Source organism: Balaenoptera acutorostrata, chromosome 7 (assembly GCF_949987535.1).
Source record: "Balaenoptera acutorostrata chromosome 7, mBalAcu1.1, whole genome shotgun sequence".
Classification (NCBI taxonomy): Eukaryota; Metazoa; Chordata; class Mammalia; order Artiodactyla; family Balaenopteridae; genus Balaenoptera; species Balaenoptera acutorostrata.
Genome location: NC_080070.1, coordinates 97,354,147 through 98,426,254, shown reverse-complemented (window position 1 = coordinate 98,426,254; position 1,072,108 = coordinate 97,354,147). Strand labels below are relative to the sequence as shown.

General features: G+C 38.5%; 9 protein-coding genes and 1 pseudogene across 19 annotated transcripts; 5 read left to right on the top strand and 5 right to left on the bottom strand.

The window, feature by feature from the left end:
• Positions 1-91,649: 91,649 nt before the first annotated feature.
• LOC102999084 (transcriptional enhancer factor TEF-4-like) lies at positions 91,650-92,973 on the bottom strand (annotated as a pseudogene).
• Positions 92,974-104,605: 11,632 nt separating this feature from the next.
• On the top strand, positions 104,606-634,390 carry RELN (reelin). 3 transcript variants are annotated; one of them, XM_057550216.1, is made up of 66 exons: positions 104,606-105,125; positions 185,402-185,512; positions 261,438-261,573; positions 329,110-329,180; positions 362,794-362,826; positions 365,511-365,589; positions 380,810-380,906; positions 386,244-386,295; positions 408,404-408,500; positions 411,214-411,454; positions 430,231-430,376; positions 451,147-451,298; positions 457,422-457,534; positions 458,858-459,066; positions 459,825-459,953; positions 460,664-460,773; positions 464,348-464,414; positions 472,726-472,959; positions 473,628-473,789; positions 478,155-478,391; positions 510,571-510,763; positions 511,506-511,618; positions 517,181-517,318; positions 518,186-518,372; positions 525,226-525,431; positions 528,053-528,224; positions 528,699-528,899; positions 533,686-533,918; positions 541,760-541,917; positions 543,133-543,340; positions 545,026-545,102; positions 550,619-550,777; positions 550,964-551,152; positions 551,692-551,965; positions 554,527-554,667; positions 554,774-554,951; positions 558,823-558,907; positions 559,719-559,901; positions 562,136-562,307; positions 562,409-562,511; positions 565,818-566,047; positions 571,090-571,310; positions 572,923-573,070; positions 575,336-575,594; positions 576,452-576,701; positions 580,572-580,740; positions 595,526-595,666; positions 596,907-597,084; positions 598,508-598,701; positions 602,509-602,765; positions 606,035-606,189; positions 607,227-607,441; positions 609,730-609,907; positions 610,574-610,749; positions 610,898-611,004; positions 612,092-612,334; positions 612,977-613,152; positions 616,595-616,668; positions 617,492-617,653; positions 618,394-618,551; positions 620,583-620,802; positions 622,606-622,803; positions 623,473-623,571; positions 624,207-624,290; positions 628,045-628,180; positions 633,276-633,361. In XM_057550216.1, exons 1-65 carry the CDS (start codon positions 104,900-104,902, stop codon positions 628,172-628,174), a joined length of 10,494 nt encoding a protein of 3,497 aa, XP_057406199.1. In that variant the 5' UTR covers positions 104,606-104,899; the 3' UTR covers positions 628,175-628,180; positions 633,276-633,361. The 3 variants fall into 3 exon arrangements, with proteins under 3 accessions (XP_057406199.1, XP_057406200.1, XP_007177374.2); XM_057550217.1 differs by lacking the exon at positions 624,207-624,290; XM_007177312.2 differs by lacking the exons at positions 624,207-624,290; positions 628,045-628,180 and having other exon boundaries at positions 104,607-105,125; positions 633,276-634,390.
• Positions 634,391-660,998: 26,608 nt separating this feature from the next.
• Positions 660,999-690,521, top strand: SLC26A5 (solute carrier family 26 member 5). 2 transcript variants are annotated; one of them, XM_007177314.2, is made up of 18 exons: positions 660,999-661,150; positions 662,885-663,024; positions 666,594-666,704; positions 667,787-667,953; positions 668,509-668,673; positions 670,613-670,765; positions 673,313-673,395; positions 678,031-678,178; positions 679,217-679,330; positions 680,122-680,199; positions 680,881-680,976; positions 681,217-681,323; positions 685,011-685,080; positions 686,501-686,593; positions 687,340-687,447; positions 688,061-688,261; positions 688,873-688,927; positions 690,155-690,521. In XM_007177314.2, the coding sequence occupies exons 1-18, from the start codon at positions 660,999-661,001 to the stop codon at positions 690,337-690,339; spliced, it is 2,226 nt and encodes a 741-aa protein (XP_007177376.2). In that variant the 3' UTR covers positions 690,340-690,521. The 2 variants fall into 2 exon arrangements, with proteins under 2 accessions (XP_007177376.2, XP_007177377.2); XM_007177315.2 differs by lacking the exon at positions 680,881-680,976.
• Positions 690,522-695,896: 5,375 nt separating this feature from the next.
• Positions 695,897-709,558, bottom strand: PSMC2 (proteasome 26S subunit, ATPase 2). Its single transcript, XM_007177316.3, has 12 exons — positions 709,399-709,558; positions 707,646-707,683; positions 706,998-707,079; positions 706,186-706,285; positions 700,994-701,125; positions 700,514-700,586; positions 700,039-700,134; positions 699,199-699,363; positions 698,229-698,316; positions 696,435-696,637; positions 696,242-696,338; positions 695,897-696,155 (listed from the first exon to the last, which is right to left on the bottom strand). The coding sequence occupies exons 1-12, from the start codon at positions 709,466-709,468 to the stop codon at positions 695,998-696,000; spliced, it is 1,302 nt and encodes a 433-aa protein (XP_007177378.1). The 5' UTR covers positions 709,469-709,558; the 3' UTR covers positions 695,897-695,997.
• Positions 709,559-712,270: 2,712 nt separating this feature from the next.
• On the top strand, positions 712,271-739,570 carry DNAJC2 (DnaJ heat shock protein family (Hsp40) member C2). Of its 2 annotated transcripts, none has more exons than XM_007177319.3 (17): positions 712,271-712,508; positions 714,364-714,554; positions 717,410-717,485; positions 725,006-725,104; positions 726,169-726,310; positions 727,796-727,876; positions 728,752-728,817; positions 729,324-729,415; positions 729,494-729,615; positions 730,334-730,483; positions 733,499-733,587; positions 733,662-733,731; positions 735,177-735,361; positions 736,133-736,233; positions 736,359-736,466; positions 739,020-739,174; positions 739,436-739,570. In XM_007177319.3, exons 1-17 carry the CDS (start codon positions 712,445-712,447, stop codon positions 739,508-739,510), a joined length of 1,866 nt encoding a protein of 621 aa, XP_007177381.2. In that variant the 5' UTR covers positions 712,271-712,444; the 3' UTR covers positions 739,511-739,570. The 2 variants fall into 2 exon arrangements, with proteins under 2 accessions (XP_007177381.2, XP_007177380.1); XM_007177318.2 differs by having other exon boundaries at positions 712,282-712,508; positions 714,453-714,554.
• Positions 739,171-755,477, bottom strand: PMPCB (peptidase, mitochondrial processing subunit beta). The gene is made up of 13 exons (XM_007177317.3): positions 755,350-755,477; positions 754,160-754,300; positions 753,349-753,435; positions 752,848-752,977; positions 747,326-747,524; positions 746,845-746,924; positions 744,155-744,267; positions 743,105-743,248; positions 741,422-741,582; positions 740,362-740,447; positions 740,189-740,277; positions 739,939-740,014; positions 739,171-739,849 (listed from the first exon to the last, which is right to left on the bottom strand). The coding sequence occupies exons 1-13, from the start codon at positions 755,452-755,454 to the stop codon at positions 739,785-739,787; spliced, it is 1,476 nt and encodes a 491-aa protein (XP_007177379.2). The 5' UTR covers positions 755,455-755,477; the 3' UTR covers positions 739,171-739,784.
• Positions 755,140-845,835, top strand: NAPEPLD (N-acyl phosphatidylethanolamine phospholipase D). Of its 6 annotated transcripts, XM_057549808.1 has the most exons (6): positions 755,140-755,699; positions 760,397-760,531; positions 825,231-825,537; positions 834,863-835,509; positions 839,272-839,386; positions 844,428-845,835. In XM_057549808.1, exons 3-6 carry the CDS (start codon positions 825,247-825,249, stop codon positions 844,554-844,556), a joined length of 1,182 nt encoding a protein of 393 aa, XP_057405791.1. In that variant the 5' UTR covers positions 755,140-755,699; positions 760,397-760,531; positions 825,231-825,246; the 3' UTR covers positions 844,557-845,835. The 6 variants fall into 6 exon arrangements, with proteins under 6 accessions (XP_057405791.1, XP_057405790.1, XP_057405786.1 ...); XM_057549807.1 differs by lacking the exon at positions 760,397-760,531; XM_057549803.1 differs by lacking the exons at positions 755,140-755,699; positions 760,397-760,531 and adding an exon at positions 805,335-805,773.
• Positions 845,836-848,558: 2,723 nt separating this feature from the next.
• Positions 848,559-879,604, bottom strand: ARMC10 (armadillo repeat containing 10). Its single transcript, XM_028167701.2, has 6 exons — positions 879,117-879,604; positions 861,649-861,797; positions 858,889-859,023; positions 855,568-855,744; positions 849,955-850,026; positions 848,559-849,031 (listed from the first exon to the last, which is right to left on the bottom strand). The coding sequence occupies exons 1-6, from the start codon at positions 879,253-879,255 to the stop codon at positions 848,780-848,782; spliced, it is 924 nt and encodes a 307-aa protein (XP_028023502.2). The 5' UTR covers positions 879,256-879,604; the 3' UTR covers positions 848,559-848,779.
• A 138-nt stretch (positions 879,605-879,742) lies between these two features.
• On the top strand, positions 879,743-1,067,612 carry FBXL13 (F-box and leucine rich repeat protein 13). Its single transcript, XM_007187164.3, has 21 exons — positions 879,743-879,817; positions 896,608-896,711; positions 899,221-899,311; positions 906,384-906,451; positions 907,925-908,079; positions 909,305-909,414; positions 911,669-911,836; positions 946,419-946,514; positions 948,966-949,098; positions 971,113-971,165; positions 974,359-974,459; positions 986,439-986,568; positions 1,013,424-1,013,522; positions 1,014,420-1,014,537; positions 1,014,629-1,014,791; positions 1,020,098-1,020,217; positions 1,021,100-1,021,226; positions 1,042,924-1,043,007; positions 1,054,599-1,054,733; positions 1,059,646-1,059,809; positions 1,067,426-1,067,612. Exons 1-21 carry the CDS (start codon positions 879,743-879,745, stop codon positions 1,067,610-1,067,612), a joined length of 2,481 nt encoding a protein of 826 aa, XP_007187226.3.
• Positions 937,789-986,716, bottom strand: LRRC17 (leucine rich repeat containing 17). 2 transcript variants are annotated; one of them, XR_009008852.1, is made up of 5 exons: positions 986,509-986,716; positions 966,899-967,803; positions 958,625-958,780; positions 952,597-955,284; positions 937,789-937,928 (listed from the first exon to the last, which is right to left on the bottom strand). XR_009008852.1 is itself a non-coding variant. In XM_057550078.1 (4 exons), exons 2-4 carry the CDS (start codon positions 967,665-967,667, stop codon positions 954,887-954,889), a joined length of 1,323 nt encoding a protein of 440 aa, XP_057406061.1. In that variant the 5' UTR covers positions 967,668-967,803; positions 986,509-986,716; the 3' UTR covers positions 950,368-954,886. The 2 variants fall into 2 exon arrangements, 1 of the variants encoding a protein (XP_057406061.1); XM_057550078.1 differs by lacking the exon at positions 937,789-937,928 and having other exon boundaries at positions 950,368-955,284.
• Positions 1,067,613-1,072,108: the final 4,496 nt, after the last annotated feature.

Sequence of the window (1,072,108 nt, the reverse complement as noted above, 5' to 3'; positions counted from 1 at the left end):
TCTGTGTATCATTCAAGTAGAAGGCAGTTTGAGTAGCTGATTCAAGGAAGAGTAATGCCACTTCGGGGATTTTCAGCCCCTCATAGTTTGCTATAAAGTGGCAGGTCTGCTGTGCAGCTTTCTTGGATAGCCTGGGACCAATCTGCGTTTTGAGGGAAGAACTCTGGAATATGAGGGGGGACAGAGATTGTCAAATAGGGACCTGGGGAAGACAGAAAGGAGGCAAGGTTTCCTGTATGTGACTCTCCCTGCCTTCTCACTGCTGGCCACCTGTCCCCCGCCCAGCACCTTGCTTATCTCATACTGCCCCACACTGTGCCACCAGCCCTATGTATGGCTTCCCTGCAAAACACCTTGTAACCAGATTTTCCCTGCCTCTGACTGGGCCTTGAGAACTTTATGTTTTGTAATTTACTTACTAATGGCTTGCTAAATGACTCACTAACTAACTTGATTAATTTACTTAAACGAAGACTAACAGAGCTTAATGTGGATATTAGCATTTTAATAAGGGTCATCTGCAAATGAATTTTCTAACTGGAAGATACAAATCTCCAATTAGAGGAGGGAATCTAATGATGAGAATGATGCTGGCTGGTGGGCCAGATATTTCTGTTAAGAGAGGAGGTGCCTAAATTATATTAAGCATCTATTCTACCTAGATCTAAAAATGATTTAGGTGGTAGAAGAACAAAGTTACCAGGCTGTGGGATTTTAGATTTTTTATACGTGGTTGATCCTCCATTTTAAAAATGTCTTCTTTCCATTACCATGACTCATATACATAGTAAGGTGGAGACCTTATTCCCCCTCTTATTTTCAAGTCAGTTTCAATCCCTGAATCAGTCTTCATTGCTGAAACAGTTCCTTTTCAGTAACTCTGGAAGGGATTCTGATCCAACAAGTCTCTTTTCATTAAGCCCTAAAAAGTCAAAAAGGAGTCAAGTCTCTAGGGCAGCAGTTAAGAGCTGGGGCTCTTGAGTCAGACTTCCTTTGTCAAATACCAGCTGTATCTCTAGGAGCTGTGTGATGTTAGATAAATTATTGAATCTCTCTGTGTCTCTTGTTTTCTCGCCTATACAATGGAAAGTAGAACTTCCCTCATGCAGCTGTTTAGAGAATTAATAAATAAGTTGATATATTTAAGGTGGTAGATCTCAACTGGAGGCAGTTTTGCCCGCCAGAGAATATTTAGCAATTTCTGGAGACATTTCTGGTTGTCACAACTGGGTGTGGGGTAGGGGAGGGTAGAGACCTAGGATGCTCCTAACCATCCTAAATGCATGTCCCACAACAGAATTATCTGGTCCAAAGTATCAGTAGTGCCAAGGTTGAGAAACCCCGGTCTAAGTAAGGTACTTGCCACTTTGTAAGTGCTCAATAAATGTTAGCTATTACTATTATCATGAAATATTTATGACCTCAAAGGGAGTTAAGTGACAGAATGTGACAACATTCCAACTAAATAGAGAAGAGGAAGAGGTACTCTTACCTAATCCTATCTAGGAAACTTACTTCTTGTTAAAAATTTTTGAATTATTCAAATGGACGCAATACCTTGGATTTTTATTTTTAGAATTGAAGGATTTTATACTGGGTTCTAATTCACATGTAGGTTTCATTACTTATTTTTCAGGATCTTGTTGAATAGTCAAAAGCATGAACTGAGAATGATCAATCAGAGAGCAGGTGACTGAGGAGTTACATTGTTTGCCCTCAAGGTGTGATGGCTGTACAATTAGTGGTATACCTCCGACGGATTTAGTTAACCAACAACTGTTTAATGTAATTAAGGTGGTCTGGAGCAAGGAAAGCTCAGCATAAGAAGAAGCCTCCTTTGTTACTCCAAGGTATGCCCTACTCTGCTTGTACTATGCAAAGAAAAGAAAAGTAATGGACCAAGTCGAGGAATAATGCATCCCTTATCGCATTAAGTACTCAGAGAGTCTCTAAAATAGTAGAGGAAATGCCACAACTGCCCATGTATGCGACCAGGGCTGTAATAGCATCCTCTACTTTTACCTGAAGTCTCACACTATTGAGTACCATAGTTGCATCTCATGCGTTTTTCCATGAGCAGAGACTTAGATTGGAGGTAATTAACCAGAGGTTGATATTATTCAGCTTCATCCCCTACATTTTGAAAGCTTCATCTCCTGCAAAGTGTGACTGTATCATATGTAAAATAGTTTAGATAATTTTGTATGTAATTTCAGTCTGCTGACACAATTTGCTTTCAGAAATGCTTAGTAGAACTCAAAGAAATCTTTCCTATCAAGATATCAACGTTTCACTCAAATTTGATGTTAAATGCCCTCAATGCACAGTTAGTGTTCATTTTCCAGCAGTGACACATTCATGAAGCACAGTTTGAGAAGTAGAAATTTGGTAGAGCAGAGAAGATTATAATCAATTCATTCATTTAACTGCATGTTGATGCACAATAATGATGGGATTTTAGGAGGCATTCAGCTGTTTGAGTAAATAGTGGTAGCTTTGGCATGAGAAAAGAGTCTGGATTTTAGAGGCAGTAGAGATTTGCTTGGGGTTTTGGATAAACCATAATCCATTTCATTGGTCTTTGAGGAAGTTGAGAGTCCTATTTAATGAGAGTTCCCATAAAATAATTCAGTATTCATCAAAAAAAAAAATACTAAGTACCATCTACGTGTCAGGCGTTGTGTTGGGTGTAGGAGTAGGAGGTACAGCAATGGACAAAGGAGACAGATTTCCGTCCTGGACAACAGGTGCTTTCAGCATTGGGAGAGCCGTTCCTCGAAATAGGAAATCCCGAGGGAGCGACTATGTCTGTAGGATGAAGAGGATCATGAGTTCAATTTTGAACATGTGCCGTTGAGGTGCTTATCCAAGTGGAGTGTGAAGTGTGTAGCTGGATCTAGTTAGAGATCAGAGTTACTGCCAAGCATTAACGTAGGGGTCACCAGAATAGAGGTGAAAACTGTTCTTGACATAGTGAGGGAGAAACCATCTTGAAATGAATTAAGAAGGTGGTCATAACTCTTGCTCATCAACTCACCACAGAACTGCAGGTTAATTTTATTTTTTCAAATAAGAGTTCTCCACTATTCATATAAACCCCATCCCTTTCCGTATAAGAAGTGGCAGTAAGAGACCTGGGCTAAGTCCCATTTAGTATTTGGTCCCAAAAGGAAAAACCAAACCCACTTAGCGTCTTAGTTCTGTGGAGAATGTTAGATCCAAACACATGATTTCATCACTTTGGACCAACTTTCATAATAATAGAGGCATTGCACTGGCTTATGTGTGCCCTAGAATTTCTGAAACCACTTTAGGTTCACTTTCTCTGGGAAGGAACATTCAGCCATCCTAGTTCATGGGATTCATCCAGCTGGAAATGAAGAGAGCCTTAGAGGAACAGAGATGCACTAACCCCGTAAGCATCCATGAGAAAGGATGCTGGAATAGAAACCCCTGCTGTTTTCTACATCAGTCTTTTTTTAATTGAAAAATATTGACTAACTAAAGCCTAGTCATCGAGAGGATGGAAAGACGTGGGAAAGAGCCACATGGCTTGAGGAGGGATAAAACAGGCAGCTGCTACAAATGCCTCTGAGTGTAAAAACATAATTAAGCTGAAGTGACCTACAGAGAAAAATAAGTAGATCTAAAAAATCAATTTTTTAAAATTGTGATATTGTAACTGAAAGTTATGTGGGAGAAATAAAACATGTACCAATAAAAAGAAATTTTCTTAGATTACTAGAGTAGGAGAGCTAACTCCCCAGCTTAGGTAAGAATAAAACTTTGGAAATGTTGAACAGAAGAGGACACTGCTCACAGCTCCCTGCAGCCTGGGCTGGTCGCCTGATTTCTTTATGATAAAAGTTCTGGGTTAAACTGTAAAAAAAAAAGCAGAAGGTGAAAAGAGCCCCACCCCTGTTTAAAGAGAAAACAATTTAGAACTTGTTTTTTATAATGCTGTTATACATAATTTAAAAATCTGTTTTTAATTATTATAAAAGGAACACATGTTTACTGTGGAAATTTGGGGCAATCATGAAGAAGTAAAAATCACCAGTTAACAACATTCAGAGATAGCCTCTGTAAGTAAAAGTTTTGGTATATTTACTTTAGTTACTATATTGTTCTGGTAGTTTAAAGAAAAGGGGTAATTGTGTCTTTTATATTGAGAAAGAAAGGACAGATCAGGTGAAGATTAATGATTCTCATAGCAGCCTGTGAAACATGACTGGTAGGACTTAAGTTTGGTATTTCATCAAAAATGTTTAGAGTGACAACAGTTTTTTTTTTTTTTTTGTAAATCACTTACATCCAAGTATATAAAATGTGAAACCACATCAACATAATGAAAAGCAATATATTTTAAAGCTATAACATCAAAAACCAACTCTCATATGTGTGGCCAATACATCTCTTTCAGTAGAATTGCTTATTTAAAATGCTTGTCATGATAATAAAATGGGAGAAAGAACAAAAGAAGCACCAAAGTGAGGGCAGAGAGGCAAAAGTTGAAGTATGGAAGGAGGAGGGCAGTGAAGTAGATGCTAATTTGTGGAAATACAAATCAAAAATGGTGTGGAAACAGGACGTTTCCTTATCTATATCTGGATGACAAAGCAAAAAGAGCAATCATTTATTTTGATCATGAATCTGCAGTTTGAGCAGAGCTTGGCTCAATGTGGTATCCCTTGGGTCAACTTGAGAGGGGAGTTGAATCACATGAAAGCTGGTTTCCTCACCCTTGTCTGGAGGCTGACACTGGCTAATGGCTCCTACCTGGAATACCTACACATGGTCTCATGTGCTCTCTCCACTTCATGGAATGGTGACGAGGTTCCGAAAGTCAGCATGCCAAGAGAAACTAGCAGATGCTGCATGGCCTTTTCTAATCAAGCCTCAGAAGTTTCATAGCATCACTTTTGCAGTATTGCGATTAAGGCAGTGATTAAGTCCTCCTTTTATTTAAAGGGAAGGGAATTATTATACCCACCTCTTGATAGAAGGAGTGTCACAGAATTTGCAAGCATGCTTTAAATCACCACACAGAGCATAATAGGCTGAAAATAAAAATATGGAATGCAGATGGAATATATTTTATGTCCTTTAAAAATTTGAGTTAGTGTGACAAACTGTTTCTTATACACATGCCCTCATCAAACATCTCTTCTCCATTCCTCCAAAGCACAGGAGCTCTGGCTGCAAGGGGGCCAATATGGTTGGAGTACAGGAAGCAAAGGCAACCTTGGTAGGAGATGGAATCAGAGGGGTAATGGGTGCCAGGTCATGTGTAGCCTTGCAGGGCATTGAAGGACTTTGGTTCTTTTTTTAATAGGTTGTAAATATTTTATTGCATTTGCATATTTTAACTGTTTCTTTTTAAAAAATTTTTATTGGAGTATAGTTGATCTACAATGTTGTGTTAGTTTCTGCTGTACAGCAGTGTGTATCAGTTATACATATACATACAAGCGACTGACAAGGGATTAATCTCCAAAATATACAAACAGCTCATTCAGCTCAATATGAAAAAAAACAAACAACCCAATCATAAAATGGGCAGAGGATCTAAATAGACATTTCTCCAAAGAAGACATACAGATGGCCAAAAAGCACATGAAAAGATGCTCAACATTACTAATTATTAGAGAAATCCAAATCAAAATTACAATGAGGTATCACCTCACACCAGTCAGAGTGTCCATCATCAAAAAGTCTACAAACAATACATGCTGGAGAGGGTGTGGAGAAGAGGGAACCCTCCTATACTGTTGGTGGAAATGTAAATTCCACCAATATGTGAAAATCTAAAAAAATGGTACAAATGAACTTATTTACAAGATAGAAATAGAGTCACAGATGTAGAAAACAGACTTATGGTTACCAGGGGGGAAAGCGGGGGTGGGAGGAGGGATTAAATTGAGAGGCTGGGATTGACACATACACACTACTATATATAAAATAGATAACGAATAAGGACCTACTGTATAGCACAGTATTATCTACTGTAATACACAGCTCTTCTCAATACTCTGTAATGACCTATATGGGAAAAAGAATCTAAAATAGAGTGGATATAGGACCTTGGTTCTTATTCTTTGTGAGATGGGGAGAGTTTTGAGTCATGATCTGGTTTAGATTTTTTTTGAAAAGGATTACTGGAACCTATATTGAGAATAGAGTGGAAGCAAGAAAAGTAGAAGGCTATTAAAAAATCTAAGTGAGAGATAATGGTGGCTGGTAGAGGTGGTGAGATGTTGCCAGATTTAGGATATAATTTAAAAGAAATGTCTGCATGATTTGCTGATTAATTGGGTGTCAGTTTTGAAAGAAAGAGTCAAGAATGATTTCAGGGTTTTTAACGTGAACATGTGGAAACGTGTAGGGGAGATAAGATCAGGAGTTCACATGTGGACATGGTAAGTTGGAGATTTCTGTTAGGTATCAAATTGGAAATGTCAAGGAGGCAGTTAGATAAATCTGGAGTTCAGGGTAGAAGCCCAGGCTGGAGATACAAATTCAGGGGTTGTCAGTATCTAAATGGGAATGTGTAAGGGAAATGTGTACATGAAGGAATTATGGCCAGCTCTTCTGAGTCAGAAAACTACCTTCTCACTGAGCTTCTGCCTAGGAGTGTTCAGAGCCCCTCTAGAAGGTAAACCCCCTCCCTGGGGAGTAGCTTCTAAACTGTAAGGAACCTTCAGTTATTTGTTTCCATAGGAAGAAGGGATTCATGATAAAAGTGAAATTTTCTTTTTTCATATACTGAAATTGCAAATACTAAATTACTAACTTTAATACTAAAATTTCAAAAAATCTTTGCAACATTAAAAAGAAAAATGACAGGTAATTGCAATCATTGTTGCTTTTGTTGTGGTCATCCATGTACAATGCTTGGTGTCAGTCTATCTATCTCTTGTAAAAATAAAATACAGTGTGTGCGTGTGGAAAAAAAAAAAAAAAAAAAAAAGAAAAATGACAGGAATGGAGTGAGTGGGTCATAGATTTAGATATAGCAATTTATGCGATGCCCAGCCAAGACAAAATGACCTGTAAATACTGAGTTCACAGGTTGAATATGTTAATTAATTTCCAAAATCCATTCTTTTAGAGCTGTTCTTACTACTAGGAATTTGCATTCTTTCTATTTCAGAAGTAAAAATTAATTAAAAGATAATATGCTGAATTTCATCATTAAAATAAAGGTTCCTTCTAAGTATATCTAAGTGTGTGATATTTGGTAGCTTTTTTTTTTTTCTTGGCAATATCCATCTGTCTTTTGTTGTGTTTTTTTTACCCTAATCATGATAAGTCCACCACTGAATCCTGCTCAGTAGAGGACATGTTTGGAGTTGTGGCTCCAGATGCTGGATTGGTTTGCACTGACTCTCTTTTAATCCCCGTCATAAACAATTCATTAGTAAGAAAGTCGTAGGAGGCAGAAGAGAGTAAAACTGACAGGCCTATCTAATGACTAAAACTATAAATATGGGTCCGTCATTACATTACAATAAATAAGAACTCGCTGAGTAAGGAAGATGAGGAAAAAAGCTCAAGGGTTTACTGGACACATATTGCCATTTGAGATGGAAATTTGTTTTTCTTTTCCTCTTTCACTTTTCACTGTTAAAACTATGTGATTGTAATGGTGATAATTACCAGGTGAACATTTATGTGCTTGACACTGTAATAGACAACTCATATACATTATCTCTAATACTTACATAGTGTGTATGAAAAAATGTATTCACTCAACAGCTGACACTAGAATGCCTCTTAGGGAAGAAATTTGAGGAGTAGACGATGAGAAAGCTGTGAAGTGGCAGATGAGACCCTGATAGTCCTTGGAAGAAGTGGTTAAAGGAACAGAAAAAAATCTGTCTATTGCTAGGGAAAGATCAGCAAAATTGATACCTCTGGTCACGCTAATCAAGAAAAAAGAACACACACATTACTGTATGATAGAAAGAATGTAATCACTGAAAGAGAATATTCTGAATGCCCATGAATTTGATTAATTAAATGAACTGGACAAATTCCTTGTAAAACACAGCCAACCAAAACTTATTCAAGAAGAATTAGATAACCTGAATAGCCATATTCTTCATTAAAGAATTCTAATAATTAAAGGATAAATAATACTTATTCTACACAAACTCAGAAAATAGAAGAGGAACACTTTTCGACTTATTTTACAAGGCCAGCGTTACCCTGATACCAAAACCAGACAAAGATAGGACAAGAAACTTGCAGACCAATATCCCTCATTAAGATAGACACAAAAATCCTCAGCAAATTATTACTGAATCAAAGCCAGCAACTGTATAAAAGTATCAATAATAATACATTATGACCAAGTGGAGTTTTCTCAGGATTGTGATTTAGCACTCAGAAATCAATCAATATAATTCACCATGTCAATAGACTAAAGAAGAAAACCACATGATTAATTTAATGCAGAAAATCATTTGATAAGATCCACTTATGATTTTAAAAAAAACCTCCATGCAAATGAGGAATTAAAGAGAGCTCTCTCATTGATAGGGCAGTGATGGCCACTGAGCAGAGGAGAAGTCCTGGCTCACACCTGCCTCTGGCCTTAGCCCCTCTATCTCCAGTACCCCCTCCTACCAAGGTGATAGCTGCCTGCACATCCTGGGGAAAGATGCGACTCGTGTTCACATCAGATCCAGCTTCTCCCGCAAAGTAACTGGGCACACGCAGACTGTATAGGGTCACTCCCACACAAGGACACTCCTTCAAGACTACAATAGATAACTGTTTCACCTAATTTCATAGAGACAGAGAAAGTTAAGCAAAATGAGAAGACAGAGGAATTTGTTTCAATTGACAGAGCAAGAGAAAACCCCTGAAAAAACAACTAATGAAACAGAAATGAACAATTTACCAGATAAAGAGTTCAAAGTATTAGTAATAAGACTGCTAACGAAATGAGGGAGAATAGATGAACACAGTGAGAATTTTAACAAGGAACTAGAAAATATAAAAAAACAGCTGAAGAATACAATAACTAACATTAAAAACACATTAGAAGGAATTAATGGCACATTAGATGGTACAGAAGAATGTGTGAGTGATCTGGAAAATAGAATAATGGAAATCAGAACAGAAAAAAAGAAAAACAACAGGAAAAATGAGAACAGTTGAAGGGATCTCTGGGCAACATCAAGCGTACTAACATTTGCATCATTGGGGTCCCAGAAGGGAAAGAGAGAGAGGAAGGGTTTGACTATATATTCGATGAATTTATTGCTGAAAGCTTCCCAGACCTAAAGAAGGAAACACATCTAGGTACAGGAAACACAGAGGGTCCCAAACAAAATGAACCCAGACTCAAACCAAGACATAATTAAAATGGTGAAAGTTAAAAATAAAGGGAGAATTCTAAAGGCAGCAAGAGAAAAGTAAAGAGTCTCCATAAGGCTATCAGCTGATTTCTCTGCAGAAACCTTGAAGGGCAGAAGGGAGTGACATGATATATTCAAAGTCCTGAAAGGGAAAAACCTAAGACACTCTACCCAGCAAGATTATCATTTAGAATTAAAAGAGAGATAAGAAACTTCTTAGGTAAGCAAAAACAAATAGTTAATCAATACAAAACCTACGCTAAAAGAAATGTTAAAGGGTTTTCTCTAAGTGGAAAAGAAGTAAGAATCTACAGGAAAGGGAAAATCCCACTTAGGCAAATATATAATAAGGACTGAGGATCAGCCACCTCAATAAGGCAGTATGGAGATCGAAAGACAAAAAATTACAAAAGCAACTACAATTAAACATTTAAGGGATAAAACTAAAGATGTATAATATGACATCAAAACCACAAAGTGTAGGGGAGGGGAGTAAAAAATGTAGATCTTTTAGAATGTGTTTGAACTTAAATATTTGATTACCAGTTTAAAACAAGTAAATACAGGTTAACATATATGAATCCCATGGTAACCACAAATGGAAAACTAAAAAGAAGGGAACACAAGCATACTACTAAAGAAAATCATCAAACCACAAGGAAAGGAACAAAAAGAAGAAGAAATGAATGGAGAAGAACTATAAAAGTAACCAGAAAACAAGTAATAAAATGGCAGTAAGTACACGTCTATCAATAATTACTTTAAATGTCAATGAACTAAATGCTCCAATCAAAAGACATAGGATGGCTGATTGGATTTAAAAAAAAAAATAAGACCCATCTATAATATATGTCGCCTACAAGAGACTGGTAGAGTGAAAGGGGATGGAAAAAGATATTTCATGTAAACAGAAATGACAAGAAAGCAGGGGTAGCAAAGTCATATCAGCTTAAAGTATACTTTAAAACAAAGGTTATAATGAAAGAAAAAAAGGGCATTATATAATGATAAAGGGATTAATACAAGGGAAGGATATTATACTTGTTGACGTATATGCTCCTAATACAGGAGCACCTAAATATATAAAGCAAATACAGACAAAGTGAGATATTGATAATAATACAGTAACAGTAGGGGACTTTAACACCCCACTGATATCAATGGATGGATCACATAGACAGAAAATTAATAAGGCAATGGTACCCTTAAATGACACAATAGCCCAGTTGGACTTAAGAGATATCTGCAGGCATTTCATCTAAAAACATCAGAATACACATCTTTTCAAATGCACATGTATGTTCTCCAGGATAGATCACATGCTGAGCCACAAAACAAGTCTCAACAAATTTAAGAGGATAAAAATTATATCAAGCAGTTTTTCCAACTACAGTGGTATGAAACTAGAAATCAATTACAGAAAGAAAAAAGGGAAAAGAACAAAAACATGGAGACTAAACAACATGCTACTTCGAAACAAATGGGTCAATGCAGATATCAAAGAAGTCAGAATATACCTTGAGACAAATGAAAATGGAACTAAAACTCTCCAAAACCCATTGCATGTAGCAAAAGCAGTTCTAATAGGGAAATTTATAGTAATACAAGCCTTCCTCAAGAAATAAGAAAAATCTGAAATGAACAACCTAACCCACAACCTAAAGGAATTAGAAAAAGGACAGATAAAGCCCAAAGTCAGCAGAAGGGAGGAAGCAATAAAGATCAGAGAGGAAAGAAATACAATAGAGGAAAAAAAAAAAAGAAAGAAAATGGAAAAGATCAGTGAAACCAGTCTGGCTTTTCTAAAAGATAAAATTGATAAACGTTTAGCCAGGCTCACCAATAAGAAAAGAGAGGACCCAAATAAGAAATTAAAGTGGAGCAATAACAACCAATACTACAGAGATGAAAAAAAATCATAAGAGCATACTACAAGTAGTTGTATGCCAACAAGTTGGACAACCTAGAAGAAATGGACAAATTTCTAGAAACATAACAACCTACGAGGACTGAATCCATTAAAAACAGACAATTTGAACAGACCAAATTTGTAATTTAAAAACAAAAACAAAAACTCCCAGCAAACAGAAGTCCAAGATCAGCCACCTTCACAGAAGAATTCTACCAAACATAACGGAGAACTAATACCTATCCTCCTCAAACTATGCTAAAAAATTGAAAAGGATTGGACACTCCTAAATTCATTCTATGAGGTCACCATTACCCTGATACCAAAATCAGACTAAGACACTACAATTCCAGTCCTAGGTGATATGCTCAAAACTTCTGAGTGTATTTGCCCACCAAAAGATGTGTATAAGAATGTTCATAGTGGCTTTATTCATAATAGTCAAAACTGAAAATGACCAAATATTCATCAATAGGAGAAAGAATTTAAAAATTGTATGTTCTTAGAACCCACAACAGCATGGATAAATCTCATAGACATTATGTTGAGTGAAATAAACCAGAAACAGAAAAAACTAATTCATGGTCATCTGAAGAGTGGTTACCTCCAAATGTGGTGGTTATCATGTTAACTGAAAGAGGATATGATAGAACTTTCTGGAGTGATGGAAATATTCTGTATCTTGATCCAGGTGGTGGTGGTTACACTGGTGTATAGAAAAATTCAATTGAGCTGTACACTACAGAGTTATGCGGTTTATGCACTTCACTATTATGTTTTTATTTTTACCTCAAAAAGAAAAAAACCCCTCAAATCTAGCAATGATTCTTTGTTCTAGACCATAAGTAATCTCCATGAGTCAAAGAGTATCACTGGCTCAGTGGTAAAAATAAAACAATAGAATAGAACAGAATAAAATAAAGTAGAAGTGAAAAAAATTTAATATAAAAGCAAAAATTAAAAAGAGGGAAAAGAAAACGCTAGGTTTAAATTTGCCACTTCTAAAAACCCTGCTATACTTTCAGTAAATCCGCAGGGAGGTACGTGAGGAAACCAAAGCTTTGGAGGGATTAAGAGGTATTTCCAAGGCACAGCTAATCAAGTTGCAGAGCCATGTCTCAAACCCAAGCCATAGTGTACCGTTATACCATGGCTACAATTTTAGTGAGGCTAGGTTGGTCAGTATATCTTCAATACTGTGTTCTCTAGCAACTGCATATGTCACAGGTTGTATCCTTGAGATAAACCTTGAAATCCTAGTTAATGGGACTGCAGACACCACAGCCATCAATTTCAGGGTCTCTTAGTTTATCTTTGCCAAATGCAGAGTCAGCATATTTGCATTACATTATATTCTAAGGGGCCTCAAAATGTTTGTGGTGAGGAGCTAGTCTGTTTCTCATTTGAAGCTTTGCTCTTGATTACTCTCTCAGTGGGGGAGTACAATCCAGAAAGTTCATGTACGGGGAAGGGGCGAGTGTGCTGACAGGTTTAAGCCAGGCATGTCTTCTTTCCCGTTGGAAATACTTAGGTCATGGTGAGGGGCCTCTGCTGAAGCTAGTGACCCCACAGTCAATCTCAGCTAGGTTTTCAGTCTTCTAATAAGTCATGAGCAGCCAGTGGGGACCCTGTGGGGTTCAGTTGTCAAGGGAATCTGACTGATTGAAATGCTGAGAGTGAAAGGAAGAAAATGTGTTGAGCATAATATACTACTTTAAAAATCTATGATTTGGGGGGCTTCCCTGGTGGCGCAGTGGTTGAGAATCTGCCTGCCGATGCAGGGGACACGGGTTCGAGCCCTGGTCTGGGAGGATCCCACATACCACGGAGCGGCTGGGCCCATGAGCCACAGCTACTGAGCCTGCGCATCTGGAGCCTGTGCTCTGCAACTAGAGAGGCCGCAATAGTGAGAGGCCCGCACACCACGATGAAGAGTGGCCCCCGCTTGCCACAACTAGAGAAAGCCCTCGCACAGAAACGAAGACCCAACACAAGCCATAAATAAATAAATAAATAAAGCATGACACAAATTAAGGGAAAAAAAAAAAATCTATGGCTTGGGACTTCCCTGATGGCACAGTGGTTAAGAATCCGTGGGCCAATGCAGGGGACATGGGTTCGAGCCCTGGTCCAGGAAGATCCCACATGCTGTGGAGCAACTAAGCCTGTGCGCCACAACTACTGAGCCTGCGCTCTAAAGCCTGCGAGCCACAACTACTGAGCCCGCGTGCCATAACTACTGAAGCCCGCGTGCCTAGAGCCTGTGTTTCACAACAAGAGAAGCCACCACAATGAAGAGTAGCCCCTGCTCGCCACAACTAGAGAAAGCCCCTGCACAGCAATGAAGACCCAACGCAGCCAAAAAAAAAAAAAAAAAAATCTATGACTTGTAATGCTGAGACAATGTAATGGATTTATTAAGAACACAGCAAGGGTTTGAAAATTATTTCTTGAACATCCTAGCCTTGTATCTGTAGATTCACAAACTTAATGAATAAGAAAAATTGTTAGCTGTCTATATTTTTTTAAAGAATCATCTGAAATAAAGCCTTTCCCAAACTAGTTATTATAAATTAATACATCAAAAGTATATTGATTAAAATATTAATCCCATAGAAGGGCAATTCAGTAGCAGCATACTGAAGGTTGAGAAGTGCTCAGTGGAGGCTGGGGCTTAGGTTAGGACTCATGTGTGAACTAGGTTTGTAAATGTTCTCTTTGGGATTAATGGTGCATTCATGACATTTGATAATTATTCTGGTTACAAATCAGTGTCAGCAGCAGTAAAATTAAATTATAAATGGACAGAAGAGAAATATTACAGGTGGAAAATAACTGATACAAGCAAATAACAACCAAATTCACATTAAAAACAAACAAACAAACAAAAAAAACAAAGATGGGAACATCCATCACAGAGTGTTTCTCCAGCTGGTGGAGTCACTTACTTAAAGGATCATCCAGCCATATCCTTGATGAATTCAGAGATGTCGCTTATAGACAGTATCTTTATAACCAGGTCTACTGAATATGTATTTGCTGAATTCAAGAAGCCCCAGGAAACTGTAATGCCAAAATATATGCTGGGTAGTGGAGAGCAGGTAATTGACTTTATCATCACATAGGGGAACCGTAGCTGTCCAAGTAGGTTATGCTTGGGGCTGGGGTGTGGGGCTCTGTATGGAGGACATGTAATTATTCCTGCTGATTCTGTGCCTTCAGAATTTTCCTATACATGTTCCCACATTAGGAGAAGTGGTGACTATATTTCTGGCTCATTGTTTGATGAAGGATTTTTTAAATGAGGATGCTTACTTAACAGTTGTTGTTTATGTCCACAGAAGCCTCAATGAGATATAGAATTAAGGTAACCAGTTTCGAGTGAGGAACTTGTTTGAAAAATCAGGGTAATATATCCAGCCTTGTTAGGTGACAAGGCCAGAGAACCATTTGACTTTATTAAATGATTTAGGACCTTGTCATCTATTACTTTGTATTGTTCAAGACTATTCTACCTCTGTGAGGCACTTTTAAGTTGCTGAGCATCTCTGGAGAAATTCCAAGCTAGAGGTAGATTTGGGAGTCATCAGTTTCTGGGTGACAGCTGAAGTCCTGACCATGGATGAAACCCTACAGAGAGGAATAGTGAAAAGAAAAGGAAGGCCCAGGTAGACACCAGAGAAATTTGGGTCATGGATGCCAATGAAGAGAATGTCCACTGGAAAGAATATAAACTGTCAAATCACAAAGACTGGAAAGGGGTAAAAGGCGGATTACAGTGGCTTGAAGGGTGCATCCCAGAGAAGAGACCCCACTAGTGTGCCTTTCTGAGTTGCCCATGAGTGCTGGTTCTAGATAGTACTTTGGTACTAGGCAATACACCTGGTAGTGGCTTCATCCATTCAACATAGCTGTACGGTGTCCACTACGAGCTAGGTAACGTGCTTAGCCTGGAGATGCAGCAGCAAATAAGACGGACTCGGACCCTGCACCCACAGGCGTATGCTCCAGCAGGAAGGAGGGCGACTGGACAGGCAATGCCAGTAGATTGTGACGGGGGTCAGGGAATTCTGGGAGCACATCAAGTCAGTGAGAGCCTCCTTAACCTGCACACAGCACCGTCGGGATACCAGCTCCTCTGCAGGAAGCTGCCTGCTCCCTGATGCCTCCAAAGGCTATGCTAGGAAGGTCCCACCTCTGCCCAGACTCAGGGCACACAGTTTGGAAACATTTCTGGGTTTATCAATGTATTAAGTGAAAACTATTCATTCTCAAGTGTAGGCTTTCCCTAAATAGGGCCTTCCTCCGTGAGCAAGCCTTGGTCTCGGTGGTGGTAGGGTGGGAGGTGTCTCTGCCCCTTTGGAGACAGTCAGAAGGACCTGGGAGGTTGGGCGAGCAGTGGGCATGCCTCGTTGCTCAGAGGACAATGGTGGAGTTCAAAGTAGTAGTCCTTGAAGTTGCCCTGGAGCTCACATGCCCTGGAGGGAGAGCCCTCTGACAGCTGAAGAGCAGATGGGATGTATTAGTTTCCTATCGCTGCTGTTAACAACCACAAGTTTAGTGGCTTAAAACAGCACAGATCTATTGTCTTACAGTTTTGGAGGTAAGAAGTCCATGGGTTTCACTGGGCTAAAATTCACCTGTTGGCAGACCTGAGTTCATCTGGAGGCTCTAGGGGAGAATCTGTTTCTTTGACTTTTCCAGGCTTTAGAAGCTCTCTGCATTCCTTGCTTTAGTACCTTCCTTCATCTTCAAAGCCAACAGCATAGCTTCTTCAAATCCCTCTCTGAATCTGACCTCCTCTTCTGTCATCACATTTCCTTCTCTGCCTCTCCTGCCTCCCCCTTTCCCTATGAACCCTTCTGAATACAGTGGGCCCACCCAGATAATCCAGGATAATTTCCCCATCTCCAGGTCCTTAAATCAGTCATGTCTGCAAAGCCCCTTTTGCCATGTAAGGTAACATATTAACAGGTGTTGGTGAATAGGATGTGGACACCTTTGCGGGGGGGCTGTTATTACGCCTAGCACCTGAGGATTCTTCTTTGCTAAGGGGAAAAGTAGCTAAATTCCCATTCACGGCTGTTCATCAAGCACCCACTTTGGCTAGGCACTCTGCAGAGGGGGATGGGACCAGGATGCCCACACCACGTTATGACCAAGGAAGGGGTCAAAGGGTTCAGGAGAGGGGAGGGTCACATCCACTTGGGGAGTCAGGGGAGGCCTTTTTTCACCTGGTTAGGGTAAATGCTGTGATAGAGGCACACAGAGTGAAGGAGTTGGAAGGTGATTCATCCAACTGGATGAACTAAAGGACAGTCCATTGTGTGGTGACAGCATACAGGGGAGGCGGTGGCATGTAGCCCAGACACTGCAGACCTGGTAAGATTTTAAGGCGAGGAAACAGCTGAGCAAAGTCTGGAAACAAGGAATGCTTTCTTCAGGAAGAGTGAAGGAGGGTCCAGTCGGCAAGGAAGTTCGCCGAACTGGAGTCTCACCACCCAGTTCACAGCAACTGTAGGGAGATAACTGCCCCCGGTTTGCGCGTACTGCATCATTTCTTACAGGCTGCCCACCCCCTTCCTCAGGTTAAGCTCTTCTCTTGCATCATTCTGCTTCCTCTCTTGGCCCCTTCAACTCTGTCTTCATTTCCCCTGTTATTCTCCCATTCTCAGTCCTCACTGGGCTATAGCTTTGTCTTCTAAACCTCAGGTTCCTAGAACACTTTAGTCCCTCAGGTGATTTCGCTTACAGGTCAGACATTCTTCATTCTGGGGAAGGGCTCAGCTCACTGCTAGCCCATGTTTGGTAAGAGGCCCCATTATTTATTACTTAATTAGCCCTTACGAAAGTGACAGTGCAGTGCTCCAAGTCCAACTTTTCCAAGGAGTTAGGTTTTCAAATGTGGTTATATCCATAGAATAAAAAAGAAATGATCATGAAAGTAAGGTGGGGAGGGATGACTACAAGAGAAAAAACTGGTTTTCAGGAATCTATATCATCTATAACTGTTCTGTCCAACATGGCAACCACTAACCACATGTGCCTATTTATATTTAAGTAATTGATAAAAGTAAAAATTCAGTTCCTCAGTTGCTCCAGCCACATTTAAAACTCTCAGTAGCCACCTGTGGCTAGCAACCATGTTATTGGACAGGGCATGTGTAGGGCATTTTCATCATTATATAAAGTTCTGTGGGACAGCACTGGTCTGTATCCATGCTCAAAACCCCCAACACCTTCTCGTAAAACCCAAAGCCTCTGTCAGGAACTATCACAGTGGTTTCCCAGGAGATGATACTGTCTACTGGGGGGCTTATGGGAAGTATGTGGAGGTGCTACTGGGATTTAGTGAGTGGGGCAGGAATGCCAGACATTATACGATGCTCAGAATAGTTTCCCACAATGCAAAAGTGTCCTGCATCCAGCAAGACCTTTGAAAGTCCTGAAATCTATTAGTTATGACTCAAGCCTAGATCCTAAGTCCATTTTACACATAAACACAAACTAATTTTTACAGGCTTTTGCCACACACCTAATTATCCAAGAATGCAATTGTTGCATACCTCAGGGAATGTTTGTACTTCGTTTTGTTCAGAACTCTTCAAGAGTACTTGCCGTTTCAGAAAATCTCTATACAGCCACATGATGCTCTTGAGTTGCCAGCACACTGGTATCAGTCCATTGTCACATTCACAGTGATTTGATGTACAGGTGCAAGGATCCTGTTAACTCATTATAGTTTCTGGTATGGCTGGGAAGGAATTATTTTATTGTAGGCCTTCTACTTCTTCCTGGAATTGGGGCATTATATTAATTTTTTAAAATTATTAGTGAAGGCTATATTATCCACAGGTTTTTATTACAAGAGAGTAAAAGGGCCATTTGAAGACATTTGTTATATGAAAGAGGCCTTTGTTTCGTAGACTCACGAACCCTCATGGGGCTCTACGAGTGATGGGCCTCTGGCTAACACTCTCACCTCCAGCCACTTTGGACTTGCACCCTCTGCTCCCACCACACCGCCCTCTTGCTCTTTCTCAAGCCCAGCAAACAGGCTCCTGCTTCAGCCCTTTGCACTCGCTGCCCCCATGGCCTGGAACACTTTTTCTCTAGTGGTCTCAGTCCCTCCCTTACTTAAGTCTCAGTTCAAACATCAGAGAGGCCTTCCCTGACCCTGTTGTGTGCAATGGCACCTCCACTTCATTCATCATCCACCTATCCTGTATCTGATGGTTCATTCACTGTCTGCCCCCGGCTCACTCATGGCAGCAGGGACTTTGTCATGTTCACCACTATACCCAGCACCGTGTTGGTGCTCGATATCCCCCTTGAAGGGAGGAAAGAAACTCGAATTCCTCAAGCAAAGTATTCAGGGCATTGAGAACTTATATAGCTTGAATGAATATTAGGATTTTTTGTAATTGAAGTGTAGTTGATTTGCAATATTATATTAGTTTCAGAATTTTGTTTTAAGGTGGGGAAACCATTTTCTAGAAATCTGAAATGTGTAAAAAATTACGACTTGTATCATTACTAACTTTCTTCTTCGTTAGACTAAACAACCCAATTTTTCAACTTGCTTGTTCTCCTTGGAATTTATCTCCAGTGATGCTGCAAAAAAAGCTTCCAGTTTTGATATGCTGGATCCCAAGAACAGTTTGACGGTTTTCTTACTGCTTATAACCTGCAGTTCCCTACAGAGGCCTCCTCTGCACTGCAGTCTCTGCCAGGCAGTTGTCACGGTATTAATTAAACTGGCAGAATAAAGGCATTGCATGTCATGTTCTGTGTTGAATGCCTTCATGTTATGGATGTATCTCCATGGAGAAATCTGGTACATAAACTGAAAACAAATGCCTGGTAAATTTACAGAAGCTCAATCAGGGTATTGTTAAGGAGAGAAATTGCTGCACACTGAAATGTGAACTCTGTTGCATGTATCAGATTTTTTAAATGTCTAGAAAAATATGAGTTTGCTACCTTTTTTATTTTCCAAATTATATTTCAACTTCATCCCCCAAAACACTTTTTCAGCAGTTTTAAAATGGTCACATCTTTTTAATAGATACAATTCTTAGTGTTACTGTATCCAGGCAATAGACTATTAACTGCTGTAAAATAAGAATTATACTGCCCCACTACATTCATAAATATGGATAAAATTTTTTATTTATTTTTAGATGTTCTCAAGTACCATATATACAAACTGTATTAAACATATTGCATTTTAAGAAATATGTTTTTAGTAACGGTGAGCATAATCAACTATAAAGTCAACTGAAAATGGTGGCCTTGCTGTTCCCCAACAGAAGAATAAAAGACTTTGGAAAGATAAGGCTTTATCACTATGTTCCAAAGATCAGCTCACTGGGCTTCTGTTAAACTAGAATGTGCAAGGATTCTATAGGAGGCTTCTGGAGGCCTTCCTTGGAGAGAGATTGTGGGCAAAGTTAGCAAAACACATAGGCCAACCTTGTTAACCTGAGGGCACAAGGGGAAAGGCATGCTGAGAGCCTCAGGAGGGCAGGAGAGTAGAGTGAACTCTGAAGCAGAGTCTAGTCCAGTGCTTCTCAAAGCATGTTTCTCCAGCTGTCCTTACTTGCCAACCATGGTGTAAGAATAGAAATTAAGAATAGGTGGTCAGGGAACTTCCCTGGTGGTGCAGTGGTTAAGAATCTGCCTGCCAATGCAGGGGACACAGGTTCGAGCCCTGATCCAGGAAGATCCCACATGCCGCGGAGCAACTAAGCCCATGTGCCACAACTACTGAAGCCCGTGCACCTAGAGCCCATGCTCTGTAACAAGAGAAGCCACTGCAAGGAGAAGCCTGCCCACCACAACGAAGAGTAGCCCCCGCTCACCACAACTAGAGAAAGCCCGCATGCAACAATGAAGACCCAAAGAAGACCCAACACAGCCAAAAATAAATTTAAAAAAAAGAATAGGTGCTCAGGATTTTGATAATTATATTTCCATTGAACATAATAGTAGTACATTATATTTTATTAATAATTTAATTATTCTTATATTTCTATTTTCTGTTTTTATTTTTCTTGTAATACTTTTTACTGTAATGTTTAAAAGTATTAGTCTACTGCAGATTGTATTTTTTTCTCTTAAAAAAAAAGATCCCCAGAAGTAGACTCACAGACACAGAAAACAAATTTATGGTTACCAAAGGGGAAAGGCAGGGGAGGGATAAATTAGGAGTTTGGGATTAAAATATGCACACTACTATATATAAAATAGATAACCAACAAGGACCTACTGTATAGCACAGGGAACTCTACTCAATATCCTGTAATAATCTGTAATAGAAAAGAATCTAAAAAAGAACATATATAAAACTGAATCACCTTGCTGTATACCTGAAACTAACACAACATTATAAATCAACTATATTTCAATAAAATTTTTTTTAATTAAAAAAAATTAAAAGGGTCCCTCACTGCAGATAATTTTAGATCCAGTGGTTGAAGTGAAATTGAACTGTGTAAATTAATCCATTGCCAAGGAGTGCACTCTTAGCAGAACTTCATTTAGAGCATAGAAGTACAGATTGTTCTCAGTTTTTGTATTCGATGCACAATTCCTGAAAAGTTTGAGGTGTCAGATGGGAGAGGTCAGATTATTTCTAAGGTATCTTCCTACCCTGGTTATGTGATTAATCGTTCATTTAACAAACATGCATTGTTAAATGTTCCAGGTGCTTAGAATACACTAGTGAATAAAATAACAAAAATAGAGTTTACATTCTGGTGGAAGGAGAAGAATAAACAATAAATATAATAAGCAAGCAAATTACACAAATGTAAAACAGTAAATCAGTGATAGAAATGCAAGTTAGGAGTGCCAGGGTTGGGGGGGGGATGGGTGTGACCATTTAGAATACTGTGGTAAGGGTAAGCCTCATTGAGAAGGCGATGTTTGAGTAAAAGTTTGAAGATGATGAGGGGTTAGTCATGTTGCTTTATGGGGGAAGAATGGCCCAGGCTGAGGGAAGAGCTAGTGCAAAGCCCCTGGGGTAGGGTAGCTGGGAGGATGGGTGAGGGAGCAGCAAGGAGGCCAGTGTACTAGAGCAGGCTGCTCCAGGGGAGGTGATTGGAGACGAGGCTGGAGAGGGAATGGAAACCTAGATCTCTGGGACAACTTTGGCTTTTACTCTGAGTGAAATAGGAAACTACAGAGCATAGGGCCAGGAGTGTAGGGGTGGCGGGCTTTAAAAGGGCCACTCAGTCCACTGTGTTTAGAATAGAGTGTGATAGGAGATCAGTTAGGAGGCTGTTCCCAGTGAGAGATGATGATGGCTTGGTGTAGGGTGGTAGCAAGAGAGGTGGTGAGAAGTCGGTAGAGTCTATATACTTTTATGGTGGAGCTAACAAGATTTCCTGAGCTATGGGGATGTAGCATATAAGAGAAAAAAGGAATCAGTTGTCTTGGTCTCATATCCTTTTTTCTACCATTATAACTTCAGAAATGTGCTTCCTCAGAGAAACTTTTCTCTTTTTTGTGTGTAAAAACTACACTGAAGAGCCATGAATTCAAACACTGGATTGTGGCCTCCTTCGGGATGGGCCTGTATCTTTTCCCATCTCTGACTCTATCATGAGACATGATTCCAGGTATAATACAGGCTATTAATAAGTGTTTTATGGCATAAAAATATTATGCTTTCATTTACACAGAGGATACATGTGTGTAATTCTCCCATACTTTCTTTGAGACAATAACAAATAATCCCAGCAAGCTATCATACCTTACCATCTATTAAATATGTATATCAATGTCTATATGACATTGATTCTTATTTGGTGGGTTTTACCTCCCAATGGCAGTTTAAGCAGTTTAAGCTGCTCTATGGGTTAAATTATTATTTCCAAGTTTTACTGGAATTCCCAGCTTGAAGAAGCACAAGAAGATAATTCTTTAGGAGTACCTCTTGTCCTTCAGGATCTGGACTCTGGTCACAGCTCACCGAGACCAGAAGATCCTCACACACATACTCTCTGTTGTGGAGGTAATGGAATGGTAGACATTTGGCATTTTGTAAGATTTGTTCATCGGAAATGCAAACCAAAGAGCTACATTTTTGGAGTTTCAGCCATGCCCCTTTTGAAATCTAACTTCAATCGGACCTGAAATCTAGCCCCTTCAAAAACTCTGCCTTTTAGCCTAGGGCCCTGACATCAGCATCCTCTGCTTTTAAAAACAGAATCCCATCCAGAAGAGGTAAAGACACAACTCTCTGGAGGAGCTTTGCCAGACCCTACACCAGGCCCTCCACATGCATAATCCAGCTGACTGCAGCCTTTCACCTTTGAGGCCTGCGTCACCATCCCAAACGACAGACTGGAGAACAGGCTTTGAGTTTAAGCAACTTGCCTAACGTCACCCAGCTAGTTGATGCAGCCAGGATTTAACTCAGATGGTTTGATCCAAAGCCCTTTTGATGTCCACCATTCCCACTACTCTGCCTCTTAACACAACATAACACTTGCCAAGTGATGGTCACATTCCTTCCTCTGAAACTCCAACATCCCCTTGTGGAAAACCCTGTGTAAAGAGGGACCAGGGTATCTCTTCCAATTTCTATAGTTTACCAACCCTGGGCATTCATCTTGTCTGGACTGAACTTCAGCCAGGTCATTTTTAGCCAAGTTTCCAATTTAGGCTGCCAGTGGGCAAAATACAAAAACCACCCTGTCAGAATCAAATGAAAAAGAAATACAGGCTGGGGATTCTTGGCATAATGTTGAAGCAGGTGGTCCAGGTCCCTTGCTGGTGTTTTAAATGGTCTCCTACTGACACAGAACAGGCAACATCCCTCTGGCAGGAGACACAAGAGCAGCAACCCCTCAGTAGACGAGCAATCACCACAAACCACCGTTTGGGTTTTCGGAGCGAAGGATGGATTTGCTGGAGCCAAAATGAAACAAAACTCTAACTGTGCCACCTCAGCACCTGAAATTGAATAGTGCTCGGTGATGGTACAAGGAGCACAATAAATATTAAATCAGCCAAACTGAATTCGCTTGACCACAGGAGTCAAAGTGGGAAACCAAAAAGAATTGATTGAAATGGTTCTGCTCCTCCCTTCCGTTCATCCTCCGCCTACATCCATCCTTCCCTTTATCTATCCTTGCCACCTGCTCAGTCCTCAGCCGCCAGCAGTGCTGTGAACACACTAACCCTAAGGAAGCCTGCGTGGGAAGGTGAGGGGGCAGAACCTGTGGGCCTCAAGAGCACCGAGGCTCCAATCTTGTGTCTCCTCTCAGCCCGGAAGCAAAGGTAAAGTCAGGAGAGAAAGATCCAGAGCAGATGTGGGCAAAGATCCTCCAGATTCTGGTGGGAGGGAGACCAAGAAAGAGGGAAGAAGGAGAGTTGAGAGGAGGCGAAAGTAGAGGAGGCCAGGGAGTGGGAAAACTAGGAAAGGGAGGAGGGATGGAATGAACTAAAAAGGCAGGGCCCCACCCAGAAACCACCAGGGAGGCCCTCAGAATAACTTGCCCAAATAACCACGACTGTGCCGCCCTACTCTGTCGTCCAGTCCCTAGATAATTTTAGAATTTAAAATCGGTATCAAGATGGATGTCTGAGAAGTCTTTCTAATCTACCTACTGAGCCCCTGTGGGACTGAAGCCCACCCGCCTGGAGCCCCCCTGTCTTCCTTCACAGACCCACTGGCAGTTACCCGCCTCCATCTGTGTGCAGGTCTGTCTTCCCCCATCCCCCAAAACGGAAAGGCTGTCAAGGGCAAGGACTGTCTCTAATAGGTCTTTTTTTTTTTTTAATTTAATTTAATTTAATTTTTTTATACAGCAGGTTCTTATTAGTTATCTATTTTATACATATTAGTGCATATATATGTCAATCCCAATCTCCCAATTCATCCCACCACCACAAATAGGTCTTTATAGTCCCTGCCCTTAATATGTTTCCTGCCTCATGGCAGGGACTTAATAAATAAAAAACCTAAGTACCATAAAACCAAATCATTGGGCAGACACTGACTATATCCTGTGTGACTGCATGTATAGAAACATCCAAAACAGGCAAAACTAATCTGGGGACAGGAGTCAGGATTATTTTTGAGTAAGGGTAACAATGGGAGGTGGTGTGAGGGGGCCTTTTAGGAGTGATGGTGTTCTATCACTTGAGTTGGGTAGTACTTCTTTTTAATATTATAAATCTGCTTTATTTAGCAATCATAGCGGGCAAAGAGCAGAGGAAACATCACAGGGATACAGACCCTGTACGTCACAGAACTAGCCATTTGTGCTTTCATGATCACTGTAAGGGAGGACCCAGCGCCTGTATGATGGGGAATTCCTAAGCCAGTGGAAAGCAAGGGGGAGTTGCCCCGTTGTGGCGTAGGACCCAGGCAGTGACCTTCCGATGGTGAGCAATGGAAGCTCAGGTGGAATAGGTGTTGGCAGAGAGGAGATGAGGGCTCTCAGCAACTTCAGTTCTAACTCAACGAGTAAAAGAAGTAGGAAGCAGGAGAGAAGAAGGAACTGGAGGAGAGGGCAATGCAGCTGAGAGGGGGCCTGAGACATTGTGGAACCAAGGCAAAGGCAGGGCTTCAGTGCTTATAGCTCTTCCTGCTGGAGGAGGAGTTGGGGGTGTATCTGATGGTGGAACTGCTGCCCCCGGCGGAACTGAGGCCACTTCCCATGGCAAGCTGAGTTGTACTTTTTTTGTGTTTCCACTGTGAAATTTAATAAGCTGTTCACTTACGATTTGTGCACTTTTCTGTATGTATATGTATGCTTCAATAAAAAGTTTACTAAAATTAAAAAAGAAAAATAAAAGAATTAGCTACTCCAGACAGAGAATCTATCAAAAGAAATTGAGGTGGGTGAGAGATTTCTAATTATACATGGAGCTGCTTCTCCCTTCTTTCTTCTGCTGAGTATGAATTAAAATAGCTTGCAAATTATGTGACAAGCCTCACTAGCACTTCCTAAACATAATTACTCAGTAGCATGTCTTATTTCACTGCTGATCAATCACTGATCCTTAACAGGTCAACAAAAAGAAATGCATCCATATGTATGTGCAAAGCACAATCTAATTAAGGACCTCCGTAGTCCCATGTTCTATATTATTGATTCCCAAAAATGTTGTTTCACTGGAGGCAAACAAGAAGCCTTTTCTGCATCAGTAAGGTTTCAGACACTGAAAAGTGAATTGTGCCTCTGATTAATTGACTTTAATAATAATACTTTTATTTATATAGAGACCTTGCCAAGGCATTCGGGGAGCTGTAAAGCAACCCATAATCCATGATTAAAGCATTACACAAGCAATATATAACATGCCTCCCTCCTAAAGTAAAACAAAGGGAAGAGATGGATGGGGCTGAGATATGAAGGTACAAGAGAGGGAACAGGCTGTAGATTCAGTGTGGAAAGGGTGATAGATGCTTCATTAGGGAAAGAGGGGAGTTTCCTGGGATTGGCGAAGGAGTGTAATTTAATAGAGTTGCATTGCAATAGTGGCCTATGGGGAGTCAGTCCGGGCCCCGCAGAGATGTGTGCACTTCCTCCACTCCAAGCCTGATGGAGAGAGCACAGATAATCATCACATCTTTCCTGTCAGCTACATCCTATCTATGAGCAAAGTTTTTCATAATGATCCAAACAGCAGACATTAAGGAAAAACATATAAATTATTCCTCACTTCTTGACATTGGCAAAAGATCTAGGTAATTTTCTTTTTATCAGGTCTTAGTGAAGTCCTGGGAAATATAAACATATGTGCAAGTGACTGTGAAGGTGCCCAAGTGTGAAAGTTCTGAGAGAACAACAGCAGGAACTGAGAATTAGGTGTGATCAGCTGGGGCTTCCTTCCTCTGCAGACCCGTCCCCAGTCCCACCTGCACGCCTTTCCCATGCCTGCACCCTGCCTGCCCCAGCCTCCATCTGCCCACATGACATCTCTCCTCACTGTAGCCCCTCGCTTGGTCTTTTCAGTTTTTTACTTTCTTTTATTGTGATTTGCAACCAATGCATGGACATTATTTTAAAATGTGCAAAGCAGAGAAAGATGTAAAGAAGTAGAAAAATATTATGCCTCGTCCAACCACCCAAAAGCAACTGCTTTTGAGATTTTCTAAAATATTAAATATTGTATTAATGTGTATGTGACATATTTGTGAGAATAACATCTCCATGGATATGTACCAAAGTGTTGTCGGTGGTTATTCTAGGTGGTGGAATGATGGTTGATTCTCAGTTTTATCTTTATACCTTTATATAATATTGGGGAAAAAAAAATATATGTAGGTATCTATTAGTTAAAATCAGGGAAAAACAATAAAGTAAAAAGAGTCAAGCAGGTTATTTCTCTGTTGAGCTTTGTCACCTGATATTAAATGTTATCTAGTCCATCTTTTTTAGATGGGATGATATAAAATATGACTTCCAAAAAGATGAGATGGCAGATGCTTAAACAACATTTTTGGACAGAAAGTTGGTGGTCTAGTTCTACTCCACTCTAGGTTACAAGTTTAATTTGTATTTAGTTTGGTCATATGAGTAATAAGAGAGTCACTGAAGGAAAAGTACAAATAATTAACAATAACCACAAGTGATGAGATGGAAGATTAAGAGTGACACAGCCCCACTAGTGAGGAGATATGTGCAGTTAAACAGAAAGGCCGAGATCACTAACGGGAATTTTTCGCTACCCAGGGCTGGGGCAGGGAATTCCCTATGGCTCAATTAATTCCACCTAGTCCCTGGGTAAATCAAATAAAATCTTTATCTTATGCTGGGTAGATACAGTGGCTAATATCTACCCAATAGACAACGACGTTGTCTGTAATGAAATAAAAAAGTTTTAAACCCCGCTTTTGTTTTGTGTTCTTATCTAGGTTGGCCACATAGTCCGGTGCCTTTGTTTGATGAAAGCTGAAAAGATGTTCTGGCAGGGAGGAAGGGGAGCCAGAGTTTACTGGGAATCCTTGGGCGATGAGTGATTGATTAGTGGGTGAGGAGTCAAGTGAGAGCTAGTGCCCTGGATTTAATAAAAGAGCTTCCATTATTCAGAGAATGCTAGAGAAGGATGGAGAGAGACTGCATGGAAGGCTGCCATGAGTCTGAGAAAAAAGCAACTTTCTGGAAAAGAAAGCAGACATTAGGGCAAAGAAGGCAACCGTATTCTACCCACCGAGCAAAAAATTTGACAGTAGGAAGGACAGAGGATAAAAAATTAGTCTAGAGGGAGGCAGATTGTAGAATGTTATATGAGTTTTGCTTTTGTGGGACTATTTCTCCTTCAATATTTGCCCTTCTCTTGATTGCTGATTACATAATCACCAATTTTATAGATTTTTATGTCCAAGATGAGAGATTTTTTTTAAAGTCTGCGACTGATGCTACATGATTGCTTAGTCTTATCTCTTGGCATGTTTGTATTTGCCCGCAGTATGTGGCATCTGAGACTATTACAGAAGAAAGAAAACAGGGAAGAATATAAGCCATCTCTGTTACTCAGAGTTGGGTAGCAGCTGAGTCAAAGCTGGGATTATCAGGTAACAAACTGAGGTTCGATTCTTGGATTACTTTGATGTGATAAGACTGTCTTTCTCTAAATAGTGTTTATCAAACTGAAGGTTGGAGTCCGTTACTGAATTGTGAAATCAGTTGGGTGGATTACTCAGCATTTTTACAGAATTAAAGAAATAGAATAGAAAATATCAGAATGCATTGCATGTAGTAAGGGCAAGTATTGTTTCATAAAACTTCTGTTGTTTCACGCACACACATGTACACACATACACATACTCCTGTGTGTGTACTGATTTTCAATGTAAAATGTATTTTTTATATGTGTCAGAGTAAAAAAATAGTTTCAAAGCTACTTTCATAGAGTACATTCTTTAATAATACCAAATTACAAGTTAAAAATATGGAAGCATTATAATCCCAATTCTTTGGAAAATTATATTTTATTGCAGTAATTTTCTGCAAGGATTTTGAAGCAAGGAGAGCCCAGGCTTGAGTTGTTTCAAACCAGACTAAACAAAGACATTCTCAGAAACTGCACCTAACTGGCAGGTTAAACCTTTCAGTAAAACTAGTGAGGGTGAATGTATCTTTGGGTGAGTGGGTATTTGACTTAACACATCACCTTTTGAAGCCCAAACACATTAAATCTACATATGTTCAACTTTTGGTAATTTAGGAGAATACATGGAGGCTAGTGGATCAGAGAATTAAAAATACCAGGTAAGAAAAATATCACTTGTATTTGCTTTGGAATATGCTACTTGAGTTTTCTTATTAGATTTACCTCACTATGTACATTTCCTGTTTAGTTGTATTAAGATGAATTTCCTTCTCTGAACATAGACTTTCTGACAGAAGGTAGGTAACTCAGAAGCAAACTGAGTGATTGAAAATTGTCACTTTGACATTAAAATTTGCCTCATATAATCCATGAAGAAGCTATCTTATATGAGATTTTGCAGCTGGCAAAATTCACAGTTATGACATATATATTTGAGTATTATTTCTTCTGTTACATAGTATTTGCCATAGAAAAAAAATTTTGATTTGTCTAATCAAGCTTAAGTCCTATTGAAGATGAATTTGTCTTAGAAGTACCAAAGCATTTTTATTATTAGGGAATTTTACACCTAAGTCTGTCTTGTTGTATAGTCAGCGGAGGGTGAATAGCATCCTACCTTGATATTCATGTGCACACCCACCTGAATTGATCCATACACTCCCCAGCCAGGTCCTTGCTACTTTTCCAGGATGTAACTCAGGAGCTTGGTGTAGAATGGGTCATCCGTGACCTGGATGTAAGAAAATAAATTATTTAAGTAATAATGTATTTTAATTTTATTTTAACATACTTTAAAAAATCAATTCCTGAAATTCCCCTGAAAAGGAAGCACTCAGTGAAGAGAAGGTGGGGTAAGTGATGAGGAGGCATTGAGGAAGATAAAGAGCTGTGAAAAAATCAATTGCACGAGTTTGGCACCAAACCTATAAGGGGAAGCATTTTTAAATCTTTTTCTTTGACAGTATTGCTAACTGAACTCCTAGGCAATCAGTCTTCTATGAAGTAGCATTTTAAGAGCTTATACCAACAGATTGAAATATGGTGGTTGCTTTTTGAATTTTCATTCTCTGAAAATTCATCTTTCAATCTGTTCCTCACTTAGTTGTTTGGAGTTATGTAGTACTCTCTTTAATAAGTAGCAATCAGATTCCTTCCAAAGAAAAAAAATCCCTTGCAAAATTATCTTTTTTTTTAAAAAAGTTGCTGATTAAAGAGCACTAGTTCTTGGTAAGAGTGCTGTAGATTACTCGGCAGCACACATCTTTATTCATGAACACCCTTTGAAATTCAGTTTTGCATGTATTTAATGTAATTTTTCTTCAAAATGAATGAAGTTATTTAAAAATGAGAATAAATACCCCGCATTTAGTCCTTTGAAACAATTAAAATAGTCAAAAGTGATTGTCCTTAAAAAGCCTCTTTGCTTGGAAAAGCATATTGGCTATCACTTTCTTTGTAAGTTTTAAAAATACTAAACACAATCTTTATCAAAACCATAGCTGTCTTTTTTGCAGAAATTGACAAGCTGATATTAAAATTCATATGGAAATGCAGGGAACCCAGAATAGCCAAAACAATCTTGAGAAAGAAGAGCAAAGTTGGAGGACACACACAACAATTTCAAAACTTACTACAAAGCTACAATAGTCAAGACTAGCATAAAATTAGCATATGTTTAGACAAATAGAGCAATGGAACAGAATTGAGAGTCCAAAAACAAACCCATACATTTATGGTCACCTAATTTTTGACAAGGGTGAAAGAGAATTCAATGGGGAAGAATAGTCTTTTCAACAAATAATGCTAGGACAACTGGATATCCATGTACAAAAAATGAAGTCATATCCCTACTTCACACCATACACAAATTTTAATTCAAAATTAGTCGTAGACCTAAATGTAAGAGCAAAAACTATGAAACTCTTAGAGGAAAACTTAGAGGTAAATCTTTGTGACCTTGGATTAGGCAATTGTTTCTTAGAAATAACACAAAAAAACAAGTAACAAAAGACAAAATAGATTGAACATCATCAAGAATGAGAACTTTTGTGCTTGAAAGGATAGCATCAAGAAAGTGAAAGTTCAACCACAGAATGGGAGAGAATATTTGCCGATCATATATCTGATAAAAGTTTGATATCCAGAATAAACATTTACAACTCAACAACAAAAGACAACTTAATTTTAAAATGAGCAAAGAATTTGAATAGACAGTGTTCCTAGAATCTATTTAAGTGGTCATAAGTACGTGAAAAGGTTCTCAGCATCATTGTTATTAGGTAAATGTACATCAAAACCACAATGAGATACCATTTCACACATGTTAGGATGGCTATGATAAAAAAGATGGACAGTCATAAGTGTTGATGATGAAGATGTGGAGAAACTGGAACCCTCATGTATTACAAGTGGGTACGTGAAATGGTTCAGCTGCTTTGGAAACAGTTTGGAAGTTTCTGAAAATATTAAACTTAGAGTTACCATATGTCCCAACAATTACATTCCTAGATATAGACTCAAAGGAAATGAAAGCATATGTCCACACAAAAATTTGTACATTAATGTTCATAGCAACATTACTCATAAAAGCCGAAAAGTAGAACCAACCCAAATGTCCAGTCAACTGACGAATGGATAAACAAGATGTATATCCTCACAATGGAGTTTTATTTTTCAGCTATGAATTATTCAGCTATGAAAAGAAATGGAGTGCTGATACATTCTACAACATGGATGAACCTTAAAATCATTGTGCTAAGTGAAAGAAGCCAGACATAAAGGCCACATATTGTATGGTTCTACTCACATGAAATGTCCAGAATAGGCAAATCCATAAAAACAGAAAGATGAATAGTTGGCAGGGCTGGAGGGAGGAGAGAAAGAAGAGTGACTGCTAATGGGTAAGGGATTTCCCTGAGAGGATGAAAATATTCTAGAATTAGATAGTGATAATGGTATATAATGATACCACTAAAAAGTACACTTTGAAAAGGTTAATTTTATGGTATGTGAATTATATCTTAATAAAAAAACAAAAAAATACATTTTATGGGACAACTGAGGAAATTTAGACATGGTCTATAAATATTAGACAATATTAGGGAAGAATTTCTAATTCTCTTAGGGTGAAAATGATATTATGGTTATAAAAGAAGAATATCATTATTTTAAGTTGACAAATTCTTAAATATTTAAGGATAAAATTTATGATGTTTGCAACTTATTTTCAAATGGTTCAACAAGAGAGAAATATTTTTATATATGTATAAATAAAGCAAAGTTAGCAAAACAATGGTTCAATCTAAGTGGGGGGCATCTGAGTATATACCCTACTCTTTTTCAACTTTACTTGAAATTTTTCGTGAAATAAAGTTGGGAAAAGAAGAAAAAAAAGTCCCTTAAAGTTTCATCATTTGTCATGTAGTAAATACTTTGTGGGTTGGTTTTTAGAAGCAAGAAGTAATTTATAAAATGCCATACAGAATTTAGTGATTTCTGTTTTAAAACTCTGCATTTTTAGAGATTGGAATGTCTGTCACCACTCAATTATGACAAATGCAAAATCCATTATTTTATGATAAGTCAATCGTCAACCGTCATTATTTTATTTTATAAATTTAAGACATGCTTTACTTTCCTATTAAAATTCTTTTTAGAAAAATTTCAGGGCTGCTCAGGCTTAGATGATAATAGCTAGCAACGATTATTTTGATGGCAAACTTTATTTTCCAAGCTGTGGGGAAAAAATTTTATCAGGACAGTCTTCAGAGAGTAAAAACAGAAACATTAGACTTAGCTAGAAATTCACAGCATGACATTCTTGAGAGAAACAGCACATAAATGAGTAGTAGACATTTTGTAAATAGGATTGATGAGCTGACTGAATCTGGAACTAGGAAAAGTAGAGACAGCTTAGGCAAAATATTGTATAGACAAATCCCACTTAAGACTGATAAAGCAGGGACTTCCCTGGTGGCGCAGTGGTTAAGAATCTGCCTGCCAATACAGGGAACATGGGTTCGAGCCCTGGTCCGGGAAGATCCCACATGCCGCAGAGCAACTAAGCCCTTGCACCACAACTACTGAGCCTGCGCTCTGGAGCCCACGAGCCACAACTACTGGGCCCAAGCACCACAACTACTGAACCCCAAGTGCCTAGAGCCCGTGCTCCACAACAAGAGAAGCCACTGCAATGAGAAGCCCGTGCACTGCAACGAAGAGTAGCCCCCGCTCTCCGCAATTAGAGAAAGCCCACGCACAGCAACAAAGACCCAATGCAGCCAAAAATAAATTAATTAATTTAAAAAATGTTATTAAAAAAAAAAAAGACTGATAAAGCAGCCCTCTTTATGCTCAGGCCCTGGGGGCCTGGTTATCCTGCACCCTCTCACCCTGCCAGGCCATCTACCCCTGACAGCCTCCTTCTGACCTTCCAACAGCAAAGTTTTCTGCTCTAGAGGGAAGCCTTGGACCTCTGTGGACACACTTATTGGTAAGACAAAGACAAGTTTTCAACCAAAGAGTTTTATCTCTTTCAAGAAGTAAGAAAGGCCTTACAGAGCAACATCTACAGCACCTGAATATGGAAACCTTTACTCCTTCATCCATTTACCCTCTCACTGGCAGGCTTTGCATATATGTACCATCAGAGCAAGAATCCCATTGATCTTGTTCACCTCTCTATGCCACCTGACATAAGGTAAGTGCTCGGTTAATATTGATTGAATAAATAAGTATTATCGAGTGCCAACTATGTACCATACCCTATGTCAGGTATTGGGGTTACTAGGATGAAGAAGACATGATCCTAGCACTTGAGGAACTTTCAAACTCTTAAGAGAAACAGCCATAAACAGATTATTATAATATTGCAAGTACAATGGAAGGGATACATATGAGGTATTATGAGATTACAGAGGTAGGTAGACTTAGGAAAACCTTGCATAGCTGCAATCCATAGTTACATTAGTAGTTTTAGTGACAGTGGGGGACTTGTTTCATTGAAGAACTGCCTCTATTCTAACAGTGTAATTGAAACCCAGAGGCCCATGTAACCAATGTCTACTCTCATTTGTACATATTGGGCAGTTACTAAGAAATAAAAACACCTGGAAATGACCTCTTCCCTGATGCCTTATGTCTGACATTACCTTTTGGTGAGGCTCGGATCTTTTCTGCAGGAAGTGCTCTCTGATCAATCTTGCTCAGATCCAACTTTCACATACATACTCTTTGCCTTTGTTTTACCAATTTGAAGTAACAGACATGTTGCTTTGAATTGCTGTTCCTTGTTTTGTGTGTCTATATGATTTTTCTTACTGGATTTTCAAAGGACGAGGGCAACCAGTTCTTCTATTTCTATTTAATTCCATTCTTCTTCCTTCACCACCTTCAAGTAGAACTTTGCCCAGAGCAGTTACTTCATTATGGCTGCTCAAACATGTTGGCTTATGATCTAACTGGTTGTTACCAAGTGCAACACAATGCCACCAGGGGCTCCCTTTCCCTTTTCACTTGGCTTGAGGCCTACTGTGATTTTCTCTTTATGGAAGAATTCTTCCCAATTACTCCTGTGGGGTGGCCAGGCCCCTCCCATTCCCCTTTGGTTCAGTGACTGAGTGACCCAGTGAGACACTGACATGGCAGTGCAAGACAGGACTTGGACAACACTGGGTGTGTTCTAAGCGCCTGTCCCTCATCGCTCCTTCCAGAGGTACATACTTATTCTTTATTTCCATTTCTAAAACATACAGCATAGGATCTGCAACTCATTCCCAATAAGATAATAAAGAATTGAAAAGATTTTAAATGTCTCTTCTCCTTAGATTAATTGCAATTCAATAACCTAGCAAAATGTGAAACTCCAACCATGGAATTTCAGATATTATACTGCAAGAGAAACAAGCATTTTCTGGCCATCTTGGTTTCCTCACCCATCTCAGTACCTTTCTTAAATCAAAAGCCATCATGCTCCCTAGGGGTCACTAGTTCACATCTAATGTTGGCACAGGTTGTTGCCTTCTTGGTGACAACTTGATATTTATGTGAAATGAAGTGGTAATTTCATTTCCTGTTCCTTGTACAAGGATGCCCAATGCACAAACTCCATCTAACAGGTTTCCACCAATATTTAGCGCTCTGTAGGAAACCAGACACCAGGGAGTGAATAGCCTGGAGGAGAAAGCCTCTCTCCCTTGAGTACTTCCTTTAACAAAAAGTGGACACGTCCTTCATCCTTCTGCAGGGGGTGCTAAGAGGAAGGGGTGGAAAACTTAATTTGCAACTTTCCAACCTCTACTGGGAATAAATTCGATAAGCATTGGGATTCACCAGAATCTGATTTGCTAATCTTGAGAAAGTCGTTTACATGTTTAACATGAATTTAGACGTACTCTTGCAAGGAGAACCAAGCAGCACAAGTGTTGTGCTTTTGATTTACAGCTTGAATAGTGAGACTCTGAATGTATTTCAGATGACGCGATCATATTCTATCAATACGGTGTGAACTCTGTGTAGATCATTTACTGACTTTCCTGATAATAAAACATCAGAATATGAACATTTCTTACTTTGGGAGCATAACAGAGAGACAGACACTGTATGTGGCTCTGTAGCTGTATAAGCCAAAATACTGATAGCAATCATCCATAAAAACTGGGGCCACTATAAAAGTTACTTTGGATTCAGGTAATAGAAGTATTTAAAGTCAGAGAACTGAAATCATAGGTTAGAAGTACCAAATGTCATGAATAGTTTTTGAAAGGTTCTATATGAGATACTGATTTTAAAAAAAACAAACCCATATCTCAGAATAGTTATTTAATAACAGTAACATGGACACTAATTCTTATGTTAATTTCTTCCAAATGATAATAATGCTCTACATACCTATAGTGTTTTACTCTATATAAGCCAACATGTCACAATGGTTAAGAATATTGACGTTGCTAATTACTAGCTGTGTGGCCTTGGATAAGGTTCTTAGCCTTTCTGTGTCTCAGTTTTTTCATATGTAAAATGGGAATAAGAGTAGCGCCTACCTCCTAAGATTGTCGAGGGCTGTGTTAAGACACTTACAGCACTTAAAACGGTGTCTGATACAGAGTAAGCCCTCCATAAATGTTAGCTCTTAGTACTATTTTCTTTTTCATAATCTACATTCATTTGTTAGTCACAATAAGCTTTGCAGTGTTAAAGTATGTTAGTGTGGTAGCCAGTGACAGAATCAGCTTAGGCAGAGAGGCAACTTACTTTGACTCATGGAACTCAAGGAAGGGTTGGACACCCAAAATTGTGGGAAGGTCTTCCAGCTCACTAATTTGTTCTTTAACTATAATCATTCTGTTGTTAAACCCATTTATTGTATTATTCTCCATCACAATATGTTCAATTACCTATTTTTCATAACTGCTTTCCTCTGCTTCATGTTTCTAATATTCCTCCTTATATCTCTGAATTTTATTCATTTAAAATCTTTGTCTGTTACATTAATTCTGCTTTTTTGGTGCAAGTTTTTCAGTATTTGTTTTCACTGTATAGTGTTTGTCTTTGTAAGATATCTCATTATTTGTTCCTTGGGATTATCAGCTAACTTTGTGTTCTGGAGGTCTTCTGTTCATCCCTCCAGATCCACTCACCATCTTTTCCCACCCTGCTCAGTATCCCTTAAGGCTGACCTATACAGACAACATCAACAGGTTCTCTGGCCTTCTGGCTTCCTCTTGGGTTCAGCCACTGGGAAGAACCATCAGGAGAATGGTGGGAGGGGAGAATGTGAGGTCAAGTGTATTTATTCTCTCACTTTGCTCCCTATGGTGTTGGCTGTGTCCTTGACTGAAGATCAGAATCCCAACTTTCTCCTTGTGATTCTAATATCTCTTAACTCCTTTCAGGTCTGTTGCTAGCACTATATGCTGCCTACATAACTATAAATAGCCTTAATATTAAAGTTTTCTCAAATTATCAGGTTGAATATGCCACCATTTTCCACTGGAACCCTGGCTTATATATTCAGCTAGTGGTGTCTACCTGGAGAGAAGGGCAAAAGCTTATTAGACCCTGGCTAGCATTTCCTCAAGTGAGTTAGAAGATGGGGAGTTCTATACCAAATGATTTTGGGAAAATGGCCCATGGTGAAGAGACCCTCGTGCTGAAATCCAGGATTAAGTCACCCTTGCATCATCCTTTCTACCCTGGGAGTTCAGTCCTTCTTCCCAGGAACTGCTTTTACCCAAGGATGCCATTGCTAAAGCTGTTGAGGGTGCTTTGAGGAAGGGCAGGTTGCTCAGGTGCTTGCCAGCTCATCTGCACTGAGACCTTATATTCTTTATCTCTGCAGCTTCCAGAGCTTCTAAGATATTATCTTAAGGGCTCTGTAGTTATGGTAGAGAAGGCAATGATCTCTGCTCAGGGAATGTTGGGAAGAGAAAAGAACACAACTAGAAAACTCCCTGCCAGCCTATCCCCATTTGGGGCTTTAGAGCATGCCTCATCATCTACGCCACCCTAGACCTAACCACCTTCTATTTCTCAAGAGTTTCTTATAGTTTTTATTTTGTTTTGTTTTGTTTTTTAGAGGTTTAGAGCCAGCTCCGAGCTCTTCTTCAGCTTCTCTTGAGTGTGGTTTGGGGAAGGGGATCATTGGTGGATTCCTTGGACCTGTAATTGAACATGGGTGCTCAAACAGATACCTATGTTTTGCTAGCACTGACATTTTGATTCATTAGGGCAATAATTATTTGCCCAAGGAAGCCTCTCAACTGCTATTGATTCATACGTAGGCTGATAATGAATAAGGTCAACCTTCAGAGGTCACCCAATCCATCTCCCTAGGAAAATCTGCACCCAACACTATCACAGAGGACAGATAGAAAATCTCTGCCCAAGTGCAGGAAGGTCTGGCCCTACCTTCTATGGTTATTATACTAACACTGTCCTGAATATTATAGTGGATGTTCTGATGTACCACCCAGGCCCCCATCAGAAATGAAGGCTTGTTACCCCAGCTGCTGAACGTGCTGTCAGCCCTTTGGGGGGATTGCCTTAGCTGAAGAGATAAGAGGAGATATTATGATGAGAAGATGCCGCTGCTGCTAAGCATAAGAGAGGAATCAGAGAACTATTAAAGTTTCTACCTTTGAGTAGCTCACAGCCTTGTTAGGAAGACAACTCATAGATAAAAAGAAGTATAATTGAGAATACAAAACAGTAGGTGATAAACCACAACAGCGAGCCAGGAAACAACTACAGTAATTTTGGAATTTGGAGGAATATGCATGAGGTCCTTTTGGACAAGGACCTAGTTATGGAAGAATCTGTATACGGGAGGGATTTGTAAAGAGTCTTGAGGCTGGATGAAGTTAGCTAGGATATATTGCAGATATGGTTGATCTAGAGATTTCTTAACTCTATCAGATAGTGTCTGTCCTATTTCAAATAAATTGATATGTATTGAGAGAATTCATCACCACAATAACCATGAGAACAGTCAAAAAATGGCTGAATTTTTCCCAAAAAAATGCCTACTCATGAGACAGGTACTATTATTGTTCCCAACTCCCCAATAAGAAAGTAAGGCACAGGATGGGTAAGTGACTTGCTCAAGATTACACAGCTAGTAGGTGGTTGTGTTGGGATCCAAGTCCAAGCAGTTTGAGCCAAAGCATGCATTTTCCTACCGTGTTTCCAAGGCTTTCCTCTGAGACACCAAAAGATGAGACTTGGATTGAAACTGTTTATGAAGTGATAGTTATGGATAAGCTACTATGGCTCTGGGAGGAGGAGCTTGTTTATCATTTTTCATCTTTTTTGCAAAAGCAATTTTTACAGCAGCTCGAGTTATATCATGAGTAAATGAAACAGGTGCTCATTAGACTTCCAGGCCGGTGTGTCTCTCACTTTGCAATTGCTGTAAGAGGTGAAGAAGATGAACAATCCTAAATGTTCATTACAGAAACCTGCATACCATTTCTATTCATGTGGAGTCGATTAACCTAAGTTTCTTTAAACTGAGTTTTATGAAACAGGCAAATGTTTTTGGGTGTGGAAGGGCAAAGGTGGTGTATCTTAAAAAAACCACAAAGAACAGAAACAGAAATAATAGAAAATTATCCCCTGCCCTTTCCTTTTATGGCAGTCTCTGATGCACATATGCACAGACTGCCTTATTGTTTTTAGTGAAAGTTAATAAAAGAGACTTTGTTTTGGAGATGGGACAATACCTTACCTGATGGCTGAACTACTTTGAGTTCAGCCTTTATGGCTTTATTGAACAGAGAATGTGTGGTACTGTGAGATGTCTGCACAGAACCCAGCCAGTCTGCACAGAGACAAATGGGCTTTTATAAACAAGGGGAGAGCTATGCATTGATTCAAGGGATTCCTGAAATTGCTGATTCCTTTTAATGACTCTTCTTTGATAAAGTGTCTGCTGCCATTCACCTGCAGGTAAACATGGGATCAAAGTTCTGATTCCCCCAGGATTAATCATTTTCTTCTTTATCTGTATCAAAGTTCTTTGATATGGCAAAACTTCCTTTTTCAGTTGAACCTACTGTATGTTTAGATTTCAATCAATAATAGTAAATATTGACTTGAAAGGTCATTGCTTACTTGAAGGAAAAGGGTTATCATTAGAAAAATTCCCATTTGCCAATTTTTTACTCTACTTCTTTCCATAAAAGAGGTAAACTTAAAAATCTTATTAGTCTGAGAAAAGAAAGTTTGGTCAAAATTCCTTCACCGTTTCACTTTATTTCAAAATATTTGGGGGAATTTTTCTGATTCTACATGGATTTTGTAGCACAGTTTTTACAAGCACAGTTTGAAATCACAAACACTTGAGCTGACTTGTGGTTGTACACCTTTTCATTGCCTAACATTGGGCAAGATAGCAACCTCATAAAAGGAGATCATGACAAGACCTACGTTTTATGGTGGTTTTGAGATTCAAAGGATATAATCAATATAAAGAATTTAGTTCAGTACCTGGCACATAAGTGCTCAATAAATATTAGCTATTAATGCTATTGTAATATTTAAAAACATATATGTGTATGCAAGTTATGGTGTGTGTGCTTGCATAATCTAAAAACTGCTACACATTACAGAATCCAGATGTAAGTGAGCTCAGCAATTTTCTTAAAAGAGCCATACATTTTATTTATTTATTTATTTATTAACACCTTTATTGGAGTATAATTGCTTTACAATGGTGTGTTAGTTTCTGTTGTATAACAAAGTGAACCAGCTATATGTATACCTATATCCCCATATCCCCACCCTCTTGCGTCTCCCTCCCACCCTCCCTATCCCACCCCTCTAGCTGGTCACAAAGCACCGAGCTGATCTCCCTGTGCTATGCAGCTGCTTCCCACTAGCTATCTATTTTACATTTGATAGTGTATATATATCAATGCTAATCTCTGACTTTGTCCCAGTTTACCCTTCCCCCTCCCCATGTCCTCAAGACCATTCTCTACATCTGGGTCTTTATTCCTGTCCTGCTCCTAGGTTCATCAGAACCATTTTTTTTTTTAGATTCCATATATATGTGCTAGCATATGGTATTTGTTTTTCTCTTTCTGACTTACTTCACTCTGTATGACAGACTCTAGATCCATCCACCTCACTACAAATAACTCAATTTTGTTTCTTTTTATGGCTGAGTAATATGCCATTGTATATATGTGCCACATCTTCTTCATCCATTCATCTGTCGATAGATACTTAGGTTGGTTCCATGTCCTGGCTATTGTAAATAGTGCTGCAATGAACATTGTGGTACATGACTCTTTCTGAATTATGGTTTTCTCAGGGTATATGCCCAGTAGTGGGATTGCTGGGTCATATATGGTAGTTCTGTTTTTAGTTTTTAAAGGAACCTCCATACTGTTCTCCATAGTGGCTGTATCAATTTACATTCCCACCAACAGTGCAAGAGGGTTCCCTCTTCTCCACACCCTTTCCAGCATTTATTGTTTGTAGATTTTTTGACGATGGCCATTCTGACCGGTGTGAGGTGATACCTTATTGTAATTTTGATTTGCATTTCTCTAATGATTAGTGATGTTGAGCATCCTTTCATGTGTTTGTTGGTGATCTGTATATCTTCTTTGGAGAAATGTCTGTTCAGGTCTTCTGCACATTTTTAGATTGTGTTGTTTGTTTTTTTGCTACTGAGCTGCATGACCTGCTTGTATATTTTTTGAGATTAGTCCTTTGTCAGTTGCTTCGTCTGCAAATATTTTCTCCCATTCGGAGGGTTGTCTTTTCATCTTGTTTATGGTTTCCTTTGCTGTGCAAAAGCTTTTACGTTTCATTAGGTCCCATTTGTTTATTTTTGTTTTTATTTCCATTTCTCTCAGAGGTGGGTCAAAAAGGATCTTGCTGTGATTTATGTCATAGAGTGTTCTGCCTATGTTTTCCTCTAAGAGTTTTATAGGGTCTGGCCTTACATGTAGGCCTTTAAACCATTTTGAGTTTATTTTTGTGTATGGTGTTAGGGAGTGTTCTAATTTCATTCTTTTACATGTAGCTGTCCAGTTTTCCCAGCACCACTTATTGAAGAGGCTGTCTTTTCTCCATTGTATATTCTTGCCTCCTTTATCAAAAATAAGGTGACCATATGTGTGTGGGTTTATCTCTGGGCTTTCTATCCTGTTCCTTTGATCTATATTTCTGTTTTTGTGCCAGTACCATACTATCTTGATTATTTTAGCTTTGTAATATAGTCTGAAGTCAGGGAGCCTGATTCCTCCAGCTCCGCTTTTCGTTCTCAAGATTGCTTTGGCTATTCGGGTTCTTTTGTGTTTCCATACAAATTGTGAAATTTTTTTGTTCTAGTTCTGTGAAAAATGCCATTGGTAGTTTGATAGGGATTACACTGAATCTGTGGGTTGCTTTGGGTAGTATAGTCATTTTCACAATGTTGATTCTTCCTATCCAAGAACATGGTATATCTCTCCACCTGGTTGTAACATCTTTAATTTCTTTCATCAGTGTCCTATAGTTTTCTGCATACAGGTCTTTTGTCTCCTAAGGTAGGTTTATTCCTAGGTATTTTATTCTTTTTGTTGCAGTGGTAAATGGGAGTGTTTCTTTAATTTCTCTTTCAGATTTTTCATCATTAGTGTACAAGAATGCAAGAGATTTCTGTGCATTAATTTTGTATCCTGCTACTTTACCAAATTCATTGATTAGCTCTAGTAGTTTTCTGGTAGCATCTTTAGGATTCTCTATGTATAGTATCATGTCATCTGCAAACAGTGACAGTTTTACTTCTTCTTTTCCAATTTGTATTCCTTTTATTTCTTTTTCTTCTCTGATTGCTGTGGCTAAAACTTCCAAAGCTATGTTGAATAACAGTGGTGAGAGTGGGCAACCTTGTCTTGTTCCTGATCTTAGAGGAAATGGTTTCAGTTTTTCACCATTGAGAATGATGTTGGCTGTGGGTTTGTCATATATGGCCTTTATTATGTTGAGGTGGGTTCCCTCTATGCCTGCTTTCTGGAGAGTTTTTATCATAAATAAGTGTTTGAATTTTGTCAAAGGCTTTTTCTGCATCTATTGAGATTATCATATGATTTTTATCCTTCAGTTTATTAATATGGTGTATCACGTTGATTGATTTGCATATGCTGAAGAATCCTTGCATTCCTGGGATAAACCCCACTTGATCATGGTGTATGATAAAAGATCAATACATTTAAAAAATCCTTGAACAGAGATGTCATTTGTAAAGGGATATCCAACATGATTTTAAAAAATTAAGCATACATGCCAACCAAGCTTGATTCTATACTTTAAATTGGTGAATATATTTTCACTTCAGAATTCAAATTCATAGGGTCAGAATGCCCAGTAGAGTTTAAATAACATACATATATATAAATACATACTAATTGAAATGATAATATATGCTAATTTTTAAATGCAACTAGTGTGTGTAAATGTGACCCTCAGTATTTCAAATAAGGATCCGTAGGCCTGTCAGTTAGTGACAATGGCCTTTTTCTCATCATAGACAACTGGGGAACTGCATTGTAGAATCACTTTTATATACTTTTTTTACAATGCAGATACCAGGGTCTCACCTTGAATCAGAATTTCCAGGAGTGGAATCCAAATATTTGCACTTCTATTACTGTGGTCCTGCTGTAAATAACTAGAAAACTGGGGAAAATATATGAAACTGTGGTTTTTAGACATTAGATAACAGGCCATTGCAAGACTGTTATCCATGGAAGGAGACAAACAAATGAGGTGAGCCCTTCAATTGCCCCAGCTTCCTTCCTGGAAGCTGTTTCCAGGGGGAACCCTAACAGAGCCTGACAGTTTCATTGTGGGGTTGTGGCAGGCTAAAATGGCATGGGATTTGTGGAGCAGAGTATCATAGAGGAGGAAGTTGTAAAGAGAAATCTCCAGAGATTAGCAGAGGGTTCCCTGACATCTCTGGCTAGGTACCAACTTATACATGTGTAAAATATATATATATACACACACACAATATATATATATATATTTGGGGGGCGGGTGACATTTTGCTCTGACATTATGTTTGTGAAGTTCATCATGATGTGTGGCAGTTGCACCTTAATTGTCATTGCTCCATGTTCTTTATTATTATATGATTAAAATACATGGTATTTATCATTTGATGGCTCATAGGACTTTGGTTTTTATGGTTCTTTCATTCTTAGCTCTTACAGATAATGGTGCTGTGAATATTCTCATATGTGTATTTTGGCTCATATATGCAAGCATTTTTCTTCAGTGTAAGCCTAGGAGAGGACTGGTTGGGTCATAAGATATGTATACATGTAATGCACATTTTCCCAGAATGATTGCACCAATTTCACTCCCCAGAGGGCATGAGAGTTCTAGTTGCTCCATAGTCTCACCAACACTGGATATTGTCAGTCTTTATAATTTTAGCCATTCTGGTGGGGATGTAGTGGTATCTCACTGGGGTTTTTATTTGCATATTTCTCGTTTAGTAATAAAATTGAGGACCTTTTCATATGCTTATTGGCCATCTGATTATCTTTCTGTAGGATTATCTATGTTTCTCTTATAGACTTATAGAAATTATTTTTACGTATTCTGGATTCAAGTCCCTTGTCTGTGATATGATTTTCAAACATCCTCTCCCACAAAGTGGAAGAGGTTTGCCTTTCACTCTCTTATTGGTACCTTTTACTTTAGGAACAGGAGTTCCTAAATTTAATTTATTCCGATTTATTTATCTTTTCTTCTATGGCTAGTGCTTTTTGTGTTCCATTTAGGAAATCTTTGCCAATCTCACGTCATGAAGATATACTCCTCTGTTTTTTTCTGGAGTTTTTTCCTGTCATGATCATGGGAGCAGTCAAATTTTATTTTCTGAATTTTATTTTCAGTTTTCTCTTTGATGTAGGTGTCCAATTACCCCAGCACCATTTGCTACAAGACCATCTTCTCCCTTCTTCTCTGCTGTGCCCCCTTTTACATAAGTCAAGTGTCATATGTGGGTGGGTCTTTTGCTGGATTTTGTTCTCTTCCAGTTCTCTACTAGTCTATCCTTGTGCCAGTACCACTATCTCAATTGTAACAGCTTTAGAACAAGTCTTGATATTCAGTAGTGTGGCTCCTCCCAACTCTGTTCTTTTTCTTCAAAAGTATTTCAGCTATTATTAGCTCTCCCTGTTTCCATATAGATTTTAGAACCCATTGGTCAGTTTCTACCTTTTCTTTCTTCCAGTTTTGAGATTTAATTGACATACAGCACTGTTTGAGTTTAAGATGTACAGCATAATGATTTGACTAGTATATATCATTAAATGATTACCACAATAAGTTTAGTGAACATCCATCATCTCATAGAGATACAATATAAAAGAAAAAGAAAACAATTTTTTTTCCTTGTGATGAGAACTTGTAGGATTTACTCTCTAAACAACTTTCATACATAACATACAGGAGTGTTAATTATATTTATTATGTTGTACATCACATCCCTAGTACTTATTTGTCTTATAACCGGGAGGTGGTACAAATATTTTGATTGCTTTCATCCAATTCCCCCTCCTCCCTCTCCATTTCCATATAGATTTTAGAACCAGTTGAACAGTTTCTACTTTTTGGTGTCAGTTGTAATGTGTTCTTGGAATTTTTTCATTTTACCTAAAATTTCAAATCTCTCGTCATAATCCTAATATCCTCATATTATCTTTTTTATTGTCAGAAGGACCAGTGATAATATCCCTTTTTCATTTCTATTATTGGTTATTTTTGCCTTCTCTCTTTTTTCATGGATTAGTCATGCCAGGGTATTGTCAATGTTCATAGTCTTTGCAAAGAATAATTTTTTGGCTTTGTTAATTTTTCTTTTATATTTATTTTCTTTTTAAATAATTTCTGCTTTTATAATTTCCCTGCTTTTACTTACTTTAGGTTTCATTTAATTTTTTTTTGCAACTTCTTGAGATGGATACTTAAATCACTGATTTTAAGACCCTTTGCTTGTCTAATATGTATGTTGACATTTATATATTTTACTGGAAGCACTGCTTTCATTTCATCACACAAACCTTGCTATGTACGATTTTCATTATCACTCAGTTCAAGTATTTTCTAATTTCCATTTTGATTACTTCTGGGTAACATGGGTTATTTAGAAGTATATTGTTGAAGTTCCAAACATATGGGAATTTTCTAGTTTTCTTCAGTGGTAGTGTTATTATGGATATCTAACTTATTTCCAGTGTAGTCAGAGAATATACTCTCTAATTTTAATCTTAAGAAATTTGTTAGAGTAGCTGATGAACTAGCATATGTCCAATTTAGATAAATGGTGCTGCAGTTGTTGGGTACACTCTTCTATGTATGACAGTTGCGTCAAGTGTATTAATCATCAAGTTCTTAATACCAGTTACTATTAATATGAGGATTTACCAGCTAAAGTGTCTCTTTCATTCTTTTTATTTCTCTGCTGAAATTCTCTGTTTTGTTCTTTTAGTTCTTTGAACATATTATTTTGAAGTTCATGTCTGATAACTGCATCAGACAAAATAATAAATATCTATCATATGTTTTATTATCTTGGCTTTTAGTTAAGTACTATCTTCTCAAATGCCGAAATATTTTTGATTGGGTGCCAGACACTGTATATTAAAAAAAAAAAATGGAGAGGAAGTTGAAGTTCTAGATAATGTTATCTTCCTTCAGTGAGAATTTTCTTTTACTTTTGGAATCTGGTCTTGAGCTAGGGCCTCCAGATCACCTTATAACCAGAAATTGAAATGGTTAGAAGTTGGATGTCAGTATCTGGCAGGGCTGTACTTCCAGTGTATATCCCTTTGGGGTCCCAACTCACCTCTATAAATAGATTCCTGCTCTATAGAAAGCCTTAAGCTTCAGTTTTTGCGCCCTAAACCTATGTCTGCTTAAAGTTCTGCTCAGCTTCTCATTTACTGCTTGTAAGAATGCCATGTCTCTTGAAAGGATAGTGGCACCAAATGCCAGACTCACCTCTTTGGGCTTCCTCCCTCTCCCTAAGATGTTTCCCCACACATTTTTACTGGCTTGGGGTGTGTGTGTGTGTGTTCCAGCTTTCCTAGTTCTCAGTGGGGAGTTTGGTCCAAACAACTAATTTTTGATGGCTAAAAAGTAGAACTCCTAGCCCAGAGAATTTTAAGCTAACAGAGCAATCTCATCTCATCTTATGTGTTAATTGGTTTAGTAAACACAGACCTATGTCTAGAATTCTCCTGGCAGATTTGTGAGCTTAAAAAAAAGAAAGATTGATTGTTGTTTTAAGCTAAGTTTTAGAGTGGCTTGCTATACAACTGTGGATAAATGACGCATATTTTGGTACTTGTACTTGATTTTGGTACTGCTGCCATAAGAAAACCCCAAAACATATCATCAGCTTTGGCATCTCATGGTTCATGGTAGCTGGAGGGGATACAAGGGGCATGTTAGTAAAAACCTAAAGGGGCTTGAAAAGAGCGTTAGCAGAAGTCTAAAACCCCCCAAGGAAACTTTCAGTAAGCGCTAAAGGAAAGAGAGTAAAAATAACTAGAAGCTGGAGAAAAGGGGGCCCTTTTCATTCGGTAGCTGAATGTGGAAAATGGAAAATATAATAAACTTGATGATGAGCGAAGAAATTTCCATGAAGAGCATGGATGGTTCTGCTTGGGTTTTTAGCTACCTATGGTGAAATGGGAGAGGAGAGATGAACCAAAAATGACTGTGGCAGGGAGAATTCTAAGACAGTCCCCCATGATCTCCACCTCCTGGTGTGGCACCCGTGATTAGGTTATATTATATGGCAGAAAGAATTTAACAGATGTGATTAAAGTTCCTAATCAGCTAACTCTGAGTTAATCAACGGAAGATTATCCTAGTAGGATTAACCTAACCAGGTGAGCCCTTAAAAGGGAGTGGTCCCTTTCTGTGAAGAGATTTGAAGTGTGAGAAGGCTCTGGAAGGGCCACACGGTAAGGACATGACAGTGTCCTCTAGGAGCTGAAAGCAGGAAGAAATAGAGACCTCAGTGACACAGTTCAAGGAAATGAATTCTGCCATCACCTCAAGGAGCTTGCCAGCAGATCCTTCTCTAGATAACAGCTGCCTGATTGTAGCCATGTGAGACCCAGAGCGGAGGACCCAGCTAAAATATGCTCTGAGATAATAAATCTGTGTTGTTTTAAGCTACTAAGTTTGTGATAATTTGTTGCACAGAAATAAAAAACTAATACAGCAATTGTTCAATTTCAAGGAAAATTGGAAGAAATATAAAGAAGCCAGGCCTTTTTAGATTTGAACAGAAAAGATGTCTTTTCTCAATCTGTTAAGATGGCAGACCACTCTCAAATTAAGAAACAGCTTCCAGGCAAAGATGAAATCTAGGATGGGCCATTAGGATCCTTTTATAAAACCTCAGAAGATGGGCTTCCCTGGTGGCGCAGTGGTTGAGAATCCGCCTGCCAATGCAGGGGACACGGGTTCGAGCCCTGGTCTGGGAAGATCCCACATGCCGCGGAGCAGCTGGGCCCGTGAGCCACAATTACTGAGCCTGCGCGTCTGGAGCCTGTGCTCCGCAACGAGAGAGGCCACGATAGTGAGAGGCCCGCGCACCGCGATGAAGAGTGGCCCCCGCTCGCCGCAACTAGAGAAAGCCCTCGCACAGAAACGGAGACCCAACACAGCCAAAAATAAATAAATAAATAAATAAATAAAGTAGCTATAAAATTAAAAAAAACAAAACAAAACCTCAGAAGACGTAAGATGGCGCCTCAGAGACTCTTTCAAATAGGCAAAAGTTTTTCCAAAGATCTTAAAGCATGCCTTACAGACTCTTGTTATGCAATGGGGCTTTTTAGAATCTTAAGGGATTGTCACACAGCAGCTTCGTAAGGACTCTAAGGTAGAAGAGAGCTTATCTTAAAGAGATTTGAGGTTGCGGCTTTCTTAAAAGTACTGAATTCATGGAGAACTCACAGAATATTTAAGAGAACTGTTCTGATGGAAGCACCATAAGCTTAAACTAAGAACCAAAAACAACAGAAAATCATTCCCAAGGAGCGGAACTGGGCTTCCACAAGAAATTAACATGTGCCTGCCTGTTTTCCAGAATTACTATGGACCGGTGACTATTGCATGCCTCTATTTCCCCACTTTTCCAGCTTTAGTCTTTGAATCAACTTCCTGCCTTCCAATTCTGTCTCCATGATGGTGGCAAGACAAAGCCAAAGCAGCTTATATCTTGCATTGAAGCCCATGGTCTCTGAAGGATCCATGCTGCTGTGAGGGTAAACAACTTTTGACACAAGCTTAGATCAGTTTTACGGCTCAGACATAAAGTCTGTGGGCTGCCACAGACTTCTCCAAACTAAAGAAGAGCAAGATTGTGGAGAAGGAGACTGACGAGCTGGCGCCTTGTTTTTTTACCTTCAGGATTCCCCATCCTTCTCATCATTAAGTACATATGTGAGAGCATGAGTACGTGTGCAAGCGTGTATGTATGCCTGTGTTCAAGTGTGTTTGGGTGTCTTTCCAAGATGACCTTCAAGCAACTCTCCCCTAACTTCTCCTCCCCAAACTGATACGTGCCCTTCTCTCTAATAGAAAAACTTCCTTTGCCCCTTTGTAACCAAATTTATACCCCTAGTTTAAAAGAAAAGAAAAAGAAACATATCTCTAGCTCTTTTGTTAAACACGGGGCTTATAAGAAAGGGAGATGCTCATATCAGATGTTGCCCAGGGCCTATTTTACTAACTATTCCCTCAACATATCATCTCCATGGGCCAGTCACTTAGTGACAACCCCTGGACATCCCAAATGTGGCCGCTGAACTCCCAGGCTGTCCTCATTAGCGTAGGTCCAGCCTCTGCACAGACGTAGAGAAAAAGCAAGCAAAAAAAAAAAAAAATCCATCACTCAGGCACATTTCTCTCAGAGACTCTTTGTAAAAGAAAACATGGGCTGACTGAATTGCATAATTCTCCCTCCGACAACCCCACCAGACAGTGTGGACTTTCTTAAAATGAAAAAGCTGAAGAAAAGAGTTGTCTAAAATGGACCACATGTGTTTTTTCCTTTCCTGAGGGAAAACCTGTTCGACTTTGGGTTTCACCACTCATAAATTATCAAGTTATTTCTCACTTATGGCATAAATATCAGTCTGGTTGGTATATGCACCTGCACGTCAGCTGAGACTGAACAGGTCTAAATTTGCAAAACATTAAATCAGTAAACATGTGTGAATGGGTAAACAGCATGATATCCTTAACTTAATAATGCCACGGCATTGCTGTTAATCATCTGTTTTGCCACTTCTGAAGTTTTTTTCCTTCTAATTTTATAGTGTTGCTAGAAGCCTAGATGGGTGAGGTCCTTCTATCAGAAGAAGAAAACAATGCACCTCAAAATAGGAAATGAGAAATATTCCCAAGGAGATGAAACCATAATATCCAAAGTGCTGCAACCATTGCAAGATGCTGTATTCATAAGGAAGAAATAATAACTACAGTGCATTTTCCTTATTGTTTAAACTAAGGAGAAACCCCAGAACAGACAGGGCTACCAGATGTCTCTCGGGAAAACACCAATCTTCCAGATGGCAAATGGAGGAAGATGCAGGAACAAATGAAAAAAAATAACATTTCTTCTCCCTTCTCTGTTCTAGGGCTCCCCCAAAACTTGTCTCTAAACCCACAAGAACAGATTGACAATCTCCTTACATTAAAAAATATCCTTCTGTAGAGAAGTACCCATCGCCACCATGGGCTCTACTTTTATGTTACTAAACAAATGCCATTACAGGCTACATTGGTGTATTTGAACTGCATTACTTACCAATGCCCAGAACTTTTTCCAAGGATAATGTACTAGAGGGAACCACTAGCAGATGAGAGATTTCATCTGGTGGAAGATATTAATGATGGCTACAAATTGGTGGGAACTATGGCCCTAAACAGTTCTGTGTAAATGCAAAGAAGGACAATAGTGTGGAAAGAACTGAGCTCCCAAGCAAAACCCAGAGGAACTCTAAACTTGGAGTTGGCAGGGGCAGGTGTGGGAGTGAGAAGGGAGATGGAAAACATGGCATTAACTGGGATTCTATGTAAATACATAGAGCAGACTTACCTGGCCTCTCTGTGCATTCACCTGATCAGCATACAGACCTACTCTCAACCACTTATTCTAGTTGTATTGATGACTTCTACTCCCTCTCTACCACCATTAACACACATAAACATAGCTCCTGGCAGCTTTTCTACTCCGGGGTGAAAATGAGCAAGAAAATATGCTAACATTTGCAACAGGAGAAAATCTGTATCTGCTACCTAAAAAAGAATAATCTAGTCCTTGTTTACATGTGAATGGACAATGAATCATATGAAGAAATCCAGAATCATGAAATCAAAAGTCCAAGATAAAGAGAATATCTGATCCCCAGGAAGTACAAGATAATTTAGGAAAGAGAAAAAAGAAAAGTAAAACTGAAGTTATATTTTCAAAGAGATTCAAAATGTATTTTAAAGAAAATGTGTATTTTTTAAAGTCACGAAATACCTCTCAAGGATTCATAAAAAATTAATAACAAGGTTGTCTCTAGGGCTGGGAACTGGTGAGAGAGAGCTTGTCACCATGCGTTTTTTAACATATTGAGTTTTGTCTCAGGAGCAAGTGTTACTATTTAAATTAATAAAATATAATAGATCCATAAATTAGAACAAAGTACTATAGAAAAGGAGCAATCAGAGTACATGAAGGCCCTCTTGGAAAGTAAAGACATTATTGATGAAATAATAAAAGAGTTGGGATAAAATAGTAAATATACAAAGAGACGGCAAATCTCACAAGTATGAGGTTCATGAAAGGAAAAAAGAGATATTATCAAAGAAATAATAGAAGAAAATTTCTCAGAGCTAAAAGGACATGAATCTTTGGATTGAAATTATCTTTTTCCTAATTCTTCTCTTCTGTTTTAAAAGATAACTGCAGAAAACTATGATTATAAAACTATGTTTATGGGCTCACACATGTAAAGATGTAATTTGTATGATAATAATAGACCAAGGGAGGAAAAAAGGGGTATATGTATATATTGGGGAAAAGGTTTTATATAATATTGAAATTAAGTTAGTATTAATCTGAACTAAATTATTTTAAATTAAGAGTGAATTTACTCACCAAATTCTGAGAAGGATGAATGAAATAAAGACCCATAAATAAACATATCATTGTGAAACTTCAGGACTTCAAGGATAGATAAAAGATCTTAAATACTTGCATGGAAGAAAAAGAAGTCATTATATAAAGGAATAAAAATCAAACTGGCATGAAGCAATGCCTTCAAAATTCTGAGAAAAATAATTTTCAACCTAGAATTCTACAACCCAGTCAAATGATCAATTAACAGTGATGGTAACATAAAGACAATTTTAGATCTACAAAGCCTCAGAAAATTTACATATAAAATATTCCTTCTAAAGAATTTTCTTCTGACAAAATAAGATAAAAAGTAATTCAAAAGGAGTTGTAGGATGCAAGAAATGGTGGCACTAATTCGGGTGCACAATAAAAAGAAATCCCAGGAGAAGAATTCTGTAGCAGGCCAGGAAAGCAATTGACCCAAATTAGAAGAGCAAGTCAGGGGGCTCCTACAAGAATGTATTTAAGTGGTAGCCAAAAGGGAACAGTGGTAACATTACCTATATCAGAGAAAATACCATCAACATCTTCTTTTCCTCTGATTGACTCACCTGACAAAACAGTGCAGGTTAAACTCCACACTCTGCCTAGGCTGTGTCTGCACATCAGCAGCTGTTCATGACTGGGGACACAATTGCAGCTGGGATGACTGGTCTTTAAGTACTGGACCCCAAATCTCACAGGTACCCTCAGCACAAACTACCAATGCTGTTATACTTAATTTCCAGTCCCTCTCTCCCATCTGACTATTTTACACTATATTCTTAGTCCCCAAACCTCATACAGCTGTTTCCCATTTCTAACTCTTAGCTGATAGCTACATTATTGATTTATTGGTACAGTAGACATATTGATCTATATGATTCTTTTCCTCATGACTGCAATTGATTAGATCAGTGTGGACACCTCCCTGACATGCACACACATATAAAACCCCATGTGGTCTGGAGAAGCAGAGAAAGAGAAAGGCGAGCAAGTTGAGGGATGTCAAGATAAGAGGTGGAGTGAATCCAGCTGGACTCATATTTCCTGTTTCCTGTTCCCTTTTAAGGTCCAATAGCTTTTCTGTCCTGAGTTCAATGAAATATCGCTGTATCTTCACGTAAAAACTCCATTCCCTCCCCACCCCCCTTTCTAGCTTGAGTTGGTTTCAGTTGACTAATACAGAGAATCTGAATACTTTATGGCCCATTTGGGACTTTGAAACTGTCTTCTAGACAACTTCCCTTAGTTCAGATGGTGAATTTTTGTCTTGGGTTGACATACAACTCCCCCCATGCCAAGTCCTGAACTGTGAGATAAAGGAGTCAAGCAAATGAAGATAAAAGTATTGGGTTTATTGCTGATTAATGTTGAGTTGGAGGATGTAACTTAGGTCTGTAACCAGAGAGAATTTCCTAATGCTGAACCCTAGAATTTGACCAACTTATCCATCCATCGCAGGTAGCCCAAGAAAATGGTGACCTCCCCTTGCAGGGGCAGAGCCTTTGCCACTAACTTACCTTGTGGCGCATTTTCTCTGCAGCCAGACAAACCCCAAGAGAAAGGAGGGGAAGGAGGGACTAAGCTGCAGAGCTGCAGAGCCACAGTCCCTGCTCCTAAAGTCAGATAAACAGATAAGAAATTCCTCCTTTCCTGGGGATGAAGAAGGGCTCAGAGAGTCCAGGTGTGCTTTGCAATGGATGTCTCTCCACAAAGACGGAAACCTATGGAGGGGGAAATACTTAGTCACATGTGTTCCCTCCCCCTACAGCCTAGTTGTGTCCTCCACGCACACAGAGTCAGGAATCCCCTTTTGTCTACTCTAACGCAGCAGTAAGGCTGTCATCATGGAAGAAGACACACAAAAATTCAGCAAATAATGGGAAAACATTTTGAGACATCTTTTAAAATAGAGATTTCTCCGTCTGGAGTAGGTTTAGGAAGTTGACATATATTTCTGACCAAGACGTCTTAGTCGTATTTCATGGAGTATGATTTCCTTTGATGAGTTACTGGCAGTATTCTTACTTACACGACAGTCTTTTACAACCCTTACATAAGCTACATTTGGGTTACCAAATGTAGCTTATGGCCAAGGTCTTCTTCCAAAAAATTGCTTCATTGTGCTTCACTCATTGTGGCTAAGGTAATGTGACAGATGCCTTCTGGAATAACAATGAGATTTCTCCATAAAAGTCATTCTTTATGGGCAGATAGCTCAGGATGGCAGCTCGTTAAAAGTTTGGGTGCCTCTGCCCTTCTTTTTTGGCCACCCCATCCATACTGCATTTGAAAGCAGACAGTTAATATGATGGTCCCAGCCCAAAACTATGGATCAAGGAAGTATTTGACATTAAAGCTCTTGCAGGGGAGATGGCGTACCGTAGTTTGGAAGCCCCTGGGACATGTAGCCCAGGGTACTGGAATTAGATGTTGTTCTTCAAGCCTACTAATATGACTGGAATAACTGGGCAGAATCTTCATTTTACATATCTCTCAATGTAATTAAGGTGTAAGTTGATCTTTAGAAAAAAGTACCCAAAGAACCTGTGATCAGCATAATTTTTAAAGGCAATACCATAGAACTAGAATAGTTGCAAGAACTCTTTAATTCCTTTGATAAGAGAAAAACTTCTTTCTTGATTTATGCCCAATTTGGCAGTGAAAATAAGATTTGTTCTCAGTGGTGAGAATTCTCAATGCCATCTATTTGTGGCTGTATTATTCAGAGTAATTAACTGCAACAGACAGCCTTGAAATCTCAGGGGTTTAACACAATAAAAGTTTATTTGTCACTCTCATCACAGCCCAGTGTTGGCCAGGGAGATCTCCATCTTCTATGACACCTGTGCATGTTCTTCAAGGTTGCTCCCACTGGGGAAGAGAGTGATGGAGAAGGCATACCAGCTCCTACATGCCTCTGCCTGGAAGGGACACATACAGAGCCCACTGGTCAATTTAATCATATGGCCCTAACCTAATTGCAGAGGGGGTTGGGAAACACATAATGAAAGTGTAGGCTGATCTTTATTTTTTTAGGTGTTTTTTTTTAATTTTTAAATTTTATACAGCAGGTCCTTATTAGTCATCAATTTTATACACATCGGTGTATACATGTCAATCCCAATCGCCCAATTCATCACACCACCCCCCCACCCCACCGCCGCTTTCCCCACTTGGTGTCCATACGTTTGTTCTCTACATCTGTATCTCAATTTCTGCCCTGCAAACCGGTTCACCTGTACCATTTTCCTAGGCTCCACATATATGTGTTAATATACGATACTTGTTTTTCTCTTTCTGACTTACTTCACTCTGTATGGCAGTCTCTAGATCCATCCATGTCTCTACAAATGACCCAATTTTGTTCCTTTTTATGGCTGAGTAATATTCCATTGTATATATGTACCACTTCTTCTTTATACATTCGTCTGTCAATGGGCATTTAGGCTGCTTCCATGGCCTGGCTATTGTAAATAGTGCTGCAGTGAACATTGGGGTGCATGTGTCTTTTTGAATTATGGTTTTCTGGAGGTATATGCCCAGTAGTGGGATTGCTGGGTCATATGGTAATTCTATTTTTAGTTTTTTAAGGAACCTCCATACTGTTCTCCATAGTGGCTGTATCAATTTACATTCCCACCAACAGTGCAAGCAGGTTACCTTTTCTCCACACCGTCTCCAGCATTTGTTGTTTGTAGATTTTTCTGATGATGCCCATTCTAACTGGTGTGAGGTGATACCTCATTGTAGTTTTGATTTGCATTTCTCTAATAATTAGTGATGTTGAGCAGCTTTTCATGTGCTTCTTGGCCACCTGTATATCTTCTTTGGAGAAATGTCTATTTAGGTCTTCTGCCCATTTTTAGATTGGGTTGTTTGTTTCTTTAATATTGAGCTGCATGAGCTGTTTATATATTTTGGAGATTGATCCTTTGTCCGTTGATTCGTTTGCAAATATTTTCCCCCATTCTGAGGGTTGTCTTTTCGTCTTGTTTATGGTTTCCTTTGCTGTGCAAAAGCTTTGAAGTTTCATTAGGTCCCATTTGTTTATTTTTGTTTTTATTTCCATTACTCTAGGAGGTGGATCAAAAAAGATCTTGCTGTGATTTATGTCATAGCGTGTTCTTCCTATGTTTCCCTCTAAGAGTTTTATAGTGTCTAGTCTTACATTTAGGCCTTTAAACCATTTTGAGTTTATTTTTGTGTATGGTGTTAGGGAGTGTTCTAATTTCATTCTTTTACATGTAGCTGTCCAGTTTTCCCAGCACCACTTATTGAAGAGACTGTCTTTTCTCCATTGTATATCCTTGCCTCCTTTGTCGTAGATTAGTTGACCATAGGTGCATGGGTTTATCTCTGGGCTTTCTATCTTGTTCCATTGATCTATGTTTCTGTTTTTGTGCCATATTTAATTAATTAATTAATTTGTTTGTTTGTTTGTTTTGGCTGTGCTGGGTCTTAGTTGTGGCATGCAGGATCTTTTAGTTGCAGCACGCAGACTTCTTAATTGCGGCATGCATGTGGCATCTAGTTCTCCGACCAGGGATTGATCAGATATTGTGGAGCATATATATATATATTTTTCCCTTTGCTAAACCTGTTAGTAAAAGCTTATTTTCATGGATAGGATATTTATTTGTAATAAGTCCTTTAATTTCTGAGACTCACTGGATAGCTCTCATATCAATTTTGCTTTAGTCAAAAGGGGTTGAGGGCTTCCCTTGTGGCACAGTGGTTAAGAATCCACCTGCTAATGCAGGGGACACGGGTTCAAGCCCTGGTCCAGAAAGATCCTACATGCTGCGGAGTGGCTAAGCCCGTGTTCCACAACTACTGAGCCTGTGCTCTGGAGCCCGTGTGCCACAGCTACTGAAGCCCGTGCGCCTAGAGCCTGTGCTCTGCAACAAGCCTGCGCACCACAGCAAGGAGTAGCCCCCACTCGATGCAACTAAAGAAAGCCCACGTGTAGCAAAGAGGACCCAACGCACCAAAAAATAAATAAGTAAATAAATATTTTTAAAAATTTAAGAAAAGGGGGGTTGGAAGGCCATTGATAATGCCTCTTAAAAGATGATCCTGCAACATTATCCAAGAAATCTTTAAGATTCCTGGGTGGAGACAGGTGGTGCCGCTCAGCAGTAAAATAATCAGTGAGCACCAGACCGTTGATCTTATATGTGGATCATAAATCTCCAGACAATGACTGATGGTGCTTGTGAACATTCCCCCACAAATTCATCAGATGTGTTTGTCATAATGCAGCCAGAGAAACGAGTGCCCCTATTATGGTAATTGTGAATTACACAGGCAATGGAAGCACAATACACTTGACCAAGTCACAGGGTTTGATTTGCTTTAAAGTAGAAGTGAGCCTCTCAACATAAGAATCCCAAGAAGTGGCTTGACATCAGATTGTTCAATTTGTTTTAGTCCTTATGTTTGAAGTTGGATTCATTTGCTTACCAGTAGTATCTGAAGGTGGATGTGTACTGAGGGTTGTTTTTCAATATTTTTAGGAAAGAATCTCCTCTCTGTTGTTATAAAAGACTTTGAGTTTGTTAAAAGTAAAGAGCAACAATAAATGAGCAGGCCTTCATTCAGCAAGACTGTTCACAGTTGTTCTAGAAACACTCTAGTCACCCCATCTTTGTTTTCTAAGAAACTCAAAGGGACCAAAATACTAGCAGTGAACCACTCTACTATATACATATTTAGAAACACATAGCTTGAGTGACTTTTATTCCATTTTATGTATGTTGTAGATAATTAAGTACAGTATTTTGAATCTTTTTGTTAAATGTTTTAATGGAAAAAAGCTGATGATTTCATGCTGGGATAGTTGAAGAGGGTTAGGGTACCATTAAATTCACATAGATTATCTGCAGGTCTAGGAATTGCTAATGTTTGACTTTGCCTATTACTTTCAGGGTTATCCTAGTTCATCACAAGTTCTAGCATAATGTGTCTTCTCATGAAGTCTATGCAAATGCTGCCTCTGAGGATGCGAACAAGGATAAGGATGTGTAGATGTTTAAGAAGTGATTTAGATAGAAGATAGCCATTTTGACTTGTTCTCTCCATTATTCTTTGTTAATGAGTGTAACTTGAAGGAGGTGAGGTTAGCCACAAATAACTGACAAAGCAAGACTGTTTACATGTATAATCTGTTACTTGTAAGGGAGGATAATACAGTGGTAAAACATGTTGGCTTGGAATCAAATTTCCTGTGTTCAAATTCCATCTCAGCCACCTACTAGCTATAAGACTTTGTATCTCAGAGCCTCAGTTTCTTCATCTGTAAAAAGAGGAAAATAATATTAGCTACCTTACAGTCTCATTATGGATAATGATATTGTGTTCATAAAGAATTTAGCATAATTTAGTAATTAAAATTAATGTTTTTGCATGTGCTAACATGAGAGAGCTTACCCAGGTGCTGTCCGAGGTCCTGAGGTGAGCTCTGAATCATGATTGTTATGACACAAGTGCAGAGTACATACAGTCTATCAAGTAGATGGCCTCCCATTCAGCAAGGCTGTATCTATGTAGGGCACCATTTTGACTAAATTGAAGGGGGACCACTGATAAACTACTTCACATAAACTGTAGGATGGGATTCAGTGCCACCAAATCAACTAGCCATTTAAGAAAACAGCTGTTTTGACTTGATTTGTCCCTCCCTTCAATGAATTATCTTATTGGCCAATTAATATCTCTGTGGACCACTTTAATTTTAAAAATAAAATACATATGCAAATTTATTCATTATGTGGGTTTGATGTATGAAAGGAAATTCATTATGAGAATCTGTTTAACCTTGTAGGTATCCAACCAACATGTTATGTTCATTTATTAACTTATTAACTTATGATTGGAATATAATGTCCAATGGGTTGGTAAGCTGTCATCTATTAAACTGTACTCTGTAATCAAATGTCTTCCTGACCTCATATTTTATATTATAGAACTTATTTTTTACTTCTTGTCTCCCTCTCTTATGAGAGAATAGTTGCTGCATAAGGGCAAGGTAGCGTCTTGTTTGCTTACCCCTATTTCTAGAGCCTGAAACTGTGCATGGCATATAAAAGATATGCCAACAATTTAGATAACCTAAATGAAATGGACAATTTCTTAGAAAGATAAATTATTGAGATTGACTCAAGAGTAAATAGAAAATCTGAGGAGATCTATGGCAAGTGAAGAGATTGAATTAGTAATTTTAAAACTTCCCACCAGGAAAATCCCAGGCCCAGATGGCTTCATTGGTCAGTTCTACCAAATGTTTAAAGAAGAATTAATACCAATCCTTCACACACTTCCTACAAATAGAAGAGGGGGCACACTTCTTAACTTATTCTGTGAGGTCAGTATTGTCCTGATAGGTAAATTACATGAATATCACAAGAAAACTACAGATCAATATCTCTTATGAATAAATATATATATACATATATATATATATGAGGATTTTACATATATATATATGTAAAACACTAGCAAACTAAATCCATATAAAAAGATAGTACAACATGACCAAGTGATATTTATCCCAGGAATGCAAGCTGGTTCAACATACAAAAATCAATTAATGTAATATACCATATTATAAAATAAAGGACAAAAACCACATGATCATTTCAACAGATGCAGAAAAAAATTTTGACAAATTCCACCACCTTTTCATGATAAACACACACAAACACACACAGACACACACACACACACACACACAGTAGAAGGGAACTTCCTCAACCTGATGAAAGTCATCTACGAAAAACCCACAGCTAACATCATACTTAACAGTGAAAGGCTGAAAGCTTTCCACCGTCCACAGAATGGGAGAAAATACTTGCAAATCATATATCTGGTAAGGGACTTGTATCCAGATTATATAAAGACAAATAATCCAATTAAAAGACGGGCAAAAAAAAAAAAAAAAAAAAGAAAAAAAAAAAAAGACGGGCAAAGGATATAAATAGACATTTCTCCTAAGAAAATATGCAAATGGCCAACAAACACATAAAATGATGCTCAACATCATAAGACATAAGGGAAATGCACATCAAAATCACAATAAGATACTACTATGAACCATTTAGGATGTCTATAGTCTAAACGATGGACAGCAAGAAGGTAAAATTGGAATCCCCACATATTGCTGTTAAGAATGTAAAATAGTGCAACAGTTTGGCAGTTTCTCAAAATATAAAGTTAACATATGACCCAGCATTTCTGCTCCTGGATATATACCCAAGAGAATTGAAAAGATATGTCTTGTACACAAATGTTCATAGCAGCAGTATTCATAACAGCCAAAAAGTGGAAACAAATGCCCGTCAATGGATGGATGGATAAACAAAATGTGTTATATCCACACAATGAAATATTATTCAGTCCTAAAAAGGAATGAAGTACTGATCCATGCTACCACATGGATGAACCTTGAAATTATTCTGCTAAGGAAAGAAGCCAGTAACAAAAGGCACATGTTGTATGATTCCATTATATAAAATGTCCAGAATATCCATAGAAACAGAAAGTATATTATAGTTGCAGGGGCTGGGGGTGGGGATAATAGGGAGTTACTGTTAGTGGGTACAGGGTTTCTTTTTGGGTGATGAAAATATTCTGAAATTAAATAATGGTGATGTTGCAGAACTCTGTGAATATACTAAACAGCACTGAATTGTGCATTTTAAAATGGTGAAATGCATGATATTTGAATTACATTTCAATAAAGCTGTTTTTAAACATATGAATGAAAAAGCACAGTTAATAGCCAAAAATACTTTATAAGGAATTCCATTCCTTACTTGCCTCTTACAACGAAAGCTGAAAGGAATACAAATATATAGTTCTCTATCCATTGCCCTTGCTCTGTACATCTGCTCTGCCACCTTTTCCTTTGAACTTTGCAAAGAAAAAAGTGTTCTTACTTTCTCTTACCACCTCAGTTCTCTCTAAGCCCTTCATTGTGTAAATAAACTTAGCATCTCTGACAGTGAGAAAGAACTCATCCTATTCACAAGACTGAAGGGGATGAGGAATAGCCTGGAAGTTACAGGATATTTTTCGTAGACTAGGGGAAGAAGGAAATCTGCACGTACTCCCACACAGAAACTTCTGTCCCATATGTGTTTGTATATGTAGAAATAGGACATAACATACATTTAACATTGCAGTAAAGCAAATTGTTTTGTAGTTAATGATGCACATTAAGGTAGGGATTCCTAAAGTGATATAATATTGTAGGAAGAATTATCTTTTCTCTTTATCCATCCCCCTATTTATGCCATCATGGCACCTGGTTCTTTCCAGTGCTTGAAGGGGGAATAGAAAGGAGCTATTTGTAATGTAACTGAAGGGAAGGAGACAGACACTAATGCATCATGCTGCGTGCAGGAGATATCCTAAAGGGAATTATCCTCTGGGAGGTGAGTTTTTTTGGGGGTTTTTTTTTGAATGTTTGCTAGGTGTTTTCACTCTTAGACCAGTTCAATTTGATATCTCTTCCTTCTTTCTGTTCACTCAATGGATTTGAAGCTCACTTTCTCCCCTAGGGTGTTAGAGGGACTTGACGGTACATAGAGTGCCTACAACCATCAGCAGTAGCAGAACATAAGATGAGGTCTGTCGTTTGGGGGTGATACTTTTGAGGGAGACAAGAGAAGGCACAGGGAGAGGGCCCCAGGGGAACACTTTCTGATAACTGAGGTCATCAGGAGAACCTGAGAGTCTAGTAAGGCCCTGTGTCTAAAAGTAGAAATCAGAGACAACACAAATAGGTGAAGAAAGTCAGTCATAAACCTTTGCCACCCCAAGGGCCTTAGGTGGGTTGGAATACTATATTACTTAACTGTGGTATAATAATAGATAACATTCATGGGACTTTGTACCTATATTTGATTGGTTGAAGGAGTAGGTAGGTCACTTTTACCATCACTCCCAGATTACCGCCAGCTCTTTGGCTCCTCCAGTCTGAGGGGCAGGAGGTGAAGAGAGCCACGAGTGGGACCACCCAACAGTCTCTTCCCTGATAAAGGACCTACTTTCTTGGTTTCAATTATATAAATTCACATCAGGGGGAAATTTAAATTTTCCTCTTTTGATTTTGTGTTGTACAGCTCATGGTTACACACATATAGTATCCACATATCGGGGGATCAGTTGTATGGGTTGCTTTGTCAGATGATTCTCGATTGCATTAGTAAACAAATACATTTGAGGTGACAATGAGAGTGATTTAAAATTAAGGGAAGGCAAAGGAATTGAATTCATAATTAATACCTTAACCAATAGGAAAAAGAAAAATATTCAGTAATTTTATAAAAATGACTGAATGCCAACTCTACTTGATAAGCATCCCAGAGAAACCTGCATAAGCTAGGAGTCCTAGAATCTGGCATGGTCCACTCCTCCTAATAGAATAAATCTCCAGAGATTTGTTGCAGCCATCTAGTGGGAATTATGTGCTAATGAGACCCACAATGAAAGAGATCTAAATTCCAGTCCAAATCAATAAATAAAACCACTGCCCTCACACCTCAGAATTTGCAAAATTTTTCATTCTCGAATTATTAAAGTGTGTCTAATCACCAGACTCACACCTATTTTTATGAGGTGGGCAAAATGACTCTTGTGCCAAATAATTTAGCATTATTGGCAGGGGCTGGGTTTCTTCCACTATTATTGTTTCAATGCCCAGGAAAATACTTTGTTTGAAGCATGTTGCAGGACAAATACATCTTTTGAGTGTCAGATTTCATATGCCTGCATCTTTTCCTAGTCCCTTACCTGTCATTATATGAAACTTTTATGACTACTTGCAGACAACGGCCAGAAACACAAAGGGAAGAAAAAGAGCATAGTTCAGTAAATAACAAATCAGCAATTTAAGCTTGGCTGAGAAATTCAGCTCCCAGGCCCCAGACTGCTGAAGAGGCTGGATTCAGGTGTAGTTGACACTGGTGAGTCATAGAGAGGAGCTTTAAGCACCCTTGTGTCCTATTGTTAGTGGAGTAAACCTTGCTTCAACTACTAACCAAACCAAAGAATCTCACATTGATTGCTTAATTTGCTTGCCTCTGTTTCTTGACCTGCAAAATGAATCTACCAACACTGCACTCTCCTTTGATACACAGTATTGCTGTAAAATATTGCTAATAAAAAGATTAGAAAAGCAGATGACAGTTATAAATTAAATAAATATAGATTAAATAAAGATGACACACTGCAGGCATAAAGAGGAGAACTTTGATTTCTCCATAACGACAATAGCCTACATTTATGGAGGGTTTTACTATGTGCCAGGAATTATTCTAAATACTTTACTTATTTAACCACTTGTTTAATCCTTTTAGAAACCCCATGAGTTCAGTATTTCATCTATAACATGCAGAGAATAATAATTCTACATTGTAAAATTGTTGGAACAATTCCAGGCATAGAAGAAATAATAAATGTTAGCTGTTATTATTTGGCTCACAATCTACTCTACTCTTTTTCACTCCTTGAAAATTCAGGCATTTGCTTTTCTCCAGTTTTCAGGCACTTTTCCCCTTATCCGTGACATCACAAAAGTCACACAGATTCTTTTAAACTTTTAGAGCTTGAAAGAATGGATGCATTTAACACAACAGGGCAAGCTTACTTGGTATCTGTTCTCCTCTTCCATCTTTCCATTCCCTTTTGCTGAGGTTTATGCCATATTTACCTTGATAATAGTCTTTTTTTTTTTTTTCACTTTTGCCTGGAAATTGTATTGTAATCTTTTTTAAATTGAAGTATAGTTATGTACAATATTATATAATTTACAGGTGTACAATTTAGTGATTCACAATTTTTAAGGGTTATACTCCATTTATAGTTATTATCAAATATTGGCTATATTCCCTGTGTTGTACAATGTATCCCTGTAGCTTATTTTATACACAATAGTTTGTACCTCTTAATCTCCTCCCCCATCTTGCCTCTCTCCCCTTCCCTCTCACCATTGGTAACCAGTAGTTTGTTCTCTATGTCTGTGAGTCTGCTTCTTTTTCATTTTATTCACTAGCTTGTAGCATTTTTCAGATTCCACGTGTAAGTGATATCATGCAGCAGCGGTACCCAACCCCTGGTCTGTGGCCTGTTAGGAACCGGGCCACACAGCAGGAGGTAAGTGGCGGACGAGCGAGCGAAACTTCATCTGCCGCTCCCCATCGCTTGCGTTACCACCTGAACCATCGCCCCCCTCCCCAGTCAGTGGAAAAAATTGTCTTCCATGAAACCAGTCCCTGGTGCCAAAAAGGTTGGGGACTTCTGTCATACAGTATTTGTCTTTCTCTCTCTGACTTATTTCACTTAGCATAATACCTGTCAAGTCCATCCATGTTGTTGCAAATGGCAAAATTTCGTTCTTTTTTATGGCTGAGTAATATTCCATTGTACATATACACCACATCTTCTTTATCCATTCATCTGTTGATGGACACATAGGTTGCTTCCACACCTTGGCAATTGTAAATAATGCTGCTATGAACATTGCATGTATCTTTTCGAATTAGTTTTTTTGTTTTTTTTGGATGCATACCAGGAATGGAATTGCTGGGTCATATGGTAGTTATATTTTTAGTTTTTTGAGAAACCTCCACACTGTTTTCCACGGTGGCTGCACCAATTCACATTCCCACCAACAGTGTATGAGGGTTGATGTTTGAATTATACATTTAAATTTACAAAGTAATTTTAAATGTGTTCTCTCCATACTGCAGAGTGGTCCTTGGAGTTGAGCTTTGGGGTAGTCTTTAGGCTTGTGTCCTAGCTCAGCATCTACTGCGTGTGTAATTTGAAGTGATTCACCAACCTCAGCCCAAATTTCCTCAGGTGTAACATGAAATTAATAAAAGTACATACCTTCTGGATTCATTTTTAAATGATATAATACATGCAAAGGATTTAGCATAGTCCCTAGCACAATAGAAAGTATACATAGTAAATGTTAGTGGAGATTGTTATTTGTAGTGATAATAGTGGTTGACTTTCCAACATCTGTACTACCCCATAGGGTTAGTCTGAGCTAGTCATAGTTATACACTTACCCTTACTGTAACTGACTGTATCTTTATTAACAGAAAAAGGGACAATATTCAATAATTTTATAAAAATGCCTAAATGCCAACTCTACTTGACAAACTCCCCAGGGAAACCTAGAATGCTGAGGGTCCATGAATCTGGCAAAGTCTACTCTTCTTAACAGAATAAATCTCCAGAAATCTGTTGAAGATATCTAGTGTGCATTGTGTCAATAAGACCCACAATTGGCATGTCACCCAATTCTAGACATAAGACAAGAGGGGAAGTCTGCTGGGGAGTTTCTGGGAGACTACTAAAAAAGAGCTGCAAGAAAGAGCTGGTGCCTCTTCTTCCTTTGGATATTGTCATGCCTGGATGTGATAATGGGGACAGCTGGAGCCGTCCTGCTGCCAGCCTGAAGATGAAGGCAGTGCGCAAAGGAGGGCACAGGGAGCTGGAACCCCAAGGTGCTGAGCTTGGAGATGCCCTACCTCTGAGCTCCTAGTTAGGTTTTCTTACTGCTTAAACTGTTCTGCATTGGAGTTTTCTCTCCCTTGCAGCCAAAAGCACTTTCTGATATAAAATGTTGATAATAATACTAATCAGCAGCCACATATGAGAAAGATGGATGAGGATTTGTATTTCTCTATAACAAACTTTCAAAGAGGCTCTACAAGTGAATTATTTAATCGAAGTATTCACAGAAGAGATAACCCAGTCCTTATAACCCATTTAAAGGTACCATATTCTAAGTTTATGTGGGGCAAATCGGTTTTCAGAATTTCTTGTGCTTTATATTTCAGCTGGATGTGCTGGAGGATGAGGTAGGAAAATACTGTGTTCCATGAGGTGTGGCTTGTAACTACTCTTGCCATCTTATGATAAAACTGGGGTTGTATAGTCACAGAACTCTACAAAGTAATGATAAACTAATGGTTTTCAGTCATCCCCTCGGTCTATTTTATTATCATTGCTTCCTTATGTTCATTTAAACATTGGCTTTTAATGGTAGATTGTCAAATAACCAACATATTTTTATCAAGTAATCTGTCTCTGTGCTGAGAACATTTTATCGACATGACCTGTGTTTGATCTTATGCTTAAACTGATTTTTTTCTGATCATCTGATAGCCAGCATTCCTTAGATCAGACAACCTTTTACTCTTTGTAGCCAGTACTGAGAGCTTCTCTGCCTAACTATTGTGATCATCCCTTTCCTAACTGTGTTGCTTCTCAAACTTTGGGGTGGTGCAAAATCTCCTTGAGGGCTTGTTAAAACAGGTTGCTGGCAAACTTTAGGTCTGGAACGGGGCACAAGAACTTGGCTCCACTCTCTTGTCCACAGTCTGACACCCTCCCCTCTGGTTAATTTTCCCCCTTTCTTCTCAGCCTATTTTGTATTTTCCTCTCTGTTCTTTTTCCCTCTTTATCTTTTCTCTCCCTCTTTTCCTGTATTTCTTTAGTTATCTGCACATAGGGTGGCAAGGTGAGAGTACAGGTGCTCACCGCCACAAGCAAGCTTCAGGTCTTTTTCAAGGTAAAGTGCTATATTTATTGTAGTAAAACTGTGTATTTCTTAACTATTGCACAGCTATATAACTGTGTATTTATTGTAGTAAAATTATGTATTTCTTAACTATTGCACATCTATAAAACTGTGCTACCATTTTTATTAGGTTTCTCTCTTTTTAAAAATATGCCACTGAAAAGGTTTTGTGTATTATACCCCAACGCACAGAGTGGTGATTTTTAGGAACACATGCATCATGTTATAGCAGAACTGACTATAATATCAATAACTGTCTCTTTCATAAAGCTAATTATTAAGTGAGTGAATATGTACAAAAGACTTAGGATAACACTTGGCTATAGTGAGTGGTAAATTAGCAGTGGCTATTTTTGCTCTAACAAAGAGAAGATTGAAGTAGACACTATTCTCCAAAGACCTTCCAGCTCCAGGATTTTGTGCATGCTAGAGTTTAGACTCCCTCATTATACATACGAGATGCGAGACTTGAGACCTGCTCAAGGTCAGACAACTAGTTAACGAGGAGATGAGAAAACACTGTTATCCAGTACCTTCTCTCCAAACCAGTGACCCACAGACTGAAGGCAATAATAGCTGAAAACTAGTTGAAAAATCATTAAGCATCTTGAAATTTCTAAAATACATATGAAAGTTTCCCGGGTATGGTAAACTGTGTCAGATGGAAGGAACTGGAAGGCTCTTTGCAGTTTGGGCTATGTAGAAAGTTATAGCTAGAAGGCAGTTGTGTAGCCTAGTCAAATTTTACTCTGAGTTGGAAGCTCCTTTCCATCTTGTGGCCTGAAATGAGAAAGGCATCCAAGGCATCCAGTCATTGGCAGATGAACACCTAAGGGGCAAAGGGTAATTTATTTTTCTCTCCCGCATGACATTATTATTATCTCTTCTATAACAATTCCCTTAACCCTCAATATTCAGAATGCTTATGCCAATAGGTGAAGGTTTTCTCCTTATTGCTTATGGTATACAGTGCATGCATAGCTAAGGAATATGTTTGCCTTTGTGATGACATAGCCTCAAGAGCCACTGTGACCTAAACTCACCCCAAACTCTTTTTAATCCCTCATTTTGTATTGGACCAAGAGTAAAACAATAGCATGTGAACCCTCCATACATTGTAACCATCATTGACACTTGGGTTATTATCCACTCTGTAAATGGTGTTGAGTTTTCATCTCATTGCATACTTCCTAGCTTGCCAGCTCTAGAAGGACACATGATTTTTAAAGATAGCTTCATGGGAATGATGGGTTATTTAATGGTAATCATTGTATCTCCTCTTCGGGGGAAGATGAGCCAATAAAAATAAGAACAGTCTGCTAAATTTGTGTTTTTATTTTCCAGGCTGGATTATATATAAAATAATAGCAAACTGTTTTTTTAAAAAGTATTTATTTATTTGGTTGTGCCAGGCCTTAATTGAGGCAGGCGGGCTCCTTAGTTGCAGCAGGTGGGCTCCTTAGTTGTGGCATGCGAACTCAGTTGCAGCATGCATGTGGGATCTAGTTCCCCGACCAGGGATCAAACCCGGGCCCCCTGCATTGGGAGCTCAGAGTCTTAACCACTGCACCACCAGGGAAGTCCCACAAACTGTTTTTGTTTTTGTTTTTGTTTTTGTTTTTAATTAATTAATTAATTAATTTTTGGCTGCATTATGTCTTCGTTGCTGCACGTGGGCTTTCTTTAGTTGTGTCAAGCGGGGGCTACTCTGCCTTGTGGTGCACGGGCTTCTCATTGTGGTGGCTTCTCTTGTTGCAGAGCACAGGCTCTAGGCACGTGGGCTTCAGTAGTTGCAGCACGCGGGCTCAGTAGTTGTGGCTCACGGGCTCTAGAGCACAGGCTCAGTAGCTGTGGCGCACAGGCTTAGTTGCTCCGTGGCATGTGGGATCGTTTCAGACCAGGGCTCGAACCCGAGTCCCCTGCATTGGCAGGCGGATTCTTAACCACTGCACCACCAGGGAAGCCCCCAAACTGTTTTTTTAGAGCAGTGGTTCTCAAAGTGTGATCCACAGACCCTGGAGTCCTCAAGGCCTTTTCAGCGACCTGCAAGGTCAAAACTAGTTTCAAAAAAATACTAGGATGGTCTTTGCCTTTTTTTGCAATGTTGATATTTGCTTTGATAATGCAAAAGCAAGCTGCTAGTACCTGAGCCTAAACCAAGGCAATGGTACCAAATTGCATGAGTACTCATCCTTCACCATTATGCACTTGCGGTTAAACAAATGAACAAACAAACTAGTCTCAGTTAAGAACATCCCTGATGAAGCAATAAAAATCATTAATTGTATGCTATCTCGATCTTTGAGAACATGCCTTTTTAACTTGTGTGACAAAACAGAAAGTGCTCATAAAGCACCAAAGTCCAACGATTGTCTCAAGGTAAAGCAATAGTGCAATCGTTTGATTTGTGAGCTGAACTAGCCACTTTTTTTCATGGAACACTATTTTAATGTGAAAGAACAACTGGCATGTAAAATATGGCTTTTTAGACTTCGCAAAAATGAACCAAGTAAACCTTGGTTCTAGGTTCTAACTTTAGATATTTATTGTCAATGATAAAATTCTAGTTTCCAAATGAAAATTAGGATTCTGGAACATTCATATCTGCCACTGTAAGCTTGGCAGCTTCTCAATACTTAATGACTTTTCTGACAATATTGGTGGTGATATTAATGAATATGATTTTTTAAAAATATGTGTAGTAAAATATGTCAAAATTTGGAAGATCTGCATAACTCTGTGAAGCAATTTTTTCCAAATGTTATTTTCCAAATAATATATAATGTTATAAAATCCAGAATAGGTAGAAGGATATTCAAAATACAAGTGAGACCAGTGGATTTTAATGTGAGAGAGTATGAAAAGTTCACCGATAGGGTTTCAGATTCCACATTGCAACCAACCCTTAAGAAACTTCCACCTGTTGAGTTTTGCTATAGTATCAAAGAAGAATATCCACAATTATATATAAAGGTTACTAAACTAGCCTATCCTTTTCTATCTAAGTATCTGTATGAGGCCAGATTTTCTTCATATACTTCAACCCAAAGCAACATATGGCAGCAGAATGAATGGACAAGCTGATAGGAGAATCCAGCTGCTTTCTATCTAAGCCAGTCTTAAAGATTTGCAAAAATGTAAAACTATGCCACTCTTCCCACTAATTTTTATTTTATTTTGGAAAATATTGTTATTTTTCATAACCAATGTATTTGTTAACATGTAATGGAATTATTATTTTTAAATGAATTTATATGTAAATATTTTTTAAACATCTCCATTCAAATTTCTAGTACAATACATGTTGATAGATTTGACCTACAAAAACAAAAGCTTTGGGGGAGTCTCAATATTTTTAAAAAGTTTAAGTGGTTCCTGACATCAAAGTTTGAGACTCACTGTCTTAGAGATTTGAACTAGATTTAAAGATACAGGTTTTGAAGTGTGGTCTGTGAACGACCAGCCTTAGGATTATTAAAAATAATATGTATAACAATGGATATTCCTTGAGCTCTTTCCCAGATTCCTGAAATGGACTCTTGCAGTATGGGAATGGGAAAATTTCCATGTCTGAAAAAATTTTCAGTCATTCTGTTGCACACACAGGACCCTGCACTGGTCAAAGGTTTTGGACTCCACGTCTGGATTGGCTACAACTTATTAAATGACCTTGGGTAATTCTGTTAGCTTCTTGGAACCTCTGTTTTTGACATAGTAAGTTGGACACATGGGCACACCATAATAAAAGCTTATTTACAGAGCCTCAGATAAAAGGATTTAAAAACAACCCACATGTTGGCATTTCTTAAATTACATGTGTCAAAATAAATGACTAAAGTACAGTATCCTTGACTTTGAAAAATAATTTTTAAAGTAGTCTTTTAAAAGACTTTTAAATGTAGTCTGCTGATCTATTATCCGTCAATTTAAAAAGCTCACAGTGGACATTCTTGTCGTTAGTGTGTATTAGCTGGCTCCTTAACCCAAAGTGCATTCCCAAAAACCAACACCTGAAAAGAGAGAGCAAAACAAAAACATAAAAAAGATAAATGTAGACTACCAAACAAATAAATAAGTAACAGCTATAAAACTCAGATGTAAAATGAATCTGAGGTGCCAAGGGGCCCTGAAAAATGAAAGGTTTTTTAAAATGAGGGATGATCCTCCCTGCCTGGGGGCTGCATAAGAAAAGAGACGTACAGTCCCTTTAATGTTCTGCTAAGCCCCAAAGTCCAAAGCTCCATTCCCTCAAACCCCCTGAAGGCAAGGGCTGGCCCAGAGTTTGTAAAGCACACTTGGAAGCAGTCCTTCAAAAGCTTTAAAAGTTAAAAGCAAAAACTTTAAACAATCTGTTGCTCAGACAAATATCCTTTCAAGGAGGTGCAGATATGGGCAGCCTATGTCCTCTCTGCCCTTTTCAGGAAATGGAGGGGCTGTCACTTCTGTTTCCTTCCCATACCAGATCTAAGCCACCCAGTAACTCCTGATAGAGACTCACCAAACATCTTTCCTTTGTGCTCCACACGCTGGTGCGTGATTTCAAGGCAAGGTATATTTTCCGAAACTTGTAGCCCCTTGATTTCCTACTCTGTTGACGTGGAATGTGTTTAATATTAATGGTTCACAGAGCTCAGCAACACTCCCAACAATTCTGTGAGGCAGGAACTATTATTATGTCTATTTATACATGAGGAAACTGAGGCATGGAGAGGTGAAGTAACTTCCTGAACACCACCGGCTAGTAAGTAGGTACATGGGATTCAGTCCTATGATTGTATGACTCCCCACTTGAGCTCTGAACAGCTGGTCTATTGTATTTCCTTACCCAAAGAACTGAGAGCAGAATAAACACCCTCAGGGCGGGGGTAGAGAGTGGGAGGGAGCCCCTCAGTCAAGCCTTTAAAGCCCAATAACAAATCTTCAGAGAACCATTTTAATATTTAATAAAATCCCCAGATTTTATTAAAAATTTCTCTGAATTAAACTTGATTGTTTTAATGTCTAGTTGAATTTGTTGCCCACTTCATTTGTGAATGGTAGAAAAGCTGCCAATCTCAGGACCATGGCAGCCAAAGGTTTCTGATACACAATCCCCCCCTTTATTTTATATTTTTCTGTGTCCATTGGTCAGGATTCAGGGCAAGATCATGGGTAGGGATTTTGTAGTATGGCCTGGACCTGCATGCAAACAATGTGGACCTTTGACTAATTCTACATTTATTTTTGGCTCCCCAGCACCAAAGTAAGTAGCTCTTGCAGACAATGTGAGCAACATACTTTCTTGCATTGGATCTGAGAAGAATGGAGGATTGTAAGAGGATGTGCATCTGAGGGGATCACATTTTTAGAATCCATCGTAGGAACTGTTGCTGGATGCTCTAGAATTATGGCCGTTCTGAGTTTTTCTATTTCCTCCTACTTTCCCAACCTCCAAGCTGAGACTGAAGCAATAGTTTTTAGCTACCCCCATTATTCTTTTTCTTTGTGTCCGCCCGTTCTTCCCCCAATGGGATCTTTTTTTATATCTTATACTTTTAACACTGACATTGGTTTTTAGTCCAAAACTTACTCATTTGGGAGTTACATGATTATTGACTTGAGTTGTACAGAGTGGATGTACTGCAAAAATCTAAAAAAAATAGTCAGCTTCTTTGCTCAAGGGAATGTCAACAGATAAGGGAAAGGGGGAAAAACAACTATGATATTCTAGAAAGCATGTATTAGTTTCTTGGATCTTTTTTCATTTTTTATTATTATTAAACTTCATTACAGTGGAAAGAAGGAATCTTCTGAGGGTTGCCAGTCTGAATTTATAGCACAATTGGACTACAGAACATGTTTTTTACTTACTCTCAGATCTTCAGAGTAAATTATCAAGGTTTGACTCATTGACATGGCTAAGGTGTGGAACAGCACGGTGTCTAAAATATTTGCGCAGTTGTAACTTAATTTATTTAATAAAATAAATAATATTTATAAGATGTTTTTTCATTCATCACTATGTTTGTCTTCACAGCAGTGCTGTTCAGGAGGCATCATTGATAACGCTCAGAGTGTTAAAGTACTTGTTTGGAGTCATGTAGCAAGAAAGCAGAGGAGCCAGGAGCTCTTTCCTTTCCAATAGTACTAATTTAAAATGTTAAATTTGCATTTAACAAACATGCTGTCATTCAACAAGCACTTACCATGCACATTTTAAATTAAATGACTAAAGAAGTTTTCTTGAAAGGCAAATAACAGAACCTCTGCCATGAAATTCCCTATTGAGAAAAACAAACCTGTAAACCAACCTCAGTTGTAACATATGCAATCAAAAGAGGATATGAGTTTAAAATGTGAGTTGAATGTGCATTTAAAGTTGAGAAGGAGAACTTGCTAATTCATGGAGTACTACACTGTAATGTGAATATTCACCCTCTAGTTTGTTTTCTTTGTCAGTTGACCTTAAACAATACTCGGTTTGTTTAGACTCTAAACGTTAGACTAAGATAATTTAGATTTTTAAACATCTTTCTTATACCATTAATGTATAAAAGAAAAAGGGAAATTCAACTCAATTCTTTTCCGGATTAGAACAAATTTCAAGTGGGTTGAGTACTAAGTACATGTTAAGAAAATTTGAATTTAGCTGTGTCCCTAAGGGAGAGAGGTCTGTGCAATATAACCCATGGGGCTATATAACAATATCCTTCAAATGTTACTTGGCCCAATCACTATCCTTGATAGCAGTGACAATCAACTCCTGACATTTTGTCTTCTATATTTTGGTTGGAAGCAGAATCATTTGACCAACTAAATAAGCATAGAACCTGGAGTTACTTTAGAATCCTATGCCTCACAGATTTGTGTGAGTAACCTGTACATTATTTCATCTAAATCTACATAATCAAGAATTTCATTCACACCCTGTCTGCTAGCTACCATGCTCCTCTTTTAGATTATTGGGGTACCCTCTCCCACGTCTTCCTCTAAGAGCCTGTGGTCAATTCTGAATGCTAAGATTCAGAGACAACATTAGGCAGTGGGAAAGCACAGGATTTGGAGCAAACAGATTTGACTAAAATTCTTCTGCCAATTACTAGCTGTGTGATCTTAATGTACTTAACATCTTTGATCCTCAGTTTTCTCACCCATAGAAAGAAGATGATAACTATAAAACTTTGCTAGGTTCTTGTGAGGATTAAACAAACAAATATATTAAGCACCCAACACAGTGTCTGGCACATTTTAGACAATGAACAAATATTAGTTTTATTTCTGTGTCCTCCATTAGGTTTCTCATTACCCAGTAACTCAGAATCTGAGGCGAGTTATCAGTGAACTAGTCCCATAGTCCTTTCTTTTTTCCTCCCATCCACTACTATCTTCCCAAATAGTCACCACCCTGCTCAGCATTCTTTCTTTGTCCGCTGTAGCCTGCTTATTGGGAAAACCTTCCCCCTCTATCTTGCCCTTCATTCATCTCCAGCTCAGAGTCCAACTCATCCAAGAGGTCTTCCTGATTAAATCAGAAGTTGATGTGTTTGTTAGCTTATCTTTGTAACATTTTTAACATTTGAGTTTAATGTTAATCATGCTGCTTTGTATAGAATACTTACATAGAAGTATCTTTTGCCTGTTCACTCATTCTATAGCATATAGCAGGGAAACGGTTGGTAGGAAAAATATGTTAATCAAATGCATAAACTGTTCTTACTAACAGTTTTCTGCGAGTGAAGTCAGAGGTGCAGAGAGGCTGTGTAATGCGATACTGATAAAAGGAACAAGTCATTATTCCTATGCATTCAACTCCAAGCAGCTGTGATTTTCACTGATGAAAACACCGGTTATGATTTACTGATAGCAAATGATATTGACTCTTAAAGAAAAACACCTCTCCAGGAGAAGTGTCCCTCACTACAGCATGGTAGAAATCCATTGAGAACTGAGCCACTACTGCCCCCAATAGTCTATCCAAGGTATATCAGGGCACCATACTAAATGTTTTGCCTTGACATTCTTAGGAAAAGGTTTTATTGCTAGCAGATCAGTTGTCTACCCAGCTTTGTGTTCCCACTTCCCCCTTCACAGTGGAACTCTGATTTTATGCAGGCATCCACAAAATGCAACTCATGTGACTTAAGGGAATGTGACCCAGCCCGGTCCCTAGATGGGCTTTAACTAGTGTAAAGCAATTGTGGTGATCTAATGTCTCTTACCTGAATTGGTTAAGTAACCTGGCTTAAGCAATCAGCTCGTGGCATTCTTTTGGTAATGGGACCTATGTTGGGCCAAGTCAGACTGAAAGGAAGTACTCTTATTGCATAATTGAGGGAGAAACTCTCATTTGCCCTCTGCTGGATATGAATGAGGAATCATGTACCCTTATTACTACTGGCGCCCATGCTCTGATCCCTGGGGAAACCTGTTTTAAGAAGTCCACACTGTGGAAGGCAAAGCAGTAAGGTGGAAAGAATATGGGGCCCAGACTTCTTTCAGCTTCTAAATCAGCTAACCCTCAAGCCCTACCTACACTGGACTTCTTATTATGTGAGATAATACATTTTATAATTGTTTAAGTCTGTTTGAAAGTATCCTAACTGTTAACAGTACTGGAAATGGAAACAAATGAAATAATAATCAATCTTTAAGGTTTTGTTGATCTCCAAGCTTAAGGACATTATATAAATATACATTCTTGGATGGCACAGTTCCAAAGAATATTCTCTCAGCCCGTCTGTGAATAGAGATAGATTGTGCCTTTTCAGGTTCAATTTCTTATTGGCCTTTTTAGCTTTCTATACAAGAGCTTCTTAAATACAGCCTATGGGTCTGTATTCAACCAGCAACATATGATTGCTGAATTCAGGTATTTGACATCTCTGAGTTCATTGCCATAAACTTCTTTCCCCAAAGCTGGCTTCCCTCTATTTAAAAATATATCCTCAAATCAAACCAGAGCATCATGGTTATTTTTATTGAGCTTCCCATTAGTGTGATGTCATCACTCTAACTTCAAGATCCTTATCTTCTTTTTGTAGAGTGCCAAAAGCATTATTATTTTAATTCCATACTGCCCTCTTTATATTGTCCCTCCCACGAGAAATAACTGTCTACTATGAAAATTAGTAATACATGAGCAATTTGTTTATTTTTAAAATTAAGAACATGGTCAGATATGTTTCTACAAAAACGATGTTTCCCAAAAGAGGGAACTTGAGAGTTATTTACAAGAATACTTAAATTTTGTGTTTTTATTTAAATGACATTCTAGAAAACAAATTAATATAAGCATATTTTGGATCATTTGTATCTTATAAGTGAAAACTGCCCCCAATAGAGTTGATGCCAAGTGGTAGTTCTTTTTTTTTTTTTTTTTTTAAATTTATTTATTTTTATTTTTGGCTGCGTTGGGTCTTTGTTGCTGCATGCAGGCTTTCTCTAGTTGAGGTGAGCGGGGCCTACTCTTCGTTGTGGTGTGCGGGCTTCTCATTGCGGTGGCTTCTCTTGTTGCAGAGCACAGGCTCTAGGCGCGTGGGCTTCAGTAGTTGTGGCACACGGGCTCAGTAGTTGTGGCTCGTGGGCTCTAGAGCACAGGCTCCGTAGTTGTGGCGCACGGGCTTACTTGCTCTGTGGCATGTGGGATCCTCCCAGACCAGGGCTCGAACCCGTGTCTCCTGTGTTGGCAGGCAGATTCTTAACCACTGAGCCACCGGAGAAGCCTCGAGTGGTAGTTCTTGAATTGTTGCCAGGAATGTTAAAAGAACACTGGTGTGCTTGATACATTGAGGATGTCTTCTCACCAAAGGAAGGACAAACAGTATTGCAGCAGGCCATATGAACTAGGTTTCTCAGTAGTCTAATTAGAGAAAAATGGAGGGAGAATTGAGTCATCAACTTGTAGCATGCCAACGTAAATGAACTTTCATCTTAGCACTCAGTTCCATATTACTATTACAAGCAGGATTCAGTTTCAAAGAACATTTATCATATAAAATTAAAGTTGTCAGCTGGCTTATTTTTGTAGTTTTGTTTATATTTAATCAAATTTGTTTCATATGGATGAAGATATAAAAACTTTAAAGCCCATAGCATTTTTACCTTAGTAACATCTCACTTTATCCCTTACTAGGTACATGATCTTGGGCAAGATTAAAAAACTTCTTTGTTCCTCGGTTTCCTGATCTATAAAAAAGGGGTAATAGTATTATTTACTTTACTAGATTTTATGAGAATTAAATCATTTAATATATATAATGAATTCAGAATTGTACCTGAAATTATAGTCAGCACTCTGAGTTAGATCTACTCTAACTGTTAACATGTATTTTTACTACTATTACAAATAAAATAATTTAAGCCAATGCTGAAGGTTCATTAGGACTTTTCCCTTTTATAAGAATATGCTAGATTTTGATGTCTTCCTTTTCTCAGTCACTGCTAGAGAGTTTAGCACCAAATCTGTGGCCCATGAATAGCAAGAGTGATGTTATTATAACATGTTTTCTTTGGCCTTATTTCTGGTTCCATTCATGCTCCCATACATATTTTCCTTTCTTCTTTGCTCAGACTTTTAATTTATGAGGCCTTGTTGCACTTTATGTGTCTTTTAAAACTATCTTAAGTCTGTTTGGAACTGAAGGTGTGGTACATAAAAATCAATAAAAATGCATATTCACTTTTAGACTGTGTGAAAGTAGGGCATTTAATAGACAATAAGGCTCACTGGGACATATTACCACATACAGGAAGGATCTCAGAACTCATTTCCTGGAGTGTGAGATATTTTCTCAGGAGTAGGAGTATAATATAATTGACCACAATTATCTTCTGTCTGTTGTATGAATGTTGCGAGTGTTTATTCCATTTCTGTAAAAAAAACTTATGTAGCGTATTTTTTTTTTCATATTTTTAACTCTTTCACAATGATTACATTTAGGAGTGCAATGTTTGTCTCTATTTTATTTAGATTTCTAAATTTTTGATGATTATTTCTCCTGAGAAGGAAATATAGGTATTCATGGTGAAAATGCTATGATTCAGTTCCAGAAGAACAGAGTATTATTTGTGATGACAGTTATGTAATTTCCCTTTCCTGATCTTTCTGCTCCATTTTCTGGGCCAGATTTCAACCTCAAACATTTTGAACTGAGATTAATGAATATCCTGTAAGAGATTTTTAGCTGCCTATTTGTATTTTTTAAGTGAGATGTGAAATAGCAATTCATCAGGTGTTGAAATTTGCTACTTATAGTCCTTGGGAAAAAAATACCTATCAGTGTATCAAGAAGTATTTTGCTCTTAAAGCAATTATCACTTTGTGTTGGGGGCTGAGATGAGAGAGAGAAAGGAAGTGATAACTTTACTTAAAAACGTCATCCATATCACAAGGACCATTATTCTCCAATTAAAATTCTCTACTCAACCTGACATTCAACTCTCATTTTACTTATTTTTTTCTTCAGTGGTATTTATTTGATGTGTAATTTATTAAGACAATGTAAAGAGGAAAATTGAACTTGAGGACTTACAAGTAATAACTAACTTTTAAGTGTTTCTTTGTGCTTCCCCACATCCAACCAGTTCAGATATTATAGCATGACTTATAAAAGTAATTGATTTTTTCTTTTATTAGTTATTGTAATTTCTGCCTGTTGGACTTACCCAGGAATAACAGCAGATTATTTATTCTCTCAGTATTGCCATCTATTCTTTATGTGATCAACATCTACCTCCTGCTGGTCACATAAAGTTAGCTACAGATGGCTTTTCACAGTGTTCTTGTAAAATGTAATCACCAGCTTTAGGTTTCCTTGAGACATGTAAACAAAAAATAATTTTGATACATAAGGATTTCTGGTTCTTTCCAATCTGTGAACCGACCTGGTACAAAAATGACGTGGTTGGGTGATATGAATAGTGTTAATGGTTGTATGTAATATGTTTACCAACCTCTTTTCTCCACATTTCATGGATTATTATTCTAATACTAAATGTTCCCCTCCCAGCTTCCTTGGAATCCTGACAGCAAAGCTTTTAAGTTCAAGAACACTTGAAAGGAGTTGTGAGTAGGTAGACCAAGTTAATGGGTCTGTATGGTATGTTTTGATGAGTTCTTCTCCTATTGGCCCTGGTGATCTATTTGAAATAGACTTATCCTTCCTAGATAAAAAGTTCTGAGTCATCCATTAAAATTTAAATATTCCTTTAAGGGTTACATTAAGCTACTTTCAATCACTGGAATTAGTTTATCAGATTTTTAAAAATGAATACATGCTCCTTGTTCAAAAAACAAATTCAAACAGTACAAAAGGGTACAAACAGAAAAGTTTCTTTCCCTTATGCATACTCAAATTTCACTTTTGGGTGTCTTCCAGAAATTTTCTTTGCGTATGTATTTAGTTTCCAATTAAATTTTTTCAAGTGGGACAATTCATATATTTAAAAGATAATAGTGTTTTCCTTTATACCCACCTCCTTTATTTCACTCCCAGGGGAAACATATTGACAGCCTTTCTCAATGCCCAGATAAAGCAAATACCTTATAATGTCTGATTTTTAAAAATAAGAAGATACTCTTTATATTATTTGGCAATTGTCTTCTCACATAACATTACTTGGACATCCCTAAAAAATAACAAATATAAATCTTACTTTTTTCTTTAAACAGCTACGCAAAATTACTTAGAATGGATATACCATAACTAATTGCAACTACGATGTTGTAATAAGTATTTTTATAGAGTACTTTTACATTCTCATGGGGTTTTTTTTTCTTTTTAAATTTTTATTGATTATAATTGATTTACCATGTTGTGTTAGTTTCAGGTGTACAGCAAAGTGATTCAATTATACATACATGTATATCTTTTTTTTTTTCAGATCCTTTTCCCTTATAGGTTATTACAAAATATTGAGTATAGTTTCCTGTGCTCTACAGTAGGTCCTCGTTGGTTAACTATTTTATATATAGTAGTATATATATGTTAATCCCAAACTCCTAATTTATCCCTCACCCCCCCCACCTTTGGTAACCATAAGTTTGTTTTCTATGTCTGTGGCTATATTTCTGTTTTGTATATAAGTTCATTTGTATCTCTTGTTTTTTTAGATTCCACATATAAGTGATATCACATGATATTTGTCTCTGTCTGACTTACTTCATTTAGTATGATCATCTCTAGGTCCATCCATGTTGCTGCAAATGGCATTATTTCATACTTTTTTTATGGCTGAGTAATATTCCATTATATAAATATACCACATTTTCTTTATCCATTCATCTATTCATGGACATTTAGGTTGCTTCCATGTCTTGGCTATTGAAATAGTGCTGCAGTGAACATAGGGGTGCATGTATCTTTTCGAATTATGGTTTTCTCCAGATATCTGCCCAAAAGTGGGATTGCTGGATTGTATAGTAGCTGTATTTTTAGTTTTTTTAAGGAACCTCCATACTCTTTTCCATAGTGGCTGCACCATATACATTGACATCAACAGTGTAGGAGGGTTCCTTTTCTCCACGCCCTCTCCAGCATTTATTATTTGTAGACTTTTTGATCATGGCCATTCTGACCAGTGTGAAGTGATACCTCATTGTAGTTTTGATTTGCATTTCTTTAATAATTAGTGATAAATAAATAAATAATATTTTATTTCTGTATATAGAATAAGATAGGGAAATAAGTTTGAATTTTTTTCCTAGACGACTAGCCTACTATATTTGCACTATATATATTAAATAAGCTCTACTTTCTGTTATGAATGGAATGCTACTTTTGTCATTTATCATTTATCTATACTTTGTGGCTTTTCTTTTACTTGCTATTTTATTACAGAAACATTATATTACATTTAATATCTGACAAGGCAAGTCCCATATCACAATTCTCTTTTTCAGAGTCTTCTTGGCTATTCTTGGATGCTTTCAATTGACCTTTAAAATGTTACTCAGCTCTAAAATATCTATATTTGAATTGAATTAAATTTACATATTAATTTTGGAAATATAAGATTTTATGATGTTAAAACTCCTCATTCAGGATCAGGGTATATCATTCAGTTTGTTCAGGTCTTGATTTATGTTCTTTAGTACAATTTTATATTTTTCTTCATGTATATTTTGTCATAATTAATGATCTCATAAATGATGTCTGTATCTGTTATTTTATGCTATGTTATTCTATTGGTTATTGCCAGTATAAAGAGAAACTAAGTGCTTTTGTATATTACCTCAAATCCATTCATTTTTTTATACTATTAACTTACTAAACTGGTTTCTTGGAGTTTCTATGTCTATAACCACATCCTTCAAAAAAGAATAATTTTTAAATTTTCCAATATTTATATGAATTATTGTTTTCTTATCTAATACATTAGCTCTAAAATGATGTTTAATTATGTTGATGTGGACATTATGCACTGTCCCTGATTTTAATAGAAATGGCTTTAGCATTTTACTGTTTAGTTTGATGTTGGCTTTTGGTTTGTGTCAGTCTCTATCATATTTCCTTCTACTTATTTTTTATATGGAGGTTTTAAAAATTAGGAATGGATGGTAAATTTTGATAAATCTCATTTTAGTATACTATTGTTACATTCATAAAAATATTCATTTTTATACTGAATTATCTTGAAAAAATATTGAACTATCCTTGCATGCCTAGAATAAACTCAAATTGTTGCTCTTTTCATTTAATGCTAGATTAGATTAATAATATTTTACTTAGAGTTCTTCATCTATGTTCATAAGCAAAACTGATTTATAAGTTTCTGGTTTGTGCTATCCACTGGGTTTTGTTAATAAGGCATTGCTATCTGCATAAAATGGAGATTAATGCATTTTTCTATGAGCTAAAGTACATTAAGTGACATGAATTATTAGTTTTTTAAGACTAAATATATCTGTATAACTACCTGGGTCTGTAGCTTTTCTTAAAGATATATTTTTAGCTATTTTTTATGATTACTGCTCTGTTTAGTTTTTCATTCTTTTTTTAGGCTAACTTTGGTTATTTATATCCTGGTGGAAAATTACCACATCCCCCCCTCGATTTTCAATTTTATTTCCATAGGGTTACACAGATTTCCCCCACAGTTTCCATAATCCTTCCATATCAGTGCTTAAATCTCTCTTTTTAAAGCATGTATATTTTGCTTTCAGTATTTTTTAAAAATTGGGTTTATCTTTTTTTTTTTTTCTTAAAGAATCTACTCTTTTTTCAGATTGCTTTTCAAAGAAGAGTTAATTGAAGTGGAAAAAGTAGGACACAGGCACACAGGCACACAGGCAGAGAGGAGAGTAACTCCAGAGAAAGGCCTGTGGTGGGAGGGGGGTAGGTGGTTCTCATCTCAATCTCACAATTTTTGTCCATAATTAGTACTTTAGGCATTAGATAAAGCTACTGCTTTCTAGCTATCAGATTGTAAGTAGTAGATTGGCACAGTGCTGAGATGGCAACTCGAATAGTTTGGAAGCTGCTACCTGCTTTTCTATGTTGAGGAAGATACTGAAACCATGTTTCTGACAGTAGATTTAGTTATTAGATTTAGGTCCAAGTTAATTTACTAGCTATGCTTGGCACATTGTAGGCAGTCAACCAATAATTGTTGGAATGAGTGAATCTCTGTTGAGTACTCTTAAACTCACCGAGCCTTGTCATCTCCATCTAGAGAATGGAATGGTAATACCAACCTCATGGGTTCAGTTTGAGGACTAAGTAAAATGAGTGCTTGTGTGTGCAAACGTTTTCTCAATCATAGAATGTTATGAAAATATAAAATTTATGGCCTGATACTATAGTACCAATGTTAGTAAAACTATGCTGTTGGATTGCTAAGTCATCTACTGAACACTTATTGTGTTTTTATTTCCCTGACCTTTGTTTAATAATTTAACATTCAATAATAAGCAACTTAGAAAATACAATTCAGCAGCAATGGACAGCTCATTGGAATTTGGGTGATCGTATAGCATTTGCCTGGTACATGGTAAGATGTGACCTCAGGGCTTTCTCCATCTCTGAACTTCAGCTTATATATAAATATATATTTAAATTTAGTAATTAGGTCAAACAGTATATTTGACCATAAAAAACACATGTTGTTTTAACATATTCTGCTCTCATATGAGGTCTTAAAATTTCATCTGCCAGGATAATTAGGAAAATTATTCTGATTATTGAATCTTTGAAATGTGATTTTCTCCTTCCCTAACTTCAGATTTCCTTGTTTGTATCTAATTTGGCTATGGGGAAAAAAAACCAAAAAAAAAAAAAAACCCACATCATTTTGGCTTCAAGCTCTCCAAAGAATACTGACCATCAGATGCCTAAGATGACTATAACAAAAGAAATGCCTCCAAGAAAATAAAATCATGCCCAGTTTTATCAGTAGTAAATACTGGGAGGTACAGTCACTAAGCCAGGACCTTCAAAATCTTTGAGGATTTACATGTGATTTCCTCTCTTAGAGAATCCGTCACACATGCTCACTTTAAATCTCAGTGAACCAGTTGCTTTATACAGAGATCAGGACAATAGTTGTCCCGAACGAGACCAGTCATGTACATCAAATATTAGCAAAACTCAAATGTGGTGGATAAAAGAAGCTCCATCCTACCTTTAGATGTTATAGTTTAGTCTAGGTTCCGTTTATATATGAGCAGGGAGCACAGTTGTACTGAAGGTCATTTTGAGGTCAACATTATTTTTCAAACAATAACACTTGTCACAGACCTCTCTTAAGTTGGCAATTGTTGTCATTTTCCCCTCTTTTTTTCTTTTCCTTTGACCTGGAAATCCCAGGGCAGGCCATTGATGACCTTTATCAGGCCACCCTAGAGTTAAAACCATGGCTCATTCTGAAATTCAGAAAAAGAGAGTTCAATGATTAACAGAGGCAGGAAGAAGAGCTGTGGGGAAGCCCATCACTGAGTTCCCAGAAAGTGCTGCTTGTTGACACACAAAGTTTAGGGCTTTAGTATCAGCAAGCAAAGCTGCTTGATCCCAATAACTCACCAGCCTGTGTCACCCTGTGCATGGATCACCTTATCCAAACAGGTCAGAGAATGTGGATCTCTTAAACAGAGGGGCATGTGGTGTCCTCCATGGGATGTCTGCTCCCTGGGCCTTCTGACCTCACCTCATGCGGAACCTCTGAACTGCTCATTCTTGGAGAAAATCCTCTCTCAGCCACTCTAAATGACTCTTGGAAGAACCAATTCTCACCCAGGGGAGGAGCTTCTGCAAAATAAAGCAGGGCGGCTAGACTATATTTTCATGAAAGTAAAGGAGAGTTAGGAAATCAACCCTTATATTGTATATAACACATTATGGTCAATCTAAAACATGGATAACTCTGGGAGTATTTCAGCATAATACCTGAGAACTACACATTATAAGAGCATAAATGTAGTCTTTTGCCAGCTCTCTCAGCCTGTGACACCCCAAAGATGTAAAATTAATCATACTGCACAGAAAAAACAGTTATAAGTTGTTGAATACCTTTGACTTTAATTCTACCTTTACTGAAAAAAAACGAGCAGCTTAGTGGTTTACATTATTGTGATTATTGTGTGTACCTTAAGTTCTAAACTCTTACAAAGTGAAAGGAGATTTTTCTCATCATCAGTATTTCAAAAACACTGCAGATAAAGACTATGTAGAATAAATATTTACAACTGAATTTAAAAACTTGTAAACCCACCTTGCAGGCAGTAGTTTGGTGAACCAACTAGGAGTTCTTCCAGAAAGGAGGAACAGTGTCTTGTTAAGAATCTCTTATTAACAATGTCATTAAAATTCTTATTAAAGAATTTAATATGAGCAAAGCCATTAACGAAATCTGTCTTAAAATTGAGAAATCTAACTTTAAGAGTTACAAAACCCATCACCATTAAGGCATGGTTGCACGCATTTGCTGCTCATGCTTCCCACGCCAGTGAAAAATAATAATAATGCTAATGATTTTAAAGCCTTCAATTTGGCCAAACTATCATATATATAATTCATAAAGTGCTAAAATAATATTTTAAAAATAATGATAACTACCATTTCTTTTAAATGAGCATATAACTTACAGTTAGTAGGCTTATTAAATTGGGTAAGAAGTATATTATTGGATTTCTGTTTGTGGGTTCTCATAAAAACAAACAAACAAACAAACAAAAAACCTCGCAAGTCCTCTAGAATAATCAGAACCACAAGGCTAGAAGTTCATGCAAAAGGACTGGGGGTTTTGTTAGAGATAATTGGTTATGATCCCCAAATCTAACGCTATGGTCACACCATTTGGACAATTCAATTATTTACACAATTAGCTGGATTTGAGCACCTTTAGTTTTGGGTCCAGATTCATTTACTTATCTTAATACTGAAGCTACAGCATTGGTCTTGTTATAAATACCTTGCCTCAAATTTTAATGTAAAATGTGTGATATTTAACACTTCCTGTATGAAGTATATAAATGATAGAGAATTTGGCCAAGGTAAGGCTTTAAAAATTATTATTATTATTACTTTTCACATTAGTGTCTTCAGCTTCAACAGCAACTTTGTCAAACCGTGTTTTAATAGTGACCAGTTTTATAACCCTTAAAATGTTACGATTTTCAATTATAAGGCAAGTTTGTCAATGGCCTTTCTCTCATTAAATCCTCTAATATCAATGAACAATGAAATGTCCATTGAACTATTAGGAAATAAGATATATTAGACTGGATTGTATAATGCTGAGAAGTTTGTCTCCAACAAAATTGTTAGACCTTCCCTGGTTTTGAGCAATATCTGCATTATAGTCATTAACTGAAAAATAAAGACAAAAATATGCCATTGTGTCCACTATGTGAAAAATAAAATCTCGTAATATCATAGGCATGGAAGTTGCTTATCATTTCACATTTAGTGCTTTGTTTGAAACTGACCCGTGACCCATTTGAGATCAAAGTTCATGTACTTGGCAAGTAATGGTGGCATTATTGTGTGTGTTTCTCTGACATGTGAAGTGCACAAAAAAGGAATTCATAAATTGTTTGGCATGAACAAGTCCCCTCGAATCCTGTAAGATTTTCTCAAATTCAAATGAGGATAAAGCATTAGAGAAATAAATTATTAAAGGTAGCTAGTTTTATTCTTTTTTTCCCCCTACCAAAAGGCTTGGGATTCCTAGTCCTTCAATATTTTTATTCTTTTCAGAGTGAATTTCATGGTCCAAGACCATGAGACTTAACAGAACTTTAGCAGTGGAATAGTACTGTATTTCAGCTATGTAATATGTTAAATAGGCTTTTATGTTTAGGCTTAAACCCGAACTATGATTTAGTATATTTGGGGGGAGGGTGCTAGGAGAGGGAGATAAATTCAGAATTGGAATGGAATGTTCACTGTAATCTGCACAAAGCCAGAAGTACTTCTGTGCACATCTGTGTGCCATGCATAGGCCAGGCCGGCGGGGAGGACCTCTGATACTTTACAGTATAAACTGGAAAGGGAGGTGTACCCCTGGAACAAGAGAAGACACTTAGTTGTATAGGATTCCTACCGCCTCCTCTCCAAGGTAGGGAATGAATCAAGGAGGGATGGGCGGCGTTTCCTGTCTCTCTTCAGCACCATCTTCCAAACTGAGATAGAATTTCTTATACAGCTTCTGAGTGGTGGCTCTTTGAGAGAAAACTAAGACAGGGGGAAGGGCTGTCTGTTCAGGCAGATATTCAAAGTTCAAAGTTTGTTGTTGGGGTCAGCATGGCTAGGAAGGGCACTATTTTTGGAATCCTAAGCCCTTGGTTTAACTCGCAGGTCTGTTACCACAAGTCGCTGGTCTTGGTTAATCAAGTTCTATTGGAACAAAGCCGTGTCCATTGGTCGCGTATTGCGTATGGCTGCTCTCACAATATGACTATATTGCTGAGTAGTTGCAAAAGAAACTGTATAGCTTGAAAAGCCAAAAATATTTACCATCTGGCCCTTTACACTAAATTTTGCTGACCCCTGATAGAGACCAAGTGTTAGGGCAGCAAACTGATTAAACTAATTGACACTAAGATGCAGATGACTAATATCTCTTCCATAACCACCCCCAGGAATATTAACCTATTAAAAATGTTTTCAAGACATAATTAATTGCAATTACATAAATAAAATCTCGGTGGGTACTTGACAGATACGTTTTAGTAGGTACACTTCTCAAGGCCTACCAGGAAGTGCCTACATCTTTACTTATTTGCTCATTTCTGTTTACTCTGCTTGTGTTGCCCTTTCCACTCCCACTGCTTGGACTTGGATAATTCCTACTTGTCCTTAAGACTTAGCCCAAGTCTCCCCTAAGACATTTATTCCCCACTGAAGCATTCCCAACACCTCTGTGATCCTTTTCCATTATTTTTCTTGCTGAACCTCAATTCTAAAAACCACAATGAAAATTATTCATTTTATCAAACTATTTATCACACTATATTTTAATTACCTGCCTGTATGTTTCCTCCATTAAACAACAAACTCCTTGAGAGCTTAGACTGTCTCTCTTCACTCTTATATCCCCAGGACTTACCATGTTACTTGGCATACAGTAGGTGAACAATATTTAATGAATCTGTATTTATTAATCTCCCTCAGTTTAACCCCTGAAAAGCAAAATTCTGGCTACCTATTTCCTTGGGAGGAATATTTATAAGTGGAGAATCTCCTTAGAAAATTCCCTTGAATACTGTGAAAAGAAATTGGGTAGATATTATCTATAATTGTATCCTCTCTGTTAGAGAAAACTTACATTATGAGCACTGCTAATAGCTGTTGAATTCTAAGATAATTTTTTGTGTGTGGTGAAAGTTGCCAACAAGGTCATGTGCTCAGAAAATATGGCTTATAGATTACAAGCCTAGGTGTGTCAAGGTTTTCTATATTGATATATAGAAAACACTGTTATTATTATTAAATTTTATGGAATATGAGACTCCTGGCCTCTATTTCACAATGGTCCAGATTTTTCTTGATCAAGTTAAAATTTACCTTACCACGAATGCTGCTTCTGAAAACCGGGACTGATCGGCACTTATCATTAAGCAGAAGAATCCATTCAGACATATTGTCAGACATGCTGTAGTTACTAGAGAAATACGTGACACCAGAATGAACCTCCACTGCCAGACAATGGAAGGCATTTCAGTTGATGCAGCGGGCATTTGTTGTTTGTTCTGCTTAGCTTTCACTTTCCCTTCTTTTGGTACATTTTCTTTTGGGGACCCACCCCTTTCTCTCCCATAGTGTGTGTGGTTTGGCGGGCCTGACTCTACCCACTCTGCTGACAGGGACCATCACAGTGACTGTTCAGGGACTGGCACACAACCCTAAGCCAATCCATGAGACGCAATCCTGTAATGATAAAGTACGTCTGAACGTGCCAAGGGCTACCATGTTGAGAGGGTCTGCCTGAGAGTGATACCTCCGCAGGAAAGAACAGAGCTGAGAGACAGAGGGTGAGCGGAGTCCTGGTAGCATTACTTAAAATGTGCGCAGAGCCGGAACTTCCTTTGGATGTTTCCGTTTTCTCAACCAATAATAGCTTTCTTTGGATTAAACAAATTTGAGTTGGGGTCTCCATTGCTTACAATCAAAAGGTTCTATCAGCTCTAATCAACAAATAATAGTGTAATGAAATTCAAATGTTATCTGGAAAAGATGTCTTGGGAAAGTCCTAGGAGCTCAAATAATAGAGTATATAAAGAGAAATAATATTAAACATCACTAAAAGCATTTTGAAGCTAGTTTCAAAAATTAAACAAATTCTTAACTGGGAATGATAGGTGAGAAAAAAGTTACTATATTTTCACTTTCCATTTTTGAATTTCACAATTTTGAGTATAGCAAAGTATTTCAGTCATATGTGGGGCATTAATATTTTGAATATTATAATTGATATTTAAGTAAAGGCTTTAATTTTTCTTCAATTACATGTTTTTAAAAGTTAATTCATTCTTTTAAAAATTGATTATGAAATATTTCATACAAATGGAAATACATTGGAAACATAAACATATAAAGTAATATAACCAGCACCTATGTACCTGTCACCCTAAGAAATATATCATTGCAAGTTGAAGCCCCCTTTTTCCCTCCCTGGACAAATCCCTCTCTTTCCCTCCTAGAGGTAATTACTATTCTGAATTTGTTGTCATTCCCATGCATTCCTTCATACTTTACCATATATGTATGAATGCCCAAACAACAAATAGTGTTATTTAGCAGGTAACTAAGCTTTACATAAGTGGTACAATAGTATATATTTTCTCCAGCTACTTTTTAAATTAGACATTATATTTATGAGATTCATTCATGTTGAAATAAGTATCTCTCCTTTTATTCATTTTCACTACAGTATATTATTGTATTTCAAGTTTTTAATAGGTTAAGGACGCAGTAGGGGGTGGAGGAAATCTATGAAATAGAATTTTCACCAACCTATAACTGAAATTTAGAATTCCTTCAATTATAAAGCAGGCAACCAACCATAGTAATATGTGACTAGATCACCATTAGAAATCACAGATATTTCCATATCACATTTATGCTTAATATAGAGACCTTGAAATATAGAGTAAGGCCATTAATTATTTTCTTACAATGCTTAACACTTTAAATTTGCATTGATATTTTTTCTACAAAGTGTTTTAATGACTAATACCTATCCAGTAATCCCCTGGGGAGGTATTTTCCCCATTTTACAGAGGAAGGTATTGGAGCTAAAGGGTTTGTGTGATTTATCCAGACACCCAAAGTGTGTATTTCATACACAAAGACACACACCGTATGTATACACACAGTGAGACAATCTATGTATTGCATTTAGGCTAGGCATACCTGGTCTTACTTTCCATTCTATCTTTTTTTTTTTTTTCCAGTTCGTAGTCACCTGAGTTTTTTGCTTTTATTGATTTTAGCGTCTAATATATAGTGTCAATTATTTTATTTTTTAAACTTTTAAACTTTTTTATTTTTTTAACATCTTTATTGGAGTATAATTGCTTCACAATGTTGTGCTAGATTCCGCTGCACAACAAAATGAATCACTATATGCATACATATATGCCCGTATCCCCTCCCTCTTGCATCTCCCTCCCACCCAGCCTATCCCACCCATTTAGGTGGTCACAGAGCACCGAGCTGATCACCCTGTGCTAGGCGTCTGCTTCCCACTAGCTATCTATTTTATATTTGGTAGTGTGTATACGTCAATGCTACTCTCTCACTTCGTCCCAGCTTACCCTTCCCCCTCCCCGTGTCCTCAAGTCCATTCGCTATGACCGCATCTTTATTCCTGTCCTGCCCCTAGGTTCAGAATAACTTTTTTTTTTTTTTTTTTTTTAGGTTCCATATATATGTGTTACCATACGGTATTTGTTTTTCTCTTTCTGAGTTACCTCACTCTGTATGACAGACTTTAGGTCCATCCACCTCACTACAAATAACTCAATTTTGTTTCTTTATATGGCTGAATACTTTTCCATTGTATATATGTACCACATCTTCTTTATCCATTTATCTGTTAATGGACACTTAGGTTGGTTCCATGTCCTGGCTATTGTAAATAGTGCTGCAATGAACATTGTGGTACATGACTCTTTTTGAATTATGGTTTTCTCAGGGTATATGCCCAGTAGTGGGATTGCTGGGTTGTATGGTAGTTCTATTTTTAGTTTTTTTAGGAACCTCCATACTGTTCTCCATAGTGGCTGTATCAATTTACATTCCCACCAACAGTGCAAGAGGGTTCCCTTTTTTCCACACCCTCTCCAGCATTTGCTGTTTGTAGATTTTTTGATGATGGCCATTCTGACTGGTGTGAGGTGATACCTCATGGTAGTTTTGATTTGCATTTCTCCAATGATTAGTGATGTTGAGCATCCTTTCATGTGTTTGTTGGCAATCTGTATATCTTCTTTGGAGAAATGTCTATTGAGGTCCTTTGCCCATTTTTGGATTGGGTTGTTTGTGTTTTTGATACTGAGCTGAATGAGCTGCTTGTAAATTTTGGAGATTAATCCTTTTTCAGTTGCTTCATTTGCAAATATTTTCTCCCGTTCTGAGGGTTGTCTTTTCATCTTGTTTATGGTTTCCTTTGCTGTGCAAAAGCTTTTAAGTTTCAGAAGGTCCCATTTGTTTATTTTTGGTTTTATTTCCATTTCTCTAGGAGGTGGGTCAAAAAGGATCTTGCTGTGATTTATGTCATAGAGTATTCTGCCTATGTTTTCCTCTAAGACTTTTATACTGTCTGGCCTTACATTTAGGTCTTTAATCCATTTTGAGTTTATTTTTGTGTATGGTGTTAGGAAGTATTCTAATTTCATTCTTTTACATGTAGCTGTCCAGTTTTCCCAGCACCACTTATTGAAGAGACTGGCTTTTCTCCATTGTATACTTTTGCCTCCTTTATCAAAGATAAATTGACCATATGTGCATGGGTTTATCTCTGGTCTTTCTATCCTGTTCCATTGATCTATATTTCTGTTTTTGTGCCAGTACCATAGTGTCTTGATTACTGTAGCTTTGTAGTATAGTCTGAAGTCAGGGAGCCTGATTCCTCCAGCTCCGCTTTTCTTTCTCAAGATTGCGCTGGCTATTCGGGGTCTTTTGTGTTTCCATGCAAATTGTGAAATTTTTTGTTCTAGTTCTGTGAAAAATGCCACTGGTAGCTTGATAGGGATTGCACTGAATCTGTAGATTGCTTTGGGTAGTATAGTCATTTTCACAATGTTGATTCTTCCAATCCAGGAACATGGTATATCTCTCCATCTGTTTGATTCATCTTTAATTTCTTTCAACAGTGTCTTATAGTTTTATGCATACAGGTTTTTTGTCTCCTTAGGCAGGTTTATTCCTAGGTATTTTATTCTTTTTGTTGCAGTGGTAAATGAGGGTGTTTCCTTAATTTCTCTTTCAGATTTTTCATCATTAGTGTATAGGAATGCAAGAGATTTCTGTGCATTAATTTTGTATCCTGCTTCCCTACCAAATTCATTGATGAGCTCTAGTAGTTTTCTGGTAGCATCTTTAGGATTCTCTATGTATAGTATCAGGTCATTTGCAAACAGTGACAGTTTTACTTCTTCTTTTCCAATATGGATTCCTTTTATTTCTTTTTCTTTTCTGATTGCTGTGGCTAAAACTTCCAAAACTATGTTGAATAATAGTGGTGAGAGTGGGCAACCTTGTCTTGTTCCTTATCTTAGAGGAAATGGTTTCAGTTTTTCACCATTGAGAACAATGTTGGCTGTGGGTTTGTCATATATGGCCTTTATTATGTTGAGGTAGGTTCCCTCTATGCCCACTTTCTGGAGAGGTTTTTTTTTTTTTTTTTTTGGTAAAATAGCTTTATCCTCTGTCAAAACACAAACCAACACACTTTGGGGGGAGGGGAGGAGAAGGAGGCAACACAGTCTAGCCCCATGGCTCATTTAGAAGAGGACATGAGATTTAAAAGCCTCACCCCACTGCTTGCCCAGCTGAGAAAAAGTCACGACCCTAACACCCACTTATAAATATCTCTTGTTATATTAAAAAAAAAAAGAAATTTCCAGGGCCCATCTGGCTCTACTCCTGAACAGAAAAGGTTAACCTTCAAAATTCAATATCAGGGTCCCGGGATGGGGCTGGTAAGGAGAGGCAGATTGGGAAGAAGGAGGTTGCTGAAAAACAGAGAGGGACAAGCCAATGTGTAACTGGGCCCCTCCAAAACATCCAAAACAGAGAAGGGGGAGGATGCCTGTCAGAGACAGAAACCAGTATTGTCCCAGGGGTTGTCTCACTCCTGTCCCCAGTGTCAAATGCTCTGGAGTGATCTGTCCTTTCAGACACCCCTGTGAGGTCCCAATATCAGGATCCATCCTTTCCTCTCAGTCCCAGCCCATTCAACTCACCACCGAGATTTTAAGGTCCTAAGAGGGAGCAGCCCCCCGCCCCAAGTAAGAAGCATGAGGAAAGCTGGAGGTCCTTCCTGGGAGGAGGGCATTCCGGGGGTGAGCCACGTCTGGGGCCCCCCTTCAGTCCCTGACCAGGCAGTAAATGTGGTGCTGGGCCCCCTGCTCACTGGTGGAGACCTCGAAGACATAGGCGGTGCAGAGCAGCAGTTCCTGGGTGTCTCTGTTTGTCACCACCTGGAGGATGGTGAAGTTCTCCAGGACACTGTTCATCATATAGTGCTCGGGCAGCTTCCGCAGCTTGTGCAGAAAATTCACCAGGTACTCACACATGGGTGAGCGCAGCAGGCGGTACATGAACCTCCTGTCCTCCAGCTGGGCACGCTCTGTCTTGGAGGAACAGGTGAGGGTCATGTGCTCCAGGCTTTCGTACTGGCTGCTTACTCCATAGAAGCCACCACTGCTACCGCCGGCCCCCACCTCCTCGCCACTGGGGCCCCAGTTCAGGTCCGCCCAGAACTTGACCAGGAAGAAGGCGTTGTGGGGGGGGCCCATGATCATACAGCTCCCGCAGACCACCCTTTTTCTCAGGGAGTTTGTCACAGATCTGCCGGATGTCCACACTCTCGGGGGGGGGGGCGCTCCGGGCCTGGGGCAGTGCTGGCTGATGTGTACAAACAGGTGCCTCTGGTAAGAATCAGCTGCATCCGGAGGTTCCACAAAGGCCGAGAACTCCACCAGCTGCAACCGAGCAGTGCCCAGAGCCCGAGCCTGCCAGGCTGGGGGTGATGGGGCAGGTGGGGGCAAAGCAGGAGGTGAGAGGGCTTGGGGGGGCTCATATCCTGGGAGGTCAGTAGATGGAGGAGTCAGTGACAAGGAGAACGGTGTCTGCGAGAATGGCTTCACATCTGGAACATTCCAGGGGGGCCCAGAAACCCCCGACCAAAACTGGAAAAGCTCTGGGGCCTGAGGACCGGCGGGACCAAGTTTGGCTTGCAGGGAAGGTGCTGAGATGAGCTGGGCTGAGGACGTGGTGTCCATTGTCTGGAAAGCCTTGTCCTTGGAAACCTAGTCCACATTCAGGGCCTTGAGCTTGGACTGGATTTCCCTCGATTTCCTTCGGGCCAAAACCTGGATATGACTAGAGACCTGTTTGCGAGTTCAAGTCTTCCCTGTTCTCAGCTTGATGTAGCGGGCAATCAGTTCATTCCGACCATACATCTTGCCTTCATCGGACAGGATGATTTTCTGCTAGCCACAGGGTGGGTAGATGGCCAGGGCCTCCTGGAAGCTCTGCTCGATGTCTGGACTCCAGACACCCTCTGCGTCTGGGAACCCGGCTCCCCCCGCCCCCTCACTGCCGCCAGTGCCCTCCTCGTTTCCTTCCTCACTTCCTGTCCAGCCACTGCCGTCGTCCAGGGGGACCCCAACCCAGGGTTCCCCCATCTGGGCCTCCCGGCCTGGGGCTGGGGAGCTGCTCTGGAGAGTTTTTATCATCAATGGGTGTTGAATTTTGTCAAAAGCTTTCTCTGCATCTATTGAGATTATCATATGGTTTTTATCCTTCAATTTCTTAATATGGTGTATCACATTGATTGATTTGCATATATTGAAGAATCCTTGCATTCCTGGGATAAACCCACTTGATCATGGTGTATGATCCTTTTAATGTGCTGCTGGATTCTGTCTGCTAGTATTTTGTTGAGGATTTTTGCATCTATGTTCATCAGTGATATTGGCCTGTAGTTTTCTTTTTCTTTTCTTGTGACATCTTTGTCTGGTTTTGGTATCAGGGTGATGGTGACCTCGTAGAATGAGTTTGGGAGTTTTCCTCCCTCTACTATGTTCTGGAAGAGTTTGAGAATGATAGGTGTTAGCTCTTCTCTAAATGTTTGATAGAATTCGCCTGTGAAAGCCATCTGGTCCTGGGCCTTTGTTTGCTGAAAGATTTTTAATCACAGTTTCATTTTAGTACTTGTGATTGGTCTGTTTATATTTTCTATTTCTTCCTGGTTCAGTCTCAGAAGGTTGTGCTTTTCTAAGAATTTGTCCATTTCTTCCAGGTTGTCCATTTTATTGGCATATAGTGGCTTGTAGTAATCTCTCATGATCCTTTGTATTTCTGCAGTGTCAGTGGTTACTTCTCCTTTTTCATTTCTAATTCTATTGATTTGAGTCTTCTCCCTTTTTCTCTTGATGAATCTGGCTAATGGTTTATTAATTTTGTTTATCTTCTCAAAGACCCAGCTTTTAGTTTTATTGATCTTTGCTATTGTTTCCTTCATTTCTTTATCATTAATTTCTGATCTGATCTTTATGATTTCTTTTCTTCTGCTAACTTTGGGGCTTTTTTGTTCTTCTTTCTCTAATTGCTTTAGGTGTAAGGTTAGGTTGTTTATTTGAGATGTTTCCTGTTTCTTGAGGTAGGAAAGATGTTTCCTGTTTCTTGAGGTATTGCTATAAACTTCCCTCTTAGAACTGCTTTTGCTGCATCCCATAAGTTTTGGGTCATCATGTTTTCATTGTCATTTGTTTCTAGGTATTTTTGGATTTCCTCTTTGATTTCTTCAGTGATTTCTTGGTTATTTAGTAGCATATTGTTTAGCCTCCATGTGTTTGTATTTTTTACAATTTTTTTGCTGTGATTGACATCTAGTCTCCTAGTGTTGTGGTCAGAAAAGATACTTGATACGATTTCAATTTTCTTAAATTTACCAAGGCTTGGTTTGTGACCCAAGATATGATCTATCCTGGAGAATGTTCCATGAGCAATTGAGAAGAAAGTGTATCCTGTTGTTTTTGGATGGAATGTCCTATAAATATCAATTAAGTTCATATTGTATAATATGTCATTTAAAGCTTATGTTTCCTTATTTATTTTCATTTTGGATGATCTGTCCATTGGTGAAAGTGGGGTGTTAAAGTCCCCTACTATTACTGTGTTACTGTCGATTTCCCCTTTTATGGCTGTTAGCATTTGCCTTATGTATTGAGGTGCTCATATATTGGGTGCATAAATATTTACAATTGTTATATCTTCTTCTTGGATTGATGCCTTGACCATTATGTAGTGTCCTTCTTTGTCTCTTGTAATAGTCTTTATTTTAAAGTCTATTTTGTCTGATATGAGCATTGCTACTCCAGCTTTCTTTTGATTTCCATTTGCATGTAATATCTTTTTCCATCCCCTCGCTTTCAGTCTGTATGTGTCCCTAGGTCTGAAGTGAGTCTCTTGTAGACAGCACATATATGGGTCTTGTTTTTATATCCATTCAGCCAGTCTGTGTCTTTTGGTTGGAGCATTTAATCCATTTACATTTAAGGTAATTATCGATATGTATGTTCTTATTACCATTTTCTAAATTGTTTTGGGTTTGTTTTTGTAGGTCTTTTCCCTCCTTTGTGTTTCCTGCCTAGAGAAGTTCCTTCATCATTTGTTGTAAAGCTGGTTTGGTGGTGCTGAATTCTCTTAACTTTTGCTTGTCTGTAAAGGTTTTAATTTCTCCGTCAAATCTGAATGAGATCCCTGCTGGGTAGTGTAATCTTGGTTGTAGGTTTTTCCCTTTCATCACTTTAAATATGTCCTGCCACTCCCTTCTGGCTTGCAGAGTTTCTGCTGAAGGATCAGCTGTTAACTTTATGGGGATTCCCTTGTATGTTATTTGTTGCTTTTCCCTTGCTGCTTTTAATATTTTTTCTTTGTATTTAATTTTTGATAGTTTGATTAATTTGTGTCTTGGAGTGTTTCTCTTTGGGTTTATCCTGTATGGGACTCTCTGTGCTTCCTGGACTTGATTGACTATTTCCTTTCCCATGTTTGGGAAGTTTTCCAGTGTAATCTCTTCAAATATTTTCTCAGACCCTTTCTTTTTCTCTTCTTCTTCTGGGACCCCTATAATTCAAATGTTGGTGAGTTTAATGTTGTCCCAGAGGTCTCTCAGACTGTCCTCAATTCTTTTCATTGTTTTTTCTTTATTCTGCTCCCTGGCAGTTATTCCCACCATTTTATTTTCCAGCTCACTTATCCGTTCTTCTGCCTCAGTTATTCTGCTATTGATTCCTTCTAGAGTATTTTTAATTTCAGTTATTGTGTTGTTCATCACTGTTTGTTTGCTCTTTAGTTCTTCTAGATCCTTGTTAAATGTTTCTTGTATTTTCTCCATTCTGTTTCCGAGATTTTGGATCATCTTTACTATCATTACTCTGAATTCTTTTTCAGGTAGTTTGCCTATTTCGTCTTCATTTATTTGATCTTGTAGGTTTTTACCTTGCTCCTATGTCTGTAACCTTCTTTTTGTCGTTTCATTTTTTTTTTTTTTGATGGGTGGGGCTGTATTTCTGTCTTATTTGTTGTTTGGCCTGAGGCATCCAGCATTGGAGTTCGCAGGCAGTTAGATACAGCCAGGTCTTGGTGCTGAGATTAGGGACTTCCTGGAGGCCTCACTTTGATTAATATTCCTTGGGGTCTGAGGTTCTCTGTTAGTCCAGCAGTTTGGACTCAGAGCTCCCACCGCAGGAGCTCAGGCCTGACCTCCGGGCTGGGAACCAAGAACCCACAAGCTACGTGGCATGGTAAAATAGAAGGAAAGAAAGAAAAAAAGGAGCAGTACATTATCAAAGAATAAAAAACAAAATTAAATTATAAAAATATAAAAAATGTATTAGGAAAAATAAAAATATAATGGAAACAACTGCAACAAGGTAAAGTAAAACCACAACAGAAAAAAGAAAAAAAAAAAAAGGAGGGGTGTGGGGGGAACAAGCCAAAAGGAGCAGAACAATAACAAAGTACAAAGAATAAAATAAAATTAGAAAAATAAAAGATTTATCAGGAAAGATAAAAATATAAATGAATCAACAACAATGAATCAACAAGGTAAAACAGAACCTCAACCTAAAAGAGGAAAAAAGAAAAAAAAAACGCTTTGGCTAGGGGGGGCAGAGTTTAGGCAGGGGTGGAACTTAGGCAGGGGCGGGGTTTAGGGTGGGGTGGGACCTAGGCAGGTGGGGGTTGACGTTCAAGCATGGGGCGGGGCCTCTTCTTAGGACCCAGTTGCTGGGGGTTCCTCCCATCCCCTTAGGTGTCTGTGGTCCCCCATCGGTGCCTGGTAGGTGCCCTAGTTTGCAGAGACATGAATTCTGCATTCTCCTAGTCCGCCATCTTGACTCCACCCTCAGGCCATTAATTTTTGACATTGTTAGTTGCTTATCTTGCTGCTATATCTAATTATTTAATGGGCTAATAAAAATACATATATAACTTTTTTAGTATGCTGATAATAACCATATTTCAATATAATTTGTTTCTTTGTAAACCTATATATTATATTTAAAGGCATTAAATTTTTGAAAACATTTTTCTAAGAAGAGGTCCGTAGGTTTCATCAAACTGCCAGAGAGGTCCTTCGCACAAACAAGGTTAAGAACATTTGCTCCCGAGCAACTCTACTCCTAGGCATCTACCCAGGAGATAGGAAAATGTATGTCCATACAAAGACTTGTATGTTAATGTTCAGAGCAGCATTGTTCATAATAGCCAAAGAGTGAATGGATCTATCCATACATTAGAATAATACTTTAGAATAAAAAGAACTAACTGCTGATACAGGCTACAACATGGATGAACTTCAAGAACAATGTGCTAAGTGAAGGAAGCCAGATCTAAAAGACTACAGATTTTATGATTTCATTTATACAGAATGTCCAGAAAAGGCAAATCTATATATACAAAGTAAATTAGTGGTTTCTTGGAGCTGGGGGTGAAGAAGATGGGATTAACTGCAAATGGGCATGAGGGATCTTTCTTGACATAATGGAAATGTTTTAAAATTGGATCATGATGATGTTGTATAACTCTGTAGATTTACTAAAAATCATTGAACTGTACATTTAAAATGGATAGCATTTATGGTATTTAAATTAAACCTCAATGAAGCTGTTAAAGAAAAGCAAGGACCTTTGCTCCATTGTATGATCAGATCATTTATTTATTATTCTATTAATGGATATTTAGGTGGTTTCCATTTTTTGGTTTTGCTATTAATATCAATATTGCTATGAGCATTCTTGTTTATTTATTTATTTTTATTTTTGGCTGCGTTGGCTCTTTCTCTAGTTGCTTCACGCGGACTTTCTCTAGTTGTGGTGAGCAGGGGCTATTCTTTGTTGCGGTGCAGGGGCTTCTCATTGCAGTGGCTTCTCTCGTTGTGGGGCACGGGCTCTAGGTGTGCGGGCTTCAGTAGTTGCAGCATGCGGGCTCAGTAGTTGCGGCACACGGGCTCTAGAGTGCATGCGCTTCAGTAGTTGCGGCACGTGGGTTTAGTTGCTCCACAGCATGTGGGATCTTCCCAGACCAGGGATCAAACCCATGTCCCCTGCACTGGCAGGCAGATTCTTAACCACTGTGCCACCAGGGAAGTCCCCTATGCATCTTTATCTGTTGTAATTCTTTGAAGCCTGACTTAAAGGAATGGGTTTTTTTCTTCCTAGAGACAAATTCAAATTTATTTCTTCTAGGGCCTGGAAGCAGTTTCAACCCAGGACCACCTTAAAATTTATTTTTGGCTTGAGGTTTTTGAAATAAAACAGATGTATGAATTTGGGCCACAAACTCTTGAGAACCAGATTGTGGTTTCACATTTTGGTGAGGGAATTGCCCTGACATCACTACTCTCCAATAAGATTGAGACAAATGAGGAAATTTTTTTTCTAGTTCACCTTACCATTGAGGGTCTAGCTATTTGAGGATGGGTCATAGCTTTATGCATGAATTTCCTATCACAGTGCTTCACAAACTGTCTGTGAGCCATCATAGGCAGGTACTTTTTTTTTTTTTATAAAATATAATCAAAATTACTTACAAGAAAAATGAAATATTGCTTGGATGTTACTGCACTATGAAATCCCTAGAAAAGTTTCCAAACACTCTCAATTTCTGTACACATCTCAACATGGACTGGCAACAGATAATTTGTAGACCGATCTGCAAACCCCACTTTGAGTAGCACTGTCTTATCATTCTTCCCACCTTGGGCAGGCCCTAAGCTTTATCTCCTGTTTCCACACCTCATTTGGCCATCAAAATGGAAGTTCAATGTCTGTTGAAATGGGAGATGTCACAGAGTCCTGGGTGGGTTGGATACTCATTAGCTTATCTCTGGATTCTTGCTTTCACTTCGTTTTCACCTCTAAAGATTTCTCTATATATCTCACTAGTTTGGCAATGTGTCAAAAGAGGTTCCCCCATGATCCAACACTCCCTTTCCTAACTGAAATGTATGCATATGTTTACCAGTAGACAGGCACAAGAGTATATTTAACCGCATTTTTCATAGTTGCCGCAATCTGAAAAGAGCCAACCGTTCCATTAACGATAAATGCATTGTGATAGCCCTCCCCCCATACGCTATGTAGTAATAAGAATGAACAAACTATTGATACATGCAACAGTGTGGATGATCCTTACAAACATGATGCTGAGCCAAAGAAGCCAGATATAAAATCGTATGTATTGTATAATTCCATTTAGATAAAGTTTTAAAACATGCAACACTAACCATCCTGAAGACATATTATGTCCCTGCCTAAAATCCCTGCCATGCCTTGGGGAAGACTGATGGCTCAGAGGGGTCATAGGCCCTTCTGCTCTTGTTCTCTGAATGCTACTCACTTGCCATGTTCCACTTGTGAAAATGCATTGAGCTCTACATTTAAGATTTGTTCACTATTTCCTGCAGATACTTCATTAAAAATTTACTTAATAAAAATATTTTAAAATATAATATAAATATACTAATATATAATGTATATAACTATAATAAATGAAAATATTTTAAAAATAGTTTATCCCACAGCAACAGTCACCAAGCTTCAAAAGACTGAAAGCTGGGCATCATTCATCTTCAGCCCTTCTCTCTCCCCCCAGCCCTATCCAGTCAGTAACCCAGTCTATCACCGAGTCCTGTAGTTGTCTTGTAAATACTTCCCAGTTCCATCCTCTTCTCTCCATCTCCTCTCCAGAACACCATCTCTCACCTGAGCTCCTTGCACCACATTTCTAATCCTCTCGCTGCATCTACTTTTACTGCTCTCCAGTCCATTCACCCCTCTGGAACCAAGATGACCTTACAAACAAACAAACCATGACCAGGGAATGTCCCTGCTCAAAATCCCTTCCATGCCTCACCATTGTTTTCAGGAAAAAGACCAAAATCCTCACTATGGTCGACAAGGCCCTGCCCAGTCTGGCCACTGTCCATGCTAGGGCAAGACCAGTCTCCCTGGATAATCTTTACTCCATCTGCACTGACGTTCTTTCAGGACTTGAATCTGCCACCTTCCTTTTCACATCGGCTTCTTCTTACATGTAGGTGCTCTGACCCGAAATGTTTTTCCCTCCTTCTCCCCACCACTTTTTACCAAAGTAACTACTCGGAGATCTTAGCTTTGACTCTTTTTCAGTTAAGCCTCCACTGTTCTCTTTTTTCTTGCCATCCTTAATTTTTAATTTAGTTTAATTTCAATTTAAATAGCTACTTGTGGTTAGGGCCTATCTAACGACCTAGTTCTAGAGGAACTAATTTAGGTTGGGGGGAGAGGCAGGTCAGGAAAGGGCAAGGGCAAAAACATGTAAATTGAGACTTGGAGGATGAATTGATAGCATCCAAGTGAGGAGTGAGGTGGGCGAGGGGAAGGCTGCGGGAGTGTGGTCAGGGCACAAGAAATGGGAGGGACATTCCTGAGAGAGGAAACAGCATGTGCAAATCCCCGGAAGTGGAGAAGCTTTAAAAAAGGGATTTTTGGTGTTGAATTGTTTTCTCTTTTAGAAATTTTATGGTATAATGCTTTTTTATTGACCCATGATTTAATTATTTAGTATTTTAATTTGGGGTACAGTAAGTAACTTGTTCTGGCAAGACATGCATATCAGAGCCAATCCTCAAATATCCCACCTTTCCAAGTGGTTTCATTCCCTAAAGACTTAGTTAACTGTTTTTTTTTTTTTTTTTTTTACTTAAGAGCCTCAGTTTCTTCAGATTGTACATCTTATGGGTAGTAGGTTTTATAAGTTTACTAACTGCTATCTAAAGAAGGGTTTTCTTTTGTTTGACCTTTTATTACCATTTTGGAGCCTATAGAGTTGACTGATTTCACCATCTCCATATTTATATTTATATACTTTTTTGATTTTATGTACTTTTTATTTGACTTTTACATAGTAAATAAGAGTAGAGATTCACTTTCTCATACACACCAAAACGTTTGATACTTTGACTCAAAAAATCAGTGAAGGCAGACAGTGAATGAATGCTTACAACTTTAAAATGTAATTTAACAGCTTTTTTGTGTTTCATTTAGAGTCATCATCTTCCAATGATTTGAAAGTTGTGGATCTCATAGTATATAATTTAATTTCCATTGTGTTAAAATTATTCAAATGCTGGTCAGTAATTTTTACTTATCAGCAAGAAATGAATTTATAGTCTGGATGCTTAAATGTAATTTTTTGGTAGACTAATTGCTTCTCCAAAGCTCTTTTAATTAAAAAGGGATCTTACCCCATTTTAAACTCCCTTTCCCACAGATTCACTCATTTTCACCCTGACATCACCTTCTATTTTTTTGCAGATTTTTTTGGATGTAAACCAAATTTTCTTGAAGAGTATGTCTCTATTTTTCCATTAGTTCAAAGGTTTGTAGATTTTGTGGACCAGACAAATATTCCTCAAGATGTTTATTATGGCTCACTAAACAGAAGTAAGATCTAAGGGTTAGCACAAGAGCTGGGAACTGGAAGTTTTGACTTGTAACCCAGTTTGCCACGTTATTGTGGGACTTAAAGTGAACTGCTCACTAGGAAGATGCTGTTCCCATGTTCAAGGTGATTCTATATCCATGTTGTGTAATTTTCCTTCATTTTAAAAAAGATTATTGGGCTTCCCTGGTGGCACAGTGGTTAAGAACCCGCCTGCCAATGCAGGGGACACAGGTTCGAGCCCTGGTCGAGGAAAATCCCACATGCCGCAGAGCAAATAAGCCCGTGCGCCACAACTACTGAAGCCTGCACTCTAGAGCCCACGAGCCACAACTGCTGAAGCCCGTGTGCCTAGAGCCCGTGCTCCTCAACAAGAGAAGCCACTGCAATGAGAAGCCCGCGCACCACAACGAAGAGCAGCCCCAGCTCGCCGCAACTAGAGAAAGCCCGCGCACAGCAACAAAGACCCAACGCAGCCAAAACTAAATAATAAATAAATTAATTTTAAAAATATATAAAAGATTATTAAAAAGTATTAATAATAATTAGTTGAACTGGATTCCCTGAAGAAGGTATCAGAGATGTGTGAACTTGGGCTTCTATTACTGTAAGGGCACAGGTATACATGCTAGTCCAAAGGACTGCTAAGTGGAGTGTACAAGCATTTACCCTCTTCTTAAGCAGCTCAGCACCACTCAGGGCATTATTTAAACAGTCTCTATGCCTGTTAATGAACAACCACAGGGCTGTAGTCACAGATTCGAGCCTGCGTAGTTCAGAGTATAAAAGTCACCCAAATGCACATAGCGAAGTCATGCTGTAAAAGTTAAGAAAGCACAAAAAAGGGGAAGATTGGAAAATAAACTTGGTCACATAAATTGAATGTCAAGAAAGCCATGGTGAGAGATTCACAAGAGAATATTTCTTACAGAGTGAAAAGAGGGGGACTTCCTGGGAACTGGGGACCTTCTGGGAATTAAGTGTAATTGTGACCTGGACCAAGTATCAGTGCTTTACTACTTTACTTTTCGGTTTATTTAAAGCAGCAACCTTGGGATCAAGCATGGCCAGATTTGATCCCAGGCTCCTCTTCTTATGGGGTGCCCTTGACAAATTATTTCACTTGTATGAATCTCAACTTTATCTTCTAAAAAATGAGGATAATTATACCTACTTCACAGGCCAATGTAAGAATTAAATGAGGTAATCCAACATTGGTTAAAGAATAATTCTCATCCCATCCCTCTAACAGCATCAATAGGCATTCATTCCTTACAGCGGTTTGCCATGGTTAAGTGCAGGGACTCTGGAGAGTGCAGCTCTCTCACAATTACAGCTGTGTGACCTTGGACACATTACTTGACCTCTCTGTGCTTCAGTTTCTTCGTATGTAAAATGTACTATTAACAGTAATTTCCCCATAGCGTTATGAGGATTAAAGGAGTTAATATATGTAAAGTACTTAGGACAGTACTCGGCATATAGTAAACATTTTAAAAGTGTTAGCTAAAAATGTTCAATCGTTTTGGATTCTTTCTAGAAGTGATTCATTTCGTCTTAGGTTTTAGTCACATAACGGGACAGGAAGAGGTGGTGACAGCCTTGCCAGCTGCAGGCGAGTGTCTTGTAATTGAGGCAACATCGCCTGCCTGCGGGGAAAAGGTGGTGGTGGTGGCTTCCCCTAGTCTAGCGAGGGTTGCCGTGGATGGTTGCAAGGCAGGTCCCGGTGACAGCCTTTGTAGCCAGCAGCCAGGCTGCCTCGCATCCAGCCTTTGTTACCGACCGTTTCCTCCCTTGTGAAATGGGGATCATTTTTGCCTCTCCGGGTGTTGTGAGGATTAAATGAGGTGACTTACCTACGGCCCAAAGCCTGCACCAGCACAGAGCTACAGCGGTAACGACTGTTACATCAAATATATACAACAGTTGAGCCCTGGGGGATTTTGAAGGGAGGGAAACCAGAAGGCAGCTAGAAGTGGCCCTTCTACCTGTCTGAACTCGGCCTGGGTAAGAGGAAAACCACCAGTCTCTTCCTTTTGCAACAAAGTGACTACAGAGGTCTCCCCTTGGAAAGACTCCCCTTGTCTTTTCGCACTCCCCCCCGTCCCCCTTCCCCGCCCCGTCCCCCCAATGCAGGCAAAGACATCATCCATTCCAATTTTATAATCTACTCATTTCTGTACGTGCGGGTTTATCTGGACTTGGTGGCAAGCCAAGGGTGGGTGGGGAGAGGCATTAAAACCTGGCAACCCCGCTCCCCCATCTCCGGATGCCGCAGGGCTCCTGCCAGCCGTCCTCGGTTAGAAACGTGCTTTTTATTTCTCTTCCCCGCAGCCTCCTGTGCAGCAGCTCATTACCACCCACCTCAGTCACCGCTGCCAGCATCTCCCCAGACGTTTTCCCCTCCCCCCATTTCAGGGACATTGGTCGTAGCTGACATTTAAAGGAAATAAACACCGATTTAAAAAATTACAACCATCTCTGCCTGAAGAACCCAGCAGCAATGAATAATAGAACAGTCCAGCGAAGAGCGCCTGTCGGGGCTCAGCTCCGCCAGCCCTTCCCGCCACACAATTCCCCACACCCGAGCAGCACAAATCACCATTTCCAGGCACCACTGGAGGCTGCCAATTCTACTTTCGCTTAATCTCATTTTAAATCCGACTACAGATGAGGCTCGGTCGCTGCGGCGAGGAGCCGGGCGGGGGCCAGCGGGAGAGACTCGAGGCCTGGGTGGGAAAGAAGCGCAGGGGCCCCTCGCGTTTCGGGGCCGCGGGCGGATCCCCGGAACAAGTGCGGGCCGCCGGGGGCTCCGAGGCGGGCGAGCCCCGAGGGGCGCGGGGCGCAGCCGGCGCAGACAAAGAAGCCGGCGCCCGCTCCCGTCCCCACCGCCCCTCTACTTCCCCCTCGCCTCCTCTCAGGAAAAAGGAGGGAAATCTGAGGGGCAAAAGAGCCTGTCCTCTCCTTTTGCTCCTCCGGACAGCTGGGCGGGAGGGTTTCTCTGTCTCTCTCTCTCTGAGGCGTTTAAGTCCCTCCCTGCAGATTCGCGTACCTCGTGGCCCCGAGCCCCCCTCCCCCAACCCGACCGACTCGCATCCCTCATCTGCCCTTCAGTGTGAGAACTGGGCTCAGGCGCCGGGCCTCGCGGAGGCGTGCGCCCTGCGCCGCGCGAGGTGCGGCGAGCGAGCCCGAGTGGGCGGGGGCCGGGCGGGCGCGCGCGGCGCGGCGCGCAGGGGCGGGGGAGCGGCCGGGACACGTGTGGCGGCGGCGGGGGCGATTCCGCGCCCCGGGCTTTAAGAAGGTGCGGAGTGGGCCGGGTGTTTTCCCAGGCCTGGCGGAGGGGCGTCGCGCACAGGCGGCGGCGGAGGCTGGGCGGCGCACCGCGGCAGCGGCCGACGCGCTCTCGGCGTCCGCAGCCTGGCCCCGCGCTCCCGCGGCCCAGAGAAACTTTGGGAGCTGCAGTCTCCCGCGGAACTTCTCGGCGGGGCTCCGCGCCCGAGCTCTCTCTGCTCCCTCTTCCACCTTCTCGCCGTCTCTCCACGCGGCTCCTTCGTCCCGGCGCCTCCAAAACTGAATGAGAGAGCGGCGCTCGGGGCGCGCGGCGGCGGCAGCGGCGGTATGGAGCGCAGTGGCTGGGCGCCGCGGACTTTGCTCCTGGCGCTGGTGCTGGGGACGACGCTGAGGGCGCGCGCCGCGGTGGGCTATTACCCCCGCTTTTCGCCCTTCTTTTTCCTGTGCACCCACCACGGGGAGCTGGAAGGGGATGGGGAGCAGGGCGAGGTGCTCATTTCCCTGCACATTGCGGGCCACCCCACCTACTACGTACCGGGACAAGAATACCATGGTAGGTACCACAGCATCTCCGCGCTCGCCGCCCAGCGCAGCTTTGTGTCCCTTTCCTTCTTCCAAGGGGCCGTTTAACCAAGAACCGTGACAACCCTTACCTCAGCATTACCTCTGAGGAGGGAGAGAAAACAAAGTTAGCGGGGGATAGAGTCGCGAGTTGGGATTTATTCCCCCCTCGCCCCCCCTCCCCCACTCCACACACTCCCCTCGCGCGTCTCCCCGTGAAGAGCCGGTTCTGGTGAGAAACGCCAGAGAATTCTTGAGGTCTTTCTTCCTCCCTCGTGGTTCTGGCACCTGACACGTGAATGAAAACGCGCATCTTGTTTCCTTAACCCGAGTGCTTGGATTCCAGACCTTTGTCCTGCTCCCGGTTCCCCCTGAAGGGCATCCGGGGGGTGCTGGGCTTTACGGACCGGCTGATGACAGCTTGACGCGCCCCGGTCAGCGGCCGCCCCGCGCCGTCGCCCGCCGGCCCGCCGCAAAGTTCTCGCTGCTCCCCAGCCAGGGGTCCCTCTCGTTTCCTTCAGTGTCAGACGACCCTCCTGACAGAGAGCGGCTGCTTCCAGCGCTCTGTTCTTTTAAAATGTCAGCAAAGGGTGCTTTTTTCTGAGTCCTCTCTTACTTGTAACCTGCTACTTGTTTTTAGAATGATCTCTGTGATGTTTCTTAACAACTGTGTCTTTAATCTGCACAGCTTTAATTTCCAGGTAGGGGCTGGAAGTTCCATATAATTTAAAGGTACCTTTTAAAAAAGGATCATTCTGGAGTCCTTCATCATAATGAAACATGATCGAAAAAGGACAGTTTAGCTGCAAGCAAGAGACTTTTCTGTAGTGCGTGCGTTTTTGATATTTGAAGCGAGTAAATCGTGTATGTGGGATAATAAGATATTGTCTATTTTCTATTATTTCCGCTGGAACTCCTGAATATTTCACTTCTATGGAGCTTTTAATTGGTGACAGGCACTGTTTAATTAGAATTTCAAGGCAAAAATACTGATACCCAACTATTGTCTAGTGATTTCCTGTTATAGTTTCCATCTCTTATAGGCTAACAGTTATTGGTATAGCAGGAGATAATCCACGGAGCAGCTGGCATTTCAGATAAACATGGATATAAAAATGATAAGAATCCTTAAATTTTCTATTTAGAAAGCCCTTCATATCTGCTTTAAAATGTTTAGCCTAAATAAATGCTTTCTAGAGACTGAAAGTAGTGCTTTTACAACTTTCTTGTGGCATGGTGTCAGCCTTGTCTGTAGAGCAGGAGTCTAATTCGGTTGGAATTTTAGACTTTGGAATATTAAATTTCTGTAACTGGTCCCTTCTTTTAAAATGCTTATTGTATTCTCTTTCCAAGAACAGTCTGGTGTTTCTCTGAGTTCATGAGAATCTTTTAAGGAGAAGGACCAGCCAATATGATGGCAACCCAGACCTCACCCAAAGACTGATTGATTGAGCTTGTCACTTAGTGTGACCTGTAGTAAAGGTGCTTGCCCGTTATTAGCTCTAAGTGAGAGTGGTAGGTAAGTGAGTCAAGGCTGGGCTAAAAGGTGTGATTGTCAGGTTGTGATGGAAGACCTGTGATAACACGTAGCCTTATTTTTTTTTTTCCTGTTTTCCATATCCTTTGTAAGGTGTCAGCATAGAAAACTTAAAAATACCAAAATATGACATAGCCTTTGCTTTTGCTATAAAGCTAGCAAATATAAGTCAGCCTAAGACTGACCATAATCACATCCTAAGTCAGAAAAGGAAAGAATGATAGAGAGTAAGCATACACTGTAATACTTCAAGTTGCATATTGTGTGGGAAAGTCTCAATTTCTACCTCTTCTATCACCAGAAAAGGTAGAGAAATTTTATTATGTAAGTTTAGGAAGATCGAATTATTATTATAAACTTTGAGAATGGTTATTGTTAAGATTTTAAATTCCTGTTACCTGTTTTGTCAAATATTTAGATTTTGAAACTGGCTGTAGCTATAGGCCTTCATAAGAGTTTTTCCTTGTAAAATTTTCTACGGGTAGAAGAAATGTTTAAAAATGAAATGGTGCTTACATGTGTCTCCTTTTCTTTTAGACTTTTGGAAATTAATGTTACAAATTAATTATGTAACATCTATTTAAGAATTGAGCTTTTGATAGGAAAACTTAACCTAATATACTTTGGGAGTTAGCTCATTTTATAGGAGACCGAAGTAGGAGGTTATTCAGCCAAAATTTTTTAAAACTAAGAAATATGTAAAATATTAGCTTGAGACTTTATTTGTAATCTTCCGAATCTCTAAAATGTAACACTTATGTCAGGAAAACTCAGTCTTATCTGTGATTTACATTGAAGTCAGCATTTGAGGGAATGGTTTCTGGGAGCAGCTGATGGCTGTTAACTTTTTTACCTAAAGGAATGCATTGAGATGTGCAGTGGTACCTAACACAGAACATGACTGTAGACCAGGCTGTGTCAACTGCCCTCTGAGACTTGTGTTGTGAGACAGAATATGAAATGGAGAGGCAAATGTCAGAGTTCAATATCATGGGTCTCTGTATGTGTCATATTTATTTAAAGATTTTTGTTGAAAATCTTTTGGAAAAAAAGCAACAAAAATATAATAACAAAAGAATTTGAAATTTGTGTATCTACAGCATTGTCAGATATTTCCAGTGTTAAGTAGTATATCCATCTGTTTGCAGTTTTGGCAACTCTGTAAACAGTGCATGGTTACTTTTGCTAGTTCTCGTCACTTGTTCACTTGGTACCTCTGTTGTCGTCTTCCTATAGCTTTTAAAATCTGTTGTCTATGACTTTCTTGAGATGACATCGTTGGTCACAATGAACTATGGTGTCTTTGCATGATGAGTACAATGCAGTTTAGAAGCTCAGCAATAAGAGGTGATACATATGTATATGTATATATATATCATGTTGAATTAGCAAAGTCTCAGGGTCAGAACATTTTTTTCCTAGAATTTCCCTTTTTTGCACAAATCCCAAAATATGGTCAATTTCCACAACATGGTTTCCAAGCCCTGTTTTTTTCTGTGGGGGGGCCAGAAAGTTGCAAATGATGGGAAAATAGGAAATGGAAACCCAGATGGTCCAGTCAGGTAGCCATTTCTCTTTCCCAGCCACACCTGGCTGTTCACTGCTCCTTCTCCTAAGGGCCGGGGCAGTATTGTGAAACATGCAAAGGTCGAGTTGATGTCTGCACCTTTCCTTTCCCCTGATAATCCCTCTTCCTCTCCCCCACTCAGGCTTTTGTTTAAAACTCCTCCCACAACCAATTTGTAGTGACTGTGACTTGTCAATGTTATATTCTCCCACAATCTTAATTACAACTATGGAAAGATGTTTTTCCCTTTTTGTTCAAAAGAATTTTGGCATCACTGAGCAGGCAGATAATATATTTTGAGATAGAAAGACTTTTAGATAACTCTGAAATCCTGTAATGAGGACCTGCCTGCTCACAAGATGGGCTTTATTCAGTCACCATCAAAAAGGAGAGGTCAGACATAAGAGAAAACTTAATCTATGAAAGCCAAGCATAAGTAAATGAGTCTGTGGAAAGTGCTTGAGCTTTGGTGAGACAATTTATCTGAATTTCTAAAAAGACGAGAATCCTCATTATTAAGGTGGCATAAGGTGGGGGAAACGTTCCATTACAGTGAAAAATACGCTCTAAAATATTGATTGAGAAAAAAAAATTGTCTTAAGCAGAACTGAATTGTTAATAAAGCATGGTGCTTTAAAAAGGAGATTTGATTGTATTTTGTAAATCCAGCATCACTATTGGTAGTTCTTTTGTGCTACATTTTCATTCTATTATTTAATCCTATTGTGGGGTGGGTGGGAAAATCAATTTCAACTGCTAAAACAGAATGTTTACCTAAAAGAGATATAATCAGGATTAAGTATTTATGGTATTTTGTTGTAAGAATTGCCAGTATTCCTATTATACATACATGTGTTCTGGAATCAACTGGTTGCTAATTAAAAATCACCGTTCAAAGGCAGTTGCAATATAATGACTTTTCAAGTATAAGACATAATTTTTGGTAATATACTCAGATTAAATTCCTTTCAAAGGAATGATTTTTTAAAAAATTTGAATTAAAGTTATCTGCTATTGCTAAGGTAACTGGCTTGTTGATCGGGTGAGTGGATATTTGTTTTTTATATGTCTCTGATTCTGGAATCAGCATATTTAAACTCAGAATCATTTGTCGAATGTAATTTATAAGTGAACTGCAGCTGTGTCCTGCTTGCATATGACTTTGAAAATTGAACATTTAAAGCATTTTTCTCTACTTGTCTTATATTTCATCTCACTCTCTACAATTTATTTCAAACATATTTTACTGATGTGGTTCAGATCATTTCTTAAGTCATATAAATATTGCTTTAATATATATTCCCTGTGTGAGTTTCAATTCCAGTCACACACTAAAAAAATCAGGTCTTTAGAATCATAATTGGAAACATCTAATTTAGGCAGGTATTCTTACTTCAGTCACAGCACTACATTACTAGAAATTATTTAATTAGAATGTTTTCCTCCAATTTTTATGAATCTTTATTTTAAACTATTATTTTTAATTTCATTAAAAATGTTAAAGAGTAAACTAAGAAAGTTGTATCATTGTAATCATACAAGTATATTTTTTACAGAACCATCTTATTCTAATAAATTTGTCTTTTCATCTTTAAAAGTGAGTGATAGATATTTTCACAAGATTTTAAAGTCAATACTATTGACTTTCAAATTTTTTCATAAATTAGTTTCATTCAAAAGACAATATCTAAAACCAATCTTTGATTTATTTTTTTCCCTCTCTGGAATTGGTCAACTCTATAGATGATCTGGGAACCTTACATTATCAGTTATTTAGGATATGTTACATATTAAGCCATAATTGTTCCTCCAATGACTTCAAATGACACTTTGACAGTTGTTTATTATGTCTTTAATCTTCACAAATAGTTGTTGATACATATATGTTTGAAATATATTTCAGATAACCTTTACATTAGACAAGCATAAATAAATTGAGGTACTGGTGCTTTTTGAACATTGGCATTTAAAAAAAAATCTTGTATATATTCTCACACAAAAATATAAAGTTCTTCCTTTTTTTTTTAAGTTCTTTCTTTTTTTAAAAGTTCTTTATGCCGTATAGAAATAGAAAAAAATGGATAGCCCTACACTCAGTGCATTTGGTTAGAATGGACAGGTTCACGTAGGGCTTTAAACTATGTCTGGGTAATGGCATAACACACATATGAAAAGGAAAATTCATTTATCTAAATATTTTGGCTTCAAGAATAATTTGGGTGATTAATCCACGTCACCCCTACCCCACTGATTTTAGAGTTATTTATTTATTTATTTATTTTTTTTTTTAAACATTTTCTCCTCCTTCTCTTTTTTTTTTTTTTTTTAATAGTATGGGACTTTTTTTTTTTTTTAATTATTTATTTATTTATTTATTTATTTTTGGCTGTGTTGGGTCTTCGTTTCTGTGCGTGGGCTTTCTCAAGTTGTGGCATGTGGGGGCCACTCTTCATCGCGGTGCGCGGGCCTCTCACTGTCGCGGCCTCTCTTGTTGAGGAGCACAAGCTCCAGACGCGCGGGCTCAGTAGTTGTGGCTCACGGGCCTAGTTGCTCCGTGGCATGTGGGATCTTCCCAGACCAGGGCTCGAACCCGTGTCCCCTGCATTGGCAGGCAGATTCTCAACCACTGCGCCACCAGGGAAGCCCGAGTTATTTATATTGAGTAAAATAACCAAACTGTATAATTTCAATCTTATCAACCTTAAACAAATAAGTATTAAAAACACATTTTCAGAACTTGGAATTGAATTTTCAAATATGAAGATTTCATAATGACTGTTCAAACACAAGAATGGTGTGTTTAAAAAAATATTCTTGGCTCTCAGGAAATTCCACATGAGGTAATCTCACTTAGGTGTCAGTTGTGTAGCTTAGAGAGTAATTTTCGCCACGGTCACCTGCCATGCCCATCTCATTGAAGGCAGAGCTTCTGAAGGGTTGAATGCTGTGCCTACAGGTTAACCAATTATTTTAGAGAAACACATGTGTGCTTCTCTAAAACTACACACATTTTTTCCTTCTTTATTCCATTTCCTGTAGGAGCTAAGTGTAGCAACTGGATTTGGGGGTGTGCGGAAGAGTCACTACACATGTACAGATGTTGATTTGAGGCTTAAGGCAGCTCTAATCCTTCAAAAAAACAAAGCTAAGGTAATTAGATAGCTTTTGAATGCCACAAAGAGATAGTTATAGGAACTCTGAGGTTCTGAAGTAAACACTGAAAACCCAGGTTATCTTTTAATGCTAATTTAGCTTTCCTTAGAAACATAAAACTTTGTTTGGAAACCAAAATAAATTAAATTTTATTGATTAAAGGATTCTTTGAAACTATAGGAGAACTCAGGAGTGTTTCGAGTAGCCCTGGTTATTGATGTACGCCGGTGTCCACATACCAAGTTACATGAAGGAGTGATAATAGTTTACCATTAAGTGCTACCCTCACCTCAGAATCGTCTCTCTCTGCCTTTCCTGCTCTGCCCCTCTCTCCTTACACCTGTATCTGACCTGCTTTCTCCCATGGCCCCTCTCTTCCTCCTAAATTTTCTCATTTTCCTTCTTCTTTTGCTCCTTTCCTCCATGTCACAGGACCTTGTCTTCCCTCTCCTCTTCCTTCCTCTTTTCTGCTTCACAACTTGATTCCTTTGCTCCTTCAATTCTTTCTCTTTTTCTTTTTCTTTCTTCTCTTCAGATTTCCTATCACTAGCTCTACCCCTTTTTTTCCCTCTAACTATAACATGAAAAATATTGGTGTATATATATATGTATATATTATATAATTAGTATATATTGTACTCATTGGATGTTTACAGTAATAAAAGTGGGTGAGTAGGCCTTTGTATTTCGCTCAAAAAATTAATGTTATCTTTCTGTGACATGCACGTGCCCTTTTTAAAAATCATGGGTTAGTTATTCCTGGTGGGAAAGTAGGCTCTTCTTCCTATACTGTAAAATCTCTTAGAAGAACTTTCAAGCCAGTAGCTGTTTAATTCTGAGTTAGCTACTGTCAGCTATGGGGTCAAACTGCCGAATCAGAAGTCTGTGCATGGAAGCACATATATACACCATGAGGAAGAATTGTAGAATTTAGAAAAATGCACACTGAATTAGCTTGAATCCAAAAGGCAGCTCAATTTTGAGATGTCTTCAATGCTTGAGTGCATAGAGACTCTTCCAGTAAATGGATGCGGGCTGTCTCTGTCATCACCACAGTCACCTCAAGTTATCTCCTTTACTTGATGGTCTCTTTGCCAAGACTCGTAACAGTTGCATAGCTATGAAATAGTGATGACACCTTTTTAGGTAGCTGGCATTTAACAGACAGGTCGAAAAGGGGGTGGGGGGACTTGGTATGAACACTAGATTGGGAGTCAAGAAGGGAGGTGTGTTGCTCTGGGGTAGGTTCCACAGTCTTTCTTCAATGACACCTATTTTACTGTTTTGTACCTGTGAATGCTAATGTCTATTCCAGCTCAAAAATTCAAAGATTCCTTGGCTGAGAGCTCAGACTTATACTAAAAAGAAAGTCTAGGGAGGCACAGTGATGTAGTGGGAAGAATTCGAGCTTTGGCAGCAGAGAGACCCATGCTTATATCCTTTCTCTGCCACTTATTAGTTGTGTGCTTTCAGCAAGTTACGTACCCTCTCCTAGCCTCAGTTTCCTCATTTCTAATGTAGAAATAATAGTATCCGTATTTGGGGGTTGCAATTATTAAATAAGGTAATGCATATATTAGATAGTAGTTATTATCATCTGGTACAGTCACCCAGCATTAGATAAGGATTTTTGAAGCATTGGATATACAGATAGGAGCTCTTTACCCATGCCTGTTCATTTTGTGCCTTGCCAACATGTGGCCCATTTCAAGGGAAATTCCAAACTGAGTATATTAAGGAGGGTCACAAAAGTAAAAAAAAAAAGTCACCTTGTCACCAAATATGTATGATCAGAAAGTGTTTCCCAGCCAAAATAGATATGACTTGCCTAGAATTAAACAGTTGATTAGTGTAGTTCTAGTCTAACCAAAATTTTATTAACTTAGCCAGTTCCCAAGTCAGACCTTCCTGTTCCTAAATTGAGTATGTTTCCTTAGTTGATGGCCATGATAACAACCAAACTTTGTGTATTTAGGTGGTAGTCTAGGAAAGATGCCAAGATAAGTAAATAACATCGGTTTAATATATTTTGTTAAATCCTACAATATATGTGTCTACAACCCCATGTAAAATAATTTTAAAATACAAAACTGTTTCAACAAAACTAGAAATGAGAGAAACTGATTTTGATAGTGAACCCAGAGTTCACCCCTCAGGGGCTGACTGAGGAAACTTAAATCCACACATGGTTAGGTGGTGAAGTAGAAGGCTAGTTCATTTACAATAAAACATATCCTTGTCAGGATAAAGGCGTTGGCTGACCAGTGTATTCTGTCCACGGTATCAAAGTTTATATGGGTGGGCAAATGACTCTTAGTAGGCTGTTTGGCAGCATGGAGTTAGATGATCTCAGTGGCAGATTCCACACCTAGGAAAGCTTCTCCATCTAATCCAAGTCAGCTGGGCTGGTTGGCATTTTCCCTAGATTGTACTGGAGGAACACTGTCCTCTTTCTGGATTCTATAATGCCTCATTATGTGGCATACGTTGCTCGTTGTCTACCCAGTGATTACTAAAATGCCCTTTCTTACTAACTGATTTTGAGAACAACTATGTGTCTAGTTAAAAATGCTTACCTCCAAGGCTCCCCTGCCATGTAATTTAGTGAGATGCAGTGGAAGTCTACCGGGTAGGGTCTTTAGAAAGATTATTTTTAAAATTAATAAAGATGATTTTTAAAAGGACTCAGCAAATACTTTTTGCTCTGCCCTTACCCATTTCTTCTAGGCAGGGTGTGGTACAACCATCTTGTGACCTTGAGGATAACGGTCCCATGTTAAGGATGGTGGACCAGGAGTTCTGAAGGAGCCTGAGTCTTTATTTATACCTTTGAGCGGCTGTATCAGCCCTGGAATACCTCTTCTGGACTTCTCATATCATAAGAAAAATCAGTTGGGTTCTTGTTATTTGCAGCTGAGTGCAATCCTAATCATTTCTTCTGAACACACAAATGACTCAGTTTACATTCTCTTTTAGGTCAGTCACAATTCTTGTATCAAGCTCTGAACTGCTCTGGTTCTCCCATAGAATTGCTTTTGGTCACCTTGATGGAACTCGAATATTTTCTAAGACAGTTTTGATAATATATTTTCAGAATATCCTTCAAGATGTGCTACTTATGCAGGTGGCAAAAATAGTGCATTTTACATTAACTTTTTAGTAATGTTTTGAGAAGGTAACCTGTGCCTGACCTCCAATTTCTGGAGTTTCTTATAACTGACAATTTATGCTAGTGAGTTTGTTGATGAACTTTGTTTCCTGTCAGTCCTATCTCTCTAAAATGCAGTATCACCATATGTAAATCCTGTTGACACTTAAAATACTTAGATGTGTGACATGGTTGTGAATGGGAGCTCTGCCCCAACCTTAACCTTGTTTGTTATGTCTGGCTCAGCCTCTAGGACCAAATCCAATAATGTCATTTCTTTTGCTTGCTGCATATCGACAGAGGAAACAGGCATCTCAGCCTTACCTTCAGGAACATGTAATCTTTTTGTTTAGGTCACCTTTGTTATGAATGTTGAAATATCCTATGATCATGGTTCCAGATCTTTTCTTACTTCCTTTTCTCATGTAAACACTTCCTGCATCCTCATCCTGCAAAAAAATGTTATAGGTCCAGTGATGGTGATGGAGGAATATAAGAAAATTAGTTGGTTTTAGGCATTTTTAGAAAAGTGGGTTCACATTCCCATTCCAAGCACTGATACTATCAACAATTTTTTTAGAAAGGTAACTCAAGAACTTAGGAATAAATTAATAACAACAACATTAACAATAGCAAACTCTAGAGTAGCACTTATTATGTGTCAGGTACTGATCTATATGCTTTACATATATTGATTCATGTAATTCTCACAACAACCTCATGAGGTAGGTAGTATTATCCTCCTTTTGTTTGTGGATGTAGAAACTAAGTCACAGAAAGGTATTTTGCCCGAGATCATAAAGCTGTCATGCAAGAGTGCTCCAGAATCCATATTGCTCCAGAATCCATACTTTTAACTGGTATGCATTTCTTTTTAGAAATGACAATTATTTCAAGAAAGGAATAGTAATAAGAAATAACAAAAGACATTTGAAGAAAGAGAACATAAGGAAAAGTAAAAGCTAATTTCGTTATTTAAAATAAAGATTGCAAAATCAAACCAGAAGGATGATATCCATGCCAAACTAGGCCAGAATTTTACAGTCCTAAATATTTCTTGACTAGATATCACCTTCCAGATGAAGCACAAAGCAAAGATATCATTTAGTATACTGTTGACCTAAAAGAGTTAACATGCTTTCAGAGTATCACCACAAATACAAATATAAGAAAGTGATTTGCAAATTTTGCTCAAATTTATTTTTAACATTTTGATGAATGTAATTTTAATGAAGATTTTCAAGTAAAGAGGAAATTTATTCTTTGACTCACTAATAGAACTTAAGAAGGACATGAATACAAGGGGAGAAGTATAATTTAAGCAGAGAGACATTTTAAAAGATTTTCATTGATGTTCATCTATTTGTAATGTATTTCTTTCTTTAGGAAATTCCTGTGAGTGTTATCTGTCAGCAGGTAGAGCCTGTGAAATTGAGTGATGGGGTACACGGTGAAACTCCTGGTGACAAGCCAGATCATCCTGCAGTGTCTGACCTCGCTCATCAGAGGTCTGTTCTCACAGTGATAGTGACACCAGTGGGATAATGTTTGTTTTGTACTCGCCTTTGTAGGGTTATTTTTCATATGTGGATCAGACTTATAAAAATCACTTTCTCTTGAGCTTATTTGAATGAGAAGAAAAGGGCTAAGCATCCTCTCCTGCCCTTGTTCCCAAATTAATTCACCTCCTGCCAAGGAGGGCAAAGGTCAGCCATAGGTTTTCTTGCAACCAGGTGAGGTGGCAACGTGAATTACGTTAGTAATACCAATGTTTCTTGATTTGTCACCGTTATAGTTTATCCCAGAGTTTGACATCAGATCTGAACTGAGAGCCACTGACCCCTGGTGGAAATAAAACAGAGGGTGGAGGACAGATTCAGGGTAGGAGCTTCCTGTATGGAACCCACGGAGGTTCTCAGCGGGCCTGAAGGAGGCCCATGCTTTCACTAGGAGAGAAAAATTTGCTTCATTGGACATTAACAAAAGGACAGTAGCCTTAAAAAGCTATCATCAAAAAGTGTAGAGAAGGTCCACATAGAGATCATTTCTTTCCTCAGGCGGGACACACCGGATCATCTCTCCCTTTAGTATTCGCCCGTGAGCTGTGCCTAGCTGTAGCTCTAATGGCAAATCTGTGAGCCTCCAGGGTGGTGTAGGAAGCCAAGAGGCTGCTTACGGGGTGATCTGACTTGATGCAGGTATTAAACTATTGAGACTATTTCTCTCAAATATGAGTGGTTTATTTCAGCCTTTTAACAGAAACTGTGAGGCACACACTTCAATTCCAAATAAATTGTGAAATATTTTAAACATATAGAAAAGTACAATAAATTAAAATTCAAAATTGGTATCACTAATGAGTACCCAAGGGATACCTATCTGTATTCATTGAAGTAAAATGCAGATGCTCTGGAGATCAAGCGCTTCACAGTTGTTAGAATAATACTCATTGATTTGACCCGCATTGCTGAATGATTTTTGCATGGCTTAGAAGAGATTGTCCTGTCCCATCTATGCCAGTGGTTCCCATGTGTTTCTACAACATAATGAAAAACACGGAGTCTCTGTAAGCATAAAAGAGTAGGATATCTTGAGTGAGGTACATGCTTGATTAGTCATCCTGTAGAAAAAACTGGTAAAAAAAAAAAGTCTATTACTTTGATTAAAGACAAATAAGTATTTCCAGTGAATGAAAAGAATGTTTCTCCTTAGAAAGATTTGTCAGTAAAAGAAAGATTTACAACCAGAATTGAGGATGGTTACTGGAATATTACCAAATAAAACAATTTCTTAAGCTTTTATTTTGCTTACGATAGCCTCTAAACCTTTATTTTTACTTACGTTGAGAAATGGACCCACTTGAAGATTTATGCGTTTTATTGTGAGCTACCACAGAGCTGTACAGTTTGGAGAGTGGCAGGTGTGCCAGGGTACCCTGGCTGCCAGCCACAGAAACCGGTTCTGGCTAACTTGGGCTAAAGGAATTCATTAATAGGAGGTGGGTTAACTTGCAGAATGGAAGGAAAATCCAAACACTAGATTTAGAAATGATGATAGTGTATCAAGGAGCAGGGAGTGGTCAACTGCTAAAGGAATCGTGGTGGTAAGAACCATGATTTTCTGACTTTTTAAAACTTTCTGGCTTTTTTTCTGATTTTCAGCTTTTCTGGCCCCAAAGTTTGGATGAATCCTCTCCAACTCCTTTCCTTTCTTGTGTCACTGAATTCTAATTCCTGGGACCACAAGTCTCATTGGCCGACCTGGGTGTGGCCATCCCATGAGATGGATGTTGAGGTCAGAGGAGTATCTCTCTCTGAAGGAAAATGGAGGTGTTGTTACCCCAAAGAAGGGAGAGTGGGTGTAAGGCAGACAGAAACAACAGATGAGTGCCACAATATTCACGGTATACATTTAAGGAAAAAAAGGTGTGAAATGACCTCTGGGATACCAAGGTATTGACAACACAGGCCATGTGGAGAAGCAGTGCTCTCTGGGGCACTATAGCACCCTTCATCAGATGTGAAGATTTTAGTGATGTTTTGGGGAGTGAGGGGCAGAGGGCAGAATTATCTTTTTGTTATGCATATCAATCCAACCTAACAGTGACTTATCATGCTTTTGTGTTTTTGTGAAAGTGTCTGATTCTCTTCTCAAAGCTGCACAGATTGCCTATCCTTGTACAAGACACCCATATTCACTGCGATGTGTATACTTTTCTCTTTACCTCAAACACCGAGGGATCTTAACACTCAGTGTGACCTGCAAGGGAATATCAAAGGTAAATTAGTGAGTACATGTCTCTGCATTCATGCATCACTGTAGACAAACCATCCCGATATTCACTAGGAAGATGTCAAAATGCTTCTCTCAGTCCTCCTTTGCTCTTTCTTCTTCTCCTCCTTGACTCTGTGGTGTCGGGGCACCCAGGGCTCTGTCCTTTCTCCTTTTCTCTTCTTCATCTGCCCTGTCTCCCTAGGGATGCCATCCATTCTGATGCCTTAAGTGCCAGTCTACATGTTGGTGACTCTCTTACAACTCCCTGAACTCCTCTGTCTTACTCTCCACTCAGCATCTCCACTTGGATGTCTATTGGCATCTCAAACTTAATATACCCACAAATGAGCTTCTTGTTTCCCTCACCCTGCCACCCCCATAGTAGCTCCTACTCGAGTCTCCTCAACTCCATTATTGCCAACTGAGTCCTTACCGTTGTTCAGTCCCCAGACCTTCTTTCCCTAGCATCCCACATCCGATCCATCCCTAAGTCCAGCTGGCTTTACGTTAAAACACACCCAGAATCTGCCATTGCCACCACCCTCTCTCACGTGGATTACAGCAGGCTCCTGATCACTTCTCCTGCTTCAATGCTTGTCACCTTCATTCTAGTCCTAACACAGCAGCTGGAGCGATTCGGTTAAAACCAACCCTCTGCTCCATACCTAGGACAACCATCCAATCCACCAAGTTGCCTGGAGCAGCTCTGCTCCGCCTCTGTTTTCCCAAAAATATTGCCTGAATTTGAACAATAAAATCTTCTGTAATTCTATCCATACTTTACGTTGCTCCCCTTCTCCTTAAGAAGAAGAGAAAGTACTTGGTGTGGCCTTTAAGGCCCTGAGCACCTGCCTCCTCTGTTACTTTTCTGACCTCATATCTTACTACTTTCCTCTTACTCTTCCACTGAAATCATCAAAAGAGGGCCTCTTTTTTGTTCTTCAGACACATGTGGGGCTCAGTCCCATCTCAGAACCTTTGCACTTTCTGTTCCCCTTTTTAGCATGCTGTTCCCCAGATAGCCCCATGCTCCCTCCCTTCCTGATTCAGGTGTGTCTTCAGATGTCCCCTTTTCAATGAGTTCTTCCCTGTCCACACTCTTAAAGCTTTGTCCTCTCTTCTCCCCAGTATTCCGTATCCCCATGGACTGCTTTGTTTTCCTTCATAGGTGTTATCATCATCTATATATTTTACTCTTTACCTTGTTTGCTTTCTGTGACCATCAGCATAATGCCTTTAAGTTCCACAAGGCAGGGATTTTTGTCTGTTTTGTTTGCTGCTCTATTTCCAGTGCCTAGGATAGTGCGTGGCACATAGCAGGCACTTTAAACATTGTGATTCAATGAATCAATGAGCAAAAAGAGCACTTGAGAATCCTGCCTAATCTCAGTTATGTTTAAAATTGTTATGTGAAAGTGATATTCCAAAATAATTAAAGCAATCGAGAAGATAATTTATAAAGATATATTTGTGAGTACAATTTGGCCTTTTGAATCCATGATAACAATGTTTAAAAAAATCTAAAAACCATGTTTCTACTTTCCCACCCTCCAAACTTACAAAATTCTCATGACTTTTGTGAGACTATGCAACTTTATTTATAGTAGTCTGTTGGATTGGCTTTGCTTTAACTATATGTTAGCATATCCAGAAAAGTTCTCATAGCAATTAGTGACTAGAATTATTAATAGAAACTATAATAGACTTGAAGCTCCTATTCCCAGAAGCTCCTCTGTGCTGTACCATAAATAAATTTGAAGCAATTTTGATGAATGGGTATATAGTTTGCATTTAAATTTTCATCTGAATGGGAATAAATAATGGGAAGAACAGAGACCGAAATAGCTTGGCTCCGTACTCAACAGATATGTACCAACGTTAGAGAAAACACACAGAAAAGGAAACAAAAGATTTCTCTTAAAAGATTTCATCTTTTAAGAGAAATCTATTTGGGCAGTGATGAATATATGAAGGGAACAGCAGCTGAGAATTCTGGCTCTTCATGACATTTTATTTACTGATACCTTGTAAGTTGACAGCATCAGAGGTTCCATACTTACGGATTTCAACAAGAACGTTTCCAGGAGTTGTGAGAACTGCTCCTCTTATAGATAAGATTGAAAACTCTTTTCCCCACTCTATTTCTAACATACATGGATACTTAAATTTATAAGCCTTTGAAATCAGAGGAGACTTAGCTCTTAGGGATTTGTGGTGGTGGACAGCACACAAGCTGGGTTGGTTTCTGGACTTTGCATTTTCAAGCTACGTGGCCTTGAGCAAGTGACCTCACCTCTCTGTCTCGGTTTTCCCTTCTGAAAAATAGCAGTGATGATAGTACCTGGCTCATGGGTTTGTTATGAAACTTCAATGAGACAGTGCTTATAAAGAGCAACACAGTGCCTGGCACAGAAAATAATGTTAGGTATTATTATTGTCGCACACTTGCTGATATTTTTTTCCTGTGAGTAAATAGATCTATATTTACAAAAAAAGGATTTATAATCTTTTTTTTCTTAACATTATGTGCTCATTTTTAAAAAAAATTAATTGATTAATTAATTTATGGCTGTGTTGGGTCTTCGTTTCTGTGCGAGGGCTTTCTCTAGTTGTGGCAAGCGGGGGCCACCCTTCGTTGCGGTGCACGGGCCTCTCACTATCGCGGCCTCTCTTGTTGCGGAGCACAGGCTCCAGACACGCAGGCTCAGTAATTGTGGCTCACGGGCCCAGTTGCTCTGCGGCATGTGGGATCTTCCCAGACCAGGGCTTGAACCCATGTCCCCTGCATTGGCAGGCAGATTCTCAACCACTGCGCCACCAGGGAAGCCCAATATGCTCATTTTATTGATATTTTTCAAAAAAATACAATTTTAAGAGCTGCATAATACTCTATTGAATGGCTATAGCATAATTTATAAATTTATAAATGTTTGACATTTTTGTCATTTACATTTTGTTTTCAGTGTTATAAACACTATGGTGAATATCTTTATACATCTTTCCAAATTTGGCAAAATTCTTTCCCTCAGGTTGTCATGAATTTTTATATGCAGATTATGTTAGTAAATTTATGAAAACAGGTGTATTTTTGTTTCTTTTGTTCTCTCATACTACTTTTGTGCTTGGGGAGTCTTTTCCTACTCAAACATGAGATAAAAATTTACATAAATATTTTCCCTATCTTATTTTAAATTGTAGATTATCATAACTCCATGCATTGTTAGTGCATTGATCTCATTTGTTTATGTTTCTTTTCTTGTGGAGCAAGTGGCTCCCCTAGAACCACAAAGGCACTCTCTGTTGATACAGTAACCTTCTGCCATTACCTGCTTTGTCTTAGCCACTATTCAAAATGCTCTTGAAAAAGCTGTCCCATGTACCATATGGATTGAATTATTGCTACTGACTGCGGTGGTTGAGTGCAAATGCCAGATGCCTTTACTTAAGCCTTCAGGGGACATTTGCTTTTTTCAGCAGGGTTTAGTTCACTCTCCTGCATAGAATTCTTTTTGGGATTCTGATATTCTCAGTTGTGAGCCACCACTGGATCAGAGAAATTGCTGACATCATGAATTTACTCTTTTGCTGATGGTACCTTTTTTGAGTGCCACTAATAAAGCACTTCTATCTAATCTTGTATCACATATATATTATCTTATGCCTACATACATTAACAGTGTGTGAAGCAGCTACCTTTTTTAAAATAAATTTATTTATTTATTTATTTATTTTTGGCTGTGTTGGGTCTTTGTTTCTGTGCGAGGGCTTTCTCCAGTTGCGGCAAGCGGGGGCCACTCTTCATCGCGGTGCGCGGGCCTCTCACTGTCGCGGCCTCTCTTGTTGCGGAGCACAGGCTCCAGACGCGCAGGCTCAGTAGTTGTGGCTCACGGGCCTAGTTGCTCCGCGGCATGTGGGATCCTCCCAGACCAGGGCTTGAACATCTTCAACATCTTCCTTGCATCGGCAGGAAGATTCTCAACCACTGCGCCACCAGGGAAGCCCGCAGCTACCTTTTTTATCCAAGAAAATGTTAATAAACCAGAAAGTGAACACATATGAAATGCAAAGTGTGTAGGTTTCTTGTTCTTTCTAATTTAGCTCTCAAGCTACTCCTGTTACTCTCAAACTTCATTTTACCCTTTTTCTGTAAGCCTCTGTCTGACAGTGATGCTGCATCTCATCATGGCCTTTTCTTTTCCTAAATCTAGTGGTGTCAAGCATCAGGAGTCCTCAACGGCTGACTGCCCCCTCTATTCTAAACAGAAGTCAGGTGTCTGATGCCAGCAGTTGTGACATGGGATCTGCCCATAGCTCACCTGCATTACAATCCTGTCAGTGCGTTTCGGTGGGATAGTACTGTACCTCTGCCCTGTAATTCTAGGGATTGCTCAGTGGGAAAATTTAGAAAGTTTAGTGTGTGAGCCAGTGAAATCCTCTTTGAAATGGTCCTCAGGACTGAGCCCTTCCCGTGTGAGAGAGGAAACTAACCTCTAAATTGAATCTCTTACTTGTAAGCAATCATGTGTTTTGTCTGGGTATGTACATCCAGACACAAATGGGATCAAATTATACCTAGCAGTCAGCTTTTTTTCACTCAGCTTTTGTTTTCAGTATTATGCAATAAATGCAGAGCTTCATCTTTGTTTGGTGGCTATATAGTGTTGTATGGATGTACACAAATACAAAGTTGACTCTTCTACAACATGGGTTTGAACTGCATGGGTCCAGTTATGTGTGGAGTTTTTTCAGTAAATACATGCGCAGTACCACGTGTTCTGAGTCTGGTTGAATCTGCGGATACAGAACCAATGGATATAGCAGACCAACTATAAAGTTATACGTGGATTTTCGACTGAGTGGAGAGTCTGTGCCCCTAACCCCTTATGGTTCAAGGGTCAGCTGTACTTAATTCCCCTTTTTTTTTTTTTTGCATTTCTAAAAAATTCTTGTTTGTACCAGGCTTTAGAAAAGTCAAAATACAGTTGGCACTAGAATTGTGATTTTATGCCACTTTGATAAATTAAGGGGGAAAAAAGAACGATAAGTACTGATAAGATTATGGATTTCAATATGGTCATCAAGGTCAAACTCTAGGAAACTTACTAAGTTGTTAGTACCTAGAAATTCTATGAACACACATATTTTCTAAGAAACACATATCATTCTTCAGGTAGAGGTTCCCTCATTTCATTCCCATATTATAGAGCTTCTTTTCTTCACTTGTATAAACATTTAGGTTAGATGAAATGATGACAGAAATCAGTAGCAAGTAACAAACAGTGGGTAGCACTACATATATTGCATATAAAATGTTAGGAGATAACATGAGCAAAATTATGTCCTAAAACATGTAGAAATTTAATGTAAAACCCCGTTGGAAAATCCCATGGCTCTGTTGATCACACAAGAATCAACGCCCTACTATATATAAAATAGATAACCAATAAGGACCTATTGTATAGCACAGGGAACTCTACTCAATACTCTGTAAGGGCCTATATGGGAAAAGAATCTAAAAAAGTATGGATATATGTATATGTATAACTGATTCTCTTTGCTGTACACCTGAAACTAACACAACATTGTAAATCAGCTCTATTCCAATAAAAATTATATAATTAATTAACTAACTAAAAAAAGAATGCCCTTTGATGAGTGCACTGTGTGACTGAGGACAAACGGGAGATAGGACTGACCTCCTTTCACCTAAAATCATGCAAACCTGTCCTGTTTAACTTAGCATAGAGACTTATTTTTCATATTTTTATTCATGACTACTGTCCAAACACAAATAATCTGCATTCTGCTTTGTCCATATATCCTCAGTCCAGTGCCCACTCATCGCAAATCTAAGACTTTGCCTGCTCTAGTTCCCCAGGCAACAGCCTGAGAATTTACCAAAAAAAAAAAAAGAAAGAAAAAAGAATTTCTCTCAAAATCTTTTCTTTTTACAACTTTATTATCCAAATTCTCCACTGTAAAATGGCAGACCTAGATTCTTTTTTTTTAATTACTTTTTAAATTATGGTAAAATACACATAACATTTAACATTTTTAACAGTTTTAAGTGTACAGTTTAGTGGCTTTAAGTACGTTCACATGGTTGTGCAACCATCACTACCATCCAGCTCCAGAATATTTTTTCATTCTTCAAAACTGAAACTCTGTACCATTAAACAGTAATCCCCCATTCCACCCCACACTGTCCCCAGTCTCTGGCAACTGCTGTTCTACTTTCTGTCTCTAGGAATGTGACTACTCTCGGTACCTCATATAAATGGAATCATATGGTATTTGTCTTTTTGTGCCTGGCTTATTTCACTTAGCATGTCTTTAAGTTTCATCTGTTTTCTAGCATATGTCGGGATTTCCTTCCTTTTTTTTTTTCATTTCTTTAGCTTTTTAATGACAAATAATATAGAACAGAGAAGTTAGCATAGGTGTACAACTCACTGAAATTCATAAAATGAACAGTGTATCTCACATCTAGATCAAGAAACAAAACATTGCCAGGAACACAGAAGTTCCTCTCATGTTTCTTTTCCAGGTACAACTCCCTCAAAGGTAGCCACTGTCCCTGATTTCTTTTTTTTTTTTTTTTTTATTCAAACAGAAAGTCACAAAAATTATAATCATCCTCATCAGTTCACTGAGTCCCATGTAATTAATTTTTTTTTTCATCTTGATCTTTTGTTAGCACTTTTATGAATTCATCACTTTTCCATTAGGGTTCTGAAAATGCTTATTCATTCAGTTCAGCAGTATAGTCAGTTACCAGAAATTTATACTTGTCAGAGTCTTTTCCATGAATTCCTTGAAGATGAAACCCTTTTATAGGAACATTTTTGCAAAAGCATCAGAGTACACCCAGAACTGTCTGTAAATGACAAAAGACTTAAAAATGACCATGGTTAAAGATTGGATGAAAGTTCATAATCATGCAATTGACAAGGAAATTTAGTTATTTCTGAGATATACATTTTACAGTAATAATTAGAATTATGACTTATAACATTATACCAGAACATATAAGATTTTTAGAAATTTCATGTAATGTCTGAAACATTTATATTAACATATTTCCATACAAATAACCCAAAGAAAGTTTAGTATTAGTTGTTTTCTTTGTTTTTTTATACTACAGGTTCTTATTAGTCATCAATTTTATACACATCAGTGTATACTTGTCAATCCCAATCGCCCAATTCAGCACACCACCATCCCCACCCCACTGTGGTTTTGCCCCCTTGGTGTCCATACGTTTGTTCTCTACATCTGTGTCTCAACTTCTGCCCTGCAAACTGGTTCATCTGTACCATTTTTCTAGGTTCCACATACATGCATTAATATATGATATTTGTTTTTCTCTTTCTGACTTCACTCTGTATGACAGTCTCTAGATCCATCCACATCTCAACAAATGACTCAATTTCATTCCTTTTTATGGCTGAGTAATATTCCATTGTATATATGTACCACTTCTTCTTTATACATTTGTCTGTCGATGGGCATTTAGGTTGCTTCCATGTCCTGGCTATTGTAAATAGTGCTGCAGTGAACATTGGGGTGCATGTGTCTTTTTGAATTATGGTTTTCTGGAGGTATATGCCCAGTAGTGGGATTGCTGGGTCATATGGTAATTCTATTTTTAGTTTTTTAAGGAACCTCCATACTGTTCTCCATAGTGGCTGTATCAATTTACATTCCCACCAACAGTACAAGCAGGTTACCTTTTCTCCACACCCTCTCCAGCATTTGTTCTTTGTAGATTTTTCTGATGATGCCCATTCTAACTGGTGTGAGGTGATACCTCATTGTAGTTTTGATTTGCATTCCTCTAATAATTAGTGATGTTGAGCAGCTTTTCATGTGCTTCTTGGCCACCTGTATATCTTCTTTGGAGAAATGTCTATTTAGGTTTTCTGCCCATTTTTAGATTGGGTTGTTTGTTTCTTTAATATTGAGCTGCATGAGCTGTTTATATATTTTGGAGATTGATCCTTTGTCCGTTGATTCGTTTGCAAATATTTTCTTCCATTCTGAGGGTTGTCTTTTCGTCTTGTTTATGGTTTCCTTTGCTGTGCAAAAGCTTTGAAGTTTCATTAGGTCCCATTTGTTTATTTTTGTTTTTATTTCCATTACTCTAGGAGGTGGATCAAAAAAGATCTTGCTGTGATTTATGTCAAAGAGTGTTCTTCCTATGTTTTCCTCTAAGAGTTTTATAGTGTCCGGTCTTACATTTAGGTCTCGAATCCATTTTGAGTTTATTTTTGTGTATGGTGTTAGGGAGTGTTCTAATTTCATTCTTTTACATGTAGCTGTCCAGTTTTCCCAGCACCGCTTATTGAAGAGACTGTCTTTTCTCCATTGTATATCTTTGCCTCCTTTGTCATAGATTAGTTGACCATAGGTGCGTGGGTTTATCTCTGGGCTTTCTATCTTGTTCCATTGATCTGTGTTTCTGTTTTTGTGCCAGTACCATCTTGTCTTGATTACTGTAGCTTTGTAGTATAGTATGAAGTCAGGGAGTCTGATTCCTCCAGCTCCGTTTTTTCCCTCAAAACTGCTTTGGCTATTCGGGATCTTTTGTGTCTCCATACAAATTTTAAGATGATTTGTTCTAGCTCCGTAAAAAATGCCATTGGTAATTTGATAGGGATTGCATTGAATCTGTAGATTGCTTTGGGTAATTTAGTCAATTTCACAATATTGATTCTTCCAATCCAAGAACATGGTATATCTCTCCATCTGTTGGTATCATCTTTAATTTCTTTCATCAGTGTCTTATAGTTTTCTGCATACAGAGCATTTGTCTCCCTAGGTAGGTTTATTCCTAGGTATTTTATTCTTTTTGTTGCAATGGTAAATGGGAGTGTTTCCATAATTTCTCTTTCAGATTTTTCATCATTAGTGTATAGGAATGCAAGAGATTTCTGTGCATTAATTTTGTATCCTGCAACTTTACCAAATTCATTGATTAGCTCTAGTAGTTTTCTGGTGGCATTTTTAGGATTCTCTATGTATAGTATCATGTCATCAGCAAACAGTGACAGTTTTACTTCTTCTTTTCCAATTTGGATTCCTTTTATTTATTTTCCTTCTCTGATTGCTGTGGCTAGGACTTCCAAAACTATGTTGAATAATAGTGGTGAGAGTGGACATCCTTGTCTCGTTCCTGATCTTAGAGGAAATGCTTTCAGTTTTTCACCATTGAGAATGATGTTTGCTGTGGGTTTGTCATATATGGCCTTTATTATGTTGAGGTATGTTCCCTCTATGCTCACTTTCTGGAGAGTTTTTATCATAAATGGGTGTTGAATTTTGTCAGAAGTTTTTTCTGCATCTATTGAGATGATCATATGGTTTTTCTTCTTCAATTTGTTAATATGGTGTATCACATTGATTGATTTGCGTATATTGAAGAATCCTTGCATCCCTGGGATAAATCCCACTTGATCGTGGTGTATGATCCTTTTAATGTGTTGCTGGATTCTGTTTGCTAGTATTTTGTTGAGGATTTTTGCATCTATATTCATCAGTGATATTGGTCTGTAATTTTCTTTTTTTGTAGTATCTTTGTCTGGTTTTGGTATCAGGGTGATGGTGGCCTCATAGAATGAGTTTGGGAGTATTCCTTCCTCTGCAATTTTTTGGAAGAGTTTGAGAAGGATGGGTGTTAGCTCTTCTCTAAATGTTTGATAGAATTCACCTGTGAAGCTGTCTGGTCCTGGACTTTAGTTTGTTGGAAGATTTTTAATGACAGTTTCAATTTCATTACTTGTGATTGGTCTGTTCATATTTTCTGTTTCTTCCTGGTTCAGTCTTGGAAGGTTATACCTTAGTAAGAATTTGTCCATTTCTTCCAGGTTGTCCATTTTATTGGCATAGAGTTGCTTGTAGTAGTCTCTTAGGATGCTTTGTATTTCTGCGATGTCTGTTGTAACTTCTCCTTTTTCATTTCTAAGTTTATTGATTTGAGTCCTCTCCCTCTTTTTCTTGATGAGTCTGGCTAATGGTTTATCAATTTTGTTTATCTTCTCAAAAGAACCAGCTTTTAGTTTTATTGATCTTTGCTATTGTTTTCTTTGTTTCAATTTCATTTATTTCTGCTCTGAACTTTATGATTTCTTTCCTTCTGCTAACTTTGGATTTTGTTTGTTCTTCTTTCTCTAGTTCCTTTAGGTGTAAGTTTAGATTGTTTACTTGAGATTTTTCTTGTTTCTTGAGGTAGGCTTGTATTGCTATAAACTTCCCTCTTAGAACTGCTTTTGCTGCATCCCATAGATTTTGGATCGTCATGTTTTCATTGTCATTTGTCTCTAGGTATTTTTTGATTTCCTCTTTGATTTCTTCATTGATCTCTTGGTTATTTAGTAACGTATTGTTTAGCCTCCATGTGTTTGTGTTTTTTACGTTTTTTTCCCTGTAATTCATTTCTAATCTCATAGTGTTGTGGTCAGAAAAGATGCTTGATATGATTTCAATTTTCTTAAATTTACTGAGGCTTGATTTGTGACCCAAGATGTGATCTATCCTGGAGAATGTTCCGTGTGCACTTGAGAAGAAAGTGTAATCTGCTGTTTTTGTATGGAATATCCTATAAATATCAATTAAATCTATCTAGTCTATTGTGTCATTTAAAGCTTCTGTTTCCTTATTTATTTTTATTTTGGATGATCTGTCCATTGGTGTAAGTGAGGTGTTAAAGTCCCCCACTCTTATTGTGTTACTGTTGATTTCCTCTTTTATAGCTGTTAGCAGTTGCCTTATGTATTGAGGTGCTCCTATGTTGGGTGCATATATATTTATAATTGTTATATCTTCTTCTTGGATTGATCCCTTGATCATTATGTAGTGTCCGTGCTTGTCTCTTGTAACATTCTTTATTTTAAAGTCTATTTTATCTGATATGAGTATTGCTACTCCAGCTTTCTTTTGATTTCCATTTGCATGGAATATCTTTTTCCATCCCCTCACTTTCAGTCTGTATGTGTCCCTAGGTCTGAAGTGGGTCTCTTGTAGCCCGCAATATATATGGGTCTTGTTTTTGTATCCATTCAGCGAGCCTTTGTCTTTTGGTTGGAGCATTTAATCCATTCACGTTTAAGGTAATTATTGATATGTATGTTTGTATTACCATTTTCTTAATTGTTTTGTTTTTGTTTTTGTAGGTCCTTTTCTTCTCTTTTGTTTCCCACTTAAAGAAGTTCCTTTAGCATTTGTTGTAGAGCTGGTTTGGTGGTGCTGAATTCTCTTAGCTTTTGCTTGTCTGTAAAGCTTTTGATTTCTCTGTCGAATCTGAATGAGATCCTTGCCCAGTACAGTAATCTTGGTTGTAGGTTCTTCCCTTTCATCACTTAAAGTATATCATGCCACTCCCTTCTGGCTTGTAGAGTTTCTGCTGAGAAATCAGCTGTTAACCTTATGGGAGTTCTCTTATATGTTATTTGTCGTTTTTCCCTTGCTGCTTTCAATAATTTTTCTTTGTCTTTAATTTTTGCCAATTTGATTACTGTGTGTCTTGGCGTGTTTCTCCTTGGGTTTATGCTGTATGGGACTTACTGTGCTTCCTGGACTTGGGTGGCTGTTTCCTTTCCCATGCTAGGGAAGTTTTCGACTATAATCTCTCGGGTCCTTTCTCTCTCTCTTCTCCTTCTGGGACCCCTATAATGCAAATGTTGTTGCGTTTAATGTTGTCCCAGAGGTCTCTTAGGCTGTCTTCATTTCTTTTCATTCTTTTTTCTTTATTCTGTTCCCCAGCAGTGAATTCCACCATTCTGTCTTCCAGGTCACTTATCCATTCTTCTGCCTCAGTTATTCTGCTATTGATTCCTTCTACTGTAGTTTTCATTTCAGTTATTGTATTGTTCATCTCTGTTTGTTTGTTCTTTAGTTCTTCTGGGTCTTTGTTAAACATTTCTTGCATCTTCTCGATCTTTGCCTCCATTGTTTTTCCGAGGTCCTGGATCATCTTCACTATCATTATTCTGAATTCTTTTTCTGGAAGGTTGCCTATCTCCACTTCATTTAGTCGTTTTTCTGGGGTTTTATCTTGTTCCTTCATCTGGTATATAGCCCTCTGCCTTTTCATCTTGTCTGTCTTTCTGTGAATGTGGTTTTTGTTCCACAGGCTGCAGGATTGTAGTTCTTCTTGCTTCTGCTGTCTGCTCTCTGGTGGATGAGGCTATCTAAGAGGCTTGATGGGAGGGACTGGTGGTGGGTAGAGCTGACTGTTGCTCTGGTGGGTAGAGCTCAGTAAAACTTTAATACGCTTGACTGCTCATGGGTGGGGCTGGGTTCCGTCCCTGTTGGTTGTTTGGCCTGAGGCAACCCAACACTGGAGCCTACCTGGACTCTTTGATGGGGCTAATGACAGACTCTGGGCGGGCTCACGCCAAGGAGTACTTCCCAGAACTTCTGCTGCCAGTGTCCTTGTCCCCACGGTGAGCCACAGCACCGCCCCCCCCCGCCTCTGCAGGTGACCCTCCAACACTAGCAGGGAGGTCTGGTTCAGTCTCCCCTGGGGTCACTGCTTCTTCCCCTGGGCCCCGATGTGCACACTACTTTGTGTGTGCCCGCCAAGAGTGGAGTCTCTGTTTCCCAGAGTCCTGTGGAAGTCCTGCAATCAATTCCCACTAGGCTTCAAAGTCTGATTCTCTAGGAATTCCTCCTCCCATTGCTGGACCCCCAGGTTGGGAAGCCTGACGTGGGGCTCAGCACCTTCACTCCAGTGGGTGGACTTCTGTGGTATAAGTGTTCTCCAGTCTGTGAGTCACCCACCCATCAGCTATAGGATTTGATTTTACTGTGATTGCTCCCCTCCTACCTTCTCATTGTGGCTTCTCTTTTGTCTTTGGATGTGGGGTATCTTTTTTGGTGAGTTCCAATGTCTTCCTGTCGATGATTGTCCAGCAGCTAGTTGTGATTCTGGTGTTCTCGCGAGAGGGAGTGAGAGCACGTCCTTGTATTCCACCATCTTGGTTCCTCTTCCAGACCTAGATTCTTTGTCTTACTTCCTCATCTGATACTCTCCAAACTCCAGAACTCCACACTCTGGAGGCCCCCCTTTCCACGTGCTGCCTCTCCCCTTCTGCCCAGGTCCTAAGCAGAGGCCCACTCCATGCTTGAACTTCACCCCACCTAGGCCCCGCCCCCTTAATTTCCTTTAATATTCAAGTTTGGGATAATAAATACACCATTTAAAGAGCGTTTTTTTTTCCATTCATGTTTATCATTCACTGATGTCAACAAGTACTTTCACAGTATAAGTAACTAGAACTGAAATTTCCAGTTTAAAGTTTATTAATAACATGAAAATACTGATACCTACTGTCAAATTGTCCTCCAAAAATATTATATTAGTTTACACTTTGTACAGCAGTCTGTCTGCACGCACACACTAATACTGGGTGCTATAATTCTTTTTAGTCTTTGACAAACCTATATGTTTGAAAAGTAGTATTTTAAAATTATTTTATCTTTACTTCTTTGATTATTAGAGAGGTCAAATACTTTTTTTATGTCTCATTACTGATTTGTATGTGTGATCCTTTGTGTGTATCTGTTAGATCCTTTACTCAGTTTTCTTTTTTAAAGTTCACCCTTTTCATATTTATTTGAAGAAATTTTTATTGATGTTAGTAGTCCTTTGTAATAAATGTTACACGTATTTTTTTGCCCAGTTTGTCCTTTACCTGTTAATTTTTATGTAGTCAAGCCAATCCATTGTTTTCTGTTTTCAGAGAGAGAATGACAGTATGTTAGTAGTGTGGTCTCTGGAATCAGACATGCCTGGATTCTAGTCCTGACTTTGCTACCTTTTTTTTTTTTTTACAGTTGATTCTCGTTATATGTGATAGTTATATCTATCACATCTCTGGGCACAGTGATTTAAATACTAAACTGTGGTTCCTAGAGGAAATATAGAGTTAGGTTCCTGTGAGCCTCTGGTCACGTTTTCATAACTGATCAATACATAGCGTTGTTTTATGTGTGTTTCTGTTTAAAGATACCTTATTGAATATACATTGTTGACTCATTAACATTGAACTCATGGCCAGCAGCACTGTATAATTCATGCATAAACGTATTTTCTCTGTAAGGCAAATCACAGCCTTCTTCCTCTTAAGAGCACTGGACAGCATTCCAGCACTATGTTTGGGGGCCATGGCAAGCAGCAAAATCACCAAAAACAGCACAGAAATGTGAAAATGTGGCTAAATAGATCTTGAAAAGGGTACTTGTTTACAGTATGAAAGCTGAAGTAAGAAGACAGAGACTTGCCTTGTTTGACCTCAGCTGGGACTGTGCGTGTTGGGTGACTCAAAGTTTTTGCCACTCTGTGCATCTGAATGACTGTGAAAGTGCCTTGAGTATTGCTTTTGGAGTTACAAATACAGTTTAGAGAGTAGATGAATTAACAAATATGGAATCTGTGAATAATGAAGATCGGCTGTATACACTGTTGTGAAAGTTACTTAACGTCTCTAAGTCCCCTTTCTTTATATCTAAAAGGAAGACTTACATAGAGACATAACAATATTGAGATAATGTATGTTTGGTGTATAATAAGCTGGTGAATGTTACCTGCTATTGTTGTTGTATGATTTCTGCCTTCAGTGTCATGCATATTAAAAAGCTTCCTGAACCCTCAGATTACAAAAACATTCTTAAATTCTCTCTCCTAGTAGATTAGTTTTTACATTTAACTCTCAAATCAGTTGGAATTCATTCATGTCTGGGAAGAATGATACTGATTTAGTTTTTTCCTATGTGTTCTGCCAGTTTCCCCCCTACCATTTGTTGAATAGAACATTTTTCTCCCACTAATTCTTAAGTATTTTATTCTATAGTACAAGTGATCTTTTGCAGTACATCTTTTAATCGACCATTTCTAGTATATAGGAATGTTATTGATTTTTATATATTTTGTATGCAGGCATCTTATTGAACTCTCTGAAAGTTTTTACAGATATTTTGGGGGGTCGATTTTCTTCCATTTTTAGGAAGCATGTTTAAAGATTTGAAAATGAATAAGACAGGATGGAGGAAAAAGGCAGATTGCATGCAAACTGGAAAGGGGTCACAACAACTTAATTTTCCATCTTGCTGAAAAAAATATTTATTTCCAACAGGTCGTTGGGGCATAAATAGAACACTGAAATTTTAGAATACTTGAACTGGAGGGGTTTCAAAACCCCAGCTTATTCATCTTAGAAGCGTCTCTTTTGTGAGTGCAAATGCCTCCGTTTTATGGATGGGAGAACAAGGATGGTAGGAATACTCACATATATGAGCAAAAACAGCACCAGAGTTAATTGAACTCTTATTACCATGTGCTGGGCTTTTCTTTAACCCCTTTATGGAATTAACTCATTTATTCATAGGAGAATCGTATGGGGTAGGTACTGGTATTCTCAATTTAAGATTGGGATAATGGAGGTCCAGAGAGGTATTGAAACCTATAAAATGTCAAAGTAAATTGGTCATCTTATTTTCCATCGTTCTGAAATTTTAGTTGAATTTGGTATGACTGGCCTTTTTATATTTCAATAAAACCATGACAGTTCATATCAAATTCTTTTTTTATGAGGTTTTGTACTTAATTCTTCTTTTAAGCAGCATATAAAAATTTGACATCATTTAGTATTTTTGGTTGATCATCTCCAACTCTTCTAACTGGCTCTTAATAGTCTAGTGCCTCTTTATCTGCAAATGAATTATATAAGTAGTTTAGTGAAAAGAATTACTAGATGGTTAGATTATATTTGAACAAAGAAGCAATAATATCCTTTGCCTTGTTGTATCTTTGCCGAGATTTAGTTTCTCCTTTACATTTACTTACCTTTCTAAATTTATTTCATACTTTTAATTTCCTTTTTTCTCTCCCCTCTCTTCTTTACATTATATATTTAATTTTTAAAACAATTCCCCACCTTTTCCTTGTTTTTCATCTTAAAGTGCGCAGTTTGGAATTGGCTACATTAGGAGTGATGACACTGCAGTTGCAGAGACTTCGTTCAAATAATTTTAGAGCAGTGATCCCATCTAATCTTAGAGGGACTGAATAGTTGTGCGGGGAAAGGGGTTTTGGTGGCTCTGTTGACACTCGTTTTCTGCTGGGACATCTGAGAGCGGGGCCAGCCACTCATTGCTGTCGCACAGTGGCTTCCTCTGCTCCTCCTCACTTATTTCTCACAGAGTACCAACTAGTCCTTAGTAGTGAGTGCTGGTACCTGAGACCTAGATGTCAAACCAATGGACATATATACACTATAAAACGTAAAATCGATAGCTAGTGGGAAGCAGCCGCATAGCACAGGGAGATCAGCTCGGTGCTTTGTGTCCACCTAGAGGGGTGGGATAGGGAGGGTGGGAGGGAGACGCAAGAGGGAGGAGATATGGGGACATATGTATATGTATAACTGATTCACTTTGTTATAAAGCAGAAACTAACACACCATTGTAAAGCAATTATACTCCAATAAAGATGTTAAAAAAAAGGCAATCAGTTCACTGCCACCGATATAACACATATTAATATTTGCCACTTATGCTTAGATTTTTAAAAGAAATAAAACAACAGAGATGTAAAAAACTTCTTTTTTCCCCAACCAATGCTACTCTCACCCACAGCCCACCTGACTGGCCTAGGGATAGCCAGTGTACTGAAGTGGGCTTGTATCCACAAGGTTATGTTGATAATAAAAAAGAGATAATGTCTATGAAAACCCCTAACCTAGAGAACCTGTGTCGTGAATTTCATTAAGCCTTTGTTTATTCATTGGGGATTAAAATATTGTCTTTACTTACCTGAGAGGGTGGCAGATCATTATATGGAAATGTTTTGTGATTTGTAAAGTGGTACAGAAATGTAGGGCAATGTTGCTGTTATTATTATTGTCATCATCATCATCATCTAGTTTTAGGGTCTGCCTTATGATTGCCACTGGTTATGGAGAAAAAGCTGGGTGGGAAGAGAGGGTAAAGCAAAGACAGAGGAAAGAGAAGGAGCAGAGAGAGACAGACATAACAGAAAAGAGAATGGGGAGGAAAAAAAAAAGGACTCAAGCAGAAGGCTTTGGAGAGGGGGAGAAAATATCCTACGTAAGACAGACGCAGCATCACTCAGTCTCTTCAGATCGTCTTATTGTTCCCATCACTGGCTGACTTCTGCCTCCTGTTCCCTATGTTTCTGTCTCTAACCTACCTGACAAAGCTGGACTCTTTTCTTAGCCTCACCCCACTGCCTTCACTGGTTTAGGGTATCATGCCCTTAGAAATTTTATATTATTGCTGGTTTTGCTTCATTTTCACGGCCACATTCAGAAGTTTTCCTATCAGCTGAAGTAATCATAATAGTTTTCTTTATTATAAAAATACAGTTACAAATTTTTACTCTAATTTACTTTTTTTTTACCCTTTCTGGTTAGATTATCATTTCAAAGTGTATTCTGTGACATTCAGCCTAATTCTTAGTTGTACTGTTCTGTTTCGGTAGTGGCAGACTCGTGAATTCATTAGTCCATCTATCTAGTGCACACACACACACACACACACGCACATGCATACACACACACTTATGATGACTTCTGAATGGAGTATCCAAAGACATCTGCCGTGAAATGTCTTTTGGGAGGTGTCCTCTCTTCTCTCTTGTGTTTCTGTGAACACTTTGTGTTCTCCGGAGCTAAAACCTCCTAGTGGTGAGGTGCCTCAGGGCAGTGACTTTGTGGCAGACCACCTGTTCGTGTCGCAGAGCTGGGAGTAGAGGCACATCACACTTGGTGGTGGTTGGAAAGGCTTAGGAATGGAGAGGGAGGCAACAGGGAAAGATGGGTGGTTGGAAACGCTTAGGAATGGAGAGGGAGGCAACAGGGAAAGATGGGTGGTTGGAAACGCTTAGGAATGGAGAGGGAGGCAACAGGGAAAGATGGGTGGTTGGAAAGGCTTAGGAATGGAGAGGGAGGCAACAGGGAAAGATGGGTGGTTGGAAACGCTTAGGAATGGAGAGGGAGGCAACAGGGAAAGATGGGTGGTTGGAAACGCTTAGGAATGGAGAGGGAGGCAACAGGGAAAGATGGGTGGTTGGAAACGCTTAGGAATGGAGAGGGAGGCAACAGGGAAAGATGGGTGGTTGGAAAGGCTTAGGAATGGAGAGGGAGGCAACAGGGAAAGATGGGTGGTTGGAAACGCTTAGGAATGGAGAGGGAGGCAACAGGGAAAGATGGGTGGTTGGAAAGGCTTAGGAATGGAGAGGGAGGCAACAGGGAAAGATGGGTGGTTGGAAACGCTTAGGAATGGAGAGGGAGGCAACAGGGAAAGATGGGTGGTTGGAAAGGCTTAGGAATGGAGAGGGAGGCAACAGGGAAAGATGGGAACGGTAATGGGACAGGAGAAAGGAGAGAGTCTGGTAAGTTGTAAAGGGGGTGTGTGTGTGTGTGTGTGTGTGTTGAGAGGAATGTATGGGAGGGAGTTTAGGGGATAAGGGCCATTATGAGGAGTGGAGGGAGCCAGTATGTAGTTTGGACGTTTAGTTGAAGGATAGTGGTGGGCGCTGAGGAGGATGAGAGTTCATAAAGGGGAGTAGGGAAGCAGCTTTTGTTACAGGTGTTTTGTGTATTACAGGATATTGCTTTCTATGACTAACTGTAGATAAGTGAATGTATTAGAGATTAAATAAAATAATCCAGAAATGAAAAATGACAGAAAGAGAGGGAGTAGGAGAGGGAGGGAGGGAGGAAGGGAGGTTTTTCAGAAAGAAGAAAGAGAACTTTGGGAAGGTCTCCCCCCACCAACTCCCGATTAAATGTTTTCAAATAAGACTTACTTTTCTTTTTTTAATTGAGGTGTAGTTGATTTATAATATCCTATTAATTTCAGATGTACAACATAGTGATTCAAAATTTTTATAGATTATACGCCATTTAAAGTTATTATAAAATATTGGCTATATTCTCTGTGTTGCACTGTATTTCCTTGTAGCTTATTTATTTTATACACAGTAGTTTGTACTTCTATCTCCTATCCCTGTCTTGCCCCTCCCCCTTCCCTCTCCCAACTGTTAACCACTCATTTGTTCTCTATATCTGTGAGTCTGTTTCTTTTTTGTTATATTCACTAGTTTATTATACTTTTTAGAGTCCACACGAGTGATATCGTACAGTATTTGTCTTTCCCTGTCTGACTCATTTCACTTAACATAATATCCTCCAGGTCCATGCATGCTGTTGCAAATGGCAAAATTTCATTCTTTTTTATGGCTGAGTAACATTCCATTGTATATATGTACCACATCTTCTTTATCCATTCATCTGTTGATGGACACTTAGGTTGCTTCCATATCTTGGCAATTGTAAATAATGCTGCTGTGAACACGGGGGTGCATGTGTCTTTTCAAATCAGTGTTTTTGTTTTCCCAGGAGTGGAATTGCTGGGTCATATGGTAGTTCTATTTTTACTTTTTTGAAAAATCTCCATATTGTTTTCCACAGTGGCTGTACCAATTTACATTCCTACCAACAGTGTACAAGGGTTTCCTTTTCTTCATGTTCTCACCAATGTTTGTGGTCTTTTTGATGTTAGCCATTCTGACAGGTGTGAGGTGATAGCTCATTGTGGTTCTGATTTGCATTTCTCTGATGATTAGTGATGTTGAGTATCGTGTCTTGTGCCTGTTGGCCATCTGTATGTCTTCTTTGGAAAAAATGTCTATTCAGATCTTCTGCCCATTTTTAAATTGGGTCGTTTGTTTTTTTGATAAGGAGTTGTATGAGATGTTTACATATTTTGGGTATTAACCCCTTATCTGTCATATCATTTGCAAATATTTCCTCCCATTCAGTACGTTGTCTTTTCATTTTGTCAATGGTTTTCTTTGCTGTGCATAAGCTTTCAAATTTACTTAGGTCCCATTTGTTTATTTTTGTTTTTGTTTCCTTTGCTTTAGGAGATGGATCCAAAAGAATGTTGCTACGATTTATGTCCAAGAATTTAAAATAAGAACTTTACTTTTATCTTGCTGTGGTGAAAAGAGAGATGGAAAGACCCCTTCCAGTTAGAAAGACATGTTCGGGGGAACTCAGAATTTAAATGCTACCATTATTAAAAAGTAGCTAATATTTACTCCATGCTTATTACTTATAGACACTTTGTTAAGTACTTTATATACATTATCTCATTTAATTGTCACAACTGTTTGAAATTGTACTCTTATGTCCATTTTACACATGGAGAGACTGAGGCATGAAGAACATAGAGCTATTAAGTGGTAGAGCAGACCTCAAACCCAGGTGAATGATTTCTAGAGCTTGGACTCACAATCCTGAATTATTTTCGATGTGTATGTCTCAAAGCAAAGTTAAAAAAAACAAACCCCGGAAACTAGTTCAGCAGCATCTTCTGTTTGTGTTTGCTTTGCTCTTGTGCTTACAAGACTACACCATTTTCCACTATGCATGAGTGAATTACCTGGCACCTGGTAAATGTATTACCCAATCAGCTAGATTTTCTTCTCTCTCTCTTTTTTTGGTCTCATCTTGCCCATTTTATTGTTTATTAGCTGCCACAAGCATATAAATGATAGAAAACTTGGTGGGTGGGGACCTAAATTCATCAGTTTGTGATTTCTAGGCCTCAGTTTAGTTGCTCCACAGGTAAGGGAAAAATAGATCAAAATATTTCTCAGATAGCTATTGCCGGCTGTAAATTTTAAAGATGACTTTTCAGTTCCTTAACATTTAAAGTATATTGAAAAAATACAGTTTGGGAAAAAAATAGATTGGTTCTTCATCAGGACCTGGAACAGTTGTAGAATATCTTTCTTACTTCTGTATTCTCTCAAAATTATCATGTTTATCTTAGTTAGCAGAGAACACAAGCGTGTATAATCAGACATATTTTCTATCTTGTATTTCCTGCACAAGCAGCATTTTAAATTCCTCTGTTCGTTAGCACTTTGCTGACCAAATATGTAGTCCGCATTCATGCTTAAAGAAATTCATCTTCCCTAACAATTTACATATCCCTCTTGTGTTCACTTAGCTCCAAAATACCAGCTATCCATAAAAGCTTGCCCAAGCTTGTTAGTGATTTCTGAAGAGTAAAGTGAGCCTATATTTGAGGAAGGCACCTTAAAGCAGTGGTTTTTTTTTTTTTTTAATTAATTAATTAATTAATTAATTTTTGGCTGTGTTGGGTCTTCGTTTCTGTGCGAGGGCTTTCTCTAGTTGCGGCGAGCGGGGGCCACTCTTCATCGCGGTGCGCGGGCCTCTCACTGTTGTGGCCTCTCTTGTTGCGGAGCACAAGCTCCAGACGCGCAGGCTCAGTAGTTGTGGCTCACGGGCCTAGTTGCTCCGCGGCATGTGGGATCTTCCCAGACCAGGGCTTGAACCCGTGTCCCCTGCCTTGGCAGGCAGATTCTCAACCACTGCACCACCAGGGAAGCCCAAAGCAGTGTTCTTTATTAGTTACATTGGCTCTACCATTTCTAATCTTTGGGAAACAACTTACAGTACTTTTTGCTATGTATATATACAAGGATTTTGGGGGCCGGATCAGAGTGTTAACTTTGCTTATTCATAGGAATCTTCACAGTAAACACACACATGCACATATACTGGCATAGACATTCTCATGCACAAATGTAAATGAAGATATATAGACACATTTAATATATGCTTTCGTTTTTTCTTAGCAGCTGATCACTCTGGTCCTGCTTTGGGAACCAGTTTTATTTAGAGAAGATTTTACTGTTTCATTCATTGATTTATTCATTTATTCATCTAATACACCAGAAACTTTCTAACCTTATGGAGGTTATAGCCAAGATGGGAGAGTCAGAAAATAAGAAGATATGTAAATGGAAAAATATAGATGAGGAAAATAAAGCTAAGGAGAAGAAAAGGCAGGGAAGGGGGCTAGGGAACCTTTGAAGGTAGGGGTGGGGAGGAAGGCTTTCCCTGAGAAGCTGATTTTGAGTAAAGATTTGAAGGAGATGAGGGCGTGAGCTCTGCAGCTGTCTAGAGGAGGCGCTTTCCAGGCAGAAACGACAATAAGGACATAGGAGCCTGCCTCTGTATTTGAGTCACAGCAAGGGTAGATAGTGTGTCTGGGGAGTGGATAGTAGAGGGAGGTTAGGAAAATGGGGAAAGGACAGAGCCGATACTATAGAGTTTCATGGGCTTTTGTAAGGACTTGAATGTATGGAGACCTTTTGGAGGGTTTTGAGCCAAGGAGCAATACCATCTAATTTCTTCCTTTCAAAAGGATCATTCTGAGCTGCTGGGCTGCTGAATTGAAATTGAACTGCAGAGGGGCATGAATGGAAGCAGGGACCAGTTAGGAGGCTCTTGTAACAATATAGTTGTTAAATGATGATGAGTTGGACCAGAGTAGTACTGTAGTTTAATTTGTTGAGGATAACTTGAGTGTGGGGGGAGAGAGATAGAGAGAGAGACTTCAGGATGGTCTGAAGAGTAGTGGCTTGAGCAACTCAGGGAATGGAGTTGTCGTTTATTGAGATGGGGAAGACTTCAGGAAGAGGAGGTTTGGGCATCGTATCAGGAGTTCAGTTTAGGATACGTTAAGTTTGGAACTACTGGCCACACGTGAGGATTTCTAGTAGGCAGTAGGATGCAAAAGTGGGATTCAGGGAAGGGGTCTGGGCTGGGAATATAAATATTGGTGCCATGTGCATGTAAATGGGATCATAAGGTGTGAGTGTGGTTAGAAGAAGTCCACAGGAGTTCTCTGTAAGTAATGCAGGAAGGAGAGGAGCAGCACGTGACTTAATGGAAAAATAACTGGGCTGATGTTTGGAGGTTTGTGAACTTTGAACACATCTCTGAATCAGACTCAATTTTCTTGTCTTTAGAATGGGGAAGTAAATAGGCTCAGATATCCCTTTCTTGGACTAGATATCTCTAGGGCTCTGGTTATTTCTAAAATATAAAGCCTAATGTTCCTGATTTTTTTCAGTTTTCAGTTTGGCAGTGGAGAAGCTCAGATACTTTAGCTTTGATTCGGTAGGATTATTTTGAGAGCCACTGCATAGTGAGTCCCTTGTGTATGGCTAATCACAGACACTGTTTCTGACCCTAGTCTTTCATTTGTCCAAACATAATGTCTGACCCAAAGTACACACACACTCACCCACACAGACACACATTCTGATAATCTCTATCAGTTTGATCTTTCATACCTCCCCACTTAGATGAACGCACACACACACACACACACACACACATACACACTCACACAGATATTCAATGAAATATCAAACTCACTGAGACCTTCACAACAGTGGAGATTTTCCCACTATGTGATCTTTGCTGGGAGGAGGGTATGGTTGGGTGGCTGAGAGAACAGGGAACGGTAGGAAACTACCTGTGAAGCTGCTCCATTCATGTTGGACAGAAGCATTCTGTGGTGTGTGAATTTTCTTTACACTTGCAGAAAATCAGTCACAAATCAGACTTTACCTTTTATTTCAGGAGTCTCAGCCCATGGATCTTACTATCTCTCCTCGAAATAGTGGAAGCCATGTACAAAATCTACACAAGGTTTTGAAAGTTTCTGGAACAATGACTGACACCGGGTCCCATTTGTGACAGGACTGATGCCCTCGATAAATTGCCAGTGAAAAGTGACTTATTCTTAGGGGAGGGGAATATTCATTGACTTCTTAATTGTGGACACTGCTGGGTGCTTCATGTGCATTATCTTGATTTAGTTAATCCTTATGTGAACATAGTGCAGTAGATACTATTCTATCCATTGTGTCGGTGAGGACCTGGGGCACAAATAGCTTAAATTGCTTGCCTTGGGCTACATCAGTAGGGCCAGTAAATTTAGGAGTTAGGCATCATACAGCCCTCTGGGGCCTCCCAGACACACATTGTATTCTTACGGTGTGCAGGTCAGGAGAGCCAAATTTAGGAGTGGTGGGGTCTTCCTAGGAGAGTCTGAAGGGGTCCAAGTCTGTGTTGGTACTTGACCAGTGTGTGTGTCTAGTGTTTCCAATACTCAGGGGACAGCTGGGCTGTATGTTATTATCCTTCAGACTATTACTAATGCTTTGTCAAATCTACATTAAGGTACATATTTTGCCTTCAGGTGGATTTTCTGCAGATTAAATGTATTTCCCCTCTGTCATGCAAACATCCAGGAATGACTGTGAAATCTAAAAAGACCCATCTGGAAATATTCAAAGACGTATAAAACTAATACACGTGCATTCAGGAGAGGAAGGGACCCTGTAGGGGAGTACAAAGGGCTTGGGATAAAAGTAGGATGAACAGGCATCACACCAAGGCCCTGCTCTGTGTGTGTGTTGTGTGTGCACATTTTCATACTTGGGTGCACTAGCACAGCGGTCCCCAAAATTTTTGGCACCAGGGACCAGTTTTGTGGAAGACAGTATTTCCACGGACTGGTGGGGGGTGATTTCGGGATGATTCAAGCACATTACATTTATTGTGTACTTTATTTCTATTTATTATTACATTGTAATATATAATGAAATAATTATACAACTCACCATAATGCTGACAGGAGGCGGAGCTCAGGCGGCAATGAGAGCGATGGGGAGTGGCTGTAAATACAGATGAAGCTTTGCTCGCTAGCCTGCCGCTCACCTCCTGCTGTGCAGCCCGGTTCCTAACAGGCCACGGACCGGTACCAGTCGGTGGCCTGGGGGTTGGGGACCCCTGCACTAGCATGCAACCAGGGTGAGTGATTTGACTTCCTTGGGCCTTGCTACACAAAAGGGCAAAAGAGTTCAGGTAATCTCCACTTTCCCTATATTGCAAGATTCCTAGGAAGGTTACATTAGACGTGTGACAGTATTTTATGATGTGTTACACACATGTAAAGGACTGTTATTATGGTTGAATCAGCCTTCTTAGAATTAGATAACTTTTTATTATGGTTAAAAACCAAGGACTCATTCTCTTAGTTTTAATCCCTGAGATAATTTTTGTAACTCCATTCACTTTTGTTCAGCAACTGTATATAAAAAGAAGAATTTGTTTTCCTTTATGTATTAATTGTCTACTGGAGTGCTGAGAAAAGTCTGAAAAAATATTATTTCACTCGAGACAGATTCAGTGTAGAACGCTTTTTTTTTTAACTCAAGGGAACTGAATTCCAGAGATATTTCCAATGAGAATGGCTTGACGAAGCCAAGGCAAACAGCCCAGTGCCCCTCCAGTTATACCTCAGCAGCATGAGTCATTTATCCTTTCCTGCACACTGCCAGTTTTCTTCCCTGCTTTATGGCAGATTTCTTAGTCTCCTGTTACCTGTGTTTATGCTTCGGCTTCCAGCTCCAGATATGAAGTGTTAATTTTCGCTCTGGCTTAGAGAATCCCAGGACACCAAGAATGTCCATTCATCCCCTCCCCTATGTTTTTCTTTCCATGTTCTTCTTTGTCATTTCTAAGCACAAGTTGTAAAGTTGCCAGGAGAGTTCTCTTTTAACATTCCAGTGATCCCATTCTTCTTTCTTTTGGTTCAGTCCAACAGTTCTTGCCCTCTACAGCTTCATCCTTAGCATCTAGCTCCTTTTCAAGTCTACATTGAAAATTTAGCACTGCTAAGCCTTCTTAAATCCTTACGAATGACCCCTTTTGGGAGAAGATGTACACACGGTGTTTTAGTCTAACACACTTTCCTATCATCTCCTTGTTAACCAAGTTTCTATCCAAAGATTATAATATATCAGTTTGATTCCTAATTAAAAAGTTTTGAAAACTAGCCCAAAGGAGAGATTTTTCTCATAAGATTAATTATTATTATACCCAAAAATCATTCTGTACGGATATACTTTTATGTCTTGCTGATTAAAACTCACAGTTTTTGTCAAACTTCTTAAATTGTGTTTGGCCTTATCCTGGCCTTTCCTTTCTTTTGCAGGAGGTTGATTCAGCAACGTTGTGAACTTGTTTTTCTTACTGAACTCTTCTAACATTAAAATCGGTTTTACCATGGTCTCCTGTCTTTCAGGAAATCTGTTCATTTCAGGTAGTGGCTCTTCTAGATACAAGGTTGACTGATGACTAACAGCAATGTAGTAAGTAGAACTGACTTTGCAACTGGATGTTTTAATGTGCCTGAGGGACCACCAGGGATGTAGCACCTTACTGTCTGTGTAGAATGTAGTTATAGCAATAGGTAGAGGATGAATTAACCTGGCAAAACCCTGATGCTATTCCAAACATATTAAATGCTGGATAAAATATGACAGAAAAAAAGTTTAAAGTACATAGTTGAGCTCTAAAGCAAACTAGGGGATATCTTCAGGTGCCAGAAACAAGAACCCAGAGACACAGTAGTTAGAAAGAACAGAAGCTACTGTAGGCCACAAGGTTATCTGGACCTAACACATGCCTTAGGTGCTGAGATTTTTAGCTCTGAGTCAACGTCTCTAACCACAAAAGAAAGATCGACCTGAGCTTTCAGTATAAGGCCCAAAGCTGGGATGGGCTTTTCCTGTTCCACATGAGTACCAGAAAATCTCTGCCCACCCTTTAGATTTGACATGTGACATGGAAGTGAGCATCTTATCCTGGTTCTTGGGGGAGAAAAGAGGTTGCCTGAGCGGAAACAGAAGCTAAAGCCTGCCGTACATGTAGGTAGGGGCCTGAATCTCTACCAGTTGCAGGAACCTGAGCCAAGAATGTAGCAACAGCACTATCCTACATCTAATAGGAGTTCCAGAAGGAGAGAGTGCAGCAAATGAGGCAGATGCAATATTCAGAGGGATAATGGCAGAGAGTTTTCTAGAACTGGAGAAAGTTTTGAGTCCTCAGGTTGAAAGTACACACTGAATATCACTGAGTAGGATTACTTTGGATGGTATAGAATCATAAGGAATTACCAAGTCATATCTATTCTTCTGCTGGTGGAGAAAATAACCTTAAGTTCGAGCAGAAAGACATTTGATTATTTTTACTCAGTTTTAATTTCTAGAGAAAGGAATTCAGTAACCATTCATGGTAATATATTAATATATTTCATAAGAACGCAAGAGAGTCATACAAGATTTTGAGCTGGAAAACATTTTGTATGTCATTGAATCTACTTCTGTTTTATGTTTATTAAATCCTTCGAGGTCCAGAAAAATTGGTTGGATTACTCAAGGTATCATAGCTATGCAAAGATAGGACTGGAACCCAGTTAAGATTGAATCGAATAATATGCTGTTCAAAAAATAGAACTGCTGATACCTTTAAGGTCCGAACACCAGGCCACAGCTGCTGGCTGGCATCCTTTCCTGTGTTTGATGAGCAGAATGATCTGCCATTAGCTAAAACCTCTTTTATAAAAGATAGCCTTTAGCTTTTTCTTCAGCTAAAAAAGCTTTTTTTTTTTTTTTCTCCTCCATCTTGCTGATTGTGTTTTCCGAGGCTCTTGAAATTACTGTCCTTAAAAAAAAAATCAGCTTAAATACATGTGACAACACTTTTCTCTGTGTGCTTTTGAAATAATGATGATTTAGCCTCCATCCAGATTAATAACTCCTTATCATTTCTGTTTTAGTTTACCAGAAAATAAAAATTGGTTCTTGCCTATCCAGATTTTACCACTTTGATAATCTAATTATAAAATCTGTTTATGCAATATTGATTTGAAGTCTAATTGTCCATTTTATATAGTCCATGCCAGAACTTGGTCTCAAGAGTATGTAGGAATTCTAGTATCTCATGTGTGTTTTGTTCTGTATCAGTTCACACTTTAATTCAGATAGCCTATAGTCGGAAAATGATTGTCGGTAGATTACCAGAAAGGACGTATGAAGAACATCCTTTTTTCCCAATAAAGGAAAGTGGGAGTAAATAAATCACACCTGCGCACATGTACACACACCTACACACACTTGTTCACAAACACACACATACACACTCACATCATTCTCTTCCAAAGTGTTTGGTTAGGTGCCTATCACCATAGTATCCTTGGCAACTGTATGTAACAATTAGAAGAGATAAGAGTAGGATATAAATTAAATAAAGCTAGTGGGTTTTGATCATTTATTTTTACCAAAACAAATTCACTATAGCTGCTAGTTGAGATTACATTCCCATTAGATATTTAGATCGATATATTTAATATTTTTATATAAAATTCTCTGTGTGTGTATGTATGTTTCCCCCAAGCAATGCCTCAAAAATATCTGCACTGCCAAAACATGATTTGTCAAGAGCACATTCAAACTGCTTTTAGTGAAATTGTGGAGAAAACTATGCGTTGCTAGTTATTGAATCTCATTGTCGAAGTTGCCCTGAGCCCTGTTGATGCTTTATGGCAAAGTGCAATAAACTATGCATGTGGATTCAAAACCAAACAAAAAATGATAACCCTCCAAATCATTATTGTGAGCTTTAGGTAGGGCAATATTTTAACTTCTTCAATAAACTGTTTGCAATAATGTGAGTTTAGGATACTTTCAAGTTTGTCTTTATTTGGGAGCTTTTTCTTGCACTGACTTTTTCCCCTATGGTGCTGATCTTGGAGCACATCTCCCTTTGAAGTCAGCAGGAATCTTGGAACTTGGCTCATCACACAGAATGAGAAAGAGAAAGGGAGAAACCAGGCTTTGGTGATTGGTCTCCACCAGAAGGCCCACTGGGAGGTGGATGTAGTGATGGCTGTGACATCATAGAGGGGTGTGACTTCATCTAACGAAGGGTTCGTAGAGGAAGACACCTTAAACTAAGGCCAGAGCCCATTTCCATGTTTTTTTTTGTTTTTTTTTTTTTTTTAAGATTACTTTTTATTTATTTATTTATTTATGGCTGTGTTGGGTCTTCGTTTCTGTGCGAGGGCTTTCTCTAGTTGTGGCAAGTGGGGGCCACTCTTCATCGCGGTGCGCGGGCCTCTCACCATCGCGGCCTCTCTTGTGGCGGAGCACAGGCTCCAGATGCGCAGGCTCAGTAATTGTGGCTCACGGGCCCAGTTGCTCCGCGGCATGTGGGATCTTCCCAGACCAGGGCTCGAACCCGTGTCTCCCGCATTGGCAGGCAGATTCTCAACCACTGCGCCACCAGGGAAGCCCCCATTTCCATGTTAAAATACCATTTTCCCAGTTACTGAGGGTGGAATTTTTTTAAAGGCAAAAAGGTATTTTATCAGACGGTTTCTTTCATCCTTCTGTGAAAGTGTCAGAGACACTATGATATTGCTCATCATCTTTACTTTTCAATAATATAATGACTTTTAAAACATTTCTTGAACTTTTGAATGTAAACAGCTACTGTATATGCTTTTTTAGTACATATCTCCCTAAGCTTTATATAGAAATTATACTAGTTCCTCATGTTTCCATTTATGCATTTGGGGTCATCTCTAGTGACATTATTTCAAGATCCCAGAGACTTTCTTACAGTGTTGAGTTTACATCAGAAGAGAGAGAGAAAGAGAGAGGTACAGAGACACAGAGAGAATGTGTTTAAAGGAAGATTTATAGAAATATATTAGGAGAAATATTCATTTTAGTTGGAAACTGGAAAAGGGCTGAGAACGAGTTGTTAACTCATGATAATTGTTTAAGTACCAAAGCAGTAAAATTTTAAATAAATTTAAGTAAATTTATTTTAAAATTTAAGTAAATTTATTCTATTTTAAAATTTATTTAAAAATTTTAACTAAATTTAAGTAATTTTATTTTAAAATTTATTTTATTTTATAATGAGTATCATACAGTATGTTTGCAAAGTCAAGAATCATAGGGAAACTAGTGGTCCCCAGAAGGGAGAGGGGATGGGGAAAGGGCAATATAGGAGAAGGGATTAAGAGGTACAAACTAAGTATAAAATAAATATGCTACAAGGATTAATGTACAGCACAGGGAATATAGCCAATATTTTATAATAATAATAACTATAAATGAAGTATAAACTTTAAAAATTGTGAGTTGGGTTCCCCCGATTGTGCAGTGGTTAAGAATCCGCCTGCCAATGCAGGGGACACGGGTTTGAGCCCTGGTCCGGGAAGATCCCACACGCCGCAGAGCAGCTAGGCCCGTGTGCCACAGCTACTGAGCCTGCGCTCTAGAGCCTGTGAGCCACAACTACTGAGCCCACTGCCGCAACTACTGAAGTCTGCGTTCCTAGAGGCCGTGCTCTGCAACAAGAGAAGCCACTGCAAGGAGAAGCCCGTGCAACCTCAACAAAGAGTAGCCCCTGCTCGCCGCAACTAGAGAAAGCCCGTGCATAGCAACGAAGACCCAACACAGCCAAAGATAAATAAAATAAATAAATTTAAAAAAATTGTGAATCACCATGTTGTACACCTGAAACTTATATAATATTGTTCATCAACTATATCTCAGTAAAAAATGAAAAGCAAAACAAACTAAAATTCAAACATTAAAAAAAGAATTGTAGGGAGCTGTATATAATTAACATACTTTAAAAAATCTGTTTCTTATATTTCCTGACTTTGCAAATAGACTGTAGGATGAAGTGAAGAATCAGACTTGAGGTTCTCACTACTTCTTGTACTCAACCCGTTACTGCCTTAAAATTCATGAAATAATTAAAATCAAAACAAAACAGAACAACAACAAAACCACTGGTTTTAAACAAGCCCAGAAAAGACAATAAATAGTAATAATACCAAATCTAAATTATTTTCTTTCAGATTAACTTGACAGTTGTTACAATGAAAGGATGTTTCACTAGCCAGATTGGAACTGGTGTCTGAACGTGTGCATGTAAGTGCATTAGATTTTTAAATTTAGGGGCTCAAAAGTCAAAAAGGGCCTAGAATACAGATGCTTATGAGAGCTAAATCACATAAACACACCCCAGAGGAGATAATGAGCATGTTTTCATGGTAAGGAGTGTTGGAGGATTTGATGAGGAAAGTTCAGGCTAAGTACTCGAGTGAAGGAAATGTCTCCTTAGAGCAGGCGGCTGTAGAAAAATTGAGATGAACCTAACTCCCACCCTGCCAAGTCTGTCTTATTAGGACTGTGGTTTGGCAATACGTGCAGTATTCAAAGTAGTGATTATATAATGATAAGGCAGTTACAAGATTTAAATTAAAGAACATAATACTTTATTTCCCCTCAAAAATACCATGTTTACTCTCTAGGATATTATTCCTCCCTCTTTATTTCATTTAGATACAATCCAAAGACAATGTACTGAAATAGATGTTATTTGCTTACAGTTAAAGGTACTTGACTTTTAATAGTTGGTAAGCTGACAAAGGTGCAGGTGGTGTCAGATTTTTAATAGATTTGATTGCTGGTAGACTTGGGATAGGACTGGGAAACCCACTGGTTAAAAAAAAAAATCAGCTGCAATTATAGTGACAGAGCGTTGGAGATTCTTTGTTTGCAGAACATCAACATTTCAATATTATTTACCCAAATTGTATTTTCAACAACATTTAGCAGCCTCTTTAATACAGAAATAGGAGTAGGTCATCATGGCAGTATACAGTGTAGGAAACAAAATGTTTTCATGATAACTGTCCTTTAAGAGCCAAAAGCATTTATCAAGAGTTTTTAAGTAAAAAAAAAAAAAAAGATTAACAATTTTTTTTTTGGTAGTAGAAGGCACTAGGAGATATCTTCAAATAACTAGATGAAGCAGAGGTTAAAATCATTTAGTAATATTTGACTGAAATGTTTGGTATTTACTTTAAAAGCTTATATGTTCGCATAAATATGGGGCAAATGCTCAAGAGCCACTTTAAAAAAAATATCTAGATTCAGTGTTCTGCGTGCCTTTTTTTGGGATAACTAAATTCATATTGCTAAATTTTCTCATGTCTTAGTTTATCATGAATAATTTATCATGACTTAATTTATTAGTAGTTTTACTTTTCCATACATTTCTTGAAATTTTATTTTAGAATATGGTATGTATTATAGGATCTTAGTAAACTACACTGTTAATTGTAAATCTGACTATGTCTTGAGAACATTATTTCCTTTAAAACGTGAGCTGAAAGCTTGATATAACTTGCTTTGCTTAGCATTTTGATACAGAAGTATAAATGTAGCCCACAGAATGTCTGCATCTGTGGCTAAATGTTAGATACAGAGTATGTGAGAGGCACAGAGTAGAAAAGAAAATATTCTTTTCAAATTTATATTTTTAAAATAACACTAGTTAATTTGTCCACTAATAATGAAAGGAAGGGTTGTAATCTAGAATATCTCTGGCCTTCTTCCTCACATAGGAACAGGCTAGTCCCAGATTTGACCTTGGAAATACGATCTTGGGGAAATTACTTTTCACTCACTGGAGATTTCTTAATTGTAAATAATGCTGCTGTTTTGGATTTTTCGTACACAGGCATTTTGAGAATGAAAACTTATTAAACTAAAATGAATATATTAATATATTCCAACTTATGCAAACTTGACATGAAATGCCCAAATTATTTTTAAAAAATCAGTTGATGTAGAATGAAGTTAAATATATACGTACACACATTATATAAAGAAGGAAGTGTGTGTATATATATATATATATATATATATATATATACTATATACATACCCATATATATATAGGTATGTATATTCCTCAAGTATTTCTTTACATAGAAGACTCCTTAGAATACCGAGAATGTGTTTCCAGTCACAAAAATGTAGTTTTAGTGTAAGGCATCCAAACAAAATAATGCAGATATTAAAAGTTTTAAAATGTTTCAAATGTTTTAATGAATATTCTTTTTTCTTAAATTTATTTATTTTTGGCTGTGTTGGGTCTTCGTTGCTGTGTGTGGCTTTCTCTAGTTGTGGCGAGCGGGGGCTACTCTTTGTTGCAGTGCGCGGGCTTCTCATTGTGGTGGCTTCTTTTGTTGCAGAGCACGGGCTCTAGGCATGCACGGGCTCTAGGCGTGCGGGCTTCAGTAGTTGTGGCTCACGGGCTTAGTTGCTCTGCGGCACGTGGGATCTTCCCAGACCAGGGCTCGAACCCGTGTCCCCTGCATTGGCAGATGGATTCTTAACCACTGCACCACCAGGGAAGTCCCTTATTGAATATTCTTATTGCATTAATGATTATAATTGTCATGGGCATCAACAGTGCTAGGCATTAGTGTACTTGTAGATATACTTATTAATGCATTTGAGTATCTGTTCTAAATGTGCTTTACTCAGTGAAAAGTAGTGTTATTCATCTGGTGAAAATGGCCGTATTTTATACTTTGTTCTTTGCTGTAGTTAGCTTTGCTATAGATAGATATAGATATATAGACAGAAATTAAATAGTTTATTTTGGAAAAGAATGAAGACAATGTCATGGTAAAAATCTGTATCAGTGTGGAAAACGGAATTTCAGAGGAACAAGTGCCATAGCAATTATAACTCTCCCAAGTAACATGACACTGTAAGCAATAATATTTAATAATATATAATATATGCTGAGATCTCATGTTAAGATATGCTCTAGAGTCAAATTGCAGCTTCACTGGGAAATTCAATTTTTATATTTTATGAATGAAATATTTCTGTTGTAATACACAATATTATACTTATGTCACTGTGTTTGTTTTCTAGATCTGCTGTAACAAAGTACCATAAACTAGGTGACTTAAAACAACAGATATATATTGTCTGACAGTTCTGGAGGCTAAAAGTCTGAAATCCCCAGGGCGGGATTGGTTCCTTCTGAGGGCTGTGAGGGAAGAATCTGTTCTAGTCCTCTCTCCTTGGCTTGTTCACGGCTGTCTTCTACATGTGTTTCCTCACACTGTGCTCCCTCTCTGCATGTCTGGTTCTGTTTCCAAATTTCCTCTCTGTAAGGACACCAGTCATCGTGAATCAGGGCCCACACTCATGACCTCACTTTAAATTGATTACCTCTGTAAAGACCGTGTCTCTGAATAAGGATGCAGTCTGAGGTTCTGGGAGTTAGGACTTCAATATATGAACTGGGCAGGGCCGGCAGGGAGGCAGGTACACAGTTTCACCCGTAACAGTCACCATTGTTTTGTTTTTGATGCACAAAGAGGCTTGTCTGATAGGGTTAAAGGAACTGACTGTGTTATAAGATACAGTGAGTCACAGTTACTGTCTTTGAGATTTCTGAGTGATAGACTATATATAAGAATAAAACATTATGACCATTACCTTGAGTTTTTAAATGCCGACGTTACTTTTAAGATGCCTGAGAGGACTTGGAATGAATGAATTCATTTTGGGGATTATTATTCTATTGCCACAGCTAGTGTTTAGAAGATTTGCTAGACTAACATGGCAAGCACGAATACTTTGTATTATCTAAAATGCCTTTAGCATACCACTTACATTTGTCTAGGGGAGTTCATGAAAGCCAGATTTTTAGTAAGCTTCTACAAATAATTCATCATGGATGAAAGGCAGTCCCATCCCATAAGCACTTACTGTTGCTTACCACGAGTGTTTTTGTTGTCATTATTATCTCTTTGCATCTGAGGTACATGTGTTGAGAATTTCATCAAAAGCTTGATGCACTACAACCATGCTTTTCTCTAATGTACTATGGATTCCATAACCAGAATTCTCAGATATTATATATCAACTCTATTGTTATTCAGTTGTAAGACATAATAAAGTATAATAATTTCAAGAGACTGTAGAAGCACTAGCATTAAATATTAAATATTTAAATGAGGAAGCACTGATTAATTCATAATATTCTGAGCAGCTTATGAATGTTTAATACCCATATCTTGCCTTGATTGGATATTATTTAACTGGAACCATGGTCACCGTAGGACAGTTTAGTTACCATTTTTATTTGCAGGCCCAGTTTACAAAATAATTCATTTTATTTTAGGTAAATACTGTTTTGAACTTCTCACCATTTTTTTTGTTTGCTGTTTCACAAGCTAGAGCAGAATGAAAAATTAAAGGTTAACAATATCTTTTAAACATTTTAAGCCTAATTATCTTTAAAAGTAATAGTTGAGGTTAAGTTTGCATAGTCTTTTTTTTTTTTTTTAAAGTATTTATTTATTTATTCATGGCTGTGTTGGGTCTTTGTTTCTGTGCGAGGGCTTTCTCTAGTTGTGGCAAGTGGGGGCCACTCTTCATCGCAGTGCACGGGCCTCTCACTATCGCGGCCTCTCTTGTTGTGGAGCACAGGCTCCAGACGCGCAGGCTCGGTAATTGTGGCTCATGGGCCCAGCTGCTCCGCGGCACGTGGGATCTTCCCAGACCAGGGCTCGAACACTTGTCCCCTGCATTGGCAGGCAGGTTCTCAACCACTGCGCCACCAGGGAAGCCCTAAGTTTGCATAGTCTTAATAATGTGAAAGTATTGTAGTGATAACTTTACCTTGATTTTAATTTTTAGTTGTTCTTTTATTCAATCATTAGATACTATTCAGCAGCTATTATATGCTCAACACTGGTATAACAGTCAGCAATAAGATACTGTCATGGCTTCATGAAGCCCATGGTCTGTTTTGGAATAGAGATTAAACAAATAGCTACTCAAACAATTTAATTACAATATGGTAAGTGCTAAGCTGGAGGAGTGTGAGTTTTTGTGGGAATATTTAATGGAGCTTGCAACCTTGTCAGAGAGAATTAGGGAAACTTCCTTGAACAAAAGCAGCTACGATATGACTTGCAGGCAGAGCAACCGTTGGCCCAGGGAATGGCTGGAAGAGAGAGCATTTTGGAGAGAGGGTAACCACACATGAAAGCCTTGAGGCCCATGAGTCTTTGGAATGGGGAAACAGAATCAGGTTTGAGGTCCGAAGTGATATTATGTATGAGAACTTGTTTTCTCTATAGATTAGGGCTAGCTGTTGGGAAATATCTGAGAGGTCTGTAGTTGTGTAACCTCAATTTGTGATGATGGATTATGAGTATTTATGATCAAGACTGATCCTAGTAAAGTAATACAATTATAGGATTTCTTTGGCAGGGTTGGCGGTGGGGAAGAGCTTTCTCACATCAGTCAGCTCTGCCCTGTGTACTTTCCCCTGGTCAGCCATTTGAGAGCTCCCCAGCACCCTGGGAGCTCCTAATATTTGAGTGTAGTGCAGAGATCCTTGCTATTTGCAGCTCGTCTTCTCTTTCTGTGAGTGTGCTTAACTCTTAACAGAATTCTTGCACTTCTATTTTAGGGGTGAACTGGAGGCACTGCCAGGCACCATAGGCACCACAGGGGGATCCATAGGTTTTTGAAAAAATATCTGGGGGCTGGGAATTTCAACTTCTCAGGAAACAACCATGGAGGACTCTCCTTCCATTGCCTTTAATAAAAAGGTTATAGGGCCCTTTTATTCCAAACCGAAACAAGCATGGGGCTATTTCCAACACCCAGGGCTTGGCTAGTGTCAAGGTCTTTAGTGTTTATTTGCTCATACCAGAGTCTGCAAACCCCAGGGGTGAGTGGCTAAAGGTTCTCACTTATGGCCACCTTGCCACATTGAAAGCCCGCTCAGTCCATTACCTGAGAACCTGCAAATCTGCACCACTCAGGGATTCATTTTCAAGAGACTGAGCGCTAGCTGTATCACATCTGACTTCCTTAAGTCCTCACTTGCAAGATGGTCACTAAAGTGTCCTCCCTTTCCTTCTCAGCCCTGAGTAGCACCACCACAAGTGAGAATTCAGGGGACTCCTTGATGGTCATGATGTAATCCAAGTAGAGTGTTAATGCCTGACTGAAATCAACCCTTAATTGAATTGGACTTGGTTGTTTCTGGGCTCCAAGTCTTGGTGTGCCACCCCTTGGCAGATGACTCGCTGCAGTATTTATCCTTGAGCGAACCTGGGCTCAGAGCACGCCTCCCAGCCTATGCTCAGTGAAGTTATAGATGTGACCTAAGCCTCCTAGTCACTGTTCACCTGCTGTCCACCACACTTCTGTAATTCTTGGCAGAAAAATCAGAGTTTTTACTAAGAATTATAAATTAATTTACTAAGAAGAATTACTGCCATTAATTAGTACTAAAACCACAGGGTCTGGCCTGACTTAGCACAGTTTACCTCCAATCTCTTGCAGTAAGAGTTCCTCTACAGATGAACTGATTTGCAGGGCAGAAATAGAGACACAGATGTAGGGAACAAACGTATGGACACCAAGGGGGGAAAGTGGCAGTGGGGGGGGATGGTGGTGGTGTGATGAATTGGGAGAGTGGGATTGACATGTATACACTAATATGTATAAAATGGATAACTAATAAGAACCTGCTGTATAAAAAAATAAATTAAATAAAATTCAAAAAAAAATTTATTTACAAAGATTAAAAAAAAAAAAAAAAAAGAGTTTTTCAAGTGTCTGGAAGCAGTTGGTCTGTCTCAGGAGTTCCAGCACCTGCTTGATCACAGAAGCATCCAATCCCCAGGGTCTGGACTTGGCTAGTGTGTGGCACTGAAGCCTTAAACTAGTCTGACTGGGTCCAACAATATCTTGCCGTCTAGAAAAGATTCTGAATTTTAAGGAAACCATTGTTTATGGAAAAGGGGGGGGGGTAGTAATTTCCAGTTTATCACTTCTGAAAGGAACTTTTAAGACATCCTCAGTTTTTGGTACTCACACAGCACTTAGTGCTACAGCTGGTATAATTAGTCTTAAGGACTAACTATATTCTCCCAAAATGTGCACCTACAACTTGAATACTGTCTAGCCTCAGAAGATCTCATTGAATTTCCACTGTTGTGCCAGTAAACATCATGGCTTCCCCTTCGTGAAATCTCATGCACAAAGCTTTGCATGGTTATGCGAACAAGCTGGTGTTGAGGAAGGAAATGGGTTTCTGGCTCAGGGCACCTTTCACAGTTTTAATCCAAGTTGTGTTCAGTGTTCCATCTTATCTCCCATTTGGTACCCACCCTTCTAACATCCATCATGACCAAGGTTAAACCTGCCTTCTTTCTAGCAGAGAGAAGCCTTTCTCTTTTGAAAGGGGAAAATTAGGGTTTCAGTGATAGGATTCTTTTGATCTCATCACATATTATTTATCGTATTCTATTTTGGAGAAAGTAATTGTCATAAATAAATCATATTAAGTGTGCAGTTATCACTGGCCAAGTCTGTAAAGTGTGTTGACCTAAAACAAGTAGACTGCAAGTTATTTCTCCAGCAAAAATGGGTTTATTTGGGATGAGCAGAGAATTGCAATTTGGGGTCTGCAACCGTGGCAAGCCTTGTGCAAGTCCCCAGCAAAAATGGAGAGGAAAGTTCTTTCGTAGAGGGGAAAAGGAAGTTGGGAGGGCTGTCCTAAACAGAGTCCATGGCTTTTCTTTGGCAGAGTTATTGCCAGGAAGAACAGGCATCTTTCCTCTTCTTCTTGGATTCTGCTGTGATCGCAGGACATAAGAGCTCCCCCTTCTGGTCTTCTGATTCTATTTAATTGGGGTTTCTGTTTATTAATATTTTATAAGTGATACCAAAAAATGTAAATCTGTTTGATTCTCAAAACAACTGCAGTTGTCATTTCTATTAATTAAGAGACAAAGCAGCGGTTCTTCAAATTTATCACTTTTAAGAATTATTTGGAGACATGCAGATTCCCCAGGTCTTCCTCCCTGCCACCCACTTAGCGCTTAGAAATTCTATTTTCTTGGCTCTTTGATAAGGGTTGAAAATCTGCATTCCATCCATAGCCCCTAGGTGATTCCTAGATAGGTTGCATTCTATAGAGAAAATTTTGAGAATCACTGGGTTAACAAATGTGTCCCTTAATAAGGTACTAATTTAGTTTTTGCTTTTTAGAATAGACATATGCTTAGAATGTTTGTGTAAATTACATGTAGTAAATCAAATTGTATTTTAAGCCTTCACTGTGCTATTTAAGCCAGATACGCTCTGTCTATAGTTATATTTTTAAATTATGATGTGCACACATCACTTTACTTAAAGAGATACTCCGGCCTGGCAAGTTCTCTCTCTTTGTCCTGTTGGCCTAGTGTGCCATGAATGCTTGAAACAATCGGTAGCATCATCAGTAAATTCACAGCTTTGTTTGTAATTTTTTAGCTTTAAGATGGTTATGAGCTCTTTGGTTATCAGAGAAATAGTGGACAAATGTCCTTTGGTTAAATGTTATAATTGTACATAAAGTCACCCTTCAGTATCTGATTGGTTCCGCCCCCCCACACCCATGGATTCCAAAATCTGCAAATGCTGAAGTCCCTTTATAAAATGGCATAGTGTAGCGGGCCCTCTGTACATGCTTGGAACAAAACGTTGACAGTGTTGATTTCTGGGTAATGGTATTTCAGGTGACTTAATTAAATATTTATTTATTTATTTATTTATTTATTTTGGCTGCACCGGGTCTTATTTGTGGCATGCGGGATCTTTTAGTTGCAGCATACAGGCTTCTTAGTTGCGGCATGCATGCGGGATCTAGTTCCCCAACCAGGAATCGAACCCAGGCCCCCTGCATTGGGAGTGCAGAGTCTTACCCACTGGACCATGAGGGAAGTCCCTCAGGTGACTTAATATTTTTAAAAACATTTTTTTTAATTTCAAAAGTTTGAATGAGTAGGTATTACATTATTAATTAGAAAAATGTATAATTTAGTTTTAATAAGTGGAAAATAATTTTCATCTGGCTAGGTATGGTTGGAGATAGAGACTAAAAATAATAAATGGAATAAAAAAAAATAAAATGGAAAGGCACTCCAGATAAGAGAAGAAATCAGTTCGCCCTAGATGGGGTTTCTACTTGTGAGTTTGCCTAAAGGAGGAAAAAGCCAATCAATCCCCTTTAAAAGGAAAGAAACAGCTTGAATTCTTCCATGCCCTTTGGACAATCTTGACAGCATGTATTTGTCTTAATAAGTTCCAGAGTATCTAAAAGTGTTTTAGTTACCATTTAGAGGAAACACAGGAGGGTCTGAGATTTATGGTCAGAGTAAATGCAGTAGAAATTTCAGTGTGTCTTTCTCTTTTTCAGCTGTATGAGAACTCTCCCAAGGTGACAGTTACGGAAGGCTGATCTCTTCTGAGGGGATAGTTTTGACCTGATGGTATGGGGGCAGGAGGGGAAGGGGAAGGGGAGGCGACCAAGGGAGTAGTGTTTCCCAGAGAGGAAGATTTGGGCCTTGAATGTTTATTGAGTAGAAGCTAACTTTAATTCATTCTTGACCTTTGGAAAAAGAGGTTACTATTAATTTAGCAATGAAGTTTCCTGGCTAGGATTGAATCCAAAGTGTCCATCAAAGTGTAGATAATAGATAAGAGCTTTACAAAGGAAGGAAACATTACCTACAGCTGATATCCTGTAAGATTACTTTATTAACAAAATCAACTGTGGAAATTTTTGGTTTCAGATATCTCTTCTCTAAACCCATTATCTAATCTATCCCCCAGATACCCATCACCAAGTGAATCTGGAGACAAATGAAAGCAATTTGGTTATCCTTAAGGTTTAAGATTTGGTTATCTCATCAGGGGCCAGATGAGAGTTTATACCTCAGGGTACTCCCAGGCTTAGCCCTAGAACTTTATGGGGTGCAGTAAGGAATGAGAGGTTGGGAGATCCACATCAGGAGATGAGTGTGGGAATGATAGCAGCTGCTGGTAAGCAGTGATAATTGTGGGGCAGGGGCTGGTAATGGTAGCATAGTATCCTCTCCAAATCTGAGTTTTTAGTGATTGCTTTCAATAACCTCCTTCTCAGTAAGAATTCAAGTCCTATGCAATGGTAGTTTTAAAGGTTAAATAATGATTCTAACAGTTTTGAATGCACAACATGTACCATATAGTTTTCTAAAAAATTCATATAAATTATTTAATTGCTATAGCTCCTTTTTGCTTTCTAGATAGGCCTTCTTCCAACCCCAGTAAATTACCAAGGCAAATACTGAGGAGGTTAAAATTTTTTTTTGAATTTCCTTCCATTTTTTTGGCTGGCATTTGTATAAAACATAATAAATCAACATTTAACAAATAGTTTAATGATGTATATCATGCCTCCAAAAAAAATAAGGAATAGCATAAATGTATAGCTTATTGAGTTTTCACAAACTGAACACACCTGTATAACTTTCACCCAGATCAGCAAGCAGAGCCTTTATAAATATACTTTTAAACAGATTGGGATCCTGCTGTTATCTAGAGATTGCCATCCTGCTTTTTCCACTTAACATTTTATTGCCCAGTATTTCCTATGTTACTACATATTCCTCAAAAACAAGCTTTTTAATGGCTGCATGACAGATCTTCAGGTGGGTGTACAATAATTTATATAACCATTCTTTGAATATTGGACATTTATGCTGTTTCAGTTTTTTATTTTTATGAATAGCATTGTAGGTGATAGTCTTGAACATAAATCTCTGACTGCATCTTTGATTATTTCCTTAGGATGCATTTCTAGATGTGTAATTGCTAGATCAAAGAGCATGAATGTTTTAAAGCTCTTGATACACAATGACAAATAACTCCACGGAATGGTTATACCAGTCCACCAGAGTTTATTGAGTGCCCACATTCCAAAATGGGGTGTTTTCTTCGTCTGTGTGTGTGTTTGTGTGTGTGTGTGTGTGTGTGTGTGTGTGTGTGTATCTTTGCCTTCTTGGTAGACAGAAATTGATATCTGACCACTGTTTAGGTTTTCTTTGTTTATTAACGAGGTTAATGTTTTCATATATTTATTGGACATGGTAATTTATTTTTCTATTTATTTTATATAGAAATTAAAATAAAACTACAAAATTACTCCTTATTTATTTCTTTCAAATTTCTGTGGGACATTAAAGCTTATAAAACTTAAGGATAATGTGCTTTTTAGCTCATAAAAATTTGGGAAAGTGATGATATAAGTTTTCTTTTTATTATCACTTTTTCAAAGCATCCATATAACTCCTTTAGAGAAAAATCTGTGTCCATTCCTGAAATTTAAGGAGGATTGTAAGTAAATTGGAATCAAAATTATACATATCAAAGGCTTTATAGTTGGCTGTTTTCAGCCTTTAAAGATACCTTTGATTTTTTTTTTTTGTTACCATATCTGGGAGACATAACGTTTTTTTTTTTTTTTAAATTTATTTATTTATTTATTTATTTATTTATGGCTGCGTTGGGTCCTCGTTTCTGTGCGAGGGCTTTCTCTAGTTGTGGCGAGCGGGGGCCACTCTTCATCGCGGTGCGCGGGCCTCTCACTATCGCGGCCTCTCGTTGTGGGGCACAGGCTCCAGACGCGCAGGCTCAGTAGTTGTGGCTCACGGGCCCAGTTGCTCCGCGGCATGTGGGATCTTCCCAGACCAGGGCTCGAACCCGTGCCGCCTGCATTGGCAGGCAGATTCTCAACCACTGCGCCACCAGGGAAGTCCATAACGTTTTTATAATTTCAGGAGCTGGGGATTTTCTAAAGTAGCTTTTGCATGAAAGCAGTGGAATTTTAATAAAATAAGAAAGAATCCATTCACAAAAGTGAGGGTCAGTGGGGGTGAGGTGGGAGGTCTGTTTCTCATTGCCAAATGTATCTTCCTTTGCCTCTGGTTCTATTCTGAGCCGTGTTACTGCGCAGAGGCTATGGGGACTGGCCGATTGCGCTGTGTTTTATGGAACACGGACAAATAACCTGTGGCTCCAAGCCTGTCAGGATGAGGTCGTTTTAACATGTGTGTCTTAATCCCTGTGCTAGAATTCTGACCTCCAGGTGTTATAAGCCTTAAGCCATTCTTTCCTCTTTTGGAAATAATTTGGCAGAATATTTTTTGTGTCTCTGAGTACCTGGATGTTAAATTTGAGCTTTACCTGTTGTTTATTCTTTGCTCTCCATTTTGATGTAAACCAAATTCAATTTTTCTTATTATTTCATAAATATTTCCTGTATAATAAGGGCCTAAATGATTTTTTACAGTTGGAAGGGACTTTAGAGATCATATAATCTTTTGGGTTCTCAAACCTGGTGTTCCAGGGCCAGCAGTACCTATGTGAAGTTATCAGGGTTAGGATGAAAGGAGGTGATAGTTACTGTGCAAACTAGAGGGTATAGGCCCCACCTAAAGGCACCAAGTTCAAAAGTTTATTCAGACACTGCTGTGCTAACAAAACATATCCATGGCCACATTTGGCCTGCAGGTGTGCAGTGTGTAGTCTCTCTAGAATCTTCTTATTTTAAAAATAGGGACTTCCCTGGCGGTCCAGTGGTTAAGACTTCGCCTTCCAGTGCAGGGGGTGCGGGTTCGACCCCTGGTCGGGAGCTAAGATCCCACGTGCCTCGCGGCCAAAAAAACCACAACATAAAGCGGAAGCAATATTGTAATAAATTCAATAAAGACTTTAAAAATGGTCCACATCCAAAAAATCTTTAAAAACAAAAATGAATTGGTCTTCCTAGTGAAGTTAGTGTGATCAGAGATTAGAGACCAGGTTTTCTGACTTCCAATTAATTGACTAATTAAATATCTCTTCAGTGCTCGCTTCCACCAGACATTTTCATATGTTTATTTATTATGTACATGTCATTTCCTTACAAAACCAGATTTGAGGTTAAGGACAATAGATACACAATTAACGTATCTGCCAGGAGGATAAAATAAAGATGAAAAAGATATTGAAAACCACAGGGGAGAAAGGGAAATATTAGAACAATTATCTTAAAAATATTAGAAAAAGCCTGAGATGGAACATGGTAGCTAATTTTTTTTAAGGGCAAAAATGGAACATAAGATTGTAAGTATCCTCTGCTGACCTTTGATGACTTTCATTGGTTGACAGATAACCGTGGAAATAATTTAGAGCAAGAATATAGTTGTAAACTGAATGAACATAGGGAAAATTCAGGAAGATTTACCTGCGAAGCTTGTAGAAGAAATAGAATTTTACCCTTTAGAGGCCATGTGTATGTGTGTGTAAGAAGGTCCCCAGTAAAGGGAGTAGCAGCAGGCACACAGGTACTGTGACGGAAGGAAGGGAAATTAAGTGTGGTCAGAACAGACAGGGAAGGGATATATTGTTCTCAAGATGAGGCTTAGCATTTAAAGCAAGGATTTGTAGACCATTGCTTATGTTTTTTTCCTGTATCCAATGAAAAAAAGAAGCTAAAGAGAACTTTTTTGTTTTGTTTTGTTTTTAATTTATTTATTTATTTATGCCTGTGTTGGGTCTTCGTTTCTGCGCGAGGGCTTTCTCTAGTTGTGGCAAGCGGGGGCCTCTCTTCATCACGATGCGCGGGGCTCTCACTGTCGCAGCCTCTCTTGTTGCGGAGCACAGGCTCCAGACGCGCAGGCTCAGTAATCGTGGCTCACGGGCCCAGTCGCTCCACGGCATGTGGGATCTTCCCAGACCAGGGCTTGAACCCGTGTCCCCTGCATTGGCAGGCAGATTCTCAACCACTGTGCCACTGGGGAAGCCCTAAAGAGAAATTTTAAACTGGGGGTATGAGTGGGTCCCACGATCACATCTACCTTTTGAAGAGACCCCTCTGGCTGCTGTGTAGGGAGGTGAGCTAGAGTGAATGCTGAAAGAGCAGTTAAGAAATGGTTGAAGCAATAAAGTATGATAGAAGCTTGGAATAGGGAGGTAATAGAGAGATGAACAGAGTTGAGATATGGACAGACTTCAGATACACCGAAGAGAGAAAATTGGCAGTATTGGAACTGGGTGTGTGGGGAGCCGAGAGAGAGAGAGAGAGAGAGAGAGAGAGAGAGAGAGAGAGAGAGAGATGTTAACAATGATTCCAGTCCTTGTATTTTGCATCTGTTTGTACGGCTGTACCATTCAGGAACGTGGGGAACACTGAGAAAGGATCAAATTGGAGATGGCGGAATGGAGAGTATTTTTGTGCTTCCGAAGGTCAGGGGCTCAGTCTCATTCACTGAAGTCCCTCAGCTCCAGAACAGTGCCTGGCACATAGTAGGTCCTCACTAAATATTTGTTACATAAATCAATTATGCATTCAGTTTTGGACAGGTTGAGTTTGAATATCTTTGAGACATTCAAGTGGTGATGCCAAGTAGCTGTCTGGACTGAGGGGGATCTACTGGAGCTTAGAGGAGGAAGGCTTGGGATCCACTGATGTGTAGATGATAGAAGATGCTGATGTTGCCTGGGCATAGGAGATAGAATAAGAATTGGAGAGGGCCTAGGACAGAACCTTAAAGTATATTCCTTTAGAGGTTGGGAACAGTTGGCCAAAAAAGTATGAGAAGAAATTTCCAGTTAAGCAGGAGAAAAACAATAAATGAGGCTCAGAGAGACTGAAGGAAGAAAGGGTGGGGTGGTACAGAGGAGTCAAGTAAGATGGGAACTGGAAATGCCATTGGATTTAGCAACATGGAGGTCAATAGTTACTTTAGTGAGAGCTGTTCTAGTGGAGTATATGAGGTGGAAGCTAGATTGCAGGTAATTGAATAGTGAATAGGAAGTGAAGGAAGAGAGGCAGTAGTTTAGAGGCAAAAGATGAGGACATTTGATCACTTATAAAATATGGTTATAGACCAACTAAAAACCCAGGAACTAGGGAAACTGGAATATACTTTAGCATAAATACTTAGGAGGGAGAGAAATTTCATTCACGTATAACCAAACATTTACTGAGCACTCTTTTGTGTTAGGCTGGAGAAATAAACGAGTCATGCTGATGGCTTTTCTCTTCTTGTGTAGCCATTGTGATTGGAGATGTGTATAGCTCTGCATTTCAGCCGCTGGTGGTTATGTGTTAAAAGCAACTAGGTGAAAATGCTGTTCTGTATGGGATCCCTCCCAGGATGGTTGCTTCTTCAGAGATTGTGCTTCTCCTTAGGTGCAGGTGTGGTGAACATCCTTCTCATTACCATCCTGAAATCCCTTTATGTCTGAGTTTAGTGGGAGTCCCAAGTTAGTGAAGTGCCTTCTGCTGCTGCCAGCTATTCTGACCCCAGAGCCAGTGAATAAGTGCTGCCACCGCCACCAGGTGGAACAGTAGGAGCACGCATGTGCTGCCAGTCAGCATGGTTGCCTAGCAACAGGAGGAGAGGCTGATGTCTGTCAGTGTGTGGGCACAATATATTCCAGCTCCAGGTGCTTGATGGACGCACTGATTACACGTACCCTCTGCATCACCTTTGGAAGTTGTGATTCTGAGCTGGGAAGCTGAATTTGGAAGAGAAAGAGGAATATAGGATATGATCATCTGGCTACATAGATAAGTATTGAAAAGCAGGATTTGGGTTTCTGCCTATGGCTTAAGCTACGAGAATAATGGGCTCCTGGCAAAGGATAAAGTGTATCTCATGGAGACAAGAAGTAATGTGTCTAGCAGGTGTGTGATTTTCATTGAATATGAGGAAGTGGGAGACAAATGCTTACATAAATCTGAAAAGCAAACAAAAAAACCCAAAGATAGATTTTACAATTTTAACCAGGTGTGAAGTAGAAAGAACCACAGTGGAAAAGATACACAGAGTGAATATGAAACTTTAATACTAGACAACAGTTTATTTCCTAGCTATATTGAGATTTGGAAGTGTCCTGCAAGGTGGATCCCTTTGTGATCACCAACTATCCTGAAGGGTTTGGGACAAATTCTACAATGTGATTGATGGTTTGGATTAATAAATAGGCATTACTGAGAAAGCTTAAAGGACAAAGAGCCACAGGTAGAAAGTTTGTGCTCTCATCATCCCAAGAAGACGTAGGCAGGGGCCAGGGTCTGTATTTCAGTGGAGGAATCATCCCCTCCCTTGTGGTTTTCCCTTTTTATAGAGCAAGAGAGTAAAAAAGCAATCTTGCCAATGGCAGAATAATCAGTCTGCTTGAGGCCAGTAAGTCAGAAACCAGAGTTGTCTGGAAAGTTACCTGTCCAGCCTCTTGAAATCATTGGGGTTCATGGAGTATTGTAGTTCCCAATGGGGGCGGAAGCCCCCCATCCTATGGGAATCAGGGCTTGAGTGCAGCCTCTCCTGCTGAGGAGAGGAGGACCCATCTCCAGCTAGCTCCCAGGCCACCTGGATTTTTAAACAACTCTGCTCATTGCCTTACAGGTAGAATAAAATGCATGGTTGGAATACAGTATAGAAAGGGTATATTTTGTTCAAAAAGAACAGACTGCAAGTGAGACTTTAGTGCCCTCCCAAACCATCCCCTCACAAATGCCGTGTGTTACATTTTCAGGAATTCTGTGAGCCAGGTGTTAAGCACAGTGATTATTAAAAATTAAATTATGTAGAATTATCAATATGTAAATAATATGAAAAACAACAGTAATATATACTCAAATCTCATCACTTCCTAATTGCTTTACTACATTTTACTATTGTTTATGTCTCTTGTATCTCTATGGGGAAAATACCCAATGGTGGAGTAATGGTGTGCTGCTGTTTCCCTTCCCAATTCAGTGCTCAGTGAGGTAGCAGCTGGTACCTTGACGTCAGCCGTGGTGGGAGTTTGTAATATTTATAATAAAATACCAGGGTCTTTTTGCCCCAGAGAAGCAGTTGTCACACATTTAGCAGCACACCACTGCCCATATCCTTAAACCTTGCCATTTCATTGTGCTCCAGCATGCTTCTAACTGCAAAATCTGCATCTCTGAGCCAGAGGACTTTTTCTGGAAGGTCACTTCGCTCCTGCCCATGTGCACTGCAGGAAGGAACAAACTCCCCCAGGAGTAGCCTTTCCAGTGAATGACAGGAATCGGTGTATAAGTACCCCAGCTCCCTTCCCCCTCAAGGGGGATAATGTTGAGGCAAGTATTGGATACTATTTCCCAAAGTTTTCCCACAGGATTAAGTTTCAGTTGCCAACAGTGATAGCTTATTTCATATGTGCTTTCTGTTGGCTGCCCTCCCTTCCCTGTATCACTTCTTTTCACTTCTGTCCCTCTACCTTGCCTCAGGGACCATTTCTGAGAGAGTTGTGTAAAAGGGAGGGGAGTAGTGCTGTGTGGAAGGTGGAAGCATATTGGAGAACTTTGGGGCAGGATCAGGGGAAGAAGCAGAGGTGTGGTATCCTGTGAGAATCAACAGTAAACCATCCAGATGGCAGACATGGGTGGTGATGTTCTCATAGCTGGCAGAAAAGCAAGATAGAGTAGTCATGGGGGAATTCAACTGTATTCACCTAATTCTAATTCAAATTTTTACTTAAAGCAGAGCATTTTTACTTCAAAAACACTTGCTCTTAATCTGTTAGGCATTGTGCTCAGTGATATGGGGATGTGATGAATCACTGCCACTAGTTCCAAGAAGCTTATAATCTATCAGGGGATATCAGATGTATACACATAAATATTTCAAGGTAGAAGGTGGCAAGCTTCACATAGCTGAGAGTGATCGCAGCTCTCGGGAGGGAGAATGAAGGCTTGAATGGATGCAGAATGTGGTATTGTGATTTTTTAAAATTTTGTCTTTTATTAAGGTAACATTGGTTTGTACATTATACGTTTCATGTGTATGACATTATATTTCTATTTCTGTATACACCACAGCATGCTCACCACCAAAAATTTAGTTTCCATCTGTCACCATACAGTTGGTCCCCTTTATCCATTTGTACGGCCACACACCCCTTCCCCTCTGGCGGCTGCTACTCTGTTCTCTGTATCTATGTGTTTGTTTTTGTTTGGTTTATTTTTATTCATTTATTTTGTTTTTTTGTTTGTTTTTATCTTCTACACATGAGTGAAATCATATTTGTCCTTCTCTATCTGATTTATTACACTTAACATAATACCCTCAAGGTCCATCCATGATCTCATCTTTTTATGCTTTGATGGATATTCTGTATATATATCTTTATCCATTCATTTGTTCATAGGCAGTTAGATTGTTTCCATATCTTGGCTATTGTAAATAATGCCGTGATGAACATAGGGCTGCATATATCTCTTTCAGTTAGTGTTTTTGTTTTCTTTGGATAAATACACAGAAGTGGGATAACTGGATCATATGGCAGTTCTATTCTTAATTATTTGGGGAGTCTCCATACTGTTTTCCATAGTGACTGCACCAATTTATGTTCCCAGCAATGGTGTGTAGAGGTTGTCTTTTCTCTACATCATGGCCAACACTTGTTATTTTTTGCCTTTATGATAATAGCCATTCTATCAGGCATGAGATGATATTGTGATTTATAATAAGAAGTATATATTTGTTCATCATCCCCATTTTTGACACACAGCTTGGAATTTCCTAAATGATGAGAGCCATAAGTGTGTCTTTTGTTATTACAGTGAGGTGACTTTGGAAGGCATCTAAGGATGGGGACAGGTTGCCAGTGGAGCCAACAGCGTGATTAGGGGGTGAAACTTTCAGTCTCCCCTCCACCCCCAGCACCTCCAGGGAGGGGAAAGGGGCTGAAGATTGAGTTCAATCACATATGGCCAATGATTTCATTAATCATACCTATATATTGAGTTTCCATAAAAAACCCAAAAGGATAGGGTTTGGAGAGCTTTCAGGTTGGTGAACATGTGGAGATTTGGGGAGAGTGGGACACTTGGAGAGCATGGAAGCTCCATGTCCCTTCCGCGTACTTCATTCTCAGCATCTCTTCCATCGGGCTGTTGATTCATATCCTTTAATATCCTTTGTAATAAACCAGCAATCTATCAATAGTTAGTAAAATGTTTCCTTGAGTTCTGTGAGCCTCTCTAGCAAATTAATCAAACCCAAAGAGGGGGGTTGTGGGGACCTTGGATGTATAATGCCTGGATATGTGCTTTGGTCAGAAGCACAGGTGACAGCCTGGACCCGTGATTGGCATCTGAAGTGGGAGGCAGTCTTCTGGGACTGAGCCCTTAACCTGTGGAATCTGATGCTGTCTTTGGGTATACAGGTCAGAAATGAGTTGAATTGTAGGACACCCAGTTGGTGTGGTGTCGGAGAATTGCTTGGTGGCATGAGAAAATCCCCACACACATTGGCATTGGTGATCAGAATTGCAGGAGCATCCTGAAGCAGGGACATTTAGATGAGGCCTTGAGGAACTGGAGGGATTTCAGCAGGGAGAGATGGAGAGGAAAGGAGTTCTGGGTGAAGAGAATGGTGAGAACAAAGGCCTGCAACTGGGAAAACAATCCTTGTGTTCACATTCTTGGAAATACAGAGGTATCCAGGAGCCTGGAGTTGTAGGCAAGCCTGGAGACGCAGTTTATAGGCAGGTTGTGGATGCCTGGATGGAATTCTGGTGAATTCTTGGTATACCTCCTAATATAATAAGTGTTCAAGATGCAGAGAAACTGTTTAAGGAGTCTGATCCCTTGGGCACAGACTCCAAAAGGGAATTTTGTAAGACCCAAGAGGGACAGGGGTCTCGAAACTGTTGATTCTGATGATAAATTATAACTTGTTATAATGAGGAATAAAAGGGAGACAGCCTGATCAGCTCAGATTTCAAAAAGCATTGAAAAAAGTCAAAAGAGAGATACACACAAGGACGCATACCCTGAAGAATGCTTTTGGGAAGTCCAAGGCTGCAGTGAACTGAAGCTTGGAGAAAAGTGCTGCGTGTTAGAGAGGTGTTGATGGTATTATGGGCTGAATAGTGTCCCCCTCCAAATTAATATGTTGAAGTCCTAATTCCCAGCACCTCAGAATGAGACTGTATTTGGAGAAAGGCCTTTAAAAAGGTTATTTTCTTAAAATGAGGTCTTCTGTGTGGGACCTACTCCAATATGACTGATGTCATTATCAGAAGAGGAAGTTTGGACACAGATGTATGTGTGCAAAGGAGGACACAGTGAGAAGGTGGCCATCTGCAAGCCAAGGAGAGGGCCCAGAAGAGACAAAACCTGCTGACACCTTGATCTTGGACTTCCAGGCTCCAGAACTGTGAGGAAATGCATGTCTGTTGTTTAACCCGCCCAGTCTGTGGTAGTTTGTATGGCAGGAATAAGCAATGGGATGGCCCTTGGCTTGGGGCAGATGATATAGTCAGTATTCATTTTTTGCAGGTTCCATATTTGCAACTTTGCCTAGTTGCCGAAATTTATTTGTAATCCCCAAAATCCATACTTGGAGCACTTTTGCAGTCATTTGCAGACCTTCTCAGAGCTGCCAGGCTTGCCTTTTCCCAGCTGAGGTTGAATGCTCTGTCATCTTGTTTCAGCTCTCATACTGTAAGCGAGTGTCCTTTTTACAGTCTATTTAGTGCCATCTTTTGCATTTTTGTGCTTTTTCTTGGCAATTTTGCTGTTTAAAATGGTTCCCAAGTGGTAGTACCAAAGTGCTGAAAGTTGTGATGTAGGGAAAATATGTGTGTTAGGTAAGTTTCACTCAGGTATGAGTCCTAGTGTGTTGGCCCTAAGTTAAATGTTAATGAATCAATAATACCTATTAAGTAAGGTTGTGTTTAAACAGAAGCATACATAAAACAAGGTTATGTAATTGAGTTGATGAAAATGTTGTGACCTGAGGCTCAAAGAAACCTAACCCTGTCTGTCCCCTGGGAGCAGTGGCTCAGTATTTGCTAATTCAGTGTTTGTGGTGTCTTTCTAGAACATAAATTACAAGAATCAACTGTATGATGTTGGAAAATGGTGGGAAAGTCTAGCTATCCAAATTATGTTTTCATCTTTTCCACCAAGAAGTATATTCCAAATGAAAAATGTAGAACCCATGTACCTTTAGAGAAGAGTTGAAGCTCAAGGTAGATAAAGAGGTAGTGAGATCACCTAACACTGGACATGGGCTCAATTCTCCAACTGTGGTACCGAAAAACGTACACATGTGTTTCCTGAGCCACTATTTCTCTGTCTCATGGATAACAGAAGTACTATGACTACTTCTGATGGTAAGGATTCCAGCAACCATAGACCTTTAACCTCATGTTACTCCATTAGTAAATTCTAGACATTCTAATGACCTACTAGCAATCAGAAAAGAGAGGGTGCACCATAGCACCCAGAAAGGGTTTCCTACAACAAGATACACTAACTTAACCTCCCCTACCTTCTACCCCCTTATTTTTGTTGGTATTAAATTCATAACCTATGTAGCATTGGGTAAATAAATGTTCTCTAAAGGTATACCTGCCAAATTCAGGAAATAGTTAGCTTCTTTTCTTTATTACTAATTCAGTCAGGACATACAGTGGGGTCTCCCTTTGCCACATATGTCACCACAGGCTCTGACATTGCTCTTTAGTCCTCGCCGCTAATCTGCTGCCTTGGCTGCTAATCTTTATTCTGGATTTGTTTCTGTCCTTATCAGTGAGAGAAAAGTCACTGGCACCCATGAGATCTAAGAACAGGTGTCCCATTATATCCTCATTTTGTGAAACATCACTTGCACTAGGAGGAAACTGCAGTATAATAAAAGGCAAAGTAACTTTTTAGTGTAGTGGAATTCTTAATGTAGTTTCAATTCAATTCAATTATAATTTTTAGTCCTATGGATAGCCTTCACTGGAAATTCTATTCTAATCTGGAACCTTTCATATCAATGTAATTGGTCTATTTTAGGACCACCTACACAGAATTTACCCGGGTTGGACACTTGTTAAACATGCTAATTCCTGGCCTTTATATCAATCCTACAGAATCAGAATCCCTGGGGGAGTCAAGTGGGGAAAGGAAGGAGACCTAGGAATCTGAATTTTAGCAAGCTTCTCAGGTGATTGAAAGTTTTAGTTAATAAAGTAAAATAATCTTTGGGAGAATTTAGTTTGGCTCATGGTTCTACCAAATACTCAATTATTTGACTAAAAAGTAGTTATTTTATTAGTTAGCACTTGTAGAATATGGGTCCATCCATGTTGAATAGATATTGTAACTGATATTTTAAATTCTGTTTGGAATTCTATCTTAGATAAGCCTTTCTGTATACAAATACTTGCCAACAAGATGTACAAGTTTATAAAAATGTATCTATATGCAAGCTTGCCTTTCATACAACTCTAGTGTTTTATGGCAAGTCTTTAACTTAAGAATTTAGATCAATTTTCTCAAGAAAAACACCCCAACAGATCAAAAACAGGTATGCACTAAGGCTAGATTAAGATTTTCTTAGAAATCCTACATCAGAAAATAAGGAATACCACAGGTGCAAAACACAGTTAGTCCTTTGAAGACTCCTCTCATTTAAACAATTTTTACATAACTAATCACTTAACTTTTTCCTGTATTCCTAAGCCTTAAGACGTTTCTTAGTAATTATTCACACCTGGAGTTTTTCTTTATCTTCATCTTTGGAAAAACTGTCTTATGGTTGTATTGAAAATGCAAATTTATACTAAAGTACAAGAGATTTTATTATTTTAAGAAGGATTTTAAGACTCACGATACTAAATGCCACGTTGTAAAATATAAAGTGTGACATTTTCCATTTTACACAAAAGAGAAATATTATATGTAATTACAATTTGATGTTATATAAATTAGTTATGCATTTATTCCTTTTATAATTTATCAAAGAACTATCATATACCATCTATCAATGTAAGTGTCATTTAAATTATTTTCTTATTTAGTTAATATTCTTATCTAAAATTCTTAGAAAAGCGTTTAGTTGTAGCTTATTAGAAGAGCAACTAGCTGTGCCTGTACATGAACATTTCTCTTTCACATCATTTACCTAACATTATTCTGTGAATTTCAATGCTAGCAGTTTTGGATTTTATGATTTGGATTTTGAAATATGGAACAAAGATTATTCTGCAAACAGACAAGAACAATTATTCAAATGTTTTTATAAACATACAGATGGTTCATATTATATCAAGTAGTAGCACTTTATAAATATTTGTTTAATGAATGAATGAGTTGGGCAAGACACACACACGCGCGCACACACACACACACATACACACACACACACTAGGTCTGACTATAAATGAGAGTTTTCTATTTGTTCTAAGTTAATTGTAGAGTTTTAGAGTTTATTTTTTTCATATGTGTGTCATATGTGTAATAAACTTAGTATGTATTTAAGTGGATGCTTTGATGTTAGCACAGTTGCTTGTAATTAGTTAAGTGAATTGAAATGAACATACAGAGGTGCCAAACGAGAGTACTGTGGAAATGCCCTTTAAAAAAATGCAGTAATTTTACAGCTACATTTAGTTTAACTATGCCTATTAGGAATTCTATTAATTATTGGTTATTAATGTTGATTTAGTCAGTTTACAAGCATAAGAGATGTATGCTACATCTCTGCCACATAACATATAAAGATACATTATACATGAGTACCATGTTGAAAATTTGTAATATATTATCAATATGTTGAGTTGCAAATAAAAATATATATTTATGTTTTGGACACCTTGGGGCACTAATAGGAGTCACTCTGTAATTTGTTACATGAGTTCAAATTTTCTTTAGTTACGCTCAATCAAAACCACATTTTGGAGGAATTGGGGGGCACTTCATGATAAAAAGAAAAAAAAAATCCAAGATAGAGTAATAAAAACAAAATAACTACAGGGCTTTTTAATTGTGTAAAGGCTTTAAACACCTGATTATACTGGAAAAAAAATTACACATGTGTTTATTCCCTAAGCATCTGTGCATTTTATTGGAACCTATTTACCTGTATATGTGCTTAAGAGAATTACTAGGCTTATTTTTTCCAGCCTGGAAGAACTAATTAACATCCATATGTCAAAGAAAAAATTTCTTAGAACTTCTTTGAGAAGGTTGGGGATAATAAGTCCCCCAAAATGCTTTCTTTTAAGGTTAATCTTTGCTTAAATTTTAAAAAGTTATGGTGAGTTATAGACAAGGTAGTCTTTCTTTTAAAAAAGAAAGAACAAAAGGATAAAAATTGCTGAAAATCTGAACACCACGTTGCTATTCACATCACTTTAATAATTTATTGAGTGCAGGGCCAACAATATGAAATTTTCATGTATAAGTATCATCCAGCCTCATATAAAAGTAATACATGAAAAATAAGGGCAAAGATAAATCACAAATACCAGTAATTCTTGACAAGTTCTCTAAATTATAATAATAAAGTGCTAGTTATAAAGAAAAAAATAAGCATTTTTGGTTCTAGAAACTAAAGAATTTTATCGTTATTTGTAGGAATTTTTAAAACTTCAGAATTACATTATGAAAGGCAAAAATGGATGACAAAAAAAAATCATTACTGCTTTAACTTCAATTGGGACTAGAAGTAGGGTAAATCAATGTAAAATTATATTTTTCTTCTTTATATTCAAGATCACTAATTAAGAATTTGTGTTTAGCATAGATTGAACAGTTTTAAGGAGGTTTCAAAAATATTGTTCAGGACCTCATCTCAGGTGTTTATTCTGACCTAGGTCTCCAAGTCTCGTGAAGGGTTTTCACCTAAATAAGATATGTGAGATTCTACCCCAATTCTTAGTGTTTTCAGAAATGCTCAGTGTGTGTGGGGGGGGAGAGGGGCGGCGGTGGGGGGAGAGAGAGAGAGAAGAGACAGAGACAGAGATGGGGAGAGACAGAGAAAGAGAGAGACAGACAGCTCTGGGGCGTAAACGAGAGAGAAAGGCAATGTGGAGGGATGGAGAAACAAAAGATTTACATTCACCAAATGCTGTCATTTAAACTTACTTCCAAAGGGCTTAATTTTAAAATAATAAATTCACAAACACATTTGACTACATCCGTTTTATCTCCTAGGAAGAATTTAAAAGAGGGAAAAACCTCAGTTGTTCTCCTTTTATTACTGGTGGTGCCGGAAGATAAGACTTAGAGACTACATGTGGTTCATCTGAACCTCTGAATCTGTAATAAATATATCATAATAGTCTTCCACAGAGATGCTGGATCCCTCCTCCAGCTAGCAAAGAGCATTTTTACAGACCCTCGAAAATGTTTTAGTACATCATTAAATTTTGCATATAATGGGTTCCCTGCACCTGTCACAATTCCCAGATCATACTCAGTTTTTCCTGTCCTTTCAGATGGAGACAAAGGTGGGAGGGCATTTGCCAGGGCGTGCTCCCCCTGTTTTCAGAGGTGGGCTGATCCAGGGCTCTTTGACCTTTTTATTGTGATCTTTAGCTTAGTCCTCCATCACCCTGCATTTAGTCCTCTGGGGAGGCCATTCTTTCTGCCTCCTTTGTCCCCCAAGGAACAGTACAAAGCCATATAAAATGAAAAAAAGGAGTAATAATAATAATTTTTTTAAAAAGGCTGTGATGATTGGTGCAGCAGATGTCAGGTTAAATGCATTCCATAGATCAGCCTGCTGGGCATACTCCCAGGAGACTACACCCATGCGCCTGGGGCTTGGGAGTACCACCGTAGCAGTGCCTTCCAAGAGAAGGTCAAGCCCCTGCCACTGTGTCAGATCTTCCAGGAGATGAATGCAGTGTGTCCAGGATAAGGAGCATGGCTTCCATTTCTTAGAGCCACCTTTACCTGCCACATAAGGTGCAGTTCTTAACCCACCCCCACTTTGTTTAAGCTTTCTCATGGGTAAAAGGCTATATTAATTGTAATTATTTCTTAGGGATATTGAAATGATCAAATAAGTTAATCCTTATAAGACTTACAACAGTACCTGGCATATAGTGCTCAAATATTGTTTAGCTGTGATGATGATGATGAGGATGACGGTGATGAGGAGGAGGAGGAGGAGGAAGAGGATGGAGGTGACTGTTAAATCTGAGGGTAAAATGCTCTAGGTCAGCCATCTAGTAGAGACTTAGGGAAGCAGGAAAGGGTGAGTGAGGTTCATTCAGCAGTGCTTCTCTAGAGACTGACACTAGGTGGGCATCCATATCCTTCCTCATCATGCCTCTTTTGAGCAGCTGTTAGAGCACATAGGTAAGGCATGGGTGATCTCTCTCTACCCCTCACAAAGGGCTAACTGGAGTCTATTTGTTTGTGGTCTCATTATTTAAGATCTGTGTGTTTAGTTCACTGCTACTGATTCATGCACTCCCTCAGTGAATCCTGACCTCCAGTCATTTCTTTTACATATTTACTGGGATTTTTTTTCTCAGCTATTGTTGGTTTGGGGATGTTATTGAAATGGCTGGCTTAATATTTGAAAACCACATAAAACCATGTCATAATGGAATTAATATATGTAATGAGAAGTAGTTCGAGGATTGTGTTCTTATAGAGATTTTGAATGTAAATTATAATGTATTTTTAGATGGTCTCTATTTGGTACCAGGGCTAGTGGCACTTTAACTAAGGAAGAATCAGTAGTTGAACACACCTTGTTGATGAAATTTTGTGGCAAATAAACTCAGTTGATTTCATTTTCGGAGTACTGTGTTTGTTCCTCAGGCTCTTTAATCTGTTCTGTATTCAAAGGCAAATGAGTTTCTGTTCATAAGGCAAAATGTGGCAACATTTTTTTTTTTAATATTGACAGTATTAGTTCTGGTGCTTTTCATTTTCAAAATATATAAAAATAAGAAATGGAAACTCTTTGCAGTAGGTGCATCATCACTAATACTTAATTTCAACATTTTTGCAATTTGCTGTTCTCCGATGTTTGTCATCTTGCAAAAGATGGAAACATCATTTCAATTATTATAAAATATGTTTCTTTTTTGCGCATATTAAAGGTCTTTTGTATAAAGTAGTAATGGAATATGCTTGAAGTGATCAAAATTTAATTGCCCATAGAGTATTTGTAAGCCAGAAAGAAGCTTTAGGATGAAATGCAAACAGCATTAAATGTCTAAATTTATCTTCTTCCAGACTTTCATCTTACAGTGATTTTCTGCAAGAATGGTATTAGGGTCTTGTTGGGAACAGTTAATAGAAGCTATAATAGATAATAACTGACTCTGTAATTAGTCATTTCAAGACAGAGGTACTCTCTGAGCCACTGATAAGAATTGAATTGTAAGGCTACATCATGTTTTCATTCAGCTGTCACAACCCAGCAATCCATATTCATAGTCTCCCAGTGCTAAGCTCATGGCCAATTTAACACAGATGTGGGAGAGATATGTACAACCTCCTCAGCCTTTTGATCCATTCTTATTTTTTATTTGAGGAAATAGCAGAGTAGCTTCAGAGTGAGGATAAGGGTGTCTTAATGACAAAATTATCAGATTAATTTGGTATGTACATAAAATATGTATATGTATATATACATATATATATTCACACACAAAGTACATATATGCAAAAGAATCACTCTTACGGTTAAATGTAAAATTCAACCAAAATTTTCTTAGATATTTCTGATTTTTGAGCACTACAATAAAAATACTGCATTAATTTTTATTTTTGTTTCCATTGAGGAGAAACCTCTATTTTCACATTCCTCAATGAATAACACTGGTCCCTTTTTTCAGTAGAGGAGATAGAGATTTTACACTTTTAGTTACATTGGCTATACTATATTCTCAGTGATATTTTATTTTTATGTTATTTTATGTTGTAACAAATATTTCTGTATGGTTGAATTTCTAAAAATTATTTATTTTTTAAATTTTTATACAATTTTTAAAGGTTACTTTCCATTTGCAGTTATTACAAAATATCAGCTATATTTCCCTGTTGTATAATACATCCTTGAGCCTAACATACACCCAGTAGTTTGTACCTTCCACCCCCATCCCTATATTGCCCCTCCCCCCTCCCCCTCTGGTAACCACCAGTTTGTTCTCTATATCTGTGAGTCTGCTTCTTTTATGTTATATTTACTAGTTTGCTGTATTTTTTTAGATTCCACATATAAGTGATATCATACAGTATTTATCTTTCTCTGTCTGACTTATTTTACTTAGCATAATGCCCTCTAAGTCCATCTATGTTGCTGCAAATGGCAAAATTTCATTCTTTTTTATGGCTGAGTAGTATTCCATTGTATATATATACCACAGCTTCTTTATCCATTCATCTGTCAGTGGTCACTTAGGTTGTCTCCATGTCTTGGCAATTGTAAATAATGCTGCTAGGAACATTAGGGTGCTTGTATCTTTTCAAATAAGTATTTTTGTTTCATTTGGATATTGTATGGTTGAATTTAACGAGCTTTGATTGAGCTCTTCCTCTGGGCCAGGCTCTGTGGAAGGTGGAATGTGTCAAGTATTCCATGTTTTTGAGAGCTATGGGGTCACTGAGGGGAGAGAGGGAGCTTTCCCTAAGAGGTCAGAAGAGACTTCATGAGAGATGGCATTTGAGCCTGTGCCTGAGGAATGGGTAGGATTTTAACAAAAGGAAACAGGGGAAGTCATTCTAGGTGAAGGTACCATTTAAAGAAAGGCAAGGAGGGCTTTCCTGGTGGCGCCATGGTTAAGAATCCACCTGCCAATGCAGGGGACATGGGTTCGAGCCCTGGTCCAGGAAGATCCCACATGCCGCGGAGCAACTAAGCCCGTAAGCCACAACTACTGAGCCTGCGCTCTAGAGCCCGCGAACCGCAGCTGCTGAGCCTGCGTGCCACAACTACTGAAGCCCGCGCGCCTAGAGCCCATGCTCCGCAACAAGAGAAGCCACTGCAACAAGAAGGCCGCGCACCACAACGAAGAGTAGCCCCTACTTGCCGCAACTAGAGAAAGCCCGCGCACAGCAACGAAGACCCAACGCAGCCAGAAAGGAAGGAAAGGAGGGAGGGAGGGAGGAAGGAAAGGAGAGAGGGAGGGAGGAAGGAGATAGGGAAGTAAAGAACATGTTCTAGTTTAAATGGATCAAAGGGTGTTTTCAGCTGAAATGGGGAAAATTGACTGGAGAGACTGGTTATGGCCACAACCTGAAGGACTTTGAAATCACACTGAATATAAGATTGTAATCTGTGAATGATAGGAAGCTAGAGATGTTTGCTGAACAAGGGAATTATGTGATCTGATAAGACACATTTGCTTTCTGATCATAGGTAATAATATACTTGCTTTATTTCTTCCCTAAAATGTACTGATAGTTTCAAAATACTGTTTACAATCCATAATATATATATTGCTTTTTTTCTCTATAATTAAAGTAGCTAGTTCTCCATATAACAGTTTAATGCGAAAATACAAAAGATAAAAAAATTGACTCTAAGGAAAAAAAGTCTTCTGGGGAAGAATTTTATAAATTTACCATGAAAATTTGTAAAACCATGAAAAGAAGTAGATCATAAGGCAGACTGAATTCTTTTAAGTAAGTGTTTACCTATTTAAAGTCATTACATTATTATTTGATGATTTTTACATAAACCGTTGGTGTCTGAAGTGGGTAACTGGTGGCTCCAATACCATGGAGGCGATAAATTTGCATAAAATAGCTAGAGTTGTTAGGATATCAGATAGAGTTTATAAACATTTTGTCAATAGGGAACTAGTTCCAAATATCTCTTTTTGCTTTTCTATTTAATAAAGCCCACATTACAGTGTTAACACAGCTCTTGGCTCATAGGTTATACAGTTTTTAAAGTCTGAATGTATTATGTACTTTCCAGTGCATTTTTATTGTTTGGGTTAGTTTGCTCATCCTAAGTGCATTTATAAGTGTATTTATACTAAGCTCCTTTCTTTCCCTTAGCTTTTTTTTTTTTTTTTTAATATTTACTTATTTATTTATTTTTGGCTGTGTTGGGTCTTCGTTTCTGTGCCAGGGCTTTCTCTAGTTGCGGCAAGAGGGGACCACCCTTCATCGCGGTGCGCGGGCCTCTCTTATTGCAGAGCACAGGCTCCAGACACGCAGGCTCAGTAGTTGTGGCTCACGGGCCCATTTGCTCCACGGCATGTGGGATCCTCCCAGACCAGGGCTCGAACCCGTGTTCCCTGCATTGACAGGCAGATTCTCAACCACTGCGCCACCAGGGAAGCCCCCGCCTCAACTTTTTAATATGAAATTTTCCTGAAACAAAGGAGACTAGCACAACAAACATCTGTATACCCCCTACCTAGATTCAGCAATTATTCATATATTATAATACATTTCTTTTTAAGTGAATTGCTAAAATATTATTTGTTCCCTATCTTAGCATATTAGTTAGAACATTTGGCTGATAATCTTGGAAAGAAAATGAAGGGTTTGCTTATCAACTGGGCTAGTTAAATATCAGTTAGATACAGGTATTCCTAACAGTTATTTATCTTAAAGGCAGTTCAAATATAAACATTTTGTGCAATTGTTCTCCATGCTAATGTAGCCAAGTATACATATTTTAACTATAACTTCTATTTACAAAAATGTAGTTTCATATACAAATATTTTTAAAGGGAACGTTTTTAAATGACATTAGCTTTGGAACATTTTAAATTATGCTGTTGAGACTATACCATTCTGAATCAGAGTATCAGAAACTTACAAAAATCGCTATAATCTGAATTAGTGCTGTGTATTTTACATTCTGCAATTAGTATATCTATTTTGTCTACCACATACGCAATCCTATGATTCATGTATAGTTTATTTAAAATAGTAGACAACAGGTATCTATCTTTATTTAATCAACTTGAGCCAAATATTATGATAACCATGAAAATTGTAAGTTTTCTTTCTAGTTCATATGCATATTAAAATAATTTTACATTCAGAAATGTGAGCTTCAATTTTTTTTTCTGTCAGTAGCCATATTAGTGCTGTGTATAGTAAACTTTTCCTTTAATTTATCATACATCACTCTTCCACTTTCAAGAAGTTTATTCCAGTTGCCTGGATGGCAGCAGTTGGTGGATGCAAGTGATGAGCTAAGAGTAGAGAAGCTAAAATAGTGCTTGAAGGGTGAGTCCCAGTGGAGTTAGAAGAAAGTAAGTCAAGATACAGCATGTAGGTAGAGTAAGAGTCAGTGCAGGTTGGAGATCCTATGAAGCTTGGTAGAAAGGAATCAGGAAAATCTCAGAAGGTAAGATGGGGGAAGAGGCCCCAAATGAAAACTGAATTCTGCAGAAGCTAATGATGCAGAATTACACAGGGAAGGACAGCTTCAGAGCACCACACTGAGCAGCCTCGTTGTCGGAAACAATTATTTGCTTCTGTGGGGTTTTGTGTGTGTGCATGTTTTTAGGAAACCCTGACAAGACTAACCAGGGGCTACAGGTAGAGATAAGAGGAAACATTTGATGAAAGGGAAAGAATAGGGCAGAGGGAAGGATGTCCCTCACATTGTTTCAAAGTCAAAGTGCCTTGGTGTAAAGTTTTTGTTGTCTTGCTCAGATTGCTCATGGATTTGCTCCAGTGCTGTCGTCGATATAAACATGTGGGCTGCGGACATTCTGACGTTTCCTACAAACTAGCAGGGAATCCAAACTGTGTCAGGTGTTTCTTAAATACAGAAGTTAGACCGATTATCTTCTTGAGTAAAAGGAACCTGGTGCCCAGAAGATACCTCTTTAATTCCCTAAGAGTCTGAGCAACATTTCCTCTTTCGTGAAAACAGAGACCAATTACCAACCAGTTCATATATGGATTATGCATTACATCTGTTTAGAGGAGGAAAGGGAATGCTTGCTCCACAGTGTCAAGAGTGGAGCATTTTTCCAAAGGCAAATCTCATTTTTCCCCTAAAAAGTAAATTCCCAACTCCAGCAGGCAGAAAAATAGGTGATAATCAATTCATTTTTAACAGGGAACTCTTTCTTTAGATGATGTCTATAAACATACAGTATCTGAGAACGTATGTATACTGAAGTTGGTTTGCCATTTTAACAAATGTCTTTGGCTGGTCTCTGAGTCAGTTTCTGTCTGCATTGATCTGTCTTGCACCCTGGAAAATGTTTTAAATATAGAAATAGCCAACTTTTCTCTGTTCTCTTTTTTTTTCCCATGTGGCTTCTCCAAGTGGGATTCATCTGACTGTCAAAATCTGGGATTCACAACATACTTTTCCTCTAGAAACAAGTTGAAGATAAGACAACCTGGCTCCACTGTTCTATGAATGAGCTATTCGTGAATAAATATTTCCATGTATATTTATTGAACACCCAAAAGTGTCAGGACTTGTTTCAGGTACTTGAGATATATTACTGAAAGAAACGCTCAAGATGCCTGCTTTGATGGAGTTTACATTCTACAGAATGAGACTGACAATAAACATAATCAACAAAAAATACTTGAAGTAAATATATCAGTATAATGTGTTAGAAGGTGATAATTATAGAAAAAAAGTAGGGGTGGGGAAGTTAGAACAAAGTATGGGGCATTGGAGATGTGGATATTGCAGAGACCGGGAACTGGGGGCTGTTTGTGATTTTAAATACTGTGGTTAAGGCAGGCCTCATTGAGAGGGTGACATCTGAGTTGACTTGAAAGAGGTGAGGGAATTGGCCCTTCACATATCTGCAGAAAGAGAGTCCCAGGCAGAGAGGAAAGAGCTAGTGCAAAGGCTTGGCATATCTGAATAACAGCAAGGAGGCTAGTGTGCCTGGACTGGGGTGAGTCAGGAGGAAAGCAGAAGGTCATGGGAACAGAGATGGCACGGAGGCAGATCACATAGGACCTTGTAGGCCACTGTAAAGACTCTGAGAGCATTGGACAGTTGTAAGCAGGGGAGTGACATGATTGGATGTCTAAAAAAGAATTCCTCTGACTCTTACACTGAGATTAGGCTGTAGAGAGAGGATAGAACCGGGAAGACCAGATTGATGTCTAATGCAACAACGGGAGAGATGATGGTAGCTCAGAACAGTGTGGTAAGTGGTCAGATTCTGGATGTGATCTGAAGGCAGAGCCGGCAGGATTTACTGATGGACTGCATTCAGGGTATGGGAGAAGGTGATTCCAAAATTGACTTAGAGGTTTTTGGCCTGAGCAGCAGGAACCACGGTGCTGCCATCAGCAGAGTTGGGGAAGGCTGCAGGAGACGCAGGTTTGCGGGGTGGGGTGAGTGTTCAGTTTCCGTCGTGTTGAAGTTGAGACGTCTCGTGGACATCTAAGCGGGGGTGGTGAGCAGAAGCTTGATATATATCTGGAGTATATTTATAAAGAGGTCTGGACTGGAGATAGAAATTTGAGAGTAGTCAGCTTATGGATGGTATTTAAAGCCAAGAGTCTCTAAGAGTAGTAAGTGTTTTTCTTACGAATTTCTTTTTTTTTTTTTCAAGTCATTTAATGTTTAGAAACGATTTCTGACATATTTAAGCCCACCTACCCTTGAGGTTACCAAATAATAGGTACTCACATCACTACTAGGAATAGAACCAAGCAGAGAGAAAACCTTGCTCAGTCTGACATAGCAAATTAATAATATTGGGAATGAAGTCCAGTTCTCTTATTCATGGGCTGTTTTCACTAGACCTTGCTGCTTCAGCACCCAAGAATCTAAGTAAAGAAGAGAACTGATCTGAAGCAGGCTCCTCTTACGGTGTGTGGAAGAGTTAAGATAGAATTTGCTTCATCCTCTGGGTCTGGAGAGGCACTGGGTGGTAGGTGAGAGGGGAGGTCTGGAAAGGATTAACAGTCTGGTTGGATATCTAAGGGGCACGGTAGACCTTGGCCATGCTCAGTTTCCAAATGAGTCACAGGCCACCCAGATAGCTTACTAGATGTACATCTCTAAGCTACTGAAACTTCCCTAGATACGTACAAGCCACCAATAAATTGAATTTTTCAATTGTCACGGTAGACATGGCAGGGCTTATGTTTTGCTGGGAGGGACATAGCTGTTTGAGGCCAGAGCTGAATAGCTGAGGGCAGTAGAAGAAAGACTGAGAGCTGCCACGCATGGTTCTTTTCTTTCTCAGCCACTTCTCCGAGAGTGTTTAGCGTCTGTTTTAAATTAACATTGAACAGATGCTTGAAGAGTATCTTTTGGAAAGACAGTTAAACTAATAGTAAGCTGGGGATGCTCATTTATCTTGGGCCCATTTGAGATCACAGCTCAGACTTGAGTGGACTGTGGTCGGAAATGAAGCAGTGGGTGGGAAGGGTACGTGGAGCGTCCTGGCAGGCAGTAGGACTCAGAGGTGGTAGTCCAGTGATTGGACATACCCAGGCATCTGGCGAGGGAGATGCCAGGAGGTCTGTACAGGACCCCGGTTCTCAGGAAGGGAGGAGCAACACAGGGCTTCCAGGTCTGAAAAAGGGCAGGGAAAGGTAACTGACTTTTATTGATTCATTACTATGTGCATGATAGTGTGTTAAGGATCTAGATACATTGATAGATAATACGTATTTGTCTTTATTTCTTACAGTAGACCTGATAGTATTATGATTCCCTTTTGTATATGGGGAGTCTATGACTCACCCTAAGGTCACACCCTGGACAAAGGTAGAAAGAGGTGAGAGTCAAATTCAGTTTTGCCTCAATCCCAAACACATAAACCCTTACATTTGTCAGAATCTTGGAAACAGGAACCAGAGTAGAAGCATGAAGGAATGCGGAGGAGTCCACAGGGGCGGCATTTGTGCATTCACGTGGGATTGGTACCAGCTTGCTGCAGTAGAGTGGAGTGGATTGAGAGGAAGTAGGTAAAAGCAAGGTCCCGTGGGTCCACAGTAAGACTCTGCAGGTTGGGTCTGATTTGCTGTGAAGGACAATCTGAGACACAGCACTTGAGTTCAGTGGTTAGTATAGGCAACTTAACAGGAAGTAACCTAATTCTAAACCTCCTGGATGGGGCACAGAAGCAGTTTAAGCACTCTTTACCTCCCTGAACCAAAGGATGAAGGCAGCAATACAGCCAACTGTGGGAATCTGGGGTAAGCAAAACAGGGGGCTGACGGCTAGGGTGTTATTCTACAGATGAGGAACTTTAGACTCTGAGAGGTGAAGTGGTTTTGCTGAAGAACAAGGAGCAGTAGATGAGGGCCCAGTTCCAGATCTCATCCCTTATCTGGCCTAGGGCTTCACCCACTGTGCGGTAGGTGACACCTCCGGGCTGCCTTTGGCCCTCTTCCTCGCTAATAACAGTGATATTGACTCCTGTAGCTTTCATTTTGCTTTTCAAATACTCCTAATGCATGTGAATAATGTGGGAAAGAGGTTATTAAACAAAAATTTGGCCACGGCCACTTTGCCACTTGGGGATTTGGTGGGGGGTGGTAGGTGTAGGGCAGGGAGAAAATGGGGAATAAGCCAGGTAAACAGCATCAAAAAGTTTTAGATGTTATCACATGGTCCTGGACAAAGTTCTTAATTGCTCTGTGCCACAGATTCCTCACTTGTATCCTGAGAATGATAACAGTACCCCCTTTATAGAGATGTTTTGTTAATGAAATGAGATAATACATGTAAACTACTTATCTCAGTGCCCTGCTGAATGGTTTTCATGTGGTTTATATGCCAGCACTCAAAATATTAGCTATTACCTTATTAAAGGATACGGAGATGATTTATTCCAACATCCAGTGCCATTTTGGGGGTAGCATGATGTCAGGCTGCTCTGTTGATACATGTGTCTTATTTATGTTTTATAATACGGATGTTTCAAACCATTCCGCTCTACTCACTGGATTTCCTGGAGTTTAATTTAAACATTCTCATCACAGTTAATGTAACTCTGGTCATTCTCCTTATTGCCAGCAAGCATTATGACAGCCTCCTTGTACTGTGTACTACCAAAATAATATTACCTTCTCCTGGCTGCTTCCTACAAATGCCTTCATCTTGATGTAATAAAGGCAATGCAGGAGAAAAAATTATTATGTCAAGGAGGAAATTATGATCAACTTTTAGGGTGGTGAGCAAGATACAATTTTTTAATAAGCCAAACCTGAGTAGTGTACAGATACACTTAATTTGACCCTTTTTTCCCCAGGAACATCCTGATTTTCTGGTTATAAACCCATTTGGACTCCTCTTGTAGACTTTGTTCTAAAACTTAAAGCATGTAGTGGTCTTCTTTTCCTGTTCTCAAAGGGAGAAGGGCAGACTGTCTTCATGCAAATTAGTCCACTTTTGTTGAAAGACTCCAGGGGACTCATCTATGAAACATAGAGTAACAATAAGAAATGCAGTGCAGCTTACTATTCTGCTTTCAGCTGATGTAAGATTGTTTCCCACAGTATTGAATATTAAAAAAAATAAGAGTGTTTCATCACAATGCCAAAACTCCAGCAATGCCTTTGACTGCCTTCAGGGGTGGTGATGGAGGTGGGGAAACTGACTATTCAGTGCTACATTATTTTCTGATGATTTTGCACATAGCTAGGGAAAGTGTAAATGAATGCAGAAAGGTGGGAACTGATGTACTAAATTTAGGACCAGCAATTACAGACATTGGAGTTCTGAGCTTTTGTTTTTTTCTTTTTCCTCCTCTGTAATTTCTAATATAAAGAAAATACTAAGTAAGGATAGTATAAAAATAATTTGTTAATAATGAGTAAAGATTGTTTTGACAATGTCTAACACTTCAGAAATGTATCTCATTATTCTGACTGTATTAATTAAGGTTTCTTTTTTTCCCCTGTATTTCAGTGACAATTTCAACAAGCACCTTCTTTGATGGCTTACTGGTGACAGGACTATACACATCTACAAGTGTTCAGGCTTCACAGAGCATCAGAGGGTCCAGTGCTTTTGGATTTGGTAAGCTATCCTGACATAAGAAACCCATGACTGTCTACATTTTATACAGTTATAGGTCTTATTTTTTGAAATATCTGTTTTTAAAGTATTTGACATTTATTATTTCAGAAGAAATAATCTGAAGTGATTTTTGTGTGTTTGCTTGAAGTTAGGTGAATTGAAATAAATCATGTAAATAGGCAACCAACCATGAGCTTGGTGTGACGGTCTTTCTATCCCTCTCTCCGTGTACTACTGCTATTACACTTGGTCCTATGGGGTTTGAGTAGATTCCTGTGTTCTGTCATTTAGGTTGCTGGAATTGGAATTCATTCTAATGCCCATGCATTTATTCAGTAACCTGTTTTTATAAACAGTTCTTAAAATCCTGAATAGATGAAAAGTGTCACGTTGTTTGGCAAGTAAGCATCACACACAGTGGAAGATAGCAATAATTGTTGAAATGATTACATTCTGTGAGTATTCATAAAATAATGTGATTTAATATTTGAAATACTTATATGGAGTCTTTGTCCTTAAACCAGAGACCTGGAAGGTTACTTAAGTGGAGAGGCGGAAGGCCACATGATGGTCACTGATCACAGAGGATTCTTGATTTGGAAATCTATAGTTTACCCATAATTCGATAAACATGCCGAGCTGGAATCAAGTAGACCCTTTACAGCATCAAAAAGGCAAATTTCACGTATCAATTTATATAAGACATGAAATCGCTGATCCTACTCTAAGATTAGAAAATTGCACAAGACTTCCTCCATTGATGTGAGAAAGACAAAACTGCATTATCTAAAGCAGCCACATGTTCAACGTTTTATTTTTTTCTGGGATACTTATTAAATAAATAAATTTTACCTACTTTTGATATATGAAAGAACATCTCCTCTGTGTTGAGTCCCAGCAGAGCTCTGCCCAGATGACTCACTGCTTGATGTCAGAGCAATAATATTGAGGCTGCATTGTTACCCTGCTGGCCCAAAATGAGGTTCACAGCCTCAGGGCTTAAAGGAACCTAGAAGTCATTTAATAATCCTGTTAAAATTATTTGACATTGAGAATTTGACCCATTTTAGATACCAAATAAGCTTTTATAATCTGTTGGTAACTACTTGTAAGGTCTAATCCTTAAGAAAAAAAATTTAAGTCTAAAAATTCCACTTTTTTAGCCTCACCCTTTCTGTGCTCTGTAGAAGTGAAAGGTCAGCTTACAATCATATATATAATATGTGTACATAAATATATGACATACTATGTGTTATGTTACAATAGGATTTCCAAGTAGAGTTACCAGATTTAACAAATAAAAATGTACAAGACATTGGTTACATTTAAATTTTAGATAAAAACGTTTTTAGGATAAGTATGCAGTATTTGGGATAAGATGTCCTGGGTTCTACCTTAACCCAATTAAATCAAAACCTCTGGGAGCCCGGCTTGGCATTGGCTCCCCGGTGATTCTAATGTTTACGCAGAGTTGAGAACCACTGTACTGGATCAGTCCAGGGTCCAGCATCTTCAGCATCCCTGGGAACTTGTAAATATAGAGTTCCTGGCCTTACTCCAGACTCAGAGAATCAGATACTCTGGAGGGTGAGATGCAGTGATCACTTTTTAATAAGGACTCCAGGTGATTTTGATACACACTAAATTTTAAGAACCACTCATCTACATTAGTTAAATGGGAGAGACATTATTTAAATAACCATGTAAATATGTAATAGTAAATCTTGCTAGGGGCTAGGCAGGAAATGTACTGAGTGCTGGGAAAGGGCGTGACAGAGAAACGAGATCTAGTCTGGAGTGAAATGGCATGTAGTTTGGAAAGGCTTTCCTGGGGCAGTGGTATTGAGCTGAGATGTGAAGGATGAGTAGGAATTAGTTCGCTGAAGGTCTGTGGAATGTGGGACACAGCATACCTGAAGGAGAGAACAGTAGATGCAAAGGCCTCAGGGTGGGAAGAGGCTGGCTGTGTTCTAGGAATAGAAAGAAAACCTTGGAGTGGCTGACCTGGAACCAAGAGGGCAAGAGGTAAGGCTGAATAGGACACCAGGGCCAGATCATTCAGGATCTTAAGCAGAGAGTGCCATTGAGGGTTTCGGGCTGAGGAGATCACTCTGGTGTCAGTGTGGAGAACAAACTGTCGGGTCCAGCAGTGGATGCAGAAAGACTGTTCTGTGGTTAAAGGTCTGATGTGACAAGGCATGGAAGGAGTTCAGGTGCAGGCTGGCATGGGCCAAGCCTGGACCGGAAGGAACATATTAGGGGGGGATAAGAGTGTGGGCTGTGCAGTCAGGCAGACCTGCTTGCAGATCCACACCCCGACCTTCGTTAGTCATGGGCCTCAGCCACGTTGCTAAACTTCTCTAATCTTAACTTCCTCATCTATGAAATGCTGATGACAGTGGCAAAATACTCAGTAAAACTAGGTGTTCCAAAATTATAAATCTTGATACCTGAAGCAGCTGCTGCTGAAGTCTGAGCTGAGACCTGAAGTCTCATTCCAGGACTTGCATATACCTCCTTTGGTGGGGGTGAGGAGGAAGCACACACACACAAACAAGTCTCAGGTGGAATTTTTCTGAAGTTTTTAGACCCAGATGATTTGAGAGGACTTGGCTGCATGAAGTAACCATCATTTACCAAGTTGGAGCCTTTAAATGAGAAAAATTGTTAAATATCATTTGTAGTATACTATAAACACATTTTGAAAGAACATATAAAAGGCATGTATCATATTGCCTCAGATTTTAGCTAGTAACCAAACAAAAAACTAACAATCGAAAATTGTTAGAAATGATTTAAAGACGTTTTCTTTAAGGCTTTTAGTCTTTAAGACATTTTCTGTTGTGACTTTGAAAGCTGTAAAAAGGCAGTTTCACTTGAATTAGAATGTATTTTGATTAGCTTAAATTGCATGTAGTCTTCCCATGACCACCAGCCCTAAGATACAGAGTCTGAAGAGGCTTCTGAACTTGAAGCTCATTGATGGTAGTTTGACTTCCATAATCAAACTCTCAGGTCTCCCACTGGTCACTTGGCATTTTTTTTTTTAACATCTTTATTGGAGTATAATTGCTTTACAATGTTGTGTTAGTTTCTGCTGTATAACAAAGTGAATCAGCTATATGTATACATATATATATCCTCATATCTCCTCCCTATATCTCCTCCCTCTTGCGTCTCCCTCCCACCCTCCCTATCCCACCCCTCTAGGTGGTCACAAAGCACCGAGCCGAGCTGATCTCCCTGTGCAATGCAGCTGCTTCCCACTAGCTATCTATTTTACATTTGGTAGTGTATATATGTCAATGCTACTCTCTCACTTCGTCCCAGCTTACCCTTCCCATTCACCGTGTCCTCAAGTCCATTCTCTACGTCTGCGTTTTTATTCCTGTCCTGCCCCTAGGTTCTTCAGAACCTTTTTTTTTTTTTTTAGATTCCATATATATGTGTTAGCATACGGTATTTGTTTTTCTCTTTCTGACTTACTTCACTCTGTATGACAGTCTCTAGGTCCATCCACCTCACTACAAATAACTCAATTTTGTTTCTTTTTATGGCTGAGTAATATTCCATTGTATATATGTGCCACATCTTCTTTATCCATTCATCTGTCGATGGACACTTAGGTTGCTTCCAAGTCCTGGCTCTTGTAAATAGAGCTGCAGTGAACATTGTGGTACGTAACTCTTTTTTGAATTATGGTTTTCTCAGGGTATATGCCCAGTAGTGGGGTTGCTGGGTCATATGGTAGTTCTATTTTTAGTTTTTTAAGGAACCTCCATACTGTTCTCCATAGTGGCTGTATCAATTTACATTCCCACCAGCAGTGCAGGAGGGTTCCCTTTTCTCCACACCCTCTCCAGCATTTACTGTTTGTAGATTTTTTGATGATGGTCATTCTTACTGGTGTGAGGTGACACCTCATTGTAGTTATGATTTGTATTTCTCTAATGATTAGTGATGTTGAGCATCCTTTCATGTGTTTGTTGGCAATCTGTATATCTTTGGAGAAATGTCTATTTAGGTCTTCTGGCCATTTTTGGATTGGGTTGTTTGTTTTTTTGATATTGAGCTGCATGAGCTACTTGTATATTTTGGAGATTAATCCTTTGTCAGTTGCTTCATTTGCAAATATTTTCTCCCATTCTGAGGGTTGTCTTTTCGTCTTGTTTATGGTTTCCTTTGCTGTGCAAAAGCTTTTAAATTTCATTAGATCCCATTTGTTTATTTTTGTTTTTATTTCCATTTCTCTAGGAGGTGGGTCAAAAAGGATCTTGCTGTGATGCATGTCATAGAGTATTCTGCCTATGTTTTTCTCTAAGAGTTGTATAGTGTCTGGCCTTACATTTAGGTCTTTAATCCATTTTGAGTTTATTGAACTCTGAAGAACCTAGGGGCGGACAGGAATAAAAATGCAGACGAAGAGAATGGACTTGAGGACACGGGAAAGGGGAAGGGTAAGCTGGGACAAAGTGAGAGAGTGGCATGGACATATATACACTACCAAATGTAAAACGGATAGCTAGTGGGAAGCAGCCACATAGCACAGGGAGATCAGCTCGGTGCTTTGTGTCCACCTAGAGGGGTGGGATAGGGAGGGTGGGATAGGGAGGGTGGGAGGGAGACACAAGAGGGAGGAGATATGGAGATATATGTTTATGTATAGCTGATTCACTTTGTTATACAGCAGAAACTAACACAACATTGTAAAGCAATTATACTCCAATAAAGATGTTAAAAAATAAAATAAAATAATATGCCTGAATATTGTTAAACAGTTAATCTTCATAAATAATAGAATAGAAAGCAGAAGGTTAAATGTCTTTGTAGGTAAATGGTCCTTTTTGGAAACAAAAGCACATTAATTTTTTGGGTATTTAAGTTTAATATATTCGTTATAATTTAAATAAAATGGAAAAAAATCAATTTGAGTAGGGTACAGGTGAGAAAGTAGAGGAAAAGTCTTATAGAAGACTTATAGAAAATGTAACAGAATTGCTGCTTTTTGGTAGTTTAGTAGTTATAGTAGGATCAGGCTGAAGTAGTGTGGCATTCTTTGATCTAGAACAAAAGAATTATTGAATACATAATCTATCATTAGGCTCTGACTTAATTGATGGACTGTTAAGCAAACATGACTTGTTTGGCATTTTCCCAATATGTCGTGGAATTAGTGTGATGTTTAACTAGCTGTGATAAATAAGGCAAAGTAAAACATACAGTTGAGTCTAAAAAGGTACTTCGGAAAGTTTTTTCTGCTTATAGTTAATTTTAATCGTACTGATTACACTAAAGTTATAGCCACTCTCTTTTGAATATAAAATGTGTGTATGACCAGCCAAAATAAGGCCATAATTATCCTTAAGATACTGTGGTATAAATGTAATTCCACTAACATAACTACAGCCTTTTATGCGAAACCAGAATTCTTTAAATCATACCTCACTGACCAAAAATAGACAAATGCCTAATAGCCAGAAATACATTAAAACAATAGCTATGCAAAAGATGACTGTATGCCAGCAATGCATGACTTTAAATACCTCATTTTGCTTGTCAGTATAAGAAAACATGCTGCTCTAGGGAAGTGTGATGTTTAATTATGGGTATCTCTTTGTGTATCCCAGAAAAAAATGCTTCCCTCTTGTCTTTGGCACCGAATTCCAGCTCAGTCATGTAAATCTTCAAGGCTTATTGTGGTTGCTCAATGAAATGCTATTTCAATATCCTTTCATACAAAATTGTTCCTTTTCCAGACACTGAAATACATTTTACTCAATATTTAGTATTCTGGCTCTAAAAGCATATTACTCAGTTTTTGGTATTCTGGCTCTCTAAAACCTGAGAATCGGGTTTGCACATCTGATGCCATACTTCAAATTGTTAGACCATGCATAAATTAAACTCTTGTTAGACCTTGCATAAATTGCTTTGCAATTCCTAGATAATTTTGCTCAGCTAATACATCAGCCATTTTAGCAGTTTTTCACATAAACCTTTATAATTGCCTATGTGTTTCATTTATTTTTTCTGTAATAATTAGCCATTTGAGAGTCAATCATTTGTTAATTTATAAAACTCTTAAAATGGCAAGACTTGATGGACTCTTAAGTTTGGGGAGAAAGTGTAGTAAACAGATCCAAGACATGTTCTTGGCTTCAGTCAATCCTGTCATGTTTTTAGTAGATTAAACAACTACCATAAAAATTTAATATTTTCAGTATTATCTTTGAAGCACAGTATTAGAACTTTTGAGCTTAATGATCTGATTTTTTTCCAGTGTGATATGATACTCTAACTTTAGATGAAGAGGGATAGATTTACAAAGCAAAATAAATATTTTAAGACTTCAAATTTTAGTAAATCTTATATTGGTCACTAGTTAATAAGAATGTGTACTTTACCAGTAGATTTAGATTGTATGTTAATCTTTCATTTCCAGAATGCAAGTTTTTGTTACTACTTTGTTTTATTGTCACTAAGAATAAAAATATAGGGTCTATTTAAGCTAATTTTTGGATATCCTTCACATTAAAACTAACTAGAACTTTTTACAACTTTACTAAGTATCACCAGGACTGCTGAATCCCTGGACATTAACTATAGTTCAGTCTTAGGTATCCTGTCTGTGTGACTGAGACATACACGTGTTATGAATACATGCACATATTTAGGCCATAATATCTGTAAAGAAGGGGCAGCCACTAGCAACTTCATTAAATAACATCCTGTATAGTAGTGGTATTTGTATAGTAGTGGTATTTATTTATTAGCTGCAATTAAGTTTAATTACTCAGATGGTCTTGTTAAATTTATTTTGTCTGTCTCTTTACAAAGAAATGCTTTGTAACATACTTGAGGAATTTTAAACACATTGAGGGATTGGAAGCATGACCTTTTATTGGGTATGGTAGATGATCTATAATTAACAAGAAGCCTCTAGTTTAATTAAACAAATTACTGTAGTCAATAGTACAAAGAGCATAGTTGACAAGAGATGAAATTGCCATTAATTTTTCGTCTTTATAGGGTATTAGACTAAGTTTGTTCTTTATTCATTCCATCTGGGTATGCCAGCATTACCTTGATTAAGAAATACTATTATATAGTTTGCATTTGACATATGACAAAGAATTCAGGGATATTTCCCAATTCCTAAATCACTAAAAAGAATCACTTACTAGAGTAATGGGCATGATGAATAAAACTGTTGGATTCATCAATCGACAAATTGCTAGAGAAAATGTTGAGGGGCATGAGATTTGGGCCAAGCGGAGGAGTTAGTGGAGAGAGGCAGCTCAGTGCAGGGGTCATGACGTGACCTCTGGAGTGAGGCAGCTCCAGCTATATGCCCAGCCCTGCTTCTTCCTACCTTGGACCGCATACTTTCCTTCCCTGAGCTTCAGTGTCTGCATTTGTAAAATGAGGTTGATAAGAAAGGCCAGTTCACAAAGTTGTTAGGTGGGTTAAGTGAGATTATCTATTCAACTGCCTTGTATATGTGCTCAAAATAGGTGTTTTTTTTAAACACTCAGAAAGAAGTGAGAATTCTTTCCTTGAAATAGGAAACAGAATGACAAGATGCTTCAAGTGACAGAAGATATGAAAGTGGGAGGTGACATTAATTTGGAGTGGGGGAAATACACCCAATTTTTAAAAATAATTAATTAATTAATTAATCGGCTGCATTGGGTCTTCATTGCTGCGCGGGCTTTCTCTAGTTGCGGCGAGTGGGGGCTACTCTTCGTTGAGGTGTGCAGGCTTCTCGTTGCGGTAGCTTCTCTTGTTGTGGAGCATGGGCTCTAGGCGCGCAGGCTTAAGTAGTTGCAGCACGGGGGCTCAGTAGTTGCAGCATGCAGGTTCAGTAGTTGTGGCTCACGGGCTCTAGAGTGCAGGCTCAGTAGTTGTGGCACGTGGGCTTAGTTGCTCCATGGCATGTGGGATCTTCCCAGACCAGGGATCAAACCCGTGTCCCCTGCATTGGCAGGCGGATTCTTAACCACTGTGCCACCAGGGAAATCCTGCACCCAATTTCTTACCCATAGAACTTGGAGCTGAAAGGTACCTTGGGTAGAGCCTGGCTCAGCCCCTGCCCCAATGTATAGGTAAGGAGGCAAGGCTTAGGAAGGGCAAGTGGTGACTCTGCACGAGAGAGAGTGTAGGTGTGAAGACTAAAACCAGGTGTTCTGACATCATACACAGTCTCAGATACTTTTTAAAAAAATATAATTCACATACTATAAATTTACCATTTGAAGTGCACTTTTCAATGATTTCTAGTATATTCACAAGGTTGTGCAACGAACACCACTATCCAATTCCAGAACATTTCGTCACCTCCAAAGGAAACCCCATCCCTGTTAGCAGTCACTCCCTATTCCTTCCTCCCCTTAGTCTCTGACAACTACTGATCTACTTTCTGTCTCTATGGACTTGCTTGTTTTAGACATTTCAAGTAGACAGAATCATATAATATGTGGCCCTTTGTGTCTGGCTTCTTTTACTTAGCATGATGTTTTCAAGGTTCATCCATGGTGTAGCATATATCAGTACTTCATTCCTTTTTATGGCTAAATCATATTCCATTGTATGACTATACTACAGTTTTAAGTGATATACTATATTTGGTAGTGTCCAGATTCTTAAAAGGAGTTAGGGCTGTGCAAATTGGAAAAGTTCAAGGAGGATGCAAAGCGAAGGACCACCAGAATCCTTAAATAACTCATCAGCAGCTCTAACAGCTCTGAAGATGCAAATTGCTTCACCTGTTCTATGGTTCAGATCCAGAAAATAGTAGAAATCAAGGTAAATTACTCCTTTGCCCTCCTTTCTGCCATTTAAGGGAGATAGGTCACTGTGGCATGTTTTTATCCTAACCCTTCGGCCTCAGTTTAAACCACGGGATACATAAGCTAAGCTGAGTCATTCAAATTTACTAGTACAGGAATTTGGAATTAAGACTCATCAATCACAGTTCAACAATTCATGAGCTGGATCAAGGCACATGTAAACATTTGGGAGCTCTGTGCAGCCCTCCTCCACAGTGGCTCAGAGGAAGGTCGTGCAGAGAGAGGAGAAAGAGAGAGAGAGACAGAATGCTGCCTGGGGTTTCAGAGCTTTACAGGCTCTTATTTTAGGCTTTCTTCCCACCAGGCTCAGATATTCTTGGGCTCTAAGAAACAATTAAAAATAGTTAACATTTATCAAGCACTTGCTATGTGCCCGGTGTGTTGCAGGTATTAACTCTTTTGATCCTAACAAAAATCCTACTATAATTATGCTCATCTTGTTAGTAAAGAACCTAAGGTACAGAGAGGGCAGGTAACTTGCCCAGGGTCACACACAGGGAGTTGCAAAGCCATAATCCAAACCCCGGTCTATAGCCTCTCATTAAACTCCGCTTACAGACCAAGCCAGCTTGAGTTGGTTTCTATTACAACCAAAAAAACCTTGACTAAAAAAAGGCCCTCTCTGCTGTAGCCCTGCGTGTCCCTAACCCCCATCTCTTCCCAGCCTCCTTCTATTCCTTTCCAGTCACCTACTCTCACCGTATATACACACACACACCTGTGTAGCAATCATAGTAACCCACACACAGTTTCAAAATCCCAGCTTCTTTAGACCTTGTTTATACTGCTTAGAATTCCTTCTGGCTCTGTCTGCTGGGCAAGCATCCTGCCATCTTTTAGGGCCTCTGTCCTGACTCACCTCCTCTCTGTTCCTCCCTGGTCCCCACCTCATGGAACTCTCTGCTCCTTCCTCCATGCTATACTCTGTGACCTTTACCAGACATCTCTAACAATCTACTGAATTTACTTGTTTAAAAAACCTTTATACCTCTTTGAGGACGAGAGATGGTCTTGTTATTACCTTCACTCTCATGGCATATAACAAGTGCTCAATAAATATTTATTGAATGAATAAACCAAGAAAAATCTTTGAGGCTTCATCGGGTATTTTACTGTTTACTAGCATTGACATTAGTAAATGCATGTATGTGCACAAGTGGACAGGTATGGATAAGAGAGAGAGAATATTATTGTCTTTAAGTTTGAGTGTATTTCTGAATCTGTATATGTATATATAAGTCTATACATCTGGACAGACATTTAAGACTAAAGGAACATATGTATATTGTATCATCAGAGATCCTGGAGAAATTTATTATCCTGCCTACTGCTTTGTTCCTTTCTCTCCTGGAAGTGGCAGGCACCAGTGCCTTCAGATAGGAGAGTGATTGATTAAGTGCCTTCTATAGGATCAAGAGAGTAGAAAGAATGTCAAGAGATCATCCAGTTCATCTTCATATCATAGGGCAAGTCAATGTCTGAATGATACGTGACAGCTAAATTCTAATTTTATCTCTTAGATCTTTACAAAAAATGGTGATTCTATAATTTCTTGGGAATATAGTCTAAGAGTACATCAAGTGAGATGATTAAGGAAGGTTTTCTGGTATATATGTGTAATCCTTTGCATAACTTTAACACTTTTTTTTACATAATTTTTTATATAATTGAAAATGGTAGATGTTAGTTTAAAAGTTATTAAGTCACTTCTTTTCTTTCCTGTAGGCAAACAGCAAACAAATGACAACAAAAAACCAAACAAACAAAAAACCTAAAAGAAACCCAATACTTGACCTATGATTCAATCCATTTCATAGCTCCTGAATAATTTACTTGTCTATTTTCTCTGGACAGTCCACAGATTCTAGGTAGAGGAGTTCAGCGCTGATAAGATATGTGCCCAGAAACCACTGCAGTTACTTTAAAAATGTATCCCTAAGGAAGAGGAGTTCTTGTAGCTCCATTCTCTTTCTTATTCTTACTCAAATCCATGTGCTCAGGAACAGAGTAAACTGGCTGCTCATAAATAAGAACATCAGTAAAGTCACATTTTTAGAGCAGATTCTAATAGAAGTTGCCACTATGCTGTATAAGTTATGAATTTCAAATTGTTCTGTTATAATTTTGCCTGTTAGTGTTAAAAAATTATTGGCAAAGAGACTCCTCTGCCTTGGCAAGTGTAACCTAATTTTTGTTATTAAAGAAGATATTTGCTCTGAAGACTGAGCACCTAACGAAAAGGATAGAGCACTGGTCATTAGTACTCTAGGTCACGGGGTACTTTCTCATATGCCCAAGTTTTTAAGAATAATTCTGGAAAATAAGTTTCTGTAAATGAGGTCTTACCCCTCAGTAGATAAAAGCAGAATCAGAAATACTTTTCTCTCTTTTTCTTAAATAATAATTTTTAAAACCACTTAGGAATCCTGCGTCTTTGCTAATAAGAGGTAACTGTTTTCTGTGAGAGTGAGGCTTTTCACAGTATGCTGTCCACTTTAACCGGAGACAAGATTGAGTATATGCTTAAGGGAATAAACTTTAAAACAATTGGTTTCGTGGTCGTTTTGCTTGTAATGTAGTTTCCTCTTCAGGTTTTCCAGTCCTTTTTTGAGGTATCCAGGTAATGATAAATGAGTTTATGTTTCATGTTCACAGTAATTGGTTTATAAATACTCGTGGGTAAGGTTGGCCTCTTCTTTCCTGGCAGTTAAATTTGAGAACAACTTAAAATAATTTTACAGTGTTCTTACTTCCTAGAAATAATTCTGATAATTATCTTTGAAGTATGAAAAAAAGTGAAAGTAAATTCTTGGCATTGCTTAGAAAATAGTTCTGGGTGCAACATGTGAATCTGAAAACAGATGTAGGAGTCCAATAAAGGCACTTCACCAAATGCCAGTTCTGCTTTCACTCTTGTCTTCTGTTGTGGTTTGTATTCAACCCTCTGATGCTGAGTTTTGCATGTAGCCTAATAGACATGTAGGCTGCTCTCTGAAGCAAACAGGCAACTAAATTACTGTTTTCAGGACTCTAAATGTCTGGATGGAAAGATACTTGATAGTGTGGGAGTTGCCATTTTGGAAAACAGAATAGCAAAAATTGTTAATATTTTGGTAAAAGTTCAGACTGAGCTCCCCTCCTGCTTTTCTTCCTATGTGTTTTCATACATCAGAACCATGTTGTTGTTATTATCTAGTTAATTATGTTATTTCTGGTTCTCTTTCAGAAAGTTCCTCTCCACATGAACTCTAGTAAATAGCAAGTTTAAAGTAAAATGAATGGAGCTATCAGACATCAGCCTCTGGGAAGATGTTTTATTTATCCTTAATTGTTTTCTTTTTAAAATAATTATTTACATTATGAGACGATTCTTTTTTAACCTGACTTTTAACCTCAATGATCCAATAGCATTTCTAACAATAATAATAAAAATGGGGAGAAATCTGTTACTAATAAAAGAATTCAATTGGGATTTGGCTTTCTGCTTCTGGAGAATGGGACAAATGACCAGCTCTAGAATAATGGTGAGGTTGATGAAGTCTATCCCTTAAGCCCCTAGCCTTCCCCTCCGTTTTCTCTTTCTTGCTGTTGTTCGCTTTTTAACAAGGAGGTGATAGCCACATCTTAGAATGAATTTTAAAATGTTGTATTAATAGCAGTTTTTCCTACACTGTTTCTTGAAAACATTAGTGTCTCATGGTATGTTAATAGGTCTTATGTGGAAAAAGAGTAAAAAAGCTTGGAATATGGCTGGTTAAAGAAAGTTACAGTACTTCTTAAAATCTTTAATATGCTTTTGTTTGTTTTTCTTTTTGAGCTATAATTCACATAATATGAAACTTTCCATTTAAAAGTGTACACTTCAGTGATTCTTAGTATATTCACTGTGTTCTGCAGCCATCACCACTAACTTGAAAACATTTCCATCAGTCCCGAAAGAACCCTATACCCATTAGCAGTCAGTCCCAAATCCCCCCTCCTCCTATCCCCTGGCAACCACTAATCTAATTCCTGTCTCTATAGCTTTGCCTGTTCTGGACATTTTATATAAATGAAATAATGATATGTGACCTTTTGTTACTGGCTTCTTTTACTTAACATGTTTTCAAGTTCATCCATATTGAACCATATTAAAGGATGGAAGTACTTCATTCTTATTTATGGCTAGATAATAGTTCATTGTATGGATATTCCATATTTTATTTATTCATTTATCTGTTGGACATTTGGATTGTTTCCATTTTTGGCTATTATGAATAACACTCCTATAAACATTCATATACAAGTTTCTTGTATGAACATATATTTTAAATTCTTTTAAAATTCCACTAAGGAGTGGAACTCTTGGGTCATATGGTAATTCTATGTTTAATTTTTTAAGGAACTGCTAAACTGTTTTCCATAACAGCTGCACCATTTTACAGGCCCAGTAGCAATATATGAGGTCTCAATTTCTCTATATCTTTGACAATGCTTATTTTCTTTTTTCTTTTTTTTTTTTTAGAGTAGATATGAAGTGGTATCTCATTGTGGTTTGATTTTTTATTTCCCTAATGACTAATAATGTTAAACGTCTTTTCATGTGTTTATTGGTCATTTATATATTTTTGAAAAAATGTCTATTCAAGGCCTTGACTCATTTTAAGAATTGGATTATCAGTATTTTTATTGTCACATCGTTAAGTCTAATGAACTTTTTCACACTGTGAATTTTCAAGAACAGCATATAATAAGCTTTCTTTTAAAAATTTATGTTAGCATGGAGTTCTTTTTTTCCCAAGGGATATCTGTTTACATCTTTCAGAGCTAGTTTTGCATGGGACAGTTTGGGAAGCACTGTTTTAAAGAATAGAGCATCGTGACTAAGTGGGTTTTTTAAATCCCTGGACTGTAAGGATGGTATAATCTTAGAACATCTAATGTGTTTCCTTTCTGCTTTCTAATTGTCTGAAAGCTAAGAACTGCTTGTGTAATAGAAATGCTAATTTTTAAAGATTAAAAAATGAACAAACATTTTGCCCTAGTGGTAAAGGCAACCAAAAGAAAACAAACAACAAACTCATACCATTTGCAAAAGAAGAAAGACAGGCGTCCAATAAATGTGAGCAAAATATTCAACTCACTTCTAATAAAAATGCATTATTAAGGACTTCCCTGGTGGTCCAGTGGTTAAGACTCCATGCTTCCAATGCAGGGGGCATGGGTTCGATCCCTGGTTGGGGAACTAAGATCCCAAATGCCGCACAGCACGGCTGAAAAAAAATAGAGTATACAGTAAATAAATAAATAAAAATAGAGCATACCTTTAAAAATACATTATTAAAGCAATTCTGAGGTATATTTCTTAATTTGGCAAAGATGTTTAAACTCATATATATTTAATTTTGACACCAATGTTGGAAAATAGCTATTTATTGTTGATGTTGGTGTATACTGGGTTAGTGGCAATATGTAAACAGAACCATTAAAATGTTCATATACTTTGACATAGTTCTTTTAGTTTGGGGAAATCTATTATAAATTAAAAAAAACCAGGAATGTAGACAAAGGTTGATGTATATGATTGTTCACCGAAACACTATTTGATAGAAAAAATTTGAAAGTAGTTTAAATGCCCAATAATACGGGAAGGATGAAACATGTTAGAGTATTAATGGGAATAATATGCTGCCATTAAAATTCTATTTTTGTATAATATTTAATGGCATGAGAAAATGGTTACAGGATAACTGAAATGACTATATATATCTGTATGTATACATATATTTGTACGTGGATATATATACACATACATATACACACACACAGTTTGAGTGTTCACCTTGCTTCCTCCAATACTTAACACATCTACACGCGCCTATGAAAGAAACTATAGAAACCCTATTGTTTGACATTATCAGTACAGGTATTACGTCAGTTAAAAGAAATTGGTTAGATATGTTTATTGTTTATTTTCTATGAATGACTAAACAACATAGTTTGTTAAAAGGCAGTCAGTCCCATGCAGAGGGCATGGACTAGGGAGAGGATGAATGGCAGTACTTGTGTGGGTTTTGATATTAAATACGACGGTCATGTAATAAATTTGCCAATTTTAAGATGTCAACTAAGGGCTGTTCTTTAAATATGAGACCACTGATTGGAGTTTCACTGATTTTTGTTTGTTAAGACATTGTTTTTTTACATAAACCATATTTCCAGTTTTAGTTTCTTTAAAATGGAGCAAGAACATAAGCAGAATTGTGAAGTCTGAGTGCGGAATTCTAACTATTTATGATTTTTGTTTTGTGATCTTTTGTTTTGGTACTTTTTCCACCATAATTTGAAAGCAGCATTTCTTTAGCTTCTTTTTATCAAGTCTGTCCGAAGCATTCAAAAATTAGTTTGTATAGAAACAGCAGAGCTCTCTCTTAAGGGTATTCATTTTTCATTAGTTTACGTAGCATTTAATGAAGTTAGGATAATAACAGGTTCAAATGTAATAAACAGATTTGGGGGCACATGCTAGATAAGTACACATATAAGAACACACCATCCTACACTGTTGGTGGGAATGTAAGTTGGTGCAGCCACTAAGAAGAAGAGTATGGAGGTTCCTCAAAAAACTAAAAATAAAGCTATCATATGATCCAGCAATCCCACTGCTGGGTATATATCTGGAGAAAACTCTAATTCAAAAAGATACATGCGGGGCTTCCCTGGTGGCGCAGTGGTTGAGAATCTGCCTGCCAATGCACGGGACACGGGTTCGAGCCCTGGTCTGGGAAGATCCCACATGCCACAGAGCAACTGGGCCCGTGAGCCACAATTACTGAGCCTGCGCGTCTGGAGCCTGTGCTCCGCAACAAGAGAGGCCTGCGCACCGCGATGAAGAGTGGTCCCCACTTGCCACAACTAGAGAAAGCCCTCGCACAGAAACGAAGACCCAACACAGTCATAAATAAATAAATAAATAAATAAATAAAAAGAACGTGAATTTCTTTAAAAATAAAAAAAAAAAGATACATGCACCTTTATGTTCATAGCAGCACTATTTACAATAGCCAAGATATGGAAACAACCTAAATGTCCATCAACAGATGAATGGATAAAGAAGATGTGGCATGTATATACTATGGAATATTACTCAGCCATAAAAAAGAATGAAATAATGCAATTTGCAGCAACATGGATGGACCTAGAGATTATCATACTAAGTGAAGTTGGACAGAGAAAAATAAATATCTTATGATATAACTTATATGTAGAATCTAAAAAGATGATACAAATGAACTTATTTACAAAACAGAAATAGACTCACAGACATAGAAAACAAACTTATGGTTACCAAAGGGGAAAGGGTTGCTGGGGGGATGGGGAGGGGGCAGAATACACCAGATAAGCACATTGGTGGAAGCACAAAAATCAAACACAAAAGCGGAGGTACCTACTCCCCCATGTGCAAGCCTGATGTGACCAAATCAATTGGTGAAAGACATGCTATCACAGTTATATTTACATGATTTTATAATATGTGTAGGTACTCATCTAATGAAACGATATTGTTTTAAAAATTAATTTAATAGGGATTTGATTGAAGTAATCTCAATCTACTTTTAACATTTTACTATGAAAATTTTCACACATACATCAAAGTTGAAAGAATTTTACAGTGAGTACCCAGTACCTGGGTAAAGTTTGTATACAATGAACTGCACAAATCTTAAGTATACATGAGAAGAGATTTGATAAATGTACACATCTGTGTAACCCAAACTCTTATCAAAATATAGACCTTAATCCCATAAAGTTCCCTCTGCTTCATTAACTTTTACTCCCACTTCCCAGAGGCAACCATCATTTCGATTTTATTCCACCACCATAGATGCGTTTTGCCTGTTCTAGAACTGTTATAAATGCTGTCATTCAGTATGTACTCTTTTGTATAAGGCTTCTTTCACTAGACATAATATTTGTGAGAATTATTCATGTTGTGTCTATCAGTAGCTTATTCTTTTTTTATTGCTGAGTAGTATTCCTTTGTTTTTTGTTCTTTTATTATTAGACACCTGGTCGTTGTTTTTTTTAAAAAGTATTTATTTATTTATTTATTTGGTTGCGTTGGGTCTTTTATTTTAATAATAACTGGTACTGTTTATTGAGTGTTAGCCATATTCCAGGCCTTGTTTTACGTACTTCCATGTATTTTCTTTCTTTTAATCCTCAGAGGTTACGTTGGGTCTTAGTTGTGGCACACGGGATCTTTCATTGTGGCATGCGGGGTCTTCGTTGGTGCCCCGGGGCTCTTAGTTGCCCCGCAGCATGTGGGATCTTAGTTCCTTGACCAGGGATTGAACCCACATCCCCTACATTGGAAGGCGGATTCTTAACCACTGGACTGCCAGGGAAGTCCTGACTCCTGGTTGTTATGCATACAGCTTTTGGTTTTTGTGCATATAGCAGCATATGGATATACCTGTACAAGTCTTTTTGTGAATACATGCTTTCATTTTTATTGGGTAAATACTTAGTTGTGTATGGCTCTTGTTTTATAAGAAGCTGCCAGACCTTCTCCAGAATGGCTATACTTTTTTTACACTCTCACCAAATTAGTAGTAGAGTTGCAGTTGCTCTGCATCTTCACCTATATTAAGCGTTGTCAGTGTTTTTTTAGTTTTAACCATTTTTGTAGGTGTATGGTGGATGTAGTTTTAATTTGCATTTCCTAGCTGACTCCTGATGTTGAGCACTTTCTCATGTGCTTGTTGGCCACTTTTGTCAAGTTCAAGTCTTATGCTCATTTAAAAAAATTGAGTTGTTTTTTATTATTGAGTTATAGGAGTTTTAATATATCCTGGGGTACCAGTCCTTTATCAGAGGTATGTTTTGTGAATGTATTTTCCCATTTGTGGCTTGCCTATTATCTTCTCAATGGTATCTTATGACGAGTAGAAATTTAAAATTTTGATGAACTCTGATTTGTTGATTTTTTCTTTTATGGTTATTGCTTTCTGTGTCTTGTCTAGGGAGCTATTGTCTGCCTTAATGCAAATCTAACCTTTTAAAATGTGTGTTCCAGATGATGGAGCCTAAAAGTAGATGTTTTATCATCATAACCTTTGGGTGAGTAGAGAGCAGATACCAGAATTCATGTAGAATCTGTCTACAAGTTTCTCTTGTAACTGTTGCCTGCTTGTATTTTAAAAAAAATCAGGACACTTTCCATTATGTGGCAGCATTTTTATACTTAAAAGTTTTCCATTCACGTGTGTAGCCTTCTGATTTTAATATGCCACTTTATAAACAACTGAAATTGCTTCAGACTACTGGATTACACTATGATAAGCCAAATGGGCTTCAGGACACTCCCTTCACACCAGAGACACATGCCAGAAACCAAACAGATGGTAAACTAGGCAGAAATGACCCTTGGCATTCTCATTAGAGCAGTTGGGGGAATTTTAATGGGCCCCTGTTTGCCTGGTCCTGTATCTAATACCCTTTGAACTGCCACTTTTTTTCTTGTTACAAGTCAACAACCACCATGTATATTTTAATAGGGATTATCAAACACTATTTGCCCAGAAGCTGTACAGCCCTCCAATGCTAATTAGCCAAGTTTAAATAATCACTGAGTTCTGGGATAATTGGAAAGAAACACTGTTTTTCTTGCCAGTGCATAATTACTAATTAACAGGAAGATAAAATATCTGTGTAGCAGTCATGTCTAGAAGAATCTGTTAACAGTTAATTAACTGATGAGTTGGTGCCAAGTCAAGGTTGGTCAAGAAAGTTTACAGATGAACTTCTCTTGTAAAATAAATAAATAAATATACACAGTATGTAAAGATTACATCGTTGAGACAGAGCAGAGCATGAGTGGAGTTAAAACTGTGAGTTTGGCTTAGCATTACGGTGCTTAAGGTGGACTGTCATTACATTATAGAATTAGTTTCTTTGGCTCTAAATATTAAAAACGCCAACTGCTGGTTGCTATTCTGCTGCGAACACATAAGATTTGAAGCTTCACTAATGTGCTTTTCTCTTGACCCTAATAATTGCATGGGCTTTCTCAGCCTTTAAATATCCTCATGAAATTGGGCCACAGCTTCCTCTGTGTTTTTCGGCTTATTAGAGTTCGAACTTGAGTGCATGAAATGGTTAGCTGGAGATTCACCAAGAAGAAAATAAAAACTTGACTCCCAATTTTCTTTGTTTTTGTTAACGCAGAAGTTGCCATTGTGTTACTCTTCAAAAGAATTCAAAAATACATAGATTAAACCGTTTTTTAAAAGTTAATATTTTTATTAAATAGTATGCTTTTAAATATATTTTAAGTTTTTTCATTTAGACTAGTGAATGAGTGGGTAGTGCCAAGTATTTAATACACACTGCTTAAGATTTAAGTGTTTTAAAATTCCGTTTGTTTAGGGAGTCTTTTAATCACTGGGCAAAAACTAAAAATGATTTATGAATGCATATATTTTATTAATTTTTTTTCAAAATCTTTACTGCAGTGAAGAGTATACTGTATATAAAAAATACTTTAGAACTTAGAAGTTCTGTAAATAATAAAGTGTTGAATTGTTCAAAAGAGATAGAACACTTGGTAAAACTATGGTTTCATAGATTATGGTGGAAGTAAAGAATATTTTTGCTAATTTCTTCTGAAATAAATGAAAGTGAATAAAGAAAACTTGGTAGTAGGAACATTTTAATCCTTGTACACACACTTACATTTAACACTGAAAGTTCTGAAAGTGTTATTGAATTAGGAATTTTAATGTTATGGTTTATTCCCTTATATTTAGAACCCAGCCATACTAAAAGTAGTCTGTCTTCAAAGAATGAAGGAAGGAGAATCAGTGACTCTTTTACTTCTTTTCATTTGTCTTCTCTTCTGATGATGGGGAATCACTTAACCAATTTACTTATCAATTATACATATTCTCATAACTTAATGATCTTCAGCCTTGGGATATGTAATATTCTTTAGTTAATGTTTCAACACATCATGACAGAGGTACATATTGTTTCATGATTTTTGTTTGTTTGTTTTTTGAGCGTATATTTGTGTGTCCTTGGCTGCAAAGTAAAAAGTATATTCTCTGCTGGGTTGTGGTATTATAGAAGTTTGAAAAGCACTCACTGCTTTTCAAACACTGTGGTTTCCAACACTGTGGTTGCTTAAGTCTGTGTGCGTTTATGTTCAGATATTTATATACATTAGATCTTTGGCGTATAAGATTTAACATTTGTAGTTTCGATGGCTAGTAAACCTCCTCAGAGAAGAAGACCATGTAATAACATGTTATTCATCTAAAGCACAAATTTGAATGATACACATTTCAAGACTTGGTGAGTAGCCACTCAGTATTCATATTTCAATGCGTTTTTGTGTTTCTCTGATTGTTCTCATTCAGTATGGCAGGGATAAGAACTTTTATTCCTTTGTGAAAATTACCCTACAGAGGAGGTCAGCCATTTGAGCTAGAGATGAACATGAGGGGAAAGAGAAGAGTCTCAGCCTGGATGCTCACATTCCTGGGGTCCCACTTTATGGGCCCCACTTGAGGGCTCTGCATCCTGTAGGAATATCTGCGGGGTCTGGCTCATCTCTAGCTGCATGCTGGCATCCTTATATTCCATCCTCAAATGGAGTCACCTGCGAACACAGCTTTTGGGAGCAGGAAGGGGAAACCTTCATTTCTTTTTTTACGCCCTGTGCATTGTCTTTCTCTCCTCTGCCCATGCACTTGGGCTGTGCAGAGGGATCCTTCTGGCCTCTCTTCAAGGCTCTTTCTACATTGTCAGACTCGGAAACCTTCCCCAGAGTCACTCTTCTCTTTGGAAACTCCTATATTGGATTCAGAACTAAAGACCCTTTTGGCTAAGACATCAGCTTTCCTGTTATACATCTAACATACAGATTAATGATTGATTGCAGGTATATTCTGAACTATATTATTTCCTGTAGACATAGAGGAATTTTCTAAATTGATCTTAGTTTCTGAATGGTAGTGTGAGTCTGTATTAGAAAAGGCAGTATTATGCTGGCAAGACCTAGTGATTTTCGTTTTAAACTAGACACTAATTTATATGCTAGGGCATGAAAAAAAATAAGCAAAATGAATTACAGTTTTGAAGGGATGCACTGGTCTTTTGAACTGCAGTCATTTTTTAAAAAACAGGGTATGTGATTGAACCTAAATTTTAAAAAAATGGTTTGGTCCAAGAAATTTTAAAAATTTAAATCTTAAATTACCTTGTGAATAATTGAAACACTTATTAGTACAGTTCTTATGTAGGAAAAAGGACTATCTCAGAAATGGATATGTTGACACTCCCCCTCCCCACCCTGAGTTTCTGCATCATCTGAATCCCTGGGGAATCGACAGGATTCTGGGGCAGAGAGGAGGGACAGTTGGAGGGAGAGCACAATACTTAACCACTGGTGGAAGGATTACACCAGGCTTATGAGAGGCATGATGACTTTTATTGGTACTCCTTACTTTTCCTTTTCTTTTTTCTCCCATTTCAAATTTCTGCCCTGTCCCACTTTGTTTTTTAACTCCTATTTTTAGTCCCTCTTCAGTGCTTTTACTTATTTTCTCTCCCTCTGCTTCTAGGTGGCTACTCATTTGTTTTTTATTTACTTTTTTATTGAGGTATAATTGACATAACAGTATACTAGTTGCAGATGTACAACATGATGATTTGATATTTATATATATTGCAAAATGATCACCACAGTAAGTTTAGTTAATATCTGTCAACATACATAGTTACACAATTTTTTTTCTTGTGGTGAGGACTTCTAAGATCACTCTCTTAGCAACTTTCAAGTACACAATACAGTATTATTAACTGTAGTCACCATGCTGTAACTTACATCCCATGACTTATTTATTTTATAGCTCGAACTTTGTACCTTTTGACTCCCTTCACCCATTTTGCCCCATTTTTTTAAATGAAATAGCCAATAGTCTTTATTTTGCACTTCCCCACCCCCCCATCCCTCTCCAGAAAGCACTAATGGGTAGATTTGTGCATGTGAAAATGTAGTATAAAGTACTTAGGATGATCTCAAATTAATTGAACAAAAAACACGTATCTCAACATAGACACTTTGTTTCTCTGTAGGGATGGAAAGGTTTTGGCTTCTAGAACAAGGAGGGCAATGACATTCTGCACTCTCAATAGGTTGACTACGTTTCCCCAGATTTGCAATTTAACATTCATGGCAGAAATGCTCATTCCTCTGACTCCTGCCTCCCTGCCTCTGGTAACCACCTATCTCTTCTCTGCATCTATGAGCTTGGTTTGTTTGTTTGTTAGATTTCATATGTAAATGAGATCATGCAGTATTTGTCTTTCTCTGTCTGACTTATTTCACTTAGTGTAATGCCCTCAAGGTCCTTCTATGTTGCTGCAAATGGCAAGGTTTCGTTCTTTTTTTATGGATGAATAACATATACTTATATGTATATATATACGTATTTATGGCTAAATAATAATAACTATATATATATGATATGTATCACATCTTCTGTATTCATTCATTCATCGATGGACACTTAGGTTGTTGCCATATCTTGGCTATTGTGAATGATGCTGTAATGAACATAGGGTTGTGTATATCTTTTCAAGTTAGTGTTTTCATTTTCCATACCCAGAAGTGGAATTTCTGGATCATACAGTTGTTCTATTCTTAATTTTTTGAGGAACGTCTCCACTGTTTTCCATCGTGGCCGCCCCAATTTACATCCCCACAACAGTGTACAAGGGTTTCCTTTTCTCCACATCCTCACCAATACTTGTTCTTTCTTGTCTTTTTGATGATAGCCATTCCGACAGGTGTGAGGTGATATCTCATCGTGATTTTGATTTGCATTTCCCTGATGATTAGTTATGTTGAGCATCTTTTCATGTACCTGTTCGCCATCTGTATGTCTTCTTTGGAAAAATGTCTATTCATATCCTCTGCCCATTTTTAAATCAGATCGGGTTTTTTTCTCTGTTTTTGCTTTTGCTCTTGAGTTGTATAAGTTCTTTATATATTTTTTGGTATTAACTCCTTACCACATTTGCAAATATTTTTCTCCCATTCAGTGGGGTTGCCTTTTCATTTTGTTGATGGTTTCCTTTTAGTTCCCCTTTTCAGTGCTTTTACTTATTTTCTCTGCCTCTGCTTCTAAGTGGTTGCTCATTTCTTTCAATTCTCTATTCCTTTTTATCCTTCCTTTAATCTTGTATTTCTCTTCTTTTCTCCCTGCCCCCACTTTTCTTCCTCTCTTCAGTGTATCTTTTCTGTTGGCACGAGCTCACTTTCTACTCTTGTCCCCTCATCCCTTCCCTCATTATGTAAGCAGCATTTACTCACTTGGATTGTCCAGAGTGATAGTATTTAGGTTCCTGGCTTTTTTTTCATAATCAAGCAGAGTGTGGCCTATACTTACGGCATGTCAGGAGCAGAGCAGTTTATGAAGGCGCACCCAGAAGAATGCAGAGAAATGGCAGCCCTAGGTGAAAGGCTGAAATTGTGAGACCTTGTCAGGTGATTGGTCATGATGTGCAAGAAGAAGTATACTTTAAATTACATTTTAAAATAACAAATACATTATAAAAGTATATTTTAAAGTATATTTAAAACTATTGAATAAGGTTTTATGCTCCTTGTTCATAATTTTTCTTTCAAATATTGGAGATACCTTATGAATTCCAAAGTACAAAATGTCACAAATGTGTCAGTCCTCTATAATTTTTAAAGACTTCAAAACAAACCTGAGCAGAGTTGGTTGTGATCTTATAAAGAGTTACCCCAGTTCCCTAATAGACATCTAGAAAATGAATCTTCACATGGCTGTGGTGAAAACTGAGTGTAATTATAGAGAAAAACTACCTAGTATATAACATGTGCTCTCAATGATTGTTTTCCCATCTCTGCTTTCACCCTTTAAATTTGCTAATGAATCACTAGGTTCTGTCATATATACCTGCAAAATATTAGTGGCTTAAAACTAGAGAATTTCTTTCCTAACTTGTGTATCAGTCCATGGTGGGTGTTTCTGGTCAATATGGAGGGTTTGCTCCACATAGTCATTCAGACCTGAATGACTGACAGAGGCTCTGTTATCTTCATAAGGCTTCTAAGGTTACCTTGGGCATCAGTTTCCAGGTGATAGAAGAGAGAAAGCAGAGTAAAGAAGGTACAGGTACTTAACTGCCTTGGCTCAGGAATGATACATCACTTCTACTCACATTCCCTGAGTGAAAACTAGTCATATGGCTTCACCTGGATACGATGGGGTTGGGAGGAGGCATACTGGAAGACGTAGTTCTAGATGGGGCAGCTGCTTCTCAGCAACAATTCTGTTCTGTGTCAGGGGGAGCATGGCTCTTGGTGGACAGTGAGATGCTTCTTACCCTTTACTCCAACACACTATATTCTTCCTTCCTCTCGTTCACTCTGTTCCCCTGGGTTGAAGCAAGGGAAGCTAAGATGCTGGTGAGAGAATGTCCAGGGTTCAGATGACGTGATGCACAGTGGGTCTGAACTGGTTGAGAAAGCAACTGAGACCTGGAGGGTCCTAAACATGGGCATTAGCAAGAGAAGTAAAGGAATCAGAGGGCTCAATGAGGTTGTAAAGGCAGTAGGTATTTGTTGAATAAATGACTAATGAGTAAACAGCAAGGTAGGGGTAAAGTAGTAAGAACGGGAAGAAGAGGAGCATTTGGTCAGAGTTGGGATGTGAGGAGCTAATACTTCACAAGTAGAACAATTCCAGGTGAGGAAAAGGTCCAATGTATCCTTTGAAGTACTGCTGACATGGAGTGACTGGCGTTGAGTTCGCTGTAAAGCTGGGAGGAAAGGCTGTAAGATGTAGTGCTAGAGGGAAGACTACTGAGCCTGATGCAAAGTCACTGGACACCCATTGCAGATAAGTCTCCTGCCTCACCAGCAACATTAATTACCACATAGAGCACAATGAGATGAGAATCACCATCCCAATCAGCACATTTGTAGGATATGCTACAATTTACAAACCAGTGTCAGGCACGTAATCCCACTAACATAAGCTGGAAAGTGTCTCAACTGAACACAGTGTTGTTTTCAAGATGCAAGAGCACTTCTTATTCTAACTCAGGCAGAGTGGCTAAGGAAGACTTTTTAGAGCCACATGAAGGATGGCCCAGTTAGATCAGTGGTTAATTTCTTCTCAAGCAAATAAAGACTTTGATGGAATTTCACTTTCAGTTGCTACTATCCATTTCTTGATTCGGAGAGAGAATGGGACTCAAGGATCATACCATTTTCTATAGTATTTAGTTCTCTCTTTAGGGAGCTTGAGTGCTTAAATACCAAAAGAGTCTTGGTCTCCCCATAATAGAGTCTAACAGTGTGGATCCCAAGGACAGTCCTCTACAGGTTGATAGACATATTGTGCTAAAGCTACAATGAGATGACATGACAGAGTCTCATTTAACTAGAAAGAAAAACGATTAAAAAAAAAAGTTCTGAGTGCCACCCACTGTGCCCAAGCAGATCCAAGACATGGGTACAGCTGCAGTGCATAAAAGACGCAGGGAGAGGAAAACAGGGGCCAGCAGAGTGCACAAACTATTGCCAGAAGTGCCATGGAAGGGACTGGAGTAAAGTCAAGGAAACAGAAGAGAATTGAAGGGTACATCAACAAAAAGGTTATAGAATTGAAAATAGAATTGAATTGTGGTAACTTCTTGGCCAGAGCTTAGAGAAGCCCACCCTAAAAGTGCCAGCTAAGTCAGTGTTAGAAAGGTCACGTTTTTCGCTGGCACAAACTCTGTGCTGTCCTGCCTACTTGGAGAAGGCTGGGGAAATGTTTCTTATGCCAGGCCGTTAGACAAGGATTTTGGGGTTAGTGCATCTAATAGTGCCTCATTCCTCTCCAACGAGGAAGCACTTGAGTCTTTATAGATAGCTGCAGAAAACGTACCCATTTGAAAGAACCTTCACCAATATTTAGAAAGTCATCCCCATTTGCTGTCTGTGTCTGCCTGCCTGCCTCCCTCTGTCTGTCTTCCTCTCTCTTTCTCTTAATCTGTCTCCGTGAGGTGGAGAGAATAAGATAACTCCTGGAAAGATGTACTGACTTTGGGGGGAGCCTCTGAGTCCGTTAAGCCTGATCCTGTCAGTAATGACTGAAGAATGAGAAAAGCAAAAAGGGCCTCCTTCACCAGGCCTTTCTTCACTAAACCCTCTTGATGTTCAGAAATATAAAATTTTATATGGCTTTTCATACTTTCTATGAGTTGTGCACTTTAGCTCATAAGTTACATGTTCGATTCTTGGCAGCATTCTCAAAAGAGAAATAAGGGTGATGGCCCTCAGTCCTCTGTCATTAGTGCTCTCCTTGGGTGGAATCGGCTACCTTCTCGCTAGCAGCATTCCCATGTAGCTCAAGAGCGGCCAGCAAAGCTAATCACCTCCTAAAGGTGTGAGGTCAGAAAGCAAGAGTGTTTTACTTACTTACATGACATGAAGTATAGATTGTTTTCACCTTCTAACGCAGACTGGGATCTTCATGCTTAGAATAGTTAAACGATGGTATAAACTGTCTCTCTACTCCAGACATTATCACCCTCCATAAATATAAACTTGTGTAATTGGCTGTTTTGGCCTCTGCCTTTTGTCTCTTGTCATAATCAGGGCCGGGTGACAGGGGATCAGAGAAGGAACTGCAACTCATGAGTCCTCGGCACGCTGAGGTCACGGCTTGCGGGTCGGTGGCCAGCAGGCCAAAGGAGAACATCAGGAGTCCCTGGGGGTCTGAGAACCAGAAGCCAGAATGATAAGGGTGGGTCAGTAAGAGTCACTAGAGACATAAGACAAGTGGCTGGAAACTGGGGAACAGAGCTGCTCTGAACAGCGGCTGAGCAGTCTGTGCTTTACCCAAAGCCTCTTGCTAAGTAGGGCTGAAATCTGGCTCCTGTTGTGCTTGCCAAGTTTTTGTGCTTTGGTGCAGGACCTAGTCTTCCAGGAAAAAACACCTGTGGATTATCATGCTGTGGGGCTATGGTGCTTCATACATCTGGAGGGGATATCGGTCTACTTTCTGCAGAGGCCAAGAGTAGGGTGGCAGTGGCTTTGCTAGAGAATCTTCTTACTATACTTTCAGACCTTTTTTTTTTTTTCCCTACAGTAAATCTCCAGCACTTATTTATTTTGTATAACTGAAACTTTGACCAACACCTCCCATTTACACCTTTCCCAGCCCCTGACAACTATCATTCTACCCCCTGCTTCTATGTATTTGAGTTTTAGATTTCATATACAAGTGAGATCATGCAGTATTTGTCTTTCTGTCCCTGGCTTATTTCACCTAGCACAATGTCCTCCCAGTCTATCCATGTTGTCAAAATGACAGGATTTCCTTCTTCTTTTTTTTTTTTCCCCCTCCAAATCTGGAACTTTTATTTTTTATTTATTTATTTTTAAATATTTTTATTGGAGTATAATTGCTTTACAATGTTGTGTTAGTTTTTGCTGTATAACTCCTTTTTTTAAAGCTGAATAATATTACATTGTATGAAAAAGTGCTCAACATTGCTAATCACTGGGGAAATGCAACTCAAAACTGAGTTATCACCTCACGCTTGTTAGTATGGCTATCATTAAAAAAAAAAAAAGAAAAAGGAAAAGGAGAACAAATTGTTGGTGAGGATATAGAGAAAAGGGAACCGTTATACACTGTTGGTGGGAATATAAATTGGTGCAGCCATTATGGAAAATAATATGGAGGATTCTCAAAAAATTGAAAATAGTGTTACCGTTTGATACAGCAATCTCACTTCTGGGCAGATATCCAAAGAAATTGATATCTGGATCTCAAAGAGATATCTGCACTCCCATGTTCACTGTAGCATTATTCACAATAGTCAAGATATGAAAACAACCTAAATTTCCATCAATGGATGGATGGATAAAGAAAATGAGGCCATCTCTTTAGCATGAGGTTAAATAAGTGGTCGCTAGAAAATTTAAGTGATTAAGTGGGATTGGACAATGCCAAATATTATCAATGTAGTAATATCAAGGAAATGTAAACCCTAAAGCAGTTTCTGCTTCAACTTTTGGGATTCTCTATGGCTTTCAATGGCCAGTCGCAGAGATCCTGTTCTAAGGCCCCATCTGTGATAAGAGGCTATTGAAAATCCCCAATGAGGTGGGAAGAGCCACAGCAGTTCCTTGTGATTCCTCTCTAGGTCTCTTTATACCCTCACTCTATAAATATTTGTTTGATTCCAGGTTCTCAGGTTATATATATTTTTTCTTAGATGAGCTGGTATAGGAGAGGCTCAGAAATCAGTTTCAGAAATCAGTTTGGGAGACCAGGGGATTTTATTTAAGGGAAAGAAGATTTGTATGAGATTTCTTCGGGACAGACCAGAGGGTAAGCTTAGAACTCTCATCATGTCCTGGGATACCTGGAAGCAATAGAGAACCCCTCCAGGGTAGGATAAGGCAATGAAAATGCTGGAGGCCTGAGAGTAGTCACTGTTTTACCACTAGCTTCTGGAACAAAAGGAGCACAGTTGATCCATACCACTGAAAGTTTTCTCCAGAATTCTGTGGGCTAGTTCAACCCTAGTTATTTTGCCATATTATGTCTATGTATAAGATGAGAAATGAGTATATTCTTCCTAGAACTCTTCTGAGACTGTCAAAGGCAAGGGTAAGGAAATGGAAGATCTTTCCCAATTCTGGTGCTTCTTCATTATATCCAACCACTCATGTTCCTTTCTGCCAATGACACCCATGTACACACCAAAACACTTTAATTAGAGCAAAGACAGAGCACCTCTTCTGCATATGACATTCTGTGAATGTCTTCTTGTCTAGACTCTGTTGATCTCGTCTGACCACAGAAAGCTCTTAATCACACAACATCCAACTCTTAGTTCACCATCCCTTCCTCCCATCCTGACTGCCACAACAAGAGTAGACCACAAAGCATGATTATGCTACACCCTCCACTTATTTTTCTTTTGACTTTTTGTTGCGTAGGAGACGTAGCTCTCTCTTAGCACTTCGGCTCTCCCTTAGGTAATTTCCCTTTTAGTTGTCAGTATTTGAGTTAGTATTCTCCCATCCATGCAAGCTTCCAGCTCTCTTGCAGCTCACCTTTTGGTTTTTTCTTGTACACTGTATCAGGATCAGACTCCTCCATTCTCCATTTTAGGTGCAATGGCTAGGCAGTTTTCTTCTGTTCACCTAGGTGCACCTAAGACCTGTCATAGGGGATTCAGCTAATCCTCACTTCTGTATAGCTATTCACCATTCAATACCAATATTCGTATAAACTGTGAGGTTGTCTGGGGTGCCAAATATTGAAGTTAGAAGAAGAAGTGGATTCTGAGTTCCACCAACTCTTCAGCAGCTACCTTGTATCATGACTGATATGCTTTCTCTTTGGCAATTAAATCATTGCCAGGACCCAGGGATGGGAACAATCAGAGGTTGTGGAGTAACTATTCTGTTAATGAATAAAGACCCCTTAATAGAAATCTGGACATAAACAACATTTGCATGAAGCAGAAAATCACCTAGTACTGGTCCTCCCATTGTCCTTTTTATTGTTTTGTCTTTATTTGTATATTGTTTTGCTACATAGTTTATTCCTATTCTTTTTTTTTTTTAAATTTATTTATTTATTTATTTATGGCTGTGTTGGGTCTTCGTTTCTGTGCGAGGGCTTCCTCCGGCTGCGGCAAGTGGAGGCCACTCTTCATCGTGGTGCGCAGGCCTCTCACCATCACGGCCTCTCTTGTTGCGGAGCACAGGCTCCAGACACGCAGGCTCAGCAATTGTGGCTCATGGGCCCAGCCGCTCCGCGGCATGTGGGATCCTCCCAGACCAGGGCCCAAACCCGTGTCCCCTGCATTGGCAGGCAGGCTCCCAACCACTGCGCCACCAGGGAAGCCCAGTTTATTCCTATTCTTAATTTCTCCTTGCTCACTTTATATTGCCACTAGATTGCTAGTAATTTGTTCAAGGGTGGCAGCTGCCTAGTATAAACTCCATAGCACCTAATATGAAGACAGATATCTTGTGGGTATAGAATTGTCACTGGTGATGAGATACATCCTTACAATGACAGGGAAATGTGACATTTCATTAGGGAGTGGTAAGTTTAGGTGACCTGAATTGTTATCACAATTGTTAGTCCATAAACAGCTATCCTTATTTCATAGCTGTTTCCTAGATAAGGTTATAACATTTTAGGATTTGCTTAATTAGAATTACTTTTTTTGCTGTTCTGAACATCAAAATGACTTTTATGTTCCCACAAAACAAATAATTCACCATAGCTTAAAAATCAAGATGTGCATTAATTTGTACATGAAAGATAATCCCTTGATTGAGAAAGGCTAATTGGGGTTAGCGTCTGTTAGTACAGACTCAGGAAATAGCTTTGATAGATTTTAGCATATGGATAAATCCCTTCTCCAAACTTCCCATGATGAAGAATATCCTTCAGTTGGGTATCTTTTAAAGAATTTAATGCATAAATAAAAAATCTTATCAGGCATAAAATGTTTGTCCATTTCCTCTTGATATGGGTAATGAATTCCCTATCCTATTAACAGAGGCTGTGTATACCAAACAGCTGGGCTTCCAACTTTTTTTTTTTTCTTTCCTTTTGTCTATTGATTTCATTGTGGTTTTTAAGACTAACAAAAACCAAGTTTAAATTGCTTCCTCACTGCAAACATCATCTATCACCTCACCTATTCTTATAGCACTGCTCATGAATAAAACTCATTAAATAATAGGTTCTAATATTGAGTCCCTTCACGGAATTATTTTTAAGATCTATTTACTTTCACCCTTGCAAATAATGTAATTTGTTTTTGCTAGAGCAGGATGGCTATTGAAATAATCAGCATTTCTTCCAAAAAACAAATGACCTAATTAGCTTTACATTAAATGTTTAGCTTATGAAAGACCTTTACGTTGGACACACCTATGACTTGGAAATGCAACTGTAAGGCTCTACATGCATTTTACTATTTTATTGTATTTTTTGGTACATATTCAGCAATGTTCAAGACTTTACAGGCTATATTAGAGAAGAATAAAGTACTGTCCATATAATCTGGTTTGGGGGGAGCACACATGTTACATTAGGTTACATTAATCAAGTGCCACCTTGTGAGGCAACCATTTTTTTCCAGTTTTATTGAGAAATAATTGACATACATCACTGTGTTAAGTTTAAGACATATAGCACGATGGTTTGACTTAACGTGTATTGTGAAATGATTACCATAATAGGTTCAGCTAACATCCATCTTCTCATATAGATACAATACAAAGAAATGAAAGAAGAAAAGAATAAAGGGAAAAAATTTTTTCGCCTTGTGCTGTGCACTTTTAGGAGTTACTCTCTTAAAAGCTTTCCTGTATATCATACAACAGTGTGAGCTATAGTCATGTTGTACATTGCATACCTAATACTTATTTATCTTATAACTGGAAGTTTGACCATCTTCCTCCAATTTCTCCTCCTCTCAGTCCCCACCTCTGACAACCACAAGTCTGTTCTCTTTTTCTACCAGGGTTTTTGGGTTTTTTTGTTTGTTTTTTTTAGTTGTCATTGTTGTTATGTTTAACATTCCACATATAAGTAAGAGAGGTGGGATGATGAAAGTCAGAACTAGGCTGGGACAGAAGGATTTTAAAGAAAGGGATGAATTTTTAAAAAGTAGCCAAACCAAACTGGTGGGAACTAGAGACTGGAGATACTGGTGAGGAGATGAAGGTAGAAGTCAAAGGTAACTTTTATATTTAGAGGATGAACAATTATTGTAATACAGCCAGAATGATCAAATAGGTTTGGAGGGTTTGTAAAAGTTCAATTTGAGGTAACAGAGGGGGACATACCCGAGTGGAACTATGTAGTAAGGACTAGAAAAAGTGAGACTGTAGCTGTAGAAGCAGATCAGAGCTAGAGCTTTAGTTGGGAGGGTCCTCCATGGGCATGAATTTAAGTAGCATTAGTTTTCTTTTTTCATTTATCTCTCCCTCTCCCCATTTTGTGTGCTTTGGTTCAAAGAAACATTTAATTAAAACAAAGGAAAAATACTAAATTTAAGGACTTTTGATTGATGGACTGGCTGACTGGTTAGTTGGTTGGTTGGTTGGTTGGTTGATTGATTGGTTCATTCATTCATTCATTCATGGGACCTTCATGAATCAGGGAATGTATTGGTTTGAAGACAATCAACAAGACATGATTCTGCATTTGAGGACCTTTTAATTTAGTGGGTTGGGAGTGTTTTGTTTATCTATTGCTGCCTAAGGAACCACCCAAAACTTAGTTGCTTAAATAATAACCATCATTTATTTGTTAATGATTCTGTAATTTGGGTAGGGCTTAATGGGGAAATTTGTCTCTGTTCTATGACACATCTATTTAGGATGGAACATCCAAACTGACTTTTTCACTCGCAAATCTGGTGCCTTAGCTGGGATGGCTGGAGCACAAGGTGATGCTTGAACCGACAAGCAACCTTGAAGGACAAAGGACAAGGGAAGGGAGGAGAAAGAAACATTTTTAAAAAAGAAGAAATAATATATGGAAGACTGAGAAATAGTATATAATATGAGGCATTCAGGGAGCTTCAAGTAGGTCAATAGCATGAAGAGGCCAGAAATAAAAGTATGCGGTTAATTGTAGGAACTGAGGCTACAGAAGTAAGGAGGGATAGATCACAGAGGATCATGTTTGTTGAATGAGAAAGAGTCCCAAGCAGAGAATGTTGATGGTGCCAATTGTTAAGGGTCTATTAAGGAGGAGGAATTTGTAGGAAATCAGAAGGAGCAAGTAAAGGAAGGAAACAAAACGAAGAGAGAGGGTTATCACAGAAATCAAAGGAGGGAGTTTTCAGAAGGACAGCATGATCAAAAAGATCAAGTGGTCTCAAGAGGTCGAAGAAGATGAGGAATGAGAAGTGTCTGTTAGATTTAGCGATGAGAACTGGTAGTTGATGACCTCAGACCACTTTTAGTAGAAGCAGAAGCCAAATTACAATAGATTGAGCACTTAATAGGAAGTAAGGAAATGAGAAGGAGGAGAAGAGAACAGTAGCTAGAGGGAGTTGGGGATGGAGAGAATTGGAAGCTCAGAGAAATTAAGCAATTTCTTCCAGGTCACACAGCTAGGCAGGGAAGGAGAAGGGATTTGAACCTAGATCTCACTTTCTGGAGCTCATACTCTTAACTGTTGTGCTCTTAACCACTATGTAAGATGATGGTGATGACAATGATGATAGTGATAATGATGGTAGGGGGAGGATTCTTCCTCTGAGTTTTGACTAATGAAATGGACATTGTATATATGCAGCTTATAATTATTGGTGTCTTAATTTTCTTACATTTGAAATAGTAGCTTTATAGTGGTGATGATTCATGATCTACATCACAACTGAGCTAAAATAAAAGAATAGGTAAAAATAGCTTTAAAAAGATGTGAAGTATTTGCATGTATAAAATTCTAAATCTGTGTTTTAAATCGTTTTTCAGGTTCTAAATAAAAGTTACTTATAAATTGCACCTAGGATGTGTAAGCTTTTCTACCTAGATGTGCTATGCCAACTTTCTGCTTGTGACGGTGGATGTTAAAATTGCCTACTTCTTAAATCAACCATCTGTTTATAGTCTGGAAGTAACACAGATGAAGAACAAGTGGGCTACTGTTGGGAAGAAATATATTATTATAGTTTTTTATTTCAGAAAAGGGTGAATGTCTTACTTAAATACACTATTGTATTAAACCACAGCTTGTGGAAAATGCTTAGAAGCAGTTTTTATGATATTTTGATAAACATTGCAATGACATGTAGGTGGGAAAAATGGCTCAAGGGAAAGGAAATTAATGAAGTCTGGGAAGGAGCCAGCTGTGTGATTACATGTATGGAGAATCAGTTTTTAGAAAAGCATTTTTATTTTTCCTCTCAGTGTCTTCTGTTGTCAAATATTAAAATTAGAAATATGTCCAAGACAAAATTGGCCCATGGGAAAAACAGCAGTTAAGGTTATCAAAACATTAGAAAACACTGCATTACCCCACCCCCCCCATCACACATGTGAGAAACTGCAAAAAGATGAAAATGCATATGCTGCCAGCTGGGCCATCTGTTCTAGCTAGTGTTGGCCTGGTCAGTGTTGGGAATGGAGACACCTGTCAGAGAAATTCACGTGTTGCATGAAGTATAGTTGTTGCTGTTTTGGCAAATCATTCTCTTCCCTTTGAATCAAAATGAAACAAATGTTTTAACATTAGAAGACTGCATACGGTACACCATCCTTCCAAAGGAATAGGGAGGTATGGTTTGGTTCCCTCACTGTGGTGGCCAATCCCATAGCACTTAATGCAAATATCAGAACATGAAAAACCAAGAGATGTTCTCCCTTCCCCCTCCTTGCTAACTCCAGTTATCTCTGCTTGACCTGACCTGTAAAAGAGAAGAGGAAGGAATGGTAGCAAGCTTACTAAAGGTAGCTAAGTGCTTTGCATGTATGAGCTCAACTACTCATACTCTATTTAAAATGCTTTGGAAAAGATATAATCTGTGTGAAAATTAAAGCTGGGAGTGTTTGAGTGACTTGCCCAAAATCAGACAGACAATGAGCTGAGCCTAGACTCAGGGTGTCTGTAACTGCAGAGCTCAGTCTCTTAACCATAAAGTTATACTCCTTCGCATGTCTGAAGAAGATGTGGTTGATGATATTTTGCAAATGGCCTGAAATTCAAGATAGCTTCGACATGTCTATTTTCTTCTGTCTTGCTGAGCATTGGGGTCTCAGCCTGAGGCTCATTTTGTTAGTAAAAGCCTGAGTTATGGCTTGACTTCAAGTCCAGTGTTTGAAAATTGACCAATAATAGAGTCAAACCTGACCATCTGCCCACTTGTAGGGAAACAGGTAAATAATAGAAAATCAATCTGGGTTTAATCTGTAATCAGAAGCATATATTCTGGTGGAGACAAACATTTGGAAAGACTTTTTTTTTAACTTAAAGTATGATTGATGTATAATATTATATAAGTTATAGGTGTACAATACAGTGATTAACAATTTTTAAAGGTTATACTTCATTTATAGTTATTAGAAAATATTGGCTATATATATATTTTATTTTTTATTATTTTTGGCTGCGTTGGGTCCTCGTTGCTGTGCGTGGGCTTTCTCTAGTTGTGGTGAGCAGGGCCTACTCTTTGTTGCGGTGCGTGGGCTTCTCACTGCGGTGGCTTCTCTTGTTGTGGAGCACAGGCTCTAGTTGCGATACGCAGGCCCTAGAGCACGTGGGCTTCAGTAGTTGCGGTGCATGGGCTCAGTAGTTGTGGCTCATGGGCTGTAGAGCACAGGCTCAGTAGTGTGTGGCACACAGGCTTAGTTGCTCCGCGGCATGTGGGATCTTCCCGGCCCAAGGATTGAACCCATGTCCCCTGCATTGGCAGGTGGATTCTTAACCGCTGCGCCACCAGGGAAGTCCCTGGCTATATTTTTAAAAGGGCTTTATGAATCTACCTTACTTGAAGACAAGAAAATTAGTTCAGTATTATTTCTTTATTGAATTCTAGTATTTGAATATCCCACTCCCATCCTGGACACAAATGATTGTGTAGTTTTGATGATCTGTTAGAGCTAAAATTTTTGAAGCAGGAAGTTTTGTCATGCGTTCCCATCAGTGTGCCAGACACTGCAGTTGGAGGAGCTCCATTCACCCACCTCTAGGCTGCCCTCAGGTGGGAGTCTCTAGTGACCTCTGCCTACTCTTGTCTTCAAAGTAGGCAGAGATATCTCTGTCACATTACTGCATGAGTCATTTCTCATGAATGGAGCAGCTTCAAGGTGTATGTACTTGAAAGTTGAGAGAAGAGGGGGGCAAACACCAACAACTGATAAACATTCAACAATTTGATAAATGTTTACCAAAGTAGACACCAGAGAAACAGTGTTGAATAAGTCACAATCCTAATCTGAGGGTAAACTGGCTGTGCAGAGTTACAAAGGTCAGGGAGCATGTAAATGTTAAGGGAGCATGTAAAAGGGGCAAAGCTTCTTCTTAGCTAAGACAGGAAGGCTGCTTAACTGTGTGTGTGAAATTGAGGGATCAGGAAGGAGGGGGATATTCCAGGCTGTGGCACAGGCTGATTCTGGAGGCAGGAGAGAACATTATGGGCCATATCAGGGAGTCTGGATTTGAGGATGTTTTATCGGGGAAGTCACATGACCAATTTGCATTTTAGAAAGATCACTCTGGGCACAGGATATGGAGATTATTTTGAGAAGGGCAGGAATGGAGGAGAGACATTCTTGGCAGTAACCCATGGGAGAAGTAATGGGGGCTAAGCCACAGTGATGACTGAGGGAACAGAGACAAGTGCATCTATAGGAGATTTTAGAGAAATAGAATCCACAGGTTAGGAAGCTGGAGCTGAGGGTGAGTGATGGGTCAAAGCTAACGCTCAGGTTTCTGACCTGGGTAGGAGGTGACGGTCTTTATTCTAACAATCAAGGATGATGAGTTGAGTCAAACAGTGTTGGGATATTCAAATGAAAGTGTCCAATATGCAATAATAGTGAGCTCAGGGAAGGTTTTTGGCTTGAGATATAAATTAGGAATGAGCTATTTTCCATAGGTGGCAGTTGAAGCCATAGGAGTAATTGAGATCACCCTGGGAGGGGGAAGGGAAAAGAGAAGAGTGGATTAAATTCTGAGAAATACTGATACTTATGGGAGGGGCAGAGAGAAATTTGCAAAAGACCCAGGGAAGAGACAGGTGAGAGGTAGGAGAGATGGAGTGGTTGGGTATCCCACAAGCCAAAGGAAGAGAGCATTTCCAGAAGCGAGGAGGAAGTCAGCAGGTCAAACCTGTGGAGAAGTCAAATTAAATAAAGCCTGAGAAAGGGTTTAGTGGAACAGAGATGTCAACGACCTTGAGTTAGACTTTCTATGTCTAGAAACTTCTCAAGTGCTAAAGCAGTAAGGTAACTAATTTTGTAATTTCTGTTTTATTTTTAAAAATTTTATTTACTTTTTAATTTTTTTTGACTGCATTGGGTCTTTGTTGCTGCACGCGGGCTTTCTCTAGTTGCGGAGAGCGGGGGCTACTCTTTGTTGCGGTGCACAGGCTTCTCATTGCGGTGGCTTCTCTTGTTGAGGAACACGGGCTCTAGAGCGCAGGCTCAGTAGTTGTGGTGCATGGGCTTAGTTGCTCCGCGGTATGTGGGATCTTCCAGAACCAGGGATCAAACCCGTGTCCCCTGCATTGGCAGGTGGATTCTTAACCACTGTGCCATCAGGGAAACCCTGTAATTTCTATTTTAAAGCCTGAATCTTTTTTTTTTTTTAACCAAGGAGTCTTTTTTAATAGCCAAAATTTTAGCATACGATTTGATTTTTTTTTTCGTATTTTGAATCAATTTTTTTTCAGATAACATTAAGTATCACATGGTATGCTTCTGAAAAGAGTGCACTTTGTTAAACTTTTTAGATAGAGATTAGTTCACACAGTGAAAGTAAAATCAGCCAGGCATCAGGCTTTATCCTTTTAATGCTCAGCGTAATTATAATATAAAGTATTACTAATATCAAGAAAAGGTACAAAAGCAATAAAAGCTTAATAATAGTAATAACTTAAATACCATTTTGTACTTCTATATACATTTAAGCATGAATAAAAGCTTATAATCAAATATTTTTGGAAGGACAGGAGGTAACTGGGGTTAGGGAAAATAGTCATTTAAAATCTTTGTGTTCAGAGCTTTCAGCGGTATAGTAAATCCCAAAGTTAATACTCCACATCTTTATCCTGTGTGGGCTTGCCCTTGCATACAACCTTTCATAGGTATATGTATGTAGGAGATGAAGCAACATATATTTAGGGGAATAAAAAAAGATATATCCTGACATTTCATGTTAGTTGAATCCCTAATGAAATGCCTTTTTTTTAGTCTTCCTATACAAGTTAACCCTAAAAAAGTATCAGTAATGGCCAATTGTTAAAGAAAGTGAGAGACAGAAACTAGAATCAATAGTCCCTTAGGAGTACATAATCAAACAAAGAAATAGCTATACTGCAACAAGAACATCATGGTTACTGTGGGAATTCATGCTGTTGTGTTCTCTTTAGAATGCTTCTTCAAGTATGCTTGCTAGAAAGTGGCTTGTATGTGATGGTGCATAGACTCTTGGGGGTTGCCTCTCACATGTACTTAAAATATGAATTATGCCCTAAGTCTCTTGGATCTCTTCAGAATCATCTTACTCCAAGGAAATTTCATTTAGAAGGACCTGAGGTGCTTTCCAACCATCAATTATAAAAGAGAGATTCAGGGTTTTGAGTTTTAACTGGTTGCAATTTTTGACATTTCCAGACTATGCCTGGAAAAGATTTCTAAGTCTTGTGTATATTTTCTTTTGCTGTAGTCGTTTAAGAAGTAAGTCACAAGTTTATATCCACTTTGTAGTTTTAACAAGGCATTGTAAGTCTGCTTAGATTGCAATTAATATCTACCATTTTTTGGCATGGTAGCACATTAAAACTCTATTAATTACAGAACCAACCTGTGTTTAATATTTGGACAATATTTCAAAATGTGGTCTTCTAAGATAGTTGAAATTTCTGTTAAAAATATGTTCATATATTGTTGTCAGTGTCAATAATAAATGGTTGAATTAGCATTATATCTCATTGGTTTAATTTCTAATACTGGTAAAAATAGATCCATTATTTCTAGCATAGACTCTATTACTTAAAGCCTCTTGTTACTGCCCTATCTTGTGATATAGAAATGTTGAAATATACAATTGAGGAAGCCAGACTATAAAGCTAGGGATCACCCTCCCTTCCAAAGAGGAACTGATATTATTATAGAGACATAGTGGTTGCTAAAATGTTGGTTTGCTCTTCTGTCCTCCTCTTATCAATTCTAGTCTTTTCTTACTTCATACCACAGTTAAGAAAAAAAGCAGTCAATAGAAATCAGTCCTGAGATTGCCAAGCTGTTGGATTTAACAAAGACTTTAAAGCAGCTATTATAAAAATGTACAAAGAAGTAATGGAAAATATGTTTAAAGCATTAAATGAAAACATGGTCTTAGTGAATTTAACATAGAATCTTGACAGAGAAGTATAAATTGTAATAAAACAGCCAAATGGAAATTCTAGAGCTGAAAAGTACCACTGACATGAAAAATTCATTGGTTCAGCTTAACAACATATTAGATAAGCAGAAGAAGGAGTCAGTGAATCTGAAGACAAAAACAGAAATTAGTCAATTGGCACATCAAATAGGACAAAGTTTGAAGAAAAACTTCAGGGCCCTGTGGGCCAGTGGTCTAAAATATGAATAATAGGATTTCCAGAAGAAGAGAGTGAGAGTTGGGCATAAAACTATTTGAAGATATAATTACCAAACATTCCCCAAATTTGATGAAAAATGTTAATTTACAGATTGAAAAAGCTCAACAAATTCCAAGTGATGTAAATACAAAGAAATTCATATGTAAGCACACTGGTCAAACAACTAAAAACCAAGGATGAAAAGAACACCTTTAAAGCAGCCAGAGAAAAAAGATACCTCAGACATAAGTAAGAGTGACTGCTTTCTTTCTGTCAGAAATAATGGAAGCCAGGAGACTTGAATAGCATCATTAAAGTGAGGAAAGGAAAAAAGAAACCTGTCAGCCCAGAATTCTAAATACAATATAGATATCCTCAAAATAAATTTTAAAAAGATATTCTCAGGTAAGTGTCAGCTAAACTAATTCATTGTCATCAGATCTACACTGCAGGAGATTCTAAAAGACATTGTTCCAGTTAAGAGGAAATAATAGTAGGTGGAAACCTGGATCTGTATGAAATAAAGAAGCTGTAAAGAACAAAACTGAAAATGATGTAAAAGTGGGTGAATATAAAATATGGTAGATTTTTTCTCCTTGTAATATCCTAAAATAAAAGAAAGAAGTGAGGTTTCAAATGCTTATTTATTATACCACTTCACACCTGACCCTTTACACATCCTTTTTCACATTTTTGACTTCTTCACATCTTTAAACTTCACATTCCACACCTCACAAAATTTGTAAGGTTATTACTTGCCCCTGAACAAAAGGGACAAATGAAAAAGTGATAGACTTAAACCTAACTCTATCAATAATTACATTAAATATAAATAGATTAAACACTCTAATTAAAAGGCAGAGATTGTTAGACTGGATATAAAAATTAAGATCCACATATATCCTGTTGGAAGAGGTGCAGTTTAAATAGAAAAATATGAGCAGGTTGAAAGTAAAGGACAGAAAAAATATACTATGCAAACAGCGCATATAAAAAGCTAGTGTGGTTATATTAATATGAGACAAAATATTGAGACAAAGATTATTAAAAAAGATAAATAGGAACATTTAATGAGGATAAAAGGTGCAATTTAGTAAAAAGTTGTAATGATCTTAAATATGTATATATACACCATTTAACAGAGTCTCAAAATTCATGAAACTGCAAAACCTAAGGGAGTAATAGTCAAATCCAAAATCATAGTGGGAGATTTTAAGTCTGAGTTCCATAACATACCAGGCAAAAAGGGAAACATAATTGTTAACTCGTTCTGTCTGGATGCTGGAGGGTGATCTGGATGAACAGACTCTCTCTGGTACTGACTTCTGGGAGGATTTATGATATAGATACTTAAACTAAGGACACTTTCTTATGGATTAAGGTTCTGAAATTATATAGAAATAATCTTCAAATGCATTTCCTTGTTTTACATTTTCTATAAAATAAAATTTAATAAAATACCTTTAATCAATTGCTTTGTGGAGGTAGGTTTAGAAAACATTTTTTTGCTTTTTAAGTTTATTTTAACCCAGAAATAGGGTTTAGGATGCCTAAAAATATTAACATTGCCCTTATAAGCTTTCTTTAAGTTCAGGTGGTTTAGCAAAACATTTAGCTTGGTCAGCTTGAGGCTGAATTTTCAAGTTGGTTCCTGATATCCTATTTTCTGATTAAAAAGAGATCTGCGTGTTTTAGGTTACAGGGAGGCAGGTGGCATTTCATTATGAAAATTCAGGCGCTCTCTTTGTATCTGTATCCATATGGAACACCGTCCCACTTGTGCATGGAGGTGACCTTAGGGGTGCCTTTGGGTAGGGCCAAATTTTTTTCTTAAAATAGTGCTTTGAATTTTGTCAAGCACTTGGACAGAGCGGGAGAGCACTTGGCGCCAGGAGGAAAAAAGGCATTGAAGAGGGAGGTGGGAGGACACAGTGGATGAATTTGGCTGACTTCACAGCGTTGCCTGGCGTCTGCTCTGGTTTGGAATATGAATTAGGCAGTTTGTGATTGGTATACATTGTTTTATCACACAAAAAAAATTGGTAGATTTTTTTCCCCTTGCTATTCTGTAAAATGAAATCAATAGTATATCTCCTTTCATAGTTACTAAACATTATAGCCTCCCGCAGTCAAGAGGAGATTAAATTTCAAGATGACATAGAGGAAAATATGCCAAATCAGGAACAGCACCAAAGGTTTTTTTAAAATAACATATTCAAAGGTAAGAATTCTGAGCCAAGAATTAATTTAGATATTTCAGTGGAATAAATATTGATTTTCTCCTAGGAAATATTTTTAGATATTCTCTGTTAAATTGTATTCTTTTTTTGTTTAAGTGTGATAGCTGCATAGAAAGCTCAGCCACTTTGATCTAGCACATTTTAAATGGTTTGTAATACATGTTCCAAAACAAAAAAGTAACATAGAATCTTCTGTGACTTTATATTTTCATGCCCAAAGGACACATAACAAACTTTTATGTGAGTTTTTTTTTTTTTTCAGTAAGGCAATATAATGAACTAATCTTTCTCTTAAGAGTTGACCTTGTGGGGTACTGTTATCAAACTGGGAAATATGAATGGTCTGTTTTATTGAGTTTCTCTTTTAAATGAAGGTAATTCCTCATGCACACAGTGCAACAATAAGGCTTCATAAATAATTCTTATTTTGTGACAAGCTCCACACAGAAATGTTTAGTTAAACTGCTTCAAGTAAATATTAACTGTCACTTACTTACCTGTTGCAGAACTTACGTAATATTTAACATCTATTCAGGTACAGTTGTGTGGTTGAAGGAGTCTAATTTCAGTGTTAACTAGTTCTCATTTTTGGTTGGGGTTTTTAAATTTTAAAATACAACTATATGTATCACCTTGTTTTGTTTAATAGGTGAAATTTGTTGACATATTAAGCTAGTAATTAGGGATAGCTAATAATTCCTTCTCTAATTAATTAATGAACAAAAGCAATCTAGTTCTATGTCCCTAATGTGTGTGTATGTCAGGGGATGGGGGAGGCTATGTGTATGTCATAGGGGGCAGAAAAGATGATCCACTGGATGATGTGAAGAAAATATTAGAACTTCTGTTTTTATACTGTTAGTTTTGTCATTGTCCTATCCTTTTACAATTTCTGATTTTGTGTATTTTATAATATGTAAAATATAATAGTGCAGTAATAAGTGTATATATTTTATAAAATAAAGACCCAGTACTGTGGTACATGTTCCAAAAGTATTTTACTGGTAAGAATGCCTGATTATTGATTCAATTACAGCACTTCTCTTTTTGACTTAAAATATGAAAATAAGAGAAAAATAACTACTTTGTAATATCTGTTTGGGTTATCTAATTGATTTACTGGGGTCTAAATGATTTCAGGGGTACAATCACAAATATCTAGTTTTTAAAAATATAATAAATTGTACATTTAATAAATTGGGCTACCAAAGCTACATCCATTCCTAAAAAGAAGCAAGCCCACACCTGCTATCAAACATGCCCTAAAGTGGGTCTTTCAAATAAACCTTGATTCGATGGGAGAACGAGGAAGACAAAGCAAATCTGTTTTGATATGTTTTGCCAACTTTAATCAGGGTTTGTTTTTTTTTTAAGATGTAGTGCTCTTTCACGTGGGGTGAAATAGTACTCACTGCTTGCTTCTAGTAATAGACTGAGAAGTTTATCACATTTCCAGGATCAATTCCAAGACAGCAACTGATATTTTTAAATAACAATAATTCTTGCATTTGTTATGGCTTTTCTGTTTACAAAATATTCTAGCTGGCATTTTTTTCCATTTGATCCATATAACATACTATAAGTAAAAGATCGGTAATATTAACCCCTCTTCCAGGTAAAGAAACTGAAATGGAGAGGTTGGGCAAATTGACTAAGGTTCCATGGCCTTCAGACATCAGATGTGGGTACTAAATCAAGGTGTCTTGACTGCAAGTTCAGGGATTTCCACACTCTGCCTTTGAAAATAAACATTTTTCATTAACTTTTTTCAGGATATCATACACCTAAGAGCCTGAAATAACACTAACTAGCCTTGTGACCTTGGGTTAGTCACTTAGAGTGGAGTAGTGTCATATATATGTTTGTTATGAGAATTCTACTATAGTTGAGAAAGACAGAAGGAAGAATAATAATAATTGGTGCAAGTGATTCTACCTATCTTCCCATCCAAGCAGCATATACCTCTGAGGGAAGGTAAAATACGAGATGTGAATCTGCTGTTGCTTCAGTTTGCCTGAGTTCTTCATGGCTTCAGTAGTGTGAATATCCCCCGGGCTCAGTGTACCTTTATTGTTTAAGGATGCATGTGTTTTGCAAAACATATCACATTCATGTAAGCCAACTACCACATTCAGCGCTCAGCCAACAAAACAGTGATATCTTCCAAGGCTGAGCAACTTAGGGGACTTTTAAAGGGAAAATATTGATTATAAGTGATGTTACCTTATGTGAAATGTAAGATGTTGCTCCACTGTACTGTCTTGGAGTGGAATGTCCTCATTGAAGAATGGAGCTTTTACCAGTCTCAAAGGAGATTCAGCTGAAGAAATGTACAGAAAAGCACCTTGAAAAAAATCACTCTATAGATATAGGATATATAAATATTGAATGTTTTATTTAGTCTAATCCCACTGAGCAGTCTGCCACCCTCTGTATTCCACCCCCTAGATGCCCCCACTTTAAGCCCCATTCTGTAGCTTTTTCAAAAAATCTTCAAAACTCTAAGAGTCAGTGTCCCATGAAGGTGTGAAAAGAGAACACTAATGTGAGGCCATTAAAGAGAACACAAGTGTCAGGCCATTAAAAGGACTCCCCCTGTTACAGGGGTGTGTGATTTTCAGAATAGCAGCCTGGGCCTCTGAGTCCTGGATTCTAACCCCAGATTTCTCACTCATGATCTCTATGTCCTTAGACATATCACTTTACCTGCCCGAGCACAAGTTTCCTCATCTGTAAAAGGAGAAGATTAAGTCAGATGCTTCCAGGGCCGCTTCTGGCTCTAACATTCTGATTCTTTCACATGGTACATGGTGTCACAGCTGTCTTTTGAGTGGAAACTATAATGATCATTAATATTCCTTTTGCTTTTATGCTTTGTGTCTTTTCTTCTTAGAGTCATAAGCATCTTAATACCTGCATTCAAAATGACACACCTTGGGACTTCCCTGGTGGTCCAGTGGTTAAGACTCCCACTTCCACTGCAGGGGGCACGGGTTCAGTTGGGGGGCTAAGATTCCGCACACCCTGCGGCGTGCCCCCCCCCCAATGACACACCTCTTTTTTCATAGTTGCCAAACTGTTCATTATAGGTGGCCCACATTGTGGCTTATTCTTTTCAGTCTCTTTTTCTGGGCTTTATTATTTGAATAGCAGATGGCCGAGTTCTTAAAGCTTTTCTTCCTTTTACCCTCTCTGTGTTTGGACTGTTTCAGCTCTTCAGGTCCCTAGCCTGTTGGACATTCTCACTCCCCAGTAAGTGTTGATGTGAACTTGAATAGATGTTCACTCTTAAATATGTGGCTCTCCCTAAGTAAATTTTTACATTCCTCAACTGGGGGAAAGAGACATGCCCATTATCTGATTTCCTGCCTGTTTTGGATCAGATAAGCATTTTTACCATCCTTTAGACCATCTGCTTCTTGCCTCCTATCTGCTGGAAGAGAGCATCCTGGATGCCTAGGGCTGCCCAAGGCTTAGATTTCTGTTCCTTCTCAACTTTGTGTTTCACTACTGCTGACCTTTCTGCCTTTCAGTCATATCCCCTTCATCCTTGGTCCCTTATCTAGGAATCAATCATATGTTTCACTTTAGATGAAGAGTTCATAAAGCAAAACTTTAGTTCTTTATTTCATTAGGAATATAGTGAGGACCTGTCATGTTCCATGCTCCAAACATGGGAGCCATAAGTTAGGGTACCTGAAAGGTGGAAACGTAAAAGAGGAATGGGAAAAAATAAGAGAAAGAAGCATGGGAGTGAAAGAGACAGAGAGACGGGCCAGCCTGGAGGAGGAAAGAGAGATTGAGAGATGAGGTAGGTAGATAGAAAGATAGATGGATGGATGAATAGATAAAGGCATAAATGGAGAAGACCAGTACCACAGTAGGATGGCTGATACTACAACTAAAATTAATTTCCAGTTATCACTGCCTTTCATCTTCCTGAAGTCTATGTATCAGCCATAATCAAGTAGAAATACTCAGTGCTGCAATATTTCACATTTACTGGCAGCCAAGCATTTTCAGATTCATACACCAAAAGATCACCATTCTGGAGGGGACCTTCAAGATGGCAGAGGAGAGGAGTAAGACGTGGAGATAACCTTCCTCCCCACAAATAAATCAAAAATATATCTACATGTGGAACAACTCCTATAGAACACCTACTGAACGCTGGCAGAAGACCTCAGACTTCCCAAAAGGCAAGAAACTCCCCACATACCTGGGTAGGGCAAAAGAAAAAACAGACAAAAGAATAGGGACGGGACCTGCACCTCTGGGAGGGAGCTATGAAGGAGGAAAACTTTCCACACACTAGGAAGCCCCTTCACTGGAGGAGACGGGGTTGGGTGGGGTGGGGGGAGCTTCGGAGCCATGGAGGAGAGTGCAGCAACAGGGGTGCAGAGAGCAAAGCAGAGAGATTCCCCCACAGAGGATCAGTGCCGACCAGCGCTCACCAGCCCGAGAGGCTTGTCTGCTCATCTGCTCACCCGCCAGGGCAGGTGTGGGCTGGGAGCTGAGGCTCGGGCTTCGGAGGTCAGATCCCAGGGAGATGAGTGGGGTTGGCTGCATGAACACAGCCTGAAGGGGGCTAGTGCACCACAGCTAGCTGGGAGGGAGTCTGGGAAGAATTCTGGACCTGCCTGAGAGGCAAGAGACCATTGTTTCAGGGTGTGTGAGGAGAGGGGATTCCTTCCCTGTCTGCCCACAGAAGGCAGAGCACTGCCTGAATGAGCTCCAGAGGCGGGCGCGAGCTGCGGCTATCAGCTCAGACCCCAGATACGGGCATGAAATGCTAATGCTGCTGCTGCAGCCACCAAGAATCCTGTGTGCAAGCACAGGTCACTGTCCACACCCCTCCGGGAGCCTGTGCAGCATGCCACTGCCAGGGCCTCGTGATCCAGGGACAAGTTCTCCGGGAGAACACATAGTGCGCCTTAGGCTATTGCAACGTCATACTGGCCTCTGCTGCCACAGGCTTGCCCCAAATTCCAATTATAACTATCGTACCCCTCCCTACCCCCTGCATTAGTGAGCCAAAGCCCCCTAATCAGCTGCTGCTTTAACCCCATCCTGTCTGGGAGGGAACAGATGCCTGAAGGCAACTAACATGCAGAGGTGGGGCCAAATCCAAAGCTGAACCCCAGTAGCTGTGCGAACAAAGAAGAGAAAGGGAAATCTCTCCCAGCAGCCTCAGGAGCAGCAGATTAAATCTCCCCAATCAACTTGATGTACTCTGCATCTGTGGAATACCGGAATAGACAATGAATCATCCCAAAATTGAGTTGGTGGACTTTGGGAGCAACTGTAGACGTGGGGTTTGCTATCTGCGACTGATTTGTTTATGATTTTTACGTTTATCTTAGTATACATTTTAGCGCTTGTTTTCATTGGTGGATTTGTTTATTGGTTTGGTTGCTCTCTTCTTTTTTTTCTTTCCTTTTCTTCTCTTTTTTCATTATTAAAAAATATTTTTTTATTTTAATAATTTTTAAAAATTTACTCATTTATTTATTTTCTTTCTTATTATCTCCCTTTTCTTCTGAGCCGTGTGGCTGATAGGGTCTTGGTGCTCCGGACTGGTGTCAGGCCTGAGCCTCTGAGGTGGGAGGGCGGAGTTCAGGACATTGGACCACCAAAGACCTCCCAGCCCCACATAATATCAATCCGCAAGAGCTGTCCCAGAGATCTCCATCTCAATGCTAAGACCCAGCTCCACTCAATGGCCAGCAAGTTACAGCTGGAGGCCCCATACCAAACAACTGGCAAGACAGGAACACAACCCCACCCATTAGCAGGCTTATGATTTTAGGCTGCCTAAAATCATAAGTTCACAGACACCCCAAAACACACCCCAAAACACACCACCAGACATGGCCCTGCCTACCAGAAAGACAAGATCCAGCCCCACCCACCAGAACAAAGGCACCAGTCCCCTCCACCAGGAAGCCTACACAAGCCACTGAACCAGCCTCACCCACTGGGGGCAGACACCAAAAACAACAGGAACTACGAACCTGCAGCCTGTGAAAAGGAGACCCCAAATACAGTAAGTTAAGCAAAATGAGAAGACAGAGAAATATGCAGGAGATGAAGGAGCAAGGTAAAAACCCTCCAGACCAAACAAATGAAGAGGAAATAAGCAGTCTACCTGAAAGAGAATTCAGCATAATGATAGTAAAGATGATCCAAAATCTTGGAAATAGAATGGAGAAAATACAAGAAACGTTTAACAAGGACCTAGAAGAACTGAAGAGCAAACAAACAATGATGAACAACACAATAAATGAAGTTAAAACTTCGCTAGAAGGAATCAATAGCAGAATAACTGAGGCAGAAGAACGGATAAGTGACCTGGAAGATAAAATAGTGGACGTAACTACCGCAGAACGTAATGAAGAAGAAGAATGCAAAGAATTGAGGATAGTCTCAGAGACCTCTGGGACAATATTAAATGCACCAACATTCAAATTATAGGGGTCCCGGAAGAATAAGAGGAAAAGAAAGGGTCTGCGGAATGTTTGAAGAGGTTATAGTTGAAAACTTCCCTAACGTGGGAAAGGAAATAGTCAGTCAAGTCCAGGAAGCACAGAGAGTCCCATACAGGATAAATCCAAGGAGAAACACGCCAAGGCACATATTAGTCAAACTATCAAAAGTTAAATACAAAGAAAAAATATTAAAAGCAACAAGGGAAAAGCAAGAAATAACATACAAGGGAATCTCATAAGATTAACAGCCAATCTTTCAGCAGAAACTCTGCAAGCCAGAAGGGAGTGGCAGGACATATTTATAGTGATGAAAGGGAAAAACCTACAACCAAGATTACTCTACCCAACAAAGATCTCATTCAGATTTGATGGAGAAATTAAAACCTTTACAGACAAGCAAAAGCTAAGAGAATTCAACACCACCAACCAGGTTTACAGCAAATGCTAAAGGAACTTCTGTAGGCAGGAAACACAAGAGAAGGAAAAGACCTACAATAACAAACCCAAAGCAGTTAAGAAAATGGTAAAACGAACATACATATCGATAACTACCTTAAATGTAAATGGATTAAATGCTCCAATCAAAAGACATAGACTGGCTGAATGGATACAAAAACAAGAGTCATACGTATATATGCTGTATACAAGAGACCCACTTCAGACCTAGGGACACACACAGACTGAAAGTGAGGGAATGGAAAAAGATATTTCATGCAAAAGGAAATCAAAAGAAAGCTGGAGTAGCAATTCTCATATCAGACAAAATAGACTTTAAATAACGACTATTACAAGAGACAAAGAAGGACACTACATAATGATCAAAGGATCAATCCAAGAATATATAACAGTTGTAAATATTTATGCACCCAACATAGGAGCACCTCAATACATAAGGCAAATGCTAACAGCCATAAAAGGGGAAATCAACAGTAACACAATAAGAGTAGGGACTCTAACACCCCACTTTCACCAATGGACAGATCATCCAAAATGAAAATAAATAAGGAAACACAAGCTTTGAATGATATATTAAATAAGGTGGATTTAATTGATATTTATAGGATGTTCCATCCAAAAACAGCAGAATACACTTTCTTCCCAAGTGCTCATGGAACATTCTCCAGGATAGATTATATCATGGGTCACAATTCAAGCCTTGGTAAATTTCAGAAAGTTGAAATTGTATCAAGTATCTTTTCTGAGCACAATGCTATGAAACTAGATATCAATTACAGGGAAAAAAACTGTAAAAAGTACAAACACAGGGAGGCTAAACAATACACTACTGAATAACCAAGAGATCACCTAAGAAATCAAAGAAATCAAAAAATACCTAGAAACAAATGACAGTGAAAACACAAAGACCCAAAACCTATGGGATGCAGCAAAAGCAGTTCTAAGAGGGAAGTTTATAGCACTACAATCCTACCTCAAGAAACAAGAAATATCTCAAATAACCTAATCTTACACCTAAAGCAATTAGAGAAAGAAGAACAAAAAAACCCAAAGTTAGCAAAAGGAAAGAAATCATAAAGATCAGATCAGAAATAAATGAAAAAGAAGTGAAGGAAACAATAGCAAAGATCAATAAAACTAAAAGCTGGGTCTTTGAGAAGTTAAACAAAATTGATAAACCATTAGCCAGACTCATCAAGAAAAAAAGGGAGAAGACTCAAAACAACAGAATTAGAAATGAAAAAGGAGAAGTAACAACTGACACTGCAGAAATACAAATGATCATGAGAGATTACTACAAGCAACTATATGCCAATGAAATGGACAACCTGGAAGACATGGACAAATTCTTAGAAAAGCACAACCTTCTGAGACTGAACCAGGAAGAAATAGAAAATATAAACAGAGCAATCAAGTACTGAAATGAAATTGTGATTAAAAATCTTCCAACAAACAAAAACCCAGGACCAGGTAGCTTCACAGGCGAATTCTACCAAACATATAGAGAAGAGCAAACACCTATCCTTCTCAAACTCTTCCAAAATATAGCAGAGGGAGGAACACTCCCAAACTCATTCTATGAGGCCACCATCACCCTGATACCAAAACCAGACAAAGATGTCACAAAAAAATAAAACTAGAGGCCAATATAACTGATGAACATAGATGCAAAAATCCTCAGCAAAATACTAGCAAATAGAATCCAGCAGCACATTAAAAGGATCATACACCATGATTAAGTGGGGTTTATCCCAGGAATGCAAGGATTCTTCAATATATGCAAATCAATCAATGTGATAAACTATATTAATAAACTGAAGGATATAGACCATATGATCATCTCAATAGATGCAGAAAAAGCTTTCAACAAAATTCAGCACCCATTTATGATAAAAACTCTCCAGAAAGTAGGCATAGAGGGAACTTACCTCAACATAATACAGGCCACATATGACACACCCACAACCATCTTCATTCTCAATGGTGTAAAACTGAAAGCATTTCCTCTAAGATCAGGAACAAGACAAGGTTGCCCATTCTCACCGGTATTATTCAACATAGTTTTGGAAGTTTTAACCACAGTAATCAGAGACGCAAAAGAAATAAAAGGAATCCAAATCGGAAACGAAGATGTAAAACTGTCACCGTTTGCAGATGACATGATACTATACATAGAGAATCCTAAAGATGCTACCAGAAAACTACTAGAGCTAATCAATGAATTTGGTAGAGTAGCAGGATACAGAATTAATGCACAGATATCGCTTGCATTCTATACACTAATGATGAAAAATCTGAAAGAGAAATTAAGGAAAACCCCCATTTACCATTGCAACAAAAAGAATAAAATACCTAGGAATAAACCTACCAAAGGAGAAAAAAGACCTGTATGCAGAAAACTATGACACTGATGAAAGAAATCAAAGGTGATACAAACAGATGCAGAGATATACCATGTTCTTGGATTGGAAGAGTCAACATTGTGAAAATTACTATACCCAAAGCAATCTACAGATTCAGTGCAATCCCTATCAAACTACCAATGACATTTTTCACAGAAAGAACAAAAAATTTCACAGTTTGTATGGAAACACAGAAGACCCCAAATAGCCAAAGCAATCTTGAGAAAGAAAAAGGGAACTGGAGGAATCAGCCTCCCTGACTTCAGACTATACTACAAAGCTACAGTAATCAAGACAGTATGGTACTGGCACAAAAATAGAAATATAGATCCATGGAACAGGATAGAAAGCCCAGAGATAAACCCACACACATATGGTCACCTTATCTTTGGTAAAGGAGGCAAGGATATACAATGGAGAAAAGACAGCCTCTTCAATAAGTGGTGCTGGGACAACTGGACAGATACATGTAAAAGAATGAAATTAGAACAATCCCTAACACTGTATACAAAAATAAACTCAAAATGGAGGAAAGACCTAAATGTAAGGTCAGACACTATAAAACTCTTAGAGAAAAACATAGAACACTCTATGACATAAATCACAGCAAGATCCTTTTTGACCCACCTCAGAGAGAAATGGAAATAAAAACAAAAATAAATAAATGGGACCTAATGGAACTTAAAAGCTTTTGCACAGCAAGGAAACCATATGCAAGATGAAAAGACAACCCTCAGAATGGAAGAAAATATTTGCAAATGAAGCAACTGACAAAGGATTAATCTCCAAAATTTACAAGCAGCTCATGCAGCTCAATATCAGAAAAACAAACAACCCAATCCAAAAACGGGCAGAAGACCTAAATAGACATTTCTCCAAGGAAGATATACAGATTGCCAACAAACACATGAAAGGATGCTCAACATCACTAATCATTAGAGTAATGCAAATCAAAACTACAATGAGGTATCACGTCACACCAGTCAGAATGGCCATGATCAAAAAATCTACAAACAATAAATGCTGGAGAGGGTGTGGAGAAAAGGGAACCCTCTTGCACTGTTGGTGGGAATGTAAATTGATACAGTCACTATGGAGAACAGTATGGAAGTTCCTTGAAAATCTAAAAATAGAACTACCATATGACCCAGCAATCCCACTACTGATGAAAGTATATACTGGGCATATACCCTGAGAAAACCATAATTCACAAAGAGTCACGTACCACAATGTTCATTGCAGCACTGTTTACAATAGCCAGGATATGGAAGCAACCTAAGTGTCCATCGACAGATGAATGGATAAAGAAGATGTGGCACATATATACAATGGAATATTACTCAGCCATAAAAAGAAACGAAATTGAGTTATTTGTAGTGAGGTGGATGGACCTAGAGTCTGTCATACAGAGTGAAGTAAGTCAGAAAGAGAAAAACAAATACACTGACGCATATATATGGAATCTAAAAAAAAAAATGGTAATGATGAACGTAGTTACAGGGCAGGAATAAAGAGGTAGACATAGAAGATGGACTTGAGGACATGGGGTGGGAGGGCGAAGCTGGGGCGAAGTGGAAGAGTAACATTGACATATATACACTACCAGACGAAATATAGCTAGTGGGAAGAGCCTGCATTGCACAGGGAGATCGTTTGTTGCTTTGTGACCACTTAGAGGGGTGGGATAGGGAGGGTGGGAGAGAGACGCAAGAGGGAGGGGATATGGGGATATATGTACATATAGCTGATTCACTTTGTTGTACATAAAGCAATTATACTCCAGTAAAGATGTTTAAAAAAAAACCAAAAAGATCACCTTTCTGTACTACCCGAAAAATCTTAGGTTTTCCTTCTTTAGTGAGAAAATTTGTACTTGTTATATTCCATTTTGCTTCTTGGATTTCCTATATCTTGGTCTTATCCAGGAGAGTTTAGAGTTATAATAAACAGAGGGAGCTAAACCTGAGGGGTAGCCACTGAATTAATTTATGAGTCCCCTACTGGCAAAATCTGACTTTATTTTTGCATATGTGATATTGTGATTTATAATAAGAAATATATATTTGTTCTTGACTTAGTTCCTGGCACAGAGCTCCTAAAACCCTTGGAATTTCCTGTGATAAGAGCCATTAAAATGTCTTTTGTTATGTTAATGAGGTGATTTTTAGAAAGGCCTTCAGTAACCTAAGGATGGGGCCTGTTTGTCAACAGAGGTGACCATGTGATTAGAAGGTTGGCACTTTCAGTAAACCTTCTCACCCCTCTAACCTCCCAGGAGGGGAGAGGAGCTGGAGGTTGAATCATGGCAAATGGCAAATGATTTAATCAATCGTGACTATGTAATGAATTCTTCATAAAAAACCCAAAAGGACAGCGCTCAGAGAGCTTCCAGGTGGAAATTTGGCACATCTGGAGAGGGCCTGGGAGCTCTGTGCCCCTTCCTCATACCTTGCCCAATGCGTCTCTTTCATCTGGTTGTTGCCGAGTTATATCCTTTCATGGTAAACTGGTGATTTAGTAAGTAGCATGTTTCTCTGAGTTTTGTGAACCGCCCTAGCAAATAAATCAAACCCTAGGAGGGCGTCTTGGTAACCTCTGATTTGTAGCCAGTCACTGAGAAGTACAGGTAACAACCTGGACTTGAGACCAGTGTCTGAAGTCCAAGGAGGGGTTCTTGGAACCTCCAATCTGTAGCTGATTGTTCCAGAAGCATAGGTGATAAGCATAGGCGATTGGCATCTGAAGTCAGGGCAGAATGAGGGCATTCTTTGTAGGACTGACCCTTAACCTGTGGGATCTGATGCTATCTCCAGGTAGTTAGTGTCAAAATTGAGTTGAATTGTAGGACACCCAGCTGGTGTCCAGAGAATTGCTTGGATGTGTGAGAAAATTACAGAGTTCTTCTCTGTAATTGTGCCACCAAGTAAATATACAGTTAAGTTAATACGCTTAATTTTACTTTCAATTATTAGAGATTGTTTTTTATTTAATTTTGTTTCAGAATTACACAAATAATTTACATGATTAAAAGTATCTATAGAATCCACAAAACAAGATTTATTCCAAGAAGTCTTGTTTCCCTCCTGTATTTCATTCCTCCCCCTCTATGTAATCATTTAAAAAATTATAGGGTTTTTTGTTTGTTTTATAATATAAACAAATGTCTCTATATTTGTGTATATCTGTATCAATGTCTGTATCTGTATATCTTCTTCCCCCTCATAGATAAATAATGATAACAATAATCTAAACATAAATATACATACATAATTTCTATATCTATGTTGTTTTAAAAAAATTAACAATATCTGTAGGACACCGATCAATAGTAATGTATAGACACATTTGTCATTCCTTTTTTATAGCTGTATAGTACTTCATTGTGTGTACCATATTTATTCATCATCCCCTATTAATAGTCATTTGGGTGGTTCTAGGTTTTGTTTCCCTGTAAATAAATAGTAGTGTAAAGCAGTGTTTATCAACTTTTGACATTAAAAAAGATTACTGAATCCTACCTCTTCAACTTCTGATTCAGTGGGTGACTTATTATGTTAAATTGATTTTTTACTTCAAGTGTCAATATTGTGTGTGTGTATGTATGTGTGTGTGTGTGTGTGTTTGTATTGTAGAAAATTTTACTCACGTACAAAACTAGACATAATAGCTCAAGGAACCCCCATGCATCTGTCACCCAGTTTCAACAATCATCAACTCAGAACCAATTTTGTTTTATCAGTATCCTCACTCATTTTCCCTTTTCCCACTGGATTGTTTTGAGGCAAATCTCAGGCTTGAATTTTGTGACTTTGATCAAATTACTTAACCATGTTAAGTGTCAGTTGCCTCCTCTGTAACATGGGAATAATCATACCTATTGTCAGTGGTGTGCTGGTAAACGTTTAAGAACCAGCTCTCGGGGGGAAAAGAAATCCTGATTTGTATCATGTGGCAGTTTCTGTGATGTAAATCCTCACACCGTGGCCAGTTTCAGGCTACCAATGTGATGTCACTGAATTGGGAAGAGTTGGGAAGAGACATTCAGCTACAATCAGCAGCGTTCTTTAGCCTGTATAAGCCAGCTCCACCACACCACGCTGCCACTTCATAGAGTTGTCGTGAGGATTTATTGGGGGGAAAGAGTGCAGGTAATAGAGTAACCATCAATAACTTGTAGCTCTTACTGTTCTTATTATTTCTAGCCTAATGAGACTCTTATCACTTCAGAGACTCCTTCAACAGGTTTTTCCTCATTACATGTTTTCCTGCATCTAAACATTCAGTTCTCAGTACTATCACAGGACCCATAAAGCAGTGTGATCCCATTCACTGACTTACTCCGTATAATAATTGGCTTGCTACACATTATAATTAAAATAAAAACTTAAATACCTTAATCCCTTAGGGAATATAGCAAAGAAGTGTTGAAGTATTTGCCTCACAGATTTCATAATCTGATGAATATTAAGTGTTTTGAGGGGAGTATAAAGTTATTTCAGTGTTTTTTTTGTTTTTATTATTTTTTAGTCTTGTCAATTACCTTCTGCTGTTGATAGAAACATCTGGGGAAATATAAATATTTCCATTTATAGTTATGATATAATGAACAGCATATGTCCAATTCAGTTTATCATGGCTTGGCTTGCATCTTTAAAGCCAATAAAATAAGTAATTGTACTAATGCCTTTAGAGGCTGTAGCTTAATGGTGTACTTATATTGCTTTGACATTTTGTTCATGGGGATTTGAGGAATGTTAATTGTTGTCATTGTGCACATTTAAAAAAAATTGAAGTGGTCTCAGTGTCTTAACATTGGATATCTTATCTTCGCTGTGTAATCTTTTCTCAGTGAGCTGAAAGCAAGTCAGACAAATCCTGAAACCTCTGTTACTATGTTCTGTGCTCCATTTATTCAATTTGGGGAAGCTTGCTATAGATTTGACACAGAAACAAAATCAAGATTAGGACTCTAGGTTTTGTGAAAAAAAGTTCAGTTGCCATAAAGTTATTTTACGAGGGGAAATCAAATAAAATTGGATGCATTGTGCACCATATTAAAAATTCAATTAACATTATACTTACATTATATATAATCCAGTATTTGTAAGACTAAATATGAAACCTTTAAAGGTACCAAAAGTGCAGAGCATCATCATGGTGAAATTGGAGTTGCCATTTTTTGAGTAGCATTAGTGTCAGGGTTTTTTGCACACACTCAAAAGGTGCACAAAACATGCATTTTTTTCTCACTGAAACTGATAATTTCTATAGTCTTCTCTACTTTTTTCTATCCTTTCAACTGGCCAGTTTTTTTCCACCCTTCAGGTTTTTTTTAATTGAAGTATAGTTGCTGTACAATATTATATACCTTACAGGTGTATAATATAGTGATTCACAATTTGTGAAGGTAATTCTCCATTTATAGTTATTATAAAATATTGGCTACATTGCCTGTGTTATAAAATATATCCTTGTAGCTTATTTTATACCTAATAGTTTGTACCTCTTAATTCCCTACCCCTCTATTGCCCCTCCCCTCTATCCACTCCCCTCTTTTTACCCTTCAGTTTTAAAGCTAAAAGGATCAAATTTTTGCTACAATCTCAGTGACTGTGCCACAAATTTTTGCTGCAATCTCAGTGACTGCCCCACAGTTGTGAAGACTTGAAAATATAGAATTGAGGTCTTTTATCACCAGTCTTCTATTTTCTTTGGCAGGCCTGGGCTCAGGTCTTCATTATGTGTAATAAAACATACAGGGATTTTTTTTCCGAGGGGGCTAGTAATCATTTCTAAGGCCAGTTGGATATAATAGGATCAGTTAATTAGTAAATAAAATTTGAGTCACATCGTCAACATTTGCTATAATGAAGAATAAAAGCTTTGGGAGCACCATTGCTACATTGTTGGAGTGTCTCTGTTTGTGTAATAAAGCAATGGGTAATCAAGGTGATGAAATAAAGATGTCCAGTAAGGGATATACTAATGACAGTGGTGGTTCAGGTCAGAAAGGAAAGGCTTTTGTGAATAGTCTAAATATAATCAAATACTTTACATTTTCATGATGTTTAGGCTCTGTAACTATATAATTACAACTACAAAAAACCACAATGCTCCCAATGCCTCTTATTTCTGCATATTTCTAACTCCTAGCCCCCACTGTAAGCCATCAAAGTATTTGGCTTGAATACTCAAATTTTATAGTATTATACTTACGAATGCAATTATCATGTCAAAGTTGAACAGACAGTGTACTGAATTACAGTAGCTAACATTTGTTGAGTACTGTGTGCCAGGTACCATTCTAAGAGCTATGCTTATAGTAACTCATTTAATTCTCTCAGTAATTCTAAAAATTAGTTATTATTACATTACCATTTTATAGGTGAGGAAATGGAGGCCTAGAGATTTTAAGTTGGCCAAGATCACACAGCTATTAAACGGCAGAGGCAGGATTTGAACCTAGTTTGCCTAGTGCTGACCCTGTTGTACTTAACCGTTACACTATACTGCATCCTATAGAGACTATTTTAAAATGAAGTAGACATGATATATGTATTTTAAATGCCACAGTTAGCTGCTGGTACCATAGAATGGATTTGAAGATTTCCAAAGAGACTGCTGAAGAGGGTAGTTGCATAACACATTACTAGGTCGTAAATGAGGTAGAAATATTAGTGAAGTCATAACCAGAGATAAATGTAGAAATTTAATCAAAAACTTCTGCAAATCCTTAAAGATGTGGCTTCCCTCCCACCCCTTCCCTGGTGACCTGTTTTCCTGGAGTAGAACAACTGATTAGCATATTTTATTTCTGTTGTTAATGCCAAGCCTATTTGTCACCACCGGGTTTGTCTGATTGGTGGCATTTAGTGCAGTGCTTGGAGGTTCTCTGTGGAGCTCTTAGACGTCAGCTGTAAATCATCTGCTCAGCCTCCCTGACTGCAAGCTCCAAACCTCCCACCTGGTGCACTGGTCACAGGCGTCCACGCACTCTCCATATGTGGACAGAATTATGCTTAGCCTCGGGCGGTGGGGGGACACTGCAAATTAGAAGCTCTCTGAGCAGGCCCTTATGTGGGCAAATCCTGTTCCTTGTAATTGGGATTGTGTTTGTAAATCCCTATACCCTCAGGTGAGACTATTACACCCCTGTAATTTGCATGGAAAGGAAAAAAACAGTCTGCTTAAAAGAGGCCAAATAAACGTCCTCTAAAAACTGGACAGTGTGGGTGGGCTTTTTGCAACCACACTCTTTCATGAAATGCAATCTCAGTCTTTCATAGAGAACTTCTCATTGCTTAAAAAAAAAATTCCTAAAGTCTACATTCAATGATAGCTTAGTTAGTCGTATTTCCAGTCTTTAGAAAGAGATCTTGATGTCACCTCTGGTGACATCTTTATAAAGAATCATATTATTGTCATGTAAGCCGAAACTCTGCCTGGCTCTCATCAATAACATGTTGGGTGGGGTGGCAGTATTGCGGGGGGAGGGATAGTGTAATTAATTGTGTTGGCAAGTAAACTTAGGATAGTTTTTACTAATAACTTTTGCTAGGTACAAATGACTTCTTCCTGTCTGAAGGTCTTTAATGAAAAGTTTATCATTATACTGTAACTGTTTATATGTTCTTTTAGAGTTTATGTTAGCCAGTGATTTTCAATATTAAAAAAAAATTGTATGGATGACAATGGGTTGCCTCTCTGTAAAGATACATATTAATTTCAAAAAGTCATGCGGACTCTTGCATGCAGTTTCCAGTTGCAAATCTAGAACTTTTTTCTAGACTTTTTTGTCAATATATTTGTTTTTTGATGTAAATTATCTCTCCCCCTCCTGCTGCCCACGCTTCTAAGTAATACCCCTCATTATTTTATGTGATGTTACATTCTATTATGCTTTGCATTTTAGGCAAGTCTGAATTGTAAAATCAATCAATATTTAGAAAATGAGTTATTCTTATATGATAGCATCTTAATAAAGCATTGCCTCAATACCTAACGCTGAGTCACAGAACACTAATCGCAAACATATTTCTCTGAGTGAGAGCACTGCAGTTCCTCATGATCCTCTTCATTTATTTGAGTTGTGTTATGAAGTCCTAATCCCCAGTATCTCAGAAGGGGACCTTATTTGGAAGTAAGATCACTGCACATATAATTAATTAAGTAAAGATGAGGTCATACTGGAGTAGGGTGGGCTCCTAATCCAATATGACTGGTGTTCTTGTAAGAAGATACAGAGACACAGGGAGAATGCCATGTGACGGTGGAGGATTGGAATGATGTATAGATCAAGGAACTCCTGGACCCACCAGAAGCTAAGAAAGAGGCATCAACAAAATTTCCCTGACAGCCCTCAGAAAGAACCAACCTGCTGACACCTTGATTTTGGACTTCTTGCCTCCAAAAGTGTGAGACAATAAATTCCTGTCGTTTTAAGCCACCCAGCTTGTGATACTTTGTTACAGCAGCCCTAGTACACTAATACCAGGCATAAAGCAATGAATTCACATAAAAACCTTTCTCTTAACACCAGAATTCCAACCCATCTCATGCCTTGCTGGATCTCTTGCAGTAATTTTCCAGGCACTGTCCTTGATGCTCTTTGGTTTGTACCCATCCATTTTACACACCACTACCATTTTAATATTTCCTTCTATGTATACAAAATTCCAGTAATCACTCTTCATTGTGCCTGCAGCAGTGCAAATTTTTAAGTGAGACATTCAAGGGCCTTCTTTTCTGGCCTCGACTGCCTTTCCAGCCCTCCCCATCCCCCGCCTTGAGCCTGCTGTGCACAACACTGTATTCCAACCACTCCCACTTCTCCTTGATCTCTCAGTGTGACCAGCACTTTTCCACTTTGAGCATGCTGTTCCTTTTGCAACAAGCCCCGCTCCAGAATTATACTCCCCTTTCAAAACCAAGCTCAAAGGCTGCTGTCATTGTTTATTGATTCTGTCCCCAAAGCATTTGCTGTCCCTTTGGGCTCACAAAATAATGTAGACTTCTTTATGATCCTTAGAGTAGTTTGCTTTGTATTACCAATATCTGTGCATGAGTCTTTCATTGTGTTAAGCCCTCAAGGAATCTTTAACTTTTGTTGGCAGAAATCTGGCATCTTCAGGGTAGATCATAGTTCCATAATAGACCAATCAGAAACACATTCTGCTGATTTCAGGCTTCTGGTATGCTCCCCTGACATGTTTGCCTTACATTCCCTTGAAAAATACAGCAACGGGCTCAAATCACAGCCTTTTCTGTCCTTATTCCCATCACTATTTGTATCTCTTTACCAACCAAAGGAGGCTAAGTTAAGAATCTGGTGATTTCCTGATGTCAGAAGGTCACAAGAGAGACAGTTATTCACACTAAATCTCTTAATTTCCTCCCTGACCTAGTGAAGGCTCTAAACCAAATGTAGCGAAATTTTTCTTTTAATTGGACTCCTCTATTAGTAAAATTTTTGAACATGCATGTATAATTATCTATTTGCCTATTTATTTACTTTTAATTTATAAATTCTATACATATACTCCTGTACTTACCTACTTTGTATATTATAGAACATACACATTTGATGTTAAAATATAAAAATTCTAATATTTCCTTCCCAAATATAAATAGAGATATACAAATGGATTCTTTTAAAAAATGTTTAGGTGATTGCCTTTTCAGTTAGAAACTGTAGATAGATAATTCCTAACCTAAAATTAAATTTCTTTCTCTCAAAGAATACAAACTGGAAATGATATAAACTTTACCAGCAATATAAGGCTTATGGTTACAAATTCACATTAAAGGTTATATATTTTACGTAAAGCCTAAAAGAAGCCATACAATGGAAACATAATCATTCAAACTGAAGCTTGGAATGGTATAATTTGTATGTAAAGAAGAAACTTCGAAGGCTTCAAGTAGGCATGATTTATTAAAAAATAAATGAAAACTGCAGGGGAGAAAAAATTTAAATTTACCTTTAACCAATAACTTGCTTTGTTAAGAACCTTTTTGGTGAACATTCAAGTAAGTGTATATTCAAATAATCACAGCATCATTTTTTTTAGTCAAACCAATATGCTTTGCTTAAATTTGAGTTAATAGATTATAATAAATTTTAAAATAGCTGTGTTTTGTCTCTTTTTCTTTTCCTAATATATTTTATTTTTAAATACATCTTTACTGGAGTATAATTGCTTCACAATGCTGTTGTACAACAAAGGGAATCAGCAATATGCATACATATATCCCCATATCCCCTCCCTCTTGATCCTCCCTCCCACCCTCCCTATCCCACCCCTTTAGGTCATCACAAAGCACAGAGCTGATCTCCCTGTGCTGTGCTGCTGCTTCCCACAGCTATCTATTTTACATTTGGTAGTGTATATATGTTGATGCTTCTCTCACTTCGCCCCAGCTTCTCCCTCCCACTCCCCGTGTCCTCAAGTCCATTCTCTATGTCTGCGTCTTTATTCCTGCCCTGCCACTAGGTTCATCAGTACCATTTTTTATTAGATTCTATAAATATGTGTTAGCATACGGCATTTGTTTTTCTCTTTCTGACTTACTTCACTCTGTATGACAGTCTCTAGGTCCATCCACCTCACTACAAATAACTCAATTTCGTTTCTTTTTATGGCTGAGTAGTATTCCACTGTATATATGTGCTGCATCTTCTTTATCCACTTATCTGTTGATGGACACTTAGGTTGCTTCCACGCCCTGGCTATTGTAGATAGAGCTGCAGTGAACATTGTGGTACATGACTCTTTTTGAATTATGGTTTTCTCAGGGTATATGCCCAGTAGTGGGATTGCTGAGTCATATGGTAGTTGTATTTTTAGTTTTTTAAGAACTCCATACTGTTCTGCATAGTGGTTGTATCAATTTACATTCCCACCAACAATGCAGGAGGGTTCCCTTTTCACCACAACTTCTCCAGCATTTATTGTTTGTAGATTTTTTGATAATGGCCATTCTGACCAGTGTGAGGTGATACCTCATTGTAGTTTTGATTTGCGTTTCTCTAATAATTAGTGATGTTGAGCAACTTTTCATGTGCCTCTTGGCCATCTGTATGTCTTCTTTGGTGAAATGTCTCTGTAGGTCTTTTGCCCATTTTTTAATTGGGTTGTTTGTTTTTTTGATGTTGAGCTCCATGAGCTGTTTGTATATTTTGGAGATTAATCCTTTTTCCGTTGTTTCATTTGCAAATATTTTCTCCCATTCTGAGGGTTGTCTTTTCATCTTGTTTATGGTTTCCTTTGCTGTGCAAAAGCTTTGAAGTTTCATTAGGTCCCATTTGTTTATTTTTGTTTTTATTTTCATTACTCCAGGAAGTGGGTCAAAAATATCTTGCTGTGGTTTATGTCAAAGAGTATTTTTTCTGTGTTTTCCTCTAAGAGTTTTATAGTGTCTAGTCTTACATTTAGGTCTTTAATCCATTTGGAGTTTATTTTTGTGTATGGTGTTAGGGAGTGTTCTAATTTCATTCTTTTACACGTAGCTGTCCAGTTTTCCCAGCAGCATTTATTGAAGAGGCTGTCTTTTCTCCATTCTATGTTCTTGCCTCCTTTGTCATAAATTAGGTGACCTGTACCATTGATCTATATTTCTGTTTTTGTGTCAGTACCCTACTGTCTTGATTACTGTAGCTTTGTAGTGTAGTTTGAAGCCAGGGAGTCTGTTTCCTCCAGCTTGTAGTAGTCTCTTAAAATCCTTTGTATTTCTGCAGTGTCAGTTGTAATCTCTCCTTTTTCATTTATAAGTTTATTGATTTGTGTCCTCTCCCTTTTTTTCTTGATGAGTCTGGCTAAGGGTTTATCAATTTTGTTTATCTTCTCAAAGAACCAGCTTTTAGTTTTATTGATCTTTGCTATTGTTTTCTTCGTTTCTATTTCATTTATTTGTGCTCTGAACTTATGATTTCTTTCATTCCACTGACTTTGGGTTTTCTTTGTTCTTCTTTCTCTAGTTGCTTTAGGTGTATGGTTACATTGTTTATTTGAGATTTTTCTTGTTTCTTGAGGTGAGATTGAATTGCTATAAACTTCCCTCTTAGAACTGCTTTTGCTGCATCCCATAGGTTTTGAGTCATCGTGTTTTCGTTGTCATTTGTTTCTATGTATTTTTTTGATTTCTTCTTTGATTTCTTCAGTGATCTCTTGGTTATTTAGTAGAGCACTGTTTAGCCTCCATGTATTTGTGTTTTTTACAGTTTTTTTCCTGTGATTGATTTCCAGTCTCATAGTGTTGTGGTCAGAGAAGATGCTTGATACAACTTCAGTTTTCTTAAATTTTCCAAGGCTTGATTTGTGACCCAAGATGTGGTCTGTCCTGGAGAATGTTCCATGTGCTCTTGAGAAGAAAGTGTATTTTGCCACTTTCGGGTGGAATGTTCTATAAATGTCAATTAAATCTGTCTGTTCTGTTGTGTCATTTAAAGCCTGTGTTTCCTTATTTATTTTCTGTTTGGATGATCTGTCCATTGGTGTAAGTGGGGCGTTAAAGTCCCCTACTATTATGTGTTACTGTCGATTTCCCCTTTCATGGTTGTTAGCATTTGCCTTATGTATTGAGGTGCCCCTATGTTGAGTGCATAAACATTTATAATTGTTATATCTTCTTCTTGGATTGATCTCTTGATCATTATGTAGTGTCCTTCCTTATCTCTTGTAACATTCTTTATTTTAAAGTCTATTTTATCTGTACAAGTATTGCTACTCCAGCTTTCTTTTGATTTCCATTTGCATGGAATATCTTTTTCCATCACTCCACTTTCAGGCTGTATGTGTCCCTAAGTCTGAAGTGGGTCTCTTGTAGACAGCATATATATGGGTCTTGTTTTTGTTTCCATTCATCCAGTCTGTGTCTTTTGGTTGGGGCATTTAATCCATTTACATTCAAGGTAATTATCGATATGTATGTTCCTATTACCATTTTCTTAATTGTTTTGGGTTTATTTTTGTGGGTCTCTTTCTTCTCTTGTGTTTCCCGCCTAGAGAAGTTTCTGTAGCATTTGTTGTAAACCTGGTTTGGTGGTGCTGAATTCTCTTAGCTTTTGCTTGTCTGTAAAGCTTTTGATTTCTCCATCGAATCTGAATGAGATCCTTGCTGGGTAGAGTAAACTTGGTTGTAGGTTTTTCCCTTTCATCACTTTAAGTATATCCTGCCACTCCCTTCTGGCCTGCAGAGTTTGTGCTGAAAAATCAGCTGATAACCTTATGGGGATTCCTTTGTATGTTTTTTTTTTACTTTTTGCCTTGCTGCTTTTAATATTTTTTCTTTGAATTTAATTTTTGTTAGTTTGATTAATATGTGTCTTGGTGTGTTTCTCCTAGGGTTTATCATGTATGGGGCTCTCTGCACTTCCTGGACTTGACTGACTATTTTCTTTCCCTTGTTAGGGAAGTTTTCCACTATAATCTCTTCAAATATTTTCTCAGACCCTTTCTTTTCCTCTTCTCCTTCTGGGACCCCTATAATTTGAATGTTGGTGTGTTTAGTGTTGTCCCAGAGGTCTCTGAGATTGTCTTCAATTCTTTTCATTCTTTTTTCTTTCTTCTGCTCCTCAGCAGTTATTTCCACCATTCTGTCTTCCAGCTCACTTATCCGTTCTTCTGCCTCAGTTATTCTGTTACTGATTCCTTCCAGTGTATTTTTCATTTCAGTTATTGTTCATCTCTGTTTGTTTGTTCTTTAGTTCTTCTAGATCTTTGTTGAACATTTCTTGTATTTTCTCAATCTGTGCCTGCATTCTATTTCTGAGATTTTGGATCATCTTTACTATCATTACTCTGAATTCTTTTTCAGGTAGATTGCCTATTTCCTCTTCATTTATTTTGTCTTCTAGGTTTTTACCGTGCTCCTTCATTTGTGAGATTTTTTTTGCCGTCTCATTGTTTTTTGTGGTTTTTTTTGATGGGTGGGATTGTGTTCCTGTCTTACTGGTTGTTTGGCCTGAGGTTTCCAACACTGGAGTTTGTAGGCTGTTGGGTAGAGCTGGGTCTTGGTCCTGAGATGAGGTGCTCCAGGAGACCTCACTCCAATGAATATTCCCTGGGGTCTGAGGTTCTCTGTTAGTCCAGTGGTTCAGACTCAGAGCTCCCACTGCAGGAGCTTTAGCTTGACCCCCGGCTTGTGAACCAAGATCCCGCAAGCGGTTTGCTTGGGGGTTCCTCCCATCTCCCTGGGCATCGAGGTCCCACACCAGCGTCCAGCAAGTGCCCTAGTTGTGAGGAGACCGTGAACTCCACGTCTTCCCATACTGCCATCTTGACTCTGCCCCCTCCTAATATATTTTAAATATGAAAGGAATTTTTAAATTTCTAAGACTACTTTGCAATCATTTAGCCTTGAGGAATATGAAACACTCATTTTTCTGATAGAATATTCAAATTATTGCCTCAGTGGAGTATGAATTTTAACAAAATTTAAATGAAAGTAGTATACATCATATTTGAAAACAATTTCCTTGTGATCTGTCTTTAAAAATTTATTGATATTTATTTTATCTGATTTGGAATCAGATGAATTGAAAACATGATGAAATATATATCATCAGAATTCATTCATTAAGTGACGGTGCTTTCTTACAGCACATAAACTGCCACTATCATGTATATAGATAAAGTGCTTGCCATAATTATAATGCTTTACATGTTTAAACTGTAATTTTTTATATTATATGATTTAATATTTTTTAACTTATTAGTTAATTTGTAAGAAAACAAAGACTGAAGTTACTGAGTGAAATGTCTTTACCAGAAAAATATATCTTTGTTCTGTAAGTTACTAGGGACATGGATAGAAATTTAGGGCCCCTAACAAGAAGTTTTAATGATGTAGAAGAAGCCAACATTTATGTAGCATTTATTATGGGCTAGGTATTGTTCTATACACTTACATGTGTTAACTGTGTAACCTGATGAGATGGGTAATATTGTTTGTTTTCCATATTTCACGTGTAAGGAAACTGAGGCACAGGGGGTTTACATAATTTAACAAGGACATAGCTAGTATATGGCAGAACTGGGATGTGAACCCAGGCAGTTTGGTTCTAGAGTCCTTTCTCTTGACTACTGCTATACAGCTTACATTCATCACAGTTTTCCTTTGACTGCTGTAAAATAGACAGATTATTGTTCTTTTTGACAGTAGGAAATACTATGGAGAAGAGGAAAGCAGACTTAGAAGTCTGCTCATTTAGCAAACAATTATTGACTGATGCTGTGCAAAATCAGTGTAAGACCAAACCACTTTTCTCAAGAAACTTAAAATTTAATAAAGGAAATAGAATTAAATGAAGTGTGATAAGAGTTATATTGAAAGGATGTATTAATCAGGGAAATTCAGTTTTGCTTTGGTAACAAGTTAACCCCCAATTTGCAGCTTAACTCAATAGTCTGATAGGCGTTGAAGACTCTTTAGGGTAGTTGTCCTCCATGCGGGGACTCAGCAATCTAAGGTATTTCCATATTGTGGCTATACTATCACAGTGTGTGGCTTCCACTGCCATCAAGGCAAGGGAATAAAGGAAGCTAGAGGGCTCTCTGCTCTGTGCTTCAAGTAGGAAATAGTACGCTTCACTTCTGTTCATATCCTATTGGTCAAAATTATTCACATGGGCCCTTGAACTGCAAAGAGGCTAGAAATTGTGTGTGAGTATATGGCTATCTGGTGCATACCAAATGCCCTGACCAAAAAGGTATGTACAGTTAACTGGAGCAGAAGAGAGTTGGACAAGAGTTAGTTAGGATTCTATGGAAAGTTGACTAGAAAGTAGCAGAAAAAGTCATGAAGTCATGATAGAGGCTGGTGAAGGTAACTGAGAAACACAAAACATAAAGGTTCTGGGCATTGTATGGGAAGAAGCTGTAGGCAGAGTCTCTCCAGTACCACGGAGAGCTCCTGTCATTTAAATTACTGTAATACCATATGATGTCAATTGCAATGCCTTTATGCAGCAACAGTTCATTCCATTAACATTTATTATGTGTGTATGATAAATTTTTGTAGATAAAATAATTCATAATATAACTAACTTGTCTAATGGGGAAGACAGATAACTCTCTGTAATGCAATGAGTACTTCAATAACAGAACTGTTCTCTGGGTATTATGAGAACATGCAAATGTTCCTAACATTAACCTTGGATACAGGAGGAGTTGTACAGGAAAATTTCGTGGAGGAGATGGTTTATGATCTTGTGTGTATTAAGTGAAAAGTAATGGTTTAGCCAAGCCAGAGGAAGAAAGGGCACTTTAGGTCAACGGTCAGCAAACTTTTTCTGTAAATGGCCAGATAGTTAGCATTTTAGGCTTTTCAGGTTATAACATAGGTCTCTTTTGCATATTTTTCATTTTTTTTTACAACTTTTCAAAATGTAAAACTATTCTTAGTTCAGTGGTTGTACAAAAACAGGCCATAGTCCAGATTTGACCAGTAGGTCATAGTTTGCTGACCCCTGGTCTAGGCAGAAAGAACAGGAGCAAAGCCAGAGATAAGTACATACAACTATATTCAGTTTGGTTTTGATAGAGTATGAAGTTTGAGTAAGGGTCATAATAGATGAGCCCAGTTAGATAGAGGACAGAATTTCATGTTGAAGTACTTAGGACTAATTTTGTCAAGTTTGGATTGCACTGAAGGATTTAAATCAGTAGAATGATAAAATCAGATTTGCATTTTAGAAAGATACCTGTAGTGAGAATTAACCTGAAGAGGCAAAACTGAATACAGAGACCAATTTGGGAGCTATTGGCACTGGTCAAAAAAAGAGATAATGAAAGCCTGAAATAAAGCCATGGTGGGAAGGGTAGGCAAGAGGAGACACAGCTGAAAAAATTTTGAGGTAACATCAGAAAGAGTTGATGATTGATTGGAGTGACTCCAAGACTAGGTAGGTAGTGTACTTTAGCTGAGATAATAAATATTATGCTGGCTCATTGATGTTCCTCCTTTAGCAGGAACTCTGTCATTTATTCCAGATTTACACCATCTGGAGTCAGAAACCAGAGGCACATCTTCTCTCCTTGTGTGACTTTTGGGGAAATCTATTAGGCTGTGTAGGAAGGGTATGGGAAGCTTTTGCTCCTGTCCATCAAATAGATTGACTGCTATGAGCAGTACTTTTCCTGTGACAGAAAGCCTGTTCAAGGTCAAGGGTAAAGAACTCAATATATAGCTTCATGGAAATAGTCCTAAAAGCTGTGGTCTTTTAAGACTATCAGTTATTTTAGCTATTTTTGGATCAAGAAATCCAGAACTTTATAGACTTTGAAACTGCCCTCTGAAGTAGACATAAGCCATCTATGATTGACCACCATTTCTATACAGTTTCCCATATTGTTAGTACCACCATCCCAAAGTAGAATTTTCGTACTTTCTTCCTAGGGTGAAGGCATGTAACTTAGTTTCCACCTACTAGACCAACGCTCATGAGACTTGAATATATAAGAATGCAATATGAAGTGAGGACCAAGTGTGGGGAAATCCAGATTCAGTCAAGTGCAGCAATGAGAAGGAGGGGAGTATAGTTCTGGACACATAGCCAACATGGTGCAGTTAGTTTGGAAAGGCTGGGGGCAGACAATGTGTAGAGATTATCTACCACCAAGCAACTTTTAAGAGGGGAGGCATAGTATGCAGTGTTAGGAGGAAAGGCAGCAGAGATACGCTTTGAAACAGTGGATCAGAGAGCTTCAGTTAAATACTGTGCAGACTTTACATAGCTCTTTGGAAGGGATGCTGCTCTGGCAAACTCAGTGGCCACATAGACCTAAGTGTAACTGGATGGCTTCGCCACTTAGGGGAGCACTTTTGACCTAAAGATGTCTCACTCACGTCTGTACCTAACTCAGGGATGTGTCTAGCAAGAGGACAAAGGTTATCCAAAAACTGTCTAATAAGAAATTAACATCTTTGGAGAGAGAGGGTTGGAAGCAGGGGAGGACAGCACCTGAGCTTGTTCCTAGAGCAGGGGCCCTCTTCATGCTCACTCTCAGATGGTTTGCATCTCATCACTGGATTTGGATTTAGGTTGGATAGACACAGGGGCCTGTCCCGGAATTGAGGTACTGCCTCTTATGGACACAAGGAGGGAGGAAGCCAGTGGACAGTGTAAGATGGAAGATGGATCTGTGTTCCAGTGCTGTTCACTAGCTCTGTTATCAACACTTGTTTAAGTGTTGGAAAGTCACTTAAATCCACCGGTTCTTGATAATTCTCATTTATCTCTGAAGTGGGAATGATAGTAACAGCTAACACATATAGTGCTAACTATGTGCATATATTCATCTAATCTTCAGAGCCACCCTATTATTATCATCTCCATTTTCCTGGAGAGGAAAGTGAGGAACAGTGTTTCAGTAACCTGCCCAAAATTCCACAATTCCTTGGTAGTGGAGCAAAGATCTGAACCCAGGCAGACTGCCTCCAGGGTCTGTGCTCTCAACCTTTCCCCTCTATTGCCTCTATAATAGTAGTAAGGTAATAACATGGGGAAAACACCTGGCACAGAGAGGGCATTTGATAAACAGTAGTGCTGGAAGAGGGATGGAGAGGGAAGGCAAAAGCAAGAATTCTCACCTTTGTAACTGCATGAGTGAGGAAAGAATCAGGTTGACTTAGAATAAGCTCTTTGTGTATAACCGACAAGACGTATGGGAATAGCATGGATCCTCATACATTTCTAATGTGTACCCATAGACATACAATTCCAGAAAGATTTTTAAAAGGTTTTCATACTTTTTTCCTTCTAGACCTAAATCCGAAACCAAATGCCTTCAAATCAATGCTTTAAAAGTTAAATATACCCAGTGCATATGTGTGAGTGTGGGTGCCCATACTTTTCATTAACTTGTAGCACTACTTGAAAGCTATTATTTTCATATCCATTTTCATCAGGCTGGTACTTCACAGATAAGCTGCAATAAGTATGTTTTCAGGAAGTTCGGTGATTACTTTTCAGCATATAAAATCATGTTTAGCTTTGTTGAAATATTTGTGTACATTGACCTAGCAAAGAAGGCACATAATAGACAAGTCAAATTCTGCAAGTAAACAGTTATTCGTATTTGAATCAAATGAAAAGATTAAAGAATGACATAAAGGAACTCCATAATTCACTTTCTCTCTTCACTTAAAATATAACACTAACTTTCCAGACTACATTTTCAGAACAGTCTACTTTTTATTAAATGATGTAAGCCTTTAGATATCCCTTTGAAACAAAGAGAAAATGATGAAAATAAAAGGAAACAGAAATCATCTTAAATATTTGTCTGTTCTTACACTTTTATACAGACATAAGTTAATGAATTCAATAAACTTCCTGACAAAATATTCTGCCATACTTTCTGAAAGTGTTTGAAACAATAAAATATTTAAGATTTCAAAATTTTTATATATGAAGGTTACATTTATCACAAACCAAAAATCTATAATCTTAATGTACTTTCCCTTTATTTCGTGATATCCCATCCACAGATGTCTTAGTTCTTGAATCACATGGAAAAACCAGGACATGCTTCTACCCACTTTAACACTAACTATGGCAAATTACAAACTGAACTGATTTGAGTAATCCACGTCTTTAATCTATAAAATATAGAATAAACCCTACATGAATGTGTAATTTTCCTAGTACATTGGTTATTTTTGGTAATAACATCTTCAGGGTGTTTCTTGGAAGCGAATAGCCTACATTTTTATGAGGATGTGTACATTTTATTCTCAAAATGGGGGAATCATAGAAATTCTAGTTAAAGTTCTGAAGACTCAAGGTATGCACATTAAAAGCATAGAAGAGAAGAGTATTCCTGAGGGAAAATGGAGTTCATACAAGGTTTAGTCACGAACTTAAAATAACTGAAGACTTGTCAAGGAAAATGACATCCCAGAAGGCACAGAAATGAGTATCACTGTCTTAAAAGGCATCATGGAAGCAACTTTAGAACAATTAAAGACATCGTGAGCCAAATCTTGCAGAAGTATAATGTGGATAAAGGAAACTCTGGCATATTCCTATCCTTTAACCACAACTTTGATTAAGAAGACAGATGCTAGATAATTTTAAATTAGATATCCAATGGTTTGAAGAATTTAATGGATTTAAAACACTCATACTTTGTCAAAGGAAGAGTTATATTAAAAAGTTACCTTGGTTATTTCTTGATACAGAAATTATAGCTAGATTGTCAATATTCCTGTTTTTCAAATGTGTGCACACAATATTCAAAAGGAAAATGTATCTATAACATAAATGCTTTAAAATCTATCAGGACAGTTATTGGTCTCATAGAACCTCACAGATTGAAGGATACCCTTTACTTTTTCATCCAAAGTGAGACAAAGAGAGCCATACTTCTTGAAGTGCTTTCTTTCTCTCATAGTCCAGTTCTCTTGGAAAAGAATAGCTTCCTTTTCGGGGGAGGAAATACCACAGAAAAAAATTTTTGTATGAAAGTTTACACATAGCCACAACAATGAAAATAAAATCTTTATTATAGCTACACTACACACATATATATTTTATATGTATATATCTCCCTGAGATACACAGTGTAATTAAATTCTTTTATCATAGATCTGATTTTCCCTTTTTCAAGTAATGTTAAAACTCAATATATATATCCTATTATCCAGCATGTAGCAAGGGAAAGCACCTTCATAAATTTAAATTCATTATCAAATTCAAATTAAAGTTATCCAAGAATAGGTTTCCAAATCACATATATTAGATGGTATATGTCTTTCATGACACAAAAGCCATTAAGAAGATCACTGTGGCAGATGCAGTAAATTGTGTTTCACAGAACACTGGAAGCTGATGCTGACTGCTCTCCTCGTTCTCATTTTCTATGCGTACCTCTGCTCATTATGTCTGCCTTTGTGAGCTGTCCTCCCATCTTCCTTCTGTTCATTTAAATTGTACTCAGAGAGCTAAGGCACTGAAAGGAGTCTTAGAGATCATGGACCAGCAGTTTATAGATGTTGGAACTGAAGCTTGAGAGGAAGCATCCTGACCAAGGTCATGCAGCAGCGGGTGACAGAGCTGAGGGTATGATCTCGTGCTTATACTCTTCTGCCTCATGTACATAAAAACAAATATGGGAAATCTTAGTTTTTCCCTCAAAACTTAATTCCAGTCTCCCTCTTCAACAAAGTCATTTTTTTCTTTTTCTATTATAGTTTACTATAAGATATTGAATATAGTGCCCTACACAGTAGGACCTTGTTGTCTACAGTGCCATTTCTGACTGTGCAGCAAGGATACTTATTTGAATCCAGGCTATACTGCCCTTGCTGTATAACTGTAAGCGAGTTTTTATCTTCATCATATTAGTTTCCTCATGGGTAAAATAGAGAAAATAACAGCTCCTACTGCATAGGATTGTTAAGAGCCTTAAAAGTAAATATTCATGAAACGCTTAGAATACTGTCAAGCCATAGTAAGTGCTCAATAAACATTAGTTGTCATTATTATAATTGTCCACATTAATCACTCTTTCTCTCCTCTTTTGTATTTTTCGCAAATACCACCCAGTTAGCACTTACTTATTTTCTAGTTGTTCTATTTATAATGTTTATTCCAGTTTTCTCGTCCCAGCTGAAGTCATTTCAAGGTAGGGACAATGTCCTATATTTCTTCTGTGTACCTCCATAGGGCCTAACCCAATGTTTGATGCAACACAGGGATACTGTTTTTTTCTGCTGGTTCACTCAGAATGTCTGGGAACCAGTATTTATTCAATCTCTTTGGGTGATGCTGCTGTGTAGCCAAGTTGGAGAACTGCTGTGCTAGACGGTTGGATTGCAAGAATGTCATCCTGTAGGGTATTTGCCCAGGGTAGGGCACGAGGCAGTTACAACTCTATAGCTACCTTATAAAATTCTGTCAAGTAATATGCAGTCTAGACATGACTCACTTTCTAAGAGGAGCTTTGAGGAATGAGGAGATATTTGAACATGAATTCTGTTACCAAGACTCTGAGACCCTGAAATGTTGTTTTGTTTGATTCATTTCCATTCCCACATGATTGTGGCTGGAACTTTTGCTTTCCTTTTTGGCCAGGCTGACTCCTGCATATGTATCATTTTCCATACACTGGATCCCTGCTTTATGCCCGACTAGAGGGGAGTGGCAATTCCCGAGTCACGGCTACTGAGTCTCCTTCAGCACTCTGTGATTTCCTTGGGAGTCTGGAGTCTGTCATCCTCTCTAACCTTGTGGTTTCTCTGGCTTGATGACTTTCATCCTTTTGTCTCAAGATACAGCTTAAAAAATACCTATATATATATATATATATATATATATATATATATATACACACACACACACACACATATACTTGAGAAAAGTAGCATCATTAGGATATGTCAAAATATAGACTTGTTCTTCTATTTCTTTGGCCAGTATGACCTATTCTGAACAACTTGCTATTCTAGAAGATTCTATTTCATTAGTTGATGTAACGTGTATAATTTATATTGTCTTTTATTTTTATAGTTAAATTATTCTTGTATTTATTTAGAAAATACTTCTTGAGTATCTGTGATGTGCCAGACATTGTGATCGTCGCTTGAAATATAAAGATTAAAGACCTAGCCCCTCATAGACTCCCTGGAGAGATGGTCCAGGGTATGATGGAGCAGTGTGGGAACTGCTGTGATGACATGTAGGCAGGGCACCTATCCCAATACAGGGGTACTGTACCAGATGCTGCCCTATGTATTGAGTCATTTAATTCTCACAGTCACTTTAGGATGGAGTGGACATGTGTTTTCCTTTTAAAGACAGGCAAACTGGATCTCAGAGTAAGCCATTTGCCCAAGTTCACAAAGCCAACAAATTAATTTTTTGTTTAACTACCCACTCCTGGCAATGTTTTTTTTTTTTATTAATAAACTTTATTTTTAGAGCAGTTTTAGGTCACAGCAAAATTGAGTAAAGCGTTTTTCCATATACCACCCACCCCCTCCCCCCAACCTCCCAGGCATCCTGCACCACAGTGATATCTTTGTTACAGCAGATGAACCTACACTGACACATCATTGTCACTCAAAGTCCATACTTGACATTAGGTTTCATTCTTGGTGTTGTGTATTCACCATTGCAATATTATAAAGAAGAGTTTCACTGACCTACAAATCCTCTGTGCTCTGCCTATTCATACCTCCCTCCCTCCCTCCTAACCCCTGGCAACCACTGTCTCCATAATTTTACCTTTTCTAGAATGTCACATAGTTGGAATCATACAGCATGTAGTTCTTTCATATTGGCTTCTTTCATTTAGTACTATGCACTTACTTATTCATGTCTTTTCATGGCTTGATAGCTCATTTCCTTTTAACTCTGAAAAATATTCTATTGTTTGGATGTACCAGTTTATCCATGCACTTAATAAAGGATATCTTGGTTGTTTCCAAGTTTTGACAGTTATGAATAAAACTGCTATATACATCCACATGCAGGTTTTTTTTTTTAATTTTATTTATTTATTTATTTGTTTGTTTATTTATGGCTGTGTTTGGTCTTCGTTTCTGTGCGAGGGCCTTCTCTAGTTGCGGCAAGCGGGGGCCACTCCTCATCGCGGTGCGCGGGCCTCTCACCATCGCGGCCTCTCCCGTTGCGGGGCACAGGCTCCAGACTCGCAGGCTCAGTAATTGTGGCTCACGGGCCTAGCCGCTCCGCGGCATGTGGGATCCTCCCAGACCAGGGCTCGAACCCGTGTCCCCTGCATTAGCGGGCAGACACCCAACCCCTGCGCCACCAGGGAAGCCCCACATGCAGGTTTTTGAGTGGACATAAATTTTCAGTTTATTTGAGTGAATACCAAGGAGTCTGATTTCTGGATTATGTGGTAAGAGTATGTTTATTTTTGTAAGAAAACACCAAACTGTCTTCCAAAATGGCTATACCATTTTGCATTCTCACCAGCAATGAATAAGAGTTACTATAGTTCCACATCCTTACCAGCGTTTGGAATTGTCAGTGTTTTGGACTTTGGTTGAATATTAGGTGTGTAGTGGCATTTCATTGTTTTAATTTGCAATTCTCTAATGACATATGATGTTGAACATCTTTTTGTATGCTTATTTGCCATCTATATATCTTTTTTGGTGAGATCTTTTGCCTATTTTAAAAAATCAAGTTATTCATTTTCTTAGTGTTGAGTTATCTATTAATATTTTATATCTGAGGTAAACATAAGAGAATCACCTTATTAAAAAAGAAAAAAAACATCTCCTGATAGCTCAGCTGGGAGCTGACTTGGTACTCAGCTAGGCCATGATGTTCTCGTGTTGAACATGAGCAGTTTCATAGGTCATCCACTCTGAGACAGTTGTGGTTTGAGACAAAAACAAGATCACCTTGTAATCATGCCTGAACACAGACAAAAGCAAGAACATGGTGCAAACCACAAAAATGACCAACATCCCCTCTCCATGCTAACGTGACTGCCGCTGCTTTTTTATCGATCTCAGCTTTAGCCCTACTCCATTCCTCATGTCTCATAGATAAAAATTAAGATACTCAGTGATAAAATTGCTCCCACTTTCTGATAGTACCAAATCCAGAAGCAAAACCACCTTTACCTGGAACCTCCCCAGCAAGACTGAGGGGGTCCCCAGGATGCAGGACTTTCAGTGCTACAATCGGGAAATTCCTGGGCCAGCTTGATCACCCTACTCTATAAAATAACCTAACACAAGCCCAAATATTTTAACAAGCTCCTCCTAACATCCTCATACTGAGATACCTCCAAATTCCCAATAGTATTTGGTCTCCATTGCTGCAAACACTTCCAATAAATCCAACCTTGTTATACCGTGTTCCTGGTGGTCTTTGTTGATGGGCAAAGACCAGTCAACAAAATCAAAATGAAGCAAATACTATAGCAATAATTTAGTAGATTGCTCCTTAACAATAATGTTTTAAACGATTCATTTCCTTCTAACAATAGGAAGTGGAAAATTGCATAACGGGAAGCCAAACAGCATGTTGAATCTTAACATAAAAGAAAAATGTCCAGAAAATATTATTATGCCATCATACGGACTTTGTTTTATTGTTTTTATAACAACTTCCCTTCCTTTCTGTTTGTCAGGGATCATGTCTGACCACCAGTTTGGTAACCAGTTTATGTGCAGTGTGGTGGCCTCTCATGTGAGTCATCTGCCCACAACCAACCTCAGCTTCGTCTGGATTGCTCCACCTGCTGGCACAGGCTGTGTGAATTTCATGTAAGTACCCAAAATGTCTGTGACTGGTACAGAAGGCAAATGTGTTATCAAACCAAACTTGGGTCCACTTGCCTGCACACAGTAAAGCCAATCTATGGACACCAGCTTGTGGTGAAGGGAAGTACAGTGTTTATATCAGGGCACCAAACAAGGAGTCCAGGCAGCTAGTGCTCAAAAGGCCTGAACTCCACAGTGGCTTTCAGGGAAAGGTTTTTAAAAGACAGGGTGAGGGAGAGGGTTGTGGGGTATGTGATCAGCTCATGGACATTCTTCTGATTGGTTGATGGCGAGGTAATCAGGAGTCAGTATTATCAACCTCTGGTTCCAACTGGTCTGGGGTCAAGGTATTTGTGGGCAGCATACAGTTAACCACCTGGTGGGGGTTTCAGTATCTGCACAGCAGCTCAGAGGACATGGCTCAGAATATTATCTATAGCCCTTGAGGAGGAACTAAAGGTCCTTGACTAAACTATTATAATTTTGTCTTGCTTGGCTGTTTGCCTTTGTTTCCGCATTTTCTTACTTCTCTGATTAAATTTATGCTTTGGCACTCAGGGAAGGCCTAAGAGGCTAAAGTTTTTCTACAAGTAAGAGGCAGGTGTAGGACATGGGGTGGTCTGTCCTGGGAAGGCCCCATAGGGTCCTGCTAGGTTACAAATATACCTCTCATGAGGTTACATATACAGTCACTATTTAAGTGTATTATTTTAGCAGATTTAACCTTAATTAAAGCCTCTCATTTTAGTGTCAAAAGAGGCCAAAACTGTAAAAAAAAAAAAAAAAAAAAGTAATTTTAGCAGTTTATTTTTGCATATTTATTTATACCTCAGGAGATCTATATTGGATTTTAGCTGATTAAAATACACAATAAGATAAAAAGTATGTGAAGAAATCAAGACAATAGGAAAATGATATTCAGAAAATAAGATGAAAACAGGTACAAAAAATGCTATGAGCCTCCATACATAAAGAAGAAGACCACAGATTAGAGATTTAGCTTTTAGCTTTCTAGCCACTAGTGCCAAGAGGAAAATGTGATCAGTTAGCTGATTCATGGTGGTAAGAAGTCAGAACTCTATAGAAACCTACTGAATCTCTCCTATGCTTTCATTAAGAGGAAACAGGGAAATGTAGTGAGCAATGTCCCAACAGCATCCTTAGATAAACTCTGAACTATGGTTCAAAGTCTGTGACTTGTGACATCTCTCAGTATAGACTCTTCCCCTACCCTTGCCTTACAATCACTGCTCCTCATCTTTCTTAGTTGTCTCTTTTTTCCCCCATAGCCCTTTGTTCACTTCTAACACATGATATACTTCATTTATTTAATTATGTATGTTATTTATTGTGTGACTGTTCCTGCTGAAATGCAAGTTCCTTGAAGGCAAGAATGCATTTCTATTCTGTTCACTGATTTGCCCCAGTTGTCTACTACAGTCTCTGCACACACAGTAAGCATTTACTAAATATTTCTTGAATGGACGAGTAGGCCAATGGAACAAGGTCAAATGCAGTTCAGAAACAGCTATTCTATGGGCAGTCAGGTGAAATAGAGCTGGAATTGATCTTGAATAGTGTTTTATTCCAACCTTCTACTCAGACAACAAAATCCCATAAAACTTGCATACTCCAAAATTTACCACTACTTTTTCTTCTCCCTTAATAATACACAGTTGAATGTCAAGGGTTTATATCACGTCACTGATTATATACTCTCTCTGCCTATCCTCTGGATCAGGGGTCCCCAACCCCCTCCCCCCCACCAAGTCCACAGACCGATAGCGGCCTGTTAGGAACCAGTCCGCACAGCAGGAGGTGAGCAGCAGGCGAGGAGCGAAGCTTTCTCTGCTGCTCCCCATCACTCCCCATCACTTGCATACCGCCTGAACCATCTCCCCGCCCCCCCCCACCCCGTGTCTTCCACGAAACCAGTCCCTGGTGCCAAGATGGTTGGGGACCACTGCTCTGGGTTACTCAGGCTGCAAATGTGAGATTCATCCCACCCAGGTGGTTGACATTTAATCCCATCATTTTCTCCCTCGGAAAGTTTTTCACACTTGAACCCTTTCCTTCCAGTACCTCTTGCTAAGATGATTGCGGTAGCTTCCTAACTGGTCTGTTCACCTCCAGCCTATTTCCCATACAGTCTGTCTTGCACATTGTTGTCCAGTTAATCTTACTGAAGCACAAGTGCTCAAAACTTGGATATCCTAAGACTTCCTTCTAAAGGCCAGCCCTTTGGCATTGGTTTCAAGGTTCTTCCAAATCTTGCTGTTTATCATTTTCTCTCGTCTCCCATAGCCTGCACCTCCTGATGGGCACAAATTGGCAGTACTTCTCACAATTCCCTAAACATCCCATGACTTTCTCTCTTTCTCCATGCTTTTCCCTTAGCCTAGAATGCTTTATTCTCTCAAATTCAATTGTTAAATTCCTACTCTTTCTTAAAGTTGGCATTCTTAAAAAATCTTCTGTAAAGCTTCTAAGACATAAGCAACAGAAGTGATGTGTATTGTCACATTTTGCTTGTAACTCTATTATAATGCTGACTATATTTTACTCTATATTTATTTGAGTTAATTTCTTGCCTTTTCTGTTAGATTAGATTGAATAAGGACAAATTCTTATTTCTTCGTGATTCCTCCACAGTTGGTTCAAGGACTTATACATAGAATTCACAGAAAATGCCCTTTGAATTCTGTATCCTGGGAGGGTGGGGGTTATTGGTTCTAGGACCTCCCACGTATGCTCAAGTCCCTTATATGAAATGGCATGGTACAGCAGACCCTCTGTATCTGTAGTTTCTGCATCCAGAGATTCAACCCACCATGGAAGCAAAATCCAGGGATACGGAGGGCCAGCTGTATCTGAAGTACAGTGTTGTCTTTTTCTTTAGTTTAATAGTAAGCTCTGACTCTCTCTTTTGGCATGCTTTATCTTACTCATGTTGGCACTTGTTAGGGTAATTTAAATTCTTGCCATGCATAACTTCTTCATTTAAAACAAGAATTATTTTTTGAAAGAACACAAATTAAATCTATGCCAGCAATGCAGAACTGCCTATTTCCAAATAGATACAGTTTTTCATTTAACCTGTTTTAAAATGATATTTGATGGCTTATGGCCTCACTGTTCCTGGGATATCAAATTGTATTCTCTTCTGATAAATAATGTAGGTATTTTTTTGGGGGTGCCCTCAAAATACCCATGTATGGTATGGGCCAAGTGAATCTGAGACTTAATTTTCCCACCCATTAAATAAGGTTAGTAATAATTTCCTGAAAAGGGTTGTTATGAGCATGCAGAGTCCTGGATCTAGTCCTCAGCTTTGCAGGAAGTCCAGAATCTTCAGAGGTGATCAGCCTCAAATCAGGGACTCCCCAAACCAAAAACAAAATTGGAAGATGCTGATAAATAACCAAGGAACTGGACATTAGTTCAAGATGGCGGAGTAGAAGGACATGCTCTCACTCCCTCTTTCAAAAACACTGGAATCACAACTAACTGCTGAACAGTCATCGACAGGAAGACACTGGAACTCACTGAAAAAGATACCCCACATGCAAAGACAAAGGAGAAGCCAAAATGAGACGGTAGGAGGGGTGCTATCACAATAAAATCAAATGCCATAACTGCTGGGTGGGTGACTCACAAACTGGAGAACACTTATACCACAGAAGTCCACCCACTGGAGTGAAGGTTCTGAGCCCCACGTCAGGCTTCCCAACCTGGGGGTCCGGCAACAGGAGGAAGAATTCCTAGAGAATCAGACTTTGAAGGCTAGCGGGATTTGATTGCAGGACTTCAACAAGACTCGGGGAAACAGAGACTCCACTCTTGGCGGGCACACACAAAGTAGTGTGTGCATCGGGACCCAGGGGAAGGAGCAGTGACCCCAGGGGAGACTGAACCAGACCTACCTGCTAGTGTTGGAGGGTCTCCTACAGAGGGGAGGACAGCTGTGGCTCACCGAGAGACAAGGACACTGGCAGCAGAAGTTCTGGTAATTACTCCTCGGTGTGAGCCCCACCAAAGTCCACCATTAGCCCCACCAAAGAGCCCGGGTAGGCTCCAGTGTTGGATCACCTCAGGCCAAACAACCAACAGGGAGGGAACCCAGCCCCACCCATCAGCAGACAAGCGGATTAAAGTTTTACTGAGCTCTGCCCACCAGAGCAACAGTCAGCTCTACCCACCACCAGTCCCTCCCATCAGGAAACTTGCACAAGTCTCTTAGGTAGCCTCATCCACCAGAGGGCAGACAGCAGAAGCAAGACGAACTACAATCCTGCAGCCTGTGGAACAAAAACCACATTCACAGAAAGATAGACAAGATGAAAAGGCAGAGGGCTATGTACCAGACGAAGGAACAAGATAAAACCCCAGAAAAACAACTAAATGAAATGGAGATAGGCAATCTTCCAGAAAAAGAATTCAGAATAATGATAGTGGAGATGACCCAGGACCTCGGGAAAAAAATGGAGGCAAAGATAGAGAAGATGCAAGAAATGTTTAACAAAGACCCAGAAGAATTAAAGAACAAACAAACAGAGATGAACAAAACAATAACTGAAATGAAAACTACAGTAGAAAGAATCAATAGCAGAATAAATGAGGCAGAAGAATGGATAACTGACCTGGAAGACAGAATGGTGGAATTCACTGCTGGGGAACAGAATAAAGAAAAAAGAATGGAAAGAAATGAAGACAGCCTAAGAGACCTCTGGGACAACATTAAATGCAACAACATTCGCATTATAGGGATCCCAGAAGGAGAAGAGAGAGAGAAAGGACATGAGAAAATATTTGAAGAGATTATAGTCAAAAACTTCCCTAGCATGGGAAAGGAAATAGCCACCCAAGTCCAGGAAGTGCAGAGAGTCCCACACAGGATAAACCCAAGGAGAAACACGCCGAGACACATAGTAATCAAATTGGCAAAAATTAAAGACAAAGAAAAATTATTGAAAGCAGCAAGGGACAAACGAGAAATAACATACAAGGGAACTCCCATAAGGTTAACAGCTGATTTCTCAGCAGAAACTCTACAAGCCAGAAGGGAGTGGCATGATGTACTTAAAGTGATGAAAGGGAAGAATCTACAACCAAGATTACTCTACCCAGCAGAGACCTCATTCAGATTCGATGGAAAAATCAAAAGCTTTATAGACGAGCAAAAGCTAAGAGAATTCAGCACCACCAAACCAGCTCTACAACAAATGCTAAAGGAACTTTTCTAAGTGGGAAACACAAGAGAAGAAAAAGACCTACAAAAACAAACCCAAAACAATTAAGAAAATGGTCATAGGAACATACATATCGATAATTACCTTAAACGTGAATGGATTAAATGCTCCAACCAAAAGACACAGGCTTGCTGAATGAATACAAAAAAAAGACCCATCTGTATGCTGTCTACAAGAGACCCACTTCAGACCTAGGGGCACATACGGACTGAAAGTGAGGGGATGGAAAAAGATATGCCATGCAAAAGCAAATCAAAAGAAAGCTGGAGTAGCAGTACTCATATCAGATAAAATAGACTTTAAAATAAAGAATGTTACAAGAGACAAGGAAGGACACTATGTAATGATCAAGGGATCAATCCAAGAAGAAGATATAACAATTATAAATATATATGCACCCAACATAGGAGCACCTCAATACATAAGGCAACTGCTAACAGCTATAAAAGAGGAAATAGACAATAACACAATAATAGTGGGGGACTTTAACACCTCACTTACACCAAATACAGATCATTCAAAATGAAAATAAATAAGGAAACACAAGCTTTAAATGACATAATAGACCAGATAGATTTAATTGATATTTATAGGACATTCCATCTAAAAACAGCAGATTACACTTTCTTCTCAAGTGTGCATGAAACATTCTCCAGGATAGATCACATCTTGGATCACAAATCAAGCCTCAGTAATTTAAAGAAAATTGAAATCATATCAAGCATCTTTTCTGACGACAACGCTATGAGATTAGAAATGAATTACAGAGAAAAAAACATAAAAAACACAAACACATGGAGGCTAAAGAATACGTTACTAAATAACCAAGAGATCACTGAAGAAATCAAAGAGGAAATCAAAAATACCTAGAGACAAATGACAATGAAAACACAACGATCCAAAACCTATGGGATGCAGCAAAAGCAGTTCTAAGAGGAAAGTTCATAGCTATACAAGCCTACCTCAAGAAACAAGAAAAATCTCAAATAAACAATCTAATGTTACATCTAAGGGAACTAGAGAAAGAAGAACAAACAAAACCCAAAGTTAGCAGAAGGAAAGAAATCATAAAGATAAGAGCAGAAATAAATGAAATAGAAACAAAGAAAACAATAGCAAAGATCAATAAAACTAAAAGCTGGTTCTTTGAGAAGATAAACAAAATTGATAAACCATTAGCCAGACTCATCAAGAAAAAGAGGGAGAGGACTCAAATCAATAAAATTAGAATTTAAAACGGAGAAGTTACAACAGAGACCGCAGAAATACAAAGTATCCAAAGAGACAACTACAGGCAACTCTATGCCAATAAAATGGACAACCTGGAAGAAATGGACAAATTCTTATTAAGGTATAACCTTCCAAGACTGAACCAGGAAGAAATAGAATATATGAACAGACCAATCATAAGTAATGAAATTGAAACTGTGATCAAAAATCTTGCAACAAACAAAAGTCCAGGACCAGATGGCTTCACAGGTGAGTTCTATCAAACATTTAGGGAAGAGCTAACACCCATCCTTCTCAGACTCTTCCAAAAAATTGCAGAGGAAGGAACACTCCCAAACTCATTCTATGAGGCCACCATCACCCTGATACCAAAACCAGACAAAGATATTACAAAAAAAGAAAATTACAGACCAATATCACTGATGAATATAGATGCAAAACTCCTCAACAAAATACTAGCAAACAGACTCCAACAACACATTAAAAGGATCATACACCATGACCAAGTGGGATTTATCCCAGGGATGCAAGGATTCTTCAATATATGCAAATCAATCAATGTGATACATCATATTAACAAATTGAAGGAGAAAAACCATATGATCACCTCAATAGATGCAGAAAAAGCTTTTGACATAATTCAACACCCATTTATGATAAAAACTCTCCAGAAAGTGGGCATAGAGGGAATCTACTTCAACATGATAAAGGCCATATATGACAAACCCACAGCAAACATCATTCTCAATGGTGAAAAATTGAAAGCATTTCCTCTAAGATCAGGAACAAGACAAGGATATCCACTCTTACCACTGTTATTCAACATAGTCTTGGAAATCCTAGCCACGGCAATCAGAGAAGAAAAAGAAATAAAAGGAATACAAATTGGAAAAGAAGAAGTAAAACTGTCACTGTTTGCAGATGATATGATACTATACATGGAGAATCCTAAAGATGCCACGAGAAAACTACTAGATCTAATCAATGAATTTGTAAAGTTGCAGGACACAAAATTAATGCACAGACATCTCTTGCATTCTTATACACTAATGATGAAATATCTGAAAGAGAAATTAAGGAAACACTTCCATTTACCATTGCAACAAAAAGAATAAAATACCTAGGAATAAACCTACCTAAGGAGACAAAAGACCTGTATGCAGAAAACTATAAGACACTGATGAAAGAAATTAAAGATGATACCAACAGATGGAGAGATATACCATGTTCTTGGATTGGAAGAATCAATATTGTGAAATTGACTAAATTACCCAAAGCAATCTACAGAGTCAATGCAATCCCTATCAAATTACCAATGGCATTTTTCACAGAAGTAGAACAAAGAATCTTAAAATTTGTATGGAGACACAAAAGACCCCGAATAGCCAAAGCAGTCTTGAGGGAAAAAAACAGAGCTGGAGGAATCAGTCTCCCTGATTTCAGACTGTACTACAAAGCTACAGTAATCAAGACAATATGGTACTGTCACAAAAACAGAAATATAGATCAATGGAACAGGATAGAAAGCCCAGAGATAAACCCATGCACCTATGGTCAACTAATCTATGACAAGGGAGGCAAGGATATATAATGGAGAAAAGCCAGTCTCTTCAATAATTCGTGCTGGGAGAACTGGACAGCTACTTGTAAAAGAATGAAATTAGAACACTCCCTAACACCATACACAAAAATAAACTGAAAATGGATTAGAGACCTAAATGTCAGACCAGGCAGTGTAAAACTCTTAGAGGAAAACACAGGAAGAACACTCTTACATAAATCGCAGCAAGATATTTTTTTATCTACCTCCTAGAGTAATGGAAATAAAAACAAAAATAAACAAATGTGACCTAATGAAACTTCAAAGCTTTTGCACAGCAAAGGAGACCATAAACAAGACGAAAAGACAACCCTCAGAATGGGAGAAAATATTTGCAAATGAATCATCGGACAAAGGATTAATCTCCAAAATATAAAAACAGCTCATGCAGCTCAATATTAAAAATCAAACAACCCAATCCAAAAATGGGCAGAAGACCTAAATAGACATTTCTCCAAAGAAGACATACTGATGTCCAAGAAGGACATGAAAAGCTGCTCAACATCACTAATTATTAGATAAATGCAAATCAAAACTACAATGAGGTATCACCTCACACCAGTTAGAATGGGAATCATGAAAAAATCTACAAACAACAAAGGCTGGAGAGGGTGTGGAGAAAAGGGAACCCTCTTGCACTGCTGGTGGGAATGTAAATTGATACAGCCACTATGGAGAACAGTATGGAGGTTCCTTAAAGAACTAAAAATAGAATTACCATATGACCCAGCAATCCCACTACTGGGCATATACCCTGAGAAAGCCATAATTCAAAAAGACACATGCACCCCAATGTTCATTGCAGCACTATTTGCAATAGCCAGGTCATGGAAGCAACCTAAATGCCCACTGACAGACGAATGGATAAAGAAGATGTGGTACATATATACAATGGAATATTACTCAGCCATGAAAAGGAACGAAATTGGGTCATTTGTAGTGACCTGGATGGATATAGAGAGTATCATACAGAGTGAAGTAAGTCAGAAAAGGAAAAACAAATATCGTGTATTAACGCATATATGTTGAACCTAGAAAGTGGTATAGGTGAACCAGTTTACAGAGCAGAAATTGAGATACAGATATAAAGAACAAACGTATGGACACCAAGGGGGGAAAGCGGCGGGGATGGGGGTGGGGGTGTGATGAATTGGGCGATTGGGATTGCCATGTATGCACTGATGTGTATAAAATGGATGACTAATAAGAAAATAAATAAATAAATAAACATTAAAAAAAAAAGAGAGCAGAGAAATACATTGCTAAATACTTAAAAAGGTTTGTCATATAGTTTCTTAACTATAAAAGATAAATGGATCTTGAAAATGACAAATATTGGATTTTTTACTTGATATGTCTGATTTGTGCTCCTCCAAATCAACTGGTTTTAAGCGCTCAAAATCCCAGTGCTTTTATGTCTGTTAATGCCTCTTTTCTTTTTATAAATTTATTTATTAAAAAGAAAATAACCAGGGTACTGGGAAGGTACTCCCTTAGTGTTTTTTTCCACACATTCTCTGACAATAATTAGCTGGGGAATTTGCCAAAATACAAATTCCCTGTCCCAGAGAATCATATTCTCCAGAAGAGAGGGTGTGGGGATCTATATTTTAAACTCACACTCCAGGTGAATCTTACCAGAGAAGTCTGTGAAACTTTATAGTTTAATACATTGTCATTCTGGTATTGATTTATGGTAGGAGGAGAAATATATATTTTTAGTTGCCAGGTTTTTTAAAAAAAATATCTATCATCTAGGGTATCCTCTTTTTAGTATCAGTAATATTGGAAACCAAGTTATAATCAGAAGTGACTTGGCAAGCATAATGTAGGTATTTTAAGTCAGCCCCAAACAATGTTTTATTAGCAGTTGGTAAAAAAAATACAGTTTGGTTAGAAGTAATTTTTACCGATTACAAAGAAGTTTACACACCCTCACTTGTATTTCATAATAAAATTTTGATGATGCAATTTGCACTTTTTAGCATTCTTAATAAATGTTTGAGTCTCTGCTTATCGTAAGCCATGACTATGTTGAATCTTACATAGAGCAGCTGCTTCCTATGTGGGCAAGATGTTTTTGTTGATCTCTCTTCCTAATTAGTTTTGTGAGAGATTACAGGAAAACTGAAGATTGAACGTGGACCACTGAACAATTCATTTGAAATTTTCTGAACTAAAGTTTGCAGTTTCTTACCTTTGTTCTTTACTACAGTATTTATTATGTGTTCAGTAGAGGTATATGTAAGAGTTAATATCTATAATTAGTATGTGCCCAGTAGTACTTGAAGAAGATTGCTAATGTTCAACATTAATATAAACATTTCACAAAGATAAAATAAAACAACCACCTATGGCATTTGAATATAAATATACTCTGATTCTCTCTTTTCTAACTCCCAAAATTAAAGCTTTTACTTTTTAAGGTAAGGAGAATTACTTTTTAGAAATTAAACTTCAACCAGAGTTATATGCTTTTGTAATGTATTTTGTATGAGGTTTTCATATCATTAGTTAATTCATATCATTATTTAATTTTTCACATGTGTGTTTTCTTTATTAACTGGGTTTGAAATCCCCCAAGGTCAGGGACTGTGTTAGGTACTTTCATATATCTAGTAGTTCTTAATACTGAACTATAGACAATAGAAAGTCCTCAATAAATATTTTTTCTTGCTTTATTTTTTTAAAATTTTATTTATTGAGGTATAGTTGATTTATAACATCATGTTAGTTTCAGGTGTACAGCACAGTGATTCAGATATATATATACATACATACATATACACATATTACATATATATTCCTTTTCAGATTCTTTTCCATTATAGGTTATTACAAAATATTTAGTATGGTCAATAAATATTTCTTAATAACTAATGACATATTTCATTGATTCTAAAATACGGAAGTTTCTTTTACATTTTGGTATCTCTAAAGTTGCATCTTACATTTGATGGCATCTTACAATTATAAGTTGCAGCATGTATTTTACTTTTTTAATTTATATATTTATTTAGTTTTGTCTGTGTTGGGTCTTCATTGCTGCACGCGGGCTTTCTCTAGTTGTGGAGAGCAGGGGCTACTCTTCGTTCGGTGTGTGGGCTTCTCATTTCAGTGGTTTCTCTTGTTGCGGAGCATGGGCTCTAGGCACGCAGGCTTCGGCAGTTGTGGCTCGTGGGCTCTAGAGCACAGGCTCAGTAGTGGTGGTGCATGGGCTTAGTTGCTCCGCAGCATGTGGGATCTTCCCAGACCAGGGATCGAACCCATGTCCCCTGCATTGGCAGGCAGATTCTTATCCACTGTGCCACCAGGGAAGCCCTTACTTCTTAATATTATGATTGATGGTGTTTCGGATTTGAAGAAATCCAGCAACTAATATTTATCATTTACCATGTATGTGGTCTCTCTAGAGCTGACAGTTGAATCAACACTGTACCCAATTCTGCAACCTCATATTGGTATAGCCAGTGTATGGTGCAAACTCTGTGATTTTAAAACCTAGTTATCTATTTAAATCCTTTTTTAAAAAACCTCATAGTAAGAACTATGGAACATTTGAAATGAAATTCCAAACAATTATATAATGTGCTGTGTGTGCCTTTCCCAGAGAAGAGTAAGTGGCATGCTGTCTGAATAAGCCAGGTTTTATTGGAAAACCACTTAGCCACATAGTCATTTGGACTCTTTTTTTTTTTTAACGTCTTTATTGGAGTATATTTCCTTTACAATGGTGTGTTAGTTTCTGATGTATAATAAAGTGAATCAGCTATACATACACATATATCCCCATACCTCCTCCCTCTTGCATCTCCCTCCCACCCTCCCTATCCCACCCCTCTAGGTGGTCACAAAGCACCGAGCTGATCTCCCTGTGCTATGCGGCTGCTTCCCACTAGCTATCTGTTTTACATTTGGTAGCGTATATATGTCCATGCCACTCTGTCACTTCGTCCGAGCTTAGCCTTGCCTCACCCCGTGTCCTCACCTCCATTCTCTAGGTCTACGTCTTGATTCCTGTCCTGCCCCTAGGTTCTTCAGAACCATTTTTTTTTTTTTTTAGATTCCATCTATATGTGTTAGCATATGGTATTTGTTTTTCTGTTTCTGACTTACTTCACTCTGTATGACAGTCTCTAGGTCCATCCACCTGACTACAAAAAACTCAATTTCGTTTCTTTACATGGCTGAGTAATATTCCATTGTATATATGTGCCACATCTTCTTTATCCGTTCATCCAATGATGGACACTTAGGTTGCTTCCATGTCCTGACTATTGTAAATAGTGCTGCAATGAACATTGTGGTACATGACTCTTTTTGAATTATGGTTTTCTCAGGGTATATGCCCAGTAGTGGGATTGCTGGGTCGTACAGTAGTTCTATTTTTAGTTTTTTAAGGAACCTCCCTACTGTTCTCCATAGTGGCTGTATCAATTTACATTCCCACCAACAGTGCAAGAGGGTTCCCTTTTCTCCACACCCTCTCCAGCATTTATTGTTTGTAGATTTTTTGATGATGGCCATTCTGACTGGTGTGAGGTGATAAACCTCATTGTAGTTTTGATTTGCATTTCTCTAATAATTAGTGATGTTGAGCATCCTTTCATGTGTTTGTTGGCAATCTGTATATCTTCTTTGGAGAAATGTCTATTTAGGTCTTCTGCACATTTTTGGATTGGGTTTTTTTTTTTTTTGATATGGAGCTGCATGAGCTGCTTGTGTATTTTGGAGATTAATCCTTTGTCAGTTGCTTTGCTTGCAAATATTTTCTCCCATTCTGAGGGTTGTCTTTTCGTCTTGTTTATGGTCTCCTTTGCTGTGCAAAAGCTTTTCACTTTCATTAGGTCCCATTTGTTTATTTTTGTTTTTATTTTCATTTCTCTCGGAGGTGGGTCAAAAAGGATCTTGCTGTGATTTATGTCATAGAGTGTTCTGCCTATGTTTTCCTCTAAGAGTTTGATAGTGTCTGGCCTTCCATTTAGGTCTTTCATCCATTTTGAGTTTATTTCTGTATACAGTGTTAAGGATTGTTCTAATTTCATTCTTTTACATGTAGCTGTCCAGTTTTCCCAGCACCACTTATTGAAGAGGCTGTGTTTTCTCCATTGTATATTCTTGCCTCCTTTATCAAAGATAAGGTGACCATATATGTGTGGGTTTATCTCTGGGCTTTCTATCCTGTTCCATTGATCTGTATTTCTATTCTTGTGCCAATACCGTATTGTCTTGATTACTGTAGCTTTGTAGTATAGTCTGAAGTCAGGGAACCTGGTTCCTCCAGGTCCATTTTTCTGTCTCAAGATTGTGCTGGCTATTCAGGGTCTTTTGTGTTTCCATACAAATTGTGAAATTTTTTGTTCTAGTTCTGTTAGAAATGCCATTGGTAGTTTGATAGGGATTGCATTGAATCTGTAGATTGCCTTGGGTAGTATAGTCATTTTCACAATGTTGATTCTTCCAATCCAAGAACATGGTATATCTCTCCATCTCTTTGTATCATCTTGAATTTCTTTCATCATGTTTTCATTGTCATTTGTCTCTAGGTATTTTTTGATTTCCTCTTTGATTTCTTCAATGATCTCTTGGTTATTTAGTAACGTATTGTTTAGCCTCCATGTGTTTGTGTTTTTTACGTTTTTTTCCCTGTAATTCATTTCTAATTTCTAATAGCGTTGTGGTCAGAAAAGTTGCTTGATATGATTTCAATTTTCTTAAATTTACTGAGGCTTGATTTGTGACCCAAGATGTGATCTATTCTGGAGAATGTTCAATGCACACTTGAGAAGAAAGTGTAGTCTGCTGTTTTTAGATGGAATGTCCTATAAATATCAATTAAATCTATCTGGTCTATTGTGTTATTTAAAGCTTTTGTTTCCTTATTTATTTTCATTTTGGATGATCAGTCCATTGGTGTAAGTGAGGTGTTAAAGTCCCCCACTATTATTGTGTTATTGTCTATTTCCTCTTTTATAGCTGTTAGCAGTTGCCTTATGTATTGAAGTGCTCCTATGTTGAGTGCATAAATATTTACAATTGTTATATCTTCTTCTTGGATTGATCCCTTGATCTTTATGTAGTGTCTCTCTTTGTCTCTTGTAATAATCTTTATTTTAAAGTCTATTTTGTCTGATATGAGAATTGCTCTTCCAGTTTTCTTTTGATTTTCATTTGCATGGAATATCTTTTTTCATCCCCTAACTTTCAGTCTGTATGTGTCCCTAGGTCTAAAGTGGGTCTCTTGTAGACAGCATTTATACGGGTCTTGTTTTTGTATCCATTCAGCCAGTCTATGTCTTCTGGTTGGAGCATTTAATCCATTTACATTTAAGGTAGTTATCGATATGTATGTTTGTATTACCATTTTCTTAATTGTTTTGGGTTTGTTATTGTAGGTCTTTTCCTTCTCTCGTGTTTCCTGCGTAGAGAAGTTCCTTTAGCATTTGTTGTAAAGCTGGTTTGGTGGTGCTGAATTCTCTTAGCTTTTGCTTGTCTGTAAAGGTTTTAATTTGTCTGTCAAATCTGAATGAGATCCTTGCTGGGTAGAGTAATCTTGGTTGTATTTTTTTCCCTTTCATCACTTTAAATATGTCCTGCCACTCCCTTCTGGCTTGCAGAGTTTCTGCTGAAAGATCAGCTGTTAACCTTATGGGGATTCCCCTGTATGTTATCTGTTACTTTTCCCTTGCTGCTTTTAATATTTTTTCTTTGTATTTAATTTTTGATAGTTTGATTATGTCTTGGCTTGTTTCTCCTTGGATTTATCCTGCATGGGACTCTCTGCGCTTCCTGGACTTGATTGACTATTTCCTTTCCAATGTTAGGGAAGTTTTCAACTATAATCTCTTCAAATATTTTCTCAGTCCCTTTTTTTTTTTTTGTCTTCTTCTTTTGGGACCCCTAGAATTCGAATGTTGTTGCATTTAATGTCGCAGAGGTCTCTGAGACTGTCCTCAAATCTTTTCATTCTTTTGTCTTTATTCTGCTCTGCAGTAGTTATTTCCAGTATTTTATCTTCCAGGTCACTTATCCATTCTTCTGCCTCTGTTATTCTGCTCCTGATTCCTTCTAGAGAATTTTTAATTTCATTTATTGTGTTGTTCATCATTGTTTGTTTGCTCATTAGTTCTTCTAGGTCCTTGTTAAACATTTCTTGTATTTTCTCCATTCTATTTCCAAGATTTTGGGTCACTTTACTATCATTACTCTGAATTCTTTTTCAGGTAGACTGCCTATTTCCTCTTCATTTGTTTGGGTTTGGTGGGTATTTACCTTGCTCCTTCCTTGCTGTCTTCTCATTTTGCTTAACTTACTGTGTTTGGGGTCTCCTTTTTGTAGGCTGCATGTTCGTAGTTCCCATTGTTTTTGGTGTCTGCCCCCAGTTGGTCAGGTTGGTTCAGTGTGTTGTGTTGGCTTCCTGGTGGAGAGGAGTGGTGCCTGGGTTCTGGTGGATGAGGCTGGATCTTGTCTTTCTGGTGGGCAGGACCGCATCTGCTGGTATGTTTTGGGGTGTCTCTGAACTTATTATGACTTTAGGCAGCCTCTGTGCTAATGGGTAGGATTGTGTTCCTCTCTTGCTAGTTGCTTGGCATAGGGTGTCCAGCACTGTAGCTTGCTGGTCGTTGAGTGGAGCTGGGTCTTAGCTTTGACATGGAGATCTCTGGGAGAGCTTTCGCCATTTGATATTACGTGGGGCTGGGAGGTCTCTGCTGGACCAGTGTCCTGAACTCAGCTCTCCCACCTCAGAGGCTCAGGCGTGACACCCGGCCAGAGCACCAATACCCTGTCCGCCACACAGCTCAGAAGAAATGCAAGAAAGATAGAAAGGAAGGAAGGAAGGAAGGAAGGAAGGAAGAAAAAATAAATAAATAAATAACGTTATTAAAAAATAAAAAGTATTTAATGTAAAAAAATTAAAAAGTAATAAAGAAAAGAAAAAAGAAAGAAAGAAGACGGCAACCAAACCGAAAAACAAATTCATCAATGATAACAAGCGCTTAAAACTATACTTAAAAAAAAAAAAAAAAATTGGACAGAGAGAATGCTAGGACAAATGGTAAAAGCAAAGCTAAACGGAGAAAATCACCCAAAGAAACATACACATACACACTCAGAAAAAGAGAAAAAGGAAAAAGAAAAGAAAAAAATATATATATTAAAAAAAAAAACAAAGCCAGCAACCAAACCAATAAACAAATCTCCCAATGATGATAATCTCTAAATACTAAACTAAATAAACAAAAAAGCAGAAACAAATTAGATGCAGAAAGCAAACCCCAAGTCTACAGTTGCTACCTAGGTCCACCGCCTCAGTTTTGGGATGATTCGTTGTCTATTCAGGTATTCCACAGATGCAGGGTACATCAAGTTGATTGTGGAGATTTAATCTGCTGCTCCTGAGGCTGCTGGGAGAAATTTCCCTTTCTCTTCTTTGTTCGCACAGCTCTTGGGGTTCAGCTTTGGATTTGTCCCTGCCTCTGTGTGTAGGTCACCTGAGGGCATCTTTTCCCCACCCAGACAGGACAGGGTTAAAAGAGCAGCTGATTAGGGGGCTCTGGCTCACTCAGGCTGGGGGGAGTGAGGGGTACGGAAGGCAGAGTGAGCCTGCAGTGGCAGAGGCTGGCGTGACGTTGCAACAGCCTGAGGCGCGCTGTGCGTTCTCCCGGGGAAGTTGTCCCCGGATCACGGGAGCCTGGCAGTGGCGGGCTGCACAGGCTCCCGGGAGGGGAGGTGTGGAGAGTGACCTGTGCCTGCACACAGGCTTCTTGGTGGCTGCAGCAGCAGCCTTAGCATTTCATGCCCGTGTCTGGTGTCCGTGCTGATAGCCGTGGCTGTGCCCATCTCTGAAGCTTGTTTAGGTGGTGCTCTGAATCCCCTCTCCTTGCACACCCCGAAACAATGGTCTCTTGCCTCTTAGGTAGGTCCAGACTTTTTCCCGGACTCCCTCCCAGCTAGCTGTGGTGCACTAGCCCCCTTCAGGCTGTGTTCACACAGCCAACCCCAGTCCTCTCCCTGGGATCTGACCTCCGAAGCCCGAGCCTCAGCTCCCAGCCCCGACCTGCCCTGGTGGGTGAGCAGACAAGCCTTCGGGCTGCTGAGTGCTGGTCGGCACTGCTCCCCTGTGTGGGAATCTCTCCGCTTTGCCCTCTGCACCCCTGTGGCTGCGCTCTCCTCCATGGCTCCGAAGCTTCCCTCCCGCCCACCCCCTGTTTCCACCAGTGAAGGAGCTTCCTAGTGTGTGGAAAGTTTTCCTCCTTCACAGCTCCCTCCCAGAGGGGTAGGTCTCATCCCTATTCTTTTGTCTCTGTTTTTTCTTTTTTCTTTTGCCCTACCCAGGTATGTGGGGAGTTTCTTGCATTTTGGGAAGTCTGAGGTCTTCTGCCGGTGTTCAGTAGGTGTTCTGTAAGAGTTGTTCCACCTGTAGATGTTTTTTTGATGAATTTGTGGGGAGGAAGGTGATCTCCACATCTTACTCCTCTGCCATCTTGAAGGTCTTCCCTGGACTGTCTTTTTACTGCCTTTCTCATTAAAAATAATCAAGTGAGAGACACAGAGAAGAGGATGGCCTGAGGATAAAGTGTTTGGTTGTACTGGTACAAATATATCAAATGGATCAAATAATAGCTAAAATTATTTTGTCATTAGTTTTTTGACACCAGTTGATGACATTTACATTTTAAGTGATAGGTTCATCCAGAGATCTGCTTAGTATGCAGATCTTATGACAGTAAGTTTGTATTTACTTTTGTATTTGATTAGTCTTTAATGATTAGTAAGCTTAATTATCTCAAGTTTTTGGATGTAAATTAAAAAAAAAAAATTCCCCAGGGTCAGGAGGTGGTACAGAGAGAAAAGAGGGAAGAAGAAGGAGAAGAAGAGGGTGGGAGGGATGAGGAGGAGGAGGAGGAGGCGAAATGGTAGGGATGGGGCAAGGGATGGAGGGAAGAAAGGAAGGAAGGAAGGAAGGAAGGAAGGAAGGAAGGAAATCTCCAGGGCATCTAACCCTAAAAGTTAGTGAGAAACTAACAAGGAAAGAAGGCTATAAAATAACAACTGCAAAATTCATTAATATTTTTGAAAATATACAACGTACCAGTCACTGTTCTAAGTAGTTGACATCTTTTAACCCATTTTATTCTCACAGTAATTCTATGAAGTAGATGCTATTATTTTCTCAGTTTACAGATGAGTAAATCAAAGTACAGAGATGTTATATAACTTGCTTAACATAACTCACCTAGCGATTGACACAGCCTGCATTTAGAAGACAGTCCAGTTTCAAGCAGGTGATTTTTGTCACTTTACTACATTTGCCTCTAAAATCATCACTTACCTATTTTATAGGATGAAATACCCATGATATTGATATGATGAAAATTAGAGTTTTTAATGGGGTATCAGAATCTCTCAAACTTTTTAACGTGGCAACTCGTGTTTCCTATCCTCATTTTGAAATCTATCTCTATATGAGACATTATAATATTATCTAGCTCATTCAAATATCCTAAGGCACTGATTTAAACTTCTGAAATGTGGAGAACACAGTAGACTCATATGTCAAACATAGGCCTGATCTTGATATGTATGATGTAGGTTCATTCTTTGGGTGCTGACTATACCCATCCCTTGTCACAAGGGGATTGCATATAGGGAGAGAATGTGTGAATTAAAGACAAAATTGAATACTGTTAGATTTAAGTTAAACTGATTGGACAGATGCTAGCATAATATTAGAATAAAAATGGAACAAAAAAGAAGATCAGATTTGTGCCTAAATTAATGCTGATTTAACCTTAAGTGAACTCCCTCACAACTGAGAACAGAATGAAGCAAGCAATGTTCTATTTAAGATACTGAAGCAACAACAAAGAATTGAACTCAGGGCAGCAAAGAGGTGCACAGGTGGACCATATTTGAACATTTGATATTTTAAAGGAAGATTCTCCTAGAGGGGCCTTAAAAGTACACTAAACAAGAAGACAAAAAATCATTTTAGAGAATTGAAGACACTGGTACTTTCTGAACACTGAACAGGCTCAAAGTAATACTGAGGCAGAGATTTGAAATGCTGCCTTGAGTATATCTCTGGTGCCTTTAATTTTTGATGAGAGCTATTCTGGTCTTTCTGGAGGATTCCCATGAAAGATAGTGTGGTTGCCCATTTATTACCATCGATCAGAAGAAAACATTGGAGATGTTTGCCTTGTTACTTAAACATTTAAAATAAGATCAGGAACTTCCCCATGGGTGCATTTATGGGGAGTGCATTCATACCTATAGATAAGGATGCTAACAGTTGTTACACAGAAATGTTATTTTGCTTTGTAGGTTATGCATAGCTTACTGCAAAAATAAATTACTTCTCATGTAAGGCTGAAATGATCGTATCCACACTGTTTGATAAAACCAGCTATGCTGTTTTACAAAGGAGGAATTTCATCTGTCTCCTAAGTCACAAGTGTGTTGATTTTTTCTGATGGTCCAGTTTTCTTTTTTTAAACAGACATTCCCCAACTTGAGACAATGATTTCAGTGCTGCTCAAAAACATACCTTTGAATGACAGGATAAAAAAAAAAATTATCTACCCTTAAAAGTGAGTGGCTAGAAGCCTGATAGTTCTCATTTCCCCATAGGCCTGTTTTTCATCAAAGTTAAATAGCCAGTTAGGCTTGGACAAGGATATAATCTAAGTTCAGGGACCAATGTGTGTTCTTATTTATCAACATTTTGGTAAATGAGGTCAAGATGCTTCCTGGGGATTTAATCCTTAATTTTAGGGAATATGGTAAAATGTTGAGATAAAATATATCCATTAATCACCAGGAAGGTGTGAAGAAATTATTTTTGTTATATTAATTATACAACATGTTTTTAAAAAATTTATAGATATTCAAAAAGCAAAATCATTCCCTTCATTTTTTCCTGTCTCCTTTCTCCCTTCCTGTGTCCCCTTCTTGTAAAAAGCCTCTGTGTAAACGGCACTGGTTATATTAGAGAAATCTACTGGAATCTCACTGTGACACTTTTCTTTGCATCAAAACCTTAAGACCAACAGAGAAGTAGAACTGCTTTATAGTGAGAAAATTGTCTACTTCGGTAATGAAGTATTTTTAACTAGGGCCCAAAGATGGACCTGCATCTATGGAATTCTATCCCACAGTAAATATCAGTAGTTGTTAGTGATTTTTTTTTTTTATGTTTCTTTTCTTTTTATATAGAAATAGTAGTTTTTCCTAATGTTAAGTCTAGAAACAGAACAAAACAAAACTCTGTGGCAAACCCGTCCTTCCCTTCATCCCTTCCATTCCTGTAATGGAATCATAACTTGTGGAGGGTACTTAAATAAATGGACTGAGGTTTGGAATCCATGAGATGCTTCTTATTACAAGGCCTTGTGGTTTAGACGGGATTACAACTCCACTTGGCACTTCTTACTTGAAAACACATGGAACACTTGTGAAAGCAGAAAGATCGAAATCAGTAAATCTAAAAGCTTTACATATTACAATTATTAGGAGTTCTCAATATCTGACAGAAATTTCCTAAATGAGATATGGGCAGAGATTTGAGTTATTTCTCTATTAGTAGAGTTTGATGGAACCAGTTTTAGAAGCCCCAAATGTGAAATTATTTCCTTTTCTTTAAACTGCCTACACAGTTAAAAATAGTGATGACAAAAATGTCTGGGAAACAGGTAAATAAGCTTTTCTCATGGCAACAACAACTCCACAGTTTGCCAATATAGTTAGTCACTTGGATAATACATACCAGCAAAAAGATTTTAATTCTGCTTTTAGTAAAATCTCTGAATATTAAGACATTATTACAAATATGAAATAAAATTTTGATTGCTTCTTCCAGATAAGAATTTTTTAAAGAACTTATCTTGTCCTCTGTGACTTATCTGAATATACATTGTATGTGTATTTATATACAGATGTATATTTGTATATATATACACGTGGCTATATGTGTATATATGTACATATGTATATACATACACATATATGCATATACACACACACATATTCTAAAATTTGTTTAAATTTGTACTTTCTAACATGGTAGCTATATGTGGCTACTTAAATTTAAATTAATTAAAGTCAAATAAAACTAAAAATACAGTTCTTCACTTGCACTAGCCACATTTCAAGTTCTCATTAGCCACATATGTCTAGTGACTATTGTATTGGACAGCACAGATCTAGCACATTTCCATCATTATAGAAAGTGCTAGCATCTCACACCGGTCAGAATGGCCATCATCAAAAAATCTACAAACAATAAATGCTGGGGAGGGTGTGGAGAAAAGGGAACCCTCTTGCACTGTTGGTGGGAATGTAAATTGATACAGCCACTATGGCGAACAGTATGGAGGTTCCTTAAAAAACTACAAATAGAACTACCATATGACCCAGCAATCCCACTACTGGGCATATACCCTGAGAAAACCATAATTCAAAAAGAGTCATGTACCAAAATGTTCATTGCAGCTCTATTTACAATAGCCAGAACATGGAAGCAACCTAAGTGTCCATCGACAGATGAATGGATAAAGAAGATGTGACACATATATACAATGGAATATTACTCAGCCATAAAAAGGAACGAAAATGAGTTATTTGTAGTGAGGTACATGGACCTAGAGACTGTCATACAGAGTGAAGTAAGTCAGAAAGGGAAAAACAAATACCGTATGCTAACACATATATATGGAATCTAAAAAAAAAAAAAAAGAAGAAAACAAAATGGTCAGAAGAACCTAGGGGCAAGAAGGGAATAAAGATGCAGACCTACTAGAGAATGGACTTGATACGGGGAGGGGGAAGGGTAAGCTGGGACAAAGTGAGACAGTGGCATAGACATATATATACTACCAAACATAAAATAGATGGCTGGTGGGAAGCAGCCGCATAGCACAGGGAGATCAGCTTGGTGCTTTGTGACCACCTGGAGGGGTGGGATAGGGAGGGTGGGTGAGAGGGAGATGCAAGAGGGAAGAGATATGGGGACATATGTATATGTATGACTGATTCACTTTGTTATAAAGCAGAAACTAACACACCATTGTAAAGCAATTATACTACAATAAAGATGTTAAAAAAAGAAAAAAGAAAAAGAAAAAAATTTTTTTTAAAATAAGAAAGTGCTGGTGCGCAGCACTGATTTAGAGGATCAAATGAATTATTTTTTCCTCTAATGTTATCTTAACATTTACAGAATGTAACCATGTACTTCAAAGGACATACAGAAGGAGTAAAGTAAAGCTAAGATTTTGCAGTTGTCCTATGAACTTGAATTATTGTAACTGCTAACCTGGACAAGTAGGGCAGTTATATGTAAAAAGCTAGTTACCAAACTGTTCATTTTAATTTTGTTTGTCAGTGCAGCAATTTCTATGGTCCTTAACTTTGTGGGCAATGGTAGGCGAAGTGTGACAGGTGAGGATTCCCTCTGGCTACCTTCCCATACAGAGCTCAGGCCTCAGAGCTACTCTTTGGCTGCCCTGGGCTCTCCCTGCCCCCACCCCTGGGCCTCAGCCCCTGCTCTGACCTTGCCAACCCCCGACTCCCCCCATCCCCTGCCATAATGTTTTAAGTTCTGGGCCTTTTCAAATATGCCCTTATGCCATGAAAATTTACCACCATGTACCTAATATTTAAAATTAACTGGTCTGGAAGGCTAATCATCATTAATAGGAAAATGAATGATAATGAAATTTGGAATACTATTTGATGATGATGATAGTGATAGTAGTAGTAAAAATAGCAACTTCCATTTAGTGAGTACCTGTGTACCAGGCAGCCTACTAAATTCCTCTCCTCTCCTAGAATCATTACTGAAGGAAGAACTTGAAGAGCTCAGAGATAGGTTTGTTTTGATCCAAAACATATCCTTTTAACTATCATTCTGTATTACCACTCTATGTCACTTTTAAAATAGTAATTATGGAAGACAGTATAGCAACCTGGGAGATGCTTAGAATATTAAATGACAAAAGCATAAAAAAGTTATTTTTACAACTTCAGGCACATTAAAATTATGTTTGCGGAGAACTTTTGGCATCGTGGAAGCCTGAGCTGGCATGGCAAAAACGCTTTCCACTGAAATTACATAGAAATTTTGGATAAAATGAGTAAACGTTTAAAATATATTAAAAAACTGGTTTGAAAGAAAAAGAAAACACAGAATTCTGGAAGAAAAGGGAGCTATCAGAGTTGGATCAGGAAGTGGCAGCCCACATTGTGGTGGCCTATGGGTATTTTAAACTTGGATTTAGGTCCCAGGTCTAGAGTTTTAACCTGAGTGGGGCCTGTAACTATTGCCATGAGATGGGGGAGGAGAGGGAGCAGGAACTGGGCCTATTACATGAAGCCTAGAGCCTCAAAGTATTATCCAACTCCATCTAGGAAAACAGCAAAGAAGCTTGTCATTTGACTGGAGCCTTTGGTTAAAAGTAAGTCATTTATGGGAAACAAAAACTCTCAGCTTGGGAGGAGTCTAATTTTACATTTTTGACCTGGTACAGAACACCAGGTTAAGAAATTAGCATATAATAGAAGTTTTAGAAGGGGAAAATAGAAAGAATGAAGACTAGCATATTTCAAGAGATCATGGAGGAGAATTTTCTAGAATTAAGGAAGACATGAAACTTTTTAATCTAATCAAGATAAATAAAATAAATTAGCAATGATATAGATCATAGTGAACCTTCAGGATGTCAAAGACAGAGAAAATCTCAAAGACAACTGAAAAGAAAAAGCAGATAACCTGTAAATTTAGTCTGGCAGTGGTTTTCTCATCAGCAGCAAGAGACACCAGATGACAGTGGAACAGTATCTTTGAAGTGAGGATGGAAAATAATTATCTTCCCAGGATTCTGTACCTTGATAAATTATCAGTCAAGTGTGAAAACAAAATTAAGACATTTTCAAAGAAATAAGGTTTAATTGTTTTTACTACACAGAGATCATTTTAAAGCAAGTTTTAAAAGAATGTGCTTTAGTAAAAAGAAAAACTCAGAAAGTGTAGGATGCATGAAATTATGGTGTGACCCAATAATAAATAATCATTGGTAAGCATGTTAGAAATTCTAAATGAACACTGAATATACAAATAAATTTATATATATAATATAAAGCAATAACTATTTTAGGATAGAATTTAAAGGCAAAGAATAACCAAAATACTAAGCAACATCAGTGTATAAGGGAAATCAGTATTAACATTTTCTAAGGTCCTCCAGTTATTCTGGAAGAAGACTGTAGGCTTAGTTAAGGATGATTGTTAGAAACATAAATGTATAGAACAGAAATGTGTGTAACTTCCAAAATAGGGGATGGGATGGGGAAAGGATTAAATAAAACTTAATCCACCAGAAGAAAGGGGAAAAGGCAAATATAAAAAGCATAGGAATGTGAAATGTAATATAACATAAACATGTAGGTATTATATATATATGTGTATATATACACATACACATACATATTTACTTACAATAAATGTAAACAGATTAAATTCACCAACTAAAATGCTGTGACTTTCAGAAGGCAATTTCAAAAATCCAACAATGTACTTCTTCCAAGAGACAAACCTAAACATAATGGCACAAAAGCATTAAAAGGAAAGAGAAAGAAAAGGACATACCAGGAAAATATTAACCAAAAGAAAGTTGGTTTTTGAAGTATAGTTGATTTACATGTGTCACTATATTAATATCAGACAAAACAAGCAAAAGTTAATAATGCTAGGGACAAAGTAATTACCTAAAAACAAAATAACATGCATATACACAGAGCTGAAAGAAAAAACATGCAAAATTGAAAATTGCCTTTGAGTTGGCAGAATACTGAGTACATATTTTCTAATATTTCACTTGCAAGTAGTATTATAAAATTATTTGAGCAAAAAAATTCTTTAAAAATTATTTGTTGGATGGTTGAGTGAATGCATGAATACTTGAATGAAAAAATGCCTTAATGCACAAAGGTACCAGAAGATTATGTTAGAAAATTAGGGTTTATACTATGTTATTTCAACTTTCAGGCATGCACTGGTGGCATCTGGCTTTATGTTATGATATTTTATTTATTTATTTATTTTCATAGTTTCTTTTTTTTTAAACATCTTTATTGGAGTATAATTGCTTTATAATGTTGTGTTAGTTTCTGCTGTATAACAGAGTGAATCAGCTATACATATACATATATCCCCATATCCCCTCCCTCTTGCATCTCCCTCCCACCCTCCCTATCCCACCCCTCTAGGTGGTCACAAAGCACTAAGCTGATCTCCCTGTGCTATGTGGCTGCTTCCCACTAGCTATCTATTTTACATTAGGTAGTGTATATATGTCAATGCTACTCTCTCACTTCGTCCCAGCTTACCGTTTCCCCTCCCCATGTCCTCAAGTCCATTCTCTACATCTGCATCTTTATTCCTGTCCTACCCCTAGGTTCTTCAGAACCATTTTTCTTTTTATTTTTTTTAGATTCCATATATATGTGTTAGCATATGGTATTTGTTTTTCTCTTTCTGACTTACTTCACTCTGTATGGCAGACTCTAGGTCCATCCACCTCACTACAGATAACTCAATTTCATTTCATTTCTTTTTATGGCTGAGTAATATTCCACTGTATATATGTGCCACATCTTCTTTATCCATTCATCTGTCGATGGACACTTAGGTTGCTTCCATGTCCTGATTATTGTAAATAGTGCTGCAATGACTAAATACATGACTAAAAATAGAACTACCATACGACCTAGCAATCCCACTACTGGGTGTGTACCCTGGTATGACATTTTAATTTGAAAGGCCCAAGTCTACATAAAACTTTGCTGTTAAAATTTTTTTTAAAAAGAAAAAAGCAGCTTGAGGAAATAAAAATATTTAAGCCACATATTTTCTGGAGTTCTAAGATCACCTCTTTTAAAATTGAATCAGTTTGTATTGAGAAGTTGTCATGTTTAACACTGAGAAATAAATATTAAACAAAATTATTTCCATCTCTATTTAGCACCTCACAATATTGAGATCAGGTTTTGTTTACCCACACTGACAAGTCGTAAGCTGGAAACAAAAATGTGTTAGTCAGATCTCCTCCATTTGTCTCCACTACTGGTATTTATAGAAGGGATTATGAATAATACGAACATTTTAGTTATCTGGGCTGACGTGTATTTCAAAGAGCAATGCCCTAAAATATTATACAAAAGATAAACAGTAGAAATGCTTCTAATTAAAAATGTACATTGTAGTTGCAAAGGAGCTAAGATGGTTGGTCCCTTAATCAACCACTGGTTTTAACTTAAGCAAATATATTGAAAGTATGGCTGTAAAGCTAAGCTACATAAGCCTTTCTTCTAAATCCGCCTGCAGGCATTAATGCTCAGATATGAGATGGCATCCTTATTTGCTAAGTGCAAAGATGGTTACAAAAGAGCTTTGCTCACTTTGAGGATAAAAGCTAAAGTATTCTTTAATTTTGGTTACTGCCTGGCTCATCTCAGTACCATAACAGTTATTTGGCTCAAAACCAAAAAGTAGCAACACAGTGCTTACATGTCTATGGATCAAAATTAGATGAAAAATTGCTGTTTCTCATCTCCAAAGCTATTTGCTGCACATTTTATAACCCTCAAGATGCCTTTTGTAATATGTGATAACAGAGCCAACTGCAGCATCTGCCTGGAAAGAGATTACTTTAATTATGGACTCAGTGTCCTATTTTCTGCAAGTGATCCCCAGAGACAGGCTTCCTGACGGAGGAGAGGTGCAAGGATGCACATTAAAGCTTACACATCAACCATGAAGAGGTGGATAAAGTGAGACAAGGGCACCCATAAACCGCCTTCATTTTCCTAGTCTGTGATGTGATGGAAGAGTCTATAGTGATAGGTTTTTAATTATTCCAGCATCTGCTCTTATGGACTTCTGATGGTATGGGCAAGATGAGCTTATAAAAGAGCAAAACCTTTGAAAGCTCTGTACAGGAAACAGACTATATTAAAAAGGTTAGGTAAAACATCATCCTCTTTAAAGTTTTTCTTCCAAATTGAAAAATATAGGTGCTTTATCAGTAACTTGCTATAATATTATTAGAAAGTGAGCTAAGTGGTTTTCTTGTCAATCCCAGTTCTCGATAACACATCAAATGCCTTGTTACTAAGAATTTATTTGCCATTCAGTGTAATAGAGCTGCTTATAATGAATTTCATTTAGAATCAATGTATATGTCTTGTGTATTTCCATGGAAGTTCTTTATAATTTAACATTGATTTAACATTATGAATGGACACTTAAAGCAAATTGTTACCTTGTTCGTATTAATTACAGAATTAGATTCCTTGATGAATAGTTTTTTTAGAGAATGAGTGTGTGGTTTTTCTTTTTAAAAGCATAATACATACTCATAGGATATTTGGGATTTCATCTGATTTCTCAAAAAGTATGAGCATATTTTGCATTTTCAAAAAGATGGGAGATTATAGAAGAGTAACCATGGGAATTAATTTTAAACTTCAAAAGAGGAATTTAAGGGATTTGGCATGGAATCATTTTGCATGGGGGAGGGAAAAATGGAACAGAAAAATGTACCTACAATCATATTAGGTGAAAACATAAAGTCTTTTAAATATTATACCACCCATGGTATTCATTAGTTTTTGGTGTTAAACTTAAATGCTATTACTATTTTTATACTTCGATAAAGAATCTAAGTAAATATATCTCAGGGCATCTTAAATGGTAACATTTAACTCTAAAAATTAAAATAAAATATTTGATATTTTGCAGACTTTCTAGTTGATAATAAATGCCACAGTTGAGAAATTTTTTAAAATATGTTGAAATGGATAGTTTTACAAGGATCTTTATATTGTATATCTTATAGATGAACAGTTGAATCTATGTTATCTATATATCATCAGAATTTATAAATAGAATGAGTTTAGTGTCTGCTTCTGTTTAAAGATCTTGGATACAGGGAATTAAAGCAATATTTATGGACTTACAGGAAAATAGAAATCTATTAGAAGAAACTGAGAATATAAATAACTGTAGTAAATCATCAATGCAAAGGAAATAATTCCTGATTTTAAAATGTTATATTTTGCCATTGAAACATAGGTTTTAAAATTTTGTACAATGGATCTTAGGTATGTTGTGCAATCAGGTATCCCATACAAATAAATAGCAAGGGGAGATTTCTCAACAGCTCACTTGGAGCATGAGATGACCTCTTTGAAGATCAAAGGAGTTTTCTCTCAAGGAGTATTTATTCTGTAATTTCAATTCCATATTGCACTTTGGTAACTTCAAATCAGGCTTTAAAAAATAGGTATATTTTTTAATCCAAGCGTTATAGTTGGAATATATGCTTTTTTCCTTCCAATTGTTTGTTTCAGACATTGTTTTTTGTAAAAATGTCAAGTTAATTTTTTTTGGCTTTCTGTATTTTTTGTTGGAGTGAGAATGCAAAATGCCTTGATTTGGACTTATAATTTAAAAGAATGACAGTAAACAAATATATGCTGCAGACAGGCTTTGTTTTTCTTAAACTTGACAGTAAAAACGACTTCTTTTTAAATGTTTTTAAATAATTTTATTTTATAATTGTGAAAGCAATGCTCATGTAGTGAAGAAAACATTTAAAACTACAGCTAGGTGAATACCTATGTTTGTATACACACATACATGCACCTTGACACTTGTGCTCCTGCATGCATGCACGTGTGTGCACACACATGCACACACACACACACATATGCATGCTCCTACTACCTCACAAATAAGAATACTAAGTATATTGGGGTATATTTTTCTAGATTTATATATGTGTTCAATTTTATTTTTTATAAAATTGGGGTTCTATCATACATTCTATTTTCTAATCTAGCTTTGTTTTAAACATAACATTACACTGTAAATGGTTTCCTAATAAACATCCATCTACAACATTATCAGGATAGTATTCTATTATATGGCTGTACTATAATGTATTTAATCAATCCCTTATTTATGGACATTTTGCATGTTTCCAGTGTCCACTACTGTAACAGCTTTATGATTAACAACCTTATAGTTAATGCTCTTTGCACACTACTAATTATGAAAATATATTATTTTCATATTAAACTATAAAGTCAACTTGATTAAAATGAAAAGTTAAGCTATGAAGTCAACCTGATTAAAATAACATCATATGATTTTTGTACTAAGGCTGGCATCACAAAGACTAATGGTAGGTAACTTTTCAACTTTTAACAGTAGTAATTCTATAGAATAATATTTGATAGTTATTGATAGATTAAGATGAATGTTACTTTCCTTATCATTGTTCTATCTAGTCATCACTTTAATTAAGAAAACATCATCTAAAAAAAAAAAAAGAAAAAGAAAAACATCGTCTCTCACTTTGCAATATTTTTTGTTCCATTGTTAAATGCCTTTTAAATGTCTGTTTTATAAAGCAAACTAATTCAGTTGAAAAACAACACATTCAGTCCCTTTCCCAAAGCTCCCTGGAATACATAGCCTTGCAACTAACTTGTTGGTAGTGAGTGAGCCACTTAGTCCAATGTTTATATATTTTAAAATATCTTTGTTATTTCAAGTGTATAATTTGAATGTAACATTCCATTTTTTTCTTGTGTAAGGAAAACATAGAGAATATAAATTTCACTAGTAAATGAGAGTGGCTTTATTATATTATATAAATATTCACTTTCTAAATTCTTAATTATTTAATGGTTATAGGCCCATAGTAGAGCCTTTAAAATTGTCATGAGTGATGACACATACATTTTTCTATTTCTTAATTGTATTTTTTATAGCATTGTCATTGTCTATCCCTTCTTCCATATTCTAATTAGTCTTTACTGGGAAAGTAAATTCTTAATATAAATATCTTGAGCTTTTCCCAAAGGAAATCCTACAGACTGATTCTTAGACATCATAGTTTATTATACAAACACAAATGTGAGCATAATTAATATTGACCATTTTAACCATGTAGAATAATCTGTAAAATAATGTCTTTTTCATCTGGGTAATGCCTTTTTCACCTTTATCTCTGCAATTCCTATATCAAAAACAAGGCATTGCATCAAATAGAGAGGGCCTGGCCACATATTTAGAACCGTGGCCTTCAGCTTTGGATGTCTGTTTACCCTTGGTCTCAATACACGGACGTATAAATCACCTAGAAGTGAGAATTCACAGTGAAATATTCAAGTTTATGGATATGCTAGATTCTTCCAGGGAATGAAGTGCTGACTTCATGTGTATAAATTGTAGGATGATATTGTAAACATGAGTGAGCAGAAGAGTGACAAAATTGGTATCAATGTGCAGACAAATTAAAGAAATGTAAGAGGAAATAGAATTTCAGCTGTTATTACAAAATGATGATCTGTGAGTTATCAGTTTTATTCCAAGAGGTAGACCCTAGAAGCAATCGTGGACTCTGTCTCCAGCTTCAGACAGGGTTCTTGTGGTTTCTATGATCCTCCAAATTCTGGGAAGCCTCTCAAGTGCCACTGAGAAGAGAGTGATGGTCTCGCAGGCAGCAGTCCCTGGAAGAATGGTTGCAATGTCAGATAAAATTATATTTATATTGAGTCTATATGATATCAATCCTGATGGAAAGACATTGGCAAGTGTGTGTGTGTGTGTGTGTGTGTGTCTTTTCAGAGAAAGAAGTCTCTGGAAAGCCACTATAAGACAGCTTTTTTTTTTTCTTTTGGAGATAACTTTCTGCATCTGATCTTTTTATATTTTTATGCAAAATAAAGGGTGGTTTAAATTTTTTTATTTTTTTAGCGTAATGATACCTGTCTTGAGAGCTATAGCCCCCTTTTGCTAATTCTAATTCATTGAGAAAATAAAGATAAAATTCTAGAGCATACAGAAGTGCCTTTTATTCTGTTTTAGAGAACTTGATGTATAACAGTTCAACTTATGGGCCATTATACATGATTGAACTTAAAAAAAAAAGTGTTTTTAATGAAAGATTTTATCAGGGGATTTATATATCAAACACCTTTGAAATACATTTTTGTTGTTTCAGATCCGTTTACACAGAGCTTTTCAGTACAGCATTGTTGGGAATGAGCATGGCCTTGGATAATTAGTATCTCTAAAAAAAATTGCTGTTTTCTCATGGAGATTTTCAAAGTAACGTACTTTGGTGTGGCAATTTTTTAGTCTTTGAGTTTAAAAATTTAACTTACAAAGTAACTACCAAAGCTGTTATTTTTGTGGCACTTTTGTTGCATCTCTGCCAGTTCACAGGAATGACTTCCCACCACCAATAATGCTAATCCACAAGTGGAAGTTTCATTTTTAAGTGTGAAATTGTCACAATAACAGTAATTGGCCAAGAGGTATGAATTATTGGCAAATCAAAAGGTTCAATTAATAAAACTGTAGTAAATACAGTAATGATACTCATACACTTAAATTTTCATAGATAACTTACTTGTCATTTGATGCATCAAGTCAAACTCATGACTTAAAATCTAAGGAAAATTACATTTTAAAGACATCCACCCAGCTGCCTGTCTTAGAAACTTCAACACGTATGCAAAGATTTATTTTGTTTACCTGGAAAGAGTAAAACTTTTGTAAGTTATCATGAAATGTGTAAAAGTTTACAAGGTCAAATATTAACCAAAATATGATGATGTGGCTGAGTTGAATTTCTCGAATAAATATTTGAAAATGGAAAATAATTCCATTGCAAAATCAACTCAGAAATAGATCTGTAATAATATTTGTCTGCATTACTGCAAATTCAGTCACTTTCATGAACAAATCTTCTCAGTATATAAAGTTGCTTGAATGACCATTGGGCAGCTGAAAGTTGACAATGAAAAATCATACAACAAAGATTCCAACATATCTCTATATTATCTAAAAGATTGCTTATGTTTCTTTCTCATTTTCCTCCATCCCTAATTGCCTTTTCAACTGGCCATTCCTCTGGATAATTAAAGATGTGTAAGTTAACTTGGATAAAGCTACCTTTTTAGAAACATTGCCAAGAAGTTGTATTATTGATAAGAGGAGAGTTTTCTTAGCATGGAAAAACGTCAAGTTCTAAGACTAGCTAGAAAGACCTAAACTCTCATTTTAAAGGTGAGGAAACAGGTTAATTCAGTGTCACCAAGCTAGATGATGACAGCCTGCAGTAGAACCCAAGGCTTCTGCTTCCTTCCCTCTTTACCACACCATGCTGATCTTTCAGCTCATTGGTCCTCTGGGCCCTCAGAGGGCATTGCAGGCTGAACTCCACCCTTCTGCTCTCCATCTTTCCTTCACATATTAACAATGCAGCAAAGACAGTGAGGAGTTACACTTAAACCCAATACTGATCCCTGATTACTGATGAAAATGGGGATATTTTATTTGGATTTATTAATCTACATAGACTGTGACTTTATATTCTGGATTTTCTGGGACAGGCTCAGTTTCAGGTAACTGTATTATTTCCAATAAGGTCATTCGTTAAATATATAGCACTAACTCATAAATGTATAGAATTTAATCTTCATCTGTTTCAATGTCAATCAGAATAAACTTCCAAATCAGAAGAAAATCTTTTGTCAGATTATGCAGCTTTATTTTTATTTAAGAATATATGATTCCCTAGGTATTTCTCTGTGTGCCATCCAGTATGCTAGGCTCTTCACCTCATTCTTCTTATTTAATCTTCATAGCACTCTTATGAAATAAGCAGTATTATTATCCCCATTTTACGGATGAGGAATCAGAGACTTGGGGTACTTAAATAGCTTTCTTATTCCGCAGCTAGTTTATATAGCTGGTAAGAGGCAGGATTGCAACTCAGGTTTAGCCTGGGCTAATATGGGCCCTTAACTGATGCTTTTCCAATGACCACACAAAGTTGATCATTACTATATGTAAATGTAGAACAAACGAACAAGAAAAAAAACACCTCTTACTTTAAAATATTATAATTTGGAGTCTACTTATATGGTAATGGTTAATAAATTGATTAAGAAGTATTATTTTGTGTGTTTAGGTAAACCACTATTTGGAGAAAAAAGGGAAAAGAAAAAATTTAAATACAAGAAGAGACATGGTCTTCTGATTCATTGAAGGAGTCAAAACTGGTAGAAAAATAGAGAAAAAAAGATGAGAAAAATACAGGGAAAGGAGATCTTCAATCTTCGTCCTTTCTTCAAAGACCTTCTTCCTGATACATTACTAGTATTCCAAGTGTCAGATTTTCTTGCTATGCTCATGGCATAAGCTTCAGTTTTCTGGGCTTATCTGGAAATTTTGCTTATGTGGAAAATCCAATTTTCCAACTATGTCTAAATAATGGAGCATTTTGTATACATGTATATACTGGCTTTTAAAAATACTATGTATCCTCCCTTTAAAAAAAGTAAAGGCAAAAGTAATCAGATTGACTTGTTAAAGTTCTGATGTCATTGGCATCTCTGTTTCAGTTTCCTTACGTGGAGACAAAGTTACTTCTATTTAGCATTTTCCTAAATCATTTAGGGAAAATCATAAAGATTCAGTGTATGCCTCCTTGATATTCCTGGGTGTCAGTAACCGTAAAGACATGAAGCCTTGTCTGTAGGCTATTATCTTTTCTCAGTTCCCATGCAGTTTTACTTCAAACTGACAAGGATATGGATATTACCACATAACAGTAAACAAAACAACTGGTCAGAGGATCATAGAGGATAATTGGCTGTGTGTGTAGCAAGAGAACAGGTTTCCAGTGACCTTCCAGGGAGACTAATGTCACATCTATATTAACATCCTCATTATTGACCTGAAACAAGAGAAAACGGCAAGTTAATTAAATTCTCAGATGATGCTAAATGGATAAGTGTTTGTAACTAAATACCAGTGAGAAGACAAAATTCAAAAGGTCCCTAGAGAATGTTAGAGATAGGAAATAACAACAACAATATTGAAGCTGAAAAATGCAAGCGGATGTATCTAGAGAGGAAGTCATTTAAAAACTGATATTAGATAAGTTAGAATTAGAATGCAATGATGATAAAAGATCGCCTTAAGGTGATTTTACGCAGACAATTAGATATCAGCTTGAAATGCAATATAGTTAAAATGCTACTGTATCTAGGACCCTTGTATTCAGATTCTGCATAAAGGATCAGATTAACAGTCTTTGCTGATGGGACCTCATTTAGAGTTCCTTGATTACAGATTACAAAGCAATAAGAAAAAGGAAAGATTAGTCTTTGTTATATGTATGCAAATATCTTACAGCCCAAGAAAATCCAGTGCTAGGCAGCTACAAGCTCCATAAAAAGGTTTCTTTTCCTTCAAAATATGTCCCTTACCTGTCTGCCGTAGTGCATGAGATTCTCATCTTTAGATCCACCACTTTCAGTTAGGCTGCTATTCTAACTGTTCCCATTAAATTGTACACTCATTACCTGGAAAGAATAAATCTGGAAATGAATTTGTTTGAAAGACGCTTTAGCAGCCAAGTGGCAGAGTCAGGAGTCTGAGTAGAGGAGGCAGGACAGACAATTTTGTGGCCCTGGGGTCTGCACAAAGGTCGGAAGGGCCGGGTGCGGCCAGATGGTGTCCCCTTGGGCAGCTTGAGGGCCTGTTTCTAGAGGGCTAGGGAGAAAGAGCAGCTGGAGAGCTCTCACGAGGTGGGAGCTGGTGGGTGAGGAAGAGGTTAGTGAAAGTCACTTGAACGCGAACATTTTCTGATTTACCTAAGAAAGCAAAGTGGTAAAGAGCTACCTATTTTCTACTGGTCCTCTAGAGGCAATAAGGCAAACCATTTGAATAACTAGCCTCATTCTTACCAGTTTATTCTTTACAGAAATGCTATTAGCTCATTCAGGGGCTTTATGGCAGACCCATTATATCACTCACTGGATAGATTCATAATTTGGGGCACTAAAAAAAGTTCCATTGGATTTTAATACCTGAAATGTGTTTCACTCTGGATGAAAGAAGTTTTGGGGTTGATTTTGTTTTTTTTTTTTTTAATTCTGTGTTATGTCTGCTAAGGGAAATTCACAGTGAATTAATTCTGCTGAATGAATTTTTGCTCTTATAAAATTGTTTTAATGCCAAACATTGCCTGTTCCGAATATTGTACCAGAGACATTTATTTACAGCCTGGTACATATGTAGTCTGAGCTTCTTAGCATAACTTACAGTGAATTAATGACTTGTTATTTATTGCTCAGCCACTCTTCAGGAGTGATTTATAGGGCCGTGCTATGCACTGGCGGTTACTTTTCAGTCTCTGTGCTGGCTGTCTCATCAATATCATTAAATGAATTCACAGTGACAGAGCTCTGCTACTGTAGTTTTTGATATGAGGGATAACTGAACATAAATCAGGACTTATGTTTAATTCATAAGATGTACCAATCTCTCATGTAGGCATGAGTTAGGTTAGAGGATGTCACAAATGTATTTTACAGTACTTCTTGTGATTAAACCCAGGCTTTTCCATATGACTATATGCACCAGGTAAAAATGATAGTTTGCTCTACACTATGCCATTTTTCAGATAAATGCAATTTATTTTGATTTAGGTATGACTGGTTTCTATTGTTGCCCCACCAGTAGGATATGTTTTAGAAAGTAACACTAAGAGAAGTATAATGAAAAAACAGTTGCTTTGAGTTTGTAATTCTTGTATATTCTTTAAGTAGTTAAATGTGAATTAATAACTACAGTTTATTTTTTAATCTTTTTTTGCACAAGTTTTAAAAAAAATAGAATAATTGAACATTCATGCTGTGTCAAAATAGTTTTTATTTTAAGCCTTAAAATTTCTTTTCAGTAATAATTTTAAAAATAACTAACTATGGGAGGATAGGCCTGTTTCTCTTTCCTTGTTAGTCCAGCCCAAGAAAAGGAAAATATTACAGTTTACTGCAAGGAAAGTCAGTCCCTTGCTTGTTTGGAAGCAAACTATACAGAAAATAGAAATCAAGATATGTCAATTTCCTAAAAAAAAAAAAAAAAAAAGAGGGTGACAAAAGTGAACTCTCCTAGTGTCAGGAGAATTTTACTGGCATTGTTGTTACCCTTGCTACAATGCCCGATATTTATTCTTTGAACCAAACACTGTGAGTGCACTGTAATCCATGCAGAAGACATGATTTTTTTCTCCCAAACAGAAGGGTAATCTGACTCCAGCTGTGCTGCGACAGGGCGCTGGGATAATGGTGAGATTGCCAGGTTGTCGAGCTTCGTCACTGGCCCGCTGTGGAGCCCTGTAATCAGCTCTGCTGACTGTCACAAAGAAAGAATGTGATATGTTCCTGCCAAAGAAAATAATTCCAACATATGCAAGAAACTGACACAAATGTCTTCCCCTCCTTCCTTTGGTTCCAGTTGATTAGACCTAGCTTGAGGTCGTGATGATTTTAAGATCCACTTATTTGGGCCTTGCTCTGAAAAGAAGATGGATGAGCTATTGCTTTCAAGGCTCGACTGACAAAAGAATGAGAGGAAATGACGTTACTTAGTAGTGTAATAAGTAATTGATTTCATAACGCTTGGGGCAAAGGGCAGAGTAAATGCACCCAGGAGAGCAGAGGAGGCCTCGGGCATGTCAGCAGAAGGGAAGGAAAGTAGACACAGGAGAATTGGGGAATAGGGTGCCTCAGAGGGGAAAATTACTAAAGAAGGGGGATTGGTAACAGCAGGATAATCGAGGTAGTTCCTTCTTGTATGAACTGTGAGATTAAGGATTTATTAAAAGTAGCGAATTTCTGTAAACAGTATCTACCGGAATTTGTATCATTTAGGAGTAGGTTTTACTACACATAAGAGAAAACCTGACTTGTTTTGCAAGTCTGTTTTTGCTTGCCGAGGAAGTCATTAATGTCACATACTCCCTGACGTGTGTGTTTCTGCTGTCTGAGGTCACAACAGGGATCCTCTTTTAGCTGATTCTTTAGAATTTTCCTCCATATCTCTACATAGCATGCTTATTTTGCCAATTCTTGGTTTTCCAATTTTAAGCATTATCTCTCGACTCTCTACACTGGGAGACTGGATTGTTATTTTGTGATTTTGGTTGGACCAATAGTAATGGTCTATAACATTGATTATGTAAAGACCATTCACAGCTGAGTCATATACTGAACTGTAATTTCTTTTCCTTTCCAGAAGTTTTTGTTTTCCCCAGAATTAATAATTTCCTTGCTTTTTTATTTGCTTTCTTTTCTGAGTATTTATTTCTTCCCTAGTTGTGAAACCTTCTCTCAACACAATCAAACCCATTAGGTTTTCCATTAGTTTAAACTTCTCAAAAAAATCTCCTGGAGCCTTCTGGCCTGTTCTAATCTGGACTGGCCACTCCCTAGGCTGGCTGCACAGCCAGTACCCTGGGATCTCCTCTTTCTCTCTCTTGCTTTGCTTCTCTGGTTTCCTTTATTTTACATATTCCTCTTTCTTGGTATACTCCCTGCAAGCCCTCCTCCACTTTTGTCACTGTTGTTTTGCTGTTTGGAAGAGAGCATCCTCTGGTAATTTCTTGAGTAGAAAAAAACAAAGTTTTGAGACTTTGTTGGTCTGAAAACGTCCGAATCCTACCTCTTGATTGATAGGTTGATTGTGTATAGAATTCTGAATTGGAAATACTTCCCTCAGAATTGGAAGGCAATACTTCAGTACCTTCTAGCCCCCAGTATAGCTTGAGAAGACCAAGGCCATTCTGAATCTTGACCCTTTCTTGAAAAATTTTTTTTCTTTATAAAGTTGTGTGACTTCTAGGGTTTGTGGAATTTCATGATGATATAGATTGTTATGGTTCTGTTTATATTCATTTGTACTGGAACCTCGGCTCTTCTGTCTGCAAATTCTTGCTCTTCGGGTCTAGGAAATTCTATTGAATTATGTCACTGAGGATTTGTCCCATTCCCATCCCCATATTCTCTACTCTCTTTCTGGTATGCCTCTACCTGACATTTGACATTTTGGACAGATCATCTAGTTTTCTTTACTTTTTGCTCTTATTTTCATACTTTTTTGTCTTTTTGCTCTACCTTCTGAGTGACTTCCTCAGCTTTATCTTCCAAATCTTTTACTGGCCTTTCAGCTCTGCTATAATATTTCAAATTTTTAATACATTTTTCCTTTTGAATCTTTCCATTTTGTATAGAACTATTTTAACTGCACCAGTTTTTTCCTTTGTGGGTATGTGTAATCTATTTTCTTTATTTTTTTTCTGCCTGTTTGTTTGCTCTCTCTTTCATAATGGAGAATTTCCTCAAAAGTCCTGTGATCTTTGGCTAAAGGACCCTATAAAATCACCCAGAAGTTCTGTGGGGGAAATGAGGAGGGGTAGGGGTGGTAGTGAGAGAGGTTGGTGGTAGTTGTCTTCACTGTAGGTTTATCTGACTTGGCTAATTCCCTGAGGGTCTCAGATTTTAGTATCTTTAGATTTTTCTTTCAGGCAAGTCAGAGTTTCCAAAAAGGATGTTCCAGTCTCTTGAGGGAGGGTATACACCTGGTCTGCAGCTTTATGGGAACCAAGAAGGGAAAGAAAGCTGGAGGTCTCACTTGGTAGTAAACTTTTGTTTATTCCTGTTTGCCGCATGGTGCTCTGGCCTCAAAGGTGCCTAGGGTTTCTGAAGAATAAACCTCCAGTCTTTTGCTGGTATGATGAGGGCCTGTCACTGAGCTATGTAGAACTGAGGAGAGGCGCTCTTAAAGGAAGCTTCTTAAACAGGACTTCAACAAAGAGTTTCTAACTTCGGAAGGCATCTAGTGCTACTAATTTCTGAGTCTCTTTCAGCCTACCCCACTGCTGGCTTCGGTTTCAGTGTTTTAGTGTGTGCTAGGTTAGTTGCAACTCATCCATCTGCTTTCCAGTTTCCCAAATTTTGATGTTGTTGTCACCTCTCCTGTCTTTTTGGCTCTTTGGGTTTATGCCTTTTTCTAAAATCTTGTACTGTATTTTAGTGAGGTTTCAGGAAGGAGTGGAAGTTGATGTTTGCATTCAATCCACCATCTTTAAAACCTGACGACTTCTCAGTTACCAGTTAAAACTAAGCTCAGCTATCACCTCTCAGTGTCCCCATTCAGATTAAAAGTCCTTGTTTTGTGCTGCCGTTGCATTTAACCTCATTCCGTTATAATTGTCATTTCATGTGTCTCTCTCCATTAGTCTGTGAGGTCTTTCACTTGAAAGCTGCCTACTGTTTGTCTATCTCTAGCACTTGCGTGGAGCCTGTAACACAGTAGATGCCAGGAAATACTTATTAACTGAATGGATGAGCATGGATCTTAGGATACTAAGGAAGAGATACTTTTCCTGACTTAAATCTATCCTGAAGAGATTATACTGACTCTTAAGGCTTTGGCTGCAGTGGTACTTGATTTTTAAGGCCAAGAAAAAGACAAACTGATTTTTGTATTTTTTAAAAAAGAGATTATTTTTGGGATTCTCTTGATGGTTACTCAATTCACTGTTTGTTTTTCTTCTTTTTTTAGAATGTGAAAGAGGCAAATTATATTTTATGGCTGTCGTTAAGAAAGTACTTACAGGGAGCTCTAGTCTCGCTTGATACCAAGGATAATTACTTTAACCAGTGGACTTAACTGAAGTCCCCTTTTCCTTCTCTCCAGTAACTATAGATACACTGGTTATCTAGCACTTACCTCAGATGTTAGCAAAATGTTCGGTTCTTTCTCTATTTTTTAAAACATACTGTGTATTATGACCTTGTTCGAAAAACTAGCATGACTTTATTTAAATTTCTCTAAAAATACATACTATATTTTCTTTATCAATAAGTAGGGCATTTTTTTCAAGATGGGTAAAAATTCCCTGAAGATATATACTCTTGATTCTTCCTTATTCAGCAACTCAGAATCCATATGTTCTCTTCCACATATTTTGTCTTTTGAGCTGAAAAATAAAAAGTTTTATAAACTATAGTGAGTCAGTGTTCATCCCCATGGAGTATCTGATAAGAAAAACACTTGGGAAAACATTCCATGTCCCTTCCAGCTCCTCCTTGCTTATCCAGCATTTTTCTAGACACCTCTGTGACCATATCCTCATGTCCCTTAAGTAAAAAAACCCAAACATTTTGGCTTATTCTTCATTTTAAAAGTGGTTGTGTGACCAATTAAAGCACATTTTGATAAGTTAAAAGAGCCTGTGACCTAGGAAAATGCGAACAGTCTTCACATCCCCAAGATTAAGCCGTCATCAGACCAATGGCTACTAGAAGAACCCTTAGATTAGACCTAGAGATTATCATATTAAGTGAAGTAAGTCAGACAGGGAAAGACAACTATCATATGATCACTTATATATGGAATCTTAAAAAATGATACAAATGAACTTATTTACAGAACAGAAATAGACTCACAGACATAGAAAACAAACTTTGGTTACCAAAGGGGATGGGAGGGGAGATAAATTTGGAGTTTGGGATTAACATATACACACTACTATATGTAAAATAGATAAACAACAAGGACCTACTGTATAGCACAGGGAACTATATTCTTTATCTTGTAATAACCTGTAGTGAAAAAGAATAAATAAATAAATATATATACACACACACACACACACACATATATATCTGAATCACTTTGCTGTATACCTGAAACTAACACAGCATTGTAAATTAACTATACTTTAATTTTTAAAAAATGGTTAAAAAAATCCAAATTGCTGGAAGTTAGCTGGCTTATTCAGAAGGATTTGGGGGGTGGACCCACTCTTTCCTCTGACACACACCATGGTACATTGTTTTAAATACTTAGACCAGAGGAGTAGAACATTGAAAATGGAGGTAGCATTCAAATATTGATGACTGTTTTACACATTTGAAAGTTGATAGCACATATGCCTTTTGTATGTTTTTATGCATGTGTGCCCACACTTATGTATTCACGTGCCATGCACACTCATGTATCTAGAGTTGGAAAAAACATTGATTCTTGGGGATTTAGATTTTACTTTTCTACATGTATTGAGTCTTCTACTGCTTACAAAACACTTTCATATCGTTTGCCTTATTTGATATCCATCTCAACCTGTGAAATAGGTAGGCCAGCTATTGCTCCCATTTTACAGATGAAGACTGGTGCTTGGACAAGTTATACTACTTGCCCAGATTCATTCGCCCAGACTATTAGCTACAAAATCAAGAGCAGAGTCTAGTTTTTTTTCCCTTAGACCTTGAATTACTCCTTGACCCTGAGGTATTATTTTACTCAACCTTAAATTCTTTCATGAAAGCCAAGTCCCTGCTAGACCTCTGGATCAGCAGCACTTGCTCTTTCATCCATGATCATTTGTTCACTCCCCCAAATTAAAACTATCTTGGCTGGATGTGACTTTCATAAAAGAATGGAGAGAAAATGCGTTATGAAAAGCCACTCTGCACTGAATAACTTGGGATGCTGTTTTCTAATTTGTTTTTGAAACTAATATTTAAGATTTAGGAGTTTCATTTGTTAGCAAGAAATAACCTATCACTAGTTTCTACATTATTTCTTAGTGATGTCTTGTATTAGTTCATTAGATCTGTCTAAAAGATTTGCTTCTTATCCCTTGTAAATAATTCGTGGATGCCCAGACATCGCAGAATCAGGGTTGGTACTACTACGCATTATTTATGACCATATTCTTTAAATATATTCTAACCTGGAAATTGTGTGCAGATTTCACATTTACATAGCTAATATATGCATTGTCGCCACCGCACAGTAAGAAATGCTTACCTGACAGGCTGTGACCTGCATAGTGTATCAGGCTTTACTCCTAATTGGTCAGAGATTCAGAGCGTAAATTATGGGATTCTTTTCAGACGACTATTTAGTGACATTCTATTTGAAACAGAAAAGCTGTCTAGCAACTTCCGATGAAATTTGAGATTTTGCCTCATTAATATTTTGGCTCCATTATCAATCATGATGGTTGAGTTAGACATAATTTAGAATTATTCTTATATGTCCTTGAAATAACCTTTCTCTTAACCCCCAAACGTAATCAAGTTTTGCAAAACTGTCAGTAAACAGACACAAGTCTCAAAGATAAAGATATGAACACTTTAAAAATATTCCAACAGTCGGAAATTTTTTCCCGTACAAGAAGGGGAAATAAATGGGTGTGATAGACTCTGTCTCCCTCGGCAGGAGTGAAGATAAAGCTAATTACGTGATGGAGGTCTTCTTTCTGATTACACATCATTTGAAGATCTTAGACACAGAACTCAAAGATTCTCAATGGTTTTCATAGCCTTGAGATATTTTGGGGTGCAATTTTCCCCCTAGACACAGAACTCAGAGATTCTCAATGGTTTTCATAGCCTTGAGATATTTTTGGGTGAAATTCTCCCCCTGTATAAAAGTTTCCACCTTTTAAAATAGCTAATGAACCCCAATATCTAAAGCATTTCCCATAACTGCATCTGTTGCTAGGAGAGGAGCAGAAGAAAAAAATGACAGCATCCTAAGATTTATAATCTTGCCTGTTCCTATTGTCCTGGAAATGTAAGAGTCAAAGTTGTCGTCAAGTCTCATAATGATCTTCACCCATTATAATTTGCAGAAGTTCCTGTAAAATTGTACATGTCTCTAAGTTCCTTCTAGCCTTAGAAGCTAGTTATCGAGCTGCAATGTCGAAGCAATTTAACAAGGTTTGTGTATCTATCCCCCATAGAATGTAGCATAAAGCCTTATATCTAGAAGGCGCCAAAGAATAAATATTTTTGGAATCAACTATTGGAGCACTAGGCAAAGTCATGGAGTTATTCTCATAATTTTTCATTTATCATCACTCCTGTCAGGTGTCTTTTATTAACTCATAGTGTTAATCACCTCAATGTATAAGAGTTTATTATATGAGGAAAGAACACTAAGTATATTAAAGACACCTAGCATATGAAGAGGCATTAAGTGAAGGCAATGAATGGAATAAGTAAAGAGTTAAGATGTATTTAAAAGTGCTAGATATATTAATAGGTGTTTTGATCATTATTGTGAGTCATTGGTATGAACAAAAGATAAATACCTTTAGTGAAATAGCAGGTGAAAAAGCAACAACTGGGAATGTGTTTATAAAGTGTGAGTTTGAGTAGGAATAAAGATGGAGTATTTTAGTACTATAATCATAAATCTGGAAAGGGTTTTAGGAAAAAAGCGAGCTTTTTTTGACCCACAAGAGAGACACAAAACTTTGGTGTTCATATATCTATGTGGATGATTCCATTTTGACCCAAATTAAACTCACTTGGAAACTGGGCCTGGGAATGTTCTTCCTACATATTGATTGGAAATATGAAAATAACTCATTATAGGATATATTACCATGTGAAACAAATGCTGTTCGTTTACTTCATTTCAAAAAGCGCCAGCATTCCTAAAATAGCTTTATCGTGACCATGGTTACTTTGGAGGCTTTATTTTTGTTCAGTAAAACAAGCATTGCAGGAGTTCTTATATCTACACTTTATATGAAAGGTACACTTTTTCAAAATCCCTGCTTGGATATTTCAGATGTAGTTATATACCTATTCCTGAAGCTAATCCAAGCGTTTAAATGGAACTGGCACTCTGATTTCCTAAGAAGACTTGCAATTATGTTGGTACTTAGAAGCTTAGTTTGTTTTCCTAGGGATTTAATGCACAGTGCTAATATTATCCTTTGCTACTAAACAAAATGCTTCTCAAAATTTTACATTTGGGTATCTTAAATTTATGTGACTTTTATAGCACTTGTATATTTAAATTAATTTAAATTCTGGTGAACCTTGTTCTAAGACTAAATCCAATATGTGAAAATCCAAGTTTATAGAAAAAGACCAATTAGAGGATCGTGATTTATTTTACAATAGTAATCCTTTAACTAGCAGTCTTCCTTTGTGCTCTTAATATTTGAACACCCTCATATACGTGTTAAGGAATGTATGCATAACATCATATAAGGCATATATCAATGTTACTTCTGTTTATTTGATCATATCTCATTATATTTTTTTACTGAAAATGATAATTTTTTACATGTGATCATTTTTGTTTCTTTTTTCTCTCTAAAAAGTTTTTTCAAGAACCTGTGACTAAATTTTGAGTGGGATAAATTGTTTCTTTTATTTTTTTTCTCCCTGAATTTGTGAAAATTATTGATCTCTCATGTTGCTCTTGCCTTAGTTTTCTTACTTAATTTCATGCATGAGCAACTTTTCCCTCTGAACAGTAAACCCTGACCAAGAAGAAACTTGATTTTTATTTATTTTGTTTCTCATCCATTCAGTAATTCATCAGATGTTTATTGACCATCTACTATGTGCCATAGGTCATGCCAAGCCCTAGAAGTATACGAGTGAACAAACAAAATTGGTCCCTGCCATAGAGCTTGTATTATTATTGTTGTAGTTGTTGTTGTTATATTAAATCATAATTAGTGTAGCTAACAATTAACCACAACTGTGTGAGGTAGGTACTGTTATTGGTGAGGCACAGAGAAATTGTCATTTATTCATGTGATTTACCCCAATAAGTACTGAAATCAGATTTAAATCAGGCATTCAGTTCTCTTGACCACTCTACTATACGTCCCACAGATAAAATAATTATAGTTGTGACAGATGCCACAAAGGAGGAGTGAAAGCTATAATGAGCAGCTATAACAAGGAATTTGATTTAGTCGGGGAGGTAACGAAGGCCTCTACTGAGGAAGGCGTTAAACGTGAGACCTCCGGGATGACTAGGATTGAGCCTGTGGAAGAGAATTCCCCAAAGGTAATTGCACAACACATGCCAATGTCCTGAGGTAGGAAATGGTTAGGTGGTTAGAGGAACTAAAAGCAGACCTTAGGCTGTAAATGTGATAGGTAATAAAGGAATATTGATAGAGCAGCATGCACTCCAGAAGCAGTGGTCTCTCCCCACAGAGGCACAATTTGTTCAACAATATAACTTTGCCATAGTTCTAATTATAGTTGCTTTATATGTAATCAGATATATTCATTTAAAATGCATACTATTGATAGACAATGCATGATTTAAAAGTAGAAATATCATCAGCTATGTCATTCCCCAAGTGTTTCCCGTTCAAGATTGAAGAAATCTGGAGGTACGAAGTATTTAAATCTATAAACCATTTACTTAAGGTGGATAATTCTGACACTGTTTATTATTAATAGTAAGGTTGTAGCCCCATGGATGTTTTTATTGCTCTTATAAACTGCAACTCTGTACTAGGTATGGTGGTCACAGCAACCCATGACATGTGGAAAGCAAGTAGAAAGGAGGGGATAGGTCTGACACCAAAGCTCAGGACACTGACCCTATGGCAGAGACTAGCCAGAGGTTCTACGTCAGTCAGGGGACAGCACAGACCAAGGGGCACTAACGTTGGAGTTTCCCTGAATTGGAGCCCAATGACAAATCTGGGCAGCTAACCCTGGGAACCTAGAGAAAGGATGGTTTGCATCTGGAACTCTAGCTGTGGAGACTATGATGTAAACTTCTTGAGGGCACAAAACATCTTTTGTTCATTGCTTTATCCCTGGTGCCTGGAGTAGTGCCTGGCGTTATAACCAGGAGGTCTTAGAGCATGTGCCTAGGTGGAAGTCTGAAGTCCACTGAGTCAGTGTGGAAGGGAGAGAAGGAGGGAAGTTCCTGTGAGGAAGGGGTCCCGGATCTGCCTGACAGTGAAGGAGATACAGAGAACAACATGGGTTCCCAAGAATCAGGGCTGTTCCCTGAGACCCTACTTCTGAAACAATGTCCTTTGTCCTGCCTAACTCCAGGATTGGTTTTAAGAACAGGGATGAAATAGACCTTATGGGTGTCAGGGATGATTACATACTCATGGGGAACTTCTCATTTCGTCCCCCGCAAAAGATAGCTAGGTTCTATTATTGCTCCTATTTTATAAATGAGTAAGTCGAGGTATGGGGAGGTTATTTAATTTGCCCAAGATTAAGTCTATTGAGTGGTAGCTAAGATTTGAACCCAAATTTGACTCCAAAGCTCAGGCACTTAATCACAACACTTTGCTGCTTCTTAAAGTACATCTCTGCTTTCAAGTAGCTGTCAAAACAAAGACTGTAGCTACTAAGGGCATCACAGGGAGGATTTACTATGCCCAGTAGCAGAGTTCCTTCTGAATTGGTTCTGCAGAGTCAGTGAGTGGTGCTGTCCAGGGCTGGGCAATCAGAGATGTCTTCACACAGGACTCCCAGGAGTGAGGAGCTGGAAAGGCTGAGGGAGCAAAATGGTGGCTGACCAAGGGCACAAATCACAGTGCATGTAGAAACCACACACAACGATTTTAATCCATGACTTATTACCATAATTAATGATTTGTTGTTTTCTCTCAAATGAAAATTAGTTTGTCAGATGTAGTAATCGAGGACGCTAATTACACGTAGCTGCACGGGGCCTGCCCCAGGCAAAACTGAATGTCTTTGGCTTTGATTTGTTTCCTCCTTTCTTGGCAGCATTTCCTTCCTTTCACAATTCCTTTATGTATCCTCACATGCCCAGGATTTTTATGCTGCCCTTATCTTTTCCTTGCAGAAGAAAATTTATATAATAAATGAGTTCATAATAGAGTTGGTTAGTAATTTAATAAATTACACTGCCTGGAAATTTTTATATTTACAAGAGATCTGACCAAATATGATGTGGTATCCTGGATTGGATTCTTATGGGGCAGGAGGAGGACATTATCAGAAAAACTGGTAAAATCTGGATGCTAATTTCTGAGTATTGCCAAATGTACCAGGATTATGTGAGGAGTTAGCATTTAGGGGAAGTTGAGTGAAGAGTGTATGGGAACTCTTTTGTACTATGTTGGCCACTTTTCCATAAGTCTAAAATAATCCCCACATAAAACATTTAAAGTAGAGAGACCTTATAGAGAGATCAATTACTATTCAAAGGAATAAATCTCTATTTAAGAATTTCAGGCATGCAGGTCATATCATATAAGTCTGTAAGGATGCCCCTATAGCTGTGTACCCATTTGCTTTCTACAGACCCTTAGCTTATTTAACCATTGAATGTTTCTATTTTGTACATTTTGGATGCTATGACTTGTATCCAGTGTAAGAGGATTGATTCTATTCTTCTCACTGCAATAAATGATGCTAAAAGACAAAAACCAAGCTGAGAATTAAAGTTGCAAAACAAGAAGCACACAGCCATTTTTTTTCCTCTTCAGGGAAGGGTGATTGATTCCAGAAATCTGAATTAAGCAAACACTAATCGATGTGCTGGGAGATGAATAATTGAGAAAAACCAAGGTCACTAAATTGCCACTGTTTTAAAATATCAGAAGGAAAACAAATTCACTTGGGCTTTCAAATACTCATATAGGGTTTGTTCTTTGTATAATGGCAACATGGAAATCAGTAGTCTTTATATGACCTAATTTAAAGGGGTAAGTGCTTGAGTACATAACGCTCAGTTCAGTGTTCCAAAAGAATTTACCGTGTATAACTCCAGGGACATTAAAATTAGATAAAGAGTTTAAAAACATGATTTCCCTCTTGGAAAAGGTAGCCCGACTACTTGGCACTGTGTCAGATGAGAGACAATGGAAGCTTGTTCTATTATTTGTACAAATTGACTGGTTTGGCAGTTGCTACAGCAATGAGCCATAATGAACTATAGAAAAATGAAAATGTGATTTCTTCAGCATTATACAAAAATGGAATATTCACAGGAAGGCAGAGAATGACATTATACGAACCCAAGCTGTGTCAAAATGGTCTTCCTTGTTGCTACTTTACCCAGAATGTAATTCAAATAGTGGGCAAAATTATGATGGGTCATCATTTTTGTGCTATTAGTCAGGGGGCAGTGCCTTGTAATTCCAGAGGAATTTTAATATATTCATTTTCCATGACTTACTTTTGACTTTTGACTATACTGGCTCTGCCTTTGTTTGCAGTGAAGGCTTTCTTTTAACTTAAGTTCCTGAAATTGGATGATTTGTTCATGTCTTCCTAGCAAAGGGAGGAAAAATATGCTGACTCATGTAATTCCACTGGAAAATACCTGATTTTCTTATCAATTTACTCACTTTCCTTTGCTCTGTTAGGGAATCCCTGGCCTTTGTGGTATGTTCTTGACTTTGAACTTTAATGTTTATGCCTTATATTTTCATGAACTCTCTTTTATCCACACTGGGTTTTCTCTAACAACATTGTGTTCAATTCCAGGAAAGGGCTTTTAAACAAAAACACTACACACTTCAACTTCCCCAACCCCAAGGGCTGTGTTAATCAAAGAGTAAAGTCACAGAAAATGTGAGTCAGACAGAACAATTTTCCTAGAACTGAGACTTAGTATGAACCAGCAAGGACCATTTATACAGACATCTACTGCAGAATGTGTGTCGGATCTTACTTTTCTCTTTTGCCCAGAGCAATAGAGGAAACCAGTTGTGACTGTTCCACAGAAATTGACTTCAATAGAAAATTCTATTTAGCATTAGGGGATATTATATATAATTAAACTCCTAGACATAAGCCAAATCTGAAATATTTTTCTTTGTATAAATGTCAAAATGGATGATATTCAATGTGGTAAACAGAAGGTTCAGTGTGAATATTGTAACTTTGATATGGGCTGAGTTCTTACAAACCTATACACTAGTGATTCTCAACTGGGGCAATTTTGCCTATGCTCCCAGGGGACACTTGACAACGTCTGAAGACTTTTTTTTGTCATACCTGGCATCTAGTAGTTAGAGACCAGGGATGCTATTAAATATTCTACCATGCACAGGACAGCCCCTACAACAAAGAATTGTCCAGCTCAAATGTCAGTAGTGCCGACATTGAGAAATCCTGCCTATACACCAGCTTGTGAATGACTATACTGGAGACAACGCTAAAAATACAGCATTTCATACAGTTTTAGGTTAATAGGGGAATCCCTCTTCACTGCAAAATTACTCTTTCTGGCTAATGTTGTGAAGTGAAATATACATGTGATTCCCATAAACCAAAGACATTGAAAAATGGAGGGGAAATGAGAGGCAGTGTCCTGCCGGGATTAGCAGGATACATTTTAATCCTTACTAAAGGGTCTTTGGTTGGAGAAAGACGGAATAAAATAATTTGCTGATAGTGATGGCTGTTACCACAGTGCAAGATGTTACTAAGAGGGAGAGCGAAACATTTCTGACTCATAAGGAAAAATGTACAGCAGTGTAACTGTTCAGACCAGTAGTTTTTTTTTGTTTTTTGTTTTGTTTTTTCAGACCAGTAGTTTTAAAGCCTGGCTACAAGTAGAATCACCTGTGCCTGAGCCCTCTACCCAGAGATTCTGAATAAATTTTTTTGAAAATTTTTATTTTATATTGTGGTATAGTTGGTTTACAATGTTGTGTTAGTTTCAGGTGTACAACAGAGTGATTCAGTTATACATATATTAGTTGAATCTATTCTTTCTCAAATTCTTCTCTCATTTAGGTTATTACAGAATATTGAGCAGAGTTTCTTGTGCTATACAGTAGGTCCTTGTTGGTTATCTATTTTATTTTTCAATTTTTGGATGGGACCTGGTAATCTGTATATTTTTAAAGCTTCCGATTTCTGAAAGCACTAATCTAGATGGTTTAGAATCAGCCTTTTAAACACCCTTAAAATAAAAAAAAAATTATCTGTTTAGCAAGATTTCATTTGTCCTACCCATGATGACCACTACCATTCTTACTGTCCATTCCCATCTCCCGTTCCCCTTGCTTGCCCTAAAAATGCACCTGCCTGAGTCTTACACTTGGCAGTGATTTTATATTTCTCACTGGGGCCACTGACTGTTTCTGATTATGTTAGCAAATGGTTCTTGTTAGATTTGTGCTGAAATTTGTGCTATTCCAAAATCAGACTCACTAGTAACAGAACTGTTGCTATCACTAGGAATCCCACTTGGACACTCCACCCAGCAACCCAGCAGTACTGGAATTTACTTGAAACACTTAGGAGATTCAGTCCAAATATGGTTCCTTATTGACCTAAAGGAGTGTATTTCTAGGTGAGAAGGGCACAGAAAAAAATCAGCCTTCATCCAGACAACATCCTAAGCATTCATTGTGCTTACTTCAGTAGTGTAATTCTTTTTTTTTTTTTTAATGGTACACATGACTGCTTTTGAATGTACTTGTAAGAGTTGTAGTTTTGCCTGAACCGGGCCAAAGGGCTTTGCTGTAAGTATGCTAGACAATTAAGGGGACTTTCAATTAATCATTACATCAATAATTTAATGTGTTTTTCTTTCATCTAAATGTGTCCTGAGGCAGGTAAGAGAAGTACTACTTATACATTGGAAGAGAAAAATTATTCTCTTCCTGGGCTCAAAGTTGCATATAATATGCAGAAATTAAACTTTGGTTTAGTTGAAATTTGGTTGCAATTTGAGGCTTTATAGTTTCCTTGGGCCACCTATTGTATTCTTTTGAATGAAGCATTGAAGGATGGCAGCATTAAAAAAAATACTAATTTAACTCTGTTCTCTGGTTGTTTCAAGCAACAAAACACTTCTTTTTGTCCATTAAAACATCATTCTCCAGAAAAGAGAAGTCACCCCAAAACACTCATGATTGTCCTTAATAATGATTATATGCCTATCTATTATTAGCTTGTCTACCTTCTAGAATATATTTCAATTTTATTTTTTAAGAAGAGCTTCATTGAGATATAATTTACATACCATAAAATTCATCCCTTTAAAGTATACAATTAAGTGGCTTTAGTATATTCTCAGAGTTGTGCCATCATCATCAAAAATTTCAGAACATTTTCATCACCCCAGAAAGACACCATGCATCCATAGGAGTCACTCCCCATCTCCCCATCCCCTGGAAACCACTAATCTACTTCCTGTCTCTATGGATATGCCTGCCTATCCTGGATATTTCATATAAATAAAATCATACAACATCTAGCTTTTTGTGGCTGGCTTTTTAAACTTACCATGTTTTCAAGGCTCACCCTTGAAAGGTTCATGTTATAGCAACAGTACTTCATCCCTATTTCTGGCTCAGTGATATTCTATCGTATGTATATACCATGTTTTATTTAGCCATCCACCTGTTGGTAGTCATTTGGGTTGTTTCCCCTTTGGCCTATTGTGAATAATCGTCCTAGGAACATTTGTGTACATATTTTTGTGTGAACATATGTTTTCGATTCTCTTGGGTATACACTTACAAACGGAATTGCTGTGTCATCCAGTAAATCAATATTTAACATTTTGAGGAAATGACAAACTGTTTTCCAAAATGGCTACAGCATCTTATATTCTCACCAGCATACATGAGATTTCAATTTCTCCACATCTTCATTAACACGTATTGTTGTCTGTCTTTCTTATTTTAACCATCCTACTGTAGGTCGAGGGTAACCCATTTTGGTTTTTTTTTATTTCCCTAATGGAGAATGATATTGAGCATCTTTTCATGTGCTTATTGGCTATTTGGATGTCTTCTTTGGATAAATGTTTATTCAAATCCTTTGCCCATTTTAAAATTGGTTTATTTTCTCTTTTACTATTTTAAGAGTTCTGTATATATACTGGATACAAGTCTCTGAGCAGATACAGGATTCGTGAATATTTTCTCCCATTCTGTAGGTTGTCTTTTGACTTTCTTGATGGTATCTTTTGTTGCACAAAATTTTTAATTTTGTTGAAGTCCAATTTATTTACTTATTTTTTTGCTTGCACTTTCCATGTTGTATTTTAAAAAGCATTGCCAAATACAAGGTCATGAAAGATTTACCTCTATGCTTTCTTTTAAGAGTTTTATAGTTTTAGCTATTACTTTAAGTCTGTATTCCATTTTGAGTTAATTTTTTTAATATGGTGTGAGGTAGGGGTCCAACTTCATTCTTTTACAAGTCGATATCCAGTTGACTGAACATCATTTGTTGAAAAGACCTCTTCCCTCATTGAATTGTCCTGGCTCCTTTGTCAAAAATCAATTAACCATAATGTGAAAGTTTATTTCTGGACTCTCAGTTCTATTCCACTGATTTGTATGTTGCTTCTTATGGCAATATTACACTGTCTTGATTAGTGTAAGGTTGTAGTAAGTTTTGAAATCAGGAAGTACAAGTCCTCCAATTTTGTTATTTTTATCAAGATTATTTTGACTCTCTCAATTCTTTGCATTTCTGCTTGAATTTTAGTATCAGCTTGCAAAATTTTTAGAAAACACCAAGTTGGAATTTTGATAGGTATTGTGTTGAATCTGTAGATTCATTTGGTTATTATTGCCATCTTAACAATATTAAGTCTTCTGATCAATGATCATGGGATTTCTTTGCATTTATTTAGATCTTCTTTGGTTTTTTCCAACAATGTTTTGTATCTTGTCATGTGCAAGACTTGCACTTACTTTGCCAAATTTCTTCCTAAGTATTGTTTTTTTTTTTTTGATGCTACTGTACATGGAATTGTTTTTTTAATTTTACTTTCAGGTTAGTCATTAAGAATGCATAGAAAAACAACTTATTTTTGTATATTGGTCTTTTATTCTGCAACCTTGCTGGACTTATTTATTAATTCTAATAATTTTCTTGTAGATTCCTTAGGATTTTCTGTACACAAGATTATGTCATTCACAATGACATTACTTCTTCTTTTTCAATCTGGATCCCTTGTATTTTGTTTTCTTGCCTGATTATCCAGGCTAGAACCTCCATTACAGTGCTGAATAAAAGTGGTAAGAACAGAATTCTTGTCTTGTTCATAATCTCAGAGGGCAAACTTTCATTTTTTCCAATAAGTATGACATTACCTCTTAGTTTTCACAGATGACATTTATCAGGTTGAAGATGTTCCCTTGTATTCCTAGTTCGTTGGATGATTTTTATCATCAAAGGATGTTAGAAGTTGTCAGGTTATCTTACTGCATCTATTGAGATGATCATGCGCTTTTTGGTCTTTTTTCTATTAATGTGGTGTATTATACTGAATGATTTTTGTATATTGAACGAACCTTGCATTCCTGGGTTAAATCTGGCTTGGTCTTAGTGTATAATCCTTTTAATATGTTGCTGGATTCCAATCTGCTAGTATTTTGTTGACAGTTTTTGTGTCCATATTCATAAGTAATATTTGTGTAGTTTGTATTTATTGTGATGTATTTGTCTAGTTTTGGTATACTGGCCTTGAAGAATGTTTTGAAAAGTATTCCCTCCTCATCTGTTTTCTGGAAGAGTTTGTGAAGGATTGGTGTTAATTATTCTTTAAACATTTTATAGAATTCACCAGTGAAGCCATCTGGACCTGGACTTTCTTTGTGGGAAGTTTTGATTACTAATTCAGTTGTTTACTTGTTACAGGTCTATTCAGATTTTCAATTTATTCTTGAGTCAGTTTCAGTACTTTATGTCTTTCTAGGAGTTTGCCATTTCATCTTGGTTATCTAGTTTGTTGATATTAATTATTCATAGTGTTTTCTTATAATTCTTTTATTTCTGTAGTCAATAGTAGTGCCCCCTCTTTCATTATTGATTTTAGTAAATTGTTTTCTGTCTCTCTCTTTTTCTTGATTAGTATAGCTAAAGGTTTGTCAATTTTGTTGTTCTTTTCAATGAACCAACTTTTGGTTTCACTGATTTTTTTCTATTGTTTTACTATTCTATTTTTCATTCATTTTTTGCTCTAATCTTCATTATTTTCTTCCTTCTGCTTGCTTTGATACTAATTTCTTTTTTTTTTTTTTTTTCTTGATTGCATTGGGTCTTGGTTGCTGCGCACGGGCTCTAGAGAGCAGGCTCAGTAGTTGTGGTGCATGGGCTTAGTTGCTCCATGGCATGTGGGATCTTCCGGGACCAGGGCTCGAACCCGTGTCCGCTGCATTGGCAGGTGGATTCTTAATCACTGCGCCGCCAGGGAAGCCCCTAATTTCTTTTTAAATTAAATTTTATTTTGACAAAAAAAGTTTTAAGTATTATATAATAGGAAAAGGCTCATAATAAAAAGGAAGACTTTCCTTCTCTACTCCTCCTGGTAGCACTCCCAGAGTAAGTCATCGTAATCATTTTTTGCTGTTCCTTCTGGTATTCATATCTATATTTTTAAATATTATACTTAAATCAAGTTACTGCACATTGTGGTAGATGAAGATATACATCTTTTACATCATTACCCCCCAAACACACAACTTTATCCCCCACATCCTCTCAGTATATCACATAGTTCATAAAATCAGTCATCAGTGTTTCAATCAATAATTATATAAATATTATTCACTGCAGAACCAAGTGGTATAATTTTTTTTCTTTCTTGAACAACTTTTCATTTTTCCTGGATTAATGATTTTTTCTCTTTCTTAATTTACTCTGTCATTTTTTCTGGAGCACTTTCTCAATTTCTTCCTGAGAAAGTATACATGGGAGGTACAATGTTTGATTCCTTATTTTTGATGACAGATTGGCTAGAAATAGAATTGCAGATTAAAAGTAATATTCTCTGAAAATTTTGAAAGCTTCTAGTGCTGTAATTGAGTGCATGAAAATGGTGCAATTCTTTTCTTATTTTGAAAGTTCTTTTATTTCCTTTTTCTGGAAGCTTTCAAGATCCTCTCTTTAGCCTTGTTGGTTTTCAATTTCTTCATAATTTGTATAAAGTAAAGGAAGTAGGTGGCAGTCCAATTCTTCATGCCAGACGTTTCTCTCCATCTTCCTCTTTTCAGCCCCCTATATTATACCTTATGTCCAAATTCCAGACACTCTCTGATACAATATTTCTAGAGAATAAGACTCAGATTTATTAAATTTTCCTCAAATTAATTCCTTTTCACCCACATAAATGCTCAACTGACAAGTCTGTATTCTCAGACTGCCATAGGAATTATTCCCTATAATTATCTGAATCAACTGATATTTAACAACTAGAAATAAGCATAATCTGTGGATTTGAAATTTTCACTGTGCATTTCCTCTTCATGATTATAATTATGGCTAATAAAAGCATTGTCTATTTATGATCAAGTCAGAAATCATGAGAATACATTATTCCCAAGTCCCTGATGAGTCTACCCATGTAATTGAGTTTAGTGTGGAAATTATTTAGTGTGGAAAATTGTCAAAGTCTTTCACATCAATGGAACTGTATAGATATTTCAGAAAATAACTCTGATATATGTTCAAAACACAATATAGAAAAGGTTCCATAATAAATAGGTTGATCAAAGATTATTCAATAAAATATGCAAAGACATTTTTAAATAAATGAAAAAAAAATTTTAATCCCCACTGAATGGCTGTATACTAAAATAAATTCCAGATGAGTAGAAAGAATTCCCAAAAGAAAATGGATGCAAGCATCTATTTAACTGAGTTTAGAATGGGAAAGAGCTTCTAAGCATGAAAACGCTGGAAAAAATTAGATGGCAATAGATTGAAAGATTTGATTACACAAAATTTTTAAACTTTTAAAAATAAAAAATCATAAAGACAGTAAAAGACTAACTATAAACTGCATAAAAAGTATTGGCAACAAATATAGCATGGAATTAATAGCCTTAACATTTAAAGAGCTCTTGTAAATCAATTAGAAAAACATTAAAACCCAGAGAAGGGACTTCCCTGGCAGTCCAGTGGGTAAGAATCCACGCTTCCATTGCAGGTGGTGCAGGTTCGATCCCTGGTCAGGGAACTAAGATTCCACATGCCATGCGGCGCGGCCAAAAAATTAAACAAAACAAAACAAAACAAAACCCATAGCAAAATTGGCAAGGACGTGAATATATAATTCCCAAAGCTGAAAAATGTAACCAACAAACATGCAAAGTATCCTCACTAATAATCAGTGGGATGGAAATTAAAAGTAGCATGGCACCTTTGAAATGAAAACTGATAGACTGATAATGCTCATTGCCATCAGAGGTATTGTGGGATGGGTGCTCTCTAGGACGCTGAGGGGGACATGTACCTTTTCTTAAATGCTATTTGGAATTATGGCTTTCATGTTTATGCCCTTGATTTAGTTTTCCCAGTCTTGGAAATCCATCTTAAAATGCAAGATATGCTAAAAATGTCAAACTCAGAGAAACAGTAGAATGGTGGTTACGAGGGGTTTGGGGAGTAGGGGAAATGGGGAAATATTTGTCAAGGTGTACAAACTTGCAGTTACAAAATTAACAAGTTCTGGGGGTCTTTGTACAGCATGGCAATTATAGCTAACAATACTGTATCATATACTTGAATGTTGCCAAGAGAGTGGATCCTAAATGTCCTCACCATAAAAAAGAAATGATAATTATGGACAAGATGGATGTGTTAGCTAATGCGCTAATGGTAATCACTTTGTGATATATAAATGTATCAAATTAATACCTTTCACATTCTTAAACTTATACAATGGTACATGTCAATTATATCTCAGTAAAATGGGAGGTAAAAATAAAAGATATGATCAAAGGTTATTTATTTTATTATTTAAAATATTAAAGAACAGAAACAAAATTCCAACAATAGTATAATAAATAAATTATGATATAGCCATACAGTGGAATATTATTTAGCCTATCAAAATCTTGTTCTAAGAATATTTAATGATATAGGAACTATTTATAATAAATATTAAGTATAAAGGAATAGAAACCTACTTTTTAAGCAAGTAATTTTCTAAAAATCTTTATATTCATAAACTAATTTTTAAAACTAGAAGAATATATATAGTTTACTGAAATGTTAATAGTGATTATCTCTCCTAGGCATGAATATGAGTAATTTTATTTTCACATTAATACTTTCCTGTATTTTAAAATTTTCATAATACACAGAAATTATTTTTAGAACAGAAAAAAATACTAAATACTGTTGCCTATGATAGAGGCTTGCCTTATAACTTGTTTCCTCCAAAGTAACCATTGTATGTAATTTGGCAGGATTTTACAAGAATATCAGTATTATATCAATACACCAATATTGTTCTAATTCATTATGATTAATTAACTAGGTTAGAAATGCTGTGCTTCATTAGAGCTTTCATCAGCTTTCTCACAGCCATAAAACATTTTAGAGTTTACAGCCCTTGTTTTTTGGAGGATAAGGGGGTGACTTTTCCTATGGGATATATGTTTCGTAATTCTTTTTCAATTTTGTGCCAGTATTTTCCAAAATGACAGAACGTCATCATCATAATTCCTCACATTTTTTACAGTCTTTTCATGGAGTTGATGTCTTCTGATTTTCACCACAACCCTGAACAAGAAGTAGTGCAAGTTTTTAAGTCCTCTCTCAAAAAATAAACATTCGTCTAGGGTCAACATAAACCATTGAGCTGTGGTGCCAATCCACATCTTCTGATTCCAGATCTACTGTTTGAACTTTAGAAATTATCCAGTCCAGTCAGTTTATTTCATAGGTTAAAAGAATGAGACACACAGAAGCTAAGTGATACGGCCTAATTCATGGAGATAATGAGCGCCAGACCTAGAACAATCTCCTTTTCTGTATCTGCAACTAGTACTCTTTCTATCTGTCCCCTCGGAGATGAGACCTAAATACTTAGCATGAATGTTTCAGCAAATATACAGACTCCTTAATTCACTATCCAATGGATAACATAATTTTTACTAAGGTTTTCTTAGAATTGGTTTACTATTTTACCAGTTTAGTCCTTGCATTGCTTAAGGATGCCTCTGAAGCAAGTTGACACAGGCTTACTTAGTTAAAAGGTGTTTAAAGCAGCAAAGCCACTCAAACACTTTTCTTTGATGAGTTTTAGGGATTTTAAAAGGTGGTATGAAAAGCATTTTTGTTTTGAAGTTAGAAGGCATTTCTGGATTACAAGTGATTTAAGAATACTCTGGAAGATGTTGCATCATGAAAACATGTTGCAATAGTAAAACCAATACATTAGCTTATTTACTTTTATTGCTCTTGCTGTTAACTGATTTCTGGAATAAATCTTGCTTATAATAATGTTTATCTTGACGATCTATTATTATCACCTAACCATCTTTCTCAAAGTGTTTCTTATGCAGTAATTTATGGTTACTTATTAAAGCGTTTAACATTGTATAGTAATCATAATGCAAACTAATCATTCATGTATTCCATGAACATTTACTGCATGGCTACTATATGTCAAACACTGAACACAATATAAAAAAAAGAAATAGACAAAAATTCCTGTGCCTAGTGTACACGTAGCCTACTATAGAAGACACAATTCAAATTAACTCAAAAGATATTTGCTGAGCACCTATCATATGTCAACAGGGCCAGACTAAGAAATGTGAGCACCTAAAGCAGGCTGTTACCTTAGCACCTCATCAAATTCATAATCCTTAAGGGTTTGTGAATAGTTATTTAGTGGAGGCAGACAGAACATGATCTTTTTTTTTTTTTTTTTTAAGAAATTCACGTTCTTTTATTTATTTATTTATGACTGTGTTGAGTCTTCGTTTCTGTGCGAGGGCTTTCTCTAGTTGCGGCAAGTGGGGACCACTCTTCATCGCGGTGCGCGGGCCTCTCACTATCGCAGCCTCTCTTGTTGCGGAGCACAGGCTCCAGACGCGCAGGCTCAGTAATTGTGGCTCACGGGCCCAGTTGCTCCGTGGCATGTGGGATCTTCCCAGACCAGGGCTCGAACCCGTGTCCCCTGCATTGGCAGGCAGATTCTCAACCACTGCGCCACCAGGGAAGCCCCATGATCTTTTTATTAACAAAAGTTGTACGTCTTTTCTTGTTGTACTTGTGGTTTTCTGAACCAGGACAATTTTTGATAAAACTCAAGCTATTTAGAATTTAGACAATAAAAAGTCCTTCATTTTGGTGTACAGCACTCCTCCATTCAGTTTTAGAAAAGTGGCATGTGAGTTGGGAGCTTTGGAAGATGTTTGGCACCTGGGTATAATCCTTCTTGCTACATGAATCAGTCCTATCAGCCTTCCCTTACTTTAAAATTCTGTGATCAATCCTGAGAAGTTTGGCATCTCTGCTTCTTTTAATAGTTGTTGAGAGCAATCCTTTTGCGCACTGACAAAACAAAACATAGTTTTACCTGCTCAGAGGTTATCTTCCCTCCCTAAATCCACTTTGCTGTTGATTTACAAAGCAAACAAAGGATAAAACTCTGCCAGTGATAAATGTTTGCTTCTCTTTAGTGTTATATATCCTGCAACTATCAGTGCTTTTTCACCAAAATGATTATTCTTTATTTCAATGCAGTATCACATAGCAGTGTTATTGAAAATACTTTAGGTGAAAATCAGGGTTTCAATTACATTTGGTTGAGTGCATACAACACCATAGATGAACATAACTGCCAGATGAACATAGACCATCTATGTTTTGCCAAATTCCCACATACATATGCAGGCAGTGGTGGTCACATCACAACCCACATCTGGGAAGCTGATGAATTTCTTCTGATGTGTATAGTAAGATGCTCCCAGATATCAGAAACACAAAATTGTGGTGGAAAAGTTACCAAAAGGAGGAAAGGAGTTAGGATTTTAGGCCTGGCCTCATGTCCAAACTATCTCAATTCAAACTCCTAAGTTTATCAGTTGGGTTTTCATTCCTGAAATCTCTTTTCACACACTAAAAATATCAAAATTGTGTATAGAAATAAAACACAAATGCATACCTTTAAAAATACTATGTATAAAAACAAAGCATCTAAAATCTATATTGTAAATATCCTTTAGGAGAATTTTTTGTCATGGTCTAAATCTAATGTTAGTTGTAGAGAAAATGGCTTTTTTCTTGTAAGCCCAGACTTTTTTTCCCTTTTTCTTTTTCCCTTTTCTTGTTTTTCCTTTCTTTTCCTTTTCCTTTCTCTTTCTTTTCTTTCCCCCCTCCTTCCTTCCTTTCTTTTCTTTTTTTCCCCCAAGGAACTTGAAACTACATTTAAAGTTGGAATTCACTCTTTGGAGAATTCCCATTATTGATTCAATATTCAGAATGCTTCTGAAAGTCTTTGAATGATAGATGTTGGGTAAGGAAGATCATTCATGGAATCTTTTTTAGTTGTGCCTTGCTCACTTTTTAGTGGAAGTTAAACTCCTATTATATACAACAATCTTCCTTTTCAATGGTTTCCTGTTAAATTTTCTGGAAAAATATTTCGTTCTTATATATCAGTGCTAGTACTCCATCCCAGAAATCTGACTATAGACCAACTACTTCTCTCCTTGAATAGATAAAAGCATCCTTTGTTGCACTGAAAGATCCTTATTTAATGTTTTAATTAAGCATGTTGTTAAAATTTCAAAGACAGACAATGCCTTTGACAAAATTCTTGCCAGGTTCAGAGATATGTGGATTCATAGCATCTTATCATATACTCAGGCAATCAATTCCTTTGTAATCTGATTAATTTCCCATAGTATTAACCTTTCACTGTGGATTGTAGGGGCTTAGTCTTGGTGGATTTGGAAGACATCAGCGTTGATTTTGTGTTAGTTAAGGTTGTTAGGCAGTCATGAATACGAGTTTGCTACTTCCCATGTTGTTTCAATTTATGATAAGAATGACTGTGAAAAGAGAGGGTTGGGCTGCAAGTCAGATCACCTTAAATTAGGAAGCTTCTATGTCAGAACAAGGAAACAGGCTGTGCTATCCTTGGAGAAGGTGTCTAATGCGACCTGGGAGATCTAAGAAGGTTTTGTAAGGGAAAGAGATTCCTGGATAAATTTTAGAGGATGAATAAAAGATTTTTGGCAAGAGACTTCGACACACAGGGGACAGGACATAAAAAATTTGGTGGGCATGAAATAAATCGTGCATTCTAGAACCCGTGAAGACTACTCTGTGGCTCAACTGCAGGGTGCAGTGGGAGGTGAGGCTGGATACACAGGCAGGGACCAGAACCTGAAGAACCTTTTAGGCCATTCTAAGGAATTTGACGGACTCCTTTAAGTGTTGGAGAGCTGCAGAAGGATTTCTAGCAATTTTAGAAAGAAAACTGGCACAGTGTGAAAGCTGCATTGGCATGGGGGTGAATCTGGAGGGAGATTCCAATCAAGAGAGTGTTGCAGCTTATCAGATGAGAAATTATTAAGTCCTGAATTAAAACATGGCTGTGGAGATGGAGAAAAAGGGTACATTGGAGAGTAAATAAATAAAATTGACAGAATTTGCTGATGAATGAGGAGGTAAGTCTGTGACTCACTTTTTTGACTTGAATGACTAGGATAAAGTTTACATTTTTACATGAGTTAGGGGATATAGCTGCAGTAGTTATATCATATACATGCAAAACCCATTTATACACACACACATATATTAAATTGCACATTAAAATAAAAATATAACTGTTAAAAAAACAAGCTCTCATGAGCTGATGCAAGCTTGCTGTAGCACACCATTACCTGTGACCTGTGCCACGTGATTTTGGGAAGCACTCCTCTCGATAGAGGCTGCAGCTAGCATGTGTTTGTGTGTGTGTGTGTGTTTGTGTGTGTGTGTGTGTGTTTGTGTGTGTGTACATGCTCATATGTGCTCACTTAATCTTGAATCATGGAATCATAGAGGTTTAGAACTTATAGGAACTTTGAAGATCATCTGTTACTATTTTTTTAAACAAATCAGGAAATTAATCAAGAGAGGTTAAGTTACCTCCCAAAGTAATAGAACTAGCTGGTTTTATTTTGATTAACACGCTACATCTTAATTTGAGTAGTTAGCTCTGCTGAGTCTCTTGAAAGGGATTAACCATCATGGTTGTCATTAACCATTAAGTTACTAGCACTATTTGAATTATTTTATTTATATGTTCTTTGTTTTACTGATGAAAATTATACCTTGATCAGAAAATAGCGTAAATTCATGTATTTGGTGACTTTTAAGAATATGGAGACTGTGATTATTGGATAAGCACATAAAAACATTAAGGCTGAAATTTGTGTTTGGAGGGAGAGAAAGTATTTATACATTTGACAGAAGGAAAATGCTACGACTTAGGAATAAAAGATGTAATTATAAAAACAAAGAGCCCAGTAAAGCTTTGAAAAGCAAAAGCATTATGAAAACATCCACAATTTTTTATCATTTTGCAATGGCCTTGACATGGTTTAAGGTGAGAGTTTAATATAAAAATAATTTCTCCCTGAAGTTATTCATTACTCCTTTTTACATGTTTTAAATAATTTGGTATTTTTTTCTTGTTTTAATAACGGTCAAGCTAAATCCTCAACCTAATTAGAAGGTACAGTAATTTGCTGATGAAAAGGGGTCAAGAATCTTTGTAAGTGAATTGATTCCTTTGAAGATCAAATTGACCAAACTTCGACTGCCTCTCTCTTTTCCCATGTTCCACATATTTATTGATATTTCCTGGAGGGTAGTTGGCACAGGCACGCTGATATTACACTAGATTAACGTCACGTTGCTGACAGATGAATGCCCTTACAATTGTCAATGGACGAGACACAGTAACATATCAGACCTCACTGGTAAATCAGGGAGAAAAGTGGGAAAGAAACCCACCACTGGAGATGTAAAGCACATTGTCCTAGGTTTAAAAATGATTCTTTAGGTTAATCTGTGAGCAAATTGATTGATGAAGTAACGAAACAGTACACTTGGGTAGGCATTGTAGCAGCTACATTTAAACCCCTTTTTAGTCCTGTTTTGGATGGCGATATTGCACAATAGAAGCAAATTGTGAGCTGAAAAAATATAGTTTTGATTCCCTTATATGTTCAAATCATTATGACAGGTGCCTTGTGGGAGATACTTTTAATTATTCCTACTATTCCAGAAGCTTGAAATCTGTTTAGGTAGAGAGACTGTAAGTATCAGAAGAGTGAATATTATTGTCTTTAAATAATAACTGTTATTATTAACCCTATCCTCATATAGAGAATCTGAAGCCTCAAGTGAATAAAGAAGTACGAAGACAGATAGCTTGTTAGCGGCAGCTCACTGTGGTTACGCACTGGTCTTTCTGATTCCAGAGACTGTGAGCTTCAGCTTTGTGCCTCATTACAATACATACTTATTGTTAAATGGCTTGGGCAGACAGTTGCTCTAGGAGTTCAGTAAAAACTAGAATATGGCGTGTTCTTTTAAATTCAGGCTATTTCAAGCTCTGAATATGGTGATCATAATGAACTTTCTTCATTTGGCAGAATCTATGGAGCTTTTCAAATGATAGATCCTAACAGCCCCCCTAACTTTTAAAATTACTTATTTAATAGGGATTCTTGTTGGCAAACTTGCTCTAGAAACCTATGCATCTCCCAAGAAGATAAGTACTTATTAGAAGCTTATTTAAGAAATTTGGTCTACTCCCCAGGACAGTGAACAATGAGGATAGCTTCTGAACTCTTCTGAAAAATTACTGGTAATTATGGAAAATTAAGTACAAGTAGTACCAACATAGTTATTAGCACCACAAATTTGATAGACCTCCTCCTAAAAGAGAGCTATAAATTGCATAATATAATTCTGAAAACAAATAAGGCCTGTCACCATATACCATAGCTGTATCTTATTATAACAAAAGAAAAATATATTATGGGTTAAAAATTGGAGGACATGACCTCTAGGGACTTTTGACTGAGTTACTGTGACTTTAGCAATTTTTGAATAGATAAATATATTTTTATGTTTATATTTAAATGTATATATTTATGTTTATATATTTATATTTTAACTATATATTTACATATTATATTTAAATATATATTTGTATAAATATATATTTCTGTAGAATATTTGAAGTAAGTACTGTGCGTCTGTAAGTAAACCACCATGAATTATTTCATAGCTCTAAATGTGTTCAAAGTAGACTTGCCGTTATTGACATGTCACACCCTGGGGCATTTAGAGCAGATACATTCATGGGTAAAAGCAATGGTACTTATGTTCTTGGTGGTCACCTGGGCTTCTGTTCTTTCTTCCCTCAAAGATAAGGTGCTAATAAGCAGACCCTTAAAATCACTAACCATGCACCTACTGTAGGGTTGGGCATTTTTATATTAAAATGTGATCTGAGGGATTTAAAGGTTTGTAAAGAAAGTGATGTACATGATGATTATCTGTCAACACGTGTGTGTGTGTGTGTGTGTGTCCTGTGTATCCTTCCAGGGCTTCCACATTGATATTGATGAGGTTAGCATCCAGCGCTCTTACGTTTGGTGGGGAAAAGGAGCGATACAAGGGATCTGGGGGCTGATGGAGGAAATGTGATAGAGTTGAAAGGGAACTGCAGTGAGCTGACTAGAAGCCCAAGGACTCAGAACAGTGTAGGAGAAGCGATCAAGATAAATGTACTGAAAAGTTGGAGTCGAGAGCACGGTCTCAAGGAGGCATGAATTTAAAGATCAGGCCTGGAAAGCAGGCTCTCCCTCTGAAAAGACATCACAAGCTACCATCCCATCTTTGAACCAGATCAATGACAATTTAATGCTAACAGTTAAAAGTGAGGACTCTGCACTCAGACTGCCTGGGCTTGAATCCTGGCCTAGCACCAGTTACATGACATTAGGCAAATCAAACAATAGATCTATGTCCCAGGAAAATGAGAATAATAGTATCTACCTAGTAGGGTTGTTTTCAAGATTAATTGAGTTAATTTATGTAGAGCCCTTACAACAATGCCTAGCAGGGGGTCAATTTCAATTCATAATAGGTGTTATAATAGTAATAACCATATATGCATGGTTATATATATATATATACATGACATATATATATATATATGCCTTATATATACCTCTACCAGTCACATTATTATTATTATTACTACTTTTATTTTTCCCAAGCAGAAGACTTCAGATAATGACATTGAGCACATAGTATGCTTCTCAATCCAGTTTCGAACTGCTGAGCCCTTTCTTCAAACAACATTAAATACTTAGAACAAGTATTAGAACCAGGTGCTCTGGTTGAATTAATGGTGCCTGAAGCATTCCCTGCTGCCCATCCCTCTGACTCCCATGGAGACCCCTGGGCACCACTATGGAGCGCATTTTGAAAACTGCTGATGTGGTGGGAAGAATCCAAGGCTTGGAATCAAGACCTGGAATCAGGTTCCATCTGCCATTAACAGGCCGTGTGACCTTCAGCAGGGGTTCCCTGGGCCTCCGTTTCCTGATCCATACACTGTAAAGAGTTAGACTAGTTCAACGCTTTTCAAACTCTTCCACTTCAAACTCCCAAGTGTTCCAGAGAAGTGCACCAGGACCTTTTGGGGAGTGGGTGGTGGGGAGCATGCTGGGTGAGGAGAGGGAATCCAGCAAACAGGACTCCCCTGTTCTTATATAGGAGTTCTGTAATATTTGTTTGAAGAATGAGTACCACTGCTAAAGAAATTTTGACTAGATGATAAAAGTTTCTTCAGTTTCAGTTTTTCTCTGGTTCTCAGAAATTCACTCATTGAACCACAGTAGAAGAAGTAAGAGCATGAATGAAATTCTAAATCTGAAGAAACTGAGTAATAGGGAAAGCAGTATGGACTATTCACAAGGTCCTGTGCAGTGACCGATACATATCAGTATCTCTGATATCCAGGGAAAAAGCAAAACCTCTGTGACATGAATTTTATTTGGATACTTTGGCTTTTTTGTGTTCATGGGAGCATACATTGGCACAATGATAATAAGTTTGTGGACCAACGAGAAATATTACTGTAGGAATAGTATATACTTAAAATCTGAAGACAACTAAAATGAACAATTGTTTAAACATTGTATGTTGTAGGACTTTTCTTGGTGGTTAGTGATTTCAGAAAATATATCCCTTCCAAAGTAAATGTCAAATTAAAATTATACATTTATGATTGCCATGTTGCTATCAGAAGTATATGTGAGCTCAGAAGCTCTTGACTTGATTGAGATTTGAATAATGAAATGTATTTAGGTAAATCAAGTTTCCATGTTCTCTCTGGAAATAAAATTTGTAATTGATGAGTCTGTGGGTCATGTTTATGGCTTAGATTGGCCCTAAATTTAGTCCCTCTCATATTCACCTTGCTAAAAGCAATGGAAAACCTGTAAACATATGTGAATATATAGGGAGAGTGGTAGCATCTGTTTATCTGTAATTTCAAGAATGATTAATATGCAACAACAAAGGCTGATTACCCTTATAAACTTCACATATAGTGTGAGTTGAAGGCTGCCCAGTGATTTTTCTCTTCAATTATATCTCCCTCCCACCATTCAAAACTCTCACTACTGTGTCATTGTGTGTGTGTGTGTGTGTGTGTGTGTGTGTGTGTGTTAAAGTATAATGTTTTCAGTTTCACAGCTGAAATATGTTAGCTTGGAGGAATATCACCCATTAACACTTCATCATGGCTTAGTCTATCAGACTACTTCCAGAGACTCAGATCCTGGGGGACTGACACTTGTAACAATTCAGTGGGGGATAGAAATCAGAAAGGTCTGCGGCATGGAGGAGGAACGTGCATCCACCTGGAGGCCAGAGTGGGGATGTGGGCAACCATGAGGTCCTGTTGGGCTGGACAAAGGGCAAAATGTTGACTGAGGGGTGCACATATGGAGGGGAAATGCAGAGGCCAAAAGTTGCCTTTTGTGACCTAGCCCAGTGCCTTGTACATAATCCATCTTCAGTAAATGATGGCTGAATCAAATTATTTTTGTCCTAGGCTGGTTTTGGCTAGAACTAAACTTGAGATTTAATGTTAATATATTTTAGTTATTAAAAAGATTTTGTATGGCTTATTTTCTGAAATCAAATATTTTAAAGAGGCATGATTTCCTGTTTTAAATTCATTTAAATAATACCTTTTGTGCCGGAAAATAATCTTTTTTAAGGAAAAACACTTCAAATATAAAGCATAAATAATTCTTCCTTTAATAAGACAGTTCCTATTATAACCATTGAATAACACATCTGCTCCAAGGATGTTATTTTTTTCACCAGTCCATGTGCACAGCTCTGATTAGAGGAGGTAAAAGATGCACATCTCCTTCAAGTGGTGAATTAGACCCAGTGGGGAAAAGGTGTATTTTATTATGACAGACTTTGTAATTATGAAAGCTCCAAATAGGCCTCTTTAAAAAAAAAAAAAAAAACTTTAAAAATGTAATTCTCGGTCTCAAATCTGTTACGGTGTTATGGTGACTGTTGATTTAAGAAAAAAGTACATTAAGAGCATCTTCCTCCAGTGCTAATATCGTTATTGCACCACAACACATTTTATATCAAGGTCTCCTGAAGAATAAATTTTAATAAACATCCTTGCCATACTTTTTCTTCTACCCAAGATTTGCTCACATCTGCAGTTTTCAGAATAAGCCCACAAATGTTACAATATCTTTACAAAGTAAAACCAATCAGAAGATAATTCTCAACCCAGGTGACTTGGTTTAAGCCTTGACTCTTGTTCATTTTTATCTCTGTTCAGAGGCACTTTTTAAAAAAAAAATCATATCCACATAACATTTAAAAATGAGGTTTTAAAGAAGTTTTAAAAATACATTGTTATCACCAAACATATTACAAGATTTGTATTAACCTTTTTCTATTCATTTCCAGGGCTACAGCAACACACAAAGGCCAGATTATCTTCAAAGATGCTTTAGCCCAGCAATTGTGTGAACAAGGAGGTAAGAATCATCTTTGACTTCTTCGTATTGGTTGTGTCAAAATTATTCATGGTAGGTCCTATGTACTGAGTAAGCATTTCATGACTATTACTTGATCATGACGCTTTAAAAATGGAATTATTGACCCCTTAATATCTCTAATAATTATTTAGTTACTACTTATTGATAAAGATCTGTAGACTTCTGAAGATACTAAGTGTGAGTGAAATAAACCAAGAGAAAATTTATATTCTTTTCATAGTTTTTTTTTCTAATGAGTTATATTTAGTTGTCCTGGAAATATAAATCTTACTAATTTTAGAATTTTACAAAAACACATCTGCGTAATTTACCACTTAAATTTCTTGTTAACTTTGTCAAAAATATTTGTTTATAGCTTTTAATATTTGAGTGTGTTATAGATGACCGTGTATGTAGTATCTATATGCTTGTTTCAACTGTGTGCACTATTAATTTCAAATGCAACATCATTTTAGATACGTTAAGTGTGCATTAAGTAGTCACATTAAGCTTTGTGACTGCCTCATACACATCCAGACTCTCACCCATGCCAAAGTCTCATAGATGCACATATGTGAATGTATGCACATGCACACAGTGAAAAAATGTCATCCCATTTTCACCATTATCATAGGCATATTATCAATTTTTGTTTACAGAGTTCTATTTTGGGGGAAACTTGTTAACTTAAGAATTACATTATTGAATGTAAAGGAAATTTGTACTAATTATCTCTCTGCTAAGGAGACTCTAATGGGTTTAAGACAGAAATTAGGAAAATTATGTGGGTTTTTGAAAGGCTTAAGAAAGTACCATTTATTATTTATAGTCATATATATCACCAGTATGGCTTTATCTAAGTAATGAGACACTTCATGACCATTACTGGCAGACTTCTGATTGTTTACTTAATAACTCTTGAATCAGAAAACCCCATTCTAATTCTAGTTTCACATATATTATCAGTGTTCTTAGTTTATTTGAACAGCTTTTTATTCTGTGACTTTTGAGAATGCAAAAATGTGATAGCCTTTGTGTAGGCTCAAGAAATCTACCACAATGTAAATCTTTTTCCAGACTATAAAAACGTTCGCGTTACTGAAAATATAGAACACCATATAGCAGTGAACGTTAATATCCTGAAAACTGCATAGTGTCAGGAGAAGACACGTCTAATTTTACTGACATTTATCATTGCCTAAAAGCTGATTTCTTTTAAGCCTTGAATTTTTGAGTCTCTTCTGTTGTAAATGAATTGTTGGGATTGGGTTCATTTGAAATGAAAAGAAAAAACCAAGAAAAATCAGTAGGAAAAAATTCTCAACCCGTGAGGGAAAAAAATGCCTTACATAATAGTAATGTTACACACGACCATGATTTACATGATGGTAGACTGGGATGTTATTAAAAATTCTATTCAGCCCAGGACCAGAGGAAAACATTGAGCTTTTTCAACAGCACCTAATCAATTGAAATCATATCAATCCATCCAAGATAGGGTGGAAAGGATACTAACAAGAGTGATTGCTTCCTGCTGTCAGGAATAATAAGGGAAATAATTGGTGCTATAAAACATATATTTATTTTGGCCCTCTCCACTTTTAATTAAAACATTAATTATCTCCTCAAATAAAATAACATAAATTTAACATGTAATAATATCCTATGCATTGGATGAGGAATATCTAATATAAGTATTAAAGAGAGTAAAATGACAGTCTCTATATACCTACCACCGGACAATGCCTTTCAGTCACAACATACTTAGTAGGTTTGTTGATTTTAATTAAATTAAGGAATTTAAACAAAACAAATTTTGCTTGTGGAGCTTGAGGATAGCTATTATTACAAGATGATTGCTGGCTAAGCATATTAACTATTTTTTTATTGAAGTATAGTTGATTTACTATGTTGTGTTAATTTCTGCTGTACAGCAAAGTGATTCAGTTATACATATATATATATATATATACATTCTTTTTAATATTCTTTTCCATTATGGTTTATCCCAGGATATTGAATACAGTTCCCTGTGCTATACAATAGGACTTTGTTGTTTATCCATCCTATATATAATAGTTTGCATCTAAGCATATTAAAAAAGTAAAAGAATCAGAAAACATACTAACAATGTCTTAGATGGCATGTAATCTTGATCCCCTTCCTTAAAAGACATTCAGTGAAGGATTTTATTCTGCAAACATGTATCTGGCACCTGCAAGCCCCTGTCCTAGTGCACAGTGCTAAATATGGATATAAAAGTAAAAACAGCCGTTTCCTGTTCTTGAAGGCTGGGCTGTAAATGGCAGGTCAGTGGATCACAGAGGTAGCTAGATTCGCCTGGGGTGGTTAGGAAAGACATCCTGAGGATCAAGTCCTGAAGGGTCAGCCACAGTTTAAGAAAAAATGGGAGAGAAGATTCCATCTCTCTCATCCTTCCCATTGCTACTGACCCACCTTAGATGAGGACCCATCCCCTCCTTGGGGAATTGCTTACTAGCCTCTTCCCTAGTTTCCCTGCTCCCACTTTCTCTGTGCTCTATACAGAGCTGCTAAAATGGAAATAGGATTCTATCCTTTCCCTGCTTCGAACCCTTCAATATCTCAATTGGAGGCAATAGTTTATCTTCAGAGTAGAATCCCTACTGCTAAACGAGGAAAATCCTTTACAATCTGGCCTCAGTTTTCCTCCCCTGCCTCATTTCTTGTCATCCTTTCTTTTCTCCTTAAAATTCCTGGCATGCATGTCACTTGATCACCAGTGTTATTGGCACTCTATACCCTCCCTGTCTTCTTTGCCTGGACGACCCTTTTTCATCTTCTTGTCTTCCTCGTCTAGCTCAGGCTTTCAGACCCTGCTTTGGTTTTACCTCCTCCTGAAATAGAAAGTCTCTGATCCCCCTTACAGTCCTCCTCAATCTGGTCTTGGCGACTCTCGTGCATGGTGACATAACCTGAAGGCACAGTAAGAATGCAAATGGAAACACCATCAGCACTACTGTGTGCCAGACTGCACCCTAAGCACTCCACAAACATGGACTCGTTTAATCTTTACTGCAGCCCCCTGAAGAATGAACTGTTATTAGCTGCACTTGACAGATGAGGAAACAAAGGCACGGTGAGACTAACTTAAGGTCACACAGCTAGAAATTGACCAAGCTGGGTTTGGATCCCAGACAGTTTGGCCAGTAGCCCATGGTATTAGCATGCATATTACATTGCCTTTCAAAGAAATCTCTTCCTTAAGCATGCATTCGTTCATCTGATAACTATTTATTGTGTGTTGTAATAACATTAACGCACATGCCTTGTCTGCTGTTCACTATAAGCTCCTTGAGGGTAGGGACTGTGCTCTTTCTTACTGAATCTCTAAAGCCTTCCACGATGTCCAGTGCATAGTGTGCACCCAATTAATGTTATTGAATGAATGAATAGTTGGAGTACAGTGGTTGGATTTCAACGTGTTGGCCTGAGGAAGCTGCTTTCCATCCCACAGGGCTGTCCAGCAGCCTGCTGAGTAGAGAGGCAGGTTGGAGAGACATCAGGATATAGATGCTGAGGGGGCAACGTACTCATCCAGGGAGTTCCCCGGAGAAGGGAGGAAGGGGCCCAGTGTGGAATGCTAGCCATTGCAGGGACGGAAGAGGGAACTCTGGGAGAAGGGGAAAGCTTCAGAAATGGGGGTACTAGGGAAGACATTTCAACATGGGAGAGACGTTCAAAAGGGACAGAGGCTTCCAAAAGAATGGTGAGGAGAACAAGAAAAATGCTTTAGGATTTTTCAATTAACAGGTCATTGGCAATTTATAAGTGAGGATGGTTTCGGGAGAGGCCAGACTACATGAGCATCTAAGCATATTAAAGCCTTACAGGTTGGAAAGCTCTTGCCCTGGGTTTGGAGTCAGACAGTCAAGGGAAGACAAATTGTTGTGAGTTGAGAAGTATTTAAAGTTGAGGCTTTGAAAAAAATCTAAGATTAAAGGGAAGGAGAGAAAGGGCAGCCCGAGTGGAAAGCAGGTTCAAGGGAAAGATGGGTTCATTCTCTCTCTCTCTCTCTCTCTCACACAAAGTATTTATAGACTTTCACTGCCTTGTAGACAAAGACCATCCGGAGCACACCTAGAGGTGAACAGCTGGGGTTTAGTGCTCATTCCAGAATAGGAAAAGGCACATCATTGGGAACCATGGGGTGGGTCAGTAAGTGGAAATTATAAAAGGAATCATTATGATATTTGGGCCTATATTTTGTGATTTTGGCTCAGGTTTAAGGAGGTGGGGCTTTGCTCTGGATTGGATGCTATTAGCAAGTGTGGGTATTCTATGGTTGGGGATCTCAATAAATCTTATCCGTAGGGAGGGCAGAGCAGAGCCAGGCGAAGGCTGTCATTGATAAAGAAGCAGCAGTCACTTCTATCAGCCAGGAGAGAGGGGTGCATGGTATATTGTGAGTTGGACAGTGTTCTGGTTGTGCTTGCGTTCAGATGCGATTATAAAAAGTGGTCCTTTGTCTGTCTTGACCCATCATGATCACAGAGTGGCTTTGTCTGAAGCTGATGTTCTGTGAAATTGTTTCTGTTCACCGGAAGAGCACCAAGGCTCAGCTGTGAGTACCAGGCCAGCTCCTGGATGTCAGGAGCTGCTTTTCCTTTCTTGAGGCCTGAGGGGAGATTGATGCTAATAGGCAGTCATTTCCTTTTGGATTTAGGCTTTATGAGGACTTTTGAATCATAGGGAAGTAGGTCTGGATCCAGGCTTTGTGTGACCATACTCTCCAGAATCCCTAGCACAAAGTACAAGCTCAGTAAATGATAAAGGGAAGGCATCTTGCTGGAGCAAAATTTTATTCAAGGTCAGCCAGGAGGAAATAAAAAGACTAAGTAGATCAGTGTGGTGAGATTATGGATATTTAATCTTTTTCTTTGAACTTATCTGTATTTCCTAATTTTTTTTTACAATAAGCTTATATTATTTGGGTTATAATATATGTTTCCCCAAAACACAACCAATATAAGGTTATACTTATGAAGAAGGAGGGGCAACTCTGCTGAAGCAGGTGGAATAAATCACTTCTAAGAACTGAAGGAAAATTCTGAATTACAGCTCCCATGTCTTCTCCTGTGTGAGGTCTTGCCTGTCTCCCTTAACGTGATTGGTCTATGTTGTCATAGTTATTTGTTTAAATATTCATGTCCACCCCATCACCCCGACTTGAAGCTTCTTGAGCCCAGCAACCATGACTTAATTTTTTGTTTTTCTTAACATCTAACAATGCTTGGCATAAAACAGACGCTCTCTAAATGTTTGCTGAACATCACCTTAAACATTATACATTTGAAACATCTGTCTTTCCTGAAAAAATCTTCTTTAACCCTGAACTTTTGCTGCGGAACACCATGAGGCAGTGTGGCTGTCACCAAAGCAGTGTTCTCTACACTGACCTCAGGTTGAAAAATGTATGAATCATTGCGTTAAGAAATCTGAAAACTATTCTATTCACAGATTTCCATCTAAACACTAATGAGTCCCGTGAATGCTCTTGGGACATAAATTAGGTTTGGGGATTTTATGTCTTCACCTTGAATCCTGAGGTCCTAAGTAATTATAAACACATATCCAGCTGAATTCTGCTGACAGTTGTAGTACAGACGAGGAAGCAGAGTTTTCTCATCTCCAGTCTGGTGTGGGGTAGGCAGGTGCCAGGTTGTATACTCCCAATTGTTTTGAAAGTGGAAGATGCTTAGGTTCATTCACCAGCAGTAGAGAATAAAGAAATGAATTCATTTAACATTCAGTACTCAACAAAGGATTGTTGAATGCCTGCCATGAGCCAGGCTAAGCTAGATCTTGGGATATGGTAGTGAACAGAGCAAAACTTCCTGCTTTACTGGAGCCTACATTTTAGTGGAGAGGATAGACAATTAATATGAGATATAATAAATGAGTAAATGTGATACCATGTTAGAAGGTGGCAAGTGCTGTAGGGAAAAAAAAAGACCTCAAAATAGGGCAGGGTAAAATTACACAGTTGGGTAGAGGGGGGAAAGGCAGATTGCAATTTTAAATAATGTGGCAGGTAAGTCAGGCAGGCCTCAGTGAGAAGTAACATAGCAAAGACCAAGAAGGTATCTGTGGGATTGTCCAAAATGTCATTAGGTGATTTTAAAGACGGATGTGGTAGTGGTTTTTTTGTTTTTGCTTTTGTTTTTTTAACATCTTTATTGGAGTATAATTGCTTTACGATAGTGTGTTAGTTTCTGCTTTATAACAAAGTGAATCAGTTATACATCTACATATGTTCCCATATCTCTTCCCTCTTGTATCTCCCTCCCTCCCACCCTCCCTATCCCACCCCTCTAGGTGGTCACAAAGCACCGAGCTGATCTCCCTGTGCTATGTGGCTGCTTCCCACTAGCTATCTATTTTACATTTGGTAGCGTATATATGTCCATGCCACTCTCTCACTTTGTCCCAGCTTACCCTTCCCCCCTCCCCGTATCCTCAAGTCCATTCTCTAGTAGGTCTGAATCTTTATTCCCATCTTGCCCCTAGGTTCTTCATGACCAATTTTTTTTTTTTTTTGTGGTAGTGTTTTGTGAACTACTGTTAGAGGTGATCAAAGCAAAGGATTGAAGCAATTTCAGAATTGACTGAAAACCTGAAAGGAACTAGAAGAAGTCAGTCTTTTGCAGGAATTATTATTGTCAAACAGTCTAGAAAGAGCTGCAGACCTAATCCATATTCCTCAGAATCATGTAAACAGAGTTTCTGCTGAAAATGTTAATGAATGTGGTATGTATAGACTGAGGATGAGGAATAATATTTGAATGTACGCTCTTGATCCTAGATCTGTAGTTTCCTTATGTGTAGATTGGCAACGAAGCCAGGAAGGTTAACTTGACAAAACTGTACACCACTTACAAGTGGTAGGATTAGAATCCAAATCTCTGGCTGGACTCACAGCCCAAGGTGGGTTCCATTTTTCCAAATAGATTCTTAAACTTAAAAAATCCAACATTGAAAAGCCTTAGGAATTACAACTTCAATAAGCAAGATCACCACTGCTGCCTTAATTCCCTGAACACCCAGGAGAGAACACACACTTCTGAGCCCTTGTAAGACAAAGGTGGCAAGTGTCAAGCTGATGTGAGTGTATCGAGCGTGGCCACTGCTGGTGCCGCAGTGTGCACAGATCACGGTGGAGGCGCGGGCAGGAGTGGGCGTATACTCATTGGCCTGTGAGCTGCTTGGCATAACCTCTTCAAACACACACATCGATTATTTAGCAAGGCCAGATGGCAGGCTTAACGACCACCAGTTATCGTGCCCTGTAGTGCCTCCAAAGGGTGCATGCCATTTATAAACCATGCTGGAATTCTCTGTTGTTGGACTGATGGAAGTGGATATAACCAGAAGCAAATGTTCTATGTCGGGAGGAAAGGGGTCAGGCTTAGGTTGGAGCTGTAAACCTTGGCTGCCTTGTGCCAGGCTTAGCAGTTTTTCTGCTGTTCATCACCCTGAGAACAGTGAGAGGTAGAAAGTGTGACTGTGTTCTCCGAGGGCCATTGAATCATGGTGGTGGATAGTGTATTTATTTCATTCAGACCCAGACTCTTAGGAATTCTTTAATCCTTTGTGTTAAGGATTGGTGAAACTTTATTTAAACTGTGAGATGGAGGGGAAAAAAAAGTTCAGTAAGCAAGTCCATAAAGTGAATGAGGTGTTTAACCTACCTAAATTTTTCTTTAGCACATTAAGAATGCTTTTTTTTTTAACATCTTTATTGGAGTATAATTGCTTTACAATGGTGTGTTAGTTTCTGCTTTATAACAAAGTGAATCCGCTATACATATACATATATCCCCATATCTCCTCCCTCTTGCGTCTCCCTCCCACCCTCCCTATCCCACCCCCCCATCCCACCCCTCTAGGTGGTCACAAGGCACGGAGCTGATCTCCCTGTGCTATGCGGCTGCTTCCCACTAGCTATCTATTTTACATTTGGTAGTGCATATATGTCCATGCCACTCCCTCACTTTGTCCCAGCTTACCCTTCCCCCTCCCCGTGTCCTCAAGTCCATGCCCTATGTCTGCGTCTTTATTCCTGTCCTGACCCTAGGTTCTTCAGAACCTTTTTTTTTTTTTTTTAGATTCCATATATATGTGTTAGCATACGGTATTTGTTTTTCTCTTTCTGACTTCCTTCACTCTGTATGACAGACTCTAGGTCCATCCACCTCACTACAAATAACTCAATTTTGTTTCTTTTTATGGCTGAGTAATATTCCATTGTATATATGTGCCACATCTTCTTTATCCATTCATCTGTCAGTGGACACTTAGGTTGCTTCCGTGTCCTGGCTATTGTAAATAGAGCTGCAATGAACATTGTGGTACATGACTCTTTTTTGAATTATGCTTTTCTCAGGGTATATGCCCAGTAGTGGGATTGCTGGGCCGTATCGTAGTTCTATGTTTAGTTTTTTAAGGAACCTCCATACTGTTCTCCATAGTGGCTGTATCAATTTACATTCCCACCAACAGTGCAAGAGGGTTCCCTTTTCACCACACCCTCGCCAGCATTTACTGTTTGTAGATTTTTTGATGATGGCCATTCTGACTGGTGTGAGGTGATACCTCATTGTAGTTTTGATTTGCATTTCTCTAATGATTAGTGATGTTGAGCATCCTTTCATGTGTTTGTTGGCAATCTGTATATCTTCTTTGGAGAAATGTCTGTTTAGGTCTTCTGGCCATTTTTGGATTGGGTTGTTTGTTTTTTTGATACTGAGCTGCATGAGCTGCTTGTAAAGTTTGGAGATTAATCCTTTTTCAGTTTCTTCATTTGCAAATATTTTCTCCCATTCTGAGGGTTGTCTTTTCGTCTTGTTTATGGTTCCCTGTGCTGTGCAAAAGCTTTTAAGTTTCATTAGGTCCCATTTGTTTATTTTTGTTTTTATTTCCATTTCTCTAGGTGGTGGGTCAAAAAGGATCTTGCTGTGATTTATGTCATAGAGTGTTCTGCCTTTGTTTTCCGCTAAGGGTTTTATAGTATCTGGCCTTACCTTTAGGTCTTTAATCCATTTTGAGTTTATTTTTGTGCATGGTGTTAGGGAGTGTTCTAATTTCATTCTTTTACATGTAGCTGTCCAGTAAGAATGCCTTTTAATGTGACGTGATGGATATGTTAATTAGCTTGATAGTGGTAATTATTTCACAATGTATATATATATACACATCAAAGCATCCAGTTGAATACCTTAAATATATACAATTTTTATTTTTCAGTTGTATCTCAGTAAAGCTGGTGAAAAAAAAAAGAATACCTTTTATACCCAAATATTGTATAAATTGTAGGTCACATCTACCAGAATCTTCCTTTGGCTATCCTTGAATGCTCAGTAACTTGTATTACTAAATGTCCTTCCAATATCCTGAAATGTAAATTTTTTATTAATTCAGACTAAAGAAGTCAAAATTGACTAAGCGTCAGAATTGGATTTTACCATATCCACTTTAACTGATGAAGTGAAAAATAATGAATGATGTGTTTCACTTGAATGTTCCCAATGATAAAACTTTTGCTAGCTAAAGACGTGTTTTGGGACTTCCCTGGTGGCACAGTGGTTAAGAATCTGCCTGCCAATGCAGGGAACATGGGTTCGATCCCTGGTCCGAGAAGATTCCACATGCCGCGGAGCAGCTAAGCCCGTGTGCCACAACTACTGAACCTGCACCCTAGAGCCCATGAGCCACAACTGCTGAGCCCACGTGCCACAGCTACTGAAGCCTGCACGCCTAGGGTCCGTGCTCCACAACAAGAGAAGCCACCACAATGAGAAGCCCGTGCACCTCAACGAAGAGTAGCCCCAACTCACCACAACTGGAGAAAGCCCACGCACAGCAACGAAGACCCAACGCAGCCAAAAATAAATAAATAAATAAATTTATTAAAAAAAAAAAAAAAAGACATCTGTTTCCCTGTGGCTACTTTGTCGTTTACATTTCAGTGTAGCAGTTGCAACTGCTGTTCCTGACATCCTGCGTTTTGTAATTTACAAACAAAGAGAGCTGAATTAGGATGCTCTGGTAAAATCATCCAGGAACCCCCAGTCTTGCTTCAAGGTCTCACAAACTACCCAACAGGGGAAGGAACTGAAGCCCTCCTGGGGCAGTGGCCGGCAAAAAGTGCCCCTAAGTGATCTTGACAACAGACAAGATTAAGGGGAATGATGAAGAGCTGACTCGTAGGGCCACAGTGAAATTCCTTGCTAATGGCTCTAGGTTGGTCTGACTACTTTTTTAATTTCCTAAAGAATAGTGTTTTGGACTGGTGCTGTTTATTCTAAGATGATTGAACACAGATTTAAACAGGCTTCTTTTCAGTTCTCAGGGCTATATACATTCCCCCTTGACAGCTTTATCTAGTCCAGAGTCAAAACACCAAGATTTATGCCTGAGAAGAATTTGGCATTGACTTCTTTTGGATGCCCATAGAAGTACACTTTCTACTCAAGCTGGTGTGTAATCTGCTGGATTCCCCCACATTTTGGAGGACAAAGCCTAGGTTTGCATCTGTATAATTACTTGGGGGAGAGCAAAGCTGTTGTAAACACACGTAAATTACTTTACTTTGGCACTTGTGAAATATTATTTCATGCAACCAATTAATCCAACCGTATTTTTACATTTGAAGATTCAGTTGTTTAATGTAATAATTAATACAGATTTTCATAATCATGTTTGTAAGAGTTGGAATTCATTAATATTAATTAACACATATTATGCTGTGTCCCCTATGGGTATATGTGGAACATTATACCACATGCATGGGAATTGTGTAGCAATATAAGGCAGTTTCCCATCCTGTTCATAAATAGTTTATAATATAGATATATTGGTCCAAACCTAGAAGAGAAAGTCCAAAATACATCTACAGGAAAAACATAAACTCAGTGGAATGGCATTCCCCCTATCTCCTCTGAGGCCTTGGTCAACAGTTTCGCCCTCTCTTTCCCATATCGTCAGCTTCTTCCTCTTCACCATCCCCTCCTCCTCAGGGTTTAAACATGCCAAAGCCACTGCAGCTTTGAGCAAGAACGCTGTCTTTGACTGTGAGTACTCCTCTGGCCATTATTCTCCCTCACACTCCAGCTTCTTGAAAGAGTCGTGTGTGTTCTCAGGCTTCACTCCTAACCCTGCCATCTGACCTCTACTGCCAGTAATCTATGGAAACAGTCATCCTCCGGGTCATCAGTAACCCAGTAGGTGCCAACCAATCCAAAGGACTCTGGTCCTCACCCTACCTGACTTCCCTACTCCTTCTCAGTTTCCTTAATGAGTTCCTGAACTTCCTATGGATACATTCTGGGATTGGCAGTGATTCTGTCCTGCAGCTTCTTTTAGACTTTTTATATTGTCCCTGGTGATCTCACTCACACCTGTGATTTTCATCTCCTGAACTCTGTCCATTTGCTTCATGCTTACTGAGTCAGTAATGCAAAGTGGTTGAGAGAATAGAGTTTGGAGCTATATGCCCCTGGGTTCCAATTTCTTTTATTTTTTTAATTAATTTATTTATTTTTGGCTGCATTGGGCCTGAGTTGCTGCACGCGGGCTTTCTTTAGTTGAGGTGCGCAGGCTTCTCATTGCAGTGTCTTGTCTTTGTTGCGGAGCATGGGCTCCAGGCACATGGGCTTCAGTAGTTGTGGCTCGCAGGCTCTAGAGCACAGGCTCAGTAGTTGTGGTGCACAGGCCCAGTTGCTCCACGGCATGTGAGATCTTCCTGGACCAGGGCTCGATTCCATGTCCCCTGCCTTAGCAGGCGGATTCTTAACCACTGCGCCACCAGGGAAGTCCCCAATTTCTAATTTGATACTTTCTAGCTATGTAATCTTTCAAAGTCTCAATTCCCTAACTGTAAAATAGGGAAAATAATAGTACCTACTTTTCTGGTCATCCCATACCATTCCCAAGAGCCTGGCACAATATTCTATGCCCAGAAGAAACCTAGTGAACTTGTGAGAATTAAGTGCAATAATGATGTGCATAGCACTGTGGCTAGCACATAAATACTCTATAAATGTTAGCTATCATTATTATTACTGGGCACGGACATTTGGATTCTTTAGGTACCTTGAACTCAATATATTCTAAAATGAACTTGACATTTCCCCCAAACTGGTCCCCTTCATTGCAATTCTAGTCAGTGACATATTCGAGCCAGTCAATAAACAGAGATCTAGGTAATATTTCTTTCCTCATTCCTTTCTTTCTTCCATGTCTACTCAGTGTCTCTAAGACCAATTTATTTTATCTTCTCAGTATCTCTTAAACAAATTCTTTTATTTCTGCATCTACAGCCATATCTTTGGTTCAAGCCTTCCACACATCTATCAAAATGTTCTTCAACACAAACCTCATTTTTTTCCTCCCAGCCTCAAACCCTATAACTGCCTCCATTTGCCCAGTTTAGCCTGCTTTCAAGGCCCTCCATGATCTGACCCTGCCTCTCTCTCCAACCTCATTGCATGTAGGCTCTCTCCATACTCCCCACCCTCACCTAATACCAAACTCTCTACTTCAGCCGTAAAAAGCACTGACTTCATCAAACATGCTGTCCTGTCCCCTATCTCTGTAGCTTATATATATGCCAGTTTCTTTCCCTGGAATACACTCCACATTACCTCCTTCTCCATATTACTGATGAAGTTGCACTCATCCTTAAAGATCCAGTTCAAATCTCTGCTCCTCCATCATTTGTATTTTTAACCCTAATCCACCTTATACTTACAAATTGAAGTTAGTTTATCTTATTGCATTGTCATGTGTTAACTTCTACATGTATTTCCTCCTGCCCTTTGAAACCCTTGATCAAGCAGATACTGGATCATTTTTACATTCCCAGAATCTGACAGTGTCTGGCACTTAGTAGGTACTCAACCTAGTAGTTGAAGGAATGGATGAACCATATAGAGCAGGTATACCTATCACAAATTGTCTAATTACTATTGGGTTGGCCAAAAGGTTCGTTCTTTTTTTTCTGTAAGATGGCTCTGGTAGCACTTAGTTGTCTTTAACTTCATTCGAAGCAATTTTGTTAGATTGTGTGTGACAGCTGTCATATCAGCGTGCATTTTTAAAAAGACATCAAAATTGATGAATTTTTGTGTAGCCATTTTAATATTGAAGATGGAAGAAAACAACATTTTCAGCATATGATGCTTTATTATTTCAAGAAAGGTAAAAATGCAACTGAAACGCAAAAAAAGATTTGTGCAGTGTATGGAGAAGGCGCTGTGACTGATCGAACGTGTCAAAAGTGGTTTGTGAAGTTTCGTGCTGTAAATTTCTTGCTGGACAATGCTCCATGGTCGGGTAGACCAGTTGAAGTTGATAGTGATCAAACTGAGACATTAATTGAGAGCAATCAACCTTATACCACGTGGGAGACAGCCGACATACTCAAAATATTCCAAATCAAGCACTGAAAATCGGCACCAGCTTGGTTATGTTCATCACTTTGATGTTTGGGTTCCACATAATTTAAGCGAAAAACACCTTCTTGACCATATTTCTGCCTGCGATTCTCTACTTACACGTAACGAAAATGTTCCATTTTTAAAACAAATCACGATGGGCGATGAAAAGTGGATACTGTACAATAATGTGGAACGGGAGAGATTGTGAGGCAAGTGAAATGAACCGCCACCAACCACACCAAAGGCTGGTCGTCATCCAAAGAAGGTGATGTTGTGTGTATGGTGGGATTGGAAGGGAGTCCTCTATTATGAGCTCCTTCTGGAAAACAAGACGATTAATTCCAACAAGTACTGCTCCCAATTAGACCAAATGAAAGCAACACTCGACAAAAGCATCCAGAATTAGTCAACAGAAAATGCATAATCTTCCATCAGGATAACGCAAGACTGAATGTTTCTTTGATGACAAGGCAAAAACTGTTACAGCTTGGCTGGGAAGTTCTGACTCATCCCCTGTAGTCACTAGACATTGCACCTTCTGATTTCCATTTATTTCGGTCTTTACAAAATTCTCTTAATGGAAAAAAATTTCAATTCCTTGGAAGACTGTAAAAGGCACCTGGAACAGTTCTTTGCTCAAAAAGATAAAAAGTTTTGGGACGATGGAATTATGAAGTTGCCTGAAAAATGACAGAAGGTAGTGGAACAAAATGGTGAATACGTTGTTCAATAAAGTTCTTGGGGAAAATGAAAAATGTGTCTTTTATTTTTACTTAAAAACCGAAGGCACTTTTTGGCCAACCCAACATTGTTTCTTTAATTGCCAGCCAACCTTCACCTCCTTTATCTGCATAACTGTTTTTACAATCATACTTAAACATTATGCACTCCTTTTGCTTTGATGGACTCTATTAGGAAGAGCCCTATAAAATTCACAGTTGGATGGATGTTATTTTAAATGATGTTCATTGCACTGCTCAGTGTCCCCTTTGTAAGAAACCGCAGGAGAAGCTTCTCTTAAGTCTCTGCATCTGAAATAACCACGCTTCTCCTGAGCAATATGTGTGCTTTTCATGTTTTAAACTCTTCAGTTTCTGTAACTTTAGAGCTTCAGAACCAAACTTAAAATGTCAGAGCATGCACCTTGCATATTTATCTCCACTGGATATATTTTTCCGACCCTGATTTGTTATCCTCTTTTCCCACGTTATTGTCTTGCTCGATTGCCTTTCTTTGTTAGCTGCCTTACATCTATTTTAGAACAAGGCGAATTGTACAGTTTATCCTTAAGTACATAAAGGAAAGTGAAAAGGTAAAATGAAGATGATAACATATGTACAAGTAACTAAGAGGGGAGGGAACAGAGGAGAACATTAGAATTTTCTAGCAGCAATGGTTTTAGCAATAATATCTTACTGATGTTATCAGTAACCAATCAGCTAACATTTTTGGAGCAGCTGTGTGCCAGACATTGTGCTAGGCATGGGGGTGCAGAGATATACAAATTGAAGTCTCTATTCACAGGAACTCACAGTCTTATCAGCTCTAAATTACACTCTGGCCTTTAGGATTATGACTGAGATAGAGAGGATACCCTTCCCCAATAGGGACCCATTCCCCAGCCCACAAGAAATAACTCTTTTACTTAGAATATAGACTAAGCTTCTTTGGCATGTGCCTCAAACTGCAGGTGGCTTAAATGGCTAGAAGTGTGTTTATTTCTCAGTCATAAACCAGTCTGGAGGTAGATGGTCCAGGGCTGGTGGAGTGACTGTACTGTGTACAGCACAGAGCTTCCACATCTGGGGGCCATGTCCTCGTAGCAGGAAGGGTAGAGGGCCAGGAATCATGCCCGTTCCTTTAAAGGGCATGACCCAGCTCTGAAAGTGACCCAGGTCACTTCTGCTCACCTCCCTATGGGCAGAACTTGATTCCTTTGTCTCAGGAGCTGCAGGGGATACTGAGAAATATACCTCTAACTGGGGGCCACAGTCCAGTGAGAATAAAGAAGGGGAGAATAGATATATTGGTAGACCTCTAACAAATTTCTGCTAACATTAGCAACAAGGTTTCTTCTTGTTCCTGTTCTTCTTAGTAGTAGTATTAATATTGCTGTTGTTGTTACTATTTTTATTATTTGGTGATGATGATGATCCTAATGATTTTTCTTCCCACCTCTGAAAGCTATTTAAAGGCCATATATGCTCAGGCTACAGGTCAGTTTATAGCTGCACTTCCTCTCCTCTGCCCCATCTATGAACTGCATCTCTTCAAGTTCATCTTGAATATATCATCTCCATCTCTTCACAAACAATTCAGATGATGTATTGTTTTACATTCTGATTTTTCACTTAAGATTTTATTCATAACATAGGCAAAGTTTTGAAAAAATATATGAATATCTCCCCTAGAAAAGGTGAAGGCACGAGCATGGCAAGACAATGAGTCACAAGTTTTAGTGTTTAAGATCTCATTATTGACAGCTCCTAGTAGAATAAGTCTTAGCTGAAAGAGTTCTCTGTTCCCCCAGTTGTAGGTTATAAAGATATATTTTAGTTTTGTACCTATTCCATATATTTTAGAATATTAGTGATGATAAGTTGCTATGAGACACAATTCAAATTGAGATGGGATATAGGAGAGGAAGGGAAGAGAAAAATGCTTTCTAATATTGCTGGTTCTGTGTATAATTTAGCTGTCTTTAAATATTAAGTAATCTTTTATACTGATCATAAGTATATTCCTGAACACAGGGAAAACTATTCTCACTCTAAATTTATAACATTTTTGGAAGCTTAATTATCATACTTGAAGGTCAAATGGTGCTTTATTGCAATAAAATACAAAGAGTAATAAAGAAATTATTCCTGGGGAGATGAAAGTCTAGGTTCATAGCTCATTAAATGGTAACTTCACAGACTGTGTCTAATTTGTCATATTTAGCTTTGGAAGTTTCATACATTTGAATTTCAAATTAGGTGAAGAGATACCTGAGGCAAAACTACCTAGGGCCTTTGAATTCTAAAATGATTCAGGAGCTATAGTTCCCATAACATAATACCTATATTTGTAAGAAATGCCTATCATCAGCCATTTAGTGCTTGCCTGACTCAAAGGCTTTTAAAAAAAATAATCAATAATATTCACACAAAGCTCATTAACCACTCCTTCAATTTGTTTCCAGACATTCCTTTCTTTTTCAGCCCAGCATATTGAAATCTCCATCCTTTGCAGTGAATAATTTATTGAACAAATTGGCCAAAATATATTTTGGAGTCACATGATTTCTCAAAAGTTTCCTCCAAAATAAGCCATTTGAAAGAAAAACACTTTTGTTAAAAGAACAGCCTTTGGAGGAGTTAAACACGACCCCATTCTTTTGCTTATTTTAGGTTGCTGTGACCTCATGAGATGCTGGTGACCTCAACCTTTGAAAGAGCATAAACACAGAAATGCTTTTTAAGAAATGAAGCTTTTCTTTACTTTCAGCATGTAATTTGTCTCTTGGACAAATTGAATTGATGATAGGAAGAATTTCTGCTTCAATTTAATATTGAGAAACCATGTAATGATCCATGTTTGTGATATTTTCTAAAAACACCCAAAGATTTAACCTGTTAGAATGCAATTAAGAAAAGCATGGCTGTGAGCTCTAAGATCCAAATGAAATCATTTGCTTCCTGTTGAAGTTTACAGAAATTTTCTGATCTTCCATTGAATTTGAATATCTGCAAAGTTCAGCAAGTGCTCTGTTGCTAGTGTCATAAGGACAAATTATTATAATCTGTGAGATTCTCCAAATAATTGGAGATAATAGAGAAAATATATTTAGTAAATGAAAGGCAGTATTGACGGAGTAACTCTATCTAGTGCCAAACAATAGATATTTAACATTAGTTGTGTTTAAAAGTTTGGAAAGGGGTTGATTACTGGTTGTTTTCATACTGTAGTGAAGGTCAGATTAATTTACAGTGAGTGGAAAATAATGAGCTTTTAAAAATATATCTCACCCTCCAAAAAAGTAAACATATTCCTTAGTAAGTTCAACTCTTGCCAACTCTAGAACCAGCACCAGCACACAGGTGTGTTAACATATATGGGCTGAGTGCTTTTTTTCATTTACTCAACAAAGTGTCAGTACATGCTTTTTTTATACTTGTATTTTAAACAGATAAATAATAGTCTTGTTTAAAGAGACCAGGAAGCATATTTTTCTTTGAAAACTTTGCTACCGAATTTACTTTTTTTCAGGTTAGACCTCCTCAATCTCTATGATGTGAATTGACTGTCTTGTTTGTAAGTGGGGTCTCTTTACAGTTGTTTCACATAATAATCATTCACATTCACTATTCCTGGCATAATTATCTTTATCAAATTTGCATTAGTATGAGTTCTTGTATTCATTCAAGGCAATTCCAGTCTTTTTCTTATAACTCATGGAGATTAATAAACCATTTCAAGAATAGCACAGCTAAGTAAAAGGGAAGCTCTCCAAGGAATATATCTTTTCAAAGAAATTTTAAAGTATCTTCTGAAAATAATGATTCAGGTTTCTTTTATTTTCAACTATATTAGCTTATCAATTAAAAAGATCCATTCTTGTCTTCTTTACATAGCCCATGAAACATTAGAGAAATTATATACCTAATATTCAGGTCATTTAATAATACCCTAGCATCTAGGAAAATGTTTCACTAAGCAAAGACCTAGAATATTCATTATTGATGTAAACCTTTGTATTTTACCAAAACAAATAACCTGGATGGGTCCTACTACAGAATTTGGAAGACAAATAACTTTTAAAAAATTAATTAATTAATTAATTTAATTTTTTGGGGGCTGCGTTGGGTCTTCGTCACTGTGTGTGGGCTTTCTCTAGTTGCAGCGAGTGGGGGCTACTCTTTGTTGCAGAGCACGGGCTCTAGGCACATGGGGTTCAATAGTTGCAGCACGTGGGCTCAGTAGTTGTGGCTCACAGGCTCTAGGGTGCGCGGGCTTCAGTAGTTGTGGCGCGCAGGCTCAGTAGTTGTGGCACATGGGCTTAGTTGCTCCGCGGCATGTGTGATCTTCCCAGACCAGGGATCGAACCCGTGTCCCCTGCATTGGCAGGCGGATTTAACCACTGCGCCACCAGGGAAGTCCCCAAATAACTTTTAAGTGGCACCATCACAAACACTGAAAGGAATCTGGAAAAATAAATTGTTAGTGCACAGTTATGAGTGATTTTGACTCTTAAGAACATTTATTACCTATCTAGTATGAAAGAACTGTATTATGCTTAAAACATTAAAAGTTTCCCCATTATTTTTCTTGTTTACCTGCTTTCAGGAGATATTTGACTAATGAAATTACATAGATCCTCATTTTTTTAATACTTTCCTGGGAAAATTGCTACCAATTTCTGTTGATAATTTTAAAGTTTTAAAGGTGTTTGGCTTTTTCAACTAAAACCAAGTCAGAGTATGCCATGCTTTCATTCTTAATGCTTTGCTGGAAACATGCTTTTAAAAAACATGGAGGCTTTAGTAAGATTGCCATCATGATTCTTACATTCTGTTGGCTTGCTTTTATTTTATTTTTTTAAGCAAAGTAGAATCTTCATTTTAACTTGCCTGTTTAGCATTTCATATTATATCTGTGGTTTTGACTAAGTTGATTCATTTTGATGACATTGGCATACTCCTTAGGTTATCAAGATACAACTTAAGTTCAATTTCCAATTTAGTCCGGTTACTTGAAGTTGTCAAGCTTTACAAAGGACATAGTCTTTAAATTTTTGTGGATTTCAATGACATTAACTTTGTGGGTAAAGATTACAAAGATGTGCTAATATTTTGAATGAGATCTAGAGTTCTTTGGAACATGAATCTATTTACTCTTTATGTTACGTCATCTGTTAACATAGATGTTGTCATCTTGCCTAGGATTCATAAAAATAAATAGATATTCAGAATTATGAGTTGGATTTATTTATCCATTGCCAATACTCATGGAGCTCCTTGGAGTGATCAATGAAATCCAACTGCAAGATATGGTATCCCATGATCATTGTACTTTAATTCTAAAACACCACTGAAAGTTTCGCCTCTAACCGTTGCATTGTTTATGAGAGCTTACAAGTTATTGGTAGAAACTTCATATTAATCTGAATCGCCCCAACATTTATGGGAAGATAAATGATTTCTCATAACTAATCAATGGTTTGTGTAAACCAAAATGAAATCCTGGTATTTTTCTCAGGAGTGAATTTTTTCTATAGTGTAGGATGTACAACTAATTGTTCTTGTGCATCTAGACATATCCAGATTTGTTAACAGCTCGGTGTTAGAATAAAAAGTGAGTACCTCACAGTGTAAAGTTCTGTCCAGCCTTTATATATAGTCTTATGGGTCTCACCAGTGAAGCTAAATCAGGACCATATTATGAAACTTCCCCTCAGTCACCTCTCTGGGTACAGAACCACTCCAAGCTATCTTCCCCTCTCTCCAGTTCAATCCCCTCTGACAACTACCAGGGCCCTCACTGCCAGTGCATCCTCCCCTGTGTCTGTCTGTGGTCATCGTCTGACCTGGTCTTCTTATCACAATGCAGAGACACTTGGAAGAAACCTTTACTTCTGTTAAAGGTGTGTTGTATCCTATTTTCTCCAAAGCCAAAGCCTACTTCTTTAGGAACATTTTTGTTGTCTCTCATTCTTAGAAACAAAGCTTCCCAGTTTAAGCCATTTGGCAACTTTATATGGTAGCTAGTGTCAGTCATGCAATTTCAGATTCAAAGGAACTGTGAAATTGGACCAAAGTGGGTGGTGGGGTGGAGGCAGGCTAGAGTCCTTGGAGAGGCAGAGAATCAGTAACAGACCAACAAAATGTTGAGATAAAAACATTCAAGCAAACTAGAGAGATGAGTCAGTTCAATGGCAATGGAGCAGGAAGGGTATACTTGGAGATATGCCACTGGGTAAGCACTGGAAAGTTGACAAATTAGGACTGCTCTGACGCATGCATTTTGTATTTAATAAAGGAAAGAGTAAAGACCTTTTTGCCAAATTCACATAATTCAGGATCTCAGTAATTCATCTATGTCAGTAGTATGAGGCAAAGCAGGTACTATCCAAGTGGGAGTGTAATAAATGACGTTGAGCTATATTATACTTCTTCAGGCTACTTATTCTATTTTTTCTATGGTACATTTTTCACGATAAATGTAGAAAAGATGGTGAACTTCCTACAAGCTTAAAAAATTCTCTTATACTGCATAAAACTAGATTGATATAGTTACTTACTGAGAGATGATTAAAATAAGCTTCCCAGGCCCATTAGTTTACTAGATTTTGGACCCTACTTAAACCATATATGTGTGAATATTTTTCAAGGAAATTTCTACTTTTCATTTCACCAAGTTTAATGTGTGCTGTGTTCCTGTTTTTAAGGAAATAATGTTTAGTTATCTCAGACAGTGGATATATTTTTTAAAAATACTGAGTCTTCCTAACTAGTGATTGAAAACATGATTTAAGTTTGTTGAGTTAAATTAAATCCAAGTGGACATTAATTGGGTGTTTAAGCTGCCCAGACTACTTATACTGAAGGATCTTTTGACAACATTGTATTTTGGCATTTTTCAGAGGTTTGGATCTTCAGTTATTTATTTTCCAAAATATCATAAAATACATTACAACTAAGGAAGAAGGTAGCGTTCAATTCAATTAAGTATTTATTGAAACTCTATTGCCAGCTTAGGCTGGTGTGTTGAGTGGGCATATTTTATGCCTTTGAGGAACTTATTTCTTCTTGGGATAAAAGACATATGCTTAATACACATAACAGCAGTTCTGCATGCTGTAAAAATAAGGGCTGGAATGCGTGATCAAGATAATGGGTTTTTTTGTTTTGTTTTTATTTTTCACACCTTTATTGGAGTATAAATGCTTTACAATGTTGTTAGTTTCTGCTGTATAATAAAGTGAATCAGCTATATGTATACATATATCCCCATATCCCCTCCCTCTTGAGCCTCCCTCCCACCCTCACTATCCCATCCCTCTAAGTCGTCACAAAGCACCGAGATGATCTCCCTGTGCTATGCAGCAATTTCCCACTAGCCATCCATTTTACATTTGGCAGTGTATATACGTCAGTGCTATGCTCTCACTTCATCCCAGCTTCCCCTTCCCCATCCCTGTGCCCTCAAGTCTGTTCTCTACATCTACGTCTTTGTTCCTGCCCTGCCATTAGGTTCATCCGTACTGCTTTTTTAAATTCCATATATATGTGTTAGCATACGGTATTTGTTTTTCTCTTTCTGACTTACTTCACTCTGTATGACAGACTCTAGGTCCATCCACCTCACTACAAATAACTCAATTTTGTTCCTTTTTATGGCTGAGTAATATTCCATTATATATATGTGCCACATCTTCTTTATCCAGTCATCTGTTGATGGACATTTAGGTTGCTTCCATGTCCTGGCTATTGTAAATAGTGCTGCAGTGAACATTGTGGTACATGTCTCCTTTTTTTTTTTTTTTTTTATCAGTTCACTCAGTCCCATATAATTAATTTTTTTTATCTTGATCTTTTCTTAGCACTTTTATGAGTTCATCAGTTTTTCATTAGAGTTCTGAAAATGCTTATTCATTCAGTTCAGCAGTACAGTCAGTTACCAGAAACCTGTACTTGTCAGAGTCTTTTCCATGAATTTCTTGAAGATGAAACCCTTTTATAGGAACATATTTGCAAAATCATCAGAGTACACCCAGAACTGTCTGTAAATGACAAAAGACTTAAAAATGACCATGGTTAAAGATTTGATGAAAGTTCATAATAATGCAGTTGACAAGAAAATTAGTTATTTCTGAGATATACATTTTAAAGTAATAACTAGGATTATTACTTATAACATTATACCAGAACATATAAGATTTTTAGAAGTTTCCTGTGATGTCTGAAACATTTATATTAACATATTTCCATACATATTTCCATACAAATACAAATATAAGATTTTTAGAAATTTCATGTAATGTCTGAAACATTTATATTAACATATTTCCATACATATTTCCATACAAATACAAATATAAGATTTTTAGAAATTTCATGTAATGTCTGAAACATTTATATTAACATATTTCCATACAAATAACCCAATGAAAGTTTAGTATTAGTTGCTTTGTTTGTTTTTTTATACTGCAGGTTCTTATTAAGCATCAGTTTTATACACATCAGTGTATACATGTCAATCCCAATCGCCCAATTCAGCACACCACCATCCCCACCTCACCGCAGTTTTCCCCCCTTGGTGCCCATACGTCCATTCTCTACATCTGTGTCTCAACTTCTGCCCTGCAAAGTGGCTCATCTGTACCATTTTTCTAGGTTCCACATACATGCATTAATATACGATATTTGTTTTTCTCTTTCTGACTTACTTCACTCTGTATGACAGTCTCTAGATCCATCCACGTCTCAACAAATGACTCAATTTCGTTCCTTTTTATGGCTGAGTAATATTCCATTGTATATATGTACCACAACTTCTTTATCCATTCGTCTGTTGATGGGCATTTAGGTTGCTTCCATGACCTGGCTATTGTAAATAGTGCTGCAATGAACATTCGGGTGCACGTGTCTTTTTGAATTACGGTTTTCTCTGGGTATATGCCCAGTAGTGGGATTGCTGGGTCATATGGTAATTCTATTTTTAGTTTTTTAAGGAACCTCCATATTGTTCTCCATAGTGGCTGTATCAATTTACATTCCCACCAACAGTGCAAGAGGGTTCCCTTTTCTCCACACCCTCTCCAGCATTTGTTGTTTGTAGATTTTCTGATGATGCCCATTCTAACAGGAGTGAGGTGATACCTCATTGTAGTTTTGATTTGCATTTCTCTAATAATTAGTGATGTTGAGCATCTTTTCATGTGCTTCGTGGCCGTCTGTATGTCTTCTTTGGAGAAATGTCTATTTAGGTCTTCTGCCCATTTTTGGATTGGGGTGTTTGTTTCTTTGATATTGAGCTGAATGAGCTGTTTATATATTTTGGAGATTAATCCTTTGTCCGTTGATTCATTTGCAAATATTTTCTCCCATTCTGAGGGTTGTCTTTTCGTCTTGTTTATGGTTTCCTTTGCTGTGCAAAAGCTTTGAAGTTTCATTAGGTCCCACTTGTTTATTTTTGTTTTTATTTCCATTACTCTAGGAGGTGGATCAAAAAAGATCTTGCTGTGATTTATGTCAAAGAGTGTTCTTCCTATGTTTTCCTCTAAGAGTTTTATAGTGTCCAGTCTTATATTTAGGTCTCTAATCCATTTTGAGTTTATTTTTGTGTATAGTGTTAGGGAGTATTCTAATTTCATTCTTTTACATGTAGCTGTCCAGTTTTCCCAGCACCACTTATTGAAGAGACTGTCTTTTCTCCATTGTATATCTTTGCCTCCTTTGTCATAGATTAGTTGACCATAGGTGTGTGGGTTAATCTCTGGGCTTTCTATCTTGTTCCATTGATCTATGTTTCTGTTTTTGTGCCAGTACCATATTGTCTTGATTACTGTAGCTTTGTAGTATAGTCTGAGGTCAGGGAGTCTGATTCCTCCAGCTCCATTTTTTTCCCTCAAGACTGCTTTGGCTATTCGGGGTCTTTTGTGTCTCCATACAAATTTTAAGATGATTTGTTCTAGCTCCATAAAAAATGCCATTGGTAATTTGATAGGGATTGCATTGAATCTGTAGTTTGCTTTGGGTAGTATACTCATTTCCACAATATTGATTCTTCCAATCCAAGAACATGGTATATCTCTCCATCTGTTGGTATCATCTTTAATTTCTTTCATCAGTGTCTTATAGTTTTCTGCATACAGGTCTTTTGTCTCCCTAGGTAGGTTTATTCCTAGGTATTTTATTCTTTTTGTTGCAATGGTAAATGGGAGTGTTTCCATAATTTCTCTTTCAGATTTTTCATCATTAGTGTATAGGAATGCAAGAGATTTCTGTGCATTAATTTTGTAGCCTGCAACTTTACCATATTCATTAATTAGCTCTAGCAGTTTTTTGGTGGCAGTTTTAGGATTCTCTATGTATAGTATCATGTCATCAGCAAACAGTGACAGTTTTACTTCTTCTTTTCCAATTTGTATTCCTTTTATTTCTTTTTCTTCTCTGATTGCCGTGGCTAGGACTTCCAGAACTATGTTGAATAATAATGGTGAGAGTGGACATCCTTGTCTCGTTCCTGATCTTAGAGGAAATGCTTTCAGTTTTTCACCATTGAGAATGATGTTTGCTGTGGGTTTGTCATATATGGCCTTTATTATGTTGAGGTAGGTTCCCTCTATGCCCACTTTCTGGAGAGTTTTTATCATAAATGGGTGTTGAATTTTGTCAAAAGTTTTTTCTGCATCTATTGAGATGATCATATGGTTTTTATTCTTCAATTTGTTAATATGGTGTATCACATTGATTGATTTGCGTATATTGAAGAATCCTTGCATCCCTGGGATAAATCCCACTTGATCGTGGTGTATGATCCTTTTAATGTGTTGTTGGATTCTGTTTGCTAGTATTTTGTTGAGGATTTTTGCATCTATATTCATCAGTGATATTGGTCTGTAATTTTCTTTTTTTGTAGTGTCTTTGTCTGGTTTTGGTATCAGGGTGATGGTGGCCTCATAGAATGAGTTTGGGAGAGTTCCTTCCTCTGCAATTTTTTGGAAGAGTTTGAGAAGGATGGGTGTTAGCTCTTCTCTAAATGTTTGATAGAATTCACCTGTGAAGCCATCTGGTCCTGGACTTTTGTTTGTTGGAAGATTTTTAATCACAGTTTCAATTTCATTACTTGTGATTGGTCTGTTGATATTTTCTGTTTCTTCCTGATTCAGTCTTGGAAGGTTATACCTTTCTAAGAATTTGTCCATTTCTTCCAGGTTGTCCATTTTATTGGCATAAAGTTGCTTGTAGTAGTCTCTTAGGATGTTTTGTATTTCTGCGGTGTCGTAACTTCTCCTTTTTCATTTCTGATTTTATTGATTTGAGTCCTCTCCCTCTTTTTCTTGATGAGTCTGGCTAATGGCTTATCAATTTTGTTTATCTTCTCAAAGAACCAACTTTTAGTTTTATTGATCTTTGCCATTGTTTTCTTTGTTTCTATTTCATTTATTTCTGCTCTTATCTTTATGATTTCTTTCCTTCTGCTAACTTTGGGTTTTGTTTGTTCTTCTTTCTCTAGTTTCTTTAGGTGTAAGGTTAGATTGTTTACTTGAGATTTTTCTTGTTTCTTTAGGTAGGCTTGTATAGCTATAAACTTCCCTCTTAGAACCGCTTTTGCTGCATCCCATAGGTTTTGGGTCATCGTGTTTTCATTGTCATTTGTCTCTAGGTATTTTTTAATTTCCTGTTTGATTTCTTCAGTGATCTCTTGGTTATTTAGTAACGTATTGTTTAGCCTCCATGTGTTTGTCTTTTTTACGTTTTTTTCCCTGTAATTCATTTCTAATCTCATAGCGTTGTGGTCAGAGAAGAAGCTTGATATGATTTCAATTTTCTTAAATTTACTGAGGCTTGATTTGTGACCCAAGATGTGATCTATCCTGGAGAATGTTCTGTGCGCACTTGAGAAGAACGTGTAATCTGCCGTTTTTGGATGGAATGTCCTATATATATCAATTAAATCTATCTGATCTATTGTGTCATTTAAAGCTTCTTTTTCCTTATTTATTTTCATTTTGGATGATCTGTCCATTGGTGTAAGTGAGGTGTTAAAGTCCCCCACTATTATTGTGTTACTGTCGATTTCCTCTTTTATAGCTGTTAGCAGTTGCCTTATGTATTGAGGTGCTCCTATGTTGGGTGCATATATATTTATAATTGTTATATCTTCTTCTTGGATTGATCCCTGGATCATTATGTAGTGTCCTTCCTTGTCTCTTGTAACATTCTTTATTTTAAAGTCTATTTTATCTGATATGAGTATAGCTACTCCAGCTTTCTTTTGATTTCCATTTGCATGGAATATCTTTTTCCATCCCCTCACTTTCAGTCTGTATGTGTCCCTAGGTCTGAAGTGGGTCTCTTGTAGACAGCATATATATGGGTCTTGTTTTTGTATCCATTCAGCCAGTCTATGTCTTTTGGTTGGGGCATTTAATCCATTCACGTTTAAGGTAATTATCGATATGTATGTTCCTGTGACCATTTTCTTAATTGTTTTGGGTTTGTTTTTGTAGGTCCTTTTCTTCTCTTGTGTTTCCCACTTAGAGAAGTTCCTTTAGCATTTGTTGTAGAGCTGGTTTGGTGGTGCTGAATTCTCTTAGCTTTTGCTTGTCTGTAAAGCTTTTGATTTCTCCATCGAATCTGAATGAGATCCTTGCTGGGTAGAGTAATCTTGGTTGTAGGTTCTTCCCTTTCATCACTTTAAGTATATCATGCCACTCCCTTCTGGCTTGCAGAGTTTCTGCTGAGAAATCAGCTGTTAACCTTATGGGAGTTCCCTTGTATGTTATTTGTCGTTTTTCCCTTGCTGCTTTCAATAATTTTTCTTTGTCTTTAATTTTTGCCACTTTGATTACTATGTGTCTCGGCGTGTTTCTCCTTGGGTTTATTCTGTATGGGACTCTCTGCGCTTCCTGGACTTGGGTGGCTATTTCCTTTCCCATGTTAGGGAAGTTTTCGACTATAATCTCTTCAAATATTTTCCCTGGTCCTTTCTCTCTCTCTTCTCCGGTCCTTTCTCTCTCTCTTCTCCTTCTGGGACCCCTATAATGCGAATGTTGTTGCGTTTAATGTTGTCCCAGAGGTCTCTTAGGCTGTCTTCATTTCTTTTTATTCTTTTTTCTTTAGTCTGTTCCGCAGCAGTGAATTCCACCATTCTGTCTTCCAGGTCACTTATCCGTTCTTCTGCCTCAGTTATTCTGCTATTGATTCCTTCTAGTGTAGTTTTCATTTCAGTTATTGTATTGGTCATCTCTGTTTGTTTGTTCTTTAATTCTTCTAGGTCTTTGTTAATCATTTCTTGCATCTTCTCAATCTTTGCCTCCATTCTTATTCCGAGGTCCTGGATCGTCTTCACTATCATTATTCTGAATTCTTTTTCTGGAAGGTTGCCTATCTCCACTTCATTTAGTTGTTTTTCTGGGGTTTTTTCTCGTTCCTTCATCTGGTACATAGCCCTCTGCCTTTTCATCTTCTCTGTCTTTCTGTAACTGTGGTTTTTGGTCCACAGGCTGCAGGATTGTAGTTTTTCTCATGTCTCCTTTTGAATTATGGTTTTTTCAGGGTATATGCCCAGTAGTGGGATTGCTGGGTCATATGGTAGTTCTATTTTTAGTTTTTTAGGAACCTCCATACTGTCCTCCATAGTGGCTGTATCAATTTACATTCCCACCAACAAGATAGGAGGGTTCCCTTTTCTCCACACCCTCTCCAGCATATATTGTTTGTAGATTTTTTAATGATGGCCATTCTGACCGGTGTGAGGTGACACCTCATTGTGGTTTTATTTCGTGTTTCTCTAATAATTAGTGATGTGGAGCATCTTTTCATGTGCCTCTTGGCTATCTGTATGTCTTCTTTGGTGAAATGTCTATTTAGGTCTTCTGCCCGTATTTGGACTGGGTTGTCTGTTGTTGTGATATTGAGCTGCATGTGCTGCTTGTATATTTTGGAGATTAATCCTTTGTCAGTTGCTTCATTTGCAAATATTCTCTCCCATTCTGAGGGTTGTCTTTTCATCTTGTTTATGGTTTCCCTTGCTGTGCAAAACCTTTAAGTATCATTAGGTCCCATTTGTTTTTTATGGTTTTTATTTCCCTTACTCTAGGAGGTGGGTCAAATCCCTCATTGTGATTTATGTCAGAGAGTGTTCTGCCTATGTTTTCCTCGAAGAGTTTTATAGTGCCTGGCCTTACATTTAGGTCTTTAATCCATTTTGAGTTTATTTTTGTGTATGGTATTAGGGTGTGTTCTAATTTCATTCTTTTACATGTAGCTGTCCATTTTTTCCAGCACCACTTATTGGAGAGGCTGTCTTTTCTCCATTGTATATTCTTGCTTACTTTATCAAAGATAAGGTGACCATATGTGCGTGGGTTTATCTCTGGGCTTTCTATCTTGTTCCATTGACCTATATTTCTGTTTTTGTGCCAATACCATACTGACTTGATTACTGTAGCTTTGTATTATAGTCTGAAGTCAGGGAGCCCGATTCCTCCAGCTCCATTTTTCTTTCTCAAGATTGCTTTGGCTGGGCTTCCCTGGTGGCGCAGTGGTTGAGAATCTGCCTGCCAATGCGGGGGACACGGGTTCGAGCCCTGGTCTGGGAAGATCCCGCATGCCGCGGAGCGGCTGGGCCCGTGAGCCACAGTTACTGAGCCTGCGCGTCTGGAGCCTGTGCTCCGCAGCAAGAGAGGCCGCGGTGGTGAGAGGCCCGCGCACCGCGATGAAGAGTGGTCCCCACTTGCCGCAGCTAGAGAGGGCCCTCGCACAGAGACGAAGACTCAACACAGTCATAAATAAATAAATAAGAGAACGTGAATTTCTAAAAAAAAACAAAAAAGATTGCTTTGGCTCTTTGGGGTGTTTTGTGTTTCCATACAAATTGTAATATTTCTTGTTCTAATTCTGTGAAAAATGCCATTGGTAATTTGATAGGGATTACATTGAACCTGTAGATTGCTTTGGGTAGTATAGTCATTTTCACAATATTGATTCTTCCAATCCAGGAGCATGGTATATCTCTCCATCTGTTTATGTTATCTTTGATTTCTTTCATCAGTGTTTTATAGTTTTCTGAGTACAGGTCTTTTGCCTCCTTATGTAGGGTTATTCCTAGGTATTTGATTCTTTTTGTTGCGATGGTAAATGGGATTGTTGCCTTAATTTTTCTTTCTGATCTTTCGTTGTTAGAGTATAGGAATGCAAGAGATTTCTGTGCATTAATTTTGTATCCTGCAACCTTGCCAAATTCATTGATTAGCTCTAGTCCTTTCCTGGTGGCATCTTCAGGATTTTCTATGTAAAGTATGATGTCATTGGCAAACAGTGAGAGTTTTACTACTTCTTTTCCATTTTGTATTCCTTTTATTTCTTTTTCTTCTCTGATTGCTGTGGCTAGCACTTCCAATACTATGTTAAATAATAGTGGCGAGAGTGGACATCCTTGTCTTTTTCCTGATCTTAGAGGAAATGCTTTCAGTTTTTCACCATTGAGAATGATGTTTGCCATGGGTTTGTTGTATATGGTCTTTGTATGTTGCGGTAGGTTCCCTCTATGCCCACTTTCTGGAGAGTTTTTATCATAAATATGTGTTGAACTTTGTTCAAATCTTTTCCTGCATCTATTGAGATGATCATATGGTTTTTATTCTTTAATTTGTTAATATGGTATATCATATTGATTGTTTTGCATATATTGAAGAATCCTTGCATCCCTGGGATAAATCCCACTTGATCATGGTGTATGATCCTTTTAATGTGTTGTTGGATTCTGTTTGCTAGTATTTTGTTGAAGATTTTTGTGTCTATATTCATCAGTGATATTGGTCTATAATTTTCTTTTTTTGTGATATCTTTGTCTGCTTTTGGTATCTGATGGTGGCCTCGTAGAACGAGTTTGGGAGTGTTCCTCCCTCCGCAATTTTTTGGAAGTGTTTGAGAAGGATAGGTGTTAACTCTTCTCTAAATGTTTGTTAGAATTTGCCTGTGAAGCCATCTGGTCCTGGACTTCTGTTTGTTGGAAGATTTTTAATTATAGTTTCAATTTCATTACCTGTGATTGATCTGTTTATATTTTCTAATTCTTCGTGGTTCAATCTTGGAAGGTTGTGCTTTTCCAAGAATTTTTCCATTTCTTTCAGGTTGTCCATTTTATTGGCATATAGTTGCTTGTAGTAGTCTCTTATGATCTTTTTGTATTTCTGTGGTGTCAGTCGTAATTTCTCCTTTTTCATGTGTAATTCTATTGATTTGCGTCCTCTCCCTTTTTTTCTTGATGAGTCTGGCTAAAGGTTTAGCAATTTTGTTTATCTTCTCGAAGAACCAGGTTTTAGTTTTATTGATCTTTGCTATTGTTTTCTTTGTTTCTATTTCATTTATTTCTGCTCTGATCTTTATGATTTCTTCCCTTCTACTAATTTTGGGTTTTCTTTGTTCTTCTTTTTCTAGTTGCTTTAGGTGTAACCTTAGATTGTTTATTTGAGGTTTTTCTTGTTTCTTGAGGTGAACTTGAATTGCTATGAACTTCCCTCTTAGAACTGCTTTTGCTGCATCCCATAGGTTTTGGATCATCATTTTATCTAGTTTCTAGTGTACAACAGTGATTCAGTTCCATATATATATACACACACACACACACATATATATATACATACACACTCTTTTTCAGGTTATTTTCCATTATAGGTTATTACAGGATACTGACTATAGTTCCCTGTGCTATACAGTAGGACCTTGTTGTTTATTTTATATATGGTAGTGTTACAGCACATCTTAAGTATTGGAATACTTGGTCTGTATTAAGATCTTTTAAAATAAATAAATAAATAAATTTATTTATGGTTGTGTTGGGTCTTAATTGCGGTGAGCAGGGGCTACTCTTGGTTTTGGTGTGCGGGCTTCTTATTGTGGTGGCTTCTCTTGTTGCAGAGCACGGCCTCTAGGCGTGCGGGCTTCAGTAATTGTGGCAAGTGGGCTCCATAGTTGTGGCTCACGGGCTCTAGAGCGCAGGCTCAGTAGTTGTGGTGCACAGGCTTAGTTGCTCCACAGCATGTGGGATCTTCCCGGACCAGGGCTCGAACCCATGTCCCCTGCATTGGCAGGCGGATTCTCAACCACTGCGCCACCAGGAGAGCCCTGTATTAAGATTTTGTAAATTTTACCTTTGAAAACTGGATTCACATATCAAAGTATTCCATACCTACTTAAAGGTGTTCCAATAACTGATTCGAATATAAAAAAATTATTTTCCTTTAATATCCACACCCACCTTAACAAGATTTGTCCATCTTTTTTCAGAAGAGCTGATTTAACTTTGGTACAAAAACATGTCAGTTTGAAAACTATGTGTGTCCAAGTAAATTAATTTACTCTTGTGTCAGCCTAGTATTATTAACATGGGATTCACAGGGATATTACATAAGTTGAAAAGCAACTCAAAAATTATCAATATCAACAAGAAATTCTTCAAATATTTTTGGAGTTTTTTGCAGACAATTTAGAAAATTGTCAATTGCAATTAAAATCTGCATATTGGGGGCTTCCCTGGTGGCGCAGTGGTTGAGAGTCTGCCTGCCAGTGTAGGGGACACGGGTTCGAGCCCTGGTCTGGGAGGATCCCACATGCCGCGGAACAACTAAGCCTGTGAGCCACAGCTACTGAGCCTGCGCATCTGGAGCCTGTGCTCCGCCACAAGAGAGGCCACGACAGTGAGAGGCCTGCGCACCGCGATGAAGAGCGGCCCCCGCTCGCCGCAACTGGAGAAAGCCCTTGCACAGAAACGAAGACCCAACACAGCCAAAAATAAATAAATAAATTAATTAATTTAAAAAAATATGCATATTGATCATATTAGGAAAATATGTAAGATTATTATTTATTTGTATGTTGGAGGTTTCAATTTCAACATGAATTCTCTTAAGTTTTCCAACTACCTTGTAAATAAACTCTTGCTTTCCTTGAGGCTTCAAGATCAGTTTACTCATATGTAGTGTGATATTAGTGAGGGAACGTGCACCCGTGTGCCTTGTTTTTGTCATTGGTTATTGGGTAATTGGCAATTATTCCTTTTGTTTCAAAAAAATTCTTAGAGTTAACAGTTCAATGAATCCTTGTAAAACTCCTCATAACCAATAACCTTTGGCGTAAAACACAAAATCATTAAATTTTTCTTCTGGGTTTTTTTTTTTTCTTGATTTCTGTAAACTAATGATGATTCAGAGCATTTGCATGTGTATTCTAACAACTGTATCTATGACACTTTCCACAGAATCTACTTCATAAAACTGAGCACAAGTATTTTCAATATATATAATATGTTGGTATGCAGCAGTAAGACAAACATCAGTCTCTAGTTTTAAAATGCTCTTAAGTCTGGAGTTTTCATCTAACATAACTGAAGCACTGACCATCGTGATAGAAACTAATTTTTTTAATATCCAGCTGAAGTTCTTCTTTAATGAATGTAAAAGATTTTAAGTTCTAATTTTTAGATAGTGATTGACAATATTTCATCATAGATTTGGAAGTCCTTTGAGAAAAAAACATAACCAAACTATTAATTGGCCAGTGTCCCTTATTTCCTGACTCTTATCAGAGTGCTCTTTTGTAAAATGCATATTTGAACACGCACTCCTTTGCTGATAAATGTTCAGGAGATCATCATGCTTCCATGGTAAAATCCAAATTCCTTAACATTCAGTTCCATGATCTTGGCCTCCCAATCTTACCAACTTCACTTTTCCACCCCCTCCTCTTAAACTTCCTTCTAGTCATGCTGAAATTGTTGTGGTTCTTGTAAAAGGCCATTCTCTCTTACCTCTCAATGCCATTTCACTTTCACTCCAGAAAGAAGCACATCTCCCCTCCCTTAACCCCACCTATCTTCCTCCTGCTAGTCTTTCAAAACTCAGCAGCCTCTCCTGACAACCCTCTTCTCCTGGGCAGCCTGGAATTAGTATCCCTCCCTTGTCCCCCTTTTCACCCCAGGACCTCTGAACACTCTCCCATAGCACTTATTACACTATATTGTAGTTGTCTCCACCAGATGGTAAGCTCTTTGAGGGCAAGGATGGTGCTTTTTGTCTCTATACCTCACACCCACAACGGCCCGTGGCATGTAATGGGTGCTCACATCACATTTATATTGTGTGTTTCAAGGGATACCTGACTAAACTTGCATAATAAATAACTGCCCTATATGTAAGGGGTTCTACTTTTCACTTTGACTTTTAAATATAATGAATAGTGAGTTGGCTGTCTTATTTTAGGATGTTAATTGGCATTTTCTTCTTACTCCTCTAAAAAGGTTCTATCTAGCCATTTAATTTGTTTAGTATGACTAAGTTTTGTAACTGTGTTTGTGATCATTTATTAATGGATTTTGCTCTTGTTGCTAATCAATCACCTTTCCCTTTTTCTCTCTCGGTCCAGCTCCAACAGAGGCCACTATGCACCCGCATCTAGGTAAGTGTTTGAGACCCCGATGTCACTGACCCTAGTACTAGATCTACTTGTTTCACTCCTCTGCCATGTGAGCAGGTGATACAGAGGCGAGGAAACTCTCTGCCCTCTCTAATTCGCTGATCCTTCACTGAAATCAGACTCAGGTCCAGATTATGCTTGAACCCGGGACCTCACCTTATGAGGTGATACAGCTGCCCAGCTGGGGCTAAATGGAGGGACTTCTGAACCTGTTCGTACATTTATCCTTGGGATCCTGTTGAGCGTGATCTTTTGACACCGTGTTCTAATGCTGAAATTTCCCCAGAGCCCCTCCCCATCATAAATAGTAGAGCATGGAGGCAATGGGCAAGGAGCTATGAGTATGGAGGAGTGGAGATTACTTCAGGTCTGAGATATCTGCTCAAAGTAGTATTGGGTTGTAAAAAGAGAAATAACTTGGCCCTTTCTTCAAAAATTAAAACGAGGTTGTTTAAACAACTAAATGCTTTTTTTAATGGCATCATGTAACGTTGCCACCTCTCATTTTTCTCAGGATCTTTTCATTCTGCCGTGTACTTAGCGGGCCACAGTTCTTGAGGCGGGGTTGTGTAGTGGTTAATAGCACAGATTTGAAGCCAAACCAGCTGGATTTATCTCACTTTCACCACTTGCTTAGCAACGTGATATTGGGCAGGTTATTTAACCTCTCTGTGCCTCAGTTTCCTCATCTATAAAATGGAAGTCATAATAGTACCTACCTCCTGTGGCTGTTATGAGGATTAAATGAATTCATATTTGTAAAGTATATAGTCAAGGATATACTAATGTTTGTAAAGAAATAAATACATGAACAAATAACCATAGAGGCTTACCCATGCCTTTGTAAAACAATCTCTAGAAAGCAAATAATCTTTAAGAGTTAAATTTCTCATAGGTGACAGTGAAGACTTATTTTAAAAGCAGTTTCCTACACACACTATTTAATGAAAATGAAAAGAAGTTATCCTAGCTGGCTCCAGCTTTTTCAGATGTCTCTCACTGTGGGACTTGCAGATGGGTCAGTGTTTGTCTCTTGGGCTTTCTCTTTCAACCTGTAAACCCAATTAATTTATTTTTCTCTTTGGAAAATCTGCCTTGAGAAGCTCTACTTTTATGTAATGCTACAGCTTGGGGCTCCTCTTCTTTGGCAGATGGACGCAAGCACTTAGAAGCATGCCTTCTAGCAGCCGAGGCAGGCTGGTGACCCGCAGTGGCCCAGCTGAGCCTCGACCAGGTTAGGTATTTGAGAGAGCGGTACCCTGTAGGCATTTCAGACACTGCATCTAATTGCTCAGAGGAGTCATTAAATCACTCCCACGCACAGAAGACATCACGGTGTTCTCTCCAGTGTAAATCCATATTCTCCCTATTGTCAGGCCTAAGGCTTCGAGTCTGAACAGCCATTTCTCTCAATACACGCTGATTCACTGGTTTCCCGGACTTCGTTATGTGCTTACCTGCTGGCATACCCGGTATAAAGAGGGTGAGGATGGCTGCAGGTGGCAAAGAGAATTTAGAAGTGTGCTTCCTCATATTTGGAGGTGATTTTAATTACCCAGTGACTTCAGTGAATTATATTCAACTGAGCCCCCCAAAAAAGGGTAAAATGTCACTTTTGAAAAAAATAAAAAATTTTGGTTATGTTTTATTAATCAAATCATATGATTTTAATTTTCCCGAAAAGCATGTGTAGACTAGTCCTAACAAATTTATACAGACCCAGAGAATTTATATTAGCTGAAACAAATCTGCCAAGCAAACCATGGGAATCAGATGAGGAGGTTTTCTGAGCACTAAATTCATTTTTTAACAACTCGAGTAGAAATAATTATCATTCCTCATACAACCTTAAAAATGAGCCTACTTACATGGTAGTTGGTCATGAAATTGTTTTTACTTGTCCACCCTCTATTCAGTGGAAATATCACATACTCTACAGTTTATGAAAACATTCTTTGCTTTTGGCATGACCCGAGTTCTTCTGTAGCTTAAAAATAAGTATTTAATACAATCTCAAGTGTAACGATAATATATATAAGACTATGGATGGTTCCCTGGCATTCTTCCTGACTTCTAACATGACTTTATTTGGGAGTTTTACTTATTCACGTAGATAATTTCTCCTGTGCAGCTCTAAGGGGGAAAAATGTTAACAATTTGAAACACATTAAGTAAAAAATGAGTGAATATAGGGAATGAGAGAAAGCAAGCCAGGGCAAGAGGGATAGTAGGAATGAGAAGAGGAAATGGGTTAGTAAATACCAGCAATGTTAGCTGACAATAAATAGTCACAATGTTCTGTTCCCTTCAGTGCTCTAAAATGAGTTAGACACTGACCTTGTTCTGGGTGTGTCGAGCTATGAGGGGTGAGTCCTGGGTGACATCTCCTTGTAGGTTAGTGCTGAGCTTGGTCTTCCCACCTCTGCGGCCTGGTGACACCTTGGTAGGGTTCTCTTTGGGGGCTCTGGTTTCCAGACTTCTAAACAACAGAGTTACTCTTCCACTTAGTAGTTTAGGGACAAAGCAAATATAATCATCTGCTCATTTAAAATCCAGTTGTAATTTAAAATACTGTTATTCCTCATAAATGCAGCATGTTGACTCTTTTGTGTAGCTAAATCTATTGTTTAATATAATCCTTTTCTAAATTTTTGTTCTTCTTTTAGCTGAAATTCATAGCGACAGTATTATCCTACGAGATGACTTTGACTCCTACCACCAAAAGGAGTTGAATCCAAACATATGGTAAGTTATAGGAACATGCCTCACTTTGGTCTGTATAATGCAAAAAAATTTTTTTTAATTAAAAAAATGATTCTGACTGCTCCTTTGGAGTAGTTACATAAAATGAAATTGCTCTTTAGCTCTAAGGTATCAGTGAGAATTGTTCAACTAGGGAACTGGGCTTACTGTCGCCAGCAGAATGTCTATTTCTTATTTTTTTTTTTTTCCAATTCAGCATGATGATTTTATTTTATTTTTTTTAACATCTTTATTGGAGTATAATTGCTTTACAATGGTGTGTTAGTTTCTGCTTTATAACAAAGTGAATCAGCTATACATATACATATATCCCCATATCTCCTCCCTCTTGCGTCTCCCTCCCACCCTCCCTATCCCACCCCTCTAGGTGGTCACAAAGCACCTAGCTGAAGAATGTCTATTTCTTGACTTCTTTAAGAACTGAATCTAGTTGCCTCTCAAAGACATGGGTGTGATCAGTTGTTTTTTTTCAGTTGTACAAGTTCTTTACATAGAAAACATTTGCTTTACGATGTCTAATAATTGCATTTTGCCAAACGAAAGAAGGGAAATGGTTTATCTGAAAATGATAGATGATTTGAGTCATACTTCCAAATAACTTCTATGTTATTGGGTTACCTCATTTATACTCCAGTCTTTCCTTCCAAGACTGTTTAGGGGCAACTCCATGGGATTTTGGAGGGCAAAGAAATAATGAACCAAAATGCATTCATTAGAAACTTGTTGAACACATAAATGGATGCACGAATTTGTTGGCAGTTTGTTGTATTTTTGCTGATTTTGGAGAAATGCGTCTATCCACCCAGACCTATAGTCTGCGTAATTTGAGAGAATATATGAATGTGGATTTTCTGTGGTGCTAAATGTTTTTGTGTACATGATTAAGAGTTCAAGATAAATTAGAAACTCTAATGTAATCAAGTTGCAACCAAAATCCAAGCAATACTCAAGACTAGAAAGAGAATAAAACCATTTCATCTTCAAATGTCAGAATATGATATTCATTTGCTTTTCCTTATTTTCATTGTTCAACAAATATCAAGCAGTAATTATTTTATTTATATAGTACATTAAAAAGGGATGTGGTTCCTTCTCTCAAATAGCTTATAGTTCTGTAGAGGAGACACTAAAAACATATTTTTAAAAAGCTTGTAATCCAGGATAGAGATCCTTAAGTGTAATAGAGGATTACAAATAGCATACTGCAGTTCTGAAAAAGGAAGGATGACTCTGGTGAGAGTTTCTTGGAGAAAGTGGTCCTTGACCTGACAGTTGAAGATGACATACAGATTTAGAGAGTGTTGGTGCTTAAATATAGACAGAGAAACTTTTTATATCTTTTCTAGAAAGAAATATAGATCTAGAGAATGTAAATACACAAAAAAATCAGACTAGACAGAGATATAAAGTCTTAAAATTGATATGCCATTTAAAGAAATAATTTATCTACAAAATTTCACTTCCCTCTGAACATATCCTAAATATAAATTTCCTAAAATAAATTGAAAATCTTTTTTAAGAAAAAGCCAAAAAAAAAAAAAAAAGAACTTTCCAAGCATTAGTTTTACCCAAGAAAAATTCTCCAGTTCTCCTCACTTTTGGCTTTTTTATATCCCATTAGTATAAATGTTATCAGATGATTGTTTCTTTCAAGGCAAGTTCATTTCTGTCAAGCTAATTCATTTTCTTCAGTGAGTTTTCTTGACAAATACAAAATGTGACTTTTATGTGGTTCAAATTCTGCTGTTTTTAAAATCAATAAAACATGATTGATTTCGCTTCACCCATTTTCATGACTTATCTGATAGATGCTTTCTTGACCGAAGTTATGGATTTTATGTCCCTTTTACTTAAGCTATGGTTTTTCTTAATGTTTTAAAAAACCTTTTATTAACTTTAAAAAGCCACATACTTCTGTCTTCTATCAAATGTGCTTCAGAGTAATTTTACTTTATCCCTTATTGCCCACAATCTCCTTCATCTAGCCTCTTTAAGATTAAAGAAACAAAACAAAACAAAACAAAAAACAAACAAACAAAAAAAAACCATGAAACTCTCATCATTTGAGAGATGGCTTTGTTAAACAAAGGTGGCAGGGGTTTTGAGATCAGGCTGGTCTGGTTTGACTCTTGAGCTAACCACTCGCCAGCTGGGTATCTGAGAAAAGCAAAAAGCTTGCTTTACCACCCTGAGCTCCGTTTCCTTGTCAGTAAAAGTGAGCCAAATACTGTCGTAACAGCATTGTTTTAAAGTCTGATGAGCCTGAAAAGGTCTGGCACCTCGCCTGGTGTGTTGACGCTGCTCAGTACAAATCATTTCTCTCCCCGCCTCTCTTACTCTCTCTCTCTCCTTCCCTGCCTTTCTGTCTTCTTCCCTCCCTCGCTCCCTCCCTTCTTTGCTTTCTTTCTTCCTCCTGTGGAATATCTGCACATTGGTCTACGTGGCTCCCCTAAGTCCAGATATGACCCCAAATCATTATTATTAAAATACTCTTCAGCCAATTTATGTAAATGAGTCCCCAAGTCTTCCCTCACTGTATTTGGATGAAAGACAGCCTTCAAATAAAATATATCTGTATTATATAATATATGGAATATATATTAATGAAAATATAGCAGAGTCATAGAGAAAATGAGGGTATTAGATGCTTAAGCCCCCTTAAAATAGACATAAACTCCCTAAAGTTAGAAACAAATACAATCAAATATTCCAGTGAAATATTTCCAATAAAGTAACAAAGTCCTATGTTGTTTTGGAATCTCATAGGCAGTTTTCACTCTCCTGACATCTCTGTTTTCTTGGTATACATATTGACATGTTAGTTTTGTCCCTTATGATATTGTCTTTGACTTTTTTACCCCATGGAATTAGAAACCACTGGGCAGCTTTGTGGCAACTGAAAAGGAGAATCCTTGCTGACAACTTATAACTCTTTGCCACTACCACTAACCACCAGATAGAAAGAAGCATGAGGCCTGGTGTGCTGCTTTTGGACAAATTCCCGAGACTCGATAATCACTCAATAATTTGCCACAAGAGCAAAACATGCTTTTATGAGCATATTTCTTCCATGGAATTTGAAAAGCATCATATGCATTATTTAACTTGTAATTTTTAAGGACAAGCAAAAGGAGAAATTATGAAACTAAAGTCCCGTCTGTGCAATGATGGGAAGAGAGATCAGTTTAACAGTTAATCACTCACAGCTTATTTGCTTCCATTGACTTCATCTCATGAAATCAACTTTTTTTCCACTTCATTTCATGTAACTTTTGATATCCAAATTTCTTATCTTCTGTACAAGTGACTGTACACAAAAAACAAGGAACATAAAACGATACTACTATTATTATGAATGAACGTAACAACCAAGTTATTATTCCAAGTGTATGATGGCAGTTGGAATAGAGCCAAGAAAGTTTTTTACACCAATTCAATATTGAATGTACTGTCTCTCTGCTTAGTTTAAATATTAGATTTGATTTAAAAATTAAATGTACTTGGTGAAAAGTTCAATAATATTAAAACATAATAAAAATAAACCTTCCTACACTAGATCTATATTCCCTCCCTCTAGAGGCATCAACTGTTACCAGTTTCTGCCAGTCCTTCCAGAAATTGTTTAGGCTTACGCAGGTGTCACCGTTATGAATTCTGTCTACAAACTTGGCTATCAGAGAAATAAAACTTTATTTTTTTTTATAATCCAACTTAATTTCTTTTCACTGTCCCCCTTTTACCAGTGGTGAAAACTTTAATTTCAGTCAACTTTGGCTTGCCCTCTCCCATTTTTCTGGTGTTGTAGTTAAGTTTCAGAGAGCTTATTAGTTCAAAAGCAAGGGGTAGGGTGGGGATGCACCTCTGGTCCCCCAGTCCTCTGTTCCTGCAGGTGCTCACTGAGTCTTCCCTATCTCATCCAGTTTTTGGTGACTGGTCCACACAGGTAGCCTTCGCACCTGTCCTAACCACCCCTTCATGGCAATTGCTCTGTTTTGAGCCCTGCTTGAGGGCATGAAAACCTCTGCTGCTCCTGGGCCTGGACTGTGGGTGTCTCTGAGATGCTCTGATGTGCTCTCATGCCGCTATGGTCCTTCTGCCTCCCTGAGATGTAGAGTATAGGATCCTTCTGCTCTTTGCCCCCCAGATCTCTTTGGGGCTCTGCCAGAGAAGTGACCTTTTATCTCCCATTCTCTCAGCCACTTCTCATTGCTTTGTTTGAATGAAAGATGAGAAGTAAAGTTACAAATGAAGACAACAGCAAAACCCCTTCATGGGAATATAGTGGCGTCTTAGGCTTGATGAGAGTGAGGCTTCTCCACTTTAACTTTGCCCTGATGCTGGGCTGCATGCAGGTTGACCTCTGAACCACAATAGTAACTTCTTCTGTTCAAATGTGCCATTGAACCCAAGGGGGTGAGAGAGAGTGTGGATGGAGGCACACCGACTTCCCAGCACTACTGACAGTTCTCCATTATCAAGTGTGTTCAGTGTGATTACACCCCTGGAGATGGAGGGGGATCGATAGGGTCTTGTTCCTATAGAGACAGCCCTACAACCAAAAAGAAAAAAAGGTAGGAAGAAAAACCTCATATAACTAAATTTAGAAGGAAAGTAAGAACCTACCAATACGCTCTATCTCAACATTTCACTTAAGCATCTACTACTTGTGTCTCAACTACATTTTTATAGTTTAAAAAAAATCTTTATTGAATTTGTTATAATATTCCCTTTGTTTTTTTCATGTTTTGGTTTTTTGGCCCCAAGGCATGTGGGATCTTAGCTCCCGACCAGGGATTGAACCTGCACCCCTTGCATTGGAAGGCGAAATCCCAACCACTGGACTGTCAGGGAAGCCCCCATAGTTTCTTTTTATGTATTAACTATTTTAGTATGATATAAACACTGCCAGTATTCCATATGAATGGAGAGAAATCTTGATTTTTTTTATTAAAAAGAAATACACCTAATAGCCCAAAACTGGGAACATCCCAGGTACCCATAAACAGGAGAATGGATAAACAATGATACATCCATTCAGTGGCCTACTACTCAGCAATAAAAAGGAATGAATTATTGATAGTTGAAACAACATGGTTGGATTTTAAAAATATTATGTTGAATGAAAGAAGGCAGACCCAAAATAGTTCTTACTGTATGATTTCACTTATATGAAATCTAGAATAGACAAAATTATCTAAAGTGCTAGAAATTAGATTAGTGATTGTTTCAGAGATGGGGAATTGACTGGCAAGGGGCATGAGGAACTTTCTGGGGTGATTAATACATTATATATAATCTTGAGGGAGCATGGGTTACATAGATGTATACCTTTGTCAAAACTTGAGATCCATATATTACACTGTGTGCAAATCTACCTCAATAAAAAATTTCAGGGCCTTCCCTGGTGGCGCAGTGGTTAAGAATCCGCCTGCCAATGCAGGGGACATGGATTTGAACCCTGGTCTAGGAAGATCCCACATGCCGCGGAGCAACTAAGCCCATGCGCCACAACTACAAAGCCTCGCTCTAGAGCCCGCGAGCCACAACCACTGAGCCCATGCACCACAACTGCTGAAGCCCGCGCCTAGAACCCATGCTCCACAACAAGAGAAGCCACCCCAATGAGAAGCCCACGCACCGCAACGAAGAGTAGCCCCCTCTTGCCCTTCAAGAAAGCCCGCACACAGCAACGAAGACCCAACATAGCCAAAAAATAAAATAAATAAATTTTAAAAAATTTCAACAGTAATAAAAAAACAGGGAGAAGAGTTAAGAAATAGGAGACATTTCTGATTCATAACTTGGGTTAAAAAGAGTTCAAAGAGAGGGAGAGAGAGAGTTAAAGGAACTAAAAAAGTGAATGAATTTTTAAAAACATTTTAAGTTTTCTTAAGAGGTGTCTTTACTCTCTAAGCACTTACAAAGTCTAGAAGGAATCTTTGTTTTGCTTAACAGATTATCCCTTTAATGCTTGTTTTGTGAAGATCACAGAAGGCATCCAGAGCTATAATATCACTAGGCTCTGATGTTCTAGTGGGAAATGTGCGACTGTTAGAAAACATGATGACAAATAGCAACTAGAAGACAACAGATGTTTCCCCTCCAGCACAATAATAATAGCAGAGATGTTCTATTCAGCAGAGATCAGGGAAGAACAAGAGCCACTCGTCAGAAGAAGCATCTTAGATGAATAAGCTGTGATGCCGACAGGGATATGAGACATCAAGAAAAAGGACACAAATGAAGTTGTCTCAGATCCTATGGCAAATGAAGACGTCTGTCAATTGGCTTATCATACAGAAAGCCCCACAATTTACAGCCAAGGAAGCTAAAGCTGTGGCTGGCATTGCATAGGGTTGCTTGAATCAAGAAAAGACTAGGACATTTCCATTTTTATATGTAAAAGATCATACTACAGGACTAGAGAAATTGAGATCACAGACTCTGCTGCATGTAATATTTTCTTGAAAATACAAATTTATTGGAGAAATTATTCAGAAATGGAGCAAAAAGTTTGGTGAATTGGCTTATTAAAGTTTATTTGCTTTGAGAAAAATAATTATCTGAACAAAGACTCTAAAAAGACTGAAATTTTCGTTTGGAGGTGAGTTATTCTGGCTGGAGCTTTATTTATTCAGTGATTAGTAGATTAGCCCATAAGAGAAAACAAGTCAAGTGAAGAGTAAAACTACTTCAGAGTTCCTTAGTATCTTGGAGCCCCCATTGAGAACTACAGCAGAGGGAACTCCATTTAGTAGCCAAGTATGAGAACCACAATGTAAATGGAGTTTCCAGGTAATCAGAACAAAGTATTAATAAGTCTGATGAACAATGTCACTGGGAAAAAACTGGATAAAAGTGCATCCACTTTGCTCAATGTCCACCAGGCCAATGGGGAGTAAGACTTGGAAGACAGTGTTGGGTGAAGGGGAGCGCTGACCATGGGCATCAAAGGCGCCACATCACTGCTGAAGGATGTCCAAGGGATTTTTTTGTAGTGATGATCACTTGGAAGACATATCACCTAATAGGCTTACCCATGTAACATGGAACATACACCTTACAAGTTTTCAAGACCAGGTGACTACGGGAGATCGTGAGTAGGTGAGAAAAGTCTGGCAAAATAAATATTTTATCGGATGACACATCTTTGCTAGAATTTCTAATATACCACTGTATTTCGGGGTTGTGGAATTATAATTTGATTTTTAGGGTTTAATGGTCCAATATTCTGATCTTATGTGCATCCTTTTCTACTTTTTCTCTCATCTTTTCCCTCTTGACTTCACCTTTTTCTACTATCTCTCACTCTCTCTTCTCTTTTGTTAATAACTTTTTTCTCTTATTATTAAACTCTCCTCTAACCTTCGTCTCTTGCTTCCTCCCCCTCCTTCCTCTTACCATGATGTAATTGCTCTGGGGAAAACTTCATCTACAATAGAAAGGTTAACCAGGAGGTGTCCTACTAATAAAATAAGGTGTGAATCTGGAGGCTTATTATTTCCTTCTTTAATCTCTGTTTTATATGACAGAAATAAGAACTCACTCAATGGAATTAAATGCCAAGTACATTTGAAACAAGTGAGAAAATATTTCCTCAAGCAGTATGAAGTGGAATTCAGCATAGTAGGAGGTCAGAATATTGCATGCAGTAGTAGGGTGTAGATGGGTTATTTTTAATCCAAATAATATTTGCCATTATACCTCTTAGCAAAGGTGAGATCAAATTTTTAAACTCCCTGGTGAAATAAGAAGAGTTCTCTTACCTTCCTCAGTGAGAAGTAATGAGAAAGAATGAGCTATAAATGGAGTTTGTTATTTTCACATTTAGAGCATGTGTTAGCTCCTTAGAAAAAAGGCATGACATCGTTGAAGGTGATATTATTCTCAGTCTTATAGAGTGAACTTTCCTTGCTGTTTTTCTAAAAATATTCCACATTTACAAAGAGAAGAGGATTTTATGAGGGTTTTTTTTTAAGCTTGATCTTTCACAAGTAAATAGTCATACCTTTTTACTATAAAACATTGTCTCTTTGCTATAAAATATGGTCAAAAGTTGAGTGTTCTGCTTGTTGAGGTTTTTTTTTTTTTTAATTTTTATTGGAGTATAGTTGATTCCTTGTTGAGGTTTGAGTGGAAATTACAAGAAGCTCCGACGTCTCCAGAAGAAGTCAGCTGACTGCCCAGCTCCCACAGGGCTCACAGGGTCCTATTTACTTTGGTGGATTCACCAGTCCCTGATCTGGCCTTGTTGTGCAAGCCCACACATCAGATGGTGTCAGCACATGCAGTGTGAGCTGTAACTGGGGGAAGAGACTTGTTGTCTTTGGGTCAGGAAATTATAAGAGATTTCTCTTTTCTCTTTCCATTTTTAATGTACTTTTTATAATGAGATCAAATATTAAAATTATTTTAATATCTCTGTTCAGAAATGCCGGTGAATAGACAATTTCGACTCATAGAATACCAGACACTGAATCCTTCAGAGGCAATAAATTATGGATAGATAATACGATGTCCTCGGTCTTGGGGACAAATGGCATGTATCTCAAATGAGAATTTGATGATAACTGATTGTCACTGAGTTTCCAGGTGATTAACTTGTTTCAGCAGAGTGACTGACTAAAGGCTGAGTGATTTCACTCTGATCTAAAAAGAAGAATGAGCTGTGTAATGAGACTGCTCTTGAGAAAATAATATTTTAGTTATTTATTTACTGTTATCAGGATGATGTTACCACCAACCATTCATAAATCTATGGTTGTGCGAAGGAGCCCAATTTTCTCATTAATCCTCCTCCTCTTTCCTGTGTCCTGAAAGTCCTGTGTGAGTCACTGCAGGACATGGGGACTGCAGGGAACTCCAGGGACATTTCACTCCAGCTTCCTCTGTGCCTCCTGAACAGGGGCTTTGGTGTGTCTTCCAGCCTATTAATTTTAAAGTCATGATTAAAAACAGAATTATACCTTCAGAAGTGTGCTCTCTACAGCACAAATGCACATTGCATATAATTCCTAAACAGAAACAGCCACCTAAATGATAAAAAACAAAGACAGAGAATTGACACCACAATAACAAGTTTCAAACTGCCAAGGAGCTTGTTAGAGTGAAAAACAAATCTTGGTTCAAAGCATTTCTTTTTGCTTTATGTTTCCAGTTGGACCCTAGATGTGTTGGTCAACAAGTACCTGCCCTCATCCTTACTGATTCCTTTATGTTTTTGTTAGTGAAAAAAAGGTAGTGTGATAGTGTGTATATAAAATAGGGATGAATTATGTAAGGATGTACATAACCAAAGCAATATTGAATTTGATTATGTACTTTAGTCCAGTGAATTCATTCTGAACATTTTCTGTGAAGTCCATGACATTTCTCTTATTTTTGTACATTTTCATTAGCAAAGCAAAATCCCTTATCCTATAAATGAAAAAAAGAACTTTTAAGAAAAGACATTGTAACTCTTCCAGATAAACTCTGACAGTAAAAATGATGACAAACATTTTTGAAATGCACATGAGTTTTGTAGAAATGGAGTTCTTTTCTCTTCTTGGCTGCATTAGAGTAGAGTAGGAAGAATATTGGACAAGGAGTCAGGGAATCTAGTCTCTAGTCCTGTTCTGTCATTTGTAAAATGAGGGGGTGATGAGACTCGGTGATACTTCAGATGCCCTCTAACTCGAACGACCAATGATCTGTGAACTGTAGTAATAGATGAGATTCATGTGGTACCTAAGCGTGTGATAAATAGGTTCAGAGAGGGCTCAATATATTCAGGCTTTGCCTGGTCTTCGGGGATAGCAAGCATTTCCCTTAAATTGTCTGTTAATCATACTGTTCACGGCAGATTATATTTTGAGATGGGCGATTCGTATGATGTGCTTTGGTATTTGTCAGATTCTTATGTTCTGTTTTTCATATTGAGAAAAAGAAAAAGAGGGGGAAAGTTTTCTTAGATTAGAGAAATATTCAGTATTACTTTTACTCTTAAGCAGAGAAGCAATTCATTTCTAATCCTTAGCCTGGGAGGTCACATTCCTTTTTAAATTGAAAAATAAAAGTCTATTTAACTGGGATTATTTAAAACTTCTTCTTCCCACCAATCTCTGAAGAATATGTTACCTAACTTTACAGAGCCCATCATTTTCTTGAGAAAATTCAGTTGGGAGACCACAGTTTAAATGTTAGAAATAAATAGCACTTTTTTTTTGCTCCAAGCCTAAAGAAAATTGGACTGCTCATTATCCAGCAAATTGAGTCCTTGTTCTTAGGAACAACTCATAAGGGAAGAGTAGAATTTTAGACTACTAGTATTATTCACAGAGAGCACCCATTGGGGTTAGGTACCTAACCCTCCTCAACCAAGTTAACTTGTTAGACAATGGGCATTCTGAGAAAGACAGGAGGGAAGAACTCAGGCACTCAGAGCACTTAGGCATTGCTTTAGATTCTGGGATGAGCCAAGAATTTCTCTTCTTGAAATTTGGATGCTTATTTACATCTGTAGGTTTTTAAAACTTACCTTGTTTTTCTGACATGGATCACTATTTCCTTCTGGGAAGCCATGACTCCTAGTTGCCCTTTGTACTATTTGGCCTCCATCAGAGTCATTGTGTTCATCATGAGTTTGTGATTTTTCTTTTCCTTTACGATGATGGCATTCATGTAAGTGGTTGTACAATGCTCAACTTTAATGGTAGAAAAAATATTAGGAAGGTCATATTATAGACTCACTGTTACAAAAGTCACCTTGATGGGCAGCACAAAAGTGTTAGCATTGTTAGGAACATGAACAGAAATGAACCCACTGCCAGTAATCATGGAAAACTATGCAGGGATAGCCTCAGATTGATACACACTGAAGGGTCACAATGATAGCTGGAGCTTTCCAGAAACCAGACTAAGGATATAGTTGTTCCCCGGGGATCCATTCTTGGACCTCTACTTTTCTCACTTAGTATATCTTCCCCTCTCCCCCTGGCCCCCAGTAATATGCACTCCTATGATTTCAACCATATCTTAAATTGTCCTGTCAGTGCTGATCTCCTTTCCCTGAAGTTCAAATACATGTAATCATTGTCAGCTGCTCATCTCCAATTGTCAGCATAACCAGAAGAGCAGTCAGTTTCCAAGCCCTGTAATTCCCTAGAGTTGAGCTGTCCAGTATGGTAGCCACTAGTCACATGCAGCTATTAATCACCTGAACTGTGGTTAGTCTGAATTGAGATGTGCTGTAAGTGTAAATACACCCCATAATTTGAAGACTTTTTATGAAAAAAGAATGTAAACTATATCATTAATAATTTTGTATAATTGCATGTTAAAATATAATTTGAGTATACTGGGTTAAATAAAACATATTATTAAACTTAATTTCACCTATCCTTTTTTCTTTTTAATGTAGCCATTAGAAAGTTGAAAATTACATATGTGGATCATATTATGTTTCTATTAAAAAGTGATACTTTTTTCTTCATCTTCACCTTCTTTCAAGGCACTGTTGTGTCCTACTTGTGTTATATCAACAGTCCAGTCTTTTCTACCGCTAATCCATTATTTGCTAGAGTAACTTTCCTAAAAGTTGGATCGTATTGTGACTTTGGAAACAGAATAGTAGGAGTTTGAATCCCAGTTCTATAATTTTCAATCTGCGTAACCTTGGACAATCATTTAATGTCTCTAAATCTCAGTTTTAGCATCCTCTAAATGTGGACAAAAATAAAGGCGGGGTATATGAATTAATTGAGGCATTGTTTGTAGAGTTCCAAGTGCAGTATCTATCACCTGGTAAATGGTGCATGAGACCTTCCATGAACTGGCTGCCACTTTCCAGCCCCATCCTTTGCCACCCTCTTCATGTACCAGTGTGGTTCCAGGCACACTAACACACTGAAGTAGCAGTTTTACTTGTATCATAATCTCTGCATTCCTTGTGCCCTGTGACACCATCACCTTTCTTCTTTGATTAACTCCTATTTCTCATTCAGGACCAGTTCTGGGACCACCTCCTTTGGGAGCTTTCCCTTTACTTCCTTAGTCTAAGTTAGGTACCATCACAGCCAGCGCATACTCCTGTTATAAGGAGTGAGGAGCTATGGAAAACGTGATGGGTGTTGGGATTAGCAAGTCCTGGGTCCAAATTGCCAGTCTGTCAACTTCACAGCTGTAGGATTCGAGCAAATGCTTAACTTCTTTGAAGCTCAGTTTTCTTATTAGTAAGGCGAGGACACTGATAACTATCTTATAGAGAAGTTGAGAGATTCAAATAGGCTTTAGAATATCTGGCACATAATAGGATGCAGTAAATAGCTATCATTGCATTGGCACCCTGTATTTTAATTGTGTGCTTGTTTCCCTGCCTTTCCTTCTGGAGTGTAAACTCCTGGAAGAAAATAATACTGTTTTTTGTTTTGGTCTTTGTACCACTAAAGCTCATCATAGTGCCTATAGGTTCTCAACATAAGGTTGTTAATTGTAAGAATGAATTAATGAATGATAAATGAATAAATAACACCATCGGCAGCTAAGAGTGGGTTGGATTTGACCACCCAGAGGGATGTGCTTTCAAAATAAATTACAATAAATTATGTTGACAAACCCAGACATACTGTGAGAAATTCAAGCAAAGGACATTTAAAAGACCTTGACAAGACGCTAACGGATTTGTTTCATCAATCCTTGGTGAAGCCATTGTACCTCCAGGTAGCAACAACTCAGTGAATAATAGCCGGTAATTCTAAATCTTTAAGTTTCAACAGGGTACCAGTGCCTTTGTAATTTTAAGTTTCTGGAGCTATACAGCACAACAAAGAAAGGTCCAGAGGGGTTTTTGAGCCAAATGGGGAGAAGACTGTATGTGATTGCCTTTTTCTTGTGTTTATTGTTTTTTTAACTCCTGTTATTCCACAAAATAGAAGTGGTTCTCCAAACACATCAAACATCTGTGGTCTATTCACTGGTTCCCGAGTGCCAGGCTGTAGGCTACCTATGCTAGAATCACCTTTAAACAATATACAGATATCTAGGCTGCACATGAATCCTATTTAATCAAAACTGTGGGTGATGGAGACTTGTAATACACACATATTTATACAGATACAGTTTTTCTGATATACAGTTGATTTGGGGAGTGCTGATCAATATTTATAGATAGAATGATTGTTATGAGAATTCAAATATCAGACCTCAGACTTCACATCAACAATGATACTTTTAGTTTAGAATCACTGGAGGAAAATGGCAGATAGTCATTGTGAGGGTTGAACAATCTTTTAATTTCTCTCTGTCAAAGCTTATATTTCTTTTGAGCCATTTCACAATGCCTTGGAGGCCAAATAATCCTCATGTATCAATAAGTAAGAAGCACACTGTAATTTCAGTGCTACTGCTCTGTACTTTTATCATAATCACACTCCTTGGGAAAAATTAATGTATAGTTTTAAGAATAGAATAATAGTAGTAAGAAGTTCATGTAGTAGGTTCCCTGTGGGGAAAAACAACTAATATACATGTTCTGGATGAAAATGGTAGAAATCCATAATAATAATAGCTAACACTTATGCTAACGCTTACATCATGATTGCTCTATTTGAAGTATGCCAGGCTCTATTTGAAGGGCTTTAGATCTCAGGCCTTAATAATAGTTCTGTTTATGAAGTTGCCTTATATTTATTCACTCATTCAACACATATTTATGGAATACAACATGCCAGGCATAAAATGGTGAACAAGAGACATATTTGTTGCCCTTATGAAGCTACTACTATGCCTCTTCTAATGTCAAGGACATTTTATTAGAATCTTGCTTCACAGTAATCAAGAGAAGATTTAAATCTCCTGCTAAGATTTGAGATACTACCTTTTAAAATTCCATATCAGAAGTTGTTCTCTGTTTATTCTTAAAAAAGCAAAGCTTTTTCACATTGTTGATCTCCTTTGTATAGGAACACAGCTCAAAAGATTAGAATAATTTATTCCATGCAATACACATATAGGAAATAATTCTATTTTTTTGCCACGTTTTTACTTACTTATTGTGCTTCTGCCTCTTGCTTTATGGGCTACCTGGTATCTTTTCACACTTTTGTCGTCTTCCTATTTGAATAGGACTTCCTGCTCCCTTTTTTCTCTGAGATTAGCAAACAGCTGAAAGGGCCTGATACAATGATCTTCAAAAACAAAGGGCATGGTGCCCTTTCCATAATGTTTGGCACCTAGAATGTGAAAGTCTTTGAAAATGTCCTTTCTGCATGAAATACAGCTCTCATGTGCTTTGAGGTTCAGACTGAGGAAACATAATTCTTTCTTTGTACATGTAATGATTCTAGGTTGAAGTATCATGATGCAAATCATTGTCAATGTTATTGTAAATGTGCAAAGTCAAATCCAGAATATTCATATTGTCAATTTATACTGAAGACATGAATATACTTATTTTTGAGATTCTGTTCTAAGGTTTTATTAGCCACTTCACTTTATAATAGTAAAGCAACTAATTAAATTATTTACAAGGTTAACATTAACTCAGTCTCCAGAATTTGCTTGAATTAGAATTTGTGTTTATTTCATATTACTATGTGGATTAAGTACAATCAGATTCCATTATTTTTTACATTTCGTAGACATGCAAATCTATTTGAGGACAGTTATTTTAAACATTGACATTAATCATAACTCAAAAGAAAAAGGTTTAAAATTTGTAAAACACCTTTTGATTTCAGAGATATATGGTTTTGGTTGATTATATAAGTGTATATTACTTTGCTTATCTTTCATATTAGCAAAATACTTGTATTGGGCATAGTATATTATGTAATGATTGTTAATAATACCAACGGCCATTAAGTGCCTACTGTGAGATTGGTTCTGTACTCTGTGTTTTATATACACTCTCTCATTTAATCCTCATAACTATGTGATATTTAGGTCAATATTATTTTCCTCATTTTACAGATGAGAAAACTGAAACTTTGGGAGGTTAAGTAACTTGCCCACCATTGCGAGTAACTGAAAGAATTGGGATTGAAGTTCAAATCTTTCTGTTTTTATGTTTCTTTAACATGTCACAATACAAAATACCATTATCTTCCTCGAAATGTTGATTTCAACTGAATAACAACAACTATTAGATCTTTCTTTACCTGAGTGATAAACCACATTGTGCTACTTAGTTCACAGCCTGAGGTTGTGTTCTATGTTCCCACAGGGTTGAATGTAACAATTGTGAGACTGGAGAACAGTGTGGGGCAATTATGCATGGCAATGCTGTCACCTTCTGTGAGCCATATGGTCCAAGAGAATTGGTAAGTATGCGCTATTTATGTACATTATTCCAAATACATTGTCTTCACTGAACTTTTTGCCAACAAAAGGTTTTCCTACCCAATTCCAGTTCAGATAAAAATTTGCAGTATTATTTATGAGTCTATTGCAAATATCTCAAAATTAGGAGCAGTGATTTTATAATTTATTTTCAAATGTAAAAAATAAAGAATGCAGTAATAAAATTGGCAGCATCAATGGATCTCATTAAACATGGTGCATCATTGTGATTATACGCCTTTTTAAAAATATGGGTATGACAGGCCTGACATGATATATATGACACACATATATTATATATATATATCATATCTAAATAATTTGTGACTTTATAAGTTCTTGTATAAAGCTTTACTTTTACACTTCTTATTTTCTTCTTGCAAGCCAAAAATATTAGATGAGCAATTTTATCACATTATTTTTAAACTTTGTTTCCTAACCACCTAGGAACTTTAATGAATTTTTTTTAAATGAAAAAGCACACTGAATAAACCAGTTTTTAAAAAATTTTGGTTTATGCCAAACTGTTCAGTAGTAGGTTACTTTAATTTAGATGATTAGATTTTGCTTGCCAAAGGTAAGTCCTTGGATCATATGTAAAATGAAACATGAGCATTCTAAATTGAAAGCAATAAAACCACTAGCCATCAGCATGTGGCTAGTGAGCCTTTTGTTGTCACTTGGTACTTCTTTCTGGCACCAAGACTACCTTCATTCCACATTCTTGAAAAAGGATATAAAAGCAATTGTTGTGTTATACTTCTAGCTCAATTTCTTTGCATCTAATTTTCTTTTTGCAACATCTCTTGTGCTTTGCTTTTCTGCTTTTTGACTTGAGTTTCAATGCCTCTCCTTTCTTCTCCCACATCTTCCTTATGATGGAGTTTTTAGTAACAAAGTTGTGTTTTTCACCCCTCCATCACAGTTATGTTTCCAATTCATTAATTTAAAAAGTGGCCAAAAGACTGGCTTCCACAGAAAAAAGGAGGAAAAAACCTTGCTAGGTAATTAAAAGAAGATTTAGTTATCAAATTGTGAAAGTCAGTTAGTTTTTATAACATGGTTCTTATTTTATGCTGCTTGAATACCCCTTTCATGGCAATAGATAAATTTAATTTATTAAACATACGAGCTTCAGAACATTGATAAATTGAAGAGTTTTTAGTTGAAATTAGAACACAAACAGAATTAATTGGATGCAAATTAAAATAGGTGCTCATGATTCAAGTCTTAACAAGATATTATAATATTCCTGCAGACAAACGTGACTCTGTAGTGAAATTCTTCTTGAAAAAATAGATTTGCTAGTACATCTTAAATAATGTACCATGACTGAATTATCTATAAACCTTAAAACAAAATTAAATTTTTGTCATAGTTAATCAAGCTTAGAATAAATGCCTATTTTAGAATGTTCACCCATTCAGTAATATTTCTGGAAATGCTTGGTAAATTCTTTTTTGTTTCTGATTAATAAGAAATAAACATATCTAAGAATATAATGCCAGAATTCATATTTCTGTAACATAGAAACTGAAGTATCTAGTTTATTTGATCCCATGTAATATATTTAATCCTGAAGGTTTCACTATATCCCGGTTTATTTAGCATTAGAGCTTATACACCCAGTGGGCTAGTTTTGAATTGTGTTATATAATTAATGTGAGATCAGCCTCTCAACTAAAAAGGAAAATATTCAAAATAATTATCTTTATCCAAGAAAGGAAAAAAATACACAGATTTATATTTACGTCATAAGTATTTTCCTAGGATGAATTGTGTTGTAGACTCAAAGGGAATAGAATGAAGATACATTAACAAAGATAAGGATGACATCTATATTTTACACACTAGCAACTTCTAATTTCCAATAATTTTTATACCGTATTGGTGTCCCAGGAGCAGAAATATATATTGTTCCCAAGTTGTGTTTACAGAAGAAAGATCAATCGAAAGAAAAGTGATGAATTCAGTGGTCAGTAAACATGCTGTTGTCCACTAAAATTCAAATATTTGCACGGCACTTCAAAACTGAATCCAGTTAAAACAGTTGTGCATGAGAACTCATGAAAGTTATCAGCCCCAAACATCACTTTTTAAAAAAATATACTTTAAAATTTTTCATAAATCCAGTTCTTACTGAAGTTGTGAAACAAAGAACCACCGACCACAGGTGAAGAACCTTAGTAGGTTAATGCTTTATTTTTTAAAATGCCTAAAAGAGCATTTCCATTTTGTGAATTTAGTCAAATGGCTCTTTCATTTCAGTAAAACCCAGAGCCAGTGAGAGGCAGTACCCGCTTACACATGGGCACACCACGCATTTCTGTTTCCACTGCTGCTCTGCTGTGCAGCCCTCACACGTTTCACTACTTAAGGGAGTCTCCATATTTCAGGGAGTGGCACCTACCTAACTTGGTTCATTTTGCTAGTCTGAAATGAAGGTAATGAGGAACTCATTTACCCACTCCTTCTAGAGAAAATGTGCTCTCTCAGAGCTTAAAACAAAAGTAGTCATGTTACTCTTCATTTTTAAAAAATAAAATATTTACTCAATTATTCTCTCATATTTGGAAATGCATTTTAGTTACAAGGAGGAGTTTGGGCTAAAACAGGATTAAACCCAGTAAAAATTTGCAGGGAAGAAGTGTAGAATGAACAGCCTCAGCCTGCAGTGAATTATTCAGATTCACTTATTGAGCATATTAATTTTCTATAATTTTCTATAATTTGGAGTTTATTTGATAATTTAAGAGCAGTGAGATTTGGTAGGGAAAAAGTTCTCTCTCAGACATTCATAGTCGCTATAATATTTATCAAAATCTCTTTAAGAAGTCCTTTAGTTTTCAGAATGTCCCATGTAAAGACTTAATAACTTTGCAGACTGAAATCATATATTTGAACTCAAGAATAATAAATAATTTATAATACTCAAATGTAAATATAGGTGAATAGATTTTATAGGCAATGCTTCACTGTTTTTTTTCTCTTCATCTTTCCTGTTCTTTCTCGTAGCTGACAATTTTACTAATAAACTAAATGGGGAAAGGTAAAAGAATGGGAGTCAACAGTCCTTAGCTTCCCTGGTGAAGAAAAAAATGTGGAATCAATGACTAATCGAAGTCTAGGGTCACCCTCAGTTAGCACATATAATTGAAATTTGGCACTATTTCAAGTGATTTACTGTTTGCTAGCAGAGGTCACAGCTGTGAAACTTGATCACCCAGGTGACACAAGCATCGTTTATTACACCCCCAGCATAAGTATCAAAGACTCTCTGGTCTGTTTAAGGCACTAGCAATAGCAATAGCTGTGGTGCTTTTAACTTATATAATACCATACCATTGTTTCAAAGAACTTATATTCAGGAGTGTTTCATAACTCATCTGGGAATCTACTCAGTTACATAAAATCAGAGGGGGAAAAGAGCATTCATTCAATTTTGTGAAAAATTTTTAAAATTTCCATGTGCCTCTTTGGACTTTAAGATCAAAATTTCCAAGTGGAACACCCATGAGGATAAGTAGTTGAACTTACTTTAAAAGTTATGAGGGAAAAACAAACAGATTTCTTTTAACCTTGCAGGACATTTGGTTCTGTCTAAAACATCCATGAGACATTTGGTTCATAAGACATTTGGTCCACACCAAAGGGTCCTTGAAGTTTGGTCTATCCAAAACATCCATGAGTTTGTTTGGTCCACATCAAATGGTTTGGGCCAGGACCAAATATCAAGGACTTTTTGTCGTGGACCAAATGTCTTTTGGGCATTTTGGACAGCACCAAATGTCTGCTAACCTTTTCTAAAGGAATCTTGAAAAGGAGCTAGTATTTTTGTTATTTAAAGAAAATTCTATTAGTGCATTTTTCCCTAATGACTCTGGTGAGAGGAAGGAAGTAGGAAACAGTTCTGAGCATGGTGGGCCAGCTTTCTCTTAAATAATCTGTGATAATGAGAGATTCACCTGAAATCCTGACACCAGTGATTTTTGCTATGGTTAAAATCAATTAGGAGCTGATACCTATACTGATATCTAGACAACTTACAAAATGGGCTGTCTTGCCCTCCCCTCTATTACCTTTTCTGCTTCTTCATGAACTTTAAAGGCACATATTTAAAACACATGCTCAGTCATGTTTCCAAATTGTGTTGTAGAAATGGGAAGTGCAATTCAACTTTTTGATATTCACATCTCAGCTGAATTCTAGCACTTCAAGAGGCTTGCTCACTGTTTGTCCACGAATTCCCGTGGCGATTCATGAACTGGGTATCTCTTGACTCTTCTGGATTGTGAACTCCATCACATGGGGACTAACACAGTGCAGGGACAAGTCTAAGGATGTTATTATGACATTTAAGAAGCCTACTGCTTCTGCCATGTTGAAAACACAGTTATACACTTTTTGTTTTATAAGGTGCAGTCATGGGAGGCATCCCATACCTTACCTTATGGGGTCAGAAACCCAACAAGAGAGTCATTGAAAATGAGAACCTTATTTCTCATCTTACTTAAGCTGGTATGGGTCAAAGTCACTACTCCATAGAATGAATGAATGAATGAACAAAAGAATTAATTAATAAATAAATATATTTTAAAATTTTAATTTATTTCAAATTAAATAAGGTACCATTCCTTTTTTTAAAGGGGGAAAAATGCTTCTTCATGAAACTAAGGGAAAATAATAGAAATGTGTTGGAAGAGTATTTCTAGGCCCATAATTTGATTACTTTTTGGGGGAGTAACAGTTTTATTGAGAAATAATCCTCATATTCTACAATTCGTTCATTTAAAGTATACAGTTCAAGGTTTTTACTTTATTGACAAAATTATGCAGCCATTACCACAATCAATTTTATAACATTTTCATCATCCCCCAAAGATATCCTGCACCTTCTACCTGTTGCAATTATATTTATTTTTCAAAACATTCTTTCTCTTCTCATTTGCTCTTAATTTTGGTCCCAATTTTTGTTTGGTCACTTTTTATGATATTCTCTTGGGCCCTAGGTCTGTTGATGAGGACAGAGGGGAGGTGGTGGGGTGAGTGGAGGGGACTGTGTTACGTGCCTGGTAAATTATACTAAGAAAGTTTTCGATAGGACCCCGAGAAATGTACCAGCAGTGTCTAAGTGAGGATCTCACAGAGAAATACATCTGTGTTCTGACATGTCGACAGAAGTAAGCTAACCACTGGATAAACATAACCTCTGTTTATGGTTCCTTTCTATCCTTTACACTCTCCCTCCTCCTGAATCTTCTCCTCTTTCTCCTCCTCTCTTTCTATCTCGTCTTATTTTGTTATATTCCTTTTTCTAGATTACCACAGGCCTTAATACAACAACAGCTTCTGTCCTCCAGTTTTCCATTGGTAAGTTTTTTAGCAGTTAAGCAATTTAACTTGGAAGTGTTTGTTTTAATCATAGTGTATAAGCAGGATTATGGTGCCAAATACTTTTAGATTTAGAGAAGAGTAAGTCTTAACACTGCAGTAAATAATTTAAAGCATTTTTGAAGTGAAATAAAAATATTATAAATACTACATCCTGTTCTCACTTCTCTAGGGCAGCAAGTGGTATTTAAAAATAATCCAAATAATCCGAAACATCTTAAAGGTGGATTTTGAATGTATTGGATTATTACACAGCATTACCTTACTAGTAATGTTTTCCTCAGATTAAGATTGAAATCTGTTAAATTTCCTGCATTCTTACTGAATGGCAGTGAAAAAGATAATTATTGGTGGCTCAGAGAAACCAATTAAGGCTTCATACTTGACATAAATAATCTATGTTTAATTCAGACACAGATAATTTTAAAATGACTGTATCTGGCAGTATTTCTTTTAAGTGCCTTTGTATTAGAGCTAAAAATTTCTACCCAAAGCCTTCAGTAAAATCAGGTATCTTTTGATCAAGTGTTTATAGTTTTGCTGTCTATTATATTATTTTCCATTTGAATTTTCAAAGGTGTATATTAATAAATAACACAAGTTTCCAAAGGGAATGTTCTAGGTAAAGAAAGATGTTGCCTTCTAGATGGGGGCTAGTTTATTGGTCTTGGTCTCATAACATGGAAACCTCCTGGCCTCTCCCCATGACATGCGGACTGCTAGCGGCCATGCCCCTGAGACGGCATCCTCCGCTTTCCACTGTCTTCCCCCTCATATCTTTGGGCATCCCGCATTAGCGAAAGGACTGTTTCCCTCACTAGCCTTCTAGTCCTAACTGCAAATCAGTGCTCTCACAGCCCACTGTGGTTGATTGTGCCTAAGAACAATTTTCTTCAAGTCACGTATTGTAGTTGTCACCTTTTCCTCAGGTTGCCTCCTTTCAGCTTCTGTAAGTAAAAATGTGAACCTGCCTGACTACGGTTTGGACTCTTCTTCTAACATTGATAGCATTACCTATACCAATTTACAGACTATTCAGAAGTCCATATGTGGTCATAAGAAAAGCATTGGCAAAAACAAAATAATGAGTTTTTTGGTAAGACGATTTTCTTTGGTCTATTAACAAGTGTATCCTAGATTTTCTATAATGAGCATGTAATACTTCTATAATCAGGAAAAAAAGCTCATTTTTAAAAAGTTGTGGTGCTACAAAAACAGATTTTTAAAACTCTAGCATGACGGGCTAGTGTAACTTAGAGGTTCTTAACCAGAACAAATGTGTTTAAATTCATTATGCTATTAATATAAAATATAAGCTAGATTTTTTATTTATCTGTATTCTGAGTATTTATTTGAATATTAATTTCAGATAATATCTTTATGCAATTAAAGAACACAAGAGAATGCTCTTTAAAATATATGTCTCACAATTCTACTATATTTAAATTTTAGTCATGGTAGCAGAGATCCAGCACCAATTAAATTATCCTTCCTTAAAGGAAAAAAAAATTCTATTTTTGTAAATAGTAAAGAGTATACTGTGGAGCTGGCATAGATTCATTTCCTTGCCTTTCAATAGCACCCTACCATGAACAATAGAGCTGATGAAAGAGGGCCAAGAAGGGGTGTTTATCAGAGAATTTAAGGTTTGGTGCCTGAGAACCAAAACCCAGAGCAAGCACCATGCCCAAAGGCTTGAGACTAGACCCAAAAATGTGACTTAGCAAGAATCCTTGATTTCCCCACAAGCCAGAGGGCTGCAGCTCAGCAAGCCAGAGAGTTGCTTGTATTATACAAAGCATGGACTTGAATCCCAGGTTAGAAGACTGGAAGAGTAACTGAATCAGGGAGTTGCAAAAAGATGGATGGATGGATAGATAGATAGTTATGTCAAGTTTATAACTAAAAAATACACTTAGAAATCTTTTTTGAGTGGGAGGTTTAGAATAAAAAGTGAAATTTTAACATGTCATTGTTTGGGAATGAAACAAAATATTTAGTTAAAGAAATTATAATTTACTGCCTAGTGACTTCATTGGGGAATTTGCTTACTGCATTTTGAGAATGAAAATTCTTGGGAACTAAGAAGTATTAAAGTGGCTGAGAAACAATGTAGTGGCAAACCATTAGCTGTATGGTGTTGTATGGTAAATAGGCATAGCGGGCAGAACTTTCCAGAAATGGTTTTGTGTATCTCATGATGAATGCTTTGAGTAGTATTCTTCTGTTTGTATGTATGGTGCGAGGACTAGACTGGGGCACATACACAAATTCCAGAAACGTCATAATTGTGTATATTCATCCTGAGCTTTACAAGCCCCACAATAACCAAAGTAGCAATCGCAGCCAAGTAGCCACTGAATTTATATTCTCTTCAAAAATTATATTGAGTGTGTTATAAAATAAACACTGTGTGTAGACAGTTCAACATTTATATTTATTTGTGTCTTGTGGAACTTTCCAAATCTATTCAAATAGTGTGGTTAAATATGGTCAGTCAGATTTAGAGTCACTCCTTAAGGAGTCCTCTGAGATGTTAAATGTTCATTGTATATCATGATGATTCAGATGTAATATAGACCATTTTCTAGGGGATTCTGTCATTATTTATGGCCTCAATGATAAGTATGTTCATAACTATGGCTATATAACCACAATTGAATAAGTTATTGCCTTGATATTTTTATATTGCTCTTGTAAACATTTTAATTTCATCACAAGCGTTATCCAAGGTAGTCCCAAGTACCTCAGGGATATGTATATAGAAATGTCTTGAATTACTAAGGAGTGTCTCAAATAAACTCTATCATGCCAATGTTTAGCACCAATGCTATCCCAGCTCTTTCTAAATACACACACACGCGCACACACACACACACACACACACACACACACATATAAATATACAGACTATCTTAACCAAATGAATTTTAAAGTTAAAGCATTCTGAAAACACAGTTCTGCAAGTTGAAATGTACCAGGTTATCAACAGCTAAATCATCATGAAAGATGTCCTAAAATATTCTTAGAACAACTTTTCATTTTTCCATTCCAGTGAAAGATCTCATATCCATTTCTGTGCTGAGGCATTGATCTGCTACAATCCTCACTTGATTCATTAGATTCAACTTGTGGAATTTATGGTTGTAAGCTTAGGGACATTTACCCATTTCCTTTAGATTTCCTCTGGGACAGGAAGAAAAATTTGAAAAGATGCCCTTGTAAACCACTATTTTACAGATGCCTCCAAACTCTGTTTTCCCAGGCAGGGTCCTCGGTCCAAGGTAAGTGCTGGTAGTGCTTTGGAGCCATTATTCACTTAACAAAATTTCACTGACTATTTGTTGTCTGCTTAGGCTTTTCTGAGCTAACGTTAACTATGGAAAGACAAAAAAGTGAGAAAACAACATTTTTACAGTGTTTAGTGGTGTGGTAGAAGGCTCTGGATGCATATGGAGCATGAAACATCTAGAGAATTACCAGACTGTTATAAACATAGATGGACGTGTGTACTGGTCCCCGTGGTGTTAGGTCCTGCAGAGTAGAGCAATTCAGGAAGGCTTCTTAGAGAGGAGAATCCCTGAAAGTCAACAGGATGAGTCAGTGGAAAGGACAAAGTTTTTCCAGTTCAGGAGATAGAGTGACATAAGCAAGGCTTAAAATGGGAACGTGAATGCCCTCCTAGAGCAGGAGGACTGGCTGGGGTTGCTATGAGCAGTGTCACAGTATTTGTGTCCATCTGAAGAGTTAATCTGCATCAGCTGGGAGTTTTAAGTAGGAAATAGAGGTCAGAAAAATGACCTCTTTCTCTCTTGAGCAATAAAGAAATATAATGAAATTCATTCTTAATGTGTGTGTGATCTTTCTTAAGAAAGATCAGTTGTGTTAAGAATGGCTTTGTCCCTTCCTTAATGTAAATCTGCATTGATTCACTCAACAAGAACTTGCCAAGTAATATGCTTGTTCAATTTAGCCCAGCTCTTTCTTTCAGATTAATAGAATCCATTGGCTAAATGGGGATTGAAAGTAAAGCATTTAAAAACATACATTATGAAGAACGGTTTGCTATGGGAGGTAAATCAGTCTTGTCCCTCATGCTATTCTCAGCCCCTAGCCTAGGGACTCAAAATTAGTAGATGCTCATTAATATTTCTTGCCTGAGTGACAAGTAACTATTACTGAGACATCTGTAATATTATGTAGCCAAGTGCTAAATTGATATGATGCAGACATTTCATGCCAAGAAATTTGGGGGAGGTGATCTGAGGACCTCAATCAATGGAAAAGATGACCCAGAAGGAAACAGAGAATCACCAATAAACTATGCTTTTAGTGAAGCCAGTAGATGAAAATACATATCCATGTGTTTATCAGTTTGCTATTATTGAACTAGCTAGAATCTTTTATTTGTTCATAATTTATAGAGTTAGTATCTTTTTTCTTTGGTTTTACTTATAAATATCCTAAAGATTTTGGGTTTTGTGGGTATGTGTGCATGTGTTTTTTATTTATTTATTTTGGCTGTGCTGGGTCTTCGTTGAGGTATGCGGGCTTCTCTAGTTGCGGCGCACGGGCTCTAGAGTGCGCAGGCTCAGTAGTTGTGGCGCACAGCCTTAGTTGCGGTATGTGGGATCTTAGTTCCCTGACCGGGAATCGAACCCGGGCCCCCTGCATTGGAATCGTGGAGTCTTAACCACTGGACCACTAGGGAAGTCCTGTGTGTGTGTGGTTTTTTTTTCCACTGCTTTTTTGTTTGTTTTTAATCACCTCAAGCAGAGGAAAGGCATTATATCATAAATGTTTTATATTTACAGATTAAGATATGAAAATGTCCTTAGGCCTGAATTTTTCTCCTTTGTGCTGTACATGCTACAGAGTCTCTGAGATAAATGAGAGCTACTCATTTTGTATTTTGAAAAATAAAAACTAGAAAATTACAAAGTTAGAGGTATTCATTGCTGAATTGGAAGATTGCTTTTTAAAAGAAAAGAGATCTTTCTCAAATAGATGTAATGAATAAAATGCCACTTATAAGAGGTATTATATTGCATTTAGCATGAGGGAAGTTCTTCCCTCAAGCCTGATTCACAGACATCTTAATTACTTAGAACTTGATTCAGTAGAGAAACTGTCCCTCAACTTTTGGAACAGCTAATTCAGAAGGAGGAGAAATTGAGCCCTCTTATATCTTGGTAGGAATTATTGCTCATTTCCTCTGTGAGTATCCTGAGATTTATTTCTAAATCAGACTCTCTTTTTTTTTTGAGTCACTTTTCCTTTTTAAGTAAGTAAGACCTTGGGGAATTTATTATGAAGTTGTGAAAAACTCTTTTGAAAACACGGGAATCTCTGAGTATGAGGCTAACAAAATCTCTGGTGACCTGAGCTCAAAACATACATAAATAAAAACAGAAGTTTAGAAAATTTTAATGGTAAAACTAGCTCAACACATGTGCTTTTAAGGTTAAATACATGTTTTATTTGAGTTTAAGATTCTTGGATATAAAAGATATTAAAATAAGATTTGTTTATTACTTAATTTTTAGATCTTCAGGAATCTATATTAACACAAAAATTGAAATATTTATATATGGAACACTTCTGGGTTATCTATTTAATAATTAAAGTTTGGAACTGATTTTAATTCAGGTTATCCTTCTTCTTCATCCTGGAGTTGACCTTTTTAGGGAATGTATATTTAAAAGACCAGTTTATATGAACTTTATATATTTTTCAAATCCACCTCACCTCAAGTTCTTAAGTCCTATCTTATGTAATAAAGGGGAATATTCTGAAATATTGTAAGATGCTACTAAGTATAAGGTTCTGGCAAAGATTGTTGAGATTAATTATGTCTTTGGATTATTGAAACTGATAACTAAAGAGTTGTCTTTACGTGAATTAAAATACAGTTTGAAAGATACTGTACCCTTTCTCTTTTGAAATATTTATTTCATTGTCACTCATCTTGCAGAGGCTTAAAAATAAATATTAATAATTCATTCATAAATATGTTTCACTAATATTTATTGAAGGCTGTTCTAGTAGAAGGGATAAAACAGTGAACAATAGGATGAGAAGAAATTGATCATTGATATAGATTAAATGGTCTTTCCTCCATGAAAACTCATCTCATTGCCACACCCTCATATCTCTGAATCCCCACTTCCTCTGTATTTATTTTATGATGCCTACTTCACTCTGCGTTGATTTATACTCTGGCCATTTATGCACATCCACTTTCACCGTTTATAGCTTAAATGTTCCGTGAGGACTAAGGAGTGAACAAGTATCCCTCTTTGTATTTAGGGCAGAATTTTACTCACGACTACAACTAAATAAATATGAACTGAATTGAATTCTGTTCTTAGGTTAGGAAAGAGATTTAGTGAGGTTCCACGTTGGCGCTCAATACTAGACCCTTCTTGACTGCTGAGGCAGGGGAGAGTGCTGAATGAAATCCGCGAGCAATATTAAAACCTGGTCTGAGCCCGCAGTTTTCACTTTCTTATCAATCAAGGACTCTTGATCAAGGATTCTTTTATCACAGATCTTTAGGATGTGAATACATCCACTGTAAGGAAAGCAAAATCTAAGAAACTGCCCAGGCTTCCAGGAGTTTGTTATCAAATAGGTGGAGGTGGGGGAGGGGAAGTCCACGTGGGAGAAGAAACGGAGGGGTACAGACCACAGAGGAGGGTGAGAGGGCAGCCTGTCGGAAAGTCCAGGAAAGAGGGAGATCCAAAGGCAGGACTATATCATTTGGGAGGGAGACTGACAAGAGCAGGTGTGGTACCGCCCCAGAGAGTCAGCGTCACAAGGAAGGTTAGAGCGATGGCTCCCTTCAGGGAGATAAGACAGTGGCCATTCTAAGACCTTGAGACCAAGGTCAAAGCCCGAACTGCAACAAGGGTGGTAATGCTGAGTCTCCAGATTGCTGGGGGTGGAGAGGGACGTTACTTAACACCTGCTGCCAAAGGTGGGGATCAGTCCTCCTAGAAAATGAGCCAGGCCTGAGCACTGGGGTTCGGTTTATGACCTCCACCCCAGGGAACGGAGGGCTGCTCAGCAGGGAACCTGGCAAAGCCTAGCACGTTTTGCATTTGTCTTCCTTGTGTTTTTCTCAACATAAGATCTGATGAAACCTCTATGTTGTGGACTTGGGAGGGAACTTGCAAAGAGCTGGGCACCTGAAATTGGTTGGAAATGACATGACGTTCCATAAACCAGGAGGGAATTGGTCCCTTTCTCTCTTATAGGAGTGGCAGGAAAAAGGAAAAAATACAAATATTTTGGAAGTGAGGGAATGGGGAATAGGAATGAAAGGGAGCAGGGTACAAAGGGGAGGAGGACAGCTGTTCATTTTATATCCTGTGGTCATTGTCCATCTGCCATAAACTGAAAGAAGTCACCTAATGAGGTTTGGGAATTTCAGCCAAGGAAGTGACTAAGGAGCAAAATATTAAGTACAATAAATCACATACTGTCACATTTATTCAGAAGGAAAGGCTTGCAGATCTAATAGCCTGTTTACTAATAAAGTCAGTCAAAACAAAAATTATTACTAGTAGCCTCATTTTAAAAATAAATATAAAACATAAGGGGAAGAAGAGTTGCTTTTAAAACCTGGCTCTTTTTCTATATTTTATGAAAGAAGTTTTTTGAGTTTCATTCAAGGTAGCGTGTTTTTAGCACATGTATAGCATAAATATAGAATATTTGTGAGGATTTTTTTACTATTACTTTATTTGACCTCTCTTAATCCTTAATATCAGTTTTTAGTAGATGCTTAAAATGGAAATTTTACTTTCATATAATGGTCCTTTTTACAACACTATCCTTGAAATATGTTTCTTCATTTAAAAATATGCTAAATTCCCCCCAAAGTTATTTTTTTGGTGGGCAAAACAGAGTTATAGACATAAATTCTGGATTTTCATATTCAAATAATTGCTTAATTGATCTTTTGGGGCAGCCGCAGATTTTGGACATGTTGATTTCTCTAAACCGACAGTTTCTATTAATAAAATAATGATTTATCTCAGCTTCGGTCATCATATTTTACCAAAATTGAATTCACTTGCTCTTGACAGAGTAATTCGAGAATTTCCTCTTGTGTGGAATGGAACTGTTCTTAATTAAAGTAGTATCTGTGGGCTCCTTTCAGTCACAATTCCCATCCCTGTCATTTGGGACTGAGAAGCCCCAGGATGCATCCCGCCTGGGCTGCCACAAAGCATTATCCGATACAGTAACCATTTTTTCCTTCCCTGCCTCTTACCCACAAATCAGACTGCTTCCCTTTTGGCTACAGTGTCTGAACTTCATCAGGGCATGAGCTGCTGTCTCTGTGCCGCCACAGGCCAGGCGCATTGAGCCTGTGTTTTATGAGCCTGAAGCAGTGCTGCATGGCAGGATGTGTGGGCAGGGTTAGACGTGGGGACAGCAGCTACTAGAATGCCTCAGAGGAGCCAGGGAGACTGGTGCTCAGCCAAGAACAGCATCCAAGTCCTCTGTGGATACCTGAGGTACATGAAGGTAATAGGTAACCAAAACAACTGGCTTCGAAGGGTACACCAGGCAAGAAGCTAACTCACTGCTAGAGGACAAACTTGCTTACAGTGTTTACAAAATTGATAAACTAATGAAACAGATTTATACAGACGTGCCACATTACAAAATAGTATGAACAGGTACATAAAATCTTATCAAGTTTAGGTTTTTCTACTAGAAGAGGAAAAAAAGAAACATGAAAACTAAGAAATACATAAAACTGGTTATCCTGGAAATTACAGCATTATCTGCTTAAAACCGGCGGCAGTCACAATCTAGGTCCCGTGCATTAGGTAGTACTTCTAGACTGGCCGTATTATAAAGATTTTGCTCTACTTATGGTAGGTTGTTTTGATGCCATGGTCTGAGAGAGCTAATGCCCTTAGGATTTTTCTGGCAGACTTGGTAATGAAGGAAATAAAAACCTAAGTATAGTATAATCACTGTTGTTACTGGAAAATAAACATGCACAGCTGCCTCCAGTGAAATACTTGAGCAGAAGTTTGTGAAACTATCAAAATATTGATCATCTGTATAATAATGGTCCATGACTTGCTTGTGGCAGAATTACTTAGAAGAAGAAGAATTGCCAGGTAGCAAATAAGCTTTTACTGTGTTTCTCAGTGCTTTTGGATACAATGAGCATTTTCTCTGTAGTGAGTAGTACTGTCCTTAAAAATCTCTCTGGGGGGAAAAAAAATATAGATAATTGCCAGAACTGCTTATTATACCAATATCTTCATGTTGCTCATCACATTTTTCACTATATAGAATGAGGCAAGTCCCTTTGTTGAATGCCTTAGCCTACAGTAACATGTAATATCCTCTGGGAGTGACAGTGTCTGGCTTTTAAAAGCTTCTCTAAAAGTTCCCTGTTCATCTCTTTCTCTCTTTCCATTCACTGCAACCTCTAGTTAATGGCCCTGTCCTCCATTTATCTGCCTTGAAAAGATGAAAGGATGTGTTGATTCTGCTAAGATTTGCTCCAGTCCTAGCAGGGAGTTCTAAGTAGCCTGATTACATCGATTTCATCACTTTATGATCTTTCTATATCAAATGCTGTTGTTTACATGCGGCTCTGGGCGCCCTGCTTGTCTCTGAGGTCTGAGTTTTGAGTAAGGGCAGCAGCAGCACTTGGGTTGCAAGAATCCTCAGCAGGGCTCTGTCCAGACACTCCTCGAGCCTTCAGGATTTATGGGTCCCGCTCCACTATCTAGAGGCATGATTTCTGGCAGTGCTTTTCCCCATCTATAAATCTGCGAGATCACTTCTCTCCTTCTGTGGCCCTGTGCCACATTTAAAAAGGCAGCTTGTTTTTCAGGCAGAGCTTTGAGGAAAGAACCTGCTCCTGGCAACCACTACCGAACCCCCAAGAGGCAGTAGCTCCTTCTATTGTTTCTGTTCTGATTTACTTTGAAAAGTCTGGGGCTTTGTGAAGAAGGGCATAACCAAATAAGAATAAAACTACACTGGGCTTGGGAGACTAAAACCAATTGATTTATCCTTTTACTATAAAAGTAAAAAGAAATAAAGAAATAGAGAGGGCTACTGGAGACACAGGCTCACAGTTCCTAATCTGTAATTCCATATTACAATAAAAAACTCTCAGAAAAATCACAAACCTTTTTTTTTTATATTTATGTGATGGCAAAGCCTCCCATGACCTGAATTCATTTGGCAGCCAGACCTGACTTGAAATGATTTAAGGCTATTTATAATCTTTATTTATACTACTTATGTGAATCTTCATGTATTTCACTGTAGAAATATCAATATGTTTCATTATAGGGTATTGCCTCAGACCTTGCTGGGGATGTCGCATAACATATGGTATATTTACCATGTTACCTTTCTGAAATCTGTAAATTAAGTAAAGAAGTAAGTAATTTGGATCCTGAAGTTTATCTTACCTTAAGGGATTATGGACTTGTATGACTGTTATTTTGAGAAAGGGAGTAACTCTTGAATTCTTAATAGAATAAATGACTAATATATCTATTTTTTAAGTAGTCTTGATTTTATACTAAATCAAGCTATTTTTTAAGTTGTTTATTTTTATGGCAACCACCCAAGAGAGATGAGAAGAAAGGAAGAAGTTTATTTGTGAATTTTGGGAAATTTGCTGGCTCTAGGAAGTTCCCTAGCGTCTCCTCCAGGCGTGTACATTATGGTTAATGGGCTACTGCACAATGAACAGGTTTTCAGTGTGCTTAATATGGGCTTCCTTGATTAGCACATAATTGGTACTTGTTCATGTGCTTGTGTATTCTTGGCATTATAAAGTCTAACAGCCCTTTAAGAGCCTCTCGGCCAGCACTGCACAGAAACACTCCACTTAGTAAATCCTGGAAGGTACAGGTTCTCACTGGCTTTTTTTGAGCTCCTGAGGTTCACTCAGGTGGTCTCCAACACAGTCCAAAAATGAATGGCATGTTTCTTATGTAAGCAAACAATTACTTACAAGTCATTTCATCCATCCTAATCTAGTTGTAACGTGATAGTTTGCTTTTAAGAATATTTTAATTGAGCCAGATCTGCCTGAAGTAATAGAGAAGGAAAATAATTTCAAGAATCATATCTTCTCATTCTCTTTTTATTGTTGTCCTGCATTGCAATACGTTTGTCACTGGAATGTGCCATGTTAAGCAAAGTGGAAAGTGAACCATGTAATCTGGACCTTGGTGCTCCCACGTGAGTTAAGACATTCGTGAAATGTGCAGGAACACGCTTCAGGGCATGCTCTGTACAGGGGTGGGTCTAGGTTTTGTGGGTCCATGTTTGAACCTTACACAATTTGGGTGAGGGCTAGGTTGTCTTTAAGGAAAAGAATACAAAATTACACATTCAAAATTAGGTACAAATGTGAATATTTATTTAGAATGAGAAAAGAAATCACAACAAATTACAAATCTTTAGAAGTTGACAATACCACAAGCATCACAAAATCCAAAAATATAACATAACGTCTTTGTTAACTACCTGAAATACTCTTTTCCTTACAACTTTTGGGTGCATATTCTTAAACTGCCTCTGCATATGACAATTCTATAATATTTTTATTTAGAGACTAGAAAAATAATTCTGCCTCTAGCTTGGTGGATCAGAGGGTTTTTTTCCATTTATTTAACATCTTACCTTCACAATTCCTTACTGGTATATCATGTACGTTTTTAGGATCATTAGCAAATTGTAAAAATCTCTGTCTTAATTTCTTTCATGTATGAACTACAAGACTTCAGGGCATTTTGACTTCTCTTGCACAGTGACCAATCTTAGCAACTCTAAATTGACGTCACTCACTGAACAGTTTATTCCCACTGTTCTTGAGTCATGATGACATAGGTACTTCATCACAGTGGGTGGTAGGAGTGTTCCTAGAAGCTCTTTCTACGCTGAGGATGACTGCACTGTGGAATAGGAGTGACCTGCATAACTATGTAACTGTATCACAAACACATAACATATCTCCAACTCAACTTCCCCTTAGCCGGATCCCGAAAGCCGCCATGGCCACTCCAACACCACCCGGTATGAGGGTAACATGGTGAGGCAGTAGTCAAGAAAGGAGGCAGCAGTCTCAATCGGTTGCAAATGTTATAAAACATGGTCACGTGAACACATTGCTAGAGTTCCTCCCAGGGCCTTGGAAGGTGCTCATCCAAGTGCAGAGCCCTGAAGCTTAAGCTTCATGAGCTTCATGGTAAATCCACTTCTGTCTACCCTGTCCACTGTCTACACTAACATGTTAGAATTGAGCATTATATTTATATATGTTACACTGATAAAGATGTATTTACATTCTTATAATAAACTTATTATCATTTTCACACTTCTTTCATGGGAAAGACTCAACTTCCCTTCCAAATACCAATCACATCCTATCACCTACCCTTTATTTAATATTCTATTACTTTTGCCTATCTCAGTAGTCATATGTAGGAATCATGGAGATTTCTATACACTGCTCCACCTAGTATTCTGATTCCCTGTAAATAATAGTCATTAATGCAAAATAAGAAAAAATTTTTTTTCAATGTAGATATTTTAAGCCATGTATTTTTTCATTGAGAATATTTCCATGTCTTTGTGACTTACTTTTGTTGATAAACAACTTTTGTTGTTGATATAAATGGGGAAGGGAAAAGAGCACTGGATTGGGAGTCGGGCCATATCGTCCTTTCTCTGCCAACTGGCCTTGTCGTGTAACCTTGGGGAAGTGGTGGAGCCTGTGTGAACCCCTGACAACTTGTTTGTAAAGTGAGAGTGTACATCTTCATGATCTCTTAAATGTCTTCCCACTGTAGTCCTAAATCCTAGAACTGGGTGACAAGAATGAACTATGAGTTAACCAGGAATACATTTTGTCTGAAAATATGGTTATGATGTTGTCTGTTTAGTTCAGGGGGGCCCCACAAGAAATATCACAGTAGTTGCCTTTGATACCTTTATTCAACCAATTGTAGCTAATTTATACTTGTAGCCTGTTTTGCCATCAGGGAAAGATATTAAGTAGAGGAACAGAAAAGCAGCATCAGCCAAACCATGCAGTGTTGTTACCCTAACAATTCTCAGCATCGGAGAACAAATGTGCTGCCCCTCTAGCTTTCCCAGAAGAGTGACAGTCTCTGTGCTAGTGGACAGAGGCTATAAATCACCTCCATCTCCTTATCCTGCTGAAAAGAAATGCTACAAAAGAGCCAGTAACAACAAAAATAATAATAATGGTATCATTGCATTTCCAAAAGACTTTCTTCCTAGAGTTTAAAGTGCTTCCTAAATTGCATTCATTCATTCATTCGTTCGTTCCTTCAACAACTATTCACTGAGCTCCTATTCTGTGTGAAGTAGCTCTCAAGGCACTGGGGAGACAGGATTCACAAAACAAAAGCTTTGCCCTGATAGGGCTGACATGCTGATGAATATCAAACAAATGAATGTCAGGGAGTAATGAATGCAATGAAGAAAATTAATCAGGGGTCAGCAAATGAGGAGTAGCATTTTGTTGGAGGCAGCCAGGGGGCAGCCGCTGAGGATGTAACCATTGATCAAAGGCTTGAATTGTTTCGGAGGGGTAGCCCGGCAGAAGGAACGGCCAACATAAGAGCCATGTGGACTGCTAAGGGGTCACCACACAGCTTATGTAAATGTCAGTTCTAAATGATATTTTACTTCTTAAGTGGGAAAGGCTATTCAAAGTGTATACATTTCCTAGTTTTTCCTGAATGACAGCCAAAGTCAAGAGAAGTGGGACTGAATCACGAGAAAATAACTAGGCTTTTGAGTTCCAGTGTACCTCAGAAATAAAAAATATTTTTAATAATTGGTTGACTCATTGATTGATTGATTGACTGTTAGATTGATCATCTTGGCCTGACTCCCTATAAAAAAAGTGGAAAGTTACTTATCTATTGTTTTCTAAATTATACTAAGAATGATACTATTTAAATAGAACGGGGGGGGGGGTGGGGGATAAAAGTTGATACCAATTTTAGTTGCAATTTTAAATTGAATAAGTGGTTCAAAGATCAAACCAAGATTACAAAAAAATATTTCTTAGAATCATAGTGAGGAGTCTCTCTAACAGTGAAAGGAAGCAACCTTTTAGAAATAAGCTTTGCCATTCTTCTTATTTCTTTATTTTTAAATAAGAAGTACTAGGCACTGTTTTACATTTGTAAATATTAATTGTTTCCTTATAGTAAAATGATTATTTCAGAAACAGATTTACAAGATATTATGGAATGCGTTATTTAGGATACAAATGTGGATTACACTGTTATCTTAAATTTAATCCTGATTGTAATATTATATCAAGTTAATGCTTTCCACATAATTAAAATTTTCTGAGTTGGGAGGTGTTAGGATTTACTTCTTTGGAATACAACTATTCTTTAAAATCTCTTTTAAATGCCTTTCTATAGATTTTTCAAGCAAATGACAAAAAAGTGTTCTTTACAATACCTTTTGTGTTTGTTCTGAGTGCCCAGATAGGAGGTTATCACACTGATCTGGGTGAGAGATGATCTAAGGAGGTGGTGGTGAAGGTAAAATAAAGGCATAGATTCAATAAATTTGCAGGAGGAGGGTCCGCAGATTTGGGTGACTGGCTATGGGGGCAGGGAAAGGAGGGGAATGGGCAGGGAACCTGCAGAGAAAGTGATGCCCAAGTAAACCTGATATTGAGGCTAGAGGTGGTTCAGTCCTTTAGATTTTACCAAAAAAAGGACCATCTGGCTTAAGTCAGGAGCCTGAGTAGAAGCAGAAGCACAAAAGCCTGTCCCAACATGTTCTGACCATGTGAAAATGAAGCACTGTTTGTCTGTTTTTTTTAAAGTGTGCTTTATGCACCAGAAGGAGTATAGTGAAGTGGTTGAAGGCATGGGTTCTGGTCTACCCAAATCTGAATCCCATTTGGGTCTAGCGTAAATCGCTTAACCTCTCTTTGCCTCCGTGCCCTTACCTATAAAGTGGACATGCACAGAGTAGTACCTCTCTGCTCATAGAAACCTTAATTGTTCTCTTGAGTTACTAGAATTTTTTTTTCTTTGTGGTACTACTAAAACTTTGATCAGATTTTCTCTTTTCTTTGGATGCTAGGAAGTGCAAAATCAAATTTCCACTCTAGCAATTGTAAAGACCTTATAAAGTATATTTCATTATACTGATCCCAAAGGGCCTTCTTTTTCTTATCAAGTAGACAGCTTTCTTCCCCTCTGACACATTTACAGTGATGCTAACAAACAGGTAGATTACTCGTTTGGGTCTCAGTTTTCATCTCCAGGTTGAACTTACAGCGTTTCCATTAAAGAGCTGGAAAATAACCCCAAATGAAAGAATCGATGGGGCAAAAATGTGCCATAAGTTCTTTGATAAGCAGTAACTCAACTTAATATTTAGCCCATGAACAAATATTTGCTCCTTTTTCTGGGATAAATGAATTTATGAAATGAAACAAAAATACTGAATCATACCTGAAATCTCTTAACGTGGACCGAGATTTGTTTTCTAGGCACTTTTAATGCGTTAATGCCTTAATCTTCACAACAGTTCTGTGAAGTGATTGCTATTATTATTCACATTTGACAAATGTAGAAACTAGACAGAAAAGATAAGTGACTTGTCCAAGGTCATACAGCTAAAAAGTGTCAGAGCCCAGATTGCAAACCTGGCAGCCTGCCCCCACCATTCACTCTCCTAACCCCTACACATACTTTCTCTCTGGAAGATAACTTATATCAGAGGGAATTTCACTCTAAAAACTGAAGTTTAAAAAATTATATAGAATTACCGGTAATACTAACAAGCATTGAATTTATTATCATATAGAATTCCTTCATATGAGAAAAATAAGATCTATTTAAGGCTATGTGATGATAAGGTTATATGATGATAAGACGTACCTATCATCAAAGATTTTATAACATTACAATTTAGAGTAACATTTTTCTATAAGGTTACAATTTTATTAGGTTTCTTCCTAGACATAAAGGTGGGTTTTCTCCCTTAGAACACGGTATTAATCTAGTTAAATATTCAAACAGAAACAAAATAAATCAACTTGAAAGGACAAGATAATGTCTTACAATTAAGAAGACATTACATTCGAGAAACTTTTTTTTTTTTTTAATGCAGTAGAAGATGATTCCTGATGGAGAGGTCAGAACATGTGTCTTGGGGATGATATTCTGTGTGGCTTTTGAGTACTTTGTATGACTTTGCAAATTGCTTATTTTTAATTATGCTGGACCATTATAATAAGACTTTACTAATAAGTAAAATAATTCATCTGGCTATCATTATTCCTCACATTACTTTATCTGGCTGATAAAAATGTACCATAATTACTCATGTGATCTGTCTCTGATATTTTTATTCTAAAAGCAGACTGGATTATGTAACCATCTAAGTCATCTAAGGGCAGTTTCTAATTAACATGGGGGAATTATTGCCCTGTTGACTATACAACAGTACCAAAGTTAATCTGTGGTAAGGATACATAAAGTCCAGATATTCTACAGCACGGCTCTCAGATGCCTTTTCACTTTGACCCAATTCAGGCAAATCGAAAGTCCTTAAGTCCCATCGATCTACAGTTATAGTTCCCCTTTCTAGTATAAATATAACACAGTAAAAACAAAGAAATGGAGAACTTAAAATAAGCAAATTACAGCAAACTTATTTATGATCCAGCCAGAGTTTATTGAGCTTCTGTTGTGCACCAGGCACTATTCTGGGTACCAAGGACACAAGTAGTAAACAAGACAGACACGGTTCCTCCTTCAATGGAGCTTGCATTCTAACAGGAGATGGGCAATGAGCAAGTAAACAAGTAAATAAATAAGGTAAATTTAGATAGTGATAAGTACTATGAATTACTTAAAATGGAGTGATAAGATGGAGGGTGATTGGACACTGGGGGCTGGAGTTCTTTAGATTGAATGTGCAGGGAAGGCTTCTTTGAGGAGGTGATGTTTGCACAGAACCCCAAGAGAGAAGATGGACCCAGCCAAGGGGTGGTCTGTGGGGAAAGATATGAATGGAATGAGGAGAGAATAGAGTATGAGGAAATTGACATAATCAGTGTTGTTGTAGGCAGAGAGAAGGCATGGAAGCCCTGAGATGGAGTGTTCGGGGAGGAGAAAGAAAGTCCACAGTGTCTGGAACACAGTAAACGAGAAGAGTGGTACAAGGGAAGCTCTAAGTCACGGAGGGAGCTCAACCTTTTATTCCTAGTGGGCTGAGAAGCGTTGAGAGGGTTTTAAGCCAGGAATGAATGGCATGATCGCTAAAACAATTTAAAAGACTCCTCTGTTTTTGAAAGACCTCTTACTGCTGTGTGGAGAATGGATTACAGGAGGATAAAAAAGGGAGTAAGAAAACCACCGAGACATGACCCTGACTTGACTAAGGTGGTAGCAGTAGAGAGGGATAGAAGCTGAACAATATTTTGGAGTCAGAACTCCCAGGCTGATGGGTTGGAAGTGGGCAATGAAGCAAAGGGAGGAACCAAAGATGACACCTAGTGCTTTGTTTGAGCATCTGGGGTGGTGTCATTTGAAATGAAAAGGGTATCCTAGATATTTGGGGGGGTGGAAAACCAATAATTCTAATTTTGACTTAAAGAGTCTGAGTTGTCCATTAGAGATGGTGAGTAGCAGTTGGATCTATAAGTGTGGATCTAATGGAAAATATAATTCTGGGTATTATCTGTTATAGATATTATTTAAAGCTTCAACGTAAAAGGAGGCAATGTAGGTAAGAGAAGAGAAAGCTACCAAAACAATTTGAGATCAAGAAGGAAAAGGGCAACAAAGGAAACTGAGAGGCAGTCGTCAGTGAAGCAGGAGAAAAATCAAGAAGGTGGTAGAAGATAGAAGAAAGTATCCAAGAAAAAAAGAGGGATACACGGTGACAAATCCTGCTGAGAAGTCAAGTAACCTGAATATGGGGAAATGATCTGTTGATTTGGCAACACGGACTCCCCAGCCACCTAACCAAGAGCAGTTTCAGGGTGGAAGGGAAAGGGAATCGGAGGATGTGACGAAGTGGAGGCAATCACTGGACAGCCCTTCTGAGAAGTCTTGCTATAAAGGGAAACAAAATAGGATTGGAAGGAACAGAAGTTAGGGGTGTGACATCAAAAAAAACTTTTTTAAGATGGGAGATGCTTTGTATGTTTCTATGATGTTTGTATGACAATAGGAATGATCCAGGAAACTCATTGGCAGAAATTGGTGATACAAGAGAAAGAGAGGAAATCTTAAAGAACAAGAGAAGATAGGATCTAGACCACATGAGAAGGTTCACCATTGGTAAGAACAGAAACACTTCATCCAGTATAACAGGAGGAAGGCAGAAAACACTGGTGCAGTGGTTGAAAAGATGAGGACATTACTGTCTGGGTCTCTGTTTTTCTTAACTATACGTGGTGCATTGTTAACCTAATAAGAATGAACTTAGACATATGATTGTATGTTAAAATACCAAAAATTTAAAAAACAACCCAGTATTTTTATACATAATTTGATAATGCAGAGCAAGTTATTAAAATAGCATAAATTCATAGGCACAAATTCAATAGCACAAATTCAGGACATCATCAATGAAGGGTGGTTTTGTTGCAAGATAGTTTCAAGGCATTATGTAGATATCTGCTTTAGCAGAGGAGTAGAGATGGCTTGTAGTTACATTGCAATGCATATATGTCTTAAGCCATGGGACAAACTGTAAGCCAATAATAGACCAGCAATGTTGCTGAAAAAAGTATCCATCATTATGTACTATGGGGTTGACTAAATAATCAATAATAATGTAAATGACAGTTACAGTAAATTAATATAGGTTTATCTTTATCATTTATCAATTTATTTGTCAATTTAAAATCAAGAATTGACAACCAAGACCAACTGGAAACAACATTCATGAGGTACCTTTAACACAAAATATCCTGTCCTCCCCCAAACTGGGGATATTGCAGTAATCCTGGTGTTTGTAGCTCTACACTGGAGCCAGATATCCTAGACTGTTAGATGGGGGTCCTCAGTAAGTTCTAGAAGTTCATCAGTTTTATCTATGAGTATCAAACTTTAGGAACCCTTAATCACTTTGTAGGCTACTTGTATCCTTGATGTGGGTAAAAATGAAAATATATGGAATTTCCTCATTTGTCGGTAAGAACCAAAGAGTTTGAATTTTTAGACCTGCTTAAGTTCATCATGGTTCTCAGGCCATACTTTTATAACCATGGTTCTAAATTATCTTCCCTCCTTCAGCAATTGTTTAAATCCTTGCAAGATTACTACTTTAGAGTGAAGGATTACAATTACATTGGAAGTGATCTGAAGGAGAGAAGATGGATCTGCAAGTGAGAGGAGATTTTGCATTTTTCACTTGGGTTTGTCTTTCCTTTCTGGTTTTAAATATCAGCTTTGGCAATTAAAGATCTTCGATTTAAGAGGGGAAAGAAAGAAGTACCTGTTGTAGGTGGCACCTGCTCATTATTGTCTCGTCACTGCATCAGAGGTGCTTTGAGGTACGTGATAGCTCTGCACCACCGGATCTGGGAGCAGGGAGTTGGGGGTGGCGTTAGGCACCTGGGTACGTGGACGTAAATTAACTCTTTCCTCCCTTTATCACAGACAGAGTCAAGCAACCGTTGTCAACCTGGGCAAGGGGAAATCTTATTCTGTTGACAGAAGTCTATGTGACAGTGGGGCTGCAATTCAGAAGGGCTTATGTGAAGAAGAAATTCACCCAGTCTATGTGGAACAGCCGTATTAGGAGTGGGCATGGAGAATCATTTATTCACTGGCTTGGCACCATTTGGGATGGTAGTTTGATGGGGAGTGGTCCCAGAGGGAGGCAGCTATCCAAAGCCGACTGGTTCTCTTGGGTGGCGCTTCTTCCAGGAGGGGAAGTTCCCTTGGCGTGGGCAGTACCTCTCCTCTGGCTGTCCATTCGTACCGCACACCTCAGTCCTGGTCTTCTAGTTGTCCACTCCTTTGTTGGGAGTCCCTGTGGCTTTTTGAGCTATCTTTTCACATGGGAACCCTGGGCTAGTTCTGTTTTCCAGAGTACACATTTGGTCTCTAGAAACTGTGCACCTTTATTTCACTGGGGTAGAAGTACTGCTTTATCCTGAAGGGACTGAAAAATTGTTGAAGGATTATAAGCAGGGAGGTAACAATTCAGTTCACTTGTAGGAAGAGCACTGGCAAGAGTGGGGCTGGGTGAGGACATGTAAGGCTGAAGACAGGGAGATCAGCTAATCATTATTAAAAAGTTTTGGCAAGAGCTACTGAGAGTCCATTGACAATAGTGAGGAGGAGATGAGTTCAGAAGATATTAATAGTTTAGGTACAAAAGAGTTTAATGACCAAGGAAAAGTGAGTCACTGGCCAGGTGCCTTTTTTGTTTTATGGGTGCATAGTAAACTTATTCTCACAACATTGAGATGGTAACGTAAGAAAATAGACAGGAGAGGGTTCATATTGGTCATCAGGGTCATATTTAGACACATTTTTATTTTCATGTTTATCAGCTTTCCTTCTCTTTTTTTAATTCGTAAATAATTTCCACTGAATTGCTTCTGTAAGGAACATTTTTTGGTTATCATTTGTTCTATCCTTTCCTTTTTTGGGATTCACCTTATACATTTGCTTTTAAGTACTTATGGTGTATAAAACACGAAGAAAGCACATAAATACCATTTACATTCTTTAGGCTAGTTTGAACTGCCTTTTGAAAAAAACAGATTGTCTGCCAGACCTCATATTTGTTTGTGTTGAAGTTTGTCTCACATAATCCTGGCTGTTTCCATTTCCGGCGCCACAGTTTGATATTTATTTTAAGCAGCTGCTTAAGAAAGGTGGAACTTAACAATGATCAAAATGGCATAAAGTAGGTTTCTGTTTGAACTCAGGGTTGCTGTGTAACTTTCCTTTCAGTAGCCTTCTCTCATGCTTTTTCATCTACATTTTAGCTGTGCGAATAAATCTAGGAAAACTGCTGTTTGGCCTTTTTAGCACACTGCCAGCTTTGGCAATTGCACACTAACTGGTGTTGTACTAAACACCACTGAAATAAAATAAATGAGTTTGATTAAAGCTTGGAACTCCTGAGTACCACAAATGTAAAAACCATCAACAGATGCCATTTGCTGAAACCAAGGCTCCTCTAGCAGATGGATGAAAGTTAAAAATAAATTGCGCTATTTCTTTGTATTTTGGTTCATTTGTTTTAACATAGTATAAAAAACCCTGCTATTGAGTTACAGTAAACTCCTGGCTTATGTTTCATGGCTGGTTTCGGAATCTATGAAGATCTTTGATATTACAGTCAAATTGTGCTTTCTTGTATGTATTCATTGAACATGTAAAAACAAATTCTTATCAGAGTTTTAAAACTTTCTTTGGTAGTCATATCTCCAGTATTGAAAATAATAGTGAAAAACAATGACCGGATATCCACAATGGGACATAATGTCTGTCTTTTAAATCTTTAATGTTGGGCTGCAGTAGAATAATATCAATCATATCTCTAATAGTTCTCATTCATTTAGTACTTGAATTTACTTTACAGTATTTTAGTTTCTCACATACTGCCTCATCATTTAAATAACACACACACAGAAGAAGAATGCTATTTTTATTCTTCATACAACTGAATGACTTACATGCCATTAAATGCAATCATTATTGATATTATCTTGTAAGATCCATATTAATCATTCTATAATATTTAGATATTTCTTGGCATAGAACTGAACGCTTACATTGTAACTTAATTTAGAAGTTCATGTATTTCTAAAGAGACCTGAAATTTACCTTTTTTACCTTTTTTCAACTCTTAAAATTATTTATCAAATAATGTTTATCAGAACAGATTACAAGAAATTTTAGCAGAGTTAGAAGAATGGGGAAATGATCAGATAACTATCTAAGTGGTTAGAAAATTATCTAACGTATTTATCAGGAAGGATAATATGTAATTACACTGTATTAACTTTGAAATTTATTGTTATTGCTATTTACAGGTTCAGGTTCATGTCGCTTTAGTTATTCAGACCCTTGCATCATTGTGTCATATGCCAAGAATAATACTGTGGACTGGATTCAGCTTGAGAAAATTAGGTTTGTTATCATTTAAAGTATCTTCATAAATTTTGACGTAGGTGGATTTCTGCTTCCCTGTTTACCTTCATTCTACCACTGGCTTTATTCCTCATGGTTAAAAGTACTCTGGTTGTTAATTATGTTGAATTACATTGATGCACATATTATTACCTGCTCTATTTGAAGAAGGTATTGTTAAAAGTGTCATTTTCCATTCAATACTTACCACTGTCAGTAGTAGCTATAACAAACTATTTATTTTTGGTAAAAGTACGTTTGAGATAGTAACCTTTCTGATGGAATTCTCCACAAAATAACAGCACCACCCATCTCTTTAGGTGGCCTGGCTGTGGCCTGGTTTATAGGCCTAGGAATATATCAGATTACCACCTAAATTCCTTCCAGTCTGTGATGATAATGAGTTAATAGCCTCTTGGATCTAATTTCTAGTTCTGTCATTTTCCTTCTAACTTCCCTAAGGCCAGTTCTAAAATTCTATTATCATAATTGTGATGCGACTTGTAATCATTTATTACATTTTCTTTATTTTAAAAAAAATCGCTTCATAAGAAAATTAGGTTGATGCTTAAAGAGGGAGAAGCTCATTCAGGTTGAAAATATTTGATTAAATTTAGCAAAACTCAAACTATGTTCACTATTTCTGTGTAGTTTAAATCATAAAATAAAATTCAAAATGGGTGCTTAATTTCAGGTATGGTGAGGTATTTAAAGGAAAAAATACCTTGAAATTTTATTAAGTGGTTATTCTGATCAGTTTAGTTCTTAAATTAGCATGACTCACATAGAATATTTTCCATCAGTTCTGTGACAGTTTTCTTTTTTCTCACACTATTTTCCTTACCATTTTTCCATATTGAAAGAATTGTGATTTGTTTGGGGGAGAAGAATAAATATTAGGTTCTTAGTCTTTAATATTAAACCAATCTGTCCAAAGTTTCTAATAGTATTTCAAATAAAAATAAAAGTCTCACACGTTCAAGCTCTAGTCTAACCAAAAACTGAGAAAATGATTCTAACTCATGGATTTTAATAGATTGTCTCCCTCTGTGGCAGGATAAGATATTATTTATAGGTACCTGATACAAGCCAAGCTCTGACATGCTGTGCCAGTTACCAATTTTATAACAGAGCATTTTGCTCTTCCTTCTAATTTCTAGTAATTATGAAAATGCATTCATATTAAATACTGATTTATATAAATGGCTTTAAGCAAAGCAGCATAAGTATTGGAAGTTTTACTCATGCCTCCATTTTTTTCTCTAATAGTTATATACCATAGTTTAGATAAATTGTAGTGCGTTTCTTGCTGAAAAACAGCTACATGCTTTTGATATGACAAATAGTGAGTGTATACATTTAATTACAAGATATAAAGATCACACTCAGCTGATTCCATTTATTTTTCACTAAATGAGACTTTCAATTTTAGTCCAGGCACCAAACTATCACACTCATTTAATGCAAATTTACCATTATTGATCAGAGTGGACATATTTTCAATCACTTCCTAAAACTAAAATGTAGCATCTTCATTAGTTTAAATTCTTTTTGAAGTTAAAAACATAGTCATCATTAAATATTTTAAAGGAAAGGGGAATTGATTACCCCCAAAGGTGAGGTACACCATTCATAACCTACACAGACAATTCTACGGATTTATATGTGCTTCATTGGTGAGTGAAAAATATGGCTTTTCTCTAGTCCTTTCAAAACTGATTTATAGTAAGCCCTGGGTACTACTAGTTTGTATTTTAGTACTACTTTTAATCTTGGCTAAAGCCATCAGTTTTACTGTAGCAGGTTTCTACTTTGGTAGAATAAAATGTTTAATAAAAATATTATATAGCAAAAGGACCTAGATGTAACAGATGTAATATAAAAATCATGTTAAATTATATCATGTTTTTAAAGACCGGTCTGCATAGAATTCTAAACAATTCTAAATGAGAGCATTTAATTCTCATGGCAAATTTGACATTTTCAAAACAAAAATGTATCTGGTTACTAGAAATTAACTATTACATAAAGACTGATTATGAAACATATAGCATACAATGATCTCTAATAAATGCAAAATTTCAAAGTAAGAATTAAAATTAAGATAATTTTGTAGTTTTTCTCCTTTTTTTCTTCTCAGTATCATAAAAAATATATGGTTTTTTTTAATTTATTTTTTTAAGCACTTTTATTTTATTTATTTATTTATTTTGGCCTCGCAGCATGTGGGATCTTAGTTCACCGACCAGGGATCAAACATGTGCCCCCTTCAATGGAGGTGCAACGTCTTAACCACTGGACCACCAGGGAAGTCCCAAGTATATGGTTTTAGATTGAGTGTCTGCCATTCACAAAAAACTGTGCTGGATACACTCTGATTTTTTACAGGAGCCATGGCAGTGGTGTACCATTTTCTCTTCAATTATCCCTTTACTGGCTTGCCTGAATATGCTTACTGCCTGCTTTGTGTTAAATGTAAAACTCATTAAGACATTTAATATTTAAACTTTCATCACTCAATACGAACATCTTAATAATCAGCATGTATTAAAAGATTTAAGGGGTATGGGATTGTAAGTATTTAATCTGTAATGTGTACAATATTTTTAAGATAAGAAAACCACAGTCTTAATTAAGAAACAAAAAGGATCTATAAGAAAAGTAAAGTGGACACTGTTGAACTTTATTGTGACACCAATTCTCATCTCTCCAGGGCCCCTTCCAATGTCAGCACAATCATCCATATCCTCTACCTTCCTGAAGACGCCAAAGGGGAGAACGTCCAGTTTCAGTGGAAGCAGGAAAATCTCCGAGTAGGTGAAGTATACGAAGCCTGCTGGGCTTTAGATAACGTCCTGGTCATCAACTCAGCTCACAGACAAGTTGTTTTAGAAGATAATCTGGATCCAATAGACACGGGCAACTGGCTTTTCTTCCCAGGAGCTACAGTGAAGGTTTGATCTCTCTTTTGTTCCTTCTCCTCTCCTCTAAAACCTAAAGCTCAGTAAACCAAATTGTACAGAGATAACAGTTTTACTAAAGCCACTATTAAAAGAATAGGTCATATTACTTTACCCTCCCTTGTAAGCATGGAAAGTCATTCATTTATTCATCCCTTTAACAAGTATTTTTGAGAATCCATGGTGCCATGTACTGGGCTGAACCTAGAGAATATAACCACAAAAAGGCAGATATGTCTCTTCCCTTCACTGGCTGTCAGTTTAGTGGGGGAGTTAGACATGTCAACATGCATGTGCAAAATAGCATCGTTGTTGATTTGCTGGGAAGGTTTAGAGTGCTGTGGAAATACAACATACAGTACCAAATCCAGACCCGAGGGATTAAGAAGACTATCCAAGAGAATAGGGATCCAAGCAGAGAATGAAGGGTAATTTCAAATTGGCCAGGAGGGAGGAATAGCGTTTCTAGAATCATAAATCACATACATAAAGGCTGGAAGGCGATAGCACAAAGCAGAGGCCTTGGACAATGTTCCAAATAGTTGTCTAACAGATTTTGAGTTGAGACTTGTGATAAAGTCTGAAGATATGGCCAGTGATGAAACCTTAAAGGTCTTGAAAGCTGCTGTAGAGTTTGAACTTTATCCTGAAGTTGATAGGGAGTCGCTGAAGTACTCTGAATAAGAGTCAGATAATTAGATCTGAGTTTTGAAATATCCCTTCGAGGATGGAGGACAGAATGGAAGGGAAAGAGTGCCTACAGGAAAACCAAATAGAAGGCTGCAAACAGTAGTCCAGTGGGCGATCACATTGAGCAGAAGTAGGGGAGAGATGATGGGAAAATATGGATGGATTCAGAGATTTGTAGGAGGAAATGGAGAAGATTGGGGACTGACTGAGACGATGATGGAGCAGGAGGTGTCAAGGACAAGGTTTGGGCATCGTTGTTTCAGCAACGATGCCATTTGTTGAAACAGGAAACAGGAAGAGGAACAGGATTACAGGAGTTGAATTCACCTTGGACATGTTGATTTTGATAATCCTGGGGGCAGGCAAGAAGAAACATCTGGTGGGAGGTTAGATGTATGGATCAGAAACTCAGAGGAAGATCCAAAATTGGCAATTATCAACCTTTTGAATGAGAATTGAAATCATGGGCTTGTCTGTCCAGAGAGTGTGTAGAGTAAGAAATTGTGCCTAGGCAATATTTTAAAATACCATTAGACCCTCAACTAGACTCTGTCTAGTTTCCAGTATATACAAATAAAGTACAGATGCAGATTGGAGAATTTTTTAAAATGTGACTCACTGGTACAAAAAAAATCCTGTGCTGCATGGGGGTGAGGTCACAGGAGGAGTCCCAAGCAGAATATAAAGATCTAAGATGCTCATCTCCTTTTAATAATTTATTTGAATTCTAGAAACATGGTTCAAAATGGTTCCAAATTATTTAGAAAACCTTCACCTCTTTAGGAAACTCCCCTGACACAATAACTTGTTGCTTAACAAATCAAACTCTAGATGCTTTGTTTTAAGTTGATGAAATTACACCAATTGACTAGCATTAGGAACAGGCATCATCTTTGCTCAGCATGAGAAAACACCCAGTAAACCTTATGGAAATTTGTTTTGACAAAGACTCTAAAACTTTGGTTCCTTTAAAGAGAGTCCATGGATGCCTTTCATATGCGTATGGAAAAGAACCTTTGTAAGGATATCCCATGTCATATCCCACTACTACTTGATTAAGAGAAGTATTTCTGTTGTCACTGTTCAACATTGGCAAGAAGAAACCCAGGAAACACATGGAGACCTCAGGGCCTGGGATTCACATCCTTTTCCCGTGATAATCATTGGTGATTATTTGGTCTCAGTTCCCTTTACTATATAAATGTACTTTTTATGCCTTGTTTTGTAAGTCATCATTATACTAATCTAATTAGCTTTTTGGTGCCTTAATGCACTGTACTTTGGTACCACCCATGATAAAAATGCATGAAGTGTGGTTTTGCTTCATAGTAATGGTTACTTAAATTACAACTTTGTGTGGAGTATACTTTTGCTTTGTGGTCTCTCATCTTACTCATAAGCTTACTAATCACACGTTTGAGACTTGCCTAGTTACCTAGACCTACTAAGAAAAAAGTCATTGTAGTAATGATTTATACCAGGATCTTTGGCTATCAAGTAGAAGCTTTTCTCTGATGTTTCTTTTATTTTTAATTAATTTATTTATTTGGCTGCATCGGGTCTTAGTTGCGGCATGCAGGATCTTTCGTTGTGGCAGGAGGGCTCTTCGTTGCAACACGCAGGTTTCTCTCTAGTTGTGGCATGTGGGCTCAGTAGTTGTGGCTCACAGGCTCTCTAGTTGTGGCACACAGGCTCTAGAGCGTGCAGGCTCAGTAGTTGTGGCACGCAGGCTTAGTTGCCCCACGGCATGTGGGATCTTAGTTCCCCGACCAGGGATCGAACCCGCATCCTCTGCATTGGAAGGTGGATTCTTAACCACTGGGCCACCAGGGAAGTCCCGCTGATATTTCTTTTTAAAATTTCAAATAAGTGCAATGATAAAATCTAAGAGTTTGTCATTTTAACTCATTTGCATGACCGACCTTTTGCTTTTTGCCTCAAACATCTAAGCATGAAAAAATTGCTTTTGCCAAGTGATTTGGAGTTCTAGAAATAAAAACTGTTCATTTAAATTGTATGCAATTTCTCCACCAAATATTGTTCCTTTACTGGGTGGCCTCTGAGATGAAAACCGAATACAACCAATTAGAAAGCATATCTCGGTGTTCCTATTGGTCATAGGACATGTTTTGAACATTGCTTTATTTTGGACTTTTTAGTTTTGAGGGTAATGTTTGTTTGTTCAACCTGTACGTTATCTTTTCTATATTCATTAAAACTCTCCAAGATGTTTACATCTTAACTAAATCGAAGATCGAGTCTAACAGCAATCAAGAAAGTGTGCGTCATTACAAAGTAGAGTTTATTCCAGGAAAAGTGTCCAAGCACAGATAGGATACTCTTTGGTTAAATAATAATAGCTACTTTTTTTTTTAATTGCTCTGAACGTGAACAATTTCCTCATTTATTTATTTATTTATTTGGCTGCATTGGATCTTCATTGCTGCACGTGGGCTTTCTCTAGTTGTGGCGAGCGAGTGAAGAGAGCAGGGGCTACTCTTTGTTGCAGTGTGCGGGCTTCTCATTGCAGTGGCTTCTCTTGTTGCAGAGCATGGGCTCTAGGCACGCAGGCTCAGTAGTTGTGGCTCGCGGGCTCTAGAGCACAGGCTCAGTAGTTGTGGCGCACGGGCTTAGTTGCTCTGCGGCATGTGGGATCTTCCCAGATCAGGGATCGAACCCGTGTCCCCTGCATTGGCAGGCAGATTCTTAACCACTGTGCCACCTGGGAAGTCCCAACAGCTACTTTTTATCGTTCACTTATTATTCTAGGGACTTGCTATTCCAGATGTGCGTGTGAGATTATATATGTATAATCTCATATAGTTGATCTTTATAAACCTATAAAAATGTGCTCTATTAGCCCCATTTTACAGATTTGGAAAGTGGACATGGAGGTGTTGAGTAACTTGTCCAGAATGCCCCTTTTCCAGTGGCAGAGCCAGGGTTCAAATACAGGAATCCAACTTCAGAACTCTTGCTCTCAGCTCCACATAACTTTGCTCTTACAAGTAGTAAATATAAACTGACATGCTCCCTATTGGTCCTGTGTTTCTTCCCATCATCTATTTGTTAATTTATTTGCCTATTTTCTTCACCATCACTCTCTGGCTCTAGGCTGAAAGATTCTTGTTTTTCTTGTATTTCTTGATCTTGCCCCAGCTTTATTCCATTTGTACTATATATTCCTTTCTCTGGGTGACAGATTTTGATACATCAGAATTTAGTAAGTTCAGACCAAGCACTGGTTGCTTCCTTTTCTTCCACACTACAACAGCTGATTTTATTTTCACAATCATAGTTACTGGTCCACCACTGCTGACCTAAAGTGAACTTAAGGAGAAAGGAGTATTAAAATATTTTCCATATGGAGGTAGGAGGCATTTGCAGTAACCTATAGGGAAGGTGAAATAGAGTGAGAACAGGGGGACACTAAAGAAAGAGAAATCAACAGTCTCATGGTAGCAGACTTCCTGTGACGAGGATGTTGGAGCCAAGGATCATACAAAGGGATGCCACTGACAAAAAATGACACGGTCATTCCTTAAAAGAAATTACATCATGCACCCTCCATACTCAAGACCTTTGATGGCTTCCTGTGTAGGCCTAGAGGAGACAAGCCAAACTCCCTAGCTTGTAATTCAAGGTCATTTCCAATCTCGGCCCAGCCTAACTTTTCATCCTCATCTCCTGCTCCCCTGTGCGCCAGCCTCACAAATACAACACAGAATTTCACACTCCCACCCTTTTAGACATGCTTTTCCACCTTTCTTTTTTCTATGCCTAGTCATTCCCCAGCATCCTTCAGGGCCCAGTTCAAATGTCATTGTCTGGGTGAAGTTTTGCATAGTTAACGTCTGGTTCCTCTCTGTGCTGCTATAACCATGAGGTTGAATAAGCAGGACTTGAGGTTGGAGACTGGCTACAAAAAAACATTCTTTCTTCCTCACTAGTGACCATTCACATTCACTCAGACAGCTTTTTAAATCTCTATCCTTTTTGCACAAACCTAAGGCAGGTCCCAAGACTACTGATAGACCAAAAAAGCAATCAATCACTTTAGTCCCCGGTCTCCGTTCCATAACAAATACCACACAGTTCACCGTAATAATGCAAACTCCAAGCTTCGCCCATAGCTTCTCCTCTCCTCCAGCTTAGGTCTGCTGAGTAGGAATAGAGATAGAGGTCAGCTCCTTCTCCCTCCTCACTAACCGCCATGAGTTTTAGCCTCTGAACCACCCGGGGCTGGGTCAGGAGGCAGGAGAAGAATCAAGAGGCAGACGCTGTAAGCTGGAATTATTGATCCCTTGGTCTGGCAAGTGATCAAAGCTGGCTCTCTCTTGGTTCTACCAAAAAGCTCTTTGGAAATGCCCCTACTTTTCACCAGAACTGGCGATTTCTCACCTGTAGCTCCCCAATGCATCTCTCAGGTCATGTCTACTTCTACTCCTAGCCACTGGGCCTCTGACTCATGACCTCAGCCTCTTTCTTCTAAGGGTCCTTGCCCCTCCAGGAAGACCTTGGGGGCAGGATCTTAGACAAACCAGACTGCCTCTTGTGTGCATGGGCCCAGTTCTAGTCTATGGTAAACATTCACCTTGAATCCATCATTGGGAGAAGAGAAGTTAATTACTTTGAAGTGCAGCCCTCTTTTTACCCAGCTACCTGCCAGGCAGCCCCAGGCACTAGTCTAAGCCCTTACAGCATTCCTTCCAAGGGGTGTTCTTGAAGTCCTGAGCACCAGGCTTGAGGCAAGGGGAAGGTACCCTCCTCCCCTGACAAGGGCATGGGTGTGACCCACAGTTCACCAACAACCCTCTCTAAAGGAATCATCTCTCTGCTTTCCAGCTACCTACATACTTCAGCTTCAAGTTTGTGTGCTCTCAATTTGAGTAAGTGGCTAAGCCATTTTACCGCCTCTTTTGCTAAGTCCTTATAGTTGGTCCATCACCTCTCTTTGGAATGTGGAGCAGTTGCTACCTATTTTCTTGGCACCTTAACCAAATCCAACACTAACCTAGTTCCATTTCAACATTCTGTTATGCCGTAAATATACATCTATGAGAGTGTTTACAACATTGCTTTGTAGTTATGTTTCTGTCTCCCTGGGTAGCGTGTTAGCTTCTTAAGCTCGGGAACTGTTTCTACCATTTTTGAATCTCCAGTATTGGTACATGATACATTGTGCTAGTTGAACGAATGAAAAACTGAAAAAATATCAAGATCTAGTTTGTGGGGAAAGAAAATAAATTTTATATTCAGTGATGACATGCAGGCAGCTAAAAATATTGTGAATGGGACTGGATATAGCACAACTGTTAAGAAAATGGGCTTAACTGGGTTCAAATCTTGGTTTCACAGTTTATTAGCCATGTGGTCTTGGGCAAGTTATTTAACCTCTTGGTTCCTTGGTGTCCTCACCTTTAACAGGGATAGTAATAGTATCCATCTCCTGTTGTGATAATTAAATAAGAAGATACATGTAAAACCCTTAGAACAGTGCCTGGCATATATAAAGGGCTAAATTAGTATGTGTCCTCTTCATTGAAAACTTTAAGAACAAATCAACTCTACAGGGAAGTGAATATGGAAAAAAATATGTAAAAGGCAAAGGATTGAGCTGATATCTCCAATTGGGGCAGGGGATAGGATAGAAAAAATACAGAACTCACAAATTATGTCATCCTTATATATCATTAAAGTAATATCAAAATCAAATGCAGTAAATTGATTAGGTTGGACACAAATATTGCCCGTAGATGTAACTTTGGCAATCAAAATAAGAAATAGTTTCCACTGGAATTAAGTTGAAATGGCATTCATGTAATTATAATATTAATAGTAGTTTTCTTTATTAACAACAAGTGATTTTTTAAGTGCTGCTGTTCATAAAATAAGGTAATAGAGAGTAGTGAGTATGTAAACTGTCCAGTTGATGTTGAAAATAATGTTTGAGAGTGGCAGGTCAAATAGGAAAGATAAAAATGAGTCACTGGCATTCATAGTACATATTTCTCCTTATCTTCTTTAGATTTTTTTTTTCAATTTCTTTGGTACTATTTAATTCATTTCATCTGAGCCTGTCCTTGTTTATCTCAAGTAGGGCAGAACGATAGAAGACCAAATGGAGTCATTAACTTAAGGAGTTATGTGATCTGGAGAACTGCAATTATAGGTCACCAGTTTAAATCTGCCCTGGGCTGGTAGAAGGCCATTACCATCTGTTGGCTCTTTAGTAATTAATATGAAGTAGATGTCTAACACTATCGGCTTTTAATGTAGAACCCGACCTTATGTTTGTTGCACTTTTTTATTTGGATTGGTAAGCTGAAGAGGACTGTAAGAGGTTACAGAATTAATATGTTCTTCCTCGACAGCCATCTGTGTTCCTCCTCCATTCTCTTCACAAATTCATGGCCTTGCCTGACTCAGCTTCCAGTGTTTTTCCAGAGAACCTGCCCATGTGGAAGAAAAGGGACACCACATTCTTATCGTGCTTCTAATTACCATCATAATCTTTTTATTTCCCATGAATCCCTAAGCAGCCCTCTGTTCACAACCAAATAGGTGGGGCTCTAGATGCCAATAAATCTAGTACTGCAAGTCAGAAAGCTAGCCAGAGCACCAGCCTCATTAGCAGTCTCCACAGCAAGTCCATTGTGGACTCAGCAAGGCAAGGAGCCTGAACCCACTTGATAGTGAAACACCTGTCTTAATTATTAGTTACGATGGTATTTCCTTCTTTTGCAGAATATTGCATCCTTTTTTAAAATTACTTTTGTGTACAATTTCTAAACTAATCAAGAATTATTTGTGTCAGTTGTTTCTATTCTAAAGATACGGAATATACTCTGTTAGTCCATCATTTGCAGTTGCTAGAATTGGCTGCTGCTGCCACAGCTGCCATCCCCTGACAGCCCCGCTCTCTATCAGATGGCTGTGGATGTTTTGCCGCATTTAATAGTGGGAGGCACGTTCTTCCTGCCTGAAATGGGGGAATGATTAATCTCAGGGCAACTTCTGGTGCTCCAACTCTTTGCAAATGGTCTTGGTTTTGTCATCAAGGTTTAAGGGAAATGAATGTTTTGGCCCCTTCCATTTAAGACGTATAGAATCAAGAATCAGTGTTTCCCCTTGGGTAGGATTCTCATATCCATCTCCATTGAGTAGCATGGATACTGGATAATAAATAATAATAATAACAACCATAATTATAAGTAGTAGTAGCAGCAGCAGCAGTAGTAATGGTGGCATTTCATGAATCATCTGTAGGTGCCAGCACTATGAGGAAGGCCTTATCCTCCAAGTTTTATATCTATGGTAGGTGAACATTGCATGTCTATAAAGACCCTGAGTACTTAGTGCTTAATTGTCCTTAGTCATTCTTAAAACATCTGGACAAATCCATCAAAGTCATCTCTTCCCAACTCCTCAAAAACACATCCTGCAATCTGAAAATGTCCTTAATTTCAAGTTCAAAGAAAAACACTAAATGTAAGATTTTTAAAGGGTCAGCCTGGAGCTGCTACAGCTACCTGCTTTCTGTAACTCACCCTTAGAGAGAAGAGCTGCAAAGGTCAGGAAAGTACTCAGAGGAGAACCCAGGAACAAATGATTTGGAAAGAGCTATGAGCAGATTTTTTGCTTTGTTTTTTCTTTTTTCTTCATCTTTTAATATTACCCAGTGAAGCAGAATTTCCAGATGGATCAATATGCCATGGAGGTAAATATTGGTCAAGCAGCTGCTTCATTTTGTTTGTTTGGTCACTCCCATCTTTGGTGGCAGCCAAAATTTGTATTTTGAAAGCATGAATCATCCACAACTCCTTGATATCTGTATGTGTGTGAGAAAGAGAGAGAGCACACTTTGCTCACTCACTGTTAATAAATGTTTATATCTGCTCAGCTAGCCTGGTTACCCTCAGCTTGCAAAGGCATAAATCACTGGCTTCTGTCAACTCTGGAATTGACCGACCCACAGATTAAGTGCAGATCACTAGGAGATATGTGCTGTTCCTCGTATTTTTTATTTTTAAGAAATCATCCCACTCTGATTGCTGTGCCTGCACCTGCTAATCTTTTTCTGTTTATTACCCTCATTCATTGTATGGATAGCAAAGAATTCCAGATTACTCCTTTTACACTTTTATGTCAACTTGTGTTGAGAAGTAAATCAGTAGGAAATGTCACAGATTCTGTTGTGAAGGTTTGTCCTTTAGAATAGGCTGCGCTCAAATGTATTTAAAAGAAATTTTCTTAAAAAGTAAATTATGAAATTTTGCAGATATGTGCCAAGGATTGGGAGTAGCTAAGTATACAGAATTTAGAAGTATTTCTACTTCCAGTTAGACTGCTGCCTCTCTCCTCCATTTACTGTTAATAAATATCCAATCATAGTGTCAATTTTCCTAGTTGAACAAACACCGAAAGGCCCTAATGAAGACAACAGCCATCAGGTGAATGAACAACCCATTAAGGAGAAGAATTAAGTCAGAGCAAGAGAGTCTATTAATTTTCTTATAGCTCTTGTACATTATGCATTTGCCAAATTCCTTGTCCCAGTGGACACTAGGCAGATCTCCAGTCCTGAATAAAAATTGGAGCTTTCATTCTGGAATTCTGCTGTCACCTGTCTAATACTATTGTCACAAATTGTTGAGTCATTAATGGAGAATAAAGGTTATAATATCCAAATTATGAAAAAAATGTAAATTTATTTGTCTGAAAATGTAGTCTTAACACAAGTCGAGGCTAGTGAAAAAAGTCAGAGACAAATGGTGAAAGGGATGATCACATTCAAAGCAGAATTTATTTTTAAATGTGCTTTTTGGGAATATAATCCCCTGGCAGAGCAGTATCTGCCTACTATAATGCCTAACTTGTCTTCCATGAATTGGGCACCCCAGAAAACGGTTTCAAAAATCCATTCAGTGATTTTCTTTTTTTAGAATGTAAGGACAAACAGGAGGAAATCAGATGTGCTTTCCAGAAATGTGCTTTGCAAATCGCTGTACTGGAAACTATCTGGTCTGTAACTTGAGGGATTTGAGTACCGGCTTTCTAATGAGGATAAACCTGAACTCAGTAAGACTTGTGGCGAGACCATGTTCCCACGTCTTTTTCCATTAAGAATCAGAATGTTACCTATGATTTTCTGGCCGGATTCCAGCTTGGTTAATTGCATGCTGTCTCTGTAAATTCCCTTTGCTTGGGATGTTTTTCACTTTGGATTGCATTGCTCTTATTGTCATGTTTCCCCCAAGAGGTGGGTACATGATATTGTAGAATGAGCCAGAATATATTTTAAGCTAATAAGAGTACTTTGGGGATGAAGGGTTAAACGTAAGTAGTGTGCTTTTCACAGTTTCCCCCCAATAAGGCCTATTTGTACAGTAATTAATGTGGAATAGCATTAGTGAAACATGGAATTGAGCCAAATCACCATGACAAGAGTGGCAGTAACACAGAAACAAATAATTTCGATAAATTCTACTAAAAATAACCATTCAAACAAATCCCCAGAGCGTCTTTGACTATGCACCCTTTTCTTGTTTGTTTATGGTCTGAAGCTGACACATTTAATCACTAATTAAGTTAATATGTTATTCAATGTGAAATTTATTTTATTCTGTCTGAACATCCAAAACATAGTAACATTACCCATCATCTTTGTACTTAGCACAGCACATAGCCCAATTATTTGCATAGTGGCACTCATTAAGGTAAGGGTTTTTAAATAAATGAATGAAGATAGGGGACGAAAGAAGGAAGGGAATTTACTGATTTCCTAAGATTCATCAGTCTTTAGAATAAGCATGTTACTTACACTATCTCATCTAATCCTCACAATTGCCCCTTTTCACAGATGAAAATATAGAGGCTCAGAGAGGTTAAGTGGCTTCTCCAAGATCAAACAGCTTTGATTTTCAAAGCCAACTATGTTGTATTTTAAAGCCCCAGCCCTTTTGTTTCTCACTATCTTGCAGCCTCCCACATTGCGCCTGGCATTCTTGGCCTTAATTTGAGGAGGCCAGTCTGAAAACTTCAGACTCTGTGAAAGTTAAGTTGATCTCTACAGACAAGGTTAACAACTGCCCTATGGAATTTTACATTGTTATTCTTTCTCTTATTACTCCAATTCAAATCTGTCACTATTGCCATTTTAGAGTTGTCATAACTATTGCCAAATAATTACACACTTGTTACAAAATATACCATGAATTGAATCTTTATGAATCGTAGTACAAAGTGGTTCAAATGCTTAATGAATCCATAAAATAATGAGAAAGAAACACTCTTTAAGCTCCCTAAAATTCGCTCACTGTGGTTGAATCTATTGTGTTGACTAGAGAAAATGCACTTCAGCCCTCCTGCACCTGGACTGTGTTCATAGCCAAGTTTTCAGTTTTTTAACTGGCATTAAATTACCTAGAAATTGAATGTGTGGAAAATGACAGAAATTCATTTTGCCTCATGAGAGAAATCATTCTCTTCCTATTTTTTTTTATAAGCATGAAAGTCTGTACCATTAAAGACCATTGAACCAGGATGTAGGAAATATATATATTTCTATATGATAATAGCTATAGCATGGTGAAAGGCTTAGGAAACACAATGATTTGTAGGCTGTAGGTCAGTCCATTTCTAGTCACTCAGTCATACATCCCAGTTTAATCCAGAAACTCCTATACCCATATATTTTATTTCCAGCCAGACAGTGGCTAATTTATGGCTCTGCCAACAATGCCATTTTAATTAATTTTATTCATCTTATTTCTCTTTCCTCTGCTCCTCATATCTCAACTGTTATGCATTGCCTAGATTTTAATTTAAAAACCTCTCCTCTCTAAGGAGCAATCTGAAGTGGCAAAAATAATCACTTAAAATATTACAGTCATTAAAAAATTGGCTGTGGTGGAAGCTGTGCATTTTCAATTTTCCTACAAATGATGTTTTAGCTCCTTTTAAAGTGCGCTTTGTATCTGAATTGTCTGCCACCAGCCAGCTTGGCTATCAAAAATGGTCTTCCAGCTGGGTGGGCTGAGTGACAACTCCTTAATGGAGGAAATGGATGGCTCTCTGCTCATGTGGAGGGGAAGGCATACCAGGCAGATTTCATTCCATCTGCCACCAGCTCTCTGCAAGCTGGCATTGCCCAAATGCCCAATATACTCATTCCAACTAAAAGGATATCGTCAAAAATAAATTGTAAGGCTACAGATGTCTGAAAGAATCATCAGGGCCATTAGACTCCAGGGAGATAACATTAAGAGGTACCTCAGTGTTCATCTTTGATGAAAACCTAATTAAACTATGGTGAAGGCAATTGTAAGTACTTTTACAAGAACAGAGGTGAAGTCATTAACATTTTCAACAGAGTATAGGGAGCAGCCTTAGACAAATGCTATCCTGAATTGTGGCCAAAGACTTGTTATATTGAGGAATTTTCACTGATGTTTCCTGTTGATGCTTTTCTGAATGGCAAATTCTTGTCAGTTACAGTGTGTTCTGCTTTTCAAGTAAAGGAAACCCATTTAACAGCAAAGTAGAAAAATATGTTTGACTGACAAATGGAAACAAATAAGGATGATATTTAAGTGATTTTAAAAACTGTCATTGGTCAGTGCTAAAATAATGAAGTAAAAATAATGATAATTAACATCACCATTAATGTAATTAGGAAGGCTAGGGATAGAAAGAAATATATAGAGCCATCTGCAGAATTTATACCTTTATTTTACCAAAAATAAATTCTTAATTACCTGATATATACTCACCATAACTCAGTCAAAAGCGAAGACTCAAATAAAACTGTACTTGATTTCACTATGAAAAAAAAAAAACAGCTAAGACTCACATGATAATATGTTCTGTTAATTGTATTTTCCACTTAAGATAGCAGCTCATCCACCTTCCAGATCAATTTTGTTCTTTTTCATTGCTGTGTAGTATTTCATCATGTGGCTCTACTATAATCCATTTAAGTATTCCTTATTTATGGAAATTTGTCCTCTTCTTTTTCTATAACAAGAAATGCTGTGGTAAACAGCCTAGTACATATATTTTCAAGCACTCATGCTATTTTTGTCTATAGCATAGATACCTAGAAGTGGAATTTCTGGGTAAGGTTGCATTAAACACTAAAATTTTAAAATAGTTACTGCCAAATTATTCAACCAAAATAATCCTGTCAATTTATATCCTAACCAGTAGAGTCTTGTTTTCTTGTACCCTCATTTATGCTGGACGTTTCAGTTATTAAAACTGTCTCCAATACAACAGTAAATAAAATAAAAAGCTAAGACTCAGGAAGTCACATGTTATTTGTAATCATTTACTCAAGAAAACCTGCTATATTTTTACCATACTCAAAATAAAGTAGCCCTGAATTCCAAAGTATTCTTCTTATCATCTTAAAGCTCATATATCTCACAGAGTTAGACATTTAACTGTCTTATGAAGTTGTTTAGATTTTAATTGTCTCACAAATGACATGAGTTTGAATAGATGCTGAACAAAAACAACTGGGTATTAAAATCACTGAGAGCAATTTTCTGAAATTCTTTTCATACTTTCAGTTCACTTTTTGTTTGGATCTTTAACATAAATACATAAATGTTATACATTTCATCTGTAAGAAAAGTGGCAGCAGACTTCTTGCATTATTAAGTTTTCCTAAGGAAAATGTTTGGTAATCTGCCAAAATTTGGAGAACTTTTGAAGTTCTAATTGATGGCTCAATATGCCCTGAAAATGAATGAATGTTTGCAATATTTTACCATATTGTATTGTGCAACATATTCTTTTACATTTTACTAAAGGTTTTAAGTTGATCTGAAGAATTTTAGTGACTAGTCTAATGAGAAACAATTTAAAATAGATTTAAATATTCTACTTCTCTATAACCTACTGCCAAGGGTATATACTGCAAAGGGAATATAATACTGCATATTTAGAAATTTTTGGAAAAGTGCATATTTAGAAATAAAATAACAATTATTTTATACCACTTAGAGATTTCAAAAAAACACTTCCACATATAATATAATTTGTGCTTCTAACAGCGTCTCTAGGAAATAGATATTATTGGCCCCATTCCACAGCCTAAGAAACTGAGGCCTAGATGGGTTAAATGAGTTGTGCAAAACCATGTAGCCATTCAGTAGAGAAAATGCATCGGAACATGCCTTCTGATTCCAATCCCTAAACTCCTTGAGGATGAAAAGTAACTGAGTTTTCATTCCTTGTCAAGAATGTTTTTGGTTTCCAGTATTTTGGGTTTTTTTCTAACCTTAATCACCTCAGCACATGTAAGTGCTGAATTAATTGAATTGGGTTCTAGGGGAAAGTTCAAGCACCCCTACCCACACAGGTGGTGGATTTCCATTCAGAGGCAGAGATGCAATCTCAAACAAGCAGAGGCACAGGGGCTCTATCTCAATCTGAATGTAGTCAGGCATAAATTCTCAGTTTGGAGAGCATCTGGGAAACCAGTCCAATACTAAGACACTGAGCCCCCTGTGACCAATTCTAAAGTAGAATTAATGTAAGACTTTAACTAGCCTTGTAATTGATGTAGGAATCCTAAGAATGAGAACCCTGAACTGGCCCCCTATCTTTCCCAGGATTCCTAAATACAAGGATTATACATAATCAACTTATCGGTAGGCCCATTCCTGCCCATTCCTGCTCAAATGGCTCAGTAATTCACCAGTTTTGCACAGACTATCCCCTATTTTATAGTCCCAATAGTACCCAGCTGGCTTATATTACCCTTACTCCAAACCTTGAAAACATGTGTTCTACTCATAATGGCTGAGGCAGAAATTATGTCCTGATCTCCTTAGCATGGTGGGGAGCAGAGCAAGCCATCCATTGTAGTGTGTGCATTCAGTGCGTCTCCAGGCCCTGCTGCCCAGATATTGGCAGCCCCATCCTGCTAAGAGACAGGGGGATTTGATTCACTTCACGCTGAGCTGTGGCTCTTCACTTTGGATGTGTCACAAACTTTCTTTAGCAATGTGTTGATGTACTAAGACTATGACGAAGAAAACATTCACAGAGCAATACTTTTCCCCCTCCACACCCAAAAGGGCATTGGGCCCATTTGGGAAGAGAGAATAGAGTGGACTCTGAATCTTCCCCTAAACTCGACAGACAGGGTTAAGATGTTTCAGTGCAAGTCTAGCACTGACTGTTATAAACCACTGCCCTGTTTGTTTGAATTTAGACTTCGAGTATTATCCTTTTACTGCCAACTGGTGAAGAACAGCTCCTTCCCTATAAAAATAAACTATGTAAAAAACTACACCATGCTGTCCTTCATGGAAACTTGGCAAAGACAGATCCTACTAGTTTTTAGATTCTGCAATTATGAAAATTGGTTAACACTCAAAGTGAGTGTTCATTTTTTTCAGGTTGCTTTCTTCATACTTGTTACGGTAAATATTACTTGTATTTCATATGCTGGCGCTAGCAGTTATAATGACAGAAAGATATTGATAGCTAATTTTTTTCTTCCAGTTTTATTGAGATATAATTGATATACAACACCGTAGAAGTTTAAGGTGTACAGCATAATGATTTGACTAACATCCATGAAATGATTAACACAGTGTTTAGTGAACATCCATCATTTCATATAGATACAATATTAAATATAAAAATATTTTTGATAGCCAGTTTTTAATAGTTGTGTAATTATAAATGATCTACTAAACTACCAAATGTATTTGGTAACAGCCAAATAACTTAACAAAAAGATCCTTTAAAATATACTTCAGGGACTTCCCTGGTGGTCCAGTGGTAAAGAATCTGCCTTCCAATGCAGGGGACGCGGGGTTCGATCCCTGGTTGGGGAACTAAGATCCCCCATGCCGCAGGGCAACTAAGCCCATGAACCACACTACTGAGCCCGTGTGCCTCAACTAGAGAGCCCGAGTGCCACAAACTACAGAGCCCACGTGCTCTGGAGCCCGGGCACCACAACTACAGAGCCCACGCGCCCTGGAGCCTGTGCACCACAACTGGAGAAGGGAAAAACTGCTATGCCACAACTAGAGAGAAGCCCACGCACCGCAATGACGATCCTGTGTGCCGCAACGAAGACCCAACGCAGCCAAAAATAAATAAATAAATCTTAAAAAAAAAAACTTCGATTTTTCTAAAACACCAACTCATTTTAATTTTGTGAAGTGAGTTTAACAGTATGGTATTCAGTTTCATAATGATGTGTTTCTTTACATAAATTTTCTATCTCAACTAAATTAAAATATGCATCAAATATGTTAATAATATAAATCTTGGAAGAGTAGCAAAGCATAGTTATGTATAACACAGAGTCTTAAAATATTAACAAACAATTCTGAGGTAAACGGAATCAAAATGGAAATAATTAAATTGATGTTTAGCCAGATATGACCAAGATTTTATGTTAAGCAAGTCACTCTTTTCATTACACAAATATATCCTTTTAAATTGTAATATAGATTATTCTGTTTTCACATGTATAGATATTTCATATATGCCTTTTCCTTGGACAGTGACCTAATGTCATTTGTATCAGTGTCAGAGTCCTTATATTAATTCTAAATAAACATAAGCCATAGTTGTTCAGGATTCCAGAATGGGAAGATAACTGTGAAAACCACTATTTAGAGCTCGGTGGATTTATTATTAGGAAAGTAATCTTTGTTATTCTAGTTAGCATTCATTATCTTCACAGAGTGCATAGTAGTGGAGGATCCTTGGGTTTTTTTTTTTTTTTGAAATTCACGGTCTTTTATTTATTTATTTATTTATTTATTTATGACTGTGTTGAGTCTTCGTTTCTGTGCGAGGGCTTTCTCTAGTTGCGGCAAGTGGGGACTACTCTTCATCGCGGTGCGCGGGCCTCTCACCATCGCGGCCTCTCTTGTTGCGGAGCACAGGCTCCAGACGCGCAGGCTCAGTAATTGTGGCTCACGGGCCCAGTTGCTCCGTGGCATGTGGGATCTTCCCAGACCAGGGCTCGAACCCGTGTCCCCTGCATTCGCAGGCAGATTCTCAACCACTGCGCCACCAGGGAAGCCCGATCCTTGGGTTTGTCATTGCTTGACAGTTTCTATTTACTGTTTTGCTTTTTGGGTTTTTTTGATAGATGTATTTAATGCAGAATAATTACCACAATAATGTTAGTTAACATATCCATCACTTCACGTAGTTACAACTTTTCTTTTTGTAGTGAAACTTCTAAAATCTATTGTCTAAATAAACTGAATCCTAGTTTTGATCAATGTATGTGGGTTAAGGATCATATATAATGAGCTCAATATAACATCCGTGAATAATCTGTACTCATTGTGGTGTGAAGAAGAGCCTCAGGCAGGTGAAGCCTGCCACACACTACAGTATTATCTAAGCTGATGGCAGGCCCAGTGGGTATGCCTTACATCTTAGTGCTGTGAAATGACTCCCCCAAGATCATATGCTCCAATTCTCTTGAACTTCTGGAAGCTTCTGGAAGCTTTTTTACTCTTTCAGTATAGAAGTCTGATTTCCCTCCCCACTGATTTTACCTGCCATAATTAGTTTAATAGTCATAAAACATTTCTTTGCACACATCACTGCTCTGTTTTAGAACATCACTGCTAATGGCATATTGCAGAGATCTCTTAGACTACCATTTAAGATCCTTTACAGTCAGGCTCCAGTCTAATTCTCAAAATTATGCCTACTTATCAGCTATGTAATTTATTCAAATTTGTCACCCAACTTGGATTTTTCTCAGTCCTTTAAAGCCAAATTGAAGACCTGCTCTTCAATACATGAAGCCTGCTCATCTAGACCAGCCCTGGACACAGTGATTCCTACCTTCCTTCACTCATTAGCACTTTCCATATGCTGCCTTTGATAAATATCAACTAGACTGTAATTTTTTAGAGCAAAGATTAGATATTATTATACTCTTATAAACCCCTTCCCTCCAGGACCTTCCTTAATGCTTACTGCATCATGAGTTCTCCATAACAGATTAGTTAATTACCTGAAAGGCATAACCATATCATTCATGTATTCATTTATTGAATTATTCAACAAATATTTTTGAATTCCTACCATATGCCAAGCACTGTGCTGAAACCTGGAATACAGGGATGTGATCCCTGTCCTGCAGAACCTACAGAGACTGGGCCCAACTGATACTCTCTGTCCAGTTATTTTTCTTCATTCCTACTTTAAGAGTATATAAAACTTAAAAGAATGTTTGGTCTTTCATTTATTAGCATTTCTCTATGTGTGACATTACCAAAAAATGATTAATGCAAAAACTTATCATATTTTTAAAAACTAAATACTCAGTTTACTCAGCTCCAGAGTTGTATCTTGCCTTCGACTATTCATTTTAAGCTGAAAAAATGTAGGTTAAAAAAAAAGCATCACAAAAAATTATTTTTCTTTATTCTTTGTAAGCCTGGTGTTCTTTTGGAGAATAACAAAGTTTGTTGTTTACGAGCTCCTCGTTGGGGACATCATGCACTTCCTAGGTCTGGTCAGACACTTTTACTCAAAAGCTGGCTGAGAATATACGATCATATCAGGGATTACTTTGACCTTTTCTGTATTCCATGTTTTGATTAGCAAGCTATTCGGCTCATATCCCATTTATAGACAAATTGTGAAAGGCTTGAATGGCAAGCCAGAAATATATAGAATATTGAAAAGGTCAGTGTGATTTAGCCTGTAACCACAGTATTGAAAATATATGACAAGTCATTATCACACTTAATTCCCACAACAAGGACTGTGGTAAAGACGGGAAATTATTCCAATTAAAATATTCTTGTTTCATACTGAAGGCTGAGGTGGCAAAGCTCAAATGGCCTCTTGACTCCTTTTTTGTGATAACTTAATAAGCTAGAGAGAAACTGTAATTGAATTAAACAAGACCAAAAAAAAAAAGAGGTAACAATTTCTTTTGATTTCGGAGTCTACCATAGAGGGAATAACATAATGACTTTCCTAAAAACTCTAATTATACATGAGTAAGACAGATATAGCTACAAAACCAATTCAACAGACACCCCATGCTCTCTTTTTATCTACAGCATAGCTGTCAGTCTGATGGGAACTCCATTTATTTCCATGGAAATGAAGGCAGTGAGTTCAATTTTGCCACCACCCGGGATGTAGATCTTTCTACAGAGGATATTCAAGCGCAGTGGTCAGAAGAATTTGAGAGCCAGCCTACAGGGTAAGTAATTGTTATCTCCCATGCTGTGTATAGCACTTACATTTATTCCACTGGAAATATTTTAAATGCATATTGTTAAATAGCAAAAGCATACTTAATCCTGGTGATCCTTATCATAGACAAGCCAAAAGGGGTACACTTATCTTCAACATTCTTTATTAGGTAATCAACTATTTCTATGCATACTAATTTTTGTGATTGCAAATACCTTTTAACTTCAGTTGAATCACTTATATCTCGTCTTTGTTTATTCAGCTTTTACTGGGAAAAGGTGTTTTATTTTTCAATGCGTATAGAATATAAAATCTTTCCACTACTTTTATATTGAGACTTTCAGTTGTCTTCCTGGGGTCTGAGATTTATAGATGCTGTTACCTGATTTTCAGTGGAGTGTGGCTGTGATCTGTAAAAATTGTTTTAGGGGGTAAAATTTAATCTTTGAGAGATTTTTTTTTTAATATTTTAAAATTTTTTTAATTTTGGCTGTGTCGGGTCTTAGTAGAGGTGTGTGGGCTTCTCTTAGTTGTGGCGTGCGGGCTCCAGAGTGCGTGGACTCTGTAGTTGTGGCACACGGGCTCTCTAGTTGTAGTGTGCAGGCTCTCTAGTTGTGGCGTGTGGGCTTAGTTGCCCTAGCAGCATGTGGGATCTTAGTTCCCTGACCAGGGATCAAACCTGCGTCCCCTGCATTGGAAGGGGGATTCTTAACCACTGGACCACAAGGGAAGTCCCTGAGAGATTTTTAAAGAAAGAATATGGGGTTGAGGTTGAAACAATGAGGATGGTTTGGTGGTAGTATTTTCTCGCCATTCTGAGCTGTGTGCCTTCTTCTGGGTCCAGTGGCCCTAAGATATTTCCTATTAATTGAGTAGCACTTTCAGAAATTCAAGTTGAAAAAAATTAATAGGTTCAGAGAAACAATATTCATAAGGTAGTATGAATTGGAAGGAAATTCTAGAAATTCTCTGGTTTGCACCTGGCTTTTTTTTTTTTTTTTTTTTGCAGTATACAATTGTAATCATAACACCAGGCCCTCACTGCTGTTTAGTGTATGTTTTCTAAGACTATGATGAAGATGAATGAAATTAACATAAAGTGTAATTTCATGATGGATATGAGATAGCAATAATTTAATGCTTAACTACGAGGAACTTTTCCAGAACACAACATTTGAGGTAGTCACGTCCCTCTGATCTCAACAAATTCAATCAAAATTGGATGGGATTCTAAGTGTCTGAGGGGCGAGAAGGCCACTATTGACCTCTTGGGTTCCCCACTTCCTATGCATTGCCCAGAAACTGCATTGGGACCCAATAAGAGGGAAATCTGACCAGCAGCCTAAGCCACTGCTACTGCTGCTTGACATTCTGCTGCCACGTCAGGGTCTCTCACTGTTGAAAGCTAGATTTCTACAGCAGCTGACCCAGCCCTGCTCTTCCCCGCCTCAGGGAAGTCCAGCTGTGGGAAGCCTCTGAAGGAGATTGACGCTTTGAGGGACTCCCCCCCCACTCCAGGGTGCACTACTGACCTTTCCAAGCCTAGCAGTAATGTTCAAGCTCTTCAGTCCACAGAGCCCTTCTTTTTCAAGGTTCCTGTCACCCTTGAAGTCCCATGTCCAGTGTGGCTGTGGTGTCTCCTTGAGGCATCAGCAACCATTGTTCCTCTTTTTCATGTCCAGGATCTCCCCAGGAATCTGGCTGCTTTCCTTTGTAATCCTTATACTACATAAGGCTCATTCCACTCCCCTCACAGACCCATGGGCTTTGATGGGGTCTAGAACTTTGACAATGCATGCCAAGTCTTCTTTACCGACCTTCTAGAGGTAAAAGATCCATCACCAGCTTTACATCACCATATCAGTTCTTTCCTTCTGACTCCTGATATAAAAGACCAATTCAAATCCCCTTCCTGATGATGGAGCTTAACTGCCTATGAGAGGGTCCCAAATTTTGAAGCACCAGAGACTCGTGACCTCCACTCCTTCACCTCTCCAAGCTAATACCACCTATGCAGCAGTTGTAGGTCATTTTCTTCAGTGAGACCTACATCCTCTAGGAACACAAATGATGCCACAGTGTTGTCCAGATACCCAGTCTCCATCCCACTAAAGCAGAGAAAGAAACACAAGTCTCCAGTGGTACCATTCTGATAACATGCGTAAACCTTTTCCTGTTATTTATGTAGCTAGCTGGCTAGCTAGTTACCAAGCTATCTCTTTCCTCGAAGTCCTAATGTCCTCTTTTTCTTTTGGGAAGAGATACAATTTATTTTTACCTATGCCCTTCATATCCACATATTCCCTCTCCTAGAATGCCCTCTTCTTTGTTTTAGCTTGTTGTAGTATCAAAAAGCATCTATAAAAGAACAAAAGAATGCTTACTGGATGGATTAATGGTCCATACAGCTCTCTGCTACTTACATTAGTGGAGACTTAGTACAAACACACAAAAAAACCCTTTATGAATTAAGCTTAGAAAGGAATAGTTTTGATATTAGAAGAAACCAAGCATATTTTAGAAAATTAATGTACTAGTCCAGAAAAATAGCTGGCAAAAAATATATTCCAATTAACAGATCAGACATTCTGCTATCTCAGAGTACTACTGATGTGAGAATTTGTGGCTAAACCAAAATACTCATCTCCCAAAACAAACAAAATGAACTAAAAGTATTTATGCTTAAAAAAAGAGCTAAATTCAGCACAGATACAGAGGAACATCAGAGCAAATTCCATTCGCTCAGTGACTCAGGTGGTTTCTTTGTCCACTTCTCAGTACTGAGATATATCAGGTTTTGGTCACAGATAAGAGGCCGATACTTTCAGGCTGCGACATTGTCACCAGATTTCTGTTCCAATAATGTAGAATAATGTGCTTGACAAAAGCACCTGTGCCACTCTAATTAGAACACAATTAATTCACCTAAATTCTAAAAGCAGCTTAATTATTCTAGCAACCACACCTTAGGTTTATTTGTAGCTTTTCCCCTTAGGTTTATTTGTAGCTTTTCCCCTAGGATATCAGACCACACCGCCCCCCTCAGAACTACCTCATTTATGCTCTCATCTGGTGAACCATTTATCCACATTGGCATTATATTATTAAAAAAGGTATAAAAGGATAATGAGACTATTTAGTATTTTCTCTGTTTTGGGATGATGGTAAAATGCCGCTTTAATCCATAGCATTGTATGTGAATGTGTGTGTGTGTGCCCCCTCTCCACATCCACCCACTCCCAAAAGATGCTTTATTGATCTGAGAAAGAAAGCTGTTATAATAATTTACAATCAAAGCTCCAGGGAAAAAATCCTGTGACAATCAAATAAACGTGAAACATTTTTACCTAGGATACGAGCTGACAAAGAAACACAGATTAGGAACTTGGTAGTGAAATTCTTGGTACAAGCTGACAAAGAAACACAGATTAGGAACTTGGTAGTGAAATTCTTGCTGTGTTTTATCAGGCAGATTTACTGAATATTTGTCTCATTCCTCCCCTCAACCATCACCACCCACAGAATTTATCATCAGAAGCTCACCTGCTAAAATAGACATAAAACGTAGGTGGTAAATCCCCACTCTATTCAAGAGTGACCAATTAAATTGATTGGATTGTAGCTTTGAGGTCACTTTCTTTTAAGAGAGAAAAATTAAATTATTAATATGGATATAATATTTTCATCTCGTTTAACTATATTTTTCTCCCATAAGAATTATGAGAGAGAAAAAAGAGTATGCAGTCCTCTCTAATAATAGCTTCAAAACATTTCATATGAATGGCAAGAAAAAAAAAGCCAGTGTCATTATGACTTTTTTGGAACCCACTTTCCAAATATTCCTGTTTTCTTTCCATTTGAGTCAAATTATTTGATCTCAGATCACAAGGATGCAAAAGCTGTTTGCCTTTTACATCATAAAGCTGTATGTTGATAGGTTTATTTTAAGTAGGATTTTAAAGTTTCTTTTCTTTTTCCTAAAGAAGACACATCTGTTACTTCAGCAAGAGAGAAACTTAAATAGATACATTGTTAATTTATGTGAGCCTTTCTGAACTTTGGCTTAACCTCACAAACGCATCATTTAGTTAGCAACTACCATATCTCACCCACCTGAGGCTGTCTTTGGGTGGGAGCGGGCTTTGTAGAAAAACACATTACTAGAATATGGAATTTGTATACTTGTCTTTCATCCCAAATGAAAACATTGTATGTTTTTAACTATTAAGATAACTTTAAAAAATATCTGTTTTTTTGCTGTCACCAAAGTATTCATGTTAGAGAAGCTCCACACATGTAATGAATATTAAACTATTTTTTTGAAGTGTAGTTGATTTACAATGTTGTATTAGGTTCAGGTGTACAGCAAAGTGATTCATTTATACATATATATATATATATGTATATATATATTCTTTTTTCAGATCCTTTTTTTTTCTTTTTCTTTTTCCAGATTCTTTTCCATTATAGGTTATTACAAGATATTGAATATAGTTCCCTCTGCTATACAGTAGGACCTTATTGTTTATCTATTCTATATATAGTATTTTTTTAAAGATTTTTTTGATGTGGACCATTTTTAAAGTCTTTATTGAATTTGTTACAATATTGTTTCTGTTTTATGGTTTGGTTTTTTGGCCACAAGGCATGTGGGATCTTAGCTCCCCAACTAGGGATTGAACCCACACTCCCTGCAGTGGCGGGCAAAGTCTCAACCACTGGACCGCCAGAGAAGTCTCTATATATAGTATTTTGTACCTGCTAATCCCAAACACCTAATTTATCCCTCCCCACCTTTCCCCTTTGGTAACCATAAGTTTGTTTTCTATGTCTGTGAGTCTATTTCTGTTTTGTAAATAAGTTCATTTGTATCATTTTTTTAGCTTCCACATATAGGTTATATCATATGACATTTGTCTTTGACTTACTTCACTTAGTGTAATAATCTCTAGGTCCATCCATGTTGCTGCAAATGGCATTATCTCATTATTTTTTATGGCTGTATAATTGAATATTAGACTATTGAATCAACACAGCATGCTCTAGTCTTCCCCACCTGCCCCAAATCCTTGAAAACTACAGAAAACAAGCAAATGAATCTATAATGACAGAAAGTGTGCCCTAATTGAGTCAGGAATTATGAAGTGTTGCACAAAAGAAAAAGAAAGGAGAGAGAGAGAGAAAGAGAGAGAAGAAAAGGATCTGTTGGAAGGAGGAAACTATAACCCAAAACATATATTGAATGAGACACTACAAAAGGGTCCTAGGTACTGGACACAGGAATCAGATGGGTCTCTGGGGTCCTGCTGTCGGGATTGCTAAGTAGGTGAGTCTTTGACTACACACACTTCTGTGCAGGCATGTCTGCCCCTAGGAACAAGCAGTGAATGTGGACACTTGGAATGGAGAAGCAGGGCAATGCCAGGTAACTGGAAACCTCAAGGACCCCTATGGTACCCCCCACCCAAGGACACATCTGCTCCCATTGGTGGGCATTTTTACACCAAAACTAAGGAAGAATAGCAGATACAAATCTAAGCAAATGATCTAGAATCATCAAATCTGAGGAAAATCCACTCCATTAAAAAAAATTCATCAAACTAGAGAACTAAGAGCTGAGAAAATAGAAGTAGCAGAATAAACAAATGGAGATTTTATAAGAAGTATAATTGATACCCTCAGAGAGATAAGAGAGCATACTGCATTTGTGAAATTAAAACAGATTTTGTGAGGAAAAAATAGAGATGTGAGAAATGAAAATATATGATTGTTGAAACAAACTTAATGGATTTTTTCCCTCTGAATATGAGCATAAGCATAGCTGAAGAACAAATTAATGAGCTGGAAATTTGAGTCTTGAAATCTTTCCAAAACTTAGGGTTATTGGATGTAAGAAAAAGAAATTTAAAGTGTAGGGGGGGAGATTGGCACCTCTAACATTAGAAATAATAGGAATTCCAAAAGGAGGAAGGGTCAGAGGGAATATGTGGAATGAAATATTCAAAAATATAATTGAAGACAAGTTCACAAGACTTAAAAAAGAAGAAGAAAGAAAAAGACATAGTTCCTATGAATGAAAATGTTTAGCAAGGTGGATGGAAAAATATCCAGTCCTAGACCATCAGGGAGAAACTTCAGAATGCAGATAAAAGAGGAAATGCTAAAAGCTTCTAGATGAGATTCACTGTATAATACTTTCCTTAGTAACACTAAGCATAATTTTATAAAATGAGGCAGTTATCTTAATGTTCTGAGAGAAAATTATTTGGAACATAACATTCTCTTCCAGTCAAATATCATTCAAGTATTGGGGAAAAATAAAAATTTTCAGACACACAGGGTTCAGAAAGTTTACTACCCCTGAATGCTCTCTGAAAGAATTACTAGAAGATGTATACCTGGAAATTAATCCAAGAGGAGTATGATAGATTCAAGAAAGAGGAGTGAGCAAGGAAAAAAGTAAAGCTTGTAGTTCAGACTGAAAAAAGTATTGATTATTGAAAATTTTTAATAAAAAATTGGAATTAAAGCCCAGATGACCTCAATTTTTTTTTTTTTTTTTTTTTAAATTTTATAGCTACTTTATTTATTTATTTATTTATTTTTGGCTGTGTTGGGTCTTCGGTTCGTGCGAGGGCTTTCTCTAGTTGCGGCAAGTGGGGGCCACTCTTCATCGCGGTGTGGGGACCGCTCTTCATCGCGGTGCGCGGGCCTTTCACTATTGCGGCCCCTCCCGTTGCGGGGCACAGGCTCCAGACGCGCAGGCTCAGTAGTTGTGGCTCACGGGCCCAGCTGCTCCGTGGCATGTGGGATCCTCCCAGACCAGGGCTCGAACCCGTGTCCCCTGCATTAGCAGGCAGATTCTCAACCACTGCGCCACCAGGGAAGCCCCCGATGACCTCAATTTGAGAGGTACAGAGGGAGACTGACAAGAAGAGAAGAAGAAGGAATTAAAATACTGCCAAAGTTCTTAACTTGCTTGGAGTGAGGATATAGATCTTGGGTAACTCTTAATGTTAATAGAAAACTTTAAGGGTAAATATGTGTGTTAAAGAAATTAGATTAGACCAGAAGGCAGACAGCAGAAGCAAGAAGAACTACATTCCTGCAGCCTGTGGAACAAAAACCACATGCACAGAAAGATAGACAAGATGAAAAGGCAGAGGGCTATGTACCAGATGAAGGAACAAGATAAAACCCCAGAAAAACAACTAAATGAAGTGGAGATAGGAAACCTTCCAGAAAAAGAATTCAGAGTAATGATAGTGAAGATGATCCAGGACCTTGGAAAAAGAATGAAGGCAAAGATTGAGAAGATGCAAGAAATGTTTAACAAAGACCTAGAGGAATTAAAGAACAAACACCTAGAAGAATTAAAGAAGAAACAAACACAGATGAACAATACAATAACTGAAATGAAAAATACACTAGAAGGAATCAATAGCAGAATAACTGAGGCAGAAGACCGGATAACTGACCTGGAAAACAGAATGGTGGAATTCACTGCTGTGGAACAGAATAAAGAAAAAGAATGAAACGAAATGAAGACAGCCAAAGAGACCTCAGGGACAAAATTAAATGCAACAACATTTCCATTATAGGGGTCCCAGAAGGAGAATAGAGAGAGAAAGGACCTGAGAAAATATTTGAAGAGATTATAGACGAAAAGTTCCCTAACATGGGAAAGGAAATAGCCACCCAAGTCCAGGAAGCACAGAGAGTCCCAAGCAGGATAAACCCAAGGAGAAACACACCGAGACACATATTAATCAAATTGTAAAAATTAAAGACAAAGAAAAATTATTGAAAGCAGCAAGGGAAAAACGACAAATAACATACACGTGAACTCTCATAAGGTTAACAGCTGATTTCTCAGCAGAGACTCTACAAGCTAGAAGGGAGTGGCATGACATATTTAAAGTGATGAAAGGGAAGAACCTAAAATCAAGATTACTCTAGCCAGCCAGGATCTCATTCAGATTCAACGGAGAAATCAAAAGCTTTGCAGACAAGCAACAGCTAAGAGAATTCAGCACCACCAAACCAGCTCTACAACAAATGCTAAAGGAACTTTTCTAAGTGGGAAACACAGAGAAGAAAAGGACCTACAAAAACAAACCCAAAACATTTAAGAAAATGGTCATAGGAACATACATATCAATAATTACCTTAAACGTGAATGGATTAAATGCTACAACAAAAAGACACAGGCTTGCCGAATGGATACAAAAACAAGACCCATATATATGCTGTCTACAAGAGACCCACTTCAGACCTAGGGACACATACAGACTGAAAGTGAGGGGATGGAAAAAGATATTCCATGCAAATGGAAATCAAAAGAAAGCTGGAGTAGCAATACTCATATCAGATAAAATAGACTTTAAAATAAAGAATGTTACAAGAGACAAGGAAGGACACTACATAATGATCAAGGGATCAATCTAAGAAGAAGATATAACAATTATAAATATATATGCACCCAACATAGGAGCACCTCAATACATAAGGCAACTGCTAACAGCTATAAAAGAGGAAATCAACAATAACACAATAATAGTGGGGGACTTTAACACCTTACTTACACCAATGGACAGATAATCCAAAATGAAAATAAATAAGGAAACACAAGCTTTAAATGACACAATAGATCAGATAGATTTAATTGATATTTATAGGACATTCCATTCAAAAACAGCAGATTACACTTTCTTCTCAAGTGCTCACGGAACATTCTCCAGGATAGATCACACCTTGGGTCACAAATCAAGCCTCAGTAAACTTAAGAAAATTGAAATCATATCAAGCATCTTTTCTGACCACAACACTATGAGATTAGAAATGAATTACAGGGGAAAAACATAAAAAACACGAACACATGGAGGCTAAACAATACATTACTAAATAACCAAGAGATCACTGAAGAAATCAGAGAGGAAATCAAAAAATACGTAGAGACAAATGACAATGAAAACACGACAATCCAGAACCTATGCGATGCAGCAAAAGCAGTTCTAAGAGGGAAGTTTATAGCAATACAAGCCTACCTCAAGAAACAAGAAAAATCTCAAATAAACAATCTAACCTTACACCTAAAGGAACTAGAGAAAGAACAAACAAAACCCAAAGTTAGCAGAAGGAAAGAAATTATAAAGATCAGAGCAGAAATAAATGAAATAGAAACAAAGAAAACAATAGCAAAGATCAATAAAACTAAAAGCTGGTTCTTTGAGAAGATAAACAAAATTGATAAACCATTAGCCAGACTCATCAAGAAAAAGAGGGAGAGGACTCAACTCAATAAAATTAGAAATGAAAAAGGAGAAGTTACAACAGACACTGCAGAAATACAAAGCATCCTAAGAGACTACTACAAGCAACTCTATGCCAATAAAATGGACAACCTGGAAGAAATGGACAAATTCTTACTAAGGTATAACCTTCCAAGACTGAACCAGGAAGAAACAGAAAATATGAACAGACCAATCACAAGTAATGAAATTGAAACTGTCATTAAAAATCTTCCAACAAACTAAAGTCCAGGACCAGACAGCTTCACAGGTGAATTCTATCAAACATTTAGAGAAGAGCTAACACCCATCCTTCTCAAACTCTTCCAAAAAATTGCAGAGGAAGGAACACTCCCAAACTCATTTTGTGAGGCCACCATCACCCTGATACCAAAACCACACAAAGATACTACAAAAAAAAGAAAATTACAGACCACTATCACTGGTGAATATAGGTGCAGAAATCCTCAACAAAATACTAGCAAACAGAATCCAACAACACATTAAAAGGATCATACACCATGATCAAGTGGGATTTATCCCAGGGATGCAAGGATTCTTCAATATACTTAAATCAGTCAATGTGATATACCATACTAATAAACTGAAGAATAAAAACCATATGATCACCTCAACAGATGCAGAAAAAGCTTTTGACAAAATTCAGCACCCATTTATGATAAAAACTCTCCAGAAAGTGGGCATAGAGGGAATCTACTTCAACATAATAAAGGCCATATACGACAAACCCACAGCAAACATCATTCTCAATGGTGAAAAACTGAAAGCATTTCCTCTAAGATCAGGAACAAGAGATGGATGTCCACTCGTACCACTTTTATTCAACATAGTCTTGGAAATCCTAGCCACGGCAATCAGAGAAGAAAAAGAAATAAAAGGAATACAAATTGGAAAAGAAGAAGTAAAATTGTCACTGTTTGCAGATGATATGATACTATACATAGAGAATCCTGATGATGCCACCAGAAAACTACTAGAGCTAATCAATGAGTTTGGTAAAGTTGCAGGATACAAAATTAATGCGCAGACATCTCTTGCATTCCTATACACTAATGATGAAATATCTGAAATAGAAATTAAGGAAACACTCTCATTTACCTTTGCAACAAAAAGAATAAAATACCTAGGAATAAACCTACCTAAGGATACAAAAGACCTGTATGCAGAAAACTATAAGACACTGATGAAAGAAATTAAAGATGATACCAACAGATGGAGAGATATACCATGTTCTTGGATTGGAAGAATCAATATTGTGGAAATGACTATACTACCCAAAGCAATCTACAGATTCAGTGCAATCCCTATCAAATTACCAATGGCATTTGTCACAGAAGTAGAACAAAGTATCTTAAAATTTGTATGGAGACACAAAAGACCCCGAATAGCCAAAGCAGTCTTGAGGGAAAAAAACGGAGCTGGAGGAATCAGACTCCCTGACTTCAGACTATACTACAAAGCTACAGTAATCAAAACAATATGGTCCTGGCACAAAAACAGAAATATAGATCAAGGGAACTGGATAGAAAGCCCAGAGATAAACCCACGCACCTATGGTCAACTAATCTATGACAAAGGAGGCAAGGATATACAATGGGGAAAAGCCAGTCTCTTCAATAATTGGTGCTGGGAAAACTGGACAGCTACTTGTAAAAGAATGAAATTAGAACACTCCCTAACACCATACACAAAAATAAACTGAAAATGGATTAGAGACCTAAATGTAAGACCGGGCAGTGTAAAACTCTTAGAGGAAAACATAGGAAGAACACTCTTTGACATAAATCACAGCAAGATCTTTTTTGATCCACCTCCTAGAGTAATGTAAATAAAACCAAAAATAAACAAATGGAACCTAATGAAACTTAAAAGCTTTTGCACAGCAAAGGAAACCATAAACAAGACGAAAAGACAACCCACTGAATGGGAGAAAATATTTGCAAATGAATCATCGGACAATGGGTTAACCTCCAAAATATATTAACAGCTCATGCAGCTCAATATTAAAAAAACAAACAACCCAATCCAAAAATGGCCAGAAGACCTAAATAGACATCTCTCCAAAGAAGACATACAGATGACCAAGAAGCACATGAAAAGCTGCTCAACATCACTAATTATTAGAGAAATGCAAATCAAAACTACAATGAGGTATCACCTCACACCGGTTAGAATGGGCATCATCAGAAAATCTACAAAGAACAAATGCTGGAGAGGGTGTGGAGGAAAGGGAACCCTCTTACACTGTTGGTAGGAATGTAAATTGGTACAGCTGCTATGGAGAACTGTATGGAGGTTCCTTAAAAAACTAAAAATAGAATTACCATATGACCCAGCAATCCCACTACTGGGCATATACCCAGAGAAAACCATAATTCAAAAAGACACATGCACCCCAATGTTCATTGCAGCACTATTTACAATAGCCAGGTCATGGAAGCAACCTAAATGCCCATCGACAGATGAATGGATAAAGAAGATTTGGTACATATATACAGTGGAATATTACTCAGCCATAAAAAGGAATGAAATTGGGTCATTTGTAGAGACGTGGATGTATCTAGAGACTGTCATACAGGGTGAAATAAGTCAGAAAGAGAAAAACAAATATCGTATATTAACGCATATATGTGGAACCTAGAAAAATGGTACAGATGAACTGGTTTGCAGGGCAGAAATAGAGACACAGATGTAGAGAACAAATGTATGGACCCCAAGGGGGGAAAGTGTTGGTGTCATGAATTGGGAGATTGGGATTAACATATATACACTAACGTGTATAAAATGGATAACTAATAAGAACCTGCTGTATAAAAAAATAAGTTAAATAAAATACAAAAATTCAAAAAAAAATTATATTAGCCATTTATAGGCTACATAACGTCTAAAGCATTAGGTTAACATAAAACAAAGAGGACTTAGTCCAACAAATGCCAGGAAAGTGACAAAAAGTAAACAATAAAAAACAGGGTAAATAGAAAACAGAAAACAATTTGACAGGAACATATCAGTACAATCTGAACATATCAGTACACAATAAATTTGAGTGAGATATATTCATTTATTAAGTGAGATTTTCACAGTAGGTTTTTAAAAAATCAGCTATATGTTTACTATTTATGAGAGACTCAAACTAGAACAACACAAGAAGTTGAAAGTCAAAGAAGAGAAACTAATATACCAGATAAATGCAGCAAAAGAAGCAAGGAGGCATATTAATATCAGATATTCAAATCAGATAAAATAGAATTCAGATTTAAGCATTAGAAGGGCTAAAAAGGAGTATTTTTGTGTGTGTGACTTTTTTTTTACATCTTTATTAGATTATAATTGCTTTACAATGTTGTGTTAGTTTCTGCTGTACAACACAGTGAATCAGCTATATGTATACCTATATCCCCTCCCTCCTGGGCCTCCCTTCCACCCTCCCCATCTCACCCCTCTAGGTCGTCACAAAGCACCGAGCTGATCTCGCTGTGCTATACAGCAGCTTCCCACTAGCTATCTATTTTACACATAGTAGTGTATATATGTCAGTGCTACTCTCTCAATTCGTCCCACCCTCCCCTTACCCCACTGTGTCCACAAGTCTGTTCTCTAAATCTGTGTCACTATTCCTGCCCTGCCACTAGGTTCATCAGTACCATTTTTCTAGATTCCATATACATGCATTAATATATGGTGTTTGTTTTTTTCTTTCTGACTTACTTCACTCTGTATGGCAGACTCTAGATCCATCCACGTCACCACAGATGACTCAATTTCCTATGCAACAGTATATGAAGAGCACTTTGCACAATGCATGACATATAATAAGCAATCAAAAGACATAAAAATTGGTTGTTATTCCAACTATGCTTACTATCGGTAATGGGATATGACCAAAGTGGTACTCAAAGAAAAATTATATTCATAGTAACTAATAAGATATGAAAGAAACACAAAGTTGAATCGTCCAAGGAAACCTACATTAGATTCTCTAAATACACCAATGAAATGTCATTTTAAAAAAGACAGTATTAGTTAAAATGATAATTGGATATATTTTAAAACCATGGAAGTACTAAAGTGGATCAGAGTAAACTTGTTGCAGCTGTTAAAAGACTTCTTGTTCTGGTTTGCTTTTGATGTGGGTTCTAAAATTGCTTTCTATTTACACAGATTGTTTTTCTGTTTTGAAACATAGACAGTAAATTTTCAAATAATAAAAAAGTAAGTTCATATGATTAGGTATGCTAAAATTGTTCTGGAATTCCTTCATAGAAATTTGAAACCCTTCTTTAATTTGCAGCACATGTACATCTTTGCTTTTGGCACTGTCATTCTTGAGTTGGTTAATAACCCCTTCCCCTCTCCAAACCAGCTGTCCATGTGAGCATCCAGAATACAGCAGCTCACTCCCTCTTCAAGAGAGGACGCTCTTTACTGAAGTCACAGAAAGAAGAGAATGAGATCTGAATCCTCCCAAAGTGATTTAATTCCTCACAGCTTGGCATAACACTAGCCCGTGATAGGGTTTTTCTGTAGAAGGCTTTAGAGGAGGCTGCTGGCACTGAAATGTTCAGATGCCCACTTCTTCAGCATGTTTCATTTTCTATAGTCTTTCCTCAGTAGTCCACCTGCTCCACACTCACCACGAGGCAGTCCTGAATATGTAGGAGTTTATACGAAGGAAAAGCAGAACTCTGACACCTCATGAAACATAGCTCAGGGTTATCTAGAACATATTCAGGAGCATTAGGAAACTGAGAATTTAATTCCTCAGCCCCATAAAGTATGCTAAGTAGTATAATTATTTAGATTTGTATTTTGAAACATGACAATGAAATAATGACTAGTTTGGCATATATGTAGTAAAATATTATGTGACCCATATATAAAGAGTTAATAGTAACCTGGAAAATGTGTATATTACTAATGTAAATGGAAAAGGGCAAAATACAAAACCATCTGTGTTAATATTATCATGACCGTTTGGAAATATACATATAAAATATTAGAAATAAATATAGTAAAATATAAATTGTTCTTGTCTCTGGGGTAGTATGGTTACGGGTGATTTTTTTCTTCTACTCTTTCTGTTTTCCAATTTTCCAATAATGAGAATATTGCTATCATACTACAAAACAAATAGATGGAATACCCAGAATTCTCCCACATACCAGCAAGACATAGAAAAGATGCCAGAGGGCAAACAGGACTTATCAAATGGTCAGAGAGATTAGTCTCTAGACTGCTGACCTGACTATTTCCAGTTCTTTCCAACCTCCAGCCCTAACAATCCTGCTCTGCTACCATCACACCCTATTAAGATAACTGCTTTATAAATTTGTTCTGAAGAAGCTCTTTCAAGAAATATATTTTAGGGGGCTTCCCTGGTGGCGCAGTGGTTGAGAATCTGCCTGCTAATGCAGGGGACACGGGTTCGAGCCCTGGTCTGGGAAGATCCCACATGCCACGGAGCGGCTGGGCCCGTGAGCCACAATTGCTGAGCCAGCGCGTCTGGAGCCTGTGCCCCGCGACGGGAGGGGCCGCGATAGAGAAAGGCCCGCGCACCGCGATGAAGAGCGGTCCCCGCACCGCGATGAAGAGTGGCCCCCGCTTGCCGCAACTGGAGAAAGCCCTCGCACGAACCGAAGACCCAACACAGTCAAAAATAAATAAATAAATTAAAAAAAAAAAAAGAAAAGAAATATATTTTAAAACAGCTCATCTAAGATTATAGAAAAAAATTTGAGCACAGATAACGTTTTCCTCAGGTCAGCCATGACTTAGTCTCTGATAGGTGATTTACTATCAAGAGACCAAAATACAAGTATTAGTTCTGTTTTTTAATGGCATTGCTTAGAAAAGAGGGTCAGTCCTGAAACTGACTCAAAATGTCTTTCTTAAATTTCAATGCTATCCACTGGAATAAAACCAAGAAAAAAGCAATATAAACTCAATAAAACAAATTTATATTGGCTTCCTTGTTCTGGGGAGATAGTTCCAAAGAATGTTACATATACCTTGAAAACCAAAACTGCATATAGACCAACAAGAACAATCTCCATTATAGCCCCTTCAATGTCAGTTGATGCTTTTATTAAAAATTGGCTTTAAAATTACATAGAACTCTTCAGAACAGTTTGAGCATCTTCTTGCTATTTTCTACAGATTCTCCCCTCTATCCTACCCAGAAGAATTATGTTACCTCTGGCATTTTATTTAAGCTTATAATTCAGGGTAAGTGAATTTAAGATAGACTGACAGACTGAGTTAACACTGTATTAAGTGGGTCTTTTTTTTTTTACAGGCATGTTCATTATTATTAAAGTAAAACCCACTTGGCCATTTAGATCACATAAGTAATAAATTTAAGCACCCTGATAGATTTGTAGCCAAAATCTTAAACAGTACAAAAAACCCATGGATAGAAAGTACAGTTTTTCTTTCAGCTAAGTATCCCCTTGCTTAAATTGTTTAAGCAGTTACCCTTTGCATATTGTACTACAACTTTGTCTAAGATTGCTGCTCTGCCAATTCTAGTGTGAAAAAAATAAAAATACTCATTATAATTTAGAAGTTCATTTGAATTGCCACTTTCACTTATTTTAAAACAAAAATAGTACTACATTTTACAGGGGGAGAAAAGGAAACTAACATTTATTGAAACTGTAATATGCCAGGCAATACATCATTTTCTCTAAACTTCCTCAGTCTAGGTCATATTTCTGTCTTATTGGTGAGAAAGCTGAGTGCTTTCTACCATTCTGAAGCCAATATTCTTTATTAATGCTATTCCAACAAGAGTGTAAATAAATACAATGCATGTAATAAAAACCTAAAACAAAATTGCATTTGAGTGAAATATAGGGGAACTGATTGAAGAAAAGAATTTTTGAAATGCAGTGCATGCAGGAAAGCCTTCACATAGAGCTTATCCTTTACCTTCACCTAAGCTGTCATGCTGGAGGAAAAACCTATCAATGCAATGAAGGTGGAGAAGCCTTTAGTCAAAATATACACATTGCTAGACCTCACGGGACTCACGCCAGAGATAAACCTCATGAATATAAATGAAGGTGGAGGGTCTTTTCCTATGACACATCCCGTATTAAATATCAGAGAATTCATCCCAAATAGAGACCTTATGGATGTGATGAACTTATTCAACCTCAGAGGATATCTAGTAGATAAAAAACCTTATGAATTTGGTACATGTAGGATCTTATAGCCAGGCTCTATTCTATATCTTAGTTCAAACCTAAAGTCACCAACTTGAGGTGGTTTAATATATTCTGGGAAATATAATCAAAAAAATTTTCATAGATAATGTGAAATGTTCCACTAGCCTTTAGAGCCTTTTATGCCAATATTTGTAGGAAACAAAGTGATTAAAATGTAAGACCTCTATTGCCTATGTTCATATTCTTAGTAGTTTCCTCAACCTGTGATGAGATAATTTAAGTTTTCATTCTGAATTATAAATTGAATACCTTTCTTTTTTCTGAAAATGATTTTCGTTTTGCAAAAAAAAAAAAAAAAAAAAAATGTGCAAAGTAAAAATTAAAAGTCCTCCAGTGCTAATCCCACTCCACACTGTTGAAATGTAGGCATATATTCTGGCATATATCATTCAGAAATTTTGCTGACTATACAAAAAAAACCACTGGAGTCACATTTTCCTTACTATACTCAACTTGATTTTTTATTTTATTTTTTTATAAATTTATTTATTTTTGACTGCATTGTATCTTCGTTGCTGCACGCGGGCTTTCTCTAGTTGTGCCGAGCGGGGGCTACTCTTCGTTGCAGTGCATGGGCTTCTCATTGTGGTGGCTTCTCTTGTTGTGGATCACGGGCTCTAGGTGCGCGGGCTTCAGTAGTTGTGGTTTGCGGGCTCTATAGAGCGCAGGCTCAGTAGTTGTGGCGCATGGGCTTAGTTGCTCTGCGGCATGTGGGATCTTCGCGGACCAGGGCTCGAACCTGTGTCCCCTGCATTGGCAGGCGGATTCTTAACCACTGCGCCACCAGGGAAGTCCCACAACTTGTTTTTTTTAAAACTTAACAATATATTATGAATGTCTATTCTAGTCAGTAAATATATATCATTATTTCAGAAAGGCACTATACCAGTTTATCTAACTAAACCTCTATTGATAGACGAAGAATACTGTAATAAAATTTTTGTATACTTGTTAAAGTATTTCTGAAAGAGAAATTCCTAAAAGAAAATTAGAGAATCAGACATGTACATGTACATATACATATATATGTATGTATGTAATTTCATTTTGATAGTTACTGCCAGATTGCCCTTCAAAGAATATGTATCATTCTCTTTTTAAGCTTGTGAAGAAAATATTCTTAATTTCAGCTTTATTGAGATACAGTTGACATATAAAGTTGTAAGATATTTAAAGTGTACATTGTGGTGATTTGATATACATACACATTGTAAAAGGAGTCCCTTCATCTAGTTAACTAACATATCCATCAACTCACATATTTTTCTGTTTTTGTTTGTTTGTTTGTTTTGGGGTTTTTTTGGTGAGAGCATTTAAGTTTTACTCTCTCATATCATTCTTCTTTAAAAATTCTTATTGGAGTATAGTTGATTTACAATGTTGTGTTAGTTTCAGGTGTACAGCAAAGTGAATCGATTATACATATACTCTCATATCCTTCTTAAAACTATTAAAGTATAAGCTAATTAAAACATAATTAATTTTATTCTCAAAGCATTCCAAAGCAGCTGATAGGGAGGATCATCAGCTTTCCAGCTAAGAAACTTCTTTAAATTATTTTTGCTTCCAAAAAGAACTCTCTTTTTGACACAGAAAGTAGAAGGACATACTTTAAAATATAAATTAAATATTATTGTGACCTTGCTACCTCTCAGGAACGAAGTTGCCTTAAGGCATTTTATTGATTATTAAACTTTTTGTGTGTGTTCCAACTTTGCCCCACTCTATTATAAATAATAGATACCAATGTATTTATAATAAATAATGTAAGGGATCTTTTTTTAGAATTAGCCATCAAAGATAAATATAAATTGCTATGTTGTAGAGAGTTCTCCCCTCTAGCAGACATTCCTTCAAATGCAGCTCACAAAGAACCACATTTCCTTGGAGAAAACATAATTTAAACCATAGAAAAGTAACACTCCTTTTCAGGGAAATTGTGGTGCCAAGATATTGCCAAAACTATAGAGCTCTTTAAATACCACTGCTGGCCTCAACGATTTGATCGTGCTATAATTTTACTTCATGTAATTATTATATTAAGAGAGAGTCAGAGACCATGGCATTTTTGTAATTGGAAAAGACCACAACTTTGCAACCTTACAGAGAGGGATTCTGAAGTCCAGACAGGTGAAAGGGCATCTCTGAGGTCCCTCAGTAGTTGATGCAGCTCTGGGATCCCCTCAAGGATGCTTTGCCTCCAACTAAGCTCGAGCCAGTGTTTATACAGATTCACGAAGAATGAGCTTGTGCTACAAGAAGCTCCTACTGAATTTTTAATAAATGCAAGATGATTTATTTAAAGCAATGAGACTTCTACAAAATGATTTTCAGATTTCTCCCTGCTTTTTTCTCTTCAGAGCCAACTAAACTTTCCATTTCCTTTGATTTTAAATATTTGGGTTTCTAAAGAAAATAACCTCACTTTTGTTATCTTCCAACAGTTACAGTGGGATAAATAAAGACTGGAGTAAAATTGAATATGTTGGACTTTAAAATAAAGATTAAAAAGAAATGTACAGCCTGGATCATACCTCATATAGCCCTCTCTGTGGTAGAAGTCAATGAAAATAATTCCTTTAGATTAATCTAAAAGAGTTAATCATTTACAGCTAATAAGAGAAAAAGACTACTAATCTCATTTCTCACTTGAATAAAACGTTCTTTCAGTCCATGACAATCTGATCTTCTCCAATTTAATTTTTCATTTTAAAAATACTCTAAAGCAGATGGATGCCTAAAAGGAGTCATCATATGCATCATTTATAACCTTGCTTGCAGTAGTCTGAGTGGCTTTATTGGGATAAATGGAGCAGGTGAAAGACCAGTGAACCAGTGTGAAATTTTCTCGTATGAGTCGAGAGAGGTTCCTGGTATTTACAGTGGTCCAGTACTATTAAGAGCTGCTTCTCCTTGAATAGCTGATTCACTTCATTGTACAGCAGAAACTAACACAACATTGTAAAGCAATTTTACTCCAATTAAAGAAAAAAGAAAAGAAATGATAAATCTGAAAGACTGTAACACAAGGAGAGTATCTGCAATAAAAAGTTTTTTAAAAGAAGAAAAAGAAAAAGAACTGCTTCTCCTTGAATGATTGATAATAACCTTTTAAAAGACAAAAAATTAAGCATTTCCTAAACATCTTGGTCTCAAACGGTTCAACGTAATTGTCCTGGCACAGTGTCCTCTTTAGAACTCTAACTACTAAAATAACAGGGAACTAAGAAACAGAAGATCTCAATTTAAAACCAAACAGGCAGTTGGCCTTAGGCAAGCCACTTACCTCTCTGTGTCCCAGTTTCCTCTGTCTGTAAGCAAGTTAGTTGTGTGAAAAGCGGTGGCCAAATTAGATATGAGCAGAGATAAATACTAAGGAGATATAAGAGTTTTTATATATTAGATATTTTTATTTTCCTACATATTCAAATACCTATTTGACAGTTTAAATCCCATCCCCTTTTTGAAAACTTGCTAGCTTCTTGCCAGCTTGTATGACTTTTCATCCTATAACTATTTTTTAGTGTGCAAAACAGCATACAAGTATTTATGATATTATGGCACTATCTTTTATGATTTCCTTTTTCCTTAGTTCAAATTTGATTCCCCACCTCAACTGTAAGTGCTTTGAGAATAAAGGCTATCATGTAGTAGACACACTATACATAGTATTGATTAAACTTAGCCTCTACAGAAAAACTGTAATTGTGAATGGAATGTGTTTTAAACTTTGTTCATTACCCAAGATCTGTAGTACCCCATCTTATTTTTTTAAATTTTTTAATTTTTTGCTGCATTGGGTCTTCATTGATGCACAGGCTTTCTCTAGTTGCGGGAAGCGGGGGCTATTCTTCGTTGCAGTGCGTGGGCCTCTCACTGGGGTGGTTTCTATTGTTGCGGAGCACAGGCTCTAGGCACACAGGCTTCAGTAGTTGTGGCACACGGGCTCAGTAGTTGTGGCTCGTGGTCTCTAGAGCGCAGGCTCAGTAGTCGCAGTGCACAGGCTTGGTTGCTCCGTGGCATGTGGGATCTTCCTGGACCAGGGATCGAACCCATGTCCCCTGCATTGGCAGGCGGATTCTCAACCACAACACCACCAGGGAAGTCCCTGTAGTACCACATCTTTATTTCAGAATTATTCATTACTAAGCATATGTTCCTCATTAAAAATAAAATGTTATACTCTATAAAGTTTTGACTTACTATTTTAACTCTTAGTGATTGTCATTTTTTAAAGGTGGGACATCTTGGGAGCTGTCATTGGTACAGAATGTGGAACAATAGAATCAGGTTTATCAATGGTCTTCCTCAAAGATGGAGAGAGGAAAATATGCACTCCTTACCTGGATACAACTGGTTACGGGAACCTGAGGTTTTACTTTGTTATGGGTAGGTACATTTTGAACAAATTTTATTGGCCTAGGGCAAATTCTAGATGAGCACCTATTCCTGAGGAAGTAAGATTGTTTGTTGTCTACAATATAAAATTAAAATTCATGAACTCTGAGTTCTACTGGTTGAGCAAAAGTCTGTGGTGCTCACATCTGCCTCACACCAGCCTTGCTGGAACCATCCTGTGCAAGAGCTAGTCTTGTTCTTGCATGACTAGGCCTAAAGACAAAATGCCTTAAGACCTTCCTTCCACCTTTCCTGCAATGGTCATAGCTGAAAAGACAACGAGAGAGAAGCTAAGAACAAAGTAACTCCTTTGTCCAAAGCCTCTAGCCTCCCCAAAATACAGTCATCAAGGTGAATCATTTGTTTTCATGGATATCTCATCATTGCATAACTCTTTTGTTGTGGGAAGCTAAGAAAGAAACAGATTTATTATACTTTTTAATGCTTTAATACTCTACTTTCTAATATGTTGGCAAACACATAAAGGAAAAAAGTGCTTATAAGATGTTATTTTTCTTCAGATGACTGCAGAGCAAATAAGTAGTTAAAAGTTTAGAAAAATACCCAAGGAGGAATTAGGGGCTTGAAATGGGTGTCCTCTGAAATTTATCATTTTCGTCAGCAAGAGCCACAGTTACATACTCTTTCACTGAATGTCATTCCAGAAATGTGAGTAGGTGTCACATGCCTTTTTTGTTAAATGACTGGAAAAGCACAGGCAACACCTGGAAGTGAAACAGGAAATAAACATTGTCCACCTTTGACCTTACTAGCAAAGATGTCATTTCATCAGGACAAACAGACCTTCCAAGTCTAGGCTTCTGCAGTGGCTATTATTTCTCTCACATTCCTCACCTCCTACAGCTCAGAGTGGCAAAGCAAACTTCAGATTGTATCATGCTCTCAAATACGTTGCCTGTGTGATGCTACCTCATTTTCAATAATGATCTGTTTGGTAACAGGGAAGTTGTGGATATAAAATACAATAATGTAATCTTCCTGCCATAAGGATATCCTCACCTTAACTCTGAAATGAGTTGTGTATTTAAAGACCCAGACCTCAATTCCTTTAAATAATTAGAATTCAAACTGGCTCTCATTTTATTAAGAGTGATTCCTGGGAAACTTTAAGAACCGCCCTCACCCCCCGGCAAATTGTAATAAACATTTAATATGGCCGTCTAATTTAAGTATTTTCCCTTTTTTTCATTTTTCACAAAATATATTTGAATTCTTCATTTTTTAGTAGTAAATTACAGTAAATCAAACCATTCGATGCCTTTATATAAGAGATTGTCATCTTTATATAAGAGATTAAGTCATCTTTAATTCTTTCTAGAACAAAGCAGATTATTAATGAATCATTTAAAATTATATTGACTCTGAGGAAAACATTCACTTGAATAGACCCAAAGTACCTTATCCCAAATAAAAGCATCTCCATCCGATTAAAAAAATTAATGAGTTCCTGTTGAATGTAGAGCACTGAGCTAGCATATATAGAGACTACAAGTGGGGAAAATAATGATACCTAAATCGCAGAGTTGCTGATCAATGAGTTAATACATGCAAAGCCTTCAAAATGGTGTGTAATAAATACTTAAGACTCAATATATCTTTGGTTTTTTATGTATAAAAATTACTTAAGAGCCTTGCCCACAAGTAACACTTAACTATAAAAGAGATTGCAGTTGGGCTGTAATGGAATGAAAATGTTATGGAAGTGCTGAGGAAGCTCTGGGTATTGTAGTGGAGGGATTAGGGTAGAGTTTCGCGAAGGAGATGGTATTTGAACTGGCCTTGAAGGTTCAAGCTAAGCCAGCATTTTGAGAAAAAGCACAAGTATAAAGGTATATGACATGTTTGGGGCTGGGTGATTTTCCCAGTATAGTTGAAAGGAAAGACATAAGCTGGAACTAGAAAAGTGAACTGAAACCAGAGTAGTGAGTGACTTTCTTTAACGTCATACTGAGGAATTTGGATTCTCTTACTCTAGGCAACATGGAGCCATCAGATGATTTCTGTCAGTTCTATAATATATTCTCATCTTTGTTTTAGAAAGGTAATTCTGGCATAGTGTGAAGGAAAGACTGAAATAATCAGAAATTAGAGGATAGAAGACCAGGTAGGATAGGGTTGCCAGATTTAGTGAGTGGTGGGGGAGACTTATTTAAATTTAAATTTCAGATAAACAGCGAATAATTTTTTGTATAAGTATTGGTCATGCAATGTATTTTAGCTGGCAACCCTAAGTTAGGGAAGCTATTGCGCTGGTCCAAGCAACAAAGGAATTACGGCAATGATGGTGGCAATAATGTACAGGAGGGGACAGAGATAGAATAACTGGAGAAGGAACCAACCGAAGTTCACACCCAACTGACTAGGGACTATGAGAACAGTCTTGAGAGGGCACATTTCTCTCCTGGGTGTTTGGAAGAATGGTGCCGTTTCCCAAACTAGGAAATGTCAAAAATAAGTCTGATCACAATAAAGAGCAAGTGTGCAGGAGAGGATTTTGATATTAGACTTGTTGAGGTTGAGGGTTCTGAAAGGCCATACGAAGGCAGAAATTCTACTCAGGGACTGAATCGGATTTGAAAGTTGTCAGCATACAGGTGATAACCGGAGCCGCTAAAGTTGCTGTGTTCTCCCAAGCAGGAGACAGAGTAAGCAAAGGACATGAAAACTCCTTAAGGAGAACCCTCACCTAAGTATAGGTAGAAGGAAAAGGAGTAGACAAAGGATGCTGAGAAAAGGGCATGAGGAAATGCAGGAGGAAGGCGTGGTTCTATGCTAAAGAGGGAAAGGAAGAGAGTGGTTCAGGGGTGGGATGACAGGGAGGTGATCAGCAGTGTAGGAAGGCCACAGAGACAGAGGTCATCCAGGACAGGGCTGAGAGCCCACCTGTGACTCCCCATGGTGTGGTGCCTGGGAAGCCAAAGAGCATAGAGTTAAAAGAAATGGAGACGTGGCACTGACTGAGAACTGCTCTTTCAGGAAGTTCACCAGTAAACACAAGGAAAGAAATGGGGTCTGACCTTGAGGAGAAAGCAGAATCCAGCAAAGGTGTTTTTAGGATAAGATAGGGTAGGCTAGGCTAGGCTAGGCTAGGACAGGATGACAGTAGGATAAGGTAGGATAAGACTGGATTCTACAGAAAAGACTTCAAAACTTTGGTAGCTGATAGAAAAGAAAACAATATGGGAAGAGATTTAAGATACGATAGACAGTTTATAAGTAACCCCTCACTAAGTATGGTGCCTTAGGAAAATCAGTGACTGATTGTTAATCTAGACCAGATCACACTCCTTTCTTCTTAGACACTGCCTATGTGTCCTTCCTGGTTTCATCCTTTGGTTCATATCAGTCTGCTGTGACTGCCATTTCTGGAAAATTTGCTCAACTTTCAAAGTTTGGTTCAAGGTCTATTTCCTTCATTCACACATTTTCATTTATACAACACAAATTATTTGAGGACTAGTATCCAGCACTGTTCTTAGAGCCAGAATGCAGTGAACATGACAAAAATAACGTAATATACATCATTCATTTGGGTTTTTTTGTTTGTTTTCTTTATTATTCCTTCAACAGATATTTACTTAGCATCTCCTGTATACCCAGCTCTTTTAGCCTACACTTGTATCTCTTTTCTCTGAGTTTTGACTGCAGTTACGGCAGCACGACACAGTTTACTGCTAATCATCATTGTTTCATGTATATTAGACATGTGTATTAGTTACTTGCTAAATTACAAACTTTTTGAGGTCAGGGCTTATCTCCCCTTGAGGCCCAATGTCCCGCACATAGTCAATAAAAAAAAATCACTTTCTTAATATAAATAAGTGTCTTAAATCTACTTAAAACAGGATTTAAAATACTTTAAAACTAACTGTCCATCTAGTTTCTATTGAAATTTTCTGTACCTTAATTGCTGTACAAAACGCCCTTTGAGTCATACCTTTCCACAATACATCAAAGTGAATGAAGCTGAAGAAGAATCCGTGTCTTTCTGTAGGAGCTGCTGTCACTGAAACTTCACAGAACTGATAAATTGCCCCAAGAGGGATCTTTCAGATAAAGTCTGTCATCATTTTAAAGTCTTGGCTCCTTTTGGACTTTCTTCTTCTGTCATTCTCGGCTGGATGAGCCTCCCACGTGGGTTTCTGTTCTCTCTGAAACTCAGGTGCAGTTCACGAACTGTTCTTGAGAGAGCAGAGAGGATTTACAGGGAACAAATTTTAATGAAATTAGGGAGAATTGATGGTTCAGTTCCTATGTCTCTGGATGTGGTGCTTTAAACCCACACTGCCTGTGACCTTTCACCTTTTTTTGTTCTTTTTTGGTAAGTCTTTAATATGGGCTCAATAGTCAATTCTTAAAAGTTACAGTTTAAAAAAGAGAATTTAATTTTCATGGAGGTCTTTCCCCCACCTCTCCCCACCCCCCGCCAGACTGTCATTTTGAATGGCTTTACTTGCTATATTTACTATAATCTTAAAGTGTGTAATGAAATGCTAAAAATATGATATCAGTTGTCAAAATCATGAAATTTTTCTCGACAGGTTGCTGCCGTTGAACAATAAACATCTTTTAGGATGAGGTCTACATTATCCCTATATCTGGCTTCTCTATTCTCAGTTCAGATTACTTAACTCAGTAAATATTTATTATATGCCAAGTTACATATGTCTGACAGATGTAACATGCCAGATTTCACAAATACCACCATCCAAGTTACTTCTGTTATCATGGTCTTTCTTGTACTGGTCAGGTTCTAGCTTTCTTTCTTAACATCACATTTCAGTAATTTCTCCCCAGGATCAGACCCCAGTTACCCAGATCGAGTTTAAGCCAGACACTTGCAGTAATTGACACTTTATTTTTTTATACAGATGGTGAGTCTCAGGCATTATTTATTGATTTTACTAGATTAACTCTTAAAGGGTAACTTTATTCTAGAGTTTTTGAGGTTGCTTTTTTGGCACCGTAGAGTATTAGGAACAAAAATTGCCTGTAGATAAAAATTAACATTGATGGTGGTTGATTTAAGAACTGGAAGAGGGTTTTTTTGAAAGATAATAATAAAAAGTTAATGTTATAAATTTTGGACCTTAGGGGTAGAATATTTGCCAGGAAATCCATGTACATATCGCCACTCCTGCTATTATGTTTGGTGCTGTTATGAAGGATAATGGTGGGTGGGGAGAGGTTTCTGGTTAGACATGTAATCCTTTAAAATCCAGGTTAAGCAGACAATTGATAGAAGCCAGCAGTAATAAGGATTATTGGCCGAATGCAGTAGAATAGAGGGTCAAAGGCTAAGACATAACATCAACTCCTGGCTCTTCCACCAACTGGTTAGATTATCTTCAGTTTCAGGTACTTGCTCTGTTATTCAGTTGCATCATCAGGATGATCTTAACTACCTCTCAGTTCTAACTTTATATCATTTCATATGACTATAAAGTAGTGTGATAGGGAGCAAACTACTCTATATACCTTCCAAGAATCAAATGAAGTACCAAAAGTAAAAATGAAAAATGTAAAATGAACTGCATCTAAAATACAAATGCACCAATAAAGATGTTAAAAAAAAATTTTCCTAAGTACTAAAAAAAAAAAAAATGCAAATACCTAATATGTGCTAAAATATTAAAGATACTACATACAACAGTTTAAGTAACACACTGCTTCAGAAATCCTTGATTCAGTGAGTCACCACAATTTTTTAAAAACCGTAATCAATAGGTTCTGAACTTTGGCCGTGAAGACCTCAAATATAAGGAAGTAATGGTTTATTAAAAAGCAGAGCACACTTCTTTAATGAGAGTTAAAATATGGACAGGTAGTCACAGTTTGTTGCAGACTATTATTTGAGTCATCTCATTAAGTAAATAGTTACGTTGGCCTTCACAAATGTCAAGTCTTTGATCTTTAGCATGGCCTATCTGAACTATCTTCGTAAATTTTTTCTTTGGGTCTGGTTACCTTTGTTTAGGGTCATTCTTAAGTGATATCTGGGTTTCATAATTATTTTTTATCCTGAAATTTAACACTATGTTTTACATGTTAATGGATGCAAGTTGGTACTAACACTTAAAATGTTTTGTGCAGGAGGGATTTGTGACCCTGGAGAGTCTCATGAAAATGATATCATCCTGTATGCAAAGACTGAAGGAAGAAAAGAGCACATTACACTGGATACCCTTTCCTATTCCTCATATAAGGTACCCATGCCAATCTGTGTGTCAGATGGCCCCACCCCAGTACAGGTCAAAACCATGAAGACCATGCTAGATGCCATGCTAGAGGATAAATCTCTCTTCTGGCAGCCCAGAAAGTTGCCACATTTCTTTAAAACAGTGACATGGACATTATTTTAGCATTCACTTTTTTTCCTGATGTAAACAAAACGTGACAAATTACAGCCCATTAGAGACAATAAGGAGGAGCCCAGTACTCTGACAATTATTCTCGTCCCTAAGAAAGCCCTAAAAGTGGCTCTAACTATGCAGCTTCACAGACTTGGCATCAGAGTGAGTATTAATTTAGCATTTGAGGTTTCCTAGGCAGAAGACATTGTGAAAGTACAGATTGTTATTACCTTTGCTTTTTTCTTTGATAATTTGAGCCAGAGATTGAGTCTTTGGAGCCAGAGATTTGACCTTTGGATTTAGGACAGATGTTGGCTCTGGTTATTTGCAAACATCTTCAGAATTATGTGATGCTTATCATGTGGTATAAAATTATCCTTTTCTAATAGTAGATGTATTTGTGCTGAGAGCACACTCACACATTCATTATTAGTTAGCCTTCCCTCCACGTTGATGGCACCTTCGGGACTTTAAAAAGCTTGAACACAGCCAGCCTCTAGCATTTCATAGCTTCAGTTAGGAAGACAGGAGATAAACATCAAGGCTAGAATAGGGAACAACCAAAGAAAGTGTCCAGTACACGCCACACGCTACGGTCACCCAAGTTATACCATTTGGGATTTCATAATGGACCACTCTTCCAGCTGTGACTAGGTAGGGTTACACCTGCCCTGGTCAGCTGCATGCCTCAGACCAAATCAATACATCCGTTATCGTGGATTAACTCTTTGCTCTGGCTGTTTCTGCTTAGAGTCCTATTTTCAGAATACCTAGTTTGGCAAATAATTCATATTATACAGTACGCTTTAAAGAAGACTGATGATGAAATGTAAATGTCAAGTTGCTTTTATCTTGTGCTAAGGTAGATAAAATGGATACCTATGCTTTGATAACTTTTAAAGACCTTAAACCAGTTTATCTTCAGGTAGAGAGGGCCTGATCAGTCACACACAGGGAGTTCCAGGTGTCTGCAAAGGAGGAATTCTGAGTGACTAAAATGAGTGCCCCATGAGGACAGCATCGTCTACATGAAATAACAAATGGAATATACAGAATATTGCTTGGTGCTTAATCAATGGCAGTTATGTACATAGTAATTGCAAGGTTGTATTTAGGAGAATTCACAGACTCCCGTAGGGAAGGTTATGAGTGATTTTGGTTTCCTTTGTTTTGAAGGTTCCATCTTTGGTTTCTGTAGTCATCAATCCTGAGCTTCAGACTCCTGCTACCAGATTTTGTCTCAGACAAAAGAACCATCAAGGACGTAATAGGAATGTCTGGGCCATAGATTTTTTCCACGTCTTACCTGTTCTCCCTTCTACAATGTCTCACATGATACAGTTTTCCATTAATCTGGGATGTGGAACACAGCAACCTGGGAACAGGTAGGAAGCTGCATTCTGTGCGCCTGTGGACAAATTAACAATGAACACGTGGACTTGGCTATTAAATCAGAGCAACTTCTCAGTAGGTTTTCAGCTGAATTTTTAATAAAATATCCATTAACAAAATACACACTTTCCCTCAAAGGAAGAAAAAAAGTTCTTCAATTAATATGTAGAGTATGATTAGATAGATTTTGATTAGAAATGGCTTTATTCTAAGAGCTTGGTCTTAGGTATCAGAGGTGTTTGGAGGAGCTGTGGCAGCCATCCATTCCGACAGATTGCTGAGAGAGCAGAAGAAACAACCAAAGAAAAGCTTGACCCTAGTTGGTTAGTGACCCCGTAATAATAGGCACGGAAATCAATTAGCACTTCAAGAGCTATGACTTCTCGGTTTCACTTGCTGAAGTGTTGCCCTTGTCCTTTCTAAGGATTTTGTCAGTCTGACATTCACAGGATGAAACGGCAGTGTGAGACATGGTAATTGCCTTGTCATCTATCAGATTCAGGAGCACAAACTCAAGTTCCCATTTGCTGTCTTTAAAACATATTTTGTTTCTATAGCAGTAATTTAACTGCTTGCCCTTTGAAAGCTGGTCAGACTTCAGTAGAGGGGAAAACAATCACTTTGGAAACAGCATCTTAAAAATTTTTACAATAGTTCTACGGATGTTTAATGTACCTCGCCAGAGATGAGTCATTTCATTACATTTGTTATCTTTGCCCCTTTTTTGTTGTGCTTGGTCTGGTGTTATCAGTGTGAGCTTAGAGTTTTCTACCAACCATGGGCGTTCCTGGTCCCTGCTCCACACTGAATGTTTGCCTGAGATCTGTGCCGGACCCCACCTTCCCCACAGCACGATCTACTCCTCGGAAAACTACAGTGGGTGAGTGCATTCTAACGTAGCAAGAGATCTGAATCCATGTTGCAGACTCAAAGTCGATGAGTAAGCCTGAGATTAGTGTTTTTGGCATAATAGGTAAGGAAGCTGCCTTCTCTTTTTCAGCTGATTTAGTAGTGATCTCATTTTTAAAAAAGACAGTAACTTTGGTAAATCTGATGCAAGATCACAATTTATAGAGTCATTCATTCTTTAGGTATTTGGCTTTTATATTTTGGATTACATAAATTTAAGTTCTATACACTGACCCTACAGTTACTGCCAAAAGGCTTATTGCCAAAATACTTACTTAAGAAAAGATGCAGCATACACAAGTGGAAGAAAGTCAAGCTTTGGAATTGAACCTGGGCTCAAATCCTGGTTCTGCCGGCTATTGATACTTGGGTAATGCTATTTACTCTAACTTTCCACTTCTTTCCACATAAATTAAGGACAATGATTGACCCCCCTTAAGGACTGTTAAGAGAATTAAAGATGACTATGTAAAATACTTGCCACTTTACAGGATAAGTACTAGATAAATAGATCAACAAACTCCACAGGTGAATTTAAAGAGTTCATTACCAAACTTAAGTGCTATCTCAAGCATACAGAGACTAGAACATCAAAAGCATGTAAAATAGATTCAAAAGATGTGAACATGGATGTGAAGCTGTTTTGTGCTAAGAAGCTCTTTTGTGCTAAATTTCTTGCAGATGGAACCGAATAACGATTCCCCTTCCTAACGCAGCACTAACCCGGGATACCAGAATTTGCTGGAGACAAACGGGACCGATCCTTGGAAACATGTGGGCAATTGATAACGGTTAGTTTATGTCTGTCATAATCACATGCCATTGATGTAGCATCTTTCTGTGCTTTTGTTCATCTGCACAGACTTAATCACCCTTCTAAGTCATGGTCTCGCGATTCATTAAATGCCCTTTCTTCCCTTTCTCCTTTGCATTCCGTTAGAAGCCCAGGGATGCACAATCAGAAAAAAAGACAGTGGAGTCAGCAATATTAGAGGCTAGAATGTTTCGACATACATTATTTTAAAATGCATAAAGTCGTGAAACTCAGACTTGCAGTTGATGACAAGGGATATCCTAACATTTTCCCTGAATGTTTTATACAAAATTAACATACATACCATCCTGCATGTATTAAAATAAGACCCATTCTTCTCTTAGTAACTACCACAACATCTGGAATGCTTCTCCTGTAGATGCAGACACCACACATCAGGAAACATCATCTCTAAAATGAAACTTCTGAAGTGAAACTTTTACCTCTTTTTCAGAAAACAGTATAAAAGGAAAATTCAGAAATGCATAAAATATCCTATGTTATCTTTAATTTTTAAGTGAATTGTTGATAAATAATGTTGCATTACATTAAAGCCAATATCACTTATGACAAGTGCACATGAGAAAAGATAATATTTAATCTATTGGAGTGCATGACCATAAATTTCTTATATTTTTTATTAATAGCCAACTCTTTTAATAATTCTCATTACAGGCAGATTCATAGATTCCCTATTTTCAGAGAGTATATAAATCTGACTGAAGAGTTATACTACAATGAAGTAGAGGGAAGGAAGGAAGGACAAAGTACCAATACTTAGGCAAATTTAGTAGTATAGCCACTGACTTGTGTCCATTTTATAAAGTAGGAAAAGCCTACGCCGTTGTTTCATGCTGATTTTCCATCTCTTAATAATATTTTTGTTATTTTTGAAAATTTAAAAATTGATACATAATTCAAGAAGTTTTACATTCTTGAAACTCAGGAGTAACTTCAGGCAAGATAATTTGCTGATGAGCCAATGTAAATTTTTTAAACAGTCTGTATTCAAAGAAGACCAATAAAAGACCCAGAATTCAAAGACCATATGAGCTGTATGGATATAAACATATGGACATAAACATAGTGTATTTGCAAAAATGTCTAAGGATGAATTTGTTAAAATGGAATTTCTCCATTGGTAGACTATTTTGCATAGTATTTGAATTACTACACCTGTTAATTAGCTCTAGGGAATGAGTATGTGCCTCTAGATTATGGGATATGGATGACATTTTCCTGCTGTCATACTTTTCAATGGTCCTATAATGAACTTAGATTACTTTAAAAAATCATAAAAGAAATTGGAAAATCAATAATGAAATAAAGCATATAAGGAAACTAAGAGCACAAATGAAGTCATATAAGCCTGTGAAAAGAATATCTAAATTTCCTAAAGAAGGCTAATACAACATGAAAGTGTTTGCTATAACATCCTGAGTTCCCAACATCAAGCTTTGAGTAGAATGAGAAAAGATAAAAATACATGGAATAGGCATGGTTAGGAGTGAGGGTCGAATTCAGAACTAGAGGCAGAATCTCTTAAATTCTGATATTATTCTATACGTGAGGCTTTCGCAGAAGCAGAACCTGCTCTCTGGTTTCTTCGAAAGGCAAGAGGAGGACACACTGTCACTCCTTCCCAAGGGAAATGTGTGTCAACTTGCCAAAGAACCCTTGAAGTCTCCTCCATTTCATTATGGAATTTCAGAATTATATCAAAGAAAACAAACAGAAAAAAACAGATCAATATTGGAAATTATCCTGAAATTCGTAGCAAAATGGAAGATCCTAGAGCCCCGTATGTTTATTACCACTTTTTAATTTTTTAAACTTGATTGCATTAATGATAATAGTGAAGAAAACTATCTTTTCCACACTCTTAGAAAAACAGAGCCTGTAAATTTACTCATACTGCAAGTCCTAATGACTTCATCATTAGCAGGGAAAGATGACAACAAAATCATTATTTCCAGTTTTTTCATTGACTTGGAAAATCTTATTCTACTGTTGAGTTTTTTTAATGATGGGGACTTTTTGATGTATGACATTGGTACACTATAGGGCAGCCCCGCAGAATACAATGAACCGCTTACAGGGCTTAGAGCAAATCCTACAGCAGCCATAAAATCAAGAGGGCTGGTAAAACAATCCATACACTCTTCCGTGTTAAAGAAGGATGAAGCCCCTTTCTGATCCTCTGCACTCGGTGTCCAGTGGAGCCATCAAAGCAGGTGGGGCAGGAAGGTGGCGAAGGATACTTGACTCCAGTATGAGATGATCATAAACATATGGTGCCAGGTTCCAGGCATGAAACATTTAGTTTATTCTTTCCTCAAGGAGTATTATCCCACTTTAAAGAATAGGGACACCAAGGCTTAGACAGGATAAATCACTTAGCCACAGTTTCCCAGGTGAAGCCAGAATTTGAATCCAGGGTTTTTTGACACCTAAAACCAATACCTTTTGAACAACTGAGCCAGCTATCTAATCTCTTCCTAAACCAACAGTTTCCTTGAGAAAGAGTTTTTCCACTGGCCTGCTTTGCATCTCATTAGCTCTCATTTCCCTAACAGCTGCACCTGTTAATTGACTTCCAGGGATTAAATGCTTGTAGAAGCATAGACCACAGGAAAGTTTTTTTAAAAAATAAAATTGCTTGACTCTTTTGATGTGATTACAAGACAGAGAAGAAAATGATAATGAATAGTAAATTTGTTTATGCCTGAAATTGAATACGTGAGGTCTCAGTAACCATTGCGTCTCTAATTCCTCATTGGTTTGTCCCACTTTCACACTATTTGGTGTGTTACTGATTGTACTGATTATCAAAAGGTTTAATATCTTTAAATGTATTTGAGTCTGAGTATCTCAGAACCTACCATTCGACAGTCAGGGGCCCTTTTCTCAGCATTCCCAAGGTTAGAATTTAGGTTTGTAATATCATTATCAGTCAAGCCCACCATTTAAAAAAAGGTCTGCATTATAGAGAAGACTTTATGCTCAACCACAGATTTTAACTCCCCACTTCAGGAAGGATGAATTAATGTTTAGAAATACATATAACAATCATCTGCAGTGGTATAGATTTTCCTCAGAGGAAAATGAAATTATAGTTTTTTTAATTAAATTATAATCTATTTATTTTTTGATATATCAAATTGATCCTTTCTAAATTCTTTTTTTCCACCTGAAAAATATAAACTTTGTGGAGAGTTCAAAACAGAAGCACTAATATTCTGCCTGAAATCATGTTAGCTGAAGAGACTCCATTAAGGAACCCAAATCATATGGTCTTACTTTCTCTGCTATGAAATATTAAAATCTTGAAAGGATTATTTAAGTTAAAAGAGTTCTGGCAGATTTGTAACTAAGCACTTACCTTGTCACGCAGCACTCTATATGTCATCTGGATTCCTGTGCACAACATACATACAAGGAACGAGATTTCATGGGTATTGCTTCACAAAATTGTTTCACATGCTGATGGTTTTCTTGGTCGTCTTTCCAGTGATTTTGCCATCTTTCACATGCTCTCTTTTGCCCTGCAGTTTATGTTGGTCCATCGTGTCTCAAATTCTGTTCTGGCAGAGGACAGTGCACTCGACATGGTTGCAAGTAAGCAGTTCTGAGTAATATCTATACTTCTCTTTTTTGATATGTGCTTTATATACTGAAACCACGGGTCATATTAGTTTGTTTTAATTTCCTTTTTAGGCTTTTAAGGTCTTTGCAAGACTGAAAGTAGCATACTCCAAATGGAATTTAAGTGTAATAGAATATTAAATGTATTTTGTAAGTGGAAGTTGCTTAATAAATAAATTTTCTATTAGGCTAAATTGGGACCAAACGTAGCATACTTCATGTAAATTTGTGAACAAATTTGAATTCTTCATAGCTTGATGGCTGCCTTTTCCATCTTTAGTTTCTTCAATATGGTATTTCCCCATAAACTTGGTCTAGTGTTCATGAGTCATATTTTAATTCCTGGCATGCTTTGTAAATGAATTATAAAAATCAATAATGACCCATAGACCCAATGTTCAGGGAAACTGGAGTGGGCCAAATTAACAGATTTGATAAGAAAATTCATCTTTAAATGTAACTTCAAATCTTGCTTACTTTTGAAAATCTTTTGAGTCTTCAAAATGATATGTAAAGAATTTTATATAATAATGATGTAGAATATGAAGTATGAAATTACACATAAACAGTTTAATATCTAGTCACCATCAGAGCATTGCATTACATTTATTTATAGCAAGAATGGATAATCATTATGTCATTCCCCTATAATATTTAATTATAAGATATCCTGAGAATTACTGAAACCACAGTCTTTGTTACACAGATAAGTTTTCAACAATGGATCATCTAGTCTCTCTTCTTGTCCTTGAAACAAAAAAGAGTCATTAATTAATTAACCAGTTAAATAAGTAATTAATGGAAAAATCATAAAAGTGCTTTGAGCCTGATCATTTAGAAATTATATGTATGAGGCAAGACATTGGTCACCACTGAGATTAGAGTGTCGGGTTAACTTTGTTATTTAATTGAAGTATACTTGCTTTACAATATTGTGTTAGTTTCAGGTGTACATCATAGTGATTTAGTATTTTTGCAGGTTATATTTCTTTATAGGTTATGTACTTCCCTGTGCTATACAGTAAATCTTTGTTGCTTATCTATTTTATATACAGTAGTTTGTATCTATTAATCCCCTACCGCTAATTTGTTTCTCTCCTCTCCCTCTCCCCTTCCGTAACCACAAGTTTGTTTTCTGTGTCTGTGAATCTGTTTCTGTTTTGCTATATACATTAATTTGTATTATTTTTTAGATTCCACATATAAGTGATATCATATAGTATTTGTTTTTCTCTTTCTGACTTATTTCAAAAAGCATAATATTCTCTAGGTCCATCCACATTGCTGCAAATGGCAGCATTTCATTCTTCTTTATGGCTGAGTAATAGTCCATTTTATATATTATATATACCACATCCTCTAATGTAAATCATCTGTTAATGGGCACTTGGGTTGTTTCTATATCTTGGCTATTATAAATAGTACTGCTATGAACATTGGGGTGCACGTATCTTTTCGAATTAGAGTTTTTGTTTTTTCCGAATATATACCCAGGAGTGGAATTGTTGGATCATATGGTAGTTCTGTTTTTAGTTTTTTAAGGAACCTCTATACTGTTTTCCAAGTAGCTGCACCAATTTACATTCCCACCAAAAGTGTACAAGAGTTCCCTTTTCTCCACATCCTCTCCAAAATTATTGATAGGTATGTACTTATTGCCATTTTATTTCTTGTTTTCCAATTGTTTTTATAGTTCTTCTTTGTTCATTTCTTTTTCTTTTTGTTTTTCCTATTGTAGCTTGATGATTTTCTTTTGTAGTATGCTTGAATTTCTTTTTGATTTTTGTGTATCTCTTTTATATGTTTTATTTGTGGGTTCATATATGTTGACCCATAATTATACCTACTTCCTTTAAACTGATAAAACTGATAATTTAAGTTCAAATACATTCTTAAAAACCTACATTTTTTACTCTCCTCACCCACATTTTGTGTTTTGGCTGTCATTTTTTACATCTTCATGCTTATCCCAATAAACTACTGTTTATTGTAGTTATGGTTGCTTTTATAATTTTTCTGTTTTTTAATCTACATACTGGCTTATTTAAGTGATCTTCAGTCCTCACTATATATTTTCCTTTCCTACTGGGATTTTCCCTTTCCTATAGGTTCTTGCTTCTTTTTCCATTTAGAGGAGACCCTTCAACATTTATTTTAGGGTAGGTTTAGTATTGCTGAATTCTTTTAGTTTTTGCTTCTCTGAGAAGTTCTTTGTCTCTCCTTCTGTTTAAAATGATAATCTTGCTGGGTAGAGTATCCTAGGTTGCAGATTCTCCCTTTCAGGACTTTGAATATACCATGCCACTCCCTTCTGGCCTGAAAAGTTTCTGCAGAGAAATCAGCCGATAGCCTTATAGGGTTTCCCTTGTGTATGACTGTTTTTCTCTTGCTGCCTTTAGAATTCTCTATCTTCAACTTTTGCCATTTTTATTATATGTCTTAGTGTGGGTCTCTTTGGGTTCATCTTGTTTGGGACCCTCTGTGCTTCCTGCACCTGAGTATGTTTCCTTCTTTAGGGTGGGGACGTTTTCAGCCATAATTTCTTCAAATACATTTTTGATCTCCTTCTTTCTCTCTTCTCCTTCTGGAACCCATTATGCATATGTTGGCATGTTTTATATTATCCCATAGATCTCATATGTTGCTTTCATTTGTTTTTCTGTCTGCTGTTCTGATTAATTTCCTTTATTCTATCTTCCAGACCATTTATGCATTCTTATGTATTATTTATTTGGCTATTCATTGCTTCTAGAGTGTTTTTTATCTCAGAAATTGAATTATCTGGTTTTGATAACTATAGTTATCTGTTTTTGATAACTATAGTTTTTGAAACTATAGTTTTTGAAACTATAGTTTCTAGTTCCTTGTTAAGATGATCTGCATTTATATTGATAGTCTTTCTTAATTCAGTTAGCATTTATATTACCAACTTTTTTTTTAAATGCACAACGTGAGAGTTGTGATTTGACTTTTAAGAATTTTCTTGTCTTTTATAAATTGTTTTCGGCCGTGCCACGTGGCACGTTGGATCTTAGTTCCATGACCAGGGATTGAATCCGCACCCTCTACATTGGAAGCGCAGAGTCTTAACCACTGGACCGCCAGGGAAGTCTCTATTACCAAATTTTTGAATCTGTGTCTGGCAAACCAATTATCTCTGTTCCATTATTTTTTCAGGGGTTTTCTCTTGTTCTTTCAATTGAGAGTAGTTACTCTGCCTTTTCGTTTTACTTAACTTTCTCTGTCTTTATGAATTTAGGTGAAACAGTTATCTATTGTGGCCTTGAAGAGTGTTTCTTTTTTTTTTTTGGCTGCACTGGGTCTTCATTGCTCTGCCTGGGCTTTCTCTAGTTGCAGTGAGTGGGGGCTACTCTTCGTTGCAGTGCGCAGCTTCTCATTGCGGTGGCTTCTCTTCTTGTGGAGCACAGGCTCTAGGTGCGCAGGTTTCAGTAGTTGTGGCACGCGGGCTCAGTAGTCATGGTGCACGGGCTTAGTTGCTCTGTGACGTGGGATCATCCCAGACCAGGGCTCAAACCTGTGTCCCCTGCATTGGCAGGCGGATTCTTAACCACTGAGCCACCAGGGAAGCCCTAGGGGGTGTTTTTATGTGAGAGCATCCCCATGTAGACTGCATGTGCCCAGTGTCTTTGGTGTGAGGACTGGATTTGACGTGGATGCCAGCCACGTCTTTCCTCAGGGTCTGCTGGCCACTATCACCTTGATAGGGGGTGTGGTTGATGCTGGAGGAGCTAGAGCCTGTGCAGGGTGTGAGGCAGGACTTCCTCTCTGCTCCAGGAGTGTTGGAGCCATGTCAGGGGTGGGGTCTGCTCCACAGTTGCTGGAGGGGAAGACCTGAGGGTTGGGCTCCAGCTGGCTCTGTTCCCTTTAAGTGTGCGTTATGCCTTCTCCTGGCACTGGGGCCTTTGCCCCAGTGGAGGAGAGTGCTGAAGTAAGGGAGGCTACTGCGCTTACAGAAGTCTGATGTGCTGCTTGTGTAGGTATCTGCAGCTCTGCTCAGATGCAACCCAAGATTGCATCCTTTGCCTGTTGTCATTTCCTAGATCTAGTGCAACGTTGTGGCATGGAGTGAGCGGAGCCAGAGAGTTTGCTCAGCTGGGACTGGGGGTCGGTGCTTGTGGTTGCTGGAATTGAAGCAGCTGAGCTGCCATCAAGAGGTCTGGGTTGCTTCTGGGGAGTGTAAGCGCCAACAATGGCTGCCACCGCCCCATGTGGACCACACCCCAAGCCCCCAGACCTCCTCTTTGTCCCTAGATCGAGTTTTCTCCCAGGACCTGTCTTCCCCAGATCAAGCACCAGGCTGTGGCATGGAGTGGGCAGGGCTGGAGCATTTGCTTGGCTGGGAGCCAGTCGCAGGGGCTTCAGCAGCTGCACTGCCATCAGGGGTCTGTGCTGCTTTCATGGTGCTGCCAGAGTAAGCTGCACTGCCCCACCCAAACCCCAGGCCCCCCCGGCTGCTCCTGTGCCCCTATATCAAGTTTTCTCCCAGGACCTGGCAGCTCTAGATCCAATGCCAAGCTGTGATGTGGAGTGGGCAGGACCAGACTGTTCACCTAGCCTGGATTGGGGAGCACGGCGAGGTAGCAGCCGCTGGTCCAGAGCTTGCTCTGCCCTGTCTGTTGGCAAGCCAGCACCCGCGTGTTCCTTGCGAGTGGAGTCTAGGCTTCTCCAGCCCTTCTGTCTGCCCCAGCTGTTCTCCCAGCAGCCATGGGGGCTTGTCTCCTCCATGTAGGACCCCAGGACTGGGACGCCCAGCCTGTGGCTCACTTCCCAGGGTGAGGGTCCAACCACGCAGTCCTTCCTTTCCTCTTAGACCCCTCCCAGAGGTACAGGTCCCAAACTGATGCCTTTTTTTCCCAACCTACCTGGTTACATGGCCATCTTTCTTTGCAGCCTTGGCTGTATAGGAGTTCTTCTGCTGGTTTCCGGTTAGTTTTCCATGAGAATTGTTCCACATGTAGGTATATTTTTGATGTGTTTGTGGGCGGGGGGAGGTGAGCTCCACGTCCTCTCACTCTGCCATCTTGAGCCTCAGGTTAACTTTTTAACTGTATTTCAATGAATTTGGTTAACAGAGATATCGCTCTGCCCAATGGAAATGTTTATAATGGAAATGTACATAAAGTATTGAAAAGTTCCCACTTGTATCTCAAAATAGAATAAGCATCTCTGCCCTTTTTAATAAAACCACCAGCTCCCGCCCAGAAACACTGACTCGTTAGAGCTATGAAACATCAGCTGGTGTTTGCCTCAAGTTTATCTTCATTCATTATCCATAACCAGATCATTCTCTTGTTTAGTGCATTTCAAGTAAAATTAACACAGAGAAGCCAGACATTTTTGTAATTCCTGAAGTTGTCCTGAAAAGTTTTGAAAACAAATTATCTAAAATGACAACTGCTTTTATTAATGAAAATAGAAAGTGCTATTTCTAAAATACCTATCTATAATTATAACAGTTATACTTTGTACTTCATTATTTTGTGTACAATGTCTCTGTTAGCATTAAATGATTTTGTTAGGCAACCATCTGTGTCACCCACGATGGATGCAAACAGAAATCTGAATGGCAGTTTTATGCCTTTTGGGCATCTTTTTTTTTGATACTCTACGTTATCCTGAATAATAATGGCCTTTCCTTCCTGCTGAGGTTTTGCAAAATATTGTCACCAGTTGGACCTTTAGTTTTTTCCCTATTTGTGACAAAGTTTGATGTAATATTCATTGGCTTTGTTCAATTGCGACTGGGCTAAACGTTTGGCCACTACCTCTTTTTCCAGCAATATACACCTTTCAATTTTGAGCAGAATTCCACAGAAACATAATTCATATTCAAAACCACTTATTTCCTTTAAACAGATCCTTGAATTTGGCCTCTGCAGCTCTTTTTCTCCCCATTTCGCTCCCTTAGTCACTACCATTGTTTGCTAACAGGATTCCACCTTTCCTGCTTTCTAACACTTTCTTGCCTGTGTACAATCCCCAGGCCTGATCTTCTAAACTGACAACTTATTATCCTGTTAAGCTCATTTCTGTTAGAGATGCTAGTGAGAAGGACAGAGAGTATTAGAAACCTTCCTACACAAGTGTTATCCATGTGTCTTAACAATGGAGCCTTTTTCCCTGACATGCAGGGTGACCATAATGCCGCATTTAAGGGTGGGTAGATGAACCAGTAGGGGACATATTTGGAATCAGAAGAGCCTCTGGTCATTCCTGAAATCTCCCGTGTGTGCCAGCCTACAATTTTGCTGCAAAATAAAGGCTGCAAAGGTATTATAAATGTATATGAGTGGAATCCTTACCAGCATTTTATCCCAATTATGTAACTTTTGTTTAAAAGTATACTTTCAAAATGGGAACTGACTCCAGTGTGAGTCTTCTTTAAATGATCACCAGTTTCCCCCAGTCAGTAGGCTGAAGAAGATGCATTTAATACACAGATACGCATTTGCCCTGAAAAGCACTCTGGCAATAGATAGTGTTATTGGGGGACATTAATTCCAATTTGTGGCCATGGTAAACTATATTGTTTTCGAATGTTAAAATGTGTCCTCTTTAGCTGACTTTTTATCCTTTTTAGAAACTGCTTGGCTCTTCAGAGTTGGCCTAAGTCAAGGGGGTAACATGTGAAAGAAGTGAACTGTTTGAGGCTTATTTACCTGCTCTGTAAATATTGGTTTTCTTTCCCACTCCCATCCCTAATGCCAAGACAACCTCAACTTCATGCTACAGTAGTTCTTGGCATTTTAGGGTGCAACCTTTTTGATAAAATGGTGATAACTATAAACCCCCCCAAGAATATCCAATACACATCAAATTTGGCATTTGATTTCAGGACATTCACACACTCCATGGACCCTCTGTGAGGCCAGCATGGATCCCAGTTTCTGCACTAGTGCTAAAGAAGTAACCTTATGAGTTGTGCCTTAATATCACTTCATTGGTACACTTGCTTTATAAAAGGCTTGTTTCACAGACTCACAGACATAGAAAACAAACTTATGGTTACCAAAGGGGAAAAGGGGTGGTAGAAGGATAAATTAGGAGTTTGGAATTAGCATATACACACTACTATATATATAATAGATAAACAACAAGGACCTATTGTATAACACAGGGAGCTATATTCAATATCTTGTAATAAACCATAATGGAAAAGAATATGAAAAAGAATATACGTATGTGTAACTGAATCACTTTGCTGTATACCAGAAACTAACACATTATAAATCAACTGTACTTCAATAAAAAATTAAAAATTAAAAATAAATAAATAAAAATAAAAGACTTGCTTCAAATTTTAGAAAGTTTTGAATGCTTAGATGAGAACCCTGCCACCCACCCAAAAAGACACCAATTTAATTTTATAATGGGAAACATAGTAAATATAGTGAGAAAGAAATAGTGCAGTAAAAATAAAGAATTTGAAACTAATTCCTGATGAGCAAACTCCTTAAAATATAGAAAGTTTCTGATATTCAATTATTAAGTCATCTGTGATGAGCTTTCTCACTGATAGAAGACTCAGGGAGCTCCATATATATTCTAGTCAGCTAACATAAATACAGCACATCCTTACATGGGAGCAGGCAGGCTGGTGTGTGTGTGTGTGTGTGTGTGTGTGTGTGTGTGTGTGTTTCTTTTTCTTGAAGCACCGCTAATGTGGAATTCCACTGAGAGACAACACAGTTCTGCTAAGGACATCCATCTATCTAGGTCAAGGGTGTATACATTCCCTTTATAATGCCAATCTAGTTTCCATTCTTTTCCAAATATTTCCAGTAATTACTGTCAAAAACATAATGTGTATTTTTACATGTGTTCTTAAAGGAAATTTATTCTAGATATCTTATAGAAGTATTTTGTTTATGTTGTTTCTTTTACAAATTTAATGAACATCATTGTGAATAAAATTATATACATATAATATACCTTTTATAAAGATTTTAAATTGGAAATGTGCACAAGCATAGATGCATTTGCAGATAAATTACTGGCATTGGTTGAAGGTGAGTGCTGAATTATTGTTTTAATCATAAGCTTTTTTTTACAGCAGGAATGTGCAAAGGCTGTATTCTTTTGGGATATTTACAATTACTTCTCCCATATCAAGTCTTCACATTCAGTATTCTCCAAAGACGAATGAGCCTTGCTTACCATTCAATCCAGTCCTGGCCTCTGGACTTCCTAATCCCCAAAGTAGATAAAGGAATCCCTGAAAGGGCCAACAGTTTGAGATTTAATATCATGGTTTCTTTTTCAGGTGTGACCCTGGATTTTCTGGCCCAGCTTGTGAGATGGCATCCCAGACATTCCCAATGTTTATTTCTGAAAGCTTTGGCAGTTCCAGGCTCTCCTCTTACCATAACTTTTACTCTATCCGTGGTGCTGAAGTCAGCTTTGGCTGTGGTGTCTTGACCAGTGGTAAGGCCCTGGTTTTCAACAAAGATGGGAGGCGTCAGCTAATTACATCTTTCCTTGACAGCTCACAATCCAGGTGAGTTAAAGCAGGGTGGAATACATACAGAAACAAGATAACAATTGAATTCAGATCTATTAATTTTCAATTTTTTTCTTTTTCACTAATATATATCTTCTGATTTTCAACCAGGATGAGAGGAAGCTTATAGTTTATATAGAGTTAATCTGCCCTAGTTTTTAATAAATTAAAAGGCTCACTGATGATGTGAAGATACTAATGACTGACTAGATTTTTAAAAATATGAACTGTTAGCATCAAAACTGTCCTTAAGCCAAGGGCTAGTTAATTATTTATGTAGTTTTATTTATTTGACAGCTTGCAGAGGCTGATTAGATTTACTCTACATCTTTCCTTCCCCCAGTGCTTAATAAATAATGCAGCAAAAGAATGATTGGCATTTTAACTGTATGTACACAAGTATGTAGTATACAAATATGTATAAACATACCGTTATATTTGTATAGATATATCTGTCTACAAAACACATGCAGTGACCTCATCTTCTACATATATTCATACATCTCACAGTGAAATTACTTACTACATTTTATAGAAGAGAGATGAGTGGAAACCTACAGCTTTAGAGTAGTTTATTTAAATTTGTTCAAAATTCTTTAAAAGCCAAAATGAATGTTATGATTTAAAATGTTTATGCACACTAATTATAGACAATTCATTTCTAGGTTTCTCCAGTTCACGTTGCGGCTGGGGAGCAAGTCTGTTCTGAGCACGTGCAAAGCCCCTGACCAGCCTGGTGAAGGTGTTTTATTGCATTATTCTTATGATAATGGGATAACTTGGAAACTCTTGGAACATTATTCATATCTCAACTATCATGAGCCCAGGTATGTTGGAAAGTACTTTGAAAAATTAGTAAGGGTGATATCTCCTTCCTGGGGAAATCATCATTCAAGTGGTGTAAGAGTCCAGATGCTTTTGCATTGAGAGATGGTGAGGACAAAGGTTGATGCCTCTTGCAATGAAAAACTAGAAAGCTGCCTTCTTGTAATTCATTTGCCCTACTGACTTCTGGTAATTTGAAGAAATTTATTCTCATATTCTGAAATGTGCATCTAAGGGAAATATTTTGATACCTAGGAAAGAGAAAAATAACTAACACTACTTTCCTTATTCAACTATAGTGCAAACTATTAGGTACAATTTTAATATGGTACTAAATTATAAATGCTGTTGATAAATATTTTTAGCAATATATGATAATATATTATAATAAATTATATGAGATAATAACTCATAAAATCTGATGACCAATATGTTTTTTAAATTTGCATGTAATATAATTAAGTAATGAGTATAAAGGAGTTTTTCTAGCATGTGTAGAGTCCCTGGCAAAGATGGAGTGGAGGTTGTATTTAAAGCCCTTTCTTCAGGCCACTTCTATTTTTCTTTGGCTTATATATTTCATAATATATAGTCACAATTGTGAGATTTAAGTTTTACTTGAAGTAAGGCCATCCCTCACTTTGGGAGAGTGGTAATCACCATTTGTGATACAATTTCGGAAGAGTCCAAAGAGTCCTCTCCTTTTCTAGAACATTTATTGACCTGCTCACTGAAATTCCTTTAAAATAGCAGGAGAAGAGGAGGATGGGAAAGTTAAAATAGCACTAGAGGAGGTATCACTCTGACTTACATTCACTTTCAGATATAAAGAGCTAATACAGTTTACCTTCCTGGACGTACATACATGTTGATCATGGTAAGATGTGAAAAAGAGTGAGGACTTTGGGCACTGAAGTGTGCACTGGCACCATGGCAAAAGGACAGGGGCAATGATGATAGAGTTTATATACTTTAAAATTCTGCCGAGAGCTATCCCTTCATTTAGGTATTTGCAAATAGATGAGAACCTTTATTTTCATTAGAAGATGAAGTAGCATGTAACAGAGATAATAGTTAACAACTATTACGAGTGGTAAATACTATATGTTGTAAAATTTAAGAATGCACCAGATGTGTTGAGTCTTTTCCCTATAAGGGTAAATATAAGACTAAACTCAACTTTCTCACTCAGTAGAGACATATGAATCCTAAAGAAACATTTCATAGGTTCTCCATAATAAGCATTAAAAGAAAATTAAGCAAAAATCAAGGTGATAATAAAAATGATGAAAGCATGAAGAAAATATCATTGTCCTAAGTTAAATTGGCCCAAAGCACATTTTTTTCTAACAAGGATGGACAGCTTCAAAATTCAGTAATCAATTTGTAGCATGAAATTTAATTAATCTTTGTTGATATGAAAAGAAATTATACATTTAATGTACTATTGCAAAGGTACATTTAATCTTGTCTGCCATTTGACAGCAACATTTTTCTTCTAAGCAGAACCAAGGTGGCTTTTCAGCATTAGGTATGTGCACAGCTTGAAAGATTAAGATTTTTTAAAAGGAGAACGTGGTAGTGGAACCAAGAACACTTTCATTTTATATATATTGCCTCTGTCCAAGAGACTCTTCCCTCCTCCCCCTGTCTCCTATAAATATTAATGAAAGGTGACATGGCAGAAGTAGAATTTGATATATTCTAGACACTAAATTATGTTTTATATGAGAAATAGTACAAACCATGTAAACTCTCCATGAAACAGTTAATTATTGATGCCTTTAGCCATTTGCTGTGTTTTCTTCAGTATAAATTGCTGTTTGTAATTGCTGTGAATTCCATATTGTTCCTTTCTGCCATGGTTGTTCGAAAATGAAGTGTGATCCATAAATTAGATATGCTAGTTGGCTAACTACTGTTATTCCTAGCTGATTTCTAATAATTTCCTTACCTATAATTCACTCAGTAAGTGAAAGAACTCTATCTGCTTGATATTTATAAAAGTTAAAGTCTGTAAATATATCTAAGTTAATCTTTTAATTCTAACTGACTAGACTGCCTTGTGAACTAATTGGCATTCTTATTAATATAAAACTATATATTTTTGGTGAGACTAAAATTATTCTAGATTTTTCTTAATTATGGGGCTTGGTTTCTTATTCTAAAATTATTATGAAGTCTAATTATATTTTATTTTTGTCTTGATTATTGTATTTGATTACAGGAAATCCATGAGCTTAGTACCTATCCAAAAAAGGAAGTTTGAGACAGAAAGTTGACCTAAGTCCCTGGGTTCTCATCTAGGAATATTCTGATCAAATGGCTCCATAGCCATTCTAACCAGCCACTGTAATATGCATAGAGTGGTAAAGCAGAGACTCCCACCCCACTCCAAGATATAACGTAGAGGTAAAGGACGCAGACTCTAGAGCCATGTTCCCTAGGTCCATACCCTGGCATTGTCAGTTAAAAGCTGCTTAACCTAAAAGAAAATCTTTAACCTCCTTGTGCCTCTGTGTTTGAATCTCTGTCAGGGTATACTGATAATATGTACTTCATCTATGCAGCAAGAAGTTATTCTTTTTATATGCCAGACACTATTCTAGGTTCTAAGATACAATAGTGAAAAATAGAAAAAAGTCTCTGACTTTGCCATCAGGATATTATTATCCCAGTTTCACAGATGAAGATGCTAAGGCACATAGAAGTTAAATACCTTCCCTGCAGCTGCAAAGTTATCAACCATGAGGTGACAAAGTACGGACTTTAACCCAAGAGTCTGACTACAGACTCACAGTCTTCACATCTCTGCTGGGGAAAATATTGGTCACTTCAGTTACTGTTCTCACACACATATGCGCTTTATTTTCCTTTAAAGTTGCCCGAAAAATTCTACTTCTCAGTTGTTAATTTTTAATATTATATTTATTTTCATCAGAGAGAACAGTAACTGCTTTTAAAATTATTAATATTAAAAGAAAATTATAATCTTCTAATAACAATGCTAATCAAATTAAATTATGAAATTAATGCATGATGTTTTCATTGTTGAGCCAATTTGAATATAGTTTATTTTATTATATATTTGATATGTTAACATAAATATTATTTAATTATTTAATAAATAAATAAATATTTAGAAAATTAAAGTGAAAATTACTGAAATAATTTAATTAAGTATTTAATAAGTCCTTTTCTTTTAATAAACTCACATTGGTTAAAAAAATTCAGCAGATCATGGAAAGTACTTAAAAAAATCATAAAACTGTTATAGCTATGTCTTTTTAGTTTAAGAAATGTTTTTTAATTTATATTTCTGTAGTTGAACATTGATTTCTCATCATTTAAAATGTATGTTTTCTCACATTACAAAAAGTCCTACCAGTTTTTTACCGTTTATATAATCAACGGTGATAATTGTGTTATTCCACCCCATATTTTCATGTGCAGATTATTTAAAGTAAAAATAGATATTACTTTTAATAACTTTCAGTATGCAAAAAATTACATTTTCAAGATGTGATTTAATATTTCTTTGTGTAATAACTAAAGATGAACGTAATACAAATATTAAAATCAATCTAATTTCTCAGTAAATCCAGCCTTAGACATTGAAGTTTTTAAATAATTTATTTCTAAGTTATCCAGCTAGTCACATGTCTTAGGGAGTTTTTCTTTGCTCACTAGGAAAAGGATTCAGTCCCTTCAGTGTGCATTTACTGCAAACACCTCTCCTGGTGTATAATCATACACTGATGGAGATAAATGTTCCATTTGCCATTTGTTTCACATCTCACCTTGTGTACGGATTTGAGCAACATGGTACTATGATTTATGGAGCTTTCAAGCAGATGTCATTGCAGTGGCAATTAATATATAGTTCCTGCTGCTGTGTACAATGATTGCTCCTGGAAATTAGATATTATTCTTAATTTTCTTCCCCACTTGTCAGATACAGGTTTACTGTCATAGCCACCATGACACAGCAAGTGACCTCACACAGTATGCTAAACTCATGGGAATGAGGAAGTGCCATGGTTCCAACCAGCCCAAAACTATAATGTGTGTAACAAGCTGCCCAAGAGCCTTTACCAGACTTAGGCAAATCCTGCCACATTGACAACTATGTTTTATTGAGTTAGCTTTTCTGAGAGCAGCTGAGTGCAAGCAAAGTCACAGTTTTAGATGTGTTGAGAAGACTTTGTTGGAGTCAGACAGGAAATTGGAAATCTCAAGAATGTTTGTCATAGTGGGAGAATTATTTTTTCAAATATTATACTGTAGGAAAAAAAATACTGCTATAAATGTTTGTATTTTAAGATAATCAAAGTAATCTGAATTTTTACTTCTATTTTCTCCTTTAGAATAATCTCTGTAGAATTACCAGATGATGCAAGACAGCTTGGAATTCAGTTCAGATGGTGGCAACCATATCATTCTTCCCAGGGAGAGGATGTATGGGCTATTGATGAGATTATCATGACATCTGTACTTTTCAACAGCATTAGTCTTGACTTTACCAATCTTGTGGAGGTCACTCAATCTCTGGGATTCTACCTTGGAAATGTTCAGCCGTACTGTGGCCACGACTGGACCCTTTGGTAAGGATTTCATCTTTGTTCTTGTTGTTATTGTTACAATTTGCATTAAGGTTTGAAACCCAAAGATGATCTTCCAGTCCATCCAGCACTTAGTCATTTGTTGACAAATATTAGCTGAACATGAACCATTTGAAAAGTCGCTGTTATGTCTATAAGTAAGTTATCTTGGGAAAGAAGACTAACAACGAAACACTGATAGATTTAAATAAATATAAAATTTTACTATTCATCTCAAATTTTCATTTTCCCACCATTACATATAAAAACCCTCTTCAAGAAGTGTTAATAACTGAAGTGACTAACATATTCTCCCTTCATGGAGGTCCATCATGATCATAGTGAAAAGTGAAATCACTCTAATGACTATTTTGATAAAATTTCTCATCAGGTGTTTTATTTTCATGCTGTCTTACATAAAGTCCAAGAAGTTTCTCCAACCCAAAGATATTCTTTTTAGTCCATTTTATCAAGCAATATTGGACCAGTGACTTGTATAGTTAATGTCAGTGGGGTTTCAAGAGTGTGGGATCTCCTAGTCAAGATACCTTTCATTCTTAGATTTTTTTTTCTCCCTATCGTCATATGCAAACTTAATTATACATTAAGCAGTAAATAAGTAACTTAAGACTATGATTAGTACTTGAAGAACATCAGTAGGATGACACAATAGTGATTACCTAGTTAGGAGGTGGCAACATTAGGTAGAGAGGAGGAGGCTGTGTTTGGGTAGTTCAGAGAGTGGATACAACACATTCTGCTAATTGGAAAGTAAAAGAGCAGGAAGTTCCAGGCACATGAAGATCTGAAGGAATAGCGTAAACTACAGGAAACTCTGTGGTGCAAAGACTCCCAAAGCATGAGTGACCATGACATGTTCAAAAACCAGGAAGGAGGCCAGTGGTGCTGGAGCCCAGGTAATGAGGGAGCGAATGTCAGAAATAGAAGCCAAGAGATATGCAGAAGCCAGATCAGATAGGACTTTCTAGGCATAGAGATCCTAGGTTAAGTCTCAGTTCTGTATAATTTCAAAACTCACAACCTTCACCACTGTGCAAACTGCCCCTCTTTGGGTTCCTTTAGAACTTTAAACATGATTGAGGAATAATTTTCTAAGAGTCTTTTACTTTCTATTGAGTCATGGTCAGACCAATTTAATTCCTCCAGATGAATCTTGCCAAAAGCTATTCACTGCAATTGTCTCCCGAGAGCATATCATAAATGACCCATCAGTGACCTTATCATAATTAGAGGTAAATTTTACACACCATTGCACATAAAATTACCTTTGATGGGAATTGTGCCTGGACAGTCACATCTCACACACAGCAGGCTAAAATTCTAGCATCAAAATGACAGCTAATGGCATGGAAGTACAGCTGATCACTTTTGCTGCAAGCACTGTCAAACTAGATAGAATGAAATTTCTCTATGACAAAATATGAAAGGTTATATTGTGTGTTTTCTAGTTGATAGCCTCAGATGCTTGTTTTTATGCATGCTCTTTCTTAGTCCTGGAGTCCTCAAAGAAAATAAAGGGGTAAAGCAAATAAGATACAAAGATGTAAAGCAAAATGAGATTTCTTGGAATTTTATGATTCTGCAATTTTAAATTGACCTGAATTAACAATAATCCAAACTGGTCATATACCATAAACTATATCCCCCAAGTTTGTGTAGCAGTTTTTCTTTCCAGCACTTTGAATATAAAAAAGAATCATATCATGAATGCAAGTCCTGTATAATGTTTATTTTTTCGTAAATAGTTAACATCTGCTCAGATAAACTCCAAAGTTGCTGAGCATTTTAATTTTAACACTTCGGTTGAATACATGATAACAGCAGTTTAATTTCTGTGCTTTGCAAAACCCTAAGAACAATATCCTCTCACACAAGTCTGATGAATATTCTTAACCCACCACTGCTTTAATTGGTGGAGATACATTTACTCTGTGAAAGTACAATCACAATAATTATAGAAAACCATAAGAAAATATAAATAATTGTACAATCCCCATGGGCACCTTGAGCAGCGCCACAGGAGTTTTATTAACAACCACATGTGAGCAATCAAATTTGACTTCTCTGAAACGAAAAGGAGTTGTCTTGGTTATGAAACAACAGAGAGTATACTTTGGTGGTGATAATGAGACTAGAGAAACACATTAACCGCTTTAATAAGGACATGAAAAATGCTCTCTGCTCATTAAAATGAAACAACATGGAAGATTTCAAACTGTTCCCATTTTCTTAGCCAATGAATCAGAATAAAGCCCCATTTAATGACACCGTTTTCTCTCTGCTGCTGTTGAAGAATATATTGTCCAAGTTCCAAGTTCAATGTGAACTCACTTTAGTGATTTTTTCAGAAACACTTATTACAGTATTGAAATTCAAATGATGATATTGACCAACTATTTATCATAACTACCTAGTCCTAAAAACAAGGTTTTTTTAAATGTAAAACTTTTGGAGCATGTTATCTTATTAAGTAAAAATTCTTTGAACATATTCAAATATGTGACCTCTGCCGTTCAATGACCTGTTTTTCTCAAGGGGAATTTTGAAATGTATACATGTTCTCTACAAATGACTGGTGTTAAATTAATTATTGTTGGCTTTTCCCAGCTGAGAGTTCATTTGGTTCTCATTTTCTAACTCATGACTTTCCATGAGCATGGATTGTTGTTACTGAGAGTGTTCTCGAGGGAAAACTTGGACAATTGTTTTTTCATCAGAAGAACTATAGTCAATATGCTATAAATCACTTTACAGTATGTCATCTTAGAGCACATTTTTCCATGGGGAAATGAATTGCCTTTAATTATTTGTAGTACTTTCCTTTCTTCCATACATAGTATCTGAAATCAGAACCTCTGTCTGCTTTATGTTCTAAAAATAGTCTTTAAAGCCTCTTCCATATATTTTAAGATCACTAAGGGAATTATTTTAATTGAGATTTATTAAAGATAATTTGACTAATACTGTTAGTGATAATACCGAGGGACATTTACATTCCTCTGTCTTATCTAGTAGACTAGCTAAGTATACAGGTGGAAAGGACATTGCTGTCATATTATCTAGAGTTTTGGTTTCAAAATGTATAAAACTATGAGGGTATGGTCATCATAGCATATTAGAGTTGGCAGTTCATTTTAGTAGAAGAGATAAGGAGTTTTCCAGACAAGCAAAGGCTAATAAAGGAGTTCAGCACCACTAGATGGGCTTTACAAGAAATGTGATAAAGGACGGTCTTCAAGCTGAAACAGAAGGGCTCTAATTAGTAACAGGAGCAGATATAAAAGTGTAAATCTCACTGCTAAAGGTAAATATATAGTTAAATTCAAAATACTCTCATGTTGTAGTGGTAGTGAGTAAATTACTTATAAATCTAGTATGAAGGTTAAAAGACAAAAATAGTAAAAAAAAATAACTGTAACTATAATAATTTGTTAACAGATAGACAAGATAAAAAAGATGTAAATTATGATGCCTAAAACATGAAACATGGTGGGGGGGGGAAAAATGTAGAGCTTTAGTATGCATTTGACTTAAATTGTTATCAGTTTAAAATAGCCTGTTACAAATGTAAGATGTTTTATATAAACCTCATGGTATCCACAAAGTAAAAACCCAGAGTAGATACACAAAAGCTAAAGAGAAGGGAATCTAAGCATACCACTGCAGAAGATCATCAGATCAGAAAGGAAAAGAGTTAGAGAACAAAGGAAAAAAGGAATTACAAAACAGTCAGAAAACAATGAACAAAATGGCAATAGTAAGTCCATACTGATCAAAAATTACTTCAAATGTAAATGGATTGAATTCTCCAATCAAAAGTCTTAGAGTGGCTGAATGGATAAACAAATAAGACCCAAGTGTATGCTGCCTCCAAGAGTCTCACTTCAGCTTTAAGACCACACACAAACTCAAAGTAAAGGGATGGGAAAAGATATTCCATACATACAAAAGCCAGAAGAAAGTAGGAGTAGCTATACCTGTATCAGACAAAATAGACTTTAAGACAAAGACTGTAATAAGAGATAAAGAAGGGCATTACATAATGATAAAAGTGTCTGTCCAGCAAGACAATATAACATTTGTAAATATTTATGCACCCCAACATAAGAGCACCTAAATATACAAAGCAAATATTAACAGACCTGAAGGGAGAAATCAACAGCAATACAGTAATCAGAATGGACTCAGTACCCTACTTTCAATAATGGAATCATACAGAATATCAATAAGAAAACACTGAACTTAAAAGACAAGTTAGACCAGATGGACTTAACAGACATTATAAAACATTACATCCAAAAACAGCAGAATACATATTCTTCTCAAGTGCACATGGATCATTCTCCAGGATAGGTCATATGTTAGGCCGCAAACCAAGTCTTAACAAATTTAAGAAGACTGAAATCACATCAAGCAACTTTTCCAACCACAATGATATGAAACTAGAAATCTATTAGAATAAAACTAGAAAATCCACAAACGTGGAGATTAAACAATGTGATACTGAACAACCAAACAGGTCAAGGAATCAAAGAATATCCTGAGACAAATGAAAATGGAAATACAACATAACAAAGTATATGGGATGGGAATTCCCTGATAGTCCAATGGTTAGGACTCTGCGCTTTCACCGTCGAGGGCCCAGGTTCAATTCCTGGGTGGAGAACTGAGATCCAGCAAGCCACGCAGAGTGGCCAGAAAAAAAAAAAAAAAAACACATGAGATGGAGCCAAAGCAGTTCTAAGAGAGAAGTTCATAGTAATAAATGCCTAAATTAATAAACCTAGCTTTACACTTCAAGGAACTAGATAAAGAAGGGCAAAATAATTCCAAAGTTAATAGAAGGAAGGAAATAACAAAGATCAGAGTGGAAATAAATGAAATAGACTTAAAAGATAATCGAAAAGATCAGTGAACGTAAGAACTGTTTTTTTTAAAAAACTAAACAAAATAGGCAAACTTTTAGCTAGACATACCAAGAAAAAAACAGAGGAGACTCAAATAAATAAAATCAGAGATGAAAAAGGAGAATTACAACTTATACCACAGAAAAATAAAGGATCATAAGAGGATACTATGAACAATTAATATGCCAACAAATTGGACAACCTAGAAGAAATGGATAAATTCCTAGAAACATATGACTTACCAAGACTGCATTATGAAGAAATTGGAAATCTGAACAGACTGATTACTAGTAATGAGATTGAATTAGTAATCAAAAACCTCCCAGAAAACAAAAGCCTAGGATCAGAGGGCTTCACTGGTGAATTTTACTAGACATTCTAAGAATTAATACCAGTTCTTCTCAAACTCCTCCAAAAAGTATAGAAGAGAGAGGAATACTTCCAAACCCATTTTACAAGGCCAGCATTACTCTGACACCAAAACTAGGCAAGGGTGTCATGAGAAAAGAAAATTACAGACCAAGATTCCTGATGAACATAGATACAAAAATCCTCAGCAAAATACTAGCAAATCTAATTCAACAACACATTAAAAGAATATATACCATGATCAAGTGGGATTTATTCCTGGGATACAAGGGTGATACCACATGTGAAAATCAGTCAAGTGATACACCACATTAATAAAATGAAAGATAGAGAGAGATTGGTTCAAGATGGCAGAGTAGAAGGACGTGTGCTCACTCCCTCTTGTGAGAGCACCGGAATCACAACTAACTGCTGAACCATCATGAACAGGAAGACACTGGAACTCACAAAAAAAGATACCCGATGGGGAGATTAGTTCAAGATGGCGGAGTAGAAGGATGTGCTCTCACTCCCTCTTGCGAGAGCACCAGAATCACAACTAACTGAACAGTCATCGACAGGAAGACACTGGAACTCACCAAAAAAGATACTCCACATCCAAAGACAAAGGAGAAGCCACAATGAGACAGTAGGAGGGGGCGCAATCACAATAAAATCAAATCCCATAGCTGCTGGGTGGGTGACTCACAAACTGAAGAACACTTATACCACAGAAGTCCACCCACTGGAGTGAAGGTTCTGAGCCCCACGTCAGGCTTGCCAACCTGGGGGTCCAGTAACAGGAGGAAGAATTCCTAGAGAATCAGACTTTGAAGGCTAGCGGGATTTGATTGCAGGACTTTGACAAGACTGGGGGAAACAGAGACTCCACTCTTGGAGGGCACACACAAAGTAGTGTGCACATCAGGACCCAGGGGAAGGAGCAGTGACCCCATAGGAGACTGAACCAGACCTACCTGCTAGTGTTGGAGGGTCTCCTGCAGAGGCAGGGGGTGGCTGTGTCTCACTGTGAGGACAAGGACACTGGCGGCACAAGTTCTGGGAAGTACTCCTTGGCATGAGCCCTCCCAGAGTCCGCCATTAGCCCCACCAAAGAGCCCAGGTAGGCTCCAGTGTTGGGTCGCCTCAGGCCAAACAACCAACAGGGAGGGAACCCAGCCCCACCCATCAGCAGACAAGTGGATTAAAGTTTTACTGAGCTCTGCCCACCAGAGCAACAGCCAGCTCTACCCACCACCATTCCCTCCCATCAGGAAACTTGCACAAGCCTCTTAGATAGCCTCATCCACCAGAGGGCACACAGCAGAAGCAAGAAGAACTACAATCCTGCAACCTGTGGAACAAAACCCACATTCACAGAAAGATAGACAAGATGAAAAGGCAGAGGGCTATGTACCAGACGAAGGAACAAGATAAAACCCCAGAAAAACAACTAAATGAAGTGGAGATAGGCAACCTTCCAGAAAAAGAATTCAGAATAATGATAGTGAAGATGATCCAGGACCTCGGAAAAAGAATGAAGGCAAAGATCGAGAAGATGCAAGAAATGTTTAACAAAGACCTAGAAGAATTAAAGAACAAACAAACAGAGATGAACAATACAATAACTGAAATGAAAACTACACTAGAAGGAATCAATAGCAGAATAACTGAGGCAGAAGAACGGATAAGTGACCTGGAAGACAGAATGGTGGAATTCACTGCTGGGGAACAGAATAAAGAAAAAAGAATGAAAAGAAATGAAGACAGCCTAAGAGACCTCTGGGACAACATTAAACGCAACAACATTCGCATTATAGGGGTCCCAGAAGGAGAAGAGACAGAGAAAGGACCAAAGAAAATATTTGAAGAGATTATAGTCAAAAACTTGCCTGACATGGGAAATGAAATAGCCACCCAAGTCCAGGAAACACAGAGACGCCCATACAGGATAAACCCAAGGAGAAACACGCCGAGACACATAGTAATCAATTTGGCAAAAACAAAAGGCAGAAAAATTATTGAAACCAGCAAGGGAAAAATGACACATAACATACAAGGGAACTCCCATAAGGTTAACAGCTGATTTCTCAGCAGAAACTCCACAAGCCATAAGGGAAGGCATGACATATTTAAAGTGATGAAAGGGAGGAACCTACAACCAAGATTCCTCTACCCAGCAAGGATCTCATTCAGATTCAATGGAGAAATCAAAAGCTTTACAGACAAGCAAAAGCTAAGAAAATTCAGCACCACCAAACCAGCTCTACAACAAATGCTAAAGGAACTTCTGTAAGTGGGAAACACAAGAGAAGAAAAGGACCTACAAAAACAAACCCAAAACAATTAAGAAAATGGTCATAGGAACATACATATCGATAATTACCTTAAACGTGAGTGGGTTAAATGCTCCAACCGAAAGACATAGGCTCACTGAATGGATACAAAAACAAGACCCATGTATATGCTGTCTACAAGAGACCCACTTCAGACCTAGGGGCACATACAGACTGAAAGTGAGAGGATGGAAAAAGATATTCCATGCAAATGGAAATCAAAAGAAAGCTGGAGTAGCAATACTCATATCAGATAAAAAAGGCTTTAAAATAAAGAATGTTACAAGAGACAAGGAAGGAAACTACGTAATGATCAAGGGATCAATCCAAGAAGAAGATATAACAATTATAAATATATATGCACCCAAAATAGGACCACCTCAGTACGTAAAGCAACTGCTAACAGCTATAGAGGAGGACATCGACAGTTAACACAATAATAGTGGGGAACTTTAACACCTCACTTAACCCAATAGACAGATCATCTAAAGAGAAAATTAGTAAGGAAACAGAAGCTTTAAATGACACAATAGATCAGATAGATTTAATTGATATTTATATGACATTCCATCCAAAAACAGCATATTACACTTTCTTCTCAAGTGCACATGGAACATTCTCCAGGATAGATCACCTCTTGGGTCACAAATCAAGCCTCAGTAAATTTAAGAAAATTGAAATCATATCAAGCATCTTTTCCAACCACAACGCTATGAGATTAGAAATCAATTACAGGGAAAATAAACTTTAAAAAAGCACAAACACATGGAGACTAAACACTACGTTACTAAATAACCAAGAGATCACTGAAGAAATCAAAGAGGAAATCAGAAAATACCTAGAGACAAATTACAATGAAAACACGACGATCCAAAACCTACAGGATGCAACAACAGCAGTTCTAAGAGGGAAGTTTATGGCAATACAAGCCTACCTCAAGAAACAAGAAACATCTCAAATAAACAATCTAACCTTACACCTAAAGGAACTAGAGAAAGAAGAACAAACAAAACCAAAGTTAGTAGAAGGAAAGAAATCATAAAGATCAGACCAGAAATAAATGAAATAGAAACAAAGAAAACAATAACAAAGATCAATAAAACTAAAAGCTGGTTCTTTGAGAAGATAAACAAAATTGATAAACCTTTAGTCAGACTCATCAAGAAAAAGATGGAGAAGAATCAATAAAATTAGAAATGAAAAAGGAGAAGTTACAATGGACACTGCAGAAATGCGAAGCATCCTAGGAGACTACTACAAGCAACTCTATGCCAATAAAATGGACAACCTGGAAGAAATGGACAAATTCTTAGAAAGGTATACCCTTCCAAGACTGAACCAGGAAGAACTAGAATATATGCACAGACCAATCACAAGTAGTGAAATTGAAACTGTGATTAAAAATCTTCCAACAAACAGAAGTCTAGGACCAGATGGCTTCACAGGTGAATTCTATCAAACATTTAGAGAAGAGCTAACACCCATCCTTCTCAAACTCTTCCAAAATATTGCAGAGGAAGGAACACTCCCAAACTCATTCTATGAGGCCACCATCACCCTGATACCAAAACCACACAAAGATAATACAAAAAAGGAAAATTACAGACCAGTACCTCTGATGAATATAGACGCAAAAATACTCAACAAAATACTAGCAAACAGAATCCAACAACACATTAACAGGATCATACACCATGATCAAATGGGATTATTCACAGGGATGCAAGGATTCTTCAATATACACAAATCAAACAATGTGACACACCATATTAACAAATTGAAGAATAAAAACCATATGATCATCTCAATAGATGCAGAAAAATCTTCTGACAAAATTCAACACCCATTTATGATAAAAACTCTCCAGAAAGTGAGCATAGAGGGAACCTACCTCAACATAATAAAGGCCATATACAACAAACCCACAGCAAACATCATTCTCAATGGTGAAAAACTGAAAGCATTCCCTCTAAGATCAGGAACAAGACAAGGATGTCCACTCTTGCCACTATTAGGCAACATAGTTTTGGAAGTCCTAACCACGGCAATCAGGGAAGAAAAAGAAATAAAAGGAATAAAAATTGGAAAAGAAGAAGTAAAACTATCCCTGTTTGCAGATGACATGATACTATACATAGAGAATCCTAAAGATGCCACCAGAAAATTACTAGAGCTAATCAATGAATTTGTAAAGTTGCAGGATACAAAATTAATGCACAGAAATCTCTTGCATTCCTATACACTAATGATGAAAAATCTGAAAGAGAAATGAAGGAAACACTCCCATTTACCACTGCAACAAAAAGAATAAAATACCTAGGAATAAACCTACCAAGGGAGACAAAGACCTCTACTCAGAAAAGTATAAGACACTGATGAAAGAAATCAAAGATGACACAAACAGATGGAGAGATATACCATGTTCTTGGATTGGAAAAATCAATATTGTGGAAATGACTATACTACCCAAAGCAATCTACAGATTCAATGCAATCCCTATCAAATTACCAGTGGCATTTTTTACAGAACTAGAATGAAAAATCTTAAAATTTGTGTGGAGACACAAAAGACACCAAATAGCCAAAGCAGTCTTGAGGGGAAAAAACGGAGGTGGAGGAATAAGACTCCCTGACTTCAGACTATACTACAAAGCTACAGTAATAAAGACAATGTGGTACTGGCACAAAAACAGAAATATAGATCAATGGAACTAGATAGAAAGCCCAGAGATAAACCCATGCACCTATAGTCAACTAATCTATAACAAAGGAGGCAAGGATATACAATGGAGAAAAGACAACCTCTTCAATAAGTGGTGCTGGGAAAACTGGGCAGCTACATATAAAAGAATGAAATTAGAACACTTCCTAACACCATACACAAAAATAAACTCAAAATGGATTAGAGACCTAAATGTAGGACCAGACACTATAAAACTCTTAGAAGAAAACATAGGAAGAACACTCTTTGACATAAATCACAGCAAGATCTGTTTTGATCCACCTCCTAGAGTAATGGAAATAAAAACAAAAATAAACAAATGGGACCTAATGAAACTTAAAAGCTTTTGCAAAGCAGAGGAAACTATAAACATGACGAAAAGACAACCCTCAGAATGGGAGAAACTATTTGCAAATGAATCAACAGACAAAGGATTAATCTCCAAAATACATAAACAGCTCATTCAGCTCAATATTAGAAAAACAAACAACCCAATCAAAAAATGGGCAGAAGACTTAAATAGACATCTCTCCAAAGAAGACATACAGATGGCCAAGAATCACATGAAAAGCTGCTCAACATCACTAATTATTAGAGAAATGCAAATCAAAACTACAATGAGGTATCACCTCACACCAGTTAGAATGGGCATCATCAGAAAATCTACAAACAGTAAATGCTGGAGAGGGTGTGGAGAAAAGGGAACCCTCTTGCACTGTTGGTGGGAATATAAATTGATACAGCCACTATGGAGAACAGTATGAAGGTTCCTTAAAAAACTAAAAATAGAATTACCATATGACCCAGCAATCCCACTAGTGGGCATATACCCTGAGAGAACCATAATTCAAAAAGACATATGCACCCCAAAGTTCATTGCAGCACTATTTACAATAGCCAGGTTATGGAAGCAACCTAAATGCCCATCGATAGACGAATGGATAAAGAAGATGTGGTACATATATACAATGGAATATTACTCAGCCATAAAAGGGAACGAAATTGGGTCATTTGTAGAGACGTGGATGCATCTAGAGACTGTCATACAGAGTGAAGGAAGTCAGAAAGAGAAAAACAAATATCGTATATTAACGCATATATGTGGAACCTAGAAAAATGATACAGATGAACCGGTTTGCAGGGCAGAAATAGAGATACAGATGTAGAGAACAAACGTATGGACACCAAGGGGGGAAAGTGGCGGGGGTAGTGGTGGTGGTTGGATGAATTGGGAAATTGGGTATGACATATATACACTAATATGTATAAAATAGATAACTAATAAGAACCTGCTGTAGAAAAATAAATAAAATTTAAAAAAATAAAAGATAAAAATTATTTGATCATCTCAATAGATGCAGAAAAAGCATTTGACAAAATTCAACATCTATTTATGATAAAAACTGTCAACATAGTACATATAAAGGGAACATACCTCAACATAATTAAGGCCATCTATGACAAGCCCACTGAATGATGAAAGGCTGAATGCATTTCCTCTAAGATCAGGAACAAGACAAGGATGCCCACTCTCACCACTTTTATTCAACATAGTCCTGAAAGTCCTAGCCAGAGCAATTAGGCAAGAAAGACAGAAGTCTCCAAAATAGAAAGGAAGAAGTAAAACAGTATTTATTTGCAGGTGATGTGATATTATATCATTATATATAGAAAAACTAAAGACTCCACCGAAACTGCTAGAACTAGTAAACAGGTTCAGCAAAGTTGCAGGATACAAAATCAATACACAAAAAATCAATAGCATTTCTATATGTTAACAATGAACTACCAGAAAGAAAAATTAAGAAAACAGTTCCATTTACAATTGCATCAGAAAGAATAAAATGCCTAGAAATAAATTTGACCAAGGAAGTGAAAGATCTGTACACCGAAGACAGTAAGACATTGATGAAAGAAACTGAAGAAGACACAGAAAAATGGAAATATAATCAGTGCTCATGGATTGGGATGATTAATATTGTTATAATGTCCATACTACCCAAAGTAATCTACAGATTCAGTGCAATCCCTATCAAAATTCCAGTGGCATTTTTCACAGAAATAGAAGAAACAATCCGAATAGTTGTATAAAAACCACAAAAGACCCTCAGATAGGCAACACAATCTTGAGAAAGAAGAATAAAGCAGGAAGCATCATACTCCCTGGTTTCAAACTATATTATGAAGTTATAGTAATCAAAACAGTATGATATTGGCATAAAAACAGACATGTAGATCAATAGAGAACAGAAAAGAGAGCCCAGAAATAAACCAATCCATATGTGATCAGTTAATTTTTGACAAAAGAGCCAAGAATATACAATGGGGAAAGGACTCTCTTCAGTAAATGGTTTTTGGAAAACTGAACAGCCAAACACTAAAGAAAAAAACTGGACTACACAAAACCATACACAAAAATTAACTCAAAATGGATCAAAGACTTGAACATAAGACCTGAAGCCATAAAACTCCTAGAAGAAAACATAGGCAGTAAGTTCCTTTACATCGGTCTTGGCAATTATGTTTTTGCATTTGACACCAAAAGCAAAGACCATGAAAGCAAAAAATCACAAGTGGGACTATATTAAACTAAAAAGCTTATGCACAGCAAAGAAAACTGTTAACAAAATGGAAAGGGAACCTACAGAATGGGAGAAAATATTTACAAATCCTATATCTGATAAGGTGTTAATAACTAAAATATATAAAGAACTCAAACAACTCAGTAGCCAAAAAAAAACCCTAACAATCTAATTTTAAAAATGGGCAAAGGATCTAAATAGACATTTTACCAAAGAAGACGTACAGATGACCAACAGGTACATGGAAAGATGCTCACCATCACTAATCATCAGGGAAATGGAAATCAAAACCACAATGAGATATCACCTCACACATGTTAGAGTGGCTATTATCAAAAAAACAAGAAATAACAAGTCTTGGCGAGGATGTGGCGAAAGGGAATCTTTGTGTACTGTTGGTGGGAATGTAAATTGGTGCAGCCATTATGGAAAACTTTATGGAGGTTCCTCAAAAAATTAAAAATACGATCCAGCAATTCTGCTTCTGAGTATATATCTGAAAGAAATGATATCACTATCTTGAAAATACATTTGTTCCTCCCCCCCCCCCCATGTTTGTGGCAACATTATTTACAATAGCCAAGACACGGAGATAACAAGAGTGTCCATCGATGTGTGAATGTATGATAAAGACAGTGTGATACATACAGTGGAGTATTTTCATCCATAAAAAAGAAGGAAATTCTACCATTTGTGACAACATGGATGGACCTTGAAAAAATACAAACTCATAGATACAGAGAGAGATTGGTGGTTGCCAGAGGTGGGGGGTGGAAGATGGGCAAAATGGGTGAAGTGAGTCAAAAGGCACAAACTTTTCACTTACAAGATTAATAAGTTCTGGGGATGTAATGTACAGCATTATGACTGTAATTAACAATACTGTATTTTATATTTGAAAGTTGCTAAGAGAGTAGATCTTAAAAGTTCTCATCACAAGAAAAAAATGCTGTAACTATGTGAGGTGATAGATGTTAGCTAAACTTATCACAGTGATCATTTTGCAGCATATACATATATCAGATCGTTGTGTTGTACACCTAATACAATGGCATATGGCAATTATATCTCAATAAAACTGGACATTCAAAAAATGTATGTTCATATCTCATGGGGCATCTATAAACATGCACAACAAAAAAGAATTTGTATATTTTATGAGAAGCAAGAGTTGCCTAGGGGAAAATCTCAGACTAAAAGGATCCTAAAAGCCTGTTATCTCATAGTACAGATTAAACACAATTCACTTGCAATAAAAGGTAGGAAATAGTACTGTGGCTCTATTAGCAATTGAAGAAAATCAATAATTTAGCATTATATAATAGTCTTGTAATAATATAGCAGAACTGAACAATGAGTGGAATGTGTTTTAAGCTGTACAAGAGGATCTGTAAAGTAGTTGTTAAGGTACTTCTGGATTATAAGAACCATCGAGAATCAACAGTAGTGTGTAGTAATGGATAACACAAAAAGATTTCCTAACTGACCTAGAAAAATCCCTTCAGAGCTCATGCTTGCACAAACCTGACCTGCATTTGTGGGGACCATCAAGCCCACAGGCGGATCTAATACACATTTAGCAAGCAGTGGGCAAAACACTTTTTAATGAGATCTACCTTTTCTTCTGCTACCTTTTGGTTAATTTTTAAAAATAGGAATATGTATTTGCAGGGGTTAAGAGTCAAGAGTCTTTTCTACATGCAGATCTTTATTCCTTTGGACTGGTCTCATGAAAATAGTCAAGGAGGTTGCCTGATACTAATATAAGGAATGTGTCATTGGTAAACATTGACAAAGGAGAGGTTGGATTAGTGCCCTGCTGAAACTTTGGACAGCCTTGATCCCTTAGGTCACAAGAGAAACAAATTTATAACTATCCCTTTATAAAATGAATTTGCTTATAGAATAAAAATGATAGCCAAGTAAATGTCTTTAGGATTTTTCTTTCATTGAACATCAACCCATAATTTACATAGAAATTTTGTCAGCTTAAATGGTTTATTAGTAAGCCTAGAGTATTCTTGGGATTATTTTTTACAAAAACTATTAAAAAGAATAATAAATTTACTCAAATTGTGCTGCTGAAGCAAGTCAGTTGGGGTGAACTGGCTACCAAGAGCCACTTCAACTACCATTTCTCAGTAAGTGATTAGGAAACTTAGCAAATAGATAAGGTAAATACATTGAGTGACAAACTGAAAAGTCACTATTATTTTCAACAGCTATGAAAAAAGTATTTTCAGTACCCAGAGGAATCAGTGCCTCTATAAAATTGGTAATATAATTGAATATACCCCCAAATAAATTTATAAATGACTTTCTAAAATAAATCCTATTTATTAGGCTTTTTCATCATGAGGGTTTCATTACTGAAATTTTTCATTTGTTGATAGGCTGATTTATACATTCAACTGTTTATTGATTGCACTACAAGTGCTGTTTGTCCTGAAGGTATAGCACTTGGTACTGAAGATGAAGATAGAAAAGCCCTTTGTCTGTGGAGCTTATTTTCTAAAGGAGAAAAACAAAAGTGAGCAAGTAAACAAATTTGTAATAATATTCCAGATAGTGGTAATTGCTGTGAGGATAAAGGAATGGAATGTTAGATGACATAAGTGGAGAGTGAGACTATTTTAGGTAAGATGTTTAGGGAAACCCTCCTGGGAGTGTAGAGACCAGAATAATGAGAAAGAAACACTGATGTGAAAGTGTGCAAGGAAATCATTACAGGCAGAAACAGCAAGAGCAAAGGTCCTGAGGCAAGCAAGGAACTACTGATAGATTATGTTAGGGCCTTATAGAGCAACAGAGAGACTTTGGATTTTATTTTAAGTGTTACGGGAATCCAGTAAATAATTTGAAGCAAGGGAGTGATGTAATCATATTTTTAATATAATTGTAACTGCTGTGTGAGCATAGATGGTAAGGGTAATAGGAGAAGCAGTAGAAGGGACTCAGCTCAGAGGCCAGTAGTGTCATCCACATATGCTTACAAGGTTGCAAGGGACAGGCTGATGGACCACTTGAAAATATATATTGGAGAACAGAGGCTTAGGACCTGCCAAAGGAATGAATAAAAAGGCCATGTTCCCAGATTCATGTCCAAACGGTTGACTTTTGAGTCATTTATTTTTCCAAAGTTAGATTTTCCTAAAATTCTCCCTTTGGACTAAGCGGCTAAGTGAGATTTCAGAAGTAGGAGAACGTACCACTAAACAAATTAATAACAGAAATCTGCCTTTCATGATCTAGATTCAAGGTATGTCTGGCTCGTTGAAAAAGAAATTTAATAGGCTGAGGTAGTTACTTTCTACGGACAGTGGTTCACAAAGCTTCGTGGTAGGCCTTGGGTGGCCTGACCTGGTCAGCCTCTCCTGCCTCCCTGCCTTTCACTCAATCCTGTCCAACCACGTCGTTCTTCCTACTCTACCCCAACGAGCCAAGCTCTTTCCTCTCCCAGCACCTTTGCATTGCCTATGCCTCTTCCTAGGAAGTTCTTTCATTAGTCTCAGTGCCAGGCCTCCAAGTTTTCCAGAGAACTGGAAGAAGTCCAGGGGCTTGGAAAATGAATATTGTTTCAAAAATATGATAAGAAAATTGCAAAACTAAAGTTAATAAATTTAAATTAAATATCTACAAAACACAACATATGCCAACCCCATTAATTGCTAAATTTAAATATTCATGAAATTTGATGCTATGAGAAAAAATTTTTTATTTAGATTTTATTTTTTATTTAGTCAGATTCCTGAGTATGTTGAGAAATCATAGGCAAATGTATATTCCATGCATTACCAGTAGCCAAATAAAATTTAAAGACAAAATTATAAAATCCACTTGAAGGTTTTTGCAACAAAAAATACATATGTAATGTGAGACATGGGTGCATTTTAATATGTTTGCCATGACGTGTGATGGAGTTTCCAAAATTAAAAGTGTCGAAGTCCTATAAAAGTCTTAAAATGGCCCTGCTTCAGTACTAAGTAAGTTAGTACATGCTATATGGCTGCACATAGTTGGAAGGATAAAGAAAAAGAGAATTTCAAAGATTCCTCATGTATCTTTCTCTCTCGCCTCACCTCTTCCCTCCAAGCTAAACATTTTCATTCAGGGCTCTCAGGCCTAACTACATGGGCCAGTGTGTTCCTTCCTGAAAGGAAGTGAGGTGCAAGAGGAAACAGGAAGGGGATGACAGAGATAACAGGATTGTGTTAAAAAGGCAAGCCCTAATTATAAGCAGTGTAAATATGGATTGGGTAAGTTCACTTCAACCAAAATTGGTTCTGGAGTTAGTATGGATGCAATGTAAGAATAACAGGAGGAAGGAGGTTCTGGATAGCCAAAGATCTGAGATGAGGTGAAGTTATTAACAGAGGCTGGAAACAGCTAAAGCTTCTCTGATTCCTCTCCTCCCGCCAGAAGAGGAGGGAAGTCTTGTTGGGTCCCTGACAACTTCACTACTCACACACCCACAGGTTCCTGGCAAGAGGCTGGCAGGCATTATGAGAGTTGAGAGGAGCTATTTTCCCCTGGGTCCTTGGTCTCCCCGCTCTCTGATAGTCTGTCCCCTTTCTGGCCCTCGGTCTCCCTCTCTTTCTCTGCTTCTCTTTGGGAGCCGAAGCCCAGGCTGTGCTTCATGCTGACTCCCCCTCTGACTTTTAAGGGAAACGACTGTGGCAGACATTTCCCTTTTTCTGCCGCAGTTTACTTCCAGCTGCTGAACATTTCCTGAAACTGCTGTGAGGTGGACAAAAAGAAGATTCAGCTGAGACTCGACAGAAATCTTTGAAAGCATTACCTCATCAACAAATTTCTGTAAACTTTTAAAATTTCTATAAACGTTAAAACTAGATTTTTTTTAAAGTTATTGGAATTAGCTGCTGGCATGTAGGGTTTGGGAGAATTGAGCTAGTTTCACAGGAGACAAAGGTGGATGACTGGGGTACAGATGGACCTCTGGACTCCCAATAAAAGCGAGTCACCCGCCAGTCTCACGTAGCACCCATGTAGGTGTGTGCAACCTGGTTAGAAAGAGAATACAGTAGTCACAGCCACTGTGTACAACAGCCTGAATGTCTAACCTAGGTGACACATTCCCCCCATTCTATCTCCCGCACAGAAAGTTATCTGATCCTTGAGAGAAAACTGCTACTAAGTGTCCAATTTTTTGCTGAGTTTTGTTTGCCAAGAGGCTGCTTTCTGTAAAAGCTGAAGAAACAGCAGCCAAGCAGCTCAATTTAAGCGTCATGTAGCTTAAAGTAAAATGTTAGTCCTGACTTGAAGAACCATGTGTAAATTTCCAAACTGAGAAAATGGAAATGACACTGAAGAAGCTAAAGAATATAAACTATGTACTTTAAGTAGGAATGGTAACAATAAGCAAAATAAAGCAGATGCTAGGAACAAAAGTATAAAAGGAGCCTGAAATATATGCTGAAAAGCACATGCATTCCAAAATATCTTCTATTGCCAATTCAGCCTAACAAGTTAAATGCAGAGTGGTTTAGTCACTTAGAAATCCATAAGGATTTTTAAAACGAAGTATTGAATAAATACATGACAAAATGCATTATATGTAGAAATTTCAAATTTGTTCAAAGCTATAGATTGAAGTAAGTAAAAAAGATTATCAGGGACTTCCCTGGTGGCACAGTGGTTAAGAATCTGCCTGCCAGGACTTCTTTGGTGGTCCAGTGGGTAAGACCCCACACTCCTAATGCAGGGGGCCAGGGTTCAATCCCTGGTTGGGGAACTAGTGTCACAACTAAGAGTTCACATGCTGCAACTAAAAGAGCCTACATGCCACAAAGAAGATCCCATATGCCACAACTAAGACCCAGAGCAGCCAAAATAAATAAATAAATATTTAAAAAAAAAAAAAAAAGAATCTGCCTGCCAATGCAGGGGACACAAGTTTGAGCCCTGGTCTGGGAAGATCCCACATACAGCAGAGCAACTAAGCCTGTGCGCCACAACTACTGGCCCTGTGTTCTAGAGCCCATGAGCCACAACTACTGAGCCCGCAAGCCACAACTAGTGAAGCCCGCATGCCTAGAGTCTGTGCTCCGCAACAAGAGAAGCCACCACAGTGAGAAGCCCACGCACCGCAACGAAAGTAGACCCTGCTCACCACAACTAGAGAAAGCCTGTGTGTAGCAACAAAGACCCAACACAGCCAAAAATAAATAAATAAATTTATTAAAAAAAAAAAAAAGATTGTCATAAAATAAATTTGTATCTAGAAATTTCTTACATGGAGAATTACTCGAGTTGAGAAACTGGTGGAAAGAATGTAGTCAGGAGAACAAGGGGAAAATTAATAAATCAGACTGTCATATGAATACAGTATGTTAACCCCGTATATTTAACATACTCTTTCTCTAAACTCCTCATTGAAGTGATCAAGGCAATGTAACAGAGAAAATGCTGAACCATTTTTGGAATTTGAAACTTGAATGAGCTTCTGGAAGAAATGGGGTGTGGGAGGAAAGTTTGTTGATGAGAGTGGAGTGAGTGAAAGTTGCATGGGGGGCCCAGATGTAAATCTGGGTGGAAGCCATAACCTGGGCCTCAGACGCCACTCGAGACCCCTGACGCTGTGCTCCAGAGCAGAGAAGGGGAGCACCCAGCGCCCCGCATGGCTCAAACCCAGCGCCCAGCCCTCAGGTGACTCTGTGACAGGATGGCTGCCCAAAGATTCTAAGCGAGGGGGAGAAGGAGAGTAGCAGGAAGGAAAACAGACATCAAGAGCCGTGTGGCTGACAGGGTCTTGGTGCTTCAGCTGGGTGTCAGGCCTGAGCCTCTGAGGTGGGAGAGCCAAGTTCAGGACATTGGACCACCAGAGACCTCCAGGCCCCACATAATATCAATCGTCAAAAGCTCTCCCAGAGACCCAGCTCCACCCAACGGCCAGCAAGCTCCAGTGCTGGACACCCCATTCAAAACAACTGGCAAGACAGGAACACAACCCCACCCATTAGCAGAGAGGCTGCCTAAAATCATACTAAGCTCACAGACTCCCCAAAACACACCACCAGACACGTCCCTGCCCACGAGAAAGACAAGATCCAGCCCCACCCACCACAATACAGGCACCAGCCCCCTCCACCAGGAAGCCTACACAAGCCACTGAAACAGCCTTATCCATTGGGGGCAGACACCAAAAACAACGGGAACTACGAACCTGCAACCTGGGAAAAGGAGACCCCAAACACAGTAAGTTAAGTAAAATGAGAAGACAGAGAAACACACAGCAGATGAAGGAGCAAGTTAAAACCCCACCAGACCAAACAAATGAAGAGGAAATAAGCAGTCTACCTGAAAAAGAATTCAGAGTAATGATAGTAAAGATGATCCAAAATCTTCGAAATAGAATGGAGAAAATACAAGAAACGTTTAACAAGGACCTAAAGAACTAAAGAGCAAACAAACAATGATGAACACAATAAATGAAATTAAAAATGAAATCAGTAGCAGAATAACTGAGGCAGAAGAACATATAAGTGAACTGGAAGATAAAATAGTGGAAATAACTACCACAGAGCAGAATAAAGAAAAAAGAATGAAAAGAATTGAGGACAGTCTCAGAGACCTCTGGGACAATACTAAATGCACCAACATATTCACATTATAGGGGTCCAAGAAGAAGAAGAGAAAAAGAAAGTGTCTGAGAAAATATTTGAAGAGTTTATAGTTGAAAACTTCCCTAACATGGGAATAGAAATAGTCAAGCAAGTCCAGGAAGTGTAGAGAGTCCCATACAGGAAAATCTAAGGAGAAACACGCCAAAACACATATTAATCAAGCTATCAAAAATTAAATACAAACAAAAAATATTAAAAGCAACAAGGGAAAAGCAACAAATAACATACAAGGGAATCCCCATAAGGTTAACAGCTGATCTTTCAGCAGAAACTCTGCAAGCCAGAAGGGAGTGGCAGGACATATTTATAGTGATGAAAGGGAAAAACCTACAACCAAGATTACTCTACCCAGCAAGGATCTCATTCAGATTTGATGGAGAAATTAAAACCTTTACATACAAGCAAGAGTTAAGAGAATTCAGCACCAGCAAACCAGCTTTACAACAAATGCTAAAGGAACTTCTGTAGCCAGGAAAGACAAGAGAAAGAAAAGACCTACAATGACAAACCCAAAACAGTTAAAATGGTAATAGGAACATACATATCAATAATTACCTTAAATGCAAATGGATTAAATGCTCCCACCAAAAGACATAGATTGGCTGAATGGATACAAAAACAAGACCCGTATATATGCTGTCTACAAGAGACCCACTTCAGACCTAGGGACACATACAGACTTAAAGTGAGGAGATGGAAAAACATATTCCATGCAAATGGAAATCAAAAGAAAGCTGGAGTAGCAATTCTCATATCAGACAAAATAGACTTTAAAATAAAAACTATTACAAGAGACAAAGAAGGACACTGCATAATCATCAAGGGATCTATCCAAGAAGAAGATATAACAATTGTAAATATTTAGGCACCCAGTATAGGAGCACCTCAATACATAAGGCAAATGCTAACAGCCATAAAAGGGGAAATCGACAGTAACACAATAATAGTAGGGGCCTTTAACACCCCACTTTCACCAATGGCCAGATCATCCAAAATGAAAATAAATAAGGAAATACAACCTTTAAATGATACATTAAACAAGGTGGACTTAATTGATATTTATAAGACATTCCATCCCAAAACAACAGAATACACTTTCTTCTTAAGTGCTCATGAAACATTCTCCAGGATAGATCGTATATTGGGTCACAAATCAAACCTTGGTAAATTTAAGAAAATTGAAATTGTATCAAGTATCTTTTCTGATGACAACGCTATGAGACTAGATATCAATTACAGGAAAAAGTCTGTAAAAAATACAAACACATGGAGGCTAAACAATATGCTACTAAATAACCAAGAGATCACTGAAGATATCAAAGAGGAAATCAAAAAATACCTAGAAACATATGACAAGAAAACACGACGGCCCAAAACCTATGGGACGCAGCAAAAGCAGTTCTAAGAGGGAAGTTTATAGCAATACAATCCTACCTCAAGAAACAAAAAACATCTCAAATAAACAACCTAACCTTACACCTAAGCAGTTAGAGAAAGAAGAACAAAAAAACCCCAAAGTTTGAAGAAGGAAAGAAATCATAAGCATCAGATCAGAAATAAATGAAAAAGAAATGAAACGATAGCAGAGATCAATAAAACTAAAAACTGGTTCTTTGAGAAGATAAACAAAATTGATAAACCATTAGCCAGACTCATCAAGATTTTTCTTGAGTCTTGGAGAACCCTCAGATCAATAGAATTAGACATGAAAAAGAAGTAACAACTGACACTGCAGAAATACAAAGGATCATGAGAGATTACTACAAGCAACTATATGCCAATAAATTGGACAACCTGCAAGAAATGGACAAATTCTTAGAAAAGCACAACCTTCCAAGACTGAACCAGGAAGAAATAGAAAATATAAACAGACCAATCACAAGCACTGAAATTGAGACTGTAATGTAAAATCTTCCAACAAACAAAAGCCCAGGACCAGATGGCTTCACAGGTGAATTCTATCAAACATTTAGAAAAGAGCTAACACCTATCCTTCTCAAACTCTTCCAAAATATAGCAGAGGGAGGAACACTCCCAAACTCATTCTACGAGGCCACCATCACCCTGATACCAAAACCACAGAAAGATGTCACAAAGAAAGAAAACTACAGGCCAATATCACTGATAAACATAGATGCAAAAATCCTCAACAAAATACTTGCAAACAGAATCCAACAGCACATTAAAAGGATCATACACCATGATCAAGTGGGGTTTATTCCAGGAATGCGAGGATTCTTCAATATCCACAAATCAATCAATGTAATAAACCATATACAAATTGAGGGAGAAAAACCATATGATCATTTCAATAGATGCAGAAAAAGCTTTTGACAAAATTCAACACCCATTTATGATAAAAAAAAACCTCCAGAAAGTAAGTATAGAGGGAACTTACCTCAACATAATAAAGGCCAAATATGACACACCCGCAGCCAACATCATTCTCAATGGTGAAAAACTGAAACCATTTCCTCTAAGATCAGGAACAAGACAAGGTTGTCCACTCTCACCACAATTATTCAACACAGTTTTGGAAGTTTTAGCCACAGCAGTCAGAGAAGAAAAAGAAATAAAAGGAATACAAATCGGGAAAGAAGTTAAGCTGTCACTGTTTGCAGATGACTTGATACTATATATAGAGAATCCTAAAGATGCTACCAGAAAACTACTAGAGCTAATCAATGAGTTTTGTAAAGTAGCAGGCTACAAAATTAATGCACAGAACTCTCTTGCATTCCTATACACTAATGATGAAAAATCTGAAAGAGAAATGAAGGAAACACTCCCATTTACTATTGCAACAAAAAGAATAAAATATCTAGGAATAAACCTACCTAAGGAGACAAAAGACCTGTAGGCAGAAAACTATAAGACACTGATGAAAGAAATTAAAGATGATACAAACAGATGGAGAGATATACCATGTTCTTGGATTGGAAGAATCAACATTGTGAAAATGACTATAACTACCCAAAGTAATATACAGATTCAGTGCAATCCCTATCAAACTACCAATGGCATTTTTCACAGAACTAGAACAAAATATTTCACAATTTGTATGGAAACCCAAAATACCCCAAATAGCCAAAGCAATCTGGAGAAAGAAAAACGGAGCTGGAGGAATCAGGCTCCTGGACTTCAGACTATACTACAAAGCTACAGTAATCAAGGCAATATGGTACTGGCACAAAAACAGAAATATAGATCAATGGAACAGGACAGAAAGCCCAGAGATAAACCCATGCACATATGGTCACCTTATTTTTGATAAAGGAGGCAAGAATATACGATGGAGAAAAGACAGCCTCTTCAATAAGTGGTGCTGGGAAAACTGGACAACTACATGTAAAAGAATGAAATTAAAACACTCCCTAGCACCATACAAAGAAATAAACTCAAAATGGATTAAAGACCTAAATGTAAGGCCAGTCACTGTAAAACTCTTAGAGGAAAACATAGGCAGAACACTCTGTGACATAAATCACAGCAAGATCCTTTTTGACCCACCTCCTAGAGAAATGGAAATACAACCAAAAATAAACAAATGGGACCTAATGAATCTTAAAAGCTTTTGCACAGCAAAGGAGCCCATAAACAAGATGAAAAGACAACCCTCAGAATGGGAGAAAATATTTGCAAATGAAGCAACTGACAAAAGATTAATCTCCAAAATTTGCAAGCAGCTCATGCAGCTCAGTATCAAAAAAACGAACAACCCAATCCAAAAATGGGCAGAAGACCTAAATAGACATTTCTCCAAAGAAGATATACAGATTGCCAACAAACACATGAAAGGATGCTCTACATCACTAATCATTAGAGAAATGCAAATCAAAACTACCATGAGGTATCACCTCACACCAGTCAGAATGGCCATCATCAAAAAATCTACAAACAATAAATGCTGGAGAGGGTGTGGAGAAAAGGGAACCCTCTTGCACTGTTGGTGGGAATGTAAATTGATACAGCCACTATGGAGAACAGTATGGAGGTTCCTTAGAAAACTAAAAATAGAACTACCATACGACCCAGCAATCCCACTACTGGGCATATACCCTGAGAAAACCATAATTCAAAAAGAGTCATGTACCACAATGTTCATTGCAGCACTATTTACAATAGCCAGGACATGGAAGCAAACTAAGTGTCCATCGACAGATGAATGGATAAAGAAGACGTGGCACATATATACAATGGAATATTACTCAGCCATAAAAAGAAACGAAACGGAGTTATTTGTAGTGAGGTGGATGGACCTAGAGACTGTCATACAGAGTGGAGTAAGTCAGAAAGAGAAAAACAAATACTGTATGCCAACACATATATATGAAATCTAAAAAAAAAAAAAAAAAAGGTTCGAACCTAGGGGCAAGACAGGAATAAAGACGCAGACTTAGAGAATGGACTTGAGGACATGGGGAGGGGGAAGGGTAAGCTGGGACAAAGTGAGCGAGTAGCATTGACATATATCCACTACCAAATGTAAAATAGATAGCTAGTGGGAAGTAGCCGCATAGCACAGGGAGGTCAGCCGGTGCTTTGTGCCCACCTGGAGGGGTGGGATAGGGAGGGTGGGAGGGAGACTCAAGAGGGAGGGGCTATGGGGATGTATGTATACATACAGCTGATTTTCTTTGTTATATGGCAGAATCTAACACAACATTTTAGATAATTATACTCCAATAAAGATGTTAAAAAAAAAATGTTGGGTGGACCCTCGTACCTGGCCCCACTAAACTCTTCAAGGCTGAAGCTGGGGCTAGAGACCAGTAACACAGGCGATGCATGAGGGATAGATGTCCACAGGAATATGAAAAGTCAGGGGCCTCCACACCCTGAATACCACAGAATGGTGAGCATAATGCAAAACCTGTTAGAATCACAGAGGGAAAATTACAACAACCGTAATCCAGAATGTGATGTTAATATTTTGTTTGAGTCCTTGATGGATGAAGCAAACAAAAAATAAGTGAGGACCTAGAGAAATGTATGAGAGGTAAATAACAAGGATGGTTTAATCGATAAAGAAAAAAATTGTACCCTACAAATAAAAAATACAAATCCCTTTCATGTGTCCATTAGACATTTGCAAAAAATGATTATGAACTAGGCTCTGAGGCTGACTTAATAGATACCAGTAAAGCATGACACCAAAAGCAGGGCCCATTAAGGTCACATATTCCAGCACTTGAAATTTTAAACTTGTTTTTGTGGACAGGGGGGTGACCTCCCTGAAAACAAAACATGACAAGAAATTGGGAGCAGGGGGCTATTTGCAATGTATATGACAGACTATTTATCCCAAATATGTGAAGAACTTCTACAAATAAGTAAGGAAAAGATAAATGCCAACTGTAAAAATGGGCAAAGTACATGAAAAGGCAACCCCAAAAAACTACAAATAGGCAATGAATAGTTAACATAAATAGCATGTTAAGTTCTCTAGTAATCAAATAAATGTAGATTAAAAGACTGAATAGAGTAGCTGAAATGAAAAATATTGTGCATGTTCAGTGTTGATATGTGGTGAGAATCAGCAGCTGTGTCTGTCGTTGTTAATATTTTTGGTAAATGTAACTTTGTACAACCTTTTTGAAGGGCAACTTAGCAATAAGTGCTAACTTTTAAATTTTGCTTTGACCAAGTAAGTCTGCTTCTAGGAATTTATCCTAAGAAAATAATTGGACAAGTACACAAAGATATACAAGGATGCACATTATAGAAGCATTGTTTATAACAGTGAAAAATGGAAACAACCTCCAAAGATTTCCATAATTGGAGATTGGCTTTATTCATTAAAAATGACAGTGTCTTACCATATTTTTCGATCTGGAAAGACGGCAATGAAACAGTTTGTAGAAAGAAAAAAACAGGACTATTACAATTCTATAATTTTTTTAAAAGAAAGAAAAGTGAGTATGTGTGTGTATTTGTGTGTGTGTAAACATAAGAAAGTCTGGAAGTACCTACACTAAAATGTTAGCGGTGGTCATCTCTAGGAAGAATTGTGAATTTTTAGTTTTTAAAAAAATGCTTCTATAATGTCAGATTTTTTTTTCCAATAAGTGTAAAATTTATATAATCCACTAAAATCATGGTTATTTCTGTTTTGAGACATAATATTATAGAAATAACAAATGAGTTTAAATGTCACCTTTAATTCCACAGTATCAGCAAGTTTTTCTGTCAACTCTAGTAAACATTTTCTGATGATTACAAGAACAAAAGCCCCCAAAAAGGATGATGGAGAGGCTTAAATTCATTCACATGTCCTTCTGCAAATTAATATAACTTCCGAATAGTATCAGACTAAAAACAGCTTTGTGTTGGTCTTCTGCTTCTCTGAAAATGAGTTCTGCAGAGCTGTTCTATTCCATGAGGCTCTTGAAAATGATAGAATAATGCTTAGATTTCTAAGAAATGTAAATATTGGTGCATTGTCTTCTCTTGCGGCCCATGGGTAGTGACACTACAGCCACATTGTTTACTTACCAAACTATTCTGAAAGAGATGGATCAATTGTCAAAAATGGCTCAGTTGCTAGGTGATTTGGCTGTTTTACATGAACTTGCTTTTAAAGAACTTGGTGGCATGAGTATTCTCCTGTTTAGTTTAGTAAGATGTATCTGCCTTTCATATAAAAGAGGCTTTTTTCTGGAGATGGGAATGAGGCTCTAGGGAAACACAGAAAGAACAATTTCTTTAAGTGAGGAAAACCTCAAAACCTTGTCTGTGTTCATTACAGCATTTAAGTAACTGTGGTTTTGGAAAACTTTCCTTTTCTCCCATTGAGACACCTCACTCATGTGTTCATTTTATTTAACATTCTTTACATGCCTTTGATAGGCGTGACATAGTGGAAAGGACATCAAAGTAGAAATCAGAAGACCTGGTTGCTAGCTTTTTAGTAACTGTGTGACCGTGGAGGCCAACAGCTCAACCTCTCGGTTTTCCTTCTCTGTAATACAGTGTTGAGGATCCCTGAGATCTCCCAAATGGTCTTGACTCAGAGGTCAAATGAAATAATCCAGCTGTTAGAAAAGCACGATGTCGTGCAGTAACACCAGGTGCTTCTTGAGGTGCACAAGGCTCTGAGTGCTGTGAGGGATGTAGAGATGAACAAGATGTGACCTCTCCCTGCAGAGAGGCTTCCAGCCTGGCCAGGAAAATAGATCCTCAGCAATACCGAGATTAAGCAAGGAAGGGGGAGGCGAAGGACCTATACTCTGGACTAAGATACGACTAAGGAGACTTGAGTTACATAATGGTGTCGTCCACTTACCAGTGTCATAACCGAGAGCCTACTAGCCTTCTTAGGGGTGGAAATGAAAAGTCACAGGGAGGTAAGCTTGTCCTAATGGAAAGTGTTATCCCTATTCTCTCATTAAATCTTGTAATTAGATGCAGGACTTTTTTTATTGTTCCTTTATTTTTGAGGCACTCTTGCAAATCAACGTGAAAAGAACTGAGCCTCCGATTCCCAAGGCATTCTGTCTCCGGAATTTTTCCCCAAAATGCTGATGTGGACTATTTTTTTCTGTTTCAGTGATTGCAACAGAGAAGTTCAGTTTCAGTTTTGCCTTTATAAATGTATCTTGACTTAGACAAGCAGCAAAGAGGAGCAGTTTTGTAAATTAAAGGATTGCAGTCTTTCAAGTTCTCTCCCCTAAAATTCCAGCTGTGTGTGAACATCAGAGTATTCAGGAGGAAAAAGTCAGACCTAATATCACTTGACTTTCAGCCAGTCTTGAATAAATCATAAACAATCGAGTGAACTTGTTCTATGAATGGTCAGGATTTTAAGGCACCAAAAAAAAAAAAATTTAAGGCACAGACGTCTGTGATCTTGGGTTATTTTGCTTCAGATTAAGACATCAGGAGAGGTATCCTGCAATACCATGAAGTATGGCAGGTGTATCAGAAATGCATTCAGCTCTAGGTTGTAACAAAAACAACCAGAAAAGACTGACCGTTGCATAAGCAAAAGTGAAGAGGCTTATTTGTCATTTGTAACAAGCAGTCCTAGGATTGGCAATCCAGGGCTGGTAAGCAGCTTAACAAGGCCATCAGGCACCCATGTTCTCTTCATCCTTCTACTCCACCATCTCAGCAAAGAGAGCTCCAACTGAATATTTGTTCATAGGCTGACTGCTGCCCCGTTAGGGGGGAAAGAAAACAGTAGGAGCAACAGGCAAGAGGGCATGCCAGCCAACTCCATCTTTCTCTTTTTTAAAAGCTTATATTAAAGCTGAGTATACCCACCTAGCATCTTTCACTTACGTCTCATTGGTGAGACTTATGATGGACGTGGTCACCCCCCAGACCAATCACTACAAGGTGACTGGGGAAGAGAGGTGCTGTGGATGGCCACTGATCAGCCTACCCAACAGTATCTGCCTACAACTACCAGTGGAACAAACATTCATGCTAAATAAGAATTTTATTGTCACTGTTTAACTGTCCTCATTTAGCCTCTTAACTTGTCCTTTTATGTACTTTTTGTCTTGTTTCTTTCTTGGTGTCTTGGCACCTTTAAAAGCCGTTATCATCAGGGTAGCTCACAGAGCACACACTTCTCAGGTTTGAATGCTTCCTCTCTCCAACCAAGTTCATGGTTAATCTGTTACTATGCAAAAGTTGGGTGCAGGCACTGTTTACAAAACGTAGCACTTATTTCTGAATCTGTGTAGAATTGCCAGGACACTAAACCATCTCAGAAGGGAGGAATTTAAAAGGAGCTGATTGTGAAAATAATCTTAAATTATTTCAGAAATGCTGGGGTGGAGAGACAATGTACATGACACGAGTGAGAAAGTTTTAGTGCCTCTGTGTGGCCTGTAGACCGTTCAGCCCATGTGCTTCCATGCACTCTGTGGTTTTTTTACCAGATGCCCAGGGTATATGTGCCTTTAAAGTTAAAAAGTTAAATGAACCCTTGTTGGCTGCCTCTGATTGCCTTTCTCATAAAGCGTAGTAGAAAGCATATAACCCTTGAAGCAAAAAGCGGCATTCATTTCTCACAGGGAGAAGCATTTGGGATTTTTTTGCCTGTTTTAAAGACTCTGGAATTTATATAGATGAGTTTGTGCCTATATAGCTTACTATTATTTTTGCTCTATGTTGATTTATTTTGTAATATTGCTAAAAACTCCATCCTACAGCTTCATATTTTCTAGATCACATCCTGTATGCCCTAACACATAGCAGCAATCATGGTTTTACATCTCTAACATCGGAGTATCATTGAATAGTAACAGAAAGTTAATGATTTTTAAATTAAGTATAAACGAAAATTATTCAGAACTACAGTGTTTTCTTCTCCATCTTAGAGTAATAGAAGGACAAAGAGATAGTGTATGGGTTGAGAGGTTTTGGAGTCAGGCAAAGCTGATTTCTCATTGAGTCTCTACCATTTACTGTCCCCATCTCCTTATTTGTTAACTAGAGGTAATTGTTCCTACTTCATAGAGTTATTGTAAGGATGTATTGTAATATGGGTATTGTGCTTAGCACTGTCTTAAGATATAGGCCTAACTCAGCAACTGGTGGGCATCTTTATAATAGCAACAAACAAGTTGTAGCACTGGATTTGTAAGCCTAGCAGCACTAAATAAGACTTTTCCCTTCATTTATGAATAGTACACTAAAGCAGAGATTGGGGCTCTTACATTTTATTACTCTATTTGTTGTTCAAGTGTTTAAAACTTAGTTAAACGTAATTAGTCATTGTGTGGAAAAAGCTTCTTAAATTTTATAACCTTGAGCCCAAACCCATGATGATCTTCCATATGGACAAAATTCCATCTTTATTTTTTATTTTTTATTTTTTTAAGGATTTTCTTTTTAATTAATTAATTAATTTATTTTTGTCTGTATTGGGTCTTCGGTTCGTGCGAGGGCTTTCCCCAGTTGCGGCAAGCGGGGGCCACTCTTCATCGCGGTGCGCGGGCCTTTCTCCATCGCGGCCCCTCCCGTTGCGGGGCACAGGCTCCAGACGCGCAGGCTCAGCAATTGTGGCTCACGGGCCCAGCTGCTCCGTGGCATGTGGGATCTTCCCAGACCAGGGCTCGAACCCGTGTCCCCTGCATTAGCAGGCAGATTCTCAACCACTGCGCCACCAGGGAAGCCCTCCATCTTTAAATAACATCTTAAACTCTGCAAGAAGCAAGTCAGAGTAGTAACTTCTTATTTTGCTGATTCAGCAAAGGGAAATTAGGAAAAAATATTAAATGCCTCAAAGATTTCATGGAGTATTGCATTATCTTCTTTGTCTACGGCAGCTAAGCCCCCTTACCGTTGAACAGTGGTACTTGACCTGCTTCAGAATGGCAGTACCAAGTACTGTGGCAGACAAACCCCAGTGTGGTTGGCCCTGGGAGTATTTACATTGACCCATATTAACTACAGTGAAACATGTCCATATTTTAATCTCCTCTGGTAGGTTATAAATTCCTTGAGCACTTTTCTCTGAAAAAGTAATTGTGCCTGCCTTCAAGCAGTTTATAATCACGTAGTACTCAATTGAGACGAGTAAAACATGGGAATTTTTTTTTTTTTAAACATGGGAATTTTTGAGTTGAGGTACAACCATTAAAACTACATTATCATGTTTTCAGTATTTAATGGCTGAGTATTAAAGACTATTTGGAAAATAAGAAAAATTAGAAGTTTTAAATTGTCCCATTTCCTACCATCAAACACAGCCCCTGCAAACATTCTGGTGAATTTCCTTCATTCATCATTTTGTGGATTTTTTTAAAACTTACTTTTTCACATACACGTTAATTTGATTATATAACCTTCATAAATATTTGAAATATGGACAATCTGTCGTGACTATACCAATTTACTAAAGCATTCCATTTTCCCTATAGTTTGACATTTAAATGGTTGCCAATTACTACTGTGAGTAAACCTGCAATATTCATCATATTTTATAAAATTATTTTTGAATTTAGGACTATTTCCTTAGGATAGGTTCCAAGAAATGAGTCAAAGAGTTTATACTCATGAGCAGTATATGAGTGAGTACCCATTTTCAAATATATTTGACAACTGTAGGTATTAACTTAAAAGAAAATATTGCTTCCTTGATAGGCAGATTGTTTCAAATTGCCTTTTTTAAGATTTTTTTTTTAATAAATTTATTTATTTATTTTTGGCTGCATTGGGTCTTCGTTGCTGCACGCAGGCTTCCTCTAGTTGCGGCAAGCTGGGGCTACTCTTCATCGTGGTGCATGGGCTTCTCATTGCAGCGGCTTCTCTTGTTGCGGAGCACGGGCTCTAGTCGTGCGTGGGCTCAGTAGTTGTGGCTCGTGGGCTCTAGAGGGCAGGCTAAGTAGTTGTGGCACACGGGCTTAGTTGCTCCGCGGCATGTGGGGTCTTCCCGGACCAGGGCTCGAACCATGTCTCCTACATTGGCAGGCGGATTCTTAACCACTGTGCCACCAGGGAAGCCCTCAAATTGCCTTTTTTAGATTAACTAAAATCCATTCTAGAGCTTGGCAAGGTTTGAATAAGTAAAATGAAACTATTTTGATGTATGATATGAAACGAAGAGGTTAATTTTTCCCTAATACATTGCTGTTTTTAATTTTCTGATTTCCACCTCTGTCTTTCAGTTTTACAGGAGATTCTAAACTTGCCTCAAGTATGCGCTATGTGGAAACACAATCAATGCAGATAGGGGCATCCTACATGATTCAGTTCAGCTTGGTGATGGGCTGTGGCCAGAAATACACTCCACACATGGACAACCAGGTGAAACTAGAGTATTCAACCAACCATGGCCTCACCTGGCACCTCGTACAAGAGGTAAGTCTATTTTTTTCTAAAGTTTGTGATAGGTAACCTTCACGTTTTAACATCAAATTTTGATCACGTTTTGACATCAAATCAGCAGTGGATTACAAGGATGCCACATTCTGCATTATCAGATACTAAAGGGCAATTGAAAATTTTTAAAAATGGGAATAACTTCAGGACTAGATATACTGGGATGGTGTTTTCAACATTATTTTCTCTAGCTCTCTTTTTCTATAAATGTCTTTTTCTTCTTTCCCTATAGCATGTCTTCATCTGTTCTTTTCTAAGTCTCTTCACCTGCAGGTAGACCATATTAAGAATATGGTATCTCTTGTTTTAAAAAATAAAAAAGAAATACATAATTCCAGTTTCTTGGAATAAAATGTACTTCTTTATATATACATACTGGTGATCTGATATTGCAATAAATGCATAAATACGTAGTGAATAGGGTAATTTTACCAAATGCCAATGTTACGCTAACAGGTCAAAAAATGGATCCTAATCCATTTTCTGTTTTTCCATGTGAGAATTGGAAGACATTTAATTCCACTGTGGGATCTCATTTAAATTATTTCCCAAATATTTTAGCTTCACAGAAGGACAAATTATAGATTGCATTCATGTTGCAAATTGTTAAGATTGTAGCATTAGATTTCTCCAAGGTCTTTTTCACTTGTGTTGAGAGAGTAAACGTATTGCCCTGGAGGAAACAGAAGCTGAGTTGAATTTTTGCATGATTCTCTTTTAGGAATGCCTTCCAAGTATGCCGAGTTGTCAGGAATTTACATCAGCAAGTATTTACCATGCCAGTGAGTTCACACAGTGGAGAAGAGTCATAGTGCTTCTTCCCCAGAAAACTTGGTGAGAGACGACATCTGCAGATATGGCTGTCACTTTAACTTTTCTCTTTTAGCATGACGAACATGAAGAAGAATTAAGCACAAGGTGGCAAGACGCATTCTTTTTTTTCAGCATCAAAAGATCTTTCTTTTATACCTAGGATATTTGAAAAATAGAGCCAATGAAAGTTTGGTTTCCAAACTGTCCTGGCTTTTTCTCATCTCCCTTTTGCCTCAACTTTTCTGTTTATGGGAAAATTCAATGAGCCTGTTCCTTTGGGTTTGACATGTAAAAGAGAATGATACAGGAATCTAAAAACTCTTTATGTCAAGACAGTTTGGATTGCAAGGCTGTTTTCTTGGTGCAAAGCCCTTCTTTTTCTTTTAAAAACTTAATATACACTCTTTTTCTCTATTCACATTCTTTCAGTAACAATGGAAATCATCCCGCAGGAAGCAGAAGCCTCAGTAACTAGGGAGAAAGTTAAACATTTGATAATATGAAAGAGAAAAGCACATTTTCCCCAAATATTACATTGTTTCATGTTAGACTGATCACTCTGAGGCCTATGTGAGGAATAGATTGTAGGATAAAGAGTGAAGACAGGGAGACCAGTTCGAGGGGGGAGGTCCAGGCATTAGATGTTTAGGTGGCTTGGAGTATGATAGTAGCAACGTGGAAAGAGACATCTTTTGCGAAATGTATTTTAATCAAATAGGGCTTGCTGATGGACCAGATCGGGGCTGAGATAGAAATGGAAGAATCAAAAGCAGTTTCTAAAGTCTGGGCCTGGGAACATTGTTGGATGGTAATACCACTGACTGAGATGGGAGGGATTGGAGAAGTGGATTTAGGGCAGAGAATTAAGAGACGTAGTGCTTCTTAGGTTTTCTAATGTGAAGTTTGAGATACTTATCTACTCAAGCAGAAATGTCAAGAAGCCAATTGGACTTATGAATCTGGAGCTCAGAAAAGAGGTTTGGGTTGAAAAGTTAAATACTATGAGTCGTATTTAAGCCCTGGGATAGGATGAGCTTGCCCAGGAAAGAACCTTTGACTAGAAATTAGAAGGGCTGAGTTCTCAGTATATCTCTACTGATTGACTACATGCTTTAGCCATTCACAACCTCTTCAAACGTGACTCCTTATGTGTATGATGAAGAGGTTGAACTAGACAATCTTAAAAGGTCCCTGGCAGTTCTGGAATTCTAAGATTCTGTGATTTGTGTAGCAGAAAAAGCATAAAAGAGACAAAAATTATATTTTTCTGTGGTATCTGCCTTCCAAGACCCCTTTTGTAAAGAAAATTACTAAATCAACCCTTCTCAGACTATTTCATGTAAGTTAGGCTGTACAAAAAAACAATTGGTTAGATAACTACCTAGAATTATTATTATGCATCCTTTAGTTGAAGATTAAATTACTACATTATAGAAGAATGCCTCCTTGATTATTTTTAAGGATTCATCATTATGTCGGTTGGAACAAAACGCTTGAAATTTGATTTCCACAGATTTTTTTATATACAACTGTGAGCCATTTCCTGGATACTCTATTAATGCTTTGTATAACAAGTTGCTACTTTTTCTAACATCCTACTTTTTTATATCTACTGCTGGGAATATAATCAAGATTTTTATTTAATTTCAATGATATTCCAAGCATATCTATCAAGATTATAAAAAGCTACACATTAAACAATTGAAATACTGGTCATACTTGGTGCAAAGCTACTGAGCTTTTTTAATTTAATTTGCCCCCATTATTTTGCCATTAAGTATATTACCCTCATTATTTAAAAAACACTGATTTTTATTCATTGACATGTGGGGTACAATTTCAAAATTATGACAAGATAATACTGATAGTGTATTTTAGAGATGTCCTTTTGTTCCCAGAAATGTTTTAAATTATTATTCTTAATTAATATAGTTTAGGCAATATCCAAAAAGTATCATCCTTTATCGAAAAGGCCTTTGCAGGTTATTTTACACTGAGATTGTATGTTGCATTATTATTTTCTTAGCTTAAAAGATAGTACCAGTGGGTTGAAAGTTTTAGTATAGTAAGAAAAGGTCCGGTTCTTGTCAATGTTTATTCAGCACTTGAGAGGAAATATATTGATCCTTAAACTCTTTAGTTTTAACACAGAGCCTGGCATGTTGTAGGGGTGCTCATTAAATGTTGGGAAATTAAATAAATTTCAATTCAGTGTGCCTTGATGAACTAAAGAGATGTTTTATTACAAACCATCTCTTTTTACAAACTGAAAAAAAATCTACTACATCATTCCTCTGACAATTTGCCTTTAAGTACATGTAGGTAAATAATTGAATTCTGCTTTTCCAGATTTCCTTCAAAGCCCTGTGTAAAGAAAGTAAAAATATTTCTTAAAAACAAACCACCCGATAGGATATTTATTTTAACATTTCTACTGACTAATACGTAAGCTAAACATTATTGTTATAGTATTTCAAAAAAATAGTGTTCAAATGGTTATTATCATTGTTTTTAGATCTGTAATGCTTTAAAGCTCTGCTATAAAGTACTTTTATTCTCTTTGGCATTCTTGATAACTTTATGATATGCATTTCAAACTTTTGCAAATTGCATGTTTTTCCCAAGCATTGGGGCAAGGAAGTACAGTTTAGTGTGAAGCAATATTCCTTTTGGTGAATCTTTCTTCTGCTGTTTTGATTGTCAAGCGCATGCAACTATAAATTGAACGTAGACAAGCAAATGTGGTCTGCACTGTCAAAGATCTGTTAACTTTAGAAGATAATGCTAGATAGGAAAACTTAGAGTGGAATATTGAATGTGTATACACCTGCTCAAAGAAATTATTTCGTATATGAACTGAACATTTGTTACCCAATGAAAATTAATTTTGTTTTTGTGAGAGACATTTACATAAGAACAGGGCCTAATGAGACCCAAACAGCTGTCAGTTGCTGACTTCATGAACAAACCAACACCTAATGACTGAATGAGTTTCAGAATATTTGGGTAAATGTAATTACAGTCACTCTGAAGGTAGAAAATACAATTTAGTCAGCCTTCATTTACCTTGATTCCTCAGTTACCTATCGAGAGATGACTCAATGGTATTTTATTTCAGTCTAGAAGTTTATAAGAGGAAAAAAATCAAATAAAGAAGAGACTGTCAAGTTTTGTTGCCTTTGAGAATCCATAGTTTGAATTTTAAATGTAGGTCAACTTCATTTCATGATCCACACAGCAGTACTGCTATTTCCGGACTCAATCCAAAGTACACAAGATTTTCCTCCTAAGGATACTTAGTTTTGAGAGAGAGACAGAGGCGGGAGAAAGAGGAAGGGAGATAGAGAAAGAGAATATTGGCAAATTAATATTTGTATTGAGGGCGATATTTAGCAGTGATGCAGCTGCAAATCAGTGAGATCACACCTTGTGTTCTCACATGTGACCAGCTGGAGATTGCTCACACAACTAATTTTTCTTTTCTCACTAAAAACGAAGCCAATATTCAACTGCTTTTGCTTTCTTTTCTGTTAATTAACATCAGCACATGAAACTGTGGATTGTCACTTTAAATGGAATAATTCACTTTTTAAGCTTTTTATCTTAAGGAAATATCTTTTCAAGAGTTCATAGGTACATGTAAGGATTAATTTACTTATAAAAAGAATTTGGAGAGTGTTTACATGTGACTGTTTAGAAGCATAAATAAACTGAGAAATCTAGGTCAGGTTCTGAAACCCTCCAACCCCATTTTAATGTTTGAAACATCAAAACTTCAAAATAATGTATGCCATGGGTTTCATGTAAGCATGTGACTCTAAAGAAAATAAACTATCACCTCGGTCAACAAACCACCAGAACAATCATTAAATTTTTGAGCTGGAAGGGATCTTAGAAATCAGATTGCCCAATCTATTTATTTGAGAGGTGAGGAACTAGAAGCCCCTGAAGGCTTAAATTTCCCACTAAAGATCACACAGCTGATAAATTGCAGAGCCAGGGTCCTGGGGGACGGGTTGCCTGACTCCTAGCACTTTCTTCACACTGTTACCTACAGAAGTCAGAAACGGGCTGCCCTTTCCTGGCCTTGTCCATCCACTCATTGGCTCATTTTTTAGCAGACTATTTTTGTACACCTACTTTATTCTGTTCCTGTGCAAACTACTGAGACAAAAACATATCCCTGTCCCCAAAGGAGTTCACAGTCTAGATACCTGTGACCCTAGACTTGACTCAGATTGTAATCGATCTTAAAAGAAATATAGTCATCTCTCCTTTAAATGACAGTGGTGCATGCGTCTTAATTTATTTGTTTTCTGTGGGGCTCTAAGATAATGTACCTACTTTTATAGTAGGCTTTTCTAAAAAACATTTCTTAATGGGACTGTGAAAATTGTGATGGCTGTTAGATTACAAATATGAACTATTACCATAGAAGAGGTGCATCTGTCTCATTGTATGTACCATGAAGAGCACTGATATCCCACAAACCTGTGTCTACTGGATGCACCTCAGTGAATCCTGGAATCATCCTACTAGGAATAAAAATGCAACCTATTAGCCACAGATCGTTAGTAAAATAAACAGTAAAGGCTTAGTCTGGATTTTAACAGCCTGTTATGTACTTAGGGAGTATTCAATATGTGGGTAATTGATGCAGTAGACTTTAATGGATCATTCAGAGCCATTAAGATCAAGTGTATCTGTAGATAGTGTACTTGGGGAGGGTTTAATTAATGGAACTGAGCATGCACCTTAGTTCTGCAAATTCTTTTTGTTTTCTTTTTTTTTTGGCGCTTTGACCAGAAAGAACTAATCATGGATCCCTGAAAGTTCCTAGAGGTGAAAAGTATGATGTGATTTTAAAAGAATTTTTTTGTGGTAGTCACTGAATGAAAACATTCCTGGCATTGCTCTCAAACATCCTCTTCTTTAGACTTTATATGTACTTTAGACGAATCAGGGTCCCAAGTATTTCTCTATGTGTAATGGACTGTTTAAGTTTTTATCTGCACTTAACATCAGCATGTCCGTGAAACCCAAGCAAGTTAATGTTTCAGAAATAAGAAGCAGGATTTAGCACCCAGATGTTCTTACTTGTAAAATAGTACATTGTAGCCCATCCCCTCAACCCCAAAACAATACCTCCAAACAAAACTTTTGTTTTATATTGAGAGCTAACTGGAAGCCTTCCAATAACTACTGATACGTTTATTTTAAGAAACTGCATTACTCTAAGTTAAACACTGTGCGTTTTCATCTGTGAAAGAGACAGTTTCTTATAAATTTTTATTTTTAAAAAATATCGTCTTACTTCCTTTCTTTTCCGAGCATCAAATCCCTGTGCAACAACGACAAAAATCTGATATTGTGTTTTTCTTTAAAATACAAATTAATCAAATTTAGTCTCAAATTAAGATTGAGGTATATACAAAATAGGCTTTCCTTCATGGTGGATGATTAGCAGCTAAATTCAAGTTCCAGAGAGTTCGTTCTCTGAAGGATTTTGAGCTCCGACATTCTTTGTCTGTACGATCCCATGTCAGTTAAAATACTGTTTTTGTTACTGTGCCTTGTTTCTAGGTCCAGCGCCACCCGCTTCCGCTGGAGTCAGAGCTATTACACAGCCCAAGACGAGTGGGCGTTAGACAGCATTTACATTGGGCAGCAGTGCCCAAACATGTGCAGTGGGCATGGCTCCTGCGACCACGGCGTGTGCAGGTACGTGTGTCAGGAGGCCTGGTTGACTCTGCTTTTCTGGATGTGTGTTTATAGCCCATACCACAGCCGCTGTCATCAGTTATAGGGATCACCTGATAAATAATGAGATCGCCAAAGGAAAACGATCCTCCTTTCTGACTTTATTTTAGATGTAAAAGATACTGTTGCATTTCAATAAGTATAAAGCCATAGATTGTAAACCTTAAAATGTAACCTCCTGGGTTTAAATTTCAGAGTTTATCAGTTAGCCCCAGAGTCCTCTTTGTTAGTTAACAGAGCCTTGCTATTGCTTCCCCCTTCCTTCCCTTGATAGTCTTAAAGCCCTAGTCAAACAGCTGCTACACGCTTTTCCTACAGCACTTCGCCAGAAGCTCAAGGTTGTGTACAGTGGGAGATGGTGATTATCGCTAATGAGGATGAGATAGGGACACACTTGAATACTTAAAGGCTCTAAAAGAGACATAATCTAATCAGAAAGAGGAAGTATAAAACACGGCCACAATTAAATGTTGGGTGAGCAGACAAACATTTATATGAGACCTTTTAAGCCTACGGGAAGATCTCACGATCCTTCCCCTCCCCCCATCACACGTGTGCACACACACCTGTATCCTTCATTACTACTTGATGCCTCATCTCTACTATTACAGCACTATTTGTTTTAAGAACGGATTCTATCTCTTTTTTCCCCCTTGTGAAAAACTGAAGGTTGTTACCACCATATTCAAAGATTACACTGTAGAGAAAAGTCTAGTGCAGATGCTAATACCCGAACAAAAGTGAGATATAGGAAATGTTGCAGGTCACATGGCTGTGGCATTCACACAGGAGTCCATCACTTGTTCACTCGGCCCTCCTCTCTCATAGGTGTGACCAGGGATACCAAGGCACTGAGTGCCACCCAGAAGCTGCCCTTCCTTCCACGATCATGTCGGACTTTGAGAACCCGAATGCTTGGGAGTCTGACTGGCAAGAAGTTATTGGGGGAGAAGTTGTAAAACCAGAAGAAGGGTGTGGAGTCATCTCTTCTGGATCATCTCTGTATTTCAGCAAGGTATGACTAAGAGCCGGGAGTAAGTGTTCAGGACAGTGGCTATTTCAATATGTGATGTTGGAGCCGTCTGAACTCAGAAGGTACAAATATGACGCAGTTTTATTTTTCCCTACATTCCCTGCTTTTGACTGGACTTTGTCAAATTTCTATGCCTTAACTCCATTTGGGAAACTCATAGTTTTATGCTTGTCTTTGCTTACTACAAATCCAGATAGGCTGGTTTAAAATTCCTGCCTTTCTTGGACCTGATTTAAAGCTCATTGCTTTCCTTTCCTCCAGTGCCAGCCAGGCTTGTGTCTTGGGGGGCTTTGAGTGGGGCAGGGTCTAGGCCCCTTCTCATACCAGGCTTTGGAGGGTGTGTGAGCACGCGGGCCTGGGGGTGAGGACATGAGTGGTGGTGGAGGTGGTGGAGCTTAGAAGTTAACAACAGCAACTCTGGAGCCAGACTGCCTATTTCAGTCTGATTCTGCCACTTCCTAGCTGTGTGACTTGGAACAAATACCTTAACCTCTCTGTGACTTGGCTTCCTCGTTTGTAAAAGAGTATCTACCTCATTAGGGTTATTATGCAGGTTAAATGAGTTAGTAAATCATGTAGAACAGTACCTAACATGTAGAAAACATTTCTAGAAATGTTTATTAAATTTGTCAATCCATTAATCCCAAGAATATGATTGGAGGAAGGAGGAATAAAGATGAGGGTAGGGGTGTGCAAAGCCATTCCTAGGGTACTGACCACCTCTCCATCAAGAGCAGACATCTCGGGTCCTATTTCAGCTCGGTTTGGTGGCTGCTGGTGGCATCAGCTGATGTGGGACCATCCTAGTCAACTTGGGCTACTATTACAAAATACCATAAAGTGGGTGGCTTCAACAGCAAACGTTTTTTTCTCACAGTTCTGAAAGCTGGAAAGTCCAAGATCAAGGCACTAGCAGATTCAATGTCTAGTGAGGGCCTGCTTCCACATTTGCAGGACAGCCATCTTTGCATTGTATCCTCACATGGTGGAGAGAGAGAGCAGAGAGGGAAGAAGCAGGCCTTCTCCTGTCTCTTCTTATAAGGGCACTAATCCCATCATGAGGACTCCACCTTCATAATTTAATTACCTGCCAAAGGCCCCACCTCCTAATACCATCCCTTTAAGGGTTAGCCTTTCAACATATGAATTTGGGGGCACCCCATAACAGGGACTCTGAGTAGAAGGTTTTCTTGCAGGGTTCAGCTTTCCCAGTGGAAGCAGACAGATCAGTACATGCCAACTAGGGACTGAGATGCCAGCCAGAATCCCTAAGGCTGATTCTCTTGGAACACTGCTAACCCATGTTGCTTGGTGAGGGATGTGGCTGAGAGAACCACCTCCCTCTCCTCCCTTGCTACAGTCCAGACAGGACATTCTTTTCTTCCTGCCTCCTCCAATTCATCTCTTCATCTAGTTTTTGAAAGGACTGCAGAGGGGAGCAGGTCCAGCCCTCCAACCTGAGCAATGTGTTCAACCCTAATTATTGGCAGCTCTCTTTAGAATGTGGGGTGACCAGCACCACTTCTTTCCAGCAGGGACTATAGCCACCAATTCTAGGACAACTGAAAATGTCCCATTCCACGTCACATAGCAAGTACACAAAGGTGGGTGATATACCATAGGGCTGATGTGTTGCAGAACCTGTTTGGGCGGAAATCCAAAACAAGTTAATGTATGCAAAGACAAAAATAGGTACAGCTTTTGTTTTGATGCAGGTGCAGAACAAAGAGTCAGAAAATGTAAATGAGATAGAAAATGTAAACAAGAAAATGTAAATAAAGTAAACAAGATGGAAAATGACAGAAAATCAGGGATGGATTCCATTTAATTATATTTCTTATCCATTGACATCTAAGATCCCCATGTCATTATTCTTAGAGATAATAGTCAATAAGTGACCAATATTCATTGCATAGATCTGGGTACACTCTATAATCATGCAGAAATGAAAAGATTGTGGCTCCTATAACCATCAGTTTTAAAACAAGATTATGAATCCTTAACCAGTATTTACCCAAACACCCCAGTAAACATGTGTGCGTACACACAGATATTTTAAACATATAAAGGTTACATATCAATATTTCTAACACTTAATTCAAGATTATGTCTTGAGTCAAGCTACCTGGCTTTATACCTGGGCTCCAAAACTAATTAATTGGTTCACCTTGCAGAGTTATAACATCTTTCTGTGTCACAGTTTTCTCGACTGTAAAGTAGGATGTTGGGAGTGAGTTAATGCAGGTAAAGAATAAAGGATAGTGTTGGGCATATAGAAATAGCCTTATAAGTGTTAGCTATCATAATTACATTTTATGAAAATAAATTTCAAACTGGTATCATTGAATATTTCCATATGTACGCCCTGCCACTAACAAAATCAGCATTTCAAAAATAAAATCATTCTCTTCCTCTCTGAAACCAGCTTTCTCCCTAAATTTTTGTCAAAATATCTAAGGATCATATTTTTACTTTTTTCTCTTGTTATCAGTCAGATCTGTTTTGAATTCTAAGTGAGAGAAACTAGCTTAAGCAAAAAAGAAGGAAATTTGGTTCTTGTAATCAAAACAGGGAGGGCTTAGATGAAACTTGACTCAGAGATACTTGGAGCTGGAAACTCAAATGCCCACAGAACTCTCTCCTTAAGAGGAGACTCTATTTTCAGGTCAGCTGTCATTGTGAGAGTGAAACCATGGCCACAGAGCTCTGTAAGCAACTCCATAGGAAAATGTGGGAAAGGTTTCTGATTGGCCAGTCACGTGTCCGGGGAATGGCGTAATATGATTGGCATGGCCAGAGTTATGTACTCACTCCTTTGGCAGAGAGGTGGGATACACAGTTTGGCCCCCGCTACCAGCCAGCATAATTGAAGTAAAGAAGGGGTAATAACCCAAAGGAAGGGTTCCTTAGACCTTTGCAAACCACCCTAGATTAATTTCTCTAAAAACATGCTTCTATCCTGTCACTCTTCCATCACCAGTGTTAGGATAGTCTCCAATACTGCTGCCCTAACTACAGAACTTATTTTCTTTTCCCAAACATGAGTCCTCTGCTCCAAACAGGAAGCTCTCCTCATCATCCCAGATTTTGCCAATTTCCCTCTTTGCTTAGCCTCCACTACTTTCTGTTATGCCTTCCACGGCCTCTCACATCCATATAAACCTTGCAGTGTTTTGCCCAAATCCTGCTGCTTCTGACATCGAAAGCTTGGCCTCTGTATACTAGTGCCAAATCGAATCTCAGAGACAGAATTTTGGATGAAGTAGAAAAGAATAGCTTTATTGCTTTGCCAGGCAAAGGGGGACACAGTGGGCTCCTGCCCTGAAAAACTGTTTCCCACCCCAGGAGGATTTGGTGAGGAGTTTTATAGCAATAGTTCAAGGATGGAGTTGCTGATAAGATTAAGGTGTGTGCAGGGCCTGCACTCTTTTAATCTCATCTCAGGTGATCTCTTGAGAGGCTTCTCTGGTTCCTTTAATCTGGCCTCAGGTGGTCTTCTCTGGTATGAAGAATGCTGACATCTGCCACTTGTTGGGTTTTAGTTCTATAAAGAGCTCAAAAGATATTGTTAATGTGTATCCCTTGAGGCAGAACCACAACCCTGCCCCAAAGCTTCATTATTGTTTCTTGGCTGTTCCTCCCTTGTCTCTGCATACACTCCCTTCCCTGACTGACAACTGTTTGAATCTGCCCTTTGGGACTCAGGGAAGGTCATAGAGGCTGAAGTCTATTCCCTACAAACAAGGAATGGGGGACACGGAAAGGCTTTTGTGCCCAGAAGCCCCACAGGGTCCTGCTCGGTTTCACTTCCATGGGGCTTTCTGGGACTAGGGCAGAGTACACTGATCTTTCCTTTCTTTGACTGCCCCTCTCATTGTGTTCCCTACATATATAGATCATATTTTTATTTTTATTCTCACAGTACCCAGCAAAATGCACAGTCTTACTGACTGAACCAAACTTCTAGATAAGATGTTCAACTCAGAAATGCATGCCTTGCGTTAGGCATTTACATATCAATAAATACCCTTGAGACTGAATAGATTGGAGCATTGATAATTAATCATATGACCAAATGGGATTTAACAAGGGATAGAACTTGGTCTGCAGCCCTAAGTTGTCATTACTCTCCCTGCATGTATCTGTGAACTCTCCTTTCAAGTTTGTTTTTATAACACGTGGTATTGAGCTTGGTATAACTGGCAACCGGTAATTATTTGTTGAAGAAAGAAATCAATGAATGAATGAAAGAAAATTGGAAAACAACAGAAAGTTATAAAGAAATGGTTATTTTCAAATAAATATAGTAGACTCTTTTTCTAGTGGCATTTTGATTAAAGAAGATTTTAATGGAAGTCAAAAGGTAAAGTTTTTATAAAGCATTTTAGAGGTTTTGTTATAAAGGCTCTAGATTCTGTAGGCATTACCTTTAAATTCTGTATTATTTTATCTAAACACTGAAGACATTTTAACCTAGAATGCTGGGGGAAATTGGAGGGTATTTTCCACACTCCAGGAATGAGGAGGTCCTTAATCTATTACTCCAACACACGTATATGCACATTCCATGTTTATATATATCTACACATACACATAAATACATTGATCATAGTATAGTAGAAAAACTGCAAACCGTGTGTTAACATCTGATTCTAAATTCTGACAAAATAGTTTGCCCTGAGCCATTTCCTTTTTCTCTCTTTTCCCCCTTTAAAACACTGTTCAGCATTTCAGGTCACCAAACAAAAGAAAAGGACTTGTACTACTCTCTAGGAAAAAATATTTTCAGTGCCAAACCAAGCATTTGTATGATATTTTTCACCATTTAAAAAAATCCCACAGGGCTTCCCTGGTGGCGCAGTGGTTGAGAATCTGCCTGCTAATGCAGGGGACACGGGTTCGAGCCCTGGTCTGGGAAGATCCCACATGCCACGGAACAACTAAGCCCGTGAGCCACAACTACTGAGCCTGCACGTCTGGAACCTGTGCTCCGCAACAACAGAGGCCACGATAGTGAGAGGCCCGCGCACTGCGATGAAGAGTGGCCCCCACTTGCCACAACTAGAGAAAGCCCTCGCACAGAAACGAAGACCCAACACAGCAAAATTAAATAAATAAATAAATTTATTTAAAAAGTTCCTACCAAAATTCTTAAAAAAAAAAAAAAAATCCCACAAAACACTCTCAAAATCTCTATAGAGCAACACCATAGTCTCCTGGAAAAACAACACTGTTCTGTGAATTTCACAATTGACCAATCATTCCAACCACTTAATTGTGATAATTGGATTTTTATCATTCTCCTCACCTTAGATCTTTATCCTTCTGGCTGTTTTCCACATGCCAGGGTTTTCATAGAAGTTTGCTGGGTGGGAATTAACCAGCTGGGTTCTTCTCAGATTCATTCTTCCTGTACTGATCCTGAGGCACGAAAATTCTAGGTCAGATTATAATAATCTCTGAGGTGTTTCCACTTAACACTATTTCAAATCAACAGCAAGAAAAATGAAAAGCACATCTAACACGCTGAAAATGCATATTTTAAGATTTCTTCTAATACATACATAAAATTGAGAGTTCCAAAAAATGAGTTTCAGTCTCAGGATTAACCTCCGTTCTCCTTTTGCTGGCACCCTTGTCTGTTTTGGAATCTCTTAATTGCCTTTAGATTTATCAGTAACAGTGTACTCCTGTAATTATCCCCAAGTATTTTCCCTGTGACTTCTAATAACTGAAACCCTTTCTTAATTAACTTAGTGGATTAGAGTAGGGTTTAAATTATAAGTGTGAGGGGTGCTTTTCTCTATACTGTGTATTCTGTCTCAGGTTTTCTTCCCAAATTTTAATTGAACTCCTCAGAAGCTCTCTAAGACCACTCAGTGCAGTCCATGGATTAGCTTTGGCAGAATCAGTTTGGGTGAAAGAATCTTATCAGCAAACTTTTTTTCAATTCTGTTAGCATGAAACCATTTACAGGCAACAGAAATGATGACAAACCTTGTCAATTTGTACCTAATACCTCACAACAGAACTGTGACAGGCAGGGGATGCACTAAGCCAAAGAAGCAAGTTGCTGGATTTGAGGAAGTTTTTAACATTTTTAAGACACAAAGAGACCATTTAATGGTTGCAAAAACTTATTTAATGATCCCTCCCTACTCTCTATTTCCAAGAAATAGACTGACTGGGAGCCCGAGAGACTTCAGTACTCTCTTTTTGTCAAGAATTTTCTGTCTTGCCTGTTTTACCTCAATTCCCAGGGAGGAGGAGGGCCGGGGCTTATCTATTGAGAGATTGTCCCCTCAGGAAGAGATGCCGTGTGCTAGGCAAGTTATGTAACATATTATTTCATCTAATTGTCACAACACCCTGTAAGGAAGGTATTATTACCCATGTTATAACTTTGAGGAAAATAAAAGCTCAGAAAGGTCACACAGCTAGTGAACAGCATGAATCATGGGCTGAGATTCAAACCCAGCTCCAACTGATTTGAAAGTATGAATGTGGTCTTTCTTCTCCATGACTCTGCCTGGAGATTTCCAAAGCGAATGCTGGGAGTGTTTTAATTAAAATGAATTTTGCTTTAAAGACTTTTGAGTACCCTTTGGTAGAATTAGCAGTTCTCAAGGGTCTCATAACCGAATCTGGGAGTCAGTGATGTAGAGACTAACAGAATGGATCCAGGAGCAGTTAAATGGCATAACCTTCTCCTCTCAACAATAAATGAGAATAAGATCATCTCCACATAGTGCTAGGATGCTCATATGAATTTGAAACGGAAACAACTAATTGCTCCCAGATAACTGCATCTGTGATTTTTCTGTTCTTCCGAAAGGCTGGAAAAAGACGGTTGGTGAGCTGGGATCTGGATACTTCCTGGGTGGACTTCGTCCAGTTCTACATGCAGATCGGTGGAGAGAGTGCTGCGTGCAACAAGCCCGACAGCAGAGAGGAGGGCATCCTCCTCCAGTACAGCAACAATGGGGGCATCCAGTGGCACCTGCTGGCAGAGATGTACTTCTCAGACTTCAGCAAGCCCAGGTAACCAGCCCCAATCTCCTTCCAGTGTGATAATAATAATTATCTCCTTGATTATTATTAAGCCTTACCATACTAATGTCCCTGTTTTGTATTTTACAACTGAACCTTATTTTATTGGAAAAAAATTATTGAAAAATACGTAGATCCAATTCTTACTAAATTAAATATATTTTAGATGTAATACTTACAATAGAGCTATTTTGTAGATTGAAGGTTCATAAATTTGCTGTTTTAAAACATTGAGTTATTTCAAGGTGACATAACTCTCCATAATATAACACAATTAGATATGCAGACAGACCAACCAAAACCATTTCTTCTAAGGCACACAGGGGGAGAGGTGGAAACCAGAGAAGAGGCAACTAGGTCTACCAAGAGTCATAACATCCAGGGAGAGAGTCAGGGATGGTGGGTGGGAGATGGAACCTGGTGAGATTCCCCCCATACAGTAGAAGGGGAATTGATAATGGGGCCAAACTGGTTTAAACAACAGTTTAAAACTATTCAAATTATTTTTTCCAAGTAATAGCATTGTCAATCTGGAAATTACTGAGAATTCAGTAAAGCAACTAGAGTACTATATAGACAAACAAAAATTCACTAGCTTTTTCAGATTCCAGAGATATTCCATTTTATTTAAGGGAGTTTTTCTTTAGGGGCTAACTATATCATCACATTCTCAAAGAGTTCTATGACACTAAAATGGTTAAGAAATTCTGAGTTGGAAGATATCAGAAGAAGACCCCATGATGGCAAATACATAAATAAATATAAGTTTAAGAAACAATACTGAGAATCTCTGTAAAGGAAACGATAAAACTTCAAAACTTCCTTCAGAGATATAAAAGAAAACAAATAAATGGAAAAATAATACAGCATCCCTGGATAGGAAAACTGAACATTGTGATATGAAGAAATCTCTTAATTTACATTTAATGCTATTCCAATCAAAATCTTAGTGGTATTTTTTGGGAGGGGAGCTTTATATCTGGAAATATAAACTGGCAAAAATAGTTTAAACTTTTGATAAAATATAGAGGGATGCCCTGCACAATATTAAAACATACTGTATAAGCTACAATATTAAAGTGGAATGATACCGGTGCATGGATAGAACAATCAAGCCAAATAAATGACCCAGAAATTGACTCAGATTATCTGTACAAACTTATATATGAAAAAAAGACACATCAACTATCAATGATAAAGAAATGGTTATTCAGTCAAATGGTGTTAGAAAAAAATGGGTAGGCTCTTGGGGAAAAATATCTATTTAGATTATCACCTTACATCAGCAAAAACTGTTAAAGACTGGTTAAAGATTTAAACATTTAGGTTGCTATCTGATCTTGGAAAAAGACCTGAACTTTCTAAATATAAATTCAACGCAAGAATTAACAAAGAAAAGGACTGCTTACACAGAAATATACTACATACAGATGTAAAACTGCATACACATGTAACACATACATTTCAAAGAAAACAGAAAAAAAATGAAAAGAAGGAAAGCAAACTGAGAAAATATATGAAACAAATATGAGAAATAGAGGATCAGTGTTCCCTTAAAGAGCTTATACAAATTATCAAGAAAAACACTAAGATCCCAATAGAAAAATGGGTAAGAGGAATGAGTAGATGTTACACAACAGGGAAGACATATGTTTAATAAAATATGATTAATATCCAACCTCTGTTGCAATAAAAAAGATACCATTTTTCAACAGTCAAATGGTCATTTTTTTAATGATAACACCAAGTGCTCTCTCCACATGGGCAGCAAGGCAGGCATTCTCATGTCATCCTGCAAACCATCATGACCCTCCCAGAAAGGAATTTGGAAAAGTCCAGAGCCTTAAACATGACCAGTTTATTTGACCTGGTAATTCCGTTTCTAAGAATCTTCCCTAAATAAATAAACTGAGGTATACATAAAGCTTTATGCATAAAGATTTTTCACCACAGAATTATTTATAATAAGGAAAGGTGAAATAAATACTAGCATGTCTGTGTGATGAAAAATTATATAAACGGTAAAATGATCTTAAGAACTTATTTTACTGACATGAGAATGTGCTTATGATATAATGTTAAGTTTTAAACTGTAAGATACCGAATTATACATATATCTCACCTATGTAAAAGATTACATGCTTTAAGGATATACATCAAATTGTTAATAGAGGCCAACCCCATGTGGTAGCTTATGGGTGATTTATGTTTCATTTTTAATGCTTATTTATGTTTTCCCCCAATAAGTAAGAACTGCCATGAAAAAAATTTTAATGCAATAACATACAAAGGAACGGCTTTTTCTAAGGGTTTCTTTAAAATGTTATGGCCATTGTCATAGTAGTCAAAAGACATTGTTCAGTGAATCAAACTCAGTTGAAATATTTGCCTCCAAAAGATACAATTCCAAATGGAAAAACCAGGATCAGGACTAAACTTGCTTACAACTTTAAACCTCTTGTCTGATCTGTCTAAATTTAGAAACTTTACAAAAATACTAAGAGATCAAACAAAACATAACCTTCTCTTGTTGCTACTCGTGTTATTTTAACAGCTGCTAAGAAAAACACAGCTTTTCCTTTCCCAGCGCTAAATGATTTGCTTTTATGCAGATTTGTCTATCTGGAGCTGCCGGCTGCTGCCAAGACACCTTGCACCAGTTTCCGCTGGTGGCAGCCTGTGTTCTCAGGGGAGGACTATGACCAGTGGGCAGTCGATGACATCATCATTCTGTCCGAGAAGCAAAAACAAATCATCCCAGTTGTCAACCCAACTTTACCCCAGGTACTTCTCATTATGTCTGAACTCCAGGAAGACATAGAATTGTAAAAGAGGATGGGATCAAATAACTACTCACTCCCCCAAGGATTTAGTGCTTGACACTTGAACATGTAATTTAGTTTTCTGTGTTTGCACTTAATTTTTTTACCTCTCTATGCTACTAGTTCATAGATTATTTAGATATTAAAAAAACAAAACAAAACAAAAAACAAGACTAGAAAGTTTGGCCAAGTCATTAAATATGATTATTAGTGTGTTTATGAAATGATACACAGTGGCAAAATATATTCAGTTGTTAAATAATCAGGAGAAAAAGTTCATGGCAGTTTAAAAAAAAAATGTTAATTTAGAGAGTCTGCTGTATTTTCCTAGAAATACAAATAGTACATGGCCCTGCATGCCATGAACTGAAAATTCCTTTCTTGTTTTCAAAGGTACCAAATTGCCTTTCTGTGTTGTTTGTGTTGTTCCTATCAGAACTTTTATGAGAAGCCGGCTTTTGATTACCCTATGAATCAAATGAGTGTGTGGTTGATGTTGGCTAACGAAGGAATGGTTAAAAATGAAACTTTCTGCTCTGCCACGCCATCAGCCATGGTGTTTGGAAAATCAGATGGGGATCGATTTGCAGTAACTCGAGATTTGACGCTGAAGCCTGGATATGTGCTGCAGTTTAAGGTATTTATGCACAAACTTTTTTTTTTTTTTAACATGTTTCCAAGTTTATTTTATTTATTTACTTATTTATTTATTTATTTATTTTTGGCTGTGCTGGGTCCTCGTTTCTGTGCAAGGGCCCCCTCCAGTTGTGGCAAGCGGGGGCCACTCTTCATCACGGTGCACGGGCCTCTCACTATCGCGGTCTGTCTTGTTGCGGAGCACAGGCTCCAGACGCGCAGGCTCAGTAGTTGTGGCTCACGGGCCTAGTCACTCCGCGGCATGTGGGATCTCCCCAGACCAGGGCTCGAACCCGTGTCCCCTGCACCGGCAGGCAGACTCTCAACCACTGCGCCACCAGGGAAGCCCTGCACAAACTTATTGCAGGTTAAGGAGCAACCATCTTCCAGATTTATAAATGAAATTCACAAAGAACACAAAATATTCATATGCTAGTAAAGTAGGGACTCATTTGAACAAAGTTGCCAACAATCTTAGAATGGCAAAGCTTTTTAGCTCTACCCATAAGGAAAACAGCCTGTCAGTTTTTAATGAGCCCCAGAAGTTGTGGCTATGTCATTGTATTTCTTTAAGGGCTCATGGAACTCTACCAGAATTAAAAAGAAAGATTGACTTTGAGGATTTCAATCTGATTGTGACTTAATAAATACCACGCTTCTGAATGGTAATGGATAAGTTCTCCTTTTCAGCTTACTAGTGCTTTTTGGACTCATGAGTAATTTTACGTTTTTACTATGGGGTTTCCAAACAATTTGTCTTCCTTTGATTGAGTAAATTTTTACTTTAATTTTCATTGTTCTCTTAAAAGCTGCTTGTTTTCTGTGCTAACATGTCAATATGTATAACAAGTATTTACTTTGACAAGCTCTTTTTTCAGAACCCTAATCAAAATTTCATTGTGTTTATAATGAAATCCCATTGGTGAATTCTGGGGTCGAAAGTAATGCAGTTTCAATGAGCCAGCACAACTACATGGTCCTTACATAATGGCAGGATGCAGATCCTAAATAAGTTACAAGTGGAATTATTAAAGAGATCAGATGTTTATAGGAAGCTCTTCAAATATAATTTCCAGAGGTCTGTAAACAAGTCAGTCATAAATAAGATGATTAGTGAAATGTCCTTCTCTGTTTAGATTTTGATGCTAAATTGCCATGGAAAGAACACTAATAACAGTATATGAGTCTATATTAATTTGTTGGTACTACCTAAAATGGGAACAAAATAACAGCAATAGCAAATACATTGCCAGAAAAATATGCTCTTTCTCATCTGGCATGTTTTCTAATTAATTAGTCACAAAATCATGATAGTGTAGGTGTTGAACTCTGCAAGGTGGTATTCTGAAGTTTAAAAATCTAAATAGACAAAACATTATTAAATGTTTCAAGTATTTAAACAACCAGCAACAATGCATAATGCCTAAGAAAAGTCTCAATTCTCGAATCACACCAGCAGAAAATTGTTGATTTGTGGCTATCAGTTGATAATAGATATGTAATATGAGTGATTTGGGGATTGATAATTAATGTATATTTGGGATCTGTAATAAGAACTTGGTGTTATTTTTCCAAAAGGCACGGTGCTGGTAAAGTTTTTGTGACTGCCTGCCATGTGTCAACACTAAGCTCTAGGAATATAGAGATGAGAAATATAGCCCAAGCCCCTTAAGGAGCTCAGAAACTAGCAAGTGAGCCAGAAAAGTGAACAGTTGCAGTACAGTCACTGGAGTGCTGTGGTAGAGACAGGCTCTGGTACTATAGGAGTATCTGATGTAGTTCCTGGCATATGGCAGGTGCTCCAAAATTATCTGTTAGTTGAATAAATGGATAGATAGATGGATGGATGAGTTGAAATTGGAAGTTTCTGGAAATACAGAGACTTAGCCAGCTGAAAAATGGAGGGGGTGGGGGGATTCTAGTTAGAGGGAACAGAATGTGCAAATATGTGAAAATACATGAAAGTGCAAATGAGAATGGAAATGTCAGAAATTTAAGGAGTTTGGAGTATTTGCCACAGAAATAAGAGAGAAGGTTTGTCCTAATGGGCTTTATATGATACACTAAGTCACTTGGATATTAACCCAAGAGCGATGAGTCATGGAAGATGTTTAATCCATTGAATGTAAAAATCAGACCTGTGTTTTAGAAAGATCATTCTGTTGACTTAACAGGAGGAGAAACTGGAATCAACAAGTACATTCATTCATTTATTCAGCAAATATTTATAAAGCATCTACTATGTTCCGGGCTCCGTTCTAGGCTATGAAAATAACTAGGAATAGAGAGTTTGACTAGGATGGTGGAGGATAATTACTATTTTGTAAAAGGTTGTCAAGTTAGCCTCACTAATAAAATAACTTTTAATCTGAGACCTGTGAAAAGTGAAGGAGGGAGTCATGCAGCTATCTGGGAAAGAGCACTCCAGGCACAGAGAACAAAAAGGACAAAAGCCTTGAAGTAGGAGTGTGCTTGGAAAAGTTCAAGAAACCAGAAGGATGCCACTGTGACTAGAGCAAAGTGAGCAAGGGGAGACAGGTAGAAAAAAATAAGGTCAGACTTTGACTTCTGCTCTAAATAAAATGGCTAGCAGAAGAGTGACATACTCTGACTTAGGCTTTTAAAGAATCACTCCGGTGACTGTGTTGCGAGTACACTGGCAGAGTCAAGGGCAGAGATAGAAAGACTGGCTGGGCAACTATTGCGGTGATCCCAATAATAGATGATGGGAACTTGGACCTGTGGGATAGCAGAGGAGGCAGAGAGAAGTACTCAGATTGCTGGGCATATGTTGAGTAAAGTGAGGGTGCTAGAGCAGTTATCAAAGTAAGAAATGAGGCCAGATTAAGGCATAGCCTGGGATTATAAGATAAATGGATGGGTCTGAAAGATGTTAAAGGTGTGTAGTCTACAGGTTTGGGTGACCTATTGGGTGATAGAATGGATTCTAGAATGACTCCCACATGTCTGGCTCCAGTCACTGAAATTGCAAATATAGGATTTAGGGATGCCTGTGGATTGCTGAAGGGCAGATGCACAGGAAGTAGTTACGTACACTGTGCAGAGAACCTGAGACAGACCATATCTGGGAGTCATAGGGATTCAGAAGGAATCTGAAATTATGATTGTGAATGAGATTAGGAAGCATGTATGGAGTAAAAAGGTAAGAAAGCCAAGAACTGCATTCTAGAAAACATCAACAGTTAAGAGGCAGGCCAATTAAAAAAAAAAAATCACAAAGATGTCACAGAACTGAAAGTTCCATCGACTTGCTTACTTTAGAAACAGTGGCAGTGATAATAATTCTAAGACAAAAAGCTACTATGTGTGCCCAGTGTGAATGCTCTCACCACATGCCAACCGAAGGCTGTGCTTACTAACCGGTAATATAATAAAAGGGTTTGTGTTACAAAAGGTAATCATGCATCTGAGAGGGTCAAATCTTTATTTATTTTCTTGACATTTAACTATGTAAACTTGGATAAATGAATCACAATAAAATTGCCACTAGCCATATTGTAAATCCTTCTGAGAGACACTTTCTAGCTCTGAGCATGGAATTAAGGAAAATATGGAGTCTTCCTATTTTTGAAAGACTGGCTCAAGCTACCTTATAGTCACAAAGATAAGCTGGTTGGCCCTTGAACTCTGACCCAGTGTTATTTGCCTATGGGCCTCCCTTTCCTTTGTCCTTTATTTTTTGGTCATGATTATGTTCTTTTGAGTTCTTCAGTTTTTTTCTATAAAATTTGACTATTCTTAGTTATAAAGTCTTATACAATAAAATTCTATGGTGGTACCAACCAACAAATGAAATAAGATATGAATAGATCATTTATATAAGATAGCATGTAATTAAATACCAGGAAAAGAGTTTGACGTTTACAATTATCAAAAAATATAAACTAAAACAGTAATACAATCATTTATATATTTATTAATTTAGAAAGAAACTGTCTAAAATCATAATAATATTGAGTGCTGTGTAAAACTGATTCATTTGAACCCAAGTGATTAAAAATGAACACGTATAAATAGGAAATTCAAAGTGTTTCTGCATTTTGATTCAGTAATACTACTTCTAGGTATTGATATGCTTCTTTGTAAAGTTTAGAAGAGAAAACAGAAGAATAAAAATGGTTGTGCTAGGGCATTGGGATTTAGGTTGCATGTTTTTACAATTTTTTTTGAATATTGTTAATCCTGTGATGACAATCATCTACACAAGTACACAGAAGAGTAATAGTTTTATTTCTGGATTATGTTGCTTATTTGATGCTGTGACAAGAACTTAGCTGTTTCATCTAAGTTGACAATGATTTCTTACTGAGCTTTTGTAAGAAACCAGAGTAAAAATGCTTGTTCCACTGAAAGCAGAGGACAGCTTCAGTAACCTTCATGTTCTGAAGAGGGCAGCTCTTTATCGTCTGCTTCCCTCTGTTTATACCCTCTGTCTGGGAAAGCAAAAAAAAAGCAGTTTCTTGGCTTCTTATCTTTTGTCCAAGACTCCAGTCACATCTGTGCTTCTCTCTTCCCTTCTATAATCTCAAGAAATCCACAAAATGGGCAACTGGTCCCGCTTTCTATTCAAAAGCACCTATTGCTTGCCTATGCAGAGATTTCCAGAACCTTTGAAAGGGTCTTGGTTGGAACTGAGCTGCCCGTGTCTTATCATTGTAAATTTAGTGCAAACTCAGTAGAAAGAGCCCTGACGGCTGTAGCACCTAATTTGTTAAATGATGACTTGAAACCAAAACCCTGTATAATTCTGTCTTTCCTTTTAACAGCTAAACATTGGGTGTGCCAATCAATTCAGCAGCGCTGCCCCAGTTCTTCTTCAGTACTCTCACGATGCTGGGATGTCCTGGTTTCTGGTGAAAGAAGGCTGTTACCCAGCTTCTGCAGGCAAAGGATGTGAAGGAAACTCCAGAGAACTGAGTGAGCCCACCCTGTATCACACAGGGGACTTTGAAGAATGGACGAGAATCACCATTGTTATTCCAAGGTCTCTTGCATCCAGGTAAAGTGACCATTCTTATTATGTGCCATAGTTGCCATTTCTGAGGAGCATATATTTATCTCAGTGTCTTCATCTCATATATCTCAATAACCTAAAAGAATTCATAAACTCTAGCTGTAAGGACTCTTGAGGAAATGACGCTCATACTTGTGAAAAAGTTCACTCACTCATCCATTCATTCATTCAACAAATATTTATTGAGCCACCTACCTGTGCCAAGTTCTGTTCTGGGCACTGGATTACAGCCCTGAACAAAAGATGTTTAAAAGCTAAGGGAGTTATAAGGCATTATCGTATCAGACTTTCACTATATAGAGATTTTTGATAATGTAATGCCTCCTTAAATAGACAATTGGAGATATCTTACAATATTAAAAGATCCCTTTAAATGACCATTAAGATAAATAGTTAAAACAATAGAGAAAAAGATTTAAAATCAATTGACAGAAGGATGAGATAAATGGATCAAGAACTTGAAGCAAATTAGTTACAGTAATAGGGCAACAAATTTAACTCTTAGCTTCCTGGCAGCTAGGACATAGTGTGGGAGGTCAGGGGATAGGGTCATTTGGTTCTCATTGTTGGGTAAAAAGAAAGAAAATACATATATCCTGATAAAAAATAAGAATTACTTTTTTCTACACTCAGTATTCTAGAATACCTTTATAGTACGTATATGTATCTTTGTGTCAGGTAGAGTAGGTAACATGAAAATCAGTGTTTTAACTCTATAATTTTTCAAAAGATGAAGCATTCTTCAAGTAGACACTTCTTAATTGAATCCTAGAACATAACATTCAATTGTGACTCAGTCAAAGCATTTCTGTGCAGAGCTGAGATGGTATTATAAGACTACTTCTACTGCTGGTGATATAAATTAATATATGGTTGAGATACTCATTAGTGCCATTCATCAATATTTCCAGCTTACTTCCTTCCTGGAATATGGTAGGATTATACTTTCCCCACACCCTTTAAAGTTTGGCATTGCCAGGACTTCCTTGGTGGCGCAGTGGTTGAGAATCCGCCTGCCAGTGCAGGGGACATGGGTTTGAGCCCTGGTCTGGGAAGATCCCACGTGCCATGGAGCAACTAAGCCCACGAGCCACAACTACTGAGCCTGTGTGCCGCAGCTACTGAAGCCCGCGCGCCTAGAGCCCGTGCTCCGCAACAAGGGAAGCCACCGCGATGAGAAGCCTGTACATCGCAACGAAGAGTAGCCCCCGCTCGCCGCAACCAGAGAAAAAGCCCGCACACAGCAACGAAGACCCAACGCAGCCAAAAATAAATAAATAAATAGATAAATAAATGAATAAATTTATATAAAAAAATAAAGTTTGGCATTGCCTAATGAAATGTGAGTGGAAATTAAACATATGACTTTAAGAGTTCATGTGCATTTTGCTATCTTCTCTGCTTCATGAAAGCCTCTTTTGAGATGAAGCTTACATCAGTCTGGGTCCTTGAGTGTCTACAATCAACAGACTTCCTTACAACCTATACTGGACATTATAGCATAAGCAAGAAATAAACTTCTGTTGGGTTAAGCCACTGAGATTAGGGGCTGCATGTTACCCTGGCAACCTATCTCATCCTGACTGATACAGTGGTAAAAGCTAGAAAATCTATAGGCGTGGCTTACTTCTAATGTTTGTAGAGACCATTCTGTCTATAATCTTTTACCTAATTGATCACCAAATTTGCATCTAGCTGGATATGCTGCTTGTGTTCATCTGCCTCCCTCAATACTTAGATGTGCATACCTCCAAAAATTACACCATAGACTTTGGTACACAGACTTCCCAAATGGGTAAGAAACTTGTATGGTCAGGATGTATAAGTTTGTGTGGTAATCTACTAAACTTTGGAACATAATGTTTAAATGCCAACTGTTCCAAGAAAAGATTTATCAGTCAATGGATCCAAGTCAACTTATAAGTAATTTTTTTGTCTTTACATGCCAGTGTACTTTGTTATGGATCAAAGAGGGACTCACATGATTTGATGTGTATGTGGCAGAGTTGATGAGTTGACCTTCTTTAGTGAAATTTAATAATTTGACTTGCATTCTGCTTTAGTTAGGATACAGACCCAGCTACTATAACAGAGAAACAAATACAAATGCTTAACAAGACTTAAACAAGTTAGAAATCCATTCTTTCTTGCATAATAGTCCACAGGTGAGGACTTCAGAGTTTACAGGGTGTCTCTGCCATTCTGAACACACAACTTCTATCTCTGGATCCAAGGCAGCTATTCCAGACCATGTCATCTCTTAACCAGTGGAAGGCAAAAAGATCAGGAATGCATAGATGCGTTACTTTTTAAAAATCATCTTTATTCCTTTTTCATATTCCTCAGTAGAGCCTAGGATAATATTTGTACAGTTACCTATTGCTATGCAACATCCCTCTCCAAAACTTAGTGGCTTAAGACAACAGTGGTTTATTATTTCTCATGGTTTTATGGAATTGGCTGGGTATTTCTTCTGCTGGTCTCTCCTAAGCTTTATAATGTAGCTGCATTCAATTGGTAGGTTGATTAGTGTCTGGGATTAGTAGGACTTTTCTCTCTATACTGGTCTTCATCCCTGTATTCATAACAGTTTCCACAATTAGGTGGTTCCAGAATTCCAAGAGAACAAAAGTAGAAGCTGCCAGGACCCTGTCTTCTTTGCCATATCCTAGTGGTCAAAGCAAGTCACAAGGCCAGTCCAGATTCAGAGGGCGAGAAAACAGACTCCCCTTTTTGATAGGAAGTGCAAGGAAGTCTTGTAGAAGAAGATTTAGTATGATCCATTGGGGGGCATTGTTGTCACAACCTACCGTAGTTTGTCCTAGCCCTAATGACTCACGTCTCCCCCAGGCAGATGTACTCACTTTCCTCCCAAAACCCCCAAACGCTCATCTCATCACAGCATCAGGTACTAAGTCACTCATTTCATGATTTCTGTCAAGTCAGAGTTCCCTGGATATGGCTCCTCTTGACCCATAGACCTATGACCTAAAAAAACCAAGTTATCCACCCCACCCATACCCAACATACAACAGTGAGACAATGACAAGATAAACACAATAGACACCCAAACTCAAAAAAAAGAAAAGAATGGGAAGCACATAGTGACCACTGGCTCATAGGAATTCTGAAAGCTAGCAAGATTGTTGTTACTAGGGTTCCCTCCTCCATGAGCAATGTCCAGGATAAGAAAGTTTTCTTGATTGAGACAATTCTGCTCCCTACAAGTGGTTCCCTAATCTGTTGTTCTTCTCAGCTGTTGGTTCTACCCTCTAGGCTTCATCCTCTGAGACATCTGTCCATAAGAACATACCTGTGTTTGCAGCTAAATAGCCCTTTCATCCTGCTTTCTGCCCATTTCAAGCTAGGCATGTAACAGTGCAGCCCTTGTAATTCTCTCCTCCACCACTGCCTTCCTCTTCCCTATGCTTTTCTGAAACTGTGGCCCAACCACATCTCTTCCAAATAGACAAGTGCAGCATGCCATGAAGCTGGAGTGCATCAGGGGCTGCATCTTTGCTGCAATGACTAGGATACCAGGATGCTGGAAGACATCACTGTGAAAGAAGCCAATAGAATCAGGAGCCAAGGAACACACCTCTGGTGCAATACCCCAAAGCCAGATAATACAAAGTTGAATCTGAAACTGCAGTTTGTTTGACGCTGAGTGGAAACACCCAGTTGGTAAAGCCCCATCTGAGAAATAAGAAAAGGTTGTCCTTAACATCACAAAGTGAGCCAAAATTTTGAGGCTCCCAATTTATCAATATTTTCTTGGACCTCAGCTTTTGGAAGAAGAAATCTTGTTCGATAGGATCTGGCTTCGTGGTTCCTTTGAATACCGTCCAGCTTGCTGGTGGATGGCATTTGTGATGGAGAGCTCTCTGCTACAGAATAGTAAACATGTTTCTACTTCAACCCAAGTAAATGAGCTGTTGTTGTTTCTTCCGCAATATGTTAAACTCAGAAATCTCCAAATGCAGTGCTGTAAAGCTGAGAATTCTAAGTGTGAAAATTGTTAAACTTTGGAGCTATTTTGCCACAAGGCAACATGCTTGTAATAGTTACTAGAACATTGCTCTTTGACGAGTACTTCGAAGCTGATTTTCTCAAAGGAGCAGTTTGTGCTCATGTTACGTCTCTTAGTTCTTGCCTACAGAGGAGAGACACTGGTGGTGGTAAATATCTGCTGGTACATCCCTCCTGACTGTCTCCCCAACCACACAGCATGCCCCTCAGCCTGCTCTAGGCTCCCTGTGCAGAATGCAAGAAGTCGATGTCTCTGGAAAGGGCTAGAAACACCGTAGCAACTATGCTGCAGAATGTCTCCTCCACCACCACCTATCACAGGGCAAGCAGGTGCACGTGCACCTTCCTGGTTTGAGAGGCAGATGCAACACCCCTCTGAAGTGTGGTGGTGGAAGGGGGAGGGGAAACTGGTTCTCCTGGTCACTCAGGCATCCTTTGAACAAAGGTGGCAGTTGGGGAAGAGAACAAAGAGAGAGAGAGTCTTACCTTTTACTTCTTCCTTATCTAGAACATGCAGGACAAAGGGGAAGTTTTGTTCAACCATTTGAATAGTCGAATTGCACTGTGGTTTATTTCTAGTTAAATTACATAAGATTAAATTCTGTCTTTTCCTCAATCATCACGTCCTATAACACCTTCCCGGAGCTTCCTGACTGTCAGGTCAAAGACCTCTAAGACTACATGCTCTCCTGGCTCTATGTCCTTCTTAATGGTGATAGTTATCAGAGTTGCACGTTTACATTTCTTTGGGCAGGGGTTTGATTAAATGTGTCTTCTCATTCGACTGTGGGCATCGTGAAGGTAGGGACCATGCAGGAATTCTGTTCCGCATCGTGTGCCCAGCCCCGGCACCGCCTGGCATGTTATAGGCACTTGTAAATGCTGGTTGAATGAAGAATAAGGACCAGCAACAGGTGATTAGCTAATTGAAGACACCTCCCTTTCTAAAATATGTTTTCCAAAATAAATTCAGTGCTGCTCAGCAAGAAATCATTGTTCTGCATTCTGCCGTGTCTCCTTGAAAAGATATGAATAGCACATGTACACATGTGCATACACACATTAATAATATTAATCATTTTAAAGCTACATCTCCTCAATTTAAAAAAAAGGGGTGGGGGGATTAACTATGTGGAATCTAGACACGCTATTAGCTAACTTTGGCCTACTTATTTCCTCCCTTCTTCCGATGGTCTATGATTATGTTTTTCTGTAAATCCCTTACTAGTTCTTCCTCTTCTTCAAGCAGCCCCTAGGTTGCTAAATTACTTGTGCTCATTTCCAAGGTTGTGCTCCTAAGAGAACAGAAAAGCAGTAGGCATCAGGAACCAGGCATAACTTGGAGAAATGGAGGTAAAGCAAAGCTTGCTTGTGTCATGATCAGTGAAATCTTTGTTGCTTTGATTTGTACCTTCCAACTAAAAGCCAACTAACAAAGATTAAAAGAAGGAAAAGAGGTACCATCTCTTGCCCTTTCACTCTGAAATATGGGCTTCCAGCTGGGACTCTCAGCTATAATTCACCGTGTCCTGGACACCCTTTTTTTTTTTTTTTTTTTTTTTTTTACATGGATGACCACAACAAAAGCAACAATGATTGCAATTACCAAACATGAAACACACTCATACTATGTCATAATATTGACATTCAGTCCAGTAATCCTCCACTGTAACAGCTCCTTTACTTTGCAGTGAAAATTGATTTGTATATTCTTGGCCTCTGAGTCCTTGTGGGTGGACACCCTATTAATCAAATGATTAGTCATTTTGCTTTTTTTTAAATTATTATTTACTTAAATATGGATGCCTTAATACTGAGCTCCTGAAGTCTTTTGCCTTCTCAAGTATCTAACAGCCTACTCCGTTTCTTGGGTCTATAGCAGCCTTAGAATCTACAAACAACCGTGTCTCATCTCTCTGGCCAGACCAGACCTTGATTATTTTATTTTTGTAATGAAAACTACAGGACCCCAAGAATCAGAGATGGGTCAAAGGGCTTTACTTACCCTTCACTCCCTATCAAATTACCAAAGCTTCTAGAATTCTACCTACAGTTGGGATTCTTTAACTTGCTGAATGCTTCTGGGGCTCAGTCTGAACTTGCTTCTTCCATGAAACAGAACAGTTGATAGAGAGATGCCCTCATCTTGCCCAGGTGAGAGAGCCTAGGTGAAGAAAAGAAATTATTCTTACCTCTTTTTTCACTTTCCATGTGGCAGAAATCATAGATCCATGTTTCTCTGGGTTCTATTGATATTATAGAAACATAAAAGAAAAGGCAAGTATGACTTCTAATTAAAGAAGACTTCTATCAGGGAATTGGTATGTTTTCCTCTTTTATCATAGATATGCAGCTTATCTTTTGGAAGGGGCATAGAGGGCTTACCGTTTTCTTACGAGCAATTGGCAAAAGATGCTGTTCATCAATTCCATTTATTTCCTTTGAAAGGAAAAATATCTTCACAGGCTAAATAATGTTACAACTTTATTGGGAGGAATTTTCCCAAAGCCCATGACTTTTTTCTTTTCCTTTCAGTTTTTTGGTTTTGCTCTGTTTTTCTAATCTTCAATTCAATTGTCTTTTGCCTTAAAAAATAAGACCAATATATTTTGAATTATTTCCAAAGTAAATAAAAGATGTGTTCACCTTCCTCTTGACACAATGAAGAATGTGTTAAGACTTGCATTAATAGAAATTAATCTCTGAAAACTTTTAAACCTAGTAAACAACATCGTTGGTTACATTTGCAAATTTGCTAAAAGTAGGTAACTTAAAATAATGAAAAAAAGCCAGGGTCATGATTCAGTGTTGCCAAATTACCAAAGCTATTTGAAGAGCCAGAAAGAAATGCATTCTGATACTGCTGTATTATTTTCACAATAATAGAGGGGAAAAGGAACCTTTGTCTACAGTTATCTTTGACAATCTTCATTAATCTTTAAAATTCTTTATTCTTGTTTACTAAGAGACTGAATTCACTCAAAAGTCTATAAATATTGGCAGCAAAATTAACTGGTATCCAGATAACCTAATCCATCTTCCCTCTTTAATGTTAGTAGAACTGAGAAGGAAGAGGTGTTTTCTTGGTATGAAATTATAGATGTGTGTGGATTTCCATATATTTGAAAAGAAAAGAGATGTGTTGAAGGGATTGGAAAGATTAGAAAGCAACTGGGACAAGTTTTAGTTTGGCAACCTCACAACTGTTGTGGGGAAAATAGGACTGGGCAGTAGCCCAGGCCACTGGTGTTCCAGGGTTTTGAAGCACTGGGACCAGGTCCCTCTTTTGTTTTTTGGCAGTTACCAGTGTTCATTGGCAGCCCAGCTGGTTGCTAAGAGTTTATAGAATGAGCATCTTGGAGATTTGAAGATAAGAAGAAGAGGGCAAGGAAGGCAACAGGTGGGAATAGAGCTGTCAGTCTTCCCAGAATCATGAGAATGGCAAATAGCCAGAGTCCCCTTATTCGTCCTAACAAAGAACATTCTGTTTGATGGTTTCAAAGATTCCCAAATAGCCTCTTAAAATGTACAAGCAAAAACCTATAATATGTTTCTGGCCATCAGAATCTTCTTTATCTGATCCTCCTGATATTGAAACATTTATGCTGAAGAAAAAATCAAGACGTTTTGAGAAAGATCTGAGAGAGACACCTTATGAAGGTTAAGTGACCAATCAAGTGAATGTAACTTCCAAATAAATATTAAATCTCTCTTGAGTTTTTCTGAAACGTTCTGTATTTCGGTGCTTTGGAATGAGATACCGGTACAAGAAACACCTGTGCTGTTTTTCCCAACAGTAAGACCAGATTCCGATGGATCCAAGAGAGCAGCTCACAGCAGAACGTACCTCCCTTTGGTCTGGATGGCGTGTACATATCAGAGCCTTGTCCCAGTTACTGCAGTGGCCATGGGGACTGCGTTTCAGGGGTGTGTTTCTGTGACCTGGGGTACACTGGTAAGGCTGCAGGCATGTCTGATGATTTGTTTGTAAAATATCCGTCTCTAGTTACTATATTTCATGTTACTTCTTCCAAGGAAATAGATTCTGAGTTTGTTCTTCTTTAAGTCCTAATTGTAGGAATTTGTAACCCAGGCAAATGAGGTGCTGAGATATTTTGTAGCTTTGAACTGCCTAAGAAGGAAACGCATGACAACACAAATTTCATTCCTAAAGTATATTTATTTATTAGTAATAGTAAAAATAATTAACATCGCTTGAGTCCGTACTTCATGCCAGGCGCTATAGTAGGTGTTTTTATTTCACCTCATTTAATTCTAGCAATAAATAACCCTATAGTGTAGTACTGTTATTGTCCCTGTTTACACTTGAGGAAACTGAGCCACAGAGAGGTATAGTGAATCTCCCAAGGTCACAAAGCTAGGAGTTGCTGGAGCTAGGCTTCAAAACCTGGCAGCCGAGCTCTTAACCACTTGGCTGCCTGTGCTCTTTACATTGCTTTTATACAAAATGTAATTGTATACATTTAAATTAAAAATCAACTTATGAAATGATAAATACAAGACTGCCAAAAGAGAACTTTACAAGAGAAGTATTTTCTGACCACAGTCACCCTTGGATGTTGCTACAAGCAAAAATAAAAAGGAAGCTGAGATTAAAGAGTAAAATTGGAGAAAGTATTATAAGCTCCGAAATCTTTTTATAGAATTTTTCCTGGAGGGAACTTCAAAGGATCCTTCCCAGCTTTTCAGTGCTCTGCCCTTCATCTGGTGCGTGACCAAAGACAAACATATGTTGTTGCAGGCCTTCTGTAGAGAGTGCTGTCACTCGTGGTTTCAGGGTGTTTCTTTTAAATCTGGGATTAACTCCCCTTATTGATCCACTAATACAAAGAACAAATGAACCAGTTTTGTTGTGGACAAAATCTATTTCTCAGTTTACACAAATCCTCTGAGTAACAAGAATCATGGAAATGTGTGGTTCCTGATGTCTCTCTGTTTAAAAATTTAAAATTATAGGAGCAGAATAGTGTTTTTGATGTTAGAAGTGATGGCTGTATTTCAGGCAGACGATTGGGAGATTCAAATTTTGATGTGGTTTCTTTCCCCTAACACCTGTGGCAATGCTTCTTTTGCCCATGCACTGAATGTACCTTCCAGTGTCTCATGATTTTAACAAAACCTCTCTCCTGTGTATCTCTTTTCTCGGAAGCCACACAAGGAACCTGTGTGTCTGTTGTCCCTAACCACAGTGAGATGTTCGATAGGTTTGAGGGGAAGCTCAGCCCATTGTGGTACAAGATAACCGGAGGCCAGATTGGAACAGGCTGTGGAACACTTAACGATGGCAAGTCTCTGTACTTCAGTGGCCCCGGAAAAAGGGAAGCAAGGACCATCCCTCTGGACACCAGGAATATCAGGTAAATAGTTAATTGGTATACTTCTCCATGAACATAGTACTTACCGTGCCATGTGTTCTAACCTACAACACTCTGTTCTGTTATTAAGGGTTTACATAGTAATGTTTCTCTATATAGATTCTGATATATAAAAATAAAGCATAACTTTATAATAAAATAGACAGTTTCCGCAAAACGTATACTCCAATTCATTAATCAGTGTACAGTCATCACCAAGGCCTGTGTGTCTAATATATGTCAGCTTGGTTTTCTAAAGTTCTGTGTTATTATGAAGACTATTTGGTATTAATTTTAATATATGCCAGGAGAAACAAAGAATTTTTTTCAACTTTAAATTCTGTGTCCAAAAATGTCATGACCCCCGTTTATCTAAGTTTATTTGTATTCACTTATTGAAAACTGTTCCAGAAATTTAAAATACCTACACTGACACCTACTGGTAAAATAAATAACTGCTTAGTTTTAAGGGCAAATGAAATAGTAGCACACCTAAAATAAAACTGTGCGTTTTTATTTTTAATCAAACTATTTTAGAATTGAAAGAAAGGAAACTAAAGAAATGTTTGAAACTTTTAGACCTTCTTCTCACTAAAATCTGGGGTTCTGTGTCATAGTTTTTCTGCCTTCAATCTCCTTCCCCTTCCTTCTGAGTCCTTCTCACAGAGGTGTGCCTGCCATGTAGGTTGGTTTACTGTGGACTGAGGCATGGTTTACATCACACTGAGTGAGTGTCAGTTGTGAAAAATTAAACCATCTGAGTCTAAATCAGTAATACAGGTAACTATCTGGCCCTGAACAAATACAGCATTCAGCTTTTTTTTTTTTTTAACAATTTTTTTTGTTGTTGTTGTTGGCTACATTGGGTCTTCATTGCTGCATGCGGGCTTTCTCTAGTTGTGGCGAGCAGGGGCTACTCTTCGTTGCGGTGCACGGGCTTCTCACTGTGGTGGCTTCTCTTGTTGCGGAACACGAGCTCTATGCACACAGGCTTCAGTAGTAGCAGCACGCAGGCTCAGTAGTTGTGGCACGTGGGCCCTAGGGCACGTGGGCTTCAGTAGTTGCGGCGCGTGGGCTCAGTATTTGCGGCGCCCGGGCTCTAGGGCGCGTGGGCTTCAGCAGTTGTGGCGTGCAGGCTCAGTACTTGTCGCTCGCGGGCTGTAGAGCGCAGGCTCAGTAGTTGTGGTGCACGGGCTTAGTTGCTCCGCAGCATGTGGGATCTTCCTGGACCAGGGACTGAACCCGTGTCCCCTGCATTGGCAGGCAGACTCTTAACCACTGCGCCACCAGGGAGGTCACAGCATTCAACTTTTTAATGTTAGATTTTTCCTCCTGAGTTTCCAAGGATAGTATCATCTCAATTTAAAGGAATTCCCATTTCAGTGATTTCATTAAATCATATCAGACTGTCACAATGAAGTGGAATTAAACTGTTTCCTTTTGTTTCAGTAATTATTCCAGAATAAAATTAATGGTCATATTAATTAACTTTTTCAAATGGTTACAGAATTAACTTACTATATAATCTTTGTAGTTTCTGTTTGTCATATGCCCTTCGAATTTAAAAGTAGTACCTAAGAATTATAGGAGTTTTACTTTTTAATGTGTCAAAATACAAAGGGCTAAATCTCTTCTGAGCTCATCTATTTGTAAGTAAACTGAAGTGTTTTGGGATTTTTTTCCCCCAGACTCGCTCAGTTTTATGTACAAATTGGAAGCAAAACTTCAGGGATTACCTGCATCAAACCAAGAGCTAGAAATGAAGGTAAGCTGCTATATTTCCATAGAAATTACAGTTACTACTAACAAATTAGTTCTTTCTCCTCCCAAAGTTTGGCCGGGATTTTGTAAACTGATACACTACCTTAAATCATTCCTTCTCTTCTCTTCTCCATCAATGAGTGGGTAACTACATAGAGCCTTGGTCTCTAAGATTCCTCATCCAGATCCTTAAGCCTGTAAACAGGGAAACCTGTTCCTTTATAACTTTACACGGGAGGAAACAAAATTGCAGAGATTTTTACATTCAGCACGGTGTAGGTCTAGGAACTTGTTTGCATAGGGTATTACTGAATGCAGATCATACTCTGCTTCCCGCCCGTAAGCATCCTGCGGGTACTAGAATCCTTTGGTGGAAGGAGCAGTTCTTGTAATAATAAACATGAACTTTTACTGAGTACCTACTATATGCAAGGCACTGTACCAAGTGTTTTATATGTTAATGCATTTAATCCTCACCATACCCCTTTAATAGGTACTATTATTTGTCCTATTTTACACATGTAGAAGCTGAGGCACAGAGAGGTCAAGTAACTTACGCAAGATCATTCAGTCAGTAAGTAGATGAGCAGGGAGTCAAACCACTCATGCTGGCTCTAGAGCCTATGCCTTAACCACCATGCACACTGCCTCTCTCGTTGCCCAGAATTCTACTCTCTCTAGGCATCCATACCATCTTCTGCCTCCGTGATTCAGTGCTGAAAGAAATTCATAAGGCTTGAAACATACATAGGTGGCCTTCAGTTGCTCTACAGATATGATGGGATTCCTTAAGGGACCCCGCATATGAGTTGGTTCCTGGTACAAAATCCATGAGCTTCTCAGATGAGTCTTCCTCCAAACATTGATCTCGTGAATAGCATGTGAAGAATTTTGCAGCTTCTAAGTTTGTTATTCTCTCAGGCATGACTATGTAAAACATATTGGCTTAAACACTATAGTACCTGCTAGTCAATAGAGCTACCAATAGCTCTGTTCGTCAATTCTAAACGTCCTTGGCCATCTCATCACTAACTGAAAGCTTCCATGACTTTTTCTAAGTATCTCAGTACTTTTAGTCTAGTAATTATCCAGATCATCTGTTTACTGAAGCAGCGGTCTAGAAACTTATATAGACTATTTTGCATTTCCTCATCTCTTGACAAACATTTATTAAGAATCTGCTGTAAGCTAGACGCTGTTCTAGGTGGCACCAATACAGTGTCACTGAAAGACGGATGCATCAGTCATGATGAGCTAGGTTATGCTGCAATAACAAACAACCCTCTAAATCTCTGTGGGTTAAAACAAAAAAGATTTGTCCTTTGTGCTGCATTTTCCTCATGGGTCATCTGAGGTCCTCATTCGAGCACCCAGGATAATGAAACAGCTGCTGGGTAGCTTCTGGATGTTGCCAGCCATGTGGCAGAAGGAAAGAGAGTGTGTGGTAAAGGGGACAAGAAATGCAGACTACCACATGCCAGAATGGGAAGAACTAGTGGGGCAATAATGAGCAGAGCAGACAGAAGCCCTGCCCTTAAGGGAACTTACATTCTAGTAAGAGGAGTCAGAAAATCAACAGTAAAGACAAGAAATAAGCAAGATGTTAGATTGATGGGCTAGGCAGAAATAAATAAGCTGATGAGATGGAAAGTAAACTTATGCAGGGGGAGATGCAGATTTCGATAGAATGGTCTGGGGGGGGCCTCACTGAGGAAGTGACATTTAAATTGAAATCTAAAGGGTGAAAAGGAGCCAGCACAGGAGCTCAGGGGAAGTTTTCCAGTCAGAAGAAACAGCAAAGGCCACGAGGTGGAAAAGAGTTGTGGTATTGGAGGAACAGAAAGAAAGCCAGGTGGCCTGGGGCACGTGAAGGTCGAGGAGTGCTTGGGGGCGAGGGGCAGGAGCCCTGTCATGCAGGACCTTGCTGGCCGTGGTAGGGAGGTGGGGTCGGAATCCACTGTCGGGGAAACCAATTGAAGGCTTTTAGGTCAGGTAGCAACGTAACCTGATTTAAGTTTTTACAGGATCACCCTGCAGAAACAATATGTAGTTCAAAGCAAAGGAGTATTTCTAGAGCACATTCTCCGCCCACACAGAGACAGGAGCTTTGAGGGATGCAAAGGTAGATGGGGTCCTGTCCCAAGACATTGCTCACTGATTGGAGAGGTAGAGCACTTTAATGTTGTCCTTAACCCTTGTAATAAAATTATTATTTAAAAATAGTTTGTGGTTGGCACAGTGTAGCAACTGTGTGCATGTGCATATGTGCATGACTCTTCTGAAAATTACAAATCCGTACCCCTATTTGTATATGAGAAAAAAAGACCAACTCTGGCCAGAGTACAGTGGGAAGCATCCACTTACTGACCTGAAGCTCTGCTCTATACTTAACCTCTGATTACAAATGCTCTTGTCTGCCCTGTTGGGCTTATTCCCTTAGGATTCCTTTAAGAACACAACTTTTTCTCAGTGACTCTGAGCCATTTTCTTGAACTCACTGCTGCCTGTGTAATTTACATCCCACAGGCATTTCTCAGTCTTTTATTGAAAACTGGTTGTTAAAATGTAAATCTGCCTAAATCCTTGAACAAATCTTTTCTAGTGATGAAAGTAACAATTTTTTACATACTCAAGCTGAAGCCTCCATTTACATATTTGGAATTAAAATCAAAGTTAGGCTATTTTCAATAAGACTGGGAAGATTGTAGATGGAATTGTAATTTAAAAAGGGAAATGTTTTATGTTCCTTAAACGCTCAGTAGATGAGCTAAAATGGCTTGGTTTATTCAGATGGATACTGTTTAGATGACACAGCTAAAGAGGCTCAGCGATTGATATAAAATATGGATATTGCTGTTTCCCTGTCTTGCATTTCTCCATTCTTTCATACTTATCTGCAAGGCACTTCATTGTCCTGCAGAATTGGGGCCCTCATCTCTGTAGATCTTGTGGCTGCCTGAAGGTATAAGTGACACCCCCGAAAAAGTTAATGAGGAGAAAGGCAGCAAGCAGAAACCAATTGGAGTATGGACCTCTTGAGCTGTGTTTCTCATATTCTTGTGTACATCTGAATCCTTTAGGAGGCTTTCAAATGCAGATTCTGATTCAGTAGGACTTGGGTGGTATGCTGCATAACAAATTATTCCAAAACTGAGTGGCCTAAAGCAACATCTGTTATCTTCTAGTTTCTGTGAGTCAGGAATTCAAGAGCAGCTTTGCTGGGTGGATCTGGCTCCAGACCTCTCATGAGGCTGCATACAAGATAAAAGCCAAGACGGTGCAGTCATCTGAAGACTCAGCCAGGGCTGGAGGATCTCTTTCCAAGATGCTCACTTACATGGCTATTGGCAAGAGGCCTCAGTTTCTTTCAGTGGACCTAGCCATAGGCTGCTTGAGTGTCCTTACTACCTGTCAGCTGACTTTCTTCAGAGCAAGACAACCGTGAGAGAGCAGGGAAGAAAGTGCGAGCGCCTTTTATGGCCTACTCTCAGAAGTCACACATTGTCGCTTCTACGATATTCTATTAGAAGCAAGTTACTGAGTCCAGCCACACTCAAAAAGAGGAGAATTAAGCTTCACTTTTTGATGGGAGGAGTGTCAAAGGATTTGTGGACATGTAAAAACACCACAGGTAGAGCCTGTTCCCAGGTGATGCAGACACTGGGTCTTAGACCGTACTTTGAGTAGAAGGTGCTAAAGGACCACCAGTGAGATTTTAGTCTTGTGATGCTTCATTTCTGGTACTGTATCTGCTTTCTGAATAGGTCACCGAGCTAACTATCTAAATTACTCATTTTCTCTCCCTCTCTCTCCCTCTCTCCTATGTTATTAAGTATACACCATATCAAACAAATTAATATCCACACGAAAAACTATATTTTGAGAAAACATCGAGGGTTGGAGACTGGAGTTTTCTCAGATGCTCCTCACCTTGACTAGAATAAAAATGAGAAAGTGCCTAGCTTCAGTCTTCTTCCTGAACTTTGGTGTGGTTCTCTCCCTTCTCTAACACATGAGTCTCACCTCCACCCACTGAAGCTCCAACTGCGCATGTCTACACGCATACACAGCATCCTGCCTCCCCAGAGAGTTCCTATTCTTTGAGCTGTTTTTATCCTCTCATCAAACACGATGATTTCTTCTATTTTAAATATGGTAGGATTAATTCTCCTGAGATTTCCAATTTTTTAGCATGTTAGTCATTGTTATTTCTGGCATCACCCCTTGTCAGATGTGGTGACAATAATTCCATGTAATATCAATTCACCTTAAAAGGCTTTCTTTTAGTTCTATATTTTATCATATTATTTCTTGAAACTTAATTTTAGTAAACTCTTTGCTATGCAACATGACAGAGGGATTGAGATGTTCTGGTTAGTCAATAATGAGGAAACTAAAAACTTATTGTAAGAACCATGAATTATTACAATTACAAAAAGGTTAGAACATAATAAAATTAATATAACAAATACAACTTTACTGAACATAATTTCTGTGAATACTCAGAAAGCACTTCAATATCCCCAGTCATAATTATGAATATGCAGTGCCAGTCTTAGGAACAGTTATAGAATAGCAATTAGATAGATGCCAAGAAAGCGCTCTGCCCCCCCATCAAGTAAAATATATTTTTTTATTAATTGCTAATGATCATATATATATCCTGTTGATTCCTACCATTTCATCATTAGCAATTTTTTCCTTTGCATTCAACATTACCCTTTCCCTGTGTCCTCTTTTAAAAGAAAAATTTTTCTGGGATAGGTAGCAGGAATAGCACACAAAGTATCTTAAACTTTAATGTGCATTTCCCGAAATCACACCAGGTGACAGGCAGAGGGAGGTGGAGTAGAAGGGATAAGTGAAGGGGAAGGGTGACACAGAGAAAGAAAGGTAGAACTAGAAAGGTAGAGAAAGAAAGGTAGAACCATCGGATGGGAGTGAGTTCTTCTGCTTTGCTATTTAATAATTTGTCCTTATTCAGTCTTCAGTGACCAAGGTCTGACGAAGTGTGAAATGCCAGTAAAAATTCTGTTCTGCTTAATAGAATTTCAGATTGGGCTGTGCTTCCTACCTGGTACATTGGTGGCAAAGAGCACTTCTTGATTGTGTACTGGGAGATTGAGATATTTTTTCTGAGTATATAATAATGATATGACACTTTGTAAAGTTCAGGACAGAACCTAAAATTCAAATACGTAATCTGGAGTGGATTTTTATGTCCCCCCTACCAACCTACTCATCACTCATGCAAAGCTGAGTGGTCTTTAAAAGAGCTTATGTATTTTCTCCCCCCCCCCGCCACTTCCTAGGAGTCAGTGCATTAGAAACTGTCAAGAAATTGATGAGCCTTCAGGTCTACTAATTCATTCCTTGGAAGTTAGATGAATGTGCCCTCATCCTATGAGATGCAATCTGAAGTTTCTCCTGCAGTCTTGCCATTTCAAATAATACTGTTCCTTGCCTTTTTTGCCTCTAGGAAAGCTGTCTAAGTAACTGGATTTATGTCTTTTAACTCAGGGCTTGTTGTTCAGTATTCAAATGACAATGGGATACTCTGGCATTTGCTTCGAGAGTTGGACTTCATGTCATTTCTGGAACCACAGATCATTTCCATCGACCTTCCACGAGAGGCAAAGACACCTGCAACAGCTTTTCGATGGTGGCAACCCCAACATGGCAAGTTACTGCTCACCCCAAGTTTCCTGGTAGCATTTAGATCATCCAGTTAAAGCCACGTTGTACTGTGTGTTTCTTAATTTGCTGTCGATTTCTAGATAATTTGATTTAAAACCACAGTCGTAAAGATATTCATATTGCTATATAATGAATCTTCTCTAACTGCCTTTATTCATCTGATTTCAGGGAAGCATTCAGCGCAGTGGGCCTTGGATGATGTCCTTATAGGAATGAATGACAGCTCTCAAACTGGGTTTCAAGACAAATTTGATGGCTCTTTAGATTTGCAAGCCAACTGGTATCGAATCCAAGGAGGTCAAGTCAATACTGACTGTCTCTCTATGGATACTGCTCTGATATTCACTGAAAACATAGGTATACATTTTCACCAGATAAAGGGAGAATATTTAATTAACTGGAGGATTAAATTAACTAAAACCCAAGAGCAGATTCTCTAATGCAAAACTGTGTGCATAACTGCCCGTACTGAGAGGGGGGCTCTTGGAAGTAAAGACCTGTGTTGTCCTTTAATGTAACTTGGTGAGCCCAATAACAATTTTTGCAGGAACTGTCTTTCATGGCATGCATAATATGACTAAGGTTTCTTAAAAGTGGGGCAAAAGTACCTATCTGAAAACATTCCCATGTTTCATAATTTGCAGAATTACAATTTTCAGACTCTCTATTAGCCTGTCTCAAGGTGGTAAAGCTTTTCAAGTTAGCAGCCTTCCATATTTCTGAGTCTATGCTAACTAGATAAAAATAGTCAACGTGAGATGAAAAGCCAAAGCACATGTGAGACACTATAGATAAGACATGATTTTTGTTTGCCACTGAAAGCATGATGAGCAGAAACACCAAATAAGAAAAGAGCACAATTATGTGCTGCCATTAAACTTTTCCTTTTTTTGTAGGAAAACCTCGTTATGCTGAGACCTGGGACTTTCATGTGTCAGCATCGACTTTCCTGCAGTTTGAAATGAGCATGGGCTGTAGCAAGCCCTTTAGCGACTCCCACGGTGTACAGCTCCAGTATTCTCTGAACAATGGCAGGGACTGGCATCTTGTCACCGCAGAATGTGTTCCTCCAACCATTGGCTGTCTGCACTACACAGAAAGTTCAATTTACACCTCCGAGAGATTCCAGAATTGGAAGCGGATCACTGTCTACCTTCCACTTTCCACCATGTGAGAATTGTCATTTGGCTACGTGTCAGAACTTCAGGTTTCTGTCACCTAATTGGAAAATAATTATGATGCCACTTGGCAATTCTATTACTCTCTCATGATAATCATGCATGGAGTATACCGGGGGGAAAGAAAAGTTCAAGGTGCTTGGGTAACAATTTTTAAATGTGGTTAAGAGTTCCGAGAGTTTTCCAAGGCTGAACTTTTCTGTTCTTCAGCAACGTGAAGGCTGCCCACCAGATTCAGTTTTTAAACTGTTGTAAAAACAAATATCTACCCAATAACCAGACTGATACTTATCCACATGAAGCAGTTTGTGAAATCATCACATGTGGAAGAGTATCCTTAGTTGTTTGGGTTTTTTTTAATCTCAGTACCGGAATAAGAGTAAAAGGTTCGTTCTTTTGGGATGCTCATATCTTTTACATCTTTATTCCCCTCCACAGTATTTCAGATCACATTCAGGAGTTATATTAGGGCTTACAGCAGGCTCCCACTTTTGCGGTTTAGGCATTTGCATAATTTGGGGATCTTTCTAGGAACCAATGTGTACTATGGTGGGTGGTAGAGATTGTACCATCCTGGGGCTGCTCCCCGCACATCCCTGTATCTCCCTTCCACGGCTCTGCTCTGAATTGTAGGCAAATTGGCCTCTGTAAGCTGCGTTTGCCAGCTGCATGTGTTTGCTGGCTTCCTGATAGATTTAGAGAGTAGCAGATATTGGCAAGAAGTTGGAGGATGGAAATAAAGTTAAACCAGGGTGTTCCTTCCCCTCCCTTTCTATCTCAAGTGCATCTTGGCCAACTTCAGCAGCTCCAGCTCCCCCGAGATATCCTTCCATGTGACACTGGCCCCTGGGCACTAACCTCATCTCTTCTTGTGTCCCTCCATCTTTGGACTTGTAGTGCTTCCTGACTTTGTTAAACTCTGGTTTCCTCACTGCCCCCATGCTCTGCCATGAACTGTGCATCCAATTCCTTGTGTTAAATTCCCTCTGTGTTAAATATTTACAGTGGTTTCCATTTTCCTGGTTCAATTTGGATTCAGAGAGGCACAAACAAGTGGCAGAAAAAAAAACAAACAAACACAGGAAATCAAAGCGTTTTAGTATATAACCCAAAATAGTTTCCTGTGGACCACAGAGCTTTAAAGAGTGCTAACTTGTAGCTCATTTATTCACTTTATTTTTATTCAACAAACATTTATTGAATATCTGTTATGTTTTAGATCTCTGACACAAAATGAATAAGTTGATGCCAGGATCCAAATATATTATTTAGGGTAACAGGTATCTAAACAGTTATGTTATAAAATGATAACAGAAGCAAAACCCAATGATACTATTGAAACACAGGGAGATACTACCTAACTCAGTTTGGGGAGGTCAGAGGGAGCTTTCTGGAGGAGCTGATGTCTGAGCTGAGTCTAAATAAGTGAGTAGAGCTTGTCTGAGTGAAAAGGGCTCATTGTGGGGGACGGGCATATGTGCTGTTGTAAACTGAAATAGAATCCCAGAGGCCAGAAGAAACATGAGTTTATGGGGAAATGCAAGGATTCGATGCTATCAGAGTATAACTTTGAGGCAATAGGGGAAGATGAGGCAAGGGAAGAGGGCAGATGATGAAGGGGCCGTGTATTTATTAGCAGTTTGGCCTTGACATTGCATGTGTTGGGGAACCATTTCAAGGGTGTTAAGCTGAGTGTTGATGTGACTAGATTTCTGTTTCAGAGCCACCATTGCTGGCAGCTGTGTTGCACTGAAGGAGAACTTGTGTAGGGGAAACTATAGCACTTGAGATTTTACTGTTGAAATTCCGCTTCAAGTCAACTGTGTTCTGCTTTCCAAATAACTAACACGTTTCTGCTGTGCAATCTGTTCCTAAATGAGAGAGACTGCTGTTTGGTAAGGCTGCACATATTTCTGGATAAAGTGGTCTTCTGTCAGTACATTCCAAATAACAGATTGCAAATACAATAAAAAACACGGGAGTACATCACATCATTCTAGTCCTCCCCTTTAAGGGAGCCAGGCCCTCGGGAACCAAAATAGAGGCAGAAGTTGGATGGGGCTTCCATTGACTACCTCAGAAACTATTTAGGGAACAGTAGACCTCACGGCAAGACCTTTGTAAGATTCCAACTTATACTCATGTTTACCATCCTCAGTCTCGTTCCCAGTACTGAAAAGTAGTAAAAGCCTAAAAGCAAAAACTAAGGTTCTGCATGTAGTTCAAACACAGAATAAATTGATAGTTTGAAGTAACTCTCCCATCTCACGTGTGTTCAGAGGCTCTTGTATGAAAGAAATGGTGAAATATTTTTAAAGCATGTTTTCTACTCTCCTGTTTGTGGGTCTGGAGTAAACAACATCCTTTACTTGGTATGAAAACAAAGTGTCTCAAATAAAGAGGGAACTGGCACCCAGAGAGGGCACTTTAAAGGGAAAGAATTAAAATAAATGTTTTCGTGCTTTGAAGGTTGCCATTCAAACCAAGTGTGGTTTGGTTTTTTTTTTGGTCATTTTCTTTTGTTTGTTTGTTTGTTTGTTTGTTTTTGCTTAGCTCTCCCAGGACCCGGTTCAGATGGATCCAAGCCAACTACACCGTGGGGGCTGACTCCTGGGCTATTGATAACGTTGTGCTGGCCTCGGGGTGCCCTTGGATGTGCTCAGGACGAGGGATTTGTGATGCTGGACGCTGTGTGTAAGTTAATAAAACTGGCAGTTTCTTTCTTTGTAATGCAGAGATAAAGATGGCTTCTTGATCTCACGACAAGTAATGCCTTTTCTCCCCTCATTTTTTTTCTCAGGTGTGACCGGGGCTTTGGTGGAACCTACTGTGTTCCTGTCGTTCCTCTGCCCTCGATTCTTAAAGATGATTTCAATGGGAACTTACATCCCGACCTTTGGCCTGAAGTATATGGTGCAGAGAGGGGGAATCTGAATGGTGAAACCATCAAATCTGGAACATCGCTCATTTTTAAAGGGGTCAGATAAGATTCTTCTTCACTACCACTGAATTACCTACTTCACTCACTGCTCCACACACATGCATTTCTGTTCAGATGATGTAGTATTTTATACACAGTTATTGTCTTCTAGGACATATCATGGTTTTAGAAGTCAGGATAGTGGTGGTTTGGGCAGAAGAAAATGAGGTATAAATTGGAAGAGAGAATTAGGGGCCATCTGGACTGCTGGTAATGTTCTGTTTCCTGAGTTGTATAGAAATTACATAGCTGTGTTACCTTGTGATAATTCCATCATGATTTGATACTTTCCTTTATGTAATTTATATTTCAGTAAAAAAGTTTCCATAAGGAACATGAATATGCTCATGTCATCAACAACAACAAAAAATGTTTCCTCTTATATTCACTGCAGTCACTTTTTATGATCCCTTAGGCATAAAATTTTTCCTTTGCTTTGGTAATCAGACCTTCTTTACTCTCTGCTGGAATTATATATGTAAAAATTATATATATACTATTTCTAGAATCTTGACTTCTAGAATGTAGCATTTTATGTGTAATTAAGTATCTAACTTAGAATATTTTTTAATTGATTTTACGGAAGGTCTTTGCTTTTTCCTTTCACTTTCTTTCTTTTCCTCCTACCAATACAACCATTTGGTGACTTTAAGAAAACCAAACATTTAAGCCAAATCAAATAACATTCTCAAACATCATTAGTGTATTTTTTGTATTTCGACCTAGGTGTTGGTTAGAGGGTTGTTAAGCAATTGTGTGAAACTGTGCTGAGCTGGCACATATTCATATGCAAATACATGCTACAACCTGTCTCACTCAGCTGGGGAAATCGGCTAATCTAGGTGTGCAAATGAAATCTTTAACAAAAATCCGCATGGGTTTCTGTACATCCTTAATAATTAACACCTAACACTTAGAAAATTAGACACCCTGGAACTTTTTCAATTATAGCTAATAGATGCTGGCTATCATCCTTGTGTGAATCCAGAATTCTTCTCAAGTCTTCGATGAGATAGAAAAAAACACTTCAAGGGTCAGAGAGATTTACAAGTCCCTGAGTGCTCTAAGGGGCCAAAAAAACTGAGGCAGGACATTTCAGGGTGGAAACTACTGTTTTTGTGTGTGTGTGTTTTTAGGTCTTGTCTGAGGCTTCAGCTCTCATTACCACTATCTATTTGAAGCAGTTGACAAGACCAAAAAAGATAAAGTCCTGTGATTCAAATATCTTTACCTGATAAACTTTTAAGCAGTAGAATTAAACTGGTCTCTAGATCCTATAAACAAGGAAGACACATAGTCTTTTATGTGTTCCCTTTAGCCGTCCAATTGCAAGGGCAGCCAAGCATTATATGTGTTGGACATATTATCTGTCAGCTCTGCAAGATGCAGGGAGGGCTCAGCGTGTGTCATTCAGTAGGTTGTAGTTCGACCTAGAAAGGCATTCTTTTGTGAAAAAGGAAATGATAGGCTCCTTTTAATGTTTATAGATTCAGGAGTGCCATCCACTATTACAATAGCTTCCCATTTAGCACCATGAATTACTGAATCTGGAAGAGGATGAGAAAAGAAACATCTGTATGAACTAGAATATATGCAGAAGCTGGGCATGACAGTTCCACTGGGCAATTATCAAGTGCTTAACTATACACAAAATTTAAAATATGAAAGAAAGATACTTTCATAATTACAGATCATGCCAACTCTCAACAAAATTGCCCCTACAAGGGACTTCCCTTGGTCCAGTGGTAAAGAATCTGCCTTACAATGCAGGAGACACAGGTTCGATCCCTGTTCAGGGAACTAAGATCCCACATGCAGCAGGGCAACTAAACCCGCGGGCCACAGCTGCTGAGCTCGCGCACCTCAACTAGAATCCACGTGCCACAAACTACAGAGCCCACGCACTCTGGAACCCACGCACCACAACTACAGAGCCCACACACCCTGGAGCCTGCACACCACAACTAGAGAAGAGAAAACCCGCACGCCACAACTAGAGAGAAGCCCGCGCACCACAATGAAAGATCCCGCCTGCCTCAACGAAGATCCTGTGGGCCGCAGCTAAGACCCGATGCAGCCAAAAATAAATAAAATAAATAAATTTTTAAAAATAGCTCCTACAAGATACGCTATAAAATGGGTTCTTTTATGGCTGACTTATATTGACCCATGGGAACAATTTTATACTCACATTCCATAATCAAGGGGGAAGAGTAATCATATTCCTTTATCTTGACGTTGTCAAGGGATATTTATGAACTGGATCTATTAACTACCCGCCTCAAAGCTTTTTCATTGTATTGATAAGATGAAGAAGCCACCTTTCCCCATAAGCTTAACCTCTGCATGACGCCAAGCTATAAAAACATCCAAGGCCTTATGTTTGTAAGTGTATGAGGGAGAGGGTAAGGACATAAAGACATGAAGGACAGGCAGTGATCAAGCATCATGGACTGTGCAGGGCAGTGAGTTATTATGATAAAAGAAAAATAAGACTGGAAATATAAGGCTTTTACACAGCAGCCTTTAATCCAGGAAGTTTGAAACTATGCTTTGTGGAGTTCAAGGATGGGTATAAATGCAGTTGCTTTTTCATTACCATATCAAATGATTCTCAAATTCTAAATTTAACATTAGCTGGATATCTCTCCCCAAACCAAAAAATAATTTAATAAACAAAATAATGGTATCTTAAAGGGTGGAGGATAAGTTTCAGAATCTGACATATCTAGGTTCAAATCCTGCTATCGTCACTTTTGCAATCTTGAGCAAGTTCCTGTCCCTCTCAGATTTTGTTTCCTTATCTGCAACAGGAAGATAATAATATATTTCCCTTAGGAGCGATAGGTGCTTTTTAAAGGAGTAAAGTGGTTCTTTTAGAACCCAGCATGTTGTAGGCACTCAATATATGGTTACTATTACAAAATTAGTCCTATTTAAAAATTTTCAGCTATTGAAGAATGTACTCTATAATAAATGTTAAGAAGAAGAGGAAGAATTTGCTTTCTCTACCTAAGATTCCATTTGGTATTTGTTAGTTGATAATTAAGAAATCGATAGACAATGTCCACTCAGTATCACACAGCCCCACACCACCAAAGAGCCACTTCATTCAGAGTCAGACCTGAGAAACTGAAAGGCCTGTTTGTACCTAGGACATCTGCGTAGTGAAGTTCTGTTTTACTGGCTGTCACCGCAACCCTGTGTACGCATGGAGAAAACAAGCTATGGAGCTGTCAATCCCAGGCAACCAGAAATAGTTAATTAGCAGAAAAAATTACTAAAGCCAAAATGATCACTTTCCGCCTTCCTTGGCTTCTCTGCATGAATGGTTCCAGCCCGGGCTTGGGGGCTTGCTTAGTTATGCCTTATTTAACCTGACCCACTGGAGGGTGTTGTGTCAGCCTGAATGAGAGCTTCCCAGGGCCATCACAGCACGCAAATGAGTAAGTTCCTAAGACTCTTTGGAACCCTGAAAAAGTTACCTATCAGCTCCCAGCTTCCAGCAGGAGCACTTGGCACATTTTCCGTCTGTTTCCTCGTTATTCCTCTCACAACATGCTGTGATCAAAGGAGGCTGTTTTTTAAAAAGGCCTGTAGATATGCAGTGCTATCATTCTTGCACTGCTTTCTATAAGTCACAGCAAAGTGTGACTTGGAGTTGAGACAATGAAATATTGTTATTTAGGCATAGGGAAATGAAAGCCATTGAAAGGGGAAATGATCAATTTTTCCTTCCAAACTGGACCGAGTATTGCTTCTTGATCATTATGTATCATTTAGCTAATGTAAGTTAGATGTATAAAATCAAAGGAAAATAATTTTGCAAATGAAATAAGATTGCCTAACATATGTGTTTTTGTTTACAGGAAGGACTACGGATGCTCATTTCAAGAGATCTAGACTGTACCAATACAATGTATGTCCAGTTTTCACTTCGATTTATAGCAAAAGGTAAGTCATTTCTATGAGTATGAATTCACTATTTCCCTTCAAGCAAATTTCCCCACAGAGAAGTAACAGATTTGAGGCCTATAAATTTTGTTATATGGGAGAGCTAACATAAATTTGAGTACATAGTGTTCACAAATGTTCTATAATATATATTCCTTTTAATATAAGGGTAAGATAACTACTTGTTTTATAATAATTTCATACAGATGTAGTAATCATACTAGTCCTGTGGTAGTTAAATTTATCATCATGTCCCTGAGTCTTTTTTCCACCACTTCTTTCTAGCCGTAAGAAATTTAAATTTAAAAAATTTAACTTATGGAAACTTGGGATTTTCTTTCACAGATGTGAACAGTGAACCCCAAAAGTCAACTCTGTCATTCTGACCTTTCATATTAACTAATTTTCTTGACAAATAATGCCATTTGGATCTAATAAATTCTCAAGTAGATTTTCTGTGTATTCTGAGATTTAAATGTTTGGCCCTTTGTAGAACTGTGATGCCTGTAGAATCAAAAAATTTTGATGTAATATTTCCTAAATGAAATACAGAAAGATATGTGTTCATATCTGAGAAAAAGAGGGAGATATTATTGTGTGAAAATGCAAGATTTGGTGTGTGTTTTGAGATATATTTATACAGAAATCCCAACCCATCATCACTTTAAGTTGCCTCGGAAGCATTTGGACTCTAAGGTGTCTATGTGAATATAAGTCAGCTTATGCATCGATGCAAAAAAAATAGTCTAAGATCATACCATTTCCCCATTTTTATAATGATGTGTTCACGCCTCTGTTACCTTCTTTCTAGGTACCCCAGAGAGGTCCCACTCTATTCTATTACAATTCTCCGCCAATGGAGGAATCACCTGGCACCTGATGGATGAATTTTACTTTCCTCAAATGACCAACATACTTTTCATTAATGTTCCCTTGCCATACACTGCCCAAACCAACGCTACAAGATTCAGACTCTGGCAACCTTATAACAATGGTAAAAATGCACATGTTCTCCTGTGATCAAAACTGACTGCTGCACGTTAGCATGCTTGCTCCTAAGGTGTGGAGGAAGGGTTTGTCAGCTGAGTGGCTTCGCTGTCCACAGCACCTTTTACATGCTTCGCTTTTGAGGAGTCTCAAGGAATATTTAGCTTTATATATCTTTATCTTCATACTTGACTATGTATTATCTTCGGGCTTGACTCGTAAGTTCTCTTGATGTAAATACAGCTAAATCCTGTCACAGAGCTAAGGTTTTTAAAACTTAATCCAGCTCTACCATTAGGTACTCATCAGTTGTAACTATATTTTTTACTGAATTTATTTAGGAATACATAGTTTCTTTTTTTTTTAATATTTATGTGTTTTTGTTTTTTTGGGGTTTTTTTTGGCTGTGTCGGGTCTTAGTTGCGGCACGTGGGATCTTTCATTGCGGCGTGCTCTAGTTGTGGCGTGCGGGTTTTCTCTCTCTAGTTGTGGCACGCGGGTTCCAGAGCACATGGGCTCTGTAGTTTGCAGCACGTGGGATCTCTCGAGCTCGGTAGTCGTGCACATGGGCTTAGCTGCCCCGCGGCATGTGGGAACCTAGTTCCCCGACCAGGGATCGAACCCGTGTCCCCTGCATTGGAAGGCGGATTCTTTACCACTGGACCGCCAGGGAAGCCCCCGTAGTTCTTCTGAGTATGGCACTTCATTAGTGAGATAGAACAACATTACAGCAAAAGCCGTGACAAAGTGAGAGGGACTGACACAAAGCAGATAGTGCCTGAGATAAAATATTCTTATCACATACACTTGCCTCAGTGATAAGCTAACGTGAATGTATAATTTAATGGTGGTTACAGAAAACGATTTTACAAATTTGTAATGTTTTATTGCTTCCTGTAATTCTACTAGCTACTGATTATAAAGGACCAGACTCTACCAAATCATGCATTTAATGGCCTAAGTAAGCACAGAGACATCATATTAAGCAGATTCTTTGCAGAGGTAACACAGGAATGGATAAGAAAAATGTATTTCCATCTCTAAAATTTAACCTGAATACTTCCTTTATAACTAGTAAGTCAAAAAAGAATTTTAATTTACTGTGAACAGAAAAAATAATCTTGTATAATCGCTGAGGAAAAGTCCAAAAAAGAAATGCAACCAGTTTCACAGTCCAGAAGATAGTTGTCTTCATGTTATGTTTGGAATGCTCACCAGTTGTTCTTCATTGTTTTCACCAACTGCTTCCAAAATAAGAAAAGGGAAGAAAGCTACTAGGATTAGAACAGAGATAGGATTAGAGAGGGAGAGGCACATGTGACTTCATTTAAATCATCAGGTTGTTTCTACAGGCTCCTATTTACAGATCCTTTTTAATATTTTGTAAGAATTCTACTAAAAGTAGGAATCAGTGAAGAAACATCCTTGAGGAATCTTGTTTCTGCTTGGTATGGTCTTATCACCTTGTTTCCAGTTCAATTCAAGCAATGCTTTACAAAAGCACTGAGCTCACGCTTCTTATCTACTCAGTAATATCTTCCTTAAACACCCTGCCAAAGTCGCTGAGTCAAATTCTCTGACAGCCTAAGGAGTGATTTTCCTAGTTTTCTGTATGTTCCCACATATCTTCAACTAAACATACAAGTTTTGAAACGCTTTAAGGGGAAAATAAAGTATTATATAACACAGAATATTTTCTTCTGTGTAGTTTTTAACACCTAAATAAAATTGTGCATCAAGCCAGTATTATAATGGCCATGGTCCTTCAGCCTGAAGGAAGCATGATTCTAAGTCATGGGTTGACTCTAAAAAGTCCTGAGTTACTCCATGAATAGACTAGTTAGTGTAACTCAGTTCTAAATCCATAGGCTGACCACCCATACTCAGAGATTCCGGTGTCTTACAGAGTCCCCTAAACCGTGAAAGCATAACTCAAAGCCCACTCTTGCTGGTGGAGGGTCCATGGCACTGCTGTGACGGGAAGGGCAGCAGACTCTTACCAGCCTTCTGAAATTAGTGAAGCTGCTCCATGCAATGTCAATTTAATAGCACTGAAAGCTTAATTTTTTCACACTTTAATCAGTGTAAACACACTGTTACATAGTTTGTACTTTGTCTAGAAGGCATCTGTTTAACCAGTTGTTACTGAGTTCCTTCTGTCCTTTACTTTCTTCCAATGAGCAAAAATGTCCATCTGATTTTCACCATTGAAAAAACTTGCTTTATCCAAAAATGCCTTAGGTAAGAAAGAAGAAATCTGGATTGTTGATGACTTCATCATCGATGGAAATAATTTAAACAACCCTGTGATGCTTCTAGATACTTTTGACTTTGGGCCCAGAGAAGACAATTGGTTTTTCTACCCTGGTGGTAACATTGGTCTTTATTGCCCATATTCTTCCAAAGGAGCGCCGTAAGTACTTAATTGAGAAGGTAAAAATAAAACCCCTGCTCTATACAGGTCACAATGATCTTTTGCCTAAATGGATTCCTTGTTGTTTTCTTGTATAACAGCGAGGAAGATTCAGCTATGGTGTTTGTTTCAAATGAAGTTGGTGAGCATTCCATTACTACTCGTGATCTGAATGTGAATGAGAACACCATCATACAATTTGAGGTACTTGATTTTGTTCTATTAGAAATGCTTTAGGGGCTTCCCTGGTGGCGCAGTGGTTAAGAATCCGCCTGCCAATGCAGGGGACACGGGTTCGAGCCCTGGTCTGGGAAGATCCCACATGCCGCGGAGCAACTGGGCCCGTGAGCCACAATTACTGAGCCTGCGCGTCTGGAGCCTGTGCTCCGCAACAAGAGAGGCCGCGATACCGAGAGGCCCGCGCACCGCGATGAAGAGTGGCCCCCGCTTGCCACAACTAGAGAAAGCCCTCGCACAGAAACGAAGACACAACACAACCATAAATAAATTAATTAATAAAAAAAAAAAAAAAGAAATGCTTTAAATTTTGTCTTGAACAAAAGCTAGGAAAGAGGAGGAAAATCTCAGATGATTTCATGCATTATGACTTTCCATTTTTGTACAAGGACAAAAGAGATTTTACATCATAATTCACTTTTATTTATGACATAATCTCCTCACCTGCTACAATGGGAAATTGTCAAAATCGATTATTTCAAACATTATAAAAATGAAAAGGACCATACTATTCTAGTATTCTGGTATTATTATAGTCACAATTTTTATATATTACTTAGGATCCAGGTCAATGTAACTATACCATGCCATCACATTTATATAATATTTATCATGGTGTCATGAATTTTACAGATAAAATAATACTATACTGTTTCTTATCATTTCTGGGTATTTCATTAATATTCGCGGACTCCTTATATTTTTCAAGACAGCAAACTAATAATGTATAAAAGAAAAACATTTATATATTTCAAAAGCTTAGATAAAATCAGCAGAACCAAAGGTACATCGTGCTAGGGTTCAATAGTATTAACTTTTTTTTTTTTTGGCCACGCCACATGGCATGAGGGATCCTAGTTCCCCAACCAGGGATAGAACCCATGCCCCCTGCAGTGGTAGCATGGAGTCCTAACCACTGGACTGCCAGGGAATTCCCATTAACTTTTTCTTTTTCTTGTTTAATTTAATTTTTATTTCTTATCAGAATAAATTTGATTACAATGTTGTGTTTGTTCTAGGTGTACAGAATCTGGTTCATTCATACGTATACATATATATAATCAGGTTTAGACTCTTTCCCATGTTGGTCATTACAGAGCATTGAGTAGACCTCCCTTGGCATCCAGTAGGTCCTTCTTGATTATATATTTTATATGAATTATTAAACGCATGTTAACCCCAACATCCTAATATTTCCATTCCTTTCACCTTTTTCTAAGTCTATATGGGCCTTTCTCTGTGGAAATATGTTCATGGGTATCAATTTTTAGATAACACTAGTAAATGATATCATCGGATATTTGTCTTTCTTTTTCTGACTTACTTTACGTAGTATGATTATCTCTAGGCTCATCTGTGGTGCTGCAAATGGCATTGTTTCATCTTTTCCATGGCTAATATTCCATTGTGTACATGGACCACTTCTTCTTTGTCCATTCATCTGTAGATGGACATTTTGGTTGCATCCATGTCTGGCTATTGTAAATATTGCTGCAGTGCACGTTTGGGTGCCTGTGTCTTTCTGAATTCTGGTCTTCTTGGGTTATAGGCCCCTTAGTGGTTCGGCAGAATCATATGGTAGCTCAATTGTTACCTTTTAAAGGCACCTTCATTCTGTTCTGATTAGTGGCTGTTACCAGTTTACATCCCAGCAACAGCATAGGAGGGTACCCATTCTCGGAAACCCATTCAGCATTTATTGTTTGCAGACATTTTTTTCTGATGGCAATTCAGACTAGTGTGAGGTGATACCTTTTTGTAGTTTAAATTTGCATGTCTCTAATAATTCTTGATGTTGAACATTTTTTCATGTCTCACGTGGTTGTAGGTAGGAGGCCTCAGTTCCTTGCCACATGGATCTCTCCTTAGGGCTGCTTGAGTGTCCTCATGACATGGCAGCTGGCTTAACCCAGGATGAGTGATCCGGTCCGCGGTCCCCAGGACTGTCGCGGCTTCGGCTGCTGGGGCCCCTCCAGAGCCGGCAGCCTCAGTGAGGCCGCCCTCCCCTCGGGCTCCGGGGCAGTTCAGTGATGGCAGAGGGAAGAGACCCCGAGCCAGGAGTTCCAGCTCTGCGGAAACGCGGGCTCCATTCTGGGCGCAGGGGGTGGGACCTCTGTGCCCCGAGGCCTTCCGGGAGGGCCCCATTAACTTTCGAAGATACTTGTTTCATAGCTGAAATCTATACCAACCATTGGACAGTGCCTAATTTCGTCAACAAAAATTTTGAATATTTGCTCTAGATTAACTGTCTGCATCCTCTAAATTAGAGTTGTTTCTTTCATCTTAAAGTCAGAGACCAAATGATGCCATAGTGGAGAAATGATTATCTCTTTTAAGCTTTCTGTTATATTTTCTGATTTTATTTTAAGTTACTTATATAACCTTCTGTTATATTTTCTAACATTTATGCTTTAAATGTTAATAAAAAGTAATCCCTGTGGCCCTTTCAAGAGTTCTGTCATCAGAAGAATCTAGGTAGAGACAAATGCCTGTAGCTGAAAAGTTTATCAAATGTCAATAGTTTACTCTTCAGAAGGTAAGAGGAGTAAGTTCAGCAACAACAACAAATATTATATAAGTATATCTGGTGGCTCTGACAGCAAGAAAATGTTAACCCCAATTGGAAGTGGGAAAATTTTTTCATAGAAAGAATCACATGCTTTATTTAAGTTTTAGTTTAATTCACTTGAAAGTATGAAAAAGGAATGGAGTGGTTATTTCCCTAATGGTTAAAAAGGTCTTTCTGAGAATATTCTCCCTATGCCAGGGAAATAGTGACAATAATTGTATTTTGTTCTGTTTTAAGACTGAAAACATACTGAAGATTCTCCATGTGCAGAACTTTGGGGATTATTTGAAGGTATCCCAAGAAGGAAAGTAGAAGGTCTTCTTTCCATCCAGCAGTCTGAGAAAAAGCTAACGGTTAGAATTAGGGAAGCAGTCTTTTCATTACGATTTGCTTGGCTTGGCAGTGAAAGTGGGCTAAAGGTAAAATTTGGAATTCCATGCCAACCTCTGCCTTATTCACTTCCTAGCTTTTTATCAAATGAGGGAAAGTAAATTTTTCATGAGGCCCTTTGAGGTTCTTTATGAAAAAGTATTATTTAAAAGTAATGTGCAGTATTACTCAGGCAAAACAGAATTTCATAGTGTTAAGTATTTCAGCAAGACAGTTCCCAGGAAAATGGACTCTGGAGAAGATAATGACGTGGTGAATCATTTCAAGGCTCGTTGCTCTGAGGTGATTTGTATCATTTTTTCTTCTTCACCAAGATCAATGTCGGATGCTCCACTGATAGCTCCTCTGCCGATCCAGTCAGACTGGAGTTCTCCAGGGACTTTGGGGCGACCTGGCACCTGCTGCTCCCCCTCTGCTACCACAGCAGCGGCCATGTGAGCTCCTTGTGCTCCACGGAGCACCACCCCAGCAGCACCTACTACGCGGGGACCACCCAGGGCTGGAGGAGGGAGGTTGTGCACTTTGGGAAGCTGCACCTTTGCGGGTAAGGACCTGCTGCTTCGCACCATGTTCTTCTCATTTCACGGTTTTCTCCGTGATGTCACGGTTGCCTTGCCACTTTATCAGGGAAATTTGCACCTTACATTTCTTCCTCAGTTCTCCACTGAAAGTAGATCAGTGGATGTTTAAAGCATAGGACACTGCACTGACATACTACTAATTCATAGTTTGAAGATAGATTTAGAGGAGCACACCCTGGGCAGCACCCCGTCCTGGGGTTCATATCCCCATGGGTCTTTATTAGATCAATTAGGAAGCAACAGAAATATGGTTTTCCCCTAGTGTTATAATCCGTCTCCCTTCTGCCCCCTACCTCACAATATAAATGCAGTTAGAATTTTTACTTTCGAACATCTGCCTGCATCTTTCGTGCAAGGAGAGGGCACGTGTGGAGGATGGAAGCCTGCAGAATATTCCAGGTGTCTCATAAAAAAAAAATTTGTTAGCGCTCTTTCCCCAGGCATTTCTACTTTTTCAACCTTTCTCAGCATTCTTGTTACATATATTTGACTCTTCTGTTGAAAAGCTATTTGGAGATAAAGGACTTCAATTCCAATAGAAATGAAAAGTATAGTTCAAAAAATAAAACTAATAGTATAAGTGAACAAAGAGAGGAAGTCAGTAAAGCAGTCTGCCTCAGAATTTGTCTTTTCTCTCAGAATAAACAACTTAAGGGTATGCCAAAAAAAGAAGGAAGTACTAATATCATACTTTCAAGATGGAGATAGATTTACATTCCTGATGTGAAACTCAGCATAATTAGAAGTCTTGAGTCTTCAAGCAAAACTCCTAATACCTAGTACTTTTCCAAAAGGGTGAAAGTGTATCTTCACAAGTCTTCATTCTCTTTGAACATAAATCCATTCACTCCTCATCATATCATTAGCAAAATTTTTATAATTTGATTGCTAAAGACTCTAATATTTTGTGTTATCAAGTAAGTCATTTATTAATTCTTACTATTACACCAGGATATTATTCTAATTATTCTATTAGAAAATCTAATTGTTTTTTAAAAACAAGCATTACTAAGTAAAACATCCTCAAGATTCTTTAGAAGTGATAGCTGAGGGAGGCAAGGAGAATCTCTGAAGACCACAGGAATAAATAGAGCTGATGACTCAGCCAGCACAGCTGGAAAGCTGCTATTGGGGTGTTCGGGGGTGGGGTGTGAACTTGTCTATGGAAGAATTGGGCAGGGGGAAATAGCTTAGGAAAAACTCTTTATCCAAAATTAGTTGTGTTATTTAAGATCATATGTTGTGAGAAATAGAGGCTTACCGAAAAAGTGGAAGAACTTATTAGAAAAATACTGGGGAAGAGCATGGACTCCACTCCGGAAGTTTGGGGACATCAGCAAAAGTTCGTGATCCTCCTTTTTATCATGCTGTATTAACGTCAGTCAGCAAACTCCAGCTCTCATTTTCTGGAACTCTTAATTCTACATTTCTAGAAAAGAAAATCTGAGCAAATCAGCTACAGCCAGAAGGCCAAGTGTTGCAACAGAAACATAAATGCCAAAAATCTGTGCTTATGGGCAGTGAAGGCAGGGGAAAATGGCTGGATAAACAATCACTTCGGCTCCTATGACCAATATCCATGATCATTATGGTACTGTGAAAAGCTCCAGGTTTCCTTTTCAGTGGACCACTAATTTCTTCCAGTTGCTCAGCTAAGAATTAGATTAAATAGAAAACAACCCTAAAGATAGGGTGAAGGCCATGATTTTAGATTGTCTTAACAACTGAGACTTGCTTCCGCAAGTTCCCACATGAAAATAATCTGATTTAAAGGCGTATGATATACAGTCACTGCCAACCAGAGGTACTAAATGAAGCTACCCACCCCAGGACAGTGCTCCAGGATCATGGAGCCTGTATCATTACCAGTTGGCTTTGTCCACCAGGCTGTGCTTACACATAAGGCATGGAGATGTAATTTGAACGAGAGAAATGCAGACATCTGTATTTTCACCGACTGGTATATTGGGAGTCAGTTTAAAATATACCTCCTCTAATTATAAAGGTACAGAACTTAAACCATCATGTTATTTACATTCCATGTGATTTTCATTTCTGTGAAAGGAAAGTAAATCTGTTAAGGAGGCATGCCCACTCTCACAGTGGTATAAACCTACCTTTCAAACTGCCTTCAAATGTTTCTACAAAGAGAAGAATTTGCCTTAGAAATGTTGTCTAGTCCTTGTTTCAGGAAAACAATTAGCGCTCTTCTTAAGACCCACACAGGCATGAATTGCTGGAAGGCAAAAGTTAAATTTTCTCCAACTCAGTGAACCATTCCTTGGTCTGTATTCAGCATGGTACATAATAATGGCACAAGTGCTATATGCTAAAAGAAATATATTACCCGTGTTTAAATTGCCTTTTTCTGTGCACTCACAGGACACTAGGTACCAAAAAACTATACTAAATGTTTCAGGTGCAGAAATGGCTGTTTCTTGCCTTTACATATAGTCAATTCACATTTAAAGCATAAGTATTGAGCTTCCATCGAATTTTATTCACATCACCCTTGTGTCTTTTTCATTTAGAGTCTTTTTGTCTTTCAAACTTCCTAATTGCTTTTTTGCTTTATGCAGTTTCATGAGTCAACCAAAACCCCTGTTTAATGAAAGCACTGCTGTGTGCTTGAAATTTTAAGTTTACATTAAAAAAACAGATTCTTTTCAATACCACTGGCTTGGGAGAACAGACGCTGACATTCACCAGGGAGGGTGGCAGTGAGAAATTTTCAAAATAAGATTTCAGCAGACTGGGAACCACAGTGAAACCAGACCCTTCAGCCCATTTATCATAGTGCTTGCAGTTTCTGTGTCAAGACAGGTGAACAATAATAAATATCCAACCAAGGTGGTTCATTTGTATTCAGAACATTTGAATAAATAAGAAGTTCAAACAAATTCCATGTAGGCTTTGTTCAAAGGAAAACTCCAGCCGTTTCCCTCAACTCAGCAGTCTGAAAGTTCAAAAGGTAGGAAGTGCTTCTTGCCAAGACTAAACTCTGACAAGTATTAGAAAATAAAAGTTAATTATGAACTGGCATTTTGGGGGCAGCTTAATATAGTTGGAGTCTTGATATAAGCAATGAAATTAGGGTTAAAATTATATGTGGGAACTTGACTCCATCTGCTTTACTATCTGCGAAACTTTAGAAGTCTAGTAAATGCTTCTAATACTGACTTCTAATTTCTGTTTCTCAAATAAAAAGAACTATTCTGAATTTGGTTTCTATATAATTGAAAATTGGACAGATTCACAGGGTACAAATATGAGTGCACATGCCATCTCTATATCTAGCTCCTCTGAAATAAAGTCTATCTTCTTTGAACTGAGTTTTGTACATAATAAAATATACTCAACTATTTCTGACCTGCTACCTAAATATGTAGATTATTTCTAAGGAGCTAACTTATCGTCAGCAACATGATAGGGCAATCATCTTACAAGTAAAAAGGAAAATTGTGTTTCATTTAAAAAGAAATTGAGAAATGAGACATTTAACTAAAAATAAATCTGACTTTGTCACTCCTCTCTTTAAAATAATCTTTTGGGACTTTCTGTTGCCAATAGGATAAAATCCAAAACACCCTAGTTTGTCTTTTAAGGCTTTCCATAACAAATGACATTCAAGAAACATTAATTGAGCATCTGCTATGTGTGAAACACTGTACTGGGCACCGTGAAAGGGTGCAAAAAAGAAAGAGGTATGAGCATTGGCCTCTAGGAGCTCATAGCCAATGAGGCAAATAAGTGTGCTTTTAAATACCTCCAGCTGTGATAACTATAATAATGGAAATTCCATCAAAATTATGGAAGAGAGAGAAATTAAAGGATGAGTTATTTACCATATGACCCAGCAAATCCACTGTGATTCTACAAAAAAAAAAATGAAAAGAGGTATTCAAACAAATACTTGTACACGAATATTCACAGAAGCACTATTCACAATAGCCAAAAGGTGGAAACAAAACAAATGTCCATCAATTGATGAATGGGTAAATAAAGTTGATATAGCCATACAATTGAATATTATTCAGTCATAAAAAAAGGATGAGGGCTTCCCTGGTGGCGCAGTAGTTAAGAGTCTGCCTGCCAGTGCAGGGGACACGGGTTCGAGCCCTGGTCTGGGAGGATCCCACATGCCGCAGAGCAACTGGACCCGTGGGCCACAACTACTGAGCCTGCGCGTCTGGAGCTTGTGCTCCGCAACAGGAGAGGCCGCGACGGTGAGAGGCCCACGCACCGCGATGAAGAGTGGCCCCCGCTTGCCACAGCTAGAGAAAGCCCTCGCACAGAAACGAAGACCCAACACAGCCAAAAATAAATAAATAAATTAAAAAAAAAAAAGGATGAAATTCTGATACTTGCTACAACATGGATGAACCCTGAAAACATTATGATAAGTGACTAAAGCCAGACATTAAAGCTCATATAGCCTGTGATTCCATTTATATGGAATATCCAGAATAGGTAAATTCACAGAGACAGGAAGCAGATTAGTGGTTGCCAGGGGCTGGGTGTAGGGGAGAATGGGCACGGGGTTTCCTTTGGGGTGATGAAAGTGTCCTGGAACTTGATAGAGGTGATAGCTGGCTAACACTGTGGAGGTACTAAACACCACCAAATTGTACACTTTAAATGGTTAATTATTACTTTTATACTTTGTGAATTTTACCTCCATTAAAAAAAAGATTAGTTATGTAGAACATAGACAGTATTTAATGGAAAAATCCTCACCAAGAAAAGTCAATATTGAAAAAGGTGGAAGCTCAAGTGGAATTTTGACATAGTGATAGGATTGGGAAGGGCTTATAGAAAGCAGGAACTTTATTGGCAAAATCCTGCAGCTTGAGGAATGGAGTTTATGGTCCTGAGATGTTGAATCATGTTTTGTACTTCTTGAGTGTGGTGCAGAGGTAGTAACTGCCCACTGCTCATTGATCAGATGTGCTTACTTAGATTAATGTGTTGATTAGATTTTGAAGGGCTTGTATCTCTTTTCCAGATCTGTGCGTTTCAGATGGTACCAAGGATTTTATCCTGCTGGCTCTCAGCCAGTGACATGGGCCATTGATAATGTTTATATCGGTCCCCAATGTGAAGAGATGTGTAACGGACACGGGAGTTGTATCAATGGAACCAAGTGTATATGCGATCCTGGCTACTCAGGTCCAACCTGTAAAATAAGCACCAAAAATCCTGATTTTCTCAAGGATGATTTTGAAGGTAATTTCTTCATATAAAATCTATGTAGCTTTGTGAAAGAACTTATACATTAAGCATAATTTGTAATGTAGAAGTAATCATTAAGTTCCACTCTGATATTTCATTATTTATCACTACGTTTGGGACCACCCAAGCCTTCATTTAGTTCTGAATTTCATAGGGTTCCATTCTTGAAACAATGGTCAGTGAGAGTGAACAAGACTGTAATTGAGAAGAACTAAGGCTATTTTAGCCATTTTTTTCTATCACATGTAATTTCTGATCAATGATAATTTTGGAAAATGTCTATAGAGGGTTAATCTTGGGTAGAAGGAGCAAGTTTCCAGAAATATAAATTATTGTCATTGCTTTATCACCAACTCATTATGCAGCCTTTTGTCACTTTATGCACCTCAGTTATACCTAGAATCTAATGTCATTATGTATGAAGATATGTGACAAAGTAGAAAAATGTATGTGCTCTAATGATTGAAATTATTCACAGTTAATTGTATATCCATTGGATATGCTTTCTGATAATAGTGGAAAAACATTCTCACAAGAGGAAGTCTTAAATAAATGTAATAGCTATCTCTGTTAGGATAGTGGGATTAAAAGATTTTTTCTTTTTCCCAAGTTGTCTGTAAATTTTTTATAATATATCTATGGTTTTAAGGTACATTTTAGAATTAGGTTTAGGTATATCAATACTATGGAATATTATTCAGCCATAAAAAGGAATGAAATGATGATACATACTATAATATAGATGAACCTTGAAAACATCATACTAAGTGAAATAAGTCAGACACAAAAGGCCACATGTCATGATTCCATTTTTATGAAACACTCAAAATAGGCAAATCCATAGAGACAGAAAAAAGATTAGTGGTTGTCAGGGGCTGGGTGAGGGGGAAATGGGCAGTAACTGCTTAATGGGTACAAGATTTTCTTTATGGTGATGAAAAAATTCTGGAGCTAGTTAGCACAACACAACATGGTTTTACAACATTGTGAATGTACTGAAAGCCATTGAACCATTAACTTTAAAATAGTAAAAATGGCAAAATTTATGTTATATGCATTTTACCACAATCAAAAAAGTAAATTAGATCTAAGGTGAATATCTAAAGAGATTGGCAAGCTGGTTTTGAAAGACATTATTTAATAGGAAATATTAAATTACACTGAAATTTCTCCCATTAAAATTGTGTTTTTTTAAAATATTATATAACACTGGCCTGATACTGTCCTCTCAGTAACAAGGACATAGTGAAGAAGCCAGTGGAAAGGTCTCATTACCCTTTTTTAATTTTGGGCTGAACCACTCTGACTAGCCAGTGTCTTTTTTTGCAGTGCAGAGGAGCAGAAAGAGGGAACAATTTGGGTGGACCATAGATACTCAGGAAAAGGCCTCCTCCCTATGTCATGTGAACCCTTAAATCATACAGCCAATGTTAAACAGTTCAAACAAGCTAAAATGTTGAAGAGACTTCTTATCCCCCAAATATATGACTTCAATATTCATGACTTCATACATTAAAACTGCACAAAGCACTTACTATATTCCTTTAAAAAAATAATATGACTGTATTTGGGGTCATAGGTAAACCACATTTTCCACTTTTTTCAGGTCAGCTAGAATCTGATAGATTCTTATTAATGAGTGGTGGAAAGCCATCTCGGAAGTGTGGAATCCTTTCCAGTGGAAACAACCTCTTTTTCAATGAAGATGGCTTACGCATGTTGATGACACGAGATCTGGATTTATCACATGCTAGGTAATCATTTTTAAATGCTGTTGAAGAGCCACCTTGTAATGTAAAGTAGCAGAACATAATCAAAACAGAAAGAAGCAGAGATCTCAAGGACAAGGCCTTCCATTGTAAATGCTGAGCTTCTCTCTTGTCAAAGACTCCATTAAGACACGAGTTATATAATTTCCATTCTAAAACTGAGAGAGATTTGTACAATAACTGGATCAGAAATGAAACGCAGCTAAACGGACAGAGGTTAATCCCTGGTCTTCTACATGGTGGATGACCAGGGAGTGACAACGTTTAACTCACTTTAACTTCAAGAAAGTAATGTTGCATCTTCTTTATCCACCTTCTACAGAATACTTTTCATTAGCACTTGGACTATTTAGAAGTTATTTACCATTCTTAGGAGAAAGCTTAATTGAAATACAATACATCCACAAATTATTCACAGTTAATTTTATATCCATTAGCAACTTAAGAACATCTAAAGTGTAGCCTTATTGTTTATAAGCATTTCTTTCCAATGATTTGCTCATACATTCAAAGCACTCATTTTCTAAATTGAGCACAGTCACTCAGAAACAAACATTTTAAACTGGCTCAGAGGATTATGTCCTGTCAAGATGTGTATCCCTTGATCATTTGATGAGCCAAAAACTTAGCCAGTAAAATAGAAAATACAGTTTAACATGTATAAAATGGAACCCTGACCTATTTTTGCAAGCAAACAAAGAAATCATGTTTCATCTTTTGAAACATTTCAGAGTATCTTAACATACACTGTAACATATTTATCCTCTTCTTCCTCCTAAATCTTTCATTTATTGAATTATAAATTTGATCATGCTTCATAGAAAATATAACTCTATCTATGAGATAATAATTTTAAGGTTATAGAAAGCAAGATTTTATTTATCTCCATCCTATTTTAATGCATGTAGTTTAATTTGTTTCTCTTTAAGATTTATCACTGGCAGCTGAGTTCTCTAATTTAGAAATTATGAGATTTTTCCAAATAATTCTAACATGGTTTATCTATAAATTAATATAAACATTTTCCCAATACAAGTAGACAATGTGCTAAAAGTGTTTCTCTGTAAATGATTATTGTTTTTATAGATATAAACTTCACAAGGCACTAACCATGTATTTTTGTCATTAATCCAATGTTAAAAGCTCCATTATTTATCTCATCTTAGTAGCATGCTGTATAAGATTTGCATATATTGACCTCCATATAAAATCCCAATTTTCTCAGGGTTATGAGGTAAATGAATGCCCAGTTAGTGGAGATGGGGGAGGGGAGGAACCCATGAAGAATGCATGATTTTATATATGGCACTGCTGACTTTTATTGTAAGCCCCAATATATTTCGTATGTTTGACATGCGTCCATAATTGGGTATGTGTGTTGGGTTGCATATGAAATTTATTCTGCATCACCAGCTAGCACAGCGGCCAGACCAGGCACCAGCAGCTCGCCTGCCAAAGATAACATGTGAGCTGGTTTTCATTGGCACCCCAACTGGTTGCTGCCGCTCTGTCCACCTCCCTGCCAGCTGGGAAGATTGCCACTGGCTGACTGCCACAGTTCTCGATGGCCAGTATCATCCAGCCCAGACCCAGCAACAGTCAGAGGCTGGCACAGCCCACCATCACCACCACCCCACACTCATGCTCTCCTGCCCCTGGCACAAAAGACAGAAAAGAGGCTCAGGTTTGACACACCTCTTCCAAAAGATGCCTGGCCTTTCACAAAGAGGTGCTACAACTGGTGAATTTAAATGTGTCTCACAAAACCAACAATATGAGATCTGGAAAACTACTGGTAAAACCAGGGAATGGATGATTTTGCCAATAAACGGCATAAACTACATTGATTACATTCTTCCAGTTTCAGATACTAAGGGCAAGGATACAAATTTATCTTGAATAGATAGCAATACACACTCCCAAACTTGGACAGCCTTTGGACCCCTCCCATCTTCTTATAGAATAGCCAGAGGGTGCAGTGAATGCTCACTTCCCTCAGACTCTCCCCTCTGGAGGGGTGCCAAATATAAATATGGGTACAGAATAGCCTTTTTCAGACTTCACATTTTATTAACTCCCTTTCACATTAAAAAGGGAAGTCAGGCTTTGAAACAATTGCTTTGGACGTTCGTTAAATCATGATATTCATTAAAGGTATGCCTTCCCCTTATTATCCTGTGCACTTGTCTTTTGTCAATGGTATGAATTTTCACTCAAGTAAAAGCCTACAGTAGATTTTACTCGTATCAGATTTGTGCAGTTCTTCATGAGACTGGGATGTGGTAAAGGTGTTCCAGACCCCAGGAGCCAACCTGTGCTTCTGCAATATTCTCTCAATGGTGGCCTCTCGTGGAGTCTCCTTCAAGAGTTCCTTTTCAGCAACTCCAGCAACGTGGGCAGGTACATAGCCCTGGAGATACCTTTGAAAGCCCGTTCTGCTTCTACACGTCTCCGCTGGTGGCAACCATCTGAAAATGGGCACTTCTACAGTCCCTGGGTAATCGACCAGGTCAGTCCCTTCAGGATTAACTGTTACAATATTGTCACTTGAGCTAAATATGGCTTTAGAAAGCAGTTAGTCCAACCCCTCGCTCAGTAGAGGAAGCCCAGTACCCACAGTCGGGTGACTTACCCAAGGGCACACGGCTAGATTAGATGTGGCATTTAGGTTCCTTTCATTCTCTATTCCTTCAACTGCCTGAACCTATAAAAACAAACGACGCAACAGAAGGCCCAGGTTCTGCTCATAGAGGATTCTGCCATATGGATAGAGGGACCTTATCAAGTGTGATACGAGGCTATAATTCTCCGAAAAGGAAAATGTGCAAATTAGCATTGGTGCCACATGCAGTAGTTGCCCAATCCTCTTTCCTAGCCTTTAAAGAAAAAATAAATAAATCTCCCTAACATCCTTATGGACAGTTCTAAAGGATCTTCATACATAATAATATGCATATCAAATAGAACTCAAAGAACCTGTTAACAAACGGTAGAATCCATGCAAAGAATTGGAACTGAAATGCCTTAGGGTACAACTGTCCTTAAATAGAAATTTTACATGGAAAATAATGTAAGCCAAACTTTGCGTTCCCAGCTTGGGTACGTGTAGTTTCCAAAGGCACAATTTGGCCCATGAAGGCTGTGAATGGTTTTGTCAGTCTTTCGATTTGTTTCTGTAGCTTTTTGCCAGAGGGGCAAGCAGACCACATAAACAGGAGCATTCTGAAAGGCCCTCTAACATTATGCTTGCTGTATAATGCCAGTTCTGAGCAATCTGACAGATAAAAACAAACAAACAAAAAGGAATGAACTTTCTCCTATCTCGAAACCAAATTGAAAAGTTGTTTTTTAAAAAATATATTTCAGATTCTTATTGGAGGAAATATTTCTGGTAATACAGTCTTGGAGGATGATTTCACAACTCTGGACAGCAGGAAATGGCTGCTTCACCCTGGAGGCACCAAGATGCCTGTGTGTGGCTCTACTGGTGATGCCCTAGTCTTCATCGAAAAGGCCAGCACCCGTTATGTGGTCACCACAGACATTGCTGTGAGCGAGGATTCATTCCTACAGATAGATTTCGCCGCCTCCTGCTCGGTCACAGACTCTTGTTATGGTGAGTATTCCCTTTCCAGGTAGAGGGACAGAGAAGTGTAAATGGGCATCCAAGGCTGCCTCTGTCAAAGGACTATACTACACCTCCAAGAAGTCTGTAAGTAAAACACAAGTGTGCTTTCAGTCAAAACATAACTGCGTTCTTGAAAATGCTGTGTGTAAATTGAGTTTTAGACGTTTATTTTTTAAAGCCTCAGAATGTGAGCTTATTTTTAAGCATATGTCCATGAAGTCTTCTTTTTTTATAAACAATAGCCCCCAATTTATCTCTTTTTATAAACCCAGATTTTTTAAGTATCATATTTACAGAATAAAGGGTTCTCGTCATATAGAGAATGTCAGAATAAGCAATAGGATTTACACATACATTTGTATTTACATGGGTTTTAATTCATAGGGCTTTAGATTAGTCCAGTTATTGTCTCCTTTCCATCTCCCAGGAATCATGAAATTTTGTTGTTCCTATTTTGTCTGATACTTTCTGCCACTGTGGGTCATAGCATATTCTAAACCACTGTGATTGTGACCAGTTTTCATCTTCTAGGTTATGCATACCTTACACATGCGTGCGCACAGACACACGCGCGCGCACACACACACACACACACACACACACACAAACGGGCCTATCTTAGGAGCTATAAAAACTGACATCTTTGCATACTTGGACCCTTCACTGGAATTTGCAGATCTGTCAGGATTCTGGGGACCTTCTGGTCTTTCACCACGCTGTATCACTATTCTTCCAAGAGATCCAAACTAGAATGTTCACACTACAATGTTTTAGGTTCTTGGGGGCCAAAATCTGGAGAACTTGGTTACTTCCAAGGTCCTGAAAAATCCAGATTTTTCATATTTCCATTAGTCTGAATTTAATGGACAGATCTAAGAAGGAAGCCCAGAAGAACTCTTTCTATTTCAGACTCAATCAGTCAACACTAAACTAGTCAGTAAAGGTGGAGCTTGGAAAAGTATAAGGTACACAGCCTGTCTTCACTAGGTACAGTCTAGTTGAGGGGATACTTCAGAAAGTGAGTCCAATAAATGACTAAATCCAGTGCTGTATGGAGCGGTACTAATGCAAAATGTAATGAGAGTTCGGCTGAGGAAGAGATAACCAATGGATGGCCAGTCCAAGAAGTTTGGGAAGATTTCACAAAGAAGCTAAGTCTCAAGTGGGTGTTGATGGTTGGAGTGAATTTGAAGGGTGAATGGGGAAGAGAGGACACCCCAGGCTGGGCTGGCAGCATAAAGTGGGGATTCTCCTGGTCCATGGGTAAACCATGAGCAGACCAACCTGAACAAACAATATTTGCATCTAATGGAGGAGAGTAGAGTGCTAATTTTGAAAATAGATAGGGACTTTAGGGTCCTAGACACCCACTCCCTCATTAGCATAGGAAGTCAGCTAGAGACCAGGGAGGTGAGTTATGACACGGTCAGCATGCAGCAGAACCAGGACTGAAACTCTGCCTTCATAAGCCCAGTCACATGTACTTTCTTCTGTAGGCTGGGTAAACCTCTTGAGAAAGATGAAACTGAATAAAAAATGAAAGAGGAAAGTGGCCAAGAAGAGTTGGCAGCAAATTAAGAAGGGCATTAAAAGGCAGGCACAGGAATTTGTGCTTGACAAGGTCATGAATAAGAGGGCACAAGTGCAGGGGAGTGGCATGGTGGGTTTTAGGGAGATTAGCCCAGGAGCCAATGAAGGTGGGTAGAGAAGAATCCCAACAAAAAAGTGTCAGTGTTTGAATCTGTAGGAAGTGATGAAAACCTGAATTACGTGGCATGAAGAGAAAGGGAATGGATAAAACTAGTATGAGACACTGCAAACCAAAAGGAAAGAAGCAGCAAACCTCAAAACCAGGTGAGATGTTGAACATAGAGGGTAAAGAAGAAAGGAGTAAAATTTCTAAAATAATTTCTAAATTTTGAACCCAGAAAACTAGTGCAAAAGCATTGTCACTGATAGCATTTGGTAGTTAAGAAGAGATGTTTATTTATGAGGGAAAATGATGAGTCTTTCTCTAGTGTGGTGAAAACAGTTTTAAGTGGTGGTATCCTTTAGTGCAGAGGGCTTGCAGTGTAGAAAGCAGGAACTTTGTCTATACTGTGCATCACGGTATGCCAGCATCCAGGACAATGCCAGGCTGAATAAACATTTGCTGAATGAATAAAATCAATTTTGAGATGTAAAATTGGGAGATTTGGGCAGAGATAACAGTTGAAGCCCAAGGAAGATAGGTGTAGAATAGAAGGCCAGAAATGGAGTCTGGAAAGATGCCCATAGCTGGGCTAGTTAGCACAGAAGTCAGAGGGAAATAAGACAGGAGATTCAGAATAATGTCCTCCAAAAGAAAGGAAAGTTTCAAGAACCAGGGAGTCATCAAATAATGTCCAAGGCTGTAGGGAGGGCAAGAACAATGAAGACTGAGACAGGCCATTGTATTTAACTAGAAAAGGCCACCAGGAGAACCTTAGGCCACCAGGAACCTTAGGCCACCAGGACCAGTGAGTGGTCCCACACTGGCTGCATGGGAGAATCCCCTGGGGAACTTAAAAGCTCCCAACACCTTGGCCTGCCCCACGAGAGTGAAATCCCAATCTCTGCAGGTGGGACTTTGGCATCAGTAGTTTCTAAAGGTACCCAGGCGATTTCAGTGTGCAGCCAAGACTGAGAATCATGGTCTTAGGCAGTTTCAGTAGGGAGGTATGGGCTGAAGTAGTTTATAAAGTCTTAAGAAGGGACCAGAGAGAGAAATATAAAACATAGCGTATAGGTTGAATGTTTTGGAAGAAGAGAAAGTAAAGAAAGAAATCTCTCTCCATAAGACCCACAGCCTGACTGCCTGCTTTGGCACGAACTTCATGGCCTTCAGCTCCCTCTTTAGGCTTCTCTGATTTCCCAGTATAGTATATTCCATAACACAGCAAAGCAGGATATATAAGCAAAAGAGATTTGTCAGTTTCTTAGGAGTTTCACCTATACCAGAGAAAGTTTGGCATAAGTTGGTCAGGATCCCTGTAGAATGCTTAAATTTTGAGAAGGCTGCTCGATATTTTTAACTATTTAAAAAATAGTCATTATAACATATGGTTACTACATTCTATATTTGTATGTTAACCTTTAAATAGACAAAATATAGTTATTATAATACATAAATTATATCTAATTTATATAATGTATTTATACAATATATATCCTATAACTATTAGATTAAATAATAAATATATATAAATTATAACTATTATTATTATTGCTTTAACTGCATGTGAAGCAATAGATTTGTTAGAATTGTTCTGAAATTTTCACAGTATAAGAAGTGATTCAGGGCTTCCCTGGTGGCGCAGTGGTTGAGAATCTGCCTGCCAGTGCAGGGCACACGGGTTCGAGCCCTGGTCTGGGAAGATCCCACGTGCCGCGGAGCAACTAGGCCCGTGAGCCACAACTACTGAGCCTGCGCGTCTGGAACCTGTGCTCCCAACAAGAGAAGCCGCGATAGTGAGAGGCCCGCGCACCGCAATGAAGAGTGGCCCCCGCTTGCCGCAACTAGAGAAAGCCCTCGCACAGAAACGAAGACCCAACACAGCCAAAAATAAATAAATTAATTAATTAATTAAAAAAAAAAAAGTGATTCAGGAAAAGTTACTTTTTCACTTGATCATATCCCCTTAACAGAAAAATTATTTTAATATGGAAAGTTAAAAATAATCACTAGTAATATACAGAGGAAAAAATAAAACCAGGAAATACATTTGGGGAAAATCAAATGATATTTGATTGAAATTAAAACATATGAAAACATAAGTAATTGTGGTTCCTGGATCTGCAGATATGTATTTCTAACCAGAATAATGCTTCCTGTTTCAGCTATTGAGTTGGAATACTCAGTAGACCTTGGATTGTCATGGCACCCATTGGTAAGGGACTGTCTGCCTACCAATGTTGAATGCAATCGCTATCACCTACAGCGGATCCTGGTGTCAGATACTTTCAACAAATGGACCAGAATTACTCTGCCTCTCCCACCTTACACCAGGTATGGATGTTTCTGCATGTAGTGAACCCGAATGTGATATAATTTGGCATGTCCAATTTCAGCACAGTAAGTTTAAATGAGTTACATGAGATTTTGTTACTTGTTGATGATATCGCCATGCATGAATTATTAAAGCGACTTCATACGTAAAAAAGAAACCAGTTTTTTTGGTGACATTGTTCTGTGTTTTCCCTAAATCCAAGCCTTTACTGACTTTTAACTCTAATATTTTTTTAAATGGCATATGAAAGGAAACAGTGGCCAGCTCAGTGAGCTTCTCCAACTTAAGTCACTATGCCAAGAACAAGTCTTAATGGATTTAAATGGAGTCTATTTTCTGTCAGTCAGACTACTGTAACTATAGCAGTGAGTGGTATCATATAAATGGATGTAGCACATAAATGTGTATTAAAATTACTGTCTGCTTTTGAAATTTTATTTTGAACAGTATCTTGAGAATTATCACCTGGAACGTTCTTTTATGTGAAAAACAATTGTAAATGCTCCTTCATTGTGTCTTTAAGAAATGACAGTGGCTTAATAAAACTGCCTGGTAGATGCTGGTAGAGAAGTTAAGTCTAAACTATCTGTGTATTTGCACTCCTGCTTGAGTAAAGCAGAGAACTCACCTTGCCTAGTGGGATAGTGTTACATGCCTCTCTCTCTTTTCACCATCTGAGTAGAAAATGGTAATCAGTTGCTGCCGTTAAGAAAGAAGCAAAGCCAGCAATGCAGTCTGTGGAACAAGAGTTATAGTTTGGGCTCATTATTGTTCTCTCACCTCCCCACAAATGAAGAATGAATAAATCTTCCTAGCGAATGATCGTAAAATTCAGCCATTCATCTAGGGCTTAACTTTTCCTGGGATTATCATAAATGGGATGGGTTCAGTTACTAGCAGCCTAGGGCTCCTGTACAATTGCTGGCTCAGGGGTGCAAGACTATATTAACTGTCAGCAGAGTTGCCAAGTTTAAATGAGATACGTGAGATTTTGTTGCTCGTTAAAGGTATTGCCATGCATGAATTATTAAGGCCATCTTAATAAGTAAAATAGAAAAAAAAAAACCTCTATTAAGGTGGTAGTCTTTTAATTCATTATGAATTCTGTGAATTATTACCCAGCTACTTGGTAACGTTTTGCAAACAAATGACATTCTAAGATACACTCCAGCTCGTCATTATGCCCTTGAGTCTTTTACTCAAGAAAAATAATTAATCGTCATCTTTTAATTTATCTTTTGTCTCTTTCACATACCCATAAAAATTTTGACCCTTTCAAATGATACTTGAAAAATCTGATGAGCATGCATTTCATCTTGTAATCATATTGAAAATATGCAGTTTGTTTATTATATTACCCTCAAAGTTCATGTTGTACAATGGTCTTAAAGGCAACACTGCTTTATAACAAGGCCCTTTGGGTAATTCAGAAAGAAACGAGCATGGCTGGAACCCAGGCCAGACCCCCTTCTAACTGTGCTTTGCCATATGCCAAAGATCATTAGAACAATGTGCCAGACGCAGAGCACTTTGCCTCAAACTCAAGATAGCTAATCTATACTATATCTGCTCTTTCATCCAGTTGCTTTTTAAATATGGTGCTTCCTTATTCTGAGTTGAACTTACTGCCTCAACATCTGCAAAATACTGGGACCTCAGTGTTTATGTCATCTGCCAGGACAGAATTGAGGATTTTAGTTTGTAGTTCTTCACTATAAACAAACATGATGCTGACAACTTAAAGCCATGTGCTGAGTAGGAATTAAGAGTGACTGTGACAATGTGCCAATTGTAGTTTGTCCACTCACTTATCATGTGACCACAGAGCTAGGCTCCCAGTATTGTTGGCACAGTGGTGGAAACAGTCAACGAGGTTGGGTGTCCACAAATTGACATCAAACCGTTAACCAAACTGAAATGACTAGTAGTCATCAGTAGTGATTATTCATGCATTAAGCCATTCATTAAACAAGTATTTTTTAAGTATTTCATTATTACCTAGGTCTGTGTGAGAGGCTGAACTTAGCCCCACCTCAAGGAACTTTTAGTCTAGCGCGAGAAAGAGGTATTAACCAGAAATCACTAGTAATCAGAGAAGTAAATATGAAATTCAACTCTGATAAGTGATGGAGGATACTTGCATGGTGCTGAGAGATTATACATCACAGAGAGATTTGTCTTTGTCAAGAAGGTCAAGGAACACTGTCTTGAGAAAATAATTGTAGTGTGATGTGAAGGAAGGATACAAGTTGACTAGGAGAAGAGTAAGGGGAAGAGTGTTCCAGGTAAGGATAACACCCTATAGTAGGAGGAAGCAGGCATATTTGAGATGCTGACAGACTGGATCAGACACCAAGAGAGAAAGTGGGGTGAGGTGTAAGATGGTGTCAGACCATGGAGAGTTGGTCATACTAAAGATTTAGGGGTTTGTTGGACTTCCCTAGTGGTGCAGTGGTTAAGAATCCACCTGCCAATGCAGGGGACATGGTTTCCAGCCCAGGAAGATCCCACATGCCATGGAGCAGCTAAGCCCGTGCGCCGTAACTACTGAGCCTGCGCTCTAGAGCCCGTGAGCCGCAAACAAAGGAAGCCCGCGCACCTAGAGCCCATGCTCCTCAACAAGAGAAGCCACCGCAATGAGAAGCCCGCGCACCACAACGAAGAGTAGACCCCACTCGCCACAACTAGAGAGAAAGCCTGCGTGCAGCAATGAAGACCCAACACAGCCAAAAATCAATTAATTAAAAAAAATAGATTTAGGGGTTTGTTATATGGATGCTGGAAGCCTGCTAAAATGCTTGGGGTTGGGGATACATGATCAGATTTGCATTCAGAAAAGCTTATTCTAACTGGAGAACAAATTGGGGAGGATAAGAGTAGATGTAAGGAGGCCCTTAAGGAGACAGTGATTGCTGGTAGCTTAGACTAAGATGTAGCAGACATGACAAGAAGTGAAGAAGTTCAAGAGAAATGGAGGCAGTAACATTGAGCTTAATGATGAAATGCATGTTGGACAGTGAAGGAAAGGGCATGTTGAAGATGACTCCCTGGTCTCTGAGTTGCAAAACTGAACGGATGCTGGTGCTTTTCATCAGGAAAGCAACAGTGAGACTAAACACAAGATACGTCACACTGTGCTCCAGACATTGCTCTGTTGAAACCTAAATAAATTGGGGTAGATAGAATCATAGTCTCTAATCCTCCCCATTACACTGGTGAAGTTAGATCTTCGTGAAAGAAAGAAAGAAAAGAAAAAGACCAGAAAGCATTGCAATTTAGTGGAGGGCTCCAACTTTTCAGCCCTGTGAGCTTCTAAGCAAGTCATTTCACGTCCCTAAGCTTCAGTTTCCTTATCTGAAAAATGAAGATTTTTTTACCTTATAAAAAGCTAATCAATGTGCCTGGAAGTGTTTGGGACATTGTAAACATTTACTGAAATGTAAGTCATTTTTACTTTTATGAGTTAACTACATAATCACATTTGTTAACCATAGCTCAAGTGTATTACCAGACTTCAGTCAGACTAAGAAGTCGTCCTCAGTTAACAAGAGTGAGCCTATAGTAATGGTAGGACGCTATCTTAAGTTTCTGCCCTGGAGGAGGTTACAATCTGGTTATGGGAAAATAAACAACTTAAAAATAATACATGCTGAGTATAATTTAGAGCTTCACTGAGGAATGGGCTGGAAATGCTGCAGGTACTGAGATGGGAGACAGTGTTGAATGCCAGAGTTAGGGATTCGGGAAAAGATGGGCCCTGGCCTCAAAGGATGGCTAGGACTTTGGGTAAGGATAAGAACATCCTAAATTAGGGGAACAATGTGAACAGGACATGTGAGCCTGGGAGAAGCACAGAGGTTGCTGATTAAAGAGGGAGCTCATATCTGGAAGTTATGGGAAGTTGTTTGTTAGCAGAGTTGGGGTAATTTATAGTAAGCATTGAGGCAAGGCAAAGGGGTTTAGACTTGTAGGGAAAATGAACTGTGGTGAGTTCTGAGCTGAGACTATTCTTCCAAGAAAAAAAAATTGGAGAAAAGAGAGACTCAGGTAGGAGAAAGACAAAGGCATTGTGATAATGACTGCACATGGTAACAAGGGTCTGGGCTACAGCTAACATGAGGGGGATGAAGTAGATATTGTAGGACATTTCAGGGAAAGAATTGAAAAAACTCAGTCACTAACTTCTTCTCCCTTGCACACATCAAAAGATGACTTTAAAGTTTGGAGCCTGAGAAAGTGGTGAGAAGAAGAGAGGAGTGAGCTGAAGCTGATTCCAGGAGGGACAGTATGGCAGATTTAATCAAAAGATGCTGAATTAAATGTGATGGAAATATCCTTTTGACAGAGCTATGAAGACTGGAGCCCAGGGGAAGATAATAAACCTTGAAGGCATGAACATAGAGGTCATAGGCAATGCTATAAAACTGCAGCAGCTCTCCAGAGGAGAGCATTTAAAAAGAAAGGATCCCTAAATTTAATAGCAGAATGAGTGGAAATAGCTATTAGAGGAACCAGGAGGATGCAGTCAAGGAGGTAGGAGAATCAGGATAACGTGGTATCCAAAAGCCAAGTGAGAATAGAATATCAAGCAGGGAGAGATCAAATCAGTGACAAATGCTACATAGAGTCAAGAAGAAGTAAGTTTCACCATAAATTTACTAGAGTTTTCAATAAGGAGATAGTCAATGACCTTCAAAAGAACGGTTTCAGCGAGATACTGGAAATAAATACAGCTTGTCTTGTGCCAGAGCCCATGGGCTTAACCACTGTATTAGTACTACATCTTTATTGCTTGCCGAAGAGATATGGTCCGAGAAGAAATAGGAAGGGAGGATGCCAGGCGTTCTTGAGAAAGGCTGAAAAAAAGAGGAAGATGCCAAAATCAATTTCATAGCCCCTACTCTGAATCTGCCTCCTTCTCCTCTTTACTAACCCCAGACCTAAAAATAAAAGGTGGCTCAAGTGGCATGGTTCTTGAAATGTCACCTGAGAACCAGGGTGAGTCAATGGAAGAGCAGGTAACCCAAATCCACCAAGAAAGGTGGGGTGTGGGAGCTGCCACTGGAAGGCTCAGGTGTGACTTGGCTATTTAAAGTCACAGTTTGAAAATGATCCATTCTCTTCTACTGGCCCTAATGACCTAGCTGATACCACTGTCTTTAAAGATTAACTACTGCACTTTGGAAGCCAGGTGGTTTTAACCACAGCACAGAAGCTATTCAATGTGTGCAGGAAGTTTAAAGGAACGGTGATAAGCTCAAGAAGGGGCAAAAAGATTGTGGAAGGACTGGAGTGATGGACTGGGGTTGGAGGAGTCTGTACCTTTTGGCAGGTAAACAGATTTAGAGTAGGAGGATATTTTTCAATGATATTCCCAACTACTGTAACTGCAAAGAAAAGGTCTTATTCTAAGAAAACCAAATAACTAAACATGATATTTGTTGGGTTCATCATGGAGAAATAGTCAAGGGAATTACACGGGGTTTTTTTTTTTGCCATTTATTTAATTAACAAAAGGAGAGAAAGAAAAACACGTTCCAAAGTTAAAATGCTGATAAATGACAGAAAATTCACACTGAATCACCAGCTTCTATGTTGTATAATGTTGTCTTTTTTTTTTTAACATCTTTATTGGAGTATAATTGCTTTACAATGAATGGTGTGTTAGTTTCTGCTGTATAAAAAAGTGAATCAGCTATATGTATACATATATCTCCACATACCCTCCCTCTTGCATCTCCCTCCCACCCTCCCTATCCCACCCCTCTAGGTGGTCACAAAGCACCGAGCTGATCTCCCTGTGCTATGCGGCTGCTTCCCACTAGCTATCTATTTTACATTTGGTACTGTATATATGTCCATGCCACTCTCTCACTTTGTCCCAGCTTACACTTCCCCCTCCCCGTGTCCTCAAGTCCATTCTCTACATCGGCGTCTTTATTCCTGTCCTGCCCCTAGGTTCGTCAGAACCATTTTTTTTTTTTATTCCGTACATATGTGTTAGCATATGGTATTTGTTTTCCTCTCTCTGACTTACTTCACTCTGTATGACAGACTCTAGGTCCATCCACCTCACTACAAATAACTCAATTTCGTTTCTTTTTATGGCTAATATTCCATTGTATATATGTGCCACATCTTCTTTATCCATTCATCTGTCGATGGACACTTAGGTTGCTGCCATGTCCCAGCTATTGTAAATAGAGCTGCAGTGAACATTGTGGTACATGTCTCTTTTTGAATTATGGTCTTCTCAGGGTATATGCCCAGTAGTGGGATTGCTGGGTCATATGGTAGTTCTATTTTTAATTTTTTAAGGAACTTCCATACTGTTCTCCTTAGTGGCTGTATCCATTTACATTCCCACCAACAGTGCAAGAGGGTTCCATTTTCTCCACACCCTCTCCAGCATTTATTGTTTGTAGATTTTTTGGTGATGGCCATTTTGACTGGTGTGAGGTGATACCTCACTGTAGTTTTGATTTGCATTTCTCTAATGATTAGTGATGTTGAGCATCCTTTAATGTGTTTGTTGGCAATCTGTATATCTTCTTTGGAGAAATGTCTGTTTAGGTCTTCTGCCCATTTTTGGATTGGGTTACTTGTTTTTTTGATATTGAGCTGCATGAGCTGCTTGTATATTTTGGAGATTAATCCTTTGTCAGTTGCTTCATTTGCAAATATTCTCTCCCATTCTGAGGGTTGTCTTTTCATCTTGTTTATGGTTTCCTTTACTGTGCAAAAGCTTTTAAGTTTCATTAGGTCCCATTAATTTATTTTTGTCTGTATTTCCATTTCTCAAGGAGGTGGGTCAAAAAGAATCTTGCTGTGATTTATGTCATAGAGTGTTCTGCCTATGTTTTCCTCTAAGAGTTTTATAGTGTCTGGCCTTACATTTAGGTCTTTAATCCATTTTGAGTTTATTTTTGTGTATGGTGTTAGGGAGTGTTCTAATTTCATTCTTTTACATGTAGCTGTCCAGTTTTCCCAGCACCACTTATTGAAGAGGCTGTCTTTTCTCCATTGTATATTCCTGCCTCCTTTATCAAAAATAAGGTGACCATATGTGCGTGGGTTTATCTCTGGGCTTTTTATCCTGTTTTTGTTTCAGTTTTATCCTATATTTCTGTTTTTGTGCCAGTACCATACTGTCTTGATTATTGTAGCTTTGTAGTATAGTCTGAACTCAGCCTGATTCCTCCAGCTCCACTTTTCTTCCTCAAGATCACTTTGGCTATTTGGGGTCTTTTGTGTTTCCATACAAATTGTGAAATTTTTTTGTTCTAGTTCTGTGAAAAATGCCATTGCTGTTTGATAGGGATTGCATTGAATCTGTAGATTGTTTTGGGTAGTATACTCATTTCCACAATGTTGATTCTTCCCATCCAAGAACATGGTATATCTCTCCATCTGTTTGTATCGTCTTTAATTTCTTTCATCACTGTCTTACAGTTTTCTACATACAGGTCTTTTGTCTCCTTTGGTAGGTTTATTCCTAAGTATTTTATTCTTTTTGTTGCAATGGTAAATGGGAGTGTTTCCTTCATTTCTCTTTCAGATTTTTCATCATTAGTGTATAGGAATGCAAAAGATTTCTGTGCATTAATTTTGTATCCTGCTACTTTACCTAATTCATTGATTAGCTCTAGTAGTTTTCTGGTAGCATCTTTAGGATTCTCTATGTATAGTATCATGTCATCTGCAAACAGTGACAGTTTTACTTCTTCTTTTCTGATTTGTATTCCTTTTTTTTTTTGGGGGGGTGTGGACCATGTTTGTTTGTTTATTTATTTATTTATTTATTTATTTATTTATTTATGGCTGTGTTGGGTTTTCGTTTCTGTGCGAGGGCTTTCTCTAGTTGCGGCAAGTGGGGGCCACTCTTCATCGCGGTGTGCGGGCCTCTCATTATTGCGGCCTCTCTTGTTGCGGAACACAGGCTCCAGATGCGCAGGCTCAGTAATTGTGGCTCACGGGCCTAGTTGCTCTGCGGCATGTGGGATCTTCCCAGACCAGGGCTCGAACCCGTGTCCCCTGCATTGGCAGGCAGATTCTCAACCAACTACGCCACCAGGGAAGCCCTGTTTGTTTTTTTATTTTATTTTTTTAACATCTTTATTGGAGTGTAATTGCTTTACAATGGTGTATTCCTTTTATTTCTTTTTCTTCTCTGATTGCTGTGACTAAAACTTCCAAAACTATGTTGAATAATAGTGGTGAGAGTGGACAACCTTGTCTTGTTCCTGATCTTAGTGGAAATGGTTTCAGTTTTTCACCATTGAGAATGATGTTGGCTGTGGGTTTGTCATATATGGCCTGTATTGTGTTGAGGTAGGTTCCCTCTATGCCTACATTCTGGAGAGTTTTTATCATAAATGGGTGTTGAATTTTGTTGAAAGCTTTTTCTGCATCTATTGAGATGATCATATGGTTTTTATCCTTCAGTTTGTTTATATGGTTTATCACACTGATTGATTTGTATATTGAAGAATCCTTGCATTCCTGGGATAAACCCCACTTGTCATGGTGTATGATCCTTTTAATGTGCTGCTGGATTCCGTTTGCTAGTATTTTGTTGAGGATTTTTACATCTATGTTCATCAGTGATATTGACCTGTAGTTTTCTTTCTTTGTGACATCTTTGTCTGGTGTTGGTATCAGGGTGATGGTGGCCGTGTAGAATGAGTTTGGGAATGTTCCTCCCTCTGCTATATTTTGGAAGAGTTTGAGAAGGATAGGTGTTAGCTCTTCTCTAAATATTTGATCACATTCACCTGTAGAGCCATCTGGTCCTGGGCTTTTGTTTGTTGGAAGATTTTTAATCACAGTTTCAATTTCATTACTTGTGATTGGTCTGTTCATATTTTCTATTTGTTCCTGGTTCAGTCTTGGAAGATTGTGCTTCTCTAAGAATTTGCCCATTTCTTCCAGGTTGTCCATTTTATTGGCATATAGTTGCTTGTAGTAATCTCTCATGATCCTTTGTATTTCTGCAGTATCAGTTGTTACTTCTCCTTTTTCATTTCTATTTCTGTTGATTTGAGTCTTCTCCCTTTTTTTCTTGATGAGTCTGGCTTATAGTTTTATCAATTTTGTTTATCTTCTCAAAGAACCAGCTTTTAGTTTTATTGACCTTTGCTATTGTTTCCTTCATTTCTTTTTCATTTATTTCTGATCTGATCCTTATGCTTTCTTTCCTTCTGCTGACTTTGGGTTTTTTGTTTGTTTGTTTCTCTAATTGCTTTAGGTGTAAGGTTAGGTTGTTTATTTGAGATTTTTCTTGTTTCTTGAGGTAGGATTGTATTGCTATAAACTTCCCTCTTAGAACTGCTTTTGCTGCATCCCATAGGTTTTGGGTCGTCGTGTTTTCGTTGTCATTTGTTTCTAGGTATTTTTTGATTTCCTCTTTGATTTCTTCAGTGATCTCTTGGTTATTTAGTAGCATATTGTTTACCTCCATGTGTTTGTATTTTTTAGTTTTTTTCCTGTAATTGATATCTACTCTCATGGTGTTGTGGTTGGAAAAGATACTTGGTATGATTTCAATTTTCTTAAATTTACTAAGGCTTGATTTGTGACCCAAGATATGATCTATCATGGAGAATGATCCATGAGCACTTAAGAAGAAAGTTTATTCTGTTGTTTTGGGATGGAATGTCCTATAAATATCAATTAAGTCCATCTTGTTTAATGTGTCATTTAAAGCTTGTGTTTCCTTATTTATTTTCATTTTGGATGATCTGTCCATTGGTGAAAGTAGGGTGTTGAAGTCCCCTACTATGATTATGTTACTGTCGATTTCCCCTTTTATGGCTGTTAGCATTTGCCTTATGTATTGAAGTGCTCCTATGTTGGGTGCATAAATACTTACAATTGTTATATCTTCTTCTTGGATTGATCCCTTGATCATTATGTAGTGTCCTTCTTTGTCTCTTGTAATAGTCTTTATTTTAAAGTCTATTTTGTCTGATATGAGAATTGCTACTCCAGATTTCTTTTGATTTCCATTTGCATGGAATATCTTTTTCCATCCCCTCACTTTCAGTCTGTATGTGTCCCTAGGTCTTAAGTGAATCTCTTGTAGACAGCATATATACAGGTCTTGTTTTTATATCCATTCAGCCAGTCTGTGTCTTTTGGTTGGAGCATTTAATCCATTTGAATTTAAGGTAATTATCGACATGTATGTTCCTGTTACCATTTTCTTAATTGTTTTGGGTTTGTTTTTGTAGGTCTTTTCCTTCTCTTGTGTTTCCCACTTAGAGAAGTTCCTTTAGCATTTGTTGTAAAGCTGGTTTGGTGGTGCTGAAGTCTCTTAGCTTTTGCTTGTCTGTAAAGGTTTTAATTTCTCCATCAAATCTGAATGAGATCCTGGCTGGGTAGGGTAATCTTAGTTGTAGGTTTTTCTCTTTCATCACTTTAAATATGTCATGCCACTCCTTTCTGGCTTACAGAGTTTCTGCTGAAAGACCAGCTGTTAACCTTATGGGGATTCCTGTATATGTTATTTGTTGCTTTTCCCTTGCTGCTTTTAATATTTTTTCTTTGTATTTAATTTTTGATAGTTTGATTAATATGTGTCTTGGCGTGTTTCTCCTTGGGTTTTCCTGTATGGGACTCTCTACGCTTCCTGGACTTGCTTGACTATTTCCATTCCCATATTACGGAAGTTTTCAACTATAATCTCTTCAAATATTTTCTCAGACCCTTTCTTTTTCTCTTCTTCTTCTGGGACCCCTATAATTTGAATGTTGGTGTGTTTAATGTTGTCCCAGAGGTCTCTGAGACTGTCCTCAATTCTTTTGATTCTTTTTTCTTTATTCTGCTCTGCGGTAGTTATTTCCACTATTTTATCTTCCAGGTCACTTATCCGTTCTTCTGCCTCAGTTATTCTGCTACTGATTTCATTTTTAATTTCATTTATTGTGTTGTTCATCATTGTTTGTTTGCTCTTTAGTTCTTCTAGGTCCTTGTTAAATGTTTCTTCTATTTTCTCCATTCTGTTTCCAAGATTTTGGATCATCTTTACTATCATTTCTCTGAATTCTTTTTCAGGTAGACTGCCTATTTCCTCTTCATTTATTTGGTCTGGTGGGTTTTTACCTTGCTCCTTCATCTGCTGCACATTTCTCTGTCTTCTTATTTTGTTTAACTTACTGTGTTTGGGGTCTCCTTTTCACAGGCTGCAGTTTCGTTGTTCCCGTTGTTTTTGGTGTCTGCCCCGAGTGGGTGAGGCTGGTTCAGTGGCTTTTGTTGGCTTCCTGGTGGAGGGGACTGGTGTCTGTGTTCTGGTGGATGAGGCTGGATCTTGTCTTTCTGGTGGGCAGGGCCACCACATGCTAGGCAGCTCTGCCATCTCCCAACTGCTGGGAAGATCTCCCCCGCCTTTAACAGTCATCAAATCACTGCCCCCTCCACCACTGACCCCAAGACCCTGCCCTACCACTCTCAAGATGTCTCCTATTTGATTCTTTCTGGCCACCTTTATTGCTGCCAATTAAACATTCTTTCAGTAAAGGTTTATGAAGCCCCATCTATAGGATTCACCAACAGTAAAATGGTAAGTAAGGAGAATAATCCAACAGAGGAAACTATGCATAAATAGGCACTTTTATTAAAAGGTGATAAGAGCTTTAATAAAAGGTGATGGATTTGTCAGAATGGCCATCATCAAAAAGTCTAAAATAATAAATGCTGGAGAGGATGTGGAGAAAAGGGAACCCTCCTACACTGTCGGTGGGAACATAAATTGGTGCAGCCACTATGGAGAATAGTATGGAGTTTCCTTAAAAAACTAAAAACAGAGCTACCATGTGATCCAGCAATCCCACTCCTGGGCGTATATCTGGAAAAGACTAAAACTCTAATTCAAAAAGATACGTGCACCCTAATGTTCATAGCAGCACTATTAAAATAGCCAAGGCATGGAAGCAACCTAAATGCTCATCGACAGATGAATAGATGAAGAAGATGTGCGATATATATATATACAATGGAATATTACTCAGCCATAAAGAAGAATGAAATAATGCCATTTGCAGCAACGTGGATGGACCAGAAGATTATCATACTAAGTGAAATATGTCAGAAAGGGAAAGATAAATATCTTATGGTATCACTTATATGTGGAATCTTAAAAAATGATATAAATGAACTTATTTACAAAACGGAAATAAACTCACAGACATAGAAAACAAATTTATGGTTATCAAAGGGAAAGGGAGGGGGGAGAGATAAATTAGGAATTTGGGAGTAACAGATACACACTACTATATATAAAATAGATTTTAAAAAGTACCTACTGTATAGCACAGGAAACTATAGTCAATATCTTATAATAAACTATAAAGGAAAAGAATATGAAAAAGAACATATATTAGGTTGGCCAAAAAGTTCGTTTGGGTTTTTCTGTAAGATGTTACAGAAAAGCCCAAACGAATTTTTTGGCCAACCCAATATATATAAAACTGAATATATGTATATAAACTGAATCACTTTGCTCTACACATGAAACATTGTATATCAACTATACTTCAATTTTAAAAAATTTTAAAGGTAATGGAGCATATATAAAATATTAGGGGAACAAGGAAATCTTATTACTTGCCCACTATCTATGCACACTGAAGATATAAAACAATATTCCTTGAAGGAATACAGAGATATTTCCTGCCCTTCAGAAACATATAGTCTAAAAGACAGAATAAATATGTTTAAGTGTTGACTTGTTATTAAAATCCAAGTAATGATGTGCTATGGAAAATATGATATTCCACTATGTTATTTATGAGATGTTGCTGCATGTAACAGGCATAGCTATTAATAAACTTAGTCATTAAAAATTAACTGGTGAGCAGAGCACTGAGTTACACAACCACAGCGGGGGCATCTCCATATTACTTACTCTGAGAATACCAGCTCCCTGCACCTTAGAGCACCTACTAAGGGCTAGGTGCTGTACACTGAGTGTATAATGTTAAACAAAAAGAGATTAACCCTGCTCCCTTACAACTTTTCTGAGGAAGAGACAGACGTTTAAGAAATACATATGCCAATAAATATATGACTACAGATGTGATAAATACTGTGAAAAGAAAAGAACCATTTGCTATGGAAGAAATGTAGTTTTTAAAGGGATCTGAAAGAATATTTCTCTATGAGGACCTCACATTTCCTCTGAGACCTGAAGGACACACAGAGGTTAACCAGGCAGAAAGGAAAAACATGCCAGCAGAAGGCAGGAAAGAGTTTGAGGAGCTTCAGGAGCTGAGAGGAGGAGCAGGGCTCCAGAAGTGAGGCTGAAGGACTAGAGGAGAGGGCTCAGCTCTGGCAGAGCCTTGTGGGCCAAGGAGGAGCTTGGGATTGAAGTTAAATGCAATAGGAAGTGACAGGAGGGTATTAGGTAGACGTTTCTCTGCTGAGATGAACAGATGGGAGCTGGCGAGCAAGACAGGTTATGGAGAAATGAGTGCATAGATGCTCAGTAAACAAATATCAAACTGAATGATTTATTTTCAGAGTGAAGATTTGAGTTCTGTTGTTTCTTTTCTATTTTCTAAACTTAATATAAATGTGTTCAATTGGAAAATTTTAAATCCTTGCTGGTATTTGGTCTTTGGTCCTGCCTAAAACAGGTATCTTTCAGTCAAGTGGTTAGCATATCTCTTAATGAGAAAAGTATATAAATCCATAAAACAAGAGTTACTTTGGCTAATTATTTCCTCCAAGGTCTTTGAATGTTCAAGCTCACTTGAGCCTCAGGCATTGTTTGGATTTTACTGCCATCTAGTGTCCCTAAGCACATAAGTTTATTTGTCCTTATGAACAAGACTCTCCCCCAAGCTGTGCAAATGAGCAAATATATATTCTCCAGAATGGGAGAAGCTCTGTTTGGGTTTTATTTACATTGCATTTAAATCAATGTAAAATAAGTCTGGTCTTACTATCCTCTCTCTTCTCTGTCCAATTATCTTATCTAGGGTTTCACTGATCCTTCTGATATACACCCCCAGTCTTCCTAAGGCTCTCATTGTGAGAATTCCTCATAAATGCTGACCAGTGTGCCTCCTGCACAAAAGGGTCTGGCCTTAGGGAGCACGTAGGAGTTGAAATCCTCTCCCCGACTCAAATGCAGAAGGGTTATGGCTGCTCAAGGACAAACATCTTTTCCTAAAATGCAAATACAACTTGGCAGCAGCCCTGTTGTCCCTCCGCAATGATTTCCACACAAAATTCAGGGCTCACTGGTCCCATGAGGCTACTGATTTTAGCATTAGTTTTAGTATCTGTTTTAGTCTGTTTTTACAAGGCTCAGAAAGCGCATTGGCCTAAAATATTGGGTTGGCCAAAAATTCCCTTCAGCTTTTAAGTAAAAATAAAAGACACGTTTTTTTATTTTCACCAAGAACTTTATTGAACAACGTAGTCACCGTTTTGTTCCACTACCTTCTGCCACGCTGATACGACAGCTGTCACAGTACAATCTAACAAAATTGTTTCAAATGAAGTTAAAGACAACTAAGCGGTACTAGAGCCATCTTACGGAAAAAGACGAATGAACTTTTCAGCCAACCCAGTATGTTCTCAAGCTATTGCAGTTCAGTTTGGTTTGGTTTTCTTAATCAAAGTTTGGCAAAGAATTGGCCATAATGAATACATTTTTCGGAACACAAGTGAGGATGTACATGCATTTGTGTAACACTCCTCCATGCACTTGTTCAAACGTACCAGAACACGTTCTCTTGTCCACCACATCCTTCATTATAATTCTCTTTTTCTTCAAAGGTCCCAAGCCACTCGTTTCCGTTGGCATCAACCAGCTCCTTTTGACAAGCAGCAGACGTGGGCAATAGATAATGTCTATATCGGGGATGGCTGCACAGATATGTGCAGTGGCCATGGAAGGTGCATCCAAGGAAACTGTGTGTAAGTAGTTTTTTTTCTTCCTTTTACAGAAAGTTCCTGACTCACATTCCGGCCAGGAGATTTTTCCGAAGCTGGTTTTTTAATCACTTCCAAGCTGCCTTAGCTTATATTGATACATTTTTCCTGAAATCTGACCTTGAGCTAACTATGGAGTTTATGGCTATCTTTGTTCTTGCTTAGAGATTAGGAACTGAACAATAGCTATCTTGTAGGGAGAAGGCTGAGTTATAATTGACTTGTTTTATTTTCTTCTATGTTTCTGTGGTACACCTGAGCCTTGAAAAAGACATTAGAAGAATTTCAGGAATTCAATATGTTCTGACTGAAAATAATACATCATAAGTATTTTTCTCACTTAGGTCTGAATGTATGTAGTGATATGCCTTATGTGGTTTGAATGGTATTCCTGTGGTATTTGCATAAGGAAGTATATAAATGCCTGATCAATTTGCCAGGTGTATTTGATGGAGAGACCTACAATTTTACTCAGAGAGCCTTAGTATCTTTGCAAGGATCTAAATAAAGAGAGAGAGAGAGTGTGTGTGTGTGTGTGTGTGTTGTGTACTACGGCGCTCTGTGCTTTATTTTCAAAGACTCTGCTGTTCGATGGGGTACTATGAATGAAAATGCTGATAGAGAATTCAGTTCCTTCTCCACTAATCCCTGTACACCTGGGGAGTCTTTCCTTTGATTAATGATTCTAGCCCATATCCAGCATGACCTCTGAGATCCTGGAGCCTCCCAGTCCTATATTCATATTTCCTCCAACATTGAACAGGGAATTCACTTCTGTGGTCAAAGATGGCAGATGCTATCCAAAGTACCCTCTGCTGTTTGGAACACGGCCTCTTGGATTCCTGATTGGCTCAAAGCCTCTATTAAAAAGACCAGTTTCATAAATTATTAGGACCAACCAGTTTATTTTGGTAGCTGCAATTACTTATCAGCCATCCAGAGCTGTGTCATGCAGGGACAGGGCTTTAGTAAATTCTTTCAAATTGCTTCTCTCTCCACCTGTAAGCCCAAGTCGCTACTTTAGGAAAGCCTAGAGGCAGTTAATTCACAGCTTATTTCTAACCTAAAGCACTGTTAAGGGGAGCAGGTGAATTCCAGCAAGCTCTGTGAAGATAACTAACCTTTCATCATCTTGGACTAGGAAAAGGAGTTGGCTTTGCTAATTTGAGAGAACACTTGCAGGGGCTTTGATGTTGACTTTTCTTTTCTCTTTCTCCACTCCCAGCTGTGACGAGCAGTGGGGTGGCCTGTACTGTGATGAACCCCAGACCTCCCTTCCAACCCAACTCAAAGACAACTTCAATCGGGCCCCATCCAACCAGAACTGGCTGACTGTGAATGGAGGGAAATTAAGTACTGTGTGTGGAGCTGTGGCTTCGGGAATGGCTCTCCATTTCAGTGGGGTTAGTGTTTGGCTGCTGTTTATTCATTTCTGCATCCTCTGAGTTCCCCCCCCCCAAAAATCGAGTCTCTTTTGAAGTTTAATTGGCAAATCAAGATGCAGAGTTAGACACTCTAAATGTGCACAACCCTGATGTGAACTCACAACTTTCTACAAATCAGAAAATGCTAATTATTTTCAACACTTTCCTATCACAAATCAGTTGCGACAATTTAATTATGCAGGGTAGTGTCAGCACAGGCATATTTAAGTACACATTTAAAAAGGACTTAAATGAATTTCCACCCTGGGATAGAGAGCTTGCACAATGTGTGAGGGTCTTCCACCTGAATGATGCTCTAATTGAAAATTCCTGAGCTTGCAACAGAGTTGGGATTTAGGGAGCCAAAAATCTGGAAAATGAGCTTCAGTTTCCTGAATTTATTAACAATAATTAATCCCTTATGTAAATTATCCAAGAAAGAGTAATTGTTAGTAATTACTAGACATGTGTATTTATAGCAGATTATTTTGTGAATGATAGCAGCAATGTTAGAAAATTGCTTTGAGAAATTTTATAGTCATTATGCATTGCTGCCCAAGATGACTTGTTTAAAAGTAGAATTTCTCCAATACTATAATTAAATACCCTTTACAGGCAATTTAATTTTTAAAAATTACAAATTCACTCTCAGTTCTTTACTGCCCTAGCACGTCCTACCTTAGAGTTTACGTTTGCGCCAATGAAGTATACCAGTACTTTAGCCCAAGAGTAGCAAGAGGACATACATTATGTTGGATTTTTATAATCATCAACAGTGATTAAGAATGCAGTGTTCACAGTACTCCTCCTAGCTTAGATGGAACTCTAAGAGGCCTAGTTTTCTTCATAGGTTCAACTAAGAAATGACTATGTTAATGAATTAATATAGAAAACATTAAAATCAACTATAAAAGTTTAAAAAGCTTACAACTAATATCGCTAATTATAATTAAGTTGTATTACATTTTTGGACATCAGTTTTAAATTTCATATTAAAATAGTCATCTCAGTGTAATATTTTGTTAATAGCTGATGCCTTTTTAAAAATCTAAAAGATACCTCTAAATAGCTAGAAATAATTTAATAAAAATATAGAATAGTTACTTTAATTTCAGCTCTCCTATTGCTTAGAAGAAAATAGAAGAGAATCTCTTTAGAATACATTGCCCTTTGTAAGTAAATTCTAATACTGAAATTTCAAAGTTCAGCATATATTTGCTGTGTACCTACTGTGTGCTAAAGGCCATACTAGGAGTTAGTATAATAGGAGAGATAAGAAAATCAGTATTGCAATACTGTGTGACTTGTATTGCAAAAGAAAGGATGGAAGCCAGAGAATACCTAGAACGTGTAATGACGATTCCGTATCACCGTGTTGTTGCACTCTGCTTCTTTTCCTTAGGGTTGCAGTCGGCTGTTGGTCACAGTGGATCTAAACCTCACTAATTCTGAGTTTATCCAGTTTTACTTCATGTATGGATGCCTGATCACACCAAACAACCGTAACCAAGGTGTTCTCTTGGAATATTCTGTCAATGGAGGCATTACCTGGAACCTGCTAATGGAAATCTTCTATGACCAGTACAGTAAACCTGGGTTTGTATTCTATTTTATCTCTTATAACTAGTGTGTTGAGCAAAGATGCTTGGTAAGGCCTGCCAGCAATCCATCACAGGGACCACAGGGGACCTGGACCACACTCACCAGTAGAGGATGCCTCTGAGACCAACACGAAGACAAGGTTTCTGAGCTAGATAAGCAGCTGGTTTGGGGTTTTTATTACAAAAAAAGCTAGTTTGTGAATCCGCAAATAAGATAAAATACACAATCACAATGCCAATAATGAATAGACCCACTGTAAAAGCTCGTATAAATTAATGAATATATGATAATTAATTTCAACAGCATTTTGGGAAAGTGGAAACAGAAAACTAATTTATTTGTTTGTTTATATAGTGGTCACTCCATTTTAGAGAATTGGGGGCTAGAAAATAAACACAAAATGTAAATATCCTTAAGAAGCCTAGAGCCTGTTTTTAAATTCCTTATTGAAAAACCCTGACGAAACACAATGTATGGGTCATTTTTAAGAATATACTCTTGAAGGGCAAAAAACAATTGTGGCTGATTAGAAAAGTCCAAAGGTTGTTAAAAAGGGAAAGAGCATATTTATTAAAGTAGGAGGAGGAGAATAGGGAAGAGGAAGGTGATATAGGAGAGAAAGAGAGAAGGAGAGAAGGTTGGAGGAGAGCAGAGCAGAGGGGAGGGGAGGAGAAAGGAGAGGAGGGGAGGAGTGATTGCAGCCCAGTCAAGAAACAGAATAAATAAAAGGAGAAACATAGATAATCCCTCAGTGCATGGCAAACCAGGTACAAGCTAAAAATTATGTAAAATAAAAGCAATCAAGAATCTTGTAAATGATCATTTAAATTCAACGTATCAGTCAAGAATATGTTCAGCTGTGAATTACAGAAAACCTAAAATAACTTAAAAGGTGTTTTTTCCTCTCTTATGTAAGTTAGATCCAGAAGGAGGTAACCCAGAGCTGCTACAGCGGCTCCACCAGGACCAGAGACCCAGGTTCCTTCTGCCTGGTACTTCTGCCACACTCAACGCTTGACCTGCATCTCATGGTCTGAGAGGACCCACATTCCAGCCTGCAGGCAGGAGGATGGGGCAAGAGCAGTGTGCTGTCTCTCTTTAAGGACACTTCCTAACAGTTGTCCACACTTCCTTTCACATTCTAATAGCCAGAACTTAGTCACAGAGACACACCCAGATGCAAGGCAGTCTGGACATGGTGTCTTTATTCTGGGTGATTATTCGCCTCGCTGAAAAGATAGGCTCCTAATATGAAGGGAGAATGGGGAATATGACAATTGAGGAAATGCCAGGAGTCTCTGCCATAAGCAAAAGTTTTAAATACTGCACTTGCATTAAAGTTGGACACCAATAAAGGATTCCAGATAGAAACTAAGTGGTACACAGTGTAATAGTGCAAAAAAATGTACTCACCTATTAGTAGGAGATAGTAGGCAAGGCAAGTAAACTGTTTATGGAGAAAGTTATAATGACTCTCACATATGAGTTCCTGAACACTTTAACAGCATAATATACAGGGAGAAGGAAGTTATGTTTCTGTAGGGTAAAAGCATAACTGTCTAATCCACTTTAGTTCTCTGAAGGAGAAACAAATTCACCAAGGTAGGAACAGTGGTCATAATTTATTTACACTTTTCAGCAGCCTTGGATAAATTTCCACTCCAAAGGTTTTTAAAATGTGGTCAAGGATTAATCAGGAAAGAGAAATGAAGATAAAAGATTGTTGCTCTGGATAAAGAAGTGTGATTGTGTGTCCCTCCAGGAACGGATAGATTTCTGATATTATTTAATACTTTTAAAAATGTTAATTGAACATGCCAATTCAAAGGAGAAAAATTATAGAAAGATCTTACAAGGTGAGCATACAAAAAAAGAGGGAAGGGAGGGGCACAGGTGAGCTTCAAAACTGAGATGCATGAGGAAATGAACTTTGGAAAAGATTATTTACGTAAAGACTCATGGTCTCCAAACTGCCAGTTACTACACAGGTGAGGGTCTGGGATTCACAATCTACACTTCCCTTCCCTAAGACCAAGATCCATTGAGTTATCATGGCCCAAAAGGTGCACAAAATGAGGGACATAATCAAAAATAGTATTTAAGGGACCTCGCTGGTGGTCCAGTGGCTAAGACTCTGCACTCCCAATGCAGGGGGCCCAGGTTCGATCCCTGGTCAGGGAACTAGATCCCACATGCCATAACTAAGAGTCCACATGTCGGGGCTTCCCTGGTGGTGCAGTGGTTGAGAATCTGCCTGCTAATGCAGGGGGCACGGGTTCGAGCCCTGGTCTGGGAAGATCCCACATGCCGCGGAGCAACTAGGCCCATGAGCCACAACTACTGAGCTTGCGCGTCTGGAGCCTGTGCTGCACAGCAAGAGAGGCCGCGATAGTGAGAGGCCCACGCACCGCGATGAAGAGTGGCCCCCGCTTGCCGCAACTAGAGAAAGCCCTCGCACAGAAACGAAGACCCAACACAGCCAAAAATAAATAAGTAAATAAATAACAAATGTTCAAGTACAATTGGTGTCAAAAAAAAGAGTCCACATGCTGCAACTAAAGATCCTGCATGCCGTGACTAAGACCCAGAGCAGCCAAATAAATAAAATAAATAAATAAATATTTTTTAAAAAGTATTTAAAATCCAAGTACTGGAAATCCAACTGATAACATCCTAGCCTTGAATGGATTTTGATTGCTCCTCATCTGGAACACTTCCTACTCTTCTGGTCATTATACTTCAAGGAAGACATCAAAGAGAGAAGAAGAAGGGAACATAAAATCAACAAGGAGATAGTGTGTAGGCAAAACTAAAATAACAAAACCTCTTCCATGTGAAAGACGAAAACCCAGGGGTCATATTGAAGCCCTCAGCTTAAGGGGTCTTCCGAGGATGAACTGCAGTGCTAACACGAAGAGGCAGCCCTGGAATGTAAAGGGAGGTAGATTAGCATGGATAAAAAGATGAGACTTTATGGGAGAGTAAACCTCAGGAAATTATTTTCCCCAACAGACTTTATGAGTTGTGAATATCATTTCGAAGGGATTTGATATCTTCCTGGGGTTTAAATGCATCATTGTGATTAAGGGGTGTTTCCGACCTTATTTGTAGCTGGTTAAGATTCATGTTGGAGGCTGGAGCCATGTGTTTCCATGTCTGTCTTTGGTGACTGAGTCAGGGGCAGCCTGCTCGGCTTGCTAGCCCATGGTTCTCACTCAGCATTTCTCAGTATAATGTTTTCAATAAAGCATAAAGTCGATGTCAAACCAGGCAAGTGATGAAGTCATTACATACATCCCGGTACTCTCATGCTGAGAACCCAAATGTCCTGCCACAATCTAGTGCCCAAATTCCAAGCAAATTTCTGGTACACATGGGAGTGGAATAAAATCAAGGTGGCAGGGGAAGGAAACAGATGAAACCAACCCCTGAGTGGCAGAAGAAAAGTCAGTATTGGTTTATGTCTACCAAAGTGCATATACCCTATGCCTACCGATCTGGAGGGTCTCTAGGCAAGCAGAAAACTGTAGGGTCCCTCTCAGGCCTGCCCAGGGACAGTTAGAGCAAGGGGGTAGTTCCAGGATGCTTGAATTTGTTCACATTCTGTTTCCCCAATTTAGTGATTTGTGAGACTTCGTAAAATTAAGACAGTTTATCGTGGTTTTTAAAAACGATTTTAGCTAACGTCCTCTCCTCATCCCCCATGTGACATGGAATATCTTATCTCTGGTTGCACATCCCTTCCTCGCATGAGACATTTGACAAGACTTTCCCCCCCACCCCAACCATCATTTTCTTCAGATTCGTGAATATCCTTCTCCCCTCTGATGCTAAAGAGATTGCTACTCGTTTCCGCTGGTGGCAGCCGAGACACGACGGCCTGGACCAGAACGACTGGGCCATTGACAATGTCCTCATCTCAGGGTCTGCCGACCAGAGGACCGTCATGCTGGACACCTTCAGCAGCGCCCCAGTGCCCCAGCACGAGCGTTCACCCTCGGACGCTGGCCCTGTGGGAAGAATTGCTTTCGACATGTTTATGGAGGACAAAACTGCAGGTAAATTTTTCACTGATGCTAAATGAAAATCCATTTGGGTCTTTTCCAAAAAGTGGAATGTGGAACCTTTTACAGATTCTCAAGTGGTACAGAAACAGTGAAAAGGGTGTCACCCTTTTGCTTCTCTCAACCTTCCTGGTTTACATTGTAACTAAATCTTTTCTTTTGGTCAAGCCAGCAAGTTTGTTTTAATAAATAGCATTCAATAATTTCATTAACAGGGTAATTTTCTTTTTAAAAATTTTCATTTCTATGTTTCTTGTTTTTTATTTTGGTTAGAAAGCCAACATTTTCTGGACATTTGTTTTATTCTCCAAGGACAAGTGTTTTGTTTTGCTGCATGTCAGACGCGTTTGTGGTGGTATTTCATGTTTTCAGAAGTGTCCAAGGTCATGCTTGCTATTCTTCATTCCTGATAGGAGTATCACAGTGTCCCAGTGAACTGTCAAGGATCTCTCCATGCTGTTCTTATTTTTAACGACTTCTTTTCATTTCGTGACACTATTCTGGTCACCTTTTTTTAAGTGGTGTCATGTATTAAGGATATGGCTTTGTCATGCCACGTACTGGGTTATACTACATAAAACGTGGTATCTTCAGGCGAAGTAGTGATGTTTAATTACACATATCGCATCAACACTGCAAGTGCTATCGAATAGATGTACTGTACCACTATAGACTCATCAGACAGTGGGACTGTGCCATATCCAACTCTGCACTAGCCTCCTGCATAGAAAGGGCAACCTGGTTGTATTGTACCATAATAAGACTGATAAGAACCTTCTGGAGGAATGAAATCTATGCCGAAGACAGTTGAAATGGGAGGAATTTTAATAACTGAAAATACTTAATTATTAATTACTAGTGTTTTATTTTAAAAGCAACACATGTTCAAAGTGTGAAATTAAGAAAAGACAGAAAATCATGAAGATGAAAATGAAAATCACCCAGAGGATAACCATCATCAATATTTTGATATTTTTCTTAGAGTCTTTTTTTTCTATGCCTCTATATAATCGTATTTTTAACAAAATTATAATCTTAAATTATACATATTCGTAGCCTGCTTTTTTCATTTAGAATTAAATCCTTACCATTTCCTCTTGTCCTTAAGTATCTTTGAAAATATAATTTTAATAGCTGTATAGTATTCTGTTATAATTTTTATCATTTTAACATTGAATATTTAGATTAATTATTCTTATTAATTCATTTATTAGTATTTCACATGGCACAGTGGTATCACTGCAGATATTTAATAAAAATCACCCTTTTAAATAGAAAAAGCTTAAAATGTTCTTCACCACTACCAAGTAGTCTTACTCTTTCAAGAAGGTTATTGAGAAGACTTACATAGATCTGATTCAGAACTTTGCTAAAGTACTCATTTATTTTTCCCTATGTAATGGTTTACATAAGTGAGTTTATGATCAGACAATAATTGAAGTACAACTTCTGTACGAATAAAAGCAAATAGGTATTTTTCAAGTACCTAAAATAGGGATTTTTACTTTAGACTAATTTGTGATGTACAATTAAGCTCCTGCTTGTCTTGCAAAGACAGTGCTCCTAGAAAGTGTAATATCTACTTATGTAAGTAGTTTATGATATTGTGGAAGAGATTGGTGTTAGCTGATTAATGTAAGCCCTTTTTCATCAGGATTGCAGAGTTCTAGCATAAAATAAAATATGTACCCCAGAATAAACTCAGGGTATTCTTATTGGAATTCAAATTTCTGTGCCTTTTGATTCTTGAGTCCTGTATCTGTACTGTAGGACTAAATGTAGCTCCAAATCCCATGGAATGAAAACTTAACAGATAATGGCATTGTGGTAGCCATTTGAGTCCTGAAGATAAACTGCTTGTTCTACAGACATATGTTATGCTCAGACAAAATCAAAAAGACACAACACTAGTAAAGGCTCAATTCCAATTAAATTGTTTGGTCTCTTCTCTGACTCTTCTGAGGCCAGCTAACTCTGTGATTTGCACAGTAACCCAAGCCTCCAGTTGCACCCATTCATCTTCACTGTGAATGCTGGAGCTAACCAGGAAACTGCCAGAGAAACGTTGGACCTATGAAATCAAAGTGTATCATGAATTAGATGAAATTTACAGATATGTTTAATTTCTAACCTTTCTGGGATAAAATCATTATGTTAAAACACCTCTTCTGAAAGGGAAAGGGAATTGTGACGGACACGAATGTGTGCACACGCGCATGCACATGTGTGTGTGTGTGTGTGTGTGTGTGTGTGAGAGAGAGAGGGACAATAGGATTATTCTGCACTGATCAGATCATAACCTTGCTGCTTAAATTTTCCTTGGACTTCTAGAAGCTTTTTTAAAAAAATCACTTTATTGAGGTGTAATTGATGTACAAAAAGCTTTAGATATTTAATGTATACAATTTGATGAGTTTGGAGATAAGTGTTCACCCATGAAACCGTCACCACAATAAAGGCCATAATTTATCAATCACCTCCAAAAGTTTCCTCCTGCCCCCCCTCTTTTTTAATATTGATTTTTCTGTTATGGTAAGAGCACTTAACATTAAGATCTCTCATAGCAAATTTTTAAGTATGAAATGCAGAATTGTTAACTATAGGCCCCACGTTGTACAGTAGATCTCCTGAACTTATTCGCCTTGCATTACTGAAACTTTGTGCCCTTTGACTGACAAGTCCACATTTCCCCTTCCACTATTCTACTCTCTGGTTCTATGAGTTTTACTATTACAATTTTTTTAATTGCCCAGAAGATACTACCAAAATTTGAGTAGAAATAGCTAACTCACTTGGCTATCATGTTACTAAAAATCTTCCTCCTTCTTTAGATTCTGCCTAAAAAGTTAAACACCTGTCAGAAAAAGAAATGGGTATACATTTTCCTTTGCTTTTCATCTGTAACACATACAATAATACACTCTTTCTTTCTAAATGTAGACTTCGCTAGTATTGGATACTTGATATATCTCAATCTCTCAGTATCCATGTTCCTAAAACGATGTGCTTACATTAGTGTTTTGTCTATGGGTGGTATGTAATAAGAGAGATTTCTTTTTTTTTTTTTTTTCTCTAACATCTTTATTGAAGTATAATTGCCTTACAATAGTGTGTTAGCATCTGCTTTATAACAAAGTGAATCAGTTATACATATAGAGAGATTTCTACTTAAAATAATTCTAGATCTTGCCTAAAGTGAAAATTTGTTTCGAAGTATTTTTGTCATACATCTGTCATAAAATTTTTGTTTTTCTTTGTTTAAGTAAATGAGCACTGGCTGTTCCATGATGATTGTACAGTAGAAAGATTCTGTGACTCCCCTGATGGTGTCATGATTTGTGGTAGTCACGATGGAAGAGAAGTGTATGCAGTGACCCAGGACCTGACCCCCACTGAAGGCTGGATCATGCAATTCAAGGTGAAAATGTGGTGACCTCAATTACATAAATAGCCATACACCAGCAATATAAAAATGAAAAAAATTGTGGAGACAATGATCATACAATATTTTACTGACTTGATACATACTTTGAAAAATGAAATTTAATATTAAGATAATATATCAATACATCCCAACTATATATAACTTAATGACTAAAAGTATTTTATTTTTGAACTATTTCAAGATGAAACTTACATAAGAGTAAATGTGTTTCTGTCTGGGATTAAATACTGATAGAGCAAAATATTGATAAATAAAATGTGGGATACTGATTTCAGTTCCCTGAGTTTAAATCATTATATGATTTAGGCAATTTTTTTCCTTTAAGAGAAGATTAAAGCTATTGCGGTTATACCTACTTTTTTTTTTTATACCTACGTTCTTTACAAAAGCATTTCAGGGTTTCTGGAGAAAGAAAATTATAGAAAACAAAGGCATGATTAGCATTAATGCCAACATCAATTTTGGCCAAGATTTTATTTCAATCAATTTATTCTGTCTACCTCAATCCCACTGTATTAGCAGTTGCATTATGGGGTTAGGGTTGAAAGTACCTTCTGTAATTACTTCATTGCATCTTACTTGTAGTTGAAAGTGATTTATTGAGAGTCATAAATTGTATAACAAAACAGTAAACTTGGTAAAGCTGTTAGTAATCCTTCTTGGTCGAGCATTCTGCCAAACAGAAGTGCCAGAACATTAGCACAACAAACAACAATTTGTAAGAGTAGGCCCAGGCCTACCAAGGCAATCAGCCAGCCATGGCAGAAGCACAGATTTCAGCTTCTCTCCAAACTCCCTGCACAATATATGTGGCACTTTCTATAATTTGTCACCTTGGGCAACCATGTCAACTCCGCCGTCTATCAGCAGAGCAAATAATGAACCTGAGAATACAGGACAGATGTGGTTGTCTGTCAAGTGATCAGCAACTTTCTTGCTACCAAGTCTTTAGAGCAGAAACATGTAATATGGTTTTAATACCTTAATAATCTTGTATTTCCGTTTGTTAGATCTCTGTTGGATGTAAAGTATCTGAAAAAGTCACCCAGAATCAAATTCATGTGCAGTACTCTACTGACTTTGGTGTGAGCTGGAATTATCTGGTCCCTCAGTGCTTACCTGCAGACCCAAAATGCTCTGGAAGTGTTTCTCAACCATCTGTATTCTTTCCAACTAAAGGGTGGAAAAGGATCACCTACCCACTTCCTGAAAGTTTAGTCGGAAAGTAAGTAGAAAATTAAATAAAGCCTAGTTCTAAGCACTAGAAGTAGGTTTAGGGACACTGTGGTCAGCCTGAAAGTATTGTGTAATTGTGGATAAAATGCAGTCTTCCTCCCTAACTCTAAAGGTTCTCTAACTGGTGACCTCCATGATGAGCTAATTTAAGGAGACCTCAAATTGTAATCCTCAGACTTGTCAAGATAGGCCTTGACAGGCCCTTCCATTTTCCATACCTCAGTGTCTGAAAATGGGGACAGAGCAATAGTGATGGCCTTGGATCCAGTTGAAAACATGTATGCTACTTTATGGACCTTGTAAATTGTGGTCCACTGTACATCATATGCTTTCCACATTACTGCCTTGTCAATCCATGATAGACAGAGCCAAGAACAAAACCTAACTCATCATGCTATTTGTACAAATCCTAACTCTTCATGCTATTTGTACAAATGTAGTTTGTAGGTAGGTTTCATTTTTTTTCTTATCAAAGCATTATGTTCTGCACCTGCAGTGAAAAGTAATTAGCCTGGAGCAGTAGTGAGCCAAGATGATTAAACTGTTTTTTGAAAAGTATGTGGATAAGTTAATTTAGGCAATTACAAAAAATTTCCAAAGATGCCACATGCTGCAACTAAGACCTGGTGCAGCCAAATAAATAAATGTATATATATATTTTTTAAAAATTTCCCTTCAACTATAAAATTAAGGGAAAAGATACATTAAAGAAGATGACAGGTATACTTCCACCATATGAATCACAGTTTCTGGCTAAATGAAGAACCTTCTTGTGAAACAGACTTAGGATATATGACCAGAACATATAGAGTCTTTGAATAAGGTGCTTACACATGGCAAAAAAAAAAAAAAAGTCCCTTAGAGATCATTTATTACATGACCACTCACAGTTTTCTGCTACAAATCTAAAGGGCTTAGTCAATTAACATGCTAGAAAACAATCAGGATACTTTCAGCTGCAGGTAACAGAAAACTCCATTCAAATTAAAATTAAATTTGGCTCAATTGAAGATGAAATGTATTATATCTATAATGAAAAAAACCCAAAGATAAGTGGACTCTAGGATTGGTTGATTGACAAGCTCAACAGTGTCTTCAAGGCCATTGTTATTTCTTACTCTCTTACTCTTCGCTCCACTGTCCACACATGGATGTCACACTCAATCTTCAGGCTGGTTCCCCTCGTGAACATAGATGACTTCCAGAAAGCTGGAGCACAGTGCATCCTTACCTGTGTCCAATGGGAGAGAGAGAGAGAGTCGCTTTTCTTTCTAACAGAGCTGGAGCAAGTGCCTCCTTGCATCCCATTGGTACAAATCAGTTCAGGAATGCCCGTTCCTGGCTCCGTCAGTAGTGAGGGGCATTATATTACGGTGATTCTCTCATATGACTCATCTGGGCTGAAGTATATGCTGGGGAGCCACCACAACCTCATTTCCTCCTTTCCCCCTCCTGTCTTCACTCTCTTTTTTATAATGAGGTATAATTTACATTCAGTAAAATGAACACATTTTAGTTGTTCCTCACAGTGAGTTCTTCCCATTGTATAACCCGTGTCACCACCACATGAAACAAGATACAGAGCATTCACATTGTCCCAGAATGTTCCCTCATGCACTGTGAACTCTTTCCACCAAAATAGGGTGACATATTTTAATATAAGGTTAATTATGAGGCTTGTATTTTCCCCAGAAGACAGAAAAGTGCAATGATGAAATTGAAATCTCAGGGAAATTTTCCTTTAATATATAACCCTTTCAAAATTGTTTTCTAATTAGCACAGTTACTCTGGGAATATTCATTATCTTTGGGGCATTCAGAAGTTGCTGTTTCCCAACCACCTGAGGGCCGTGTGTATGCCGACAAGGCTCTGTCAAAGGATTGATTCACCTTCTGTACAATTTCAGGAATACGATTAATGAATCGAAATTGTGTCGCAGCCACTGGACTCCAGTTCATAAGCCACCTGATTTATGATAGTTACGGATTTGCATTTTTAAATGTTCCTTGGGCTTGAAATAGAGATTCCACTGTGGTTTTGGTGGGGTTTTTTTTTACAAGTTTACTCACGTATTTTAAAGTGTAAATTGAATTGGCTTTAAACTTCCATTTCTAGAAAGATAGTGATACTCTGAAAACGTCTTTTATTAACCCATTTCATCTTGTCAGAAAGATTTAAATGTTTTTTCTCTTGACTACTGAATATACGCACAGGAAAACGGACCTGAGTAAAGTTAGCTTTTGTTCTTCACTCCTTTGCTCTTGTGTTGCCAATAGTCCAGTAAGGTTTAGGTTCTATCAGAAGCACTCAGATACGCAGTGGGCAATTGACAATTTCTACCTGGGCCCTGAATGCTTGGACAACTGCAGAGGCCATGGGGACTGCTTAAAGGAACAGTGCATCTGCGATCCGGGATACTCTGGGCCAAACTGCTACTTGACTCACACTCTGAAGGTAATGTTAAAGCCCCTGAAGGAAGCATGTACTCTCATTGCAGACCGTGCATCAAGAACCAACTTAAGAGTGAGACTAATAATTTATAACCACATTCTTTGGGGCCCCCAGTAAATAAATCCTTTGTATGGAAACTTTAAAAATATGTATTAGGTTTAAGGGTTCTGGATTCCTAAATCAGTCTCCAATTGGTGGGGGGCACGTACTCCCAGGGAGAACAAGACAATCAATCAGGAAATATTGGGGGGAAAAGTGCTAAAACATCTGTTTTATTTTATCTTACTCCTTTAAATTTTCAATTTTTGTTCATGTTTCATAGAATCATAATAAAGTACGAAAGTATTTTTATATAATATATAAACAAGTAAGTATATTTCGAGAGTACATGCTTAAGTAACGTTTTACCAGTAGGAGTATTACTATACTCAACTTTACAATTGTTTTATTTTAAGATTCTAGATTTTAAATTCCAATTATTAAACATTATTTAAGCAGTTTAAATGATCTTCAGTATATGATGGAAAAGAATACTGTGGACGTATCCTGTTGGGTTTCTTTTAATATCTTTTTTTCAAGTCCAAGATGTAATTCTGTATTGTCTTGACTATTCCATAATTATTCTTTAAACTTGTTATTTTTAAACACATGCCACTTAATTTTTTCCAGACTTTCCTGAAGGAACGCTTTGACAGTGAAGAAATCAAGCCTGATTTATGGATGTCCTTGGAAGGTGGAAGTACTTGTACTGAGTGTGGGATTCTTGCAGAGGACACTGCACTCTATTTTGGAGGATCCACAGTGAGACAAGCTATTACCCAAGATTTAGATCTCAGAGGGGCAAAGTAAGTCAAATTTTTATTATTTTTGTCACAACTTAGCAAATTGGCCCCCGAACCAGAACGCATGTGTGGAAGAAGCTGTTATCCAGGACTTGAGTAGACGATTTGTTCTAATTAACTGTTCTGACGGATGATATGTGCTTACGTTCAGATTCCTGCAATACTGGGGGCGCATCGGTAGTGAGAATAACATGACCTCCTGCCATCGGCCCATCTGCCGGAAGGAAGGCGTGCTGTTGGACTACTCTACCGATGGAGGCACGTTTTGGGGGTGAAAGCCACGCCCTGGAGCAGATTGCCACATTCCATCCAGTGCCCCTCAGCAAAGTCCGTGCAAAGCTTTGCTGACCTGGCAGTGCAAATAGTGAAAGCCACAAAGAGAAAGCTACAGACCTTAGTTGCATTACACGTTCTACATATGTGTGACTTCTGTGTTATACAAAATCTACCCAAAAAGGGACAAGAGAGAAATCACATTAAAAAAAATAAACTACAAGCTTTATGAATAAAGAAAATAATCACTATGCTTTGAAGCTTGATTATAAATGATACAATTAAGAAATAAATTTTTGCTGGGTCTTCCAAGTAAAAGATAATTTTAAAAACATTTTAAAGTGTTCTAAAAAGCTTTTGTGTGAACAAGCATGTAATAAATGCTATAGAAGAGCTACAAGAAAACGTCATTAGTTGTGAAAAATGATAGTCAATTCTTGAGTCTGTCACACACTATTTTAACAAGATTCTGTTTCATTATTTTGAAGTAGCTGAAACCAGGCCAGTAGTACCATGAGGTCTTTAGAAAATCAGCTTTAGCAGATAGGTGTCATTCTTAATAACTGGCAGATAAATAGATGACCCTAAAGTATTTTAGGGTATTCAAAAAGTGTTTTCTTAAGTAATGTAAACATTCCACCTACTCTCTTATCAGTTGATGACAGAAGCTTCATATTCGTCCAACAAATCACAAATTGCATAGAATTATAATAGCTATATTTAAAAATACTAGGCGTTCTTGTCCAGAAACATGCAAAACATGGGTGTTTCTATTTATGAGAAATAATGCATATAGGAATCGAGAACAAAATTTTAGAAGCAGAAAGTATATAATTTTTACTTAAGTGTTTCTATTTGTGGCCAAGTATTTCTAAATACCCTTCCCCTTGTATCATCAGCCTCATTTTGAAACAATATGTGCAAGTGGGGAACACTTACATTAAAGTCAGTGAAATCAGTTCTCATTATCTGGCTGAAGATTTCTGTGGGAAATTTACGGTAACTGCAGTATACTGGTGGTTTGTGGTGTTTTTTCCAGATATGTTACTTTGTTGGTGTATTTGCTTTATAGGAATTACTTGGACTTTGCTCCATGAGATGGATTATCAGAAATACATTTCTGTCAGACACGACTACATCCTTCTCCCCGAGGATGCCCTCACCAACACAACTCGACTTCGCTGGTGGCAGCCTTTTGTGATCAGCAATGGACTTGTGGTCTCCGGGGTAGAGCGTGCTCAGTGGGCACTAGACAACATTCTGATTGGCGGAGCGGAAATCAATCCCAGTCAACTGGTCGACACTTTTGATGATGGTAAGAAACAAGACATTGAACAATCTTTCCTGTGAGTCTTTTGTCTGCTTATGTCTTTACATGAGTTACTATATGAAAAGCCTTTAGATGAGTTCCTAGCACGTATTTGCTGATCAACGAATGTTAGCTATTATTTTGCCCAATAGTTTATACATCTTCAAGGTTGGCTGCTTGTTGAAATGACAACTAAGAATTCATGTTGAAATGTCAACTAAGACTTTAATAAATCTTAAAGACAATGTCTAATAAATCTTAAAGACAATCATTAAAGACAAAATGTCTCGCTCTAAGTATAATTTGAAATTTCAGTAGCCCAAAATAATTTCCGTTTCTTTAGGAATTTCTGTGCAGAGATACACATTGTATGGTTTGAAAGTGTACCAGGAAAAATTTTGCAGTGGTGAAAGTTACCAGTCTAGCAATTACATTTTAAAAGTTGAGTAATCATTGTTCTAGCATTTAATAATCTTTTCTAGATGTGATTTCTCATCTTGGATTTATATATTATACCAATTAAATAAAATAAAAGTCAATCTTAAAGGGTAAATAAAGAGCTAGAGCATAGACATTCAAGTAGTTCAACACTAACCCAATTAATTCAAGAGAATAACATGCCATATTGCTTCCAATTTACCTTAACAGAAGGCACTTCCCATGAAGAAAACTGGAGTTTTTACCCTAATGCAGTGAGGACAGCAGGATTCTGTGGCAATCCATCCTTCCACCTCTACTGGCCAAATAAAAAGAAGGACAAGACTCACAATGCACTCTCCTCCAGAGAACTCATTATACAGCCAGGATACATGATGCAGTTTAAAGTAAGGGGAAGCGGCTCTTCCAGAGTCTGGCATTACATTTGGGGGAGGGAGTATAGAGAGAATCCTTATTTGAACAACTCCAAGGAAATGAGTGATTTCATTCATTAAAAGAGACTTTATCTTATGAGTAAAAGAAGTTATCTTTCACAAAGACCTTTGTCTTGTAGGATTATTTGAACACAGGTTAAAATCTAAGTATTTTGGGACATAGCAAGAAATGTAACTGTATTGTATCTCAGATATGTAATCTTGAGTTCACTTTTCCAAACTTGGAAATAAAAAGCTCAAATAGGCACATCTGTCTATTAGTTTCTTTGTCTCTGTCCCTCTCTGTCTGTCTCTCTCCTCCATTTCTCTACCACTTTCTCTTTATGCCTATTTCATACATCAAGCCACTTTACTTCCTTATCTATCCTTTTTCATTATGTCTTTCCATTTTTCTTTTGTCTCTGACTTCCAAAAATGAACCTGTACATTAGCCCAATTGGAACTTCCCAAATCCTCAAAGATTTGAAAAGGACTCTCACTTCTTATAAAGGCATATTTTATTCATATAGAAGAATGGAAGGGAAGGCATAGAAGGTAATTAATAGACAATTAGAGAGAAAGATAAAGCAATATCAATTAATGTCTTTCTCACTGCAGAACACACTAAAAAGGGGCATTACAGAAATGCAGTTTATTACTAGATCATTTTAAAGAGACAGATCAGTTGTTCTAATACCCTTATTTAAAAAGATGTGCTACAATCACAATTAATAGTAAGAATCCTTATTTGTATAATAAAAATGTATTCACAGCTGGGAGAAGGGGAAAATGAGAACTTAATATGTATAGGGTTTCAGTTTTCCAAAATGAAAAATTCCTAGAGATATGTTGACAAAAAAAAAAAAGAAACAAATTTTCTGTTTTCCTCAGCTCTGTATTAAACTCTCCTTCAGAGACTGGAGGGTGAGGCAAGCCCCCCGAATGCTACCACTCCCTCAGGACTGTCTTTAACTTAGTGACATGAAGGATGCTCAAGGTCATGTCCAGTGTTACACCACCCCTAATTCCAAGCCACGTCCCTTAAGGCTTTCCCTCTACCAGGCTCACATCAGAGCATTTCTTGATTAAGTTGGTTGGGACCTCCTCTTTTGCTGCCTCTATCAACCCAGAACTGAAGAGACTGAAATTTTCTTCTCTAGCCAAGTCAATTTGTTTCTTAAAAAAAAAAAGCTTGTCCCCAGAAATTTAATGATAAAGTGTCACTAAATCTGCATTTTTACAGTCACCATAGAATGGTTACCTGTATATGTGTGGCTGAGTTGCTTTGCTGTGCGCCTGAAACTATCACAACATTGTTAATCGGCTACACTCCAATATAAAATACAAAGTTTAAAAAATAAAAAAAATAAAGTCACCATAGACTTTCTAAACACCATATCCAACAGCTTTCAGCTTTCACCCATTCCTCATTTTTCCTTTTCTTTGTACTATTTGGCACTCTTGTCCTTGTCTTCTCCAGCTCGTGAAATTCTCTTTGCTATTGGCTTCTGGGTTCTCTGCTGCTTCTCCTCTTACCTTCTTGATATCTACGTCTGTCTCCTTTTTGGTTCCTCTTCTTCCCTCAACCTGGTAAATATCAGCATTTCTTAGTACTTCTCCCTGGCTTTCTTCTCTCTTCACAGACATTCTCACCTTTGGAAACTTCATTCATCCTCTGGCTTCAAATATCACGTCTTTAAGACCAACTCCCAAATCTGCATATCCAACCTTGACTGGCTCATCAACAGTCAATTCAGTACTTTTAATAGCCTGTGTACATTTCTACACCTCTGTCTTACTGGCACCTCAACTCAACATGTCTTAACAGTGAACTTCCTATCTTCCTGCCCCATGCCAACTCCTCTTTCTGATTTTCCTATTTCTCTTGATGGCACTGCCTGTCACCTATTCACTGGCTCTAAATTTTAATTTAGTCTTTGACTTTTCACTTTTCACATCTAATCAGTTACTACATCCTTTTAATTCTAATTCCCAGTGTCCCTGGCACCCATCCCCTCTCCTCTGTTTGCACTCTTACCACTTTTATTCTGGCCCTAATTAAATGAGTAGGCCATTGAGTAGTCCTTTGCTTTCTAATCTCTCTCCACTCCCACCTGTCTTCAACAGCACAGTCAGATTGATCCTTACAAAGCACAGCTTTGAGCCCATCATTCCACTGCTCATTAACCCTTAATGACTCCCCACTGCCTACCAAATTAAGATCAAACACCTTTGACTACAACTCATGGTCTGTCAAGCTCAACCAATCTTTCCAACCTCCTCTACCAATATTCCACATACTCTACACTTAGACCAAAACACACCACACGCTGCACTCCAGACATGCCACAGTGCTTTCCCACCCAAATGTCTTTCGCCTGTCTCTACCTCTCAGACTCTTCCCATTCTTCAGGGACAGTTCACGTACACTTTACCTGATTAATGCTTTTCTCTTTTTTTTTAATTGAAATATATTTGACATATAGCATTGTGTAAATTTAGGGTATACAACATGTTGATTTGATACATTTATATATTGTAATACGATTGCCACAATAGTGATAATTAGCACCTCGATCACGTCACACAATTATCTTTTCTTTTTGTAGTTGGAATAATTTAGATCTCCCACTTCTGATGAACTATTTTCTAACCCACTTAGTAAGATTCAATCTCTCCTTCCTGTGAAGCACCACAGCATTTTATTTGTATGTGTTCTGGTTTCCATTTCCGCTATTGGAATATACTTTGTATTCTATCTCTGAAACCAGGGTTGTTTTATGAATAAGCGTATAGTCTGAAGTTTTTAGCATTAACCTTCCCTAGTATCAGCGCTGAAATAGGACTTATTGATTGAGTAGATGATTAGAATTTAAATTTGAATCACCAAATTTTTCTAGCATTTATGCATTATTGATGATTCAAGCATTTAATTGCACATAATATGGAATGCTTTTATTCACATGGAAATGGAAAAAGACTAGGAATAATTATTAAGTAATTAAAAATTACTATTTTTAATTACAAATAAACATTTAATGGTAGCATCAACAAAGATAGGATATCAATGAAAATGTTTTGAACCAATGATACTTTCTTTCCTTTAATTCTTCAAATACTGCTTTCCTTTTGACCAATTTACCTTCCCCAAATTTATGATTAATATGTTATACTAATTTAGTAAATAGAAATAGTATTTTTTTAAACTTAATTCTCGTCTCCTTGCAAAATGGCATGACTTTAACAAAGCTCAAAAGAATGTATTCTCGGTGTCCTGGCAGGCTGCTCTGTAAAAGCTTCTCTGAATACTTCTTGATTACTTTTCAGAGTCATAATGAAGAGAGATGGGATTTCTAATTAATGAGAGGTATTATTTAATCTAGCCTGACACATATCAATTGTTTGCTTGTTTTAGATTGTGGTGGGTTGTGAAGCCACTTCTTGTGGTGACCTTCATTCCGTAATGTTGGAGTACACTAAGGATGCAAGGTTTGTGAAATAATGTTTTACATTTCCTCCAAACGTGAATATACAATTCAAATGTTTGTCTATTTTTAAGGCAGCTGCTTACAGGGGAGCATTCTTATGTATTAAAAGTGGCAGTTCCTGTGTATACATGTAAAAATTTCATTTGTATAAAATTCACACATGTATCTTATTTTCAAATTTTCCCTTCAAACCAAGAAAAATCAATGTTATATTACGCTGCAGCCAACAAACTTTACATTGTAAGATAAGTAAGACACTACGTTTGTCCTTAAAGTAGAACGCTCTTTTATTCACGTTGCTTGTTCTCAACCAACCCTAATAAAAATATAGATCAGTGAAAGGTCTGAACATGCCTTTAGCTAGAGTCACACCTCCTAAAGCATAGTAGCAGTACTGAGCATCAGTCTGACAGAGGAAGTTTGCCTTGTTGGTGCTGGCAGGCCTGCCTCTCACCACCACTTTGAAAAATGAATTATAGTGAGAAAGTCTGGGTAGATAGAGAACTTTGTCAATCGACTCCAGGTGTAGTTCTTGTAACAATATCAGTGGGAGGAAGTCGCTAGAATGCCACTCTGTTCCTGCCATCATTTTATGCTGTCATCTGTGAATATATTAATGTGCCTGTAAAGAGTTAGGATCTATCTCATACGAGGTAGTTTTCAATTTTTCTTTTTATTATCTGTAATTATAAATATGTATAGGAAATAGGAAAGTCACATTAAAATGTCCTAATTTAACCCAGCCCTAAAGCATTCCCTTGGCATTAGACAGGTCATATATTTCTCTGAAGAGCTGTCTAATGCAGCCTTTTTGGTTTCTGCAGGTCCGATTCCTGGCAGCTCGTTCAGACCCAATGCCTTCCCTCCTCTTCAAACAGCATCGGCTGCTCCCCCTTCCAGTTCCACGAAGCCACCATCTACAACGCTGTCAACAGCTCCAGCTGGAAGAGAATCACCATCCAGCTGCCTGACCATGTCTCCTCCAGGTAGGTTGCATACTGAGGTAAACTTTGTGGCATCATCTGCCAGTCTCTGCAGAGCGCATGCAATGAGGCGAGAGCAACTGATAAAATGAGGCTAGACTTTTAGTTGCAGCCCTAGTACCCTTTCCCCTCATCTCCCCCTCCTCTCACCAACCCATGCCCCTAAATGGCAATTGCATGTCCCAAGAAGAAATAGGATCTTGCTTGTAAATGATTCATAGACGTCAAATTTTCTTTTGATTAAATACCGCAGCACACACCAAACTCAATCACAGGCCCAGAGTCACAAATGCCCAAAGACTTGGACTTGGCACCGTATCTGCCCCAGTGTTCTGTGCTCCCAAGGGCTGTGCTGCTCCTCCCAGAATCAGTGCCCTCTGGGTTGTGCCAGGCTGGTTGGGTTACGCAAAGCTGCAGGGTAAATATAATGGCGCACAGTCTTCCTAGAGCAGCATTGATTTTCCTCAAAGATTTGAAAATGATACACCGCTATAGGGAAAATAGACAGGTTTATTATGGAACAGAATAGGAAATTCACATACAATTTTCAGGGCTTTTGGGGTGTATACTCCTAGAATGTGAGGGGTACACATTCACTCACCTCCACCAATTGGATGCTTCGGGGAGAAGTTTGGGAAGCCCTTTTCTTAGAAGTAGTCCCCATTCCCAGAGGCTGGATGCTGGACATAGCCATGGAAAATAACAGCCTCCTGAATCCCTTCTGCTCTCTGTGGGACTTTCAGTGCAACACAGTTTCGCTGGATCCAGAAGGGCGAAGAAACGGAGAAGCAAAGCTGGGCAATTGACCACGTGTACATCGGAGAGGCTTGCCCCAAGCTCTGCAGTGGGCACGGATACTGCACCACCGGCGCCATCTGCATCTGCGATGAAAGTTTCCAAGGTCAGAATCCCGTTTTGTCCTTCTTGACACAGGAGACCATGGAGTTCTCCTCATCTCAACATGCGTGCAAAGGCTGCTAGGAAATGGATAGAAACTCCGGCCTGAGGGATTTGAGATAGATGATACACTCTTTGATCACATAGTTATTTACCTTTGGCATGAATTACCACAGGTAATTTTATGCTATGTTCCTTGAATTTTTAAAAATGCAGATTTTATCCTCCCAGGATATTCTATAGTACCTCACATTCTCCGACTTCCGTATTACTCCCTGCTCCAACCCCTACCTTTCACACTTGATTTCCACTCTGGACCTTTCTCCTGCCTGGCCTGGCTGCCTGTCCCTAGATACTGGACCAATATTCCTTCTCCCTGGACCTTTCCCGGTCCAGGGAGCGGCCACTGTTCTCCCAAGATGGAGACAACAATTCAAGATGTTCTGTTTCCCAGGTCACTCTGTCCCATACGAAAAAACCTTCATGGCTCAAAAAAATATACTTTTACTGCTTGAATTTCTAGAGGCTAACTGTGTATTTGGGGCAGAGTATTTAGTCAACTCCTAACATCCCAGGAGATTGCTATGTCGGCCTGTTTGAAGGCCTGCAGCCCTGCTTTCTTTTGATGCAATGTTTCTCATAGGTTTCAGCCTCTATGTTATAAAGTTCACGCTATCCAATTACCATTATACCCTCGGAGCCTAATAGCAATGCACAGTAAATCTTTTTTGAGTGAATCCTTACACTGCCTTATCCTTTACCATCTACACAGTATCCACCAGTATATTCAGCAGAGTCATTTAGTATTTATGATATTCCCCATAAATTAGCTATGGTTAATATCATTATTCCCACTTTACAGGTAAAGAAGCTGAGACTCAGGGAGGTTAAGTGACTTGCCTAAGGTCACATAGCAAGTACATGTCAGTAAGAAGACCAGAACTCAAGTTGTCCTTTCCAGTCAGCCTTGCTGTCTCTCAGAGCTGAGAGAGTTATACAAAGAGGACCAAATTATATAGCTTCCCCAAGGGTACAATGGAAGAACCCATAGATTTGAATTGAGTAGAATCCATTTAGATTTCTTGACGGATGCTACTTCCTTGCCTCCAAGTGTAATGAGTATGGTAAATGTAGACCGCTGCACATCTCTGAGGTTAGAAATTACTTAGCTGCCATCTTTTTCCGCTGGTCTCATTACCACTCAGACCAGCTGGGTCTGTTTGTATATTAGCTGGAGAATTTGAACTTTAGGCAAATGAACAAATCAAATGTCTCACAAGGAGTCCTAGGTGTCTGGAATTTGCCCTCTTCCCTGATCCAACAGAGCTATGACCTTTCGATTTTGAACTATTGTAGACATTGAGAAAAGTTGTGCTGTTCCAATGAAGGAGAAATGCGAAGACATACACATTAGCTAAAGTAGCACCTTCCTTAAATGGCCATATTTCAGCTCTGTGGTCTCTGAGAGACACTTCCAGTTTATTATTCATGTATTTATCCCAGCTTCATGATGGAATATTTTATATGTGCTCAATATTGTGCTAGGTGCTGGGATCCAACAATGAATAAAATATAGACTCTGCTCTCAAGAATGATCAAATATAAGAGCTAGAAAGAGAACAAGAACATGACTTATTTTCTGCTACAAAATCACGCTAGGGGACAAGAAATTAGGTTGTCTCTAATGCCAGGGTGAGATCACCCTCTGGAGACACGTCATTGGTAAACATACAGGCCCAGCCAGACACTGTAGTTTTTTAACAATGGGCTTATACAAGAAATAAGCACATTAGCACCTACATATTTTAGTAAACATTGACTCAAAGATAATGGTATTTTTCAGCAACACAAGCCAATAATTACTGAAAGAAAAGAGAAACATGCATTTCTGGGAGTCTGTATCTGCTTGGTATTTTGTCATTCTTACAATAAATCTGAAATTGATTGGAGTAAATCTGAAATTGAATGCTTGTTCTTAATCTTTGATGATTCTGCGTGTTCCAGCTACTTTTTGCAACTATTCCTTTCCCTCTAGGAGATGATTGCTCTGTTTTCAGTCATGATCTTCCCAGTTATATTAAAGATAATTTTGAGTCCGCAAGAGTCACTGAGGCAAACTGGGAGACTATTCAAGGTGGAGTGATAGGAAGTGGCTGTGGGCAGCTGGCACCCTATGCCCATGGAGACTCACTCTATTTTAACGGCTGTCAAATAAGGCAAGCTGCCACCAAACCTCTGGATCTCACTCGAGCAAGGTAATACGACTCCCGGGTTGTAGTCCAGACATAGAATCAGTCACAGCGCCTCACTGTCTGCTGTTAGCAATGATCATGAACTTTATGGCACAGGTGTCACTAAGCAGTGGAAACCTAAATATCATCCGAATTTGGTATGAAAAAGCATTATATGTTTTCACAACTCAGAATTATGCTTTGCTTAAATTTAGTGTAGAATTACCTTGTATCTCTTCACACACACTGGCTGAGTGTTGGTAACATAGGCATAAGCCTGGAGAAATGGCCAAATATAAGAAACGGATAAGTGTATCCCATCGACACGCTGAACACCGTGAACTCACACAATGTTAGAGGCCAATTGTATCTCAATAAAGTTGACAAAAATAAATAATTGGTTATGAATAATCTATATAGATAATTTAATATGGACCATATGCAAGCATGTAAATATAAATGTGAATGTGAAGGAGATTCGTAGTAATGCAAACATACATATTCCTGTATTTAGCATATGTAGCTATAAAAGGAAGTGGAGGATCGATGGCTGGATGGATGGGAACTTTAAAAGTTCACATGATTTATGAGCTGCACGCTAATTCAGAATAGAGAGGACAGAGAAAAAGAGACCCAAGAGGGTTCCTTCCCCACCTGCCCTTCCCAGCTCTACCACCTTAGCCAGAGCAAACACAGCTTATTGTCTGTGTAATTCAAGAAGAGATTCCAAGGCTTTATAAAGGTTGCAAAATACTAAACTACTCACTGAATGCTCAAAAGTGCATGAGTATTTTTGAGAATTAAATGTTGGGTTAGTGGGAATGTAGATGTTTACTTGAAGCTTAATATTAATAATGTATTTTCAGAGGCAGAAAGGCAGGTTGGGGGGCCTTCGATATGATAGACAATAAAAATGTTAAAAAATTAATTCCTGTAGAGTAACCATATAACTAACCATAGATGCCAGAAGTTGTTGTGTCCACCCATCCCCAATTTTTTTCCTACCAAAATGATGTACATAATCTAGATCAACCTGATGTCTTCCTTGACCCCATATATAGCTACAACTAGCCACTTAGTTAATGATTGCGCACCATGTCGTACAAGTAACTTTGCTTTAAATTAATTAATGCATTTAAATAATACATTTACCAGTTTAAGTCAGGCTCTTTATTTGACCACCTGTTAATCACTAGGAATCTTACGAGGATAGATTTCCTATGTTTAAAAACTGTATCTTCTAAGGGTAAGGATGCCTGTGAAAAACAAAAGGACACGTCAAACACGATAACAGATATGGTCCACAGCCTGTGTGTCTAACTCAGTTTTCCCTCTGCTCTGATCTCCAGATATCCTTTCCTAAAATAAACATGATGATTTATCCTTGTCCAGATTCTGTTCAGCTTGAAGCTATTTGTAAAAAGCACGTAGCATAAATACTGTGGTTTTATTTCTTGTCCTCTCCATGTCCTCAGCTGCCTATTTGGCCCATATCACTTTGCAGAGAACAGAAGGTGTTTCAGGAGAAATGCTCTAACAAGATTTCTAACATCATAAGAAGAAAAAAGATCTTTGAAAGTCAAAAGTTTCACTGTGTAGAACACCAGCCTTCTGGGCTTATTTTTTCATATGTATGATGTAAAAGATAAGTTCAGTAAACTGTCATTTATGTGACTTAGTCATAAGACTGGATGCTTCTGTTTTTACTATATTATGAACATGAAAATTATGGACTTTAGGAACGAGAGAGATAAAAAAATAGAAAGTATAACTCCTTGAATACTTCCTGACTTTTGTTTACACATGGTTTCCCCTGTGTTTGTTCAGCAAAATCATGTTTGTTTTGCAAATTGGGAGTACGTCGCAGACAGACAGCTGCAACAGCGACCTGAGTGGCCCCCACGCCGTGGACAAGGCCGTGCTGCTGCAGTACAGTGTCAACAACGGGATCACCTGGCACGTCATCGCGCAGCACCAGCCGAAGGACTTCACACAGGCTCAGAGGGTGTCCTACAACGTCCCCCTGTAAGCGGTCAGAGAGCAAAAGCATGGTGTCACACGTGATCCTAACAATTAACAGTGTTTGGTGAAGTTACTGAACCAACGCCGCAAAAGTAGGTGGTGGCAGAACCAAGACTAATTCAGATCTCCAGAGTTGTGTTACCGTTTTCTGTTAGGACCACAGACAGAACTGGGAGCCAGGATGAGGGCAAGAGGGAAGAGAGAAAAACAATTTAATACAAGGGTGCGCTGTGCGTATTTCCCTCCCAGTAACCAGTGTTTCTAGTCGTTTAGGAAACAACATTTTTAATCTTCTGCTGGGTACACCGGTTTAAAAATTGGCTGAGGATAGGCAGCTTAGTCAGTTTTGCCTGGCATGGTACCCCAGCGTCTAGTACAGTGCCCATCGCATAGAAGGCACGTCACATTTGTTGACTACAGAAGTGACTCTTCCAGGTACTAGTGGAGCAAGGGGAAGAAGGGAGGGAGATGTAGAAGGATTGCAAATCCTTGAGTAGCCAATAAAACTTGATGCTGCTTAGGAGAATACTATGACCTAAGCAAATCTAAATTCCATACCCAAAGTTATGTTGATTAAGATTAGACTATTGTAGTTGAAGTCTGCAAGTCACCTACCAGAAAGTTCTCTGTGTTCTAGTGTTTAACCTCTCTGTCCTTCTATCTGTGACCCAGGGAGGCACGGATGAAAGGAGTTTTATTGCGCTGGTGGCAGCCACGCCACAATGGAACAGGTCATGATCAATGGGCTTTGGACCATGTGGAGGTCGTTCTGTGAGTATCTGATACATAGCATCTCATGTGCATTTCAGAAAGGTTTGAAATTCCTTTGATATGGCATGCTCCTTAATTCAGTAAGAACTGTCCCTGATGAGAAACCCCCATGGGACCACTTTGGCTTATACTCTTCCACAATTGCAAACTACAGCTCTAGTCAACAGTGAAATAACAAAGCCCCAAATATAATTTAATATACCTTAGAAAACTTCAATAAGCAAAGGTTTATTTAAGGGTTTGACAATATTAATTAAATTGGATCAAACAGAAGTCTCCAGGTAAATGGGAAACAATGCCTACTACCAGATCTGAGTTGCCTTATAAAATGGAATGACATCCTGAAAAGAAAAAGGATCTGTACTGGTCGATGTACAGAGTATCACTAGGACATGTGCCCAATTACAAACACCTGTCCTAGCAACAGATGCCTGGGGCATTCTTCCATTTCATGACATGGTCAAAACTAGAACAAAGAATTTGTGGTTTCAGATTCCTCGTGACCAATCCCAGCGCCTAAGAAGTCAAGGGTGTTCCCCCATGGTATCTCCCATAGAATAAAGTTGTCAGCGCTCTCACCTAACTGGGTTGACTGTTCCACAGAGAGATGACTTGCTTTTTCTCTAACAATCTAGTTCCTGTAGAACTGGAATGCTTATGTCTCGACGGGTTCGGACTGATGGCTCCAAGTGGTTGGCAAGGAGAGGCGAATCTTCTCGGTAGATAGGTTCAAATGTTCATTCTGTTTACCAAATCGAAAACGAAATCAGTCCCTTGGCTGATTTCAGTCATTTGGAAAGCAAATTTAAGTGATTAATTGGTAGGAAACCTACCAGATTTGTTTTCTTTCAATCATAGCCATGAGCTGAATTTTTCAGTCTTGAGTTATAGCCCTCGTCTTAGTTTTCACTGAGGCACCTGCTTGCATGGCATCCATATCAATCCCCAAATCCAAGAGCAACCCGGTTCCTACACAAGCTCCCACTGTGCGCTCTGCTGCTTTGGACAACTTGCTGGGCTCTGCCTCCATAAGATAAAGTTGACGTTTAAAGTAACAGTCCAGACTCACTTGAATCTATATTATGAGGCTGATGTTTTACTTAGATTTTGATTTCCTCAGACTGCATTATTCCAGGAGAATAGACTAACCTGGGCTCTAAAACGAATGATGTATGGTAAGTTCAGAGAGAGAGATATATCCAGACAGACCAAAAAACCAACCCTCTAGCCATTACGCTCTGGCTACTTTCCTTTCAGAGCAGCGCTTCTCAATCTGATTGAACATCAGAATCACTTAGGAGCTTTTGGAAGCATCAATGAGTGTCCCAGTGTCCATGCCCATACCTACGGATTACTTGATTTAAATTGATCTGTAGTGAGACCTGAGCATTGGTCTTTTTTAAAAGCACCTCAGTTCATTCTAATAAACTGGTTGAGAATCAAATTTAGAGTCAATAACCAGTTTTTATCTTTCAAGTCTCTTGCCAAGACAGTTTACATTAATGGGGCTTCCTGTGCCTGACAAAGCATTACCAACTTTTATGGAAAGTTCAAAGCTTGACAGTCCTCAATAGAAGGCAGGATGCTAATACTGACCTTGGGTAGATACAACAATTGTTAACATGTCATGTGTTTGAAAGGATATTTCTTATCCCCCCATCCAACCAAGCAATTGCAGTTATCCATTTTGGATTTCAAAGGCATATTATCACCACAGTTCCCTCCCATGTACTAAGATTAAAGAGTAGGTGGGGTCAGAAGTACAAATATACTCCCTGGTATAAAATAACCCCTTGACAATTTGGGAGCAGAACAGAGTTGACCTGCTGCCTCAGAGGTTCTCACCACACAGCTCCCCAGGGAACCTTCTGGTATACCTGCTGTTGGTATTAATTTTTATAAGCAGTAACCAGAATCATGATATTATTACAAGAATCAAGGTCAGATTATATAAGATACCAGAAACCTAGCATTTCTGGTATTTTTCTGGAGCAATAATCTGTATTTATAAAGACTTCACTTTTATTCCATCTCCAGAATTTTAAGACTTAGAAGAATTTAGCACGTAGGCACCTGTCTGCTCTTATTCTGCATGATCGTTTCAAAGTCTCAGGGCACTAAAACATTTCAAATGAGAAAAGAGCATTGCCACACATGCAGAGTACTGCATGACTTGAGTTTTATTCAGTCTTCTTTCGGTGAATAATTTTAAATTATAACTTTACACGTGTAACCATAAAATTTTATATATTTATATAAATATGTGTGTGTATATATATAATATGTTAAAATTTGTTAAAACTAAAGGAGTCACTTTGTTTTCCTTCTTTTTTGGAAAGAAGAAATACTTCATAAAGCTGAGTTCAATCAATGAATTGTTTAAAAAATACGGTACAAAGAAATTATATTTTCAGAACTATGTTTTTGATGTTTTGCTCTTGTCTTAGGATTTAATATTTCTATGCCACTGTATTCGTTCAAACTGCTTTTTTTCAGAAGAGTCGCAAAAAGTTTTAAGGCATTTGCTAGTTAATATGCCCTTAGTAGCTCTACAAAACAGTTACTTTAATTCATTCATTTGATGAGCTTAAAAATGAAGTTCCAGATAATTCAGAAAAATAAAATATAATAATTTTTCCAAGTGTCTTGCAACCAAATAAAGCACAAAGAAGCCAGCCAAGGTTCATGTCACAATTCACAAATATTACTAATTATAACTTTGCTGCAGTAGATGTATATTTAGAAATGGAGAGGTGGAATACTCCCATAAAGCCCTATTAAATTCAAAATATCCTCCTAATTAACTATACTTTTGTATAATAACACTTAGTTATAGGAACTAATAATGTTAACTCCTTAAGTGTGGAGGGAACAGGACGCTGAGGTGCATATCTCAAGAGATACAAGCCCTGCCTAATTGAGTGCTACAGATAGGGCAACTAATATGTTTTTTGCAACCAGTGGTTGGGGGTATACATTTTTAGAACATATTTTCTTTTCTGAGTAAAGATTGGCCCTAATCTAGCTTTATTACCATAGTTTAGCTTTTGTGCATGTGCACTAAGGACACATGCTAAAAACTCCTAGAAAGAAAAACTGTGGTCACGCATGGTATCTTGAGTCTAACCTCAGTACTGCCCATATTAACCAAGAAGATACATGAGTTTGATGAGAAAAAAATGTAGCACTTTTGAAAATATTTCAAGGTTTAGGAGTGTATCCTAAATGAGCAAGATAGAGAATATTTTTTTAATTTAATGGTTTAATTCTAAAATACTCCATCCAGAAGGATTTGAGTTTCATAAATATGGATATACAGAAAAAGCCCCACACCATAAAGATAAAAACCACAGTTCTAGCATTTAACAAGCGAAGTCACTTATGCCTTATGCTTGTTTGAGAGTGTAATCTCCCCACTCTGATGATGTTTTTCAATAAAACCTGCACATGAAAAGCACTTCATGATGATAAGCCCTTGCTAATCTGCCACAGAACAGATGAACTGAATTGACAGATCACTTTTTTCCAGCCTCACTAGCTTACAAAATGTCCTCATCCGTAAAGTCTGAGTGATGCAGCTTAACACAGTCATTGACAATCAAGCGTCAGAAACCTAATTTCTCTGAATTCATTGGCTAGTGTAGAATATTTGTTTTTCAGTAAATGTTTTTGAATACATTTGGGCAGATCCCTCACAAGATCCATGCTGGTGGGGTTCTTCTTAGGATAAAAGGGAATCCTTTGTCTTATTGCTGGGCACTCATCCTTCTATCCTAAGAATCTCCCTCACCCAACTATGCATTTCATTCACACATCACATTTCCTGTGTACGTGTCTAAGTCACAACCTGTCATGTGTACAATGAAGCGGGCCAATTTTTGCATGTGTACCTTGAAAGCAAATTGCTCAGCAAAGAGTCAGCCTTTGTGAATTGATTTACTAAAAAGTGAATTATTACCACATTTGCTGAGAATTGGAAATGAATATGCTGCTAACTATGGTCCTAAAGGCATTTATCAGATTTTATAATATGAATTCCATCATGGCCATTCCCTCATGTATTCATTACTAAGATACTGTCACATTTTTGGCACAAATGATTTATGGAGAACAGCATATTACATTTGTTGCAAAGCATATTTATCCTTTATTAAATTTGATTGTGTTGTTTGATATAGAGGACTTACGTATTTTTAAGAGCCCATTCCTTAATATATCCAGGAATAAGTATGTTCTAAAATGTAAATAATTGAAAAATCAAATAATAAAATTAATGGTAGTTATTAAACTATTACTTTCATATTTATACTTTATATGCAACATTTATGCCAAATGTAGTACTATAGCTACATGTACCTTGACATACGGTTATGAGCAAATATTGCATGTTGCATTACATAGAAAAGTTAAATATATGTATATATTAGGTATAGAAGAATAAGAAATAACTTCTTTAATTTTTATTTTCAAAAGAGATGAAAAATCCTATATCACATCTAAACCTGATCAGACTTTTATGACTAATCACAGTGCTGCATGTGTTGAAAGGCATTTTTTAACTTGTGTTATATTTCATTATTTGCTGTCATTGGTTTTCCACTAGAGTAAGGTAAGTCCTCTTACTAATTCCGGGGAACTGTTTACTAGTAGTTTCATCAGTGTTACCTACGTTAACTGAGAAGTTTTGTAGAAGACCTTTGCAACTGAAAAACAAACCTGTGAAAACAAAGTTATATGTGATACTGAAATATACTGGAACACTTGAAACCTATATCATGTAAACTTGGGAGTTCAGCCAAATTGTGGTAATTTTCTGATGTATACAATATGGGGCACAAGAGCATAGACCAGAGTACCAATCAGCATTCCTTCATTTGAATGTTTGACTCTGTGCCTGGGATTTTGTTAGGTGCTCTTGAAATGTTAACAGTTTATAAGTTTGTTATGAGGGGAAAGTGGAAATAGAAATGTGTGGAAAAGAGCTAGGGGCTTTGATTAAATGCAGTGTCTTTCAAAAGATCTCTTATGCTGGAGATGAGTGAGGGTGCCTAGACTTCTTAATTCTATTCTAAGTTAATAAATGAACAGGCAAAAGGGAATGGGTTTATTCATAATATTTGTGAGTTCTAGATGCTATCCTTAGGTAAGATTGGCCTTTTTAAATATATATTTACATTTGCTCTCTAATAGAGATACTTTAAAACTTAGGAAAGAAGGCATCCTTAGGTAAGATTGGCCTTCTTTAATATATATTTACATTTGTCCTCTGATGGAGATACTTTAAACTTAGGAAAGAAGGTAAAATGGTTATCATTTATTAAACATCTGCATATTCTACTAGAAGCTTTCATTTAATCCTTAACATTTCCCCAAGGTACACAATATCAGATATTATTCCTATCCCCATACAGCAGGGAAAAGAAAAATGAAACCTTCTGCATTTGTAAGATATATGAGCCCACACTTATCTACATGTAGCCCTCCTGAAAACACATGGCCTTGAAAGTAAAATGTACTTTTTTTTCTTCTATGCAGGGCAGTTTCATTGATTAGTTTCAGTGGCAGCTTCCCATTCTACTCTCATCAATATTTCTCTGAAAGATAATGGCAGTCACTGGATTCTTATTTTTGCATTGATATAAAATATTATTTATTGTATCATTTTGTTTTGATGAAAAATAAATTACCGAACAGTAAAAATGCCTAAATTTCTGTGAGTTCAAATTACTTCTACCAAGTCTCTATCTTCCCCATTTCCTTTAGAATCAATTAAAAATCAGTCGAATTTTTTCAAAATAATAACCTAAGATAGTGGCTCCAGTGAAGAAGAGCAGTTCGAGAGAACAGTCACTAGTTCTTGAAAAAACTTGCAATATCCGTATTTCCTATGCAGAAACAGGGAAGCATTTTATTATTCCATATGCTGTCTAAAGTCCCCAAATTCCCTCAGTGATAATGGAAATTTAAGTTAGCATTTCCAAGAAGTCATCATTCTCCCTTCCTTCAATGACTTAACTCATAATGGGAGTTTATAAATGGACCTAGTTCTATTCACAATCAAAGCAAATTGATAAGTACTGTAGTTGATATGCCTTGGGATGAATATGACCTGCTTTCACTGGAATTATCATAAAAATACTCTCCCCTATAATCGCAGTGAAGAAATAAATCCTTAAAATTCCACCACACCTTAATTATTTTGGTTATAAGTTTATCTATAACTATACATCTACATGTATCAAAAACAAAAATAGGCTCTCAGATCTGCTTCACAAAAAAAGATAATAAGCATGAGCTCTTTAAACTTGTTTAACATTCCTCTAATGCCCAATCCTATACCTTAGACATTTTAGAAGCCACAACAAGTTTAATAACCATGTCAGTTTATTAAATGGTCCTCGAAGCAGGCAGCACTTTGGTATAGCTTCCCATGGTGCTTGATTTTCAAAAGCTTATGAACTGGAAAAATCTGCTTTGTTAGATTCCAACCTAACTGTCTCCAGAGATATTTATGCTTTACATTTACATAACAAAATTACTAGTTAGTTTCAAGTGTGCTTTGGAAATGTGGCCATTTCTAATGTGACTACAAAACACTAGGCATCTATAGCAAATGCTGAGTGCATATCAACATTCGCAGAGATCCAAAGATATGCTACTGATACGTAAATGTGTTCAAAATTAAAGGGTATCCAATGACTCAAAATGCCTCCTAAAGTAGAGGTCAGCTTCCAAGCTGGACCGATCGATTATCAAGGTATTAAAAGATCTGCAACCTGTTAATATTTATTTTCTCACATACAAAAATGAAGAATTTAAATCAGTCCATAATAAGTAAATAGTTATATGGAGAAGTTGCTTTAAAGCCATTAAACGTGCACATCAACTTTTGTTCAAATTAAATGTTCCTTTGTTCCCGGATATTGAGGTCACTTTCATGTCCATCTCGGTCGCATTAAGATAACTAAATATCTTGAGTGTTCTGAGTTTATCTTTTTTCCGTGTAAGATATTTTAACTATTTTAAATTCTCTTTGAGTACCTTATATCTTTAAATGTGTTTTCAACAGAATATTTTCATTGCTTTAACTTTGCAATTATTCCTTATAGTTAAAGAGTAATGATTTACAACAGGAATCCAATCAGTAAGTCACCATAAGTTCAACAAACATGCCTTGACCACCCAGGGGTCAGGCAGGAGGCTCAGCGCTATGGTGTGGGGCTGGAGGGAGTGGGGTACATCCACGACACCCACCGCAGTTTAGTCATGGGGAGCCAAGATGTGAACACAAATCATTTCCATGCAAAGCAGAAAATGAGCACTATGAGGGTTCACAGGAGTGGGGGGAAATCCCTACTGCAGGGGGTGAGCAAGAAAGAAAATGTGATACTTGAAAAATAAGTAGAAATCTTAGGAAGCTGTGTTGGGGATTGTCCAATAAGGCAGATGGAAGGGGCTCAAGGTGAGTTTGAATAGAGATGTCTGTGTGAGGTGTAGTGGATGAAAGGACTTGAAAAACAGAGTAAGGTGAAACATGTGGAGGACTTGAAATAGCTGGCGAAGTTGACTTACAGGGATTATGAATGGGTTTGTTTGTTTGTTTTTTTTTAACAAGATAAAGCCAGCATTTGAGGGAAAGTTTACTGAAACTGGTGTGCAAAATTCACTGTATGTATGCGTGGGAAGATACACACACACACACACATACATACAATTACACATTCGGTGATACTTTCTTAGTATTTCATAGTATCTTTTCAGTGGTGTTTCTTTCGTAAGGGGAGAGAATGTGGAGGCTAGCTTAGGGGGCCACTGTGATAGCTCAGGGAAATTCAGGGGAAGGGCCACAAGGTGTCCTAGGATGCTGGCAGGAAGACAGCTAGTGCCAGCCCCAATCTTCTGTGACTAAAGAGGTGAGAGGATTCTTTCTCCTGACACTTGATTAGTTCAATACATTAGGTCGTTGTCCGTTTTTTGTAACTAGACTTTACATAGGCAGCAATTAGTACTTATAGCAGCTAATGGATAATGGATACATTCATTTCCTTCTTCAACTATGACATTGAAACGGGTCAACTTGGTTGATACAGGGGAGCAAGGAGGATAGTCAAGCTACCTGAAGACGAAACCTGATTTTTTTCTTTTTCTCTACAGTGTCTTCAGAGTATATTTTGTTTCCATTCTATAGTTTCTAGCATTTTGATAGTATAGAAAGCCAGAGTGAAAAGTTATTAGCACTTTATTTTGCAAAATATATATCAATGTGATGTCTTCTTTTTATCAAGTTTTCAGCACAGATACTATTGCTTTTTGATTAAACATATCTGATGAAATTCACTTTATGCATTTTCCTTTGAGAGATTTTATTATAAATGTTCTTTTCTAATGATCAAACATCTAGAAAATCCTATTTTAAAGGTTTCTGTATGTTACAAGTGTTAGTATAATATCCTAGGTAAAACAGTATCATTCTACACCTTGCCTGGTCTGTTGATCATTAATAACTCAGAAGAATACACTGCTCAGTGCAAAATTGTCCATTCCCACCTCTTTACCGTGACTCAAGTTCATGTCATATTGACTGACCTTCATGGTGGTAGCACATCACATGACATTATCCTGCTTCATACGCATTTTATGTTCCCATAAAATTAAGGAGGAAAAGACTTTAGGACGAGACAGTATTCAAGAGACTCAGTGAATTTGGAAAATACTAAGAGGCTCACACTTAAAAACCACCCTTCAGTGCTACATAGAGACATGTTGTCACTCCACTCCATGTGTGAAAGGAGTCTGATTCTTGTCAGTGACCTTATGGATAATGATCCTTTTTAAATTACATTTTCCATACCAAAACTTTAACAGCTGTCTCTACCAGTATCGTGCATATTCCTACAGGCTCCTAAAATCCATTTTCAGTACTTTTATCAGCTTCACGTAGAGTATGTATGCATGAACGTGTAGGTACATACATGGGGGGAATATATACACATATATTTACATCTATACATTGAATTACACTTTCTTAGTATTTTATGATCTTTTTTCAGTGGGGTGTCTCCTTCATAAGGCCATGTTTATAGAATATGACCCAAGCTGCTTATTGTTTGAGGAAGGCAGCGGAATCCGACCTTCTGAGAAAAAAACTTACTTCCTCATTTTGCCCCGAGACTGCATAAAATAGGAAGGTCAAGCTGATTCAGATAACAAGTTTGTTTTCCCTTTGTTTGTTTTTGCTTTTTAAGCTTTAAATGAAAATGTTTGCTGAAAGAATCAAATTATGCTTTCGTTAAAGATGTATTTGCATATGGTAATGGGTACAGCACGCACTTTGTCTCAAATGAACTCCAATCCAAGTAAATGTTTTCAGAAAGAGTTCAAGAATAAAATGAAAAAGCCAAAAACAGTTTCAGTCCACTTTTGCAATGAATCAAGAGAATTTACCATTTTTTCTGGTTCGGACCTCACTCATGAAAAGAAGGGGATTTCTTCAAGGCCAAAGGCAGTGAATTCAGGTGTCAATCTTTAGTTCTTCTGTCCTGGGGTGGTAATGTCAGCATGACCTATTAACCCTGAAAATTTTCAAATAAGTATCAGGGTAACTTAGGACCTAGACTAAGGTCCTAGATTGTGCTTTCAATGATGGGACTTACATGCTCTTTCTCCTTTCCCTCCCCTGCCTCTATCCTTTCTGATTTTAACAGCACTCGCAAACAAAATTACATGATGAATTTTTCACGACAACATGGGCTCAGGCACTTCTACAACAGAAGACGAAGGTCACTTAGACGATACCCATGAGGAATCAAAAAGTTTATTTTCCCTTCCAACTTGTGATGTGTTGTTTTCCGTTCTTTTAAATCTCGTACTGCATCTGATATCAGGAAATTTCTGTGAAGGACTTGGTGATTAACTGAAAGCCCTTCTCAAGACTGAGTATACACCACTTTCCCACACTGTGAACTAATGACAAGTGACTTATTTTCTCATAAGTAAATGTCTTCATGTTGATGTGTCTGTGCAAATTGTGATCTGTGGTAATATCAGTTACAGTGGCAGTATTGAAAATAAGAAATAGTTTAACAGAAAAAAAAGTTTAAGCACAAAAGTTTAAGAGATTTTATGTTTAAAATGGCATTTAGTACAGTATTTAACATTCTTGGTCACAAAGCTATTTAAGTGGACTGTATTTCAGCTATGTATCATGTTTTATATGATTAAATTATCATTGTTTGTCCTTTATGTATTCTCTTCTACAATATAACAACACATTGACTCTGTATTTACTTATGTTGCAATATTTTGCTGCTGAATTTCAGGCTACTTATATTCTGCAGAAAATTCATTGAAATACCTACTCAAGAAGATAGTTGTAAAGATATTGTATCTCCTTTAATATACCCCTTGAAACGTATGTTGGCTTAGCGTTGTTTTGTGGATAAGAAAGATGCCTGACCTTGAAATTTTTTCTACTTAAAAATTGTGGATGAAGACCCTATCTCCCACAAAGGAATTCCCATTTCCTTGTCCAAAGGTTCTTTTAAAGTGTTCTGTGGCTGATTTACTAACAGTAACTGCCATTTTGTGTCTGTGGTAACAGAGTGATTTGTAAAACAGTGGATGTTTTCATTGTGTTCTCTTTGTGGATTGTTCTTCCTGCGGGTCATATTCATACATTTCTGATGAAGTTGTACCAACACCAGCAACATTATAATGGCCCTGTAGCCCTGAACTCTCTATTAACTTAACGAAAAGGTTGCACTCTAGGGTGAACCATGCTAAAAGCCCATGCTTAAATAAAAATTATGTTCAAAAGCCATTTGAAGTCCATTTGTCTTTCTTTACTGTTAATTAAATTTTCTGTAGGATTTGTAAGCCTGGCCAGGTTTGGAAAGAACAGTGTCAAATATCTTTACTGTTTTTTTATTTTGTTTCGTCATTGATAATAGCAATTATGAAGCCACACTCTCAATGTAGCCATTTTTCTCTTACTCAGTTTTTTTTCTATTATTCACTCTGTAATTACACTAAGAAAAGTCAGTAGAGAATTTTGAAAATTATTTAACTCCTGAAAATTTTGTTAGCTGCTGACATAATGCCTAGCTCATAATAAGTACTCATGCATTCATTCAGCAAATATCTACTGAGTGCTTGCTATTTGACAGGCACTGTGCTAAGTATTGAGGATAAAAATGCTGATTGAGACATTTTCCCTGCTTGCTTTTAACATCTACAAAAAAATAAATATGTTGATATTGTTGAATTTGTTGGCTTTCCAGAGGGCTAAAAAAATATACCCAGGTAATAAAGGGCTGAATGGCAGTAGTATTTCTCATTGGATGATCTCCAATGAGATTGGAGATCATTGGATTTTCTCATTGAAACGATAAGGGATGATCTCACTGAGAAGTTTAGTTAAATTTTATTTTGAGTCTGGTATCAAATCCATTGTAAATCATTGCCTTGGAGATACAAGGCCTTCGTTTTTCTACCTAATATATGACATATTGTATAATTCAGTGCATATGTGGCCCATAAATGTTTATAAATATTGTATGTTAATTGTTGATTCTCCTTTCTTCATTCACAAATTGTCTGCTGCTGGTTCACCATTTGGTGGTATTTTTGTTTCATTTTTTTCATTGGTACGAGGGGTTGAATTTTTCCCAAAGTCTCATCTTTCCAAGTAACTTATACGTGCCATAGAACTACCCCCTGACTACGGCTGAGATATTTTCAGTGCTCCCATCCACGTGTCTTGCCGTCAGAACAGGATTTGAACTCCCCACCAATTCATCTCCTCGAAATTTTAATAGCATAAGTTGGGACTCACATCTATTGGTTTATTTAATTTGAAAACATAGTTAAAGTAGGAATTCAAGTATTGTTGGCTCAACTGACTTATCTTGCTAAAGGAAACAAAGTTTAGTAACCGATAAAAAGTATTTGTATGGCCAAGTTTCCATGGTTTCTACACTGTTGTCTCTTATTCACTGTACATTTTAATGTAAACTACACTCGTATCTAATTTAAGTATATTCAGTATCACACGTATTTTACCTTTTACCTAAGAAATAACTTAACACATATATTACTTTAAAAATTCCCCAAACTGAAGTTGTCACTAGCACGCTCTTCCTTATGTTCCAAGGTTAAAGAAAGAATTAGAGGGGATCACTTAAAACATGTACCCATTCATTTTAACGTTTTCCAGTTGATATTTTTGACAGCAAATTGTATATGTCAGCAAGACCCCAGATGCTAGGACATCAAGAATACTGAAAATAAGAAAATACGGTTAATACAAATCTTTGTAGAGAGTAGTATAGTATCAGTAACATTGAATATGTTACAATATCAGTAAAAATTGAATTTGTGTATACAGCATGACGAACCTACTTCTGGGTATTTACCATAGTAAAACTCTCACATGTATACACAAAGAGATCTGTGCAAGAATGTTCACAGCAGCATTATTTGTACTTGCAAATAATGGGAAGCAATCCAAGTGTACATCAACAAGAGAATGGATAAATTGTGATTTATTTGCATAATAGAACATTGTTTGGTGGTGAAAATGGATAAACTTAGAGTACACCTACTAACGATAACAAAAGTTGCAAAATTATAAATGTAGTATGATGCCATTTATCAGATATTAAAACTTGCAGACAAATACTGTATATTGCTTATGAATACATGCATACGTTGCAAAACTATAAAAGCATGTATGGGAGTGATACATACAAATGCATGACGGTAGTTACCTCGGGTGAGGAAATCAGAGTGGGGGATGTGGAAGACATTGTATCTAAAATATTTTATTTCTTTCTTAAAAGTCAAAAGATAGTATAATGTTAAGACTTGAATGAGTTGTGTGCGTACAAATGGGCTTGTCATATTTCTGTTCTCATGTGAGGATCTAAATATTATAGCAAAAAAAAAAAAAAAGAATAGGGAATTCCCTGGCGGTCCAGTGGTTAGGACTCGGCGCTTACATTGCTGGGGGCCTGGGTTCAACATCCCGCAAGCTGCGTGGCACAGCCAAAAAAAAAGAAAAGAATAAATAGGCTTTGTCAGGCAGGTTCAACGGGGAAATATATTCTAACAATAGAGCAGCGTGTGCAAAACTGCAAAGACGGGAAGCAGCTTGGCTCCTTGGGGGAGTCAAAGCTCATTTGAATTTGAGGAAGGGCGCCGGGGAGCATCCTGGAGAGAGGCTAGGGTCCAGGGTTGCTGGGGGCGTTAGGAGGGAGAGAAGGGGAGCACTTTCTCAAACTAACAAAATTCAGCTTCACCCAGGAGGCGCCGGGATAAGTCCACTCTGACCAAAGTATGGAGAGGGGCTGGAGTTAAGAAGCTGGGAGACTGGAATTAACAGGTAGATCTGGGACAACAGCTGAGGAATAATTTTAAGTTGCCTGATAAGAATGTTGCTAAGGATTCATACTTCTCCAGAGAAACTACAAACTGCTTCACATACAAAATATAGTAGTAAATACAAGAAGTAACTATGTGTTTATTTATTGTGCAGAAGGAAAAGAAAAAAAAATAGCTGTTACTGAAAGAATTCCAGTTCAGAGGTGAGAGGGGCTTGTCATCATAACTGTATCTTCTATTTAGTCCTTTGGGTGCTTATTGTAAATGAATTTTTACAGTATTTTTTAAACCCAACATGGATGGAAATGGATGCTGTCTTTATAGACACAGAAGACCATGCAGTGACAATGGGAAAGTCTGCCTCTCTCCAGCGGCCTTACTACCTTATTCCAGCCCCTGGTTCCACTGTCCAGAAACCATGCCAATACAGCAGAGAAAGAAAAGTTAAGTCTGGAAACATGACTTTTATGGAGAGAATACTGGTTGAGCAATATATGGATATACATGTGAATAATAAAAAGGCACAGAAACTGTGTGTAAGAAGTATTGCCTCAGTAAATCTAGAGACAGTAAACTAACTTACAGCAAAATTATTATAAGAATCCCTTAATGCTACTATGCATGGAAAACAGACATACTGTGATAAGTCAGGCACTTTTCACCACCTCTGCAATCACTGTAACAAAAAGTAAACAACTCCCTTAAACACTGAAGAAACCCAGGCATTCCTAATTTTAATGTAATTTCTTTCATGTTCATATTTTAAGTGATTCGAAGTTGATTATTTGGTCTTCCTCTAAATTTCCTAACTGTAATAAAATATTTATAACTATAAAATGTTGGAAACTACATAAATATCCAAACATACATGAGTGTTTGAACACAGTGTGGTACATATACACAATGGAATATTATGTAACTGTAAAAAAAGAATGAGGATAATCTCTGTGAAGTGATACGGAGAGATTTCCATAGATATTGGGACGTGAAAAAAGCTAAGCACAAAAGAGCATTTACAGTCACTCTTTGTTTAAGAAAGAAGAGGAAACAGAACACATAGCTATACCTGCTTAGCTTTATGGAGAGAAACCAGGAAGAATAAGACAGAAAATCATGAAGTTGGTTACTCCCGGGGGGATTGGGTGGCATGAGAGTGGAACAAAGGAGGGAACACATTTCTCTGACTATTAACATTTGTATAGCTCTCACTTTGGAGGTCAATGTTAATCTACAAGTTCAAAAATTAAATCAAGCCACCAAACTGAAAGTAAACTCATCTCTAAACTAGAAACAATAGCACTAACTCACGAAGTTGTTGTGATATAAGTTAATACAGGTAAGGTGCTTAGAACAATGCCAAGCACATGTGCCAAGCACTGAATAAGTGTTAGTATTACTATTACAATTGTTATTATATTAGGTACCTGAGCAGTACTTCCAAAAATAGTTTATAATCCACCTGTCTACAGTGTTACTACTCAATATTTGGTCCTCCAATCGGCCCACCAGCCCCACCTAGGAGCTTGTTAGAAGTGCGTATCTCAGGTCCAACCCAGACCGACTGAATCAGAATCTGCATTTTTAACAAGATCCCCAGGTGATTCCCATGTACATTATAGTTTAAGTACTGGGCTGCAGGACCTGTGTGTGACAAGGTAATCTCCTAAGATGGCAAAGACCAGTGTCAAATGGACGACAACAGAAATTCATGTCACAGGAATCCCATTCCTTCTCAGTATCTCACTCTGTTAGGATTTATTCAGAGATGATCAAAGCCTGAAGAAAAGCAAAATTGGTTTTACACACAGGCCGAGATACCAGTAACTTCCTCATCCCAGGACTCTCAGGCTGGTGTGGTGGCCTTGAAGAGAGTGCCCTCCTGTGGAGTAGAGAGGAAATTTCCAGCTCTTCCTCCCGGCCCGCGCTGCGAGGGTGATACCCGGCCTGCCTGGGAAAGAATCTGTCGCGCATGTTTGCAGGTAAAGTGTTCATCCGAGGCAATTCGTCAAAGCTTTAAAAAACAAAACAAAACAAAACAACTGCACTGTCAATTCAGTATTGTCATCGTTCCTGTGTCAATGTGAGTCTCCATAACGAGTGTATTTTGAAATATCTGTTAGGGTATTTTCATTAAAAAAAAAAAATGGCAGTAAGCGATGTTTCCCGCTTGAATACTGTCGCTTGTCTATTGTGTTTGCTGCACGAATCCCACCTTGAGGAGTCCGTGGGCCGCGGGAGACGAGCGTGGGTGTGGCTCGCGTGGCGCTGGGGGGCTGGCCGCGCGGGGTGTGGCTTTCCTTCCACCTTAGAAGTTCGAGAGGAGGCTCTGGGTCGCAGGGGTCGCGCGGCGCAGCGCGACGGGGGGCGGGGCGGGCTCGGGTTACGGGTCGCGCCGGGCGCCGTGCCTCCACTGCCGGGTCCGGGGAGCGGCGGCGCGGCGTCGAGGTGGCAGCAGCTCCGGAGCGCGGCGGGGCGGCGGCTCCGCCCAGGGCAGCGCCGGGCAGCGCCGGCCGGTGAGTGCGCGCGGGCCGGGGCCGGGGCCGGGGCCGGGGCGGGAGCGGCCGCGGCGCGCGCGGAGCGCCCCCCGCCTGGTCCGCGGGGGCCCACGGGGCTCCCTGCGTCGCCGCCTCTCCCGGCGTCTTTAGCTCCGCTCTGTGTCTCGGGTTCTCTACCTCTCCGAAAACCCCTTTCCTAAAACGAATTCAACATTTGACGTGCCCACGCCTTGGCCGTCTCTCACGCCTGACAGGATAAAGTCTGAAGAAGCGCCTTCCTTTGCCAACCCGTCCCCCGCCCCCCCGAGGCCGCGGCCACACAGCTTCTTTACCCGACGTTTGCTTCTTCACTGGACGTGTGCGTCCCTGTGGTTCTAACGCAACCCTCTGGTCTTTACAGTTTTGTTTTCGTAGCTTCTCAGGCGGCCAGAATCCTCTGCCTTGCCCTGCTGTGCGCAGCCTCAAGCCGCGTGTACCCCAGCCCCGGTGCTGCCCTTCGCCTTCTCCCTGGGGCCCGGCGCCGCCCCCAGCCAAGCCGGGAGCCGGGGTGCGCTCGCAGCTTGGACGGCTCGGGTTCCCCCAGGGGAGCTGTGGTTCGGAGACTGGGCCGCTCCCCGCCTCCTCCCGGCGCCCGGGGGACGTTTGAACCTCGGGTCTCCGGCCTCTCCGTGAGCGGAGGGCTTGCTGAGAGCCTTCCTGCCCTAGAATTTGGTAGTGGTGGCCTCCCGCCTAAGACACGTCTCCGGCCTAAGCAGTGCGCGCTTAGGCGGGCGCTCTACCGCAATAGCGGCCCTGATATGCTGGCCTCTGAAAGCCCTGACTTGGAAAACAGTTGATCGGGAAATCAGTTCGCTTGCATTGACTGCGTCGCTGGGGCGCACTCTGGGCCAGACCCACGAGGAAGCAGGATGGAAACCCTAAAGCAGCGGTCGGATAGGCTGTGAGGCAGGTGGGGAGATTCTTTTCCTCCCCGTGAAGACTGTGTATCAATGTGGAGTCTAAAACTTTCAAAACCTGAATGGAAACACTTACAACAAAAATGGCAATTTCGGGGTGGAGGGTGGACCGAGATTCATCTTTTTCTTATCTGAGAACTGGGAACAATCTCTAGTGTTATATAAATGTATCATTTAAGGTGAGCTTGGAAATGGAGAGGAATTTGAAGCTTGCAATAGGATGCATAAGCCTTTCTGAAGTGAAATTTGAAATAGATTTTTGCCAGGCGACCCTTTTAATTACTTCTGTAGTGTTTCTTTGTTTCTGAAGACTTTCAGGCTGGGGACGGGAGGCGGGAGGCGGGAGAGAGAAATTCAAGCCAATTCGCATTAGAAGAAACAGGGGGAAGAATTCCTAGGTAAGGTTGCTATGGCTGATATCTTAAGTGCACTGCTGGAAAGCATTCTAGCCTGTTAAGTAACACCTGAAGCCCCAATTCTGTTACGTAGCATTTCTTTCTTTTCTTTTTTTTTTTTTTTCTCTTTAACTACTCTGAAACTATACAGAGTTACACGTTCCTCATTAATTTATGAGTGATACCAAAGGAACTGACTCAATCCAACAAGAATTTGAGCACCTTTCCTGTATGAGGTGCTTTGCTAAGAGCTGCAGAAGAATGGAATATGGTGGAACTTTGTAATTAAAACAACAACAGTGGACTGACTTGTAAGGTATAGATGCAGGTGTGCACTGCCTGTTCAATTTAAAATCAAAAACAGTTGGGCTTCTCTTCATGCTAAATGCCATGTGTAGCCCCTGATAACCTAATCATTTGGCAGTTTTATCCTGCCATTGCAGGTGGTCTGCATTTTAGTAATTCCAAAGTAAAAGGTTTTCGAAGTAATACAACTAAATAAGAAAGTAAGTACGTTTTCCTTAGCGTTTGCATTACCATTAAGTTAATGAAGTCAAAATCAACAAGAAAAATTAGATGATGATTTTCCTTTCCTTTGGTTTCAAACTAATGAAATCTTGCACAAAAGAAGACAGAGTCAGCATGAATAAATTTAATTTCTGGTGCTTTCCAAACTTTTTTTTTTAATTAATTAATTTTATTTATTTTTTTATTTTTGGCTGTGTTGGGTCTTCGTTTCTGCGCGAGGGCTTTCTCTAGTTGCAGCAAGCAGGGGCCACTCTTCATCGCAGTGCACGGGCCTCTCACTATTGTGGCCTCTCTTGTTGCGGAGCACAGGCTCCAGACGCGCAGGCTCAGTAGTTGTGGCTCACGGGCCCAGTTGCTCCACGGCATGTGGGATCTTCCCAGACCAGGGCTCGAACCCGTGTCCCCTGCATTAGCAGGCAGATTCTCAACCACTGCACCACCAGGGAAGCCCTCCAAACTGTTTTATCTAAGTCCATTCTTTTGGAAGATAGATCCAGTTTCATGAAATCTTTCAAGCCTTCTTTTGAAAGATAGTTCCAGAGGCCAACTTCATAAAACCTTTCACTGTGGATACCAGAAGCCATCAACATCATCATCAGCTTCCCAATTTTATGCTTCGAAACAGTTGTATTCTAGGGGACTTTTGGGGAGGGGACAGGCCTTTTTTAAAATCTGGCCAAAGCTAGGGACTTTATCCCTAGAAAAAATGCACACTCATTTAGAATGTTGTGTATCTTTTGGAGGATTCATGGTATCTTGCTTAAGAACAGGGGCAGAGGGACTTCCCTGGTGGCACAGTGGTTAAGAATCTGCCTGCTAATGCAGGGGACACAGGTTCGAGCCCTGGTCCGGGAAGATCCCACGTGCCGCGGAGCAACTTAGCCCGTGAGCCACAACTACTGAGCCTGTGCTCTAGAGCCCACGAGCCACAACTACAGAAGCCTGTGCACCTAGAGCCCGTGCTCTGCACCAAGAGAAGCCACCGCAATGAGAAGCCCGCACACAGGAACAAAGACCTAGCACAGCCAAAAATAATAAATAAATAAATACATTTATTAAAAAAAACAAAAAAAGAACAGGAGCAGTAAATAAGTCAGAAGGTAGGTAGATGGAGAAAAATGGAAATGAAGCAAGGATGTGGGTAAATCCACAGACTGTAGATATATTTTAATTTACTTCAAATGGAATAAATACCTGGCCTTTTTAGTAAGTGTTCTGTGAATGGGAAGTAATAATTGTATTAGTTGAAAAGACTGAAGACAAATTAGTCCTATTAATTTTTTAGTTGCTCAAGATCAGCTTTTATCTTGAACATCATGAATCTCGTTTTGCAGTTTTTCTTGTTCTTCTCAAGGAAAGTGTTTCTGAGATGATTTTTCTTTTGGCACTGATGCCTCATTCAGAACAGTTTATCACGTGCCAACTTTTAATGGTTGAGTTCAAAATTTGAACTTGCTCACTCTCACACAACACATACTAGTAGTTCACCTTTGGGAAGGAGATAGATATATTTATATTATATAATTACCATATTCACTGTGAACCACTGTGATAGCAGTGGTTGTGTCTTGGAGCGAGTTGGTTAGTATTAGGAATGAGTGGACAGCATTAAGAATATTTTGGACATAACTTCTTTTAAAAAGAAACAGTAACCAGTGGATTAACTTTCCTTCTTCTATCCCCAGGGCCAAGGAGCAAGCTCTCCCGTCTCCAGCTCTCAGCCTCACAGATCAAGATTTCACTGAGCTGCACTAGACCTCCCACCTAGGGACCCTGTCCCCTGCTCTGTGTGCTGCACGTTGGATCTGGGTAAGTAGAGGCCCCTGGAACTAGTAAAATGGGAGAGTGAGTCATAGGTAGTGATGAATTTTAGCTGGACTACAAGATTCCTTAATATTTCCAGAAGCCTATATCACGTAGCACTATTTGGAAGAAAATGGTAAGAAAGAGAATGCCAGAACCATCACAGCTTACTGTCTCCTTTTAACTTGGATCAGGACCAACCTAACTGATCCTTAGATATGAACCAGTTTTAACTTATCTTATTTTTGAGTGACAACTAGGTAACTGGTTGCAACCCTAGAATGTCACTGATAGACATTAACTGGATTACTAAATTAATGGAGATCATGGTTTTAATCCAAGTTCTCTCCTTAACTAGGTATGTGATCTTGGTTAAGTAACAAATCAATTAAATTATTTGGACCTTAATTTTTCTATGTATAAAGTGTGTGTCATGGGATCAGTGGTTCTCAACTACTGTGTAGTTCCATGCATTTGATGGAACTGGAGAGTTTATTTAAAATATGTGTATGCACTGGATCAGAGATTTTGATTTAATTGGTCTGGGGCAGGCCCAGTCATCTCTATTTTTTAAAAGTCCCCCCACCCCCCCAGGAAACACTAATGTCCAGCCAAGATTGAGAATCACTGGGTTAAATAAACGCTAAGAACTGATTCTAAGGTTGTGTAACCTAAAGACAGAAAAGCAGTAAAATCTGCTTTCATGCATAGCTTGGCCCAGCATTACGTCCACTCCATGGTAACCAAGCCTAAACGCGCCTTTCTAAGAAGCAGTCCAAATCAAGCAGTTTAAATTTATTCAGGGAAGATGCTGTGCCTTCTCGTCATTTCAGTATTCCCACAATGCTTTGCGAGTTCTCGGCACCTTGTCCGTTTTGATGGACTGAATTAGGTGTAGCTCTGCCCATCTAAAATGATTAGCTGTTCCTGAAGGTCCCCAGAGACGATTATCTCTCTTCTCTCGGTATCCATGCCAGTGTTTACTGGCCTATTGAAAGTTTCTCCTAGAGGTGATCTGTGACTTTCTGGGGTTGGGGAGAAGGTGTCAGCAAGGGATAAGGATGATCACATCGATCGTTGCTGAAATGTGAGCTTCTGTGTCCAAACTGAGATAAAAAAAAAGATCCTCACACCTTCTCAAGTAGTTGTAGACTATCGAGTTACCAGAACCGGGATAGGAGCACATTGTTTACTTTCATCAGTTGTTGGGACCTAATCTTGTTGCCATTACATTGTAAGTTCTGTACATGTTCACACTTTGAAAATTATTCTTCAGTTTAGAGATAGGAGTTAGTAAATTGTAATCCGTGAAATTTATTTCTGTTTATCCTACCCTTTTTTTTCCTTCCACTGCCCTTCGTATCCCAAAACACTTAGAAGAAGAAAAAAAACTGTGTATGTGTGACTGTCAGATCAGTAAAGGGAAATGGACCTGAGTTGACAAAAGATGGAAAGGCATTAAGAAGGAAACGTAAAACAAGGCTAAGGAGGCTCATGGATTGCAAGGAGCTACACTTAATTTCTTTTCTCTCTGCTATTGGTCTTAGAGCTGCTACACATTTATTCTCAGGTTTTCTAAACTTTAGGCAAATCGGATCCCACCTGCTGTGTGTTGGTAGATGTGGGCTTGTGGCCCATTATCCCTACGTGTTCCCTGCATCTTCCATACACAGTGTGTGGAGTGGTATCTTCATGGGTAAATTGGCAGCCTGGACATACTTGGACTAATTCAGCATTGACCAATCCCAGAGCCTGACTTAATGCTAAATAATGTCTTAGGTTGGGGAATATTTTTTTCTGGAGTGGAAAGCTGCTGGCTCTGGAGCTCTTTACTTTTGTGTCTCGGAGCTGCCCTTACCTGGCTTCAAAAATCTGATGGAGAACCACAGACTCAGCTCAGCCCCACACTCTGCATCCTCCTAGAGCTGGCTGCACTCAGAAAAAATTCTAAGCTTGGATTCGTTTTATATGTTTATTGCTGATCATTGTTCCCAAAGATTTAGTGGTATTGGGCACAGGCTGTTTTGTTATTTCACAATTTCTTCTTTATCTACTTCTTAAAATGAATTAAGATAGGAATAAATGTACTAGAAAAAGATGGTTTTATCATCATAACTTTAAATCTGATGAAAAACTTAATTCTTGCTAAACTCAAACACCCAATTATGTGTTTATATATAAGCATTTGTCCTCCCACAAATCTAATTTTTGAAGCTAGTAAGTATAATCAGGGTTGGTCTGGTTCTTAGGATTATCATTAGTTTGCTTTTTAATCTTTACTTCCTCAAGGTAATTAGAAATGATAACGTCTTCTTAACTGGTCCCTGTTTTCTTGAACACTTTTAACAACAATCTCCAAAGCTAGCAGGGTATTTTGTTTCTTCCTTACTTCCTTGATTCACTTATCCATTCAACAAATGTCTAATGAATTTCTGCTTTGCACCTGTCCTCCTGTAGCTTTCATTTTTGCGAAGGGAGGAGGGGAGACAGAAAATAAAGAAGTAAAATACATTGTGAGTTAGATGGTGATACGTGCTGTGGAGAAAAAGAAAGCTGGGAGGAAGGCAGTGGAGGAGTTGGTTGGGCAATATTTAAAATAAGGTGGCCTGAGAAGGTGACCCTGAGACTAGACCCGAAGATGATTAAAAAAAAAAAAAAAAGAATAGGTTATGGAGCTTTCTGGGAGTGGAGCTTTCTAGCCAACACAGTGGCCCTGAGGCAGGTGTGGGCCTGGCACATACACAAAACAGCAAGGAGGTCCAAGTGGCTGGAGCAGAGTGATGAGGGGGCAAGTAGAAGGAAATGAAATCAGCAAAGAAAGGGGTGGCTGTGGGGTGGAGTTTGGGAGGGTGGAGAAGATCTTGTAGGGCCCTTTCAGTGGGATACTTCTAAGGTGAAATGAAGATGCGGCTTCTTACTATTTAGTCAAAACAACGGAAGCGCTGTGATCTCTGTTTCTTCTTTGTTACACCCTCTGGATGTTACCAGTTTTTGTTTACTCATCAAATCAGGCTCTACCAATATTTCCCCTTGTGGTTTCTTTATCCCCAAGGCTGTCTCTGGAGTGGGATTCAGTCTTCCGATCTTTGCTTTCTTGATGCCCTGAAGATTAGGCTTGCCCTTCCTTTTTAAAGAATGTGCCACTAGTCAATAAGGAATAAAAATTGTCAGTACCAAAACCAACAATCATGAGAGAAATTAATAAACTTATACAATGTATATCCTTGGTTTATACTGTAGTCCAGACACAAAGTGGTTGCATTGCTAGTGAATAGAATTCAGCCTGTGTGATTTGTTGGGTCCGCACATTGTTTTATAAAAACTTGTGTTGGTTTCCAACATTTAAAAATTAAGAAAGTTTTCATTAAAATACAGTTTCAAGTTCTCTTTGAAAACTGAATGTTCTATTTATATGAAGTTCTAGAATAAGCAAAACTAATCTATGACGATGGAAATCGGAACTGAGGCTGCCTGACATGGGGGTGTGGCAGGGATTGACTAGGTAGGGCCACTAGGAGAAATTCTGGATGATGAAAAGGTTCTGTGCATAGTAGTCTGAAATGCATGATAAAACACATTAAACCATACACTGATCTGTGCAGTTCACTATATGTCAATCGAACCTCAATATGAAGAAAGTTTAAAATGGAAGTGAACATTCAGTGAGAGCTGACTAGCACTGACCACTTCGGACTTGGCATGTGCTCTTGAGATTGGCACAGACTCACCTGGTTCACTTCAATCATGGTCATTACCTACCTGGCCCCTGTAGGTGGTATTGGTGTGTGGTTCCTGCAGTAGTGGTTTTGGTTTCAATTATCGATGGGGAACAAATCTGAAGGGGTCTGATATGCTTAACTGGCAGGGGAGAAATTATTACCTGCCTCCTCGGATTGTATGTGAAGCATATAACAAAAACATAAACCTGGTAGCTTGGATCCATCCCTCAATTAGCGGTATTCTCAAATCTGGGATTCTCAGAGGTCTCTGAACGTAAATCTCACCTTTCCTCTCAAATGTAAGGGTCGCCTATGTTTGCAGACACCTCTGAAAGTATAACAGAAAGTACCTTTCAATCCTATTATCAGCACTTAAAACTTACTTTTATTATGTTTGTTATGAAAATAATAGGGTCTACTGTGGAAATCCTAGAAAGTACAGACAAGAAGAAAATAAAATTACCCACGATTCCGAACATAACCTCTGTTTACCATTTTGTGGTAAATGCTTTCACATTTTTCTCCATATGTCTATATATACTTTATATTGAAAATACGTTTACTATGTAAAATTTAGCACACAATCACCCAATTTGCAAAAAGAAAACAAATAATAAGTTAAAGATGAAAGATGACAGACTAATCACAGGCATTTGCCTTCCCTCTATCCTATATCTCTTTTTAAATGGCTGTAACATTATACAAATAGTAGGAAGAGCTCTGAAGAGAATGGGATAGCGAAATGTTTGGAGGCAAGTTGCTGATGAAACAGAACCAAGATTTGGATCACCACCATGATCAGGCAGGACCACCATGGGAGGGAGAGTGACCCTCTAGAAAGAAGCTCTGAGCATGAAGTCAGCAAGGACAGAGAGCGGGCATAAGCAGGGGGGCCTGAAAGCAGAGAGACTGATGGAAAGTCTATGAATTAGTTAAGGTGAACCAATGCTTCTAATGTGAGTTTGGCATTGCAGAGCAAATCCTTTCTGTTTCTGGCATTTGAAAAGAGGGGTGCCCCTAGCCCAAAGGCCAGCTCTTGCCTCCTCATCCTAAAGTCAGGCTAGAAGTTGAAGAGCCTGCTCTGCTATACAAAACCTCATAATCACCATTCACGGAGGGATCCTATCCTGGAAACACTTACACACATGATAGTGGAGGAAAGTGATCCCAGTTAACCAGAAAAGTCAATGAAGTCTTTCATTTATTTAATTTTATACATATATATATATGTAGTTATAAAACCAAGAATAACCTGACATATGAAGGAGCATGAAAAAAAAACCCAACAACACCAAAATAAACAGTTATTAATCTCACAGGGGAGATCGTTTATTTTATATTTATTTATTTATTTATTTAGGCTGCGCCGGATCTTTAGTTGCGGCATGAGAACTCTTAGCTGTGGCATGAATGTGGGGTCTACTTCCCCGACCCCAGGGATCAAACCCAGGCCGCCTGCATCGGGAGCATGGCGTCTTCCCCACTGGACCACTAGGGAAGTCCCAGGGGAGATTGTTTACAATAGCTTTAAACTTTGAGTAACCAAATGGGAAGCAGGGGGGCTGGGGGGGGATAAGCTAGGAGTTTGGGATTAACAGATACATACTACTATATATAAAATAGATAAACAAGGACCTACTGTATAGCACAGAGAACTATATTCAATATCTTATAATAACCTATAATGGAAAAGAAGCTGAAAAATAATATATGTGTGTGTGTGTATATATATACACACACTGTATAACTGAATCACTTTGCTATACACCTGAAACTAGCACAGCATTGTAAATCAACTATACTTCAATTAAAAAAATAAAATAAAATCTAAGGACTATCAAAAAAAGAAAAAATAAATAAAATAGCTTTAAAAAAAATGTGAGTACCCTCAGAGTGATTAAAAAGATATTGTTTCCATACAACAAAAACATAATTCTATAAAGAAAAAGTATAATCAAAAAACAAGCAAAAAAATCTTGAAAATTTTAAAAATAATTACTAAAATAAAAATTAATTTATTAGAGCAGCTGAAAGATAAAGTTTAAGAAATCTCCTGGAATATGCAATGAAATGTCAAAGAGATGGAGAATATATATGCTAGAAAAGATAAGAAACATAGAGAAACAGTCCATTAAGTCCAATTTCAGCCTATTGGGGCTCTAGAAAGAGAAAACAAAATGGAAGGGAAGAAGTTGACAAAAAAATACTAGGAAAAGATTTCCTGTAGTTGAGGAAAAGCGTGAGATAAAAAGGATCCATCAAATGAATGGAAAAATATCTATATAGAGATACAATCATTATAAACTTTCAGAGTCAAGGATACAGAGAGGTTCCTAAAACTTTCTGAAAGAGAAAATAAAGTCACTTAAGATTGATGTAAAGCTTCTCATCATTGAACTGGATACTAAACTACAGTGGAGCAATGCCTTCAGAGTTATGAGGGAAAAAGATTTTGAACTTAAAATTCTACTGCCAGTAAAATTACTAAGTGTGAGAGTAAAATGAAGACATTTTCAGATCTTCAGAGACTCAGGCAATTTACTTGCAAGTACCCTTTCTGAAACAGTTACCTAAGGATGTGCTCTAGCAAAAAGAGAGTAAAAAGTAAGAAGGAGGAACATGTGAAATAAGAGTGTTACTCCCCAAGTGCAATCCTAGGCTGGCAGCTTTGTCCCAGGCTTAGAAAGAAATTAATACAAATTAAAACAAGTAGTCAGTAAACTCCAAGAAGAATGACTTTAAGAAGAACTAAGTAATTTCTGTTCAACAGATAGAACCAGTAATGAACTATATTCACATAGTTATAATAACAGGACATCTAGCAACCTGGAGAACTAAACTGAGTCATACAGACCTCCCTTCAGTACAAACATACAAAAATAAAGAATAAAACACAATGACATGTTTAAATAAGTAGTTAACTTTAAAATAAAGGCTGCCAGAAGAATGCAGGAAATGGTTTAAAAGAGCACTAAGTGCAAGCGTATACTCAGCACAACCATAGCAGTTTCTCTGAGGGATACAGATCCTGGGGTGTGGGGATGGGATCATGCCATTTAAATCTGGAAGGAAGACGTGACCTCAGGCCCAAGGAGACAGGGAACCTCTTCTCACCTCCCTCCCATTTAATATGAGCTCACAATTTTAAAAACCTACAAACCACCATAAGGGAGTTTCAGCAAACAAAACAAATAGAAGAATCAGATCCCAAAGAATTGAAGATAATAGAAATATATGAAAAAAATTGTGTGTTAAAAATTATTAAAGGGATAAAGAGAATAGAAAAAAGGAAAAAGTGCACAAAACATATTTCAAAAAGAAGATAAATGAAAAATATAGGCATTTTATTTTAAATTAATGTACTAACTAAACAACATATTAGAGCCAAAGGTAGATTAGTGAACTGGAAGCCAAATCTGAGAAAATTGCCTAGAATCAACCCATTGAGGTTAAAAGATGGAAGATGTCAGAGGTTAAAAGACACAATGTTATAATCAGAAGCTCCAACAAATGTCTAATAGAAATTCCAGAAGGAAAGAATAGAGAGAATGACTTAGCCTATATTGGTTATATAGGTAAACAAATTAAAAGGTAATACAGGGACTTCCCTGGTGGTGCAGTGGTTAAGAATCCCCCTGGCAATGCAGGGGACCCAGGTTTGATCCCTGGTCCGGAAAGATCCCACATGCCGTGGAGCAGCTAAGCCCGTGCACCACAACTACTGAGCTTGCGTGCCACAAGTACAAAAGCCCACGCGCTTAGAGCTGGTGCTCCACAACAAGAGAAGCCACCTCAATGAGAAGCCTGCGCACCACAACGAAGAGTAGCCCCTGCTCGCCACAACTAGAGAAAGCCTGCATGTAGCCACGAAGACCCAACGCAGCCAAAAGTAAATTTTTTTTAAAGTAATACAATCTAGAAAAAAATTGCAGGGAGTGTGGAGACTTAAATATTCATTTTTCATGGTAAGCATTCATAAATAATGTCTAAATTCGATAAATCAGAAGATAGACTCACCCATGAAAAGAAACGAAATTGAATTATTTGTAGTGAGGTGGATGGACCTAGAGTCTGTCAGACAGAGTGAAGTAAGTCAGAGAAAAACAAATACCGTATGCTAACACATATATGGAATCTAAAAAAAAATGGTTCTGCAGAACCTAGGGGCAGGACAGGAATAAAGACACAGACGTAGAGAATGGACTTGAGGACACAGGGAGGGGGAAGGGTAAGCTGGGACGAAGTGAGAGTGGCATGGCCATATATACACTACCAAATGTAAAATAGATAGCTAGTGGGAAGCAGCCGCATAGCACAGGGAGATCAGCTTGGTGCTTTGTGACCACCTAGAGGGGTGGGATAGGGAGGGTGGGAGGGAGATGCAAGAGGGAGGGGATATGGGGATATATGTATATGTATAGCTTACTCACTTTGTTATACAGCAGAAACTAACACACCATTGTAAAGCAATTATACTCCAATAAAGATGTTAAAAAAAAAAAGATAGCCATATAATTATATTACTTAGAGCAGTAGTTCTCAATCCTAGAGGAGATTTGGAAATGTATCATAGTGGCTGGAGGGCACTACTAGCATTTAGTATCGGAGACGAAGATGTAAAATGCACAGCACAGTTCCACACAAGTCCCACCCAAAATACTAATAGCACTCTTTTTGAAAATGCTGATTTAGAGTTAAAAATAAGCCCACCAGAAGAACTAAAAACAAAAACTGGTTTTAAGAAAATGGTCGCTTCAGTGAATACAGCTGGAGTTGGGGAAAAGAGGGATGGAAAACTGTTTATTTTTGTGATTAGCCCTTCCATAATACTTGTATTTTTATCATGTCTGTATTATTTTGACTAAAGTTATTGTAGAAAAAGAAATGACTGGTGAGCCAGTAGTTCTTTCATTTTCACTTAAACTAGAGAACTCTTTCTTATTAATATGTCTGTCATTCAAACTTAAGCACCAATATGAATTACTGAGCTTTTGATCCCAAAGAAGATTCTGGAGGCATATCTTCTGACTATTAATGATCTTTCATGTGTTCCTAGTTGGAAAATAAATCTTGCAATTTATCGACTTACGGAGTCACAGAAAATTAGTGCTGGAAGGGATTCAGTATCTTTAGTGGAACTGAATAATTTTTCCATGGTATGGTGGTTTCTATAAATTTATTTATTTATTTATTTTTGGCTGCGTCGGGTCTTCGTTGCTGCCCACAGGCTTTCTCTAGTTGTGGAGAGCGGGGGCTACTCTTTGTTGCGGTGCGTGGGCTTTTCATTGAGGTGGCTTCTCTTGTCGTGGAGCACAGGCTCTAGGCGCGTGGGCTCAGTAGTTGTGGCTCGCAGGCTCTAGAGGGAAGGCTTAGTAGTTGTAGCACATGGGCTTAGTTGCTCCGCGGCATGTGGGATCTTCCCGGACCAGGGTTCGAACCCATGTCCCCTGCATTGGCAGGCGGATTCTTAACCACTGCGCCATCAGGGAAGTCCCTGGTATGGTGGTTTTGATCAGTAGTTCTGTGTAGGACAAAGGAGGATGGGAATATATTCAAATAGCTAGAGCATATGGCTTCAAATTTGAACGTGTAGCCTGCCTTTTATGGTTCTATAAGACCTCATCCTATTCGACCTCTCCAGTTTCATTTCCTATAACTACCTAAAACAAAGTTGTTACCAGTGCTTTTGGTATTCTGTGAATAGGTCCTATTAATTTTTACCTTTCACTTCTCTGTGCAGAGTCACACACCCTCACTTTTTGCCTTCTATCTATCACTCAAGAGCTACTTCCAATGCAGCGTCCTCTCTGAAACCTTCCTTGACCACTAATCTTGCTTCTAATTTGGTTAAGACCACCATGCTTCCTAAGCAACAAATCACAAGTGACAACATATACCTATAATTAATATAATTTAGATAAAAGTAGATAAACATTTTGACAGGATTAATCTGATACACAGTTAATGAGGCAGCATAGCATAAGAGCATGGTTTCTGCAGTGAGCAGACCTAAATTCCAATCCCGGCTGTTATTACTTCTGAAAAATGTGGGTAATTCCTACCTTACATAGATACTGTGATTCTTCAATGGCAGAGTCTCAATAAATGTTATACTATAATTACTAATTTTTGTGTATAGACAAGAAGCTCACATAAATGTCAATCATTCGTAATATTTTAAGTCAATTTGAAGTTTTTATGTACTCACTTTGTAAGTTATCCACTACTTAAAATGAGCATTAACGTTGTTTAAATATGAACTATATTTTATTACCATTACACACATAAACTCACACAGATTGAAAAACAAAATCTCACTTGTGATAGCAGAAAATTAGAAGTAGCCTAAGTGTCTAATAATAAGGAAGGTGGTTAACTAAATCATGGTGCATATATATTAGAAAATATTATACAATCATTAAAAAATATCTTCTGAAGTTGTTTTTTTAATTTTATTTCTTTATTTTTTGCTGCATTGGGTCCTTGTTGCTGTGCGCGGGCTTTCTTTAGTTGCAGCGAGTGAGAGCTACTCTTTGTTGTGGTGTACGGGCTTCTCATTGCGGTGGCTTCTCTTGTTGCAGAGCACAGGGTCTAGGCACGTGGGCTTCAGTAGTTGTGGCGCAGGGGCTTAGTTGCTCCACGGCATGTGGGATCTTCCCAGACCAGGGATCGAACCCGTGTCCCCTGCATTGGCAAGCGGATTCTCAACCACTGCGCCACCACGGAAGTCCCTGAAGTTGTTTATTGACGTGGCAAAATGTTTATGATATAATGTTAAGTAAAAAAAAATTTTAATGCAAAACTATTAAGGCTATTTCAGCCATGTGAATATACATTACATATACATACAAACATACGTATTTGCAATATACATTTACTATGTATCATTTATGCATGAGAAAAATGGAAAATTTCCAAATTTTCACAGTGCTTATATATTACTTTTATAATAAGAAGGAAAAAAGTAACATGATTTTTATATCAAAGGCCCTTGATCTCATTTCCTAAGTGTTGTATTTCCTCACCAATTATCTCTTGCTCCCATCCCCAGAACCTCCTATGTTCCCCTATATGTTCCATTATTTCATATGCCCCTAGCCACCTGTAAGACAGCCTTAAAAGGATATAGATTGCTGCAAAGACATTAGATGACAAGTTCCCTGAGGGCATGTACCATAGTTTATTAATCTCTAAGCATAGTCAACTTGAATGTTTCAGCCAAACATATAAGTAGGGACTAAGTAGGTTTGTATTGAACAAATGAATAAATGGAGAGCCAAGGCCTCGAGAAATGGAGCAGGTGAAAGGAAATAAATGTGAGGTTTGTTTAAAAGGTAATAGTAATTATAAATAATAAATATTGAGTGCCTTATTCAAAGCACTTCATAATTCTTACATTAAGCCTCAATGTAGCACTACTAGTACTGGCCAAGCAAACTGAGGAACATCCACCTAACAGCACAGTATGCAGCTGTTTAAAAAAACGCAAGAATGAGGAAACTTTTTTGTACTGATACGGAAAGATCACGAAGATACAGTAAGTGAAAAAAGCAAGGTGTAGAATGGTGTTAAGTCATGCTACCGTTTATAAGAAGACCACATACTCATATCTCCTTATGTAGAAAATATCTCTGGAAAGACACACAGGAAACTGACACCATGATTGCCTCCCAGCCACGGAATGGCAGTGTAACTTCACTTTAATTCTTTTTACACATGAATTTTTGAGCCTTGTGAATATGTCAGTGATTCAAAAAGACAATTAAATGAAAACAAAGGAAAATCATTATCCCCACTTACAAATGAGCAACCCGAGGTTGAAGGAAATTAGGTACACTCTCCACAGTAGTAATAATAATGGTCACACTTATTGAGCACTTACTGTGTGCCAGGCCCCATGTAAGTACTTTAGAAACATTTTCTAATTTATTTTCACAGATATATAACGAGGTTTTATCTGAGTGGTATAGCTGAAGAATCTGAAGGAAACATATAATTTATTTTCCAATCCAGGACACTTTGGAAGTAAGAACTACTCTGGGACAGCAAGCATGAGCCAGGACTTATGGTCACCCTATTTAGAGAGGTCAGGTAACTTGCTAGATGTCCTAGCAAGAGGACAGTAGCAGGACTGGAACTTAGATCTGTGTGATTTCACAGCCTATGCTCCGAACTTCCACTTACAGATAAACAAATGGAGGCTTGCAAAAAACACATATGCAGAGCCAGTTCCAATCTACAAACATAGTCTCTCCGAACCCAAAGCCTACCATATGGTGTTGCCTCTCTGGATACTAATCTAAGAATCCTTTGACTGAGGAGGTAGGTGGCCTCCTCCTCAGGGGAGGTGGATAATTATAAAAGAAGAGGGAAAGGATGGGAAGAGCCCCAGGCTACGTCCTCCAGCAACCTTGGCCCCCAACACTCAAAAACACTCTGGGAGCATTCAGTCAACAAGCTGCATGCCACTGTGTGCTAGGTGTTCAGACAATGGCCCTCCCCTCACGGAGCTTACAGTCTACATTCAGGACCAGCTTGCATGGATTTTGCATGGCCTTTGGCTCTTTCTACATATTGGGCCTCTTTAATTAATCAATGGTTGTTAATAAGGAAAAGCAGGGAATTTATCTTGGTTATGCTAAAAGTCCCAGAAGTGTAGAAAAGAGGAAGCAACTTTTTCACATTGCTTTCAGGGAAAGGCTGGTAATGTCATAGGTGAAAGAAAAATTATTTCTGGACTGTAATTCTTTTCTGGACTATAATCTTACTCTGTGAGCTTTGAAAAATAGAGACTCCAGAATTACTAAATCAGAATTTCTAGAGGGCCTGGAAATCTGTGCTTTTTGATGCTCTCCATGTGATTCCAATGTGCTTCCAAGTATAGGGACTCCTGGTCTAGTTGATCCTGTCATAACAGTATAGAATAGCTCAGATGCTTGAGAGGCAGAACTAGGGCCAGACCCCGCCCCCAACCTGCAGTCTGGAGCATCTTCCACAAAAGCATAGTGAATCTTCGTAACTGTCAAGCAATTAATTCTTGCCTTTAGTTTGAAGTTTAAAATGTTGCTGCTGTTATAAATAAAAATGTAGTTTTACATTTTTATTTATAAATATCTGAGCCTTTTGTATTTGATGACTACTTTGAATAGGAAACAAGGTTTGCATTCTGAGAATATTTTTGGGTAAGTCAAGTGAGTGAAGATGAGCTCCTTTTCTCACAAAGTGAGGGAGTTAAATTGGGTGATTTCCAAGATTACTTTCAGATCTAAAAATCTATGTTGAAAGATGTTCTAAACTGTTTTTAAATCCCTTCTTTCATAGCTGTGGAAAGCAGGGCTTGAATGTCTAGATCAATTTGCTTTTCTGTTATTAGTATTTTCGCTGGAGGGCCTGCCAGAAGACTTGTCCGTTTGGGCCATCTGAGAGGTCACTTTTCTCATGTGAGGGTTTATGTATTTAGTCTTACAACTTGGTGATTTATAATTGCAATCAGCACACTGGAAGCTCATTATCTGTCAGATAAGCATCTGGTCATTTGATCTCCTGCATTGGTCCCTTGGTTACTTTGCCTCTCTTCTTCTGATAAGGTGGTTATTGATAGCCTTCAGGGCTTTAATTATTTAATCATTGTGATGAACATAAAAAGTTCCCCAATAGGACAGCCTTTCATTATAACATCCTCTTCTCCTTTACTCTTCTCAGCAGTCCTTTTCTTTCCCAGTTGAGACATCTTTGTCTCAACTCCAGATATCTCAAGGAGGACACAGATTGTAGCCAGGGTCCTAAAACCTCAAAAATTTGAGAATCCCATCTTTTCTCTTGTCTCTTCCTGACCTACAGAGAGTTATTGTTGCAAGGTTTAGCAAAGAAAAATATGATACTCAGTTAAAGTTGGGATAAACAGTAAATTTTTAATATAAGTATGCCCCATGCAATATTTGGAACATACTTATACTTGTTGCTTATCTGACATTCACATTTAATTGGACATCCTATATTTTATTTGGCAGCACTGCAGAGAGTGCACACCCTAAGGCTTTCCCAAGTCCATCTCATGTTTTGGGGTCTAAATTCCTTTAATATTTGATCCTAATTTAAACCTTGAATGGAATGTTGGTAACAACTAAGACTTCAGTTTCATTCAGCATTTGCATGAAGTGTAGTGGATGTTGCACTGCCCACCTACACACAACTCCCTTTTGTTATGAGAATATACAAATAGAAATAAGACTTTGCTGGAGAAACCTAAGCTAGATAATTCTCTCTTTTGTAAGTTTTTATTAAATATTTCAAAGATACACATAAGCAAAGACAGTAATATAATGCATTGCGCACAATTTATTTACACCCTATTCAGTTTTCTTCTTTTTGTTTGTTTGGTTGGGTAGGTAAGTGTGAGTGTGTATACTGCCAGCCCCTAAGTCAGTGGTTTTGAACCTTGGCTGTGCATTTGAATCACTTGGAGAGCTTTTAAACTCTCAATCCCTGCCTGCCTCCCAGACCAATTAAATCAGAATCCCTGGCAGTAGAGTCAGGCGATTCCAGTGTGCAGCCAGGGCTGAGAACCAGTGCCCTGAATGAAAATGGCAAATGCAAAGAAACATTTTTTATTGGTAAATCATGTCCTTATATTTCATATTTCTCTTCAAAACTTATTTCATGTATTTTTCAGTAAGCATATTACATTATAGCATATTATATGTATTATGTTGTATTATAGCATAGCATATGTTATTTTATAACGTTTACTTAAAAAAAAACTCATCTGGCTTTAATCATGTCACTGATTCATTATTAATTTTGGAAAAGCCTATAGTTGGGTTTTGTTTTCAAATGTTTCTTTGTGATTTTCCTATGTCTTTTTCATATGTATTTCTCTCTCTTAGGTTCTAAACCAGTGGTTTTTAACTTTATCTGCTCATTAGAATCATCTTAGGATGCTCTAAAAGACGACGCCTGGGCCACACCTCCCAGAGGCCCTGCTCGGAGGCTCTGTGCTAACTGGTCTGGTGTAGAGCCCAGGCATTGCTGTTTTTCAAAAGCACCTGAGGAGATTCCGTGTTTGGGCAGAGTTGAAAGCCAGTATTTTTAAATATGTTTAAATTCCTACCTAGCTGATCATCTGAATCTTGCTGGAGAAATTTAAAACTTACATATAATTGCCCTGCTTAATGAGGTAGAAATTATTTCCAGGTTCTGTGAGGAGGAGAAATGAGGGGATGATAAATGGCCTTCCGAGTAATAGGTGTAAATGAGGAATTCCTGTTGGGGGTGGCCAGAGGACTTTTGAGAATAAAGAGGAGGATCTCTAATATTTTAGAAATATTTTATTTCTTCTGCTACACTTCAGCCTAACCTATTATGTTACTCTGAAAACTTCAAAGAAGGTTGCCACTCAGGTACAGGGATGCGTGCCCACACCTACTCAGAGTAAATGCCCACTGTCCAGGCCCCACCTATGGGACCCTAATTCAGGAGGTTCAGAGTGAGACCAGACACCAGTCCTTTAAAACCTTCCCCAGGTGGTGAGAGGGCAGTTTTGGTCACTACCGCCTTCTACGATAACACATTCCTAGACGTGGTCATCACAATTCATCCCATTGACAACTGGGCAAATTCATGTGGAGTAACAGTAAAATCAGTGGTAAAAGTAGGTTTTTGCAACAGGGATTCTTATTAAACCTCCCTCAGATCTACCTGGTCTTTTTCTCTTTGAGTGGCTATATCAAGAAAGAAGTTATCTTTCTTAAAGTAGGACAGAAGACAGCCAAGGAGGAGGTGTCCAGAAACATAAATAATTAAATTAAAATGTCAGAGCAGACTTAATCTTCTGTAATAGGAAGTAACAGAGAGGAGGCGTGGCATACACTATCAACAACATGATGCACCAGTCCAAAGACTGCATACGTTCATCAGTGAGACAAGGACTGAACTGGGTCCTGGGAATTCAGGGTATGGTATTGCCTCAAGGAATTTGCAGTCTAGAAGAGGAGACCAATAATTATATAGTGGGAAGAAATAGAAAATTACACGAAGCAGCGAGTACAGACCGACATCATGGGAGATGACAGGTGAGAGGGGACTCAGGAAAGCAAAGGACAAAACCTGGCTTTTGAAAGATACAATGATTAGGGTGTGGAGAAAATGGAAGGAGAGTGAGGGGAAAGAAACAATTTCTTGCCAGAGCGAATGGAACTCTGGGCGTGGGCACAGAGGCTTAAAGCAGCACGGGAGGTTGCCTGAATTGCATATGGTTCTGTGACGCTGTTGCCTGATGTTCTGGAGGAGTTGGGGGCAGGGGGAAGGCAGAGTGGTAGTGTTGCTGTGTTTCAGACCCCACCCGCATACCTCAGCCCAGTCATTCTTGGATATTATGATGAGTTCCTGGAACAATAAATAAAAAGTTAGATGAGAAGCCAACCAGCCTTGCTAACTCTAAAACAAAAGATGTACAATCTTTCTTTGTCAGATTCTGCTGCAAAATCCTCTTTCTCCAGGCTTATCTTTTCATATCATCCGTCCTGATACTTAGTTGCATTTGCTGCTAGAATTCCCTTTTATTCTAGACTTTTAAATTTTCAGCCTCCTTGGACTTAGGCATTTATTTTGCGTGATGTTTCCTGGTTGATCACACGAACGTGATTTCAATTTGAAGGTTAAGATTTCACCATAAGGGAATTGGATTGACCAGCATCAGTAATCCCCCACCTTCACTCAGTCACCACACAGGCACCTAACCATTAACCCACGCTAACCCCCAGCTCCTCTGCCCTTAACTTCCTTCAGTTGGGACCGATGGCTTTAGCTGTTGTTGTGCACTTAATTTTTATTATAAAATATATCATTCAAATTTACAGACAGAGTCGTGTACTAAACACCAGTTTACTTACCACATGACTTGGTCAAATCTTAACATTTTGCTCTTTTTGTGCCAGTTCTTTTTTACAAACTGAACATTGCAGATTCAGTTAGTTGAAACTCCCTATCTCTTCCGAGTCTCATTCCCCTTCTCTCCAGAGGTAACACCATCCTGGTCTTAGTGTTTATCATTGACATGCATGCTTTTATACATTTACTACATATATGTGTGACCACAAACAACATACATTATTGCTTGGTAAGGTTTTTAAACTTTGTTTAAATAATTGTGTCCCTGAAGTACCCATCTGTGCCTTGCATTTTTATTGAAAATTAAGTTTTTGAGATTTATTGATGATGACATACAGATTTAGTTCATTTTTTTAAATTACTGCATAGCGTTCAATTTATGACTATACAAAAATTTATGTTTTATTGCATATACGTAGACATTTGGGTTTTTTCCAACTTTTCACTGTCATAAAGCTGCAGTTAACATCTTTGTACACATTCCCACATGCAGAAACATACTGGGTTTTTATTCCTTAATCATTTCTTTTACTCATATGAGTACTATTCATTATGTAGATAGGTAGGTAGGTAGATAGATAGATATAAATGTAGATATATCAGTCATCCTAATAGTCTTACACATGACAACACAATAAACTTTAAAATGATTATAACAATGCACTGATGTTTTCAACTTGTAGCTTTTCACAAAAGTCATCAGGAACTTCCCTTGTGGAGACATAAGCCTCAGCTCTGAACCATAGAATAATTTAAGGAATAACCAAATGTGAATACAGAATTGGAAAGGAGGCTGATGTACCTTCAAGAAACTGAGGGTCTATTTAAGCACTGACCTTGCTTCTTTTTCTTTTTCTTTTTCTTTGATGTGTAAATGGTTAGAGTCAGCCTGATTCCCTGTTCCCTTAATATTGATTTGGAGTCAACTTGCTGCAGTATTTAGCCACTGAAGTTAATACGATCCTCTGTTTAAAGTATGCACACTACCCCCTCGTTGCCCTGGGAGTGACAACATGTTTTTTACCGACTTTGCTTTCCTTTCATTTATTAGTGCCTACTCTGTCCAGATCACTAGGTTAGGTGCTCTGGGTGTCCAAAGATGAAGAGGTCCTCAGAAGAACTTGCAATAATACCGCCAGGAAGAGGTGCATAGGAACAGTCATCAGTAGGATTTTGGCATCTGACGTAGACTTTTTATTTTCTCCCTTAGTAAAACTCAGGAAATGCTCGTCTTCTGCTATTGATGAATAATTTCAGAGTACTATGGATCATGCTGAAGAAAATGAAATCCTTGAAGCAGCCCAGCGGTACTATGTGGAAAGACCTATCTTTAGTCATCTGGTCCTCCAAGAAAGACTGCACAAGAAGGACAAGATTTCGGATTCCATCGGCGATAAGCTGAAACAGGCATTCACGTATGTTGTTTCAGCCTATTTCCTTTAATCTGTCATTCAGTTATGAGAGAAGCAAGGTCAAATGTATAAAGAGAACCTGGCGATGTGGAGGGAAAGACAAATGGTGAGCACTCGTGATCTGCAGAGCTGTCCACACAGTTCCTTCACTGGTAGATATTTGATGGAACACAAGCTTCATTACATTTTGCACCATATTTATTAAATTCCTTCTATGCTTTATGTCTATATAAAGGTTTATATAAACAACCCGCTTTTCAATTCTCCACCCGCCTACATAATATCCACCTCTTCCATTTGTCTCTCAGGAATGTTCCAACCCCTCTTTTTCCCACTTGACTTCTACTCCATGTGGCAACACCCTGAATCTATGAATTTAAGTCCCCAACCTAAGCTATCAAGGACACTCAGTGTCTTAGGACACTTAACATTCCCAGGCCAGCAACATGGCTGTGTAATACATGTGTGCCTGACATGTGTACCTGATTGCACACCTGATTTTGCAGACCATCTGATTGCTGCCTCCTGAACCCTTGAGACCACAGCTTCTGTGCTGGTCCATTTAAGCTTCACAGTGACCCTGTGCTCTAGGTGTGACATCACGAGAGGTTAAAAGTATATGCACCGCCCACCAGCTGTGCACTTGAGTTTCCTGCTTTGTAAAATGGGAATAGTAATTGGTGCTTACATCATCGAGTTACTGGGGTTAAAACCTATTAATATATGCAAAGTGCAAGGCACATGGCAAGCACTATATAAATGCAGCTGTTATTAATATCTCAATTTTCTAAACCGGGAGACTGCTGTGAAATCTGGTTTGTTTCACTCAAATTCATTGCTCTTGCCATAGTTGCCTCACATTTTGCTTCCTGCATCTTCCTACATCTAATTACCGGATACTCCTAACCACTAAAGGCACTGTATAAAATACCATGCATGCTGCAGTAATGCATTATCCTTTTAAATGGAATAAGTTGCTTCTTCATCACCAGGAGGACTTGAGGCTGTCATAGTGGTGATGGAATTCATCTGTCCATACTCTTACTCACTGATGTCTTTGATTATAGGCATAGACTGGCAAAAGGACTGGCTGAGGTCCAGAATATAGTCTGTGTATCAAAGTTAATTAAACGATGCAGGGATTAAATGCAAAGCCTTGGTTTTTTCAGCATGGTGTTCACCTAACCAAGACAACCAGACATAGACTTAGCTACAGTGCTCCCGTGACAAATGGTGTTTTGAGTTTGCCTAATCAAAGACCCTAAAGCACTGAACACATGTTCATAAAGCTCATAATACCTGTGTAAATTTCCTTCATTTTATAAGGAAAGGGAAAACTAAGTGGGTAGATGCTGGTCATTGGTTCCACATTCAAAAGTTAACTCAATCAGTAAATAATTCCCCTACTTCACTTTACACCAACACAGAAAGCACATTAATGATTTCACCTGTTGAAATAATAGCTTCTGGGATATCTCAACTATTTTGAAGCTAATTTTTTTTTTCATGGTCAGTTGTAGAGCATTAGAATGGAACCAATTCAGATGTTCCTATTTTTAAAAAATAATAATAATAATAAGCAGGTCTTCTTGTCTCTGACCTCTGCAGAGTAAAAGAGTCATCCTCGGCACCAGTTGTGAATTCTTCCTTACTGCTCCAGGATATGAGGAAGGGAAAGTGCCTTGGTGTGAATTCTACAGAAATGGTCCTCATTTTATCTATTTCTTTGTCCTCCAGATGTACTCCTAAGAAAATACGAAATATCATTTACATGTTCCTCCCCATAACCAAGTGGTTGCCTGCATACAGATTCAAGGAGTATGTGTTGGGTGACTTAGTCTCAGGCATAAGCACAGGAGTGCTGCAGCTTCCTCAAGGTCAGTAGAATACATTTCTTTCTTTCCTTTGCTACCATCTCCTCAAACAGTTGCTTGACCATTTTTCTGTTTAATTTCATCGTGATTGGAAATTCATAGTTTTTATCATTATCGTTCTAGTAACCTTCACCTGTTTAAAGGAATTCTCCAGAAATAACCCTTTTAAATAACCTTTTAAAAGCCCCGGAGATATTAGTTGTAGAATGTGGTAATACTGTTTTACAGACCAGTACATTTAGGAGCTGGCTGGGCATTGCCTTTCTCTCGCTAAGTTAATCAGTCATTCCATGAGCATGTTGTTGAGGTTGTCCTTTTTTTTGCTGTTTTTTTGTTGTTTTTTAAATTTTATTGAAGTACAGTTGATTTACAATGTTGTGTTTCATTCAGGGGTTGTCCTTGTTCAGGTTCTTGACTTTTAAGTCCATATTCTTATTACAAGGGACCATGATATACTGAATTCTTGTGCCTTTGCGTGATTTTATATGTGATATAAGAATTTAAGAAAACACTCATTGATTATTCATCTATTCACACGCATTTATCAAGTATCTGCCTGGCCGTCCCCATCTTCCTGGAACTAACTGTCCAATCAGGGAAAGAAACATGAAGCACATAACAGCATGCATCAGTTTTTAATTGCAAATGATGGTAAACACTGTGAAGGAAGATACAGGGCACTCTGACATGATGATACTAGGGGGACCTAATTTAAGTAGGTAAGTCACAAAAACCCCTTTAAGAAGGTGAGATTGAAGTGAGACCTGAAGGACGAGTAGGAGGGAGGTAAAGAATGAGAAGAAGTACACTTCAGGAAGAAGTGATAGCATGTGTGAAGGCATTTAGCAAGAAGAGAATTGGGTGTCTGAAGAATTATGAGAGAGGCCGGGTGCTAGGAGTGTGGGGAATGAGGGGCCGGTGGCTGGCAAGGCGAGCAGTGGCAGGTCTGCACAGCCTTGACAGGCCCCTTTGGATTTCATTCTGAGCGCGACGAAAGCTGTCAGCGAGCTTTTTTCACTTGGCTATTTCTGGTAAGAGATCACTGAGACTGTCGTGTGGGGAATGGACTTGGCTGGCGAGACGGTCACCAGGATGAATGTAGGGAGACCAGTTAGAGGTGACAGTGACTCAGTGTGGTCAAAAGGTGATAACGGCTTGAACAGCCTCTAGGTAAGCTGGCTGAAAATCTATTCCCTTCTCCAGTTTCCCAAAAACTAATTATTGAACAATCAATTTGTAAAAAAAAAAAAAAAAAAAAAAAAAAAATTATTTTCCCCAGTGATCAATTAGCTGAGTTTTTAATTTTCCAAGTGACTGAGTTCTCGAATCTATTAAATCTGTTAAACAAAAGCCTCAAATCAGGTTTAGGACCATCCTCCACACAATTTTGGCACCAACACCCCAAGGATAGAGAAAGGGATGTATTTAAAGACAGAGGTGAGGGCGGGGGAGGAGCAGACAGAGGCTCGGCACCTGGAGTGGGAAATAGGAGCTAGACTGACATTCAGTCAAGTTGGACCGACAGAGCCACAGGAAGTGGCTGCAGTAAATGCGTGTACATGAAGACGTCAAGGAAGTCCTCAGAATTTTGCCTAGTTGGGTTTTCACTGAAATGCCATTCCACAAACTTTTTTGGACCTGTAGACATTATGTAAACATCTACCCATCGAACTGTGAGCTCGCAAAGGCTCTTCCTTGCCCTGTTCAGCTCCAGAGAGCCTGCAGGAACTTATAGCACAAGGCAGTCAGCCAGCTGTCCCCAGAGAAAAGAGCTATAGTGACAAAGAGTATTCTCAGAATTGAAATACATGAGCTTTCAGACTGAGAGCAACCATCAGGTACCCATCAGAATTAATGAAAAATTAACGTAAAACAAGACACACCACTGTAAAATATCAGAATACCAGAAATAAATAGAAGATCCCAAAACTTTCCTGAAAGGAAAAAAAAGTCACATAACCATGAAATCATAACCTAGGGGAATCTGAAAAAATAGGCATTATAGAATGTCAGCAGTTTATATCTACAACGATAAACCACGAACAATGTGAACATGTTATGTAGACGGGTTTCTCAGCCTGTACCACGTACATTGGTGGTGGCGGGCATCCTGTGCATTGCAGGGTGGGTAGCAGCATCCTGCCTTCTACCCACTAGATGCAGCAGCAGCCCCACTCCCAGGCTTGGTAATAAAACACGTCTCCAGACATTGCCAAATGTCCCCTGGGGGTGGGCAGAATCCTCTCATGTAGGAACTGCTGATTTAGAAAAACGGAGATAAATGTAGAAAAACAGCTGAAAGAGTTAGAAGTGAGCGCTTCTGGGGAGTGGAACCTAGAGTAAGGCAGAAGAGTGCTGGCTTTTCCTCCGAGCCTCCCTAGTACTGCTTGGCTTTTTATACTATGGACATGTGTTTCTTTGCTAGAAATAAAATTTTTTTTTTAATGCAACATTAAAGTTACCATATTATTACATATGAAGTAAGGATGCTTTCCCAACTTTTCTTTTGCTAAAATATTCTTATCCGCAACATGACAATGCATTACACGAACTTCCTAGTTATTCCAGATACTTGGCTGAGGCCCCAAAGCTGAGAACAAAGGGTGTTTATTGCTTACACGCTCTAAAGAGGGATTCCAGGCCATCCATGCAAAACGATGAGTGAATGACACACATGCTCTCTCCTTAGTGCATCACTCCAACAGGATGTGAGGGGACAAGACGACTGATATTAGATTTGGAATGAGAATTTTCGAGAGAAAGGTGCAAAAAGCCCTATGCATTTCCCCTCCACCTAAAGTTAAGGAAGGACTGCAAGAGAATCACTCGGAACACTGGACGTGTGTCCCCTGGAGTTTGTGGGCACTGTTGCCTAATTCTTGCAAGAAAAATAAATCTACAGATGAAGGGGTGTGAACTGCCTATGACAGCAGAATGAAGAGGACCCCTCCTGTGGGCGTGGCCTGCACTTGCACAGTTTCCTGGGGAAAAGCATCAGATAACTGGGCGCCCTGGGAGGTAATCAGGCTTGGCTCATTTGAAAGGTACCTGCCCAAGAAGTCTGCCTACAGGATGAGCAGCTGCCAGCAGAAAGAACCTGGAGGAGGCGTAAGAACTGGAACCTGTAAGGGGCCTAGGTCAGGGGGAGGGGGCATTACATCGGCTAGGGAATAGTACAGTGGGAGCTCCTCGTTGAAAACGGGTCTCCAGAGAACCCTGAAAACACCCCATTGGAGAAACAGCTGGCATTTGGGCATCAACACCAGATTACAACTGCACCAGTCAAGTAAGCCTTTCTGCCGTTATGTAATTTGGGAAAGAATAAAGCAGAAAAAAATCCACCCCTGGCAAAGAGGAGATGACAAGGAAAACTGTCTCAGCCTGGACTCTCTGAACACAAATATAGGATTCCATGTAAGAGTGGGATGGAAGGGTGGGCATGTTAAAACACATCTGCTTAAATTAACATGATTTTCACTTGTTCATCATATATAAAGAACCAAGAGAAAAACACACATAGCCCTCTGTTTTCTAATGAGCTCCCCATTTCTGTTTGGTTTTTAATCCTACAGGTTTAGCCTTTGCAATGTTGGCAGCTGTGCCTCCGGTGTTTGGCCTGTACTCTTCATTTTACCCCGTTATCATGTATTGTTTTTTTGGAACCTCCAGACACATATCCATAGGTAAACCTTATAGTTGATATTTTAGTACCTTTCCTTTTGGATTTCCAAGCTTTGCAGTGTGCCAAAGAGACAGCATGTTTGTTATTAGGACATCTGCTTAGTAACAGCTTTTGTTACTGTATACCCAATAGGTGCTTTTAAAGAATACACTCCCCCTCAAGATTTCTAGAACTAACAGCTTTCTTATAATCTGGGCATAATAGAAAAAGACAATTTTCTTGTGTAAAAAGAGCAATTGTTGAAATCTGTGAAATAAGTGCTTGAGTTCATAATACAATTTGCCTGCATCTGTTTTTTTCCTCTATTTTATTAGTGATACTGCAAGTTCCTAATTACTATGCATATAATGCATTTTCATCTTATTTTAGGCACTGAACTGTACTTGGTTTCTCTTTAGTGTATTTAGGATCAGATTTATATGGATTTCATAATAGTGTTAATGCTGCCTGAGGCTGCCACCAGCCAACACACACAAGGTCTCAGCTGTCCGTTGCTGGGTAACACATACCCCCCCAAGTTTAGCAGCTAAAAACAACCACCATTTGATTATCTCTCACAGTCCCTGTGGGTCAGGATTGGGGAAGGGCTCATCTGGGCAGTTTAGGCTCAGCGTCTCTCAAGCAGTTAAGAGTCAGGTGGGAGCTAGAGCCAGAGCAGCTACAGGAAGGCTGGACTCCCCTTCCCTCTCTTCTTACCTCCCGCCCTCACCCTCAATCCACGTGGTCCTCACTGGGGCTTTCTCGCATGTAGGGCTGCAGCACAAGCGAGCAGTACAGCTCTCAGGTGGAAGCCGCATCACCTTTTGTTACCTGGCCTCAGCAGTCACGCAGTATCACTTCTGCTGCATTCTTTTGATTACTAGCATGTCACAAGTCCACCCAGATTCAAGGAGACAGGAATTAGACCACCTCTTCATGGGGAAATGTCAGGGTTCTAGAAGAGTGTGTGGGGTGGAAGATTTTGTCACAGTGCAGTGTTATTTCGAAGATTTATTGACCTCACCTGTGTCTCCTGGGGTACTGGAAACAACCACATCAGACACACTGAACATAATTTCCCTGATTAATGCTCCCTTATTTCAGGTCCGTTTGCAGTTATTAGCCTGATGATAGGCGGCGTGGCTGTTCGATTAGTACCAGATGATATGGTCATTCCAGGAGGAGTAAATGCAACCAACGGTACGGAGGCAAGAGATGCTTTGAGAGTGAAAGTCGCCATGTCTGTGACCTTACTTTCAGGAATCATTCAGGTAAGGTTCACAGATGTGGAAATGGGCTCTCATTTGCTCATTTAATAATTATCTGTTGAGCACACTTGGCTGGTCTACATGGTGGACAGGGTCAGCCAGCAAAACTCCAGAGCTCAGGGTTCATAGCTGAGGAACGCCAGTCCCACTGCATGCCTTACTTAAATTGATACTGAATAGGAGCTAGCTAGCTTCAGTTGGGTACTTTAGAGATTCCAAAAGCAAGACTAGCTTGAAGCGGGATGGGTTAGTAATGGGAAGAGGGCATTTCTTACCTGCCTGGAAGGAACAGGGAGTGACATGACTAAGCCTACCCCACTTCTGAGGGACAGGGAGAGTTCGGGGGTGCCTATTGCTCTGTGGGGTCCAGGCCCTTCCAGACCTTCCATTGTTTTCTGCATAACCAGTGATTGATTTATTAGCTACTTACTTGCTGCAGGTGCAAGTTTGTAGTGTTAGAAAATGGTCCAGAAAGAACTTTTTAATGTTTTCTGTTGGCTTTAACTTCCTGACCTATCATGTGATTTATTTGTTTCTTTGTCATTAAAAAAAAAAAAGTTTTGCCTAGGTGTCTGTAGGTTTGGATTTGTGGCCATATATCTCACGGAGCCCCTGGTCCGTGGGTTTACCACTGCGGCAGCTGTGCATGTCTTCACCTCCATGTTAAAATACCTGTTTGGAGTTAAAACAAAGCGGTACAGTGGGATCTTTTCAGTGGTGTATGTAAGTAAGCAACTTCCCGACTTACTGGTACTTGTTTTCCCTTCTTTATTTTTCCCCCTTCTCTTCTGTATCTCTTTTACCTTCAAGGCTCACTTTTCTTATTTCCAAGAATTTCAATAAAATGGAGAAGATTTAGTTATTCTAAGGCTTTTCTGAGAAGAGCACTACAAGGAAAATTAAACCTTAAAGTGTCATTTCTTTAATATATGGTACTATCTACCTCACGAGGAATTTTTTGGTTAGGTCTTTTTTAAATATTTATTTATTTATTTATTTGGCTGTGCTGGGTCTTAGTTGCGGCATGCAGGATCTAGTTCCTTGACCAGGGATCCAACCCGGGCCCCCTGCATTGGGAGCGTGGAGTCTTAACCACTGCGCCTCCAGGGAAGTCCCTGGTTAGGTATTTATTTGGTTATTTCACCTTGACTCTAGTTAGCTAAAGAAACAGCTTTTTCTTAAGACCAAATTAGATTATCTTTGGGAACTAACAAATAATTTAAAGGCATTATGGGATAATAGATCTTCCTCAAAACCTGCTTACTCAAGCAGGCAAAAAAATAAGTCTGTAAAGGATTTAACTATCACAATTAACCAGTTTAATCTAATAAAATATACATAGATCCTTCCACCCAACTCAGAAAATATAAATTATTTGCAAGCACGTAGGTAACATGGTAATAACTGATCACGTTGAGAGTGGTCATGTAAAACTGATCACAAATTCCAAAAATTCAATGTTGTTTCACATGGTGCAGTAAATTAGCAATCAGTAACTAAATATAGCTTTAAAACCCCCATACATTTGGAAACCAAAAACATATTTTTAAATAACCCATGGATAAAGAGGAAGTTATGAAATAATTAAAACCAAATGATAGTGTAAGTACTACATACCAGAACTTCTGAGATGCTGCTAAAGCTATCCTTGGAATGAGAGATCTGTAGCCTTTGTAGGTGTTGATGTGTCAGGCACTGTGTTAGGCAGAGCAGTGAGTTTACAGTCCAATGGGAAGACAAATAGTAAACTGCTAATCACATAAATGTGTAATTAAGTACAAATTGTCTTAAGTGCTATGAAGAAAAAATCAGGCTGCTCTGAAAGTTGAATAGGGAGACCTTTAGATTAGGGGTCTAGGAAAGTCGCTTTGAGGAAGTGACAGTTAAATTGAGTCCTTCATTGATTAGAATGGAGTCCAACTGTGGGAGCATTCCCTAAATAACTAAATTCTTCGTTTCCCATAATAGCTGGTAACATGCTTCTTACTCTGAGATTTCTCAAAATGCCTTGTCACAAAGGAAATAGAACAGACAAGCATACTAGAGAATGCTCTAGGCAGGCATTGATAGGAAAGGTGTGTAGCCTGGACTCGGTGGTAACCTACTTTCCCAGGGTCCAGATAAGTACTGACTGCATTTGGGGTGCCGAGACTGCAGCCTTAGGAGGAAATTAAGCGGCTTTCTTCTCTACCTTTCCTGGGCTTCTTTCCAAGCTTCAGCTACTCTCTTTCCTTCAAAGCTCACCTGATTCGTCTTTCATCTGCTAACAGTGATTTCTCCCTCTTTCAGCTCCTAAAAGCTTTTGTATGTATTTACCTTTGGATTTTTTTTTTGCTGATAGTACCCCTAATCCTTTCCTAATGCTCAGGACTCAGCTTCAGGGTTACTTTTCTGAATTTTACGATTCTACATTGAGATGTTAGCATAGCAAAGAACACTGTAGTATGAGATTGTCAGGTAAGGATTACAACTACCAAGCTGTATGACTGGGTAAAAATGGCTCCTAATTGGTGAAAGCTGCAAAGAGAGAGACTTCAGCCTGAGAACCTTTAGCTAGAAATGTCCACTAATGGGATGGCTGGTGTGAATTAGAGCACTAGACTGTCTCTGTCTATTCAGGGGCTCTTGCTTGATGTAACATCCAGTGTTCACTGTGTTACAGAGTACAGTTGCTGTGTTGCAGAATGTTAAAAACCTCAACGTGTGTTCCCTAGGCGTTGGGCTGATGGTCTTTGGTTTGCTGCTGGGTGGCAAGGAGTTTAATGAGAGATTTAAAGAGAAATTGCCAGCACCCATCCCTTTAGAGTTCTTTGCGGTAAGTCAACTTCCAGCAGCATACACCTACCTGTTTCTGTGAGGGGTTTAGAAGTGGACCCGGGAGGAGGAAATTCGACCTCTTTTCTCTCACTTCTGCCAAGAGAAGGTTGGAATTTGTCAAGGGGAACTTTTACAAATACACTGACAAAAAAAAGAAAAGCATTAAAGCAGAGTCATGGATGATTTTTAAAATATAGCTAAGTCCATAAAAATATGAATGTAAATTATCTTTGAGTGAAATTATGGAGATTTTTCTTTTTCAAAGCTTTTATTGTCTAATTGTTTTATAATGAACATACAAACTTTAATAACCTGAAAAAATTAAGCTGTTTCCATTCTGAAAAGAGCAAATGACAAAGGTTCCCAAACTTTCTTGGTTCCTGGCACTCCTAGGCCAAAAGAAATACCTAACTAATAGTTCCATTTACTAAGTAGTAAGGTCCAAACAACTTCATATGTATTTATGTCTAACAGCTTAAGAACTGTTTGTAAAAATAATGCACATAAATTGAAATAAAATATATTTTATGACATTCTTAAATCACCACTGTAATTTATTAATGAATGTGTATGGCGGCTGGTGGGCACTTCACAATCCCTCAAACCTGGGAATCAGATGGACACCACTACCATCATTTCCTGTTCACTTTGATTTTTGCATGGTACCTGCTTTTTTATCACAGTGACCACTGAATGCCCAGCTTTGCAAACATATGGTATGACTGAAAGGAATGTAGTAGGAACTAATATCGAAACTGTGAACTACCTCAAACTAGAAGTTTGCATGGTGTCTGACAGATGTCACTGTTTTCCTTGAAAGTCATGTCCCACAGTGTCCTGGTGAGTTCTCCTTGGGACCCTGGAGCACTTTGGTGTATTTTGGGAGCCACAAGGAGAAGAAATAAAAAGTATAGGTGTCTGATCCAAATCTAGCAAAAAGTTCCAGCCACGAAAACCACTGGCTCGTATAGCTCACAAAGAAGCCAGTCCCTTTGACCCTTTTCCTTGCTTTTGTCTTGTCTATACCCGAATAGGACTGCCTCTCACTGTTTTAAGACCTGTTCTCTCATTGGGGTTGGGCACAGAGTTCCTGTTTCCTCTTGGAGAACAGCAAGAGGTTCTCAGCTCCTTCGCATGGCAGTGGAGAAAGGCAAGCCCCAATCATGAAGTAAATGATGAAGACTGACTTTCCTGGCTTGGGTTCCTAGTTTTGTCCACTTTCCAGATTCCCTTTGAAGTTTCCTTCATGTTTTCCAGGGCAATGGTTCTCCAGAATTCTATCATTATAATTATGGTTGAACCTGTTTTTTGTTTTTTTTTGGTTTTTTTTAACTTCTTACCTGTATGCTCCTCAGAGCAAGGGAGAGGGAAGCCATACTGGAAAATTTGGGACAGAATCTTCATGACTCTCTTTAAACATACAGTTCCTTTGTTATCATAAAATTGTTTGGGGTTCTGCATTCTATTTCAAAATGCATCTGTTAGTGTTGGTAGGAAAGCTTTGGTTTGAATTTATTTATTGCTGCATAAAGTTGATGCTCCAGGAACTTGAGCCCTGTGTATCCTGTGGATTTGAATTGTCTGGGCACTCCCCCAGTTTGAGATGATCAACAGATGTAATTAAGGGTGACAGACATTGCAACCAACAAAGAAGGGGCACTTCATCATAGCGGCCAGAAGCAGCCACACCCTTGGTCTCTCAGGCTGCTGTGTCTGATAATGAGCTTACCTTCTTCTTGGTTCCCTGCAGCAGCCCGCTTTGGTGGGGGTCTGGCTCCCTTCCCTGGGCAGCCCTATGCCTTCACTCCTGGATAAACCCACTCAGAAAGTTCTACAAGCAGCGGTTCTTTGGGGTGAAGAAAGTTGCTGTCTCTCCTTCTGTTATTTTTCTCTTCTTGTAGCTCACTAAGGCTTGTACTTTACACACAGACTGAATCTGTGCCCCGACAATCCAGGCAACCTTACGTACAGGGACACTCTGTGATGGGCGGTTTCACCCTGACCCTGACTCGGCAACAGACATGGGAGAAGATAGCCATGGGGTGCTGGTGGAGGCCTCTAACCACCTTGGTGCTGCTGTCCTGGAAACAAAAGTCCATAGGAAGATTGTGCAATAGATCCAAACCTACGTGTTACAATGATATGCTGTCACTGTACCACCCTCACAATACGTATCTCATGTCCTTTATTTGTGCCACCTTGGCCAGAGCCTCATTTTACCTGCCCCAAAGGCAAAGCCAACTCCTGAAAGGCTTTATGGCTTCTTTCTGTTTGTAGCCAACTAGCCAAATGCCTCAGGATGGAACAGAACAAAGTAAAGAGAAAAGAACTCCAGGCCACAAGGAGACTGTAGAGTCCATTTTAATTTTGTGGAGAAGGGTCATTAGGAGAAGTTAGAATTGCTGGAAGCTAACTATAATTCTTTTTTTAAAAAACCAAGAAAGTGAGAATAGATTTGGCTTGGCTAACAAGTTCTTTGAAGCTTATTTTTGTGGTGTTTGAATGTTCATTTCTAAAAGTACGTTTGGTTTTGTGTCTGTTTCAGGTGGTTATGGGAACTGGCATTTCAGCTGGGTTTAACCTGAATGAATCATACAATGTGGATGTCGTTGGGACACTTCCTCTGGGGTAGGAAAATAGTTTCAAGTAACAGTGTGACTTGAATAATCAAGGGATCTATTATTGCTTCCAACTCCTGCTTTAGTATTGCAATGAACAGTCTTTTTTTTTTTTCCTACATATCAAATAGCTGAGGGTTTGGGGGGTTTTGAGTTTGGTTTTTTTGGCTGTGTGTGTGGGGGGGGGGTGGCTTATTGTGGTTAAAAAAAAAAATAACATAAAACTTAACCATTTTAATCATTCATAAGTGTACAGTCCAGTAGTGTTAAGTATATTCACATTGTTGTGAAACAGATCTCCAGAACTTTTTCATCTTGCAAATCTGAAACTATACCATTAAACAATAACTCTCCATTCTCCTTTCCCTCCAGCCCCTACTTTCTACCTCTATGAATCCGATTACTCTGGTACTCGTAAGTGGAATCATACACTACTTGCCTTCTTTGTGACTGGCTTATTTCATTTAGCATATTCCAAGGTTCATCCATGTTGTACCATGTGACAGGATTTCCTTCTTCTTTAAAGCAGAATAAAATTCCACCTTATGTATATACCACATTTTGTTTATGCATTCATCTGTTGATGGACATTTGGGTTGCTTCCACCGCTTAGCTATTGTGAATAATCCTGCTATGAGCATGGGTGTGGAAGTGTCTCTTCAAGACCCTGCTTTCAGTTCTTTTGGATATATACATAGAAGTGGGATTGCTGGATCATATGATAGTCTGTTTTAACTTTTTGAGGAACCTCCATAATGTTTTCCAAAGTGGTTGCATCATTTTACAGTTCTACCAACAATGGCATGTGGTTTTTCGTTTTGTTCTGTTTCCTATTAAGCATTTATCGGTTTTTTAGATCTCTTCCTGGGTAGCTTTGGAGCTAAAAGCAAAAAGACCTAAATCTAGCCTGCCACTTAGTAGCTTTGTGACCTTGGGCAAGTCACTTATCCTCTCAAAGCCTCAGTTTCCTCCCCTGCTAGGTAAGCATGGTAATTAATGACTATCTCAAGAGCAGTTGTGAGAGTTATAGGAGAAAATGTGTCTAAAGCGGCCAGTGTAGCATTTGGCATGCACAGTGCACATTGAAGACATGTTAATTGAAAGTTCTATGGCTCATTATTTCAACCAGGTTTCTAGTTTTAAATCATGTATTACTTCTTTGCTTCATCTGTTTTTCTTTTACCTAATTCTACATTTTAAAAATTTTACTATTATTTTTATATTTGAAGGAGTGAGAGTGACTACGAGCCTCTCCTGGTCTCACTCTGTCCCTCTCTGATACTCTGGCTATCTCTGTACCTCTCTGCGTGTCTCTGTCATTCTGTTCGTGGTGCTGTCTCTTTCTTGCCACCTGTTCTCTCTTTCCAAAAGGAGAGTCAGACATTTGCCCAGATGCTGGACATTGACAGGACCTGGTATATTCGATCAGGCCTTGCCCCTGGAACCATCTAAGAATCTCCAGGGAAGCACAGGCAGCAGGAGTTGCTCTTTAAGCCAAAGTTCACCCCAGGGAGCAGGTGTTGAAGGAGGAAGCCTGCATTCAACTTCAGCGAATTGCTGTCATAAACGTGTTACTTATGATTCAATGTAAAAGTATAACACAGTGATAATCCTTGTTTTTCTATTTGCACTTATAATTTTTTAAGTAGTTTCATACCCCCATGTCAGTTGATGCTCACAATTACACTGTTGATATATGTTATCTTCATTTAACAGAGAAGAAAGTTCATTTATTCCCATTTATTCAGCATATGTTTATTGAGTGCCTATTATGTGCCAGGGACACAGCAGTTAAAAACAAAAGTGAACATGCAAGCAAAAAAGTCTTTGGTCTCATGGAACTTATATTCTACTAGGAGAGATAGACAATACATCAATAGTGAGACATGCTATGAAGACAAGGGAAGCCAGGTAAGAGATAGGAGGGGCTGGGGTTGCTGTTTTAGGTAGGGTATCAAGGAAGGCGACATTTGAGAGACGTGAGTGAATTTGGTATGTCCCAGCCTGGACCCAGAACTCAATCTTCTGATACCCAGTTGTGTGATCTTTCCATTACCTCACACCTGCGTCACTAACATAATTCGTCATGTGATAAACATGTGTCTTTGGATCCAGTAGATAACCCTATTCAATAACTAATCACAAATAATCTACATGTGAATTCTCACACTTAGATTTCTCCTTTTAAAAATTCACATGCCACCATCATTCCTACCTAATACCTTCCTTTCCCTATTGCATTATACCCAAATATGTTGCTTTCCCTCTATGTGTGAGAGCTAAACTTTTTTTTTAAATAAATTTATTTATTTTATTCATTTATTTTTGGCTGCGTCGGGTCTTCGTTGCTGCGCGCGGGCTTTCTCTGGTTGCAGTGAGCGGGGGCTACTCTGCATTGCAGTGCACGGGCTACTCGTTGCAGTGGCTTCTCTTATTGCGGAGCACGGGCTCTAGGAGCACGGGCTTCAGTAGTTGTGGCACGCGGGCTCTAGGAGAGCTAAACATTTTTTTAAAAAATAAGAACATTTTACCTTTTTGAAACTTGGCTTCCCAGAAACCTTATCTTTCTGGAACTTTGCGCAAAACCAGGCAGACAACCAATAATGCCTCCCTAACTTCCTAACTATATACAGTCATACTGCTTCAGTGATCTTTGAGTCTCGCTGCCGAAGAACAGTGGCTTATAACAATGTCCGTTTACTTGCTCGCAGTTTGCCAGTGTAGGTGGGGCTCAGCTGAGAGGTTGTCTCACTTGGGGTCTCTCAGGCAGCTGCGGACTCTGAAGGGGTGACCAGGGCTGGAGGATCCAAGAAGGCCTCGCTCCCATGTCTGACAGCTCAGCTGCGGCGGCTGAACAGCTGAGGGCTGGCTGGCATCGTCTCTCCATATGGGTCTCCAGCAGGGCAGACAGGTTCTTCATGTGTCAGCTCAGGGCAACAGGACGGAAAAGAAGAAGCTGCCAGGCTGCTTACAGCACTCATACAACATCACTCCCACCACATTCTGCTGGTCAAAGCAAATCACAAGGCCAGCCCAGATTCAACCAGAGGGGAAACAGACCACATCTAGATAGGGGAGCAGCACACAGAAGTATGGGAGGAACTGGTGGTGGTTGTATTTGGAAACAAACTACCACACTTATCTACACACACACACACACACACACACACACACACAAATATATAATACAGTGTCCAGAAAGTGACAGCTGACTCTTAAGAGATCCCATTCATGGCAATATATCATGTTCCTTGGTTTACTTCTCTTAACTCATTGCAGCATACATTCTTTTCTCATATTCTTATTCCTCAGACCCAAACCTGCTGCCAGGCCTTCTCTCCTGGTTAGTGCTTATGTAGCAAAGTGTAAGGAAAGGACAGTAAGTTCTATAGTCAGACCCCCTGGGTCTGATTCCCTGCTCCATCTTCAGCAGATTACTTAACATCTGCAAGCATCCATTTTTTCACATATAAATTGGGATAATAATGGCACCCATCTAAAAGGATTGTTGTGAGGGCAAATGAGATGACATATATCAAGCATGTAGCACATAATCTAGGCTTAACATATGTTAGGTTCCTTGCCTTTGCTCCCCTCCCTTTCCCTTACCTCAGAACCTGAGACAGCCCCTTTGTCACTGTGATATGACACAGTATGCGAAATAGTGTGGAGAGACGGGTTCTTTGTGGTTTTTGTTGTACTTAATAGATGAGCTGTTTGACCTTGGACAAGTTGCTTGACCTCACTATGCCTCGTTTTCCTCATCTGTGAAATGGGGATTATAATGGTACCTAGCTCACAGTGCTGTTGGAGATAGATAAACACAGAACCTGGCACAAGAGGAGGCACCTAATGAGTGACTGTAACAGTAATAATATTGTGCATCAATTAATTGATATTATTATTTAGCCCAGTGCCTTGAATTGGAGCAGGTGCCTTTGAAAACCTCTCTTGCCCCTTCCCCCATACCATTCTGGGGAACACCTATTCTGTTCTTTTAGGACACAGGTTCCAGACTATAAGAATGGACCACAAAAATTAGGTTCCCCATTGGGGAGCTCCAGGAGCCGCACTTTTGGCCCCTCCAGATTCCTAAGATTCCCAGATGTAACCCAAGGAGTATAATCTGCTGCTGCTCATTTCCCATGTTAGACACTCACCTGAAGGGATCCAGGGAAGAAGCAGGGTCCTTACATCAAATAGCAAGGGAGAGTGTGAGTACCTCGTGCTGCCTGGACAGTAGTAATTCTCTGATATGATAGCCCTTGTCCAGCTCCCCCCTCACCTCAGTTTTTGGTTCGAATGTCTTGTGGCATCTGAGTGCTTCGCTGACCCTCTCCTCTTCCTGCTCTGAGTCTTACTTACACCTGCCATACGGGGTGCCGTGAGGTATGAGGTTACTCCTTTTCTAAATAAAACGGCATTTGATCTCTGCTGATAACCCATTCAGGTAGAAAGCCGGCACTCTGGGGTTGGGGCCTGGAAAGAACTTGTGTGTCAAAGAGGGCCCTGCTTTTTGCCAAACAGGTACCCAAGTGTTGATCACCTCATCTGCAGATAATGCCCCCCTACAATGCTCCCCTCTAGCTGCATGTTTTTTTCCAGTGGTCACAATGCCCAGGTTAAAGTCAGCTTCACCTTTCAGGCTGCTACCTCCGGCCAATCCGGACACCAGCCTCTTCCACCTTGTGTACGTGGATGCCATTGCCATAGCCATCGTTGGATTTTCAGTGACCATCTCAATGGCCAAGACCTTGGCAAATAAGCATGGCTACCAGGTTGATGGCAATCAGGTAAAAATCATTAATTGCCTGCGGATGTTTCCTGGTGGCACAATCATCTCGCTCTACTATAGGAGACAAATAAACTGGATTTCTCCATCTTGGTAGAAAAAAAATTAGTTTGGTGACGGATGTATTTGAAGCATGTATTTATTCAACACTACAGTTTTTTCATGGTTTGTGTGCCTTAAATCATCAGAACACTGAGGTACAGGCTCCTACGTCACCTCATCAGTAGGTGCGATCTCCACTCGGAGGTTTACAGTTTGCCATACTCCTCTAGGCGCTATCCCTATTCTTAAAGCTCACAGCCTGAGAATCTAACGTTTTTCCAGAACCATTTTTACTCCACAGGAAGCCTTCTCTTTGTTCACTGAACTTTGAGTTTATGATTCATCACTTAAACTCCACAATACATTCTTTGCCGCCTTCTTTTATAAGATAGCTACAGATAAAGTATTTAATCTGAATACCATGAGCCATTATTTATTTCTAAGATAAATACCCAGTGTGTATTTATCTTAGAAATTCACACTGTATTTCTAAGAGGAGACTAGACGCTCCATATTCATACGAGACACAGTAATCCATCTAGGAAAACCGGAAGTTGCCCTGAGATCAGGACTCACTCACTGGTCCCAAGAGGACACTGGCATGGGTTCCTTGATGAGCAAGAGCCCAGGCATTTAAAAGATGCCAGTAGTCCTATTCACCAATAACTTTCTCTTAAACAACAAAAATATTGTGTCCCTTTTGCTGCAGTTTTCTTTAAAAACAAAAACATTATTTGTGTAGAGAGTGTGTTTGGGAAAGAGGGGGCTAGGTGAGCGCAGCATTTATCTCCAACACAATAAAAATTCAAGGTGTTTTTTTCCCACCTTAGATTATGCATTAATTCCTGTTTTGAACTCATGCTAAACAAATTCTTGTATCTGGAAAGAGAATGAAGAGACAGCCTGTACTGCTGAAAATGTGCATTAAACGGGCCATCATGCCTGGCTTCCTGAAAAATAACTGATCTCTTTTGTGTTTTGCTTCCACGTGGAAAAGGAGCTCATTGCCCTGGGACTGTGCAATTCCATTGGCTCACTCTTCCAGACGTTTTCAATTTCATGCTCCTTGTCTCGAAGCCTTGTTCAGGAGGGAACTGGAGGGAAGACACAGGTGCGTATGCAACTGGCCTCCAAGGTCTGGTGATTTGGGTGATAAACTTTAATCTGTTGATTGTATTCTGCCTGAAGATCCATGCTCCAGTGAGCTGTGTATGAATCAGAGAAAGGCATGATTGGTTGAAGCAAATCACAAGGAACTGAATCTACAGAAAAGGGGTATATTCGCCAGTCAAATCGAAAAATTAAACAACACTCCCTGCTACCAGTAAACCTCAAAGTTCAGACATAGGATGTTGTCATGAAAGCCTGAGAGTGAGTATGGGCAGGATGCCAGCACCATCCAATAGACCTTTCTGCTGTGATGGAAATGTTTGATATTTGTACTGTCCAGTATGGCAGCCACTAGCCACATGTAGCTCTTGAGCACTTGAAATGTAGCTAGTGCAACCAAGACCTGAATTTTTAATTTTATTTAATTTTACTTTTTAAAATTTAAATAGCCACATGTGGCTAGTGGCTACCACTTTGGATGGCAAAGTCTTATCTGAACTCTTCTGGCCCCTGTGAGTCTTGGGTCAGCACCATACATCTCCTTTCCCCCACCCCTGGCACGGGCATTTCATTCAGGGTATTTAAATATTTCAGCTTCTGTTTAAAGGCTATATGAGGAACCAAAACCTCAGAAAGGGAGTGGGAACGAGTTACAGGTTTATGTAATGGTATGGATGACTTATGTGAAGCCATATCTTCCCACAGTGATTATCAAAAGACTAAGACCAACCTGTGCCCCGCCTCTTACTCAGGTCTCCTAAAAGCCCCTTCCATGTGTCTTCTCTCATTCAGCTTGCAGGTTGTTTGGCCTCGTTAATGATTCTGCTGGTCATATTAGCCACTGGATTCCTCTTTGAATCATTACCCCAGGTGTGTAGCTTGGACTTGGTGTGAGGTTTTCTCATGTATAGAGATTTTGCTATTTTATTTGTTTATGTTTTTGTGGCTGTCTCATGGGTTTTTACTGTAACCCTAGTGAAGTGGTATGAGAAAGGGCCAAGGCTAGGATCTCAATATCCTGTTCCACAGTCTGCCAGCAACTGGTACCTAGGGAAAGCCATCTCAGCATCTCTGATTCTCAGTTTCTTTATATGCAAAGTGGAGGTTTTGGCTTGGCTAATCTCCATGGTCCTTCTCTCTTTGATCTTCTATGACCTTATACTCCCATTAAAAATTTGAGAAGGCCTACACTCATAAAACATTTGGTTACTGGAACATTTAATCTAGTAGAGCTCAGGAATGCTATAGCATAGAGAAAATCATAAAGCAGGAAGACCATGGGTGAGATAAGTCCTTGAGTACCATTTAATTCTGAACCTCTTGACCAACATGCAGGTTTGCTACTAGGATATAAGCCTGGTTTTCAAGGCCCGTTTTAGCTAACCAAGTCCTGAAAATCCAGGTGTTCTTGTCTCCACATGTACCATCACCTCCCTGTAGGAAGTGAGTGGGGAAAGGTCGGTGGGAGGGCAGCCGCAGGGCAGTGAGGAGCCAGCAAAGGGCGTCTCTGGACACAAGAGGAGAGGCATGCATGAATGTGCTGTGTTTCAGGCTGTGCTGTCGGCCATTGTGATCGTCAACCTGAAAGGAATGTTTATGCAATTCTCAGATCTCCCGTTTTTCTGGAGAACCAGCAAGATAGAGCTGGTAAGTAACAAAGGTGATTGCTAGGTGAATATGTCGTAGCAACAAATGTATTGTTGCTGATAAAAATGTGAGAAAGATAAGTTACTGTGGCCAGTTATTATATGCAGTATCCAGTTAGGCAACAAGGCTAGGTACTCTGTGTGTGTGTGTGTGTGTGTGTGTGTGTGTGTATGTGTATGTGTATAACTCTTAGGAAATTTTTCACATGATTCTACCTAAAGCTTTCTGTCTTTTGTTTAGACCATCTGGCTTACCACTTTTGTTTCCTCCTTGTTCCTGGGATTGGACTATGGCTTGATTACTGCTGTGATCATCGCACTGCTGACTGTGATTTACAGAACACAGAGGTGAGTGCACAGATTGGCATGGGTGTGTGTCCTGCCTGAGACTACAACAGTGAGTTTAAATGTAGATCAAAGCTCGATCTGGTCAAAGTAAGCTCTTTGGTTACTTCTGGTCAGCATGAAAGGGAGCTGAGGACACATGGGGCTTGTTGACTAAACAAAATGCCAAATGAAAAACTCAATATGATCATGCCAGATGCTCTACTCTATCACAGTTTATAATTCCATCAGTGGTTTTCTTAAAAGAGCCTAATTTGTCTCATGGTTCCTGCCATTCTGGCCCCTGTGGCACCCTGGCTTATTTACCCTCTTGTGAGGGTAAATGAACTGTGTGTTCTTGCAGTCTGCTTTGGCACTGGGTGCTGACATAGGTTTTGATAACATGGAGCAGACGCTGACAACAAGTTATCATATGTGGGGCTTCAGCTGTTCCTTCCTGCACCCTGAACTGTTACCGCCTGTCATCTCTTCTCCTAGTAGCAAGCTGTGCCCAATGGGGAAGGTATAAAATAACTTAAAAAAAAATACTCTGTTCGTGATAAATAAATAAATCACTATAAAGAAAAAGAAAAGGAAACATCATGTTTTCAAATAGCCTGACTTTGGAGTCAGACAACCTTAGGTTCAAGTCCTGGCTGCACACTCTATGAGCTCTGTGATTTTACGTGACCTCTTGGAGCTTCCGTCTCTGCCTCTATAAAATGAGACTATTACTTGCTACCTCAAAGAGTCACAGTAAGGTTCAAATGACAATAATGCACATGAAGAGCCCAGCACAGTGCCTGACACATCCTATGCACGCAACAAATTTAACATGGGAGGAATGAAAATGAGGTTAGTCTGATTTTGCCTGTAGTTGCAGATCACACGATAGTTCTTAAAGTTTTGATTGTGGTATATTGAAGGGCTGCTGGATGGAAATGAGGGGATGCTCCCCACGCTACAGAGTAGGAAACGAGCGTTTTCCTCTTCAGAAACGACATAGAGGGAAATGTAAACAACACGTGGAATCTAAACTCAAGAATTACACTGTTTTTAATAACAAACTCTACCCTGTCACCCACTTTTATGTAAAAGAAGTTCACCACCCCCCCCCCGTTTTTATACGAGCATTATTAGTACAGGCAAGAGTTCTTTATCTCGGAGCTTTAGTGAACATCATGGTTTAAAAATACCTATATCCTTTAACAAGCCATAGTATAGAATTGGAGGGGGTTTTTTCACTTTTTGGTTTTTTTTTTTTTACCCAAATAATAGTTAATGATTTCTTATCATAAATTTTAAAGTTAGGCAGGTTGTTTTTTAAATGCTCTGCTTCTTTTTCTCCCCCAGATAATTAACTAAAGTTCATTTTTAATGTTCTGTCCCTGTTGGTGATTGTGCTGGGTCTTTGTAGGTTAGAGTTTGGGGAGCCAGTACCAAGGCTGCATGTTTATTTTCGGCTGCTTCTTTCTCTGTAATTAGGGCATGCTGTCCAGAGAGGGCTAGCGCTTCACTGGCTTTGCTTGTCTTCCAAACACCCAGATTCCCTCAAAGCCCACATGGTTAAGGGACAATCAGTTCATCAACAAATAGTTCCTTACGCCTCCTCCATGCAGGCGCTGTGGATGATGCTATAACTGTGATGGAAATTCAGTTTTTGCCCCCAAGCAGGGGCAAAACATATTAAAATAATTATAATCTCATAATCTTAATTGCACAGGTTTTTTTGAGGGACTACTAGATTCCCAGGGAGATACTAGACTCTAGGGATATTGCAGTAAATAAAACATGGTCCTTCCCTTCAAAAAGGCTGCACTCTCCTAAGGATGACAGATACATAATGATAATGATGATGCTAATCATGATAATGAAGTAATGGTGGCACTAAATTATTGTAGTTAGTTATGTGCCTGGCTGTGTGCGAAGATCCGCGCTTTATGTCATTTCATTCTTCCAGCCCAATGACTGTTAGCATCCCCGTTTCACAGATGTGGAAACTGAGGCCTAGATCGATTGAGTAACTTGGATCACACAGCAAGTGGTAGGCAATGATTCAAATATGAGATTTTGTGAATCCAGAGGCTAACTCTTAATCAGCATTTTATAATCCATCTTCAAGAAATTGGAATACACAGTTGTAAGTGCTTCAGTTAAGTGTAAGCAAGGTACAAGTGATACTAAGCATAAGAGACGGCCAAATAAAACCCCATCAGAGTTCATAAAGAGAGACTTTCTTGCTCCTGGGGTGATTACGGAAGAAACAAGGAGTATTTAGACCTGAGGAAGTGGGATTCCAGCGCACTCCAGGTGGTCAGGAAGGCCTTCTCCTCATCTGCCTGTGAAATCCACGTAAGTTTAGACCCCGCTCACCCAGCCAGAGAGATCCCAACTCCCCTGTGCGCCCACCGCAGCGCTGTGGTCCTGCAGCACCTCACATGTCTCCCAGTTACTTGTGTACTTGTGTGGTCCCTGTGTCCACCCCTCACTCACCTCTGCCCGCTGGCACTAGATTGCAACATGTGGACAACATTTCGAGTGTCGTATGGAAGGTTTTCTCATAATTGGGAACTCAACTGAGAACCTTGCCTCTCATCTCCAGTATCAGTCGTTGGTGTTATATTTGTCCACAGATGTCACTAGACTGTGAGCACCTTGGTTGTGTACGCGAGGTCCCTAGAGCCCAGTACCAGCATATAGTGTGTGTTCTCTGAATGCTTGTTGAAGGAATCCACCTAGAAAAACCCCTGACATTTTTGCTCTAGATTCTAACTCACAAACCACTTGCACATATGCGCTGAGAACACCAGAGCATAGTAACAAGACCATGGAATGTCTGTACAAGACCTTGAGCCATATTCTGGGTCTGCCGAGCTCTCTGACCTTGAACAGCTCACCTAACCCCGCTGGACTTCAGTTTCTCTTCCACATGACGGCAGAAATAAGCCCAGTAGGATTTTTCATGGGCTATAATAAGGTAATATCAGGTGCTTAAGAAGTAGTACCTGTCATCATTTCAGTATCTAATTTGAGCCAGACTGTCCTATAAAAAGAATTCGGAATTTGTGCTTTTAAAATAATGTTTAAAATCTATTCACACCAGACTTCAGAAAACTTTCTATGCTGATTTGAGATTTTTTTCTCCCCACACCTTCTGTAGACTAACCCCCCGCCCACTGCTCCATGAGTCAGAGACTCTTACTAGAGACAAAATGAAAATCCCCTCTCCTGCTTCAGAATTAAAACAGGAAGATAATTCTATCTAGCCAGTAACATGGGATCGAGTTACACATGTCCCTGGCATGGTTTGAACTCTGCACAATTCATTTTTGCCCCCGTCTTCAGATGCCTGAGTCTTTTGTCTTGGTCAGGTTGTGTGCGTGCTCTCTGGATGGTGTGTACAGGGTGTGTGTGTGGTGTCACGTAGTGGGTATGTACGTGGTGTGCGTGTGTGCTGTGTGGGGGGTATGTGTGTTAGGTGTATGTGTTGCATGTGTATATTGCATACGTCTTGGGGGTATGTGTGGGGTGTGTTAGGCTTGGAATGGCACTGGGAATGTGAATACATGTGGAGCCCTTCTGAAAAGGCACCATAAAAGGATCGAGTATCCCTGAAGTCACTAGCAAATCCAACGTGCAGAACCTCGTGTTTCTGTCAAGTCCTGCGCATCAGCACATTGGTATTTTAACACGCTCCTTCTCTGTCTTCAGTCCGAGCTACAAAGTCCTTGGGCAGCTTCCTGACACTGATGTGTACATTGACATAGACGCGTATGAGGAGGTAGGACCTTTTTCTATCATTTTAAATGGTTGTAAGCATGTGATGTGACTGGCCAGCTAGATATTGTTTTTACTTAGGACAAAGAGTGGGGTGGAGAGCAGGGAGGTGTGGTGGTCAAAGCGAAAAACCTGAACTTCAGTTTACTGTCTGGATTCAGTTTTACAGTTTATACTACACGCCAGTTACACAACCTCCTAATATTTATTTTTCCTCTCTTTTTAATGAGGATAAACATATGTTCTTGGCCTTGAAGTATATGTTTACAAAATACTGAGACTGTTTGCCAAGGTGGTCTGTATGGGCATGATTTCCTTCTGATGAATTTAAACTGGTGGCAAAATACTAGTATTAGCAGTGTAAAATGTAGGTGGTGGGGCTATGGAGTTCTCCTGCTTCATTTTTTTTAATATATAAATTTATCTATTACATTTTATTTATTTTTGGCCATGTTGGGTCTTCGTTGTGGTGCACGGGCTTCTCATTGCGGTGGCTTCTCATCGCGGAGCACGGGCTCTAGGGGCACGGGCTTCAGTAGTTGTGGCTCATGGGCTCTAGAGCACAGGCTCAGTAGTCGTGGCGCACGGGCCCAGTTGCTCCGTGGCATGTGGGATCTTCCCAGACCAGGGCTCGAACCCGTGTCCCTTGCATTGGCAGGCAGATTCTCAACCACTGCGCCACCAGGGAAGCCCACCTGCTTCATTTTTAATCGTTAAAATTATGGCTTAAAATATTCTTGACTTTGAATGTTCTTTTCTTATATGGAATCTCTTATGTAGAATCTTTTACAAAGTCTTCTTAAACTAGTTTTATCTGTTTGTTTTGTTGTATGCTTGGGAGGAAATTCTCAAACTCACTATAAGATATTAAGAAATCAGACTGGTGTTAGGATTGCTATTTTTTCCCCCTTCCTAAAGAATTATGTGCTGGGTTACTTGTTTCCAGCTGCATTCTAGAGTTCCATGAGGCTTCTTGATAAAATTTTCACTCTGTTTCACTTGGGTCCATTTTCACTCCTTCCTACATTCTGTGAATCAACCAATATCAACCTGTGTTCATTTTATTTGGCTGCTTCTCACAGACTGGGTGGCAGCTTCCCCTCTCCTATCCAGTTCTCTTTTTTGACATTTTTCAGTTTCTTCTTTGTACTTTATGGTAAAAATGAAACAAAGAAAGACTTTTAAAAGAAATGAAAACCTGTGCATTTTTAAAGGCTTTCTGCTCAGCACGTGTTCCTCCAGAGCACGAGTAGGTCAGCTAGAGTGACATTATTTTATTTAATTATTTATTTTATTTAAACACTGTCAGAGAGCCCTTCCTTAGCAACTTCTGTATTAATTTTCAAGTTAGAAGAGGGAAGCAATTGCTGTTTTGATTCTGAAATATTTCCATATATTAAATTCACTAACGTTTTATTTCTCAGGTGAAAGAAATTCCTGGAATAAAAATATTCCAAATAAATGCCCCAATTTATTATGCAAATAGTGACTTATACAGCAGTGCATTAAAAAGAAAGGTGAGTCACAAGAAATTAAGGGTGATTATTTCTGAGGAGGGAATCTGAGGATTGATAGGCATGGGGTGGTCACTTAAATGTCTTGGTATACCTTTTATACTATTTGTTTTTCTCCACCTCTATTTTTTTTAATTGTGGTATAATATGCACAACTTAAAATTTATCTTTTTTGTTTTGTTTTATTTTTCTTTACATAACTTAAAATTTATCATTTTAACCATTTGGAACTGTACAAGTCAGTGGATGGAATTAAGTACATTCTCATTGTTGTATAACCAACACCGCTATTCATTCTCTTTTATCATATGCATGTATTACCTTTTCAAAAATATTTAAGAAAAAAAGCGAAAAAATAATTTTAAGTTTCTTATTCTTGGGTTCCTTTGATGATGATTAGAACTCCACCCCACACTATCCAGCAAGGAGGAAAACCTTCCATTCAACCCACAGAGTCTCTTAAATATAAGAATCTGAGAGATCTAAGTTTGAAAAATACTACTTTAAAATTCTCTTTAATATTTAGCTTCTGGTTGTCTTGAATCAAGACCAAGAATAAGAAAAGTTACTACTGTTCTTTTAATGAGGGAGTAACCCAGTTCAGGGCATCTGAGGGAAAGGTAGAGCAAGGGTTATGGTGATAATTTGGCATAGAAAACAGTCAGATGGAGAGATTTGAAGATTAATTGCTTTGGGTGGGTTCCTGGGAGCCAAGAAGTGATTTTTGCATATATTGCCCTTCTGTAAAGACTGGAGTGAACCCAGCCCTCATAATGGGAGCAAGAAGAAAGGCCATGAAGAAGTATGCTAAGGAAGTTGGAAATGCCAACATGGCCAATGCAACCATCGTCAAAGTGGTGAGTGATCCCTTCATTGTAACTTTCCCTTGTCTGTTGATCTGCAGTGCCCCCCACCTTTATTCATGATTGAAGTTTTAACACAGCATAAAGTCCTTAAAGTAGGAAAGCTTAGAAACAAGCTAAGTATCCTTTGTATATTAAGGATACATGGTAAGGTCAGTTATGAGAATGCTTCTGAAATAAGTAGTGATAGGAGCCCAGGAAAACATTATTACTTTGTCAGAGATTCATTCAGCTGATAGTAAAAAAAACTCAAAAGACTGGTTTTTGCTGTTTGGGCTTATGATAACTGTGGTCTGTCATGTTGAAGTTAATGGGACTATTTTAGAAGTTAGGGGAAAATATATATGATGACTAAAGAGAGTGGATTTCATTGGACAAAAGAAAAGAGGAAGAGGAGGAAGAAAAAAAGAAACAGCTAAAACTGAATATTGTGTACATATCCTTTTTTGTCATATTACAGGGCTAGGATATAGCAAATATTTTAGAAACAGTCTGGTATAGTCAGAAACTTGAGCATATGAGGACTAATTTTTCCCTCATAAATCTTTCTCAGAACCGAAATATGAGTTGTTCATAGCACTCTGGTTTGGTTTGATTTTTAACATAGGATGCAGAAGTAGATGGAGAAGACGGCACCAAGCCTGAGGAAGAGGAGAATGAAATAAAATATCCCCCAGTAGTCATCAAGAGCACACTTCCTGAGGAACTGCAAAGATTTATGCCCCCAGGGGATAACGTCCACACCATCATTCTGGATTTTACGCAAGTCAATTTTATTGATTCCGTTGGTGTAAAAACTCTGGCAGGGGTAAGCATCATCTTTAACAAGTCTTTTAATATCTCTGTGCCCAGTATCACCATCAGTAAAATCAGAGAATTGAACTAGGGTCCTTTTTCAACTCTCAAAATTTTGTTGTTGTTTTTGTTTTTGTTCTTCAACTTTTGATTGTGGAATATATCGAAAATATACAAAATAAAGAGCAGAGTGTAATGAACCCCCGTGTAACTGTCACTCAGATTCAACTATTATCAGTTCATGGTCAATTTTGTTTCATTTATCCCCACACCCATTTTCCCCTTCTCTTATTTTGAAGCACATCCCAGTCATCATTAATCTTTAAGTATTACAGTATATATCTCTTCGAGAAGATTCTTTTAAAAACCATTACCATAATACCTTTATTACACTTGAATAAAATTTGACAAGAATTCTTTGATGTTCCAAATTATCACTGTTGATTTAAAAATCAAACAAAATACATATTTTTAAATGATTAGTTCAAAATGCATAATTATTGAAGTGGAGTAGCTCAAGTGGATGAACCAGAGCATCTTATATCACTAAATACGTATTGGTAGAAAGAAACTTGCACCTCACAGAGTCAAGAGAAACTAAACTTTATTTCAACATTATTACAGATTGTAAAAGAATATGGAGATGTCGGCATTTATGTGTATTTAGCAGGATGCAGTGGTGAGTACACTTTTAGAATGGGAGACGTTTTAACATTTTGGTTTTGTTTGTTTTTTAAATAACTGCATTTGGAAGTATTTTCCCTTAATTTTAGTTTTAGGTGAAAATGAAAATTATTCTTCTGAAAATCTAAAGCTAGCTTTGAAATTTGCCACTTACAGCACTCACATCCCTGGGTTACTTGTGGCAGGCCTCCTGCACTGGAGTTGGAGGAAAGGAGCTAATAAACCATTGTTCAGGGCTGGTATATTTTTTAGTAATTATTTATGTAATGGCTGCCATGAACATAGTTATATAAAATCATTTAGGTTTTTCCAGACAATGCCTGCTCTTTTTGTTTTAATATAAATTTTGGCTAAAACAGTGCTTGAAAATGAAATTCACATAAAGGCATCACTTTTCACCTACCAAAATGGCAAAAATCGAAAATGTTTGACAGCAGGCTCTGTAGGCTCACTGTGGGACAACAGGAACCCTCAGACATTGCTGGTGGGAGTGCAAACTGGAGCAGCGTCTGTGGAGGGCAGACAGGCATTTTCTTTCAAAATTACAAATGCATTTACGTTTAACCCAGCAAATCCAGCAGTATGCTACACACATTCAACATGACACATGTACGTGGTTAATGATCATAGTGCTGTCTATAAGAACAAAACAGTAGAAAAAATCCAATTGTCAAACAAAAGGGACCAGTTAAATAAACTAGGGTACATTTACACCACAGAATAATACCATGTATGGTAAAAAAATAATTTTTATTATATCATTTTAATATTTAAACTATATGAAAGTGTTACTTTTTTTAATGTTTAAGACTGACACCCAGAGTGTGGGCTAATTTTCTTTTTTTTTTAATTTATTATTTACTGATTTATTTTATTTATTCTTGGCTGCATCAGGTCTTAGTTGCGGGATCTTTGTTGAGGCATGCAGGATCTTTCATTGCAGCGCGCAGGCTTCTCTCTAGTTGTGGCTTGCAGGTTTTCTCTCTAGTTGTGGCGTGCAGGCTCCAGGGCACGTGGGCTCTGTAGTTTGCGGCACCCGGGCTCTCTAGCTGAGGCGCGCGAGCTCAGTAGTTCTGGTGGGTGGGCTTAGTTGCCCCGCGGCGTGTGGGATCTTAGTTCCCCGACCAGGGATCGAACCACATCCCCTGCATTGGAAGGTGGATTCTTTACCACTGGACCACCAGGGAAGTCCCTGGGCTAATTGTCCTTTCTTCTTTCATAGCACAAGTCGTGAATGACCTCAGTCGAAATCAATTCTTTGAAAATCCTGCCTTACTGGAGCTGCTGTTCCACAGCATTCACGACGCAGTCTTAGGCAGCCAAGTTCGAGAGGCACTTGCCGAACAGGAGGCCACGGCTGCCCCTCCCCAGGAGGACTCTGAGCCCAACGCCACTCCGGAGGCTTAGACGAGGAGCTCAGCCTGCGATGGGGTATGAGCCGCTCGTGAAGTTACTAGCCTACGCACTTTAAATAGTAGACACTGAATGTTTCTTTCCTAAGGGTAAATACCAGTAGTAGGTAAATACTAGTAAATACAAGGCTTGATTTGGAGGGTGAATGACGCATAGCAAGATGTATCTTACTTGTATTTTTTTAATTGACTATTTCAAAGATATTATTAGCCTCTTGCCTGCATTTATTGTGTAGTGACATTTCTGTTACTCTTTAGTATTATCTTTGTGAACTTAAAGAATTTAAGTACTTTATCCACAAGTCAGATACGCTGTCACCAGATGGGTAGTAGTTCTTTGCTTTTGTACTTGTTGATCTACAGACTTTCTGTAATCAGTTATCTCACAGAGAAGGCAAACCCACAATTTTCTATAAGTTCTTCTTTTAAAATAACCATTTATTGTTACAGAAGCAATGTAAGTACATGGCAAAAAACTAGAAAATATAGACAAGCAAAAATCAGAAAAACATTACATTACCACCAAAGATTATTGCTAACACCTTAATGCATATCCTTCCAGATCTTTTTCTATCCATATGTATTTACATCTTTTAACCAAAATAAGATCATACTCTACATAGTGTTCTGTGACCTGTTCTTTTTCAGTCATCAATCTCTGCTTTCTCATTCTAGAACATGTTTACCTCAGACCATATTCAAACGTCCCCAGTTGTCTCCACAGTTGTAGTTGGTTTATCCAAACTAGTATTCATTCTGTGACCTTACACTACAAATGGTCATGTCCCTCTAAGTCCCATAACTGTGTCTTAGTCTAGCACTGTCCCTTTTTTGATGACATTGACTTGTTAAAGGGAGTTGGGACAGTTGTCCTGTAGAATCCCATCTTGTGAGTGTGTCCACTCGCTTTTTCAAGGTGTTATTTAGTTTGTCCCTTTATTTCCTGAACTACCTATGATCTAGAAGTTATGTCTGACTAAAGGCTTCATGAATATGAATAAAACATTTCTTGCTAGAATATATCATAGATGAGACACATGCTTCAAATCGCATCACAACAGAAAACAAGTAATATCTAGTTGACCTACCATTAATGATGCTAAAATAAATCACTTGGATTAACATGACAACCAATCCCCCAATTACATTTTCTCCTTCGTGACTAGTGAGTTATCTGTATGGTGTTCCTTTGGCATTGAATGAATGCTCAGTTCTCCATTAGCCGTTCACCCAGGGGTTTTAATGTCTAGTGATAATCCTTGCCTAAAGCAGCAATTTTATTAAGGTGTGTGAATTTCCTTTTCCAATTCTTTCATTTCTTCTGCATTTATCAGTTGGTGTTTCTGTGTAAACTACAGCTTTCCCTCAACTTGAATTATTTAGTCATGCTTAAATATAGTTCTTACCGGAAGGGCAGGTTAAATTTATTTTTTTCCATTTAGTTATCAACTTCAAAGTAAGGAGTTGGTTTAATAGATGGTGACGAATTAGGTTCTTTTTGATTTTTCCTTTTTCGTATAATTATACACTCATGAATTGTTGTAGTTTTAATGTGTTTCAGTGCATTATACTCTTTTTGGTGTTCAAATTGTCACACCTGTGGCCAGTAGGAGCCCCTAGAAGTTTTGTTGTTGTTGCTAAAAGTGATTTACCACATATTTTAGAAAACAGACTCCTGGGTATAATTTAATACCTTCCTTCTAAGTCCATAGAGTTAGTTAATTCTTCATCAAACTCAGTTTTAAGCCGATGAGTGAGTAAGATGCTGTTTGAAGCATTTTCTCTACAGTTGTTCAAAAGGAGTGGGGAGACCTTTAAGCCAGTTTGTCATCAGAAGTTCCTGCTCCTGTAATTCTAACCACCTGCTCACTCCAAATCACAGCACAAGTATTAGCCAACCTGCCTAAAGCCTCATCTGCTAAGATTTTCTGCTAATAGTTGTTTTTGTTTTTGTTTTACGTGTTTCCTTATTGACTCCTTGTTTTAGTTTTCATGAAGAAAACACTTCCAGGGGAAAAGTGCATCAGGAAAGAAGTAGGTTAGCATGGGTCTACTCCAAACGAAACCCTATGGCTTGTTTGCTTTAAGTCTTATCAGGTTTCTCAGTGACTTTACTAATTTAATTCAAAGTAGACCCCCGCCCCTTTCTAATCAATACCTTATCTAGATCTAGAGTGAAATAAGATTTGCAGTCAGTTATTTCCTTTGCAATCATCAGATACATCTGCATTCTGATACAGACTGCCTTCTGAAAGAGCATGTAGTTATAGGACCTCAGCTTATACTAGAAACTTTTATAAAAGGGCTTGTATCATTTCAGCCATTAAAGTAGAACTTAAGGATTTTAAACAATATTATAAAATATTTTATTGCATAATCTTTAGCACCAGTCTTCAATAAATGCTCTACACACAGCAGATATTCAAGTCCTGGTTATTAATAGGTTGAAAGCAGTGTACAAAAAAAGTACTTGTCTGTAGCTTACAAATTTGTATTTAACTTTTCTGTCCTTTAATTTTTAACCTATTTTGAATAGAATTCTACCATGTACATAAAAAGCATTTAAGTCTTACTGAGGGGTAATATGTTTTTGTTTTGGCATGCCTCTGATATCATAAGAATGTATTTCAAAATGTATTCTATCTATATGTAAATATTTTGGAATGTTTTACTTAGGGTTATTCCATACAGTGGGAAATTTCCTGACTTCTTTTACTTACAATCAAGTTTTGTCTCTACCTCCTTCTTTCTGGACTTTAAAAGCTGCTAGTATATACCTTTCTATGTTTTTCAGCCCTGGTTCAAATTCAGATTCTTACTGCCCTGTCAAAAAGGGCATAATCCACACTGATGGATATAGGGACTAGACTAGCCTTATTTTATGGAAATATAGGAAAGCCCTGTTTCCAGGAAGGTCCCATATAGTGATGTTGTCTTTCTCAAATCCTGTGCAACATGACCATGGTTGTTCTCTGTCTCATGACTGGATGGAATACGTTTGCAAACAGTTTTGAACCAGGGCCCGGGAAACTCCTCATTCAGGTCATAGACGCTGACTGTACAATCATACGGCAGCTCAGAGTGGGATCCCAATGCCAATCTCATCTGCAGTGGGACTCAGAGAAACAGTGAAGGGTATGAATCCTCTGCAGGCTCTGGGAGAAGCATTTTGTAGTTTTCAGGTAACATCTAAAATACCCATGTGGTTTGATCCTGTATCCTTACCTGTTTAACAGAGAAAGGAGGTGCCTGCCTCCAAAGGTACATGTTGAGAAAATGAGACTGCCCTCCAGTGTGTGTGGAGAGGGTAGCAAACCCAGAGAATCTGCCCCCGAGTGGGTGGGTGTGTTGTTCTGTTTGGGGAGTGGGGGGCGAGGGGGTACCCTTGTGTGGGGCTGAGGGAAGGAAGGGTATGTGGTGAAGACGACTTTATTATGTCTGCCCCTTTAATTAATCCAAATTCTAAAATCAAACACAACTTCCTTGGTGTGAGCCTGTATGCTTTAGTGAGTGCAAAAATGCTGTTGGTCCTTTTTTTCAGCAATGCTTTTAGGATTCAGTGGTGTATTCTTGATAACATGGATTGAGTGCTGATAAAAGTTGGTTTGAGGACTGATAAAAGTTGGTTTGAGGACTGATAAAAGTGTTATCTAATTCTCCAAACATACAGCTAACCAAAATGTGTGCAGTGGTTTTGAAACCCCTCAAATCCCAGCAGGAAAACGTTCAAAAGCCAGGACTGCACCAGGTAACCTGCCTGCTTACTGAGTTGGATTTAAACAAGTTTGAGCATCTCAAAAACCCACTTTGCCTTTAAAAAAGGCTTACCAGGTTTTTCATTGTACTGGTGTATAGCATTTCAGCTTTATGTAACAGATGAACCTGAGCTTTGTGAAAATTAAATTTTATAAATCTAATCACATTTTTAAAATGGTTTTTAAGTTTTTTTTTAAAGGATCACTACAGTATTTTTCTGAAGTCATAAACCCTTTGTATTGATTTATCAGCACACTAATATGTGTAAACATGTGTGTACACACACATATACACATGTTTATGCACACACACATACATATTTTAGGTGGAGGGAGTTACCAGTGAATGTGTATATTTTCTTTTTAAATGGGGTACAAACATGCTAATCTAGATAGTGTTGATGCTATCTGTATACATATGCCTGGGTAGAAACGCCCAGATTTTTCAAATAATTCATTGTGCATTGATTTGATGTGTGGCCAGTTAGATTTTCATCACGAAACTGAGATGTCAAGATTATTCACAGCCTATGACACGTTAGGCCTGAGTGGGCACCACATAACCAACTTGAGTTGTCTCACGTTGGTGCATCTGACGCATGTGGCAACATGAACAAGTGGTCAGACTTGAAGGAGTGTGTTCTGAATGCTTGCATTGATCAAAGCAGCACAAAAACACACATCTGTAGCCATTCACTTATCAGCATAACCTGGAAATGGTTCGCTTTCATACCTCATGAAAGACTAGGGCAGGCTTAGAAAAAAAAATTTCCTCATCAAGTTCACAAAAATGAAGAGAAAGGATGTTAGTTGGATTTTATGAATGAACAGCTTTATTCTGCTTTAAAACTTGCAAATTTTAAATATTTCAGTGCAACACAGCATTTTCTATGTTGTCAACTTTTTCTTTTGTGAATTAAAATGTATCCGTCTCTCACTATTTTGCATTACTTGTGAATACTGAACTACAATAAAAATATTCTTTATTGTGTTTGGGTCTCAGTGTTTGGCAGGGGCCTGGAAGGGGGTAATTGTGGTGGAAGAGGGGAGGGAATTTGGTGGTGGCTGTACAAGAAATAATTTTAAAGAGCTTTGTTTAAGATTCTAATAAAAACTTTTATTTTAGAAATACCTCACTATAGACCAGAAGTCTAACGGGAGCTTTACTGAAGTTTTTAACCATTAATTTATAAAATGAAAATAAGTACTTTTCTGTATAAAGCCAATTCCGATTTTCTAAATGAGATTATTATATGTATATGTTTCTTTTTGCTTTACTACTTCGCTAGTCATTAAAATCAACAATTCTTCTTGATTAATTTGAAATCAATCAACTCAAATGGCAAAGCAAAACACATTACATCAGATGCTTCCTACACTTTAAACATAGTTTAGCCAAAGCTGCTTTATTCAACGTTGTAGGAAAAAACCTGTCGAAACACATGTGATCACGTGCCTGGATGGGCCGTTGTGATGAGGGCAGAAGAGCATAATGGGCAGGACATCGGCGATGGAGCTGTCAAACTTGGACTTGAATCCCAGCTCTGCTACAAGGAAACGAGGTAGGAAAATTCTGCATCTGTTAAATCCGCGTCACTGGGCAGATGGGAAGATAAAATGAGATAATATATGTACAGCACTCAACCAGCATATGCCTAGAACATATGTGGTTAAAGCAAGCACTTCACAATGTGGAACCTTTAAAAATGGTAGCAAGTCAGAAAACAGCTTTTCTGCCTAACGGCATTAGATATCACCCTTTATTGTACCACAGAGAAAAGACATCTGAAAAACATACAATTTTGAAAACCATTTATTTTGTGTGTGAAATGGTTATTAAGAAGTCTGTATAACGTTAGGATTCCAGTGAAAAGTGTTTTCACGAACACCTCCAGGGCTCAGTTGTATGTCATATAGCGCGGAGTAGCACTGAATTTGGCATAGGACTTGATGACCTTATTTACAGCTTCCAAGAAATCCTTCTCAGTAGCAATTTTTCGCCGTGCTCGGATGGCAAACATACCAGCTTCTGTGCAGACGCTTCTGATCTCAGCACCTTTCAAACAAAAAGAAAATAACAGGCTTAATTAAAGCAGCCCAAATAGACAGACCAGCAAATAGAAGCAAGACCTTTCTACCTACCAGTGCTATTTGGACACAGTCGTGCTAACAATTCAAATCTGATATCTCTTTCAACACTCATTGAACGGGCATGAATCTTAAAAATGTGAGTCCGACCCTAAAAATAGGGGAATTGACAAATATTAAAATGGAAAACAGCACAGGAAGAAAAAATTTCAAGAATCCCTTTTCTACAGTGAAATGATGTTCCCACCTCTAGATCAGGTAAGCTAAACTCAATCTTCCTGTCCAGTCTCCCGGGCCTCATCAGCGCTGGGTCCAGAGTGTCAGGTCTGTTTGTGGCCATCAGAACTTTAATGTTGCCTCGAGGATCAAACCCATCCAGCTGATTGATCAGCTCCAACATGGTCCTCTGCACTTCATTGTCACCCCCAGCACCATCATCAAAACGAGCCCCTGAGAAGACAGGAGGAAAGACACTCTTCACATCTACTCAGAGCAGCACAGTAAATCTCAGCTCAGTAAATCTCAGCTCAGATCACACCCTCCAGCCCAAGGGAACTTCTCAGTTTTAAGCAAATCCTGTAAGAACAGCCTGATTTACACAAAACTAATGAGAAAAGGACTCGTCATAGGTTGATTTAACATAAGTTCCTTTATTTTTTTTAAATCCTCTTTAAGGATTTTGGTTTAAGTCACTCAAAAACACCTCCATTCAACACAATATACTATACACCTAGACTAGGCAAAAGAATACATGGAAAGTTCAGCACTATAATGGTATTTGAGTATATGTAAGAAAATGCCAAACAACTCTTCTAAATTTCTCAAAACTGTCCTTAAAAATATGGCTAAATCCATAATACAGTAGAACTGTTAACAGCTTACTATCACACTGATTTGGATATATTAGAATACTCTAGGTTAATGTCAATACTCTTCTTCATTTCAACCAAAATAGCACAAGAAGAGGCCTCCGTATACATTTTTTCATTTTAAAATTGTATAAATACATACTGTTGTATTAATGCATTACGTACATTATAAAATACAAAAACAGAAGTTTTAAAAATGAGATTAAATATGAAGAAAAGTACCAATATTTTCTTCCTTCACCCTAATACTGTTTTATACAAAATCCATTTTGGAAGCCACAGTTTCAGAGCATCCTGACATCATAAGGCTTATTCCAGTGATACTACAAAAATGACTTCAGGGTCACAACACCGCATCTACAGACTGCGGTCAAATTATGGCCCTTGAACATTACGTACAGAATGTCCAAAGCCCACAACATCCATCCAGTCTAAAAGCAAGACTTTAGGTATCCTAACCTCAGTCCCCAAACAGTGTTACAGCATCCACTATATTTTTTAAGACTTTTTTTGTCACTAAGTTCATTAAATAACAACTGTCTGGTGATATGACACTTCTGCAGCTAATAGGAACTATTACTCTTATAGACTGTAACAATAGCCAAGGCCTATAGTACAGTATAGAGTTTTCAAAGTCAATCACATTTATGACTGACTTCAAACCTCAAAAACCCATGAAATAAACAAGGCTGGAATTATCATTTCTTTTATAAAAGCAGCAAACTGGGGCTCAGAGGTAGTTAAAATAACTTGTCTAGATTGCACAGCTAATACTGTATTTCATCAAATCGATGAAGCCAATAATGTTATTTTATGTACACTTTATGAAAAACTACCACCAATTAAATTATGCCCCAGTGCTTTCTGATCCGATTAAGTGAAGCTGTATCCCAAGTTAGGAGTTGCTAAAGTGAAAATATGTGCCCTAGGAAAGAAACTGGCAAAGTTCAAAGATAAAGACTTTGAGAAATACCAATACTACATATTGCCGCTTCTTTCCTTTATGGTGTGGCCCTACAGTTTATTAGATCTGTGACTCTGATGTGCTAAAGCTCATAAAAGAGTTGGAATTAAAATTCTGTACAAGATTAATGTATCAGGGGAACTTTACACATATTACTACAGAATTCTCATGAAACCCAGTTGTAAAGTTCTCGAGATACCATTCATACCTCCAATAGCATCAATTTCATCAAAGAAGATAAGGCAGGCTTTCTTTGTTCTGGCCATTTCAAAGAGCTCTCGAACCATTCGAGCCCCCTGATGAAAAAAAGAAAGTGTTAATTCAGAGTTGGTTTTTAAATCTTTTAAAATATAATAAGTTATACTTCAAACTTTCCTAACAGTATTCTCAACCATTATTACCAAAAGCTTTTTCAGGAGGACTGAAGTTTGTTACCTATTCCGTCAAATTAATCTTATTAGCTTTAAAACAATCTTAAGTAATTTCATGATTTTGTACCTATTAAATAGCCAATAACTTTAAGACCTGAAGAGGTCAAATTAACACGATTAAATAAAATAAAGGCACCATTTCAATCAATAAAACTTGAGGAAATAAAAGCATCTGATCCATCACTTGGCATTTCTGATCAATGAATTTGATTTTGATAAGGAATAAAAGTATATCTCAACTCATGCAGATCCTTTTTCTAATTCTCATTGTAAGTATACTAATCATTAATGTTTCAGTTATAATATATTCAGCCCTAGACTTACTCTCTAATGAAAAAAACGTGTGTGTGTGTGTACACACGTGTGTACATACACCCACACACATACACATAGACAATCTCTGTTCTCTTTCTCAAAACAACATAAAACACTGCCCCTGAAGTGAATATACTTTCGAATGCATTCACTGGGCATTACTGGGTTATTGATCTTACAAATCAAATCTGCAGAAAATGTCACCCTTCTGAGTAGGGAGCATACTGATTAAAAATGTTAAGCAGTTTTATTTCCAAATGACCACACGGGAAGGCTGGTGGCTTCTGGGCTTCTGACCTACTAATTACAATCCATCAATCAAAAAATGTCACGTCTCAATCTTCAATGCAGAATTCCCATTTTAATTTCATCTATGCTTTATAAATCTTTCATAGAGCTACATATTCTTTGATTATGATCAATTTACTTTACCTCACCGACGTACTTCTGTACAAGTTCAGATCCAATAACTCGAATGAAGCAAGCGTCAGTCCTATTAGCAACTGCCCGAGCACAGAGTGTCTTGCCTGTACCCGGTGGACCAAAGAGCAGCACACCCTTAGGAGGCTCAATGCCAAGGTTAACAAACCTCTCTGGCTGTGATGGAGACACGATTTTTACACTTATCAATTCTCTATAATAAAAGCAAGACTACTTCTACATCAGTATATTTAAACCAAAATTATTAAGTCCACAATTTATATACTTGATCTAAGTAAGAATTTTACTTATTCTAAGACATAAGATCTAAACTAGACTCATATTAATACACAAGGCTGAATGGCTTTTAAAGGTATTTCTATTACCCAGGGTTAACAAAACATTTTTTCCCCTAATTTTAAAAAATTACAGTGTTTAAAGAACAAAAGTATTATATATTTAATACATAATAATATGATAATTAATCCTAGTTTTTTCCATTATCCCCCCAGGTTTAATTTGATTCAATTAAAGCCCATTTCTTCTTGATAGCATTAAAACACATTGTTTCTTCTACAACCTATTCTAAAGGTTACGCCTCAACCTCCCTTGTCACTCTAAATAGCAGATTCTTCTTTTTTTGAATAGGCTTGATGACTAAATCCTTTTGCTTTCTCTTCTGGAACTTACCAATTCTCCACACCTTTACCCTCTACCCCATCAAAAATTTTCGTTTAGGAAAACATAAAATTTTAAAACTAATATATAGGCATAATTTTAGTGCACAGTACACAAAACGCTCTCACATCTTTGTACAAAGAAATTTAAAAGGCAAAAGACTCAACCACTTACATGAAGTAATGGGGTTTCAACTACTTCTCGAAGTTTCTCAATCTGTTCCTTACAGCCACCCACATCACTATATGTAACATCAGGTTTTTCCTCCACCTAAGAGAGGAATGAAAATGTACAACATAGAGCCACACGCTTTTGCATACTAATCCAATTGTTCTATCCAGTAGAGCAGACCCAATACCCTAAAAGAAAAATCAGATTTATAGCAAGTAAGAATTATAATAAAAATGGAATACACTGCCCAGTGTCCTAGACCCACTTGCTATATTACTTGTTATGACAATAAGTGAGAGACAAACTACTAAAATAAAGAACAATAAAGACTTCCTCATCTGAAAAATTGTTTTAAAAATTTTGGCAACTCTTCAATACATACCCACATATTAATATTTTATTAGTTAAAAGTTTCAACGTTTTTTCGAGATGGATGCAATTAGTCATGCCATTCCTTTTCCCTCCCATAGTTTCTTACCTGCATCATGGTAACTGTTGGGTCAATCTTAGGAGGCAGTGGAATGTGAATCTGATACTTATTTCTGTCCACACTAAGGAGGTAAAAAAGAGCCTCACCAATACATTCAAAAAATTTACTGAGTGAATTATCATGTGTTCTATATACATTATTTACATTAACTCACTTAATCCTCATAACCATCCTAGAGCAAGTGCCTCCTCCACCTACACCATGTTACCTTAAATAGACCGGCAAACTCAACTCTACAATTCTGTACTTAGTTTGATCATGACACTTGAGGGCATAAAAGGCCAAGTGGGGGTGGGGAGGTCAGGAAACAGATGCAGCAGCAGCAAGGCTGTCCAACTGCAGCCCTCTCCTAGGCTACCCCGGTACTCCATGGCACCCAGGTCACCCATTCAGAAGCAAGCCAAGGGTGTGAACGTGACATGGCATCTTCAACGAAAGACGAGTATTTACTGCAAATAGATATCTTACCCAACTCTCATCCCTTCTTCAATGTCAGTAGGTGCAACCTGATCACTGAGGTCCACCACAAACTTGGCAAACTGCTTCACGTTGATAATGTACTTCGGGTCCTCCGAATCAGCATTGATTATCTTTGTGCATCTAACATGGCAAAAGGCTTGATTAGAGTAAGGAACCTGAACCACTAATAATGAATTCAAGTAACTAGATTCTCTCCTGGGTATGCAGTACACTAATAAGCAGGTGTAAACTAGAACTGCAGAAACTGGGCCACTGTTAAGGATCCTTCTCTACAGAATATGCTCAATCCCAAGGGTCTGCTCAACTTTAGCCAAGCCATAAAAATTTCAAAAGATACATTCCTCTGGAAAATTAAACCCAAATATTTCATCATTAAGAAGTTCTCTTTACAAAGAGGGGAAAGTGGCGGGGAGGCGGGATGGTGGTGTGATGAATTGGGAGATTGGGATTGACATATATACACTAATATGTATAAAACAGATAACTAATAAGAACCTGCTGTATACAAAAATAAAATAAAATTCAAGGGCTTCCCTCGTGGCGCAGCGGTTGAGAATCTGCCTGCCAATGCAGGGGACACGGGTTCGAGCCCTGGTCTGGGAAGATCCCACATGCCGCAGAGCAACTGGGCCCGTGAGCCACAACTACTGAGCCTGCGCGTCTGGAGCCTGTGCTCCGCAACAAGAGGCCGCGATAGTGAGAGGCCCGCGCACCGCGATGAAGAGTGGGCCCCGCTTGCCACAACTAGAGAAAGCCCTTGCACAGAAATGAAGACCCAACACAGCCATAAATAAATAAATTAAAAAAAAAAAAAAAAGGGCTGAATCCTGGTAAGACCAGCGAGCATTTTGCGTTTAAATTCGCCTTCATCCCACAGCCCTCTCCCCAGCTCTGCACAAGACTTGAAAGCCAACAGCCTCACAGCCATGGTAGATGTGAAAACAAGCAGCCTCCCTGTGGGGAAGGCAGGGACAAAGAACTGGAGCTCCCCAAAAGCCCAGCCCCAGAGAACTACTTGACCTGTCTGGCAGCTAGCTGAAAAGCTCCGTTCTCAGGGCTTGCTTTTATTTGACCGGACTCAGAGCTCACTGTCTACACACCCCCTGCCCACAGGACATTTACTGGAAACAATCAGTGGCAACTGTTTAACATCAACTGTCTGAGGCGGCATTTACCAGTTGGGGCTAACAAGAGGCTGACCAAAAAAATTCAGAGAAAAAACAGCAAAGAATAGCAGCAGTAACAAACCCTGGGGAAAGGGGAAATCTGAGTTCCAGAACTGACATTATTTAAAATGTCCAGTTTCTATCAAAAAATTATGAGACACAAAAAGAAAAATATGGCCCATACATAGGGAAAAAAAGTACATAGAAACTGTCCTTGAGAAAGCCTAGACATTGGTCTTACTAAACAAAAACTTTAATCAGTGTCATAAATATTTTTTTAAAAACCAAAGGAAACCATGTCTAAAGAATTAATGGGAGGTCTGAGAACAATGTCTCACCAGAGAGTATCAACGAAGAGAGAAATTAGACTGGAATATAATCTGGCTATTAAAAAAAAAGATGTTCTGATACAAGCTATAACGTGAATGAAGCTTAAAACACTATGCTAAGCTAAAGAAGCCAGAAAAAGGTCATGTCTTGTATAATTACACTTACATGAAATGTCCAGGACAGGCAAATCCATAGAGACAGGAAGTAGATGAGTGGTTGCCAGGGGCCAGTGAGAGAGGGGAATAGGGACAGTTAATAGCTACGGGGTTTCTTTTGGAGGTGATGAAAATATTCTGGAGAGTAAAACAAAGTGTCAAGAAATGCTGGGGCAAGGGGTAGGGTGGTGGTAACTTCACTGAAAATGAGGAGAGTGTGGAGGTGAGAGGGGAAGGGTGATTAAACATAAGTGAACCTGCCACTGACATTCCCTAGCCCTCTATCTCCACTGTTCTTCCAAAATACTGGAGATTGGAGACAACACGAGACTGAAGACAACTTCTCTGGGAAAAGTGACCATCCAAATGAAAAGATCTAAAGATACTGACCCTGAAGGCTCCCCAACTAAACATTCAACCGTATAAGCTACAGTGAAGCTTGAGATAGACATGCCTCACTATTTTTTTTTTAATTTATTTTTATATTTATTTTTGGCTGTGTTGGGTCCCCACCTCTGTGCGAGGGCCTTCTCTAGTTGCGGCAAGCAGGGGCCACTCTTCATCGCGGTGCGCGGGCCTCCCACTATCGCGGCCTATCTTGTTGCGGAGCACAGGCTCCAGACGCGCAGGCCCAGTAGTTGTGGCTCACGGGCCCAGTTGCTCCGCGGCATGCGGGATCTTCCCAGACCAGGGCTCGAACCCGTGTCCCCTGCATTGGCAGGCAGACTCCCAACCACTGCACCACCAGGGAAGCCCCATGCCTCACTATTGAATCTAGAGCTTCTATCAGCTTTTTGGTCTCCCACTAAACAAAAGCACAAAGTAAGATTACCAGACATCTAACATAAAAGACAGACACCAAGCAAGCAAAGAGGAAAAAAGCATCTTAGAGGAAACAGAAACCTTCCAGTTATCCTTAACTTCCTTAGACATGACAGCATATTACAACCATGATATGAGAACAGGACAACACAACATAAGCACTGAAAGAAAGAAAAGCTCTTGGAAATTAAAAACTTAAGTGAGAGGGAAAAAAATCAATACATAGACTCAAAGTTAAGAAAATCTAACAAAAAAGTAGAACAAAAAGACAAAACAAAGAAAAGCAGGAGAGAAAGATTAGCATTTCCAGGAGGTCCATATCCCTGTAACAGAAGTCCAGAACAGAGGACCAAGAAAATGGAAAGAAACTATTTACAAATAAATAGTTTCAAGAAAATGTGCACGCTGAAGGACATGAGAGCGCAGCACCACAGCTGAGAACACACCAACACCAAGGCACGCAGCCATGGAATTTCAGAACACTGAGAACAAGGGAAGACCCTACAACTTTCAGAGGAAGAACAGGTCACATATACAGGACTGGGAATCAGAATGGCTTCAGACTAACAACACCGGGAGGCAGAGGACAATGTAAATAACAATGCGTTCAAAATTCTGAAGGAGAAGAATTTTCTATCAGCCAAGATATTTCCAGACATATGTGGTCTCAAATGGTACCTCCCAAATGAACCTTTCAGGAAGCTACCAGAGAATACAGGCCACCTAATGAGGGTGTAAAGAAATCAGAAAGAGAAACTCGTGATACACGAGCAACAGAGAGAGTCACAGGGAACCTCCAGGGTAAGAAGTCACAGGATGCTCGTGATTCAGCAGGCGTTCAGGGCAACCAGTCCAAACTGAAGCAGGTCAGAAAGTGCTGGGAAAGGCTTGCTCAGGAAGATGAACCTGAGAGAATACCTGATGCAGCTGATGCACCTGAGGTACACATGAGAAAACCTGACGGACCTAATGCATCTGAAGAACAACTGAGATGATCGGGAAAAACCGGGGGGCGGGGGGTTGAGTTAGTAATATACATAGACAACAAGGCAAATGAAAAAACGAGACAGTTAGGGCAAGGAAAACAAAAAGTGGTCGAAGAAAGGAAAAGTAATCACAGTTTACTAATGGCTCTTTGTGAATAGGGTTTACTTAGCCATAATTATGAAAACACTAAATATGGATCTAACCAAAATTTTAATATAATTACATTATGAGGCCATAAGGATGAGAAGGACATGTCTTTGGGATGAAGGTAGAGGAAACAAAGCAAAACAAAATCCTCATCTTTCATGGTGGGAAAACCAATAACCACCACCTGAAACTAAAAAATCAAGAAGTGATCTACAATATACAAAACTTGACACTATCCATTAGAAATAGAAAGGCAGAAACCAAAATAACCACCTAAAAATTTTGAAAATAGGTGTCTCTAGTAAAGAGGAATTAGGAAAAACTGTTGTTATAGAACTATTTAACTCTTTAAAACCATGATAAAACTAAAAAGCAAATAAAGGAAAGCATGGAAAGACAGAAAAAGGAAAGGAGGATAAGATGAAAGAAAAATAACCTGTAACTGTATTAAAGAGGCAAAATTAAAACTTTCAATAATTAGAATAAAACACAGGAGAACATGTTTATAATCTTGGAATGGGCTAGGCCTTTTTAAGCAACATTAAAGCCCAAAAGGTATAATGACAAAGCTAACATATTTTATTTACCTCCTAAAAAGTTAAAACAGTACAACAAAAAGTACCGAGAAGTTAAAAGTCAAGTGAGAGACTGAGAAAAAATATTTGTAGCATATTTAAGAAAAGATTAATATGTACAATATATAAACCATTCCTAAAAATTAACAAGAAACAATCCAATGGAACAAAACCTGAATGGTCAAAAAAATACAAATGTTTAATAAGTATAAGAAGTAGCTATCATACTACTAATCAGCACGACACAAATTAAAGTGAATTTTTTTTTTAATTTTTTTGCCCAAATGGCAAAAGTGTAAAAATCAATAATTACAAATCTTACATTGATCAGGCAAATATGCATTTCCCTCAAAACCTTTGGGTGAGAGTGTAGACTGGCCAAACCACTTTTTTTCACACATTTTCAAAACGATAAATGCCTCTGTCCCCATAATTCCACTTCTAGTAAGCTATACTATAGAAATGTATGCACCTATGTAGAGAAATATTTAACATGAGTGTTCAGTCCAGCACTGTTATCATAACAGAAATTGCAAACAACCCAACACCTACAGAATATTATGTAATTTTTAAAAAACAAGAGAAACAAGAAATAAAAAAGGTACATCTATAACAAAGACAATGAAAGATTTCCAAAATATGTAGTTATATCTAAAAAGAAAACAGGACGTTTCTTTGTATGTAAATATATACGTGAAGACGCACTGCAGGATTAAGAGGACCAAATCATTTTCAGTAGTTAGACGGGAAGGAAGGTTTTCATATTTTGCTCTGTATCTGCCTGTATCATTTGAATCTTTTATATGATTATGTCTTCACCTATTTCTTAAATAATTGTTTAAAGTATAAAGTTTTAACCCCAGATACTTTTGGAGAAAGCTGCATTTACTTGGAATATGGCATAAAAATTCTTTACGAACTATTACATTATACCCAAGACTTGAAAAAGTACCTGAAAGTACAGATAAAAATAAATTTCCACAGAGCACTATGCGTACCTCGCAACCTGCAAAGGCTGTTCACTCTGGAGTGTTTGCTTATCAGCAGCCAAATCCCAGAGTGCTGGTGGGGCCAGGCCAGTGTCAGACTCTTTAATACCTACGTAAGGAAAGATTACAAAATTCACTGGGCTGTAACGCAAGCTTTCTCACCCCAGCACCACTACCATTCTGGACTGAATAGTTTGCCGTGGGGGGCGTCCTGTGCATTCCAGGATGGGCAGGAGCGTCCCGGCCTCTGGCCACTAGTCACTAGCACCACCTCCCCCTTAAGCTGGGAGAATCAAGAATGAGTCTAGATGCTGCCGAATGTCCTAGGGGGATGACCCCAGTTGAAAACCATGGCCCTAAAGTAGTCACAGGCCAAAAATGTGATGCGATGCCATCTTTGACATTTTTTTGTGCAAGTCAAATAGTATCAATATAAAACTTCACCACTCAAGTTCCCAAAAAGAAAAGTTTCCGACTACTAGGCCATAGCCCACTTACTTCAAGCAATACCATGTGAGATCATATTTTTATTCAAGAAGAAATTTTGACTTGTTTATTATAGTCTACTGAACTAGCTTTGACCAACAGAAACAATACTTACTTAAAGGATGATGTTTCTTAATTGCTTAAGCATTAAACTTTCTTGTAAAAGGTAATGAAAAGAGATTATTAAATGAGATCCAATTTCTTAACAGATAGGAAGGATAATAATTTGTTTAAATCTGTGATTCATGGAAGAGTGACATTTGCATTTCAGCTCCTTTGATATAATCAAACCATTACCCATAAAGAGGGGAAACAGAAATAAAAAATATACATACCCGTGAGCTCATTAATTTTCTTGAGAAGTTGTTGAATGTCATCTTCAACCTGTTTGATTTGCCTAGAGTAAGTGCTCTGACCCTAGGAGATAAAGGTCAGTTTAATTAGAATATCAGGATACCAACAATATATTAAACTATAAACAAAAACTTTTAACAGTTACACTTGTAATAGCTATTATTGTCCTAAAGCTTGTGAAATGAGAGTAGAGAGAGGGAATCTATCATTTTCAGAACTATTCCTGAACCAATATATTCCCCTAACAGGCAACACACCATTATGCAAGGTAACAAATGAAAATCATACCTGAAATTATCTAAAATTCAAGTCCATTTCTATGCATTAAAACTTACCACTTCATATCTAATTCATTTTCATACATTTTAAATATAGTAAATTATTTCAAATATCTTTCAATATAGTACCGCACTTTAATTACAAATAGTACAAAGATAATGTATAAGCTTAGACACACTGAGTATTTACTCTCTGATCTATTCTAAATAGAAACTGTAGGTGGATAACTTTTTTCAGTGAAGATTAAACAGCTGGACAGTCTCTTCCAACTATTCTGGAAGGCCAATACCAACAAGAGTCCTTATTTCAACACAAAACATCTATATTTTGTAGACATTGAAAGGACTTACATAAGTTTTCAGCAAGGCAATATCCCCCTCATCCAGAGCTAAAAGAAAAGAGATAATACATGAAATTCAAACAAAAGAAACTAGAGCTTACGATTCTTTTCTGTTCAATTCAGATTGCATTGAGTGAGAAAAACTGTGAAAAGTTGTAATGATATAAACACAACCATCAAATAGTTCCTGGACTCAAGGAGCTTTTATCTAACTGGGTGAAGGCAGATTTTAAAAAGTACATAACATAGCTTCAAAGTGATATGACATAACAAGAACAGGGAGCCCAAAGAACAGACTTTGAGATTCAGAACGACCTGAGCACTAGTCCCAGAAAGGTCATGCATTTGCTGAGTAACCTTGGAAAAACCATTTAAGTTCTCTGAGCCATTTAAGTCTTCTCACCTGGAAAAATGTTAGCCTCCGTGTTGCTCTAAAGATCAAGTAAGACATGGATGAAGAAGCGCAGAAAAATGCTACACACATTAGTCATAACTGTATCCAAGGGATAAATTTGTTAATATAGTTATAGAATTACAACCTACCCAGAGAAATACCCAGATGAAATGTTACATCTCTGTGACTAAATTTTACACTAGGTGACTGAGTACCTCTTTCAAGGGAAAAGAGTGAGATGAAAGTGGACAGGAAATGCTCCTTCTCTGGGGGGTGGGTGGATATTAAGAAGAAAGGGTGCTAGGAGAGGTTGAAGTTGTTTAGGAAGGAAAGACAACAAAAAACCACCATGAGAATGTTTTAAAATAGCCTATAAGGAACAAAAGAAAACAGCATAAAGATAAGGCTTTTACAAAAGGGGCTACTGGGAAGAAATCATGAACGAACGTGCTGCGGGGAAAGGGTCAAGTGGTATAGTCTGTAAGGCGAACAACCCAGCAGTGTCTATAAAAATTACAACTTCATTTCTAAAATTTACCCTACAGCTTGCGTTTGTGCACGTAGTAAAGAGTTATATTAACAAGGTTATTCATTGCTCTACAATGGCCAACAGACGGGAAGAAAACGCAATGTCCATCAATAATGATTATTACTGAACACCCAATCATTTGGGATACTATACAGACCACACTGACTCTACATAATGATACGAACTTATATCATTAAGATTTTTTAAAAAGCAAGATGTACAGCATGTTACATATATGTAAAAAAAAAAAAGAATATACAAACAAACTTGCTTGTATGTACACAAAAAATGCCTAGAAAGATGAGGCAAAACGGCAACATCAGTTGCCTCCGTGGATAAGAGGGGGCCGGGGTCACGGATGAGACACCTTTCCATTTATCTTTTTCGCTTTCGTGTTTTGAATCATGTGAATGAATTATCTAGTCTAAGGAATGTTTTTTAAAAAAGAAAATTATGTCTCAGGATCCTGGCTATACAGTGATAACAGCAAGCTGTCACTTGAGGGGGAGAAGGGACAGCCAAGAGGGTCCAGGCGACCAAGCACCGCCAGGCGGGGAACTTTTCAAGGCCTGCAAGGCCAAGCGGGGCGCGTGACTCCCTCAAGACCTGAGAGCTGAATGTGAATAAAAATTTCGATCAGCGGGAGATAAACACAGGACGCGGGGCTGGTAGACGGAGACGGAGAGGACAGGCCGGTCAACCCGGCTGCCGCACCAGACTCAAATCACTAGCGGCACAAAAGCGACGGAGCGCCGAGCAAGAATCCAAGCCCCCCCATCCCGGACCCCGGGCCAAGACTGGTCCTGCCCCGGCCCGGAGCTCCTGCCTACGTCAACTGACCTCGGATGGGCTTGTCGTCCTTCTCATCTTCTTTGGTTTTCCGCTGATCTGCACCGAGGTAATCCGGCATTTTAGGAGATCCAAGGACCTCAGCTTGCTGAGTGATTACACAGCACCTTCCTCGCTTCCGGTGGCGCCCCCGCCTTTCCCTTCCTCACCGGAAGTAAAGCCGGCTCCGCGGGCCCTTTTGCCCCAGAAACGGGCGGAAGAACGCCACGGAGGAGACGCGCTGCGGCGGGAGAGCAGCAAAGGGGAGTGAGAAGGTCTCGCTGTTAGGAGGGAACGTCGCTCTCCCTTAGCCGCTCACCGTGGCGAGTTCCCTGAGCAACAGATTGCAAGATCAACTCAGGCTCAGGTCGCAGAGTTTAAATCCTGCTTTAGTCATTTAAACTCTGTACTCTTGGGTAACTTCTTTAATCCCTGTGTTTTAATTTTCCCCTTTGACCTCACAGCATTGTGGATGCATTAAATAACAATGTTTGTAAAGTACCTGGCTTATTCGATACGCAATGAGTAGTGACTAGATTTATAAATAGAGTGAAGGTAAATAGAAGTTGTTCACTAATTTGACATTAACAAGGGATGAGGAGGTAAACGGTTTCCATGTTTGACCCTGCTGCCAAAGAGTGGTACCATCTTCAGATACAGGAGAGCCAGAGAAGAGAGCAGGTTTGAAAGAAATGAATTCGGGAGATGAGGAACGGAAGAGAGCAGTTAGACAATTGTAGAAGTTAGAAATGAAAAAAAGAAAAAAGCCTGACCTTTCTGTACCCAGTCAGCAGTGAAAAGGCAACCTACAGAATGAGAGAAAATATTTGTAAGTCATATATCTGATAAGGGGTTAATATCCAGAATATATAAAGAACTAAAACTCGGGAATTCCCTGGCGGTCCAGAGGTTAGAACTCAGAGCTTTCACTGCAGGGGCCCAGGTTCAATCCCTGGATGGGGAGCTAAGATCCCACAAGCCTGTGGAGCCGCCAAGAAAGAAAGAACTAAAACTCAATAACAAAACACAACCCAATTTTTTAACTGGACAATGTACTTGAATGGACATCTCTCCCAAGAAGTTATACAAATGGTCAAGAAGCACATGGAAAGATGCTCAGCTTCACTAGGCCCTGGGGAAATGCACATCAAAACCATGGAATACCACCTCATACTTGTTAGAATGGCTATTATCAAAAAAAAAAAAAAAAAGAGTGTTGGTGAGGACATGGAGAAGATGGAAACCTTGTGTTCTGCTGGTGGAAATGTAAAACGGTGTAACCACTGTGGAAAACGGTATGGCAGTACCTCAAAAAATTAAAAATAGAATTATCAAATAACCCAGCAATTCCAGTTCTCGGTATAGACACACAAGAATTGAAAGCAGAGTCTCAGAGAAATTTGTACCTCCATGTTCATAGCAACGTTATTCACTATAGCCGAAAGCTGGAAGCAACCCAGTCAACAGATGAATGGATAAATAAAATGTACATACAATGGAATATTATTCAGCCTTAAAAAGAAGAATTCTGGCACATACTGCAAATGTGAGGACATTATGCTAAGGGAATAAGTCAGTGACAAGAAGACAAATAGTGTATGATTCCACTTATATGAGGTACCTATAGTAGTCAAATTCACAGAGATAGTTGAATGATGGTTGCTAGGCACTGAGGGGTGGTGGAAATGGGGAGTTGTTTAATGCATATAAGAGTTTTAGTTTTGCAAGATGAAAAGAGTTCTGGATATTGGTTGCACAACAGAGTGAATGTACTTAGCACTACTGAACTGCACAGTTTAAAGTGGTTAAGATGAGAATTTTATGTTATGTGTATTTTACCACAATTAAAAAAAAATAACCTTCATGCTCTTAGAGGTTATGGTGAGAATAATTGGGATAGGTGTGAGAAAAAATTATTAAGAAAGTGGAGTCAGGTTACCTTGAGCCTTAGAGCTTGTTTTAACAGGGGTTACAGGTCAGGAAGAGTTTTAGGGTGAGATAATTAGCTTAGTTTTTGAAATGTCAGTTTTGAAGTAACAATTTTGTCATGCAGCAGATACACAGGCCAATTCAGTGTATTTAACAGTGAAAATGTAATTCCTAGATAATAATTTACTAATTTCTGGTTCTCTTTGCAGAAGAGTGGCACATCAGTTCTTCTCTTTTGCACAACCTATTCCACATACTGTGTATGGAGGTGGAGTCTGTGAATTTCCACCCACTGGTTTCTTTTTGCTAATTCTTGCATTTGACCTCAGTCCTAGAAGGAATCATACAGCAGAAGTATAATTGATTTTATTAAACAATTAAACATTAAACAGTTAAATCCCAGAGTCCTGTAATTGGGAATATCTTGAAAGAAACTTCATGCTGCCAGAGCAGGGTAAAATGATTGCTGGCCTTGGATTAGAATCTAATACTACAGAGGGGTTTCTTCTGTAAATGATATGGGTATTAAATGCGATAGCCCAGGTAAATTAGTAATAGCACAAACGTTAGCTCCTATTATTATTTAGGTAAACACAAACGCATTACAGGTTTATGTACAGAATTCTCTATGAATGTATATACTAACAGTTATTCTCAATACTAATTCATACACATCACTCTATTTATACAAGTACAGCTCCTACTAAAATCAACGGTTCAATTCAAACTAATAAAGTAGTAGTTAACTTAAAAAGGAAAAGAATATAGTAAGAGCTGCTATAGAAAATCATGTCCTACGTATTCCATATCCCACCTGGACGAGGCAAATAATCCTTTTTACCAGGGAACTGATAAACCTAGGAACCTTTCATTCGTGGATCTTGGTCCCCACCCGGATCTGAGTCAGTGGGACCTAGACAGCCGCATACGTTGGCGGGGGTGGGATTGGCCTACGTACCACGAAAGATTCATCCCGGAAGTAGTTATTGGTCGTCTCCATGCGCCGGTTCCTGGACATCGTAGAGCCAAGGCGCGAGGCTCGGACGGGGAGGTAGAGCTGGCGGGACTCTGAGAGCCCTCCGCCTGGGACGCGAACTGCTGCGCCCGCGGGGCTGGCTCCGGCGCCATCATGCTGCTCCTGCCCAGCGCTGCGGAAGGCCAGGGCACCGCCATCACCCATGCTCTGACCTCTGGTACGTGCCCACCCAACCCCTGCTCAGCCTAGCCTCAGCAGCCCCTGCCTCGGTCCTCCACCTTGGCGACCCCGAAACCTCTCTACCTTTGCCCCTGGCAACTAGCTTAAAGAGTGTGGGGCCGTGACAAGTGTCTTTTTGCTCCCTGCTATACAGAAGTCCTTCCCCAGACTGGAAGGGGGGCGTCTTCTTTCTGCCCCCGCAGTTTCTTCCTTGTCTCGCGGCTGCTGACTCATGGATTGGGCGGAGGAGTTCGGGACCGAACCCTCCAGTACCCTAAAAAGGTTCTTATAAGAATCTTGCCTACGGCAGGAGACTGCCCACAGCGAGCACCCCACGTGCCGGGAGCCCTACAAAGCCTTACAGCTGGCGCTCAGTTAAACACCTCTCTCCCCTTTTACGTTTGCCCCGGCTTCGTTTTTTAAATGTCCCAACTCAGACAGTGCTCCTCATATTCAATATGAAAACACCACTGTGTATGCTGGTGGTAAGGCCCGTGTAGGCAGACTTTTAAAGGCAGTCATTAAGTGAAACTTGTTCTGTAGAAATCAACTATCTTCAGTTTTTTAAAAAAGGGGGGTGAAATTTGTCCTGCTGCTGTAGGTTCTTAGATTTATAGCCCAGGACAGTCATGGTATTGTAAACTTAAAGAGTCTCTAATTTCAGTGATTTCATTGATTACCATAGCCACGTATACAGACGCTTGTTGTATGTGATTTTGGACGTATCTCACGGCACGTGTTGTGTTCCTGCTTACAGAAGCTTCTGTGTAATCTCACAAGTAGAGGGAAAGGCTTGAAAGGTCATGTTCTTGAAAGCCACACCCACACTACACAGGTAGTACTTCTTGAATATAGTGTTTTTGAATGCTCTCCTGTGAATGGTAGAAGAAATCTTAATTTCCCAACACAAAACATGAAAAGTCAGCTATTTTTACAAAATTGTGGCCATTAGGTACAAGGGAAGACTTAAATCTGAGTTTTTACCAGACAGTAAAGCTTTTTGCTTTCATTTGAAATATGAAATTAAACTTAAGATGCTCACTTTTTTCCTGACCCAAACTACCTTTTTGAATTGTTAATGTATACATATATAGTGACTTACCCCACTTCCCAGGAGTAATGATAAAGACTTACTTTTATTTTAACTGTTTGTGATTTTCAAAGTGCTTTTATCGTTTGTCATTCCTTCTAAGAAACCAGATAAGACAGGTATTGTTCCCATTTTACAGTTGAAGGCATCATTGACTCATTTCATATAGCTACTAATTGTCGGACCTGCACTGAAATCCAGAGCTTCTGATTTCAGATTCAAAGCTGTTCCACTAAAGCACAGTTTCATTAGTAAATTCCTGTTAGCTGCTTGAAAATTCTCTTTCAGAAAAAATCATTGCTAGTGAATTCTTAAAATTTTTGAAAGCTATCTAAATTCAGGTTTTAATAATTAAGATATTTTGAGTTGTTTTTAGATTTTTTTTGATGAGGCTGGCTCTTGACAGTTTATAATTATTTATTGCTTTATTATAAGTCTAAAAAGAAAGCAGTTTGCAACATCTCTCCCTTTTCCTCATCTTCCTTTCATATCCCCAGAAAAGTATTGATTTATTGTTGACATTGCTCAGTGCCTTGTTTTGTCAGATAACTGGAAGAGGTTGATTGAATCTCTCTCTGTAAATACTAGGAAATGATTATTTATTGCTAACCCTCATGTTAACTGGATTACTGCAGTTATTTTCTCAGTTGATGGTTTTAAAATTATATTCTGATGCTGTCACTGTTTTGATCTTATTTATTGCCTTGGAACAGATTTATTCCATGCAATACATTGAAGCCTCTCTTAACGCTTTCAATCACAGCCTCAACACTCTGTCAAGTTGAACCTGTGGGAAGATGGTTTGAAGCTTTTGTTAAGAGGAGAAACAGAAATGCTTCTGCCTCTTTTCAGGAACTGGAGGATAAGAAAGAGTTATCAGAGGAATCAGAAGATGAAGAATTGCAGTTAGAAGAGTTTCCCATGCTGAAAACACTTGATCCCAAAGACTGGAAGGTACTTAATATCTGAATCTTGTTCGGTCAGATGCAGTTTTCCATTATTAAACCATGTTTTAAGATGCTTCAACAAAATAATCATGATTGAGCACCTGTTTATTGTTAAGCTCTGAGTGGGATAGCAGTAGCCCTAGGATACTATCTCTGCTAGAGAAATCCAGAAAAAGTCATGTCTGAGTTGGTCTTAAAAGGTTAAGTGACAATTTATGAAACAAGAAGGGAAAAAAGGTGTTATGGGCAGAAGGAATAGATGTGCAAAGACACAAAGGAGTAAAAGAATATGCACTGCCTCTTTGGGGATTGGTGAAGGGTAGAGTAGCATATTGAGGGGTGGCAGTGAGAAATTAGACTGAAAACAGAGGCTAGATGAAACTCTGTAGTGTCCTTTTCATGCCATGCCAAGGAACGAATTTATATTTTATTTTGGGGGCAGTAAGAAGTCATCAAAAGTTTCTGAGCTAATTTTAGAAAAGTAATTCTCCTGGCGGTACAGAAACTTGCTTGAAAAGGGAGGGCAGGACCGGAGGGGAAGGGAACAGTTTGCTGTTATGGGGCTAGTGCCGTAATCTAAGCCTGCGAATGAGTGCTTGATGCTTGAACTAAATTTGTAGCCAAGTTTTGAGGACGAGGGGACAGATTTGCTTTTTGGGGAGGTAGACTTGACAGGTCTTGGAGACCTGGGCTGTGCCACCCAAGAGAAGGGAACATATTCGGAAGACCCGTGATCATCCCAGCTTAAGTCACCTGCTAGACTGTGGTGTCAGTCACCAGCACAGGGTTGCAGGAGAAGGAAGTTTGTGGGGAACGTCGTGTCTCTGCATCTGGAGCTCAGGAGTCTGCACTAGAGTGAACTGGGGAGTTGCGAGCATTTACAGGGCACCTACCGTCTTCTAGCCCTGGCATTGGTCACGTCACCTTGGACCAAAGTATAGAGAGAGAAAGAACCGTAGGACTGAGCTTTGCGGGGCATCGAGAAGCCAGTCAAAATGGCTGAAAAACGCTACTGGAAGGTGGGAGGAAAACAGAGTGGATTCACAGAAACTAAAGGAAGATAACGTTTCAAGAAAAGAGTCAGCTGTGCTGCCACTGAGAGTTGAAGTCGAGTGAAGGCAGCTGGGTCATCTTGTGTTTGACAGCTGGAAATTGACACTGAAGAGAGCAGCTTCATAGCCCCTGGGGTGAGAATGGACAGAGCAGAACTAGATTGGAGTGGTTTGAAAATGAATGCTAGAAGGGGTAAAAATGTTCTGTGGATGGCTTTTTCAAGAAGTTTAATTTTGATGGGCAGCAAAGAAATGGAAGTGGGGTCATGGGAGGGTCTTAAAGATGAGAGATGACAGAGCTTCTTCTTACAATGATGAAAATAATCCAGTTGAAATTTAGAAGACAATTGAAAGATGCTGGCATTTGAGAGACATAGAGAAGATGGTATTCAGAACCAAGAGGAGGGATGGAGTAATTTGTCTCAGTAGGATAGGCTTTCTCAATGGTGAGGGAAAGGGAGAAGATGCATGGATGCAGGTAAGATGGCAGAAAGATGCTGGAATTTGAGTAGGATAATTTAAATTTTTTCATTAAGCAGGAGGCAAGGCCATTGATGCGAGGGTGGAGCAGGGTCTGTGAGGTTTAGGGAAAGACTAGAGGACTGAAGTATGTAATAATACGTAATAATAGTCTTAGGGAGTGGAAAAGCAAACCAACTGGAACAAAGTGTGAGTGCCAGACATAATAAAGGAGCACATCCTTAGGGAGTTTGCAGTCCTGAATTTAAACGAAAACCAATCAACCCTATTTGACTTTTTTTCTCCTGTGTTTTATGCCCTCAACCCCTCTTTCTCCCCACTCATTCTCCGGTACTAGATACACCCTTTGAGTAAGGAGCCTTCACTCAGGTGCTGCCTCAATCTCTAGATTTGCAAGGATGTTAACCAAAGCAGAAATGAAAGCAGCTGCTTCCTATCCAGAGAAGCCTCATCCCCAGTTTCTCAAAATTTCCATCCAGCCTTCTTTGCTCCACGGCTCCTGTCCTGTCATTGCCACTGGCCCAACCTACTGGGACTACTGTAATGATCCCCTCAGTTCTGAAGTCTTCCTGGCTGTACCTTGATTTAAGGATGGCCATAGCATATTAACATGTATTAAGAGAAATACAAGACCAAGGGTTCTTTGGTCAAGTTTTGGAAAATGCTGGGCTATATAGGTTTCCGTCTGCTTGTTTTTATTTTTGTTTTTTTTAATTGCAGGACTTCTCAGAGCCTTTGTTTGGCTTCTGTGCATACAAATTATTAAGAAGGCTATATACAGTGGTCTACATTTCCCAAACTTCCATGACCTCAGAACCCGTTTTTGGTTTTTTTTTTACTTTTTATTCATTTATTTACTTATTTTTTGGTTGCATTGGGTCTTCATTGCTGCACGTGGACTTTCTCTAGTTGCAGCGAGCATGGGCTACTCTTCATTGCGGTGCATGGGCTTCTCATTGCAGTGGCTTTCCGAGGAGCACGGGCTCTAGGTGTGTGGGCTTCAGTAATTGTGGCACACAGGCTCAGTAGTTGTGGCTCATCGGCTCTAGAGCACAGGCTCAGTAGTTGTGGCACACAGGCTTAGTTGCTCTGCAGCATGTGGGATCTCCTTGGACCAGGGCTCGAACCCATGTCTCCTGCACTGGCAGGCGGATTCTTAACCACTGCACCACCAGGTAAGTCCCAGAACCCATTTTATATGGAACATGGAACATCTCACTAGACTTCTGTTATGAGAGTCTCACTTTGGGAAACTGTTTTAGGGTACCAACACAAGGAATAGGATATATGGCTTCATTTCATACTTGACTCCCTTTTGTGTCTTTATCAGAACCAAGATCATTATGCAGTACTTGGACTCGGCCATGTAAGATACAAAGCTACACAGAGACAGATTAAAGCAGCTCGTAAGTACTTAGTTATTTTGAAATAATCAAATATCTGGTGTAGGAAATGTTATCCTCTTGAAAAGGTATGCAAAATCATAGTCTATAGCCATAACTCTAGATTTAACATGTGTTGTATGGTATAATGATGTGTAACCACAGTCTCTTACCTTCAAAACCAGAAAAATGCAGTCTCATGAATGGACTTTCTCATTAGGAACAAGAAATCAGGGGGTGGGTGTGTGTGTTTGTGACAGGATAAAGAACACTCTTCCAATGGCAAGCTTTTAAAAAATAATATTTCACCTCCCCTTGGAAGTATGGCCAGCTATACTTAGTGGAAGTTGCCTTGTTACTTAGGTTTTTCAATATTCTTTTGTGATCTTAGGTCACATCTTTGTTGATACCACCCTGTCTCTTCTGCCCAAGAAAGAGTTATCTGATGTTTCATTGTCCTTTTCATTGACAAGGTTAAAAATTGGGGGGGGGGGCAGGAATTGTTGGCAACCCAGTCTTCATAGGCCTTATGAAACACCATCCCTTTAGTGCTCTGAACTGTCGAACTGTCCTGTCCTTTGCAGTCCTGTGGACATAATTCCTCACACCATTCGGTTCACCTGATTAGTAAAGTTTCATGAAAGAGGTGAAGGTGATGAGTTTTCTGTTTTGTCTTAGGACAGTGTTCTGCCCTCTACTCTAGAGAATGGATATTGAGGTCAGAGGAGGTAAGATTGTGGACATATGGAAAAGGAGGAGGGAATCAGGGACAGAGAAAGTCTTGCACTTGGAGGAAGATGACTGAATGAGACCTACTTCACGCTGAAAAATGCTAGTTGAGCCTAAGTATAGTAGATAAACTCAAAATTTTCTCATTAATGCTTGTATTTAGGAAAGTCACAGGAAATATTTTTTAACAAGGTGAAGGAATTTATGAGATTCTTTTAGACCTATTATTGGATTTCTTTAAAAGCTGGCATGATTTTAGATTAAGCATATGTTAGTGCATATGAATAGTCCTTGCAATATACATAAATGCCAGGAAAATTCATTTGCCCTGGAAAAGTATTTGCAAAGTCTTACTGTATGAAAGAATAGCATACAGATACCAAATATGTCTTGACACATATAATTTGTGAAAGAACCAGAAGTGATTGAGAGCTAGGAAAGCAGTTGGTGTTTTAAGGTGAAGGAATTGTTTCTTTCTCTAAAGATAAAAAATGTATAATAATTGTAAAAGAAACATCCATTTGCTTCTGTTAAGTCCATTTGTTTTATTGGGATAATAGAGATTAATTTTTGAATATTCTGTTGCCAGAAGTTTTGCACCCCGACTGTACAGATTATTAACGCTATGTGGGTTGACGATTCACTCTCTGCCACCTTGCTGAATATTCTCAGTATTTATTCAGAAGCAGCCTGTTGTTCTCTTTCCTCTATCACTGTAAAATAGACAGTTGCTACTTATTGCTCTCTGAAATCTCGTCCAAAAGTAAAAATACAAAGTTATTGTTTGTAAATTTATAATCATTAGCACAGACAAACCTAATAATAATGTAAGACTGATGACGTTTGAGATCCTTCTAGTTCTTGAATCCTATCACAAACACACACATAAAGGAGGTTGGTGGGGTTTTTTTACATTTTATTTATTTAATTAATTTATTTTTTAAATTGAAGTATAGTTGATGTACAATATCATATAAGTTACAGGTGTACAATATAGCGATTCACAATTTTTAAAGGTTATACTCTGTTTATAGTTAACTATAAAATATTGGTTGTATTCCCTTTGTTGTACAATATATCTTTAAAGCTTATTTGATACATAATAGTGTGTAAAAAGTTTTAATTTTGTTTAATGTGTTGACATTTTGAACTGCTATAATGAAAATTAGGGATTCAATTACGTGTGGATAAAGCAAGTGGTCTTTTTTTCCTTTTCTGCATTATCTGAAAAGAATATACTAGAAAAGTTGAATGATGGGTTAAGAGAAAGTACTTGAGTACTATCAGTGGTATTTCAGTTTTCTTCTTGAAGAAAAATTGCCACACTGGCAAATGATGCATGTAGGTTTGCTATTCTTTACATGGAAGTAAAATCTTTGATTTGAATTTTCTAAATTTAATCATTTTAGCTTAAAATACTTCCCATGTTTTAAACTGAAAACTGTTTCATATTATGCCTCTTAAAAATTTGAAATCAGAGACTTTTTGTAATAATCTGTAATGGAAAAGAATCAGAAAAATAAAATATATATATATATATAACTGAATCACTTTGCTGTACACCTGAAACTAACACAGTATTGTAAATCAACTATAATATTTAAAAAAAATCATAGAGACTTTTTATAATAATAGAAATATGAATGTACAATAAAAGCCCATTTGCTAATGTACCCTCAAAACACCCCAGAAACTATCTTTGGTGCGGAAGGGCAGAGAGGTAGGTCTTTGAAATTTCAGTAAATATACACAACAGCTGTTCTTTGGCCTCCATTGCCTTATTTTTAATATTGGGTGACATCTTTTGCCTCTCCCAACCCCACCCCTGGGACAGAATATAGGAGAATCTCAGGATGCCCTACTGTACATGAATGACTAGAGGTGACTAGGTGGAAAAGTCAATGAAGAAAAAAAACATTGTAGCATAAGAGGAGACTATCCAACAAAAAACTGAGACATCACCTGTCTCAGACTTTATAATCAGGTTCAAAGGAAAACTTAATTGCTCCATGTTGTCAGTGAGAGATGAAGACACTGCCTTGGGGGCGGGGGGAGTAGCATAGGCACTGCAGAAAGAGACTAGCGAGAAAAAAGTAGAATTGCCTGGAAACTGAAAACAGGAGAGCAGCATTTAGAATTAGAAAGGCTGACTGACGTACAATTAGAAAACAGAGTAAAGCAGAGGACCGCCTTGAGGAATGTTCCCAAGATTCAGAAGGAAAGAATAAAGAGATGTCAGATTTCCCTAAAGAAGAGGTCAGAATGAGTGTAACAGAGACAGTAATTGCAAATAAAGAAGAAAAGTTGCCTGATTTATTATAAAAAGATACGACTTGAGATTGAGAATGTTTGTAGGCATGTGACTTAGGTTTTACTCCTCAGCATTTCAGAGGAGAACGACGTGAGTTAGGCCGAGCTGAGCAGCACCTGTTTTGACAGCAGGGGTGGGAGAGCAGCGCCTTGAGAAGCTGTGGCTTTCCCCAAGCACTGGCCGTGGGAGGAGCCTGTGCTCGGTCCCTGCGGTGCCCAGCAGTGGTGGGGTCATCACACCTCTGAACTGCCTGGTGTGCTGTGATTATTGTTCCTGGCTACTTAGCTTCCAGGCCTGATACTCAGACCCTCAGTTCCTGTGAGCCGCCTAATAACCTTTAAGTAAATTCCTTTCCTGCTCAAACCAGCTAGAAGGTGAAAATGGCTTCTCTTGTTAGTGGAGAAACTGATAATACACTTGACTATAAGAAAAATCTTGGAGCTTAAAAGAACCAAAAGTGTATTTGTCACAGTTTCTGAAACCTTGCAGTATATGTAGAAACAACTAAATATGCCCATAAAAAGATTTGTACAGAAATATTCATAGCAGCCTTATTCACAATATCCAAAAACTGGAAACCAACCAAGTATTCACCAACAGGATGATGGATAAGCAAACTGCTATATACAATAGAATAGTACTCAGCAGTTTTCAAAAAATTACTAATATACACAACGTGGTGAATCTCGAAACATTATGTCAGATACAAAGACATACTGTATGATTCCATTTACATGAACTTCAAGAACATGCGAACATAATCTGTGGTGACAGAAATCAGAAAGAGGTTGCCCCAGGTGGTAGGGGTCAGGAGTTGACTGGAAAGGGGTACAAGGGAACTCTGAGTGATGGAAATAGTCTGTATTTTCTTTTGGGTGGTAGTTAAGTGAGTGTATACAGTTGTCACAACTTGTTGAACCGAATACTTAAAATCTGAACATTTTATTCTATGTAAATTTTCTCTCAATTTAATAAAATAGATCTGATTAAACAAACCAAAACAAAATCACTTGGGAAATGAAATATACTCTTTTGCACCTAGACAGAAATAAAAATTGTATTAATAGATTCTTTTCATGAAAGTAAGATCATTGCCTGTCAAAACATACGGGGTGGCAGCTAGAGCTGTACCATCAATAAGTTCATTGCCTTCAACTATTGTGTTACGTTTTTTGTTTGTTTGTTTGTTTGTTTTTGGCCACGCTGTGTGGCATGCGGGATCTTAGTTCCCCAACCAGGAATCGAACCCGGGCCCCCTGTGGTGGAAGCGTGGAGTTTGAACCACTGGGATGCCAGGGAAGTCGTATGTTACCTTTTTTAAAGGAGGGAAAAAATAAAATGGGCATTCAATTTGAATGTTTAAAAGAATAGTACTAAGGAGGATGGAGGGAAAAAATAGATAAAACAATATCTTACAATGGATTTGCGAGAAGAAAAAACAAATATTGAAATACAGAAAGGATAAAAACAATTACAGCAGATATTTTTAACTGAGACCACTATTAAATGCAGTGAATTTGAAAATTTGACAAAATTGGCTTTTTTGGAATTGAAGAAATTTAAAGAGTTACCAAGAATTATCTCCTAAAAAATATTTTAGGCCTAGGTGATTTCTTAGATGAATTTTTTTCAAATGCTTAAGGAATTGAACATTCTTATGCTGAATGTAAACTGTTTCTGGAACAATTCATTTTGTGACATTAATGTAATCCTAGTATGAAAACCTGGCATTGAAAGGCAGAATTATGGAGACACTAAAAAGTTCATGGTTGCCAGGGGTTGGGGGCGTTGAGGAGCGATGAACGGGTAGAACACGGAGGATTTTTAGGGCAGTGAAACTACTTTATATATTATGATGCATACATGTCATTATACATTTATCCAAACCCACAGAATGTATACCACCAAGAGTGAAAACTGTGGCCTTTGGGTGATTATGATGTGTCAGTGTAGGTTCATCAATTGTTAACAAACAGTGGGAATTCCCTGGTGGTCCAGTGGTTAGGACTCAGCGCTTTCACTGCTGGGGCCTGGGTTCCATCCCTGGTCGGGGAACTAAGATCCCACAAGGCACGTTGTGCAGCCAAATTAAAAAAAAAAAAAAAAGCTAGATGGAAAAAAAATTGTAGCAGGTGTACTGCTCTTGTGGGGGATGTTGATGAGGAGGGGCAGGGAGGGGAGGCTATGCATGTATGGGCACAGAGGGTATATGGAGCTCTTCATCATCCTCTTAATGTTTCTGTGAACCTAAAACGACTCTTAATTAATTTTTAAAACCTGGCAAAAAGAGCTTTTTTAAAAAACTACAAATATCACCCATGAATATAATACCAAAAAAAAAAAAAAGGACCCAGTTAAAATAATAGCAAATTAGGGCTTCCCTGGTGGCACAGTGGTTAAGAATCCGCCTGCCAACGCAGGGAACACGGGTTCAATCCCTGGCCTGGGAAGATCCCACATGGCGCAGAGCAGCTAAGCCCATGCGCCACAACTACTGAACCCGCGTGCCTAGAGCCCGTGCTCCACAGCAAGAGAAGCCACCGCAATGAGAAGCCTGCACACTGCAACGAAGAGTAGCCCCCGCTTGCCACAACCAGAGAAAAGCCCACGTGCAGCAATGAAGACCCAACACAGCCAAAAATATAAATAAATAAAATAAAATAAATTAATTTTAAAAAATAGCAAATTGAATTCAACAGTATATTAAAAGAATAATGCCCATGAACAAGATTTCTCTTAGGAAATATGTCAGTGTGATGTCCTAAGAAGAATGTGAAAGTACATATAGTACAATTTAATACCCACTCCTTTTTGGTAAATACAACTTTGAAAAGAAATGCAGTTAACTCCCTACTTAGATAAGTATTTCAGACTCACTGCCAACAAACTTTTAACTGTGACATTAGTGATATTCCCATAAAAACCCATGGGGGAAACTTACCTGCCCATTACTTTTGTGCTATTTGGGAGTTTCAGTCAGTGAATTAACGATATTAAAGGAGAGAGAACTATTAGAAAGAAAGAAAGATATTATTTGTAGGTAATATAGGATCTACCTAAGAACTGAAAGAGTTGAGTCAGGTAGCCAGATGCAAGAAAAATATACAAAAATAATACACAGTTTTTGGAAGTTACCATCAAATTAGAAAGCTATAGTCATTTTAAAGATAATCCTGGGACAGGAATAGGTAACCAGAAACAGAGCCTGGTAAAATTTACTGTGATAAAGGAGGCATCACAAATTAGTAGAGAAGGGAGGATTATTTGATGGTATTAGGACTTTGAAAAACTAAGCTTTTCAATTCTGACCGTAGAAAATACTAAAATAGAAACATATATCTCAAACTTCTGGAGAATGAAGGACCTTCTACATTTATAAGTACTGGAATAAATTATAAAGGAAATGATCAGTAAATATAAATTAAAAAACTGCATGTTTTTTGAAAACAGGAATAATCACAGCAGTTGTGGAAAGCATTAGCATCAAACATGACGGACTAGGAGAGGCCGCGTACAAGCACAGGCTTAGGAGTCAGGCTGCCTGGTCTGGAGCCCAGCTTGGCCAGCACTTTGGACAGGTTGCATAGAGGTTACATGGTTATTTAACCTCCCTGTGCCTCGTTTTCCTCATCTGTAAAATGGAGAAACTAACAGTACTTTCCTCAGCGGGTTACTGAGAAGATCAACTGATAAAAATAGTGCTGGCACATATTAAACGCTCAGTAGATGTTAACAGCCAGCCGTTAGTCATTGTAAAGTGACGCACACAAACTAAGAAGAAAAAACTGAGACAGCCTCTCTTTCCTCCATAAATGAAGGATGAAGGGTAGAAATAAAGAACAACAAAAAATTTGTTGAGCACCAGTGATAATCATGTTTTAAATAATTGGGTCCAGTGTTGAGGTTGTGGTGAAAAGGATGTTCCCATAGGGGTGTGCAGTGGTATGACTTTTAGAACGGGACTTGTTCCTACATTTTCAGTCACTGATTCACTTCTCTGAGTATGTCCTAAGAAGAAAGAGTCCTAAATACGGAAAAATACTTCTCTACAAAATGATTCAAATTGACTAACTTACAGTAGTGAAGAATTGGAAACAATCTAAATATCCAGCAGTAGGGAAACAGTTACATAAGTTATGATAAATCTACTTGAAATACTGTATTAAGTAGTCATTAAAATTCTTTGATCACAACTTAAATTGGTATATATAAAATGATTATAGCTACATTTGTGAAAGCATATGTTTAAGGGGGAAAAAGTCTGTGTGGAAACACACCAAAATATGAACGGCACTTGTCTTTGGGTGCTGGCACTTTGGCCAGTTCTTAAAATAATTATTTCAATTTCTCTGTAATTTCTGTTTAATCAGCATATATTTTACTATAGGAGAAAATATTTTTTAAATGAATACTATGCTATTAGAAATGGCTCTATTTAGCTCATCTTTATTTTTAGCTTTGATGCCTAAAAGGACAAATTATCTCAATCTGACTTATTTTGTAGATAAAGCGATGGTTTTAAAACATCACCCAGACAAACGGAAAGCAGCTGGTGAACCAATAAAAGAAGGAGATAATGACTACTTCACTTGCATAACTAAAGGTAAGAAAACGCGTTAGAGTCAGAAATTTCCCTTAGTGAAGATTATGTGTTAATTGCTGGGATTAGGTGTCCTATGTGTATTGTACTTCATTTATACCATAACATTTAAAAACATCTTTAGTTGACATCTGGTTATTTCTGGTAATCTCCCCCAGAGCCTCACCGCACAAAGTGAGGCTCTCCCACCCAGCAGCGTCAGCAACGCTGGTAGCTTGTCAGGGATGCAGCAGCTCAGGCCCTGCCCCAGACCTCCTGAATTGGAGTCTGCATTTTAACAAGATTCCCCAGGTGGTTCTTTTGAGACGCGCATCCTAGAGTTAATTCATATACCTGTTATGTTTAATGATGAGAATACTAAGATCTTTTCCCATTTCAGACACTTTGCGGGGCTAAACTGTTCCTCAGACGTTTTGCTTATTTAAATGAAGAAGTTGATTCTATCCCAGTAAGGGACCTCCCCCAGCCATCAATGGATATTTAAATAGCCATATCCTCATTAAGCAAATTGAGGGAACCACCATACCTAAATATTTCCTTAAATGTGATTTTACAGTTTGATGCTGATTTTTTTAAAAATTGTATACATACCTTTCAAACTTATTCTTTGTTGGCCCACTCGTACATAGTGCTCAGGATGTCAAAGATCCTTTGATCTTTCACAACCTTGGGATCTAACAGTTAGTCTTCTAGCTATTTCTTTTTCCTCAGTCATGCTTTCCTAAGGGTTGAGTGTTTCTGTACTTACATGGTTTGCCAAGTATGCTATTATAATGAAACTGCCCTTATTTTAAAAGCCGGTCGATGACTCCACTGATGAAATTTGATAAATAAACATCAGGATTATTAAAAAAAAAAAAGCGGTTGAGTGTTTATTGTTTTGTCCTTTGCCTTCCAGAAGAGGTACTTAAAGAAGTTCTTAAGTCCAATTGTATCCAGTGATGCTAGAGCTATTACCTAAATCCTCCCTTCCCCACAAGCACACAAAATTTTTAAATATGAAAAATAACTTTTTTTAAGAAAAATGTAGCATTGTGGTGATGTGACCTTATGATTTTTTTCCTCAGCTTATGAAATGTTATCTGATCCAGTGAAAAGACGAGCATTTAACAGTGTAGATCCTACTTTTGATAACTCAGTTCCTTCTAAAAGTGAAGCAAAGGACAATTTCTTTGAAGTGTTTTCCCCAGTGTTTGAAAGGAATTCCAGGTGCGTTAAGGCATCCCCTTGTGATCATAATGCTCTATTGGCTGGCTTTTTTTTTTTTTTAGAAAAATGATCTTTAATTGAACTGAATGCAGAGGTTGGTTGTGCTATGATGCTCTGTTGGTTGGCTTCTTGTAGTTCCAAGTTTCTGGTTTTTTCCTCTAGTAATAGCTAGTAACAGTTTTGTGTTTGTCCTCCTCATCCTCTACAATACTGAGCGCCTCTGGTGAACTTACTATACTAATTTATTTTGCTCTCTAAATGGAAGTTCTTCCTTTCCTTAGTGAAATTACAACTCATGGGATGTTTTCCTTTTAAATTTCCTTTGGGGGAACGATGGTTGACTTTATGTAGTGTGATGCTGATACTTAAGTGACAGTAATTTCCCATTCTTTCCTTCCCCTTTGTTAATGGGTACGCTGCTACATTTGGCCCATTATCATTTAGGAAAAGCTTTTGTTCTATTTTTGAGCGTCTGATTATCATAAGGTTCTCTGACAAAGGATGATTTATATTTAAGATTAAAACATGTAATTTATTTCATTAAAATTAGTTTTTAAGTAGTGTGAACCAATAATCTACATTTTTTGGTTCCATCTGCATTGGAAGGTTTCCTGAGAGTGCCTCTTAGTTGCATATTGGAATCAGCTGGAGAGCTTGAACAGTTCCCGCTGCTGCCTGGGTTCCACCTGGAGAAATTGTGATTTTAATTTAATTGGTTTGGAATGCCTGTAGGTTTTTTTAATGCTTCCAGGTGATTCTAATGGGCAGCTAAGTTTGAGAAGCAGTTTGATTAGCGGTTTGATGCAGACTAATTATTTCCTCCACCCTTTCTCCTCACATTTGTTTTGTAACAGTGAAGATGGTTAATATATATATATATATATATATATATATATATATATATATATATATATATAGTGTATTATTTTTTTTTGTGGAATGGTTTCACAGAGTGGAAAAACATGGGTCAGTAGCGAACTCAGGGTCCTTTTAGAGATGGTGGGTGAAGTGCTGAACCTACAAGTCTGACTCTTAGGGGGAAAGTGGTGGCGATGAGGGGGTGGAAATCTATTCCATCTGTGAGTATTCACATTTTTTAAAAGGCAAGGCCTACCGGTGGCTTCCATACTGCCTGTTTAGGGGCAGGACTAAGTGAGCTTGAAAAGTGGGGTTAGAGCCTGTTTTTCCTGGCCAGCTTGGCAGCTGCTACAACCCTGTAATTTACAGAACTGAAGATAACCTGAGGGTTAGAACACTGTTCCATTGTTTTCTCCCCCTCACACCCCCCCTCCCCTTGCCCTCCCTTTTATTGCACCTGCATTTTTCAGCACTGCACTGCTGATTTCCCAGTTCCATCTCTTAGTCATGGAGGACATAGGGGAGGGATATTGTAGGGGATTAGTAAAAACTGTTGTTTTTAATAAATTAGCTTGTTGAACTTTTTGTACAAAATGTTTTGAGTTTTTCTTTTTTTCAATATTTCAGGTGGTCAAATAAAAAAAATGTCCCTAAGCTTGGTGATAGGAATTCATCATTTGAAGACGTAGATGCATTTTATTCTTTCTGGTGAGTGAATACACTGTTTCTCCCATGCTTTCATTTTTTAAGAAGATAAGTATTCTATAAGTGCTTGACTGACTTCTGTAAATTAATTGAGGGATGGGAAAACTGCAGAACCTTCACTGAACAAAAGCACTCTGTTTAGAAATCAAAAAGGGTTTCACAGAATGCTGTATTTTCTCCTATGTAATATTTAGGCTTTTAAGATTATTTTTTCAGTCTGTTTTCTATTTATCAGATTTCTAGATATCAAGCACACTGTAGCAGTAAAATATGAAAAATAAGGAGTTATTTGAATTCATTAAAAAATAATTTTTCATTTAGCTATTTAAGTACTTGAATATGACGAAGACCATGTTGTCTCTATAACTAATTCATTAATTTTTAATATGCAGTATTCATTTTCCATTTTTATATTATGTGTGCTATATTTTCTCATTAAGTATCTGGTAAATATGAAAACACAAAATCACTGTAAGACAAAAATGACAAAATTTAGCTCTACAAACCAGATAAAGTAACCACTACTAGATTCCCTTAAAACTTGACAGACTAGTGGAGGTGAAGGCAGGGAAGACTTTATCCAGTCCCAGGCAAGAGAGAAACCTAATATTCAGAAGAGATAGCAGGGAGCTGGGATTTTGTTTAGGGGTCATGAGTATTTTAGACTTTCATACCAAATACAATGTCATTTTAAAAAGAAGAAAGACTTGAGTATAGTGCTAGTTCAGTATCAAAAGAGAGGGGAGGGATCTATTAAAACAGACTCACCCACTTATCATTAAAGTTTCTTAAAATTATATGCACCTAACTTAATTTTAAAAGGAAGATTTTTTAAAATTTGTTTTGGCTTGATTTTATTTTATTTCTGTTTATATTAGGTATAATTTTGATTCTTGGAGAGAATTTTCTTATTTAGATGAAGAAGAAAAAGAAAAAGCAGAATGGTATGTATGTAAATCATTAATAAAGGAAGATATTTGTTTGGTTCTTTGGTATTTGTGATGATGTAAAAATATACCACATATATTTTCTTCTGCATTTTCTCTTTGTGTATCCGTTTTAAATGAGTTTTTTGATATTTTGAGATCCTATCTCACAAGTTAAGCTTGATAGTGCCAGATCCATAGTTGGTTATGAAGCTTAAGAAATTGTCAAGGAATGTAATTGTCAATAAAGCTCAAGTCAGCAAATTCTTTTTCTTCTGGTTGCTTAACCAGTTTTATTTTCATTTTCCCTATATGTGTAGGGAAATTCTTTTGACATGAATGTTCCCAAAAAATTAACCAAAAATAATAGTAAGTACTATTACCCTTTAACTAATGTTAATAATGACATAGCATTTTAACCTTTCAGGACATTATTTGCATTGTAGCTAAATTATAAAGTATTACATTTTCCTATCATACCATCCGTAAGCAATAGTTTATTTCCAATATTTCCTATTTTATAGTCGTGACGAAAGGAGATGGATTGAAAAGCAGAACAGAGCAACAAGGGCCCAAAGGAAAAAAGAAGAAATGAACAGAATAAGAACATTAGTTGGTAAAGATAATTGATGGTTTTTTTAAAGTTCTTTAATTAAATGTTAGAAATTCAAAAGATTAACTTTTTTTCTGGTAGATAATGCATATAGCTGTGATCCAAGGATAAAAAAATTTAAGGAAGAAGAAAAAGCCAAGAAAGAAGCAGAAAAGAAAGCAAAAGCAGAGGCAAAACGGAAGGAGCAAGAAGCTAAAGAGAAAGTAAGATGACATTTGACAAAGTTGGATTTTAAATGTTCATAAAATCTTCAATCTTCAGAACTATTTTTTTTTTAATTTATTTATTTATTTATTTATTTATGGCTGTGTTGGGTCTTCGTTTCTGTGCGAGGGCTTTCTCCAGTTGCGGCAAGCGGGGGCCACTCTTCATCGCAGTGCGCGGGCCTCTCACTATCGCGGCCTCTCTTGTTGCGGAGCACAGGCTCCAGATGCGTAGGCTCAGTAATTGTGGCTCACGGGCCTAGTTGTTCTGCGGCATGTGGGAATCCTCCCAGACCAGGGCTCGAACCCGTGTCCCCTGCATTGGCAGGCAGACTCTCAACCACTGCGCCACCAGGGAAGCCCAGAACTATTTTTAAATACTGTAATCTGGCAGTAGAGAATTAGGTGCTACTATGAAAGAATCATGACATTTGGCACAGCTGATAGAACGATCTTCCTTACCAGCAAATTCTTATTGAGTAAAAACATAATGTCATATAAATTTCTTAATACTATACTCACTTGTAATATGTCCTTTTTACATTTCTAATAAATTTTTATAGAACTTTACCATCTGCTTTTCCTTCAGTCTTTGATAAGTTGATGTTTACCTTTGTGTAATTTAAGTTATTAAAAAATTGTATTTTTTGAATAAGATTATAGAGCATTTTGGAATTCTGATTTTCTTATTAAATGATTTTATTTTCCATTATTAAAGCAAAGACAAGCTGAATTAGAAGCTGCTCGGTTAGCAAAGGAAAAAGAAGAAGAGGAAGTTAGACAACAAGCGTTATTGGCAAAGAAGGAAAAAGATATCCAGAAAAAAGCCATTAAGAAGGAAAGGCAAAAACTTCGAAACTCATGCAAGGTACGTCAGACTGTGATTGAACAAGCACTACATACAAGTAAATCAAATTGCTGATTAAGCTTAAAAATATTTCTATACTATGGAAATATAAACTACTGTACACATTTTGTCTCAGAATATAAACGTTTTTAAATTCACTTTTTAAAAATTTCACACATGCATATTCAGTATGCAACTCTGACAGGGTTGGTTGTTTTATTTTGTTTTGTTTTTTAACATAACCACCTTGCCATTTTCAAACCTAAAAAAAAAGTTGTTTATTATTCTAATACTTGTTCCATATTCACATCTTCTTGATTATCTCAATGTCTTTTTATCTAAATAAGATCAAAGATTTCAGCTGTGTGTCTCCTGGTTGTGTCTGTTGCAGGTCCCCTACCATCACCATCTCTCCCCCTTCCCCTGGTTGGAGAAATCGGATCGTTTGTTCTGAAAATGTGCCACAAATTGGTTTTGACTGGTTGCTTCCTTAATGATGTAAAATTAATTTTTATCAAAGAAAAAGTTCTTTAAGAAGTTAAACTTGGGTTGCTTTTAAGGATCTAAAAGCTTTCATTTTTATCTAAATAAAGGGATATCATTCAGTTGAGTACTGGTAGTTTGTGTTCAGATACAGTTTTTACTAAAAAATATTGACTAAAAAACCCCAAAAGTTTTCAAATATAGTTTTGTCCAAGAGATGGTCTTACTTTTTAAACTGGTAAAGTTAGAGGCCAGTATTGTTCCATATCAAATAGCATCGAATGAATAAATTAACGAAATGCCAAGCTATAGTAGAGATTGCCGCACAGTGTACTACACCATTGTAGTTAAATTCAGCAAGTATGTAAATGTTTACTGTGTATAGAAGACTCTTTCATGTGACTGTCCAGAGGCTCTAGACACTAGTATATGTATGCTGATATATGCCATCCTAAATCTTCAGTTAATAAAATTGAAATTAACCTGCCCCATTAGCAGGCTTTGAAAGACATTTAATAAAAATACAAGCACAGGATGTCTCTTCAGGCTTTTGGTAAGTAAGAGGAAAATCTAAATAGAAAAAAATGAAAGATTTTCCTCAGATTTCACCTAGAAAATTATATTGAGAAGAATGCAGTATAGCATAGTTGTTGAGAGCATGGACTCAGATTTGAAGTAATTTTCCACTTCCCACGTCCTGGCTCTGGTCCTCAGGAGGTTCCCTCAACCCATTTATGTCTCAGTTTCCTCACCTATACAGTAACTGAAATAATACCTAGAAATAGAGTTGTGAAGATTAAATGAGATCATTCACATGTAGCACTTGTTAGATTTGGCATAATGAGAACTGAATCAACAACTTGAAAAGCTCAGTTAGAAAATAGAAAACTTGAATAGTTCTTAGAGATGGTGCCTAAATGAGGGTTAAAGTTCTGGCCTTTGGTAACTTATTATAGCTCCTTTCCAGCATGAGTTCATTTATTCATTCATCAAATATCTGATGAGCACTTACTGTGTGTCAAGCAGTTATAATTGATGTTGATACTATGATGACACCGTCTTTGCCTTCAAGAATCTGCTGGTTAACGATGGAGAATGACAAGAAAACAGGCCAGTGAAACACTTTAAGATGGGTACTAGGACAAGAAGGTACCGAACAGGTGGTCAAGGAAGGCTTTCTGGATCTAGTGGGATTCACCCAGGTGAAGCAGTGTGTGTATGGGATTAGAGATGAGAGAGATCAGGGAGCATTGAGAGAGTGTAGAGATTCAGAAAAGTGAGGTTTAATGCGCCACAGGAAGGAAGGGCCAGGTCTTGAAGAGCATTATATATCTTGCTACCTTAAAAGTGACTCTGACCGCGAGTCACTTTTGCTCAGGATGCTGAGAGACCACTAGAGGCAGAGACAAATTGAGTCTTTTGCATAATCTGGGTGAGAGCATGGGCCTTGAACTAGAAGAGATGATGGGAATAGAAGAAGGTAGATTAAATGAACCAACATTTAGGAGGTAAGATTGGCTGTTGCCTGTTGGGTATTGATTATATGTTGGAGGTGGAAGAGGAGGAGTAAGGGTTAATACATGTCCTGGTTTCTTGCATGGAATACTGGATGGGTGATGGCATTATTCAGTGAAATAGAAAACAAAGGAAGAGGAAAAGGCTAGGGAAGAATGATTTCAGTTTAGGGCATGTTGAGTGCATTGAGATACTCAGATGAAGATACTCAGTAGGTGACTTTACTTTGATGTACAACCCTGGAGTTGAGTGGGATCATCACAGAGTCGTCTACATCTCAATGGCAAGTAGTGGAGATCCCCCGGGGAGAGTACAGAGCAAGGAGGGTGGAGTTGGGACACTGGCAAACACCAATACTTAAGGCACTGACAGAGGAAGTGGAGCCTGAGAAGGAGTGACCCAAGCAGGTAGGAAGAAAATCAGTAAAGCTTTTGGAAGCCGAGGGAAGTGTCACAGTAAAAGAAGCATTGGAACCTTAGCACCAGATTGCATCGATTAAGGAAGCAAGGAAAAGTGAGGAATGAGAGATGGGTCAGCAGCAGCTTAAAGAAGCATGAGAAGTACTGATACTTTCCAGTTCTTGTTCATCCAGGCACATCACAATATTCCACTCTAAGCATCATCTCTAGTTATATCAGGTTTTGCTGAACTTCCTGTTTCTTAACACACTGTCTTTTTTACAGTTTGGCACACACTAAATAGAACAGGCATTTTAGAAAGGGACTTTAATTTGTCATTATGTAGAATTTCTTGATTCTTCAGTGGTTCTGTGAGGAATCATTGTTTTATATCATCCAGAGGCCTTCTGCACCATCACCTTGCTTCTGTTTTGCGCCTCCATCCATTTAGTAATGCCTCTTTATCGCTGGCTGGCCAGGGAAAGCCTTGCACGGTGCCCGGGGAATGTGCTTGTCGGTGGCCAGGAGGCCATACAGTCAACTTAAGAACCTCAAGGACTTCATGCCTGGTAGTTGTGTTTATGGATGTACTCTTGAGTGCCAGTAGAGATGATGAAAATGTTTGTGTTCATACTTCTAGACCTGGAATCACTTTTCTGACAATGAGGCAGAACGTGTTAAAATGATGGAGGAAGTGGAAAAACTTTGTGATCGGCTTGAACTAGCGAGGTATAACTGTAGAGCTGCTGTTGAAGTCTTCTTTTGGGCTTAGGATGAAGTTTCATCCCCTTTTTTCCTTTAAGTTTACAGTGCTTGAATGAAACACTCACATCGTCTACAAAAGAAGTAGGAAAGGCTGCTCTGGAGAAACAGGTAATAGAAGAACACATCACTTCTACCTGTATTTAGCATTTAATTCTGCTTTAGTATTGCTTTCACCTCAGTGTTTCCCCACGTAACATGTAAGTTACTATAGGGGCAAAGAGTGTCTCATTTCTCTTTGGGTTGACTTAAATTGGATTTAAGTGTGTATAGTTGTTACCATATATAGTTTGATTTGTGGTTATCTAGCACATTAATCAGATTTTTCAGAATCACTGTTAGAAAAAAATCATTGTGTTGACTATTCCTTGAGCATTTTTGTTGGATAATAACATTTAGAAACAAAAGAGATTTTTATTCTGTCTAGTCTACACCTTTTATTTTACAGATGAGGAAACAGGCCCAGAAATTCAATTCAGTGCAACAAGTGTTAGTACCTACCGTATATAGCCCCGTGCCTAGGTGATTTGGAGAAAAGCCTAATGCTATTGCTGCCACAAAGGAGTTCAGGAACAGTTATGCTAGAGAAAAGGCCTAAGGACCAAAAGATGGAGGGCCCCCAGTAAATGCTGTAGGTTAGAGAGGAAGTGCCAACACCAGGTTGGAGTGGTCAGGGAGGCTTAGTGAAGGGTTTGAGCCAGTTTTGAAGGACGACAGTGTTAAATGAAGGTCAGGGGAGCAGCGTAAAATACAGGTAGGAGTAGAAAGTGAGGGGGAGAAGAAGCGGGAGATTAAGTTGGTTAAGAAGAGTAGAGCCAAATTAAGCGGGTTTTGAACACCAAGATGACCGGTTTCCATGACCACAGATCTTTGAGTAGCGCAGGGTTAACACCGTGCTGTTAATCTGGCATTTGCAGACAAGAGGCATCGGATGAGTGTAAGGGACTAGTGTAAGAATCTCACTGGAAGGACTTGGACTGAGTGATAATGGGAGTCCCTGAAATCTTTGGGACTTGGTGACTGGTGCTAAGGGACTGAAGTGGGGAAGTGAGTCAGAGATGACTCCAAGATAGCAACTGACAGAGCAACAACATCAAGTAAAGATTTTTTTTCCACTTGTGCATGTTTGAAGGTACACTGGAAGTGACAGTGTAAAAGGTAGAACTTCAGGATAAACCAAAGGCCACTTTGCTGTGCTTTTACCTTTTTGTGGAGAGTAAATGACATTATCTGCGAAAGAGTGGGTATGAGCTCTGAAATGGCCTTGTGGGTGAATAACCCACTGACTGTAGACTTGACAAGTAGTGTCCAAGGCAAATAGAGATCATATGATAGGAATACAGGGTAGGTCAGGCCAAGGCTGGTTCTTGTTCCTCAAGCAGAGATATGCAGCCTGGAAGCCAGAGTGAAAAGGCTGATTGTGGTTTTGGGGTTGGCCTGGGGGAGTGTAGGGTCCTTGCCTGGATGGTGCCGAGGGTCGAGAACCACAAGCCAGCAAGGGAGTGTAGAGCAGTAAGACGCTTCAAGTCCCTGACTTACCTATGATATTTGTGTAGATAGAAGAAATAAATGAGCAAATTAGAAAAGAGAAAGAGGAAGCTGAGGCTCGTATGCGACAAGCATCTAAGAATGCAGAGAAATCAACTGGCGGAGGTGGAAATGGCAGTAAACACTGGTCAGAAGATGATCTGCAATTACTAATTAAAGCTGTGAATCTCTTCCCTGCTGGAACAAATTCAAGGTATTGGTTCTAATGAAACTTCTCTTCAACACATACTGGAGCCTAGGGATAATGTAGACATCCAACTAGCAGCACGTTACAGCAAACTTCCAGAGATGTGCTTGGATCTAGACACTAAATTCTGTGCAGAGAAAAGTGTGAAAAGCAGAGTGCATTTTGAACCTGCTAGTCTTAGCAGCTTATACCAACACACATATGTATATCCATATATACAGCAGGAGGCTTCATCAATTTCTCAGGAAATTAAGGATCGTAAGACATAAACCTTGACTCTCATGTTGGCTTATTCCATTGTGGCTTACACTAGGCACTAGGTTTTGTGCTCCATAGTTTCTCTTTCAGTCTTAATCCTTCTTTGTTGCTTCCAACCTCAAACTGGAGCTCACTGCAGAGTCTGAGCTGAGAACTCAAAGAAACCTTAGAGATCCAGCCTCCCTTATTCTGTATATGAGGAAACTAAGGTTCTGTTTTCAGAATGATCTCCCTCCTTAAGTATGTGTCCAAATGGCAGTATACACAAATGTGTGCTTTTATTTCTGTTGATTTTTACACAGAATCAGTAAGGTTTTGTACAAACTTGAAACCAAGATTATACACAGTTGATTTAAACATATGAAAAGCAAAAACCACAGTCCAGGCAATAGTAATAATTAGACCACCAATTTAGAGCTAATTCTTTAGATATTATAGCTAACCCTTCTGCATTAAAAATGTGGGATCATTCTGGGTTTTGTTTGGGGTTTTTCGTTATTTTTGTATCGGTTGCTCTAGATGGGAAGTTATTGCTAATTACATGAACATACATTCTTCTTCTGGAGTCAAGAGAACCGCCAAAGATGTTATTGGCAAAGCAAAGAGTCTTCAAAAACTTGGTGAGTTAGTTTTGCCAAATCAATTTTTTTGCTACCTTGAACATATTTTAAAAATAATCTACGCAATTTAATGAAAGACTAAATAAGATGATCTGTATTATATTAAAGTTTTTTCCCCTTCTCAGACCCTCATCAAAAAGATGACATAAACAAAAAGGCTTTTGATAAGTTTAAAAAAGAACATGGCGTGGTGTGTCAAGCAGACAATGCAACACCTTCAGAACGATTTGAAGGTAATGAAATTTTATTTTTCTATGAGTAGAAAATGCTAACCATGTATTTGTGTGAGAGTATACAAGATCTAGGGTCTACATTCAGAATGACTGGAATAGAAAGCATTTAGCAGACTGAAAGGTATAAAGCAGATGTTTTCAGGACAGATTTACTTCAGCACCACTGAGAATTACAGTTCTTCCATTTCATATGCCATGAGGGGAGGGGTTGTGTTAGTTTTGTTCACCACATTTTACAAATCAGTATTAAAGGATATTGGGACAATTGAAATTTGAATAAGGTCTGTAGATGAGATAATTTTTTATCAAGGTTGATTTCCTGATTTTGAAAAATACACTATATATAAGGAAAGGTCCTTGTTTTTAAGCGAAGACAGGAGTAAAGGGGCAGCATGCCTGCAACTTACGTGGTTCAGAACAAGTTAGTTATACAGACACAATTTGTTGTGCTGACATGTCTTGGGTGTTCTAGTTAATTTGATTACTCTGGACCAGTATGTTTCAAATGCAAATTATGACTCAGAAGTGGGTCATGAAATCAGTTTAATGGGTCATGAATAGAAAATATCAGAGAGCATTACACCTGTTACGTAAGTGGGTATTTGTGAAACTTTTGTTCATGTGTGTAAGTGTCTGGGATGTGACATTTTTTTCCTTACTGTGAGTTGCTGACAAGTTTGAAAAGTTCTCTTTCACTACATGCATTTTGTGAGCCACCAGTCCTTTTCTCCCTAAACTAAGCTAATCTTGGATATGCTTTCCGGATCACAGTGCCAAATGTATGTTTTGGGATTAACTGACAGCCCTGACTTTTCATGATGACCTGTCCCTGTCTTAACAGTCCCACTTTTCCTGTATTCTTGGTCTGGTTCATTATCCCAAAATTTCAATTTGAAAATATTAGGAGAGACTTACAATGTTCTATAAAGAGGAAAAAATCATTCTGCATTTGCAAGTTGCATTTGCAAAATCGGGTGACTTTTGTCTAGGCTGGGCATTATTTTGGCTCTTTTAAGAAAGATAAGTAACAAAGTGGTAATTTCAGAAGGAGATAATTCTCTTGCCCCTTATGCTGTCCACAAAAATCAGACACGTTCAGATATTAATGCATCATTCTCAGCCCTTTCTTGTGGGACTAGTTTCCGTGCTGGAGGCAGACACTGATGGTTGTGCTTTCTGGCAGATGGGTGACCCTGTGAGGGCAGGAGTGATATGGTACTTGGGCCTGACTCCTTTACCTCTTTTTATGGATTTAATGGGCAGGTCCCTCCTCTCTCTTCAACTGCTCCAATAAACAGCAAGCTGGCTGCATTTTTTGGAATAGTGATTTCTCATAGGAATTTTACATGTTTCATTCATTTTGGTATTGTGAAGTCCCTGGATAATAACAGCAGATAATAAGTAGCAGATAATAATTATATGTCAGTTCCATCTTTTTTCCGAGAGAGAGGAAATGAATTAAATCAATGGTGTTAAATGGGGCTTCAAACTAATAAAAGGAAATTCCACTAAGGGGTTCCTGGAATTTAAAAGCTGATTTCAAAAAAAGCTTCAGTCTTTAATCTGTCTTCAAATACGAGTTCTCTGCCTTGTTCTAAGGTGTGTTGTTTTTCAACTTGTTCACTGTGTCTGTGAGTGTGTTTTTAATTGGGAAATAACTTAGATTTCTAGGCTTTACTTTGTACCTGATCTCACAGGATACAATTTCAAGAGGTAGTCTCACTACTGGTAGGATAGGTGCCACTGTGTTTTCACTGCATGATCTGAAATAACTAAGCTGTCAGTAATCCATTAACTTAGAATAACCAAATCAGCTTTTTAACCATTTTAACATTTTCATTTTCCTACAGAAGTGGGATGTGTACTTCTTACATCCTTAGGAAGGAATATGTTTGTTTCTGATACATGTATGAGGTGTTCTATCAAACATAAAGGTCTGGTTTAGTAGAGATGTACAGCGTAGGCTCCGCAAGATTTTAGTGGACGTGGTGACAGTGCCACACTGGAAATGGAATCTAATCTCACCTTGGCTCTACAGCATTGAAACCATGGGAGCTTGGCTTAGCTTCGTTAAACTTGTTTCTTCCAGTGTAAAACGAGAATGGTTTCCAGGCTCTCATCGAGCTAAAAGTTTTTAAGTAGGAGGCAGCTCTTTTCCCTATGCTATAAGGAACTAGATTTATCAGAAATCTTAAATGATTTGTGATTGTGGTTTTGAACCCAAACAGTTCAACTGTGTATGTTAAATCTGATCTTTTTTTAAAAAGTCTGGTGAATGTAAGATTAGATTGTGATAGACCAGAAATACAAAGCATATTGTGCTTTAAAAAAGTCTCATATTTTTCTGGGATGTGACCTATCTAAAGTTTTTTCCCTGATTAATACCTAGAGGTATATATGTGCATCTAATTTGGTCTGTTCAAGATTGCACATCACAGATTCAAATGGGCACTTACCAAGATGTGTACCAAAAGACTCATCTGGGAAGGTGTTCCAGGACAGTTTTCTATCAATTAGGATAAAATTTTCCAAACAAAATTTTTTCTTAAACAGGTCCATGCACAGATTTCACCCCTTGGACAACAGAAGAACAGAAGCTTTTGGAACAAGCTTTGAAAACGTACCCAGTAAATACACCTGAAAGATGGGAAAAAATAGCAGAAGCAGTGCCTGGCAGGACAAAGAAGGACTGCATGAAACGATATAAGGTTGTAGATCTTTAGTGTATAGATTCCATTATGATTTAAATTATGTTTTCGTGCTTATTCAATACCACAGTAGTCGTGGGGCCAATATTAGAAATAACCAACCTTAGAAACTTTCCAGTTCTGGCAGTTACTAGAGAAAATCAACCTTTTCAGTACAGATTTATCCCAGTTTGGATGTTTTACATACTTATACCAAACACTAGAAATGTCCGCAAATTCTGACAACTTCTTGGTGTAAGTAACATCTTTCTCCCTTCCTAGGAACTTGTGGAAATGGTGAAAGCAAAGAAAGCTGCTCAAGAGCAAGTGCTGAATGCAAGTAGAGGCAAGAAATGACTTATGACAATCTTTGTTGTGTGTGCATTTTTATAATAAAACTAAAAATACTGTACAAAATTTTATTCTTAAAACTATACTTAAAGTGTGTTGTTCCAGTATAATTTCTCAGAGCTCAGAGATCTACCATTCATTGTGGTGGTCTTATTCTTTCAAAGTCTGAGATAGTATTTCATTCATATTTACCAGTATAGATGTTCATTTTTTTTTTCTTTAGGACTTGCAGGCCTCGGTTTTATAAATATATATGTTCAAAATGTTTATTAGGAGCATTTTAATCGTGAAGCCAGCACATGTTACTGCAAATCTGGTTAAAATCTGGTAGCTGCTCAATGGGACCTAAGGATTAAAAGAAAAGACAGTTAAAACTAAATAGAAGGAAGGTCCTTAGCCAACTTTCTGCATAGGAGAAAAGGAGCCAGGCTTACCAACAGCAGCAACAGCTGGACTCTTATCATAAATATATTTGGTACACACTTCTCGAATTACCTCAGCATTTACAGCCTGAAAAATTGAAGACACAAGCATTCAGAGCTTTTTGTAGTAGTGAAGACATTCTATACCTGGGACGTTTTAGAGCTAGAGCTAAAGCAAGATTTATGATGCGTATCTCTATCTCCAGGTGTTGTAACAAGCATCATTTTACACAAGACCCAATAGTATCTAAGGACTGCTTACATCAATTCTTGCTTCAAGCTCAGGGATGGGAATTCTTCGATTATAGCATAACATTTGCCTACCAATATCTTCACAGATGGGAGTGGAACCTGTTTTAAAGAAAAGGGGAAACTAAGTACTGGAACGTAAGTCAACCATATGAAAATAGGACTTAATGTCTTTAATCCTTTTACCATCAAGTTGCAGCAACATGTTTGTTTTCAGAAGAGTCTTGGCTCGTGCAACTTCACTTTCAGTGACACTTGTACAGAGTCGCATCCTAAAAACCATTTGGAAAAATCAAATGTCAAAGTAGTTTGAAAATGTTATGCGTTTCATGAGTTAATGACCTAAAGAAAGAAAGGATGCCATATTCTATGTATTACACCACAATGTACCAGTGATTATGATTTCAATTTAGTAAAAAGTTGAAATTACTAATGATCCCAACAGTTAAGCAAATGTTAAAATATTACTGATTATTTTCCTGGTAGTGTTAATTTCTCAAAAATGATATGGTTAGCAGAGATTCAATACAATATAAAAATAGGCTGACCGCATTTTGAGAAATGCTACAGTCATTTTGAAAATTCATGAATCCCCATCTGATTGGATCTGACTTGCTAGGGGATAGATAGGTCAGTGGGTCATTGGTTTCTCAAAAGAATCCAGTTGAGTCTAACTTAAACCTAATAATTAATGATTACACTCCAACTAGACTTAGAGAGATGTAAGCCATTTAAGAATGGTGAAGGAAAGGGACCAGAGCTAAATAAAAGTTTTCCAAGAAGCTTTGGGCCCTTCTGCCTGTCTCAAGGTACTAGTTTTCACTAAAACACTACATTTTTAAAAAAACAAAAAAACAAAAAAAAAAAACACTACATTTTTCTTTTGGCAATGGCAACTTCAGGTTCATTTTCATAACACAGCCTTTCCAAGCCAGGTAGCTTTTAGAAGTATTTCCTAGAATTCTAGTTGGCATTTAAACATTTTTAACTTTTAAGATCTTCTTTCTGAAGTAATCTGCTTCTTAATGATTGATTAAGAATTTTCTATAGTATAAATCAGCTTCACATGAGACTTAGAAGAAACATCTGTGATCTTTAAAAACACAGCAATAACTGCTACTACTTAAGTCTTGTTCTCTTAATAAAATGCTAATAACATCACCATAAAAAATTAATCAGCATCAACAGTGTAAAAAGAAACTAGTCTAAAGTGGGAATTCTAAGCATGATTTAAATTTTTTCTCACCATTCTTTTTGAACAACATGTAGCATGTCTGCAACAGTGGCTGGTTCACAAACCATATAGATGCCCCATAATCCTGTATCTGTGTAGGAAGTGTTGAAAGACTGGAAGCTATGGCAGAGGTTGCCATGACAGGTGAGCTGGGCCAGCTTGCTAGATAAATTCTGTAAGGAAAAAAAACCGTCCAAGAGAACTGTAGGTATACGTGTCCAAATTACCAGAAAGAAAAATGAGATGTGAAAATCGTGACTGCCTTAAAAGGCTGAGTTTCTCAGTTTTATCCAGCAGTATCTCAATAATAAAGCTAAAATTCACTGAAACTAAGAATTATAGTAATCTCACCAGCCCAATGCATCATCCCCAGAGAAATTCACAATGTTAAAGCAGTGAATCCTTGTAATTAATTTAGTAGCTGCACCCACTTCTAAAATAATACATTTTGATGGACCTAGAGATTATCATATTAAGTGAAGTCAGTGATATCACTTACATGTGGAATCTAAAAAAAAAAAAAAGATACAAATGAACTTATTTACAAAACAGAAACAGACTCACAGACTTTGAAAACAAACTCATGGTTACCAAAGGGGAAACGTGGTTGGGGGAGGGATAAATTAGGAGTTTGGGATTAACATATACACACTACTGTGTATAAAATAATCAGCAAGGAACCTACTGTATAGAACAGGGAACTCTACTCAATATTCTGTAATAACCTAAATGGGAAAAGAATCTGAAAAAGAATGGATATATATGTGTATATATAACTGAATCACTTAGCTGTACACGTGAAACTAACACAACACTGTAAATCAACTATACTCCAATATAAAATAAAAATTAAAATTAAAAAAAGGGAAAAATCCGATCAGGCCAAAGCTGTCCCTAAAATTAAAAATGGGTTGACCTCACATGTTGAAGTTCAGGCATGTTCACAGGGTCCCTTGGTCAATCCAGCCCAGCATTCCACTTCTAGCAGTGACTGATGTGAGATATGGTTATGACTTCTAATTCTGTGTTCCAGCTTTGTTTAATAATCATTTATAACCATATCAACCAAAAAATTGAATAACCCATGCCAATATGCTTTGCGAACAACAACAAAAATTTAAAATAATTAGCTATTATCAACCCAGTTTGTAGAGCTTTTGGCTGTTTGCTTAAAAAACTGAAATTATATTGCATGTGAAGCCTAAGATACTTGTATGAAATGTATTTTGTCAAAATCTTTGAGTACAAATATATACACTTTGTATTTTGAAGTAATTTCAGACTACAGACTAGTAACATAAATAGTACAAAGAATTCCCTTTATCCAAATTCCTTAACACCTGTTACTTTACCATTTTTTTTTTGCTTTATCATTCTCTTTAACATATTTTTCAATTGTTTGAGAGTACAGTGCAGATATCCTTTTTACCCCTGAATACTTTTTAATGTGCACTTCTGAAAAACAAGGAAATTAACCTCAGTACAATTATTAAAATTAGGCTATTAACACTGATATGTTACTGTTAACAAATCCTTCTATCCTTATTCAAAATTTGCCAATATGGCAAAAGAAAAAAATTGTTTTTTTCTGGCCCAGGATGCAATCCAGGATCAGTTTATATTTTCAGTCAAAATTCATAGTACAGAGTTTCATCTTCTCATTTATTATGGAAATTTACTTTTAAAATCACTTACCATTCCTCCTCCTAAAGAGCGATCCCAGTTGCCAATCAGTGTGTTTGCAACCATGAGACAGATTGTATCCGGATGTGCCCAACCAGCAGCTTCGACAGCTATTGCAAGATGTGCCAAAGGCATCTTGTCAGCCCTCACTCGAATCTAGTTAGGGTAAAGGGTGCAAAGCTCTAGTTAAGCTGACCACTATACAACATGCTTAACAAGCAACAGACTCACCAGCTCCATTAACTGCAAAGGTAAAATGCTCACCATGACACTCCTTTGTTTTTAAACAATTAGGCCTCATTACACTGTATAGTCTAGTCCAGAAGAATCTCACCAAAAGATCTCCAACTGAAATAGTCCAGACACAGCCACCAGATAATAACCTGGTCAACAAGCGTTGCATTATTTCACTGGTAGAAATAATCTTTTGTCAGTCTGAATTTTTCTGACTCTCTAAATTTAAGCTAATCTTGCCATAACAGGCTTCTTTCTGTACTGCCAATGCTACAGTCTTACGCAACTGCCAACATCAGGCTTCTCTCCAGATACAACTATATGAGCATCATCCCTAATGTGGCATAAACTAAGCTTCTAATGAGGCTTAAAGATACAGCTGACACGTAGCAGGTTCTCTACAAGTTCTGGCTTTAACAGCTACCCCCCAGAAAGGTACTGTGGGCAGAACTTAGCCAAGAATAAACCTGATTAAAAGTCAAAATTTGGGATGTTTTTAAAATAAAAGATTACTTTTATGCCCTACAATAGGAAAATGGGCATGGTATCACAGAAAAAGCACAAAAAGACCAAATTATATTTTCCTTAAAAACCTTACTTCCTTAGGAAAGAAAAATAGGTGGTTAAATATATGGAACAGGAAAGAATATAAACAACTGAGTCCATCCTCGGTTGGACTCCTTTGGGGGGGGGGGGGGGGGGGGGGGGGGGGGGGGGGGGGGCTTCTTCCATTTTACTGTTAGAAACAGGCACATTTGCTACACACATTCATAAATACAACACAAGAAACCCAAAGGGTTAAACACTAGCTTAGGAGGCTTGCCCTACCTCACTTCCTGTGAATTTGCAGGGAGGCAGAGCTGGTATTTCTCCTTTGTGTGTGGACAAAGAGTCACCAAAATGAAACTTTGCTAACTCAAGCAGTTCATCATGGGAAACTCCTAAATTGAAGAAAAATATGTTATATATCCAGTAGCAGTGCAATGTAAAGCACACAACGAACTGCCAATACTTCTGTTTACAATAAGCTCAAGGTGGTATAATGTGATACAGGTTACACATGGACTGCTTGCTCTGACTAAAAGCCTTTTCAAGAGTAAGCTCACAGAGCACGCTTTTTCCCTGGTTATAAGGCTTGGGGCTGCACACCTTTCTCATTCTGAAGAACAATCACAGTTTTCATAACATACCAATGGATTCACAGATAAGGATAATAGATAGCTTGAAAATACCATTTTCCATACAGAATCGTGTTATATTAAATAACTAAAAGTCCTAGAATGCAAACTAGCAAGGAAAAGTCACTTTTCAATAAATTTTTTAAAGTAGAAAAGAATATATCATTTAAAGAAAGCTGGATATAAGATATGCTTCATTCTCTGTCCTCTGCTATCAAAATTCAGGAACAAAATAACCTCATATAAATTTCTGAATAAATTCATAGCTATTCAAACACTCACTACTTGCCATCCAAAACTTAAGAATTACTTAGATTCTATATCCCTTATTTTCCAAACTTGGGATCCAAACAGATTCAGTCAGTGAAAGATACCTAAACTTACAAGACAAATTTAAACATGGGTAAGTGCCTTAAAAAATATCACCACAAGATTTTTTTTTAATGAAACATTCCATTAGAACATAAAAGCACAACTTACACCCATATTTTCCAAACAAACCTCTGGTATAAAGCAAGACAGTGAATGATTACACACGTTTTCACAATCACTATGTAGGAGAGCCGCCTTGGATATCAATCCAGGGGGTGACAAAACAACAGGAAGACCCTGGTGGTACAAGGATGACAAGCAGAGAGTAGAACCATGAACACGCACACAGTTCTCAGCAATTAACAACCACTTCCACTGTTTTACTACCTTCACCTATAGCCCTCCTGGTTGGATGTTCCAGATATTCAGCTCCTGCCCCAGCACCTCTGCTTACCTCTATCCAAAAGGCGGAGGAGTCGGTAAATTTTATTTTTTAAAATGAAGTTAGGTCTGGCCTATTTCACTGACGTTAAGATGCCACTGTTGATAAGAAACATCACTTATGTACCAATAAGACAAAATGCTAATTAATCTAGAATAGGCCACTAATTAATTGTAAGCTATCCCAACTCTGGTGATGTCAAAGTGAACCAATGAACTATGATAAAACCCACTGCATCCATTTGCCACCAACAACGGCAGAGACATCCCAGACAGCCTAGCTGCTGAGGCCCCACCCAACCAGTAGTGTTCCCCTTCCAAGGCAGCTTCAATTGTTGAACCCCAGTCAGCACCAGCCATTTTAGAAACAATGTTACTAACTCAGGATAACTTCAGAGCACTTATCTGCCACACAAAGGTAACGTTTTAAGATATTTAACCCTCATTTTCATCTTCTCCATTATTCCCAAGTAATGAGCTCAAAGTCTATCCAGGTCAACTAGAATTTTTATTGTCATTTCTAAAGAGAGAAAAATTAAATTTACACAAAAGAACATTCCATGTATTTTCACTTTGTCCTAAAAAGAGAAAGAGAACACAAAACTGGAAACCAATAAAATGTACAATTTGCCTAAATTCAGACTACCAGGAAATCTAGCAAAATATAATGTGAATTTTCTTTCATTCACTGGCTTCAAATATGTTCTCACAAGGAAGCCTTGTCCTGATGCCACTTGCATGTTCAGATTCCCATTAAATATTCCCCTAATCCCCTATATACTTCCCCTTCTCAGTAACTAGCAGATGTTACTGAAAGAACGAACAAATCAAAGAATGAATAAACAACATAACATACTCATACCATGCCTGACCAAGGATGAAGCTGGTTCTCAAGAAGTAATTTAAAATCTCAAGAGATTCCCAAACCATAGAACACCATCTTCCAAGTGTCATTATCTCCCAGTTCACTCATTTGCCCTTTTCTTACAAGTAAATTCCATTATGTGTGCACACTTATATATTGGAGGGTCACTAAGTTTTCCCATTGAAAAACTCTACTGGGCTTCCCTGGTGGCCAGTGGTTAAGAATCTGCCTGCCAATGCAGGGGACACGGGTTCGAGCCCTGGTCAGGGAAGATCCCATATGCTGCAGAGCAACTAAGCCCGTCTGCCACAACTGCTGAGCCGGCGCTCTAGAGCCCGCGAGCCACAACTACTGAGCCCATGTGCCACAACTACTGAAGCCCACGTTCCTAGAGCCCATGCTCCGCAACAAAAGCCACTGCAATGAGAAGCCTGTACACCACAACGAAGAGTGGCCCCCGCTCACCGCAATGAGAGGAAGCCTGCGTGTAGCAATGAAGGCCCAGCACAGCCAAAAATAATAAAAATTAAAAGAAAAAAAAAGAAAAACTCTACTAAAGAGAAGACAGAGGAAAAGTCTGGTTCCAGGGCTCCACATTGCCCTTACCCAGCACATTTAACAATCTGCTCTCTAAATAAAAACCCTAAAGACATCTCCCAATAGGATCAAACTGATAAGCACATCACTCTGTGTTTAAAACAGTCACAGAAATTTAAACTAACCTCCAGCAGCAGCGAGTACTATTCTTGGCCCCTTATAATGTGTGGTTATATAATCCACTAAGTCCTTACGATTTATAGATCTGTAAATGGAGTAAGAAAAGCAATATTAAAAGGAAATTTAAAAGCACAGATCCTCACATAATATACCTGAAATTAAATTGGACCTTAAAGGTATTCTAAGTTAAATGCAGTCAGAAATAGGATATATGCAACAAATATCAAAGAATTTCAACATTTATATATCAAAAAAAAATAAAATAATAAAAAAGATTTAATACCATCATTTGTTTATTCCAGAAGTAGCTACAAACCCAGACACCTGGGAGTTAGGTGGGGCTAAAGTGTAGCTTAAGTACAATTTCATTCAGATTATTGGGGGTAAAAAATTACTTTCTGAAACATGCTTTTTGAATGTTTGTGAATGTTAATTTTCACAATTCAAATTTTTTCTCAAAAAAAAAAAAATGAGAATTATACCTACTTGATATTTTCAGTTGGTCCCAAAATTGTCCGTCCAAGTGCAGTATTTTGATAAGCTGTGGCATGAAGATAATCAAAAACAACTTCTTGTAAATTGGTTTCAACTTCCTGCATCTCTCTAAGGATTACTCCACGTTCACGTTCAATCTCTGCTTCTCCCAATGTGCTGTTTTGTATTATATCAGCAAGAATTTCCACAGCTTATTGAAAATAAAAACACAAGAAGAAACACTAAAATCTTAAATTTTCTCTATTTAAAATCTATTAAACTAGCATCAGAAACCATGATAGTGACCATCACTCAATACTGACTAAATGATTAAACTGGGAAGAAATGTTTCTATAATTTGATATACCTAAAAGGACTAAATTAAAATGAGAAATGCAATCCCCTGTGGTACAGATGAACTTGAGGAAAACTAAATTTGCCAGAAGTCCCCACAACACTTATAATGACTCTGCCTACAACCACTTCAAAACGGTCATGGAAATCTGCCTATAACTGTATATTGTTCTCTGTGACAATGGTAAGGAGAAAATTATCTTTCTACTCCAAATATTTACTACCCAAGATCCCACAGCAACGAGGCTACTATATTAAGAAGCCAAGAACCATCGTAATCTAATATATAACCCCAGTGAACCACTTACAGAATTAGTGTCCTCTCAAATACCTTTCCCCACTTAACTCCAGTTAATGGCCAATGTTGGTTAGATTCTGGTCAATGCTGGTAGATTCTGACCATTAATTAGTAAAGTCACTGATAAATGATGATCCAACAGAGCTGGAGCAGTTAAGATTTGAAAAAAAGGATAGGTACCCCAAAAGAGATAATATGACTATCAAAGGATTAAAAGTGACCCTTGGAAAAACTGATAAAACCCTCAAGTATTTATACAAAAATGACCCTAATTTGCAAAAAGCCACAAGTGAACTAAAGGATATATCATGCTATTAAGCAATTTTATCAGAAAAAGTACATACTTCTCCAAAAAAGGAAAACCTAAACCATCCTTGAAGAATTAGTATATAGTTGCAATCACAATCTAAATTTTAGTCAATATAAAACAAATTTATAAACTTTAGTTTCATTTTGTTACTCTGCTGTAAATTTCTGTTCCTTGTTTTAAGTTCACTTTAAGGTGACTTCTCTCAGAAGCAATAATGTTCAAATACCAAGGACCTCCTGTAATTAATTACCTCTACAGACTACCCAAAATGACAAAACAGACTGCTAGAATAGGCTGGGACTGAGATCCTGGGCAAAAAGAAAAAAATTATCTGTAAAACCATCTCTCCGTCTAACACAATGTTGTAAATCAACTATGCTCCAATAAAATTTAAAAACAAAAACAAACAAAAAAACCTATCTGTCCAGACAAGAGAAATAAAGGCCCAGGTGGGTAAGGAAGAGCCCAAAGACAGATGGGAGGACAAGAGATCCTGTGTGAAGACCCTCCTTTATTTGGAAGTAGTAGTCTAGATTGGTACCTTCTAAAGTGGGGATTCATATTTCCCAATATTTATGTTTTACTCAGAATCTTCTCTCTTTCTAATGTATATGTAATTCTGTATATGTTAGTATAGCAGTACATGTATTTAACTTATACATATACCTATATTGAGTATATATGTTCAAGTCTCTTACTGATAAGAATGGATGATCATAAAAGTTTGAAGACCATTTGTCTAAACATCTAATTATTACCTCACACACCAGGTTTCACCTAACTGAGAGTATAAAAGCCTCAAGCAAATTCCCAAAGTGGGATCTGCTTCAGAGAGCACTTCCATTTTGGATTCCTCAAAGAGCGCCTCTCTTTTCCATTTCCACTCCCACTGGCAGGGACTCTGTCCTTCCCAGCCAGAAGCCAGAAAGAAAAAAAAAAAGGTCTTCTAAATTCTCTCTTCCTTTCTCTAGTCCTCTTTTTTGCTTTCTTTGCTGTTCTCTGTGTAAATGAAGGAGAGAGACAGGCTAGAATGAACAGTCCTTTAAAGTAGCCTGGCCTAGCCCTTTGTTCTTAGTGCCTAACTAGTCCTGGGGCAAAAACTATTTCTAGGGAAATCATTAAGAATCTAACCAATGTTTTTTGCAATTCAAACTAACACACCCTCCACTGTTTTCATTTTCATTGGTTTTAATGCAAAAGTTAGGCTACCATGTTATGAAAATTTTACTTTATTTATTTGCAGGTGGTAGGTGTTTTGTTTTGTTGTTTTGACAAAGCAACCTGACACAGTGAATCTGAGTGAGAAGACACGCATTTGAGTCCACAGTAAGCCACTAAGTTATGTGATCCGGGGAAAGTCACAGTCTGGGCTGGGCCTCAATTTCCACAACTGCACGGTGGAGACACTTATCTGATTACTATGCTGATCAAATGAGATGATATATACACAAACTACATATATACAAAGGTACTTGTGTAAAGTGGCATTCAAACATTATTAATGAAAGCCTATTAGGAATCCAAAATTTCAAAGTAATGAAATTAACTACAACTATACAAGGACCTTAAAGATTAATAGTCTCACCAATTATCACTAAAACTGCTACATTTTTTGGTTAATTCTCCCATTGGGAAAATGTTTTGTGTAATAACTTTCCCTTAAGATATCCAAAACACTCTACAACATAGTAACTACAAAAAATAGCTATGCTGTCAGAATAATTATTTTACTTCTACAAAATAAAAATAAAATCTATTTTATTTTATTGCTATGAAAACAATCATCAATAATCTTTTAAGTGAACACTTGCTTATTCTGCTTCAGAGTTTTTGTAACAAACAAGGAATAAAAAAAATTGCTCCGGGCTTCGCTGGTGGCGCAGTGGTTGAGAATCTGCCTGCCAATGCAGGGGACACGGGTTCGAGCCCTGGTCTGGGAAGATCCCACATGCCTCAGAGCAACTAGGCCCGTGAGCCACAACTACTGAGCCTGTGCGTCTGGAGCCCGTGCTCCGCAACAAGAGAGGCCGTGATAATGAGAGGCCCGCGCACTGCGATGAAGAGTGGCCCCCACTTGCCGCAACTAGAGAAAGCCCTCGCACAGAAACGAAGACCCAACACAGCCATAAATAAATAAAAATAAATAAATAAAAATTAAAAAAAAAAAGAGAGCAAAAGTTTAAAAAAAAAAAAATTGCTCCTAGTCAGAGCAATTAGGCAAGAAAAAGAAATCAAAGGCATCCAAATTGGAAAGGAAGAAGTAAAACTATCACTATTTGCAGATGACATGATATTACATAGAAAAAACACTAAAGACTCCATCAAAAAAACTGTTAGGACTAATAAACGAATTCAGTGAAGTTGCAAAATACAAAGTCAATAAGCAAAAATCTGTTGTGTTCCTATACACTAATAATGAACTATCAGAAAGAGAAAATAAGAAGTAATCCCATTTACAATTGCATCAAAAGGAATAAAATACTTAGGAATAAATTTAATTGAGGAAAACTACAAGACATTAAGGAAAGAAACTGAAGACAACACAAGGAAATGGAAAGATAGTCCATGCTCATGGATTAGAAGAATTAATGTTGTTAAAATGTCCAAGCTACCGAAAGCAACATACAGACTCAATGCAATCCCTATCAAAATTCCAATGGCATTTTTCACAAAAATATAATGAACAATCCTAAAATTTGTATGCAACCACAAAAGACCCCAAATAGCCAAAGCAATCTTGAGAAAGAAGAACAAAGCTGAAAGCATCATGCTCCCTGATTTCAAACATTACAAAGAACAGTAATCAAAACAGTATGGTACATAAAACCAGGTACTGAATCAACGGAACACAACAGAGAGCCCAGAATAAACCCAAGCATATATGATCAATTAATTTACAACAAAGATCCAAAAATATACAACAAAGAAAGGATAGTCTCTTCAATAAATGGTGTTGGGAAAATCGGCCACATGGAAAAGAATGAAATTGGACACCTATTATACACAAAAATTAACTTAAACTTAATTAAAGGCTTGAACAGAAGGCCTGAAACCATAAAACTGGTAGAAGAAAACTGAGGAAGTAATAAGCTCCTTGACGTAAGTCTTGGTGATGATTTTTTGAATCTGACATCAAAAGCAAAAATAAGCAAGTAGAACTACATCTAACTAAAAAGCTTCTGCACATCAACAAAATGAAAATGCAACCTCCTGAATGGAAGACGATATCTGCAAATCATATATCTGATAAGGGGCGAATATCCAAAATATATGAAGAACTCATAGAAACCAATAGGAAGAAAACAAACAATCAGATTAAAAGACAGGCAGAAGATCTAAATAAACATTTTTCCAAAGAAGACACACAGATGGCCAACAGGTACATGAAAAGATTCTCAACATCATTAATCATCAGGGAAGTGCAAATCAAAACGACAATGAGCTATCACCCCATACCTGTTAGAATGGCTACTATCAAAAAGACTAGAGACAAGGGTTAGCAAGGATGTGGAGAAAAAGAAACCCTTGTACACTGCTGGTGGGAATGTAAACTGGTGCAGCCACGATAGAAAACAATATGGAATTTCCTTAAAAAATTAAAAATAGAACTACCATACAATCCAGCAATTCCACTTCTGCATATTTATCCAAAGAAAACAAAAACACTAACTTGAAAAGATCTACCTCTGTGTTCACTGAGTTATGTACAACAGCCAAGATATGGAAACAACCTAGGTGTTCATCAATGAATGAATGGATAAAGAAGTTGTGATACACAAATACACACTCACATACAAAGAGGCGTATTATTACTCAGCCATAAAAAAGAATGAAATCTTGCCATTTGCAATGGCATGGATGAACTTCAATGGCATTATGCTAAGCGAAAAAGTCAGACAGAGAAATAACAAACATCATATGATCTCTCTTATATGTGGCAAAAAAAAATCGAAAACAAAGAAACACCCAAGCTCATAGATACAGAGAACAGATTGATCATTGCTGGGGCGGGAGGTGGGGGATCGGTGATCTGTATTGGTTTTTGTTTTTTTTTTTAGTTTAAATAAATTGAATTTTGAAAAAAATTAATGGAAAGGACAGTAAGAAAGAAGTGCACTCCAGGATGAGGAACCAGAATGTGCAAATGCAATAAAGAAGCAAGCAAGTTTTGTTCAAAAACAAAGCCCAGCAGTCAGTAGATAGAAAATCTGTTCTGACTTGTAGAAATAAAATATTCAGATAACAGGATAGAGAAAAAACAGAAACAAAAAGTAGGCAGTAAAAGTAAATAAGTAGTAAAACAATTAAAAATGGTTCACTACACAGGTATGGCTCTGGAGGAAGTAATATTTGAATCAAGTGTTAGGGCCTGGTTCGCACAAGTCCTGCAGCCTACAAATATTTTTATCGTTTCTCATATTTGGAGGAAAAAATAAAAACAGGTGCCCCCCTCACCCAAAGTTTGGTTCATTTTTTTCATTTTCTTTCTCAACAAACATAATGTAAACAGCACTAAATTATTTCTGAATTCCTGTGGAGATTACATATCTGCAGTATAAATAATAACAATACCTCTTGGCAAATCTTTAGAGAATGCTTTGGCATAATATACAGTCTGCTCTCTGGAGGTATAGGCATTGAGATGAGCACCCATGTTTTCAATCTCAAGTTCCAGATCTAACTGGGATCTCTTTTTGGTGCCCTGAAATAAAAGAGAAAAAAAAGAATTATGACCTCTTCCTTTATCCCTCATCTGTTCTAAACACTTCAGACAATGAATATGAGGACATAAGCCTATGTAAGGACCAAATTTGGTTTCTAAAGTACATCAGGCGTCAGAAATAGTGGCATACTTTCAGATGACCCTCACATCCCAAGAGAAAATCCTTGTTTCAGCTCTACGGAGCAATTATCAGTAATTATTTCAGGTAATTATCCTGAAAAAGGGATTTTAAAAATAATAAAAAGAAAACATGCTATACTATTATAGTTCTCCTTACCTGAGAATGAGATTTTGTGTTTACTGCCTCTTAAAGAAAAATTCATTAAAAAAAAAAAAGTCTTATAACTTGCCTTGAAAGCCATATGCTCCAGAAAGTGAGCTGTTCCATTATTCTTCTCATTTTCATATCGACTTCCAGCATCAATCCAGAGCCCAACCTTAATGCGATCAAGTAAGTATTAAATAAGACATCATCTTCTTTCTTTTGAGGGGATGGGGAAGGGGTAGGGGGCAGTCTTCTTCCTTCTTCTGACAAATGCTTTCCAGCTTTAACATTAAAGTTTTCTTGAGTGGATTGACAGTACAGTCCTATGAACTATGATATTTAAAAATTTTGGTCATCAGGCTACTGCTGGGGGCCACAAATAGCTACTTGCCAGCTTTACTGACGACCCAGATTCTTAGCCCAATGTGTTACTACAGTCAATTAACAAGTATAGTATAAAGAACATCAGAGACTGTCAGAAAATCTAGGTTCAAATCCTGGTTCTGTCATGTATTAGCTGTGTGACCTTGGACAAAACCATTTAACTTCTCTGATCCTGTTTTTCAACTGTAAAATGGATGTGATGATCCCTGCTACAAAGAACTATTTAAAGATCAAATAAGACAATATATGTAAAAACATCTGGCACAGAGTAGTCCAGCAAATATATCTCTCTCATTATTATCAACACTACATGACACAACAGGCTACAAGAACCAGATGTAGACACTTGCGTGGTATGGAAGTATCACACGAAGAGATTCACAAGTGACAGTCACTTGTCAAGGCAAAATAACTGCTGCTACTTTCAACCACCTGCCAACCAACTGAAAAGCTTAAATTAAAATCAACAGTTTGCTCTCTCGCCTAATGAGGGGTCAGACTAGATCACTTACTGTGCACGTTGAGAGCCCAGAGTCTTCAGAGGCCACTCTGAGTCCGTTCTCCAAACAGGTTACGCGTGTTTCAGGGACATTCAGAACAACTTGTGTAGCAGCCTGTGTACTTCTCAATCTGTTTCCTCCAAAATATAGTGACTAGTTGGGGGTGGAGGGAAGAAGCAAAACATATCACTATTCTAATATGAAATGTTGATTAGAAAACCAAATCTATCTCAAAGAGACTCTAGAAAGTACTCTTTCCTCCTTAACTTTTATTTCACTGAGACCCACCCCCTTTGCTGGCCTATGTTGAGAACATTCCTCAACCAACCACTTTCCTAAAGCCAGCAACATGTCTACAAATGCCCTTTCCTTAAGGAAAATAAACAGTTATTATCATTATCCTGAAAGAAACTACTTTTATTTCAATACTTCTCCTAGAAATGTTTAATATTCACCATAGAGGGCACAAGCGGGGGTGGGTGAGTGGGGGAAGCCAAGAAAGGGAGCGAAAAGTATAAAAATACCTATACACAACGTAGAAATGCTTAAAGTTTCCACCGTTTAAGAAAAGCAAAGTTTTTAAAAAGGTAGAAAAAGAGAAGGCAGGAAGAAGGGCAGATGCTCAAGATATACTCTGGCTGACTGATTTGTTGGCTATGGACTATTCGCCTGTCCCCAGTTTTTCTTTTCTAGACAAAGCTAGTCTCGCACGAGAAATATACATATACAGAAAAACTTTTCCTTTAGCTACCCCGGGGTTCGCAGGAAGCGGAGCTCATGATGAAGACGCTCAGTTTTGAGAAAAAACAGAACTCGGGGCGGGCGGGGTGGGGTCCTCACTTTTTAATTTCCCCCAATGGCAACCACTGCGATTTCAGTGATCAACACGCACCCTTTATAATGACTCCCGAGCGACTAGGGCAGGGGGCCGGTAAACCAGCGTCATGCCAAACGTCACTGGCGGGTCACGCGCTGCGGGGGACCAAAGCCAGCCCAGCGCCGGCGGGAGATAAGCGTCCCCGGCCGCCTGATGCCCCACGGGTCCCGGCTGGGAAGGCCCGACCCGCCGTTGGGGGTGTGTGGATCCGACGCCCGCGGCCCGGCAGGGCGCCCGTGACTCAGGCTCGCCGCGCGGAGTTCTGCGGGAGAGGCCCGGCCTAGCTCGGTCCCGGAGGCACCCAAACAAGTGGAGGGAAGCTCACCCGCCTGGCAGCACCTCCGGCCAGGAGCCTCTCGGTGAAACCGCAGAGCCTCCGCCGCACCGCGGGCAACACCACCGCTCGTGCCACCGCCGCAGCCGCCATCATCTCACCTCGAGCCTGTGCGAAGGATGTGCTTCCGGGGTCGTGACCTGAGGTCCCAGACGAGAGGGCGGGCCCCACCAAGTGGCCATGATGGGAATGACACTCCTCTAAGCAGTCGTGGAAGGAATCGACCTGGACGTGATGCGAGCAGTCTAATAAAGCGAATTAAGAAGTCTGTAGAAGCCCCTGTATCAGCAGTTACTTCAATCGCCTACGACGTGCAAGGCACAAATGTAGAAGAATGAAAGGTAACCTGGTACAACAAATTATCCCATTGGTGGCCGAAATTGATTGGAAAAAGGGGAATATGATCCATAACTCACTGTCCTTAGAGGAAGCCTCTAGTGGGAGAGAGAGGCGCGGTGAGGGGAGGGAGGGAAGTATCAGTGTTGACCCCTACTCACTTTTCAACACTTTACAGTCTGGCTCATTCCATTCCACAGAAATTGCTCTTGGTGAAGGCACTAATTGCTGAAAGATGGACACTTTATAGACCTTATCGTACAGTCCTCTGGGCTGAATTTGACATGGTAAATCTCTGTGAAATTGTCTTTCCTCCTTGTATCTTAAGAGCTCCTCCTCCTTCTCCTAGTCCCTTCTTCTTCACCTTCTTGGGCAGCTCTTTATTCACAGATCTCAGTGAAACTAAAAATCGCAAGCACTGTTCTAACTGTGCTATTCAATATGCTCATTTTACAGATGCGGAAACTGGGGTAAATAACTTCCCTGAGGTCAGGACACTAATAACAGGCTGTGTGACTCCAAAGCCTTTGCACTTAAACATCACACCGTTTTGCCCTGAAAGTTGCTGTTCCCCAGGGTTCTGGACCTGGGCCTGGGCCTCTTCTACTGCACACTGTCCCTGATGGTTTCCACTTTCACCTGAGGCCTTTCCTGTCTACCCAACCAGGCCTCTCTCTTGAGCTCCAGGCCCCCTTAACCACTCAGTGACTAGACAACTACACTTGAGTATCCCATTGGCACCTCAATATCAACTTGTCCAAAATGCACTTCACTATCTTGCCCAGGAGTCTATTCCTGTATATTCAATGCAAACCAGCAAATGTTACCTCCATTCAGCAGACATCCAAACCAGAAACCCAGTTGCATCCTCAGCTCGTCCCTTTTTCCCTACTCTCAACATCCAATTGATACACCCCTTTCCTGCCTCTTGAATCTACTCCAGCCCCACTGTCATAGTTTTTGGCCCAAGGGATCTTTTTAGAATGCAACTTTTAGTATGATAGTACCATTATGAAGAACCCCCCAGTAATTTCCCTTGGTCAAGATAAAGTGAAGCCTCCTTAGTATGGAAGATAAGTCCCTCCATGAGCTGACTCCTACTTATCTTTCCAGACTCATCTCTCTCCACATCTCCCTTCTGCTATGAACCACAGGTTCAGCCCACAGGATCTATTATATAATAAGGACAACCAAGGTTATCCCTTCATGTTTCTAAAACAAATGTGTGTTAACATTAATAAAGAAATACAAACATCATACATATATACAAAAATATTTAGGTATAATCACAGGAAGCACCTGGGAAATTTTAGCACAATTTAATTCAAACTTAGTTTAAGACGTCAGGGAAAATGACAGAATAAAACCTCTGAAAATCCTCCCTTCTTTTCATAAAATAAATGAGAAAACTGGTTTTTAAAATGGCCAGAATCTGGGACTTCCCTGGCGGTCCAGTGGTTAAGACTCCATGCTTCCACTGCAAGGGACATGGGTTCGATCCTTGCTCAGGGAATGAAGATCCCACGTACCATGTGGCGTGGCCAAAATAAATAAAAAATAAAAATGGCCAGAATCAACATTTTCAAAACTCTGGAAATTAAACAAGTCTTGCAGTAATCTGGGGAGCTCTTTTTTTTCCCCCGCAATAAAAACACCTAAATTGCAATAGGCAAAGGGAGCTTTATAGTGCTTTAACTTTACAGTGTTTAAACTTACAGTGTTTAACTCTATCCTTAACCCCTTCCTCCTAACTCCATGGCAGCCTTGAAAACGAGGCTCCCACAACCAAGATGAAAATCAGCAGCCCGGCAGCCACCAGAGGGGGCAAAATTGGGTTGGAGTTCCTTCAAGGCCTCAAATCCAGAGAACTGAAATTATTTGACCTGTCTCATGCTTCCCTGGATGATCTCACTTGCAAGTTTGCCTTTATTTGACCTGACTCAAAGCAAAAAGCCTTTTTCTGGGGATGTTTGTCAAAAATATTTAGAGGCAGTTATCTAACTTTGGGTGGCTGCCTGGGGGTAGTCGATTACAGTAAAGGGCAAACAATAGGCAAACCAGGAAGCTTAAAAGGAGACACTAGGGCCTGAGCTGTCTATACAGGATACCTCGTTTTATTGCACTTTGCTTTTTTGTGCTTCACAGATATTCTGACTTTTACAAATTGAAGTTTTGTGGCAACCTTATTGGAACCATTTTCCCAACAGCATTTGCTCACTCCATGTCTCTGTGTCACATTTTGGTAATTCTGACAATATTCCAAACTTTTTTCATTATTATTATATTTGTTATGATGAATCTGTGATGTCAGTGATCTTGAATGTTACTAAGGCCCACATGATGGGTAGCAATTTTTAGCAAGAGATAACTTTTAAATGAAGGTCTGTACATTGTTTTATTAGACATAATGCTACTGCACACTTAATAGACTATAGTATAGTATAAATGTAACTTTTATACACAGTGAGAAACTGAAAAATTCATATGACTCACTTTATTGCACTATTCACTTTATTGCACTATTCACTTTATTGTGGTGGTCTGGAACTGAACCCGTGATATCTCTGAGGTATACCTATAGAGACTTTGAAAAGCCCAGACGTATTCCTGGGAATCTGGAAGGCCATGCACATGTATATGGCTGTGTGCATACCCAGGGCTGTACACATGCCCAGGAAAGACCAGAGAAGGCCCTAAACCCTCCCACTGCACTGACCTTGAGGCTCTGTGCAAGCAGGAGGTAAAGGCTAAGGCACAGTTGTCAACTGTCTGGCTAAGCGTTGAAAGTATACCATACCCAGAGCTCCTCAACAACTGGGAAGTTCATTGGTTCTAGGCATTTATGGAAGTATCTGTATAATCATTAGCTGACCATTAAGCTAGTTGAGCAGAGACTTCGGTGATAACACATGACTTTAAGGAATTCACTTAGAAAAGTCACTAAACAAGCAAAAGCAAACAGCAACAACAAAGTCTGGGAGGGGGTGGAATCTGATATTCAGAATTGACACATTATATTATTTTAAATGTCCAGTTCTTAACAAAAAAATTACAAGACATTCAAAGAACTAAGAAAATATGGTCATGCACAGGAAAAGAAATCAATAGAAAATGTCCCTGAGGAAGCCAAGACATTGGACTTAAAAGACAAAAACTTTAAAAAATAAGCTGTTTTTAAAATGTTCACAAAACTAAAGGAAACAATGTCTAAAAAACTAAAGCAAGGTATGAGAATTATGTCTCATCAAATATAGGATATCAATAAAGAGATAGTAATTATTTTTTAATCAAAATCCTGGAATTAAAAAGTACAATAAATGAAATGAAAAATTCACTAAAAGGGCTCAACAGCAGATAAGAACAGGTAGAAGAAAGAACCAGAAAATGTGAAGATAGATCAACTGAGATTAACAGTCTGTGGGTTTAAAAGAAAAAAGAATGAAGGAAAACGAACAGAGCCTCAGAATCCTCTGGGATACCTTGAAACATTCCAAAATACACATAATGGGAGTTCCAGAAGGAAAGGACAGAGATAGGGAGAGAAAGAACCTTTGAAGAAATAATGATCCAAAACACCCAAATATGATGAAAAATACTTATCTACATGTCTAAACATCTGAACAAATTCCAAGCAAATAAACTCAAAGAGATCCACACCAAGACATCATAATAATAAAACTACAGAAAGAGAAAATCTTAAAAGCAACAAGTGAAAAGCAATTTGTCACATACACTTGATCCAATAAGGTTAATAGCTAATTTTTCATCAGAAACCATGGAGGACAAAAGGCACTGAGATAACATATTCAAAGTCCTGAAAGGAAAAGACTGTCAGTCAAGAATTCTATATCTAGTAAAATGATCCTTCAAAAATGAAGAACAGCTTGAAAATGAAATTAAGAAAATAATTCCATTTATAATAGAGTCAAGGAATAAATTATTTAGGAAAAAATTAGTAAAAGTAGTGCAAACTTATACTCTGAAAACTACAAAACATTATTTAAAGAAATTAAAGAAGATCTATATAAATGGGAAGACATCCTATGTTCATGTATCAGGAGACTTAGTATTGTTAAAATGGCAATATTCCCCAGATTGATCTACAGATTCTGTGCACTCTTTATTGGAATCTCAGCTAGATTCTTTTTATACTTTAGAACCTGATCCTCAAATTCATACGGAAACTCAAAGGGCCCAGAATAGCCAAGACAATCATGGGAAAAAAAAGAATGAAATTAAAAGATTCACATATCCCCGTTTCAAAACTTGCTACAAAGCAACAGTAATCAAGCAGTGTGGTACTAGCATAAGAAAAGACAATCAATGGAATAGAATTGAGAATCCAGAGATAAACCCTCACATTTATGGGCAAATGACTTTTGACAAGGGTGTCAAAACAATTCAGTGGAGAAAGAATAGTCTTTTCAATGGATAGTGCTGAGACAATTAGACACCCATGCAGAAGAATAAAGTTGGATCTCCTACCTCATATGATATATAAAAATTAACTCAAAATGGATTAAAGATGTAAATGAAGGAACCAAACCTATAAAACTCTTAGAGGAAAACATAGATGTAAATCATCATGATCTTGGATTATGCATTGTTTCCTTAGATACAACACCTGAAACACAAGCAACCAAAGGAAAAAAAAAAACAGATAAATTGGACTTTATCAAATAAAAACTTTTGTGCTTCATAGAATCAATGGAGAGACTGGAGAAGTAAGCTCTGAAAATGAGCAGGAACCAGAGAAGGCCAGGATGCCTACGACACTGCCACCACTGGGAGTTCAGTGCCTCCAATACTCCTAGGCTCTCCAATGGCCACTTCTGCTGTAAGTCATTTCTGCACCTCCCCTACACTCCCTCAGAAGTCAAAGTCAAACTCAAAATCCCAATGAGATACCATTTCACCTCCACTAGGATGGCTAAAATTTATAAAAGAGGCAATAGCAATTAGTGGTGAGGATGTGGAGAAATAGGAACCCTTATGTGCTGCTGGTGGAAATGTAAAGTGGTACAGCCACTTTGGAAAACAATCTGATGGTTCCTCAAAAAGTTAAACATAGAGTTACCATTTGACCCAGCAATTCCACTCCTAGGTATATACCTGAGATGTGAAAACATATGCCCACTTGTATACTGATGTCCATAGAGGCATAGGTCGTAATAGCCAAAAGGTGGAAGCAACCCACGTGTTCATCAACTGATGAATGGATGAGTAAAACTTGTTATATCCATGAAACAGAATATTATTCAGTAGTAAAATGAATGAAGGACTTATATGTTCTACCACATGGATGAACCTTGAAAACATTATGTGAAAGAAGTATATTCCTTGATTATATGAAAGAAGTATACTCAATGATTATATGAAAGACCATACATTCTATTATTCCATTATTAGAAATGTCTAGAATAGGCAAATATATAGAGAAACAAAGTAGATTGGTGGTTGTGTAGGGTTGGGGGAAATGGTAAAACCGCAGGTTGACAGCAAAGTGTATGGGGTTTCTTTTTTTGAGGTAATTAAAATGTTTCGGAGTTAGTGGTGATGGTGGCCCAACTCTATGAATATACTGAAAGCCATTGAACTGTATACTTTAAGTGGGTGAGTTACATAACATGTGATTATATTTCAAAATTGTTACCAAAAGTTGGACAAAGGATTTGAATAGATATTTTTCCAAAAAAAAGATATGTAAATGGCCAATAAACACATAAGAAGATGTTAAACATCATTAGCCATCAGGAAAATGCAAATCCAAGCTATAATAAGGTACTATTTCACATACACTAAGATGGCTGTAATGAAAAAGACAGACAGTAACAAGTGGTGGTGAAGATGTGGAGAAATTGTAACCTTCAATGCTGATTGTGGGAATGTAAAATGGTGCAGTTGCTGTGAAAAACAGTGTGGCAGTTCCTCAAAAAGTTAAACATAGAGTTACCATTTGACCCAGCAATTCCACTCCTAGGTGTATACCTAAGAAATGAAAACATGTCCACACAAAAAATTATACCCTCATGTTCATAACAGCATTATTCATAATAGCCAAAAAGTGAAAACAACCCAAATGTCCATTATCTGATGAGTGGATAAACAAAATGAGGAGTAGCTATACAATGGAATATTATTTAGTGACAAAAAGTAATTAAATATTGTTACAAGTCACAACACAGACGAATTTTGAAAACATGCTATGAGAAAAGTTGGTCACAAAAGGCCACATATTATATGTTCTATTTGTATGAAATATCCAGAATAGGAAATCCATAGAGACAAAGTAGATTAGTGGTTGCTAGTGGCTGGGTCAGGGAGGAATGAGGAATGACTGTTAATGGATATGGGGTTTCTTTAGGGGTGATGAAAATTTTCTGGAATTAGATAGTGGTGATTGTTGTATAACCTTATGAATACTAAAAACTGTTGAGTATAACATTTTAAAAGACTAAATTCTATGGTATATAAATTACATCTCAATTTTTAAAAACACTCCAAATCGTACCATCCAAATATTATCACCATTAACATTAGGGTAACATTCCAGGTCTCTTTCTAGGCATATATATGACTTGAGAGGTAGAACGGATGAATGGATGGATGGATAAATAGCTATATTGATTGAATACTCAACTGATAATTTTAAGAGAATGGGGTGATACAATAGATAACTATGTTTTTTTTTTGTTTGTTTGGGGGTTTTTTAAAGTTTTAAATTAATTATTTATTTATTTTTGGCTGTGTTGGGTCTTCGTTTCTGTGCAAGGGCTTTCTCTAGCCGCGGCAAGCGGGGGCCACTCTTCATCGCGGTGCGTGGGCCTCTCACTATCGTGGCCTCTCTTGTTGCGGAGCACAGGCTCCAGACACCCAGGCTCAGTAGTTGTGGCTCACGGGCCCAGTTGCTCTGAGGCATGTGGGATCTTCCCAGACCAGGGCTCGAACCCGTGTCCCCTGCATTGGCAGGCAGATTCTCAACCACTGCGCCACCAAGGAAGCCCCCAGATGCTATGTTTATTAAAAAGTATCTGCGTATCTTCCTTTTATCCCCAATCCCCACTTTTTCCCCCTCTATTCTGGGCTTTAGGGGGGCTGACCTGCATAGATTGCTCGATTCGTCAGGTTTTTAGTGGGTTTAGCCAATGAAAGTCACCAGCAGGACACAGAAGCCTGGAGAAGCGAGGTGGGAGCATTGATCCCTCAGCTTCCTCGATGGGCGTTGATGCGTCTCTTCAAGGGCCCAGCCTTCTTCATGCAGCTGCCCTCTCTGCATTCTAGTGGCCTTTCCTTCTCTTCCACCTTTGAGACTAAGTGGATACAGGCCGCTGCTGTTGCTGGTTCTGGAACACCGTACCCTCCCTTGTTGGTTTCTCTAAACCCTGCCCCTACCTTTGTAAATAGTCTTAAACCCTCTTTTAATTACCCCATTTGAATACGGCAGGAACTAGACTGATGACAAAGTTTCAGATTTGTATTAATCAGTCTCAGTATAAATAAGCAATACATTTAATATTTATTAAGTAGTATTAGGATTAAAATGGATTCAGTATTATTAGTAGTAGCATTTAATTTTACTTTAGTTTAATAGAAAAAAAAACTAAAGTGAAACTGAAGAAATTGTTGAACTTCAAATATTTCTTTACCATAAGGGATATTATTTTCCAAAAGCTACTTCTTTAGAGGTTCAGAGCTCTTATTTAAAACAAAATATGTATTTTTAAAAATCCTTTCTAAAAATTTAAAAATACATGTTTCAATCTAAACAGTAGCTCTTGACTTCCAGGTTTGAAAGATAAAGACACGTGAAATCTTACATTTCCTCTGACCTCATTCCTCTACCTCCTGATTTTTGTTAGTTATATTATTATTACTTTTTAAAAATAATTAATTAATTTATTTATTTATTTGTTTGTTTGTTTGTTTTTGGCTGCATTGAGTCTTCGTTGCTGCACGCGGGCTTTCTCTAGTTGCGGAGACCGGGGGCTACTCTTCGTTGCGGTGCACAGGCTTCTCATTGCGGTGGCTTCTCTTGATGTGGAGCATGGACTCTAGGGTGTGCAGGCTTCAGTAGTTGTGGCACACAGGCTCAGTAGTTGTGGCTTGCAGGCTCTAGAGCACAGGCTCAGTAGTTGTGGCACACGGGCTTAGTTGCTCCGCGGCATGTGGGATCTTCCCAGACCAGGGATCAAACCCGTGTCCCCTGCATTGGCAGGCAGATTCTCAACCACTGCACCACCAGGGAAGCCCTATTATTATTACTTTTGCATTACTCAAATTTATACCATTCATACTCTCTTCTGTAACTATAATTCCCATAATTGTTTGGTATGGTCATAATATTTAAATGGATCAATGTTTATCACCAGTCCTTTTATGTGGCTTTTCTAAACCTGAGTTCTTATATTGATTAATCTTTTAATTGACCGAATTTCATTGTCAAACAATTGTCACTATTTTTGTTGTTTTGCAAGTTTCATTACGGATATCATATTCCTTTAAGTCTTTCATGTTTGAGAATGTCTGCTTTTGGTTTTATCCTTGACTAATATTTTATCTGGGCTTAATATTCTTGGGTCACATTTTCATTTTCTCAGAATTTTATAAACATAGCCCTGTTATTTTCTTGAATTGAATGTTGCTTTGGAGAAGTCTGAGGCTAACCATATCTTTTTTACCAATTTTAAATATGGCTTGCTTTGTCTGTTTGACAACCTAAAAAATTATTTTATTCTTGAAGTCTAATAACTTAACTAAGGATATATATTAATATTGTGTAGTTTTGTGTTCAGTGATTTTTTTTGGTGGGGTGTGGGCACGCCACACGGCTTGCGGGATCTTAGTTCCCCTGACCAGGGATTGAACCCGGGACCTCCGCAGTGAAAGCACGGAGTCCTAACCACCGGGCTGCAAGGGAATTCCTGTGTATTCAGTGATTTTTGTCAGAATTTCAGGGAACACAATATATTCTTTCAATCTGCAGATTCACTTCTTCCTTCATTTAGGAAAATTCTCTTTGATTACATCATCTGACATTCCAATCAGTGGATTCTTTACTGGGGATAACAGTTATCTTTATGCTGAATTACAATACTTTATCTGTCTTCCACATTTATTAGCATCTCTCTAGGCTCTTGAAGCTTTGTCATTTTCATCTGCATCTTTTGTGATTATCTTAAACCAGAAATAGGCCCACACGCATCTGCCCAACTAATTTTTGGCAAAGATGCAAAAGTAATGCAATGGTGGAAGGATACCTTTTCCCACAAATGGTACTGGAGCAATTGGATATTCCCAGCATCCCCTGCCCCCTCCCCCTCAATGAGCCTCAGCATAAACCTCACACCTTATACAAAAATTAACTCAAAATGAATCATAGACTTAAACATAAAACTATAAAATTTTAGAAGAACACATAACATAAAATCTTTGGGATGTAGCAAAATTAAAAACTTTTGCTTGATGAAAGATACTATTAGAGAGTAAAAAGACAAGCTACAGACTGGGAGAAAATGTTTGCAAGCCACACATCTAATGAATGACTTGTGTTTAGGATATGTAGATAATGCTCAAAACAGTAAAGAATAAACAATCCAATCAGAAAATGGGCAAAAGACAGGAACAGACATTTCACTGAAGAGGAAATACAGATGGCAAATAAGCACATGAAAAGATATTCAACATCATTAGCCATTAGAGAAATACAAGTTAAAACCACGAGATATCAGGCTTCCCTTGTGGTGCAGTGGTTAAGAATCTGCCTGCCAAAGCAGGGGACACGGGTTCAAGCCCTGGTCCGGGAAGATCCCACATGCCACGGAGCAACTAAGCCCGTGCGCCGCAGCTACTGAGCCTGTGCTCCAGAGCCCGCGAGCCATACACAACCACTGAAGCCCGCACGCCTAGAGCCTGTGCTCTGAAACAAGAGAAGCCACTGCAATGAGAAGCCCGCACACTGCAATGAAGAGTAGCCCCCGCTCACTGCAACTAGAGAAAGCCCATGCACAGCAATGAAGACCCAACGCAGCCAAAAATAAAATTTAACATAAATTAATTAATTTAAAAAAACACGAGATATCAAAAATACTAATAATACCATATGCTGGTGAGGATGCAGAGAAAACAGGATCTCTCATGCATTGTTGGTGGGAATCTAAAATTTCAGAGTGGTACAGTCACTCTGAAAAATAGCCTGGCAGGTTGTTTTTTGTTTGTTTGTTTGTTTACTTTATTTATTTATTTTTGGCTCTGTTGGGTCTTTGTTGCTGTGCATGGGCTTTCTCCAGTTTCGGCGAGCAGGGGCTACTCTTCATTGCAGTGTGAGGGCTTCTCATTGCGGTGGCTTCTCTTGTTGTGGAGCATGGGCTCTAGGTGCGTGGGCTTCAGTAGTTGTGGCAAGTGGGCTCTAGAGCGCAGGCTCAGTAGTTGTGGAGCACAGGCTTAGTTGCTCCGTAGCATGTGGGATCTTCCTGGACCAGGGATCGAACCCGTGTCCCCTGCATTGGCAGGCAGATTCTTTTTTTTTTTTTTTTTAAATAGTTTTTTTTTTAAATTAATTAATTTATTTTTGGCTGTGTTGGGTCTTAATTTCTGTGCACAGGCTTTCTCTAGCTGCGGCGAGCGGGGGCCACTCTTCATCGCGGTGCGCGGGCCTCTCACTGTCGCGGCCTCTCTTGTTGCAGAGCACAGGCTCCAGACGCGCAGGCTCAGTAGTTGTGGCTCACGGACTTTGTTGCTCCGCGGCATGTGGGATCTTCCCAGACCAGGGCTCGAACCCGTGTCCCCTGCATTGGCAGGCAGACTCTCAACCACTGCGCCACCAGGGAAGCCCGGCAGGCAGATTCTTAACCACTGTGCTACCAGGAAAATCCCTAGTCTGGCAGGTTTTAAAACAAATAAAATTAAATATGTGCTTACTATACAACCCAGTGATTGTACTCTTGGGCATTTATCCCAGAGAGATGAAAACATCTGCATGAATATTAGTAACAACTTTATTCATGATGGCCCCAAACTGGAAACAATCCCAATGTCCTTCAATAGGTTAATGGTTAAACCATCTGTGGTACATCCATACTATGGACTATTACTCAGCACTAAAAAGGAATGAACTCTTGATAAGTGCAATACGGATGACCTCAAGAGAATTACGCCAATCTTAAAAGGTTATGTCCTATATGATCTCATTTATAAAACATTCTTGAAATGACACAGTTATAGAGATGGAGAGGAGATTAGTGATTGCCAGGGGTTGAGGCAGGGAGGGGAGAAGGACAGGGAGAAGAAGAGGTGAGTATGGCTGTGAAAGGGTAGCATGAGAGATCCCAGACGTGATGAAACTGTTCTCTATCTTGAAATGGTGATGGTTACATGAATCTACACACGTGATAACATTTTATAGAATTAAGTACACACAAATGAATGCATGTAAAACTGGTGAAATAAGAAGGTCAGTTAATTACATCAATGTCAATTTCCAGGGTGTGATATTGTATTGCAGTTATGAAAGATGTTACCATTGGACAGATAGATGAAGGGTACGTGAGATCTCTCTGTATTATTTCTTACAACTGCACGTGAATCTACAACTATCTCAAAATAAAAAGTTGAATTAAAGGGAAAAAATGAGGTTACATTTCCAAAAGAAAATTTGTATTGTGCGTGAGGAACCGTGTGGGAAGAGTACTGTTTCTATCTACTAATCATCATGTATCACAATCACACATTCAAACACACACATGCACAGATGTATTAGTCACAGAGGTTCTTACAAATTGACATAGGAAAGGAAATTTAGAATTGTTCATCTGGGCATAACTAATAAGGTAATAAAGGGAACTGCAAATGAATTGGAGCAAAAAATCTTTGCATGTTTCATAAAGCTTTCCTGATCCAGCCTTTTCTACAATGGCCCCCTAATGAGGAAGGAGCGATTAGTGTGCTATGAGATGTATAATGTGGCAGTTTGAGCAGCTCCCTGAGTCTGGCTGTGTGATGCTGGCAGTCTTTGCACCCAGTCTGGACTCATTGAAGTGCTTTGGCTTTATTTCCTTTTGGTTTTTGTTTCTTAATGGAGGTTACACTGAGTGGGAAGGAAGTCCCGAGTTGAATGTATAATCACCATGGGAACAGGCCACAATCAATCCCTGGGAATGTAGCTCATGGCCCCCACATAACTATTGTCAAAATCCTTCTTATGCACTTTTCTACGTTTTGAATGCTTCTGAGTTTGAGTGAATGTGTGTATACATGCCTGTGTGTATAATACTTATAGGTTACCTGGTTTGTCCTTGAGGGCAGAGGCAGATGAAAATGTAGGGCACTTTATACAAACAACTTCACATTCCTCAAACTTCTGGTTTGTGTTTATTAGCTAGGAATCAATTGTAATCAAGTATAGTAGAAGGAAAGTAATTTCTGAAAAATCTGAACTCCCACTTACCTCCATTCAGGCCACCATTTCTCTTCTATAGGAGACTAAGTCCAGCATTTATGATGCTAGCAAAATTTGATTTTCTGTCTTCCTCACCTTCATTTCCTCCTGGTCTAGATGACCCCAAATTGCGATGATCTTTGCACACGCAGTGGTCTTTCTGGGACTCTTAAATCATGAACTGCCTCCTCATCTTGTTCTTCTCCATTGATTATCCACTCAGTGCTCCTTGACTCACACTGGATTGATATGTACCGAAACTTTCTGCCCCTGGGCTCTATTCACTCCACAAACCTTCCTAGAGACTGTCTTTCCTGTCGTGAAGACCTACAGTGCCTTCTAGACAAATATTCTGCTCTAAGTCACTCCAGTGGTTACCTTTAGGATAGACTTAAACTTGCTAAATCTTCACGAGAAGACTCCAACAGGCTTGGTAGAGAGGGGATGAAGAAGACAAAGTCTAGGATCTAATTTAATGTGGGGAAATCTTCTATAAAGATCTCAAAACAAATTTGCAAGAGTATGAAATCACCTGAGTCACAAGATGCTATCCTTCAGACATGGGTGTAAGATTCTTACAGAAGTAAGAATTGAACCTATTTTCAACATTTGCTCAGTTATCTGGTATCTGAGAAAAGAATAGGCAATTCAGAAACTATAGGAATGATGATCTGCCAATTCAGTCATTTAGATTTCCAGGGAGAGAAGCTAGTCAAGTCAGTTGGTTATCTATCTACCTGGATCTCCTGTATGCATCCCTCTCTTCTTAACCCTGGCTGATTTCACCAAATTTGTATAGAGATTGCTAATCCTGAGGTAGAATTTAATGATAAAGGTATTTTTTAAAATTCCTACCAAATCCATAAACTGGCATCAAACTCTTTTCTATTGATCTCTTTTTAGTTTCAGTGTGCAGTGGGCAGAATTCTAAGATGACCCCCAGTGACCCATGCCCTTATATAATCTCCTCCCTGTGGAATCTCATTCCTGTAATTAGGTTACATTATATGGCAAAGGTGAAGGGATTTTTTTCAGATGGAATTAAAGCACCTGATTAGTTGAGTTTAAGTTAATTAGCTCTGGAGGGACTTCACCTAATCAGGTGAGCCCTTTAAAAGGGTATAGAGGTAAGCTATTCCTCTGCTGGCCTTGAAGAAGTAAGATGTCAGGAGTTCTACAGCCACAAGGAAATGAATTCTTCCAACAACCACGTGTACTTCGAAGAGGACCCCAAGCCCCAGATGAGACCCCAGCTCGGACTGACATGTTGATTGTAGTCTTGTGAGACCCTGGAGCAGAGAACACAGGTAAGCCATGCTCGGCCTCGTCACCCATGGACCCTGTGAGATCATAGATAGGTGTTGTTATAAGCTCCTAAATTTGTGTTAACTTGTTGTGCCGCTGTAGAAAACTCATACACAGTTTAGTCTCTAGATGTTTGGTTAGCTGTTGCAGAGTGGCTATTTCGTTACCTTGCTTTATCGTCAGTCTCTTTCAGTATGCCCTATCAGCTAACAGGGGAAGACAGGAAAAAAAACATCCCTTAACACCAGACTCTGAGCCTGTGTTTTGCATACTGTAGACAAAAGAGGGGAAATAGTATAAATATAAATCCTTATTTTGATCTTCCATCGAGATATAAAACTTTCCCCATTGCAGACAATTCATTACCGAATTCTGTTGCTTCTACGTTCAAAATATATCCTGAATCCATTTTTTCCTTTCAATCCCCATTCCACCCTAGTTGAAACCACCATCCCTCAGAGCCCAGATGAGTATAAACCAGCCTCCTATCTAGTTTCCCAGCATCTTCCCTTTCCCTCTTCTCACTCTTTCCTGACCAGTCCAAGGAGCTATGAACATACTGGGGGGTGGGGGGGAGGACTATGTCTCTTCCCCACTTAAAGCCTTTCAATGGTTTTTCATTGTTCTTAGGATAAAATCCAAAATGACTCGGGTTCTCCCCAAAATAATCTTGATCCACTTTCCTCTACAGCACAATTCTCCAGCCCTGCTGATCTTTTTGTTTTTCGTTAGGCACATGTCATCTCTTGAGCCTGGAATACACTTTTTTGGCTAATTCTCACTCATCCTTCAAGTCTTAGCTCAAAAGTCACTTCTTTAGAGAAGCCTCCCCAGACGCTCTGTAGCAGATGCTATTGAAGCCCCGCCTCATCCCCTGCACCCAGGTAGTGAACGTTCCTTAGCCACTACAGGTGTGGCTGCTGCTAACTGCCCACACCTGCACCTTTCTGTAGAGAATTGCCTTTGGCTGATGGGAACTGCCTGGCTGAAAGATGCCTAGGCGGTTATGCTCCCCAAAGAGGGCGGCCTTAACCAACTATTAAGTGACGTGGGGGTAAAACAGCTCAGTTCTCTTGCCTCTGGGTGAGAAAAATTTGGTCCTGAAAGGAAGCTTCAGAGCTCCTGGGAGGATCAGGCTGAGGCTAGAGTTCTCCTGAAACCCACCTTTACCCAGATTCTCCCCCCGCCCTCACTCTGCTGCTGTCAGTCCCTTAGAGGCCTCTCCAGAGACCACTCTCTGAATCAATCACTTGCACAAGTGTCCCCACTTCAGGTTCTCCTTCTAGAGAACTTGCCCCAAGATGCTCGCCATAGAAATGACATTCCTTACTGTCTCACGTACATCCTCTTTTCCTTCACTGCACTTTTCACAAATAGCGATTTTATATTTGTTTGTGGGTTGATTAATTTTACCTGCTTCCCTGTTAGCCATGATCTCTGTGAGGGTGGGGGCCATGCCTGTTTCACCCACCTCTGCATCCCCAACAGTAGCACCATGTCCGGTACCATGGGGGAGCTCATAAGTTGTTGAATAGACGAATGAATGTGTGACTTTGGTGTCTGTCTTCAAGATGAGTGTAGCTGGCAGTGGATGTAATGCATACATTGTACCTTGGACCATGCCTTGGAAGTTATGTGGTGCTCCTTTATGTGTTTCTAAGTGGAAGCACTTAGAAAACTAGGCTTCATTAATTTACATTCTTGCCTCATGAGGAGGAGGGTGGGGGGTGGGGAGAAAATAGAATGGCAAGTGGTGGTGTTTCTTTATTCACATTAGAGAGATGAAAAAACTGAGGTTCAAGGGGATTAGGCCACTTGCCAAGGCACAAAATGAATGGAAGTCTGAACTGGGAACCTAATCTAGGGCTTTCTGACTCTAAAACCCATGCTTTCCTCCTCCTAGGTTTTCCTTGTCTCTCAACCTACTCACTTATTAAATCATCTTGGGCCAAATATAAGTAAAAGTTTAAATACATGAACTTCTTTGAGTTAATGTCAAAACTAGATATAAATCTTAAAATACTGTTAGTCTTTTTTTTTTTTTTTTTTTTTAATTTTTATTTATTTATTTATTTATTTATTTATTTTTATTTTTGGCTGTGCTGGGTCTTTGGTTCGTGCGAGGGCTTTCTCCAGTTGCGGCAAGTGGGGGCCACTCTTCATCGCGGTGCGGGGACCGCTCTTCATCGCGGTGCGCGGGCCTTTCACTATCGCGGCCCCTCCCGTCGCGGGGCACAGGCTCCAGAAGCGCAGGCTCAGCAGCCGTGGCTCACGGGCCCAGCCGCTCCGCGGCATGTGGGATCCTCCCAGACCAGGGCTCGAACCCGTGTCTCCTGCATTAGCAGGCAGATTCTCAACCACTGCGCCACCAGGGAAGCCCCTGTTAGTCTTATAAACTACCATTAGTCAATATGTGATATTGTATTGAACACCTATAATGTGTTAAACATGGATCTCACCATGACTAAGAAGGGAAATTGATTGGAGATGATTTTTTTAAATTAAAGTACAGTTGATTTACAGTATTGTGTTGGTTTCAGGTGTACAGCAAAGTGATTCGGTTATGTATATATATTTCAGATTCTTTTCCATTATAGGTTATTACAAGATATTGAATATAGGTCCCTGTCCTATATAGTAAATCCTTGTTGTTCATCTGTTTTATATATAGCGGTGTGTGTCTGTTAATCCTAACTATGTCTATACTCCTAATTATCCCTCGCCCCATCCCTTTCCCCTTTGGTAACCATAAGTTTGTTTTCTATGTGAGTCTGTTTCTGTTTTGTATACAGATTCATTTGTGTTACTTTTTAGATTCCGCATATAAGTGATATCATATGTAAGTGATTATCGTGTATTTGTCTTTATCTGACTCACTTCCCTTAGTGTGATATTCTCTCGGTCCATCCATATTGCTGCAAATGGCCATATTTCATTCTTTTTTGTGGCTGACTATATTACATTGTACATATGTGCCACATCATCTTTGTAATTCGAGATGATTTTGTTTTTGGATTTCTTTTTTTTTTTTTTTTTTAAGTTAATTAATTAATTTATTTATGGCTGTGTTGGGTCTTCGTTTCTGTGTGAGGGCTTTCTCTAGTTGCGGCAAGCGGGGGCCACTCTTCATCGCGGTGCGCGGGCCTCTCACTATCGCGGCCTCTCTTGTTGCGCAGCACAGGCTCCAGACGCGCAGGCTCAGTAGTTGTGGCTCACGGGCCCAGTTGCTCCGCGGCATGTGGGATCTTCCCAGACCAGGGCTTGAACCCGTGTCCCCTGCATTAGCAGGCAGATTCTTAACCACTGCGCCACCAGGGAAGCCCGTTTTTGGATTTCTTGCTGGCGTAGTTGTTCTAGGGTCACCTGATGGAATAAAGTGTACCCGTGTTTCAAGGACTGGAACAATAGCTTCTGTATCTGCAGTTTCACCGCCCTCAAAGCCATCTTTAACCCCAGAGTTTACAGTGACTCTTTTTTTTTATTGAAGTAGAGTTGATTTACAGTGCTGTGCCAATCTCTGCTGTACAGCAAAGCGACTCAGGTGTACACACGTATATATTCTTTTTTTTTTTACATTCTTTTCCACTACGGTTAATCCCAGGAGATTGGATATAGTTCCCTATGCTATACAGTAGGACCTTGTTGTTTATCCATTCTAAATGTAATAGTTTGCATTCTAAATGTAATAGTTTGCAACCCCAAACTCTCAGTCCATCCCTCTCCCTCCCTGCCTCCCCCTTGGCAACCACAAGTCTGATTTCTGTGTCTATGAGTCTGTTTCTGTTTTGTAGATAGGTTCATTTTTGCCATATTTTAGATTCCACATATAAGTGATATCATATGGTATCTGTCTTTGTCTCTCTGACTTACTTCACTTAGTATGATAATCTCTAGGTCCATCCATGTTGCTGCAAATGGCATTATTTCATTCTTTTTTGTGACTGAGTAATATTCCATTGTAGATATGTACCCCATCTTCTTTATCCATCTGTCGATGGACATTTAGGTTGTTTCCATGTTTTGGCTATTGTGAATAGTAGTGCTATGAACATAGGGGTGTGTGTATCTTTTTGAATTACAGTTTTGTCCAGGTGTGTGTGCCCAGGAGTGGAATTGCTGGCTCATATGCTAATTCTATTTTTAGTTTTCTGAGAAACCTCCATACTGTTTTCCATAGTGGCTGCACCAACTTAAAAAAACAAATGGGACCTAATCAAACTTACAAGTTTTTGCACAGCAAAGGAAACAATAAACAAAATGGAAAGACAAGCTATGGAATGGGAGAAAATATTTGCAAGTGATGGGACCAACAAGGGATTAATCTCCAAAATATACAAACAGCTCATGCATCTCAATATCAAAAAAACAAACAACCCAATCCAAAAATGGGCAGAAGACCTTAACAGACATTTCTCCAAAGAAGACATTCAGCTGGCCAGTAGGCACATGAAAAGATGCTCAACATCACTAATTGTTAGAGAAATGCAAGTCAAAACTACAGTGAGGTACCATCTCACACCGGTCAGAATGGCCATCATTAAAAAGTCTACAAATAAATGCTGGGGAGTGTGTGGAGAAAAGGGAACCCTCCTACACTGTTGGTGGGAATGTAAGTTGGTGCAGTGACTCTTCGTTTTCAGGATGAAATCCAAACTTTATAGCAGGGTCCAGAAGGCTCCCACAGTCTCGCCCTGCCAGCTCTCCTGCCCCCTCTGCTGTCACTTTCCACTGCAGCTTTTGGCTCCAGTCATGCAAAGCTTCTCCCACGTTTCCTCTGTGCTCTTGCTTAAACCATCTCAGCTGCCTCAGCGCCTTCCCCTCCTGCCAGTCTCTGCCTTCTTTCAGTGTTCAGTTCAGGCGTCACATTCTCTAGGAGGCCTGGCCTGACCCCATCCCCACCCCAAGACCAGCCTATAGATCCCTCCTGTGGGTGCCACGCACCCTGTGCAGTTACCATTGTATGTTGACTTAAAAATTTTTACTTTTCATTATTTTTTTTAATATGTATTTATTTATTTATTTATGGCTGTGTTGGGTCTTCATTTCTGTGCAAGGGCTTTCTCTAGTTGTGGCGAGCGGGGGCCACTCTTCATCGCGGTGCGCGGGCCTCTCACTATCGTGGCCTCTCTTGTTGCGGAGCACAGGCTCCAGACGCGCAGGCTCAGTAATTGTGGCTCACGGGCCTAGTTGCTCCGCGGCACGTGGGATCTTCCCAGACCAGGGCTCGAACCCGTGTCCCCTGCATTGGCAGGCAGATTCTCAACCACTGCGCCACCAGGGAAGCCCTCAGTATTTTTTTAAATTGATAATATATTCACATGGTTCAAAATTCAAAAGGCTCAAGAAAGTAAACAATATGCCTTTTTACCCTCTCTTTTGGCCACCCATTTCCTTTCCATAGAGACAATCGACATTACCACTTCCTCATGACTCCTTTGAGAGACTGACTAGTATATTCAGTTGACCCTTGAACAGCACAGGGGTTGGAGCGTCGACCCTCCATGCAGTTGAAAACCCCAGTATAACCTAGAGTCAGTCCTCTGCACTCCCTGCCACCCCTCACAACATCTTTGATTGTCGTGTAGTAACCTGTGTTGTTCAACTGTACAAGCAAACATGTATTTAGACTCTGTATTCTTTTTTCTCCCTTTTAAAAATATAAATGGCAGCATATTACATACAACATTGTGCTCCTGTGTTTGAAAACAATATATCTCAGATCATTCTATAGCACTGCATAAAGGTCTTGAATTTTTAAAAGGTCTTTTAATATACAATTTTAAATTGTAATGGTAAATATACAATTATATAGGATTCTGTTGAATTTAATTTGGAGATGCTTTAGGCATCTCCCAATTTACCCGCTTTTAGCAGGGCTTGGCATGTGGTAGGCGTGCAGTTAAAGTTAGCTAGACTCAAGTTATTGTGTGAGGACTAAGCTGATCTGCACATGCTTTGCTGCCTGCACGTGTCTGAGGATCACTAGGCCTGTGGGCCTCTGAGGGGTTGTTGGGTTGTTCTCTGCTCCTCCCCTGCCTCCATTCTGTCGCTCTCTACCCTGATCTCTGTACCCAAGCGGGAGCTGAGCCTTACAGAAATCATCATCTAGGCTCCCCGCCTTTGGCTTCCCTTGGGGTTCATCCAGTAGGAGGCACTGCCAGGGGATGGAGAGCGGGAGATGGAGGTCCTTCCTCCTGCTGCTTCCCTGCCTCAGCATTTCAGTTCCAGCAGTGGTTCTGTCTTCCTCTGGGTAGGACTGCAGCTCCCTCCCTCCACAGTTCCAACCCTCCCAGCACTCATGACACTGTCTTCTGCCCTTGCCCTGTTCGGTCAAAGTAGTAACAACCCCACTGTTAGTCCTGGGTGGTTCTGATCTTGGGTGGCTTGGCCTGCAGCGGCTTGAAGCAGGATTTCGGTTCCCAGCCAGAGATTGAAGTCAGGCTGCGGCAGTGAGAGCTCTGAATCTTAGCCACTAGACCACCAGTGACCAGTGACAAGGCCCCTGGCCCTTTGGCTTTGTAGAAATGAATTCCCACAAGGACGGAAAGTAGTGAAACAAGTAAAGTGTTTATTAGGGGGGAAAAGAGTACGTGTGAATAGGCACACATGGGCAGGCTCAGAGAGAAAGTCGTGCCCTCGTGGTAATTTGAATCACTTATATGGGGCATTTCTTCCAGGTTTCCTTTGGCCAATCATCTTGCTTTGCCTGGTTCTGAGTCCGTATTTGGTTTATCTCAGGATCCTCCCGTGTGGGTGTGGGTGTGTGTGTGTGTGTGGGTGTGGGTGTGGGTGTGGGTGTAGGTGCGCGCGTGCATTTTTTAGCCAAGATGGATTCTAGTGAAGAGGCCTATGGGTAGGTTGACATCCCTTACTATGGGGTGACGCCCCCTCCCTTTTGACCTCTGAGGAGCCTTTCTGTGCATGTGTAGTCGGGAAGGTCTCCTTGACCTCACGAATGAGAAATATGTGGTCTCTTATCTGGGCAGAGTTTAGCTCCTCCTTCTCTTCATCTTGGAGTTTCTGTCCTCAGGGGACAAACTCCAGCTGCTCAGCCTGGGGCCCATCTATCTCCCGCCTCAGTTCCTCATCCGTTTTTGGATCCCTTAACCTTGCCCACATCCCTATAAATCATCTTGCCATTAAATTATCTTCAGTTAAACCCTTTGCATGGAATTCTGTTTTCTGATAGGACCTTCACTGATTTAGGATCTCTTCTGAATCTGAAATTCTATCATTCTAAGCCTTGATAGAGAGTTTCTCAACTGATTTTTGAGCTATAACAATATAACAAAAGCTGGCTAAACAGGCAGTCAAACCGTAACTGATTGTCCAAAGCTTTATAACAATAGTAATAAAGTGGTGTTGAGAAGATGAAGCACCTAAAAATCCCCTTTGTTCTACTGTGACTACTTTGCCAGCATCAGCATTTATGATTCAGCCAGCAATATATAATGAAAATACTCAGAGTTAAGAGTATTTCAATGGCTTCTGCCTAGAGGTTCTTTTCACTCATTGAAGCAGCAGATAGGAACTGAAAAAATAGAGCAAGCAAATAAGACCAGAAAGATTTTATGTGAATTAAGCAGTGTTCTGCTTTATACATTTCTTATAATATACATAAATAGTGTTTTCAATGTGAGCATTTCTTAAATAGCTGTTCATTAGTGGGCCGTAAATTGCATTTTTTATATCTATAGGTTGTCTTCCAACCAATTAAGTTGAAAATAATTTTTTTTTTTTCCCATGATTAATAGCTGAGCAATAGCCTGAAGAGCCTTCAGGGCATTGAGATTGATTCTTTGTACTTTTGAATTGTAAGGAAATCTGCTTAAAGTAAAACATAATGGCTGCAGATTTCCATGTTCCTTATTAGCAAATCTAAGGCTTTTGAAATTGGTGATTTAGGATTTTCCTTCAGGAAGGATCAGGCTGCAATGTCTACACACAGTTTTTGCTTCTACACATTAGCTACCAAGAACTTTAAAAGTCACACAAAAAGTAGGCCTGTTTTTAAGTGTCTCAAATCAGGCTGCTTCTAAGATAGCAGGACCTTTCTCAGCCATAAAAAGACAGTTTGAATAATTCATGAAATCCTTTCTCCACCTTGAAAATAAAATGAGGGGAACGACAAATAAAATGATTTACTTATTTGCAGCAAATAAATGAAAATTTCTTTGGGAAAACATATGCTATATGTATGCACATGTATATAGATAAATACATACATATATAGGAAACCAAGTCCCCCTTAAATCAAATTCCCATGCTGAGTTTATGGTGAACCTCTCTATTCGAAATGTTATTCCGTTTCTTGTCCTGCCCCTGTTCCCTTCAGGATTGAGGAATATCAAAGAAGTGGGGGGGGGGGGGGATTGAAACTGAGCAGAACATTGTAGAGCCCTCCCAGGTACAAAAGGCCATCCATGTCCCCCGTTTCTTGCTTGTAGAAAAAGGTTTTAGTCTCCTAGGCCTTCCCTGAGTTCCAAAGAGCAGGCTCAAGCAGTTACTAATTAGGGAAGTGAGGGAATGCAGAAACAAAGCAGTTAAACAAGAAAAGTAATGGCAATGGTTCAGTGATAAAACAGAGTCCTCGTTCCTCCTCAAGGGTATACAGAACAATCTGACCGAAATCTTTGAGTTGTTCTGCAGGAACTAACAGCCCCACTTCATCCAGGTGGAGGATGGTGACTACATGCTAACCACAAGCACTTAGACCCCAGATTGGCTGGAACCAGAGGCTGATGATTAAGATTTCTGAAACATCACCCTGTTACCTCACCACCAACCAATCAGAAGAAAGTCATGCACCCTTCAGCCCTCACCCCAAATGTTGCCTTTAAAAAACTTTCCCTGAAAGTCATCAAGGAGTTCGGGTCTTTCGAACATGAGCTGCCTGTATTCCGTGTTTGGTGCCCTGCACATAAGTGCTGTACTTTCCTTCACCACAACCTTGCATGAGTAAATTGGCTTTGCTGCACAGTGGGTGAGCAGACCCAAGTTTGGTTTGGTAACATATGTACACACAGGGAAGGTGGATGCTTTCTCATCTACAACTCTACCTGGAGACTTTTCTTTAAAGCCAGTATCATGTAGGACTAAATTTAACATGTTTATTTTGTTTTCAGACAACTTACTTCTGCTTATCTCACATTAAATCTTACATATTTTTCTTTAAAATTTTCATTTAGAATATCCTTGATGTACCAATAATATAATGCCTTTAATCAGGTGGGGACATTGCATTTATGCATTGTATTAATGTACTCCTCTCTGGTTGACTAGAGATATGACATTATCTTCAAACATATGCCGACGTTAAGGTTTTAAACCCTATAATGGTCATTTGGTCGTCTTTCTACATTTGTATTTGGGGTCCCATAACTCTTTAGTATATTGAGCTTTTGTAACTGAGCAAAAGGGCTCATGTGCCCATGGCACAGAAAGCTAAACTCTGACAGCAGGAGTTTGCAGCCAAGTAGGATTTATTGCAGGGTGCCAAGCAACAGAGTGGGAAACAAGCCTCATATCCATTCCAACTTGGTCTTTGAGTTAGGGGTTCTTTTATAGGGGAAGAACAAAGCCTGGGATTAATCATTGTCTTGTGACGTATCTGTGACATTTCTTAATTGTAGTTTTGGGAGTCAGCGTGTCTCTGGTTTATGAGCCTCTGGCCAGGTGGTCCACAGCTCCAGGGTCTGTTAGCTCATCTTGCCCTGGAGGAACAATCTGAGTTTGTACGTTAATGATGATATCTATAATACCATGTATTGTAGATATTATTAGTACGTAAATTGCTGTTGTCTATAACATCATTCATTATAGTCATCCGACTCTGGTTGATTAGTGTTCAGTTAGCACAGGATTGAGGTCAGAGGGGACATAAACTTTTAGATAGAGAGATTAACCATAAACTTGGTAAGGGAACTTGGTTTCAATTTATTAGGTGCATATGACTAACTTACTGCCAATAGATGGGGTAATATGGTCGTGTTTCTATGGAGAACTAGGCCCAGTTATTATTATTGTATATAAAAGTGATATTATTGTATACACATATAATGATTACTCAGTTTATATGGGAGTTAAGTTTCCCATGAAAACTTTCTCTTTTAGTCCTTAAAATAACCTGGTGATCAGTTAATATGATCACCTTACGGATGAGAAAATTGAGGCTCTGAGAAGCTTAAGGTCACACAGCTTCTAAGAAATAGAGGTGAGATGCTGAAAAGAACCTAAAGCTCTGACCAAATTCTATGCTTCATGGCCTCCACTATTCTAAGGCTTTACTTCCACAAGACGTCTAAGAAATTTCCAAGAACAACCTCGGCCTTGAATTTTATGGTACTGAAGGCGTGAGTTCATTTAATATCAATGAAATGAAATTCATATTTTAAGGCAAGACAAGAAAAACTTAAACATAAAATTTTTCTCTGCCCATTTGGGCCTCCTCCTGCCCCTCTGGTGTGCATTGTGCATCTGCAGTATGCATTAACCAGACCTCCCCCAGGACAGAAATACCTGCTCAACCATGACGATCTATTTTTCTTCTGGTGCCAGCCATGTAACTCCTTAGGAGATAACATTACTTATGACCTTATTAATGTTACTAACTATATTACTTTTTTTCTGCCTATTTTAGAAGATTGTTGTTTCTTGCATTACCAAATGTATGACCAGCTTCTTATTAAAAATAATGATGACTAAGTGATTTGAAATGATTGACCAAATATATAGTTCTATAAGATCGATAATTATAATAGTGTAACTCTAGATATGGGAAGAAGCAACAAGAGGAAACTATTTCCTGGACCATGACAGACTAGTAAGACCGGTGGTCCAAAGGCTTTTCGCTACAGTTAACAGGGCCTAGTGCAGTAATAGCACGTTGAGTAGCCTATCAACGAAATCCTTGCCTGACCTGAGAATGAGCGTTCCTAGCACCGTGCGACAAACTGGTCATGAAATGGGTCTGAAACCTAGGTTGAAATTGAGACTGAAAGAGGGGGTGTTGTAAAATAAAGAGCATAGCCCACCATCCAGTTCTACAAGGAGCAAGTCATTAGCCACTGTAGTTGCTGACCTACAATACACCCTGAAAGGAATTCAGGGCAAAGATCAGGATGAAGCATTTTGGGCTGTGGGAGAACTGGCAGATTGGCCCTCAAATAGTTAAATATTTTCAGGAGAGAATTTTAAGAACACAGTTTCTTGCATCTTCCCATACTTACCTGTTTGGAACAGTCCTCAGAGCTTTCTGGAAGACTATCTCCTAGGTTATAACCTTCAGGTTGGCTCAAATAAAATTTTCTGTTTCTTTCTTACATTGACTATTAATATTTTGGTCAACAATATATTTTTCTTAAATTTTATTTATTTATTGATTTATTTATGGCTGTGTTGGGTCTTCGTTTCTGTTCGAGGGCTTTCTCTAGTTGCGGCGAGCGGGGGCCACTCTTCATCGCGGTGCGCAGGCCTCTCACTATTGTGGCCTCTCCCGTTGCGGAGCACAGGCTCCAGACGCGCAGGCTCAGTAATTGTGGCTCACGGGCCTAGTTGCTCCGCGGCATGTGGGATCTTCCCAGACCAGGGCTCGAACCTGTTTCCCCTGCATTGGCAGGCAGACTCTCAACCACTGCGCCACCAGGGAAGCCCGGTCAACAATATATTGAAGAAAAACTTGTTCAGGGAGATTCTCCATAAGATATCTTTCCTGTTCTCCTTTGGAAGACTAATATAGAAATGGAGATAGTCTTTACTAGCACAGCAAAATTTAGTGGGGCTTGGCATACTGGTCCTTAAACAAAAACAGTTGTATCATTTGAATCACTAACACCATTTTCTTTTTTTTTTTTAATTAATTAATTAATTTATTTATTTTTGGCTGTGTTGGGTCTTCGTTTCTGTGCGAGGGCTTTCTCTAGTTGCGGCGAGCGGGGGCCACTCTTCATCGCAGTGCGTGGGCCTCTCACTGTCGCGGCCTCTCTCGTTGCGGAGCACAGGCTCCAGACGCGCAGGCTCAGTATTTGTGGCTCACGGGCCTAGTTGCTCCGCGGCATGTGGGATCTTCCCAGACCAGGGCTCGAAGCCATGTCCCCTGCATTGGCAGGCGGATTCCACTAACACCATTTTCAATAACATCTAAGTGGTCTTTATTAAGTAGTAGTTTACACACTTACTATCTTCCTTCCTTGAGTTATCTTAATAATCTATATGAGAATCCTTTGAGAAAGATATCATCGGCTTTGTTTTAGAGATGAATGCAAACCAATGTACCAACCAGGTAAAAGAAAAGACAGTCTTTCTGGGTGAGTCCCCGAAGTGAGGATCTGCAGAACTCCGTTTTGGAGGGCAAGAGAAATTTCAAGGTAGCCAGCAGTCAGGACTCCAGAAGAAAGAACTGGAATAGCTTTTCTAAGAATACTGGTTGCAACCAGCAGCAAAGTGCCCTGATGGTGAAACAGTCAGTTTTTGTCTGTGACTTAATTGTACTGTCTGAATTAATTTGTACTTCCTGAATTCAACCAATCAGCAAGCCCATTAGATCATGGACCATTGTGCATTTGGCTTTAAAGCCCTGTATCACCTCTGTTCCTTGAGGCTCCATCCCACAGAGCTGAATCCCTTTCTGCTGGATTAATTTTCTGCTCACTATTGGACAGTAAAATCAGCTTAGTGTTCACTCTGTATCAGACTGTTTTTTCTTAATGTTATATAAATTAACGTTATCACTTCAATTACACAGTATTTCACATAGCAACTTATTATAAAAATAGGAAGTAAACTTTTCAGTGAATATTTGTTTAGTCATTCATTTACTAACTTTTTGGGTGCCTACTCTGTGCCAGGCGCCAGGCTAGACCTTGGGGATCTATTGGTGACACGGAGCTTGTTCTCACAGAGTTCACACTCCAGTCAGGGAGACAGATACCCAATAAATGGTCAAATGCACCAGTTTAAAACTGGGATTGTGACATGCTAAGAAGGAGAGGTGGACAGTGCCATAAGTACTCAATGGGCGGGAATCTGGCCTATTCAGGGAGGTCAGGAAAAGCTCCTCTGAGGTATGGTCCTCTGAGCTGAGGAAGGAGAAGCAGTATTATGGACGGTGATGCAGGCAGAGGGCGCAGCGGGGGCTACTGGGAGGGAGAGGGCCTGGGAGTCTTAGGCACCTGCGGAAGCCTGTGAACGCTTTTGCGAGTGAGGTTTGCAGGGTCTGGTGAACCAGGTAAGGAGCTTGTCTTCATTCTAAGAGGTAGCAGGCCAAATCTGTGTTTTACAAGGAAACTCTAGCTGCTGTGGAAAATGGATTGAAGCATGCCAGAGTGGGTGCTGGTAGACCAGGGAGAGAACCATTGCAAGAGTCCATGGAAGAGTAATCTAGTCCAGAAGAGGCTAATTTTAAACTGTAGTCAGGCACTTCTGTTTTCCTCTCTCTCTCTTTTTAAAAATTTATTTATTTATTTATTTATTTTTGGCTGCATTGGGTCTTCATTGCTGCACGCAGGCTTTCTCTAGTTGCGGCGAGCTGGGGCTACTCTTCCTTGCAGTGTGTGGGTTTCTCATTGCGGTGGCTTCTCTTGTTGCGGAGCACGGGTTCTAGGCGCACGGGCTTCAGTAGTTGTGGCTCGTGGGCTCTAGAGCGCAGGCTCAGTAGTTGTGGCGCACGGGCTTATCTGCTCTGCGGCATGTGGGATCTTCCCAGACCAGGGCTTGAACCCGTGTCCTCTGCATTGGCAGGTGGTTTCTTAACCACTGTGCCACCAGGGAAGCTCCTGTTTTCCTTACTTTATCTCCCTCTTCATTCAGACTTTTCCCCTGAGTCACTGATGCTCAATATAATTGATCAAATGCATTAAGAAATAAAATAATTGACAAAAGGTTAGTTTTTATGGTATCATTTTGCTTGTGAGAGAAAATGTTAAAGTTTGGAGCAGTGCCATATAAAAGAACTAATAAATGTTATTGATGTTGATGCCTTGTTTAATATCTCTCTTGCTTCTTGAATCACAAGATACAACTTCTGGTGAATTTTGAAAATTGTTTCTTGAAGTGTAACATGTTAAAGGTGTCCTCTGAGTCCATTCGGATTATGAGTAGCTTCTGTTTTCTTTGTATAGTGTGTTGGGTAAGAACACACACTCCAGACAGGCTGCCTGGTTTGAATACACTTTTGTTTCACCAGCTTACCTTTCAGTGCTGTTGGAAGAATTAAATAGGTTAATACATATTAAAGCACTTAGTACAGAAGCTGGCACATAAGTGCTCAGTAAGTGATGGTCATTACTGTTATTATTTTTCCCCCAAACGTTATTTGCTAATAAACACATAACATTATATGCAAACTGAATTATTTTTAAACTACAAGTATGATAGCATAAAAATGTTAGCAGTGTTTATCTCTAGATGCTGGGATGAATAGTGATTTTTATCTGCTTCTTTGTACTTCACTGTATTTTTCTAAGTTTCTAAAGTGAACATGCATTATTTTATATAAAATGCTCTTTTTAATTGTCTTCTTTATAACTTAGATTATCGCCAACAGGCAGGTAGAAGCATTAGAAAAACAATTCTTCGTAACAACACACAGCGCTTGAAATTTGCCCAGATGCCTCGTCAGAAATAAAGGTGACCGAACCCAGTGACTTGCTGGTCCGAGTTAGGCACACCTAGGAGACAATGTTGACAAAATAGTACCAGCTATGCCTGCTTATTAATACTTTCTAGCTCCCAAATACAGTCAACAACCAACTGACAGCTGTGTTTTTTAAGAAGTGGCGATAGAAATTACAACACTAATCTACTATCTAAACTAAAACTCTGTCCCCAGTGAACATTAATGCTAAGCGCAGCCGAACTCTCCAGCTCTTTAATATATGATCATTTCAGATTCATTTAAAACTCCACAGAGGCAGTGACTTGCCTGCATCCCCAGAGTACTTCAGTCCTGATATTTGCAGTCTTCCTGACCATTTACAAGGTCAAAAGGTCAAAGTCTTAACCAGATTTTACACACCTCAGTGTGCCCCTCAGTCAAAGGCTTCAGTATGATGGTTCTACTATCTTGATCCATCTACCACTATGAATAGGCAGGAGAGATGAACAGCATTCAGGAATCAGCGTTGCGATTCCTGATAGTTGGGCTGGGACAGGTATTCAGAGAACAGGTACTAGGAGAACGATGTATTGCAGAAGGCAGGACATATTACCCAAGCCAGATGAAGGGAGATCTAACTCCCAGGAACTGGAATCCCCCAGCTGGGGAGGGGCAAGGCCTTCGGAAGGACAGAGCAGGTAATGATACTTGGAACTCCAAGCAGTGGAATCGGGGAGGCTTGTTAGCTTGTGGTAGGACCACATTGCTGGACTGGCCTTGTGAGCAAGACTTGTCCTCGATCCTCCTGGTAGAGGAAGGATTATGAGAGTTAGGAGGTTTGACAAGAGGATCCCAAGGAGAGGGACTTGGTGCTGGACAGAGCACCAAGAGTCAGGCCTGTGGGAACAGGGCAGAGGTCCAGATCTCAAAGCAGAAGCAGGAGGATAAGAAAACCAACAGCCGAGATGGTTGGACGTTGCAGTCAGGATCAGCCTACACACCGGCTGGAGCTGAGCCGCCCAGCAGGGAGTGGGGGCTGGAGTGGGTGTGAGTTGGCATCACACTACGGGCGGAGCAGGAATTAAGTAGTTGGGGACTAGATGGGACTGATATTAATAAAAATAGCAGCTGCTCGCTGGGCACCTACTATGTGTCATACACTGTGCTAGGACTCTGCATATACTTTCACTAACCTCAAAACACCCCTTCGAGGTAGGTGTAATTATCTCTTTGATAAATGAGGAAACTGGGGCTCAGAAGATAAGTGATAGCCCAAGGTCATAGAGTTAAGAAAAGGCGATCTGAGATCTGAGTCCAAACCCACGGTCTTTCTACTCCATGAACATATTTACTCCGTACTGTATCTGAGCACAGTTGACTCCAGTTTTTTTGTTCTTAGGGGCAACATCACATATGCAACCTATGATTAACGTTAAGACAGTAAAATTTATATTCGTGGAAAAGCAAGGTCAAGCATGGAGCCGGTAGTGTCAATAGCACATATTTGTAATTCCATATTGTAGTGACAGTGAACTCTGTCGTTACCTTAAGAAAACATAAACATTCCTGGGAGCAGCTTCAGCATTCTTGCTGGCCATTTTGCTAATTCTGGAAACCCTAAAAATTAACATCAGCTGGTAGCTATTAGAACCCTTTTTATACAAAATTAGAGTAGTTTTTTTTTTTTTTTTGGCCGTGCCATGCGACATGTGGGATCTTAGTTCACTTACCAGGGATTGAACCCATGCCCCCTGCAGTGGAAGCAGGAGTCTTAATCACGGGACCACTGGGGAAGTCCCAAAATTAGAGTAGTTTTTGTTTTTGTGGTTTTTTTGGCTGTGTTGGGTTTTTGTCGCTGTGCTCGGGCTTTCTCTAGTTGCGGTGAGTGGGGGCTACTCTTCGTGCAGTGAGCAAGCTTCTCATTATGGTGGCTTCTTGTTGTGGAGCACGGGCTCTAGGTGCACAGGCTTCAGTAGTTGTGGCACGTGGGCTCAGTAGTTGTGCTTGTGGGCTCTAGAGCGCAGGCTCAGTAGTTGTGGCTCACCGGCTTAGTTGCTCTGCGGCATGTGGGATCTTCCCGGGCCAGGGCTCGAACCGTGTCCGTTGCACTGGCAGGCAGATTCTTAACCACTGCGCCACCAGGGAAGCCCCTAGAGTAGTTTTTAAAAGAGTGTATGTTGAAGGAAATTGCCAATAGGAACAGGAATCCTGGTGGGATTTGAGGACATGGGCTTCTGAGAGCACGTCGAGACACAGTCCCCTACCCCCTCTTCTGTAGCAAAACTAGCAATATCACTGCCTACTCCACTAATCAAATAGCACACAGATGAGAGGTGAATGCATCTTTATCATTTATAATTTCAAATTCCAGTATCTCAGTTTTAAAATTGAATGACTTCCTCACCAGGACCATATTTCAGAGTCACTAGGGGAGAGGAAGCAGGGAGGGGTCAGAGGGAGCTGGGTATTAAGATCCCCAGGCACAAAACTGTGGTCCCACAAAACCAGATTTACTGACCCCGCACGGTGAGGGAGAGCACTAAAGAGAGGGAGGAGGGAAGCATTTCGTAAGTCTTAGGTTCCTTCTGAAGGATTCTGAGGAGCGCGTAAAGGAAGCAAGGAGCAGCTCTGTATTGGATGCTGTTTCTGCTGTGAGTTTAAGAGAAGAAGTAAACCAGGTGGTGGGCGCTGCCATGAGTGGAGGGCTATTTAGCAATTACGATTCCCCAGTAAGAGATGGAAATAATAAAATGGGTTGGGACATCCTTGGAAGGAAAGAGGCAGCCATTCAAAGAGGAGGGGTGTGGCATTTTACAGCTGCCGTAAGACTGGGGGAGCAGTGCTTCCTGTTAACTCTGCAGCTGGCTCTGTGTTCATCCTCCCAGCCTGAATGACAGCAGGGCTGCTTTTTTTCTTTTCCCCCTTTTTTCTTTTTCAGTTTGAGCTGATTTTTTTTCATCTTTTAGTTCCAGACAGGTTTTCACTCTTTTAGTGGGGTGTGGGAGAACATGGGGAGGAAAGTTGAGTGATCCCCTTGGTCATTCAGCTGACCCTCCTGTACTGTGATCTGGACAATGGTTTCGGATTTTTCCATTATCATTGATGGCTGGGACCTTCAGATGCTCTCTCTTAAGCAATGGTCATATCATAACCTGGATGAGAACATTGAAAAGCACACTTATAAAGTCATAAGTGGGGACTTCCCTGGTGGTGCAGTGGTTAAGAATCCGCCTGCCAATGCAGGGGACACGGGTTTGAGCCCTGGTCCGGGAAGATCCCACATGCCGCAGAGCAACTAAGCCCGTGAGCCACAACTACTGAGCCCATGTGCCACAACTACTGAAGCCCACACACACCTAGAGCCCGTGCTCCACAACAAGAGAAGCCACCGTAGTGAGAAGCCCGCACACCGCAACGAAGAGTAGCCCCCACTCGCCGCAACTAGAGAAAACCCGCACACAGCAATGAAGACCCAACACAGCCAAAAATAAATAAATAAATTTATTTTTTTTAAAAAAGTCATAAGTGACAGAAAGATGGAAGGACAGGAATTTCTGGATGAGTGGACTGAACAACATATGAAATGCTAAGTGCCTGCCAGGGCCAGGCACCTTGAATAAGGCATCTCCAGGCAGAACCTTCTGATGTTACCACGTTCTGATCTTGTTTAAACCAGATCATGCTTCCCACCCACAACACACATTCCATATTTAAAACTCCTAAGTGGCTCCTAAATGATCTGGCCTCTGCCTGCCTTTCCAATTTTATCTTCTGCCTCTCTTCCCCTTACTCCCCGTAGTTTGTGACCACACTGGCCGCCTTTCTGTTCCTGGACGCCAGCCTCATTCCCATACTCAGACCTTTGCTAGACTTCTCTGGAATGTGTGAGAATACGCTTACAGAGATTTTTGACAATAGTAACTCCTCATCATTTAAGTCTTAGCTTAAATTTTATCTTTTCAAAGAGACCTTCCCTGTCAACTCTATCTAATCCCTTCCCCCAGCCCAGTCTCTCTCATTACCTCTTCTATATATATATATAATGGCACTTAGCACTAAATTTTTGTCAAATTACTGTCTTTCTTTTTATGAGTGCTCCCTGAGAGCAGGGACTTGGTGTATACCACCAGCCACTATGACAACAGTTGGCACACAATAAGTGACCAGTTAATATCTGTTGAATGAACACATTTTTGTCAAGTGACTTCATTGTGTCGGCCACATCTGAGTGGACTAATAATTGCTATTCTAGCGAAAATCCTCGGTTAAGCTAGTCACGACAGAGCAGTGGCCTGTGAGTGGTCCGCATGAGAAATCTGCCCCAACAGATTGTGTGGTGACTATCAGACCCCATCAGATTCACATTAAGGGCATTTTGAATCCAAGATATAGAGGGAAGGCAGTAGAAATCAGCAGCAGCAAAGGGGGCAGTAGAAGCAACGTGAAGAAAAAAGCAGAGAGAGAGAAACAAAGACAGATTTGGGGCCTCCAAAATAGTGTCACTAGCATTTGGATTGCTCAGGTTACCAAAGATGTTTTGAGCCAGGAGAGTTACTGCTGTGTCATAAATGATAAACATTTGTCTGGTTGTCCAAGAGGCCTTTTTCTTATATCTTTCAGTAAAAACCTATCACCTTAGTCACGTTTTTGCCACATGACAGGATATTTGACAGAGACCAAACTGTAACCTAAGATGATAGGCTCAATAGGCTGGGGTGATGGTCCTAATGCAATACATTAAGATTTCATAGGTATAAACTTAAAAGCTCTCCATTTATGTTCAAAGAATCAACCATACAAATAGGAGATTAGTGGAAGACATAAGTAAGCTGCAACCTAAAAACAATCTTTTTGCAAACTGCAAGTTCAGTTTATATTAAAAACAGTGTGATGATTTTTTTAATTTTATTTTATTTTTTATAGAGCAGGTAATAACAGTGTGATGATTTTTTAAAAAGTAATTCCATCTTAGGCAACTTTTTTTTTTAATAGTAATCTTTTTAAAATTTATTCATTTTTATATTTATTTTTGGTTGTGTTGGGTCTTTGTTTCTGTGCGAGGGCTTTCTCTAGTTGTGGCGAGCGGGGGCCACTCTTCATCGCGGTGCGCGGGCCTCTCACTATCGTGGCCTCTCTTGTTGCGGAGCACAGGCTCCAGACGCGCAGGCTCAGTAATTGTGGCTCACGGGCCTAGTTGCTCCGCGGCATGTGGGATCCTCCCAGACCAGGGCTCGAACCCGTGTCCCCTGCATTAGCAGGCCGATTCTCAACCACTGTGCCACCAGGGAAGCCCTTAGGCAACTTTTATAAAACTATAGTGTTCCACCCTAGAGAAGGGATCTTCCCTCTCCATTCTGCACATCCACACTGCCTGGAATATGGTATTCAGCTCTGGGTACATGCTTTATGAGGAATTCTATAGGAGCCCCCAAGCTGAGTCTATGTGAGCTCACCACTGGAAGTCAGATTGGCATGGGTTTGTCTGGCTTGTTGATGGACAGATGAACCTCTTGAGAGAACAGAACCAAAAGGAAGAGTCAGACAGCTAACCTTGGCCCAGTTGCAAAGCCTTAAGTGTTGCAAGGAGTGGTCTGGGCTTAAGTTTTGTCACTTGAATTTATCTCCTGATTCAGGCAATCCCTCCCCTTTAAATTCATACCTGATTCCTATGGAGAGGGATTGGGAGTAAAACAATTAAACAGCAATTTCATAAAATCTTCAAGACTTTGGGGCCTTTGGGGTCTAAGCAACACATCCTTGGTACTTGTGAAAGATAATCAACCAAATCATATGGGAATAGGAGTGGTCTTCCCCCTTTGCCACAGAAATATGATTTTCTTGGGCTCTGGTGCACCACGAATGGTACTGAAAGCGACAGAAGGTCTGGCACAAGCAGCCAAGCTGCAGGCAGAGGGGCGGCAAGCAGAGTGAGCTGGACCAGGAAGGGCAGCTGATCAGACTGAGAGCACAAGTGCTCTTTGGGGACTCAGAGAAATAGCCAGAACACTTCCCAAAGGGAGCTAGAGCTGTGATCTGTGTCTGATGTATCCCAATATGAAAAAGGATCTGGAAACACTGAAAAGTGAGTAACAATTGAAAAAAAATTTAGCTTGGGAAAGAGAAGACATGGAGGAATTTGACAGATGTCTTTCATTGTTGGGGAGCAATTGGGAAATGGGAAGAAAAAGGAACATTATCTGTAAAGCGCCTATTCTTTATTCATTTTTTCAAAATTGTGCCAATGCTTCCACATTTCTTACGTCATTTGATTTCCATAGTTGTCCTTCCTCCCATATTTACAAATGAGAAAAAGGAAGCTTGGAAAAGTTTTAAACAATGTGCCTGAAGTGATGTCGCCAATAGGTGGTTGAGCTGGGATTAGGCCATAAATCCAGTGGTGTGCTGGTAAATGTTTAACTGTTGGCTCTTTGGGGGAAAAGAAGCTTTGTGTTGTAGTGTGTGCTGACTTCTGTGGTGTAAATTCCTCCTTCAGCGTGGACTTCAAGCTACCAACATAACGCCGTTAAACATGGTGCTGGGAAGAGATGCACACAAACAGCTCTAACAAGCCGTACGAGCCAGTCCAGTGCACCACCTTATTTCCACACTCTCTCCATCCCATATGCTTCTTCCCAGGATATGTCTTAGTCTCCATGAAGCAGAGGTTGCTCTAGCTACTGACTGGAAATTCAAAAATAGACTGTTCTGAGGTGGTTGGCTTTCAACCCTAGTTGAGAGACTGCTGGATACAGGGTTGTAAGAGAAGGAGATTCAGATATCATTGAGGTGTGTCAGGATTTCCAAGCCTTGATGCACATCAGAATCACCTGGACAACTTGTTAACATATAGATTATGGAGAATATAGCATACAGGTTGAAAGTGCAGATCTGGAGCCAGACAGCTTATGTTCAAGTCTGGCTGAGCCCCTGAATGGCTAGGTGACCTTGGGCAAGTTCCTTAAGCTCTCTGTGTCTCAGTTTCATTGTTGATAGATGGTGATGACAATAATAGTATTTACCTCACAGCATTGTTAAGCAAGTTAAATGAGTAAATGCTTGTAAAATGCTTAAAACAGTGCGTGGAACATAGTAAACACTGTTAGTGTTAGTTGTTGTTGTTATTACCAAAACCTCTCCTGGGTGAGGCCTATCTGTTTGTATTTGAAAGATACTTTCCCAGTGATCTTAACGCAATCAGCTGTTCTTATCCATAGACATCTGGGAAACCACTGAAATCTATGATTCTTGCTCTTTGGGAGTTGAGTAGCTTCCTGTAGACCAACCCAAGAGTGAATCTCAGACTGTCCTTGCAAATCGGGGACATTCCATGAATCCTAAGCTCACTACGGTTGTGTTGGACATCCTCTCAGAAGTCCTTAACCTTCCACAGGAGAACTAAGTTGTAGGATACAATACAGATCTTGTTTTTATTTTGTTGTGTTTTTTTTTTAAAGGAATAAATAAAACCTAATCCACAGTCAAAGTTTCACCTAATGATGGCACAGAACATGACAGGGGCTGTAGGTTAATCTGAATTTCTACAAAGCATTGTAATTTCCACTAATGTCCCCCTTAGTGTTCATTTACATGTACATCATAAACCTATATTTCATTTCTGGCCTGGATCCATGTAGGCAGTCCTTAGGGCTCTAGCTTTGCTCTCTCTGACTTCAAGAACTAAAACAAAGAGGAGATCAATGAAGATGGAGGAGAAGAGGGCGTGGATTTCACCTCCCTCCATGAACAAGTCAAAAATACATCTACGTGTGGAACAATCCTCACTGAAAACTAACTAGAAACAGAAGGACCCCCGTACAACAAAAGCTGTAAGAAGATCCACACGTAATCAGGTAGGAAGGAAAGAAAAGCAATTGTGTCAGGATCCATGCCCCTGGGAGGGGACTCAGAAGAAAAGGGAGATTGCACAGGCAGACACCTGCCCTGGGGTGTGAGTGGTGAGAGCCGCCAATTGGATGCACTGGTCCTGGGGTCCTACGAAGGGGAGATGAGCCCCTTTGGCTGGTTGGAGGACTGCCGAGACTAACAGAGGGTCTGTGGGAAGCCTCGACTCCACGCATGAGGAGCGCACGTGCATGCTGGCTTGCCCTCGAGGCAGGGTGGAGACAAGTCTGCTCTAATGGCCCCCAGGTTTCTGTGACCTGCTCACTCCAAGCCACAGCACAGCACTGGATCTGGGGTGGCCACAACCAGGGAGAAGACTTGATCATGGGACACAGATGTGACCCGGACCCAGGGCAGAGCCTAGGTGGGGCAGTGGTGGCTCTCGTTAGCGCTAACTCAAGCCGTGCATCAGAAGCAGCCCAAATCTCTGATGGCAACCACTCGACCACAGCTCACACACCGCTGAGGGTCCATGTGGGCCCCACCTGCCCTAACGATGAAGTCTCAGAAAAAGTTTTTTAAAAATCCTGTTTAAAATCACATCAAAAAGAGTAAAATACCTAGGAATAAATTTAGCCAAGGAGGTGAAAGACCTATACTCTGAAAACTATAAAACACTAGTGAAGGAAAGTGAACATGATACAAAGAAGTAAAAAGATGTCCCACGCTTTTGTACCGGAACAATCAAAATTGTTAAAATGACCATACTACCCAAAGCAATCTACAGATTTAAGTCAATTCCTATCAAAATACCTGTGACATTTTTCACAGAACTAGAACAAATAATCCTGAAATTCATATGGAACCACAAGAGACCCAGAATTGCCAAAGCAATTTTGAAAAAAAAGAACAGAGCTGGGGGAATCACACTCCCTGGCCTCAGACTACTACAGAGCTACAGTAATCAAAACAGCATGGTACTGGCACAAAACCAGACACATGGATCAATGGAACAGAATAGAGCCCAGAAATAAACCCCTATGCCTATGGTCAATTAATCTATGAAAAAGGTGGCCAGAATATACTATGGAGAAAAGACAGTCTTTTCAATAAGTGGTGCTGGGAAAACTGGACAACTACATGTAAAACAGTGAGATTAGAACATTTCCTCTCACCATATACAAAAATAAACTCTAAATGGATTAAAGACCTCAATGTAAGACCTGAAACCGTAAAACTCCTAGAAGAGAACATAGGCAGAAGACTCTCTCACATAAATCATAGCAATATTTTTTTGGATCTGTCTCCTAAGACAAAAGAAAAAAAAGCAAAAAGAAACAAATGGGACCTAATTAAACTGAAAAGCTTTTGCATAGCAAAGGAAACCATCGATCAAATGAAAAGACAACCTTTGGAGTGGGAGAAAATATTTGCAAATGATACGACCAATAAGGGGTTAATATCCAAAATACATAAACAGTTCATGAAACTCAATATCAAAAAAACAAGCAACCCAATCAAGAAATGGGCAGAAGACCTGAATAGACATTTTTCCAAAGAAGATATACAGATGGCTAACAGGCACATGAAAAGATGCTCAATATCACTAATTATTAGAGAAATGCAAGTCAAATCCACAATGAGATATCACCTCGCATCTGTCAGAATGGCAATCATCAAAAAGACCACAAATAACAAATGTTGGTGAAGATGTGGAGAAAAGGAAACCCTTGTATACTGTTGGTGGGAATATAAATTGGTGCAGCCACTATGGAAAACAGTTTGGAGTTTCCTCAAAAAACTAAAAAATTGAACTACCATATGACCCAGGAAGTCCATTCCTGGGTATATATCTGGAAAAATGAAAACACTAATTTGAAGAGATACATTCACCTCAATGTTCATAACAGCACTGTTTACAATAGCCAAGATATAGAAGCAATCCAAGTGTCCATCAAGAGATGAATGGATAAAGAAGATGTGGCACATATATATATATATATATACACATTGTGTGTGTGTATATACACATACACTGAAATACTACTCAGCCATAAAAAAAGAATAAAATTCTCCCATTTGCAGCAATGTGGGTGGACCTAGAGAATATCCTGTTGGCAAAATAAGTCAGACAGAAAGGCAAATACTATATGGTATCACTTATATGTGGAATCTACAAACAAAACAAATGAATGTATATAGCAAAACAGAAACAGACTCACAGACAGAAAACAAACTAGGAGTTACCAGTGGGGAGAGGGGAGGGGGGAGGAGCAAGATAAGGGTATGGGATTGATAAAACTGCTATGTATAAAGTAGGTAAGTAACAAGGATATATCTTACAACACAGGAAATTATAGCCATTATTTTCTAATAACTTTTTTTTTAAAATTATTAATTTATTTATTTTTGGCTGTGTTGGGTCCTCGTTTCTGTGCAAGGGCTTTCTCTAGTTGCGGCGAGCAGGGGCCGCTCTTCATCGCGGTGCGTGGGCCTCTCACTGTCACGGCCTCTTTTGTTGTGGAGCACAGGCTCCAGACGCGCAGGCTCAGTAGTTGTGGCTCACCGGCTTTGTTGCTCCGCGGTATGTGGGATCTTCCCAGACCAGGGCTCGAACCCGTGTCCCCTGCATTGGCAGGCAGACTCTCAACCACTGCGCCACCAGGGAAGCCCTCTAATTTTAATGGAGTACAATCTGTAAAAATACTGAATCACTATGCTGTACACCTGAAAGTAATATACTATTATAAATTAACTATTTTTCTTAAGAAGAATTGAAACAGAGAGAAGAGGAACTCCAACAGACACAGGCCTGGGTCTTGCATCCACATCTTACTAGCTTTGTGTCCTCAGGAAAGTTAATTAGCCTCTCAAAATCTCAGCTTTGTCCTCTATAAAAGCAGTATAATAATGCTTAGTGCCTGAGTCTGTTATGAGGATTAAATAAGATTTGTAAAGCCCTTAGCATAGTGTCTGGTACATGAAAAAGGTACAACAAGTGGTGCCTTTAAATACTAAGCTGAATCTCAAATGTAAAATTCTAAAATGACACAAGTATATGGAATGAAACAGCAAAGGAACACACAGAGATGACTACATCATAAAGAGAGATGCATGATCAAAGACACATTGTAAATTATCATCTGTCTATGTACTGTGAAAAGACTTCATAGGTGTTCTAAGGTGTGTGGAAATGATAACCTCATTTCCACTTTAAGGAGGTTTTCTGAGTACGTTTGTCCTTTGTACTTCGTATCAAGAAAATGGAAGACATATCCAGATCACTCAAGGAGTAGGGGGAGGGTATTTCTTATGCCTAAGAAAGAACACTGAATGTAGACGGTTTTATGAGTTGTTACTCAGAATGGTCTATGAGGCCAGAGTTGTTAACTAGCTACCATAAAATTCTAAAGTTGTAGCCTCTGCCTAGGGGCACACAAGGATGCATAGCTGACAAATCATACATGGCTGCCTGCCCCAGTTAAGAGCTTCTGATCAGCAGATTGCTGTGCAAGGTAGCTCATACTGATAACTCCACTTAAAACCTGACTTTGAAGCAAGGTCAAGAGAGATGCTAGATTGCATGTACAACGAGCATCTGAGGACAGCCTTGAATTAAATCATCGCACACATCAGACTCAGCTTTTTCTCCAAGGCTCTGGAAGTCTTGCAGAAACATAAATTTCCTGTCCTCTTGAGGGATGAGCCTGAGTGCTCAGGGGTAAAGCCAGGGAAGATAAATTCTTTTTTTTTTTAAATAAATTTATTTATTTTATTTTATTTATTTTTGGCTATGTTGGGTCTTCGTTGCAGTGCACATGCTTCTCATTGTGGTGGCTTCTCTTGTTGCGGAGCACGGGCTCTAGGCAAGCAGGCTTCAGTAGTTGTAGCAAGCGGGCTTCAGTAGTTGTGGCACGCGGGCTCAGTAGTTGTGGCACATGGGCTTAGTTGCTCTGCGGCATGTGGGATCTTCCCGGACCAGGGATCAAACCCGTGTCCCCTGTATTGGCAGGCAGATTCTTAACCACTGCGCTACCAGGGAAGTCCCAGGAAGATAATTTTAAGCAGAAGAAGCAATGTGTGCATAAGCTCGGATGTGTGTGTGGTTGACATGCAGGCTTCGTGGTGGGCAGGGAGGCTGGAAAGGTTGGCTGGAGAGCGACTGTAACAGCAGTAACATGTGAATGTGAAATTCAAAGGTAAACCATGTTTTGCTCCAGCTCCGAATTTTAGAATTGGAAGGGATCTTAGTGATTACTTAGTGATTATGCAGGTTAACCTCACAGAGGCTCAGGGTGCTTAATGACATGTTCATGGCAGGACCAGAAGCAATCCGTCAGGAGGGGAAAAAATTTCCCACTTCCCCTTTTAGTTATTTTGGCTGGTTGAATAATTAAAATGACACAAGACAGATAAACAGGAGAAAAAAAAGAAATTTAATTATGAACATACAGGGAATCCACATAAACACAGGAAATTCCAAAGAATCAAGTAAAATGAGGTATATATGTCGTCCTGGACCAAGGAGAAGGGAGTAAGGGTCTGGGACTTCAAAAGTAAAGAAGTAAATTCATAGGAAGAATGAAGAGAGCAAATGTTTAGTATCAATAAATAAATGTTTGCTGGGCCAAATCAACAATGGGACACAAAGGGGAATTTTAATAGGCTTTGCTAGGTTCCTCCCTTGTCTACCACACCTAGTTCATATTATACTATAGATACCTCTGGTGATAGTCTCTTTCCTGGAATAGGCCCTCTATCTAAATTCTTTTAGGCAGTTAAGTGAGAGCTGAAAAGAAAAACTTCCCGAGTCCTCTGTTTCTTCCTCACGCTAGGAGACACATTTTGGGTTGGTAAATTTTGCTTCCCTACCGATATCTCCCAACACTAGGACTTCTGCTCCTTTCTCTGAATCTTCCAACCATGACTCCTAGCACCAACCTGGAAATTTGATCCTCTAAAGCCTGGAAATTGGGTCTCTCAGAGCTCAACCTGGAAGTCACAGTATAGCGTTTAGACCTACGTGTCTACTCATGAATGTTATGCTAATGGACAAATATATTATATATATATATATATATATATATATATATATATATATATATATATATAGTTATCACACTTCAAAGACTGCTTAAAGGAGAATGTGTTGGTTTTCCATTGCTACTGTAACAAAGTACCTTAAATTTGGTGATTTATACACATTTATATATTTTCTTACAGTTCTGGAGGCCAAAAGCCAAAATCATTTTCACTGGGCTAAACTCAGTGTGTCAGCAAGGCTGGTTTCTTCCAGAGGCTGCCCACCTTCCTTGGCTGTGACTGCATCACACCAATCCCTGCTGCTGTTGCCACATTGCCTTTTTTCTTTTTTTAAAAAAATTAATTAATTTATTTATTTATTTATTTTTGGCTGTGTTGGGTCTTTGTTGCTGCGCGTAGGCTTTCTCTAGTGTGGCAAACGGGGGCCTACTCTTTGCTGCAGCGTGCAGGCTTCTAATTATTGCGGTGGCTTCTCTTGTTGTGGAGCACGGGCTCTAGGTGCGCGGGCTTCAGTAGTTGTGGCGCATGGGCTCAGTAGTTGTGGCTCTCGGGCTCTAGAGCGCAGGCTCAGTAGTTCTGGCACACGGGCTTAGTTGCTGCGCGGCATGTGGGATCTTCCCAGACCAGGAATCGAACCCGTGTCCCCTGCATTGGCAGGCAGATTCTTAACCAATGCACCACAAGGGAAGTGCTTGCCTTCTTCTCTCTTTGACCTTCTAGCCTCCCTCTTCTAAGGACCCTTGTGATTACGTTTAGGACCCACCTGCATAATCCAGGCTGATCTCCCCATCTTACGATCCTTGATGACATGTGTAAGTCTCTTGTGCCACATAGGTAACATTCACAGATTCTGGGGCTTAGGAGGTGAATATTTTCTGGGGAAGAGAGGATGCTTCAGTTTACCACAGAGAGCAGTATTCCTTGTTCTTGAATTGGAAGCAGATGACACACACCTCTTTGTGGCTGGAGACTTGGGAATTTAGGGGTAGACGGGAAGGACTGGGACGAGTAACCCTCATTAGTTGCTCAGCCTCTGGACAATCAGATACCAGAGGGGTCTGGGGGGAAGAAGGCAAGAAGAAGTCTTTTCCCTCCCTGCCCATAATAAATGCCATCCAAGTTGAACTAACGTTGTGCTGGAAATGTGTTTGGCAATTTAAAAAGGGTTAAGGAACTCCTTCTCAGAATTTTTTCACTGAATCACTGATGGCAGAGCCACGTGACTAGCTGAGTAAACTGTTTTACAGATGCGGGAGGTTCATAGTTCTTGATTCTGGATTGGCTGTGTGGACAGTTCGGGACATGCTGAAGACTCTGTCCTGAGTCTTTTACCCTTAGACCCGGGTAAAAAGCCCTGTGCTTGAGAGCCCGCTCTGGCCTCCTTTGGCTGCACCTCTCCTCGGGTGAGCCACGGGGACCTGTCTAAATGCTCTCCAGGTACCCAGGAATTTGGAGTCCGGCCAAAATGGTCCCAAGCTTGCTTCCAGGGCCTGCACGAACCTCTTCCCCATGTCCGTCCTCCTGAGGTCAGGCAGCACACTGCTGTGTGCACCCCAAGGCCCAAGGGTGGCCAAGGGGTGGCTCTTTGGGGAACGGAAGGAACTTAGATATGGGAAAGGGTTCATATGGGTGAGCTCCAGGCCATCACGGTACAGAGCAAAGCTCTGGATCTGATATCACGGACCAAAGGCCAGCTCTCCCAGACGGATGGCCAGGATCTGGTGGGGAACTCTGAGGAGGCTGGGAACGCCAAAGAACCTGGGCTTCCTTGTCTTTATGAAGGTGTATTTTGTCAAGGTAGGAGGATCGAATATGTTTTACTTAACCATTTGTCAGCTTGATTTATGACTTTTAAATAGTTAGATATGTAGAATGTGTCCCTTGTTAATACTCTTGCCTTGGGCTCTGTATATGCTAGTGGCAGGTCTGGCCAGAGCTACACTCACTGCTATGAATAGCAACGCCTAAATCAGAGGTACCCCACACATTGCACAAAGCAGTGCAATGAAAGCATCATAATGAGAAGGAATCAAGTCAAGTTTCTTTGGGCAGCAAACTGAATGTAAAAAGAAGTTCAATTAATCCAACAAGTCATTAGGAAAGTATCTATCTTAGGGCCCCACCTTCATAAGATAGAATATTTAGTTAGCTAGGGTGAAGAGGATAAATAAGACTTAATGCCTTCAACATTAACAGTCAGTTTTTGATGTTTAGATTTTGGAAAATGTTTGATTCTATATTCTAAATTCCAATCTTTTGTTGTAACTGTGTAATTCAGCTGCATGGGAACCCAAAATAACATGAGCAAAAAAGTACAGGAACAAAGAATGAGTGATGTTTCACAATCAGTGTGCCCAGACGAAGACTTCCCTCAAATCATATTCTCTGAACCACTTAGGTGTAGGAGGGCTCCTCTCTCATTGGAGAAAACCACGGCGGGTCTTCCCATATTCTTCTGGTTAATTTGTCAGTGGATTCCTCCTGACAGTCTAATAAGGATTAAAAATTGAAGTCTATATTCAACACAAGCAGTGTTTTTAAAGTTAAGACTGGTGTTTTAAAAGTTAAATGAAGGGCTTCCCTGGTGGCGCAGCGGTTGGGAATCCGCCTGCCAATGCAGGGGACACGGGTTCGTGCCCCTATCCGGGAGGATCCCACATGCCGCGGAACGGCTAGGCCCGTGAGCCACAACTACTGAGCCTGCGCGTCTGGAGCCTGTGCTCCTCAACGAGAGAGGCCGCGATAATGAGAGGCCCGCGCACCGCGATGAAGATTGGCCCCCACTTGCCACAATTGGAGAAAGCCCTCGCGCAGAAACGAAGACCCAACACAGACATAAATAAATAAAATTAAATTAAATTAAAAAAAAAATCAAGGTATAATTAACATACAATAAAAAAAAAAGCAAAGATTTAAAAAAAAAAATTCTTAAAAAAAAAAAAAGTTAAATGAAGAATGAACTCAAATATAAACATTCAAAAAAACCCTGGAAATCTAATAATTTTTCTTAATCACAAAATACATATGTATTGGTGACTTTGGTTTCCTCTTTCACTTTTCTTTTTTAAATGCATCTAAAGTTTCATGATTAAAAATAGCCTAACACAGAGGTCAGCAAACTTTTTTGGTAAAAGGTCAGATAGTAAATATTTTAGGCTTTGTGGGTCATATGTCTCTGTTGCAACAACTCAGCTCTGCCCCCTGTAGTGCAAAAGTAGTCAGGTGATATGTAAATGAGTTAATGTGGCTTTATGTTACTAAAACTTTTTTATGAACCCTGAAATTTGAACCTTACATAATTTTCAGGTATTGCAAAATATTTTTATTTTTTATTTTTTTTAAAAGCCACTTTTTTTTTTTTAACTTTGGGTTTTATTTATTTATTTTATTTATGGCTGTGTTGGGTCTTCGTTTCTGTGCGAGGGCTTTCTCTAGTTGCAGCAAGCGGGGGCCACTCTTCATCGCGGTGTGCGGGCCTCTCATTATCGCCGCCTCTCTTGTTGTGGAGCACAGGCTCCAGACGCGCAGGCTCAGTAATTGTGGCTCACGGGCCTAGTTGCTCCGCGGCATGTGGGATCTTCCCAGACCAGGTCTCGAACCCGTGTCCCCTGCATTGGCAGGCAGATTCTCAACCACTGCACCACCAGGGAAGCCCCAAAATATTACTTTTGATTTTGATTTTTTTCCCCCAACCATGTAAAACTGTAAAAAAGTCATTCTTAGCTCACAGGCCATACAAAAACAGGTGGCAACCTAAAACTATAAAACTACTGAAGAAAACAGAAGAAAAACATGACATTTGACTTGGCAATGATTTCTTAGATATGACAGTAAAAGCACAGGAAACAAAAGTAAGAATAGACAAATGGGTCTATACCAACCAAACTTTAGTGCATCAAGGACACAGCTAATGGAGTGAAAAGGCAACCTATGGAATGGAAGAAAATATTTGCAAATCATATATCTGATAAGGGGTTAATATCCAGAATATATAAAGAATCATATAAGTCAACAACAAAAAATCAAATAACTCAATTTAAAAATGGGCAAAGGACTTCAATAGACATTTCTCTAAAGATGATATATAAATGGCCAACAAGTATACAAAAAGATGTTCAAGATTCCTAATCATCAGAGAAATACAAATCAAAATCACAATGAGATATCACCTCATACCCATTAGGATGGCTAATATCTAGAAAACAGAAAATGACAAGTGTTGATGAGGATATGGAGACATTGAAACACTTGTGCACTATTGGTGGAATTGTAAAATGATGTAGCCACTATGGAAAGTATTAAAAATTTAATAAACGGAAACCTCAATTAAATAGAGTTGGGAGACCAGAAGGGAGACCTCTCACACGCTGCGATGATAGTAGAGCCCAACGGGAAGAAGAAAGACTCTTCTACTTTCCTGGCAAGGATTCAGCCAATGAGAAGTCATGGACTCTTTGTTTACTGAGCCCTCCCAACTTCCTTTTCTCCTCTATAAAAGTGTGCTCCTTCCCTTGCTATACGGAGACTTGCACATGGCTCACCATGGTTGCAGACCCTGAACTGCAGTTCTCTGCTGATCCCAAGTCCATCTTTGCTGGAGAAATATCTGGCAGTCTATTTGTTTCAGCTCAATAAAGCAGTATTGAGGTTCCTCAAAAAATAGAATTGCCATATGATCTAGCAATCCCACCTCTGGGTATATGTTTGAAAAAATGGGAGGCAGGGTCTTGAAGAGAGATTTGCACATGCATGTTCATAGCAGCACCATTCACAGTAGCTAAGAGGTGGAAGCAACCCAAATGTCCATTGATGGATGAATGGATAAATAAAATGTGGCAAATGGAATATTATTCAGCCTTAAAGAAAGGAAGAAAATCTTGTCACGTGCTGCAATACAACATGGATGAACCTTGAGAAGATTACGCCAAGAGAAATAAGTCAGTCACAAAAAAAACAAATACTGGATAATTCCATTTGGATGAGGTATTTAAATAGTCAAATCCACATAAACAGAAAATAGAATGGTGGTTACCAAGGCCTGGGGGTAGGGGAAGAAGGGGTATTATTTAATGGGTATAGAGTTTTAGATTTGCAAGATGAAAAAGTTCTGGAGATCTGTTTCCCAACAATGTGAATATACTTAATGCTACTGAACTGTACATTTAAAATTTACCACCTTAACCATTTTTATGTCATGTGTTTTTTCCCCCATTCCAAGAAGTGAAAAAGTATCACTATAATATACATGTTGAGGACTTTATATTCCAAAAAAAAAAAAAAAATAGTTTGAATCAAAACCAAAACAAACCAGGGGGCAGGCGAGGTTTGGCCCTCAGGTCAAATTTTACTGACCATTGGCCTAATGTAATCCAACTCCCCCTGTAATCAGCATGCTGTCTTCACATATTTTCCCCCAAAATCTTTTTTATAGAGTCACCAAATGTTACAACTGCAAGTGGCCACGGAAACTCAGTCATTTTGGAGGTTAGGAGTGAGGCCTGGTGAGGTGGGACGGGTATTTTCCAAGGTTGCAGAGGTAGTTAATGGCAGAGCACTGATTTAGAAGTTAGCTGCCTTATTGCTTTTCGGCGTTATCTATAGATTCTTAATGATCATGCAAATAAATTTTGATTTAACTGGAGGTGAACTCAGTAGTTCACTGAATTCCACAGGTGCTGCTATAAATACACATTGAATTAAAGTCCTCTAGTAAGTAGTCATGCTGTGCTCTAGTCCTCTGTGCCTTTAGGCCTGGAGCTGGGAGAAGAAAGGACAGTACTGATTGCAGAACTCACTTTACAGATGAGCTGTTGTGCTAAAATTGGTTTATATGTGGTTTTCCAGAAGTAATTTAACTAACATTTTGTAAAGTATTTAAAATAAGCTCATTTGGGACTTCCCTGGCAGTCCAGTGGTTGGAATTTCACCTTCCAATGCAGGGGTTGCGGGTTCGATGCCTGAATGGGGAGCTGGGATTCCACATGCCTCACAGCCGAAAAAAAAAAGAAAAACCCAAAACATAAAACAGAAGCAATGTTGTAACAAATTCAATTAAGACTTTAAAATGGTCCACATCGAAAAAATCTTAAAAAAATAAATAAAATAAAATAAGCTCATTTAATATGAGTTTCCAGAAACGTTACCTTGGCCACCAGCCACTTTAAGGGAACTGTGTAAATTTGCCCCTCTTCTTTACAGCATTAATTAACATTTAAAAATGAAGTAATGTTAAAACAGAGTCAACTGAGTAAATTTTAAAGATCTTAGAGGCTTTTTTCAATGATACATGAATTGGGCAGCATCTCATTTAGCAGATAGAAGCTCCAAGGAGTTGTACAAAATGAAAGACCTTTACAGGCAGAAGGGAGTGGACCAGGAAGTTATAATAGCAGAAAGTGGATTGGCTGTGACAGGTCACTTTCCTTTGGGGGGATGGCACGGGTCTATCAGGCTGATTAACTAGTGCTGACCAGGTGATTCCTGATTGACTGGTTTAAGATTCCTATTCTGGGAGAGGCTGACATTCTGAGTCTCCATTTGGTGATGTGGAGCTTAGCATAAGTGACTCCATTTTAGGCCTGTTGTTTTAACAGTGACAACTTAAAAGACAAACAGTTATATGCTGAGTGCCTGACTTCCTAGGGGTGGCGTAAGAGGGAAGGACAAATAAAACCCAGTTCAGCAGGTCAGGATCTAAAATTAAACCATGAGTGAAAGGCACAGTGTTCATTCTGCTCTGTACTGTGAAGCAGGGCAAGCTAGAGGTTTTACCTGGAGTGATAGAAACTGTTTTACTAAACAGCTTTTCATTGTCTAGAAAAATTAAGCTTTGGAAATCAAGTAGAAATTACAACACAATCCATAAAGTTTATGTAGTAAACTACATAAAAGTTTATGTTTAGAAAGCATAAACATTAATTAATACAGCTTCAATTATAATCTCTGTGTTGTACTAAAAGGTTACTATTCATTCCTCCTAGACTTTCCTGGTCTACATAAATGTGCTTATCAAAAGCACCTGCTCTCAGTGAAAAACAAGCTGTAAACATTAGTCTCCATTTATCTGTAAGTTTGTGTAGAGAAGAGTTATCAAGCGAACCTTTCAAATTGCTTCTTAAACATAATAAGCGAATGCAATGCATGAGCCTAGGCAGTTAATAAGCCTAGTTCAGAAAAAAAAAAAAAAGGCTATAAAAGACATTCTTGGGATAATCACACGAACTTGAAACTGGACTGAACATTAAATGGTATCAGGGAATTGTTTCCTTAGGTGTGCTAATGGTATTGTGATTGAGGCAAATGTCCTTTCTTTAGAAGAGGCAGGCTGAAATATTTAGGGGTGATTGATTTTGTTGTCTGCAATTTATTCAAACGGTGTAACAAAAAGACATCTCTATTTTCTGTATGTTTGAAAATCATCATAAAGAATTGGAGTGAGGGGAACAGAGGGCATCTTTTTAAAGTTCCTTAGCTAAGAGCATTGTGAAGACCTCCTGAGCTAACAGTAGCTTCAATTGACAGTTTGGGTTTGTAGCGCTGGGTCTTTTTTTCCTGTTGCACCTGAGGTACCACTGAGTGAGTGCAGTCTCAGCCCAGCCCACGAGCAAGCAGCTCTTCATCACACTTAAGTGAATAAGATTCAGCAACAGCTGCAAGCTACCCTGAGGGGGTAAAAGTCCATACCTGGCATAATCTTATTTACATTCCTACGCTATTACACTGGCATGGTCACTTTCAAATTGCAAAATAGTTTGGTTTGCAATTTCCACCAGTCGTGTCTGCATTCGCAGTCCCAGACAGGGCATTTCTTTCTGGCCCGTGGACACACCCCCGAGGACTCTTATAGAGGAATCTCTTTGCCCAACCACCCATTGTTGAATTCTGTTTCCATCTGTCTATACTTAAATTACTTATTGAAACAGTAAATTTCATCCTGCAGTTCAAAAAGGAAAACCTGGGAAAAGCTGGGAATCATAATTTGGTGCTCTGTTGTCATCATCCTGAGATTTTTTTTAAAAAGCGAATTTAGATGAGAACTGTGTATACCAGGAAGCTGTGACATCTTTTTAATAGTTAATGAGCACAGACCGTGACAAGGCAATGCTTGCCATGAATATTCAGTACCTACTGTACACACTTCAAATTACAGTTTGGTTTCTTCGCTACGGGGCTCGTGGCACCGTAGGTTGTAAGTATCCTGCTACCAGGTGCTGGTCTACTACGATCGCGCAGGCTACGAGAGGCCACCAAGATCCCATTTAATTTTAGCAATTAGGGCGGGTGTTCTAGAAGGTGTTCACGCGATCTGAAAGTTAGCTTTTAGGTCTAGGACAGGACAGCAAGTTTGGTGTCAGGAGGGCTTGGGCAGAGTGCGAGAGAGGCATGGGCCGGGCCAGGAAGGGCAAAACGGGCCGCGGCGCCTCCTGTAACCAATAAGGCCTCGGCGCCGGGGCCTGGCGGGGGGCGGCCATCTTGGTAAGGCCCTGAGCGGCGGCCGCCGCTGGGCTGACGCCGGCGGGGCTGCCAGATTCGAAGGACACAACGAGTGAGTGACCGGGCAACGTGGAGCGAAATCTAGCTCGGCCAGGGCCCCGCGCGGCGTGGGGGCGCCCGGTGGGCCTCGGATGCGGCGCCGGCTCGCCCCCAGGATGGTGAGGCGGCGAGCGCTGAGGCGCTGCCTGCAGCTGTTAACGCCCTCGGCGGAGCCGGTGCGGCGGAGCCGGGGGCGGAGAAACCCGGGCGCTGGCCACCGTCGCCCCTTCCGCTGCCCTGGGGCGCTGTGTCCGGGGGCGCTGTGTCCCGTAGCTGAAGAGCAGCAGCAGAGGCGGCGGCGGCGCGCGCGCCTGACCGACCGTCGCGTCAGGTGAGCCCACGCTCCGTGCCCGCCTCCCTGCCTCCCCCACCCCCCACACTAGCGCCCGCCTCCCTGCCCCCCCTACCCCCCCTCCCCCCCCTACCCCCCAGCGCCTTTCCTTCGCCCGGCTCCGCTTGCTTCCTCTCGGTCTCTGGGTGGAACGGTCCGCACTCCCCAGCTTGGGGCTGCTTGGATTCTTCCGCGGAGTACAGCGGAATGTGGGTGGATTCCTGCTCCCGAGCCCTGCCTCTACCCGGAGATGCTGCACTTGTGAGTGGCAGGGGTTCGTTTGAATTTCCGCACCTCACGAGGTGCGGAGCCCGCATCTCTGAGGCTGCCTGGATGAAGAGCCACATAATTTTTTTCGCTTGGGAGAGTAGCCATCTCTGGGATTTGTTATAATCCAGTCTCCTCTGCACATCACGAGGTTGCATCTTCACCGATTGGAATACATGTGGGTGTATTTTTTGGTTGTATGTAAATGAGTGGGTGGACAACTTCCTTGGAGCAATTTATTTCTGCTTCACCTGTAGTATTTATTTCTAAAAATCCGTTCCACCAGGTTTCTCCCCTTTTATCTTGAAAACTAACCATGGAATGGAAGTGAAGAGCGAAAGGTTGGAGCAAGGTGCGGCGAGGTGGTGGAAGCCGGCGCTTTCTTGGGTTTTCAGTTCGGTGGTCGTTTGTTTCTCAAATTGAATATTATTGCAGGCTTTTCAGACCAGGTATTCAGATAGTTTTTTATTTTTCAGCTGTAATCCTGGTAGTTGAGATAAATACGCTTATACAGGCCCCTGAGTCTGAGATGCATCACATCTCAGTTGAACCTGGAAAATACTGAGTATGAGAAAAGTTAACCTTCAAAAAGTAGCTAGGTTTTCGGCCTCGTCTTTACTGCAGTTGTTCTATATATGTTGTAATATGACTCACCTGGTTTACTTTGGCTAATCAGCATCAAGTGTTTGCTATTTGATAATTCTGATTAAGTTATTGAGAAAGTCATTCCTGAGATACAGCTCTCTGGAAATTAATAATTTCCATCTTTGTTAAGAATGGATATCTAGCAGTTCCATTTCTATTTTCAGTTCATTGGTTTTGATTTAGCCGCAGACGTCGATATCATTTAGAAAGAAGTTATGTAATCTTTAAAAAGATTACCGGGCTTCCCTGGTGGCGCAGTGGTTGAGAATCTGCCTGCTAATGCAGGGGACACGGGTTCGAGCCCTGGTCTGGGAAGATCCCACATGCCACGGAGCAGCTGGGCCCGTGAGCCACAATTGCTGAGCCTGCGCGTCTGGAGCCTGTGCCCCGCGACGGGAGGGGCCGCGATAGAGAAAGGCCCGCGCACCGCGATGAAGAGCGGTCCCCGCACCGCGATGAAGAGTGGCCCCCGCTTGCCGCAACTGGAGAAAGCCCTCGCACGAACCGAAGACCCAACACAGCCAAAAATAAATATAAATAAATAAATAAATAAATAAGAAAATCCTTTAAAAAAAAAAAAAAAAAGATTACCTATTTCCCACAGTAGTCTGATTTTGTTGCAAGAAAATTTAGATCTGCTGGAGAAGAAATTTAGGGCCTGTTTAAAATGTAAGAGAGAGACTGATTTCAATTCAAACTGTTTTAAGTTAACTGAAGATATTGTCGCAATTTTCAGATTTTATTTCATTACATTCTGTAGGCTTTCCTGCTGCAAGAATTTCATAAGTCTCCAAGGGATGAAAATAGTGTATTTTTCATACTCTTATTTTCCTTCACAATTTCAAATTATATTGTACAGATTTCGTATTGCAAAATTTAATTTTTCAATTAGTTATAACTGACTGATATTTTAATATAAGCATTCCCTCATAGGGTTTGGGTTTTGGTTATGCTTTGGATGATACAGTCATCCTGTGTGAAAAGGGTATTATGTTATTTTGAGTGTTAGTGAGCTTGGGAAATTGGGGAAATTTTTAAGAACATGTTGTCCGTGTTTGACAAAGTACTATTGGCCTTTAATTTTGTTGTTTCATTCTGCTTTTTCATTGTAGTGGTAGACAGCTGTAGTTATGTTACCGGGTTGGCGTGGGTAGTGCCAAAATAGCTTCAACCGAGGAGGTCAGCGGAAGACCCGGACCAGCAATCTCGGTCCTTGTGATAGCATGCAAAGAATTGCAGACTACCACTTAGGGCTTAAGCACAAAGCTGAGTTTTATTAAAGACTAATTACACTCTCAGGGGGAGAGCGGGCAGTTTCTGCGAAGTGAAACCAGCCTATAAGCATACATTCTCAGAGAGCGGGCTGTTTCTGCGAAGAGAAGCCAGTAGCTCCTGTACCGGCTTAAGGGTGTTCATAAGGAGCGCTCTGCGAGGAGGCGGGGCGCAATCGTGGGTGAGTGACAGGGGGTCATTATTTGATTGACAGTCCCGAGCTATGTAACAAGTTCCTTATTGCGCATACCCTTACCCTTGATTCGCTAAGAAAAGCCCAAGGCGGGCGGCAAAACCACCTGCAGATTTTATTATAAGGATGGTATAATGAGTTTGGTTTACTCTAGGTTATACGCCTGTGTAGTCCGGGCATGCACAGCCCGGGGAAGTTCCCTTGTGTTACTGTGCTCCGTCTTTATCAGGATAAATTGCTCGCCACACGACCATAGTTTCCCCCGTTCTGGGTGGAGTGAGGGGAGGGTCCTCAGATGGTCGGGGTGTAATTCCACTAGTCCCTTCTTTTCGCCACTGTCACCTCCTTGCTGCTAATGTCTAACTACCTAACAGATATAGCGGGTTTTTCCATTCCATTCTGCTCTTTTTTTTGTAAATTAGAATATGGCTGTAGCTGAAGGACTGTGTTGATCTGGGCATTTTAGATTGAAATGCATACAAGTTAAAAATGTTTTCGTTGAAGTATTACTGGGGAAATGGATTGAGCACATAATTAATGGTTAACGAGCACCTTTATTCAGAAGACCTGTGAGGGCATATGTAAAACTGGCATTAAAAAAATCACCCATGTGATTTCCAGCATGAGAGTCAAGTAATGTGCTATTCTAACTGCTAGAATACCGAAAAATTCTACCTATCTATATCTATAGTGCTTTCCTTGATTTGTCTTTTGAATTTAATAACCATTTATTGTGTATTTAAATTTGTTTAATACTTTATTAATTTTTTAATATCTTTATTGGAGTATAATTGCTTTACAATGGTGTGTTAGTTTCTGCCTTATAACAAAGTAAATATTTTATTAACAGACTTTTGTGACAGATTATGTATGAACTCATATATCCCCAGGGGCAGTCTTGTTATGTCAGAGATAGTCTTTTACCAACTCAGCTGGTTAAATAATGTATTATAACTTTATAATTTACAAAGCTCTTTCAAGTATTCTTGTATATATTTATATTTACTTTGGTTTTAGAGACGTACAATATGTGAGATTATTAATGCCCTTCCACCGATGAGGAAAACAGGAAACTGAGAGCCCGGGAGATTTTAGTAATTTACCCAGGGTTCCTTAACACAACAGCCCTGGCCTTTGGCCCAATACGCGTATACACAGCTGCTGCTTATTAGAAAGGGGGTACCAACTGAAGCCAAGGTAAGAGTGGTTGGGATAGCAAACTTTGGTCAGCATCACAGCCATAAGTTGCAGCCCTATACCTGTTGGTTGTGAATGGTAAGTGCCATTGGCCATGGGGGCCCAGGGCTGGCATCTAGATGGATCAGCATAAATTCAGAAATGATTGAAAATCAACTCAGTATACGCCTGCTACCTAGAACAATTCACCTTTCCCCTCGGGGGCAGCAGATTTTCCTGTTTATCTAATTGGAGGGCCTTCCCAGATTTAAGGGACAGTAAAAAATGCCTGTAGACTTCTGTGCTCCTTTGTAATCTCTCTCCGTGATAAGAATGAAATGGTCAGAATATAGAAAAACCAAGCTTCCTCATTGTTATGGCACCCCTTAAAATGAGCAGACACTTGATTTGCTTACAAAAGATCCTGTTGCTAGGAAAACTGGACGACAGCAATGATTTGTTTTGAAAGTTGTTTTCTGTATTTTGAAGGTCCTTCAAACTACAAAGATGTTTGTTTTCTTTTCAAGTTACTGTGTTCATTCCTTTGGCTTGTTTAGAGAGTTCATGCAAAGTACTACCATCTGTATTGTGCTATTCTGTGATTGAAGTAACTAATGATGGTTTAAAGAGTTTCTGAGCTCAAAGTTCTTTTTTAAACTTGAGGCCAGTTTATCTGTTTTTTTTTTTTTTTTTTTTAATTTATTTATTTTTATTTATTTACGGCTGTGTTGGGTCTTTGTTTCTGTGCGAGAGCTTTCTCTAGTTGCGGCAAGCGGCGGCCACTCTTCATCGCGGTGCGCGGGCCTCTCACTATCGCGGCGTCTCTTGTTGCGGAGCACAGGCTCCAGACGCACAGGCCCAGTAATTGTGGCTCACGGGTCCAGTTGCTCCGCGGCATGTGGGATCTTCCCAGACCAGGGCTCGAATCCGTGTCCCCTGCATTGGCAGGCAGATTCTCAACCACTGCGCCACCAGGGAAGCCCCAGTTTATCTGTTTATGAGCTAAACTAAGTGAAATACCTACCATGAGGTGAAATGTATCATTTATCTCTCCATGCTGACCACATGCTCTGTTGGTTCTAAGTGTTTCTAGGCATAATTCAGGTGAGAATATGGCTAATCAGCAGTCCAGGCTCCATCACCAGACAGAGCTGGACCCTTGGAGTGCCATGTACCTCTCTGCCCTGACTTGCTTCTCCTGTAAAAGAAAGGGGTCACAGAATGATGACTTGGGTCATGGAGTGTTCAAGTTAGAAAGGACCTTCGTATGTGGCTGGTCCAACCCCTTAGCTTACAGATTTCCTGTTTCTACTTTTTTTTTTTTTGGCTGCGTTGGGTCTTTGCTGCTGTGCACAGGCTTTCTCTAGTTGCGGCAAGTGGGGGCTACTCTTCATTGTGGTGCGCGGGCTTCTCATTGCGGTGGCTTCTCCTTGCGGAGCACGGGCTCTAGGGCACGTGGGCTTCAGTAGTAGTGGCTGGTGGGTTCTAGAGCGCAGGCTCAGTAGTTGTGGCACACGGGCTTAGTTGCTCCGTGGCATGTGGGATCTTCCCGGACCAGGGCTTGAACCTGTGTCCCCTGCACTGGCAGGCAGATTCTTAACTACTGTGCCACTAGGGAAGTCTCTCCTGTTTCTACTCTTGCAAGAGTTTTTAGCCTCTCATGTTGCCACAAAAGTGAAACGTCAAAATTAGACTTTTCCACCATTTCACAGAGATGAGGTACAGATCTTCCTGACTTACGATGGGCTTACATCTTCATAAACATGACTGAAGTTGAAAATATCATAATTTGAAAATGCATTTAATACACCTAATCTATCGGACATCATAGCTTAGCCTACTTTAAGCACGCTCTGAACGCTTACATTAGTCCACAGTCTGACACAAAGCCTATTTTACAAGAAAGTGTTGTATATCCCATATACGTTATTGAATACTATAGTAAAAGTGAAAAACAGAATGGTTGTAAGTGTATGGGTTGTTTACCCTGGTGATTGCTAGCCAGCGACCCCAGTCACCCACTGGGAGCTGCGACTTGCTGCCTCTGCCCAGCAAGGGAAGAGAGTATCTTTTGGTCCACATATTATTACTAGCCTGGGAAAAGATCGAAATTCACAGTTCAAAGTAGGGTTTCTACTGAATGCATATCGCTTTTGCACCATTGTAAAGTAAAAAAATCATAAGTTGGGCCATTGTAAGTCGGGGACCATTCGTACTTGAAAATTCTTACTTGAAAGTCCATTCCTTTCTTATTCTTTCCTCATATAGTGTCTCAATTTTATATGTAGACGAACTGTCCATCGTGTGTAAAGGCACGTATGCGTGCCTTTCGGAGCCCATGTTTTAACTGGGTGAATGTGAATGCTGGAGCATGTATCGAATATCATCACAGAAGAATTTGACATAAACGTGTGATGTTCTCGGCAACATTCTCTCGGTTAAGCATGATTATGTAGAGCTTTATAATTTCTTTTTGCTTAGCTGCCCGAATATCTTAAAATCATACTTTATAATAAAGCTTATCTCCAATTTAGTATACACTGCCCACATTTTAATACATTTTGTTGAAGGCATTACTATGCATATATATGGTACCCTGAGGCTGCAGAGTGATCAGTCTTTCAGGTTTTCCCAGGACTGAGGGCATTCCCAGGATACAGGACTTTCAGTGCTAAAACTGGGAAAGCCCCGAGGTGTTGATCCTCTTACCTGAAAGTGTCTCTTCATTGGACTTGATTAAAAATTCTTCCAGCTGGAAGGATAAAATGCCAGGTGGTTATATGCTGGATGAACTCAAAGGCATCTTTTCAAGGCAAGGAAAATATCTTCAAGGCCCCATGTATATTTTCTGTTTATATGACTGAAATATAGGACTAATTTATTATTCTTTTGTGTGTAACTTTAAACAAAAATAATTTAGCAATTAAATAGGATAGTTACATCATTTGAAATCGCTGTGTAATATTAAAAGGGCAATTATAGGGCTTCCCCGGTGGTGCAGTGGTTAAGAATCCACCTGCCAATGCAGGGGACACAGGTTCGAGCCCTGGTCTGGGAAGATCCCACATGCCACGGAGCAACTAAGCCTGTGCGCCACAACTACTGTGCCTGACTCTAGAAGCCCACGAGCCACAACTACTGAAGCCTGCGTGCCTAGAGCCCGTGCTCCGCAACAAGAGAAGCCACTGCAGTGAGAAGCAGGTGCACTGCAATGAAGAGTAGCCCCCCACTCGCCGCAACGAAGACCCAACACAGTCAAAAAAATAATAATAAAATATAAATAAATAAATACATTTATAAAAAGAAAAATAAGGGAACTGGTATTTATTGTCTACTAAGTGCTTTTTACTTTGAAAGGGGAGAAAAAAGACATTGTTGAAAGCAAGAAAGGCTAGCCTTGTCAGTGAGACCGTACTGTTGGCTGTATGCAACTAACTTTAGAACCTAGGCATCTGTTTAAGATAAATTTATTGGATTTTCCTTGCATATTCAACATGATTAGTGGAAAGAGCATGGATTTTGGAGTCTGATCAACTTGGGTTGGATTTCCAGGTCCAACTGTTACCAGCTTTTTGGCTTCAGGTAAACTTAACCTCTGTGAACCTCTGGTATGTTGCCTGTGATGTGACGATAATATCTATCTACCTTGAGGGAATGTTGTGAGGATTAAGTGAGATAATGAATGTGTATAAAATGTCTGACACATATAAGTGCTCAATAAACGATATACCTATAGCAGTCAATGTGTGTTGCTCTGTGTACCCTTGTTTGGATTAGGAAGGCTCTATTTTTGTATAGTTACCTTGTGTGTTTTTATAGCTTCCCTAAGCTTCCAAGTTATGGTCATTGTATCAGTTAGGATTAGTTTGGGGAGGTCCAGAGTTGCAAGATCCAGGCTTGGTACGTGGCCTCTGTCTCTAGTTCTCTATGCCATTCCTAGAAGCGGCCATGATACTCATGGCTCAAGATGGCTCCAGGCAGCAGGATGCAGGAAGAATCCAGAATGCCTCCCTTTCCCATATAAGACTTCTGCTTCGATCTCATCGGCCATCTCTAGCTGGAAGGTGTGGAAATGTAGTCATTAACTGGTGCATAGCTACCCTAAGTAAAACTGACATTCTGTTACTGAGGAGAAAAGGGGGACTAGATTGTATGGTAGGCATTTTCTGGTCTCTACCACTTTGTCACCACTTTACCACCACAGAATTCAACTACTGAAGTATTCCCTAAGATTTTTCAATTTTTATCTCCATAATTAGTAGACTTAGTGGGAATGCCCTTTGTTGAATTTTGTCTCATTGTCCTTTGGTTACTTTTGCTTCTCCTGTAATTTTATTCCCAGCAGATTCCCTCAGAAACAATTAACTCTGTCTCAGTGAAGAGTGATTAGGATTTAAGCTCCTGTTCATTTATTCAGTCAATAAATAGTTATTGAGCACTCATGATGTACAGGCTGCTGTGGGTTATTATAGACAGTGTCAGTTATTACTGAGTGTGGTTCCTTTTTTTTTTTGGTTTGGCTTCCTGAGCACACACAGTTGAATTTGTGACTCAGCTGGACTGAGTAGAAGCCTGTGACCTATCAAACTTTATCCTTAGCGGTGTAGTCTTCCAAGTCCTCGTACTGTGTAGCCACCTTGAGGTTAGGCCACCTTTATAACTTGGGGTGCAGGACAGGGAGGAAGAGTAGGCTATTGTTGGCAGCTGCTCTGCTAGCATAAATTCTGGGGTACCAGAAAGTCCCTTTGGTCCTTCCTAAATGCCTATGCTACCTTCATGCCAACGGCTGATTCAAAGTAGTGGTTCTCAACCCTGCCTACATATCAGAATCACCCACAGAGCTTTGAAAAACTACCTGGGGAATGCCCACCTGACATTTGGATTCAGGAGCCTCCAGTGTAGTTTAAAAAGCTCCACAGGTAATTCTGCTGTGCAGCCAGAATTGAGAATCACAGGTTGTTGTTTGTTTGTTTTATTTAATTAACATCTTTACTGGAGTATAATTGGTTTACAATGTTGTGTTAGTTTCAGGTGTACAGCCAAGTGATTCAGTTATACATACACATGTATCTATTCTTTTTCAGATTCTTTTCTCATATAGGTTATTACAGAATTTTGAGTAGAGTTCCCTATGCTATAAAGTAGGTCCTTGTTGAGTATTTTATATATAGTAGTGTATATATTGTTAATCCCAACCTCCTAATTTATCCCCCCCCCTTCCCCTTTGGTAACCATAAGTTTGTTTTCAAAGTCTGTGAGTCTGTTTCTGTTTTGTAAATAAGTTCATTCGTGTCATCCTTTTAGATTCCAACATAAGTGATACATGATATTTGTCTTTGTCTGACTTACTTCACTTAGTATGATCATCTCTAGGTTGATCCATGTTGCTGCAAGTGGCATTATTTCATTTTTTTAATGGACGAGTAATATTCCATTGTATGTACATACCACATCTTTATCCATTCCTCTGTTGATGGACATCTAGGTTGCTTCCATGTCTTGGCTATTGTAAATAGTGCTGCAGTGAACGTTGGGGTGCATGTATCTTTTAGAATTATGGTTTTCTTCAGATATATACCCAGGAGTGGAATTCCTGGATCATATTGTAGTTCTATTTTTAGTTTTTTAAGGAACCTCTGTACTGATCTGCATAGTGGCTGCTCCAATTTACATTCCCACCAACAGTGCAGGAGGGTTCTCTTTTCTCCACATCCTCTCCAGAATTTGTTTGTAGACTTTTTGATGATGGCCATTCTGACTGGTGTTAGGTGATACCTCATTGTAGTTTTGATTTGCATTTCTCTAATAATTAGCGATTATCATTTCATGTGCTTTATGGCCATCTGTATGTCTTTTTTGGAGAAATGTCTTTGGATCTTCTGCCCATTTTTTGATTGGGTTGTTTATTTTGTTGATATTGAGCTTCATGAGCTGTTTCTGTATTTTGGAGATTAATCCCTTGTTGGTCTCCTCGTTTGCAAATATTTTCTCCCATTCTGTAGGTTGTCTTTTCATTTTATTTATGGTTTCCTTTGCTGTACAAAAGCTTTTAAGTTTAATTAGGTCCCATTGGTTTACTTTCATTTTTATTTTCATTACCTTAGAAGGTAGACCCAAAAAGATACTGCTGTGATTTATGTCAAAGAGTGTTCTGCCTATGTTTTCCTCTAAGAGTTTTATAGTGTCCGGTGTTACATTTAGGTCTTTAATCCATTTTGAGTTTATTTTTGTGTGTGGTGTTAGAGAATGTTCTAGTTTCATTCTTTTACATGTAGCTGTCCAGTTTTCCCAGCACCACTTACTGAAGAGACTATCTTTCCTCCATTGTATAGTCTTGCCTCCTTTGTCATAGATTAATTGAGCATAGGTGCATGGGTTTATTTCTGGGCTTTCTATCCTGTTCCATTGATCTATATTTGTTTTTGTGCCAGTACCATACTGTTTTGATGACTGTAGCTTTGTAGTATAGTCTGAAGTCAGGGAGCCTGATGCCTCCAGCTCCGTTTTTCTTTCTCAGGATTGCTTTGGCTATTCGGGACCTTTTGTGTCTCCATATAAATTAAAAATTTTTTTTGTTCTAGTTCTGTGAAAAATGCCATTGGTAATTTGATAGGGATTGCATTGAATCTGTAGATTGCCTTGGGTAGTATAGTCATTTTGACAATATTGATTCTTCCAATCCAACAACATGGTGTATCTTTCCATCTGTTTGTGTCATCTTCGATTTCTTTCATCGGTGTCTTATAGTTTTTGGAGTATAGGTCTTTTGCCTCCTTAGGTAGATTTATTCCTAGGTATTTTATTCTTTTTGATGCGATAGTAAATGGGATTGTTTCCTTAATTTCTCTTTCTGATCTTTCATTGTTAGTGTATAGAAATGCAAGAGATTTCTCTGTATTAATTTTGTATCCTGCAACTTTCCTAAATTCACTGATGAACTCTAGTAGTTTTCTGGCGGCATCTTTAGGATTTTCTATGTATAGTATCATGTCATCTGCAAACAGTGACAGTTTTACTTCTTCTTTTCCAATTTGGATTCCTGTTATTTCTTTTCCTTTTCTGTGCCATGGCTAGGACTTGCAAAACAATGTTGAATAAAAGTGGTGACAGTGGACATCCTTGTCTTGTTCCTGATCTTAGAGGAAATGCTTTCAGCTTTTCACCATTGAGTATGATATTAGCTGTGGGTTCGTCATATATGGCCTTTATTATGTTGATGTAGGTTCCCTCTATGCACATTTTCTGGAAAGTTTTTATAATAAATGGATGTTGAATTTTGTCAAACGCTTTTTCTGCATCTATTGAGATGATCATATGGTTTTTATTTTTCAATTTGTTAATGTGGTGTATTGTGCTGATTGCTTTGTTGATACTGAAACATCCTTGCCTCCCTGGGATGAATCCCACTTGATCATGGTGTACGATCCTTTTAATGTATTTTTGGATTCTGTTTGCTAGTATTTTGTTGAGGATTTTTGTGTCTATGCTCATCAGTGATATTGGCCTGTGATTTTCTTTTTTGTGTGGTATCTTGGTCTGGTTTCAGTATCAGGGTAATGGTGTCCTCATAGAATGAGCTTGGGAGTGTTCCTTCCTCTGCAATTTTTGGGAATAGTTTCAGAAGGATAGGTGTTAGCTCTTCTCTAAATGTTTGATAGACTTCACCTGTGAAGCCATCTGGTCTTGGACTTTTGCTTGTTGGAAGTTTTAAATCACAGTTTCAATTTCAGTACTTGTGATAGGTCTGGTCATATTTTCTATTTCTTCCTGGTTCAGTCTTGGAAGATTGTACCTTTCTAAGAATTTGTCCATTTCTTCTAGGTTGTCCATTTTATTGGCATATAGTTGCTTGCAGTAGTCTCTTATGATCCTTTGTATTTCTGTAGTGTCCATTGTAACGTCTTCTTTTTCACTTTTTTCTTTTTCTTCTTTTTCTTTTTTGGCTGCACCATGCGGCATGCGGGATCTTAGTTCCCCGACCAGGGATTGAACCCGTGCCCCCTGCATTGGGAGCATGGAGTCTTAACCACTGGACCACCAGGGAAGTCCCTCCTTTTTCATTTCTAATTTTACTGATTTGAGCCCTCTCCCTTTTTTCTTGATGAGTCTGGCTAAAGGTTTATCTATTTTGTTTATCTTTTCAAAGAACCAGCTTCAAATTCTTTTATCTTTTCCATTCTTTGTCTCTATTTTATTTATTTCTGCTCTGATCTTTATGATTTCTTCCTTTCTACTAACTTTGGGTTTTGTTTGTCCTTCTTTCTCTAGTTGCTTTAGGTGTAAGTTTAGGTTATTTGAGATTTTTCTTGTTTCTTGAGGTAAGACTGTATTGCTATAACTTCCCTCTTAGAACTGCTTTTGCTATGTCACGTAGGTTTTGAATCATCATGTTTTCACTGTCATTTGTCTCTAGGTATTTTTTGATTTCCTCAGTGATCCATTGGTTGTTTAGTAACGTATTGTTTAGCCTCCACGTGTTTTTTTTACGGTTTTCTTTCTTTGTGATTAGTTTTTTTTTTTTTTTAGGGAAGGATTATTTATTTATTTATTTATTTATTTTTGGCTGTGTTGGGTCTTCGTTTCGTGCGGGGCTTTCTCTAGTTGCAGCAAGCAGGGGCCACTCTTCATCGCGGTGCACGGGCCTTTCACTATCGCCGCCTCTCTTGTTGCGGGGCACAGGCTCCAGACGCACAGGCTCAGTAGCTGTGGCTCACGGGCCTAGTTGCTCCGCGGCATGTGGGATCTTCCCAGACCAGGGCTCGAACCCGTGTCCCCTACATTGGCAGGCAGATTCTCAACCACTGCGCCACCAGGGAAGACCTCTGTGATTAGTTTCTTATCTCATAGCGTTGTGGTCAGAGAAGATGCTTGATATGATTTCAATTTTCTTAGATTTACTGAGGCTCACTTTGTGCCCCAGCATGTGATCAATCCTGGAGAATGTTCCATGTGCACTCATGAATGTGTATTCTGCTGCATTTGGATGGAATGTTCTATAAGTATCAATTAAGTCCGTTGGTCGAATGTGTCATTTAAGCCCTCTGTTTCCTTATTGATTTTCTGTCTGGATGATCTGGATTGTAGTTCTTCTTGCTTCTGGTGTCTGCCCTCTGGTGGGTGAAGTTGGTCCAGGGGCTTGTGCAGGCTTCCTGGTGGGAGGGACTGGTGCCTGCCTGCTGGTGGGTGGAGCTGGGTCTTGTCCCTCTGGGGGGCAGGGCCGTGTCAAGGGGTGTGTTTATAGGCGGCTGTGGGGTCAGGATGACTTGAGGCAGCCTGTCTGCTGATGGGTGGGGCTGTGTTCCCACCCCGTTGGTTGTTTGGACTGAGGCGTCCCGGCACTGGAGCCCGCAGGCTGTTGGTGGGGCCAGGTCTCAGTGCCAAAATGGCGACCTCCAGGAGAGCTCACGCTGATGAGTGTTCCCTGGAGCGTCCACCACCAGTGTCCTTGACTCCACAGTGAGCCACAGCTGACCCTGTCTCCACAGGAGACCCTCCATAACCCACAAGTAGGTCTGGCCCAGGCTCCTATGGAGTCACTGCTTTGCCCTGGGTCCCAGTGCCCCTGAAACCATGGGTGCACCCTCGAAGAGTAGGGTCTCTGTTTCCCCTGGGACTGTGGAGCTTCTGCGCTCAAGCCCCGCTGGCCTTCAAAGCCAAATGCTCTGGGGGCTCCTCCTGCCAATGCCAGACCCCCACGCTGGGGAGCCTGACATGGGGCTCAGAACTCTCTCTTCTGTTGGAGACCCTCTGTGATATAGTAATTTTCCAGTTTGTGGGTTGCCCACCTGGCGGGTATGGGATTTGATTATATTGTGAAAGCACCCCTCCTACTGTCTTGTAGTGGCTTCTTCTTTGTCTTTGGGTGTAGAATATCTTTTTTTGTAGGTTCGAGTCTTTTTTTATCGATGGTGGTTCAGCAGTTAGCTGTGATTTTGGTGTTTTCATGAGAGGAGATGAGCTCAAGTCCCTCTGCTCCGCCATCTTGTCTCCTGCCTGTGAATTCACAATTTTATATTTGCTCTCCTATCTTTAGTGAAGAGAAAGGGTCCTTTTAATACACTGCTAGATAACATAGCTAATGAAACTATTCCAGTTCATTGAAATGTCTGCACAGGGCTTTGCAGGTTAAAGTTAAACTATCCTCCCCTCCCTTCGCATGCAGTACAGATTTCCCTTGAGAATGGTGTTAACCCCACAGGCATTTAGGAGACTGATGGGAGGGCAGATATGTCCCAAGCATGGGAAATACACTGGATAATAAAAGAGAGAATGTTCTGTGGGAGTTTCATGCACAACACGCATCGGCAAAGCAAATACTGCTTTGTTTTTCCGTGAATTTCATTTTTAACTCAGTTTATTGACTTAACAACCAGTTTTGCTAAAAAGCTAAAGGAAAGCAAAGCAAACAGAAACTTAATATATAGTACCTAGGAGCACACTATAAAATGGTGTATTTCATCAGTTTTAAGACAGACATTTTATTCTGGTTTTAACACCACCCATATCAAGATGAATCATATAGTGCATGACATAATTATAGTTGATAACATTTTAACTTTCTTAGTGGCACATAAAATAACTGCCTTACAAATTCATGGTGTCTTAAATTGGATGAAAATCAGTATAACATAAAGATCTTCATCAAGTTTTGAACCTCCTTTTGAAACACAGGTTGTTGATAGTGTACATGTACTCATGAGTATGCCCCTCCCCTCGCGCTTAGTGTTGGCCTGAAGTCAAGGCAGAGTTTTCATTTAACGTTGTTAACTTTGGAGGCAGATATATAACAAGAAATAATTGGGAAATCTGCTACATTTAATTAAGGAAACTCCAGCCTTGATATGTTAAGCTAGATATGTTTTCTGAATCTGCAAAGCTGAAAGCTAGTTAACATAGCAGGATCCAGTCTTCCTTAGTTTTAGTTTTCCTGTCATTTTATCTTTGATATTTAAGGATGACCTTTGTGAGATTGTTGCTGTATCTACTACCGAGTGACCAGAAGAGTGATATTTGATGCTGAGCCTTCTCATGACCCAGCCCTCAGGCAGGCTTGGTACGTCTCCACGAGCTGGTGCTCCCTTGGTCACGGGACCACCTGTTGACAGAGCCCATCATTGTGCACATTCACCAGCCGGACTTCTAGTACTTTTCCTCCAAAAGAATGAGTCCAGGTTGTCACAGTTCAGGTTATGTCCTTCTGGTTCCTTCCCATCATCTCACACTTAGAGTGCATAGTGTGAAATGGTGCATCATAGTGCCAGCATTTCGTGTTGTTTTGAACAAATTTTGTGGTCATACATAATCCTGTGAGTATCGATGTCCGTATGCTACTCCCTTCTCCCACCCCAAGGATATTTTAAGACATCATGTGCAAAAGCCCTGTGATGGCAAGGTGTCCCTGAGGCGGGAACATGATGCCTTTGAAGAAATAGATGAAGGGCCAGTGTTTGGAACAGAGGAGAGTGTGGGCGGGGCTAGAAATACACACCCTCATGGACCATCTTACTGACCTTTGCCCTCATTCTGAGAGTAAAGGGCATCCTCTGGAGGTTCCGCGCCCCCCCCCTTTTTTTTTTAAATCAGATTTGCCTGTAAAAAGCTCACTCCTGAAGTCTGGATTTTGTGTGTGTTGTGGCTGGGGTACGTTAAGAAAGGACTGCTTTTGGTAGAGACCTGCTTCCAAGGATTGACCAGGGTGAAAACCTGAGTTAGTGGGAGTTAAGAAAATGGGGACCGTGTGAATAGACAACTTTAAAAAAAGTTTATTTTCCAGATAGAAAACAGTCACCAGACCCATTTTTCACTCTCCTTTCAATCTCCAGGCCCCTGGAAACCTCTCTGCTGTCTAACTTCCATTACCCCCAGAGTCATCCGTTTGTACTGGGTGTCAGTGCCCACTTCCCCTTGGATCCTTCCTTCCCTGTGGTCTCAGACCCTGCCTCAGACTCGCTGGGGCAGAGACCTGCCTTCTCCTCCACACTCCAAATATGTACTGACTTTCCCCTAATTCCCTTCCTGGGCTAGTGGTGCTCCTCCCACTTTGACCCCCTCCCCAACCTGCCCTGCAAAGTGGCCAAAGTTTGTCTCCGTCCAGAGACTCTCAATTCTTAGGGATTCAGCTTCTTTATTGTCTCTTGGAATTATTCTTTCCCTTCTCACTGTCACTGCCTCATAATCTTTTTTTTAAAAAATATTTTATTTACTTATTTATTTGGCTGTACTGGGTCTTAGTTGCGGAACGTGGGATCTTCGTTGCGGCATGCAGGATCTTTATTTGCCGTGTGCGGGATCTTTAGCTGTGGCATGTGAACTCTTAGTTGCGGCATGTGAGGTCGAACCCGGGCCCTCTGCATTGGGAGTGCAGAGTCTTAGCCACTGGACCACCAGGGAAGTCTCTGCCTCATCATCTTTTGACTGGGCTGCTATGTACCTCTTAGTTTTTCATTTAAAATGAGATCATAATACCTACCTTGAAATTTTGCTGGGAACGTTAATTTAAATGCACCGTATAAAACACGTAGTGGGCTTCCCTGGTGGCGCAGTGGTTGGGAATCTGCCTGCTAATGCAGGGGACACGGGTTCGAGCCCTGGCCTGGGAGGATCCCACATGCCGCGGAGCAACTAGGCCCGTGAGCCACAACTACTGAGCCTGCGCGTCTGGAGCTTGTGCTCCGCAACGAGAGAGGCCGCGACAGTGAGAGGCCCGCGCATCGCGATGAACAGTGGCCCCCGCTTGCCACAACTAGAGAAAGCCCTCGCACAGAAACGAAGACCCAACACAGCCAAAATCAATCAATCAATCAATCAAACATACGCATCTGATTCAAGATCCTCATTAAAAAAAAAAAAAAAAAAAGATAGTAATTGTGTTTAAAAAAAAAAAAAAAAAAACGTAGCATAGGGCCTCGCTATTAGTGGATGTTCTGGGTTTCTTCTGTTTCCTACTAATTTATGTCCCTGGCTCCAGTTTTTAGCCACTCCCTTTTTGTTTTTGTTTTGTTTTTTAAATTTTTTTAATCTTTATTTTATTTATTTATTTTTAGCTGTGTTGGGTCTTTGTTGCTTTCTCTGGGCATTCTCTGGTGGCAGCAAAGGGGGGCTACTCTTCATTGCAGTGCGCGGCCTTCTCATTGCAGTGGCTTCTCGTTGCGGAGCTCAGGCTCTAGGCACCCGGGCTTCAGTAGTTGTGGCTTGCGGGCTTAGTTGCTCCCCGGCATGTGGGATCTTCCCCAACCAGGGCGCGAACCCGTGTCCCCTGCATTGGCAGGCGGGTTCTTAACCACTGCACCACCAGGGAAGTCCCCTCCCTTTTTGTTTATATCCTGTGAGCAGAGTCGTCTTCCCCGCATATGCCCTGTTTAAGTACCTTTAGTGTTTCCCCATTGCCTGAGTGTAGCCAAACCCCCTTAACGTCCCAGTCCAGGCCCGCAGTCCAGTCCCAACCTTTTCACCCCATCCTTTACACCTTTACCACCTCGACTCTCACAAGCCTCTCTTGCTTCTTATGCCCCAGGTACACTAGACAACTAGATGTTGTCTGAAGACCCTGCATTGACTTTTTTGTGTGGTTTTGAATCAGAGTGCCCTTTTCTTTTTTCCCCCTTATTTCTTGATTGTTTAAAACAATGAGCCAATACTTTATTATATATTTGGTAGAATTACTACATATGTGTGTTTATATGTATATGAATATTTATGTCTGTGTGTAACAAATGCAAACAATCTCACAAACTGTTTATCATCACAAGGGGCAGCGTGAGGTCAGCTCTGCCATCGGACATTATCTTGTCCAGAAGTGACTTAAACTCTCTAAACCTGTGTATTTTCATGTTAAGTGAAGTAAGGTTTAAATGGCTGGTCTTTGTTTCTGCCATTTGTAAAGGCCTCGGCCTGAATGCAATTATGACCCAGGTAAAGCCATTCTGTAAGAGGAACTGAGATAACTCTCCCAGATCCATTGCTTTCTAATAGAATTTAAAGAATTTAGATGGTTTAGGGAAAAAAGAATTAGCCCTTGGGTGAGTGGCAAGCATTTTACGTACATTATTATGTCCTTGAATCCTTTGAAACCCCACTTGAGATAAGTAGGTATTTTACAGATGAGACAATTGAGGACTAGAAAGGTTAAGTCATTTGTCGAAGACATAAAACTGGTTAGACTGCCTTAGCTGTCAGGCTGTCCCACTAACAGCTGTGCCTGAGCAGCAGTGGGTGCTTCAGCTTTTGTGAGCTGTGGTTTCTTAACACCTGTTCTTCTCCAGATCATAGACTATTTTTTTTTTTTTTTTAGAAATTCGCATTCTTTTATTTATTTATTTATTTATTTATTTATTTATTTATTTATTTATGACTGTGTTGGGTCTTCGTTTCTGTGCGAGGGCTTTCTCTAGTTGTGGCAAGCGGGGACCACTCTTCATCGCGGTGCGCAGGCCTCTCACCATCGCGGCCTCTCTTGTTGCGGAGCACAGGCTCCAGACGCGCAGGCTCAGCAATCGTGGCTCACGGGCCCAGTTGCTCCGTGGCATGTGGGATCTTCCCAGACCAGGGCTCGAACCCGTGTCCCCTGCATTGGCAGGCAGATTCTCAACCACTGCGCCACCAGGGAAGCCCCAGATCATAGACTATTTACTCCAGAAAGTTTGGGGGAAAAAAAAGTTCTGGTTAAGTGTATATGTATGTGTACCTCATCCTGGGGTTTGAGTTATTTCCCTTTCTTCCTGGGTAATATTTCTATTTAAACAGCACTGTAGTCAAAAAATAATACTTGTTTCTCTGTTATTGTGCTTATTTTTCTTGGGGTTATAAAGAGTATTGTGTATTGTGTATACACAATACACTTAAACTAAACAGAAAGCAAACGTTTGTTTAATAGAATAGGAAAGAGATGAAATTCATGGAAGAAGAATGTATATTCTTACTGCACTGTTTCTCACTTTCATGTGTCTGGAATCCTGTATAGTTCAAAAGCAAAGATTTCAGTGCCTTGAGTTAAGTGGTGTAAGTGGGCGTAGGAGCAGTAAAGAAAAGGGCAGCAGCAACCCCTCACGTTTGTTGAGCTGATGTATGGGATACATGTGACGATGTGTGTGCATGTATGTTACATTTGCTATATACATTTTACATATGTGTTCTAAGTGCTTTGCTTGCATTTGCTTTTTCAGTCCTCTCAATAACCCTTTGGAGGCAGGTAGTATTATTATCTCCATTTTACAGATGAAGAAATCAAGGCACAGAGAGGATAGGACACTTGCCTAAGGTCACAGAGCTAGGTTACATGCGCAGTTCTACATCTGAGTTAATTCAAATTTGTATTGTTAACCACTTAAATACATTATTGAAATGTTTCTCAACTAATGTTTCTCAACTCTCAACTCTCCTTTCTGGGGATTTGGACTCATTGTACTTTTTGGGGGGCATTAGTAACAGATTATCTACAAAGTAAAAATAACTAGGCCTAATGGGGCCATATGTAAGTCATTTGAATTACTGAAGTATCTTGGAGGAACTACGACGATCCTTCTTATTATGTTATTAACAATAATACTTTAAAATGAAGGTATGAAAGTATTACAGATTCATGAAGGTGCTTTTTTCTACAGAATGTCATTGAAATGGAAAATTTTCATATGTTTAAATGCTGGCTGGTAGAGTAGATTTGTTTTGAATTATAGCACATAAGGAATATTTTAGAGGTTTGGCAGTAATAAGTAAAGCAAACACCTTTTCTATTTAGCAAGCAGTAATACTGGATTCTAAAATTGTATTTTGCAGGAAGAAAGTTTGAGCCTAATAGAGACATTGTTATAAGTTTGAAGAATTTTTTATCGGTTAAGAAATAATACTATGTGTATGTTTTAATGTCTTTATGTTAAACTCAGTATATTCCCCGTCCCCGTTTCTTTAGCTCTTCACGAAAGGACATGGATGAAAATGAAAGCAACCAGTCCCTGAGGACAAGTTGCCAATATCCTAAAGAAGCAGTAAGAAAACGCCAAAATTCACGGAATTCTGGAGGAAGTGATTCTTCTAGGTTTTCCAGGAAGAGTTTCAAACTGGATTACAGACTAGAAGAAGATGTAACTAAATCAAAGAAAGGAAAGGATGGGAGATTTGTTAACCCTTGGCCAACATGGAAAAATCCCTCTATTCCAAATGTTCTCAGATGGCTGATGATGGAAAAAGATCACAGCAGTGTTCCATGCTCCAAAGAGGTAGCATTTGGCTTTTTGAGTGCTGCGTATTTGCTCTTAATATATGTATTACTTAACGTTGCTGTGAATTGTATTATGACACTCCAGTTAGCTAATTGAGCCCTTTTGTATGATAAGGTTCTGGGGAGATGACATGAATAAGGTGCCTTCAAGTTCATAGTTGAGCAGCGAAGTACATGTGTGAATAACCAGATCTGATCTGGTGGCAACTAGAAGTAGGAACAGATGCCTTAAAAATATAGGAAAGGATGCAATTAATTCTGACTGGTGGGATTGGAAATGGCTTTACAGAGGAGATGATATTTGAGCTGGGCCTAGAAAGATAAAAACTATTTGGCAGTGGTTTTGCAGGTGGATGATGGGCATGAGGAAGGTCACAGAGGTGAGAAAGTGCATGGCATGTTCCAGAAAGTAGTAACCTGTGTTTTGGAATATGAATTATAAGGGTTAAGCCTGGAGCGCTTGGCTCTTCATCCTTGGAAAAAGCTGCTAAAGTTATAAAAGAAATCGTCAAATAACCTTCCACTCCTTTAAAAATTGGGAATAGGTTACTGGGCTTTCAATATGCTAGTTACACTTAGGATGAGACTATTAACCTTTGGCCTATGGTTTATGAGATGAGTGAGATTTCACTTCAGCAGGGAGTCGGTGGCTCCCAACGGCAGTAGCGCTTTTTTCTCCTTTCTTAGTTTCTTGCCCCGCTACACCTCCTACCCCGCTTGGCCTCTCTGTTCCAACAACCCCTGTCCTGCCAGGCCTTGTGGGGAACTGAGAGATAAGGAACTAGACATTGGCAGTGGGTGGGATGAAAAGAGTGGAGGTATCCCTGAAGCGTTGATCTGCAGTAAGGCAGGAGGATGGGGAGTGGGTCGGTGGCGGTGGTGTTAGATCGTTTACCTTAGTAAGTGTGTCCATTTTTCTTTAAAGGATATGAGATTTTAAAAAACCCCAAAAAACCACATATTGTCACTTTGATGCTAAGGAATGCTGAGAGTATTAATCCTAGTTAACAGAGTTGAGTAACATGAATAATATTTTCCCAGCACTGTTTAAGAATGAGTCAGGATATTAATAGATAAAAGCTTAGTGTATGTTTCAACTTTGTGGATGGGAGGAACAAGAAAATCTTATGTCTTCTGGAGAACCTGGTATGAAGAGAAACATGGAGTCAAGCTGTGAGAAGAAGGGTTTAGGGCAGGAAGCCAAGATGGGTAGGTTACCTGTTGGGTAAAAATTCCTTCCTGGTTTTTGGGCCACAGTTTCTAAAAATACAGAAGTAGTAATGGTGTCTTTAGTTTTCTCTCATTTCAAACAGGAAAGTGAGTGACCACATGAAGGCGGAAATACATCTCTGAACTCTGATGACTTGGAGATATTGAAGGAACTGTGTTCAATTTCTGAGAACTCACCAGGCCAGTTGTTCTTAAACTCCACTATCCTAGGTGCTAGAGATAGAGCCATGAAAAAGCAGAAAGACAGCCTAGCCTCCTCGGGCCTTCGGTTTAATGGAAGAGAGACAATAAACAGATAGGAAAATGATGTGGGATACTGAAAGGTGATTAGTGCTTTGAGGAATAATGAGGCAGAAAAGGAAGTTGGGGGGTGGGAGCTGAATTCTTTAATGAAGTGTAAGCTTACTTTTTTTTTTTTAAGGCAGGAGTTTTTTGTTTTTCTTTGCTTTTTATTTTAATTTTTATTTTATATTGGAGTATAGTTGATATACAGTGTGGTGTTAGTTTCAGATGTACAGCTAAGTGATTCAGTTGTACATACACATGTATCTATTCTTTTTCAAATTCTTTTCCCATTTAGCGTATTACCTAAATATCGAGTACAGTTCCCTGTGCTAAACAGAAGGTCCTTGTTGATTATCTATTTTATATACTAGTGGGTATATGTTAATTGTGAACTCCTAATTTATCCCTACCAGCCGTGTTTCCACCCACCCCTGGCAACCGTAAGTTGGCGTTCAAAGTCTGTATGTTTCTGTTTTGCAAATAAGTTCATTTGTATCATTTTCACCTTAGACTCTACCTTCAAGTGATATCAGATGACATTTGTCTTTCTGTGTCTGGCTACTTCACTTGATGTGATCATTGCCAGGTCCAGCCAGTTGCTGCAAATGGTGTTGTTTCATTCTTTTTTATGGCTAATATTCCCTTGTATATATGTACCACATCTTCTTTATGCATTCGTCTGCTGGTGGACAATTTGGTGGCTTCCACAACTTGGCTACTGAAAATAGCCCTGCAATGAACGTTGGGGTGCATGTGTCTTTTCAAAGTACGGTTTTCTCTGGTTATATGCCCAGGAGTGGGATTGCTGGATCATATGGTAGATTTATTTTAGTTTTTTAAGGAACCTTCATACTGATCTGCATAGTGGCTGTTACCAGTTTATGTTCCCACCAACAGCATAGGAGCGTTCCTTTTCCGTACGCACTCTCGAGGATTTGCTGTTTGTAGACTTTTTAATGATGTCCACTGTAACTGGTACGAGGTAATACCTCCTTGTAGTTTTGATGTGCTATGATAATGAGCGGTTAAGCATCTTTTCATGTGCTTTAAAAAACAAAACAAAACAAAACAAGAAAAAACCTTGTAAAATTTACCTCCTGAAATGGGCTTATTGAAAGTCGGCTCTGTTTTGAATTCTCTTTCTATCACCTTCCACACTACATTTCTAGAGGGCATTGTTCATTTAAGCCTCACAGGCCTTGTGAATGTGAAGTGCCCAGAAGCACTGGTTTTAAAGTTGTCATTCCAGGAAACAAGGCAGCAGCATTTCTGGTTGCCCAACTCTGGTTACTTGGGCAATGAGAGGCTTAGGGAAAGTCCTGCTGCTGGGTTTTAAATGAGTGGAATGTGCCAGAACAGACGCCCAAGGACTTGTGTCTCAATACTTCCACCCCCTTCCCTTTCTCCCTGGGACAAATCCCAATCCCTGCCAAAGTGCTGTGCTGAGGGTGCTGGCGTCTGTAGGTGGGGTGACTCTGCGGAAGGAGGCTGGAGGTGGGAACCCCAGCACCAGGAGACGTGGGGACCAGGTGACTTTTCAGAGCTCTTCCGGCCCGGAGGGTCCACCATCCTTTGGCTGCACTAGGCTTGGCCTTGCTGTCAGAGGTCCATCCTGAAGGGATCAGGCAGTGCAGGTCCAAGGAGAGCTCATTTGCTGGCACAGCCTTCCCAGCTCCCTAACCCCCATGACATCCAGCCTTTGGAAACCAAGGCTACTCGGGCTCCAGGGATGTGAAGTTGCCTGGGTCCCAAGGCCTGAGGATAATGTTGTAGGCATTTTGTTTTTGTTTTTGTTTTCTAATTTAACATTTAGTTTATATTGGTGTATAGTGGCTTTACAATGTTGTGTTTGTTTTAGCTTTAAGCAGCTTGATTCAGGTAAAGAGAGACACGTATCTACTCTTTTTCGGACCCTTCCTATATAAGTTCTTTCAGATTGTTGAGTAGTGTTCCCTGTGTTAGACAGTAGATCCTTGTTGATGATCTATTTTATGGATATTAGTGTGCAGGTGTTAATCCCAACCTCCTAAGGTATCCCTCCAGCCCCACCTTTCCCCTTTGGTAACCATATGTTCGTTTTCTAAGTCCACGAGTCTGTTTCTGTTTTGTAAATTTGGTTATTTGTATCAATTTTTAGATCTCACCTGTAGGTGATATCATATGCTATTTGTCTTTCTCTGTCTGGCTTATTTCACTTAGTATTGTCACCTTCAGGTCCATCCATGTTGCTGCAAATGGCATTATTTCATTCTTTTTATGGGTGAGTAATAACCTTTTCATGTTCCACATCTTTTTTATCCAGTCCTTTGTCAATGGATATTTTGGTTGCTTCCATTTCATTGCTATCTTTTTTTTTTTAATTAATTAATTAATTTATTTTATTTTTGGCTGTGTTGGGTCTTCGTTTTCTGTGCGAGGGCTTTCTCTAGTTGAGGCAAGCAGGGGCCACTCTTCATCGCGGTGTGCGGGCCTCTCTTGTTGCAGAGCACAGGCTCCAGACGCACAGGCTCAGTTGTGGCTCACGGGCCCAGTTGCTCCGCGGAATGTGGTATCTTCCCAGACCAGGGCTCGAACCCGTGTCCCCTGCACTGGCAGGCAGATTCTCAACCACTGTGCCACCAGGGAAGCCCCTTCATTGCTATCTTAAATAGTGGTGCAATGAATTTTGGAGTGTATGTGTCTTTTCAAATATGTTTTTCCAGATATACACATAGTAGTGGGATTGCTGGATCATGTGGTCCCTCAAATTTAATATTTTATGGAACCTCTATATTGTTCTCCATAGTGGCTGTTACTGGGTTACGTTTGCATCAACAGCCTAGGAGGATTTCCTTTTCTCCACGCTCTCTTCAGCATGTATTGCTTATTGACCTTGGATGATGGTCATGCAAAGTATAGATACTAAAGTTTCCTAAAACAGTACAAAGATACTTTCACTTGGAAGAAAAGGATTAACTCAAGTCCTCTTTAAAAGTAATTTTTTTTTTTAGAAAATATGGTTTGAACAGAGTTTTGTCGAATCTTTCTGTCTCATTCATGTACAGAAACACATACACTTAGTAAGTATATTAACAAGAATGTGGGTTTCATTGTTTTGAAGTTATCATTATCAATGCCATGGAAAGAGTTATGGTTTAATGAAGAGAGAGGGTCTTGAGAGTCAGAAGACCTTGATTCCACTCCTGATTGGACACTTACTTGTTGTATGACCTTGGTAAGTGTCTTAGTGACCCTCTGCCTTGGTCTGGTTTTCTGTGAGATGGCAGTAACATTTGCTTCACAGAGTTAGATGACAGTTGTACTTAAAGCATCTGGCAGAGTAGTGGTTGAATAAATGTTGGGATTTTTCCCTTTCCCCAAGAAAAGTGAAACATTAACTCTAGTGTACAGGTGAATAACAGGCTTAGGGATTTTCCCATTTGTAGCTTTAAAAAAGTAGGACCAGCCAAGAAAAATCTTGATCTAGTAAAGAAAAATGCCAAGAGGGTACTTGATTTCTTTAAATAAACAAGAATTTCCCCATTCTACGTACTTTTTCAAACTCTGATGAGGATTAAAAAGTAAAAAACTATTTTTTTTTTCTTTTTGGAATCTCAATTGTAGACACTATTTCTTTGAGTTTCATGGGCCAGTAGTGTTAAGAGATCAAATTCTTTAAAATAAGCTACTCTTTTGTGATGGATGGGCTTAGAAACAATATAGCGTGAGGAAAGGACCTTGAAGAAAAGTGTGACTGCTTAATTCAGATCTCTTGTCAGACGTTTACCTTTTTTAAAAAACAGCTTTGTTAAGATATAATTCCCGTATTATACAATTAACCTGGTTAAAGTGTACAATTTGGCAGTTTTTCAGTACATTCAGAGTTGTGCAACCGTCACTACAATCTAATACATTTTTATTATCCCCAAAAGAAACCCTGTGTCCTTAGTCATCACCCCCCAGTTCTCCAGCCCCTGTAAGTCACTAACCTATTTTCTGTCTCTATGGATTTGCCTATTCTGGAAACTTCCTATAAATAGGACCACACAGTGTATGATCCTTTGTGATGGGCTTCTTTCCACACTTTACCTGTTGGTACTGCGTTTGGAGAACAAGTTGAGGCTGCCAGAGGTGCTCAAGGTTTTGTTTCCTCTCAGTTGTCAGTGGATAATGCCAGATATTAAACTTTAAAATGACTTTTAAACTTAGAGCAAAAAGAAAATGCAACAATTTTCAGGGAGTTCTGTTTCAGATGTTTTGATGCACTGTTTAAACACAATGCTACTTAAAATTTTTTATAGTTTTATTAACATAATAGAAGCTCCACATATTCAAAAAGTAAAATCTGGCGAGTTTTGATGTCTGTATAAACCTGCAAAATGATCACCATGATCAAGAAAATGAACATATCCGTCATCTCTAAAAGCTTCCTTGTGTCCACAGTAATCCACCTCTGATTCTCCCCCACCTGATTCCCAGGCTGTTACGGACTCACCCTGGAGATATTGCGGGTTCAGTTCCAGACCACTGCAAGAAAGCCAGTCACAGCAATTTTTTGGTTTCTCAGTGCATATGAAAGTTATGTTTGCATATACTGTAGTTAATTAAAAACACTTTATTGCTAAAAAATGCTAACCATCATCTGACAATGCAAGGTTGCCACAAACCTTCAATTTGTAAAAAAACAAAACAAAAAAAATCACAGTATCTGTGAAGAGCAATAAAACAAGGTATGCCTGTACTTGTGTTTTTAAAAAATATGTATTAAATGAGATAATACTTGGGAGTAAGTATAGTGGCGTGAGGCAGTATGTGTGGAGGCAGGCGGCGTGCCCTCGTGTGAGTGCTGTACCTTCTCTGGTTTTCTGTCTGTAAAAGGGAGAGAGTTAATAACACCTACCTCCAGCATTGTGGTATTAAATGAAAAAAATTTTATGAAGCACTTAGCACAGTGTCTAGCACACGGTAGGCACTCCATACATGTATTTTGTGTTATACGAAAGTACTTGATACATTAGATACTGCTGCCTCATCATCATGTGCCTCGTGTGAAGCCTAACGCATGCTAGGGACTCAGTTGATACTCATTCCCTCTCCTTTCTTCCGTAATTCTTGATAAGCACACCGTATGGCATTTGTTCACCAACCCTAACTACCAGCTTTGAGAACTGAGTTGAAAAATTCATTCAGTCATCCATTCAACAAATTTTATCGTGCATGCTGTGTATTGGTCATTGAACCAGGCACTGTGAATGATTCCAAGTTGAGTAAGACATGGGTTACATCCTGTGTACAGTTGAGCAGGGCAAAGAACAGACCATCCAGAGATGCTGTGCAAACGGGTGGCGTGGAAGTGGAGAGGGGGAGTGAGCACTGCCGGCTGTGGAGACTCAGGGATGGCTCCGCGAAGAGCGAAGGGCGTGCGATTTGATTGAGGTCTCGAAGGGATGAGAGAGAGAAGGAAGAGCGTCAGTGTTGTGCCAGGCTCCAAGCTCAGGCTGGGAGCGAGGAGCAGTCCCAGTGTTGGGGGGAACACAGAGCCGTGTGCAGGAACTGAGTGAAACAGCTGGAAAGGAGGAGGGGCCGTCCACCAACAGGCTTACCACTGGGCTAAGGAGGTGAGACGTGCTTTGTCAAGCAGTACAGAACCAGTGACGATTTTTCAGCAGGGGAGAGAGTTACGCCATAAGAAAAGTGTTTTTGAGGTGGCTCTAGTGTATGGAATGAGTTGACAGGAAGATGGTTGAGCCATCAGGAGGACTTGAACATGTCTAGATGTTACTTAGGATCTTAACTTGGATGTTAACTCTTAACTATGAGTAAGGAAACAGGTAAATATGTAAGGGATCGATAGGGGTGGTGCCTGATTGCTTGTCGGGGTTGGGGCGTGCTTCCTTCTTCTTTTGCAATACTTGCAGAGGGCTTACTATGTGCCAGCCTCTCCTAATTCAGTCCCCAGTCATGACGTGTAGGTGCAATTATTATACCCATTTTTCAGATGAGGAAACTAAGGCTTAGGCTGGCTAAGGGCTATCTTGTCATCCTTCACCTCTGCTGCTCCTGCTCTGCCCCTTCTGGGCCCATTTCCTGTTTGGACCGGCTCAGTGACCTCTCAGTTTCCCTTCACCTGCATCTCCCCCATCTGCCCTCTCTCTCTGCCCTTTGCTGTCTCCTTTGTCCAGCTCTTTGTCTCTCCTGGCAGCTATTGTGACACACCCCAGGTCATCATTTAAACTTGAAAAGTGGTTTCTCTAAACATGAATTGGGTCATGTCTTTTTTTTTCTTAACGATGCTTCCTCACTGTCTCTGGGTGAAGCGTGGGATTCAAGGCTTTTACTGGGTTCTGATCCTTTATAGATTTCAGTTTGTCTTCTGCCCCCGAATGCCACATTCCTACTTGGCTCTGTGCCTTTGCTTGGGCATTTTCTCCACCTGAAATGCCCTTCCCCCTTTCCTCTGCATCAGGAACTTCTCACCATTCTTCAGGAACCCACACAAGTTACTGTGTCTGTAATGCCTTCCGCAGCTGGGCTCTTCATTCCTTCTTATTGGGCTACAGCATGCCTTGTACTTTATTTAATTATTCAATACCATGCCTTTTTCAAAACTGATTTGCAGCAACTTATAAAAAGACATGTAACAGTAAAAAACCGGATGGATAAACATACAAGAGCAAATGGAAAATTAGGGTAGAAAAATAAAGCCAAGAAAGAGGTTAGCACAGAAATCTGTTCCATTGTTCCCTGCAATGTGCCCTGCCCTGTTCCCTTCTGCATATGGGCTGGAGGAGTCTTCAGCTTTTACTCTGAACTGCCTGTCAAAGCAAAAGTCAAAACAGGATTGTCAGTTTTCCCAATGGTAGTCAAAGGAATAAAGCCAATTGCTCTGGAGAAGAGGAGCTTTTCCTGTTACAGGGAATCGAGAGCAATGCTTCTGGGGTGTGTGGGAAGGTGGGGTCGGGGTGGGCTGGTACCCAGTCCTCAAGACAGCCAGCCCCACGGTACATGCTCGGCAGGTTTCACAAGGAAGAGACCTCCATGCAGCTGTACGGCATAACACCAAAGCACAGTTTATGAAAGTTTTATAGAAGCCAGGACTGTGACCCTAGAACACAGCTTCTTGTTGGTCCAGCTTAATCCAAGGATAAAATGAAGAATAAACAAAGGAATAATACTTAACACATTATGTTGTAGTTATTGCTTCACACCTGTTTGCCCCCAAAAGCGATCATCTTCTCATGGGCAGGGACCGTGTTCCGCTTTGGTTTGATCAGTGGTAGAAAACCTCAGAGGTAAGCGATGAGGAGAACCGTCTATGCCCGTGACTTTCCCAGCAGTCATCACAGTACTCTGCTCTGAATTCTGTGTACTCAGGAAGTCAGGTTCATGTGAGATCCACGATCTACACATATGTGGTCAAAAGTTTTCTTTACTGTTTCTAGGGGCTGACCTCCTGAGACAGTTTTCAGTAGCAAATGCACCAGCTGAGTAAACAGCAGTAGCAAAGGGACTGCATCTCGGTTGGTCTACTTCTGGCACTTACAGAAGAATATTTCGTAAAGTCAGCAGTACTCAAAGTTTTAAGTTTAATTTTCCCTTTGTTGGTTGCATTTGGGAGTAACATCTTACATCACTATATAGTGATTATTGAGTCAGATTCAGAAGTATGCACTTCCAAGAGAAAAGCAAAAATAACAAATTTATCGAATGACTTCAGTTCTCCCCAAATAACCCTTCTCTCTATAATTTAGGTCAAAAATGTATTTATGATGACACATAATACCTTTTTTTTTTAATAGCTGCTTTTCTTTCTTTCTTTATATACGTAGGAGCTCGATAAAGAACTCCCAGTGCTTAAGCCGTATTTTATCGATGACCCTGAAGAAGCTGGAGTGAGGGAAGCTGGCTTAAGAGTCACGTGGCTGGGACACGCGACAGTGATGGTGGAAATGGACGAGCTCATCTTGCTCACGGACCCCGTCTTCAGCGCTCGGGCCTCCCCGTCGCAGCGTGTGGGTCCCAAGCGGTTCCGTCGCCCCCCTTGCACAGTCGGTGAACTGCCCCGGGTAGACGCGGTCCTCATCAGCCACAACCACTACGACCACCTGGACCACAGTTCTGTCGTCGCTCTGAACGAGCGGTTTGGTAACGAGCTGAGGTGGTTTGTGCCTCTGGGGCTCCTGGACTGGATGCAGAAGTGTGGCTGTGAGAACGTGATCGAGCTGGACTGGTGGGAGGAGAACTGCGTCCCCGGACACGACAGGGTGACGTTTGTGCTCACCCCTTCCCAGCACTGGTGTAAGAGGACTCTGACGGACGACAACAGGGTTCTCTGGGGCAGCTGGTCTGTCTTGGGGCCCTGGAACCGATTCTTTTTCGCAGGAGACACTGGTTATTGCTCTGCTTTTGAAGAGATAGGAAAAAGATTTGGACCTTTTGACCTTGCAGCTATTCCCATTGGAGCGTATGAACCAAGGTATGTAGGTGTCTAAAGAAAGCATTCGTGCTACATGATAAATTAACTGGACTCCGAGTGATCTGTGGTTTTTTTGCTTTAATTAATTAATTAATTAATTAAATTTTTTTGGCTGTGTTGGGTCTTCGTTTCTGTGCGAGGCTTTCTCCCGTTGCAGCGAGCGGGGGTCCACTCTTAATCGCGGTGCGCGGGCCTCTCACTGTTGCGGCCTCTCCCGTTGTGGAGCACAGGCTCCAGACGCGCAGGCTCAGTACTTGTGGCTCATGGGCTCAGTTGCTCCGCGGCATGTGAGATCTTCCCAGACCAGGGCTCGAACTCGTGTCCCCTGCATTGGCAGGCAGATTCCTAACCACTGCACCACCAGGGAAGCCCTGATCTGTGGTTTTAATGGTGGACTTTGTTATACACTGGGTGGGGGGTTGTTGGGCCAGAGTCAGTTAAAATTTTTCTTTGAATTTTAAAATACTTTAATTACAGTCATATCAGTTAAATAATTATTGTAGTTACTGAAATTATATTACCAAGAAAAAAGGACGACGGTTTAAAGAATTACTCTGCCTAGCCCGAAGTTCGTGTACTGTTCCGACTAAATTTAAACCTATCAGCCAGTACTCAAACCTGACTCTTGGTCTTTTTTTCACATGGAGGATACTCCCCGTGAGTGGAATGCACCCATGCCCTGTCCTGTGTTTAGTGGAGAAAAGGCAAGGGCTTGGCCTATAGCATCAGTCCCTTGTGACGGTCTTACTGCAGGCAGCACTGAGGTTAGTCTGCTAAAGACATTGCTGCACTACTTACACTTGCCCTGCAACCTCTCTGTACTGATTGCCTGTCTTCAGAGCACAGAGCAGATAAAGGTCACACGAGCACTTGAGACCCAGGAGACCCATCTGCTGCCTGTGTTTTCCTTAATACTGCCTATTTAAGGAAAGAAGAAGTGATTTCCAAGAATTCAGTTAGATTTCAGTCAACTCTGGTTGATATGTACAAGTTAAGAGAAAATAAACACTAAAAGTAACAAAGTAGGGCTAATTTAAAAAATGTTTTATTTTCTGAAGTGTACGCACAGACTCATACAGAATGGTATGCAGGATGGCATTTTATTTAGGCGATCCTACAAACAGAAGAACGCTGATACATAGATGAATTGAGCAAATCTGATCACTGGTTTCCATCAGATTGTTATACTTACTTCATTAACTTTTGAAGTTCACCAAAACCATTTCATTGCTAAGTATATTAATGCTTATTTCTCCCTTTTTTCTAGTTTCTTCATTTAAGGGACTAGATATTTTTACCTTACTAAATTATTATAAGCCAATAGTAGTGCTTGAATTTCACTTTTCCACATAATTCTAATTCTGAATTCTAATGAAACCTCTTAAAACATCAGTCAACCTGTTTACAAATCAATTTTACATGGTATTGATCCTTATTCAATATATGTTCTTAGTATACTAGAATACTTCTTACTTGTAATTGTGAAAATAAAATTTTCATATGTAGAAATATACAGACTTGTCATATATAGGTGATGATAAAATGTGTACAGCTGAAGTACACAAATGCACTCACATAATTCCCCCTTGCTGCTTGCACTGCAGCTGTCTTGTCACTAAGATGGGAGAAGGATGGGGAGGACAGTATTTGCTCTAAAGAATTAAACTGTAGTAGCCTCTACTCTGTATTCCAGTTCTCTAGTCAGTTCTAAAGTTTTATTTTTATTTTATATTTTTTTGGCCGTGCCACACGGCACGTGGGATCTTAGTTCCCCGACCGGGGATCGAACCCATGCCCCGTGCATTGGAAGCCTGGAGTCTTAACCACTGGACCACCAGGGAAGACCCAGTACTAAAGTTTTAGAAATGTTGTTATCAACAAAACTTCAGAGTAGTCTATAAATGTAAGATGATCACACCCAACACGATTTTCAATAATCTGCTTAGAATGTTTTCACCCTTACTTTTGGGATCTCCTGTCATTGGGCATTCTATCCAAGTCGGTTAGGATTTTAACTTTTTATTTTAATTTGTATACCAGAGTAAACATTTTAAATTTATTTCAGATATGAGGGTAGAAAGGAATATGTCTATCCCTTTGATTTGAAGTAGGAGTTTTTAAAAAATCAAGAGAGAGAAACAGCCAAAACTTGTTTTCATCTTGCCCTGAATTCTAAGTGTCAGGAGATAAAGCAGAACAAGTGCTTCTCTAGTCTCTTGTTGAGAACACAGTGGCTTTGTTTTGGGGCTCCCATCAGGCCCGGCAACTCCTAACAGTAAGTAACAACCCTTGTGCTGTGCAGATGGATGAACTTTTCCATGACGTGTTCTACAAAGTGCAGCAGCCCCTCTGCTGAATCCAGATCCCTTAATCTTCACTGCAGTGTTCATTGCCAGTAGCAGACCCAGGATATAAATAATGTGAAGACACTGTTGTTTTTCCTCTTCTAAGCTGCTGGCTGGGGGGGCTTCCCTGGTGGCGCAATGGTTAAGGATCTGCCTGCCAATGCAGGGGACACGGGTTCGAGCCCTGGTCTGGGAAGATCCCACATGCTGCAGAGCAACTAAGCCCATGCACCACAACTACTGAGCCTGTGCTCTAGAGCCCATGAGCCACAACTACTGAAGCCTGCGTGCCACGACTACTTAAGTCCATGTGCCTAAAGCCCATGCTCCGCAACAAGAAGCCACCACAATGAGAAGCCCGTGCACTGCAACGAAGAGCAGCCCCCGCTAGATGCAACTAGAGAAAGCTGGCGCGCAGCAACGAAGACCCAACACAGCCAAAAAGAAATAAAATAAATTTATAAAAATAAATAAATAAATAAACTGCTGGCTGGGAAAGCAAAGGAATCTGCCTGTATGTAGTACATTTTACTTTTGTTATCAAGAAATAATTCTTTCTCCTGAAAGTGTTGGCTTTGTCAGCTCCCTACTCTTTTGGAAGAATTCTATGAAGTAGCTGCTGTACTTCATGCTTTGAATAAATTTTGTCTTGTTTAATCCTCACAATACCCTTGTGAAGTGGGCATAGCTTCTATTTCACAGACCAGGAAATGGCAGCTGGAGAAACTGAAGCAGCTCCAAAGGCATTCCCAGGAATCGGTAGAGCTGGGATTCACGCCCAGGCCCCCTGCCTCCAGAGCCGTCTCTTCCCAGGCATGAGGCAGCCTTTCACATTGCTAAACTCTCTCCATTTAGTCCCCCTTATGTACCCTTTCTTCTTGCCAAACCAAACGCCTCACTCATCAGTTGTTCGGTATTTAAATAAAATCCTTGAATAGTAACTGGATTTTTTTGCTCCTGATTTTACAAATTATACACTAATTTTTGTTTCCTTTTCACTTTAGCACGTTAAAAAAAAATTGTTTCAGCAAGGTTATTTGCAACTGGAGTTTTGATTTCTAGTTCTTTACCCATTATTCCGTTTCTTTCATTCATACCAGGATTGCAAAATATCTGCTTTTTAAAGTAATAAGAAGATATCTTCAGAATAAATCATCAGCAAAATAAAAATACATGTGAAACAAAATCCTACTATTCAAAGGGAAGTTTTGCTTGAGACTTAGCTACTGTATAGCAATTTGTACAAGACAGATTTTTGCTTATTTTTTTCCAGCAGAAAAGTGTACTGAAGGGAGATGGTTTTGCCTACTGTGATTTATTCCTGTGCAGAATGTTAAAGGTTGATTACATGAAGCAGTAATTAGAATTTATTGTATACTTAAAAGCCCAGATTTAATAAATTACTGTGTTTTATCAGGTGGTTTATGAAATACCAGCATGTAGACCCAGAAGAGGCTGTAAAGATTCACATTGATGTGCAGACAAAGAGATCTGTGGCAATTCACTGGGGAACTTTTGCCTTAGCAAATGAGGTGAGTGTGATTGTGGTAACAATACCTCGTTACGTGTCTGACCGATGATAGGATTGATCACTGTACCCTGCACTGTGTTCAGAAACCAAAGTAGAATCAAGAACCTGCATGGTCGTCATGGTCATCAAGTGAATTAGGGTGGTAAATCATATTAATTAGTAAAGCAATATTTGTATACAGTGGGAAAAAAAATCCTCATTGCATGTTGTTCTTCTGGCTTATTTCTGTAGTTAATGAAGCATGTGTTTATATAACCAAAAATGTGTGTAGCCTTAGTAAATAGAAAAATGAACCATCATGTCATCCCTCCCAAGGGAGGCTTTTGTTCTGGCAGAAGATACAAGACATGCACATAATTACTCAAAGTGTTGTAAAGTGGGATAAAGTGGTCTGAGAGTCAGGGACTGTTACTAATTGGAGGGATCAGGGAGAGCTTAATGGAAGAGTTGACATTTGAACTTGGCTGTGAAAAGGCAAGGAGGAAGGCATTTCAAGAGGAGGAAAGTGTGGGATTGGAGGCAGCAAGCATGGGGAATAGTGAGGAATCGGTTCAGCCAGAGTATGGATGATAGGGAGGGCAATGGGGGAAGTGAGGCTGGACAGCTTGGAAGTTTTCAGAAGTTATGTTATTCATCCAGTGAACACTGACTTGGTGTCTGCTGTGTGCCAGGCATTGGGATAAATGGCGGTTTTATTCCTAGACTAGTACAGAAGAGCTTATTTTTCCTTAAGGTAGCTGAACCCTGGAACTCTGCTACTAGCCAGGGTTGTGGGATCAAGCAGAAGCTTAGCAAAAAGCATTCTCTCCTTTCCTCGATCCAGGGCCTGCCCTAAGCAAAATTTAGAAACAGATGACTGAACTTGGCTGCTTCTATTTTGCTGTGTGTGGCATCTTCCACTTTCCAGGGCCTCTGCAGGAACCCTGTGCTTTCATGCTGTTTTAAGCACTCCCTCTCTGTCCTATTTCTGGCCTGCCCTCTCCCTAGTTGCATCTTATTCCAGAATTAATACACTGCCTGCCCCCTGCTGACTCCCTCCCCGATCAAAATTCCCATTCCGCAATGCTGTGGCCCTGAGCCACACTGTTGGGGGACAGAATGGAATCAGTAAATGAATGTCCACGGGCAGGGGAAGGGTGAAGGAGAATATGATGAGAGTGTGTGGTTTCTGTGTCTGTGTATTTGGAGAAGGGGGAAGTTTGACACTGGTTTCCATTGGTTTACCACTATTATTTAGAGGCAGTGTCTTATTCCGTGTGTGTGTGTGTATGTGTGTTCCACATGTATATAGGTAAATTTAGATATATGTATGTCTGTGTTCTATATATAACATATTTCAGCAACTTAGATGAAGTAATAGTATTTTACTAAACCTTGCAAAGAGAAGAATCAAGGATGACTCCTGGATTTTTAACTTGAGTAATTGGGAAGGTGGTTATGTTCTTTACTGAGATGGGAAGATGAGGAAAGAAAACCTGTCTTCAGGAGTTATTGTGTTATGCAGCCTTCAAGAATTACTCGTTTTAAATCTAAACTTCATCTTTATTTCTTAATGAAATATAAAATACACTCTCATTTAGTCTTTCTGACATTAGTTGCATAAATCTGAGAACTATGAGTTTGCTAAATAAATTATAAAGTACATGGAATTTTGGGGGAGAATGTTTAGCCTATGCTTTGCAAACAGTTTTAAATGATTTGCATGTAAATAGTTGTAATAACTGCTTACTATAATACAAGCAGCTTAAGGATGTCATTGACTTGGCGACACTTTAAAATTGTACATACAGCAACATCTGATTTGTCTAAGGAATGATGAGTGAATTTCCTAAATGATGTGTCTAAGCACTTAAACTTAACTGACTAGTTTTGGTAGAAACAAACTGGAGGCACTACATAATATGTGTTAACTTCTTAAATGACCAGGGTCTTTATTTTGAGTCTCTTCTGTTGGAGTAGATCAGAAAATAGTGACCCCTTTGAAAGGGAATGTATGAGCTGTCTGGGGCTGGTTGCCTGGCCCTTAGTGGGTCCACACTGCTGGGAGCTTCTACTTTCACCACTTACTCTTTTTCTTTTCCCACATCTTTATTGGATTAAAATTGCTTTACAATGCTGTGTTAGTTTCTGCTGCACAGGTATATGCATACCTATATCCCCTCCCCATCCCACCCCTCTAGGTGGTCACAAAGCACCGAGCTGATCTCCCTGTGCTATACAGCAGCTTCCCACTAGCTATTTTACACATGGTAGTGCATATATGTCAGTGCTACTCTCAGTTTGTCCCACCCTCCCCTTCCCCCCACTGTGTCCACAAGTCCGTTCTCTATGTCCGTGTCTTTATTCCTGCCCTGTCACTAGGTTCAACAGTACCATTTTTCTAGATTCCATATATATGCGTTAATACATGGTATTTGTTTTTCTTTATGACTTACTTTACTCTGTATGATGGACTCCAGGGCCATCCACATCACTACAAATGACTCAGTTTTGTTCCTTTTTATGGCTGAGTAATATTCCATGGTACATATGTCTCTAATCTACTACCTTGCTTTATACATATTGTTTGGTCCCATGGCTATTGGGCATTTTTACCTTCCCTGCAGGATGAATGTGCTTGCACTAAGAGATAGCTATCAGTCACTCAGAGGCTTTCTTGCCTACTTCTAGAGCTCCCTTCTAGATGGTTGAAGCAGGCAAGAATTGACCTATGAAGAAACTCAGAAAGATACTGCAACATCAAAATCCATACTAAATTATAGCTTATAACTAAAGTTACAGTTTAGGAAAGACATTATTAGTGTAGGGCAATTGTGTAAGTGTATTGTTGGCCAAGACTTGTAGAGAGAGCACAGGGGAAAAAAAAATTAACAGAACAATTATTTTTCATTGGGAAAGAATTTCATCATTTTGAAATCTCTTAAAAACAATTTTGCAAGGGAAGCTTCTTGACTTAGGCTATTATTTACAGTTAAATTTCATGGGGGATATATTAGCAATCTCCTATATGCATAAAAAAAGACTAAAAGTAGATTCCTGTTGTCAACTAACCATTAATAAGTAGCTATCTCTAGGAATACTGGGTAACTAAATACATAGTTAACCTCAGTTACTCAGTAGTCAGCGGGAAGGCATCCCTGACCCTCTAAACATAGCCATAAAACTAGAAGTGAGCAAGCGGGGAGAGAAGACCCACGTGTGGCCAGTAACTGTTAGCAATCTGTACATCTGAAGCCACAGAACACCTGCCTGGTTTTCCTAGTGCATCACTGGCTGGCCCTTCGCCCTTCTTACTCTCTGCTGCTAGGTCTTCGTCAGCAGTGAGTGCCTTAGGACTCAGTCCAGGGGCCCCGTTTCTTCTCTAGTTGGTTACTCCCTTGGGGATCTCATTAGTCTTATGGCTTTAAACACCATCTATCCACTGTACCTCTCTAGCCCAGGTTTCCCCCTACAATCCATGTTTATATATCCAACTGCCTACTTGACACCTCCACTTGGATGTCCATCAGGTACCCAAAACTTCAGTCTAAAACCAAACTTCCTGATCTTCCCTCAAAGTCACTTCTCTTAATCTCAGTAAATGGCAACACCCTCCTTCCAGTTCCTCAGGCCAAAACCTTTACTCTCTTTCTCTCATATCCTCCCTCCAGCTTTTCCCCACATGCAGTCAGCTCATCCCTTACACTGTATTTAGACTTTGAGTACCTCTTACCCCGGTCACGGATGCCACACTGCTCCTTACAGTCTGTTCTCAACGCTGCAGAGGGCAGCGACCTTTACCCCTTAGATCAGATTGTGACACTCCTGTGCCAGAAGGACCTGCAGCTTTCCATCACACTCCCAGTCAAAGCCACAGCCCTCACAGCTGCCTACAAAGCCTGGTGCAATCTGCTCCCTCAGGTCTTTGTTCAAAGGTTGCCATCTCCAAGAGGACTTCTTAGATGGTTGTATTTAAAATTAAACCTCCACCCCCGACACTTACCAACTATGTTCTCCCCAGAACATGTCACCCACTCAGACACTGTTTTCCTTATTCATTTCTTATCTGTCTCTGTACTGGGATGAAAGCTCTAGGAAGGCAAGGGCTTTTATTTAGTTCACTGACCTGGCCGCTCTCTGGGTGCTCACCAGCCATTGCTGCATGGAGGGTGGAAGCAGACTTAACCACCGGCGATCAGAGTAGAGACTGTTGGATTTTTATTTCTGCTTTAATTTTCACATTTTATAGCTTTTCTAATTGAAATTGGGGAAAAAACCCTTTGTGTAATAATACCTGTTTTTTTTCCTTTATTTGCTGTAAAAATAGCTATTATACACTGTAAAGATTTAGCTCGAAAGAGAAATAACTGGTGAAATGATTTCCTTCATACCTCTTGCTTTCTTTAACTATAACACATATTCAAGTGGTTTCAATTTATTTGGTAAACATTTGAGTATGTTGAAACATTCTTCAACAGTGTGCTGTCTTTACTTTTTGTTTGTTGTTGTTGTTATGAAAAGGTGAGGAAACAAAAGGTAACTCCACCTGTCAAATCTCTGTTCCTCGAGCCCCTCTTCAATCCATACACTATAGAATCAGTATTTGGTTGGGGTTTGGGGATGACAACCCTTCTTCAGCCAAAAATATTTTCTCTAGCGTTTGCTTATACACACATACTCTTCCTTATAATCTAAGTTTCTGTGTTCTCCCAAAATATTGGTAACACTAAATTCTTTAGCACTGATTCCATTTAGACTGGGATTTCATGTAGGGAAATAGTGATCAGAGTTCATGCAGTCTAATAATGTTCGATCTAAGTTGGCCAAATTTGACATGCATGGTGTTAACAGATTGAGAAATATGACATTTCTATTGGCTTAATGATTCTATATTAGAAAGTGTGATTGACTCATTTGCTAATGCTTCAATGAAAAGGAAGAGCATTACTTTAAGTAGGCTATGTTGGTTATTTTAGTTTGAACTCTTGTTTGAAATATCCCCCCAAATATATGTATGCTTAATTAATCTTTTCCCATTTTTGTTTCTCTCTGCCCTTTGTCAGCATTACTTAGAACCTCCAGTGAAACTGAGTGAGGCTCTAGAGAGATACGGACTTAAGGCTGAAGATTTTTTTGTCTTGAAGCATGGCGAGTCAAGATACCTTAACACTGATGACGACAACTCGGAGTAAATGTGAGCACAGGAGCTTCTAATGAAAAAGGCATCATCTGATATAAATCTAAAAAGACTAAGAAATTCATGAATATTACGATTTTTTACATTTGGAAACAGCTTCTGCAGGTTTGTGTTCTATGTTGCAACCTGCTTACTAATATGATTGCCAGTTCTTATAAACAGAGAAGAGTTCGAGGTGGGTCATTTAAATAATGAAGGCTAATGTGGATTTTAAGTCATGTCTCAGTGACATAAACATTGCAATGGAATTTTTTTTACTAAAGCATTCTACTTTAGTGGTAGAGTTTTGAGATTATGAAAAACTGATTTTAAAAACTCATTTCTGTTCTTCTCTTCTTAGGGGCCTTCTGCACGGTAAGTCAAGGCTGTCTGCCTACTTAGATTTTCTCACAGGCCTGCACATAGAAACATATTTCTTACAGTCATGTTAGAGCAAATGATGACATTGATTCCCCACATGGTTATATGCCAAATGTTAAGTGATTTATTTTTTTAAACATAAAAACATAGGAGTTTGGGCTAAGTTACCATTTTTTTTAAAGAGAGGAATAATATACTCTGTGGCATATCTACAATCCCCAAATCAAAAGCCCTCTGAGCTGGGCAGAGGAAGGGGAAGTGTGGTTATGAGAACATGATTTGTGAAATGTTCTATTTTTAATCTAAAAGTCAGACCTGCTCAGCACAAATATAGCTGCAAGGAAATAATTTACAAAGATAAATGCAGATCTTAAATGTTAATAGACCATATACTTTGAGTTAAATTTTATTCTTTCCATATTCCATCTTCTCTCTCTATATATATACTCATTATTTTTTCTGGTTTCTTAGCTCAAACCCCAGTATGTCAGTGAGCTTATAAGAAATATTTTCTGTTTTACATGATTCCCTTATATTTTTATATTACACGATCCTTGAGCACGGTTCTACTTTTATTAAGCCAGTGTGGAATATTAGTGGTTAAAAAAGAGACAGTGATTCTGGGAGTCCACTGCCCTGAGTTTTAGTCCTAGACACGCTCTACACGCACTCCATTACTCTGAACCTTCCTAAATGAGAGAGCTGATTAGAGGCCCCTTCTGTCTTCCCAATCCAGCCTCAGTGAAATGAACTTTATTCATACAAAATAATCAAATTAGGTTTCCTACACCAAATGCTACCCAGGTAGTGCCCTGTAATTTAGTTTCACATATATATGCACGTTAGCCACTTAATCTGAATTTTAATCCTGCTTCCACCTTGGATTTTCTGTGTGCCCTAAAACAAGTCACCTAAGCTCAATGTGCCTCAGTGTCCTCATGTGCAACAAGAGGATGATTTTCACCTACCTCCAAAAACTGTGAAGAATAAATAAGTCTTTTAAAAAAAAAAAAACACTTTGAAAATATAAGGGAGAAAATGGTATCTTAAGATATCACTGCCTAATACAGATAGGTAGATTTGAAAGTGGAAAATAGGCTAATGCTTTTGATAATATATATTCAAGCATATAAGGACACTAAACATTGAGGACTAACAACTTTATCTCCCACATTTTGTAAATTTGGAGAATAATAGCCAAGATAAATGTAAATAATATTTATCAAAATTTAGCATTTTTATCTACAAAGATGCAAATCTGTCAAGGGGAAATGTATATGTAATATAGGTGAATGTATATGATTTGTGGGCACTAAAGCACAAAAAATTTCCCCATAAAATAAACCTTCAGGAAAAAAAAAAACACTTTTTCACTCCAAAGGAACATTTAGCAAACAGATGGGAATCAAGATGTTTGGCTTATGGTGGATTAGCTTTGGCATGGGTTGCCCTAACACTAGCCAGAGTTCTGTGGTCACCTTCCTCGCTGTTGCACGCCAGACGGAAAATTCATCTCTTACCTCTGCTCTCTGAAGCAAGCCAAGCACATCTTGCTTAATTATTATTTCTTCTCCTTGAGTGGCCTTAATGCTAATTTTGTATTCACATGTACTGTTTAACTAACTGAGGGGTCTCCAGGCACTTTAAACTATGTTCTGAGTTCCACTTAATTGGGCCTGCCTCATTTTCTAGGCTTCCTCCAAGCTGTAATTTTTATGACCATTTGCATTCTTTCCACTTTGACATTTTGTTCATCAAGAAGGACATTGAGCTTCATCTCTCCTATCTACATTTTGAAGGGTTTTATGTACAAAGCAAAAACAAATTTTGAAAAACAAGACTAATCCACTCTGTTCCCTCCATTCAGTCTAATACATGTCATAATACCTTGTCGTTTGTCTCATCCTCTAAGTCAATTTCATTTCCCTCTTTGATTAGCCAGCATCCATACCAACAGGTAAGATCTTATTGAAATCCCTTTCTCCCGTGATAACTGAAGAACACTTTGACACTCACTGCCCAAGAGGGTGGGACCATCAGTTAGGAGAAAGCCCACCTAAAAAGGCAAGGTGTGCCATGCCCTGCACAGGTAGAGATCGACCTGTGCACTTTCCCTGTGGAATTCTTTCTGGATGACTGCCCCTTTTTCTCTAGCATTTTGACATTTCACACTCAATGCTCTGAGCTCCGGGAAATGTTATTTGTTCAAACTAATAATAGAGGAAAAGAAGAGAGGGTGTTTTAGAATCCAATGCTGCTACCGCACATTGAAATCAAATCTTCGTTTTAATGTGTGTACCTTTTGAATATATATTTTCATTAAACAAGGAGGAAGATTAAGCAAAATTGTTATATAAAGAAAGAAATGTGCCTTTCAGGGAATTAATACTTATGTTTGCATCACTTGATAAAAATGATCCTTAGCCTTCATAATGTACTTTATTACTGCTGTAGCTAATTTAGAATTTTCATGTTTTCGTCATATTTCTACTGTAAAAATATGTCTCCCAAGTTTCGTTTCTGTATCAGGATAACCCTGAGAAAGCACATTTTTCTGTTTGAGGATTTGTGACTTCTTATGGAAATCTATGTAATTACAAATGAAATTTAAAGTACTCTTCTCTTAAAGCTTTGCCTTAAATACATGAATAGGAAAGCTTCTGCTTACAAATTGATTTACTTAATAACTAAGCATGGTGGTGGTTATGAACTTGAATATTACAAAACCTGTGGGGGGGGGGAACCTGGCTGAATTCAAATATATCAATAAATTGTTAGAGTAGCTTATGGGATAAAAATACTATTAAAAATAACTGCTGAGAATGTTTCATATCTTGTAATTTTAATCATGTAAAAATATGGGTGAAAATTAATGAATAAAACTTCTTTCAATTAAGGGGAGAAAATAATCCTGTGACAGATATTTTTCTTTATTTAAAAAAATTATGAAATTTATGCCCAGAGTAAAAAACTCAAACACTAGAAGAAGGTGTACATAGAAAAGTCATTTCCTCACTCCCTAATCCTATTCTCAGGAGTCTGGCTGTCATTCTAGATATATATACCCAAATGCCTATATATGAATGATAGAAGTGTTCTGTCCATATATAAGCATAAATTTTTTGATTAAAAAAACCATAAATGGGGTCATATTTTTCTACAATATGTATTTTGAAAAACAACCATATTTCATGGATGTCTTTCCACATCAGCACATTCAGACTTGCTTCATTCTTTTAAAAAGACTATATAACTGATTTAACCAATTGCATTTGGATTGATTTTGATTGATCCCAGTATGTTATACACATCAAACTGAATGGGAGTAGGTGAGCACTAGGAAACATTTCTCCTAACAGTTTACAGTTTTCATGGACTAGAATAGATTCTAATGATTAGAACAGACCTGAAAGAGTGGCAGGTGGCCTTGGGAGTATGGGATCGATCTCATCACTACTAAAAGAACAAGGTCCTTCCTAGGGCGCTTATGAAACATACTGCTGCTGTCCCAGATGAATAACTGCAAATCACTGCCAACAGTGGAAGGGTAGCTTACACATAAAAAGGTCACTGTCACTCCGTGTAGAGGAAATAACTGAAGTAGCTTAGCAAAAAGCAAAATAAAAAACAAAGAAAATGGTTTCAGAACAAGCTCTTATATTCATTTGGTATCAATAAAATGGTCCAAAATAAACCAGGAGACCAGGGCAAGTTGTAGCTGTGTTAATGATGAAAGGTGTTATTTACTGTTTAAATTCAGCAGTTGAAAGAATCCCTTTGTAAGGAAGGTGAAAAATGAGAAGTTTATGTGTATTATTTCTAGACTGCATTACTCTTTGGAAAAATATGACCAACCAGTTAGAATTTTGGTATCATTGTTACCTTTTCCTTCACATCTGCATCATGGTGAAAAACTAAAGCTCTCATTTTCTGGGCACATTCTTCTCCATATAACAGGTAAAACAGTGAACCTTCAGTGAAAGTTGGCTGAATAGCTAAATGGCCTTCCTTTTCGAGGCAGGTAGTTATATTCTGAAACAGTGTGAGAACACGAAGAAGAATCTCCTTTGCTACATGGCCATCATAAAGGGAAAGGAATGATGAATCCACCTGAAGTAGGAAACAATGAAAATTAAAAATATACGAAAACATTTTCCATGTGTATGTTCACATTTTAAAGCTGTAGTGAATACATTTAAAAAATCTTGTCATAGAAAACTATCCCTAAGACTGCATAATGTAAATGTGTAAAATCTTAGGCACTCCTACGTCGTATACTAATGGAAAAAAGAGGTTTTGTGTTTTAGCTAAAAAATACGATTTCCTTGGAATCCTAGAATGTAGTCATTTGGAAAAACACCCATTTCCTCTTTAAGATCCATCATATATAGTCATCATGGAAACTCATTAATTCACCAAACACTAACTGCACACACCGTGTGCAGGGGCATAGGGCTGAAGAGATGAATATGACAGGGTCCCTTTTCTATAGGACTTCAGGTCCATTCTACCACAGCACTACCTATGCTTCCTTCAAAATACCACAGCTTTTAACTGCTCCTTTCTTGCATATTTTTGTCTCCTCTCCCTAGATTGTAAGCTCACGAGGACAAGCACCATGTAATGCTGTACTCACTGGTGTATCTTGGCACTCAGCCCAGCATCAGGCACATACTGCGGCCTCCATAAATACTAGTGTTTCAGTGGAGACTAAGATACACTGAACATAAGCAGGTCAAATATAAAAGATGTGATGATATATAAGTACCCCAAATTGGAAAGAGACAGAAAAATTATAATTCATTATTGCTAGGGAGAACTTTTCAAAATGATTTTTAAAAGTAAAATACGTTCATTATGGAAATTTTAGGAAATTCGTATCAGCAAAAAGAACCAAAAAAAACCCACCTCTAATATTGCTCCTCAGAGATAATCCCTGTTAATATTTGAGGTAAATCCTTTCCTTCCAGATCTGTCTGTCCAAATCTATATATTTGTATGGACAAAACAAATATGTAAGCTACTGAACTTACTTTGGCACCAAGGAGTCCATCTGTCATGGCTGGATTTTCCGACAAATTCAAAAGCAGTTTTAAAACTTGAACCTGAAATAAGAACATTGGTTTATTTCAGACTAGCAAGCGTGGATTTTCTCTCCCTGGCATGCTGTCCCCCAACCAAATGCACATTTTAAAGTCCTGCCTATTCTTCAACGTCTGACTCAAATTTTCTCCACTCCACGAAGCTTTCTCAATTCCTCTTATTTAAAACCTTAGTTTTCCAATTATACTGATAGGGAGACAGGGAGAAAATAATGAACATCTTAGCTACCACCCCTGGCGCACAGAAATACCTAACACAGAGTAAGTTTAACATGTGTTACATAAATAATCTTTATTACGATTACTGTTAAGTGAAATATGATCTTTGGAACAAAAAAAGGAATCACTCAAAGCTGTTTCTTTCTACTTCAAGTATGAAAATTTGGGGATAGTTTGGTTATGAAGACTAACAATGTGGTGCTTTATACTATGTTTCTATGATTCTTGGAGCTTATCATTTCTATGTGAAAAACTGTACAATCATTTACGCAGTGACATAATCAAACAAATGTTATCTTATAGCTGACTAGCCAAAATATCAGAATCTTATCACTTATAACTGAAAAGTCAGTAATGAAAACATTCAAATGGAATTCTTCCTTTAAAAATGCAAGTTGTGGGGCTTCACTGGTGGTGCAGTGGTTAAGAATCCACCTGCCACACAGATGCAGAGAACAAACGTGTTGACACCAAGGGGGGGAAGTGGCGGGGGTGGGGTGGGGTGGGGGTGGTGGGATGAACTGGGAGATTGGGATTGACATGTACACACTAATATGTATAAAATAGATAACCAGTAAGAACCTGCTGTATAAAAAGATAAAATTCAAAAAAAAAAATGAATCCAGCTGCCAATGCGGGGGACACGGGTTTGAGCCCTGGTCCAGGAAGATCCCACATGCCGCAGAGCAATTAAGCCCGTGCGCCACACCTACTGAGCCTGCGCTCTAGAGCCCGTGAGCCACAACTACCAAAACCTGCAAGCCTAGAGCCCGTGCTCTGCAACAAGAGAAGCCACTGCAATGAGAAGCCCACGCGCCACAACTAGAGAAAGCCCGCGCGCAGCAATGCAGCACCCCCCCCCCCCAAAAAAAGCAAGTCATGTAAAACTATACTTTCTACAAGATACTTGAAATTACAGAAAGTGAGGAGCAGGGAGAGGAGACTGAGATCAGGAAAAAGTGACAAATGTGCCCTCCATTACTCCCTGGAAGAGACCCGGATGTTATTATATAAACCTTTTTTGAATTACAAAGGCATTATATGTTTACTATAGAACATTATTTTTAACTACAGAAAAACACAAAGGAAAAGGAAATTCACTCACATTTCCATGACTAGAAATGATATTAAGTTTGGTATTTTCTCATATACATATCCTAATATACATTCCTTTGATCACACTGTACATATTAATTTGTTAAGTAGAAAGATATAAGACTTTCCCTACTTTTTACTGTTTTTATCATTTAAAACTTTTAAATAAAATTAATACATGTTCATGATAAATTTCAAAGAGTGCAGGAGCGTTCTGCACAGCAAAAGAAACCATAAAAACGATGAGACAACCTACAGGATGTGAGAAGATATTTGCAAATGATGCGACCAATAGGGGTTAATTTCCAAAATATACAAAGAGCTCATGAAGCCCAATATAAAAAATTAAACAATCCAATCAATGAGAAGACCTAAATAAACATTTCTCCAAAGAGACATACATGTGGCCAAGAGGAACAAAAAAGATGCTCAACATCACTTATTTCTAGAGAAATGCAAATGGAAAGTAAAATGAGGCATCATGTCCCATCAGTCAGGATGGCCATCATCTTTAAGTCTATGAACAATAAACACTGGAGAGCACGTGGAGAAAAAGGAACCCTCTTACGCTATCGGTGGGAATGTAAATTGGTAACAGCCACTATATATTAACGCACATACATGGAATCTAGAAAAATGGTACACATTCACATATTTGCAGGGCAGGAAGAGAGACACAGACGTAGAGAATGGACATGTGGACACGGGGTGGGGGAAGCGGAGGGTGGGATGAATTGGGAGATCAGTACTGACATATATACACCACCATGCATAAAATAGAGAGCTAGCAGGTACGTGCTATAAAACACAGGAAGTTAACCTCGGTGCTCTGACACGACCTAGATGGGTGGGATGGGGGGTGGAATGGGCAGATGGGAGGGAGGACCAAAAGGGAGGGGATATAGGTATACATATAGCTGATTCACTTCACTGCACAGCAGAAACTAACACAATATTGTAAAGCAATTATACTCCAATAGAAAAAAAAAAAAGCACGAGGCGGTATCACGGGGTACCAGTCAGAATGGTCATCATCCAAAAGTCTACACAAACAACAAATACTGCAGAGGGCATGGAGAAAAGGGAACCCTCCTACACTGTCGGTGGGAATGTAAATTGGTGACTGCCACTATGGAGAAGAGTAGGGAGGTTCCTTAAGAAACCAAAAACAGAGCTGCCGTATGATCTGGCAATCCCACTCCTGGGCGTTTATCCGGAGAAAACCATAATTCAAAAAGACACATACACCCCAACCTTCCTTGCAGGGCTATTTACACTAGCCAAGACATGGAAGCAACTAAAATGTCCATCGACAGGTGGATGGATAAAGAAGATGTGGTACATATATAAGGAAATATTACTCAGCCTTAAAAAAATGAAATAATGCCATTTGTAGCAACGTGAATGGACCTGGATATGATCATACTAAGTGAAGTCAATCAGACAGAGAAAGACAAACATCATATGATATCGCTTATATGTGGAATCTAAAAAAAATGATACAAATGAACTAATTTACAAAACAGAAACAGACTCACAGTCTTCAAAAACAAACTTAGGGTGACCACAGGGGAATAGTGTTGGGGAGGGATAAATTAAGAGTTTTGGTTTAACATATAAACACTATTATATTTAAAATAGATAACCATGAAGGACTTACTCTATAGCACGAGTAACTCTACTCAATATTTTGTATTTATCTAAGTGGGAAAAGAATTTGAAAAATAATATGTATATGTATACCTGAATCACTTTGCTGTACACCTGAAACTAACACAACATTGTAAATCAACTATACTCCAATATAAAATAAAAAGTATAAAGATAGAAATCTAGAAATCAGCCACCCGCTTTTAGACTCGTGACCTGGGTTTACGTCTCGTGTGTTAAAGGTGAGAAAATATATATATAAAGTTAGAGTACAACTACAGATTAAACAGTTAACGTATATGTATTTTTGTTTTGAAACCATGGTCAGTCCTATTGAACCGTAACTTTTTCTTGTGTCACATATGCCATCTTGTGGTGGCTCTAGGACATTTCTTTTAAGCCATTACTTTCTTTTGTTCTCATGGCAGATGTAGCAAACACAAGGTTTATTTAAATTCACCTTCTACTATTCGTATTTAGTTATGAATCAGTGTTGAACCCAAGAGGTTATTATAGTAGAGTGAGATCACTTATTAAAAATAAAGATTTAAAAAGTTCATGTTGGTGGTTTTTTACTAAGAAAATATCTAAAATGGATACATTTTTCCACTTACAAATAGATTATTACCCAAAAGTTCATTTGCAAGTTGCAACTTTAAACTCATTTTTTTTAAAATACTTTTTTGATGTGGACCATTTTTTAAGTCTTTATTGAATTTGTTACAATATTGCTTCTGTTTTGTTTTGGTTTTTTGGCCAAGCAGCCCTGACCAGGGATCGAACCCACACCCCCTGCATTGGAAGGCAAAGTCTTAACCACTGGACTGCCAGGGAAGTCCCTAAAGTCATTGTTTAATGGAGAAACAATTGGTGGTTAGCCTCCCAGACAGACGAAAAAAGCAAATTTTCTATCCCAGAAATACCTGCTAGGCAATGTAGTGGAAAAACAAAACAAACCAAAAATGGAACATAGTATTGTGGTGTGAGTCACTTTCAAAAAGTCATAAAATATATTAAAATATAAACCATCTCTGAGACAGATATATACAGCCCCAAGGCCAGAGTTGCTTGGCTCTGAACACAACGTGCCTGTGAGGTTTTGGGCAAAGCAGCTGCAGAGAGAAAGAGAAGAGAGAGTTTCCAACAGCTCCAATGCCATGGGGTAGAGAGAATGCAGTTTCTATGGGGTCAAGGGCTGGAAGTTACCTTGCTCCCCTGGAGAGAAGGGTGTTGACGGGTGTGTGCATTTGGAAATTGCCTACGGATGGAGCATTATTCCTAAAATATTGCTAATACGATTATTACATTTAATTTTGAATGCCTTCGGGTACGTCTTGGACCAGATCTAAGTAAGTTTGGCTACCTGAAATGTGGAAAGCCCATATAAAAACATCTCAGGGGCTTTCCTGGTGGCGCAGTGGTTGAGAATCTGCCTGCCAATGCAGGAGACACGGGTTCGAGGCCTGGTCTGGGAGGATCCCACATGCCGCGGAGCAACTGGGCCCGTGAGCCACAATTACTGAGCTTGCGCATCTGGAGCCTGTGCTCCGCAACAAGAGAGGACTCGATAGTGAGAGGCCCGCGCACCGCGATGAAGAGTGGCCCCCGCTTGCCACAACTAGAGAAAGCCCTCGCACAGAAACGAAGACCCAACACAGCCATAAATAAATAAATAAATAAATAAATAAATAAATAAATAAATAAAAATTGAAAAAAAAAACATCTCAGAACAAATTTTAAAAGGACTATAGTGAGGCTCTGCTGTAATCATAATTTGATAACCTCAGAAGTAACTTCAGTGAAGTTGATTATCTGGAGTTTGGCTTCACATTTAGTCCTTCTAAAATGCTCATGCATTTTTTTCAACTGTGCCAGAGAACACAGGCCAATACAGTAAAACACTGATGAACAACTGACTCAACTAATTAGTACGTTTGATTACTCTACCTTCTGTTTTTATGGTATTTCTTGAAAAATGGTGCTTGATAAGAATGCACACCAATATCAGGGGTTTACTCCAGCAGTTTTCACAGGGTGTCCCAGTTAATTCAGCTCCATCTCTGTTGCCTCCTACATCTATTGATACATAACAGGTCAAAGTGGAGCACTGAGACATGCATTACTGAAACTTAAAAGTATAAGTTTCAGAAAGATTTTTCAACAAATAATGGTCGAATCAAAAAAAAAAGTTCTGTTAACCCTGAGGTAAGCAAAAAATTCAATTACCCAGCGCTGTCACTCAAAGACTTCTTTTAATCACAATGGTCCTGTATCTGGTGTGGGTGAAGCTAGCTACTTCACTTCAGTAAAAGGTAAACTGATTTTCAGAAAACCAAATGAATACCCATCTACTGATAAGTGAAACAACAGATTATTTTCACAAGTTAACTTTGAAATTCAATATTAGGGTATAAAAATAATATACTTTCTTGTGCCCATGTAAGGGTTTTTAGTAAACTCTGAACTTTCTTTTTTGAGGAATATCAACTTAAGATGGGTGACTTGTAAACTGAATTCCAATCTTAATAAACTGGATGCAATAGCTGTTTGTACTGCAAGTAATGACCACTTCCTTCATACCTTGGTGCTTCCATTTCCCGTGAGCAACAAGTGGAACAGGTCTGTAATGTAACTGCTAAGCATGTGCTGGTGGTCATTGGTCACCGTCATGTTTGTTAACAACCTTAGTCCGGCCAGCTGCACAGCGGAGTTCAGGGGGCCGGAGAGGACATCCTCACAGACTTGACTGACATACACCTGAAGGCAGAGAAAAAGTGAGCGTCTTAGGATCTCCAAAATTTTGCTATTGAACCGTAACTTTTCTGCACAGCAGAACAGGGTGATTGTTCAGGATGAGACGGGCTCCTTAGGAAAGACGGCATTTGTATCCAGCCCTCAAACTTGGGCGACTCTTTTTTTTTAAGCTGCCCTTGGGAGGCACGGAGCATTTTACAGATATACCCCACTTCAGCCCTAAGACAACTCTAATGAGGCAGTGTTATTATGGCCATTTTACTGACAAGGATTTTAAACTCTTCCAGGAGCTTGGACCCCCTGCCCAATGTAACAAGCTGGTGGAGCAGTGTCCAACCCCAGAGACCATGCTCCCAGCACCAGTGGGGGGCCTCCCAACTCAGTCTGCCTTTCTGTGTCTGGGCACACTAGGATAAGGAGGAAGACCTGTAGGGCCATTTTGTACCATGGTTAAGAACCTGAACAGTAGGATCTAAAGGCTATCTCATGTTAGAAGTAAAGAATGGGGGGGACACAAAGTCAAATAGAACTTTTCTTTAGAGTTCTTTCCTTCAAAAGTAGGCAGAGGGCTTCCCTGGTGGCGCAGTGGTTAAGAATCCACCTGCCAATGCAGGGGACACGGGTTTGAGCCCTGGTCCGGGAAGATCCCACATGCCGCGGAGCAACTAAGCCCGTGCACCACAACTGCTGAGCCTGCACCCTAGAGCCCACAAGCCACAACTACTGAGCCCACGTGCCACAACTAGTGAAGCCTGTGCGCCTAGATCCCGTGCTCTGCAACAAGAGAAGCCTCGACAATGAGAAGCCCACACACTGCAACGAAGAATAGCCCCCGCTCACTGCAACTAGAGAAAAGCCTGCGCGCAGCAACGACGACCCAACACAGCCATAAATTAATTAATTAATTAATTAAAAAAAAAAGTAAGCCGAGGCAAACTCTATTTGGCCCAAGGTTCTTATTTACCGAGGTATATGTATATGAACTACTCCTTCATAATATTGTAAACCGCCACTGGCAAAAAGTAATGCAATGCCAGTAGTACTCCTATTTCACACATGACAGATCTAAACTAAACCCAGGGTGATGGAAATTTTTCTGAAACTCTATTTTCTATGTTTGGCCATGAGCTTTCCAGCTTGGAAAAATTATGTCTCACAAATAATTGGTATTCACCTAAGTCTGAACTCCACCAAACATTCTAATTGGTAAGAAAAATTCCCTAATATAAAATGCTAAGGAATTACCAACTGTCCCATAAGCCAGTATTAACTTTTAAAAATATCCAAATGTATTCATGTTACCTAATGGCAGTAAAGCAAAGAGAGATTAAATTTTTAATCTGGTTTCAAGATCTAAATGATATTTACAAATCAATCTGGCTGTCCTGGGTCACCATTTCATTATACATCCATCCTTTAAAAAAATGGCATTTCCTTAGAATCATTATAAATCATGTATTTTCACAGGATGCTCATGTCTTTCAAAGCATTTCCTAAAATGTGCTGAGCATTTACATCCTTATTAGCTCTGAATCTTTTCTCCATTTCAGTTCTAGCAACAAGATTACCAAATGGGCCAGCTCAGTTATTCCTGGAGCCGTGCCCACCTCACCTTGTTCCTTTCTCTTGTGATTCCCTCCTTCCACAACTCTGCCCGTAGAAGGCTTAGACAGTCTTAAGACCCATCTCGGGCTCTACCTTTTACAGAAACTTCTGAATGAAATCTCTCCTTTCTGTGTATTCAATGATATTTTACTTGTATTTTTCCTTAAAGTATTTCATCATGTTCTGCCTTGAATTACAACTATTTGTGGACTTGCCTTATCCCTCCTTCGAGCTTTCTTAAAACAAGAGTTAATTATGTTCATTTCTAAACTCTGTAACACAGAGCAGGAGCTCAATAAATGTTGAGTTAACATAATTTCCTAATTTATTGTGTCTTCCTGCTGATGTTATCTGACTTTGGCCTGGTTCCTTTACCACACTTGGATTAAACTGAACCCCTAATTCAAAAGTCCGCTGCACTTCTTATTGGCTGGTTCAGGTCCCTCCTTCCTGACTTAGTCTCCATAAAAATGAGCAGAGGGCCTGAACAGACATGTTTCCAAAGACATACAAATGGCAAACAGGTTCACGAAAAGACGTTCAACATCACTAATCATCAGGGAAATGCAAATCAAAACCACAGTGAAATATCACCTCACACCTAGTAGAGTGGTTATCAAAAAGACAAGAAGTAACAAGTGTTGGCAAGGATGTGGAGAAAAAGGAACCCTTGTGTACTGTTGGTGGTTGGTGCAGCCACTATGGAAACCAGTATGGATATTCTTCAAAAAATTAAAAATAGAATTAGCATATGATCCAGTAATCCCACTTCTGGGTATATATCCAAAGAAAACAAAATCACTATCTCAAAGCGACATCTGCACCCCCATGTTCACTGCAGCGTTAGTCACAATAGCCAAGACATAGAAATAACCACCTAAGTGTCAATCAATGGACAAATGGATAAAGGAAATGTGGTGTGTATATACAATGGAATATTATTCACTATAAAAAAGAAGGAAATCCTGCCATTTGTGAAAAATGGACGGACCTTGAGGGCATTATGTTAAGTGAAATAAGTCTGACAGAGAAGACAAACAATGAATGACCTTATTTACATGTGGGATCTGAAAAAGCCAAACTCACAGAAACAGAGAGGAGAATGTTCAGGTGAAGGAAAAGGGGAGATGTGATCAAAGCAGGTGAATAAGCTGTGGAGTCTCATGTACAGCAAGGTGACTACAGTTAACAATACTATGTTGTATACTTGCACGTTGCTAAGAGAGTAGATCTCAGATGTTCTCACCACACACACACACGCATGCACAGGTAACTACGAGGTGATGGAGGTGTTTGCTAATGCTATACAGTAGCAGTAATCATTTTGCAATATATATGTGTATCAAATCATCGTGTTGTATACCTTAAACTTACACAATATTTATGTCAATTATATCTCAATAAAGCTGGAAAAAAAATAAAAATAATTCTTGGCTATAAAGTTATAAAGCATGGCCTACTAAAATTTCATTACTTACCTTTTTGTTATTTTTCTCTTTCATTTATAGAAATGCTTACCTTTTGTGATTTCAGATAACTTACCTTTATCTTTATTTGATTTTCAACATTCACACTCAGGTTATTCAGTGCATTTAAAGCTTTCTCTTTAATACTCTGGTTGGGATTGTTGATTTTGCTTCCAACGATTGGAATACCACCCAATTCACGAATCATGACCTAAGAGGGAAAAAACAGGACCATGACTTCAATATGCACCCCCCCCTTCATTATATTCTTTGCATCTACAAATACAAATAAAAACTAATGACTCTTTGGAAATACTGTTCCAGTATACAACCTCTAATTCCTATTTTTTAAAAAAGTTTACTACCCATAATTTTGTAGGTAAAGAAACCAATTGAAAATAAATTATTAATATATGTAATATTTAAACTATAGCATGGAGATATACAATGAAGATTTACAGAGCTACTACAATGATCTCAAAGCAATTTACAAACAAAATTATTTTACTCTGAAATAAGTTATATCTCTATTACAGGCCAATTTGGAAATGCATTAAGATTTAGAACACTACAGTAGTGTTTTGCTAAAATGAATACTTTGGAACACTAATCCCTCAAGATTTTAGTAGATGCTCCATTAAAAAAAAAAGGGAGCTTTCATGGATAAGTAACTTTGAGAAACTCTGGGTATAACAAGACTAAACATGTCTCTTTATTTTGATGCAATCCTATGTTCATGTGCATTGGAATCTCCGAGAGGGGAGTACTGAATATAGTACTTCTATAAACTTTATCCATAAAGAAGATCATTTTTCAGTTGGGGGAGAGGAAGAAAACTTATTACATCTTGAAGTATTAAAGTTCCACACAGGGCTTCCCTGGTGGCGCAGTGGTTGAGAATCTGCCTGCTAATGCAGGGGACACGGGTTCGAGCCCTGGTCTGGGAAGATCCCACATGCCGCGAAGCAACTAGGCCCGTGAGCCACAACTACTGAGCCTGCACGTCTGGAGCCTGTGCTCCACAACAAGAGAGGCCACGATAGTGAGAGGCCCGCGCACCGCGATGAAGAGTGGCCCCCGCTTGCTGCAACTAGAGAAAGCCCTCGCACAGAAACGAAGACCCAACACAGCAATCAATCAATCAATCAATCAATCAATAAGAAAACTTAAAAAAAAAAAGTTCCACACAGTTTGGAAATGGTGCCCAAATTTTCAGAGGAAAAATAATCTGGAGATTTCTCACAATCAATTGCAACACTAAATACTATGTGCCTTTGTCCCAACATTGAAAGAGACATAAACTTTCATTTCTTACAAGAAAAATAAGCTGAAAATGACTCCTGTCAGGCCAAAACATGCCATTCTATCAGAAAAAGAGATAAAGAAGTTTTCCCTCTGCAATTCCAGGTTCTTCCAAAGAATGTGTGGTTACTAGAAAACAGCCCTTTTTAAAAACAAAAAACAAAAAAACTGTACTGTTAAAGCAGATGAAGGCACTATAATTGATGACGAGGGACACCAACTCCCATTACTGAAGAAAGTACTTGTTCACCAATGGCTTCTGACCCACTCACTCTGACTACAGTTTGTTTCAGAGGAATATAAAACTATGGCATCAGAAATAACCCCAATACAGGCATGCTAATAAGCTAGTCACCATCTGTTGTTTTTGTCTGCCTGGCACCCCTCTTTCTACTGGGGCAGACACGGCACCTCCTCTATCCTATATAGTCCCTGGTGGGACTGCTGGTCAATTGTGTTCACACCCATCCCTGTTGTTTTTAGCTGCAGGATGCACATGTGAGCCAGGCCTTGCTAATCATGGTCCAGGGTGCTTTGGCCCAACAATCAATCCAAAGGGTTGGCACTTATCCTAGCAGAGCAACTCCACCTTTCAGATCACGAGCTACAATGATGAAGGCTTGAGAGGCCAGTGGCTTTCTTTCCATCCCTGTGAAGAAAACCTCTTTGTGGCCAGAGAGACAGAGATCAAGACACAAAAAAAAGCAGGGGTAAGCAGCCAAAAGACAGAGAAAGAGAAGGTCTGATAATGCTTTCTGTAACCTTGAAATATATTCACACTTGTGCCTGAAACCAATGATACCCTTGGACGTCCAAGTTAACTGAGCTCAATATTTTCCCTTTTTGGTTTAAAATAATTTAAGTTGGGTTCTGCCATTTACAACTGAAATGTGAGCAACAGACAAATATTCCTTGTATCTCCCTATAAATCTCTAGAGCTTTAGAGTAAACCTTGACATGATGGATAAATATGGACTAAAATGAAGTATAAATTCAAAATTGTGCCTGCATGACAATGTTAAGAAAGGGCATTAGCTGAAAATAATGACAAAAACTGTTTTACTCTTCTCCATGGGTAGTGGGGGGAGGAAGCAGAGGCCATTTACATTGGTCCGTGGTTGTCAGTGTGTGGTCTAGGAAGCACCTGCATCAGAACCATCCTCATAAGCCCTGTGTACAATGTAAAGCATGTACTTAAATGTCAGATGCTTTTGTTGCTCTACTGCAGCACTGCTGAATTTTAAATAATTAAAAAGGCCATGCAATGCTAAGTGTTGATTAGATACACTTAATTACAAATGTGATGCCAGTGACCAACTTCATAGGGATCTTGATCTAGAATCCTATTACTAATCGTATTACTATTAGGCTGTGCTTTTCAGAAGTAAACAAACGTTATTCTGTAGGTATCCATAGCCATACTACATAGATGAAAAAATTGAGGCCCTGGGAGGTTAAGTAACTTATCAGGGTCACAATTAGTGCTGGTGTGTGAGAATAGGAGGAACGTGTTTGCAGAGACTAGGGTACTCACTTGGTTGACTGAAAAGGCTGCATTGTTACCCAGAGTGACCAAAGCTCTTTCGATAATGACAGGATCCTCAGTAGATTCAAGCAGGTAAAGGAGTTTCTGAAGTTGTTCAGCATTTAGGATATCATCATATGAGCCATTGGTTAAGTCTTCTGCATAAGAATAAAGTTATTTAAAGTTCGTTTAAAATCAATATGAGACAAATTTTTTTTACGAACAATACTGAATGCATATTCTGATGCCAGGCACGGTTTTAAGCACTTCAAATGCCTTATCTCATTTAATCTTCAAGTGACCCTTGGAAGAGGATACTATTATAATTCTCAATTTACAGACAGAATACTGAGGCTTATAGACGTTAAGAAATTAGCCAATGGTTACTTTTCTCTTTTAGTAAGGCACTGCATGCCAACAGCATTTTCTGTTTCTTCTTTCTAAAAATCAGGTACACCCATCCAGTGGAACACTTCCCTACAGACACAGATTCATTAAGAAACAGAATTTGCATTAGGGAGAACTGTTCTGATCACAGTTTTAAGAGTGCCTCAGGCTGGAGCAAAAGCTATGGGAGTGGCCCAATCATGCTGCTAGTGGGGCGCTTTTGTTTGGTTTATATGAGCAAGGCATGATGACCGAGATGCAAGAACAGCAGTCCAGCTGCGGGTGATGACAAAAGCTGTCGTTCTGAGTAACAGGTCAAGTAGTCAAATGCTGGATCTGCTCTGGAACATTTAAAATTTATAGCTCTAACCTTTAAAAAAAAATCCTCTTTATAGAAATCACCACAGGAAAAACAGAAACCATTTGTATAATGCTATAATTGTGTTATAAACATAGAACATGATTCTCTCCAAATTAAACTATGAGAATAGGTCAGACAGTGCAAGTGTCCACAGTACACTGCCCAGGGTGGGGCTGAGGCGGCAGTTTATAACAAGAGGTGCTGTATGATGTCACAGCTGTGCTTTTTGTTTTTAAAAATGTCTCTCAAATTATTAGAAGTTGTTATCTTTGGATGCTGGGATTATGAATGACTTATTTTCTACCCCTGTGCTGAGTACTTCCTGATTTTTTTACAGTAAACATATATCACTTTATTAAAATAATTGAGTATATTGCTTAAAGAGGAATCACAGACAAATATGAGGTAAACAGACAAGTTTAGATTATGGGAGCCAATAAGTGATACGATGTCCTGAAGAAGCCAAACAAGAAATCAATTATTAGGAAAATCTAAAAGCCAAAAAGCCAGCAGATTCTCACTCCCATGTCTTATAATCAGAACCTCTGTACCATGCTTTTATGCCTGAATCCATTACCTGCCTCATTAACACCTTATAAAAGACTTTCACCCAAAGAATACTTGAAAAGGTAAGTGAAAGAATGACAAAAACACAGATTTTTAGAATGGAAAGATTTTGGGGGGGTTCATCCAAACCTCTTATTTTACACACAAGGAAACTGAGACCAGGATCATTTAAGGATTTGCCTAATGTCACAAAGGAGTTAGTAGCCGAGACCAGAGAAATGAAAATACAAAGCTGCAGACAACCACTTAACTTCTTTTGGGTCTCGGTCTTCTCATATGTAAAATAAGGTTGGTCAAACACTATAACTGGTTCCAAAAGTTCCTGTACAGCCCTGAAGTTGTATAATTTTATACATATACATATGACAGAAATAGGATAAATTTAACTCATTCATACTTCCAAAACATTTCAAAATCCTATAACTTCCTTATACATTTTCCCACAAAGCCATTAAAAAGTTTTATAGATACATAAATTATTTATAAATAGCCAAATAAAAATTTACAGGGAAAACTGTTAAATCTTAGACTTTTCACTTGAAGGAAGGAGGTGCAATGTGGTTAAAAGTAAAAGTAAGTTAAAAGTTAAAAGTAAGCCAAGGTTAAGTCTGGTTCAAATTCCAGCTAAGCTATTTACCAGCTGAGAGACTTAACCTCTCCAAGCCTCAGTTTCTTCATCTATTACATGGGAGGTAATACTGCCTACCTTAAAGCATTTTTATGTCTTTGGATATATACCCAAGAGTGGAATTGCTGGATCATATGGTAGTCCCATTTTTAGTTTTATGAGGAATTTCCATACTGTTTTCCACAGTGGCTGCACCAATTTACATTCCCACCAACAGTGTATAATGATTCCCTTTCCTCCACATCCTCACCAACATTTGTTATTTGTGGTCTTTTTGATGATAGCATTCTGACAGGTGTGAGGTGATATCTCACTGTGGCTTTGATTGGCATTTCTCTGCTCATTAGCAATGTTGAGCATCTTTTCATGTCCCTGTTGCCCATCTACATGTCTTCTTAGGAAAAATAACTGTTCAGGTCTTCTGCCCATTTTCTAACCAGGTTCTTTTTCTGGTATTGAGTTGTATAAGGTGTTTATATATTTTGGATATTAAGTAACCCCTTGTTGGTTGCATCATTTGCAAATATTTTCACCCATTCAGTAGGTTGTGTTTTTGTTTTGCAAATGGATTCCTTTGTTGTGCAAAAGCTTTTCAGTTTAATTAGGTCCTATTTATTTTTACTTTTGTTTCCTTTGCCTTAGGAGACAGGTCCAAAAAAAATATTGCTACAATTTATGTCAAAGAGTGTTCTGCCTATGTTTTCTTCCAGGAGTTTTATACTTTCCAGTCTTACATGTAGGTCTTTGTTCCATTTTGAGTTTATTTTTGCATATGGTATGAGAAAATGTTCTAATTTCATGCTTTTAAATAAAGCTGTCCAGTTTTCCAAGCACCACTGATTAAAAAGACTATCTTTTCCCCACTGTATATTCTTGCCTCCTTTGTTGCAGATTAATTGACCACAGGTTCTTGCTTTATTTCTGAACTACCTATTCTGTTCCATTGATCTATGTGTCTGTTTCTGTGCCAGTACCATACTGTTTTGATAAATGTAGCTTTGCAGTATAGTCTGAAGTCCAGAAGCCTGATTCCTCCAGCTCTATTCTTCTTTCTCAAGATTGTTTTGGCTATTCAGGGTGTTTTGTGTTTCCATAAATATTTTAAAATTATTTGTTCTAGTTTTTGAAAAAACGCCATTGGTATTTTGATAGGGATTGCATTGAATCTGTAGATTGCCTTGGAGAATATAGTCATTTTAATAATATGAATTCTTCCAATCAATGCACAACATACATATCTTTCCATCTATTTGCATCATCTTCAATTTCTTTTATCAGTGTCTTAAAGTTTTCTAGGTATAGGTCTTCTAACTCCTTAGGCAGATTTATACTTAGGTATTTTATGCTTTTTGATGTGATGGAAAATGGGATTGTTTCCTTAACTGTTTCCTTGATTGTTTCCTTTACAATAGTTCGTTGTTAGTGTATAGAAATGCAACAGATTTCTGTATAGTAGTTTTGCATCTTGCAACTTCTCCAAATTCATTGATGAGCTTTTTGGTGGTGTCTTAGAGATTTTCTATGTATAGTATCATGTCACTTGCAAACAGTGACAGTTCTACTTCTTCCTTTCAAATTTGGATTCCTTTTATTTCTTTTTCTTGTCTGATATCTGTGGCTAGGACGTCCAATACTATGTTGAATAAAAGTGGCAAGAGTGGGCATCATTATCTTGCTCCTGATCTTAGAGGAAAATGCTTTTTACCACTGAGTATCATGTTAGCTGTGGGCTTCTCATACGTGGCCTTTATTATGTTGAGGTATGTTCCATCTATACCCACTTTGTTGAGGGTTTTGTTAAAAAAAAAAAAGGATGCTGAAATTGTCAAAACATTTTTGCATCAATTGAGATGATCATATGATTTTTATTCTACAATTCATTAATGTGGTGTATCACACTGATTCATTTGCTGATACTGAACCATTCTTGCATCCTTGGAATTAATCCCAGTTGATCATAGTGTATGATCTTTTTATTGTACTGTTAAATTCAGTTTGCTAATATTTTGTGAGGATTTTTGTATCTATGTTCAATGATATTGGCCTGCAATTTTCTTTTCTGTGTGATATCTTTGTCTTGTTTTGGCATCAGGATGATGCTGGCCTCACAGAATGAGTTCAGAAGCATTCCTTCCTCTGCAACTTTTTGGAATAGTTTGAGAAGGATAGGTGTTAACACTTCTTTAAATGTTTGGTAGAATTCACCCGTGAAGACCTCTGGTCCTGGACTTTTGTTTGTTGGGAGTTTTAAAAACTATTTGTTCAATTTCATTACTGGTAATTGGTCTGTTCATGTTTCCTGTTTCTTACTGGTTCAGTCTTGCGAGATTGTACATTTCTAGGAATTTGTCCATTTCTTCTAGGTTTTCCATTTTATTGGCATATAGTTGTTCATAGTAGTCTTTTATGATCTATTTCTGTGGTGTTGGTCCTAACCTCTTTTTCATTTCTGATTTTATTGACTTGGGCCCTCTCTTTTTGTTTTTATGAGTCTGGCTAAAGGTTTATCAATTTTATCTTACCAAAGAACTAGCTCTCAGTTTCACTGATATTTTCTATTTTTTTATGAGTCTATTTCATTTATTTCTGCTCTGATCTTTATAATTTCTTTCCTTCTACTAAGTTTGGGTTTTGTTTGGTCTTCTTTTTCTAGTTCCTTTAAGCGTAAGGTTAGGCTATTTGAGAATTTTCTTGTTTCCTGAGGCTGGCCTGTATCGCATAAAATGCCCTCTTAAAACTGCTTTTCCTGCATCCCATTGATTCTGGATCTTTGTGTTTCTGTTTTCATTTGTCTCCAGTATTTTTTACTTCTTTGATTTCTTCAGTGATCTACTGGTTGTTCAACAGCATATTTTTTAGCCTCCAAGTATTTGTTTTTTGCAGTTTTTTTCCTTGTAGTTAATTTCTAGTCTCATACTATTGTGGTTGGAAAAGATGGTTGATATAACTTCAATTTTCTTAAATTTACTGAGACTTTTTCTGTGGCCTAGCATGTGATCTACCCTGAAAAATGTTCCATGTGCACTTGAAAAGAATGTGTATTCTGCTGCTTTTGGATGGAATGTTTTATATATATCTAATAGTTCTATCTGGAATAATGTGTCATTTAAAGCCAGTGTTTCCTTATTCATTCTCTGTCTGTATGATCTGTCCACTGATGTAAGTGGTGTGTTAAAGTCTCAAACAATTATTGTGTTACTATGGATTTCTCCCTTTAGGTCTCTTAATATCTGCTGTGTACTTACATGCTCCTATGATGGGTGCATATATGTTTAAAATTGTTACATCTTCTTCTTGGATTGATTCTATTATAGATTTCTGGTTTGTAGTTACCATGACTCATATATAGCAAATCTATATATATATAAACACACACACACACACACACACACACACATATATATGTATATATGTGATTGTTTTAAGTTGCTGATCTCTTCATTTCAAACACATTTTAACAACCCTGCATTTTTACTCCCCCCCATGCCCATGACTACTGTTTTTGACATATTTTACATCTTTTTGTTTTGTGTATCTCTTTACTTATTGTGGATATAGACGATTTTACTACTTTTGTCTTTTACCCTTCCTACTAGCTTGGCATGTAGTTGATTTACTACCTTTACTGTATATTTACCTTTACCAATGACATTTTTCCTTTTGTAATTTTCACGTTTCTAATCGTGCCTTTTTCCTTTTCACTTAAAGTCATTTTAACAATTCTTGTAGAGGTGATGGGAGACAAGATGGCGGAGTAGAAGGACTTGAGCTCACCTTCTCTTACAAAAACACCCAAAACACAACTAACTGCCGAATAACCAAGTTTTTTGTTCAAGTCAACAAAAAAAGACTTGAACCTACCAAAAAAGATATTCTGCCCCCCAAAACAAAGAAGAAGCCACAACAAGACAGTAGGAGGGGCGCTTCTGTGATATAATCAAATCCCATACCTGCCAAGTGGGTGACCCACAAACTGAAAATAATTATATCACAGAGGTTCTCCCACAGGAATTAGAGTTTTGAGTCCCACATGAGGCTCCCCAGCCTGAGGGTCTGGAATTGGGAGTAGGAGACTTCAGAGCATTTGGCTTTGAGGGTCAGTGAGGCTTGAGTGTGGGACTCCACAGGACTGGGGGAAACAGAGACTCCACTCTTAGACGGTGCACACAAGGTTTCATGTGCACTGGGACCCAGGGTAAAGCAGTGAGTCCACAGAAGCCTGGGCCAGACCTACGTGCGGATCTTAGAGGGACTCCTGGGGAGGTGGGGGTTGGCTGTGGCCCAATACAGGGGCAAGGTCACTGGTGGTGGAGGCCCCTAGGAAATACTCCTCAGTGTGAGCTCTCCTGGAGGTCACCATTTTGGCACCAAGACCTGGGCCCACCCAACAGCCTGCAGACTCCAGTGCTGGTATGCCTCAGGCCAAACAACCAACAGGGTGGGAACACAGCCCCACCCATCAGCAGACAGGCTGCCTTAAGTCGTCTTGAGCCCACAGCCACTTCTAGACATGCCACTTGACATGGCACTGTCCACCAGAAGGACAAGACCCAGCTCCACTCACCAGTGGGCAGGCATGAGTCCCTCCCACGAGGAAGCCTGCACAAGCTCCCAGACCAACCTCATCCACCAGAGGGCAGACATCAGAAGCAAGAAGAACTACAATCCTGCAGTCTGCAGAATGGAGCCCACAAACCCAGAAAGTTAGAAAACAATGAGATGGCAGAGATATATGTTCCAGACGAAGGAACAAGATAAAACCCCAGAAGGACAACTAATTGAAGTGGAGATAGGCAATCTGCCTGAAAAAGAATTCAGAACGATGATAGTAAAGACAATCCAAGATCTCGGAAAAACAATGGAGGCACAGACTGAGAAGATATAAGAAATGTTAAAGATATAAAAAATGTTAAACAAAGAGTTAGAAGATTTAAAGAACAGAGGTGAACAATACAATAACTGAAATGAAAAATACACTAGAAGGAATCAGTAGCAGAATAAATGAGGCAAAAGAATGAATAAGTGAGCTGGAAGACAGACCGGTGGAAATCACTGCTGCGGAACAGGATAAAGAAAAACAAAAGAAACGAGGACAGTCTAAGAGACTTCTGGAACAACATTAAAGGCACCAACATTCACGTTATAGGGGTCCCAGAAAGAGAAGAGATAAAGGGCCTGAGAAAATATATGAAGAGATAGTAACCGAAAATTTCCCTAACATGGGAAGGGAAACACTCAAGTCCAGGAAGCGCAAAGAGTCCCATACAGGATAAACCCAAGGAGGAACAGGCTGAGACACATATTAATCAAGCTGACAAAAATTAAAGACAAAAGTTTTACTGAGCTCTGACCGCCACAGCAACAGTCAGCTCTACCCACCACCAGAGCCTCCCACCAAGCCTCTTAGATAGCCTCAACCACCAGAGGGCAGACAGCAGAAGCAAGAAAAACTACAATCCTGCAGCCTGTGGACCAAAAACCACAGTTACAGAAAGATAGACAAGATGAAAAGGCAGAGAGCTATGTACCAGATGAAGGAACAAGATAAAACCCCAGAAAAACAACTAAATGAAGTGGAGATAGGCAACCTTCCAGAAAAAGAATTCAGAATAATGATAGTGAAGATGATCCAGGACCTCGGAATAAGAATGGAGGCAAAGATTGAGAAGATGCAAGAAATGATTAACAAAGACCTAGAAGAATTAGAGAACAAACAAACAGAGATGACCAATACAATAACTGAAATGAAAACTACACTAGAAGGAATCAATAGCAGAATAACTGAGGCAGAAGAACGGATAAGTGACCTGGAAGACAGAATGGTGGAATTCACTGCTGCGGAACAGACTAAAGAAAAAAGAATGAAAAGAAATGAAGACAGCCTAAGAGACCTCTGGGACAACATTAAACGCAACAACATTCGCATTATAGGGGTCCCAGAAGGTGAAGAGAGAGAGAAAGGACCAGAGAAAATATTTGAAGAGATTATAGTCGAAAACTTCCCTAACATGGGAAAGGAAATAGCCACCCAAGTCCAGGAAGCGCAGAGAGTCCCATACAGGATAAACCCAAGGAGAAACACGCCGAGACACATAGTAATCAAAGTGGCAAAAATTAAAGACAAAGAAAAATTATTGAAAGCAGCGAGGGAAAAATGACAAATAACATACAAGGGAACTCCCATAAGGTTAACAGCTGATTTCTCAGCAGAAACTCTGCAAGCCAGAAGGGAGTGGCATGATATACTTAAAGTGATGAAAGGGAAGAACCTACAACCAAGATTACTCTACCCGGCAAGGATCTCATTTAGATTTGATGGAGAAATCAAAAGTTTTACAGACAAGCAAAAGCTAAGAGAATTCAGCACCACCAAACCAGCTCTACAACAAATGCTAAAGGAACTTCTCTAAGTGGGAAACACAAGAGAAGAAAAGGACCTACAAAAACAAACCCAAAACAATTAAGAAAATGGTCATAGGAACATACATATCGATAATTACCTTAAACGTGAATGGATTAAATGCCCCAACCAAAAGACGTAGACTGGCTGAATGGATACAAAAACAAGACCCATATATATGCTGTCTACAAGAGACCCACTTTAGAACTAGGGACACATACAGAGTGAAAGTGAGGGGATGGAAAAAGATATTCCATGCGAATGGAAATCAAAAGAAAGCTGGAGTAGCTATACTCATATCAGATAAAATAGACTTTAAAATAAAGAATGTTACAAGAGACAAGGAAGGACACTACATAATGATCAAGGGATCAATCCAAGAAGAAGATATAACAATTATAAATATATATGCACCTCAATACATAAGGCAACTGCTAACAGCCATAAAAGAGGAAATTGACAGTAACACAATCATAGTGGGGGACTTTAACACCTCACTTACACCAAAGGACAGATCATCCAAAATGAAAATAAATAAGGAAACAGAAGTTTTAAATGACACAATAGACCAGATAGATTTAATTGATATATATAGGACATTCCATCCAAAAACAGCAGATTACATGTTCTTCTCAAGTGTGCACAGAACATTCTCCAGGATAGATCACATCTTGGGTCACAAATCAAGCCTCAGTAAATTTAAGAAAATTGAAATCATATCAAGCATCTTTTCTGACCACAACGCTATGAGGTTAGAAATGAATTACAGGGAAAAAAACGTAAAAAAGACAAACACATGGAGGCTAAACAATACGTTACTAAATAACCAAGAGATCACTGAAGAAATCAAAGAGGAAATAAAAAAATACCTAGAGACAAATGACAATGAAAACACGACGACCCAAAACCTATGGGATGCAGCGAAAGCAGTTCTAAGAGGGAAGTTTATAGTTATACAAGCCTACCTAAAGAAACAAGAAAAATCTCAAGTAAACAATCTAACCTTACACCTAAAGAAACTAGAGAAAGAAGAACAAACAAAACCCAAAGTTAGCAGAAGGAAAGAAATCATAAAGATCAGAGCAGAAATAAATGAAATAGAAACAAAGAAAACAATAGCAAAGATCAATAAAACTAAAAGTTGGTTCTTTGAGAAGATAAACAAAATTGGTAAGCCGTTAGCCAGACTCATCAAGAAAAAGAGGGAGAGGACTCAAATCAATAAAATCAGAAATGAAAAAGGAGAAGTTACAACAGACACCGCAGAAATACAAAACATCCTAAGAGACTACTACAAGCAACCTTATGCCAATAAAATGGACAACCTGGAAGAAATGGACAAATTCTTAGAAAGGTATAACCTTCCAAGACTGAACCAGGAAGAAATAGAAAATATGAACAGACCAATCACAAGGAATGAAATTGAAACTGTGATTAAAAATCTTCCAACAAACAAAAGTCCAGGACCAGATGGCTTCACAGGTGAATTCTATCAAACATTTAGAGAAGAGCTAACACCTATCCTTCTCAAACTCTTCCAAAAAATTGCAGAGGAAGGAACACTCCCAAACTCATTCTATGAGGCCACCATCACCCTGATATCAAAACCAGACAAAGACACTACAAAAAAAGAAAATTACAGACCAATATCACTGATGAATATAGATGCAAAAATCCTCAACAAAATACTAGCAAACAGAATCCAACAACACATTAAAAGGATCATACACCACGATCAAGTGGGATTTATCCCAGGGATGCAAGAATTCTTCAATATATGCAAATCAATCAATGTGATACACCATATTAACAAATTGAAGAATAAAAACCATATGATCATCTCAATAGATGCAGAAAAAGCTTTTGACAAAATTCAACACCCATTTATGATAAAAACTCTCCAGAAAGTGGGCATAGAGGGAACCTACCTCAACATAATAAAGGCCATATATGACAAACCCACAGCAAACATCATTCTCAATGGTGAAAAACTGAAAGCATTTCCTCTAAGATCAGGAACGAGACAAGGATGTCCACTCTCACCACTATTATTCAACATAGTTCTGGAAGTCCTAGCCATGGCAATCAGAGAAGAAAAAGAAATAAAAGGAATCCAAATTGGAAAAGAAGAAGTAAAACTGTCACTGTTTGCGGATGACATGATACTATTCACAGAGAATCCTAAAATTGCCACCAGAAAACTACTAGAGCTTATCAATGAATTTGGTAAAGTTGCAGGATACAAAATGAATGCACAGAAATCTCTTGCATTCCTATACACTAATGATGAAAAATCTGAAAGAGAAATTAAGGAAACACTCCCATTTACCATTGCAACAAAAAAGAATAAAATACCTAGGAATAAACCTACCTAGGGAGACAAAAGACCTGTATGCAGAAAACTATAAGACACTGATGAAAGAAATTAAAGATGATACCAACAGATGGAGAGATATACCATGTTCTTGGATTGGAAGAATCAACATTGTGAAAATGAGTATACTACCCAAAGCAATCTACAGATTCAATGCAATCCCTATCAAATTACCAATGGCATTTTTTACGGAGCTAGAACAAATCACCTTAAAATTTGTATGGAGACACAAAAGACCCCAAATAGCCAAAGCAGTCTTGAGGCAAAAAAATGGAGCTGGAGGAATCAGACTCCCTGACTTCAGACTATACTACAAAGCTACAGTAATCAAGACAATAATGGTACTGGCACAAAAACAGAAACATAGATCAATGGAACAAGATAGAAAGCCCAGAGATTAACCCACGCACCTATGGTCAACTAATCTATGACAAAGGAGGCAAAGATATACAATGGAGAAAAGACAGTCTCTTCAATAAGTGGTGCTGGGAAAACTGGACAGCTAGATGTAAAAGAATGAAATTAGAATACTCCCTAACACCATACACAAAAATAAACTCAAAATGGATTAGAGAGCTAAATATAAGACTGGTCACTATAAAACTCTTAGAGGAAAACATAGGAAGAACACTCTTTGACATAAATCACAGCAAGATCTTTTTTGATCCACCTCCTAGAGTAATGGAAATAAAAACAAAAATAAACAAATGGGACCTAATGAAATTTCAAAGCTTTTGCACAGCAAAGGAAACCATAAACAAGACGAAAAGACAACCCTCAGAATGGGAGAAAATATTTGCAAACGAATCAACGGACAAAGGATTAATCTCCAAAATATATAAACAGCTCATTCAGCTCAATATTAAAGAAACAAACACCCCAATCCAAAAATGGGCAGAAGACCTAAATAGACATTTCTCCAAAGAAGACATACAGACGGCCACGAAGCACATGAAAAGATGCTCAACATCACTAATTATTAGAGAAATGCAAATCAAAACTACAATGAGGTATCACCTCACTCCTGTTAGAATGGGCATCATCAGAAAATCTACAAGCAACAAATGCTGGAGAGGGTGTGGAGAAAAGGGAACCCTCTTGCACTGTTGGTGGGAATGTAAATTGATACAGCCACTATGGAGAACAATATGGAGGTTCCTTAAAAAACTAAAAATAGAATTTTACCATATGACCCAGCAATCCCACTACTGGGCATATACCCAGAGAAAACCGTAATTCAAAAAGACACATGCACCCGAATGTTCATTGCAGCACTATTTACAACAGCCAGGTCATGGAAGCAACCTAAATGCCCATCGACAGACGAATGGATAAAGAAGTTGTGGTACATATATACAATGGAATATTACTCAGCCATAAAAAGGAATGAAATTGAGTCATTTGTTGAGAAGTGGATGGATCTAGAGACTGTCATACAGAGTGAAGTAAGTCAGAAAAAGAAAAACAAAAATCGTATATTAATGCATGTATGTAGAACCTAGAAAAATGGTACAGATGAGCTGGTCTGCAGGGCAGAAGTTGAGACACAGATGTAGAGAATGGACATATGAACACCAAGGGGGGAAAAATGCGGTGGGGTGGGGATAGTGGTGTGCTGAATTGGGCGATTGGGATTGACATGTATACACTGATGTGTATAAAATTGATGCCTAATAAGAACCTGCAGTATAAAAAAACAAACAAACAAAACAACTAATACTAAACTTTCATTGGGTTATTTGTATGGAAATATGTTAATATAAATGTTTCAGACATTTAAAAAAAAAATTAAAGACAAAGAGAAAACATGAAGAGCAGTAAGAGAAAAGCAATAAATAACATACAAGGGAATCCCCAGAAGGTTATCAGCTGATTTTTCAGCAGAAACTCTGCAGGCCAGAAGGGAGTGGCAGGACATATTTAAAGTGATGAAAGGAAAAACCTACAACCAAGAATACTCTACCCAGCAAGGCTCTCGTTTGGATTTGACAGAGAAATCAAAAAGCTTTACAGACAAGCAAAAGTTAAGGGAATTCAGCATCACCAAACCAGCTTTACAACAAATGCTAAAGGAACTTCTCTAGGCAAAAAAGAAAAGCCCAAAACTAAAAACAAGAAAATTATGAATGGGTAAAGCTCACTGGTAAAGGCAAACATACAGTAAAGTTAGGAAATCATCCACACACAAATATAATATCAAAACCATCAATTGTGAGGAGAGTAGAAATGCAGGATACTGGAAATGTATTTGAGATTAAGAGACCAGCAACTCAAAACTATCAAAACTATCTTGTTTATATATATAGATATACTGCTATATCAAAACCTCATGGATGGTAACTGCAAACCAAAAATCCACAACAGAAACTCACATGCTTCCTGATTTCAAACTACATTATAGTAATCAAAACAGTATGGTATCGGCACAAAAACAGACACATAGATGTGTGGAATAGAACAGAGAGCCCAGAAATAAACCCACACATATATGATCAATTAATTTATGACAAAGGAACCAGGACTATACAATGGGGAAAGAAGAGTCTAATCAATAAATGGTGTTGGAAAAACTGGACAGCTACATGCCAAAGAATCAAACCAGTTCATCTGTATCATTTTTCTACAGATGAACCAGTCTGCAAGGCAGAAATAAAGACACAGATGTAGAGAACAAACGTATGGACACCAAGGGGGGAAAGCAGTGGGTGGTGGTGGTGGTGGTGGTGGTGGGATGAATTGGGAGATTGGGATTGACATATATACACTAATATGTATAAAATAGGTAACTAATAAGAACCTGCTGTATAAAAAATAAAATAAAATTCACACACAAAAAAGAATGAAACCGAACCACTATCTCACACAATACACAAAAATCAACTCATAAAGGATTAAAGTCTTAAAGACCTGAAACCTAGGGGCTTCCCTGGTGGCTCAGTGGTTAAGAATCTGACTGCCGATGCAGGGGACACGGGTTCGAGCCCTGGTCCGGGAAGATCCCACATGCTGCGGAGCAACTAAGCCCGTGTGCCACAACTAGTGAGCCTGTGCTCTAGAGCCTGCGAGCCACAACTACTGAAGCCCCTGCGCCTAGAGCCCATGCTCCACAATGAGAAGCCACCGCAGTGAGAAGCCCACGCACGACAACAAAGAGTAGCCCCCACTTGCCGCAACTAGAGAAAAGCCCACGTGCAGCAACGAAGACCCAAAAGCAGCCAATAAATAAATAAATAATAAATTCTTAAAAAAAAAAAAAAAGACCTGAAACCTAAAACTCCTAAAAAAAAATAGATGGTTAAGCTCCTTGACATGGGTCTTGACATGATTTTTTGGATTTGACCAAAAGCAAAAGCAACAAAAGCAAAATAAACAAGTGGAGCTACATCAAAAAATCTTCTGTACAGCAAAGGAAGCCATCAACAAAATAAAAAGGCAACTCATGAAATGGGAGAAAATATTTGTAAATCATATATCTGATAAATGGTTACTATCTAAAATATATTTAAAAACTCAAGCAACTCAATAGGAAAAAAAAAAAGAAACAATCTAATTATAAAATGGGCAGAGGCTCTGAATGGACCTTTCCCCAAAGACATTCAAATGGCCAACAAGTACATGAAAAGGGGCTCAACATCACTAATCTTCAGGGAAATGCAAACCAAAACCACAATTAGCTATCACCTCACACCTGTTAGAATGTCTATCCTCAAAAAGACAATAGATAACAAGTGTTGGTTAGGATGTAGAGGAAAGGGAACCCTTGTGCACTGTTGGTGGGGATGTAAATTTCCAACCACTATGGAAAATATGGAGGTTCCTCAAAAAATTAAAAACAGAACTACCAGGAACTTCCCAGCTGTCTAGTGATTAAGACTTCGCCTTCCAATGCAGGGGGTGCAGGTTCAATCCCTGGTCAGGGAGCTAAGATCCCACAGGCCTTGTGGCCAAGAAACCAAAACATAAAACAGAAGCAATATTGTAACAAATTCAATAAAGACTTTAAAAATGGTCCACATCAAAAAAAACTTTAAAAAAAATTCTAAAAAATAGAACTACCACATGATCTAGCAATTCCACTTCGTGATTCCATGAAATCACCACCTTGAAAGGATATTTGCACCACCATGTTCACTGCAGCATTATTTACAATAGCCAAGACATGGAAACAACCTAAGTGTCAATCGACAGATGAATGTATAAATAAAACGTGATACACACACACACACACACACACACTCACACTCACACATACATACAATGGAATGTTACTCAGCCATAAAAAAGAAGGAAATCCTGTCATTTGTGACAACATGGATGGATCCTGAGGGCATGATGTCCAGAGAAATAAGTCAGACAATGAAAGACAAATACACAATGATCTCACTTTTATGTGGAATCAAAAAAACTCAACTCATAGAAACAGAGAGTGTCATGGTGGTTGCCAGGGGCTGGGGGCTGAAGGAAATGGGAAGATCTGGGTCAAAGGGTACAAGCTTCCAGTTATAAGGGCAATGAGTACTAGGAGTGTAAAGTACAGCTTGGTGACTACAGTTAACCATACTGTATTGTACACTTGAAAGTTGCTAAGAGAGTAGACCTTAAAAGTTCTCATCACCAGAAAATTTGTGGTGATGGATGTCAACTAAACTTACTATGGTGATCATTTTGCAATACATACAAATGTCAAACCATTATGTTGTACACCTACAACTAATACAGTGTTTATCTCAATTAAAAAAAAAAAGATCACCCTCCAAAACGTAAGGGTGATGCTGACAAAATGGGTATTTCTCGAGTCTTCTTCAAAGAAAAAAGCGTAGCTTCAGGAAGGGGTTGTGAGCAACTTATTTTGCAAGCTGCCTGGCCAAGGTAATGGTGATTTGGGGGGGGGGGGGCGGGTAGTAAGACTTTGTCAGTGTTCATCGTGTTGAGTAAGTATAAGTGAGAAGGTATCTGAGTTCGGGTCACCTGACTACTTATACAGAAATATCTCTGACACAAAGACAACAAAGTAGGCTTTGGAAGTAAGGGTAAGTCCAAATCTTTTTTAAAATAATTTTTTTTCCCCTTGTGCCAAAAGGGAAAGAAACCTCTCACCCACTCCCTTTTCTGAGAACATTTCCTTGAGCAAACTAGTAATTGTAAATCCTTTGTCTGTCCCTTTGATATAAATATACATCTTTTTTTTTTTTTTAATGCTATTCTTGTCTGCTTACATTCTTTTTTTTAATGTATGTATGTATGTATGTATGTATGTATGGCTTTGTTGGGTCTTCGTTTCTGTGCGAGGGCTTTCTCTAGTTGTGGCAAGCGGGGGCCACTCTTCATCGCGGTGCGCGGGCCTCTCACTATCGCGGCCCCTCTCGTTGCCGAGCACAGGCTCCAGACGCGCAGGCTCAGTAATTGTGGCTCACGGGCCGAGTCGCTCCGCGGCATGTGGGATCTTCCCAGGCCAGGGCTCGAACCCGCGTCCCCTGCATTGGCAGGCAGATTCTCAACCACTGCGCCACCAGGGAAGCCCAAATATACATCTTTTTAAAAGCTAAGTAAGCCTCTTGCCGGTTTACAACCCAAGAAAATCTTTCTTAGCGGCTTTGGTGTCATCTGAAGTGTAAACATCAAGGAAGATGGAGTCCCCATCTCCTTGTCTCTGTGTGAGTCAGAGCTCGGTTCTTGGCTCTGTGTTGTAACTACGCGGTTATCATAGATACTGAGAAGTCTTATTTTTCTTCTACATAACGGCTATTAGCTAACACAAATACCACCCCAACTACCTGTGAATTTAGAATGAACTATGTGTAGCAAATGATTCTGTCAAGTTCTCTTAAGGACAAATTACTGTTTATCTTGAGGGCATGTACTTAATATGAAATAGGTTATAGGTTATATCTGGCTGGATACATAAAGGGGTGAGAATTCTTTCTGTCTTTGCAATCCCATTAGCAGATTGCCCGTGATGGGCGTAGCAATCTGGTTTAATGCTTATTCTCTAATAAAGCTATTTAGTTCTTTCCTACATTTGTAGAGAGGAATTTCTTGGTTGGCAGGAGATTTTATTTTTAATTATTTCTGTAACAGCTTCCATGACCTGAAATACCCCCCAGAACATTCAACAAGTTGTTAGAATCCTGAATGCAGCAATCAATTTTTGGACTGAAACCTAATCACGCACTTGTCCACCAGGAGGGTGTCCTCCATGCAGACAACTGTTCTAATTTGATATACATAGCTATATCTGTATCTCCACCATCTCTCGCATACTTTGCATATATATATATATATATAGACCACGGCGACTTGAAAGCACCTCCCCTCAGAACTGCCCCTCTGGCGTCCCTTCTTCCAGGCTAACTGCACGCAGAATTTCATCTATCGCTCCAGAATCCCCCTGGTAACACAAAGGCCGGGAGCGAGCTTTAAGGTTGAGAGGCAATCAACACGCTTTTGAGAAACAGTCCTCCGCTGTGACGCCAGGCTCAGACAAGAAAGTCTGGGCAATTTTTCATCCCGGAATTCTGAACAAAGAAATGGAGGCAGGGAACCAGCTCTGAACCCTACACTCACCCAATCAAGTGGAAGACCCGTCTTTTGCACCTGGGCTTCCCGACTTTGCCCTTCTCATCAGCCTCCCTCCCTGGCTGGGCTCCTTATTTACTCCCAGCACTAGAAAGCCACGAGCACCTGTGGCGTCTTCAACCCCCACTCTGGGAAAGCCAGAGTCCCAGTCCCCGCCCACCTGCCAGGCACCCCGTGGCCTCACCTGCGGACCGCGAGGGGCGCAGCCGTAGCCCGGGGCCGCCTCGCCGTCGGCCCCGCGTCAGCCTGTAGAAGCAGTAGCAGGCGCCGGCCGCTAGGACCAGGCCCGCCGCCACCCAGCCCACATCCCGGGCGCCGCCCATGCTGCCGGTGGGGCCACGCGCAGCGCTGGGCCTGGCGCAGGAGGGTCCGAAGCCAGAGGGTGCTGTCGCCGTCCGGGTTCTAGCCGACGGAGAAAGGAAATGGGCGACTGAGCTCCGCCTCTCGGAAACCGCCCTGTCGGCCCGGACGCGTCCCAGCGGCTTCCTCGAGTCTGGGCGGGGCGCGGGTGAAGGACAGCGAGACTCGGTGAAGAGCTGCAAGGACTAAACGCCCCAAGAGCACACACCAGGGGCCGCCCCCGCCGCCCGGAGGGGGGTTCCCGCCCCGGCCCGAGGTTCACCTCCCTCCCAGCAGTCCGCGGCCCCAGGGTGGGCGCTCGGGGCAACGCAGCGCCTAGCCCCTCCCCTCTACGTAGCGTGGTTGCCGGGGCAACGCCGAGACGCACTAGCCCCTAGCCAGGCGCGGCTCCTGCTGCGCGGGGCGTGAAGAGCAGGCGGGAAGCGCAGAGTTTCAGTAGTGCCTCTGGTCATGGCCTCGCTGCGTCTTGCCAGCCCCAGGCTGAGGAACTACTTCAAGGAGAACTACATTCCTCAGGTCTGCGAGGTACTGGAGACAAGTGGCGCCGGAGTTAGAAGAGAAAGGAATTGGAAGAGATTTCCGAGAGGAGGGACTGGGGTTTGGTGGAGAGAGGGAGTGGAGGTTCAGAGGAGCGAAAAGGAAAGGATGAAGTCAGATTTGGGCAGGTCGGCGGTCTGGGCTGAACATACAGATCAGAGAGTTGACGACGGAGGGGTGACAGTGGCTGAAAGGGGGGAATGGGTGACATCTCCCAGAGAGAAAGAACAAAGGGCCTCAGGACAGAAACCCCAAACTCCAACTTTTAAGTTTTGGACAAGAGGAGCCTGAAAACTAGAGGAGTGAGAATGAAGTGCTGTGGAGACAGAGAAGGAAAAGCAGGAGAGTGTGGCTTTATGAAGAGAGTGGGCAATAGTGTCACCTAAGATAAGGACCTGAAAAGGTGTAGTGGATTTGACCCAAGGTGAGTTTGGGTTTTCGGTAGAGCGATGAAGGCAGAAAATAGATTTAAGTTGGCTGAGGAGTGGAAGCTGAGACCTTTAGATGGTAGGTAGTTAGCCCTTTGTGAAGGGAAGGACCGCACAACCAGGACTTAAACACGGGAGGAAGGACTGCCCTTCCCCACCCGCCTTGTGACAGGAGGGAAGGAGGACAAGGGGTGGATAGGTTTTGTAGGTTTGGGGATAGGAAGCCAAGAAAGTTCTCTTCTGGTGACTTCCATTTTCTCTGCTAATATTAGGTGAAATATTTGCCAAGAATGAGTATGTTTGGGTGGGGATGGAGGGTGCAGAAGAGGTTTTGAGTAAAGTTATGCGGAGAAGGAGGGAGAGTTAGAAGTCTAGGGAAGGAAAGAGAAGGAGAGCCAGGCGGTGTTGAGAGCCCAGCTTGGGGTAGTAACTCTCCTATGCAGGTGGGAGGGCAATTCGGTATAGCTCCTCCTTTTTGGATGGTAATTTAGAAATACGTATTAAAATGTTAAATATGAATACCCTTTGACCAAGCATTTCCACTTCTGAGGATCCACTTTAGAGACATATTTGCACATGTAACCAGAAGGATGTACAAGTATATTCATTATAACATTGTTGCATAGTGAAAATGGTTATTACCTAAGTGTAAGTAAGGGAACGGGATAATATGTAGAATAAAATATACCTGTACCTTTTGAGAAGAAGGGCTCTCCGTGACATATTAAATTTTAAAAAGAAAAGAAAAAAATGCAAATTGCTTAACAAAATGTCTCCTACAATCTAGCTACCTATCTGATTTCATATATGTATGTATATGTGTACATATGTGTTTATATGTATATATGTACATGCATATATATATCTATATTTAAGACAATAATACATGCATAGAACATATGGCAAACTTAACAGCAATGTTTTGGGGAATGGTTTTAGGAGAGAACTCTCATCTTTTACTCCATATACATCTGTATTGTTTTAATTTTTTTATGAGTTTCATTCATGTTTTACCTCTGTACAATTATATTTGAAAATGTGTAGAAAGCATGGTACTCATCTTCCCAGTTATATGATTTTCTCAAGCAGCACTCAGTAAATCAGATGCAGGTACACAAAGAAGAGTTGACTTCATCCAGGATAGGAGTTTGCCAGACATATATAATGGAAGGGCAATGGTGAGGGAGCTAAGCTTTTGAGAGTGCCTGAAGTGATGGGCCAAGGACCCTAAGGGCTGGGTGGGAAATGAGAACAAGACATAATACTGATATGTGGGTAGAAAGTAGAAGTTTGTAAGAGGTGAATGAAGAGGGGTAGAGGGAGTAATTGAGTGAGGGAGCTAGAAAATAGGAGATGGGGGTCAGAAAGTGGAATGTTTGTATAGTTCTCTCTCAGTATCTTCATCTTTTTGTTTTATTAGACCTTTTTCTTGGTCAGATATATTAACACATGACTTCATAGTATAAAATTCCAAACTTATAAAAAGGAAATGGACTTAGTTTCCAAGGGGAGAACCTGAAAAATCTGTGGATCATCAATTTTCCCTCTTTGAAACCATTTTTGTACTATCATATCAATGCAAGTAGGCCTGGAGGGGTGAAACTATCCTGGGGAGAAAGAGCCTCCTCAAAGGACCTAATACAGTTGTCCCTCAGTATCCTCAGGGTTGGTTCCAGGACCCGCCATGGATATTAAAATCTGTGCATGGTCAAGGACCTTATATAAAATGGCTTAATATTTGCATACATACATCCCACTGTATAAATCACCTCAATAAATCATCTCTAGATCACTTATAGTACCTAATCCAATGTAAATGCTATGTAAATAGTTGCCTGCACATAGTGAACTCAAGTTTTGCTTTTTGAAACAATGGAATTTTTTCCCAGACATTTTGGATCCACATTTGGTTGAATCCATGAATGAAGAACCTGCAGATACAGAGGGCTATTTAAGATTCAGAATAAAGCCATTCTGAGTGATGACTCAGTCCAAGTTGGCCATGGAGCAGGTAGCACAACTGGACTCAAGTTGAGGGTCAGGGAACATCAGGGAAGTAGTAACCTCTCCTTGCCTTGCTCTCCACTTGCCATAACAACTACATGGCTGCAAGAGGCATCCCTGGTGCCTCCTCTGGATGAGAGCACCTCTTCCTCACCAGCCTACCATACTGTTTTGCCCCCAGAGAAAAGAGGCCCTTAGAAGGGCTCCCCATTAAGACAATATTCTTCTGAGGAGTCCTTCACTCACCTCTGCTACCACGTTACCAGCAGGCGCAAGAGAGCCTCACACACCCACCTTAACCTGGTTACCTGCTTCCCCTAAGAGACTCTCAGGCTGAATCCCATTGTGTCTCATATCCCTGTACATCTATTCGCCTAACCCGATTTTCCATGCCTAGCACTCTTCTAAAACCCATCTTCTGCAAGTTTTGGAATACATCATCTTTCATCACAGATTTCTATGTATATTTAACCTCTTCTGAACTCCACCTACCTGTCCTGAATAAAACCTGGCTGTCTACTTAGGATATTTCCCTGCCAACTTTTGAATAGAGGCTGATTTATTTTTTTTTCAATCCTGCTTGATTCACTGGGCTAACTGAATCTGTTGATTGATATTTTTCATCTGTTTTAGAAAATTCTTGGTCATTTTCAAATTCTGCTTCTACCTAATTCTCTCTTGTCCCTCTGGGACTCCGATCATAAATATGGTAGCTTTTTTTTAACTTAGTCCTGCATGCCTATGCCTCTTTTGCTCTATTCTGTTTTTTCCCAATTCTGTTTTCTGTGCTTAAGTTTGGATATTTTTCATTGATTGTCTTCACGTTTACAGATTCTGTTTTATGCTGAGCCTCGTCTACTGTTAAATACATCAAATGAATCAAATGAGTTCTTAACTTCAGATGGTATATTGTTCAGTTCTAGAATGTCCATTTGATTTTTTTATACATTCCAGTTAAAATTCTTCATCTTTCCATCCATTTTGTCTATCATTTCCTGTTTTCTTTAACATGTTAGTTATTATTAATTTAAAACCATTGTCTGTTCAAATGAATAACTTTGAATTAAATTATTAGAATTTAGTTATTAGAATAGAATAACTGTTCTTTACTCAACTTACTGGTGTGATTTCTGTCTCCTGACTGGACGCTGACTGATACAGAAGGCTTAACTGGAACGCTACACAGGGAACTTTCTGGGGAGTTGGAAAATGACTGAGGTGTAGGTGTATCCATTGTCAGAATTATACAGCTAGGATTTGTGTTGCATTCATGTAAACTTTACCTAAAAATATTATAATTGAGAACAGGTGGAAAAATGGGTGAATATATAGATAATACAAAGATCACAGAATGGTGATAATTGTTGAAACTGGGTGATGGGCACATAGGGGTTCATTATACTATTGTTTACTTTATATATGTTTGAAGTTTTCCATAATAAAAAGTTAAAATAAATGATAGCCATGGCTGGGTGTTTTTTCTCATAATGTATGTAGCTAGGGATGGATGGAATGACAGGCTTGATGTGGCTGTGTAGTCATTTTCTGTTAGCTTGCTGTGCCAATTATTCATTTCTGTGTAACACAACTGCAAAACTTCATGGCCTAAAACAACATGACTCATTTAGTTTGCTCAAAAATCTGAAATTCTTGCAAGGTTTTTTAGGGAGAGCTTGTCTCTGCTCCATGTGGTACCATCCGGGGCGGATCAGCAGAGGGTTAAAGATCCACTTTTAAGATGGTTCACTCACATGCCTGGCAAGTTGGTGTCAGATGTTGGCTGGGAGTTCAGTTAGGTCTGTGAACCAGGAGGCTTGGTTCCTCCATATGGGCCTCTCCATGGGCTGCTTGGACTTCCTCACAGTATGGTGGCTGAGTTCTAAGAGCAGGTGTCCCCAGAGAGAACTAGGTAGAAGTTATATCACCATTTATGACCTAGGCTTGGAAGTCAACATAACATTATTTTCACCTAGATTCAAGAGGAGGGAACATATACCCCACTTCTTGATGGGAAGTGTATCAAAGTCACATTGCAAAAAGAGCTCATGGGATGGGAGATATTGTTATGGCCATTTAAGGAAATACAATCAGCTATATACCTGGCTTGTTCATACAAGGGGAATCTGGGATCAAGTTGGATCTCAAAGTATTATCTGAACGAATAAGATGTGGATTACAACACTCTCACCCAGTAAGTGGGTCTCAACCCTTCTATAAATATCCCTTCATCTTTCTTTTCTATGTTCCCCAGGAGCAGATGTATACTGGACATTAACAAGTTGCCTACACAACATCTACTTCCCTCTTCCTAATATTTCTTACACTCTTATTCCATAACCTACCTCTTCCCCATATAGCCCATATGCTTCAGGGAAACTGACTATCCCTATCTCTGGGGTTGGACCCTGAATGGCTTATGACAACCAGTACATTCAAGTTCCCTGGCCACAATGTTTGTGACTATGGCGGGTGGTAGTGAGGATCGTGGGAGAGGGCAAGATGTGACCTAAACCAGTTCAGATCAGGTTGCTTGGTTGGAATGCTGGGACAGAGACATAGCATCTCTGGATGTTTGTGGGGAAGCATGTAGCCCTGGGAGCCATTGCCAATTCTCCTGTGTCCACAAGGAAAGATGGTTTTAGGGTGAGTGGATTCTGAAGAAGGTAGAGTCGGGAAATGGAAAGAAATCAGGCCTCTAGTGACATCAGTAAGTCACTGGGTTAAATTCATCCAAAGCATGATCTACCTTTAGAATTTCTAGTGTAGGAGCCAATAAACTCCATGTTTAGTTGAGGTTTATTACTTGAACCCTAAAGTGTGTGAAGCAATACAAGGGGATTATCTATTATTACGAGATTGCCTAGGTTTGATTCTTGGCTTTGCCAATTACTAATTGTGTGACTTTGAGCAAGTTTCTAAGTCTCTCTGCCTCAGTTTTCTGTGTAGTGAGATTCCAGATGGATGAGAGACAGGCCTTTAGTTTCTAGAGTGGGAGAAAGCGATTGTGAATGGGAAGAACAGGAAAAGAAAATCACAAAATGTGTCCTGAGGCAAATCAAGTTCTGGAAAGAATACATGGGAAAGGTGAGGATCTGGAAATGGAGTCCTTTATACTATTCACTCTCACATATCCCTTGGAAAGCCTTTGTGGGCTTCTAGAGGTTTGCACACCAGTTTAAAGTCTGCTGGATTTTATGTTCAATTCAAGTTAGGTTAACATTTTTTTTTTTTTTAAACAACAGATTAGGCTCTGGACACCAGCCAGCCTTTTTTTCTTGGAGGGGATGGCAAGAGTGGTCAGCTAAGAAGGGTACATTTGACCATTTCATCAGCAAGCATTTGCCGTGCATCTACCATGTGCTAGTAGAAAACAGCTTCAACCCCTTGTAGCTATGACTCTGAAGCTGTCTGTAGCTCAAACTTTCTCCTGAGTGCTCTGTGCATTTATCCCTTTGGGTGTCCTACAGACACATTAAAGAAGTGAAAAGAAATAGGCGAAGTTAATTTTAACAATAGATTTTCTACAAACCAGTCTATCCAGGCTATAATCATTTCAACATGGACTCAATATAAAATCATATTAAGTCTTCAAAATTGTGTATTTTACACTTGCAGCACATCTCAATTTGGACTAGCCACATCTGAAGTGCTCAATAGCCACGTGAAATTAGTAGCTGCCATATTAGTGCAGGTCTAGAATGCATTAACATATTTAATAAGCCAGAGAAAATTACCTTTGACCCAGATATGATCATTGTGTCTTTGAGAAGGTTGTTGTTTTCACAGGCACCAAGCTTCTGGAACTTCAGGAAGAGTCTGAGTGGCACAGGGAGGGTGGAGCAGCTGTCTAGTCAGGTCGGTCACCTGCAATCAGTGTCACACAGGGGACAGTTGTTCTCACATGCACCAAAATAAATTGATACCTATTTTCAAATCTTCAGGAATCACAGTGATTAGTTTCATATTGTAAAAAATGAACAAAGTGATATGAACATGCTATAGACTGAATGTTTATGTCTCCCCAAAATTCATATGTTAAAACCCAATCTCCAATGTGATGGTATTAGGAGGTGGGGCCTTTGGGAGGTGATTAGGTCATGAGGGTGGAGCCATCATGGATGGGGTTAGAATACTTATAATGAAGACTCCAGAGAGCTCCATTGCTCCTTTCGTCACGTAAGGACACTGTCAGAAGATGGCCATCTGTGAACCAGGAAGTGGTGCTCACCAGACACAGTATCTTCCTGCACTTTGATTTTGGACTTCCCAGTCTCTAGAACTGTGAGAAATAAGTTTCTGTTGTTTATTAGTCCCCCAGTCTATGGTGTTCTGTTACAGGAGTCCAAATGGTCTAAGACAGAGAGTAAGTCATGGACTAACTGTTGCCATGGCTTGTCTCAAACCACAAACCCCTTTAAACCCTTAGCTGAGAAAGACTCCAGAGGAGACTTCGGGGGACATGAGTAGAGATTCAACAAGTGGCCCTGCTATCGTTCTGAATTTTACCATCCCTTTGAGATTCTCTCTTTGGTTACTGTTATATCTTGCATCCTTATCTAAATGAAGGCTGTCCCAAAAAATGACATATCGAATGTATAGAAAATCATAGATGGCTAGTATCTTGGTTGGCTTGGGCTGCTATAATAAAATACCATTGACTTGGGTGGCTTAAATAACAAAAATTTATTTTCTCAGTTCTGGAGGCTGCAAGTCTAAGATCAGGGTGCCAGGATGGCTGAGTTCTGTTGATGGCTCCCTTCCTAGCTTGCAGATGGCTGCCTTCTCACTGTGTCCTCACTTGGCAGAGAAAGAAAGAGAGCAAGCTGTCTGGTGTCTCTTTATATGAGGGTGCTAATCCTATCGTGAGGATCCTACCCTCATGACCTCATCTAAACCTAATTATCTCCCAAAGGCCCCATCTCCAAATGCCATCACATTGGGGAACAGAGTTTCAATATATGAATTTTTTAAAAAAATAAATTTATTTATTTATTTTTGGCTGCATTGGGTCTTCGTTGCTGCGTGCGGGCTTTCTCTAGTTGCGGCGAGCGGGGGCTACTCTTTGTTGCAGGGCGTGGGCTTCTCATTGCGGTGGCTTCTCTTGTTGTGGAGCATGGGCTCTAGGCGTGCGGGTTTCAGTAGTTGTGGCTCATGGGCTAAGTAGTTGTGGCTCGTGGGCTCTAGAGTGCAGGCTAAGTAGTAGTGGCGCATGGGCTCAGTTGCTCTGCGGCATGTGGGATCTTCCCGGACCAGGGCTTGAACCCGTGTCCCCTGCATTGGCAGGTGGATTCTTAACCACTGCGCCATCAGGGAAGCCCCTCAATATATGAATTTTGCGGGGACACGGTTCAGTCTATAGCAGCTAGTAAATGTAAGAAAACTAATTTAACTGCACTGAAAAAAACAAAATGTAGATGAAAATGAATTATTTTCATCAAATCAACAAAAATTAAAATGTTTTAATTCTCAGTGTTGGCAAGGTGAATGGGACACTCCCGTTGGCTATCAATGAAAGTATAAACTGATAATATCTTTTTAGAAAAGCAATTTTGAGAAATGTATGAAGATCTTCAAAATACACATTTTGATTCTATATTCTAAGGATATGTACATTTCATCATTAGTATTGATAATATGTATATCATATAATTTTTAATAATGGGAAAAAGTTAGAAACAACCTAAATGTCCAACCATTTATAAATTTTAAACATTTATGGTATAATTTTATGCAATAGGTTATCAACCAACCTCAATACATGATATTTTGAAGAATTTTTGGTGGCATGGAAAAATGTTCGCAATGTAATAATTAGCCAGGAATAAAAAAAAGAGATATAAAACTATATATAGGGACTTCCCTGGTGGCAGAGTAGTTGAGAATCCTCCTGCCAAAGCAGTGGACACGGGTTCGAGCCCTGGTTCAGGAAGATCCTACATGCCGCGGAGCAACTAAGCCCGTGCGCCCCAACTACTGAGCCTGTGCTCTAGAGCCCGCAAGCCACAACTACTGAGCCCGCATGCTGCAACTACTGAAGCTGGCATGCCTAGAGCCCATGCTCGGCAACAAAGAGAAGCCACTGCAATGAGAAGCCCATGCACTGTGATGAAGAGTAGCCCCTGCTCACCACAACTAGAGAAGGCCTGCACGCAGCAGCGAAGACCCAACACAGCCAAAAATAAAATAAATAAATTTATTTAAAAAAAAACTATATATAGTATGATCCTAATTTTAATTTTGTAAAAATATATGTATTGAGGAAAGACTGAAATTAAAATTTTTATTAGAGGCTATTTCTGGTTATCAGTATGATGGTTGCTTTTTATTTTCTTTGTATTTTTTTTCAACTTTCCAAATTACATAGAACATATACTATTTTTATGATCAGAAAAAGTTCATATATTTAAACAAAATAATGAAAACAGACTTATGTGTAGGGAAAAGTGCCTCCTTTTTTGCTTTCCCATACTATTATCAAGTGAACTTTATTGATGGAGAATTAGAAAAAAAACATACAAAGAAAGCATAGGAAGCATAAAAACACTCATTGCTGGCAAGTGCTGGTTTCTCATCCTAGGAAACCAGCTGGCTGGTCAGTTTGCAGGCCTGTGTCTGGTCTCCCTGGGACGAGGGCCCTTTTCCTCTGGCTGCTGTACCAGCTGAGGTCTCCTGGACACCCTCTTTCCTAGATGGGTCAGCCTCTTTCCCAGCTTACAATGGCACTTTCATAAAATCTTCTCACTCTGCTTTCAGGTAGGCCTGTGTGTGACTAATTGCATACTGATAAGATTTCCAAAGTTTTTTTTCTTTTTTAGCAGAATCCCAGGGTTCAAAGGACTCCTATGGGGGATGTTCTAGAGGTTAAGAAAGGATCTAGATTATATTTGGGGATTCTCCTGAGTTTGGGGTTTTTTTTAATGATTTTTTTTTTTCTGATTTGAAAAACAAAATTTGAAACCACTGTGATCAATCACAGGAAATAATCTCTTCCTTCATGGTTCATGTCCTCCATGTTGCAGCAAGTGAGTAGACCTCACAGACTATCAGCACCTAGCACAGTGTCATGCAATCTAGGTGTATTATTTATACAACAGATATAAACATAGAGACATCTTTTTGGACCTTGGAGTCAAGTATTGTTTTAAACTTTAATTTTAGATTTGAAAAAAAAAAGTGAACTAAATGATCAAAGACTTGGGAATTTGGTCAATAAAATATTTACTTTCTATATATTATTCTAAGATTTGGCAAAAGTATATTTCAGAAATTCAAAGTTTTAAAAAAACTATCTACATGTAGACACTGAGAGCCTGTGCCTCGATACAATTGTGGGGAAACTGAATATTGCCTTCTAATTCTTCACTCTCACTATATTCATCGTTTCTCTCTCTGAGAACTCTGAAATACTCATCCCACCACTGTTGGAATCTCCTTCCTTGGAGATATTCCTTCCAAAAGACATTTGTATTTTAAAAGCTATCACTAAGCTAGGAGTCCATACAATGAAACCCTATTGGTAGAATATCAAACAGTAGGTTATCAGAAGTATTTAGAAATCTGTTTCTCCCTCAATTTTCTACATTCTAGGCAGAAGTCAGCACAGTGTCTACAAACAAGGCCTGCCCCATAGGGACCAAAGATGGGCAAGATATTAAGGGTATAATGTCTACAAAACTCTTAAGCCCCTACATATAAAGATTGCATCTGCGAGTGAGAAAGTGTTAGCTCAGGTTTCGGTTTAACAACTAGGAAAGATTAAAGGAGTTTGCAAAACTAGATCTGCCCAGCAGAGGGCATATTTAAGTTACAAATCATGATCTTTATGCAAAGTTTTCTATTTTTAGAGATTAATAAATAAATACATGTTTTTAAAAATTCTTATGCAGTTTTTATGCTTTGTGTTTCTTTCATGATTAAGTTTCCAATCTGTATTTTTAAAAACCGTATTTATTTCTAAATCACATAGACTCTACTATCAGAAGTTTTTTTAGAGACTAATAGCTGCAAATACTTGCCAGAGATGCAAGAATCAGGAATTACCAAATATATGAGCAAGAGACCACAAGCTTATGTAGATGAGAAGGAACCGGTCACACTAACTCATTTTGCTGGACCCTGGGACTAGAAGATTGTGGCTTCCCCTGAGGGCAGTTATGTTTGCTGTGTTCCCTTAGCCCCGCCAGCCAGTTCATAGATGCAGTTCCAGAGGCAAACCCATGGTACACTTAAACAACCCAAAGGCGTATGACTTATTATTTCTCCAGTAACAATTCACCTACTCATCTAGGGATTACATGGCTGGTGACCACCTCCCTGTTGGGCCAGGCACAATCCCACAGGTATTAGGATCCTGCTTTTATTGTCTTGCTCTCACGTCATAGAGACCTTGTCTCCTCTCCTGTCCAGTCTGCCTTAAAACCCCTCAAGTTCTGGCCTTGGGGGCATCTTCCTGTCCCTGGGGTCCCTCCTTAATGGCTAAATCCAGTTGATCCCTTTCGATAATCTTCAATATGTTTTTAGTTATAGAGTTTCTAAAATAAAAATTCGGCACCCTCTATTTAAATGTTGACAAGACACAGAACCCCCTTTATTTACAAATTTTTAACTTACTAACTTCCATAGAAACAAATTAAGACACTCCTAGAACTACAGCATGCCAACACCGTCTCCACTACAGATGGGAATGGTGAGCATTTCTGAGATGTCACTTTGGACTTGTTTTGGGGGTTGGAGGGTAGGGAGGTTGAAGGGACTTTGGACAATGTTTAGAAACTTAAGCCTCTTCCTAAGAAAAGGGGTTTCTGTAACTATGTGGTGCTGACACTGCAATTTTAAAAGCAATCTCATCTGGAAAAAACCCACAAGGTGTAAACTATATGTTGATTACTGTCTACTTGAAAGAAGAATGTGTTTTGGGGTTTGCATATGAATAAAATATTTTGGAATAGATAACGTGAAAAAAAACCTCTCAAGCTCTGGAGGAAGATACACATGCACACAATTTTGTTTGAGTGCATGGTATGGGCCAGGGGGGAGGCCTGGGTTTGTAGTTTAAAAACATGCTGGCTCTGTGAATCACTTGGCCCTTCTTTGCCTCATCTGTGAAATCCAGAAGCAAGAATATACCCTCTAAAAGTCAAGGTCAACCCTAGAGGGATCTTGGAAACACACTGAGCTGCGACTCTCTGTTGTATGGCCATCTGTGACCTCGGCCATGTGATTGATCTTGCAGGGGTTTGATCATAAATGACCTATTGTGTCTAGAGGAAGATCCAGTCCTGGGTCCCGGTATGGAATTCTGACGTCGTCACAGAGTGACTCTGTCTGCTTCTCTTTTACATTTATCCTCCATTCCAGCCAAACTGGTCTGTGCCCCTGAGGCTTTGTTCTTGCCAAGAGGAAGACCCTTGCCTTCTCCTTACCAGTTGAAAGTTTCTCCAACTGCTGAGGACGCCACAAGCATTTGGTAATCACTTTTATCTCTGCCCTCATGAAGCAATTATCTTCTATATTGCTATATAGGCCCTTAGCATTTTTCCTATGTTTATCTGAGTATCTAAAAAGATAAAGAAGACTTGCTCTCTCAAGTGCCTTATATCTACCCATAGTTCTAATATACAGTTCCTACCTTGCTATTTATATTTAAACTATTGTTCTATCAACTTCTCTCTCCTAACCATTTCCCACCAAATGCATTGGTCTTTTTTTTTTTTTTTTTTTTTTTTTTAAAGTTTTACTTGATTTTTTTATTTATTTATTTATTTATTTTTGGCTGTGTTGGGTCTTCGGTTCGTGCGAGGGCTTTCTCCAGTTGCGGCAAGCGGGGGCCACTCTTCATCGCGGTGCGGGGACCGCTCTTCATCGCGGTGCGCGGGCCTTTCTCTATCGCGGCCCCTCCCGTCGCGGGGCACAGGCTCCAGACGCGCAGGCTCAGCAACCGTGGCTCACGGGCCCAGCTGCTCCGCGGCATGTGGGATCTTCCCAGACCAGGGCTCGAACCCGTGTCCCCTGCATTAGCAGGCAGACCCTCAACCACTGCGCCACCAGGGAAGCCCAAATGCATTGGTCTTAATCTCTTTCAATAGACTTGGTATAAAGTAAGTCTCTCTTTCTCTGTCATTACACTGGCCTTTGAATGGCACAAGGGAATATTTTAAAATTTCTTTTCTCTTTGTCCAAGTCTTTTCCTGTAATGGAAGTGATAATTAGCAGTGGAATGGTTTAAAAAATGATGATGGCTTGTTATCATTATTATCTATTGAGCACTTACTTTGTGCTAGAAAACAATTCAAAGTACTTTACATATATTAATTCATTTAATTATCATGATAGCCCTGTGACATATATACCTTTATTATCCCATGTATGGTTAAGGAAACAGAAGAACAAGAGAAGTAGCTTGTCAGAGGTTACATACTAGAAAATTACAGATCCAGGAGTTAAACCCAGAGGACTCCATTCACTGCATTATCTTGCTTCTTTTAAGATGGGTAGTACTGAAAAGGAGTAGAAACAACCGTCTTTGATAAACCCTTCTTTGTCCTCAGTACCCAGACATTTTTCAGAATATTTGAGAAATATTCTGGACTGAGATTAGGGAGGCAGAGCCAAAGAAAGTGAAGGATTGCACAATTGTTTTGTGAATTTACAAGCCTGAGAAAGCCAAGTAAGTCACGGTCTTTTTTTTTGTCCTTGACCACGTAAGTTTTTACTAAGAAGGCTAGCAATAATAAAGCCCTGCTAATTGTTTTTGAGAGTCAAACATTCATTTTGCGGGCATGTTTGCATATTTTGTCTCTCCTTATAAAGACCAAGCTAATGGTTTTATGGCAGAAAAAAAAAATCTATTGATTCACTAACTATGCTTTCATATTTGCATGGAGCTATGCACTGTTCACACACTAATATGTGAAACCTCAGGATATTTTATTTTGCCCAGTGGGAAACTATGAACAGTGAGATTTCTTATGCAAAAAGTGAACATTTGAACTATGCTAGTTCCATATGACTTTATTAGCATTCCATAGACTTATCCTTTCAACTTGATTTGATTTCTGCAGGATAACTTTTCAGGAAAAGTAGTTTTCTGATCTGTGGAGCTTGGAAATATAAAGAAATAAGCAACTTGTCATATTCATTTATCAGATCCCAATTTTCTCAATAATTTACTTTAAAGCTGAATTCCAGTAAGGCTTCAGTGTGATAGGAATCAACTGGGGAGCCAATCAAAATGCAGGTTCTTAGACCTCATCCTCTGAGACCAATTCACTCCCCAGGTTATTCTGCTGCCAGACTAACTGGGTACCAGACTAGTATGAAGGGGAGGACGTGGAGTAGGGAGTAGAGAAACTCAGTACTCTAGTGATCGAGGCACAGAAGTGCTAGAAGGCAGATGGGCTTTTTTTTTTTTTTTAAGTATTTGTTTTTATTTATTTATTTATGGCTGTGTTGGGTCTTCGTTTCTGTGCGAGGGCTTTCTCTAGTTGTGGCAAGCGGGGGCCACTCTTCATCGTGGTGCGCGGGCCTCTCACTATTGCGGCCTCTCTTGTTGCGGAGCACAGGCTCCAGATGCGCAGGCTCAGTAATTGTGGCTCACGGGCCCAGCCGCTCTGCGGCACGTGGGATCTTCCCAGACCAGGGCTCGAACCTGTGTCCCCTGCATTGGCAGGCAGATTCTCAACCACTGCGCCACCAGGGAAGCCCGGCAGATGGGCTTTTCATCAGGGCTATTTAGGGAGCTGTCTGAAGTCTAGCCTCCAGGTAATAGACAACTTCAGCCCTTAGGTAATATAGACTATTCAAATCCAGCTTGCCAACTTTGGTGAGAACACTGATCTGCTGTACCACTATATTCTTTAGGTTTGGGGGAGAAGGAAATTAGTCTGCAGATGGCTGAGTGCTCACTGTAAGCAGCTGGGGTGGGGCTACATCGGAGGCAGAGCTGGGAAGGGAGAGACATCGAGGTCTTACCCTTTGGCCATAGCCCTAGGGGCTAGGTTCCCAGCCCGCAGGCTGCACACTAAGGGGGGAACATGGAGCTACTGCAAATGGGAAAATGTGTTGTGCAGGTTCAGTCAGGATAATTATCCTCTTATGTGGAGGAACACTATGAGAACTGCTGAGAGTCTAAAACCCAGGATCCCCAGGCCTGGATCTGTTGACACTTGGCTCATGGAGAGAGGTGGGAAGAACTCTGCATGACTCAGAGGTGGAATTATTTTGTTCATGAGAGAGAGGAGTAGGAAAAAAGCCAGCTAGAGGAGGCCCTACGTGGAGGAAGGGCTAAAGAGAGTGCCTCACCCGCTATACACACATACACATCCCCACACCTGTACCAGGAGACCCACCAGTGAACCAAAGAGGCAAAGAGAAATGTCTAAGCACTCCAGGTGGTTTCTGTGGGATGTGTGCTGTAAATCTTTTTCTCTGTCTCAAATGGAGAGGTATTCAATATACGTCTCACCAATACATTTTTAAAATTTATTTTATTTTATTTACTTATTTTTGGCTGCATTGGGTCTTCGTTGCTGCGTGTGGGCTTTCTCTAGTTGTGGTGAGCGGGGGCTACTCTTCATTGCGATGCACGGGCTTCTCATTGCAGTGGCTTCTCTTGTTGCAGAGCATGGGCTCTGGGTGCGTGGGTAGCTGTGGCATGTGGGCTCAGTAGTTGTTGCACGCCGGCTCAGTAGTTTTGGCGCATGGGCTTAATTGTTCCGTGGCATGTGGGATCTTCCTGGACCAGGGATCGAACCCGTGTCCCCTGCATTGGCAGGCGGATTCTTAACCACTGTGCCACCAGGGAAGCCCCTCACCAATACTTTTATGAGAAGTTTCTGCTTTTGGGAGGAACTCAGAAGAAAATAAGACGGCAACAGCTTTCTGAGGTTCCATATATGTGCCTTAAACATTACCTTAGATCTAATTCAATAAGTCATTTGTTTATCAGGTATGTGAACTGTGCCACACTTTTTCAAATATGTACCCTGTAGATGCTGTGAATGATAAAATTCAAAAGCATTTTTAAAAGACTTCTTGAATTCACAGTAGATTATGATTTTGATGTTGAATTTTCTCAATCACTTTCATGGCTGGGTCTGAGGAATTTTTAACTTTAAAAAGGAGTTCCTCATAGTCAAGACATGGAAGCAGCCTAAATGTCCACCGGCAGATAAATGGATAAAGAAGATGTGGAATATATATATGGAGGGTCCTTCCCCTCCACCCATTAAAATCACTGATTCAATTTCCATTATATATATATAATGGAAAACAACTCAGCCATAAAAAAAAATGAAATAATGCCATTTGCAGCAACATGATGGACCTAGAGATTATCATACTAAGTGAAGTAAGCCAGAAAGAGAAAGACAAATACCATATGATATCACTTATATGTGGAATCTAAAATATGACACAAATGAACTTATTTACAAAACAGAAACAGACTCACAGACACAGAAAACAAACTTATGGTTACCAAAGGGAAAAGGAGGAGTGGGAAAAGATAAATTAGGAGTTTGGGATTAGCAGATACAAACTACTATATATAAAAAAGATAAACAGGGCTTCCCTGGTGGCGCAGCGGTTGAGAATCTGCCTGCCAATGCAGGGGACACAGGTTCGAGCCCTGGTCTGGGAAGATCCCACATGCCGCGGAGCAACTGGGCCCGTGAGCCACAACTACTGAGCCTGCGCGTCTGGAGCCTGTGCTCTGCAACAAGAGAGGCCGCGAATAGTGAGAGGCCCGCGCACCGCGATAAAGAGTGGCCCCCACTCGCCACAACTAGAGAAAGCCCTCGCACAGAAACGAAGACCCAACACAGCCAAAAATAAATAAATAAATTTATTAAAAAAAAAAAGATAAACAACAAGGTCCTAATGTATAGCACAGGGAATTATATTCAATATCCTATAATAAACCATAATGAAAAAGAATATATCTATATCTATATCTATATCTGAATCACTTTTCTGTACACCAGAAACTAACACAACGTTGTAAATCAACTATACTTCAATAAAAAAGGAGTTTCTCATATTTAAAAATGGTAGAAACCATTGATCTAAGGTAATCACAACTATTTCTTCAATTGGACTGTAAAGTACTACTCACATAATGCAAAACACTGTGCAACAACTCGCCATTCACAATGGAATTTTTTTAAGAGTAAAGGTAAACTGCATGTTGCTCTGGTTATTTGGTAACATTGAATAAATACAGAGGGGTATCTATAAAGCACATTTAGTTTAAAAACTGTCACATTATTTGACTTTGTCTGACAGACAGTCTCTTGCTTAGTAAGAACATGCAAAGCCAGAAACACTGATTCCATTTCATTTTCCCAGGCTCTGTTATGTGGTCTACTTGTTACATGTCCTGAGGATCCCCTGAGGTATTTAGAGGAAATGATCACCGCTGTAATGGAAAATGGTCTTGAAAGTCTTCTCTGGTAAGTACTGTTTTGATTTACGGTAGGAAGGTATTTTATTTTGAAGGTAAAACACTCATTGTATACTATCAAAAAAGGTCTTGCTAATGAATGTTTCCAATCTTAAGGTTGTCAAAGAATCCCTCCATAGGCTTTTTATATATATATATATATATAATCATCGTGATTGTTTATTGAGCTAGGACATTTAGTTACCCCAAGTAGTTTTCAGTCTGTTATTTTTTTTTAAAATAAATTTATTTATTTATTTATTTTTGGCTGCATTGGGTCTTCGTTGCGGAGAGCCGGGGGTATTCTTCCTCATGGTGCGCGGGCTTCTCATTGCGGTGGCTTCTCTTCTTGCGGAGCACGGGCTCTAGGCGTGCGGGCTTCAGTAGTTGTGGCTCGCAGGCTCTAGGGCGCAGGCTCAGTAGTTGTGGTGCATGGGCTTAGCTGTTCCGCGGCATGTGGGATCTTCCTGGACCAGGGATCTAACCTGTGACCCCTGCATTGGCAGGCGGATTCTCAACCACTGCGCCACCAGGGAAGTCCCCCTCCATAGGTTTTTTTTTTTTTTTTTTTTAACATCTTTATTGGAGTATAATTGCTTTACAATGGTGTGTTAGTTTCTGCTTTATAACAAAGTGAATCAGCTATACATATACATATATCCCCATATCTCCTCCCTCTTGCATCTCCCTCCCACCCTCCCTATCCCACTCCTCTAGGTGGTCACAAAGCACTGAGCTGATCTCCCTGTGCTATGCGGCTGTTTCCAACTAGCTATCTATTTTACATTTGGTAGTGTATATAAGTCCATGCCACTCTCTCACTTTGTGCCAGCTTACCCTTCCCCCTCCCCGTGTCCTCAAGTCCATTCTCAACGTCTGTGTCTTTATTCCTGTCCTGCCCCTAGGTTCTTCAGAACCATTTTTTTTTAACATCTTTATTGGCATATAATTGCTTTACAATGGTGTGTTAGTTTCTGCTTTATAACAAAGTGAATCAGTTATACATATACATATGTTCCCATATCTCTTCCCTCTTGCATCTCCCTCCCTCCCACCCTCCCAATCCCACCCCTCTAGGTGGTCATAAAGCACAGAGCTGATCTCCCTGTGCTATGCGGTTGCTTCCCACTGGCTATCTATTTTACGTTTGGTAGTGTATATATGTCCATGCCACTCTCTCACTTTGTCACATCTTACCCTTCCCCCTCCCCATATCCTCAAGTCCATTCTCTAGTAGGTCTGTGTCTTTATTCCCGTCTTGCCACTAGGTTCTTCATGACCTTTTTTTCCCCTTAGATTCCATATATATGTGTTAGCATACTGTATTTGTTTTTCTCTTTCTGACTTACTTCACTCTGTATGACAGACTCTAACTCCATCCACCTCACTACAAATAACTCCATTTTGTTTCTTTTTATGGCTGAGTAATATTCCATTGTATATATGTGCCACATCTTCTTTATCCATTCATCCGATGATGGACACTTAGGTTGCTTCCATGTCCTGGCTATTGTAAATAGAGCTGCAATGAACACTGTGGTACATGACTCTTTTTGAATTATGGTTTTCTCAGGGTATATGCCCAGTAGTGGGATTGCTGGGTCGTATGGTAGTTCTATTTTTAGTTTTTTAAGGAACCTCCATACTGTTCTCCATAGTGGCTGTATCAATTTACATTCCCACCAACAGTGCAACAGTGTTCCCTTTTCTCCACACCCTCTCCAGCATTTATTGTTTCTAGATTTTTTGATGATGGCCATTCTGACCGGTGTGAGATGATATCTCATTGTAGTTTTGATTTGCATTTCTCTAATGATTAATGATGTTGAGCATTCTTTCATGTGTTTGTTGGCAATCTGTATATCTTCTTTGGAGAAATGTCTATTTAGGTCTTCTGCCCATTTTTGGATTGGGTTGTTTGTTTTTTTGTTATTGAGCTGCATGAGCTGCTTGTAAATTTTGGAGATTAATCCTTTGTCAGTTGCTTCATTTGCAAATATTTTCTCCCATTCTGAGGGTTGTCTTTTGGTCTTGTTTATGGTTTCCTTTGTTGTGCAAAAGCTTTTAAGTTTCATTAGGTCCCATTTGTTTATTTGTGTTTTTATTTCCATTTCTCTAGGAGCTGGGTCAAAAAGGATCTTGCTGTGATTTATGTCATAGAGTGTTCTGCCTATCCATAGGCTTTTAAGTCCCCCAAACTTCAGTAGGAACAATTTCTCCACTGGTTCTTAAGTTAGAAACATAGCACACTCTCATCAACAACGTGTGCTCATAGGGCAGTTTATTTCAAGTTGAGGATGAGGACAAGGAGGTCATGCCTTCTTGGGGAGCACAGCAGAATCTTGAGGGGGAGTAGTTTGAAAAAGCCCTCCAGGTGATTCTGACATGCCTCTCCCAAGGGGAAGTGTTTTTCCTTCCCTTCCCTTCCCCTCCACCCATTAAAATCACTGATTTAATTATGGAACTAATTACTATGAAATGAAATTAATGTTTGACTGCATTTTATAATTTTATTAAAGGGATATGTGCATCGATCCATCAATGAAACCCAAAATTCGGAGACTGTCGGAAACTTACATGGAACAACTTTTTGGACTGGATGATCAGCTGGTAAGTATTATTAACCAAACATTCTACATATACATCTTAAGTTTGGATAGAAGCTCTCAAAAAGATTTTAGATTTCATGAGAAGTGTGAGGTCACACTGTTTTTGAAATTGGGGGCACTCAGAAACGTGAAGGAACATCACATACACATATACAAACACCCCACCCCACTCCCCTACACACATATGCACAAAGCCACACTCATAGTAACCTCCCCAAATTTCCAAGAAGCATTTGGACAGGCAGTTATTCTTCCTCTTTCTGACAAAATCTTTCTACTAAATTTCCCCCTTTCTCCTTCTCCTCCTCTCTTGTATCTTTACAATGACAAAAATAGCATTATGGAAAGCTTTAAAGGAGGATATTTTCTTTCCGTTCTAATCTACTTCCTCTGTATTCCACGCCCCCTCCATTCTATCTGCCATCCGCCTGGGAATTATGCTCACAAAGATATGGCTGAAACATTAATGAGACCTAACTTAAAAACCAGACCAAGTTAATGAAAGGAACAAGCAGCTCCAACAGCTGGTTTTAATTCTGTAAAGAGGGCAAGGAAATAATTCAGAATATGGAGACTTTCAGAACAAAGACTGTGCACCTGAGAGAAGCTAAAATAGCAAAAGGCACGTGGGGAGAGAAAGAGCAACACAAATTAGATGTGTGTGGGACCATGCGTGATACCTCTAGATCCCAAGCTGGTGTCTCAGTGAGCACAGGCAGGGCTAGTTGCTGGTGACGTCAGGCACTGAAAAGTAGAATCAAAGCCATGGTCACAGTGGGTGCTGAGAGCCAGGAACAATCTGAAGCATCATTTAGAAGGATGGGTGGAGAGTAACACCAGATCCTAATCAGTGATCTACAACAGAGAGACAGAAATAGAGGGATGGGATATTTCTGCCAAGCCTGGGATGATTCAGAGGCACCAGTACACTGGGAAGAACCCATATGTTTGATCATAGTTGATCTGCATCATGGTGTGTGGGTGTCTTAATGACTTTATCAACCACAGAATTTTGATCCACTATGGAGTGCAGATATCTGCAAACTGTGTTCTTGGAGGTGTTTGGGGGCAACCTCAGGAGCTGGGGAGAGAAGACCCAGGGGATGGGATTCTTGGTCCTCCCCTCCTCACCCCTTATCCCCTAGAATAGTACTGCACTGAGTATAATGTCACATGAAAAACGCTTGAAAACCATTGCTATAAGATCCTAAAATTATTAAAAACCACTGATCTAGAGGGGTAAATATTGTCAATATTTTGAAAATGACCTTATAAAACACAATCAGATCGTGTCCAATGTCTAGCTAGAAGCCTACAGAGAATCTTTAAAAGTTTGCACAGAATTCTAAGAGACACTGTAGCTACTTCAAATCTAAAGTTTTATTTGAAAAGGAATTCATAGAGATATTTCATGACATTAAAAGCACAAAATATTGGAAGCTGATTCAGCTTTAGAAAGGAGTATGACAATTCACCAAGGCATAGAAAGGCTGTCCACTTCATAAGTTAGAGAAAACAGAAACTAGATATGACTTTGCAAACTGTAAATCTCTAGGTGCCTAGGATTGCTTTAGAGGGCTCAACCTAGGCTGGACAGATAATTCATTTCTCTTTCACCCTCAGAGAAAAATGAAGGTTTTTTTTTTTTCCCACAAAGACATAAAACACTTTAACACTCAATGTTTCTAATATTTTAAATTACAGTATACTAAATAAACATTAGCTTTGCCCCCCCCCCATTTTTCTTTCGTATACAGTTATAACTGCCAGTCAGAGAGTTTTTAATGTTTTGATAAAATATTTTACAGACCACAAACAATTGTAATTTCCCCCATGGATTATTAAGATTGCTTTGCATGGTTTCAGCGTGCAGTCATTTTTATGGCCTCACGCTATGAAGTCCTCCACAGCAAGGACATGCCTATTTATAAATATGTATTTGCTTCTATTTGTGCAAACAGAGAAGATTGAATACAAGAAACTGTGAGTAAGCCAAACAGTTACAAAAAAAAACAAAAAGAGAGAAACTGCTCTCATGACAGTAGACAGAAAGACAGTTTAACTGTGTGTTCCAAGATTAAAGAATCAACCATTGTAAGGAGGAAACTAAATTCACAGACTTGATTCTCATTTCTTAGGAAATGAAATCTCCAGATAGGCCTACTAATTACAAGAAGAAAAGGCATCTGTAACATTAAAAACATCTTTTTATTACAGAAGAATTTAAATATGACTCAAAAGTAGAGAGAATATATAATGATCCCCCCTCATTCAGCTTAAACAATAATCAACGTTTTGCCAATCTTGTTAATTATTCTCCCCTCCCCCTTTTTGCTGGAGTATTAGAAAGTAAATCCCAGGAATTGTATTACTTTACCAGTAAATACTTCAGTGTGCATCTTTAAACAACAAATGGTGTTTTTAGAGAACATAGCACAGTGCAATTGTCTATGAAATGTAATGAAATGAGCAATAATTCCTGAATATCATCTAGTGATGATTACATTCAGATATATATAAACTTCATATTCAGTCCATATTTGGGTTTTCCAAATTGCCTCGAAAATGCCTTTTCACATATGGCTCTGTTAAGTTGAAATCCATACAGGGTCCGCATATTACACTTGGTTGTTATGTATCTAATGTCTCTTGTCATCTGCAATAGTTCTCCTTTCTTCTTTTTTCCCATGCCCCTTATTTATTGAAGAAAACAGATCATCTGTCATGTAAAATGTCCTACATTCTCATTTCCTCTAGAATCCTTTCATTTGTTCTGTTTCTTGTATTTCCTGCAAGTTTGCAGTTAGATCTACAAACTCGATATTCAGGTTCTTTTTTCCTTCTTTTTCTCTGATGACAAGAATAATGCAGAGATGTTGGGTTCCTTCTAATGCATTGCATCAGGAGGCACCCATGGTCTGCCTGACATTAACTAATTGCTTATTAGTTTCATCCTACAACACCCATATGGTGGTTTTGAAATAACCATGCCACAAGACCACTAACCAAAGAACTATGGAAAGCAGTTTAAGAAAATTATGCAATTCTTTTTGCTTTTAAGATATATATATCTTACCCGGTATTTTCATTAAAATAATACTTTTTTGTGTTTCGATGGTCATCTTTTTTTTCTTTGATATAATTATGCTTTTTCAATTATTTGTAACATTACATGACAGCAAAAATCAAAACAATAAATGAGGAGTACTCAGAGAAGTATTGCTCCCTTTCCTGCCTCTTTATCTACTCTATTCCATCCCTTTCTCTAGGTAACCAATTTTAGTAGCTTTTAGTTTATCTCTCCATTTTTTTTTTGAAAAAATATGAGCAAATACACATATTCCCCGCCCCCTTGACTTCTTACACAGAAGTAGCAGACTACATATAGCCTTCTGCTTCTTGCTTTTCTCACTCAATATGTCTTGGAGATCACTCCCTTATATGACTTTTAAAATGATGCTATCAGAGAGAGCACTACGTAACAAAACTCTGGAATCTAAATGAAAGATGTGGACTTAAAAAGTCTTACTATATAACAACCAAAGCTTAACTATGAAAAGGAAACTTAACTTTATGAACCCAGGGGCTGGGGTTTTAATAATTTGGGAGAAGCAGACATATCTTGTGCCCTAAACAAGATAACCACATCCTATATCCTTGCTGGTTTGCAAAAGTAGTCTTTTGAGATTGGGTAGATTATTGTTTCCTGAGGAGGAATCAAAATAAGTGTTACTGTAATCTGGAAGGAATAAAAATAATGAAGTATAGAAATAGTGAAGATACAAACTAGATTCATATTGTTTACTTTAGGATAAGTTTAAATATAAAATAAGTAATAATAGCTAATGATACAGCATTTATGTATGAGTGTCTGCTGTGTATGGCATTTGAGAGTTCTAAGGAACATCTTTGTAAGTTTTTAATTTAGTTTAAGTTGTTTCAGAGACCTTACCTAATGAAATTTGCAATAAACATTTACATGTTTAAGAAAAATTGATTTTTCCAAGTTGTACTGAATTAACTATGTGTTATTAAACAGAGTTTTAAAATACAAATAGCAGTGAGTGTTTCCCTCCATGCACAAAAGCTCCTTGAGCATTAAAGGGTCTGTCAATAATTTGCAGAAGGTCAAAAAATAAGAAAACTACTCAGCATGAAAAAGCCAATACTTTTGTCAGGCCATGGTACTGTATGTTAGACTGTGCTCACTTCTGCATTAAAGACATGGTTTCTTTTTACTATTGTTGTTATTACTACTAACTTTAATAGCCTATGAAAAATAAACAATTCAGAGTTGGGAGGGATTTAAATTAATGCATTCAACATAAACTCTTTATAAACTCTTAGTCTGTTCAGGATGCTATAATGAAAATATCATAGACTGGGTGGTTACAAACAAGAGAAATTTATTTCTCACAGTTCTGGAGGCTGGGAAGTCCAAGATCAAGGTGCTGGCAGATTTGATGTCTTGAGAGCCTGCTTCCTGGTTCATAAACTGCCATCTTCTTGCTATACTGTTACATGGCAGAAGGGGAGACGGAACTCTCTGGGGTCTCTTTTTGTTTATTTATTTATTTATTTTATTTTTGGCTGCGTTGGGTCTTCATTGCTGCATGTGGGCTTTCTCTAGATGTGGCGGGCAGGGGCTACTCTTCATTGTGGTGCGTGGGCTTCTCATTTCCATGGCTTCTCTTGTTGCGGAGCATGGGTTCTAGGCGCGTGGGCCTCAGTAGTTGTGGTGCGTGGGCTCAGTAGTTGTGGTGCACAGGCTCTAGAGCACAGGCTCAGTAGTAGTGGCACATGGGCTTAATTGCTCCACGGCATGTGGAATCTTCCCAGACCAGGGCTTGAACCCATGTTCCCTGAATTGGCAGGCAGATTCTTAACCACTGTGCCACCAGGGAAGCCCATCTGGGGTCTCTTTTTTAAAGGCACTAATCTCATTCATGAGAGCTCCACCCTCATGACCTAATCATCTCCAAAAGGCCCCACCTCCAAACACCATCACACTGGGGATTAGGTTTCAGCAGATGAATTTTGGGGAACACAAACATTCAATCTATAGCAAACTCCATACTATTTTGCTAGCATTATTCTAGAATGATACTATATGGGATATTAATAAAGCTCACGAATGAAATAAAGGCATGGTGCTTTAAAATATGGTAAGATATGTTAAGACAATTAATATACAATTTCTTGTTTCAAGGATTAACTGAGCAAAAAAAGGAATTGCCCACCAGAAGAAAAATTATGTTATAATATGCCAGAAACCAAAAATTATAATCTGAAGTTAATGATTAACTCATACTATACTAGGTACATCAAATATTATAGAAGTAAAACCTTTTTTCTATAGGTATTATTTAAATACATCCATTTTCTCATATATAATAAAATGAGTATCTTACACAGTTAAAAATTAATGGGGGGATTTCCCTGGTGGCACAGTGGTTAAGAATCTGCCTGCCAATACAGGGGACACTGGTTTGATCCCTGGTCCGGGAAGATCCCATATGCTGTGGAGCAACTAAGCCCGTGCACCACAACTAGTGAGCCTGCACTCTAGAGCCTGCAAGCCACAACTACTGAGTCCATGCACCTAGAGCCTGTGCTCCGCAACAAGAGAAGCCACCACAATGAGAAGCCCACGCACCGCAACGAAGAGTAGCCCCCGCTCTCTGCAACTAGAGAAAATGCTCAGCAACGAAGACCCATCACAGCCAAAAAAAAAAAAAAAAGAAAAGTAATGGGACCAATTACTACTGACATTAAAGAGCCATATATTCGGTATCTGTTTGTAAGTTAGCATTAATGATTTGTAATGGTATTTCATTATCTTTTCATTTATTACAAAATTTCCCCAGGTCTCACCATCCTGGGATAGTAACAGTGTTGATAGTAGTATCCCAAATTTCACTGCTTCTAGCCCCTATCTTCGTAACACAGGAGGTTGGTTTCTCCTTAAAATTCCAACCAATTGCTTCTGGGAATCTCAAAGCCGTCCTGTGTGAATTCAAGAAATCCAAGTGTCTCTGTCCCAAACCTGTGAAGCCATCTGAAGGTGGAGGCTTAGTGCTGCTGCTGTTGCCTTCCTAAGAGCTTTGATGTCCAACTGAGGTGGAGTAAAGATACCTATATTATGTTAACCTACTGTTAATATAATACTATCTTTACTCTTAAAGAATGTACAGAAGGTACAGACGATTTCAGCAATCCTCAGTGAGCCATTCCCACATTAATGTGTGTTACTGTGAATAAATGCAAGTGATATCTGCATCTCTTTCAGCATATTCCACAGTTTAGACTTTTAATTTATATAGTTTTCCTATTCCTGCTTGGCAAGTGAGGCATTCTTGTATTCTTTTTAACAGAGAATCTCATTTTCTACTTTTTTTTTTTTTGAGTTTGGGCTCATCCCCTAATTTTATTTATTTATTTTTATTTTTATTTAAAAATTTTTATTGGAGTATAGTTGATTTACAATGTTGTCTGAGTTTCCGGTGTACAGCAAAGTGGATTAGTTATACATATACGTATATCTGCTCTTTTTTAGATTCTTTTCCCATATAGGCCATTAAAGAGTATTGAGTAGAGTTCCCTGTGCTGTACAGTAGGTCCTTATTAGTTATCTATTTTATATATAGTAGTGTGTATATGTCAATCCCAATCTCCCAATTTATCCCTCCCTCATTTTCTACCCTTGAGAAGGCAAAATAATTCAGCTTAACAGTGATCAGCCAACCCACAACTATCAATATTTCCTATCAATATACTTGATAATAATAATGCCATAGTACTTACCTGAAAATGCTTTAAAGTAAGTGCAATATAATGGGAAAATTTTAAGCTGTGATTTTAACTTTAAAAAAAATGGGTAATAGGTATACACAATAAAATTCCAGAATATATAAATGTTATATAGTTCTTCTAGTCTGTTTCTGTCTTCCTACTGCCTTATTCTACTTCCCAAGTGCAACCATCGCTCTCATTCTCTTGTACATCTTCCAGAGGTAGCCTGTGCATTCCATTTATTTCTAATGCTTGTTATTTCATTTCTTTCTTTATTTTAGGTGACTCCAGAATTAATGATAAAAGCATGTACTTTTTATACTGGACATTTACTGAAGACCCACTTTTAGTAAGAACATGATTTTTATACATTATTTCTTCCTCTTTGTGTTCTCATTCTTGACATTCTCCATGTGAAGAACAGCTCACTTTTGGCCAGTTGTGCTGATTTTACCTGTTTAATCTTTTTTTTTTTTTTTTTTTTTAAAGGATTTTCTTATTTATTTATTTATTTATTTATTTATTTTTGGCTGTGTTGGGTCTTCGGTTCGTGCGAGGGCTTTCTCCAGTTGCGGCAAGCGGGGGCCACTCTTCATCGCGGTGCGGGGACCGCTCTTCATCGCGGTGCGCGGGCCTTTCTCTATCGCGGCCCCTCCCGTCACGGGGCACAGGCTCCAGACGCGCAGGCTCAGCAATTGTGGCTCACGGGCCCAGCTGCTCCGTGGCATGTGGGATCTTCCCAGACCAGGGCTCGAACCCGTGTCCCCTGCATTAGCAGGCAGATTCTCAACCACTGCGCCACCAGGGAAGCCCCTGTTTAATCTTTTTAAAAAATTAATTAATTAATGTGTTTATTTTTGGCTGCATTGGGTCTTCGTTGCTGCCGGCGGGCTTTCTCTAGTTGCAGCGAGCGGGGGATACTCTTCGTTGCGGTGCACGTGCTTCTCATTGCGGTGGCTTCTCTTGTTGCGGAGCACGGGCTCTAGGGTGCGTGGGCTCAGTAGTTGTGGCGCATGGGCTTAGTTGCTTCACGGCATGTGGGATCTTCCTGGACCAGGGCTCGAACCCGTGTCCCCCTGCATTGGCAGGCGGATTCTTAACCACTGCGCCACCACGGAAGTCCCTACCTATTTAATCTTGTTTCCACCATTTTGTAGTATATATTTTTTATATTTAATTGGTTTTTACTTAGTTAAAAGATGTTCTTTACTTCTTTGAGGTGTCACTTTTTTTTTTTAATAGAACTTCAAAATTGATAGTATAGGTCCACAATCCGCTATCTGAAGCCCTTGGAGACAACATGTTTTGGAATCTAGATTCCCTAAGAAAAAATATTAGAAAGGAAATCTCTGCACATACTGTGTACTGTATAACATTCAGTGGTGTCTGGGATGGCATGTTGGAACCAAACATATCTGAACATATTAGTATTTCAACAGTAAAACATATATGTATATTCTTACTAAGTAAAATGAAGAAAGACTATGAACAGCTTTGTGTCAGATTCAGAGAGGTTTTGATGCAAAATTAGTTTAGGTCAGGTCTAGCTTTGCCCTTAAATAGGTTATGGAAAAAAAAAAAAACTTTTGGATTTCAGAGCTTTCTGGGCTTTAGAAATGTAGACAAGGGAAGTGCAAGCTTAAAGGAAATGCAAGGACTGGCTGTAAATAAAACAATAAAAATAATTTAACAATTTCTTTCATGTTGTGGTTTTTGAGGAGGTAAAGGAAGCCCAGTGTATTTCTTCTTCTCTCTCTCAATTTATTTACTAATGTATTGCCCTAACATCAAAATATTATGTTTCTGTATTTTCTGCTTACAGCACGTGGAGAGAGATAGCAATACCTCCTACAAATGAAGATGACCTTCTGGCTGAAAAAATGGAAAAATCAATAGAATATGACAATTTCAGACTTAAAAAATGTGTATTTCATCACTGGCACTCTTATGTGAAAGGTCGAAAAGAACGACTTAAAGGTAAATCCTTACATAGTAACAATTGGTTTTTTGTTTTCATGTATCCAAAGTGTCAACAAACTTAACAGTTAAACATAATTTGTACTAAAGAATTTTTTATTATTTTTATGTCTAGAGGATTGTCATGAAATGTAAAGTCACTAATTTAAAATATTTAATGAGATTTGTCTCAAAGGGTTTTAGTGTAATAGAAAACAGGCATATTTAAAATAAAATTCTATATGTATTTGTGTGATATATATATACAAGTTTCAATATAAACAGGGATCTACTATTAACTTTTTTACATAATAGAGAGCTGGTATAGATATAGATATATAGATATCAAAACTGACTATTTTTTGTAGAGAGCTCTTCATTCTTTATAGATATTTCATTTAATGAATACCTGAGAAAACTTAAAGAAAAATAAGTTTAAGTTTTACTTAAACCCTTGATAGTTGTAATGAGTGGACAGTGCATGTATGTGCTCTTAGGAGCAGGAATAGAGATTTTATCCAGCTCACTAGATACTGATTTGTTTATGGCTGCCGCAAATCAGAGAATCATTTCCTCTTGATTGGCTCCTGTTGGTACCTCAGAGTGGACCCTCTGACGGTTTTAACATAAGGGTAGTGGGTCTCTATTTCTGAGAGGAAACAATTATCTAAGAGTGGTGTCCCGAAGGCCTGCCTTAATCACCCTCATTCCGGCCTGGCCCCTATGTTTGAGCTTTGGACCCCTGGTTAAAAAAAAAAAAAAAAAAAAAAAAAAAATATATATATATATATATATATATATATATATATATATACACACACATATATATATATATATATATACACACACACACACATATATATATATGTATATATATATATGGAGCAATCTATTTAATCATAGGGTATTTAACTAAATCAGAATACTACCTCATGACTATTTCTATGAATAAATTTGGAAGTTCTGGTTTCATAAAGAACAGATTTTTTAAAAAAGAAATGATATATATCTTGACATTTTACTGCATCTATTATATCTTAATTTATAAGGGCAAAGGTGATGTTTACAGGTTAATAAAGTCTCAGGAGTACTATCTACTGCTGTCAAAAGTAATTTCATATGTAATTAAAATAAAAAACTATCAGATGCAACATTGGTTCATATTATAAACATGATAGAATATTAAACACTTTGTTTTTTGAGAGCAGCTTTAACTATATACAGTAATCTAATGCACTTTCTTCAGATACACTACTGCGGGTACAACAGATGTTCCACTGCTACAAGCTGATAATTATCCTAAATAAATGGAGGGATAAAGCAAGACATAAGTATAAAAAGAGAGAAGATGAGCTGGTATGGCATATTGGAAACAATTTTTTTAGAAACTGAATTTTGCTGTTACATTGATGTTGCCTCAGATAATAATGTTGTGTGGAAAACACTAAAGTCCTGAATATTATATACTTTTAATGGGGTCCTTGTTCTTTTAACTTAGTAATTTAAATGTCACCTCAGCTACCCAAAATATTTCCTAAAAAATTTTGTTGTTTCATTTGAACTATGAACATCAAGGAAAAATCTTTTTAACATTTTGTTTAAATTTATTGATAAAGACACCAAGATTTTTTGTTTAAGCAAGTGTTTAGGTGGATATAGATGTCTAAAGTGGAAGAGAAACTGTTTGATATGATTATAACAGAGAAATAAATGATAAAGACTAAATTTATTCTTTTCTAGATAAGATTAAATTGCTACTTATTCTTTTTCAACATTCAATTTAATAAATTATAATCTTAATACTAAATTATTTTTTAAACTACTAAATTGCTAAATTTAAAGGATCATTCTTAACTGGGACACCCATTAGGAATTAAATCAATCAAAACAGAGGATCCAAGCAAACTCCTCCAAACTTAAAAGTATCTCTAGTTTGCTTTAGCTATCAGTACAGTATATTATCATTTAATGTTGTTTTAGAATATTCATAGTAACTACTAGGAACAGACATAGAAACATGCTGGAATTTTTTTTAGTTACATTATTTAGTAGGTAATGTTTTATTAATATTCTTTGAAATACAAAGTTGGGATAAATAGGAAAGAGAAAAATAGGAAGAAATTAACCCCCCTGTTTTATGGTTGCCCTGTGGAGGGTAAGATCAATGTCTCTCACCCCAGATTGGTTCAGATATTGACACTGACGATACTACGTATGTACCGAGAGAGTAAGAAAAGATTACTCACATAATGCTTGAAACAGTGCTAGAGTCTGCGGAGGAGACTGAGACGCATAAAGCATTGATCATTCTTGCTCTCTAGAAGTTTATCATCCCCTGGTATTGAACTGGTGTCCTTACAGGATGTCCTCTAGCACCTGCCTTTTGTGGACTACATTTTTAACGTTGCCAGTTAAACGGTTGTACTTTGGGTACCACTGTTTTAGTCTGGTCATTCTGTGTTTTCCACCACTTCTTGTCCTAAGCTAATGTTTTGACCTGGCCCCTAGCCTGGTCTTTGATTGTCTAATGGTGAAAAGGTAACTGTGCATGACCAGGCTGACCCTTTTACATCCCCTTAAACTGAACGTCCCTGAGAACAGGCAGTATTGTTCTCTTAACCATCCCCATACACTGAGCATAATGTTTTGTAGTAGTTGATATATATTAATATATATGATAATAATATCCTCAATATAGATATGTATTAAATAGTTAGAGAAAATGTTTTCTTTTAGCCATGTGATATCTTGGCCTAACAATATTACTAGGCCAGTATTCACTAGGGTGGAGTGAGGATGGCAGGTGTCTGCTGGGAGGAGAGGCAGGGAACACTTGTATGTGCTAGCTCTCCACTGTGTGCTCTTCCTTAGGCTCTAATATATCCATATATTACACCAAAATTGTGTGTGTGTGTGTGTGTGTGTGTTTGTATGGGTACAATACTTATTTACCCTTTGGGTATTTTCTTGATTATGTAGTTTTAAGGAATGTATTGAAAGTCAAAATGGGGACTTCCCGTAATGATAGATTAGGCAGTTCTCCAAATTCTTTCCTTCTGACTCTCTCTCTTTTTTAAAATAATTATTTATTTATTTTTATTTTTATTTTATTTTTTTCATCTTTGGCTGTACCATGTGGCTTGTGGGATCTTTGTTCCCTGACCAGGGATTGAACCCAGGCTCTGGGCAGAGAGAGCACAGAGTCCTAAGCAGTGGACCACCGGGGAATTCCCCTAACTCTCCTTCTATACCTCCATGCTAACCCTCACCCTTCCATGCCCCACATACCAGTTCTGGCATTACCAGAACCTTGACTCTCTGGGATTCAGCTTCCTCATCTCTAAATAAAAGAGAAGGCTGGACCACATCTTCAAGGTGACTGCCTATGCCAATGTTGTATGACAACTGGTAGAAATGATCTAAAATGGTGGTTCAGAGACTACACATTATTACACATGCTCTGGACAATGATAATTTATATAATGACAACGATGATAATAAATAATGTTTAATTGGTGCTATGATTGTATCAAGCATTGTGTTTTACATGTATCATCTCATTTAATCCTTACAAGAGTTCCATGGAATTTGTAAATTATTTTCATGGCAGATGTTAAAGCATGAACTTCAATTAAAAAAATGGAGAAGCAAGTTAAAACTCAGAGTAAATTCTAAAGAAGAATACATTTCTCCTGAACGAAATGTGTCTGAAGTCTTTCTTGTAGGTGAGATTCCTGAATTTGACGTTTCACAGTTACCCAAAAGAACAGTATTACAGGTTCGTATGAATTCATATGTCTTAACTAGTTATTTTCACAACGTTTGTTTAAAGAGTGGTTTTATGAACTTTGCATGAATGATGGAAGCCATATTTTGAAGAAAAATATTTTTTACAACTAGCTTTGGGCTATTTCATTTTTTGGAAGTCATCAATTTGGATGGCTGTAAATTGTTATAACAATCAAAAATGAAGAAATTAAAGCTATAGTAAATAAGAATGAAAGGAATGTCTTTCTTTCCTTCCTCCTTCAAGCATATATTGTCATTTAAGGTACAACAGATTTTAGATAACCCAGTGCTTAGCTTCTAATCTCTAATCCCTAATCTTTTAATCTTAACGTTATACCTACACTCCAGAATGTAAATGGGGCTTGTCATACTGCACCTTTCAGTTAGTTAAAATATTTATGCCTATCATCTTTCTTCCATAGATCATGAGTTCATAATAACAAGAATCATGTATCTATAACTTACAACTCATTGAATTGATCTCTGAAATATAAGCCATAATTCCAACTACTGGTTATATTCTTTCCTATTTTGATAAATAAGCAATTTCTACTTTGTGGGGCTACCTGATAAATGGTGGAAGAGTTGTAAAATATTGTCTTATTCTGGTTGATGGCAGATTTACATTATAAAATTCCATGTATTAAATCCATCCTTCTAAATGTAGAGACTTGAGCTCAAGTTATTTTGGGAAACAAGATATCTATACCTATATTTATATCTAATCTTGCACTTTATGTATGGCATAGAGTTAGGATGAGGACATTTTTGTCCACTGTTTCCTCTTTATAAATTGCCTGCTCATCTCTTGCTTGTTTTTAAATTGGAATCCTTATAATTTTCTTAAAGATCGTTATAGCTCTTTATATACTGGTAATATTCACCCTTTGCCTGGAATGTATTTGAGATTTTTTTCCCCTACACTTGATGCTTGCTTTCAATTTTGCCCATGGAGTCTTTTGATGAGAGAAATTTTAAAGCTTTAAGTAACAGAGTCTATTACTGTTGCCCTAATTATTTCTCTTTTTGTGTCATATTAATATGTCATTCTTAGCTATTTTTCTAAGCCATATCACACTCCTTCCTACACTTATGCAGCTGCTTTTTGTCTTTGAACTCCTACGTTTTGACTGTTTCTTTATTTACATTGTAAGCAGCTGCATTTTTAATTTATTGCACATTATGCCTCAGAATAATTTTTTATCCCTTTACATATGATGTAAGAACCTAACAAGAGTATGCTTTCATTTCCCCCCTCCTGTGCTTCATGCTATTATTGCCATGCATTTTATTTCTATGTATTTATAAACCCTACATTAGAATTTATTTTTGCTTTAAACAGTCAATTATATTTTATTCAGCATGTATTTTTCATTTTTAACAATCTCAAACAGAAAAGTTGCAAGTACAACACAAAGAATATTTTTTCCTGAACAAGTTGAGAGTAAGTTGCTGACATGATGTCTTATCACCCCTAAATATTATTGGTGTATTTACTATAAACAAGGGCATCCTCTTACAGTCAGCCATCAAAATCCTCGGACCTAATTTGGGTATCCCCAGTTGTCCCAATAAAGTAAAAGGATGCAGTCCAGAATCACACAGAACAGTTGATTATCATGGCCCTTCCTCTCCTTTAGTCTGCCTTTCTTTAATTTTCATTCCCTTGACATGAAGATCAGGCCAGGTTTACTGTAGAAGATCTCTTAATTTGAGCTTGTTTTATGTTTCCTCAAGAATAGATTCAGGTTCTGCATTTTTGCTGGAAATACCACAGACATCATGCTGTGCTCTTCTCACTGCATCCTATCAGTGGCACAGGATTTGGATTTGCCCAGGATTGGTGATTTCACGGCGGCTGCTTGTTGAAAGTGGTGTCTGCTAGGCTTCTCCACTATTCAGTTGCCCCCTTTGTAATGGATGTGCATTTCGTGGGTAGGTACTTTACAATTATATAAATATACTCATTCCTCATCAAACTCATGGTTTTCTATTTCATTCAATGGGTTATAATCCATTACTATCACTATTTATTTTGGTGCTCAAATTGTTCCAGATTCAGTGGGAGTCCTTTCAGGTTGCCTTCTCTGTCCCTTTGATGTGTAACTATCATCCTCTGAGCACTTCCTTACTTTATAGCACAGCATGATGTCCCAGGCTCCTCTTGTACTTTCCGTGCTCCACCCTGGATAGGTCATTTCTCTAGGACTCTTTGAATCCTTTTTAGTGGAGAATTGTACATAGGAACCAAGATTTGAACTCTATCTGTGTTCATCACCATTGAAGTGTTGCTTCTCCCATGCCTTCTCAGTAGACAGAGCTAGAGACTGTAAGTAGGAACACACATATACATATTTCCCCCCATATCTATGTACCTCTATATACCTAAAAAACCTAAACTAAACCTAAACTGTATGTGGATACTTCCAGGTCCAATTTAGCACCACAGGGCTCATACTAGTCTTCTCCTTTTCCATATCTGCAATGTCATTCTCCAACAGTGAGAATCCCAGCTCTCATTATTCTTCATGTATTTACTTATTTGATCACTCCTGTGTGTAAGCAGTCACACACGTGGCTGCCACTGTTCCCTCCCTGTGTGGATACCTTCCTCATCCTGCTCAGGCTTTGACATCCCTTGCCATGCAGAGGCCCTCCTCATACTGCTTGGGCTCTGACATCCTATGCCAGTTGCTTTTCCTCCTATGTAGTTGCCTTTCTAACTTTGTTTGGGCTAACACGCCCTGCACTGAGTACCTTCTTATGTAGATGTCCTCCTTACCCTACTCAGGCTCTGACGCTCCATGCCTCTTTGGGGATGCCCATCTTATACTGAATAGGCTCTGTCAGCACATGCCACCCTCCTCCCCCAATAGAGCCACTCTGAGCGCAGGCTCAGTAGTTGTGGCGCACGGGCTTAGCTGCTCCGTGGCATGTGGGATCTTCCCGGACCAGGGCTCGAACCCGTGTCCCCTCCCCCAATAGAGCGACTCTCCACATCCCACTTAGCTCCTGGTATCTTATACAGGGTTTCACTTCCTTGGTTCCCCCTCCTTGTCCTGCTCAGGTTCTGACATCCCACAGTGGCTGCCCCTCCTTAGGGACTTCCTCCTCATTCCTTGCAGACTTCAACGTCTTACATTATACTTCTACGTGGACGAATGCCCTTCTCAGTCTGCTTGTTCTCTGACTGTCTGTGCTGGGCAGATGTCCTCTTCTTGGGCTCCATCTACTTTGGGCTCCGATATCCCAACAGTGAGCCATGCTACCTCATTTGTCTTCCTTTTTCCACTGGGGCTCTGATATTCTTTTTTTTTTTTTTTTTTTTTATAAATTTTTTTTTTTTTTTTTTTTTTTAATGAGGATCTTGAATCAGATGCGTATGTTTTGATTGATTGATTGATTGATTGATTTTGGCTGTGTTGGGTCTTCGTTTCTGTGCGAGGGCTTTCTCCAGTTGTGGCAAGCGGGGGCCACTCTTCATCGCGATGCGCGGGCCTCTCACCGCCGCGGCCTCTCTCGCCGCGGAGCACAGGCTCCAGACGCGCAGGCTCAGCAGTTGTGGCTCACGGGCCCAGCCGCTCCGCGGCATGTGGGATCTTCCCAGGCCAGGGCTCGAACCCGTGTCCCCTGCATTAGCAGGCAGACTCTCAACCACTGCGCCACCAGGGAAGCCCGGGGCTCTGATATTCTACTCTGGGACATTCCTCCTTGGGGACACCCTCCTCACCTGTTTTGTGCAAGGAAGGCTGCTCCACTGAGTGGATGCTCCCCTTTATGCACCCTAGTTCTGATGCCCTGTTCTGGGCCAACAGAGCCCCCTCTGCGCCCCTTACCCTGGCATGGATGCCTGCTTTGCTTGGACCAATCTAATGGCTTTAGGACTGAATTGTATTGAAAGAAGAAAGTGAAAGGGTAGTGGAAGGGATTCATTATCTTTTTTTAAAAATAAATTTATTTTATTTATTTTATTTTTGTCTGGGTTGTGTCTTCGTTGCTGTGCACGGGCTTTCTCTAGTAGCGGAGAGCGGGGGCTACTCTTTGTTGTGGTGCGCGGGCTTCTCATTGTGGTGGCTTCTCTTGTTGTGGAGCATGAGCTCTGGGCAAGCAGGCTTCAGTAGTTGTGGCTCGTGGGCTCTAGAGCGCAGGCTCAGTAGTTGTGGCGCACGGGCTTAGTTGCTCCACGGCATGTGGAATCTTCCCGGACCAGGGCTCGAACCCGTGTCCCCTGTGTTGGCAGGTGGATTCTTAACCACTGAGCCACCAGGGAAGCCCAGGGTTCATTATCTTTTAAAGAAATTAAAAACTCAGAAAAAAGTATTTTCTATTTTTCCACAAATCGGTTGATTCTGGTCTTCTTTCTTTTGGTTTAGATTTGAGTTTTCATCTGGAACTATTTTCCTTCAGCATGAAGAACCTCCTTTAACATTTCTTGAAGAACAGGTTTGTCTGTTGGTGCTTAATTTTCTCAACTTGTGTTTCTCTAAGAAAGTCTTTATTTTTACTCTGTTTCTGAGAGAGGTTTTCTCTAGACATTGACTTCTAGACTGACAGGTTTTTAAAAATTTCATTCATTCCATTTAAAAGATGTCATTCCATAGTCTCCTGGATTGCATTATTTTAAATGAGAAATCAGTGGAATATTTTTTTTCTTCCTTTGTATGTATGTGTCTTTTTCTTTCTTGTTGCTTTGAAGATTTTTCTTTTTATTACTGAATCTTTAGCAATTTGATTTTGATATGCCTTGCAGTTTTCTTTGTGTTTATCCTTCTTGGAATTCATTGAACTCTTGGATATACATGTTTATATTTTTCAGCAAATTTGGAAAGTTTTCAGCCATTATTTCTTCAAATATTTTTCTGTTTCCTTCCTCTTTCTGGAACAATGATTGCACATATATTAAACAACTTAATATTGTCCCACATTTCATTGAGCTCCTGTTCATTTTTTAAGCCTTTTTTTTTTCTTTCTGTGCTTCATTTTGAATAGTGTTTATTGCTATGTCTTCAAGTTCAGCACAGTAAATATGCAACTGTCTTTAAAAAGCCATTAACTTCTGTTTAATTACTCACCAAAACTGGCAAAAAAAAAGGCACCAACAATTTGCATAATAGATAGCCTGCAACATACTGCTGAATTTTGTAAGTAGGATGAACTTAGCATATTTTAAAATTCTTACTAGCTTTTGTTAACCTCCTTTTTCTTCAACTATTTTAAAAGGGAATAAAAATGCATGTAGTCAATCCTGAGTTTAGAAACATCTCAGAAAGATACAGAGAGGAAGGGCACAATAAACGATAACTTCCTCGTAATGTACAGCAAGAAAATCATTGGTCGTTAGTGGCATTTGCCTAGTTTTATATTAGGGATTTTTTTGCTTTTATTGTTGACTGCCTCCCTCCAAAATAATTAAACAGTGTTTGTTTAGGGGAAAAAAAAAATCAGTGGCTAATCTGCTATTAAGCCATTCCAGTGAATTTTTTCACTATAGATGTTGTATTCATCTCTAGAAGTTTTATTTGGTTCATTTTAAAAATCTCCACTTCTCTCTCATTTTTATTTGAAAATCCTTGAGCATTTTTATAATAGCTGTTTTAAAGAACTTGTTTACTAGTTTTATTATCCCTGTAATTTCTCTGTGTGTTTACATTCTAAATTTTTCTCTTGGTTATGTGTTGTGTCAGATTTTCCTTCTTTACAGATATAGTAATTTTTTTATTATATGCTGGATGTTTAGTAAGTTACATTGTTGAGTATATTATGTTGTTATTTTTAAGAAGTGTTGAATTTGTTTTTTGTAGTCAGTTAACTTACTTGAAGATAAGCTTCATCTTTTCTCACCTTACACTTAAGCTTTGTTAAGGAAAGACTAGAATAACTTATACTCTAGGCTAGTTTTTCCTTACTCCTATCATGTGACCTTCCTGGGTCTTTACTGAATGCCCCAAGTGTTCTGTGGCATGTCTGTACTCTGATTTGTCTCAATCTGTAAATTTTCCAATCCCATACGAACTATAGTAGTTGTTCTGCTTACAGATTCCCTGCAGATGTTTTGTCCCCAGTAGTCATTTTTTTGTTCAGCCTCATGGAGTGTCCCCTGCACACACATTGTTTAAAATGCAAAGATGCAAGGATCCCTATGCAGACTTCTCAAGCTATCTTTTTTGTGTAACTCCCACTTTTCCAGTACTTTGCCAATAAATTGCAGCAACCTCAACATCCTTGAACCCCACTGGGGTTCTATCTCCTTGGCTTAGTGAGACTGCCTGGCACTCTTTCTCTCACAAGCAGCCAAAAAATGTCTCCATGCAGAAAGCCTGGGCTATCATAAGTCTCATCTCATTTATTTTCCTTCTTTCACAGATCCGAATATTGTGATGACTGTTGTCCAACATCTGAAAGCAGTAGTTTCATATATTTTGTCCATTTTTCTAGTTATATATGGTGGGAAGGATAGTTTCGTACCATTACCTTATCATGGCTGGAAGTGGAAGACTGTTGAAGGTGTTCCTGAGTGGTATTTAACTTCAGTCGTTCCAAACAATGCCTGTCTATCCTTCTATGGGTCTCTTCCTTCCATTTCTTACAGAGACTGTTTGAGCTCTTATTTATGGACTAAATGTTTGTGTCCTCCCCTCCCCATTCCTGTGCTGAAGCCCTAACTTCCAATGTGACTGTATTTGGAGATAGGGCTTGTGAAGAGATGACTAGGGTTAAATCATGAGGTTGGGGTACTAATCCAATAGGGTGGTTGCCTGTATAAGAAGAGGCAGAGACACCAGCGCTCTCTTTCCGCCATGTGAGCACACAGCAAGAAGGCAGAGAAGAGAGAGCTCCCACCAGGAACCAAACTGGACACAATCTTGATCTTGGACTTCCCACCATCCAAAACTATGAGAAATACACTTTTGTTGTTTAATCCACCTAATCTACGGTATTTTGTTATGGTACCCTGAGCAGACTATTACCACTCTTCAATTTTTCATGCTAAATCCCCCACTTCACTGCCCTTCAACTTCACTTTCCATCCTTCTTCACTGAGAAAATACATGCCATCAGGTAGGAACTCCTTCAACTTACTTCCTGACCCCTTTCCTCAATCCTGTTCTCCCGATCTCTGTACCCTCTTTTCAAATGTACCATCTATACCCATCTTTGCTTCCTTTTCTGTTCTAAGGGCATTTTGCCTATATAATGTAGAATATTTATATTAGATGTTTTTCTCTAATTTCTGCCATGGGTAGTGATGAAAGCTATTTTCAGGCCATTATTAATATCAGTTTTGAGTCAATGAGGAGTAGTCGACAGAAAGTTGCATAATGAACTTCAAATACAAGACAGTTTCTCAACATGGTTTTGTTGCTTGTTAGTCAAGGCACTCAATGGTATACACATACTAGATTATTCCTGGATGTCTAGGAGTATGTCTTATTCATATTATATTCCCTGATTTACAAGCATACAGAATATTTTAAAGTATTTATCAAGTGAATGAATATGTCATTTAAGAAATTATACTGTGCTGCTCCAATTCAATGTTAAGAAAGATGGTGCAGATCTAGAATAAAAACACCAAAGTTTTCCTCAGGCTGCTTCTTGTGCTTGTGACAGTCAAATCTCTAAACAATTATTGATGAATAGACATAAAAGGTAAGCTTTCAATAATTGAAAAATAATCCTAATGCTGCTTGAAACAGAAGAGAAAAGGGGTAAGGTTCTGAAAGATCTTTAGGCCTCAAGAACACAGCACCTTTCTTTTTATGGGCCTCCATACAGATGACTTAAGGAGAGCATAAAAACATTTAAGTCCCTAGTCTCAGAAGCTGACTGGATGCAAACACTTCAGTGTGCTTCAGAGTAGCTATTTTATGCACAACATTCTGGGTCTAGTAATTCTCTAAGGTATCAGCTTATACTGCCTTCACCTACCAGTACAGGAAAACCTGACTGGTAGTGGGGCTTAAAGAAATAGGGCTGGGCTTCCCTGGTGGCGCAGTGGTTGAGAATCTGCCTGCCAATGCAGGGGACACGGGTTCAAGCCCTGGTCTGGGAAGATCCCACATGCCGCGGAGCAACTAGGCCCGTGAGCCACAACTACCGAGCCTGCGTGTCTGGGGCCTGTGCTCCGCAACAAGAGAGGCCACGATAGTGAGAGGCCCGCGCATCGCGATGAAGAGGGGCCCCCGCTTGCCGCAACTAGAGAAAGCCCTCGCACAGAAACGAAGACCCAACACAGCCAAAAATAAATAAATTAAAAAAAAAAAAAAAAAAAAAGAAGTAGGGCTTATTTTTTCCTATAACACAAAGTCCAGAGGAAGGCAATCCAGGGCTGGTCCTCCATAATGCCAATAAAAGTGTAAATTTTCTATCTTTTCACTCCACAGTCCTTAGTATCCTCTTGCTTATTGTCTCATGGTTGCAATATGGCTACTCCTCTTCCAGCCTCATATTCATTCACCAGGCCAGGAGAAGGGGGAAAATCACAGTGGTAGAAGGCAAATGGTTCTCTACCTTTGTTTATTAGGAAAGCCAAAGTTTCCCCAAGACCCCACAGTCAAGAATTTCAGTGATGTGCTTTAGGTTAGAACTTTGTCACTAGGCCAGGTCTAACTGCAAGATTGCTATGGGCAGGAGGGGACTTTGAGTGGGGGATTGGGTGAGATAATTGGGCAATCAGCCTCACTGAAGGTGGATTTGAACTGCCAGTCATCAGACAGTATTTAAAAGGGCATTCCTCCTTGTCAGAAAAAAATGTGTTGGTTTCAGTAAAAAGCAAAATAACAATTACAACAGATAAGAAACAAGAAGATGTTTAAGAAGTCAATACATAGTTGCTGCAGAGGAACTCTGGTTTAATACTCTTCTGTCTTCCAGTTCAGAGAAACTAAAAATGCCAACTCATAAAGAACCACAGAACCCAGAGTCAGGAAACCATTTTCTAATGTGATCCAGGCCCTAACAGAAACTTGTACATGGAAACTTCAACAGTTATGATGAGCTATGAACTTGCATGCTTCCTCATAAGAAGTCTTTTGGTTTGATAATATAATGATGAAAAGTCCAGGCATAGGGCTCAGGAGAAGTAGGTTCATATCTTTACCTTAGCTACTCACTAGCAATACGACTTTGGGCAGTTTCAACCCTCTTGGCCCTTGATTTTTAAGACTTCCACATTCTCATCACCCCGACAAAACTCTAAACATACAGAGATGAGTTTATGTTGAATTAATTGACGTTTGGATTCACTTTGGAAAAATCTCACATCAGGATATGGGGAACATGTAGAATTACTGGGGATTTCGCTCAGGACAATGAAAACCATTGCCAGTTTTTGCATTTTAAGTATTTCTTTATGATATCATGTCATGGGTTACGATCAGCCTTCCTGTCTCTCCTTCCACCCTAATTCCCACCCCCACCTCTTTGTGGAATGATATTGAGCCCTTTTGGGATCACATTTATAGGGTCTGCCAGAGTGCTCAAACCATTGCATGATCTAGAAAAGAACATAGAGATTTTTGTGCTGAGCTATTACCTTTTTCAGGAGGGACAGCTGAGGATCTGCGAAATTAAATGACATCCCCAAAGCCAGACAACTACAAAACTGAGACCAGAATCTGGTTTTCCTGACTACTTGGGTAAAATTATAGCCTCTATATCACTCTGGTTTTTCCTCTTGGAGAATTCTAAAGAAACAGAATATATACACACATATATATGTAATTATATTGATATATGTAAAATAATCATTTATAATATGTGTACATATGAGTAAAATAATTGTGAAACAAAAAACAATAATTAAGAACCATTATATTCAAAATAGATAGCTAGTGGGAAGCAGCCGCATAGCACAGGGAGATCAGCTGGGTTCTTTGTGACCACCTAGAGGGGTGGGATAGGGAGGATGGGAGGGAGACGCAAGAGAGAGGAGATTTGGGGATATGTGTATATGTATAGCTGATTCACTTTGTTATAAAGCAGAAACTAACACACCATTGTAAAGCAATTATACTCCAATAAAGAAGTTAAAAAAAACCCCATTATATTCAATACATCTGTTTAGTTGTACTACCCTTAAAAAAATACAAGAGTAACTTTTATAAATTACTCAATCTTGACATGACACTAAAGCACAGAATTATTTTTGGAGATAGTCTCAAATTTTTCCCAATCAAATAAATTGTCAAGAATATCCATTAAAATGTACAGGTAATAAAAGAGAATTTATATAATATTATAAAATTGGAAATTAATGATTCTAACACTCCTGTCTTAAACAGTTGGGTTTATTAAGCTTATTAATGCAATAGATTTGCAGAATTAATTTTTTAAATCATAGTTTTAAAATGGCATTTAATTTGGTGACTTCTCTGGTCAATGAATTCTCAGGGACTTAAGAAACAAAACATAAAAATGTAATGTGAGTTGGATCTAAACTTTAAAGTTTTTGGAAGTGTTAGTTTTCAAAATAGAGATTTGTATATTTAGACTGCCTAATGTTTTGAAGGAATAATTGAAAACAGCAATCAGGTTCAATTATTGCGATACAATTTGAACCTAACTTGGAGAACTGTAGGCTTGCTTTTTAGGTTCAGTTGCATCAGCTCATGAAAACAAGTCAGGTTCTGTTTCACTATCATTTTCCTTAGTATCATTTACCCATTACGAAAGGCTGCTTTGTTAGATGGTAGAGCTCATACACTATCAGTCAAGCTCAGCTAGTTGGGAGGTTTGGCAAAGATCATTTTCCATGAAAATGCAACGTTTCTTTTTTATTTGTATGTGTGTAGTTTGACAAGCAATACAGAGAAAACCCTTATGTTGATGAATTTGGAAAGTCTAAATAATCTAGTCAAGTAATGCAGTTGTCCTAAAATGAAAAAGTGCTTGATTAGTTTAATAATATAAGTAGTATCTTAGGGCTGTCTTTCATTTTAAACAACTGTAACTTTTTGTTTGTTTGTAAAAGATAATAGTGTGTGGACTTGCAAAGACTTGTAAAATCACCTTCAGATTTTATAGTGTTGATGACTCATCTCACTTGGGGAAAAAAGGCCCTGGATAAAGGTTAAAACTTGTACAAGGTTGCAGGAGAGAAACCAGATGGTTCAGGCCTGTTAGATTAAACTACTTAGAATTCTAAAACAAAAGAGTAGTCTCAATGACTTTTTGAGTTTATGTTTTGATAACCTCAGAGGTCAGTCTGACCTCAATTCACTAAAGCAGAGTGGTTCCAAGTTTCTTAGGCATGTACTGTGTGAACTTCAGATAAGGGAGCTCCCAAAACCACAATGCTCCATCAAAGAGCTATGTGTGTGTTGGCTCAATCTGTGGTGTGGGTGAAAAAGCAGATGAAGCCAAACATCTAAAAATTGCTTTAGGATCAGTTTATTTTGGGTATAAGATTGCTGTGCCCATAGACCTGGCTTTCATCACTTCAGCCCTAATCAGTAATGCTACCTAAGTTAAGAAGTTTACAAATGATTTTGATATAAAGTTTTTATGACTTTTAAATTGTAGAAGATGCTACATTAACTTTAGCAGGGACCACCCTTGCAAAATGATACATCATTTGTAAGATGAAAAACTACAGCACAGAAAGAGGCAGCTACATGGAAATTGAGAGTGTGCTCTGGAGTCTGGATAGCTGATTCGGTCACTAGCTGCATGACCTTGGGCATCTTGCTTAAGTTTTTGTTTCTAAGCTGTCTCATTTGTAATGAAAGGATAATAATAATATCTCCTGCACTTGCTATTGTGAGGATTAAATGAGTTAATACACACAAAGTGCTTAGAACAATGCCCAGCACATGTAATTTCTCAGTAGAAGTTACTATTTTTAATATATTGAATTTAGATGGCTGAATGACAGGAAGCCACTGAAGAGAAAGTCAGGAAGGCTGGATTCTAAACGTAGCCCTGCTGGCTCTGTCAGCTTGCTGACCTCCCACAGGGCATCTAAGTTCTCTTACCCTCAGTTTAAAGACTTTGAACATTCCCAGCAAAAAATACGTATGTATTTGTAGTTTCTTCTGTAAAATGAGGGTGGGCTAGATAGCTTCTAGGATCACTTCCAGCTTTAAACATCTATGACTCTTGGATGAAAACAAGTATCCCAGTAGAGGAAAATGTAAGAAGTGAATGCAGAAAATCCTACAGGGGGCTTTGCCCGTGCTCATATCCCATAGGGAACTCTTCTCCATCTGCTGTTATTTGACTAGGTCTCTGTTTACGTCTCAGAATGTTCCCCATTGGAAAGACCTCTCCTGATTACTCAATCTAAAATCAGTCCTTGCTGTAAGGCCTGTTCTTTTCCTTCATAGCACTCGCATTGTACATAACTATTATTTTTTAATAGTGTTCTTGTTTTTTTGTCTGTCTCTCCCACTAAATTGTATGCTTTTGGGGTTTTGGAATTACATCTGTTTTGATTACTTCTGTTGACCTAAAACAAATATACTGTCAGGCAATTCTCCAGCAAAGATGTGTTTATTCAGGATCAGAAGAGAATTGCAATTGGAGGTCTGTAACCATTATGAGTCATGCGCAAGTCCCCCAATGGCAAGGGAAGGAGAGCGCTTTTATAAGAAGGGAAAGGAAGTTGGGAGGGCTAAGTAAACAAAGATCCCATGGCTTCTCACTGCCTGAGTCTTTGCCATGGAAAGAAGAGGAGTTCTTCCTGTTGGGCTCTGCTATCCTTGCAGGTGTTAAGAGCTCTCCTTTCTGGTCTCCCAAATCTATTTAATTGAAGTTTCTGTTTATTGATTTTTTACATTTCTTTATCCTCAGCACCTAAGAGTTTGGCACAAGCAGGTGCTCAATAAAGATTTTATTTTATTTATTTAATAACTATGTTGAATGCCTACAATGTACAAGGCTTTGTTTTAGGTATTGGGGAAATAGTGGTGGATTAGACAAATACCCTGCTCTCAAGGGGCTTATATTTTAGTGTGAAGAATCAGATAGCAAACAAGGAAACAAATACACAAGAACATGTCATATAGAATTAAATGCTATGAAGAAAATATATCAGGGTAAAAGATGAACACCTTTACTAAAAGGAACAACAAAAGCAAAGGTGGGAATGTAAATTGTTGCAGCCACTATGAAAAACATCGAAGTTCCTCAAAAAATTAAAAATAGAACTACCATATGATTCAGCAATTCCACTTCTGGGTATTTATCTGAAGGGAACAAAAACACTAACTCAAAAAGATGCCCCATGTTCACTGCAGCATTATTTACAATTAGCCAAGACATGGAAACAACCTGAGTATCCATCGACAGATGAATGGATAAAAGAAAATGTGATATATATAGATATATCTAGATATCTAGATATCTATCTATATCTATATCTATATATAAAGACCCAACCCTTCCTTGGGTCTTCCAGCATCTATTCTTGACCTTGACCTTCCAACTCATTTTTCATTTGCCCACCAGAGATGTCTTTCTAAAGTCATATTTATTCATGTTACTTTCCTGCTTAACATCTCTCCTTGACTTCCCATCGGCTCTAACATTGCCCACAAAGCCCTTTCTGTCCCCCTCATTACCTTTCAGCTTCATTCTCCACCATTTCTCCACAGGAATCTTTGGCTCTAGCCATACTGAGTTACCTAGTCTACTACTCAAGTATAAGACACTCTCTCCAGCCATTATGCCCTTTCTGTATAGGGTCCCCTTCTCTTCTTTGACTGGCTCACTCCTGTCTAGGCACAGCTCAGATGTCATCTTTTCCAGAAAGGCTACCTTTGATCTTCTGTCCTCTCCCTTAGTCTTGGTTAGTTCCTCTTCATATGTATTCCCAGAGCCCCTGAAGCATTTCTTACTGTCTGTTATAACTGTCTATTTTCTGTTTTCCTCTTGGACTGTAAGAGCCTTGAGGACAGGGCTTTGAATTCATAACCCCTAGATGCTCAATAAATGTTGGTTGAATAAATGAATGGGAAATGATTTTTCCCCTTTCAGCCCCACTGCCACAAACTTGGTCTCATTCCCAGGAATTTCTTAATCATCAAATCCAATAGCTTATGCTCACTTCTTCCCTGTTCTTTGAGTAGCATTTGATTATGCTTCTTTTTTGAAATGCTCTTTTTTTGGAGGGGGGTGGTTCTATGGCATGACACGTCCTAGTCGTTTTCTCTGGGAATTATTTCTTTGTCCTCATGTTAGGTTTCTTGCTCTTCCCTCTCCCCCAGCTTCCTCACAGCACCTGTGGATATTGACCTTGGCCCCTTCTCTTTTCTCCATACTCTCACTAGATCTTGGCGATCACAGATTTTCAAACACCACTTGGTTATGTCAGTATAGATTTGCAATCATGATAGGGATGTTTTTAACTTCCCTACCATTTGGGAACTTTAACCTTTTAAATCTCAATGAATGTGAGACCAGTTGTACTTTAGATGTGCTGCAATGTTGGGAGAGTGAGCTGGTGTTGGGGGGGGAGACAAATTTAATTTTAGATTCATTGAATTTGAAATGTCAACTGGACACTAAGTTAGAAGATCCTAGAAGTATCTGAGAAGTCATTAAGTCACAGAATCCTACATTTAGAACAACTTCTGAGTTATATGGTCTAACATTTCCCCCAGGACAGTATTCCTCACAGATATTCTTAGAGTCTTAGGGGACAATAATAATAACACCCTCTTCCTTGTCTGAGTTTGGAAACAATTGGGAAGTAGACAGCTGGAGAGCTAAATATTATCTGATACAGATGGTAGGAAACCATGGCTTAAGACATTGACCAAGGTGACTTGCTAGTACTTTACACCTGGATCAGACAGACTTACCCTCAGTCACTGCACAGCCTGGACTACCGCAGCCCTCCCTCAGGCTGCTGAGGGCAGCCAGGATGCATGCATTTGCTTTCGGGTCAGGGCAGAGTGTAGCGGGAGCTGAATTGTAGGCCTGGTTATTTCTCCCAAATTTGCCAGTCAGGTACATCCCTCCTCTTCTCCTGGGGAGATGTGAGGGGTGGAGACAGAGCCCTGGAGTGTTACTGAAGTGCTTTCAGATGGGAATATGAGGCCAAGAAAATGAAGCATCTCCAGTAATAGTAATGTGTATCCAGCCTCTGGTCTAACGCTTTCTGTGCTTGAGAGGCTGTTGACTTTGGGGTGCATTCTGTTCCCTTTTGGGGAGGAGTAGGTATGTAATTAGCAAGTTGTTTCTCATATCAAAGCAGAGAAAGCAGCTTCCCAAGCACCTTTTGTCCCTAGTTGTTTCTGCTGCATCCACAAGGAATAAGAACAAATTTGTCAATTCTTAAACATAGCTATGATTTTATTTTCTAGTACTTATGTGGTTACAAGTTCCCAGTTCAGTCAACTGTTTATTCTTCTCTCACAGTTTCTAGTCTCAACTCTTCCCTCCTCCACTCCTGCTACTATCTTGGTTGCCATTTTCTGAGAATTCTCTATTTGTAGGTCCCTCATAGAGTGGTATGGACCATGTTTTCGCCCCACCCTGAATGGGTCCAACTTTCTAAATACAGGGGAGCTCTCCAGGTAAATAGGTGGCCTGGATCGCTCTGTACTTTTATACTCAGCTCCCTCCTTATCCTGGTCCTGAGGTTTCCCTTCAAGTAGCAGTGTGAGAGAAAACAACACTAGACAATGTGAATATTCACTCATGTGACTTACTGCTCAACACTGAGTCAGATGAGAATCAGTGGGAGTAGCACCACCCAGGGTGGGTCTTGTGCACCCAGGTTCAAGTTAATCCTTTTACATGGAAAGCTCTGTCTCCCAGATAGAGATACCCAGGTCATTTAAGGCTCTGACCAGTTATGGTTTTATTCAGAGCTTGAGGATTTCCTCATAATGCTGTTTGCATCATGAAGGTATCCTTTGCCAGAGTAATAGGGTGTGGAGAATGCACCATGCTGAGACCCTCAACCCCATGGGGTCTGATCCACACTGTGTTCCTGGCTGCTGTTACTTTTGTGGTTAAAAAATGTAAATCACTCCATATTCCTGCCTCTGCCCCTTTGTTTTGTCTTTCTAATTTCCATACAACATGGCTTATCTGTTTGGTTTTTCCTGAGCCTTCTAATTTATCTTCTATTTTCACTACCTAATTTTTTTTTTGAATTTTATTTTATTTATTTTTTATACAGCAGGTTCTTACTGGTTATCTATTTTATACATATTAGTGTATTCATATCAATCCCAATCTCCCAATTCATCACACCACCACCACCAACCCCCTGCCACTTTCCCCCCTGGTGTCCATACGTTTGTTCTCTACATTTGTGTCTCTATATCTGCCCTGCAAACCGGTTCATCTGTACCATTTTTCTAGGTTCCACATATAAGCGTTAATACACGATATTTGTTTTTCTCTTTCACTACCTAATCTTCATGCCTGCCTGCCTCTCTTCTCCTATGCAATGGCTGTCTCCTCCAATCAGTACTTCACACTCAACAGTGCCAAAGTTAGAAGAAATATTCCAAGTGTGATTTGATCAGGGCAGCATCCAGTGCAAGTATCACCTCTCTTAAAATGGACATTCCTGAAGCCCATCTTTGCTCCCACTTTTCCACTGAAGTTGTGCTAGCTAGACTCTCCATTGACCTTCAACAGCTGATTAAAATGTTATGACTTTATTGACCTTTCTGTGACCTGACATGGATGACAACTTCTCTAGCATTAAATCTCTCTCTAAACTACAATGAGGTACCACCAACAGTCACAATGGCCATCATTAAAAAGTCTACCAATAACAAATGCTGGAGAGGGTGTGGAGAAAAGGGAACCCTCCTACACTGTTGGTGGGAATGTAAGATGGTGCAGCCACTGTGGAGAACAGTATGGAGGTTCCCCAGAAAACTAAAAACAGAATTACCATATGATCCAGCAGTCCCTCCTAGGCACATATCCAGACAAAACTGTAATTCAAACAGATACATGCACCCCTATGTTCATAGCAGCACTATTCACAATAGCCAAGACATGGAAACAACCTAAATGTCCATCGACAGATGAATGGATAAAGAAGATGTGGTACATATATATAGTGGAATACTACTCAGCCATAAAAAAAGAATGAAATAATGCCATTTACAGCAACATGGATGCAACTAGAGATTATCAACGAAGTGAAGTGAGTCAGAAAGAGAAAGACAAACACCATATGATATCAGTTATATGTGGAATCTAAATGACACAAATGAACCTATCTATGAAACAGAAACAGAATCATGGACATAGAGAACAGACTTGTGGTTGCCAAGGGGCAGGAGGGTGTGGGAGGGATGGAGTGGGAGGTTGGGGTTAGCAGATGTAAGCTTTTATGTATAGAATGGATAAGCAATAAGGTCCTACTGTATAGCACAGAGAACTATATTCCATATCCTATGATGAACCATAATGGAAAAGAATATTAAAAATGTATATATATGTGTATAAGTGAATCACTTTGCTGTACAGCAGAAATTAACAGAACATTGTAAATCTAAAATACTTCAATTAAAAAATTATTGAAGAAAAATCTCTCTTTAAACTCAGCCTCAGTGACAACACTCCCTCCTGGTTTTCTGTCCACCTCTCTGAACATTCCTTTTAAGATTCCTCTAGAGGTAATGTGTTCCTATTCACTTCTTGTATGATAGTATTTGTAAAGGCTACATCATTGCTTCTTTGATCTTCTCATTCCATCCTCAATCTCTGGGTGATTTCAAATACATGCTTTAGGTTATATGCTGTTTACTCCTGACTTTCAAATCTATATATCTCCAGCCAGCTTTCTCTTCTGAGACCCAGGCCACTATCAGCAATACCTGCTGAGTACCTCTACCTGAATGTTCCACAGAATCTACCCCTAGCTTGTCCAACTTAAAGACATCACCTCCCTACTGCCCTTGGGGGACTTCTCCCCACCCCTCCATATTCCTGGCCTTTCTTGGTAAACAGTATCATCACTTGTCACCTAAATCTTAACTGTGAGGGTCATCCTAAACTTCCCCTTTTATTTTTATTCTCCACATCCAATTAGTGATTAGCAAACGATACCCATTCAAGATGTTTTTCCACATAAGAATAAAAATATAAAATGGGATTCACATTTTTTTCAAATTTTGCCATATAATGGGTCTCATATTTTTTATTGCACTATTTTAAATCCACAGAATTCATATTTGTATAAAATGCAACCATACCACACTAAGAACTATGTTACGGTTTTTACCACAAGTTATCTCATGTAATTCTCCTAAAAGCTTTGTGAATTTGGCATTATATTTTCTTTTTTGCAAATAAACGAAATGATGCTTGGAAAGTAGGTTAAATCGCAGTGGTATGGTTGGGATTGGTCTGAGTCTGTCTGACTGAACAAGTCCTTTAAACTTTGTAGAGTGTGAATTATACTCCCTAATATTTGGATGAAAATAAATGTCATATTTATTTATTCCCCTATGTCAGGTCAGTCTGCTACATGTCCCCACCCATTTGGCGGCCAGTAAAGTCAATCTCAACCATGAAATGTAATCCTAATCCCCCTTGGCCCCTGCTCCTTGGTTGTGCAAGAGTCTTAGAAGTCTCTTAGAACCCAAGTACCCAAGAAGAGCACTGGACTTGAGCCCACCAAGTCCAGTGCTGGCCACCACACCTGTGCTTCCTAAGTTGATTCAGTCCCTTGAAGGCAGGAGGCTCCACAGTTTCTGAACCAACCTTGGGCACAGGGATTTTTACCACGGCACTCAAGGCAGGCTTTTTAGAGGTCAGTTGCTGTGGCCTTCAGAGGGCTCCCATTATGGGGCCTGTCACCTCTTAGGAGGGTTGGCATGGGAATGCAGCACAGATGTCTGCCATAAGCTCCCATTCTTTCCCTAAGTGGTGAAATCAGGAATTGAGGTAGGGTATGTTTGAATCTAAGTCTTGTTTTTTCCTCTACTACATCATAATGCCTGTCCTTGAACTTGTGTTGAACAAAACTGCTGAGGTCTTTTTTATCTGAACTGCTGGCCAGCAGTTTTACCTTATGTCACTGCTATTCTCAACCTAAACACAGCAGTTCCTGTTATTCCTGTTCAATTTCATCTTGTTGATTTTGGTTCTAATTCCAATGTTCAGTGACTTAGCTATGTCGTACAGCCTGTGGAATTCACTGCTTTGATAAACATGATGCTTACAGTCTTATCAATGGTGAAAAAATGCTGAACAAAAATCCTGTCTACTCTTCCTTTCTGGGGCTCATTCTGCTGCCCTGAGCTGTAAGATGCCTCTCTGGCTTTGCTTTTTTGTGTTTTTAAAATCAGTTTTCTATCCCTATTTTCTCCCTTCCCACAAGATCTTGTATTGTATGGAAAGTGGGCGTGGTTTATATGCTGGTGGGACACTTAACCAGGATCACGACCACCAGGGTGGTGCTAGTTCTGGGTGGAGTGAGGGGAAGACTGTTCCGTAGCTGACTGTGGTAGAGAATGGTCTTCAGAGGATTTGGCCAAACAGCCACAGCCAGGCCAGGTTGTGAGCATGGACGAATTCCCATCTGGTGAGAGTCCTGCAGGTGCGTAGAACACAGGGATCGGGGTATGGCAGCTGTCAACATGTGGTGCCCACGGCGACAGGCAGGTGATGAGGGACAGGTGGTCAGGCAGACACGGAGGGTCTGTATATAGAGCTAAGGGACCAGAACAAGCAATGGAGGACCCCAATTCAGGTGAGGGTTGCCAGAGTTAGCAAGTAAAAATACAGGATGCCCAATTAAATTTAAATTTCAGGTAAAGTTTTCTTTTCCTTTGTAGTATAACTTTGTCTTGTACAATATGTGGCACATACTTATACTAAAAATTTATTAGTTGTTTATGTAAATTCAAATTTAATTGGGCATCCTGTATGTTATGTAGCAAGCCTAATCCAGGTAGAACTGGAAAATGGTGTAGGGTTAGGTCCCTCTATCTTTGGACTAGGATAACAATGGACACATAACAGGGGTCTTCTAAGAATTAAAATGAAATGCCTAGCACAGAGGAAGTGCACAATAAATGTAAATGCCCTTTCCACCTTCACACAAGCTTCTTTCCGTTCTTATTGAAAGTGTAGCATTAAAATTTTGATTAGGTAGTTGTCATAAATAAAATATCATATAAGCCGTAAGAATGAACAAACTCTTTGAGGGAGAGAATTTTTAAAAATTTGCTGGTGCCTAAGGGTGAGCCTTGGGAAATACCCATGATTTAAGAAAAGGCAGGGAAGCCAACTGGGGACTGTTATGGTTAATTTTATGTGTCAACTTGAATGGGCCATGGGGTGCCCAGATATTTGGCTAATCATTATTTCTGGGTGTGTCTGTAAGGATGTTTTTGGATGAGATTAACATTTGAATTAGCTCACTGAGTAAAGCAGATGGCTCTCCCCAGTGTGAGTGGGTGTCATACAAGCCACTGAAGGCCGAATAGCCAGCTTGCCAACTGCAGAGCTTCGACTTCTCAGCTTCCATAATTGTGGGAGCCAATTCCTTATAGTGTGTGTGTGTGTGTGTGTGTGTGTGTGTGTGTGTGTGTGTGCATGCATATATATATATCCTATTGTTTCCCTAGACTAATAGAAAAATGGAGAGAGCAGAGAACCAGGGTGGAGAGTCAGGGAAAAACCAGGATAATGTGGCATCTTGGAAGCTGTGAGGATAGAGAATTTACATTAAAAAAACAAAAATGAGGTTCACAGTAAATGGTTAATGTCACTGTCTTTCTGGAGCTAAAAGAAGGTCCTAAAGAAAAAGTTCTGGACTTTAGTTTCTAAAAGGGTAATATTTGTTAAATCTGATTAATGGATATATGCTTATTATTAATTTCTTTCTTCCTCTAGATGCTTAAATGTTTCATAATATTTTACTTTGCTTTGATCTGAATTTCCCAAACTTATTTGGTCACATAATTATTTTTTCCTACCAAATATTTTTTAATATTTTAAGTAACACTTGTGGAAATATTGGTCTATATGTCCCTGGGATCTAACTCTTGAATGTCAGGCTATAACCACCAAACCATAGTTCAGACCCATATGGAACTTATTATATTCAAAACAATATTTTGACTTTTAATGGCATTTGGGAATCATAGTAGAATGTTTTTTAGGATACTGTCTCCTAGAGAGCATATATCTCCTTTGAGAATAAGTTTAAGTTAGGGAGAAATAGAAGAAAGATACAGAGTGAAAAACTCACATTAATTTATTATTTTTCCTTAAGATTCTATATACATGAGAAGAAGCTCACAGTTTTTAGAATATCTACCATTTTATACATCAGAAATACTGCATTAAAAACACAAATAGCTTCTCTAGAATGTCCTACTTTGGGTAAGCAGAACAAGATAGTTGCTACGAATGGTCCAGGAATTGAAATAATATTTAAATTTTTTAAAGATTAAGTTTAAATAGAACATGCAATTTAGCCATGGAAGCAGATTAATTGTTAAGTGTTCTACTCTTGGGAGTTCTATTTCTAATGGGATATGGTTAAATTTTCCTCTGTTTGGAAGGGAAAGTGTTGTTATATTTTTTGACATTAGATGTTGTGCAAAAAGGAATGGTTAGTTTAAACAGGGAACAGAAAACTCTTGACCTTGTACTGGTAAAAGTTTCATTTTGATTTTGGATGAGGAGAATGACTTCATTAAACAATTGAGGTTTACTTTCAAACAAATTTTTTCTTCAAGTAAATGGGTGTTTGCAGAATTTTGACACAAATATCTCTTAGGAGAATTTGTCAGAAAAATGATGAAAGTCTTTTCATACTGTAAAGTAGTTTATGATTGGAAAATGTCCAATAATTATGAGGCTTTGGAAAAATATTCAAAATAGAGGTTATATGGTGAGGATTAAAATTTATGCTGAAAGGTGTTTTATGACTCATTCTATTCTAGGCAGGTGGCAGTCAGGTGAGAACAATATATCATTCTAGAATGGGGTAAAGTTTCAGTGGAAATTGTGTAGGGAAATGAATCCTAAATTTAGAAAATCAAAGTATGAATCTGAGCTCTGGATAACTGTGTGTTATGTACTGAATGTTTGTGCCCCTACCAAATTCATACGTTGAAGTATTAACTCCCAATGAGATGGTTAGGAAGTAGGATCTTGGGGAGATAATTAGGTTTAGAAGAGGTCATGAGGGTAGATGCCCCATAAATGGGATTGCTGCCCTTAGAAGAAGAGGAAGAGACACCAGAGCTTCCTTTCTTTACCATGTGAGGACACAACAAGAAGGCAGTTGTCTACAATCCAGGAAAAAAGCCCTTACCAAGAACCAAATCTGCCAGTGCTTTGATACTGGACTTCCTAGCCTCCAGAACTGTGAGAAATAAATGTCTGTTGTTCAAGCCACTCAGTCTATGGTATTTTGTTATAGTAGCCTGAGCTGACTGAGACATTGTGTAACCTACAGCATGTAATTTAATCTCTTTGACCTTCAGTTTCCTGATTTGTATAATGGGGATAAAGCTGATGTGAGCTATAATGTTTGCGAATGAGCCTACCAATACTAAACCAATACTAAACAATCCCACTGGTAGACAGTCAATGGTGGAATGGACCCAAGAGGTTTATTCTGACATTTAAAAGCACTTATGCCTAAGCTGCCTAATGATGACCTCGATTACTAGTGAATGTTTAAATATATTCACATTCTAACAGAACTCTATTTTTAATCTCTGGGAATTGTGAAAACTGGCCCTTTTGAGGCAAAGCAGTGTTGCCAAAAAAGATCTTTAGGGATTTTTCATTTCTTGTCCCTAAATTTGGCTCTATTTGTTCTGATTAACCAGGACACAGGTTGCCCTCAGGACAGGGGTGACAAGAAACAAATAGGGTTAAGAATTTGGCTTGCCCCAAAGGATCTTGCAGATGCCATAGCTCTTTTAGGTTAAGTCCCAGAAGACCCACCAAGCTGGGCCCATCTTGGGAGTGCTGAGGATGGGGATGGTCTACAGCAAGGGTGGCAAACTGTGGCCTATGGGACAAACCTGCCCACCACCACCTATTTTTGTATGAGTTTCTAACTAAAAATAGTTTTTACATTTTCAGATGTTAAATAAAAAAGACCATTCATCTTTTGGTGATTTGTTGTTCAGTGAGTTGAGGACATTTCCTCTTGGCCCACAAAGTCAAAATATTTACTCTTTGGCCCTTTTTAGAAATTGTTTGCTGACCCCTGGTCTAGCAATAACCTAGAAATACTATAGGTTAGTGAGTAAGACCCAGGAAATCAAAGAGGTGGTGAAAGCATCCTGAAGCTAAAGGTGTTTGCTCCCTACTTTGATGATCTGTTGGGTGGTGGACTGGCAAGATGTTTGCTGCTGAATAGTCAATCCCTCCCCTCTTTCTTGTTAACAGAACCTTGATTTGGTTCAAGAGTCCACTCTGCATGAGCTTCAGGGGATGATTCTCCTGCTTCTAGCCTCCCCTATTTATCTAGTTGTGTATAATCGAAAACCATGATTTCCCACCAATACCCAATTCCAGTGTAACACCACAGGGTTCATTCTAGTTTTCTTCCTTTCCACACTCATAACTACCTTCTCCTAGAGGGAGAAACCTGGCTCCCAATTTCCTAGCCTTTTAAGTTGATCTATCCACCTCTTCCCCGTATGTACCAATCTCCTACCGTCACGGCCTCCTTTCCTGTGCAAGTACCACCCTCCTTACACTCCTCTGGTTCTGACATTCCACACAGGCCAGTCCCTCATCTCAAGAATCGATGTGCTTCTCACACCACTAAGCTCCATCTCCCCCCCAACCCCCCCAGGGTGACCACCTGCCTTATCTCTCCTGGGGTCCCCATTGCTTGACTAGATCACCTTCCTGTGCACTTGGGCTCTAAGCCCTGTGCCAGGCCAGCTTCCTCATGCTGTTGGTGCCCCACCTCCGACACCATGCCCTCACCCCTCACCCCTGCCTCACTTGGATGCCCGCCTCCCCCACTGAAGCTCAAACATCCGCACTGGGTAGCCCTCCTAAGTGGACACCCTCCTCTGGGAGCGGCTATTACTCACATTCCACTCAGAGGCCTACTGTGTTAGTCCCACCTAATAGGTTTAGAAAGAGGAAGGGTTTGGGTTTTCACATCCCTCCGTCGTTCTTTTATTCCCGGGCAGAGGACCAGGCCTACCTGAAGGTTGTGATATAGACTTTGGCACATTATGTGTAATGGACCAAAACTGAACCTTTAATTTTTATTATATCTTATTTCCATCAAGAGAAAGGATCTTTTCCATTTCTCCAGCTTTGAGGTATGGTCTCTTGGTTTAGAGCTCACTAACAGACTCACCTACTCAGTCATTGGATAGAGGTACCAGTGAGTGGTACCTGACTTAGCTTAGTGGAAATCAGCCTTTCACAGGCATGTTTTTCTCATTTCTACTTTTTCTCTTGTATAAACCTCAAGAAATACAGATATCTTGACCTGAAGGGAATCCCTCTTCAGCTTTACCAAGCAACTTGAATATATAGGCCTTGCAGAATGACTTGGCCAGCATGAACGTTACAGCATTTTGTAAACCGAGTGCTATACAGTTGCTCAGGAGGCATTGCTACAGTTATTTGATGGTGCACACTGTCGCATAATTCTGTGATGCATAAATCATGTCTGATTTAGAAGATTTATATTGTAACATTTTTCCCCTCCAGTGCCAATAGTGTCTGGACTTATTTTTGTTTGGTTTCCACTGTGCTTACAGCAAGAACTCCCACATGAAATGCATTACTATCCAGGCAATCTAACAAATAAGTAGGGAGTGCTGGTGTTACTAGAGAATAGATTTAATTCTCATGAAGTTCTTTTTTTTTTTTAAGAGCTGGCTTGTCTTGGAAAGCAAGGAATTACAAAATCTTAGAATAATAGAATCTTTGTCTACGAGGAACTTAAAGTTCATCTCTTCCAACAGTATCTCCTCGGTAACACACTCAATGTTCTATCATAGTCAGTGAGCAGACATCCTTCCTAGTCAGCCCATTTCATTTTAGCTCTTCCTTGATCCTTCTCCCTGCTCTTATGTGGAACACATGTGCTGATATGTGTTCCAATACCAATCGAACACCACAGAGGGTTAGAGAATATATTTAATTCTCACCATGACCATTATAACATTCTTTTCTTTTGGAACTTGCTTGCTTGGGAGAGCAGAGAATTACAAAATCTTAAAATCATAGAGTCTTTGTGCTAGAAGGGACTAGCCTAGAGGACTTTCCTTATGTAAAGCTGAAATCTGTCAGCTGTTGATTTCCTCCCAGGGATCCTAGTTCTATCATTTGAGGTCAAAATGAAAATATCTGTTGTACACCTGGTGCTTCAGCTTACTGTCAGCCTTTCATAGTCTCCCCATCCCAGGAACCATTCCTGGTCTCTTGCAAGTGTCATTCATTACCACGTGAGTCAGGAGGAGTGAGGAGGGGGCATTAAGTGTGAAAGGTCTCAGACTCTAGGTAGACTCTTCTTCCAGCTGCTGCCATATTCCTTAGCTGGGATCATATACCACCAGCACCTGTTTTGACTGTTTAGGGGGCAGAGCAGGCTTCCTTGAACTTGTGAATTCTTTTTCTTTTGTTCTCCCCCTACTAGGGGTGCAAGGTTCCTCTCTCCTATTTTGTCTTCTTTGTTACATCCCTCCAATTCCCTTGTGATATGGGCTTTCATTTCTCTAGCTCACATCACTATGTTTTCACGACCACTAGGTGTTCTTTCCTCTCCTAAAGATCCCAACTCCACCTGGCACATAGTGGGTACTGACTGATACATATTAAATAGGAAGACTGAATAGCCTCATACTTGATACTTATATATAGTTTCATGGTATTAAGTTTTCTTAAAACTTCGCCTTTTATTCTCTGTCACATCTTGTCAGTTTTTTTTTGCTGTTGTTGTTAGAATCCCTTGCATAGAATAACCACACAGTAATTTTCTATGGAATTGAACTAGAAATCCACACTTACCTGCCCTGATGTTCTTCCCAGGTTTCCATGTTGGCAACAGCCCCTGTTCCTTGTGGAGTTATTTTCCGTTTTTCCAAGTGTAAACGCACATGAATGTTTTAGAACTCTCAATATATATTGCACAACAATGGCATGACTCCCTAGGAGAAAGTGTAAGTTTATGGTAATTGCACTTAAATTCTTTACAAAAATTTATTCCACACTGAGATGTGGAAAACCTGCCTCTTAAATATTTCTGGGTAATGTTCTATAGAATTAGTGAGGTATGATTGTCATAGAGCAGGTGCTTAACAATAAGTGTTAAATGAACTAGTGAATAAATTAATACCACATATTGGAAATGGCATTATATGGTCTTTTTCTATTAGCCCCTTGCTTTTCTACTAGGTAGACAAGAATGCAGGAATGCCTTTCATATAAAAGTCTGTCTCCATTTTTGCACCTGGATGATGGGTACAATCCAATTAGAAATGGACTTTCTTTTGGTTATAAATAATATTCTGTTAGAATTCTCATTTAAAAGTAATTTAATTACATGATATGGGAAAAATAAACCTTTTAAACTTAACATTAAAGATCACACAATGGCAATACAATTGGAAGTCTAGTTTTAACTATCTGGCCATGAATCACAACAGTAATCATAAAATTTTCAGTATGGAAGAGGCTTTGGGAGATTATCTCATCAAAGACCCTCATTTTGCAGATGTGGAAATGGACTCAGGGAAGTTAGGTAATTGAAATGAGTAGTATCGCTCCAAAATTCATGTCCAACCAGAGCCTTAGAATGTGACCTTGTTTGAAAATAGATGTAATTAGCTAAGATAACATCACACTGGATTAGGGTGGGTCTTAAACCTAATGACTGGTTTTTTCATACAAGAAAGGAGAGGGAGATTTAGATACACAGAAACACACAGGAGGGAAGAAAGCCGTGTGAAAAAGATTGGAGTGATGTAGCTACAAGCCAAGGAATGCCAAGGAATGCCAAGGAATGCCAGCAAACAGCAGAAGCTAGAAAGACGCAAGGAGGGAGCCACCTCTAGAGCCTTCAGAGGGAGCATGGCCCTGCCAACACTGTGATTTCAGACTTGTACCCTTTTCTGTTTTTTTTTTCTTAATTAAATTAAATTAAATTAATTAATTAATTTATGGCTGTGTTGGGTCTTCGTTTCTGTGCGAGGGCTTTCTCTAGTTGTGGCAAGCGGGGGCCACTCTTCATCGCGGTGCGCGGGCCTCTCACTATCGTGGCCTCTCTTGTTGCGGAGCACAGGCTCCAGACGCGCAGGCTCAGTAATTGTGGCTCACGGGCCTAGTTGCTCCGCGGCATGTGGGATCTTCCCAGACCAGGGCTCGAACCCGTGTCCCCTGCATTGGCAGGCAGATTCTCAACCACTGCGCCACCAGGGAAGCCCCCTTTTCTGTTGTTTTAAGCCACACAGTTTGTGATAATTTGTTACAGCAGCCTTGGGAAACTAAGACAGTAATCTTCCAAGGAGTAGCAGTGACTCTGGAATAAAGGCTCAATCCTCCCTGAGCAGTGGCGTGTCCATTGCCTTGTGTGTTGAGGAGACTCAGAGGTGCTCTCTTCAGTGACTTTATGTCTTCATTAGTTCTATTACAGTTTGCTACCCTTAGGGCTTTGCTTTCTGGCCCCCTCTTACTCCAAGTTGTTCTTACCCAACTCTTACACAAGTCACTTGTTCTCACATTGCTTACAGTCTCAGAAATTTGGCCCTACACTTTTACTGCTATTCTGTGCTGCTACTTCTCTTTTCTAGGTTGCTTTTACCCCTGGGCATAAACCCTGTCTATTATAATACTTCCTCAAGTATAGTATATGTGCAAAACTGTACAGGTACACTTTTCAGGCCATCCGATTGACCATAATACCTTTCCAGTACTTCTAGGCTATTTCAATGACTGACTTAATTTGTGGCACATTTTTCCCTTTGCAGCACATACAGACAAAAGGTAGAGTTTTTACTTTCTGATAAAGTCATTTGATGCACAGAAGTTTTAAACTTTGATGAATCCTAATTTATTTTTTCCTTTATTGCTCATGCTTTTGTTGTCATATCTAAGAGTCCATTGCCAAGCCCAAGGTCATGGAGATTTACCCCTTTGTTCTCTTCTAAGAGTTTTATAGATTTTAGCCTTATATTTAGGTTATTGATCCATTCTGAGTAAATCTTGTGTATGATGTGAGGTAGGAGGTCCAAAATTTATTCTTCTGCATTTTGATATCCAGTTGTCCCAGCACTGTTTGTTGAAGAAACTGTTCCTGCCACATTGAATGTTCTTGGCATCCTTGCAAAAATCAATTGACCATAGATGTATTGGTTTATTCTTATACTCTTAATTCTACTACAACAGTCTATTTACCTATCCTTACGCCAGTACCATGCAGTTTTGATTACTGTAGCTTTGGAATAAGTTTTAAAATTGGGAAGTATGTCTCCTTTAAATTTGATTTTCTTTTTCAAAATTGTTTTAGCTACTTGGGGCCCCTTGTAATTCCATATGAATTTGAGGATTGGCTTTTCTGTGTTTCTGGAAAAAAAAAAGGACCACTGGCATTTTGATAGGGATTATACTGAATTTGTAGATCACTTTGGGTAGTACTGACATCTTAATATTATTCATGTTAGTATTACCTATTCCTTGGATATTTGATAGAATAGTCTTGTAAACTCTTTGAGCCTGTGGGTTTGTTTGTTTGTTTTTGGTGTTTATTCATAGGCAGATTTCAAAGTCTGATTAAATTTCTTTTATTGTTATTGTTGTTATGTCTTCTAATCTATTAACTTGGGATATTTTTCCATTTATTTAGGTCTTCTTTAATTTCTTTCAGTAAAGAAAGAAATTTCAGTGTACTAGTCTTCCACCTCCTTAGTTAAATTTATTCCTAGGTACTTTATTCAAAAGTGAGGTTTTTAAAATAAAATATTTTAGGCATGCAAAGAAATATAATGAACACCTGTGTAATCACTACTCAGTTTAAGAAATAAAACTTAACAAATACAATTAAAGCCTCTCTAACTGCATTTTTCCCCCTCCCTCAGAAGTAACTGCTCTCTTAAACACCATACACAAAAATAAACTCAAAATGGATTAAAGACCTAAATATAAGGCCAGACACTATAAAACTCTTAGAGGAAAACATAGGCAGAACACTCTATGACATAAATCACACCAAGATCCTTCTTGACCCACCTCCTAGAGCAATGGAAATAAAAACAAAAATAAACAAATGAGACCTAATGAATCTTAAAAGCTTTTGCACAGCAAACGAAACCATAAACAAGACAAAAAGACAACCCTCAGAATGGAAGAAAATATTTGCAAACGAAGCAACTGACAAAGGATTAATCTCCAAAATATACAAGCAGCAGCAGCTCATGCAGCTCCATATCAAAAAAACAACCCAATCCAAAAATGGGCAGAAGACCTAAATAGACATTTCTCCAAAGAAGATATACAGATTGCCAACAAACACATGAAAGGATGCTCAACATCACTAATCATTAGAGAAATGCAAATCAAAACTACAGTGAGGTATCACCTCACACCTGTCAGAATGGCCATCATCAAAAAATCTACAAACAATAAATGCTGGAGAGGGTGTGGAGAAAAGGGAACTCTCTTGCACTGTTGGTGAGAATGTAAACTGATACAGCCACTATGGAGAACAGTATGGAGGTTCCTTAAAAAGCTAAAAATAGAACTACCATATGACCTAGCAATCCCACTACTGGGCATATACCCTGAGAAGACCATAATTCAAAAAGAGTCATGTACCACAATGTTCATTGCAGCTCTATTTACAATAGCCAGGACATGGAAGCAACCTAAGTGTCCATCGACAGAAGAATGGATAAAGAAGATGTGGCACATATATACGATGGAATATTACTCAGCCATAAAAAGAAATGAAATTAAGTTATTTGTAGTGAGGTGGATGGACCTAGAGCCTGTCATACAGAGTAAGTCAGAAAGAGAAAAACAAATACTGCATGCTAACACATATATATGGAATCTAAAAAAAAAACAACAAAAGGTTCTGGAGAACATAGGGGCAGGACAGGAATAAAGACACAGATGTAAAGAATGGACTTGAGGACACAGAGAGGGGGAAGGGTAACCTGGGATGAAGTGAGAGAGTGGCATGGACATATATACACTACCAAATGTAAAATAGATAGCTAGTGGGAAGCAGCCGCATAGCACAGGGAGATCAGCTTGGTGCTTTGTGACCACCTAGAGGGGTGGGATGGTGGGGGTGGGAGGGAGTCGCAAGAGGGAGGAGATCTGGGGATAGATGTATATGTATAGCTGACTCACTTTGTGATACAGCAGAAATGAACACAACATTGTAAAGCAATTATACTCCAATAAAGATCTTAAAAAAAGAGGGCTTCCCTGGTGGCGCAGTGGTTGAGAATCTGCCTGCTAATGCAGGGGACACGGGTTCGAGCCCTGGTCTGGGAAGATCCCACATGCCACGGAGCAGCTGGGCCCGTGAGCCACAATTGCTGAGCCTGCGCGTCTGGAGCCTGTGCCCCGCGACGGGAGGGGCCGCGATAGAGAAAGGCCCGCGCACCGCGATGAAGAGCGGTCCCCGCACCGCGATGAAGAGTGGCCCCCGCTTGCCGCAACTGGAGAAAGCCCTCGCACGAACCGAAGACCCAACACAGCCAAAAATAAATAAATAAATAAATAAATAAATAAGAAAATCCTTTAAAAAAAAAAAAAAAAAAGCTATCTATCTATAAAAAAAAAAAAAAAAAAAAAAAAAAAAAAAAAAAAAGATCTTAAAAAAAGAAATAGTAACTGCTCTCTTAAATTTAGTGTTTATCATTTCCTTACATCGTTTGATAGGCAGAATAATAGTCCCCTGTGCTACATGCCCCCCCCACCCCAATCCTCAGAACCTGTGAATACATGGCAAGAGTCTTTGCAGACTCAAGTTAAAGATCTTGAGATGGTGAGATTATCCTTGTTTATCTGGGTGGATCCAATGTAATCACAAGGGTCCTTATAAGTAAAAGAGGGAGGTAGGACTGCTTGTAAATACATCTCTCCAAGGGCCAGATAAGCACCAGTGTCTCTAGCGTTTATTATCTATAGATGTCTTCCAGGTCCTGGGACACATATCTCCTTGAATGTAAATTATTAGGGATCTTCCTGACATCTCGGGAGCTTGACCTAGGGAACTAGGCCAGATTATACACATTTGACCTTCTTGGGGAGACAAGAGAAGTTTTATTATCCTTTTAGATCAGAGAAATTAACTAGACAGATAGCTACAGATCTAATCTCCATAGTATGTGGAAAGTAAAATGTTTATAGAGGAAGTGAAGACAAAACATTACCTTTTTATCATATAGATTTCTGTCTCCAGAGGCTAGAGCTTTTTACAGGAGCACTGAGGAATCCAGGAAGGATTTTTACTTCCTCACACTGATTTATCAACAATTGAGAATTTTGATATAATCTTTCATCATGATTGTGGATTTGTCAATTTCTCCTTGCATCTTTGCAGCTATACTACTGGATACTTTCATTTAGAATTGCTATATATCTTTAGTAAATTATTTGAATTGTTTTCTTTAATTATAATGTAGTGACCCTCTTTATCAAATAAATTTTAAAAATCCACCTAAAATACAATACTGAACAAGATGAACACAACTGAAAGGAAATTTGATAGCTATATTGATATCAGAGGGGAAAACTTTAAAGCAAAAACATTATTAGGGATAATCTTTGTCTTCCAAACAGTGAATTTTGTTAAATTTATTATTACTAGATATACTTAGATCCATTTTTCTCATCTTATTTTATACTATTTATTCTCTTTTATGTGCTTCTGTTTTGTCCTTTCCTGCCTTTATTTACTGAATTTTAAAAGCTACCCCCTTGTCCCCATTTTCATGTGTTAGAAGATATCCATTCTATTTCCACTATTTCGATGGCTTCTCTTAAATATTTTTGACATGTGCATTTACCTTAATAAAGCCTAAAGTAAATTAATAGCTATACTTTCTTCCTGACTAATTAATGGAATTTAGAACATTTTATCTCTGATTACTTTCTCCAGTCTTAGAATATGAATATATTCTAGTGGTTTTGTCCCTTGTTTTTTGTACTCCCACGTGTCATCATCCTTATATGTTTTTATAAGGTTGCTGGGTTTACCCTTATGCTTATTAAATTTCTTTGCCCATCTTTACTATTTCATCTCACTCCTTTCCTCTGATTTCAATGTCCTTTAGAAGTTGTTTTGTGATGGGTCTATTGGAGGCAAACTCTCTCAGTCTTTGTCATAGAGTGTCTTTACTTAATACTCATCCTTGAGTTGTAATTTACTTGCATGTGGTATCTGAGATTGGTAAGTATTTGCTGCTGACTATGCTTTCTGTGACTGCTAAGTGACATTCTTTTGTAGGTAATCTGTCTCTGGTTGCATTTAAGGTTTTCCTTTGCTTATGGCCTTTTGCAATTTCACTACAAACCCATGGTATCTTGATTATCCTGTTTGGGATTTCTTGTGCTTCTTAAATTTGAGAATTGTTGCTTTTCATCAGTTCTAAAGCAATTTTGTCTGTAATATTTTTGAGTTTTGCTTTGATTCCATTCGCTCTGTTCCTTCCTTCTGGAAATTCTATAAAGATATATAGAATATTGGACCTTTTTATGTTATATAATGTGTCTCTTAACCTCCTTTATATTTTCCATCTCTTTATCTCTCTGTGCTTTATCCTGTGTAATTTCATTATACATAATCCAGTTTGCTATTTCTTGTATTAGCTGGGTTTCTTCTGCTATTTAACTCATCTGTTGAGTTTTTAGTTTCAATCATTATGTTTTTAATTGCCATTAATTTTATTTGGTTTCTTTATAAATCTGCCCAGTCCTCTTTCAACAATAGCTTTTCTCAAGAATTTTTTTGTCTTCATCACCTTAATGTTTTCATGATTACTGACAATTTTATTCATGAAGTTATTGTTTTTCTGTTGTTGACTCTTGTTGGACTTTTTTTCCTTCTTGTGTTTTGTAATTTTTATTGAGAGCTCATTTTGTTGTGGCTTAATCTGTAGGAATTCTACAAGGCCAGGTTTGAGGGTGTGCTTCTTTAGAGAGAGGGTATTTATTTCTGCCAAATGCCCCATAATTACTACCAAGTTGGAAACTCTTTTCATGTTAATGTATCAAATACAATTACAAAGTTAATAAATTCAAGTTAGATCCCACAAATAATTAAAATTCAAATTCCAATGCACACAATAACTGGTCTTTGGTTACAAATTCTTTGGGAAATTTTTTTCATCCCAGGCTAGGTACTTTAGATTTTCTCTTGTCAATAGCAGTTTTTTGTTTTGTTTTTACATCTCTCTTTTTTATAATCCTGGATTTCTCTCTCTCCCTTTCTCTGTCTCCTTCTCTTTCTCTCTCTGACTCAGTTATGACCTCCAGCATTGTATAAGCCTGGTAACTTTTTCTGTCCCTGCATGGCCAGTAAAATCTGAACCTATTTGTTATGAAAAGCAGCAACCACCTCCACCATTCTCCCATCCCAAGCAGCTATGGCATGGATATCTTATTGTGCGTCTGGGTTTACAAAGACTGGGGCCCTGGATATTTTCCTTACTTTCTTGAAAACTCAGTTATTTTTTAAAAACAAATGTTTGTTTTAGAGAGTAGAAAAGTGATTATTAGGGGTTATGGGGTAGGGGAAATAGGGAGTTTGGAAAAAGGGTATAAACTTTCAGCTATAAGATAAATAAGGTCTGAGAATCTAAAGTAATACACGGAGATAAATAATCTAATACACTTTAGATTAAAAGTAATCTAAAGTCAACTAAATAATGACTATGGTTGATAACACTGTGTTGTATAATTGAAATCTGCTAACAGAGTAGAACTGAAATGTTCTCATAAAAATAAATAAATAAAGATAAGTATGTGAGATGTTGGATATGTTTAATTTAACTAGATGGGGGAATCCTTTTACAATGTATACATAAATCAACTCACTATGATGTACACTTTACAATTTTATGTCAATATACCTCAATAAAGCTGAAATTTTAAAAAATTTAAAAAGGAAATATTTTTTAAAATGTTTGTTTTAGCATTTACTGATGTTTTGTATCAAGAGGATTTCCAGATTTTCTAGTCTACCATTTTTCTAGAAATAGAAGCCAAAGTGGGTTTATTGATCTTTCCCAGGAATCCTATAACTTTAAAAAGAATCCAGTTCAGCAAATAATTATTGAATGCCTTCTATGTAGTACCAGCTACTATTTAGGGAAATTATTCACTTTCTAGCAGAATACCACTTTCATTCAGAAAATAAAATAAATCTACTTATCTTCCTCACCATCCTTCTGCAACTATCAATTTGATCACATTATATCAAAGGCATCATCAGATAAGTTCTAGAACTCTAGATAAAATTCCTACCTTCAGATAAAATTCAAGCACATAAACCCCTGCTACCACAATATACGGATTACATTACCATTATTAACACACACACACACTCACACAAAATGGTAAATTGAAGAGTTAGATCAAAATTCACATATTTTTTCAAAATCGTGAATTTTTTTCTTTGTGTTTAGATTTTCTCCTACCTCAGTTTAAGAGATGTGGTAATATGTGGTCAAGTTAATCACTCCTGGTTGTTGATGACACAAATGAGCTCATTGTGGAACGGTGTAAGTAGACACGACCTGAAGCCATGTCTTTCTTCTAGTTCTCAAAGGAGAATAGACTGCTATAAAGCCACCTGTAATGGGGACTACCTTCTTCCCTGCTCCACAACATGGGGCCACAAAAAGTAGGTGCATTTGTTTCTCTTTTGTCCAGGCACAAGCCTGAAGGACAAGATAAAAAAATGTTATTTGAAGAGATTCAATATGAGTATTTTCTAATTTAAATAGTAGAAATAAATTGAATATTATTTTTGGATTGAAACAAAGCTCCATTATATCTGAGCTAGGCTTAACATTGCCTTACTCAAGGAGCTCCAGAGATATATTGAGAAAATGCAAGCAAGGTGCTTACTGTAGAGCCTGGCATGTAGGCAGCACTCAATAAATATTAGCTAATATTGTTGGTTCAAAAAATACAACGAAGCAGCACAAAATATGGAGTAAAGGAAAAAAAATTATTGAGCATGAAATAGGGCTAAAATATACAACATGTAAGCAAAGCTTGTTTGATAATTCTTAGTGTATTTGCATGCACATGTACACACACACACTCAGGAATTTTCTAATGCGGACTCCTAGGCTCATGCCTCTGTACTGTTCTTGTCATTGCACTATTTTTGTACTATTCTCATAAACTAGAACAAGCTTATATTTTTCATTCCAAAGAGACATTGGGTGGTAGGTCTTAGCCAACAACAGAATAAGCATGTGTTATCCCGGATGACCTTTCTTTTCTTTTTCTTGGAAAATTGCTTTAATCTTAACAACTGTGATCATTTATGCCATCAACAAATGTTGGAGTGGTAACATTTTCCTTGTCGCCTAAGTCCAGTAAATAGCTGGCTTCACCACCCCTCCTTAATTGCTATTGACTGGAGGACAAATGATATCATGTGCTCAGACTGATCCATGAATAGGTGGTCGGGGCCATTCTGCAGAAACTTTGACAAAGAAACTAAGAGGAGTTGACAAGGTACAGGGAATCTAGCTCCATAAGTCAACTCAGAATCTTTACATCTCATCAGAACACCATCCCATTCTTGGCTATACTGCTCTACTCTCACCTTATGCAGCAATGGCAATAAGAAAATGTGCTTCTGTCTTAGTTAACCCCTCTTAGCTACCAAATTTAGTATTCCTGTCTTAGATGTATTTTTAGTTGAAGGCAGTGATTCTTAAGCTTTAGAATGCATTAGAATCATCTGAAGGGATTGTTAAGACAGATTGATGGTTGCCACCCCCAGAGTTTCTGACTTAGTAGGTCTGGGGTGGGGCTTGAGAATTTGCATTTCCAACAAGTTCCTGGGTGATGCTGATGCTACTGGTCCCAGGACCACACTAAGAACCACTGATTTAAAGTAATAAATCTCTTACTTATGTGACAGATTAGGTGTTACCTTTTCCTTTGGAAAAGCAATAAAGAAGAAAAATAAATAAATTCAAATGATCTGGAAGAGAAAGAACATGTACAATATTAAAATCAGGACAAATCTTGCAGAAAACTGGCAGAAAAAGCCAGCACTTCTGCCAAGACTTCATTGGGTAAAGATGAAGAAAATATGAGCATATGGCAGTGAAGAACAAAGCCAGGATAGGAAGTTAAGCTGCTTTATGTTCAGCAAATTTCTCTTTCCTCAATTATGCGTTGTCCTTCATTTGCAGTTATTTTTTCCTTTATTTGTGAGTGCTCAAATGTGGCGCAACTATAACGAACATTTTAGCACAAAGAATAGTTTTGTTCAGAAGGCAATGAGAAAGTGGATGTTCATATACTTAACCTTTTAGCTGAAAGATAGTATTAATACTATGTTATTGTTATCAACTATACTTCAATTTAAAAAATACTATGTTATTGTTTATCAACCAACCCTGGCCATTTGGAGCTCACATAAACCTCTGTGATCTTCAATTTTACATATAATCAGCCAGGTACACTCAGGTCATCTTTCCTTTTCTCTAGAACTACCCCCTCCAAATTATGAGTTATGAAAAGGCCAGTATAGACCACACACTCTAAATTGTCTTTCCCATAGTCAAGGACTCAATGTATAGTTTGTGCTCATGAAAAAAGCAGGCACACATTAATGATGAACCCAGGAGGGTTCACTGACATTGAAGAAGGGGGAAGCCTTGGGGCTCACCTGGAATTATAGGGGCGCTTCCAGGCCACTCTAAGACAGTTGACTCTGTTGAGGGGTGGATGTGAGACCCCTGCCCTCCCAGCTGTCAACCTGGACTGGACATTTGGAATCTGTTTTTAATTAAACCTAGGAATGACCATGAAAAAAAAATCTATTTGTAATTAAGCCTGGGAATGACCACAAAAAACCCAAACAAAAAAATTGAGTGGTGAGATGAAGAAATTTTAGTTCTTTGATGCTTTAAAAATATTTTAAAAGTTTTACATGCAAAAGATCTCTCTCATTTCTTAATGTTTTTGTTTATCCTTTTTAGATTGATTTTTCCGCAGTAAAAAATATAATCACAGATAAACACATAGTGTCTACTTTGCAAAGGTGGCGTCTAAATGTGCTTTGCTTGAATTTTCGTGGTTGTGTTCTCCGATTGAAAACTTTGAGATCTGTCAGTAAGTATGTTCGTTACAACTGTTTGCCTTGCTTTCTTGTATTTTAAAATGGAAACTTCAATTACCGCCATAGGCCATAAGAATGCCTACTAAAACTATTTAAAAGTCCTATAATATAGTCAGCTCTTGCTGGATTGTATGCCCTGGGAGTTGGTCCTTTGGTCATTCTTATTGACTGCTTTTTTTTTTTTTTGTCTAACATTTTTCTATCTATATGTCATTAGTTTATCCACTAAAAAAATACAATATAAGAACTTCTCATTAAAGAAATTCTAACAATAGACAGTAGAAGCAGAAATCTACCTTCATCTCCCTCAAACCCATTCACTTACCCCATGGTACTCAACATTATCAGTCTTTCTGTTTTTCTAAAATACATTTATGTATTTGTGATTAAAAATACACAATTTTAACTTTTAACATTAAAGGGGTCATACTGTCTTATATTTTCTATTATGTCTTGGAAATCTTTTCATGTCAGTACATATAGAACTACTAAATTATCTTCCCATACTATGGCTATACTGTAACTTATTTAACTTTCTTCCTATTGATGGACATTGAGGTTATTTCCAGTTTTTTCCAAGCTGTTTTGTGAAGTCTGTATTTAATTGTCTTAGTTCAGGCTGCTATAATAAAGTTCCATTTTGGCTGGGTGGCTTATAAACCATAAAAACTTATTTCTCATAGTTCTAGAGGCTGGAAGTCCAAGATCAGGGTGCCAACGTGGTTGGGCTCTAGTGAGGGCCCTGTTCTGGGTCATGGACTTCCGTCTTCTCCCTGTATCCTCACGTGGTAGAGAGCAGGAGAGAGAGCTCTCTGGAATACCTTGTGTAAGGGCACTAATCCTATTCATGAGAGTTCCACCTTAACTACATCCCAAAGGTCCCACCTCCTAATACCATCACATTGTGGGTTAGGATTCCAACATATGAATTTTGGGGGGACACATTCAGCCCATTGCATTAACGCATATGTCCTTTGAGGTACATTTTTAAGTTTCCATGTGTATTTCTGGAAATGAGAGAAAAAATAGATTTCAAAAAGTATATATGCATGTTGACTTCAGATAATGAGAAAGAATGCCATAAACACATGTAAATATCAACATGGATGAGTCTAAAGATATTAATGGGCAAAAGCAAGTTGCAGAATGATATACATAATCTAATACCATTTGTATACAACGTTTCAATGTGTAAAATAATACCATATACTTTATATTTGAAATAATTTCAATACTATATATTCAAGGGCACTTGTACACACACACACACACAGTAAAATATAAAAAGCATGCATGGGAATCAAAAACCCCAAATGCAAGATAGTGGTTACCTCTGAGGTGGAGAGAGTTGAATGAAATGGGGAAGAGGTTCACAAGGGGTTTCAACTGTTATCTGTAATATTTTTTTAATTGAAAAAGAAAAAATACAAAATGGAATAATTCTAATTGGTTATTGCTGGTGCTGAAGAAAGCAGTAGTTTTATATATGATGTTATTTTACCTGATCACATATTAAACTATCTTCTTGGTTTTAATAGTTTGTTGGTTGAATCTTTTAGGTTTTCTAGGTAGACTATCATGTCATCTGGAAATATTAACAGTTTTATTTCCATTCATTTCTATTCTTATATCTTTTACTTCTTTTTTTTTCTGTAGCAAGGATATGCAGCCATTTTGTCTTGTTCTTGAGTCCTTTTCTCATATTTTTAATGAGAATGGTGTTAATATTATTATATCTTTTAATTTCTGGGACATACCCTTCATAAAGATATCATGCTGCTCCATCTTTTACAGCAGCCATCTTATGCATGTTCCTCATTCAATCTGGTCATGTCTGCCTTTGGATTTTTAGGAACTATTAATTTCTGATCCACCAAGACCATTCTTTTTTGTTTTCCAAGGATATTGTAGATTAAAAATCATTTATTTCTTGTAATTTGGGTAGGAGAGGAAAACTGAAACATGTGCTTAGTCTGCCATCTTAAACCAATTTGTTACATTTTTCTTCTTTTGCTCTCTTTCCTTGTGATTTGGTGACTATCTTTAGTGTTTTGTTTGGATTTTTTTCTCTTTTTGTGTGTGTGTATCTATTATAAATTTTTGGTTTGTGGTTACCATGAGGTGTATATACAGCAATCTTTATACATATTTGATTATTTTAAGTTCCTAATCTCTTAAGTTTGAATGCATTTTAACAACCCTGCATTTTTACTCCCCCCAAGTTTGTTTTTGACATCATAGTTTACATCTTTTGTTTCGTGCATCTCTTAACTACTTATTGTTGATATAGATGATTTTACTACTTTTGTCTTTTAAACTTCCTACTAGCTTTATAAGTGGTTGATGTGCTACCTTTACTGTATATTTGCCTTTACCGATGAGATATTTTTCCTTTTGTAATTTTCATATTTCTAGTTGTGGCCTTTTCTTTTCCACTTAGTGAAGTCCCTTTAACATTTTTTGTAAACCCAGTTTCTTTCAGCTTTTGCTTGTCTACAAAACTCTTGATCTTTTCTTTGAATCTGAATGATAGCCTTGAGTAGATTATTCTTTTTCCTTTTATCATTTTAAAAATATCATGCCACTCCCTTCTGGCATGCAGAGTTTCTGCTGAAAAGGCGGCTGATGGTCTTATGGGAGTTCCCTTGTTACACTGTTGACTGATACATATTACATCATATACATATTACATCATTCACCAACACTCCACCTCCTGCAGAAAGAAGCCCCAACATCTCACAGAATTTAGGCAAGTAGATTCTCATTACTGAATTGCTTCTATTTGCTAGAGCAGGAGACTTGTTCAGATTTCTCAGAAACAGACGTTAATTGATCCAGGGCGTAAACTCCAGAGGAGGGGATGGTTAGTAAATGAATAATCTGAACTGTTTAATGTTAAATATCTTTCCCAAATAATCAAGAATTAGGTCAGAGCTGACTCAGGCTTAGGACTCAGGAGAACTCAGCTTGTAGTAAATCTTATTTACTTCAGAAAAATCAAAGAATCTTAGAACTAGTTGAAAAAAAACCACACTTGGGTATTTGGCTAAAAACTCAAGTGACATTTAAACATATATGTTCAAATATGTAGATCTCAGGATTGTATTATTTTTGACTACCATAAAATATACTTTAAAAAAATCTCTTGAATTTCATCACCTCTTGGACAGAAGGAAGTTGCAAAGGCAAGTTATTAATCAATCAAGTATGAAATTGGCAGAAAGGGTGGATATATGTATATGTATAACTGATTCACTTTGCTGTACAGCAGAAACTAACGTAACATTATAAATCAACTATATTCCAATACAAATTAATTAAAAAAAGAAATTAGCAGAAGAGGAGGTATCTAATTATTAATTCCATCACTGATCAACTATGCTTCCCTGAAAAAATATAAACTCTGATACAAAAAAAGAGCAAATTTTAAGCTTTTAAAAATGTATTTAAATTTTGGCCCTGGGAGATATTAGCAATTCTAAATGACTTACTTTTGGATGGTCTGGATCAATTTCTATCATGATGTGTTCCAGAGCTTTATTTTCAAATAGATCCCTGGGAATGATCCTGAATATAAAAATAAACCAATAAAATTCCCAGCTAGCCTCCAAAAATTAAACCAGAGAGTAACTTGAGTCCTTTCTCTGAATCAGATTTAATGCCCTTATTTCTTTCCAGAACCCTTACATTCCCACTGTGTGCCTCTGTCTTCCACTGAGGTCCCACCTGGCTTTCTCCACCATCAAATCTTGGATGTTTTCTTTAATATTCCACTCTGAGTGCTCATCAACAATAAGTGAATTTATTACATCTCTCTGGTAACACTTCAAATTTAACAGCTACCTTCAATACCTCATGTTGAACAATGTGAGAATCCGCATGGAGAACCAGTATTTCTAAGTCTCCACCCTGACCCAAACCATTGATAAAATGCACATAGCGGTTAGAACCTTACAATCCAGCGTCATTTCCTGAACCACCAGCTCCAGCAATTGTTCCAGCTTCCCACTCTCTTGGTTTCCCATACATATTAATAGAATTAACTGACTTGACCCAAAGATTATCGCCCACCCTCATAGGTGTTTCAGGAGAAAAAGCACCTACTATTCTTTTAGTGTCTGTTTCTGGAAGTTCTGATGTGAGGCAGCCATGACTAAAGGTAACGTTTAGAGTGCTCTGTAGCCTTGCACAGTAGAAAGGACTTAGGTGGACCTGAATCCAGGCTCTGCCACCTGCCAGCTTTGTGGCTCTATCCAAGTTACCTACATTCTAAGCCTTGGATTCCTCATCTAGAAAAGGCAGATAATATTATGTACCTCAGAGGGATCTTGTGAGAATCAGAAATAGAATACGTGAAGCTCTTAGCACAGTGTCTGGCCTCTAATAGGTGTTTAAGAAATGTTCAAGGGAATTCCCTGGAGGACCAGTGGTTAGGACTTGGTGCTTTCACTGCTGTGGCCTGGGTTCAATCCCTGGTTGGGGAACTAAGATCCTGCAAGCCGCGTGGTGCAGCCAAAAAAAAAAAAAAAAAGAAATGCTCAATACTATTTGTTTTTTACCATGTTCTATACTTTGGAAATTTGTACAAGTATCAGATAAGACCAGTTGCTAAGCTTTGTATGAATACCTTGATATAAGAAATGGAAATATATTCAACTCAGTGAAAAGAAAATCTGCATAAAAAGGAAAAAGTGGTATTTCTAATGATATGTACATATTTCTTTTCATTTTATTTTTCTAATAGTACAGTACTATCAAAATACAAACTGATGGGGTCAGTCTCCAGACACTTCCTCTCTTTCTGGTGATTGTTTCTCCAAGTGATCTAATTTTAACCTGTGACGCAAATCATGGGGCTTCTCTTGAGTACCACCTCTGCCCTCAGTTGCTTCTGATATCACTTCCTTTTTTGTTTGCTTCTTTTTCATCCCAAATCTTGACCCTGAATCCTAATTTCATCCTGTTTTATGTTCCTTGACATATTAGCTTAGCAGGAAGGGCTCTCAGATCCTTCCCACTAACAGGTGGCTTCCTAGTCTGAACTCTTAAAAAACCAGTGCTGTTTCCACATTTACTAGTGTTTATACCTGTTCAGAGCTCATGTTCACATCATCTACAACTGCTTCTGAGAGTCCCATCTTCTGAGCGGTCTCTAATATAATTCTCAGATTCTTGGCTTATTGCCTGTGGCAATTCTCCTTCAGGTCTAGCTTGACAGTTTTTTGCAAGGATCAGTGAAAAGTAGTTGAGAATTTGGGTTTACCAGGACCTCATTTTGGAGTGCACAGGAATCGGAAATGGAAATTTATTCAATGCATAAGCTGACTTACTGAAAAAAAAAAGTTGGGGGGCAGAGGGGAGAGAATTACATTTTATTATTACTAAGCATTTGTATCTCTTCATTTTGATCATCTTTAGGTATGTACAAGCAGCTCTTGAAAAGCATGTAAAAATGAACCAGGTTTTTTTTTCATTTTCAAAAAGCAGTAAAAACATTTATACAGAACATTATGACCTAACGCCATCATTAGGACCCAACTCCTGCAGGTTACCAGTGTGGAATCATCATCAAAAGCTGTTCTGCAAACAGGCAGGCAAGCAGGATGAGAGTATTCCCTTGATTACTATACTGTCACAACAATAATAATAATTAAGGGAACCTTCCTTTAGCTGGGTAACCCTGCATAAATAGGTAAAACAGTTAATCAAAATGTAAACATGCGGTTTTCCAACACCAGCTTAGCAAATACAAAATTAGCTGCAACCAGAACAATTTCTAAGTTATCCCACAATAGTGATTCTTACACTTTGTTTCTTTGCTGTGTGATCCTTATGTATTTTTTCCCATTCATCATCTTCTGTATCCTGGTCAAATGTTTCAGGGTATGCTGGTAATTTTTCTTTGGGGCATTCGTCGTAGTAACTCCGAACATATTTTCCCACAAACCACCCTTTGTATTCTTTGGGCATTTTGCACTCCAGGCCATTATAGTGCACGTTGTAGTGATGCATTAACCAGTAGTAGAGGTAGTGGATGTTGTAGTCACATCTCCAAGGGTTATCTCTGAGCCACAAGAGTTTCAAAAAATACAAGTCTTCTAATACTCCATAGTCAAAGTTTTGCAGACTGTTGTTTGATAAATCTAACTCTTCTAAATGTGTGAGTCCTAAAAAAGCAGCTAGAAACAGAAAATATTTATTAAACCAATGAGTAATTGGGTTAAGTGCACTGTATAAGGATAAATTTAAATTAAAAATAAGAGAGTTAATTCTCTCTATTGAAAATAAAGGAAAAGATTTCCCTTCCCCTCCTTTTTCTCAGAGTTCTTACTTTAGAAAACTTGCAAGTACTTTCTCTTCTCTTTGAAATGTGTACATATCCTTTAGAAGACTAAAGAGGCCTTTTTCAGCTTTATGAGGATCGTCCTTCTTAAGAACCTGGGAGCCATCTCTTTGAAATGGAAACATCAAGGGAGATAACACCTGTCTCCCAGTTTCTGTGGGAGGGTAGGAGCCTTCTTCCAAGTCACAAAATTACCTCTTGCCATAAAGATAGAAGTTTGTTTTCCGCTTGATAAAGCCAATTAGCTAACACAGATGCCAACTCACTTGCGAGTGAGGTTAGAATGAACAAAGTTTGACAAACGGTGCTGTCAAGTCTTCTTACTTAAGAACTAGTTATCGTTTATCCTGAAAACACGTATGTGTTAGGTTGTATCTGCTTGGCTATACAAAGGGTGAGATTTCTTTCTGTCTCTGCAATCTCTTAGCAGATTGCCTGTGATGTACATCACATTCTGGTTTAATGCTTATTCAATAATAAAAGAATCTTCCTTCTCTACTAGCTTTGTGGAGAGGATTTCTGTGTTAGGTGAAGACTTCGGTTTTAATTATATTTCCCTAACAGTATACGTGTCTAAACGTAAAATTCTGAAATACGTTTTTACTCAGACAAAGCTTTCCCCTTGATTAAACTGACTAGAATACAATATTTTATTTGAAAAATCAGTTTTAAGTTAGCTTTCTAAAAATGTACTTTGTGCTCATGTGCATTTTTTAATACTCACTGGAAAGATGCCACAAAAAAGGCATGAATTAGGGAAATATCTCAAATGTAAGACATAAGTGTATAAAAAATGAGAAATGTGTTTGAGGGTGATTTGACAGCTCTCTGGGATATAACTCTGAAAATGCCTAGAAAATAGCCATTTCCCAGTTTCCTTCCCAGGGAGAAGGAATTATATTCTTGTATTGTCCAAAACCAAAAAAATTTTTATCAGCATTTTGAAGACATCTGGTTGTATTTTGGCAAGCTATGGTAGCTATCAGCTTTGAATCCATATGTATTTAATTCTGCTGGAGGGTGGCTAATTAAAACAAATATCAAACACATAACACGAAATAATACAACAAAAAGCTTTTTTTTTCCCCTCTGAGAGTAAAGAAATCTAAACCTATATTATCCCTACTTCAGTTGATGTAAACTGATCAGGTACTCTAGAATTTACAGGTCAACGCTCATTTCAAATATTTTGTTTCTGTTTCAAACATTTTCTCATTGCTCTTTTAAAATACTCTCGTTAGAGCATACAGTGCCCTTATTTTGAATTTGAAAAATATGCTCTCAAACTAATACCATTAACTATTTTCATATCATTTGTTATCAGACAAAACCCTTAATTCCCCCTAAAAGAAGTCTGTTTTGGTGCAAAGCAATGACTTGGGTCATTGGGAGAGGGGAGCAGGTGGCTGGGGAGGAACAAAAGGTCAGCCCTTGCAATGATAGTTCTGAAGACACTGCAGTTTAAAAAATTTGCTCACATTTTGTGAGTTAATGATCTCACAATTTTCTTTTCTTTTTTTTAAAAAAAATTTATTTATTTATTTTTGGCTGCGTTGGGTCTTTGTTGCTGCATGCGGGCGAGCGGGGGGAAATTAGACACTTGCCCAGGGACCCGAGACAGGCATGCTTGTCTTGCAGTTCTTTGGTTCTCATTGAGCAAAAGAGGATCTCCACCTCCAGATTCTTCACCCTGTGGCCTGGCTTTGTGGAGACCGGCTACCAGTGACTGACCTGCACACTAATACAACGATCGCTTCGTTTGGGAGAAGAGTATCTCTATAGCATTCTTATTCACTGTAAAATGAAAATTGCTTTTGATCTCAAAATTTGAAGATACTCCCAAGTTTACACTATCTGTACAGGCTAAGGTATGAGTGTAGCATATTGCTGTTCCTTTGAAAATTTTTTAAAATTATGATTTCTTAATATTTAAAAATGTTATTAATACTAAAATATGCCTTGGTAGCTCTAGAATATTCATTTTCAGTTTTTACTTCTACAATGTTAAAATCCTAATGTTCTGTTAATGGTATTAAATTACCTTTAAGAAAACAAGAAACAATTGTACTCAAAATGTTTATGACATTAACATTGCACTATTAATAGTAGTAATACACATTTTTAAAGACAGAGCTTTTCAAATTGTGAAGGCACTGTGAAGGCACAAATATTATGTACATTACAAATCTGATCAACATTGCAGTAATTCTCAGTTCTTTCTAAAATTCAGTGTGTTAACTTACCATGCTCATTTTTGTCAGAGGCTTTGCTTAGCAAATGGAGAAGAGATTTGAAGTATGGAAAAGAGAATTGATCTTGATCTAGGATTAGATAAAATCCATCTGGCTCTAGTTTGAGCACATTTTATCTTAATTTATGAGCACACTAGATCTTAATTTTATGAGCTTAATTTATTTTGCTTAGCAGATTGTTTCAAATTTACTTTAAACAAGTTAAAGTCTTACTTTAAATAAGTTTGGACTTAATGAAAAGCAAAGAAAATGCCAGATCTGAATTTCCTTTTAAAAATCACAACATGTTTAGCATATTATTGACCACTAGCCACATACCCTATTTTTTTTTTTTTTTTTTTTTTTGGCTGCTTTGGGTCTTCATTGCTGCGTGCGGGCTTTCTTTAGTTGTGGTGAGCCGAGGCTACTCTTTGTTGCGGTACGTGGGCTTCTCATTGTGGTGCCTTCTCTTGTTGCGGAGCATGGGCCCTAGGTGTGCAGGCTACAGTAGTCGTGGCGTGTGGGCTCTAGAGCGCAGGCTCAGTAGCTGTGGTGCAGGGGCTTAGTTGCTCCGTGGCACGTGGGATCTTCCTGGACCAGGGCTTGAACCCGTGTGCCCTACCTACATTGGCAGGCGGATTCTTAACCACTGCGCCACCAGGGAAGTCCTAGCCATACACTCTTATTTTTAAAATATATTCTACAAAACACTTCTTTTATTTGGGCCAATTGAATGACTGTTGCTTATTACATACTTCATAAAGCAGCAGTTTGGCAAATATTTCTGAGTGCCAAGCAAGTTCTACTATAAGCATCATGTTTAATTTAAATTCAAACTTCTTACTAGTTTTTTAAAAACTAAATTGTATTTACTATAAATGTTGCCATAACAAAAAAACAGAGAACACATGTCACCTGTTTAAAAGGCTATTCTGTGGAACTCACCGGGATCTATGAATTGAATGCCGTTGCTGCTGAGGTTTAATTTCTTTAGCTCATGAGCATCTTCAAACTCCTTGGGTCGAAGTTGGTTGATTTTGTTGTGTGACAAGTCAAGTTTAACAATGTCTGGAGGAATGTTGTTTGGAACTTTCTTCAACTCTGGAAAAAATAAAAATGTTCAGGTTATCAAGCTCTCCTCTTGCCCCCATTTGCTCTCTCACTCTTATCCCTGTGTGACTGAGGAGTCAGCTCTTGAATCCCATCTAAAGCCGAAGAACATTACTATATGAACAAGCCTCAGGATATGCTAAATTCCACCAAAGCCCAGCGAACCAAGTGCATCGCACTTAGAGGAGCAGATATCTCCCTGCTGAACTGTTCTGAGAAACTTCCTAGAGGCGGCAAGAAATCAAGAAATCAAGAGCACGACAGCAGGCAGTGAAGCTCAGCTGGCTGGGCATCAGGCGGGGTGGGGGTGGGGGTGGGGGATCAAGCCTGGCCGTCTGTTAGAATCACCTGGGACGCTCTTACAAACAGAAAGCTGAAACAAAATGAAACCCACAAATCAAACCACCCTACCTGCCTCCCCTCCCATTCCCTTCCCACTCCTCTGAGAGCTTTCACTATTAATTATTGCCTCTTTGTTGCATCTTCATTTTATCCCTCTCCTCAGACTCCCTCTGTCAACAAATAAGCTCGGATCTTGCCATCCTAAAAAAGAAACAAAAAGCCCTCGACCTTGATGACCCTCAGGCTGTTACCTTATTTCTCCTTTCCCTGGATGCTAAAACTGGAGAAAGAATCGTCCTCCTTTGCTCCCCCTGCTTCCTCATCACCCAACTTATTCCCTGAATCCTTGGACTTCATTTATACTCCACCACTCCTCCCTGACTCTTCCCAAGGTACTGACTGAAGTAACTGTACTCCTCAGGAGAAACAGTAATAACAATAGTGCTGCTGCTGCTGCTACTACTACAACTACTACTACAACTACTACAACTACTACTACTACTACTACTACTACTACTACTACTACTACAACTACTACTACTACTGAGACAACAATGACTACTACTACAAAAAAGCCTCTGGAAGAGGAGTCCAGTTATTTTTCATAGGTTAATAGGAAATCAAGGTTCACCTAATTTATCTCTTACTATTTATATTTGTCTTTAAATCATGCTTTAAAGTACTATAAAGTGTGTTTATTTTATATTTTAGCATAATACTTGCCCTTTCTTTTAATCTTTAGCAAACTATTCTGAAGAGGTTTTATTCAATTTTAAGTAGGGCAAGTGAAGCCTGTGAAGACAAACAAACCTGTTCAGACAAAAGAAAATTAGAAGCAACAAATAAAATGTCCAGATTAGTTCACACCCGAGAAACAGCATGACCCAAAGACTTTCTGAATAAGTAGAAATTCCTTGAACTAGGTACAGTAAGTTTATGAAAGGTGGTATCCATTTTCCATAATTCCCTTTTTGCTATAGAATAATTGACTTACTGATAATTTTGTCCAAATATTAAAAAAAAAACCCTTCTGGTATATATGATTTCTTAACTCATAGTATGTTTACTTTCATAAAGACTCAGTCTTATATCCCCCTTTCTTTTAACAGCTCAGAATCCATGGTTAATGGGATGGTATTGGTAGTTCCTTCTTTGGTATCCTTATTACTGCTAAATTTGCTTTTTCTTCTTGATGGGATCTTGGTATCTTAGTACCTATGTACAAGAACTTTTTCTACGTGCCCTAACAAGTATTATGTGACAAGAACTCTATGAGCTAAGTACATTATCCCCATTTTACAGATGAAGAAACTGAGGCACAACTTGCCCATAGTCACACTCTAGGATTTTTTTTTTTTTTTTTTTTAATAACACCCAGGCTCAGCGGGTATAAAGGGAAGCAGCTGACAATTTTGCTGCTGTATCTCTGCCTTGAGTGTTTGGGTTTTTTTTTTTTTTTTTAACATCTTTATTGGAGTGTAATTGCTTTACGATGGTGTGTTAGTTTCTGCTTTATAACAAAGTGAATCAGTTATACATATACATATGTTCCCATATCTCTTCCCTCTTACGTCTCCCTCCCTCCCACCCTCCCTATCCCACCCCTCTAGGTGGTCACAAAGCACCAAGCTGATCTCCCTGTGCTATGCGGCTGCTTCCCACTAGCTATCTATTTTACGTTTGGTACACACTCTAGGATTTAAACACAGACATGCTAGCCCCCAAAACTATGCTTCTAACCACTATGCTCTGCTGCGTATTCATGGTACCTTCCTGCTTCACTTATGCTGTTCCATCTGCTTAGAATCCTCAAGCTTGTCACGTAGGGTTAAGTGGGGATTGGGGAGCAACTGGGGTGGGGGTCAATATATTGGAATGGCCATAAGACCTTTCTGGCTCTGTATTTAAAATGACATCTCCCTGCTTTCAAGTAGGCAACAACAGCAATAATAATACCATTTCCTGCTTTTTCTCAATGGCAGTTATCAGCATCAGGCACAGTGTACATCTTACTGATTTTTTTCATTTTTGCACCCTCCTTGCCATGGAAGCTTCCTGAGGGAAGTTTAGAACAGTGCTTAATATATCATAAATAAATAAGTAGTATGTGGCAGCCAGCTTCTAAAATGTCATCCAACAATCTCCTCTAGTGATATTCATGCCCTTGTATAAACTTCCCCTTAAGTATGGGCTGAACCTAGTGACTTGCTTCTAATAATAGAATGCAGCAAATATGATAAGAGCTCACTTCCATAATTAGGTTATAAGAAATTGTGACTTATGTCTGGCTAGCAGACTCTCTTTTGCTGGCTTTGGTGAAGCATGTTGCCATTCTGGAGAGGCTCACACGGCAAGTAATTAAGGGTGGCCTCTGGCCAACAACCAGCAAGGAACTCAGGCCCTCAGTCCAACAGTCCTTGAGGAACTGAATCCTGCCAGCAGTCATATGAGCTTGGAAGAGGATACTTTTCCAGTTGAGCCTCCAGGTGAAACCACATCTTATTGCAGCCTTGTGAGAGATCCTGAAGTAGAGGACTCAGCTAACCCATGTCTGGTTTCTTGACCTACAGAAACTGTGAGATTAATAAAGTGTGTTGTTTTAAGCCACAAAGTTTTGGGGTAGTTTCTTAGGCAGCAACAAAGTTATCTAACCAACATATGGGAAATAATGAGCTCATTAAATGTGTTGAGTTTAATGATTCAGGAATATTGAGCCCTCTTGTAATAAAAATGCTTTGAAAATTTGGATTGATTTTATTTCCATCCTCCGATAAGACATTGTTTTGCTTGACCTAGAGTTGTGTCTGCCAACATATAGAAAGGTGAAAGATTTTAAGACTTGAACTTATTATAATGTTGCAACGCTGAGGTAATCCTCCCTTTAGGACCAGCAAGACCCTGACTGGAGAGCTATATTCTCTCTTGGGCACTACATGTAAACAAGGAGATGGATATCCCAGGAAAAACTGAAAACCACAGAGACACTTGAGGACAGGCAGAAGAAATCATTTCTTGACATTTAGCATTTGGAATAATTATTGAGAATGGCTGTGGCATTTTCTTAGAAGATTTTTGAAAGAGGAATAGAGTTTTATTTCAAAATACCCAGGATCCCACCTCTCCTCTCTTCCTTCACTGCTACCGCATTGGTCCAAGCCACCATCACCTCTTGTCTGGATTATCCCAATATTGTCCTAAGCCCAGGTGATCATGTTAAAACATGTGAGATCCTGTCATTTTACCAGATGGCTTGTCATCCTCCAGATGGCAGAATCCTTTAATTGCTTCCCATCTCACTATGAATAAAAGCCCAAGTCCTCACCAAGGCCCTACAAAGCCATTAAGGGCTGTAGGTCTTCCTTGCCACCAGAGTTAGTATCTCCTAGGTCCTGGAAAACAGCCTATTTATCAGTACTTGCTTGCTGAACCCACATCTGCTGGGCTGGACATGAGGGTGAATGACAGAGACCTCCCGAGCAACCACTGTAGGACAAGCTAAAGCGGGTTAATCACAAATAAATGGGTAGAAAAAAATGTTTATGAGAACACCCTGAAACCCAGCTTAAGCAATGTGGCAGACCTGTGGAAGAGGAATATGAACTGCAGAACCAACTTTGGCATTGTTACCGGCAGACTTGAGTAAAAATAGGATCCACAAGTAATACCAGGAAATGCAAACCAAAGCCTTTACTAGTAGGCTTAGAAAAACAGGGAAAAATCTTATTTGTTGTATTGATGAGTAAAAACGGTTCTTTAGTTTTTAACCTTAAACTTGAATGAGAAATGCAAATGTTGATGTGAAGTATGTTTGTCTTTGATAAAGATTACACAAATACAAATTTCCCCAGACCAGAAGTCAAATTTGGTCAATGCCCCCATTTCTAGACCAGGCACCACATGGTTATTTGCTGCTATCTGAGATTTTTGGTAAACCTTCAACAAATATCATATTTACTTGATTATCACCCCTAACAAGCATTGCCTCTCCCCCAACCAAACCTTGCTGATTTTGAGGAGGAAATTGGGAAATTTTTTCCATGTAATTTCTCATTTAGTAGGCTACCTTGATTGTCAGCAATGTCAGAACTACTCTGAAGGCTTGGTAGTGGTAGGTAAAGAGATATATAAATGGTCCTGTGTATTGCAAATAAAAGATTCTTAATTATTGTTCAAACTAATGGTGAAATTATCTTCAGAGGCAGCTGGGAGTAATTTATGGTCATAATTCTCCCCAGCCCTAATCTTAGAAGTAAAATAAATCCTTAAAATGGTAAATTATTCTGGTAAATGTGAAGCTAAAAAGCAGTTTTAAAACCCTCTCATGTATTTTTGGCAAATCCATCCATCTCAATATGGCATAAACATGGCTTTCAACTAATCTCACATTTATTCCCTTTGAAAGACTAAGTTTTGTTGGCAAAGTGCCTGTCACCCAGTGAATAAAGCTATTGTTTCTTTTTTTTGCCGTCAGATGTTTAAGGCAAAAATAGTGATCTTTGAGGTCTATGTGGTCAAACTGGCATGTATTAGGTACCCTACACACACCATATGACTCATCATCTGTCAGCTGGGAAAGGCACAACTAATTCCCGAGTTAAGGGAATCTGTATTTGGGTTCCTTGAGTGTGATCACGTATATGATGAATTGTACAGAGCCTAAGAGGAGGGTTCAATACTGGAAGGAAGCACCCAGAAGGCTTTTATTTATTCTTCTTGGTTAATAGGCATACCCAGAATCTTGAAGGAAGAGAGGACAGTGCATGGTGGCCAATGGCTTGGGAACTGCCTAGGGATTGCCTATGTGACCTTCGAAGGGCAACTTAACTTCTCTACTCCTCAACTTCTTCCTTCCTAAAATGAGGATAATACTAGTATTTCTTTTAAGGTTGTGAGGAGTAAATGACAATGCATGAAACTGCTATGTCTTAGGCACACAGAGCATTTAGATGGCAGCTCTCATTAATATCACTGCTAGTTCCACTCTTGATGGCATGTTTTAGGCTTCTTTAGATCCTACATAGTGTCCAACATGTGAGCACAATCAAAAGTATTACTACCCTCTGGCAGGGAGTTAGAGATGAACACTGCTGAACATTTATTCTCAGTATTTGACATTTATTATCTAGTTATAGAATGGGATAAGGAAAACTACAATGGATAAAATTCAGTGTCATACTTGAGTTCCAGCCATGATTTTAACTTCTATGTATTCTTATTTTTAAAAGTTGCTTAAATTACTGCTTTGTAAGAGCAAAGAAAGCAGCTCAATTATTATCATCAATCTAAAGAACATGGCCCTGTGCCAGGCAGTACCAAAGGGAATTTAATAGAGAAGACCTTTGATTTTAAACTTATGGGAATCAACAATATATCAAAAGATGAAAATTGTCAGCTGAATCAACAGACTGATATCAACCATAGTGAGTGATTTATACTGATGATATTAAAAGACACTACTACCCTTCATTTTATAATCTAAAAAGTATAGGCTCTGATTTATGTCGTCATTAACAAGTGGAGGAACTTGAGTTGTCCTTTAGGGTTAGTATATATGTACTAACTGTGCATGTCATATAAACTTTATTTATACCGTTTTCCAGTAAATCATGTGTTTTTAAAGCATGAGGAATGAATTTATGGGGCATATCTGCAAGGTTGTGTTTAGACAACAATAAGTTGAGGAAGGAAAGCAATAAAAAATATATTTGTATTTTTATAAGTTGATTTTTGCCAAGAAAAAAGAGAAAAATATCATGGAAAAAAAGACAAAGGAAATAGGCTCACTGGAGAGGGAATGGCCAAAGAGTAGAAAAGCAGTAAAAAAGAAAGCTATTTCCTACTATGTTATCTTTTCTTAAATTACAGTGTGGTATAGCTGTAGAAATCTTCAATTTTGTGTTGATAGCATTTTTCTCAGATAATTAATGAGCTTAACTCTACTATTTTCTCTTTGTCACCTGATGCAGCAAGTGCAAATTAACTTTAGCTTGAGGATAGAACCTTAGCGATATCAAGTAGTTTTTCTAACTCAAGTCTAGGAATAGTAGCTTTGTATTAGTTTTTAAAATATATAATTCAAGTTTTTAAGCATCACAAAGGAAATCCTAGTAACACATGCTCTTTGGCATGAAGCACCAAGTACCCACCGTTAACCGTGTTAGGAAAATTCTACCCAATCTGGCTACAGAGAAACTTCATGTACTGACTTTTCTGGAATTCCTTAATGCTTTCCTTGTTCCAGCTGCTTGTTTGAACATGGTTAGATTAATTCTGGATGCCAGCAGGCTCAGGTGGACCAAGTTTCTAATCTTAGTTTTGCTGCTTACCTGTGAGACCTTGAGCTAGTGACTGAACCTCCCTTAGCCTCATTTTCCTCAACCGTAGATGGGGATACTGTCAATACTACCTTGCTGGCAGCTGTAGACAGCATGTGTGTGGAATACCTGGAGCATAGTAGGTTCTCAATTAATGAGCGCTTTCTCTCAAACTCAGAGGATCCCACAACGGCATCTCCCAGGTTACGATACTGTAATTGCTCTACTCCAGCATCAACGATATATAATTCACAGAGTGTCATAGTAAGCAAACCTTTTGGTGTCATGTAGTCGTGGTGTGATCTAACCAGGTGCCACCTTCCACAGTCAGAGAGAGGGAGCAAGTCTTGAGCATGAGTTCGCTGATAAACGAACAAATTTATTCCTGCTTCTTCAAAGTCCACAGATTCCTGCCTATGGTTTCCTTGAGAGGAGCCAGAGTCTCCATGTTTCTGTTAACCTTTCCTTTCTGTTCTTAAAACAAACCCTCCTAAAATAACGGGAAGGAATGATACTATGCTCTATATGACCCTAATTCAATGACATCTGTCTTTAATTTAATATTACATATAAGTTATTAACCCATGCCAGAAATGAAACACTCAAATGCCTTGTTGTCCTAGGGTAGATTAGCGGTGCCCAGACCACACTTTGAGAATGTCTTCACTAACGTGTCAAGAGCCTTACTGAAATCTCCCATCTGTTTTATTTCATGAATTTGTCCTGTATGCACAAATCCCACACACTACTAGCCCAAGATTGTGTGCGATGTAAAAGCCAGTAATGATTTGCAGAAAGTAATATTCTAGAAAGCTATTCTTAGTCTCATAGTTCTTGGATTAATACTTTCAACTTAGTTTTTTTTCAATATTTTTATGTTTTATTTTGGATAATTTGGGAACAATTAAGATACAGGATGTTAGCAAATGTTTTTGAAAACCTTGAGACTAAATTATAACAACTACAGACACACCATCACTACAGCCCACTTGGCTTCCTTCTCGTGGTGTTCTCACCTGTCCTGCTTTGCACATGGTTTTCCTTGAGGTTATTATCTCCCCACAGATGCATACCATGTTTTGAATTTAATTGGTGTAAATCAGGTTATACGGACAGCATTGGCACTTGATTTCATACCCACTGGTTTACCTACATAAGTTAAATTACATTGGATTTAAGATTAAAGAAACTTCTTACAGCCACAGCTTGCAATGAGCAAATAAGAGTAGGACCCAAATGGCTGCCCCTCCTGAGCATACCTCCCACCCTCCTCTAATGTTCCCCCAATCACTAACCACCCTGAGCTCAGAGTAAATTCCATTGTCACTGGGGAAAGGTTTCTGGTGGAAATGCTCCCAAAATTCTAAGTCATGGTGGGGGATGCAGAGATTCCTAAGATTCAAAAAGCATTTTTAATCATCCATGAAAATGAAAAAGTAAGAAACTTACAAACCTTTTCTTTTGCAGTCCAGTGTTCGTATGGGAAACACGTAGTTGTGGCAAAGAGCCGAGTCCACCTTGGGCTTGATGACTGGGGGTTTCCCTGACACTTGGGGTTTCGGATCCAATTGTTCCTTTTCTTCTTCATTACATAACTGTTCAGATTTTATCTGCCTCAGTTTTTTATTTTTTAGTCCTTGTGGGCTTTCACACTTGGCGTAGTTCCCCAAATTCCGGTTCCTTGGAATCTGCAACATTGAAATAAGCGTTTCCATCTCACAAGTACAATGCCAGGGATTGTCATAAAGACGCAGGTAGCTCAGGAGAGGTGTGTAAATGAACACTTCCTCTGTCAAGACTTTGATCTGGTTGTGCTGCAGTAGGAGAGTGGTAAGTTTATTTAAACCAAAGAAAGCCTCACTCTCAATTTTGGAGATCTCATTCTGCTGCAGATCCAAGCTTTTCAGCTTTTTAAACTTGGAAAACATGTTGTTCTTCAGTACGCGGATTTTGTTTCTTGCTAATAGCATGTGCAGTAAATCCTGAGGCCAGCCGGGCAGCACATAAACTAGTTTTCTCTCTTGACAATCTAAGTATTTCTCATGAAGATATGTGTACACTTCACAGGGGAGGCCTGGAGCGTAGCGTTTGACCAGGCTGGAGCCTTTCCGGCTCCCACCAGCCCGGCTGTGATTCACTCGGTTTCTCGCACCGCCAGGGCTTCCTTTGCGCTCAGCAGCTTTACAAAAGAAGAGCAGGATTAAGATGGTAACCACGCGCATCCTGACATCCAGCTGGCCCCAATTACTTGGTGTGACAGGTGGAACAATGAAAGTATTCCTTTGAAATCCAAGTTTGGGTAATCTTAACTAATGCAGTTCAGGAACAATGAGACCCAGCTGAGGTACGGTGGAGTCCCTAGATTGCAGGAGGAAAAAATATTTAGAGACCATCGTGAGCACCGCAATTGACAAATAATAGCAAGTTTTCAAGTTACTTTTATGTTTACGCAAAGGCATTCCGTTAATAAAGGCACACGCAGAAGAGTGGTGTAGACGGCTCCACACCCTCCTACCTGCCTGGTTTGGTGGCTAAATGTGCGGGCCCTGAGTGTGAATCAAGGCTCTTCTACTTGCTGAACTGTGTGACCTCAGGCTAATTATTTAACCTCATCTCCAGCACCTGTAAAGTGGGACTGAGGATACCTCTAGTATTGTTGGGAAGATGAAACAGGCTCATGTGCATCAGACAATTCACAGTGCCTGATCCAGGGGAAGTACTCCACACTGTTAGGACTTAGCATTATGAAAACTGAAACTGGATTCAAGAAATTAAAGGGATTCTCCTTACAGCTTTGAGATGTGCAAATAAGAGTAGGACTCCAATGAATGTTCTCCTGAGCTTATTTTTTTCTTTCCTTTACTGTCTCCCAATCACCAATTATGTTGAATGTGGGCTCCAGAAATGCTCAGGGTAAACGGCAACTGTCCTTGTCATTTCCTGCACACCTTGGCTCAAATGTCACCTTCTCAGCAAAACCTTCTCTGATTGCTCTATTTAAACGTAGTACCCCTTCCCACTCGCTGGTTGCCCTCTACTCCATTTCTGGTTTTATTTCTTTCCAGGGCACGTATCACCATCTGTTATTTCTGTTATAAGATATTTTGCTTCTTTTGTTTATTGTCCTTCTCCCCCAACTAGGATGTAAACTTCCTAAGGGCAGGAATTTTTCTCTATTTTGTTCACTGCTGTGTTTCCAGCACCTATAGAGTTTCTAGCACATAGCAGATTCTTGATAAATATTTGTTGAATTGCATGAATTCAGGTAACTACTCTATAAAAATATTAATAATCTCATAAATTTAGTTATTATATTTTTTGGTATCTATTTTTCCCTTAAGTATTACTGATGACTTCCAAGAGCTGCACATTTTTTTTTTTTAAACATCTTTACTGGAGTATAATTGCTTTACAATTGTGTGTTAGTTTCTGCTGTATCACAAAGTGAATCAGCTATACATATACACCTATCCCCAGATCTCCTCCCTCTTGCATCTCCCTCCCACCCTCCCTATCCCACCCCTCTAGGTGGTCACAAAGCACCGAGCTGATCTCCCTGTGCTATGCGGCTGCTTCCCACTAGCTATCTATTTTACATTTGGTAGTATATATAAGTCCATGCCACTCTCTCACTTCACCCCAGCTTACCCTTCCCCCCTCCCCCTGTCCTCAAGTCCATTCTCTATATCTGTGTCTTTATTCCTGTCCTGTCCTTAGGTGCTTCAGAACCTTTTTTTTTTTTTTTAGATTCCATATATATGTGTTAGCATACGGTATTTGTTTTTCTCTTTCTGACTTACTTCACTCTGTATGACAGACTCTAGGTCCATCCACCTCACTACAAATAACTCAATTTCGTTTCTTTTTATGGCTGAGTAATGTTCTATTGTATATATGTGCTACATCTTCTTTATCCATTCATCTGTCAATGGACACTTAGGTTACTTCCATGTCCTGGCTATTGTAAATAGTGCTGCAATGAACACTGTGGTACATGTCTCTTTTTGAATTATGGTTTTCTCAGGGTATATGCCCAGGAGTGGGACTGCTGGGTCATATGGTAGTTCTATTTTTAGTTTTTTAAGGAACCTCCATACTGTTCTCCATAGTGGCTGTATCAATTTACATTCCCACCAACAGTGTAAGAGGGTTCCCTTTTCTCCACACCCTCTCCAGCATTTATTGTTTGTAGATTTTTTGATGATGGCCATTCTGACCATTGTGAGGTGATACCTCATTGTGGGTTTGATTTGCATTTCTCTAATGATTAGTGATGCTGAGCATCCTTTCATGTGTTTGTTGGCAATCTGTATATCTTCTCTGGAGAAATGTCTATTTAGGTCTTCTGCCCATTTTTGGATTGGGTTGTGTTTTTTTTGATATGGAGCTGCATGAGCTGCTGCTGCTTGTATATTTTGGAGATTAATCCTTTGTCAGTTGCTTCGTTTGCAAATATTTTCTCCCATTCTGAGGGTTGTCTTTTTGTCTTATGGTTTCCTTTGCTGTCAAGAGCTGTACATTTTTAAGAATTGTTTTCATCTTTAAAATTCTGAAATTGGTTTTGGTTTGCACTTATTACTTAGGACATAGCCCATTCTTGGCAGAGACAGAAATATTCAAAATGGATTTATAATTAATAACATTTCTGTTGTTATTGTCATGGGGGTCTTTGGTTATAACTGGCAGATATGTTTCCTATTCATTGTAGCAGTGTGAATGCCAGGATCACCCCCTTACCTGGAGTTTTCCTGCTTGTACAGGTCTTTTCCATCTAGAATGCCTTTCCCCTTCTTTGCTCCAAGCATTCCTCCCAGTCACTGTTTTGTGTCCCCTCCCCTCACTGCTTATCTTCTGTCTCAGATTTGGAGTTTTACTTACTGTTAGTCTAGACCCAGTGAGCTGATTGTGTAACACAAGTCTTGTTTCCCCTGCCAGATCACAAGCTGTGCAGGTGTCTCTGGTTCCAGAACTAATCAGGCACTTGACCTTTCTGACTCTCCACATCTCAATCTGCAACTCATTGTAAACTGTATGTAAATCTAACCTAAAATATAAATATTTTGTTAATTACTATGCATGATGAATTATTCATTATATTCATGCTTAATTATTTCTGGGGAGGAAGTGTGCTGATGTCTGCAACTTACTTTAAAATGCATAAAAAATTAAGATGGATTGAGGGACAGAGAGATGGATGTACAGGTGGATATGTGATAAAGCAAATATAGTAAAACATAAATTGTAGAATATGGGTGGGTGATGGGTACATTCACTGTACAATTCTTCAATTCTCTCAACTTTTTTGTATGTTTGAATGTTAAAAGGAAAACCCCCCAAATTAACAAAAATGTCATGCCACAAAAAAGACAGGTTTTCTTCAAGTGCTTCAAAGTTGAAAGCTCTAAGTACATACAGTTTCTTCCCAAAATAGTAGTTTTCTCTTTCCCCCTTCCTTCTTTAATCCTCAAACAATAATAAACATGTGTATACTTTTTAAAGCCAAAATAAATCATTTTTTTCTGGGGAAAGGAAGCCATATACTTGGAACAAGTTATTTGCCGGGGTTTTGGTTTGTTTTCTAATGAATACGCAGCAGTGAATGTAGGATGGAAAAATTTTAAACATTTGTAATATGGTGTTTAATAATGCGTAACTTGTTTGATTTAGGCCTCTGTAGAAACTTGCAAGAGCTGAATGTCTCTGACTGTCCAACACTCACAGTGAGTATAAGAAGCTTATTTTACTGTTGTTTATATAGATTCAGACTTGCTCCACTGGAGCACTAATACACAGAGATTCTGCCAAAATACATGCCTGTGTGCTCATTTAGGATTAAATATGGAGAAAAGCAAACTATGTTAAACACTGGCAAGAAATTTTATCCAACTTATATAATGCTCTTATTATTCCTGTAGGTATGTCCAAGGTTGGAGTCTCTGGAAAGTGGAAACTATTCAACAATTACACAAAAATGAACTATATTTACGTTTAAGGCCATGTGTGTATGAGACAGAAAAAATTGGGCCCCAGCAGAGACAGTAGGCTCAAGTTGTAAGTCTTCATGGCTATCAACTGTGGCGCCAAAGAGGATGGAAATGAACATGTAACTCTAGCCAACTCCTTCCTGGTCCCTGTCTCCAGGCTTTCCTCTACTTCCAATCTGTCTTACACCCTGTGGACACAGAATATTCCTTCTTAAAGGCAGATCTGACCACTTCACTACCATGTGCCATCATTTATACACACACTTACCATCTACACTATTGGAGAGAGTCAAAGCTCTTTAACATTACTGTACCTTGGAGACCCCTGGTGGTCTTGTCTCTGCCTCCCTTTCCAGCCTCATCTTCTTATAAATCCTGCATGTACATTAAGTTTCAGCAGCCACAAGCTGCTATGCTTTCTTTCCTGCATGCACCAAGCTCCTCTTGCTGTTTTGCCTTTGCTCCGGCTGTACTCTTTGCTTGGAGATGGGAGGGAAAAGAATGAAGAGCCTGATTGCTTCCCCCTCCTCATTAAGCACCAGCTCCAGGATGAAGTCCATGCCCCTTGGCACAGGTGAAAAGACTTCGTGAATTGGCTCCTCCTTGCTACCTACCCAGCCTCATCATTAACAGTTCTTTCTTTCAGATCTCTACTCGATTTCATTCTTTCTGTGGATATTTTTAGCACCTACTATGTTAAAGATATATTTATCTTTATATATAAAGATATATAGGGAACTTATATGTTATAAAATAGAGGTTTTAAAGGGAATTTAAGATGAATTAAGTTTCAGTTCTTGCCCTCAGGGAGCTTTAGTTCTCACTTGAATAAAAGATCATAATCTTTAATTTTGCTTTCTAATAGGAAAGTCAAAACAATTCCATCTGTGTTGAATTTGTGAACATCAAAGTCTTTTCCAGTTTTAGAGTTTAATAATGTACAGGGCTGATAACTTTATCCAGCTACACTTTACTATTGTCTTTCCCTTTGAGACAAAGACTGAGAGACAGGCTTACATTTAAGGAGTTGAGTAACATTCATTCAAAAAGCTTTGATTTCTAAGAAGCTTGCCTTATGAATATATTACATCCGGAAAGATTTGAGTGCATCATGGACAAATTCATAGACCATCCTGCAATGTAGACACCGAAACAATTTTTGCATTTATGTGCTCAAGTACTTGGGGATTGAAATTTGAGCTCTTTTAAATATTGAGAACAAAATTCCTTCGAACTTCCTCCTCATCTCAAAGGGAAAATCAGATTATTCTATGTTACATAACGCCTACTTCATCTTCCTCTTGCTGGCTCCCATATATTTTCATCTGTGTGGCTACCTCTCTAGGGTGTAAACCAGCTTTCTATCTTCCTCCTTGTCCCATTTCATTTGCATTTTTGCCGGAGTCTTCCACCAGGTGCACAATCACTTTGACGGTTGATTGGCACCATGAACATTTTTGAAGATAGATTCTTTGTATTGAACTATAATGCCACACATGATGTTTGTTCTCTCCGTTCCTGCTGGGAAAAAGTGTACTGTATCCTTTTTAATCTGTACATGTATATCCAAATCCTACATTTTGGTGGTGGAGTGTCTAGAAAAATTGCTGGTATCTTGAATGCAGTGGCAAGAGTACAGTGTTTATTGAAAGCCCTGCACTTGTTCTCATGCGTCATTGGCACATAGAACCTTCCGACAACAGAACTACAGTTTTACAACTTAAAAAAAAACCCTTGTGTTCTCTTTAAGGTGTGGTTTGCTTCCCCTGTAAATCAACCAATTCTTATCCCATGTGCAAGATGCTCTGACCTACAGGATTTGGTTATTTTAATATTCATGATTCCAGGAAGTAGCTAGGAACAGAATGTTAGGCATTGATGGTCCTGCTGAAAGTAAACCTGTGCCATCCTTAGTGGCGTTCGGGGCAGCCATATTGACCATGCAGAATTCTTCCCCGAACCTGATCTCCTAGCCTAGTGCCAGTTTACCTCTTCCTGCAAAGGCCTATTCTTCCAGGACAATGTACCACAAATATTTAAAACTAGCAGACCTCTTCAGTGTTCCTGGGGAGACTCATAAATCATTAAATAAAGACAAACCTGCTGCTATTCATTCTAGAACATTTTATAAATAGTTACCAATACAAGAAGCAGCACCATTGCAATCAAAGCTTGAAACACATCTGTCTCGCAAATGTCAATTCAGGGCTCATGCTTGAAATCACTCTGTTTTTCTGTCTTTCTCGTGTTGCAGTCATACTGTTCTCTTGTACTGGATTTCAGCTCTCTGGGAGAGGGTTGCCTGAATCTTTGATATTCTCCCCTACAGTACCCCCTACATTGAATTTCATGTCCAACACTTACACAGCCTATATTTTGCATCAGGACATCTCAAACTTACTGTAAATTTGGTGCAAGTCTGTTTAGCTGTTTTAATATCTTCAGTAACAGAACCACAGAAACTTAGTCACACACACACACCTCTATATAAATATACATGTGTAAATATGGACTCACTTTTTAATGAAGTCCAGTTGAAAGAGTTTCATCCTGTCTTTCAAAATGATTTTAGTAAATTTTAAAATGGATCCATTTTTAATCATTTTCATGTATCTAACGAGTCAAGAGTGTTTGACACTTTGACATGAGCTCAAAGGGTTGAACTGGCAAGGGTTCAGATTTTAATGAAGTGTCATTGTGATGGAATGGGACTTTATTTCCAAAGAAAGGGAACGGGAGGGAGTAATGAACCTTCAAGCAAAGCCATCACCTTCTACTTAATTTGATTTATAAATAATAACAAAGACTATGAAGAGACCAAGACTTGCATTTACTTTTTTGGAGCAGGGAGTGAGATAATAGAGAGATAATGGGGAAATAGCAAAGCCTGTTAGACTTTGATAAGATTCTTCCCTGTGTTTTTATGCAGGATGAATCAATGAGATACATCTCTGAGAGCTGTCCTGGAGTCCTGTATCTCAATCTATCTAACACAACTATCACCAACAGGACGATGCGACTCCTGCCGAGGTAATGCTTGTGTTATTTGTATTACACTGAAAATAGGCTCCTCTGGGCTCTGACTTGCGCTAGTATTCCCCAAAGGCAGTGATCCTTTTACTAACACCCCACCACCTTGGTACCCCTATTCTGATAACAGGACTGCTTTCAAGTCCCCAAGCTAGTGCCTATCCTCTCCCTCCTTAGCCTTGCCTTGGCCGGTATTTGGGGGTCACTCTTGTAGCAGTTTGCCCAGTAGCTTGAGTTAGGCTCTGCCTATCTCTTTCTGGTCCTCGTTCCTGGGCTTTGGAGCCTTGCCCATCAATCCCAGTCCAGTGTTTGGACTTCTCTACAACAGAACCCCAATATCCTGCCTCCTTAGACCCTGAGCACTGCAGAGCCAGGTTCCCTGTTGCCATGCTCTGGTTACCTGTTGGGACCCCCATCACCTCCAGGAAACCTGATGCTTGCGGGGTTTTTTGATCTATGGATGGTTGACAAGCCAGCACTTCTTTGGAGAAGAAGGGAAAGAAGAATATAAGACATCACTAAGCGTTGACAGAATATTCAATTTTATCAAAAATTTACGTCATTCAATTATTCTTTATTTTCACCAAGGAAAGACTAATCAGGAAGAGTATATGCTGATATTGCGAGAGATTCAAAACAGCTTTCAAACTACTGTGAAAGAATGAACCATTTTTGAGAATGTAACTTTTTTGAGATCCTTCGAAAAATAACAGTGAGGCATTTAGAGAAGCTTAAACAGAGAAAATTATAGGTGGTAATTTTCCTTATCTTTTCTCTCTAACCATTTTCTGGAAATATGCAAGACTAAAAAATGGTGGTAACATATTTGCTTTATCTCATTAATTGACTTTCCATATTCTAGTCAGTCAAATCTATCAAACATTTCCTTTGATATTTCTCATGAGTCTTTTAAAAAATAGTGTTTTCCTCCTTCCAGGCATTTGATATACATTTATTTTTTTTCTTGTATGATTTGTTTTTATTTAAATTTATAATCAACCTAGAATTGATTTTGGTAGATAAATGAAGCAGTGATCTAACAGGTTCATCAAACTATGACTTGTGCAGCCCAAAGCCTGTTTTTGTGCAGTCCATGAGCTAAGAATATGTTTTTTTCACATCAAGAGTTGTTAAACTCTTGGGGATAGCGGGGCAGGGCAGGGGAGGGGGAGAGATAAATTACGAGTTTGGAATTAACATATACACACTACTATATATAAAACAGATGAACAACAAGGACCTACTGTATAGCACAGGGAACCCTATTCAATATCTTGTGATAACCTATAATGGAAAAGAATCTGGAAAAGAATATATATATGTATACTTGTATGTATAACTGAATCACTTTGCTGTACACCAAAACTAACACATTATAAATTAACTATACTTCAGTAATTTAAAAAAAAGAGTTGTTAAATAACTAACCAATTATTCCAGCATCATTTATTGAATAAAACTTTTCTCAAGTGATGTGTGATACCTCTTTATATATCTAAAATTTTTATATAGGTAGTACATACTAAAAACTCATGACCTTCTAATGTTTTTGTACATGTTACTATTATCTATGTTCTAGAGGTTATGTCCACTGTATCTGTATGGTTAAAATACTACGGCACTGTGCATCTCTTCCCAACTCCATGTTCAGTGACCTCTCATTGGTAGCTTAGAACCAGCCAAAATGGGAGTGTTCTGTACCATGAAAAATGCCATACGATACTAATTAGGGTTTGATTTATTTTTTTGTTGATTGTTTAGACTGGAGAAGACAAGATAGCAGATTAAACGTGTGTCATGTCTGCAACCTACAGAATGGGAGAAAATATTTGCAAACGATGTGACTGACAAGGGCTTAGTTTCCAAAATATACAAACAGCTCATACAAGTCAACAACAAAAAAACAAACAACCCAATCCCAAAACGGGCAGAAGACCTAAATAGACATTTCTCCAAAGAAGAAATACAGACGGCCAATAGGCACATGAAAAGATGCTCAACATCGCTAATTATTACAGAAATGCAAATCAAAACTACAATGAGGTACCACCTCACACCAGTCAGAATGGCCATCATTAAAAAGTCTACCAATAACAAATGCTGGAGAGGGTGTGGAAAAAAGGGAACCTTCCTACACTGCTGGTGAGAGTGTAAGTTGGTGCAGCCACTGTGGAAAACATTATGGAGGTTCCTCAGAAAACTAAAAACAGAATTACCATATGATCCAACAATCCCATTCCTGGGCATATATTCAGAGAAAACTATAATTCAAAAAGATACATGCACCCCTATGTTCATAGCAGCACTATTCACAATAGCCAAGACATGGAAACAACCTAAACGTCCATTGACAGATGAATGGTTAAAGAAGATACATAATACAATGGAATACTACTCAGCCATAAAAGAGAATGAAATAAAGCCATTTGCAGCAACATGGATGCAACTAGAGATTATCATACTAAGTGAAGTAAGTCAGAAAGAGAAAGACAAATACCATATGATATCACTTATATGTGGAATCTAAAATATGACACAAATGAACCTATCTATGAAACAGAAACAGAATCACGGACATAGAGAACAGACTTGTGGTTGCCAAGGGGGCAGGGGGTCGGGGGAGGGATGGAGTGGGAGGTTGGGGTTAGCAGATGTAAGCTTTTATGTATAGAATGGATAAGCAACAAGGTCCTACTGTATAGCGCAGAGAACTATATTCAATAGCCTATGATAAACCATAATAGAAAAGAATATTAACAAAGAATGTATATATACGTGTAACTGAATCACTTTGCTGTACAGCAGAAATTAACACAACATTGTAAATCAACTATACTTCAATAAAAAATATTGAAAAAAATTATGTCATGTCTGTAGCTGCAACATTATGAATAGCACAAAAAAGTTGAGGAAATATCTTTTCCGTACTTGAAAACTGTCACATCATTGATGGATGAGTGAAATCTGGACATAAATCTTTGTGGTTTTACTTTTGTCTTACCCATTAATATAAATAAAAATATTCGTATTGGAATTATACCCCTTCCTCAAGCTTTTGAACTTTATTTTTATTTTTTGGTTAAAAAAAAGAAATACATCAGAGTGACCAATTTTATTTTTCCTTTGTGTGCACATAGGAGAAGACAAAAGTACTAGCTATATTTATGAGTTTGGCAAAAGTCAATGAATGAAAGCATTTTGTGAGAATCAACTGACTATATGAAATTAGCAATAAACAGTATTGTGTATGTTATTATTTGTAAGTTGTGTGCTGTACATCTTTTATATATGTAAAATAGTTAATGTAAAATAGTAAGATGTGGGCTTCCCTGGTCACTCAGTGGTTAAGAATCCGCCTGCCAATGCAGGGGACACGGGTTCAAGCCCTGGTCCGGGAAGATCCCACATGCTGCAGAGCAACTAAGCCCGTGAGCCACAACTACTGTGCCTGCGCTCTAGAGCCCACAAGCCACAACTACTGAGCCCACATGCTACAACTACTGAAGCCTGCGCACCTAGAGTCCGTGCTCTGCAACAAGAGAAGCCACTGCAATAAGCCTGCGCACCGCAACGAAGACCCAACGCAGCCAAAAATAAATAAAATAAATTTATTTAAGAAAATAGTAAGATGTACAAATTTACAGTAAACATATATACATTTATATGCACACATGTTTTTGAAGAACCAGCTGTTAGATATTTACCAGTATGTCAATAATTAAAGGTAAAATAAGTTGGGAACGAATCCATATTTTTACAATATTTAGTCTCCCTATCAGGAACATAGTATACTTCTAAAATTTTTCTTTCAAATGTTCTTAAATGTCTCAAAATTTTGTTTTATTCATATGGATAATCTGTGGTGTCTTTTTCATTGCCATTGTGAATAGTATCCTTTCTGATTATGATTTCTCATTTTATTTTCTAAATGGTTACTTTTGGACTTGGGCATGATGTACATGTATCTTTTTAAACTTTTCATTTGTATGATTTAATTGATTTCTTTCCTTTTAAAATAAAAAATAGAGCTATGAAATTACTTCTAAAGAACAACTTTGGCAAAGCTTATAAGATTTGATAAATATTGTTCTCGTTTTCTAAACAAACTGTTGTGTATTTGATTACCTCTTTGACCTAATAATTATTTAGAAGAGGATTTTTGGTTTCAAATTGTTGAAGTTTCTTAATTAAGCTTATGTTTTTAATTCTAGTTTTTTACACTGTGGTCAAGAAATGTGGACTGAATTATTTCTACTTTTTGAAATTGATTGAGATTTCTTGGTGGACTAGTTTATATAATCAATTTCAGTAAATCATCCATGAATGTTTAAAACAAGAGAGTTTCTTTCAGAGAACATTTCTAGGTGTATATGCACATATATGTATAAATTCTCGATATGTCAAAGATAAGTGATATATTATTAGTTGCCTATTATGATAAAGCTTCTATTAATTTATTTTTGTTATTTTACACATAAAGATTAATAAGTAGTATGTTTCATTATAGATTGTAGCATTTGTTCACATAAAATTATATTTTTTATCCTGGTTGATATTTCTTTGCCTTAAATTCTTTTTAATCTGTTATTTATACAGTCACCTTTGGTTTCTTTTGTGGTTTTGTGGAATAACTTTATGTATACCCATATTTTTAACCTTTGTGTTGCTGTATTTTAGGTTTATCTTTTACATGCAGCACATAGCTAACTTCTATTTTTCAAAATGTCAATCTCTTTGCCTTTTTAAGAGGGAAGTTTAAAAGACTAATATTTCTTGTCAAAACTGAGTGTGTGGTCTTATTTTTATCATCTTGCTTTATCTTTTAGATTTTTTTAATTTTTTATGTTACTGCACTGTACTCATCTTTTCTGCCATTTGCTATAAAAAGTGTTATTTCTAAAATCTGAATGCATTTCAAAGATATATGCATATTCTCTTGTGTATTCTAACTAGTGGATATTTGTATGTTTTTTAAAAACATGCTTTAACATGCATTTCTCTAATTATCAAAGTCACGATGAAACAGTAACTTTGGCTCCCCCTGTGTTAGGCAAGAGATCTGATACACTTTAATTCTCCCTTGAACTTGACATTCTTCTACTTCCACTCACCTATATGTAAACACCTATTGTGATTTTTGTTAATCATTTAACTTTCCTTTTAATGTTAATTTTTGGTGTTTGAACTCAACATTGTAATCATATTTATAATGATTATGTAGTCCTAACTCTAGTTTTATCATTCATTGATGGTTCATTTGTTCCACAATTTCCTTATTCTTTAATTTTGATTTTGATTCACCCTATGATGACTGGAAATATAGTTTTAAAAACTCTTTATCTGGAAAGATGTGCAAGTATTAGATTTCAATCATTACTTTCTGAAGATGACTTTCTGTTGTCTTGGAGGATGAACAACAAATTCTCTTGGTGTATGGTTCTTGAATCATGTCCCTTACTCTATCCTTAAAACCCTACAAATGTTGCTCCATAATCTTTACTATTTCAAGTTAAAGAGAAGTCTAAAGCCAGCCTGATTTTTCTCTTCCTTTGTTGGTAACGTATTCTTTTCTGCCAAGATGCTGGCATGAACTTCCTTTTCTCTGAGAAATTAAAAACGTCTTCCAAACTTAACTGTGTTCTTTCAATTAACTTTTCCTGGAACATAGTAAACCTTTTGAACATTAAAACTTAGATTTTTCTCAGCCAAGGAAGGTGTTTTTCTCTTCCTTCTTTCTTTTTTTAATAAATTTATTTATTTATTTACTTTTGGCTGCGTTGGGTCTTCATTGCTGTGCGTAGGCTTCCTCTAGTTGTGGCGAGCGGGGGCTACTCGTCGTCGCGGTGCGTGGGCTTCTCATTGTGGTGGCTTCTCTTGTTGCAGAGCACAGGCTCTAGGTGCGTGGGCTTCAGTAGTTGTGGCACACGGGCTCAGTAGTTGTGGCTCGCGGGCTTAGTTGCTCCACGGCATGTGGGATCTTCCTGGACCAGAGCTCGAACCCGTGTCCCCTGAATTGGCAGGTGGATTCTTAACCACTGTGTCACCCGGGAAGCCCTCTTTTTTTTTTTTTTTCTATTAATTAAACTAAAGTCTTTATACAGATTTCATCAAGTTTTCCACTCATGTCCTTTTATTTTTGCTCTAGGATCCAATGTAGGGTTCCATATTGCATTCAGTTGTCATTTCTCCTTAGTCTCCTCAAATCTGTGCCAGTCCTCAGTAGTTCCTTGTATTTCATGACCTCGACACTTGAAGAATACGGTTTAGTTATTTATTTTATATAATGTCCCTCAATTTGGGTTTATCTGATGGATATTTTTCTTTTTAAATGCTTCTATTCCATTTGTTCAGGTTTTATCTTAAGAATCCCCTTTTATTTTTAGATCGCTTTTTATTCTTGTCCTTCAAAGCTGTCATCTTCTCTCTCATCATTTATATTTCTGTATACATTTTCTCAGCATACTGCATTCTCTGTATCAGTAGTTCTGAAAGTGTGTTCCAAGGACAGCAGTGTCCCGATAAATGTTTAATAACTGGTTGGGGTAGGGAGTAAAGGTGTGTTTTGATTTGTAGGATTTATTGATTTCTGTGATATAAATAATTCCATCATGGCCAATTTTAAGCTACCAACATGATGCCACTGAATGTGGAATTGGGAAGAGATGCTAACAATTTGTTCTCATGGGCTGGTACAAGCCAGCTCCAGAAGAACCACTGTGGAGGGCCCCTGACCGTTTCAGGAATTCTGTAGGATTCTTTGTCCTGCAATATAGAACATCACTCAGTACTTTTCTTTAGACATTTCATATTAAGATATATATGTGATGAATATATGTGCATGTATGAATGTGTGTGTTTATATATATAGAGAGAATATATGTGCATGTGTGTATGTATGTATGTGTGTATGTATCTATAGATAAAAAGAGAGTGGGGGGGTGAAGAGGGAAGAGAGAGAAATATATATATTAAAAAATCCATAAATCCATATGTGAAAATCTGAACTCTCAAAGTAGATGATTTGGGAGTAGCATATATCACAGTACTAATTATTTTTTTAACTTAAAACATCTCTTCCAACCATAATTTGAGATAAACTTTTCTCCTAGGAAATTTAAAATAACACTACAGCTCTGCATAATTTTTTAAGGACGTTTATTTTACAAATGAAGCTATACCTTTAGTGGGCAACAGATAGAAAAATAGGACCCAAAATGAGAATTCTGTTTTGATTTTAACTTCTAGTTCTTGCTATTGAGACAACACTTAGGATAAAACTACTTGATACTGATGTTTTTTGCCATATGAAAAAAATGTACACTGACTTTCTTATCTATAATCAAAATACGTTTCATAACGATTCTCTATTTTTGCTCTGCTTTCTCTTGTTTCAAACATGCTTGGGTATGCAAAAGCATTTTTTAAGCTGTAAATAACCAGAGATGTGTTATTTGTTGCTGTTCTCATTCTCTCTCTGGTGTCTTTAGTATTTCTTTCCAAAGAAAAATGTAATTTGTTTGCCTTTCTTAGCAACAGTGATTTGCCAGTTTTTTATTTCAATATTTTTCCTCACTTCTTTGGGGACTTGCTCAGTTTTCTAAAGTTGAAAATGACGGCTGCCCACAGCTCATGCCCATTCCAAAACATTTTTTGCTTTTAAATATTTCCTGAATTAAACCCTCTCCATTTATTCCCATTGCCACAATCTAGGTGGCACTCTCAGCACCTCATTTGGTGCAGCAACCTGATGGTTCACTCTTGGTCTCTCTTCCCTTCAATATGCTCTGCCTTATGCTGCGAGATGTATCATCCTGAACTTAGTCTTATCACGTCTTTGACATACTTAAGGTCTAGACTCTTCCCTTACTGTCCTTTAACATTATCTGATCAAACTTACCTGCCTAGGTTTTCCAAGGGAAGCCCTTAACTCTGGTCATCTGACTGCTACATGCTTCTCTTTCTCTACAGCTGGAATGCCTTTCTCTTCTCTCTGCTAATCCACAGACTTTACACCTCAAGTCACACCATCTACCAGAACTCCACAGTGATTTCTCCTTTTCCTGAGTTCTAATAGCAACATTCATTCACTTATTCACCATGTATTGATCAACTGCTATTTGCAAGGCATTCTGGGCACACAGTGGTGAGTAAAGCTATTATGATCTTTGCTCCTTAATGGAGCCTTGTATGTTATAGTAGCATGGTGTCTAATTCTTTTTCACATAGATGAATCAACCCTTCAGTTGGCTTGGAAACTTCTTATTGATAGGCACTCTAGTGTTATATAGCCTCACCAGTGCTCACTGGAGTAGGGTAGACAGAGTAACCTGTTGCCTTGACCGGACATCCTTAGGGTCTACCCTGTAAATAGGAGGTCAAGTCACTGCATTTGGATTTTCTGCAGGATTTCTATTAAACAAAACTGCCTCTATGAGACTAAGCCCAATACTCAACTCAAAAGAATCCACATGCAAATCCTCTCTTTTCCAGACTGGGCCTTGTCTTGGTGATTTTTCAGAGAAATTTTAATTTAAATACATAATTCTACATTCCTTCTAGTAACAACTACCTCAGGTATTGAAGATCTAACACAGAGGGCCTCAATTCTTTAATGAAAAAAAGACCAAAGAAAGGAGAAAAAATGATCTCTGTAGTTTCTATAAGAACTGTGATTTCTTAAAAATTATAGTAACAGTAGAAAAATAAATAAATCACAAAGAGAAACCCCCACAAACATAAGAAACAGTTATCAAATAATTAGGAAAAAAGATAAACCAGTCTGAAAACACTGTCTCAAAGTGGAATTAGATTGGAAAAATGATGAACCAGATCTGGATTGGAAAAATGATGAACCAGATCTTACTCACGTAAGGGACACATTTTTTGCCAAAATTCAGGATAAAAAGTAGCAATATTGCATAAAATTTGCCAAGTGTGATTTCACTGTCAACTGATATTTTTCTCATCCCCAGAAGCTCTAAGTCTGCAGCACTGTAAATCCCTAGAAAGGCCAACAGGGCCACTCACGATTTGTACTTTGCTTTCAAACCGACGGTTCCCATGAGGTTCCACTTTGAAGAGAGACATCTAAAGATTTTTAATCTGGGAGTCATTTAGTTTAATTAACAGCCTCTTTTGCCAAACTCAAGGTTCTTAACCTGGGGTCAGTGGATCCTCCAAGGAGACCATGAATGGAAATCAGGGGTTCCATGAATCTTGATAGGAGAAAAAAAATCTCTATTTTCACTAAGCTCTAACTGAAATATAGTTTTAAAAAAAATCAGAGAAGTATTAGCAGCCCCTGGGACTCTTTCACCCATATAAATCACAGTTATTTTATCATCACAAATATTTTCTTATAGTTGTTACAAATATTTCAAAATATAATTGGTACTCACCACTGCTTCAAAATCATGGTAATTATTAGACCTGCCACTAGATCTTGTTCTTTAATATGTTAATAAAGAAGCATATATATTATTATTCCACTCATTTGGCTTTTAAAAAATATTTTGATGATATCTTTCAATATAATTGGCTGACTTTTTAATTGTATTTTATTGTATACACTAAAAACATTATGTTGATAATACAACATTATAAAGCAACTATACTCCAATAAAAAAAAAACAAAACATTATGCTGACCAAGGGGCCATAGATCCATAGGTATCTATTAAGAACTCCTCGCTCAATTCTCATTTTTGGTATTTGTTAACTGACCACATGCACTTAAAGAAATTGAACAATAGGCTTGGACCAGATTTGAATATATTTGAATATGCATGATTTCATAAGTAACAGTTTCATTATTATATCTAAAGAAAGACTGACTGATATACAGAGCTTAGAAATAGGTTAGGAAGAACAGTCTTCAAATGAGTGGGCAACACATGGGAGGAACAGAAACTACACCAGAGGTTATCAATCTCGCTAGAGTTGACAGATTACATATGGTATTACCACCATGACCAAAATGAGGGTATAGATGGAATATGAGGCCCCCCCAAACTCTTAGTATCAGTTGTATGCACCACTCTGGTCAGGTGAGTACTTATTCCATTCAATGGAAGGAAGATAGTACAAACTTCATAAGAATAATTCATATGTAATTATTATTTGAGGTAGTAGTAGCAACAATAACAATATATATATATATTTAAAGGTTCTACCATATCCCTGCTAATATTTATCATCAAAGATCACCCTCATTATAATACTATTACATCTATGTGCTTACGTAATTGTCACATCTCTAAGAGGAAAGAGCAGATAGGATTACATCCATGTTACAGACGAGTAAACTGAGGTTCAGGAAAGCTGGAGGCCCCACAGTTGGTGAGGGTTAAAAAAAAATAAAAAAGATAATGTTAAAATCTCCGCTTAACAGATGCGGAAACAATCTCTGAGAGGTTAGGAGAAGTTGCAGTAAGTGTCAGGACTGGGATTCAAATCCAATTTCGTCAGATTCCAAACCCTTGTGTATTTTCCATCGTGTCATGCTGCCTGCCTCACTATTCCTTTCTCCAAATTAGAGAGCTAAAGGGTTGTTAGGAATGACAACCCCCAAGAAAATTGTACTTACTCAGCTGAATCACAAGGGTATGCTTCAGGGAGAGGAAGATCGAGCATTTCCAAAACTTTGGCAATGCTCTTAGTTAACTCAAGGGCCCCAGGAGAAGGGACGTGTCTTCGGGATGTTAGTGCTCCTTTCTCCTTCAGAACCCTGCCCACCCAGCCACTGGGGAATCCAGAAGGCTTCCCTCTCCGTTCTCCTGAATCTCATGGACACAGCCATTACCAGAGGGAAATGTGTGTTCTGAGTCAAATAATTTGCTACGGAATGTGAATCGTATCATATAGTTGTGTTTTTTCAGATTTGGGAAATAAATCTGATTAAAGGTCAAAGCTTGCATATCTAATTTCCCATTTATGTGAAGGTAAACTTTATTAGTCATTTGTGGGCTTTTGAGGGACAGAGAGGAGTCTTCTTCCTACTTTTCATTCTTTTTGCTTTCTAATTTGCTGTTAAACCGTTGCAGATCACAAACCAAAAGCACGTTTTTAATTCCATTGCAAGAGCAGGCAGTAGTGGGAATTCTTGCACTTTTAAAAAATGCCAGGCTTAGGAGGGCTTTGAAAATCGTCCAGAATGTCCTCAAACTGTGAGCCCTTGCACAGTAGTACAGACTCGTCCTGAAGACCCTCTTTTTTTTCTGGAAGTTCTCATTTTGGTCATGGTGGTAATGCCATATTTAATCTGTTTCAACTCCAGTGAGATTGATAGCCTCTGACTGTAGTTTTTATTCCTCTCACATGTTGCCCACTCATTTGCAGACTGTTCTTAACCCATTTTTAAGCTCTGTATATCAATGTCTTTCTTTATCCATAATAATGAAACTGTTACATACAAAATCATGCATTGTTACCAAAAAAATCTATTTTTTTCAAGCCATTTGCTTACCATGTCCATTTTAAGAGCCTGTTATGTTCAACTTTGCCTCCTTTCGGCCCCAAACCCTAACTCCCATGTAACAGTTAATCACCACTTAAATGTTTACAAAGAGTTTGTCCTCCTAGACATTTTGCATGTTATTTTGGTGCTCCAAAGATAAAACCTAAATGCAACAATAACACAAACTCTGAAACTGCTTTCAAACACTTAACTTCCAAACAATAGGAATGCACAAATCTCCCCCACCCCCAAAGCTTTATCCCAATCAGCTTTCTTAAAAATCTAGACAAATCTTTAATTATTTTCATTTGAAATGTGATTATGCATTATCTGATATGCTACTGCAATCTCCTTTACTTAACAGGAAGAGTATTAACAATAAAGTTCAACTCTTGAATATCTGCAAGGAGAAAAGATTAATTTACAGTTTTACTTCTCTTTGTCATAGTGGCTTAACAAAGATGTGAGAAAACAACGAAAGTATAATCACTTTCCTTCCTCTCTTCTCTCGCCCTGTCTTTTCAGGTACTTCCACAATTTACAGAATCTTAGTTTGGCTTATTGCAGAAAGTTTACAGACAAAGGTTTACAGTACCTGAATTTGGGGAATGGATGCCACAAGCTCATCTATCTGGACCTTTCCGGCTGCACCCAGGTTTGTCTTTCAGCCTTCTCTTTCCTGCAGCAGGCGAAGAAGTCCTCCAGAGAATGAGAACGGGCTATATCCAGCCCTCATGTTATACTAACGCTGTGCACAGACCGCAGCACACTTTTTGGAGGTTTTAAATTACATGGCCACAGCTGCTTAAATTTTCCCCAGGATCGCTACTATAGGCTCTTGGCTTCCTTCCACTGGAGTGCCACATCCACTAACAGGCAGAGTTCATCGGATGATGAAGCAGAACACTTCTGTGTAGATACTCTGAGCACAGTTATAATACCAGAGTCCAAATCTTGAAAACTTTTTAGAATTGATACCAAGATACAAAGAAAAACCTTTTGCGGGGAGAATTTGCAAAGAGCTTCCTGAAAAGTCAGTTTGCTCTCACATGGGCTCTCAGAGAGTAAATAGTATTGGGTAAGATGCTACAAGTGATAAATGCAAGAAAGGAAATACACAAAGATTATGATTTTATTTATTTTTTATTTGTTTTTATTTTTGGCTGGGCTGGGTCTTCGTTGTTGTGTGCGGGCTTTCTCCAGTTGCGGCGAGCGGGGGCTACTCTTTGTTGCGGTGCACGGGCTTCTCACTGTGGTGGCTTCTCTTGTTGCAGAGCACGGGCTCTAGGCGCACGGGCTTCAGTAGTTGTGGTGCACGGGCTTCAGTAGTTGTGGCACACGGGCTTCAGTAGTTGTGGCGCACAGGCTTCAGTAGTTGTGGCACGCGGGCTCTAGAGTGCAGGCTCAGTAGTTGTGGCACACGGGCTTAGTTGCTCTGTGGCACGTGGGATCTTCCCGGGCCAGGGATCAAACCTGTGTCCCCTGCACTGGCAGGCAGATTCTTAACCACGCCACCAGGGAAGCCCAAAGATTATGATTTTAAAAACTGCATTATATCCTTGGGCTAAATAACATGATGATTTGAGGTCTATATGGGGAAATATTTAAGTTTGAAGGAACAAGACTAAGGAAAACTGGGCAGAAAAGAGTGTGGAATTGTGGAGGGTAGGGCATGGCACTTTGGAAGCAGTTACTACCTCCTTGATAGTTTCTTCTGCTCTGTTTTGTTTGATTTCAGTCATGATTCTTTTAACTTTTCTTTCACCTCTCTGTGTATTTTATTGATATCTGTGTCATAGAATGTTCATCATTCTATGAGACTAATAACACAAATGAGAACTGTTACTATATGCCAGGCACCATGTTGACTGTTTCATACAGATCAAATTTACTGCTCACATAAATGCTGTGCAGTATGTATCTATCATGCCCATTTAGACATGAAAAGACCAAGGCTCCCAGGGCTGCACGGCTGGTGAAAGCACATGGTACTGGTACAGTTATAAGCAGGTATATTCCCTGGAAGGAATACAGGGACAGACCAGATTTCTCCTCCAAGTTCTTGAATGGACAGAAATCTTACATAGCACTACTACTGGCATATCATGGTTTCCTGGTACACCACGCAGTGGAGAGGATGTAAGGGAAAGGAGGGGGGGACGTTAAGCTAGGGCTGAAATGGCTAGAAGTTGCATTTGTTTAACATCCAATCTACTGCGATATAGCTTGCTAAGCATCAACATCTACCATCACTCTGTGGCCAAGATGGCCTTAATGCTCCCTCCAGATGGACAAAACTTCAGACAGGCTTCTTCTTGACTCTGGACCCCTGACCTCCCTTTTCTTAGAGCGTTTACTTTAGAAAACTTGTGGTTGTACATTCTTTCTCTGCTCCCGTTGAGACGTAAAGCCCTTAAAAAGCTTCTTGCCAGTTTTACAACCCAGGAATATCTTCCTCAAAGACCTGGGAGCCAGCCTTTAATATGTAATCATCAAGAGAGAGAGAGCATCAGTATCTCCCAGTCTCTGTGGGAGGATGGGAGCCTACCTTCCATATGGATGTCAATTAGCAAACACAGACGGCCTAATCACAAAGGAAGAATACCTGCAAATTCAGAAATAACTCAATGTGCTTGACACATCTAACTGATCAATCTCTCCCCTAAAGATACATGCTCCAGTACTTTTTTTAAAATTAATTTTTATTGGCGTTTAGTTGATTTACAATGTTGTGTTAGTTTCTGCTGTCCAGCAAAGTGAATCAGTTATATATATACATATATCTGCTCTTCTTTAGATTCTTTTCTCATACAGACCATTACAGAGTACTGAGTAGAGTTTCCTGTACTATACAGTAGGTCCTTATTAGTTATCTATTTTACATACAGTTGTGTCTAGCTTACCTCAGTGCTTCAGAACCCTCTGCACAGTGTGACTTACCTCCTTGTTCTTCTCAGTTTCCACCAGGTAACTATTGTAGCAAAAACATACAACACATGCACAGACACACAAACACACATACACATGTCCTAAGGTTAAATATTTTCAGACACACTAAAGTCAAAATTGGAGGTTTCAAATTGATGACCCTCTGGCTAGATATATATGCAAAACATATAGACACAGTCTGTCTTTCAATTTTGAGCCAACCTTTGGAATTTTGGAGCTTTCAAATAAAAATCTAGACTTCAAGCTTCTCTTAAAAAACCAGAAGAACTAGCAAAATTGGGCCTGCTTTCCCACATGGCAACAACGGGCTGGAGCTGAGTCAGGCTCACCCCCTTGAGACAGAGCCCTCTCCTTAGTTTGCCGCCCTCTCCTCCACTCAGTAACGTCCACACATGCACTTACTCTGGGACTGCTACCACTTCACTGCATTGCCTGCCTGCCTCAGTAGGTATTTGAGTTTGGTCTGAATGTATTTCTAAAGAATAGATTTCTTTTCCTAACTGACCCTTAATTTGTAAGTCTCAAACCACAGTGACATTAGTATTTCACATCATTATGCAAAATAATGTTAGGTTTTTTTTTTTGTTCATCCGTCTTCCATTTGCATTTGTTCATTTAATAATTTAATTCCTCGAGAGATTTAACCCTAGGTGTCAGGCACTGGAAATTGTACCATTTGAAACTTTGTAAGAAACGGGCTTATTATGAACCACAGATATCTTAATAATGGCTGCTGCTGTAACTTCAGAGAATCAGTGAATCTTGGATGTTACTGCTTCTGAGGGAGTTATTACGTCTTTTGAGGAGGCTCCACCTACCTCCCTAGCTCGGGGCGTGAGGACAGTTTCACCCTTCCAGACCTACTTGCATTGATATGACAGTATAAAATGGTTTCAAAGAAGGAAAGTTGACTATTCACAGGTTTTTCAGGTTCTTCCCTTGGAAAGTAAAATGTATTTTCTTTTTATGTTTGGAATTTTGCACTATGAAGTCATGTGTTAGTATATCTGATCAAGGAAAAAGGCCCCAATAAAACAGAAAGTTGAGAATAGAAGCTTACAACAAAATGCTCTACACTGGTGTTTATTGAGTGCCTGCTGCATGCTGGGCACCATGATGAGTCAAATACATCTCTGTCTTTTGGAAGCTCTGGATGAACATAAATGAATTATGTCAAGGGCTAAATGTTAATGCAGTCACAGCTGCCCAAAAAAGGAAAGATGTATACAGTATTGTGAAAGAATTTGAACCATATTTGTTAGAAAAAATAAATAAGTGGATGATGGAGAACTACAAAGAAAAGTGAAAATCAATTACATATGTTTTAGAAATATTCTGCATTCTTATGGGATTGGATAAACACTGTAGGGTGTACTAAGTAATATGACCGATTTCCTAATGAGTACCAGCACTTGCGTGTTCCCCTGCATGTCATCATCTTTGATGGGGTTGAGGTGACGCCTCTGCCCAGTTTCTCCTCCTTGAAAAAGCCTCTGCTCACACTTGGCCTGAACTGGGATAGGGCTGCTCCAGTGAGCTCTCTCACTATCCTCTGCAAATTTCTACCCATATACTTGCCACTTTGAGTTTTCTTTTTTCACTTTTAAAAAATCTGCTTTTTTTCTTATTACATGCTAAATGCAGAAAAATACAAGAAAAAAAGGAGAAAAAGGGACTTCCCTGGTGGCACAGTGGTTAAGAATCCGCCTGCCATTGCAGGGGACACGGGTTCGAGCCCTTGTCCGGGAAGATCCCACATGCCGCGGAGCAACTAAGCCCGTGCGCCACAACTACTGAGCCTGCGCTCTAGAGCCCACAAGCCACAACTACTGAGCCCACGTGCCACAACTACTGAAGCCCGCGTGCCTAGAGCCCGTGCTCTGCAACAAGAGAAGCCACTGCAATGAGAAGCCTGCGCACCACAACGAAGAGTGGCCCCTGCTCGCCACAACTAGAGAAAGCCCGTGCGCAACAAAGACCCAACACAGCCAAAAATAAATAGATAAATTAATTAATTAAAAAAAAAAACAGGAGAAAAAAATTTTAATTACCTGAAAATTCATCACCAGAAATAATAAACACTACTAGAATTTCAGGGTCTTTATTCTATGCCCGTCTAGACTTTTTTTAAACTGAAATGGATTATATAGTACACATATCTTTCATTTAATGTTTTATAAAGTGAATATCTCTTTATTCCATTAAATATTTTTCCTGTAACTTACTTTTAATATCTATATAGTATTTCATTGTATCTAAATACCAATATGTATTTAACCATTCATTATTGGCCTACAATTCTTTTTTTTTTGGCCTACCATTTTTTTTGCTATCATAAATAACCTGTGAGGAAAATTATTGTAGCCATATCTTTGCATATGTCTATGCAATTTTTTGGTACAAATTTTTAGAAGTGAAATGGTCAGAGGATATAGTTATTTTTAAGGCCATCCATACCCTACAAAGATTGTCAGTTTACACTTACCATAAATGTAAAATAGTTTGTTCTCTTCATAAATATATTATATATAAAAAAATTTTGCCAATTTGACATTGAATATGATATTTTATATTTTCAATTTGTATTTCTTTGATTACCAGGCAAAGTTAAACCATACACAGGCACTTAATAAATATCTGCTGAGTGACAGCATTCTTATCCCAACAGGCCGCCACTGTTAAAATATTTTCAAATTAATTTAAAAATCTCTTTCAAACTGGGGAATATTGGAGATAATGTAAGTTAAGTGCCTGACACAGATGGTGATAAAAAAAGAAAACCTATTAGTATATTTCTCTAAAAAAATTTCTTCAGAGCCTGAGTGCAACATTTTCATTATAGTAGTTTCAGAAGAAAAAAAAAATCTACATTCATTTAACAAAATGATTCTGGCTGAATCAGTTGAACAAATTTAATTTGTTTGCTTTTATATTTGCTACTTACTCAAAGTTATAAAATCTAACCTTATGCCATAAAATAATTTTTTATAAACCATGTTTAAATACAATTTAGAAAGACTCTGGAGACAAAATGGTTTTATCACGTAAAGAAGGTACTCTTTCCTGTGCTCCTTTGTCATCTATAACCTGGGAGACATTTGGCGACAGTGAATGGATCCATCTTTTTCTATGCTCTAAGGAATGATGTGTGACCTAACTCATGGTAGACATTTGTCAGATATCTATTGAATTTTTGGATTAATGTTTAGTTAAATAAGTGAAACTAATGAACCACTGTATGAGATGTTGGTAGTTTTCCTTTGCATCTCATACTCTGCTTCAAGGAACCACTCCTCTCCCTTCCCTTGTGGTTCTGGGGAGCTGTCAGTCGTGGCACCTTGAAAGCAACACACCACAGTAATTGGAAGCATTGGTTCTGGGGCACCTGCATTTTAATCTTGAGTTTGCTATTTACTAGGTATGGGACTGGGGCAGGTTACCTAAGCTTTCTGTATACCTCACTTTCCTTATCTATGAAATGGGGAAAATACTAGTAACTTCCTAAGTGTGTTGTGTGAATGAAATTATTTGATACATATAAGAGTCTTAGAATGATGGCTTCATATAGTAAATGCTTAGCCACCACTAGCTATTATTATTAGATTACTAATAGTATTTTCCAATGGCCGCTATCATTTGGCCCAGGCCTAGACATTCCTAAATTCCATGTGCAGTGGTTATGATTTTTCCAGGAAGAGCATGACCTTAGCAGAACTATTCAGAACCCTTTTAGGTGCTCAACACTGGGAAAAATAAATTCAGTTTCTTCTGAGGTTGCAGGGCCTGGAATGTGTAAGTCTAGGCTGGTTTGTGGTTCTCTTGCTCAGGAACATGGAGGAAATTTGTCTGCAATGGGAAAGAATAAAATCATCACAAAGAGGCTGACCTTCAAGAGGGAGAGATGCTGTGTTTGAGAAGGAGAGATGGTATATTTTTGCTTAGCTGGACTTTCAGTTAGAGATACCACGAATTCCCTTTTTACCTACGCTAGTTTATGTTGGGTCATTGTGACTCAAGGAAGCTGACTGGTACAACTGGTGAGGATGTGATTCCTATTTAGCTTTTAGTTGGGGTATTGAATACTTTGATGGAAAGCCTTACTCAAGAAAAAAACTAAGGCCCAAGAGAGGAAGTTGTGAAGGTTTCTCATAGCTCTTCACATGCTTGTATTCTACCATGTACCTGAGTTTGTTGCTTTGAGCATGCCCGTGACTGACCACAAAGCAATCCTTAACACCCAAGAAACCAGATTAAATCTGCTTCCTGTTTTGCTGGCACTGACAGCTGGGACATACTGAGCAAAGGCATTCCCTAATGACTTTTTTGAGGGTAAGTATAATATACAGAGAAGTGCACAAAGTGCTATATATATGTCCTTTGGTGAACACAGAATGTATTTCTGTTGAGTATACACATAGGAATCAAATGGCTGGGTGTGAAGTACGTGTATGTTTGGCTTTTGTTGATATCATCGTTAGTTTCCTAAATTGGCTCTGTCAGTCCTAATGATTATGATTTAGAAAACTCATGTGGATGTGATTTCTGCAGGAAACCTAATGCTTTGGCTCCACATACTTAATCCCTATATTTACCCACATAATTTATTTTCATAGCAACACTGTTATTAAAGTGCAGTACAGGAGAGGTGGGAGAACAACATTCAAACCTAGAGTGGGTTTCTATGCTGATGAGTACTCTTCCCTTCTCAGAAATTAGCAGTAAGTATTTAAGTCATCTTACATTCACTTCCATAGCAAGCAGGTTTCATTAAACTTCCCTCTTTTCAACTATTCTAATCAAACATTTAGAATCCATCACTGGTGACTACTTTCACTACAAGAAAATAAGAAGAGAGGTTTAAAAATATTGTGTGTTCTCTGCAGTATTTTTCAGGAGAGGAAAAGTACTCAAGGGAAGAAACATAACCAGGGATTTCTATTTTATTTCATACTAGATTTATTTTATTTTACTTATTTTGGAACTCAGGTACCAGGAACAGATTTAATCACACTCCTCAGTTCATGGCATACTTTCATCATCAGTCCATGCAGGGCTGATCTCTTGTTTTATTTATTCCCTTTTATCCACATTTCCCACTCATGCTCCCCTTTCTCTACACAAGCAAACCCTCTAATTTGTTTCATGTGGTTCCATATATGAATATATCCTTAAAACTTTAATTTGAAAAGATACTTGTACCCCAATGATCATAGCAGCACTATTTAATAGTCAAGACACAGAAGCAACCCAAGTGCCCATCAACAAATTATATATATATATATATATATATATATATATATATACACACACACACACACACACACATATATATCACATTTTCTTAAGCCAATCATCTGTTGTGTGTGTGTATATATATATTTACACACATATATATCACACACACACACACACACACACACACACAACGGAATATTACTCAGCCATAAAAAAGGAAATATTGTCACTTGCAGCAATGTGGATGTACCTAGAGAATATTATGCTTAGTGAAATAAGTCAGACAGCAAAAGACAAATCTATATGATATGACATATGATATGAATCTAAAAAATAATACGAACGAATGTATATACAAAAGAGAAACAGAGTCACAGACACAGAAAACAAATTTATGGTTACAAAAGGGGAAGGGCAGGGGGAGGGACAAATTAGGAGTATGGGATTAACAGATACAAACTACTATACATAAAATAGATAAGCAACAAGGATTTACTGTATAGCACAGGGAATTATACCCAATATCTTATAATAACCTATAATGGAATATAATCTGCAAAAAAACTTAGTCACTATGCTGTACACCTGAAACTAACACAATATTGTAATTCAACTATAGTTCAATTTAAAAAATGAGCAAAACATAAAAGTCTTTCTCTAGCAACAAAAAGGAATATATTAATATATATATATATCAATGTATTCTTGCATTCTTATATTGTGGTTCTGTGTGTGGATTTTAATCCTCATAAACGATATCGTGCTATAGCTCTGGCTCTTTCTCTTATTTCTGACAATGTTTCTAAAGGTGCCTAAGTCACCTCTTCTCTCGAACCCCTTAATCTCTTAATCACAGAGAGCCCCAAGTTTCAGTTCTTGGTCTACTTTTCTTCTCATCACGCACTTGGTGATGTCACCTAGATCATGGCTTTAAATATCACGTACAACAACAAACACTCATATAAAAAAAAGAATCACGCAACAAACAAAAAGTTTCTAGGTATCAGACACAACAATAAAAACTGGAAAAATGGTAAGATATGTTCCCTAATCTATAAAGAAGATCAAAATATAGTGGAGGAGACAGACAGGCATAAAAATTATTTTACAATGTGGTAAGAGAGGAAGTATAAATGTGGTTAAAAGCACAGACTAGGGCTTCCCCGGTGGAGCAGTGGTTGAGAATCTGCCTGCTAATGCAGGGGACACGGGCTCGAGCCCTGGTCTGGGAAGATCCCACATGCCACGGAGCAGCTGGGCCCGTGAGCCACAGCTACTGAGCCTGCGCGTCTGGAGCCTGTGCCCCGCAACGGGAGGGGCCGCGATAGTGAAAGGCCCGCGCACCGCGATGAAGAGTGGCCCCCACTTGCCGTAACCAGAGAAAGCCCTCGCATGAACCGAAGACCCAACACAGCCAAAAATAAATAAATAAATAAATAAAGTAGCTATAAAAAAAAATTAAAAAAAAAAAAAAAAAGCACAGACTAAAACACCAAACAGACCCAGTTTGAAATCTTAGCTTTACCTATCACTTCTAGCTGTGTATTCTTAGGTCAAATAATCTCTCTAAGGCTCAGTTTCCACATATGCTAAAGGGGATAATCATAGTACCTACCTGATGGGGTTCTAGCCATAAGTAAATAAGGTAATGCATGTGAACCACTTAGTAGAGTGTCTGGAATAACTATTTTAAGTGCGATACCAGATGTACATACGTACATAAGGGTAAGGAGCCTTAAAGAGGGAATAACGAACATCCCGAGTGGTCTGGAGGTTATCTGTTGAGGGGAACCTTGAGACATGAATAGGAATTCATCATTAAGAACAGGAGAGAAAGGAAAACAACATAGGAGCAAGGTGTGCTCTGTAAAGAGAAAAGGCAGTAGTTAGTGTTCATGTGGGAAAATAACAGGAATGGTTGAAAAAAATTAGGTGGGAGCTGGCTCACGAAGGGACTTGTATTTCCTGCTGCATAAGCAGCTTGAGTTTTGTCCTGTAGATAATGGGAAGCCACTGAAAGATTCTTAAGCGTAGAAGTAAGGTCGGGTATTATGTCAAGATACAGCTGAGCAAAACCTATAATATTTAGTAAGGTATGGGCAGTTTCATAGTTACAATAATCAAACACAAAGACCTTAGAGACAAGCAGTCCAATGCCAATTTTATATGACAAAGTGGGGTTTAAAAAATAAATTTGAGGGCTTCCCTGGTGGCGCAGTGGTTGGGAGTCTGCCTGCCAATGCAGGGGACGCGGGTTCGAGCCCTGGTCTGGGATGATCCCGCATGCCGCGGAGCAGCTGGGCCCGTGAGCCACAATTACTGAGCCTGCGCGTCTGGAGCCTGTGCTCTGCAACAAGAGAGGCCGCGATAATGAGAGGCCCGCACACCGCGATGAAGAGGGGCCCCCACTTGCCGCAACTAGAGAAAGCCCTCGCACAGAAACGAAGACCCAACACAGCCATAAATAAATAAATAAATAAATAAACAAACTCAAAGTTTAAAAAAACAAATAAATTTGATTAGAAATGGAAAAAGCTAAAGGCAATTTTAAAGTCAACAAAAAATGAGAATTATTTGAATTATAATTGAGACCACTGCTCATTCTCAGATCATGTGATTTGAGACTCAGGTAGTACAGGAAATTATGACCCAGTTTCCATCCTTTGTCTCTTCTGATCCAACAAAATATATCTTGTCATTAAAAATCTCAAATGATGGACTACCTTCCTTAGATCTGCCTTCTACACAGGGTGTCTATGAAGCCTGGAAACATAAGTAACATTTTACTTTTTTACAGATTGAAGATGTCTTTGACAATGTTACGCATATTTGCCTATGTTTGGGTAAAGAGACACTTTCTAAACCTCTTTAGTTTTATTTTAACAATAAACTTTCATTAAGTAATTTTTTTTAATTACAAAAATAAGGAGAAAAAAATGCAGTAATCTAAACTGGCAGGGCCACACACTCCCTTCAAGTACTGGGCACTCACTCACCTTCTCAAGGAGTTCAGTGAGCTCCTTCTCCCTACTGTACACTGCTCCGGAGGCCTTCCCTTCTTGCCACAAGACATCTACAGAGAAAGGGAAGACCACTGGATCAGGAGCCTTTGGGAAGACAGGTTCTAATAAAGAAGAAATAGGAAGAAACTCCTCTGTATACAAAAGAAAAAAAAAGTTGGAGTGGAAACCCAAAGGCGTTCTTGCATTAAATCAAGAAAAAGAACTCCAATAAAGAGCTATCACAGCAAAACAGAGATGAAAGACCAACAATTACCATCAACAACAGTGTGAAAAAGGTATTAACAGCATCTAGGTACAATAAAGATAGTCCAGTAATAATGTCATCATCCTCAACTGCCTTCTAACAGCAGAACAATTTTCCTTTATCTATACTCATCTTCTGTTCTCTGTATGGCTCCGGTTGACCTTTTTCGGCAGTGGCTTCCTTCTTCTCTGCCTTCCTAGCCAGTCAAAGGAAGTGTGTGAACTGCTATGAGCAGAGTTAGCAGAACAGAGTAAGGCGAAGGTGTGGAATTTCAGTATACTGTCACCAGAGCTGGAGCCAGGGAACTGAATCCCTGACTAGACAAACCGTGGTGAGAGATGAACCATCAGCCAGCCTCCTGTCCTCAGGGACCCCTCCTTCCGACAAGCCCGGAAACCCATACAGAATTAGCCACCTGCTTCCAGCAACCTCTGCTGCAGCACTCAGCATCAGGAACACAGCCATCACTGGGAGAAGGCTCAGAAGACAGGTTCCTGACCAGAAGGTAAGGTCCGACTTTCCACTTCCTGTCTGAGGTGCTCCCCCGGAGACACTCTACAATACCAATGATCTGTTCACGTGGGTGTCTCGGGTCCTTTTATGACAACATGGCTGTGCCCTATTGAAAGTGGGTAGTGAGAATTACAGAAGCACCCTAACTGAAAACTGTTGCCATGGGCTGTACAAAGCCAAGATCTGCAGTTCCAATGACAGCAGAAGACTGAGTAGTGACTATCCAGACAAACCCCTCCTTCTCACGTGATCTGCCAGCTCTGGCTGTGGCCAGTTTGACTTTCCCTCTTTCTTTAGAGGACACTGGTCTGTGCCATGCATGTCTTCAGACCAGAGGTCACCAGCGTTTCAAAAGTAGGATATCTGGTTTTATTTCCTGTTCTTTTACTGGGGCTACAGGGTATGGCAACGGACAGCAACTTAAAAATGGAAGGGAAGGAAATACGGGGCAGCCAACCAGCCCTCATAATCATAGACATCTTTAATATACAGGCCTCGGAGAATGCTAATCCTTGCTTTATATCATATATAAATCCTGGACTGTATCTAGTTTTGTACCATCTGATGTCAAAAATTCAACACATGTCAATTAGAAATTTTAAAATGTAATATGGTATCCTGGACTAGACCCTAGAACAGGAAAAAGGACATTATAGAAAAACTGGTGAAACAGGAATAGAACTTGTAGTTTAGTTAACAGCACGGTAACAATGTTAATTTTTTAGTTTTGACAAGTGTACCATGGTTATTTTAGATGTTAACATCAGGAGAAGCTGGGTAAGGGGTATGTGGGAAATCTCTGTATTATCTTTGCAAATTTTCTGTAAATCTAAAATTATGCCAAAAAAACCCAACAACAAACACTCATATATGTATATATATAAAAAATATATATAATGTATATATAAAATCATTACATATGTATATGTATAATATACACACATACACACACAAATATATGCTCACATACATATATACACATACATATATATGTAATGTATGTACATAGGAGTATGTTTATATATGCATATATACATATGCATGTATATGTGTTTACAGGAGTATATATGTATATAGGAGTACTTACATATGTTATATATAGGGAGAAGTAATATATGTATATATGCGTGCACATATATATACATATACACATATTACGTATACATACACATAGACACATATATATGATAGATAATATATATCTTCAACCCAGAGTTCTCTCTTGAATTTTAGACTCATATCTTTTTTAAAATTTATTCATTTATTTTGTTTATTTTTGGCTGCATCGGGTCTTAGTTGCAGCACACGGGCTCTAGTTGAGGCACGCAAGTTCAGCAGTTGTGGCACGTGGGCTTAGTTGCCCCGCGGCATGTGGGATCTTACTTCCCTGACCAGGGATCAAACCTGCGTCCCCTGCATTGCAAGGCGGATTCTTTACCACTGGACCACGAGCGAAGTCCCTAGACTCTTAAATCTTAAAAAAAAAAAAAAAATCCCTGCTCGAAGATGTAACTCCTTGCTCCATCTTCGGCCTTTCCTATCTCAGTTAATGACAGCTCCATGTTTACAGCTGCTTAGGCCAAAGGTCTTGGAGTCATCTGTTACAGACTGAATTGTATCCCCTCCAAATTAATTTGTTGAATTCCTAACCCCTGGTATCTTAGAATGTGACCTTGTTTGGAAATAAAGTCATTACAGATGTAATTAGTTAAGATGAGATCATTAGGGTGGGCCCTAATCCAATGTGACTGATGTTCTTATAAAAAGGGGAAATTTGGACATGGACACATGCGTACTGGAGAGCACCATGTAAACATGAAGATAGCCATCTACAAACCAATGAGAGAGGCCTGAACCATATCCTTCCCTCACATTGAAGGAACCAACCCTGCTAACACTGTGATCTTGGACCTTTTGGCCTCCAGAACTGCTGCACAACAAATTTCTCTTTTTGTTGTTTAAGCCACCAGTTTGTGGTACTTAGTTACAGCAGACCTAGCCAACTAATACAATATTCTTGACTTTTCTCGTTCTCTCACACTCCACATGCACTCTGTCAGGAAGTCCAGTTGACTATTACTTCAGAATCGCTCCAGGATCTGACCACTCCTCACCATTTTCACAGTTACTACCCAAGTCCAGGTCACCATCATCTCTTGCCCAGATTAGTGTGATAGCTTCCTAACTGGTCTCTGTGCTTTCACTTCAACCTCTAAGTTTCCTCTCAACACAGCAGCATCTAGAATGGTCTTTTGAAAACCCAAGTCAATGTTCTGCCTCAGTTCAAATACCTGGCAAGTCTTCCTATTTACTCAATAAAACAAAAGCCTTGGAAGGACCTTCAGGACCCCGTGTAATCTGCCTCCTTCCCTAATTTTCTCTCTGACATCACTTCCTACTACAATTCCTCTCCACACTGGCTTCCTTGATGTTCTTTCAACACACAAGCTCTTGCCTTCGGGTTTTTTGCACTGGCTGTTTTCCTTGCCGGGAACACTCTTTCTGCAGCTACCTGTATGGCTTTCTCACCTCCTTTAAGTCTTTCTCACATACCCCCAAATGAATGAATAAGTGGATAAAAATGCATCAGCTAAAATGCTCCAAAGAGATCCATATTAGTTCCATGTTCATATCAGAGCTCTCTAAAATATGATCTTGTTCCTTTCAAAATCTCAAAGAAGAAAATACGGGTAGGATTAAGAGTTTTAATGGAAAGGATAAGTCTATCTTACATGTACATGAGAAAGTGCCAATTAGGAGGGCAGTGATTCCTGGTTATGCTTTTCCTTTACCCTCTACTCTGTTTGTGTGTACCTCCAAGGGTTCTCATGTTGATATTGCCTTTGGGTAGCCACTTTTCCTACAGATTCATGTATCTCCACTTGTGTTTAGCAGTGGGTTATAGCATTATGTAGGAAGCCAGGCATGGAATAATCACAGCTATGCTGGGAAGGAAGGCTAGGCTGAAGCCAATCTCTGGTTGAAACCTAAATGCCCAGAAACCAGTAGCTCTGAACATGGAGTGGGAAAAGGAGCCAGATGACGAGTGGGGAGTTTGGGCCAAGGTACAGATTTACATGTTCAGATTTAAGATTTAAGTTAAACCGGAGAGCAAGAGAGCTTACAACAGTTTCTGCCTCTCTGTTCCTGTGCTCTGCATTTCCAGCCTAAGGACTTCCACTAGGCTCACTTTCTGCCCTCTGACTAAACACCCTCATACTTTCCCTTTCTCCCATTCACCAGGTTAACTTTCACATACTCTTTGAGGCTCTGCTCAATCACAACCTTCTCTAGGAACCCCTCGCTGACCCCTCCTTTCCCCTAATCCAAGCTGGGTTAAGATCCCTTCATTCCACTTCCACTAAGCATTCTCTATGTATTTGATGGTCTGCTTATTTGTCTGCTCTCCACCCCACTGTGAGCTCCTTAATGGTCAGGATGGTGCCTTATTTATCTGTATCCGTATCCTCAGTGCATAATAAATACCTGGCACATAGTAGAACTCTGATCAATGTTTCATGAATGAATGAATGAAACTGCTGCCAATTTCAGGGTATGGCTAGCCAGGTTCTTCAGGTGGAAGCTCAGGAGGCTTGTTAGGTATCTGAGAAGTTGGCAACTTGCCACAGCAAGGTCTGATGATCTTTTCTTGGTAAGAGTTGGTCTGACATTTCTTTCGATTTACAGGGAGAAAAGAGCCTAGGAAACTACAAAACACTAAAGTGAAAGTATGTTTTCATCAATTATTTTTCAGTTACTACACAAATCAACAGAAATGAAAAGGGACAGCATCCCAGAAATGTTCAAATGATTGGAATACTCAATATACTAAATGGTTTATCAGTAGTTCCTGTACTATTAAATCTCTCTGGGACCCATGAATCTTAAAGGTACACTGTGTAAACTGCAAACTGGAAGATTCTAAGGTCATTTCAGTTCTCTCTAGGCTACATAAATTCCAACCTCCCCTTTCAGAGAGGCAAAGATCATGGAAGGTCTTACTTATTCACCCCTGGGGTTTGTGGTGGAGGTGGGAGAAAGCCACAGAGGCACATCCAGGGATGAATGTATTAGCCAAATGGAACAGAGACTGCATAAGCAGAGCAATCTCTCTCTCATACAGCAGAAGGCAGTGGGATGGTGAAAGGAGCCCCAAACTGAAGTTAAGAGACCTGGGATCTAGTCCTTGCTATGCCACTAAGCACTTGTGCAACCCTGGACATTTACTTGCTTTTTCTGCTTCAGTTCTCTCTTCTGTAGAATGGCTAGGTTAGCTAGATGATCTCTGAGATCTTTTTCAGCTTTAGGATTTTGTGTTTCTATATGATGACTAATCAAGATAACTAAAGAAGGAGTAAGATTGGGGGGAAAGAATAATGAATGTTATTTTGGAAAACCTGAATTTGAGGTTCCTGTGATATACCTGGTTGTCAATGACAAGAACTAATTGAAAGTGGAAGTCTGGTCCTTGGAGCAGAGCTGGGAGTGGAGGTACAGATTTGGTAGTTTATCAGCAGGAGGTAAATGGAACAATAAGAGTTATGTGACCAGCTAAACTAGTTGTGAATAAACAGGTTATGTACCAAAATAAATTGGTAACAGCTAAATTCAAAATTATAATTCACATATTTATTTGATTACATTTTCCCTTATTCTGTATTTTAATGGATGGTAATAATAACTGCTACCATTTGTGGGGTATTGGCTATGAGCTAGGTGTTGAAGAAAGTGTTTTACATTTATTATCTCATTTAATATTTATAAATAACTACATGAGGTCAGTATCACTATTCCCATTTTTGAGATGTGGAAACTGAACACTGGTCTGTTGGTAAACATCTAACAACTGGAAAGGAACACGCAAATCCCTGAGTTACAGTGGTTGCTGACTTCCATGGTGTAAAAACTCTCACCATGGCCTATTTCAAGCTAACAACAAGAGGTCACTGAACAGAGAGACAGGAAGAAATGTGCCTTATGTAATACTGTCACCATACAGATATAATAAACATACATATCTTCAAGAGCATAGATAATGGTAACATGTGGTAAAATAATTAGAAGGTCATGAGTTTGGGTATTCACTACATTTGTTAATATAGTTTATTTAATTTTAAGTTTATATGATTTAATCTTTTAACTGGCTGTGTTTAACAACTGGCTTCCATAGTTCCTAAAATTTTAACAATCTGCTCTTGCAAGCTAGTATAAGCTGGCTCCACACACCACTGAAAATGATGCTAAGACAGAGTAAGTAACTTGCCTCAGGTCACATAGAAAATGTCTGGGTCAAGATTAGAACCTTGATCCACCTAATTCTGAAGACCAGGCTCTTAACCACTAGACTATCATTTGTAAAACTATAAAGTGCTATATACTGTGTATGGTAAAAAAAAGTATTGCTGCATTTTGTATCCGAAAAAAATGTTATGTGGTCTTAAGTGTCATCAATAAGGAGGGGTTCTAGTGGAAAAGCAGCCATGAATCAGAAAAGTCACAGTGCAATTTCTGCTTTTCTGGGTCAGTTCTTGTGCCTGAGTTTCCCTGTTAAAGGAATGCTTTGTGTCCTTTTTGAATCACATTTCAACCCGTGTTGGAAAAAAAAATAGAAGAACTTATTAACATCTTTTTATGTTTCTTGTAGATAGGACTCATGGAAATTTAAATGGTTGTTATTATTAGTTTGAATATAACTTTATATTAGCCATACTGAAAATAAAATATAAAGAAATATAACAAACACCTATCGTTTAGCATCCATAGATTAATGTAATCTCTTTGTAGCCAAAATGTATAAGGATGTTTATTACATTAAGTAGTAAAAAATAAAACATCTGGAAACAATTTTTAGATCTTGAAGAATCAGATGACAAAATGATGAGTCTCAGGGGACTAAGATCATATTTACCCCTCTGGAGAAAAGGTTTGAAAAAAATTTTAATGCTTTCTGAAAAACCATACTTATTTTAGTCTCTCCTCTGTTCCCTATCATAGGAAATGACTTACACACAGAATTTCATGAACTGCTCATAAAACTCTACTTAGGTCTTTGGACCTGGGTGAAGCCCGTAGTTAGGATTGTAGCTGTAAAGCCACCATCTAGCTCAATAAATCTAGACAAACCAAGTAGCTCTATGGATCATTGTGTTGTAAAAAGAAAGTATTACAGTTGTGATTCTCTTGGTTAAAAAAGAGATAGGGACTTCCCTGGTGGTCTAGAGGTTAATACTTCGCCTTCCAGCATAGGGGGTGACAATTTGATCCCTGGTCGGGGAGCTAAGATCCCACATGCCACGCAGCCAAAAAAACCAAAACATAAAAAACAGAAGCAATATTGTAACAAATTCAATAAAGACTTTAAAAATGGTCCACATAAAAAAAAAATCTTAAAAATAAAAAGGAGATAAAGCTCCGTTATAACACAGGGGAAGCTATAAGTAATTTGGCCAGTGGGTGAGGAAGAGAACAACATAGTATACTCTAGACAAGAATGGTAAAGTTTAGGAAGGGTCAGCCTGCTTCTGCAGATCGCAGCTCTGAGTCATTGCGCAGTGAGTACATGCAGAGTTGGCACGCATGCTTGCCTCCCTGGCATCTGCAGGCTTTACTAATCTTGTGTTCTAGTTCCTTACTCACATTGGAAAATGAAACTTTTTTTCATGTTTGGCTGTTCAGTGTTTTTAGATATATATGGCAATCTTTAACAAATGACCGTATTGACTATGCCCCACCCACACACACTTTGGAGCTACTAATTTACATTCTACAAACAACTTATTTGACAACTATTTGGTCTATTAACAAGCGGTTGTTGCATAATACTTTGCGCTAAGCACAGTGCTGTACTGTAAAGGACATGATGGATAAGATGCTGTTCATGTTCCTTGGCAGGGATATTAGACATGTGCATAGATATTAGACATGTGCATATAAGGCAGAAGATGCAAAATGCAAAGTGAGGGCTCTGGTCGTTGGTGCTCTGAGATGTAAGAGAAAGAGACAGCTCTATCTGAAGCTTCTTCCAGGGCTACCTGGGAGAAGTGCATTAGTGAACATAGAGGAGGGGGTGGCCATGAAGAATATATAGACTGGAAAGTACAGCATCATCCAAAGAGAGAGATTGGCAGGGATAATAATTAGACCTCTCTTCCTGTCACCACAGAGGACACAATATTTGAAAGCCCGTCAAGCCCTGTTAACACAGATCCTGGGAAGTGTTGCTATTGAAGCTTGTGGCACATTTCAATGCAATAAAACATAATATTCCATAATGTTTTGGGAGAAATCTTTGTCTTTCTCTCCAACAATTTATTCTACTTGCTAAGCCAGGCTTCTATGAGGTCACCAAGAAGTCATGAAGGATATATGGATATGACTGAAGTCATCACATTACCCATTAGTCACTGGTTGCAGTGCTGGTTAGAATGAGAGAAACAGCTGGAAATGGTACAGGAACACAATGTGGGCCACGTCTACCTAAGATGGATATTTCTAGCTGTCATAGAGGGTCTGGCCCTATATATATCTCTTTTCTGTGCTGTCGAGCTAACTGATTCAAAGACAATGTTGTTAAGAAGTGGAAAGTGGGAGCTTGGTAAGATGCCATCCTCACTGAGGCAAGTCTCTTCCTTCTTTTTACCACTTTGGAGTGGCCAGGAGGGGTCTGAGCTAGACCTTGATGCACAGCACTTTTGTCTTCATTTTGTATGGTTCACTGATAGCTCATTTCCCACACAGACAGCTCTGTCCTGTTGTGCTGATGGGTTGAGACACACGAGGCAGACGGAGAGAATTTCCCTGTGATCACCAAGGCTTCTCTGCCCCCATTAGCAGCAGTCGCAGTCTGCTGGGACTTGAGACTGGAACACCACTGGTGTGGCCAACTTCCCCACGTTCCTAAATCAATGGGAATTTAAACCAGAAAATAGTAGAGTGGCAGGGCTCCAGTTGGTGCCCAAATTGAAGCCCAAATCACCTCAAAACTAAACAAGAGATTAGATCCCAAGTTTTGTAAGAATCCTATACAGAAAATGCACGGATACCAGATGTGGTGAAACCCGGTATTTTAACAGGTAAAATATTTTGCTTTTTCCTCCTAGAGAGGAATCTTTAATTTCAGGCTTATATCAGCATTCTTTCAGTGAAGAGAAAGGACAGCTAATAGTCGGTTAGCCTAAAAGATTCTGGCAGGAATACTTGAGTCATGAAATATTAGCCAAGCAACTCTTTGGATATTCTAAAATAAACTGTGTAGAGAACTAAGCGTTTCATGCCAGGACAAAACTAAAAAGCTTTTCTCAGAGGTCTCCCTGCCCCCCCCCCCACCTTTTCTGTATACAATCTTATTGGTTGATAGCACCCAGATTTTGGCTGCATTGCAAGGAACCACTCAGCTGTGGCTGATTACTGCTCTCATTTTTTCCCCTTGTTCAGGAAATCTTGTCATGAGCATGTTTCCGAGAAAGCAAGACAGAAAAAGTTTTTTGCTTGTTTTGGGGAAGCCATTATTGGAGAGGCTAGTGTTAGGGTAATAGACTAGGGCTGAGATAAAGGGGAGGAATTTAGAAGTGTTGTGAAAAACAACTGTTTCCATCCCTGGAGTTGTGAGTCACAGTGGGAGAAATGGTCTCAATCCTTGGCTCTGCCATCGACGGTGTGACTCAGGAACATTCTTTCATTCATCAGCACTTACGGAGCACCCACTCTGTGTCTGACACTATGTCCAGCACTGGGGACACACAGTGAGGAACAGATAAGGAACCTGTTCTCAAATCACACAATTTCTCTAAATACATTTTCTTTATGTTTACAATGTGAGGGATGGACTAGAATGATCTTTCAAGGCCCTCTACCTCTAGTACTTGAATCTTTATTTTTCTGTGGGCTCACAATGTGCCCAGAAGAACAGTAACAGGAAAACTGGTTCTCAAAGCACATGCCAGATATTGTGCTAACTAATCACTTTTATATACATTACTCTATTCGTTTTCTCAAGAAGCTCCTAAAATAAGTATTATTATATCCATTTTATAGATGAGAAAACATCTATAAAGCATCAGAAAGGTTGAGTTGCCTTTTGTTGTAAGTGAGAAAGAGGCAGTGCCAGACTCAAACCCAGCTCTGCTGACTCCAAGCTCAGCATTCTTTCCCCCTCCTCTGTTCTCCAGATTTATAATGTTAATTCATCTCCCCTGGACTTTTCTCTGGGAATATTTATGGAAAACTTATTCAAGAATCCATGGCAGTACAATATGGAATACCTAACTTTTGCCTTATGGGTCTTCCATTAGTCTTCCTTCCCTCTTTACCTACTAAGCTTTTCTTACTCATCCCAAGGGTGATCTTGCCACTTCATCTAAGTCCAGTGCTTCCACTGCTTTGCCTTTGCTTGCGCTTTACCTTCAGCTTGGAATCATTTTCAATCTTGTCTGTAGCCAAATTCTGTACTCTTTCCCAGACTTTGTCTTACTCCTAAATTTAATTCATTCATCCCCTAATAGTTATCCAACACAGTAAGAAGTCAAAAAAAGAGTATAAGATCATCTCCTTGGGGGAAATAAGATATGCACAGATTATAGGAAAGTTATAGGCTAAAATACTTATAGACCTGTAAGGGAAAGAGAAGGAAGGTAGCAGAATAGGGCTGGAGTCATTGGAACTTGAGGAATAGTTAAGGCTTGATTAGATGAAAAGAGAAAGAGGCAGGGAAAGGTAACAAGGTCAGACAAAGGGCAGAGAGGTCCGCTGAGTATTGAAGAAGTTGGATGTCTTTCTGGCTGGAGTGACTAGGTTTGAAGAACTCTGGAAGCTGGAATGGAACATTTGAACTGGATGTTACTGTTGAAGAATGTTAATCAGAAGGAGTACTGGATTAAGAGTTTGCGCATCTGTGGTCTTGCCTGATCAATTTGTAATCTGGAGAAAATTGATCAAGAGACCTGAGTCTCCATTTCCTTATCTCCTGGGGCTACCTCGGTCTATAGAAGTCCAAGCTCCTTAGAATAGCCTGTCTCTTCTTCTACTGTTCCCACCTCCAGCCATTTTACAGTATGTCTTTATGTGTGAGGAGTCAGTTATGAGCTAAGACCTTTCACAACATGGTATAATCACATGTACTCTGTGAGAACTCTCACAGTGCTGAAAAACATGATTTCTCACAAAGGTACACAAGTTAAATAATAAAAATTAAGCTATACAATTTAAATAATGAAATCAGGCTACACAAGTTAAATAATAATCATACACATGCATTAAAAATGCAATTTTTGATCGTGACTTTGGGATTAGCAGATGCAAACTAGTATATATAGGATGAATAAACAAGGTCCTACTATATAGCACAGGGAACTATTATATTCAATATCCTGTGATAAACCATAATGGAAAAGAATATGAAAAAGAATATATATATGTACGTATAACTGAATCACTTTGCTGTACAGCAGAAATTAACACAACATTGTAAATTAACTATACTTCAATAAAATATTAAAAAATGGAATTTTTACCCTACCAATTTCATAATTTAACTTTAAGACACTAAAGTTCCTTAATTAAACATTTAGAATTAAAACTTTAAGGCTAGAGAGTTTCTGTTTTAACTTGAAAATGTGAGGCAACAATAAGGTATTAGGGCTTTGTTTTCAGTTGTGTATGATTTGGACAGTTAGTGGTGCCAGAGAGGATGAATGGTCTCAAAGATGCTAATCTGGAAAAAAAAATGTGGCCAGGCAAGCTCAGATGATCAGCCAGGACAAAGCAGGCAAGAGCAAAAAGAGCATCAACCATGAGTGTTAGGAAAAGTCAATGTTCAAAGTCTTCAAGGAAGCTGTGATGTTAATTTTAGTGTGTCAACTTGAATGGGCCATGGGGTGCCCAGTTTTTTGGATAAACATTTTTCTAGGTTTGTCTGTGAGGGTGTTTCTGGATGAGATCAATATTTAAGTCAGTAGACTAAGTAAAGCAGATTGCCCTCCCCAGTGTGGGGGTCTCATCCAATCTGTTGAGGGCCTGAATAGAACAAAAAGGCTGAGAAAGGGAAAATACACTCTCTTTGCCTGACTGTCTTCAAGCTAGAACACTGGTCTTTTCCTACCTTCAGACTTGGACTCAGACTGGAACAATACCTTCAGCTCATCTGGGTCTCCAGCTTACCAACTGCAGATCTTGGGACTTCTTAGTCTCTACTGTTGTATGAGCCAATTCCTTATAATAACTCTATGTATCTACGTATGTAAGTATGCATGTTTCTATCTATCTATCTATCTATCTATCTATCTATCTATCCATCCATCCATCCATCCATCCATCCATCCATCCATCCATCCATCTCCTATTGGATCTGTTTCTCTGGGGAACCCTGACTAACACAGTAGCATTAGGATCTGGATCCAAAAGTGAAGGAACAAGGTAGCAGATCTCTCTCAGAGTCCAGTGGCAAAAGGTCTTTTGTGTCCTTTTAAAGACACATGTACCCCAATGTTCACTGCAGCACTATTTACAATAGCCAGGTCATGGAAGCAACCTAAATACCCATAGACAGACAAATGGATAAAGAAGATGTGGTACATATATACAATGGAATATTACTCAGTCATAAAAAGGAATGAAATTGGGTCATTTGTAGAGACGTGGATGGATCTAGAGACTGTCATACAGAGTGAAGTAAGTCAGAAAGAAAAAAACAAATATCGTATATTAACGCATATATGTGGAACCTAGAAAAATAGTACAGATGAACCGGTTTGCAGGGCAGAAATAGAGACACAGATGTAGAGGACAAACGTATGGACACCAAGGGGGGAAAGTTGTGGGGGGTGATGGTAGTGTGATGAATTGGGAGATTGGGATTGACATATGTATAAAATGGATAACTAATAAGAACCTGCTGTATAAAAAAATAAGTTAAATAAAATTCAAAAAAAAAAAAAGGTCTTTTGTGTCCTTTTAAGCACAGTAATGCAAGCTGATCTTCTTAAGAGGTAGTGTAGTTTAATGACTACATTGGAACTAGACTGCCTGGAATCTTATCCTGGCTCCACTATTTATGAGCTAGATGACCTTGGACACATTACTTAACTGCTCTGGGCCTCATTTTTCTCATTTGTTAAAAAAAAAACAAAAACAAAACCTCCCAATAGGTGGTTGTGAGGATTATATAGACCAGTATATGAAAACTGCCTAAAAGAGTACCTGGTACACAATAAGTGTTACTTAAATGGTAGTTATTTTAAACCCTCCTGTACTCATTGAGCTCACCACAGTCTCTCATAGAACATTTTGGATCTTCTGATCAGCAACTTTTTCTTCCAGTCACTGACTAAGGAGTGGGGGGAAGAGGAATTCCACAGATGTTTTCTTGAGCTTTACCAGGAAGTCTTTGAAATCATCTAACAAGATACCTTTAGGCCAAGTATCACCCAGTGGCTTGGCTTTTCAATAAGTTAAAAGGACAATGTCCTAGAGCAGAAGTTCTGAGTAGATGCTCATTTTCAGCTTACTTCAGCAGCACTTTCTTTAGGTATGTGACTGCAAGCTTACTGTGTGAAGAAGAGGACTGAATTTCCTTCTTCTTTCCTTTGATATAAATTGTTTTCTGATTACAGAAGAATCATACACTCATTATATAAAATTTTAAAAATATAAAAGAAAATAAAAATAATCCATAATCCTAGCATCCAAAGATAACAAACAATATTTTGAAATGTGTCTTTCTAGTTTTTTGTCCATTTGTCTGTGACACATACCTTTTTAATTTTTTAATTTATTTTGGCTGCACCATGTGGCATGTAGTTCCCCGACTAGGGATTGAACCCATGCCCCCTGCATTGGAAGTGTGGAGTCTTAACCACTGAACTGACAGGAAAGTCCCAACACATACTTTTTTAAAACAAGATTAAGATCACAATATATACAACTGCTGTTCCTCATTCTCCCTGTCATGCTATTGTGAAGATGACTCTGTGGGAGAGTTCCCCCTGATGTTTGTTTCTGGATAGAGTCTCAGTTTCCCATTACTGAATCAGTACATCATTTCCCATCCATGACTACTTGTTAGGAAATGGAGCCTAAATAACATGTTATTTTAAGGTAATTCATTTATAGGTGAAGATATTTGATCTTTTGATCAGTAATTACTTTGAATACTCTCTACCACTGCTGCTTCCATTAATGTGGATAATGATAGTTGAAAGAAAGAAATCAGTATACAAAGCTATAGTAATCAAAACAGTGTGGTACCGGCATAAGGATAGACGTATAGAATTGAGAGTCCAGAAATAAACCTATACTGTTATGGCCAATTGATTTTCAACACAGGTGCCAAGAGCATTCAGTGGGGGAAAAAATATTCTCTTCAACAGCTGGTGCTGGACAACTAGATATATGCATGCAAAAAAATGAAATTGGATCCCTACCTCACACCATATATAAAAATCAACTGAAAAGGGAACAATGACCTAAATATAAGAGCTAAAATGATAAAACTTACAAGAAAATACTGAGGGTAAATCTACATGACCTTGGATTTGGCAATGGATTATTAGATATGACATCAAAAGCATATGCAATGAACTACAGAAATGATCCCTGAAAGCACAGTCTTGTACCGCAATGTTCATTGCAGCTCTATTTACAATAGCCAGGACATGGAAGCAACCTAAGTGTCCATCGACAGATGAATGGATAAAGAAGATGTGGCACATATATAGAATGGAATATTACTCAGCCATAAAAAGAAACGAAATTGAGTTATTTGTAGTGAGGTGGATGGACCTAGAGTCTGTCATAGAGAGTAAAGTAAGTCAGAAAGAGAAAAACAAATACCATATGCTAACACATATATATGGAATCTAAAAAAAAAAAAAAAAAAGGTCATGAAGAACCTAGGGGCAAGACGGGAATAAAGACGCAGACCTACTAGAGAATGGACTTGAGGACATGGGGAGGGGGAAGGGTAAGCTGGGACAAAGTGAGAGAGTGGTAGTGTATATATGGGCATATATATACTACCAAATGTAAAACAGATAGCTAGTGGGAAGCAGTCGCCTAGCACAGGGAGATCAGCTCGGTGCTTTGTGACCAGCTAGAAGGGTGGGTTAGGGAGGGTGGGAGGGAGGGAGACGTAAGAGGGAAGAGATATGGGAACATATGTATACGTATAACTGATTCACTTGGTTATAAAGCAGAAATTAACACACCATTGTAAAGCAATTATACTCCAATAAAAACGTTAAAAATAAATAAATAAATAAATATTCATTGCTTAAAAAAGAAAAAAATGCATATGCAACAAAAGAAAAAACAGAGAAATTGGACTTCATCAAAGTTAAAAACTTGTGCATGAAAGGACATTATTAAAAAGTGAAAAGACAACCTAAAGAATGGGGAAAATATTTGTAAGTCATATATCTAAGGGTCTAGAATCCAGAATATATAAGGAACTCTTACAACTCAACAAAATGACAAATGACCCAACTGAAAATTAGTCAAAGGACTTGAGTAGACATTTCCCTACAGAAGACATTCAAATGACTAATAAGTACATGAAAAGATGCTCAATCTCATTAGTCATTAGGGAGATGCAAATCAAAATCACAATGAGGTACCACCTCAAGCTCATTAGGAAATTTTTTGAAAAAGGAAAATATGGAAAAATAAAAAATAAGTTTTGGCAAAGATGTGAAGAAATTGGAACCCTTGTAGATTGCTGATGAGAATGTGAAATAGTACGGCCACTGTAGAAAATATTTTGGTCGTTCCTTAAAAAGTTAAACATAGAATTGCCATATGATCTGGCAATCTCATTCCTAGGTATATACCAAAAGGAATTTAAAACCGGTACTCAAACAAATAGATGTACACATATGTTCATAGCAGCACTATTCAAAATATACAAAATATCTAACAACAGATGAGTGGACAAACAAAATGTAGTATATCCATAAAATAGAACATTATTCAGCCATAAAAAATGAATAAAGTACTGATATATACCACATTGTGGATGAACTTCAAAAACATTAAGGCAAGTGAAAGAAACTAGACACAAAAGACCACATACTGTATAATTCCACTTATATGAAATATTTAGAATAGGTAAATCCATAGAGACAGAAAACAGATTTGTGATCGCCAGGGGCTGGGAAAAGGTGAGTATGGGGAGCAACTGCTTAATAGGTAAAAGGTTTCTTTTTAGGGTGATAAAAATGTTTTCAAACTATATAGAAGTTGTGGTTATACAAAATTATGAATGGTTAAATGACTTTTTAAGTGACTGATTTTATGTTATATGAATTTTACCTCAATAAAAAATAGAATAACAAGTTAACTAGACTGTGATGATAATTTCACAAAACATACATATAAAAATTAAAGAAATCAAGGTTAGATTCTTTGTTTCCTTTTATGTCTGCAATATTTTATGGTTTCAATTTTAAAACACAGTAGCAAAATCATGACATAACTTTGGTTATTACTATCTTAGGGTTTTATTAGAGGTCATACTAATGGGTTCTCCCACATTTTCACCAACTCTGTACAATTCAGATTTCAGTCCAAGGCTTCAGGAACATTGCAAACAGCTGCAGTGGGATTAGGCATCTGACCATCAATGACATGCCAACTCTGACGGACAACTGTGTAAAAGTACGTAGTTGGAAACTATATTTTCTTTTCAGTCTCATTTGGTTGGCACATTTTCTAGTGGCTTGAATTACTGAAAAATATGAATGGGTTTTTCATTTTAGTTTTTAAAAATTTATTTATTTATTTATTTATTTTTGGCTGTGTTGGGTCTTTGTTGCTGCACACGGGCTTTCTCTAGTTGTGGTGAGCGGGAGCTACTCTTCGTTGCGGTGTGCGGGCTTCTCATTGTGGTGGCTTCTCTTGTTGTGGAGCACGGGCTCTAGGCGTGCAGGCTTCAGTAGTTGTGGCACGTGGTCTCAGTAGTTGTGGCTCGTGGGCTCTAGAGTGCAGGCTCAGTAGTTGTGGCACACGGGCTTAGCTGCTCTGCAGCATGTGGGATCTTCCCGGACCAGGGCTCGAACCCGTGCCCCCTGCACTGGCAGGCAGATTCTTAAACCACTTTGCCACCAGGGAAGTCCCCATTTTAGTTTTTTTATATAAGAAAATCATTAGGAAATTTATACACACACATTTGAACATTTGAATCCTTAAATACCCTCAGAAACTTCGTTTCACAGTTAGGATATTTTTATTTCAATGATATTGTAGCTTAAGCATAAATTTTAAGTCTAATTCTACATGTCAAGCTTCTAAATGTAGTGATTTTTTTCAGCATTCCATTTTCTCATGTTTTCCCTTACTTTTGTAACATCATTTAGTTGATTCCTATGCATTACTCAAATGTAAGTGTACTAAAATATATTGGAAAAAAGTCCCATTTTCTTTGAAATTAGGACAATTTAATAGTCAATGTGTCTGTTTCTGAAAATATTGAGAGGAAAAAAATAACCTCATCACTTTCATAAGCTTGTTCTCTATACTCCGGTTAATCTTTTTTTTTTTTTTTTTCTTCTAAAGGCTTTAGTTGAAAAATGCCATCGAATTACATCAGTAGTTTTCATTGGTGCACCACATATTTCCGATTGTACTTTCAAAGCTCTTTCTACTTGTGACCTCAGAAAGATCCGATTTGAAGGTCTGTGATGTTAAAAAGTGGTTTAGCATTAATTTTTACTTTTAATCTTGTGGCAATTCAAATACAATACTTCTCTTTTTTTTAAAAACAGGAAATAAAAGGATTACCGATGCGTGCTTCAAATTTATAGACAAGAATTCTCCAAATATCAGTCATATTTACATGGTGGACTGCAAGGGAATAACAGATGGTAGCCTCAAGTCACTCTCACCTTTGAAGCAACTTACTGTGTTGAATCTGGCAAATTGTGTAAGGTAATGAGTCATTCAGTCAAGAAACACTGATTATCTAGAATGTTCCAGACTTCCTCAAGATGCTCATTGGTTAGGAGAGTAAACATGAAAGTCAGGAGTGCAAGTGGAGGTAAATGCAGAGTTCTGTGGTAAAACAAAGGAGGGGCACCCAATCCAGACTAGTTATGTGGGGGCATGGGGAGACTGTCAGGGAACGCTCAGGATATGTGGAATCACAGGCCCTTGTAAGATTAAATGAATTTGCTGGAACACTTATGGGCTACCTTTCCTAGTGAAGGTTCTCACAGCTAGTTCAGTTAATGGGTCTTTTTCCCAAATGGACTTTCCAACTTGCTTATGAAGAACCAATCTTACTGAAGTGTTTCCTCTTGGGTACTAGTTAGATTTCTCCTCTGTGTGGGTTTGCTCACAGATGGACAGATGGCAAGTTCTTACTGAAACCCTTTCTTTAGCTGGGTTACAAATGGGCTTCTATCCTGGTATTCTCAGGTGGGCAAGGATCAAATTCTTGCTAAAATTTCTTCCCCAGTGGATATCTCAGCCTCTTGCCTGTATAAATTTCTTATAATATTAAAGAGCCAGATGATAACAAAATAGCGTTTGATCTACAATGAAATTGGTTAATATTTGGGAAAACATACAACAAGTCAGAGTAATAAGCTAAGCTACACAAAATCTTAACCCATGTTCCCTATATTAAAATGGGGAGGCACCATGGGTTGGGGAAGGGAGGTAAAGACAGGATTTGAAATGGGTAAAACCTGGATTACGAAATGAAGCCTCCAGTCAACAGCCAGCAAGGAACTGAGGCCTCCTGTCAACAGCCATGTGAGTGAACTTGGAAGCAGACCCTCCACCCTCAGTCAATCCTTCGGATGATTAAAGTTCCAGCTGGCATCTTGGTTGCAAGCTCATGAGCAAGCTGGCACCATAATGCAAGCAGGATGTGTGTGTGTGTGTGTGTGTGTGTAACAGCTAATCCTATCTGTATTAACATGTGAAATAAAATTGAATTGCATTCATATATTTCACTCAGGCTTCTGCAGGTTACATAATTTTAAAAAGAAATGGAGGTTTTTCTGCGTCCAGCAGTATAGTTGACAAACCACTTCAAAGGACTCCTTGCTACAAACAATTTAGATCCTGGATGAAACATACTTTCAATACATTGCTGAGCCCACAAAGAGTACTAGAAATATCCAATATCATGATTCTTCACCACCTTCTCAATGAGTAGACTCTCTAAGACGAGCAGTGAATACCAAGCAAACATAAATGATAGAGCTGCTATGAGCATAAATGTTCATTTCAACATTGGCATTGAGACAATCAGTTTTAGCAAGACTCAAGATAGGGAAGCAGGATGAGACTTCTGCAGTGTCTGGACCTCTTCAAGGCAGACAGAGTGGTAACAGGTAGATAGTACCTAGGCCCCTGGAAGAAGTTAGCTCAAAGCTTTTCTGAAGGAAAGCACCTTCTCTTTAGGCGTCCAAAATTCCCATAGGTTAAAGTCAAATAAATAGGTGCTCACAATTAAAGACCATCAAATGTACAAAGATATAAGTCACCATGAAGCAAAATAAATTTGAACTTCCATAATTCATATATTAGAATTATCATAGAATATTAAGTAACTATGTATGAAATATTTGAAGAAATAAATAATGGAACCAGAAATATGAGCAGACAACAAAATGTGATAAAAATAACCAGATTTACTTGAAAAACTAACTTTTAGAAATAAAAAATATAGTTATTGAAATAAAGAAAATGAATTGCTAATCAGCAGGTTAGAACTCACTGAAGAGAGAAGTACAAAGCTGGAAGATAACTGAAGAAATGACAGCAGAGTGAAAAAAGAAAAAGAAAAATGTGATGGAGTATAACAAAAGACAGAGAAGGTTTAATATCAGCGTTTTAGATTAGATTTTTAAAATTCATCTATAAGAGATACACCTAAAACAGGAAGTTTGAGAGTCAAAGTATACATTTTTCTCAACCACATATCAACCCTTCAAAAAATGGACTATGTATGAAGTTTTAAAGCAAGTTCCCACAACTTTCATAGTATTGGTAACGAACAAACTATATTCTCTAACTACAATGCAGTTAAATTAGGAATCAGTAATAAAAAGATAAATTTCAAAAATATATATGATTTAAAAGTGAAAATTCCAGGGCAGCAGAATCACCTGAAGAGCTGAATAAAACTACATATGCCCGGGGCTTCCCTGGTGGCGCAGTGGTTGGGAGTCCGCCTGCCAATGCAGGGGACACGGGTTCGAGCCCTGGTCTGGGAGGATCCCACATGCCGCGGAGCAACTAGGCCCGTGAGCCACAATTACTGAGCCTGCGCATCTGGAGCCTGTGCTCCGCAACAAGAGAGGCCCGCGCACCGCGATGAAGAGTGGCCCCCGCTTGCCACAACTAGAGAAAGCCCTCGCACAGAAACGAAGACCCAACACAGCCATAAATAAATAAATAAATAAATCAGACCTGGCTTTAAAAAAAAAAAAAAAAAAACTACATATGCCCAAGGCCTACCCCATAGCTACTGAATCTGAATATCTAGGGATGGAACACTAGCTTGTATATTTTTAAAAAAACAACATGGGTGCTTCTGATGCGCAGCCAGGTTTAGGATTAAATGCATTAACCCATTAACTTGGACCATTACCTGAAAAGTCCTTTTCTATTGACTTTTATGCCTCCAGGATTATCATATAAATGTATATATACATCTATATATATACATCCATATGTCAGTATATGTGTGTGTGTGTGTTAGTATATAAATGTCTGTTTTCAGGCTATCTTTTCTGTTCCATTCATTTATCTGTTTTCTGTCTAATCTTGCACAGTACTTTATCTGTAAAATGGGGAAAATGAAGAGTATACACTCAGGATTGTTGTGAGGATCAAATAAGTTAATTCATGTAATATACTTAGAATAGTGTCTGGCACATAATAAGCACTCAAGAAATGTTATCCTTTATTATTTTTTTTTTTTTTTTTTTTTTTTTTTTTTTTTTTAAGGATTTTCTTTTATTTATTTATTTATTTGTTTTTTTATTATTTTTGTCTGTATTGGGTCTTCGGTTCGTGCGAGGGCTTTCTCCAGTTGCGGCAAGCGGGGGCCACTCTTCATCGCGGTGCGGGGACCGCTCTTCATCGCGGTGCGCGGGCCTTTCTCTATCGCGGCCCCTCCCGTTGCGGGGCACAGGCTCCAGACGCGCAGGCTCAGCAATTGTGGCTCACGGGCCCAGTTGCTCCGTGGCATGTGGGATCTTCCCAGACCAGGGCTCGAACCCGTGTCCCCTGCATTAGCAGGCAGATTCTCAACCACTGCGCCACCAGGGAAGCCCTATCCTTTATTATTATTACTGCTTTATAATATGTTTTAATATCTAAAAGAATGAGACTCTCTTTATTAGTAGTCTTCTTTTAAGTTATTAGATATTTTTGCCAGTTTATTCTTCCAAGTGAACTTTAGAATAATTTTGTCATATTTCAGAAAAAATCCTATTGAGATATTAATTGAAATTATGTTAAATATATAAATTTTGGAAAGATATATAGTTTTATAATAATCTGATTTTCTCTTTACCCAAGAATTATTTATTAAAAATGATTCAGATATCCATGTAGTTTATATCTAATTATCATTGTTACTAATTTTTCATTTTATGACATCATGGTACAAAAATACGGCCTGTACAATTTCTGTCTTTTGGGATCTTTATTTAGGGGTAATGCTGGTGAAAAAGATGATGGTTATGCTGTTTATCATGTTGAATATATATGAATAGTCCATGGAACTTAAATTACATTAATTATATTACTTAAACTTTATGCCCCTTTTTTGTTTGTCAAAAGCTAAGTCTAATACAAAATTATGTTCTTTTTGAATTTTTATTTTTCTTTCATTTTGTATTTATGCTATATTATATGTTGCATAAAAGTTCATGACTAAAATTACCAAAAAAAAGTCAGACTGGCCTTGGATTTCTCCTCTGTAACAGAAAATATATTTATAATTGGTATTTTAATTAATATTGTTTATATTGTTATATTATATATATACATTTATATGTTTGGTATTTCTGTTGCAGAGGAGAAATCCAAGGCCAGCCTGATTTTTTAGGTTTTTTTTGGGGGGCGGGGTTGTTTTTTGTTTTTTTTTGGCTGCACTGCACAGCATGTGGGATCTTAGTTCCCCAACCAGGGATCGAACCTGTGCCCCCTGCACTGGAAGCATGGAGTCTTAACCAACCTGATTTTTAAAAAAAATTATTTTATTGAAGTATAGTTGATTTACAATGTTGTGTTAATTTCTATGGATAGTCTGATTTTTTTTGATCACACATACACACATATATATATATTTTAAAATGGTTACATCATTACACCATTTCACTGTACGCAGTTTCACGGCAGGAAAGAATATGATCCCCAAATTCTGTACCCAACCATATTATCTTCATTGGGGTGATACCTAATCAATGTAAAATTACCCTGTTAGTCTTGTTTAATATTTTTACTAGTATAGTATTCTAACTCAATGTAAAATTATCACCCCGTGTTAATTTTATTTACCTTTACCTAATACCACCGCACAATTTTCTTCGTTTTTGTTGTCATTTTATTATAAATGTGTTTCTTGTTGACTATTTATAATTTAGAGAATCATTTATAAGTCTGGACTTACATGGGAGGGGTGGGAGGGATGGCACTGACACATAGGTGTCTATGATTAAGGACAGTGTGGGAAGACTGAGCTCAAGATCTTCTTACAGCGTCAGATTTTCTCTGCTTCAGAAAGAAAGGATCTTTAGGTAACTTATTAGGTTTCCAGTCCAGCTAAATTGACTTGTACTTAGTGGAAATTCCTCCAAGATTTTGACAGTAGTTTGACTGTTAGGCGTGGTTCTCCCTATCCTAAGTTTTGGTCTTTTTCTTTTGCAGGAGATTGCATCAGGCACTGTTTAACATGATCACATTTTAACCCCAGGGAAGAAACCTTATAGGCTATCTGTTTTATTAATAATTAGGCCACCTAATTAAATGAACAAATGAATAGGAATAGCATTTTTAGTAACATTTCTCCCATTACTATCATTTACATATTTTCTATTAAAATAAAAGCTATATAATCAAATTTGGTTTAAAAATGTTGGCAAAATACCAGATATAGATATCACCTTGCTATTTTAGAATGTATTGGGTGTAGTAACTATTATTTTAGTAGTATTCTACATATTTATACATAAAATCACATGTAGAGCTTTTCTTACTCTTTCCTACAGAATTGGTGACATGGGACTAAAGCAGTTTCTTGATGGTCCTGCAAGCACAAAGATAAGAGAGCTAAATTTAAGTAACTGTATCCACTTGGGTGATGCCTCTATTGCAAAACTATCAGAGCGGTATGATAAAACAATAGTATTTTACATCATGTTATTAGTAATTGTATATTTGTTAATAGGACAAATCAGAGATAGACTTTTGAAGCCATTTGGAAAACATAAGGGATGCCCAGAAGCTGGTCCAATATTCAGCAAAACGAAATAAGACATTGGAGTCATGGAATGAATTAATCTTTTGACTATATCTAAGACGTTTCTTATTAAATTTCAACTTGGAGAAAGTCTGAGATGGAATCACTCATGAAGTTATGAATAGCTATACCTGGGTGACTTCTCTGTACTTTTCAAGGATAACATGTGTATGTAAACCTTTACAGCGTTTCCCAAGGGATATTCAAGCTGGTGGGTTTATTCTTGACCCTGTTTACTTGTGTACACTAAGGGGTTAAGTACAATTCTTGTAGCAAACTTGTAAGGATAAGTGAGAAATTTAACTTTGCACTTTTAGTGGTCATTCATCGTGGTATTTACGTGATAGTTTTTATATGCATGTAATATATTTTTTTCTTATTAGAAATTGCAATATGAAATGAAATCACAGAATGTTTTATACAGTAATCCACCTCTCTTTCATTCAACTTTGTAATGTCAATTATTTCCACTTTTTTTTTTTCTTGGCCGTGCTGCCCACGGCATGTGGGATCTTAATTCCCGACCAGGGATCGAACCCACGACCCCTGCAGTGGAAGCGTGGAGTCCTAACCACTGGACAGCCAAGGAAGTCCCAATTATTTACACTTTTAAGCTTACTTTTAAGACAAGAAAAGGAAAATCCTTGTTTCAATAGCATTTGCTTTCCCCAAGTAATTTTTAATATGAAGAAATTTCTACTGACAGTGTGATTAAAAGCTAAAATGAATTCTTCATGCTACTTTCTTTCAGCTGCTCTAATTTACACTACTTGAGTTTACGAAATTGTGAACATCTGACTGACCTAGGAGTTGAATTTATTGTAAACATCTTTTCTTTGGTATCAGTAGATCTCTCTGGAACAGACATCTCTAATGAGGTAAACAAAAAAAAGTGTTCAAACAATTCAATGACTTCTATTGCTTTCTGTAATATAATCATTTTCCATTTTGTAAACAATGGAGAGAACAACAATTATTTTTATTTCTTAGAATATTGGATTATAAAGGGCAAGTTTGGGAATACTGTTCCTGGAATAGCGATAGGTGAGGTCATTTGTAAATCAATGGTCTTGTTTCTCTGCTTTAGAAAATGGCAAAACACAATATTTTGAGGAAAGTCCTGACAGATCAGAGTTTTATGTGATAGATCTGAAATGTGTTTCAATTATAGACATTTGGTTATTGTGGAGATATATTTTGGATGGCTTAGGTATATTTTTCCTGTGGATTGTATATTCTATAAGACTACCTGAGTGCCTTGAGATCCAAGTCCTTAGTTCAAAACTGAAGTCTAGAAATGGCCTCTACAAATCTATAAGAGGATACATTTTAAGAAACTCATTTCTTGCAAGCTGCTGTTGCTACTCATCAGAGTTGAAACACAGGTCACACCTATCCTATCATTCCAGCACTGCCCCATTTACTAATCAAAGTGAAGATAAACCCAGAGATCTGTCATGTTTCTGAAAGACTTTAATGGACTGTAGTTAGATAAGGAATGTACTGGCTTCTCTTGAAAATCAGAGCATTGGGAGGGATAGAAGAAGACAACAGAGGTGAGGATCTCTCCCCCATCTGCTTGCTAAATCCCTATTCATCCCTCAAGCTCATCAAATATCACCTGTCTCTGAGGTCTTCTCTGAGAAGTCCTACCTTACAGGCAAGTACAGGAACTTCTCTATGTACATCTCCAGCCACAGTGCATTCTTTAACATGACCTGTTTCTGTTTCTCACTGCATTACTGACACCTGTGTTATATGGCCATCCTTCCCTACATATTCATCCTTCCCTACATATTCCCTCTTTTAAATAACTATGTCTGTTCATTGGTTCAGGTTCTTTCCTTTCTTTATCTAAGAGTGAATTTAGATTCAGCCTCCATTCTGCTAGGTGGTCTCCTCTCCCCTTCCTTGGAGTGTTGTCTAAATGTAGTATGAGAGTGGGAGCTCAGGGCAGTTACATGTAGTCAACTCATGGTGGAATCAAGCCTGGTCTTCTCAATGCTGTCTTTTGTCCAAGGTGGAATCCAGTGAGATGTCTGAGGGCCCATTTGGTTTCCTTCCAGGTAAATTCCTGATGTGTCTTCCCTTTCCTGGCTCTAAGCCCCCCTTCAAGTCTTCAGGCTCCTTTGTCATAGGGGCCCTTGCTCTGGGCCCCTCTGGGCCATCCTGGGGCATGGGGACTCTGTGAGGCCTTCTTAGGTCCACAATCCCAGACATCCCCTGCAGACATTTTCCTGCTGTTACATCTGGGTGTATTTGCCCTCAGACCCATGCCTCACCCTTCGCACTCTCCTACAGAATGGCTGATTCACGTCAGTTAGATTCCAGTTGGGTTTGGTGCTTGTGAGGCATTTGTGCACAATGGGAGGGTCAGAAGAAGGGAGAGGCCGGGGTTTTCCTCCACCTTTCCTTTCATTATTATCATCAGCTGCATGTCTTTTGTGATCTACTCCCTTTAGTCAGAACTGCTGTGGTTCTAGCTTCCCTCGTGACCTTGGACTCTGGGCTCTAATAAACACCATTGCTTCCCATTGTCCTTCCAGCATAGGGGTGGTAGTGGTTTCCTGCTGCTATATCTCTAGATTTTGTCATTATTCCATTAGGCTCCTCAGTTCTCTAACACCTATTTAGTCAATTCTCTTTCACAATTAAATTTCCTCAGTTTGAAATTAGAGTTGTTTTTATTTTCCTCATTAGATCTTAGCTGGTACAATGATGAGCGTAGGAAAACTCTGCTGCCTTGTTGCTTTGCACAGCCTTACTAGGGAAAAGTAGAATGAGTTCTCATGTACTCTTAGACCCCCAAACCTATCCGGAGATAGAGTCCAGGGAGGTCTGGAACAGGGCCCTGTATCCCAGCACCTCATTCTTTTGCTTCCCTCCTGCTCTCCCTTCCCCTCTTCTTCCTCCACCCTCCCCTCCTTCCCCCCCTTCTCTCTCCCTTCCTCTCTTCTCTCCTTTCTCTTCTCCTTCCCCCTCTGCTCCTCTCCCCTCTTCTTTTCTTTGCTCCCCATCTCTTCTCTTGGCACAGATTCTTTGTCTAATCTGAGGGTGGAAGAAATGTTCCAGCTGATTACATGGTTTTTAAAAATGTCATGTTCCAAGTCTTTCAGGGTTTAGAATTTAAAGCTTACAAGTCTAGGATATTTTTGTCCTGTGTTGTTCTGTAAAAACCCTTCCCTGACACATATAAGTAGAAGGCCCAGCTGTTGTCTGAAGGGTCACAGGGTAACAAGAAGGATCAAAGCACATTATAAAGTACATCAAAATATAATTCCACCACAGCACTCATCACAAGCCTGAACTATCTGGTGAACATTTGTTGAATTAACGAAGGTAGGCTTAGATGCTCTATCCTAGTTTTTAGCATTTGCGAAAAGCTCAGTTTTTATTTTCGAAGACCACATATTAAAATTTTTAACTGAGGAAAAGTTAAAAACTTAGGAATATAGCCTCAAGTCCCATTCACTGTTTTAATTTTTTTGTAAAGAATAAACACAATCTGAAAGAGCACCTATGGAGAAGAAAGCTAGTTGTTTTCTGCTAAAAGACTGAAAAGTCTTCTGAAGGCTGTTGCTGTCCTCCTCCAAGTCAGTTAAATTGGGATCTAAAAGTCAATGATTGACAACATAGTGCTACAACAGCTGTGGAAGCTAACCTCAAACAGTCAAATTAAAATGAGTCAGCCCAGATGTCAACTCGGGGCAGCTAAACACCAGCCTGGATTGTAGGTCTGATGAAGTGCAAACATGACTATAGACTTAACATTCAAGATTTAAACTCTGGAATGTTACAGATATTCACCAGAGATCAAATGTGACCACTTATGCCTTTGGGAAAAAAACAATTTTGTTTTCTAATAATTATGTTCACTCACAATTCTTTTCAATAGTGAGGTTTTAGTTAGAATCACACTACTTACTTAGTTAACAAATATTTACTCTAATTACATTGTGCTTGGTGCTGGGGATACTGGAATAAACAAAACAGACAGGGCCCCTCTTCCTAGCCCTTACATTCTAGTGGAAGACAGGCGTGAGACAAGTGGTTACAAAACATGATGGGTGTGGGAAACAAACAGATGGGAAACTTTAACCTGGCTCAGAGAGTCAGAGAAGATCTTCTTTTACAAGAGAAGGAGAAAGAGTATGTGGTGAGCCAAAGAAATAGCTCACACAAAGGTAAAGAGGTTGAGAGTATGGTCGCATCAAGGAAATCTGCACATTTGGGTATAGCTGGATTAGGAGGAGAGTGGTGAGAGATGGTGTTTGAGACGTAGGCGGGGGCCAGGTCATGAGGGGTCCAGAAGCCACAGTGAGTAATTTGTTCTCTGCCTTGTTGGCAATGGAAGGACATTCAGTATTGTCAATTAGACAGTAACACAGTCAGACTGACATTTTGAAAAGGTCACTCTATCTGCTGGATAGACATGGAGATGATAGATGCACTAGCGACCAATTATAAAGCAGTAATTCACGTGAAAAATTATGAGGCTCTATATTAGGGCTATAACCAGGGAGATGGTAGTAGGGCTGGCACAGCAGATTGAGGGACATTTAGAAGAAAGAATCAACGGGAGCTAGGGACAGAAGGAGTATGGGGGTAAGGAAGAGAGAGAGGGAATCAAGGATGATGCCAGATTTTTGGCTTGAGCGTCTCTATAAATGGTGGTGTCCTTTACTGAGCTGTGTCCCTTCCATAGGGAGAGGAACAGGTTGGCTACAGGTTGGGAAAATAGGCATGTTCAGTTTGAGTCACCTGCAAGACAGCTTTATAGAGATGTACAAGAGCTCTGGAAATAAGCAGGGAAATCAGTGAAATTTACTCCTTGGAGGTAGAAAAGCTCTCTAGGGTTGCAGTGGGTGATGGGGCATTGTGTTCAGAAAATCATGGATACTTATGAGGAAGTTAAGCAGCAAAGGCAAAACTACAGATATTTAGAAATCCAAATAGGTGTTTAATTGAGAGAGCTAATTTAAATGGGGGAAGCCAAGAAGAGAACACAGTTATTTCAAACTTTATACATTTTTTATAATTATTTTATTGTCTTCAGCCATTCCTTTTGTGGAGAATAGTGACTAATGTATTACGTCATCCATGAATAAAAGTTGTTTAGGAAGTTATCTAATAAGCATATTTTATAGAAAGAGGAAAAACATCAATTTTTCTCTTCTAATATAAACAGCATAGGGTTTGTAAGTGAAGGAAATAGCTCATTACTGTGATGGTATTTTAAGCTATCTTTAAAATTCTTTAATTTTCTATAACTTTTTCTTAATGTCTAATTCAGTGGGATGTTATTTGTTCTCTACTCACCCCAGAGGATTGTTTGAATATAAGGTTATATCTCCGTGTATACAGGAAAATGTTTTCCACTCTAGTTAGGAGAACTATCATTTGCTGAAGACCACAGGATCCACAGTTCGGGCAGTTCAATCTGTTGCTTAAATTGTTTTAGTCACCACCATACTTGTTTAAAAGAAAAATGAGTCAGAGCAATGTTCCAGACAGTCTGCTTAGACAGAGGTTTAAGAAGACTCTTTCATTTGCCTGATTTTCAAAAGTTTTCACCATGAGTGCCAATTGTGTAGGCCATCTCCTGGAGTCCCCTCACTAGAAGGTGAGATCCATGAGGCTGAGACTTTGTTTTGTTCACTGCTGTTTTCCCAGAACCCTGGGGGTAGTAGACACTCGAAAAATACACATTGAATGAAGGAACAAATGCTGAGGTCTAGGGCACCAAATGTGAGTAAGATCTGTTCCCTGCAGCCCAATTTGGAAGGGTGTGACTAATTTAATTATGGTGTGGCAGGTGTAGTGGTAGAGGAAGCAGAGGAAAGGATCTATTAACTCAGTCTGTCTAACACAGAAGCATGCAAATGCATGCTTGTTCAAGGAACTTTACGTAGCTTAGTACTGCTAGAATATACTGTGAAAAGGAGATGTCACTGAGGGAATATCATGTTATCCCCAAGGAGCCTGGGCTTGAATCAATGGATGATGAAGTAGCACCTAGAAGGGGAGCCACAGTCAGAGTCAGCCACCCATTTTAGATTATTTGGGTTATTCTCTGGGTGACAGACTGGAGGGGAGACCAGTGGGAGTTACTTCAGTAGTTAAAGAAAGAGATGAGAAGTTCTTGAACTAGGTCAGAGGACAGAAGTAGTATGGAAAGAACATATTCAAGACTATTTAGGAGGTAAAATTGAAAGAACTTGATGACTGATTAGATGTGGAAGATAAGAGCCTGGGGGTGAGGGGGAGGATAAGAATGATTCCAAAATCTGGCTTTGGGTGGATGGAAGTCCTACCTAAAAGAAAGTTAGGTAATGTAGGAAAAGTAACAGGTTTTGAGGGAAAGGTGATTTCAGTTTTATCAGACTGAGTTAGAGTGTGTGGGATATTCAGGCCAAAGGCTTGGGAGAGAGATCCTGAAGGGAGACTCAGATTTAAGAGTCATCAGCATGGAGGTGTGAATGTGGCCAAGATCCTGAGAGACAGTGTAGGGAGTATGGAGAGATGTGCACCCAGGAAGACCACAATAGAACACCAATATTTAAAGAATGGGAAGAAGATGAATCCATGAAGGATGCTAAAGATAGAAGATGAAAAACGTTGTAAGAGAATCAGGTGACTGTAGTCATGTGTGGAATGTTGAGGGAACAACCAACAATGTCTAATAAAACAAATAAAATCGGAGAAAGACCAAAATTTGAAAGAACATTTACCATTAATTAAACAGATGCCTGCCAACCCCTCTGATGTCATTTCATGTCCCTGCTCCTCTCATTCTCTTTCCTCAAGCCCCACTGCCACTTTCAAGCTCCTCAAACAAGCCAAATTCTTTCCTACCTCAGGATCTTTATATATATTGTACTTTCTGCTTGGGATGCTCCTCCTTCCATTCTTGTGCTTGAGTAGGTAGATGCTAAGCAAGTAATCACTGATGTTCCTGACAATAGCTGTAGCATCTTGACATAAGCTAATAATGCCTTTTAAGATATTCTGGATGTAATTTTATAAATACTAAACATTAGGCATGCTATCTGTAATTATCAGAAAATCACACTCTCACAAGCCTCTTAGATAGCCTCATCCACCAGAGGGCAGCCATCAGAAGCAAGAAGAACTACAATCCTGCAGCCTGTGGAACAAAAATCACATTCACAGAAAGATAGACAAGATGAAAAGGCAGAGGGCTATGTACCACATGAAGGAACAAGATAAAACCCCAGAAAAACAACTAAATGAAGTGGAGATAGGCAACCTTCCAGAAAAAGAATTCAGAATAATGATAGTGAAGATGATCCAAGACCTCAGAAAAAGAATGGAGGCAAAGATCGAGAAGATGCAAGAAATGTTTAACAAAGACCTAGAAGAATTAAAGAACAAACAAACAGAGATGAACAATACAATAACTGAAAAGAAAAATACACTAGAAGGAATCAATAGCAGAATAACTGAGGCAGAAGAACGGATAAGTGACCTGGAAGACAGAATGGTGGAATTCACTGCTGCGGAACAGAATAAAGAAAAAAGAATGAAAAGAAATGAAGACAGCCTAAGAGACCTCTGGGACAACATTAAATGCAAAAACATTCGCATTATAGGGGTCCCAGAAGGAGAAGAGAGAGAGAAAGACCAGAGAAAATATTTGAAGAGATTATAGTCAAAAACTTCCTTAACATGGGAAAGGAAATAGCCACCCAAGTCCAGGAAGTGCAGAGAGTCCCATACAGGATAAACCCAAGGAGAAACATGCTGAGACACACAGTAATCAAATTGGCAAAAATTAAAGACAAAGAAAAATTACTGAAAGCAGCAAGGGAAAAATGGCAAATAACATACAATGGAACTCCCATAACGTTAACAACTGATTTCTCAGCACAAACTCTACAAGCCAGAAGGGAGTGGCATGACATATTTAAAGTGATGAAAGGGAAGAACCTATAACCAATATTACTCTACCTGGCAAGGATCTCATTCAGATTCGATGGAGAAATCAAAAGCTTTACAGGCAAGCAAAAGCTAAGAGAATTCAGCACCACCAAACTAGCTCTACAACAAATGCTAAAGGAACTTCTCTAAGTGGGAAATACAGGAGAAGAAAAGGACCTACAAAAACAAACCCCAAACAATTAAGAAAATGGTATAGGAACATACATATCAATAAGTACCTTAAACGTGAATGGATTAAATGCTCCAACCAAAAGACACAGGCTCGCTGAATGGATACAAAAACAAGACTCATGCATATGCTGTCTCCAAGAGACCCACTTCAGACCTAGGGACACATACAGACTGAAAGTGAGGGAATGGAAAAAGATATTCCATGCAAATGAAAATCAAAAGAAAGCTAGAGTAGCAATACTCATATCAGATAAAATAGACTTTAAAATAATGAATATTACAAGAGACAAGGAAGGACACTACATAATGATGAAGGGATCAATCCAAGAAGAAGATATAACAATTATAAATATATATGCACCCAACATAGGAGCACCTCAATACATAAGGCAACTGCTAACAGCTATAAAAGAAGAAATCAACAGTAACACAATAATAGTGGGGGAATTTAACACCTCGCTTACACCAATGGACAGATCGTCCAAACAGAAAATTAATAAGGAAACACAAGCTTTAAATGACACAGTAGACCAGATAGATTTAATTGATATTTATAGGACATTCCATCCCAAAACAGCAGATTACGCTTTCTTCTCAAGTGCACACGGAATATTCTCCAAGAAAGATCATATCCTGGGTCACAAATCAAGCCTCAGTAAATTTAAGAAAACTGAAATCATATCAAGCATCTTTTCTGACCACAACACTATGAGATTAGAAATCAATTACAGGGGGCTTCCCTGGTGGCGCAGTGGTTGAGAATCTGCCTGCCAATGCAGGGGACACAGGTTCGAGCCCTGGTCTGGGAAGATCCCACATGCCGTGGAGCAACTAGGCCCGTGAGCCACAACTACTGAGCCTGCACGTCTGGAGCCTGTGCTCCGCAACAAGAGAGGCCGCGATGGTGAGAGGCCCGCGCACCGCGATGAAGAGTGGCCCCCACTTGTCACAACCAGAGAAAGCCCTTGCACAGAAACGAAGAGCCAACACAGCCAAAAATAAATAAATAAATAATTAAAAAAAAAAAAAAGAAATCAATTACAGGGAAAAAAACGTAAAAAACATAAACACATGGAGGCTAAACAATACATTACTGAATAACCAAGAGATCACTGAAGAAATCAAAGAGAAAATCAAAAAATACCTAGAGACAAATGACAATGAAAACACAACAATCCAAAACCTATGGGATGCAGCAAAAGCAGTTCTAAGAGGGAAGTTTATAGCTATACAAGCCTACCTCAAGAAACAACAATCTCAAATAAACAATCTAACCTTACATCTAAAGGAACTAGAGAAAGAGAAACAAACAAAACCCAAAGTTAGCAGAAGGAAAGAAATCATAAAGATCAGAGCATAAATAAATGAAATAGAAAAAAAGAAAACAATAGCAAAGGTCAATAAAACTAATAGCTGGTTCTTTGAGAAGATAAACAAAATTGATAAACCATTAGCCATACTCATCAAGAAAACGAGGGAGAGGACTCAAATCCATAAAATTAGAAATGAAAAAGGAGAAGTTACAACAGACACCACAGAAATACAAAGCATCCTAAGAGACTACTACAAGCAACTCTATGCCAATAAAATGGACAACCTGGAAGAAATGGACAAATTCTTAGAAAGGTATAACCTTCCAAGACTGAACCAGGAAGAAATAGAAAATATGAACAGACCAATCACAAATAATGAAATTGAAACTGTGATTTAAAATCTTCCAACAAACAAAAGTCCAGGACCAGATGGCTTCACAGGGGAATTCTATCAAACATTTAGAGAAGAGCTAACACCCATCCTTTTCAAACTCTTCCAAAAAATCGCAGAAGAAGGAACACTCCCAAACTCATTCTATGAGGCCACCATCACCCTGATACCAAAACCAGACAAAGATACTACAAAAAAAGAAAATTACAGACCAATATCACCCATGAATATAGATGCAAAAATCCTCAACAAAATACTAGCAAACAGAATCCAACAACACATTAAAAGGACCATACACCATGATCAAGTGGAATTTATCCCAGGGATGCAAGGATTCTTCAATATACGCAAATCAATCAATGTGATACACCACATTAACAAATTGAAGAAGAAAAACCATATGATCATCTCAATATATGCAGAAAAAGCTTTTGACAAAATTCAACACCCATTTATGATAAAAACTCTCCAGAAAGTGGGCATAGAGGGAACCTACCTCAACATAATAAAGGCCATATACAACAAACCCACAGGAAACATCATTCTCAATGGTGAAAAACTGAAAGCATTTCCTCTAAGGTCAGGAACAAGACAAGGATGTCCACTCTCACCACTATTATTCAACATAGTTTTGGAAGTTTTAGCCACGGCAATCAGAGAAGAAAAAGAAATAAAAGGAATCCAAATTGGAAAAGAAGAAGTAAAACTGTCACTGTTTGCAGATGACATGATACTATACATAGAGAATCCTAAAGATGCCACCAGAAAACTACTAGAGCTAATCAATGAATTTGGTAAAGTTGTAGGATACAAAATTAATGCACAGAAATCTCTTGCATTCCTATACACGAATGATGAAAAATCTGAAAGAGAAATTAAGGAAACACTCCCATTTACCATTGCAACAAAAAGAATAAAATACCTAGGAATAAACCTACCTAGGGAGACAAAAGACCTGTAGGCAGAAAACTATAAGACACTGATGAAAGAAATTAAAGATGATACAAACAGATGGAGAGATATACCATGTTTTTGGATGGAACAATCAACATTGTGAAAATGACTATACTACCCAAAGCAATCTACAGATTCAATGCAATCCCTATCAAACTACCAATGGCATTTTTCACAGAACTAGAACAAAAAATTTCACAATTTGTTTGGAAACATAAAAGACCCCGAATAGCCAGGGCAATCTTGAGAAAAAAAAAAAAAAACGGAGCTGGAGGAATCAGGCTCCTGGATTTCAGACTATACTACAAAAGCTACAGTAATGAAGACAGTATGGTACTGGCACAAAAACAGAAATATAGATGAATGGAACAGGACAGAAAGCCCAGAGATAAACCCATGCACATATGGTCACCTTATTTTTGATAAAGGAGGCAAGAATATACATGGAGAAAAGACAGTCTCTTCAATAAGTGGTGCTGGGAAAACTGGACAGCTACATGTAAAAGAATGACATTAGAACACTTCCTAACACCATACACAAAAAGAAACTCAAAATGGATTAGAGACCTATATGTAAGACTGACACTGTAAAATTCTTAGAGGAAAACATAGGAAGAACACTTTGACATAAATCACACCAAGATCTTGTTTGATCCACCTCCTAGAGTAATGGAAATGAAAACATAAAGAAACAAATGGGACCTAATGAAACTTAAAAGCTTTTGCACAGCAAAGGAAACTACAAACAAGATGAAAAGACAACCCTCAGAATGGGAGAAAATATTTGCAAACGAATCAATGGACAAAGGATTAATCTCCAAAATATATAAACAGCTCATGCAGCTCAATATTAAAAAAACCAATAACCCAATCCAAAAATGGGCAGAAGACCTAAATAGATATTTCTCCAAAGAAGACACACAGATGGCCAAGAGGCACATGAAAAGCTGCTCAACATCACTAATTATTAGAGAAATGCAAATCAAAACTACAATGAGGTATCACCTCACACCAGTTAGAATGGGCATCATCAGAAAATCTACAAACAACAAATGCTGGAGGGAGTGTGGAGAAAAGAGAACCCTCTTGCACTGTTGGTGGGCATGTAAATTGATACAGCCACTATGGAGAACAGTATGGAGGTTCCTTAAAAAACTAAAAATAGAATTACCATATGACCCAGGAATCCCACTACTGGGCATATACCCAGAGAAAACCAAAATTCAAAAAGACACATGCACCGCAATGTTCATTGCAGCACTATTTACAATAGCCAGGTCATGGAAGCAACCTAAATGCCCATCAACAGACAAATGGATAAAGAAGACGTGGTACATATATACAATGGAATATTACTCAGCCATAAAAAGGAACAAAATTGAGTCATCTGTAGAGACGTGGATGGATCTAGGGACTGTAATACAGAGTGAAGTAAGTCAGAAAGAGAAAAGCAAATATTGTATATTAACACATGTATGTGGAACCTAGAAAAATGGTACAGATGAACCGGTTTGCAGGGCAGAAATTGAGACACAGATATAGAGAACAAACGTATGGACACCAAAGGGGGAAAGTGGCGGGGGGGGGGGGGGATGGCTGTGGTGGTGTGATGAACTGGGAGATTGGGATTGACATATATACAATAATATGTATTAAACGGATAACTAATAAGAACCTGCTGTTTAAAAAAATTTTTTAATTAAATAAAATTCAAAAAAAAATCACACTCTCAACCTAGGTCATTTCAAGGCAATATCAATAGGTTTTATTTTATTGATGCATTCTCTCTTTAAGAAAACTTAAATCACATGGTGAAATTAATTACTCTAGACGGTTTTCTAAGTAAGTAAGCGTTCTTTAGTTCCTAATATATTGTATCGTATCCCTGCCACATTACAGCATAGTCTCCTAGAGGGGTGTTATGCTTTAAGATGGCCTCATTTGGGTAGCACCCAAATTATTTTCAAATTGAACTGCAAAACAAAAAAACCCGGTAATCCTAATTGAATACTGGCGTGTGGTTTCCATCTTAATTTTAATTGTATATGTTATAAGGTCATTTAGTTTCAGAAATTTCTAGCCAAAAAAAAAAAAAAGAAGCCGATGTGAGAACTTTAACAATATCTCCTATATCTGTCCCCTTGCCTCCTCTCCAACCCTGCTGCCACTGCCATAGGTCAAGCACCATTTCTCCTTACTAACCTCTCTTGCCTTAAGTATCACTGTCCTCAAATCTGTTCTCCACTCTGCTGTGGTGTGATCTTCCAGCATGCAAATCTGAGCCTTTCACTTCCTTGCTCAGACTTCTTCAGGAGCTCTACACTGCTTTCAGCATAAAGTCTAAATAGTCTAGTGTGGAGAACCAAGCTCTTCCTGAGGTGGTTCCTGCCTACTTGTGCAGCCTCACTTCCAGATGACTCCCACCTTTCATCTGTGCTCCAGAGACATAGAACTGACTCTCCTATGGCTCCGTAAACACGTCATGCTCTCCTTGCCTTCCCATTTCTGTGAGTTAGTCTCTCTGCCTGCAACAGTCTTTCTTCTTGGCCGCCTAGTAAATTCTTGCTCATCCCTCAAGTTTCAGCTGTGTGAAGCTCTTCTGGAATTCCTGGGCAGGCTTAGGATCTACCTACCTTGTGCTTCCACTGTACTTGATAATGCCTCCAATAAAGCAATCAGCTCAATATATTTTAATATTTTTTCCCACGCCTGTCTCCTTACAAATTGTAAGTTTCTTGAGGGCAGAGGCTGGATCATCCTGTCTTTGGGATGCCCAGCATAATGCTTAGTACATAAGAGGCATGTAAAATATTTGATCAGTGAGTCAGTGAGTGAGGGAATGAATGGATCTGGTACTGTTTCCTTCCTGTAAACCAAACACTTAGACTTAAAAATTCTACATTTTCTTAGCTATGATCTGAGCTGGAGTGGGAGAGCTTACAGTTGCATGTCTTAATCTGATGATACGCTTTCAAGAGGCCACCCATCTGCATGGAACACACATACAAATAAAGCCAGAGGTTTAGTGTAGCACAACCCCTAAAGGAGGAAGCACATGAAATCACTTGAGATTTAAGAAATAGAAAGAATGGGAGTTAAAAGAAAGCAGAATAACTCAGAGACAAATAAATTTGCCTTGGATTAAAAACAAAAACCACATCAGAAGTCTGCCCTACTGAACTTTTTCATATGAAGCTGGACCTCTCCTTAGTCCATTCCAGGCCCTTCTTCCCAGCCAGTGGCCTTATATGAACCTGCTGGTCCCATCACTAGCAATAGTGGTTTTCCTCATAGAAGTTCCAGTCAATTTTCTCCTGTTTCCAGCAAAATGCCTACTAAAATCATTGCAAAAAGAAGTGACCAACCTGAGCTTGTCATTTCCCTCAAGGAGAATATCTGGTTGATATAACTTTCCTCTCAACCTCCATCAGGTAGGAGGCAAGTAGACTCAAGGTGACTTGTTCTATTTCCAGGTAACAGAGATGCTTATTTTCCTTCCCTCCATATAGAGGACCAATTTCTGTGTATTGGCCAAAGCCTGCTTTCCTTTAGACTTGTAGGTTGGTAAATTAGGGTGGAAAGGTTGACACATTTTAAAAAGAAGTATGATACAAAATTCATACTAATAATCAAGTAAGTAGAAATAAATAGAAATAATTAAGAAGAAAAGGTAAATTATTTTTATAAAATTGTAATTGCTAACCAGAGTATAAAAGGGAAGATCACTTGTGAGGTTAAGATACATTTTCATGGACATTGTACAAGATAGCATTATCAACGATTTTAGAAAGAGGATGCGTTAATTGAGATAAAACATATTTCCAATAAAAGTTTTGTTCTTTACTCCTTAGCGAATGTGGTAGGCAACACCAAACAGAGTGAATCTTTCAGAAAGAAACATTATATAAATGTAAACACTGATTCACACAATTACAAAGGGAACTAGATTTCATCCAAGAATTCTGAGAGTATGCCAGCAAGATAAGAGAAAACTGGGTCCATAAAAATAGATAATTTTGTAAATAGACTACTCATTCATTCACAAATACTTATTCATTGTCAACTGTGTGTCAAACACTATGCAAGGTTATAGGAGTACTAAACTTACACAGTCCTGGTCTCAAGGTACAGCTTAGTGGCAAAACAACAACAACAACAAGAGTAACAACATTACATGGCTAAAAGTTACTAAAAGCATGAGTTCAGAGTATGGCCTCACATCCTTACAGGTGTCACAACACTATGAGAGTTCAGGCAAGTTACTTAACCTCTCTGTGCCTCCATTACCCTCTCTTTAAAACAGTAATTATAATATTACTTTCCTCATAGTGTTGTGAGGATTTGTAAACTGCTTAACATAGTGTCTGGCACACAGTAAACACTCAATACATCTTAGCAATAATTTATTGGAATTATGACATAATGAGGTATATTTGCTGTTATGGAGATATGTGCACTGCACTGCATCTTGGCAGCATGGATGAGTTGGAAAGTGAGCACTTTTGTCTCTGTGAAGGAGTCAGGAGATGCTCTTCAGCTTTTGAGGTGCAGCTAAGAACTTCAGTAGGTGTTTGTGAGGTAAAGAAGAGAAGGGCATTCTCAATGAAGGAAGAAGCAGGGGGGAAGGCATAGAGACATGACAGAGGGTTATATGTTGGGGATTCACAGGTGACTTTGTATTGTCATAGCATGGCCTGAGAAGACAGAGGATGTGGCAGGAGATGAGGATGGAGAAAGAGGTGGAGGGCAGAATGTGCATGGCCTTGCAAAGCGATTCAGACTGTGCTATATGCAGTGGGAGCCACTGAAGAACTCTGAGTAGGACTCATACAGATTTGGGTACAGAGACATAACAGTAAGGGAGATCTATTTAAGAATGGGAAAGGTATTGCAATGACACTAGAAATAATGAGGTTTTGATTGTGGTGGCAGATGAGGCATGCATAAGAGATTTTTAGGAGGTAGTATAGGTAGGGCGGGCTTGGTGATTGATTGGATATGGGGAGCAGTGGGGGGAGGAGTAGACACAGATAATATCCAGGTTTTTATTTGGTCAGTTGTGGACATGGTGGTACCATTAACCAGGAAAAGAATCCTAAGAAAAGGATTAGGACTTGGACACAAGATACTGAATTCCATTTCAACATGTTTCAATCCAGTACCAGGACACATCTCTCCTGACTCAGAGCTCATTTGGTCCTGGTTGACAAAAAAGACAGACACCCATTTGACTTCAGAATCTTCCCCTTTGTTTTGTTTTGTTTCTCAGTATGTTTGACAAGGAATCATAGGCATTCCGTATATTACAATTTAAGCATTACTGAAAGCAGAAAATTTACACAAAGGATTTTCAACAACACCTTCTAACTGTATCCCCTCTATCACAACAACTTATATCCCATTTTACCCCCCCTCCCCCCCAAAAAAAAGCAGCAAGAAAGGAGGCTTCTTATGTTTGCTGTTAGGGACCTTTTGTTCTTTTTAGATTTCTCATGATCTACACCCCCAATAATTACATCAAGGTCCTCAGTATCCTAGACTCCTGGGTACCTCATTCCATCTTATTTCATAGAATGTATTTTCCAACATCCTATATTCAAATATTAAATATCCTAAATTGTATAGATTATATTTATATATTTCTCAGCTAGAGAAATTTCCCCCCTATATTTGTTTATCTTTGTGATTGTATTTTTTCTTATGTGAATTTTGTTTATATTCTTTAGTCATTTATATATTGAGGGGTCTCAATATTCCTGCCAATTTGTATGAACTCCTTATAATAATGTAGTTATTAATCATTTGTCATATTTTCATATTTTCTCCATACCTTTACAATGGCTTATCTCATGACTATGGAAGAGAGGTTTGTTTTAGTGTTTTAATATTGAAAGCCTATAAGCTACTGCTTATAAAGAGTATTTAAGAAAAAATGAATTAAAAGTTGGACAAACTATGCAGTCTTATGTAATTTTATACAGATTCTTTCAAGAGACTTTCTTTAATCATATGCAGAACAGATTATAAAATTTATTTATGCTTATTTACTGTTCTGGTGTGCCTGTATTAAAGTGTTGACAGTTTCTAAACTGAAACATACCATAAACAAGGATGGTTTGTGGCTATCAGATAAACTACATTGTATTTTATTCTAAAGTTAGTATTCCATAATGCCTAGACCATCTTCCAGACTTTTTTAAAAGCACAGACTCTCAGAAGAAAAGCCATGTGCAAGTTGTAAAGACTAAATCTTTCAGATTGTGAAGCCGATTAATAAGGTTTCCTCTTAACAATATATAAAACTTGTTTTTTAATTATGACCAAATATTTAGTCTTATAATAGGGCAAAATACTCATGTTTTTATTTTCCTCAGTGTGTCATCTTTTGCCAACAAACAACATAATTACACCAAGCAAAACAGTAACTCCATTTTGTAAATGCGCTTAACAGGAGTTTGGGAAAATTAAAAGACTATTGCCTGTTAGAATGGCTATTACCAAAAAAATAAGAAATAACAAGTGTTGGTGAGAATGTGGAGAAACGGGACTGTTTGTGCACTGTTGGTAGGAATGTAAATTGGTGTAGCCACTATGGAAAACAGTATGAAGGTTCCTCAAAAAATTATAAATAGAACTATCAGATGATCTAGCAATTCCACTTCTGGGTACTTATCCAAACGAAATGAAAACATTAATTTAGAAAGATATATGTAACCCCCCTGTTCATTGCAGCATCATTTACAATAGCCAAGACATGGGAACAACCAAAGTGTCCATTGATGGATGACTGGATAAAGAAAATGTGGTGTATATATATATTTAGCCATAAAAAAGAAGGAAATCTTGTCATTTGTGATAACATGGATGGACCCTGAGGGCACAATGCCAAGTGAAATAAGTCAGACACAGAGGGATAAATACTGTATGAGCTCACTTATATGTGGAATCTAAAAAAAAACAAACAAAAACCTCATAGACACAGAGAAGAGATTGGTAATTGGCGGAGGTGGGGTTGTGGGGTGTGGGCAAAATGGGTGAAGGGGGCTAAAAGGTGCAAACTTCTAGTTATAAAATAAATAAGTCATGGGATGTATAGTACAGCATGGTGACTACAGTTAATAATAATGTATTGTATATCTGAAAGTTGCTAAGAGAGATCTTAGAAGTTCTCAACACAAGAAAAAAAAATTGTAACTATATATGGTGACAGATGTTAAACAAACTTATCGTGATGGTCATTTCACGATATATACAAATACTGAATCACTATATGTACACCTAAAACTAATATAATGTTATATGTTAATTATATCTTAATGAAAAAGGTTGTTAATAGGTAACACAACAAATTAACTGGGACAGCTAGTTGTTATGTCTAAAATAATCTTTTGTTCAAAGTACCTTTCAAACTATTCAGCAGGAAATAAGGGAAAGAGTAATGGAAAAAAAGGTTTAAATGAATAACAGATTCTATATTTAGAAGGAAAGATAGAATCAGAAAACTCAGCATCTTGCAACTTTCAACAAAATAACTGATTTATGCAAGGATCATCAATTAATGCTCAAATCACTGACTGAAAGGTTGTTGGGAAACAGGGAATTCATGTGGTCTCAAAGGATCACATCATGGATTATTTATTAAATAAAGACGAAAAATACAGTTCTAATGAAACAGCACCTAGGTAGTTTACAGAAAATGTTTACCTAGAATCTAATCATAAGGAACAGTCAGACAAATCCAGAATGTGGGACATTTTATGTAATGGCTGGCCTGGGATCTTGAAAGACAATATTTAAAGAAAAAAAAAGGCTAAAGAGACATGCAACCAAATGCAATGTGTGAACTCTGAGGACTGGATAAAAAGCAAATTTGAATACTGACTCTATATTATATAGTATGGTAGTACTGTTAATCTTCGGTATCATATTATATATACATAATCCTATATAGTTACATAGGAAAATGTCCTTATTCCTAGGAAGATGCATATAGAATATTTAGAGGTAAAGCATCATGATATCTGAAACTTATTTTCAAATGGTTCACACTACACATATGAATTTAAAATATATATATTATATATACATATAAAACTATATTCACACATAAATATCAGTAAACTATCACAGCAATTAAGCAAAATGTGGCAAAGTATTTATAATTGGTGAATTTAGGTAAAGGATATATAAGTGTTCATTATACCATTCTTTGAACCTGGCTGTAGATTTGAATATTTTCAAAATAAAGAGTTGGGGGAGGTATGTTTTATGTTTATGTTGGTGATATTTTAAGCCTGGAGTAGTATGACTCAGTCATATAGTAAGTACACAGAGACACACATACCATTCCAACATTTGGTAACTCGTTCACTGCTGATGTCTATCTACATCAGCTAAACAATTCCAGATGTAAAATTGGGGGAGACAAAGAACAGTTTTCAAAGGATTTGTTTGCTCCCAACTATCTGGTGTACATCCATCTGTTCCTGGCAGGGTGCAGTGTTCCCACCTACTACTCCCAGTGACCCCAATCTGAACTATTTTCCAAACAACTCACACTTTCCAAATGAAGCCTTTGTTCATGCTGCTTCCTCAGTCTGAAACACTGTTCCTATTCCTTTGTCAAAATCTTACCCAGACTTTAAGGCTTAATTCAGATTCTTCTTCCTCTGTGAAAGTCTCTTCTAGACTGTCACCTATTCCTTCCAACTAAAAGCAATCACCCCCTGCCCTGTGGTCTCTATACCTCTTTTGAAACACATCCTCATTCTTTTTGCTTTACTGTCACTTATTCCCTAAGGAGGGAAAGTTTTGTTTAACAATGTTGCATAGGATAAAATCCACATTCCAGAATAATGTACAAGGCTCTCATGGCTTGGTGTCTGCTTCCTTTTGAGTCTTAAGTCTTGACACTCCCTTCAATAGACCAGAGCTACAATATAAGTCAATTTTCCACTAGGGACGCCTGGACCCCTAAGATCCAGGTCCCTCAATTCCATGGCCTATGAAGGAGCAAAGTGCTCCCCAGGATTCCTATGAATTCCTAGAGCTTCGCATTCTCATACAACCTGCAATGCTAGTGACTTCTCCAGGCTACCACACCATCTGCTTTCCTTTGCATTTTACCTGATTACAAAATTTAGCCCCTTCTAACTTTTGGGAAAATAAACCAGAACCTTTCCTGCAAAGCATTCGTGAGTTTGGCTGACTTTTGAGGGAGATGAAGGAGAATTTACATTTTCCTGATGCTACAACCTCCCTGAAAATTTAAGTATCCACCTGCTCTTTGCCCCACTGAGGCCCAGTCACTCCATCTTGTTGGCTCCTCTTTGCTTCTTTTTTTGTCTTGTCCTCCCACTTTCCTCTTTTTATCCCTCCCAGAAAAGCTTGGCACAGCCAACCCCCAGGACTTCCCCCCCCAAGCACTTAACAAGGTATTAAACAAAACAAAACAAAAACAAAACCCTGTAGTTTCTTCCTTAAGAGAAATTCTTAGATCAGCTTTTCAGATTTTTAAAAAATCCATGTAAATCTAATCATGCCATGCTATATAGTTCCATACACATGCCATACTATTTCATACCTCAATGCTTTTGCACATTCTGCTCCTTCAGCCTAGAATGTCCTTCCCTCTGTAGCTTTCTTGGCAATTTACACTCCCCCACTCATGACTCTCCTCCATGCAGTCTTCTCTAATCCAAAGTAGTGCCCTCATCTTTCCTCTTTGGTTCGACCACTGTGCACAGTATTTAACTTTCACAGGGTTGTAATGATCTAGTGTACATGTCTGTCTTTAATGCCAGATTATGGGCTCCTTGAGAGTAAACACTGCACCTCATTGACCTTTATACTCCCAGCTTCTATCCCAGAGCCTGAACAATATAATACATGCTAAATAAATATTTATCTAATGATGAATTAAGAATGAATGAATTTTGCCTAGACCTGAGATTTAAGACTTTCTAAGGTATAAAGAAAGACTGCAAAATGTTGGAACCATCATTTACTTCACCTTCTAATTTGGAGCATTTATAGGCTTCACAATGCCTTCACAAGGCTTCTTATTATGTCCTTTTAATTATAGCCATCCTAGTAGGTATGTAGTATTTAGTATCTCACTGTGGTTTTGATTTGTATTTACTTAATGGCTAATGATATTTAATTAATTAAATTTTGAGGCCATACACTTTAATGAACAACCATAGTGACGAAATGTGGCATTCCATTTTAATATTAATTAATAATATTTTAAAATAATTTTGAACAAAATGGTAAAGATATTATAGTCTGTTAAATGTCGTACTTAGCAAGTATACTTCATTACAGCTCATCTTAAAAAAATTCTAACATGGCTACATAGACATAAAAAAAAAAGTGAAAACTTCAGAGAAACTATTCAGAGATAGTTTCATAAGACAAATTCCATATTTAGCTATTATCAAGAATAATAGAAAAATAAAACATATTTAGCTATTATCAAGTACAGGGCAAAGAGAAAAACTTTGCATCTCTTACTTGATATTTTTGTTCAAACAATTTAGTTTCTGTTGGGGTAGCATCTAAACTCCAATTCCTCTAACATGAATAAAACAGTATCCACATCTGGAACCCAGACCACGTGTGATGGCTTCACAGGGTTTGCCCATTCTTTGTTTTGAAATAAGGAGACAGAAAACATACTGTGCTCCTAGCAAAAGAATCCACATTTGCAATAAAATTAAAAGAATAAACGGAGTGATTTTATTTTTGTGTGGTGTACAGGACTGTTAAATGAAATTAGAAATTGCAATTTAAACAGTGACTTCAATGAAGCAGAATTTCAAGCACTTTTCTCCTTGATCTGGATTTTGTTTTTGAAAAATGAAAGGGCATAATATGTACATCAGTGAAAAAAGCGGGATATAATATTTGCAGGACCCATTCTCAATTACAATCCAAATGTGGTTTTTACGACCAATAAAATGTAAACCAGTCCTGCAAATAAAATGTAAAAAGGACAAATCATATACCATTTCTGGCATTTTCCCCGCCAGCCAGCTCTGGGACCACAGAATGAGAAAAATGGTCTAGGAAGCATATCTAACAGAAATAGAAAAGTAATATGATCCTGAATGCAAAACAGGAGGATGGCATCTATAATGCACATTAGTCAGTTCCTTATCTGAATGTTGTGCCAGTTTAGGGCGGGAAGGTACGGAGAAATGGGCCAGCAAAACCACACATAAAAAAATGAAGGGCTAAAAGTACAATCTATTTTTTTTTAAATAAAAAGAAACAAAGCTTTTAGCCTGAAAAAAGAACTGAGCTATTGATGAATGATTATCTGTCTATAGGCCTGTATATAAAGATGTTTCTTCTCCCTCCAAGCAGTTAAACATAATAAAATGAGCTAAAGATTTTCAGATGTTTAGATTAGGCATAAAAAAGAATTTATTGATAAATAGATTCATTAGCCACATGAAGTGTCTTCAAAACAAAGCTGTAAGCTTAGGGATCTTTAAGGTTTCTTTATATTGATTCGTATAACATTTACCTGGAAACAGAAGGCAAGATAAGAAGTTTCCTGGCTCTGGGATTTCTAACACTTTGTAAAACATTAGAGACAACCTGAAAATTTTATTTAACAATGTTGTCTAACCAAAGTGATTTTATGATTTGTTAAGTGTAAAGAAATATAAGACAGAAGCTAAATTTTTTTAGTTTGCATAATTGTTATCTTATTGGAAATATACCTTCCATACTAAACTATAATCATCAAATAATCTTTATATTAAACATTTTTAGGGTTTGATGACACTTTCCAGGCATAAAAAATTAAAGGAACTTTCTCTATCTGAGTGTGATAAAATCACCGATATTGGAATTCAGGTAAGATAATTACAGTTTTTTGTTAAAGAATTAAGATTGAAAATTAAGCACAAATCAAATAATCTTTGTAGGTCATAACAAAAAAAAGAAGTGGATTGGAATTGTAACAATACATATGTGATCTTGGTTGAGCCAAGATCAACATCTGCCAATAGTCAGGTCTCCACAGCCCAAGGTGACTGAGAGGTTTGCTTTCCCATTTTTCTTGTCTACTCTCTCCCTTCCAGATGTCAGACTTACAGGATAACTAGGGATAGGTTGACATTTTACTTGTAGAATGATGAACTGCAGTGTGGTAAAAGTCTTCTCATATAATGGAAGTGTTCTGTAGATAATCTGTGTTATATCATCTAACCATAACAATTGGGGGACTTTGAAAACCTACACCAGGTACTTAACAATTAGGGACTTGAGTTACTCAAACATAGTTGGTAGCATAGTTTACCAGGATGGAAAGCATGAGATAAGTAACTGGATAGGATACATGATTATGTGCTCAAATGGTACTTTAAGAACTCATGAGAAGTAAATTTCCTAGACATGGTGTTGAGTGATATATAGGAAGTCATAAAGTAGCTATTGTGAGTAAGCCACATGTAATGTTTATCACAACATTAAGCAACTCAATTTGCTGTTAAAAGAAGAAAAGTTGCAATCATATGTCACACATGTATTGAACTAGGGCAAAATCTGGTTACTTATTAGTAAAATAATGGAAGATAACATTCTTAAAGGGAACTAATAATCTAGGAATGCGGAAACTGTTAAATGCATCAGAAACTCCATTTAAAGTATCCTGAGAGTTCAAAACCCCAAGCATTTATGAAAAACTGGGGCTAACTCAGAAAAAAATTTTTTTTAATAGAAATCCTTGTTGAGAAAAAAGGATTTATCTCACATGTGGAAAGATACTGCAAATGATAGCTGAGAAGTCCACCAGAGCATGGCAGACTTGAAGTTAAGCTCTCTTCCATGAATTTGAAATAGACTTTGCAAGTTCTAACATTACTAATAGGAGAGTGTTAAAATATTATACGAACTGGTGGGCTATAGAGAGGGCCAGACCAAACGGTGCTCTAGACTTTAGCATAGAATTCTAGTGTTCTGAAGCTCAAGGAATCTTAGAACCATTTAAACCAATCTGTAATTTTACAAGTGAGGAAACTAAGGCCCAGAGGGCTTAAATGATTAGTCCAAAGTCCTATGCCATCTCAGCAAACTAATCTAACTAATCTAGTTTTACAGAAACGAAGAGTAGAAGTGGAGAACTGCTGTTCTAAATGGTTGATTGGCAACATGACAGTGGGAAAAATTGTTTTCAAATGATTTTTGCTGTATTTCATTGCATCTGGACAATGTAATGGTACTTAAGAGGAAAATGTAACACCATTAAGAAGTCTTTTAGGGCTTCCCTGGTGGCGCAGTGGTTGAGAATCTGCCTGCTAATGCAGGGGACACGGGTTCGAGCCCTGGTCTGGGAAGATCCCACATGCCACGGAGCAACTGGGCTCGTGAGCCACAATTGCTGAGCCTGCGCGTCTGGAGCCTGTGCCCCGCAACGGGAGGGGCCGCGATAGAGAAAGGCCCGCGCACCGCGATGAAGAGCGGTCCCCGCACCGCGATGAAGAGTGGCCCCCGCTTGCCGCAACTGGAGAAAGCCCTCGCACGAACCGAAGACCCAATACAGACAAAAATAATAAAACAAAATAAATAAATAAATAAATAAAAGAAAATCCTTTAAAAAAAAAAAAAAAAAAAAAAAAAAGAAGTCTTTTAGAGGCATTAGTGTCAAGCAATGTCAATTTCCCCCAGTTTCAGACCCTGGTTCCGAAGGTTCTAGCAGGTTCCTAAGAAATCTACCTAGTAGTACATTCAATTGTATAAAGAGTTAAAAAGAACAAACACTGTCTTTCAAAACAAAGATCCCAGAGAGGACTAACAACTTGCATATAGAACAAGACTGTAACTCTACAATAACAAAAGGGGTTATAATGCATGTAACCTACTAGAAGAAAAAGCCAAGAGGTTCCTGTAAGGCTAAACCATGATTTACCTACTGCAGTTCATTTAAGGATTAAACATGCATTTACATAAAACTTTATCCATGAATATGATCTAGTCAGGCTTTCAAAAGGTCTTTGACAAGGTGATAGAATAAAGTTTATTAAAATAAAAAGGTTAAGTGTTAACATTTCTAATACTGGGTTATATTTCTTATATGGTGATCAGTCACATTTGATCAACAACTACAAATCATTTAGAAGTATTAAAACCTACCATGGTGATGACATACATGGCCTCTTAATATCCATCACTTATTAATTTTAAAATGCTTCTTTGGATGAGAGAGAGGGCTGACCAAAGTCTGAGGCTACGTATCAGGAAGCCAGTGCTTTCTGCCATTTATCTCTGAGCCTACAGGTTCCAGGCCTTTTTATTTTCATTCTTTGGAGCCTGAAAAATCATACTATTTTTAGGTGCTCTGAGATTTTAGATGAAAGCGTTTACCGATATGCTAACTGTATGATCATACAGCTGAGTTTGGCGTAGCTTTAAAAAATGTAACCTTTTAAAAATTGGTATGTATTGATTTTCAGTGACTTAAAGAAAATAAAACAGGGGGAATACAAGCACATGGAAATACAGAATTATTTAATTATTAGTTGCATAAGATCAGCTGTTCTATTCAAGTTCATGAAAAAAATTTTTTCTCTTTCTCATCATCCCTCTTTTTCTCCTCCTTGCTTTTGGAGAGTGTGTGTGTGTGTGTGTGTGCACTCGAGTGTTGTGGCATTTAACCTCATTTTACCTCTTCCAAGGTTCCAAGGTTCACACTTCTGGGCATGTGGTAATCCTTCTCCTCCTTCCCTCCTCCAGCCCAATTACTAAATTCCAAAAGAGATGAAACAAAGAAGGGGGAGGAGAAAGTGACACATAAGCCAATTTCACAATTCCTTATCTGGATTTACAAGAGAGGGGGAAGAGAATAAACTAAGGTGGTTAAACTGAGACGTTTAGGTTATCCTAAATTTATCAGGAAATTTTTTCTTATTACTTTAGAAGGTAACTATAGGAGATTTTCTTTTTAGCTTAAAACATTGAAAACTACATAATGATTTAATGAGAAAAAGGAGGAGAGCATTTTTACCCTGATTTGGTTTTGCACGAATCATGAACATAATAGGAATAAAAAATTACCTCATTTTAGTTTTACTGGAAACCACAGCACATGCAGTTTGAGTGTCTGGAGCCTCAGATGTATTGACTTTTTAGGATCTGGTTTTAATTACTTTCCTCAACTTTAGTTTTGTTCTGAGAACATTAGACATTCAACAATCATGTTAAACTAAAATTATTTGGTGCTCTTGAAAGACACATTTATTTTGGAAGCAATGTTTGATACAGTCATAATTGAGGATTTCTTAAGAAACTTATTCCTTGAGCATTTTGCAAATTTAAGTAACAGACTGTCAAAGTTTGGCAAAAAACTGGTCTAACTGGGATGTTACAATACAAATAAATTGGAAGCTCTGTCTTATTAAGTTGTTTGGACAGAACCAAAGGAATAAATAAAATTATTTACTCTAGTTGCTTTTTACATTCCCTTAATCTAGTTTTTATTTCTCATTCCCTTTTTTGGGGAATGAAGTATGCTATAAATACATTAATGCAATATCCATACATATGAATGTGCATATTTTTCTTTATGCAGGTTATTTGAGAGTGAAAACCTTGGAGATTGACAAAAGTTTTATTATTTCAGTTTTCATATGTTGAGGTAGTTGATTAAGAAACAGCACTAAAGAGGAGAGAATCAGGTTTAGTTATGTCTCACCACAAGGACTTACACATGTGTGTACGTACTGAAAATATGTCTGTGTGTGTTTACATGTAAGTATGTATGTAAATGTATACCTATGTGTAGTATGTGTGCAAATTAAATATTTACAAGTTTTAGCATATGTTAGATTACATATATTTACATGTAACTACATGTAAGTATATACCTAATTGTCTAGTACATGTGTGTAAATTAAATATATGTACACATCTAAGTGGTTGTTAGACTACATGAATATGTCAATGTGTGTGGATATTTATTACGCCCAAATTGTGTATAGAGATGTTATAAGATTATTTATTTCTGGGCTAACACCAAATAAATGATGGTCAATATTCAAGACAAATAAAAATTAGTTTGTTAAAGAATTATCTTTTTGTTTATACTTTAAAAGTTAAATATCTATGTAAATGGCAAGGCTCTTTTTCCTATGGTAAGGAGATTCAGAATATGCTCTTAGAAGGAATAATTTTTTTTACAAACAAAAAAATTTTATTGAAGTACAGTTGAATTATAATGTGTGAATTTCTGTTTTACAGCAAAATGACAGTGATAAATTTATATATACATTCTTTTTCTTTTCTTTTTTCTTTTAACATCTTTATTGGAGTATAACTGCTTTACAATGTTGTGTTAGTTTCTGCTGTATAACAAAGTGAATAAGCTATACATATACATATATTTCCATAACCCCTCCCTCTTGCATCTCCTTCCCAGCTTCCCTATGCCACCCCTCTAGGTGGTCACAAAGCACCGAGCTGATCTCCCCGTGCTATGTAGCTGCTTCCCACTAGCTACCTATTTTACACCGGGTAATGTTTATATGTCAGTGCTACTCTCTCACTTCGTCCCATCTTACACTTCCTCCTCCGCGTGTCCTCAAGTCCATCCTCTACGTCTGCATCCTGCCCCTAGGTTCTTCAGAACCATTTTTTTTTTTTTTAGATTCCATATATATGTGTTAGCATATGGTATTTGTTTTTCTCTTTCTGACTTACTTCACTCTGTTTGACAGAATCTAGGTCCATCCACTTCACTACAAATAATTCAATTTCGTTTCTTTTTATGGCTGAGTAATATCCCATTGTATATATGTGCCACATCTTCTTTATCCATTCTTCTGTCGATGGACAATTAGGTTACTTCCATGTCCTGGCTATTGTAAATAGTGCTGCAATAAACATTGTGGTACATGTCTTTTTATTTTTTATTTTTTGGCTGTGTTGGGTCTTTGTTTCTGTGCAAGGGCTTTCTCTAGTTGCGGTAAGCGGGGGCCACTCTTCATCGCGGTGCGCGGGCCTCTCACTATCGCGGCCTCTCTTGCTGCGGAGCACAGGCTCCAGATGTGCAGGCTCAGTAGTTGTGGCTCACGGGCCTAGTTGCTCCGTGGCATGTGGGATCTTCCCAGACCGGGGCTCGAACCCGTGTCCCCTGCATTGGCAGGCAGATTCTCAACCGCTGCGCCACCTGGGAAGCCCCATGTCTCTTTTTAAATTATGGTTTTCTCAGGGTCTTTGCCCAGTAGTAGGATTGCTGGGTCATAAGTAGTTCTATTTTTAGTTTTTCAAGGAACCTCCATACTGTTCTCCATAGTGGCTGTATCAATTTACATGCCCACCAACAGTGCAAGAGGGTTCCCTTTTCTGCACACCCTCTCCAGCATTCATTGTTTGTAGATTTTTTGATGATGGCCATTCTGACCGGTGTGAGGTGATACCTCATTGTAGTTTTGATTTGCATTTCCCTAATGATTAGTGATGTTGAGCATCCTTTCATGTGTTTGTTGGCAATCTGTATATCTCCTTTGGAGAAATGTCTATTTACGTCTTCTGCCCATTTTTGGATTGGGTTGTTTTTTTGATATTGAGCTGCATGAGCTGCTTGTATATTTTGGAGATTAATCCTTTGTCAGTTGCTTCATTTGCAAATATTTTCTCCCATACTGAGGGTTGTCTTTTCGCCTTGTTTATGGTTTCCTTTGCTGTGCAAAAGCTTTTAAGTTTCATTAGGTCCCATCTGTTTATTTTTGTTTTTATTTCCATTTCTCTAGGTGGGTCAAAAAGGATCTTGCTGTGATTTATATCATAGAGTGTTCTGCCTATGTTTTCCTCTAAGAGTTTTATAGTGTCTGGCCTTACATTTAGGTCTTTAATCCATTTTGACTTTATTTTTGTGTATGGTGTTAGGAAGTGTTCTAATTTCATCCTTTTACATGTAGCTGTCCAGTTTTCCCAGCACCACTTATTGAAGAGGCTGTCTTTTCTCCATTGTATATTCTTGCCTCCTTTATCAAAGATAAGGTGACCATAGGTGCGTGGGTTTATTTCTGGGGTTTCTATCCTGTTCCGTTGATCTATATTTCTGTTTTTGTGCCAGTACCATACTGTCTTGATGACTATAGCTTTGTAGTATAGTCTGAAGTCAGGGAGCCTGATTCCTCCAGCTCTGTTTTTCTTTCTCAAGATCGATTTGGCTATTCAGGGTCTTTTGTATTTCCATACAAATTGTGAAATATTTTTCTGTGAAAAATGCCTTTGGTACTTTGATAGGGATTGCACTGAATCTGTAGATTACTTTGGGTAGTACAGTCATTTTCACAATGTTGATTCTTCCAATCCAAGAACATGGTATATCTCTCCATGTGTCTGTATCACCTTTAATTTCTTTCATCAGTGTCTTATAGTTTTCTGCATACAGGTCTTTTGTCTCCTTAGGTTAGTTTATTCCTAGGTATTTTATTCTTTTTGTTGCAATGGTAAACGGGAGTGTTTCCTTAATTTCTCTTTCAGATTTTTCATCATTAGTGTATAGGAATGGAAGAGATTTCTGTGAATTAATTTTGTATCCTGCTACTTTACCAAATTCATTGATTAGCTCTAGTAGTTTTCTGGTAGCATCTTTAGGATTTTCTATGTATAGTATCATGTCATCTGCAAACAGTGACAGCTTTACTTCTTCTTTTCTGATCTGGATTCCTTTTATTTCTTTTTCTTCTCTGATTGCTGTGGTTAAAACTTCCAAAACTATGTTGAATAATAGTGGTGAGAGTGGGCAACCTTGTCTTGTTCCTGATCTTGGTGGAAATGGTTTCAGTTTTTCACCACTAAGAACAGTGTTGGCTGTGGGTTTGTCATATATGGGGTTTATTATGTTGAGGTAAGTTCCCTCTATGCCTACTTTCTGGAGGGTTTTTATCATAAATGGTGTTGAATTTTGTTGAAAGCTTTTTCTGCATCTATTGAGACGATCATATGGGTTTTATCCTTCAATTTGTTAACACGGTGTATCAAATTGATTGATTTGTGTATATTGAAGAATCCTTCCATCCCTGGGATAAAACCCACTTGATCATGGTGTACGATCCTTTTAATGTGCTGTTGGATTCTATTTGCTAGTATTTTGTTGAGGATTTTTGCATCTATGTTCATCAGTGATATTGGCCTGTAGTTTTTTTTTCTTTGTGACATCTTTGTCTGGTTTTGGTATCAGGGTGATGGTGGCCTCATATAATGAGTTTGGGAGTGTTCCTCCCTCTGCTATATTTTGGAAGACTTTGAGAAGGATAGGTGTTAGCTCTTCTCTAAATGTCTGATAGAATTCACCTGTGAAGCCATCTGGCCCTGGGCTTTTGTTTGTTGGAAGATTTTTAATCACAGTTTCAATTTCAGTGCTTGTGACTGGTCTGTTTATATTTTCTATTTCTTCCTGGTTCAGTCTTGGAAGGTTGTGCTTTTCTAAGAATTTGTCCATTTCTTCCAGGTTGTCCATTTTTTTGGCATATAGTTGCTTGTAGTAATCTCTCACGATCCTTTGTATTTCTGCAGTGTCAGTTGTTACTTCTCCTTTTTCATTTCTAATTCTATTGATTTGAGTCTTCTCCATTTTTTTCTTGATGAGTCTGGCTAATGGTTTATCAATTTTGTTTATCGTCTCAAAGAACCAGCTTTTAGTTTTATTGATATTTGTTATTGTTTCCTTGATTTGTTTTTCATTTATTTCTGATCTGATCTTTATGATTTCTTTCCTTCGGCTAACTTTGGGGTTTTTTTGTTCTTCCTTCTCTAATTGCTTTAGGTGTAAGGTTAGGTTGTTTACATGAGATGTTTCTTGTTTCTTGAGGTAGGATTGTATTGCTATAAACTTCCTTCTTAGAACTGCTTTTGCTGCATCCCATAGGTTTTGGGTCATCATGTTTTCATTGTCATTGGTTTCTAGGTATTTTTTGATTTCCTCTTTCTTTAGTGATCTCTTGGTTATTTAGCAGTGTATTGTTTAGCCACCATATGTTTATATGTTTTACAGTTTTTTTTCCTGTAATTGATATCTAGTCTCATAGTGTTGTGGTCGAAAGGATATTTGAGATACTGTAGTTATGAATTCAGTTTATAACTTAGAATTGTGGAAGTTGTATTTCAGCCTTTGAAGCAGCACAAAATAGTCTTCATTACAGAAAATGGTTCTTGATAGCACAAGATTTTTCTGTAATTATCAATAGGAAACCCCACCCCACCCCCAAACAGAAGTTGGTAGCAGGATTAATCAGAATGTAATGAGGCAAATAGTCAAGAGATGGTGTTATCAGTATGCACCATGAGGTGAGCTTTTTTGAGACTGGGAGCTGCCACCCGTCGAGGTGGTTTAAATCAGGATTTTGGCAGAAGCACATTATTGTGAAAGTCAGTAAATGTTAGTGAAACTCAGTCTCTTCTACATACCCAACTTAAGAATGCAGTCATTAAGCCCCCATACTGTGACTCAGCTCATAAGAAACAGAGAAGAAATTATTTAATTCACTAAGCGATTTGGAAGTTGTCTTCAAGATTGTTAACCCACAGCAAAATTGGTTGATACATGGGATGGAAGTCAATCTTGGTAATTTTTGATTTTCTCTCCATTTTCACTATAAAAGATTAAGAATCTCAGTCTAACATTTTCCAAGAAAAAAAAAATCAACAGCATTGATATATGTGTGATTCTGTAACACTGTAGCCAGAAGAGCATATAATAATCTTATCAGTAGGGCAGAAATGGAATTTCATGAATGATTATGTGAAACATGCCTGCAGACTTAAGTACTTAATACGACTTACATGTCTCTAAAGAAAAATATGAATTATAAGAGAGGAAAAGTTCTGACTTATTTCTCAGATCTGCACTGATTTATGCCAAGCACAATGCCTTGGACTAATCTTTGTGCCTCAGATTTTCCATGAGTGAGAATGCTACCATGAATGTATCATAGACCTTGTAATCATTTTTATGTTATTCTTAATTTAAAACCTCTGAGAAAGTTTAACTTCAAAGAATATCAGAGCTTTAAAAAAGGCTTAAAGCAGAACTGATTCAAGCAGTCCAAGATATTGACAGATGCTACTGAAAAGGGTTTGCAGACACCAAGAGCCTTGAATTTCCCTTTGAAGCTTGTTTCATCTTTCAATAAACTACTCTTATTGTTTAAATATTCCTTCTTGCTTTACATTTTCTCTGGTTCCTTGAACTCTAACCATTCTCTAAATAGAAAACAATGTTATCCTACCCCTTGCAACATAAGAATTCCTGTATTATTAAAACAATTCTTTATATCCTTGAAGATACCCATAAAGGATTGAGCAAGCAACTAGTATTTATTGAGAACTTACTGTATTCTAAATATGATGCTTGTGAAAGGGGTATAAAAAGCTAGCAGGGTTCCAGACAGTACCTCTCAGAGACTTATTGCATTCTAATTGAAAAACCTGTTGAATCTGAGCTGAGCTTCAAGACCACCAATTCCAATCCTTTAAAGCTAGATTTCCCTCTGCACCACACTAGCTGTGCCCTCTATGCTTGATTATCTCCAATGGCAGGGACCTCAATATTTCCTGACAAGCTGCTCCTTCCAATTTTTGACATCACTTAGTTGCTAGAGGAAACAAATCTCCATATAAATTTAGCCACAAAACAGGAATGAGTCAAGTACTATAAGTGCTGAATCAGTTGAAAAAGACAAGTTCTGTATGAGGTCAAAGGAAAGAGGAATCACTGTGGGTTGCTGTGGTCAGAAAAAGATGATTTAGGGTAAAATAACCAATATCTTTTAGTTTTCTCCAAAATACAATACAAATGTGCATCTTTATTATTACTGGTATCATATGCAAATCCCAATAACAGTTAACATTTACTGAGTGCTTACTACATGCCAAGCATGTTATACTGTCTCTCAAGTAACACTGTATATACAATTTTATAGCTAGCTAGAGAATCTACTTTGTTCTAGGAACCATATCAGGTACATATATTATTTCGTATAATCTGCACAACTAAACTTTGATATGGGTGTTATCATTTGCATTTTACCCAAAGAGACATTGTGGCTCAGCGAGTTTCAGTAACCCATAGTGGCAGAGCAAGGCTTCTAAACCCAATACATCTGATGCCACAGTCCTAGTCTTATCTACTGTGCTAAATTGCCCCTCCAGGAAACTTTCCCTCTTCTATTAACTTACTAAAGAAAATAGGTGGCTGACTAGTTCTTTCCAGTCTCCCTTAGGGCTAAAATAAGGGGAAATTGGCATACTCAATGGGAGGGAAGCCCACTGGTGGTTTTACCTCTAGAGTCATTCTAATGGCCATGACTGATCCAACAGCCCAGGTCCTTCCCTCAGGTCTGAGGGGAAAATGTCTGATAGACATCCATTTTTACATATAAATAAGGGATGCCTTACTAGTAATCCTCTAGGATTACTAAAATCTAATACTTGTAACTAAAAATGGTAAACTATCATATACCGCGGTCTCTAATTTAGTACTCTAAGAATTTGAGCTGCTTCACAATGAGGCTAAACCTTTAGAGTGACTGAGCACATGTTGATAGTTGTAATTCTTGTAATTTGGGGGAGGGACTTTTCTTATTAGTATTAATGTTATCTTGAATTGGTCATGGTTTCCAATTTCTACTCATCTTGACTTAAGATATTTTTACAGTTACTGTTAGGTTTACTTCTGCAGATCATTTTGTTCTTGTATAACTGCTGAACTATAAAATTTGACCATTATTTCCTCATGGATTCTTCTTATCACTCAGGTTTTTTGTTTGTTTGTTTTTTGTTTTTACTGAAAAGTAGGAATGAAAATTAAGAACTACTGAGATAAAGGGAAGAATTTCCATGACTTCCAGACCTTTTCTAGCCCTAAAAATTTCAGATGAACATTTTGGCATTTCAGAAAATGCTGGAGGGTAGATATTTTCCCTAATTTGAAGAAGAGAACACTGAGGCTCAGAAAGATTGAGTGACTTGCTAAGGTTTCAAAGCTAATAAGGTGGTAGAATGAAATTAAAACTCAGGTCGGCCTGGTTCCAAAGACTGTGTTTTTTCCATTATATTATACTGTCAACCCCAGAGTGTTTGCCTTCCAATTCTCATCTCCAGATTTCTTTTCCTCCACTCATTGGACTGAATATAACTCTAATAATTACTAACCACATGGGTAAAATCCCATTAGCGCTAACCTCAGGAAAACCAAATTCTGTTAGCAGGAATTTGAATATTACTGAACTGTTAACTGGTGTGTGAGTATCTTTTGTTACAAAGAAATTTTGGACATAATGGCTTTTGTTTGCAACAAAATGTAACACATCTATATTTCAGAAACTGAAATGCATACTAGGTAAACTGCTATGGGTAAGATGGCTATAGATGTACACAACATTTGAATAAAGACTAAGAAAAAGAAAAAGAAAAAAAACCTTTAACTTTGGAATTTCTTGCAGGCATTCTGCAAAGGCTCACTGATCTTGGAACATTTGGATGTCTCTTATTGCCCCCAGCTGTCAGATGAGATTATTAAAGCACTGGCCATTTATTGTATTAATCTCACATCTCTCAGCATTGCTGGCTGTCCAAAGGTATGTGCAGGAGTCAGCTCAGACATATCAGGTTGAAGTATTGCCAAAGAACCCAGGCAGGGTAGCTATTAGCAATTGGACTCACCAGAGAGCTTGTTTTCTTTGCCATGTCTGAGGTATTCATTAGAGTTTTCTTCTTTCCCCAAATTGGAAATAGCTTTATGATTTCATTTGTGTCAAAGTAGAATCTGTAAGAAGTTAAAGACAACTCTTATACAAATATAAAAATGTGTCAAATATTTATTTAATTCAATGACAGAACCAGCAAAATGGTAAAGTCAGTTCATAGAGCATTTGATCAAACTGGGTGTTTATAGGAACTGAAGAAAGAATGTTGGAATATGATTGTTAGGTTAAATCCAAAATTGGTTAATGTCCTACAAGGTAAAAAATCCATAACCTTGGAGTTATAGTTCCTACCAGACAGAAATAATTTGCATCTCTCCTGGGCAAAAATATAACAGAGTTTGGGCCCTAATCAATACTAAACAGTATGTCAAACAAAAGCATAATTCCTTATAGAATTTCTCAGTTGGACCTGTTAAAACAATGTTCCGGTAAGACAATGAAAGGATATGCAATCATCTTTTGTCTTATTTTCAAGTGTTGGATAATTTTTCTTGACATCTGTCTTTGAAAGGAATATATACTCATTGCAAAATCTTTGGACTACATATAAAAATGTGAAGGAGAAAGTAAAAATTCAAAGTCATACCACCAACCAGGATATAACCACTGTTGCATTTTATACTTATTTTTCTAGAATTCTTTTCTATGTACAGAGATTAGAAATAGTTACAGGTTTGTGCTTTGTCTTGTTTTTTAAATAACAGAATCATACTTTCTAAAATACATTGTAACCTACTTTCTTTTCTCTTAATATACTATGCATATATCCTCATGTCAAGAAATAGAGATCTCTGGTTCTGGATTAATATGGCAGATTGAATATACACATATAATTTTGTTCCCTCTTGAAACCCTACCAAAACTGCAGAAGAAGGGTGAGGGACCACTTTGATAGGGAAAACAGTAGAGGAGACAAGAGCAACGAAATTTTGGAACCTTTTAAATAGATGGACTAATTTAGCATACCAGAGAGAGCTTTGAATCCTAAGACAACATAGAGAAAGCTGGGAAAAACGTGGATTTACACCATAATCTTCAAACTTGGCAATACTGTGTACCTCTGGAACTAGGTTAAGAGGGTGGCTAAAATAAGGAAGACTGGGTTAAAAGTTCTTGAGAAGTAGACAGATCTCTAGATCTCCTCCTCTACTCCATACCTCTGGGCAACTGCCCCTCCCCACTCTCACCAGATTTGAGATGTATTTCCTAGAGCCAGATTTCTCAGCCTTGGCGTTATTGATATTTTGGACCAGATCATTCTTTGTAGTGGGGGATTGTTCTGTGAACCGTAGGATGTTTAACAGCATCCTTGCCCTCTATCCACTATATGTCAGTAGCACCTAGCCCCCCACACCTCCAGTCATAACAATAAAAAATGTCTCCAGATGTTGCTAAATGTCCTCTGGGAGGGGGGGAGTGAAATCTCCCTACTATCTGCTCTCCAGATAATAAAACAGAAGGCTACCGAGCTGGGAGACTCATGTATAATTGAGAGCTTGGGTACAAAAGTGAAAATGGGAATTAAGTGACTAAATGCTGAACGCAGAGACATTCAGCACTTTTCCAACAGAGCATTCAGAATTTGGTTGCCAGATCTTTCCCTCCAGGCAGCAGATTGGAAGCTCTGGGGACTCTGACTAGCCCAAGATGAAAGATTGAAAAATACTGACATATGTGGATTTTCCAACAAATAACCCATCTAAACCATTGAAGTTTAATGTAGAGAAGGCCCATATCATGCACTCAGACCTTCCAATCAGCTTTTAGCTCTCCACTATTAATCATGAGCAGACATCAAGGACATAAGAGAGTAGACTTAAGAGAAAAGCCTCTAAAGTGGAAGATAAAGACCAAACCAAATTAACAGGAAAAACTTAGAGGAAATAAAATACTCAGAGGGAAGAAAACTAAAAAAACTTAAAAAAAATCCTCAGAAATTGCAAGGTTATTAACAACCTTGTCCTCTTCTATTGTGCACACTGATGGGCTTCTGTTTACCAAAGCATCACCTGAACTTTCAAGATGCCTTCATTCTAGCTAGTCTAAAAATTCAGCTTCTCAGTTGTTTAGTCTGGGTGGTGAGTAGATTAAGAAAGTGATGCTAGGAACTCCTGATTCCTCCATCATTAACTGTGCCACAATAAGGAAAAGGAGGCAGTGGTGGGAAAGACATGGTGAATCATGACATTAATCTAAAAAATTCATAGCAAAATTCTTTTTGTTCAATAGTGTACTTGTTTAGAACTAGGGAAACCAGATGCCTTTCCAGTCAACATCATCTGGTTCTAGAAGTGAGCTGGGTCAAGGAACTCAGGACACTAGCAGCACTGACCATGAACCCTCTGCCGCTTGAGCAGTCATGGCTCACAGGGTCCTTGCTTCCATTGCACACGGACACATGGGTAACACATGGCTCACTGGGAACTGCCCTGGCTGTAAAGCAGGCACAGATGACGACTGGGCTTTTAAGAGGCTCCACTAATAAGGGAGGAAAGTAGGAGAATGAGAAAAGGAAAGACTCCAATGAGAACAGGAATTGAGGCAGAGAATATTTTGTTGTTGTTTCGTTTCACTTTGGTTTGTTTTTTGGTAAGGAAAAACTGAGAGAGTTCCTTCTATAAATCGTGTGGTGGATATTGTCTTGCAGCCTAGAAACTAAGGAGGATATCACACAAGTAAGATATTATAAAATGAATCACTCTACACTGAAGATCTACGCTGAGAAAAAGGAACGGGAGTAGTTATTTCAGAACCTCAATGTAAGGGAGAAGGATTTAGCTTTACCATCTATGCAGGTGAAATGAGTATCCTGATTCAGAAGATGTAGTGACCATAAGTTGGGCCAATGTGAACACTCCTCACAGCCTCAGATATCATAAGGCTGTGGTCCTGTCTAATATATTTCAGCTCCATTGCTTCTGATGAGCCATGAAACACATTAGTGTCTGGCTCATCATTCTAGGCTAGGTTTCCCAAAAGCCCAAGGGTCAATCTTGAAAGGCCATCTTATCCATCTCGTGGAAGGTCCCTTCAACCAGCTTGCCCCAAGGTCAGTGAGTAGTACTGTGACCTCATCCCACCCAGCACTAAAATGAGAATAACATAATCTCTGCTCAGTAGGACTGAGATCAAGACCATGTATCTGGGAGTTAAGAGCATGGCCAGTCATCGCCACCTCCAGTTTCCAGCTCCCATAAGTCCCCAAAACATCACCTCAGTCACTGAACATTTGGGATTCTGATCTACAGGAAATGTTGGGCTCCTTTTCAGTTTCCCCAGTATCAATAAAACCTAGCACTCTGAGCTCTATCTATCCAGGATTTTTCCATCATCTCATTGTCTTTCCTTTTCTCTACAATTCCGAGGGTTAACCCCCACCCCCAGTGACATCAGATCCTCAGAGACCCACAAAGAATAGCAGGAATGTCTGAAGCATTTTTGTGAGAATCAGATGCAATGTTAAACCTTGGTTCTGAGAAAGTTCTGGAAACAGGGCATGATTAGACAATGACATCTATTTTTCCAAACATAAAAAGTATACATTTCAAACTGAAGGGTTTTTCGGCATAATTCTCTCAATTTTATGTTAAAAACAAGAGCTTAGCCTCATGGCATGTTTTTTAGAATGTTCAAACATTTAAAATAAGAAATTAAATCCAGTTGGAAAAAAATTCCTTTGGGGAGAGTAATCTAGTTGATTTTGCAGCAAGTCCCAGTTCAGCTATAAATTCAAAAGCTAAACCTTGAGTAAGTGAAGTAATCCAAGAAGTGGAGTTGAATTATCTCTGCAGAACATCTGGGCAAGCTCTCAAGATACTGGAACCCTGAGCAGAAATTCTCAGAGTGAGATTCATGCAGTCTCTGTGGCTTCTACTCTTCTCTCCCCTGCTGCCTTCAAACATCTGTCTTACCTACTTGTCCCTTTCCAGAACCAATTACTCCATAAGCAAATCATCAGAGATGTCCAGATCCCTTCTCACAGCAATCTGATCCTGTCTGCAGGTTAACTTCAGTGGATATATATATTTTATAGTTTTGTAACATGTGATGTCATTAAACTTATGTTTCTCAAATTGATGATGCCTTACAGTGGATTTCAAGTTTAAAGTTAAATCCCATTACTGCAGCATTTCATAAGTTGCTCATATTGGTGTGACAGGTATTACTAGGGAAATTTTGATGAAGTTTCCAAACCCAAACAGAGAACTCTAAAATGAAAATAACAGCAAGATCACAAATTCTATTAGTGCCACTTGTTCTGGAAACAGACTTAAATCACTAACTTGAGTTATATAGGCTCATCACGTGACAAGCTAGTTAAAGAGAATCTGCAATGGTTCTGATTCTATTTGTTATGGACTGAGTGTTTATGTCCTTCCAAAATTCATATGTTGAAACCCTCATCCCTGATGTGATAGTACTAGGAGGTGAGGCTTTGGGGGGCTAATTAGGTTTAGACCGAGGTCACAAGGGTAGAGCCCCCATGATGGAATTAGTGTCCTTAAAGAATAGGAAGAAACTAGAGCTCACTCTCTGCCATGTGAGGCTACAGCAAGAAGGTAGCCATCTACAAACCAGGAAGAGGGCCCTCACCAGACACTGAACCTGTGGGTAACTTGATCTTGGACTCCTCAGCCTCTAGAACTGTGAGAAATAAATTTATGCCATTTAAACCATCTAGTCTGTGGTATTTTGTTATAGCAGTCCAAACTGACCAATACACTATTCTTCCCTGGGATGGAGTTTGTTGGAATAATCAGAGTTACTTTGGCTGTGTGTTTAGATTACTGACTCAGCATTGGAGATGTTATCGGCAAAATGCCATTACCTGCACATTTTGGATGTTTCCGGCTGTATCCTGCTTACGAACCAAATGCTTGTGAACCTTCAGATGGGCTGCAAACAACTGCGGATCCTAAAGATGCTATACTGTAGACTTATTTCCAAGTAAGTATGTACCTGAATATGAAAAACTTTGAGAACTACTTTCTGAGAAAATAGAATATGTCACCATGGCATTCATAATACATAGTGGCTTTCAGAGTTAGGAAGGTTTCATTTTATTTTTTACCTAATTGAAGCCAATATTTTGGGCTGAACCAAGGGAAGCTCCCTCTAAAATAGTCTTTGTGGCTTCACATTCCTTTCCCAGCAGCCCTTCTACTCTTAGTACTTCCCCTTCTTTGACCATGCAGATGCTCAAAGCCTTAACTCTGCTCCTCATAGAATAATCACTAGCTCTTCCTCTACTCCTCTCTCAAAATATTTCCATTCAGTTAATCTCCTCTAGGGGTTAAGGAACTAATCAGACTAAACTAGCTCACAATTAGGTACAAATTACTAACAGTTATCCTAAGAGCCCCCATCTCTCCCAAAGCTATTTGTTTGACAGTTGTTATTTAACTAAGATCTAGAGCTCAGAGTAAGGTATTCTGATGACTGCTACAGGCCAAATGCCTATTTACTCAATTTACAAAATATTTCCAATGAAATAACAGTTGGGTAAATAAGCAATCTATAAAGGTAGAAGGTATTAGGTGTCCACCCTGTGAGTTTTTAGATAGAAAGCAGTTATTTGCTCCATTGTTCATTTCTTTTTCTATTGACTGAAAGTAAAAATGTGCAAGTATTTTAACTGACCTCTTGAAGTAACCTGTGGAGTGTTCAAATGAGAATTCTTGACCAATCCCTGAAGGTCAGGTTCTTTTCTGAAGGTTGGAAAAATGAATACTAAGAATTAATATTATCCAAGTACAAAGTACATAATGTGTTCTAAGTATGTAGATTTCACAGAAGAACTTTCTTAATTAAGCAGCCCTGGCATGAGCTGAACCATGAGATCTGGTCACTTGATGCCTGAGGAAGAAAATGATTTCTGATCTAAGGATGTGTGTGCTAAAATGAAATGAAAAACAAAACAAAAACAAAACTATTACTTGTAAAATAGGCACTCCCACTGGGCCCAGGCTTGCCGGGGACGAGGGCAGCCAACTGAAGCTGGATCAGAAAAAAGGGGGCAGGTTCTTAAAAATTTTTGGAGAGGAGTGGAGACTCAGCCCTTCTTGATAGGTCTGGAGATGACTGACATGGATATTATTAACTTCATTTAAAGTGTATACCATGAAATGAGGTCCTACGAGTCCCTGCTGACCCTGTCATATCGTTAAACAGCCAACTTTGGGCAAGATGACAGTGAATGAATTAATATAATACACAAAGGAGTTCAGCTTCTAATCTTTTGACTGTATTTTGCCAATCATTATTTTGGTGAGGTAATATTATTGAACTTCTAAAACGTAGGATTTTAAGTAGAATGAATGAAGACTTTCTATCCAGGGCCTCTCTGATCCTAAACATGGTGAACGTAATCATGGTATGGGATGTTAAAGTGTAATAAATATGGTGCTTGGTCAAGAAGACCCAAGATATCTAGTAATTTCCAATTCCTGCCTTTGACTACCCACTCCTCTTGCAAGGTCCTTAGATAAAAATATGCAAAGAAAATAAAACAAGTAAGATTTTACTACTAGGGGTTGGCCCCCAAAACCCAATGCAAAACTCTAGTTAACTAACTGAATCTATGGAAAATTCCTTTACCTAATCCAGGACAGCCAAAAGGCCTATTTTGTTTTCTACCACTAAGCCTGTCTGTCCCTATCAGCAAGAAGCAGACAGAGACTTGGCCCTAATACCTAGAGGGGAGCTGGCTTGTCTGCCCATCTCATTGTCTAAAGAGGCCAAACCACTGTTGTTTCCCTTATAGCTCCACTCCTGCTAAGATCCAGCAAGAAACAGGCCTAGAATTCTCTGATTCTATCCTTGTCTAGCAATGGAGAAGGGCTATCCCCACAGCAGGGTGGCTAGACTAGTTAGGCTCCAGGAGCATCTGTCTTGACATCCTGCTTCTAGGAGAGGATGCTGTTTGTCAGTCAAGGAGCTCCCAAGATACTTGGGCTTAAAAACTTTGATTAGAGAAGTGGTAAGGCCTGGCCACATTCTGCTGTTTGGGGTCAGCTCTAGAGACTGTAGAGCATCTTCTTCTCCACTTAGATCCATGGGATCCTTGGGTGGAACTGGAAGTGCTGCAGAGTATGTGGACCCTTCAAGACACAAGCTCATGATGACATCTAATCCCTTACCTATGTTCACTCTAAAAAAGCACAGTTGTTTGCTCTTGCTCCCTCAACAGCAAGAGCTTTGTTTTGTCTGGGTGAAATGGAACATTTGGTAGTTAGGATATAGGAGATTTTTCTTGGGAAGAGGTTCAATGACTTTGAATCACAAAGCAATGTATTCCCACACATCTGATTCCATTTGAACATAAAAGTGTACGGTGCAGCCCTTAAAATCCAATTATAGCCCTCAGAAGAAACTGTTCTATATACAAATTCCCCCATACTCAATGGAATCTGAAAACACTGCAACAGCTTTACAAATCAAAGAGGTCTGTTCAGCCCACCCTATCTGAACTAGGGGAGTAGCAAACTTTTGGTCAATGAGCAAATTGGCTGAAGCGCTTCCAGCATGAGATATGCTGTCATTCTACAACCCCAGAGCCTGAAGGGATCCCAGGAAGTGATTCCAGAAGTCCCATGTGGAGACATAATAAAGGCTCCTTTAATTCAAGGAGAAATAAGTAATAACTAAGATTATAAATTTGATGGGAAAATCTAGCTGTCTACATTTGAAGCAGTTGTATTCAACTAACCTTTCAATTTATGGACCTCTGTGGGGAAAGCAAGACAGGCAATGGAGATGAAGGAAAGCATAGTGGAAAAGAGGGAGAAAGACCCAACCAATGGTCTCCACAACTCAGGAGGGTCTGAACCACAAAGAGGCAGAAGAGTCATTAAGTCTATAATTAGCAAAGAGCAAAAGGACCTTTCTGATATTTTTGTGTCTGGAGTCCAAAACTTTAAACTTTAGAGAGATGAGTAGAGAAAGTCTAGGTAGTCTTCAGAGCCCCAAACAGCAGTACAGAGATTCCTTGAAGACCTTATTTAGCAGTTGCTGGCAGCATAAATTACTACCTAGGTACTCTAAGATCTGTGTTGTTAGGAAATAAAACTCAGAGTTCTCCTCTCTAGCTCATGGAAAGGTCTTTGTGGAAAGGCCCTTGTAATCTGAACCTACTGAATTTTATTATTAATATGAACAAATAATATTACTTAACAATTATCATTTGCCATGTACTGTGCTAAATCCTATTTTATGTTTATTATCTAATCCTCACAAATACACTATTACCATAAAAATGAATAAGGAAACTGGTATAAACAGGTTAAATAACATGCCCAAAGTCATACAAATAAAAGACAGAGCCATACTCTGTACCTAGGTCTTATCATTGCTATGCTGCTCTTTTATCTTTAGATTAGTGATTTTCAAGTTTTATAAAGCTCTAACATTCAAGAGATTTGATCAATAAGGGGAGACAAGTACTATTTGCCCAATTTACTTGCTGATGTATAAATAAGAGGCTGATTACAAATAGTCTTTGGTGTAGGCTCCAAATTCCCCTTTCTTTTAGCTTACTCAAGAAACTAGAAGGAAATGTGAGGGCAAGTGATGTTATTACAGGGATAACCTTGAATCCCCTTTAATATATAAAAAACAAAAATCACTTACAAACTTCAAAATATCATTATTATTAACCATCTGATACTTTACAACTGTGTGGCATATCGTGTTTGAAAATCATTGTTCTATACTGATCCAAAGAACCCTCTCTCGCCAGGTTAAATGTGTAATGACTAACCACTGCAGTAGACTGCTTCAATTCCCAAATCATTTCCTACGAGGTCTTGGAGTCACTCAGGGCTAAGTACCTGAGTAGAAGGTACTCACAGGATTCCACATGCACTTGAAGAAACTTAGAACACACAGTGATTCCTAAGTAGACATTTTCTTTTCATATTTCCCAGCTCCCATCTATACTAGAGCATTAAGCTATTAAAAAGAGAGAGAGGGAGTTTGAGACAAACAGACACACGTGTTTCTGGCAGGAGCATTCAGTTTCTGCATTTTCAAGTTTCCTATACTTTTCAAAAATGCTTGTGTGTAAACACACAGTTACACAGGATGCTGTGAAAAAGAACTCAGAGAAACTCACTGGCGGTTACCATGCTGGTCTGTTCTCTTGGTTAGGTCCTGAGTCTTAGGAGTCAGTCCATGTGAGGATGCCAAAGGGCAGCTCGTTCATGGCCTAAGGATTTTCTAAAGGGTAGAGAGGAAGTAGACTAGGGAATAGTCTATACTAGTAGCTAAATTCTAAAAATAATACTAGATTTGCCCTGGGCAGATTCAGATTTTCAGTTTTTTCCCCAGGACCAGCCTTGCCGTTAAAGTAAGTAGGATTAAGATAGGACCTAGAGACAGTCTAGACTTGAGGAAGCCTTAACCTTTTGGCATTTGTGACTGGGGGAAGAGAGGTCTCAGACCTGATCCTTTGCTCCTCTCTAGTCTGGATCACCTCCAATGGTCAGGAGACCCTCTGATGTTTAGTTTCACTGAAGCTGACTGTGGGTAAAATGGAGAGCAGTGCTTACCACTAAAAGCTACAGTAGGGGTGGTGTGGAATCAAGAAATAAGCAAATCTAAGAAATGCGTATACCTCTGTGTACTTCATCCATGGCTGGGGCTCAATATGCAGCTCTTTTTTTAAAATATGCAGTTCATTTTGATTCTGTCACATCACACTGCATTTTATGAGTAGTCTCCCTATTCATTCCCTACTTTGCCTGTCTATATTGAGTCAAAATCCTCAACTTTCTTTTTCTTGTTATTTTCTCAAACTCCCACTATTTGCTAATTTTTTAATATCACAATTACCATCTAACTTACCGGGGCTTACAACTGACTGAGGAACTCTACTACCCAATATGTATACATTCCCAAATTTAGCATTAAGAGTACTTATCCTCTTACCAGTTATCTAGAATTCTCAAAAACTGTTGCTCCTCTGAGGTCAGAAGTTATACATAATTTGGTCAACTACTTACAAATTTTTTACTCCCCAAACACGTCCAATAGGTCAAGACCACTGTTGCCTCTAACTGCAGTAGTCTTGTTATCATCAGTGGCATTAAATCATTACCAACAACTGTGAAATACAGTATGTGTGTCCAGAGCTCTGCTCTTAGGATGTTGGAAACAGCAACCTAAGAATGTCTCTTCTAAACCAAAAAACAAAAACAAAAACAAAAACAAAAACAAACCAGCAGAAGATAAGAGAGCTAAAGGACTTCCTGGTGTAAGCTACTAAAGTCTCATGATTTGGCTGTTATTGCTGGATTTCAGGGAGATACAAAGAAATGCAATACCCTTAAATACCTTCTTAAAGAAAGGAAAATAACAAAGTTTAAAATTATAAACAATTAATACCATGAAGTTATGTACTGGAAAGAAATTAATTGTATGATCAACTTCCTGTAAAACTTCAGAGGAGGAAAGGATTGGGTTGGAGTCTTGAAAGATGGGTGAAGTTTAGACAGGCAGAGACAGGCTGAAGGGTAAGTAACAATAGACCTCTGCTGCCCAGGATAGTGCTTTAACCATTTGAAACTGATTGTGCCAATGTTTCAGCTTCAGAGTCCTCCCAGCATTTGGTATATTATATTGTGGTAGGTTCTTGAGGTAAAAACATCTCCCAGGAAACATGTTAAAAAATATGGCAACCTCAACTACATAGAATTGAAAAGGGAGAAAAACCTTCAGAAGAAAATAGGGAAAGCTAAAGATATAACACTATTATTTTTGCAGAATAATATCCTACATAGAGGACATAGAAAGATTATACAAGAAGTTTAAAACACAGGATCACACTTTTAAAAAAAGATTAAAAAATTAACAAAATGTAAAATTTTATATATTTGACTATAAACTTATCATTTTCAAATTTCAGAATAAGTGTTTCTCGAAAGAGAAGACACCTGTTTGCCAAGTTTTAATCCACCAGGACTGGTGGCTCAGAACTAGAAATTAGTATAACAATTGTTTTTATTCAAATTGTTTTTTAAACTTCTTTAAAGTCTTGCAAGTGCAAATGTATTAGCCAAAAAGCAATGTGGTAAGAGACAGAATTGGCAATGCTCTGGTTGTCTCCCTGCTGAGTTTGCTTACAATTATTTTAAAACATCTAAGATTTGATTCAAGTGAAACAGTACTTCAAACAACTGATGTATCTTAGCCTTTCTGATTTCATTACCCTACCAGAACTCATATAGCCACTGACCACAAACTTAAGTCAAAGCATATGATAATACCAGCCTCCATATCAATGACTGTTTCCAAACTGCTGCAATTAAATAACTCAACGTAATATACAGCAATAACAGGCAAAGTAGCCCCTACGTGGGCAAACATTATTACTCATTTCCGATCCTAGGGAAGCTGCCAATTACTCATTTCCTGTTTGGTACTGGTCTCAAGATTCAAACCAACTTTCTAGGAAAATCCTTCTGTCTTGGAAATGACATTATTTTCAAGTTAGATATACTTTTTTTTTTTCTGATGCTGCAATATTGTGCTTTATAAGACATATACATTTGGTCATTTAGATGATCAAAATATATTTCTCATATATATTTGGAGAGTGGTATGCCTGGAGAGAGCACGGAAGCTCAGCGTCCTTTCCCTATACATCTCTGATACCTGGTTGTTCTTGAGTAATATCCTTTAATAAACCAGTGATCCAGCAAGTAAAATGTTTCTGTGTTCTGTGAGCAGCTCTAGCTGGTAGATCAGAAGCCCAGGTAACAACCTGGTATCTGAAGTGGAGGGTGATCTGTGGAACTGAGCCCTTAATTTGTGGAATCTAACGCTATTTCCAGGTAGACAGCGTCAGAATTGAGTTGAATTATAGGACATCCAGCTGGGGTCTGAGAATTGCTTGGTGGTGTTGGGAATGCCCTCCTCCCGTCATGTTGGAATTGGGGTCCTGAACAACTTTTAGATGACTTCTTTGCTTCCTTACTCCTAAGCGAGACAGTAACAATATTTTTAGTCATTTTGATCATGGACCCTTTTGAGACTTCGATGAAAGTCACAAACCCTCTCCTCAAAAAAATGCATAGTAGATACAAAACTGCATGAATTTTCAGGGAGTTCATGGGCTTCCCTGAAGTTCATCCATGTATCCAACAGGGATCTGTGGACTCTAGGTTAAGAGCTCCTGCTCTGATGCACGGCCAGCCTTCACAGTTTGGCTGGTTAGGATACTCCCTCATCAAAGAAACTGGAAGTATCAGGCAGAAGGCTCATTTAACAGTGCTATAGAGTGCCCTCAGTGTTCCTACGCCATGGCCATGCAGTTTCCTTACCCATTTACTGTATCTGTTAATCTCTGAACTGGATGAACCAGAGAACTATTGAGCTACTTAAGCTTTGGGATCCTGATTATTAGCACAATTTACCCACACGCTCCCCCTCAGGAAGGCAAGAGAGATGTGAAATGAATTCAAGTTGTGACAGTGAGTTCTTTAATTCCAAATGTGATCTAGTTTGAAAATTCTGCACTAGTGATTACTTCTGCAACTAGCTAATGCGCATCACTGTTATTACAGGGAAGCAGCTAAGAGAATGTCATCTATAGTTCAGCAGCAGGAATATAGTGCTACTGACCCTCCACTTTGGTTTGGCTATGATTGCGAAGGCAAGCCTCTTCCAGAGCAACAAGATATAACACAACTTAAAGATTCAGAATTGATGGCGAAAGAGTCAACATACAGTAGTGAAGAGGAAGCAGTATGACCTTCAACCTCAAGCAGGAAGAACAAAAAATGTAGAACTTGGCAACTTCATTTTGTCCAAGTATTTTTACTAGCTGGATCTTAACCATGTAAACAAGCAGCAAATCATCTCCAGATTCTTATTCCAGCTACAAATGTTTCTAAATACATCTATAAGTTCTTCTGTCTAATAATCATGATTAAAAAAAGCCAAATCAAGCACTGCTACTATGTAAATTTTCCACTTAAATTTACCTTAATCAAACCAATAGTTTTGATGAGATTATCAAATTTAAGGTTACAGTTGTACGAAACAATCCTGAGAGATGTGATGTTATTTACAAGGAATTTAGAAGCTTCTCTTTAGAAAAGAAAGCAGAAGGCTATATAAATCAGAGTAAGAGTTTGAGTAAGGGCAATGACTTTAAGGATCTATATATATTTTATATATAGTAGTCAGTACATGTTAATCCCAGACTCCTAATTTATCCCTCCCCCCACCACCTTTCCCCTTTGGTAACCGTAAGTTTGCTTTCTATGTCTGTGGGTCTAGTTTTGTTTTGTAAACAAGTCCATTTGTAGCTTTTCTTTTTTTAGATTCCATGTATAAGAGATATCATATGATATTTGTCTTTGCCTGGCTTACTTCACTTAACGTGATAATCTCTAGGTCCATCCTTGCTGCTGCAAATGGTATTACTTCATTATTTTTAAGACTAATATTCCATTACACACACACACACACACACACAAACACACACACCCCACACACATCTTCTTTCTCCATTCATCTGTTGATGGACACTTAGGTTGCTTCCATGTCTTGGCTATTGCAAATAGTGCTGCAATGAACATTGGGGTGCAAGTATCTTTTCGAATTATAGTTTTCTCCAGATATATGCCCAGGAGTGGGATTGCTGGATCATATGAAAGAAATTGAAGATGACACAAACAGATGGACAGATATAATGTGTTCTTGAATTGGAAGAATCAATATTTTTAAAAATGACTATACTACCCAAGGCAATCTACAGATTCAATGCAATCCCTATCAATTTACCAATGGCACTTTCCACAGAACCAGAACAAAAATAAAATTTTAATTTGTATGGAAACACAAAAGATCCTGAATAGCCAAAGCAATCTTGAGAAAGAAAAACAGAGCAGGAGGAATGAGGCTCCCTGACTTCAGACTATACTACAAAGCTACAGTAATCAAGACAGTATGGTACCGGCACAAAAACAGAAATATAGGTCAATGGAAGAGGATAGAAAGCCCAGAAATAAACCCACACACCTATGGTCAATTAACCTATGACAAAGGAGACAAGAAGAAACAATGGAGAAAAGAGTCTCCTCAATAAGTGGTGCTGGGAAAACTGGACAGCAATATATAAAAGAATGAGATTATAACATTCTAACACCATATACAAAAATAAGCTCGAAGTAGATTAAAGACCTAAATGTAAGACCAAATACTATAAATCTCCTAGAGGAAAACACAGGCAGAACACTCTGACATAAATTGCAGAAGTATCTTTTTGGATCCATCTCCTAGAGTAATGGAAATAAAATAAAAATAAACAAATGGGACCTAATTAAACTTAAAAGCTTTTGCACAGCAAAGGAAACCTTAAACAAAAAGACAATCTACAGAATGGGAGAAAATGTTTGCAAACGATGTGACAGACAAGGGATTAATTTACAACAGATACAAAGAGCTCATATAGCTCAATATCAAAAAACCCCAAACAACCCAATCCAAAAATGGGCAGAAGACCTAAATAGACATTTCTCCAAAAAAAGACATACAGATGGCCAACATGAAAAAATGCTCAACATCGCTAAATATTAGAGAAATGCAAATCAAAATTATAATGAGGTATCACCTCACTCTGATCAGAATGGCTACAAGTAATAAATGCTGGGGAGGGAATGGAGAAAAGGGAACCCTCCTATACGGTTGGTGGAAATGTAAATTGGTACAGCCACTATGGAACAGTATGGAGGCTCCTTAAAAAACAGAAAGATCTTCTTTTAATCAAATTTGCACTATGGAAGAATTTTTCAAACTATGCTATATCAAAAAAGCTCCCAATTTTATGCTAGGAGATACGGGTTACTGATTGTATATCTACAGATTAATTTTAAAAGCTTTAATCTATGAATTTTTACCATTCTGGTAAAAGATAATTCTCTTTGGATTTTAACAGAATTTAAATGATCACATGCCAGTGTATCATTATTTGATACTATGTAACACGGATGTTTATAGAGTCCAGGAAAGGAAGAAATCTATTCTGACTGCCACAATATTGGTAATATTAGATCAGTCTTTTAACCTTTTTATTCCCTCCATTACTCATCTCTTAAATGGGGTTACTGTCTTTTGTACCCCACAAATGTGAAGTAAGGATAAAACGTAAGGTAAAAGATATGAAAGTTATTTTGAAAAGTTTTTAAAGGTCTTATTTTTTTAAAAGGTATTTTACAAGGTATTATTATAGGGTACTCTGATATCAGCTAAATGCTTTTAGTAATTCTCCCCTTTCTTAGGTTGGTTTTGAAAGTTTTTGAAGTAGGTAGTATCATTTAGCTGTAGAATGGTTCCTGGAAGTGGACGACAGGAGAATCTGCCGAGTAGGAAATTTTAAGACCTAACCCAAGAGACATAAGATGACTGTTCCAGAGGGTGATTTTTAACTAAATTTGGAGATTCTGGCAGCTGCATATAAATTGGCTTCTGACCCCTAAGTGTCTCAAGCACACAACTGGAGACCTATACAAGAGGCAACTGCTTTCTAAAGGAATAACACCTGCATGGGGAAGACCAGGGTTAAGGAGAAACATACCCTGTTATGTTCTCTAGAAACCGGGCAGGGTATTTAACTGTCCAAGTTTGCTCCAAAACTCTTTGAGTAAGGTCTTCTTTTAAACAAGAAGAGGAGACACATTTGTTAATTATAAGGAGACACATTTTATAGTTACAGAAATGAAAGAAAAAGGGTAGGTGTTAGAAAAAGTGGGCTATGAAAGGGGACCAAGAAGTAGAGAGAACAGGTGGTGAAATCTTTAAGTTCTCAGTGCAAAGTACTCAAGGTATCCAAAATATTACTTAGGTCTTCAGATCTTAAGCATTTGAAATATATAGGTCTGTGTTCAAGAGAGTAAAATATGTGACATTTCCTTTCTGTTTGGACTTGACTATGTTATCCAAAGATGTACCATTCCTTTAATAATTTTAAATACAGCTGACTGCTGTTTATGCTCATGACCTTTCTGGCTGTTGCTGACCAATTTCATAAAATTTATTTTTAGTCATGAAAGCATTCATATAATTGCATAAGGTGAAAAAGATTATAAAAATTGCCTCATTGCTTCCCAGTTTCCTCTCCTTAATAATTTAACACACACACACCACAACCACATCAAACATACTAACAAGTGTTGTCCAAACTCATACAGATTTTGATTTCATGAAGGGTGAACTAAAAAGTGACTTTGAGACACCCTGCAAAGCTGACTTTTTGTTTCATAAATAAGAAGTTAAAGGCGGAACTCCAAATAAATTAAATATTAACAAAAAGAGACTATTACAAGTCATATTTGGAAAGGCTTATTAGAAAATCGGAGCTTAAGAACTGATTTATCCTAAGCATAAGAAATACAGTTCAGTAGATAGGCTTATTCAGTGTTGTATAATTTAAATGTTCCAGGAGTAAACATGTAAGGTTTGAAAGAAAGAGAATTCATAAAATAACTTTATATAGTACGCCACTATAAAAGTGAACATCTGTCTTCATACATCAGGCTATAAAGTAGCTGAATGCCCCCTCCCCGCAATGCATTATGTCTTAAATTACATACAAAAAATAAGAATCAGTAGCAACTGCATCATATTTGTGATGTGTTTTATTCACAGCTTAAAGTTATATTGTTGTCATAGTAAGCACAATACTAAGTAGAAAAATGTTACACAAGAGCTCTGGTACAAATAATTTCAAAATAGCTGCCCCCTATTACCTATATTTTTGTAAAATTTCTTCTTCTTGAGTGTAAGTGGAAACTATGAATATGATATCACTCCATGATTATGTTACATTATATGGCAAAACAAAGATTATCCTGAGTAGGCCTGACCTAATTCTCTGAGCTCTTTAAAAGCAGAGTTATCCCAAGGTGGCTGCAGAAAAAGAGCTCAGATAGTCAAAGCATGAGAAAGACTGATTGCATTAGTGCTGGCCTGAAGACAGAGAAGGCCATGTAAAAAGAGATGCAGGTGGCCTCTAGAAGTTTAGAGTGATTGCCAACTGACAGCCAGCATGGAAACAGAGATCTCAGTCACACAGTCACAAGGAACTGCATTTTGCCAACAATACGAATGAGTTTGGAAGTAGGCTGTTCCTCAGATCATCTAGATGAGAGCTCAGGCTGGACAACACCTTAAGTCCAGCCTTGTGGATAACCCAAGCAGAGAATCTAACCATGCTGAGCTTGACCTACAGAACTGTGAGCTGA

Excerpts from the sequence above, each read along its gene's own strand:
- ARMC10 (XM_028167701.2), bottom strand. The coding sequence starts at position 879,255 with ATGGGCGGCGCCCGGGATGTGGGCTGGGTGGCGGCGGGCCTGGTCCTA. Across the intron at positions 855,745-858,888 it reads AAAATCAAATAAAGATAAAG|GTGTATGTCAGTCAAGTCTG; the intron begins GTAAGTTATCTG and ends CTCTGCCTTCAG. Across the intron at positions 850,027-855,567 it reads CGGGAAATGGAAGCACCAAG|GTTCAAGTTTTAAAACTGCT; the intron begins GTATGAAGGAAG and ends TTCTTATTTCAG.
- SLC26A5 (XM_007177314.2), top strand. The coding sequence starts at position 660,999 with ATGGATCATGCTGAAGAAAATGAAATCCTTGAAGCAGCCCAGCGGTAC. Across the intron at positions 663,025-666,593 it reads AGTGCTGCAGCTTCCTCAAG|GTTTAGCCTTTGCAATGTTG; the intron begins GTCAGTAGAATA and ends TTAATCCTACAG. Across the intron at positions 670,766-673,312 it reads TCCCTTTAGAGTTCTTTGCG|GTGGTTATGGGAACTGGCAT; the intron begins GTAAGTCAACTT and ends TGTCTGTTTCAG.
- RELN (XM_057550216.1), top strand. The coding sequence starts at position 104,900 with ATGGAGCGCAGTGGCTGGGCGCCGCGGACTTTGCTCCTGGCGCTGGTG. Across the intron at positions 365,590-380,809 it reads GAGTTGAATCCAAACATATG|GGTTGAATGTAACAATTGTG; the intron begins GTAAGTTATAGG and ends ATGTTCCCACAG. Across the intron at positions 576,702-580,571 it reads GGTCACAGACTCTTGTTATG|CTATTGAGTTGGAATACTCA; the intron begins GTGAGTATTCCC and ends TTCCTGTTTCAG.
- PSMC2 (XM_007177316.3), bottom strand. The coding sequence starts at position 709,468 with ATGCCGGATTACCTCGGTGCAGATCAGCGGAAAACCAAAGAAGATGAG. Across the intron at positions 699,364-700,038 it reads TTGAAACCCCATTACTTCAT|CCAGAGAGGTTTGTTAACCT; the intron begins GTAAGTGGTTGA and ends TCTCCATCACAG. Across the intron at positions 696,638-698,228 it reads TGAAATTGATGCTATTGGAG|GGGCTCGTTTTGATGATGGT; the intron begins GTATGAATGGTA and ends CTGTCTTCTCAG.
- DNAJC2 (XM_007177319.3), top strand. The coding sequence starts at position 712,445 with ATGCTGCTCCTGCCCAGCGCTGCGGAAGGCCAGGGCACCGCCATCACC. Across the intron at positions 729,416-729,493 it reads CAGAATAAGAACATTAGTTG|ATAATGCATATAGCTGTGAT; the intron begins GTAAAGATAATT and ends TTTTTCTGGTAG. Across the intron at positions 736,467-739,019 it reads ACCTTCAGAACGATTTGAAG|GTCCATGCACAGATTTCACC; the intron begins GTAATGAAATTT and ends TTTCTTAAACAG.
- NAPEPLD (XM_057549803.1), top strand. The coding sequence starts at position 805,535 with ATGCGGCGCCGGCTCGCCCCCAGGATGGTGAGGCGGCGAGCGCTGAGG. Across the intron at positions 825,538-834,862 it reads GTGTTCCATGCTCCAAAGAG|GAGCTCGATAAAGAACTCCC; the intron begins GTAGCATTTGGC and ends TTATATACGTAG. Across the intron at positions 839,387-844,427 it reads CTTTTGCCTTAGCAAATGAG|CATTACTTAGAACCTCCAGT; the intron begins GTGAGTGTGATT and ends GCCCTTTGTCAG.
- LRRC17 (XM_057550078.1), bottom strand. The coding sequence starts at position 967,667 with ATGCGCGTGGTTACCATCTTAATCCTGCTCTTCTTTTGTAAAGCTGCT. Across the intron at positions 958,781-966,898 it reads ACTGGACTGCAAAAGAAAAG|AGTTGAAGAAAGTTCCAAAC; the intron begins GTTTGTAAGTTT and ends TATTTTTTCCAG. Across the intron at positions 955,285-958,624 it reads CATTCAATTCATAGATCCCG|CTGCTTTTTTAGGACTCACA; the intron begins GTGAGTTCCACA and ends TTCTGTTTCTAG.
- PMPCB (XM_007177317.3), bottom strand. The coding sequence starts at position 755,454 with ATGATGGCGGCTGCGGCGGTGGCACGAGCGGTGGTGTTGCCCGCGGTG. Across the intron at positions 747,525-752,847 it reads CTCTAAAGATTTGCCAAGAG|CTGTGGAAATTCTTGCTGAT; the intron begins GTATTGTTATTA and ends ATTTTCAATAAG. Across the intron at positions 743,249-744,154 it reads GCAAATTCACAGGAAGTGAG|ATTCGAGTGAGGGCTGACAA; the intron begins GTAGGGCAAGCC and ends TACCCTAACTAG.
- FBXL13 (XM_007187164.3), top strand. The coding sequence starts at position 879,743 with ATGGCCTCGCTGCGTCTTGCCAGCCCCAGGCTGAGGAACTACTTCAAG. Across the intron at positions 908,080-909,304 it reads TCGAAAAGAACGACTTAAAG|ATACACTACTGCGGGTACAA; the intron begins GTAAATCCTTAC and ends CACTTTCTTCAG. Across the intron at positions 971,166-974,358 it reads CTGACTGTCCAACACTCACA|GATGAATCAATGAGATACAT; the intron begins GTGAGTATAAGA and ends GTTTTTATGCAG.